The 961,736-nt window shown below is 44.1% G+C and overlaps 4 protein-coding genes, 7 long non-coding RNA genes, 1 other non-coding gene and 2 pseudogenes across 43 annotated transcripts; 6 read left to right on the top strand and 8 right to left on the bottom strand.

Annotated features, from left to right (window-relative positions):
- The first annotated feature begins 14,851 nt into the window (after positions 1-14,851).
- Positions 14,852-483,067, top strand: GALNT18 (polypeptide N-acetylgalactosaminyltransferase 18). 12 transcript variants are annotated; one of them, XM_081545252.1, is made up of 18 exons: positions 14,852-14,920; positions 15,826-16,121; positions 21,305-21,383; positions 22,547-22,608; positions 25,423-25,622; positions 88,719-88,885; positions 133,234-133,331; positions 290,468-290,655; positions 305,403-305,595; positions 318,454-318,620; positions 375,249-375,432; positions 376,973-377,170; positions 382,220-382,334; positions 415,695-415,880; positions 426,206-426,343; positions 431,733-431,828; positions 466,268-466,432; positions 482,644-483,067. In XM_081545252.1, exons 8-18 carry the CDS (start codon positions 290,529-290,531, stop codon positions 482,788-482,790), a joined length of 1,716 nt encoding a protein of 571 aa, XP_081401378.1. In that variant the 5' UTR covers positions 14,852-14,920; positions 15,826-16,121; positions 21,305-21,383; positions 22,547-22,608; positions 25,423-25,622; positions 88,719-88,885; positions 133,234-133,331; positions 290,468-290,528; the 3' UTR covers positions 482,791-483,067. The 12 variants fall into 12 exon arrangements, with proteins under 12 accessions (XP_081401378.1, XP_081401376.1, XP_081401377.1 ...); XM_081545250.1 differs by lacking the exons at positions 21,305-21,383; positions 25,423-25,622; positions 290,468-290,655 and adding an exon at positions 137,864-139,089; XM_081545251.1 differs by lacking the exons at positions 14,852-14,920; positions 15,826-16,121; positions 21,305-21,383; ... (1 more) ...; positions 25,423-25,622; positions 88,719-88,885 and adding exons at positions 124,568-124,650; positions 126,127-126,584.
- Positions 68,371-68,471, bottom strand: LOC145528043 (U6 spliceosomal RNA; annotated as a pseudogene).
- LOC145527372 (uncharacterized) lies at positions 154,239-156,854 on the bottom strand. Its single transcript, XR_014069720.1, has 3 exons — positions 156,333-156,854; positions 155,096-155,242; positions 154,239-154,736 (listed from the first exon to the last, which is right to left on the bottom strand). It is a non-coding gene; the product is annotated as an uncharacterized LOC145527372 (long non-coding RNA).
- On the bottom strand, positions 289,947-291,423 carry LOC145527370 (uncharacterized). Its single transcript, XR_014069718.1, has 3 exons — positions 291,332-291,423; positions 290,466-290,604; positions 289,947-290,341 (listed from the first exon to the last, which is right to left on the bottom strand). It is a non-coding gene; the product is annotated as an uncharacterized LOC145527370 (long non-coding RNA).
- LOC145527369 (uncharacterized) lies at positions 398,841-399,593 on the bottom strand. Its single transcript, XR_014069717.1, has 2 exons — positions 399,467-399,593; positions 398,841-399,295 (listed from the first exon to the last, which is right to left on the bottom strand). It is a non-coding gene; the product is annotated as an uncharacterized LOC145527369 (long non-coding RNA).
- On the bottom strand, positions 442,033-481,386 carry LOC145527371 (uncharacterized). The gene is made up of 5 exons (XR_014069719.1): positions 481,304-481,386; positions 477,668-479,520; positions 462,926-463,128; positions 450,854-451,655; positions 442,033-442,308 (listed from the first exon to the last, which is right to left on the bottom strand). It is a non-coding gene; the product is annotated as an uncharacterized LOC145527371 (long non-coding RNA).
- A 30,156-nt stretch (positions 483,068-513,223) lies between the features above and the next one.
- LOC145525410 (uncharacterized) lies at positions 513,224-520,020 on the top strand. Its single transcript, XR_014068198.1, has 4 exons — positions 513,224-514,213; positions 514,326-515,466; positions 519,325-519,442; positions 519,631-520,020. It is a non-coding gene; the product is annotated as an uncharacterized LOC145525410 (long non-coding RNA).
- Positions 520,021-523,425: 3,405 nt separating this feature from the next.
- On the bottom strand, positions 523,426-576,693 carry LOC145525408 (uncharacterized). Of its 2 annotated transcripts, none has more exons than XR_014068194.1 (9): positions 576,588-576,693; positions 575,379-575,540; positions 574,187-574,237; positions 573,594-573,778; positions 573,050-573,273; positions 572,465-572,625; positions 557,667-557,727; positions 554,031-554,125; positions 523,426-524,470 (listed from the first exon to the last, which is right to left on the bottom strand). It is a non-coding gene; the product is annotated as an uncharacterized LOC145525408 (long non-coding RNA). The 2 variants fall into 2 exon arrangements; XR_014068195.1 differs by lacking the exons at positions 523,426-524,470; positions 554,031-554,125 and adding exons at positions 537,359-538,262; positions 538,592-538,639 and having other exon boundaries at positions 572,465-572,581.
- A 61-nt stretch (positions 576,694-576,754) lies between these two features.
- LOC145525409 (uncharacterized) lies at positions 576,755-578,884 on the top strand. 2 transcript variants are annotated; one of them, XR_014068197.1, is made up of 2 exons: positions 576,755-576,977; positions 578,653-578,884. It is a non-coding gene; the product is annotated as an uncharacterized LOC145525409 (long non-coding RNA). The 2 variants fall into 2 exon arrangements; XR_014068196.1 differs by having other exon boundaries at positions 576,760-577,055.
- A 247,080-nt stretch (positions 578,885-825,964) lies between these two features.
- On the top strand, positions 825,965-831,251 carry ZBED5 (zinc finger BED-type containing 5). 4 transcript variants are annotated; one of them, XM_081545281.1, is made up of 3 exons: positions 825,965-826,161; positions 827,767-827,879; positions 828,926-831,251. In XM_081545281.1, exon 3 carries the CDS (start codon positions 829,100-829,102, stop codon positions 831,182-831,184), a length of 2,085 nt encoding a protein of 694 aa, XP_081401407.1. In that variant the 5' UTR covers positions 825,965-826,161; positions 827,767-827,879; positions 828,926-829,099; the 3' UTR covers positions 831,185-831,251. The 4 variants fall into 4 exon arrangements, with proteins under 4 accessions (XP_081401407.1, XP_081401405.1, XP_081401406.1 ...); XM_081545279.1 differs by having other exon boundaries at positions 828,959-831,251; XM_081545280.1 differs by having other exon boundaries at positions 828,964-831,251.
- Positions 831,252-870,465: 39,214 nt separating this feature from the next.
- EIF4G2 (eukaryotic translation initiation factor 4 gamma 2) lies at positions 870,466-881,698 on the top strand. Of its 14 annotated transcripts, none has more exons than XM_081545272.1 (23): positions 870,466-870,549; positions 871,605-871,718; positions 871,827-871,953; positions 872,273-872,338; positions 872,958-873,098; positions 873,639-873,741; positions 874,394-874,525; positions 874,613-874,679; positions 874,977-875,128; positions 875,494-875,604; positions 875,763-875,846; positions 875,935-876,033; positions 876,309-876,450; positions 876,542-876,702; positions 877,084-877,197; positions 877,794-877,919; positions 878,081-878,185; positions 878,273-878,488; positions 878,568-878,826; positions 879,157-879,361; positions 879,518-879,729; positions 879,815-879,936; positions 880,869-881,698. In XM_081545272.1, exons 2-23 carry the CDS (start codon positions 871,712-871,714, stop codon positions 880,932-880,934), a joined length of 2,817 nt encoding a protein of 938 aa, XP_081401398.1. In that variant the 5' UTR covers positions 870,466-870,549; positions 871,605-871,711; the 3' UTR covers positions 880,935-881,698. The 14 variants fall into 14 exon arrangements, with proteins under 14 accessions (XP_081401398.1, XP_081401402.1, XP_081401393.1 ...); XM_081545267.1 differs by having other exon boundaries at positions 870,539-870,764; positions 871,520-871,718; XM_081545270.1 differs by having other exon boundaries at positions 870,545-870,764.
- Positions 877,250-877,399, top strand: LOC145528096 (small nucleolar RNA SNORD97). The gene has a single exon (XR_014070165.1). It is a non-coding gene; the product is annotated as a small nucleolar RNA SNORD97 (small nucleolar RNA).
- A 16,422-nt stretch (positions 881,699-898,120) lies between the features above and the next one.
- Positions 898,121-923,777, bottom strand: CTR9 (CTR9 component of Paf1/RNA polymerase II complex). Of its 3 annotated transcripts, none has more exons than XM_081545284.1 (25): positions 923,560-923,777; positions 922,157-922,255; positions 920,091-920,330; positions 919,193-919,310; positions 918,209-918,298; positions 917,128-917,276; positions 915,941-916,048; positions 912,792-912,899; positions 912,450-912,686; positions 912,142-912,231; positions 911,908-912,036; positions 911,614-911,797; positions 910,045-910,133; positions 909,035-909,220; positions 908,866-908,953; positions 908,579-908,727; positions 905,772-905,888; positions 905,490-905,635; positions 904,520-904,591; positions 903,853-903,988; positions 903,549-903,695; positions 903,033-903,190; positions 901,759-901,855; positions 901,436-901,548; positions 898,121-899,191 (listed from the first exon to the last, which is right to left on the bottom strand). In XM_081545284.1, the coding sequence occupies exons 1-25, from the start codon at positions 923,602-923,604 to the stop codon at positions 898,765-898,767; spliced, it is 3,522 nt and encodes a 1,173-aa protein (XP_081401410.1). In that variant the 5' UTR covers positions 923,605-923,777; the 3' UTR covers positions 898,121-898,764. The 3 variants fall into 3 exon arrangements, with proteins under 3 accessions (XP_081401410.1, XP_081401409.1, XP_081401411.1); XM_081545283.1 differs by having other exon boundaries at positions 905,742-905,888; XM_081545285.1 differs by lacking the exon at positions 904,520-904,591.
- Positions 923,778-932,822: 9,045 nt separating this feature from the next.
- On the bottom strand, positions 932,823-933,137 carry LOC145527378 (large ribosomal subunit protein eL42-like; annotated as a pseudogene).
- Between the last annotated feature and the right edge of the window lie 28,599 nt (positions 933,138-961,736).

The raw sequence follows: 961,736 nt of genomic DNA on the forward strand, positions 1-961,736 counted from the left end.
AGTGTCATTCCCTCTGGCCTGCAGAGCTTTCACTGGAAAGTCAACTGACAGCTTTATGATAGTTCTTTTTATGTAACTAGTTGGTTTTCTCTTGTTGTTTTAAGATTCTCTCATATCTTTAATTTTTGCCATTTTAATTATAATATATCTGGTTGTTAACCTCTTTGGATTCATCTTATTTGGGATTTTGTGTTCTTACTGGACCTGGATGTGTAATTTTATTTCTCATGTTAGAGAAGTTTTCAGCTATTATTTCTTCAAATAAGTTCTCGACCCCTTTCTCCCTTCTCCTTTAGGTATCCTTGTAATGAGAATGTTAGTGCACTTGATGTTTTCCTCAGTTCAGTTCAGTTGCTCAGTCGTGTCTGACTCTTTGAGACCCCATGAATCACAGCATGCCAGGCCTCCCTGTCCATCACCAACTCCCGGAGTTCACCCAAGCTCATGTCCATTGAGTCGGTGATGCCATCCAGCCATCTCATACTCTGTCGTCCCCTTCTCCTCCTGCCCCCAATCCTTCCCAGCATCAGGGTCTTTTCCAGTGAGTCAACTCTTCGCATGAGGTGGCCAAAGTATTGGAGTTTTAGCTTCAACATCAGCCCTTCCAATGAACACCCAGGACTGAGCTCTTTTAGGATGGACTGGTTGGATCTCCTTGCAGTACAAGGGACTCTCAAGAGTCTTCTCCAACACCACAGTTCAAAAGCATCAATTCTTCGGTGCTCAGCTTTCTTTCTTCGACTCTCACCTTTTCCTAGAGGTCTCTTAAACTACCCTCAATTAAAAATTTCCTTTTTTCTGTTCACTTTGGGTGGTTTCTACTACTCTTTCAGTTTGCTGATCCATTCCTCTGAATCATCTAATCTATGGTTGATTTCTGCTAGTGTATTTTTTTTTAATTTCAGTTATTGTATTCTTTAGCTCTGTTGGTTCTTCTTAATATTTTCTAAGTCTTTGTTAATTTTCTTACTGTGTTCATCCATTCTTCTCCTGAGTTTGCTGAGCATCCTTAGATCACTACCTTGAACTCTTTATTGAGTAGCTTGCTTATCTCCATCCACTTTGTTTAGCTCTTCTTCTGGAATTTTGTCTTGTTCCTTCATTTGGAACATATTCCTCTGTCTTCTCATTTTGTCTAATTCTCTGTGCATATTTCTATGAATTAGGTAAGTTTGTTACATTTCCTGATCTTACAAATGTGGCCTTATGTAGGAGATGTCCTGTGGGGACAGGAGCACACTCACCTCTGGTTGCCCGAGCTGTACGCTGTAGGAGTGAGTTCCCCCTCCGTGGGCTGAGTGGGCCTTTTGTTGTGGTAGGTAGGGCCTGTGGGTGCACTAGTAGGTGGGGCTGGTTCTCAGCCCCATTGGCTTCCAGGGCCCACCTCATGCAGTGGCTGTCAACCTGTTGATGGGGGTGGGGATTGGTCCCATCATGGCTGGCTGAATGGCCTGTAGGGTCCCAGGGCTGGTGCCAGCCCACCAGTAAATGAAGCTTGGTTTCAGGGAAGCTTCTGTGGGGCCTGGGTAGGGGGCCCAAGACTGGTACCAATTGCTAATGAATGACTAAGTGTTAATAGGCTAGAGAGAGGACTCCAAAATGGTGCTTGCCAGCATCAGTGTCCTCCTGGTAGAATGAGCTGCCGTAATTGGCTGCTGCCTGGGTCTGTGTCCCCAGGGGGAGTCCCTGCCTCTCTGGGAGGTTCTGCAAGGTGAGCAAGTGGGTCTGACCCAGGCTCCTGTCAAATTATTGCCTCTGCACTGGGACTCAGAGCATGTGAGATTTTGTGTTTGCATTTAAGAGAGAAATTCCTGTTTCCTACAGTTCTCTGGCTTTCCCATATGCAAACCCCACTCACTTTCAAAGCCAGACATTCTGAGGGCTCATCTTCCCAGTACAGGACTCTTGGTTTGGGAAGCCTGATATAGGGCCTGTGCCCCTTGATTCTTGGAGGGGACCCCTGCAACTGTGATTATCCTCCTGCTTGTGGATCACCTTCCCAGGGATGTGAGTCTTGACTATACTACATCTCTGTCCCCCTACGTGTCTTGTTGTGGTTCCTTCTTTATATCTTTAGTTGTGGAAAATCTTTCCTGCTAGTCTTCAGTTAATTCTCATTGATAGTTGCTCTGTAAATAGTTGTGATGTTGGTGTACCCATGAGAGGAGGTGAGGTCTGGGCCTTCCTACTCTGCCATCTTAGCCACATCTCTCCACAAATTACTTCTTTTAATTCTCATTCAGTTCAGTTCAGTCGCTCAGTCATGTCCGACTCTTTGCGACCCCATGAATTGCAGCACGCCAGGCCTCTCTGTCCATCACCAACTCCCGGAGTCTACCCAAACTCATGTCCATCGAGTCAGTGATGCCATCCAACCATCTCATCCTCTATCATCCCCTTCTCCTCCTGCTCCCAATCCTTCCCAGCATTAGGGTCTTTTCTAATGAGTCAACTCTTCGCATGAGGTGGCCAAAGTATTGGAGTTTCAGCTTCAACATCAGTCCTTCCAATGAACACCAGGGATTGATCTCCTTTAGGATGGATTGACTGGATCTCCTTGCAGTCCCAGGGACTCTCAAGAGTCTTCTCCAACACCACAGTTCGAAAGCATCAATTCTGCGGTGCTCAGCTTTCTTCACTGTCCAACTCTCACATCCATACATGACCACTGGAAAAGCCATAGCCTTGACTAGATGTACTTTTGTTGGCAAAGTAATGTCTCTGCTTTTAAATATGCTATCTAGGTTGGCCATAAACTTCCTTCCAAGGAGTAAGCAAGAATACACAGAAGAACTGTACAAAAAACATCTTCACGACCCAGATAATCACGATGGTGTGATCACTCACCTAGAGCCAGACATCCTGGAATGTGAAGTCAAGTAGGCCTTAGAAAGCATCACTATGAACAAAGCTAGTGGAGATGATGGAATTCCAGTTGAGCTATTTCAAATCCTGAAAGATTCCCATATTATGGACGAGGAGAAAAACAACTCAAATCACATTGCAAGGAAGTGTAGCACCTGAGGTTAAAAATACTTTTGATTTCAAAATTTTAACCCCTGCCTCTCCAAGGGCTGAAAGTTTTCTGTACCTGGCTTAGTTCCTGAGACAGGGGAGGAGTTAAGGCAGATGCTCGTGTTTGGTTCCATCTCTTTCTATGTCTGAATATTCTAGTAGGTGCCGGGCCCATTTGTTAACGAAATCTGAGTACCATGTCATTTATAGAGAAAATAGAGCACTCTGTTCCCTTTCTTCTGAGTTGCCCAACCTCTTCCTGCATTCTCTCCACCAGTATGTGCCCTCAACATCCTCCTTGGGCATGAGTTTTGCTATGTAATACTTGCATAATGTCTGAACCATGATTTTAGCATATTGGTGTATTTTAATATATTTAGTATATTTTATAACAGTTAACATAGTCTCTACTTCATGCTCTTGACGGTATATGCCTAATTTATCTGAAAAGGTATATCTCAACTCAGTCTCAAGTCTTGTCAGTCTTTCGAAGGAGGACTTCTCTCACCATCCAAAATGAAGATGCACCTCTCTACTGCCCAGCTACTCTATCACATCTCTCTGGTTTACTTAAATCACATATATATCTCAAATTAAAATAATTGATATGATTCCATTTATATGAAATGTTCAGGAAAGGCAAATTTATATAGACAGAAAATAGATTCTTGGTGGCCCGGGGCTGGAGGTAGGAATGGGCATGAGGGATCTTATTATGGGAATGAAAATGTTCTAAAAGTGATTTATGGTGATTGTTGTACCACTCAGTAGATCTACTAAAAGTCATTGAATTATGCACTGAAAATGGGTGAATCTTATGATATGTAACATACCTCAATAGAGCTGTGAGAAGAAAGGAATGACCTTGATCAGTGTATTTTAGTAGAGTTCAGTGTACTTTATTATGATCATGTAATCTTTAATTAGAGTGTAAGCCTCCAAGGGCAGGGCCCTTGCCTGTCTTGTTCACCAGTTCATCTCGACCAGCACCTGGCTCAGCGTGAAAATCCAGCAAATAGTCAGGGAACAAGTGAATAAACAAGCTAACCGTCTCTAACATTTTTGAAGCACTCTGTATAGGAGGAGACAGAGTCAAAATGGAATCAATAATAAATTTCAAATATATAATTTACACACCAACGATATAGAAGCTGGCAAAACCCCCATCCTCAGTGGGTGTGCCAGATTGTTTGCTGTTAACCCTGCATCTTCTCTGGTTCTACATCATCTTCATTATTACATTATCATTACAGAGAAGTCTTCAAGTACATTTCCCAGAATTCCTTTCTGGAATGGTTGGTTCTGGGTTAGATTCTGTAAATTTATGTGGCAGTTGAAGGGTGGCAAAGCAGGAGAAGCCATTATTCTCTGGCACAGTCATGGCAGACGGGAGGAGGGCAAAGATGAGGTGTATAGAAGCTTCCAAATGAGTTCTTGTGACGCACTTGTGGCAGGTAGCTAAGACTGAGGTTTCTCTGCAACTCCTTAGGTTAGCAGCACCCCTGGGCAATCTCTATGTCATTTGCTTTGAGTTGTGGACAGCAGAAATTGCCTGAAGTTACTTCCCTGCTGTGATCACTTTTTGATTTCATGAACTCTGGCAGCTGCTACCCTGATCTTTGCTCTTGTTTATGTATGTGTCTATTTTTTTTTCGGGGCTTCCCAGGCGGCTAATGCAGGAGACATAAGAGACATGGGTTTGATCCCTGGGTTGGGAAGTTCCCCTGGAAGAGTGAATGGCAACCCACTCCAGTATTTTTGCCTGGAGAATCCCATGGACAGAGGAGCCTGACAGGCTACAGTCCATAGGGTCACAAAGAGTTGGACACGACTGAAGCAACTTTGCATACATGCACACTATTTCCTTATGTTAAAAGCTTCCCTATCTGGAAAACTGGGAGAACTCTCTTTTTCTGATTGAACCCTAACCGATACAGTGGGTGTAGATTATCATTGTTAAAAACTCAGAGTTGGTTGATGGTGGGAGGAGAGAAGGGTAAAGATTCTGTGTCCTTTTTTAGACTTCAGTTGGCTGCTGGACGGTTACACATCATTAATCTCTGGACATTTGGGATCTTGAATGAGAAAGCCTCCTTTCATCTCTCCATCAGGACCTCTGTCCTCCCTCCTACTCTCTGTGCCGTGGATATTTTGAGTGTGTTCTTTCCCCCTTCCTCTCCTCACCTATTCCCAGAAGCCACCAACATACCTTTCCCTGAGCACTGGTATGTGGAACTTGACCAGCTTCCCTGCCTTTGCCATCTTGAAAAAATCATCTGGTTGCCTGGTTACACTGAGGGAGCATAGCTGACACTGGGCAAGATTCCCCAAAGCAAGACACATCCAGCCTACTCAACAACCTTGTGTCAGACACTTAAGGAGTCAAGATCTTAGATCTGCTGCCTAGAAGAAGATACTGTACAGCCTGCTCTTCTCCTTCAAATAACAAACAAAAGAAATCAGGCCAAGACCATCTTGTAATATCATTCTGCCAGAATGTACTGTTTTTGTCAATTTGAGCCTAAATTACCATGTTTCTGAACACTTGGTAGAAACTGGTCAGAGAAGGACTGCGAGTTGTTCATTGCTTGTGTCTTGGCCTCATTCAGCTCCTCTTACCTGCAGGTCCAGGGCCTCATAAATCCCTAGCCATTCCTGACCAAGACACAGTCTGCATTAGCAACCTGACATCCATTCCTTGGGGTACTGGAGTTGTCACACTCCCAGACTTGATGTTTGAGGGCCAAGGGTGAGCTCTGATTGTTTGAGGGGCCACCAGTCCTGACACCTCCTGATTTAGTACTGGATGTAGTCACCTGGCTGTTATGCCCTTTGTTATAATCTCTCTCCATGACTGGTGGATGACTTAAACTACCCTGTGGTGGGGACTTATCCCCACTTCATTTCCCCCCTCTCAGCCAGGGATGATGGCGGAGAGATGCTGAAATCTCCTTCCTCCCATGTTAGTGGCTGAATCCTGCTGGGAATGGGAGGATCACTAGAATTGCCATAACCTGTCTGTATGTATCTCTGTCAATATCAAGCTGTTCCATTCCCGTACTCATCGTGCCCTGTCCTCTCTCCCACACATCATACCCCATCATGGCCTGGCCTTGCCTCAGTCAGTTCAGAACAAACTATACCTGTCAGACCCTGAGTCTAGGAACATCTAATTGCTGTTGCCAGAATCAGCCTCTTTGAGCTCACCGAGGTTTTACAAACATTCAAGGATCCTCCACTAGGTGCTGGAGGCTGGAGAATCAGTGAGTCTGGGTTCCTGCCTCTAGGACCTCATAGTATTTCTCACAACAAGACTTGTGCCTCTGCTGGCAGGTCCACATTGACTAGGCCCCACTGTACATCATGTCTAAGTCTCCATTCCCGTACGTTAGAATTTCCCATAGCTGGGGGAAGACTGAAGGCAATGCAGAGAGAAATCTTATTAGTTCAGGCAAAACCAACTCGGGATCTGAATTCTCCAGGTAATGCTATTATCATTTGTCTGGGGGAGATCTCTGGAGTCTTGGAATGCTTTTCTGCTCACAGAGGTGGAGATAGTTTTTCAGGTCTCTGGAGAGTCCCAGTCTGATAGAAATAAACATGCAACAATGTTAATATAAGATCCATTGTATGTATACTGATAATTTAGGGAGAACTTGGAGTGCTATGTGCTTTTGATGTTTTGTTGCTTTGGGCAAAGCTAGTGCCTAATCTAGCAGTGATGGCAATAATAATGATAATACTGGAAAGAAATGTAGAAGAAAAGCAATCACTTTGCTTCTGAAACTTGCCAGTCAGTATGGAAATGGAATTGTCAGTTAATAGGAAGATTTGCTACTATAGACCTCAAAGACCCTGGGCACGGATAAGATAGTTCATTTCTTGTAGGGGATATAGGAAACAAATATTTAAACCAACTCCTGGCTTCAGTGTTTCTTTTCTCTCTGAAAAGCTGTGAGCTTTTTATGCTATAAGCCACCATTCTTTATAGAACTATGAAAATCTTCAGATACAGTCAAATTTTATTGCCAAAAAACAGAGGATACATTGGGGGTAAACCCACAGCTGTATTCATTAAAACTGCACTCCATAAAGTGGATTCCTTTCTTCATAAATATTTATTCCATCAGCACTGGAAATGGGTGAAAGAGTGGAAGGTATGTATCCAGAGACGCTGCACCTGAAAACAAGACGAGGAGGTGACATGTGCAGTCCTCGCTCTTCGGTCTTTGCTCCTTCAGGTTCCCCATGGGGACAGATCAGCTTAATGATGGGTTGGCACATCACTGATTGGATACCTCTGAAGGAAGGCAAGCTCATTTGGAGGATCCTCTCACCATTAAGCTTAAAAAATGGCAAAGAACACTGGGCTCAGTGGACTAAGGGTTATTTTAAATCAACAGCATGTTATCAACATATCTTGCGAACAGTAACTTTCAGTTCCGCAGGTCCCCACAGGCATTGCTCAGGTGTTTTATTGGTATAAACACTCTGATTTTTATCTTCACTGTGATATTAGTTTTATACTTAAGGTCTGTAAGCAGCAAGGAGGATCTGCCTCCATGGAGGACCTTCTGTGCTTCTGATAATCCAAGACTGTCTGTAAACGAACAAGATAGTCTTCAGACCAGAGAGGTGATGGTCTAGAATCTGCTCAGATAGGATTTTCAGGACCTGAATAATGGGAATTTATTCATTTATTTTAATAAAATCTGTCACTTTGGGAAAAAAAATGACTGATATTTTCCCAGTTACATATCCTCAATGCCAAGAAACTCAGAGAAATGTTTGGAAACAAAATAGTCATGTTCTTCAGAGAAAAGAAATTGCTGTTTGGAATTCTATTGTTATCCTGTCCAATCTCTCATCATTTATTGGTGAATTCTTTTGACTTCAAGAACAGTCCTTATAATGTAAAAATTTTGGTTGCAATAAAAAAAAACCACATAACCATCTGGAAAACAACCTGGGGGTCTTCCTCCTTGGGAAAATTTGCATACAGCTAAACCTCCCAGAAAGTCTAGTTTGGTCTTGAGAAGGTCTAAAGTCAGGAAACTCACAGTGAAGCAGAATGGTGACTCTGCTAACTGACCGAATGTCCTTTGCACAGGAACCTTTTCTCATTGCAGACCAGCTGGTAGCTGTTTAGAAATTGAAATGCTCAAAGCTCATTCTAGCACTGCTTCTTCACTTGATATCCTTGGGGTCTAGTCCACTCAGAGGGGGAACCCAGGATACTCTTGACCCTTTGTGTGCTCTTGACCACACTGGGCTTGGCATAGTAGCAACACTGACAACCGTAATAGTTGATACACATTTATGAAGCGTCTATTATGTGCCAGGTGTTGGGGAAGGTGCTTTTTATATTTCATCCCACTTAATTTTTTCATGATGACAAGGTGAGGCAGGCATTCTTTTTATCCAAGCTGTACAAAAGAGAAAACAGAGGCACAGAGGGATAAACAAGGAACAATTAACCCAGGGAGTCAGACAAGTCTATCTGAGCCCAAGTCTTAATCACTATATTCTGTTTTCTCTAAAATTTTGGCACCATTTGAATAGACCGTTTTGAAAAATAAAGTTTACTCTTTTCTGTTATGAAACTCACGTTCATTATAACAAGTTGAAAACTGGAGAAACAGAAAGTAGAGAAAAATATGACTGGGCTGCTATAACAGAGACAGTGTAAACTGAGGGGCTCAAATGACATTTATTTCTCACAGTTCTGGAGTCAGAAAAGTCTGAGATCAGGGCATCCACTGATTTGGTGGATAAGCCCGGAAAGAGCCTGCTTTCTTGTTCATCTTCTTGCTGTGTCCTAGCTTAAAGGAAGGGATGAGAAAACTCTGGAGTCTGTTTTGTAAGGGCACCAGTCCCCTTCCTGAAGCCTCCACTCTCATGACCCAATCACTTCCCAAAGGCTCCATCTCTTACTAGCATCACATGAGGATCTCAACATATAAATTTGAAGAGGGCAGGGCAAGGGGTGATACAAGCATTCAGTCATGACGGAAGTCATGATTTATAAGTCATGACAATTTCTTATAGTCTTACTACTCAGACAATCCATGGTTAATATTTAGTTACACTTCTTTTTTAAAAATAATTTTATGTATTCATTTTTGGCTGTGCTGGGTCTTTGTTGCTGCATGGGCTTTTCTCTAGTGGCAAGTGGGGGGCCACTCTCTAGCTGTGGTGTGTGGGCTTCCCATTGTGATGAGAAGCTTCTCCTGGCTTTTCTTGTTGCAAAACACGGACTCTAGGGCTCACAGGCTCCATAGTTATGGCTCATGGGCTCTAACGCACAGACTGAATAGTTGTGGCACACAGGCTTAGTAGCCCCATGACATGTGGAATCCTTCTGGATCAGGGATCCAAACTAGGTCTCCTGCACTGGCAGGCAGATTCTTTACCACTGAGCCACTAGTGAAGCCCCCTAGTTACACTTCCAATCAAGGCTTTTCCCTGCTCAAAGTTCTCAGGTTCTAGCTCTCAAGTGGTTGCTGCATTCTCTACTGAAGACATTGCAGACTATATTTTCCCATGTATGAACTTTATAAATGTGACAAATGCCACTTATAATAGCTACATGTTATCCTAGCTAATAATGCAACATGATTTTCTTGACTCTTGGTCATTTAGAACCCTTTCTTTCTTTTTGCTTTTTTCAGGGTTACAGATTATTTCCTTATGGAAAGATAGTCCTAAGTGTCTAGGGTCAAACAGCGACACCCAGAGAGAGAATGAGGAGACAGAAAGGAACTACCTCTTGGTGCTGCTTGTCTCCCACAAGAAGCGGGGGAAGGGCTAGGTAACCACAATGCACGGAAAGTCCCTCGCTCACCTTGACCTTTGCTCTCCACCACTATCTGTCACCCTTCCACAGACGCTATGCACACGAAGTTTAGAGAGAGACATCTTCTGGAGTTTTGGCAGTGATTTCAAGGGGTATCGTGACCCTGACAACATCCTCAAAAAGTAAAGTTGAATTAACTAAAAAAGCATCATCACCTATAACAAGTAACTTAGGCATGCGGGAAGGCCGTGGGGGTAGTTTAGGGGGAGGATTGATGGAGTGGAGGAACACTGGAATGAGAATCTGAAGGCCAGCGTTAAGTAAGGAGTTTCCCTGTTCCCACCTGTGCCATTTTTAGCAAGTTGGCCTCTCTCAATCTCAGTTTCCTCATCTGAACATGGTAGGGCAAGAGATAATATCCAAATGTCTACTTCTGTTGGAGACTGCCCCTGCCAGGGTCACATGTAGCTTACAGGAGACCTTGAGATTGTCCCATTCCTCTGTGTGAGATGGGCAATCTCCCAGAGTGTCCTGAGATGGAAATCACCCACTTGAGCTCACTTAGCACCCGCTTGAGTGGTACTTCTGTTGACTTGCTGTATGACGCAGAGCAAATTGTCAGTGTGAAGTAGAAACCCATTCAGTGGAAGTGAAGGATGCTCTGTGTGTCCACTGTGCGGATTCAGTGCTTCCTGTTCATCTCCCTACTTGTGACTGATCCTGCATGTATCTCCTTTATCCTCCCCCAGGAATGAATATCTGGCTATATTGATCTCATCCTGCTTCCTCCTGCTTTTTCCTTTTTTAAAAAAATTAGTTTAATTTACTTATTTGGCTGTGTCAGGTCCTAGTTGCAGCACACAGGATTTTCCTTGTGGCTCACTGACTCTCTACCTGTGGTTGTGGTGTGCGTGCAGAGTAGTTGTGGCACATGGGTTCCAGAGTGCAGGCTCAGCAGTTGCAGTGCATGGGCTTTGTTGCCCTATGGCAAGTGGGATCTTAGTTCCCCAGCCAGGAATCAAACCTGTGTCTCCTGCATTGGAAGGCAGATTCTTAACCACTGGACCACCGGGGAAGTTCCTGATTCCCTACCCTTTACAGCACAGGATCATCCAGAATTTTGAGTATTCCAAGTCCCTTCTTTTAAGTCAGATTCCTAGACCCACAGTGGGTTAGGAAGAAGACTGAGCTGGAAGTCAGAAGATCTGTGTTCTGGTGTTGGCTCTGCTGCTTTTTGGTCAATTTCTTAATCTCCCTGGGCCTTGGTCTCCCAACATGAGACTTTAAAGCAGTAAGGTAATTGAGTGGATACAGTTTTCCCAGAATTCTGGTATTTGGTGAGCAGAGGTGAATTCTGAGCTTACTAGAGAAGGAGAATCTTATAAGAAATCAAAACACATGGGGAGGTGAGTGTGGGCCAGGGTGGGACTGGAACTTCACCACACTGTAACCCTGAATAAGTTTGCAGCAAGACGGGAGACTGGACAATCTTAGTCTCAGTTCTTCTAAGTGAACAGTCTCCTTCCTGACATTCCTCCTAGGGCTGTAACTCACTCAAAATTGTATTGAGGCTATAAACTGCAAGGAGCTCCTCTTGAAGAATTTATGAGGGGTCTGAAAGCTGTATATTTGCTCTAGAGACATCTATTGTTTGTTTATAATGTGTGCATGTTTAATTTGCAATAAAACTGGGAGGCACTACTGTACAAACAGGCAGCTCATCCACTCTCAAGTGCTGTCTTGGAAGAAGGAGGATGAGAGAGAGGGAATTCAGGGGAAACTGATCATTTTGGCCTGGCAGTGGAAGGCTTTTGAGTTGTGGCTTCATTGCTAAAGAGTTGTCCTGTTGTGCTCATGGGGTGGGCATCTCCCTTCCTGAAAGATTCTGAAGGTCTCCTTAGCCCCAATTTTCTTTTATCAGAGTTCCACACTACCTGCATCCTCCTCTGGGAGATTCCTCTTTATGTGTGGGGTCTACTGGTAAGTAATGGGGACTCACAGATCTGTGGCCCCAAGGATACCGTGAATCCTGATAGTTATCTGTAGACAGAAACTGGGGAAGTTTTAGTTCAGGTGAAGCGACTACTATCCTGGCAGGGGACTGAAGCCCGAGTAGGGTGCTCTCAAGGACCATATGGGGTACAAGACGGGGTGAGAGGAGGGAGAGTTGGCCCCGAGGAGGGGGGCAACCTGGAATTTGCTGCGAGTCTTGTACGGTGGGCTTGATGCAAGGGCTTTAAATACATGCCCTCTTTCAGTGTACTTAGAAATTCTGGTAGGTTACTATTATTGTCTTCATTTTACATATGGGGAAACTGAGTCACAGGGGGGATCAACTTCACAGAGCCACTAAGTGGGGGACTCAAGCTGTCTGACTCTAAAAGTCATTGCTTTGAGTTAATGTGACATTAACATTGCTTTGAGTTATTGTGATCGTTATTCTAAGAAGACCAGCTTCTTTGTGGACAAGGATGGGAGACTCAACTTTTCTCCCTGGGGTAGGCTCCTAGGATGCTATATTGAGAAGACAGGCCCTTGGGAAGGGATGTGGAGTCTTTGTTACCAGGAACCCTCAATGTGTGGAAATGACACTGGTCTAACCCTCTTAATAATAGGGCACCGTGCTCAGGTTCAGTTTTATTAATCAGAAACCTGAAGGGGACTGTCAACACTCTGTGTGATGATGTTGGGCATCTCTGTCCCCTATTCAGTTACCTTTCCCTGGGAAAATACACCCCACCTAGCAGTATAAGCTCTGTGACGTAAGGACCTTCTCTCCTTTTCGCCCTTGGTTTCCTAGCATCAAGCACAGTATCTGCCACACACTCACTCAGTTTATATTGTGGAGAGTATTACATAATGGAGACAGAAAGGCTGGGGACATAGTTCTTTTGGAAGCTGGGGGGTTCCTGTGCCATGCTTGGCTCAATGGTTGGTTTCCTTAGCTTCAATGCTGGGGTGAAGATGCCACATTGTATAGATTACTTCACCTGTGTGTGCTCAGTCCTGTCCAACTCTGTGAGCCCATGGACTATAGCCCACCAGGCTCCTCTGTCCACGGGATTTTCCAGGCAAGAATACCGGAGTGGGTTGCCATTTCCTACTCCAGGGGATCTTCCCAATCCAGGGATTAAACCTGCATCTCTTGCAATAAGTCTCCTGCATTAGCAAGCAGATTCTTTACCACTGCATCACTTGCCACACTAGAGATGCTTATTTCAAAATTGCATTGTGGGCCCTCAGGCTTTCACTGTGATCAGCTGGAGTAATTCCCTTTGTGGGAGCTGAGGCTCCCACACCCTCAACATGTGTCCCTCACTGTGAGGACCTGTGTTCCTTGGTGTTTCATTTATGCAGCAAACATGTGTAGAACTTGTGTCTGTGTATGGGAGGCCCTCCTGGGGAACAAGCCAGATGCTATTGAATTTGGAAGTGCTGGGGTCCCCAGGAAGGAGTGACTCACTTTATGGGGGTGTTCCAGGAAGAATGAGCAGAGGAGGAATTCCTGGAGGGATCCTCCTGCCCAACTTGCAGTGGGGCTGTGGGTGATTGTGTATTCCACTGGCTTTCAGCCATCACTGGTTCTGGGTGGTAGTCCCTATTAAGGAGGTATTTTCTTCCTTGCTATCCACTTTCCTGTGGGTTACTCTTTTAAGCCACCAAAGGTTGCTTTCACAACCAAAATTTATCTCTTTTTTAGACAACCAAAATTTATCTCCTCAATGTACAGAAATGGTAGCATCTCCCTCGATACCCTGGGATCTCAGTGGTGTCCACACTTTTATTGTCAAAGTTCTCTTGTCTGTCTGTCTCCGTGACCCCCCCCAACTCCTAGGATCCTCTGTTGATAGAGATAGCCTACGCCTACAAGACTAACAGAGGATTACATACCCTCTGGGGTTGCCTTTGAGTCATGGCTTCCCAAGATAGCCTCAGTTGCTACAATAGATCAACAAGCATGGACTCAGAAACATGCTGCACAATTGCCTTGGAGATTTTACAGGAAAAACATTGTCCGAGAGAAACTACCCAGGCAGAGAAGTCCCTCTCCTGGAACTCTGAACTGGCAATTGTTTGCCGTATGCTTTGAGCCTTTCACAAAGAGCTATCTGTTCAGTGAGCAGATGTCAGTTCTCTACTTTCTCCAGCATTGGCGTGTTGGTGACACCCTTGGCCACTGTGGTTGTTCTTTTGGAAGCTGTGATAAAATTACGTAAAATTTACCACTTAACCATTTTAAGTGTACAGTTTGGTGGTGTTAAGTATATTCCCATTATTGTACAACCAATCTCCAGAACTCTTTTCATCTTGCAAAACAGAAACTACAGCCTTTATAAACAGTTCTCCCCGCCATCACACCCCTCTAGATTATTTGAGTTCCCTGAGTCAAATTCCCATTGGCTATTGATTTTACACAGGTAATGTATGTTTCCATGTTATTCTCTCCATACATCTCACCCTCTCCTTCTCCCCCAACCCTCACCAGCTGTGTCCATAAGTCTGTTCTCAATGTCTGTGTCTCCATTGCTGCTCTGTCATATTTGTTTATTAGTTCATCTGCCAATAGGCATTTTAGGTTGTTTCCACATTTTGGACATTGTGAATAATGCTGCTATGAATATGGGTGTACACATATCTTTTTGAGACTCTGCTTTTAGTTCTTTTGCGTATATACCATGTAGTGAAATTGCTGGATCATACTGAATTCTATTTTTAAGTTTTGAGGAACTGCCATGCTGTTTTCCATAGTGGCTGAACCATTTTACATTCCCACTAACAATGAACAAGAGTTTCAATTTCCCCACATCATCAACACTTGTTATTTTCTATTTTTTTGATGGTAGTTATCCAAATGGATGTGAAGCGGGATCTCTCTGTGGTTTTGAATTTTATTTCCCTAATGAATAGTAATGTTAAGTACCTTTTTCTATGTTAGCCATTGTGGTTTTGACTTCACTTATTTGATGACACAGTCAGTAGCTTCTGTTACTTAATAATGTGGAGCCTTGCTGGTTACAGCTGGAATCAGTCACACCACTCAGATTCATCTGCCGGTCTTTCAGCAGGACAGGGATCTTCTGTGTCTCTCCGGCCTAACTTCATGCAGGGGTGTGTTTGCTTGCCTTCAGTGTCACATAGGACCTCAGTTTTCTTCCCTCACTGACTGCCCTTAGCCTTTTAGAACTGCATACTATCTTGGTGTGCCCATAAGAGAACTTTCCTTGATCCCAGTCTGCAGCAGACCCACATCCCGAAGAAATCTCAGCTCATCCTAAGAGACTCTCAGGGATCTGGGAACAAAATTGCATTGTGCTCTGGATGACTGAAAAAATGGGAGTTCCCTTGAAATGCTTCAGGAGCAGCAGCTTGCCTGAATGAATGATTAGATTCTTTGTAGGCCAGTTCTTTGTTATCCCAGGGTGGGCCCAGCTTGGGAAGACTCAAAGATGGTTCAAATTAGAATCCCAGAGGACTGAGTTCTTGTCCACACCCTATCAAGTTTTATTATCCCACATCTCGCTCTACCATGGAACTCCTCTCCCAGTTTCTACATCTGCCTCTGCTTCCAGGCAGGGCCAGGCACCATCTAGGGAGATGAGCCATTTCTCCATCCCAGTGGACTCAGGTAGCTAGTGGTGCTGCTGCTACTGAGAAAGCCTCTGCTGCTCTTACTACTTCTTATTTTTGGCTGCTGGCCCATTAGTTAATTCATCAATTAATTAAACAAAATTTGTTGACTACCTACCCAGTACCAAATTCCATGTATTAGTAAGGTTTCTTTGATTGCAAGTTTCAAAATCCAAGTCAAGTTATTTTTATTTTACTTACAAAAAAGCAGTTAGTCATAAAGATGGAGGGATGTTTCATAGAACCCAAGGACAGGAAGGCAGCCAGGCTTTGGGAAGGGACTGTAAAAAACATCAGGCACTGTCAGCAAAACCATCATGGACCCAGAAGTGCTTCATCTATTCCCTAGTCTCTGCTTGAATGTGTTTAATTCTAATTTCTTGTAGGATTGGCTTTCTCTGTGTCTCAGTTCATGTAATAATGCAAGAGGCTGCTCCCAGCTCCCAACTCATCTATGTAAAAAATGAGCCCTGATGCTGACATAGAGTCCATCAGTCTCAGTTCCAACAAGAGAGAGAATCTGACTGGCTGAGTTTGAATTAGGAGTCGTCTTTTCTCAATGAACTACCGCCAAGGGACCAGGACTGTGAAGTACAAACCCTGGGAACAATAGTTCAGTTTCAGTGGCTGCTGTGAATTGAAAGGTCTCTACTGTGTGCTGCCAGGTTGGGGGATGAGAGAGGTGAGTACAGCCCCTGCCTTCAAGTAGCCCACAGTTGAAGGGAGACAGATATGTGTACATTTAACACGATGAAATAAGGCAGTAGTTGTCAACAGGGAAGGATGATTTTTTTCCCTTGGAGACATTTAGGAATATCTGGAGACATTTTTGGCTGTCACAACTGGGAAGTGGGGGATGCTTCTGGCATTAATGGGTTGAAGCTAGGGATGCCGCCAAACTTTCTAAAACACACAAGACAGCAGGCACAATAAAGACTTGCTATTGCTGTTTGGTTGCTGAGTCATCTTTGACTCTTTTGCAACCCCATGGACTGTAGCCCACCAAGCTCCTCTGCCCATGAGATTTCCCAGGCAAGAATACTAGAGTGGGTTGCCATTTCCATCTCCAGGGGATCTTCCTGACCCAGGGACTGAACCCGAATCTCCTGCATCTCAGGCAGTTTCTTTACCACTAGGTCACCTGGGTGGAGAAGGCAATGGCACCCTACTCCAGTACTCTTGTCTGGAAAATCCCATGGATGGAGGAGCCTGGTAGGCTACAGTCCATGGGGTCGCTAAGAGTCGGACACGACTGAGTGACTTCACTTTCACTTTTCCCTTTCACGCACTGGAGAAGGAAATGGCAGCCCACTCCAGTATTCTTACCTGGAGAATCCCAGTGACGGGGGAGCCTGGTGGGCTGCCATCTATGGGGTCGCACAGAGTCGAACACGACTGAAGCGACTTAGCAGCAGCAGCTGGTCACCTGGGAAGCCACAATAGACTTATCTGGCCTCAAATGTCAATGGTGCAGAGGTTGAGAAACTCTGAGATAAGATCAATGTACAAAATGCAAAGACAGTCTTAAATTTGTGGCTAGTCTGACCACCTTTCTCCAAACCTCTTCAGTGTTTCTCTTGGTAAGGATAAGATACTTAAGGAAGAGGGACCCCATTATCTCTGACTGCTCAGAGTTCCTATGGTATGCATGCAGATTAGACCCCCTCCTCTTATCCTTTCCCCCAACACAGCCTCCCACTCACATACACAAAGCACTAGCCTCTTCCTATATCAAAAGTCATTACTTCCATCGTAAATCCTGAGCCCAGGACCAAGTCTAGACAAGGGATGGATGGGAGAATGCAGCTGCCCTCAGCCCTGTCTGCATGTTAGAATCCCTCAGGAAACTGTGGGCATGCCCAACACACCTGGGTCCAGGCCCCACTCCCATAACTTCTGATTAGTAATGGTTTTACTTTGGCAGTGGAAGAAGTCCAGGCTATTGACTCACGAGAGCTGGGTTAGTCCATCTGTAGTGTTGTTGATTTTGGCAAGACCCCTATCCTCCCCAAGCCTTCATTTTCTGATCTGGAAAGTGGGAAAACATCACCTCCTGAGATCGTTAAATGGTTCAAAAGGGGTAGTAGATGTGAAAGCAGTCTGGAAATGGAAAACTCTAGGTAGGTATTACCACTAACATTTGAGCTGGTTCTTGACAACACACTTTAAAGGTTTTCATGAAGCATGAGAGATGATAGCCTGGAAACTGGATGACTCACCCAAAGGAAGATGCACTGGTAATGCTGAGCACATTTCAGAAATAGGAGAGCAGCCACGTCCCAGGATCCTAATTAGGTAGAAACTCAGCCATCACAGAGCTACCCCGCTTCCCCTCTTTAAATGCCAAACACTTATTTCCGGAAAAACTCGGGAGAACATTCGGGAAAGGAATTTCTTAAATAGTGTGTGAATGAGGGCAGCAGCGGGGACCTTGGGAATGAAGGAAATCCACAGGGTTCTATTTTTAAAGCACGTGGGGCCAGGACTGCATTTCATCAGCAAATGGTGCTGCTCTGAGGCCAGGACCTGCATAAGCAGGGTGAAGGCTCGTGCTTCTCCTCGGGAAATGTCTGTTAGAATCCTTCGTTTTATTTCACAGATGTGTTCTTGGAAGTAAAAGAGAATTTCACACAAAATGAAAACAAAGTGTATTTCTGACAGACAGGTAAATGCTCCTTTGTGAAGGCAGTAATAACACATTTGTCAGGGAGGTGAAGAATCTCAAACTTATTTTTGATACAGATTCAATTGCTCCTTTAATCCCAAATAACCACTCCATAACTGTACAAAACAGAGCAGCCTAAGGATAATTGATGAAATGGGGAAGAGGCAAACCCACAGTTTTCTGTCTTGAAAGGATTTAGCCTGTCTTTCAGAAGCGGTGGATGTAAGAGCAGCTCAGGGAGAGCATAATGCCCCCTTGGCGTCTCCCCACTGCGGGGGAACATGCTTGGAAGCCAGCCATCTATCACTCGCCCAAGAGAATGAAAGTACTCTTTTGTAATCACCGTCATTCTCCCCAAAGCACACAGATTGAAACATCAAAAATTCATAGAATAATATACGTCAAAGATGGAAAAATGCATTGGGGTCATGGATCCTGTCTCCAGTGATCCAGACAGCAGAAATAATGGTTATCCTTGAACCAGACAGCACCTTGCACTTGCCTCACAGCTGAGGCAGCACAGAGTGCTTGCACATCATTTTTTAGATGGAGGATGTTTACTCTTCCACAGTTTGTCTCTGACCGGTATTCAGGCTGTTCTTACACAAATACTTCCCCTTTCCTCTTCTCTAGATGTTTTTTCTCAGGTTTTGAGACTAACGACTGAGTCGAGCTTTGTTTTTGTTGTTCAGTCACTCAGTCATGTCCTATTCTTTGCCACCCCATGGACTGCAACATGCCAGGCTTCCCTGTCCATCACCAACTCCTGGAGCCTACTCAAACTCATGTCCATTGAGTCGATGATGCCATCCCACCATCTCATCCTCAGTTGCCCTCTTCTCCTCCTGCCCTCAGTCTTTCCCAGCATCAGGGTCTTTTTCAATGAGTCAGCTCTTCACATCAGGTGGCCACAATACTGGAGTTTCAGCTTCAGCATCAGTCCTTCCAATGAATATTCAGGGTTGATTTCCTCTAGGATTGACTGGTTTGATCTCCTTGCTGTCCAAGAGACTCTCAAGAGTCTTCTCCAACACCACAGTTCAAAAGCATCAATCCCCTGATGCTCAGCCTTATTTATGGTCCAACTCTTACATCCATACATGACTATTGGAAAAACCATAGCTTTGACTAGATGGACCTTTGTCAGAAAAGTGATGCCTCTGCTTTTTAATATGCTATCTAGGCTTGTCACAGCTTTTCTTCCAAGGAGCAAGTGTCTTTTAATTTCATGGCTGCAGTCACCATCTGCAGTGATTTTGGAACCAAAGAAAATAAAGTCTATCACTGTTTCCATCTATTTGCCATGAAGTGATGAGACTGGATGCCATGATCTTAGTTTTTTGAATGTTGAGCTTTAAGCCAGCCTTTTCACTCTCCTCTTTCACTTTCATCAAGAGGCTCTTTAGTTCCTCTTTGCTTTCTGCCATAAGGGTGGTGTCATCTGCATATCTGAGGTTACTGGTATTTATCCCAGCAGTAGAGCTAGTCCAAGTCAACGCTAGAGCCATGTGAGTACATAGGAGGTTTAGTTCATGGTCAGGGCAATGGGGAAAGGCCAACAGCAGGAAATCACTGGGAGATTCTTACAGTGGTACCAAGGATGTTCCCAACAAAAGTCATGGTCCAGATTTTTGGACAATGATCAGAGACACTGCAGTTACTTCTGACCCATCACTTTGACCATCACTGTATATTCCTAAAATCTAATTTATACCAGGCCCTGTGCTAGGCTGGTCCTGGAGTTTCAGAGATGAATGAATAGAGAAGGGACAAAAAGTCGTAATCCCTTCTTGTAGCAGTTCACATTCCAGTGAGGATTATAAACAGGGAGTTTAAAAATAATTGAAAGTGGTGTGACAGAAAGATGCATGATGCATCATGGAGTGTAATTAAGGAAGGGTTATTGGACCAGCTTGGGAGTAGTCACGAGATCCAAGTTAGGAAAAGTGGGCAAGAATTTAAGGACTAATTTGGGGAGAGATGAAATAGAAGGAAGAACCTCAACTACTTTTAAAAGGCTGGCTTGGAAGGGCAAAGGGATCATATTTTATCCTTTTATGTGTTGGACCTTGTGAATTTGGAGGTGGCTTGGCTTCCATCTTTTATTATATTGAGGTAGAACTGATAATATAATAATATCAGAAATGTTCGGTTCTAATCATTGAAGCCCTCAAAATGTCAGGGTGGTTCTGTTAAAGAAAGAGGATTCATAACAGCTGAGAGTGATGGTGTAGCAATATTTGTACCTATAATTATATAACCAAAGCATCCTTAAGACACATGAATGTGGCAAACCTCAAAAAAATCATGAGTGCTGATTTACATTCAGTTGAGAGAACGAAAGCAGATCCTTTCCAGACTCCTCAAGGTTGTTAGGCAGTGGTTTATGAACATGCCTGCATTAGGAGGGAGAGAGTATGATAGCACAGTTGAGGCATGAGTGTGTTGAAATAGCAAGCTATGGCCATGATGGTATCTCTCTGGCCTGGTCTTGCATATACACAGTGAATCTCAGTCTCAATTTGCCTCCCTCTGAATCCTATACCCCTGCCACACCATGAATCTTTCCATTTTATCTTTTCTTATGTTTTTAAAAAAAATTTTAAAAATCATTTATTTTTATTTATTTTATGTGGGTGTGCCAGATCTTAGTTGTGGCATGTCAGATCTTTGATCTGCATTGCAGCATGTAGTATCTTTAGTTGTGGCATGCAGACTCTTTTGCAAACTCTTAGTTGAGGCATGTGGGATCTTTTTATGGCAGCATGTAGGATCTAGTTCCCTGATCAGGGATTAAACCCGGACCCCTTGCACTGGGAGCGTGGAGTCAGCCCCTGGATCTCCAAGGAAGTCCCCTGTCTTCTCTTACTTGGCTGTTTCTTTTGACCTTTTGACATCTATATGGGTATCAGGCAGAGACTGTAGACAACCCTACCTACTGAGTTCCTGCTGCCCCAAGTGGGATGAGCACTTGAATTTTTTTATACTCTTGAGTTGGAGGTGGGAGTCAGCTGAGGGCACATCAGAGATTCAGAAGATCCAGAAGGTGCCTCTTAACCAAAAGCAGAAAAAGCACTTTTCAAGCATTTGTTCCACTCAGGCCCACTCACGTCCATTTTGACAAAGCAAGTCACATGACAGAACCCAAGTTGAGGGCAGAGTGGGGGTAGCTGCAAAAATACTATTTGCCTCTTTCATAGGAGAGATTGAAACATCACAAAAGGAACAGATTCAGGGAGGATGAAAAACTGGAGCTATCAGTATAATCTACCACAGCAGGTAAGTGAGAATAGGGTCAGGATTAATCACTGGGTGAACAATTTAAAAGTGACTGCTGGATCAAGCTTATGCTGGACCACTTCAAAGCCAGGCTTAGAGCTCAGTATGGGGCAGAGATGTTTCAGGTAAAGGACTGAGTAGAATATGAAGGTGATGATGGTGGTACACATGGTCAAACATCTGGTTTTCTCTTGGATTGGAATAAGTGTAGGCATGATGCCCTCAATTTAAAATGTTATATAAAGTTGCTTTAAAAGTGGATTCATGTAGGTAATTTAAAAGGTACTAGCTATAAATAACTTACCCAAATCTGCCCTTGCTAGAGAGAAGATGCTAGTAGAAGGATGGCCAAGCTGAGACCATAAAGGATAACATTGTTCTTTTCCAGATTTGTACTCATTATTCTATCAATGTCACCAGTACAAAGCCTACGCAGATCCCTCAGGAAGAGAATCAGAGCTGCAGATGTAGAGGAAATCTGAAAATAAAAGACTGCAAATATTTTCTTAAAAACCCCAATCTACAGAGATGATCACTCTGTAACATTTACTGAAATGTCAGTGTTCTCTAAAGCTCTCAAATACCCTTCCTGGTGATTAAGAAATCAATAATTAACATGCAAATCTGAAAGCTCTAGGCAAATTGAATATTAATTACTGACTTCATAAGTGGAGGCTGCTCAGCAGTATGAAAATAGTTCACGATAATTAGGATTTAACAACCTTCAGACATAAAGAAAATAAATACAGGGTTCTTGATGAATGACTTTATTTTTATTTCATTATTGTATTATAAACATTCTTGGTTTTTCAAAGACCAAGGAGAGATGGAGAAGGGATGGTTTTGAATATTTAGTATATAACATAGTGAGAACTCCCTTCCCCCTCCTCCACTGAAATCCTTTTAGAATTGTCAAATAGAAGTTCTATAATCTGAGATTTCAAGGTGATCTGTGTTACTTGAGAACCAAGACTGTAAGACTGAAAAAATGATTGGGATAAAAAGTTAAACAAGTCACTGTTTCAGATGATCTCATTTTTCCTTAACGCTTATCTTTAATGCTCATCTGGGCACCACTTCCTCCATCCTTAAATACATTTCAGCTTCTGATCTCATATTTCAGCCACTGTAATTCAAGGGTCTTCTATTTTCACCTTTTTCAGGTCTGGTATCTTGGCTTTCTTTCCTGGCTTCACCTGCTCTTGGTTCCTAACCCTCATTTCTGGTAAGTTCCTTATTTCCAGGCATCTGATTCCCTGCATGGTTTGTATTTTCTGATATTCTTCCTGGGGCAATCTATATCTGAAAGTTTCTGCCCCTTTTGTGTTAGTATTTGTTGATTATCACCATCTTAAATTTAGCTTTTTAGTAATATTTTTGTTGACAGGTAACATTTAAAAAGAAAATGAGTTCTATGAATTTTCATGCAGGCAACACACTCATGTAACCATTAATCAGATCAAGCAATAGAGCATTAGCAATATCCCTGAAGACACCCAATGCCACCTTCTAGTCATTATTTCCAGTCTCCTTAAAAATAAATACAACTTTGAATTTAACATCATAGATTGTAAACTTATTTTGAACTCCATTACTGTATAAGTAGTATCACCCAATATTCTTTATGCCTTGCTTCTTTCATTCAATTTTCTGTTGTGAGATTCAACAGTGATGCGGCATATAGCAAGAGTTCACTCATTTTCATTGCTATGTTCCATTATATGAAAGACTGCAACTTATTTATCCATTCTATTACCATTATTATTAATATTATTATTGGCATTTAAATTGTTTCTTTTTCTTTTTTTTTAAATCTTGTTTCTATCTTTTGATGAAGTTGTTAAATCATGGGTTATAAATGCAGTTAACTTTTGTAGATACTGCCAAACAATTTTCTATAGTGGTTGTACTAATTTGCACTTCCTACTATAGGATCTGAAAGTTCTAGTTGTTCCATTTCCTTGACAACATTTGATGTTGCTTTCTTTATAATTTTAGCCATTCTGTTGGGTGGAACTTGATTTTTAACTGTGGCTTTAATTGGCATTGCTTTTAAGAACAGTTTTTTCATGTGTTTATGGGTGATTTGTAAACCTCTTTTTCTATTTGACTATCTGCCTTCTTCTCAGTTTTTTAGACATCCTCTATGTATTATTGATGCAGTTCTTTGTAGGTTATATATCATATTGCAAATATATTTCGCTAGCCTGAAGCTTGCTTTCATACTCTTAAATCTCCCAGTCTATCTCTTGTCTTTCCATAAGTGTAGAATTGATGCTTTTGAACTGTGGTGTTGGACAATACTCTTGAGAGTCCCTTGGACTACAAGGAGATCCAGTCAATCCATCCTAAAAGAGATCAATCCTGGGTGTTCATTGGAAGGTCTGATGTTGAAGCTGAAACTCCAATACTTTGGCCACCTCATGCGAAGGGTTGACTCATTGGAAAAGACCCTAATGCTGGGTAGGATTGGGGGCGGGAGGAGAAGGGGACGACAGAGGATGAGATGGTTGGATGGCATCACCGACTCGATGGACATGAGTTTGGGTAGACTCCGGGAGTTGGTGATGGACAGAGAGGCCTGGCGTGCTGCAATTCATGGGGTCGCAAAGAGTCGGACATGACTGAGCAACTGAACTGAACTGAATTTCCAAATTTTAATATAATTAAATTGTCAATCATTTTCCTTCTGATTAGTAATTTTTGTGCCCTGCTTAAGAAATATTTGGCAAACTCAAGGTCATGAAGATAATTATTTGTGTTCTCTTCTGAAAGATTTATTGCTTTGCCCTCTATAGATATGCAATGCATTCAGAATTGATTTTTGTGGTATTGTGTGTGATATGGTAAGGTATTGTATGGTGTCACCATAAGTTTTTCCATATATATATGTTATCTGTGGTGGGTTTTGATGTTTTAATTTGGCTAGCTTGGAATACAATTTCCAGAATTCCTTTTCTGTTATGTTTCCAGTTAGAGTGGACTACAAAGGACTTTGTCTCACAGAAATTGGAGCACAGATGAGAAGCAAATTCCATTTTGTAGTATTCTTCCAGTTATATTCTTGCAGTTATTCAATAAAATGTAAAACTAATAAACCTTTAGGAAAAGCATAGGTCCTGAGGATTTTTTCCTGTGTTTTATTCTAAAAGTTTTATGGTTTTACTCTTTACTTTTAACTTTGTGACCCATTTTGAGTTATTTTCTGTAAAAGGTATAAAGTCTAGGTGGGGATTCTTTTTTGTTTTTTTTTTTGCCTTTGTATATCTAGTTGCTCCATCATGATTTGTTGAAAAGACAAATCCTTCACTGAATTGCTTTCTACCTTTGTTGAAAATCAATTGGGTATATTTCTTTAGGTTTATACCTGGGTTCCTTATTCTGTTCCATTGATTTTTATGTCTTTTTCTCTGCCAATACCACATAGTCTTGATTACTGTTGCTACCTAGCAGGTGTTAAAATTGGGTAGAGTGATTCCTTCCTCTTTATTCATCTTTTCCAAAATCTTTTTAGTCATTTTAGTTCCTTTTCCCTTCCATATCAGTTTTAGAATGAGCTCATCTATGTTCTCAAAAACTTTGCTTGGATTTTGACAAGAACTGCATAAACCTGTGTACATTATTTTGTGAAGAACTAATGTCTTTTGTTGAGTTTTTAAATCTGTGAGCACAATGTATCTCTATATTTATTTATATCTCCTTTTTTTAGTCTTTAGTATATAAGTCCTATACATATTTTATAATGAAGTATTTGATTTTACTTTTTAATAATTGCAAATGGTATTTTATTTAAAAATTTTTGTTCAGTATTTTCATTTCTAATATATAGAAATAGGATTGATTTTTGTATGTTCATCTGGTATCTTGTGACCTTGCTGAGCTCATTTATTAAAGGATTTTCTTTGTAGATTCTTTGAGATTTTCTATACAAGCAATCATTACATCTGAGAATAGGGACACTTATTTCGTCCTTTCCATTCTGTATACTTTTATTTACTTTTCCTTTTATCTACTTTTCTTACCTTTTGTTCTGGATAAGACTGAGTAATGTGTTAAAGAATGGGAGTGATGTCAGCAAGATGGTGTAACAGAAGATTTTAGCCCTTGTCTGCCCACAGAAACACAAAGTGAACAACCATCCACAGTCAAAAATACCTTCACAAGAACTTCAGAACCAAGTGAGAGGTTATAGCACTCTAATGGAGCACAGAAATGAGAAAAAAAAATATGGTGAAAAGGGTAAGAAGAACAATTTTACTTTGCCTATGTTGCTCTCCTCCAAGCTAGCGCAGTGTAGCATTAAGAGAAATCCCTTCAGCCCATAAGCTATCCCAATGGGGAAAGAGAAAGCAAAGTGAATGTACAACTTTTTCAGGTTTTAGGGGGTACTACTCAAGAGTCCCACCTCTATTATGCCTCATTCAGAACATGGAAGGAGTTAGAACAAAGAAAAAAGATGGGGATTTTCAGCAACCAGTAGGTATGGGTCTCAATAGTCAGCCTGTAGCCCCTGGTCGTGGACCTCCTTGAGGTAGCTATTGGTAGGCTGAATAATGGAGGGTGTTCACTCCCAAAGGCAATCTGAAAAGACTGGAGAATGTGATTGCTTCTTCAAATGTGCAGACACCAGTGCAAGGCTACAAATATCATGAAGAATCAGGAAAACATGATACCATTAGCCAGAGATAAACCCACACACATATGGACACCTTATCTTCGACAAAGGAGGCAAGAATATACAATGGAGAAAAGACAATCTCTTTAACAAGTGGTGCTGGGAAAACTGGTCAACCACTTGTAAAAGAATGAAACTAGAACACTTCCTAACACCATACACAAAAATAAACTCAAAATGGATTAAAGATCTAAACGTAAGACCAGAAACTATAAAACTCCTAGAGGAAAACATAGGCAAAACACTCTCCAACATAAATCACAGCAGGATCCTCCATGACCCACCTCCCAGAATATTGGAAATAAAAGCAAAAATAAACAAATGGGACCTAATTAAAATTAAAAGCTTTTGCACAACAAAGGAAACTATAAGCAAGGTGAAAAGACAGCCTTCAGAATGGGAGAAAATAATAGCAAATGAAGCAACAGACAAACAATTAATCTCAAAAATATACAAGCAACTTCTGCAGCTGAATTCCAGAAAAATAAACGACCCAATCAAAAAATGGGCCAAAGAACTAAACAGACATTTCTCCAAAGAAGAAATACAGATGGCTAACAAACACATGAAAAGATGCTCAACATCACTCATTATTAGAGAAATGCAAATCAAAACCACAATGAGGTATCATTTCACACCAGTCAGAATGGCTGCTATCCAAAAGTCTACAAGCAATAAATGCTGGAGAGGGTGTGGAGAAAAGGGAACCCTCTTACACTGTTGGTGGGAATGCAAACTAGTACAGCCACTATGGAGTACAGTGTGGAGATTCCTTAAAAAACTGGGAATAGAACTGCCATATGACCCAGCAATCCCACTGCTGGGCATATACACCGAGGAAACCAGAATTGAAAGAGACGCGTGTACCCCAATGTTCATCGCAGCACTGTTTACAATAGCCAGGACATGGAAGCAACCTAGATGTCCATCAGCAGACGAATGGATAAGGAAGCTGTGGTACATATACACAATGGAATATTACTCAGCCATTAAAAAAAAATACATTTGAATCGGTTCTACTGAGATGGATGAAACTGGAGCCCATTATACAGAGTGAAGTAAGCCAGAAAGAAAAACAACAATACAGTATACTAATGCATATATATGGAATTTGAAAGATGGTAATGATAACCCTATATGCGAGACAGAATAAGAGACACAGATGCATGGAACAATTTTATGGACTCTGAGGGAGAAGGTGAGGGTGGGACGTTCTGGGAGAATAGCATTGGAACATGTATATTATCATATGTGAAACAGAACACCATTCCATGTTCGATGCATGAGACAAGGGCTCAGGGCCGGGGCAACGGGATGACCCAGAGGGATGGGATGGGGAGGGAGGTGGGTGGGGGGTCCAGGAAGGGGAACACATGTAAACCCATGGCTGATTTGTGTCAATGTATGGCAAAAACTATTACAATATTGTAAAGTAATTAGCCCCCAACTAAAATAAATAAATTTATAAAATAAAAAAAAAAAAAAAAGAAACAAAACAAAACTATGTCAAAGAAATGGAGGTCTATGAGCTGCATGACAAAGAGTTCAAAACAATCACCTTAAAGGAACTTTCTCAGTGAGCTCACAGATAGAAAACTAAATGAAATGAGGAAAATGCATGAATATGAATGAAATAAAATGAATGTGAATTCATGAATAAAATGAAAATTTAACAAAGAGCTAGAAACCACAGAGAGGAACCAAACAGAAATCCTGGAACTGAAAAAGACAATGACTAAACTCAAAAATTCACTAGAGAATGTCAATAACAAACTCAGTCAAACTGAAAAAGGAATAGTTGAACTAGAAGACACAATTATTCAGTCAAAAGAACAAAAAAATAGAGAAATGAAAAAGAGTGAAGAATGCCTGCAGGAATTATGGGATGCCACTAAAGGCAATGGCACCCCACTCTAGTACTCTTGCCTGGAAAATCCCATGGACGGAGGAGCCTGGTAGGCTACAGTCCATGGGGTCGCTAAGAGTCGGACACGACTGAGCGATTTCACTTTCACTTTTCCCTTTTATGCACTGGAGAAGGAAATGGCAACCCACTCCAGTATTCTTGCCTGGAGAATCCCGAGGACGGCGGAGCCTGGTGGGCTGCCGTCTCTGGCGTCGTACAGAGTCGGACACGACTGAAGCGACTTAGCAGCAACTAACTAAAGAGATACATGCATTATAGGAGTCCCAGCAGGAAAAGAGAAAGGAGAAGACAACTTATTTAAAGAAATATGGCTGGAAAAGTCCCAGACATGGACATTTAGATTCACGAAGCCCAAAGAACCTCAAATAGATTCAACTAAAGAGTCCTACATCAAGACAGGTTATAAGGAAATTGTAAAAAATAAAGACAAATAAAGAATTTTGACAAATGCAAGAGAATAGTGACTCATCACCTACAAATGAACCCATATAAGGCTACTGGTAGATTTCTCAGCAGAAATCTTAGAGACCAGGGAAAGAGTTGAAAGATATACTCAAAGTGCTGAGAGAGAAAACAAAAACAAAAACTCTGCCAACTACATGTATACCCATAGAACTTTTCTGTAAAAATGAAGAAGAAATAAAATTTTTTTCCAGACAAGCAGAAAACAGAGAATTTATACCATCAGACCTGCTTTCCAAGGAGTGCTTAACAAAATTCAAGCTGAAATGAAGCTATGATAAACAGCAACAGGAGTACAGATCAAAGTATAAATCTCAGTGGTAAAGGTAAATGTATAGATAAATACAGAATAATGTAATACTGTAATGGTGGTGCATAAATCACTTTGAACCTCAGGATAAAAATTTTAAGGCAAAAATATTACAAATAACTATAACTGGACATCCCTGGTGGCACAGTGGATAAGAATCCACCTGCCAATGGAGGGGACACAGGTTCAATCCCTGGTCTGGGAAGATTCTACATGCTGCGGAGCAACTAAGCCTGTGTGCTGCAACTACTGAGCCCATGTGCTACAACTACTGAAACCCATGTGCCTAGAGCCTGTGCTCTGCAATAAAAGAAGCCATCACAGTGAGAAACCTGAGCACCACAATGAAGAGTAGCCCCCACTCACCGCAACTAAAGTCCATGCAAAACAACGAAGACCCAGTGCAGCAAAAATAAATTAAATACATAAATAAAATTTAAAAGTAACTATAACCATAAACATTTGTTAATGGAAACACAATATAAAAGAAGTAAATTATGAGATTAATAACATAAAGTGTGTGTCTGTGTGGGAAGTGAAAGTGTAGAGCTTTTATATATGATTGGAATTAGTTGTGATCATTTTAAAATAGATTGTTATAACTCTAGGAAGTTTTATGCAAACCACATGGTAACCACCAGGGCTTCCCAGATGGCGCTAGTGGTAGAGAATCCACCTGCCAATGCAGGAGACTTAAGAGACAACGGTTTGATCCCTGGGTTGGGAAGATCCCCTGGAGGAGGGCATGGCAACCCACTCCAGTATTCTTGCCTGGAGAATCCCATGGACAGAGGAGCCTGGCAGGCTTCAGTTCATAGGTTCGCACAGAGTCAGACATGACTGAAGCGACTTAGCATGCATGCATGGTAACCACAAAGAAAAAAACCTATAGTAGACACAAAAATAAAGAGAAAAGAATCAAACTATATTACTATATATACACGAAACATCAGGTAACATCAAATATATGTAATATATTTAATATCTATTTATCTATATCTATATATTTATATTATTTATCTATATTATAGATAATATAATCTATACTATAGATAATATAATAGGTATAGATTATTAATCTATATTAATAATATAGATAATATTATTTATCTATATCTATATAATCACAGAAGAAGGCAGAAAAAGAGGAAAAAAAGAACTACAAACACCCAACTCCCAGAAAAAAGAAATTAGATTTGTGGTTACCAGAGGCAGGGGGAAGGGGAATTGGAGTAAGGTGATCAAAAGGTACAAACTTCCATTTATAAGATAAATAAGTACTAGGAATGTAATGTACAATATAGTGACTATAGTTAACACTGCTATATAACATATAGGAAAGTTGTTAAGAGAGTAGATCCTAAGCATTCTCATCACAAGGAGAAACTTCCATTTCTTTTTATTGTATCTGTATAAGATGATGGCTGTTAACTAAACCTATTGTGGTAATCATTTCATACTATACATATAAATCATGCTCCATACCTTAAACTTACACAGTGATGTATGTTAATTATTTCCCAATAAAACCGGAAAAAAATAGAACTGCAAAACATAAAAAAATAAAGTGGCAATAGTAAGTCTTTACCTAAGAAAAACTACTTTAAATATAAACAGATTAAACTCACCAATCCAAAGATATAGAGTAGCTGAATGGATAAAGGACTGATATACTACTATATGCTGGGTACATGAGATTTGCTTTAGATTTAGGGATACACAGAGGCTGAAAGTTGAGGAATGGAAAAAGGTGTTCTATGCACATAGTAACCAGAGAGAGTGGGGATGGCTATACAGTTGACCCTTGAACAATGTAATGGTTAGGGGTGCCCCCCCCCACATGCTGCATATAACTTTACAGTCAGTACTCTGTAACCATGGTGTCACATCTCTGGGGCATCAGGAAGGTTGGGGAAGAAGCCATCCGAGAGATGCCAAGTGAAAGGTGGGAGCTGATTCCTGTGGTCAGGACAGAGCCTTGCAGCTGGGACCTCAGTTTCTGCTGAGTGGAGGCGCATTTCTGTTGATGTCCCTGTTCAAGTTGATCCAGCTGATAAGGGAGCAGCTCTTCACCTGCCCTTATGGTTCTGACATGGGAGAATTCTACAAGGTGAAACTAACCCCACGTCTTCTTCCATGATATGTAAACCACTTCTATCCTGTGAGATTTTGTCCTTCTAAGTGACCATTCACATACATCCTCTGGGACCTTCCTCTGCCCATCATCTTTGCCCTCTTTTTTTACCTTAGCTGTCCCCTCTCTTCAGGCACTTTCTTCTCAACTCAAAAATTCCCTTTTCCTTAAGTTTGCTTGATTTCTTTAAGCCTCAGTTTGCTCAAGTATCAAAATGGAATTCATGCCATCTACCTGGCTGGCCTTGGTGAGACGAAATAGGTAGAATTGGAGAGTACGATTTCAATTAGTGAATGTGTCTTTCTTCTCGCTTTTTTTCCTCTTCCTTCTAAGGTGGTGCTGTCCTATCAATATGATAGCCATTGGCCACAGGTGGTTACCGACACAAAATTCGGCCAGTTCAATTTGAGATGGGCTGCTCATGTGAGAAGCATTAGGGTTGTGTATTAACACCTGAGAGTCCTATTTATTGTTCTTGAAACTTTTGCTCTGGGCTCATATTCAAATCTACCATTAGTTTTTTCCATCTACATCTTCTTGATCCATATTGCATGTATCTCCTCCTGAGAGAGCTCCAAAGTGAATTTTATATACGCTACATGGTGTGCACACACACCTACACACTCACATATTTTTTTTAAATAATAGCTTTTTTTTGAGTTATAATTCACATACCATAAACTTCACCTCTTTAAAGTAGGTATGCAATTCTAATAACCTATACATGAAAAGAATCTGAAAAAGAATAGGTAGATATATAACTGAATCACTTTGCTATACACCCGAAACTAGCACAACATTGTAAATGAACTATACTCCAATATAAAATAAAAATTAGGGCTTCCCGCATGGTGCTAGTGGTAAAGAATCTACCTGCCAATGCAGGAGATGCAAGCGATGTGGGTTTGATCTCTGGGTTGGGAAGATTCCCTGGAATAGGAAATGGCAACCCACTCCAGTGTTCTTGCCTGGAGAATTCCATGGGCAGAGGAGCCTCGTGGGCTACCATGGGGCTGCAAAGAGTTGGACAAGACTGAGCACCAAAAATAAAGTATGTATGTGAGTCTATGATTTTTAGTACATTCGGAGAGTTGTAGACCCATCACCATGATCTAACTCCAAAACATTTTTATCAACCCCAAGGAAGCCCTGTATCCATTCCAGTTACTTTCCATTCACCCTTCCTGCCAGCCCCTGGCAACCACTAATATGCTTTCTGTCTCTATGGATTTGCCTAGTCTGGGTATTTCATATAAACAGAATCATGTAATATGTGGCCTTCTCACATGGCTTATATTTAATGTAAAGTGAAAATGAAGTTGCTCAGTCGTGTCCAACTCTCTGCGACCCCGAGGACTGTAGCCCACCAGGCTCCTCCATCCATGGGATTCTCCAGGCAAGAATACTGGAGTGGGTTGCCATTTCCTTCTCCAGGGGATCTTCCTGACCCAGGGATCAAACCCAGGTCTTCCGCATTGCAGGCAGACGCTTTAACCTCTGAGCCACCAGGGAAGCCCCATTTAATGTAAGACCATCCCAATTAAAATCCTCACATCTGGTGATGATGCACACTGTCTATTTTATGTGATGCAATGACAAGCAAGTGCATGGAAGCAATTCTATTTATACACATGTAACCTTGTGATCACTCAGGAAATAGACATAGTCTCTGCTTCACAGGTGAGGAACCTAAAGCAGAAAGGTTATATAGCTGGCCTAAGGTCATATGTCAATCAAATGGAAGAACTGGGACTTACACTCAATTTGCTTTTTGTTTTTTTCTTTTACTCTCTATTGTTAAGATACATAGGGATCTTTCTCATCTTTCTCCTCTGAACAAAGCAAAGTATCTGACACTCCTGTCTATGTTTGAGAAATGGATGAGTGATCCAGGCAGTTAATCAGCTGAGATATCAGGTGGTGGGGAGAGGGGAGTGCTAAGCTCCAGGTATCAGCCTGCCAGACCTCAGGCTGGTAGATGCCACTGCTGACACAGTGGCACAGGCTCAACAGGCTTTGTCACCGAGCTGTGTAGTGTGTGCTGCCTGCCCGCCCTGGGCATGCTCTGTTGTCAGTCTTGGCATTCCTCCTCACTGGGCCAGTAGCGTGACACTGGGGTGCAGCAGAAAACCTCCCAGAGCACTTTCAGGGGCTGCACGCTCCAGGAAGTCAACTTTCTACAAATCAGAATAGATGAAAATAAGAACCTAGGGGTGAGTCGAGTCACCCAGAGTAATTTAAAGTATGAATTGATTTCTCAGCTGGAGAGGGTATCCATGTCCTGCTTCTCGTTGGTGCTTCACTGTGCATCTTACCTCATGTGGAAAATTAACAGGCAAATTAACCCCTCTGCACAGCCCAGGCTGGAGGAACAGGCAGGGCTCCTGTTCAGAATGCTAAATCTTGGTTTAAGAAGGAGACTGTCTGCAGGGCCAGGGCACATGGGAGATCCCACCCTAGGTATTAAGAATATTTCCAGCCCTGCCCTTGGGCCACATCAGCTCTAAGGGCACTGGAAAGGGAACACCACGTCATTCACTGAGATTGTGGCTTCCTAGTGACTGTGGTGTGACAGCTGCACAGGAAAGTGAATTAGACACAAACACGCTAGATTAATCAGCGCTCATCCACTGGCCAGAGAGCCCCTGTTCTCCCAGAATTCTAGAAACTGCTTGTTTATCCTCTGTTTCTGAGAGTCTCTTCACATTTGCTTGTTGTGTTACCTTCTGGCTTTTGATCCTATCACTCGCTTAAACCTCCAGTTCAAAAGATTCTTCTGGTCTACCACTGCTTACACCCTCCTCCACCCTTGCCTCCCCCAAGTTCAGCTTGTACCCTCTTCTCTTTAATCTCTGTATTCCAGGCACACTGATGTTTAGTCCTTCTCTATCTCATTCTGCCCCAGGGGCTTTGTACACCCAGTTTCCTCTGCCTTGAGTACACCTCCCTTACCTTTTCCCTGGGCTAAATTCTCCTCAGTTTAAATGTTACTTCCTTGGGGAGCACATTTTCTGATTTTATGCCTCCTGCCTCAAGCCATTATATGATATCAGTCTCCTATATTTCTCTATTAATATCAATTTGCCAAAACTGCAATTAAATAATCAGTCTGTAATTAGTTGTTTAGTGATGACTTCCTTTCCTGCTCTACTGTTCTGCCCAAGAGAGCAGACTGTGTCTGTCTTATTCACCTTTGTGTCTCCAGTGTTGAATACTATGCCTCGAGTAGAATAAATCCTCAAAAAATATATTGGATTAATGAATATCCTTCTTGGTTTTTTTTTTTAATTCTTATTATTTTGCCTTAGCAGGTGGTTCTTTCTGAACTTAAGCTTGACATTTCTAGGAGAAACTTGTACTAGTACTAAGTACATTCAGTCCTGAGACTCATATTATAACCCACATATAAGTCAAGGTATTAACACAGTCTCTTCTCAATGCAGTTTCACATGCAGAGTAGCAGGACTCAACACCAAAATAAAGTTTTCTTTCACTGCTAGCTCATTTTCTGTCTCTACCCTGATCCTTCATTTCCTATGTTTTATTAGGCAGATTTTTTGAGCTGGATGTACCATGACAGTTCCTACCCACGAGAATGGGTTGATTATTTAGGAGGCTCTTGATATAGTCCAGATAAGAGATGATGGTAACTTGGGAACCCATGGGCCTGACACATTTAAGATATTTTTAGCAGGTAAGTTGATAAGGGGTGTCAAGGACATTGGGGTTGACATCCCACATCAGTCCCAATCCAGATGATTAGTGTCAGTTGTTCATGGTAATTTCATCGTCGTGTTTTCTGGGGATTCATTTTTTAATTAATTAATTAACCCGTTTATTTTTGGCTGTGCTGGGTCTTCATTGCTGCATGAGCTTTTCTTTAGTTGAGGCAAGCGGGGACTGCTCTTTGTTGTGGTGTATGGGCTTCTCGCAATGGCTTCTGTTGCAGAGCACGGGCTCTAGAGCACACGGCCTCCAGCAGTTGTGGCTCCCGGGCTCTAGAGCATAGGCTCCACAGTTGTGGCACACAGTTGTGGCACACAGGCTTAGTTGTTTCATAGTAAGTGGGATCTTCCTAGATCAGGGATTGAACCCGCATCTCCTGCATTGGCAGGCAGAGTCTTTACCACTGAATCGTGAGGGAAGACCTGGGAATTAGTTTTTAAACAGTCATGTGACTCAACCCTGTTTGATTCTGAGACATGAAAAGAAGTCCAACGAGGGGTTTAAGGGAAAAAATAAATTCCCTCTTAAATAGAGAACTACAGAGGGAAACATCACTCCTTTGCAGGATGTGAACAAAGAACTTGTCCTTGAACTGTTGTCTTTTGCACTACTTGAATCTATGACTACTACAGCTATGAGTTTGGAGGGAACAGCCAAGAAAAGGCAGAGATATGGAAAGAACTTGAGAGCTTGCTGACATCATTAAGTTGTTGGTTGTGGTTCTCAGGGTTGCATCCTACCTGGAGTTCTGAGTACATGAAATAATGAACTTTTCCCAATATTTAGGCCATTTGGTTACATTTTATATTACTTACAGCAGAATTCATTAATGATATGGGGGAACAGTGGATGCTCAATGGACACAGAGGTGCCTCTGGCTTGCTGGAGGCTTTCCAGGAAAAGGGACTGAGGGCAGGTAGCACCATGCCTCTTAGTTACCTTGAAGAGCTGGGGCTCCCATTTTTCCTTCTGACCTGCTCAGTGATGGAGCTGAGGCAGTAGGTGGGGACCTTAACACATCTAGTTGGGAAGGGATGGAAAACAATCCACATCAAACAGTAAACAGTGAATTTCTCTTTTGGGTTTTCAATTTATATTGAAATGGGAGGGTTCACTTACTGATTATTTTTAATCAGCTTATATTCTACACTTACTCTTCTTAGGTAATATATTTTGAGGAAGAAATAGTGTATCACAGTAAGAGAGATAGAAATAATATGTAGGAAATAGCGAAAAGAGTCTAGCATTATCCCACAACCAACACAATCAAATTGTTTTGTTTGCCCATGCTTCCTTGAAATTCCTGTTCATATTCATGCAAAAATGTACAGAATGGTAATCATATCCCAGGCATCATTAATTTCTTTTATTGAAGTATGACATTCATGCTGTGAAGTGCCCATAACTATAGCTTAATGATTTTTCACGTGTTCACTTTTGTAACCACCCACTAGTTCGAGATATAAAACACTTGACTGGGTATCATTTTGTGGTTTGCTTTTTAAATTTAATGTCATATCAGAATCATGCTACCCTGCTGTTTATCCTAAGAATATTTTTAATGTGCTATATGGTCTTCATACTGCTGACTATTAAGGGCTTTAAAAATTCAATCAGAGGCTGTATCTCAGATATCTGAGGCAGCTCACATCACTGGACATTAAGATCGCTTAAAATTCTTCCAGATCATACATAATGCTTCAACAATCTGTATGGTAGAGGTCAGAAATTGGCAGCCTGTAGATTGGATTCTGCCTGTATACCCATTTTATTAGACTTATTTGGTGTTGGCATACACAGTATTTTCAAGAATATTTGAGTTGTGTCACAAACTTTTACAATTTGAGAGAGCCCACATGGAAATCTGGATTTCTTACTTCCTTGATAAAGCAGAAGATCTGGCTGTGCGGGCCACATTTCCAGAAGAGGCAGCCATATGGGGATGGGAAGGAGCTGCCTTCCTTGAGCTCCTCAGTTTGCCACAGTCCCTGTGACTCCCAGTGTTTCCTTCTGTCTGGCCTGTTCACTAACAGCATCTGCCTAGGTCCAGTAGGCACTTGAGTTTGTTATGCCTGGCATATGGCTTTCTTTTTCTTGATGCTTATCAAGGTGTAATTTATGCATGAGGTTGCTGATAACCCCAAGGAAATCATCAATAGAAGCACATTCAGAAGAACATAGTGAAAAAAGAGCATGGCTGGTATGTCTAAGGCATCCCAGAGCAATCACCACTCATGACTTTGGCCCAGTCATGTCCTCTCTGGCCCTCAGTTTTCTCAAGCTTCAAGTGAGAACAATGATGCTCACTTCAGCGAGCAATTGTGAAGGTCTAATAGTTCTTGGAACCCTAAGTAGGCAATCAATAAATTGTGGATAAGTAAAAAAGAAACTATTGAAAATTATTCTGTATGGTTAATTTATCCAATTCTAGTTCTTAAATAACAAAATTTATTTTCATAAAGTAAAATTTACTTTCCTCTGAATTTGATGTTCATTCAAAAGGTCTCCAGAGACATCTATAAAGTTCTAATAGCAACAACAATAATAATGATAAGTGGATAGGATTTAATAACGTTGTGTCTGAGTGTCTAAAGAGTGACCTTAATATTATGATTTAATTGAGATGGTAAATTAAAAATGTTCTGCATTTCTTCATCATACTAAGGAGGTTAAAATGGTAGTGAATTTGTTCTTAACAGTGTTGTTTGAACTGATGTTTCTTCAGGAAGATCATGATTGCTGGTTACTAGCTGTAGGCTCTTTCAGTTTGATTTTAACAGATTCAGAGATTCTTGAGCTTCCCAGATGGCGCTAGTGTTAAAGATCCTGCCTGCCAGTGCAGGAGACATAAGAGACGTGGGTTCAATTCCTGGGTTGGGAAGATCCCCTGGAGGAGGAAATGGCAAACCACTCCATTATTCTTGCCTGGAGAATCCCCTCAGACAGAGGAGCCTGGTGGGCAAAGACTTCAGTCAGACGTGACTGAAGCAAATTTGCATACACGCAGAAATTCTTTGGGGGAGAATCTCTAGTAATAGACAAAGACTTGGCTCTAGAATTTTGAGAGCAGAAAATATTGACCATAGTAGAAGAAACATTTCCTAGAAAATAATTTGTCTTTCTCTTAGGTCCCACCAATACAACACAACACAACCTATCAGAAACCTAAGAGTCATTTTTATCTGTTTTCCCTCCTCTACATCCAATCCATCAGTAAGTCTGTCAATTCTCCTTCCCAAATGTCTCTCAATTCAATTTACTTCCCTCTATCTAGACTGACACCACCCTCATCTAAGGAAAAATGCATTCTCCACAAAGCAGCCAGGGTGACGTTTTAAATACTCAACTCATGTCGCATCACCCTATTTCTTAAAATTCTTCCATGACTCCCATTTCACTTCAGATAAAATCCAGACTCTTTATCAGGGCACACAAGCCTCTGAATGATCCATCCCAAACTTTCTCTCCAGCTTCACCTCATGCAACTCACAACATTGTTCAGTTCAGTTCAGTCACTCAGTTGTGTCCGACTGTTTGTGATCCCATGGACTGCAGCACGCCGGGCTTCCCTGTTCATCACCAACTCCCAGAGCTTGCTCAAACTCATGTTCATCGAATTGGTGATGCCATCCAACCATCTCATCCTCTGTCGTCCCCTTCTCTTCCTGCCTTCAGTATTTTCCCAGCATCAGGGTCTTTTCCACTGAGTCAGTTCTTTGCATCAGGTGGCCAAAGTATTGGAGTTTCAGTATCAGCATCAATATCGGAGCTTCAGCATCAGTCCTTCCAATGAGTACGACATCGTGGACAATGTTATGTCAACATAGTTGGCAGCCCCCACTGGTGAAATGTGGTATTACAACCTAGTTGTGTTAGGTGTTATACAAGTCCAGGTGAAAAAATAGAAAGAAAGCAAAATTCTGGGAGCTTTGAAGTGGGACTGGAGGACTGCTCAGATGTAGAAGAATACTGAATTCTGGAGGAGAGAAACAAGATAGAATTAATAAGATGAGAAGAGCTACAAAAGAAAAGTAAATTTCTAAACGTGGGGAGTATCCCTCTTAGGGTCAGGGTCAAGTAGTTTTCCTCCTTACTCTGGTGAATATGGAGGAAATTACTCTTCCTCATCTCCATTTTCAGCTCCCTGGCCTGGGTTGATAGTTCTTATTAATGATTAATTTTATTATTTCAGGACCACAGGGATCTTCTACTGTTGAATTTTGCTGTGCTTTGCTGGCTTGTAGCTCATGAGGATGAGCGTGCTCAGGATCTCAGACCATACCAGCCGGTCTGGTTCTGATCATGTCAGGATACTTCCTGATCCAGGCCTGCACCAAAGTGTATCTTGGGAAAGTTGTGAAGTTGAACTTGTTTGTTAGTCTACTTTGTCTGCATACCTCTCAGAGCCTCCACCACTTCCTCTTCCCTGAGGCCCCTAACTCTCAAATTTGTAAAAGGAAAGCATGTTAGTTGCTCAGTCATGTCCAACTTTTTGTGACTCCATGGACAGTAGCCTGCCAGGCTCCTCTCTCCTTGGGATTTTCCAGGCAAGAATACTGGAGTGGGTTGCCATGCCCTCCTCCAGGGTACTCCCCAACCCAGGGATCAAACCTGCATCTCTTATGTCTTCTGCATTGGCAGGTTGGTTCTTTACCACTAGTCCCACTTGGGAAGCAAAAATTAGAAATAGTGGTAGTAATAATAATGATGGTATTGGTTAGTATTCAGCTAAGAAAAGAAGCTACAAAGACCTAGGTTCACATCCCAGCTCCATTAGATACCAGTGTGTCTTTCTGAGCTTCAGTCTCCCCTTCACAATATTAAAATCACAAGATCCTTGTGAAGAATCACTAAAACTATGCAGAGCGCCTTACAAATTATTGGCAGTCAATAAGCTTTCCTTTCCCCCTTTCTCAAGTATATTAACGTGTTAAAGTCATCTGGAGAGGCAAGGATTAAAACCAAGGAATGCTTCTTTAATGGTGTAATTTCAGGCAGTGATTGTGGACTGTGGTCCCCCACATGCTCCTGACATTGTAATATGGAGATGACTTCCTGCTCTGCCTACATATAATGGCAGTTGGGCTTTGTCACTATGATTTCAATATGATGGGTATTACTATTACTAGTCTCTGTCTCTAGACTACATAATTGATCCTGTTCAAAGACACAATGGGAAAGATATTCTTTGATTAAGTTTGGTTCAGTTCTGTTAAATATATCTTGAATCCATTCCTTCATCTCTAGCTCCATCACCACTGTCATGGTTCAGGAATTCATCATTTTCTTTAAGCATCACAGTATCACTCTCCTGACAGGGTTTCCTGCTGCTGGGCTCTTCCTCTCCATCCTTTACACGGCAGGCAGAGTGATCTTTCAAAAACGTGCATATGATCCTGTCATCCCTTTACCTGAAAGCTTTCAGTGGCCGTATACTTTCTGACCACAGTGGTTCTCATCCTCTGGTTTATAATACACTGGTTTGTCACATCAGTTGTAAGGCAGACACATCCATCTCTTCACCCAACAAATATTTATTGAGCATCTACTATGTGTCAGTTATTGTTGTAGGTGTTTGGGAAGTATATCAGTAAACAAAAATCTCTGCATGCTGTCAGAAACTTGTTAGCAATAAGAGTTAAAGTCCTGCAGATTGTGAATGATTTGTCTGTTTGAATATTATAGTGGATACATGTTTATTTCTACAATAACATTACCCTAAATCACTTGTGCAACGAAGTGCTCCTTGATGGGGAGTGGAAGGGGGGAATTTATAGCTAGTAGTTGGGAAATTGAGTGTAAATCTGGGGATGCCTTTGGCATTGTATATCTGAACAAAGTCATCATTTGTTTCCAGAAAAAAAGTTAAGCATTCTGCTACTTGTCTACAAGATAGGGTACATATTTTTTAGCCTTTTTGGCCTCCACTTATCCTATCAACCTCATTCTCTGCCACTCCTTGCCTTTCACAGTACACGATCTGGTCCTTGCCCTTTAAAACTGATTTACCTTTCCACCATTAGGATGGTTTGAGTCATAGATAAGTAAAGTATATGAATAATTTTCTTACAACATCAGAGGTAATATCCTGGTGGGAGAAGGGACTAAGTCAATATCATATACTGGAAATGAGGAGCCAAAGGCAATTTGGTGGGACCATCAAATTTCTGCTAATAAAAAACATTTATAGTATTTTAGAAAAGTATATTTTTGGCATTTGATGAAAATAAACACAGTTATGATAGTAAATCTGAAAACGTTTACGGGTACATTGGTAGTCAACAAAAAGTATAGTGAACACATAGGAAAATGGGACAGTTTCAGAGGCCAAGAAAGTTGTGTAGGGATTAGTCTCATGTTGTCCATCTGTGAGGGGTAATGGATAAAAATGAACTGGAAAATATTTTTTTATCACATGAAAACTCTTAGTGATGCAAATAGGAACCAAGGTCTGATAGATTCTGCAGCTAGCAGGTTTGCTCCCCATCACAAAGTGGATTCCCCATGGATTCACATTGTTTACGGCCTTAACTCTGAGCCACATGCCCAATTCATCTCATGTACAGAATAAAGATTTTAATTCTTTCTTTCTTTTTCTTTATTTTTCAATTAATTAATTTTTTGTCTGCACCGTGCAGCTTGGGAAATCTTAGCTCCCTGACCAGGAATTGAACCTGAGGCTCGGCAGTGGAAGCTTGGAATTTTAACCACTGGACCATCAGGGAATTCCCCTAATTCTTTCAACTTCTGATATTGAGATGTATCTTTCATGTTTGATGTCGAAAGTGATGCTTGTCACAACCTGTGGCAACTTGAAGAGAGAGAAAGTAAGGAATCAAAGAAACTGCTCTTTCTAGGTTCTTATGGAAAGGTTTGAAAGGGAAAACTTTCAGGTAGCACAGACATAACTGGTTGGAAAAGATCTGGCTAGTATGACTGGTTAGCAATTCATTAGGTCAGGTGCACTAAGAGGTATGGGAGAATCCAACAAAAACAAAGACCCCTCCTAGGATGTATTTCAATGTCTTGAAGTAGGAAAAAAAAGTAAGGACTCAAAACCGTGAGTCATTCAGGGAAATATAGGGAAGAAGAGTATAGCAAGCAGGCCAAGGGGTCCAAAGCCTGTGATTCTCTTGCAGTTGGGGTAACCTTGGGGGATTAGGCCGCAAGGTTCTCAGGGACAGGGCATGTTAGAGAGCTGTGGCCCTCCCCACCCCTTTCTACCCCCATAAACAGGGCCGGGCAAGTCTCTTCTCAAAAGGGCCACTGTTACTTTCATCCTTGTGCCCAAAGCTTCGGTGTCTGGCCTCTCTCCAATAGTGGATGAAGGGCAGTGAACGGCCCTTCTGGAGTGACCCACACGTTGTAATTGACCCTCCTCATTAGCAGCTGCCTTGCTTCCGATCGGGCAGGGCCCACATGTTTGTGGTTATGTAACTGCCAACCAGGGCTGGGCCTGGCATCCTAATTGTCTCCAATCACAGGGAAATGAATTGCAGTGAGAAAAGTAATGAGAAGTGGAGCACCCTGGCTGCCAGCCAAGGCTCCAAACTGTCAGCTGCAAAGCCCGGGAATCTGCCATCAAAGCAGGACACTGGAGGTCGGGCTGGGGCCAGGGGAGCCAGAGCCAGGTGTCAACCTGCTGAAGGAGGGCTGGCAGGGGCAGGGAGCATGGGGTTGGGGTAGGGATTGGGACCCGGGAAAGACCACACTTGAGTGCAGGGGAGAGGAGGAGAGATCCGAGCACTTTCTCTTGTGATCTCTCCTTCCTCTTTTCTGATCCCCAACAGCCTCCAATGCCACCTTAGTGGTGATCCTGAAAACACTGGGAGTGAAGAGAGGGAAGGTCAGGGAACAAAGTGGAGGAGGGTAAATAAAAGAGGTCTGCATGGATTTAAAAGATGAAGAAGACAAAAAAATCTCAACAGACTGTTATTTTCCACCAACCCCCCTTTTAAAAATTATTTACGTGTTTAGCTGCACCGAGTCTTAGTTGCAATACTCAGGATCTTTAGTTGCAACATGAGAACTCTTAGTTGCGGTGTGTGGGATCTAGTTTCCTGACCTGGAGTCAAACCTGGGCCCCATGCACTGGCAACATGGAGTCTTAGCCACTGGACCACCAGGGAAGTCCCTTCCATCCTGTCTTGAGTTTGCTGTTGCTGCGGATGCTACTGTGGTAGGGCTATTGATGGTCCTGGCCTCATCACTGTGGCTGCTGCTGGTGGTGTTGGTATAGTTATTTCATTGATGGAGATTCCAGGGGTGAATGACAACAGGCATGAAAAATTAAAGCTCTAAGTCAAGATTACCTTCTATGAGTGAAATTAAGAAGAATGAAAATATCATGGAATGAGAGCTGTGCTCTCTAGAAATGTCCCAAGAGTTCATAAAATGGGCAGTTAGTAAAAGTCAGGCAGTAAAAAGGAGTTTCAGAGTACCAAGTCTATCAGGCCTCAGCCAGGCTGGAGAATCTCATATCTTTATGTGCATTACCTTGGCTGCAGCTGGAATCTAATGGCAACTCAATGCTTGAAGGAGCCTTGCTAATAGAGAAAGCTGGTCTGCAATGAACTTGTAGGGGGAGCCCCTTATGGCCAGATTTGTTACTCAGTGCCCACCGTCATTCAGGGAAGAGGGCCCGAAAATCAGGCAGAGAGAGCATTCTTGACCTAGAGAAGCCTTCCTGTTGTAGGCCAGAATGGTTCATAGGTGCTCACAATGGTTGGGTGGAAAGTTCTTTGAAACTGTTCTGTTTCCATTGATGTGTTGACTCATGAATTCATTCCATAAATATTTATTGGGCACCAACTGTATAGCAGACACTTTGCTAGTCCCCTGGAATAAAGACACGAACAAAGCAGATACAGCATCTGTCATCATTGAACTTTCAGTTGAGCAAAAAATCAGAGTTGTGCAGGAAAGTCCTGAGAAACTGTATTGCACAGGGAACTCTACTCAATACTCTGTAGTGGCCAATATGGGAAAAGAATCTAAAACAGAGTGGATATATGTATGTGTATAATTGAATCTCTTTGCTGTACAGCAGAAACTAACACAATATTGTAAATCAACTATACTCCAATAAAAATTAATTAAGAAAGAAAAAAAACATCCTGAGGAGAGAGTGAGCATGGTATGTAAATGCACGAACTCAGCAGCTTCCCTGGGAACTATGTGAGTTGAGTAGGGTGAGGTAGAGGTACTAGATAGCCCATGGATGTCCACTGCAGCAGTCAGTGACCCCCCACCCCCACCCCGTCCAGGCAACCTCTGGACTCCTAAAGCAGGTTTCCAAGTTGCCCTAATTTTGGAACAAAAATACATTCATGTTAGGTCACTGGGAAATGCTATCATATTTGTCAAATAATTGATGAATGAATCATATGTATATGGCTTATGGCTTAGAGCAGTGGCTGGTGTACAGTAATGCTACCTAAGTGTTAGTGATTATCATTATGATGATGGTGATAATGATTACCCACCCCCCTGGGATATAGGGACATAATTCAGTTCAGGATCCATACAGCTAAAAACTAGGGTTATGGTGACCCTATCAAGGCAGGGGTGCTTCCCTGGTGACTCAGCTGCTAAAGAATCTGCCTGCAATGTGGGAGACCTGGGTTTGATCCCTGAGTTGGGAAGATCCTCTGAACGGCTACCCACACCAGTATTCTGGCCTGGAGAATTCCATGGACTATGTAGTCCATAGGGTCACAAAGAGTCAGAACAGCCTGAGCTTCTGGCCAGTACTCTCCACATCTCCATCTCATCTCCCTGTAGCTTTCCTCCCAGTGACAGCAATTTTGATGGATGCCAGGGAGTCCATTACAAGGAAGTAATGACAAGTCTCCAGCAGTAACCACATTTTCCTTCTGCCCTTAACAGCCATATACAGTACATGTTCAATAAATAGTTGATAAAGGTAAGTAATCAATGAAATCTGACTGGAGAATCCCATTATGCATGCCTACATTCAAGCAAGCAAGAGTTTTCCACCAAATTTTTGTTTCCAGCAGAATCTCCATAGATCCTCTAATAATAAACCTTGACAGGCAAAACTCCAAGCAAACATTAATTAGATCTCTTAACACCCTTGTAAATCAGTGAGCCATATGGCAATTATAAAAAAAATAATTCTAAGGAGCAAGAAATTTTAACGTGATTGTTTACTTTATCATAACAAATAATTTACATACACACAAAAAAGAATATTTAAAACCATGGGTAAGACTGAAATGCTTGGCTAATTTCTGATTAGCCACAATCAACTAGGGTAGCTTTTGATCTCCCCGTGGGCAAAGGTGTATATATTCTCTGCGTTTTATCCCCAATTCATATGCCTTGTCTTTGACCCACACTATCTAACAGAACTTTCTGTGATGCTATAAATGTTGTAAGGATTCTCCCAGGTCTGCACCATTCAACATGATACTTAATTTTAATATAATTTAAATCCCACATGTGGCTAGCAATCACTATATTGGACAGCATAATCTGAGACTACAGTTGGAAACTTACTGTGACTAGGAAGGGGATATACATGTGTGTTCAGTTGCTAAGTCATGTCTGATCCTCTGCGACCCCCATGGACTGCAGCATGCCAGGGTTCCCTGCCCTGCACCAGGGGATATACAAGAGATGTTTATATAGTGTTAACCAAACTGTCGGAGAAGGCAATGGCAACCCACTCCAGTACTCTTGCCAGGAAAATCCCATGGATGGAGGAGCTTGGTAGGCTGCAGTCCATGGGGTCGCTAAGAGTGGGACACGACAGAGCAACTTCACTTTCACTTTTCCCTTTCATGCATTGGAGAAGGAAATGGCCACCCACTCCAGTGTTCTTGCCTGGAGAATCCCAGGGACAACGGAGCCAGGTGGGCTGCCGTCTATGGGGTCGCACAGAGTTGGACACGACTGAAGTGACTTAGCAGCAGCAGCAGCAGCAGCAACCAGACTGTGGTCTACATGCAGGGTGCCGGAACTGTCATAATGGTGAGATTTTCATTATGGCAATCATCACCCATTCATTTATTCAAAATCTATATATTGAGCATCTACTATACTCATGCTCTGCACTAAGCTTGAAGGCAAAAATAAAGACTAATTATTGTCCTGGCTTAGAGGTGAAGTGGAGATAGGAGCAGATTAAAAGACAGATACACATGTGTTATTATATTAGGGCAAGCATATGAGCTGTGGGAATATTGACGAAGGGCAGCTGATTCAGTCTGAGGGGGTAGGAAGTGGGGTGGGCAGGTCACAGAATGCTTGCCAGAGAAGTGGAAGTAATTCTTAAAGGACCAGTAAGGATTCTCCCAGGTGTGCATAAGGATGCGAGTGAGGGCGTCATCCCAGACAGAGGGACTGGCACAGGCAAGTGTACAAAAGTATTAGGGAACATGGACCTTTGGGAACTTCCAGAGCTACCCTTGTGGGTCAGACTGAAAAGAGTCCGACTGCAATGTGGGAAACCCAGGTTTGATCCCCGGGTTGGGAAGACCCTCCTGGAGAAGGAAATGGAACCCACTCCAGTATTCTTACCTGGAGAATCTCATGGACGGAGGAGCCTGGGAAGCTGTAGTCCATGGGGTCACAAAGAGTCAGACACGACTGAGTGACTAACATGAGATGCATATGCTATGTGGTCCGCTGTGACCCTAGGAAGAGGGCCGGGGGAAGTACAAGGGGGTCTGCTAATGGAGTTTGGATTTTACCCTCAAGGTAGAGAGCAGTCATTCAAGGGGCTTTAAGCAGGGCAGTAACAAGATCAGATATGTATTCTAGAAAGATCCCTCTGGTATCAGTGTGGAAAATAATTTAGAAGGAGTGAGAATGGAGACGCAACCCCTGGGAAAGTGAAGGCTTTTTTCCACAAAACCTGGAAGCTGCGTCTGAGGCAATAAGGGTGCTGCCAGCCAGATGCGCATCTAACTGCTCCATTCTGAGATATGGTGGGGGTCTCTGGGATGCAGCATCTAGCACCTTCCAGGGATAGCAAAGAGGCTGGTGTGGTACCAGGGGAGCTGTCATTTGGAGAGAGAAATGTGTTTACTTGAGCAGCCTGGGTGTATGAAGGTGGGCTGATGGTGACCTGGGTGAGATGAGCCTTGAGGGGAGAAAGCTGACTCAATGACTTCGCTGCTTTATATGCATGAACTTCTTTCTGTGTTCCCTGCTGCATTAGTCTGCTCAGGCTGCCAGAGCAAAATGTCTGAGTGACTTGAACAACAAAAATTTATTTCTAACCCTCCTGGATGCTGGGAAGTCCATGGGCAGCGTTCCAGCCAACCTGGCTCTTGGTGAGAGTTCTCTTCCCAGCTGGCCACCTTCTCATGATGCCGTCATGTGGCCTCTCCTCAGTGTGTGTGGAGATCTCTCTCCTCTTCCTCATCCTATAAGGCCCCTCTTCCCATCATGAGGCCTCCACCTTCATGACCTATTATAACCCCAGTTACCTCCGAAATGTCCCATTTACAAAAAAAACCCCATCATATGGTGGGTTAGGGATCCAACATATGTATTTGGAGGTGCTCCCACGCTCAGTTCCTCAGTCAGGTCCGACTCTTTGCAACCCCATGGACTGTAGCCTGCTAGGCTCCTCAATCCATGGGATTTCCCAGGCAAGAATACTGGAGTGAATTGCCATTTCCTTCTGCAGGGGATCTCCCCAATCCAGGGATTGAACCCGAGTCTCCTGTGTCTCCAGCATTGGCAGGTGGATTCTTTACCACTGAGCCGTCTGGAAAGACCTGTATTTGGGGGCGGGTGGGGATAAAAACATTCACCTGTGTTGAGCAAATGACCAAGTTTGAGGCTTGGTATACACCACTGAATTTCCCAAAGGTATATGCAGAGTTGGAGAATGAAATGGCAACCCACTCCAGTATTCTTGCCTGGAGAATCCCGTGGACAGAGGAGGTGGCTGGCTACAGTCCATGGGGTCGCAAAGAGTCGGACACGACTGAAGCAACTGAGCACACACAGCACACTCCGCCGTATCATCTAAGTAAACAGATCATTGCAACACAATGCTCAGTGAGGGGGAGTTCAGGGTGCCCGGGAGCACGTCGGCAGGGATACGTCATTGAAACTTAAGCGAGGCTGGGAAGAGCACTCAGAGGAAGTGATATTTAAGCAGAAACATAAAGGATGAGTCTCCAGTACTCTTGCCTGGAAAATCCCATGGACGGAGGAGCCTGGTGGGCTACAGTCCATGGAGTCGCTGAGGGTCGGACACGACTGAGCAACTTCACTTTCACTTTTCCCTTTCATGCCTTGGAGAAGGAAATGGCAACCCACTCCAGTATTCTTGCCTGGAGAATCCCAGGGATGGGGGAGCCTGGTGGGCTGCCGTCTATGGGGTCGCACAGAGTCAGACACGACTAAAGCGACTTAGCAGCAGCAGCAGCAGGAGTTAGCCAGGGAAAGGGGCTTGAGACTGAGGGATACAGACCACTCCACTTGGTAATTCTCACAAAGAATTAGTGGCTCAAAACCTCACTGATCAAAAGATTAAGACACTTCGATCCAGAGTCAGTTCAGGATTCCTGTCTTGTGAGAGGTAGCATCCATTTTGATACCATAAGCTATTAATATTTGAATGAATTTTTTCACTTCCTCATTTAAAATATGTTCTATATTGACCAAAGATTACGATTTTTTTGACAGGATCTAAGATACAGTAGGGGTTTCCTTAGTGGCCCAGTGGTTAAAAAAATTCTGCCTGCCAACGTAGGAACTTCAGGAGATGTGGGTTTGATCCCTGGGTCAGGAAGATCCCTGGAGGAGTAAATGGCAACCCACTCCAGTATTCTTGCCAGGGTAATCCTTTTGACAGAGGAGCCTGGTGGGTTACACTCCATGGGGGTCACAAAGAGTCAGACATGACTGAATGACTGAGCACACACGCACACAAGACACAGTGGTGTAGAAAAAAGAGTAGGGCCATTCTTTGCAACATTGAGTTCTACATAAGTCCTAGGAAGGCAGTGGTGAAGGGTGTGTCATCCAAGTGTGGATGATGCTATGAAATGGAGCTGGGACCCGTAACCCATACAAACTCTGCTTTTTCCACCTCTTGGCATCTTCTCAGGGATGATGCTACTCAGTCACAAATCATTGCCAATCTCCTTCTCACTCCAGCCTTTCAACTGTCAAGACTCCGAAAGGTACAGGCTAAGGCTGTGCTGTCTATGGAGAAAGAGAAGCAGACTTATGGGAGGCATTAAAGACCTCTGGGTATTTGGGGGGAAAAAAATGGAATCTTGACTTGGTTTCCACAGCCAAATTCCAAGAATAAGCTTATAACTTTGGACTCTCTCTCCTGAGAAATAGACTTATAAATGTTCAATTAAATGTTAAGAGAATGGAAGTTCAGTTTTATGATTAACTAACTCTATTTGTCACAATCTTTTATATTGCTCACTTGCAGATTTTATGGTCACGTCCAACATCTCTTCTCTGTGGTTGTTTGAAAACTTAACCTGCTCTAACAAGCTGGAGAGACAGCATGACGTAAAAAGAAGAGCATGGAATTTAGAGATAGATTATGAATCCCACATCTGCATAATTAGCTGTGTGACCCTGGTCACTTATATAATATCTCTGAATATGTTTTCTCATTAGGGATTTAGGGGTAACATCCGTGTCATAGAAGGTGTCTGTTGTAGCAACTGATGTACAATAGGTATTCAATAGACATTTCCCTTTTCTTAACGCTTGGCCCTTCCTTCTCTTTTCTGTACTGCTATGTCTTGGGACCTGTGAAAAGTTGTTACATTTGATATATATAAATAATATTTAAAATGAGGAAGAAAAACTCCTCAGTCACATGGCTTATAGTATCGAGAGGTGTGTTATGTCTTTCAAGACAGGAATTCCAAGTTGACTTCAGATAGAACATATTGTTTGTTGGTTTTCAATACCATTTCCTTTCAGAGATTTGTGCAAGAATGAAGGAATGGAAGACATATTGAAACAATCACATTCTTGATCAACCCTGAAAATTGTCAGTGGTGAAACCCTTTCAGTTTGAATAATTTTGATTAAAAAATAATTATGGTCTTGGTTCTTTTTCTTCCATGCATAATTCAGAGCTACCTCAATAAAATGTAGATTCTTTGAGCTGGAAGAAATCTTAATGATGATCTGTAATAAATGTAAGTGACAGTGCCATAGGCTGTTACCAGGGATGTTAATTGCCCCATGAACTGATCTAATAAGGAAATTCAGACTCAGTAAATAGAAGTGGCTTGTTCAAGGTGTGGTGACAGGGTTAGTGACAGGAATGTTGTTTCAGTCTGCTCAAGGATCACATCCCATATGGCACTTAGGGGTCACTTGTCTCTCTCTTGACCAATTGGCAGCCGCAGGGCATGCAGGGAGATTGGCTTCTCTGGCTTCTGACCTTCCCCTTGCCCTCCTGTTGTGGCCTTGGTTTATCTGCCCAGTGTGGCCCCAGTGACAGATTGTGAGCTGACCACGTTTACCGATCTACCATATGTTATTTCTTCAGCTACTGAAAAAGGGTCTGGCAGAGACTGAGAGTAAAAGCAAAGAAATATTCTGGTGGGGCTCACGCGTGGTGGGAGCTGGGTCAATCCAGGTAACGCAGTGTGGGGTGGGGGTGGAGGGTGCGCATATAACTTGGAACTATAGATGGTCTTTTGAAACAGACTCAGCTGGGAGGTAATTGAGGGTCTATCAGCAGCCGAGACTTGTCATTCAGCAGCACCACGGTTACCTTGACAAAGCGTTTCTGATTGGAAATTAAAATGCATGGAATTGCGTGGGGAGCGCTTTCAAGAAGAAACAGAATCGACTTAGTGGCACCATTGAGGCTCTTAAAGCCAAACACCAGATGCAAAGATTTTTCAGGAAACTGCGTCTATCTTCTTTCCGGGAGCAGAGGGTTTAGTGCTCAGGTTGGTTAGAGTAAAGCTATTTTAGGAAACCTTGCCAAAGCCTGAGCAAGGAGGTGTCAGAGAGCTGTGTCAGAAGTGATGTAGACTCAGCCCTGGGTCCAGTCCGTTGATTTCGTCTGCATCTGTTTCCCTTACCCACTGGGGGAGATGGACTCCTATTGCCCCGAAGCCAACATCTGCTGTGCTGTGGGGCCCAGGGGATTTGTGCGTCCAGTGAGTCACCACTTTTTTCTGACCTGCTATTTGGGCTAGATCAGTGATTCCCAACCATATGGGCAGACATGAGACCTGAGCTCCTTGGCCCCCTCATCTCCTGAGCAGGAGATTCAGCCAGATTGTCTTTTTTTGAGCTCAGATTTCTTCCATTAAATAAAATGTACATATGGAAATATAGTTTATGTCTAATGTGCTATGACAGTAAATCTGCTGTTGATCAATATATATTATATAACGTGGTTTATATGTCAAATGTCTTCCATTAAATTATATATATATATATATATTAAATTTTATATATAAAATCTGGACTCTGAATTTATAACCTTACATGACAAAAGAGAGTTTGCAGATTTTTAAAAAAATTGGAGTATAATTGCTTTACATTATTGTGTTAGTTTCTGCTGTACAACAATGTGAATCAATTATATGTATACATATATCCCCTCTGCCTTTAGCCTTCTTCCCACTTCCCCCATTCCACCCCTCTAGGTCATCACAGAGCACGGAGCTAAGCTACCTGTGCTAGAGGAGCTTCCCATTAGCTATCTATGTTACACGTGATGTTGTATACATGTCACTGCTACTCTCACTTTCTCAATTTGTCCCATATGCTGCTTCCCCCTTTGTGTCCAAAAGCCTATTCTTTATTCCTGCCCTGAAAATAGGTTCATCGGTACCATTTTTCTAAATGCCATATATGTGTGTTAATAGATGATATTTGTTTTTCTCTTTCTGACTTACTTCACTCTGTACGACAGACTCTAGTTTCACCCATATCACTACAAGTGACCCAATTTTGTTCCTTTTTGTGGCTGAGTAATATTGCATTGTATATATACCACATTTTCCTTATCCATTCATCTGTCGATGGACACTTATGTTTCTTCCATGTCCTGGCTACTGTAAATATTGCTGCAATGAACATTGGGGTACATGTGTCTTTTTGAATTGTGGTTTTCTCAGGGTATATGCACAAAAGTGGAATTGGTGGGTCATATGGTAGTTTTATTTTTAGTTTTTTAAAGTAATTGTATCAATTTACATTCCCACCAACAATACAAGAGGGTTCCCTTATCTTCACACCCCCTCCAGCTTTTATTGTTTGTAGATTTTTTGATGATGGCCATTCTGACTGGTGTGAGATGATACCTCATTGTAGTTCTGATTTGCCTTCTCTAATGATGAGTGATGTTGAGCATCTTTTCATGTGTTTGTTGGCCATCTGTATGCCTTCTTCAGAGAAATGTCTGTTTAGGTCTTCTGCCTATTTTTTGATTGGGTTGTCTGCTTTTCTGATATTGAGCTGCATGAGTTTCTTGTGTATTTTGGAGATTAATCCTTTGTCAGTTTCTTCATTTGCAAGTGTTTCCTCCCCTTCTAAGGTCTTTGGTCTTGTTTGTGGTTTCCTTTGCTGTGCAAAAGCTTTTAAGTTTAATTAGGTTCCATTTGTTTATTTTTGTTTTTATTTTCATTACTCTAGGAGATGAGTCAAAAAGGATCTTGTTGTGATTTATGTCAAAGAGTATTCTACCTATGTTTTCCTCTAAGAGTTTTATTAAATCTGGTCTTACATTTAGGTCTTTAATCCATTTTGGGTTTATTTTTGTGTATTGTATTAGAAAGTGTTCTAATTTCATTCTCCTACATGTAGCTGTCCAGTTTTCCCAACAGCACTTATTGAAGAAGCTGCAGAAAATTAGAGGCTGCAGGAAATTAGAGGCTGCAGATGTTTAATTTAAGGACTGTTTTGAAACTTGGTATTGTATTTCTGAGATCTAACTACATTTATGAATATAGATTTGTTTTATCCCTTTTAACTGGTGAATTGCATTCTGTCACAAGAGTGTATTGCATATTTATCCTTCCTCTATTGATGGACTTTTAGGTCACTTTCAACTTCTTGCTATTATAATTTTTCAGTTAGTTTTCTTGTGTACTTGCATACATGTGAAAGTGGTTCCCTGGGGTTAGGGACCCAGGAAAAGGAAATGCTAGATCATGGGATATACCCATTTACAGTTTTAATAGATTGCCAAGGAACCTTCTGAAGTGATTGTCCTCTTTATATTTCTTCTAGTGGTGTATGAGAGTACTCTTTTCTCTACAGTTTCATCAACACTTGATTTTGTCAGTATTTTAATGCTTGCATATCTGGTGAGTGAAAAATAGAATTTTCTTGTTTTAGTTTGCATTTGGAAAAGTTAATCAATTAGATGGCTATTTGAATTTTCTCTTTTATGAATTTCCTTTTCATATTCTCTCCCCAATTCTTATCGCATTGTCTACCTTTTTCCTATGATGATAGTTTGTAGGAGCCCTTGTGAATATCTTTCTGTCCAAATACATGCAGGTCAACTTTATTTATTATTTTAATGGTTGCATAGTATTCAATCATGTACATCAGAAGTCAGAAAACACTGAGGTCAAATCTGGGCTTCCATATGTTTTTGTAAATAAAGTGGGGTTTGTTTTTTTTTTAGACATAGCCATGTCCATTCTTTTACATATTGTCTATGGCTGATTAGTGCTACAATAGCAGAACTCAGTGGTTATGACCTAAGTTATTTAACATACAATGTCACAAACCTCTGTTCATAGTTCATCAGGCACTCTATCAGATCTAGTCCCTTAAATCCATTTCTCACTTCCACTGTATAATCATAAGGGATTTGATTTAGGTCATACCCGAATGGTCTAGTGGTTTTCCCTACTTTCTTCAATTTAAGACTGAATTTGGCAATAAGGAGTTCATGATCTGAGCCACAGTCAGCTCCTGGTCTTGATTTTGCTGACTGTATAGAGCTTTTCCATCTTTGGCTGCAAAGAACATAATCAATCTGATTTCAGTGTCGACCATCTGGTGATGTCCATGTGTAGAGTCTTCTCTTGTGTTGTTGGAAGAGGGTGCTATGACCAGTGCATTCTCTTGGCAAAACTCTATTAGCCTTTGACCTGCTTCATTTGTACTCCAAGGCCAAATTTGCCTGTTACTCTAGGTGTTTCCTGACTCCCTACTTTTGCATTCCAGTACCCTATAATGAAAAGGACATCTTTTTTGGCCATCAGCAGTGGCCACAGGACTGGAAAAGGTCAGTTTTCATTCCAATCCCAAAGAAAGGCAATGCCAAAGAATTCTCAAACTACTGCACAATTGTACTCATCTCACATGCTAGTAAAGTAATGCTCAAATTTCTCCAAGCCAGGCTTCAGCAATACGTGAACCATGAACTTCCAGATGTTCAAGCTGGTTTTAGAAAAGGCAGAGGAACCAGAGATCAAATTGCCAACATCCGCTGGATCATCGAAAAAACAAGAGAGTTCCAGAAAAACATCTATTTCTGCTTTATTGACTATGCCAAAGCCTTTGACTGTGTGGATCACAATAAACTGTGGAAAATTCTTCAAGAGATGGGGATACCAGACCACCTGACCTGCCTCTTGAGAAACCTGTATGCAGGTCAGGAAGCAACAGTTAGAACTGGACATGGAACAACAGACTGGTTCCAAATAGGAAAAGGAGTACATACATCAAAGCTGTATATTGTCACCCTGCTTATTTAACTTATATGCAGAGTACATCATGAGAAACACTGGGCTGGAAGAAGCACAAGCTGGAATCAAGATTGCCAGGAGAAATATCAATAACCTCAGATATGCAGATGATACCACCCTTATGGCAGAAAGTGAGGAGGAACTAAAAAACCTCTTGATGAAAGTGAGAGAGGAGAGTGAAAAAGTTGGCTTAAAGCTCAACATTCAGAAAACTAAGATCATGGCATCCGGTCCCATCACTTCATGGCAAATAGATGGGGAAACAGTGGAAACTGTGTCAGAGTTTATTTTTTGGGGCTCCAAAATCACTGCGGATGCTGAATGCAGCCATGAAATTAAAAGATGCTTACTCCTTGGAAGGAAAGTTATGACCAACCTAGATAGCATATTAAAAAGCAGAGTTATTACTTTGCCAACAAAGGTCCATCTAGTCAGGGCTATGGTTTTTCCAGTGGTCTTGTATGGATGTGAGAGTTGGACTGTGAAGAATGCTGAGCACTGAAGAATTGATGCTTTTGAACTGTGGTGTTGGAGAAGACTCTTGAGAGTCCCTTGGACTGCAAGGAGATCCAACCAGTCCATCCTAAAAGAGATCAGTCCTGGGTGTTCATTGGAAGGACTGATGTTAAAGCTGAAACTCCAATACTTTGACCACCTCATGCGAAGAGTTGACACATTGGAAAAGACCTTGATGCTGGGAAGGATTGGGGGCGGGAGGAGAAGGGGACGACAGAGGGTGAGATGGCTGGATAGCATCACTTACTCGATGGACATAAGTTTGGGTAGACTCCGGGAGTTGGTGATGGACAGGGAGGCCTGGCGTGCTGTGGTTCATGGGGTCGCAAAGAGTTGGACACGATTGAGCGACTGAACTGAACTGAACTAATAAAACATACAATGGCTAAAATTATTTACTATATAGCTCTTTACAGAGAAAATGTTTATAGATCTAAACAAAATTTGTTTAACCATTCCTCTTTTGATACATATATAGGTTGTTTCCCATTTTCCCGCTATTATAAATAATGTGTAATTAATATAATCACACACACATACCTTTCTCTGCAGATGTGAGCACTTCCTTTGGCTAGATTCCTGAAAGTAGAATTTCTGGCTTACTGAAAGCCTGCATTTAGTGAAACTTGCTTATCTGAACTAGAATTGTGTCTAAATTGGAGGATATTTTACAGAAGTATCATTATTTCTTAGGAATAATGATAGCTTCCCATTATTTAGAATTGGCTAGGTACCAGGCATTGTATTAAGTGCCTTATCTAATTAGGTACATTATGGCATTTAATTTTCCAAGGAACCCTGAAGTTGGTATTAATAACCCACCTTTTACATATGAGGAAATTGGGGTTCCCTGATGTTAAGAACTGGTACATGGTAGAGCTAGGATTTGAACTCGTTTCTCTGACTTTGAAGCTCCCATATTTTCTATTACACAGTGATGTCTCTCAGTGGGAAAAAACTAGATGATGTGAACATATCGTATTACAAGTAGCAATTTTCCATATTTGTTCTTTTTTAACTAAACAGGTAACAGCATTTGTAATTAATGCAGTAAGTTTCTGTAGACAGATGGGTTAAATTAATTTTATAGACTCTTAAAAACTGGTGGCTTTCTTAAGCAAGCCAAACATTTCCTTTGCAATCTTATTTACACTTCTATAAATAAAGGCACAGCTGTGATGTAGTAGAAAGAATACTAGATTTAGAAATCCATATTTTGGAAAACCATGGTTTCTGCCTCCTTCCAAGGCTGCTGCGTGACTGTGGGCAAATTTCTTACCCTCTCTGTGCCTCAGTTCACAGAGTTGTGAGAAATCAGTGTAAATAGTTGTAAAGTGTTTCATTTAGTGTGATGGTCCTCATCCCCTGAGGCTATTTCTAGAAGAAGGATTCAATTTGATAAAGCCAGGGTACATTTCAGTCAGCTTGTTTCCACCTGAAGTTGTGCCTGCTCTGAAGCCCTCATGCCACACCCTTGTCACAATAGTAACTGAGAGATGCCAGACAGTGTCCATTGCCAAGTATGTACCTAATTCCAGCGATACCAAAAGGAGAAGCCGGGTTGTGACCTTTCCCAGCATTGAAATACTGCTATGCCTGGTCCACGCTCTTTGGCATCATGCAAACTTAATATGAGTAGCTCACATTATCCAACACTTAATCTACAGTGGCAACAATGCCAATTATTAATTTTATTCTCACAACAATGCTGGTAGACCAGTACTCCTCTTTGAGAAGTCAACTCAATGAGGAAACTAAGGCCTAGACAGAGTCAGTGAGACATGTTCTCAGTAGGTAGACGAGCTAGGATTTGAATCCACATCTCTCTGACAGTTAGACCTGAGCATTTGGCCACCATGCTACACTTTCCCCTCAGTTGGGAAGGCTTCAATAGGAGAATCCCTGGCTGGAGTTATATATGTGCTTATTTCAGCTGCAGGCTTTGGGTTGGGAGGCTCTGCCTTCTGGGGCATGGAGTGAGTCAGACTTAAACATGCTAAATGGGCATCTCTTAATATCTGAAGGGTAGGATCGCCTTCTGTAACCGTCTGGCGCCACAAATCAACATGTCTGCCTTGGCTATATTGATTTTTCCCGCCATCTCAGCAAAGCTTCCCCAAGCATCAGGAAGTGAGACCCGACAGCTGACCATTTTGCTTTTATCATTGCCTGTCCCCTGTCAAAGAAGGAGTCTCTTTCACCCCATATTGTTGCCTTGCATCCATCTGAACGAGACCAATTTGTGCCACTCTGTTGGGATAGCTATCCCTTTTTTTAAGCTGCCTCCCAGACTATCTTGTTTGCAATATAAGTTCCAAATGGCCTGGAACTCATCTTTTATGGCCTCTGCCAGATTAAACATTTAGAACATAATATACTCAGTTTCAAAAACAATTGCACAGCCTTCCAGCCAAGCAGTGTGTTAATTTTAATTTAGGCAACTGCACATGTTTTTAGGTCTTAGGAGGGACTCTGGGGTTTCAGGTTACCAGTGGCTCATGGCCTTCCTCCTCCTCCCGCCTCATCTTCTCCACCTAGGGCTGGAAGAGCCTAGTGGTCACAGGGCGGGAAGCATAGGCCTCCTTCTATGCCTCACGTTTCCCCTTTTGGAACTGAGAACATGAAGTAGAAAGGCAGCGAGGTAACAAGGAATAGTGTAGGCAGAGCTGGGTTCAGATCCCTACCTTACCTGGAATGGCACATAACCTTGGGAGAGTCATTTCAACTTCTAGATCTCAGGCTTCTCATCAGTAAAATGGAGACAATGAGGACATTTAACTCACAAAGCAGATGTTAAGCTTAATTATCAAGCTCAAAGATCCTCCATAAAATTTTAGTTAAAAAAGTAGCTCATGCTCAGTTGTGTCCAACTCTTTGTGATCCCGTGGACTGTAGTCCACAAGGCTCCTCTGTCTGTGGAATCTTCTGGGCAAGAATGCTGAAGTGGGTTGCCATTTCCTACTCCAGGGGATCTTCCTGACCCAGGGATTGAACCCGAGTGTCTCCTACAATGCAGGTGGATTCTGTACTGCTAAGCACCTGGGAAGTCCTGAAAAAAGTAGTCTGCAAAGATATATAATGCTTTTTTGTGGAGTTGACTAACCATGGCAGAATATTTGAATGCCTAAGAAGGGTTTCTTCTCATCCCAAAGATGTACTGATTCAACAACTGCCACATGGAGATAATGGGCCTGGTGCTTTTTGCATTTTGGTAGCAATGGCAATATCCTGCCTACAAGGCTGGCGGTGCATAGCTTCATCAATTGGCCAGTTCCTGGGACTTAGTCATTAACACCGGACACCCCAGTGCAATTTCCACTTGTTCATTCAACATCCATCAAGATGCTGCTACATAGTTGTGGGTAAGTCAGCATGTTTGCTTTCAAGGACTCACTATTTAGGGTGGAATATCAATGCACATAATGGTAATGACAATGCAGAATTCTAGTGGCTGTTCCCAAAGAAACACTTGCCAAAGTTGGGAAGGCCTTTCTGGGTGTCCTTATTTTCCACATTTTCAGAGGGACTCATACTAGAAATGGAAACTCAAGTACAGTGGCTTAACACATTATCGGGTTGTTTTCTGACCCATGAAAGAAGTCTGGAGGTCCATGGCTAGGGCTGAGGTGCTCCAGCTGTCATGTCAGCATGCCAGCAGGAAGAAGAGAAAGGGTGAGGAGACGAAAGGTGTTTACTCTCAGCTGAGAGTAGAAACTCTGGGCTCTTGTTGAGACCCCTCCAGTCTGCTAGCAGGGTGTTTTGCTGCCCCCTACAGAATAGAAAGTGAAAAGTGTTATGTGTCCAACTCTTAGCGACCCCATAAACTGAAGCCCTCCAGGCTCCTCTGTCCACAGGATTTCCCAGGCAAGAATACTGGAGTGGGTTGCCATGCCTTACTCCAGGGGATCTTCCCAACCCACGGACTGAACCTACGTCTCCTGCATTGCAGGCATATTCTTTACTGTCTGAGCCACAAGGAAGCCCTACAGAATAGAAAGGGAGAGTGTTTTTTGTATAGAAAACTAGCAGTCATCATATCCACCTGTTAGAATATTACCTTTTCCACCACCTTGAGATTTCTTACAACTGTTTAAAAATAAAAATGGATGAAGGAGTGGTAGGGCTGAACCAGTGATGAAGTTTTGTAGTACTAGAGGAGATACCATGGTTTTCAATGGCAGGATTCATGTTGACTGGTATTCCTGATATGGTGAGTGGGGGCCAATGGGGTGAAGGATGGAGATGAGATGAAGTGGCTGAGCTGATTGGAGGCAGACTCAGAAGCAAGTGGCTTCCTGGGATTGGTTTTCTGAATGGAGCACAGAGACAGCCCTGACTCCTGCAATCAGAGAAGCCACTTTTCCTGTCTTCCACTGAAATGAGGAAAGCTGAAGAGAACATCAGGAGGTAATCAGTATTTGGGGGCCATTTCTTTGGCTAAGATGCCCTGACCTGAATCTATAATAACAAAAGAATTCTGCTACTTCAGCAAGCTGCCTGAGAAGCCCCACACCATTGAAATGAGTTTTAACTCTCAGAAATGAGGCTATCAGCCTCTTGCAATCTTAAATTTACCTCTCATGATGGTGTAAAGCAATTGTGTCTTTCAGATCAGGATAACGCTCTGCTTAAAACTAAAACTGCTTATAACTCTGGTTGCAGAGAAGTTAAATTAGAATAATGAAGAGAGTTTGATAAGTGAAAATCTAACTTTACCTGCTTGTAGAGAAATAGCTGAATGTCAGCCAAAAATGAATGTGTCAGGACCTTGGAGAGATTGATGAGTGATAGATACTGACAACCTGTTTAGTGGAGAAGTACTCAGAGGCGTGGGGTACATAGGTCATGGGACTTTCTGCAGCATTTATCCTCACCTCTCCTCCATTCCACTCACACAAAGGTGTTGACCACACTGCCACCATGGATATGTCCACACATCCAACTGCCTGCCCTCCATCCCCACGGGGACCCACAGATGGCTGAAACTCAACCTGTCCAAAACTACATCCCTCCCTCTAAAGTCTGTTTTCCATCCAAATTAGAACTCTGGGTGGCATTCTTGATTCCACTTCATGTGCCCAATTCTGATCAACCATAAAATCTCATTAATTCAAATGCCAGAATTCGTGTCAAGTTCATTTTCTCCTTTCCACCCTTCATACAATAGCCCTGGTTTAGACTTTTCTTTCTCCTCTTTTACTACCAATCTTCCAAAGACTATTCATACTCTGAAATCTGCCCCCTCAACTCTATGTGTGATGGTCCCACTCTCTGTATAAAATTCTTCAGTGGCTGCCTTTGCCCTCCATGATAATGCCCAATCTCCTTAAGCATGGTTGATGCCAATTATCTATCATAAAGCTTGGGAAGCATGGCAGTTCAGAGTGTATGCTCCAGCGTTAGCTTTTCTTGGCTTTGTCACTTGCTATGTGATTTGGGGCTGTTACTTTTACTGCTTGTGTCTTGTTTTCTTATCTGTAAAATGGGAATGATCATCTTATCTCATTAGGTTGTTATGAGAATCTAGCGAGTAAATAAAGTAAAATAAATGTACACACATACAGAATAGTGCCAGCCACACAGTAAGCACTGTATAAGCATTTGCTATTGTGACTCCTCTCACATACACTGAGTCCCACAACATCTTATGGTTTGCCCTCCCTTCTTTTTCTATTTATTTTAATTTGTTTATTTGGCTGCGCTGGGTCTCAGTTGTGGCATGCAGGATCTTTAGTCTTTGTTGTCGCATTTGGGATCTAGTTCCCTAAACAGAGATTGAACCGGGCCCCCTGCATTCACTGGGAGTGTGGAGTCTTATCCACTGGAGCACCAGGGAAGTCCCCGGCTTGCACTTCTTAACGCGGTTTCCTTTATTAGTCATCTTTGTTTCCTCATTTTGGTTCCAGGAGTCTTTATTCACATTGACTTCTCTGCCTAGAGGAAGTCCTGCCCTCCTGCACCTGGCCGCCTCTCAGCCATCCTCAATGACTGAGTTCAGGAATCACCTCCCTACCTCACGTGATACCTTGGGCTCATCCTTGGCTTCACATTTTCACCTTCGTCTACCGTGATCCCTTTACCAGCCTATTTCCCCCACTAGCTCATGGAGAGAAGGGGTTGCATCTTATTTACTTAAACATTTTCCTGCTTATCTAGCTCAGTGATGGGTATTTAGAAGAAATGCAGTAAAAGTTTGTGGATTGGAAGACGTTATACTGCTAATAAAAATCCTACTATCAGAGCTATCTTTGCAAACACATATCTGATGACAATGTTTCTGTGCTTGAAGATGTTGATTCTGAAACAGTGAGGACTGTTTGCAGGATAAACCACAAGACTTGCAGCCAGCTTCTCCCTTATAGGACCAGGGAGAGCCTGGCTGGAGAGCTGTTTAACCCAGGTGACCTAAGGCGGTATAACTGAGGGAACACAGAAATCAAGAGGAAGGAGAAGCAAAGGCCCAGTTGGGTGACCATCCTGCTTTGGTAGTCATGTCCGAAAGGAATGACTGCCTTAGGTCCTCTCTGGGACAAGCCAGCTCTGACTCCTCAATCCTTCCTGATCATTGGGAACCTCGTGGTGGAGCTTCAGAACCTATTATTTCTCATGTGTTACCTGCTCTAAGGAGCTCAGGTGATGGTGCTCAGGGGGACAGAGGTGCTGTGGGCTTCTTCTCCCTGTCAGATGACAGCAATGATCTCTGGTGACAAAGCTGTCAGTCATGACACCAAGAGGCCATGAAAAACCCAAGAAAGCCAGCCCCACTGTAGGGCGGTGACCCCAAGCCCTGGCTATACATTAGAAGCCCCTGGGCAGCATCTGAACCTCAGCATGTTCAGGCAACACCCCTAATAATTGAATCAGAATGCCTGGTAGCGGGACCCAGGAGTCAGTAATGTTTACAGTTGCCCAGGTAATTCCAATATGTGACGAGATGGAGAAGCACTGCTGTAGGAGTGGTGCAGGGCTGGGTCAGAAGAAACTCATTAACCTGGCTTTTTTCTGAGCTAGATGTGCTTCCTTCACAAAAAATGGCTACAGATGAAGCTCCTTTCCTCCTTCCCCACCCCCAACGTGATGAATAAAATAGACACAGTTCTATGCATTATGGAGCCTATAGTCAAGTAGGAAAGACAGATCATGAACATTATACATTCTGGAAACTCCATGGAGAAAAAAGCAGGAAGTTATGTGGAAAATAATTTATATTGATTTATGGGGAGGAGAAACTTAAGCTGAGATCTAGAGAAAAGGAAGGAACCAGTCATTTGGCATGATGGGATCAGCATATGCTAAGCTTTCTCAGCAGGAGAAGGCTTGGTGTGTCTACTCCAGTTCAGTATCTACCACAAAGATTCTCTGATTACCTACTCTGGCAGACAGAATATAGAGATGGCAGGCATGGTCCCTACATTTGAGGAGCTCATAATTCAGTGGGGAGACTGTGTGAGGAGAAATAGATTGCAAGAGGCAAAATTTAGCAGGACTCTCAGGGGGAGAAATTTAACCAATGTATGAAATAATGTGTGTGTGTGTGTGTGTGTGTGTGTGTGTGTGTGTGTGTGTGTGTGTGTATCCTGAAGAAGGAAATGACAACCCACTCCAGTATTCTTGCCTGGAAAATTCCATGGACAGAGGAACCTGGAAGGCTACAGTCCATGGGGTTGCAAAGAGTAGGCCATGACTGAGTTACTGAGTGTGTGTGTGTATGTGTGTGTGTGTGTGTATCAGGGGTCTCAGTGGAGAGAATTAAGGCTTTGAATGATGACATAAACCACCTCTTTTGTCAGATGCTCTCTTTGACATCCGTGGGAAGAATTTTCCAGACTGACAGAGGACAAAGTGCCATAGGCACCAGAAAGCACATGTGTGAAGGCATAGAGGCATCAGAGTTTTTGGCATGCTTGGGGAATGAAGACTTTGGTGTATAGGGGGCTTCAGATGGGGCCATATGCTGTGTTGGGAGTGTGGCTGGAGATAGGTGGAACTGACAAATGAATGATATTAGGGACTCTCTCTGGGTTCCCAGGCATTAGGGGTAGCTAGGATGGATGATTCTCGAATCCCAGAAGAGGATACAAATTCCCCGGGACCTGAATAAACTCACCTCTTTCTTTGATCAGAGTTAGCTGTGCCTGAATTCAGTTTTTATAGAATGAGGGCTCTCAGGGTCTGTAGGTGCTAGGCAGCTGGCATCTCCTAGCAGTCCTCCACACACCAGGCACTTCAGCCTTCATCTCTCAGTGTGTGCTATGCTGTGCTTAGTCGCTCAGTTGTGTCTGACTCTTTGCAACCCCATGGACTGTAGTCCACCAGGGTCCTCTGTCCATGGGGATTCTCCAGGCAAGAATACTGGAGTGGGTTGCCATGCCCTCCTCCAGGGGATCTTCCCAACCCAGGGATCGAACCCAGGTCTCTCACATTGCAGGTGGATTCTTTACTGTCTGAGCTACCAGGGAAGCCCAAGAATACTGGAAGTGGGTAGCCTATCCATTTTCCAGGGGAACTTTCTGACCCAGGGATCTAACCAGGGTCTCCTGCATTGCAGGCAGACTCTTGACCAGTGGAGCTACCAGGGAAGCCCAGGTTTCTCTGTACCAGAGCCCCAAATGCTTATAGTTTCTCCTCTTCCTGAGGTGAAGCCACTTTCATATTTACTCCTTACAAATGGAGAAAACAAGGGGCAGGGCCCTCTGATGACCCACATATACACAGCCTTGCTACAGCCTAAAGATACTTCTCTTCAGGATGCTGGAGGATGGCGGCTGAGCATACCTGCTGACTCTCTACCCTCAAGTTTCAAGTACACTAACAGTGATTGCTATTGTTTGTTGCAAGCTGTGTTCACCATAGAAAAGGTGCTGGGGCAGAGAAAAGGTAAAGATGAGGCTGCATGGTTTGGTGGGGCCAAGTTTAGAAGGGTCTTGCGGGCCATGAAGCTTGAACTTCAAGCTTAAGCATCAGGAACAAGGGAAGGGATGCCAGCCTGGGAGGGCCATGATGAGATCTGTGATTCAGAAAGATTTCTCTGTTGGCTAATGGAGGATGGACTATAAAATGGTGATACTAGTTGATGGGGTTCATAAGAAGGCTCCCTGAGAGCCAGCTGTTTTGTTCCTTTAGTTCATTACTTTTCCCTAGGGTCTAGAACAGTGCCTAGCACATGACTAGTACTCAATGGATATTTGATGAATGAATGAGAGCAGTTAGGAAGCTATTGTCCTGGTCCAGGAAAGAGAAGATGTTTAAACTTGGTCAGTGGCTTGGGGATTGAGAGGAGTTAAGATATTGAGACAGTGTGGGGGGAGGGAGTAGGAAGGAACAAAATAGCTGGAATAGCAACTAAAATGGCTTTACTTCTATAGCCCAGCACCAAGGACAGAGCATTCAGTAACCTGACTGTAGTGATAAGGACTACTGGTTGACATAAAATTCTCTATTTTCCACCCTGGGATCAGGCTTCTACCCCAAGGAGTCATGATGAGCATCTTCTTCCAGTAAGTCAGACCTGGGCGCCATCCTATGCTTGGTGAACTCGGTGATACCATGGTTTCCTGGTGCAGCAGATGGGATTGTTGAATTTGCTGTAGTGCACAGTGGAAGACCTACAGAGTTTCTATCTCTGACATATTTTTCTATTGAAAGTGGAAAGGGATACTGTTAAAATGAGTTTTCCTTTTGGATGATTTCAAAACTTAACCTCCCATCCCACACAATGCCCTTTGGTAGTCCATGCAAAAGAATTCTCAAATCAAGTCTGTACACAAGCAAATTGTTGTTTATTCCCTAGATTCTGTTCATATGTTTGGTTTGTATGTCTTCTATGGCAATTTGGACTGGTCACTAACCAGCAAGGCCATAAGAGTCCTGGTAGTACTGTTTTAAGGTATTTTCTGAGATCTGTCTTAGGTACTTGCAACAGTGGCTCAAAGGACTGCATTGTGATAATGATTATCATGATGATCTCTCACACAGTACAAATTATTTAACAGCATCACTTAATTTACTCTTTCCAAAAACCTTTGTATCTGGTATCTGACCAAAGACTTGCCTCCATTTTACAGATGTAGGAGCTAGAACTCAGACATTGATTGGTCTGTATCCACATTTCTGACTTCTGGTCCAGCAGTCTATTTATTTCTTCCGCTATGAGCTGGGCAGCATGGGAACTCCAGATTTTATTGATTTGGTGGCCTTTTAGAACTAACACCCCAAAAAAGATGTCCTTTGCATTATAGGGGACTGGAATGCAAAAGTAGGAAGTCAAGAAACACCTGGAGTAACAGGCAAATTTGGCCTTGCAGTACAGAATGAAGCAGGGCAAAGGTTAATAGAGTTGTGCCAAGAGAACGTACTGGTCATAGCAAACACCCTCTTCCAACAACACAAGAGAAGACTCTACACATGGACATCACCAGATGGTCGACACCGAAATCAGGTTGATTATGTTCTTTGCAGCCAAAGATGGAGAAGCTCTATACAGTCAGCAAAAACAAGACCGGGAGCTGACTGTGGCTCAGATCATGAACTTCTTATTGCCAAATTCAGACTTAAATTGAAGAAAGTAGGGAAAACCACTAGACCATTCAGGTATGACCTAAGTCAAATCCCTTATGATTATACAGTGGAAGTGAGAAATAGATTTAAGGGACTAGATCTGATAGAGTGCCTGATGAACTATGGACAGAGGTTCGTGACATTGTAGAGGAGACAGGGATCAAGAAAATCCCCATGGAAAAGAAATGCAAAAAAGCAAAATGGCTGTCTGAGGAGGCCTTACAAATAGCTGTGAAAAGAAGAGTATCAAAAAGCAAAGAAGAAAAGGAAAGATATTCCCATCTGAATGCAGAGTTCCAAAGAATAGCAAGGAGAGATAAGAAAGCCTTCCTCAGCGATCAGTGCAAAGAAATAGAGGAAAACAATAGAATGGAAAAGACTAGTGATCTCTTCAAGAAAATTAGAGATACCAAGGGAACATTTCATTCAAAGATGGACTCAATAAAGAACAGAAGTGGTAGGGACCTAACAGAAGCAGAAGATATTAAGAAGAGGTGGCAAGAATACACAGAAGAACTGTACAAAAAAGATCTTCACGATCCAGATAATCACGATGGTGTGATCACTCACCTAGAGCCAGACATCCTGGAATGTAAAGTCACGTGGGCCTTAGCATCACTACGAACAAAGCTAGTGGAGGTGATGGAATTCCAGTTGAGCTATCTCAAATCCTGAAAGATGATGCTGTGAAAGTGCTGCACTCAATATGCCAGCAAATTTGGAAAACCCTGCAGAGGCCACAGGACTGGAAAAGGTCAGTTTTCATTCCAATCCCAAAGAAAGCAAAGCCAAAGAATGCTCAAACTACCACACAATTGCAGTCATCTCACATGCTAGTAAAGTAATGCTCAAAATTCCCCAAGCTAGGCTTCAGCAATATGTGAATGGTGAACTTCCAGATGTTCAAGCTGGTTTTAGAAAAGACAGAGGAACCAGAGATCAAATTGCCAACATCCGCTGGATCATCGAAAAAGCAAGAGAGTTCCAGAAAAACATCTATTTCTGCTTTATTGACTATGCCAAAGCCTTTGACTGTGTGGATCACAATAAACTGTGGAAAATTCTGAAAAAGATGGGAATACCAGACCACCTGATCTGCCTCTTGAGAAACCTGTATGCAGGTCAGGAAGTAACAGTTAGAACTGGACATGGAACAACAGACTGGTTCCAAATAGGAAAGGAGTATGTCAAGGCTGTATATTGTCACCCTGCTTATTTAACTTATATGCAGAGTACAACATGAGAAACGCCGGCTGGAAGAAGCACAAGCTGGAATCAAGATTGCCTGGAGAAATATCAATAACCTCAGATATGCAGATGACACCAACCTTATGGCAGAAAGTGAAGGGGAACTAAAAAGCCTCTTGATGAAGGTGAAAGAGGAGAGTGAAAAAGTTGGCTTAAAGCTCAACATTCAGAAAACTAAGATCATTGCATCTGGTCCCATCACTTCAGGGGAAATGGATGGAGAAACAGCGGAAACAGTGGCTGACTTCATTTTTGGGGGGCTCCAGAATCATTGCAGATGGTGATTGCAGCCATGAAATTAGAAGACGCTTACTCCTTGGAAGGAAAGTTATGACCAACCTAGATAGCATATTAAAAAGCAGAGTTATTACTCTGTCAGCAAAGGTCCATCTGTTCAAGGCTATGGTTTTTCCAGTGGTCATGTATGGATGTGAGAGTTAGACTATAAAGAAAGCTGAGCGTCAAAGAATTGATGCTTTTGAACTGTGGTGTTGGAGAAGACTCTTGAGAGTCCCTTGGAACTGCAAGGAGATCCAACCAGTCCATCCTAAAGGAGATCAGTCCTGGGTGTTCATTGGAAGGATTGATGTTGAAGCTGAAACTCCAATACTTTGGCTACCTGATGCAAAGAGCTGACTCATTGGAAAAGACTGTGATGCTGGGAAGGATTGGGGGTGGGAGGAGAAGGGGACGATGGAGGATGAGATGGCTGGATGGCATCACCGACTCGATAGACATGCGTTTGGCTAAACTCCAGGAGTTGGTGATGGACAGGGAGGCCTGGCGTGCTGTGATTCATGGGGTTGCAAAGAGTCGGACACGACTGAGCGACTGAACTGATATGGGTTCAAGTGAGGTTGCCTGGCCCCCTCTTACTGGGAAGGAGGAAATCTATGACCGACCTCTCTCTCTCTTTCTCACCAAGTTTCCAAAGAGGAAGCAGCCCTAGCCAGACCAGGAGCCGGAGCATAGTTTATAGGCAGTAGTGTGTACAGGTGGCTCATTGTTGTGTGCCCCAGGGCAGCAGTAAGTTGATATTTGCTGATCTCTAGGGCCTCTGGCAGAGATGGAGAGGGAGGGCTGGGAAAATGACATTTCTGTAAATAACCACGCCTGGTTCTAAGAGCAGAAGGACTGGCATGTCCCTGTAGCCTCATCAGTTACCATCAACTTTCACAAAGGGAGCCCCAGGGGAAAGAATCTCTCACACTCTTATGATTATTTATAGACACCCCCTCCTGTCCACACTCAGGGAGGAGTTTGGTTTGCTCGGCAATGGCCTCCTTCCAGATGTGTTTATATTCCTCCAGGTGCAGTGGAATGCATCCTTCCACCCCTCTATCATTAGATGGAACAGAGAGGATGGCCTGCCATTGGGATATAATGAAGACACAAAAGGGGAGACATGGGGACAGCATGCTTGAGTCTCTCAGCTGGATCCATGTATCTCCTGGCAATCACTGATTGAATAGCCACCTTGCTGCTAAAGGAGGCAATTCACCACAGCGGTTAAATAAACATTCTTTGTAAGCAGATAGACCTGGATTTAAATCCCAGCTCTGCCATTTATAAACTCTGTGGCTTTGGTTAAGTTACTTAAAGTTTCTCTCTCCATTTCCACATCTTAAAATGGGATAATTTTCTCAGGGTCCTGGTGAGGTTTGAGTGCAAAGGGCTGGGTAATGCCTGACACAGGAGGTGATAGGTAGATGGTGCCTATTCTTTAAAATTTTTTTGAAATAGAGAATGTTTCATGATTTGCATGTCATCATTGCATAGGGGTCATGCTAATCCTCTCTCTATTGTTCCAATTTTAGTCTCCGTGCTGCTAAGTGCCTATTCTTATAAGACACTACTGTGTGTGTGTGTGTGTGTGTGTGTGTGTGTGTGTGTGTGTGTGATGTGATAGACCTGAAGAAACAGTGGCAATGTAGATAGTACAGAAAGAGAATTTTTGGTGAAAAAGTACCTATTAAAACCTAGAGAAGAAGAGAGAGTCTCCCACAAGATAGGTCAGAGAAGACTTCTTTGCAGAAGAGGTGACTGAGCTACCTGAGTGTCTGAGATATGTTAATGGACATGCCAGCAGAGTGCCTACCAGCTGATTGTGGATTGGCAGACTGCCTTAGACCAGCTACTAGGAAAAGCTGTTTTAGCCTGGGAAGGAGACCAGGGCCGCCAGTTTCCAGTGTCAAGGCTTGGCAGCCTCTCCAGATGGAGAGTTTTGTTGGCATGCTACACTCTGCATGGAGCATTTGTTTCACAGGTGATCCAGCCTCAGTAAAGGGGAGCGAGAGAGATACATTTTGGGTGAATTACATGCACTTACTGGATTTTCCTGCTCTGTTCTCTCCTTTCAAATGGCCGGCCTTCACTGAAACCCAATGATTACCCGTTCTATGAGCTTCTGACATTTAAAAGTCTTTGGTATAAATTCAAAAGTTTACAAAATTGGACATGATACTATAGGCAATCTTTGTGTTTCTGTCACCCAGTCAACAAAATAAACTCATGGCCACTTTAGTTTCATATATATTCTCCCTGCCAGAGTATTTAAAACACTTCCCCCGAATCATTTCATTTCACCTGTAAATATTTGCATATGTCTTTCTAAAAGATAAGAACTTTAAAAAAAGGAACAATCTTAACATCACTATTACAAGGAAAAAATTAGAAAGTCCTTAGTGTGATCCAATATCCAGTTAGTGCTCACATTTCCACAAACTGTGTCCTATTTTTTCCAGTTAGATCAGCATCTAAATAAGATTCACACATTGCAAGTGGTTGATATTTCTTTTCATCTCTTCAGTTTGTAGATTTCCCTGCCCTCTTTTTATTCCCTTGCAATTAGTTTGTGGAAGAGATCATGTCCTGCTTTCCAGATAGGACTGCACCACAGTGGTGTCACCTTCCTTGCTCCTTTGTCCTTTGTTGTTGTTGTTTAGTCGCTAAGTTGTGTCTGACTCTTGGCAACACCACGGACTGCAGCACACCAGGCTTCCCTGTCCTTCACTATCTCCTGGGCTTTGCTCAAACTCATCAGTGATTCCATCCAACCATCTCAACCTCTGTCATCCCCTTCTCCTCCTGCCTTCAATCTTTCCCAGCATCAAGAACTTTCCAATGAATGGAAAAGTACCCCCACTCCACCACACACTTTCAATTAGAGATTCTAATATGTTTTAAAATCTGACAAGGCTATCCTTTCTTACTTCTCTTTCTCTCTGTTTATTTTCCTCACTTTTTTTTTTTTAAAGATTTTTTTCAGGATTTTTCCCTCTTGACTGTTTTTGCTTATCTGTTCTTTCAAATGAATTTTATAATAAACTCACCTAGCTCCAGAAAGAAACTTAGTCATATTTTATTGGATTATATTAAATTTCAGAATTATATTAAATTAAATTTTGTGAATCAGTTTTGGGGAGACCTGAAATCTTTGATATTAAGTCTTCCTATCCAAGAATATGGTATATCTTTCTATTTATGTGAGGTTATTTTTGTGCATTTTTGCATGGTTTTATAGTTTTTCTTCATAGAGGATTTGGACATTTCTTGTTAAATTTATGGTATGGTATTTAATGTTTTTTGACTTTCACAAAGGGGGTTTTCTTTTGCAATATAAAATGATTTTATTTGAATATATGAAAACTTCAGTTTTGTAGATTGATTTTATAACCTATTTTACTAAATTTTTTTGTTTGTAGTAATTTTCTATGGGTTCTTTAGGGTTATTTCTCTCACGTGCTCAGTCAAGCAAGTTGTGTCCAACTCTTTGCTACTCCATGAACTGTAGCCCACCAGGCTCCTCTGTCCATGGAGTTTTCCAGGCAAGAATACTGGAGTGGGTTGCCATTTCCTCCTCCAGGGGATCTTCCTGACCCAAGGATGGAACCCTTGTTTCCTGCCTGCGACTCCTGCATTGGCAGGCAGATTCTTTACCACTGGCACCACCTAGGAAGCCCTGTGTTATCTAGATGTGTACTTACATAATTCTTAGATCTAGTAATATGATGAGTAATACTGATGGATTTTAGAATATTGAATCCACTCTGCTTGGTCATGATGAATATTTTAATGTGCTGTTGGATTCTATTTACTAATTATTTAATATTTTTATTGATATTTAGAAATGACTTCTGTCTGTAGTTTCCTTTTGTTAATGCAATCTTTTCAGACTGAAGTTATATTCACTTCATAAAATAACTTTTAGAAAAAGAATTTTCCTGAGAAACAATCTGGACCTGGTACATTTTCATGAGAAAGCTCTTTTTTATACTTTTTCTATTTCCTCTGTGGTATTTTATACATTTAGACTTTCTGTCTCCACTGAGGTTGATTTTGACAAGTTGTATTTGTCTAGAAAATTATCTGCTTTATTATTCCAAATTTATTTGCAAAGAACTGTACAAAGTAGAATCTTATCATAAAAAAAAGCATGCAGTTTTGATGGTTATTTCCTCCTTTTTATTTTATGTATGTGGTACACCCCCTTACCCCTGCTTTTTTTCCCACAATTATGTTAGCTAATGGGCTCTTTTATTATGTCCTTTTTTCAAATAATTAATTTTGGGATGTATTTATTAGTTCTATGTTTTCTGTTTCTAACTCATATCTTTTTTTTTTCCATTATGGTTTATTACAGAATATTGAATACAGTTCCCTGTGCTATACAGTAGGACCTTGTTCATCCATTCTATATACAGTAGTTTGCACCTACTAACCTCAAACTGTCACTCCATCTCTCCTCGACCCTTGCCCCTTCCCAACCACAATCTGTTCTTTATGTCTGTGAGTCTGTTTCTGTTTTGTAAATAAGTTCATCTGTATACCACATATAAGTGATATCGTCTGGTATTTGTCTTTCTCTTTCTGGCTTACTTGAATTACTATGATAGTCTGTAGGTTCATCTGTGCTGCTGCCTATGACATTATTTCATTCTTTTCAGTGACTTATTAATATTCTATTGTATACACATGCCACATCTTTATCCATTCCCCCTTTCCAGACAACTTCCTACCCTATCCCAGAGGTAAGTGTCCTAATATTTATCTCTATTGCTTAGTTTTGCAAGTTCTCAAACATCACACAAATGGGATTATACAGTTTGTCCTGTTTTGTGCCTGACTTTTTGTTCTTAATATATTTTTGAGACTCATACACGTTCTTGAGTATACTAGTAATACATTGTTTAAAAGTTTCTGAGTAGCATTCCGTGTTAGTTTTACCATAGTTTATGTATCAGTTTGTTGGTGATTTTGGTTTGACCAACTTGGGGCTATAAACAAAAGCTACTATGAATATTTTTGCACAAGTCTTTTTGTGGACACATGGTTTTACTTTTCTTGGATGAATACATAGAAGTAGAATAGTTGGCTCATAGGGTAAGTGTACGCTAAACTGTATAAAAAACAGACAATTTTGCTTCTGAGTATTTAGCCTAGGGAAATGAAAACATTATTCAAAAAGATATTTGCATGGTGCCCATAGTTAATAGCACTGTATTGTTTATTTGAAAGTTGCTAAGACAGCACACCTTAAAAATTCTCATCATAAGAAAAAAAAATTATAGCCAAGGTGACAGGTGTTAGCTAAATTTATTGTGGTGATCACTTAGCAATATACACAAATACCAAGTCTTTATGTTGTACACTAGACACTAATATAATGTTATGTCTATTATACCTCAAGGGAAAAAATGAAAAAGCGAAAACTTTTTTAATAAAGGAAACAGGCAATTATTTTTCCAAAGGGTTGCACCATTAACCATCCACCAACATATGACTATTCTAGGTGCTCTGAATCCCCTTAGATAGTATTATCAATCCTTTAAAATTTAGCCGTTCTAGTGGGTGTGGAGTGATATCTCATTATGGTTTTAATTTTAATTTCTTTGATGATGAATGTGAGGGTCTTTCCATGTGCTTACTGGCCATTTATATATCTTCTTTTGTGAAGTAATTTTTAAAGCATTTGCCCTTTTTATTGAGTTCTTAGTCTTTTCATGTTCAATTTGTAGGTAACCTTTATATACTTTTGATACAGTTTGTCAGATATATGCTTTGCAAATATTTTCTCTCAGTCTGTGACTTACTTTTTCTTTTCCTTAATTCTATCTTTTGATGAGTAGATGTTATTAATTTTGGTGAAGACTTATTTATTTTTTCTTTTATATGTAATGCATTTTATGTCCTCTCTACAAAAATTTTCCTTACCCCAAGGTCATAAGAATATTCTCCTATGTTGTCTTCCAGTTTTGTTGCTTTAGTATTTATATTTAAGTCTATTTTCCATTTTGAATGAATTATTGTATGTGGTGGAGGTGTTTGTTTTTTAACAAACATACCCAGTTGTTTTATTCCTTGCAAGGGCTTTTCTTTCCCCAATGAACTGGCTTATTGTCTTTGTTGAAGATCAATTGTCTATCTACGTGTGAGTCTATTTCTATTTTCTCTAGTCTGTTTCATTGATCTGTATCCTGACACCAGTACTACACCACCTTGATTCCTTTAAATGTTTTCAAGCCAGGCAATGAAAGTCCTGTGACTTAAAAAAATAAACTTAAAATTTTTTTTAATATGACTGTTGTGGTTATTCCATACCATTTGCATTTCCATTTTAGAATAAGTCTGTCAATTTCTACAGGAAAGCTTTCTGAGATTTTTGTGGTGGGGGTTTTGTGTTAATTCAACAGGGCTGCCATAACAGAATACCACAGACTGGGTGGCTTAAACTATAGAAATTTGTATTCTCACTGTTCTGCAGGCTGAAAATCCAAGATCAAAGCTTCAACAGGTTTACTGTCTCCTTGGATTGCAGATGGCTATCTTCATACTGTGTCTTCATATGGTCTTTCCTCTGTGGAAGTGCAATCCTGGTGTCGCTTTATAAGTCCAAATTTCCTCTTTGTATTAGCACATCAGTCAGATTGGATTAGGACTCACTCTGAGGACTTTATTTTAATCTAATCACCTCTCTAAAGGCCCTGTCTTTAGATATTGTCACCTTCTGAGGTGATTAGGGCTTCAACATAAGGATTTTGAATGGGACACAATTCAGCTCATAACAGGATTGTATCATATCTATGTATCAATTTTGAGATTGTTGATATCTTAACAATACTGAGCCTTCCAATCCAAGAGCATGGTGTATCTCTCCATATATCTTAGTCTTCTTTAATTTCCTAGAGATATTTTGCAGTTCTCAGTGTAGAGGACTTGCATATATTTTGTTAAATTTATCTCTAAATATTGTCTGGTTTTGGGGTGCTATTATAAGTGGTATTTAAAAATTTTTTTTAACAGTTTGTGATTAGTGTATAGAAATGCAGTTAGTTCATATATTGACTACACATTCTGAAATGTTGAATTTCCTTATTACAGTAGACATCTCTGACTTATTCCTGATCTTATAGAAAAAGTGTTCCATGTTTGCCAATAAGTATAGATCAGTTTTAAATTTCTCATAGTTATCCTATAACATCCCCAGTGGCTACGAAAGTGTACCTTTCAGATTCCCAGGTTAAAGACCGACAGGCGCAGCAGCTGCATTCTGAAACCCATCACCTTGTGCAGATGCCACATTTCCCAAAGCCTTCTCCCCGCCAGTGCCTAGGAGATGTGGGTTTCTTCTGGTGGGAGGTGTTAACTGGAAGATTCCAAGATGGCTTTGCCTAAGTCTCTAAAAGCTGCACTGGAGTTTCAGATGCTTCTGCACCATCTGCCTTCTTCCCTTCTTCTTCACCTGAGCTCAGACTCATATCATGATCTGACAAGTCTCATCCTCTTCCAGGCCTTTTCATTTCCTCTCATGAGCATTTCCTCTAATAAATCTCTTGCATGTCTAATCTTGTCTTGATGTCTGCTCCTCAGAGGACCGATACTTACACAAAGACTGAGGAATTCCTGTTCTTTTCCTAGTTTGCTGAGGGAAGTCTTTTGTCCTTTAGTCACAAATACGTATTGAATTCTGTGAAAGGATTTTTCTGCATTTACTAAAATGATCATATAAATTTTTTCCTCCTTTATTTTCTGTTACATTGATTGCTTTTTTTTAAAAAAATAAATTTATTTATTTTAGTTGGGGGCTAGTTACTTTACAATATTGTAGCGGTTTTTGCCATACATTGACGTGATGATTGCTTTTTAAAAGTTAAGCCAACCTTGCATTCCTGAGATAAACACTAGTTGGTCATGAAGTTTTATCTTTCTTACATACTGTTGTATCTTCGTTACAGTATTTTCAAGTGTTTTGTATTCATAGGAGATATTGATCTGTAATGTCTAGTGTCTTCCTAAGGTTTTCATACAAAAATTATTCTGATCTCATAAAACTAGTTTGGAAGAGTTCTGCCCTCCTCTGTTTTTCTAAAAGCATTTTGTAAGATTGGCATTATTTCTTTTAAATGTTTTGATAGAATTCACCAGGGCAGCCATCTTTGCCTGGGGTTTTCTTTGTTTTCTTCTCTACATTCTTAGTCTTTATTTCTGGCATACTTCATTGTCTGTGGGGACATTATTTTGCTCACTATTCTCTTTTTACCTTAAAATAAATTTGTGTGGGATTCAAGCACAATCCTTTTTTGTTACTCATGCTCAAAGAGCATGAGTTCTCCTATTCACTTTGGAGGGGAGGGTGGTCCAGGATCCTTTCCCTAGCTTCACAGCTCTTAAGTTAACTATGCTGTTGTTATTTCCGAGTGTGCAAATATGTGACCTTATATATTCCAGCACCTGTTGGCTCAGTTACAGTCCTCCAGTTTTATCAGGAACTTTTCTTTCCTTTTTCCTTAATGCATTGTCCTAGACAAATTGGATTCTACTCCCAGTAATTTCTACTCGGTGTTGGCCATTGTCTTGGAAAGGAGCCCTTGTTAATTCTAAGAGTTCATAGAACCCAGACTGCTCTAGTGTTCTCTGATCTCATGCTCATAACCTCAAGCCTGTAAGGCACCTGCTGTTAGGGCTGTTTCCCCTAGATCGTGTTCCCCTTCCCTTGGGAGTATCTATTGACAGTTTTGGCTTCTCCGAATCTCAGGTTCCCCTTTGGCTCTCCTTTGCTTCCCTCTGCACACTCACTGATGCCATATGGTCTTGGTGGTATGTGTGGTTTTCCCGCAACAGTTCATATTTTGGGGCTGGTGTGAATCTTTGATTTTGCTTAGTCTCTGTGTCCGTTGTGTAGGGTGATTCAAAAAGATTAAAAAATTATAACACTATTGTTACTACCTTCCTAGAAATCCCTTACTGTCTCTGGAAATTTTTTAGTGGAGGTGGGGGTAGAGATATCCAATTGTATGCCCACCTGGGAGCTTAGGCAATATGTACAAATCACCAAGGGTTCTATTTGATTTTTGAAATGTTACAACTCTTGTGAAAAACTGCAGAACTCCTTTAGACTTGATGGTAGCAAGTCCAGAACACTAAAATTAATACATGTGGGAAAAAAAGTGAGAAGAAATATAAGAAGCTTCTTGTTGAGTTCTTCTTGGTACCAGGTGTTGTATGAAGGCTTTTAACATGAATTTTCTCAATTATCTTATCTCAGCCACCTGATAAGGCAGGTACTATTAGCACCCCTACTTTATCACTTTTGTCACTAGGCAGATAGTATCACCCCTACTTGACAGTGTTGAAATGAGACATAGAGAGGTTTGTAACTTTTCCACAGTCACATGAATCTCCCAAACTTCAAAAGCACTGGTAGACACTCTACCATACTACCTCCCACCTATTTGTGTACATACACCAGTGGGGAATGGAACTCAGAAGGTCAGGGGATTACTCTCATTTAGGAAATAACTCTCAATGTGTACCTAAACTCCTGTTGAGTTATGGGGAGGACATCGTATGCCTAGATTTAATGACTTGAGGATATAATGGAGCACTGTCTGTTCCCCCCACCCCCCGCCCCCAAAAAGGAAAACTTTGAAGAAAGTGTCAACTCAATATTCCAGAGGCAGGAAGAGAGGCTCCTCTTCAATCAGGCAGGACAACCAGGGTGAATGTGTCAACAACAGCAAAGCCAGCTTTGGTGGAAATCACCAAATGACAGACAGGAGGCCAGTCAAGTGGAAGCATCTGGAAGGCTTCAGCTGATCTGGATGAGAAAGTTGGAGCCAGATTTGCTCTGCTAGAAAAGTAGGGGGTTCCAGTCTTTGGCTTCCAAGTGGTTCTCTGGAGAAACTAAGGCCACTGATGGAGACTGCTACCCAGAGGCAATATGGATTAAGCTTGGGGGTTCTAGAGGAAGATACCTGGGTTCACATCCTGTCTTTGTTAACTCTTGGCTGTGACATTTACCAAATTACTTTACGTCTTTTTTCTTTGCCTTTATTGGCTGAGCTGTAGAAATGGAGACAATAGTAATACCTGCTTCATTTTGTCGCTGGTGGGGTTAAATGAGTCAGTATATGTAAAGCACTTTAGGATGATTCCTTGTGCCCTATAAATCTCTAGATATGTTCCTTCTAATGACAGTCCATCCTCACTATTTGCAGGTTCTGGTTTTGCAAATTTGACTTTACTGGCTAAAATTCACTTGTGATCCCAACATCATTACCAAGGTGCTTTCATGGTCATTTGTGAACATGTGCAGAATGGTAAAAAGTCTACATCTCCAATGGGCATATTCCTGGCTGAGGCCGAATAGGTGATGCCCTGCCTTCTTGTTTCACCTTTCAGGCTGTAGATAAGTGTTCTTTTTGTGGCCTTTTGAGTACTACATTTTCTTTTGCATTTTTGTTGGCAACTTCACTGTCTAAAATGCACCCTCAAGCCTAGTGCTGAAGTGCTGTTGACTGTTCTAAGCACAAGAAAGCTGTGATGATCCTTTCAGAGAAAACATGTACATTAGATAAGCTTCATTCAGGCATGAGTTATATCCCTTTGGCTGTGATTCAGTGTTAATGAGTCAACGATAAACATTAAATAAGGTGTCTTTACACAGATACATACAGAAAACTACGTTATGTATTGATCAGTTGGTGAAAATGTTATGACCAGAGGCTCACAGGAGCCCACCCCTGATTTCCCCTATCAGCACTGGCTCTGTGTCCACAACAGCTTTACAGAACGTGACTACTGTGAGTGATGGGCATCAGCTGTCTTGTCTCCCCTGAACTCTCCCAGCATCTGTGGCCTGGAGAAGTGAGGCTGAGGGAAGTGAGCCAATGTCTTCTTTTCTTGAGCTAGAACAGAAATGTTTTAAGCTCTGAATTACACTTTCATATGGTTTCATGGGGGCTTTCTTGGTGACTCAGATGGTAAAGCATCTGCCTGCGATGCAGGAGATCCGGGTTCGATCCCTGGGTTGGGAAGATCCCCTGGAGGAGGAAATGGCAACCTGCTCCAGTGTTCTTGCCTGGAAAATTCCACGGACAGAGGAGCCTGGTGGGCTACCATCCATGGAGTCGCAGAAGAGCTGAAAGTGACTTAGCAACTGAACGACAACAACATGGTATGCTTTTATTGACAAAATGTGGGGAAGACATGGGTATTTTGGGAACTGTCCACCTAGGGAGTGGGTGTCTCTTTGCAGTAGTGGGGCGTGGGCCACAGGCCCTGTGCACAAGGGCAGAAACTGAACTCCTGACTGCCGCCATTGGTGAGTTTGGAGCCACTTCTTGCTCTTGCCAGGCAAACGTTAATTCTCTGTGCCTCTGCTCCCAGCCCGCATCCTCCACCATAGACTGACAGCTGCCTTTCATGTGGCAAGCTTCAGGAAGCACCTGGTGGACACCTGAGATGAAGCCCAGATCATAGTTCTTCGGCCTCCAGGGTAACCGTCACTATGTGCTCTTACACTTCAGGAGAAACATGTGTGGCATGTTTGGAGCCTCCTCTGGGATTCTGGGAGGAAGTGGACCAGAGCAAGGTAGCAAACAGTGTCTTGGACACTGAAATGAAAAGATTTCTTGTACCTCAAACCAGTTGGGAATCCCTCTAAGGAGAAAGGCAGTTTCAGACACATCTCATCCCCACTTCTTGTTGTAAGATCACAAAGCCAAAACACAGCAGAAGTCACCATAGCCTGTGACATCCTGGCAAGCTGCCATTGCAACACTGTGACACACTGCACATCACACAACACTGTGACACACTGCACATCCAACTACAGAATGAAACTTGGCACCAACACAACCCCACCCCACAATATGAGGTTATGATGGGAAGCTGCACAGTACAGCACCATGCTGTAAGGCTAAGATTGTAATATGGCAACCTGGTTGCCCCACTGTACCTCTCATGATAGCATCACACATGTATAGTAATATTGTAACACTCTGACAATAACCAGCATATTATAAAGCCCTGACCTCACAGCATTCATTTTGGCCAACTTCCTTGACAGGGTCCTATCAGCTGAGAGTTCAGATGTTTCCCAGAATCAGGGCCTTTTCCAATGAGTCAGTCCTTCACATCAGGTGGCCAAAGTATTGGAGTTTCAGCTTCAACGTCAGTCCTTCCAAAGAATATTCAGGAGACTGGAGAGATCTCCAAGAGACTCTCAAGAGTCTTCTTCAACACCACAATTCAAAAGCATCATTTCTTCTACACTCAGCTTTCTTTATGGTCCAAGTCTCACATCCATGCATGACTACTGGAAAAATGAGAGCTTTGACTAGACAGACATTTTTAGGCCAAGTGATGTCTCTGCTTTTTAATATACTGTCTAGGCTGGTCATAACTTTTCTTCCAAGGAGCAAGCGGCTTTTAATTTTATGGCTGCAGTCACCATCTGCAGTGATTTTGGAGCCCAAGAAAATAAAGTCTGTCACTGTGTCCATCGTTTCCCCATCTACATGCCATGAAGTGATGGGACCGGATGCCATGATCTTAGTTTTTTGAATGTTGAGTTTTAAGCCAGCTTTTTCATTCTCCTCTTTCACTTTCATCAAGAGACTCTTTAGTTCCTCTTCAATTTCTGCCATGAGAGTGGTGGCATCTTCATATCTGAGGTTATTGATATTTCTCCCATCAATCTTGATTCCAGCTTGTGCTTCATCCAGCCTGGCATTTCACATGATGTACTCTGCATATAAGTTAAATAAGCAGGGTGACAATATACAGCCTTGACGTACTCCTTTTCCTCTTTGGAACCAGTCTGTTGTTCCATGTCCAGTTCTAACTGTTGCTTCCTGACCTGCATACAGGTTTCTCAAGAGGCAGATCAGGTGGTCTGGTATTCCCATCTCTTTCAGAATTTTCCACAGTTTATTGTGATCCACATAGTCAAAAGCTTTGACATAGTCAATAAAGCAGAAATAGATGTTTTTTCTGGAACTCTCTTGCTTTTTCAATGATCCAGCAGATGTTGGCAATTTGATCTCTGGTTCCTCTGTCTTTTCTAAAACCAGCTTGAACATCTGGAATTTCACGGTTCACATATTGTTGAAGCCTGGCTTGGAGAATTTTGAGCATTTCTTTACTAGCATGTGAGATGACTGCAATTGTGTGGTAGTTTGAGCATTCTTTGGGACTGGAATAAAAACTGACCTTTACCAGTCCTGTGGTCACTGCAGGGTCTTCCAAATTTGCTGGCATATTGAGTGCAGCACTTTCACAGCATAATTTTTTAGAATTTGAAATAGCTCAGCTGGAATTGCATCACCTCCACTAGCTTTGTTCTTAGTCCCTTTGAGCTATTTTCCATAATTTGTACTGACTGCCCACACTGGCCAGTGGGGATGGATCACTGAATTTGGGATGATGTCCTGTTCACACTTTCACTTGGACACATTCATTTTCTGGGATTGGAGAAGCTAGTTGGTGAGTCCTAGACATCTGGGAGCCAGTGGTCAGTTGAGCAGTGTAGTACTCAGTCGCTGAATATGTCTGCAGGCCTGGTCAGAGCTCCACCATGAGATGTGTGTGTGTGTGTGTGTTAGCCACTCAATCAAGTCTGACTCTTTGCAACCTTATGGACTGTAGCCCACCAGGCTCCTCTGTCCATGGGCTTCTCCAGGCAAGGATACTGAAGTGGGTTGCCATTTCCTTCTCCAGGGAATCTTCCCAACCCAGGGATCAAACCCAAGTCTCCTGCATTGCAGGCAGATTCTTTATCATCTGAGCCATCACAGAAGCCCCAGTGAGATGCTAGAGAGACACAAATAGATCCAACTCTCAGGCATAAATAATGCATATCATGAGAAGGTAGGATGTGCCTTATTCTATTGCCATCATTTTGCTTAATTAAGTGATACTCCCAGGGATGTGCAGTAGTAACTACTGCTTTTCTGTCATGTCCCCCTTTTCTCCCACTAATTTGCTTCTGGAATTCCCCTACAATCTGAAGCCTGTCCTGGCTGACTCTGAACTCTTTCATCTTCCTAACTTGCTAGGACTTCGTTGTGATTTGGAGCACAGAGAGATTTGCTCCTGAATGTGGGGAGCCCCATATGGAAGCCTTGAGATGGTGAATGTAAATATTTATCCTAAAATATAATTTCATTAATATTATTTAGAAGTCCAATACTTTTTCACATACGTTCATGGAAGGCCTATTCACAATAGCCAAAAGAATGAAGTATTGATACATGCTGCAATGTGGAAGAACCTTGAAAAAATTCTTATAACAAGTATAAGAAGTCAGACCCCAAAGGTCACATATTGTATGACTCCAATTTTATGAAATAGCTAGAAGCAGTACATCCATAGAGACATGTGCAGATTGGTGATTGCCTCGGGCTGGGAGGAGCAGGGATGGGGAGCAACTGCTTTATGGGCCTGGGGCTTCCTGTTGGGGTGATGAAAATGTTTTGGAATTAGATGGAGGTGACGGTTACACAACATCGTGCATGTACTAAACGCCACTAATTTTTTCACATTCAAATGGTTAACTCTATGTTATGTAAATCTCACCTTAAAATGGGGCCAAGTTTTTAAAACATTACATAGGAAAGATTTGATTAAAACACCATATACTTATTGGAAAGAGCTTGAAGTCATGACAGAAGCTACCTAGTCCTTCAGTGGAAGCAGCATATGAATTTTCTCGTCTTTACACATCCCCAGGGATCAACATAGTCCCACAACGCAGGGAGGCAATGTGTGTTAACTGGGTGTATCCTGGGAGAGCATCTGGGGTAGAAGAGAGTGGTAGGGAAGGGAGAAGTACCCAGACAGGGTGGGCTAGACTCCAGTTCAAGACACACTGGGCCATCTCTTCTGCCTGGGATGTGGGAGGGAGGAGACTTAAAAATCCAGTTTCTCTATGACCTATAAAAAAATCGATCAAAGAATGTATAATTGAATAGTAGTATATTTTTAGAGAAATGTTCTCCTTATGAATTTTTCTCTTAAAGTTAACTATAACTTTTTACTTAACTATAAAAGCAACCTGCATAGTATATATAGATTGAGCAGTACAGGTAAGCATAAAGAAAAAAGGGGGAAATCACCAATTAGCCCACCCTACAGAAGTAACTATACAGGGGCCACTGCTGTTAAAACAGTTTAGTATATCTTTTTTCAGTGTTTTACCTTTGCCCTTTGTTCACATGGCTAAAATCACATGATGCATACACATACTTCCTTTCCCCATAATATCATAGACTCAGCATTCCTCTGGTTTATTGAAACTGCTTTTTAAACATCACTGTGTCGGCTGCACAATATTCCATTGTTAAGAGGTATGGTTTATCTAGCCACATCCTTATCAGTAGACACTTAGCTTGCCCTCTGAGAACTAAACACTAAACTCAGCACATACAGCAAAAGCACAGGTGGAGGGACCCAGGAGACTCTGAGAGACTGACTGTGTGACCAGGGCTACACAAACCTTCAGGTGAGGTAGTTGCATGTAATCTTGGAAAGATGAGACTGGTATGTGATTATAATTTTGCTAGTAGGACCCAAACTCACAGCAGTTTATATCTGGTTTGGAGAACAAACAGAAGGGTGACCCCAGCAGGCAGCCTGGAAAGGAAAGACCTGGAGGCCGGCAGATTCATGCAGGCCCTGCTCAGTGGGGAAGGAGTCCTGGCCCAAAGAATTGTAATTTTTACTCCCTGGGTAAGTCTTTCCTGACCCCCTGTGTATGGCAGGCGAAGGGGACACCATAGGAGTAAGGCACCCTCTATGCCTCACAAGAGCATGTATGTAGCAGGGAAGGCAGGCTGTTGAGTGTGAAGATGGGGGGCAGAGCATCCTGTGCCATGGTGGGACTGTGTTCTGGGAGCAGGGACAAGGAGTCCGGGTGTCTCATGGAAGGTGACTCTTGAGCTGAGATTCAGTAGACAAACTGGAATTAGAGTCCTCTGAGAACCACCATGGGTTCCCCCCAGTGGTCACCTTCTTCTGATTCCACACTCTCTAGGCAGCTGTTTGTAACTAATTTGACTTCCAATATCCATAGAGAGACAATGCACTGTCCAGGTCCTTGTGATGGGGGCATTTCTCAATGCCAAGGCCATGGTAGTATCTGCTTTTGAACTTGGTTCCTGTGAGCCTGTCCCTGAGAAATGGACCTACTCTTTGTTCTGACCTGGTGAGTTTTCTGGGCCTGCAAAACCAAGGATGCCTGGGCATGAAGCATGCTGAAACTGCCAGGGTGATCTATGTCCCCTAAGAAGGCCTCTCTTGGAACATCAGAGCTCCACCTTCTCCCTTCTAACTACAATAGCTCCCTCTCAAGGGTGTTGTGAGGTTTAATCAGGATGATTAATGGACAATGGGCCCGGCTCTGAGTGAGTGCTCAGGGGTCTCAGTCTTCTCCTCCTTCCTCACAGACTCTCCTGCTCCATGTCAGGGGTAGCAGGTGAGTGGAGGGGATGAGTCACAAAACTTCCCTCCAGCTAGTTCTCCCAGCTCATTAACCAAGCCATCAGTCAACCTGACTAATTGTTACTTTTTGAGATAAATGTTTAAAATATCATCTCTTATGACAAGGTTCTTTAAAAGCTTTGCTGGGAGTGGTAGGCGAAGATAATACGCATGCACAGAACAACCAGAAAATCATACTGGAAGCAATTTGACTGTGAAGGTTGCCTCCTGGGCCTAGAATGTTTGTGGTCAGTGTCCAGTCTGACCAGGTAGTGCCCAGCTAGTTACTGGCAGAGGTGGAATTCAAGCTTAGGTCTGTGTTTCTAAGTCCCAGGGCTTTTGGATGCTATGTGTTTTGCCTCCATGTGTGAAGAGTGGACAGAAAGTCATGGACTTTGGTGTCAGAGGGGCCTGACTTTGCCTTACAAGCTGTGTGAACTTGGACAGACCATTAAGTCTCCTTAACAACCAGAAGGCAACAGTGGCAGCAGCAGTAATGATAATGACTCATACTTACAGGGCACTTGCTAGGAGTCAGGCATGCTTTACTATATTAAGTTGTTTTACTTGCAATAGTCCTATGAGGTTGATACTATTACGTTGTCAGGGAGTTAATAACAGTGACCGCAGTGGGAATCACATGAAGGTTAAATGAGATACTATATGTGTGTGAGTGCTTGGCCTGGCAGTGAGTAAGTGCTAAATAATAGGGAATGTGGGTGACTACAGCCCTGAGAAAGACACAGGAGCCAGCTCTTCACTGCCAACACCCTCCATTTGTGAGAAGATACAATACTGATCTGGATTAGAATCCGGGTTCTCTTTCATTTCCTCCACCCAGTGTAACTGTTCTTGTTCATGAAGCTGCCACGTGGTGCTCCATAATGTCAGCTAGAGAATGAGCCACGGGGTCATAGGTCCCCGGAGCTGATTGATTTTGTCATCGTATATTCCAGAACAGACCAGTCATTTCCTCAGACACAGAAAGTTCTTACCTGAGAGAAGGGGTAGGGGGTGCTCTTGAGCCTCTGGGGCTGCTGCGTGATGTTGAGGGCTCTGCTTTTTTTTTTTTTTAATTAATTAACTTATTTTAATTGGAGGCTAATTACTTTACAATATTGTAGTGGTTTTTGCCATACATTGGGCTCTGCTTTTCATTAATAGAAAAGAGAGACACCTGCTCGGGTCATCACCATCCCACCCCCAATGGGATGACCACTTTTTCTCCATACAGTTCCTGGGAATTTTATTCTGGGAATAGGAGGTGGGATGGGTGTTGGGAAAGAGGATGAGGGGGCAGTCGCCACCCCCACTGGGAAAGACCCCTGTCATCCCAGAAGGGGTGAGCCTGCCTGCCCCACCCACTGGAACCCCATCAGAACAGAGGCATAGGTGTGAGTTCAGGAGGCTGGTCCACTGGGCGCCATGAGGCTCTGCCCGACTGGACCCCTCAGTTCCTGTTATGGTCCATTTCTACCCGGACTGGGAGACTGTCTTCTTTTTACCTAACCTGAACATCTGCTTCTGTGGGATGTTAACTCATTTCCTTTGGGCCTGTGCTCTGAGCAGAGAGGGGCAGCTGGTCACTGATTTCTGTATAATAACCCTTCAGATCCTCAAAGACAGTTATTAAATCTCCCCTTGGCTGCCTCCTACCCAACTAAATCATCCCTGCCCCTTTCACCTTTTCTCCATGAGTCGTTTCTCCACTCTGTGCAGCACTGTTCAGAGCCCCTCCTTCTTCCCCACACCATCAGAAGCCTAGGAAGCCAAGGGGTTGGCCCAGGCTCAGAAGCCACTGCTGGCTGAGGAGTAAGGGCAAAGGGCAGCCAAGTTGGGTGGGGGGATCCCACGACACTTTCTGTTGTCCCTGGGTCTCAAGTGCACAGACTCAACTTCTCTCCTTGCTGCTCCTGCTGTCAGAGAAAGAGGACAAAGATTTTTTTCTTTTTTCTACCAGGGTACAGCCTTGGCTTCCAGCTTTTCTCCCCTTCTTCTGTTTTCTGGCTCTGCCACCTCCACGCTGACCACCATCACCCAGAACCTTCCACTGGGTTCAGATGCACAAGAGAAGACATGCTGGAGAGCAGACCAGCAGGCAGCAGCCACAGACAACAGCTAACATTGGTCACGAGATGTTAGCTGACCGTGTGCTGTATCTCAGTTCTTCAAACAACCTTGTTGTTGTTCAGTCTGTCCAACTCTTTGTGACCCCGTGGACTGCATCATGCCAGGCTTCCCTGTCCTTCACTATCTCCTGGAGTTTGCTGAAACTCATGTCCATTGAGTCGGTGATGCCGTCCAACCACACCATCCTCTGTCACTTCCTTCCCCTCCTGCCCTCAATCTTTCCTAGCATCAGGGTCTTTTCCAATGAGTGGGCTCTTTGCATCAGGTGGCCAAAGTATTAGAGCTTCAGCTTCAGCTTCCAGTGAATATTCAGGATTGAGTTCCTTTATGATTGACTGGTTTGATCCCCTTGCTGTCCAAGGGACTCCCAAGAGTCTTCTCCAGCAGCACAATTCAAAGCATCAATTCTTCGGTGCTCAGCCTTATTTATGGTCCAACTCTCACATCTGTACATGACTACTGGAAAAACCACAGCTTTGACTATAAGGACCTGGTGGTCCCCATTTTATCCAGGAAGATTCTAAGCCCAGCTATAGAGCCGTAAGGCACTTGTCTGAGACCATAGCTGAGAGTTGGTATGGCCTGAACTGAAAGCCAGGCAGTAGGACTTCAGACACAGTGCTTTTAACACCTCCCATTATACTCTACTTACTTGGCACAAAGTGAATCGGGGATGAGAAGAGCCCATAACGGGTAATTCAGGAGCGGGTGACTCTGTGGACAACTGGGGCTAAGGCAAAGGACTCTGAGAGAGGCAGGAGGAGAACAAGACAGGAGAGCTTCAAGAAGGAGATGATCAGTACCAAATGCACAGAAAGGTCAATACAATGATTCCACGTTGGTCTTCCTTTCAAGATAAGTTGTCCCCACTGGACCCATTTTCTGTCCTCTAGAAGGATCCTAGGCCCATCCACTGACTACACAGATATCACCGACCTTCATCTCCATAACGGTTCTCCCCCAGCTTCTCTGGTCCCAAGAATCCAAACTCTCTCCAATCTACCTCCTGGTTCCCACATGGGCTCTCAGAGGGCAGGCCCAGGTGAGAACACCTGGGAAGGTAAGGATGCTCCATCTCCTCCCTATGCATGGACCTGGACTCAGATCTCCTGCTCCAGTCCATGGGTCTGCCTCTGACTGTATTGCCAGCACACTCTTGCTTCCCCATTTCTCTTCCTCCCTTCCTTCCCTTCTTGCCATAACCTGGGTAGAATAGGGGTCTTTATTCCTTTTTTAGTTTTCCACCACAACTAGTTGGGGTATGGTTGGGTTAAGAATGACCCCTAAGAGATATATCCATCTAATTGCTGGAGCCTGTGAATGTTATCTTATACGACAAAAAGAGGTCTTTGAAAATGTGATGAAGTTAAAGATTTTGAGATGGGAAGATTAGCCTGGGTTATCCTGATGGGCACTAAATGAAATTATATGTACCCTTATGAGAGAAAGGCAGAGCAATATTGGATACCATCTGGTGTCAAAGGCTGAGAAGAGGAGAAGGCAATGTGAAAATGAAACAGAGTAATTAAAAGACTGACCTTGAAGATTGCAGTGACATGGCCTCAAGTCAAGGAATATCAGCAGCCACCAGAAGGAAGAATCACAGAAAGCATTCTCTCTTAGACTCTGTGAAGCCAGCATGGCCCTGCCAACCCTTTGATTTTGGCCTAGTGACACCGATTTGGAACTTTCAGGAACCTAAGAGAATAAATTTCTGTTCTTTTACGGGTATATATCCAACCCCCCAAAAACACTAATTTGAAAAGATACATGCACCCCAGTGTTCATAGCAGCATTATTTACGATTGCCAAGATGTGGAAGCAACCTAAATGTCATTAACCCGGTGAATGGACAAAGATGTGATATAAATATACAATGGAATACTACTCAGCTATAAAAGAATGATTTTTGCCATTTGCAGCAACATGAATGGACTCGGAGAACGCTACGCTAAGTTAAATAAGTCAGACAGAGAAAGACAAATTTGAGTATGATACCACTTATATGTGGAATCTGAAAAGTACAACAGACTAGGGAATATAACAAAAAAGAAACTGACTCACAGATACAGAGGACAAATTAGTGGTTACCAATGGGTAGAGGAAAGTGGGGAGAGGCAAGATAGGGGTAAAGGATTAAGAGGTACAAACTACTATATATAAAATAAGCTACAAGGATATATTGTACAACACAGAGAATATAGCCAATATTTTATAATAACTATAAAAGGAATATAAGCTTGTGAAAATTGTGAATCATTTTATTGTACACCTGTAACCTATATAATATTGTATAGTAACTATACTTTAACAAAATAAAAGAAAAAAAAATGAAGTTGTAAATATACGTTGTCTACCAAGAAAATTTTCTGTGCTTTTAAGGCACTACATTTGTTATAATTTATTATAGCAGTCACAAGTAAATGAATACATGGGCATTGCCAATATACATGAGGAGGTTAAAGTCTACAACCATTAAAAATGCTTGGATCCCATATTTGCAATTCAATGCCTAGGAGTGGGAGAGGAGTCAGGGTATAGCTCAAAAATTCAAATTCATTGTTTTGGGGAGGTAGGATTTTGCCACTGTTTCTTCATACTCCTCCTTCCTTCCATCCTTAAGGCTCTTAAGGGCAGAAGCTTCTCCTGTAGGGTCTGAGAGGTTCTTGTTGAACTTGTTAATTTGTGCATTCTCAGCAGGACTTGCATTTTAAAAAGAGTACCACCTCCCTGTCTGCTCTCCAAGTGTAATCTTTAATCTCGTGCCTTCCCTAGACTCTGCAGGTCTCTGAGGATGGCTACTCCATTTGCCCCTAAAACACTACAAAGGAAATAAAGATAGAGACCAATGAAAATCACGGTGGGTGGGGTGATGAGGGTGCTTAGATAGGGCGGTTAAGAAAGATTTTCTGAGGACTTGACTTTCATGCTTAAAAGCTTGGTTATTCTAGGCATAGAACAATGCAAGCAAAGGTTTCAAGGTAGGAAAAAATCAGATATGCTCTAGAACTGAAAGGAGACCAGTGTGTCTGGAGAGTAGAGCTAAATTAGTCATACACAGCTTTGTTGGCAACCATGGGGAGTTTGGGCTTTTCTTTAAGTAAAATGCAAACCAGGCTCACTTGTTAGTGCAAACTCTCAGATCCTTCACAATTTTGAACTTACCAATACATTTTGTTTTCCATCACCCAGAAACTGAGACACAGAGAAATTAAGTTGAATAACTTGCTCAGAGTCACACAACTGATAAATGGAGTTTGACTGAAGACCTAGTTCTAGCTGAGTCCAGACTCTGTGCTCTTAACCCCGTGAAGGAGGATCTCCAGTGGATTCACTGTGACATACAGCTCAGCGTGGGGGTAAGTAGAGACAGATCTCTTGGAGTGTAGGCTGAGCACCGCAAACTTTAATTATGTCATTTAGAGACCTGATCACCCAAAATGTGGTGAGGAAGTACAGTTAATTTATTCTGTGCTGGACCCATCAGGTCCATGGGTTTCACTTCTAATTGTCTGAAATGGTTTTCTCATCCAATGTGCTCCAGAATGTAATGATCCAGAAACTGCTGGCTGATGATAGAGGATTGAGAAGGAGAGAGACAGAGCCCTTGCCTGCTTTTCTCAGTGGGCTGGGATCTATTTTCAAAATGTTTTTTTCATCCTTTTTCTACCACTTCCACTATTCAATAAATATTGCTATTATTATTATTAGTTATTTCCTCAAAATAGTGGAATTATGGGGAAATTCCCAGAAGAGAAATAAAGCCAATAAGATGGAGAAAGAGAAGACCTTGCCAGAAAGGCTTACCCAGTGGTATGGGTGGGGCCAGTCCTGCTGGGTCTGGGCTGAGTTTGGAGACAGTGGAAGGACAAAGTATAGAGGGGAGGGATTCAGAGGCCCTGCAACTGGACCTCCTTGAAAATGCTTCACTTTAATGGAATTCCAGACTGTATGGCTCCACCTGTCCTACCAGGTACATGCATAGAAGAGGAGACCCTTTAAGCATGGCAGAGAGATACCTAGTTTTGGAGGTGAGGGTGGGAGGAAAGAGGTAGGAAAAGGGTGAACGTCCTTTTTTCATCTCTGTTTGGCTGGAAGCTGGATACACGATGGACCCTCAGGAAGTGTGGCGCTATAAGAGTGGGTAGAATGAAATAACTGTGCTCCTGCTCTGTCACCTGCTCTCTGGGTGACCCTGGTGAAGCTGTATCACCTCTTTGAACTCGTTTTCCCTTACCTGTCAAGTGGGCATGAGATTAGCAGCCACCTGGCAGAGTTCATCTTGAGGAGCAAGTGCAGTGAATGCATCTTGTAAACTCTGGGGCCCTGAACAATTCTAAGGCATGAACATCTCCAAGATAGTATCTATCGTTCCTTTTCAAATATGCCCAGGTATCACGTTTTCCTAATTGTTAACAGCACAGTTCTCCCATTAACATATTACTTCATAATAATGAGAATATGTATATTCTTCTTTTTGTGATTCATAAAGCTAGTTTTGTTCTGAATGCAAAAAATGCTGTTCGTAAATATACAGCCCCCCTCCCCCTTTAGTCTGTGCGAGAAAATAGCTCTTCACTGGTTTATGGCAAAAATGTTAGCACCATTATCTGTGCATCATGACAACTTTCTCTTTGTCCCTAGTTCCAACAGTGGAACTTTTTGGAATCAAAGTTGAAGTGTTAATGGAGGGGGTGCTTTCCTGTGTGTATGGTCACTCAGAGGGTGTCAGGTTGGAAATAAAGATCAGAAAGAGGCTAAACCACCTATAGGTCAATGTTTGTAGGCAGACAGGCCCTGGTTCCGATCCAGGTTCTGCCACTTACAAGGTCTGTGACCTTGGGCATGAAGCTTGGAACCTCTGAATGCCTATTTTCTCATCTACAAAATGAGACCAGAGACACCATCCGCTTTGGGCCATGGTGGGGTTTAATGAGAGAATGTAGGAAAAGGCAATGGCACCCTACTCCAGTACTCTTGCCTGGAAAATCCCATGGACGGAGGAGCCTGGTAGGCTGCAGTCCATGGGGTCGCTGGGAGTCGGACACGACTGAGCGACTTCCCTTTCACTTTTCACTTCCATGCACTGGAGAAGGAAATGGCAACCCACTCCAGTGTTCTTGCCTGGAGAATCCCAGGGACGGGGGAGCCTGGTGGGCTGCCATCTATGGGGTCGCACAGAGTCGGACACGACTGAAGCGACTTAGTGGCAGTGGCTCAGATGGTGGGGAGTCTGCCTCCAAAGCAGGAGACCTGGGTTCAATCCCTGGGTCGGGAAGATCCCCTGGAGAGGGGAGTGGCAACCCACTCTGGTATTCTTGCCTGGAGAATCCCACAGACAGAGGAGCCTGGCAGACTACAGTCCATGGGATTGCGGGGAGTTGGACACGACTGAGTGACTGACACACACACACACACATTTAATAAGTACAGAGTTTCAGTTTTGCAAGATGAAAAATTTCAGAAGATGAATGGTGAGCAAAAATGTGGATGTACTTCATGTCCCTGAACTGTATACTTAAAAATGGTTAAAAAGGTAAAAAAAAAAAAAAAAAGAGAGAATGTGCGTGAAGGACATGGCATAGGGCTTGTTATATACAAGCTCAGTCATTGGGGGTGTTTTTAGGACTTCTGCTCAGCTTTCTGTTGGCTGACACAGAGAGGAGGGAGACTACAGTGAAATGATCAGACCTACAGCCTCTGGTTTTATATGACCACAAATTCTTCTGCACCTGAAAGTGGTCCTGAAGTGTGTGAGGTGGTGACTATCCCTCTCCCTTTCCAGAAATGGAGACAGAGAGATGGTTGTGCTATAACCCTCTGCCCAGACATTGTAATGGGATCACATTCTTAGCCACTCATTGCCCCCAGATGGCAGTCTCTTGCATCTGGAAAGCACTGTAGAGCCTCAGAGAGCTGTACTCTTGGAGAATATGGTTCTAGGTCATTCTACGACCTCTTTGGGGCCAGCCTTAGTGGCAGAGTGAGATCCCTAGTTCCCTCTTGGTTCCCCTCTTCCTAATCTGCTCCATTGCTTGCTCCCCTCCCAGCTGGCCTGGGCTGCATGAGCCCATCAGCTCCCCTGGGCCTTTGACCTGCTGTCATGGGGTAGAGATTACAGATGCAAACATGGACTGGGCCTTATGGGTGACTGGTAATAGAAAGAGTGAAGTCTGGCCTGGGGTTTGGTATGTGATAATGATCCTCTAAAAAAAGAAGCTTAATTACACCCTGAAATGGAATGATTCCTTTATTCTCTTGAACTGAATGTGCTGGACTTGGGAGGCCCCTTGCTTTCTTGCTGCCTGGTCTATTTCTACCTCTCTCTTCTTGCTAGTGTTGTTTGCGTCACATTCCAGAAATGTTTTCTAAGATTGAGATCCTAATGAAAATGGACTGGCTTATAACTCAGAACCCCTCGTAGGTCAGGTCCTTAGGCACAATTCTGAGGATCCACCATACACTGAGTCACCTTGAATGATTTTAATTCACTACCACCAGCTTGATTTTTATCATAGGAATAGCAATATCTAGCATATTGGTACCCAGAATGGATATTCAATAAATGATTTTGGAAAAAAAAATAAGTAAAGGACATAACCTGATACCAAATGGGCAATCAAGATATATTAGTGGAATCTGAATTTTATCAGTTGTCTTATCTGTGAAAATGGCAGTAATAATCATAGTACCTGCTGGCAGGGAGTGTGACAGAATGAAGTGAGATAATCTGTACAAAGAGCTCAGTGCCTGTCATACACGGAGTTGTCAATATCTGTTCCCTGTTATTATTATCAACTTTGCAGGCTCTGGGATTTTCATAATGTGGGTAATTTGAAGGAAGAGAGAAATGACTCCCCCTGAGGAGACTCAGCTCTCCACACCACACAGGCTGGAGCGTGAGGTGTGGGAGGATTAGGACAGAGAAGTAAGCAGAGGGACAGAGATAATCCAAAGAACATTTGGGGCTGCTAGTTCCTTTGCAAGGCACAAGGAGTCTAGATCAGTTCCACGTGATGCTTTTTGTTACAAGAAAGAAGACAGCAGGAGGGCACAGGAAGCCCGGTGAGACCAACTCCGGGCACCCTGTCCTTGGAATCCCAGGAGTAATTCGGAGGACTAGTCTGATTTCCACCTGCAAATACACGGTTTAGGGCATTCACGACCAATGGCTTCATTTCTAGCACGGCTGTACAAAGGAAGCGGCTGCTTCAAACTTCATCCCCATAACAAACTGAGCAGATTCGCAAGACCAAGGCTCTGTGAGATGATCACTGCCCCAACCTGATACATAATTGATGATGACTGAGATCTCCCTGGCCTGTGAGCCCTGGAGATGGATGTGACTCCCCATTCCAGGACTGTGGAAAGTTAGTTCCTCTCCACGATTTCTACGAATGGAGAAGGAAATAGCAACCCACCCCAGTATTCTTGCCTGGAAAATCCCCTGGACAGAGGAGCCTGGCAGGCTACAGTTCATGGGGTCGCAAAGAGTCGGACACAACTGAGCAACTGAGGACACACAATTTCTGTAACACCCTGTGACCTCATGTATCTACCATGTTTACTCAGATGTGGACCTCTTCCCTGTCCTAAATTTACACACACATGACCTCACATAGGGGAATTGTGTGTCTACAAGACTGTAGTGAACATTTGAATAAAAAAGTTCATAAATTAAAATTAGATGTTCTCATTCCTAGAATGTTCTTTAGCCATTTCCTCAGCGGGGAGCATTGCCTCCCACTCTTACTCTCTCTCTTCTTGGCTTTCTCTAGTGACTAGTTCCTACTGTCCAATTCAGCTCCCCGTGTGTGTGCACGCTAAGTCGCTTCAGTTGTGTCCAATTCTTTGCAACACTGTGGACAGTAGCCTACGAGGCTCCTCTGTCCATGGGATTCTCCAGGCAAGAATACTGGAGTGGGTTGCCATGCCCTCCTCCAGATTCAGGTCCCTGACACCTTGCATATCCAAAGGGACTGTCACCATCCTCAGAAGGCAGATATGCTTATAAATTGCCCCCCACTTCCCACTGCATATTCAAAACCAGGAGGATTTCTCCACCTGTTTGTTGAAGAAGGTCATGAAAATGTGCTCCATGTGCAGGAAGATGCTTCCTCCTGAGCTGAACAAGACAAAGGTCAGAGCTATCTGTCTGGAACTGCCGGTCTCCCTTTCCAGACTGGAGAATGGACTGGCCAGTTTGGCTCTATCCTCTGGCTGGGCATGGTTTTTGGATGCAGCCTCAGGCCCTGGCAGTCTGCACACAGGGCTGCGTCTGTCACTAGGCAGATCCTCTTGCTGCCTTGGACTAACAAGCCTGGGCGACAGGTGGTGAGCATGATATTACAGGCCAAAGGTTTCAGCCAGAGGCCAGCACTCACGCTGACCAGACCCAGCTCTTGGCAGACCTAGCACCACCTTGAAAATAATATTGCTCATATGCACTTCTCCTTTGTCCTGAGATGTTACAGGAGCAAATTAAAAACAGCCCAGTTGTTTCTGCTTCCTCCTAAGGAGCAGGAGGGCACAGGGCTTCCTTTTTCTAGCATTGACTGAAGGCATCCTCCGTGAAGTGATCTATGTGGGTAGTCTCATCCAGTCTTCACAGTCATCCTGTGGGGAGAGAGAATCTCGTTTGACAGAGGAAGAGGCAGATCTGCGGTTCACAAAGCACTTGAGAGCCCACTCACATCACCCTTCACGGCGATGCTGTCCCTTCCTCCCCGGGCAAAGAGGGAGGACACTGACATTAACTGGACACTGGCTCTGTACCGGCTGCTCCCTCTCCAATGTTACCCTTTTAGATTAGAATTGACAGCTCTGAGATTTTATTAGCCCCAATTTCCAGATGAGGAAGACAAGTCTCAGAGATTGAATCATCAGAAGTGACATCAGGATTCCATGGTTCTTCTCTTTGTTGTCCCCCACAGAGCAGCGACTCTGGGTTAAGCTGACTTAGGCTAGCCCGTCAGGTGTGGATGCCACTGGGACCCACCCAGCTCTCCATCCAGGCTTGCTGGCTCATTGTCTCCAGGCCTCCCCAGCTGCCGACTTTCATAACCAGCCACTGTCAGGCTCAGTTCTGCCTAGGCCTGCAGCCAATGGGAGCCTGGCCCAGCACAGTGGAAATTCCCTGTCCATTGGAGAGTGACTTCTGGAGTAGGACTGCTGCCCCATGCCCTGTGATAGCTGTCTAGAATGAGTGAGCTGAGCAGGTGGTGGCTGCAGGAGCATCAAGCTGTAGCCTCCCTCCTTGACCCCATGCCTCCTTGGCCTTGTGCCAGGACACCAGTTTCAATCCAATTCTTACATCATAGGGCCTAGTGGGCCTGGAGAATGGTCTTGACCCTCCACCTTTGATCTGGGCCTTTGATCTGACTTGAGTGTGTCTTGATCAAGCAAGGTGCTCTACTGTATAGACTGGGGGACAAACAGTACCCCCAACACGTTCCCAGAATGCAATGCTTGAGTTCTATATTAGTTTGGGCTCTACAGAGAAACCGAACCAATTTGATACACACTCACATGTGTGAGTATATATACACATATGTATATGAACATATGTCTGTATCTATATATATCTATATCTATATCTATATACACATATGTATGGGCTTCCCTGGTGGCTCAGATGGCAAAGAATCTACCTGCAGTGCAGGAGACCCATATTTGATCCCTGGGTCAGGAAGACCCCCTGGAGAAGGAAATGGCAACTCACTCCAGTATTCTTGCCTGGAGAACTCCATGGACAGAGGAGCCAGTTGGGCTACAGTCCATGGGGTCACAAAGAGACAGGACTGAGTGACTAACACACACTCACACACACATACACACACACACATAGAGGGAGAGGGGAGTATTTGTTTTAAGGAATTGACTCACCAACTATGGGGGTGGACAAGTCTGAAATCTGTAGGGCAGTGTTTCTGTTGCAGTTGGGAAGAGAGTGCCTTCCTCTTTGGGAAAACTTGGTCTTTGCTCAAGGCCTTTAACTGATTGAATGAGGCCCATCCACTTGTGGAGGGTAATCTGCTTTACTCAAAGTCTATAGATTTAAACATTAATCATATCTAAAAATTATCTTCACAGCAACATCTAGACTGGTGTTTGAAGAGCTGAATATCATAGCCTAGCCAAGTTGACACATAAAATGAACCATCACAAGCGCCCATGTGTGAAAAATAGTGGCAAGTCCAGAAGTTCAGTCCGTGCCCCTGTAGCTCCTCGAAGCTCCCTGAAGTTCCTACAATGGCCACACACAGGTGTTACCATAAATAGCAGTAACAAATCTCCCCAGCATCATGTTCAGAGGATGGTACTCGGCTTTTCAAATCCCCAGGCACGAGAAGATGGGATTTGCTATGGCAGACTGTGAAACTAGAAGCAAAATGCCCGAGTGAGCTAGGCATCAGGATGTTTATGGATTATGCAACTGAGTCTCAGTGGCAGAAAGCAGAAGCAGCTCAGCTACCCTGAAGGTGATGCTTGGAGCACGAGAGTGGAGGTGCATCCTCTGCGCTGGCTGCCCCTTGGGCAAGGTTCACAGCATGGTGTGTGGCTCTGGAGCCTCCTGCCCTCACAGCTTAACCCCAGAGGGAAAGAGAGAGCACTGTCAGGTTTACATGGTTCAGTTCCTGGTTCTAACTGTAGCCAGGTGCCCTACCAGAAATCCTTTTCTCCCTTCTTCCATGAAAGATGCTGGCTACTACTCTCTGTACAGGCAGTCCTAAAAGGTTCCATTTCTTTTAGAGGGGACTGAAGGAGTGGATCATTGAGAACTGGGAAGCCATGCCTCCCCCACCCCTCAAACTAGTGAGAAAGTAAGAGCACTAATGGAGGACCACATACCATATGTTTACATGTTTAAAAATTAAACACTGTTAAATACAATACATTCTGTCCTCCTACCTGGACAACAATAGATAAACACCTGGAAGGCCAGTCTGAATTTAGAATCCTCAGCCTCCCCTGAGTTCTGAGAATATGGTGTTGCAGAGAGGGCTGTTATATGGCCCCCAGGGTCCAGACCACCTCTCTTTCTCTTCCTATTTCTGGCTCTGACCCCCCACTGCAAGGGCCATTGCAGGTACCTGGCAGATGTCCCAGCGTACATGTCTAAGCTCTGTCTGTAAGGCCTGCCAACAGCTCCTCTTGGCCACCACTCAAACCTAGGGGCATACACATGAGTGGAGGGGTCTAACTTGTGGAGTTAGAGTTAATGAGGACTTGTCCTGGGAGGAGTCCTGCTCAGATCTGGGAAGCAGACTTCTGACTGTCTGGGCAAAGAATTTAATTCAGGGCACCCAAAGGAGCTGGCACTCAAATGGTAAAGAACCTGCTTGCAAAACAGGAGACCTAGGTTCAATCCCTTGGTCAGGAAGATCTCCTGGAGAAGGGACTGACTCCCCACTCCAGTACTCTTGCCCGGGAAATCTCATGGACAGAGGAGCTTGGCAGGCTACAGTCCATGTGGTTGCAGAGTTGGACATGACTAATGACCAACAATTTCACCTTTTTACCCAGAGCACAGTCTGGGTGCAGAGCAGGGGACCAGCTCTGGGTGGGTGCAACCACTTGGCCCTGTGGACTCTTTGCTTCATGGGGAAGGGTGTGGCCAGAGGAAGGCCAAAACAGGGCTCTCTAAAATGTGGGGGCCAGGACAGGGCAGTACCACTCTTAGGAGTGGTACTGTATGTTGGATTGTTTTCAGAGATGCTAGCTCAGGTTAGCTTCTTGCTATGGATACCAACTATTCTGTGATTTGCTGTTCAATCTGTTTCCATGGCTATCACCTCCCTCTCATCATTCTCATCTCCTTTTCCCTTTCCCTCTAATCTTGGAGATTTTCCTGAGTTTGCCCTCCAAATCAAAGATTAGAGGTTTGTGGGTTTTTTTTTTTTGGTGGGTCAGTTTTGCCATTTATGGGGAAGGAGATCAAATCAATCAATCCTAAAGGAAGTCAACTCTGAATATTCATTGGAAGGACTGATAATCTCCCATACTTTGTCCACCTGAGGTGAACAGCCAACTCCTGGAAAAGACCCTGATGCAGGGAAAGACTGAGAGCAGGAGAAGAAGGGGGAGACAGAGGATGAGATGGTTAGATAGCATCACCAACTCAATGGACATAAATTTGAGCAAACCCCAGGAGATAGTAGAGACAGAGGGAGCCTGGTGTGCTGCAGTCCATGGGGTTGCAAAGAGTCAGACACAACTTAGCAAATGAACAGCAGCAAACTTTTTTGCCTTCTGCTTTGGGGTTCTGTTACATCTTTTAAAATTTTATCCAGTTCCCTTTGCAGCCCAGGTTTCATCTTAGTTTGGTTTCCCCTTTGTGATTCTTTTGGTCTGCCTTCCAGTGTCCAGGTCTTCTTTCGTGGTATTGAAACATCAAGCAGGCTTCTAACAATTTACTTTATCTCCTGTGGTAAATAATTTTTCAAAGATGTAATTTTGTCTGTTTCTTCATTGTGTTTCATGTTGGATTTTCCAGTTGTTTGTACATTTGTGAGAAGAAGTTAAACTAGACTTTCTTTTATTTTGCCAACAGATTGCCCTCATTCCTCAAGTGTCCTGGCATCTCCCTCACTCCCCAACTCCCTTGCATATCTTGACCTGCTCTGTGGTCTGAGGAGCACAGCTTCTGCTCCAGCATCAGTTTCCCATAGTCCTTCAGGCATCTGTCTTTGGGCAGCGGAGCCGTCTCCTGTTCTGAAGTCCTGGCTCCCTGTCTAAATGTGAGCCTGAGTCCAGTTCTTTTTTGTCTGCATGCAGCACACAGAAAGTCCTAAGCTCTAGAATACTGAGCTTCTAGGGTCACTTACAGTTTTCCAGGTTGTAGCACTCTCTACCCAGAGTTTTAGTTTCTGAACAGTTCTAGAAAATATGGTGAGGGTCAGAGGGAAGGGAGCAAATAAATCAGCATGAATTTTCCTGCCTCAGAAAGCAAATATTGAACAGTATAGTTGGTAATTCTCTTATTGTTGGTAGATTCTTACCGGCCAGAGGAAGATAGTGGGGGATGGAGAGCATCATACAAAGCTTTTTATTGCTTTTTTCCCTGTTCCCTGCCTTGGGTTCACAGGGCAGGGTATTTAGTCATTAAGCATGTAACTCAATCTGACCTTAACAGGAACATACCAAATGTTTGCTTTTTAAATTACCTCTATAAATTAGAGAAATTTCCACCCCGATTCTGGCAATGATCTTCTCTTAACCTTAGTTTCTGCCTTATTCAAGGATTTTTAGGTGCTAGTGACAGGACTGTGCAAGCTAATTTAAGGAAAAAGTAGAATTAATCAGAAGGACATAACAGTTTCTCAAAAATTCAAGGCTGGGAAATGAAGTTCCCAGCCCCATGAGGGTCTGGGTAGTCAGAGGGCTCTGACTTATATTGTAGGATGTGATTAGCATGCCTTGGCTAAGCATCAGGGGAGAATGCTGTACCACCCATGCTGGGAGCAGTAGAAAAATCAGAAACCCAGTTTACCCTTGCAAGGCTCAAATGCCTCCCCCTTTAGGCATGCAGTACTTGTACTTTCAGCTTGGGGACCCTGCTTATCCCAGTGTGGTGCAGACTGTGATGGAAGGATGCTGGCTGCTGAGTTAAAGCTGGCCTCGGTGGGCTGTGGCCCCAGCCATCATAAGTCTCAAGAGGTCACTGCCCCATGAAAGGGCTCCCCCAGCAAATTGGCCATATCACCTAGGGTCTACCACAATGTGTGGAGCCTGCATCTTGGGTGGCCCAGTCAACACAATGACCTTCTCTTTTTAGATTGTTGGAAAAATGCAACAAAGCTGTGCTTTCTACTGTAGGAAATCATTTATGGAGCACAGCCATCTCTCAGGTTATTTCCACATGAATCTCTACTATGGATGCTGGTGTGAAACCCTCTTCATTTGCTATGCTTCCTCAGGGTTTTACTTGGGAGGTCTCCATGTTTTAAGCCTATAGGTTAGAGCATTCAGTATCTGCCTTTTTCAGTACAGTTCATGGCCACAGATAGGGCTCAAGTCAGTGTCTGAAAGACTGGATGCAGGCTGGCTTTAGTGCCTACTCATTCACAATCTCTGTTACTGGAGTGTGTAGCCTATCTGTTCTCCAGCAGATCTTTCCAACCCAGGAATTGAACTGGGGTCGCCTGCCTTGCAGGTGGATTCTTTACCCACTGAGCTATCAGGGAAGCCCAATAGGGTGGCAGGACAACCCATAAGTTCTACCTGTCTCTATTCCCATGGCAATTTATTTGTGGCATTCCTTTGCCTACCACTGTCACTGGGCACCCCACTGTTTAAGATCACCCCACAAATATTCCTCCATTTAAGTCTTGGAGGGAATGGTTAAAAGCATGGGTTTCTTCCCTCCTAGAAACTTTTCATGTTACAAATTTCCCCACTTTTTCGTCAAAAGTAAAATGGTCCCATTGTATCTTGATTCTTCATGGCTGGGGCTGCCTGCTTTACATCATAAAAATAAGAGAAGTCCTCAAGAGCAGACCAACTGACTCTTTCCTTCACCAAAGGAAAAAAGATTATGAACTCAGGGCACTCTAAGATAACCTGAAAGGAAGTGGATGTCATCAGCCTCAAAGGCAGACTCCAGCTCTTCCGGAGCCCTCCCCTTCCCCTGGCGGCTCCTCTCTGCTTCTCTCAGTGAACCTCTCTGTTCTGCCATTTTTTCAGAGTGCCATTGTCTGTCCCACTTAAACCTAACCAAACACGACTGCCAGTTTTACATACCTCCCCAGATGAACTGCTCTCAAACAGAGCTCCTATGTTGCAATTTTAAAGTCTGGGAAGTAAGACTCAGGTGGGTCAGTTTGGGTTGGGTGTTTGTCAGTGAACCAATCAGCGCTAGCCAAGGTGTGGTGCTACAAGCCCACTGTCCAATCAATGGAGGCCGTGGGAGAAGTCTCTCTGGGAGTAGAGATGGCAAGGCAGGGAAAGTGCTGGCTATGGTTTCCATGGCTTTATTGTGTTACCTCTTGGTATTTTCATGAAACATAGAAGAGGGTTCACCGAGTGTTCCATGTAAACCTGAGAAGTGTCACCATTTGACAACCTGGGGTCTGTCATCTGACTCCGTGGGATAGAGGCTATTGAGACAGAGCAGGAGCCTGTGTGGCCTTCCTGGGGAATGTTCCTGGCCTTAATGTTGTAATGATACAGTGATGAATAATTCCAATATGTGATTGTTCTTAGTTTGAATTTAGTAATTCAAAAGGAATAGCAAACAGCAAGAATGAAATAAAGTCTGGACTATGGGGTTGAGGATGTAGGGTTATGAAGCTGTAAAAAAATTTGTTTTCCTTTTATTCAATAATTTATCTAGGTCTATAAAACAAGTGCAATGTATTTTCTGCCTCCCTGAGTCCTCTGGGCAGAGAGTGTCCCTCCCCTCTGCATTCCCACAGCACTTTGTTCATATCTCAAAATACCATTTATCACATTTTGTGGTAACTATTTGCTGATGAGTCTGTTTTCCTCGCTAGACCAGGCTCCTCTGGGGAAGAATATTTATTGTTTTCCTTTTGTATTCCTAGCATGAATTGGATATGAACACAGTAAAGTTTCAATAAACATTTGTTGAGTGAACCAGACCCAGGACTCGATGAGCCCAGGCAAACCTTGGATATCTGTGCAGCAGCCAAGTGGAAGAATTCCCTGCCTTTCTGCTTCTCATTATGTGGACTCCATCCATAGTTGGGGGTTCTCCCATGGCTCCCTGATTCCTTTCACACACTTTCTTTCAGAATATGGGTCTTACCCAAACCCTAGCCCACTTGGCTGGAGCCTCGATCCTATGGCTAACCTTTGTAACCCTCTTCTTAGCAGATCAGACCCTGGATCGTGTTCCTCCTCATATCACTGCCTGGATCCAACCTGAACAGACAGATCTCAGGCACCATGATGTGGCTTGTACATGATACAGCACAGCTGCCTGCTCTACAGGGGCTCTTCTGTTTTCGTCTTCATGTTAGATTAGGCAGTGATCCCTACACTCCCATTTCTGTCCCTTGCTCGTGTGGACCGTATTTAAACTCCAGAAACACTTTGGCTAGTATAGCGCCTCCCTGCACCTCCACCCGATATGGTATCACTCACTCTTTCTCATGCTATTGGCTGATCCCTGCTTTCCTCATTCCATCATCTCATGCAAACACCCCAGCACAAAAGGATCCTATCTTCCCTTGGTTGCTGTGCAGAAGGCTCAGCCTGAATCTCTTCTGGTCTCTTTCAGAAGGGATTTTTCTTGCATTGCTAGTAAGGAAGTAGTTTCCTCAGCTGGATGGTTGCCATGTCCACCATGTCAAACGGACCCCCCTTGGGCCAAGGCTGGGATATGTTAAACCTCTATAAAACCGAGGCAAATTTGTGTTTGGCTGACTTAGCACAGAGCTCAGTGCTACCTGGTTTTCTAAGGCTGGGCAGGAGACACCTGGGACTTTGAATAAAGCTCATCCACTAGAAAGGGACCAGAAACTCCAGGCAGACTTAGCTTTTTTCACTTAGAGAAGTTTCAGTCTGGCAGAAAGGCAGGTGTCTGTGGGGACCACAGAGATGGTAGAAGCTGTATGTGTTTCTAAGGCTGCCATAACAAAATACCACAGCCCAGGTGACTTAAAACAACAAATCTACTGGCTCATAGTCCGGAAGGCTAAAAGTCCAAAATCAGCGTGTTGGCAGGGTCATGCTGTCTCTGAAACCCATAGAGGAGAATTCTTCCTGGCCTCTTCCTAACTTCTGATGGTTTGCCAGCAATTCTTGATATTCCTTGACTTGCAGCTGCTGCACTTCAATTCCTCTGTCTGTCATCGTGTGCCATTCTTCCTTCATGTATCCCTGTCTCTTCTCTACTTACGAGGACACCAGCCACATTGGATTAAAGGCCTACCCTACCCCAGTATGACCTTATCTTAACTAATTACATCTGTTATGACCCTGTTTGTAAATAAGGTCACATTCTAGGGTACTGAGGTTAGGATTCCAACATATCTTTTTGGGGAGGCACAATTCAATCCATAACAGTCATGCTGCAGAGGATGTCAGAATAAAAGTTTAAGGATTTCATTAAGTGGGTGGAACAAAGAGAAAGTGTGTTGCTTCTATCACAGCTCAGCATCTCCTAGAGCTAAGTCCTTATTAGGCTCTTGTTGCCATCTTCTCTCACTTTCTCAAGATTTCCTTCTCCAGTTATTTCCTATCCCTTCTAAATTATCAATCAATCCTCCCCCTTTTTAATGGGACTATTTTCTTCAGCTCACAAGTATGATTGACTATCCTTTATGCTTAAAGTTCTTCTTTGGTTCCCTCATCCCTCTTCAATTACTGCCCATTTCTCTGCATCCCTTCACAGCTTAATGTCTCAAAATATTTGTTTACATGCTTATCTCTATTTCACATTTTATCACCTCAAAACTCTCAAATTGTGTCTCTTCCATTTCACCATTTCACCAAAACTTCCTGTGTCAAGGTTACCATAATTTCTATGTTGTCAAGTTCAACGGACAATTTATTTTCTCATCTTACTCACTCTCTCAGTTGCATTAGATCCAGATGACCACTCTTACACCACTGATTTTCTTCTTATCTCTGATGTCTATGACAATTTCTTCTCAGTCTCTGTTATAGACTCTCTTCCAATGTCTAAATATTGGTGTTCTGCAGGGCTGCTTCCCTCTCTCTTCCTAAATGATCGATTTTCACAGCCTGAGATATCATCCACATGCTGATAATGATCATATTTGTATCTCCATCTCACTCTCTCATTTGAACTCCAGTCCTACATATCTAACTACTTGATTCAACTACTTACTTGAGTTTTCTACTTGGATACATCATAAGCATCTTAGTCTAAATATGCCCAAGCAGAGCTCCACTTAGTTCCTCAAATACATGAGAGCTCTTTCCTACCTCTAGGCTTCATCTATGCTACTCCATCTATTTGATTTCAGTTCTCTTCACTTCTTATCCTTCAGATTTCAGGGAGACTCTTCTGCCCTCTCCCATCTAATATTCTCTTCTAATGCTATTGATATTTCTCAGGTGTCTCAGTGGGTAAAGAATCTACCTGCAATGCAGGAGATGCAAGAGATGTGGATTCAGTCCCTGCATTGGGAAGATACTCTGGAGGAGGGCATGGCAACCCACCCCAGTATTCTTGCCTGGAGAATCCCATGGACAGAGAAGTCTGTCAGGCAACAGTCCATAGCATCGCAAAGAGTTGGACGTGACTGAAGCAACTGAGTAACACACACACATATACACATGCAATTATTCATGTATGATTTTTTCCTCTCTCCTCCACTGGACCGTGTTCTCTTGAAGGCAGGGTTATGTTTGTTTTCTTCTCTATCATATACCCAACTCTAAGTACAATGCCTGGCATGCAGTAGATGCTCAACAATGATTTGCAAAATGAATAACTAATGACTGGGTTTTATATTGCCTTGGAAATGCAAGTCCCTGAGCAGGGCAAGGATGCCCCTAGGACTGTTATCCAGTTTCAGAAATTAGTGTCAGGGAAAGACCATAAAATTTCTTTCTAGGAAATCTGAAAATTTTTCAAATAAATGTGCCTATTCATTTATGTAATTGCACAGAGCACTTCTCCAAAGCTCTCATTCTAAGTACTTCAGTAAAATAGGATAATGAGTCAGAGTGTTGAGAGGAGACAAACTGCCTTGGAACTTGAGGTCTTGGAAGAATTAGAGCCAACACCCTAAGTGTTGCTTCTCTTTAAGGAGCGATGTTTATTCAAAGGGCCAGAGTGCGTTCATCATCGGAAACTGGGACACCAGATTCAAGCCTGGGAGATGCCTTCTTGGTTGATTGCAGATCCTTCAGACCCAAAGAATGAAGTCTACTTTATATTGCTGTAGAAAAAGTGTTAACTTAGCTAAGTGAAGTTAGCCTCTGTTGCCTGGTTTCCCAAATACATGTGACACCTCTAAAGTGTCACATTCATGACTCATTCACTCATAGACAGCTTTAGAAGATGAGGATGAGGTTGACTATAAACAACTGAGGCAAAACTAATGATGCCTCTTGCAGAAAAGGCAACCCAGAGGTTGGGTTGGAGATATATAAAAGAAGACAGCAGTGGGGCAACTAATCAATAAAGAAATATTTTATTTGTTTCAAAGATAGCATACTTCAAAATTAGCTGCTCTTTCCAAAAAGAAGAATTTCTTCCAGTTATTCTATATAGCCAGGGAAGAAACTGACCTCTTTGGGAACCAGCCTGTATCAGAGAGGAATCAGGCTGAAAGCAGTAGAAATGGACTCTGACTACTTAAACGAGAAAAAGGGGGTTTTGGAAGGATAGTGAACAGCTCTAGGACTGAAGAAAAAGCTGAACAATCAGACGCCCAAAAGGCCAGTTATCAAGGGAGCTCCAGGGTTCTCAAGTGATCAACATTTCTTTAGGAAACTACTATCCAATGACTGAGATTCCAAATGAGAGCCTGACTGACCCACACTGAGGGCCATATGCCTGCTTCAGTGGGAGGGGGTTGGAAGCCTGAGATTCTTAGTCCCACCAGAGCCAAAGGGAGTAGAGAAAAAAAAAAAAAGATTCACTAAGGACTCGATAGAGCAGACAAAACAAGCAATTCATGATTCTGATGGTGGTAGAGGTGTCAGTAACCAGATTAATGAATTAATTCATTGTGAACCTTATCAGCATTTATTTAATTCAGTCATGTGACTATGAGCTGTGTTATACAGATGAAATAAAAGACATTGATTAACATTAAAGAAGTTACCATGCAATGTTGGGAGGCAATTAAAAAGACACATGAAATTGCTCAAGTTATCGTTCCTTGTGTTGCAAGAAAACAAAACTCATTCAGAGTTACTCAAGTAAAGAATAGTGTTTATTGCAAGGAAACAGAACTCTCATAGAATCAAAGGACATGAAATCAAGTGCAATCGAGCATCAGGGGAGATAGAGAGGAACAGAAGCAGCTGGCTACTGGCTCTATTTCTCTCTCTTGGGCCATGGGCTCTTCTCTGCTCTTTCCTTCTTGTCAGCTCCATTTTCCTTTCTCTGCAGAACAGCTTCTCCCTTTTACTCATCAGCTTGCAAATGGTTGCCATTACTTTCAATTTAAAAGACTTTCTCACTACCAACTGTCAGCAATCTTATGTCTCATATCAAGTTCTTAAGATAGAATCTGTTCAGCCTCACTCTTCTCTTGGTGCAAGGTCACACAAAGTCATATTTCTAGGCAACTAGTGGCTCAGACTGTAAAGAATCCGGCTGCAATGCAAGAGACCTGGGTTTGATCCCTGGGTTGGGAAGGTCCCCTGGAGAAGGGAATGGCTACCCACCCCAGTATTCTTGCCTGGAAAATTCCATGGGCAGAGGAGCCTGGCAGGCTACAGTCCATGAGGTCACAAAGAGTAGAACCTGACTGAACGACTAACACTTTCACTTTTTTGCTTTCAACATACTGGCTAATTTGGAGTCAGGTGGTCATCCCTTGTTCAGTTCAGTTCAGTTCAGCCGTAGCTGTGTGTGTGCATGTTTTTGGGTGAGTGTTGGTCAGAAGGAGGTGTGTGTGTAAAACTATAGGCAGGGCAGAAAAATGTTTTTTAAAAATTTTTTTATTGGAGTATAGTTGCTTTACAATGTTGTGTTCTTTTCTGCTGTACAGCAAGGTGAATCAGCCATACATACACATTTATCTCCTCCTTTTTGTATTTCCTTCTTTTACAATCATATAATTACGATGAGTTAAAGAAGATGAATGACTGATGTTGATAAAGATGGCTCTATTGTATCCATGCTTTGGAAACATCTAGTTGAGAGGATAAAAGAGATGTAACAGAAGCTTGATGAGGTAGGACGGAGGGAAGGTGTGGTGAGCATTTATTGCATCTGCCAGATGAACATTCCCTCCCTCTGCTTTTACCTATGGTGCTTATCACACCTTCCCGCTGTTTCTTTAATCTGTGAAATCTCCTCTAAGCACTTCTAATCTTTACATCTATCCCAGAAATTTTGACATTTTGTGATTTTATGTTTATTTAGTTGAAAATACTATCTTTTTCCTTTTGATTTCTCCTTTGTCAAATGAATCATTTGTAAGCATGTTGTTAATTTCCAAACATTTGGCTTTTTGCAGATATCTTTATGTTAATGATTCAGTTAATTTCATTGTGACCAAAAGACATACATTATATAGTCTTGATCTTTTTTAATTATAGGCTTTTTATGGTCCAGAATATAGTCATTCTTGGTAAATGTTATATGTGTACTTGGAAAGAATGTGTATTCCGTTGTTGTTGACTGGTATGCTCTATACGGGTCTGTTTGGTTTAGTTTATTCATGTTTTGTTTCTGTTTCAGCTTGTGGGATCTTAGTTCCCTGACTGGGGATTGAACCCAGGTCCCCTGCAGTGGAAGTTTAGAGTCCTAACCACCGAACCACCAGGGAATTCCCCATTCATGTTTTCTATATCTTTAGTGATCTCCACCAAGTTGTTCAAGTACTGAGAAGTGTTAAAACATGCAACTGCAATTGTGGATTTAGCTAATTCTTCCTTCAGTTCTATCAGTTTTTCACCTCCTTTTTTGAGGTTCTGTTATTAACTGTATATACAGTTAGGTCTGTTCTCTCCTCTTAATAGATTCATCAATTTATTATTATAAATGTATCTCTTCATCTTTTAATATTTCTTGTCCAAAAGCCTTTTCTCTGTATTAATGTAGCCACTCAAATTTGCCTTCAATTCGTGCTTTCACGGTGTATCTTTTTGCATTCTTTTTACTTTTCACTTTTACTATCTTTTTACTTTTCACTTGCTTGTGTCTACAGTTTTAAAGTGGGTTCTTATAGATAGCATGAAATTGGTTCTTGCTTTTTTTAATCCAATCTAACAATCTCTGCTTTTAATTGCAGTGTTTAGATTGCCTATATTTAATGTGATTATTGATATGTCTGGGTTTAAATCTACCAAATTGCTCTTTGTTTTCTATTTTCCTATTTATTTTTCATTCTTTCTTTTTCCTTTTTTTTTTTGCATTATTTTTATGATTCCAATTGATCTCTTTGTTGGCTTATTAGCTATACCTCTGCCTTGTCTTGTTCTTGGGTCTTCTACCATTTACAATGTATTGATACATCTTTAACTCATCACAGTCTACTTTCAGATAGTGTTAAACTATTTCATGTGAAGTAAAAGAAACTTTTTTCTTCTTTTGTATTATTGTTGTCATGTTTTACTCCTATGTTTGTTATAAACACCATGGGATGCTGGTATTATTTTTATTTTCAAAAGACAGTTTTACTTAAAGAGATTAAACAGTGGAAAATGTCTTTTATATTAGTCCACATATTCCTCTTGATTCCTTTGGGTAGATCCAAATTTCCAAATAGTATTATTCCTTATGCTTGAAGAATTTCCTTTAGTATATTTTATAGTGCAGCTATGCTGGTAATGAACTTTCTCAGATATTGTTTGTTTTAAAAAATGTTTAGCTCACTTTCATTTTTGAAAGATACTTTTGTTGGGCACAAAACTCTAGTTGATAGCTTTATTTTCTTCTGGTTTGCACAGTTTCTGACATAAAATCTTCTGTCATTCTTATCTTCATTTCTCTGTACATGTATTTATTTTCCTCTGACTGCTTGTAAGAATTTCTTTTTAACCATTTTTTTCAGTAATTTGATTATTAAGTGGTCTGTTGCATTTTGATTTTATTTTTAATTAATATTTGTATTGAAGTATAGTTGATTTACAATATTGTGCTAATTTCTGCTGTGCAGCAAAATAATGCACCCATACTACATATACATTCTTTTAAAAATATTCTTTTCTATTGTGGTTTATCATAGGATATCGAATGTAATTCTCTGTCCTATACAGTAGGACTTTGTTGTTTATCCATTCTATACATAAAAGTTTATATCTGTTAATCCCGACCTCCCACTCCATCCACAGGGGACCCTACTCAATGATCTGTGGTGACCTAAATGGGAAGGAAATCTAAAAAAGGCTGGATATTTTTGTATACTGATTCAGTTTGCTGTACAGCAGAAACTAACACAACATTGTAAAGCAACTATGAAAGTGAAAGTGAAGTTGCTCAGTCGTGTCCAACTCTTTGCAACTCATGGACTGCAGCATGCCAGGCTTCCCTGTCCATCACCAACTCCCAGAGCTTGCTCAAACTCAGGTCCATCGAGTTGGTGGTGCCATCCAACCATCTCATCCTCTGTTGTCCCCTTCTCCTGCCTTCAGTCTTGCCAAGAATCAGTGTATTTTCCAGTGAGTCAGTTCTTCACATCAGGTGGCCAAAGTATTGGAACTTCAGCTTCAGCATCAGTCCTTCCAATGAATTTTCAGGACTGATTTCCTTTAGGATAGACTGGTTGGATCTCCCTGCTATCCAGGGGACTCTCAAGAGTCTTCTCCAACCCCACAGTTCAAAAGCATCAATTCTTTGGTGCTTAGCCTTCTTTATGGCCCAACTCTCACATCCATACATGACTACTGGAAAAACCATAGCTTTGACTAGACGGACTTTGTCAGCAAAGTAATGTCTCTCCTTTTTAATATGCTGTCTAGGTTGGTCATAGCGTTTCTTCCCAGGAACAAGCGCCTTTTGATTTCATGGCTGCAGTCACCATCTGCAGGGATTTTGGAGCCCAAGACAAGAAAGTCTGTCGCTGTGTCCATCGTTTCCCCATCTGGTTGCCATGACGTGATGGGACCAGATGCCATGATTTTCGTTATTTGAATGTTGAGTTTTAGGCCAGCTTTTTCACTCTTCTTTTTCACTTTCATCAAGAAGCTCCTCAGTTCCTCCTCACTTTCTGCCATAAGGGTGGTATCATCTGCATATCTGAGGTTATTGATATTTCTCCCGGCAGTCTTGATTCCAGCTTGTGCTTTATCCAGCCCGGCATTTCACATGATGTACTCTGCATATAAGTTAAATAAGCAGGGTGACAATATACATGGACTCCTTTCCCAATTTGGAACCAGTCCATTGTTCCATGTCTGGTTCTAACTGTTGCTTCTTGACCTGCATACAGATTTCTCAGGAGGCAAGTCAGGTGGTCTGGTATTCCCATCTCTTTCAGAATTTTCCTCAGTTTGTTGTGATCCACACACAGTGAAAGGCCTTGGGGTAATCAATAAAGCAGAAGTAGATACTTTTCTGGAACTCTCTTGTTTTTCCGATAATCCAATGGATGTTGGCGATTTGATCTCTGGTTCCTCTGCCTTTTCTAAATCTAGCTTAAACATCTGGAAGTTCATGGTTCACGTATTGTTGAAGCCTGGCTTGGAGAATTTTGAGCATTACTTTGCTAGTGTGTGAGATGAGTACAATTGTGCAGTAGTTTGAGCATTCTTTGGCATTGCCTTTCTTTGGGATTGGAATGAAAACTGACCTTTTCCAGTCCTGTGGCCACTGCCGAGTTTTCCAAATTTGCTGGCATATTGAGTGAAGCACTTTCACAGCATCATCTTTTAGGATTTGAAGTAGCTCAGCTGGAATTCCATCACCTTCACTAGCTTTGTTCGTAGTGATGCTTCCTAAAGTCCACTTGACTTCGCATTCCAGGATGTCTGGCTCTAGGTGAGTGACCACACCATCGTGGTTATCTGGGTCATTAAGATCTTTTTTGTATAGTCCTTCTGTGTATTCTTGCCACCTTTTATTAATAAATCTGCTTCTGTTAGGTCCATACCATTTCCGTACCCATCTTTCCATGAAATGTTCCCTTGATATCTCTAATTTTCTTGAAGAGATCTCTAGTCTTTCCCATTCTATTGTTTTCCTCTATTTCTTTGCATTGATCACTGAGGAAGTCTTTCTTATCTCTCCTTGCTCTTCTTTGGAACCCTGCATTCAGATAGGTATATCTTTCCTTTTCTTCTTTGCCTTTAGCTTCTCTTCTTAATGAACCTATCTATGGAACGAAAACAGAATAATGGACAGGCTGCATTTTTTAAATGTTTGATCTCCTTGGAGTCATTGAGCTTTTTTTAGATCTGTGAGTTTGTAGTGTTTATTTTCAATTTATTACTAGTAATGTTTTATCATTAACAAGATCTATTTCTTTAAAAAATCTTTTCTAGCTTTATTGAGGTATGATTGAAAAACAAAAATTGTACAGTCACACCCCAAAGATATTGCAAGTTTGGTTCCAGACCATTACAACAAAGCAAATATCCCAATACTGTGAGTCACATGATTTTTTGGTTTCCCGGTGCACATAAAAGTTAAGTTTATACTCTCCTGTAGTTAAATGTGCAATAGCATTATGTCTAAAAATATGGATACTTTAATTTAAAAAATATTCTATTGATAAAAAAATGCTAACCATCATTTGACAATGCAGGATTGCCACAAACCTTCAATTTGCTTAAAACGCAGTATCTGTGAAGTTCGATAAAGCAAAGCACAATAAAAAAAGCTACACCTGTATATATTTAGGTTGTAATAACATGGTTTCTTTAAGGTGTACAATGTGATGACTTAATATATGTATACATTGTGAAGTAATGACCATAATCAAGTTAACTGACATTTCCATCATCTCCCATGATTTCCATTTTTGTGTATGTAGTGAGGATATATGATCTATTCTCTTAGCAAATTTCAAGTATACGTTACAGTATTATTAGTTATAATCACCATGCTGTACATTAGATCTCTGTACATTAGAACTTGATTGTCTTATAACTAGAAGTTTCTATCATTTGCATGTTTGGTAATTTTTTGTTGGATGCTGACTTTATTGATTTTATGTAGTTAGTTACTAGACGTTGTATTTTTTGAAAAAATAATCTTGGGTTGACTTTATCTGACATGCAGTTATATTCCTTGGGATTAGTTAGATCTTTTTCAGGCTCAAAATTAGGCTTTGTTGGAGCAGATCTGGAGCAGCCTTTGGTTTTGGGTTAATTTAGACAATACCCTTTGGAAGACTCTAGTTGATGTCATTTGTACTATAAGGTCTTTCTACTTTGGTGGTGGTTGTGATGGTTTAGTTGCTCAATCATGTCTGACTCTTTTGCAACCCCATGGACTGTAGCCCACCAGGCTCCTCTGTCCATGGGATTTCCCAGGCAAGAATACTGCAGTGGGTTGCCATTTCCTTCGTCACTACTTTGGTGGCAATCTGAAATATTCTCAGTCCTGGGTGAGCTCTGAAAGTTGTTCAGCCTGCTACTTTCTGGTGATTTTTTCATCAGCCTCAGGCAGTTTTATCTTATGCATGTGCAGGTCAGTACTCAACCTAAATTCAAAGGACCCTCTCTTCAGATCTTTCAAGCTCTCTCTCTCTCTTTCTGAGCAACTCTCTTCTTTATGGTACTCTCTCCTACAAATTCTAGTCACTGGCCTTTCTGAACTCTGGTTTCTATCTTCTCAACTCACCAAGATCACCAGGCTGTTTGGAATCCTTGTCCTTGCATTGTAGCCTGCAAATAGCCTTCAGGCAGTATTCTAGGGCAGTTACAGAACTTATCACATTTGCTTCTCTTCTCACTCAGCTCATGGTCCTGTGTTGTTCAATGTCTGAAAAATTGTTGATTCATATATTTTGTCTGGTTTTCTAATTGTGTAATTTGAGATGGTAAATCCAATACCTGGCACTCCATCATGCCCAAAATGAATGCCCCGTGTAATTGTTTTTAGTTAGAAACATCTTCTAGTAAGCAGTATATGTGTAATTTTACAGTATATGTGTATTTTATACTTTAAGACATTAAATATATCTTAACGATGTATAATAAAAGACAACATTTCAATATCCTGTGCCATTCTATCTTAACCCCGCTATGTAGAAATAACCACTTCTTTAATTACTTAGGTTTTCTTATTATAGCTAATCCATATTTCTAAATAATATATATCTACAGCTATTTCTCATTTATTTCTGATGTTATCTATTCACTTCCTTTTATGGTAGGAAAGATTAAGCTTTTTTATACCACATCTTGATTTCTCATCTTTCACTTTCCCAATAAAATTGTATTACAATTCTTTATATAACAAATAATTAGTTTTATATCATTATGACCATGAAAATATTGCTTACTTCAAACCCTAGCATATTACTATGATTCTGTTTTATTTCTCTTTCAGTTTTTATCATTCAAACTCATAATTACTTAATTTAAAAATATTTATTTCACCATTCACGTGTTCTTAATCTCTTCCGAATATTCCACATTTAGGATATCATATGGAGTTCTCCCTCTCTTTTTATTTCAAGTGACTCTCCTCAGATTATCTGTGATGCCAGGAAGTTACAGATCTGTTACCCTGGAGTCCCCCAGCCACAGTTTTCCTAAGTTGTATCCATTGCTTCCTGTTTTCTATGTCATTATCTTTCTTGGTTTACTCCCTCTTTTTGGCTGAAGTATGGTTACGTAGTTTCCTAGTAAATGGATATCATTTTGCGTTCATTAAATACCTGAAATATCTTTGTTCCACTATTATATTTTGGTGGCTAGTTTGGCTATGTGTAAAGTTTTAACTTAAAAAAGTTTCCAATCAAATTGGATGGCCTTGATCCATATTTTTTGGTATTGCTAAGGAAAAGTCTGAAATCATCATAATTCCTATTTCTTCTTTTCAAATTATTTTCACTTTGGAATGTATTATAATTTTCTCTCTGAGCCCTGGTCCTTGAAATTGCATTTCATGAACTTTTAATGTAGCTTTTCTTCAATTATCGTGCTAGATGACCTGTGGGTTCTTTCAACCTGGAGACATATTTGAGATGTCTTCTACTCCTTTCCCCTAACTTTCTCTGTTCTTTCTTTCTATGGCTCCTGTAAGCTGTATGATATAGTTCTTGGTTTTAACTTCTATTTAATTTTTTCCCTCTCCATTGGTTATCTCTTTGTCTTTTTGTTTTATTTTCCTTCAGATTTTTTGGACTTTATTTTCTAGGCATTCTATTCAAGCTTTCTGTTTTGACAATCATATATGCTGATTTCCAAGAGCTCTTTCTTGATTTTTGAGTGTTTTCTGTCTTAGTTTCCTGCTGTTTAATGTGTTGTATCTTTTTTTTTTTCCTGTATCTGACAGGGTAATAATTTGGAGCAGATCTTTTCTTCTGCTTTGTATTATCTGTTAAAGTGTTTTTTCCCCGTGACTGTTTTGATCTTTCACATCTATGCTAGAGGTTGTTCTCAATTATTTGATGAGCCTTGGCTCTTCATATTTAAGAGTAAGACACAAAAGTGTGTGTGTGTGTGTGTGCGCGCACACGCACGCATAATAGTGTGTGGGAGTGGGTGGTGGGGTTCACTTAAAAGATAGTTGGGCAAGTTGTTGGTCATTTTACTGGTGCTGCCCAAATGCCAGAGGAGAGACCTCCAAAAGCCAACCAGGGAAGTGCCTGATTACCAGCATTCTGCCTGGAGTCCAGATGGGGACAAAAGAAGACTTGGACCCATCACTTCATTTTACAGACGTTCAATTAATCTTTTTGTCATTAATCCTGCCCTCCACTTCCTAGGTGCCTCTGAACCCTGAACTTCTGTTAATTTTGCCAGAGAAGAAAACTCATATCTTCTACCTAGGGAAGAACTAAGTGGGTTGGGTACCAAATGCCTTGATCTAGGTGTTCTGGTTCTCCTGAATTCTTAGCCTTTCCAGGGTTTTATGAAACAAATTGCTCTTTTTTCATCCCCTCCTCTGGTTTTCCTTTATCTTACTAAGCTAGTAACTATTCCTCCAACAATTTGCAGTCTTCTAAAAATTTATTACTATCTCTCATATACTGATGTCGCCTTTCCCATTCCCTGTGTGGCTTTAAAGAGTTTTTCTTTCCATCACATTAGTGGGGGCACAGAAGAAATAAACACATACTATCAAACAGCCATTTTTTTTTTTAATAAATTTATTTATTTTAGTTGGGGTCTAATTACTTTACAATATTGTAATAGTTTTTGCCATACATTGACATGAATCAGCCATGGGTTTACATGTGTTCCCCTTCCTGGACCCCCCACCCACCTCCCTCCCCATCCCATCCTTCTGGATCATCCCATTGCCCCGGCCCTGAGCCCTTGTCACATGCAACGAACATGGAATGGTGTTCTGTTTCACATATGATAATATACATGTTTCAATGCTATTCTCCCAGAACGTCCCACCCTCACCTTCTCCCTCAGAGTCCATAAAATTGTTCCATGCATCTGTGTCTCTTATTCTGTCTCACATATAGGGTTATCGTTACCATCTTTCAAATTCCATATATATGCATTAGTATACTGTATTGTTGTTTTTCTTTCTGGCTTACTTCACTCTGTATAATGGGCTCCAGTTTCATCCATCTCAGTAGAACCGATTCAAATGTATTTTTTTTAATGGCTGAGTAATATTCCATTGTGTATATGTACCACAGCTTCCTTATCCATTCGTCTGCTGGTGGACATCTAGGTTGCTTCCATGTCCTGGCTATTGTAAACAGTGCTGCGATGAACACTGGGGTACACGCGTCTCTTTCAATTCTGGTTTCCTCGGTGTATATGCCCAGCAGTGGGATTGCTGGGTCATATGGCAGTTCTATTCCCAGTTTTTTAAGGAATCGCCACACTGTTCTCCATAGTGGCTGTACTAGTTTGCATTCCCACCAACAGTGTAAGAGGGTTCCCTTTTCTCCACACCCTCTCCAGCATTTATTGCTTGTAGACTTTTGGATAGCAGCCATTCTGACTGGTGTGAAATGATACCTCATTGTGGTTTTGATTTGCATTTCTCTAATAATGAGTGATGTTGAGCATCTTTTCATGTGTTTGTTAGCCATCTGTATGTCTTCTTTGGAGAAATGTCTGTTTAGTTCTTTGGCCCATTTTTTGATTGGGTCGTCAAACAGCCATTTTTGACCAAAATTTTAGCTTACGTAATTTTTATTGATATTGCAATAATGAAAACTTTCTTGTGCCTATAGCATTTTTTTCTCCTTTTGCATTTATGGATTAGTATAGAATCAAAAGCATAATTAAGAAATTAGGTTTAAATAGCTAGAAGGATATTTATCCCACTTTTCTGAAGCTGAGAAGAGTTGTAGAGAGAATTTGAGCCTAATGGGAAGAAAGATAAAGAGCTCTGTATCACATGTTTTCAGCTTCTTCTTTTTCTCTCTTTTTTTTTTTGTTAATGAGTTCACCTGTAAGTAACAGAACTGTGAGTGCTTTGGACTCTTTAAGTAAGTAGAGTCCAGAGCACTTTTCTTTGAGAAGTAAGGAGCTTTATAAGGGTAGTTTTGTCAAACTCAGTTCTTGGCCTGGGGCAGGCCAGTTGGCAGTCCAGAAGACTTAACTCCTCAAGGAAATAAAAACTCTACTAAGAAGTCCAATGCATTAGTCCTGAGGACCAGATATCTTTCAGAGATTATGCTTGTGTACGCCCAAAGTCTATCCTCCCAGACCCTATCCCCAATGGGCCATGAGTCTGTGGAGATCCCATAGGATGGAGACAGAGCTTGCAAGGCTCATTCAGCAGGTAGGAACTGCTCCACAAGTGCTCTGTGTTTGGGGTGGGACCAGCTACCTACACGAGTCTTCTTTCAATGGAGAATAGGACTTTATTGTTCAATGGGTACAGAGTTTCTGTTTGGATGATGAAAAACTTCGGGAAATGGACGGTGTTGATTGTTGTACAACGCTGTGAATGTGGTTAATGCCATTCAACTGTACATTTAAAATTGTTAAGATGGTAAATTTTGTATCATGTGTGTTTTAAAACAATAAAAAAATTTTTTGCAAGGCTTCCCCCAAATGAGAGACCCCTCCTGTTAGTTGGTTCACTCCAGGCTCTGGGCCTCAGCTCACTGAACTGTGGTCTGTAGCAGGAAGCCTCTAGCCCATTATCAGCAGCACCTGGTCCCTCAGTGCCTGGGGCCAAATGAGAAAGAGGTGGTCCTGGGCTCCTAGACCAGAGTAGAAACTGACTGACTTGTCTCATTTCACCCTGGTCCCTAGTTTGAATTATGAACCCTTCCAAAACTTTTATTTCTTATATTTTCCCACAAGGACTCATGTAGTAATGTGAGCACAGTAGAGGCACCAAGAAAATGCTTTTTAGTTAAAAATTAGTCCAAAGAAAAGGATGGTAAATGAACAGCCACTCCCATTTGCATAGCATTTTACAGTTTTCACAGCCCTTTTCTGTGCATTGGCTCATCAGATTCCCAGAACTGCTCCAGGAAGTTCTCAAGATAGTAAATAGTATCTTTCTTTTGTGGATGAGGTAATTGAGGTGTAGGTAAGTTACACAATTTATCCAAGGTCTGACAGCTAATGTGTGCCAACAATAAAACTCTGTCCCAGGCCTTTTGACTTCACGTCCAGGGTAATTTCCAGTGTATGATGTGGCCTTGGAAAAATAATGACAACACAAGCAATGTCCATGAAATCATATTATATTATACCCAGATACCTGAGTCTGCTTTCAAGGGTTTTTATAACTTAGAGCTATTTATCATTTGATTGATTAATTTCCAAATTGTTTCTATATCAGTTAGTTCATTCATTCACTAACTTAAAAAATAACCACTAGTTGTTTACTTTTACTTTGTGTTTAGTACTATAAACACTGACTACACAACATCCAGTAGTTCTGCATAAATTGTAGTGTGTATAGGTAGGTTGCTCAGTGGGTAAAGAACCCGCCTGCAATGCAGGAGATGCAGGAGATGAAGGTTTCATCCCTGGGTCAGTAAAATCCCCTAGAGGAGGGCATGGAAATCCACTCCAGTATTTTTGCCTGGAGAACTCCATGGATAGAGGAGCCTAGTGGACTACAGCCTATAGGCTCACAAAGAGTTGGACATGCCTGAAGTGGCTGAGCACACACACACACACACACACACAGTATAACAAATAACCACAAACATAATGACTTAAAACAATATCAAAATTTTATCTTACTTTTCTGGAGATAAGAATTTTAAAATCAGTTTCACTGGGTCAAGATCAAGTTGTTGGCAAACAGCAGTGTTCCCTCTGGAGGCTCTAGACAATAATCCATTTCCTTCTCTCTCCCAGCTTCCAGAGGCCTCCTGCATTCCTTGGCTGGTGGTCTCATCCATCTTCCAACCTAGTTATGGCTGGTGGAGTCATTCTCACAATGCTATCTCTTGTTCTGGGTCTCCTGTTTCCCCCTTCCTTATTTGAGGACACCTGTGATTACATTGGGCTCATCTGGATAACCCAGGATACTTTCCTTAAGGTCAACAGATTAGTAACTTTAATTCCATCTGCAAGCTTAATTCTCCCTTGCCACATAGTATAATATATTCACAGGTTCTGGGGATTCAAATGTAGACATATCCAGGGACCTATTATTCTGCCTAGCTAGAAAGAGATCTTTTCCTGAAATAACAGCAACTTGTGATTGTAAGCATCAGGTATGGTGCCAAATAAGTGTTATAGATCACCAGTGAAGAAAGCAGGAGGAAAGCCCTCCTTTGGGCCTTGAGTGATTACAGAACTCTTCACATTAGGCAAGAGAACTAAAGAAGCAATGTTTCAGGGATAAGAATGAACTCAGGGAGCCATGAGATATTCTTAAGCATTGATGACTTGAAGTGAAGACAGTCTTGAATGGATGAAAATGGTGCTTGGATATGCATGAGACTTACTTGATTATCACAGGCTTTGCTCTTCTCTATTTTATAGAAGACAAATCAAGGTCCAGAGAGTTTGAATGCTTTAGAAGGGAGTTAGTTGGCAAAGCTCCTGGCCAGATGGGAAGGGGGTTTTTCATGGTTCTGGGGAAAGGAGGAGGTTCTAACTTTTGCCACTGCCCATGAGTGTTCTCAGTAAGCTCAACTCTCTTTGGAATTATTCCCAGAAAATCCCTAAAATTAGCTGTTTCTGTCTTTGCTCCTAATTATCTTCTCTTATGGGATGTGCATTTTTCAGAGTCCACAGTTTCATGCTGCTTTTCAGGGCAGCTGTTAGGGGGAGGGTGGTTCCAGAGCACAGGTTGGGATACGGGGTATAGAGCCTATCTGGAATCTTTGGGGAAGTCCTTTGCTTTGATAATAGTTTGCCATTCAAGTAACACTGGGTCATCAGCTCTGGGCTTTTGCCTAAAGCTTCAGCTCCAGTTTTAGCTGCACTTCTGGGAAATGTGATACAGCACAGTGCAGAGAAAAAGCACAGGAGAGAGAGGCAGAAGAGCTGGTTCAGACTTTCTGTTGCTAGCAAGCTCTGGGACTGCAGGCAAGTCACTTTGCCTAGCCTTAGTTTCCCTACCTGTCAAATGGGTTGACTTGACATGGTAAGCCTTTGAATTCTGAGAGTCTATATTCACGAATTCTAGGATTTAACATCAGTGAAGGTCAAAGGTGGATCTGGATCTACTACTCATATAACCACGTCCCCATTTCTTTAACTTTATGATTTACTTTCATCACCTGCTTAGGTCTCCTCCTCACATTGGGATGGCAACCCTTTCATTGGAGATGTCCAGAAATATGTGTCATTGGATGCAACTCATTTGTTAATCCCTCCATCTATTCGTCTAACAATTAAATGCCCATTTCTGCAAGGTGAGCCAATTCCATTTTCCTAAGCCTTCTTGTTAGGTGGGAAGGAAGTGCAATCAGACACCAGAGAATGTCTGAGTTGGAAGGACTTTTAGAAACCATCAAGTTTGATAACCTTCTTGTTACAAACAAGGGAACAAAAGCCTAGATACATGAAGCAATTTGCTGAAGGTCACATGGCTAGTAAATGTCAGAACTGGGAAGAGAATCAATTTTCCAGTCTTCCAGCCCAATTCTGCCTTCTCCCTCCATTATCTACCACATTCTATTAACTGATTAAAAAACAAAACTCTAATGAGCCCTAAATTATTTTTTACTTGAATGCAAAGAACTTTTAATTGGGAAAGGATATGCCCAAATTTGTGATGAGAAACAACACAGCCTCAGTGGAATTACTGGGCCATGTTCCACTGTTTCAGCAAAGGCCTTCTGTAATGGGAGGAACAAGAAGATGAGGAAGAAGAGAATGCTGCCCTTTCTTGTGCTGAAAAAATTTCCTCTCCCCATTAAGCTGTGCTTGTTTGTCAAACATGAGCCTAGGAAATCACATAACCCAAGCAATCCCACCGTCTACCCTGATTCCTCAGTGCTGTGTTTGGTATCTGATGGCTCAGCTCTGTTTTGTTGCCAAGGTGGATGAATAGACCTTGGCTGACTTCTGGGTCCAAGGGCCCATTCTCTCTATGATCCACTGAGGACAGGTCAGCGCCTGCCTCATTTGTCTTCAAATCAGGCCACCCACCCCATACCACATGGAGCCAGCAAAAGTCAGATACCAGTCTCATAACTGTAAGGAGAGAGATTGCCTTCGACCTTTCTCTTCACTCCTGCTCTCATGCTCTACTGTCTGCTCCATTTTGATTTCTACCAGCTCCCCAAATTTTTAACTTTGTCTTCTATTTCTAACCCCATTGAGTCAACCCTTTAACTTAACAACCAGATTTATTGGGTTCAACTCTCGGCTCTCCCTGGGTCATGAATTATACTCATCCTCTGACTTTTCCCACTCCTGGACACTTTGATTAAAGCCCAATCCAATTTTTACTGAATCTGTCTTCTAGAGACATTATTCCTTACTTTAGGAACCACTCTGCCAGGCTCATCCTTAGTCCCCTACAAGGGGGTAATTGACATCCAGGCCACTGTGTGTATCCCTAGGACTCACTTAGATCTCTCCTCCAAATAAGTGCCTAGATCTGTCACTTGTATGTCCACCTTCTCATTTCCCTGCTAGCCCTGGGCTTCACATCCAGAACCTGCTTTGGGTCCCTTCCTTGTCTTAGTTTGGCAACCTTGTTGAGTTCTTGGTCTACCCACCACAATTCTTTGTAAACTCTGGGCCCTGCTCTGGCATCCCTGGTACCATTAGGCTTAGATGATGAGACCCTTAGAAGAGACCCTCCCTCCAGTTTCCTACAGCCTTTTCTGATGCTGTGAAATCCCAGCTCCTTCATTCCCAGGCCTTGGCCTAACCACCAAAGGGGCAATGTCTAAAAATGACTAGTGCTTCTCCTGTGGCACCTTTTACTGAACATTTTGGATCTCTTGCATATCTGGAATTTGAAATTAGCCAGATTGCTAAGATTTCAAAAAGTTTAAAGATCAAGTGTAGAACCTCTAAAATTGTGGTTCTGTAGCTACCTGCATCAGAGTTACCTTATTAACAATATGGATTCTAAGCCATCATCCCAGACCTACTGAATTGAAGGAGATTATTAGATTAGACACAACAAAATCTTTAAATTACTGATTGAATTTAATCTCTCAGATTCCAGTTGGTATCCCATTTAAGCTATTTTTAGCAGTCAAAGAACCCATCTGGTCTAGCTGACTTTGAAAGAGGGAGGTTCCATAAGGCATCAGACTATGAAAGAAACAGTGATGCTACATGTATCCACTATTTTCACAAAAACCATCAGTATATTTACTGGGAAACTTCTTTGCATAGAACTCTTTCCAGGCACAGTAGGAGTACTAGCTGACTTAAACACTCAGACAAGCAGTGACTCTAAAGTGAGGACACATATTTTCACTTGTGTCTCAGGGAAGTAGAGACAGTTGGGTACAGCTTGGAATAAGTCTCACCTTGTCAGAGTGCAGCTGTCAACTTTGGCAGATAAGTCTGTTCTGATGGCTGTGGTAAGTGAACGTACGTGTGGTGAAGAACAAGTGGGTCACCGTTTTGAGATTCCAAAATTGGCATACAATTTTATGTAAAAGGAAATCTCTGTGGGGCGGGGGGTACCCATCAAATTAAGAGAAGTTTATGGAAATTAAGTAAAGTTGAAATAGGTAAAGAGGGGAGGGAAGACAGCTAGAGTGTTGGAAGAATCTGTGTAGAATCATAGATTTCTGATTGCAAGGGTCCTCAGAAATGAAATTTTCAATTTTGTTTTTAGTCTTTGGACCCATTTGTCAAACAAAATCTTATGTAGAATTTATGTGTGTGTGTGTGTGTGTGTGTGTGTGTGTATTAGTCAGCATAGGCTAGGTTATGTGCAGTGAAAATCAGCCTCCTAAATTTATCAGTTGTTACGAAAAGGCTTTTCTTGTTCATGCTGTATGTCTGACGTAGGTGGGCTTGGGCTCAGGTCATAATTCCACTCCAGGACACCAGTGGATGAAGCAGCCACCATCCCAGTGTTGCTGGTTGCCATGGCAGAAGAAAAGAAACAACTTTGAAGAGTATTGCATTGGTAATTAAATGCTCTGATATGACATTGACTCACAAAACTTTTTAGGTCACATGGATCAAAACCAGCCGTGTGATCCTACTCAGCCACAAAGAGGCCCAGAAGTGAGATACTACCATATGCCCAGAAGGCATTTCCTAGTAAAATTTTTTGGTGGAAACCACCACTGATTATCAAAGTGAGTAAGTGAGTGTGAGTATGTATGTGTGTGTGTGTGTGTGTGTGTGTGTGTGTGTGAGCTCTCCCTCATCTCCAGTGTTATCTCTAGTTACCTCCAAAGAACGCCTAGATTCCATGAAAAGTCATTTGAAAACTATTTGAGTCAGATCCCTTATTTTATAAATGAGGAAATTGAGGTTAAGTTGCTTAATTAAGGTCAAGTAACATCAAAACCTGATCCAGAGTGGAGATCTCTTGGCTCTCAGTTGAAGACTATGCCTATTTAAGATCTGAAGATAGGGGGTGTGTGTGTGTGTGTGTGTGTATGTGTGTGTGTGTGTGTGTATGTGTCTGAGAGAGAGAGTGGTGACTCAAGAGTTAAATGTAGATAAAGACTCATTCTGAAAGGAAATGTGAACTTAAGGAAATTTTCTGTGAAGGCTTGCCATGCATTCCAAATAACAAATACATGCAGTAAAGACATTATATTTGCTCTGATTACCCAGGAGATGCTGGGCAATATAAAGAGTTTCTGAAGAGAACAGCAACTGATGATGAAACGTGGTGTTTCTTACGTTGTGAGGAAACCAAGCAGAAATCATCAACTTTGCTGAGACCTTGGAGAAATACTCATGTCAAGATCACAAGTGAAGAGGGCATTAATTGATTTCACTCAAGTCAAGGGTATTGTATAGGGACCATTTATCCCACAGGATTAAGCAGCTCCTTTGGGTTCAACAAACATCAGCCATCACCCACTCTGTTCCCAGCAGAGTGTTAAGTGTCAGGAATCCAAAGACGAAGAGCACACATGCAGAATAAGAAATGGTGAGACCTGCACTTAGATGCAGAGAAGCAGCGGAAGACACAGGACTTTCAGGCTGTTAATACACATGTGTATTGGCTGTGGGGTGAGGGAGGGTAAAGGAAAGGAGCAACTAGAATGACTTCAAGTTTCTCTTGACCTAGGGCTTCTCATTGGGCATTTGGGGCAGGACAATTCATTGGGCAGATCTGTCTCATCTGCAGATGGCTATGTAACATTTCAGGACTCCAGTGCTTCATTCCTAGTCATTTATTGTGACTAGTCCCCAAACACACACACACCCCATTTCCATATGTCCGTAGAAGGGCAGTGTCCCCTCCTTCCTGCTCCCCTCCTTTTTCAGAACCACCAACTTTCCTCTCATGTTCCACACTGCAGCCTGAACAATCTTTCTTATCTCTCTGAAAATACAAAGATTATCCTATCCTCTCCCCACCTGACTCCCTCACTGCCTCCTAATTTCCTCTGGGAAAGTGAGGTGTAACATGAGGTTGCCCACATCTGGGCCCTTCCTGTCTTTCTGCCCTCATTTCTCTCCACTTTTTCCTTTGCCCTCCATTTCCCACACACGGTGCTCCAAATGCATGAGCCGCCTGGCAGCTCTCTTGGTGTCTGATGCCATTTCCCATCGCTGTGCTTTTGCTTATGCTATTCTCTTTGTCTGGATGGTTTCCTGTGTCCTCCTGGTGAAATTCTACTACCACTGGTCTGATCACTCTTTCCTTGCGATCATAAGCCAGTACCTGACTTTGTCCTGATAATCCTGCTTGCAATGACTTGCTTACATGGAGGAAACTGTAGAGTGCAATGCTAATAGCTCAGATTCTAGACTGATTATATGAATTTGTCCTGCTTCACTGTTTAGCAGTAGCAAATTACTTGGACTCTTTGAATCTCAATTTCTGCTTCTGTAAAATGAGAATAATAATAATAGTGTTTCCTGCATAGATTTATTATGAGGATTAAGATAATGCAAGTCAAATACTAGCTAACCAAAGATGTTAGCTACCACCATCATGGGTATTGAATATTATTTATGTATTTCCCCTCCAGGCTTTGAACTCCTTGGGGGAAAGTCTTTTGTTTTATGCAACTTTGTTTTCTTCGTTCTTAGTGCCAGGCAAACAGGATATCCTCCATATATTTTTGAAGGGATGAACGGATCAGGAAAATGTTACATTGTGCTCAATGATTAGTTTAAACAGGCAGGAGAATGTCACATATGTTTTAGGACTTCCAACTAACGTGTTTTTTAAAAAAAATTTCCCTTGAAGGGTTTGCTTCACTTTGTTGGAAACCTCATTGAAGTGAACCTGCTGGTTTCTCAATGTTGCCAGAGCGGAGGTCCTCACATCTTTTATCCATTAGAGTGGGAACTGAAGAACCATGGGTTTGCCATCATCCCCAGCATGTTCCCATCCAGGCTTTGCCACGTTCTAGTTACAGGACCTTCTACTGTTTACCTAAGCTGTGTGAGCATCAGTCCCCCTTAGCTAGAGAGTAGTGGTAAATCACTCATCAATTGATCAATGTCACTGGATTGTTTCTACTAGAACTGATGTGTTCTAATCTATAGCAAACCATATCTGTAGCAGTTAGTAGGTGCTCATTAAGTGTTAGTTATTTCTACTTGCATTGCTGGGCTTCCCTTGTAGCTCAGTTGGTAAAGAATCTGCCTGCAATGCAGGAGACCCAGGTTCAATTTCTGGGTTGGGACGATCCCCTGGAGAAGGAAATGGCAATGCACTCCAGTATTCTTGTCTGGAGAATCCCATGGACAGAGAAATCTGGAAGGCTACAGTCCACGGGGTTCTAAAAGTTGGACACAACTTAGCGACTAAACCACCACCACCACTTGCATTGCTGGGGAATTATTTCTTTATTAGTTCGCGAGTAACCTGGAGGTAGGGATACGTTCAGGGGACTCATAATATGTAATTGTAAAAGTCCCCCCTCTCCCCTGCCCCATCCCCATCTCTCTCTCTCTCCCCATCTTTTGTTCTCTCTGTTCAGCTAGCTTCTCTTTCTTTATCTGCTTTCACATGGCCCATCCTGGTTCTCCGAAAATGGTGGCCTTACTTCCCGACTGCACTCCACTACCCTTCTTTATTCCTCACTGCTAACTGATTCAATCTTTTTTGTCTCAGTCACAGATTCTTGGGAGAGAGAATCTGATTGGGCTGACCTCTGGCAAAGAGGTGCCCATCCCTTGTTCAATCAGCTTTGCCAGAAGCAGGAATAAGGGTCTTGGGAGAAGCAGGGTGCCAGGACACACCTGGCAGGGCTGAGGGTTTCTCTAAGAAGAGAGTGTGGGTGCTTCTGGTACACTATCTTGTCCTCTCAGGTTTTGTATCTTTTCAGTGTTCAGTGGGTGGCTCAGTGGTAAAGAATCCACCTGCAGGAGACACAAGAGACGTGGGTTTGATCCTTGGGTTGGGAAGATCCCCTGCAGTAGGAAATGGCACCCCACTCCAATATTCTTGCCTGGAGAATTCCATGGGCAGAGGAGCCTGGTGGGCCTCAGGCCATGGAGCTGCAAAAGAGTTGGACATGACTAAATACAGCACAGTGTTTAGTGGAAGAGAGAGGAACAAGGTGGGAAAGATGGAATTTTGTGGCAGAGCAAAAGTGGCCAGAATGCCAACTATTTTTATTTTCTTCCTCTGGCTATGGCACATGCTGCCTTCCTTATTTGTGTTGTTATTATTTTTGTTTTCAATTCTTTCTGTGGGGCCACCAGAAACTCCAGTTTTGATGGAATCCAGAAAGTCCTGTTGCCTGCCTCTCAATTCTAGTATTCTTTGGGAGGGAATCATTAGCCTAAACCCTAGGCTGGAGATTAATCAAATAATTTAGAGAATGATGTCAGCAACACCTAAGATAACAGAGAATCTCCTTCCCTTCATATGACTCTCAGTGAGAGTTCTCTCACCTGTCTTCCCGCATTATTGACCATATAAATTATACTTTCATATGTCCAATGGCCCTGAATATATAGTCATGACCTGTGATCCTAAGACACAATCAGGTTAGGAAGCTGTGGGGGGCGGGGGGTGAGGTCTCCAACTAGGAGCCTGGGAGGCCAAGAGCCAAGGAGCTGGAGTGCCAGGGCTGGTAACATCCAGCAGGAAGGGAGCTTGTGGTGGGCTACAAGACCTTTCGACAGGAAGGGCTCAGACAGGGGCTGGTAGTGGTCCTCTGAACAGGATGCGAAGCCTCAATGTAAAAACTCAGTCCTAAGGGTAAGCATTGTGTGCTGCTTCTTGCTTGTTTTGTCAGATGCCCCTGATTATAGAAGATTCATAGTTTCTTTTATTTCTTTTCCCTTTTCTTTTCCCCTCCACCACTCCCCATCCCCGAAATTCAACCCACCGGCACAGAGAGTGAAAATCCTCAAGTCTAGAGTTGATTGGATTAGGACTGGCTGTCCCTATTAGCTGCCAGTCTGCTCTTCAGGGAGGCTTGGAAAGTTCCAGCAAAAGCCCTGCCTTTGAACCAGAACCCCTCTGCCACCGTCTGCACACACAAGCTTTGTAGTGAAGACAGAAATCTTTGCTCTCTGTAAACAACAGAGCAGCACTCTTATTGGGCCCTTCCCTCTGCTGAGAATCCCAAGTAGCGCTTCATCATCCCTGAGTGCACTGCGATGCTTTAATGTCTGGCAGAGCATGAATTGTAAACACGTCATTAGAACTTAAAGGCTGCCCCGAAATGGTGGCTGGAGGAGAAGGCCCTGAAGATAAGAGGAGTCTGGCTGAAAATGAGCTGCTGAATAATTTATCACGAATTGAAAAGTCAATATCTTAAGTGAGGCGTGGCAAAGCTCGGAAACTGAGAGGTAAACACTGCAAAGATGTGATTTTCGAGAGAATGTTATGAAAAGGAAAGGTCCTCTGGCAGGAGTGGGAGGCAGAGTGACCCTGACTAAGGGCGGACTGACTCTGATCAGGGCTGGGGTGGGGATGGGGCACAAAGGGAGAGGTAGAGCAGAGGTTGCCTTCAAGGCCACTGCATATCACTGCATATCAACTGACAGAGAGATGCGGGCGAAAAGGAGCTTGGGAATGACAGCAAAACAAATGATTCGAAGTGGGAGATTCAAGAAGACTTGAGCAGTGGGCACAGGAAAGCTTCTTGGGGGAGGGTTGACCCAGCTCTGAAAGGGAGGACTTGATGAAGTGAAAGGATGTGAAGGGAATTTCATCAGACAAGCTGTTACGGTGCAGCAGAGAAAAGCTGAACAGGCTGGTTGGAGAATGCATGTGAAAGAATGGAAATTTGCTCAGGTTTGAAATGGGAGCCTTTGCAGATTCTTAGATGGCATTCTGACATTCATGTATTCATTCAGTAAATATTTAGCAATAATTGAGTAGCTCTGTTCCAGATTCCCTGCTTAGTACCGTGCACCCCATGGCAAGCGCAAGATAAGCATGGTTCCTTACCTCAGGGGACTTATATTTTGGTGAGGAAAACAGATAATTGAAAAAAACAGTGATCACATTTATTAAGCTAAGTGCTCTATCTATTACCATCTCAATCCTCACTGTGAAATGAGGTAGGTGATGTAATTATTTCCATTTAATAGATAAAGAAGGACTTCCAGGTGGCACTAGTGGTAAAGAACCTGCCTGGCAACGCAGGAGACATAAGAGATGTGGATTTGATCCCTGGGTTGGGAAGATCCCCTGGAGAAGGCAATAGCTACCCACTCCAGTATCCTTGCCTGGAGAATCCCATGGACAGTGGAGCCTGGCAGGCTACGGTCCATGGGGTCACAAAGAGTCAGACACTACTGAAGTAATATAACACACACACATATAGATAAAGAAACAAGCTGAGAGAGGTTACGTAAATTGCCTAAGTCAACTCAGCTAATAAGTGGTAGAGTTTTAAATCTGGAATACTATTATGCAATTGTGATTTGGGGCTAAATGTTTCGATGGAGAAGTAAATGAGACCATGGGCCAGTGTTGGATGCATGGATTTGTTCACGGGGTCAAGGAGGCTGTAGAGGAAGGAAAGAAAGTGACAGTGTTAGTTGCTCAGTTATGTTCGACTCTGTGATCCCATAGATTGTCACCTGCCTGACTCTGTCCACGGGATTCTCCAGGCAAGAATACTGGAGTGGATAGCCATTCCCTTCTCCAGGGGATCTTCCCAATTCAGCGGTCGAATCCAAGTCTCCTACATTGTGGGCAGATTCTTTAACTTCTGAGGAACTGGGGAAGCCTTTAGAGGGAGGGGTTAAGATGAAATCTGTAAGATGAGCTGGGGGGCCTGGGCTGAGTTTAAGAGTGACCTACACAGGGCCTGGAAGTGATGAAGGAGGAAGGTAGGAGAGGCCAGATCTGACCAGGCTCTCAATGCTTATCAAAAGCCACAGGAAGGCCAGACTTCATTCCCAGAGCAACGAGAAGCAGCTAAAGGATTCTAAGATTGGAGGGACGGAGGGTGTGTGTGTGTTCACTCTGGCTGGTTTGTAGGGAATTGATTGGTGGGGCTGGAGTACCAGCTGCTGAAACAGTGAGGAAGTTGAAAAGCAGGAAATATGTGAACCAATAAATGTGTTAAACCCTTGAATACTTTATTCATGGGAGAGTTTCTTAGTTCCTTGCTTAAAGCCAAAAACAACAAAAAAGCCTTTCCGCCCTCATTTACATACAATTCTAATAATTCAGCTGTTTTCCCAATTTATAGCAGGTTAAGAGTAAACACTTAAAGAATCTGAGAGTGCTGTGGGAGGTAGGGACACAGGCAGTTGTGGAAAGTGGCAGCTTGATTGTAAGGAAGGACACACTTTAAAAATATTGATAAGCATTTAAATTACTCAGCAGGTTGGGATTATTCTATGAAAAGGCAGATAGCCCTACCTTAATGCCATTGTTAAGTCAGTACTTGGTAAACTGAGTGATTAATTTGAGTCAACAGCAGTGTGATGTTGAAAAGTAACCTTTCTTTAGAGTCAGGAAAAAAAATGGACTCCACATTCCCAGCAGCCCTTGCGACTTGTCGGTGGCTCATTCCCAAGATGGCGGCCAAGCCCTGGACTGTGTTCCCACTTTAGTCTCCATGGCCAGCTCCGAGTCTCCCCAAATGAAGGTGGCCATCCAAGTATTGGATGGAGTAGAGGGTCTGGAGCTTTGTCAAAGACGCTGGATTCTCATCAGTGAACCTGGAACATGAGCTGAGGCAAACTGACAGTGGCCATGGTAACCATGGGCCTCTGCCTTCAGAAGTTCAACATTTTCTAGACTGCTGCAGCCTTTTAGAGATTTAGAAAAAGTCGCAGCTGCTAGGGAACTTACTCGGAGAAGCACGGGGTATAAAAGATCTCTCAGCCTCTGGACTCTGGGATTTTACTGAGCGAGGGCATGGCTCCGCCCCTCAGTGGGTCCTCTTGCTAGGCCCCTGCCCACCCCATGGATGGGAGCTTTCTGTTCTGTAAGGCAGTAGACTTGGTCTTCTCCAGTCTTGGACTGATGCCCTACAGCACCCGTGTACTCAGACATGATCCTAGAGGTGATGATACATAGCCTTTCACAGTTGGCCATGTCAGATGCCAGCCGCTGGGTGCCTTGATTTGCCTGTTATCTTGCTTTGAGTGGATAGAAGTATGGTCAGGGAGCTGCGAAGATGAAAGACTTCTGAACAAGTTCTTCTAGTTCAGGCGGCTTCTTTTGTTGTCGTTACCATGATTAGATTAAAAAGGAAAAAATAGCCATTATTTGTTTAAGATCTGGGAGGGTGGAGCATGAAAAAATACTGTCTGAAGAGTGGGGAAGCCCCTCCAGCCTCAGTTCTATAAGGACTTAGATCCCCTACTGTCTCTTCCAACTATTCTAGATGCTTGGCCTCCATTGAGTTATTGGAGACCCACGGACTCCATCTGGGGGACCCTTAGGAAAAAGATCTTCAGCAAAAAATAGTGGGGTAGGTCTCAGAGGTCAGATTTGGACCTCAACTTTTACTTAATCATGACATTCTTAGAAGGAACTGTGACCTGGTATCTATGAGTCTTTTCTGTTATTTTTGTTTATTCATTTTGTTCTTTTAAATTCTACATATAAATGAAATTTTAGTATTTATCTTATGATGCTATTCATCATAGGTATTTATCTTTATCTGACATATTTCACTTAGCAAATACACTCTAGGTCCATCCATGTTGTGGCAAGTGGCAAGATTTCATTCTTCTTTATGGCTGAGTAACATTCCAGTTTTTATATATCATGTTTTCTTTATCCATTCATCTATTAGTTGACACTTAGGTTGCTTCCATATCTTGGTTATTGCAAGTAATGCTACAGTGACTAGATACCTTTTTGAATAACCGTTTATTTATGTTGTCTTTGGAAAAATACCTGAAAGTGGGGTTGCTGAATTGAATGGTAGTTCTGTCAAACTACTTGGGGATACAAGGTCCTAAGCACTCTATTCTGGAGTCTGTCAGCTCCCTCATCAAGTGCTCGGATAAGAGATTCCATGTGCGGTGGAGAATTACTAGCAAATACCTAGATGGTCTTTGGATTTGGACTCTGTCAGAAGACTGATTATATTGGTATCTGCAAATACATCCTGCTATATCAGCCTATCTGTTGGTACCTGGTAAGGCTGTTTTATCTGGAATCATCCATCTGAGTACTTTGTACTTTTGTGTACTTTTGCGCATCTGCATTTGTCTCGGAACCAAGTTTATAGAAGGCCTTTGATGACAGATTCCACGATTCTCTAAGGAGGGGCTCTGGGCCTGCTGCAAATGCAAGCTGTCCCCAGCTCTGGTCTCTGGCTCTGTCACAAGAAGCAGATTGTTGACTCTTTCCCAGCTGCTTCTTGCCACTTGCAATTTGTGCCTTCCACCGCAATCACTCTGTTCTGAACAAGCCAGTCACCTCGCTGTGGTGAGGAGGTTGTATGTCTGCTGAATATTTTATTTACCATCTGGTTGGCAGCAAAGCACAGAACATACTTATGGGGCCAGCAATGCCCCAGACCATCATATACCAAACCTGAAAAGGTCACTGGCTTCTCCTCATGCCTGGTTGGCACCAGCCATCCCTCACACAGGTCCTGTGCTACTCCTTGGTGGCTTTGGGGAGGAGGGCTCTGTGCTGTCCTTTTACCCAGGCATGACAGGAGCCTCCAGGCATTTTCTAAGAAGAGAGGCGTCTTGCCATCCCAGTTCTTCTTTCTGCCTTCTTGAAGCCACATAAATTAGCAGGGAAGAACCTTTCATGGGTTTGAGGAAATCTGTGACCATACTTCTGCTCTAAGTAAGGGCTCAATATGTATGACTTCCTTTCCCCCACTTCACCAGCCAGATTCTCTCCTTTGGAAAAGGGATTTAGTAGCTCTTTTCCTTGTTCAGAGGACAGCATCCATTTAGGGTTTGAGAGTGCTTCTGTTTTTAACAATCCTCTTTGAAGATGCAAATACTTCCAAGAGATCTCTCACTTGTGGTCTTTTTTCTTTTGTTTTTTTTATTGGGGTCTTATCAGCTAGTTATTTCTTCAGTGACTGTAGATATTCCTTAACAGATACCCAGGAGAGATGTGGTATATAGAAAGGAGTACTGGACTTGGAGTCAGAAGCCCTCTACCACTTTTACTCATTAATATTTGCCTTAAATACAGCTTCCTCATCTGGAAAATGGGCATGATAATAACTTGCCTTATGGGGTGGTTGTGAAGATTAAGACAAGGTATGTGTGAATAGTGCTCTGTGGATTGAACAGTACTGGTGTACCCTACCTGTCTTAGAAGTCTAGGCAGTCAAATAAGACACATCACTGTTCTCCAGTTTTTACTTGGTTACTTATATAAATTGTGTAAAAACTAATACTCATTCCTCTAAGTAATAGAACATTAAAAATGTATATATAGTCCTTGGGCTACAGAAGGGTTGGACTCCTCAATATATGCTATAAAATATGTATAATTATGGATTGGAAATGAAATACCATAATTTGTTGTCTAAATAAAAGTGTTAAGTAACACTAAAACTAACATTTGTTGAATACTTGCCAGAGGTTCAGTACCAAGTTTTACAAATATTATTTCATTTAATCTTCACAACAACAACTTGCCCCAATTCACAAAACTAGACAGATCTAGAATTCAATCCCAAGTCTGCCTGGTTACATATGTGTAACCATCATGCTCTATCGCTTCACTAATCAATGTATCTTCTACTGAGCATCCTGTTAAAGGACAGGAAGCCAAAATCCTTTACTGTATCTCCAGCAGCAGGCAACATAATGTTATTTATGCAAAGCACACAAAACTAAGAAATGGTTCTGAGTGAGCAAAAGAAAGAGATGGTGGTTGATAACATTCCTGTTTTTCCTACATGATGAAAGTGATCATGTACTTTAATGATTCCTTTCATTTTTGTTCAATAAGAAATACCCACAATAAGTCATTCAAGAATTGTGTGTGTGTGTGTGTGTGTGTGTATGCATGGGCTTGTTTTTGTGTTTGTTCCATTCAACAGAAATCTTCTTCCTGTGGTACTGCTCTCTTCTCAATGGCCATAAACCATAGGTATGTCCATTTTCCTGATGATGAAGAATCATCATCATGAATGTCAAAGGCTGAATTATGTTTGATATGCTGTGCTCAGAGCCTACCAATGTGTGGGGCTGGGCTGAGGTTTAGTTACTATTCCTCTTTGACAGATTGGGCAACAGGCTTAGAGTACCTCCAACACTAGCTCAGTTCACAAAGGATGGCAACAAGTGTGAAGCACATTGTTTTAAGCACAAAAACAAGAGTCAAATTTTAAATTAAGAAAATAATAATTTGAATTTCAGAAGTGTAACATTAAGAAGTAGTCATTATAAAAATTCAGATATTACAGAAGTACCTGGTAAGAAGTTCAGCACTTGACCGCTACCCTGATTCTTTTTCCGAAGAAAGCCTGCAGTTAAAAGTTTCATGTGTATTGTTTCTCAGGCCTTATTGTATACATGACTCATCTGAGGATTTTGATAAAAATGCAGATTCTGATTCAATAGATGTGGGGTGGGCCTGATACTCTTCATTTTAAATAAGCACCGGAATGTTCCATGGACTACACTTCAAGTACAAGGTCATAGGGCATGTGCATTTTAAATTTCATCATTACTGCCAAACGGCATTCCAAAGTGACTGTACCAGTCACACTTTCACCAGCAGGATATTGAGTACCTATTTCTTTTATACTCTCTCCAATACTTGAAAATCATCTCCTTAAATTTCTCAATCTGATACATGAGATATGGTATTTATATTTTAAAATGTAACTTCCTGATTTTTAACAAGTTTAAGCATCATTTCTTATTTATATTAGATATCTACACTTTTTTAGTTAATTCCTTGTTCATCTTTTTGGCCCATGTTTCCATTTGGATATTCTTGCCTCTCTCTTTTGTTGGTTTATATGAATTCTTTATATATACTCTTGATATCAATCCTTGGTCTACTAACTATCTTGCAAATACTTTCCTCTAGGTCTAAGGAACAAATTCCCACCCACCAGAGCTGTCCAGTGATTGAATGAAAGCAGAGCTGTTCCGAAGTTGCATAATCACTTATTTGGGAGGAATCTGGTGAGTCTACCTGTGCCTTTTTCTTTCATATTAATATAGTATATCAGTTTGGAGCTCATCAGGCTGTATGATAGCTGTTTATTTATTGGCCTCCTCCACTGAACAATGATCTTCTTGAGGGCAAGGGTGTACGTCTGTAAGTCATCTCTGTGTTAGCAGCAGCCAGCACTGGGTCTAGCATGGAACAGAAACTCAAAAATACTCTAGGTGAATAAGTAGACACAGAGAGTTATATGGCTCTACTTGCAGGATTTCAGTTGGGATCTGCTACTCTGTGATTCCTCTAGGAGTTTCTTTGGGACCTTCAATAAGGTGAAAGAGGAGAAGCCAAGAGTCGGTTTCTAGGACTTTTTGCTCCTAGATAGAGGAAAGTCCCCTCTGGGTGGCTTGTCCCTGTTTTGGTTGAACTTTCAAATACTTTGGTGCCCAGAGATGATAAAAATAACAATAGCCAATACTTATATAGTGACTTTGGGCTTCCCTGGTGGCTCAGACGGTAATGAATCCGCCTGCAATGTGGGAGATCTAGGTTTGATTTCGGGGTTGGGACGATCTCCTGGAGAAGGGCATGGCAACCCATTCCAGTATTCTTGCCTGGAGAATCCCCATGGACAGAGGTGCCTGGCAGGCAACAGTCTACGGGTTGCAAAGAGTTGGACACGACTGAGTGACTAAGCACATATAGTGCCTTCAGTGTGCTTTATATGAGTTCATCTAATGCTCACAACATCCCTATTGCTGCTGCTGCTGCTAAGTCGCTTCAGTCGTGTCCGACTCTGTGCGACCCCATAGATGGCAGCCCACCAGGCTCTGCCGTCCCTGGGATTCTCCAGACAAGAATACTGGAGTGGGTTGCCATTTCCTTCTCCAGTGCATGAAAGAGAAAAGTGAAAGTGAAGTCGCTCAGTCGTGTCCGACTCTTAGCGACCCCATGGACTGTAGCCTACCAGGCTCCCCGTCCATGGGATTTCCCAGGCAAGAGTACTGGAGTGGGGTGCCATTGCCTTCTCCGCAACATCCCTATTAGGAGGTACTTATTATTATTATTGTCGCCATTTTACCGATAAAAAACCAAGGCACAGAGAGTTTAGGTAATTTGCCCAAGATCATGCTAGTAAGTGCCAGGCCTGGAATATGAATCCAGCTCTCTGGATTCCTTAGTCTATGCTCAAGAGACAACATGTGAAAAATACTAGACTGGACACAATGTAAGCACTGAACAAACATTTCTCTCTTTGTTCACCATCCCTCCTCCAGAAGCGTGCCTTTTCTGTCAATAACATCTCAGTCCTGTGGTTTGGGAGAATCCAGTCTTGGACCTGTTGTTTCTCCACAGTCTTTGTGTCTGAACCTTGCATCCTTCCCTGCTGGAAGCCCTAGTAATCCCTATTCTCCTAGGGACCTGGAAAACCCACTTCCCACGTATCCTGCCTGGGAATTGACTTTCCACTGTCAAGGCTCATTTTCCCCCTGGAGCCCCCAAATCCCATTTGGCACCTTTGGCACCAACGTGTTGCATGGTGCTGCCATCTGGTGGGTATAGATGACCACTGACACCACTCTGATGAATGACACTTGCCATTGATGGAGATTGGTTTCCTGCTCCTCTTTAGTCCTCAGGTCAGGATACCCTTCCCAGAAGGTAATCAACTGGTAATTAAGATCCATTAATGACTGGTTTTTCCAACCCTGGTATCAAAAGCATTCTGAATGTAGGCTTAGTATTAGGGGGATGGCAGAGTGGCTCCAATACTTTGGCCACCTGATTCGAAGAGCTGACTCACTGGAAAAGACCCTGATGCTGGGAAAGACTGAAGGCAGGAGGAGAAGGGGATGACAGAGGATGAGACGGTTGGATGGCATCACATCACCGACTCAATGGACATGAGTTTGAGTAAGCTCCGGGAGTTGGTGACTGACAGGGAAGCATGGAGTCCTCAGTCCATGGGGTTGCAAAGAGTTGGACACAACGGAGTGACTGAACAACAACAAGATTGGCTGTACTTGTGGGTAAGAAGTCCTACTTGCTGTGCTGTGCTGTGCTCAGTTGCTCCATTGTGTTCAACTCTGTGACCCCATGGACTGTAGTTCACCAGACTCCTCTGTCCATGGAATTTCTAGGCAAGAATACTGGAATGGGTTGTAGTTGCCCCCTACTCAATCACATAAAGAGGGAAGGTGCCTACCCAATATAAAAGATGGGTAAAAAATCCAAAGGTTGTGCCACAAAGACCCTATCAAGGATCTCTAGCCCCTTGCATAGACTCTTCAAGATACTCTTCCCTTGTAACAGTAGGAGACCCTAGGTTCAAATAATAGGTATAAATTTACAGAAATATATTGTACTTGAGTCTCTGCTAAGCCTGCTCACACCTGTTGTCTGATTAACTTCCCAGTGATCCCTTTTTAGCAGCTTTCAAGTTTCAGAAAAGAGGCCCATTATTGAGACTATGAGACAGGTTATATACACATGTTTGTAGTAAACTGGGTGGGGTCTGGGGCAACTGGTCATTCAGACAAAACCACAGGGGCTCAATAATTACTTGTTGGATTGAATTAGGGTCAAAGAAATGAATCTCTACCCAGGCATTGTTTATAGGAGGGCTTCCATAGAGGCTAACTCTTTTCTGTCCTTGTGACTCTGAAATCTTTCTGGGTTAAATCTTTGTATTTCCTTCCAATTTGCCTGTTTAAAACCAAAGACTTAAGGATCTTTAATGGGAATTAGAGGGTCCCAGAAACCAGCCATTTATTTGAACTTCCTGTTGACCTATGTGCCCCACTGATGGTGAAGACAGACATTATGAATAGAAAGTCAGTGTGCTGGAGCTCAGCTCAGAAAGTTAAGCAACTTGCTGCCTGTAGTTCTGGTTCCTGTTAACTTCCATTAGGGGAGAGAGAACTGATACTGGTCGGTGAAGAAACTATTGCTGAATAGCAAATGGAGTTCATGGAATTCTAGTAGAGTTCACCATATGCTGGAAAGAAAGCTCACATGATCCTGAGCACCCACTATATACCCTGCACTAATGAAATTCTGCCTGGTACATTCTCTCATTTAATCATCACAACCAGTTCTCCAGCAAGTATTGTTTATATTTGATGTAAGGGGAAACTGAGCCCCTTTGGTGTTTTGAAGCTCGTCCAAACTCTTGTGACTAATAAGTGGTGGATCTGGGATGAGAGTCGTGGAGTCTGGCTGCACCTACAGTGAATATTCTTTGAACTGGTCAACCAGAGCTTGTGACCTTTCAGAGAGAAGAGCCTGATCCTCATTCTTCTTTTACTGCATTCAGTCCCTCCACATTACAAATAGATGATAGGGCCAGCTGGACCAAAATATAAAGTCACACAATCCATTCTGTTTTCTATTTGAACCTTATTTTTAAATTTGGGTTTTTTTCCCCCACTAAGAATGTGAAAAATGCGTACTGCTTCTCTCTGTCTAGCCCTGTGGTGGTTTAGGAAGATCCTGGGAAGAACTGAATTTCCTCCTGGGAGAAAGTATGGAACAGAAGGAGTAATTAAACCTTTACCATTAGCTGTATTCAAAGCCACTGTTTGTAAATTCATCCAACTAGAAGAAAGTCCTGAACCTCTGTTTGTGATCTGATTATACTTCCAGAGGAAAAGAAAGAGAGACAGGTTTTATTCCCTCATGGATGCAGATTTCTGTACCTTGATCTTTTTCCAGAAATAGTCTGTACTCTTCTTTTCTCAGATGTATGGGTTCATACATAGTGCCCTCCTCTACTCTCTATCCAACCTACTCGTATTGTTCTCTTTCCCAGTTATGGGTAGAGAGAAATCTTCCAAGATCTCTAGTTTGTGTCTGTTTTCATAGTATCTTTTGGGAGTTCTGTATGCAAAGCTTTGGTTGAAGGGCTTCCAAAGCATTGGTTAAATGGCCATCAAATGCCCCTTCATTGGTTTTGTGTCCACCCTCTTTTGCTGGGCCAGGTCCAGAAAACATCACTTGAGGGAACCTCCTTGGGTACCAGGATCACAGCTGGCTGGGGTGCTGGCACGTCAAGGGACACTCTTCAGGACAGGAAAATGCATCCCAGAAACAGAGAAGAGGATAGAAATCTGTGTTTTGAAGAGTCTTTGTTTGAAGGGATTTTATTCAGGTTCTGAGAAGAAGTGAGTGTTCAGCAGAAAGGGATAATATGAATAAACATTTGCTCTAATAACAAAATAGTGTCAGTCACTGGAGTCCAGCCATGCCCCTCTGCTGTGAGGCACAGTTCTGTCCTCCCTAACATCAATCACAAACAGTATGTACAGGGGCTTACAGCTCACAGAGAGCTTAGTCCCCCGAGGGATATTTCTGTGCAGGATCTCCACACGCATTGGGATGAGCCCGGGCCCACATGAATGACATCTGTGGTTACAAGACACAGTTTGTCCTGGAACTGCACAGACTTAAAAAATACATATAGCTAGGGGCGTTAAAACCTTTGAGGTGGTTGGCAGTGGAGATCGTACAGAACCTTCTAAGAGATTCCTAAAAGGGTTGACTCCTTTGACAGTTGTGGGGACTGGAGACCTTCAGGAAGCCTGCTGACAGGGTGAAGTCAAGGAAGAAGTGGATGCCCACGGGGCCTGACCGAGGGCGAGACAGGACAGGCGATCCGGCCCACGCTTCCCTGGCCTCCCTGAGTCCTGGCAACCAGAAAAAGGGTTGACAGCCGGCAGGTGGGATCCACGCGAGAAGCCCAGCGGTCGAGTAGTGGGGAGCTGAGCCGAGCTCCCTCAGGAAGCCTGGAGGTTTCTGCGCGAAAGCAAGTGGAATACCCCTAGAGGTGGAATCTGCCGGCCTAGGACTGGGACTGGTGGCGCTCCCTCTCCGGGAGCCTCGGCCAGCGCGGGCGCGGGTGGAGGCTCTGGAGCGTCCCTGGAGGGCGGGGGACAGAGGCGGCCAGCAGGTGGGGCCCCGGGCCGGACTCCGCCCCCCGCACCCTCCCTGTTGGTCCGCGACCGCCCAGCCCCGGCCCCTCTTCCGAGCCCGAGCGCGATTGGTGGCGGCGCTTGTCGCTCGGAGGGGGCCGGGCCGCTGGGCTCGGCGGTTCTCCCTGCCGCCGCTGCTGCTGCTGCCGCCGCCGCCGTCCTTCCAGCAGCGCGGGAGGGTCGGACCGCCAAGGCAATCGGCGCCCGGCGATGGAAAGCGGCGCGGCCGCGGATCCAGGCTGTGGCAAAGTTTCCCAGACGCTCGTACCAAGGCGCGCGGCTGCCGACCACCCGTGACTGCTCTGAGAAGGGCTCGGAGGTTTTTAATTTGGAAAAATAATCCACCTCATTTCCTTTGTCAAGCTCTCTCTCAAGGCGGCCAGCGGCGGGAGCTCCAAACTTGGGCACGGCGGCTCCACTGCCAGCGGTCCGGGCTTTGGAGACCGTTGTCGGGACTCAGGTGCTCAGGCGCCCGGCGGCCCCAGGCGTCTGAGGGGGTGTGATCGCGGGGGAGTCCCGGGTGCGCAGAGAGAAGGGGCCCTCGGGAGCTCTATATGGAGGAGGGAGCCCAGAATGGTGTGCACCAGGAAGACCAAAACTTTGGTGTCCACTTGCGTGATCCTGAGCGGCATGACCAACATCATATGTCTGCTCTACGTGGGCTGGGTCACCAACTACATCGCCAGCGTGTATGTGCGGGGGCAGGAGCCGGCGCCCGACAAGAAGCTGGAGGAAGACAAAGGGGACACCCTGAAGATTATTGAACGGCTGGACCACCTGGAGAATGTCATAAAGCAGCATATCCAAGGTACGGGCGCCCAGGGAAACTTGGGCAGCCCACGGGGCCGGGGAGTGTCCAGAGCCGTGCGCGGTGCGCCGAGGCTGGTGGGCATCTCTTGAGCGACTGCGGGGCTCTGAGGCCGCAGGCGCTTGGTGGGGCTGCGTGTATGTTCTTGCCTGAGTACCGGACCCTCAGTGTCGGCGGCCGTGCGCGCTTCTCCAGGGCACACGTGTGTGCGCGGGGCTCCACGCGCGGGTGTGTGCAGCTCGCTGGCGGTGTGTGGGCGCGCTGCGCACGTGTCCCAGTGTGCGTGTGACTACCGGTTAGTTGCTCGAGGGCTCTCGGGGTCGCACACAGGTCTGGTTCAGAGTGTGGGTACATGTGAATGTTGGTGTGTGTACAAGGGAGCGCTCAAAGGCAATCGAGCTCATTTGGCTACTGTAGGGCCTACGGGGAGAAGTGTGAGAGGCCCAAGTCGTTGCCATTTAGGACCTACAGGCTGCGGGACGAGCCAGAGCTGGGAAGACTGCGCGGCCCTAGTCCCAGCCCGGCTGTGAGCGGCCCATAGGCGATTGGGTGTGCAGAGGGATCTGTGGCTAAGCGGTCTCCACCTGCACCACAGCCCGCGGGTCCAAGACCCTCTCCAAGAGGAGGTGTGGGCGCGGTGAAGAAGCATGGGCTCCTGGAGCTCTGTCCACTGCGGTGGCGCCACCGCCCAGGACTGGGAGAACCCGACCTGGGCTGCCAGTGAAGGCCATTCCCTCCAGTAGCTCCACTCCTAGGCCCAGGGAGTGGCTGGGGCAGAGCAAACAGATCCCCGCGGGCTAGGTCTGGAGTCTTAGGCCGAGCCGGGTGATTGCGCTTCAGGCCAGGGCTGGGGTCAAGAGGAGGATGGGGGTACGGAGCGCTCTCCCCAGGCGACCCTGTCCAATGAGCTGTCAGAGGCAGCAGATAGCTCCTGCTGGGCACTACAGGTCAGAGTGTGCACACACATGCCGGTCTCTCACGTTCACATTTCTTTTTTCTTTTCTTCTACTCCCCCTGTTTTCTACCAGGCTTGTCAGCTTTTTAAGGGCAGGACAGCGCCAGCAGAGCCTAGTTCACCTGTCAACGAGGCAGACTTTGGCACGTATCTGGTTGACTGTTTCTCTCCCAGGAGCACTCTCATTTGTTTACACATGGTTGTCAGGATCCAACCTTGCATCTGCTGCCCCTGCCATGGTGGGGACAGGTGCTCTCTCTACATTTGGTTTGTTTCTCCGTGTGTGCAAAAGTTCCTTCCCAGGGGGAGGTTCAGGTGAGTGCAGGAGAGGTATACATATCCACGGTGCTTCCTGACTGACTGATGACTTTAAAACAAGTTCATGGCTCTGACGCTTCTGCTTTGCAGCTCTTTTTGGTACCTGCCACTGGGCTTGCAATTTATCTCTCTGATGTGCCTGTTGCTGTGTTTCTTACTTGTCCTTTTCCATCCCGTGGGTCCAGATTGACAATTAGTCAGCAGTAGAAGTACAGTGTTTGCCCCAGGGTGATTCATAATGTTCCCAGAGGGATGCAGGCCATACCTTACTTTGACATTCCTAGTTTGCCCACAGATTTTAAGAGATTTTCATTCACAGATTCTGTGTGTGTGTGTGGGTGTGTGTTCATGTTCCTGGAAAATGATCCTCTTGTGCTTTCCAGTCTGGTCAGGGAGGAAGTGAGCAAGATACTACATTGGGAAGCAGTGAGGAGATCTTGGGGTCACGGGCTTATTCCAGAGTGCACTCCTGTCATGTTGAATGTGGACCGTGTCATGTGATTTATAAGACTCTACATGAAAATGAGTGCAGTGTGGAAGCTGAAAGAAGGCTTTGTGCTTTTGCTCCCAGGAAACCTTATAGCTATGCCTTGTTTGAAACTTTCAAATGTATACCTGAAAAAATTGAGAGGGGAAGAAAAAAAGAGGACGCATTATCCTTAAAACACATGATGGTCCAGCTTTCTCGTGTATGTGCAATGACTGTATTATGAGTCCTGTGGATATTCAGAAAAGGCCAGATTCTCAGGTGGAAAGGTAGAAGCCACAGCTCATAGTCGGGTGGAGAAGGGCCAGTGACTTAGGAAAGACTCGCCATGAAACAGGGGGAGGCATAGGATGCTTGGCTGTTGTGCCATGATGGTGTCGCCACAACTAGTGACAGCACCCCCAGTGATGCCAAAGCCATCCTTAAGCAAGTATTTGGGGGAATTTAAAGTACATTTTGGCTCCCCTGGTGGCCCAGCTGGTAAAGAATCTGCCTGCAATGCAGGAGACCCAGGTTCAATCCCTGGGTTTGGACGATCCCCTGGAGAAGGGAATGACTACCCACTCCAATATTCTTGCCTGGAGAAGTCCATGGACAGAGGAGCTGGGTGGGCTACAGTAAATTTAGGGATTTATCTTACTTATGTAAGGGGCCTATGGTGTTTGGCACCAGCCAAGTGCCAGTTTCTGAAGGCAGAAGGTGGGAAAGGGAAAGATCAGAGGCTTGTCCTTGAGGATACGGGCCATTTACGTGTATTCCACTGTCGAGTCTCCCCTAGTTAGTAGGGAGGGCCTTTTGAGGAAACCAGTTTACTCTGCTGAGCCGAGGGGGAATAGGGAGAATAATGATAGTTAGTAGCTAAAAACTTACATAGCACCAGCTGTGTGCCAGGCATTATTTACGTATTTTACGTATGTTGACTTATTTAATTCTCCTCCCGCTACGAGGTAAGTTTGTAAGCTCCGTTTTACACATGGAGAGATTATATAATTTGTCTAAGGTGCAGAGGTTTAAAACAAGCTCATGTTGCTTCAGGACCCGTGTTCTTAACCGCATGCTAGGCTGTCTCTTAAGAGGGCCAGTGGGTCACAGGGGCAGCAGGGCTCTCCTAGAGTCACCGAATGGTGGGAGTGGGTGTCGGAGTGGGAGGGTGGCCGAGGGATGATGGAGTCACAGCCTTTCCACTTGGAGGCTCTTCCATAGTTAAACTCAGGAAGCTCTGGGTTTTGTTTCATACCAAAAGGCAGAGGTTACACGTAAGATGTGTTTGTGGAACACCCAGGACAGTTCCCAGCACATTCTTCTGAGAGTGGGTGCTGGATGGCCGAGTAGATGAATGAATGAGGACACAGTGCGGGTGCCCAGGGCACTGGTTAGTCGTTGATAAAAGCATTTCCATTCTCAAATGACTATGTGTTGCTTTGGAGCCTTGCACAGGCTCCTCCTTGCTTTGGAGGGAAAGTTGTCCTGGAAGCTGCAAATGTCACGAAATGTTCTACTGGATGTTCCATAGGACTAGCAATTAGAAGAGGCTTTGGAGCGTCACCCTGGAGCTACGTTCTAGTCATGACTGAAAAGTTTATTTTCCTCTTGGGGGTTGCAGTGATATTTCATTTTAATTTGTTTTCTGATTGAATGATTTAATTAGATGGTGTTTGGGAATCTCTTGGGAATGTAAATTGCAGTTTTGATAATTATTTTTTAACCAGATAGACGGTAAATGAGAGGGTGGATAACTCCAGATTTTAAAAATAGCATCCTGATGGATTAGAAACACAAAACAAGTGTTAGTACAGGTTTGGTCTTGGAGGAGGTGGATGGAATTGCTGGAGGTGGTGCAGTGGGTTAAGTAGAGAGTGTGAAGGAGGCTGGAGTGTTGGAGAGCTTAGGAAATGGAAATGTGGGTTCACTTCTTACTGTGGAAGTCAAGTAGAAACCCAGACAGCTTCTCTTTTATCTTGGTTAGTATCTTTTTTGAATCTAAAAAAGAACAAGCCAACATTAAATAAAATATTTTAAAATGTATAAAATTCCTCTAATTCATTCTAATCTAATGCAGCTATTTTGTATTTTGACATTGCCTTCTAGCTCTGTCCATCTGGCTCCATATTTAAAAATGCAGGTGCAGTAGTGGTTTATATGTAATTTTATATTCTGCTTTCCTCAGTTTGCTTTTTGTTAGAAGCATTTTTTCAATATTTGCCACATAGTTTATTGATTTTATTGTTGTTGTTCAGTCACCCAGTCTTGTCCGACTCTTTGAAACCCCATGGACTGCAGCAAGCCAGGCCTCTCTGTCCCTCACCATCTCCTGAAGTTTGCCCAAGTTCATGTCCATCACATCGGTGATGCCGTCCAGCTATCCCATCCTCTGACGCCCTCTTCTCCTGACCTCAATTTTTCCCAGCATCAGGGACTTTTCCAATGAGTCAGCTGTTCGCATCAGATGACCAAAATACTGGAGTTTCAACTTCAGCATCAGTCCTTCCAACGAGTATTCAGGGTTGATTTCTCTTATTGATTTAGTCCTTTTTTATTGGAGACCTAGTATGTGCCAGGCACTACACTGAGTGGTGACTTTGGATACAGTGGTGAATCCAGACCCTCCTGGTCTCTATTGTAGTGAATGCGTTTTTGAAGGATGATAGTATACTTCTTCCTCAACACAGTTGGAGTTTGAGTTAGCCAGTTTACTGAAAAACTGATTAAAGAAGAGACTAAAACAAAATATCACATACGTGCATTAAATATTTTGTTTTACTGTGCATTTATTTCTCAGCTTTTTGATAGAAGGCCAAGGCTTTGTCTTTGGTTTGGATCTATTAAAGAAAACATAACTAGAAATCTGACTTTGTAAACAGCTTCTTCACTGAATAAGCCACTCCCATAAAGTGCTGTTTACGAAGTCTGATTTCTAGTTCTGTTTTCTCTAACATTCATTAAGAACTTGAAGGTACTTATGAAGCAGTGTAGTGGCCCACATTTTTATTACTTTGGTCTTTTGCAGTGACTTTCTTCATGAGTAATTTGACTGCTAGTTATGTGATTAGTTCTATAAAGTCTTTCCAAAGCTTTAAATTAATTTTCTTAGAAATAACTAATTTTTTTAGCAGTGATCTTCCATTGGTTATATAATATGTAATTAAGTTACACTGTTACAATGACAAGTACCAAGATTCTAAACACATTTGGAAACAAACCCAGTGTACTCTTGGTTGGCTTCTGACTCCATTGTTAGCTGGAGATGTGAATGGGGTGAGGGAGAGAAACTGACCCAGAGGGACAATACCATCCTGGTTTTGTTTTGTTTTTCATGGAGAGAATGAAAACATGCTTAATCTGGAGAGGCAATTAAGTGGAGATTTCTTAAAGAAAGGGCTTCCCAGGTGGCTCAGCCGGTAAAGAATCCGCCTGCAATGTGGGAGACTTGGGTTCAATCCCTGGGTTGGGAAGATCCCCTGGAGAAGGGAACGGCTACCCACTCCAGTATTCTGGCCTGGAGAGTTCCATGGACTGTATAGTCCATGGGGTTGCAAAGAGTTGGGCAGGACTGAGTGACTTTCACTTTCACTTTCTTTCTTAAAGAGACCTTTTACTGTATTTTTAGTGACTGCATAATATTCCACCACCAGTATACCGTTATTGATTTAACCTCTTGCCTATTACTGAACATTTTCTTTTCTATTGTAACTAATCAGAAATAAACATCTTTACCTCACTGTGTTCTTCTTTTGAATGACTTTAATGATGCATTTCCACAAATGGGATTACTACTGACTCAAAAAATATGAGCAATTTTTATGAAAGATTGTTTTTCAAAAGGAAAATCTTTCTATACAGCCAATGGCAATATAATATTGTACCCGGTTCTCGGAGCCTGGCCAGCCTTGGGTGTTACCCTTCAACTTTTTCTGGGCAAATGTAACAACTATCAAATGTTCTATTCTTTTGCTTTGTACTCTTTTGATTACTGTAGAGCTTAGCATCTTCTCCCTAGCCCTATGTTTGTTTTAACTTGGTACTGGTGTCTTTTGCTGGTTTTTCTCTTGGGATGTCAGTGTTTGAGATTCACGTATTTTATGTATGTGTTTTATTTCCATATATCATTAATTGATGAAATGTATATCATGCCTGTATTCTATTTTATATACATAATTTTTGCTTTGCACATATGCTTTATGGCAGTGATTCTCAAACTTCATCCCCAGGATCCCCAAGCTTCTAGAAGGTTTGATCTGGGACTTAAGAAATAGAAGGGTCAAGTGAGGTCTCTTTGATCCCTCCTTTACACATTCTCTCCCCTCTATGCAACCGATGTTGTTTCTCTTTCATCTGGCTTATATTTGATTTTCTGTAAAATATTTTATTTTTAAAAGGACTCTGCTTTCTTTTTAAAAAGGGGTTGAAAATCACTATTTTGGAAGAAAAGGAAACTTCAGACTGTTAGAGTTCTTCGAGGGATGATGGTAGCATAAAGAATTTAAGAGAGTAAACAAATCTAAAATGAAATTGAATTCCTGGGTGGTATTCTTGTAACATCTATTTACCCTTCTGAATACCATGATTAATAATGTATTACATTATATGACTAATTTCTAAATCCATTATCTTACTTCACTGAGTCAAGATCATCTGAACAATGGGAAAAATGGATTATTAACTGCTTTTGTTTCCTAAAATTTTATTAGGTATATTATGTGCATATTAATGTACCAGTAACAGTAATTAATTCAGTAACAGTAGGTTGCTCACCAAGATTACAAACACATATATGGTTCCTAAAAATCAGAAAATATCCAAGGCCCAGTTGTTGGGAGGGTTTCTTTTTTTGTCCCCTTATAGCTTTTGGATGTTACTGAGAATTGGCTGATGTCCTTCTCATCTGATCCCTGACTTGGCAGGGTTGTAAAGAAGAGGATATGATGTTTGCAAAATGCTTGAAGATTATTTGAGGAAAGGGTGTCATTTAAAGAGTAAACTTATTTGTCCTTCGGAATGAACTGTGGCATGTGAAATTATAATAGTAACAGAGGTTGATATTTTGAGAGAGTCCAATAGCAGAATTTAGAGATTGAGCCCAATTATCTTTATTAATAGCCTAGGACCATATCTTCATGGAGTAGAAAAGCCTTGCCAAAGAATATGACTTTTTTTTACCATGGCCAAAGAATTTTCATTTTTATCCAGAAGTGTGTAGGCTGTAAAATAAATGAATTCCACATTCTTTCCCACTCACTTGACATAAATTGTTATTTGCCCTTGATAAGTAGGTTGATGTAGAGCCTCAAGGAGAATTCAGAGTGAAATATTGGAGAGCCATAGTTTGTTATTCTGGTTTGTGAGGGCCTTGAAGGTCACCTTCAGTTATTCAGATTTGGGTGGTCTGTATTTTTTTAAAGGTGTTTATGGGCTCCAGAGCCAGTGCAAGGTTACTGGAACATCTTCACTTGCATCCTACAGGATTTCTGATATCACTTAACTTGGAAAGTTGAATGGGCTACTGCCTTGATGTAGAGCTTGGGAGTCTCTTTAGGATTGTTGCCACTTTTCATTGCTTGTGTTCTATTCTGGAGACTAGGACAGATAGGGTGCCTGGTGAGAGGCATATTGGAGGGCAGTCCAGACTGAGCTGATATTACACAGAAGGTCCTTTGGGGAAACACCAAATTGAGTATGAGTGATGAATGTAGCCAGAAGGCGCCAAGGTGGGATTTGGGGAGAGAGAGAGATGCTGGAAGGGCAGTCCATCAATGTGGCTTGGGCACTGTGGTAGAGAGCAAGGGGCAGAGAGGTTTAGGTCCATTGGTTGACAGTCTAGATTCTGTTAATGGTGGATTGTACTTTTATGCTGACCTTGAAAGTCTCCCTAGGGCTGGAGTGTCTTGAATTCTGCAGGGACTTGATAATTCCATTGTGCCTGCAGTTGTCAACTTATCAAATCTCACTTTGCCTTTGGGGTCAGAGTCAGTGCCATTCCACAAGGCAATGCTTGAGCACAGGCATTCTTGGTGCTCCCCGCTCCTCATACACATGCCTTCACATGCAGAGCACACGTCCAAGGGCAGGGCCAGGACGATGCATGTCCCAACATGTTGCATTCATTCTCACTCCATCCCTTTCTCTCCCACCCGAGAAAGCATATTAATATGCAAGAGAATGTGATAACCTTGAAATGCCTTCAATTCATAGTTAAACTTAATCATTCATATGCTTTGGTACTTAAATTATTGTAAATAACACATTACTGCACAACTGTTCCAACTTACAATATGTTGTGACAATGACTGGAAACAGCTGCTGTTCTGGAATCTTCGGTGTGAGTCTATGTACTTTATGGACCCCACTGAATGCAGCCCACTGGAACTTTAAGCAAGAGGATTCCTGATAGTGTGAACACTAATGCTTTGGTAGTTTTTTCTGGCTACACAATTATAGATTAAAATATGTTGCTAGGACAGATCATCCCTATCAGTGGGTATGTATTTCTGAGATGTAGTTCTCTTTCACTGCCCAACATTCAATTTCAGTTTTGTGAAGGTTTGCTTTTGGGAGATGAAGCTGCCTTTAATGATGCCAGTGGAAAGCCTTCAGTGTCCAACTCTAATGAGATAGTGACAGACTTCCTTTATGATGGTATTGCTGAAATGGTACTGGGGCTGACAGACGCACTTTGTTGGGCTACGTTTGTTACCACTATCCTCTCTGAGCTCACATAAACACAGTGTTTTGAGAGATCCAGAGAAATGACATTAGCACTCATCTCCTCAGGACAGATAAGAGTAATGGAAAATGATGCCTGAAGAGGAGGCTAAGGCCAGCTCTTTGGCATGATTGGATTTATTCCACCCATGTCCATAGTTTAAGATTCAGAGTAGAGCACCTATTTATGATGGTTAGGTGCTGCATCTGTATTTTATTTTTTATTATTATTTTGTAAAATTTTTATTTACTTATTTATTTTTGGGTGTTCTTGGTCTTTGTTGCTGTACATGGACTTTCTCTAGTTGCAGCAAGCAGGGGCTTCTTCTTGTTGCGGAGCATGAGCTCTAGATACATGGGCTCTAGATAGGTGGGCTCAGTAGGCTCAGGAGGTACACCACCTCCTCTTGTGGTACATAGTCTTAGTTGCTCCGAGGCATGTGGGATCTTTCTGGATCAGGGATCAAACCTGTGTCCCCTGAATTGGCAGGTGGATTCTTAACCACTGGACAAACAGGGACGTTGCATCTTAAGTTCTGGTGCCTGGTTTGGTCTCAGTAGTCTGACTTGCTTATCCATCTCTGTCCTGTGGGGGCTTAGAGTTAAAAAGGCCACTGAGATCCTGCAGGAGAGGGAAGGCAGTTCAGCGACCTGGGCAGGACAGGATTTGAAACTTGGGCTAATAAGTGTAATGCTAGTGGTATATTAGGACTTAGGAGTACAAGATTGTTTGGGACAATGAATATAAGAGTTAGAAACCTAGGGAGAAATTTGAAACTACAGAAATGTCAAATGAGAATGAAAGTTAAGGAGAGATTTGAAGCTACAGAAATGCCAAATGATAATCTTAACCAAACCCTTGATTTATTTTAAGAGCAACAGGCATATAAAGAATTGAAGCTGGATGATATCAAAAGGAACAGAGGAAGAGAACTACTCCTATGTGTCAGAGACTGAGCTAGGTGCTGTCCATGCATGATTGCCTTTTATCGTCACTGCATGGCAAGGGAGAGTTTTAGAGGTGAGAACACTGAGACATAGTGACTTAGAGAGTTTGCCCAAGGTCATGGAGCTGCTAGGTGGTGGAGCCAAGAAGGGAAACTGTCTCCAGCATTTGTGCTCTCTCCAGAAGAGAAAAGAAGATGACAGTCTCACAGAGGAGGGACTGGAAAATCATTTTATCAAAGATGGTTTTCAAATCTAAGCTTAGAGGCCTTAGGTCTAGCAGCAGACTGATGAAAAAGGGATCCAGGCAGGCGGCTTGCTCTGTCCTTGTATAATTAAGGAACCTCAGAGTTGGGGTGCCAGCATGGGAAGCTCTGGAAACCCTTTCTCTGGAATCACTGTGAGCCACCCATGAACTTGGCCTCATAGGAAAAGCAGGGTATGCTGGCTGCGGGCTAGACCTCATTCAGATTTCACATGTGACTTTCAAACTCCTACAATGTGCCAGGTCCGGTGCTTTCCTGCGCACTTGCACGGTCATGCGGCTCCTGGGGTGACCAGCTAGTCCTGCTTGACCTCCCCTCTTTTTAGAACGTTTATTTATTTATCAGCCACACTGTGTGGCATGTGGGATCTTAGTTCCCTGACCAGGGATCGAGCCTGCACCGCCTGCAGTGGAAGTGTGAAGTCTTAACCACTGGATTGCCAGGGAAGCCCAAGGACTTTCCCTTTTTTAAAACTGAAATTCCTGTGTCTGTGGAGGACCCTCAACCTTGGGAAAACCTGGAGAGTTGGTCATCCTCAGCTTCTCAAGCTGGTAAATTCTTTTCAATGGTAACTCCTAGCATCATGGTAAAAATAGCTCTTCTGATTGCACCACATCTGTGTCTTCTGCTCTCTGATCTTGAACGTTGACTTTGTCCAAGAGTGGTAGAGGGGATGGTGAGGGTCTGGCAGCCCCTGCCCCATTTGCTCTGCCCACACAAGCTGCCTCCTCTCTTCTTTGTTATTCATTCTGCCTTAGTACTCCTTGGGTTTTTGTTTTTGTTTTTTTTTTCAGCTGTCTGAGCCTCTCAGGATTTGGAAAGGAAAAAACAATCGCTGTAAAGGAAAGCTCTAATAAAGTGGTTTGGGCACAAAACATCAGCAGCTGTTTATTTGCCCAAAACAGTAGGAGTCCGTATTAATAACCTTGTGAGTTATATGCTAGGGAGTTAAAAGTAAGCAAAAATCTTACTTGAGACCCACAGAAGTGACTTTATTCCTTTATTGAACTAATCTCTCTTCTTGTTTATGCTGGTGACATTTTCTGTTATCCATGTGGAGGATCCTTTTTGATCTTCTGTTTCAGATTTATTTAGCTTTGCCTGGGTAGGGTCCCAGAGCAGAGAGGTTTTCTGGTTTCTCTTTATTGCAGTTATGATCCTTGGTGTTTATGTGGTTCCTGCCTCAAAGGATCTTGATGAGTGGGACAGGCTTTTTGTAATTAATCATCATCATATTTCTCTGAAGGGGGAGAAGGAGCCACCAAGTAATGGGAGGAGTGTTGGTGAGGCTTTAGACCTGCCTCACAGTTCATGGGGCTTGGAGAAGGAGTCTTTTAACATTTCTAAATCTCACTTTAATAATAAACTGATCCTCTGATTTACTTTGCTTTCTAAAAAGAGTATATGGGAGGAAAGTATAACAGGCAAGAATTATGACGTATACTCTCCAATACTATAATTGGGCCAGACTTTAAAAAATTTTATTAGAACCTGAGGGGCCTCCCCAGTGGCTCAGTGGCAAAAAAAGAAAAACAAAACAACCCACCTGCAATGCAGGAGCCACAGGAGACGTGGGTGTGATCCCTGGGTTGGGAAGATCCCTGGAGGAGGCATGGCAACCCACTCCAGTATTCTTGCCTGGAGAATCCCCATGGACAGAGGAGACTGGTAGGCTACAGTCCATAGTGTCGCAAAAAGTAGGACACGACTGAAGCAACTTAGCACATGCATGAGGATTTATATTAGAAGGAGAAGCCAAAGGAAAATAATGGAAGAAAATTTTACCAATGATTCAAAAATTAAAAGAACAAAGGAGAGGAGAGGTTGCAGAAATAGCTCTGAACTTGTCTAGAGAGGAGACTAGAAGAGGAATAGAATCAATATCTGTTGAGCACCTGTTATATGCTAAATGCTTTACATGTGAAAACTCATTTTAACTTTGTAAGCAACCCTGTGGGATGATGTTGTTACCCCCATTTTACAGATGAGGAAATCAAGTCTCAGTGACTGTAGTTAACTTGTTCAAGGCGATGCAGTTAGTAAGTTACTTTTCTCAAGCTCCTTAGTATGGAGCTAGGCATCCTCTTGTTTTTCTGCTCCAGTGATGCTAATGAAGAGAAAATAGGATCATCGCTTTCTCTCAGTAGGAAGGTTGCAGGTGAGACCGGAAGGATTTGTGAGAGGAGCAGGACCCTGAAGTGAGTTACCAAGGGACTTTTGTTAGTGCCCTTCCCTGGAGGTGCAGGAGGTGGCCTGTGCCAGCGGTTGTCAGGGTAGAGTGCTGTGGAAGGCTGAGAGAGACTGCAGGCCTGGCTCGTCACGCCCAGCAGTATCTCTGTTTCTAGGAGAAGACTGAAGTGTGAACAAAACCATCTCCTCTGCTCTTTCAGAGCAAAGCTTCACCGAAGTGTCTTCCAGGATGGGGGATGGGGTCAAGTTGGGGGCCGTAGAGGGGAGTGTTGGATACAGAGGAGACATGTCCAGGTTTGCCCATAATTCCCATTTAATCAAGAAAGCAACATATCTGGGCTCAGGTGTATAGAATGTGGGCCCTGGTTCTGTAGGCAGGTGTTGGAGATGGACCCCAGGTCTGGCATTGAGGCTTGGGGTGGAGGCTTGGGATGGTTGGAATAAACAGCAGACCTACTTCCAAGTTCCTGTTCCCCTCTCCTATGACTCAGAGTTTGGCAGTGACCTGGGAGGTACTCCTACCTTCTGTTGGTCACGTGCTCAGATTTTTTCCTTCCTTCATCCAACTAGCTTTTATTAAGCACCTAGTAAGTGGTGGAGATATGTCAGTGGAATGAAGACAGACATATGAAGGGTTTGCAATGAAGTGAGGTAGTCAGGTGCCTTCTGATAAGGAGAGGCTTGAAGAAAATTCGGTGTGAGCTCTGTCTGAGGTGACAGTTACAGGTGGAGGAAACAACCAGTGCACAAGGTCCGAGGTAGGAGTGGACCTGGGGTATGTGGTTTTGAGAACAGTGTGGCCAGGGCAGAGTGACTGTGGGAGAAAGGAGTAGGGGGTGAGGTCAGAGAGGGCCAGTCGGGGAGCAGGTTGTACAGGCCTTGGAGGACACTGTGAGAGAAATGCTCTGAGAGAAAGGGGGAGCCCTGGAAGGGGTAGCAGAGGAGCCCAGCTTTTAAAGGCACCAATCCAGGCTTTTCTGTGGCCGCTTCTGAACACCCCTTATGGGCTTGACTCTGTGCCAGGTGTGTCAGGAAATGACAAAATATGTAAGACACAGTCCTTTGCTTTGAAAATCTCATCGTCAGGCTAGGAAAACAACCCAAGAAACAGTTGATGATCTTTTGCAAACTAACAAAAGTAGTGAGGGTTAATATTGAATTCTCAGAGAATGTGCTGGTAGAGCAGACTCTACGGAGGAGCTGGGATTTAATGACACCTCTTTGGAGAACGAGGAGGATTTAAAGGAGTGGAATAGAGAAGATTAGGAGAGGGCAAGTTCAGGCATTAAATAAAACCAATAGTTACCTGGAAGAGGGAAACTGGAGTCTTGTGAATCGTGGCAAAGCATGTGCAGGCAGACAGTGGTTGGAATCAGCGTGGCCCTTTACAGACTGGGTGACCTTGGGCAAGTCTTCACTTCCCTGTGCCTCAGTTTCTCCAGCTATGGAAATGAGGATGACTGCTCCTTAAACCCTGTAGGATTGTTGTGCTGATTAAGAGTTGAAATTAATTGAGGTGCTGATTAAATGCGGAACTGGACAGCACCCTACCCTGCCTATCACGTGGTGGGCGTGTGGGGGGGAGCACGTTCTTTCCTTCAGTCTTCCACTTACCCTCTTCCCTTCATTCCCACCACCTTTTCCTCTTGGAGCTGCCATAGAAAATATGGTCAGGGATACATTTTCTGGTTGTAACACCTAGACTATCAGCCTTGATCCCTGTTTCAGTGCAGCTGACAGAATGAGTGTGTTAGGACTTCCCCAGTTAAGGCCAGCCTGAGATGGTTCAGCTTTTGAACTGTGGTGCTAGAGAAGACTCTTGAGAGTCCCTTGGACTGCAAGGAGATCCAACCAGTCCATCCTAAAGGAGATCAGTCCTGGGTGTTCATTGGAAGGACTGATGTTGAAGCTGAAACTCCAATACTTGGGCCACCTGAGGCAAAGAGCTGACTCGTTGGAAAAGACCCTGATGCTGGGAAAGATTGAGGGCGGGAGGAGAAGGGGACGACAGAGGATGAGATGGTTGGATGGCATCACCAACTCAATGGACATGGGTGTGGGTGGACTCCGGGAGTTGGTGATGGATAGGGAGGCCCGGTGTGCTGTGGTTCATGGGGTCGCAAAGAGTTGGACACGACTGAGTGAGTGAACTGAACTGAACTGAGATGGTTCAGAAGTGAGGTTAGAGGGGAGCCCAGCCTCACACTGTGACATTTGGACACCGGGAGTGTCTCAGTTTGATTTGACTGTTGCTTGGAAATCTTTAAGCCCACTGGCCTGGGGACCTGCCCTCAATTGTAGAGAAATATTTGTTTTGCAAAATAAAACTCACTTGGCATCACAGAGGTCCAGGGACAATGTTGGGAATGCACTGTTTGTAGAAACCTGGTGGGAGAGTTATGCAAGGTGTCCTGTTACCTGGTCAGAGAATCTCTTTCCCTCAAATCCCTGGTGGTGGAAGAGCCTCCTGGAGGAGAGAAGTGTGTTCTTCCATCTCAACCCACCTCCCAACAGAACTGGAGCTGCAGCAGCCTGTCTTCCTGCTGGGGAGAATTTGATTTAACACAAAGCAACGTGACTTATAATTTCAATTGCAGGCAGGAAGGTGTGATTTAAGACAATTGTCAGGAAGATTCAATTTAATCTTTTCTTTCTTTCTCCTCTACAAAATGTGTGTTTTGTTGCATGATCTAATTTTAATATACATTCTTTACAACTCAAAGATAGATGTAGTTTCATATTGAGAAGGTACATTCTACATTTTTTTTAAAAAGTACTTATCTATTTAAAGTCCTTTTTGAAAAAGATCCCTAACTAGTGACAGAGGGATGGTTTTGCTTTTTTACTAGAGAGAATTGAAGTAAATCATTATGAAACTTCCTGGACAATAAACCACTTCTTGATTAGTGGGAATTTTTTTGATCACTTAAGAGTAGGGAGATGAGAATTGCCTTAACAAAACAATTAAAACAATTCTTTTATGTACCTAAAACTATACAATTGTGAATTTTGAATGTTTTTCAACAACAGCAGGTTGTTTGTTTTCTTTTTTTTAGCAAAATGGCACACGTATTTTTTGGTTTGTAATTACTTTAGAAGTACAGAAATTATGCATTGATTTTTATAAATCAAAAATTAAATCTTATTTCACTCTGGCCACTATTAGAAACAAAGTATTGTGTTGTGCAGCTCAATGCAGCCCCTTCCCTCTTTCTTCACCTATTAACCAAAAAAGTTGAGCTGTCCAACTTTGGCAGTTCTCAAGTCATATGTCAACTGTGAAGGCTGTTGTCTGAAGGCTTTTTATTGAGAATCAGAGTATACTAGAACCAGAAGGTACAAGAGCACCCTCACCCTCAAACTTTGTGCTGAGGGATGCACGACCCAGAGCAACTTGGTGACTGCCCTGAGGATCCTCCCCTGGGTGCCAGAGATTCTGGGATGGGGTTGGAGAGGTCCTGAGTCAGGTCTAGAAAATTCCCCTCTATATCCTGTTACTCCCTTCAACATGAGAAGAAACTTCTGCAGTGAGAAGTAATCCTTTGTTGTGTATTCTCAGATGAAGTCGGTGCTCCAGGATGGGCAGATTTCTTTCTATGGGATGAGGCTGGAGGACCCCTGTCTGGGTCCTTGGGGCCTGTACCCTAGCACCTGGGATCCTCTTCAGGACTGGGGACACAGCACTTGAAGCAGAACCTGTCTCCACTTCCCACAGCACATGGCAGCTCCTGGTGGTGCAGTCTTTATATCGGGAGCAGGCCTCTTCCTGGCCTTTCAAACTCATGCACTGGTGCAGATGGAGGAGGGGCAAAGATTTTGTGCCAAGGACAGGAAAAGAGAAAAAAAATCAACATTTATCAGGCACTGACTAGTTGTTCGGTTGGTACTGTTAATCTTCTTTGTATTATTAGTATTTAATCCTTAAAAATCAGATCCTTAGCCCCATTTTACAGGTGGGAAAGTTGTACTATACACTAACTGTTCATTTGCTTTCCCATTAGACTGTAAGTTCATGGAGAGTGGAGACAGAGTCCTATTTTTTTTCCATTTTCCAGTGTTTTACTGGAAACTACATGCCAGTAGGGCATATAGTTGGGTTAATTAGGAATTTATTGGGTGACTAAATGAATAAATAAGCAGACCTACCTAAAACCACTTAGTAAGAGGATTCACACACAGATCTCTGGCTTCAAATTTGTCTGGAAGGGAAACCAGGGGCCCAAAGAGCTGATTCTCGTCCCTCCAGACTTGGGGGTGGCTTCTGTGAGGCTGTTTCACACTGTGCCCTCCTTCCTAATCAGCAAAAGGAAAACATGCAATCCTGGGGTCTTTCTCATGGCCTCTCATGGCTTACACTGCTGTTTCAAGGTTTAATTAAAGGGAAGCCATGGCTCTGTGTGTGTGTGTGTGTGTGTGTGTGTAAAATGTGCTTTCCTGCACTGAGATCTCCCAGGAACCAGCTTGTGAGAAAAACCTGGAGCCTTCAGGGGACCCTTGATGTCTTTATTGTAATAAAGCTGTCACTTGTGGTCACTTTCAAATGAAAGCAATCTTGTGGGTACAGAAGGGGAAGAATAAACCGCACCAAAAGCAGAAAATGACTCCAGAAAAGATGCAGCTGAACAGGATGTCTATGTTTCTGGAGGAGACATGAAGTTGAGATCATTTAAATGGATACCTGGTGAGTCAATTGGAAGGAGAAAGTATAGCTTAATTTCCAAGAAAGAGTAAAGAACTCCTCCGGGCCCTGGAGCTAAGAGAAAGTTAGCTTTTGGCTTCTGGTTGGACTCAGTCTCCTCTCTGCCCTGAGGCCTCTGTGAGAGCCTCACCCTCTCAGGGTGTCTCTGGGGTGATGGTAGTGAATTGGGACCTGCCCTTTCACACTCAGAAGGCACAGGCACTGTGAGAGGAGGAAGGACTCTCAGAGGATGACTCCAGAGTCAGGAGAGGGTTTTTCCTTCTTGCTCTGTTGAAATTCCTTGGGCATCATAGGCAGGAGCTGGTGCAGGAGCAGGGCTGGGCAGCCTAGACCTCCTGGTCCCCCTGGTGCTGCCAGGGAACTCACCCACCCAGGGGTGCTGGCCTTCACAGTGACCCAGCACAGCTTCTCTCATCCTCTCCAGTTGGTACAGCCAAGGCATGGTCACTGGAAGAAGTTTCTCCTCGGACTCTGCCCACCAGGACAGAGTAGCCCACTGGCAGGAGCTAAGGATTACTACCATTTTTCCTTTCCTATTATTCCCTGATATTTTCAATTTGAAAAGAGTCATTTAAGCAGTAGGGTGGAAGAGGGCATAGTAGACATAGGGGAAAAATTGAAAATGTCATTTAAAAATGACTATTCCATTCTTCCTATACCTCAGTAGACAGATGGCTGTCTCACCTTTTGCCCATGGCCACGAGCAAATAGCCCAATGGGTGAGCTGAGGAGAGCAGTGAATTTGTTTTTCTTTTCATTTCAAACAGATTGTATAGCCCTTGGGGTGTGGGGGACCAGTGGAATGAAGCTCTGAGCTGGGAAACTAATTATGCCTCCCTGCATGGCTGAGCTAGTTAATACCAAACTGTCATTGAGGCTGATTCTTCCCCGGGGCAGAAAAGCTTCCCAAATTCCTTATCAATTTCTCTTTGCCTTGAGAGTGGATGTCTTTTGGTCTTTGCCAGTTTGTAAAAACAGGAGCAAAATCCAGGAAGCTTCTCAAAGCTCTGAAATGGCAGTTTGGGTTCTGGTCCTAAACGTGTCTTTCTGATACGCAGCAGCCCTGCCTCTTTCAGCTCAGGCGAGGTGCTAAGATTTGAAGTCAGACAGATGTGGCTCAAATCCTGGTATAGCCAGTCATCGGTGTGACGTTGCCCAGAGGACTGGAAACAGATTGCTTGTCTGCTCTGTCCCTCCGCTCTCCCTAGCAACATGAGCTCAACAATGGGTCACCTGAATTGTAGGCCTGCCTCACTTTCTTGGTCCTAAACCTGAGACCCAACCAGGTGCATGACATGTCACCACCTGTCAGTGGAGCTCACACAAGACTAAGGGTAATCAGAAATTCATAGTGCTTTTAAATGGATTTTTAACTTACTTATCAAGCCCATACATATCATTGAAAAATGGTTAAATATATTGTTGTTCTGTTCAGTTGCCCAGTTGTGTTCAACTCTTCTCGACCCCATGGGCTGCAGCATGCTGGGCCTCCCTGTCCCTCACCATCACCTGTAGTTTGCTCAAGTTCATGTCCTTATTCACGCTATGGGTAATAAACTGGCTATGTATTGTAATCACTCTGACTCCAGTACTTTCTGTCCCCCTTTCCCCTGATCTGGAAATCTGCAGTCCACAGTCCTAGCAGTCCCTGGCTAGCCAGACGTCTCAAATAGTAGTCAATCCAATAAAATCTGTGGGTCTTTTTCAGGATAGAAAAAATGGTTTTAAATATCGGGTAGAAACATTTAAAAGTACAGCCTTTGTGATAAGATGAAGATCATAAATATTCAGTTTGTGCACAATCTCAAACAATTAGGCAGATGCATATTTCCAGGGAGGGTATGTTACCCTGATGGCTGAGGGGGTTGGGACCGTCTATCATTTTAAAACCAGATTTCCCTGGTGACTTCAGTCTGATTGGAGAATGAAGTCTCAGAGACAATCCTATTTCTTTCCCTCCTTTTGCCAGGCCGCATTCGTTTACCTACATCCATATACCCATACTTCAGGTGAGAAATTTCGAAGTTCTGGGAGACAGAAAACTCTCCAGATTCTGTATGCTAAGGTGGTGACTAATTCAGAGTTGAAGCGAAACAGCTTGTTTCCAGCCTTGGAGGACCTGTGTTATGTAGCAAGACTTGGTCTTGGCTATTGAGTGTTAATTTATTTGTAACCCAATTCTCTAATGTTGAATTCCCATTAGAATTAATTGGTTGTCTTTTGGAGAACTACCAAACATAGATTGAGATCATTGATGGGAAGATACAATTTAGAAGTGTCCCCTTTCAAAGGAGACTTTGTATCAGCCAGGATTTCCTTGTAACTTCTAAAGAGAACCAAAGTTTTAGCAACTATATATCCCTAGGTTACCTGGAACAACTGAATTTCAAATATTCTGACCTATTAGCCCCAGAAACCATCTAAATGAATTGTAAATTCTACTATTTCCAAAGTTTACCTGCCTACATCAACTTCCCTACCTGGAAGCAGTACAAAGCCCTTGCCAGACCATATGTCCCTTATATTTAATTTAGAAAATATGGTCACAATGAAGTAAACAACACCGGTAAATGGAGCCAGCTGTTCCTAAAAGGATCTTTTTTAGTGCAAATCACATGGGGTTAGGAGAAGCACTTTAGGAATGGCAGTGTGAGGATCTCTGTGGAGCCTCTCCCCAGTGAAACAAACATAACTGGGGAAAGTATTTTTAAAATTCCAACCATTTAAAGTCTCTGGAAGTTATTCTAAGGGCTCACGTCAAATGGAGAAACACTTATTCAAGAAAATGTACTAAATCTCAGTAGGAATAGCAACAATAGTGGTATTTGAGCCAACCTACTCTCCCCTTGAACACGAGCTCAGTGAGACAGACTTCTTCTCTGGGCGGAAATGGCTAAGAAGACAGGGCTCCCTTTCCCCTCCAGCTTCTACTCTAAGGCTAGTTTCTCCCCAGGAGAGTCAGGCCACTGTATTTTTTTATCATTCCCAATTTTGTGTTGCAGAAGCTTTATTGCATGCAAGCCTGGCCAAGCAGTCTGTGACTTTCTGCCCTCCAGTCCCCATTTGTAGAGAGAAAGTTCTACCCTTGGCCGAGAATACTGGGCCCTAATCACCCACACCCCAGTCCACACATAGGGTGAAGTTTCCATGCTAGGAGAGGCAATCCAAGATGAGCAGTGGTGCCATCCACACTCGGTACCCCACTGATGGAGCAGGGATGTCACTGAGAGGAGTGGACTGCCATTCCCACTCTTAGCTCCAGAGTCGTGGTACAGAGATCCTATCTAGGGGGAGAGGTGGGCTGTAAGAGCACAGAGTTCTGTAGCTCTCCACTTTATTTGGAACAAAGTGTGAGGAATTTCAAGGCAAAAAGCATTTGGTGAGTATTTAAGAGGAGGTTAGTAGCTCCATAATAGCAATGAGAGAGACAGCAGTCCAGCTAGACATTTTACAGAGAGAACCAGAGAATGAATTATCTGAGAAGAACCCTCTTGGGAGGGTTCTTCAAAGCCAACTTTGAAGACTTGCCTCCAAGACAGCCCCTGCATAGGAGTCTGAACTTAAGTAGGTCAGACTGTGGAGCAACTTATGCCTCAAAGTTCTGTTGAAAATAATAAGGCAATCAGGTAGTGATTAGTGGAAGCTAACAGCTTGGTGTAATACCAATAGGGTAGTCCATCCAGAAGTTTAATAGAGAGATAAGTAAAAGAGATAGTTAAAAAGAAAAAACCAACCTGAGAAAACAACTGTCATCCCAAGGGATTAAATAGCGGGACTCACAGGGCTAAGGCTATGCACTCCAAGGAATCACATCATAGACTACACACTGTGCAGATAAAAGATGTCACTAAACTAGTCCATTATGTCACTGAACAAATAAGCAAAAACAAGTCCTGGAGGGGAGGGCAGAGGTAGTGATCAGTATACAAAGAGGCTAACATATATTATCTAAAGTGTCTGGTTTTCAACAAAAATTTATAAGACGGCAAGGACAGAAGAACATGTAGCCCATAAAGAGGAAAAAATCAGAAAACAGAAATTATCTTTGAGGGTACCTGGATGTTGGACTTACCAGACGCAGACTTCAAAGCAGTTATTATAAATTTGTCCAAAGAACTGAAGAAAACTTTGCTGAAAGAATTAAAGTATAATGACAGCAGGGCTTCCCTGGTAGCTCAGCTGGTAAAGAATCCACCTGCAATGCAGGAGACCTGGGTTTGATCCCTGGGATGGGACAATCCTCTGGAGAAGAGCATGGCAACCCACTCCAGTATTCTTGCCTGGAGAATCCCCATGGATATAGAAGCCTGGGGGCTACAGTTCATGGGGTCACAAAGAGTCAGACACAACTGAATGACTAAGCACATGATGACAGCATCTTATCAATGGGGGAATATTAATAAAGAGAAAAATTATGAAAAAGAACAAACTGGAAATTTTGGACTTGAAAATATGAAAAGTGGAATGAAAAGTTCACTAGGGACATTTAAAATTAGATTTGAGTTGACAAAAGAAAGTATCAATATTAGTAAACTTGAAAATAGATCAATAGAGATTATGAAATCTGAAAAGAGAAAAATAATGAAGAAAAATAAGCAGAGCCTTAGAGAAATGTGGAACACCATTAATTAAAAAAAACCCCACCAATGGCATATTTAATGATAGACAATGAAAAAATCTTGAAAGCAGTAACAGAACAGAACTACTCATCACCTATAAGAGAACCCCAATAAGATTAACAGGTGATTTCTCATTAGAAACAATGGTTAGAAAAATGGTACAGATGAGCCTATATCCAGGACAGGAGTGTAGACACAGAAGTAGAGAATGGACATGTGAATACCAGGAGGGAAGGAGAGGGTGGGATGAACTGGGGGATTAAAATTGACTATATACACAACCGTGTGTAATGTCGATAGCTAGTGGGAACCTGCTATAAAGGACAGGAAGCTCAACTCAGTGTGCTGTGATGACCTAGATGGATGAGATGGGGTGGGGTTGGAGAGAGGTCTAAGAGGGAGGGGATATATGCATATATATATATATGTATCGGATATGTGTGTGTATATATAAATATGATTCACTTCATGTACAGCACAAAAACTAACACAGCACTGTAAGACAATTATACGCCAATTTTTTAAAAAGAAACGATGGTGGCTAAGAATCTTATATATAGCAAAACTATTCTTCAAAAATGAAGATAAAATAAAGACATTGCCAGGTAAACAAAACTGAGAGATTTTGTTACCATCAGATCCACTGTACAAGAAATACTAAAAGATTTTCTTCAGGCTGAGTGCAAGTGACAACAGACAAAGCGTAATCTGAATTCACTCAAAAAACTAAAAAGTGCCACTAAATGTAATTATATGGACAATTGTAAAATACAGTATAATTCCATATTTATTCTTCCTTTTTCTAACTGATTTAAAAAGGAATTGCATAAACAATATACATTATATAATTGCATTGACTATAACATATGGAAATGTAATATGTTTGATGATAAGCACAGAAGAGGAACAAAAATAGCAAGGATGGACTAGAACTGTAAGTAGTAAAATGTCTGTATTTCACTAGAATTAAGTTAATGAACTTGGATGGATTAAAATGTGTAATGTAAGCCCCAGATCAACCACCAAGAAAATAGCTTAAGAAATAGAGTTAAAAATCATTCTGGAAATTAAAATATTCTGCAAGAAAATATTCACTTAATGAACAAAAAAGCATTAGTGGAAGAATAGAGGAACATGGGTCCTCCAGGGAACCAGGAACTTTGGGGGAAGGAGCCCTTTGTTTGGCTAGAGGGACATTTTAGCCTCAGAGCAGACACAGTGGTGGGAAGGTGTATGGCTCAGGATTATCCAGATAATTCATCTTGTTTCCCTGCAGGAGCAGCACGTCAATATGTTTTTGTCTGCTGAAAAATGTATGGGAAACATCTTTGATTTTTTTTTTCTTTTGTAACTGTGCATATAATTTCTTAGCATTTTACTTCTGCGAATTGATTAAAGCTTTTCTGTCTCTTTAGAGCCATTAAATAGAAAAATGTCTGCGGGAGAGCGATTGACAGTGTTTCTAGGTACTTGCTTAGAGAGATAGGAGTCTCTGTAACTGCTTGAAAAGTTTGTTCTGGTGTGTGTTAAACATATGAATAGCTAATGTTTATTGAGTATTTATTATGCATCAGGTACCATATCAAGTGCTAAATATGAATTATCTCACTTTATTTTCACAGCAACAGTCTGAGATAGGTACTTTTATTATCCCCCTTTTCTGATAAAATTGAGGTGCACAAACATTAAATCATGTATCCACGATAACACTGTTAGCACTCTATGAGAAAGGGATTGGTTGTGGATGTGGTTTGACAACAGTCTGAACCTTTAATGGCTGTGTTGCATCAAAACCAGAATGTTTAAATCCTTGTAGAATTTAATCACAGTTGGTATTGGCTTTCAGGATTATAGATGTGTTCTCAGGGCCTCAAACCTTGTAACTGGTGTATTTTGGTCCCTTAAAAGAATCTGGGGCCCATCTATATGACTGGGTTCATTGTATCGCCATCTGGCACCAAAGAAGATGCACTTCCATCATCGTCTTGGCCTCCTCTGGAGCTCACATTTACCCGGAACGGACCAATTTCCATAAAGCTGTTTAAAAAGGACAGAAGTGCTTGCTGTGGTGGGGGTGGTGGTGGGGGAACTACTTTGCTTATAGATTGGATGACCGTGGTTGAAAATATAAGAGAGGAAGAGAAAATTCAGGCTATTTGGAATAATTTTCACTGTACAAATAAGGAACCTGAGAACTACAAATGAGAAGGAACTCAATGAAGTCCATCCAATTCAGTCAGCTATGGGCAAAGTACTGTACTTAGATGCTATACATACATGATCTCAGTCAATCCTTATAATAACCTTATTAAGTAGACAGTGACATTCCTATCTCACCAATGAGGAAATGAAGAAGTTTTGGAAGTAAGTTGGGTGGTAATATCCCTCTAGAATATACTAAGTGTGTTGGTACAGCATAATAGTAAGAGTCCTTCTGATTGGTTGATGCCTATTTTACTTAGAGTAAGGAAAGCTAACTGCAGTACCAACTTCCAAACCTCAGTGGCGTTAACCAATAAACGTGCATTCCTCACTTATCCAGTGACCAACGTGGAAGTTCCTAGTGAGCTGGCAGTCTTCCTTTCATCCAAGGACGCGGGCTCGGGACTTGCAGCCTTCTGCTGGACCCTCTGCTTGCAGCTGGCAGAAATGTGAAGAGAAAGAACATGGAGGACCTCACGGGGAGTTTTCATGGGCCTGGATTAGAAGTGGAGCACATAATTTCTGCCATGTTTTATTGGCAGGAACTTAGTCGTGCGGTGTTCCCTACCAAAAAGGGAGGCTGAGAAATGTGGTGTAGCTTGTTGCCCAGGAGGAAAAGGAAGCGCGTTCAGTGAACACACAGCAGTCTCTGCCACATGGCCTTGCTGCTTTGGTTGTTATATATTTGAGTGTTAATCCTCAGTAAAGTCACAAAGGCAGCAAGTGGCAGAGCCAGGAGCAGGACCCAGATCTGTGGAACTCTAGCTCTAGATTCTTTGCTCTCTTTCTCTCTCTCACTCTCCTCCACAGGCTGGATCAAATTCTGCAGCCCTGGATGCAGTGGATGCTCCACTTGACCATGTGGTCTCTGCATTCCTGGGCCACATTAGTTCTGTGAAACATGTGGATGCCCTCCCTGGGTCCTGCCACGGGTTCTCTGGGCTGTGGATCTGAGAGTAGGTTGTAGGGAATCTTTGTGGGCCGCTGACTTGGGATCAAGCCTTTGAAGGCCCTGGCTTATGTGGCACTCAGCGGCTGTGCCAGGAGTGATGGACGATGGACAAACTGTGTCACCCTCCCCATCCCAGCTCTGGCTGTCATTAGCATTCAGCAAGGCTGGAAGTCTTGTACAAATCAGCTATTTAGGGCTTTTTAAAAAAAACTACTAAAACCTTCTCTTGGTTGAAGCTCTTATGGAACTAACAGTTTCCCACGCTTGTTGAACAGCAAAAGGGGAGCCTTGGTATAGTGTTTTCCCTTTGGGGCATATTTGGGTGTCATTTTTAGCAATGTGGCTAAATGTGAAGATGCTCTTGGAATGTAGGTATTTGCTATCTTTGGCAAAGGGCACTGCTTGCTCCTTTTTAGAGCTTCAGATCTTGTTTATTCAGAGGAGCAAAAAGGAGCTATTGGTTTTATAAATGTGCTTCTCTTCTGGAAAAAACATGTCTTGCCCCACTTCCTCACTGGTTCAAGGCAGAAGACTCAAGTTGCAAAGTGACTGCAGGCCCTTTCTCCCTCCAAGCCTCTCTCCCCACTCCTATGGGGACCCTCTGGTGAGGGACACATGACTAAACAGCAAGGTCCAAACAATCCATTCCCTTAATTCAGGGTTTCAGAGTCCCTTCACTTTCTGCTATCAATTGGGAAGGTGATTCCATACCTTGGGATTCCATCCATGCTGTCTTTCCCAAGATAAAGGGGACCATGCCAGGTTTATGGCAGTCACTGTGCTCACTGGTATAACTGATCCTGCTTCCTCAGGTTTGGGCAGAAACATGCCTTGTAGGTAAAGAGTTCTAATGGGCACTGCTTGTTCAGTGGTAATTAAGTGGGCACTGGGAATTTCCCTAGTTCCAGGTGTCTGGGAGTTAGAGACAAATAGCATCTGTTCTCATCAAAAGGGAGAGCGGTGAAATACAAATCACAAGTCACTCTTAATAAATCCTGGAGCTGGGATTTGAAATCTAGAGCCTGCTTACGTGCAGGCATAAGGTGTTTGCAGTATTCCTCTTTGGATAGAGAAAACAGAACTAAAAATTTCCTCCAGAGCCCAGAAGTGACCCAGATGAATCACCTCATGTTTAAAGGCACCCCTGAGTCTTCATCCACCAGATTTGAGGAAAGTAGATGGAGTTAGTCAGGATGTAAATGATAAGGAAAAAGGGATATTGCTGAGCCTAGCATCTGCCTGATCCAGGGAGAGACTTCATAACCAGTAGGGAGACATAAGAATTGACTCACCAGGCAGGAGCTTAACATTACACCATTGTTCCTTCCTTCCATCTAGTCATTCATGCATTTGTTGATTAAATCAAGCGACAATGCCAGATTCTATGCACGGTGCCCAGAGACATGCAAAGGAGGGCATGTAGTCCTTGCCTACAAGTTCATAGTCCAGTATGGGGATGAACACATGGACAAAGGTAACCCATCCCTAGGGCAGAATGTGATAAGTGCCATAAGAAAGTACTGAAAAGCATGTGTGGTGGAAAGTCAACAGAGGGTGGACTTGCAGCTGAGCAGGTATGTGCCTATGCTTGGGGAAATTTTCATGGAGAAAGAGGTATTTGAACTGATCACTGAGAGATCAGGGATGGATTTCAACTTCGAATTTTGGAGTAAGGGTTAGGAGCCTCAAGGCAGAAAGACCTGCATGTATAAAGGTGTGGAAGTTAGAAAAGAAGATGGAGATTTGTGAAACATCTGTATTGCGATTAAATAGTGGGAAGATACATCACCCCATGAATTAAAGGCTTTCTTTCTCCTTGTCTCTGTCTTTTCCCTTGGATTTCTGCATTTTGATTTAATATGAACCTTTGGGGTCATGAAGAGGTGTTCTTGCTTAAGTCTGACTGGGAGTGTTGGAGGTCTGAGTGGAGGTGAGGCTCCACCTTGCCTTCCCAGCCATGACCATTTTCATTTTGAGTACCTACCAGGGAAAGTCAAAGGGAAAACATTTTCCTCTTAATTTTCCTTGTTGCAGGTTGACTTTGATGTTGATTACTGGTGTTACTCCCCAGGGATATAACTTCTGAAACAGAATTTGTGAGGACATTAGATTTTAAGCATCAATCTCAGCTTTCCCCACTTTAGGATGTTTCCCCTGCTTGGCTCTCTGGGTGGTCCTGCAAAGCTGAGTCTGGAGCTCCTCTTCAAAGCCTGGGATGAGCTACCAGAAGCTCCCTCCTGGGTCTGGGCTTAGATATGATCACTGCTCATCCCCACCTTGTAGGCAAGCTGGTGTTCCCACGGCCACCTCTGGCAGCTCTCGCTGATTTGTTGTGTGACTCGTTCTTCAGCAGCTGGCATGCTTTGCTGACAGGGTCCGTCTCCAGGACCTAGTGACTTGGGCATCACAATGTTTCCAGTCAGTGTTCAGACCTCTGGAATGTTGTCCCCTTGAAATCAGGTTGCCTCACGTTTTTTCTCATCCTTGAGAGAGGAGCTGAGGAAGGTTGATATTTAAAGTGTGAATAACTGATATAGCATTGTCCAGATAGTGGGGAGTGGGAAATTTCTGTTAGGTGGTGGGAAACAGTAGCTTTTTAACCAAATGGTAAAAAGTTATTTCAGTTTTTTAATTACTATTATGGTGGAGCCAATGTGTAGCAGCTAAATATCAACCCTGAAACAAAATATTTTATCAGCCTTGCCCTGATTGTTTACAGCCCAAACGAAAATGTCCCTTGTGGCATCTGCTTGTCAATAAGGATGATCTCATCGTTGGGATTTGGAAGAGGCTGGGCCTGGGTCTTATGGATGCTGGGCTCTGGACAAGTAGAATTTCCTATCATCTCACAATAATTTAAATCTGTGTTTTCAAGTGCTTGAATCATAGGATTCCTTTATGCTCTTAAAAATCATTAAGGACCTCAAAGAGCTTTCGTTCATGTAGGTTTCACCTATCAGTATTTGCCACGTTAAGAAATTTAAACAGAAAATTTCAAAGTAGTTATTTATCAACTTAGTTACCAATAGCAATAGTAAAGTCAATTAAATGTCCACATAGATAACATTTTTTAAAATAAAAAATAACTGGAGTTTCCAAAACAAAAGATACTTCCTTGGGAAGCATGGGCTTGTTTTATATTTTCACAAGTCTCTTTATTTTTTTTGTAATAAATTTATTTATTTTAGTTGGGGTAATTACTTTACAATATTGTAGTGGTTTTTGCCATACATTGACATGAATCAGCCATGGGTTTACATGTATTCCCAAGTCTCTTTAATATCTGGTTTGATAAAAGAAAACTGGATTATCATATCGGCTTCTGCATTTTCTGTTGCAATATATTGTTTTGGTTAAGAATATGAGAAACATTCTTGTCTATTGATAGCATTTTCAGATAATTATAGATATTCTTTTTTGATACTATCCCCAAACTGGACAAGTGGCAAGTTTTTAGAGGCTAGTTGCAATGTGGAATCTGAAATTACATCAAAAAAATTTTTGTACTCCGTTACATTAAAATCCAGTGATCTATCTTGAACTCTTATGCTTGTTTCTTTTACCCAAGCATGATCTGGTAACGCTTTGCATTATTCATTTGGAAAAAAAATAGGTTCACTGAGTTATGCAGATCTTTTAAACATTGAACTAGTTTTACTATACAGTAACAAAAATTACTTTTACTACTATTGCCATTGATATTAGAAGCTTTTAAGTACAGAATTAGAAAACTGTCAAGCTCATGGTAGTGGACTGAGGTTTTCAAAAATTCTAATTTTGTTATTATTTTTGGCTTAAGAGCTTAAATTTTATCATTGGGAAAATTACTATCAGTTATTTTCTGTGACTTGACTAGCTTACTTTCATTTTATTAGCCTCGCCACCATCAGGGCTCCACAATAACAGATTCCCAACTTTTGAATAGTTATTATCTGTTAGTTGTTCTTTCAAGTAAAAATAGTGTTCCATGAAAAAGAAAAAGTGGCTACTTCAGCTCACAACTCAATCATACAGAAACCTTTTCTGGAGCCAACCTTCGTTCTTCAGTCTGCAGCAGAAGGGCTTTATGTGTGCATCTGTGCTCATAAATATTTCTGGACAATAGGAATAATTTACACTGCGGCTCATTGGTTTTGCTTGTCTGTACTTCATGCTCCCCAAGAATGTCAAGGAGCGCATGGCTCTCTTGGTGTTTTACTGAAGGCTTTCTTTTCTTTCCTTACATGTTCAAAAGGGCTTTTCTGGGCTCTATCCCCTCATTCACGGGTGAGAATGTGACCAGTTGAAATGCCCTAGAGAACAGGAATTGATCTCTCTTGCAGTATTTCCCATCAGCTTTCCATCCGTCTATAATCTGATGTCTCTCAGGTTCCTGTTTACTTTGGTTTCCATTTTTAAGACTGAAATGCAAGCTCTTGTGTGTGTGTGCATATTTTTTTTTCTTTCCTGGACGTAACTTCCTAGCTTTTCCTGTTACAGTACACTATCTATCCTTGAGCTTCCTGTCCACAAGTGTTGGCAGGGCAGTTTGCTTTAATTTTATTGCCTCTGGCCACTTGTCCTGCCTTTTGGAACCAAGTCCCTGGAATCCAGGGGCCACTTCTTCTCCTGCTGCCCTTTCTTGCTTCTTTGTGTGTCCTCTTTTCTCTTCCTCTCGGCCTGGCTTCGCTCTTCAAAGCTTACAGTGTCTCTATCCTGCCAGCTCATGATGCCATTTTTTCCTAAAGTCTTACGTCCTTGTAAGAACTTCTCTTACATCTGTTTCATTGAGTGTGACCTTGTGTTTTCATTTTGTAGAAAGCTGTTGACTTGCTCAAGACCAGAATTTACTTCCTGGGGTCTTGTATGAGTTTTGAGATCATGTGCTTCTTGCAGACAGGGCTGTGCCTCAGACAACTTCATTTCTCCCTCCTGGTCCAGCTAATGCCTGGCACATTGTGAAGATTCAATCACTGACTGACAGAGTATACACTTCCCATTCAGTTTTTGTCTTTACTAAAAGTAGAACAGAAGATTTCAGCATTTTCTCTGGCCACATATGTGGTCAGGGCATTAGAACTGGCCTGATATGTGTCGTTCTGAAGATCTGCATTTGAATGAATGACATCTCATAAGACCTCTGGTCTTTGATGTTCTACCTTTAGGGAATGGGATGTAAATGTGTCCTTTGCTGGTGTCAGGTAGAAAGAAATTTAGTAACTACAACCTTTTTCATTTATTGATTAAATCCAGCTTTCATGTACTTTCCAGCCAGAAACAGAGCTAGCAGCCTTTCTGCCTTCTGGATTTTATTTTCATCTATGGATTTTGATAATATGCTTTTATTCATTCATTTAAAATATGCTAATTGAGCACTGTATGAGATGCTCTGGAGGATACAGAGTCATCTAGTAGATCATCATGTATTAGGAGATATGTAGGAGATATGAGATCAACATGCAGAATACTCATGCAGAGGGACCAAGTGCCAGGAGAGAGAACCTAAGAGATGGTCCTGCAAAGAATGGAGGAACAGGGACAGAATTGGCTTTATCTTCCCTGATGAGTAACTGAATGGAGACCGATCCCCTAGTATAGTGACAAATGGAATGCAACTTCTCGGTTAGAGTGGAAGACACCATCTCTTTGCTGGCCCTCATGGCTTCCTCAGTACATCACATGAACATTTTTTTCCAAAGTGTGCGTTGGCAGAATTTAAAGAGAGGCCAGTGCCTTTCAGTTCAGGGTATAGAATAACATGAGGGATAAGATGGCTCAGGGGTATCTTGGACCCTTAACCCCCAGAGGCCCCTGATGGCCACATCTTCATGGAACGTGTGTCAATAGATGTGCTAGGTGATTGGGTTGAGGGGAATAGCTGACAGGGGAATGGCTGAGAGGGGGTTCTGTTCTCCATTCAGCAGCCAGGGTGGTCTTTCAAAAGTGCAATCATTCAGTTCATGGTTCTTTTCTCAAAGTCCTATAATGGCTATTCATTAGATGAAGAATAAATTCTACCTCCTTTAATGGTGCCCGTGAGGCTGTTAGTGAGATTTTGCTAGGTTTTGTGGCAGTAACATCAAATGCTTTCAACCCCTACAGTATATTTCTCATTCACATTGAATGTCATCCCTGCTTCAAGGAGGACCCAGGCTGAGGAGCAGCAGTGGCTGAACAAAATAATAGCTCTTAAGGCTTCTCCTCCAAGTGGCATTCATTACTTCCACTCATGTTCCACTGGCCCAAGCAAGTGAGATAGCCACTCACTGTGGGCCTGGGTGTACAGTTCCCCCACTGGATAGCATGGCCAGTCACAGGGAAGGCAGTAAATAATTGGGAAAGGTCATCTGGCCCTGCCCGCCTTCCTGAGCTCCCCTCCCACCACTCTCCCAAGCCTCTTATTCTACCCTGATCCTGTTAGCCTTGTGCTGCTTCTCAAACATCCATCTTTGTTCCTGCCTTGGGGCCTTTACCCAGAATGCCCAGCTCCTTGCATGGACCCTCATCACTTCATTGGGCCCTTTGCCCAGGTCTCACCTCCTCATAGAGACTTGCTCCTCTTTCCCGTTGCTTCTCCTTTGCTTTCCTTTATGTACCCACTTGAAATGACTTGATATATCTGTTCACTTGTTGTCTTTCTTCTCCTGGAGACTGTGACTGTCCTCAGGCACTTGGTCCTGTTCTCAGCATCTCACATACCTGGGGGCCTGACACTTGGTCGACTTTCTGTGAATGCTTTCTGAATGAGTGGCTGCTCACCCATAGAACAATCAGTCCCCAAGCAGAGAGGCTCCCAGCATATGGAGGGTGGCAGCCCATTTGGGAACAAGCACAAGTCTCTGACCAGCCTGGATGCTTCTGTCCTGCTGAGCGTGAAACAGACAGATGCATTCTTTATACGCCCCTGTATGGAGACCTCTGCCTACACCTGCAAGTCTAGCTGGGGTGGGCAGCCAGAGCCCACTGGCATTACCAAGCACCCATGAGCAGCCCCTGTTGAGATAACAAGGAGCTGCACCCTTCTGCAGCCCTGCTCTGGGTGCTGCAGTAGATGACTTGGGCTTGTGGTAGGGTTAGGACTGTGTACAGGGAGGGGCCAGCTGGGTAGGCAGGAGGCCCACCAGGGTCTCAGCTGCTCATGGCTCTGCTTGGATTTGTGTTCAGATCAAAAGGAGCAGGGAGGTCAGCAGTTATTACAGATGGTTGAGAAAAGCAGAAAATCCTGGCAGGCATCCCCGGAAGGCAGAACTTACACACGACCAGCACCTGGCTCTGTTTAGAGCCCATTTGTAGCTGGATGAGAAGTGAATTTGTCACATCAGTTGGAGCCAGTGGATTCAGCGATTTTCGGAATCCAGTGAACAGCCAGGAAACCAGGACCACCTGGATCCTGCCTCTTGCCCCGGCCTCCCTCTGCCCTGTGCCAAGTCCACTCAGCACCAGTGTGGCCTGAGCCACCTGTTCCCCACCCCCATCTCTCCCACCTCTCAAGGCACTTCTCTCCTGTGTCTTTGAACAACTTAGGAAAGATGAGACTTTTCTGGCTGTCACAGCTGGGGCCCAGCAAGCTTGCGTCTCTTGGGATACTAGCAGATAGACAAAACTCACAACACATAAAATTTTCTTGTCAACAAACACACTGTCTCCCTCTCTCCAAGGGCTATAGGGAGCTACAAAACAGGCTTCAGGGTGGCACTGTGGATGACATAATCTTTTTTGTTCTTTTACTAGGATGTCTTTGTGTTGGAGAAGGGTAAAGGTCACTGGGCTTCCCTAATAGCTCAGTTGGTAAAGAGTCCGACTGCAATGCAGGAGATCCCGGTTCGATTCCTGAGTGAGGAAGACCTGCCAGAGAAGTGATAGGCTACCCACTCCAGTATTTTGGGGCTTCCCTTGTGGCTCAGCTGGTAAAGGATCCACCTGCAATGCAGGAGACCTGGATTTGATCCCTGGGTTGGGAAGATCCCCTGGAGAAGGGAAAGGCTACCCACTTCAGTATTCTGGCCTGGAGAATTCCATGGACTGTATAGTCTGTGGCGTCGCCAAGAGTTGGGCACGACTGAGTGACTTTCACTTCACTTCAAAGGTCACTGAAGCTGTACTGCAGTTGACCTGGCCCGGATAGGGTGGAAATAAGATCCTGCAGCTTAGAGATGCTTATCAGCAGGTATAGAGTTTCCTGCCCTCTGCCTTCAGCCCTACTGAGCCAGGAGTGAGTTAGGTCCTCATTAGACCTGGGGAGAGACAGCCCTGATGTGGGGTGATGGTAGGTGGAGGCAGGCTGGATGGTCACTGGATGTGCTTGGGTGGCCATCTTGCTTGTCTTGATAAGTATCTGTTTCGATTAGTTGGGTGTTCTGCTTGGGCAGTGCCCATCCTATTCTAGTTAATAAATATTTAGAATATTACTCCTGCGTGGAAGCCTTGTTAATCTGTAACCTCCAGAGGCTGGACTGTCTGGGCATAGAACTGGAGTCATTTGAACCTGAACACTGTAAGAGTTCAGTAGCAAGATGGTGAAGGGAGGGATTGAGGGCGCAGTCTGGGAAAACGCCCAGAGGCAGGAGACAGCCAGGAGTATTTAGGGGTTAACATCTGGGGATTGTTTTGTAAAACCTTTGGGAAGGAGAACCCAGAGTTAGGTCTCAAGGTGGAAAAGGAACAGTTCTTCCTTTTCCTTATCATCAGCCTTTAAGATCAATAACAGGTAAGGTTTGCCTGGACCTACCAAGGTGCTTTCACAAAGGGGTCTGGGTACAGACCAGAAAACCTGTGTCCAAATACAGAATGAGATGTGCCAAAGGTGATAAGATGAGTTAGTGGTGAAGCCAGAGTTTATCTGATTGTTGAATACAGGCCTCTGCTTCACAGAGATATCTATCTATCCATCTATCTATCTATCTGTCTGTCTCTATCATCCATCCTCTGTCTGTCTATCCATCTCTCTCTCTATCTCTCTATCTATCCATCCATCCATCCATCCTCTGTCTCCCCATCTCACTAATCCACTTTGTCTCCCTTTTGCTTTCTTGTCCTAAGTTGATTGATGCAGATCTTTCCATCTGCCAAACTCCCTCCATTCTGGCCCTCCTCTCATTGCCATAGGAGGTCCACCACTCTGAGTTTTGGGGAGCATCTCTTGTTGAGTTCTTAGGTCCTATGAAACCATGTACAAGTACAGTGACTGAGTCACAGCTCAGCCGTGGGCTGGGTGTAGACCCAGCATGTTAAATCTGCGTCCTAACAGCCTCCAGACCCTAGGACTCTTTCCTAACTGAGACCAGGCTCTAAAATGTGGAAATTAGCTCTTGAGCATTTCAGGGCTTAGTGCACTGATTTATAAAATTATCTGTTAGCATGACTTCAGAGCATACAGGAATGGATTTAATAGTTTATTTAGAAAGGGACGATTATCAATTAATCTTAGTCACACCTCTTTCACTGCTCCTTCCCACGTTAGAGTTCTGGGTGTCAGTTCTAAGGCTCTCAGCTAATCTTCCTGGTTTCTGATTAAGCCCATGGGTACCATGGCAGTGATCCAGGGGCTTGTGACAGATGGGTAAATGTAGGTGTAGAGACCCCATCTCTCCCTCTACTTCCAGAGCGGCTCTGCTCTATCTGTATTATATATTAGGGTTCACATAAGAGTTTATTTGGACACATATTAGAGGATTAAAACAAGTTTGGAAATCACTGTTTGGAGCAAGCCATAGAGCATGGCCAGGTAGACTGCTGTCTGTCACCTCCAAGCCCTGGTCAAGCCTAAAGAGTTGGTGGCAGCTGGGCCTCGCCTTGGCACTCACTGGAGCCAGCTGGGGGCTGGCCAGGGTGGGCTCATGCTATGGCAGAGGGATAGGATGCTTCTCTGTCATCACCACCGCTTGGCCCAACAAATTCCCAGACTCACATTTCCCCCAGTGGGATGCTATCTGCCCATAGCCAGTTCCTGGCCAGCCCTGCGTGTCTGCTGGGGTGCTGCTGGCCAGGAAACTCAAGCTGGCTACATCTCTGGAAGTGACCTGTCCTTTCCCCAGCTGTCCAGTGGTGCTGCCCTTACCTCCTTCCTTCCTGAGGCCAAGAGAGGCCACTCCGTCCCTTCCGGATCTCCAGGGAGCCAGCTGGTTCAGGCGTCAAGTTCTTTGCTATTGTTGTATCCCTTTCCATTTTTAAGAAGCCACATAGCAACCAAGGCTGATTTGGGGAGAGTAGCTGGTGGGGAAAGATGGGCTGTGAGTATGCTTCCCTTTCTTCCTTCATCACTGCCTCTGCTGGCACAGTGGGCATCTCCAAGGGAGCCAGTGGAAGCAAGGAGACTGTAGCACCCTTTTGTCCTGCACATGGAGGCCCAGGCCTGCCTGCTACATGTGACCCCAGTTCCCTTCTGAGTCTGGGAGTTGGGGTCCCTTCCTGAGATGCCTTGTTGTCTTTTCTTGTTTCTTCAAAAGCCAAACAATCAATCCATCCCAGCAAAGGAAAGGATAAAAGGGAAACCTCTTCATAATTGGCTCAAGGCCATCACACACATTACCAGGTACACTCAAGCTGCTATTTACTTCTTAATTAACGTTCTTTCTACCTACAGGAAAAGCTGAACATTGAGCCATGTGTTCTGTCCCCGGAATAGGGAGTTTGGGGAGCAATTACAAAGAGAAGGTAAAGAGAGCATTTGGCTGAGGTTGGGGAGCAATTACAAAGAGAAGGTAAAGAGAGCATTTGGCTTCTGAGTTTGGTGTTGCTCATTGTTACTGTTTTCAGTTTCTCCTTATGAGTATCAGTCTTATCAAAGCCAGTGACCTGCAGAAAGTCTTTCCTGGATCCTTGTACAAACCTACTAGTTTTCTTGGCTCACCTCCTCCTGGTCCTTGATTCCATGGCCCAGGGGTGTTGCCAGCCTTCCCAGGACTTCGGCACATTCCAGGGCACATCTCAGAGTCCTCTCCATGTCAGGCTGTGATCTGTGTCCCTGTGGTCTCTGCTTTGCCTCAAGTCAGCACTGGCCAGAAAACCTTTCCCGCAATCAGCATTTTGTGAGGCATTCAGAGAATCTTCACTTCCGGGAAGATTGGTCATGGTGAAGGTCATGTCTTGAGGTCAAGCCCTTTTTCTCCTTCTCCTACATTGCTGCAGTCGTTCCCTTCATTATGCAGCGTAGTCTCTCCCTTCTTGGAAGACTTGGCTATACCCACACCACCGGGCCCCATTTTTTGCTTTTATTTAAGCACCTTCCAAAGCAAGACTGTTCCTTAACAGGAGGTCAGTCAAAAGCTTGCCTGCCACCTCCCCTTTCTACTAAGAGAAAAGGGTCCATCTTTCCTAGGGCCTGTCCCTGAATCATGTAGCATCACTGGCTTCTGTGTTTGGACCCCAGGATTCCATGGGCTTCACTGAGACTCCTTGGTTTAGAGAGGAGACAATAGGCCCCTAACCAATGACACTGTCTCTAATGAAACAGAAGCCAGAAGGCGTGGAATCGGGAAAGCACAGAGGGTGGAAGTCTTCTTCTTCTGTCATTCAGTGGTCACTCTGCTCCCGATAAGCTAGGTATTTTTCAGATGGAAATCTTCAAAGGACACTTGCCCAGAGCAGGGCTAGATAGGTAGGGCTGCCCCAGCCGGGGCCTGGCTCCTTTCTGTGGCCTGTAGCGATGCATGTTTCAGTGACTCCACAGTGGTCCTCTCCAACTATCTTCTGAGTCTAGTAAGGCCTGGTGGGTATGAACTTGAAAGGCTATGATAATAATCAGGGCAATGGCTAACATTACTGAGCCCTGGTATGGTCAGGCACTTGCTGAGTATAGCATATACATTATTTCATTTCATCCCCACCACTAACCTGTTAATGAAGTATGATCATCTGTGATCCTCCCCATTTTACAGATGAGGAAACTGAGTTCAGACCACACAGCCAGTCAATGCTAGGTAGTCTTGCATCAAGGTGACAGTCTGACAGTCCAAAAGGCAGAAAAGATGATTTGACCATTGCTGAAGCTTGAGTTTTGGTCTCTGTCTACAGAAGGCAGGCCTCCTAACACCCAGCAGTGGTGGGCCAGGACTAAGGGCTTTCTGTGGAAGGGTGGTGAAGGCCTGCTCTCAGTCAGCTCCCTCACCTTGTTCCATCTCTGAACTAAGGGAGTTCATTCACAGCGTGATAACTGGGGCTCAGGCCACAGCCAAAGGAAAGAGATTTGCTCTGTGCAAAACCAAGAACAATTAAAAAAAAAAAATCATCTAGGTCAAAGCACATTTTCATTCTCAGATAATGTGAGCCCCACACCCAGAGCCCTGACCTCATTAGTTCCACGTGCTAACCCAGCTAAGGGAACAGGCTTAGACCCTCGCTTGAACTTCATAGTTGAGTGGGCCTGGGATTGAATTCTATCTCTACCTCCTTCCAGCTTTGTGACCCTACATGAAATATTTAACCACTCAGAGTCTCAATTTCTTGGTCTATAAAATGGGAAAACAATCTCCCCTGATATGGTCATTGTGAAACTTAAATGAATTTCACAATGTGGATGCTTGGTATGTCAGAGCAGGTGCCTGCATAGAGTAGCTGAACATGTCACTGAATGTTAATACCTCTTCCTATCCACACTGGCCTGTCCTCTAATTGGATCTGTTTAAAGCAGCAACATCTTGTAGTTCATGTCTTTGGGGAAAATCACTGGAATCACAAGATGCGCCATCATTTAGATTTCTCTCAGTTATTCCAAACCCAGGCCATGAAACCAGAGTGAGGCTCTGCCTGGAACCCACAGCCTGGTGAGCAGCGACCTGGCTAAAGACTCCAGAATCACTGCCCTGGCCCCAGGTCACATGCAGTCACTGCAGGAGGAGTGTGCTGGTTAGAGAAGGGCAGCGTGTACTCTTACCTACCCAGGCTCTCATATATGCCAGGTATCCTGGCCTTCCAAAAACAAATAGAAAATAGATAGCCAGATGGTTCAAGGGAAGAGCCTAAAGTCCTGACTGTCTCTTCTTTCCGGGTGATACTGGGTTAGTTGCTGCACATGCTCTGAACCACAGTGTCCTCTTCTATGAAATGGAGGTCAGGTCAATCTTCCCAGTGTTATTCTCAATAAATTGATGTTGTTTTCAATATTTGAGACTGATATTATATTTCCATCATGCTGATAACTTATTTTCTCTAGGATATTTGATGACTTACACAAGGACCCTTAATTCACTGAGAGGTTCATCTTCCCTTCCTCCCTTCTTCTTTTCTTTCTTATTCCATTCCCTTCCATCATCTCATAGCATCTGTTGTTTGCAGGACACATTGTGCCGGATGCTGGGAAGGACGTGAGGAACTCTTGATCTCATATAGAAGATAACACAGGGCATGAGTTCCAAGGGGTGAGAACTACATTCAATTTTTACCTGAGGGAAAATTTGAGGTTATCTTATCAAATGAGGCTTGGATCCTGGAAAGAGAAGAGACTGGGCCCAGGGTCTGCCATTTCTCATTTATCCTCTTCATCTACCCCTGCTTAGACTGGAGAGGTGAGAGGGATGGTCTTGCCTGAGATGATCAGGAAAAGCTTTAGTGGAGTAAGTCCTGGAAGTGGGCCTTGAAGGCTGTTTAGAATTTTGGAAGGCAAAGGTGTGGGGTAGAGAGGGCATGCCAAGGGGAAGACACAGCTTGAGCTAGAGGTGTGGCAGCCTAAAAGCAGAGGTTGATTCAGGGCTAGCAAGTGGCTCTGGAGTAGAGGAACAGTACTTTGATGGTCCTCTCCCCACCCCCGCAGAGACTCTGCATGACTGTTCAGTGGCTCACAGATGCAGTGAATTGGCTTCCACCCTCTAATGCCCTGCCAGGAATTAATTGTATTCATGATAATGAGCTTAGACCCTGGACACCAGGCTGGCTTAAATAAACCTCTCTTAAATGGTGGATTTATGATGCGTTTTGTAGAATTGTAGCAGTAACTCGACTGGGAACATGCTAGATAGATGAACTGAAATACTTAAAGAAACCTGGTCCAAGAACACCGGTGAAAAACACACCATGATAAATCATGACTATTAATTTGCATGCTTTGGGTCTGCCAGGCTGGAGAAAACAATTCGTAAGCCTCCTGGGAGTGTTGAGCGGCGAGCCTTTATGAACACTCAGAGTAATTTATGCCAACGCTTCTGCTTGTCCTTGCTTCCCTAACATGACTCCTTTGCTGGGAGAGATCATGAATTGGCTCCATCTGTTTCGTGTGGCTCTCCTGGTCGGCCTGCAGAAGGGATTCCCTTTTGACACAGGCTCCTGCCTGCTCTCAGAGTGCGTTTGGCTTTCTTTTTGCCATTTTAGAAAGTGGTCTGTGCTGGTGGGTGGACTTTTCATGTCGTGAAACAGATTTTGACCCTAAATAGACCTCATGTGGCATCCCAGTGGCCATGATGCTGTGGGTTCCTTTAAGAGGGTGAAAGGCCAAGCCAGAAGCCAGGTCTGATGCCTTCTTCTGCAGGATGTGATATGCGGAATAGTCAGAATTTGGTGTGGTTAGGAATTGAGGGAAGATCCTGTGTTTTGATAGTTTTAAGGTAATGCATGACTGGAACGACTTAGCACACACGCATGCATGCATAATTATACAAAAGTTCAGGACTATCTATCCCAATCAGGCCTTTAAGTCCAAACTAAAGGGAAGGCTCACCCACTATAGACCTAACTAACCTGCCAGCTCTCTTTACTCTCGTAGCCTGAGGAAGCAGATTTAACCACTCGCTAGTCCAAGAGGCCAGGGGTTCACTTGTAGCCTTCAGAAGCGATTTGTCTTCTCTGGTCCTTTCTGTGGTATAGGGACCCAGGGTTTTTTTGTTTCTGTGTTTTGCTTTTGTCTGATCCACCTGGCAGTTGTCCCACGGGGAGGCCATTTCCTCAGCGGATGCCACAGACAACCACTTGTGGGGGTAGAACTTGTCTTGTGATCAGTGAACTCCCTCTCCCATGGGGGTGGGGAGCCACACCCACAATGACTGATTTGCTTGGAGCCTCATCTGCTGTTGAAAGACCCCCTGGTGTCACACGGAGAGCTCTCAGGCTTGTGGGCCAACCCTACCAGAGACTTGCTGGGAGACTCAGGGAGCTGGTCTAATTTTCCTGAGCAATTTCTTCTAAAATGACTGTCCTGATGGGATGCACCAACTCTTCCCATTGCCATGAGCACCAGATGAAACATGTCCAGAAAGCCCCAGAACAGTGCCTCAAACATGGTGGAGTCAGAACACCAGGCCCCTGGAGAGTGAAGGATTGAGGTCAGCCTCAGAGAGTCGCTGTCCATGCCTGTGCCTGGGCGTCCTCTGAATGGGTTTATTGGGACAATGACGAGGATACAAGATAGGAAATAGGACAGCCTTTTCAGTCACACAGAGCCCTTGTTGGAGAGAAGATCTGTCTGTCCTCACAACATCCAGTGCTTTGCCTTTGGGGTTTGAGGATTTGTTCGCAGCAGCTCCTCCTTCCTGGAAGCCATTTGTTGACCAGCCAAGCACATCTTCCCATGCTGGCCCAGACTGCTGGGTGAGGACAGGGTTGAATAGTGCTCCCAAGCCCCTCTTTTCCTTCCCCTTCACTGACCTTCAGATTCTGCGTCTGTAAAATGGGTACTAAAACCCAGCTTGGCATGGTGGTGGTGAAACTTGAATCTTATCATCTATGAGCAAGTTCCTGGTACTAGGTGGTGTTCAGTTAATTGTGACTTTTCATCTTGGCCTGACTGATAATTGAGGTAGGCACACCCTTAGCATGAGGCTGAAACCCCTTTGAACTCAGTCTTCTCAGCCTTCTCACCAGCTTCAGGATGCTCTGCTCCCCACTCCCACCCCCACCCTCCCACCCTCGCCCCCAGGACAGGGAGCTTCATATTTAGGATCTAAAGTTGTATGTAGGGAGCTTCCAGGAGGGAGTTTGTAGGGTTGTGAGGTATTAACCTCTTCAAAGTCAGCCACCATGATGGTGAAGTGCCCATGGGGGTGTTGTGGCACAGGAAGGGCAGGACTCTGGAGCTGGGCTCCTCTGAATCAGATCCACTGTCCATTGCTTACTGGCCCCAGGGCACCTTAATTAGCATTTCTGAGGCGAGGTTTCTCACCTGTAGAACCGGCTCAGAAAAAGCCCAGCTTGTGAAGGTTAAAAAAAACGACACCTTAGAAGGGTTTTGCATAGAGTTGGTGCTCAATAAATGGTAGCATCATCTTGTCCTTGTCAAATGTACAAACATAAAAGGCTGTTGTTTTAAGAATTCTCAATATTTGTGGCTTCTGGCCTTGGCATTTCAAGATGGCCACCCATGCCCCAGTTGGAATTGTTATTGTCATTGTCTTTTCCTTCTTTCCTGTCAGCAGAAACTGGTTCATGCTTCCACACCCCTGACAGCTGGCAGGGAGGAGTGGGTCACATGAGGGCCATTGTTGCTTGTCCTCCTGCAGAAGGGCACTGCCGACTGTGTTTAAGTTCAAGGCTTCTCCTGTCAAGTCCCTCTGGCTTAGATCTTCTATCCTGATGCCATTAGTGGGGATGGGGCAGGAAAGCTGGATCTAGAACCACTGTCTCAGACGTGCCCAGCACCTTCCAGGTTTCACTGGTGGAACTGGAGAGGAGCCCGAGAGCATGTCCTAGCTCTGTGATTTGGGGTCAGTTGCCTAAGCTCTTTGTGCCTCAGTTTATTCATCTTTAAAACAGAGGTAACTGAATTGAAGGTAACTCCTTCATATGATTTTTTTCAATGAAGACTAGGTTATGCACTCAAAGTGCTTCATCTGGCGCCTGGGGTGTGGTCAATAGGTAGTGAATGTTAGCTATTTTCTTATTTTACTCGTATCATCTCCCTTGATCCCCATGAGCCACCCAAGGGGCAAGAAGGCCATGTATTGTGTATTCCTTCTCTAGATTAGGAAATTGAGGCTGAATGTTTCATAATCAAGGAGCTCACAGGAAGGAGTGACTGAGCCTGGATCCCTGCAAGACGCTACTTGGCAACAGCATCTGCACCACTGCTTGATTGTGTCTGAACACTGCTCCACAGGCCTGCCTGCATGGGAAGATACAGATTCCTTTCCTGGGCTTGGCTTAGGTCTGCTGAACCATAATCCCCAGGAGTGGAGCCTGGGCATCTGCATTTGTAAAGTGCCTCCTTAAGGGAGTGACGCCCAGTGTTGGAGTCGCAGTCTCCATTGCTGGGCATATAGCTCACTGTGTCATTCCCAGGCAGGGGGACAGGAGAGAAACTCCAGAAATAACTAGCAACTTCAAGCCAGATGAACAAGGCTGTCCACGTGTTAAGTAGGAGCTTACTGAGATGTGGGTGAAGGAAATGGTCTCTTTAATGCACACCGAAGTTTTTCCAGGTCATTGGATTTCTTTCTAGATTAAATAACCTCATTGTGTATTATGGGCTCTGTGGAGAAAGCCTGTTTGCCCTGAATTGAAACTTTCTTTGTCAAAATATTGTGTTTGTCCTGGACACAGCTAATTGACAGGAGGTTGTCAGAGCAATGTGGTCCCTTGAAAAGGGCTCCTGAGGACACAGATGATTGGGAAATTGCATAGCTCCCTCCACAGCCCTGGCAACCCACTCCAGTGCTCTTGCCTGGAAAATCCCATGGATGGAGGAGCCTGGTGGGCTACAGTCCATGGGGTCGCGAAGAGTCAGACATGACTGAGCGACTTCACTTTCACTTTTCCCTTTCATGCATTGGAGAAGGAAATGGCAACCCACTCCAGTGTTCTTGCCTGGAGGATCCCAAGGACGGCGGAGCCTGGTGGGCTGCCGTCTCTGGGGTCGCACAGAGTCGGACACGACTGAAGTGACTTAGCAGCTCCACAGCCCATTCTCCCTGCAAAGGGAGAGGTACCTCTTCCCAGAGGGACATAACATTCACATTGCACTTCCTTTGACTTTGATCTGACCTAGTCCTTGAGAGGACCGTAACCTTGGGGGGCTTCTGGAACCGCAGGGGCCCAGACTCAGAAGGTGGCACTAGTTTTGGAGAGCTCCACTTACCAGCAAGTAATCTCGTTTCCCAGAATGCTAAGAAAACATATTACGGCTCATTGACGTCCTCCTTCTAACAGTCAGGAGTTGATTCTCCAAAGACACACCCTTGGGAAGACCTTCCCTTTGGCTCCTGGAGTTGCCATGCTGCTGGTGGCTAAGCACATGGGCCAAAGACCAGTCTGCCTGGGTTTGAAACCAAACCCTAATACACACTAGCCATGCGCTCTTGGTCAAGCAATTGTATTTGTTTTAAGCCTTGATTTTCTCATCTGTGAAATGCTAAGAAGAGGTCTTACCTCCTTAAGTTGTGGTGAGGATTCAGGGAGGTAACCCAGGAAAGACTGAGTCACACGAAAAGCCCTGAGTGAATGTTAACTTCACTGTTACTGCATGTCTTCAGCATGGTGTGGGTTTAATATGATTTGAGGAAAGATGTGGGGAGCAATTTTGAGACTGACCCTCTACAGACAAGTAAGTGATGTATTATTCAGTTTATTTAGTGATAGTTTAAAGATGCCTGGATGCACAGGGCTGGCACTGAGGCTGTGTTGGAGAGCTAGATGGTCCCTTTCCCACGGTGCTCACCTGGGTCTGGAGTCTGATGTTAAATGTGGGCCAGCACATGTTGTAAGAAGTGCCTACAAGGTAGGAAGATGATGAGAGGAGCACGGTCCTCTCCCCTTGGGGTGGGGAGGTCCTTTTCAAGCTTGGGTGGCCAGGGGAGGTTTTGAGACTGTTAAACTGAGATCTGAAGGAAAAGAAGTTTCTGGTTAGTCAATTCATGAGGGGAAAAAAGCTTTCAAGGCAGGGGGCAGAGTCATCAAGGAAGAGCTTGGTGTGTGGGAGAAACCTAAGGAGTGAGGGGAAGGAGCCCAGATGGGGCTGGAGTTGTGGACAGAGGCAGAGTGTGCGAGGCCTGCTGGGCTGAGCTGCCAAGAGAGGCAGGCAGATGGGGCAATGGTGGGCCAGCTGGGGCATGTGAGAAGGGAGGAGACCTGATGGCGGGCAGTGGGGAAGGCTGCTCTGACTGTGGTGGAGAGTAGGGGGTGGTGGGCTCAACAGCGAGTCTCCTGGGGTGGTTCCTGGTAGACTCAGTCCAACACACTAGATCTCACACTGGGTGCTGAGCCTGGTGCTAAGCTTCTTGGGGCTAATACGGATCCATGCGATGGGGTTCTCTTCCCATCACAGTCCTGGGTTCACTCTGACTCTGACTCTAGCCTGCTTGAGCATGCTCACATCTCTGTTCACAGAGGAATCTAGGCCCATTCTGTGTGTTTTCCCAGCCAGGAAAAGTCCAAGCTGCATTTTCCATCAAGCAGCCCCTTACTTCCTGAGTGGCCTGCTCTGCTTGCTACTGCTACTGCTACTGCTAAGTCGCGTCAGTCGTGTCCGACTCTGTGCGACCCCATAGACGGCAGCCCACCAGGCTCCGCCGTCCCTGGGATTCTCCAGGCAAGAATACTGGAGTGGGTTGCCATTTCCTTCTCCAGTGCATGAGAGTGAAAAGTGAAAGTGAAGTCGCTCAGTCGTGTCCGACTCTTAGCGACCCCATGGACTGTAGCCCACCAGGCTCCTCCGTCCATGGGATTCTCCAGGCAAGAGTACTGGAGTGGGGTGCCATTGCCTGCTCTGCTTACCTCCCTCTTATGGAAATCTCCTTGAACTGGAGTTTTTCTCTTTCCTGAGCATTTCCTGTCTCCACTGGCCAGCTCATCTCCGCTTCAGTTTCTCTCCTCTGACTGCTCCAGCAATCTCATACCCTGTTTTCTGGCCCCCATTTCTCCTCTCTGCCCCACTTGACTACTTATCAGCAACTTGGATGTAGGTCACAGTCACCCCTGGTTCCGCCCCGGCATCCAGCCCACTCTGTCCAATGGTTGGTGCTGGGTGGAAAAATGGATTCTTGTCACATGGGGTATTGTTCAGTCATTTCAGGAGGTACAGTTTGCCTGGGTGTATGGGAAGTGGCCCTTGGTGTAGTGAAGTCTTGACTATTATTGCCCCATTGCCCTGGGCTCACAGTGTGTGTTCTCCCATGGGGGCTTTGGGAAACCAGAAGACTCTCCACCCCTCAGCTGGAGGCCCCATGGCCAACGAGTTCCCTAAGACCAGAGTTTCTTAAAAGAATTCAGAGAGAATATGAGAGAGACAGAAAAAAAGGTGTGGGGTAGGGTACAGAATGAGAATCAGAGAATTCTGATCAACAAATCCCCCTACAAAGTTCCACACCTAGAGATAGTTTCCAGGACATGTTGGCCATATAATGTGATCTGAAAGTATGAACCTCACTCCCAAGGACCCATTTCAAGTTGGGATGTTGGGGTTGGGGCAGGCGGTGGTCTTCCCAGAATCCTCAAGCAGAAGATAAACTTTGAGCTGAAATCGAAAACTCTGAGCTCACTTCCATGGTGACATCTTGAACTGAAATTTTTCTTTTATCTTCAGCCTTCCAAAGGCCAATTGCCTTGCAGAACTCAGTGGCAGCTGTTTTATAACTCTTGGTTGAGTTGTTTTGAATCTACCTCATTCTATCCTTGCTTGTCAGTCAGTCATCACTGGCTGCCCTCTGGGTGTTAATAAATCCCTGCCTACAGTGACAAGAAGGCAGGCGGATGCAGAATGCACAAGAAGTTGGGCATCAGAGAGGCTCCCAGTGCGTCAGAGCTGGAAAGTTGCTGGAGATCACCTGTTCAGTAGTTTTGAATGCAGTTAATCATAGAATTCCTGGTTGAACAGAATCTTATGTAGAAATCCAACACGTTCAAAAATTTAAAGCAGAGCTGGTTTGACTGAATGAAGTAGGGGATGAGGGCCCACTGGCCACAGGCTGCTTCTTACCTTGACTGTTTGCTGAGACCTCTGAGTAACCCAGAGCTGGCTTCAGAAACCACTGATCAGTTCAGACAGGAGAGTGACTTTCTGAAGTCACTGAGACCCTTGGAGACCCATGGCTTAAGGGGGTGGTATGGTCCAGCAACTTCCCCTGGACGGGAGTCCAGCACTTCAGACTCCCTGTCCTGTAATGGAGCTCCCTCTGTCAAACAGTGAGTGTCCATCAGCCCTTGGTGTGGAGTCTGCAGGAGAGGTCAAGGAGGAATATTCACTCTGAGATTCCCATTAGTGTTGCTGAAACATTAGGCCTGCTTTTCCTTACCTCAACTGCAATCACTGGCAGGAATGAGTCATGAACTAAGGATGCTGATGAAAAGACTCATTTCCTAAGGAACCTCAGGTGTAAAAATATGGAAAATGAGTCTCAGTGAAGAGGGAACCTGGCCTAGGCTTTGTTAGGTGGTGGATAGGAGTCACAGGATAAGGGTGTAAAGAGGCAGCAGACTCCCTGCAGCCTACTTACTGCTCCTGTATTTGAGGGTGATGAGTCAGTTGTTGCTAAGTCTGGCTGCATAACAAACAGGCCCCCAATCTCAGTGGCTTACAGAGTCTTCCTTGTGTTGCATTTGGACTGTGCATTGACTGTGGTTCTGCTCCATATACTTTCTCGTGCTGTGACATGTCTATTTTATTATGGCTGAAAAGAGCAAGAGGATCTCTAGTCACATCTGCATAGTCACTTTTAAAACTTCTGCTCAGACCAGGCATGCTTCATGTCTTCTCACATTCCTTTGGCCAGAACAGGTCACATGACAGAGCCTGATAGTGGAGTGGGACCTTTGTAAGTCACAAGGCAAGAGGAAGGAGGTTGTATAATTCTCTTACAGACAGGGTGAGGGTAGTGAGTGATTGCAAATGAGGGTGGCCTACCACCAGGGGTGTTGGGAGAGGTGGTGGCAGAAGATATACAGGGTGCTTATCTTCATAGGATATAGCCTTTGGCGATAGGAAGTCTCTAGAACCCAGCTCCTGAGGACACTAAGAAGGGTATGCCCAGTCTCTCAGAGTCCTGGTTCCCAAGTGATGTCATCTGTCACTGCTGGAGGACTTCTGGTTTCCTTTTCCTTTCCTAGAAGAGGATATGGGCCTGAACTGGCTGGCAGAGGCGGTGATGGGCATCCCCTGTTGGTGATGGCCAGGTTTGGTGCCCGGGGGGGCCCAAGGAGCTCCACTGATGGGCATTGCTCCAAGGCCATGCTTGGCAGGAGAGTGGGAGGGTGGGCAGGCTGAGTGGTCATTTCCACTATGCTCCCTTCAACCCTTGCCAGGAATTATGTATTTTGTACTTTTTTGGTATTGCTTTGACATATGAAAAATCAAACCTGAAGCGCTTTGAGATTCTGGGCCTCCAAACAACATCTTCCCAATGGAAATCAATGGATGCCTACTTTAATGGAAGGGTTAGTGTTTTTCATGGTATTGATTGCTAGTAAGTCAAGAATTAGGAAATCACTCTGCAATGGAATCATTGGAGATTCGGATCTGGGTTACTTGGGAAAGTGCTGCTCCCAACCTTTTCAACAGTGTCAGCAGCTCCTGGCTCAGCAGAAAGCGTTACACCAAGCACCTGTGGGGTCCAGGTGGCCTTTGATCAGACACAGAGCGCTAAAGGCTTCCTTCCCACAGTAGCAGCTCCCGAGTCTGTCTTCTACAGAAAATCCCATGACTGGGAGTTCTTTCGGCTCTCAGAGCTGCTGCTTCTTCCACAGCCTCTGAGGCTCAGTGTCAAATGCAAACTGGTCTCCAGGCTGTTGGGTGAGGAAAACAAGAATTCAGACAAAAGGGTGGCTGAGAAGGAGCCAAGAACCTGTACCCATTTTTGCATTCCAATGACTTTCCCTGGTATTGCAGAACGAATCAAGAAAAACAAGATGCATGATCTGAAGTGGGTTACATCCACTCTGCAGAAAGACAGGCCTGTCCTAGGTCAGGTCAGAAAGCTCTGAATGATGGGGGAAGTACAGAGCGGTCTGTTCATGAGGACCTTTGGTCCTCTGAAGCTGCTTGAGTTTCTAGTTTTCCTCCAAACATTTTTATTTTGAAAGATTTCAAATTCATAAAGAAGTTTCAAGATTAATTCAGAGAACATCCATATTCCCTTCACCTGGCTTCACTATTAATGTTTTGCACATTTGCATTATCTTGCTTTCTTCATATACTTATTATCTCCCTGATCCACTTGAGAATTAGTGGTAGGCTTTATGCCCTCTAAATACTTCAGCGTGTATCTCCTAAGAACAAAGACATCTTCCTGCAGAACCACAGTATACTTATCACACTCAGGAAAATTAACATCAGTACAATACCATTATCTACATTCTTTATTTATATTTCCATTCTGAGCATGAGGATATTCTTTATAGCAAGGGTCAGCTATGGGGGCCAAATCCTGCCGGCTGCCTGTTTTCATAAATGAAGGTTTTCTTGGAACACAGATACATTCAGTCATTTACGTATTGTTTATGGCTGCTTTTGTGTTACAGCTGCAGAATTGAGTAGTTGTGACAGAGACTGTATGTTCCACAAAGCCTGAAATATTTTACCATCTGACCCTTTAAGAAAAAAGGTGCTAACTTGTGCATCATTAGCATTTGTGTCATCCAGGATCTGATCAAGGCTCATACTTTGCCTACATTTTAAAATTTTTAAAAAAGGTATAAATGATCTCTAACTTATGAGCATTCCTTATGTGTAATGCCAACAGGCTCCCTCATGCAATGTGAGCAGATATGGAGTATGCCCACTCAGAACAGTGTTTGAAATGTGACTGCAATTTGGCTCAGCCTCTTGTTCTTCTCAGTCACAGTGAAATGGGCATGTCTTGGAACAAGAGAGTACCTGGGGCAGAACCACGGCCTGATGCCCTAAGACTACATGACCTGCTCCCTCCATCCTCTGTCCCCATCACACCCCTGCATAAGCCCGACTCTGTGGAACTGCTTGATGTAGTGACGTGAAGTATTCATGCCTCATATATCCTTGTTCCTGCAGCTTCCTCTGCCTGGGACGCCTCTCCACACTTCCTTTGAAGATTTAGTGCAAGCGCCACTGCTTGGAAGCCTCCCAAATCTTTCTCCTTTCCCATTCCCAAGATCTCTTCACCCACCATCTGGTTGTCTGAGCTTCCGAGACCCACTGGATTTTCCATGACCACAGCACTTACTGCACTCATGCGTTCATTCATTTTCCGTTGTTTTACTCACTTGTTTGTGGAGGCCTTGAGGTCAGGGACTATGTCTTATTCATCTGTGTCTCCTTGCTGCCTGGTATACAGACCTGACATGCTGAATAATTGCTTATTGAATGAATGAAAAGATCTTTCCATGGCTTGAGGGCTTCTCTTTCTTTTTCTTCCCTAGGCCCGCCTTGGGGGATTTCCAGGCTTCTCTTTCTCCTGCCCTTCCCCTCCCAACACCTGTGATGGGGTACTTACCCTCCTGGTTGCTGATTTATAAGTGACCTTAGATCATTCCAATGCAGGGACTGTAATGACCCAAGATGGAGAGAGGAGAGAAGGGCAGACCCTTGAGGCTACCAGCCTCTGCAACCATGGGTCCCATTTTGGCCCTTTACCACCGCTGGCCCAGACTGCAGTCACTGGTGATGGCTTCAGGTCAGGGTTCCCAGTCACCACTGTGTGGCTGATAGAATTAGCAGTGAACAGAGGGAGCTCTGGGTGCGCTGAGCACCATCTCACTTGATCTTCATGGATACCTGCTGAGAGGATCTTGTCCCCATGCTGGAATGAGGAAACTGAGGCACAGAGAAGCTAATGACATGGTTAGAAGTGTCAGAGCTGGGACAGACTGGGAGCTGTGTGACTCCAAAGCCTCCTTCCTTGTTCCTTGCTATTTACCATAATTTACCTTAGGAAGGGTGGTGTGCTACTGGCACCCCCAGTTTAACCTCTGAAGGAATTTATTGTCTTACACAGAGTTGGAACCAGGGGTTAGAGTCTAGATCAGGTTGCCCAGTAGAACTTTCTGGGATGATGGAAATGTTCTATATCTGCTCTGCTCAACATGGCATTCAGTAGTCACCTGCCACTTTCAAATACTTGAAGTGTGGCTTGTGTGATTTATTTAATTTTAATTAACATTGTTAAAATTTAAATAGCCACATGTGGCTATTACCTACTGCACTGGACAGTGGAGACTAGAGTAAATGTTGGCTGAGTACATTCTGGGTAAATATGCTGTGTGGGTTGGCTGGCTGGAGACTTCTCCTTGGGTTAGCACGGTTTTCATAGAAAGAATTGGCATTAAATTCCAAACAACTCGTTTAGCAACCGATTTGTTCTGGAGGGGGGACTGCCTACCCTGCCATCACTATGATGAGCAGGGACAGTTTTCAGGTTTGCGTTTGAAGCAAATGTATCTTCCAGCCCCGAAAGGAGGCAGAGGAAATGCACAGGGCTGTGGGGAAGATAAGAAGGGAGACATGGGAGAGAGGACCCAAAGGACCAGAATGGTGGAGGTGTTGTATATTTATTTATTCCGGTTGTGCTCTTCCAAGTGCTCGACTGTCGTCCTTCTGGGGATTTGGGAATGCAGGGCTGGCTCTGGGTTCCTAGCTGAAGTTCACAGTGAAGTTTAGACTTAAGAATATGCCTGTCCTTTTAGGACCTAGAATGGAGTGCCAGCAGAGAGTCAGGTGTCTTAAGCTGGGCTATTCTGTTGGAGGGCTATCTACACAGTGGTTATAAACCTGGACTTCGGGGCCGCACACCTTGGAGTTAAAGCTTACAAACTCTATGACCTTGAGCAAGTTACTTCACTTCTCTGTGCCCAAGTTTCTGCAGCTGTAGAATCGAGTTAATGTTGGTACCTAGCTGGTAGGGCTGCTGTAAGGGTTAAACAAGGCAACCCACATTTAGCCCATGCCTCGCTTGCAGTCAGCATCCAGCAGATCTTTGATGGTTTTAGGGTGTTCGCACAGGCGTGACAGCCCAGTGTCAGATCAGCACAGCCTTTTATGTTCTGCCCTCTGCTTTTTCTTTCTTTTTCTCTTTCCTTCTTTTTGTCTGCATTGGCAGTTTTTTTTTTTGCTCTCAGAACTCAAAATGCTTTTGGGAGCTTTGCAAAAATTTGCTCCCAAATACTGGGAAAGGATGTCTGTTTTCTCATCTCATCTCCCTGTCTCTGGATATTTATAGTTCTGGATAGAAAAGGGTTGCTTTGATTTCTCAGAATAGTTTCCACAAAAGTGTGGTGTTGTGGGAGGCAGGGCCGTGGAGAGAGAATGTTGGACTTGGCCTCAGAGCCTGGGTTTGAATCCCAGTTGCTCTCCATGTGACCCTCACCCTCAATCACAAGCTCAGTAAATAATTCTGAGCCTTGGTTTCCTCACGTGTGAAATGAGGTTGGAGTGATAATCGGATGAGATAATGCATAAGAGTGGGCCCAGACCACTGCCTGCACAAGACACAGTGTCAGTTGAATGTGAGCACTTAAATCCGTTATCAGCTTAAATGTTCAGACTCACAAGTAGGAAGCTATGGGGGGCCCTTCATGGTGGGGCTCTCAGCTGGAAGCTGTCCAGTTCTGCAGTGAAAGGCAGTAGATCGGTCTTCTCGGCTCTTTGCTATTCCTCTACCAAGGGGCCCTATTTAGACGGTTGAAACCAAGCTTCTAGAAAGAACAGACCACAGGCTGAGGTGATTTGCACCATGGAAGCAAAGTCAGAAAGACCCAAGTCCCCAGACCGCAGAGGCACGAGGCCCACAGCCGCATGCTAACTTCAGGAGGATGGATTTGGACACACCCCTGTGAACCAAGGGGCTCCTGAGAGCACCCCTACCTGATGGAATGGGGGTCTAGGCGGCAGCTACTGGGCTGTAGGGTTCTTATTTTCAGCGGGGAAGCTGATCAGGAAATATCAAGAAAGATGGCAAATTGTAGAAGACAGGGAGAGCACAGCATGCAGAAGAAACAGGACGGTTCTTGCTGTCTCCACCTGTGAACATGAGGACTGCAGCGGTCGGAACGAAGCCTCGGGCAGGGTGGTCTGGAGGGAGGGCCTGGGCCCCAAGTTAAGCAGATCCGAGGTCAAGTGCACTTTGCTGCTTTCCTTCACATGAGCCAGGTTCAATTGCCTCCCTCAGCCTCGAGGTACCCATCAATAAAATGGGGGTTAAAGGAGGACCGCTTAGTATTTAGATGAACTTAATGTGTGATTGATTCCTTTTCCTCATGAAATTTCATAACATATCATCTACTTGTCTACTGACTTATTTTGCTATTTTCAGAAATCCATGTGGAGTCTTACATGGAGCTTTGAAATCATGTTGTGTGCCCTGGGGTTGGAGGCCAGCTTGACAGGGATAGTGGTGATGGATGTTTCCAAAATAACTTCTGAAGCCTCTTAGGAGACTTTTGTTAAAGAGAAGAGCTTAAGTGTGGTGGATGTTTCCAGAATAACTTATTTCTGCCCCTTAGGAGACCTTTGTTAAAGAGAAGAGCTTAAGAGTGGGGGTGCTCAGATGACCTGGCCAGAGCGCCAGGTGGCTGTGACAGGTCCCATCACCCCTGTGAACCATGGCATCAGGACACGGAGTTAATGACATCTGCCTCCCTGAAGATCTGTGGAGAGGTGAAATTTGGCGGTGGGTAGTGGCCATTGTTATTTCCATCCTTGGCCTCTATCCTGACCTCCTCTTTCCACATAGATGTCTCCCCTTTCCTGCCTCTGCTCATCAGCCACTCTCCCCCGCAGTGCTGAGGAGCCCAAGATTTCTGGAGGTAGTGCCTTATTTCTTTGGAGAAACCACACCTAGGACCCCTGGAAGACTTTGGAGAAGATCCTTGGTCTCAGTTCTGCACTAAAGTTTATCACCTCCTCCATCCCCACTCCCAAGCTGGACCAGAAAGCATTTCCTCAGCAAACTACACTTTCAGGATGAATTAACGAAGGGACCATCTTTTACTGAACATCTAGTTTTTGCCTGACTCTGCTAGGCGTTTTCACATTTGCTTTCTCATTTAATCCTTAACAACCATCTTGTATTGCTATACCCATTTTGCAGACTAGGGAACTGAATGTCAGGAAGCTTGTGTAACTTGCTCCAGATCAGCTCACATAAAGGCAGGGCAGGGATCTGAATCCAGAGCTGTACACTTCCTCTTCTTGTGACATAGAGCTTCATTTGCAGAAGTGTTGGGTTTTGGCCCCAGATATGGAGTTTCTGGGCCAGGACTGCTGGTGGAGGGTGAGAAAGGTCCCCTCCAGGACTGCCATCAAGAGAATATGGCTATGCTTACAGGGAGTCCAGATCCCCTTCCCTTTTCTTTCCCTTCCCTCCTCATCTCACGGAAGAAGGCACCCAGCAGTTTCAAGTCTGCTGTTTCTTCATGGATTTTTAATAAAGATGATGAATGAACCAAGAATTGATAAGGAAAGGCAAATGGTATTTGGGTTCTGTGTTGTTCTAGTAAAAGGTATTTTCCACTGCGGGTCTTATGTGACTTTTTCGTTAAAATGCCATAACGGAAGGAAAGGTTAAATAAAATGAGTTTTCCATGGCAGAATGTCAATCAAGGGGCCTCTGCAGGACAGTACCCTCAGGTAGCTGAGCTGTAAACTTTGCCAGCTCCCTGGTGGCAGAGTTGTGGGATGTTATGCCAATGAGGGGTTCTCCAAGAATGGCCTGGCAGGAATTTCAGTAGCTATGCTCCCTGAGACTTAATTGCGTCTGAGGGCCCAAGACAATGGTCCCCATCAGCACTGGCCATGTGGGGAGCTGGGCTCTATTTCCTAGCCCACCTGACATGGAGCCTGAAGCCTTGAGAGGGTCAGGAACTGGGTGGTGGCACAGAACTCTTTCCAGCTGAGCTCCTGCTGGCACAGAAGGAAGTTTCTTCCATGGGTGGGACTCAAAGGGTTTGCCTGATTCTATGTCCTCAGGGATACCTGTTTGTTCCAGGCCTTAAAGATGTTGGTGCCAATTGGTGAATTGCCTTGCAGATAGATTAAAGTGATTTATCTTCCTGAATCTACCTTGAGCAAATGTCCTTTTGTGATTTGAAAAGATCTCGTCACAATTGTTCTATTACATTTCATGGTTCCATTGTTCCATTCTCTCCCATCCCATCCCATCCCATCCCATCCCATCCCATCACTCTCTATGCTCTAAACAGTCATGAGTCATACTCAGTTCCAGGTCATGTTCTAAGCATGCCGGCGCAGAGATGATCAAGACACGACACCTGCCTTTATGAGGACCCCCTCTAACAAGGGAAGTAAGCAGACAATTGTAGTGCGATGCAGATGATACAGAGGAGAGACTGGCTGTCCCCCCTTCCCCCAGACAAAGTGACTTCACCCATAAATATCCCAGTAACAGAGGTAGCAGAAAGGACAGTGAGGGAGGGTGTAGTCAGGGAAGGCTCCTCTAAGGTGATTATGGGATTGAGTTTTCAAAGAGTGAATGGGGGTTTACTAGGCCAACAGCTAATCTCTGAACTAGCACTTCAATAGAACTTGCTAGGTGCTGGGCCACATTCCTGACATTTTATATGTTTTAACTCATTTACTCCTCAAAATAGCCTGTAAGGGAAGTGTTTTTATTGCTTCCATTTTCTAAACGAGGAAGCAGAGGCACAAAACAGTAGTTTAGTAGGTGATAGAGCCGGGGTCCAACACAGGCAGGCCGTGGCTTTAATCACCATGCCTCATGGCCACTCTGGAAAGACAGGGAGGACATTCCAGATACAGAGGTGAGAACCGGCACTGTTCTTGATCATGGGGACCATAACAAGGAGCTCCAGGAACCCCTCCTCCTATGGTGCAGATACTGTATTATTTTCTCCATGAAGTTAAGTCTCCTTAAGCCAAACTATCCAACTTCTTGGCCACAGAGGAACAACAGGAACCATCGCCACCTTTCCGTCACCTCCCCTTGCTTTCCTGCCAGAGAAGCTGGGTGAATTCAGCAGCTTCTCAGCTGCTGGGACTCCGGGCCAGGAAACTCTGAGCCTTTCATCTCTGATGTTCGCAGAGAAGGTGGAAAATGCTGCAGGGCCCAGGCATCAATCATGGCCATTCTTGCTGCTACTTGCCTCACAGCTTGGGTACGCCCAGTGCCCGGCCTCAGTGAAGCTCACCAGCTGGAGCATTTGCAAGCACTCAGCAGAAGGACTTAGGCATTCTTTCCTGTCTTCTCCTAGACAAAATTCAGGGTCCCACTGCATCTGTTATGAGGTATGCTCTTTTCTATATTTTAGCATGCCACCAATTGTAAGACAGAGTCCTGATTTAATAATAGTTTTTCAGAGGAAAACAAAGAAACATTATGGCATTAAGGTACACATTAATTTTAAGATTCATCACCATTTCAGAAACGTTGAAATGTAAAAAAGAAATGAACATCTAAAAACATAAGGAATATGATGTTTTCTAAACATATTGTGGTCAAGTGAGGGCGTCCGTGTGGTGAGGTTGTCCAACAAGGGGTGGGGGTGGCAGACTGGTGGAGACCCACATCTATCCAGCCTTGCCTCTGCTGCCTTCATCTTTAGCCACCCTGCCCACTTTGGAGTAAGGCTCAGAGGCTGTCTTGTTTGCAGGGACCTGGTGGGGGAGGCACTTCTGTGGCATCCTCAGCTCCTTGAAACAGTATGAAAATAGCTAGACTAGACAGTTTCCAAGGGCCATCCAGTGGTAGTGTCCTCAGCTTATCAGGGGAAGACCCAAGATAGGGCACCAGGGCCTCTCTGAGATTTGATGGCTTCCTGCGCAGGCTAATGGCATGACAAATCTTCTATCTAATATTCTGGAAATATTTCTTCAACATTTATTTTTTGGGACCATGGAGAAATGGACTTCCTAGTAACAAAATCTGCATACCTTTTTCTTTGTGTTCTTTAGGCGGTAACATGAGCTGAACATAACATTTAAGCTTACTTGGGACTACAGTTTACTACATATTTTTCTGTCACTCATCACTGGATAGTGTTAGTCACTGATATTCGTTAAAGATAACAGTAGCTTACATTGTCACATCATAAAGTATTTACTCCCTGCAAACTATGCTTTACTTCTTTCAGAATGTCAGTTGACTGTTCTGCCAAGTTCAAGTTGCTGGCTACTGGCCATGAGAGTTGGTGGTATCGTCTGCATTTGCATGGTGCAACTTCCACATGCAGATTGCAAAAATACTCAGCAGCGGTAGGGAGCTGGAGCCAGCAAGAAGTCTTATTTTTATATTGATTTTTTTTTTTTTCCTCAAGGACACTGTCTTGTATAGAAGTGAGACTGACTCAGCTTTTGCCAGCTCCATTTATTCCATAAATGCCCATGGAAAACTGAGTTGACTCGTGCCATATTGCTGATGAATTTAGCAATATATTTTTGTAATTCCTGTCAGGGCTTCCCTGTGTGGGGTACAGAGGGTGCCTACACAATTCTGGGTACAAATGACAGTATGAATGGTGCTCCCTTAAAGTTTTACCACCTACATATATGCTGCTTGGCCCTGACAGTTGATTTCTTAACCACACAATGGAGTTTCACCTTTGCTCCTCCCATTTACCCCAACTGCATGAAGGCAGGTACTAGAATCCATGGAGAAGAAGTTGTCTCTTTGAGAAAGAGTCCATCTGGTCTAAGAGAGGCGCTCCCTAACCAGGCTGTTCCAACTGACCATGGGGTCTATCCCTTGGTCTGTGGAAGATCTAGCCAAGGAAGATTTGCCAGAAGCCTTTACCAGTGCCTTCTGCTCTAGTAGTTCTGAGAAGGAATTGAGGTAAATCTGACAGGATGTGTCCTCTGTAGGTACGATAGTTTCCCAAGGTGGTTGTAACAAAGTACCACAGAGTGGGTGACTTAACTCATTAGACATGTATTCTTTTATAATTCTGGAGTCTAGAAGTCCAAAGTCAAGGTGTTCTATAAGACCGTGCTCGCTCTGAAGGATCTAGGGGCCAGTCCCAGCTTGCTTCTTCCTAACTTCTGGTGGTTGTCAGCAGTCTCAGTATTCTTTGGCTTGTAGATACATCACTGCAATCTCTACCTCTATCTTCACATGAACTTCTTCCCTGTGTGTCTTGGCATCTGTTTTTTTCTTCTTAAAAAGACACTAGTTATTGGATTAAGGCCCACCCTAATCTAGTATGACCTCATCTTATCTAATTATACCTACAAAGATGCTATTTTCAAATAAGTTCACATCCTGAAGTTCTGGATGGACATGAATTTGGGGGGTGGGTGGGAATTATTCGACCCAGTACAGCAGGCCATCTGGGCTCCTAGTGCTCAAATCCTCCTGGATGTCGTTCTCCTAGAATCTCTCATGGGTGCTTCTACATGTCTGTAGCCTAGGATTTACTCCTCTCTCTTTTTAGAAACTGGAGCTGTAGGATGCTTGGTGTTAATCTCTTGACTTTCCTTCTATTCTCCAAAACTCATTAAAGACCATTAAAATGGGCCTGGTTATTCACTGGCCCTGCATTCATCCAAGGCAGAAAACATGCCTCATTTAGGTAGCCAAGTGCCATCTTGCATCTTCTTGGACCACCTTGGATTTCTGTTTATTTATTCATTCAACAATTAGTTATTGAGAACTTTCTGTGTTCCAGGCATATGCTAGTCCTGTAGATACTGTGTAAACTGGAGTGACAATTAAATTGTTGCTTCCATGGTGGACACAAACTAAAGAAGAAGACATATAGTTACTAAGGAAGCAGTGATAAGCCTTGTGAAAAGGAAAGAGTCATGGGACGGAGAAGATTGTGTTTTAGATAGGGGAGGCAGGGAAATCTTTCCCTGTGATTGTTCAGTGCTTGTTGTTGTTGCTGTTTAGTCACTAAGTCTTGTCTGACTCTTTTTATGCTTTTAAAGCCTAGGAAGGCAGCATGGTAAGGAGGAAAGAGGTTGACTCCCAGTGACAGATCAGCAGAGCTGTATGACCTTTTACAAGTAATTTAACTTCCCTGAGCATAACTCTCCCGTCTAGAAAATGGGGATACTCTTCCTGTCTTGTAGCACTATAGTCAAGATTCAGTGAAGTAAACCTGAGTCATGTAGCTGATGCTCATAAATATTAGCTCAAATCCCATCCACTTGTAAATAAAGACCCCATAAGACAGGCATATTTTATTGCCTTTTATTGACCAGGGAAGCTTCTGTGATCTTTCAATGGCACAGAGTGGGTACTGAAAAAATTTGCGGATGAATGGGGCAAGTGAGGGGCTTCCCAGGTGGTGGTGGTGGTTAAGAACCCACGTGCCAATGCAGGACACGTAAGAGACTCAGGTTTGATCCCTGGGTCGGGAAGATCCCCTGGAGGAGGGCATGGCAACCCACTCCAGTATTCTTGCCTGGAGAATCCCATGGACAGAGGAGCCTAGCAGGCTTCTGTTCATGGGGTTACAAAAAGCTGGACACAAGACTGAAGCAACTTAGCATGCACGTGTGCACCGGGCAAATGAGACGAAATGCTGCTTGTCTTTGGAGTCTCCAGAGGGTCTGTGAGACCCTCTGCTCCCTCTGGCACCAAAAATGTCTCTCCCCTGCTCCTCTTTTTCTTTGTAGAAATGTGGGTTTCTGGGAGGTTGAGAAGGATCTGCTTGAATGTGTTCAGAGGTGCAGAAGCCTCCCTTGAGTATCTGTGCCATGCATGGGACTAAGTCTTTTGGAAATTATGGGGTACAGGGAATTACTTCGCAGAGAATAATGGGATTTCCTCCAAACAAACAGGACGGTTTAAGTGAGAAAGCAGACCCCAGGTGAGTTTTGTCACAAGAGGTGCTCACCAGACCTGTGTTTCCACGTGCCACACATGTCCACTCCCGGTGCGATGCTATTGAGGTCTGACTCTTTTGAGCACTAGAGCATAGGTTAAGCTGGGGCTGGGGAAGATAAGAACCCAGTTCCTGGCAAATGTTTACACCATGTCAGGAAAATACTCACAAGTTAGATCTGATAAAAGAGACCCCTGCAGCCTGCTGGCTGTCAGAGAGAGTGGGTGCTTGGCATCCTCACTGGTGTGGGTGGTGGTAGGCAGGGGAGTGGACAGGAAGTCTTCGGTCAGTGGGCTCTGCCCTTTCCCTTTGCCCTTCTTTGGGTGGCCAGGTCTCCCCTCAGGGTCCTTAGCAGGACTCATCATTGGGAATCTTAATTTAAATCCTGCTGGTTTCTTAGCGTCTTTGAGTTTCATCTGTAAAGTGACAATAATGATATATACCTTACTGGGTTATTGGTAGGATGTAATGGGACCATGATGTCAAAGTGCCTAGGAGGGTGCCTGCAAAAGCAGGCTCAAGGATTACAGATTCTTGACCAACAGGCTGCTTAGGACCCACTCCTGTTGCTCACCTCCACCCCACACTTGCTCCTTCCAGGGTCCTTAGCCCCTGCTGGGGGACAGTGGGCTCAGACACATGCTGTCAGCAACAGGGCCCTACTGGCCTCCAATCTGGTACTTTTGACTCTCTGTGAACATCTTTCACATGTAGGGCATCTTGAGAGAGATGGATCTGTATAAGTCACGGGAGAGAATCAGACACACTCTCACAACCCAACTGCTGAGAGCACCCCCGTTCCCGAAGTGTGTCCCACAGAACACTAGTTCCATGCCAGGTCTATGCAGTAGAACGCTGTGGCTAAATACATTTGAAAATCTTTCTTTATGAATGACCTCAATATATTTCCACACTCAAGGCACTCGGACACCTTCTTGTAAGAAAGCCTGGTTCATTTCTAGGGTGTTCCAAATTCATTTCATCACAGAAGTAGCCTCTGCCCCTCGTTTTTCACATAACACCTGCTAACAGCTGCAGATTATGTCTTCCACAGAAGGCATGTTGGAAAACACTGGAGACACAGATTTTATTTTTTATTTTAGTTTATATTGGCGTATAGTTGCTTTACAATGTTGGGTTAGTTTCTATTGTACAGCAAAGTGAATCAGCTATACATACACATACATCCCTTCCTTTTTGGGTTTCCTTCCCGTTTAGGTCACCATGGAGCACCGAGTAGAGTTCCCTGCGCTATACAGTAGGTTCTCATTAGAGACACAGATTTTAGATATTCTCTGAGATATTTCAGACCAAGACACCCCAAGTCTCACTGTGCCCCTCCCTTACCAGACTCCCATATCTCTGTGGCCCCTGCTCTTATGGTGCTTCCTCTAGAACCCAGCTGCTCTTGGGAAAGAGACAGGGCCGAGGGGGCCATTGGGATGACTTTTGGGGCTGGATTGGAGCAGAGGGGAGCAGGCCGAATGGGGAGATGTCCAGGGCTGGACAGAGGGCAGGAAGGGGAGCTACTCTAGAGCTATTGTTGTCACAGTGAGTTTGTAGGGCTTCCAGCTGGAGTACTGCCCTGGGGCAGAGAGATGAACCTGAGCTGAGGAGGGCAGGGTGGGTATCAGCGAGGTGATGACCTGGGGGATTCATCCCCAGGCCCTTAACGAGCAGACCCATTCATGGTTAGGAAGTGCTGAGCAGGGGCCAGCAGTGCGGATGGAGCGAGGGAATCAATGTATAATTACAAAAGAATCAGCAAGGCAGAGCAAAAAGTGTTGGTGTCTTGTACTGCAAATTCTTTACTGCTCCCTTAGGGCTGTGCCCTTGCATTTTCTAGGAGTTAAGTGGATTTCTGGGCCACTTGAGGACTTGCAGTCAGGGGTGTGGCAGGCATCCCTGGCACCCAGCAGCCAGCGATTGCAGCTAAGCAGAAAGTGAAACTTCAAAGGAGGACTGCTTAGCAGGGCTCAGGAGGGGCCACCTGGGTAGCAGTGCCTGGGGAAGCCTGGTAACCATGGGGGGAGCTTGGTGCCCCTCTGTCCTCTCTACATTTCTCCCTTCTGCTTAGGGTCTTCCCAGGGTCTCTCAGTTCTCCTTACAATGAATTTCAAAGGCTTTTCTCATCCCTGAGCTTTCCTTCCCGTCTCCTCTGTGGATTCGCTCTGGCTTGTGAGGTTCTGGGAGGGCATGGTGGCTGCTCTCGCTCCATCCATGCCCTGAGTCTGTGGAGATGGGCTTTAGAGAGGCAGCCCTGCCGGTTGAGCAATGTCTTCCTTCCATTAGAGGCTGGCTCTGGGTGCTGGGTCAGGAAGGAGAATGAACACAGTTGGGGCCACCCTGAGATTCAGGTAGCAGGCAGGAAAGTCTGCTCAGGGCCTTAGTACCAGCCCTGGCTGGGACACAGGAGGAAAACCCCAGTCTGGGGATGGGAAGAGGTGCAGTAAAGAAGGGGAACTAGGCAGAATTTCAGAGTGCTTCTCAAATTTAAGAATCTATCAGAATCCTTTGGAGGGCTTGTTAAAAGGTAGATGTCTGAGCCCCACCCCCCAGAGTTGGTGTGGAATGGGGTGGGGCCCTAGCATTTGCATATCTAGCAGATTCCCAGGTGATGCTGATACTGTTGGTCCTGGGTCGATAGCTTAAGCACTACTGATCTAGACTAAACCGGAAGAGTTGTGGCTGGGAGGTCCACCCAGGTGCCTAGAGCTGTCCAGGGCTTTGGGATTGCTAATGATGTCTGCCTGAGGTCCATTGGGTAGGAAACTGTGGCTCTGGGAATACTGCTGATCTCTGGAGTGGCTCAGGAGTCGGGGTGAGGTGTCAGAGACTGGGTGTGGGGACAGAGGCTTGGATATGAGGTGAGGCTGCTACTTGGTTATTTAATCAAGGAAGCGCTTGTCTTCCCTGAGAAAAGCCAGCAGCACCATGTGGAAGCTAGAGAATTGGGGATAGCCTCAGGCCAAAGGCAAGATCTTTAAGTCAGGGTAAGGGGTCTCTGGGAATTACTTTGTACTTAGTGGGGATCTCATCACCCTCCTGCTCTGTCCACAATGAACCCCTGCCTACTGGGCTTACTGGGAGCCAGGGTCCAGGCTGGGCCTAAAATGCTACCTTGCATTTAATCCAGACTTTGAGACTCTTTGAGGTTATGTAACTGGCCTCACAGCCATCAGGAGGCTGGCTGGGATTTGAACACTGTGCTGCCCATATGCTCTTTGTCTCGGCTCAACAGTCATTTTCTCACACCTCCTCTCCACTAGGCCCTGAGCAGGGCACGAGGGTGCTAGGATGTATGAATTAGCACCCGCCACCTAAGAGCTTCTGGTCTCTCTGCAGTGATGGAAGCTTGTACATACATGAATACAACATGACAACCCCTGCTGTGAATGTCTGAACCAAGAGTTATGAGGGCCAATGGGAGAGTGGCTAACTCTCTCAGAGGCCTAGGCTCCTTGCCACAGTGTGGCCCTGGCTGGTGAGTGAGGGCCAGTGCCTGCAACTCTCACATGACACGGCTCACTGCCCAGACCCCCTGACCAGAGGACAGAGGCCTGACTTCCTGGCTCCTGGGAGAAGACAAGAGCCTCCCAACACCCCTGGCTGTTTCGCCTCTCCCTTCCCTTTGTTGAATGCATTTGTAATATGTCACTTCCCTTTTTACATGTTCTTATTCCAGTCCAGAAAATGAGCAGTCACCCGGGCAGTTCTCCAGGCAACTCTATCCACCAACTTTTCCAAAGCTTCAGCCTGTTCTGTCCTCACCAGGGGGATGAGGTCTAATTGCCTCCCAGGCAGAGCCACTGTGCCTTTATCCTAAGGAAGCTAAAGAGGTCCAAAGTGCTAGAAATGTCTAGGCCCGATGAAAGTGTGTATGGCCAGGCCTCACTGATGATCTCAGGCCCTAAAGTCTCTGATGATGGAAGGCAAGGCAGTGATCCTGAGGCCATCTTGTCCCCTTTCCCCAGGATGGGCAGGAAAACACTTTGTCCTCTGACAGACTCTGTTGCATAAGAAAAAAATTTAGGTTTGGCCCACATATAAATAGACAGCAACTTTATTTAGTTTACTTTTCCTCAGAGAGAAATATATAGTGTTGAGTTGACCCACTTTGAAAAAAAAAAAGTTTATTCTTTATATAAATAAGATGAATTTGTTACAAAGCATTTGCAAAATATTTTTGGTATCTTTCCTTTTGGACTTTTTTTTCCTCATGGAGTTTTGTTTTTATGTCTGTAGTTGGGTCACTCACTAAAACGTGACTGCTTCAGAGGAACAGTCCCTCGCCCTCCAGGAAAGGGTAAATTCCCCCATCATACATACTTACTACATACTGTTCATTCCTTCCATGATGCTTATCGCAATTAATAACATTCATCTCCATGTTTGAACAACTATTTGCTTATTTGACTCCTCCAGATTGTCCATGTTCAAGATAGCAGCCACTAGCCACATGTGGCTATTTAAATTTAAATTAAGTAAAATTAAAAGTTCAGCTTCTCAGTTGCATTGGCTGCATTTGAAGTGCTCAAAAGCCACATGTGGCTGGTGGCTGCTGTCTCTCATGGTATAAGAATGGAGCATTTCTGTCACAGGAAGTTCTGTTGGACAGCATCACTCTAGACCATCAACTCCCCAGGTGTACGCGGGACTCCCACAGTCCTCTCTGATGTCAGGAAGTATCCCATGGACCTGCAATCTGAGGAGCTAGTGAAACCTGAGAAATGCTTTACTTCTAAATTATGGATGAATAGAGGGCTAGGGGCAGGTGGTGGGGAGACAAAAGCAGGGAGAGGAGAGAGCAGGAGAAGGCTTTCAGAAGAGCTGTGTAAGGGTGAGACAGGGGAGGGCTTGGGGGTCACTCAGCTCTGGGTCCCACATGGCACAAGGGTTGGTCAAGGTCCCCCAGTGGCAGGGTACCAAAAATTAACATATCCTATTGGAAAGTCATGAGAACAGGGCTGCCTGGAGGTCCCCTGTGTCTTTCTCTGAGAGCTTCCAAGCATGTAGGCCCTCAGGGAATGGGTACCATCAACCTGCTCATCCTGGAGACTGGAGCCCAAGGAGGTCTAGACTCTGTATCCTGTATCCCGCCTGAAGGCTGAGAGCTGAGCTTCCCTTGCCTCTGGGTCTTTCCTATGGGCCACTTTGGTTTGTAACTCTGTAATGCTGGTTGAGTCCTTCGTCTCTGGGGCGTCCACCAGAGTCCTGTCTTGGAGGCCAAGTCTCCTTTTTAGTGGCCTCTGCCCTGTATCAAGTGAGCCTTCCTCTTCCCTAGCTGACTCTTGTGGCCAAATTAGGCCTGACTGGCAGCTGGGCTCTCTGAGAAGGTAAAATCAGCCAGCACAGGCCCTTAACTCTGTTACCTCATGATGCTTCAGGGTAGACTGAAGAAGGTAAGTCCACAAGGACATACTTGTGTGGGCTAGCCTCTCCTATAGGGTGAGGGCAGGGAAGGGGCAATGCTCAGAGTCCCAGCCCACCCATCAGATTTGTACTCAGAACAGTCACAAGAAGCTAGACATTTGGAAACCACTATGTGAAATAAACACTGCCTATATGCAACATGGAGAAGGAACTGGGAATGGCAGGATAGAGTTGTAGGCCAGAAAACCTGGCCAGTGGATATCAAACTGGAAGGCAGGGCAGATAGAAGTGAGGAGATGAAACCACAAGAGTCAAGGGAGCCTTTGCCAGTGACAAGTTCTGGCTAAGGTCTGGGAGTACATATTCCATTTAGAATGAAGCAGTCCCTTGCAGAAACCCAAGCATGTGGAACAGAGTAGTTCTACCTGCAGTGTTTGGTACTGATACAGAGGAAAATGCCTAGAAAAGCAAATAAGCCTTTTTAGGTAACCTGCAGTATCAATTAGAATTAGGTTTAGCAGTGACTTGACAGAAAACTCAGTATAACAGTGATTTAGGCAGGACAGAAGTGTGTTTCTCTTATATTCAAAGAGTCTGGAGTTAAGCAGTCTGGGGCTGGTCTGGCTATTCCAGTATCAGAGGCCTGGGCTCTTTTTAGCTTGTCTCTATCATTCTCAATATGAGCCTTCCAATACATAGTCCAAAGTGGCTGCTCCAGCTCCAGCCATGGTATGTACATTCCACCTAATAGGAAAAGGAAGGAGGAGAAGTACACATACTTTTTCTTTAAGGAAAATTCCTGGAAGTTACGCATATCACTTCCTCCTACATCCTGTTATCCAGAATATAGTTACATGGCCACACCTAGCTTTAGAGGAAGCTGGGAAGTATGGTCTTTCTTCTGGATAGTCATGTTCCCAGACATAATTTGGAAGTTCTAACTAATGGTTTCTGCCACAGCAGCTAATATGAAGTGCATTAGTATAAGTGAGGGTATAGATGAGACATCCAGGAAAACATCCTATTGTGGTTAGTCAAAAAGATTTTGTATTTGTGTTGAATCTTCTGCTCTCAGCAGAGAGATTTATTGAATTTACAGATACTGCCTTAAGTAGGAGGAAGCTTAGCATGCAAAAGTAGAGTTTGTTGAAGTGGGAAAGGTGATAAGTCATATGTGTTTACTCTTGTATGCCTGACACTTAGTGCGATTCAAGACATGTTTGGATGTGAGGAGCCATTATTGAGGGAGGGGAGCAATAGTTTTGAGCACATGGCTGGAGGTCTTCAGAGGCCCTTCTCCTGACAAATCAGGAAGTCCCCGGTCCAGAGGCCCCGGAAGGTCCAGATGTCAGAGGGAGCGGAGGCTGCAGAGAGGTGCCCGAGAGCAAAGCAGCAGGGACCGGAGGACTAGCTGGGACAAGAGTCTTTGTGATGGACACAGTGGTTTTGCTTAGCTCTCGGTGCTTTCTCAGATGGGTGTTGGAGAGGTGCTTCTTTGCTACCCCGGATGCCAGGATCTGCCTTCACTCCCTGGAATCCTGCCTATGCAGTCCCATGAGGGTGTACCGTGCAGTGCACAGTGACTGAGAGTAAGAACCAGGTTAATTGGAAATGTCAGCTTGTGGTCCCTTTTGCAGCTGAGCCATTGAGAGCCTTGGAGATGCAGATTGCAGCCTGTACTGGCTCTATTTGGATAACCCTTTATTAGGTGCTCACGGTGTCACACAGTGATGTATAACGAGGGCAAATTCAGGGAATCTGGGATGTGAGAAATGGGAAAGATCAGTCCTGGCATCTCAGCACATGCGACTGGGCTGCTTTGGAAGCCCAAAGCCCTTCCCGCCCAAGGAGTGTGGAACTCAGTGCCGTGAGTGTGCGTGTGTGCTAAGTCGCTTCAGTCCGCCTCTTTGTTACCCTTTGGACTATAGCACACCAGGCTCCTTTGTGCATGGGATTCTCCAGGCAAGAATACTGGAGTGGGTTGCCATGCCCTCCTCCAGGGGATCTTCCTGACCCAGGGATTGAGTCTGATCAAGTCTCTTAAGTCTCCTGCATTGGCAGGCAGGTTCTTTACCACTAGCACCAAGGCCTGGAGTCCCGGCTCTGTCACCTCCTTGCTGAGTGACTCTGGTGTGTCCCAGTCAAAGGGAAGAGCATATGCAGAGGCCTATGTCAGTGTATCCTAGCATGTGGGGCAGGGTGAGAGGCTGGAAGGGTCTTGTAGGCAATACCAAGGAATTTGGAGTCTGGAAGTCTCTGGAAGACAATCAGCTTCCTTGAGTGGATTATAGGCTGGGGAGGATAGAATCTATGTGTATACTGCCCTCCCTGGGTACCGTGTGGAAGATGAGCTAGAGGGGAGTGTATGGATGTGGGGAGACCTATGAGGCCCCTAAGAATCATGGTAACAGGGGCTAGAGGACTTGCTTGGACACACAGGCCTCTGTGTTGTATGGAAAAACTTTATCTTAACTCCTCCTGCCTTTCCAGTTGGGTATTGCAGAGGAGTTTCCCTGTAGCCTGGGATGTCAGAGGTTGCCTTCCTTTTATTTTTTTCCTTTTCTTTTTGTGGAATGGGAGCATGCCTGACAACTTTGCAAAGGCCTGAGCCCTGGGCACAGCTCGAAGCTGGGTGAGAGCCCTGGGCCTTCAGGTGGAGCAGGCCCTACTGGAGAGAGCCACCCTGAGTGCCCTGTCCCCCAGGGCCTCATTATCTGCAGTTGGCTTTGATTGCTCTTTGCATCACTTACTGTCTGGAGCCTTGACTGAGCCTAAAATTACACAAAGTAGGCCAGGCGCTGCTCTGTGGCTGCCCTCCACCTTCACTCAAGCCTTCAGGAAAGATTCATCTCAACCAGAACTAGGGGAGGCTGGGGCACCTGGCTCTTGCCCATTGGGAGGCAAAGTAGCTTACACATAGGCACTGGTTCCAGCAGCAGCAGCTACTGTATATTGTATACTGACTACTTTGTTTTCTCATTTAATCTTCACAACAGCTCTACAGTGTAGGTATTATTATTCTCATCTTTCCTATTCATCAGTTTAAAAGTAGAGGCCAAGCAACCTTTCTGTTTGAAAATGTCTGATCAGGCTACTTGCCTCCCAGGGACATATCGGATAAAGATGGCAAGAGCAGATAAAAGATTCCTCATCCATCCATCTATCCATCCATCCCTAGTCAGCCACCTATGTGATCTAAAATTTCACTCAGTGCCCACTCTGCCAGGCCTTCCAGGAGTTTATAAGACAGAGGGATAAAGACTTGGGAAGAAACCCATAACATTCAGGATATCTACTGCAGTAGATACCATGGACTGTTTAGGGAACAGAGTGTTTACATGGCTAGAGGTTAGAGTATTTGGAGAGGTTGGGCAGTAGATAATGTCATGCAGGTTGGCTGGTTCTAGGTTGCCAAGGGCTTAGAAGGCCAAGTTAAGATTTTGGGTTTATCCAATGGGAGTCATGTAGCATCTTAAAGCATCACAATGGCAGGATTTAAGTTGTGTTGGACAACTGTAGACAAAATAGGTTCTGAGATGATGAATGCTGGGGGGAGATCCTCATGGGGAGAATGTGCAGGAGATGATGCTTTAGGGCCTAGGGAACAGGTGTGGGTGTGATTTTATAAGAAAATAAAAGCAAAAGCAAAATAAAACAGAGCTGGACAGTAGCTAAAGTGGAAAAGGAAGATTTTATTCGAGACTGTTGCAGTAGAGGAAAAGAGACCTACCTATAGAACCAGGCTCAATTTCAAATACAACAAGACAAGTGGGAATGTATAGCCAAGGAGCAGGGTGGGCTCAATGGATGGAAAATTACTGGGAGGAGCATCAAGGGTAAGAAGAGACTTGGGCTAAACTGATTGAGATTCTTGCAGGCAGGCTGAGGTGATCAGATACCATTTGGAGGGTTGTGGAGGATGCATAAACCAATCAGATACTGAGCCTGATCAGATTCTGAGGGTGGGAGTGGTGGTGGAGGATCTGGATAAACTGATTTAGTGGGATTCTTGCTGAATTTGCGTGATGCAGAGATGAACACAAGAGCCCAAAAGTCAAAGTACAGTCAGAACGTGGATTCTGAGGAACCTAACTAAAGTCCTGCCAAGGATCCTTTGTCATTTGGGACAGAGAAAAGAGGACAGACCTGGGAGAGAATAAAAAGGGCAGAAACAGCAGGACTGGGTACTTGAGGTTGTGGATGAGGGGAAGTCCGGGTGATCCGAGGGTCCTGGCTGGGTTGACAGTCATATAGAACTGGTGTTCACCAAGTAGATGGGTGTGGCTGAGACGCCTCCCTGTGCATCCATCTTGCAAGCATGCTTTGGTCCAGGGGTAGCTAGGCAACAAGGTCTCTGTGGGCTTGTAAGCCTCCTCAGGGATGTCAGGGCTCAGTGTGAGTCAAAAAAGAAGCAAGGAAATCGGCACTGGCAGCCTGGCTAAGAGGCCAGGAGGGGCCCCAACCATTGGCACCTTTCCCAAGGTGTCCAGCTCTGGGGGGAGTTAGGTCTGCACTTGCCGGGGGCTGTGAGATGCATCTCCCCTCCCCTTGCAGGTTAGTTGGTGTTTGCTATGTGCACAGGGGCTTGTCATGTAAAGGTAAGACCAAGTCCCCTGGGATCCAGGCCTTCCTGTGAGTGCCGCAGCTCTGCAGGCAGCTTAGAGAGACACATAATTCCAAATGTCATCCCCAGGCAGCCCCTCCCCAGCCGTCTGTCTGTTCCCCTGGCATGGCTGTCCCCTCAGTGGGGACTGACCTTTACACATGCACTCTGGCTGCTAAAACCCCTTTTGACTGGAAAACACTTTTCAGCAGAGGCAGTTTAATCCTGTGGTGATGTCCATTTGGGGGTGGTGGACCACCTGGCACAAGGTGACTTTTTCATGGGGTGTTCCCGAGGGGCTAGGATTTCAAGGAGTGTGGCCTGGATATGGTGTGTGCGTGTGAATGTCCAAATGTGGCCATATATGCCACATGTGCGGTGGCAATCATGTATCCTCAAGGTGATACATGTACATGCAGAATTTCCCAGTCTGTGGGTTGAGCTCCATGGGGCAAGGCAATTCAGGGGTTCTTTGCCTGTGAACACCTCTAGAACCATGGGAAAAAGAGTTCCTCTCCTCCAAGTCTAACCTGCTAACAGAATACCTGCAATTTTTTCCTTCCTTTTTGAGTAAGACTGGTTTTCCTGGTTGCCTTTCCATCTGATTGCTCCTTATTTTTATAAAAGAATTTTCAGAAGTAGAGTCTTAGAAAAAGCATAAGCCTTACAGTGGGACAGCCCTGACTTTGAAGCTTGGCTCTGAGGCCTGCTTATCATGTGACCTTGAACAAGTTGCTTTACTCTCTAAGCCCTATTCTTATATCAATATTTGAAAAATGGGAATGATAGTAACACTTTCCGCCTCATGTGGTTAGGTAGTCACAAGGATCACACAGCATTGAAATGATTTGGTAAACCATGAATACAGTTAAAATTCTTTGGGTTAGGGTTGGGAAGGCAGGCTAGAGTAGTAATTAAAAACATTGGCTCTGAAATCTGGTGGGGAAATATCCCTATTCAAGTTTGCCCCTTATGAGCTGTGTGATGAGTGCAAGTTACTGAGCCTCTCTGAACCTCAGTTTTTCATCTGTAACATGAGCCTGGTAATAGATTTCTTCCATAGCACCAGACCAGTGTTTCACAAAGTGTGAGTTAGGAACCAGGTGCTTGAGAAAAATGAAGAATCCTGTTTGGGGGGTGTGGCCCAGAGTTACACACCAGGTGATTCCTACTGGATGCACACATATAAGCTGAGAGCCATGACCCTCGACCATTTGCTCCCTGAGTGTGGGAACCATGACTCTACACGGTGCCTCAGTGCCCAGCACGGCTTCAGGCACATGCTGAGTGCCCACTAAGTTTTCAGTTGAATAAACAAATCATTTTATAACTTGATACAGCCAGAGCACTTAGCTGTAGTGCTTGACATAGAGCAAGACCTCCGTAGATATCCAAGTGTTTCATTATTAATAACAGGGAAGGCATGTCTCTGGAAATAAATCAGCAGGACCCAGCACTCTGGCCCACAGAGCACAGTTGCCGCCTCCTCACATGCGCTGAAGGCTGGGTCGCCTCCATTTCCATCACAACACGCCTGGTTTCTCTGAGGCTGACAGTTGAGAGCCAGAGGAGACTGGGCCACCCAACCCAAACCGTAGGGTCTCAATGTCCCGGTTGGGCCCACTGGTCATCTGCTTCTCACCTTTGGAAGAGATACTGAAACCCAAGGATCTTCCGGGCTGGCGAGGAAGAATTGTGCTCACCATTCATTCCAGAGCCCAAGGCATCGATTTTTATTAGGTTTGCAGACAATCATGATGGAAGACTGGCCTGGCTTTTTATTGTTCCAGGTTTCTTGGCTTCGACTTGGATTTAGATGATTTAGAAAAGGCTCTTCCTGTCTGAGGAAGGATGGGTATTTCCAGAAGCCACTAGACTAGAGCTCAAAGCACCAGCATGGGGGATGGAGGGAAGGAAATAGGAAACAATGCTGCACTCCCTCCCACCCCCTACCCTGCAACACATTCAAAGCCTGGATCACATCCCTGAGCCACAGGATGCAGGAAATAGTGATCTAACCCAAAGCCCTTCACTTTACAGAGGAGCAAGCCTCGGTCTTTGGGGGAGATGGAGTTCTTGCAGGTCAGTGGGCGGCTGGGGCAGAGCTGAGCCTTGAGGCCCCGAGTGCTGAATATTAAAGCCAGCCCCTTCCCCATGCCACTCTTCCCTGTCTCCTTCCCCACACCCTGGCCCGCCTCACCCTGTACCCCCAGGATGGGAAAGCCTCCAGCAACACTTGTGAGTGACCTCCCTGTGAGGAGTGGTATGAAGGATGAGGCAGGGTAGCTGCTATGGTCCCAATGTTTGAGTCCCTCCCAGATTCAAATGTTGAAATGCTAACCCTCCCCCCACCCAGATGATGGTATTAGAAGGTGGGGCCTTTGGGAGGAGATTAGATTATGGGGTGGAGCTCCTGGGAATGGGATTAGTGCCCTTATGAGAGAGGCTCCAGAGAGTTCCCCAGCCCCTTCCATTGTGTGTGGACACAGGAAGAAGCTGCCGGCTATGAACCAGGAAGAGGGACCTCACCAAAACATGGCATCTTGGTCTCAGACTTCCTGCCTCTATATCTGTCAGAAACAACTTTCTGTTGTTTCTAAGCCACGGAGTCTGTGGTATTTCGATATAGCAGCTTGAACAGACTAAGATGGTAGCAGAGAGGGACACTCCCACCCTGAAACTGAGGGCGTGAAAAACTGCTTACTCAGGGTCCCCAAGGTCCCCACTGAGCCCCCTTTACCCTGCACCAGGCCCCTGTCATTGCAGCCAGCCAGGGGAGCGAGCAGAGGACTGCGGCTGAGGTGGCCCAGTTAGGAGGTGGGGATAGAGCTACGATGGTGGACACCTATGCCAGAGATGCTGTTTCCCCTGAGACCTCCCTTGGATTCTGCCCCTGAGGACCCACGCTTGTCACAGATCAGCAAGGCTGGGATTCACAGCTTCCTGAAATGGAGGCTCTAGAAATATCTACAACATGGAGGCCATTTGGGCAGAGCTCATTGTTCTCTAAATGGTAGAAACATCTGGGAAGCTGGTGCCTACCTCACAGTGGTCACTAACATTGACTGAGCACTTCCCTTGCACCAGACCCTTCCCAAGTACTTTATGTAACATTCAATGTTCACAGCAACTTATGAAGAAGGTCGGATTATTTACTCTCCCTCCGTATTACAAGTAGGAAAGTGGATGCTCAGAGAGGTGAGGAAAATTGACTGATGTCGCACAGCTAGAAAAGGGTCAGGAAAGGATTTGAACCCAAGGAGCATAACTGTTCACCTTTTCACTCCACATTCGTTTCTTGATACCCAGGTTCTTTCTCTTTGAGCTAGGCTTGATCGCTTTCTGTAATTAGGGTGTGGAGAGAGTTATTCTTCATGTGAAAAGCAAGCAGCATGTGGCAAGTTCTTCATTCATGTGTTCATTCATTGATTCATTGAAAAATCGTTAAGTGTGTTCCAGTACCATGCTCTTCATGAGACTGTCTAGGTTGAGGTCCCTGCCCACAAAGAGCTCATAGTCTGGAGAGGAGACAGATATCATCGAAAGAAACATGTAGATATCATGGAAGGAGAGCTAAGAGGAGGGAACTGGGTTGCAATGGTAGCACAGAGGTGGCTATGACTTGTTCTATCCAGTATGGTAGAGAGGGTGAAGGAAGGTTTTAAGAGGAGGGGGTTTGAGCTAGATGAAGAACTGTTCCCCCAGTGGCTGTATGTGGGTGGGGACCAGTGCAGAAAGAGCCTTGTATGTCGGGCTAATGGGTGATGGGGCTTCTCTGGTAGCTCAGTGGTTATAGAATCTGCCTGCCAATGCGGGAGACATGGGTTCAATCCATGGACCAAAAAGATCCCTTGGAGAAGGAAATAGCAACCCACTCCAGTATTCTTGCCTGGGAAATCCCATAGCCAGAGGAGCCTGTCGGGCTATAGTCCATGGGGTTGCAAAGAGTCAGATACGACTTAGCGACTAAACAACCACCCACAACAATAAATGTGTGAAGGCTTGATGGTGCATGGCTTAGAGAGCCATGGAAGAATTGTAAGTAGGGTGGCATGATGAGGTCTGTGGTTAGGGGGACCCCTCTGATGGAGGATGGCTTGGAGAGGGTAAGGCTGAAAGCAAGGAGGCCAACTAGGAGACGACTGGATGAGTGCATGTGAACAAGGCTAGCACAGCAGTGGAGGCAGTCGAGGTGGAATTCAAGGAAGACTTGATGACCAGTCAGGTTTGGGAGGGTGAGAAAGATGAAGGAGTTGGGATTGATTCTGGGTCTCACGCATGCATGGAAATGCCGGCAATTATTCAGGCAGTGGCAGGCTGCCTTGTTTGGGGAGGGAGGGCGAAAGAGCTTGTAGGTGCAGAGCGTGATGTGAGAAATGTTGGCAGCCACGTGTCACCCCATTAATTTCAGCCAGTGGAGACCACGGCGGTCTCAGGATTGGATGTGGGGCAAGCGAAGACCTGTTGCATGCCGTTTCATCAGGAGCAAGGCAGCGTGCCTTGATCACATTGCTGGCTCCTGAAATCACTACCACTGTAGAAGGAGAACTGTAACAATGCACCAACCTTTGAGCATATCTGATGCTTTATATAGGGTTCTAGAAAGGGGATGATTTTCTAACCCTCTTTCCCTCTCCAACAATTCGGAGTTCGAATATACCATCATCGGCGGCCTTTCTGCCTATTACATGTTTCTGTTTGGGCCCTTGAAGCCCTGCTTTCTGACACGCATGTCTGCTGAGTTGATGTGTTTTCATGATCAGAGGGAATCACACAGAGGTGCTGTCGGACCCTTCAGTGCTTGTTGAGGGCATGTTTTTGAAGTGTGTGTCTCATTAGAAGTGGCAGGAAAGCCATAAAGCGTCACCCCAAAGTTGCAGAGCAGGCCAAGGGAAGCCCGAAGAAGGCAAAACTGGAGTCAGTTTTCAGGGCCGAGGGGTGTGCTAATAGTGGGAGCCCTTCAGTGCAGTATTAGTATTGCTAATGTGATTGTCATGACCCCAAGCTTTCTAGTGAAACTTGGTAATTAAAGGCGGAGTGGCAGTGACTCATATCAGCAAGCCATCACCTTCAGCTCTGGGAAAACTTAAGTGCATCTTTTGTACAATGCATGCGGACAAAACAAACCCAAACCACCCAGGAATTCCAGGCACTCTATTGTCCTAGCACCAGGGATGCAGGAGTTGCAAGTTTCCATAGCAACGAGGCAGAGAAACAATTATCACGTGCCTTCCAGGGCCCTTTGCCAAGGTTACAAGAACACTGTCTAAGCACTGGAGAAGATGACAGAACTATCTCAGTCTAAAATGTTGACATGGAAATGAAAAAATATTTATGACACCACAAAATATGTGCAGGACAATCTCTTGCAGTTTTCAGAGAAGGAAACAGACCCAGGGAGGTTAAGCCCCTCATTCCAGGTGGCCCAGCTTGAGAAGAGCTGGTCTGCAGTGCCACCATGGTTCTCTGGTCCTGGCCCTGTGCCCTTTCTGCTCTCCCTGGAGTAGGTACTGGGAATAGAGGTGCTCCTCATCTCTGCCAGGTGCTATGTCTCAAAGCCATATATCACATTTGTGTAGAGAAAATTCTAGTCTGCCATCAACTTCCTTGATATTCCAAGACGATGTCTTCTTTATTTATGATCCATCTTTTGGCAGACCCTTCCATCACTTTAGTGCTATGGTTTTGTTTTGTTTTGCTTCCTAAGATCCGGACATAGCATTTCTTGCAGCTTTTGAGCAGTCTTTAATGCTCACTAAATATTCTTAAGTAGTTGAGAGGGATCCATTAGTCCATCAGTGGGGGGCCAGGAGGCCCCTTTCGCAGGCTCCCCTGTGGACAGCTTCCCTCTATGTTCCCAGCAACCCAACCTTGTGACTGCTTGGTGCTTCCACTATTTGGAGCTGGGTCCTCCAGGGGCCTTCTGAGAGGTGGGTGTGAAGCTCTTCTGGCTCAGGCCTGTATCTCTTCCTGTCTTGCAAGTGGATTTTCCTGCAAGAGGCTGTGAGCAGTAAGAATGTGTCAGGACAGCTCTCTGGAGGGGTGGCCAGACCAAGAGACAGCTACTGTTTGCGCCTCTGGGCTTGGCTCCAGCTCTGGGCCTACATGGAAATTTCCAGAAGGAGGCCATGGTCTGAGCATCTCTCTTTGGGAGTCTTGATCCCAGGACAGAAGTGAAGGGAGTAGAAGAGTGTGGCTCCACTGCTGCGTTAGACTCACTTTGGGACAAGAGGAGCGGGGTGGGTAGGAAGGGGACTTCCATCAGTCTGGAGCCCCTGAGAGGGAGCCGGGGTGTCAGGGGTAAGGGCAGAACCGCACGCTCCAGGTGTGTTTGTTCTTAGTACTGGGCCCTGTGCAGAGTAAGGGGTGCAGTTCCTGTTTGTCAGATGACTGAATTCATTCATTGAGCGTGAATTGAGTGCCTGCTCCCTCCCAGGCACACTTCTAGCCCAGGGAAAGAGCACAGAACAAGAGGGTTAAGGCCTTGCCCCTGGGAAGCTGACATCCTAGGCTGTGTGCTCAGGGAGATTGAGGGAACCCAGAGGACTGATGGCAAGAGAGTGGGGGGGATGTGGGGTACCTCTTCCAGCAAAGGAGCCCCCAGAGTTTCTTGGGATTTCTAACCTGTGGCCTGGGGTAGGGGATCTGGTAGTGCTGTCCAGATGGGGATGATACCAAGAAATTAAAGATGGCAACAGCAGGAGTAAGGTGGGAGGTCTGAGCACCTACAGTGTGGGGGCTGGGGGTGGGTCAGGTGCTTTCTACATGGTGTCAGCTTTAATCCTCCCAGAGCCCCAGTGAGGCCCCAGTCATCGTCATAGATTCCCCAAGAGGGTGAGCAGCCTCCCCGAGGCACACATCTTGGAAGTGAGGATTCTCCATGGGGTCAGCGGGCATCATTCCGTCAGCAGAAGGGGAGCTGTGTGAGGACCCCAGAGAAGCTCCACAGGCTCCGGGGCCTCAGGCTTGTATTTTCTAGCCACAAAGGGTTCACCTCAGGTGGTGATACCCTGGCCTCTCCCATCCTGCAGACTCAGGCCTAACAGGCATCAGAACAGGGGGACAGGTGTCCCTGGGGGATGAGCTCAAATGGGTGTGCAGCCAGAAGGGCAGCTTCCTCACCCGGTGGCCTGCCCAGCCCCTGCATGGCCCTGGGGATGATGGCGGAGGGGGGCCTGCTTGCAGCACTTACCTTGTGCTCAAAGCCAGAACAGCCAACGTGACAGAACGAGTTTGAATTCCATCTCCACTGCTCACTTTGCTTGTAGCCCTGAGCTAGTCACCCAGACTCTCTGAGCCTTAATTTTATCATCAGCAAAACAAGACTGACCACAACTACAGCAGAAGGCTGTGATGAGAATGAGCGTAAATAAGATTGGGAACGCACCCAGCAGTGTCTGGCGTGCAGTAAATGCTAATAATCAGTAGCTCTCGTGATTGATGTTAATTTATTATATTAGTATCAGATTATACTCCTCCATGTAGCTGGGGCTGGGCTGTAAGTCATGGTTTATTCTGGTGGCCGAGCCATATTTCCCGGGGATGCATGGGGCACAGAGACTTATGGCAAATAGAACCACCAGAGGATGGTTTTACAGAAGAGGATTCCAAACTTCCCTGTCATCAGAACACCTGGGGTGCTTGTTACAGTTTCAGGCTTGGGGACTATACCCCCTCCCATTGCCCTCTTCCATCCCCAGAGATTCCCATTCATGGGTCTGGGGGGAAGTTTGAATCTGTGTTTTTACTAAAATCCTGAGGTGACTCTGTTGCAGGAAGTCCAAAAATTAGGTTTTGGACAGCATTGCTTTAAAAGCTGTTTCCTCCAGCCCCGGCCAGCCTCGTGGCTGGCTCTCCTCCACGGCTGGGCTATTTCTGTCTAATCACTAGGAGCTGTCGCCTCAAGTCAGGCTCTTCTTCCCTGGGCAGCCCTGGAGACACACATGGACAGATCCTTTCTCTTCAGCTTTCTGTCTAGACACCATGCAGACCTACAAAATCTTTTCTCCTTGAAAACGTGATCACCTGTCTCTGGGCAGCTGCAATTTTTGAACTCTCTTCTAACAAACACGCTTAGATAGAGGATTTTTTTTTTCTGACTTGAGAATCCATTTTTAAAGTGTTATAAAAGTATAATTGTATATCTCCCTTTATTTGTATACAGAATGATCCCTAGCAAATGAAGACTGGCTTAGCACAGTGGCTAAACATACAGACTGTGGCACTGGACTGCCTGGGTTTGAATCACAGCTCTGACCCTTCTTAGCTGTGTGACCCTGGGCAAGTTCTGCAACCTTTCTATGCCTCGGTTTCCTTGTTTTTAGAATAGGACTAATAGTAGCAGCTATCACCCAGAGTTGTTAGAAGGATTGATAAAGCACTTACAACAATGCCTGACCCATAGTGAGCCTTCATTATAGACCGTGAAATGTAACTGCATGAGACAGCATGGGAGATCCGGGGAGCATGGGCATTACATGCTTTCCAGGAAAGTAAATAAGAAACTTACGTGATGATGCTGACTGGCTTTAGCTAAGTCCTGTTCTTTCCTGACACACAATTCTGCCTTGAAGGAAGGACCAAGCCATGAAAGCAGTAAAGGAGGCCCTATCTGTGACATCACCAACCATGTACGAAGCACAACACTGTTTTGCTGAGCCCCATTAGCAAACTCCATAAAGCTTTGTCTTCAGAGAATCATTCTAGCTGCGACCTATCTAAGTGGCAGGCAGGGACCAGGGGACTTTTCCCTTTGTCTCAATTTTCATTTTCAAGATATGGAATTGCTGAAGGTCTTGGCTGGTTTCCTTGACTGAAGAGCTACAGGGGAAGAACCTGATGTAGGAAAGGGAGGAATTAAGAAACCAGAACAGCAGTGTCCAATCAGGCCTTCAGTGATGGTGAAAGACAAGGGAAAGGAAACCGGGCTCACTTCCCCCTCACCTCCCCCTGCCGGGTTACCCTGCCTTGCATCCCCTGGGATAGCAGTATGGCTTAGCACCGGGCCTTGGAGCAGGCAGAGCTGGCTGGACAGTCTGCCCTGTTACCTACTAGTGGTGTGATCTTGAGAACCTGACTGACCGGTCTAGTCCTCCTCTGTAAAATAAAGGGGAGAGCAGTACCCATGTCACTGAATTGTTGGGTCAAATTCAGCAAAGTAAAATATATAAAGAGCTGGAAACTCGGTAAATGAAAGCTTTTATTATTATTATTGCTACACGGACTTTTCCATGGGCCCAATCTAGTCCAAGATAGGATAATTCAGGTCTCACCCAATTCAGATTCCTTCAAAGAATAGTCCAGAATAGCTGGAGAAGGAATGAAGACTGAACGACCAGCTTGCTGGGACAGACCCATAAGTTACTGTGTATGTGTTTGGACAGGAAGTGTGTGAGGGACTTGGAGCTCCTTGGTTAGGGACCACCCTCCCCGTGGTAAAGGCCCTCCTGGTGACTTCATGTGACTCCTCTGGATGCTTCAAAAGTAGTCGCAGAAGTGAGGGAACAGGCAGAAACTCATTTCTGAGAGAGGCCCAGGGAGCAGGGCAGAGCCTAGCACTGCAGACGGTTCCCAGGGTAGAGACAGAGTGAAGATGTTAGCCTGGTAGGGAACTCACTCACGTGGGAGGCCAGGTGAGCCTGGGTCACTGACGTGGCAGAGAAGGTCTGGAAAATATCTGTCAGCAGGTGGCACCTATACTTTCAAGGAGGAAGTTCCTGCGTACCAGTAGGGCAGGTGGATCTCACAGAACCTTCTGCAGGAGCTCAGAAGGTCCAGCCAACAGCAGCTGGGCCTAGCTATCCAGTGGGAGCAGGGCAGGCTCTGCTCCCTGGGGAGTGGCACCAGCTCAGGGCCCAGGCCTGGACACTGGAGCTCATGGGAACAAGGGGTCACCTTAGGACATTGGAACTTGGCCCCGGAGGACCACAGAGGTCACACAGAAAAAGATAACTCATGAGACCGTACCCGGAGCTTTGTCATGTACCCCAAATCACATTATTTCAGACAAGTTTTCATACCGACCCAATGGAAAAAAGTATTGATGTCACCATATTATTGATAAATAAACTGAGGCTCCTTTAAATACATGGACGTGCCCCATGTTCCAGAGCTGCTCTGTGGCAGAAGCAGGAATGCCCAGGTCTGCTTGCTCAGAATCTCCTACTCTCATCCAGGTACCAGTGTGTGCAGGTCTCCAGCTGGTGGGGCCAGGGTCTGTCTCACCAACAGAATTCCTCACACATTCTTTTGTGTTATATGAAAAGCACCAGCTGTGGGCTGAGAACCACCAAGTTGCTCCCTGGGACTTTGGAAGTGACCCAGTGGGGTGCCTTATCCAATCTCCTCTGTCTAATGATAGGGGAGTGGAGGTTCAGAGAAGTTAGAAGCCTTGCCTGGGGACATTCAGAAGAAAGTGGCAGAGCCAAGGACCCAAACCACGTCTGCTGGCTCCGTACCTGGTGTTGTCTCCACCGCATCGAGCTGTTTTCCTCCCACCCTGAAGAAGGTATGGGCAGACTCATTATGTGGCCCTGCTGCATAAGGAACATCTACAGAATCAAACATTTAAAGGCCACTAGCACATCTCTCAGGACAGGTGGCAGGAGCAATTTGTCTGCAGTTGCATTTGTAAACACAGCATGGAGAACACATCAGGAAGCCAGCAAGGATCGTACAGGTTCTATTTGTCTGCTAATTAAACAAGGGAGATACCAGGGGAAAAGAAGATGGATTGGAGAAAAGGTGGAAGTTTTCAAGTCAACGCGGAATGGCAGGAGGACGGCACTCTCATGTCTTGGGCACGGGGAGTCCTGAGCCTCAGTCAGATGTGTGACTCAGTTGGCTCGGCCACCACATTCTCATCTGTCTTCCTAACTGGCTAAGCATCTTGAGGACAATACTGTGTCATATTTACCTTTGCATCAATAGCATGCAGCACAGGGTCTGGCATGGAGTAGGTATTCAGCAAATGTTTATTGAATGATTTACGGAATGAATGTTTGAGAACCATTACTCAGGTTAAGGGAGAGACCGAATGGCTGGTCAGAGCTCTCCCCTCCTTTCATATTACACCTGCCATGGGCTCACTGTCTCCACTTTTGGCTTGCAGAGAGCCCCAGGAGATCCCACGGTCCTTCTCTGCCTTTTTGAATATTGGCCTCCCTTGGGAGCCATCACCTTGGTGTCCGGGACCACCACTGGAGTTCATTAGGGCTGACTAGCTGTGGTCAGGGGCCTGAGCCAACTGGCTGTGATCAAACGCCTGGATGCCAGGGTCAGGTTGTCCCAGTTTGAGTGTTGGCTTCATCACTTTCCAGCTGTGTGACCTTGGGAAAGATGCTTGACCTCTCTGAGTCTGTCTCCTTATCTGCAGAATAGGGGTCATAGCACGGAGAACGATGAGGATTGAATGAGACCACATCCAGTGCTGGCACATAGTAAGGGCTCAATCCACGTTGGGTCTTTGTTCTATCATTCCCTGCGGGTCCTGGGAGCATGGCTGGTCCCTTTCTGCTCCCTCTGCCAGGGGGGTGGTAAGCAACTTTGGCTGTGTGTCCACCTTGCCTTTGTTTAGGAGCACAAAGGAGAGCAGGGGATTATGAGGAAGAGAGGAGAAGAGTCTATTAGAAATGGCAGCAGGAGAAGCTATCGGATGTATAAACGTGCACCAGGGCCAGCCAGGGACTGGATAACATTTCCATTCTGTTTCCTTCATCCATAACTTAGTTATTTAAAGCGCAGGAAAAAAGCCAGAATACGCCGTCCTGTTTGTACAAATGAGGTTTATAAATAGCTGTTGTGGAGAGCTGGCACCGTGGAGAGATCAGGGTACCCACAGTGAGCCCTGACTCAGTTCCGTGGGGGCCGGCTCTGCCGATCTGGAGATGTTCCACGTGTCTGCCTCTGAGCCACTGTCACCTCACTCTCTGTGGCTCCTTGGGGAAACCTACATGCTTCGACTGTGGGGATAAGGAGCACTGTGGCATTCCAATGGGATTGGAAGGCATTGACATCATTGGGTGTGGCAAAGAGTGAACAGGATTTGAACACAGCAGACTGGAATTTGCATCCCTCTGCATTGCTTGCCAACTGTGTGACTGTTGGCAAATTGGCCAGGCATCAGTTTCTCCTCCATTCACTGACTAGCTGTGAATACAGGTTTGCTATACCTGTATTCACCAGATATACCACTAATACAGATTGCTGTGAAGATGGAGCTTATTCCTGCACCAGCTCAACAGCGTCTCTTGCTAATTTTGGCAAGGCAAGCAGATATTTCTGAGGCCAGACAGCAGCAAGAGTTTTAGGGGCCTGGAGATTAACTAATGGCTGAGGAGTAACAGGGATAGACAAGGATGACATACTGGTCACTGTGATGGAGCTAGTATGCCCAGGTGCCACTTTGACCCCCGAATAGACCCTAAACTTAGAGCCATCTGACCTTCAAAGGACAAGTCTAGTTATCATTATTATAATTATTAAACATCCTCATTGCTGTCTACTTAGTCAGCTGGCATTTCAGTTTCTGTGAGTGACAGTCTGTCTGCAAATTATCTGCCACTGAGTTCCTGCCCCAGCCTTGCTGAATAGGTAGCCTGAGTGTGTTAGCAGCTCAGTTCTCCTGATGCTGATTCTCAGCCATGCATCTGCCCATCAGAAAGTCTTTGTCTGGCCACTTACCAGCACCCTGGCTTTGACTAAGGACCAGCCTTGAAGCAGATCCAAGGGAAGCCCTGATGTTTACTGTAGGACTGCCGCCACAAATCCATGTGTCACTCAAGATGACCTGAGCTCAGCCCTTGAGCAGCTTGGCCCTCTTCATGACTGTCATGGAGAAGGAAATGGCAACCCACTCCAGTGTTCTTGCCTGGAGAATCCCGGGGACTGGGGAGCCTGGTGGGCTGCCGTCTATGGGGTCTCACAGAGTCGGACACGACTGAAGCAACTTAGCAGCAGCAGCAGCATGACTGTCAGTTTTCTCCTTGGATTTAAGCATGTCTCTGGACTTCCTTCTCAGATTCAGATCAGTTTTACGTTAGTTGAGCACCTACTATTTGGCTTTAACTGTGATCCAGGTGGGGAGATGACAAAGCAACATGGTGGCCTGGGAAGGGGCACGACCCCCCCTCACCTACAGATGAATGCTTCTCCACTGCGCATTAGCTATGTGGTTTTTGAATTGTTACCCCAAACCTTTGATCCCCAGCTTCTCACTTGTAAACTGAGACTGGTTATCTACATGGTCTTTAGAATAGAGAAATGGCTCCATAGCAGGTACTCAATGGATGAGAGTCATCTTTTTCCTGTGTTCCTCTCTCCATTCATCTCCCTTCCTCCTTTCTACTTTCTCCCACTACTCCTTTCCTTGCTGTCAAGGAGTTTACCATTGAGTGAGGTCAGGCAGAGACTTAGACTAGACATTCATATATAGACATTCATACCTATCAGAAGGGACCTGGCACAAAGCAGGACTTAACCCTATTGGTTCACACAGAAGCCTTAACCAGGAAGCAAGAATGGAGTTAAAGGTCAAGAACAGTGAGGTGCCCAGAGACTCACAATGGGAGGAAGCTCTGCCACACCTAGGGCTGGTGGAATAAGGCAAGACATGGTGTTACCAAGATAAGAAAGAGCCTAAGTCTTGGAAATGTCACAGTCTGGCAGGAGCGATAATCATGGCTGGACAAGACCACTCCCAGAGTTGTGCGCCCCCCCACCCCTCCTCTTACCCTCTGATTTTCTGCTGATGTCTCCCATTGGCTGAGCCCTACCCAAGGAGGTTGGGTGATAGCATAGGCAGGAGCCTCCTTCCTGGGCACGGAGCCTGGCAGGGAAGGGTGGAGAGTGGCACCTTGGGAGGGTGCAAAAGGAGAGTAAGCGGCAGGGGATATGCATGCAGGGAATGAGCTCATGTCAGCTGCCCAGAGCTTCTTCCTGCAGGGCAGGTGGGGTGGGGGGCCGGATGATGCAGCTGGATGATTCCCAAGTCCCTCCCACATATCTGTAATGCTGGGAAGGGCTCTCAGATGCCTCTTGAAGTTTTCTGCAGGATTTTCTGAAAGCTCATACACTGTCATGCCTCAGTTGTTTATGGGAAACCACAAATTGGCTTCTAGCCTCGCTATTCTTTGTTAGTCTTTGTGGAAGGCGACTGTGAGTTTGCACGTATTTGAGATAAATCTGTGTGTCGTGCTTTCTCTTTCTGCCCCAGTGCCTATGTTCAGGAGGCATGAGAGATATAACAACGGTCCTGGGCAAGGGCTGCAGCTGGCTGGAATCATGTCCTCAGAGCATGCCCAGCTCGGTGTGGACATGGGCATCACCTGCAGTCCTTAGTGAGCAGCTTGGCCCCACCCTCACCTCCTGGAGGCCCCAGAGGCACTCTCAGGTTCCTCCCCCTTGGCTTCACTTCCCTGGCTCTTCCCTCTCCAACACCATTAATCCCATCAGGGCTTTCCTAGGAACTGAGAGTTGGCGGTGCCAGGCTGAGCTTCCCGTCAGCACCCAGCAGACAGTAAGTTTGCACTGTTAGTTGACAAGAGGATACGTGTTCTCCACAGGCCAGCACAACTGACCAGTGTGGCCTCATGTTATGAACTCTGAAAGTTCCCACAGGTGACTCCTTAGTCCAGGTGGTGGGCAGCAGAGTGGGGTGGTGGGGAGCTCTGTCTCAAATCCCAGCTCCGTGTGGCCTGTGAGAGATCTCCAACTAAATGGTCACTAGTCTGCCTCTCTTTTTCCTCAACAGGATGCCTACAGCACACGTATTCTGAGCAGGTTAGCTTCCAGAAGTGTTAATTGCAAAAGGCACCCTGCATAGCAAAGCTTATGGGCCTGTATCGTCCATTTGCTGGGTTCAGTTAACATCACCCTGATGTCGCTGAGAGAGCCCATACCTTGAAGTCCTGGTACTGGAGACAGGGCCCCCTCAGCAGCCCAAAGAAAAGGTCTATCTTCCTATCTCCTACGGAGGGAGGGCAGTTGTCCACTGGATTTAGAAATTGCCCTAAGTTACTCAGTGGATGTTAAGTTGTCAGGGAGCTAGTTCCCCACCCTGCCCATTTTAGGGCTGGAATTTGCCCTGTGTTTCTCCTCTCTGGCTGGCCTGGCCTGGCCTTTCTGTGCAGGACTTTGCATGTGAATGAATCTGTACCCAGGAGGAGTGGGGAGGGCCTTGGCTCCAGGAAAAGCTGCTCATGTGGGATTTAGGTAAATCTGTGGTACCTGAGCCGTCTCCCAGCTGCAGTCCAGGGTCCTGCAGTGCCAGGGACTAGACTTGGAGGAACTTCAGGAAGATGCAGGCATCTTTCTGTAGAAAAATCCACACCGAGTGTGAAAAGCAAGGAGAGCTACACAAGCATACATACTCATACACAGACATACACCTATACACAGTCTCTCTCTCTCTCGCACACACACTCACACTTACAGACAAATGCGGTTCATGTTTGGTCAGAACAGGTAAACCTGTTAGAGAGGATTGCTGATCCAGCTTAATCCCCTTCTGGATGGGTTAGATTGATTTGCTCAGCACAGAGTGGGTACAGAGCTGGTGACTCTGTGCCATGGGTACCCAGCCAATTCCGGGGCTGGAGACACCACATCCCGGTGCCAGGGCCCCCAGGACCACACAGGTCAAGGGCAGGGTTAGACTCCTTCCTGAGCTGAAAGTTCCCTGAGGAATGCCAGGCTGGCATGACACACCAGCACCTGGTCGGGATACATGTCCCACATGTTAGATTGTACCCCTCCATGAGCCCACACCTGGCCAATCCCATCCCCTGAAGGGCCAGCACCTGTGGATTTTGGGACTGGAGTATGAATGCTTGAGTTTGCATGTTATGGTCAAATTCATCCTCTCTGCACTCATAACTGTTCTTCCATCCCTAGAGGAGGTGCTTAGTTAGGGAGGCAGGGTGCTGAGAGCAGAACTCTTCAATAAGATGGAATCATATTTGTATCTGGGCCAGCTATGTGACTGACTAAAGCCCTGAATCTTGTTTTTCTGTCTATCAAGTGAGGATATTTGAGCCCACTTCTTAGTCCTGATATGAGGCTTAAACAATTAGCTATTAAAGCCACCAGCAGTGTGACTAGCATAAAATAGGGGCTCAATAAATGGGGAGCTCCTATCTCCTGTCTTGGTTTTATATTCTCTAGGACAATATACACAGGAGAACTAGACCCATTCAGACACAAGTAGCTCTCCACGTAGCCTGTGCAGCCCCAGCCAGCTCTGATGACAAGGGGACGGGGTCTGGCCTGTTCCTTTTTGACCTGATGTATCTGTTACGTCTTCAGAGGACCAGAACCGCAGGGTGTGTGCTGTGTGTAATAAAGAGATTTATTATAAGGAATTAGCTCACATGATTATGGGGGCTGAGGAATCCCTAAATCTACAGTCAGCAAGGTGGATATATAGTGCAGTGGCTGATGGTATAGTTTCAGTTCCAAGGCTAGCAAGCGCACATCCTAAGAAAAGCCAATGTTTCAGTTCCAATCTGAAGGCAATAAAAGACAAATATCCCAACTCAAACAGTCAGGCAGGAGGAATTTCCTATAACTTGTGGAAAGTCAGCTTTTTCATTCTATTCAGACCTTCAACTGATTGGATGAGGCCCACCCACATAGAGGAGGACAATCTGTTTTACTCAATCTGCCAAATTCAACATTGAACTCACTCAGAAACACTCTTGTGGACACACCCAGAATGTTTAACCAAGTGCTGGAAACTCCATGGTCCAGTCACAGCCCCCCAAAATGTATCTGTATCACACCTAGTATCTGGTGACCTCATGCATCAGTGGGTGTCCTAGCACAGTGGGTGTCCTAGGGATAGGCACCAGTCTTAGGACCTCTTGGAGCTTTTGATCACCTCTGCAACACAGCAGAGATTGTCCTCTGTGGTGGCAGTATTTCATATCTCAGGTGAGTCCATCAGCTCTTCAGCCATGAAGATAGCAAGGTGTCATGACCAAGACCTAGTCCAGCCCTGTGGGCCTCTCTTGGTAGCAGAAATATCAGAGCTTTGCCCATCAGCTTGTCTAAGATGACGCTTATTACCTTCTTCCCATACCTTCTGGGTTTAATAATAATCTTTGCACCATGGTCTGTACCAGAAACCTGGGCATTATATTTGAAATCTGTTTTTCCCCTACATCTTAATTGCTTTCAAGTCCTGCCAGTTTCTTTCTCCTTAACGTTTCCTTCTCCAATCCATTGCTGTTTCCTTACCCACTGCCATTGCTGGGGATCTACCTGGCTTCATCTCCTGCTGCTTCCCTGCACCTTCCTCCCCGTGGTTTTCTTGCCCCCAGTCTTGTCTCACAGAGCCTGTCATCCACACTCTTGCCAAAGGGAGCTCTCTAAAACAAGAGACCCAACTTGTTCCGTGATTAACCGTCTCATCAGCTTCTTCTCACCATCTAGTAGAGTTGTAAGCTGATTCTCTAAGGGCCAAATTCAGCTTACACTTACCCAAAAAAAGGAAAAGAAAGAATTCAAATACTTTTACCTATTGAAGAGTATGTACCTTCCAGTTTGCCACAGTCCTCACCACTCCTTATGGTCTTACACCTGCCCACTTTCCTCCATTGTTACTTGTCCAGTTCTTGGAATCAGAGGCCCAAACTCTTAAAAAAAATTTTTTTGACATACACATGCTGCTGTATTTATTTATTATTTATTTTTGGCTGCACTGGGTCTTTGTTACTGCACGTGGGCTTTCTCTAGTTGTGGTGAGCAGACTTCTCATTTCAGGAGCTTCTCTTGTTGTGGAGCACAGGCCCTAGACACCTGGACTTCAGTAATTGTAGCACACAGGCTCAGTAGTTGTGACTTTCTGGCTCTAGGGTATGCAGGCTTCAGTAGTTGTGGCACAGGGGCTCATTAATTGTGGCTCAAGGGCCCTAGAGCATGCAGGCTTCATTATTTGCGGCTTGCAGGATCGAGAGTGCGAGCTAAGTAGTTGCAGCATATGGGCTTAGTTGTCCTGAGGCATGTGGAATCTTCCAGGAGCAGGGATCACATCTGTGTTCCCTGCATTGGTAGGAGGATTCTTATCCAGTGTGCCACCAGGGAAGTCCAGAGGCTCAAACTCTTGTGTGAAATTTGAGTCCCTTCATGATTTGGCCTTCACACATTTATTTTTAGGCCATTCTACCTAAATACCATGTGCTCTAGCCATCCTGTTCTGTACCTTTCCCCAAACACACAGTGTAGCTGACCCTTGAATAACATCAGGGATTAATTCGCCTATACTTTGTAGATAGCCTTTCTATCTGTGGTTCTGCCATATCCACAGATTCAACCAACCCTGGGTTATGTAGTGTTTACTATGAAAAAATAACCAGTGTAAGTGGACCTGCACGCTTCAAACTCTTGTTGTTCAAGGGACAATTGTAGTCTTCCTCATTTCCATGCCTTTACCCATGTTGTTTAGTTTGATTGAGGAGGTCTTCCTCCCTTTGAAATCCTGGCTAGTCCAAACTATCCTGTAAGACTTATTCATATGGTGCCCACTTTTTATAGTCTTTCCATAAGATTCTGTAAGTCTCAGTTTCCTCTATGAAATGGGGTAATCACAGGATCTACCTGATCGGGTTGTCATGAGGATTAAATGAGACAACCCAGGTAAAGTGCTTAGCACAGTGTCCAGCAGGTAGAAAGAGTCCAAGAAGTACTCAGCCACCAGCTTGCCTTGCATTAGAAATGTCAGTATTTTGGGCAGTGGTGACTATAGGGAGCCTTCAGTCTGTCTTTGACCAGGGGGGCCTGAGTTTGCCAGGCTTTTTATCTTTCACAGTTAAAACAAATAGATAATAATTAGTGTCTATCAGGCAGTAAGTAGGAATTAGCCTATTGCACATGCCTGCTTGATGGGGGGGTCATGCAAGACTGAGGGTGGAGGGAAGAGTTTGTTAGGCCCAGAAAGATTTGTTTGAGAAAGCAACACAAAGAAAATTAAAATATGGCTTTATAAATACATTTAGACTTGAGATGAAAAAAAATTTGTATATCTATCTATCTATCTATATATCTATCTATCTATCTAATTTTGAAGGGGTTTAAATATTTCATTGCTCATGGCCTGGTGCCTCTCCTTTGTGAACCCCGGTAGTGGAGGCAGTGTTTATTGGTTTCTGTTTGCAGTTCCATTGAATGAAACTCATGCGGACATTAACTTAGTAAAAATCTGCTAATTGCAAAACCACCTGGGAATAATAATTATTGTCCCTGTATGGTACTGGAATGATTTGACCACATCAGACTGGAGACTTTCAAGGTCAACAAATTATCTCCAGGCATAGAGAGAAACCCCACCCACCCAGCCGCACACCAGTAAGTGACTTTTGAGCTGAAAATGCCTCTGAGAGTGAAATACAGGTTCTGTGCTAGGTTTTCTTTTTCTTTATGTAGAGAAAAGCCATAGTGGAGTCAGAAGTAGGCGATTCTTGGCTCCATCCCTAGTTTAGGGTTGGGGGGCACCTCAAGGTAATTAAGGCTTTTGGAAGAATCACAATGCAGGGAGTACAGGTGTCAACTTGAAATGCTCTTGGCTGGAAATATTAAGATCATTGGCAATCTGATGCCAATGACTGAAGAGATGCATTTCTAAATGAGAAAATGTAGCCCCAGGGTTAAACCCCTTTTGGAGGAGGTGTCCACGTCACATGAGAATTGCCGTACTCTAGGTGGAACAGCATCACAGATACTGAAGAACCTAGCCAGCTTACTGAATGTGTGTTATAGACTCCACTGCTCCTCAGTGAGATCTCGTATGCTCCCTTGGGAGGGCTATACTTCCCCCAGTGCCCCTGCATGCCAGTCTTGGCCATGTAACTTTATTGTTTTGGCCAAGGAAATATGAGCAGAAGTGACATGTTTCATTTTCAGGTGGAAGCTTTAGGAGCCAGTGTGTGCTTCCCTCTTGCCATGAACACAAGGGTCTGTGGTGCAGCTCCTCCATCAGCCTGGATGCCAGTATGAAGATGGCAGTGATAACACAGGAGCAGGGCTCCTGATTGACCCTTGATGGATGCATAGCACGAGTGAGAAGTAAAGCATTGCTGTACTGATGTTTTGAGAGTTTTTGTTACTGCAGTCTAACCCAGTCTGTCTTGACGAATACTCTCTATTTTTAAAGGAGGAATGATGTGACATTTATTCCTTCTGTAAATAGCTAGACATATTCTGATTTTTATAGCAGAAGGACAAAAAGAGAAAGAATTCATAAATGCCAGAAATGGACCCACAGTTGAGTTTATAAAGTAACATCAAGGACCCAAGGCATCCACTTTTCAAAGTCTGCAGATTTATTCACAAAGTCTTACTACATCACTGTCACACAGCCACTCCCTCACCCATAGAAAGGATCATTCCGTGACCAGTCCCATGGACTGTGAGATGTCACATAGGGAAGTCACCACATATCTGCTCCCCTTCCTTTAACCATGTTTAAAACCTTGCTCTTCCCTGATTATATCCTTTGGCTTTCTAACTGTATAATCTCTGCCTGGAGTGCTGTTCTCTTCCCCTCTTCCAACAATCTGTTTAGTGAATACCTACTGGCCTTAATGCAAATGTCAACACTATCTGAAACTTTTTCCACACCCTTCCCCAACTCCAGGCAGGTGGGAATTTCTTCCATCTCTTCCAGCGACCAACTGGACACCATCATAGGTTTGTCCCAGAAACAGCTCACATGTGCTGTGTTCAATGCCAAGTCATCAGCTTCTCCCATGCCTGCTCCCCTGTCTGCTTCCCCCATATCCACGAATGCCTCTACCCTCTATTCAGTGATTAAATCTGTGCCATCATATCTTGTGCCATCTCTCAATCTTTCCTGCCTCATCCCTCATCCAACCAAGTCTCACTAATGAACTCTGAAATGCTTTGTGAACTTTTTGTCCTCATCATCACTGTTCCAGTTCAGGAACTGGTTTTGATCTAACAGTCTTCTTATTCGCTGCATTCTTTGCTTCTACCTCGTCCTCCACTCTACCACCTCTAGGTTGATATTTCTGAAATATAGATTTGCTGCAAACTTTTGGTCATTCCTGTAGTCTTGAGTATGAGCTTGAATCCTATTGGCATGGCATTCTGGGGCATTTGAAATCTGCTTCTCCATTTGGCTGTTTTTCCCACTGCTCCTCCTCCTCAACTGCCTATACTCCAGCAAAGACAGAATTTATTCTTGCATACATGTGTATTTTTTTCTTGTACCTCTGAATTTGCCTATTCACATGGAATCCTCCCCTCTTTCCTCTTCAACCTTCTCTGCTAACACTGACCTTAACCTTCATGATCCAGTTCAAATTTCACATCCCCTAGGAAACCTTCTTGGAAGCCCCAGGCAGAATCTCTGTCTCCTCTCCTAGTGTTCCCTAGGGATTGTGTTTATGCTTCCTTTGAAACATCTCCACTCTCTGTGCCAGCTATGACTTGAGCATGTCACAGAGAAGTGCCACAAAAGTGGGGACTAGGTCCCATTTATTTATGTGTTCTCTTTGTTTAATAGGCAGTGATGTGGGATGAGTCTCAGTGTTGAATCAGACAGTTTTGTTATAACAAACAGCACCCCCCCCCAAATCAATGACTTATTAAAAACAACATTTATTTCTTTCTCTTTTTAATGTTGGAGACTGAGTGGGTCAATTGTGGTTATTATAGGGCTCTGCTAGGTTCTTCCCATTCTGAGGCATAGTCTGGAGGTTGTTCCATTTGGGACATACCATCTTCCTGGAAGAGAAAAAAAACCAGGAGTCTTCCATGTGATGGTTTCCAAAGTTTCTTTTAAGGCATAGTTTATGTCACATCCTATTGGTCAAAGCCAGTTACTGCTCAAGCCTGATATCACTGTAGAAGTATTCTCCCATGGGAGGGAAGGGGCCCCACAGGCAAAGGCAATGAATAATGATGTCTAATATTTTTTATATGTACGATGGAGCTAGTGAGTGGGAATTATAATAACACTCCACTGCAATGTACTTGTCAAATTGAATGGACTCGAGCTACTGGAAAGAACCTTACAGAATTCAGTGTCCAATTTCCTCATATGTTGGACATTTGTCATTTTGAACTAGCCAGAATCTGAACTCACTTCTTATGTTTGAGGAATTTCCTGCTTTTGAGTCTTGGTGGGAACAGAGACCTATCAGAACAGCCTCCTGCAAGAGAAGTGATTTCCTGGCCTCCCTTGATCCAGGCCCAGGCTCATGGCTTGGGTTGCATCAATCATATGTGCCTTCCCAGGCTTTGAGTCAAGGTTGGCTGGCAATGGCTGGGGTGCCAGGAGCTTCAAATTCTCGGGACCCTGGAGGCTGCAGTGTGGATAGCAACATCCAGTATCAGCACCGTGGGCAGTGCTGGGTGGGCCTCTACTGAAATAATGGAGTAATGTATTTGCTGACATTACCAAGAATCTCGTCCTCTAGCTCTCCTGGCAATTCCATGAGTCACCCAATGCCCTTTTATTAATTCCTTTTCTGCTTGCATCGGCCAGTGCTGTTGCTGTTACTTATAGTCATGTACCCTGGCTCACCCACCAACTTTCCCAGGGGGGGTGGGGGGGCAGTGTTTAAGGTAGTTAACACTGTTAGCTTTGAAACCAGACTTTTTGGCTTTGAAGACCTCCAGCTTCCCCTGTACTTGGAGCAAGCTACTTAACCTCCATCAGCCTCAGTTTCCTTATTTGTGAAATGGGAGTAATGATGCCTTATAGGGTTGTCGTATTAAAGGAGGTAATATGCGTGGAGGGAGTTTAGTGCCTATTATGATGACTGTTATTCACAAGAAAGTGAAATGACTTTCTCAGCTTCATAAAGTATGCTGGTGGTAAGATTGAGTCCAGAAGGCAGGCCTCCTGGCTCCAGAAACAGTGCTCAGCAGCGCTCAACTTTCACTCGGATGGAATTTGCCTTACGGACATAATGACAGGGCTCAGGTAATAAAGTGCACATAAATTGCTACTCTCTGGGCAAGCAATTCATAAAGGAGGACTTCTGTCTGAACTCTTGGTGGATGGCACTGAGCTCTGTCTCTTACTTTAATCCCACCTGCCTAATCTGAGGACAAGGAAAGAAGTTTAAGACTTGACATCTTTGTCGGTATTTCAACAGTAGGGAGGCTGTAGAACCTAGATTTGGAAGTGGGTCTAACCTGTACTGTCCACATGGCAAATGCATGCTCCAGAACCCCAAATGCGAGATGCAGATGGTATAACTACTAGCTGTGTGCCAATGGCCAAGTGTTCTTGTCAGTAGAGGAGGAGCCATCACCCCAAGACTGTTAAGAGACCTGGATTTCATGGTGCATGGGGTGTCTATTCTGTTTTTGTTTTTCAGCATCCAGAGAAGAATGCAGTCCTGGTGGCTTGTATCAGGATCCCAGCATGCTCTGAGCTTTCCTGCAGTTGTCCTGAGGGGCTTAACACGTGGCACGGACCAATCTGGAGGTCTTCATTTGCTTTTTGAGCCTGACAGTGAGCTGCGTGTTTCTGTGGGCATGCCTCTTATCTGTGCCATGAGCCAAGACCATGGTTCAAAAACAACTACAAAAAAATTAGCGAAGACCTCATTCCCCACTCCCCTCTGAAAGGGAGGACCCTTCAGCCTGGCTTCATCCCTGTTCTCATCCACTTGCCCCGATTGACTACTGGAAGTTGTGCTGAAAGAGTGGCAGGTTGGCTGTGAGGTGTAGGGGATGGGCAGCTCTCTCTTGGGGGCCCAACAGTGGGCATAGAGTTTGCAGAGCAGGGATGATGTGTGTCTGATCTACTACTTATTCTCTGGACTGGGGCGAGGAGCACCTCAGGAGGAGGACTCTTGTAAGACAAGAGGCCTGGAACCTCCCTTCTCAGATCAGGGGGTGCTGCCATCTCTCCCAAGGATGGCTGATGTGGCTCTAGGGTTTTCCCCACTTTTGAACCACCCATGTCCCTGTTCTTTGGTTCTTGCTTTTTCTTGGACCTTAAGAAAGTATTCTTGGTAGTGGACTCTTGGGTCAGCTGGTCTTGGACCTCCTATAAAAGGGATGATGGTGGAAGAGTCCCCATCAGGGCATCAGGACCGCAGGAGCAGGGGCAGATGCCTGGGACCCCATGGAGAAGCGCCTGGGCTTCCTGACCAATGGGGTGCTGGTTGATCCTCCCAAAGGGCATGTCTGAGCCACTCAGCAGTTCCCTTCATTTAAGCTGCTATCAGAAGCCACTGTGATTGTGGTGTAAATTATGTTAGATGAAGGTAGCTTTGAATAATTCTTTAGATTCTCTCCATGGGGATTTTCTCTGACACTTTCTGATTGTGGAAGAGGACAGTTCAGCGGTAAGGTAGGAGCTCAGGGAAGTGGCTGTCCTGCCTGGCATTTCTTCTGAGATGCAAATGGAACTCCCCTTGGCCACTCAGAACATCCCTGTGGCCTTTCTGGTAAGGCCTACAGAGTCCACAAGAGCTGGAGAATGAGTCAGCCTGGGGGGATCTGGGGAACCCAGGACACAGACCAAAGAACCAGAGAATGAGGAACAAGTCCAGCCGGTGCCCAAGGGCTGAGCTGGGCCTGCAGGTCTTCAGAGCTCCAGACAGACTCCTTCTGTTTTCACATTTCTGGTCATTTCTGATGTTTGCTAGTTGTTACCCCTGTGAGTATTGAGAAAATTATGATCTTTCAAGACCCTTAGAAAACTTATAGCTTGAGAGTGTGGGTGTCAGCCCATGTGGGACCCATTATGGGGCACAGGAGAGAGCTAGGAATGTAGGCCTTGTGTTTAGGGCAAGGGAACCCAGGATTCCTAACACCTCTGGAGTTGCATCCTGGTTGATACAGCCAAGTAGCCCAGACACAAGGACGTTTGGAGAGACTTCCTGGGTGGCCAAGGCTAGGCAGCAGGTTTCTGATTTACAGCTTATGATGGGCATGGTGATGTGTGTCCCAGATCCCCTCCAGGAACAAAGAAATGGTTTCCACCCGCTGGGAGCACTGCTGGCAGAAAGCCCTGCTGTTGAGGGAGTGCTTCGGTGGAGAGGGCTGCCTTGCCCAGGCCATGGTGTCTCCTTGGGCTGTTCTGCATGAAATGACTGCTGATATAGGGTACCTTCACCCCAGTTCTGTGAGATCTGGCTTTTTTTGAGACTGTCACAGCTTGGCTTCTCACTCTGCCCAGTCCCACTTCTTCTCTCCTTTCTGGAAAGGTGGGTCCTAAGAGCTCTCTTTCCTGAACCCCCACATGCTCATCTCCATTTCAGAGGCCACCTCTCAGAAACTTAGCCCACGACTTTTCCTTGCAGGCCAGAGAGGCCCCGGCTCATCTCTGAGACTGTTCACTCTTGCTTGATGTGTGGCAGAAGTCTTTCCAGAGGTGCCTTAGATATCTGGGCTGGGAGGAGTGGGAAGCAGACCATGTGTCTGGGTGGCAGTTCATATCTGTGGCTGGCAGGGATGGCAGTTGGTGTGCTCCCACTAGCTCAGAAGCTAAGAGAACACATCTGGGTGCCAGGTTGCCTGAGTCTGAGTCTTGCTCTACCATTTGCTCCCCATGTGATCTAAGGCAGATTAATTAACCCCTCTGTGCCTCACTTTTCTCATCTGTAAAATGGAGAAGATAACCATCCTCCCTCATAGTTTCTTATGAGGAGTAAATGGGAAGATCTTCATAAAGCTTTTAACACAAACAGTACCTGCTGGGCATGTATTGCAATTGTAAGCTCTTTAGGAGTGTTTGTTAAAACATCACTCAAGAACACTGCCCAGGGCTCTCTCCAGGAGGCCCACCTTCTTGGGAGGAGGAAGGATGCTTGGTGGCTACTCGCAGTCCTTGCTGCCCCCCTCGGCCTTGGATGATGTGTTTGGCATCTCCTGTTGGGTGGTTGGCTGGCAGCCCTGCTCCAGTTTTCTCCTAGGATATAGAAGCTAGTCCCTGGCAGGCACTGGGGACTGTTGCTGGCCCTTGCACAGCAGGCAGGGCCCATCCTTACCCACAAGCTCTACATGCTCCCAAGAAGGAGAGTAGTAGGTTCCCAGGCTGCCAGTGATCCCAAGGAGACCTGGCATCCAGATTTTCCTGATTGCAGCTTGCTGGATAGGCCATCACCCATTCTTCCTAAGGTTTCTCCTGACACGGGGATGGGGCTGAGATACATAGAAATGGAAAAACGCATAGAGTGTGCTGGTGGTGGTGGGGCCAACCAGGAGAGATCCCCCAAGGGGAAGATGAAACGCAGTCATAGGGAGTGAAAACAAGATGCAAATCAGGTTCAACCATGTGGCCCTTTGTGGGAATCAGAGAATGGGTTCCTGGCCTGGGAGGGTCCACTTTGCCCCTCTACTTTGTCTGCATTCACTCCCCACTTTTCTCGATGATGCTCTGGGTCACAGTAGGCTGACCTCTGTTGATTGCATCCAACAGGCTTCCATGCCCCTAGCTGGGCTCCCAGGTGGGCATAGCCAGTGGGTGGCACCATCAGGAGAGCTAGGCTAAGACTGGCCATTTCCTGTCCAAGCCTCTTCCTGCTGGGGGTGCAGTGGCCGTGTTCTTCCTCTCTCCCCGCACCCACAGATCTTGCTCCTTTCTGTGCAGACTCCCCTCCATAACCCTCTCCGACCTAAGTCTGTGATAGCCCCCGTCTTGCTAGCCCAGGCTGCCTCCAGCCCTTGTTGACTTTCCTCAACCCTTCCCACCTTTGTGCAGGGTTCCTTGTTAAGCCCTCTTGGCTAGTTTCCTGTGGGGCCCTGACTGACACATACCCCTCTGGCAGGTGAGCGGGCACGGGCTGAATGGCAGGGGTGAACGTGCAGGGCACCATCTGTAAGACTGCATGCAGTAGTGGCCGGTGGGTCCCAGGAAACCTCTTTATTCCATTGCCAGCAGCAGAAGATCTGGGTTTGGTTTCATCCAGGGGGCTGATAGGATCCTTTAACTGTGACAGCGGTGTCCCTAGGGAGGGAATGGGACAGAAGCAGCCTTGAAGTGCTGGTGCAGCCAGAGCTGGGAGAGCAGACACTGGATGTTCTGAGGGACAGGGGCCTGGGGCCTCTACCAGGTCTTCCTGGTCTGTGTTTAGGGGAGTTGATGGGTCCAGGGTTCCCTCCCTAATCTCAGATGACTAGCGCTTGGCTCCTGGACAATTGAGCCACTGGTTCTGACTTATTTCTCAACTGGACTGCTTTCCTAATGAAAAGCCACAGATCAGTGCCCCTGAATCGGTCTTATTCTATATCCCTATAATTTTAAGAATTTGCTTCTCCATGTCCTCAACTTGGTAGAAAGACCAAAATCTATTCTACCTATTTCAGCTTGCATGTCTGAATCTGGTTTATTCTGATCTTTAGCCTCAGGATTTTCAAGTGGAAAACCAACCTTTGTAGTCAAGACACCCAAAGACATGTCATCTCCGCTAGGAAGGAGTTAGAGCAGTGGAAAAGCCCTGGAAATCCCAGGTCCAATTAGTAATTCCATAAGACAGTTCATTAGAATGCACAAGTGCTTAACTAAACAAAACCATAATCGAAGCTGTCAGAAGTGATCCACGGTTGTGTTAGAATTTTCTCATTCACACATCATTTCCTCTACAATTTGGTTAGATAACAAACACCACTTATCCCGTCACTGGCTTTTTCAACTATGAAATGCAGTTGCTGTCTGTATTGGGCTAATGGCACAGAAAGGGCTTTGGGTTGGTTGGTGCAAGGGGTCCCAGCTTGGAGATAGGCAGGGTCTTGGGCAATCATGTTCAAAGAACCTGGCATCCCACGGCTCTTAAGACATTCTCTGGAGGCCGGCATTGTATCTGAGGAGGTCATCCTTCTACTGGCATCTCTAGGGCTCTACCACCTTGGGGATTGCTGGTGGGAGACAGCTTTCAGGGCAGAGCTGTAAACCAGGCCAGAGAAGCCCCTAGCCATGGGGAAGCCTGTCTAAAGTCCCCCCATTACAGCATCACCTCTTCAGCTAAAGCTGGTAAGATTGAGAACGCGCAGATCCTTTTCCTAGGAGGCTCATTTTGCAAGATTATCAGTGTTCTCTCTTTGGTTAGAATAATTTGTCAAGCCTTCTGAGCAGGATTTGAAACTCAGGGACTGTAACAGGAATCACAGGGGATGAGAAGAGGGGACCCGGGTGGCTCAGTGGGATGGGCCACTGGGACTGAGGGTTGGGGCAGGAGCTCTGTAGCTGCCAGCTTCATCCAGGCAGCTAGTGTCTCTCAAGGGATAGAGAAGGGAGTGACTGCTTTTATTTAAATGTTGTTTTAGGACCAGCCAGACCAGGGATGCCAGGGCTGTATGTGAGCGTCCCTTGGTCTTTAGTTGTCTGAGGATAACTAAAACACCACAAATGTTCCCTTTAATTGACTACAATAAATCCATATGTGTGCACATATGGGTTTATATATTTGTATAGACCTTTTACCCCCCTATTTATTTCTTCCAGGGTGGGAACGAACATTCTCGGCACAGCAGTGAAAGATGGGAGTGCTGAATCCCAGCAGGTTTGAGTGGGTAGAGCCTCGTCTCCCATCTCTCTTGGGCTGTCTAGCTGCCCCTGGGCTGCAGTGATCACTGCGTGATCTGATTCACAGAGCTGACCTTTTCTGACGCGTTCATTGTAACTGGGTCAGCTGACATCAGCCAAGGCCTTGGCATCTCTCTTAGTCCATCCATATGCTGCAGTGGTAGCAGGGACAACCACCATTTACTGAGGGTCTGCTGTGTGCCAGCGCGTGCTGGGGGCTCAATCATGTGTATCCCCTGTGACACCCCCATGGGGCGGGGCTTGTTTCCTATAGGAAATGGAGACTTCAGGAGTGGTCAGTTGACTTTTCTAAGGCTGCTTATGCAAAACTGAGAATTTAAGTCCAGGCTTCCTTTTCTTAAGGTTTCCTTCATGGCTCAAATGGTAAAGAATTTGCCCACAATGCAGGAGACCCGGGTTTGATCCCTGGGTCAGGAAGATCCCCTGGAGAAGGGACTGGCTACCCACTCCAGTATTCTTGCCTGGAGAATTCCATGGACAGAGGAGCCTGGCAGGCTACAATACATAGAGTCACAAAGAGTTAGACACAATTGAGCAACTAACACACACACACACACATACACACACAGCCTGTCTCCTTTTCTTCAACAGTCCAAGGACAGGGCTACTTGGAGGAGATTACAATTGACTTTTCAGGGTATAAGACCTTGGCTTTTGGGTGTCTTATTTCGTACAGGATGCTTGGCTCCCTGTCCCTATACGATCTTCCTTTGCAGCTGGCTCTATGTCACAGCTCTGTGACCACTCCCAAGCAGAGTGGGGGCTAGAAGGAGGCTGTGGTGAATGTCCGTCTTACAGCCATTCTTGCTTGGACCTGGTCCCAGCCCTTCTACATAGACTCCTTCCCCAGTCTTCCCAGCTCTTAGGGGCCTCACCCTGTTCTCCTCCTCCTGGAAGCCCACAAAGCACCTGTTCACTGTTGCTGAACCTCCCGGAAACCTCAGCCCCTCTGCGTCTCTGTCCTGGCACCAGTGCACCTGGCCAGGGCCCTGAGCTTGGAGAGAAACTCTGGCCCTCCGCTCTGTCAGGGCACCTTGCAAACAGGCTCCTCTCCCACCGGTGGGAACCAGCTCTGGCACCACTCTCGCCCTCACTCCTGAGCCCCAGCCGTGGGGCCTTTTGCTCTTCCTTCCCCTCACCAAGCACTTTCCCCCCATCCCCTGGGGTCCCTGCACCTGCTGCTCGGGCTGGATTGCTCTTCCTTCCTGAAAGCCAGGTGGCCACCTTCCTCCCTTCCTTCCCCCAGGTCTCTGCTCAGGTTTTGTTTGTCTTGTTGAAGAGGCCTTCCCCAACCACCTTCATCAAATAGTTGCTGGCCTATCTGTCTCCATCTCCCTTACTTTGCTTCATTGTTCCCAGCAGCACTTATCTCCTTCTGAGACCAGCTTCTGTTTATATGCTTGGTGTGTCTGCCTGCTATGTTATCTGAGTGAGGGTAGGGCTGTGGGCTTAGTTGCTGCATCTGAAAAGGAGGTCACCTGGAAAGAGCAGGAGTCTCAGATGCAGACAGAGACCTGCTTCTGCCACTTACAGGTGTATGACCTCGGGTATATCCCCATGTCCCCGGACATAAGACCAGTGACTTGTGGCCACAGTCAGATCAGTGACAAGTAATAGGAAATGTGAAATTTCACACTTGGAAAAAAATTCTCTGTGTGATTGCTTTTCTCCTTATCTATACTCAGATGTGCCAGGATTGGTGACTCTTGGCCACCAGGGATGCCTGCCACCCACCGTCACTGCAAAACCAGTGCCCAGGGGAGCTGCTTCCTGTCAGGGTTTCAGGACTCTGTGGAATAAAGGGCTGGAGTCTTGGTCATTCCACGTGGGGAGCCTCGGTCTACAATTCAGAGGCGATTCCCCTGACACGTCCACCTGGCGCAGCAGCTGCAGGTGTGAGGGCTGGAACCCAGGCCCCAGCACTTACTCTCTGCATAACCTTGGACCAGTGACCTCACATCTCTGAGCCTCAGTTTCACCATCTGTAATATGGGACTCATCAAGTGGGTTGAATCTAGGATTCTCTTTAAGTGAGGGTGTTCTAGGAAGTTCCCCTTCCTGTTCTGACCCCCTCCTCTGTGATCACAGGGGATATCCCAGGGAGAAGATCCCCTTCACTCTCAGTGACCACCCCCCACCTTTAGACCATAGCAGGTCCAGCGCTCAGGGTCTGAGCTGCTCACTCACCGTTTGGCCCACTTTCCATCTGGGACCCATTCAAGCTTAATACTTTCTTTTTAGAAGTCCCATCAGACTCAGTCAAATGGGACCCTGTAGGTACCTAGAAACACATTTTCAGTCCCATTTACAACAAAAGAACAACAGTCTTTAAAGTGCTGCAAAAAACTAAGTTATGTTCCTTGTGAACAATCCCAGAAGAAATGCCACTGGAGACATAAACTGCTTTACTGTGACTATGTGAATGTCCCAGGAAAACTGCCTTCCTATTCCTTAAAGCCCTCTTGTCTCTTGCTTTGAACGAAATGGATTAGATTGTTTAAGAAGCAGTAGCTTGGGGTCTGGCAGGGAAGACAGGTCTGGCTCTGCTGGTGATGCATAGCAAGAGGCAGCTTTCCATTTGGGGAAACTCAGTGTCCTCAGTTCTATTGCCCAAGTCCTCTCTGAGCGGCGCCAGTCACTGGCCTCTTGTAGGGTGAGGAAGCACAAAACAGGTAGACTCTGGGGTCAATAAGGGTTTAAAAAGCCAGAGCCAGAGTTTTCACTCAGATTATTCCATCAGGAGTTGCATAGACTAGATCAAGGGACAGAAAACAACAGATGGGTCTTGACCATCTGTGATATACCAAGCATGGTGCTGACACCTCGCCTTCAATCCTCACATTTATTTCTACCAAACCTCAGAGTGAGGTTCTGATTCCCCTGCCACAGAGGAGAAAACAGGCTCAGGGACATGAAGTGCCTTCCCTGAGGTCACACAGGGAGTAGGCACAGGAGTCTGGACCTGAATTCGGGTCCAAGTGTCTGTGATTTTAAAGTAGCTGCTCTTCTTTCTCCTCAAGTCATCTTTTTCTTCTCCAATGTGTTTCTGTAGTCCAGAGGGTGTATGCGTGTGTTCTCAGTTGTGTCCGACTCTGTGACCCCATGGACTGGGGGCCTGTTGATGCGTAAACTCATACACACACACACACCACACAGGAAAGCGCCTCCCCTCAACATACTCAGGGGCCACCTGATTGATGAGAGGAGTTACCTTCATGCTGGGACTTTGTTGAGAGGTGTCCTTTTTCTGGCCATGTCACCTGTGTCCTGGTTGCTTGGCTAGACAGGCTAAGAGAGTAGTCAGGCGTGGAGAGTACCACTGGGTTAGGACACATGATGAGCCCGGACCTCAGGGGCTGCCTAGCCCCCCATAGCACCTTCTAGACACACAGTCCCTACACAAAATGCCAATTGGGATGAAGACCCTGTCACTTAAATTATGTCACAGTAAGGTCTGAGCTGGGCTGAGCCATCCTGAGGAAATGGCTCATTTGCTGTCACTGCCCTGGGCTCAGAAAGAACTGTGTGTGCCTGTGTGTGTTTGCATGCACGTCTCCTCGATGAGACTCCCCCCTCCACACCTCTTATCCCAAATTCCTTTGCCCACTCAGAATGAGGGATTTCTACAGCACTCGGATGTGTCCCTCCACCTCTGAGTGAAACCCAGAGAGACTGCCTGAAAGTGACAGAGCGCCATGAACTCCTCCCACAAAGACAGCAGTCTGTCCTGCTGGCAGGTCTGGGTCAGGCATAGCCTGACAGCTGTGACAGGGGTCGAGCACACCCAGACACGGGACAGATGGTCCTCCATGCTGTGTGTGAGGTCACATGCCACTTGGCCCTTGGGTTGTGTTAATTGTTTGTTCCTGCCCAGGAGACAGAGCTCAGCCCTGACCCCATGGGGGCAGGAGGTTTCAGATGGAGAAATGGGCTTCTACTTTGGGGACCTTGGGGAGGAAGTTTGCTAAGAACCCAGGGTTGCTAGGCTACTGGGAAGATTTAAAAGCAAGAGTTTTTAACCTGGACTTCATGGATGGGTAATAGAGAATATGTAAACATGCAAAAATTGTGGGAATAATTCTGTGTATGTATATATATGCACCCTCACACACATATATGTGTGTATATATATATGTAGGGGTGTGTGTGTGTATGTATGCATTTTGAGGAGAGATCATGCAACCCTTTTCTCAGGTTTTCCAAGGTGTGTGTGACCCAGAAGAGCAGAAGAACCACTGCATCAGTATAACTGGAAGCCCAGCAGGACTCCTTAGGATCGGGGTGGGGAATGGGAGGAGGCTGCTCTGGGGTCACATGTGCGGGGCACTGCTCTGTCTGCCCCAGGGGACTGGCTCAGCTGTGCTTCACCAGTGACTGGAGGACAGAGCAACCTCAGGATGGAGCTGTGTGGGGGCCAGTCTGTAAGATTTGAGACCAGGGCCTGGGGGCTGGGGTAGTAAGTAAATGTGAGGAGTCCTCCTGTGCGAAGCTGGACAGCTGATCCATCCAGTCTTCATCACATCCCTTGGCTGAGATGTCAGGGTGTGGGTCCCTGAACCTGATTCTTGGATGCTTTAGCACCACATCTCCAGTGGGAAACCTCATTCAGCCCAAGGTAAGGGCAGCCTGATTTCAGACTCTCCAGGACAGAAGGTCCTCAGCTGCAGCCTGTCCTTCATCTGCGAGTCCCGGGGGACCCCATCACCTGACCCCATGTCTTTGGCAGATGTAGATAGTGGTATCAGCTGCACACCCTCCTGGGAGGAAAGGGGACTGCTGTGTCTGTAGGAACTGCACTGGGCTGCCTGGGCACTGTCCACACAGGCAGAGCGATGGCAGGGTGTGCAGAGACTGTTGCCTGGGGCAGTCACCTGCAGCCTGCTGGATATTCTTCTCCTAAGGGTGGAGCTCAGTGGGCACACAAGCTTGACGGGCTCCCAGGACTGTCCCCCAACACGCAAGCCTTTCTTAGAAACAGTGTTGCAGTGTGTTCAACCCTGAGGCTTGCCATGGGGCCACAGAGATGCCTCTTTTCTGAAAAAGATCACAGCCTAGAAGAAGAGACAGATGGGTCAACAGGTTCCCAGTAGATGGTGTGAAAAGTGGACAATAACTGGAGAAGTCCTCACGGGCAGGCACTTTAATTTCTGGGTTCCTTGCACTGAGCCCAGAGTCAGACTCAGAAAATGTGTCACTAAATGGTCAGATTCTTTGCATATAGTTAGTGCTCAAAGGATCTTTCTATGTCCCCAGGGCCTGGTATAAGGTTGGTGATTAGTGATACTCGCAGAGTGGCCTGAATAGAAATCGGAACATGGAGAGACTTCATTGAAGAGGAGACACAGAGAAAGGAGCTTTCATTATTACCCTGTTTCATATTTAATGCTTCTTACCAGCCCATCCCAGAGGGCTTTTGGGAAAGCATACTGAGACAAGAGATGTTAAAGTGCTTTGTGTACTTTAGTGCTGAGCAAAACTCTGGCTACCCTTAAAGGTAATTTTTCTAGTGTGGGAATTTCCAAAGCCCCTCATCTAACATTGCCTTGTTTATTCTGGGGTCCTCCAGGTATTTCAGTATTTTCTCTGTGATGTGGTGGTAATACCCCATGCTAAATTCCCCATGCCATGGCTGGCAGAGCATAGGTGCTTTATTAGTATTCACAGGGCCACAGTGAGGGGTCTGGAGGGGTCAGATGCTATAACCAAGATGTGCTAATAGGCCCTGCCCCTGAGAAGCTTTCCAGAGGAAGACCACCTGGGCTGTGTCTTATGTGAATATACCTTCTTTTTATTTATTTATTTATTTATTTATTTATTTTTGAATATACCTTCTGAGTGGTGCTAAGGTGGCCCCAAGCATAGCCAAAGAAGTGAACTCCAGTTGTCATAATGAACAGGACCTTCCATTTTTCACAGAGGAGGGAGTTACCCTGTGCCGAACACAGCCCAATGAAAGTCTTGAATTCAAATATGCAAGCCTGAAGCTGAAGGCCCATGGCCATCCTTTGTTCTCTGATGTGGTAGCCACAGAGGGCCTCTTGGGATGAGCTGTGCCTCGGATGAGGGGCATAGGAGAGCTGGAGAGAGTCATTCCATCTTCAAGGGAGCAAAACAATTGTAATTCCTAGTTTTCTCTCAGTCATTCAGTAGCTACTTATTGAGCAGTTACCATGCATAGCACATTGTGCTGGGCCTGGGGCTAGGGAAGAAATATTGTGAATTCTGTTACTGGAGATTTCAGCCCAGGCTAGATTAAGATATATGGGGTCCTAAGAAAGATAGTTCTCCCTTCTCTTCTCCCCATATGTAATTCAAAATAAAAATATATTAAATTATAAATATTTATGAGGAATACCAGCCAGTTCTAATTTTTCTCATGATAACTATTTAAATGCTTACATTTGTTTTTTTTTTTGAGATATCAAATTTTCTCAAAAATGTTTTGGTACTTGAACATCACTGATGTTCTGAACACATTCTCAGGGTACTGTTCAGAAACCACAGCCCTGATTTCAGCCTTATGGGAAGAGAAGACACAGACAGAACAAAGCTGTACCAAGGGCAGGTACTGAGGGCTCTCATTTCCCAGATAAAGAGAACTCAGACAAGGGAGAGGTTACTTTTAGAACAAATGCTTATGGAAGAGCACACATTTGACCTTGGCCTTCAAATCTGAGTAAAAACGTCTGTAAATTCTCTGATGGAGATCAGAATGTTCAAGACAAAGGAATCCAGATGAGCAAGGGAAGAGCATGAAGGGGTATCTAAGAAGAAGAGGACAGTTCAACGTGGTGGGGATGTGAAAGGGAGTCATGCAAGAGAGGATGAATTGTGTGGCCAGATCCTCTAGGGCCTTGAATGCCAAGATAAGGGTTTTGGGTTGTATTGGGTAGTTCTTAGGAGCCACTGAGGGTTTCTGAGCCTCTGCGGTTGTAGACCAATTTTCACCTTCAGGATATTCAAAATCACCCTTGCATTGCATTTAAGAGTATCTCCAGTGATGAAGTGATGCCAGAGTAATTGAGTATTGGTAATTGCTTTCACTGTGCTTTGGTGTAATGCATTTTTTAAATGGAATTCTATCCTGTAAGTGCATCTATAGGAAAAAAAAAGTGCCAAAGGCTTCATTATCATTAACCAGTGCTAAATGGGATTTACAGAGATAGTGAGTAAATGAAGACCATGCCTTTGTCCTACCATTACTGCTCAAATCTGTTAGGGAGAGATCACAATAATTGCAGTGATTAAAAAACAACAACAATTTGGGGACACAGATATCCACATGGCCTCAAAGTAACAGCCCCAGACATTACTTATTAATTACAAAGGAACAAAGTGATTTTACTGTGGAGAAACATAGCAGACACCATCTTCATCAAGTGATCACACTTAGCATTACCAATAATGGGACGATGTGATTTTTGATGGAGTTCAATGGGAAGGACACATCACTTACATAGTATTCAGGTCAAAAAATTGACCTAAATGTAATAAAGAGAAATTAATCAGACACATTCACGTCATAAGATAGCCTTAAAATCAAATAGCATAAACTCTAAAGCTATAAATATTTTGAAAGAAAAAAAAGATGTGTGTATATGTGTGTGTGTGTTCAGAGGGACTATGAGGAGACCAAAAAGATATGACAATGAAATATAATGCTTTATCTCTGATTTGATCATGAACTGGGAAAACTAACAAGAGCTATAAAGAACGTTATTGGGATAACAGGGAAAATTTGAATACAGAATGTATATTAGATAATTCATTCTATCAGTATTAAACTTATAGGATGACAATGGTATTATATTAATGTACAAGAATGCCTGGTACTTAGGTGATAATTGATGCTGTATTTAGAGGTAGAATAACAAGGAGAGAGAGCATGAGTAATGTGGTAAGATGTTAACAACTGATAAATCTAAGTGATGGCTATACAGATATTCATTGTGCTACTCTCAACTTTTCTATAGGTTTGAAGTTTTTCAAACTAAAACCTTGAAACAAAGCAATAATTCCTTGTGTAGTAATGTGAGACAATATATATTCTTAGAACTGTGATCTCAAATTGGCATGAAGTTAATTTTACATGTTGCAAAGCTACTCCAGACCAAATGTATGTATTGCGTGCTCAGTTGCTTCTGTTGTGTCCAACTCTGTGGGACCCCATGGGCTGCAGCCTGCCAGTCTCCTCTATTCATGGGATTTTCCATGCAAGAACACTGGAGTGGGTTGTTCTGCCCTCCTCCAAGGGATCTTCCTGACCCAGGGATCAAACCCAAGTCTCTTATGTCAGCTGCATTGACAGATGGTTCTTGACCACCACCACCACCTGGGAAGCCCAATGTAGCACTATTCCTTGCTTAATAAGAGATGTGTGCTATAGGATGACTGCAAAGTGAATTTTTGTGGTTCATCCTATTTTAAACTGAACCATAGTTAATTTACAATGTTGCATTAGTTTCAAGCATACAGCAAAATGTTTCAGTTATACTTAGGGGTGTGTGTGTGTATATATATATATATATATATATATATATATATATATACACACACATATATATACACACTATTTTTTATTGATTTCCATTGTAAAATGGAAAATAATTGAGGGAAAATGTTTGTTAAGAGAGATGTTTGCATGAAGTGCTCTTCTGTGGCATCCCAGGGTGTTTATGTGAGTATTTCAAGACTGTAAAAATTTTCTTGATTACATGCTTTACTTCCCTTAGTGTTTTAGTCACTTTACTTTTGCTAAGATAATGTGTTCTGCCATGCTTGGAGATCTCTAATCTACCACCCCCTATTTACTTATACCCTTTGGGAGATTCTTCCTGGCAATTGTCCCCTCTCACAGTGTCTAATGGAGCTAGGCTTCCATGCTGCACTTTGCCAGGTAAGTGTCACCAATCAACAACGTTAAAATTTTGTCTGCAGAATCAGAATCTAGAAAGTGTATATCAGTAATTCCCCTTATCAATTCTGTGAACTAAAATTCAATTAAGATGCTTATTTAAAACCAAAGAATATTTTTTGAGAAACTGCAGTTAATTTACATTGCACCCATAGTTAACGCCAGGGAATGAGTGTGACTGATGTGTAGGACATGCCGTTCTTCTACCCACAGTGTCTTACTAATAGATAAAGTCCAGCACACAAAGAAACTAGTAGACTAGGGAAGGTGCTTTTTATGTTTCTGGTTCTTTTGTGTGTCAGCAACAGCAGCATCATTACTTTCTGCTACTGCTAGTTGTTGTCAAGTCGCTCAGTTGTGTCCGACTCTTTTGCGACCCCATGGACTGTAGCCTGCTAGGCTCCACTGTCCATGGGATTTTTCCAGGCAAGATTACTGGAGTGGGTTGCCATTTTCTTCTCTAGCTACTGCTACTTTCACTGCTACTGACTATCCATTGCATGCCAAATAATTCTATGAGGTACTTTAACACTGTATGTGTAATCCTCAGGAAAATCCTATGAGATGAATATGATTCTTTACATTTTAAAACTATAGAAACTTAGACTTAGGAATATATCTACCTAAAGAAACAAAAGACCTATATATAGAAAACTATAAAACACTGATGAAAGAAATCAAAGAGGACACAAATAGATGGAGAAATATACCATGTTCATGGATTGGAAGAATCAATATAGTGAAAATGAGTATACTACTCAAAGCGATCTATAGATTCAGTGCAATCCCTATCAAGCTACCAGTGGTATTTTTCACAGAACTAGAACAAATAATTTCACAATTTGTATGGAAATACAAGAAAACCTTGAGTAGCCAAAGCAATCTTGAGAAAGAAGAATGGAACAGGAGGAATTAACCTGCCTGAATTCAGGCTCTACTACAAAGCTACAGTCATCAAGACAGTATGGTACTGGCACAAAGACAGAAATATAGATCAATGGAACAAAATAGAAAGCCCAGAGATAAATCCACGCACCTATGGACACCTTATCTTCGACAAAGGAGGCAAGAATATACAATGGAGAAAAGACAATCTCTTTAACAAGTGGTGCTGGGAAAACTGGTCAACCACTTGTAAAAGAATGAAACTAGAACACTTTCGAACACCATACACAAAAACAAACTCAAAATGGATTAAAGATCTAAACATAAGACCAGAAACAATAAAACTCCTAGAGGAAAACATAGGCAAAACACTCTCCGACATAAATCACAGCAGGATCCTCTATGACCCACCTCCCAGAGTAATGGAAATAAAAGCAAAAATAAACAAATGGGACCTAATTAAACTTAAAAGCTTTTGCCCAATGAAGGAAACTATAAGCAAAGTTAAAAGACAGCCTTCAGAATGGGAGAAAATAATACCAAACGAAGCAATGGACAAAGAATTAACCTCAAAAGTATACAAGCAACTACTGCAGCTCAATTCCAGAAAAATAAATGGCCCAATCAAAAAATAGGCCAAAGAACTAAACAAACATTTCTCCAAAGAAGACATACAGATGGCTAACAAATACATGAAAAGATGCTCAACATCACTCATTATCAGAGAAATGCAAATCAAACCCACAATGAGGTACCATCTTACGCTGGTCAGAATGGCTGCTATCCAAAAATCTACAAGCAATAAATGCTGGAGAGGGTATGGAGAAAAGGGAACCCTATTATACTGTTGGTGGGAATGCAAACTAGTACAGCCAGTATGGAGAACAGTGTGGAGATTCCTTAAAAAACTGGAAATAGAACTGCCATATGACCCAGCAATCCCACTGCTGGGCGTACACACTGAGGATACCAGAATTGAAAGAGACACATGTACCCCAATGTTCATCGCAGCACTGTTTATAATAGCCAGGACATGGAAGCAACCTAGATGTCCATCAGCAGACGAATGGATAAGGAAGCTGTGGTACATATACACATTGGAATATTACTCAGCCATTAAAAAGAATACATTTGAATTAGTTCTAATGAGGTGGATGAAACTGGAGCCTATTATACAGAGTGAAGTAAGCCAGAAAGAAAAACAACAATACAGTATACTAACACATATATATGGAATTTAGAAAGATGGTAACGATAACCCTATAGGCGAGACAGAAAAAGAGACAGATGTATAGAACAGTCTTTTGGACTCTGGGAGAAGGCGAGGGTGGGATGATCTGAGAGAATAGCATTGAAATATGTATATTATCATATTCACGTGAAACAGATCGCCAGTCCAGGTTTGATGCATGAGACAGGGTGCTTGAGGCTGGTGCACTGGAATGACCCAGAGGGATGGGATGGGGAGGGGGGTTGGAGGGAGGTTCAGGATGGGGAATGCATGTAAACCCATGGCTGATTCATATCAATGTATGGCAAAAACCACTACAATATTGTAAAGTAGTTAGCCTCCAACTAAAATAAATAAATTACAAAAAATAAAATATTCCTTCTTATTAAAAAAAAAAAAAAGAAACTTAGACTCAAAGAGGCTAAGTAACTTGCCATAGCCAGTTTGAGGCAAATGTAGAACCAAGATTCAAAACCTGACTGTAAAACCTGGGCTCTTTTCAGACTTCAGTGAACCCAATTTATCTACCCTCCCAGAGAAACTTTGTTGTTGTTGTTTAGTTGCTCAGTTGTGTTCAGCTCCTTTGTGGCCCCGTGGACTGTAGCCTGCCAGGCTCCTCTGTCCATGGGATTTCCCAGGCAAGATTACTAGAGTGGGTTGCCATTTCCTTCTCCAGGGGATGTTCCCAATCCAGGGATTGAACCTGCATCTTCTGCTTTGGCAGTGAGTTCTTTACCACTGAGCCTCCAGGGAAACTGGCATATTATTCAGCTCTGAGTGGGATTAGAAGGGCTTTTTCTCCTATTGAAGGGAGTTTAGGCAGTCCTAGAAGATAGAGGACACATTCTGGGACAGCCCTTGCAGTGGTCATTTCCTTGATACTTGCAGGTAATAAATGGGGATGAAGGTCAGGGTGTGAAAGCTGGAAGTGCTAAGGAAAGGGAGCCTGGAGACTTGAGGCCTGTTGGCAAAAGATCAGACTCGGGGCCTTGAGCACCAGTTGCATTTTCACTTGGTGTATTCAATGCCTTTCCCCCTTTTTAAAAGCTCTGGCCATTCTTATCTATCCTTAGGGGATTTTGTCCACATGTGACCTGAGAGCTTAGGAGAAGAGATGTGTCTCTTGGGGACCAGGGGGTGGTACCTGGAAAGGTTCTTCTTTGGTTCCTCCTATTGGAGTCTCCTCATCATTTGGTTCTGATCCATGTTCAATATCTCAAGCTCTAAATCTGTCCTCTTGGTTCACAAATATCCTTGCCCTCCAAAGCTCTCATTAGGTTACAAACACCAAACCTCTTATTTGAACCTGAGGTCCCTTAAACACACCTTTGCTGTCCTTTGTTCCATCATGATCTCATTCCCATTCCCTTCCTAACATACAGTACTCTAGAAGTATCTTTGGAATCTCTACTTCTTCCATATTTACATTGCTAGCAGCTACTACTGAAAGTGTAGATACGATGAGGACTGAAAGCAAGAGGACTGGTTGAAAGTCCATTTGAGAAGCAGTTAGACCCTCCAGTTTCGTCTTTTACACCATGGAGTCAGGTAAATAAATGCTACTGCCCACCACCAACTTTGACAGAAGACTGAAGATTTACTCTTTCAGGAGACTGAAATAGGATTTGGGTCTGAGGAACATCTAGCCGAGTGGGATGCCACAGTGAAAACAGCAGGATGAAGTGAAAGCCTTTGTTACACTGGATATAGAGACATCCCTAGCCATTATCCTCCACTTGTTCCTAGAACAGGGGGCAGGCAAATTTTTACACTCTAGTCATGTGATAAGAGGGGCTTCCCCGATAGCTCAGTTGGTAGAGAATCTTCCTGCAATGCAGGAGACCCCGGTTCAATTCCTGGGTTGGGAAGATCAGCTGGAGAAGAGATAGGCTACTCACTCCAGTATTCTTGGGCTTCCCTAGTGGCTCAGCTGGTAAAGAATCCACCTGCAATGTAGGAGACCTGGGCTTGATCCCTGGATTGGGAAGATCCCCTGGAGAAGGGAGTGGTACCCACTCTAGTAGTTTGGCCTGGATAATTCCATGGACTGTATAATCCATGGGGTCAAAAAGAGTTGGACACGACTGAGCGACTTTCACTTTCATGTGATAAGAAGAGTCTTCTCTGGGAAACCTGACCAGTCTTTCAAAAAGAGTGGGGTGGAGTGGGTTGCCATTTTCTCCTCCAGGGGATCTTTCCCACCCAGGAATTGAATCCACATCTCTTGCAGCTCCTGCATTAGCAGGTGGATTCTTTACCACTGCATCATTAATGCTTGAAAAGCTGGTAGAATTAATCCTTCTTACTGTAGATAGCACTATGAAACTTGGATTTTCTTGGGTCCTCCTGTGTGTGGCTTTCCACTGAATATCTCTTCTTTGGTCAAAGTGAACTTTTAATGAAATGTATTACTTTCCTCTTTGTACAAAGTGAAGAGCCTACTTTTTTTTGTATTCTGGTGGCTGACGTCATGAAATTTTGAAATGATAAAATGTAAAACAAAAACTCTTGTCAATATAGAAAGAATTAACTGTGCTGAAAAACTGAAACACTAAGAAAACATTAATAATGTATGTTTCCCCTCAAAATGACCCATCCACATTGCTCCACTGTAAGGCTCATAGTCACAACGTTCCCCCTCTGCAGAATTTCTAGCAAATCTTTTAGTGCCCTACCCTTAAATAAGAGGAGATGATTGAGGATCACCAGACACCCCAGAAGAATGTCAGGAAACAATATGCAAGAGATGTGAAACAAACAAATGAGAAAAACCTAAAGGAAACAGACAATCCAGGAAAATGAAATTTTAAAAATTATTAAATACCTTCAGAGAGATAAGAGTGGAATCTGTGTTCAGGAAGAAGATGCTTTTACAAAAGTAAGAGCACAGTCAGAGCTCTTTGGAATTAACCAAATTAACATGCTAACAAAAATGAAACACTGCAGATATGCTGGAAGCTAAAATTGGAGTAATCTTTTAGACTGTGGAAATAAAATAAAAGACAAAGAGATGGAAAGTAGGAGAGAAAAGCCAGGTAGTACATCAGTCCCAGAAGTTCAAGAGCCAAATAATAGGTGTTCCAGATAGAAAGGATGGATAAGAAAGGAGAAATAATCAAAGAAATAACACAAGAAAATGTTTTGTAATTGAGGCACATATCAGGGTTGAGAGGGCCCACTGACTGCTTCTCATGATGAATGAAAATAGACTAATATCAAGACATATAAAGGTGAATTTTCAGAACACCGTGGACAAAGTGAAGCTCTTGCAAACTCCTGTACTCCTGTACAGGAAAGACAAAGGAAGAAGAATCGCAATGGCTTAAGATCACTCAAAAACAATGTTGGAAACTAGAAGAAAAGAGAACAATGCCTTTAAAATTCTGAGGGGGAATGATTTTTAACTTGGAATTCTATAGTGACCTAAATTATTAATTGTGGGTGTAGAGCAAAGTCATTTTCAGAAATGCATAGCTGGAAATGAATGGGAAGGGGAGGCAAAGTAAGTTTGTGAGAGTTAAATCTTCATCTTCGACTAGGGAAAGTCAATAGATAATGCTTTCACCTAAACAATTAGGAAGAAGTAATATAAAGATTCTGAAAGAGATGGGAATACCAGACCATCTGATCTGTCTCTTGAGAAACCTGTATGCAGGTCAGGAAGCAACAGTTAGAACCGGACATGGAACAACAGGCTGGTTCCAAATAGGAAAAGGAGTACGTCAAGGCTGTATATTGTCACCCTGCTTATTTAACTTATATGCAGAGTACATCATGAGAAATGCTGGGCTGGAAGAAGCACAAGCTGGAATCAAGATTGCTGGGAGAAATATCAATAACCTCAGATATGCAGATGACACCACACTTATGGCAGAAAGTGAAGAAGAACTAAAGAGCCTCTTGATGAAAGTGAAAGAGGAGAGTGAAAAGGTTGGCTTAAAGCTCAACATTCAGAAAACTAAGATCATGGCATCTGGTCCCATCACTTCATGGGAAATAGATGGGGAAACAGTGGAAACAGTGTCAGACTTTATTTTTGGGGGCTCCAAAATCACTGCTGATGGTGATTGCAGCCATGAAATTAAAAGATGCTTACTCCTTGGAGGGAAGGTTATGACCAACCTAGATAGCTTAAGTAATGCTCAAAATAAGCTATCTAGGTTGGTTATGGCCAACCTAGATAGCATATTTAAAAGCAGAGACATTACTTTGCCAACAAAGGTACGTCTAGTCAAGGCTATGGTTTTTCCAGTGGTCATGTATGGATGTGAGAGTTGGACGGTGAACAAAGCTGAGCGCCGAAGAATTCATGCTTTTGAACTGTGGTGTTGGAGAAGACTCTTGAGAGTCCCTTGGACGGCAAGGAGATCCAATCAATCCATCCTAAAAGAGATCAATCCTGGGTGTTCATTGGAAGGTCTGATGTTGAAGCTGAAGCTCCAATACTTTGGCCACCTCATGCGAAGGGTTGACTCATTGGAAAAGACCCTGATGCTGGGTAGGATTTGGGGCGGGAGGAGAAGAGGACGACAGAGGATGAGATGGTTGGATGGCATAACTGACTCGATGGACATGGGTTTGGGTAGACTCTGGGAGTTGGTGATGGACAGAGAGGCCTGGCGTGCTGCAATTCATGGGGTCACAAAGAGTCGGACATGACTGAGCGACTGAACTGAACTGAGATAGCTTATTTAAAAGCAGAGACATTACTTTGCCAACAAAGGTCCATCTAGTCAAGGCTATGGTTTTTCCAGTGGTCATGTATGGATGTGAGAGTTGGACGATGAAGAAAGCTGAGCGCCGAAGAATTGATACTTTTGAACTGTGGTGTTGGAGAAGACTCTTAAGAGTCCCTTGGACTGCAAGGAGATCCAGCCAGTCCATCCTAAAGGAGATCAGTCCTGGGTGTTCATTGGAAGGACTGATGTTGAAGCTGAAACTCCAATACTTTGGCCACCTCATGAGAAGAGTTGTCTCATTGGAAAAGACCCTGATGCTGGGAAGGATTGGGGGCAGGAGGAGAAGGGGACGACAGAGTATGAGATGGTTGGATGGCATCACTAACTCGATGGACATGGGTTTGGGTAAACTCTGAGAGTTGGTGATGGACAGGGAGGGCTGGCATGCTGCGATTCATGGGGTTGCAAACAGTTGGACACAACTGAGCGACTGAACTGAACTGAACTGAATATAAAGATATGTGGTGGCTCAGACAGTTAAGAGTCTGCCTGTAATGTGGGAGATCTGAGTTTGATTCCTGGGTTGGGAAGATCCCCTGGAGAAGGAAGTGGCAACTCACTCCAGTATTCTTGCCTGGAAATCCCATGGACAGAGGAGCCTGGCAGGCTACGGTCCATGGGGTCGCAAAGAGTCCATGGACACAACTGAGCAACATCACTTCACTTCTTCATGTTATATGTTATATAAAGAAAGGGAGTATATACTAAGAGAAAAAGCCAAAAGAATTGAAAGCAGTCACCTTGGGAAATGTTGGGAGGCAGGGTTGGAGGTGGAGCAGGATATTTTTATAAGGTTTGTAGAAGTAGTTCAGCTTCCCAGGTGGTGCAGTGATAAAAAATCCACCTGCCAATGCAGGAGATGTAAGAGACACAGGTTTGATCCCTGGGTTGGGAAGATCCCTGGGAGTAGGAAATGGCAACCCACTCCGTTATGCTTGCTTGGAAAATTCCATGGACAGAGTAGCCTGGTAGGCTACAGTCCATGGGGTCACAAAGAGTCATGCACGACTGAGTGACTAAGCACAGCACAGCGCATAGAAATAGCTGATCTTTTAATCTTTGTGCCTATAAAGCTTGTATAAATATAAGACACTGAAGAGTAGAAGTGGAGAGAAAGAAGTTGAAGCAGAGGAAGAAAAGGAGAAGGAAGAAGTGAAAAAGAAAGGAGAAAGAATAAAAAGGAAAGTGCATTGGGGCTGGTGGTTGGGAGACTGACTCAGTTCAAGGTTTTTCTCTGAGACTCAGTGTTCTTATAAGATGGGGAAAATGTGTCTTTCATGGGTTTTTATGGAACTTGAATGTTCCTGATATAAAGTAAGTCTTTAATAAATGTTTATTTCAATAGTTTCTTTTGTTTTTAATGAATGAGCAACTTTTAAAAAGTTGACATTTTCATTCATGGAAGAATTCTTTTATCTTCTCATTATCTACTCATTATCAAACATTAGTGTCCGTATAACGGTTGTGGCTAACAAAACCAAGACAGCCAGCCCTAAGTCACTGGGCACTTTTGCTTCTGTTTGTCCACATTTTCATATATACAGAACAGCCTCTGCAGGGAGAGGCTCCCTCACAGAGAGATGCCCTTTCCATGGGAAACATCCCTGGAAGGTTTTGCCCTGCACTTTTCCTTGTTTGGGGTACCTAGTGTGGAAGATACAGAAGCAAAAGTGTGGTCTGGGGAGAAGCGAAGGATTCTTTGACTGCCTGAGAGAGGGTCAGCAGGCTATTTTACATGATCAGTTCTCCACCCTTCTCTGTTGCTATAAGTCTCCAGGGCATACCTGCTGCCAGCATACCAGTCTGGCCAGCTGCAGGTCTCCTGAGCATTTTCTTGCCCATCAACTAGAAGTTTTATTTGCTTGGCACAGTCTTGTGGATTTCTTCACATGCCTTCACTTTTCTAACAACACAGTTCTTTCTCCTACTTCATTTTTAATTTATCTAAGACAAATGCCCCACTTTCTACCAGGAAAACAAAACAAAACCAGGAATCAATAGTGTCAGCTGATGCATTGTTAGCCTTCCTCCAGGAAACCTGAGGCTGGGACAGGAATACCCTTCAATGTAAGCACTCTGGAGAGTCACCTCCTACTCCCAATGCCTGAATCACTGGCTGGCTGATAATCTTCATTGTTTTTCTGGGGTCTCCTTGTAGCTATTTGGGGAAATAGTTAGTCATCTGGATAGGATTTAGACATCATCCCTGATCATTCTGAATCTGAAATTATCTCCCTGCAGAAAAAAACCCACATGTGTATTAAACCCATATTAGATATTTTGTGGTGGCTTTTCTTTTGCAAAATGGATGAATTACTTAGACTCAGGCGTCTATAGCAAATCCATGTGGGATTTTATGCGGGGTGTGTGTTGCTTGTGCATTTTTTATATTCACTTGTTAGAAGTGCAGTGTGCTGGACCTCTGGGGACATAGATCATTTGAAATCAATAGATAAGCCCTAAACTTTATTTCAGCTGGTAGCTTCTACCCTCTTGTTCAGCTGGGTCTTCCATCACAGAAGCTCCTAAGAACTAAATCAATCAGATGGTTCTGGGCATTACAAGTTGCTGTAGGGTGGCTGGAGGAGGCCTCAGTAATCCATAGTTTCATCCTCCAAAGCTGAGCCAGGCTTTAAACACTGCCAACCTGCACTGATGAGGAAACTATATGGGAGGGCGACTCCCTTTCAAGGTGTGTGAGGATGATGGCTAACTTCTCCGACTTCGAGGTTCCATCAGTAAGACCTGGACTAGGATGCTGACAGTGAAGAAAGACCAGATCTGAAACAGTGGGAAGGAAGTGTAGACATAACTTGAAGATACTGGATAAAGGAGAGAGCAGTACACTGGATTCATAGAGTAGGAAACAAGGGTTTTCAGTAGGGAGAGAGCGTGGTATCAAATCAGAAGGACTGCTGAATTTGGTGAGAAGGAAGTTGATAGAGATTCTTGATAGAACAGTTGCAGTGGAATGTTGAGGACTGAAGCCAGACTCTATGCCGTTTACGAGGGAAGAGGTGGTGAGGCAATGGAAGCCATAAAGTACAACTCAGGATGATGCCAACTCCTATTATTTGTATTTGCTGCCTAGAGCTCTTTGCAGAGCAGGATCCTGGGGTTGTTTCTGGGTGAATCAAGTAGGAGTGCTGTGATTGATTACTAATGTCTAATGTGGGCTTAGGAGTGGTCAGTGTTGGCATGTATCACACCTCCGTGCCATCCTTAGCAGAGGTTAGATGTTCAAGGAGCTGGTAACTCAACACAATTCCCCCAGCATGGCCTGCCCTTTCTAGTCTTCCTGTTTGTACTTAGGTTGAATATTCATGATCTCTCACAACCAGCCCGTGACTAACCCCAGCAGACATAAGCTATAAACAACCAGTGTGCCCATAGGAGTGCTTACTAGCAAATAACCCTGCTGATACTCCTGTTGTTTGCTCAACCTATAGTGCCCTGCCCCTGTGTTGATCTAGTAAACACCACTCATTCTTCAGATCCTCTTCAAATGGCATCTCTTCAGTGTAGCATTTCTTATAAACTTTGCTTCTGTGTTCCATGACACTTCATGCATATCTGGATTATAACACTTCCTACACTTTAATATTGCAGTTGCTTGTTTATGTGCCTTTATCTTCCTTTAGCCTCTAAGCTACTTCTGGGCAGCATGAGTGCCTGATTCATCTCTGAATCTGCAGAGGGAAGCAGAGTGCCTGGTACATAATTGGCGCTCAGTAGACTGTCCCTCTTACCTAGTGCAGGTGTTCATTTAATATATGATGATCTGGTTTGTTTGTGGTCAGTTGTTTTTTTTTTTTTAACAAGGAAATCCGTTTAAAGGCAGCACAAAAATGCCTGATACTCAACAGAATATTGGTGAATCAGAATTGGGCCCAGGATTGTCCAGTCCACCTGAACAGGATGACCTAGAAAAGAGGCATCTGCTCTACAGTTCCTTCTAGGACCCATCACCATACTCCCTGCCCTGCACCTGTTTTTCATGATCCTCCTTTTGCTCAAGTGTGTGGACTGTTGAAGGATCTGATATTATTATTCGTTTACTCAATTTACCGAGCACCTATTTTGGTCAAGCACACTTGCCCCAGCCCTCAGGGGCTCATCATAAATGAAAACCGTGTAATGGTGGAATTTCATGATGTAAAAGGAAACTTCTTCTTTGTCTAGGGCTTCCCTGATAGCTCAGTTGGTAGAGAATCCACCTGCAATGCAGGAGACCCCGGTTCAGTTCCTGGGTCAGGAAGATCCTCTGGAGAAGGGATAGGCTACTCACTCCAGCATTCTTGGACTTCCCTTGTGGCTCAGCTGGTAAAGAATCTGCCTGCAATGTGGGAGACCTGAGTTCGATCCCCGGATTGGGAAGATCCCCTGGAGAAGGGAAAGGCTACCCACTCTAGTATTCTGGCCTGGAGAATTCCATGGACTGTAGAGTCCATGGGGTCGCAGAGAGCAGGACATGACTGAGTGACTTTCACTTTCACTAGATGAAAATAGTCCAGGAAAGACAAGAACCCCGATAGAAAACCTTTTAAAGATAATGGCAAAATAGTAAGACAGGCAAAATGAATGTGTACATCTAGAATTCAGCATTAGGCTTATGTGGGATGTCTAGGGTGCTGGTGATGATTCTGTGCTGGTGATGATTCTGTCTAGGGTGCTGGTGATGATGGGACTTGTATGGAGGTGCTCAGCTTGTGGCAGTTCATCAGACTGTAAGCTTGTGTTAGATGTACTTTTTCTGTATGTACATTACACATCTACAAAAAAGAAGAAAAAAGATGAAGCCTAGAAATAAAGCTGAAACTGTCAGAGAAGGTAGTAAAATTTTCTCATAATCCTTTCAACCTGCAGGGAATACTGTTGCATTGCAATAGTTTTGACTCATAATTAAGGAATCTTGAAATTAAGGCCCTCATTTTGCTGTGCACCTGAAACTAACACAGTCTTATAAATCAACTATACTTCAGTACAAAAAAAAATCCAAAAAATAATTAGGAAATCTTTTCTTTCAAAAATCACCCACAGATGATCTCAACTTTGGGCTGGAAAGGGGCCGATTTTATTGATATTTGAACCCAGCATAGGTCCTAGTCTAAAGAGGCCGACATCACATCTTTGTAAAATGAAAGATAGATAGTGCCTGCAGCCAATAGCATCACTGCAAACCTTCAGGTAGAAGTTTGATTGGAAATTGCAGTGGAGGTGGGCACTTGATTGGATTCATGTCAGTAATGGTGATAGTAATAGCTACTCTCTATCAGGAAATCATGGTGTGCCAGGTCCTCCATGTATGTCCTTCCAGGCTCTTCCTAGTAACTCTACATGACCTAAAAGAAACTGAGGCTCAGAGAGGTGAGTTAACTTATCCAAGCCCACTTAGCTCATGAGGGAGACAAAGCTGACATTCCAAATAAGGCTTCTCTTACTCAAAGCCTTGCTCTTCCTCCTACAGCATATTACCTCCAATACCTTCAGTGTCTGGTCCCACTCCTGGCCCTCTTCCGTGCTAGGATCTATCTACTCTCTTAGAGATGGCTGTTGGGAAAGCCAAGGTACAGCTTTCACTGTGTCGGGTCAGAAAGCCCTCTACTCCCATAAGGTGTTGGCTTGGCCTGTGTACTGCAAACCTTTAGCGGGGAAGTCTGGGCAAGTGGGGGCTCATCGACTAGCCTGAAACCCCAAGGGTGAGCGGCTAGTCTTCTGTCTCAAAAGTTTTCCTTCTTGGGCTAGAAAGAATACTTCCTCTCTCTTTCAGAGAGACTTAAGGACTGATGCTGGTGAGCAATTCAGCCGTGAATTTCTCTAAGGATATGCGGCGCCCCTCCTGACTGGCAACTTATTACAAATGTCACAACTTATCTGCAGCTGGAAGGATAATTTAGCAAACTCGGTGTCTGCCAAATGAGGATGTTTGCATTTCATACCAGGCATACTGTTCATGTGCTAACAGAAGTGATCAGTGGAGGAGGCCTCGATCAAACCAACAAATGATTAACCTTAAAAACAGACACATAAACAGAACCACGATGGGTGAATTATGCAGCAGGCCACTGATGATGCTGACGGGAGCCCACATTTGGTTTCTTTGCTCAGGCCGTTCCTGTAAATGATTTTCCTTCCTCGTTCCCTTCCTGGCTCTCTCTACCTGTTTTCCTTTATGCAGAAGCCAGCAGAGCATGTCAGAGGCCTCCTGTCTCTGCTCCTGAGCCGTCCTTCCCCCAAAGGGCTCGGAGACCCAGGTCTCTCAAAGGCCACACATGCCTCTGCCCGTCCAGTGGCAAACCCCAGGCAAACACAGCAGCCTTTTACCCCAACCTTTGGAGCCAAGTCACACAGATCACAGAAGGGAGGAACTCAGGTCCTGTTGGTTTAAGATTGTTTGCAAGGGGAACTCAGAGCACATAAATCCTGCAAGACTCACCTCGCTTTAGAGAGACATCTTATTTATGCAGTCTAGGCCTGGCTTTATGAGGTGCTGGGCCCGGCTCAGGGGAGGGCACTTCATCCTCAGACAGGCCCCACACTTAGCACTGTGGGTGTGTTCCTGCAGACTTCCTGCTTTGGGCCAGACGGGCATTTGGCAACAGGCAAGGCTCTTCTTGGCTCCTTCCAGCTGGGCACCTTCTGGTTCAAGGCTCCTCCAGAGGGTCCCGCAAGGACTTTCAGTGTACAGGGAAGCAAGGCCACAGGCACAGGAGCAAAATCCCAGGAGAGCAACCTCAGGCCTTCCTGGGCTGCATTTGCTTCTACCCTCCCCAGACTGGAGAGTCAGCAAGACGAAAAAAAAGGACAGGCATCTTAGCAACTTGTGAGCCAAGTATCCAAAAAAGCAAAACCTCCCTTGCCCTGCCCCTAGGAATCTGGAAATTATGATGGCTAATACAGATCACAGGGCCAACATTTGTACAGGCCTTCTGTTCTCAAGGCACTTTCCCCTGTGTTCTCTCTCTCACACAGGCAATATATAAACAGGCCTTATTGAATTTAGGAATGAGGAATAAGTGGCTTCACTTATTGGGCCATCTCTATGGAAGACACATTATTATCTAACACAGGCAGACTGTGTCTTAGAGTAGTTTGTTTGTAAAAGAGTTACATTAAAAAAATACTGTGCTTCAGAAGCTCAATGAATCAAGAGAGAGTGAGTAATAGAACAATATTCATTTTTTTTTTTTCCGCCATTTTATCAAGTAGGTATTTTCACCATTTAAAAATGAGGCTGGTCAGATCCAAAGTTCTATGAGATTTAAACATCTTCTTCCCTCTTTTATTTATTCATTTTCATTGATGTCTTGGTTAAACTGTTGCATAGATGGAAAAAAATAACACTAAATTTTTTTCTAAAAATAACACTGAAGTTTTTTTTTTTTTAAACATAGATTGTTAGTGCTGTGCAGACCAGAGTATACAACCAATGTTTGTTGAATAATTGGGTGAAGGGATGAATTCTGCCTTCTACCACCTGAATACAGGATTGTTGTCAAGTCTGGGAGAAATCAGATGGTCATTTTTGGTCTGTGAGTGGATATGGAATAGGGGTCCTTCTCAGAGATGCCCCTTGGCCCAGCCTGTCTCTGTGAGCTCAGCCTCCTTGGAGCTGCTTTTCTGCCCAGTCTGCAGGCTGACAGTGGCATTGCTCCAGGGCCTCCCTGCCAGTCAGCTAGCAAATCTGTCTTGTGCATCCCTGCTCTGTGCCCGGCTGCCAGGTAGGCACAGCTCTGTGGGGAGAGCAGAGAGGACAGGAACTTCCAGATATAAGGGAATCCAGCTGAAGTGCTCGGTACTCTACTTTCTCCTTTTATAGGAGAAATATAAGAAAAAGAAGTCCCTGGTCCTTACCTGATGAAATGCACTGTCCAGAAAAAGAAGGGCAGGGTGGCTCGAGCTTGAGGTTGAGGACTAATAATTGCTTATCTGTGCCATGCTATGCTTTGAAAAGCTTCTCCACCTTGGCACTATTGACGCTTTGGACTGGATTGTTCTGCGTTGTGGGAGCTGTCCTCTTTATTGTGGGATGACTACCAGTGTTAACCAGCATCCCTGGCTTCTGGCTTCTACCTACTGACACCAGTCCTGTGCCTCCCTCCATGCCCACCATGTGCGAAAACCAAAAATGCCTCCAGCCATTGCCACTAGTCTAGGTGCTGGGCCGGTACTAACTCATTTAAGCCTCAACAGTCATGAAGCAGGTGTTACTGTCATTGTTTCACATGGAACGAAGTGAAAACTTAGAGAAGTTAAGACACAATCATAAAGCCACATACGTGGGGAGTGATGACGCTGGGATTTGAAACCCGTGTCTGTCCACCAGAGTCAGAGACTCCTGAAGGGCCAGCGTCTTGCAGTTTCTCTGTCATGAATGCCATCTGTCCAGATTCACACTTCTCTAGAGTTCTGCACTGTGACTTTTCTTCCTGTAGACCTGCAGTTTCTTTATCATTTGCTTTGAGATCCTATTTGTGGTTTCCAATGAAATCTTTTTGTAGAAGAGAATGAGAGGAGAACAAATGTGGTGAAAATGCCAAGATTCAATATCGCTTGGCCTTTCTTTCAGATTCTGATCCCTTTCTTTGGATCTTTTTTCTGCCTCTGTCTCTCTAAATCTGAGTCTTAATCTCTTTGAATCCTTTGGGTTTGGGGCTGTTGGGAGCTAACCACTGCCGTCACTGAGAAAGCTCCCTCTGTCTGAAGCTGCCACTGGGATTCTCAGGAACCGGTCCGAGAAGCCTCTTCCCATACATTGTCCACTTCCTGTGATCCCTCTACCCCAGCACTGTGAGAATGTGCTGTGTCAGTACTAAATCAGGGCAGCAGAGGCCTGAGTCTTTCTGGGGGTCACAGTCAGGGCTCCAGGTCAGAACAGAGCTTGGGTCACCAAGATGTAAGGCATGGATGTGGGAACCATGCAGAGCATGGGTGAACATAGGACAGGCCATGGGGTGGGTTGTGCTTCTTGGAGGGCAAAACTGGAGTTCCTGGAGGTCAGGGCTGGATTGGTACAGAAACCCAGATGGGCTAAGAGTGAGGCTAAGATGGAATGGCTAAGATGGGATAAGATGGAATGCAGGCAGCAAAGGGCTGAACAAGAAATCCACAATCCAGGAAGGGAGCTTCCAGAAGGGAGGTGAGATAGAGCAATCCTTGTGTAGCCTTAGGAGGGCCTTGCTGATGGGGCTGCGTCTGTCCCAGGATGGGCGTCTCAAGCCCACAGTGAGGAGCAGGGACAGGCTGCAGCCACGGGGAGAGGACGAGGGGTGGCTGATGAGGAAAGGCTTTATTTCCAACCAGCTTGCAAAGCAGAGGGCGGGACAGTGGCATAAGTGAAGATTTGTTCCTGCTGATAGCTGTGGACTTGACACCCTGGCAGCTCAGGGAGAAGCTGACTGCATTCACCACTTTATGAGCCAGAGAATGGACCGAGTGTTGGGACAGAGACCTGGGCCTGGATTTGGGGCCACCTAAGTGATCACAGTCATGCAGTCATAAAGTGGGGCATCATTGGGTCTGCAGAGTGACTATGAGGACAAGAAGTCATGTGAAAATTGCTGGCATAGAACAGGAGCTCCTGAAATGGTAACTGTCAGCAGTATTCTTTGACTCAGCCACAAGCACAATTTACTCTTTATTTTTGTGAAATATTATTTATGACATGTCAAAAATTTAAAAGATAAGGGAAATTGTTAGGAGGAATGTAACAATCTACCAGAGAAAACATTTTGGCAAATTTCCATTTAATCTTCTGTGACTACAGCTACAATTACTGCTAATAACAAGTGCTACTACTGCAATAGAATCTCTCTCAACTCATCTCTACTTAACCAACTCAGAAATTCATCCGTGCTCTCCGTGCTTGTCCTTCTGTAGAAGCTGCTGACTGAGGGATGTGGCCTGCTGGGTACTCAGAGCCCACAGGGGGCCCCTGGGTTTCCTATGGGCCTCTGTGCCCACCTCTGGGGTGAATGCTTACCAAGGGTTAGAGAGTTGTGTTCCTGTCCAGTCCTCCATATGCTGCCTGCACTTGTGATAACATAATTTAATTAAATTTTAAGTGACCCAGTGAAATATGAGTGAAAAGAGTTGTTTCTTAGGAAAATCAAGTGGTGTGCATTGAACAACTTGCTAAACATCAGTTAATAGCAACGAAGGCTGTCAAATTAGTTGTGAGCAGGGCCACTGGCAAATTAGAAGAAATTGTACATAATCCTAGAAGAATGTTGTACTCAGATTGTTTCCTATGCGAATTTAAGTTCTTTCTCCAGTTTAAAGCCAAATCTGGAAATCACAGATGATACCTAAAGGGTATGAGTTATTAAAAAGAGGTAAAATGTTAGGAAGGGTGGGATGGGTGGGAGCAATGAGGCCCCCATCAACCAAGGTGAAGACTTTGAGCACATACTAAGTGAGCATGTGTGTATGCATAGTCAGTCACTTCAGTCATATCCGACTCTTTGCAACCCCATGGACTGTAGCCCACCAGGCTCCTCTGTCCATGGGATTCTCCAGGCAAGAATACTGGAGTGGGTCACCATTTCCTCCTCCAGGGGATCTTCCTGACCCAGGGATTGAACCCACGTCTCCTGTGTCTCCGTCATTGTAGGCAGATTCTTTACCCACTGAACCACCTGGGAAGCCCTATACTGAGAAGAGAAGCTTTTGTTCAGTTTTAAGTAAGAGAGTGATGTGATCTGATTTACATTTTTAAAAGTTTGCTCTGACTGCCACAGTGATGGATTACAGGGAGTAAGGGATAGACGTAGAGGTGCTTAGACTAGCTCAGAGCACTGCAGAGATCCAGGCCAGCAGTCCGGGTGAGAGTGTAGACCACTATGGTGGAAACAGCAGAGGCACAGAGGTAGAAACAGTGAGAAGAGTGGTGCGATCCGCACAAGGAAACTCAGCATCTCCCCCAGGCCATTCTTCAGGGTCTGTCCTTCCCTCCTGGTGTGGTCTTTCCTTCTTCCACCCCTTATAATAGCCCCCAACTGCTATTCTGCAGTGTCTATCAGAACCCGCCAAGAGAGAGGGATCTGCCTTGTGTTTTAGAAAAGGTGGTCAGCGACCAGAACAGACTAAGAGAAACAGACTCTCTGGTCACAGAAGATGCTAGACTGGAGGTGCTGGGGAAGGGACCCCAGTTCCTAGGTTCAGGTGTCTGCATTGCTTATCAGTGCAGTTCAGTTGCTCAGTTGTGTCTGACTCTTTGCAACCCCATGGACTGCAGCACGCCAGGCTTCCCTGTCCATCACCAGCTCCCGGAGTTTACTCAAACTCATGTCCATCAAGTCGGTGATGCCATCCAACCGTCTCATCCTCTATCGTCCCCTTTTCCTCCCACCTTCAATCTTTCCCAGCATCAGGGTTTTTTCAAATGAGTCAGTTCTTCACCTTGCTTATACTGCTCCTTAAAACAGTATGTGTTCTGCTGGGAATTTCAATATCATCTTCCTGTGTTCAGTTTCTACTCTGGAGATTTAGTCCTTTTCTCCACCTCTTATTCGTGATGATAATGATGATAATGGTAATGATAATACTTAACATTGTGATATTGTGATTTATAATAAGAAATATATATTTGGTCTTTGCCCCTATTCCTGGCATAGAGCTCCTAAAACCCTCAGAATTTCCTAAGTGACGGGAACTGTAAAGGTGTCTTTTGTTATGTTCATGAGGCAACTTTTGGGAAGCCTCTAGGTCACCTGAAGTTGGGGGGTGGTCTATGGAGCCAGCCATGTGATCAAAGGGTTGGACATTTTAGTCTCACCCCAACCTCCAAGGAAGGGAGAGGGGCTAGAAGTTGAGTTAAATACCAGTGGCCAATGATTTAAGCAAGCATCCCTGTGGAATGAAGCCTCCATACAGACCCCCAAGGCCAGGGTTTAGAGCGCTTCCATGTTGGTGAACCTGCAGAGATGCCGGAGAGTGGTATACTCACAGAGCCTGGAAGCTCCGTACTGTTTCCACACACCTTGCCCTAAGTATCTCTTCCCTCTGACTGTTCCTGAGATATGTCCTTTTATAATAAACCAGTAATCTGGTAAGTTGGCTGTTTCTCTGAATTCTGAGTCACTCTAGCAAATCAATCAGACCCAAAGAGGGGTCATTAGAAGCTTCATTCTACAGCTGGTCAGTCTAAAGCCCATGTGACAATGTGGACTTGAGATTCACATCTGAAATAGGGTGGGGGTAGGGTTGTCCTGTAGGATTGAGTCCTTAATCTGTGGTATCTGATACTATCTTTAGGTAGATAGTGATAATATCAGGACTGAGCTCAATTGTAAGATACCCAGCTGGTGCTGGAGAATTGCTTGGTGGTATGGGAAAAAGCACACTCATTGTAAACATTTATTAAGCATTTACTATGTGCCAGGTACTGTGCGTCTAGTTGTTACATGCATGGCCTCATTAAATCCTTAGAACAGCCCTCTGAGCTATTTTTAACCCCATTTTGCAGATAAGTAAACAGAGGCACAAAGAGGGTAAGTAACTTGTCTGGCATCTGAACGTAGGCAGTCTGAATGATTATGATCTGGCCTCTGGTTACCTGCCACATTCTGGGGAGTGAGAAGGTAGAAGAAAAGAGTGGACATTACTATTTACCCTAAGCTTACCAACTGGGAGGCCCAGTAGCAGGTGTTCCTCACGTACTTTCTTTCAAAAAAACTCTGGAGATGTAGATAGGTAACAACATTTCCTCTTTGTAACCAACAACCATTATCTGAACACCCCTGTGCTAGGAACAGCACTAGAAACTTCCAGTCTTTCCCCTCATTCCCCTAACAATTCTTCAAAGTAGCTAATATCATCTTCTTACAGATGAGAAAGCTAAGGCTGCTTGCTAAGTTTATGCAGCAAGTTTGAGCTGTTTCGAAAACTGAGGGGTTTTAATGAATGAGGGGTTGTTGTTTCTTGAGTGGTCTCAGCCTTAGGCTACAAAGAGAAGCCAGATAAAAAGAACCATCCAGTTGAGGGAAAGCCGCCTTGTTGAGGCCCCAGAGATTGAAAGTCATGGGCCTGGGCTTCGCCTCAGGAGCTTGAGAACACAGATTCATTATCAGCCATGTGCTTCTGTCTGTTGCTGGCCTGGCCACTTCTTCCTTCTGTTTGCAGCATTCTTGGCTTCTAGGGTGCAGGTGTCCCTGGTTTCAAAACAGCAGCTTCCAGGCATGAGGGATGCCCCTTGTGAGGCTGTGCACAGGAAAGTAAGCCGGTGCCCACTCATTTCTGAGTGCCCACTACTGCACACGACACTGATAGGACATCAATGTGGACACATTGGATAAAATGCTAGGTCCTTGTCTGGCACCAGGATACCTAGTGTTACTTAAACACCAGGATATAATTTGGAGTGATTTTCATGTGCCCTGAAGGAGCTTTTTTTCCCCATTAACCCATTACTTCTGGTTGAGACAATAAAACTCATCACTCATTTTAGAATTTAAGAATCAAATTTTGAGTCAATGCTAAATGGATCACAGGTACTCTTTCCTTCTATGAGAGATGAGCTTTTCATTGCCGAGTCCGTCAGTTTGAGTTGCCTGTAACAGGCAGGCTTTGTTCCTCAGGCTCAGCCTGGCTGCGGGGGCCACATGAGATTGTCGTGCTTGTAGAGGGGAGAAAATGCCTCTGTGGTCCCCTTTCTCACTTGCCCCTGCAACTGTGTGTAGGCTGCATCAGCCAGAACTGCTCAGTGTGTGCAACCTGCCTCCGTAGCACTCTGCCGTCAGCTGTCCCAGGGCTCAAATTCCGGGGTTAAAGGGTAAAGTGAAATTGTGTTGAATGATTAAATGAATATGCATCAGAAAATGCCTGGCAAGTGCTTTGAAGCATGGAGATTATCAGCAGACTCTGCGCATGGCCATCTGAAAACAAAGTCCACGGGGAGGTTTTAGATCTGCTTTGGGAAACAGAGAAGCAGCTCAGCAGGAAGAGCCCCTGCAGCCCGTACTTTGCCTCTTTGAGTGAATCAGTCAGCTTTTTTAAAACCCAGGCTTTAATTGGTTATACTCTGGGAGAGCATTTTTGATGCATTCCCCCATCTGGCAGGAAGAATTGTTCTTTGCATTCAGTGAATAGATTGATGCTATGAGCCCAGGAAGGAGGCCTGGAAGGTGTTCGTGCCTACACATGTCACTGCCATGGCTGTGTGATGATAGTGAGTTTCTTCTGCCATCTGACTCTTCCAAATGCTTCCTAGGTTACACCTTATGTCTGAGCAGCTCCTGCAGAACTCCTGGGATATCAGAGAAGCGAGGTACCCTTGTATGGCCAGGACCTCTGATAGAGAGTCACCTAGCATCACAGGCCTGGCTTCTGACCTCCCTGTTGGTGATGGCCTCATGTGGGCCAAGGAGACAAGTGAGATGCACCAAAGATGATCACCTCTCTCTGGATGCTTGTTGGGGTCCCAGATCTGGCCTCTACAGGTGGTCCTCCCTGTGTCAATGAACACAACACTTCTGCTCCCTTGCCACCAATACTGCCCCCCACCCCCGCCCCCACCAATACCTTCCAGAGCCCATGTGTAGGAACTGAGCTTTCAGGTCTGATGAGTGAAGCTGTGTCAGAGTGACAGGGCTGCTAGGATCCAGCAGACAGACCCTCTAACAGTCTATGCTGAGCTGTCTCAGTTTCCTCCAGGAGAACCAGCCCCAACATAGCATGATTTGGAGATATCATCCGTCAAAGGCATCAGCAAGTTTCTTGGCTGTGTTTGCTGGAGAAGACCTTCTGGTCAGGCATACAAGTCAGAGATGGTCTTGTAAGAGGGCTTACATTCTCTTGTGACTCTGGTCACATTGTCACCCATTTTGTAAGAAGTGGAATCTGCAGGTCCCGGACTGTACTGGAATGTTCCATCACTGAGCCTCCCTCCATTTGTCAATTCCTTCATGTCAACCAATGTTTAATATTTATTATATCAGGAATTTATGTACTTTTATTATATGATGATTGTAAATACGTGTTATGTAGATATCTTATTTAATTCCTAACAGTCCTATGAAGTGAGCCATGCTGTGAGAAAGTATAGAACAGTGGGTAGGACTGCTGAGGCTTGAGCCAGACTAGGTGTATTCAGTTCTTGGCTCTTCCCACCATTGGCTCTGTGACCTTGGGTACGTTGTTTAATATAAACTTTCTGTGCTTTAGTATCCTATCTGGAAAATTTTTTTGTTTAGTCACTAAGTCGTGTCTGACTCTTTGTAACTACAAGGACTGTAACCCACCAGACTCCTCTGTCCTTGGGATTTTCCAGGCAAGAATACTGGAGTGGGTTGCCACTTCCTTCTCCAGGGGGTCTTCCGGACCTGGGATCGAACCTGTGTCTCCTGCTTTGGCAGGTGGATACTTTATCACTGAGCCACCAGGGATAGGATAACAATAATACCTACCTCAATGGGTTGTTATAAGGAGTAGGTTAACACATATAATGCTTGTTGAACAGAGCCTGTCACTTGGTAAACACCCATATGTGTTTGCTGTTCTTCCTATCATTATACAAATGAGAAATCTGAAGCACAGAGAAATTAAGAATGTTCCCTAAATCTTCAATGTTTTCATGGCTAAGGGACTGCATCTGATTCCCAAGCTCTACCATGCAGGCCAGACTGGACGTGATCACACCTCCCCTCCAGGGAGAGACCTGTGTGGGGATTCCATATTCACACAGCTGGCAGGGACAGCGGAGGAGACAAATAGACATCATCTTCCTCATGGAGGCTCTGGAGAGAATCTATTTTCTGGTCTTTTTCAACTTCTATAAGTTGCCTGTGTTCCTTAACTCATGGTTGTCTTCCTGCATCCTCAAAGTTGGCAAGAGTAGTTGAGTCCTTCTAACACTGAATCTCTTTGACACTCCTGCCTGTCTTTCACTTGTAAGGATCCTTGTGTTTACATTGGGCCCTCCCACTCCAGTACTCTTGCCTGGAGAATCCCATGGACGGAGGAGCCTGGTGGGCTGCAGTCCATGGGGTTGCGAAGAGTCAGACACGACTGAGTGACTTCACTTTCACTTTTCACTTTCATGCATTAGAGAAGGAAATGGCAACCCAATCCAGTGTTCTTGCCTGGAGAATCCCGGGGACGGGGGAGCCTGGTGGGCTGCTGTCTATGGGGTCGCACAGAGTCGGACACGACTAAAGCAACTTAGCAGCAGCAGCAGCAGCTCCCAGGTAATCCATGATAATCTCCCTATCTCAAGGTCAGTTGATTAGCAAACTTTAGTCCCCTGTTTCAATAATAGACTATTAACAGATTCTGAGAGTTAGGAGGTGGACATCTCTGGGGGCCTTATTCTTTCTACCACAGAGGGTTACCTGGAGGCTCCAGTGAGCAATACCTGGCACGTCATAAGTGCTCTGTGACTGTTGGAAATGTTTGGGGCTTCCCTGGAGTTCCCACTGGGGACATTGGGAGTTCCTGTCCTCCCAGAGCAGGGAACAGTTTCTACGTTCCCAGGCAGCATAGCTTATGCAAGCACTTTACATGCATGACCTCATTGATCCTTCCAACCACCTAATGGGGTGTATATTATTATCCCCATTTTATAGATAAGAAAGTTACAGCTCAAGGGGTTAAGGAGATCCCTTACTTGGTAAGCTTCAAGGCAGGGTCATAAAGATGTATTTGTCTAACTTGGGAGCTCAAAATGTTAGCTACCACAATCTACCATTTCAGGGACTTAGCAAACCCAAGGAAAGAAGAGCCTGTGAAATTGCCAGATAGAGGTAAAGGAAGTAAGGAGAGAAAGGGAAGAAGGGGGAGAAGGCAGGGAAGAAGGTGACATACCCATTCATTCATTCACTCTACATTTCCCCGAAATAGAGCATTCCTATTTAACCTTTCATAAACTGAAATAGTGGAAAGCGAAGAAGCAGTTACCTGAAGACACATCTCGCTAACAGATGCACAAAATAAACTGAGATAAAGCACAGTTGCTCATGGACATAGTCAAAGGTATGGTGGCTTGAGGCTGAGAGGCCGAGTATAATGCCCAAGTAAGGAGCTTGGTAGTACCACTCTCTCTGCTTAGGGTGTGTACTGCCTCTAACTGAGGCAACACAGTATTTGGTTTGTTGCAAAACAAATGCTGAATACTATTTTTGCTTTTCATCTTTTTTTTGTAAAGGCAAAAATCCTCTTTGGATTTCTTTCCACTAGTGAAAACAGGTACTAACTAGGTCTTTCATGAAAATAAAGTGGCATGAAGTGAACTTTCCAAAAGCCGGGGGCTACCTGTATATGGCTTAATTCTGGGCCTTTGATAAGTCAGACACTGAAATGAGAAAGATCACCCGCTTCCTGGAGAATCTCAGGAAGTAACAGACAGCTGTGCTGAGTGGAACTGTGTGCAATCTGTACCAGGTTATACAGGGGCACAGGCTAGAGAGCAGTGAGTGTTTCTGTGGGAAGCAGGGTGGGTATACACAGAGCAGGAGGCGTTAGACTTGGACTTGACGGGAAATCGGGCATTTGGGGCAGAGGGAAACGCATTAGCAAAGGCCGAGAGGTTGGGGGGCATATCGGCTTATTGGGAGATGATGGCTGGTCCTTCCCAGGGCGGGGGAGAGTGGAGAGTTGGGTGGTAGAAGGAGGCTGGACTGGGAGGGGCCTCAGCTGTCATAGCAGCTCGTGCAGTGGCATTTGGCCGTGACATTCCTTCCTTCCCTCAATCACTTACTCAGCTTTTACCCAACTCCTGTTGGGTGTATCAGCCACTGTTAGCAGACCAGGGATTTGGCTGGGTCAAGGAAGGGGCCTAACTTGGACAAAGGAAATCCCAGGAGTGCCCTTTCCCACTCAGATTTACCCTGGACTTGAGGCACCTGAGAGCTGAGCACAGTCTCCGAAACCAAAACCCTGCTGGAAAGCAGGAAAAAGACAGGGACTCCTGTTGGCTGTCAGGCACAGCTCCATGGAGGGAGTGAAGATTTATTGAGTGTTAAATGTCAGTATCGATGTAATAAAGATGGTACACTGTGAGTAATAAGCACTTTCCAGGTGAGGAACCATTTTCAATAAGTTGTCAACCTGTCTGGTACTATGAATTATTTTTTTAAAAAAGTGGTGAAGAAACCCCACTTGGAGTTATTTAACTTTCAGATCTACTCCTCAGCTCTGTCCCTTCTTGACAGGAGCACCTGTGTCCTGTGGTACCCAGGGACCTTGGAATTCACACATACTTTCCTCTCATTAAAAAAAACATTATTTTTTCTGTCTTTCCTGTGATGAGGACAGGCTTGATGCAAAATGAATTTCTGATTTCTGACCTTCAGAGGATCTTGTGATAGGCAGAGAATGTTCAGGAAAGGAATGCAGAAGAAAAAGAAGGCAAGAAAGACAAGAGTTGTGAGGCTCTTGGGACAATTGTGGATCTGACAAATGTGAGCAGTTGTCAGCTGGACCTACTCCCCACTCAAAGATCTACACGTCATTCTGGGTAATTTCGCAGCCCTGGGAATATAGGGCTTCTCAGGTGGCACAGTGGTAAAGAATCTTCCTGCCAATGCAGGAGATGCAGGAGACACAGGTTTGACCCCTGGGTTGGGAAGATCCCCCAGAGGAGGAAATGGCAACCCACTCCAGTATTCTTGCCTGGAGAATCCCATGGACAGAGGAGCCTGGTGGGCTACAGTCCATGGGGTCTCAAAGTGTAGGACATGACTGAGTGTGCACACATAGGAATATAGCCCTTACAGATTCCTGCTCACTCCCGGGGCCTTAAGGCTGACCCCCTGCCTGGGTTCCTGTCTTCCCATGGATCACCTCCATGATGTGCTCAGTGTGCTGACTTGGTGAGTTCACAAGGGACTTCACAAAGGGTTCAGGCTCACAGTAGGCCTTCCTTAAGAAGATTATGAGGGCAGCAGCTTTCAATGGCTCCAGAATCGTGGAAGTTCTTAAAAGGAGTTTCACTGCTCACATTTCATCCCAGGCCCACCCTAGCTGGCCAGCCTGGCACTCCCTGCCCTCTCTTCTCTTTCTCAGAAGCAAACTCCCGGCTCTTCACCCTCCCCGTGAAGGCCACCTCCTCTAACTCCTGGGCCATAGCTGGTGCTCTGGTCACCTTCTACCCAGTTCTCGTAACACTGGTTTCCAAAGATCTCTCCCTAGGAGGATTCACTGGTTATCCCCATGTTATCTCATGATAATCTCACCTGGAGATTGGCGTAATGGTCACATTTTATTGATGAGGAAGCTGAGACTTGGAAATGTTAGTAACTTGCCTACAGTCCCCTGTAGAGAGGCACTCCTGAGGGCCCTGCACAGCTACTTGGCTTCTCCTCACCCCTCCTGGACCTGATCACAGCGCCTTCCTCCCCCCTTTGCCAGGGCTGCCGAGGACCAGTCCTTCTAGTCTCTGCCAATCTCATTCTTGTAAGCCAGCTGACTTAATACACACTCCATCTTGTGCCTGTTCCATCATTAGAAGGCAGCAGAGAGACCCTGGGGTGCTTTGTTAACAGTTCACTTTGCTATTTTTGAAGGGAAGGAAATTGCTCAGGATAAGCTGGGTTCCCAGTGATCATCAGAAGGCTCTTGATGTTTCAGGATTCCGCAAGATGTCCTTGGAGATGGCCAGCCTCTGACGGTCATCCTCACTGCTCCTACCTCCATCCTGATCCCAACACTCACCTGCTTTGGGATTTCAGATAATCCTTTAAACCACTCTGAGCTTCTAACTTCTAATTTGTAAAATGCAGATGATAATGGTTATCTCACTGAGCTCCTGGGAAGATTCAATGAGTGGAGAGGACCTGGTATGGAGGAGATTCTGTTTCCTCTCAGGGACGGAGGGCTATGCATTGCACCCAACCTGTCCAGTGATTGTTGCTTTGCTCTCGGCCTTCATTTCAACCTGCATCTGTCCACATGCAGTTCATGGCTGCTCTTTTAAAGCCACATTAATGGTCCCTCCAAAAAGTCATGGAAAGGAGCCTAAATATCAACTTGCCCCCAGATATTGAGCTCATTATTTATTGAAGAAACTTGGGTGTACCTTGAAGGCGCAGCCCCCATCAACCGGCCCTCCTGCAGCTCACTAGTGTCACACCTTCTGCCTTTCAGAGTTGTGACTTGATTGAGAGGAAAAGTATGTGTGTTTCAGAGCTACCTTGTCGGGGTGGCAGGCTGACATTTCCCAAGACTTCCACACACTTTGGCTTCTAGGATCTCTGTGACAGGCCAGAATCAGGCTAGGGGCACAGTCTTAGATCCACCCTTCCATGGGCTTCTCCAGAATAGATGGGCAATTAAACCCTCAGAAAAGCATCCAGTGGATATTCAGTTCTCCTTCACCCAAGATGTTTTAAGTGTCTTTGCTAGCAGCTGGTTCTATAAAGGTGACCACAGAGTTTCCAGCATGATGGAGGAGAAAGAAAAGTCTGAAGAACTGCCCAGTGGGACAGCTATGCCAGGACTGAGGGCTGAGTGTCACAGGAGCCCAGAGGAGTGCCTCTCACAGCCCAGAGAGTCAAGGGTGGCTTCCCAGGAGCTGTTTTAGGAGATAATTTAGCCAGGCTAAGAAGGGAGCTGGGGGAAGGAGAGAACTCTGGGTAAAGGTAATAGCTAGAGTGGAGGCCAAGGGCCATGGGTTTCTCTCTCAGCACAACAGCAGGCAGCAGAATGGATCAATGGGGCAGGAGTCAAGATTTTGGACTAGCAAACCCATGAGCTTCTCAGGGTTTAAAGAAGAAAATCCTGAGCCACTGGAGTGAGTCTAAGCAAAGGTGTCTCAGACTAAAATCTGAGCAAAGATTTTAATGTGGATGTAAGTCACCCAACAGCTTGTTAAATCAGATTATGCTTAGGTAGGTCTGGCCTGGGATCTAAGAGTATGCTTTTCTAACAAGTTCCTGGGTGAACTCATGCTACTGGTCCATGGACCACACTTTGAGTAGCAATTGGTAAACCTGTGGCAGGAAGGGCAAGCCTTGTGTATTTGACCTTGGAGGGTTTTATTCCTCGTTTTCTGTGACTTTCTGACTAGTGAATGGGAATTTGCTCTAGCTAATTTCATGAAGTATCTGAGACTGATATTTTAGCCAATGCACAGGCCCTTAGTATGACTGGGATATTAGTTTGCTTTTGTTTTCTTTTTAATGATGTTTGCCTTAGTAGTCCTGTTTCTGAATTCCCATTCAGACAAGGCAAGGATTTCCCAGAAGAAGACAGACTGTCCTGTCTATGGGAATACAGGCTGATGTAATGGTCCCCATGGATTCTGTGTGAGCATAAAGGGCTAGTGCCTCACCCTCAGGAGAAGATGGCCCCTCATCAGTGAGTCCAGAGATACCTTCTCTCCCTCCAGCCTCCATGCGTTTTCCCTCATTGCAGAGCAGTCCAAGACAGACCTCCTGCCAGAGTCCTCTCATTCCCTTGCCCACTGGGTCTGTGGGTCTCTGGGCTGTGATGGAGAACAGCGTGGAGGCACGAATCTAAGGTGGGGCTGAGGGCCCAGTCCAGGCGTGCCAATCGTGTGGGTACCAGCATAGCGGGGGGAGGGTGACAAGAGCTCCATCTGGCCCTCAGGATCAGTGTGGCTCACAAGGGCTTCTCAGCAGCTAGGCCAATGCTGAGTGCATCCACCCTTGACAGCACACTGTCTTTTTTCACCCCATGTTCTCCATACCAAGGGTGCTAGTGGAAAGTTGGTTCCATTCAGTCTGGTTCAGAAACGGCACATTGAACACCCACCATGGGCCTGGGCCCTGGGGAAACAAGGGTCCTTTTCTCAAGAAGTCACAGTTCAATAGGAAAGCAGACAAGGACAAGGCACTGGGACAAAACAAACAAGGCCTGTGCCTTGAAGGGCCTACTGGTGTGCGTGTGTGGTGGGGGATAGTGGGTGGGCAGTGAGCGTGTCCTGGCAGGTACAGGAAGTGCTGTCTGGGCCTCACCTACATCCCCTCACCTAGCTCCTTTAGTGCACATCGGCCCAGCTTCCAACCACCAGCACCTACACTTCTTTCTTGGGGTGTTTTCTCTTCCCACTAGTGTTCCGTCTGCTATGAAGGGCAGGCGAGAAGGCTGGGCAATTGATGCTGCTGCCCCCAACAGCCATCAACCAATGACTGGCAGGAGATGGAGTATAAATACCCCAGGTCCCTCGCCTGTGGGGAAGACAACTCAGAGGTGTGGTTCTACACTCCTGAGTTCCCCCAGCAACACTCTGCCCCAGTCACCCACAGCACTGGTGGGGAAAAGTACCCTCTGTTGCCTGCCTTCCCTTTTCTGTGTCACTGTTCTCACTTCAGGATTTTCTTCACCTCCTGCTTGAACCCAAATGTTTGTCCCAGAGTTGGCTTTCAAGTGAACTTATGTTAAGACAGTAGAGAAGGAGGGACCCATGTTTTGGAAGGGGCACCGGCATGAGGGAAAGCACAGAAGTGGGGATGCACATGGCCTGCAGGGGGCTGTGGGTGCTGTGCAGGACCTGGGTGAGTGGTGGCACAGGCTGTCTTCGCTCATGGGAACTTGAGGAAGACTCCCCTTGCTAGGCTAAGGATGCTTTGGGTAGCTCAATCACCCTCTCAGCCATGAGTTCACTTACCCAGCTCTTGTGTGTAGCTGCCCAGACCCGTGGAGAGCCTGCCACCATAATCCCATTGGAAGAACCCTCTAGAAACAATTAGAGCAAATACCATTATGTTGAAGGATCAGCGCTAAGGAACTTGGAGAAGATTATTGATGGAAACATCTCCCAAAGCAGGTTCCATGGAACATTGGTCCTGGGTTGCCCCTCTCAGAAGAGGGCTTCCCAGACATTGAGTTTACCCAGTGCTGTAATGACACTTCACTCTTAGAGGTTCCCAGTGTACATCAGAGGCCTGAGAAGTCCTGAGTCACAATTCTTTTCCTCTTAATCAACTAGCCAACGTTTTGCATAGTCATTTGACCTGGAACCTTCTGTGTCACAGCAGTAAAGCTCTGCACGGAAGGAAGGTTCTGCAGAGCACGCTGCAGCAAATGCTGATGGGGTATGGGAGGACTCATCTGGAGAGTCAGGAAGCCTCCAGAGGGCAGGAACCAGCCTGCCATGGTCACTCCTCTGCTCACAGTGAGCCCCGGCAGGAATGGCACCGCTGCATTCCACAATCAGATCACAGAACCAGCCCTAGGACTGTGTAGTGGCCAGAGATATCCAGGGGGTCTTTCTCCCAGGGACTAGAAGCAGAGCATCCAACCAATTCATAATATGCTTCATAGGCAAGGGCAGCTCAGAAAGCAGCCTGAGAGATGGGAGAAGCCACTAACCAGAATTAATTCAAAGCATTAGGCCAGAGACAGACACACACCTAAAAATGAAAAGAGAATATCCTGGACCACTATTAGAGCGGTAAACTAAAACCTGAAATGAGATGAGCAAAGAGAGCAGTAGCAGTGCCTGAGGCACATGATTGAGAGAGAGCACTCTGCTCTTGACTAACTTTGTGGCCACCACCCTTGACTTGTTCTGGGAGTTTACATTTCAGATGAGCTCATCAAATAAAAGGAAGCTGCCCCCCAAGTAGTGAAGGCAACAAGGAGCAGTGTTTCCCCGCCTGGATCTGAAAACTCAAGAGGTCACTTTTGCTGTCTCCTGGTGGGGGTGGGGTGGGCTTGTACCTTTGCTCCCCTCTCTTTACCCTCTCCCTGCCTCTCCCTCACTCCAGGATTGGGGAGGTGAGCAGGTAACTTACCTATCCACAGTGCAGCTGGAGTTTAGAAACAATGATATGAAATACAGTATTTTTAAATGAGTTCACCTTTCTGACCTGCTTCACCAGATGAAGCTTCACAGAAGGTAAATTTACAGAAGAAACCATTGATTCAGCATCCAGGGGCTTCAGGGTGTTGTGCGGAGTGGGACTGGGGACAGAGGTCAAAATAAATAAATGCCCTGATTTTGTCACATGGGGGCAAAAGGTCAGCTTTGCGAACTATAGGTTAATGAGTTTAATGTCATCCCTTAGCAAACCATCAAAATGAGTCATTTTAAAAAAATTACTTTTGACTTTTATCAAAGTAATTCTTTCAGTTCAGTTCATTCAGTTCAGTTCAGTTCAGTCGCTCAGTCGTGTCCGACTCTTTGCAATCCCATGGACTGCAGCACGCCCTGTCCATCATCCACCCCTGGAGTTTACTCAAACTCATGTCCATTGAGTCGGTGATGCCATCCAACCATCTCATCCTCTGTCATCCCCTTCTCCTCCTGCCCTCAATCTTTCCCAGCATCAGGGGTCGGCTCTTCGCATCAGGTGGCCAAAGTAATGGAGTTTCAGCTTCAACATCAGTCTTTCCAATGAACACCCAGGACTGATTTCCTTTAGGATGGACTGGTTGGATCTCCTTGCAGTCCAAGGGACTCTCAAGAGTCTTCTCTGACACCATAGTTCAAAACCATCAATTCTTCAGCACTCAGCTTCTTTAGAGTCCAACTCTCACATCCATACATGACCACTGGAAAAACCATAGCCTTGACTAGCGAGACCTTTGTTGACAAAGTAATGTCTCTGCTTTTTAATATGCTGTCTAGGTTAGTCATAACTTTCCTTCTAAGGAGTAAGTGTCTTTTAATTTCATGGCTGCAGTCACCATCTGCAGTGATTTTGGAGCTCAAAAAAATAAAGCCTGCCACTGTTTCCACTGTTTAAGTAAGTAAAGTAATTCTTTACTTACTTAAAATCATCAAATGTTACCTGTAATAAAATACAGTAGTTCTCTGCTTCACCAGAGTCATCTGTCCAGTTTTGACCCTCAAAGGAGATCTATTTAAACCTTTTAGCTGTTTCTTCTCATATTTGCCACAATGTTTCTAAATAATATGCTTATACCACTGTTTCCTGACTCACCAGTATTAGGCAGTATATATTGATTTCCTGATATAGTAGATGAGACTTTGTTGTTGTTGACTGAACAACAAATATATTGGTTGTTCAGTCACTAAGTTGTATCCAACTCTGCAACTCCATGGACTGCAGCATGCCAGACTTCCGTGTCCTTTACCATCTCCCGGAGCTTGCTCAAACTCATGTCCATTGAGTCGGTGATGCCATCCAACCATCTCATCCTCTGTCATCCCCTTCTCCTGCCTTCAGTCTTTCCCAGCATCAGGGTCTTTTCGAATGAATGGGCTCTTTGTGTCAGGTGACCAAAGTATTGGAGCTTCAGCATCAGTCCTTTCAGTGAATGTTCAGGGTTGATTTCCTTTAAGATTGACTGGTTTGAACAAGTAATGGAAAAGCTGGAAAGTCAAACAGGAGAAGTTGAGGCAAACAGAAATTAGCAGCAGCAGGAAACTGCTATCATGCTTAAGGCTGGAGAGCCAAGGCTGGGGGTGGAAGGTGGAACCAAAATAGACTTATCTAAGAGGAGTTGAAGCCATGGAGGAGGTGCCACCTCTGTGGGAGATGCCACCCCTGTGAGAGATGCCGCATGAAGCAAAGAATGAAGGGGAGAAATACCCTGGCTTCTCCCTCTCGCCCGCCTTCCATCTCCCTTCAGTGCCTCCTCTTGCCCAAATACAGATAGAAGCCAATTGAGAAGTGCAGCCAGCAGGAGTCAACCCCACCTAGCTCCCATGGTACAGAACAGGGCAGAGAAGAGCAGGGAATGGCTATGAGGGCAGACAAGCAAATGCCAGGCACACTAATATTAATATTTGCCCTTTTTATAAAAATAATTACATTTGAATTTAGCATTGATTTTTTTCCTATGTGCTCTATCATATCTGTCTTATGCCTTTGATATTTCCAAATATTTGAATCTCTCATATAATCCATCAGTTTCATTTTGTTTCCTGGAGTGCTTAATCCTTCTGCTCCAGTCGGGATGGTTTGCTCCAGGCCTGCCTCAGTGCTGCTGTCTGAGGCTTCAGGGCAACTTCATCTTGAGGAATGGTCCCTCATCCTCACTCCTGGGCTGAATTCCTGGGTTAATCCCGTGGATTCCCCCTTCTTGGTTTATTCTCTTTTTATAGCAGCTTGTCTTCCAGTAGCTTCCCAAGAAAGAAGCCACGGGAAATAAATATTTTGTCCTTGCATGTCTGAAAATATCTTTATCCTACTCTCACATTTGATTGAGAGGTGAGGCTGGCTTTGGACCTAAGTGAGAACAAATTTTCTTTAGACTCTTGAAGGTGCTGATTCATTGACTTCTAAATACCAGTATTGCTTTGGAGATCTGCTGCCATCCAATTTTCTGCTCCTTTATATATGACCTCTTTGGAATCTTTTAGGATTTTCTATATATCCCCAAATTATCTTTGCAAATCGAGACAAACAACCCCCAAGATAGATTTGTTTTGTTGCGAGCATAAAGCCAGCTCGGTGAGGCTTTTCTCCACAGTGAGGAAAATATCAAGACCCAGTGGGACTGAAGCTTTCATCTTAGATCGAGCATGATATCCCAAAGGGATCAGCTGCTAATTGTAGGGCTTTCTGGCAGAATTAGACATCAACCATGGATGATGAAATGAAGCCTTCCCTTTCTGCTCTAACTTGGTGAATCTGGTACTTTGAATCAACAGGAGCCCTGGGGTGTAATTTAAAAAGCATGTGTATTTCTGATATCTCTGTCCTTTCAAACATCCTCAATAGGAGTAAGTCTTCCACCTCAGTGGGGTGAAAATTCAGACAGGACCAGGACTTTCTTTAATTAATGGGCAAGAATAAGTCATGTAATTACTTTAAACTAAAATACAGTCTAGATTCCATCATTAAAAGAATATGGGGCTATATAATCAATGAAACTTCAAACATGGTTTGATGCTGATTCTTCTCCAAAGGTTCCGCAGTCCAAGGAGGGGCAGGGCAGTCCTGCTTCTCTCTTTCTTCACACCTCCTTCCTTATTTGCTAGCTGTGTTCTCCCACCATTCTGGAATGGAGGAGGGAGGAAAGTGGGGCGGGTGGAGGGAGCAGGTGGCAGCATCTCTCTAACTTAGCTGATACTGTCTGAAGATGGCTTTGTGCCTTCTTCATCTGTCAGACATGGAAGATGACTCTGTTATTATCATTTTCATGAGTTCTCTGGAGATTACCCTGCTGGACTGGGTAACTGACACTTTCTTGACAGAGGCCGTGCCTAAGTTTTAACTGTCTGCTCCCAACCCTTCCATAGTTTTTGATCTCCATAGTGGCTTAGGGAAGGATCCCTTATGTTAGCTAGCTGCCTTCTTGGAAAGGACACCTATTAAAATGACAGCAGACTGACATTCCCTCCCAGGGTTCCATGTCTGTGCAGCATTGTCCTGCTTTTGAAGGGGATGGTGTTTAGTGGTTGCTTTAGCTTTCTCAGGCATGAGACATCAGTTGTGAGCCTCCTGCATCCCCCAGCTTTAGAGAACACACACATCAGTTCTGTAGATGGTACCACTGAAGCCTCTCTCATTAAGCTTCGTATGGGAGGTAGGTCATCCAACCTTTCCCCTTGACAGAGACCCCCAACTCAGAAATCTTCTTCAAAAATCCTCTCTTTAATCTCTAATAACCCAGTCCTTTCCAATCACCTACTTTGAAGTTTCCCCACTGGTTAGTTAGGAACTCAACTTGGGCATCTGGTCTCCATCACATCTTGGTGCCTTAGTGAAGACTCCCATCTTAGCATTTTCCTGTTACACAGGCATCTTCAAGAATCTGCCTCCCCTGTGCAGTCCTGTCATAGTGAAAGTTGCTATGAAATAGCCATCTCCAATATCTAAGCACCTTGGGCAGTGGCTCCTGAAAGAGTCACTGGGGGACTGGAAATTTGATTCCTTCAGAAAGTGTTTCCTGAAAAAAGGACATTCCAATTAGTGAGCTGAAAGCTCAGCCTTGTCGCTGGTGCTGTCAATCAATAGCAGAGCAAGAGTGCTGGGTGATGCTTTATGAGCCAATAAGGGAGGATGCCACAACACCTCCAGAGTGGTGGCAAGCACATTTTATTTGCTTATTTATTGCTGTTAATTTTATAGGCTATGGGAAAAATTTCTGCCTTCTGAATGTGTCCAGTTAGCTCTGTTCACCCAAGAGGAATCACATTCCCTGGCTCTGAATATTCCTGAATATGCACAGGAGAAAATAGAAGGAGAACAGAAGTATATATCCCAGGTGTGAACAATTCCAGCTCCAATAAGTCAGTTATTGCAAGGTTAAGAGTCTGGGACCCCAGGAAGCCTGACTCTGAAAGGTACCATCTCCATGCTGTTATTGGTGTCAAGATGGCCCCCAATTCCATTGCTTTTCATGAGAACCTTTTTGCTGAGCTAGAGTTATCAGCTGGTTTGGGGGCAGCCTAAACTAATTGATTTCTGATTTCCATGGGCCTGGCTGACAGATATAAAGGGGAAATATGACTCTTGAACTCATATGTTGAGAGATAGCCTCCAGGGGACAAGAAGGGGAAGCTGACTAGAGAAGACATTTACGTCTTCTCCATGTCCATATTTCCATCATCATGAGCCATGTCCCCATTCAGGAAAGGAAATTTCGAGTTTAGAGGTAGGTCATGAAAACCGTGGCTCCCCAACTCTGCTCCTAGATTTGGTACCTGTTGCTTCCTCTGGTGTAGGCAGTGGAGTCGGGGTCTGCATGGTTTGGATTTCTATGGAGTCAAGGTGTGTGTGTGGCAGCTGAGTGTGGATCATGACAGTGACCACCCAGAGGCCATGGGGGATGAGTTTCACTTGAGACTCCCTGTGGGAGGCCTGTTGGCACTGGGGGAGTCAGACTGGCTCTTTTCTAGTTTTCTAATGTCACTTATTCTGCCTGAGGCTGTGCATCTGCTGAAAACACAAGAAATAAATGTTGGACAGGTACAACAACTGTCCACATGGCTCCTTTCAGAGCTGGCTAGCGTATTGTTAAGTCCAATACCAAGCAAAAGCAACAGAATCCAGCAGCTTCTGGTCAAGTTTTGAAGGCTTTGTTTTAAAGTATGCCTTGGATTTTAACATTCATTATCACTAAAAGGAGCAAAACTCAATTTGGGGTCTTGAGAACTCTAACTCTAAACTGTTAGGATGTCAGGAGTCTGGCTCTTAGATTTTCACCCTGCTGTCTTAATGAGGTTAATGATTGTTTTTTCCTTGAGCACCTACCTGTGATTTTCATTAAAAAAAAAATGAAATAAATGACTCACATGGGTATTTAGAAGGATATCACTGTAGAAAGTAAATGTTAACAGGCTCTAGAAATATGGTAATTATCAGCTATTTGAGATGCAGTGACTGTGATATGATAACAAGTTATATTATGCAGGTAGAAAGCACCCAGAGAAACGACACAAAGTAGAACTATAAGCAGAAGAAGAAGGAGATCTTGTTTGGCTATTCTTTTGTTGTGATAAAATTAAAGTGGGAGGAAGTTGGAATTTATGTGTTGAAATTTTCATAGTATTTAGTAGTCCATCTCTGTTTGTTGATTAAATGCAATGTCTTTCCATGAAAGGTACATCACTAGAGATAGATAGATAGATAGACAGGCAGGCAGATGATAGATAGATAAATAAATATCTGTGTCTATATATTTGACCTATGGGAAATCTAAGGCCTCCTAAGCCTTGCCTCTGTTCCAGCAACTCTTCCATAATTGGGAGCCTCCTGTTTCTTGATCTTCAATGTTTGTTAAGTGAATGAATGAATGAATGAATGAATGAATCTACCTCCACTTAATTTTAAAGCCTGATGTTTCTACTTCTAAAAGGTAACTTGAATCTGGTTACTTCTCTGTATCTCAAACTACCAGCCTCATCCAAGGCCTTTCTTGCCTGGCTTGCTCTATAGCTTGTAACTGGCTTCCTCCCATTCATTGTCTGATCAGAATGAGCTTTTTCATATATTCATCAGTTCATGTTGTTCCTTTGCTTGTGAAAGTGTTAATCACTCAGTTGTGTCCGACTCTTTGTGACCCCCTGGACTGTAGCCCACCAGACTCCTCTGTCCATGGAATTCTCCAGGCAAGAATACTGGAGTGGATAGCCATTCCCTTCTCTAGGGGATCTTCCTGACTCAGGGATGGAACCTGGGTCTCCTGCATTGCAGGTAGAATCTTTATCATCTGAGACACCAGGGAAGCCCCTTTGCTTAAACCCTTCAAAGTTTCCCCTTGCTGTTAGAACAAGACCCACACTCCTTACCACAACTTATAGACTCCCATGTGATCTTTTCCCAGCTTCCAGTCATGCTGGTCCATTTTAGCTCTTTGGGCCCCCTTGGGCCCCATTAAGGTGTAAGACTCTCATGCCTACTGTCTCCCTTGCCCTGTAGCCCATTCTTCTCACCCTTCATATACTAGCTCAAATGTATCTTCAGCCTGACCTGTTCTGACCAGTCTGTCTAAAGCAGCACCTCCCCTCCAGGTTTCTCTTTATTATGCCACTAGATCTATTTCCTTCATAACAAGTGTCACAATCTGCAATGACCTGCTTTTATTTTACTTAGTGTCTGTCTCCATCTGTAGAATGTAGGCTCCATGAGGCAGACATGCCTGGCAAGTTCACTGTCACAGTCATAGCACCTGGCACTTGACAGGTAATAGGTGTTCATTGCTGACCGAATGGCCTGGGAGTGAACTTGCTCCTGTCTGCCCCAACATACATGTCCACTTCAGCCTTGCAAAAGGATGACCCTGATGCTGCTGTCCCTGGAGACTTCCTTTAGAGATGGTACACAGGATGCTGCAAGTGACACTCATATATTTCACTAGGCACTGTCTGTGCGTGCTGTTGCCTTCAGGCCTGAAATGAGCCTTCTGGAATCCCCGGGCTTTCTAAATGCTTGAATATACAGCATTAACCAGGTCTTGCATCTCTCCTGAATAGCTAAGACATCTTTATGTTGAAATGCAGATTCTCTACTGAAAGGCAAATCTTTCATTTCAAACCTTGGAATAAGACTGGGTTTGTATTTATAACATAAGTTCTATCCGAGAGTATATTCTGGGCCCAGAGCACTTTCATTTGATTGCTCAATAAATACATTTTCACTCCTGCAAGCTCTTGCCTCTGAGTGTTTTGCACTGAGATAGTCAAATAAGTGACAGTAGCCCTATTGAGTTCTATTTAATTCTATTCAATAGTGTTCTGTATGGTTCCAGGGATTTTCTGGGCCTTTGTGTCTCAGAGTGGTTTGAGAGTATCTTGTCTGGGGGGTCCAAAGAGCTAAAAAGGGACCAGTGTGACTGGAAGCTGCCTACCTCATTTTCTTGCTGGATATCCCAGGCATGTTACCAAATTTCTCCGAGCCTCAGTTTTCTTGCTTAGTACGGCTCTATGAGGATTCTATTTTTATGTGCCAACTCCTGTGATGTGGACATTATGAATATCATCTCAGGTAAGCTCAAAATCTCACAACGGTGGGTTTGTGCTCAACAGAGTGGGTGGTGCTCAACAGAGTGAAAGGAAATGGGATGTATTGAAAGAAAGCCAGGGAATCAGAGCAAGAAAAAGCTTGCCTGGGATTAATGTTGCTACCCCAGTCACTGGCACCCTTATAAGCAGCCAGTCACCACTTGCCTATCATGATAGCATGGAGAGGGAGGTCTTAGACCAATGCCATGTCACACTGGACAAGCACTACCTGCTTCACTGATTCTCAGATGAGAAAATGAAGTCACAGAATGGTACAACTGATATGAGTTGTGTTCATTTGTCCATTCATTCATTCGTCAAACATCTGTTGGGCCTCTGTCATGTCCTAAACCCTGGGCCATGTCTGGGGATGAAGACATATTTGGGGGACACAGTCCTGGCCTCAGGGAATCCCTGACACCATGAGCAAAATTGAGACCCAGCCAACCAACCAAGGATGAGAAGAGGAGGCAATCTGTGTAGACTTCTCTTGCAAGAAGACTGGAATTGAATAAGAGGGGAGAAATGACAGGATAGGGTGAGGGGATCCAAGAAAGGTTTTATTAGGTGAGGGGAACTGGGGCACATGGATGATGTCAGGAGACTGATCCAGAGGAAAGTTAAGGAATGAAGACACAGATGAGAGGGTGATGACATATGTGCAGGGGCTTCTGAGTGTGAATGGGGAGGAATCAAGAAGTCATTGGAGGATTCCCCAGCAGTCCAGTGGTTAAGACTATGTGCTTTCACTGCAGGAAGCTTGGGTTCAATCCCTGGTCAGGGAACTAAGATCCTGCATGCTGTACAGTGCTGCCAAAGTTGTTTTTTTTTTTTTTTAAGTCGTTGGGAAGGACATTTGATTCCCAGGCAGAGGTTTTTAGGATGGGGACATGGAGAGGAGAAGTGTCCCTGGACACAGGGGATGAATCCTGGGGCCACAGGTGGCTGGGGACTGAGGAGGTACTATAGACACACCATGGCAGCCACAGGTCCTGGCTGTCCTTCCTGGTCTCTGGGTGTGGGGACAGGCCCTGGGGAGATGCTGCTACAGGCCAACCGTAGCTAGGGTCACTGTGGTAGGAGAAGCTCTCTGGAGGAAGGGAGGCATCTGAGACTCTGCCAAGGGACCCAGCTAAGGAGGTCCTAACCAGATTTTTAGTTGACGTTCTGTTCTCTGCCAGTATCTCAACTAGCCTTTGAGAAGAAAGGAGTCATAGAGAGATTGAAAGGTGGGAATGCAAACTAGTACAGCCACTATGGAGAACAGTGTGGAGATTCCTTAAAAAACTGGGAATAGAACTGCCATATGACCCAGCAATCCCACTGCTGGGCATACACACCAAGGAAACCAGAATTGAAAGAGACACATGTACCCCAATGTTCATCGCAGCACTGTTTACAATAGCCAGGACATGGAAGCAACCTGGATGTCCATCAGCAGACGAATGGATAAGGAAGCTGTGGTACATATACACAATGGAATATTACTCAGCCATTAAAAAAAATACATTTGAATTGGTTCTATTGAGATGGATGAAACTGGAGCCCATTATACAGAGTGAAGTAAGCCAGAAAGAAAAACACCAATACAGTATACTAATGCATATATATGGAATTTGAAAGATGGTAATGATAACCCTATATGCGAGACAGAATAAGAGACACAGATGCATAGAACAGTCTTATGGACTCTGAGGGAGAAGGTGAGGGTGGGACGTTCTGGGAGAATAGCATTGAAACATGTATATTATCATATGTGAAACAGAACACCATTCCAGGTTCGATGCATGAGACAAATGCTCAGGGCTGGGGCAATGGGATGACCCAGAGGGATGGGATGGGGAGGGAGGTGGGAGGGGGGTCCAGGAAGGGGAATACATGTAAACCCATGGCTGATTCATGTCAATGTATGGCAAAAACTACTACAATATGTAAAGTAATTAGCCCCCAACTAAAATAAATAAATTTATTAAAAAAAAAAAAGAAAGATCAAAATTTTGCCAGTGTATGGTCGTCCTATCACTGTCCTCAAGGCTATACCTGAGGAATAATGGGGTCTACAGAGTGGTCACTTACCCAGACAACGGCCTGGAAGGTAGAGTCTTTCTCACACCCTAATGATTGGGAGGAAGTGAGGTGTACAGAGGAGGGTAGGGGGCTTTTTCCCATCTTCTGAAAAGGTGAAACTTCCCATCTACAGGCCAGGCCACAAACATGGGGCATGCCACAGTAGAATTTCCTCTGCACCAACAATAGGAACGTGCACAGACAGATGGACTGTAGATGTAACTGAGTGCCTGAGGTCTCAATTCTGGGAACCTGGAGCCGAAGACTTGGCCCTAAGCCTGAGAACCCAGGGTCTGTAGCCTCAGGGACACAGCGAGAATGGCAACGGGGGCGAGGTGTGAAACAGGGCTGGCCCTGAGCTCTCCTAAGGCAGGGAGACACGTTAGGCACAACTTCAAAACCATCTCCATCTAGGTGGCCAAGGGAACCTGAGGCACAAAAGCAGATTGGAAAGACAGTATTTCTGGTTGTTGGGGGTACTAGTTGTTTTTTGATCTAAGCGGAGACTTAAAAGGTTCAGAGCACAAGGTCTCATGTGCCTGGTGCTGGGCAGAGACCTGTGCTTGGGGATTTGCTTCTCAGTCCTTGTGGGGGTTTTTTTTTTTTGTATCCTGTGCTACAACAATGACCTTGGTAATATTCGATGACATTGATTGTCCCAGGCATGGTAAGTCCTTTCCGTCAAATGTTTCATGTAAATGCTTTCCATGAAATGTTTCATGTACTCCTCAGCTCTTTGGAGGTAGGTTTTCCTTTTATCCTTTTCCCACAGCTGAGTAATCTGAGGTGCTGAGAAGGATTCCAGCATTTGTCCAAGGTCACACAGGTAATGAGTGTCAGGCTGGGAGTCAAACCCTGGCCTGTTAGATCCGGTGCCCATGGTCTTGACCACTTTGATGTGCTCACACACGAAGTGGATGCTGAGGGTGGCTGCATGGCATGTGGAATCAGGGCTCAGAGGATGCTGGCAGGGAAGGGGTGCCTGTTCTCAGGTGTGTCTGCTGACTCCCCTGCCTCGAGGGCCCCCCTGGGAAAAGCCAGGGTTGCTGGTGAAGGGGAGGCTGCAGACAGGAACAGTGAGGCCCTTGTGGTGCCATGAGGTGTTGGAACCATGCTTATAATGAGGGGGAGGTTTGCAGAGCTGCCAAGATGCCTTTCATCGGCTCCCTCTATGAAGTCCTTGGGAACAGTCTGGGGCCCTGGTTTGAAGCCATCATTAGCACTGTGCTGTCTGAGACAGTCATTTATACAACTCAGACAGCCTTTCCTGGCTCCCAAGAGCCAAAAAACAATCTCCTCAGAGCTGGCTTACAGGCAGTGACATAGAGCACTGTATTCTGTCAGTATGTCTCCAGAGGCAGCAATCATGCCTGCTATCCCCCTACCAACATACCCCCCGCCACCAACATACCCCCCTACCAAGCCCTGGCTGCAGCAGTAAGCCCCAATGACCCTCTATCAGTCTGTCCATCTGTCCAGCCAGCCAGCCCATTGTGACATGGTGGTACCCAGTTCAGTTCAGTTCAGTTCAGTTGCTCAGTCGTGTCCAATTCTTTGCGACCCCATGAACTGCAGCGTGCCAGGCCTCTCTGTCCATCACCAACTCCCAGAGTCCACCCAAACCCATGTCCATTGAGTCGGTGATGTCATCCAACCGTCTCATCCTCTGTCATCCCCTTCTCCTCTTGCCCCCAATCCTTCCTAGCATCAGGGTCTTTTCCAATGAGTCAGCTCTTCACATCAGGTGGCCAAAGTATTGGAGTTTCAGCTTCAAAATCAGTCCTTCCAATGAACACCCAGGACTGATCTCCTTTAGGATGGACTGGTTGGATCTCCTTGCGGTCCAAGGGACTCTCAAGAGTCTTCTCCAACACCACAGTTCAAAAGCATCAATTCTTCAGCACTCAGCTTTCTTTATAGTCCAACTCTCACATCCATACATGACCACCGGAAAAACCATAGCCTTGACTAGATGGACCTTTGTGACAAAGTAATGTCTCTGCTTTTTAATATGCTGTCTAGGTTGGTCATAACTTTCCTTCCAAAGAGTAAGTGTCTTTTAATTTCATGGCTGCAATCACCATCTGCAGTGATTTTGGAGCCCAGAAAAATAAAGTCTGACACTGTTTCCCCATCTATTTGCCATGAAGTGATGGGACCAGATGCCATGATGTTAGTTTTCTGAATGTTGAGCTTTAAGCCAACTTTTTCACTCCCCTCTTTCACTTTCATCAAGAGGCCCTTTAGTTCTTCACTTTCTGCCATAAGGGTGGTGTCATCTGCATATCTGAAGTTATTGATGTTTCTCCTGGCAATCTTGATTCCAGCTTGTGCTTCCTCCAGCTCAGCGTTTCTCATGATGTACTCTGCATATAAGTTAAATAAGCAGGGTGACAATATACAGCCTTGATGTACTCCTTTTCCTATTTGGAACCAGTCTGTTGTTCCATGTCTAGTTCTAATTGTTGCTTCCTGACCTGCATACAGGTTTCACAAGAGACAGGTCAGGTGGTCTGGTATTCCCATCTCTTTCAGAATTTTCCACAGTTTATTGTGATCCACACAGTCAAAGGCTTTGGCATAGTCAGTAGTACACCTGGTTACCTGTCCTTCTTGTACCTGAGTATGAGGTTGCAGGGAGGCTGCCTTATCTCTGTATCCCTTCCGTGGTTCCCAGACTTTCTCCAGCACTAGCACCTGCGGAATCTGCTGCAGTGGTTGCAGGCTAAACAGGTATTCTTGAAGTGGAGGGGGCCACTTTGATTTACAGGAATGCTGTTTGAAAAAGCTCCTAGTTCCTAGAATCCTGCTAGCAGGAAACACAGGGAAGTGGGAGTTCAGTGAAGAGCCTGTGAGATCCTCCCACCCCCAACTTGGCCTCTTTTACTCTCCAGCAACCTCCGTGCAGCCCGGGCTCAGCAGCTCTGTTTCTCAATGTGTGTTCTAGGGAACACTGAGTCAGAAACACAAGAGGAGATTGTGGTGCAGAGAAAAGACTCAGCATATCAGAACAGGCTCAGCCGTTTATGAGAAATACATGGCAGGAGGGAGGACTATACTCACCAGTGTGGAGCTGGGGCACTACAGCTCCAGGCCTTGAGTGGCTTTCTTTTCTGTATCTGTATATCCAAGTGCCTTCCACGATTTGCCCTTGGGAAGAGGCGCCTTTTGATGCCCAAGTTGGGAAAATGAGGCATCGTGATGCTCAGATGAGGAAAATAGACCTGGTGCCATCAGTTATTAAACTTCCAGAAGACTGTTTGAAAGAGCATAATGATACCACATTGCTCCATCTGAGAGATGGCATAGTATTTGTCCAATAAACACTTAAGGAATATAAAAAGATTACAGTATTTGTTAAGGGGATAAAACACTACGGATTGCTTTGTCATTTGAAATGTGCAATGAATGGTTTGAACTGACATGAAGTTTTGTTGATAGGGAAGAGCTCATTTCTTAGGACTTGATAATAATTACCCTGTCTCAAACCTTCTGTTTGGCTTCCCTGGTGGCTCACCAGTAAAGCATTCATCTGCATTGCAGGAGACTCAGGTTCAATCCTTGGGTTAGGAAGATCCCCTGGAGAAGGAAATGGCGACTCATTCTAGTATTCTTGTTTGGAAAATCCCATGGACAGAGGAGCCAGTCAGGCTGTAGTCCATGGGGAATCAAAAGTCAGACACAACTGAGCCACTAGACCAAATCTTCTACTCTAGAATCTTGAGGGGTGGACCATCTTGGAGTGAATTTGTCTTTTCCCTAGACTTTCCATGTAACCTTTTGTGTCAACACTGAAGTTTGGGAACTGTTCCCCAACCCAGTGGTTCTAAATTGGCTGTGTATTGAAATCACCTGGAGAGATTAAAAAATGAAGCAAAACTAAAAGGATACCTGGATCCCTACCTGCAGAGAATTTGAATGGGACAGTCTGGAGTGGGCCTGAGCATTTATAGTTTTGTTGTTGTCTGCTCCCCAGTTGGCACTGGTGTGCAGCCAAGGTTGGGAACTCGGGCAAGCCACAGGCTCTGGGACAGCGCCCGTCTGTGCTCTGTGTTTGAGTGTGAGTGTGTCTTTGGGGCCGGCTCTAACCCTCAGAGACATTTATGGCCTGGACCTGGGCTCACTCCAGGACACTGAGTGGTTCCCTTTGACGCCTCTGGTTGGCCATCAGACAGGCACGGCAGCCTCTGCTGTGTTCAGAGGATCTTGCAGGAGTCCAGGAAAGAGCCTCTATGGCATTGCCGCTCCTGGTTCTGGGTCAGAAAAGTCCCTCTGAAGGAGCAGAGGGCAACAGCTGCAGCTGGAAGCAGCCCATCCTGAGGGTGTTCTGATTATCAAATGGTGGAGGACAGCCTGGGGGAGCAGCACCTGATAGTGGGTGCCACAGAGCCACGAGCCTGACATTTGGCATCAACTTCTGTATATTAGTGGAAGAGCCAGCAGAGCCCTCTCCCCCTGCCCACCACCCCCGTAGACACACACTCACACAGGGATGCCTGTCTTCTCACCATCAAGAGCTCCCTTCCTCCTGGATCCCAGGTTAGGAAGATGTTCTTCTCCAGATACACTGCCCCCATTCAGAGATGGTCAGTTTATTTTCCATCTTTTGTTAATCACAGCCACATGTAGCTGTTAAGCAGGGCTTATGACTTCCAGTTAATATTTTTCCACCCTGAGTCTTCTAGAAATCGAACTCAAAGCCAGGGAATTGGGTCCCTTCGTTGTGCATATCCTTATTGCTGGGCCTTTTTGTAACAGTTTGAAGGCCTCAGAACATCCTGCCCAGGCCCCACTTCTGAGATCATTTGAGATGGGGTGCATTCAAGGTGGTGCAGCCGTAGATCAGGTCTCAGGTCGTGTCCTGTCTCCCTCTCTCTTCTGGCCTCTGTGTTCCCTTCAGCAAATCCCTGAATCTTTCTAATGGAAAGAATGGTTTTGCCTCTTTTTCTCCCCAGGGAAATGAGACAGATGAACACATGAGCCTGTGAGGTTCCAGCCATTTTTTTAGCCAGTGACCCTTTCTTCCAAGAGTTTCCTATGCAAAATTCTAGGAATTTAGGACTCAAAGCGTTATGGTAAAGGGACCTCAGGCCTCCCCTCCCCCCAACACTTTCCCCAAGGGGGGTCCACAGAAGCTCTTGAAAACCACTCTTAGCTAGGTTAATTGGGGGAAGGGCATCTTCTCTCCTATGGGGGATTCTATATCAAAGTCTTGGGAAAGTAGTTAGGTGGCATGCATACTTTGAAAAAGTATTCCAAAATGGCCATTATTTTTGTTTTCAATTGTGATCATTTATTTTCAAATTTCAAAAAATATGAAAGGAGAGTAGGAATTTTTAATATTTATGAAGAGGAGACATTGATTTATAAAAGGTTGCAATCCATTGATCTAGATCATTGTTTTACAAAATGCTGGTCACAACCCATTAGTAGGTTGTAGAATCAATTTCCTAGTTCATAACCAACATTTGTGGCTTCTCTGGTTGCAGAGCACAGGCTCCAGGGTGTGCAGGCTCAGTAGTTGTGGCACATGGGCTTAGTTGCCCCGAGGTATGTGGAAGTCTTCCCGAACCAGGGGTCAGACCTGCGTTCCCCTGCATTGGCAGGTGGATTCTTAACCACCGGACCATCAGGGAAGTCCCCAGCATTTGTTCTTAACAAAATACTGTAGCATAAAATAGAACAAACCAGAGTTAGTCACATATAGTAAGGCTGAAGACTGTTTTGTAAATTGTGGTTTCCCTTGTGTGTGTTTGCATGTGTGTACTAGACATAAATGTAATTTTTACAGTGAGTTATAATCAAAAGAGGCCGAGAACAGTGGTCTGGATGGATGGTTCCTGTGGTCCTGGATGGATGGTCCTTCAGGCTCTGACTGCCCCGTGTCTGCATCTGGGAACTTTCTGACCTGCTGTGCTGAGCTGTACACTGTCAAGGAATGGAGGGAGACAAGCGCTCAGAGGCAGGACCTCTGGGCAGGTGAGCCCCCCACCCCAAGAGAGCCCAGCACCCCCATACATCCATCAGTTCCATTCCTCCTACTGGGGCCTGGCAGAAGGAAAGGTTAATGCGGCGCTGACCTTGCCCAAGACCATGGTCCAGGATGCTAACTGTGGTATATCTTATACAAGACAAGTTGCGTACACATGTGAGGGGTCCGGGGGCCTCGTCTTCATGACCCCCAACAATGGAGGGTGTTGTCACCTCCAGGTCTCTCTGGTTCGTGGAGTCTGCCTTCAGGACCCTGCCTGAGCTATACCTCTCAGCCTCACACCCTGGGTTGTCTTGGGTTGTATTGCTAAGATGCCCGCCCACTGGGTCATGAGCAGAAGGCAGCCTGGAGGATCAGCTCCCATGCTATGAGGAATCCATGTGGTCTCCCGCAGAGTGACAGCCCCCTAAGAAGGGAATCCCTGTGTCCTTGCCCCTGGACTGCACATGTGACAGACCAACCTGGCAGGAAAAGTCACTGCCTCCCACCCAGCTCCCCAGTCAGATGGATCCATCCTGATGTAGAGGCCTCACATTTTGGCACTGGGCTCCCCTACTCCTGTGTGGCTTCCCTGACTTCCCTTCCTCTCCTCACCCTAGCAGGAATGGGGTAAGGAGCAAGGAGCAGAACCTGACCTTCCTCGGACACCCCAATGTACCTTACCTCAGGATACCAGCGGGCTCTGGGTCCTCTTGTCCCATTAGGAAAGGTATAGGAGCCTTCCCTGTACTTACCTGTTCTCAGTTACTCTGTATACCTGACTCTGGTGGGAAAGGTGAGAAAGCAATGAGCAGCCACCTCATAAACTCCCCACTGTTTGCTCATAGTTCTATCCTAGCACCCAATGTGGTACCTGCCCATAACTATAGCAGCCTTTGCCAGTGATTATATAGCACATAGAATGTGAGAGGCTGTCTCATTAATTTATCCAGTCCCCATGAGGAAGCAGGTAGTATGATTATCCCCAATGTACCACATTAGGAAACCAAGGCACAGAGAGGTTAAGTGACTTATACCAGATCACACAGCTAATGAAGACTGAAGCCAAACTCCAGCTGTGTGGCTCTGAGGTCCTGTACTTCCCTGCTAGACCAGGCTGTCTCTGCACAGTTGCATCTCGATGCAGTTTGTTGATTAAGTGAATTAACTTCCATTTGTACCTCCAAATGCATGGAGTTCAATTTCCACCTCTCTGTGGGTACCCAGAAAAGGCAGGGCAAGCCCCTGTGTCTTTTTCAGTGTGCCGGGGCTCACCAGGGGGCTTCTTTTTAAGCCACCCATCCAGAGGAAAGGGCATTAGAGTTGGGTGTGTCTCCTTCTTAAAGAGAAGGATATGCTCATGGATCCATTAGAGGCTGTGCATCCCAGTGCCCTCTCTGGTAACCCACCAACCGTGAGGTGTGGCATGGAGGTAGAACCTGGGCACCCTAGGTTCTCTGAGCAGAGCTTTCATCCTCAGATCTGAGACTGAGAAACTTGGGCCTCCCAGAAAGGCTGGCTTGCCCCCTGCCCCTACCCCTCCCCACCACTGTGATCCTTTCTGGGTGAAAGAACAGGCTTTGTCATGCACTTTGAAAATCCATTAGAACAGCAAACGCTCAGGATTGTGGAAGTTCCTGAAGGAAGTTCAGACCCTGTTGGTAATCCTGAGGGGCACTGTAGTGGCCTTGTCTGACCCTGTGCACTAGGCAGGAGCTTGGATGCTCTCCAAGGCCCCTGGCTGACAGAGATAGATAAGTGTGGGACCCCTATTCACTGTGTCCGGACATGTAGACTTTCTTTGTCTGGAGCCCTTGCTCCTTTTATCTGACTCAGAGCTGAGCCCACCTCCTTCCTCTGCCTCAGGTGCCCATGTAGCACGATGGGGTTGGTAAATTAAGAATTTACCAGATGGAAAGGTCTAATTTTTTTCCCCCTTTCAAAATCACAGGCATGACGGGGTTTTTTGTGTTTTTTTTTTTTTTGCACACATTCTGCTGGACGCATGCTGCATCCATAATATAGAACATTGAGACATCATAAAGGTTTTCACACCTTTCATGTGATAAATATTTTTACCGTCATGCTTGAGAAATGGATTTTGTTTGAAACAGCCTGTTTCCTTTGATGGCTTCTTTGACATGGATTCAAAGCCTTTCCTGGTCCTGCAGGAGCCTAGGGTTGGGAGGGCCTGTTTGTTAACTTTTTTCGAAGGACAAATCCACTTCTTTTCACTGAAATACAGCCTTGGCTGCCAGGGCTGGGAGATTTACGACTCAGAGCAACCATGAAAAGATGTCCAGGGAGCCAACAGCTGCTGGGAGTGGTGGCACTTGGCCCTGGGGCCCCCACAACCAGGGCACCCAGGAGCCTGTGAGCACACCCACCCCAGCCCTGGGTCCTATGGATCCTTCTCCACTGGCCACTGCACTTAAAGATGCAAATGTGGCTGTTGAACCAGAGTACAACCCCATAATATTCTTCATGCAAGTTTGTTTTTACAAGTGTTCTTCTCTCATCTTTGAAATGACACATTTTTAATGGTCTTCCAACATGCGGTGAACAGCCTCTTGGGACTAGAGAAATCTGTTTTCAGAACGAGCCTTTGTAGGCTGCTGTGGGCTGCTGAGATCTGTGTGTGTGTGTGTGTGTGTGTGTGTGTGTGTGTGTGTGTGTGTGTGTGTGTGTGTGTGTGTGTGTGTGTGTGTGTGCATACATGCACCCTTGGATGACGATACAGCCGGTGACAACTGAGCAAAACAGGAAGCCTGCTCTCCTCTGGGAGCCTAGTTAGTAGTCCCAGGCTCTGATGATTAATATCCTCTCCCTCCACACCTGCAGTGCCCCTCTCACCTCCCTGCCAGTCTGACGTATAGGCTGCAGGTGCATCTGCAGATCTAGACCTGGGCACCAGCCTTGGTGAGGAGTATCTGAGGGAGGAGCTGCTGATCTGTCCAAGGCTCGGGCTCTGGGGTTTGGTGGCCTCAGAGGTACTGGGTAGACTTGGGGGTCCAGCAGGTTGTCTTTCCCCAGCACCACTTTGCAGAAATCCTCGAGGGTAGTAGAAGATGCACTGAGAAGGGAATGAGGGCATTCAGGGGCTTGATCTGCTTATATGGTCCAAGAATCAGCTGCTAGTGAGCTGTGTGACCTTGGGCAAGTCATTTAACCTCTCTGAACCTTAGTTTATTTATAAAATAAAAAATCTGAACTAGAGACCTAAGGATACCATTGAACATTCTGCTTCACCAATTCCCATGTGAGCTGAACTATCTTAGAATTGCGTGAAATGGTCTTAGAGATCATTGCACCCCACCCCAGTAAGTTTACCCAAGAGAAAACTAAGGCCTGAAGAGAGGGAGGGACTTGCCCGTTCATAGGATGAATAAGCTGCAGAGTCGGGGCTGGAAGGAAGTCTATGACTCCCATCACCTCTACAGACTGGTTCTCAGAGAGAGGCCCCTCCAGCAGCTTCAGCATCCCCTGGGAATTTGTTAGAAATGCACATTCTCAGGTCCCACCCCAGACCTGCTGCTACATCAGAAACCCTGGGGGCGGGGCCCAGCACGAGCCATGATGCCACAAGCCCTCTGGGTAAGTCTGATCACTCATGAAGGGGAACCACTGCCAGACAGCACACGGCTGCCCCTTTAAGACCAGAAGAAAGACACTGGAAACCTGCAGGCTTCCAGAGAGGCTGAGACCAGAGAGAAGAGGGTAAAGTAGTGTTACAGAGGGCAGGGACACACTCTTCCCAGCTTACCTCAGGCTGCAGGTTTCCCAAAGCAAGGACTCTCCTGTAGCCTGTCCCACACCTAGGAGCTGCAGCTGTTGCAGGCGGTCTGAAGTTGGTCCAGGTTGTAGACCATCTTGCTGCAAAGGAGCACATTTCTTTCTTCCCGTCGCACCTAGCTGTTCCCATCTGCGTATTTGTGCCAGGAGAAGCGTGCCACTTTAACATCAACAGGGTCACCAACTAGTTCATCCCAAGAATTGATGTGTGGAAACACTGTGTTTTATGTGTGAATGGTGAGGTGTATATTTAGTAGAAGTCTGGGTGCTCAGCTCCAGGCTGTCAGCTCTCAGGAAAAAAAAAAAAATGATATGTGCTTCAGAGTTCATTATATCTCCTAGGCAGAATTCTAGGTTTAAAGGGTTGTTTTAAAGTAGCACATAATGGCACCTATAAATCCTCGTTCCTAAGGTACGTACATTTGTCACTCCCTAAAATGAGTTTTTCACATGTTCTTTATGTGGTTGGCTCAGAGCATAAAAACTTGGACCTTTAATGGCTGCTTTCATTCTGCATAATTTCTAATCAAGTCCGTTTCTATTTCCATGAGCGTGGGTGCACAGGCTGAGCTCTGGCTATCCCTACCTGCCAGGCTGTCTTAGCTGTGAGCTCAGCCACACCCAGGCCCAGAGCCTACCCCGTAGAGGGTACAGGGCATGGTGGTCCCAGGCTGGCAAGGAAGCTGGTGTGAGATTTGTCTGCCTGCCAGAGGCCATCACACAGTATCTGGAGTCAGACAATTTCCTGTTCCTTGTCTGCCATGTCAGCCCAGAATGAAATGACTAGTGCTTCTCCCTAGACCCCTGACTCATTCTCTAGTTTCTTGTTAGGACTCGTCACACTTCTTGAATCCCAGCCTTCTTATATCCTTCCCAGCCCCTACCAGGGGGGCAGGCCTGATTCCTCTGTCCTCTATTCTGGCCTTGCCCAGGGTCCTGTTCTCAGTGACTTGAACACCCAGGATCATAACTACCTTGGTCCTTCCCAGATGGGGCTGAATTAGGTGGGCTCGAGTAGTGTCCCATGAGGCCAGTACTAGGAGAGTAAGAGTGGGCCCTCATACAATGAGGCTGAGAGGTGTGTCATAGCCAGTGTCCTGGAGGTGGATGCTCCTGTCCGGCGGGCAGATCCTAGCTAACACTCACCCAGCTTACAAGCTGCCAGGCAGTGCTCTGAGTGCTGGACACAGGTTCCCTCCTCCATTTCTCACTACTACCCTACGAGGTTGGTATTGTTATCCTATTTACTAGTGAGGAAACTGAGGCACAGAGCAGTTATGACCTGGCCTAGTAAATGCAGCAGCCATGAGCCAGTCTCTGCTGCCACTGCACCAGGGGTCAGCAAACTGCAGCCCAGGAGCCAGAGCTGACCTGCTGCCTGCTATAGAAATACTCTTTCTGGAACAAGGCCACACCCACTCATTTACATATGATCTATGACTGCTTTCCAGAGACCAGGGCAGAGTGGAGCAGTTATAACCAAGACCTTGTGACCTGAAAACCTAAAATATTCACTACTGGTCCTTTACAGAAAGAGTCTGCCAACCCTCACATTACATCATACTGATGACTCCCATGAAATCTAACACAGATGGTTTTAGGTATCCGCCAGTATGCAATTTCTCAGATTCCCAGATGAGAAAACTCCCCAAACAATAGAACTGCAGCTTCAGGGAGTTTTGAAAGCCAGAGTTTGGAGTAACCAAATTCACCAATTCAAAGCACAGCAGCGGAGGCAGGGCCGGCAGTGAGGAGCCAGTTGGAGACGAGGGTGGTTTAGTCAGAGCTGGTGGGGAAGAAGCAGGAGGCAGGAGGGCAGTGGCCTCGGCACATGCCTTGCACCTCCCGGGCTCTTGTTCATTGTTCATTAGCTGGTGCATGAGGGAGGTGGGGTCAGGGTGGCTTCAAGGTCAGGGACGAGGCTCCCAGCCACCTGCTGCCCTCATGTGCACCTGCCTCCTTTGGAGAATCTGACTGGCAGCACTGCCCTGGTTTCCTGGGTGGGTGTCCACTCGTGTAGTCCCAGAGCCATGTCAGGGAGGAGACAGCCACTATGCTGAGAGCTGGCACGTGGTCAGCTCTCAACAAATGTGAGCTGTCATTCCTTTGCCTCTCAGGGTTCCAACGCTGAGAGCAGAGTATTAGAATCACACCTTTATAAATAGCAAAACCCACAATGATGGAACTCTTACTAGGTAAGGCAGAAAATGTGTCCCCCCGCCCAAAGATAAGTACATCCCAATCTCTGGAATTTGTGAACGTTACCTGATATGGCAATGGGGAGTTAAGTTTGCAGATGGAATTAAGGGTGCTAACCAATTGACCTTAAAATAGGGAGTGTCCGGGATTATCCAGGTAGGCCCAATGTAATCATGGGGTCCTTCAAAGTGTCAAAGTGGATCAGAAGTCAGAGGGATGCCACGTGAGAGGAATTCAACCCACTGTTGTTTGCACTGGCCATGAAATAAGAGGGTCATGGGCCAAGGACAGCAGGTGGCCTCTAGACGCTGGAATGGAGGATTCAAGGATTCAAGAATTGTCCTCTAGGACATGCAGAAAGGAACACAGCCCTGCCAATACCTTGATTTTATCCTAGAGAGATCCTGTCAGACCCTCGACCTCCAGAACTGCAAGATAATACATTAGCATAAAGTCACTAAATTTGTGGATATTTGTTATGGCAGCAACAGGAAACAAATCCACTGACCAGGACACTGACAGTTTGCTAAGCACTTTACTGATGCGACCAGCTTGCCTTATCTTCACAGTTAACGAGACGTTTTATTATCCCCGTCAAACAGACAAGTTGGCTGAGGTTCAGAGAGATTGACGAAGGTTGCACAGCCTGTCTAGGGCAGAGCTGACTCCGGAGCCCCTGTAGGAGGCTGTCCTTCGCCATGCAGGCCTGGCCCTGCCTGGTCAGGAGGCCTTCTGTGGAAGCCGCTCCCCTTCCCTGCAGTGCTCTCCAGGTGCCAGAGGAGGCTCTCCCTGTGTGTCTTTTCCACAGTGGATAAAGTCGTTCTGCAGAGGCTTCTAATGGCATGGGACCTGAGGCTGTCAGAGCTCCTTGCTTCCGATGATCTCCAAGCTCTTTCCTGCCAGACCCCACTTCTTTCTCTTAGCCATTCTTGGGATTCCTGGAAGAGAAAGCTGAATTGTGGGGGCAAAAGACCTTCAGCTTGTGTCTTACTGCGTCTCTAGAAGTGGAGAGGAGGGGAGATCCTCAACTCAACACAGTACTTTGCTTCCTTATTGTTAGGACTCTTACCACATCAAAGGATGTTTTTAAAAACCTGAAGATCTCCCCTTGGGAGCCCAAGTACAAGTGGAGGCCTGATGTCTTCCTTTTTGAGGAGTAAGGAAATCATCATGGTGATGTGCGCAAGTCCTCCTTTTTCTGTCTGGTAGAACCCAAACACTGGGTCCATCTCATAGACTGGGAAACAGGGATTTGCCCAATGTTGGAGCGGAGGATGGACTGAGGCTTCCTGCCTCTCAGGACCACCTGTTTCCCACAGGATCTCCTTCCCACAGGCGCCTCCCTCTGGCTAGGACAGGCCCGGGGCACCACTTTGGATCCAGGGCTGGGTGTTGGAAGAGAAGAGGGGGAGGGGCACACATCCTGGGCTGTGGAGGTGGCACTGCAGAGCGCAAGCAGAAACAGTCGGGACTAGCCGCTGCTGTTCTGGGGTGAACCACCCCACATATGGAGGGGTGAATCCTACCTCATCATTAGTGCTCCCATGGACTGGCTTTGAGGCTCTGAAGATGCTTCCTGGGCTTCTGGCTTCTTGGGCGAGGCCCAGTCATCAGGCTGTTTAAATGAGAACAACGGTCCTTTATTATCAGCAGGAAGCCAGCCCGCAGGTGATACTGAACACTGACAACGTACATTTCTGGATATTCAATTAGCCCTTTTCTTTTTAACCCCAAATAAAGCATACAACAAGAAATCTCAAGAATGGAAGAGAAGTTTTCTAGAAATCACTTAACTGTACTTTTGAAACAGGTGAATTTTATGGTATGTAAATTACACCCTAATAAAGCCGTTAAAAAAAAAAATAAAAGGAGTGGAAGGAAAGGAAACTGCTTTAAGAATTCTTATCTGGATATTCAGCACTGCCGGCTCCATTATTTCATGCTTAGCCTTCATCCCTCCAAAAGCCGACGTCACAGCGGCTCCCCCCACCAGCCTGGCAGTCTCTTCCTGTTCCACAACCAAGGAAATGCAGACTTGAAGGGCTGGACTGTGGATCTAATCCAGAGAAAATGAAGAACAGATCTAGGAGAGTGGGAGAAGGGGCCCCCAGGACACTCCGGGAGGAGGATGAGGCGACAGGACCATCTGTGCCTGTCCCCCAGATGTCCTTTAGACATAGGGCCCCAGTGCACACGGCAGGCAATTACCTGGGACGTTGGCCTGCCTGTCCTGCTTCCTCCCTGCCTCCTTGTCCCTGGACTCTGGATCTCACCACCAAACACCAAAGCTTCAGCTCTGAGCATCGCCTGAGGGCAGAAACCGAAATAGCAGGCTATAGGACTGGCTGCAGGGCAGAAGACAGGCCCTCTCACCACCCACCCTCAAAGTCTTAACTCTGCCTTGAAGAGGGACATATAGGAAACTGAGGAAAACCATAAAAAATAAAATAAAATAAAATAAAACAAGAGGGCTCCACTGCTTTCTTGGGGAAATATTCCCAAAGGTGCCCATATGGAGGGATCAGAAGCAGAGCTGCCACTTCTAGTGAGTACCCAGTCCAGCTTGGGCAACTGGCTAACTGGTCCTTAGCCACGTGGGCCTTGTCTCAGGTGGCTCGGTCTGTCCCCCAGCAGAGCTTGGCCAGTCCTGCTGTCCAGCCCCAAATCACTTGGACCTCCAGGAACAATCATGCAATGTGACCCCTTCTGTTGCTATTTTAAGATTCATCTTAAAGTCCAAGGAGCAGAGTTGGGCTCAGGGAGAGGTCTGGGCTACAGCCTCTTCTGCAGCTCCTCCAGCCTCAGAGTTTCCACTCAAGGGAGTGGCGGGAGCTAACAGAATGGCTCAGCTTCAAAAGACAGGGTTCCCCAGGAATGTGGTCCTAGAGAGGACAGGCCGTCAGAAATGGGAGGGGCTGGGCAGCATGGCAATGTCTGCTTCACTCCAAGATCCATTTTCTTTCTACTCCATTGTGCAGTCTTGGCGCCGCCCAGATGGGCAGAAGCAGCTGGGTGAGCCTTCACTTGGGCTGCTCCCTGAAGCAGTCCTCCTCACACAGGTATTCCTCCCGCTTTCAGCATCAGGCAGCCTTAGAGGCCTCATGGGCCTTGACTGGGTCTCCAGATGGCCTCCTCATGCCTGGCTGATGAGCCGGGGCTCAGGCTCAGAGCTGCAGCCTCGGGTACATTCATTGCTCGGAGCTTCACAAGCTGCTTTCCTGCCCCAGTTCCCTCCTGTCTCTGTGAATTAGCATGAAGGCTGTCAGGACCTGGATCTGCAATTCTCCGCTCTCATTAGTGGGCTATGTGTCAGGCTCTGTGGGCCTATCTCTGGGACCATATCATGGCATTTCGTGGATGCCCTCTGTGATCACTGGCAGAACTTTCTGGAAAACAGGTCATGTGTGATGAGGCCGGGGCACTAACATGGAGAGCGGATGAGCTGAGTGAAAGGTCTCCAGAAACCCATAATTCTTTTTCACAGAGGCCTCCTAGGAAGGGCTCAAGCAAGTAATAGTCAAATTGTACTAAACTAGCAAGGTATAGACACTAACCAGTTGGCGTAAATGCTGGTCACAGTGTGGAGCAGGATCCTGGGGTGGGGTGGGGAAACGGGGCAGGCATACACCCTTCAGTTGCTGGCTGGTAGAAAGATCTGGATCATTCCAAGAAAAGGACCAGAGCAGCTGGGGTAAGAGGGCCACGTGGAGGGCCTCAGGGAAGCAGATGTTTACCAGCGCGCTGTGAAGGTACTGCAGTGGGTTAACAGCTGCTGTGAACCAGTGCAGACCAACTTCAGCAGCTTCCCATGGCCTGAAGTGCCTCCAGTCCTCAGACCAGACTGTGTATCTCTCCCATGATACGGAGGCCAGGCTGTGGTCAGGAGTATGGTTTCAGCATCAAGCTCTTTCCTGTCTCTAAGCTGCAGTCTCCTCTCATCTGTGATGGGAATGATAGAACCTACATCACGGGGCCACTGCAATGGCCTGGCCTTACCACTGGGCAGGGCCAGTGCAGTGGAATTGGGGTACAGTGTATGAGGGGATCAGCTTCAGGGGCAAGGTTTTGCAGTAAATACCCAAGATTAGCCTGTAGTCCCCTCCTCATTGGACCTCAAATAATTTTTTAGTGGTACTTGGCCACTTTGGACAGAACCTTTGGTGATGGTTGGCAAGTGGCACTTTGGCATATGTGCTTGAAGGTTCAGAAACTATTTCCAAATCACATTATGGCGAATCCAGCCTTTCAGACTTGCTGTTTTTGTTGTGGTTCTTCCTTCCCCATTCACTGGCCGTCCCAGGCCTGCTGAGGTCCTGGCAGCTCCAGTGCTTGTTCTCTAGTTTTTGCTCTGTTAGAGCCATCTGTCCAGAGGCCAAGAAGGACCATTGGCTATGGGAGGCCATGAGCAGAGAGGGGCAGATCATGGCACTGCCCCACTCAACCAATGAGTCTCCAATGAGTGTCCCCAGTGAGTCGGGCTGCACTGGGGCCCCCCTCCTGCCCACAGCACATGGTTGTTCATAGTGAGTCAGGGGAGGTAGAGGGCTAGCTCCCCTGCCCAGGCGTTACACAGGTGCCACTTTTGCCCCGTGTGTGACTGTCCAGTAAACGGCCCTTCAGTAATCCCTCTCAGCCTGCTTCTTCCTAGGACACGGATGAGCACAGGGCTGGGGGAGGAGCGGGCTGGGACCACAGCCTCCGTGCTGTACCCAGAACCCTGCAAACACTGGCTCAGCCGCCCGGCTCAGTTCCTTGTGTCCTCATTTGTGCCATGAATGAGCTCTCCCGTGGGGGCCCTCAGCCTGCTGAATATACACCCCTCTCAGGTCACCCCCTCTGTGAGTCAAGAGTGAACCCCAGCGAGGGCCACAGCCCATGTCTGCCCCTCGGGGACACCTGATCGTTGGATGAGAGATGTCTGTGGGTCTTGCTCCTCACCAGATGTGTCTGGACACCTCTGGACCCCTGCAGAGGACCCAGCCCAGGCACTTCCCTGGGGCCTCTTTGTCACCCTAACTGTGTCAGACATGGCCCTTGTTATAGGTCTACTTTCTTACTAGAGAGTGCGGGGGGGGGGGCGGGGGTGAGTCTAGGACTGGTTAAGGGGAGGCCACTCTGTCAACATGGATGCCCTTATCTGGGGCTACACAGCAGCAGTGTCTTCCAGAGCTGGGACCTCAGGGCAGGGCTATTCATCTTCCTCATCTGAACTCAAGACGTGTCGGTGGAGGAGCACCCTGGTGGGCTGTGGGGCAATGTGTGTCCTTAGCCACTGATGCTCCATGTGCTAACGTTTATTACGTGCTGGGCACTGTGCTAAGCTCTCATATGGACCTTCTCATTGAATATGCACCAATAGTCTAAGACGAAGGTACTATTAGTACCCATTCCACTTTCCAGATGAGGAACTGAGGTGCAGCTGAGCTAATCCAGTAAACGGCAGAGATGGAGTATACATTCTGTCTCTACAGCCAGTGCTCCTAAGGAAACAAAATGAATGGATTAGCAGAGGCAAGTCCTCCTTACCTAAGAGATGTCAAATGTGAGGTATAGAGCAGGGATCGGCATACTTTTTCTTAAAGGACCAAAAAGTACATATTTTCCACTTTTCAAGCCATATGGTCTCTGTCATACTCTGCCTTTGTTATCCTAAAGCTCTATAGCTAAATATAAAGCAAGTGAATGTCATTTGTTACAATAAAGCTTTGTTTATGTAAAAGATGGTGGGCCAGATTCGGCCCTCAGACCATAGTTTGCCACTTGCGGTGTAGAGAAAAGCTTCAATGCCCCTGACAAACTGGGTGACCTCCGATTAGTCATTCATTCTTCATCTATGGTCTCCTCATGTCTAGTAACTAACAACTATGGGGTATTTATTAACTGATTTGTTTTGAAATGATGGACTAATCCCCTTGTAAGAGCCACATACTCTGCTGGGAGCCAAAGATATAGCAAGGAACAAGACAGATGTCCTCCTGCCCTCATGGGGTCCAGCCTGTGAGCATGACAGAGATAACCTTGGGTAAAGACATCAGCCAGCACTGTGCTTGGCTCAGGCAGAAATTCACGAGATATACCTCCTCTTCCCCCTGTCTTGCCCCTGACTCACCATTTGCCACTGCTATCAAATTTGTTGTCACTTGTACCCATACTGAGTAAAAAGGCAAAAGCAGGTGTTGGGACCCAGGTCTTTAAGATGTTTATAATCCATTTTTATGCAATACTGGTCTAATTGTGAATCATAATTTTTTCATTAACTGATCTCATTTTACTTGATAATATCCGTTTATGTATGTGAGAGCAGTAAAACTCCATTTGTGTTAAATATTGTATGTATGATTCAGTTGGTTCACTCATTTAGATTTTTACTACTCCCGATTCCAAACGAATGAACCATCCATCTTTTTAGAAATAACAAGGACCTTCAAGATCAGGTGAGCCCTGTATTTCCTTTCAAATACACCAAGTCGAGGGGCCAAGGGGAGCCTGAGCTCTGGGATGGAGCTTTGAGTAGCACCACAGTCCCAAAAGTTCTTGCTTTGTCATAGAAATGTGCACGTAGTTCACATTTTACTCCTTTAAATGTCCTAGTATGTTTAATATGTCCGAGTTTCCTTCTGTATCTTTAAGGAATATTGGTAACTGAGGTGACAGGCAATGTTCGTCTTTGGAATTCACCTGTATCCAGCCCTTTGCTCTGTAGAGGCCATGCAGCCTAATGGTTAGGACTGCTGCCTTGGGGGACAGACTTCCTCAGATTACATCTCAGCTACTTCCTTCTAAGTGAACCAGGTCAAGGTTCTTATCCTCTGTGTGCCTCATGTTCACTATCTGTAGAATGGAGACAGTGGCAGTCCCCACCTTGTAGGGGGAAATGAGTTGGTATGTGGAAAATGCTTATGGCAGAGCCTGACTCATGGTAAGCAGTCAGCAAGTGCTAGCTCTGATGGTTATCCCAGGAGTTACATGGATGTATGTGCCCAGGACATGGCCCCTGAAAAGGAGAGGTGCTGACACATGTTCACCCAGCACCTGTGAGTACCAGCTCCATGTGCACGGGTTTTGGTGTCTCCCTGACTAAAGTCTCTGGCATTGGTGTGCTCACTCTGCTTTCAGAATCATTGGCTGTCTGATTTGCAAGGAGCTATGACAGCCCCCTCTGCCCATGACATCCTTTGTGCACCTCCAGTGATGGGGCTTCCTCCCCCAGGAGCACCCCTTCTGTGATAGGAGTGTCCTGGGTGCAGGAAGGGTCCCCCTCTTATTCTCAAGCCTCCTCCTCTTCCCAAATGGACTCTTCCAAGAATCCGTCAGGAGGAGGTGGTGGTAAGAGCTGTGGTATGCTGCTCTGAGCTCTCTAGCCTTGAAGACCAAGGGGCCCTAGCCCTTTGCCTGTCTCCAGACTGTACCTTTAAGTTACCTGACATAGGTGTGTTTGCACCTACTGGCTCCATGTTGATAGCTGAAGGGACTTTGGCAAGTGTCCTAAGCCTGCCTCTCCTGTTCTGAACCCTATTCTGCTTCCTCCTGGTCCCTGTCTCACTCCAGGCTCCATTTCTTACTTACATCATGTTTATGAACATAAAAGCCCAGTCCAGTGGCCTTGGCATCCCTGTCCAATTTCTCTGATTGCTGACCTTAAATGGTGGGCCTGACTACATCCCTTGGAATGAGTTCCATAGTCCTGACCAGTCAGTCTGTGTCCTGGCAAAACCTACTCATTATCCCTGGAAAAGAGGGACTTGACCCGCCAGGCTGCCCTTGCTATAGCAACCCTGAGTCGCATTTACTGTGCACTTACTCTGAGACGAGTGATTTATGTACATTAGTGCATGTAATCCTCACAGATCTCAGGAATGAGGGGTAGGTATTATTATTAATATCCCCACATTACAGGTGGGGAAATCAAGGCGTCAAGAGGTTGAGTGTTTGCTTGTGGTCATGTCGCCAGTCAGTAGTGGGGCAGGGATTTGTTTGAATCCGTGTCTATATGAATCCAAGCCTCTGCTCTTGTAGGTAATAATACCTCCTCCATTTTCTTGGAAATTTCCAGGAGAACCATGAACTCTCTTGACCTGGTGTGAGCATTGCCCCTGCAAAGTCTACCAGAGGTCCAATGAGAAGTGCCCAGAGTGTGTGGGGGTTTGGGGATGGTCTGTCTGTCCCCTGTGCCAATGAGCCCCTATCCTGGTGGGCAGAGCCTGAAGTAGCAGGAGGCAATCTGGCCGAGGGTACTAGCAGCCTGATGAATGTCATAGGGTGCAGCCAGGAAACTCTTAGCAGGACCAGACAGTGGAGAGAGAGTGGACTGGCAAGAACTGGGCAAGGGAGCAGGCGCCCAGCTTGGGGACCTGGGTGGGGAACTGTTCAGGACTAGCAGGGAATATGGGTGTGATCTGGGGAAAGAGAAGCAGAAACCCCACTCGAAGGCTGGGACTGGCATCTCTGATGAGAAGGCAGACTGGGAAAGAAGAAGATTCTGACATAAAGCCATGGGGCATCAGGATCACATCCATTGGCTTCCCCTCAGACTCTGCTGGGTGTATTTCTATATCCATTGTGTTAGTGGTTGTTGGGTGGATGAATGGATGTATGGATGGATAAATGAGCTTGGGGGAGCATGAAGATTCTATCCCCTCCCCACACCCAAAGTTGGGGCTAAGATCGTTTTATCCAAAGTAATGGTGAGGAAGGGTAAGGGGTTGTCATGGCATATGCAGGAGTGCACTCTGACCCACTGTCTCCTTATCCCTTCTTTCTCCAGAGGCCCCCGCCAAACCTGAGGAGGCAGAGACTGAGCCCTTCACAGACTCCTCTCTGTTTGCACACTGGGGCCAGGAGCTCAGCCCCGAAGGCCGGCGTGTGGCCCTGAAGCAGTTCCAGTACTACGGCTACAACGCCTACCTCAGCGACCGCCTACCCCTCGACCGGCCCCTGCCTGACCTCAGACCCAGTGGGTGAGCAGAGTCGGTGGCCAGGCCCTTGTCGACCTGCCCGTGGGGAGGTGGGGTCCCCATGGTGCTGGGGAAAGAGCCAGGACTGGGTGTCTGGACTCCTGGTCTCTTCCCAGCTTTAGCTTAGGGTCCTCCCTGCTCGGCCTGCAAGGAGCAAGTCACTCACCCCCTCCTCCTCCAGCCTCAGTTTCTCCATCTGCTAAGCAGTGAGAAGGCTTTCTTCCATTAGAAATAAGAAATTTTGAGGATTAATAACCAAATTTAATCCTTAAGGGCACAAGAATCATCTGGCACTCCTGTTAATAAGTCATTTTAACCCAATTAGTTGCATTTTTATGAACAATTGTTTTTTTCTGTAAATTAGTTTCTTAAAGTACATCCATCTTCCAAGGCTAACAAGTCATTACACCCGACAGAGAAGTCTGTCTTGACTTCTCTCTTTGTTACAAAAGATGTTCCTTTAAGGTTCAGTTAGAATTTTTATTACTCCTAATTATTAAAAATGTGGGCACGTACCACAGCTGAGAAAATCTCATTAACTTTTGTGAGCTCCCCCCTCTGCACTTTCTCTTCCTCTCTTTCTATTTATTTTTAACATTTTCTTAAAGGTGCAAACCACAGTTAGCTTGTGTCTGGAGTTTTCAAGAAAGATCTTGCTTCTGGGTTTGGAGTCTGTGTTCTTTGGGAAGGAGAGTTCAGTTCAGTTTCTTAGACATTTATTGAGCATCTGCTGTATACCCTGTAGTTAGGGATGGTTTTTCTTGGCCCAGGTGAACCTGGCTGGGCTCTAGGGATGAAAGACCATCTAAGGATCTACACAGGGAAAAAGAAGAGTATATGTTCATTTAAAGAATACTTGGGGGCTTCCCAGATGGCTTGGTGGGTAAAGAATCCACCTGCAATGCAGGAGACACGGGTTCAACCCCTGGGTCAGGAAGATCCCCTGGAGGAGGGCATGGCAACCCGCTCCAGTGCTCATGCCTGGAGAATCCTGTGGACAGAGGAGCCTGGTGGGCTACAGTCTATAGGGTCGCAAAGAGTCAGACTTGACTGAAGCGACTTAGCACACACACACAGGACTCCGCAGAGCCCTCAGCCATGATCTTGGCCAGCACAGAAGCTATGGACTCAGGCGCAACTCAATACACATTTTTCCCAAAATAAGAGGAAATGGTAGATTTTGCCAACTGCAGCATGGCTTTAATGATGACTGGTGTTTACATGGTTTGACTGGTTGAGATGTTCTTCTCATGTGGACCACACCAACCTGCATGAAAGTGGGCAGGCAGCTGGCACAGTCCCTTTCCGAGTCAAAGTAGCTGAGGAGCAGAAAGAGTAAGAGTTCTGGCTGACATCACATAGTTGAATAAGTGACTGAGCTGAGACTTGAACCAATGTATCCAGAAGCCAAATCCAGGCCTTTGACCCGAGCCCACAGCTGGGCTGGCCTTGACTGTGCAGGAGACATGCTGAGAGCTGACTGACACTGTAGCCCTTCCACCCTTCTCTGAGAGAGGTGCTCTGCACACCAGTCCTTCCTGTTTCCATGGGAGAGAAGCAGGAGTTGCTGGGTGGAGAGATGAGGCCTCGTGGCCTTTCTCTGAAGTGCAGGGCTCCCTGGAAAGCCCCTTCTGAAGGAAGTGTATTCAGAAAAGGCAGCCCAGCCTGGATTTCCCAAGTTTGCTAAGAAGGTGGTGGCAGATGCGGGGCTGGGGGCCGGGGGGGGGGGGATGTCTCTGAAGGACTCCAGGTGAGCTGAATTCTGTGGTTTCCTCCTGAGCCACTGGAGAGAAGCAGTAATCATAATGGAAAGACCTTTCCTCTGCACAGAACTTTACAGTTTATGGAGCTTCCACACCTCCCCTGTGGGCAAGGCGACTTCTGTTAACCCCTTTTTATAGCCAGTAAAACAGAATCTCTGATAAAAGGCAGAGCTGAGCCTTCCTGCTCTCAGCAGGGGCTCCTGCAGAGGCTCTAAGGACCATGCTTTCTCTTTGCACATGGACTTGGAAGGCTCTGTCTAGCTCTACTTCAGCTGCTGTGCCAGACACACACCCAGGATTCGAGAGCTGTTGGTGGACCACTCGAAACAAGCACATGCTTGGGTAAAACAGTGCCTCTCTTTGTCTGTTAATTTCCATGAAAACATCCCTGCCTTGTAACAAGGTCATTGCTTGCTTATCCCGTTTAACTCATTTTGGAAACATCTTTTCAATATCTTTACTGTCATCCTATTTCAAATTACACTGGCAAACATTTATATAGCATGAGCCATGTTTTCAGGGAAGCGTTTCACACTTTATTTATATTAACTCTTTGATGTCTCACAGTAACCTTCTGGAGTAAGTAGGAGATGCACACTTTACTCTCCTACTCATGACACTTTGACACCAGATGTGAGGGTTTTTTCCCCCATATTGACCAATTCTGTGACACCAGCTGGCTGTCCCTACAATTCAATTAGCTTTAGATGCTACCTACCGGAGTTAGTGTCAGATCCCATAAGTTAAGGGCTCAGTCCCACAAGACTGGCCCCACTTTAGGCACCAGTCACAAGTCCCAGCTGTAATCTGGGATTCAACCCCTCCTTGGTGGTGGTGGTGGTTTAGTCGCTAAATCGTGTCTGACTCTTTTGCTACTCCGTGGACTGTAGCTCGACAGGCTCCTCTGTCCATGGACTTCTCCAGGCAGGAATACTGGAGTGGGTAGCCATTCCCTTTCCAACTCAGGGAATGAACCCGGGTCTCCTGCACTGCAGGCAGATTCTTTTACCGTCTGAGCCACCAGAGAACAAGGGGCTGGTAAAGGGGATTGGATTATTTTCTGCAGCCCCTGGTGGGAGCAACTAGGGCAGAAGCATGCACACCGCCCCCAAAGGAGTTGTGGGTCCTGAGCTGGGGAAACTCTGTGGACAGAAGAACATCGAAGTGGAAAGAGTCAGGACGGGATTACAGCAGGGAAAGAATGCAGCCTGTAACTGGGGCTCTGGATCCTCCTGGGAGGAGGCTAGGGTCCATCCAAGGTAGCTGTGGGTGTTAGCAGTGTTACTACTATGAGTATGGCCACCAGATCTGTGTGTACGGATTAGAGGGTCAGAGGGTCTTCATGCTGCAGCTGCTAAACAGACCTCTGAGATCCCTGAACTTTGGGGTTCAGTAGGACTGGCTTCATGAGCATGTATGGTAGGTAGGCAGGTAATGGCCTCCCAAGGGTGTCCAGGTCCTGATCTCTGGAAACTGTGAACATGGTATATTACATGGCAAAGGAGAATTAAGGTTGCAGATGGAATTGAGGTGGCTAATCAGTTGGCTTTAGAATAAGGAGATCATCTTGAATTATCTGGACGGGCCCAGAGTAATCCCAGAGCACTTAAATGTGGAAGAGAAAGCCAGCACAGTGGCAATGTGAGAAGGACTCAGCCAGACACTGCTGGCTTTGAAGATGAGAAAGAGCTGTGAATGGGGGCAACATGTAGATACTGAAAAAGGCAAGGCCAGAATCTAACAGATTATCACCTGGAACCTCCAGAAAGGAATGCATTTCTGCTGACACTTTGACTTCAGCCCAGTGAGACCTCTGTCAGACTTCTGGCCTCCAGAATTGAAGATAACTAATGTGTTGTTTGAAGGCACCAAGGTGCAGGACTTTCTTGCAGTGGCAGTGTTAGGATCAGGACACTATACAGTGGGCCCCTTTTACACAAGATCCTCAGAAGGCTAATAGGCCCTATTCTTGGTTTACTGTTCCGCTGTTGTTGTGTTAAAATTCTTAGTAAGTTTTCAACAAAGGCCACCATGTTTTCCTTTGCATGAGCCCCATAGGTCATGTATCTGGTCCTGGTGGGGAAGGGGGGCAGTTTCAGGGGAGAAGCTAGGACATGATCGCTAGATTATCTAGGGGTTGCTTCCCCAGGGCCAAGGATTTACACCAAGAGGCACTGTCTGCTCACCAATCCTTCCTGTGTGCCAGGCACTACGCAGACAGATTAATGTCTATTTTCTCCTTTAACTTTTATCCTTATGTCCCTATGGGGTAGTTATTATTATTCACATTTTATATAGGAGAATGCTGAATATTTGCAAGTTTAAGAAACTTGATCAAGTTCCCAGTGTTTTTACATAGGTCTGTGTCTCTAAGATGCTATTCAACCCCCTTGCCCCACCCTTCCTAGGGGAGCTTTTCTGATTTGGGATCTTGGCTCTGTGGAGATGACCCAGAGGTCTTTGGAAGATGAGACCTCCATGACGGTTGCCTCAGGACAAAGGGGCAAAATCAACACCCTGAGTAATGATTCTGCTGCTGCATCAAAAATGCTAACTACACAGACACAGGAGGAAATACTTCTTAACTGGGGCAATCTGGGAAAATACTCGTGGTTCCTGGTTAATTAAACATATTATGGACCAATAGTATTCTTAAATATAATGTAATCTTGAGCAATATTAATGTCTTAAAATAGGGAGGTGGATAGTTTTGTTCCACTCTGCTACTCAGATCAAAGCTACAGAATTGGATTTTATGGGATATAGAGAAAGTGAGGTAAGTTTAGAGGAGAACAACTCAAGAGGAAAAACTGGGTAACATGACAGACAGATGAAGTTTCTGCTAGATTATAGAGTAATATGTAAAACCCAGTTGCTTGAATTCCAAGGCCAGGTCTCTCACTTCTAAGCTGGTTGACCTCCAGCAAGTTAACTAGCCTCTCTGTGCCTTGGTTTTCCTGTCTGTAAATTGGAGATGGTAATACAAAGATTGAACATGTAATATATGTAGATGCCTTAGAACATTGCCTGACATCACAGTAACTGATATTTAACTTTTGTTACTCTTTATCTGGATCTCTGGGCTTCCCTGCTGGCTCAATGGTAAAGAATCTGCCTGCCAATGCAAGAGATACAAGAGACCTGGGTTTGATCCCTGGGTTGGGAAGATCCCTTGAAGGAGGAAATGGCAGCCCACTCCAGTATTCTTGTCTGGAAAACTCCCTGGACTGAGGAGCCTGGCAGGCTACAGTCAAAGGGGTCATAAAGAGTCAGACACGACTGAGCGACTGAGCACATCTGAGTCTCTTGTTTGTAAAAGAGATGGCCTGGGAGGCACAGTCATGACTTTAACTACTAGAAGGACCACTAAGCAGACAAGGAGTCACATGGGTCAGGCCTTCCGCCCTGACACTAGGTGAGAGGAGGGCCAGGCAGGCATTGCAAGATAGATCAGAGTGGTTTCTCCCCAGCCCCAGAGTTCTGAGTGTCAGAGGCTGGAGCCAGGCTCTGCTGGAAAGCAGAGATGCCCGATCCTCCTTCTTCCCACCTGCAGTGCCTGCCTTCCCCACCTCCCCCGTGTTCCCCCGCTCTCCTTGTCACAGGCCTGGCCTGCTCACCCACAAACCTACCACATGGAGACGCTTGGTCCCTTCTGTGACTTCTCCACCAGAGCCAGCTGACTTTTGTTTTCTGGGTGCTGTCTGTTGTAGTCCCAGCAATCCCATTTTCCTGGATTTCTAATAAGTTTTAGGAATAAATGATTGCCCTGCTTCCTGTTGGCTGTTTACATTTTAATTGATTCATTTCCCTCCTTCTTCTACTTACAGTCTATGTTTGATACAGCAGATCCTTTCTCCAAATCAGTAGAGTCCCACGGAAGGATGTTTGTAGAGCTTCTGATTCTAAGTGAAAGCTGGACATTTTGATGATCACTTCTACTTAGAATTTTACCTGTTGTTGTTCTGGTGTCAGATGCTCTTCTGAGATGAGGCTGGCCTGTCTCTCTTGCCTTGTAGATGATTAAAACTCCTGTCCATTATCTCTTCCACATCTGAGCCAGACATGGCTTCCTACCAGGACCCTGAAGCCCCTGACTACACTAAATATCCCCACTGCCTCCACGACCCCTCTGGCTTATTGGATGATCTAGGCTTATTGTTGTGGTCAGGCAGGGAGTAAATGTTCAATTCCATGATTCCATTCTGTTAGGCTGTGGTGGAAATCCCACCCACGGGGTTTTCCTGGGCCTGCATTCATTCTACTGTTCACTGCTTGAGCATTTGTTCAATTGTTCATTCAGCCAGATACTGGGTGCTTCCTGAGTTTGTACTCTGTGCTGGATGCTGCATGAGGCACGGGGTGGGGGTGGGGGGCTTGGTGAGCAAAGCAGATGTGGTCTTGATCTCATGCAGCTTATAGTCTAGTAGAGATACTGACATCTGTTAAATAATCACATAAAAGCTAAGTGGCAATAGGATATATGTAGCATGAAACTAAAACAAAGGAGCCTGTAAGAGTCTAACAGGGATCCCATCCCAGTCCAGGAAGTGCACTGTGTCTTTCTTTGCTGGGTTATCTGTGTGCTCTCAGGGAGGAAGGTGCTGAGCTTACTCAGGTGACAGCAGGTGGCTGGGATTCTTTGTAGGCTAGTGTCTACACACAGTCGCATAATCACACCATTGGAAACCACACACCCAGGCTCTGGAGGAGGGCAGAGAACACAGCTTCAAACAAAGAGTGTGTTTGGGGATTGCTATCTCAATGGGCACAATGAAACAGGAAGGCAGTTTAGGTTTCACATGGCCAGTAGAGCTTTATTCTAATAGTCCACATCATCCTCCTAGATGCACTGTGTCCACCCTGTCTTTCATCAGAGTTGACCTGGAGTGACTTCCAGTTTGTCCCTCCCTCCACTGGGTCTCTGGGTTGTCACAGCACCAGTGTCTGGACAGATAAATCTCTAGATGGTCGTAGAAGGAAGGTGCAGACCCTAGTTTAACAGGACCTTTGAGCACTGACTTTGGAAGCAAATGAGCCCAGGTAGAAGCCCTGGAAAATAACTTGCTGTCTCAGCCCAATTGCCCTCATCTATAAAATGGGGATAAAATGTTTATCCTATAGGACTTTAGGAAAGAATAAAAATCAGAGGGGGGGAAAAAAAGTAAAAATATACATACATCTCTTAGTATGATTTATGACGCATCATAAGCACTCAGTAAGTGGCAATTATTAATGTTGTTACTTCCAGATATTCTGTGCAGAGTCCCTGAGCAGTAGGGGTAGCAAGCACTGTGCAGTCTCTGAGCTCCAGAGGTTGCAGAGATAGAGATGCCAGCCACCAGGAGTGGAAGTCTTGACTGCACGCATGCCCAGTGAGAACCCCCACACTGCTCTCATCCTTGGGTCTCATTAAGTCCAGCAGACTGGATGCTGGCAGGCTGGGAGCCTATCTAATCTGGAAAGTTCTGTCAAGCCAGAAATGTAACCAAGAGAGGTCAGAGGAGAATCAAGCAAGTCCTGTGGGTGCAGGTGGGAGGGTGGAGGCCCGGGTGAGGACACAGATGGCCATGAAGGGATAAGAAGACACTGCTGATCCCAGGGTGCCATCCTTAGGTGGTCAACAGTGCAGCTGAACCCTTGTGTGCTGACTGCGGGTACAGGGGAGACCCTCAACCCTACCTAGGAGAAACCTAGGAAGAAAGAGAGGCTGGGGGCACTCAGAGGAGTGAGTATTCAGGAGAGTGTTATGTTCTCTCTGCTTGGTCCAGGTGGGTCCCTCCTCTGCTCCCAGAACACAGGCATAGACCCAGTTCCCCAAACACATTGGCCAGCAGCCCCCAGCTTACGTTCTACTCTGATCTTCACACTGGAAGGGGTCAACCGGCCTCCACGAGTCATGCTTTGATGCACTGGGAGCTCATAGATTTGCCAGAGACACAGGAAGAATCCATCCCTCCACTATGGAGGTATCTGGCTGCTGCCCTGGCTGGTACCCAGTTCCTGGGTGCCTGATTTGGCCTCTCTTAGTCTGGCACTGCCTCTCTGCCTCTCGCAGGAAATGGCATCACTAAAGGCCTCGACATAAACTTGCCTCATGAGCGGCTCAAAACCGTCCTGGGGAGCTCTGCTGGGAGGCTCCCGTCCCCGCACCACCTCTGTGTGCAGGGATCGATGCAGTCGATTTTATCAGGACCATCAATCCCGGCTTATTAGACAGCCACAGTTCTCCTCACTCAGAAATGCCTTGTTTTTATCTTTAGTGGAAAATGGGTTAACTTTGAACAAGAATAAAATTACAAAGGGAACTTTTATGGCTTAATTTTACAGGCGAATGTGCCTCTTCTCAAAATGAGTAAGGGACCAGTCTGGTACAGTCAGGCTTTCTCAAGGCGTATAAGTAAGGAAGGGTCGGTTACATCTGGTGGCTCCTCCGATTCTCATGTACCCTGGCCCTTCTCTGGAGAGGTGAGCAGAGACGGGGGTAGACAGAGGCAGACACCAGAGCAGGTGGGGATGGCAGGCTCTGGGAACAGGCTGTGCTGGCCAGACTCCAGCAGACACAGGGGCAGAGGGAGATCATTGGTGTGTGAATATAAGAGGCATAGCCCTCAGGTAGAGGCTGGGGCTGGTTGTTGGGTAAAGTGGCCAGATTTTGAAGCAGAAGCGCTGGGCTTGGTCTGGAACAACCCTCCTCCATAGCAGCTCTTAAACATGTGTTCCTTTGGCAGGACTCAGGATGCCCTGCTGCAGGCAGGCTCCAGTCCTCAGTTCAGTATCCAGCAGTAATGATGGTGGGTGGGACTGGCAGGTATGAGGACATCTCGTCTGAATGCTGGTCTTCCTCCCTCTTTTTGCCTCTCCCCTCAGCCCTGTAAGTTCTGCTTCAATGTTGAAATGAAGATAGGAACCGGGACTATGTGTATCCATTGTATGTGTGTTGGGTGCTTTGAAACAGAAGCCTCAGTTTATTCAGCAGATGCTGGCTGAATGACTGCTTGCTGATGGCCAGAACAGTGCCAGGAAGAGCATGGGCAGTCGTGAGCAAGATCCGTGCCATCAAGAAGCTGTGGTCTAGTCATAGGATGGCCAACCATCCTGGTGTGCTTGGGATTCTCAGTGTTGAAACTGGGAGAGTCCTGGGCGGACTTGGATGAGTTTGTCACACTGCCTAGTCACTACTACAGTGGTAATCGGATATATGTGTATTGTGGCATTTGGTGATGGCCAGGTGCTGGCTAGGAGGAAGAGGAAGTTTGCAAACTACTTCTTTAGTGAGATGTTTTCCGTTCATCACATATGAAAGAGAAGATCCTGAACTCTATGGAGAAGACACCTAAGTGATCATTTCTCCTGCCTCCCTCTGTCCCTGTCTCCATGTGAAAAGACATGGAGAGCAGGGGCATGGCTTGCCCAGGATCACATAGCAATTCGGGGCACAGCTGGGTCAGTGCCTGGGTGGCTTTATCCATCCCTTCTTCCCCACAATGCTCTCTCCCTATAAACTAGCCCACCTCATCTTTCTTATCCTGCCCACCCTTCTTCACCTCTCTACTCATGGAGACCCAGGTTTAGGTTAGATGCTGTGCAGTCTGGAGAAAAAGCACCGAGGCTGATCCTGGGAGGGCCTTGAGTGACTCTCTGGAGAGAAGGGAGGGAGGAAGGATTTAAGAAGCTTGGTACATTTAGCCAGAGGGGATCGCTTAATTATAATTCAGAGGAACTTAGAGCTGCTGGAGATGGAACGTGAGCGACTGGGGCCAAAATCCCAGTGAGGGAGAGCAGGAGAAGGAAGGACCTGCTAGTGAGAGAAGAGCTGACTCTCCTTCTAGGGAGGAGGCTTATACAAAAGGGAGAGAGCTGAGATCAGTGACATGCATGTGAAATTCAGGCCTTATGCAGACATACCTTGTCTTATTGCATTTCACATTATTGTGCTTCACAGATACTAAATTTTCTACAAGTTGAAGTGTTGTGTTATCATGTGATGGTTAGCATTTTGTAGCCATAAAGCATTTTTAAATTAAGGCATGTACATTGTTTTTTTCAGACAATGCTATCACACACAATATGCTATTGTGTAATGGAAACATAACTTTAAATGCACTGAGAAAACAGAATATTCATATAACTCACTACATTGTAGTATTTGCCTTATTGCAGTGGTCTGGACTCAAATCTGCCATATCTCCGAGGTATACATGGATAAAATAAATAAACGTGTTGGTTTAATTCTGAAAACCTACTATATGCCAGACTCTGGTTTAAGGTTGGGAGCTAGCACAGTAGCAAAATAAAGTCCCTGCTCTCAGGGTAGGTCATTATAGTGGGAGGAGACAGAAATGAACACACACAAATGTGATTGATGTACTCTCCTAGGCGTTCTGTTATGTTCAGAAGGGGTTGTCATATAGCAGCTGAGTTTGAAAGAGTCTTGCATGTAAAAATAGTGATCAGTAGAGTTTAGCTTGAAAAACAAATATAACATTCCTGCTCTGCTTGGAGAAAGATCACCAGGAGATGGATACCAGACTTGGCCGCTCAACCCATCAGGATGGCCATGGCCATTACTGGGAGAATTCAACTTGGAGTGGTTATGTGGAGCTTTAAAAAAGAAAAGAGAGGAGTGGAAGGCAGAAACCCCTAACTCTGAAAAACACTTGGGAAACACCTGAGGCTTTAGATACTGAGGCTCTGAGAACTCAGAGGAAACCCCTGGAGGTGTAGGAACAGACTAGGGTCAGTCTCATGGCTGGTGGAGTTAGTGGGGCAGACAGTTAGCGTGTACTGATATAGTGACCTTATTAGGAGCTGTTCATTACACTTTCAAAAAGAAAAATAAAGGTCATGTGCTAGTAGTCTGACCATGTAAAGTGTTTTTTTAAACCTCAATTAGCAAGTAGGTTGTGTGTTAATACTTCTATCATTTTCCATTCCTAAGGAAAGGCCAACTGTGGGTCTTGATAACCATAAGTAAGCACTAGCCAGAAGAATTATTTGACTGTTAACCACCACCTTTTAATTGCTGTTTTAACAGTACTATTCACAACAACAACACGTTTTTTGAAAGGGTCTGATGAGCTTGAGGAGACATCCCAGCCTTTCTCCTTCATTCAGGTCCCTCCCTTATCCTCCTCATCTCTTCCTCCCTTCACTGCAGTTATCTGAGCTGTCTCCCTCCATCATCTCCTCTCTAACCGTAACACTGTCTCCTCAACCCCATGGGCCTTTGCACCTGTAGTGTGCCAGGTGAGTTTCTGACCCAACCTCTCCCCCTCATAGAGCCCTTCCCTGACCACTCCTTCTAGAACAGCTGCCAGGGCACCACATTGTCCTCTAACACCATGTTACTTTTCATTTCAGCACTTGTATGAAATTGTATCATTTGTTTGCTGCCATGTTTGCCTGTTTCCCACTTCAGAGCGTAAGTTCCATGAGGACAGGCACTTTGTCCATGTTCTGTTTTAATCCTTAATGCAATACCCACCTCATGGAAAAAAACTCAATAGATTCCATTAAATGCAAGAATGAATGAATTCTACACCTATCTGTTAACCCTGATGGCTTTACTCACATCCTAAGTATGAAGCAGATTTGGATAAAACCTCGGTTCTTTCCCTTCCCCCATTCATTTTTTCATGAGAGAAAAAGAGAGCTGAAAATAGAATGAGAGAAGTTTCTGTAAATTTCTTGTAACCATAGAGATGGTGATTTTAGTTTATTAATCTTCTGCTCTTAAGCAAGCTGGCGCCCCACTGTGATTTCTCCAAAATTGCTCAGCGTTGGTTATCCTGCAGCCTTGCTCATTAAGGAAGAGCAGGCCCATCCCTATCCTGCAGCACTTTAATTACAACGAGCAGAAGCCCTGTGCTATTATGCTCACTATTGCATTATTATGCTCACCTGACTGTACCTCCCACTTTGGAGCAATGCAACACGGTCACCAGCCCTGAACCCCTGGAACCTTCAGTGGCCAGTAGTGGGAGCAGGCAGCCTCCTCTCTGAGCCGAGGACTGAGGTCAGGGCTACAATTGCTGCTCTCTCCTTTCCTTCAGCTGTCCTGAAGATAGGAGCTCAGTGCCCTCTGGAACAGTATTTAGTGTCAGCCAGAGAAGGGCACCAGCAGTGGTTTCCCATCTACAAAGTCAATGCTTGCAGGAGGAGGAATTGACATGCCCTTGGGAGCCATGACATTCCTTATTGTCTGGCCTCCTGATGGGGGCTAATTTTAGGGTCTCACATTCCTCTTTCCATGGAGAGCGGCATGCAGAGTTTTGTGATTTTTCCTCACATCCTTTGGGTAGGAGACCTCCAAGTGGACCTCCAAATGGGTTTCAATAGAGCTAGGGAGGAAATGGGACAGTTAGGGGCAGTCTCTCACTGCCCACTTCTCCTTGAAGGGAGAACCGTGGTGCAGAAGTAAGAAGACCAGAGTTGAGGTTTTATCTTGGCAGCTGACACATGGTGGGGACCTAGCCTCTCTGAGCCTTAGCATCTTCATCTGTGAAATGAGGTCCAAATTGTCCTTCCATTCCTCTATCATGTTGAGACTCTGCCTCTGGTTTCCACCTGTTTCTGGAGGCTGGATCCATAAGATGAAAGAGGTATAAGAGAGGCTCTAGGCGGTGTTTCTTCTGGAGTGAAGCAGAGTGGATTCTGGCAGGAGGAATCTCTGGAAGGAGACATGTTTTTCTCCTGAAGCAGGTCATCTAAGGTCTGGCCTCACTTAAGCATTGGCTGTCATTTTGGAAAAACTAAGATTTTCTTTTGGTTGCATTTCCCATCCTTTTGGATTTAGAAATACAGTGTCATTCTTCCAGTAAACATTTGGTGACAGCCTGCTGGGTTCTAGTGATACAACTGGGAGAGTCGTTGACAAATTCAGACTCTGTAGTGGGGCAAACGGGTTTCAGTGGTTGAAGGCCTGTCTGCTGTACACTTTACGTTTATCTTAAGTATATCAAAGAGAAGACCCCCCGGGAGAATCTGGACTCCTGAGCCTTCCAGCAAAGCTGGAGCCAGGACATGGGCGGGCCAGCACCTGGGGCGACCCCCGCCAAGCCAGTGGCAGATCTAAGAGCCTGGCTGCTCTGCTTTCCAGGTGCCGCAACCTCTCATTCCCCGACAGCCTCCCAGAGGTGAGCATCGTGTTCATCTTTGTCAATGAAGCTCTCTCCGTGCTGCTGCGCTCCATCCACTCGGCCATCGAGCGCACGCCTCCGCATCTGCTCAAGGAGATCATCCTGGTGGATGACAACAGCAGTAACGGTGAGTGCCCGGCTGCCTGCCCTGTGCAGCCGTCTCAGCCTCCGTGTGGGGTTCTCATTTTCTACAGGCTCTCCATGGCTTTTCCTTCTCTGGGATGTTGCCTGCAAGAGGAAAGGTTCATGCCGGTTACCACTCTGGAAGTTTCAGTCCACAGTTGCGCCCTCTTCACATTCCGGAGGAGTCTGGTCCCCAAGCTTTTCCTCACTGGCTGTCAACTCTCTCCCTCAACATCCTAGCACAATATGATGAGATAAATAGCCGTGACCTCCACCCCCTCCACATACACAGTGAGCCTTTCCAGTGACTCTTTTCTGTGAAGCATCATTCCATTTTGCTGTGTGCCTTGGCCTTTGCCTAGAAGATTTTTCATTGACGTTGTCCTAGCAGTGGTGGTGGTGATGGTGGAAATGTTGATGGTGCTGATGCTGCTGGTGGTGGTCATAGTGGTGTTGATCATGAGGATGGTAGAAGATATATACTGCAACGACAGCAACACAGCTGTTGAAAGGCTAGCTTCTTTTCTGCATCCCCTGCTCCACATTCCATCTGACCTGAGCAAAGCCCCAGGAGACCTGCAATCCCTTGTCGAAGCCCTCACAGCACATCTCCCTTTCTCCAGCTACTACCAGGTACCTCTTTCCCTTGGTACATATTCCATGACTTCTGAGTCTTCCCATATATACCATCTCCATAATATTTTCCAAACTTAGAGACCATACACTGAGACAGTTTGAGAACCAGTTCTCCCAATAGGAGCTTTAATATGAATGTGCTACAGATAATACAACCTGGTCACAGGAGCACCGTCGTTGGGCTTATGTTATCTGTAGCATTTTCTTTAATGTCAGGTAATAAATTTCCCAGTGAATCCATTGCTCTAATGAGAAGTTCAGAAGAGCAATTTGTATTTTGTTATCAATTAAAGCTGAAACGTATCAGATAATTGAAATATTTTTAATCTCTATAAGCAAATTTTCTGTTTCATTTTATTATCATGTAGTAAGAAGTGTAGTGTAGTAAGAAGGGAATTTTAGAGCTTTCTGAAGGGCACTGCTTATGAATCACGTGACTCTCATTGTTCCATGGATGTGAAGGAAGGAAAAGGCACCTAGGATGCCAGCAAATGGGCAGAGGAGTTTTAAAGGTGATGGCTTATTGTGAGGGAGACCTCAAGTAGGGAGACCTACCTATACAGCCACCTGCCTGGGTCCAAGGAGTGGATGCTGAGAAAGTTCCCATTCCCCAGTGGCTAACACTACAATTTTGTGACTAGCTTGCCCATGAACCCTATCTTGCTCCAGCAAGGCCAGCTGTCCTCCTGGTCTCTTATATTGTCAGGAGACAAGGGATGGAAGAGCCGTCCTTCCAAAGGTGATGGTATCCCCCAAGCAAGAGGCATCCCCAGGCTCTATCCCACCCCACCTCCTCTCATCACAAAAGAGAGAACAAAACATCAAGAAGAAGGAAATCGTGGAGTCTTTCATTTCATCCCCATGGTAAAACTTGATTGTGGCCTGAAGGATGCTATTTTGTCATTAATTCATGTGGGAAGGAGGGGGAAAACTGAGATTGAGAAATTTAGATAAGGAAAGTGAGCCACATATAGAGGGTTTCATATTTGAATTTAAATGATTTGGACTTAATTTTCTAAATGGTGATAACCATATTTTGGTAAGAGGAGTAATACAGTCAGGACTGGGCAGTGAAGGACTTTGGATGTGGTTTATGTCATTGGTTGAGGGAAAGAGACATCTTAAAGAAGGGAACCGGATGCATGGTAATTTCAGCCATATAGCAAGAAATCAAGGGGCCTAGAGTAGTGTTGGGTGTGGAGATTGAGGGCGAGATATGAGCCTGAGAGGTTTAATAAAGGAAGCATCTGTTGGATCTCTTGACTGAGAGAAGGCCAAAGGAGGGCTGGTGAATGATGACTCAGTCTCAAACCAGGGCGACTTAGAGGATGGTGGTCATTCCCAGGATGGGGGGCAGGAGGAAGAGTGGGTGGGTTCTTCATCAGATCAGAGATGGGGGGGTGCTTTTAAGCCCAAAGCTCTGGGAAGTATTGAGTTGATGGCATAGTTAAGTACCTTGACTTGGTGATGATTACACAAGGCTACACTTGACAAAATTGCCCAGAACTACAAACACATACCCAGATGAATGTGCATATTACTGAAAAGACCTGGAGAATCTTTGCAATTTTGGTAATGTCAGTGTCCTCATTTTGATATCATGCTATAGTTGTGAAAGATGTTAACCTTGGGGAAGGCTGGGTGAAAGATGCATGGGACCTCCTTGTGTACTTCTTTCTACTTTCCTGTGAGTGTGTCATTACTTCAAAATACAAATCAAGCAAAAGCCTTCCCAGAAGATTCTAACCCAGTAAGTTTGAGGTGGAATCTGACCATCTCTGCTTTTAAGAGCATCCTTGATGATTCTGTAACACAGCTCTGGTTGAGAATCTCTGGTTTAATGAATAGGATGCATGTGTTGAGTTCCAGTGCGTGGTGTGAAGGGAAAGAACTCTGAACTCCAAAGTCATGTGTTCTAGGACCCTCTGCATTATGGGTGAGTGACCACAGAAACTTTCCGCAACCTCTCAGAGTCTCGGTTTCTTTCTCTGTAAAGGGGGATGGTTATCTTCCCTTGCTTACCTCACCTGTCTGACATGGTCAAGGATGTCATTGTGAGTTGAGCAACCATCATCATTACCCCTCCCCAGCCCCCACCTCCGTTCCCAGGAGACTGCATCACAGCTGGCCAACTGCACATTGGAGCTCGATAAGAAAGTATGGGGACACAAATGGGGAGTCTTGTACACACATTAATTAAAGCCTTTGGTTGGGAGGAGAGGATGGAAAAGTGAAGAGAGGAGAACAAAAGGAATAGAAGATTGAGAGGATGCGGAGGATAAGGTATTTAGGAGTCAGGAGGACGAGGGTTAGATGATGAGAGACAGAGAGGGAATGGCCAAGTGAATCTGGAGGGCAGGCCAGACTCTGAGGACAAAGAGAATTTCAGGAACAAGCCCCCTCTTTGCCTAAGCCCAAGGCATTCAAAGGGCTCCCCTTGTAGCTCAGCTGGTAAAGAATCTGCCTGCAATACGGGAGATCAGGGTTCGATCCCTGGGTTGGGAAGATCCCTTGGAGAAGGGAGAGGCTTACCAACTCCAATATTCTGGCCTGGAGAATTCCATAAACTGTATAGTCCGTGGGGTTGCAAAGAGTCGGACACGACTGAGCAACTTTCACTTTCACAGGCAAGTGGAAGGACATGGAGTCTGGGAAGAAGCCATTAGATCTGAGGGGTGCAGATCATAGACATCTCAGTGGGAAAGGTTGCGGGTGGGGCTGCAAAAGCCAGATGAAGATAAAGAGCCGCTGGGAGGTAGATGCATCCATCAGGGATGTTGACTGTGAAGGAGAATCAGGAGCCAAGGAGGAACTGGAGTGATGTTTTCCACTAATTAACCATGGTCTGCAATCATGACCCAGGATGACACACCTACTCCTACCCACACACACGCACACACAATTGAAACAAAACTTTTAAGAAACAATAGTTAATTCCTGTAATGTGCAAAGTGCTCTGATATGCTCTATTGTAATTTGGCCTATGTTATTCATTTCTATTGTGTTCTATTGTACTGTGCTGTGTTATGTTGTGTTTCTCTCTCTTTTAGAAAGGCAGATTGTTCTCATGACTCTGACTGCACATTGGAATTGCTTGGAGAGCTTTTAAGAATCTAGGGGTGGCATGTCTTAGCTAATTTAATTGGTATGGAGAGGGGATATATGAGGCCTTTGGTCTGGGGAGGGTGCACTTGAGTTCTCTGAGGCCAAGGTGAGGACAGCCTCTGAGAAGGGAGGAGAGGATGGGACCCAGGGCACAGAAACCAGGCTTGCTTCTGGGAAGAAAGGGCCCATCTTTCCCCCACTCGGAAAGAGAAGATGGGCTAATAGGAAGGGAGCTGGAGGCAATGAAGTGTTGGCCCCTGTAGGGAATGGGCTGGAAATCTGACCAGTAATGGGTCTCCCTGAGACCAGCCTGTGCTGAGTTCTCAAGGAGGGGTGGCAGAGACATTGAGACTGTGGCTCTTGGAGGAAGGGGGTCATCTCTAGCCTTAGCCAAGGGATGCCTGAGGGCCCAGCCTGATGGGGAAGGCGGCTCTGGCGGTATGCTTGGAGGACTCCCTCTGGGGCATCAGCCCACTCAGCACCAGGCTTGCATTGATTTGATGTCAGGCCAACTCAGCTCAGCTAACATTCATAGGGTGCCCAGCCTGGGCCAAGGGTGTGGAGGGAGTGACGGGTCGGATCCAGTCCCTGCCATCAGGAAATCCTGTGATTAAAAGCAAAGTGGGATGAGACATAACAGGACTTAGTTTCCGGTCTCAGTTCTGCCACTTGCCGGCCATGGGCCTTTCACTGTGGTTTTCTTTTGTGCCCTGTGTGGACATCAGGCTTTGCCCTTCCCTGTCTGTCCCATGGTCACTGAGGATACACAAGGTAATGAGGGTGAACATGCCGCAAGCTGCAAAGGGAGCACTAAGGATGAGTTAAAACGAGAGCAGTAAAAACAACAACAATAATAGCTGCCATGCAGCCCCAGTTAAAAAGCAACCCTGGCTTTTCTTTCTTCACTGCATCAGTGTGCCCTGGTGGGAAGAGCCGGAATTCGCATAGGCCAGCTATTTAGTTCCAGTTCTTTCTAGCTTCTTCCCAGCTGTGTGTTCTTAACCTCTGTGAACCCTATTTTCCTTATCTATAAAACTGAGACGTAAAATTCTTACCTGTGGGATTGTTTGGAGGCTTGAATGAGATAATGCATGATGGAAGCGATGCTGGTGTTTAAAACCCTAAGTTAAGCCTGAAGCCAGAGAACAGAGCTTTCAGACTGTCTTCCACGTGGTTGTCACAGGTTCTGTATATGCTGGTGCCCAAGGGCACCTTTGCTTTGGGGTCGGGCTTGTGTTTTCACAAACACAAAAACAGGGCAGTCAATCACTGCTTTCTTCATCCACGCCACTCAAGACCTTTATCTTCATCCCAGAAGTCAAGGACTGAAGTTTCTTCAGGTGGCCCTTGTGTAGGACTCGGAGTCCCTGTCCTTCACCACCTTAGCAATTTCCTAAACAAGCTCCACTCTTTCAGGGGCTGGCACTTGTGTAGGATGCTGTCAGTCCTCTCAAGTGGCCTCAAATGCTCACGTTTGAGCTTGATTAAAAATATGGAGAATTATATCCGGCACATTCCTGCTTCAGGACATTTGCACTTGCTTCTGCTGGTGACGCTAGTGGTAAAAAAACCATCTACCAATACAGGAGACAGAGATGAGTTTGATCCCTGGGTCAGGAAGATCCCCTGGAGGAGGGCACGGCAACCCACTCCAGTATTCTTGCCTGGAGAATTCCGTGGACAGAGGAGCCTGGTGGGCTACAGTCCGTTGGGTCGCAAGGAGTCGGACACAACTGAAGCAACTTAGCACGCATGCACTCCCCTGCCTTTTGGATGCTCTTACCCTCTGATACTGCACCACTTGTTCAAATGTTGCAGATGGCACCTTATTAAAACGGCAGCCTTAACCTCTGTCACTCTTCATCCCTTCAGTGCTTCTTTTCTTCAACAGTATCTGTCGCCTTCTGATACACTGTACTCACTTAGTTACTCTCTCTTATTTATTTGCACATTTTCCCTCCACTAGTATGCATGTTCCATGAAGACAGGGACATTTGTTTTGTTCATTGCTATATCTCCAGCACCTGCAATGGTGCCTGATACTTGTAGGTGTTCAGTAAATATTGATTCAGTGAAAGAATGCATGTGGATTCTGTAGCCTGAGGCAAGGCTTGGAATCTGCACATCAATAAGCACCCCAGAGCATTCTGATGCAATGGGACCTTCTCTGGGGATCGCAGTTCTAATTGCAGTCTCCCATCATCCTATGTGCTGCAGCCGAGGAGCTTGGGACAGCAGGCACTTCAGAGCCTCCAGGGCTCGCCTGGCAGCGGGCACTGCTGGGTGGAGTGTTTCTTCCTGGGGTGGGGCCCTTGGGACCCTCTCTGCTGCATCCTAGGGAGATGGCAGGAATGGGGAAGGGGTACAGAGCAGAAGGGGAGCTTCTTTTGCAGTTACCCTGTCATGGCCTGACCTCAGGTCCTACGCATGGAGTTAGATGGCCAACCTGAGCCTCCTCTCTACCATGTTACCCAGCCTCTGCAGTCGTTCCTGACAGTGGCTGCCAGGCTGCCTGCCCTGCCACTCTGAGGCAGTATCTCAAGGCAATGGTTGGAACACAGCTCAGAGTCTCCTGGTTTTTATTACCGTGCTTTTCAGTGAATCCCAATGGGCCAATGTCTTTAGCTGGGACTGAGTGATTCAACCTTTATAGACCTTCAGAGGGAGGGAAGCACCAGGACTTGCAGCTGATAAAATCATCTCTGCCTTTGATTCTTGGCTTTCGTTCACTTGATCATTCACTTCATTCATTCATTCCCTCAACAGGTTTTTAATGGCCACATACTTTGTGCCAAGTACTTTCACTCACAGCTGAACATTTACCTCCACATCACCCACCCCACACACACTGTGAACACTCATGAGACTCAGGTATCCAGTACTTGGCCCAGAGCAGGCACTCGATGAACATGAGCCCTTTCCGGCTCTCTCACCAGCTGTCCTAGAGTCACCCCACCCCACAGTCCAGCCACCCCCACTTCTTTTGCTGTGCTCAGTTTCTCTGTTTCCTTTCTTAACACATGTCTTCTTTTAATAAACTTGAAAAATCAAGCAGTTTTCTTTCATGCTACTTGAAATTGCAAAATGAATCTGAATTTGGTGACTAAAGGCACATCAAAGCAATGGTAAGATCAAATATTCTTTAAAGCATCTCATTCCCTGGAGATATTGATCAGCACTTGGTTGGCAGTGACTTGCCCAGCCTACACCAGCCTGATGCTTGTGCTCTTCTCTTGCCTTCCAACAAGAGAATGGCCAATTCCCAGCACCTCGCATGCTTCAGCAGGGATTGAACTGTCTCCTGGGCAGTGGATATCCTTCGCCCAGAGATCCAGCCTTCTCACTGGCCATGTTTGCTCAAAGCCTTCCACGTCTTCTGGCAGGAGGAGGCTTAGAAATATGCAGGCCTTGAGATACAGGCCAAATGGACTCTCCCTCCTGGTAGCTCAGATGGTAAAGAGTCTGCCTGCAATGCAGGAGACCCGGGTTCAATTCCTGGGAAGATCTCCTGGAGAAGGAAATGGCAGCCCACTCCAGCATTCTTGCCTGGAAAATCCCATGAATGGAGAAGCCTGGCAGGCTACAGTCCATGGGGTCACAAAGAGTTGGACATGACGACTGAGTGACTAACACTTTCCCTCACCACAGTGTCAGGAGGCAGACAGGCTGACAGGCAAGCCCCAGCCTGCTCTCTGGAGGGAACCAGTATCTACATCGGGCAGAGACTGGCCAGGGCCCCACGGTATGTGAGTGACAGAGGCCGGATGGGACCTCGGATCTCCTGACTCCTGCCAAGGCTCCCTACTCAACTCCATACTGTGTCCCTGCTTGGTCCAGTGGCCAGATTTTCTGTTGTCTGCACTGTCTGTGGACATGGTAGCCCGCGGTCAGGCCCCTCAGGTTTGCTCATGATGACTGTGGGACCTGCTTAGTCGTCTTCTGGGAATGACACACATCCCTCACCTCCAGCCCCTTTGCCAGCTCCAGGCTTCAGGGTCCACTCCCAGGCCACTGCTTCCAGGAAGTCTGGCATCACTCTGAACTACTCCCCCTGCTGGCTGGATCAGGTTTGTGCCAGAGGCTATTCTAAGTAAGTTTTCATAAATTAATCAACACTCTGTGACAATGGTAAGGACCATGATTAATATCATTTTATATAACAAGGAAATAGGCAGAAAAGAGCTGAGGAACGTGTCCAGGGTCACACAGAGGTAGAGTTTGAGCCTAGGCTGTCTGGCCTCAGAGCCTGCCTGCACCCTTGACTATTAAACAAGGCTACCTCTGGTGCACCGTGGGTTTCTGACTTGAATTTTACCCTCATTCTCTTACCTCCATACACTCCACAAAGAGAGATGTTGGGCAGCAGCATGAATGAAGGAGGAGGCGAAGAAGGCCCTGAAGAGAAGGTGTGGCCGTCTCCTCAGCTGGAGTTCTGCCCGGGGCTCGGTAAGAAGGAGGGACATTGCACAGAGGCTTCTAGGCTCAGAGTTGAGAGGTAACAGGTGGAGTTGGCAGCCATGCTTTAGGTCACCTTGTGAGAGGAAGTCAGCTTCCTGTTTCCTTTGAAATAGAGGGAAGTTGATATGCTTGTGTGTGCACACATATGTGTGCACGTGAACACATGTGGATGAGTGGGTACAAACCTGTGAGTGTGCATTTGTGCATGTGATCATGTGTAAGTGCTGTGAGCAGGCACATAGGTACCCGGAGTCTTAGTCCATCTGGGCTGCTGTAACAAAACACTGACCTGAGTGGCCTAAACAGTAGGGGTTTGCTTCTCATGTTCTGGAGTCTGGGAAGTCTAAGATTAAGGTGCTAGCAGATTCAGTGTCTGCTGAGAGCCTCCTTCCTGGCTTATAGACAGCTGCCTTCTCTCTGTGTCCTCACATGGCCCTTCCTCGGTGCCTGGGTGGGGAGAGAGCTAAGCTCTGGTGTCTTCTCCTCTTCCTATAAGGGTACTAATCCCATTATGTGGGCTCCACCCCTGTGACCTCCTCTAAACCCAATTACCTTCCAAAAGGCCCACCTTCAGATACCTTCACCTTGTGGGTTAGGACTTGAATATATGGTTCTGGGGGCACACGCATTCAGTCCACAATGCTGGGCTTGTGTGTGCACATGTGAGCGGAGGTGTGCACGTCCTCACCACTGTGGTTTAGTCCCTTCCACCACTACCCGGGACATCTTCAGAATCCTGCTGAATGACAGGTAATGTGTACAACTGTGAATCATTGTTATTTTTAATTGTTGGTAAGAAAATCAAAGTGTAGTGACAAAATAGAATCAGAGCTGCCAGCTTGCTTGCCACCAGCTGCTGGGTCCCCCTGCACTCCCAGGAAAGCCCCCATCATCCCTTGGCCCAGAGCCTGCCTAATCATTGTTTAATGTTTCAAAGATGCTGTCCTACACGAGAGATACTCATTCCAGGCTGTAAAAATACCAACAGCTTTATGTGCAGCTGGAATAATTGCAAAAATTAAAAAAGCAGAGAGAAAGAATGGTCCGACAGTATTGTGCTTTATGGAGCTTAAAGAATCCCATATAGCTAATCTAATTACAGCCAAGGCTCAGGCAGCTTAAAGGTGTTTATACAACCAGGCACGTGGGCTATCAGCCAGCTCAGCAGAAAGCTGATTGTCACCACCCACCCCTGTGCCTTTGACCAGTATGACTTCAGGGGCACACCCACATACCCAGGAGCTGATACCCAGCAACCTTGAGATGGAGGTGTGAGTGTGTGCTAAGCCACTTCAGTCATGTCTCTTTGTGACGCTATAGACTGTAGCCCACCAGGCTCCTTTGTACATGGGATTCTCCAGGCAAGAATACTGGAGTGGGTTGTTGTGCCCTCCTCCAGGGGGTCTTCCTGACCCAGGGATCGAACCGCATCTTCTATGTCTCCTGCATTGGCAGGCAGATTCTTTACCACTAGCGCTACCTAGGAAACAGCTGGTCCTGAATCCTACAAGAGTCCTGGAGGCTCTCACTGTTGCTCCTTATGACTGGGCTGCCTCTCTCTGACAAAATTCATCCTTCATCACCAGCCTGAGAGTTACTCTTGGCCATGGCCACAGATGTGTGTCTTTGCATGTCATCTGGCAGCACTCTCCTGAGGACACGGCTTACACAACTGGAGCTCCTGGCCACTCTGGGCAGACACTGCCCGCCCCTCCCTGCCCACTCAGGCCCTGATCATCAGACTGAGTCTGCTTTGGCCAGTGACTGTGGGGGTAGAAAGGAGTCAGATAACTATCTCTGGCAGATTCCATCATGTTAGCATCTGATCACACCCCACATGGTCCTGGGGTTGTGCCCTTTACCAGGGCACCCAGCTGAGAGTCATCAGTCCCCCTGCAGGGAAGCAGCCTTGTTCAAACACTCCCCTAGGGCCTGGCTCCACATCTCTTCCTAGCTAGCCCTCTTCCTTGAGAGGTTGGACCCTGTTCCCTGTACCACCAGGGGCTGGGGTCCCACTCCGCTGGTTTGGTCCACCTTCCTTCCTGCATCCTGGGGGCTGGGACCTCCCACTGATATGCCGCTCCACCTTAAAACGTGTGCTCAGTTGCTTGGTCATATCCTACTCTTCTGCAACTCCATGGACTGTAGCTCAGCAGGCTTCCCTGTCCAGAGGATTTCTTCAGGCAAGAATACTGGAGCGGGTTGCCATTTCCTCCTCCAGGGTATCTTCCCTACCTGGGGATTGAACCCACTTCTCCTGACTCTCCTACACTGGTAGGCAGATTCTTTACTGCTGAGCCACCCAAAAGAGCATCCTTAGTCCGTGATACCTAGGTGTACCTGGCCCTGGGGACACTGCCTCTTTGTGGGCCTGCCCCAGAGCTCTGTTAGTTTCTCTAGCTCTAACCTGTGTGCTGCCAGCCTCCTCTCTGTCCTCACCAGCCACTGTTTTGAGGCCCTGGCATGTCACACAACTGAGTCTGCTTGAGTCCAGCTATGGTGTAGATGGGTGGTTCATCACCGTTTTGTGTTCCTTCGCCAATAAAGGAAACTGACTTCAGTAACCAGGAATTCCTTAACATATTTCCCTGCTGACCAAGAACAACCCCAGGAGGGCAAAGTGCCTGCCTTCTCCGTAGCTTATGAACCATCTGGAAGCAGTCTGCACAAGGGAGCTTTGGACCATTTTGCTTTACAGACTTGCCAAGGTGACCAGTATCTGGCTAACAAAGCTAGCAGGAACCAGATACCAATGGCGCTCTTCCTCTGGTCAGCCGGGTGGCCATCTGTCGATGGGGAAATTCCTGGAGCTGGAGCACTGAGCCAAGTGTGGGAGGACCCAGGAGAGGTGTCTCTTGCTCTCAGGTCAGGGGTCCTGCTGCCAGCAGCTGGGAGGCAAGCTGCCCTTGGCAAAGGCCAGGGACACACTGGCCCAGCCTGTGGTGCAGCCAGCAGGAAAGGTCTCCTTGTCCACTCCTGGCCCGCAGCCTATCTTGCTCAGCAGCTTGAAAAGACAAACTGGTGCTGAAGACAAGCCAAGCTGAACACCAAGCCATGCAGTGAGCTCACAACCCGCCCCCCACCCCCCACTTCCCCAGTAGTGGAAAGAGCTCAAAGCCCAATCAATCAAATACTTCCTACTGATAGCAAATCTGTGGAGGATGGAAGTCTTCTGGTGGGACTGATTTCCTGAAAGGCTACCCGAAACCACTCAGTGACCCAGGTGTCCTCCAGCAGCTCCAGGGTCTGTGTGCTCAGCAAGAAGAAGTGCGAATGCACGAGAGTTGGCACCTGCAGCTGGAGTGCCAGCTGCTGCCCAGATCTGTCCTGCCTGTTAGCCTTCAGAGCCTGTGAGAGACCAGCACCCCCTGGTTGGATGTTGGGTGGGAGGTTGTGCTGAAAATAATGCTTGGGGTGGGGGAAACCAGTACAAATGACTGGGTCCAGAGGGTCCAATAGCAGGTATGGACTCACCGTGGCAGGGGCAGGCATAGGGCTGTTTGGGTTTTGTTTTTATTTACCAGGACCCTGATCTGGTCTTGGGCTTATGCTCGGTCACTCAGTCATGTCCGACTCTTTGGGACCCCATGGACTGTAGTCCATCAGGTTCCTCTGTCCAAGGGGTTTTTCCAAGCAGGAATACTAGAGTGGGTTGCCATTTCTTTCTCCAGGGGATTTTCCTGACCAAGGGATCAAACCCGAGTCTCCAGTATTGGCAGGTGGATTCTTTACCACTGAGCCATCTGGGAAGCCCAATCTAGATTCAGGGGCCCTAAATTGCAGAACAACTCCTTTTTAAAAGAAAAATTTTTTTAGAGACTGCCTTGCTTGTCTACTCAAGCCCAGATAGACTTATTCCTCTTCTGCTCCGAAAGTCATTCACATGCATTCATTCAACAAACCAAGCACCCGGTTCTAAGCGTGGCACAGGGGAGGCAGTGGTGAACCAGCTGTGGTTCCCTACTTCAGGTGAGCTTTAGTCTGAGGATGGAAACAAGTAGTACATACAATCTATGGCTCTCCTTTGACACTTATGCAAAAATGAGATGCTCATTTCTAGCTGGTTTTAAAAGCCCATATCTCAGGAGCTCTGGATGTAAGTAGAATTTTAGGGAGAAAGGCTCTGAACAGAAAGAAACCAAGGGGATGTGAGATCAGTGGGCAAGAAGGCTGAGTTGAGTAGCACTGATGGAAGGCTGGTTTATGAGACAGCTCACAGTTGCCCTTTGACCCAGCCTGTGCTGCTGGAGTGGGGGCTTGATTTTTCATCTAACCAAGTAGGGCATAGCCTGGGTACCAGTACACATAGCTCCATTGATTTGTTCCTCCCTGGCCCCTGTACTATGACTTCCAATGGCCTCCCCTGGCTTAGATGCTTTTCCACTGAGCACCTGACCTATGATAGAGATGTGTGACCTAGTTCACTTTGTGGGTTCCTCCCCTACCTGGATGAGCTTCCCTTATGGGGCACTGGGCAGCTTGAAGCAAGCTAAAATGTAAATGTAGCCCCAAAATGTAGTCCAAGGTCCTCATTTTGCTGGGGGAAAAACTGAGATCCAGAGCAGTGTCACACATCTGATCACTGGCATAGCCAGAGAGTGACCCTGCTCAGCGCTTTGCTAATGGTACTCACCCATTCATTCAACAAATGCTCAGGGAGCATGAGGCATCACACTCAGCACCAGTGATCCGAGGACAGAGGAGGAACAGTTTCCACTCACAGAAAGCTCCCAGCCTAGGGCAGCTGATAAACCACAGACAAACAGCCATTACACACAATGTAAAAATGTAAGTGCCACCAGTCACAGGTGAAGGCGAGAATTCTGGGGAAGACCAGGGAGAGGTTTCGGTCATTCTGGAAAGTCTTCCTGGAAGAACCGGCATTTGAGCTGGGCCTTGGGAATTGAATGGGGAAAAGACAGAAGCTGCGTTTTTTTTTGTATGTCTCTCTCATTAGACTTTATGGAGGAGGAAATGGCAACCCACGCTGGTATTCTTGCCTGGGAAATCCCATGGACAGAGGAATCTGGTGGGCTACAGTCCGTGGGTTTACACAGAGTCAGACACAACTTAGTGATTAAACAACAACAACTAGACTTTATGGAAGGCATCAGCATGATCATGTATTGGGCACCTGATTTGATCCAAGCAATGTGCTAGGTACTTGTCGCACTGTGTTCTTTAATTTTTCCAGTATTTTTACCCATTTTATAGATGAGGAAACTGAAACTCGTTAGTTACTTAGTTCTGAATAAAGGCTTCTTCTTTGATTCCTTCTCCCTTTCCCACAAGGCCTCATACAGTGCCTCATGCCCCACCAGGACTCTGGTGATTCGTTAGTGAATCTGATGATTGTATGAATGGAGACAGAGATGGGGGTAGAGTATTTGCAAAGCCATAGGGAAGGCAGCATCCTTCTTCCTTAGACAACATGGGGCCAAGAGCTATTTAGGATTTCGGTTAAATGTCTTCCCCTTTCATATATACACCCTGCCTCCAGGCTGGTAGCTTCTTAGCCTAGGCAAATGCTATGTAATCAGAGCTACCATTTGTTTCTAAGCATCTTTGATGTGTTACTTTGTTTAATTGAAAGAACAACCAAATGAGGTAGGTATTGTGTTTTTTTTAATTTATTTTTAATTGAAGGATAATTGCTTTACAATATTGTGTTGTTTCTGCCATACAACAACTGTGAATCAGCCACAAGTATACATATGTCCCTTCCCTCTTGAACCTCCCTCCCACCTCCCACCCCATCACACCCCTCTACATTGTCCCAGAGCACCAGGTTGAGCTCTCTGTGTTATACAACATCTTCCCACCAGCTGTCTATTTTACATAAGGAAATGTATATGTTTCAATGCTACTCTCTCAGTTCGTCCCACCCTCTTCTTCCCTCACTGTGTGCACGTCTGTTCACTATGTCTGTGTCTCTATTCTTGCCCTGCAACTAGGTTCATCAGTACCATTTTTCTAGATTCCATTTATACTTGTTGTGCCTTGTGCTCAGTCGTGTCTGACTCTTTGTGACCCCAGGGACTGTATAGCCTTTCAGGCTCCTCTGTTCATGGGATTTTCCAGGCAAGAGTACTGGAATGGGTTGCCATTTCCTACTCCAGAGGATCTTCCTGACCCAGGAATCAAACCTGTGTCTCCACATTGCAGGTACAGTCTTTACCCACTGAGCCACTGGAGCTTTATGACATTTTTCTTTCTGACTTGCTTCACTCTGTATGACAGGCACTAGATTCATCCACCTCACTAGAACTGACTTAAATTTGTTCCTTTTTATGGCTGAGTAATATCCCATTGTATATATGTACCACAACTTCTTTATCCTTTCATCTATTGATGGACATCTAGGTTGCTTCCATGTCTTGGCTATTGTAAATAGTGCTGCAATGAACAGTGGGGTGGATTGTCTTTTTCAATTATGATTTTCTCAGGGTATATGCCCAGTAGAAGGATTGCTGGGTCACATGGTAGTTTTATTCCTAGTTTTTTAAGGATTCTCCATACTGTTCTCTGTAGTGGCTATATCAATTTACATTCCCACCAACAGTGCAAGAGGTTCCCTTTTCTCCACACCCTCTCCAGCATTTATTGTTTGTAGACTGTTTGATGACAACCATTCTGACTGATGTGAAGTGATACCTCTTTGTAGTTTTGATTTGCATTTCTCTAATAAAGAGAGATGTTAAGCATCTTTTCATGTGTTTATTGGCCATCTGTATGTCTTCTTTGGAGAAATGTCTGTTTAGGTCTTCTACTCATTTCCCAGATGAGAGCACCAAAGCTTGGAAAAGCTACAGATTACACAGCTAAGAAACGCAGAGCCAACATCTGAACCCAAGTTGGATCTGGCTGTAGAACCTGAGCACTTAACCTTGTCACTGTATTCAGGGGTCCTAAACTCAGTTACCCATCAAGGCTGGATAGATAACATGAATGGCGGAGGTGAGGCAATGAGGACTGGTGGGGACTGTGGTGAACAAGAGAATGAGCCCAAGTTCAGTTCAGAGAGGCAGCCAATGCTGGATGCAGCCTATTCCTAGCCTGCAAGACCTGCTGACTTTTTTTCCAAGTTAGAAATAATACTTTCATGTTTGGTGGGCTGAACAAGCCACGTGGGCGGGTCAGATATGGTTGTATCTGGCTGTCTACAGCCTGATCTTGTTGACTGCCAGTTTGAGAAATAGAAGCTTCTCTAGAGGTGCTCTTTAACTCAGACATCCTTAGTGAGAACCTCATCTCACACTCACTCCCTCTCGCATTTGCTGGTTCCCATGTCTCAGAAAGCAGCCAGTTCAGATAGGCTGACCTAGACACATCTTTGTGCAGTTTCCCTTCATTGCAGGCACAGTTTAAGAAATTTGCAATGCACAGGCCACACGGGTGAGTTTCACTGATTCAGGGAGGCCCCTTCTGGGCTGATGGACCCTTTCAGAAAAGCATATGACCACGCAATCAAATTGTAGATTTTGTTCCTAGGTTGTGGACTTGAATGCCATTCTTGGTGACATCCTTGCATCTTGAGACCTTGGACGCAACTTGCATTAGGTACCCTGGGACAGGCCCTAGTGGGAGACAGGAGTGACCAGCACCCGGAAAGCTGACTAGGCCTCAGAGGAGCCAGAGAGTGTGACAGTCGTTTGGAGAGTGTGTCAGTCTGATCAGGCTCATCTTAGCAGGGCTCTCTCAGGGGTGGGGAAGGGGAGAGGAAGCCAGGGAAGGAGACAGGAGCGTAGCCCCCCCCCCCATGGGCCATCCCAGGGCCTGGGGGACTGTGGTTTGGATTTGCCACAGCTTACCAGCACTCACCAGCTTGCCTGATTCTCTCCCACCACATTACTTCCATTTCTTGCATAGCCTGCAACCTGCAACCCTGAGGGAGTGTCTTGGAGTGTGTTTGTGGTCCGGGGTTGATGCTGTTCTGATTGCCATCTAGGAGTGAATAACCACAGCATTTCGAAGCGGAATAAGACCCAGGGGGAAAAGAGCCTAGGCTTCCTGTTTGTCTCATTGGGAGAAAGAAGTGTGGAGCTTTACAAAACCAAATCTTTAAACCCTTCCTCACCCAGTGAATTGATGGGTGACAAAAATGAATTAGAGATTAGATCAAGGCTCAGCACTACCATGGGTTCTGAGCCAAATGGAAATTAACAAAAGCATCTTCAGCAGGGTTAATGGTGAAGGTAGGCTTCCTGCTTTGGCAGAATGTCCTGACTTGGGTTTCAGAAGGGGTTGATCGAAGGATCCTGTGGATAAGATCAGGAGGTTCAGAGAGAGTTCTCTTCCCAGACAGTGGGGAGGAATTGACTTGGCATCAGTTGATGCTCACAGATGGGACAGAAAATTCCAGTGATGCAGGGTGTATTTAATGCCAGACTGGCTGCCAGCGGTGCCATTGCCTTCTACATCTGCCTCACAGTGCTTAGAAGCTGAAGAAAGGAACATTTTTCCCACTTTGAAAGAGGTTCCTGATGAAGTCCCATAGACTGAGTGTGTCTGCAAGCTTGTCTGTGTTGTCAAATTTCATTTGGCTTAAAACGTGAGAACTAATGCAGAAAATCAAAGAAAACAAGATTGTTTGCTGAGTGCTCCTGACCAGAGCTGCTCAGGCATGAGGCTGCGGCATTGCCTGAGGTGATGGTATTTTCTCTGAAAAGAACATTCAAGGTTGTTGTTTAATCTCTGTGGAGTGAGTTCCCATAATCTTAGATGCCCAGTTGCTGTCCTCTGTACCTACGTGCTCCACATTCCTACATATATCAGTCCAGCAGTGGGTGAAGTTACTCCTCCCTGAATTCCTGAATTCTTCATGGCAGAAAAAACCAATCCCATCCTCCCATTTCTCGGTTATTGGGTTTCTACATTATGCCAGGTGCATCCATGAGGGAGGGAGGGAAAGAGAAGAGAGAGAAAGAAGTGAGGGAGGTGGAGTGGCTGGGTAGATGAATTGATGGATGATTGAGTAGGTGGGTGGATACACAGGTAGGTGAGTAGAAAGTGGATAGGAAGATGGATGGATGGAATTGATGTTTTCCATTTTATGACACAGATATTTTATGCCCATTTTAGAGATGGAAGGAATTGAGGGTCAGAGGAGACGGTGAGTCACCACAGCTCTCACTGTAAGATGGTGGCAGGACGAGGCCGTAAGCCCACATTTTTCAGCTCCAAGTTTGATGTGTCCCCCTTCTCTTTTCCTGTGTTGCCCACCAGGCTTGTTTGTTTGTTTGTTTTTGTAAAGACAGCTTGCCGTATACCTAAAGGCAGACCCACATGGACTTGGACCAATTGCTTGTACAAACAGGTGGCCAGAAGGAGATTCTTTTCTTTTTTTTAATTCAGCAAATATTATTGATCACTGTGTAGGCAGAGTTCCAAGAGGGAGCCCCAAGACTCCTGGCCTCTGGTGTGGACTCTAGTTGTTCAATCAAACACTCATCTGGATATTGCTGTGAAGGAATTTTTGCTGATGTAATTAAGGTCCACAGTCAGTTGGGTGGGTCTGACCTGAGTATTAATACAAGAGCCCTTTAAAAAGCAGAGTTTCCTCTGCCTGATTGCAGAAAGGGGGCATAGAGATGCCCCCTGGAGACCTGAAACACTGGTGAGTTTTAAATGGGGGAGAAGTATGATCTGACTGATATTTTTGGAAGATCTCTCGGACTAGTCTGTAGTCTGTGGTGAAGAGTTTAAGGTACAAATGTAAGGAAGCAGAGGAATCATTTAGGAGGCTATAGCAATACTTCAGACCAGAGATAATGGTGAGTTGCACTATGGTGACTGGAGACAAAGAGGAGATGATGGATTTGAGATATATTTGGATTTGCTGGTGATTGGATGAAGGGAGTGAAGGAGAGATGAAATTCAGGTTTCTGGTTTGAAAAATGGTGCTACTTACTGAGATGGGAAAGCAGAGAAGGGGAGAAGAACAGGTTTGGAGAGAAAGACCAAGTGCTGAAGTTTGGATATGCTGAATGTGAGATGCCTTTGAGACTTTCGAAGGAAGATCTTAAGTAGTCATTTGGACACAGAGGCATCACTGAGCGGGGCCAATATCCAGGCTGGAGGAGGTCAGGACCAGGTGAGCTGTCTCGGTGGCAGAGCTGGCTCCATTCTCACTCCCTTGAAGAGAGGCAGAATCCCCAGGCTACACAGGAAGGCTTCAAAGACCAGGGCCCAGACCTTGAGAGTAGCCTTCCCACCTGGAGCCCCTGCTCCCATGCCAAGCCCAGGGTGCAGCCACACACCCAGAGTGGGGCATTCTGGGAAGGGGTGGCTCTGGCATGAAGCTGACATTCCAGCAAGTTACTTCCGTTGTTCTGGGCTAATAATAAGGGGCATTAAGCACCAAATTATATAAACCTAAAACTGCAATCTAATGTTGTTAAGGGGCCTCAGGGAGCCTGGGAAGAATGAGCGTGAACAAGGAATCATCTGTAGGATGATCAAATCCCTGATTAAAATCACCTCCCAGGGTCAGTGGCCTCTAGAGAAAGTGGGAAACACCTCCAAATACTAATAGGGCATCTGGGACTCTAGAAGAATGTGTGACGGGGCCACTTCTTCCTTCTCTGGGGCTGCTCAGTGCAGGAGGGGCTGGCTTGAAGAGAGGTCCCACAGGGAGCTCACCACTGGGCTCAGGCATGTAGCAGCAGCCTACACGGGGCCTAAGTCTTGTGTGGCAGGCCCGGCCCCAGCTTCTTCAGCTTTGCCTTGGAAGGAATGTTCCCCAGGTATCAGACCTTGAGACACAGATTCAACAGAAAGTAGTTTATTTAGGAAGTTCAAGATATACCAGCAGAGTGGGGAGTTAAGACAAGGAAGGAAAGCAGCTGAAAAAAGAGCGTGTTATCAAGTCAAGCACCACGGTGGGCAGGTGGAGCTGAAATCTCCAGGGAAACTCTGGGAAATGGTGTAAAACACATGCGCACAAATGATCGACCCTGAGAGGTGAGGGAGCTGGGGTATTTATATGCCAGCTCCCTTTAGTCATTGGTTCGGGCAGCTCTTGGGGCTGTTAGTCTCTAGCACTTTAGCCCTCCATGTGCTGAGGCAGAGCAGGCTTCTTTGTTTGTGAGTAAAGCCCTAGGGTAAATATTCTAGCACTTAGATGTGCGGGTGAGAGGAGCACTGGAAAAGGATGAATCTCCAAGGATACGGCTGGGGCATCCACAGCATCCACCACAAGGGCCATGATGCATATATTCTGATACTTTTAAAAGCTGCATTTCTAAAAGCCTGTGATATTGACTCTGAATCCTCACTGACCAAGCTGCAAGGCATGCTGGGACCTCTGCAGCAGGTGAAGCTACCATCCAGGTCAAGCGAAACTAGGGTGAGAGTATTTCTTGCCCTGTGAGGTTGACCTGCTACCCATTGGCAGAGCCCCCTGTGGATCAAGACTCATTTCATTTTGTGTCTCTGTCCAGCAGGTCCGTCTGATGGACGGAACACCTGCAGGAAGCTGTAACTTGGGGGTGATATTGACTAACTTACAGGGCTTTCTAGATGGTGCTAGTGGTTAAAAAAAAAAACCTGCCTGCCAATGCAGGAGACACAGGAGATGTGGGTTCGATCCCTGGGTGGGGAAGGTACCCTAGAGGAGGACATGGCAACCCACTCCAGTGTGCTTGCCTGAAAATCCCATGGAAAGAGGAGCCTGGCGTGCTATAGCCCATAGCATCACAAAGAGTTGGACATGACTGAAGCGACATAGCACGCATGCAGACTAACTTAGACCAGGGTAGGGATCAGAGATTCCCAGCTCCAGGAGTTTTGAAGCACAATCCAAGCCGTGTCTGGGAGAAAAAGGGTCCAGGTGCAATCTCTGGGAAAAACTGGCAAATTCTAGTAGGGGTCAGGCCCTAGCCAAGAAGGGTCTCAGGTGAGTTCCTAGAGTACAAACCAGAAAACTGAGGTAGAAGCACACTTGTGAGGTCTGGGTATGCTTGGGGTGAAGCAGGAAGGAAGCTGCAGCTTGACTGGCACCAGGTCCTGAGGGCGCTCCCTCAGTGCCCGAGAAACCAGGCTGAAGCTGTGTTCAGTGTCATGGATGCTATTGGTGTCCCACCCAGAGCCCCTTTACCAGCCAGTCCACCTGTCCCCCAGAGGCTGTGAGGGTTAGCAGCCAGGCCCTTCCCCTGGAGATTGCCCTCTCTGTTGAGAGCTGCCTCACCCAAAAATGCCTGGGAGGTTATGCTCATCCTCTGGGGATGGCCCAGAACTAGTGCCTGATTGATACGGGGGTCTAAGGCCCCACTCCTCACTGCAAGACGGGACAACTCTGAGCCTGGCCTGCTGCTGAAGGCAGATGTTTGCCCAGCTTCTTCCCTTGCCCTAAGCTGCTCTCGTCACTCTCTCAGGGGAATTACTTGGGAGCCAGCACTCAGGTAAACAGCCTACTCAAGGATCCCCATCTCAGGCTCTACTTTTAGAAAACTTCATCTAAGACTTCCAGATATGTGAGACGGGGCAGCAGTAACCAGTCGGGTGCGCACATGGTCGGCTCGAGAAGGGTGGCCAACCCTCCCAAAGTGTCGGGGATTTTCCATGCTAACCTGGCTCCTTCTGACTAACTAGGATGGTTGTTTGCCCTATGGATCAATGTCTTAATTGATCCATGGAGTGAATTGAGTTCCCCATGTGAGCCCGGAGCTATGTTAGACTCAATGGGGACCAAAAAGGAACACAAAAGAGTGTCTTCAGTGAAATTCAACTAAACGAGGGTTTTATTTCCACAAGCCCTTCTCCCTGTTGTGGGGATTTCACTTCTTGTATATTCAAGTCACTCCCTGTGGGTAGATATCAGGGTGGACAAAAGGAAACTGGAAGTTGGGACAAGGAAAAAGGCGATAAGGCAAAAGACAAAGAGGGTGAAGAGGTTTTGGCAACATGACCTTGGGGAGAGATGAAGAAAATTGAGGCAAAAAAGAAAAAAAGCCCAGGCCCTTCATCACATGCAGGCTCTCCTGGGAGGAGCAGCCAGACAGTCAGAGGGTCCTGCCACTTCCAACACATCCCACCCCAGTGGGAAGCTATTGTGGAGGGTGCTGCCTGCATAACTCCAGTGTATATGGAGGAGAGCTTGAGAAATATACAGTGTTTCAGAGTGGCCAGCAGCCTAGGTTAAATAAGCATCATTCAGACCTTTTTATCTACAACATCAAGTGCTGCTGCATTTCTGGAGCGATGGTAACATAGGAGGCCAGAGCCACCAGCTCTGATTCATAAAATTAAACAGATCGTGATCATTTAACTGGAACTCCAGGCACACTCTCTGTGCATATTCTCTGCCACAAAGCAAAACAAACTTTCATGCATGTCATTGAAAACTGCAGGGGAGAGAAATCTGGGAAAAGTTTTAGCAAACAGAGGTTGGTAAATAGACATTGATTATATTATACAGGGCCAGTGATTGCTCATTTAAGACATGTAAAAATTCCACTGATAGTCTCTTTATTTCATTTGCCATCTTTATTTTTTGAGTATGATGAAGGTAAAAATGTGAGTTAGGGCTTTCAAAGGTTCAGTTCTGAGCTCACTTCTCCATCTTCCTATTTTCCATATGGATCTTTTGTCCCCTGACTACAAGACCAGATCTGTACTCACCTAGCTGCAGGGTACTGGCAGGAAGCAGGTGGCACTCTCAAACTGGGGAATCTGAGGAGAGTTTCATAATAGAGATTATTCACAAAAATGAGAGCAGGGTGTAGGGAAGCCACAGAGGGAAGTTCAAGACCTTGGGGCTGGACATAGCAGTGGTCCCTCCCACTGCAGGTCCAAGAGGGGATCCCCACAGGGAAATACTGGGAGAATGCCCCTCTTCTCTCTGATCTCCCCACAGGTCAGCCCCTGGGGCACAGAAAGGACTCAGGGAGGTAGCGGAGTGGATGCATATTGTCCCAGCTCACAATGCCTCAGGACCTAAACCTCCTAATGCAAGTGGCTTCAAGTTTAACTTCTGACTGCTTGGATGGAGTTTGTTGGTTGTGTGCATGTCTGCGTATGTTATTCTGTTTGCAGGAGGAATTGAGAGGACCTCAGGCAAAGACTAGAGACTCATGGGCTGTCAGCCCCCAGAGATTAATGGTAGGAGGACCTGCTTAGTCCAATGCCTTTATTTTTCAGATAAGGAACTGAGGCCCAGAGAGGGGAAGTGCCTTGTTCAAGGTCACACAGTGATTTAGGGACAAAGCTAGAATCCAGGTCAGTGCTGGATAAAATGCAGGATGTGGTGGGGTAACTGTCTTAGGGAAGAGCTGAGATCTACAATTTCTGGGTGCAGCTGCCTCTGGTGACAGAGAGAGTGCAGAGCTGGGGTGGGCATGGGCAAAGAGGGACCTGGGGTGCCCCAGGGACCTTGTCAGCTCATTAAGGCCAAGTCAATGTGGAGACAAAGGGCTGCTGAGGCCCACGACTGTGGCCAGTTGGGCCCCTGAGCTTTTTCTATGCCTTGCCCTTTAGCCAGACCAGACTATGAGGAAAGGCTCTGTAGCCCACTGAGTCTGCCCTTGGGAACCCTGAGCTCCAGGAACCCGGGTGGGGTGTGGGGAGTGCTGACTAGACTTCTTTCCCAGGAGATGGGTCTACTGGCCCTGAGCTGGGAGTCTATGAGAAGGGCATTCTCACTCCTTCCAAGAGCCAACAGCTGGGGCTGGGTGGACAGGAGCCAGAGACCTGTGGCCTTGCTTGTGCTTCAGTGAGTGGGTGAGGACTGTCAGTAGCATTTGGAAAAAAAGTACTGGTTTCACCTTCAACCTGTGGTATCAGGGCTGTTTTAACTAAAGACAGCCTCCCTCTAAAAATGCATCCTGACACCTGAGTGCCTCACCACCAGGTCCAAAATGGCAGACTTGGTGATTAGGATGCAGCTTTGGTTGGGGGTCCTTGCTGTTTTGCCCATTTGAAGCCACATTGTCTGGGTTTGTGTGTCTGCCTTGAGAAGAGTCTAGGAATCCAGCCTGTGACTGACCAAAGTCAGATGGTTCCTTCATAGAGCACAGCTCTGAGCCAGGCAGGCATCGCTTTCTTGGTTACATATACCCAGCCTTTGTCCTCTAGTAGCTTGTGGTTGGTGGATGAGGATGGGGGCTTGAGAAGCCCTGGAACCCAGTTTTGGCCCACTAAGGACTGTTAGCACATTGGGTTGTACTATCAAAATTAGACTTCCCTTCTTTGTGCTTAGCACGTTGGCATGGGTACCTAGGAGGTGGGCATGAGCACTAGCTGCCTACACAGAATGTGAGGAAGTGGGCTATTTTCATTTATTCAAGAAGCATTTTATTAACTGGGGGAGTGGGAATCACAATGGTGACCACAAAGAAATGATGACTCATAGGAGAGTCTGACTTAGTGTACATATGCCTCTTCCTGTCTGGAGCGCCTCCTTCTACAGTCTTCTCCACGGAGGACATAGGTCTTGGGTGCTCTGTGATCTGTCTGTTGAGGGGAATATTCTTCTATGTCACACAGCAGGTACACACACACACAACTTTTTTTTCAAGATCGTTTCATTACTTTTCAGAAAAACAAAAATTTCCAACCACCAAGTGATAGTACCCCCAAATCTTCCAACAAGGTCCCCTTCAACTGTCTGGGTATTTTCACGTTCTTCCTCCAAAAGAAGTGCTCAATTTTCATTGCCAATATTCTTAGTAGATTCACTCTTTACTTGGTAAAGAACTTCCGTGTCATTACTGTATTCATTTAATACCACATGTAATGCTGGGTACTCAGTGATCACTTTGTTCCTCAAATTGTCAAGGAAACTTCTGTCAGGATCCAGTTCATAACATCTTCTAGTGTTGGAGGGTCTCCTGTGAAGGCATGGGTCAGCAGGGGCTCACCACAGGGACAGGGGCACTGGCAGCAGCAGTCCTGGAAGGTCCCCTTTCAACACATATACTTTTTAGTTATTTGTCCAGTTCTCCATGTGCTTTTTCATTTATTTCCTCTGACCCGCTATTTTGTAAATTCCTCAAGAAGAGGGTCATATCTTAGACCCAGTGCCTCCTAGGGAATGTCCGGGACACACTTGTTCAAGTTGTAAGTGGTGGAGGTGGGGCTTCCACTCAATATATCAATGAAGAGTTCTCACCAGGTCTCCTGTCTCTCTTCTCTAGAGTCAATTATGGCTTCTGACTTTTCACTCATGCTCCTCACATGCATTCCTGGAGGACTTGAGCCCTATTCCGTTAGTCTAGTAAAGCTTTGCTTTGACATGTTCCTTCTTCCATTTTACCCTCCTCTTAGGTTTATTAAGTTCAGTGGCCAAATAAAACCCTGTGCTCCCCTCATCCCGCAGTGTTCTCTGACTGTGTCTGGATAATAGCGGTCAAGGGGAATATCTCTTCTCCTCGCCCATAAATCATCATGCAGTGTTGGCTGGCTACATCACGAAGCTGACTTTTGAGAAAGCTCCACAGTGCTGTTTCTGAATAATAAGAAACAGAACTGAAGCCCAATAGCCTTTGCTCTTTTCCTGTGGTTCCACAGAGCAGAGATGTATATGCTGAAGAGGTGGCCATTCTCTCAGGTGGAGGCAGCTTCCCTAACTGCTACTCCTTTGTAGGCATTGTCTGATCTGTTTTCACATGGGACAATTTGCTGATCTAACTGAAGGATGTTTTCAGCAGTTTGGTTCCACAGTTTGCCTGGTCTGTCAGAAAGGCACATGATTATGAAGTGGGATGACCGCTGGCTGAAATGCCAGCCCTTAGAGTCACCCCCGTTAGTCCCCAGCCAGCCCCACACACCGTGGTCCTCCAGCACTCCTCCCCTATTGCAGCCTGCTTGAGCAGCCTGCCTCAGCCCCCTGCATATATAGAATTCCAAACTGGGGACTTCCCTGGGGGTCTAGTGGTTAAGAATCTGCCTGACAATGCAGGGTATGTGGGTTTGATCCCTGGTCAGGGAACTAAGGTCCACAGAGCAACTAAGCCTTCATGCTGCCAACTACTGAGTTCACAAGCCACAAGTAGAGAGTCCTTGTACAACAACAAGAGATTCTGCATGATGCAACGAAGATCCAAAGCAGCCAAATAAATAAATACATATTTTTAAAAATCCCAATCTGTTTCCAGCCTCCCAGATTTGGGAATCAGTTGGCTCACATCCATGTAGGCTCAGCACCTTGACACTGAGCTTGCCTCCTTCCTTGACGCTGCCTTTCTCAAGTGATGCTGTTGGAGGCTGTCCTAGTTTAGCCCACCTGCTGGTCCAACCTGGCCCCAGGCCCCTCACCTCTGCCTAAATCCCCCAAGGATAATGCTCCTCTGGGGTTCACTCTCTTGCAAAGGATCTGAAGATTCATGCCCATGGGGACAAGGCTCTCATCTTTCCAAAAGGAAATGATGGGAACACCCACTGGTCAAAGAGATGACCCTGTACAGTGTGTAAGAACTTTCATGTCCTTTCTCTTCTGTTGTCTTTTATCGTGGGCATCCTCCATGAATTCTGGTTGTCATATTAGTTTTGATGGCTATCACTCTAGAATATGACCTTGACCATGTTCTGGACCCCAGTTTTTATGATATTTTAATCCCATGGCCCCTCATATTCAATTTTGCCTTTGTTGCACCACCACGGTACCTGGAACCATCCCCTCTTTGCCATAGGGCTGAAACAGCTTACAGATATTTGTCCATTTACGTAAGTGACTTTGGGGATAGAAATGGGACTGGAAATATCAGCTCTTAGATGTTTGTTAGGTTTACCAGCTCTTATTGTACTTAGTATAAAATGTTAGTCCTATGGAGAGGGAATATTTCAACTTTTACCTGCAATTTGGTAGTTGTCTTCAGGTACCAGCATGGAAAATCAGAAAAGGTACAATAAATCACAGAGCCCAGTCATTATAATCGGCTCATGCTGTGGGAGCTGCAGACATCGTGAGGACCCTCCTCTTACTTAATGAGGAAAGTCTTTTTGTTTGTTTGTTTTGTTTTTTTACCATAAACCAGAAAACTGCTATTCCAGCGTAGATGTTTGGCTCATAGTAGGTATTCAGTAAATAGTGGCTATTATTTTGAGATTCAGTGACCTACTTATTTCTCTAATAGATGTGATTTTCTTTTTCAAATGACAATGTAAGTTACACAGTGATTCACAGTAAGAAAGTCACAATAGGGAGACATACTATGAAAAGTGAAAGTTGCTCAGCCGTGCCTGACTATTTGCGACCTCGTGGACTATACAGTCCATACTATGGGAAATGTTTACCTACTTGTGATTCATTGGAACATTCAGATCTCTCTAACAGAAATCTCTATGGATACTAGGCTTCTGGTCTGGCAGAACTGTTGATGCTCTGCCCACTGTAAAGTACCACATTGAAGGAGCTAAAAATTGGGTTACGACTAGTGTATCATAAAGCTGCCTGCACAGAGAAAGACAGAAATGCAGGGTTCCAAGCCACAGGGTAAAAGAGACACACCCCCACTTAGGTGAAAGTCATATTTCTTCCTTCCCAAATAGAACTCTTATCCATCACTACTTCATCCATCTTGACATTTTTTTTACTCTTGAGAAATGTTAACTTTCTCTTCCTACTCTTATAGTTCTTGGGCACTGAAAAGACATTTTCCAGCGTATAGCTCGGGTAAAATGGGGCCCTTGGGAGACTTCCACTTGTGATCTGCATTCATTACTTCTCTCTAGTCTTTTTTTTTTAAGAAGAAAATATCATCCTTTGTTTTACTGCAGACCTTGTAGAATGAACCCCCAAGAAAGAGCCCTCTTGCTTCCATGGGGTTCTCTCTGCTCATGCTGTATGGTTGGAGGAGGAAGAAGCCCCAAGCCCAGGCATCATTTGCACAAGCCCTCCCCACCCTGTTTACCCCCACTCAACCCTCAAACTCAGACAGTGAGACTTACCCTCTTCACTTTCACCTAATTCCTTCTAAAGTCTAGCCATTTCAAATTCACTTTGGAAAGGATTTATCTAACTGGCCTCTGCTGAGGACATAACCACAGTCTTAGTCTTGTCTTAAGAATGATTTAAATACAACTGGAACAAAATCAAATGATTTTCAGACAGGTTATGCAGTGATTTCCTCCCATGTCTCCTTCATAACCTAGAAAGCTAAAACAAAGGAAGGGAAGGGAAAAAGAGACATCCTATCTTCATCTTGTCTGAGCACCCAAACCCCACTCCCCTCTTCCCGTTACCCAGCACAGAGCAGATGGGAAATATGAGTGACAGCCAGTGCCTTGCAGCCATGTCCCCTGACTCCAGACACAGAAGTGACACATGACCAAGTCAGGCTTTTCCTTGTTCAGACTTCTCTGAAGAAGAAGGTGTCTGGACCACATGAAACGTACTGGGGCTGAGGGCAGAAAGGAGACCCACAGCCCATCAAAACAGTCCTGTAACTGAGAGTCTGTTGCCCAGTTGCAGGAGGGACCCCTGCCATCCTCTGCCGTCTGAAACAGCCTAGGACTGGAGTAGAGTCAGGGTCCACTGAAGGCTAGATTAGAACATGTCTAGGGTGTATTCAGGGTGAGTCCAGGGTGATGGTGAAGCCATGGCTGGTGGAGTCACCAGGGTGGGTCGGGGTCTGGAGAGGGATGATGGTTGGGATCAACAGGAGATCAAAGTCAAGATGAAGTCAGAGTTAGGTTGTGATCAGAGTTGAGATAAGGCAGAGTCACACTGAATGAGAATGTGGTCATGAGCATAGAGTTTGAAAACTGGGTGAAGTTTGGTTGGAGCCGTGGTTCTATAAAGTCAGAATCTCCTAAAGTCTCCCGTACTGAATTTTTGACCCACTCCCCTGGATGCTGTCTGCCCCTTAACTCCTTCAGGGCCCAGGCTCATGTCAACTGTGAGTGTTTTAGCTCTCACTTCCATTCCTCTGCCTTCCCATATTTCATGGGCATTGCTTAGGGGAGGGGACAAGAATAAAAGCAGCTGAGTTGAATCCAGCTGATCTCACCGCTTGTCTGGCCCATCTGCAGACAGATAGAAGCCCAGGCTTCCCCAGGGAATCCAGTGGTCGATGCCATCCGCATTTCCTGGAGCAGAGATAATTGGCTCTGTGCTGTGCGTGCATGTGCTTCACTTGACACTCACTACCACTTTCCAAAAGGGAAGCCCCCCCTTCCAGGGACCCCATGAGGAGTGGGAGCACCCTCCTCTCGCTGCCACGCAAGTGGCCCGGCATTAGCTCATCATCTGCCTGGCCTGTCTGGGCTCAGATTCCTTGCAGTAGACAGGCTGCCTGGAAGGGACTCACTGTTGTTTCCTGGATCGTGCCCACGGCACACTATTCCCTGGGGACAGGTGTGGGGAGTCAGGAATGGAAGCATTGTCTCTCAGCCAGAGCCACTGAACAGAAGAATGAACTGCTTTGTAAGGTACTGAGTTCTCCAGGACAGGAGATAAGCAAACAAAGCAGGAGCTCCTTGTCAGAAATACGATATGGGGGATTCACGCAACAGTGAAGGATTAGATAAGCGGACTGTTGAAGACCTTTCTTGGCAGGGGGTCTGAGAAGGATGTCACAAGTTCAAGGTCAAGTGCTTGACTGCAGGTACGCCTTGGCTTTCTGCATCCCTCTCCACTCTCCAGGTCCTTGCTTCTCACCCTGTGTGTTATCATCTCCTCCATACCGTGTTTGAGCTTTATCATCCCTTCTGCCCTAAGGAGAGCGTGTGATTCTTTCCCAATGACCACCATTCTTTCCTGGTTCCAAGGCTCACTTTCTTCAGGGGAATGCCTGGGGCAGGGAAAAGAAAAGCCCCCACCTTTCAGGGGTGTGCTAACTCCAAAGAATAAAAAGCATCACACCATTCCCCAGGGCCCACAAGGACACCTGAGGCTTCCTGTCAAACGCCAGCGGCACTATAAGAGGCCTTCATGTCTTCCTGTTCCCACCCTTGGTCTCTGTTCCTGCCTGCAGTTGCAAGACAGGTGCATCGCCATGTCGCACTTCAGACTTGGAAAAGGAGAAAAACTCAGAGGTCCCCCAAGGTTTTAGGGGGCACTACTCATGAAGAGGAGGACTTAGGGATGATGCCGTGTGAAGTCCTTCCCGTCAGATGCTGTGGCAGGTGTCCTGGATCTCACGTGACTCCATGCACTGGACAGACAGCTACCCGTGGGCACTTGACAAAAGGAACTCGTTATCTTGCTTTCCGTCGCTTTGAAGTTCTGCTCGACACGACAGCTGATCCGAGGAACCCGCCCGCAATCAAAGCCTGTTTCCACAAGATACAAGCAGTTTATGATTCAAGACAAACTGTCATCGCAGATTAAAACATGTCTACGCCCCCGATGACAATAGTCATTTTTTCTGAGACTATTGAATGCATTGCTTACATTTCATAGACAAGGGGGAAAGAAATCTAATTCCACCAGGCTGGATCATTTAAAGGCAATCTACGTTCTGTAAACATGCTGAAGAGTAGCGTTCCCAAGGTGATATAAAATAAATCATGCTTGCATGATTCTTCTAGTGCCTTACTATTTGCTTTCTAGCTTTCCAGCCTAATTCTTCTTTATGTGAAGAATTCCATGCCAGCCATATGTGATGACTTTTGATTTACTCAGTAAGTCCATGACATACCTTCTGGCTTCATTCCATGCTATTACTCTAACTAGAAGAATAGTCTCACCCGTATCCACCTGGAAAACTTCTCTTCAATCCTCAAAGCCCAGCTGAGATGCCACCTCTTCTGTAAAGCCCTCCTTTACTCTCACCAAAACTTAGTTGCTGGGAGTCCCCTGAGCTGTGTGTCTTCACCTCTGTTGTACTGCACTCACTGTTTAGAATGGAGTCTATTTGTCTCTTGTTGTGTCTGTCTCCTGTTGGGCTAGGAATTCCTCAAGACCAGGGACTGTGTTTCTTCAGCACTTAGTGCCTGGCATGTAATATGTTCTCAATAAGAGTTTGCTTAATGTACTTTTCCTACTATATACAAAGCAACTTGCCCCTCTCTTGTTTACTACTGTAAATGATGATATTAAGCAAGTGAAGGTGAAATGTTTGATCAAAATAGCAAAAAGGACTATTTCCTAGTAGAGGGACCCTAGTATTATTGTTCCTAAAAGGTGTGTTTTATGACCAGAATGTTAAAGGGGAACTTTGAGGCTCCTCACTCAGCCTCTTCAAGCATCACAAGAGGCAGCACAGTTCGGACTGGGACCTGAGCCTTAGAGCAGAGGGCTGGGAGCAGACAGCCTGACCGCACTGCCTAGCATCGTACCCTGCAGGGAGCTCACCCGGTAGCCTGAGTTCCTATTTTGCCTTCCCACCAAAGCATGTATTTGCCACATTCAGGAGGCTTATCTGGGTTTGTGTGTTTATTTGTTCCTTTCCCATTTAGGAAAAGAGTTACTTTCTCTGCACTCCCAGGCCTGGAATCTCTGAGTTCAAACACATCATGATTCCCTGGTTCTCTTCTGGAATGCAAAAGATCTAGAAACACCATTCCCCTCTGACTGTAAGGAGTTTGGAGTAGGTCAGATAGAGATCCTTACAGAGAACTGGACTGGTCTGCCCTACTGTTTACATCCCATGAACTTAATTTCAGCAATTTAAGGGTGTGTGTGGGGGTGGATGGGTGAGTGTGTTTTAAACTGGCTCCATGGAGGAATGTGGACAGCTCTTCAGTCCTGCAAATGGTCCCTTGAGTGTTTTGCTAGAAGCAATAGAAAGAATCTATGTGATGTGGGTGAACTTCACACAGCCCCTTCCCAGAGTCAGGAGAGAAGCATTCATTCTTCTTTTCAAAAAGTTTTCCCAGATCAGGTTCTCTGGGTGAAGTTCAGTACTAGGCACCAAAGCTATAACCAAGCAAGCCACAGGCAGGGCCCTCAGTGAGCGTATGGTCTAGTGGGGGAAATGGACTAGGAAACACTGGGGTGAAGGGAAAGCATCCAGCCTAATCTTTGGGGGCTCAGCGAGGCTTCACAGAGGAAGGAAGAACTCTCTGAGACTTGAAATTAGGAGTCAAACAAGCAAATGTGAAGAAGGAGCTTAAATGTGCTGTGAAAACTCTAAGGGACCTGAAAGCTTCAGTGTGTGGAATTCTGAGGCCCTACTGGTCATCTCGAAGATGAATGTAGCCACCTTCTTACTTACTTCGCCGCCCCCCACCCCCCGCCGCCCCCACACACTTCCAGTCTATGTTCTTCCATCATCGAGAATATGCACCAACTGCTGGGAGGATCTTGCCAAAGGAAAGCTCTGAGGACATTACGCTGCTGTTCAAGACCATTCCACAGCTCCTTATTACGTGACAACTTAAAGCCAGGCAGCTCAGTCTCACATTTAGAATCCTCCATAATTGGACTCTAGCTGCTCCCTTTGCTTACTGCTGCTTTCCTGTGTCCTGTATCTAAAACCCATCCGTGTTCCTGCCCCAGCCTACCCTCAGCCATTAAAGAGTGGGGCATTTGTCCCTGCTTCTGACACTGGAGCCAATTCTGTTCTGAGTTCAGACATGTTTATAGCTCTTTAGATCAGTAACTTAACGATTGGAATCACAAGATTCCAATAGAGGGGGACTGGTAAAAATAGAAGGAGAGCTTAACAAGACCTATTCCAAGCCTATTTCATGTCCATCTAGACAATTTGAGTCAAGGCACGATTAGCCTGGTGACAGCACAGATTTTCCTAGTGATATCAAAGCCAGGAGTGAGAAGCACATTTAAGAATGATAATAGGATCCAAGGCTGAAGTCTGGGGACTCTACCGAGGTACCAAATGCAGGGAATTCCCAAGTACTCCTCATCATGGGTCTCATCTGGACTCTTTCTCTTTACCCTCTCCCATTGCATCTGAATGAAGCAAGGCTCTGGGATGCATTGGATGATGATAACAGCAAGTGGTTCCAAGTTATTTGTGGGATGCTGACCTTTGTAACTGAGTTCTTGCTTTTACCACGAGACCGAGCCCCTGACTCTTGCTCCAGGTAGATGAGCTGTGTTCTCTGCTGAAGAATCTTCTATTTGACTTTTCAACTGCTGCTGGCAGTCAGCCTCCTGGGATGGGGTTCATGCCATACCTCCCTTAGGTACCACCTGCAGACCTCAGCTGTGCCTCCCAGACACTGACCACAAGCTGGGACCTCAGCCTTTCAGCTGCCGAGGCTCCCCTGAGGTTCCATATGCCTGGCTCACCTCCTTCCTCCTCTCTGCTTCGGCCACCCATCCAAGGCTGATGGGCATTTCTCACTTCACATCTGACCCTCCCCACAGGAGCTGCCACAGGGCCAACAGGACATTTTGGCTCCACTTCCTGCCTTGTGCACTTGAATTGAGGGCACAGGTTTATAGTTTCCAATTTTGTGTCTGTAAAATGTCCCCTTGTTAGATTTTACCCACCCCCTCTTACTAAAGTTTTTCTTTTTTGGAGTTATCACAATTCCTCCCACCCTCTTATTGGTCACAAATCTTGATGTGTACAACCTCTCCATCATTGTCTAGTTATCAGGAAAAATATATATCAGGGATGGAATTAAGGACAGAGCTTTTTGCTTGCTGCTAGAAACCCCTCTCGTTGATATCAAGCCATAAATCAATCTCTTTGGACATAGTTCTTCACTTAATTACTATTTCACTTGGTCATGTAAGCACCCAAGCCAAAATTTTCAAGCATCCAGTCCAGATATTTCAAAATGGTAGCTTTCTGGCAAATGTTTTATTTGGTCTGCACAGCATTTAAAAAATGTGAACTCATATTGAAAATCAGGAGATTTCTCACCAAGATATCCAGATTTCTGGCTTCTCTTGAAAAATACTTAGTAGTCATCAGCTGGAATTGGGTAGCAAGGGCCTTTGTTACACAAGATATGCAGTCTCTGGTTTGCTACCTTCCCTGATTACTTTACTCATTTATGTTTTGAGTTTGCAGTCTTCCTAAAGGATAGGAAGAGAGACTTTGTATTAGTTATCTGTCAAATTTATCATTGTATTAGTTGAAAGTGTTAGTTGCTCAATTGTGTCCAATTGTTTGTGACCCCACGGGCTGTAACCTACCAGGTTCCTCTATCCATGGAATTCTCCAGGCAAGAATACTGGACTGGGTAGCCATTGCTTTCTTCAGGGGATCCTCCTGACCCAGTGATTGATCCCAGGTCTCCCGCATTGCAGGTGGATTCGTTACTGGCTGAGCCACCAGGGAAGCCATTTCTATGTTACAAATTACCCAATCTTAACAGGTTAAAACAACATTTATTATCACACACAACTTTTGAGGGTCAGGAAACCAGGAGTGTCTTAGTTGGGTGGTTCTGGATCATCAGGCTATAGTTGAGGTGTTGGCTAGGGCTACAGTCACCTGCAGGCCTGATTGTGGCCAGAGCCCCTGCATGGATCTTTCTTCCTGACATGCCAGCTGGCTTCCCCCAGAGTGAGTGATCCAAGAGACAAAGACCAAGCTGTGATGCTTCTCATCACGGTCTCAGAAGTGACACACTTCCCCTTCTGCCACATTTGATTCTTTAGGAGCAGGTCCCTGAGTCCTGCCCACACTCGAGGGGGAAAGGAATCAATTTCCATTTCTCGAAAAGAGAAATATCAAAGACCTTGTGGATATATTTTAATACCACCACAATCTTTAAATTGGATAATGCATGTAAAATCTTTAGCGCTGTGTAGTTATTGCATAGTAAGTGTTCAATAAATGTTACTATTAATAGCAATAGTAATAGGTAACACTTAGCGCTGAATACCTGCCAGTCACTCTTCTAAAAGCTTTACATGCATTAACTCTTTAACCTCACAACAGATCTGTAAGGTAGTTTTTTATTATTATTCTCATTTTACAACTTCGACCACATGTCCAGTGAGGTAGAGCAAATATAGCTCATGTTCCCACACTAGTAAATGGGGAAACAGTATGGATCACAAATCTGTCCATGTAACCATTATATTACACTGATTTGCAGAATTTTGTATTGCTGTTTTTAGTTGTTATTGTTGTTATTATTATTGTTACTATTTACATGTTTCCCTGAATTTCCCTGACCTGAGGCACTGACAAGCCTTAATGGAAAGAAATGTGTTTCACTTACTGCCTTGCTCTGATAACCTTGCTGGGTCCTAGGAATCACCATTTTATGAGGTAGGTACTCATATCTCACCCTTTTCCAACCTTGCTCCTTGCTCTTGGGTAAAGATGAATCTCTTAACCATAATGTTCAGGGTCCCTTCTTCAGGGTCTGCCCCTCCCTCCTCTCACCCCCACCTCATCCCCTCCAACCTGGTGTCCTCTGCCCTGGCTGAAGGGGCTTCAGCCAAGCTTAAGCCCCATACTCTTATTTTCAGGATATGTGCACATGCTGGTTTTATGTGCCTGGAACACCTTTCTTCTTCTCCTAAAAAGTAAATCTTGGAACTTCCCTGGCAGTCCAGCAGTTAAGACTCCACCTTCCAATGCAGGGGGTGTGGATTTGATCCTTGGTTGGGAATCTGAGATCCTGCATGCCTCATGGCCCCAAAACCAAAACAAAACAGAAGCAATATTGTAACAAATTCAGCAAAGACTTCAAAATGGTCCACATTAAAAAAGATTTTTTTAAAGTAAATCTTACCGGTGCTTGGTATTAAATCCAATTGCCAGGGACGGGGGAGCCTGATGGGCTGCCGTCTATGGGGTCGCACAGAGTCGGACACGACTGAAGCGACTTAGCAGCAGCAGCAGCAGCCTGCAATGTGACTAATCCTTTCCCTTTTCTGGGGTTGAAATCCATCTGGTTTTACAGCCCTTTTCTTCTGTGTGTTAGTTCAGTGTTATTATCTCCAATGGATCTTGGTGCCCTGAGTTGTGGTCTTCTCGGCTGGGAGGCTGGAGTCCCCTGGGAATAGTCAGGCACTGTCTTCGTGTTCGTTTTTAGTGAACACCCAGAAGAGACTAAATTCCTGATTTAAAAACCTGATCTTGCCATTTATAAGCCAGTGACTTACCCTGATGATGCCTCTGCACTTCAGTTTTCTCATCTTTAAAAGAGAGAAAATAATTTAGAATAATCTTCCTGTAAGCATGTTGTGAGGAATGAATGAGATAATTGTGGAAAATGCTTAGAAAGTACCAACCAGCCCACAGTCAGTGTCTCCTATGGTGACTATTTATTCCTCCCTCCACTTCAACCCACTGCCCCATGGGCTCAGGCATAACTGACACAATGTGGTCGTGCCCAGCGAGGGCTCCACGTCCTGACCCCCAGGATTTACAGAGAGGGGGCAGCGGGCATGGCAGGAGCTCACTTGGGAGAAAGATATATATACAGATTGGAATCCAGCCTCTGCTGCTTATTAGGTATGCAATCTTGGGCATGTGCTTAACACCTCAGTTTTCTCATCTACAAAATGCAAATACCAATGGCTCCTTCAGGATCGTTGTGAAGATTAAATAATGCCTATAATGTGTGGAGCAGTTTAGTGCGGGAGCATAGCAGTTATTTAATAAATGTTAATTTCCTTCCTCTTCCCTTCAAGTCAAGCATTATTCTGGAGGGCACAGCGGTGAGCTGCAGGATGGAAGCTGAGGAGCTGTGCTTTCTCTCGGATGTCTCACACATGCCATTGGCCCAAATAACAGGCCCTTTCTTAACTTGGTTCTTACAGATCCCCATCAACGGCGATTTTGAATCTCCTATTTTCTCTATACAATCTTTAAAAAATAAGAGCCCTCTTAAAAGAGTTCTCTAGGGTCTGATTTTTCTGGGTTTCTTGTGTTCTTCCTGTTTTGGATCATCACTGGTTGTACAAGCAGATTTTTGGTTCCGAGGGCTTCCTTTCAAAGCTGTTGTTGTTGTTCAGTCGCTGAGTCGTGTCTGACTGAGAGCCCATGGACTGCTTATGCCAGGCCTCCCTGTCCTTCACTACCTCTGGAAACTTGCCCAAACTCATGTCCACTGAGTTGGTGATGCTATCCAACCATCTCATCTCTGTCGCTCCCCTCTCCTCCTGCCCTCAATCTTTCCCAGCCTCAGGCTGGGAGATGAGTCGGCTCTTCACATCAGGTGGCGAAAGTATTGGAGCTTCTGCTTCAGCATTAGTCCTTCCAGTGAATATTCAGGGTTAATTTCCTTTAGGATTGACCGGTTTGATTTCCTTGCAGTCCAAGGGACTTTCAAGAGTCTTCTGCAGTACTCCATGAAATCACAGATCTTTTTCTGTCCACTCTTGGAAGTCTGTCTGCTAGAACCCAGGCCCTCTCTGCCAGGCCCTGGAAGAATATATGGATATTTTCCCCAAGGTTCCCAACACTCCACCAATTCCTCATGGTTCATAGGAATGATAAGTCCAGAATAGCAAAGGTATTTTTTTTCAATTTATTGCTCCCCTATCATATATCAAGTACTGTCTTACCACTAGAAATTAGTAAAGAAAAAGCCCATGCCTATATAAATCTGACATTTTAGCTACAAACACAGACAACAACATCAAAACAATAAAATAAGGATTGATGTAATTCTTAGATAATTAAAAATACTTTCAGAAAAACAAGACAGGGAGAGTGGAAGGATGGATTGGAGGAGTGGGTTGATGAAGTGGTCAGGGAATGGCTTTCTGAGGTTATAAAGTTCAAGCAGAGACTGAATCCTGGGAATTAGCTGTGTTAAGATCAGGAGATGTTTGAGGCAGGAAGTACCCTTGACTCCTAGAAGAACAGTCATGGTCACTGGGGACTTCCTGACCCCTTGAAATAGGCAGTGTCTGTGTGTTTGCATGTGTGCATGCATGTATCCAATGCAGGGGAAAAGACCTGTAGGTTTTGTTAGACTCTGAGGTCGCTAAGATGCACAAACGGTAAATAACCATGACACTGTTCTCTCTAGCCATGGTAGCAGAGAATTGTTAGCTAGTTGTCCAGCATCCTGCTTTGAATGGGATGGAAGCCTTCCCTTTGGCATCTGGGCAGCCAAGACCCTCCCTGCCAATCCTGATATCGGGACCAGAAACAGCCTTCCTCTGGCTCCATCTGATTACAGCACCAGTAGCAGGTTAGAGAGCCAGAACGCTCACCTCTCTTCTCCCTTTTCAGCTTCACCAGACACTTACGCCCTCGGGTTAGCTGGTGCCGGGCAGGTGGAAGTTGATATTTCCCACCCCAGCAGCCCTGATCCCCCAGCCTCAAGTCACGCGCACTTCTCTGCACTCCCGCATGGGACCGTCCTCTCGCCTGGCTTCCACCCTCAAGTTCCCTTTGCTTTTGACCAATCTGTCCATATTGTTGAGCAGGCTTCTGAGAGAGAAGGTTTGTTTTCAGCTCCACCTCAGTAGTCTCCTCCTCTGACTCACGGCCACCTCCCACACGTGCGTCCTCTCTCCAGCATCCCTGCTTCTCTCCATAGTAACCGGTTCACGCATTTCTCCTCTGGCATCACTTCATCTCTAAACACACCCCCTCACCCTCTCCTCACGCAATGTCCTGCTTGATCCAGCTTTTGTGGATTCCAGGCCAGAATCAAGAAAGCCAAACGATGCTTACAAATACCATCAGCAGACCCAGCTGATGTCCTGCCAAGGCTTTGCTCTTTCAGAGTCAGTGGGGGAAAAAGCAATTAAAGTACCACTCAACTATCCCAGTTCCTCACTGTCCTGCCCAGACTTTAGAGACACGCTTCTGGGTGAGGTTGTCCAGTCGCCGGTGGATTAACAACAGAGGCAGGTCGCCGTGGTTGGAGAAGGCTCAGCCATCCCACCTGGCCTTACTCGCAGCAATAAGCAGCAATGCTGCCCTTGTACTCACCAGGGTTGGAGAGTCTCCTTACTTGAGGTTCACATCAGGTTTAGGTGGACATGATTTGCCTACAGAAGGTTGAGTTTCCCTTAACATTTTCTCAGTATTCTAGCTTTCACCTCTGGCAAGAGGACCCCAAACTCTGTGGTTCCTAAAGGTGTGCCATCACCTTTCTCCTAGTCTCTGGGTCCAGTTTTCCCATCTCATGGGATCAGTGTAAAGATGAAATGAGATAATATAGATGAAGTACCTGGGCTTCGCTGGTGACTCAGATGGTAAAGAATTTGCCTGCAATGTGAGAGACCAGTGTTCAATCCCTGGGTCAAGAAGATCACCTGGAGAAGGGAATGGCCACGCACTCCAGTATCCTTGCCTGGAGAGTTCCATGGACAGAAGAACCTGGCAAGCTACAGTCCACGGGGTTTGCAAAGAGTCGGACATGACTAAGTGACTAAAACACACACACACACAGAGGAAGTACCTAGCACATGGTAGGTAATCAGACAGGCTAAGTTCCCTCTCCTACTTCCCTTCTCTCTGTTACCTCTGGGGCCATCTCCTCCTCATCTGGTCGAAGTCACTTCACCATGACCAGGCTTCTGTCTGGGGGTCTCTGGGCTATGGGCATCATAACAGTCATAGGGATTCAGACACCCATCCATAAAGGAGTTCTGATGTGTCACCTTTCAGGGCCTGGGTAGACAGGGGCTGAATCTTGTCTGAGGATGGGTGTCTGATACTATGTCCTCCATATTTTCACTGAACGAATGAATGAATGATTCGAAAAAGATGACAGAAAGCCCAGATTCTGAGGCTGGAGACCAACACAGGCAGATGCTGCAGAGCTGATTCTGTGTGTGGAGTTCTCTGCAGAAGTCTAGGTGCAAGGCCAGACTTGCTGAGGGACCAGGAAGGCCTCACATCTGGGTGACCCATGAGTTGTTTCCATGGTAGGAGCATCAGCCCTGGATGCTTTAACTCCAGATGTTCTGGGGGAGCAAGGAACTCATCACAGCCAGGCACAGTCAGCATGTGATCAGAAAGGGTTTCAGTGACCCTGGAAGTGGCCAGACCTATCTTTGACATGCTCATGACAGGCCAGACATGCTCATTCCATGTCCTACTGGCTCAGACAATGGTCCCTGGCCCTTGTTAGAGACCCAGGATAGGCCTGAGTGAGGCTTGGGGCTGTGAGGAACTCATAATAATATGTAATACAATGACATGTATTAATTGGGGAGTGGGAACCAAAAACCTCACTCACTTGACTTTCTGGAAGGGGACAGTTTCTTTTGCTGCTATGGTACATTTTAAAATTAATAAATGGATAAAAGGTCTTTCCTGACATTTTAGCTGATTTCTCAGAGACCTTAAGTTGAGAGGATACCAAACAACTTCCTTACAACTTCCTAATATTTTTTTAGCCCAGCCTTCCAGTCCCCTTACAATCTGCCCACAACTCACATATCTAGTGACCTCTCCACTCATTTGAATCTGTTCCCCCAAGCTCAGCTGTAACCTACATTTGGTGTGCCTGCCACTCACCACTTGTCAAATGTGCACGTTCATGCCTCTCGGGCTTTATGCATGTTATTTTTCTTCCTAGAACACTTCTTTCTGTCCCCTTTTATCTTCCTATAGCCAAGTCCCATCATCCATCCATTTGAGACAAACTCAAATGTCATCCTATGACGCTGGTGCCATCCCATGCTGTATTATCACAGCGCCTTGTGACAGCCACTTTTAGAATACATTTCAATGCATGAAAATGATCTGTTCAGCTATTTCCTCCCCTGCACTGTGAGCTTCTTGAGGGTGGAGCTCAGACTTACTCCACATGCCCAGCCCCGAGCACCAGGCCGGCCGCGTGCTGAGTGCTCCAGAAGCATCTGCCAGTTGAACACCTGAATGAAAGGAACATGATGGGACATGAAGTGAGGAAGAGCAATGCGGTCAATATTTGGTGCCTGTCTGTCAGGGAAGTAATAGTTCTTGGATTTTCTGAAGTAAGTCTCGCTAGAGGAATATGAGGATACATGTTGCTGAAATAACGGGGTCTGAAAAACACCAATAATTCCAAAGGCCTGCAAAAGTGACACCGGTTGCTGCTAGCCATGGACGTTTGCAGACTTTATAGAGGGTAGTTCCTCAGCAGGGATGCTTACCCACCTGGTCCAACAGTCTCCTGCCAGCAGGTGGGGTACCTGTAATTACCTTGTTGCTGTTTAGTGGCTAAGTCATGTCCAACTCTTTTGTGATGGACTGTGGCCTGCCAGGCTCCTCTGTCCATGGGATTTCTCAGGCAAGAATACTGGAGTGGGTTGCCAGTTTTCTCCTACAGGGCATCTTCCCAACCCAGGGATCAAACCCACATCTCCTGCATTGGCAGGTAGATTCTTTACCACTGAGTCACTGGAATCCTGCCTACTTACCTACGTCCTGCATCCTGATGGCATCTCTAGGCCCCTTGGCTCTGCCTTTGGTAGCTTTAAAGGAAGAGGAAGGCCAGTGCAGGATGGAGGGGAGCCCAAGAGCCAGCCAGCATTAGCCGTCCACATCAACATGCCAGCATAGGCATCAGTCCGAGGCACTAAACTAAAAACAAACACAAAGCAATGATTTCAGCAGTTGATTTTTGTTGTTGTTGTTGTTATTTCCACTTGCAATGCAGCGCGGCCTCAGCAGCCTGGAGCACTCAGTGAGTTTTATTAGACAGCTCTCGCCCTCCCAGAACCCAAGCCTAGATTTGCGTCTCTCTCAACGCCAGCCTCCCCCAGTCCCACCAGAACTGAAAGGTGGACAGAAAAGGCTTTGCCTGGGGCAGGGGAGGAGGGGACAGTGCTGGGCTGGCCCTCTCCCTTCTCAGGCCTCATCTCTGTTCAGTTTCATGGATGAGGCTGGGCAGCCCAAGGCTGAGAGGTCATGGGAGGGATGTGTGGGGGCCAGTCTTACTTTCTAGGGGGCTGCCTGCTTTGTCTGGTTGTGCCATGCCAGGCTGAACAAACAGTTCATTTCACTTCTCAGCCTGGGGCCTTCCCTGGAAACCCAGCTCCTTGCTGAGACCAGCCCACAGCCCTAAGCCTTTGCTGGAGTTTCCCCTGAGATCCCCAGCTTGTCTCTGGCTTTCCAAATGCTTTCAGCTTCCTCCTCTGTGTTAGATAAATGACATCGCTGCTCCTCTGTGGTCAATATCACCCCTGCCTGGAGATCATGGCTGCCAGGTCCTTCTCCATCACTGTCTGCCCCTCACTGTGCTTGCTTTTTTTTTTTCACATACACAGATTCACTGCCTGACATCAGAGAATAAATCCATGTATGTATGTATGCATTGCTGGTCTCCATTAATAGTCTGTGAGTCCTCAAGGGAAGGGAGCTAGGTTTCCTCTTTGAGGTCATTCAATCTAGGCAGCAGCTGGCCCAGAGGGATGCTCTGTGAATGACTGATTACTGAGGCAGTAGGATGTCTTCCTTTGAGCCAGAGTTCACATGTCCATTTTTAACAATTTTGGTTTCTAGAAGGCTGGATGCTGGCACTGGACTTGAGTGGCACAGATGTAGTTTGGATCCAGGCTTCACCATTAGTAATGTGCTGCTGGGCAAGTTGAATCTGCTTTCTCATCTAGACAGTAGGGCTTGTGCTAGATCCTTCCTCCCAGGTCCAGATAAGGACTTAGTGTGACAGGTCAGACGAAGGGCTGAAGACAGTGCCTGGTGCAACAGGCACTGTGTACAACAGCTGAGCAATGTTGGCTGTAAACATTTCCCAACACTGTGGTCAGAACAGGTGGCGGAGGGAGTAGGATCTGTTCAGCTTCTGTGGACCCCCAGGAAGCAGCAGGGGTGTGGAAAGGGATGACATGTTTCTCAAGGTTATTCCATTTATTGAGGGGATTGAGCAGGCAGAAGTTCAACAGTGACCTTGAAGACGGGAGGTGGCAAAGCCTGGCTTCCAACCGGCCTCCTGCCCCTGGGATTGAGTCTGAACATTGCCACTATAAGCTGTATGATTTTAGGGAAGAATCTTCATGTTACTAAGCCTCAGTTTCCTTCTGTGAACAACAACCACAGTACTGTTTAGCCTTCATAGGACTGACCGGGACAATGTGTATGAATCAAACCAGTGAGCCCAGGCACCACTGTTGGTTAGCAGCTGTGTGGAAACTTCAGAAAGTGGGTTCCAGACAAAGTGTGATTTTTTAACTCCTGTATAGGCTTACCAGAAACACCACTGGGTTTTGGGGGTATTTTCCAGAAAAATCTCCAAACCTTAGTTTGAAGACTTCTGTTCCAGGTGCTGCCCAGCCAGTACTATCCCTCCATAAACACCAGGCTTTGCTGGACTCTCTGGGGACAGGAAAGAGGAAGACCCCATATCCCTCTTACAGGTACTCACAGTCCAGTGGGACATTGAATAAGTCAGTGCAGCGAGGGAGGTGGAGCCCCAGGGCAGAGGAAACAAAAGAAAATAAGCCCCGAGGTCTTTCTGGAGGAGTTTAAATCCTGGTCACTAGGACACATTGAGCTGAGACACCATTCACTCGTTCCTGTAAATGTGTTTATAAAAAATCAGAATGAACACGGACGGTATCCCTGCTGTATGCCAGTCTTGGTGGGTGCCCCAAGCTAGGACAGTTTGGCAGAGCTGGTGATGCTAGGCTACACTTATGGCCTCACCTTTTAGGTACACACAGCTGCCTTCCCATTGCCCCTATTTGCATCTCTTTATCTAGGGGTTTTCTCCAAAGCCAAGGCAGGTTTCTCTGCCATGCACAGAGCAGCCTGGATATGCTGAGAATTAGCAGGCCCCAGGAGCATCCCTCAACAGTGACTATAGGAACTGACATATGGATACCCTGGCCCCCTCTTCCGAGCCTCATTTTTCTCATTTGGGAAATAGGCCCAAGAGTTTAAAAGGTCCCTGCCTCATGGATGTGCTGTGAATGAGAACCTATGAGATAGCATAGGCTTCTTTTGTTTTTTATCTGCTTTAAATCATAAAGTGAGGCTGATGAGACATGCTGAAGTGCCCAGCACAGATCCTGGGCTGATGATATCTGCTTTAAATCATAAAGTGAGGCTGATGAGACACGCTGAGGTGCCCAGCACAGAGCCTGGGCTGATGCTCATTAAGTGCACCCTCCCACTGCTAATCCCAAAGGTAGGAAATGTGTTAAAATGTGAACTCTGAGGCCAAACTGCCAACTTTGGATGTCAGCTCCACCACTTGTTAGTTACAGGCATAGTTCACTTTATTATACTTTGAAGATACAGTGTTTTTTTGCTTTTTTACAAATTGAAGGTTGTAATTGACTCAATCCTGAGTCAAGGAAGTCTATCAACACCATTTCCCCTACAGCATTTGTTCACTTTGTGTATCTAAGTCACATTTTGGTAATTCTCACAATATTCAAACCCTCCACCAGCAAAAAGATCACAACTTGCTGAAGGCTCAGGTGACAGTCTTTTTTCAGCAATAAAGTATTTTTTAGTTAAAGCATATACATTTTTTAGACATAATGTTATTGCACATTTAATAGACTATAGTCTAGTGTAAATGTAACTTGTATGTGCACAAGAAAACAAAAAATTCCTGTGACTCGTTTTAGTGCGATATTTGTTTTGTTGCCATAGTCTGGAACCAAACCCATGATAGCTCCAAGATTTGCATGTGTTTGAACTTGCACAAGTTACTTAACATCTTTGTGCCTCAGGTTCCTCATCTATAAAATGAATTACTATTAATCCTTACCAAATTGAGCTCTCATTAGTATTCAATGATTTAATAAAAAGAAAGCCTTGCACATAGAAATTGCCCCCATAAGGGGTGGTCAAAGGATGACAGGTCAGGATGTGAAGGGTTTGGGGACTGAATATGAAGTGGCCAGACGGTGAGTGGCCCACAGGAGGGTCAGTGGGATCATGTGCCTGGGGAAGTCCTGTGGCTGGGCAATTTGCTATAGGCCCAACTTTCCCAAAGAATGCAAGGGTCCCTGCTTCCAGCCTTAGGCCCCTTCCTTCAAAAAGGAGGAAGGGAACAAAGGGGTTCAGGCTAATGAGAAAATAATAGCCCCACCTATTAAGTAATTATAACATGCTAGGTAATACCTTACAGAACCCTATAGCAACTAAAGAGGTAGATAGAATTATTCCCATCTCAAAGATGAGAAAACTGAGGCTCAGGGCAGTTAAATTACATACCCAAAGTTACACAGCTGATGAATAGCCTGCCTAGGATTTAAATGAGGGCCCTCCTGGTGGCTTAGATGGTAAAGAATCTACCTTGCAATGAGAGAGACCTGGGCTCAATCCCTGGGTCAGGAAGATGCCCTGGAGAAGGGAATGGCTACCCACTCCAGTATTCTTGCCTGGAGAATTCTATGGATAGAGGAGCTTGCGGACTACAGTCCATGGGGTTGCAGAGTCGGACACAACTGAATGACTAACACTAAATTGAATAAAGGTCTGTTTTCATTCCAATCCCAAAGAAGGGCAATGATGAAGAATGCTCAAACTATTGTATAATTGCCCTCATTTTACATGCTAGCAGTGTAATGCTCAAAATCCTTCAAGACAGGCTTCAGCAGTACATGAACCAAGAAATTTCAGATGTACAAGCTGGGTTTAGAAAAGGCAGAGGAACGAGAGATCAAATTACCAACATTTGTTGGATCGTAGAGAAAGCAAGGAATTCCAGAAAAACATCTGCTTCGTTAGCTATGCCTTTGACTGTGTGTATCACAACAAACTGTGGAAAATTCTTAAAGAGATGGGAATAGCAGACCACCTTTCCTGTCTTCTGAGAAACCTGTATGCTGGTCAAGAAGCAACAGTTAGAACCAGACATGAAACAATGGACTGGTTCAAAATTGAGAAATGAGTACATCAAGGCTGTATATTGTCACCCTGCTTATTCAACTTATATTCAGAGTACATCATGTGAAATACCAGGCTGGCTGAATCACAGGCTGGAATCAAGATTGCTGAAAGAAATATCAACAACATCAAATATGCAGATGATACCACTCTGATGGCAGAAAGTGAGGAGGAACTAAAGAGCCTCTATGCGAGACAGAATAAGAGACACAGATGCATAAAACAGTCTTATGGACTCTGAGGGAGAAGGTGAGGGTGGGACGTTCTGGGAGAATAGCACTGAAACATGTATATTATCATATGTGAAACAGAACACCATTCCAGGTTCGATGCATGAGACAAATGCTCAGGGCTGGGGCAATGGGATGACCCAGAGGGATGGGATGGGGAGGGAGGTGGGAGGGGGGTTCAGGATGGGGAACACATGTAAACCCGTGGCTGATTAATGTCAATGTATGGCAAAAACCACTACAATATTGTAAAGTAATTAGCCCCCAACTAAAATAAATAAATTTATTAAAAAAAATAAATAAAGAGCCTCTTGATGAGGGTAAAAGAGGAAAGTGAAAAAGCTGGCTTAAAAATGAACATTCAAAAAGTTAAGATCGTGGCATCTGGTCCCATCACTTCATGGCAAATAGAAGGGGAAAAAATGGAAACAGTGACAGATTTTATTTTCCTGGACTCCAGAATTATTGCAGATGGTGACTGCAGCCATGAAATTAAAAGATGCTTGCTCCTTGGAAGGAAAGCTATGAAAAACCTAGACATAATATTAAAAAACAGAGACATCACTTTGCTGACAAAGGTCCGTCCAGTCAAAGCTATGGTTTTTCCAGTAGTTATGTATGGATGTGAGAGTTGGACCATGAAGAAGGCTGAGTATCAAAGAATTGATGCTTTCAAACTGTTGTGTTGGAGAAGACTCTTGAGAGTCCCTTGGATGGCAAGGAGATCAAGCCAGTCCATCCAAAATGAAATCAATCCTGACTATTCATTGGAAGGACTGATGCTGAAGCTGAAGCTCCAATACTTTGGCCACCTGATGCCAACAGCTGACTTATTGGAAAAGACCCTGGTGCTGGGAAAGATTGAGGGCAGGAGGAGAAGGAGGTGACAGAGGATGAGGTGGTTGGATAGCATCAACTCCATGGACGTAAGTTTGAGCAAACTCTGGGAGACAGTGAAGGACAGGGAATCCTGGCATACTACAGTCCATGGTGGGGTCACAAAGAGTTGAAATGACTTAGCGACTGAATAACAAGGGTTTAAACCTCTCTCCTAAGCCCCTGATCTTTCAATAAAGAAATAAAATCTTAAAGGCTAAGAGCAGAGCACTTCACTTCTTCCTTGTCACCCAACCCCTCATGGGATCCTTCCTGTTGAGAATAGATTGCCTGAAGATGTTCTGGAGCTGAGGAGAAGCCCATCAAACTTCCTGAGCTGACAGGCACAACAGCAGACTGAGGTGTAAATATGTGTGCAAAGCCCGCACCTCTGGGTTTCCTGAGTCGTGAATCAGCCAAGCTGAGGCTGCCGGTCACACAGCCTGAGCAGCAGTGATTTGCATGAGTTCTGAGCTGACTTACAGCCTGGGGGAGCCTTCACTCTTCCCCTGGAAGATGCTCAGGGCTGTGTCAGCAGGACTTGGACCCTAAAGCCTGATGTCAGTCCTCACTGGTCACCCAGAGGAGCACCAGTGTTTCTAGCATCCCATGTCTGTTTTCCAAGGAGGAAAAAAGAAAAAAACCTCTCTTCCCCTCGCCTTTCCTTCCAGTTGAAGAGCAACAATCAGGGGAAGGAAGTGTTTCTAAAGAGCCTGAGCCAAGTCATATGAGGCAGAAAGACTATTTTCAAGCAGAGGGAGTAGTTCATGCAAAGGCACTGTGGCATCACTGAGCTTGATGTATTTGGGATCATGACGTGTGCAGAGTCTGGCAGAAGAGTCTGAGAAGCCAAAATGGGCCAGGACCTGGTATGCCAATAGCAATGGCAGGGGGTGGGGAGTGGGAGTGGGCTTAGGGAAGCTGGTACTGTAGGCATTTACAGAGAGGTTCTTTTGATGGCTGTTCATATTTGGGCAAATCTGGGTGTGGCAGGAGCCAAGCAGATGTGAGCACTCAGAAGCCCCTGCCTGGAACTGAAGGGTGCTGGAATACACGCCTAAACCCCAGACCACGCCTAGGCCCACGGGGAGCACCCTGATGGATTCAGGCAGCCTTATGTCCTTGGAGCCACAGTGGATTTGCCAGGCATGACTGCACCTTGAATCCAAAGGTAACAAGCACTCAGTCTGAGGCCCTGTTCCCTCATTTCTTGATCTTGCTTGCTCGAGGATTTGTATCTCAGAGAAACTGGATTTTGTGTATAAATGATCTATCAGCCCTCACATCAAAAGAAAGCTGAGTCTGTCAGTCTGATTCCTTCCTTTGGGTTCTAAGGATACATAGCTGTAAAAAAAGAGGCTGTTTTCCTCCCAGAACAGATCTGTGATCATAGAATGCTGCTGAAACCTGGGACACACAGCTCCTTTGGTGGACAGTTGGGCAGGGTAACAGAGTAGGGTCTGTACAATCAGGCAGATGTGAGTTTGAACCCCTGCTCGTTTTTTACTGTCTGTGTCATTTTGGGCATGTCATTTCAAGTCTGATCTTTGAACTCTCTCTTTTATCATTTGGAGATAATCATCTGTGGGATTAAGGGCACAGATTTGAGGCAGGCTGCTTGTATTTGCATCCCAGCCTAACTCCTCTAGCTCCACCTCTCTCTGCTGGGGTTTCCTAATGTATGGAATGGGAATGGCAGTACTGCCTAAATGTAGTACAGTCGTTGAGAGGATTGAATCAGTCATATATAAACCCGGTTTGGAACAGTACGTGGCACATGATAAGCACCAAATAAATTCCCATTAGCTATAAATGTCATTGTTGGTAGGATGGTAGTGAGATTTCAATATGATGAAAATCTATAATAACGTACAGCACTTCAAGAGTGCTTAATATGTAATTGCTGAATGAATGAATAAAGAACGGGATGGATTGACGTAAAGCCCTGAGCACAGTGCCCATTATATAGTGAGTGAAGGGAAGCACCCACAGAACCACAGCCTTTCTGCCTTGGCCACTGGAATCAGTGTACTCGGCTGACCTGGACCGCTGCCAGCTGATCATACTTTCCAGACTCTGCACATCTCTTCTGAACTTAAAGTCAGTAGCATCATGTGAGTAGCCCCAAACCAGCTATGATGGGAGAGTATTTAAACTACAGACATTGGAAGATGTTATAAATCAGGTTTTCGTTTGTTAAGGGGGAGAGAAGAGAAAGAGGGAGAGAAGAGGGAGAGAAAAAGAAAAAGAAAAAGAGAGAGATGGAGAGTTAAACATTGATTGGCACCCAACACACATCCTTGACTGTCCAAGGGACCATTTATACATCATCCACCTCAATCATCTTTAGAAACCAGTTCTGACCATTTTGTTGCAAGATATAGGATCTTTGGGAAAATAAGTCATTTAGAAGCAGATAAGAGGGTGTTAATGGATGCTAAGAGCTTGGGTTGGAGACCTCACCAAGTGAGGAGTACATATTTCATGTGGGTTTTGGTGGTCACTCATGCCTGGCTATGATACAAAAGAGTAGACTCAGAAACAAATGGCTGGGTCTATTAATAGGTGGTAATTCTGGGATTTGAAATAGCTGAATTAAAGCCTGGAAACTCCCAGGAAGATTGTGATAATCTGCCTGGACCCTATGACCATATTTTATATGCTGTCTGTGTGGCTCCTAGGTGGAGGCTTTCTCCAAGTCCTGAGTAAGGAGAACCATTAAAGGTCATTCCAGAGCTACTTCAGTATCAATTGACTTTGAAGAAGTGAAGCTATTAAAGGAGTATATGGGAGAGAAGAGGGAATGGCGTGGAAGGCATTTGTAAACTGCCCAGGGTTTGAAAGCCTGTCCTGAGTGATCTTAAAGAAAAAGCAATTCACAAAACAAGGCTGCCCTTGGGCTGGAGTCTCAGGCTGGTCTATTCTTCTGGGGTTGAAACTGCTCAAGCCCAGCTCACCATCACTCATCAGCAGGACCATCTGAGTCCACAGTCTCCCTCCAGATTCTTTAGGGGTCAGGGGGAGGGGTGGGCTGGCATCTTCTTTTATTTTTTAGATCCCCGGGTGAGTGGATGAGCAGCTAGGTACGACAACCATTGCATCCAAATGAATAATTTCTCTTTTAAAGTGTTTTGACACATCATTGGTGTTTCAATGGCCCTAAATGGCTTCAGAGGAAAGCCAGTTAATCTTCTGATCTGAGGAAGATCAGCTACTGTTCACTTTTGGAGGAATAAACAGAAATGTACTGTGTTTTTAATCTTCAGATTAGCATCATTGGCAACTACCACCTACCCCACCCACCCCTCCCAGGCAACTGGAGGGAGCGGGTGGCAACTCTAATCTAGGCTGGGCTTTGGAGGACAGCACTGAGCTAGTGGCGGGACTGAGTGGCAGATGGGGAGAGGGGGCAAACAAGAGTGTGCCTTGTGCAGAGGGCAGCGGGGGACCTACAGGGGACTATGCGAAGCATTTGATCCAAAGATGACTACGTAGAGAAAAAACTGCTAAGTGAAAGGCCTGCAGTTGAAAGCAGCCAGGTGGAGCCCATGGGCTTGGGAGAATGAAAAGGACAACTATCCAGCCAGGTCGTAGGGGAGACTCTTTCAGACTCTGAACCCTCTACTGTGGGCTGAAACCGCACATAATTCTAGAGGAGGCTCCTTTCCCACCTGTTTTAAAGCCAGTCTTCATTTATTTCAGTTGTTACCAATCTTGGCTGCCTGTCAGAATCTCATAGGGTGTTTATACCTATTACTGAGCCCCTTTTATAGGAGGAGCTCCTACTTGGTTCCAGCCAGTTGCTGCCAAGCAGGATTGCCTTGCAGACCAAAGAAATACAGATGTAGGACCAGAGCTGCCCGTTTGAAAACTCATGCATGCTCAGGTTTCCAGAATGGGACCTCTGTTCATTAAGAGCCCTGCAGGGTTTCTCAAACTCAGCACTGCTGACACTTTAAACTGGAAAACTTTTGATTGTGGAGGGCTGTCCTGTGCATTGTAGGATGTTTAGTGGCATGCATGCCTGTAGCACCCTCTCCAGATGTGACCATCAAAACTGTCTCCAGACACTGCTAAATACCCCCTCAAGGGGTGAGAATGTGGCAAAATCACCCCCAGGTGAAAATCACTGGGCTAGGAAAGTAACAGAATATGAGTCTTCTAACTTCAGCCCATGCTCCCCTGTCTGCCCACCCACTGCACCAAGCACTGCTTCTCAGGCTCAGGAGGCCCAGTCATTTAGGAAGTCTCAGTGTCAGGGAGCACTGAATCAGTGCCCGGAGTTCTTTTTCAAAAATCTCTCCCTTTCCTGCTCCTCATTCTCTCTCACCCCTCCCTTCTCTCTTCCTCCCTCCCTCCCTTCTCTCTCCCTCTCACTCCCCAGTCCCCTCTCTGTGTAGCCTACAGCACATGCCTTTTAAACATCCAGCAGAATGAAAGCTCTTTACGGACTATCCTGTTCACAGCTAGAGCCATAGCAGCTAGATCAATAGCTGGTACATAGCAAGTGCTCATTGTTTGTTGAATGAATGAATGAGTGGCCCCTCCCTTCATTCTTCCTTCCCCCAAACCTCCAGCAGACAGGAGAAATGATCGTCTGAGCACTGAGAAGGATGAGGAGCCGGACCTGGTTCTCCGCGACCAAGCTGGGCAGGCTGGTTTACAAGGATGCTTGTGCAGCCATCTTTCATAGTGAAGCCCCATTGGACGTCAGTGTCCCGATCCTTTATTTTCCTCTATGCAAGGGATAAAGAGTATCTCATTAGGTGTTTAAATCAGATTAACAGCCGTTGGTACCAGACTTCTGTTCAGCTTGCATTATGTTTCTTTTAGGGTGATTCTGAGGAGCTAATTGCTTTTTATTTAGCAGTACAAGGGGCATATAGAGGCAGGGAAGAAAGGGCTCTATCTGACCAGCCTGGTGAATGTTGCATTTTTTTTTTTTAATAAATTTATTTATTTTAGTTGGGGGCTAATTACTTTACAATATTGTAATAGTTTTTGCCATACATTGACATGAATCAGCCATGGGTTTACATGTGTTCCCCTTCCTGGACCCCCCACCCACCTCCCTCCCCATCCCATCCCTCTGGGTCATCCCATTGCCCCGGCCCTGAGCATTTGTCTCATGCATCGAACATGGAATGGTGCATTTTTACTTGGCATCTAAGTCTGAAGGGGGAGAATAGCAGCTTGCACTCAGCTGGCTCCAAGGGGAGGCGCGGGCTGGGGAGGGTGGGGAGTGGCCTGTGACCTCCTAAGAGCAGAATGCTGTTTCATCAGCACAGATTCCGGGAGTGCTGATGTACAGAGGTCGTTCAGATGTCAGCAGAGCAGGGATTTGTGGACAGCAGGAGAGGGCCGAGGAGCAACACAAGCAGGAGGACAGCTGGCCCCATGCTGGGTGCAAATTGTACTCCTCTGTCAACACTGGCGGGTGAACTAACAGCTCTGCCATTGAGTCTACATCTGACAGAGTCCCAGAGAGCAGACCCACTGCCTCCACTTTCCCAACATGTTAAAACAAACGTGAAGTAGGGCCTTCCCCTTCTTTCCACTTTTATACTCCTGTTCTGCTCTTATGAAAACACTTTATTAAAAATTATTTATAGATATTTCAAAAAACAAAGTAGCTACCAAAGGTAAAAGACAGTGCAGCTTTTAGACTGCAACTTGAAAATTAAAGCTTTAACAATAGCAGAGAAGCAAAAATGCTGGTAGAACCCTGTGATTAGTCATCATATTGTCTCGGAGCTTCCTAGCAGCCTTGGCAAAAAAAGTAAATATAACAGGTTATGTGTTTGTGTTTAAGTATAAAGAAAACCTCAAGTTCTTTATATGTTTTTTTGAGCTAAGTTCTGAGAGGTATTCCATGTAGATATAAAATTGGCAATATCTTACACAACAGTTTTCTAGCACAAGTCGAAATGTTTTTAATATTGTTCTTTATTGCTTTGGCAGTTAGCAATGTTTAAAGGAAAACATGAAAGTCTAATTAAGTAAAGGGACTTTGCCAAGACTGAACCAGTGTTGTCCAGGGTATTTCAGGCCTTTAAAAATTTATTTAATAGCAGTTGTTTGGTGGAGGCTAAGGGAATCCTCTCTTCTAATCAATAGTTAATATTTGAAATACAACAGACTGAGAACAGAATCTTTTTTCCTGCCTGGTCCACCAGAAACCTTTATTCTGGTTAACAGCAGAATTCAGAGGTACAAAGGAGCAGGCAACTCTTACAAGAAGCAAAGCCTTCTCATCTCTTGCTGCCACCTTCTAAGCTGGCTCTTCTGCGTCTGGTTTCATTTCCTGTGCATCAGGAATTCACAATCTTATTTTAAACCTAGCACTGTTCCAAGACAATAGATCCCATTTTATTAGCTTTTGTGTATAGCAAACCACCCCAGAAGTTCAAGGCTTAAAACAGCAACCATTCACTGCCTCACGATTCTGTAATAAGCCCAGCTTGTCTCTGCTCTATGATGTCAGCTAGGATCACTGATGTGACTGCGATCTACTGGTGGTTGAAGGATCCAATATGGCCGTATACGTGACTTTCCGGGAAGTCCAGTGGTAAGACTTCACCTTCCAATGCAGGAGTGTAGGTGTAGGTTTGATCCTAGTTAGAAAGATGAGATCCCACATGCTTTAGGGCCAAAAAAACCCAAAACATAAAACAGAAGCAATATTGTAGCAAATTCAATAAAGACTTTTAAAAATATGGTCCACATTAAAAAAAAAATCTTAAAAAAAAAAATAAATAAAATATCCCTGGATGGGCTTCCCTAGCAGTCCTGTGGTTAAGACTTGGTGCTTCCACTTCAGGGGGCGCAGGTTTGATCTCTGGTCAGGAAACTAAGATCCCACATGCTGCACAACATGGCCAAAAAAAAAAAAAGATGGCCTCACTCACACCTGTAAGGCCTCAGTGAGATGACCTAAACGACTGGGACTCCCTGGGCTGCTCATCCTCTAGGAGGCCAGCTTCCTTACCGAGGGCAGCAAGAGAGCAAAGGCAGAGAAAGCTGCAAGGCCTCCAAAGGCCTAGGCCTGGAATTTTCACAGGGACCCTCCGGCTGCATCCTGTTGTCCCAGGGTCAGCTGAGAACCAGTGTGCAAAGTGGCCACCCAGGATGAGGATTCAGAGAGGCGGGATTCATGGCACATCACTTGGTGGCAATGACCCACAGCCCTGTCCCAGCAATACGTCAGTAACAGTGGTCCCCGCAAGTAGTGCCCTCACGTGAGAGTGGGGAAGAATACCAGGGATCTATCCTCCCTCGGGGCAGGGAGAGGGGTCCTTTGGTGCTAGCCTAGTCTCATTCCAAGTTGTGTGCACTTACCACTTAATGATCACCATCAAAAGTCCAAACATCAGGCTTTATGAGCTCTATGTAAGATCTATGAAGATCCTTTTTAGATCCATGAAGACTGGACCTTTGAAATGATGAAACAGTATGTATTTTAAGAGGCTTCCTGGCAACCATGCTTGAAGACCTTGTAAGTGTGTAAGGGGTACACTGACCTATGCCACTGTACCAATGACTTCCTGGCATTACTGAGACAGCTGCATCCCCCAGTCAGTGGGAGAGCACAGTCATTTTCTTATTGGCTAGAGTGAGCGGCACAGCATGTTGGTGTGACCCAAAATTCAGCTGAATTTTCTCTGGGCTGAATGAGAATGCCTGAGAGCCTCCAGTAAGCCTAGCCCCAGACAAGGGCCACACTGTTTGAAAGGATGAGTTGAACAACAACAAAAGCCACATGTTCATCACTTTTGCAGAAGCTGGAAAGCTGGTAGAGCTAGATAACAAAGCACTGGATAACAGAATCAAGGGGAAAAAGCATTCTGACTTCAGAGAAGTGCTGTAAATATTTGAAAAGACTGAATTAAAGGGATGTAAATGAAAGATCCTTGTTTTGACTTGGAGCACTGGAGTACACATACACACACACACAAGCATACACGTGTGCATCCACTCACACCTGCATCCATCCACTCACACCTGCATCCATCCACTCACACCTGCATCCATCCATTCACACTTGCATCCATGAAGAGATGGGATGGAGGAGGCCTGACTCAGCAGCATCACATGAAGAGAATCTAAGAATATGTTTCTAGTAAGGTCAATTTGTGTCAAAAGTAGGCAGAGTTAATGTGACCTTAACCTATTACGATATTAATGGGTACATCAGTTCTAGATTCAGGGAGGTGATTAGTTCCCTCTAGTCTATACAGCTCAGTTTGCTCCAGGAAAAAATAGGCCAATTTCTAGCTTTGTAATTTAAAAGCATTAGAGAAAAACTTACATTTTTAGGAGAAGTTCACTATGATAAAAGAACTTGAGCTTACAAGAGATGAGGAAATACAAGGAGGGATTAAAGACATTTGACCTAGAGAAATTCACAGCAAGTACTTAAGGATGGTCTTCAGCTCTAAAAGATTGCCACGTGGAAGAGGGACTTGATCTGCCCTCAGTGGTCCCCAAATGAGTGGAAGGTTGAGGAACTGTGACATTTAAAGAGTAAAAGAAAAAAAAATCTAATATCTGGAATAGATTGTATAGGGTTCTCTGTCATTGCAGGGGCTGGATGATCACTCATCTGGATCCAAGGAGGGGATTCAAACCTTAGAGGGTAACTGGTTCAAAATGAACTTTCAAGTCCTAACTCTGAGGTCTTGGGATTCCCAGAAATTTGACCAAGGTCACAGAGCAAGGGAGTAGTTGTCTAACACAAAAGTCTGCCTCCTTCTCAGCTTGTTTGCCTCAGATTCAGTTTTCTCATCTCCTTAATGGTAACTCAAGCAGTGGTGCAAAAAGCAGTCTAGGCGACACATCTTACCCAGCCTTTTGTTTGGTCAGCATCATGTGGTAAAAGACTTGAAACCAATACCTACTACCAATTCCAGCAGTAGCCATCGTGCTCTGTTGCCTTTCCTGGGCATGAGGCCACAGCACACATCTGTATATTCTGTTTGGCTCCCGTGGCCTTGCTGCTTGCAGACTTCGGAGCTGGGGGCAGGCCAGAACAGGAAGAAGTGGTCCTGGACCAGAGCATGTGAAGAGGGCTTTGTCAGCCAGAGATGGATCCCGTGATTTCCAGGGACAGTCAGCTCCCCCAGCTTTTATAACTCCCACTATGATGGAAACTGTGAACAGGAGAGAAAGTGCTATGCACTTTTCACAGGTGTCACTCCCATTTAATCCTCATAACAACCATATCTTTTCCCTGGGGCTGCAGAGTACAAAGCACCCCAGACTGGGTGACAGCATAAATGTATTGTCTCATGGTTCTGAAGGCTAGAAGTCCAAAATCAAGGTTCTCCCTCTGAAGGTGGGAGGGATCTGTTCCAGGCCTCCTCCCCAGCTTCTGGTACCTTCAGATGTCCCTTGGCTGCTAGATGGTCATCTCTGTGTCTCTCCACTCTGTCTTCCTTCTGTGTAGTCTGTCTCTGTGTCTAAATTTCCCCCCTTTATTAATATAAGAACACTAATCATTGGATTAGGCCCTAATGACCTATCTTAACTTGGTTAAATCTGTAAAGATTCTATTTCCAAATAAGGTTGTGTTCTGAGATCTGGGGTCAGACCAAGGCCTTTGGGGAGAAACAATTCAATCCATTATAGTCTGCCCTCTGATCCTCACCCCCTCATTCATGTCCTTCCCATGTGCAAAGTACATTCACTCCATCTGAACATCCTCGTGGACATCAAGCACTGGTTTATAACAGGTCACAAGGCTAATTCCATGGAAAGTAGAATTGAAATGCTATGTTGCTGACTCCAAGTGCTGTCCTCTTTCTACCTCCCTGTGTTCCTGCCCGGAGGTGCACCTGCCATGTGCCAGGTGCTGTGCCAGCTGCCTCCTGCCCTTTCCTCACTCCTAGTGGGCTGCCTGTCCAGCAGGACCCAAGATTGGGCACCAAGGGACACGCGGGTCTCAGCCCACCTGGGTCTGTCCCAGAGCCTGGGCATGGGCAAGCTGGGGAGATGGGAGGAGAGGCAGTTGGAAATCAATTCCTAGGGAAGTGCTATGGTTGGAAGTGGGTGAATGCGGCCCACTTAGGCCACTGTCTGGGAGGAGGGAGGTGTCACAGAGTGTTGCCTGAGCTGCTATGGAAAACACAGTGAATGTGCTGCCCTGTTCTGCTGCTGCAGGGTCATATGCAGTTATGAAGATGCAGGGAAATTGGATGTTTAGCCAGGCCCAGGGACACCCAGCAACAAATCGATGCCAGCCACTTACACAGCTCTTGGTCATCCTCTTCCTGGAAAGATGGAGTTCCAGGCATGGAGTGGGTCCTGAGCTATGATCTTTGCATATGGAGCTTTCTCTGGGGATTGGGGAGGACTGATGGAGAGCACTGGGGAAGGCGGAAGACCCTGAACAGATGAGAAAGAATGCGGCTTTGGAGGTCATTAGACCTGGCTTGAACAGAACTCCCACTCATAACTTCAGGGTGTTGGACAAATTGATCAAACTTCAGAGCTGGATTTTCCCAAGGGCCTGTTGTGAAGATTAAATGCACCATGTGTGTGAAGCATTGACCCTCTTCGTGTTGCTGGGCATAATAAATACTGTTTTCACCTCTGTTTTTCTCCTCAAAGCTGAGCTGTGTTGGCCATCCCGGGGAATGCCAAGGAAGACCTGGGGAGGGGACTGGCCCCTCCTGCCTCTCTCTGGGGGTCAGCTCACCCTGGAAGGGTGAACGTCTTCATCATGCTAACAGTGCATTTTCTCCCTCACAGAGGAGCTGAAGGAGAAGCTGACAGAGTATGTGGACAAGGTGAACGGCCAGAAGCCAGGCTTCATCAAGGTCGTGCGGCACAGCAAGCAGGAAGGCCTCATCCGCTCCAGGGTCAGTGGCTGGAGGGCCGCCACTGCCCCCGTAGTGGCACTCTTTGATGCCCACGTGGAGTTCAACGTGGGCTGGTAAGTGCCCATCGGGAGCTGAGGAGGATGAGTCCCAGTGTGGTCCAGGGTGCAAAGCCCATTGGGATCTCAGTCATGATGGGGGAAAGGAGTCAGCCTCTGTGTGTGCAGACGACCAGGCACTGGGCTGGCCCTTCAGGGTGGGAGAGGGTCAGGGATCAACGGGTCAACACACAGTGTCTCAAGAGTTGGTGGCATAAGGGCTGACGTGGTCCTCTAGGAGACATGATGGGGGAGAAGAGTAAATGCCCGGGGCAAAGTGAGAGTTCCAGCCCAACTAAGGACCAGGCTGCAAACCCCGGGAAGGGGGAGCTGGACCAGACATGAATTGAAGCTCAGCCCCACAGACGGGACCAAGACCAAGAGAGCAAAGGGAGCTAAGTACCCTGGGCTCCCTCCAGATTCCAGATCAGAGGTAGCACAAAATCTCAGATTCCTTCCACTGGTAAAACTAGGTCTTAGAACACCTTTCTTTCTCTGGCCAGGGCTGCTGAGGTGCTGGGTAGGGCAAGGCCTCAGTGGCTTCAGCCAGGCAGAGACAAGGCACCTGACACTGACATCCCTACAGGCCGAAGGGCATACTGTGTGGTCCAATGGCAGTGGCCTTGCAAAGAGCCTGGGGGTGGGGGGCCCCGGTGCTGGGGATGGCTGAGTGTACCGCCCTCTTAGCCACTATGACTGGTGGCATTGGGATCTGCTGTCCCTCTTGAACTCTGAGCACCACCCTCTGCCTCCCCAGAGTAGAGTGAGGAGGGCCCTTTGGCAGGAGGGAACAGCAGGCATGCACACAGCATACTTTGACATAACGGGTCCGAATTAAGGCTGCAATGCAGTCATTTTTTATAGCTGAAGTCCCTGCTTGCCATTTGTGACTGTTTAAAAAGCACTTTCATTGGATTTATGGCCAGGAGAAGAGAGGGACACTTACTATTTCAAGCAGATTTGAATAAACAATTATGCAACAAATGCATTATTAATGAGAAGCTTATCATTCCTGTCTGCAAACATTTTACTCGCCTGGTAACCACAGGGGCTCTGGGCTCTGTGGAAGCATGAGCCCCCTCACCTCTCCTTGGGCAATGGGGATGGGTGGGGTGGGGGTGGCATGCCTGGAAGGACTGAAGAAGCACCGCACGGTGGGTGGAGACAGGTTTGTTCTCACCTCCGTGTGTCTGCCGTCCTCATCTGCTCTTTCCTCCTGGGTGACACACTGAATTTTAGCAAAATCAGAGCCCAAGTTGAAAGCTTCCCATGGAACCTCAGAACTGTTTCTTTCTTCTTTCTTGAGTCTTGATTTCTTTTTTTTTTTTCTAATGGAATAAAGGAAACCAAGCAGACATCAGGATCTAAGGTACTAAGAATCTGTCCACTCAGCCTGGTTCACGCTGAATGAGGAGTCCAGCCTCGTGTAACCCAGCAGTATGGGAGTGGGAGGCAGAGCAGCTCTCCCCTGGAGGAGAGAGCCAGGAGTTCTTTCCTCCTTCTGCGGGGGAAGGAGGTATTGAAGGTGCTCATCTCCCTCCCCCTCCTCCCTGCCTAGGGCTGAACCCGTGCTCACCCGCATTAAGGAGAACCGGAAACGGATCATCTCCCCATCCTTTGACAACATCAAATATGACAACTTTGAGATAGAAGAGTACCCGCTGGCAGCCCAGGGCTTTGACTGGGAGCTGTGGTGCCGCTACCTCAACCCGCCCAAGGCCTGGTGGAAGCTGGAGAACTCCACGGCCCCGATCAGGTAATGTATTCTTACCTGGGGAATCTCCCTGTGTTGACTTCCATACAAGGGCTCCCCGCCCGGCCTGACCCTCGTTCCCCAAACTCCAGCCCCATTATGGGGCAAGATGGGGTGGTGAAGAGAAATTACAAATGACCTTCAGTCACAGCTTACAGCCTCTGTGATCCCTTTTTTAAAAATTTAAATTCATTTATTTTTAATTGGAGTATAATTGCTTTACAATATTGTATTGGTTTCTGCCGTATATCAACATGAATCACCGATAGGTATACATACTGATGATCCCTTTTAAAAAAGCTGTGACATCCAGAACCCATTCAAAGGTTCAGAGTTACTCATTTCAACACATTGCTGTGGGACACCTGCTGGGTGCCAACTACTGTGTTGTGTGCTGAGGATCTAAAGTGATCACCACTCGATTCCTGCCCTCAAAAGCCTAGAATATAGGGAAGACAGACAAAATAATTGGAATAACAAATTATTCCCCATGCTGATGGGAAGTGTGGGGGTGGGGATCCTTTATAGAGAGTGTAATATTCACACTTGTTTTTACGGGAAAGTAGGAGATTGCAAGGTTGGAGCAAGGACACTCATATTCACAGGAGCAGAGTGAGTTCATGGACACAGAGCATGTTCAGAGGGTCTGGAAGGAATTAGAACAGGGAGGGGGCAGCCCCAGGCAATGAGGCTGGAGCACCCCATGGCACTTGTATGCCTGGCTGATGTTTGGGCTTACCCTGTAGGACTCAGTCAAAAGTGGCTTCAAACTGCCATTCTAAGATCCCAAACTCAGTCTTTGCTGCTGCCTTCAGAAACACTCAAATGACTCCTCTATGTGGCCTTTATCTTATGGGTCAGGACTCCTGAAAAAGCCAGCCACACCAGCCTTTATTTCTACCTGGTTAATCACTGACCAGGTGCCTTTATGCTCCCTGCAAAGCCCTGCCCATTAAATACACAGATGGCATCAGAAGGTGGCCTAGGGGACAGTTCCTGGAATTAAAGAGGAGATTAGAAACTGGCGTTGCTTTGTATTACGTGAGGAAGAAAGATTATGAAAAATATAATTGAAAATGAGTGATTATTGTCTTGGATTGCATTTTTCCTTGCCAGAAGAAAAAAGCCATATTCATATTTAAAACAAGATGGAAGAGAACTTCACCTATCTTTCCTGTATTGTCTCTGTCACCTATCTGTTAGGCCTGTGCCACACTTCTGTGTTATTATTAACAAATGTTTGCTGAGAGGTCACTGTGTACAAGGGCCTCTTACACATGTGGTCTCATCTGCTCTTTGTCATAACCTGGGGACAGCTCACTGTGTCATTCCCCTTTTACAAGATAAGGAAAAAGAGACTGCCAAAGGGGAATGGCCCTGCCAAAGGCTCCAGCCAGTGAAGACAGGATCCAAACCCAGATCAGCTAGATTCCACGCCTAACTGTCATCCTCCCAGGCAGGCACTGTTGAGCTCAGAACTGGTGTGACTGGATTTTACCCCCAGGTCTGTTGACTGCTATTGGTGGGAAATAGACCATCACACATCGAGCGTTCTTGCTGAAGTCTGCACTGGTACTAGCTGCTTCTGCTTCCCTCATCTCTAAATGTATCAGCCTGGACTTAATCATTAAACCTACATTCTAGGTTCTTGACAAAGAGTATCATCTGAACCTCAACTATTCCATCACCTAATCTATACTAAAAACTTAAGCAAGAAGGACGAGGGAGGGATAAATTGAGAGATTGGGACTGACATATACACACTACTATATATCAAGTAGATAATTAATAAGAACCTGTGTATAGCACAGGGAGGGCTTCCCGGGTGGCGCTAGTGGTAAAGAACCCACTTGACAATCCAGGACACATAAGAGACGCTAGTTCAATCCCTGGGTGGGGAAGATCCCTTGGAGGAGGGCCTGGCAATCAACTCCAGTATTCTTGCCTGGAGAGTACCGTGGACAAAGGAGCCTGGCAACCTACAGTCCGTGGAGTCACAAAGAATCGGACACGACTCAAGTGACTGAGCATGCGTGCACACGTAGCACAGGGAACTCCATTCAGTACTTTGTAATGACCTGTATGGTAGCAGAATCTAAAAAAGAGTGGATATATAAGTGTGTGTGTGTATATATATATAACTGACTGAGTATATATATATACATCAGTATATATATATATATATATAACTGACTGACTTTGTTGTATAACAGGAACTAATGCAACATTGTGTATCAACTATACTCCAATACAAAAATTAATTTAAAAACTTAACTTTAGATTATATTAATGGAAGACTTTGAAAGAACATTCTAGGTTTTATACTCCATAGGAAGATGAAGATGCCTCACAGCAAGCTGTGGGTTATATACATGTATCTTGCCCACCTTGGCTCCTATTTCCTCAGATCTATACTTTAATGCTTTGCCCACACATGGTGTAAGCTGTAAACAGAGCCCAGAGAGATCTTCTATTGAGTTCTAAAGGGTTGGCTCCGAGACTGGTGTTCACTACATCCCAAAGTGCCCTCTTTAAGAGGACTGACATGAGAAATTTCTTTCAAACTGAAAGCTTTCTATTCCTGAGAAATTAGTATAACATTTCCACATGGGAACTCTGAATCTTATTTCTAAGGCCATGTGTGTTTCTCTTTGTCCACCAGAAAGTTCAGGGTCAACTTTGTGGGTCTACTTTAAGAACCATGAACTCATGCATTCTAACTGACCCCTAATTTGGGGTGAAATTTTAGCTTTTCAGACATTTATCTCTTTTTTTTCAATGTATTTTACTTTTTATTACAAACTATTTCTAATCCTTTTGGGAATGAATCAAGATATAAACCAATAACACTTTCAGGCTGAGTGGGTCCGGTTAATACCCTAGCCAGTTAAGTAAAACACTGAGGATGCCTGTGCTCTTCCCAGAGAAACTATTTTAGAATCTGTTCTTGCTTCGATTGGGCCAGGCCATGAAGGGAAGGCTCCCTCCTTTGTATCCTGGAATGCCCTGCCCTGCTCAACACTTCAGTAACATCAAGGAAAATGCTGAGAGTTAACCCTGCAGGGTTGATGTTTTAAAATCACTGTACACTTCAAGAGGAGATTCTCTTGGCTTCTTCAGTGTACAAGTGCATCTTTTAAAAATGATCTTTTGAGTTCCAGTTATGTCCCAAAGGTTTTCAAGTGCTTTACATCATTTAATTTAATCCTTGTGAGGTTATAGTTGATTCTATTTGGTAGATATGGGATCAGAGGCTCAGGGAGGCTAGGGAACTTCTTTCAGATGCACAGCCAGAATGGGGAACCTTTCCCCTAGCACTCACCTCTAAGGGCAGGTCAAGCACCCCCCACCAGAACTCAGCCTAAAGGAGGAATGGATTGGGGTGTATTGACAGCCCTGGATGCCTGCATGCAGAAGCTGAGGCCTTTCAGAATAAAAGGCTGTAATTTGAGAAGGGGACAACAGAGGATGAGATGGTTGGATGGCATCACCGACTCAATGGACATGAGTTTGAGTAAACTCCAGGAATTGGTGATGGACAGGGAGACCAGGCATGCTGCAGTCCATGGGATCGCAAAGAGCTGGATACAACTGAGAGAATGAACTGACTGAGTGAATTTGAAAGCAGGAGGGGCAGGGACCCCAAGACACCAGTCTCTACCCAAGCAGCCTCCTGCATCAGCATGCTCCAAAGAAATGGCCTGCAAAATAGCTGTTTCTCCACCTTGATGAGTTTCCACTTTCAAAGATGAGTCCACTTGCATTTGAGTGACAGTTTTCTCATCACTGAGGATTATTCATTTCTCCTTTTCTTTCTCTTCCCCTCCAGTTCCTCAGCCACCAGCTGATAAAATGCTGCACAGGGGCTAGAAGTGGTAGCAGTGTGCAGTGGAACAATTTAATGTTATTTGTGTAAGATGATGCTGTCAACAGAGAAGCAACCCACTCGCTCTCTTGCTGATTCACCTAATGTAAATCTCCTCGTGACAGTCTGTGCTGGGTGTCTGCACACAGCCAGGAGCCCCACAATCATGCTTACTAGGAAAGGCCTTTCAGCTCCTGGCCCCACCAGCTGTTGGTGCGTTGCTCCAGCCTAAGACCCCTGCTGAATTCCAACCCAGACCAGCCACCTAGGCCCTGCCTGTTGGATATCTCCCCCTGGTGGTCCACAGGCACCTTAAGATCAGTTTTCCCACCATGGAATCACTCTTCCTTCTGAAACCAGCTTCTTCTCTACCCCGCTGTCGATGGCCCTCACCCCATCATCACCCAAGCAGAAGGCCAGCTGGCATCCAGATTCCTCCTTCTCACCTTCAGAGTTCATCTGTCTCAAAGTTCTGCTGATTTTACCTCAATATATGTCTTTAAACAATCCCTATGTCCATTCCTGGTACTCCAGCCCAGGTCTTCATCATTGCTCACCTGGAAATAGCAATAAGCTTCCCAACTGGATTCCTCGATTTCTACCCATTCTCCTCCAATCGATCACCCCACGGCTGCCAGAGTATTCTTTTTACAAACACATATCTGCTTATTACCACTGTCTGCTTAAAATTCTTCGTTGACATTCCTTTATCCACAGATAAAATCCAAATGATTTACTGTGCTATCCAAAGCCCCAGCTCATCTCTCTAAAGGGACCAAGGTGAAGGGTGGGAAAGTTGTTGTGGGTACACAGGTGGAAAGAGAGACCGACTTTGTAGTTCAAAATGCAGGGGTCAGGGCAGCCAGAGATACAGACATGTGGTCAAGACTGGCAGACTAAGCATTACTGCTCTGGTTGACACACAGGCAAGCACCACCAGAAATGATGGCTGGTCACAGGACAGGAGCTGTCTGCCTCTGTCCTGATGGAATAGGCTCCCTGGAGTAGCTGGTGAGGATGGACCTGGGAGGGCCACTCAGAGAACGAGGCTCACACCAGTTTTGGCAGCAAAGGAAGGGAGAAGGCCAGACCCTCCTGGCAGGAAGGCAGCACTGCTCTTCCTGCTCTGTTGGCCCCCGTGAGACGGCCCCTCTGCTAACTGCCCACCATCTCTCCATGCCCTACAGGAGCCCTGCCCTCATCGGCTGCTTCATTGTGGACCGGCAGTACTTCGAGGAGATCGGCTTGCTGGACGAAGGCATGGAGGTCTACGGAGGCGAAAATGTCGAGCTTGGGATCAGGGTGAGCAGAGTTTCTCACCAGGAAGATTTGGCTCAGCTCCCCAGTGGGTGAATGAGTCTGACGGGTGCAGAAATTTGGCTCAGGGGTGATGGTGGGGGACTGATACTGAACGTCCAGTCCCTAACCTTGGTCCATGCATATGTGATCAGGGCTGGTAGAGATGGGATAGAGACACAGGTTGGGACCTATAGAATTTTCAGGAAGAAAAGAACATCAGAAACTGTTTTGGCTGGGGTAAGAACATGAGAGAGTTGAGCTCCCAAATCAAGGAAATAAACCTCTGTGTTGAAATCAAATGCAGGTTTCACAGGGAGTGAGCAAAAGGGAGCTCCAGGAAAAGGGAGGTGAACAGGAGGGACCCTCAGAGTCACTTCTCTTCCCTGTTACCTCCCCTCAGGGTTTCTCTGTTATTCTCCATCTCCTCCACAGTGGCCCACAGAACCTTCCTAAAGATTTTGTCAAGAGAATGCCACAGAGAAATAAACTCATGGAGTATAAACAGCAAAGCACAGCCAGGCCCACTCCATGCAGGTTCCTACACTTGATCTTAGCCAAAAGGCCGAGAAGCTCCATGCAGGTTCCTGACCCACCACTTGGTGGTCAGACCCTCAGACCCGTACATGACTCACATCACTCTCCAGAGATATCCACCATCCTGCCCCAAAGTACAGGGCTCTTTGCAGCTATCAATGTGTGGTGTGAATCCATTTATTTTCTCATCATATAGGAACATTTTCAAGGCACTGACCCCTTTCTCTGGGTCTATGAAAAGGTAACTCCAAAAGGAACTCTTCCCCATGACTGAGAGACACATTCGGTCCCTTGGCAGTTGACAGAAATGTGATCAGGGATACAAGGAAGGACCTCGCCCTATGAAGGGAAGACCACCGCTCTGACCAGGTTGTGGTTCTCTCCTCATGAAAAAAGCAACATGTAAGCTGGACTTGTCCCCACTGTGGTCCCCACTGTCCTCTCCATGGGGATCTTTAAGCAGCCTGGCACACGTGCACTACAGGCTTGCCAGTCCCTGGCCAGCCCTCGTACCTGCCGTGTTCATGGCAGTCATCCGAGCTGTTCCCCATCACTGCCAAGCCTCCATGCAGGCCACCTAGCATCTGCCTGGTTCCCACCAGCAACCCCACTCTTGCCCCTTTGACCTCAGTGTCTGTATCTGGCCATCTCCTGTTCCTGATCTCATTTCCACTCAAGGACTCCAGCTTGGCTAACCCTCCTTAGCCATCCCCACTACCCACTGGCCAGTCAACTGGCACTGGACAGCCCCTGCCCTTTCCTGACAGGAGACTGGGCATCTCCAATGAGCATCTCACAACAACTACAATGGCCTGGCAGGCTGCATGGGCCTGACTTGTCGCCCAGACTTAATGCTAGGGCTTTAAGTTCTGGAGGCTGGAGCGGCTTGTCTGAAGCCGAGCTTAGAGAATGCTCCCAGACACCTGTATTCACTGAAACCCAAAGAAATTGCTTTGGAGGCAGTCAAGATAGATGGGTTGGTTGGGGAGCTAATGTATTCATAGAGGACAGAGCCTGCATAATCGCCCTCATTGCTCTGCTCTCCCTATACCGGTCATTTATTCACAATTTGCGTCCTCACCGTCTCGTTTCCACACACTCCTGGATAAATGCTCGCCCCCAAACATAATATTTTTCACTAGAAGCTGCTGCCGGGAATTGGCTGAGCAGGCAGAACCGCCTCTAGTCACTTACGCTCTCTGGGTAAAAATGTCCAGGAATGGAGAAAGGAATTAGATTTGTGAACTCTGCCTCCAACATATATGTGAGTCAGTCACAAAGTGGTGGGAGATTTCTGGCTTTTCCTTGCCTAGACTATTAATATAAAGCTGTCCTGCAGTGTGGGCCTAGGTGAGGCTTTCAAATACTTATTTAAAATTTGGGGGTTTGTGCTGGGGGTATAAAATACAATATAAAATGATGCCTGGCTTTTTTTTTTTTCTATCTGTTCCCTCCTGTTTGACAGAGGTGAAATCTCATGGAGTTGAAGGAAAGGTGGCTTTTAAAGCAGGTACCAAGCAACTTGTTAGCTGGCAGAGCTGAGGACAGAAGCTAGTTAATTTGAATTAACTTGGGTTCAACCCTTGGTCATATAACTAGGATCTCACATGCCATGTGGTGTAAAAAAAAAAAAAAAAAGTTAGAGACATTGCTTTCCTCCCTTCATTTATTCAGAGGCAAATTATTCAAAGTCCTTACCCATCTGGCACATAGAAACAGAGTCGTTTGCACAATTATTCAATACCTGCTCTGGCACTTTACTTATATCATCCATCTACAAAGCACCCTAAACAGTAGCTGTTATCATAACACCCCCTTTTCCAGATGAGGAAGTTGTGAAATCAAGAGCTTACATAATATGTTCTCAGACTCATATGACTTATAAGAGGTAGAGAAAAGATTCAGTCTCAGGTCTTTATGATTCAAAAGCCTAGCTAGATATACCACAGTGATCTAGGAATAAATGTTCTTTGTGCCTTCCCCAAAGAGTATTACAGTGTCCATGCAGTAATTTTCTTCTACTTTACACAGTCGTGTCTACAGAGTCCTCATTTACAATCTTATTCTTATTTTGCACTCAATTCTAATAAGCCTTGTTTTCCCCAATTTCTAAGTCCACAATTCAATGGGAAAAATAAGAAGGGAATTGTTATGGGCAAGCAGAATGAAAAGAGTGAGAAATAAGAGCTGACACTGAATAGAAGACAGAAAGATTATACCGATGATGGCTATAAAATACTAGAATATATAAGAAAGAATTCAGGAGCTAGCAAGGAATTAAGAAGTGGCTAGGAACTGTTATGGGTTGAATTGAATCTCCTTTAAAACATGTTGAAATGCTAAACCTCTGTACCTGTGAATATGATCATATTTGGAAATAGGACCTTCACAGATGTAATCAGGTTAACATGAGGTCATACTGGGTCAGGGTGGACCTTAATCCAATATGACCGGTGTCCTTATAAAAGAAGGAGACTTTGGACCCAGACATATAGGGAAGATGACCATGTGAAGATGGAGACAGAGATTGGAGTTATGATGCCACAAGCCACTGAATGCTGCGGCCACCAGAAGCTAGACAAGGAAAGGAAGGATCCTCCCCTAGAGGCTTTAGGGAGAGCATTGCCTACCAGTACTTGATTTCAGACTTCTAGCCTTCAGAACTGTGAGAGAGTACATTTCAGTAGTTTTAGATAATTCAGTTGGCCATGCTTTGTTATAACAACCCAAGGAAATCAATACAAACACCAAAACCAAAGTGAAAGTAGGAACCAGAGAAAGCCAGAGTTCATTATATCTGAAGAACCTGGTAACTTGAAGCTTATGATATCCCAGTTTCATGGAGTATACAGAGGACAGGACACAAAGACTAAGGCTTAAGCTGGAGGAGGGCATGACAACCCACTCCAGTATTCTTTCCTGAAAAACCCCCATGGACAGAGGTGCCTGGCAGGCTACAGTCCATGGGGTCGCAAAGAGTCGGACATGACTGAACAACCAAGTACAAAACACAAAGCTTAACCAACATTAAGAGACTAATAAAATAACCCCTACCCCTTACCTCCCATAAAGCAGGGACTGCATAAGGCCAATTATCTGAATATAAAGATGGGGTGGAACTACCCCCACCCACATTTTCACCATTGGAGTGAAGATCGCCTGTCTCAATCTTGGGCCAGGAAGAAAACAAAAATTCTCCTCTGTGAGCCCCTCCCTTGGGCCTATCATCTAAAATCAAAATACTTCAGATACAGAGAATCTCAAGAGGAAAATTTAGTTTAAAGTTGTTGGTAGTTTTTAGGCATCTGCAAAAGTGTATACAAATCCTTTCTGAGAAAGACCCAGGCCACAAAATTTCTCCTAGCTAGAGTTCCAAGGAATGTGATTTCAAGTAGTTCTCTCTTTTTTTTTAATCATGAAGCAGAAAACAGATAAAGGACCAAGAGCAAACACCAGCAAAAGCATTGAACAGCCAAATTTGATCTACAAAGTCTTCAAGCATTGAATCTATCAGATATAGGATATAAGTTGTATATTTAATAACTTTTAAAAGAGATTGAAATATGAGTAAGAAGCAGGAGACTATAAAAAGACCAGTCATAATTAGGATAAAAATAGAATTTCAAACATGACTAACATAAAAATGGAAATTAAAAGCCTAGTGGATGGATTAAACAGCTAGATGGATATTAAAGGAAAAACTAAGTAGACTGGAAAATAGTGCTGAAGAAATTATTCAAAATCACCGGGGAAGACAAAGAAAAAAACATGAAAGAAAGAGGTTGAGAGACATGTAGAAATGAGAAGGAGGGTCTAATATCTTAGAATTCCAAATGGTGATGATAGAAAGAGGATTAAGCAGAAGCAATATTTGAATAGAAATGACTGAAAATGTTCCCATACTGCTGAAAGACACCAATTCTCAGATTCAGGAAGTCAGCCTGTCCAAAGTAAAATAAATACAAAAATATTCACATTTAGACATATCATAGTGGAACCATAGAAAAGCAAAGACGACGAGAAGCCCTTACCGCAGTCAGAAAAGATAGACTACCTAAAATTTTATGACAATTAAAATAACAGCAGACTTTCCAGTGGCCATTGTGGAATCCAGAAGACTATGAAGTAACATCTTCTGTACTGCTGAGAGAAAAACCAACTTTCACGTGTACATTCAGTTAAAAAAATTCCTTCAAAAACTAGGGTAAAAGGAAGCTATTTTCTGACACAAAACTGAGTTTGCTACTGACAGATCCTAACTAAAAAGTTTTTAAAGGCTATGCTTCAGATACAAGGAAAATGAGCTCAGAAGGAATTCTGAAATAGAAGAATAATAATTAGCTCATATATGAGTAAGTGTAAATATATGAGTAAATGTAAAGAAATATTCATGGTAAATAATACTTTAGTAATGTATTGTAGAGTTATTAACACTGCAGTAATGTATTATAGGGTTATTAAAACAAAATTACAGTGCATGATGAAAATTGCAAATAAGTTGGGAGGGGGTAATTGTAAATAAATTGCTTAAAATGTCTATATTGTTTGTGAAGATGAAGAAGATCCTAGTTAACTTTAAATGCTGATAAAGTAATCATGTTAAAATTCCTAGAGGAGCCCTGAAAATCATAGATATAGAAAGTCTAACTTCTAAAGAAGTAAAGGGAAAAAAACAAGATATGAAAATGGTAAGAAAGAGAAACAAGACAGGTGAAGAAAATATATGAAGAAAATATATGAAATGGTAGAAATAATCCAAATATATCAGTAAATGTAGTAAATATACATGGGCCAAATTAAGACTAACATTTGTAGACTAGATTTTAGAAATTATCTGTAGTCTATTTATAAGCCTGAAATATGATAATACAGATAAGTTAAAATGTAAATAGATGGAGAAAGTCATGGCAGGTAAATACTAATCAATCAAAAGAAACTTGTTGTAGTTAAATTAATGTTTAAAAAAATACTATTACACCATGCTTTAGGATAAATAAGGTAAATTTCTACAAGATGATAGTATGTTAAGTTTATCAGGAATATATGAAAATTATAAGTTTCTATGTACCTTAATGGCACAGCTTTAATTTATATAAAGTAAAAATGGATAGAATTTAAAGGAGACATTAACAGCACCACTAATGTAGTTGAGGATTTTAATAAATTTTCCCAGTAATTGATAGACCAACATAATTGGTAGTTTAAATCAAATGGGCATATGTGCAACACTGCATCTAACAACCACAAAATTCAACAATTTCAAGGGAGTAACATCATATAAACACATTCTCTGATCTCAATGGAATTAAATTAAAAATCTATACCTAAAAAGTATAGGAAGAAGCCATATTTTTGGAAATTGTGCAACATTTCTGAATGGCATATGTCAAAGGAGAAATTATACCAGTAATTTTAAAATATTTTGAACTGCTGCAGCTGCTGCTGCATCACTTCAGTTGTGTCCAACTCTGTGTGACCCCATAGACGGCAGCCCACCAGGCTCCTCTGTCCCTGGGATTCTCCAGGCTAGAATACTGGAGTGGGTTGTCATTTTCTTCTCCTATTTTGAACTGAATATAGCAATATAACAACTATATTGAATACTGCATATTACATTATGTGAAATGTAACCAAAATAGCACTTTAAAAAACTGTAAATCAAAACAGTATGGTATTGGCATAAAATCAGACACATAAATCAAAGGAACAGAATAGAGATCCTGGAAATAAGCCCATTCATATATGCTCAATTAATTTACAACAAATGAGCCAAGAATATACAGCAGACAAAAGATGGTGTCTTCAATAAATGGCACTGGGAAAACTGGACAGCCACATGGAAAATCATGAAACTGGACCATTATCTAACATAATACAAAAATGTAACCATACACAAAAATTAACTCAAAATGGATTAAAAACCTCAGCATAAGACCTGAAACCATAAAACTCCTAGAAGAAAATATAGGCAGTAAATTCCTTGACATCTGTATTTTCAAAGCTGTTTCCCTACAATTATCCTATTTAATGTACCTAGCAATCAAGTGCTATAGGCAATCCAGATATTACTATCCTAATAGTGTTATACGATTAAAAATGTTTATATTGGCCAAAAGATGTTAATTCATTCTTATGGTTTATTATCTCATTATTATAATCATTATTTTAACAATAAAGATAACAAGAAATCAATTTAAGTACTTTGTAAACTATAAAGTGCTCTATACAAAACATGATCATATCTATTATTATTATACATGCAGATATATATATGTTCCATAAATATACAACCATACATTTCATATAGGGCTTTATTTTTTTAAGCACACTTTAATTTGTAAGGAGTATTATAGTCCTGCTATAAGCCAGTCTCATTGCTTGGGTCTTGGTGACAGTCACCAAAATTCAAAGTACTGCGTGAGCTCATACAGTTGGCTAAACCTATGTTATAGGCACATGCTTCCAGGGGTCAGGGACGGGTCACATATGCCTCCTTTCAGGTTCCATGGGTCCAAGTATTACACATGATGTTGTCTCTTATATAGGAAGGGAATTTGGAACCTAGGTTCAAATGTCCTCTAAAACATGTAATATAGTGTCTAGGATACTGTATTCTATATTCCAAATACCTTATTATAAATGGGATTTTTAAAAAAAACTTCCTTATTATGGACAATTTCAAACATATTCCCAAATAGAGAGAATGGTATAATAAATCCCCTTCCATCCATCACCCAATATCAACATTGTCAACTCATGGGCTATTTGGTTTTAATCTCTATTCATACCCAATCCTCCCTAACTCTGGCTTTTTGAAGCAAATCCCAGATATTAAATCATCAAAAAATATTTCAATATGCATCTAAAATGATAAGAACTTTTTGAGAGAAACATGATCACAATACTATTTCAGTCCTAAAAGTGTTGAAAAGAATTCCCTAATACCAACAATTATCCAGTCAGTGTTCACATTTCTGCCAATTCTCTCAGCAGTTTCTACTTTGTTTTACAATTTGCTTGAATCAAGATCCAGTTGATTAATGTCTTATAAATCTCAATTAATCCACTGGATTTCTTTCTCCATTTCTTTTTTTATCCCTGTAATTTATTTTTAAAGAGATCAGGTTATTTGTCCTGTGGAGACTCCCACAGTCTAGGTTTTTCTGATTGAATTTCCCTGAAGTCATCTAACACTCCTGTTCCGTATATTTCTTCTAAATTGCTGGTTAGATCTGGAGGTGTAGGTTCAGTTTTGTGGCAAGAATATTTCAAAGGCAGTATGTGCGTGCTTTCATCACTGGGTACCTAATGTCTTGCTGTCTCGCCATTTGTGATGCTAACAGTTACTGCTGATTAGTGCCTAGATTAAGTAATTCATTAAGAGTTGGAAAATGGTGATATTTTAATTTTATTTTTCCTTCTTTGTTTATTAGCTGGAATAACTTTCATAAAGAGACATTTATAGTCATCCATTCTTTGGCTGCCTGGAAATACAACACAGTTCATTAGAAAAAGTCAGAATAAATAATTCTATTATAGTTTGCAAAATAATGAGTTGATTCTCTACCATCTTTTAGAGGGAGCCAAGTAAGTTTTTGAATACTGTTATGAACTTACGGTTTTAAATATATTTGATGTGTTTCAATTCATTTTATATAATACCCTAAATTGATTTGCAGTTTTTTCACCTTTGGCCATTGGGAGCCTATTGACATTCATTCCTCAGGAAAGAGTCCTTTTGCCTCTTTAATGACTTCCCTGGATCAGAAATGCTTCATCTATACATTTCTTGCTCCAGACCTGTAATCAGCCATTTTTTCTAAGGAGCTCAGCTTTCTTTTAGTGAGAAGTGGTATTTAAAAATCACAGTCAGGGTCTGGGCACTACAAGCATTCTTTGCTACTGAGTTGGTCCATGTTTCTGGGTCTTTTCAGTGGTTAGAGCTAGATATATTCTTTTTGTTTAAAGAAAACACTTTCAATGTTCATGATGATCTCTCTGAATCAAATTTAGTACTACAGGCTGTGTGTGCGTGTGTGTGTGTGTGTGTGTGTGTGTGTGCGTGTATGTGTGTGTGTGTGTGTGTGTGTGTGTGTGTGTGTGTGTGTGTGTGTGTGTGTGTGTGTGTGTGTGTGGCTGCACTGGGTTTTCATTTCTGCATGAGGGCTTTCTCTTGTTGCAGAGAGCAGGGGCCTACTCTCTAGTTGCGGTAAGTGAGCTTCTCATGGTGGTGGCCTCTTTTGTTGCAGAGCACAGGCTCTAGGGTGCTGGCTTCAGTAGCTCTGGCACACAGACTATGTTGCCTCACAGCGTGTGGAGTCTTCCAGGACCTGGGATTGAACCTGTGTCCCCTGCACTGGCAGGCAGATTCTTAACCACTGGACCACCAGGGAAACCCACTATAGGATTTTTACTTAATTTCATCAATCTTATATCCTGTTTCCTTTCTCCCATGCCAAAAATTCTGGTTCTTAATGACATCAACATAATTACTTATTTGTTTTATTCCTCAGCATGCATACAACTGTCTCCAAACACTATCACCAATGATATGATTACTAGAAACAGTTTAAATTTTCTTTTTTGCATTTCTTTCTGCTTTTAGGTTATATTCCACTGGAGATGTACAGTCAAATCACTGTGATTTAAAGTCACATAGAATAGTTCCTCTCTGTGCATTATTCTACCAACCAAATAAACAGGTTCATTTCTTTTATTTTGCTTTTGACTTTTAGGAATTGCTTTTTTCATATTTAATTCTTACAGCTATGTAAATATTTGCATAATTCCAAGATCAAATCTAGAAAAGAAAGTGTATTCAGAAAAATCTCTTTGCTATTACTGTCCTCTTTATCCTGTTTCTTTAGTACCTCTAACATAACCACCTTGTTTGTTTTATTTTACCCTTTTAAAAAATGGAAATATGCATGTATTCACATCTCTTTTTCTTAGGTAAATAGAAGTATGCTAGTATACTTTTCACTGCTGTGATTTTTTTCACTATATAGATTTTTTTTCTGAAGATTACAATAGTGTATAGAGGTATTCCTCATTGCTTTTTTCATAGCTGCATGGTGCTCCAATGCATGCATATTTCATAGTTTATTCTGGTGCTTGGTGCTATAAATGAATCGTTTCATGCATACAATTTTTCATATTTTTTTTGGATTATTGTTTTAATAGGTTCCTAAAAGGGAAATTGTGAGATTAAAAAATACATGTGTAATTTTGCTAGACATTAAGTATCCTTCTAGAGTAGTATTTTTCCCACCAGGAATGGTGAAGCTGCCTGTTTCCTCACCGTCAATCAACAAAGTATGTTGTGAAATATTTGGAGTTTTGCCAATCTGACAGATGAGAAATGGTTTTCATAGTAGTTTTAATTTGCATTTCTCTTATTAAGAAGTAGGTTGAGAAGCTTTTCACATGATTAAGGCCATTAGCATTTCTTTTTTCCATGAGCTTTTCTTATCTTTGGCCCATTTTCCTGTAAGATTGTTAATCTTTATTTTTAGAACCTCTTTACACGTTAGGGATGGTAATACTTTCCCCATCATATATACTGCAAATATTTTCTCCCAATGTGTTACTTGTCTTTTGATTTTGCTTTTGGTGTTTTGCTAGGGGGTTTTTTGCCATGCAAAATGTGCCTTTTTTTTTTTTTAACATAAGCAAATGCATTGGCTTTTCTTTCTTGCTTCCAGAGTTTAATCAGAATAAAATTTACCTACTTTAAGGTTAAAGAGAAAAATCACCTATGTTTTCTTCTAATAGTTGTAGGATTGTATTTTTTTTGCACTGTAATCTCCAGTTCATCAGAATTGATCTTAATGTATGGTGTGAGGAATGGACTCAATGCCTTATTTTTCTGTATGGCCCTCTGTATCCTAACACCTTCTTTTTAAAATTGCATCTTTTCCTCACTGGTTTACAATACTACCGTTATCATAGGCTAAATTGTCATACTTAGGGCTTGCTTCTGGATTTTTTATTTCAGTTCTATTAATCTATTTGTGTATTCATGTACTAATATCACACAGTTTCTATTATGTAGCCATTATATTATGTTTGTATGTTCAAACTCACAAATGTTTGTGAAGTAAGTTTGTAAGTTGGATTTTGGCTTGCCAACAGGGTATCAAGAAAACCTTGGATTGAAAGGAAGAAAAGATCTATGAAAGACACAAATAGTATCTTTCCCACTTCTTTTCTGTCTATACTTTAAAATGCTTAATGTCAGGATTTATGGATAGTTAACTTTCATACTGATGCTTGGAACCTGGTATGTGCTCAATAAACAGGTATCAAGTTTAAAGGCCAGTCAAATGTAAGAATTTATTCTATATGTCTCAGAAAGTTAGAGCCACGGACAGTGGGGTGGAAGCTGTAATGGATGTAGTTATCAATTCAATATAAGAAACAAATATTAGAATCATTAAAAAGGAAAGGATGCCGAATGGAATCATGAGCTCCCTATAACAGGGAACATAAACACCTTGGTATTATTAGAAAGATAGATGAGACTTATGACTGAAATACTAATAGTTAATAGAAGTGTGGCAATAATTATATGTGAGCTACTGCCCTAAGTGCTTTATATATATTAGCTCCCTTAATCCTTGCAGCCACCTTGTGATGCAGAATCTTTTATTACCCCCACTTCCAGGAGGATATACTGAAGCACAGAGAAATGATATAACTTGCCCCAGGAAAATGGTAAAGCTAAGATTTGAACTCAGGTAAAGGGGCTTCAGAAACAATTATGACTTATATAGGTAGGCATAGTGTAGTGGCCTTCAGTAAGAAATCAGATCAGATTTCTCATGTTCCCCTTATGGGTTCATTTATGTATGTATTCATTCATTCATTCTTGCCAGGTGCTGGAAAACTAGAGGTGAATGACACAGACTCTGTCTTTGAGTGGCTGTCAGACTAGCTGGAGAGACAACCACCTTCCCATCTTCTAAGTACTATCTAATAGATTATAGAAAACATCTTGAGACTAAACAGGATGTCATGACCCAAAGCTCCACTGTGACTTTAAGGATTTCTGTGTTCTTTGATCTATCTTTGGCAGCCATAGTAAGTACACTGCTACACTATTTCTTGTGATAATTCTTAAAAATTTTTTGAATACCAAAAAATGCAAACCATCATTCTTTTTCCAAATTGTGAGTAGTAGTAAAGATCATTAACATGAACTGAAGCAACAAACAAAAAATGAACACAGTGAAAGTTAAAAGACTGATTGAAGAAGTAAATAGTAATATAATTTACATCTGCAAAATTTGATTCAGACAAACTAAACTTGGTGAAATCATGACCACTTTGTGAGGGAGGCCATAATTGTAAAATAGATGTAGATTTAAAACATACTGATAGATAAATCATATCTCAGTTGTAAAATCAATGCAAAAAAGTATTAACCCCTGAGAAAATAAGTCTAGTAAAATAAAATTGGAAAATTAGCATGAAAAGAAATATATTTTAATTACCTTATATAGAAAATTGACCAAGAGAATTAAAGTCCCTTAATGACATTTATTCTAGAAAATATTTCCTGAATGAAAATTCATCATTGTGAATATAATTTGGATTAAAGCACTAAGTAAGGCATAACCCAGTGCTCAGGATCAGAATGGCAAGGATGGATGATCCCGTGTGTATTGCAGTAGCAGAGGGAGTGAGCACTCAACCCTTCAGAGCTGGGTGAGGCTTCACGGAGGGGGCAGCATTTAGGTTGGGCCTAAGGAATGAAAGTATTTTGTTCAGGTGGGAAGAGGAGGACAGGCATTCCAGAGAGTTGAGGTGACAGGTGTAGAGTGACAATTGAGAAAGAACATGACTATGGCTGAACTCTAAGGCTGAGAACTAGGGATCTGTAACTTTGGACTAAAACAGAGGTTGAGTGACAGGCAAGATAGGTTATCAGATGGGGAAGAAGAGTGGTCATTGGCAAGCCAGAAGGTGGCCTTTGGTGGGCTTTTTGCTCATCCTGGCTTGTTCAACATTTTCACCAGTGACTTAAGTAAAAGGAAAAGGTAAACTTATGATGGATGACCTATTGCTGAGAGCCCAGGCAAACATTTCCTTGATTACCGTCATTGGCCTTTCTAGGTCTGGAATGTCTAAGATTTGGCTAAGTGACATTGACTCTTGAACAACAAAAGAAGATTATTATTTCATAAAGCAGATACATGCTCCACAGCTGATAAAGTATCAGGCCACAAGTCTGGAAGATAATAATAATGAGAGGAACTTCCATTATTGAATACCATCACTTTGTATATATTATCTGGTTAATTTTAATGAGTCCCATGAGGTCTGTGTTGTTATCCCCATATTGTAATTTAGGAAACTGGAAGTAACAGGATAAAATGCCTCCCCAAGTCACTCAAGATCAGAACTAGCCTGAGTGGTTCAGGGCTCATGCCTTATCACTGTGTCACAGTGCTCATCCACCTCTGCCTTCAGGATTTAAAATCACCCATGGCATTAAGTTGAATTTCAGAAGCTAAACCTGGGCCAGCATCGCTTTGGAAAATGACCACAGTACCATTTCAGAGCTTGAGGTTTCTGCTCAAATCCTTTATGGGAGATAGGCTTGAATCAGACAGGATTACACGGTGTCTTCACCTGAGGTTGCAGGAGACTTCAAAACTAGAGGAGGTGACAGAGACAAGAACTGAGCTGAAAGCCAGAGTCCAGAGCCTCAGAAAAGAGGTAGATTGAGGAGCTGCCAAGGGAGAAATGCCCATAACAGACAGGAAGTCAGAAACCTGGGTTCAGGGAGCCAGAGACACAGAGGAGGAAGAGAAAGCAAAGTAGGGGGTATAGCAACTGCTCAGAACAGGCATTGCCATTATTTGAGATTCTTACAAAATGTTCAGTTCAGTTCAGTCGCTCAGTCATGTCCAACTCTTTGTGACCCCATGAATTGCAGCATGCCAGGCCTCTCTGTCCATCACCAACTCCTGGAGTCTACCCAAACCCATGTCCATCGAGTCAGTGATGCCATCCAACCATCTCATCCTCTGTCATCCCCTTCTCCTCCTGCCCCCAATCCTACCCAGCATTAGGGTCTTTTCCAATGAATCAACTCTTCGCATGAGGTGGCCAAAGTATTGGAGTTTCAGCTTCAACATCAGTCCTTCCAATGAACACCCAGGATTGATCTCCTTTAGGATGGATTAAAGGGCTAGAGACTTTGCTAAAATTATCAGTGAAAAAGTCTCAGGCAAGTGAATGTCTGCTTGTCAAGCCTCCTGGTTTTTGAAGCACTTGAGGGACCACGTGGTTCTCTCCAGAGGCCTTGGACTTAGTGGACTGAGTCAGCTCATGGCTAATACCATAACTGATCTCACCCAGCCATGAGGACAATGCCACTGGACACCACAATTTTAGGTAAATCAGCTAGTCTCTGCCAGCACAGTGAGAGAGAAACTTGAAAAGGAGGAGAAGGGGTGTGGGCACCAGCCTTCTCGCTCAGCTGAGGTCTCAGGAAACCACCAGAAGCAACGTCTCATAGAAAGGCTGCAAGCAGATTCCCTGACCTCCAATCCCTGCAGACAGAGAAAAGTAAACACCTTAAATTGGATTTTAGTCTCTGATTGCTTCTAAATGTTATGGTTGGGCCAGGCCAGCTGGAGCTGGAGTTCAGAATAATCTGAGAGTTTAGAGTAACACATCGTTCTGTGTGTGTGTGTGTGTGTGTGTGTGTGTGTGTGTGTGTGTGTGTGTGTTGTGGGTGGGTTGGGCCATGAGCCCTGCCGCTGTTTTATACCATTTTGTCATGAATTGAAATCTGCTGTGGCATTGTCCTTCAGCTGCTGCCACGGGATAAATAAAACCTACAGCTCACAGCCATAAAATGGAATAAATATTCATTTCTGCCATCTTCTGAGGCCAAAAGTTTCAAGACATCAAACACAGGTTTCAAGTTTCCGGGCTTTTGTTCTTCCTGAAGGAATTTGCCCAGTGACTCCAAGCTTTAGCTGAAGCATTGTCCACGTGTTCCCTTAGCATTGTGTTAGATGCTGATAGTGGTTTGAGTGATCATTGGAGGTCAAGAGGTAGCCTTTCCTGATCCCTATATAAATGAGTTATTATAGTCTGACAAAGGTGGCGCTGAGATTTCAAGCCCAGACGATGAGAGGTTTGAGGGTGCCATTGACTAGGAAAGGGGTTGTTTGGTGTAGAGATTTAGTTTGGGGATGGGGAAATGGGTCAAGTTTGACATTAGAAATAACAATGGAAATAACCAGAAAGCTTGCATTATTTGTCCATTTATTTACGTACACAATGAATGTTTATTATGCTGCTTGTGTTATGCCCTCGGCATTAGTGGAGAAATGTAAAACCTGGGTCTTGACTTCTGCAAGAAGCCAGAACTATCTAACTAAAGGTAAAGAGAAGATTTGCAGGTGAGACAGGGGCTGGGTACCCCCTGTGTGCCCAGTCAAGGAGAAAGGATGGAGGAGCCCAGAGAGGATGAAATTCTGAGCTAAAAATAGATTTTAGAGTTGAGCATGGGCATAGGAAATAGGGTGGGTGGCAGGGTGATGTCCATAGTTACAGAGAAGAATTGACTAGAAAGAGAGCTGGGTTGGTGGAAAACCCCAGATGTTGAGGGGAGTGTTTCAGGAGTGCACTAGTCATGCTAAAATGACCACTGATGATAATAGCTACCCTTTATTGTTTCCTTTGTGCTTTTATTTATTTATTACTAGACACTGTGCTAAGCACTGGGCATACAGTGATGAACAGGATCATCTAGGTTGTGCCCTCATAGAGCTTATTACATCTTGGTGAGTTTTATGCTGTACATCATTTCATCCTGGGAACAATGAGGAGCTACAATTATTATCCTCGTTTTACAGATGAGAAGACTGAGGCTCAGAGAGGTTGAGTCACTTGCCCAGGTCCCGCAGCAAAAGAGCTTGGTGAAACTGGGATTTGAACATGGTTCTGCATGGTGCCAAAACCTCTAAATCCCCACCTGGTACTGTGAGGATATGAGTGGAAAAGGGGCATCCAAAAATGAGAGGAATAAGGCTTTGAGGGGAATTTTGGGGGCAGGAGGTGATGATGGAATATAGATGTCAGAGGAGAGACTGCAGAAGTAGGGAGTTTAGAGATTTATTTGACCATGAATGGAGGGAGAAGGATTCCTTGAAAACTGCTTGAAGGGACAGGCCATGTACAAGGGCCCTGGGAAAGTATGGATTTGACCTTGAAGAGGAGTTGGCATTTTCCTTCTAGGAGGTCTGCCATAACCAGTCCTGTTCTGTTGGCATGTGGCCACTGGGCCTGGCCTCGTAGGGCCATGGGGCCTGAAATCCCCAGGGTGCATGAAGTCTGAGCAGCCTGGGTCTATGAACCCTAGACCTCCAGAATCAGAGGGCTTTTCTGATTGCGATCTCCACATGGGAGGGAAGCTTGGTGCCCCCAAGCAGCCCAGAGCCAATTATTCTGCCATGCTGGGTGGCCAGAAGGCATCTGAAAACACTGAGAAGAAGGCTCTTTGCCTCAGCACATTATCTTTAGCTCACCAGCCACAGAGTGACTCTGCAATTACAAACCAGCCGCTGAACAGACGCAGCCTAACTGTACGTTGTAAAAGTTTACGATTAGTAAAGATATGTGCAAAATTAATCCCTAAAGAACAAAGTAATTAAAAAAGTACGTAATGAAGTAATTAGCTAGGAATGGTGGGGAGCAGAAGGAGGAGAGGGCCCATGGACAATTTTACTCTGGAAGGGTCTTCACATTTAGGTTTTTTTAATTGTGTTCAATGAGGGAGCCTTAGAGAAGTACAATTAGTAAGATGCACAGAAGAGGTAACAATTGATAAAAGATTCTGAGAGCCAAGCTGAAAAAAATTTTTTACCTTCTTAAAAAGATGTGACCAAAAGTGAAAATAGCTATAAAGGGCATTATTGTGATCATTAACAAAATTTGATTATAGGCTGCGGATTAGACAATAGTCATGTATCAGTGTTTAATTTCCTGATTTTGGAGGGAAAAAAACCTGGGAGCCAGCAATGAGTTTTAAAGCTCCAGAGAGTCAGCTTCTCTCCCCTTTTCTTTTTTTTTAATTTTGTCTTTCTTTAATTGAGTCTGCCTGCTGCTTTGTATTGTGCCGTTGGAAGGTAACTTCTTTGCCACCAGTACATCATGTTTCCAATTTTCCAGGAAGGGACCACCAGGCAAGGCCAAAATCAGTTCCTCAGAATGGCTGGTAGAAACTGAGCAGGGACTGCCTGCCTCTTCGCCGTCTTCCTCCCCTTCATCCTCTCGTTTCTCCTTCCCCCTCCTCACCTACTCCTTCTCCTCCCATTCTACCTCTTCAGCATCAGCATCAGTATCAGAATCATCACCATCCAGACACTCTTGTGGTTTTCTTTTGAAAAATCCTTATGTTCACAAATCTGAAATCACAGAAGGGGAATTCAGAGACATCTACTCTCATTGCAAATGCTTTTCACTTTGTAAAGCAATGCAAGGTACAAGATCCCAGTGAGTAAAACCTCCCAGTGCTCACCAGGGATGGTTTACAGAAATTATCCCCACATACAAGTTTTTCCATCAAGCAGGCTTACCTGCACAGGAAGTCAGTCCTGAAGATAGAATTACCCGCTAGTAACATCCCCAGGGCACATTTCCTCCCTGAAGTCCTGTTTCTTTCTGTGTCTGGACTGTTTTGGAAAATCTAATGAATGTGACCTCTTTCCTTGCTTGGTGTGGGCCACACTCAGTGCAGTGTGCCTGGCTTTACTCATTATGACTGCTTCAAATGCTGCTCATCAGTAACAGAGGGTCTTGATGACTTGTGCCATTTTTTACTACCTTAGAATTGTTAGCCCTATAACAAAATCATGGAGTAAGGAAGAGAAAATATTAGTACTACCATGATTTCAAGACAGATGCTTATCTTGGATTTCAGTGTTTCTAAAATCAGATTGTTCCTGATAAATTTGGCATACAGATAAATAATAAATATATACTTATATACTTATATACTTATTTATACTTATATATAAATATATAAATAATAAATATATTTCTGTATAAATATATACAGAAATGACAATTTATTATCCAAACCAGAACACTTTTGAGAGTTAAAGAGGGTACCACTAATTGTTACACTGGAACAGCAGGTATGAACCAGTGTTGTCAGAAACAAACCAGGACATACAGTCACTCAATTATAATTTTATATGTACATTTAATGCAGTTCATTCATTTGACGTTATTTGTTAGGTATACACACATCACATCGGGTATACAAAGTTTAACACTGGGCATATAATGCTTAATTACATGCTTAACATTTGGCATACAGTGTTTAAAAAGTAAACACACCTTTAAAAAGTAAGCAGACCTTTCCCACTTGGAACTGATGGTATAAAGGGACAGATAGCTGATAAAAGGGAACAAAGAATATATGTATATTTAAAAATCATAGTAAGTGCCACATTAACAAAATACCATAGACTGGATGATTTAAACAACAGAAGTTTATTTGTCACAGTTCTGAAGGCTGAACATCTGAGATCAGGGAACCAGCAGGGTCAGATCCTGGTAAGAGCTCTCTTCCTGGCTTCCAAACAACCACCTTCCTGCTATGCCCTCCATGGTAGAGAGAGAGCTCTATATTCCCTCCCTCTTCTTATAAGGACACCAGTTCTGTCTGGTCAGGATTCCACCCTTACAGTGTCCTTTGACCTTCATCACATCCATAAAGGCTCTCTCCCCAAAAGAGTCACATGGGGGCTTAGGGCTTCAAAATATGAATTTTGGGGGTTTGAAATTGTTTATATTCTTTGCAGCCGAAGATGGAGAAGCTCTATACAGTCAGCAAAAACAAGACTGGGAGCTGACTGTGGCTCAGATCATGAACTCCTTATTGCAAAATTCAGACTTAAATTGAAGAAAGTAGGGAACCACTAGACCCCTAAGTTATGACCTAAATCAAATCAATTACCATTATACAGTAGAAGTGATAAATAGATTCAAGGGATTAGATCTGATAGAGTGCCTGAAGAACTATGGAAAGAGGTTTGTGACGTTGTACAGTAGGTGGTGACCAGTACCATCCCCAAGAAAAAGAAATACAAAAAGGCAAAATGGTTGCCTGAGGAGGCCTTACAAATACCTGAGAAAAGAAGAGAAGCGAAAGGCAAAGGAGAAAAGGAAAGATATTCCCATCTGAATGCAGACTTCCAAAGAATAGCAAGGAGAGATAAGAAAGCCTTCCCAAGTGATCAATGCAAAGAAATAGAGGAAGACAATAGAATGGGAAAGACTAGACATCTCTTCAAGAAGATTAGAGATACCAAGGGAACATTTCATGCAAAGATGGGCTTGATAAAGGACAGAAATGGACCTAACAGAAGCAGAAGATATTAAGAAGTGGCAAGAACACACAGAAGAACTATACAAAAAAGATCTTCATGACCCAGATAACCACGATGGTGTGATCACTCACCTAGAGCCAGACATCCTCGAATGCAAAGTCAAGTGGGCCTTAGGAAGCATCACTACAAACAAAGTTAGTGGAGATGATGGCATTCCAGTTGAGCTATTTCAAATCCTAAAAGATGATGCTGTGAAAGTGCTGCACTCAATATGCCAGCAAATTTGGAAAACTCAGCAGTGGCCACAGGACTGGAAAAAAGTCCGTTTTCATTCCAATCCCAAAGAAAGGCAATGCCAAAGGATGTTCAAACTACCTCACAATTGCACTCATCTCACACGCTAGCAAAGTAATGCTCAAAATTCTCCAAGCAAGGCTTCAACAGTACATGAACCAAGAACTTCCAGATGTTCAATCTGGATTTAGAAAAGGCAGAGGAACCAGAGATCAAATTGCCAACATCCATTGGATCATTGAAAAAGCAAGAGAGTTCCAGAAAAACATCTACTTCTGCTTTATTTACTACACCAAGCCTTTGACTGTGGAACAAACTGTGGAACATTCTTAAAGAGATGGGAATATCAGATCACCTTACCTGCCTCCTGAGAAATCTGTATGCAGGTCAAGAAACAACAGAACTGGACATGAAACAAAGGACTGGTTCCAAATTGGGAAAGAAGTACATCAAGGCTGTATATTGTCACCGTGCTTATTTAACTTATATGCAGAGTACATCATATGAAATGCTGGGCTGGATGAAGCTAAACTGGAATCAAGATTGTGGGTAGAAATATCAGTAACCTCAAATATGCAACCTTATGGCAGAAAGTGAAGAGGAACTAAAAACCCTCTTGATGAAAGTGAAAGAGGAGAGTGAAAAAGCTGGCTTAAAACTCAACATTCAAAAAACTAAGATCCTGGCACCTGGTCCCATCACTTCATGGCAAATAGATGGGGAAACAATGGACACAATGACAGACTTTGTTTTCTTGGGCTCCAAAATCACTGCAGATGGTGACTGCAGCCTTGAAATTAAAAGCCGCTTGCTCCTTGGAAGAAAAGCTATGACCAACCTAAAAAGAGTATTAAAAAGAAGAGACATTACTTTGCTGACAAAGGTCCATCTAGTCGAAGCTATGGTTTTTCCAGTAGTCATGTATGGGTGTGAGAGTTGGACTATAAAGAAAGCTGAGTGCCAAAGAATTGATGCTTTTGAACTGTGGTGTTAGAGAAGACTCTTGAGAGTTCCTTGGGCTATGGGGAGATCAAACCAGTCAATCCTAAAGGAAATCAGTCCTGAATATTCATTGGAAGGGCTGATGCTGAAGCTGAAGCTCCAATACTTTGGCCATCTAATGCGAAGAACTGACTCATTTGAAAAGACCCTGATGCTGGGAAAGGTTGAGGGCAGGAGGAGAAGGGGACGACAGAGGATGAGATGGATGGCTTCACCAACGTGATGGACATGAGTATGAGCAAGCTCTGAGAGTTGGAGATAGACAGGGAAACCTGGTGTGCTGCAGTCCATGGGGTTGCAAAGAGTCAGACGCCACTGAGTGACTAAACTGAACTGAGGCACGCAACAAAAAATGTAACGTAAGAATATAAGTTCCCAAAAGTCACAGACTTTGCATGTTTTTTTTTTCAGAAAAAATTCCCATCTCACACTAAAGCCCCCAGCCCAAAGGAAGGAAGTACTCCACAAATAATGGTTAAGTTGAATTAAAGGGTAGAAGGGACATGATTGATTTACAATTTTGGAAGATGGAGTGGAGGGCAACAAGAGTTGCAGCCAAAATAAAAAAAAAAACCAACTTGTTAGAAGGCTGTTGATAGAGTTGTCCACACAAAGATAATGGCAGCTTGGACCAGAATGTTGTCTGTGCAGATTGAGAGACGTGATTAAATTTAAGCTATATTTAGGAGATAGAACTGACTGCATTTACTGATGTATTATTGGATGTTAAGGAAAGCAAGAGGACATAATTATAGATGAGTTACATAATTATTTATGTAGGTTTCAGGCATGGGCTATTAGGTCGATGAGGGGAAAATGAAGGGACACCCAGGGAGGCAGGGAAGGAAATCAAGAACTTGGTTTTGGACAAGGTAAACGTGTGATGCCTGAGAGATGCACAAGTGGAGGTGATGAGTGGCAGATGGACATATAAATCTTGAGCTCAGTGGAATGTAGTGTTTCCTCCTGCCCTAAAAATCTCTTACTACAGTGGTAGTGAATCTTAACATCAACAAAATTTTACAGAGATAATAGTTATACCACATACTTAGCGGGCTCTAAACTTGGGCTAGGTATTGAAATAACCTTCTATGTGTATTCACTTATTTGACACTCACAACAACTATTTTTGCAGTGTGTCATTTTTGTCTCCATTTCACAAACAAGAAAACTGTATGTTAGAAAGTGAAATGAATTGTCTGAAGTCACCAATCCAGCAAATAGAAATGTAGGATTTGACATCATGTGTGCGTGGAGTGGGTTGCCAATTCCTTCTCCAGGAGATCTTCCTGACCCAGGGATCGAACCAGCATCTCTTATGTGTCCTGCATTGGCAGGCAGGTTCTTTGCCATTAGCACCACCTGAGAAGCCCAGGATTTGACATCAAGACTGTTTAACCCCTGTGCTCTGACCATGGTGACCTCCTATCTCCCAAGAGGCAGAGGTCTTGGAAACATTTCCTACTTGACTTCTAAAGTATCATGTGACCTTGAACCTCAAATGGGAAAGGGAAGGTAATTGGTTAGGTCCCCTGCAGCTCTGTTGAACTGCAATGCTGATCTATTTTGTAAATCCTTTTTTAAAAAATTTTTATTTATTTATTTATTGTCCGCGCTATGTCTTCATTGCTGTGCAGGTGTCCTCCAGTTGAAGTGAGCAGGGGCTGCTCTCTAGGTGTGGTGTGTGGGCCTCTCACTGCGATGGCTCCTCTTCTTGTGGATCATGGGCTCTAGGCACGCAGGCTCAGTAGTTGCACACGAAGCTTGGTTGCTCCAAGACATGTGGGATCTGCTCCATGACATGTGGGACCAGGGATCGAACTGGGGCCCCCCACATTGCAAGGTGGATTCCAACCAATGGGCCACCAGAGAAGCCCACAAATCCCATTTTTAAGTGAGTTTGTGGTAGGTACGTATCTGAGATGAAACTCAAGCTGACAATTCATTTTGATGTGTAGGTGAAGGGCAAATCTCTTTAAGTGAAGACCCAGCACACTGCTTTCTTAATGTGAATTCCAGTGGAGTAAAACTCTTTAGAACAAATATTTCTGAGTGAGAAAATGTTCAGCATCTCATATTCACTTTTATCATCTAAATGTTAACCTCAAGGATCCCTCTGAGCCAAAGGTGGGTGTGATGCTTGAGCCAGACACACAGCTTCCTCTAATGTCTGCACCCAGGGTCTGCCAAACATCCCCACCTATGCTGCCCCAGTGACACATGGGTCCCCTGTTGCCTGGTCCCCACTGTGCTGGGAGGTGACAGAGTGTATTATGCTTTCCTCCAGTGATTCTGATTGCTCTGCATTTCAGAAAGGACCTCCTGACTTCTCTTCCTGGTTTATTCTTTGGGCCAGTGTTTTGGGGTTCATCTAGTATGGACTTTCGATTTGAATTTGGCTGGAACATGCTAAAGAGCCATTCATATGTGTTGGTGGGAGGTTGTTTCTGATTAGATTAAACTTCTGAGAGAGGAAAGAGTCGCTGATTAAAGACATAAAAAAGGCAACGCTTTAAATGAGTAAGTGGCTCATCTTCATATAGCAAAGTACAAATTAAACATAGTCCAGGGATCAGCTTTGAATAGCAGCTGGATAGAGCGAGATTTTCTGAATACATCCACAAGGAGAAGGCGCTCATAGCAATTCAGGGGGGCTTAACCTGCCAGAGAGGGCTCTGAGCACTCCTGAGCAAATGGAGGGGCTGAGTTACCTGATAAAAATGACTCGCACACTAGGGACGGGAAGGGTTTTATTTGGATTTCAGAAAATTGTTCCCTAAGTCCCTGTGACATTCAAGCTCATTATTATTTTCTGACAGCATTGGTGATGATAATGGGGCCAGAGATCTTAGTTCAAAACAAAAAGACGCGATTAGAGTAGACAGCACACGTGTCAGTGGGACCCTGATTTGGAACGTGGCTGACACTTCAGTCTCAGCACTGGAAGCTTCTGTAGTGTTGGGTCTATAGAAACACCTAGGTTGGAACTAGCCAGCCTCCCCAACCTTCTCAGCTTCACACAGAGGGTCAGCCCTGCCTAGACTCTGTCATCTGCCCAGGGCTGGAGGTGTGGCTGCAGCCCCACTTCCCCTGGCTCATGCTAGGATCCATGGAGCCGTCATGGGGCTGCTGCCTGTGGCTGTCAGAGGAATACTGAGCCATGCATGGTCTCCAAGCCCCTGGCTTTCCCTTTTCCAGCCTGCTGGGATCTCCTTTGGTTTTCTCACAGCTTCTCTGGTTCTGAACTTGAACCAGACTCTCCCTATAGCCTGTTTTGTAGGAGTCCTAATGCCTACCTTCCCCCGACAGTTCCCTCTCTCCCCACTGAGAACTAAATCCCCTCTTTGTATCTTCAGTCCCTAGTGGGGACCTGCTCTGAATGGACTCATTATCTGGACTTGGAAATCTCTCCCAACGCCTGGACCTTCTGCGGCAAAGTCTCCCTCAATAGATTGAACCCCTGGTTATCCATGCTACAGGGCCCAAGCCTCTCTGGTCACCTTGCCCCTCACATGCTTGCAGCTTGTATGAACCAAGGAAATGATCACAGTCTACGACAGCAGCCGCCAGGCCCCAAAGGCTGAACCCAGGACAAGTTTATTTCTCATTCACTTCACAGCCCCCTAAAGGGTGTGAGGCACTCCTGGGCAGTTCCTCTTCAAGTGGTAACTGAGGGCTGAGAGTGCTTTTTTGTGGCTTCTCTATCTTTGAACTTCAAGGTCATTTTGACAAAAACATCCAGTGGATTGAGGGGGAAAGAGGTATAAGTGTTCATGGGTTCCCTTACTGGATACTTAAATATCTGGGCCCAAAATGACAACTGTAATTTCCTCCTGTTTCATTGGCCTGAGCTGCTCACACAATCCCTCCTGACTCAAGGGAGGCTGGGAGATGTAAAGGAGCACACGGGTTTTCGTGAGCAGCAGGATTCAACCACATCCATGGAGACCCCCTTCTCCTGGCTTCACCTCCCCAACCCCGGATAGAACCAGGCCTGTCTTCTTCCTTTTCTTCCGTTTGTCTTGAGTCCAATCAAGCCAATTGTGTTTGGACAATAAGTAATCAGGGCTGTTGGCTGATAAGACATTTGAGGTAACCATACGTAAATTCTCCTTGGTTGGAACCATTGAAAGATATCTTATAATCTCAATGACTGCATGTTTATATGGTGATCCTCCTGGAATTTCCTATAAGGAAATGAACTCTCATGGTCCCAGTCTTTATAGTCAGAGCACTAGGATCCAAGGAAAAGTTGGACCCCCATCTATGATGGGCTGGTTTTCTGAACTTGGCGCCACGGCTGCCCCTGGGTTTCCAACAGGTAAACAGCCATTTCAGCAAATCTCAATACCCTGCAAAACAGCCTTTTACTTTCTCTTCATAAAAAGCTTCCAGACATTCCAGCCCAGCTGGTCTCTTCCTGGCTTCCTGCCAGATGAATCCTCCTGCTGCCTTCTGATAGTTATGAAAAATCCCTTTCGAACAAGGGAACTGCTTCAAGTGCTTCTTAGGGCTGACCCCAAATCAGACCCCTTCTGGGACACCTTCCAAGAAAAAGCATCATTTTTTTTTTTAATTCCGAGTAGCCATTCTGTCCAAAAGACTCTTTGGCAGTGTTTTATTGTAAAAACAGGGCTTGGGAAACTGGATCCCCAGGGAGTGTTTTTCTGATGGAAGAATAAGCATTGCCGGACTTTAAAAATGTTTCCTTACACTTGAAAATAATGAAATATCTGCCCTTGGAAACCTGGGAAGGCACCAAGGTAAGTGCACAGGGGATGACTCAGAACTGAGGCCCAACTCTCAGTCCTTTGTCCATGCAGTTTATCAAGCACCTGTCATGTGCCAGGCCCTGTTTCGGCTCTAAGGGCCTTCTCTCACAGGCTGGTGCTTCAGGCCCATAAATAGGAAAAAAGCTCCATCTCACTGGAGCTCAGGGAATTGCAAATTAAAACTACAGTGACAGTGAATTTCACACCCATCTATGGACGATGCCAAATGTTGGCAAGATCGTGAAGCAACATGAGTGCTCCGTGCTGGTGGGGGTGGAACACAGGATTCTCACTTTGGGAGAGTTTCACTGTCCCTGGGAGAGCTCAATGTATGTCATAACCCGTGCCTCAGAAATCACACTGTGGTGCAGATACACGGAGAGGCGCCCTCTCTTGGGTGCCAAGAGACATGTGTGTGTTCCAAGGAGCGCTATTCATAATCTGGAAAACAACCAGACTGGGGACCACCAGGAGCATGCATAAATAAATGTCTGCATATTTATACAATGGAACATGATAGTGATGAAAATAAATGAGGTGAGAAGCAAGTGGCTGAATGCAGACAATATGCTTCCATTTATGTAGCCTTTAAAACTAGGTAAAACTAAGGAGGTAGTCGAGCTTCATGGCAAGGACATTATTAACAGGATTCAGGATAGCGGCTTACCTTTAGGGGCGGGGAGGAGTGCACAGCGATGTTGCTGCCTGGGCACTCTTTCTTCTGCTGGTGGTACATAGACAGTTGTCCCTTGTGTTATATGTCTTTAGACTGTACATAGGCATTGTGTACACACACACACACAGAGCTAGAGAAAGTACAGGGAACATGGGAATGCAGAGCAGGGGCATTTAATAAATGTAGGGCAGCTGGGAAAGTAGGTAGGAATTAGCCAGGCGAATAAATATAAATGTGACAGGGGGAAGAGGCTGACCACCACTGGCTTTTATCTTAGCTTTGCCCGGGTTTGACCTCTCTTTCCTTCTCAATCCTACACAGGGCTGCAAATCGAGTAAAACGCCTGCCATGTCTAAGGTGAAAATTGAAGGATGTCTTAAGAATACCCAGCCCTTGTCAGTGTCTTTGTTTGCCTGCCTTTCTGACCCTACAACCACTCTGCAAACACGTGTCTGGTCTTCTGCCAGCCATTCTCATTGCCTCTGCCTCCATCCTCCTCGTCTTCTTCCCCCTAGCCTGCCTGGTTTGGCTTTCAGCTCTTGTCTCAGCATTTCACAGCCAAGTTAGGCGAGACAGCTACACATAAAAAGGTAATTAACAACATGAGCCAAGAAATAAGGACCACATGAGTGGTGCAAATCATGTGTTTCAGGAGTTAGAAGGAACAGGGCCAGGCTGGTTTTGGATGGATGGAGAGTAGGAAGGAGGGTTTCTGGGCTAAGGGAACAGTGGGAATATTTTGCCAAGAGAGAATAGCTCATTAAAAGTCATAAGGAGATAAAAGCTGGACAGGATTTGGGATCTTATCCGGCAAAACGTGATTATGAAGTACAAGACTAAAGTGCCACAACCCTCGATCCCTTACTTATGGTAGATATTACTAATAAATGGTAGCATGCTTTTCCGTTGAGCCCAGACAGAGGCTCAGAATCCTTTTAAATATATATATATTTGGCTGTGTCGGGTCATAGTGGCCGCATTCAGGATCTTTATTGCATCACACAGTCTCTAGTTGTGACACTTGGGCTCTGGAGCGTGTGGGCCCAGTAGTTGCAGTGTGTGGACTTAGTTGTTCTGTGGCATGTGGAACAACCGATTCCCCGAATTCCCTGATCAGGGATCAAATTCCTCCATTGCAAGGCAGATTCTTAACCACTGGACCACCAGGGAAGTCCCTTAGAATCCTTCTTAACCCAATGCTTCAGAAGGACATTAATAAGTGAATGGATTCAACATGGGGGTGTTATCTGCTTTTCCTACCAAAGTTTACAGAGTGATCACCAGTCTGTAAATAGGAAGAATGGTCACATTGTATCCTGGCATTTTGCTTCCAGTGTCCCCCTACTTTAAAGCTCCCAATTCACAACTCTACTAGTTGTGTCTCACGTACTGGGCATCATTTGAAGTATTGGCAAGAAAACTTAGAAGCACAGAATGCAAAAGGAAGAAGTGATCTAAGATGTCCCTGAGTCCACCTCCTCCATTTGGCAGCTGGGAAAAACAGGGGCTTGGGATGGAAACAGGTCTGTTTATGTAACTGGCAAACATAGGTCATAAATTTGGTCTTCTGACCCTGACCTTGCACTGGAAGCTCCCAATCCCAGGAAGGCAAAGGAACCTGATCCTTCCTACGAACCTACTAGATGGCTGTCTTTGCTAGTGGGAGCTTTTCATACATCATCTCTTTTAAACCTGCCAGTTCCCCCAATAAGAAGGCACCTGACATCCAAGGACAAGTCCTAGTCGAAGGCTAATGTGTGACAGAGGCATGATCCACACTCTCTCCACCAGCCCCCAAAGACCTGTGTGCTTTCTTGCAGTTCCCAGGTGGATGCACCAAGTTTTTCTGAAATAGTCGCAGAATTAGGACTCCCTGGGAAGAGCTGGTGGCGAGCAGGACTCACTCTTCTATTGACAACAGTTCAGGTTCTCGGTCACGGTCACATCTCGGGGCAGCCTGGCAGCTCCTCCATGGGCATCTGTGAGCATTGGCGGGGTCAGGGGCTTTCCCTACACTAAGTTCATGGGTCCGTAAGACAAAACCGCCTGTGATCTCCCAGGCTCGTTTGATAACTTCCCAGGTTTTACGATGGTAATTTAAGCTCTGCAGCCAAAGTAACTCTCCTCAGTTGCAGCAGCCTGCACTTAAATGTCAGAGCTTTGCTGAAAAACCACTTGGGTTTGAAGGAAGTCATTGTGTTCAGTAAAATCTGGCACATTTTATGTTTATGGCCTTTATTAGAAGAGCCAGCTGAGCGAGTTAAACCGCCACTCTGTATGGTTAGTGCAAGCCCAGGGCTCTGGGATTGCTGGAACCACTCATTCAAATCACAGTTATTGAACATGTAGTAAGTGCCCGGTGCTGGCATATACAACATGCTCCTTGTCTTCCTGGAGCTTATCCTTTATGGAGGATAGAGGGCAGACATTGAAAGAATAAATGCATAAATAGAAATATTGTGAATAAGCATCATTAAGAAAAAAAGTGGAGTGCTAAAAATACTCACAGGGGATCTAATGTAGGCTGGGTAGGTGAAAGAAGGTGATATTTGAACTGGGTAACAAGTGAGGGAGTTTTTCCAGAAAGATGCAATAGTGGGTACAAAGGCACAGAGAAAGGAAAGAACTTGGTGTGGTCAAGAAACATGTTGCCCAAGCCCATCCAGAGGCCACGAGGTCCAGCCTTGGACTGACGTGCCACCAGGCATCCCTGGCGCCCATAAGACTAGCATACACCTCACTTGTTATAATGAACTGGGGTCACAAGCACAAGCTAAACATTCAGTTCTACCTTGGTAGTGGCTTCCTATGCCCAGCGACCTCATCTGCCTTCTTGATTCCGACCCTTGGTCTTCATTCCTCAGTCACTGCTCTGATACCCAACCCTTGCCCTTCCTCCTCCTGGCATCTCTACTCCCTAGAACTTGCAATACTGAGCCATCATTCTGTCCCTTTGTCCTCCCTCCAGTGGCCCTACTTCTCTAGCACAATGCCTCCTGTCTATCACCTCCATCTGGTTTGGGTCTTGCCACAACATGCCAGCTATGACCTGTGTCCCAGGCCTGGCACCCTTTTACTTCCTCATCCCCTGTTCCTCCCAAGCCTCCATGGATGCTTCAGGGCATCATCTTTCATGAAACCCAAATGCCAGTGGTTGTCTTCCCTATCCTTTGCCTACAATCCATGAGAGGATCTCTGAGATCAGCTGTGGGGCAGACTTCTGAGATTCTCTCTCAGAGTCAAGCCATGGGTCAGTGGAGTCACTCCTCATGTGATGATCATGGAACACAGGCTTTCTTTTGTTTATTTCAGGGTCATTGGGCAGAGTCCAGAAGTGGAGGGGCAAATATGCCAAATCCACTCTTCTGCTCCAACCAGAAGCTGCCAGGAACCCAAAGGCAATATACAAGGCAGATGGTCTTCATAGATGAGTTTCTTTTCACAGAAGAGAGGAGGGCAGAGGTGTTCTAGGTGAACAGGTGCTCCCAGTCCCTGTAGAGGAGCCTCTCCCTGCTGGGTCAGGCACTCTGGAGGGAAGCACGTCTGTTGTCTGTTGGGCTTCACCAGACATGTAACTCTTCTGCAATCACTTGTCTCCTGAATGTGGCTGTACAGGAGAAGTCAATAGCAACCATAATGGTTATTGTAAAATACTTAACAATACCAAGTGCAAACTAAGGGCTTAGCAATATTCCCAGCATCACGATGGGGGCTTCCAGGGCCCACAGCCCAGTGCAGTAGTCACTGCTATGCATGTTTCATAGACATGAGGCTAAGCACCCAGAGCTGCTACTCAGCCAGGACATGATGGGACCAGAATAGACCCGGATATCCTACCCCCGCCTCAAGTACTACGCATCCAGAGCTCACGTGGAGGCAGGCTCGGGGTTAAATACATATCTGCACTCCGTCCCCTTCTTCTCCTGGGTGAAATTGAGGCTTGGGAGGAGAGATATCCTGCCAAAGGTGACAGCAGCAGGTGGCAGAGAAAAACACTTGAATCCAATTCTTTCTGGCTCCAAAGCTGTGCTTTTAAAAACTACGTGCTACTCCCACCGCGCCCAGCCACCCCACCTCTGCTGGAAACCCATGATCTGTTCTAGGCACTATTTGCTGCTGCTGCTGCTAAGTCGCATCAGTCGTGTCCGACTCTGTGCGACCCCATAGACGGCAGCCCACCAGGCTCCTCCGTCCCTGGGATTCTCCAGGCAAGAATATTGGAGTGGTTTGCCATTTCCTCCTCCAGTGCATGAAAGTGAAAAGTGAAGGTGAAGTCGCTCAGTCGTGTCCAACTCTTCGAGACCTCATGGGGCTGTCCATGGGGTTTCCCAGGCAAGAGTACTGGAGTGGGGTGCCATTGCCTTCTCCGAGGCACCATTTAGTACCTGTCTAAAGGAGAATCAGGTGAAGAGCTTGGAGAACGTTTTGAAAGAGGGAAGGAGATAATCAAACAAGCAACTACAAGACTGTCACGATCAGGAAAGATAGGGCTGGAGCCACAGAACGTGACAGGTTAAACTAGTTGAAGGGGATCCAGAACTCTGACGCTAAAGTGACACCCTTAGAATGTTACATGAAGTGGGGTAGGGTGGGTATGTAATGACATGTGCAGAAGTCCAGAGGTGAGAGGAAACCCAGCGTGCTGGAGGAAATAGAAGAATATCAGCATGGCTCCAGCATGGACTGTGTCAGGAAGCAAGTATGAGGCTGGAGGGATGGGCAGGGGTCAGGCCCCAGGAGCTTCAGAGTCTGTACTGGGAAGGGTGCGGTGCAGGCAGGACATGATCCAGGGGACACCTTCAAAACAAACATTGTATATTAATGCATATATATGGAATCCAGAAAAATGGTATTGATGAACCTATTTGCAGGGTAGGAATAGACACACAGATGTAGAGAACAGGCTTGTGGACAGTGGGGGAAGGAGAGGGTGGGACGAATTGAGAGCATAGCTTTGAAACATATACATTACCATATGTAAAATAAATAGTTTGTGGGAAGTTGCGTATAACACAGGGAGTTCAACCCAGTTCTCTAGGACAACCTAGAGGGGTAAGGTGGGGTGGGGGTTGGGAGGAAGGCTCAAGAGGGAGGGGACATATGTATACTTATGGCTGATCCACACTGTTGCAAGACAGAAACCAATACAACACTGTAAAACAATTATCCTCCAATTTAGAATAAAATAAAATCATTCTGGCTGCTGAGTGGAGAAGAGACTGGAGGAGGAAGACAGGAGGGAGGGCAGTTGTTCGAAGGCTGTTGCATTGTCCAGATGGGACATGGTAGTGGTCCGGATGAGGGTGTGGCTGCAGGATGGGGAAAGGGGTGTGGCTTCAAGAGCTCGGCAGAGTCCACGCTGCTCCTTTCACTGTGCAGCCAAAGGCACAATGGGAGATGCTGCCGCCACCCTTCTGATTAGAACCATGGCACATGTGCCCACTCTAAGGTGAAATGGTGACTGTTGGTTTCCTTTCCATTGGCCCGAAAGTGAAAGTGAAAGTCGCCCAATCATGTCCGATTCTTTGCGACACCATGGACTGTATAGTCCATGGAATTCTCCAGGCCAGAATACTGGAGTGGGCAGCCTTTCCCTTCTCCAGGGGATCTTCCCAACCCAGGGATCGAGTCCAGGTCTCCCACATTGCAGGCAGATTCTTTACCAGCTGAGCCACAAGGGAAGCCCATTTGCCCTAAATGGTATACTAAATGCAAGAGAAGCTCAGAAAGTGGTAAGTCAGTCCCTTGCTTTCTAACTCTAGCAATCTACAGGGACCAATTGGTGTGAAAAAGCCTGGTGGAAGAGAAGGCAATCTCTTCCTAACCAACACAAGGGGAAATTAAGCTAAACCTGAAACTGACTTTGCCTTGGAGGAAGACCTATGGTTGTTGATGGGTACATGTTATAGGCTCAAATATCATCTGCCAAATTGTTCAATTGACAATACCTGACAAATAACCACTGCTGTCCACCAAGAGATCTTGATTGCTTTTCTCCGAAGTCTTACTCATCAGTTCTGATCAGGTATTTCAGGTCCATCCCACTTTATTAAGCACTAATCATTTATTGATTGATTGTCACCAATCATTTAAATATTTATTCAAAAAGTACTTACCAAACACCTATATGTACCATGCTGTGTGTTCACTGCTAGAGAAGAGAAATGAATGAGATACTCTGCCTTCTAGGAACAGAGTAGCAGGTAAGTTGTGGTGTCAAGAGCTTTGAGGGCCAGTTCAGTTCAGTTCAGTCACTCAGTCATGTCTGACTCTTTGTGAACCTATGAACCGCAGCACGCCAGGCCTCCCTGTCCATCACCAACTCCCGGAGTTTACCCAAACTCATGTCCGTTGAGTCGGTGATGCCATCCAACAATCTCATCCTCTGTTGTCCCCTTCTCCTCCCGCCCTCAATCTTTCCCAGCATCAGGGTCCTTTCAAATGAATCAGCTCTTCACATTAGGTGGCCAAAGTATTGGAGTTTCAGCTTCAACATCAGTCCTTCCAATGAACATCCAGGACTGATCTCCTTTAGGATGGACTGGTCGGATCTCCTTGCAGTCCAAGGGACTCTCAAGAGTCTTCTCCAACACCACAGTTCAAAAGCATCAATTCTTTGGTGCTCAGCTTTCTTTATAGTCCAACTCTCACATCCATACATGACTACTGGAAAAACCATAGCCTTGACTAGACCGACCTTTGTTGACAAAGTAATGTCTCTGCTTTTTAATATGCTGTCTAGGTTAGTAATAACTTTCCTTCCAAGGAATAAATGTCTTTAAATTTCATGGCTGCACTCACCATCTGCAGTGATTTTGGAGCCCATTGAGGGCCAGAGGAGGGAGCTAGAGGAGGGAGCTATTGACTGTGTCCCAAGAACTGAGCAAAGACCCCACAACAGTGTGACCAAGATCTTGAGAGATGATAATTTTTTTCAGCTGGAGAAGAGTAAAGCGGGCATCCAAAAATTGCAAATAGGATGAGTAAAGACCTAAAGGCACAAAAGGACATGCATGTTCTAGAATGTTGGATGTCCAGAGTGGCTGGGATGATTGTGGCAAGGGCTCCAAGACACTGTCCCTCGACACTCAGGTTGCAAGGTCATTTTTATTTATTTTTCAAAACTGAATAGCATCCAGTTGAAGCTCCTACTCACCGAAGTCAGGGAGAAGTTTCATATCATTCCTTTCTTTGAACCTCCCCCTCCTTTGGGTTCCATCAGAACTCAGGACCCAGGAAGGATGGAGCAGGAGCAGGGTGCTGGCTCTCCCTATGGAGATCACTCATCCTTGTCCAGGCCCACATGGCCCGTTGTACTGTGACGTCTCTCTTTGAGGTTCTACTGGTCCCTCGATGTCAAGCACTGCTGCGGAGACCATTACCAAGGATTTTGTTAGCTTGGGGCAAGGAGAACTCAGATCATTGGTCACAAAATGTCTAGTGTCTTCTTTGAGGGAAGGAAGGTGGAAAGACTGGAGAGGAAGGGTGCATTAACTCTTTGCTGGTGAATCCACAGCAAATGGAAACAAGACACAAATGAATGACTCAATAACCTTCCTGTTCTAGGAGTAGAATTAACATACGGCTCGCTCCCTTTGCAGACAGGAGAGTAAGGTGAGGAGAGCTGGATGTGCCCGATCTCCTGTTCATTGTCACCTGTGGTCTGGGTTCAGGGCTCAGAGTCAAGTCTGGGCACTGATGAGTGGCTCCCTGTCTTCCGCAGGTGTGGCAGTGTGGCGGGAGTGTGGAGGTCCTGCCCTGCTCGCGGATTGCCCACATCGAGCGAGCCCACAAGCCCTACACTGAGGACCTCACCGCCCATGTCCGCAGGAATGCCCTCAGGGTGGCTGAAGTCTGGATGGACGAATTTAAAAGCCATGTGTACATGGCATGGAACATACCCCAAGAGGTAGGAAGCCCCTGTGGGGATGCCTTTCTTGAGGGTTGATGGGGAACAAACAAACAAAGTAAATGTGCAACTAAACTCTTCCTCCCAGGAGACAGCCAGGGTCTTGTTTTCCATGCTGAGTGAACTCTCAACCCTAAGATACTGGATATCGTAGAAAAGGGTCTGACTGTGGGGTACTATCATGTGTCTTACCCACCCCATCTCTGGTCACCCCCTCCTTGAAAGTGGGCTCCTTTCCCTCCAGACCACAAAGTCCTCATTCTATCTGAGAAAGTTGGACCAAGTGGCTCCAAGGTTCCAACATGCTCCCAGGTCCTCAGCTTCTCTGACAATAGGTATTTCGTGGTCCCAGATTACAAATATCCCAGTAATTACCAAAATTCACCAAATGCACCTTAATATCCCTGTAGACTGAATGCAAGCTTCTCCATTGAGCCTTTGACCAAACCAATAAGCAATGTCCCTATACCTTTGGGATTTCTTGAACCACATGAGTGGGGCTGGGCTACACTCCCACATGGACCCTCAGGGGAAGGGACCTGTTCTGGGCATTTTTTAGGCTGCTTGTTACCTTCACAGAACCTCATCATTGTCTACTACTGTGCTCTAGCCCTCTTGTTGTTTAGTCACTAAGCTGTATCCAACTTTCTGTGACTCCTTGGACTGTAGACCGCCAGGCTCCTCTGTCCATGGGATTTCCTAGGCAAGAATACCGGAGTGGGTTACCATTTCCTTCTCCAGGGTATCCTCCTGACCCAGTGATCAAACCCATGCCTCCGCATTGGCGGGCAGATGCTTTACCACTGAGCCACCTGGGAAACCCCCTAGCCCTCTAGTCACCCATATTTAAGAAGTCCAAGAGGCTATTTACAGTAGCTAGAACATGTGGGACTTACCAGGTGGTGCTAGTGGTAAAGAACACACCTGCCAATGCGGGAGATATAAAGAGACATGGGTTTAATCCCTGGGCCAGGAAGATCCCCTGGAGGAGGAAATGGCAACCCACTCCAGGATTCTTGCCTGGAAAATCCCATGGACAGAGAAGCCTGGAGGGCTACAGCCCATGGGGTCACAAAGAGTCAGACACTACTAAAGTGACTTAGCACAGAACATGGAAGCAACCTAGATGTCCATAGACAGATGAGTGGATAAATAAATTGTGAAACATATAAACAATGGAATATTACTCAGCTATAAAAAAAGGAATGTATTTGAGTCCATTCTAATGAGGTGGATGAACCTAGAGCCTATTATACAGAGTGAAGTTAAGTCAGAGAAAGATAAATATTGTATACTAACACATATATATGGAATCTAGAAAGATGGTACTGAAGAATTTATTTGCAGGGCAGTTCTTGCCCGGAGAATCCCAGGGACGGGGGAGCCTGGTGGGCTTCCGTCTATGGGGTCGCACAGAGTCGGACACGACTGAAGTGACTTAGCAGCAGCAGCAATGGAGAAACAAACATAGAGAACAGACTTATGGACATGGGGAGAGAGAAGAGGAGAGGGTGGAATGTATCGAAGAGTAACATGGAAACTTACATTACTGTACGTAAAATAGTTAGCCAGTGGGAATTTGCTGTATGTGTCAGGGAACTCAAACAGGGGCTCTGTATCAACCTAGAGGGGTATGATGGGGAGGGAGATGGGAAGGAGGTTCAAGGGGGAGGGGGCATACAGATACCTATGGCTGATTTGTGTTCAGGTTTGACAGAAAACAACAAAATTCTGTAAAGCAATTATCCTTCAATTAAAAATAAATAATTTTTTTTTTAAAAAGGGCAAGAGAGAAAGCAATGTATCTCTGGTAGCTTTGTTCAGCCTTGCTGTGTGTCATATGGAAATGACCTTGGACAGCTGGGTTAGGTGAACCCAACAGATGCCAGCCACGGGATCGCCACCTGCCTGCCAGCCAGTCTGCCTGGCATTGAAGGTCATTGCTTATGTTGCATTTTATGTGACATGGAGCTGTTGACTGCATGACCTCCTGCTTTCCTCCCAAGGCCTTGGCTTCCCCTCGAGAGTCCTTTGGAAAGCCTCTGCTCTCTTCCTGACAGGAAAATGGTTGATCTTTGCTTAAAGTTTTCATGTGAAGACCTTGTTTCCTGATGTCTCCACCAAGTTAATATTTTACTCAGGCTGAGGGATTGAGAAAGTAGGCTGGGTGGGATCTCTCAAGCAGCCCCCTAAGGACCACCACCAGGGGGAAGGGTCTTGGGTTGGCTGCACCCTTGTACCATCAGTGAGACTTCAGCTGTCAGGAGAAAGAATGAGGAACCCCAGCAGTACCAGCGGGAGTGCAGCCAACCTTGGTGAACCAGCCCCGAACGCAGCTCTGACAGTGGGAGTGTTTCTAGGGAAACAGTGATGTGTTCTGGACCCATCTGTGGCTGTGGGCGTTGGATCACAGCACTCTGGGCAGGATGCTGAGCCCTGCTGTGGGAGTCCTCTGATAGCAAAATGTTGAGCACACTTGGAAATTCCCCAGGAGCTCACCAGTGAAGCAGTGTGGTTCCCCGGGTTCTGTAAAGGACTGGGGTCCTGTCCATACCCTTGTCCCCCTTCTCTCTGCACCGTAAAGATGCAAACTTTGTAGCCCTCTCCACCACAGCCCCCGCCATTGCAGCTGACAGATGTTGAAATAGACAGCAAATCCGAAGAGTGGTAGAGAATTGAGTGTACTTTGAGTAAAAGTAATTGGAAAATGATGAAACTCAGTGTCTGCCGGTGACTCCTAAAGGAGCTTAAACCAAGTCAAGTGGGTGGGGGCTGGAGGAGTAAGACAAGAAGGACAGATGAGAGGTGGACATGTCCAGGATAAAGCCTTTAGGAGGAGAAGGAAGAGATCAGTGTTTCCTCTTGACCCCCTGTTCGCTACTATGTCCAATTCCCCCTTCTGCCTCTCTCAGCCTTGTGGAAAGAGCCACTTTACACCTCCCAGTCACTTCTTAAGTCACATCTCAATACTATCTTGAAGCTGCTTTTGACAGAGTCATCATGGGCCTCCTACCTGCTTAATTTAATGGATATTTTAAAGTCTTCAACTTACAGGATCCTACCTTTTCCTTGAAACTCTTCACTCTCTTGGCTCCATGATTCCACACCCTAGACCGTCCTCATCTCTCTGACTGTTCCTAACTCTTCGTGGGCAACTCTTATTTCCAGTGGATGTTTAAGTGCTCCCCATGGATCCGTCCTTGGCCACCTGCTCTTGTGATATACCTCAGCAGAGTAATCCCATCAACTCCTGGGTTCTGCACTGCCTACATAGAGAGGACCTCCTAGTTACCGTCTTTAGCCTGACTCCTGCCTTTAGCTTCAGACTTTACCTGCACATCTTCCCCTGGGTGTTCCCACAGGCACTTCAGTCTGAATCTGACCAAAACTTAATATATCTTTCTTCCCCAAGTCTGCTTCTGTTCTTATCCTTTATCTAAATGCATGATATCCCCATCTGCCTAGACTTGTGAGCTTATTCCTGAGCGGCATTCTTTAATCATCTTCCATCCCCAGTCCATCATTGAGCCCACCTTTCCATTCCTCTCACTTCTGAGTTCAGGTCATGCCTCTTCCTCTGCAAGAGCCTCTGGCTGGTTTCCCTGACTCAAGTCTTACCCCTTAAATCTATCCTTCCCACTACCCAAAGTCATCTTTTTAAATTCACAATGACCATGTCATTGTCCTACTTGAATCTTTAAATGACTATCCATGTGCACAGGATCAGGCATAGAGCCCAGCATTGGACATGGATCTAAGCTTTCTCCTCCCCAGTCCCACCACCCACCACCCTGGTTTTGGAAGCTCTGCAAATGGCATGGACTAGGGGAACTTCCCCGAGTGCCCTGTCCATGTCAGGCTGTTTCTTATCTCTCTGTGGTGGCCCATTTTGTCCTCTCTGCTTGCAATTCCTCTCAAAACTTCTTCCCCAGCCTCCATCCTTACCACTTCTCCTCCATCTTTTTAGACTCAGCTCTGCTGACATCTTCTCTAGAAGCCAGTCCCATCTGGGAAGAATGCCCCCTTTCCCCTGCGTGTCTCTGTTATTGCATCATTACCCTGCAAGAGAATGTTCCATTGTCTGAAAAATCTCTCTCTCGTTAGATCAGTGGCTCTTAAATCTGGCTGAACTTTAAAATCATTTGGGCTCCACCCCAGAGATTATGATTTAATTGGTTTGGAAGGGAACTAGGGATTTTTTTTTTGTTTTGAAAGCTCTTTGGGGATTTTAATGTTCATCCAGGGCTGAGAATCACTGCTCTAGACCATGGGCTCCCTGAGGACAGATTGTGTTATTCCTATTTGTGTCACCGGGTCTAGCCCAAGGTGAGGTGCATGGTCAGGGCTCAGTAAAATCTCACTAACATTTATTAACAAATGAATCTGCTGGCCATGTGTGTGATCCCATTCTCCTTTGATCAATGACTTCCAAAAACAGATCTCCTGACCAATTGCATCAGAATCACTTGGAAACCTTTTAAAAATATTGATTCTGGGTCTCATCCTCAGAGATTTTGATGAGGAGGTGTGTAGTGGTGCCAGAATCTATGAAAAGCTCTCTAGGTGCTGGTTTGGGGAAGCCAGATTTGGGTAACACTCGTTTACCTGCTCATCTTTCCCAGCTCACCAATAGCATCACCTACTCCAGGAAGCCTTCTTTGACTGCTATCTTCCCCTTCCCCATCATCCCAGCTGCCCCACACCATGGAATGGACTAAGGGCCCCTTTTCTGTTGCCCCTCAACACTCTCTGCTTCCCTCCATGCTTCACAATCTGTGCAGAGTCTGTTTACTTGTTTGGATCTTTCAAACTCTCCTTTCAGACAGAATGTGACTTCTTCCTGTTTATGTTTATGATGCTTAGGACAGTGCTTGACACAGTCTAGGCACTCAGTAGAGATGAGTTGAGAAAGAAACAAAAGGAAGGAAATGTGGGTTCTGCATCCCTCTGTATTTTCCCCAGGACTTTCCCCAACTGTCCTTGATGTGGCAGCATCGCAATATCTTCTGCTCAGTCCCAGGCACATCTGCTCCCCATTTACTTAAGCTTCTGTCTACAAATGCAGAGCTGGAACCCTTCACCCTTGCCTAGTTGGCTGCTTGGAGAATTAAATAAGTTAATATGTGGAAAGACTTTGATCAGTGCTTGGCCAATAGAAAGCATTAGAGAAGTGCAAATTCTTGTTGTGGATGTCATCACCTGCACCTTCTGCATTCTCACCCAAGCTTCAGAATGCCCTTGAGCAGTCATCCTCCCTTACTGCCCTCTATGTGGAGTTCTTCCCTGGCCGTGCCCTGAAGAAAACCAGCTCTCTCACCCACTCCCTTACCACGTACAGTTCCAAGCTTTCAGAAGATCAGAGGAGCCTTCCACTTATGCTTCCTCTACTTTAATTGAAAGTCAGTTTGCTTCCATGTCCTGGCTATTGTAAACAGTGCTGCGATGAACATTGGGGTATACGCGTCTCTTTCAATTCTGGTTTCCTCAGTGTGTATGCCCAGCAGAGGGATTGCTGGGTCATATGGCAGTTCTATTCCCAGTTTTTTAAGGAATCTCCACACTGTTCTCCATAGTGGCTGTACTAGTTTGCATTCCCACCAACAGTGTAAGAGGGTTCCCTTTTCTCCACACCCTCTCCAGCATTTGTTGCTTGTAGACTTTTGGATAGCAGCCATTCTGACTGGTGTGAAATGGTACCTCATTGTGGTTTTGATTTTCATTTTTCTAATAATGAGTGATGTTGAGCATCTTTTCATGTGTTTGTTAGCCATCTGTATGTCTTCTTTGGAGAAATATCTGTTTAGTTCTTTGGCCCATTTTTTGATTGGGTCGTTTATTTTTCTGGAATTCAGCTGCAGGAGTTGCTTGTATATTTTTGAGATTAATTGTTTTTCTATTGCTTTGTTTGCTATTATTTTTTCCAATTCTGAAGGTTGTCTTTTCACCTTGCTTATAGTTTCCTTTGTTGTGCAAAAGCTTTTAATTTTAATTAGGTCCCATTTGTTTGTTTTTGCTTTTATTTCCAATATTCTGGGAGGTGGGTCATGGAGGATCCTGCTGTGATTTATGGAAGCAACCTAGATGTCCATCAGCAGACGAATGGATAAGGAAGCTGTGGTACATATACACAATGGAATATTACTCAGCCATTAAAAAGAATACATTTGAATCAGTTCTATTGAGATGGATGAAACTGGAGCCCATTATACAGAGTGAAGTAAGCCAGAAAGAAAAACACCAATACAGTATACTAATGCATATATATGGAATTTGAAAGATGGTAACGATAACCCTATATGCGAGACAGAATAAGAGACACAGATGCATAGAACAGTCTTATGGACTCTGAGGGAGAAGGTGAGGGTTGGACGTTCTAGAAGAACAGCATTGAAACGTGTATATTATCATATGTGAAACAGAACACCATTCCAGGTTCAATGCATGAGACAAATGCTCAGGGCTGGGGCAATGGGATGACCCAGAGGGATGGGATGGGGAGGGAGGTGGGAGAGGGGTTCAGGATGGGGAACACATGTAAACCCATGGCTGATTCATGTCAATATATGGCAAAAACCACTACAATACTGTAAAGTAATTAGCCCCCAACTAAAATAAATAAATTTATTTTAAAAAAAAGAAAGAAAGAAAGTCAGTTTGCTTATCAGCAAACAGAAAGTCAGTCTGCAGCAAAACATCAATATTTCCTTATGCAGGATTCGGAAATTCTGCTTCCTCTTACCTGAAGACAGGCTGAGTGCCAAGGATGACTCACCATGGTTCTTAGGCGACAACCATTCTTGAGGTTTGGCTACAAGGAATTTTGTGTGTGGCTGCACACACAGGCAGGAATACTGGACAGCTTTTTTTTGTGGCTAAGTATATTAATGTCCCAGGACTGCCAAAACAAATTACCACAAACTGGGTGGCTTAAAACAACAGAAATGTGTTCTCTGGTAGTTTTGGAGGTCAGAAGCCCACAGTCAAGAGACTGCCAGGGCCATGCTCCCTCCAAAGGCCCAGGGGGAGGATCCTTCCTGGCCTTTTCCAGCTTGTGGGGGGCTCTCGGGGTTCCTTGGCTTGTAGATGTGTCTTTTCATTCTCTGCTTCTGTCTCTGTGTTTCCTCTCCTTTCTCTCATAAAGATTTAGGATCATCCTAAATCCAGAATCATCTCAACATCTCTAATTAATTATATCCACAAAGACCCTTTTCCCAAATAAGGTCACATTCAGAGGTTCTGGGTGGACACTGTTCAACCCTCTACACTAACTATTTGGCAAAAAGGGAAAATACATGTATTGTTTTCTAATAATAAGGGTCAAGGTGACCTTCTCTGAGGAAGTTTGCTCATTTCCCAATTCTGCCTCCTGCTCCGAAATAGAGTTTGATGCAATTTAGAGCTAACAACACAGTACAGATGATGTGCTGAACCATTAAAATGGGAAGGCAAAAGTTGATTAATAAATAGGAAGGGGAAAGGGACGTGATATCCAGACCTAGAAGCTGAGCAAAACTCTGTTTCTTGAGTCTCCTAGAAGTTAAAGTAGAGTGTACTCCTGATGTATTGTCTCTCTCCCACTTTTGATTAGGTTATAAGTAAAGAGACAAAGTCTCCCTTGATCCTGAATGTAGAAAGGAAGTTTTCCCGTGGTAACCTAGATTTTTTTAGAAAAACACAGAGGTCTTCCTGAGACAGATTCTTCTAGTGGATTTCTGTAAACGCTGAGACAGTGTTCGTTTGTCATCACATGAAGGCATTATAGCATAAAGTGGGATGGCCTGGGTCCAGGCGAATAGCTTTGTGATGTAAGGGTAAAGTACAGAGAAATTTAAAGAGTTAGTACTTAACAGATGTCTTTAAGTTAATACTTAACAGAGGATTAAGCAGGATATATTTATCGTCAGTTGCTATGTTCACTGTTTCATACATATTTTTTCAACTCGGCCTCATCAGTAGAGTTCAGGTGCAGTGCTGGACTAGGGGCACAGAGATCAGCAGGACACATTTCCTGATCATCAGGGAGCGGGGACCAGCAGAGAAAGGCCAAACAGAAGTTGCTGGGAAGGCTCTGGGCGGGAGCTGGGGAGCAGAACCAATTATAGAAGAGGTTATCAAGAAATACTCAAAGGGCATAACCTCACTGAAATTGCACCCAGGATTCCAGAACTTAAACCTTCAGGCTGTAGCAAGTTCAAATTTTTACATGACCTGAACCCCGGTAGACAAAAATAAATGTATTTCTTCTTTATCTATTTTTGTTTTGACTCAAGCCCCCATTGTCTGATATCAAAAATGTGTTCTGATCATGTCCAGATACATGCAGCAACTATCTTTGTGGTTTTTCCCAGACATTTCAGAATTAAACTGTCAATTTCATTATTTTCCCAACCCCACTAACTTGATCCCAGAATTGTGGTAGAACCAGATAGGGTCACACTGGCAGCCCACGGACCGCAGTGTCACAGGGAGAGACCTGTGCTTCCCCGTCCTCCTGTCTGCACTCTGGGCTGGTATCTCATGAGAGGACACTTTCCCCGTCTGGTCCCTGGCTCCATGGTGTCATCCTCTGAGATGTCACCTGTCTCCATCTGATCCCCAGATGGAGGGACCCCTCTCTATCTTCTGCTGTGGCATCAGCTCTTTCTCAGTTGATTCTGTGCCCTGTTCAACAGCTGCAGTGCAGGTCCCAGGGCTTCCTGGGACCACAAGAAATGTGGGGGCTTCTCTCTCGCTCGTACTCAAGGACACGCCCTTGTCTCTGTGACTGCTCCTTGCCTGCTGCACCTCAGTGGCTCAGGGCCATGTCTTTGGTACACTTGGGAAATGAGAGACACAGTACTGCCTATGCTAAGCACCCCCACCCCCAGGCTTAGAGATAGGGGATCTGCTTCTTTCACAAGGACTTGGTATAACCAGGCAGAAGGGCAGGCTCCTGCAAATGCCTTGCAAATTTTAAAGCACAAACTCCAGACCCAGGCTGATTGGGTTCAACTTTCAACTCCATCCCTTACTAGCTGTGGGATTTAGGCAAGTCACCCAGGAGGTCACTGAACCTCCTGCATCTGTAAAATGAGGGTTATATTGTGCTCCCTCATGAGTTTAAATAGGACCATATATGTAAATTTAATATAAAGTGAAAATGAAAGTCGATCAGTCATGTCTGACTCTTCGTGACCCCGTGAACTATATAGTCCATGCAATTCTCCTGACCAGAATACTGGAATGGGTAGCCATTCCCTTCTCCAGGGGATCTTCCCAACCCAGGGATCAAACTGAGGTCTCCTGCATTGCAGGTGGATTCTTTACCAGCTGAGCTGCCATGGAATCCTAAAAATTTAATATAAGTAAAATATAAAAATATATGTGTCTGTCTCATATGGAGCAGAGCCTGGCACATTGTGTTATATAAGCCTTAGCTGCCCTGATCACTAGGAATAGTTTTAGAATTAGCAGTATTCCATCTTCAACTCTTTTCCTTTCCTCTCCCTCTCCCCACACAGTTCAGAATCTCTCATCTTATCTCTTGAGATAGAGGTAACCGTGTCATTGATTCAGTCGCTCAGTAATACCCAACTCTTTGCAACCCCATGGACTGCAGCACACCAGGCTTCTCTGTCCTTCACTATCTCCCAGAGTTTGCTCAAACTCATGTCCATTGAGTCAGTGATGCTATCCAACTGTCTTTTCATCTATCGCCCCCTTCTCTCCTGCCCTCAATCTTCCCCAGCATCAGGATCTTTTCCAATGAGTCAGCTCTTCACATAAGGTGGCCAAAGTATTGAGCTTCAGCATCAGTCCTTCCACTGAATATTCAGGACTTATTTCCTTTAGGATTGACTGGCTTGATCTCCTTGCTGTCCAAGGGACTCTCAAGAGTCTCCTCCAACATCACAATTTGAAAGCATCAATTCTTTGATGCTCAGCCTTCTTTATGGTCCAGCTCTCACATCCGTACATGACTACTGGAAAAACCACAGCTTTGACTATATAGACATTTGTCAGCAAAGTGATAACCTTACTCAGACTATATTCTTCCATTTCTTTTACTTACACAAAGACTACAGCTTTTTTTTCTTTAGTAATTTTTAAGGATTTAGTCCCTTTATTTTTCAATGGCCTTTGATAACAGTCCCCATCAGTGCTGATCTCATGTTTTGCAGACCAAACAGGGATGGTTATGGGGCCAAGGCACACATGGGGAAATGCCTGAGTTAAGTTCCCAGGTAATGCCCTCACCAGGCAGTCTCCAGAACTGTGATTAGGGAGGTTCAGGGAAAAGCTGTACCATGGTGGTGGCTGCATCTCTGTGTTTGCATCTCACACAGGACTCAGGAATTGACATCGGCGACATCACTGCAAGGAAGGCTCTGAGAAAGCAGCTGCAGTGCAAGACCTTCCGGTGGTACCTGGTCAGCGTGTACCCGGAAATGAGGATGTACTCGGACATCATTGCCTACGGGGTGGTAAGGAGCCCACCCTTGGGGTCTCATCCAGACACATCCACCTGAGTGGGACCTGTGGTAGACCTGTGGACAAGAAGTTGGTTTCTGGAGCTGCATATGAAGCAGCCTATATGTTCATAGCCCAGACCTCTCCATTCTCTTCAGAGAGGTGTTTAGTCTCTCCTTACAATCCTAAGCAATTCAGCTCTGGCTCCAAACATGAATATGCCACTTAATAAAGCAAAAACATGTAGTTAGGTTAAGATTGCAAGACAACATGACAAACCCCAGCTGCTTCCCAAGCATGGGTGCTTGACTATCGACCAGCCTGCATGCCTCCCTTACCCGAGGTGCTATGTCTTCCACTCACACAGAGCCTCCTAGAAAGCAGATTTGGGAAATACATCCTTCCAGAGTTCATTGGATTTTGAGCAATGTTGTAGTACCACTTATTGATTGGCAGTTCCCCCAGCAGAGGCAGCAAGACAGAGAGGCAGAGCAGAGGATTTGGATCCACAGGGACCTGGTTCCAATCTTGACCCAGCCACTTCCTGGGCAAGTGTCTTAATGTCTATGGGTCTTAGTTTCTTCATATGTTAAGTGGGGTAAAATAATGCTGTCCTCATGGGTAGAAGAAAGTCTCCAATATAGAAATGTATTTTGTGTCTGAGGTTAAAATATTTTGAAGATGATAAACTCTCCTCATGCTTCCAATATCCCCAGGACATTACAACTCTTAAGGTATTTTAAATACCTGGTTGATTTTTGGATGTCTTTCCTGGTTTTTGCTGAGCAAACACATGAGGATTCTCTATGACAGTTAAGCCCTCAAAATTACCCTCATAACTATCCCCTGGGGTTACTAGGCCCACTCCCTGCCCCTGGTGTGTTACAGATGGGGAGACAAAGCACAGTGACCTGCCCATGTTCACACAGGTTGTCAACCTGAGTGAGACTGAGTCTAGAACACCAGCTTCTGATGTCACTCCCATTCCTCCCTTTGAAGTGTCCCCTCAGACCTTTTAGATAGTCCAGGATGAAAACTTGAAGGAAGAATTCTTCCTCTGATGGCCTGTGGCCAGAACTGAGTTCAAGGCCTGCCTCAGGAGGAACTTAATGGGCACAACCTCAGCCTGGAGAGGAAGAATTCTGCTGAAGGGCCAGCCTCAGTGTTCCCATGGGCCTGCCAATGCTCACATCCTAGGATTCTAAAGGAGACAGAGCCAGGCTCCCAGGAACTGCCCCTTTCTACCCCCCTGCAGGGCCTCTGCTGTCCCCGGAGGCCTGACTATTGGAGGGGTAGTGTCTTCCCACGAGAATCTCCGTGTTGTGACTGACATGTCCTGAGAGAACCGCCCAGTAGCCTCTTGCCTCTCCCCTTCTCAGGCTGGTATACTTCAGGTGTCAGGAAACCCCTCAGCTGGTGCTGCTCAGCTGTTACCTGAGGCCCCAGGCCCTGTCTCTGCCATGGAAGCACACTGGACTGTGAGGTGCCCACTGCCCCTCCCACCTCCCCAGAACCCTCCTGAGGACACAGCTGATACACTGTCCACAGCATGTCATGTGTGCTGCTTGGTCACTCTTGGACCAAAATAGGACAGATGTGCTACCATGGTTCCGGAGAAGCTGTTGGTCCAGGCCTCCGAGAGCCAAGGCAAGCTTCTGGATTCATGGTCTCACCAAACTATCAGCTGTAGCTAAAAGTATTCACCAAATTCAGCCAGAGAGGCATAACAGTAGAGGTGTTTGCATGCAGCCATTGCAATCCTGGGTCTGGGCCCAAGGAGTTCTGGTCATCTAAGTGAAAGAGTCGCATCTTAGGAGCACATATAGCACGTTTACCAGGTAGACCCCTCACCCAGATCACACCCAGAAACCTGTGGTTTGTCAAATAGTAAGTGGCATATCCATGTTGTGATCTAGATCTGGCTGAGTCCACAGTGGGGGCTGCCTTCACTCTGTCGTGCTGAAAACCCATCCTCCTGCCACTACAGAGGGCTAAGCTATGTCAGCCATTCCTGGGACTGGTGGACATCTGTGACCCTGTGCATGTTCATTTGCCGGCTACTGTTCAGGGATCAGCTGGACCCCCTCTCTCCTGCCTCCGCCATGGGCTGGGCTCTTACATGAGCAGAGACACTTGCTTGTCCAGGAGCATAGTGAACTCAATGAGGGCAGTAAGGTGACGATGGTTGAGGCAGGATGCAGTGCAAGAGCAAGAGGATTTGTGGAGCTGAATCTTTCTTCCTGGTGATTACTTTTATTCCGAAGTGGAGAGACCAGATGTCTTCTTGGTGAAGGCTTTTTTTCTTTTTCCCTTCCAACTCATGCCTAAACTTCATTGCTCAGGTCAAATAACCCCCCGGAACTCTCAAGCCACTGTCAAGTCTGTATAACCCATACCATCAATCTAGTAAATGTTTCATTAATGCCTCTGGCAGGCAGAAGGATCATGGGCCTTGCAGTGTGGGCATAGGCCTCCTCCAGGATTACTGAGCTCCAGACCTGGGAGACAGCATGACTTTGAATAATCCCAGCTCTGGTGCTGACAGGAGAGATGGAGTAGCATCCAGAAACAGACATGCCTGCTTCTGAAAGATAGCTTTGCTACTAAATCACTGTGTAAAACCTTAAAGGTTAGAGTCATATCACTTCATGGGACATCTTTCACAGTCTCAGGATTGTCACCATTTGATGATGGAAAGAGCTTGGACTTTGGAGACAGACTCTAGCTCTGCCATTTTTTCAACTATGAGGCCATTCATTCATTACTCATTTTCTTCGTTCATTCATCTCATATGTACTTACTGTCTAATATGTGCCAGGGCTGTCCTGTGTTACAGGCAGTGAGAAAGCCTGAGACCTAGTCTGGTGACTGATAGAGGAGCCAGGCAAGTAGAGAAGTGACAAGAATACAGAGTGTAAGTGCTGCACTCAGAGAAATGGAGGTATGGTGGCCTCACACCCAGATGCAGGTCAGGAAAGGCTTCCAGAGTGACAGAGAGGCTGAGAACCACAGGAGGAGGAGGGTTTAGTCAGGGAAAAGAGAAGCCCAAAGCAGAAGGTCGATGCAGTGGGAACAGCATTACAGACCGAGAGGTGAGGCAGAGCTTCTTGCTACAACACACTTCCTGCACCCTTAAGAGAGTTAATATTACCAATCTGGCTGAGTAATTTTGAAGATTAGGTGGGATAACGCATGGAAAGCCCTTCACCTGGTACCTGGCACATAGATGCAGTCATAAAAGCTAACTTCCCTGAATGGCTTTCAGGATAGTTATAGCAGTAATAATAGCACCTAACAGTTATCGCACTTTTGCTATTTGTCAGGTCCTGTGCTAAGGACTTGCAGAGATTATTTCAGTTAATCCACAAACGTATGAGGTTGGCACTATAATTATCCGTATTTGAGAGAGAGAAGGAAACAGACAAGGAGTTATGTTGCTTTGCCCAAGACCAAACAGCTGGAGCCGGGATTTCATCTCAGCCTGTCTCTCCCAACTTCCTCAACAGACAACCTGCTTAATGGGGGATGGATGACACAGAGTCAAAGAGGACTTTATCAAAAGCCACCACCCACCCTCATTCAGAGGCCAGCTTTGGGGGCCCACAGGAGAGTCACGTCTGACACCAGGGCTTTCTGGAACTTTATGCAGGTCTCACTAATGGATCGCACCTTCAGATGTGACAGACAACCCTCTGTGGGCCGTGGGAGGAGTCCAGGGTGTATTTGCATATGCTCCTCCCACACGGGTCGGTCCGGTAGTTGGTTTACCATAGAGGATTTTATGCTGCATGGATGCTTCTGGGACCCTGCCTAGGGAGCTGACATGTGTTCATATTTCTTCAGAACCTCTAAACTCCAAGTTTGAGATTGAGCTGCTATCACCCAGTAAGGGAAAGGGAGCTCAAAAGAAAAGAATTTGACTCTGTTCTTTGTCCCCTGTCAAGAACAGGATGTTCATAGATCAAGTGTGGTCCTCCAGTTATCTGCTGCGCTTCACACTCCTTAATTGGGTTCATTGCACTCCTACCACATCCATGAAAACTACAAAAACTTAGCTGCTGTCTGCCTCTGGCCCTCCCCAGATAGATGACCCACCTGTGGCCAATTGCCCTGGTCTCCCCTGGACCCCAATCTCCAGCCTCCAGTTGTAAATATAGTGCTTTGATCACTAAGAAGAGCTATGTAAGCTAGCTTCAGTTTAGGTGGGTAAAGATACCATAAGCTCTCTTACAGGCCCAGGAACTGAAGTACAGCTGGACCCAGGCACTCATGCTGGGAAGCCACGAAAACCACAGCGGGGGCAGGATCATCTCTCTTGTCTCTAAATCCGTCTGCCTCCTGCTTCATCTCCCCCCTTCATCACAGCTGGATTTCTCTGCTTGCATAAGCCCAACAGATCCCCATACCCGATCTAAATCACCCCACAATCTGAGTGGCCAGCACCCACTGAGCACAGTGTCTGGTCTCTCATCAGGATTCCTAGGGCAGAATAAGAGGATAATGAGATAGTCACATTGCAGAAAAAGAAGGATAGGGAGAGAGAAGGAAAGAAAGAGAATTGTTAATTCATTCTAAGCTATGAGTTGGTGCCCGCCCTGGTCTCCTCAGCTGTGGCATGTAAGCAGGGCCACGTGAACCACAAGCTGCCCTTTCCAAGGGCTGAGAGTGGGCTTAAGCCAGAAGGGGACATTGAATATCAGCTTTCCCACCTAGATGTGCTAAGATATTGGTTCATAATACTTTTGTACTGTTGATTGGCATGTGTTTGTAGGTGAGGATAAGAGACACCTCTCCCCTCTCCTGTTTCCTCTCTGGTCCCCTTTCTCTTTATTCACCCACCAGACCTTTCACTCTAGGGAAACTTTATCAACTGGGTCCCCACTGGAGTCTGGCCAACCACTGTTGGATCTGAAGGAGACAGAGAGGGCCTGATCCCAGGGGCCATCCCAGGCTCCCAAACAGCTAACATGTTCCTCACCTTCCCCAACCCTCAAGAACGAATTCTTCTATCCAGGGACTTTTGTTGGCCATTATGCCACCCTTGTGCAAAAGGAGAGGATGAGAAATGTAGTACCATCTGTACCATCTTGTGTGTGTGCTTGTCATATTTTTTCCTAGAACCTCTCATGGGTCTAGGAAATCCATCTTGCTGTTTAACAGCATCCAAGTTCTTCAACCTCCTTCAGAGGAGGCTGCTCTGCCTTCAGCACCTTTATGTAAGGCCAACACTGTTGGTTTCTTGGTATTTGTTGGTACTTGTTGATTTCTGTAGTATTCAGGGTTGACTGAAAGCAGAGTTGACTATGGAAGCAGAGCCTGTCTCGGTGGAATGCTTGTTTCTCCTGATTTAATGCTTTTATTTCTCTGTTTCTTTTGTGTGACTGCCTCTTCTCTGGTGTTCAGTTGCAGAACTCCCTGAAGACCGATTTGTGTCTTGATCAGGGTCCAGAGACAGAGAACGTTCCTATTGTGTACATCTGCCACGGGATGACGCCCCAGGTGAGTGTTCTGAGATCCCCGTGCTGGGTGTGTGCATGTGTGTGTCTGGTGGGAAAAGAGAAGCTAAACTCTGTCATGGCTACTCTGGGCCCATGGACCTTGGGGGCTTTTCATTAGAAAGTATTCTCATGAAGGAAAAAGAGAGCCATACTTACATGCCTGGAAGGAGTCTAAAGGAGCAAATACTGGGATGCCGGGATCCCCTGGGGTGGGCACAAGGAAGGTGATACATCTCTAAAGAGAGACACCTACCTCCACTGGGGAGACTGTCATAGATTACAGTCTGGCTCTGGCAGCCATGACTTTCCCCGGCTGGAGGGAGCCCTAAGTTTCCCCTAGACTCCCTGACATCTCAGAATCTCTTCAGAGTGCCTCGGGTTCTGCCCTTTGGTCCATCACAGCTGGGACCAAAATTTATAGCCGTGAGATCCTTTCTAGATCTTCTGACCTTCTAGCAGAGAATGAAGGGAAGCTATCAGAAAAGTAAGTTATCCCCCTAAAATTCTCCATTCATAGCCTAGGCTTCAGATATCCAAAGAGGACATTGAGACACTGGCAAGAAAAATGGTTTATTCAACAAAGTACAATGGACAATCAATGACCAATAACATCATAGACTGACCCATTATGACTTGGCATTTTCAGAGTTTACTTATATTACCTCCAGAAGTATAAAATGATTTTTAAAAGATACTTTAGTATGGAAGATACATGTGTTTGTGCAGTTGAAGTTAAGTGTTTTAAAGAGCTGTTACCTGCCTAAACTGAAGGTTATACAACTGAAGGATACTAATGTACTATCCCAAGACTCCCCCAAAATCGCCCACTGTGATCTCTACCACCTTGTCCTTTTTGTGGGCCAAGCTGCTGTGACGTCACTGATTGGTCAGTCACAGTCAACAGACCACATTATCCTCATACCACACAGTATATCAACTCATCCTCCATTATTAAAATGGTATAACATTTTTAATGAGAGACTATTTTTATGCAAATATTTTGTTGGCATATAATATATATGCAGAAAACAGACAAATTATAAGTGTATAGAGGGATGAACTTTGAGGGCAAACACATCTGTGGAACAGGACCTAGGTCAAAAAAAAAAAACAGTATTGCTTTGAGCCTTATGTAAATAGTATCATAGGGTATATGCTTTCTCATTTTGGAATCTTTCCTTCATCATTATTTCTGTAAAGTGTGTCCATGCAGTTATACATAGTTGTAATTTGTTTATTTTTTTCTACCATGTCATAGTCCATTTTATGAACATGCTGTATTTACCATATATTCTACTGTTGATAGACAGTTGGGCTACTGCCAGGTTGGGAATATTGCAAATACTACTGCTATGGACATTCTTGTCCATGTCTTTTGGTGTGAATATGTACTCATTTCTTCTGGATTTAAACCTAGAAGTCGAATCATTGAGTCATAGGGTTGACGTATGTTCACTTTTAGTAGACACTACCTATATTAGTCTGCTAGAGCTGTCGTAACAAAATGCCAGAAACTGGATAGCTTAAACAGTAGAAATGTATTTGCTCACAGTTCTGAGGCTGAAAGTCCAAGATCAAAGTGCCAGCTGAGTTGGTCTCTCTTTTTCTAGCTTGCAGATAGTCACCTTCTCACAGTGTCCTTGTGTGGCAAGGGGGAAAGAATGAGCAAGCTGTCTGGTGTCTCTTCTTAAAAGGACACTAATCCTATTGCATCAGAGCTCTGCCCTTATGACTTCGTTTAACCGTAATGTGAAGGCCTGGGAAATTCTCAGCCTATCCACATTACAAAAAATGAGAAAGGTTGATTTGGAGAGAATACCAAAATTGCTACTGAACAATCATTTGATTAAGAGATAAAGGATGGGGTTCTTGGACTTATCAACCATCTCACAGCAGAAGGCATCAATAGAGAGGGGCTTATACTAGCAGGGACACTGCCAGTTTGAAGTAAAGATAAATCAAGGAAAGAAAAAGGAACGCTATTGGACTGGTTGTATTCTATAAGATGGGACCATAAAGCTATTCAATTGTTAACATGTACTATTCCACAAGAAAAGGGACAAAGGATACTGAAGGTGATTTAGAGATCATCAGGGCACAAGTCCTTATTCCTACCACTGGCCCCAGGGTAAGGCTGTTCACTCAAAGGATGGGCCCGCCACTCTGGTTTCAGTGGGCCAGGATGATTCTGCCCCAAGCCAGTGGGGTGGGACCAAAGCAGTGAGCAGCTTAGGAAGGGCCACTCCAGAAAGCCAAAGGAGCAGGCTGCCCCACAGAGCAGTGAGGGGTGATGCTGCCACCCCAGTGGGCCTGGAGGGCAGAAGATCCAGACAAAGGTGATTATTCTTGAGCTTTTTTAAGATCCAGTGGAATTTCGCCTTTCTGGGTTTGGGGCTTGCTTGTGACCCACCACCCTTTCTTCCTTCCAGTTTCTCCCTTTTGGAATGTGATCACCTATCCTATGCCTATCCCACCATCATATTTTGAAAGTGCGTAACTTGTCTGATTTCACAGGTTCTTAGCTGGGGAGAAATTCTGCCTCAGAATGAATCATACCTTGAGTCTCACACATGTCTGATTTAGATGATATCTGGACTTCAGACTTTAGAGTTGATGCTGGAATGAGTTAAGACTTTCAAGGCTGTTGGGATGAAGTGAATGTTCATTGCATGAAAGAAGGAAATGAATTTGGGGGCCAAGAACAGAATGCTATAGACTGAAACTGTGTCATCCCAAAATTCACATGTTGAAGTGCTAAGCCTCTCGATATGTGGAGTAGGAAGTAATCAGATTAAATAAGGTCATAAAGTGGAACACTGATTTTATGGGGATGGTGTCCTTCTAAGAAGAGCCACCAGAGCTCTCCTTCATTCTCTCTGCCACCTGAGGACACAGCAAGAAGGTGGCCATTTGCATCATAAACTCTCACCAGAAGCTGAACAGGCCAACACCCTGATCTTAGACTTCCCAACTCCAAAACTGTGCGAAAAAATAAACAAGGTCATGGGTAGTTCCATCTTCCTTTAAACCCCCCTGTCTGTGGCGTTTTGTTATGGCAGCCAGAGCCATCTAATACACTGTCACACAGTTTTCCTAAGTAGTTGTATTAGTTTTTACCCCATAAGCCATATATGAGAGTTGTAGTTCTTCCCCATCCTTGACAGTATTCAGTATTACCTGTCTTTCTAAACTTCTAGATATTGTGGTGGTTGTATAGTGCTATCACGTTGTAGTTTTAATTTGCATTTCTCTGATTGCTAATGCAGTCAGGCACCTGAGTTTTAGTTGTTCCTGAGTGTGGGCCAAGATGGCCAAGGTCATAGTAGTTCCATTTTTGTGTAAATTCCCTCTCTGTGTTGTCATATGTATGATCCAAGACACAGTAGGTGAACTGGCTTTTAACAAATCTACGTGGAAACATGCGGTGTCAATGCTCATCTACATCTCTGGCCACATGTCAGATGTTTACTCTGTGGGATAGTGGGTGCCTGTTCAAGCCAAGTCTGCCAGCTGCAGGTGATTCAGTATGGGGCAGTCTATGATGTAAGGAGCATGGATTCTGGAGCCAGATTGCCTGAGTCCAAATGGCAGCTCTGAAACTTTCCAGCTGTGAACCTTTGGACAGATTTTTAAATGTGGGCCTATTTCTTTCACCTGTAAAATATGGATTAATAATGGTGTATACCATAAAGAACAGTGTTGTAAGGATTTAATACATTTAAAATAATGCCTAGCATATAGTAAGGGCTCAATAAATGTTTAGCTATTACTATTGCTATGATGATATTATTATTAATTATTATTACTGATCATTGAGGCTTGCTCAGTATAAATACCCTCCAATTTCTAACTCCAGCTCACACTGGACTGACTTTCCTTGACCTCAGGTGTCATGTGCTGTGGATTCCAACCTTGGTCAAAGCTGACCCATAGGCTATGAGAGCATTTTGCTATAGTAGCAAAAATGCAGTGGGTTAGGAGTGAGGACAGTGAATGGGGCATCAGGAAGCCTGAGGCTTGGTCTTGGCACTCATTTGCAATCACCTTAACCCTCTCTGGGCCTTATTTTGTTTTATTCTTTTACTGAGATATGCTTTTATGCTAAAGTATACACATCTTAGGTATACAGTTCAGTGAGTTTCCACATGCGTAGACACTGTACAGGCATCACTTAGATCAAACCCATCATCCCAGTGGGCTTCCTCATTCTGCCTCTTGGTCAATACTTCCATCCAATGCTATGTGTTAGTCGCTTAGTCATGTCCAACTCTTTGTGACCCCATGGACTGTACCCCTCAAGACATCTCTGTCCATGGAATTCTCCAGGCAAGAGTACTGGAGTGGGCTGCTATTTCCTTCTCCAGGGGATCTTCCCGACCCAGGGATTGAACACAGGTCTCCCACATTGTGGGCAGATTCTCTATCATCTGAACCACCAGGTAATGACAATTTTCATCTCTAGCACCATTGATTAGTTTTGTCTGGGTCTGTATTCTTATCTGCCAGTGAGGATGTTGGACTGGCCATCTCCAGGCCCAGCTCTGCCAGTTCTGCCAATCTGCTCACCTTGAATTCTTTTGTTCTGAAATCCAGTTGCCTGGGAAGCTGTGAGTTTGTGCTATGCTTGCCAGGAATACTTGGAGCTGCCTTGCCTTGATGCTTTGTAAATCAGCTTTTTGTTGTGGAGCTGCAGCAGGCCTTAAAGACTTGGGTTCCCCTCCGCATCCCCCACAGAACCTTCCTATAACTGGTCTGTACATGAACACTGGGGCCCAGCTGCCCTCTCCTACAAGGCTTGAGGTACACAGCTGTCAATACCCAGAGATAAGGAGGCTTGAGATTAGCCTCAAATCACATACATTTCCAAGAACAGAGAGGTATGGGGACTCTGCTGTGGCAGGAATTTGTTGAGTTTGGCCTTTCCAATGAGTTGGGAGAGCGGGGGAGAACAGGGTCATCCTGGAGATGGACTGTGTATCCTTGGTAAGAGTTCATCCATCCATTAGGGTGGACTGCATCCATTAGGTGCAGGCACTGGTCATAGCAAACACCCTCTTCCAACAACACAAGAGAAGACTCTACACATGGACATCACCAGATGGTCAATACTGAAATCATATTGATTATATTCTTTGCAGCCAAAGATGGAGAATTTCTATACAGTCAGCAAAAACAAGATCAGAAGATCACTGTGGCTCAGAACATAAACTCCTTATTGCCAAATTCAGATTTAAATTGAAGAAAGTAGGGAAAACTACTAGACCATTCAGGTATGACCTAAATCAAATCCCTTACCATTATACAGTGGAAATGACAAATAGATTCAAGGGATTAGATCTGATAGACAGAGTGCCCAAAGAACTATGGATGGAGGTTCGTGACATTGTATGGGAGGCAGTGATCAAGACCATCCCCAAGAAAAAGAAATGCAAAATGACAAAATGTTTGTCTGAGGAGGCCTTACAAATAGCTGAGAAAAGGAGAGAAGCAAAAGGCAAAGGATAAAAGGAAAGATATACCCATCTGAATGCAGAGTTCCAAAGAATAGCAAGGAGAGATAAGAAAGCCTTTCTCAGTGATCAATGCAAAGAAATAGAGGAAAACAATAGAATGGGAAAGACTAGAGATCTCCTCAAGAAAATTAGAGATACCAAGGGAACATTTCATGCAAAGATGGGCACAATAAAGGACAGAAACTTGTATGGAAATAACAGAAGCAGAAGATATTAAGAATAAGTGGCAAGAATACACAGAAGAACTATACAAAAAAGATCTTCATGACCCAAATAACCACAATGGTGTGATCACTCACCTAGAGCCAGACATTCTTGAATGTGAAGTCAAGGCGGCCTTAGGAAGCATCACTACAAACAAAGCTAGTGGAGGTGATGAAATTCCAGTTGAGCTCTTTCAAATCCTGAAAGATGATGCTGTGAAAGTGCTGCACTCAATATGCCAGCAAATTTGGAAAACTCAGCAGTGGCCACAGAACTGGAAAAGGTCAGTTTTCATTCCAATCCCAAAGAAAGCAAAGCCAAAGAATGCTCAAACTACTGCACAATTGCACTCATCTCACACGCTAGCAAAATAATGCTCAAAATTCTTCAAGCCAAGCTTCAACAGTACATGAACTGTGAACTTCCAGATGTTCAAGCTGGATTTAGAAAAGGCAGAGGAAAGAAAGTGAAGTCACTCAGTCGTGTCCGACTCTTTGTGACCCCGTGGACTGTAGCCTACCAGGCTCCTCCATCCATGGGATTCTCCAGGAAAGAATACTGGAGTGGGTTGCCATTTCCTTCTCCAGGGGATCTTCCTAACCCAGGAATTGAACCTGGGTCTCCCACATTGCAGGAAGATGCTTTACCCTCTGAGCCACCAAGGAAGCCCAACCAGAGATCAAATTGCCAACATCCATTGGATCATTGAAAAAGCAAGATAGTTCCAGAAAAACATCTACTTCTGCTTTATTGACTATGCCAAAGCCTTTGACTGTGTGGATCACAATAAACTATGGAAAATTCTTCAAGAGATGGGAATACCATGCCACCTTACCTACCTCCGGAGAAACCTGTATGCAGGTCAAGAAGCAACAGTTAGAACTGGACATGGAACAACAGACTGGTTCCGGATTGGAAAAGGAGTACGTCAAGGCTGTATATTGTCACCCTGCTTATTTAACTTATATGCAGAGTACATCATGAGAAACGCTGGGTTGGATGAAGCACAAGCTGGAATCAAAATTGCCAGAAGAAATGTCAATAACCTCAGATATGCAGATGACACCACACTTATGGCAGAAAGCAAAGAAGAACTGAAGAGCCTCTTGATGAAAGTGAAAGATATGAGTGAAAAAGTTGGCTTAAAACTCAACATTCAAAAAACTAAGATCATGGCATCTGGTCCCATCACTTCATGGAAAATAGATGGGAAAACAATGGAAACAGTGACAGATTTTATTTTGTGGGGCTCCAAAATCACTGCAGATGGTAACTGCAGCCATGAAATTAAAAGACATTACTCCTTGGAAGAAAAGTTATGACCAAACTAGACAGCATACTAAAAAGCAGAGGCATTACTTTGCCAACAAAGGTCTGTCTAGTCAAGGCTATGGTTTTTTCAGTAGTCATGTATGGATATGAGAGTTGGACTATAAAGAAAACTGAGCACCTAAAAACTGATGCTTTTGAACTGTGGTGTTGGAGAAGACACTTAAGAGTCCTTTGGACAGCAAGGAGATCAAACCCGTCCATCCTAAAGGAAATCAATCCTGAATATTCATTGGAAGGACTGATGCTGAAGCTGAAACTCCAATTCTTTGGCCTCCTGATGCAAAGAACTGACTCATTTGAGAAGACCCTGATGCTAGGAAAGATTGAAGGTAGGAGGAGAAGGGGACAACAGAGGATGAGATGGTTGGATGGCATCACCGCCTCAATGGACATGAGTTTTAGTAGGCTCCAGGAGTTGGTGATGGACGGAAACCTGGCGTGCTGCAGTCCATGGGGTCACAAAGTGTTGGACATGACTGAGCGACTGAACTGAACTGACTGAGGTGCAGGGGATAAGCGGATGGTGAGGAGGCAGGACCTCTGGTTCTCAAGACTTCCTAATGGCATCTACTAACCCTTAAGAAATTGATTGGCTCATGAAAGAGACAAGATAAGGAGGAGGATGACCTTAGTACAAGGTCAGGGTACATCTCAGAAGGGGACTGTGAACAGATACAAGCCTCAGGGATACTCTGAATCTCCTAGGCTTGGTCCAAATAAAATGCTCAACATGCATTTCTAGGAGCATTTCCCTTCCAACTAACAGTACTCAGCAAATCTCTTGGTACCATGGCCACAGAGGTCAAGGAGAACCCAAGGAAGTTCACAGATGGGACTGCCATATGCCATCATGCAGGTTGTACACTGCACAACTCCAGCAGGGGGGCGTGACATCTCATACTGTTATCTGGGAAACAGAGACCCACCCAAGGTGACAGTCTTGCTGGCCTCTGTTGTGAAACCTCATATATTCCTTCCTGAGCCTCACACTTGATAGGAAGCATAAAAATGTTAAAAGGCAAATGACGAGGTATGTAGTGGTCAAGAACCGGACTACCTGGGTTCAGATCCCAGCCTTATCACCTACTAACCCAGTTCCTGGGTAAGTGTCATAACTTCTCTGTGTCAATTTCACAACCTAAAAAGTAGAGATTATAGTAGTATCTACCCATTAGGGTTGTTTTAAGAATTAAATAAACATTAATTTTAAGAATTAAACAAACAGTAAATTGATGCACATGAAACACTTAGACAACAAACCTAGTACACAGTCGTTGCTTACTAAATATTGGATAATTATTACCAGATTGGTAAAGAGACTCAAGACCATGTCCTTAAGAATGGGAATTGTGTAGCCTGGAGAGGAACAGATTCGAGAGGGATATGAAACTTCCAAAATTATAAGGACACAGAGTTTTTGAGTATAATGATGAGGGAGGAAGAGGGAAAGAAGGCAGGACCTCGGGCTGGCTAAGTTCATCCTACTGACTTTGAAGGTGAACTTCCCTTCCTTCTTTTCTTCGTCCAAATTTCTAAGTTTTTCCATTTGGGGTTTTAAAAATACAGCTTCTCAGAAAAAACCTGTATCAACCATGTAATAATCAATCCCAAATCACACTAGCATTAACTAATCAATCCAAAAAAAGGAAAACATGACTCTTAAAATGAACATGTGATAAAAGCATATTTAGCTCATTAATCAGGGAAGCATCAAGCAGGTACTGAAAGAGTTTGAGGAACTCAGTGTCTGCGGACATTTTCTAAAGAAGAGTGTTAGAATAAGATGAGTGTTAGGATGAGAGTGGAGTGGGTGGGCCCCTAATCCAATATGATTGGTATCCTCATAAAACGAGGGAATGTGGATGCAGACAAGCCCTCGGGGAGAACACCATGTGATGGGGAATTTCGCTGCCACAAGCCAAGAAACTCCCAGAAACCTAGGAGAAAGGCCTGGAGTAGATCCTCCCCAGGTGCCTTCAGAGAGAGCTTGTACACTGCTCTCTATCCAAAAGTAGTTAACGCCTTACAGAGAAATAAAATCATAGCCTATGGTGTGATCTTTTCAACCCAGACAGAAATCTAGAAGTTAGTGTGTCTGAGTAGTAATCAGAAGGTTAATAGCAAAGTCAAACATGGGTGTATTCTCTTGGAAAATTACATACTCTTGGGTGGGCTTGTTAGACAATGCTCCACTATGATATTGAATGGATAGATCACCTCCCTTCCCTTTTGCCTTATTCCCAGGTTTTAGGTATTTCTCTTAGTCTTTTCACAAAGTTGGCTAAAGGTGGGGTGACTCTCCAGGCCATTAGTGACTCAGAAACCCTTGTGGATTCACAGCCTCAGCGCATGGTCTTTCCCCCAGTTATTTCCTAGGGCAGCTGTAACAAAGAAGCCCAAACTGGGTGGCTTAGAGAATGGAAATTTATCATCTCACAGTTCTGAAGTCTAGAGGTTTAAGACTGAAGTGTCGGCAGGGCCGTGCCCTCTCTGAAGGCACCTGGGAAGGATCTACTCCAGGCCTTTCTCCTTGGTTTCTGGGAGTTACTTGGCTTATGGCAGCAAAATTCCCCATCACATGGCGTTCTCCCCGAGGGCTCGTCTGCATCCACATTCCCTCATTTTATGAGGATGCCAATCATGTTGGATTAGGGGCCCACCCACTCCACTCTCATCCTAATTTATAATTATATCTGCAGTTAACTGTATTTCCAAATAAGGTCACATTCTCAGGTACTAGATGTTAAGACTTCAACATATGAATTTTTGAGGAACACAGTTCGACCCCCAGCATCCCTAAAAAGAAAGAATATGACGGGTAACCTGACTTCCGTGCCTCAGATGAAAAGGGCCTCACATCACCTCTTGTCACAGTCAATTAACCAGAGCTATCACATGGCCCTGCCTCAAACAGAGCACGTAGGAAGTCAGAGTTTTCTGGGTGCCCAGGAAGCCTTGTCTCTGCCACACAAACTTAGGTACTTTCTAAATCAGTTCCTCCTCTGACAAATAAGAAAACAAGAAAATGCCATCTGGGAATGTGAGCTTCCTGCCTGGGGTCACACTATGAGTTACTGGCCAAGACAGGGCTAGCAAGGATGCCTGTATTTTGACTTCCATTTTCTCCTCCAGTTTCGTTCATTCATTCGTCAGACACAGGCTGGGTTGTCCTTTAGGAAGTCCTCACATTTGGGGAAGTTTCATCTCCCTTGAAGAGCAAACCTGGTCTAGCAGTAGGAGTGGTACTGTAGAACAGCAACTCCCTGTGGAGCCCAGTGGGTCTCAGAGACATCAGGGACCCGCAGGCAGCTCGGGTGAGGCAGAGGGGCCAAGTTCACATCTGGGTTCAACCCTTTGAGAGCTTCTGTTTAAATGTTGTTTGAAAAGTTCACTCTGTTAGCGTTGTGATGTTCCTGGGTCTCAGAGAAGGCCCTGGGTAGGAGAAAGCCTAGTGTAACTAATCAAATTAGTGAAGTGAAGCTGCTGGGAAGCATGCTAATTGGTTAATGAGTAAACGTAACCATTTTTTTTTTTAATTAGCAGCAAATTTCAAGCAATCCTCAAAATAACTGAGAATATTAGCCCTAATTAGTGTAACAGCCTGGAAAATTTCTTCTGCTGGGAGAAATACAACAGTGGGGTCTCCCCACAGGCTCTATTTATTCAGTCACTCACTCATTCACTCACTCATTCATTCATTTGCTCATTCAACAAACTTGCATTGAGTATTATGTCAGGCCAAGAACTGTGAGAGGCAGAGACAGCGTTACCCAGGTCTCTGACCTGGAAGAGCCCTGGTCTGCAGAGAGAGGTGGGCACTTAGATAATTACCATTCATATGATGCAACCTATGGCCCCAAACCACTTTCTCATTAGGCCATCAGAGGAGAAATGGGACAAGACAGGTTCTGAGGGCCTTTCCCACTCCTTCTGCCTGAATCTTCTAGACTGTGAAAGACACCAGGGCGGTGGGGGAGGGTGGTGGTGGCAGGGAAGGGTAGGTGCTTTCTCTATAGGAAAGCAAATTCTGCAGAAAAAGGAAGATGAAAGGGACTTTAATTCCTTCTAAAGTTTTTGAAATACTGAAGCTGTGACATTTATGCTTCAGGAAGTGCTTTTTGACTCAAGGTATAAAGATTAGAACTTACCCTGGAGATGAATTTCATGTTAGATCAGGAAATGTGTTTAAGAGAAGTGTGGAATTGTAAATGGAATTTGTTCCCTTCGCTTTTTGGAATTTTTATAATTTTTTCATTTTTTCTCACTTGGCTCTCCGTACATGTACACACACAGGCAGAGAGAGAGAGAGAAATGAGAGAAAGGACTAGCTTATTTGTCTGCTAATCACTCTCTAGAAACTGCCATTCCCACATGGGGTCATAATAAAGCCATCACCCCTGGCCTGGTTGGCAATGCTCCCAAGGCCAACGCATGGGGTATTAGAGGCCCTTCATGGACTGTGTTTGCATCCCCAGAACTTTCAAGTAACATCTCAGAGACAGTTGAAAAGTTTTACTTCGTGGGCTGAGAATTTAAATCGCCAGCCACTTCTCTGCGAACTTTGGCAGACTTCTTCACTTCTCTACAATGCTTATCTATAAATAAATAAGAATGCCAGGCACCAAGTGGTTGTAAGGTTTTGAAAAACTTCCCTGAGTTTGTTTCTTGGCTCGTGTTTTCTACCAACATCCATTAGGTTAGCTTGTTAGTAGGTTGAATTCTCAGATCCTTTATAATTCTTTTTTTGTTTGTTTTAATTGAAGTATAATTACTATACAATATTATATGTTACAGGTGTACAAATAGTGATTCACAGTTTTAAAGATTATACTCCATTTATGCAGCTTCCCTGGTGGCTCAGTGGTAAAGAATCCACCTGCCAGTACAGGAGACATGGGTTTAATCCCTAGGTCAGGAAGATACCCTGGAGAAGGAAATGGCAACCCATACCAGTATTCCTGCCTGGAAATCCCATGGACAGAGGAACCTGGCCAGCTATAGTCCATGAGGTCACAAAGAGTTGGGCACAGCTTAGTAACCAAACAACAAGTCCATTTACAATTGTTACAAAATTGGTTATATTCCCAATGTTGTAAAATATATCCTTGTAGCTTATTATGTGCCTAATAGTGCTGCTGCTGCTGCTGCTGCTAAGTCGCTTCAGTCACGTCCAACTCTGTGCGACCCCATAGACGGCAGCCCACCAGGCTCTGCCGTCCCTGGGATTCTCCAGGCAAGAACACTGGAGTGGGTTGCCATTGCCTTCTCCGGTGCCTAATAGTAGGTACCTATTAATTCCCACCCTTATCTTGCCCCTTTCTCCACTGGTAACCACTACTTTGTTCTTTATATCTGTATGTTCCTATTTTGTTATACTCACTAGCTTGCATTATTTTTTAAATTCCACATATAAGTGATATCATACAGTATTTGTCTTTCTCTGTCTGACTTATCTCACTTATCATAATACCCTCCAAGTCCACCCATAATCACCGCAAATGGCAAAATTTTGTTCTTTTTCCTGGCTGAGTAGTATTCCATTGTATCTATGTACCCCATCTTCTTTATCCATTCATCTGTTGATGGACACTTAGGTTACTCCCACATCTTGGCAATTGTAGATAGTGCTGCTACAAACATTGGGGTGCATGTACCTTTTATAATTAGTGGTTTTGGATTTTTTGGATAAATACTCAGGAATGGAATCACTGGGTTATAAAGTGGCTCTCTATCAATCTCTAAGCTATAGCCACACATGATTCCAGGGGCCACCATTTCTATGGGATACAGGGTGAGTGAGGCCTCGGGGGTGATGCAATGCCTGGCCCTGGGACGACCCACTATCTGCACACTCTGTGGGCAGCCATCCCTCAGCTCCTTTCCTCAGCACTCCCCCATTCATGGTGCAGGCCACTTGTTTGAGGGGATAGCTTTTGCACCAGAGGACCCAAGACAGTGATTGATGCCCTCACGAGCTGGGGGTCAGGCGAGGCTGGGATCTAGGCCCAATACTTCCCACAGCACATGTGTGATTGTGGCTGGTGACTCCATCTTTCTAATGCCAGTTATAACCCCTGAACAGGGGCTTCACTAAATGGTCCTGAGGGCTCTGATGGCCCATATGTAACAGCACCTAGTCCAGTGCCTAGGACATGATGGTTGGTATGATTATGTCACACTCAAGGGCAGCCTCTCCACGTGAGCAGAAGGGGAACTCTCGAGGGCGGGAGGAGCAGGCAGACCCCCCTCCCCCCCGCTGTTTATCTCCCAGCACTGCCTCCCAGATCTGGCTCTTCCACAGGGCGTGGCCTCGGTGACCATCACAGGGCTCCGTCTCCATCAGTGACACCCACTGGGCCCGCCTGTATCTGCCTGGAGCTGGCCCCACCCTGCTTTAGGAAAGCACCCCACTGCCATTTCCCGTTCAGTAGTGACACACGGAGCAGAGCCGTGGCCCGGACACCTCAGCTTGGTGTGCGGCGCAGGCGCACAGGGAGACAGCATCAGACGGGTCCGCTGCCCAGATGTCGGTGCCGCAGTGGTGACCTCCTCCTCCCCGGAGCAATGCTGAACCTTGGGCTGCTCCCTGGCTTCCCAGGCAGTGCTAGTGGTAAAGAACCCATCTGCCCGAATGGATAAGGAAGCTGTGGTACATATACACAATGGAATATTACTCAGCCATTAAAAAAATACATTTGAATCGGTTCTATTGAGATGGATGAAACTGGAGCCCATTATACAGAGTGAAGTAAGCCAGAAAGAAAAACACCAATACAGTATACTAATGCATATATATGGAATTTGAAAGATGGTAACGATAACCCTATATGCGAGACAGAATAAGAGACACAGATGCATAGAACAGTCTTATGGACTCTGAGGGAGAAGGTGAGGGTGGGACGTTCTGGGACAATAGCATTGAAACATGTATATTATCATATGTGAAACAGAACACCATTCCATGTTCGATGCATGAGACAAATGCTCAGGGCTGGGGCAATGGGATGACCCAGAGGGATGGGATGGGGAGGGAGGTGGGAGGGGGGTTCAGGATGGGGAACACATGTAAACCCATGGCTGATTCATGTCAATGTATGGCAAAAACTACTACAATATTGTAAAGTAATTAGCCCCCAACTGATATAAATAAATTTATTTTTTTTAAAAAAAGAAAGAAAACCAAAAAAAAAAAAAAAAGAGTTAGAAAAAAAAGAACCCGCCTGCCAATGCAGGAGGTGTAAGAGGCGTGGGTTTGATCCCTGGGTCAGGAAGATCCCCTGGAGGAGGGCATAGCAACCCACTCCAGTATTCTTGCCTGGAAAATTCCTTGGACAGAGGAGCCTGGCAGAGTACAGTCCACGGGGTCACAAAGAGTCAGACACGACTGAAGTGACTTAGCCCGGGCTGCTCCCCCAGGTTCAGAGGGAGCCACTTGATTTGTTATTCATTTCATTTGATATGCTCTTCACTTCATGTCCAAACTCCACAATTAGAGTTGTAAACAGCAAGTTCTGTGTGACTTTTATTAATCTCCCACAGACTGGGAAACAGCGGTCATCAGAGGCCCCACAGTGGGCCAGCAATGAGGAAGCCCATTCCAGTTTGCTAGGCAGAGTCCGAGCCTCCCGCCCACACCAGCCCGCCACTCTTGAAGAGCTTTGCCTCGCAGGCCTTGGGCCTTGCAAATGGGTCACTGAACCAGCCTCCCAGGACTTGGTTCTGTGTTCTCTGACAAGTCATTTTACTTCCCTGAGCCTCAGCTTCCTGATCAGGAAAATGGAGGGTGGGTACTTAGAGTTAAGTAACAAAATCTTGTGTGTCTGGCACCAAGCCTGGCACAGAACTGGGCTGAGTAATGTGGCTTCTTGTTCTGGTTAAGGCAATCTCTCAACACTTTGGGGAACTTGCTAGTCTACCTAAAGATAATGCTAATGACAGCCTACATTTATTGTTTACTGTTTCTAGGCATTTTTCTAAATGCTTTGTGTGTATAATCTCTGTTGAAATCCCCAAGAGCCCTGGGAAGAAGGTGTTGCTATTAACTCCATGTGTACAGGAGAGAAACCAGGGTCAAGGCAATCAGGTGACATGTTCAAGTCACCCAGTTATCAGTTGCCTTTCCATTTGACCCAAGCCCCAGCAAGAAAGACTGTCAGACTCTAAGGGTTGTCCTATTGGCAGGGCTGTACTTACACACATATCACGCCCCCAGAGCTTTCTATAATTCACTCCCCCACTCAGGCTGGTTTTGCACAACAGCCCTGAGGAGAGCCCAGGATCAGAACATTAAGCCAATGACAGAATGTAAGTTGCAGGCATTCCGTCTCAGGAGAGAGACTGCTCCTGTACAGCACAGGTACAGTCCACACCTGTTCAAAGGCACTCCCTCTTTCTTTCATCCATTTGGAGCAGGAAGTAGGGAGGTTTCCGCATAGCCTGTGTGAGTTCTCCACTGCCCTTTGCACACAGCACCAGCCATCAAGAAGTGGGCTGCCCCCTCCTGCTGCTTCTTATTAGGATGGTAGTGGCATTTTGGCTGGGGCAGTTCTTCACTGCATGGGACTATCCTCCTCAATGCAGGATGTTTAGCATCCCTGGACCCTGACTATCATGAGTGTCAGCGTGGGACCAAATCATCCCCCAAGCATTCCCAAGGGTCCCCTGGAGGAGGTCGTACCACCCCCTCACTAAGAATGTGACAAAGGAGTGTAAGAAATAGGCATGGGGACTTGAAAATGGCTGGTGGCATTGAGTGTGGATGTCTGAATTGTGTTTACATCAGGAAAGCTTAAGAATATGCTTGTCTGTTTCAAGAAAGTTCCTAAGTAGACGTGTTCAGAATATATCATGGACCGAAATGGAGTCTTCTATTTGATTTTCCCAGCTAACTCCATTGTCCTCACACTGCCTTTGTCCCAGCTGCTTTTCTTGAAATCTCTTCACTGCTGTACATTAGTCCTGCCAGTGTCGAGTTTTAGTGGAGTCCCTGAGGTTAGCACTGTGTTAATACAGTGGGAATTTCAGCAGAGCTGGGCTCTCTAAATCAGTCACCAAAACAGCTTTTTTTTTTCTTGCTCAAAAATACACTCTGAAATGTGGGAACATGTGTGGGAGTGGGGTTGACTTGGGTGAAGGACATACTTAAAAGGAAAATTTCATAACTTTTTTTCTGCAGGATAAAGGACCTGCTGGTCTTAATTCTTGTAGAACTGAGCTACAGAACACATTTATGTCTCTGCAGTATCTTTAGCTCCTCGGAACATCCTGGGCTACTCAGAAACCACTCAGTCATGTTTGTCAGGGGTATTATAGGTGCTTAACAAATTTGTGTTGGATACAGAAATGACTAAATTCATGGAAAATTTAAGCCTTTTAAGTGATGACCACAATATGGACTGATCAATATTCACTTTCTCAATCCCCCTGGGGGTTTCTGGGGTGGCAAGTTTCACCTTGGCGGGCTTCCCCGGTGGCTGAGCAGTAAAGAATCCACCTGCAATGCAGGAGTCACAAGAGATGTCGGTTCCATCCCTGGGTCAGAAAGTTCCCCTGGAGGGGGGCATGGCAACCCACTCCAATATTCTTGCCTGGAGAATCCCCATGGACAGAGGATCCTGGCAGACTATGGTCCATGGGGTCGCAAAGAGTCAGACACGACTGAAGCGACCTAACATGTGTGTATGCAGACAAATTTTGCCCTGGAAAATGAGGACTGCTGATGTGATGGGGACATTCTATCCCCTGTGATGTAGGTGGTAGTAGTGGACAGACTAGAAGGACCTGGTAGCCAGAGAGTCTCCATCCAGGGAAGTGAGCGAGGAGGAGCCAGTGAGTGTAGATTCCTCTTCCTCAGAGCTTGCTATGAAAGGATGGAGAAAGGGGCTGCCTTTTAGAAGCGAGTGGGGTTGAGATAAGACCATGTGTATTAAGATTTGCTTTTTAAGGAAAGCAATAAAGGACCATGTTTTGAGACGGATGGAGAGAAGTCTATAGAGAAAGATGTCTACTGGAAAGAGAATGAAGCCACATTCTCAGGATAGGCACAGAGCAGGGATGGGAGAGGATGGGGTCCAAGGCCAGGGGTGAGCACTGGGATTGGAGAAAAACAGTTGCCTCTGAGGCTCAAGGACAGGATGGAGGGAGATTCAAAAGGAATAAGTGGGCAGCTGCCTTGCAAGTAAAGCGGGGGGATCTGGCTGCATTAGAGAGTAAAGAAAATTTAGGAACCGTGCTCAGGGGAAGTGGTGCAGAGGCTCAGCAGACACCTGAAGAAGGAATACCAGATAGTGCTGCAGGGCCCCCTTGATGCTGAAAACCAGGAGCTGGTGATGGGTCTAACTTGCCCAGTGCTATGATTTTTCTTGGAGTTACAGAAAGGATGGCTTCCCAGGTGTCACTAGTGGTAAAGAACCCACCTGGCAGTGTAAGAGACATAAGAGACACAGGTCCTTTCCCTGGTTGGGAAGAGCCCCTGGAGGAGGAAATGGCAAACCACTCCAGTATTCTTGCCTGGAGAATTCCATGAACAGAGGAGCCTGGTGGGCTACAGTCTATAGGGTCGCTAAGAGTCAGACATGACTGAAGCAACAAAACATGCACGCTACATCCAGGGTACAGGTGCGGAGAAAGTGAATAAGGCTGCAGAGGTAGGGTTTACAGGGTGTGAAAGACAGAAAAAAACGAGGAATTAAAGACTTGAAGATGATGGCAAGGGGGTGATTGCAAGAATGTGAGTACAGCCTTTCTAGGGACTTGAGAGGCCAGGAGGGAGAGGAAGGTAGAAAAGGATTATTATGCTGAAGGTTTCAGGTTGATGAGACGGCATTTGGGAAGTAAAAGAGGGAGTAATCAAGATTAAGATTTCAGGGGCACAGCAGTTCAGGCACTGAGAGCTGGGGCCTGGGTGTGGGTGGCCCTCCCTGGAATTGAGGCTATGGTGCCTTCATTGATTGAGACTCTGAAGTCTTGCTGGTGGGATATAGAGGGATGAGCCTGATGCCAAAGACCTTGATGGATGTGACAGCTACCTGGGAAGCACCTGATGAGAACAAAGTGTGCAGAGTGCAGTGGTGTCTAATGTCTTATGCTTAAGGCGGAGATGTTTCTATGCCAGGATGGAGGAGCTGAGGTGTGGAAGGAGAGCTACAGGGAGAGGAGAGGGTCAGCTCCATCCCATGTCCCTGATGAGAGAATCAGCACATTTCAGAGGCACACAGGAGTGGAGGTACTCTCCAGGAAAGCTATTTTGGTAGGGACGGTGTGGGGCTGCATCCCATAGGCCTGCCAGCCTCGTAGTTGCTTAGCCTCGAGATCAAAGACAAACCCCAGGGACAGCGACAGCGACATCAATGGCTCATTGGACCCAGGCGACACCCCACCGTGTGCAGCAGATGGTGGACAGGACGTGGCAGCAGTCTTTGCTACTAGGAGGAGAAGGAGGCCACTATCTATAGGGCAAATTGATGTCAGGTAGACTCATCAGTTTCCAGGGGCTTATTAAACCCTATAAGTAAGAGGATTCGATAGTCATGTGAGTGAAGCAGGGGACCTGTAGAGAGCAAGAGAATAGCCATCTTGAAGGGCCTAACTATCTAGACAGGCAAAGGCCCTTTTGGTTGGAAAGGACTGTCTTTGAAAGACACCGGGATTTTAACAGGTGTTTTCAGAAGACTCAAAGTGAAGCTTAGGAGGAAAGCAAATAAGGAAAGATCAATCAGAAGAAGAAGTACACACAGAACATATCAGGGGGTGAGAGAGGGTGAGAAAGTCCCATAAAGACAACACAAATTAAATCTTAGATGCACACTTAGGCCCCATGGGAAGTGGGAGGGTGAGAGGAAAAGAATGTAGGGGGACCACATCCCCTTTCCTGCTGCCACTGCAGTCACCCTCAGCCCCCAGATTCTGTGGTCAGGATGAAGCACCCACTTCCAAAGCTCGCTGCACAGGGTACAGGTTTGGAGACCGTATACCATACCTGCAACAGAACTCTGTCCCGGTCATGTCATGCTGCTTTCAGTCCAGGGTCAGCAAGACTCCGTGAAGCTTCCTTTCAGCTGGGAAAAGCAATCAGAGTGCCAGCTGCCAAGGGGAAAGAGGACTGGGTCTTGGCGACCTGAAGAGTCAGGGAAGCCTTCCTGGAGGAGGAGCTGCACCTGGACCCTAAAGGAAGAGTAGGATGCATGGGGCAAAAGCAGGGCAGGAAGACGTGTCAGGAGTGCAGCTCACATGGAAAGGGGTGGAATCGAACCTTCCTTTCTTTAGCGAAAAGCAGGATATCGGAGTGATTGAGAGCTGGGCTATGGAGCCAGATGACCCGAGTTCAGCTCCCAGCTCTGCCACTTGCTGTCTGTTCATTTACGTCTATCTAATTCTATTTTCTCACCTAACAGTGGATAATACCCCCACTTATGCAGGGTTATTTTGAGGATTAAGGAATTGTGTTTGTAAAACACTTAGCATCCTTGATACACCTGTGAAGTGAGCTACCTGGATCAGTACAATTCTGCTACATAGCAAACTACCCCAAGGTTTAGTGGCTGAAGACACATCCGTTTACTTAGCTCCAGATTCTGAGAGTCGACAGTGTGGGCTGGGCTGGGCTGGCCCTGTCTTCTGCTGGGCTCAGTCAGGCAGCTGTGGTCAGTTGCTGGTTAGCTAGTTGAGTCAGCTTTGGATGTGGGTTGACTGCTGGAATGATGGTGCTTCTGGGCCGTGTGTGGTTTCTCGTCCAATAGGCTATTGCAGGCTGCTTCACATGATGCTGGTTGACAGGGATTCTAAGGGCAGCAAGAAACGTCAAGCGTGACCTCATGAATGTTTTTCCTGTCTCTGCTTGGATCACGTTTGCCTATGGAAATTTTTTCAGGAGTCAGAGAAGTCACACAGCCAAGCACAAACTCAACGAGCAGAGAAATAAACTCCATCTTTGAAAGGAGGAGTAACAAAGTCACATTGCAATGTGGTTCAGTGCAAGGATGAGGAAAATCTGTAACTATTTTTATAACATATCACAATGTCCTATTGTGTTCACTCTGTATTATCTCATTAAGTCACTCATTCATTTGTTCATTCATTCATACCAAAAATAATTATTGAGTGCCTATCTTGTGGGATGGCAAGAAGAGGAGTCCCCAAAGGAACGGCCTCAGTTTCCCAGTCCTAGTGCAGCCCATCAGGCATTGCTATCTGAGGCCTGTGACGTCCAGTAAAGATGTGAGCTGGACCTTTTTTCCCCAGTAAATCAGGTTATACTCTTCCCAGGGAAGAGAGATGGCATGGGGGGTGGTGTTGGAACATATGAAATAGAAAGAGTTGTATTTGCAAATTGAAATTAAGCACCAATATTTCATCCTCAGGAAGTCCATTTTTCTGGACCAACTTCTCCCTGCTGGATCTTAACCCATAGATTTTATTACCATATTCTTTCCTCCATCTTCCAAATCACTGAGATTTCTGGTGAGTCCAGGTCACCATTGACCACATGTTAAAAACTCTATGAAACACACATACACACTCTCCCTGGGAACATTCTGTTAATAAGATCTTCTCAATTCAGTGCTGGTTAACAGCTGTGGTGTGCCAGCAAGGGACTAAACCCCTCATTGCTCATGAGGGCCAGGTAAGAGTTAGGCCTGGCACAGACTGTGTGCTGGGGCAAATATTGAGAATCTTATCTTGGAGAGAGAATCCTTTTCCAGCCAAACTACTAATCCACAAGGCTACAGAAAGCTACAAGGTACCAGTCCCAAACTAAACAGAGAGAAGCTTAGGGGACTCTTAGAGTAAGGAATGTGAAACAGGCACCAGGGAGGGAGTCTGGATGGATGTCTGAGCTGGAGTTTAGTGTCCCTGGAATAGTTTAGTAACTGATTCATCTAATCAACTAATATGTTTTGAGTACATGTTACACATCAAACTCTGGGTCGGATAAGAGAGATACAATAGTGAGCAAGACAAGCACGGTCCAGCCCTCAGGGATCTTGGAAACTGATTGGAAGAGACTGATGTTACTGGAGTATTACTACTGGCTAACATTAACTAGTACAAGGTAGTCCCCCATCAACATGCCATGGGTACTATTATTATCTCCTGCTTTCCCAGATCAGTAAATCAAAAGAATGAATGACCAAGTCAATTGTCTACAGTCACACACCTACTGAACGATGAGACTGGGAACATGCATCCAGACGCAGTCTTTCTTGAATCCTTCTCCTTCCCCTTCCCTGCTGGAGCAAGTCCTCTCAGTATATACTTTGCAAACCCCGTTTACTTGTCTTTAAGCTCACGCATCGCATTTTGTGATTCTATCTGTGTGTGATTGTTTTGCTGAGGGAGCATAGCAAAATAGGTGTGTCAGCCGGTTCAGGCTTCGTTATGCTCCAGTAACAGATGACCTCAAAATCCCAGTGCCTTATAATAACAAACATTTCTTTATCATGCTCCATGTCCAAGTCTTTCTTGACCTTATCTTCCTTTGGCAGTGCTTGTCACGAGCAGCCGACAGTAGCAAAGGCATGCTCTTCATCGAAAGCACAAGCTCACTTGCCATGTTTTGTCTACCAACTAATTGCAGGCAACAGTTTACTCAAATATTTCACCACTGCATGAAAGAGGTAGAGGTGGTTCTGGGTTCCTCACCACCCACCTTGTGGCTTCAAAGTCAGTGTCTCGCATTTTAGGGTTTGGCAGTACTCCTTGTCTAGAATCAGTTTCTTAATCATTCAACTTAGGCTGATGACTCCCAAATCTCAAGGTCTTACAACAAAAAGTACTTAGTTCTTGCTCATGCTACATGGTCATCAGGGTTCAGCTACAGCTCTGTGTCACCTCATCTCTGTCTGGGACCAGCGGAGCAGCCCTTCTCTGGGACACTACCGGTCTAGTGGCAGAGAGCAAAAGGAGACATGGCAGATGACACGATTGCTCTTAAAGCTTCTGACTGGAAATGACATATGTCTCTCCCACTCACGTTCCATTGGTTAAAGACACGTGGCCAAGTCTGACATTAATGATGAAGGGACGTGTCAGAGCTCAGTCTGGAGGGAGGCACAGGGTGGCAGGACAGGGCAGTGAGTCAATCTGTTAGAGGCGCTAAGGAGCCGGCATTGACTGTCACAGGCGGACGCAGAGTTGGCAGACATTGTGTTTTGAAAAGAGGAACGCCAGGGCGTGTTTTCCTCGGGGCGTGTGATGTGCTCCATCTCAGCTGTTTGTCAGAGAGTAGATGGAGTGGCTGGTAGACGACCAGACACAGCTTTAAAGGGTTTTGAACAGCACCTTCCAGAATAAGGACCTACAAGGGACCAGCAGGCAGATAGCAGGTGTGTGAGTTTTCTTGAAGTTGGAGAAAACACAGATGAACAACAGACAACTGTTTTTACTTGGACAACTGGACTTGACAGAAAGGAGTAACAATCATCAACAACGACTGAAACAAACACGGGTCGCTAAGCTAAACACAAAGGGTGGGTGCTGTTAGAGAAACCCAGCGGTGATTCATTTATAGACACAAAAGGAGGGCTGCCTGGGAAAAGGCAGAAATGGGGCAGCCCTCAGCAGTACAAGTTCACAGATCTTCTCTAGGGAGTTCCCCTAAATGTGTCTTATTAATAGCTCTCGTACTGCCTCATCTCTGTCTCTCCATTTCATGATTTAAATTCCTGGGAGGAGGGAGGCTTCTCAAGCCCTTAACAGCTCTATTTTCCCCAATGGGCAGGTGGTAGTGTCACAGAATACAGACTGTTGGGGGCCTGTCCCCGGCCAGAGCCATTCTCGGAGGAGACGGTTCACTGTTAGACATCACAGGCTCAGTCCTACCTCTTCGCGGCTGCCGGCACCAATCCCTGGGTCTGCCCTCCTTGCCTGGTTCTGACAGCAGCACCCATCCTTGCCATCCTTCCTCTCTGTGACAGGTGCAGTCTGCAGCCACCAGACCCTGACCCACCTCACTGGCCATCGCCATGGATGGGGCTATTGATCTGTCCCTCAGCAGTGTGGTTCTGCCTGAAGTAGCCTTCATCTGCAGCCTCCATCTGTGGGATTCTGCTGGACAGAGCTATTCAGGCAGGCACCTGTGTCAGGTGTGGGGTGCAGATAGAGACTCTGCAGGAGGGGTGAGGGAGGGGTGGCAGGAGCAGAACTGGGTGTGGGGCTAAGGTCCAGGCTGGGGCACTTGGCAGGCACTGCTCCCTCGAGACAAACACTGGAGGCTGCAGAAAATGATGGGCTTAGCCATCAAACCCAGTCCCAGGGCACCTGTTCCTTGTCTTATCCTGGACCAGTGCTGATCTTATTTCCCTAAACTTGGGCTCCCTCTGCAGCTCTCAAATTCTCCACTTACACCCACGTGATGAATAATGTTCAGACACTCAGCACACTCCCGGGGGGTTTACTAGGGTCGTGTGAAACTCTAGCCTCACTAGCTTCTCATTCCCTGAAGAAAGCATACTGGCATGCAGATGAGTGAGAAATTTCCTTGTAAAAAAAAAAAAGCAGACATTCACAACTTCAGTACTTTATTTGAAAACATTCTTATAATAAATATAAGAATGAATAAATGTTATACATGCATGATATCTGCATTCACCTTGTGCCAAGGACTACTGGGCTATATGACTCCATGAATCTTTTGCCTCCTTCCCTTTGATATTCTGGAAAGGTCTCCTGTATCTTCTGTATTAGTTGAGATTCTTGGTTCCAAGTGACAGAAACTCAAGTCAACTTAAATGCAAAACAGATTTTATCACCTAATGTAATTGACAAATTCATATCTGTCCTGGCTTCAAGCGGGCTGGATCCACGAGCTTGAATGGCATTTACCTAACTTTCTCCCTCCCTCCCTCTCTCTCTCCTTCTCTCACCACTATTTCACTCTGGTTTCCTTTATGTGTAAACTTACTCTCTCCTATAGTCAAAGAGGAAAGGGTTTCTGTGACTTACCTGAAGAGAAGAGGCAGCAGGTAACTCTGGACTTAGAGCCTTCCAGCTTGACCCCACAAACAGGAAAACCAGGGGGGCTTTTATTGACCCAGACTGGGTCACATGCCCGTTCTGGAACCAACCCTGGACCACGGCAACGGGGTGCTCTGCTTGGGCAGCCTGTGGGTCAGGCCTCCCTGCATGGCCGGGGTGAGCAAGTTGCTATTACAAGAAAGGGAATAAGACTCTCGGCCTCGGGAATCCGGCAGCCTTCTTTTCTGGTTTGTCTCTGGTTTCTCACGGGTTTCCATGCAGGAACCTCAGGGTGACCCCTGTCACCTGGCTCTCTCCTGAGCTGAGGGGCTCACTGGGACACACTCCTAGCCAGGAGACCCCAGCAGACCCAGGGAAGGCAGGAGATTAGGGTTTCTGATGGGACTGGCTGGGCTGCACACAGCCTCACAGATGGTGGTACAGAGTTGACACCTGTGCTTCGGGCACAAAGCCTGGGATGAAACATGAAAACACACAGACAGCTGGGAACCAAAGGCAGACTTCTGAGCCCGGCAGTAGTGCCCAGGACTGCTTCCCCAGCTGCTCGGGTCAGCTGCACGTGCTGCCCGTGTGCTAAGTCACTCAGTCGTGTCCGACTCTTTGTGACCCTATGGACTGTAGGAGCCCACCAGGCTCCCCTGTCCATGGGATTCTCCAGACAGGGATACTGGAGTGGGTTGCCATGTCCTCCTCCAGGGGGTCAGGCGCACAGTGGGAGGCAAAAGTTGGGCCTGACTTAGCCTTTTCTATTCAGTCTTATGTTCAGAGACCACCCCTCAGTCCAAAACTCTTCTCTTCTCCCGGCTGCCCTGCCAGCCCACCACCGGGCTCTCCCAGATACTCCTGCCCAGCAGCCTGAGTCACCTCTAACCTCAGCTCGCTGCCAGACCCCTTAAATGTCTTTGACTCCTCTGAGGATCCCTCAGATGTGCTGACAAGCAGAGGGCTGGTTAATCCGAAGTCACAGCTCCCCGTGGCCAGCAGGACACTGTCCAAGTGCTGCAGACCCCAAGCTGCTTCCCCAGCCTCACCTCTCCGCCCCCAGAGGCATTCTCTTTCCCCAGATGGCAGTGCAACACAGGGCCTCGGTGATTATGTGTATCCCATTCGCTCTGCCAGAGGTCCCTTGTCCTTGTCAGTTATCCAGGCAAACTGCTCTCTTCCTGGGCTCCCCTGGTAGCTCAGCAGTAAAGAATTCTCCTGCAATGCAGGAGATACAGGAGACTCAATCCCTGGGTTGGACGATCCCCTAGAGGAGGGCATGGCAACCCTATCCAGGATTCTTGCCTGGAGAAACCCATGGACAGAGGAGCCTGGCAGGCTACAGTCCATATGATTGCAAAAAGTCAGACATGACTGAAGCAACTGTGCATGCACTCACGCTCTCTTCCTAGGTGTTCTCAGAACTCATCACTCACTGACCAGCCCCCGGTAGAGTTCGTCACTCCAGCTCTGGCCCCCAGTTCTAGAGCACTTTGGTCTGCTCCTAGTCTGTGCTAAGCTTGGCCAGGGGGCTATTCTGTCTGCCCTGTTCAGCATGGCTGTCTCCCCTCCAGTCTGAGAGCTCCTGAGGGAGGCCCTACTTGCCCCCTCTCTGCCTAGCACAGGCCCACACTGTAGAGGGCACGAAGGAGTATTTGCTGACTTAAACTAGGTGGATTGCTGTCTAGGGGCTGAGTGCCAGTTACAAAGCTGGGGAGTTCATGTGCTTAGCCTCATCGCCTGTTGCCTCCTGGGCTCACGAGGGCAGGGGCAGAAAGGGGGTTCCTGAGTAAGGAACCTTGCTTTCCACATGTACATTCCTTCACAGTTAACCAAGCTGAATGTTTATAAATGTTTCCATTCCTTAAATGTAACTGGTCCTGTGGTTAGTGAACATAAGATCATTTTGGAAATGAGTCCCCTCTGTTGCTGATTTAGCATCAGTGCCCTGAGGCCCTCAGCATGGTAACCTCTGTGTTGAGGGGTTAATGACCAGTAACCAAGCCCTTAAATCAGCCCGCCCTGCCTGCAGCAGGGCCAGTAGCTCATTCTTGGTAAAGAGGACAAAGACCATTTCTAACACAAACTGCAAACATCACAGTCACCACTTGAAACTGAAATTTAAGAAAGCAAGGCTCTGTTCCTTCTTCCTCTGCCCCAACCAGCCAATGTGCCCACACACTACCTGCTATTTCTGTGAATCCTTATGACAGATCTCCTGGCCGGGCAGACTCGGGGAGGGGACCCCAGGCATGAGGGGCATTGAGGCAGGGCAACAGGACCCCCGGGTCTCTTCTCAGCCTTTCTCCCTGGCTGCCTGTTCCTGCCCCACAGTCCCTGTGGCCAGACAAGGGGACTGATCAGGATTGTCATCCTCACAGCTGTATTCTACAGTCAGGAAACTAAGGCTCAGAGTGGTTCCCAGCTAGTCAGTGAGGGTGGGGGTGCTGAGTAAAGACCCTCTGGACTTGTAAGCCCACCAGACCACCCATTTTCTAGACCAGCAGTTTTCAAATGTTCACTTATATCAGACTTCACTGGAGGACTTGTGAAAACACAGAGTCCTGAATCCTACTCTCAGAGTTTCTGATTCAACATGCCTGAGATTGGGCTTAAAAATATACATTTCTAACAAGTTCCTGTCTGGTGCTGGGACCACACTTTGAAAACTGTTGTCCTAAACATGGTGCATCCTAACCGCTCAGAGTCCTCCAAACAATGCCCTCAGAGAGATCCCACTGGCCCCACACTATGAGAGGGAGGCTGAGAAGCCAGCTGGTTGTAGGTGCTGGCCCTACATTTCCTCCCTAGGCTGCCATCATCCCCTCGATACACCCAGTTTTCCACCTTGGCTGCTCACTGGAATCACCTGGGCTGAATCCCCATGCCTGGGTCCTACCCCTAAGACTGTGATTTATAGTTTTTAAAGCTCTGCAGGGATTCTGATGTGCAGAACACCTCCGAGCTTGATCGCATTTAGGACTGTGTTCTCTTCATTTCTCTATCCTCCCCTATTTCATTTGCTCACAGATCTTTCTCCTCTCCCTGCGCTTACCCCTTTCTCCAGGAAACCCAGCCTCCAGCCCCCAGGTTGGTTCACCCTTGGGTGGTCTTTGTCAACACCCCCATTCTGATACTCTGTGGTCACCCAGTTAGTGTAATTTCCAACCCTTACACTGTCACTCCCCTGGGGGGACCTCCACCCCTACACAGAGCTGGGCCACCACAGTACTCCAGGGTACAGATCCCCTCCAAGTATCCTAAGAAATGTCCACTAAGACCCCACTTCACCCGGGGTCACTTTTCCCATGAAAGCTCTCTGAAAAAGTTGTTTTCTCCCTGTTCTAGAGCTTCTTGTCAGAGTGTCCTCATCTGCCTCTCTCCCTGCCTCCCCCTCACCCCTCTCCAGGCCGAGGAATGTTTTAGCCAAATAATACCACTGCCGCCCCATCTCCTGGTGGGAGAGTGTCTCTGTCTCTAAGATACCTCATTTTTCAAGGGCACTTACTCAATAGGCCGGCAGTGTTGCCAAGGAAACATCACTTAATGGAAGAAACAGAGTCACTCAAAATCCACATGCCATTGTTTGCAAGAGAGCCGGTACTTCTGCTGTACCTTGAAAATGTATTATTAAGTTATCTATCCAACTCCATTTTGCTCCATGTTCCTGATTTGGTAGGAGGCCCTCTCCCACCACCAGCAGCACCCCTTCCCCTGCCCATCCCACGATTTCCTGTGAGGGCTGCAGCCTTTCCATAGAGGCTAAAGTATGCCGATGCAGGTATGGGAGTCTGGACAGAACAGGGGACTGAATGATTGGAACGTGTGTAAATTGACCCTATTAAAGAATGCAAGGGACTAGTGGCCTGGAGGAAGTTGGAGACAGGAAGTTAAAGCTGTTCATCCAGTGTTCACAAATTCCAGTTGGTGGGGTTTAAGCTGATGAAGGTTTACTGGGCATTAATGTCCTTCTCCTAAATGAAGGTCTCATGGTTGACACCAGTGGTTTTCAAACTTTTTTAGTAAATTCTTCATAACCTTTTGTTCAAGTAAAATGTTATGTGAAAGTTGAATAAAGAAAGCAAGCCCAGGTTGGGCTGGAAGAGGGGTCCTAGAACCCCACCCAGTGGGCCATCCTCCCAGACCTGGATGCCTCAGGGGCCCCTGAGACCCTTTCTTGGAGTCCCAGGACTCAGTGTGAATGATCTGGTGGAAATAACCCGGCGGTTCCCTTGCTGGTTCCGAGGGGTGATTTCAGGAGGGCCCTCAGGGATCCTCACTCCCCTGCCTGAACTGAGGGTTCGGGACTGTGGGGGAGCTGGCACCCCAGTTCCAGCCAGACTGATGGGAGGCCCCTTTGGGCGGCTGGGCCCGGGGAGGGGAGGAAAGCCCTGAACTCGAGGATCTCAGCCTTCCCAGGGAATCTCCCCCTCATCACGGAGGGAGGAGAACCATCTGCCTGTGCACCTGGCAGGATCTTCAGAACTCTCTTAGCCTGTTTCCTCACCCCTACAGCCGAAGGTGACCTCAGGTGTGGACGGTTCCTGGCATGGTGCAGGTATACAAATGTTTGTTTTCTTCTCACTCTTCCCTTCCTGAGGTGTTTCTACCCCCGGAGAGGTGACCTTTTCTACAGTGAGGGCTGGAGCCTGTGGAAGGCTGCACCTCAGTCTGACAGAGGCAGGTCCCACCTCCAAGCCTGCCAGGAAGAGAAAGGAGGCTGAGCACAGCTGGCAGGGGGCCCACCCACATCCTGCAGGGCAGGGGCCCTTGCTTGACTGGGAGATGAGGTGACAGAGTGAGGAGAACCTCTCGCCCTGGGGGTCTTTGCCTAGCCTTGCCTCCGTGGCCCTGAAGGCAGGAGTGTGCACCGAGGGGCGCTACAGGCTCCCTGGCTGGCCGTCCAGCTCAGCTGTTGGTCCTTACTCCTGACCCCAGCCTGAGGGACAGGAAGATGCCCCTGGTGTGAGACCCGACATACCACATGTCTGTCCTTCTCCCTCACTGGTGATTTTTCTCTTTCAGCATCAGATTGGGTTTGTAGCCCTGCTGAGCTGTATGGGCTGAGAGGACAGTGAGCTGAAGCAGTCGTTTGTGGCTGACGAGGAGCTGGGGGGTCAGGGATGCGTATCTGTGCCCTGAGAGGCAGGGGGAGTCATAAATCATCCACAGACAGGATAACAGCTCGGCCTCCGCCTCTGATGTGAGCCATAGGAGGGCTGTTGCAGTCTTAGCATTTGGTTAGCACCTTGTTTTCTAGGTCTTTTGGTCAAGGATCCTCCAGCCTGTGGCTGCTCCCTGACCCAGGACCCCACCCACCCCAACTTGCTCACAGGATCAAAGTGGAAGCTTCCAAGCTGGCCTCTCCCCCTCCAGCCTGGTCACTGGAGCTGGAGTGACTGAAGGAGGGGAGGGAGGTGAGTAAGATGAGAGGTTACAGGCACAGCTTTGGCATCAAACTGCCTCGGTTTAGATTTCAGCTACTGTTCTCCAACTGTGTGACTTTGGACAAGTTCTTAATTTCTCTGTCCTTCAGTTTCCTCATCCACAAGATGGGGGTGATGGTAACACCTGCCTCATAGAGTTGTTGCTAGGATTCACTGGGATAAAGCATAGCAGCACTCAACACTTGAGACTGGATAGTTCTTTGCTGTGGGGGGCTGTCCTGTGCATTGTAGGGTGCTGAACAGCATCGTGACCTCTTCCCACTAGATGCCAGTAGCAGCCTTTCCCACCCCCATCATGGCAACCAAAGATGTCCCCAGATACTGCCAAATATCCTCTGGTTTGCAAAAGTGCCCCCCACTGGGAATCACAATTCTAAGTCATCTCCTATTAAATCTCCAGTTTCTCCATTGCTCAGAAGCATAGCTGGGCCTGCTGGACCTACAGGCACTAAATGTGTGGTGTCCTGTAAAAAACTATTTCCCTCTTTTGTGTTCAGGCCATTTATTGATTCAGTCCACCACTGGTTGGGCTTTTGAGGTGTCCAAGTGACAGCTTAACAGAATCTTCTTTGCTAAATTACCCTGTGATCTGACCGGCTCGGTGGTTACCCCACTCGAGATGCACTTTGTTGTTTGCTTTTTAAATAACAAACAACTGTCTGTCCTTATTATGATTTTCCCAGACTCTGGAGTAATAAACAGCTCTGATGACAGCTGTGCTAGATAGTAAGTGCACACATGACTCTCTGAGCATCTCCCCCAAGCACTTCAGAGCAGCTAAGTGGATAAAACTGGTTTCAGCTATTAACCTGGGCGGCTGCTTGTGTCTGTGGAGCCCACCCTAGAAATGAGAGCCAAGTCCTGGTGACAGGGACAAAGGAGTGGCAGTAACTGCCTTCCTGACTGTCCTTGTCTGGCGGCCCACACTCCGGAGCTTCAGGAAATTCGGGTCCTGACCTGCTATGTGACTAAGCTACACTGTCCTGAGGAGAGAGTATGGTGCGTTCAACCCAAGGGCATATATATATAGCTGTGCATCTTTGCAGAGAGGCTCTGGTAGCAGGCTCATGCTTTTGCACATTGAGGGAAGGCTTTCTGGAGGTGGTGAGCTTTTATATTGATTTTCAATATAGCAACAGTTGGGGTAAGAGATGGAGGAAATGGGGACAGTTCCCATATCAGTGTGTTTAGGACTACTATTTCCTGATGTGTTCATTTCCCCAACTTGACTGTTGGATCATCCAGGGAACCATGGGTTTCTCAACTCTGGACCCTCAGGACCCAACTTAGAGATTACTTGTTGTTAGATGATTGGATGGATGGATGAGATTCCTAACCGCATCTGATTTAATTTCCTAAATCATACCAGTCATCAAATTCTCCCTCAATGCCAATAAACTGGAAGCTACAGCAGGTCATCAACTCTCCTTGATGGTGAACTGGGAACCCAGGCCACCCAACAGACCATCTCAGGATTCTGATGAGAGGCCCATCTCTTACCCAGTCTAGGTGTTGACTAGGGCCTCCTTGCCTCTGTGTTCTAGTCACATTTCCACATTGAAGGCAGGCATTCTGCTTAGAACTACATTTGTCCTCTGCTTAGAACTGTGTCACCCGTTACCTCTTTTAAAGGAAGAATCAGTCACCTTGGTAGTTTTGATGTCCATTTCCATGGATTCATAAAACTTCCTTGGAGAGCAAATCCAGCTGTAATGAATGTCTGCAATCTATCTCTCCATCCTTTTTGTTCTGCCCTGCGAGGCCGACTTTACAGAAGTTTCCATGGGCTCCCATGTTGTCTGACTTCCAGCTGGGTTCTCCCAATGGGCCAACGCAGCAGAGGAATGCACTGGGGAAGGGAGAGTGATGTTGAGGTGGTTATTAACCACCTCTCACCATCACCCCAAACCTCTCCCTCCCCGGACCCTTCTCACAAGCCTCTCCATGTAACTTTTACACATTCTGGTACCTGCTCTCTCCTCTCATCTGTTTGAGCCTGGTGATGGTAACAGCTCCATGTTACTGTCCCAAGGAACTAAACTACCCCTGTGCTCCCTTCCCCTAGACCCACACCACTGAGAACCTTGCCTGTATTTACCCTCCTTGGATTCCCCTACCTGAGCCTGCCACCTGTTTCCTGCTGGGACCTTAGCTGATCCACTGGCCTGAGGCTCTGAAGGATGACTGCCTCTCCACCCCTTCCCTGGATTCCAAAGTTCAGGAAGACTACGGCCCTGAAGGGCCACCCCTTATTTGCTCTCCTCATCTGCACTGCCCTTCTCCCCGCACAGTCCCTTTCATGCTCTGCACCCTGTTTTAAAAGTCCTTGAGAATCACCTTCTTCAATACTTCCTTTTACCATTTGAAATTAATCAAAAACATGCACCAGTGAGAAATTTTTTTAATAGATCAAGATAACAACAGGGCCTACACTGAATTCTAACCTAAAGCAGAGAAGTACGGTGTCTTGATTTGGCCATGCGACCTAATCATAGGTTGGGGTGCTAAATTTTTTTGGTGATACAGGACGAGAGCTCACAAACCCTATGACTGTCCTTGTTGGAACCACTGGCTAAGGTTAGGGGGAGTGACTGAAAACTTTGAAGGCCAAGGTCCTATGGCTTTCCACTAGACCAGAGTCAGCCCTGATCTCTGTAAATAAAGTCATTCATTTGTATTGCCCATGGCAGTGTTTGCACTACAATCACAGAGCTGATTTTCCAGACCATTTGGCCCTTTGTGCAAAAAATGGTGAAAACAGCAGCCTGACTGCTCTCCTTTGAAAGGCCCACTTACACGGTTGGCCCTTGACTGGCATCTGGGAGCTTGGATTGCAGGAAGGTTCCCACCACTCCCACAGATGGTAAGAGTGGCTCACTGTGCCCAAACTGATTATACAACTAATATGGTTTATGCTGAACACCTGCCTTCCTGCTGGAAGTCTTGGATGGGTATATACCAGGCAGAGGATGCCTGTGTGACCAGCCTCCAGTAAAAAGCCTGGGTGCTGAGTCTCTAAGAGTTTCTCTGGTAGATAACCCTTCATAAACGTTGTCTCAGCTACTTGCTGGGGACTCTTGGGCATCTTCTGTGAGTGCTGTGGAAGGATCCTTGGGAGCTGACACCTGGTTTCCTCCAGGCTTTGCCCACATGACTTTCCCTTTGCGGATTTGATTTATATCTTTTCCCCCAGAATAAATCATAACTGTGAGGGCAACTATATGCTGAGTCTTCTGAGTCCTAGAGAACCACCAAACCTGGTGGTGGTTGGGAGACCTCCCAGCACTCTGCAAAGCCCCAGATATTTATTTGCCACCTGGCCGTTTAAGAAGAAGTTTGCCAACTGCTCTATACAGTCTTAGGATGGATGGAAATTGCCTATTACATATCACCCCCCCCACAGAACTCTGAGCTCCCTAAGACATGGCCCAGGTCTTTTGCCCTTTAACTCCTGGTCAACTGCAGCATCTTACACAAAATATTTATGGAGGGAAGAAGTCAGCAAGCCTGCAAATAATGGATTCAAGCAGTGTTTTTTAAACTGTGGGTGGTGAAATCCATTTAAAAGGTTATGACCATATGTCAATAAGCAAGGTGAAAAGACAGCCTTCAGAATGGGAGAAAATAATAGCAAATGAAGCAACAGACAAACAATTAATCTCAAAAATATACAAGCAACTCCTGCAGCTGAATTCCAGAAAAATAAACGACCCAATCAAAAAATGGGCCAAAGAACTAAACAGACATTTCTCCAAAGAAGACATACAGATGGCTAACAAACACATGAAAAGATGCTCAACATCACTCATTATTAGAGAAATGCAAATCAAAACCTCAATGAGGTATCATTTCACACCAGTCAGAATGGCTGCTATCCAAAAGTCTACAAGCAATAAATGCTGGAGAGGGTGTGGAGAAAAGGGAACCCTCTTACACTGTTGGTGGGAATGCAAACTAGTACAGCCACTATGGAGAACAGTGTGGAGATTCCTTAAAAAACTGGGAATAGAACTGCCATATGACCCAGCAATCCCACTGCTGGGCATATACACCGAGGAAACCAGAATTGAAAGAGACACGTGTACCCCAATGTTCATCGCAGCACTGTTTACAATAGCCAGGACATGGAAGCAACCAAGATGTCCATCAGCAGACGAGTGGATAAGGAAGCTGTGGTACATATACACAATGGAATATTACTCAGCCATTAAAAAAAATACATTTGAATCGGTTCTACTGAGATGGATGAAACTGGAGCCCATTATACAGAGTGAAGTAAGCCAGAAAGAAAAACAACAATACAGTATACTAATGCATATATATGGAATTTGAAAGACGGTAACGATAACCCTATATGCGAGTCAGAATAAGAGACACAGATGCATGGAACAATTTTATGGACTCTGAGGGAGAAGGTGAGGGTGGGACGTTCTGGGAGAATAGCATTGAAACATGTATATTATCGTATGTGAAACAGAACACCATTCCATGTTCGATGCATGAGACAAGGGCTCAGGGCCGGGGCAATGGGATGACCCAGAGGGATGGGATGGGGAGGGAGGTGGGTGGGGGGTCCAGGAAGGGGAACACATGTAAACCCATGGCTGATTCATGTCAATGTATGGCAAAAACTATTACAATATTGTAAAGTAATTAGCCCCCAACTAAAATAAATAAATTTATAAAATAAAAAAAAAAGGTTATGACCACTGTTTTTCAATGAAAAAAGTATAGAAAATTGAGTATGCTGCATATAGTGAGGCTAAGTTTGATTTCTTGAGAATTTTGTATCAGTTATACCTTTGGACCAGGCACTGTACTGAATCATAACATAAAACGGTCTCTTCTTGTCCGTTGCAATGGAAGATTATTTGAAGGTCACTGGATTGTGCTCTCTTGGCTGGCTTCCCGAGGAGCTGACCCGCAGACCCTCCCCATCTCTCTGGCTGTTAACCTTTGACCTCATTCTCCCCACCCCCGGTCCGCAGAATGTGTACTACACGAGCAGCCAGCAGATCCACGTGGGCATCCTGAGCCCCACGGTGGATGACGACGACAACCGGTGCCTGGTGGACGTCAACGGCCGGCCGCGGCTCATCGAGTGCAGCTACGCCAAAGCCAAGAGGATGAAGCTCCACTGGCAGTTCTCTCAGGTAGCAGCCCCGCCTGAAGGAACAACATCAAGAGAAACAAGGGAGGGGCCAGGCCTGGGAGGGACTGGAGGAATGGAGGAGAGGAGAGGAGCCAAGTCTCAGGATTTAATGAGCACCTACTATGTGCCGGGCAGGGAGGGGTGGGCGGGGGGGGGGGGGTGGAATTGGTTAGCTCATTGACTCCTGGTGCTGGCTCTGAGGGAGTTTATTATTGTTGTTGTCATTGTTGTTGCTTTAGTGGTATTTTATTTAACTTTTAGACATAAGGAAACAGGCTCAGAGGTGGGAGCCCCCTGCCTGAAGTCACATAGTGAGGGGGCAGGGCTGGGATTTAAACTCTGAGTTTCTGACTCTAAAATTCACATTTCTTCTGCATAAGCCCCTTCTGACAAGCACAGCCGCAGCATCCCAGGTACAGACAGTGCTGGGTCATCTGTGATCTGTGAGCCACTCTGCCATCTTCCTTGTTCTGTGGGGAATGAGGTTTCCTCAAAGGGCAGTGTCTGGGGACCATTTTGTGAAGGCAGTCTGCACACTGGTGACCATGAAACATTCCTTTATTAAGTCTCCATCAATTCTGAGGACTGTATTTATCTTCCTGCTCTGCAATGGCCCAGTTATAAAATGATGCCCCAGGAACAGGCCGCCAGCTGGAGAGAGCCCGTGATGACCCAGCTTTGAAGAAAACCCGTACCTTGACCCAGAGGCCTCCAGCCCCTAGGGAATCCACTAAGTTAGGATCCATTTCCGCTCACAGACAGGAGCATCCACCTCCCAGGGAGTACAGGGAAAGTGCTCATCACAGGAGGTAAGGGAACCTGTGGAGTTCTTTTAGAACATCAGGGCTGCTAGGGGCTGCACATGGTGGATGCTCCTGGGGAATTCAGGAACAGAAAGTCTATGCTCATGGGACATAGAGGCAGAGGCCCCAACTCAAGACTCCCAGCAAACTGCTTCCACCCCGGGAGGAGGCTGATGGGCACAGGAAGGAGGTGTTCGGTCGGCCCGACCTTGATTGCAGCCCTCACGTCCAGTTACTCTCCCCTGTAGTGGTGGACGAGGGGCGGGGAGGTCCTGCTACATCAAGTTCTCTGGCACAGGACACCTCTGACCTGTGGTCTGGTGTGCAGAACCAGATAGAACTGAGAGAGACCCTCAGTTGGGTCCTAAATGGATGGTGAAGGTCAACTCTCAGCAACAAGTTCAACATAAGTCACAGATCCATGGGCTACTTGGAGAGCAGGAGTGAGAGCCCAGACCAGGACTTTGTGACCCTAGAAAAACAGATGCTGGGCAGTAGCACAGGGAGACAAATGACAGCACACAAAGGGGAGGGGGGTAGAGGATCCAGTTCAGAGTCCAGGCTGGGCCTGCACAGGGTGTGGGGTTCAGTGAAAGGGAATGGTGCCCAGGGACTGGGGCCTCTCGTCCTGCCTCTTCCTATCCATGTGACCTTTGACACATGCTGCAAATGATAAAGTTCTGTCCCATAGGAAGAATTAGCTAAGGTTCATACAGTGTTTACCTGTGCCAGACTTCTTGGGCATACACCAGCTCATTCAGTCATCACAGCGACTGTGTGTGATTTGCTGTGGACCATTAGCCCAAGATCATAGATGAGGCACAAAGATGTCAAATAACAGACCCAAGGTGCTCACTGGTTATTATTATTACTCCTGAACTACTTCAGATTCTCTTTTCTACTTGTAAGTGTGTGAGGATGTTGAAAGTGGGCCCTAGAAGAAGGTCAGGGTCAGGGCTGAGGCTTAGAATAGAGGACACGTCTTCCTCCCACCTCCCTCTCTCCTGGTGGAGCCCACGTGCCCCAGCTACAGCCTGTTGTGACTCCAAACTGTGCCCAGTGGAAGGCTTTATCATTTCCCTCTGCCCGGCTTCTGGCCCAGAGTGACACAGCACAGGGCTGCATCTCCCCTCTTGTTGTTGTTCACTTGCTCAGTCATGTCCAACTCTTTGCAACCCCATGGACTGCAGCACGCCAGGCTTCCCTGTCCTGCACCATCTCCCAGAGCTTGCTCAAACTCATGTCCATTGAATCGGTGATGCCATCCAACCATCTCATCCTCTGTCACCCCCTTCTCCTCCTGCCTTCAATCTTTCCCAGAATCAGGACCTTTTCCAATGAGTCGGCTCTTCCCATTAGGTGGCCAAAGTATTGGAGATTCGGCTTCAGCATCAGTCCTTTCAATGAATATTCAGGGTTGATTTCCTTTACAGCTGACTGGTTGGATCTCCTTGCTGTCTAAGGGACTCTCGAGAGTCTTCTCCAGCACCATTCGAAAGCATCAATTCTTTAATGCTCAGCCTTATTTATAGTCCAACTCTCACATTTGTACATGACTACTAGAAAAACCATAGCTTTGACTATATGGACTTCCTGTCCACCTTTAAATTACAAGGCACAGGGAGCCCTGGAGATGTGTGGTCAGGGAGGAAGGCTAGCTGTGGGCTTGGTGGCGAGGTGGCTGTTGTCTCCCAGCTCAGGTTAGACGCAAAATAGACTAGCAGGCTGGAGGCAACAGAAAGAAATGGGTACATCGGCTGTGGAGGTGAATGGGGCTGATTTGGCTCGGTGAGATGGGGACTGTACCATCTGGAGGGTCTTGTCGGGGCTAACATCAGGCTGCTCTGTGCTACCTTCAGTCACTCTGCTTCCCCTCAGCTTTCAATTTCCTCCTGGGAGTTGTATGACACCATGCAGGAAGATGGGGGTGGTGGGTTGGGGTAGGGCTGGTGGCTTTTCAGAAGAGATAGTACATAACTTGGCTCTTGTAAATGACATAAGCTGCTGCTGCTGCTAAGTCTCTTCAGTTGTGTCCGACTCTGTGACCCCATAGATGGCAGCCCACCAGCCTCCTCTGTCCCTGGGATTCTCCAGGCAGGAATACTGGAGTGAATCGCCATTTCCTGCTCCAGTAGATGGCATAAGAGTTTGATCCATATAGGAGTTGAGAGGGGGCATTCCAGGGAGAAGGAAGGGCATAAGTGCAAGCTGAAGGCACCGAACCCAAACCACATGCAGGGAGCTGCAGATGGTGCATGTGGCTGGATCCTGGCGGGCATTGTGGGGCACACCTAGGGATGCATCTGAGGGGCAGATGGGCCTGGACCTGGTCCCATGGAAGGTGAGGCTTCATGTGGGGGACTGGTGTGTTAGGTCTGGGTTTTGAAAGCTCCCAGTGGCTGGAATCGTGGAGCTGAATGGCGAGGAGAAATTCTAGAAGGGGGAAAGAGGCAGGTAGGGGCAGGTAGGGGAGTTACCAGAGGCTGAGATGCAGTTTGAAAGTTTAGCCATTCCTTCCTCCTCCTCCTTCTCCTCCATGACCCTGGGGTCTTCAGGACCCTGCATGGCCCCCACAATCTCCTCTCAGGACAAATCTGAGGCTGCCCCCAGAAGCCCAGCGTTTGGTGGGGTGGACCAAACAAGCAGGCAGGTGTGGCTGGGGGTCCTGGGATGGGCAGGCACGCTGCTTCAACGCACTGGGAGAGGGAGGAGGAGAGGACCCAGGTTGTCCTGGAATACCATCGAGAAATCAGGGCCCAGCCAGTCAATTGCTGCTCTGGGAACTGTGTGTCACCGGTTATGAGTGCTCCTGAACTGAACTGAACTGAATTGAGCTCCCTGGCCCCTTCCGAGTCCTTGCTCCTCCCAGAAGCTCCAGAATCACCAGGGGAACAGAGCTCAGACTGTCTATGGGGCCTCGGCCTCTCTGTGCCTACCCTCGTGCAGTTTGAATCTGAACTCCGGCTGCTTTGACATCCCAGCCCTGCACACAGGCACGTCCGGCTCCTTTCCAACCCTCGCAAACAGATGGCTTTTCCACTCATGCCCAGATCCAGAGGCCTTGATGCCCCAGCTGGCCCTCATCTCATCTGCCCTTTTCTGACTTGGGCAGAGAAAGGAATATTCCTCCAAAATCCAGCTCCGTCCTTCACTCATCTCAGCACTCACACAGCCTTGAACAGGCAGCCCCACACACTCATGCTTGAAGGGACACCATAACAAAAGCAGGCCATGTTAGCATGTGCAGCTCTGAGGACTGGGCAGTTTTTCGCTCCTTATACATAAATCTAATTAGAACTCCCAGGGCACTCTGGCATCACCTCTTTGATTCTTCTACCAAGGGAACTATTTGGAAATAATATTTTTAAATCCCTAATTTGCAAACCCACAGCAGCTCCTCTCACCTGATATTTAAAAATTAATGCTTGTGAAATTTTTGTTTCATGCAAAATGATCAATATTTATCAAGCATCCTGGAATCTGTCCTCAAGCCCTTACTGTTTAGGAACCACTGTTGATGAGGCCAGAGGAAGCTGGGAGCTTCTTAAATGATTAAAGTTATGGCTTGGGCTAATTTTCTTGCAACAGGTTTTAATCTTTGAAAATTACAAGGGGATTCTATCAACTAAAATGTTCTGGTGCAGAAGTTGGGCTGAAAGATTTTACTAGTGCATTTCAAATCTCCTTCTCACTTTCACATTCTGCATTATTTACCCTCCTGAGGGCTGCATTTAAACTCCACAGACATTTAGGCTGAATTAATTCCAAAATAATCTAGTGTGATTCTCCCAGTTTCTCCTACAAAGAAGATAGTATTTGCATATCTTAGTGTTCCGTCTCATAGCCTGATTTTCTGTTTAACAAATAAAATGCCTTTCCTGTAACCCCTGCAAGCTCTTCTGAATTTCCAGTGCTTCAGGATGAATCAGAACAGCATCAGATACTGACACTGAGAAACCACATTTGATGAAAACATCTCTCAGCAACGCTGATATACCGGACTCTGATGAGCAATTTTCCAATGATGAACATTCTTTCCTTCAGTCATTCATCAAACATTTATTGAGCCCAGTGGTTGGGCAGGAGGGATACAGATATGAATCAGACACGGCCTCTGCCCTGGAGGAGCTCTTGGGTATACAAACACATAACAAAACTGGATGGCAAGAGCAGAAATGAGGGGGATATAGTGTTCTGGAAGCCCAGGGTGATGGGCTCTGTCTTCCTGGCTCAGGGATGGCTTCACATTCAAGACTTGTTTGATCTGGATCTTGAAATTTGCAGGATACTTCCCAGGTGTAGAAAGGAAGAACAGCCCAGGTAGAGGCTCAGCATGGGCACAGGCAGAAAAAGGCAGGGTATGTTTGAGGAATAGAAATTCAGTGTTAGTGTGGGTAGAATTTAGAATTGGGGTATGAGAGAGATGAGACACAGTCAGTTTGGGGGCAGGTAATGGTCATTGAAAATTAAGCCCAAGAGGTTTGACTTTACCATAACAGCCAAGGGAGGAACTAAGGGGTGTTCATGGGCTTCCCTGGTAGCTCAGATGGTAAGGAATATGCCTGCAATGCAGGAGACCCGAGTTTGATCCCTGGGTCAGGAGATCTCCTGAAGAAGGAAATGGCTACCCACTCCAGTATTCTTGCCTGGAGAATTCTATGGACAGAGGAGCCTGGCAGGCTATAGCCCATGGGGTCACAAAGAGTCAAACAAGACTGAGCGACTAACACTTTCACTTCACTTTTCACAGGAGGGATTCAACAAGCTTTAGATTGACATGTGTGGTACGAATACCTCTGGCAGCAGAGTGCGAGGTGGAATGGAAGACAGAGAAGAAAGTAGGAGGCTGTTCCATCATCCCTGTGAGAAAAGGGATGGATGAGGTTGCCATGGGGGCCTGGGGCCAGGCAGCTGTTGGGGAGAACGTTGAGAGACAGTTCATCAGTCTATCGGAAGTAGCGATGAATTAAATGGAGGTAGTTGTGAGGGGAGATTATGAATCGAGGGCCAACCCAGACTCTGAGTTTGAAGAAGTCAGTGAGCAGCCATCTCTAAACAGCCAACATTTCCCATGTCAACAAGTGACGAGACTTCATTAACATCAGAAGTGGTAGTTGTTCCTTCATGATTTTTCTAACTTGTGACTCATCCAGAATTAAAGAATTTCCTAAACTGACTATGTCCTGGGATTATAGACTCATATACATTAAGTATAAGACTTTAGGGCTTCCCAGGTGTCACTAGTAGTAAAGAACCTGCCTGCCAATGCAGGAGACATAAGAGACACAGGTTCAATCCCTGGGTCGGGAAGACCCCCTGGAGAAGGGCATAGCAAACCACCCCAGTATTCTTGCCAGGAGAATCCCATGGACAGAGGAGCCAGGCAGGCTATAGTCCATAGGGTCTCAGACAGTCCGACATGACTGAAGCAACTTGGCACACACACGTGCATAAGACGTTAACCTTCTCAGAGTACCCCACATACTGATATCTGGGGGATTCTGGAAAGCAGTGTCAGTGAAAGAGGCATCTAATAAATACCCCTGGACCAATAGAAGGGGAGGGAGGAAGCAGGTATCAGGTGACTACACAGGAGAACTTTGTGGCACCAAAGCAATGGACTGCCTCTCAGGGGCAATGAGGTACACATCCTCCCCACCACCCCCTATCACTGTTACTTTGAATGGTTAAGCAAATGCCAAGTCCTCTCTTCAAGATGTTATTGAGGGAATTCATGCCCTAGGAAAGCTCTTATGATATGTGTCCTTTAAATTTCAGCTTCCTTAAACTCTATTTGAATACATGGTTAAAGCAAGAATGACCTCAGGAATGGATGATCTCTGCCCTCAAATATCAGAAGGGTTTCTTTAGGCTTGTCCTAGGTAGCTCTGAGGGAGGACCAGCTGGAGGGAGATACAAGGACAGTGTACAGAGCAGCTTTCTCATAGAGATGTCTGGACGTGAAATTGGCCATTCAAGGAAGAGGTGGACTCAGAGAACCACTCATTAGGCCATCAGTGGTGCCACAGCTCCAAGTAGAGTTGGATTGGATGGTTCTCAGGGCTTGCCAACTTTGAAATTCTATAATTCTAAACTCCTAATGCCCAGAAAAGGGCTTTTTCTACCTAGAAGCCCCAGCTGGGCTTACCTTACTAAGAAGCACCACGAACTTGAAAATGAGCTGCACGTCTGCTATGAGGGTCATCATTATCACACTTTCTGGAATTGTTTATCTGTTATTCTTCTCCATAACTTTTTCTCCCATCAACTAATAGACTGGAGGGATGGGCTATCTTACACTTTCAATGTCTCTAGCACCTAACTGAAAGCCTGAAACAGAAGAGATACTCCAGGATGCTGTCAATTAAATGAAAGAATACTTTCTAAAAATTCACAAATACTAATACAAATATTCTATGTCCCAGATCTCGAGACAGATTTGTGGGAGGCCCAAAGATGAACTCTATCCTCAATAACTCCTCCTTGCATGCATGCATGCATGCATGCATGCTGAAAAAAAACTAATTGTACTACAGTATTTCAAGGACATTTGAACATCGTAGTCAAAGGGCTCAGTTTAGTTGGAAAATCCCTACAAGAACATTTTTAGTTGGTAGTGCATCCAGCCGCAATACACAGCCATGCATGAAGCAGGCTGCTCCAACTTATTCTTCCTATAGCTTCAGATTCGGGGGAAGAAGGTGGAAATGATCTTTACTAAAACAAGTATGCATCCTGTATGAAAGGGAGTGGCAATTTGTATGAATACTTGTTAAAACAAGAGGCTCTGATGAAATGTCAGTGTGTTCTGACCGTACTTCATGCTGCCCCAGAATCTGAGATGTGCTGTCACCCCCGTGGGCTGTTGGGTTCTTTGGCAGAAACATAGGCAAGGCCCATTCAGTTCATAGGGCAGTGTTCCCACTGGTGGGCCGTCCTCCCATCTCAGCCCCTAATCTTGCCTCATTCTCAGCTCAGAGGCAAGGGCTTTAAAAGGCTTTTTAATGCCTTTTCCAAATAGAGAGCATCAAGGATAACAGCAGAGATGACCGTTAAGGCCAGAAGAGAAAGCATTTCGAGAGCCTGCAGAGACTGCCTGGAAGAGAGCTGAGCGCAGAGCCTGGCCATGGACCGCTAGTTCTGATTTATGGGGTCTAATTTGATAATTTGATGCAAGATGAGTAACCCACTACAAAAAGAACTTATTTGCAGAGCACATTTCCCAGGGAGCACCACTGATTCTGCCAAAGAATTTCCCAGCACGCAAGGAGGAGGAGTCCTTGACTTTCTCCCGCTCCAATCCCCAGGCGCTGTCAGGAAGTCCAACTTGGAGAACCTTTTGTACTGAGAAGAAAAGACGATAATCGGGTGTTTCTTTGTGGCTCTGGAATAAAGCAGCTTTTCATTTCCATGTCACATGAAGGGGCAAATGTAGAACCATCCAGTTTTGAAGGACTGACAAAGCTTTATTTGGGCCCTGAATATTTTCTTAGTTATTTTTAGTTCATGGCCATCAGCACTTTAGATCAGGAGCCAGGACCAGGTGTGAAAGCTCAGTACCTCACTGTTCAGACCTGGAAGAATTTTATTTATTTATTTTAAATTTTCATTTAGTTAGTTGCTTATTTTTGGCTGTGCTGGGTCTTCACTGCTACACCAGCTTTTCTCTAGTTGTGTCAAGTGGGGGTTACTCTCTAGTTATGATGTGCACGCTTCTTATTGCAGTGGTTTCTCTTGTGGAGCACAGGCTCTAGGTTGTGCAGCCTCAGTAGCTGTGGCTTCTAGGCTCTAGAGCTCACGCTCAGTAATTGTGGCTCAGGGGCTTAGCTGCTCCGAGGCATGTGGGATCTTCCCTGACCAGGGATCAAACCTGTGTCTCCTGCATTGGCAGGTGGATTCTTTACCACTGAGCTACCAGGGAACCTGTGGGTGGGATTTTAAATTTTATGTATCAAACATTCACATGGTTCTTACTATGCACCAGGTACTACTGTAACTGCTGTATAAATATCACTTAATCCTCATGACATTGCCATCAGGTGCTTCATATCCCCATTCTACAGATGAGGAAACTGAGGCACAGAGAGATTATAGTATTTGTCCGAGGTCAAATCAGGATTCTGCCTCCAGGGCCCACACTTTACACCTGAATCCCAAGGAGGCTTTGTCTTGTCTCTAGAAAACCCGTGGATTACTGCAGTAAGAGTTTGGGGCTAGGGTCTCCCTGCCAGGCCAGTTGTAGATGTGTATGAGCTGGCTGTATTCCTGCTTCCTCAGCAAACTCCCTCCAGCCATCTTGCTGGATACCCTCCTTCACCTTTCCTTTTGCATTTGACATTGCCATTACCCGATTTTCAGTCCAACAGACCTCAGAGCAAATCCCAAGCAGAATCTCACTCAGGGACAGATGCGTCTCCTTTAAGAACAACAAACACCAAAGCACTTTTTAAATAAACTGAGTGTTGAATATTCAGAGTACAGAAAGACCACTTTCCTCTACAAAAAAGACCTAATCTCAGGATTTCTGTAACTAGCACTAACATCCCACCCATGCATTGAATTATTTGCTTATTAATCATTAACTTAACCTGGAAACTCCCATGTCCACTGTGCTTAAAGCCGAAGACCCACTGGGCCACTTGCCCATGGAAAACTAATTAGAACAAAAAGTGGAACCAGAGCTCTGAAAGAAGCAGTCTTCAGAATACAAGATTCAGTCTTCATGCAACCTCCTTGTAAACACCTTGATTGCAAGCATGCGAGCAGCCTGAGCTCAGCCCAGCTGCTCCAGGTGCTTCAGCTCAGGGCGCTAAGCCAAGCCTCATCCTTTCCCCAGAGAGGATCACTGTTTGCTTGTGGTCCCCAAAGTATGGCCCCTGGACCAGCAGCACTGGCAGCTGTGAAAAGCACAGGCAGCTTAAAAAGGTACTTCCTCCTTCCCCATCCCCAACCACCCCACCCCCCACCCCATCCCCCCACCCTCATCCCCCACCCCCACTCGTGCTCTACACTCCACACAGCAGTCAGAGGGACCTGGTTAGCACGTCAGTTCCACCCCGCAGTGGCCAGTCCTGTAATGGGATGAACAGCACAAGTCCATTCACATTAGCTCTTGGGCCTCTCTTAGCTCTTGAGCCTCATTTCCTCCCCCAGCCCAATGCTGTTCCCTGCACACACCAGGCCTGTGCGGGTCAGAAGGTGGGGCCCAGTGATCGAGGGTGTCACAAAGCCCTCCAGGAGCTGTCTAATCCATTTGCCCTGCCCACATCCCCAGGAAGAACTGGGCAGGTTAGTCACCTGCCACAGACACACATCTGGGCAATCAGGCAGAGAGGAGGTGCATGGCTGTGAAATCCAGAGTCAGCTCCTCAGCACCTCACCCCAAGGAGCTCATGGACCACAGTACCACGTGCCCCCCGGGTACACAGTCAGCGCTCCATGTCTCCGTACCCCCACGGTCCTCTGGTACCTTTTATAAACAAGAAGACAGAAGTCCAGGATGGCTCAGCCACTCACCGGGGTTACAGCTGGGGCGAGCTGGAAGCAGGGCTGGGAGCAGAGTCCCATGTTCTTGCTTCCACTCATCCCACCTCTGATGCCCATTCTAGTCTCTACTCCAGAGAGGCTTGGAAGGAGAAGGAGACAGGCTGGGGGCTGGGAACCCAGCTCTAGGAATTATTATTAGCCTTCTTAATTCCATACATTCAGCTTTCCTGTTTTTTTTTTTTAACGCTGCTTCCATACTTAACTCGGTTTCTGTTCCAATTAAGCTCTCTGTGTGCTGCGGCCTCTCTCCTGCCAGGTTTAATTGCCCTTATTTAAATTCTTTAATTAAAAGTATTGTGTGTTTCCAGATCCTGTAGTTGTAAGTATTACCAAATAATTTAGATGACTGGACTGGTAAACCAAGCGGCTTTGCCCTCCACCCAGGGTGGGGCTGGCAGGGGCTCTCTGGTGAGGATGAGAACCTGCTAACAGTGGTCCTGGTTCCTTCCTCCCTGCTCCCCCACCCCCGTGCTCTGCATGCCACACAGCAGCCCGAAGGACCCGTTTAGCATGTCAGTCCCACCCCGCAGTGGCCAGTCCTGTCACCGAATGAACAGCCAAAGTCCGTTCACACAACCTGCCCCTCTCTCAGCTCTTGGGTCTCCTCTCCTCCCCCAACCCCATGCTGTTCCCTGAACACACCAGGCCTCTGTGGGTGCGGGAGCTTCATTCCAATGCACCTAGACGCCTCCTTTCCTCCCTCATGTCTTTGCCCAGCTTGCACCTTCTCAGGATCACTCCCAAGCATCTCCTGCTGCTGCAGCCTGCCTCCTGCTCATGGCAGTTCCCAAATCCTCCCAACCTGCTGGACTTAGTCTATCTGGACTGCTAGTGTAAAAAGAAGACCAGTGACTGGGAAACTTGAACGACAAACATTTATTACTCACCATTCTGGAGGCTGGAAAGTTCAGGATCAAGGTGCCAGCAGATTTGGTGTCTGGTGAGAGCCCTCTTCCTGGTTTTCACATGGCCACCTTTTCACTGTGTCCTCACATGACCCAGAGAAAGAGACCATCTCTCCTGCTTTTCTTCTTATAAGGGCACTAATTCCATCAGGAGGGCTCCATCCCTAGGACCTAATTCCCACCCAAAGGCCCCACCTCTCATCACACTGTGGACCAGGGCTTCAAAACATGAATTTATAGGGGATACATTCAATCCACAGCACAGTTCTCCATTTTTGTGGATAATCTTAGCACCTTTAACACACTAAAGAATCCACTGTTCTCTCTTCCTCCTAGAATACACTCTCCACAAAGACAAAGATCTCCTCCTGTTTAGTCACTGATTTGTGTCAGTGGCCAGTAACTGTTCCCAGAATGTGATAGGCACTCATTAAATACTGGATGGATGGATAGAGCAATGAATCATGTCTTTGCAGAGAAGTCTCAAAAGAATTAGATCAACCTGACTCTCCAGAGCCCCTGGGGCTTATCAGATGGCCTTCTTCCACCCCAAGCTGTGGCACACCAGCGGCTCTCAGTCTAGTTCACCAACAGGCCTGGGTGGGGATACATGGAGGGGAGGGTCTGGCCACTCCTCCTAGCGGGGACCAGTGAAGGCGGCAGACTCCCAGCCTGACTCTACCACTGACTGACCATGTGGCCCAACTCTCTGAGCCTCAGTCTCCAATTCTACAAAATGGGAATAATGCTCACCTCCACTGCTCAGCGTTATTGTGAGGAACACTTGAAACAGTGTGTGAAGCACTTAACATGATGCTGGAGATGTGGGAAATGAGCCCTAACCGTCACTACTTTTATCTCAGGGCAGAGCCTGCAGGGAGAGGTAAGGATAGTAACCCCACCAGGCTGCCCCCAAAGGTGCTGAGCTCACTGTGAAGGGACTGAATAGAGAAAAGGAAGTCACCTTTGCAATTGTGGCATATCAAATTTGCCCAGGAATGGGGTGAGATTCCAGGGTTTGCTCAAGGACAGAGCTCGAGGTCTAGGAAGGAAGACAGGAGGGAGACTGGCCAGTGACCAGTGCAGCTCCACATCAGAGAGTGGGCTGGCTCCTCTCTCCATATTCCACATGTGTCCCAAGACATACACCAGGCCTCCAAGGTGGCCTTAGTACTCTGTTCTGGAAGATTCTCCTTCAAAGCCTCTGGGGAGAGAGCTCTCTTGGCCTCATTCTCCACCCTCAGGTCCAGATGCCCTCACTGAGGTTGTGTCTCCTTCACAGCCCTGCTCTTGGCCTCACTCCATTTCTTCCACAGCCTTCCCGGAGGCCATACAGGCCATTTCTGCCTCAGGGTCACCATGCTTCCTCTGTCCAGGATGATGAGAGTGCGTCTGGGTCAGGGTAGAGCCTGGGAAATGCCATATTTGAGTCTCTGAAGGAACACTCTGCTTCTCAGAGACCTCTGCCCCACCTCCCTCTCTTGGCCTTGGCACGGCGCCCCTGAGGAAGGCTTAGAATGTGCCCGAGTGGCTGGCAGGAAAGGAGAGGGCTATGGATGCCTCTGTTTTGGACAAGTTTCTCCAGACTTCAGCGGTCTGGGCTTGGTGAAGCAGCCTCATGGTTGGCAAGGCCTGGTCTGGCCTTGAGGACATCCTGAGCTGTCAGAATCCTCATCTGTCCCCCTTTTCTGCCTGTTGTGCCCTTTCTCTGGAGCCCAGATCCTGACACCGTGAAGAGCTTCATATCCATCTGTTGTGTTATAGCTGTTATAGGGGTTGCCCATCGATCCTTCTGCTCATTCTTCAGTCATCAGGACCAAAATAACCATCTGGCCCTAGAGAGAAAGGAAACAGAAGGACAGAGCAGCTTGCCCCAGGCAGAAGCATCTTTGTCCAGCCCTCTCCTCTGTCTCACCACCCGAATCGCCAGCAGACCTTGTGACTAGAGAGCTGGGCTGGTTCCATTCCCATCCTGCCTGAGCTCTCCTCCAGCCTCACAGGATAAGACATCCCACCAGGCTTCCAGGGACACAGGAGGATTGGGGGGGCTGGCCCCAGGCCCACAAAGCGCTAGACCCGGCCTGGGTGTGGGCAGCAGAGCGCTCAGGCCTTGGAAACCTGAGCCTGGGGGAGTGACTGGCTGGCCTCGCTCAGAGCAGGTGTCACAAGGGATTCCTCTGGGTTCAAAAGCCAAGATTTCGAGGGATAGGGAGAGGACCCAAGGTGGACCACAGCTTCTAGAGGTATGGCCTGAAGCTGGCCAACAAAGTCATCCAGTCGGGGCTCGGGAGCGTGGTGCAGCCACCAAAGTACAAAGTCCTTGGCTATGTCCAAGGAGCCTCTTGTCCAGTGGAGACAAGGTGGTGACCCTCTGCTGCATGGTCAGTTCTGAGTGACACACAACTACTGGAGTTTGTCCACAGGAAGGCAACCAGGGTGGGAAAATGAAACCAGATTGTCTCACAAGGAACTGGAAATGTTTCACCTGGTAGAGAATGGAACTAGGGGGGGGCTGTGGGCCCTATCTTCCCTTATGGGAAAGGAGAAGGTGCAGAAGCAGGAGCCCACCCACCTGTGGAAACCTTAGGGCACAGCCTGGCCCCTTGCTGGTTGCCCCCGAGACAACAATTTTCATTCAGTGGAGGAGAATTCTCCCAAGATGGAGTGGTCCAGGGAAGAGTGCCCATCCAGGAGGGCTCAGTCAGCTTGCAGCTGAGAATGAGAGGGCCAGCCTTCCATATCTCTTCCAACAGAGGGACCCCAGGGGCCTTTCCGAGCCCTGGCCTGGTGGCCCATCGTCCCTCGGCCCCTCAGAGCCTGAGCCTGAGGGCTTCTCTCTGGCTGCACCTCTGGGCCCCAGGTGAGCTGCTTTCGTTGTGGTGTCTCTCCACTCTTGGGATCAGCGAGTCCTTGCTCTCCTCAGGGGAGGTGCTGGGGTTGGGGCACACGAGGAGACACTGCTTTACTCCCTCGAATGCTTCTAAGGAGGTTTGCAGTCCCCGGGCCATCTCCCACACACAGGAAATGGGGAGTCCCACACCCCCCCCACCTCTGCCACCCTGGCTCCTTCACCTGCTGTTCAAAGTCCCTCTGAGAGAGCTGGATTTTTGTTTTAATTTATAACATATACGCAGATAGAACCATCCAAACATACATACCAAAATAAGTGTTCAACTCAATAATTTAAAACAAAGCCAACATTTAGGTAACCACCACCCAGGTCGGAAATAGCACACTCCCAGCTCTCAAGAAGCACCCTCAGACAGCCTACTGTCAATCATTTTCCCATTCCCTCCTCCCCAAGATACCCACCCCAGACTCTAAGTCTGTGGTCTTATTTTGCCTGTTTGGAAAGTATATAAGTTCTAATTGTGTATGTATTCTTTGTCTGGCTTCTTTTGCTAACATTGTATTTGTAGGATTTGTCCTTAATGAGTGGAGCTCTGGTTTGCTCATTTTTAATGCTGTAATGTACAGCATTTTTAATGTACAAGTTATGTGAATAACCACAAGTTATTTATCCATTGTGCTATTGATGGACATTTGGGTTGTGTCCAGGTTGGAGCTTTTATAAACCATGCTTCAGAACCGGTGCAGACAGTTCTTCTGGGTACCCACCTGGGCATGGGGTTGGTGGGTCTCAGGGCTGTGTGCACTCAGCTGCAGGAGATGCTGCCCATTTCCCAGGTGATTGGAAGAACTCAGTATTCTCTTGAGGTGTCAGTGGTTGCCATGGAGACAGTGGTGACCAAGGGGATGGCTTCCTTACAGAAGAGGTGCGTGTCCCCCTCTGTCACAGGGTGCTGTTCACTGGGATGGGCATAGGGACAGCTGGGGGGTGCACTACAGAGTCCTGCTTGTGGAGAGGGAGGGGGGCCAGTTAGGAGACTGGTGCAGTTGTCCAGGTGACAGAAGACCATGGCCCGAGCCAGGGCAGATGTGATGGCATGGGGATAGTGGGACAGTCACAGGGTATGAAGAGGAATTGGTAGGACTTGGTGGCTAATCAGTACTGGGGAGAAGCAGAGGTGTCAGTGGAAATGCTTGGTTATTTCTGAGATGGGAAGCACAGGAGGAGTAGATTCTGGGGAAAAGTGAGTTTGTCCATATACTCCAGTACCATGAAGCTCCAGGGGGCCAACTTATAAGAGCCTGCCTGCTTGGGAAGCCAAAGTCAGGCTGAGCACATCTTTGGTGAAACTCAGAATACTCCAAGAGTCTGAACTGACACCCAGGTGCCAACCAGCAGCCTCAGAGTGTCTAAGGCCTGCAAGGATCTCACTAAAAGCAAAAATTGGAGGTTTCTTCTTTGCGGCTGTAGGGCTGCTTTAAGAAGCAGAACCACCCTTCTTTCAAGGGCTTTGAGCATAAACTGAGTATGCATGGCTACAGAACCTTCTGGGACATCAGCAGCATAGAGGGAAACCAAGCATATCCAGGGCTGATGGAGCCCAGGGCTGTAAGACAGTATCTAGGAGCCCGGGTTTGGTTGAGTCCAGCACTGATGACTCCAGAGGTCCAATTGGGAGCAAGGACCCTAAAAGCAGGAGGTCTTGGGCCTCTGGTGATGCTCACATTCAGGCCAATCATGGGCGGCCCCAAGGAGCTAGGATTTGCAGAACAAATGGGGAGCAGGGCCCAGCCCCCACAGCAGGTGCTATAGAAGCCAACCAGCATGCCACACCCAGCTAGGTAGATGGAAGCTGGGCTGGGGCATTCCTGTCCTCTTTCCTAACAAAGGACTAGGGCCTTGTGAAGAAAACGGAGGCACAGGGTCCCATCTGGGGGAGGAAACCAGCTCCTGGAGATGGGGAGCCTTAGGCTCTGTGGGCCTGCTGACCCCAGACCTCCCGCAGCCTCCCAGGATCCCACGTGTCTACACCCACAAGTAATCCCACCAGCCACTGGGCCTGAGGCTCCCCACGCCCTCTGACCCCACTCTCCACCCTGGCTCCTAGGGAGGCCCCATCCAGAACCGCAAGTCCAAGCGCTGTCTGGAGCTGCAGGAGAACAACGAAGCGGAGTTCGGCTTCCAACTGGTGCTGCAGAGGTGCTCGGGCCAGCACTGGAGCATCACCAACGTCCTGAGGAGCCTGGCATCCTGACCCCGCCGGGAGCTGCCCCCACGCCCCGCCCCTTTGCTACTGTGTAGCACCTGCTGCAACGCTGCCTGCTGTCCGTGTGGGGGTGTTTGGAGTCTGGGGAACCAGGTTGGTGGGCCCCCAAAAGAGCTTTGTATTTCCTATTCAATTTTCATGGAGTTTATAGAAAGATGCCGAATGGTGGGTGAGGGTATAATATCATAAACTATTTTGCAACTGTAAATAGGGGACACGTGGAAAATATTTATAACTGACAATAAAATACCATTGATTAAGAAAAGGGGTGTTACAGTCATTTGGTGGAGATTCAGGCCTGGCTCCTCTGAACTTGGAGCTCTCGTAGCCCAAGACGTGGCTGTGTTTGCCCTCCCTGCTCCCACCCCTGAGAAAGGAGACTTTGAGGCCACGCAGAAAGTGGGAGCTTGTTGTGCAAGCTGCCAGCTTTCTCTGTGGGGCCCAGGGAGATGAGATGGGCACCTCGACCTCAGGGTCACCTCCAGAGAGAGGGTTCCCTCCGCCTCCACAAGACACCTCAGCCCTTCATCCTGAGAAACCAGGAAGGCTCATCAGCCACTGGGCTTCAGACCACACTGCTCTCCGGAAGCCACTGCCTTCACCTCCCAAAGCTGTCCACAGCTCAGGCCCTCAGCAGTGAGACGTGCGTCAGCAGCTGCCACATCCGGCTGCTGAAACCGTCAGCTCCTTCCATGAATCATGGTGCATTAGTTTCCAGGGGCAACAACGTGCCACACACTGGGTGGCTTAAACAGCTGTTGTCACATGGCTCTGAAGGCTAGGAGTCCGAAGTCGGAGTGTCAGCTGGGCTGGCTCCTTCTGAGAGCTGTGAGGAGAATCGGGTCCAGGCCTCTCCCCAAGTGTCTAAAAGCCTCAGGTGTTCCTTGGCTTGTAGGTGGCTGGCTCCCCACTGCGTGTTTCCTTCCTCCCCGTGTCATCACCCCCATTCCTTCTGTGCTCGCCCCGATCACCTCTTGAATGCCAATCTCTAGCCCTGTTCCTGGGAGAAGCAGCTCACAGCCAGTCCCTCTGTGCAAGGCCCCCCAAAACCCATGACACAGTGATACTCAAATCCCCATATGTGCCCGGACCTCTCCTCTGCGCCCTAGGTCCAATCTCCCACTGCTGACGGACCCCGGGCAGCTAGGTGGCTGTCCTTTGGACAGTGCTCATCTGACGTGCAGAAAACACATCACTCATCCTCCCAGGCCCCCCCAGGTGACCAGCACCGCCCTCCTCCAGGCGCTCACAGCAGAGTCCTCTGTCTCTAACCTGCCCACTTCTCACTCCCATATCTTGTCGGTCCATCATGGCAGTGATGCCCCTTCAACAGCCCCAGAATCCCCTCCCTGGGCCCCCTCATCACTCACGAGGACCTGCCTCCCCATCTCCAGCCTTCCTCCATTCCTATCTCACCTCCCCTCCGCACTAGTTTTCAAGGAATCTTTCTGAAATCCAAATATGATGAGATTTTTTTTCCTGGCCTTCAGTGGGTCTCACCAAAGATGGCAAACACCTAGCTAAGATACCAGACTCAGAGCTTTCTTCTGTGGTGAGTCCAGGGCCCAAGTGTTGGAAGCACCCAGGTTAGGGGCCTTACACACAGGAGTGGGTGTGAGTGCAAGAAGGCCTGGCCTCCTGGCTGTCACCCTAACTGGACGCCTGTAGCCCTAGTCCACCCTCTAGGGACGGTAGTGTCCAATGGCTTCTTCCCTTCTTTTCAGGAAGTTTTTCTTTGTGTATGTACTAGTTTGCTAGAGCTTCTATAACAAAATACCACAGACCAGGTGGCTTCAACAACAGAAATGTGGTGTTTCATGTTCCTGGAGCCCAGAAGTCCAAAATGAAGGTATTGGCAGTGTTGATTCTCCGAAGGGCTGTGAAGAAAGGGAGTGTGCCAGGTCTCGCTCCCTAGCTGGTAAATAACCATCTTCTCTCTTATTTCCAAATTTCTCCTTCTTATAAGGACGCCATTTGTACTGGATTAATGTCCATCCTAATGACCTCATTTCAGCATCAGTATCTTGGTTAAGACCCCATCTCCAAACAAGGTAACATGCTGAAGTCAAGACTTCAACATATGAATAGGGGACACAAATTAATTCCTAACAGGGGAGCAGAGGAGGGTGAAGAGCAGACCCCAGGCCCCAGAAGGCTGCCTCCACTTGAGCCCACTTTGCCCAGCAAGTCCTGCCTGTGGGGCAGCCCAGGTGTCCCCGCCTCCACAGGGTGGGTCCTGAGCAGATGACAGGGGCTTTGCGGAAGGACCTGGGATGTTCATCATAGCCCTCTGTGTCCACGCACTTCTAAGGAAAACTGTCCAACCACAGCCCCAGCAGTGACCCCACTTGTACCATGACTAGGTTCCCCCCCATAGCTGATCTGACCTGACCGGTGGGCAGTATCCAGAGACTGGTCAGCGATTGATGACAATACAAGAAGGTGAGCTGGGCTGATCACATTCTGCCTGCAAACTGGCTCCATGACACAGTTGGTGAAGAAGACCAGGAGCCACGACCATAAAACAGAGATGAGCCCCAGAGGGCTGAGCGAGCCAGAGCTTGTGTGTGCTGAGAATGAGAGGGGGAAACCAAAGCAAGCAGAGACAGAAGGCTGCTGGTGAACAGAGGCAGCAGACCCACCACATGGATCTCTGATGTGGCCGTGACACAGACAGGGACAACAGACAGCCTCCCTCACCCCAGACCCAAACCGCTCACATGGTGCTAACTCTTGCCCCTGCTCTTTACAACAAACGAGACTGACTGCCAGAAGCAGGGTGTAAAGATTTCAGACATCAGCATCTACTCATGCACAGACCTTCAATTGTGTGTGAACGCACACACAATCCCTACAATTGCTGTGCACACAAGTAACAGGTAGGCATGCGTTTGCACCTTCAGAGTTTGCATGCACATGCACAGGCTTCACACATCCACGTGTGTGCACACGCATGCAGTATGTCATACACACACACACACACATACACACACTGACCCCAAATGGGAAAGTTACTTCTGTCCACTCTCCAAAAGTCTTTTTATAGGAATGAGGCTGCCACGATTTAACATTATTTAACATGGTCCCTGTGAAGCAGAGGCTACTGGAAATCAGAGCCCTTTTATTCTCATCCTCTCTTTCTAAATACAGACAAAAGATCCGAGGGAATTCTGAGGAAAGACAAAGACTCTCTGGCCTTAAGAGTCTATGTTTGCTTGCTTTCTTCATGATCGGGAAATAGGTGCAGGACAGAGTCACCCAAAACTGTGTGCTCAGCCTTGCTCATTCTCCAGCCCTTGATACCCAAGAGGAGAGAGGGGAACACAGTGGGCACACTTCCAGCTCCCGACCCCACAAGACCCTCACTGCCTGTCTCTGGCCTCAGTCCATCTCTCTGCCCACAGACAGGAACTATGTCTTTCCTCGGTGCTTTACCAACTGATTGGCCAGAAAGGGCCTGGGGGGACATTAGCCCTAATGTGGATATTTTTTCAGATTACACAGTGTGGTCACACCTGGGAGCCAGCCTTTAAAGATCGTCATCACATAATGCCTATTCTCTCTGTTCAACCTTCCCATCACTGTAGCCAGGGGAGGGGGCCCAGACCCATCCCTGGTCCCCACAGAGAGAACCTGTGGCCAGAGGTGGCTTCATGGTTGTGTGGCACGGGACCCTGAGTTCAGAGTCCCCTCCAACCACCTCCAGCCCCAACTTAGTTTGATGCTCTGCTGTCACCGTCTTGATAATTTCTGAACAAGGGACTCTGTACTTTTATTTTGTACTGGGCCCAGCAAAGTATACAGCAGATCCCACTTGTGACACAGCATTTTTTGTAGAAAACACCCAGAATCCAGCCCATGGCATAGAACCTTCTCCCAGGAGGAGCCGCTCCTGATGAGGGAAGCAGCTGAGCCCACTGGCCTAAGTTCAGAACCAGTCTTGGTGCACCCCCACCCCCACTCCCTCCTCCCATTCCTCCCTGTCCTCTTCCAGCTGACATTCCAATTCCTGCTGCTGCCACCCTCACAATAGCCCCTAGGGGGCGCTGTGCTCTGTCTGAAGGGTGCACTCAAATTCTGCCCCTGGGTTCCTTGGTGAGGAGCACCAAGATTTCCAAAAAGGATTGAACTACTAAAGGGACTATCCAAGGAAGTGATCCCTTGAGCAAAGAGGAGCATGGAGGTTGTTTTCCCCAATACTTTCTGCTCGCCTAAGATGTTCTACTCACACTTCATCCATCTTCAGTTCCTGGCCATGGACATGGCCCTGGTATAACTGGATCCCTTCCCCAGTGTGTGCCTGTATTCAGTCGCTCAGTCGTGTCCGACTCTTTGTGACCCTATGGACCAGAGCCCGCCAGGGTCCTCTGTCCATGGGATTCTCCAGGCAAGAATACAGGACTGGGTTGCCATGCCCTCCTCCAGGGAAACTTTCCTCCCCAGGGATTGAACCCACATCTCTTGCATCTCCTGCTTTGCAGGCTGATTCTTTACTGCTGAGCCCCCAGGGAACCCCCAGCCACTATGCCACACCACCTCCCAACTGCCTGGCTGCCTTCGCATGATATAGAGTCTCCCTGGGATGTGCCACGGTCCCCAGGAACCAGTCTCATGGGGCTCCACATGCTGCCAGAGCTGTAAACACCACCCCCCGTTTCATTTGCCTGGTGAGCCTGACCTTCCAAACGTGACCACGGTGAGAGTGTGATTAATGAGCCAATTACTTCTGTGGAAGACATCGTGCAAAATAAATGGCCCATTTCCCTTCAATTTACAGTTTTAATAAATAAATAGTGCTCCGTGCTCTGGTTTTGTTTATGGCTGCTCATACCTGAAAGTTTGTGATGAATCTTTGCATTGTTCATTTCCAAAATTAATCAGATCTGCCAGATGACTCTGAAATATAGGACTGCATTTGTCCTTCGATGTTAACAGCAAGACAGGCAGGTGGGGCCCCAGGAAAAGGCGGGCCGAGCGGAAGGGTGCACAGAGGGCAGAATGATTAGAGTTCTGGTGCCCTGGCCCTGGAGGCCCAGTGCCCACAGGTGGAAACCATTGTCAGGGGGGCTCAGAATGTAGCTTCACGGTTAATGGTTCAAGGAAAATCACCAGGAGGACAAGGACAGAGGAGAGGCAGAAACTTCTTTCCTCTGCTTCAAACTTGGGTAGTTTGGCCAAACTGGACAGTGTGTCCAAACTCCATCAAATGGGCCAAACATTAAAAGGCCTTTACCTCCTCTCCAGGGGTCATAGGTGTTTGCAGAGTCATGTACTCAACCAGATGTCTTTTTTAGGTCCCTCTGTGCAGGCACAGGGCAAAAGGACAGAAGGTCAGGCATCTCTTGTGGGGTGCTCACCATCTGAAAGTTGTCTTGGGTGGGATGGTAGATCACCAAGATTCAGTATGATCAGAAGTAGAAGAGATTCAACAATCAAATATCCATGATGTGCATTTACAGTCTACACACTTTGATGTACATACATCTAGTGAAGTCTCAATGTAGGTCATGAGGTTAATATTAAGCATCCATTTTACAGATGAGGAATAGAAGAGGTTCCAAAGGGATCAAGTTCTCAGAGCTAGTAAGTGAAAGAGTTCGTATTCATATCTAGGTCTTCGGTCTCCAAGAGCAGTGTTGCTGTTTTTCATATAGATATGCTCTGTCTGTGAGAATGCAAGTTAGTTTTTCTTTGACATTGGTGTGACTGGGCCTCTTTACATTCCCTTCTACATGTGTTTTATCCCCGTCAAACAATTCTTTGGAGGATCTCCACAGACCCCTTGAAATGATCAGTCTACCTGTGCTGTCCCTCCTGCTAGACTGTGAGAATCTTGAGGGCAGCAGCATCACTTAATCTGTCTTGTATCCCTCTCTCCTAGCACAGTGCCTGGCATGCATGTGTGTAGTCATTCAGCGTGTATGTACCAATCATCTACTGGGTGCCGTGTGCTGGGGACACAACAGTGAATGAAAAGAGACACAGCCACTACCTTCATAGAGCTTACATACTAGTGGAAAAGACAAATGTCAACCACATAATTGAATAAACAATGTGAAATTGAACTGTAGTTAAGTATCAAGAAGGAGATAAGAGTTGGGTGCTGAGGAAGTGACATCTGAGCTGAGCTATGTTGAGGAGCATTAACTAGAGGACAGAGACATGTCCTTCCATCCTGGGGACCAGCACATGGAGACGCAGGTGAGGGGGCTTATGGACAGCTCACATAGGCAGGTCTGAAAGAGTGAAGGGGCAAAATAGGAGAGTGGAGTAGGTGATACCCTACCACGAAGGCCTTTGTAAGCTTTGCTAAGGATGGAGTCTTTATCCTCAGGATGAGGGAAGACACTGAAAAGTTTTAAGCAGGCAGGTGACATGATCAGAGTTGCATTTGATTGGAGGAGGGCAAACACTTTCCCAGGTAGATCAAGGAGGAGGTAGGGATGATGATAGCTTTGACCAGGGTCACAGCAGTGACGATGGAGAGAAGAAGAAATTCCAAGGTCACAGAGCAGGTAAAGTAGATGGATCACAGCAGTGGTTTGAATATGGAGCATGAGAAAGAGAGGGTATGAAGGGCACCACTCCCTGGGATAAGAGTATGTCATGAGGATCCATTTGGAAAGCAAGATCCTGAACTTAGTCTTAAGTCTATCAAGAGTTTGAGGACCCTTCAAGCTCTCCAGAATGAGATGTCAGGAGAATTTGACAATCTGACAGTGGGATATGTGGGTGCAGGGTGTGCTCATGGCAGGGGATTAATAATGTGTCCTAAATTAATGTTCTCAGCTTCTCTCTCTCTTCCACCATGTCTTCTCATGAAGAGATAATGATGGTTCTTAGGATATTTAGAAATAGACATGATTCACCTTGGATAGAGGCTTCGGAAGGAGAAGGCTCCATAAACCCAAGTCATTACCAACTGCCAGGTGCACAGAGTTTTACAGCCCACATGGGGCCCTAACTCATTTGAGCTTAACAATAACCTGGGATTATTACCTCCATTTGAGGTTACAAGGTTTGTCCTGAGAAATCATGTATTGGATCAAGTGTAAACTACTTTCTTATTATCATCTCCTTCTGGAAGAATTGAAACTGCAAAAAGCTTCCCTTATGAGACACATGAATCCAATCCAGTCTACACATATCCTTGAGCACAAATTTAAAAGGCAAAGGAAAGGCTACAAAGACATGTACGAAAAAAGACCCTGCCCTCGAGGAGATCATAGACTAGAAAACAAGAGCCTCAGCTGATTGTAATACATGGAACAATGTGGGAGAATACCATAGAAGATTCATTTAAAGAAAATGTCTCTTATTATAAAAAATAATGTCTAATGTAAACAAATACATAATATAGAACTGTAAAAGAAAATGAAAGAGTATCCAAGTCCCACTCTGAGGTACCCATGTCATTGTTCTGTCTGTTTAACTTTGGTGGGTGCTTGAGATTGGACTTTTCATTTCCATTAGTCGATGCATGGCCTGTTATGTTTGAGCTGGTTTTAGCTGGAGTTTCTGTAACGTGCAATCAAAAGAATCTTGACTAATAAGGTTATTTTGAGAATTCAATCAATTAAAGAATACAAAGTGCTTAACACTGTACCTCAAATAGAGTTAAGTACTCAATAAACATTAACTGCTATTATTCCTATGGTTCAATCTATTGGATTGGTGGGGCCAGGTACACAAAAGGCTGTTTACGTGAAATACTGAGGAGCTTCCTGGGAGAAAATTAATCCTAAGAGAAGAGGAATCCAAGCACCTAACATTCAGCGAGAAAGCGTTAGTCAACAGGACCCAGGAGCGATTCTGAGGACAGCCTAGTGTCTGCCAGTCAGCACTTTCTCCCGGGTCAGCTCTCCCAGAAGCCCAGGTACACACCGTGTGGAGGAGGGTGGCTGAGATGGGACAGAGGAGCCTGGAAGTGACCCCTTACACAACGTGTGCGCATGCTCAGTCATGTCTGACTCTTTGTGACTCCGTGGACTGTAGCCCACCAGGCTCCTCTCTCTCTGGAATTCTCCAGGCAAGAATATTGGAGTGGTTCCCCTGCCAGGGGACCTTCCTAACCCCTGGGAAGTGAGATTGAGATGGGAAGTGTCTGCTCCCCCACATGCTCTCCTGAGGTTGGCTGCTGGCATGGCCCAGCACAAGCAGAAGAGGAAAGCTCTCCCCTGCTTTGCTATAGAGGACAGGGACCTTGTCACTTTGAGTCCTCCCATGCTGAAAGGTCAGTTAGGGCTAGTTTGCTCTGAGGGAGCCAAATCCCCAAATAAATGTTTAGTCTCTTTGAGACATTGTTTCTAAGCATTGGACACAAGAAGTCTAAGAGGGGGAAACAAAATACAGGTTCTACCTCAGGGGCTAATTATCTAAAGAAAAATAGTATGTATGCAGGTATATGTGTATATATGTATGTATGAGATTCCCAGGTGGCACAGTGGTAAAGAATCTGCCTGTCAATGCAGGAGATGCAGGAGACCTGGTTTCGATCTCTGGGTTGGGAAGATCCCCTGGCAGGAGAACCAGTCCTATATTCTTGCCTGGAGAATCCCAGGGACAGAGGAGCCTGGCGGGATACAGTCCACAGAGTCACAAAGAGTCAGACACGACTGAGCATGCACACACGGTGGGTGAGTGGTGCCCCACAGAGATGTATCGGGTGGTTCCCTCTAGAAACATGGGAACACAACAGCCCCTATTCATTTCAACTTTGGGGTTTTACTTCCAAGAAAACAGATGAAGTCCCATTTGGCATCCTATCACCCAAAAATAGATCCTTGACCTAGATACTGAACTGTGGGTTCTCTAGGAATCTGGCATCTTGGTACAGTCCCAGAAACTCCGGACACAGAGGGAATGTATATATCAGTTGAGGAGATGTTTGAGCTGCTCTACACCCCACCGTATACCTGTAATAACCCCCATCACTGAAGCTTGTCTGTATGTGTCTCCCCTTGAGACTCAACCAGGCTCCCTATCCCTGCAGCTGCCTTGCCTCACACAGATACCTGAGGCCCCTGGGAGCCAGCCTGGGCTTCACAGCAACCCTCTGTCTCTGTCTGTTGCTGATCCTTGTGAACTGTGCCTGGGGAGCCTCGTACGCAGCTGTCCTTGGTACTAGACATAACCCTTGAATTTTAGACTCTATCGGGGCTCTCAGCACACCAGCTCCTTGGGCACCCACCTGCCTCCAAAGCAGAAGGCCACACATGAGATGATAACATCATTAGGAATGGACAGGACCTGCCAGTAGCAGAGTCAGCTCTGTTTGGGGGAAACTCTGCCAGACAGGGGATTTCTTGTCTGTCACTGTGGCCATGCTGTGGCCATGCATCTTCAGCTCCCCTAAATGAAGAGATGGCTGTTTAGGTGCAATCCACAGACCCAATTTGAGAACACAAATGACATGGCTCCAGCCTCACTGGCAGGAATTATGGCTCTCGAATTAGGCACAATCTGCAAAATAAGTGAAACTGTCGACACAGAGAAATGTGTTTTAAAACACGATGTGATCTATGGTTAAAGCCTGTGAATTCTGCATCCACCTCAGAAATATTCCACTTTCAGAGCAATTTTCTCACTAACTAGCTCTCTCTTGAATGGACCACATGTCTTTTTCATCACTATGTCAGTCCTGCCTCCATTGGCAGCCGTTCCCAACTGCTGGGTCCACCGATTCCCCATCCACAGGCCCAAACATGCTTAGATCCTGGGCCCTGATTCACAGAGACCCATTTGGCCCTCTCTTTGTGCTCATCTTGGTCTCTGATGCAAATTCCCATCCCAGTCATTGTGAGCACTGAAGTCTTACCTTATTTACAGCACAGATATACAGGGGACTGTGGTACCTGTCAGCTTCCTGCCATGTAGACTTGAGGTAGCGTCTATTTCCCATCATTGTGCTGTGTTGAGAGTCATTCATTGGTTCATGCATTCATCCATTTACTCAACAAATAATTATAAAACACCTGCTAAGGCCACATACTTTTCTGTGCCCTAGAGACACGGTGGTAAACAAGAGAACCTAATCCCTCCTGTCAGGGGTGCTGGGCCAGGACAACCCCACAAGGCCCAGCTCAAGACAAGCATGGTCTCCTGGCTTCCCTCGTGTGCAGAATGGGGTGGTCACGAAGCAAAAACTTGTGGCCAAACAGCCTTCAGCCACAGTTGAGGGAAGTGGCTGCCATGTGAAGCTGGGTTTCCTGTGACTTGTGCCCACACTACATGGCTGCCCTTTTAAATATTTAGTCTGCCCCCACCCCCAGCCAACAGTTTCAGGAGTCTGAGCTGGTGTCTGCATCACCTAGTCTGTCTAGTCCACAGACATGGGTCGCTCCGCCAATCTCTCCAGATGGGAACAACCATCTATTGCGCTGTCTCGTGTTGCTATTCTCTCCCCAAAGTAGGTGCCCTTGTTTCACCCATGCAGGCCATGGATAGATGTGGATGCTTGTCCCCGGTCTGGGTCCAGCATCCCAGGTCCCCACAACTAATTTCCTGAGTCCAGTTCTAGGAGATCTTTGTATGTGTGATTGGACCAAATAGTTTGGCTACACCAGCCCACCAGTCCACCAGCCCTGGGCTCTCCGCTCACAGGTCCTGCCAGTGCTGGCCCCCTCCACTTAGTTTCCTACTGCCTTCCCCATGGTCACTTTCACAGGCTGGGTGGCTTCTGTCCACAGCCACTTCCAGGACTGCATCAACGAGAGAAGAAAACTGAGGTTTGGACCAGCAGAGACATGATCCAGAGTCTTCCTGGGGGTACAAAGCTGGGCCACAGAGCTGGCAGGAGTAATTACAGGCATCCTTGGAATAGATACCTCTATGGTGCGAACATGCTAAGTCACCTCAGTCGTGTCTGACTCCGTAGCCTGCCAGATTCCTCTGTCCATGGGATTCTCCAGGCAAGAATACTGGAGTGGGTTGCCATGCCCTCCTCCAGGGGATCTTCCCCACCCAGGGATCAAACCCAAGTCTCCTGCACTGCAGGCAGTTTCTTTACCTCTGAGCCACCGGAGAAGCCCACCACTATGGTTCCAGGCTCAGAAAGCTGGTCCCAAAGCAGGTGAGATTGGCTGGTGCCCAAGCAGGAAATTCTCAGCAAAGAATCCAAAATGTGTGATAATCCAGCTTTAAAGAGACATGGGATGAGACTTTGCTGGTGATAACCTTTGGAGTGTGCCAGAGACACAGCAAAGACCCTTGAAGAGGCATGCAAAATCTAGGGGAAAGTTTATGGTGGAGCTCATACCAACTACTATAACAACAGACTCTGAAACAGGCATTTTATAAGCAAGATGCTTAATAGCAACAATGATAGCTGGTCCATACATGCCTGCGTGCTAGGCGCTTAACTATGTATTAACTTATTTTAGTCTCAAATCTATAAGGTCAGTGCTATTAGTTTGATGTCCATTTTACTGATAGACAATAGAAAGAACCAAAGCTGCCATCATCTGTAGTAAGAAAGGCATCAAGAAAACAAACATCAGCATCCTGCAATGAAACTAAAGAGGCCAAGGTCTCCAGGTACTAGCAGGATGTCAGAGGAAGTAAGAAGAATTGGAGGATGAGATGTGACTTTTCAGAAATACTTCTGCTTTCAATCGAATTGTATTTTCTACCTCTCCTCTTGCAACGAGGCTCTAGAATCAACCTAAGCTGCATTTCCTGCCCTGGTTGCCCATGTAGAACCACCTGGGAGGTTTTAAAAAATCACAATGTCTGGACCAATTGAATCAGAATCTCTGGGAGGTGCACTCAGGTATCAGCCTACTTGAAGACCCACTGATTTAAGGCAAGACTTGATCCCTTCCGTGGAAAATTTTATGGCTCAAAGTGAGGTGATTGTGGCAGTTCCAACCCCATCAGCAAAACATGAGCAGCTAATCACAAGTCACCCCGTCCAAGGCGAACCACCTGGGAGAGAAGGGCGCAGACAGCAGGTTGATGAGAAGTGTGTGGCTGCCAGCGGGGTCACAGAACACCCAACCCGAGTCCCATCAAGCATGACGGGACTTCAGCATGGCCTGAAAAACCTCAAAGGCAATATTTGCAGGTAGGGAGCTCAAGGCGTTTGAACCACAGAAAGGTGAAGTGATTTCAAGAGTCCACAGATGTTGCTGATGAGATAAATGCCTCTGTGGATACAATAGAAGCACTGTAGACCATGCGCCCCCCTCCCCCCGAGCAGTCCACTCATTGGTGCCTGATATGGGACAACAAATACTCTTCTCATGGCCATCATCCCATATAACTACCCCAGGGCCACATCGAACATGTCTGAAGTCTGATGTCAGAGAAAAAAATACACATGCTTTGAAGCAGAAATTCGTGGGTTTGAAATCTTTCCTGACACTCACTAGCTCTGAATCTAACCACCGCCTCTAAGACTTTGCTCCTTTATCTGTAAAACGGGGTCATTAATTCATTCAACAAGTATCCACTGAGCGTCTGCCATAGTCCAGGCAGGGTTTAAGATGCAAGGGATAAAGATAAAGGCACTGTTTAAGATGAAGCGAAACAACACAGATGAAAACCCTGTTTTCTTGGAGCTTATATATTGTTTAAGGGAAACCAGAGGCAATAAATAACAAATAAGTAAAATAGATAGCATGTTGGAAGGTGATAATTGCTGTGATGTTATGGAAAACAGGGAAAGAAATTAAGCTGCTGGGAGGTGGGGAATATAATTTTATAGGATGGTCAAGAAATACCTCCCTGAGAAGATGAGAGCTGGGCAACAGCTTGAAGGAAAGAAAGGAGCAAGCCGGGCAGAGATCTGGAGAAGCAGACCTGGAGAGGCAGAGGAGGCAGCCAGAGCACAAGCTCCGAGGTGGGAATGCATCTGGTGTGCTGCACTGGTGAAAAAGTGAAAGTGTTAGTCGCTCAGTCACGTCCGACTCTTTGCAACCCCCTGGACGGCAGCCCACCAGGCTCCTCTGTCCATGGGATTCTCTAGGTAAGAGTACTGGAGCGGGGTGCCATGTCCTCCTCCAGGGGATCTTCCTGACTCAGGGATCAAACCCAGATCTCCTGTGGCTCTTGCATTGCAGGCAGATTCTTTACCATCTGAGTGCTGGGCTAGGGAACAGAGTTATCCACCTTCTAGGGGATGTGTGCATATATATATAATGATGATTTGGGAAGGAGTATGAAAATAGCTTGGGAATCCCTCAATAGAGTAGAACAACTTGGGAATCATCCTTCCCAAAAGGACGGGCTGTCACTTCTTCTGAGTGGCAGTAAGTGAGCTATTTGTAGCTCAGTTGGTGGCCTTTATGAGCTAATCCAACCCCAGACAAGAGCCAAATGCCCTACATATTAATTACAGAGGTCACTGTTTGGTAAAGCAATAAGGTCAAAACTTCCTACCAAGAAAGCTGTCCTTTTTTCAAACAAATCAGAGCTAGGTTGTCTCTGAGAAAAAAGTAACGTTCCCCCTGAGAGCTGCACCTAAGAGGACTCACTCTCACGTGAATCCCTTGCAGGAGATGAAAGGAGGGGTGGCACCCTGATCCCTCCCTCCCCTGGACAGCAGAATCCATACCACACCTGCGTAAGGAAAGTCTACAGCACTCCAGGTTACAAAACCAACAGGATTGAAAGGGTGGGACCTCATCTCCTTGTGAGTAACCAGGCATGAGGACAAAACTCAATGGACTCGAAAGGACACTGGATGGAACCAAAGAGAGAGGTCTGGAATTTTGCAGGCTGATTCTTGGCAGTCCCTCGCCTGTGTGCACAGGGAAATAAATTATCACAGTGAATTACAAATTCTGCTCTTCCCACAGAAGGCTGCTCTTCTGGAACCCACCTGGCCCATTAGTAAAACCTTCCTATACCTCCATCATGATCTAGTGTGGCAAACCCTGTGAACCTTAGGATACTAGTGGAAGAGATGGCTGGAGATGCACTCCAACCATCTCACAGAGATCTGGAGGGAGACACAAGGGCTGGCAGGGCATTGTCTCCTTGCTTTGTTAGCATTAGTGAACTAAGCTCCAAGAATGAGCAATCCCCTTTCTCAGTGGCTTAACACAGCCTGGCCTGGGACAGGTGCCTCCCCCTGGGTGCGTCTCTTGGGTGCTTCCACCTCCATGCAGTGTCAAGGATCAAGCCCCTTGCATCATGGGCTCCACTCAACTGGACTTCTTGGCTTCCAGCTAGGAGAAGAGGAAAAGAGAGAAAGGGTGGGTAGTATATGTAGAGTTTTATGGGCAAGACTGAAAGTGGCATATATCTACCTGTGCTTAGTCACTCGGTCATGTTCGACTCTTTGCAACCCCATGGACTATAGCCCACCAGGCTCCTCTGTCCATGAGGATTCTCCAAGCAAGAATACTAGAGTGGGTAGCCTATCCCTTCTTCAGGGGATCTTCCCAACCTAGGGATCAAACCCAGGTCTCCTGCATTGCAGGCAGATTCTTTACCACCTGAGCCACCAGGCAGTAAAGAATATCTACCTACTTTCCCATTATTAATAGCTAGAACCTAGTCTGAGGCCACACAAAACTGCAAGGGAAATTGTGAAATATAACATTCCCATATTCTCACAAGAACATTGTCTCTGCTACACCATGTTTGTGACTTCTGGGTAAAATCATTAGTAGTTAACACCAGTAGAAGAGGGACCAGCAGTCAGTATGGACAGGAAAAAAAAAACCCAAAAAACCCTAGATTAGATTATCTCTGATTGTCCTCTATATGTAAGCATGTAGATCTCCTCTAAACATGAATGGGGAATTAAAGCATTCCAGGCTCAGCATCAGTCACAGTGGAGATGGATGTTATCACAGTGGAGTCTGTCCTGATTTTATTTTGCCTGGGCTTTCAAAAGTTGTGTGGGAGTTTTGGCTCAAGTGCTGGTATAAAATCATCCAAACCCCCCCTCTCTGTCCTGATAGTCCATTAGCCCTTGGCCCAGAAAGTTCTCGAGTAGCTACATAGCCCAACCCCAGGACTAGCTAAAGGGGGTGCACTCCAGAGCAAAAAAGTAGCATTTAATCTACTCTACATTCATGGCAGTAAATAGCCAACATCCTCAGAAAGTCAAGAATGTAGGCCTGAGACTTCTTGTTATTGAAGCAAATTTACCTCTATCTGATTCCAGCTTAACCCCATCCAGCCCATCTTCTCTATTGAAATTGATGCCTTCTATACTTGGTGGGAACCCCTTGTCCTAAAGAGACCCCTGTGGACTAGCTCCCCACCACCCATGCCCAGAAATCCAGTCTGAGCACACTGTAGCCGCCAGACTCTGGTTGTCACTGATAGAAGCAATCCCATGATGCTTAATCACAGTGGCATCTCTGAGAGCTCTTGAGCCATGCTAGCAGTGTCTGAGGACCATCTATCAGGGGAGGGACAGAAAAAAGAATGTCCTTAGTGGCTTCTATCTCCCATTGGCCAACATTCCATCTCATGGGACATTAACTTCCTTGAACTTGTGTGAGTGCAGAGTGAGGTTTTATTTACAGTGGCATCAATAAGGAAGTCCCAGGATAGGAGGCAAGTGACACACGCATATGTCTAAGGTGAGAAACTGTCTGGTGGTACCTGTGGGAAACTGACCACATCCCACGCAGTAGTGGCCATTGTAACAGCAGCTGCAACAAGAGAAAGGTGATGCTGAGAAGTGCTGCATAAGAGGTTTTTGATTCACAGGAGTGAAATCGGTGGTATCTATTGTCATTATTATCATTATGAGCTAGCCACAGATACCAATCCTTGAACACAAGCGTCTTCCCTGGAGTCTGGTGCTCTGAATTTCGACCTTGGGCCAAGTAAAAGCTGCCTTTAACAGGTTTACCCTAGGCTGGCTCCCACCCCAACTTCAAGGGCCAACTCTCACTGGAATCCTGGAGAACACTAAGGGTGAGCGGGGGCTCCTGACTCTTGCTATACTGAGCCCCTTCCAAAGGTCAAGGGAGATTTCCAGTAGGATGAGCTCTGCCCTGCTACTCTGTAAAACTATGTCAGACTTCCAGGAATTGTATTCAATACTTTGTGTAACTTGGTCTGAAGCAGCACAGTTAAGAAATGCAATTAGCTGTTAAAAGCATGATCGCAAGTCAGACCATCCGATCCCTGGGAAGCCATCACTCAGAAGTAGACAAAGGCATCCTTAGCCCAGAGGGCTTATGGCTCTGTTTCTTGACAGAGTTGGCCCGTTTGCCCTCATTGTGAGCACAGCATGAAAATTTAACTCTAAAGAGATGGCTCCAAACTGGTGAGTAAGGATATCATCACCCACCCTTACAGGACTCCATATTTTTTATCTTTGTTTTTTGGGGGTAGCTGGTGATAAGGGATAAGGGAAGAAAGAATGGGGGAGGAGCGAAGCTTGATACAACGAGAAGTACACTTCACTGCAAAGGGCAGAGGGCTGGAAGACACCACCCCAGACTTGTGCCTTTGAATTCCTGAGGCAGACACAGCTGGAATGACCCCTTGGGGTCATGCTCACAGGGTATGGTCATTACTCATTGGTTGTCACACCCAGACACTTGGCTTCAGGCTCTGCTGCCAGAGGAGAGCAATGAAGCCCATTGCCAGCTGTCCATAGCAACAAGCCTACTGACCAGCAACTGTCCCTCCTGGCTTGACTGGGGCCATAAACATAAAATCAGTGGTAACTGTAGGTGTAATGGTTAGAATCCTGGCTTTGGACTCTCTTTGAATCCTGGCTCTGTCCTTACTAGGTAAGTTATTTAACCTCTTTATTTCTTTTCTCATATGTAAAATGGAAGGAATGAGCATAGATCTTCCAGAGTATAGTTCTCAGGTTTAAATGAGATAATATGCGTAAAGCGCATGAAAGTGTGGCTAGCACATCTAAAAAACCCTCAAAAACATTAGTTATTATTATTGCTAACATTTATCAAGTTGACTTATAGACATCACTGTGACCCAAACAGCATGTTGCATGCATTGGTCCTCACATTTATCCTGTGATCTATTATAATATCAAAATCCCATTGAAGAAACTAAGATATAGAGAGTGACTTTCCCAAAGGCACCCAGCTGATTTCTTCAGGAAGTTTCTTAAACAAGAAATACTTTTTCCCCTTATTGGCCCACTACCACATCATGTAATATCTGCACGACGATACATTGTCACGATCTATTTACCACTTTGTCTTCCTCTAAGGGGTGAGCAAACTATAGCCCTTGGGCCAAACTGGGTTTTTTAGGGAAAGTTTTATTGGAACAGAGTCATGCCTATCTGTTTCCATATTGTCTATAGCTGTTTTCATGCTACAATAGTTGAGCTGAGTAATTGCAACAGAGACCATATGGTCCACAAAGCTAAAAATATTTGTAGTCAGTCTTCTGTATCTGTGGGTTCCACATCCATGGATTCAAGTAACCATGGATCAAAAATATTTGAGGAAAAAGTTCCCAAAAGTTCCAAAAAGCAAAACTTGAATTTGCTATGCACTGGCAACTACTTACATAGCATTTACATTGTATTTACAACTACTTACATTGTACTAGGTATTGTAAGTAATCTAGAGATGATTTAAAGTATATGGGAGATGTGCTCAGATTTTATGCAAATAGTACACCATTTTACATAAGGGACTTGAGCATTTGAGGAGTTTCGTATCCACAGGGTGGGGACACAGGTATTCTGGAACCAATTCCCTGCAGATACCGAGGGATGAATGTACTAGCTGGCCATTTATTTTAAAAGATTGCCGACCCCTGCATTAGACTGTGAGCTCTGGCTCAGTGGTAAAGAAACCACCTGCCAATGCAGGCAACTCAGAAGATGCCGATTGGACCACTGTGTTGGGAAGGTCATCTGGAGGAGGAAGTGGCAACCTACTCCAGTGTTCTTGTCTGGAAAACCCTGCGGACAGAGGAGCCTGGCAGGCTGCAGTCCACAGAGTCCCAGAGTTGGACATGACTGATCATACACGCATGAACCACGCCTCCTTAAAACAGGACTCATGTCTTTCTGTCTATACCCCTTCATCCTGGCATGTGATGGGGGCTCCATCACACGGAGAATGAGGGGAATGAGGGAAAGGGTGATGATGTGGCAGACTTGAATAGATGTCACTTCTGAAGGAACAACCTCATCAGGAATCCAGATGTCAGGATCTAAGCCCCACTCAGATCCTGGGAAGCCCCTCAACTCTGTGATGGTGCCAGCTGCCTGTTGGTTCCCACAGGTAACCCTGAGCCAGGACCAGTAACAGGTCACCACATTATCACCCTATCGCCACTTACAGCCTCCCAAATGACACGATAAGCGTCTACTTGGAAGGAAACCTCACTAGTGAAATGGAAAAGCAACTGGAGACAGTTTGGAAAGCTGTGCCCCACTCCTTTTTGCCTGCTCTCTCCTGTCCCCAGGTTTGTGGCTGTGCCTTTCCTTAGATCTCTCATGAACTAATTCAGAAGTTTCCTGAGGCAGACTGTCCTACAGCGATCACTTTAACCTCTTGCTGGAAAACAGCAATTACAACAAACAAACAACAACAATAAAACCAACTACCATTCACTGAACCCTTCCCTGTGTTAGGCGTCATGTCCTGGACTTTACAGAGTCAACACAAGTTCTTAGGACAGCCCTCAGAGGTAAACTGGACTTTATAATCCCCATTTAAAGATGGTGAGGCCATCTGCCCAAGGTCATATAACCAGTAAGTCCTGGAGGTGAGATGGAAATCCACTATCTCCTCTTGTCTGTGTCTCTGACCTGCTTTCCCAGTGACCCATAACCCAGCAACTGGAACAGTGTTGAAATTCCATGATATGATCTTTGAATCAAGTAATTTAGCTGCGTTCACCTGACCCAGCCTGGTTCACAACAGATAAAGGTGTCATTTATTAGACATGCACTGGTGTTCACTTGCCCTGCATCAGACTCCATGCTGGACACTCAGGACACAGAGGTAGACTGAGCACAGCTTTATCTCTCAAGGACCTCACAGTGAAATGATGGAGACACAAGTGAGAAACCAGCAACAAGCACAACAGATAAGACACTGGGTGGAAGGAGGGAGGAGAGAGGAAGGGCTCTGAGAGGGAGCGTCTCTGGATGGGCGTGGCTCTGGTGGGTGGGGCTATGAAATCCACCCTGCCCTCTCCAGGTGAGCTCTCCTTGATCTCTTCCATAGATTGAGGTTTCATGCAAGAGTCCCCTTGAACATCTCCTTCGTTGAGTTTGAAAACTTCTGCTTGAAGGGGTGAACAGTGCAGCAAGAACAAAGTGCTGATGCCATCACCATCTGAGAAACAGGATTTTTCAAAAAATCACGTTCTCTCGGAAGTAGAGACCAACTCCTAAGTACATTCCTGGAGCGTTTTTTCATCTCAGAGGACAATTAACCTTTGCAATTAGCTTCATCAACAGGAACTTAATATCAAATATTTGGTTGCCCAGCAACAAGGAAGCAGCCACGAGCGGGACTGCAGTATCTTTGTTACTCAAGTCTCCTGGGGCTGTAGACTGAGGAAACGCTGAGCTGGATTTCCGAACTCTGCCAGGTTTTTGCCCCCAAAGTACTGACCATCCCAGGCCCTGCTTTCAGTGACCTCTAGAGTCAGGGAGCCCTATGAGTGAGAACCCAGTTTTTCAGCAGTGACTGAGGAAGGGGGAGGTTCCAGCCTCCCGTGCCCTCCATATGCCTCAGAAGGGTCTCCAGGAATGATGCCGAGGCAGGAGGTATTGGTCTTCACCTTTTAGAGTTGTGTAGCCTGGGAAAGCTGGGGCCTGCCATATGCCTACTGCTGGCTAACTTTTCTTATCTTCTAATTTTTACCAGGCCCCACTTATCCTCATTTTAAGTAGGAAGACTAAGGCTCAATTATATCACTTGCCCAGGTGTGCCCAGTAGGAAGTGGTGGAGCAGGATTTGGTCCCCAGTCTCATGTTCTTTCTGCATGCCTTTCTTTTCTACAAGGCCTATCAGATCGTGCTCCTTCTCTGTGCCTGAGCTTCAGTATTGGACCAGATGTGTCCTTCCGGTCCATCCCAAATGGCGTGTCTACATCTTCCTTCCCAAATCACGCCAACTCAGAAGCTAATGTAGGCTTCTGAGGCATTTGCTTGAACCTCTCTGTTTTCTCACTTCAGTCACCATGAATCCCAGAAAGAAAATTCCTAATTCTTTCTACGTCTCAATTTCCAACTCCCAAATCGATAAGATTTTGTGGTGAAAACAGCGAGGACTTTCCAATCAGCAAACCTGGGTTCAGACACTGGCTCTAAAATGTACCAGGTTATGTCACTTTGGGGATAAAACCTCTCATCAACCCTTCCCCTCATCTTTGAAGTGGAGGTAATAATAACTACCTCAAAAGGATGCTATGAGGACCAAGTGAGAAGCCTGGCTTGTAGAAGATGCTCTAGAGATAAAAATACAAAACAACAGAGTGAAAATCACCACTAGACAATTTGATACCTCTGTCCCCTCCACCTCCAGTTCTCGTGGGGGGTTATAAGACTTCTCTCTCTTCCTCATCTCCCTCAGAAGGCTTTTTCCACTATAAAGTGACCAGAGAAGTTTTAGATCAAGTGAACACTGGAGGTTTTTCCTTGTGTTACTTAGAAACCCAAACACTTACCTTGAAGAAAATGTCCTCCTTTATCATTGAAATAAAAGTAATTCAAGGCAAACAGATATGGTTTGAATTCTGACGCCCTTGCATACCAGCCTTGGGAAACGGGCTGACATTTCCCCTCTCAGTTTCTATGTCATCCTCAACTGTAACACAGGGAGGAAAGTAATACTTCCTCAGTTGGATTCTAGTGAGAACTGAATCCAAAAACTAACAGGAAAGAGCCCGTCCCAACACAAACCCCAGTGTCCATGCCACTGCTGCTGCGCTCAGTCGTGGCCGACTCTGCAGCCCCGTGGACTGCAGCCCGCCAGGCTCCTCTGTCCACGGAATTTTCCAGGCAAGAATCCTGGAGTGGGTTGTCATTCCCTACTCCAGGGGATCTTCCCAACCCAGGGTTCAAACCTGCATCTCTTGCATCTCCTGCATTAGCAGGCAGATTCTTTACCACTAGCATCACCTGGGAAGCCCCCAGTGTTCACAGTAGCAGTATTTACAACTGCCAAGTTATGAAAGCAATGTAAGTGTCCATCAACAGACAAATGGATAAAGAAGATGTGGTGTATATATACAATGGAATACTACTCAGCCATAAAAAAGAATGGTATTTGAATAGACTTGGAGGGTAATATGCTAAAAGTGAAATAAGTCAGACAGAGAAAGACAAATACTATATAATATCACTTATATGTACAATCTAAAACACACAACAAACTAGTGAATATAACAAAAAAGAAGCAGACTTGGAAATACAGAAAACAACCTAGTGGTTACCAGTAGGGAAAGGGAAGGGGTAGGGACAAGATAGGGATAAGGGAAAAAAGGTTATTATGGGACTGTAAGAAGTCACGCATGAAAATTTTATAAATTGTAAAGCACTGTAAAAAAAACTAAGACCATGGCATCCAGTCCCATCACTTCATGGCAAATAGATTGGGAAAAAAACAGGAACAGTGATAGACCTAATTTTCTTGGGCTCCAAAATCACTACAGACAGTGACAGCAGCCATGACATTAAAAGACCACTTGCCAGGCTTTAGGTCTACTATGGCCTAAAAACTTTAGGTCTACTAATGAATAATTATTCTTCAAATAGAAGCAATCACAGCACCCAAATGTAAGTGTTCCTAATGCTATTTCCATACACAGCTTCTCTGTTGGGTTAGCCTTGAACTCATAGCAACTACTCTTATCTGAGCACTTACTAAATGACCAGTACTTTACAACACAGTTTAGTCATCCCATAACCCCTAATCAGATAAGTTTTATTAGCCCTATTTTTCAAATGCAGACACTGAGGCTCAGAGAGGCTGAAGCTGAGAGCCTAAGGTCACACAGCTAGTGGGGGGCAGAGCTGTGATAGGAAGCCCAGATGTCTGATTCCAAAACTTGGAACCTGTTCATGGTAGTGTTTGTATTATGCCTTACATCATAAATAAAAACAGTGAGGGGGCCAGGATATGGAAGCAACTTAAAAGTCCATCAACCGAGAAATGGATAAAGAAGATATAGTACATATAGATCATGGAAGATTACAGTCATAAAAATTAATGAAATAATGTCATTTGCAGCAAAATGGATGGACCTAGAGATTGTCATACTAAGTAAAGTCAGACAAAGACAAACGTCATATAATATCACTTATATGTGGAATCTTAAAAAAGGTGCAAATGAACTTATTTACAAAATAGAAATAGAGTCACAGGTGTAGAAAACAATCTTATGGTTACTTGGGGGAAAGGACAAATTTGAGATTAGGATTAACATATACACATGACTAAATATAAAATAGATTACTAACAAGGACCTACTGTATAGCACAGGGTGTGTGCATGCTAAGTCACTTCAGATGTGTCTGACTCTGTGTGACTCTAAAGACTGCAGCCTGCCAGGCTCCTCTGTCCATGGGATTCTCCAGGCAGGAATACTGGAGTGGGTTGTGTGCCCTCCTCCAAAGGATCGTCCTGATCCAGGTGTTGAACCTGCATCTCTTATGTCTCCTGCATTGGCAGGCAGATTCTTTGCCACTATTGCCATCTGAGAAGCCCATAGTACAGGGAACTCTACTCAATACTCTGCAATGACCTATATGGGAAGAAATCTAAAAAAGAGTAGATACATGTATGTATATAACTGATTCACTTTGTTGTACAGCAAAAAGTAACACAACATTGTAAACCAATTATATTCCAATAATAATAACTTTTTTTTTAAGTGAGGGGACTTCAAATACCAGACTCAGAAATTCCAGAGTTCTCAGGAAAGAAAATGTAAATACATTGTCATTCGCTGAGACCAGTTAACAAAGATTGGAAGGTGAGGGGGACAGATTTTACATAAGCAAAAGTGCCTTTGGGAATAGGAGCCCAATGCATTAATGTAATAATTATTCTTCCTGCCTAGGCTCTAACTATATTTTTATTAGGATGTTTTGAATATTCTTTAGCTTCTTTAAAATGTTAAACTGACTCTGAGTCCCCAAATGTGCCAAAAATCTAGGCAGTACATTTATAGGAAGAGAAAGCCCCCCATGAAATAACTCCCAGAGGCCTGAATTAGTGGTTTGTATCCTAAGGAGGTGAAAATCCACATCTCTTCCGGGAAAGCAACTGACAGAATATTCAAACCAAGCTAAATTTACTAGGGACTTTCAGGCTTGAAGGCTTATCCTGTGGCCTGAATAGTTACAATCACATGCTGTTCTAAACTCCCTACCAGCTCGCCTCCAGGGCTGGAGTTAGACCTACCTGGGGTCCAGGCTCTGCAGAGCATGGTGGCTCCATCTGTGGCCAGGGTCGATGGTCAGCTAGTGATGGGGGTCCGGGTCCATATCTGGGATATGGACTCAGTCAGGGACTGAATCTCTAGCCAGGAATCAGGCCTCTACATGAGATACAGTTTAGTAAATTACTTTTTCTCTCCCAACTCAGTGATTGGCAGGGTCACAAGGTCTCCTGTTTGTGATTCCTTGTTATGATGTGAGTAATTTACTTTCCAATACTTCAGCATAGAGTAGAATTCAATTTTCAGAGCTGTTGTTCTAATCAGGAACCCCTAGACCTGGGGACAGCTGCTAACAACACACCCAAGAGAAAGCCCATGTGTCACAAGCAACTGTTGTCAACACTTCTATTATTTGTATTTCCATCGACAGCTGAGACTCTGAAAATTAGCATATTTGCATAGCAGAAATGGGACTTATTGGTGAAAACTATAGCCTGTTTACCAGCAAGATGAGTATCAGAAGTGGGCTTCCATTGAAGGAATGAAAGGTGTTCAGATACGTGGACTGGCTGAAAATGCTTTGGAGACAATGCTCCCCTGAGCATGGTCAGGACAGGAGAATCCCAGAGGCCTGTGCCCTTTACCCCGAGACCTGGTGCTGGGTCTGGCGCTGGCTTAGGAGGCCTTCCAGCTGTCTGATATTGACTATGAGCGTGGAACCCCACAGCTGGAATTCTGTTCCATCTGCTTCCTCCTTTCATGCAAGGTAAGTTTAGATGTGAAAGGATGGAGGGCTGAGATGGAGCTCAGAGAGCAGGCTCTGGGGACAGTTTTATTTGCTGCCTTGTGAGTAAGTAAGTGCATGCACGGAGGAACCAGGCCTGAACTCCAGTTTCATGCAACATGGGAGTGAGACTGTGAGAGGGCAGCTAGCTCTCACAGCCTTAGACTCCTTTGGCAGCTTCTTAAGCTTGCTGGTGAACCCCCTCCCCACTTCCTGAGTCTCTCTGCAGGAGGAAGAGCCTCAGGGAATCTTTGCCCTTCATCAAATTCATCATCCTAGCATCTAATTTGTTTTTAATTTTTTTTTTCTTCCAAGTCAGAGCTGGATGGGACGTGGAAAGGATTTCAGAACAGCTCCTGGTGAGGGGTATTCTGATGAGAAGTGATTATGTTCTCATTGGCAAAACAATTTATTGCCAACCAAATTCTTGTTGCCAGCTAAATAAAGCAGGTGTTAATTCTACCCACTCCAGGTCCTAAGCCACCTCTCAGAGCCTCCTGTGAGATTCAACCGACACTAAGACACGTAGAGCCTTGTCCACAGAGAGCACAGGGGAGGTGGGCGCAGTCTCTCAGACCCACAGGCTGACCTCTGCTTGCCCAGTGATTCCCCACCTGGTGGTGTCCCGTCCCTAGAACAGCAGGGAGGTCAGTGCTGCAAGGAACTCAGAATCGTCCAGCCCAACCCTCTCCTCATCAGGCAGGGAGACTGGCCCAGAGATGAGGTTTCATGACTAACCTGCAGTCACACGCAGAGCTGGAGGGAGGGCTCTGGCTACTCCCCAAATTCTCCTCAATTCAGTTTAACAAAGACTTGTTCCCTGAGCTCAGGGAGCTCACGGGAGGAAGATACAAATAAGTCCAACAAATGGAAGAAAGCAGAAAACACTGCACTGTGAATCATGCAGGGAGCCGGGTTCTCTTTAGCCTTAAAAATGGCATGGAAGCTTCAGGAAGGCGGCAGCCTTAGACCTGGGCCTGGAGAGATGAGGAGGGTTTCAAGAGGAGGGAGAGGGATGAAGGGAGGACCCTTCATATGACAATATCTGGGGACCTCTGGGTGGGAGGGGGGGCGTGGTGTGGCAAGCATCTGGGGACTTCCAGGATATGCCGAGCATCTGAGGACCTATGGGGTGTGGCGAGCAGGTCAGCAGGAGGAGTGCCTCAGCTGGGCTCCAACCAAGTGTTCAGAGTCCCCAAGGGGGCTCCAAATGGGGTCTTGTATGGAGGCGAGCACTCTGAATCCATCTCTGCGTCTGGATGTATCCCTGACGGGTGCTGACCACCAGGCTCACTTCCTTTCCCAGGTGTCCTCTCCTGCCTCTCATCTCCTCTCTGGCCTCGGTGCCTCTCTGAGGTCCCCGTCGCTGCAGTACCAGCTGGATTCTCCTTGGGAAAGGAGTCTTCCCAGGCTCTTCTTCTCCCCTCACCCCAGGAGCAAACTAAACCACCTCCCTGAATGTGTGTACAGAACCCTTCAACCCACAAAGCTCTTTTTCTTCACTCTGTCTCATTTACTTTCACCAGACCCATCATTATCCACCCTTCTCCCATTGCAGAGGTGGCAAAATGAGGACCCGAAGAACTCAGCCTGGCTCTCCTGCTGGTGCTCTTGGGGACCCACTCCCCAGGCCTTGTCCTGGCACAGCGGTTCTCAGCACAGCCCTGGAGCCGACTCCCCAGCTCTGTATCCCACTTCACCAGTCACCAGCTCTGTGGCTTGAGCAAATTACTCAACCTCTATCTGCCTCAATTTCCTCATTTGGAATATGCTAATAATAGCAATACTGATGTTTATCTCAAGTATTGATGGGAGGATTAAATGCATTAATAAGTACAAAGAACAGAGTAGTCCCTGACACATAATAAGTGCGAGGGAAGTATTAGCAATTACTGGCATTAACCCTGATCCAGGATTCCAGCAGATTCCTCCCATTAGGTTACTTGGCATCCCTGATGCCCTCAGGGGAGTTACTCAACCTCTCTGTACCCACCACAGGGCTGGCCCTCAAGACAATCTGGATTCTTCCTGGGTTTGTCTTGGCTTTCTCCAATCCTTGAACCCCCTTCTACCTCGCCCATACCTTCAAAAATTCTTCACCATGAGCCCCCTTCCCCACACCCACACCTAGTCAGACAGGCTCTCCCTTGAGTCTCTGCGAGGAAATGATACTCTGTTGGTTCAAAAGCTGCCCTTAACAATAGTAGTTTTTGAATGTTCAGTACAAAAAGGGTTAGTTGTCTCCTTTAATGGCCCGGTTTTGAATCAAAAAGAAAGCTCTCCAGCGAGAGGCAGCTTTGACTCTGCTTCCTAGTGACAGCAGGGGGATTATCAGCAGAGAACCACCTCCCACACTTAATTGCAAAACCATCCCCAAGGCCAAAGTCTAGTTTGGACTGAGTGGCAGATTTGGGTCCTTAGAGCTGCTCCTTTCAAATTCTGCAGAAGACATCGTGGTACAATAAAGAGGATGTTTGTGACAGCACTGTTCTCCAGTGCTCGGGAATAGCAGAGATGACCTGCCACGCTGGTGCTTGCTTTGACCTGCAGCCTCTTAGACCCATAGTCTTTGGATGCCTAAGAATTACCTTAGGGAAACAGAGGAACCAAGGAGGGAGCAGTTGCTGGAGATCCTAGCTGACCCTGACGCTACCAAAAGCCCAGCAGTGTGGGCCTTGCCTAGTGGGAAAATAAAATACAGCTTTGGATTTGCCTAGACCACTTCCATTATGGATTGGTCAAGTGTTCTGTGATGCACTGGTGTGAAAACAACAGCAGTGTTGCAGAAGTGGCCCTTCCAGGGCCAAAGAGTGGGCTCTTGTCTAACACTTGGAAATGAACTGTCTGGGGAGATACACAAGCTGACAAAGCAAGAGACTTTATTGGGAAAGGGCACCCAGGTGGGGAGCAGGAGGGTAAGTCAACCCAGGAGAACTGCTCTGCCACATGGCTCGCAGTCTTGGGTTTTATGGTAATGGGATTAGTTTCCTGGTTTTCTCTGGGTAATCCTTTGGACTCATGGTCCTTCCTGGTGGTGCACACATTGTTCAGCCACGTTGGATTCCAGCAAGGTGATTCTGGGAGGTTGGTAGGACATGTGGTGTCTCCTTTTGACCTTTCCCAAATTCTTCCAGTTGATGGTACCTTGTTATCTCCTGTCGTAAAATAACTCATGTAAATGGTTACTGTGGCCCCTGGGCAGGGTGGGCAATTTCAGTCACTGTTCTACCTGGTGCAGAGTAGGCACTCAGCAAATGTTTGATGAGTGAATTTCCCAGAGTTCATGACCCACTCATTTCCAGTCATGAATATTCAGAGACTCTCAGGGTTGCTGGTGGAGTATGGTTGGTTAAGGGCCTGAGACACTTAAGTGCCCTCCCCTCCAGCAGAGAAGGCAGGAGCATTCTTCAGAAACTTTATCTTGAGCCTTTCAGGTAGAGATAGTCAAAGCTTAAGGAGCTCAGTGTCCTCACTGATGTCTATCCATGGATTAAAGCTTTTCAGAATCTCAGTGGAGCATCCAAGTTAAGGAATGGAAGGTGATATCTCGCAAGGGCAGGTTTCTTGGGAGCATTCAGGAACTTTCTACATACAATAGGAAATGAATTGCATCAAACAGCCAACTCTTACCCTGTACCATCAGAAAAAATGTTATACTCAGCTAACCCACCCACATCACCACACAGCCACCTCCTTCTAAGCCACTCAGTTCAGTAACCTCTAAAGGGGAGAAGATTGTTCTAACATGGACCCACACCATTTTTTGCCTAGACAACTGTCACCAGCCTCCAATTAATGTTACCTGTCTCTGGTCTTTTATCCAGTGATCTTCCAAGCCATCCCTAGACATGTGCTTCCACATCATAAATCTGCTCACGTTAGTCTCTTTCTTAATGCCCCCAATGGCTCTGCATTGTCTTCAAAGTAGGATGCAGATTTCTCAACTTGCTGGGCCAAGCCCTTCAAAGTTTGGTGTCCATTAAACCTGAAATGCAGCCAATAATCACCCAAAACACCATGCCAGCTGTTAAAATGTTGAAATACTTCTGCTCCTCCAATTACTATTCACCATCCACTAACCAACATCCTAGCCCATATGTCTCCTGGCCAGAGCCCTGGTGGGAGAGACGCCACTTCTGTCAAAGGTGGCATTTGGCACTGGCTCCCCAGTGGACATACACTGCACTGAGGCCCCTGACATGGCCCAGCCCTCCCGATAGATGCCCTGGCCTGAACCCCTTTGGGAACCACAGCTTCTACAGTATATACCACACTGGTTGTTAAATGCAGTATTGTGAATGTTACTCCTACCTCAGTCAACTGTACTAGACTTATCATTCACCATTCCCTTTTTCATTTATTTGTTGAATGAATTAAATAACATCTGAATAAATAAAGGAATGAATGGTATATAATCTAACTCTGCCGGAGACCTGTTCCAGCTGGTCAGGGTTCCCTCAGGATGGACGGCATCGGCGATAAGAATGAGAAGACACAGCGAGTTGTGGTTTTTCCAAGTGTCTTCTGACTTTATTGCTTTCAAGACAGCTTTTATATTTTCAGTAGCACATAGAAACAAATGTCAAGTGTAGAGTCATGCCAAACCAGACCAACGGGTCAGCAGTTTTTGACCCTTATAGGAACCAGGACACTGTTTGTGTTTCTTAGTTACAAAAGGTTTAAAGTCATTTACATCATCTTCTGGCCTGAAGGCCTGCTAATATCCAGTGACTCCTTTATTGATAAGAGTTGATCAGCCAGAGCACTTTTGTGTCAGGCATAAAAAGTACCAGAGTTACATTTTTTTAGAAAATACAGGCACAGCAGATTATGACAAAGAAAGAATTTATAAACTCAGAGTTTCAAGGTAAAACCTGTTTTCTGTACTCTATCTTATGTCTTGAGCCTAACAGAGAAGAATGTGATCCCATAAAGTCATGGCACAGCAAGCTGAAACAATGTAGCACCAAGGTCAGTGCTTAGCAAAATCACCAGCTGAATTAACAATCGTCTTATTATATGTATTAAAGCTAAACTTTTATTTATATAAATCTCTAACTATTATGTTTTCTTTATATAGGCTAAATACGTTAAGAGCAAAAACATAGTGAGTAAATATAGACTAAGCAACAGTTTCATAAAGCAATACCTCTTATATTTCCTAATAAGCCTTTCTTCCCTACAAAGGGCTCTGTGCCCATCGGGGCTTTTTGTGTGGAAGCTCTCAATGCTGTTTTGTTGTTAAGGAGCAGCCATGCACATTAGCTCCAAAGGCACAGGTACATTTATTAAGCAAACCAATATGCTAGCAAGAGGAATTTAGATTGCATACTCTATATCCCAGATAATTTTATTAGGGTATTACCATTCAGGGGCCTTGTCAATTGAGGTTTCAGAAAGATCTGTTTTAGAAGAGAATCAGAATAGGCCTTTTGCCTAAGTCATAGAAAATAAGAAGAGGTTTATTATAGCCAACATCAGAAAGACAGACATCATCTTTAAGGTGAGCACTGAGGCAGCCTCCCGAGAATCCCTGAGGCCTGAGAAGCTGTGCTCGATCAGCCCTCTTTCTCATGACTCTGCCATGGGTGGGATCTCGTGAGCTGGCTCCCGGCATAACTCCTGTTATCTTCTTAGCCTCTTCATGAAGGAAGGAGGTCCAGAGCAGCATGTCGATTGACAAATAAGGTACCATCTATGGTGACCACCACTCAGGGCCAGAGATGGCCACTTGGGATGGGTCTTTTATTGGTGGATTATACCCTGGCTAAGTTCTCCACCATTCAAGTTCAGAATGTAGACCTTTTCAGTGCATCCAAAATCATCCATCTTTCAGGGCAAACTCACATGATCCAGGCTGAAAAGACACTGATGCAATGTGAGAATGTCAACGGAACTGTTTGTAAAGATGCTGTCTCTTCTCCAGGTGTTACAGCTGCAAGAGACAGGAATCCTAATTCAAAATGGCTTAAGCACAAAAGAGATTTATTGGCTGCCAAAGCTGAAAGTCCCAGGGGGTGAATTCAGCTTCAGGCACAGCTGGATTCAGAGCTCAAATGGTACCACTGGAAAGCAATTTTTTCCTTTTCTGAGTTCTGTCTTCTACCAGGTCGACTTCCATCTTAGACTCCACATGGTGAAAAGAAGGCTTCCTGCCCTCCAGGATCCCATCCTCAGCTTCAAGGCCAGCTGGCAAGAGTGAAAGGTTCTCTTCTGGAAGCCCCAGAAAGCACTTCATTGCATCACTTAAGTTCTAATTAGATCATAGAACTCAGCTCAGTGTCCAGGAGAGGAATGTTATGTTCTGACTGCCTGAAGCCTAGATCACCTGGAGACCCAAGGATGTTTCACCCTTCCACCAACAGTTGATGCCTCATCTAAAGTAGAAGGGTTGAGAGTAGACAAGAGGGAGGGCAATAGGATAGGGTATCACGATGCTAGGCAGCAAATCCAACCGATGCCCATATGCCAGGACTTTCCTTTACAGCATTGAGGACATGAAAACATTCTTTTTTTATTGGAGTATAATTGCTTTACAATGTTGTGTTAGTTTCTACTATACAACAAAGTGAATCAGCTGTATGTGCACATATATCTCCTCCCTCTTGAGCCTCCTTCCCATCTCTCACGCCATCCTACCCCTCTAGGTCGTCACAGAGCACTGAGTTGAGCTCCCTGTGCTACAGAGCAGCTTCCCACTAGCTATTGATTTTACACATGGTAGTGTGTACATTCAGAGAAGGCAATGGCACCCCACTCCAGTACTCTTGCCTAGAAAATCCCATGGACGGAGGAGCCTGGTAGGCTACAGTCCATGGGGTCGCGAAGAGTCGGACACGACCAAGCGACTTCACTTTCACTTTTCACTTTCATACATTGGAAGGAAATGGCAACCCACTCCAGTGTTCTTGCCTGGAGAACCCCAGGGATGGCGGAGCCTGGTGGGCTGCCGTCTATGGGGTCGCACAGAGTCGGACACAATTGAAGCGACTTAGCAGCAGCAGCAGCAGTGTGTATATTTCAATGCTACTCTTTCAGTTGAAATTGGTGTCCCCTTGTGGACACCAAAATATTCTTCAGAGGCTTACTTAGTGTGTCTAAATGAGGCAAGAGAAATATTAGGGAGCAAGAAGGCTTCCACTAAGATCTAGGAATTGTCCTCACCCCAAAGCAGAAGACTTGTGTCTAGGGCAGAGCTGTTTAGACTAGCAACCCTCCTTCTTGGAGCCTGGTTTCTGCGCTGGACCCCACTCCTTCTGCCAGAACATTCTGCCTTTGTTCAGAGGGATTAACATCACTGAATCTGTGGCAGAGCTATAGGTGAGTCACTCTGCCTAGCCTTGCCCAGCCTATGCAGGTTGTCTTGACTTTGACTCATCCACATCAATTTATAAATAAAGTGCATCTCCATGGTTCCTTCTACTTTTCTTAGGGCCATTCTGCCTCAACTCTGTTGAGCAGCCTAATGAAACAGAGCAGGGAAGAGACTTCCTAGCTTATGTTTACAGATGGTGTCCTGAAAGAAAAGAGAGGGAAAACTATCTGCCCAGGTTCACATCTTGCTAGATGGAAGCAAGCTCCAAGCACCTGTGATGAACCCCCTGGCTCAGTGCTTTTCACATACATGAAGCTGCCTATTGAAGTCCATGTGTGAGTAACAGACCTCTCTCCAACTCACCACTGAAAGGTACCTTATTTCCACCATAAGGAGGAAATAAGGATCCCCTATTCTTAGCCACTCCCAGGCAATTTCCTACTACTTTCTCCTATCCTTGGCCCCTGAGCCATCCTCACAGGCACTGCCACTGTGAGACAATTCCTCTTGGCTCTGGAGTGAGGGAGGACCTGCAAGCAATTTGTCCCTGAAAACTGGCATGTATGCTATCTGATGCAGTTGGTGCTCAGATAAGACGAGATGAATGGCAAACAACATTTCGAATGACAGGTGTCATTTGTTAACGTGCTCTAGATCAATGGCTTCCAAAATTAAAACGTTCTTTATCTGTCACAGGTCCCTACCAGGCCCTCTGGAGGGTGGAGGTACCAGCTACAGATTGGTGTGAAGGTGGGGGCCATGGAGAAGGGGAGACTGTCAGCCTTAGAGGGGTGGCATTTCCCACCAGAGCTACAAGAAGTCTCCATCCAACCTTGGAGGCTCCAGAGAGTCTCCAAATAAGTCAGGCTGTGGGGAGTGGGAAGTTTAGACACTGGCATTCTGTAGCTGGAGAGGGATGGGGCACAGTCTCCAAGTTTCTCGGAAAATCCTGGGCATGCACAGAGGCCAGGACCCTCCATGTTTGCCTCTCTCACCTGGAGGAAACCAGCCCATGAAAGGGAGAGCCTTCTGCTCTTTTCTGGCATCCTTGGGGATCCATGGGCATCATAGACGCCTGGGCCTCCTGGCCCGTGTCCCAGCGCACATGAGTTCACCTGTGGTTGTGAAGATCGTTCTTAGCATCCCGTTCTCCGAGTACTCACTCTCTCTTATCTGCCTGCTGGTTTCCCTGAGGGGCCAAGAGCAACCGCAAAGTGCTGGGAAGTTAATGCCCAGGGCTGGAGGAGGCAGTGTGTGGGTAAGTGCTCCAGCCTCCTTGTCCTCCACTGGCACAATTCTGAGGCAAAAGCCCTGTGGGTTTCAGAAGTCCCTGGGGACTAATCCTGGCCACCCATGAGGGTGACTTGTTTGTTAACATCCACTTCAATGGCTCTCTGTCTTCCAGAGCTAACTGGCTTCACTTCCTCCTGTGCTTCCTGATGAACCTCCTTCTAAAATAAATACCCATGTCCTTGTCTTCCAGAAATGTTCCTCTCTGCGTATACTCTGTACCATCCTTCCTTCCCCTGAGCCTTCCATAGGATCACAGGGTTTTGTGAGCAGAGGACGAAAGAAGGCCTACACTTGGCTCTAGGCTTCATCCTGATTGACCACAAATCACAGAGTATTGCTATCGCCCATTCCTGCCTTCAGGACTTCCCAGGGGCTCAGTGGGTAAAGAATATGCCTGCATTGCAGGAGATGCAGAAGACATGGGTTTGATCCCTGGGTTGGGAAGATCCCCTGGAGGAAGCCATCTTGCCTGGGAAATCCCATGGACAGAGGAGCCTGGTGGATCTCAAAGAGTCTGACATGACTGACTGACTGAGCACACACACACATCTCTGCTCTCACTGTCACCTTGGCCCTGGACTTATCAGTTAGCGACCCAGCCACAAACTGGGAGGTATTCTCTTGATCTCTCTGGACCTGGTAGAGTCCCAGCATCTGCACAGGCACAAACAAGTGAGGTGGTAGAAAGAATAAGGAGGGTGCTTGGCTTCCAGCTGTGACATTAACTCTGTGTCCTTGGGGAAGACACATAACATTTCTGGGCATCAGTGTCCCATATCTATAACGAGAAAGTATCTCAACCCAGCTCATGGGATTGTGGCTACAATCAAATGGGAAAATGTATGTGAGGCATGTGTGTTCAGGCACATTCAGTCATGTTCAACTCTTTGCGACCCCACAGACTATAGCCCACCAGGCTCCTCTGTCCATGAAATTTCCCAGGCAAGAATACTGGAGTGGGTAGCCATTTCCTTCTCCAGGGAATCTTCTCGACCCAGGGATCGAACCCATACCTCCCTAGTCTCCTGCACTGGCAGGCGGATTCTTTACCGCTGAGCCACCTGGGAAGCCCTCAAATGTACATGAAACTCTTTATAATCTATAACTTTTTTCATGGCTGATATTCAGGTAGTATCTACCAGATTAGCTCTGTTATTTATGGCTGTTGTTTGCTCTGATTGGTTGGACCTGTGCTCTCCCTGTTATTGAATACGTCAAATGCCATATCTGATGCTATCCACCTGCAATGTGGGAGACTTTGGTTATATCCCTGGGTTGGGAAGATCCCCTGGAGAAGGAAACAGCTACCTACTCCAGTATTATGGCCTGGAAAATTTCATGGTCTGTATAGTCCATGGGGTTGCAAAGCGTCGGACACAACTGAGCGACTTTCACTTTCACTCTCTTTCTTTAAAGCTATGATTACACATACATAGCATGTCCCCTGTTCAGCAGCAGCTGGCCAAGCTCCCTGAATGGTAAAGTCACAGCTCACCTCTAAAGAGAGTGCAGAGGAGAGCCATGCTTCTCTGAGCTCTTCCCAATCTGACTGTTGCCAAGAAAGAACACAGGGAATGCAAGATGTACAAGGCATTCTGCAGACGGATGGATCCCATTTCAAAGGTACAAACACAGAGCGCATTGTGCAAATCTTCCACAAGTCCAGCTTTGAGGCCCAGCTCGTTGCCAAGGAGCCCAGTGTTCCTCCAGCTTAATTAAGCGTGTTTAAAGGGCCACACGCCCTCCTCCATCCATCCTCAAAAAGGCCCTCAGCAGAACTCAGTTGATTAATAAGAGGCCATGTGAGTAGGTGCAGTCTCGCTGGTGGAGAAGGACTGACCTGGGCTCAGAGCTACGTGATGCTAGCCTTAAATAATCTTGAGAGGTTGGGGAGGGTGACCTGGAACAGGGCCGTGGGTACCCAGGGTTGGGCACCAGAAGGATAGACTAACCCTACCCAGTGTGACTGAATACTCTGAACACTCAAAATGAGGCAGGAAGAGCAAAGGCCTAAATTAACACCTGTTTGCATATTCATTGTCAACTGTGAATTGTTTAAACTAAATTCATTTATTGTGGAAAACCCATAGTGACTGTCAGAAAATGGTAAGAACCCTTGGGCCTGAATTTTTTTTTGGAATAGAGAAGACTGAAAACCTGTCCTTCCAGACACTCAGAAAGGAAGACTCCACTCTAGTTCAAGCGAGCAGTGATTATACTTAACCACCCCCCTTCCCCACTCCCGGGTAACTATCAGCTCAGCTCTGAAAGGTGGTGACTCCTTAACCATCCTTTCTGCCACAGTCATTACTGTGGCTTTGAGGTTGGCACTCAGGACTCTGGATTAACCCACTCACAAGGAGAACACAGGGAAAGGTGGGAGGGTTAGATTTGTGGGGCCAAGGGGCAAGTTTTGACTTAGTGGTGTTTTCCTGTGCCAAGGAGGAAGGTAGGACCAAGAGCAGTGGCTTCAGAAGAAGATAGGAGGAGAGGAAATTGACTTTTATTGAGCACCTCCTACCTGCAACCCCTTAGTGATGCCTAAGGGCTTTTTTTTTAATTTATATTTTATATTCTGGAAAGTTCTACAGGCACAGAATGTAGGGTATAGTTCGAGCTGAGGCAGAAAAGGAAAGACAACCTCAACGGAAGTAGGTTACCTTTATTCAGGCAAGGAAGGGTGACAGTCGGCCTAACGACCAAGCTGAGCACCGAGAGGGATCAGGGAGGCTCCATATTTACAGGGGGTTTGTGGAAGCAATAAGGGAAACGTTAATCAGGCGGGATGTTTTGGGTATTTTTTTAGTTGAGATGGCATTTGTAGTTGGGAAGGGGGTGATAAGTCTTCTGGGCAGGTGTGGGGGTGGAAGGTTTCTGGACAGGGGGTGATAAGTCTCAGATAGATGCAACCAGCCTGGAGCATCAGGGAGGGACCTAAAGTTCTGTTTTGTTTTCTCCGAAGTTAGATGATTCAGCAAGGGCCTTTGAGACTGTTGTTTTCTTTTCTAGGCCCAAAAGACTCCTTCACACACTACTGCAAGAGTGGACACTCCATTCAGAATCTCTGGTGAATGCTGAGTGTCATCTCTCTTCCTCTTCTCTCCCCGTAGTCACCTCAGTCTTTTCACCCTGTTGCTAGACCCCAGGGTCTCGGCTTAGTTTCATCTTATTTCCTATTGGGAGGAGGGAGGGGAAGAGGCAACTATTCCTCTTAAGTGTAATTGCTGTGTTACTACATGACAGTATTTCCACATTGCAGAATTACTACCCTTCATCTCCATAATAATGAAGGCCTTACTGTAGAAGATGAGGTGAGCAGGAGAGAGCAGGACAATCCTGTAGCATCACAATCCTGTAGCATCACTGGTTCCCTCGTCCCCTCACCCACATGCCCTCAGCTCTCTCACAACCACCCATTGTGGTCCAACACCATCCACACTGAGGAAACAGGGACTCAGAATGTTGCTGCTGCTGCTGCTAAGTCGCTTCAGTTGTGTCCGACTCTGTGCGACCCCATAGACGGCAGCCCACCAGGCTCCGCCGTCCCTGGGATTCTCCAGGCAAGAATACTGGAGTGGGTTGCCATTTCCTTCTCCAGGGCATGAAAGGGAAAAGTGAAAGTGAAGTCGCTCAGTCATATCTGACTCTTAGCGACCCCATGGACTGTAGCCCACCAGGCTCCTCCATCCATGGGATTTTCCAGGCAAGAGTACTGGAGTGGGGTGCCATTGCCTTCTCCGAGTGAACCACTAACACAGGGAGTGAGTGTCGATGCCAAGAACCAAGACGGATCTCTCACAAGGTCCCTGCCCTTTCCCCCCAGCTTCTGCCCTCGTCCTGGCTTGACCACAGTCTGGAATCCATTATTCTGTGCCTTGTGGGGCACAGTGAACTCTGGTTGACTTCTGACATTCCGAGTAGAGGAAGAATTCTGTCAACAAGTAAGGAGAGAGCGTTGCTGGGGGAGCTTGGACATGAGCGGCACTCGGAGCTAAAGAAGGTTACCTGGGGTCAGAGACGGAAGCAGGGAGTCAGCAGGAAGCTGGAGAGGGATGGGAAATGGCTGGAGTTCAGGGAGGGCTCTGAGGTTAGCTGAATTGCCTCAATGGGCCCTAAATCCAATGGCCAGTGTTTTTAGGAGAGAAGAGAAGGTAAGAGAGACACACTGAGGAGAAGGTGGTGTGGCGACAGAGCCAGAGGTTGGAACGACATTATCTGTGAGCCACAGGACACCAAGGATTGTTTACAGTGTCCAGAAGCCAGGAGAGGCCCCCTCAGAACTTCCAGGAGGAGCCAACCCTGCCCACATCTGAGTTGGAAAGATCCCCCAGAGAATGAAATGGCAACCCACTCCGTATTCTTGCCGGGAGAATCCAATGGACAGAGGAGCCTGGCGGGCTACAGTCCATGGGGTTGCAAAGAGTTGGACACAACTGAGTGACTAACACTGCCCACATCTTGATTGTAGACTTTTGGCCTCCAGAACTGTGAGAGAATAAATTTCTGTTGTTTTAAGCCAGCCAGGTGGTGGTAATTTGTTACAACAGCCTTAGCAAAATAACACAGGATCAATTCCCGGTGAGACTTATGGACAGACCAGGAAATGCCAGCAATGTGCCAGCTATGGGCCAAGGCTGGCCTTGGGTCAGAGATGAGGGGCCAGAGTCTCTCCTCAGGGACCAAATACTGAAGCTATAAGCTCAGAAAGCTTCTTCCTTGACTTAAGGTTGTGGCTGAAGCTTCAAATGCCCTCCTGGTCCCAGTCAGAGCAGATTCAGGGCCTTGACAGTGAAGAGGTCAAAGACTGCTGCTGAGTAGGGCTAAAGGCTTCCCTGGTGGCTCAGCTGGTAAAGAACCCACCTGCCAATGTAGGAGACTCAAGAGACATGGGTTCAAACTCTGGGTCAGGAAGATCCTCTGGAGAAGGAAGTGGCTGAATGCTCCCTTCCCTCCCAAATCTCCAAGCAAGCCCTCAGTGTCCAACCAGGAACCGCATCTTGTTTTCAAGGTCAGGCCAGGCAAGGGGAGGAAGAAAGCAGAGGGTGACAGGATGGGGAGCAGTGAACACTCCAGAATCTTTCTCTAGAGTGCAGACCCCATGGGCTCAGAGTTGGAAACCCTGCTCGGGGAAGTGATGCTCAAAGATATCCATTTCAGCCCAGAACAATACAGCAAAGGTATTTTCCTGGAGAACTGGACTTGGTTTGGCTGTCTGGCTCTCCCTGCTGTGAGTCACCTGTGAAGAAACTTCTTAGTTCTGGACCCTGGACCAGGCCATCCCCTCAATGACAAAACTCCTGGGGAGCAAGAGACCCATCCCTCTAAAGCCGGTTCATTGTCTTTGAATGAGGGAAAACAAACAAACTGGAGCAGGCTTTACCCAGAGCAAGAGGATGAAGGAGTCAAGAATTGGGCCCGGGACTTCCCTGGTGGTCCAGTGGCTAAGACTCCATGCTCCCAATTCAGGGCAGCTGGATTCAATCCCTGGTCAGGGAACTAGATCCCATATGTTGCCATTGAAAGATCCTGTGTGCCACAAGTAAGACCCAACTCAACCAAATAAAGAAATGTGCTGTGCTAAGTCACTTCAGTTGTGTCCAACTCTTTGTGACTCTATGGACACTGCAGCCTGCCAGGCTCCTCTGTCCATGAGATTTTTCAGGCAAGAATACTGGAGTGGGTTGCCATTTCCTACTCCAGGGGATCTTCCCAACCCAGGGATGGAACCCACTAATATTTAAAAAAGAGAGAGAGAGTTGAGCTGGGGCCAAGCTGAGCACCGAAATTGATGGAGATCCTGGAGAGTGGATTTTCTGAGTCAATTCTGACTTTTCTCTGACTCTGGGAGGACATCCTCACGGACCACGAAGGGAAACAACTGAATCATTTTTCCCCAGGGAGTTGGCTCACTCTGTAGCTTCATTAGAGTTTCAAATGCAAATTTAGGTAGAGCAGCAAAAATATATACATTAGTTACAGAATCACATTAATATGTAGAAAAGGTCTGATGCAAATTGGAAAGCGACATTTAGAAACTCTTTGATAAATGGTTGTGCAGAGCTTAAGATTTCATTTGGGAGTAGGATGTCAAAGAGGTGACATGTGGGGTTTCCACCAACAGCTCCTGTCTTCCAGTCTTGGCCCACACATGGCTCAGAAACTGCTGTTGGAATGACATCAACATGCAGGTGTAACTTTGACTGATCAAAATAGCTCATCAGTTCCCCCTGTAAATTATGTTATCCAAAGTCACTCAGGGTAGAGAGAAACAGAGCCTCACATGGCAGTGCTAGAGCGAGTGTGGGATGGTACCTCTTTTCTTCGTGGAAACTCAGCCAAATGTATCAGAAACCTCAAAATTTTTTGTATTTCCTGAGCTAGACTCACACATTTAAGAATTGAGTCTAAAGATACAGATAAGGGTTTACACAGGTCCCCTTACCTCCCCACCCCCTTAATCTAGGTAAAAGAATATTTCAGGGGAAGGATCAAATAAAATAAAATTACTTCTATCTTTTAGAGGAATGGAAAATTCATCCCAAAAGTAGTTGGCTACCTGATTTAGAAAATTTCTGGCTTTTTTGGCTATGAAAGTAAACTCCTTGGGTTAGCCTATTTGTAAGAGATAGAAAAAAAACAAACTAACTAAATTGTCCAGCATAACACAAGTAATAGAAATACTACAGTGGTCCCTTGGCAACTCAGAAGAAAGGAGTTTGGGGGATGATGAGGTAACCGAAAAGAGAGGAAATGGGAGAGGAATTTGGGGAGAGAGAACAAAGCCAAGATATCCAGTGGAAGGAGCTTGGATGAAACAGAGAGAGGCAGTAAAAAGTCCTCGAGGAAAGAATAATGGTGACTATTATTCCTTTTCCCATGCTGAAATCTTATTTTACCTAAATCCTTTAATACCAGTCATTATACAATAGACTGTGTTAAGGGAAATGAAAACGGGGGGAGCCAGCTCCTGGCTGATGAAATGAACCAAAAACCCTGGAGCAGCTGGCAGGAGAGAAGGAAGATGCTGAGCAGAAACGAAGAATGGAAATGGGACAGGAGTTCAGAACCAGAAGCAGAAGGAGAACGTGAGCACTCTACTCTGCCCTCTCACCCCACCCTCATTGCCCAGGACCCTCAGAAACATTAGCCAGGAAGATACCAGGAGACAGGTGCACCCAAGGAAATGTAGAAGAAACCATGCAAAGTGTCATCAGCGATTATCTCTGGGTGAGAGGGTTATGCTTTCTGTTGTGAATTTCTTCTTTGCTCATATATACTTTCAATTTTTAAACACGAGTATTCCTTGTGACATTTTTTTACAAGTAAAACTAAAAAATAATAATAAAAATTTGCCTACAGGACTGCCACAGACCTTATGCACTCAGTGGGAGCCAACAAGTATGGCCCCAGATAGTCTTCCTCTTTGGACAAAAGAAAACGCACAGCCGTGGGAGCCCAACTCCTCTCTGAAACCAGCACAGGATATTTAATGGAGGTATTTGCTAGACCAGCTCTACGGCAAACCTTTTTCACTTCAGGCTCTGCCAACAGGGCTTCCAGAACCCCCAGGAATTCTCATTCGAGAAGATAGCCAAAGCAGAGTCATCATTCAAACGGTTCCTCATTACTCTCACATCTTCTAGATCGAGTGTTCAAATGTCTTCAAGAAGATTCATGCATAGAAAATGGCCCCTTGTAGGAAAGGAAGTTGTCATGCCTCTCAGCTAATACCAGGATTCTGTTTTTATTCTTTCAGAAAATTCAGAGGTTTCCAAGTTCCTGCTGTGGCCGCGCTCATCCATACCAGAAGCCTTATTTTGTTCTCCGAGCTCTCTCTGGCCTCGTGAATCTTGGCAGAGGCTGCTCTCCTATGGTGATGACTCCCATATTAATTTAAGTCTTTCCAAGACATACTTGCTAATTAAAATGTAAAACAGTTTTTATCCCTTTAATTAAGATACAAGATGGGAAGCATAATTTAATTCGGTCCATTGAAAATATCAGTATTATTAGCTCCATAACTTTCTTCCATTAAGATGACTGTGTTCAACATTTTTTTTTTGGCCTCTCACACTCGCTGGAGCTTTGGCATGTGCACTAACTGGATCCTGAAACTATTATGGGAGTTTGGTGTGACTGTGACCCCACTGGAAGGCAGCCACATGGACCCCAGAGCCACGGAGGACTTCTTGGGATGGGTTCCCCCAGAAGCCGACCCTAAGAAGGATTTGAGTACAAGCAATTTGTACAGGAAATACTTTTAGGGAAGTGAGGGGTGAGATAGGTACAGGAAGGGATGCAACTCAGATGAGCAAATGAGGGGGTCATTGCTGCAGGAAGCCGAGGAAAGCCTCATCGGGGACACCTGGTCATGTAGAATACACCTCTGGGCTCTCCTACCTGAGGGACGAGGAAGCTGGCTGGCTGTACCCCATTCCCATCCATCGCTGGCTGAGGGCTGCTCCCAGGGGCATCAGAACCCTGTCCTTCCTGTCTCGCCCTTGGCCAGAAAGTTGCAGTATTACAGACAGAAGCATCAGTGTTGAGTAGTGAGAGATGAGAGACGATGGGCAGGGCACGTAACACACCCACAGTTTTCTCCTCATAATTGCGCCAGGCTGGGCAGAAAGAGGCAAGAAGACTTACAGGGAGAGTATCAATCACTGACATAAAGTTCTTTCCACGGCCCAAGAGACAAAATCATGGACTGACAGCCCGAGTCCTCACTCAGAAATCTCTAGAAAAGACTGAAAACAGAAGTGCCAAACTCTCTGATGCAAAGTCAGAGACATGAAAATACACACAGAAACAGATGTGGGGAAATAGGAAAACTCAGCTGAGGGCCTGGAGTTGGAAACGAGAGGATAGTTCTAAGGTCATTTTAGCTAGTCCAGCCCAAAACGAACTTTCTCAGTCAGCACTGGAGCTCCGACCAGTAGCCATTCCATGGACAGCCAGATTTCCTCCAGCTGAAAATAGAGAAGACAGTTATCAGTTTGATCCTATATTGACTGGGAGAACAGGCAGATGGAAAATGGAAAGGGAACACATGATCCAAGACAGAGTCTGGGAAGCACTCGGCAGAGGTGATACTGGAGAGTGAGTATGCTAAAGGGGAGATTCCCAAGGTGAGACTCTGGGTCTTGAACTGCCTTGAAAAGTACAGGGAATGGGAACGCAGGAAGTGGGCTTCAGGAAGGAGGATGGGGCATTAGAGACCTCTGTGAGGCAGCTGTAAGTAAGGGTGTGGGACAAGATGCATGATGTTGGGCTCCCTCCGTCAGAGGGGTAGGGTAGTAAGACAGAAAGAGCCTTGCATCAGGAGCCAGACCTCCCAGGGCTCAAGTCCTGGCTCTACCACTCACTAGCTGAGTGACCTTGGGCAAGTGGCTTAGCTTCTCTGAATCCCGGCATAGAATTCTGTGAGGACAACATAGAGAAAATGCACATCATAGCATCTGCCCCATGATTGTTGTTGTCGTTCAGTCACTCATTTGTGTCTGACTCTTTGCAACCCCATGGACTGTAGCACGCCAGATGGTGAAGTTTGCCCAAGAATCATGTCCGTTGCATTGGTGATGCCATCCAGCAATCTCATCCTCTGACACCTTCTCCTTCTGCCCTCAATCCTTCTCAGCATCGGGGACTTTTCCAAAAAGTCACCTGTTCACATCAGATGACCAAAATACTGGAGCTTTAGCTTCAGAATGAGTCCTTACAATTAGTATTCAGGGTTGATTTCCCTTAAGGTTGACTGGCTTGAGCTCCTTGCTATACAAGGGACTCTCAGGAGTCTTCTCCAGCACCACAGTTCAAAGGTATCAATTCTTTAGCATTCTGCCTTTTTTATGGTCCAGCTCTCACAACTGTACATGATCACTGGGAAGACCATAGTCTTGACTATACAGACTTTGTTGGTAGAGTAATGTGTCTGCTTTTCAACACATTGTCTAGGTTTGTCATGGCTTTCCTGCCAAGAAGCATACGTCTTCTCATTTCTTGGCTGCAGTGCATTTCATTGATGATGCGTTTCACCATCTGCAGTGATTTTGGATCCCAAGAGGAAGAAATGTGTCACTACTTCCACTTTCCCCCTCTATTTGTCATGAAATAGTGGGGTCAGATGCCATGATCTTAGTTTTTTTAAATATTTCGTTTTAAGCCAGCTCTTTCGCACCCTCATCAAGAGGCTCTTTAGTTCCTCTTTGCTTTCTGCCACTAGAGTGGTATCATCTGCATATCTGAAGCTGTTGATGTTCCTCCTGCCTATCTTGATTCCAGCTTGTAACTCATCCAGCCCTGCATTTCTCATGATGTCCTCAGCATATAGATTATAAAGGGTGACAGCAGACAGCCCTGTCATACTCCTTTCTTGATCTTGAACCAATCAGATGTTCTACACAGGGTTCTAACTGCTGCTTCTTGACCCACGTACAGGTTTATCAGGAGACAGGTAAGATGGTCTGGTATTCCCATCTCTTTACAAGCTTTCACAGTTTATTGTGACCCACACAGTCAAAGGCTTTGGTGTAGTCGATGAAACAGAGGTAGATGAAACTTGGGGCTCCCCGTGATAGGAGCCCGTAAAAGTTGCTTTCTGTCCCTCCTTTTTCTTAGACTGTAACCTGTGTGGCACTCTAGGGACCCACACCTTCAGGGAGTCCAATAGGGGTAGCTTCTGACTCTCTGTGTGAGGAGGCAGGGGGCAGAAGGGTGTGTCTGGGCCAGAATTAGAGCCTCCGGCTCTACCCCTGTTTCTCTGAATGTACATGACCTTAGCAACAACCACAAACTAACCCTGTAGAGCAACTCTCTTGCCTCTGGCATTGCCCAGACAGAAGGAGGTATAAAAGCCACGCCTCCCGTCACACAGCCGGTTGTCAGGCCGGGCCATGAGGTGCTCTCAACCACCCTCTCTCCTCCCCACCACCTGGTCCCGCCCCTGGAGACCCAGCCTGGACGTTGCCTCCTGTGCAGGATATGGGGTTGCGTGGGTCTTTTAGGGTTATGCTGGGGGCCAGAGAAGGCAAATATTTGAATCTCAATCGTACCTGCTCCTAACTGAAGCTGCTTTCCCTCCCACCCAACAATCCCTCTCAAGGAGTGACAGGTGACACCTGTGAAATGGAGGGAAGCGCACTGACTCAGTCTGAGCAGCGTAAGCCAGAAGCTCCATCAAGGACACTTTACTCTCCTGATGGAGAGGCAGGGGGCTGGCTCAGGAGGGCTGGCCATAGTGCTGCCCAATGGGTGAGCCTGCGGAAAGGGAAGGGATGAGGGCAGGCTTCCCCCACAAGGCACTTAGGCCCCCGTCCTGCCCGCCTCTGGATGCCCAGCAGATAAGAACATCTGAAATCTTAAAGAAGAAGGGCGCTAATGCCATCTTGGGATCCAGCACTGATACCATCTACCCAGCAGGTCCCCTCTTTTCTGGGCCCACAGCTTTTCACACAAAATCCCCCAAACCTTGGAGCCCATAGCTCTGCCTCTGGAGAGCACAGTGAAAAACACTGAAGAGGGGCTTCCCTCCAGACACATTGTGGACTTTAAACAATAGGTGGGGAAAGCTTCTCCCATTCTGAAATCACACCGTCTCACCAAGTTGCACCCCTCTCTGATCACAGAGACAGCAGGGCTCCCCACTCATGGGTCTTGACTTCAAAGTGCATCACCAGGGTCCCATGTATTTCCCCCATGGCTCTCAAATCTGTATCTCCGTTCTGTCCTTTATCCTCTGCTCCAGATTCATTTGTCCAGATATTTCCTCCTGAGTGTCCCCAAGACAACTGAAATCTGTCTTCTCCACGTTGCTCTCAAGTCTGATCTTTCCTGTTTGTTTCCATCTCTGTGGATCATGTCATTCAAGCTAGAAACACATATGTCATCCTTGTTTCCACCTTCTCTATCCCTCATGTCCAATCATTCATCCAGCCCAGCCAGTTCCACATATATATATATATATATATATATATATATATATATATATGAAAAAAGTGAATGTATTCGTCACTCAGTTGTGCTTGGCTCTTTGTGACCCCATGGACTGTAGCCCACCAGGTTCCTCTGTCCATTGAATTCTCCAGGCAAGAATACTGGAGTGGGTAGCTGTTCTCTTCTCCAGAGGATCTTCCCAGCCCAGGGATTGAACCCGTGTCTCCTGCATTGCAGCAGATTCTTTACTGTATCAGTTATATATACATATATATATATCAAATCCATATACTTTTTCCCATCCCTGCTGCAATCATTCAAGTTCAAGCTTCTCTCAGCATCTGACATTTGGATTCTTTTCACTGGGTTTTTTTTGCACTGGTCTTGCACCAATAGGGCTTCCCAGCTGGCGCTCATGGTAAAGAACCCACCTGCCAATGCAGGAGACGTAAAGAGACATGGGTTCGATCCCTGGGTCAGGAAGATCTCCTGGAGGAGGGCATGACAACCCACTCCAGTACTCTTGCCTGGAGAACCACATGGACAGAGGAGCCTGGCGGGCTATGTCCATGAGGTCACAAAGAGTTGGACGTGGCTGAAGAGACTTAGCATGCACGCTTGCCTCAATATTTAGTCCATCTGCCTGGAACATCCTCTTTTTTGTCTGTCTGGCAAACTCTCCCTCCTCATAATGCTTCCTCCTCTGGGAATCCTTTTATGATTTCCTCACATAACGTGAAACCCAACCCCTTCCCCACTGAGCCCCCAGGCGCTGGCACCCATGTCTCCTTTTGAGCCCTGGCCATGGGGTACTGCCATTGAGTTTGGCATGTCTTTCTCCCCTGGGGCCCCTTGAAAGCAGGGGCCATGTTTTCTTCATCTCTGGGTCTCAGTGTCTAACTCAGCTCTTGGCAAGCAGTCAGTGTCTCATAGGTATTTTATTGATCTAAAGAATCCTGTAATAAGGAAGACAGGGGCCTTTCAAAATCCTCTTTCTCTTTTACCTGAGGGATATAGAAATTGGATTTTGTGTTGACATCTTTCTACTTGCAGACCCAAAATACCTAAGCCAAACTGAATCCTTTAGCAACTGAATCCATGCAGTGCAAGCCCATCCCTTTCTCAATAGCCAGGAAGTCTTTTGTAAGGAAATTTCCTTGTCTCACATCCCATTGTGTTGTTTTAATTATTTAGAATTAGGGCTGAACCTCTGTTTCAGAGACTCAATACTTTATATTCCACGTGGAGAGCTGAAACTCAGCTGTTGAGCTATGTTTCATTCTGCTCATCCCACCGTCAAGAAAAATAGATTCCTTCTCTTGGCTCATGTCTCCACACTCAGGAGGGGAAGGTCTTCTACTCCACGGCCCAGAGCTACCCACGTGCAAACACTCAGCATATGAGAAAAATAGTAACATACAAAAAAAGAATAAGAGAAAAATTAGCTCATGTTACCTGAGCCCCTTGGCATTAACTTGGCAACCATGGAAATCATGGAATTCTCTCTCAGTGATGCTCAGAGACTAAGTCTCTGGATCACTTATTGCTCCCAGAGGAGAATATACCTACTTTGGGTATCATATATGCTTTGTGCACATGCTTCCTCACTCATTCAGTAAGTATTTGCCACACACCTACTGTGTGCCAGCCATTATGCTGCTGTTGTTCAGTCGCTCAGTCGTATTCAACTCTTTGTGACCCCATGGACTGCAGCACACCAAGCTTCCCTATCCTTTGCTATCTCCTAGAGTTTGCTCAAACTCATGCCAATGATGCCACTGTGCTGGGCTCTGGACAATTCACAGATGAGTAGCAAAATCCCTCTATATGGTTCAGATTTTGACTCACTCTTTCTGCTACTACAGTTTTCTCTCAGCCTTCTTTACGTTCTGTTGCCTGAGTCTTGGCCAAGAGAGCCTGACTTTTTTTCCCCATTATTCCTCTGTGATTCCTACAATTTCCCTGAAGCCCAAACTTTGTCAGGGAGAAAAACAAGTTTTCTTTTCTATTTTATATTAGAAGTTCCTTTTGTTTTATCACAAAATCAATCACAACCTCCCCACAGGCAAAACAGCTGTCCTTAACTAGATTTCAACCTTTTAAATCTACTTGGGGTACAATCTGGGTACCACATCTACGTGGTCACTCACTAATTTTTCCTTCTTTCCTCCCTCCCTCCCTCCTCTTCTTACTTCTTTTCTTTTTTATTCCTTCCTCTTTTCCCGCCTTCCATCTACTCATCCAGCCAGCCATCTTCCATCTAATCCTTCCTTCCATCCATCCATCCATTTATCCATCAATCCAATCCTTCTATCCATCCATTAAGTTACTCATGTATTGAGTAGATTCTGTGTACCAGAAACTGAACTGGGTACTGGGCTTGCTGGGTTGAGTCAACACAGGCCCAGTACTAAAAGAGCTAATAATTTGGTGAGGAAAATGGAAATTTTTGCAAATGTTTATGAAGAATATGAAGAGAGCAGTATGAGATTCCAAGGCAGAAGATGATTAATTCTAGGGAGTATAGTAGATGACATCAAAAAGTTGACCTTTGAGCTGAATTATGAAGGTGATGAAGAGGGGGGAAAAAGGCCATCCAGTGGAAATAGCCACTGCAATGACTTACAGACTTAAAATAACAGGGTGAGAATGGAAAAAATAAGCATCAAGAAACTCAATATTATTGCAGCAAAGGAGGCACATGTGAGAGGAATGTAAAATAAGGTGAAAGGTAAACTAGCCAGATTTGGAGGATCCCAAATATCAGATTAAGATTTTTAGAAACCAAAGGAAGTCATTGGAGTTTCTAAACTCAGCAGTTTTGGAAAATGGTTCTGGCTACAGATGGTCTATAAGAAGGTGGCTAGAACAGATGCTGGAAGGTCAGTTAGAAGGACAATGTGTGTGCTAAGTCACTTCGGTCCTGTCTAACTCTTTGCAACCCTATGGACCGTAGGCCCCCAGGCTCCTTTGTCCCTGGGATTCTCCAGGCAAGAATCCTGGAGTGGGTTGCCATGCCCTCCTCCAGGGGATCTTCTCAACGCAGGGATCGAACCCACGTCTCTTACATCTCCTGCATTGGCAGGCCGGTTCTTTACCACTAGCACCACCTGGGAAGCCCCTGAAAGGCCGATACAATGGACCAAGTATGAGGTACAGCCTGGAGTAAAGCATGAGAGGGTAGACTTAGAGGTAATGGAAAAAGGGAGGATGTTTCTCTAGATGTTGACAGCAAGACTTCTGTCTCCAAGGAGTCAAAATAAATAAATTCTTTTTCTGCCACCAAAGAGCTTGGTAAGGCTGCCTGGGGCCCAGCTGTCTGCAGAATGCTCCAAGTACTACCTGACTACCAGGGGAAGCAAGCCCTCTGCCAGCCTGAAATGAATGACTCTCCCAGGGAAACACACTAGTGTCTGCACCCACAGCCTTATGCTGACCCATGACAGCATCAGGGTCAAGTCAGCGAGGCTGTCCCTCTGGGCTGAAGCTAATGACAAGGCAGAAGTCAGAACGTGGCCCTCAGTGCCTCCATCTGAGGGGACCTGATTTCCGAATCTTCAGGCCCTGTTAGAAGACAGAGCCAAGGTGTGATAAATCACCTGCTTTGTTTTGCTCAATTTCACACCCTTAGAATTGAGCATCATTTTTTTTTATCAACAGACAATTTATATATTTAGCCCATTTGTCTTCTATTGATATTGAAAGTTCTTGTTACTCAAATATAAAGGACTGCTCCAGGGTGACAAATAGCCAGAGAGAAGGGAAAACTTGAATGCATATCCTGGGGAGAAAAAATAATCAAAAGCACTGCAAACTGGTAATAAAAAGATGGGGATAAAATTTATCTCATACCATTGACAGAGCTTGTAACAGTGGATTTTTTAAAAAAATCTTTTTCTGATGTCATGCTATTTTCTCATCAGCTTTGTGTGGTGAGTTTGTGATTGCCATTTATTTATTTATTTATTTTGGCCACACCATGCGGCTTGTGGGATCTGAGTTTCTTGACCAGGTATTGAACCTGGGTCCACATCAGTGAAAGTCTTAGCCACTGGACCACCAGGGAATTCCTGTGATCACCATTTAGCAGAAGGGGAAACTGAGACACACAGCATTCAGGCCACTTGCCTAGTAGCACGCAGATCTGTAAAGCCAGGACTTAAGCCTTAAGCTGCCTCATCTAGAAGATCCTTTCTGTGCCATCTCATTTGGAGGGACTGAGAGCAGGGAGGGTCAGAGCCTGAGAAGCCCCCTTGATGGTCCTGTGGTCTTGGACAAACCATGTGGCTTCACAAGCATCAGTTTTGCCTCTAAAATAATGAGGCGCCTTGGATTATTCAAGCCCACAGTTGTGTTTCCAACCCAGGCAAGAGAATGACTCACTGTCAAGTGAATAAAGTTTTACAGACAGCATTTCTACTTTATTTGATTCTGGAACATCTCTCTACATGTGTCATAAAAATAAAACAGAGCTTTGATTGTGAGTTTCAATTGAACCCATCACTTCACTGGCCTGGGCTTCAGACTTTTCTCTGACTCAAAACTTTTTGAAACATTTTTGAGGGTCTATTCCATGCTAGGTATATTCTGTCAATAACCCAGTGAGCTGTGGGTGACATAACTTGCCCAGCTAGTCCTCAACTCAACTGTTCTGCATCTTTACACTAAGATAAGACATTGCCTTTTTTCCAAACACTAATTTCAGGAATGCTAATTTCAAATGTTAAGAGATGTTACAGGATCAAGAGCATTTCTGTGCACAAAGAAGCTTAGAAAACTTGTTAAGCATATTGCTACTGCTAAGTCGCTTCAGTCGTGTCCGACTCTGTGCGACCCCATGGACGGCAGCTCACCAGGCTCCGCCGTCCCTAGGATTCTCCAGGCAAGAATACTGGAGTGGGTTGCCATTTCCTTCTCCAGTGCATGAAAGGGAAAAGTGAAAGTGAAGTCGCTCAGTCGTGTCCGACTCTGTGCGACCCCATGGACTGTAGCCTACCAGGCTCCTCCATCCACGGGATTTTCCAGGCAAGAGTACTGGAGTGGGGTGCCATTGCCTTCTCCGTTAAGCATATTAAACAAGGATAAATAAGATTCTTTACAAGGGGATTCCTCAAAGACTTGGATAAACTGATGCCATTAGGACTCTCCAAGAAGGGAAAGAACAATCAGTGTTCCCCAACTTTCTGGACTACAAAATCTTTTTCAAGTAACACCTCGCCAAATGAATGTTCCAGTGACCATATTTGAGGAGCACCAGACCCTGGCTTAAAAAATCTTTAATAGGCAGAGGTTGAAGAATAATTACAAACGTGCTACACTATGAAAGGTGAGGGCTACTGCCTGACACAGAGTTGGTGTTCCTGAAATGTTAACAGAAAGGGGATCTCATCTGTGCTCATAACGAGCGCTGTCTTTGGTGAGCACATGACCCCACAGGTCACACCATCTCCTCTTAGCTGGAGAGGGGACAGAGGTCAAAGAACTTCTGACATTATGGAGTGCATTTTCTGAGAAGATATTCACAGTTTTTAGCCAAATGCCCTTTTTCTTCGCTTGTGACATTCTGAAGATGTATCATTTGGCAAGGATGGGTCCTCATCCCTCTTCGAAGTACACATACTTGTCAGCAGGAGGTTTATTCAAGGAGTCTTCTGAGAGCTCATCCTTGTCCTCAATGGCTGGTTGGTGTGTCTCATCCTGAATTTGCAGGAACCCACAGTGTGGGCATTGAGTCAACAGCCTCCTGCAGTATTTCCATGAGCTGACTTTCTTAAGTTGAAGGGTGCTGCGTTTCTTCCTCAATTAAAGAACCAGAATATCCCAATGATGAGGATCACATTTGTGAACATGATGAGTTTGTTTTGTCATTTTCTCATCCAAAAATAAAAGTAATCTTAGAATGCCAATGAAGTAGCCCACACAATTATTACAGAAGGTCTGCTTAAACTTTAAAAGTAATTGACTTGAAAAAGAACGTATCTCTGTCTTTTTAATCTTTTCTACTTCTACGCTTTCAAGAACCCTTACTCTTTTTTGCTGTAAAAAGAATCAATTTTCTTTTTTTGGCTGCACCAGGTCTTAGTTGCAGTGTGCGGGCTCTTAGCTGTATCATGTGGCATCTAGTTTCCTGACCAGGGATTGAACCTGGGCCCCCTGCAGTGGGAGTGTGGTGTTTTAACCATTGGACCACCAGGGGAGTCCTTGAAATTTTTGAAAAATACAAAACATCATAAATAAAAAAGATAAAAGAAGTCAGTAATCCTATTACCCAGGAAAAATAACCAAAACCTTTTTCTATGTACTCCATATTTATTTCTTTCATTTTTATGTATTTCTTTCACCAGAAAGAAATGTATTTATTTATATTGGTTTATGTATATTCATAGATACATGTATCACATAAATATACAATGTATTTATATCATATGAGGGGGAAATACATATACAAAGAATGTTTTTACCAAGTTGGGAATGCGCCATGTACATTTTTAAACCTGCCTTTTTTACTTAGCACTGTATCATAAGCAGTTTCCAAGGGCTGAAGTTTTCTATTCCAAATCGCCTGAGGAGTTGGCTCATAGACAAATCGATAAATTTACAAGCTGCTGTCAAACATGACTAGTGATGGCCATGGCATTAATATCAGTGGTTCTTCTTAAAAGCAATTAAATTTGGCATTGCTATTGCTACTTAATGTGTTTATATCAGCTCCTGTAATTGTTTTCTAAAGCCATAAATTTCTCAAGTTAATTATAAACAAATTGCTCTACTTAATTAATGGGCATCACTAACAGCATTATCTAATATGCATGTGAATGAGCTTTGTGACAGCTTCACAGGAGTTGGAATAATACTGTCAGATTGTGGTCCTGGGAGGAAAGCCAATGGCCCTGCACCCACAGGGAATTAATGCCCTTCTGGAGCCATGTCTTGGGTGGTCAATGCCCAGAGCCACAAGTCCAGGAGCAGCTTTCCTCCTTCAGCTGCTATTTTTAAATTTTGTATCAAGCATAAGGAAACTGGTCTTTCTTATGTTTATCTTCTTCATAGATACTGTTATCCCCACTCAATAAATGAATAAACTGAGGCTCACAGAGGATACACTCAAACAAGGGGCAGAGCGAGGATTTGGAGCAAGATCAGCTGTACACTGTCCCCTGTGCACGGCCCTGGATCATGATATTCTGAGTGTATATTTGGGCCTCATTTCAGCTGAAGTGTCTGTGGACCTCAGGTCTAGACCTCCTGCCGCATTCTCCTGGGGGAGAGGGTAAGTATCAGGGACTGAGTGCAGGTACTAATGATCATGGTCATGCTCTAGACAAAGTTCTTGGGATTTAGTGGTCATCCTAGGAGGATGCAAGCCAATGAGTCAAGATGTTAGGGTCAAAAATAGGAAGCAGGTCCTTGAATGGGGAGAGTCCCAGAAATAAAATCATCATGGCCAATCCCCAAGAAGCAGCTTCCCCCAACAGCCTCCAACAAAGGACTAGGCTGCTCTGATTCCTGACTCTCCCTAATAGAATGATCTCAGACCCTAATGGTGTCTTCCCTGAGGGTGCAGAATGAATTTTAACAGGAGAGGAAATGACTTCAACATGAATAACATGTATAGTGAAGTTTATGCAAGTGTATATGCATAATATATATGTAAATATACATATAGAGAATAGATATTTGATTTATTCATTGTTCCATTCATTCATATTTAAATTTTCCCATGCCTGAATTTTATTCACTTATATTTTTACCTATTCAATCACTCATTCATTCATTCATTCATTCACTTGCTTATCAATCCATCTAACTATTTATTTAACAGACTTTTCCTGAACATCTACTATGTGTTAAGTACCATATTATGTTAGGAATATAGAATTCTATAAGACAAAATCCTTCTTCTTAAAGAACTGTTTAAAGGATTAGACAGCCATTTATGTACATAATTGCATTGCAATGTTTTAGGTTCATTGTATATGTATGATATGATATATTTGGGGAGTTCAAAATTGATTATCCTTGCCTAAAAGTGAGCTAAATCATAGCTTTGACTATACCGACCTTTGTCAGCAGAGTGATGTCTCTGCTTTTTAATACACTGTCTTGTTTTGTCATAGCTTTTGTTCCAAGGAGCAAGTGTCTATGAATTTCATGGTTACACTCATCATCTGCAGTGATTTTGGAGCCCAAGAAAATAAAGTCTGTAACTGTTTCCATTGTTTCCCCATCTATTTGCCATGAAGTGATGGAACTGGATGCCATGATCTTAGTTTTTTGAATGGTGAATTTTAAACCAGCTTTTTCACCCTCCTCTTTCACCTTCATCAAGAGGCTCTTTAGTTCCTCTTTACTTTTTTGCCATAAAGGTGGTGTCGTCTGCATATCTGAGGTTATTTATATTTCTCCTGGCAATCTTAATTTGCCAGTTGGGTTTTTTTGTCTTTGTGTTATCTTTTGGTCCAGAATTTGCCCCAACTTTGCATGTATGCAGTTTTTAGTCCCATATGGTTTCTTTGTATTTTGTAGCTTGAGGAGAGGTGTGTCCAGATGCAGGCACTGCAGCACGGGATTCCAGGTCCCAGGCCTGTCTCACTGTGAGGTGAGAAGTATTGGACCCTTGAGTACCTCCAGAGTGTGGCCTCCTGAATTAGATTCCAGTCTGGAAGCTCAGTCACCCTCTCGTGTGTCTGGTCATCCTCAGCTGCCACAGGCATAAACCACCAGAATGTGACAAGAGATTCACTCCAAACACTAAAAAAGCGCATTTGTTTGTAGGGAGTGAACACTGTTTACCACTTCATTGTGGAAATTTCCCAGCTTCTTTCTAAGAGACCCATAAGACTTATTCTCAGTTTATGTAGTATCTTTCCTCCAAATAGCCTGATAAATTTTTAATCAAAATTGCATTTTTGGAACTGAAAACTACTTGATTTCCACCAGCCTGTCATATTTGAAAGGAATTTTATGAAACCCAAATGGGATTTTTTTAATGCCTATATTTCTTTCTTCTTCAAGTGGGTTTCTGGCCAAGGTTTTCAGATTTCTCTCCTTTTTTAAAAAAGGACCTTTTACATACTATGTCAAATCCAGAAATGTGACATTCACTAAGTGACATTCTATTTTAATTCACTTTGACAAAATAATGAACTCTATTTGTAGGAGCAATAGGAGCCTCATCTGACAAGGAGTTGTCTCTGGAGTTCAGCTATAAACGAAAAAAAAAAAAACCTATTTCCTTTTTTTCCCCCAATAAAATGGCAAGTTTGAAAGTTTTAGAGAAACCTTTTTGGAAACAATGGAAAATGTCTATGAATCGCTAGGAAGCCCCCCTCCGTAGTCACACATCCTGCCATCATTTGGGTTCTGATTTGGGCCAGCGCACACCATTGTCCTGCAGATCTGGACTGCTCAGCCCTATGGGCCACACCCAGTGGCTGAGGATAGCAAAGCCTCTTGACCACAGGATAACCTCAGCAGCCGGGTCTCTTTCCTCCTGTGACACACAGGGAACTGGTGCAGACTGGAATCCACAGGGGGCTGAGATTAGCAACCCAAGGCAGGACCCCTAGACACATACTCAGCTCATAACCCAAATCAGGGCTCCCGGGGAGAAGAAACACAGACACCTTCACAGCCTCTCTGTTTTGAACTGGATGTTTAAAGACATCTCTTCTGTCATTTTAAACAATAAGAACCTGAAGTGAGGGGAGAGGGAGGCTAGCTTTGAAGCTGAGCCTGGGAGACCTGTGTTACCAGGGAAGGCCACTCGAATGTCCTCGAGAAATGAGGTTGGGGACTTTAGTCCTAACGGTCTAGCCCTTGGACTCCCGCAAAAGAGGGGCACAAAGGCCGTCCAGCCCCTCAGGGAGGGAGCAGGGACTCACTTCCAGGCTAGAACTGATGGCAAGTGCTCTGGAGGCTGGCGATAACAAGAAGAGATGCATTTTATTTTTTATTTGAAAAAATGTTTAAAACAATAAAATAAAATAAAATCATGCACAAAAAGTTTAAAAGTATAAACTTTTCAAATTATTAAATTTGGAAATGAAGCTCCTTTTCTCTATCCTAACACCAATCAATCCCCACTGTGCCATGATAACATTGTCTACCCTTCTGTCTACAGAAAAAAGATATAGATATCTTTAAATTTTATTTATAAACTAGAACATGTCATATATATCAGTCCACATGACTATTTTTTCCTTAGCAACATAAATTTTCATGTCAATATACGGAAAATTAAAGTTGTTTTTCTATCATTATTATTATTATTATAGTCATGTGCTTTCTGATCCTATTCTTAGGGAGTATGTTTTAAGTTCTCTGAGAAATGGTTGTAAAACAGAAGGGGGTGTGGAGTCTGTGGTGTCAAGGACCATGTCATTATTAACCAGACCTCTAATTACCACTTCAGGCTCTTCTGGTTTTGGCCAAACAAGATTAAAGCAGCATGGGAGTATTATGTGTGTGGGTACTGTATGTCATTATTCCATTTGTTTTAGAATATTTTATTATTCCATTTGTTTTAGTATTATGTGTGTGGGTACTGTATGTCATGTATTCCATTTGTTTTAGAATCTAGTTAAAGACACCATAGCAGGTATTCTTTTAAAATAAAGACACCAATATGGAAGCAACCTAAGTGTCCATCAGCAGATGACTAGATAAAGAAGTGGTGTGCATATACATGATGGAATACTGCTCAGCCATAACAAAGAACAAAATTTTGCCATTTGCAACAACATGGTTGGAGTTGGAGGATATTATACTTACTGAAATGTCAAACAGAGAAAGACAAATACTGTATTCCACATCACTTACATGTGGAATCTAAAAAAAAACAAAAACAAAAACTAATGAATATAATAAAAAAGAAACAGACTCACAGATACAGAGAACAAACTAGTGGTTACCAGTGGGAAGAGGGAAAGGAGGAGGGAAAAGATAGGAGTGGGGATTGAGACACAAACTGTTCTTTATAATAGAAGCTACAAAGATATATTGTACAGCACAGGAAATATAGCCAATATTTTACAACAATAGAAAGTGAAGTATAACCTTAAAAAAATTGTGAATCATTATGTTATATATCTGAAACTAAAATAATATTATAAATCAACTATACCTCAAATTAAAAAAAAGAAATAAAAAAACAATACCAGTATCCTAGGTACCCTGGTGGGCTTTCTGAAGGTCCTTTCACATGTCTGGGGATGAGAGAAATAGTAAGATTGGCTTGTTAGCTTCCTGAATAGAGCTGTTTTTTTGTTGTCCTTAAACACAATCTATTACAGTCATTTTTCAGCAAGTCAAATTAGTATAAATCATATTTCAAATCACTAAAATACAATTCTCTCCTTGAGTGTTTAAAGGATTTTTAAATTTTTTATTATGAAATATTTTAATCATACATAATAATACATGGCAAACAATAATGTAAATACTCCTGAACCTAGTATTCAATTTAAGAAATAAAATATTGGGTTCCCTGGTGCTTCAGTGATAAAGAATCCACCTGCCAATGCAAACATGGGTTTAATCCCTGGTCCAGGAAGATCCCACCTGCCAAGGGGCAAGTAGGCTCATGTGCCACAACTACTGAGCCTGTGCTCTAGAGCCTGGGAGCAGCAACTACTGAGCCCACGCATACAACTACTGAAGCCCACTGGTTCTGAGCAAGTGCTCTGCAAAAAGAGAAGCCACCACAATGAGAAGCCTGTGCACTGCAACTGGAGAGTAGCCCCTGCTTGATGCGACTAAATCATGTGCAAAACAACGAAGTCCCAGCACAGACGTAAATAAATAAATAAATAAAATTATTTTTAAAAAAGAAATAAAATATTACCTGCACCATTAAAGCTTTCTTTCCCCAGTTGCATTTTCCTGCATCCCAAACACTTCCTATATCCAGGGATAACCATTATGTTAAGTGCTGTGATTATCATTTCCTGGTTTTTTTAGAACTATCATTTCTCCTCTGGACATCAAAATTACTGTGGAGATTTTTTAAAACTACTGTGTTGTTGGATTCTGTTTTGGACTTTTCCTTTCCACTTTTGGAAACCATATACAGAGACAAGGAGAACTGAGGAGAGGGGTTGAGAAAAGAAAAACACAAGCACTGTTTTAAATAAAACAAGAAAACCCACAAAACCCCCAGTTACATTTAAAACATCCCCAAAACAAGTGTGACCAGCTGAGTCCTGTGGGAATCCTCATAAGAAACAGTGATGGGAGAAGCCAGAAGGAACAAGAACTGAGTGTGCAGACCTCAGATCATCAACAAAAATTCCATCCCCAGAAGGAGAGGATAACTACCCTAGGGGAGACTTCTGTGAGTGAGGCTAAGAAGGACCAGAGATTGTGTCCAAGAGGACCCAGGAATGGCACAGCTCAGAAGGCATGAAAAATACACTTTTGATGGCAGGGGTCAATAAGGAAACAGAAAAAAACAAAGATGGCTCTAGAAGCCCATCTGAGCAGTTTAGGGGCAGAGTGGGTATGGCTACATGAGGATGCCATATTTAAAGGAAATGGCCCAGCACCTTAGTAATACAACAGGAAGCCCTTGAGTTGCAAAGTCTGGAGATTTTCCACATCTTCTCTCATCTCATCTCACAACCACCTCCAATAGATGAACAAAGGAACTGTCTGTGGCTAGTTGGTCCAGAAATTCATCCAATACAATAAGCTAACAAATATTGAATAGGCACAGGACCCACCCAAACATTCACAAAGATAATATACTTTCAAAGCCTAGAAAAACTTTCCTGCAGATGAAGAAAACTCACTATCTAAATATCATAACCAAATGTTCCACCATACTGTTTTTAAACTTGTTGCCGGCAGTGATTTTTAAAAAATCATAAATACAAGAATTCAGGAAAGAAGTGAGATGAGAAGTAGAAGAATTAGAAAATTAAATAGGAAGACCCTCCAAAAAATAAACTTTTCAGAAAAGAAGAAATTAGAAGGAAGACAAGAAAGAAAAGACTGCAGATAACACAGAAGAAGTCTGCAAATGACAAAGAAGATACACCAAAAATCCAATGTGTGCATGTCTCCAAAGAGGAAAACCAAACTATGAGACAATAAAAACCAACAACAAACAATTAAAATGAGATTTAAGAACATTTTCCTAAAGTAAAAGAAGACTTGAATTTATGTATTGAAAAGACAAATCACGTGCTAGGAAAAACTGACTCCAAGTGATCATAACTGAGATGTATCCTAATGCAATCGTTAGATTTTAAAGATAAAGGATTCTTTCAGCAGCCAAGCACAATGATTAAATCACTTGTAAAGGAAATAAACCAAACTGCCTCAAACTTCCTCACAACATTGTTGAACACCAATATAGTGAAACCATTCTTTTTTTATTTTTTTTTAATTGGAGGATAATAGCTTTAGAATGCTGTGAAATGAAGTTTCTACTGTACAGTGAAGTGAATCAGCTGTAAGTATACATATATCCTCTCCCTCTGGAACCTTCTACCTATCAAATCTCATCCTACTCCTCTAGGTCATCACAGAGCTCCAAGCTGCAAGCTGAGCTCCCTACGTCATACAGCAGCTTCCCAACTAGCCATCTGTTTCATACATGGTAGTGTACATATATCAATGCTACTCTCTCAAAGCAATTATAAGATAATGAAGGAAAAGAATTTAAAAACAAAAGTCTTATATCTAGACAAACTTTCAAGCCTAACGGTTTAAACATGAAAGAACTCTGGGAATATTGTTCTCAGGAGTCTTTCTTGAGGAAAATAATAGCATGCGATATTAAATTTTATGTGTCAAATTGACTGGGCCACAGGCTGCCCATATATATAATCAAACATTACTCTAGGTGTGTCTGTGAAAGGTTTTGGGATGAGATTAACATCTGAATCAGTAAACTGAGTAAAGCAGGTAGCCCTCCTCAAAGTGGGTGGATCACACCCAGTCAGTTGAAGACCTGAAAAGAACAGGAAGGCTGCCCTTCCCTCAAGTAAGAGGGAATTCCTCCTGCCTGACTACAGAGCTGTAACACTGGTCTTTTCCTGCCTTTGGACTTGGACTTGAACTGAAACATCGACTCTTCTTGGGTCTCAAGCCTGCCGGCTTTTGAACTGGAACTATTCCATCAGCTCTACTGGGTCTCCACCTTGAAAACAACACATCTAGGGATTTTTCAGCCACCATAATTGTGTGAGTCAATTCCTTACAATAAATCTCTTTCTGTATACATACACACACACACACACACACACCCTGTTCGTTCTGTTTTTCTGGAGAACACTGACTCTAGAGTAGAGAATGAACTCTAGTCAAACAAGAGATGATTGGAGGAAACCAGGCAAAAAGAATATCACTAAGCATTAAATATATTTAACCTGGCTTCCCAGGTGGCACTAGTGGTAAAGAACCCAACTGTCAATGATGGAGATGAGAGTTCAGTCTCCGGGTTGGAAGATCCCCTGGAGGAGGGCATGGCAACCCACTTCAGTATTCTTGCCCGGAGAATTCCCATGGACAGAGGACCCTGACTGGCTACAGTTCATGGGGTCACAGAATCAGACACAACTGAAGCAACTTAGCACACACACTCATGCAGACTCAAATACAAACAAGGGTGGAAATAAAAGCAACATCATAGAACATAAATAGTATGCTGCTGCTGCTGCTAAGTCGCTTCAGTCGTGTCCGACTCTGTGCGACCCCATAGACGGCAGCCCACCAGGCTCCGCCGTCCCTGGGATTCTCCAGGCAAGAATACTGGAGTGGGTTGCCATTTCCTTCTCCAGTGCATGAAAGGGAAAAGTGAAAGTGAAGTCGCTCAGTCATGTCTGACTCCTAGTGACCCCATGGACTGTAGCCTACTAGGCCCCTCCGTTCATGGGACTTTCCAGGCAAGAGTACTGGTATACAGGCCAACAATTGAAAACTGAGAGGAGAAAAGTGGAATGTGGTAGAATGGAAAATAAGTGAATTTATTCCTTCTTTCCTAATAGCCAGGAGTGAGTAGTTCACATTCAGAACAAACAGAAGGGCAGTTTCCAAGTTTGGCAACTGAAGATTAGACTTTGGAAGCTTTAGGATGAACAAAGCTGTGGAATAAAAAACTAGACTTGAGTTTTATTGTCAATTCTGTTATCTAATTTTAAGTAATTACATTAATTGAAACATGGAGATGTTGATAACTACCTGAAATGATTATTCTTGCTGGATAGTTGCAAAAGGCAGGTCTGGGCCAACTCTGACACCCTAGTTGTTTGTGTTAAGGCGTCCTCTCGTTACAAAAAAAAAAGCCAAGACTTGGCTGCTTTCCAACTGTGCTAAATTTTGGGTAGATGGGACTTCCCTGGTGGTCCAGTGGTTAAAACTCCACACTTCCAATGTAGGAGCATGGATTTGATCCCTGGTTGGGAAACTAAGATCCTATATGCTGCACAGAGTGGAAAATAAATAAATAAAAAGATTTTGTGTAGAAGGTGATTGTCAGAATGTAAGGCTCCACCTTTCTCTTTTAGTTCCCTAGTTGGGAGGGTTTGATCCATCAACTAGAACATGCTAAGACTTGTTCTTATTTCTTCCAGCCAGTTCCTGCCTCATGGCGATATATATATATATCTTTCACACTATACACATTTAAAATTATTTTTATTTAAAGATGCTTCTTTAACGTTATTATCCTTGTGATTTCTGTTTTTACCTTTTATAGTTTTTAGTTCTTATTCCTTAAATTCCATCTACTTGTACTTTTTTTTTTACTTTTTAACTAATGCTTTTGCTCTTTTATCTTAATCTTTCATCTCATTTACTTTTATATTTTAACCTTCTATTTTGTTGGTTTATAGCCTTTTACATTTTCTTTTAAATCTCAACCACTTTATTGATTGCTATTTTTAAGTTTCTAACTGACTTTATTGTGATTTATGTTCTTTTAAAAATGCATATTGCTTTTTTATTGCTGTTTTAATCTCCTTCTAACCTTCTATACTCTCATGATTGATATCATCTTATTCATTTTTCCCTTTTCTTATATGTATGTTATAATCATCATTTCTTTTTACAATGGCTAGTCAGAACTCATTGCTATAGCTGTGGTAGCAAAAGCAAAGCACACCTGTAAGAGGAGATTGGGACCCTTCTTCCTTGCATTTGACCTAAAAGTTACCCCCTGTCCCTAGAGGCTCCCTTTCTTATTCAATAGTCTCCAATCCACCCTGTCCACTGAAAACCCAGAAGACTCATGTTAGCTCTCCCCAGAACAATAATTCTCTTCATACAACCCGACACATTTGATGGAGGGAGTTGTGTGGCAGCCTGCCCTCCCGTACCCTCCAAAACTGTGGGACAGACTTCCTGTTTTTAAATCCTTCATCCTCAAGCCAGTGAGACCCTGCTAGGACCAGTTTCTATCTTGTTGTTGTTGTTGCTTAGTCGCTAAGTCTTATCTGATTCTTTTGTGACCCCATGGACTGTAGCCCACCATGCTCCTCTGTCCAGCCAATTTCCCAGGCAAGAGTACTGGAGTGGGTTACCATTTCCTTCTCCAGGGGATCTTTCCAACCCAGAGACCAAACACGTGTCTCCTGCTTTGCAGGCGTATTCTTCATCACTGAGCCACCAGTTTCTATCTAGTCAACTATTAAACTTTGCTTCCTCTGCCTCAAGGGAGATGTTTTCTCTCGGACTCCCTCCCAGGTAGAACGCTGATTACTTAGATACACTTCTCTCCGTGTTGTATCCTAGGAAATAAGGTGCTTACTCACCTAGTGTGTGGTCAAACAATAACCCCAAGGAAGAGAGAAAACTCACTGGCAACTCCTGATCTTATGCTAAGCTCCCACAGGTGTAACTGATCCGTGCCATGACAGTCAGCAATGGAACAGTCTAGAAAATAATTACAGGACGTATGCATTTGATGATTGAGAGGCCAGAAGCTTAATTTCCACAGCCATACAAAGCAAGTTCAATTATTCAAGTCTTGAGATCCCAGGCCACTTGCTGACTCAGGCCTGGTAATGATCTCTCATTTTATACAGTTGATTAAAACAAAGGCCTCAAGCTCAATAAAACACCTGAACAAAATCTCCTGTGCCCAGAACTACTCAGCGATGTTCTCAGCAGTCTGCTTTTAGATTTAAGTCTGTTATAAATACTTTGGACATGATATTTTACACATGGTAATTTATCAATAAATATTTGCCTGAATCATTAAATGGCTCCAAAAGTGGTATCTTCCATTTTTGAGAGCATTTCCTATACACCCACAATTATTTGATATTTCATCTAAATGCATGACAGTTGACTTTTTGTCTTCTGATCCAAAGTTAAACTTGAATTTCTCAGTCCAGTGTTCTATTCTAGAATAGAATATGTTTTAGGCGTGGTTATTCTACTACTATTGTACTCTTTCTTATGGGGAGAAATTCTCCTAAGAATGATATAAGATGGTTTGTAGTATTTGACTGCTGGAGTCCTGCTCCAGCTGGTCCAGGGGTTCCCTCAGGATGGACGGCGTTGGCGGAGAAAATGATGCAGTCTCTTGCTCAAAGCACTGGGGCTGCATGTTTATTTTAAGCATCAGGTTTTCTTTTATACTTTTACAAAAGCATTAGGTCAGAGGTATGACATCTTCAGTTTCCCCTCACTCATATTTACTGTCTCCATAAATCATTGTCATCCTTCAGAGTTCCCTCTTAAGTGTCCTTGTGATAACATTGTAACTCAAGTTTGTCTCTGGGCTGTATATTACATTCCTCAGTTTATTTCTAATCTCTTTAAATCCTGCTATCCCCTAGTAACTTAAGCTCATCATCTCCTAAAAAGGGTTTTAGCTATTAGTATCTCTAAAATACTTAGTTTCCATAAGCTATAGTAAAATATGCCAACACTACAACTACCTTAAACTTTTAGCTTCTAACTATTCTTAATTATTCCTAACCCCTAAACTCAGCAAACTTCTTTTGCCATAAACATTCCCCTTACAGGCAGGTTTCAGATAACAATGTTTCCCATGGTCTCAGGCTGCAGCCTATGTGCTCATCCTGGAACATTCTTTGTAAAGATCCTTGAACAAATGTCAATAGTTAACTTTATGGATTATAACATTCTTTCCAGCCAACTCAACCGGAGGAAGGAAAGGACAAGTCAGAATCACAAGACCTAACTCCTTCATCCCGGGACCGTGCCTGCGGGATGAGGAGAGGGGGTTGGGGCTGTGCCTCCATTTTGTCAGTAATGCCTATCACGGCTCCTAACATTTGACAGTTCTTTGACGTTTGTGGATAAGTGTTACATGGCCTCAATGTGGGCTTCCCAAGTGGCTCCAGTGGTAAAGAACACACCTGCCCATCCAGAAGACATAAGAGACGCTGGTTCAATCCCTGGGTCAGGAAGGTCTCCTGGAGGAGGGCATGGCAACCCACTCCAGTATCCTTGCCTGGAGAATCCCATGGACAGAGGAGCCTGACAGGCTAAAGTCCATAGAGTCACAGAGAGTCAAACAGGACTGAAGCAACAGCACCCACTTATGGCCTCAGTGTGGATGCTGCTGGAATTCATCTAGCACAGGGTCTACAAGCGTTTCTTGTAGAAGGCCAGAAAGTGAATAACTTAGGCTGTGAGGCCATACAACCTGTGTTGCAACTACTCAATTCTGCCACTGTAGAATGAAAGCAGTCATAGACAATATATAACAAGCAGGATGGTGTTCCAGTAAACTCTTATTTATGAACACTGAAATTTGATTTTATGTAACTTTTGTGGGTCAAAAAATACTATTCCTCTGATTTTTTTCAACCAGTTTAAAACGCAAAAGAACATTCTTAGCTTGTCAGTTAGTCAGTTCAGTCTCTCAGTCGTGTCCGACTCTTTGCGACCCGGTGGACTGCAGCACGCCAGGCTTCCCTGTCCATCACCAACTCCTGGAGCCTACTCAAACTCATGTCCATCACGTCAGTGATGCCATCCAACCGTCTCATCTCTGTCATCCCCTTCTCCTTCCACCTTCAATCTTTCCCAGCATCAGGGTCTTTTCAAATGAGTCAGTTCTTTGCCTCAGGTGGCCAAAGTATTGGAGCTTCACATCAGCATCAGTCCTTCCAAGAATATTCAGGATTAATTTCCTTTAGGATGGACTGGTTGGATCTCCAAGAGACTCTCAAGAATCTTTTCCAATACCACAGTTCAAAAGCATCAATTCTTCAACACTCAACTTTCTTTGTACTCCAACTCTCACTTCCATACATGACTACTGGAAAAACCATCGCTTTGACTAGACAGACCTTTGTTGGTAAAGTAATGTCTCTGCTTTTTAATATGCTGTCTAGGTTGGTTATAGCTTTTCTTCCAAGGAGCAAGTGTCTTTTAATTTCTTGGTGGCAGTCACCATCTGCAGTGATTTTGGAGCCCCTCAAAATTAAGTCTCTCACTGTTTCCATCGTTTCCCCATCCATTTACCATGGAGTGATGGGACTGGATGCCATGATCTTAGTTTTCTGAATGTTGAGTTTTGAGTCAACTTTTTCACTCTCCTCCTTCACCTTCATCAAGAGGCTCTTCAGTTCTTCTTCACTTTCTGCCATAAGGGTGGTGTCATCTGCATATCTGAGATTATTGATATTTCTCCCAGCAATCTTGATTCCAGCTTGTGCTTCATCCAGCCCGGCATTTCACATGATGTACTCTGCATATAAGTTAAATAAGCAGGGTTACAATATACAGCCTTGACGTACTCCTTTCCTGATTTAGAACCAGTCTGTTGTTCCATGTCCAGTTCTAACTGTTGCTTCTTGACCTGCATTCAGATTTCTTGGGAGGCAGATCGGGTGGTCTGGTATTCCCATCTCTTGAAGAATTTTCCACAGTTTGTGTGACCCACACAGTCAAAGGCTTTGGTGTAGTCAAAAATAAAGCAGACGTAGATGTTTTTCTGGAACTCTCTTGCTTTTTCTATGATTCAGAGGATGTTGGCAATTTGATCTCTGGTTCCTCTGCCTTTTCTAAATAGTGAACATCGATATTTTAGGGATCGGTGAACTAAAATGGACTGGAATGGGGGAATTTAACTCAGATGACCATTATGTCTACTACTGTGGGCAAGAATCCCTTAGAAGAAATGGAGTAGCCATCATAGTCAGCAAAAGAGTCCAAAATGCAGTCCTTGGATGCAATCTCAAAAATGACAGAATGATCTCTATTTGTTTCCAAGGCAAACCATTCAATATCACAGTAATTCAAGTCTATGCCCCGACCAGTGCTGAAGAAGCTGAAGTTGAACAGTTCTATGAAGACCTACAAGACCTTCTAGAAGTAACACCCAAAAAAGATATCCTCTTCATTATAGGGGACTGGCATGCAAAAGTAGGAAGTCAAGAGATACCTGGAGTAACAGGCAAATTTGGCCTTGGATTACAAAACAAAGTAGGTCAAAGGCTAACAGAGTTTTGCAAAGAGAATGCACTGGTCATAGCAAACACCCTCTTCCAGCAACACAAGAGAGGACTCTCCTCATGGACATCACCAGATGGTCAATACGGAAATCAGATTGATTATATTCTTTGCAGCCAAAGATGGAGAAGCTCTATACAGTCAGCAAAAACAAGACCGGGAGCTGATCGTGGCTCAGATCATGAACTCCTTATTGCCTAATTCAGACTTAAATTGAAGAAAGTAGGGAAAACCACTAGACCATTCAGGTATGACCTAAATCAAATCCCTTACAATTATACAGTGGAAGTGACAAATAGATTCAAGGGATTAGATCTGATAGACAGAGTGCCTGAAGATCTATGGATGGAGGTTCATGACATGGTACAGAAGTCAGTGATCAAGACCATCCCCAAGAAAAAGAAATGCAAAAAGGCAAAATGGCTTTCTGACAACACCTTACAAATAGCTGAGAAAAGAAGAGAAGCGAAAGGCAAAGGAGAAAAGGAAAGATATACCTATTTGAATACAGAGTTCCAAAGAATAGCAAGGAGAGTTAAGAAAGGCTTTCTCAGCAATCAAGGCAAAGAAATAGAGGAAAACAATAGAATGGGAAAGACTAGAGATCTCTTCAAGAAAATTAGAGGTACCAAGGGAACATTTCATGCAAAGATGGGCATAATAAAGGACAGAAATGGTATGGACCTAACAGAAGCAGAAGATATTAAGAAGAAGTGGCAAGAATACACAGAGTTCAGTTCAGTTGCTTAGTTGTGTCTGACTCTTTGCGACCCCATGGACTGCAGCACGCCAGGCCTCCCTGTTTGGAGTTTACCCAAATCATCTCCATTGAGTCAGTGATGCCATCCAACCATCTCATCCTCTGTCGTCCCACAGAAAAACTATACAAAAAAGATCTTCATGACCCAGATAACCACAATGGTGTGATCACTCACCTAGAGTCAGACATCCTGTAATGCAAAGTCAAGTGGGCCTTAGGAAGCATCACTATGACCAAAGCTAGTGGAGGTGATGGAATTCCAGTTGAGTTATTTCAAATCCTAAAAGATCATGCTGTGAAAGTGCTGCACTCAATATCCCAGCAAATCTGGAAAACTCAGCAGTGGTTAAAGGACTGGAAAAGGTCAATTTTCATTTCAGTCCCAAAGAAAGGCAATGACAAAGAATGTTCAAACTACTGCACAAATTGCACTCATCACACATGCTAGCAAAGTAATGCTCAAAATTCTCCAAGCCAGGCTTCAACAGTACGTGAACCGTGAACTTCTTAGCTTGTAGGCTGCATAAAAACAGGCTACAGACTAGATTTGGCCTGCGGCTGTGGATAGCCAAAGCCTGATTTTGTTGTTGTTGTTTTAGTTGATAAGTTGTGTCCAACTCTTTGTGACCCCATGGACTCTAGCCCGCCAGGCTCCTCTGTCCATGGGATTTCCCAGGCAAGAATACTGGAGTGTGTTGCCATTTCATTCTCCAGGAGATCTTCCTGATTCAGGGATCGAACCCACATCACCTGCATTAGCAGGTAGATTCTTTACCACTGAGCCACCAGAGAAGCTCCAAAGCCTGATTTAGGAACTGCCTAATAAAAATCCTTTTGATGAATCAGATGGCATTTCTCGAAGAGGTATTTATTCTGGCCTGCCTTCTGTTCAATCAACACCTCAAAGTCTTGCTATTCCTCTTCATTGAATATGATATCAGGATATAACCCCTAGTTATAAAAAATTGAAAGGGTGTATATTTCTTTATTCCTAGATATCATAGTCCAATGTCATGAGCCAAGACTGACCTTGATAGATGACTTATCTACTATCTAATTAATGTTGTAAAGAAGGACTAGAGATCAAATGCTTCTAAAAACAAAATCATCATTTTTGGTAGACAGCCTCCAGCATTAAACTGACTTATGGTCAATAACCCAAAAGAAGAAGTTAACTAATTCAGTCACATAGCCATATATTTTGCAAACAATTTAGCTTAGAGACAGCATCAGGAAACTATATTTCTCAAGGTTACATGTTCCATGGGTGTTTACAGAAATGTTTTATGAACAATATGGGTATTTGGTCCACTTGCTTTAAATTTTTTTTGAGCAGAAATTATTGCTGATTGTACTCAGATAGAGAACTTTGGGGGTTTTGTTGCCCTTTTGCCTGTGCACTAGAGTGTATCTCAGATGCTTTCTAAGGAGCACCTTGGCCCCTCTTCAGCCTTCCTCTTTGCTTTCTATTCACACACGTGTCCTTGCCAGGTTCCTCACTATTTCCTTAGCGGACACCAATCCTCATCCTGCTAACCAACTATTAAGGCAGATTTGCTCCATGCTTAAGGCAGCAACACAGCAGGCTCTACACCTGTTGGGTGCCCATAAATGTGTCTATCTGGAAGCCTGCTTGGGCAGCTGGGAGACCCCTGTATGATAGAGAATCATTGAAAAGATAGCCCATGAAAGCTTCTCCTTCAACTGAAACTTTCTATCTGATGAAAATTATAGTCCCTCTCCTTGGGGGGAAAAGTTGCTTTAAATTTCAGGAGTCTTAGTGTAAACATTCGTTCTAAGTACTCTAAACTCACTCCAAGATGAAGCCACACAACTGAGACACGTTGCTCCACCAGGGTAAAAGTGCTTTACCAGATGTGCTCTGGGATGATCCATCAGCTCACATTCAGAGCCACATCTGTACTTGCTGTGGGGACATTGTTGAGCACACATACCCTGCAAATGAGGCTCTGTGGGAGGGATTTCTCTCTGTGGCCTCAATACTATTTCTATACTTCTCTTAAGGAACTGTTTTTGTTTGGTTTATTATGTATTTTTACATCTACATCTTGTGAATAATGTTACTCAGTGGCTCTTGACCCTGGCCACACTTTAGAATCACAAGGGAGTTTTTCCAACACCAAGATCCCAGACCAGAGTAACTGAATCATGGTCTCCGGAGTGGGGCCTGGGAGTATATTTTAGAAGCTCCCATGTCCGTTTTATGCAAGTCAGGGTGGAGAATACCTGATCTTGATGACTCATCCTCCTTGGTATCTGTGGCTGCTGGCAGAAAATGGACAGGGTCCTATGACTGCCGTTGGTATCCTCTCCTCTCTCCTGACATCATACTAGCCTTCATTATGAGGACAGGTTTTGAATGTCATTTGTTGACACATTTTCCATTTGTTGACACATTTTAAATATGACTTTCTTGTTGCAATATTTCTTATTTTAGCCTGAAACCAGGCAATTTACTTGAGCTATCTTAAGTCACAAAGAAGAGGAGAAGAGCATTGTAATAGTACAAGGTCATCTCACGGCCCCGGGGGAGAGAGTGCAGTTGGCCCACAGGAGAGACAAGAACCAGAATTGAGAGAAATATAAGAAACCAAGGCATCCCCGTCTCTCTCCTTTCTCTTCTCCAAATACCCCCTTTCTACTTTCTTCTATGATTCTATTTCCTTCTGTCTGTCACTGTAGACTTCCTTTCTTCTCTTCTTGTGAAAATGGGTCAGTACAACTGTCCATTCAGCCAATCAGTGGACAGTGACTACTCTCTCTAAGTATCAGTTTCAAATCTCAGGACAAAGACTGCAAGTGGCCCAAGTTGGGTCAGTCACCTCCACCTGATCTAGTCACCTGGGGTCATGGGGGAGGCCTAATGAAATGCAAACATGCCTTCCAGACCCACCACTGAAACAGAGGGGCAGCTTATAAGAGAAGGGTCATGGGTGAGGCGAACACCCTAAAGGTAACTCCAACTGCATGTAAGCTACTTAGAGCCTTTCTGGAAAAAGGAAATGTGTAAACAAAAAAAATGGATGGGGACGGGCAACCTGAATTACATCTGGATCTGAGCCTTTAGCCTTAGGATCCTTATACCAAAGGGACACAACACAAAGCTTCACACAGAGGGCAAATGGGACCAGCATGTCCTGAGGAGGCAGAAATAAAGAACATTTCAGCAGCTCCTGGAATACCCTGGAGTAAGAAATGGCAACCTACTCCAATATTATTGCCTGGGAAATTCCATGGACAGAGGAGTCTGGCAGGCTACAGTCGTTGGGATGGCGAAGAGTCAGACACTACTGAGTGTGTGTGCACGCACAGACACGCACACACACACACACACAGAATACATTGCCCCTGCAAAAGTCCCCAGTGAAGCCATTTCTAAATCTCACCTAGATAAGGTGCCTGTATGTGAAATCCAAGTCAGACACGATTCTGGAAAACCTTAGTCATTGCCCTTTCATGGGTCTTGGCCTCATTTGCCAGAACTGCTTTAGAAAAACGTTGAAAGTGGAGAACAATAATTCCTTGTTAACAGACATTACTGTTCACCAGGTTTCAGTTCACACGTCTGATGATGCTCTGCACTGCTGCACAAATTTTGACAAATTTCAGAGTCACTGTAGCAGAGTCAGGACTGGACAGGGCCTCATTTGTCAGGCTAACGTCAAGCAAGGCAAAATGAAGGAGGCAGTAGCAGCTGTAGCAGATGTCCCTCAGGAAATCATTTCTATTATGTAGCAATAATAAAAATAACTGTCTTTTTACAGAAACAGACTCACAGACTTAGAGATTGAACTTTTGGTTGCCAGGAGGGAAGGATGAGGGGAAGGGTTAGTTAGAAAGTTTGGGATCAACATGTATAACTGCTATACTTAAAATGGATAACCAACAAGGATCTATTGTACAGCATGTGGAACTCTGCTCAATGTTGTATGGCAGCCTGGATGGGAGGAGAGTTTGGGGAGAATGGGTACATGTATATGTATGGCTGAGTTCCTTTGCTGTCCACCTGAAACTATCACATTGTTAATCAGCTATACTCCAGTATAAAGTAAGTTAAAAATATAAAATAAATTGGAAGAAGAAAAAAATACAAGTCTTTTTAAAATAGTCACTATGTGCCAGGACCTGTGCTAGATTACTTTCATTAATCCCAGTCATAATGTTTTTATATAAAATGATATTTTATATACTTTCTGTTGAAACAAAATATGCTTTGAGCTCAATGAATTTTCACAAACCAAACATACACATGTAACCAGCACTGAAGGCAAGAAACAAAACATGACCAGTATCCCCAAGTCCCTCTTTGTGGTCCCTTCCAGTTGCTGCTACCTAAGGGGAAACATTGTTCCCGTGTCCAACAGTAAAGATTTGTTTTGTTGGTTTCTGTGCTCTATACAAATGGAATAATAAATGGATATTTACTGGGATCTATTTTTTCTTCACTCAATATTATGTTTTCTGAGTTTCATACATATTGTTGCATGAATTAGACCATGTATTTTTACATCTGTATAGACATCCATTATACAAATATCTCAGTTTATTTATTCTGATGGACATTTGGGTAATATCCATAATGCTGCCATGATCATTGTAGCACATATTGTTTGGTGAATGCATGAAAGCCTTTCTATTTGGTATATAACTGGGTCATGAGGTATGCATATGTTCAGCTTTATTAGACACTGACAAACAGTTGATCAAAATAATTGCACCGATTTACACTCCTGCCAGCAGTGTAGGAGAATTCTTTTTCCTCCATACCCTCACCCACCTTGATTTGAAACCTTTCATCTTTATCACTTTAGCCATTTTGGTAGGTGTGTGGTAGTACAATTGAGGCACTTCCTTGATAATTAATGACATTTAGTACCTCTTCACGGAGAAAGCTCTGGCAACCCACTCCAGTACTCTTGCCTGGAAAATCCTATGGATGGAGGAGCCTGGTGGGCTGCAGTTCATGGGATCGCTAAGAGTCGGACACGACTGAGCGACTTCGCTTTCACTTTTCCCTTTCATGCATTGGAGAAGGAAATGGCAGCCCACTCCAGTGTTCTTGCCTGGAGAATCCCAGGGACAGGGGAGCCTGGTGGGCTGCCGTCTGTGGGGTTGCACAGAGTTGGACACAACTGAAGTGACTTAGCAGCAGCAGCAGTACCTCTTCATGTGGTTGGTTCAGGGCTGTTTTTTGTTTTTCTGTTTGCCGCCCTTCAGATGTTCTCTTGGTGAAGTGTCTATTAAAGCCTTTTGCCATTTTTTTCTATTGGGTTGTCTTTTTCTAATTGATTTGCAGGAGTTCTTTATATGTTCTGGATACAAGTTCTTAATTAGATATACACATTCCAAATATCTTTTCTACTCTGTGCATTCATTACCTTTTTACTCTCTTAATGATGTCTTTTAGAAAACCGAAGTTCTTCAGTCTAAATTATTTATATATTTTTCTTTGGCTGGTTAGCAGCTTTGTGTCCTTTTAAAAAAAAAAAAAGCTTTGCTTATTCAAGGGTCATGAAGACATTATTCTATGCTTTATTCTACAACTTTATTTTTATCATTAACACGTAGAGCTGCTATCCATATGTATTTGATTTTATGCTTGATATGAAGTAGGAATAGAAGTACTATCTTTTACATAAAATCAGTTGAGAAATATTTACTAACAACTCTTCTTTTCCTATGCACTGCCTTATTAATTAATCAGGTCATTATATATGTGAGTCTGTTTCTGAGCTTTATTTTATACCATTGATAAGTGTTTCTATCCTTCTGACAGTTTCATATTGTCTAAATTACAATAAATTAATAATGGATCTTGTCTGGTAGTGTAAGCTGTCTGATGCTACTCTTCTTCAAGATTGCCTAGGCTATTCTTTGCCCTTTGCATTTCCATATAAATTTTGAAATCAGTTTATCAATTTAAAAAACTACCAGAATTTTATTGGCATTATACAATCTGTAGATTAATATGGGGATAATTTACATCTTGCAGTATTACAATCTTGCAAAACTGCATCTTGCAGTTTTCCAATCCATGACCACAGTATATATCTTCATTTAATTAGGTCTTCTTTAATTTATCTCAATAATATTTCAGGGCTCTACTTCTTTCGTTGGATTTAACAATAGGAATTTGATGTTTATTGATGTTATTATAAATGGAATATTTTATTCTAGTTTTTAATTTATTAGTTGCTGATAGAAATATAGTTGATTTTTTTGTATTGACCTTGTGTCTAGCAACTTTCCTGATTATACTTACTAATTCTAGTAGTTTGTGTTTTAGTTTTCTAAAATTGCTGTAACAAATTACCACAAACGTGGTGGCTTGAAACAACAGAACTGTTCTCTCATAGTTCTGTGGGTCAAAAGTCCAAAATCAATTTCACTGGCTAAAACCAAGCTGCCAGCAGGGCTATGCTCCCTCCAGAAGCTCGAGGGGAGAATCTGTTCCTTGCCTCTTGCAGGTTCTGGTGGCTCCACGTACCTTGCGCTCATCACCGCCATCTCTGCCTCCATCTTTACACTGACTTCTCTTCTGTCTGCATGTGGAATCTCCCTCTGCCTCTCTCTCGTAAGGACACTTATGATGGCATTTGGGCCCACCCAGACCACCCAGGATAATCTTTCCCTTGCAAGTTCTCAGCTTACTCACATCTGCAAAGACTTTTTGCCCAAATAAGACAAAACAGTTTCCAAGGATTAGACACTAATGTCCATCCCAGCATGGACATTTAAAAATCTGTGCAGGAACCCATCTACTGTGCCTGTTGGTGATCAGTTCATGGGAAGAGGAGATGCCTGGCTTGATGTCTCCAGCCCCCATCCCCAAGATATACAAAATCTCAGTACTGAGGATGGGGTGGGGGTGGCAGGAAAGCAAAGCTGGAAGCCCTCAGGCCAGAATGAACACACATGCACCTTGCATCCTGGGAACGAGTCCCAGGACACCAGTGAGAATTCACACTGTCTGCCTGGAGCAGCCCCTCCGCCAGCTCCCTGCCTGAAGATCCTTTCTTCCTTCTGTATTCCTGATCCTGGCTTGAGTTTGTCTTTTCTAGAGCTCTCAAGGCACCCACTGGGGACAAGCTGCGAAATACAACTGTATAATTTCAGTGGTTCCACCTAGGAATTATATGCTCTTATATTTGCGTTTAAGTTTGCATTGCACAATAAATAGGTAAATAGTAAAAGCATGCTAATAATGGAAAACTTTAACTTTTCTTAGGGTAACATTAAATAAAGCAAATGAAAAACACCGTGACAAGTGAGAGAAAGACCACAGAAGAAAGGGAAAAGCTTTATCTGTAACAGCACCTTTTTTTCCTACTTTTTAACCTTGAGGCCCCACATTTTCATTTTGCACTGAGCCTCCCAAATGATGTGGTTGGCTCTGGTTACAGCATGCCTCTTGCTTAAGCCAGTGCCTGTGTAAGCCTGGCAGCTGACCCTGAAACCAACGGCTAGAACCCAGTCCCACAATAATGTTACTTTCTGTGAATGCCCCGTGGTGACTCACAGCTCAAGACTGTATATTTCTCACTTGTCTGAATGCAAAGTCAAAGTGGCTATTTTTACAGAACAAAAACTGAGAGAAAATATGGAATTCAGCCCATCTCTATGCACTGCTGCACCTGAGACACTCCACACACATAATAAATCTGTCTTTGGAAACTTGCTCCTTTGCAATTTTGACACAGATAAATGGCAAGTATTAAATCTTAAGGGAAAAGAACCAGCTGCCGTGATTGTTGAATTACTGAGACATAAGCCTCCAGGCCCACTGATGTAAAGTACCAGCCAGAGGCCTCTTGGAAAAGGGCACAGGTAAGCTGGGAGAATGTCAGAGGGGACCTCACGATGTCTCTGTCTCCACTAACCCAGAGAAACTAAAGGTCACCTGTAATATCACTGGATCTAAACTTTGAAAGCCACTGGACTTTGACCAGCAAGAGGACCTTGTTGGGACAGATACCAAACCAGTGGTTCAGCACTTAGATTGTTGAACCAAGCCAGTGGTTCAGAACTCAGATTGTCAGAACCAAGCCAGCGGTTCAGAATTTAGATGGTTGTTATTGGAATGTTTCTTTGACCAGAATGGATGGGTACCTGATGGAAGAACAAAGATTAACAACAGACATATTTATTTGTTCACTGTTGAACACAATACCGTTGGTTGGAGTCAAGACTGAGAATGGACATAATTCTAGAATGTCAGAGCCAAACACAGATATTAAACGATGTATTCCTCCAGTGGTGTTCCTCTGGAGTAGAATTCCTTGAGGAGAGGAGCTTGGCTTCTTTAGTTTTATGTCCCTAGGGCCCCACGCATTGCCCAGCTTGGAGTAGGGGCTCAGGAAGATCCCCTGGAGAAGGGCATGGCAACCCACTCTAGTATTCTTGCCTGGAGAATCCCATGCACAGAGGAGCCTGGTAGATTACAGTCCATAGGGTCACAAAGAGTCGGATACAACTGAAGGTACTTAGCACGCATGCAGTTTTTACCAGAGGAGGAAGATCAGACATTCTTCTCAGACCTCTCCATGGATGAACTCATTTAATCCTCCTAACAAGCCAGTTTGGGGGTGGGGGGAGGGCACAATTCTTAATTCCGCTGCATGAACTCTGAGAACGATTCGCCAGCAATAGGTGGAATCAGTCTTCCAACCCGAGTCTGAGGCTTCCCTTCCAGCCCTTTGCTCCAGGATCAGAGGAGAGTCCTTAGGAAGGGGTAAGTTCTAACCCTCTCCCATGGCAGCAGAAGCTCAGCACCAGCCCCTAGGAAGGCGCCTCGTGGGAACACATGTCTCCCCAGTGCTGTCCCTGGACTTGTCCTTTCTCTGCAGACACTGCCTGGACACTTCAAACTTGGAGCTGGGTCCCCACCTCCTTAAATACTCCCCCTCCTGTCAGCCCTCCCATGGAGAAGTGACAGCGTGGGGTGCCCACAAAGCCCTAGTTCCCTGGGCTTTCCATCTCCCACAGACTGGCTCTGAACTTCGCAAGTCACTTACCAGCTCCAGGCCTCAATCGCTTTATCCATACACTGTATCCCAGTGCTGTGTCTCAGGATGGCTGTAAAGAGCAAACGAACGATCCCCTGTGAGTTCACATTGCAAACTGTTTAGTGTAAACCTGTTCCCATTTATTCACAACTAAGACCAACTACTTGAGAGTATTTAAGAGCAGGACTTGGGAGCCAGGCAGAAAGGGCAAGTTACTGAACGGTTCTTATTTCAGTTTCCACATCTGTAAAATGGGCATCAAGGTGGTACCTACTCCAAGGATGTTAGAGAGCATATGCAAGATTATGCATAAAAATTAATAGTAAGGACTTCCCTGGTGGCCCAGTGGTTAAGACTCCACGTTTCCAATACAGAGGATGTGGATTTGATCCCTGGCTGGAGACCTAAGGTACCACATGCTGCATGGTGCAATCAAAAAAATAAAAATAAATAAAAAACATTTTAACAAATAAAATTAATAGTAAAAAGTTTTTGTGTCTTTAAATACTTTTATATATATATAATATAATTACCAGTTATAGGGCCTGGAAAATGTGTATTAGCTAATGTTAATAGTACTTTTCAACTAAATACAGTTACAAGCTATGGGAAACAAGACAATGCCTGTGAAGTGATTAGTTCTGTTTCTAGCATATGGTTTGTGCTCAATAAATACAACCTGCTAAGGTGTCTTTGTGTTGTCATTGTTTCTGTTACCAGGAACAGATTGATACAGACTACCTACTTTTAGGAGATCCTATCTTTGACTAAATCCAACCTGACTCATGACATAACAGGTGAGTCTAACTCTCGGGTATCTTCTTACAGTTCAGAACAGAAATACCAAGTCCCTAAAGATAGGATCTGTAGCTAGAGAGGCCAAGTGAAAAGAAACACTGATGCCCAGGTCCGCATCATTGACCTGAGCTGTCTCTTGGGACCTTGTTACTTAAAGTGTGACCTGAAGACAGTCAGCCTTGGGTGTCCCCAGGGAGCTAGTAAGAAATGCAAGTCCTGCACCAACACTGCTGGATGGCAAATTCCTGGGTGGTTCCTAGCCACGGGGGAGTGAGCATCACAGCCCTGAGACCCAGGAGGACTCTGTGCTTTTCAGCCTAGCCTGATCCAGGTTATAGGACTGGACTTTATCCCACTGCCCCAAAGCTGGCAGAGCTGATTTTGTGAGTGTGCTCAGACTCTAGACAACAGGGCCCTGTGCTCAGACAGACCCAGTGCTTGGTTTTAGTTCTGTGCCATCCATTGCTATCTTGAAGTGCTTAATAATTTAAACAAGGGAGCCCCACATCTTCATTTAGCACTGAATCCCACAGGAATGCCCGGTACACTGGGACCCTCCGGGACTGGAGCTCTGCAGCTGGGGTGGCCTTTAGGGTTGTCTCGATTAGGCAAGGCTGCCTCAAGGAAAAGCACCCAACCTTGAGCATGGCAGCAAGGAGGTGGAGGGCACTTTCCAGAGTGGACTTGGCTGTGAGCTGCCAAAAGCTTCCATTCCTGGCAGATGGAGGATGGAGTGCCCTAGTCCCAAAGGGGGCATATGGATGGGCACCACCATGTCCAGTAAACCTGCTTCACTAAATGCCTCAACTGTGAGAAATGGAACAAACACCTGCCAGAGGAGGGATTTTTAGGTGGGACAACAAAACTTTGTGTTACTGATAGGAGTTGGCTGATTCTCATTCTTAGCCATTGCTTATTGTTATTTGTTTAGTGGCTACTTTCTCATCTCTACTTCAATTGCTGGGCTGGAAGTGGAACTTTGCACAGTTTCCCTGGGATTTTCTGTTGAACTGCTTCATACTTACCACCTCATGTGCTTAAGTGTATGTCCCCCATCCCCACCTTACTTTCAGCCCTCCATGAGAAAACCTGGATTTTGGGGAATGTGGAATTCTAGAAAGAGTATGAATTTCTTGTAGAGTGAGCTTGGAAAGAAGGGGCTGAGATTTTGCCTCCAAAAAAGCTGCCTAGAAGCTCATTCCCTTCACCTGCTGGAGTGGGCCCTGGTGCCATCCTCTAAGTCACTTTTCTGGTGAAAGGGCAGGGCCCATAAGAGGCAGAAAAGACAAGGCTGCCATTTTGTCATTTCCCAGAAGTGTCGCACCAACCCCCTTACACACAGCTATTATTAAACATTCGCAAAGTAAAATCGCCCCTAGAATTGGAGAGTCTCATAAACATGTGGATAAATGCAGAAAATAAGTGCGTTCTCCCCAAGTCTTCCCTCTCAGTGAATGGCCCCACTCTTCATCTAGTTGTGCAAGTCAGAACCTGAAGCATCTCCCTGAGGCCTCCCTCTCCTGCAGCCCCAGTCACCGAACACCGTCAATTTTCCCTCCTAGAGAACTCTGCACTCCTACTTCCCACCCACCCTGTGTCTTCACGGCCCCCTCCTTCAAGCTGCATCATCCCTCCCTGGGCCCCGAAGTGGCCTCTAAATTCGTCTCCGCACATCCACTCCTGCCCCCTTCCAATCTGTTCTCCATTCTGTAAACAGAATGATCTTTTAAAATTACAATTTTGATCCTGTGTTTCCTGTCCTTAAATTTCTTTTGCGTCTTCTAGCCTGTTGTGCTCCTGATAAACAGTAAAATTCATAATGTGGCCTGCAAGTTCCCTCAAGCCCCTACAAGGCCCTGCCAGGCTTCGGGTCTCCTCTGGCACCTGGCTGTCCTCACTCACGGCACTGTGCCCTGCCTTGTTGGCCTCGCTTGATGCCTTCCCCAGGCCGGCTATTATCTTGCCACCTCTGCTTACTTAACATCTGCTGTGGTTAGTGGTTACACATGCAGGATCTGAAGCCAGACAGCCAGGCTTCAAATCCCCAGCTCTAGCACTTAAAAAAAAAAAAAAACAAAACAAAACTATGTGGCTTTGGGCCATTTACAAAAGCTCTGCAAACCCCAATGTCCTCATCTGTAAAATGGAGGTAACAATAGTACCTATAGCTGCAGGAGTGAAGGAGATGATGCACATATAGAAGTTAGAGCCAAGCACGCCCTGACTGCTCAAAACTGTTAGTTATCATCATAACCCATCCTGCAAGCCCCAATCTCAGCTCCTTTCTCAGGGAGATCGTTCCTGGTGGGACCTCCCCACCCCTACCAGGTCAGGGGCTGTTCTGCCCCGTCCTAGTTCCCCCCTCCTAGTTCCCGGTTCCTTCCTTCTACAGAACAGAGTGGATTTGTCTGCCTTCTGCTCCAGGCCATGAGCTCCCTTCAGGGCAGAAACACTTCTGTTTGCTCACCACTATAATCTCAAAAACGACAGAATGATCTCTGTTCGTATCCAAGGCAAACCATTGAATATCACGGTAATCCAAGTCTATGCCCCGACCAGTAACGCCGAAGAAGCTGAAGTTGAACGATTCTATGAAGACCTACAAGACCTTCTAGAACTAACACCCAAAAAAGATGTCCTTTTCATTATAGGGGACTGGAATGCAAAAGTAGGAAGTCAAGAAACACCTGGCGTAACAGGCAAGTTTGGCCTTGGAGTACAGAATGAAGCACGGCAAAGGCTAATAGAGTTTTGCAACGAGAACGCACTGGTCATAGCAAACACCCTATTCCAACAACACAAGAGAAGACTCTACACGTGGACATCACCAGATGGTCAACACCGAAATCAGACTGATTATATTCTTTGCAGCCAAAGATGGAGAAGCTCTATACAGTCAGCAAAAACAAGACCAGGAGCAGACTGTGGCTCAGATCATGAACTGCTTATTGCCAAATTCAGACTTATATTGAAGAAAGTAGGGAAAACCACTAGACCATTCAGGTATGACCTAGATCAAATCCCTTATGAGTATACAGTGGAAGTGACAAATAGATTTAAGGGACTAGACCTGATAGACAGAGTGCCTGATGAACTATGGACAGAGGTTCATGATATTGTACAGGAGACAGGGATCAAGAAAATCCCCATGGAAAAGAAATGCAAAAAAGCAAAATGGCTGTCTGAGGAGGCCTTACAGATAGCTGGGAAGAGAAGAGAAGTGAAAAGCAAAGGAGAAAAGGAAAGATATTCTCATCTGAATGCAGAGTTCCAAAGAATAGCAAGGAGAGATAAGAAAGCCTTCCTCAGCGATCAGTGCAAACAAATAGAGGAAAACAACAGATTGGGAAAGACTAGAGATCTCTTCAAGAAAATTAGAGATACCAAAGGAACATTTCATGCAAAGATAGGCTCGATAAAGGACAGAAATGGTATGGACCTAACAGAAGCAGAAGATATTAAGAAGAGGTGGCAAGGATACACAGAAAAACTATACAAAAAAGATCTTCACGATGCAGATAATCACGATGGTGTGATCACTCACCTAGAGCCAGACATCCTGGAATGGGAAGTCAAGTGGGCCTTAGAAAGCATCACTACGAACAAAGCTAGTGGAGGTGATGGAATTCCAGTTGAGCTATTTCAAATCCTCAAAGGTGATGCTGTGAAAGTGCTGCACTCGATAGGCCAGCAAATTTGGAAAACTCAGCAGTGGCCACAGGACTGGAAGAGGTCAGTCTTCGTTCCAATCCCAAAGAAAGGCAATGCCAAAGAATGCTCAAACTACCGCACAATTGCACTCATCTCACATGCTAGTAAAGTAATGCTCAAAATTCTCCAAGCCAGGCTTCAGCAATACGTGAACTGTGAACTTCCAGATGTTCAAGCTGGTTTTAGAAAAGGCAGAGGAACCAGAGATCAAATTGCCAATATCCGCTGGATCATCGAAAAAGCAAGAGAGTTCCAGAAAAACATCTATTTCTGCTTTATTGACTATGCCAAAGCCTTTGACTGTGTGGATCACAATAAACTGTGGAAAATTCTGAAAGAGATGGGAATACCAGACCATCTGACCTGTCTCTTGAGAAAGCTGTATGCAGGTCAGGAAGCAACAGTTAGAACTGGACATGGAACAACAGACTGATTCCAAATAGGAAAAGGAGTACGTCAAGGCTGTATATTGTCACCCTGCTTATTTAACTTATATGCAGAGTACATCGTGAGAAACGCTGGGCTGGAAGAAACACAAGCTGGAATCAAGATTGCCGGGAGAAATATCAATAACCTCAGATATGCGGATGACACCACCCTTATGGCAGAAAGTGAAGAAGAACTAAAGAGCCTCTTGATGAAGGTGAAGGAGGAGAGTGAAAAAATTGGCTTAAAGCTCAACATTCAGAAAACTAAGATCATGGCATCTGGTCCCATCACTTCATGGGAAATAGATGGGGAAACAGTGGAAACAGTGTCAGACTTTACTTTTTTAAGGCTCCAGAATCACTGCTGATGGTGATTGCAGCCATGAAATTAAAAGACGCTTACTCCTTGGAAGGAAGGTTATGGCCAACCTAGATAGCATGTTTAAAAGCAGAGACATTACTTTGCCAACAAAAGTCCGTCTAGTCAAGGCTATGGTTTTTCCAGTGGTCATGTATGGATGTGAGAGTTGGACGGTGAAGAAATCTGAGCGCCGCAGAATTGATGCTTTTGAACTGTGGTGTTGGAGAAGACTCTTGAGACTCCCTTGGACTGCAAGGAGATCCAATCAATCCATCCTAAAAGAGATCAATCCTGGGTGTTCATTGGAAGGTCTGATGTTGAAGCTGAAGCTCCAATACTTTGGCCACCTCACACGAAGGGTTGACTCATTGGAAAAGACCCTAATGCTGGGTAGGATTGGGGGCGGGAGGAGAAGGGGACGACAGAGGATGAGATGGTTGGATGGCATCACCGACTCGATGAACATGGGTTTGGGTAGACTCTGGGAGTTGGTGATGGACAGAGAGGCCTGGAGTGCTGCAATTCATGGGGTTGCAGAGAGTCAGACACGACTGAGTGACTGAACTGAACTGATATCCCCAGAGCCTAGCAAAGTTTCTCAAAATGAACGCAAGGCTTCCTTTTCTGGCGCAATCAAAAGGATGTGGATGTGAGATGAGGTTCAGGCTTTCGATGACCATACATGGAACTGGAGGGTTGGGAGGCAAGAGGCATGTCCTGGGGAGGCCTTTTGTGGCTGACATTGAGTGAATGGTCTGCCGAGTCCTGCACGCAAGCCCTGAGGAGAGGCACTAAATCAGCCCGAGGGTTTCCTAGAACTTCTGTGGCTCCAACTGGTAACTACCCAAGTGGCCAGGGGACTGCAGAGTGCAGCCACAGCCTGACTTCCAAGGCTTCACCCTGCAAGGCAGCCCTCCCAACCTACATCAGCTCCTCAGCCGGAAAGACACACCCATGGGTCCCATGGGTCCCACCCAGCCACACAAGGCCTGTCATTTTGATTTCCATTTCTCTATTACAGCTGAAGATCCACCCAGTACAGACAGTTCTCTGCATGGGAACCAGAGAAGGGCAGGAGGGATAAAAAAAAAAAAATCCTATTTCATGGGTTGAGAGGCCTGCATTCAAGAGCCAGCACTTCTATTACTTCTCTGTGTGACTTTACACCTGCCAGTTTCCTGATTTGTTCTACTCCATTATGAAAGGAAGCACCAACATGGCTGACTTAGCTCCAGCAAGAATGCTCTAGGCTCTCTTCCTCTCCGAGAACCTGCCACCAGACTGAAGTCAGTTCTGGGTAACATGGGGTCACACTCAGCAGCCAAAGCTGATGACACTAAGGGTGGATGCCCCACCCAGGCTGAGCCTTAGGCCACAAGGACAGAGTCAACTATATGCTGTTGGGCGCCGTAACTGCTGCACCAATGCCAGGCAGAGTGACAGAGGAGTTGAATCTGGGGAACATCACTGCAAGCTTTGGAAAAGAAGCTAGTTTAACAGAGAGGAGAATGGAGCAGAGAGAAACATGACCCCAGACAGAGGCAGAGAGAGGAGGAGGCTGATGACTTTTAGCTCCTGTGAAGCCCAGCTATAATTCCTCCATGGGGTGCCTGGAAATTCTCCTATGTTCTGGTAACCAAACAATTTCTGACCAAGATGTCTTCTCATATTGCCCATTAAATAAAACCTCAACCAGTAAGAGTGTCTTGCAGCTTTACACTTTTGAAAGACTTCTGCCTTCACTGGCCCCATTTAAAAGTCCACTAGACCAGAGAGATCAGTGCTGTAGGAAGGGTTTTCATTGCACAAAGGAGGAAATGGATACCCAGAGAGGGAAATAGACACACCCAAGGTCACTCAGTGACTCAATGTAGACATATCTCCGGACATGCCATCAGGGGCCTTATCCTTCGCATGACACCTCATCTATACAGGCCAAGGCTGTTACAGAGTCAGACTGTCTGCAAAACTCTGCTATGGATCAATTTTTGCCCTGGTCTGCTATGTATTCTAGAAAGTAACATGGGATAGATTCTTGGGTTGCCAGACCTGGGGACATGGATACAAGGTAAAGTACTCAAGGGAAAGCTTTGCAGACAGTCCTGCTGTGAAACAAGACAATGGCCACAGGCCCAGAGGGCACAACTAAGCTCCCAAGTGGGAACTGGATGAACAATAGAGGTGAGGAATGGGGGAGATTGTTGGAAGAAATTTGTGGGATGCTGGCATGGGACTCTGGCCCTGGACACAGCTCCCAGAGAACCCCTGGGCTGTGAGCAATGAAGAAGGGGTGAGCACAGGTGAGAGATCATGAACGTATCTCCAGAAAAATCAAAGAGCTTGAGAGGATGAGGAGGAAATGTCCTGATAATTCTTCAAAGCCCTTCTCGTTCTGTTAAACATTGCTTCCGGAGAAAAGTGAAAGATGAGGCTTTTTAAAGATGCCATTCCTATGAGCAAAAAGTGCGTCTTGAACATACATTTGCTCTACACCATTTTCAGTCTTAGTTATCTCTGTAGCCCTCCCGTCAGCCACAGGTGTGGCACTGAGCACATTCTTTACAGAAATAACTGAGTGCTTGTTCTGAGCCCAGGGTGGGCTTTACTTTAGGCTATTTCAGTATCCCATTGTACAGATGAGAAACTGAGGCTTCTGAATCCCAGGCCTCACAACTACTATGTGCTAGACTTGGGGTTTAAAACCAGGGTACCAGACTCCAAACCCTTGGCTTAGGCTCTGGGCCATATATGATGTTCCTCATACTTCTCTTTGGATAAGACTCATGAGAGGTGGGCCAGCTGGAAGGGGCTCAGAGGTCTACAGGGAGCCTGAGGCCTAACAGTGCAGGACATCAATACCAGCTGTGTTAAGAGTTTCAGCTCATCCACACTTACTGAGGGGCCCAAAAGATATTTTCAGCAGGGTCTGAATCTGTATCTTGGCTGCCCTGTCTATGAAGTGGAGTCTTTGAAAGAGCGAGGTTCAAAAAAAATCAGGCAAAGCTGGGTATGTACCTGGGGCAGGTCTCTTTCCTTCTGTGAGCCTACATTTTTCCGACCATAACACACGGGTAGATGAGATGGCCTTCGGGTGTGCTCTCACATTCTCTATTTCCAGATGATTCTCATGGGTCATCTGAATTCTACCCACAGAGGAGAAGCTTATTTAAGCTTCAGGTTAAATAACTGAGCAGCTGGCACATGGTCGGCCCTCGGTAATTGTCCCAGAGTAATTTAAGGGGTGCCTCAGGCATCTGGACTCTCTCATCATATTTGTGTCCATCCCCATAATTTCCTATTGCTTGATGAGCCACATGGGCTGTAGTGAAGACTGCAGTTTATGAAAAAGATTTCAGAGCTGAAATCCCAACCAGGGGGCAGAAAACTCCTGAGAGGAAGAGTCCAGCATGTCATTGAAACTGACAAACAGCATAAAATAAAGGGAAACGAGACCAAGCTCCCTCATGAATACAGACGTGGAGATTCGAGACAAAACTCAGCAGATGGAATTCAACAGTCTATTAAAAGAATAATTTACCAAGCAGGATTTACCCAAAGAATGCAATGCAAAGCCATTTTAATATGAGTAAATCTGTCTATAGAACACATCAATGGGTCAAATAAGAGAAATCATATGAGTATCTCAGCAGGAGCAGGAAAATCATGTATGAAGATTCAACATTTAAAGAGGACATTCTCCAAAATACTAGAAACAGATGGTACCAGTGGACGCCTGGTGGGGCTTTTTTAGTGAGATAGCATTCCACAGATGTGGGAGAGCAATCCATCCTCCTCCCTATATTTGAGAAACTCCTTACTTTCTGAATTTGGGTGGAGGCGGAGCTCCTCCCCTATAGAAATGGAGAAAACGAATGCTCGCTGCCCTGGGTGCCAGCCTCACCCTTGCAGCAACAGTGAGGCATTTGACCTAAACTCAAAAGGTGGAGCAAAGATGACAAGGAGCAGAGATTTTTTTTTTTAATTTCAACTTTATTGAATGTAGAAAAAAGAATTTACAGTGGTTCCATTAGTAGCAGCAGCATCAGTTTGCAGGAACAGCCATGACAGAAGTACAGATAGCTGCATCCTGGCCCTAGGCCCAGCAGTACAAGTATTTCAAGCTGTGGAGCCCACTTTCCAAGATGGCAGCACTTTCCTCTTTGTTCTGTGTCATGATCTGGGCTGTGGGGCAAGTTGCCCAGGCTCCCTTTGGCCCTGACTTTCCAGTGATTCTCTTCACTATCCAGGATCCGGTTAGTAAATTCCTTTTCTGCTTAAATTATCCAGATTAGTTTCTGTCTGATGATTTTCCTGACAGCTCAGAATAATCAGCTGCTCAGTCATGTCCAACTTTTTGCAACCCCATGGACTATAGCCCACAATTCTCCTCTGCCCATGGAATTCTCCAGGCAAGGGTACTGGAGCAGGGTGCCATTTCCTACTCCAGAGGATCTTCCCAACCCAGGGATTAAACCCACTTCTCTTACATCTCCTGCACTGGCAGGTAGATTCTTTACCACTAGTGCCAGCTGGGAAGCCCAATCTTACTGATACTAAAGGCTATTTTCTTACCGTAATAAAGAATTCATCTTTTTTTTCCCCTCAAAGCTGTGCCAAAATAATACATAAATAATGGCATTCTTATTAAAACAAGGAGAAAAACAAGGATTACAGCTAATACATGTATTCTTGTTCTTTTCATTATTTATTTATTGTTGCTTGTACTCGGGTCTTCATTACTGAGTGCGGGCTTTCTCTAGCTGCAGCAGCAGGGGCTCCTCTCTAGTTGTGATGCAAGGGCTTCTCATTGAAGTAGCTTCTCTTGTTGTGGAACACAAGCTCTAGGCACTCAGGCTTCAGTAGTTTCAACACGCAGGCTCAGCAGTTTTGGATTGTGGGCTCTAGGGCATGGGCTCAGTAGTTGTGGCACACAGCTTTAGTTGCTCTACAGCATGTGGGATCTTCCTGCACCAGGAATCAAACCCGTGTTCCCTGCATTGGCAGGTGAATTCTTATCCACTGTACCCCCAGGGAAGTCTTATCCTTGTCTTTTTAAAAAAAGGTTTGTTGAGGTACAATTTGCATACACTAAATTTACCCCTTTATAGTGTACAATCTGATAGGTTCTGGCAAATATATACCATCATTTAAGCACCACATGTTCAGTATATAAAATATTTTCATCATCCCCAAACGTTCCCTTAAGTTCCCTTAGGGTCAATTCCTTCCTCTACCCCAGCCCTGCCAATCATTGATCTGATTTCTGTCCCCATACTTTGGCCTCCTCCAGAATGTCAGATAATGAAATCATGCAGTAGCCTTTGGTGTCCTGCTTCTTTCACCTAGAATACTGCTTTTGAGATTCATCCAAGTTGCTGAATGCATATATTCTGTATATAAATGTACCAAATGTGTTTACCCATTTTGTGATTGATGGACATCGGTTTTGTTTTAAGCTTCATAGTATTATGAATAAAGTTTCTATAAACATTTGTGTAAAGGGGTTCATGTAAACATATACGTTTACTTTTACTAGGGAAACATCTAAAAGTAGTGCGTGCATGCATGCACGCTCAGTTGCTCAGTCTGGTCTGACTCTTTGTGACCCCATGGAATGTAGCCCGCCAGGCTTCTCTGTTCATGGAATTTTTCCAGCAAGAAGCTAAAAGTAGAAATTTAAGTAAATATTTAATTTTAAAAGAATCTGCCAAGCTGTTTTCCAAAGTGCAGTACAATTTTGCACTTCCACCAACTCTGTACTGCCCTACTTCCACATCAGCACTTGGTATTATCAGTTCTTTGATTTTTAGCTCTTTCATAAATACACAGTAATATCTTGGTTAGGCTTGCATTTTTATTCCTCCAATAACTGGTTATATTGAGAGCATCTTTCCATGTGTCTATTTGCCAACAATATATCTTTTTTGGTGAAGTGTCTGTTCAAATTTTCATCTATTTTTTCTATAGTTGTTTTCCCTCTTATTGTTGAACTGCAAGGGTTCTTTATATGGTCTAAATACAAGTTCTTGGTCAGATTTGTGTTTTGAAAGTATTTTCTTCTATTTGGGATTGTTTTTTAATCTTCTTAAGAGTGTCCTTCAAAAAGCAAAAGGTTTATTTTGATCAAGTCCAATTTATCATTTTTTTTCATGATTCATGCTTTTTGTGTCTTCTCTAAGAAATGATTGCCTAACCCAAGGACCCAAAGATTTTTCCTCCATGCTTGCTTCTAAAACTTTCACAGTTTTAGCTCTTATGTTTGAGTGTATGATTCATTTTGAGTTAATTTTTATAAAGAGAGTGAAAAAGGGTCAATTTTCATTTTATGCATCTAAATGTAAAAATGTACCAGATTACTATTATTATATAACATTGTTCTAAAAGTTCTAACTGACATAATGGGATACAAGACATAAGCAAGAAGTATAATTATTGGAAAGGAAAAGAAAATCATCATTATTTACAGTCAAGATGAATTTCATACCCATAAAACTCAAGAGAATTCATTGAAAACACATAGAACTGATAAGGAGAATTCAATAAAATGATTCATTACAAAGTAAACATGTAAAAATCAATAACTTGTCTATATAACAATAGTACTCACTTAAAGGATATAATAGAAAAAAAAGAATCTGGTGCAGAATAGCAACAAAAGACAAACGCCTGCAAATAATCTTAACAAAGAAAATGTAGGGCCTGTATAATGAAAATCAGAAAGCTTTATTGAAGATATAAAAGATAACTAAATATAGATGTGTCAATCTCTTAGATGGAAAAACTCAATAGCATAAAGATGTTAATGTTTCCAAGTGAATTTCTAATATTGAGGTTTCTTTGGAACATGACAAAATGATTCTAAAATTCATCTGGAAGAGTTTATAGGAAAGAAGGTTGAAAAAAATGCATTGAGGAGGTGGACTCAGGGTGGGAGCAGGAGGGTAAGACAAACTGCGAGAGTAGGATTGGCATATATATGCTACTGTGTGTAAAATAGCTACCTAGTGGGAAGCTACTGTATAGACGGGGAGCTCAGCCCAGTGCTCTGTGATGACCTAGAGGGGAAGGATAGGGTGACGTAGGAGGCAGGTCTACAAGGGAAGGGACATATGTATACATACAGTTGCTTCACTTTGTTGTACAGCAGAAACTAACACAACATTGTAAAGCAATTATACTCCAATTGGGGTGGGGGGAAGTGTTGTAAAAACAACAACAAAAAGAAACCTAAAAAAATGCACTGAAGAGGAAGACCTCTCCTACCAGATATAAGGATACTTTATAAAGATCTCATAATTCAAATCTTGTGATAAGGGCCCCAAATCAAATAAATAAATGGGCCAAAATGCTAGGATAGGATAAATTAGTTTGAAACAGAACCTGATATAATTTAAATTTACATATAACCAACTAAAGCATCATTAATCAGTTGGGACCCAGAAATGGTCCAAAGTAACAAGAATGTAAGAAAGGAGAACAGTTGAGAGGCTACTAAAATAGTCCAAGAGGAATATGATGATGAAGAGGTTCTCTGGGTCCCTCAGGTAGAGAGTTCCACAATCATCAGGAAAGCAGGAACCAGGAAACCCTCTGAGGAGCAGGGCATCGCAGACTCATCAGCAGTCATATCCAGTGCCCTCTGCTGACAAAGTTAACATCATGCCAGCTGGCAAAGGGAAAGGATGTAAAGGGTCTTGATCTATTTCCATAATTTAGGCAGCAAACAGTGAACTTGGAGCTGACAGGTAGTACACTGATAACAACACAGGATGTAAGTGCCAAACCACACTTTACTAATACAGTTAGGGTCTCAGCTCTGGACACATTTGCTGACATCCCAGTGGCCAAAGCAAGTCACTTGACCAAATCTACTATCAATTTGGGGGCATGGGGGTGAGGCAGGGGAAGCCTACTCTATAGAGACAGGAGGAAAAGAAAGGATATTTGCCAAATAATAATCTAAACAATCACAGAGAGGATACTAGTAGGATGTCCTGATGGATTGAAAGGGAAATTTTTTAAAATGTTATAAGTTTTAGAGTTTGGATATAAGCAGCCATCAGTAGCTGAAAATGTTACTTACTAATACAGAAAGACTGGAAAATGAACAGATTTGTTGTTGTTTAGTCACTAAGTTGTGTCCTACTCTTTTGAGACCCTGTGGACTGTAGTCCACCAGGCTTCTCTGTCCATGGAATTTCCTAAGCAAGTATACTGGAGTGGGTTGCCATTTCCTTCTCCAGGAGATCTTCCCAACCTAAAGATCAAACCCACATCTCCTGCATTGCAGGCAGATTCTTTACCACTGAGCCACCAGGAAAGCCCTATGAACAGGTTTACTGGGTAAAATCAGAAGGTTTGCTTTGGACACGTTAAATATTAAATTTAAGAGATGTCAAATAGGTAGCCATATATGTGTCCAGGGCTCAAGAAAAAGGCCACATTTAGAGATATAAGCATGATTATCATCAGCTTACAGAAAGTGATTTATGCCGTGGACTGCCCGAGGTCACCCAGGGAAAGGGTGGAGCTGGTGGCAGAGGAACTGTCCAAGGATGGAGCCCTGGGCACTTCAGTGTTTAGCTATGAACCCCAGTGGTTCAGTGGCTAAGACTCCTTGCTCCCAAAGGAGGGAACCCAGGTTCGATCCCTGGTCAGGGAACTAGATTCCACTTGCTGCAACTAAAGATCTTGGGTGTCACAACTAAGACCCAGCACAGTCAAATAAATAAATATTTTTCAAAAAGAAAAAAAAAAAGTGATTGATGAAGGAAGGAGCACCAAACTGAGTAAAATGTTATTGGGAATTTTAACAAGATGGGAACCAAGATGGAGGTAACTGGTGACCTTGCTGCTGCTGCTGCGAAGTCACTTCAGTCGTGTCCGACTCTGTGCAACCCCATAGACAGCAGCCCACCAGGCTCCGCCGTCCCTAGGATTCTCCAGGCAAGAACACTGGAGTGGGTTGCCATTTCCTTCTCCAGTACATGAAAGGGAAAAGTGAAAGTGAAGTCGCTCAGTCGTGTCCGACTCTTAGCAACCCCATGGACTGTAGCCTACCAGGCTCCTCTGTCCATGGGATTTTCCAGGCAAGAGTACTGGAGTGGGGTGCCATTTTCTTCTCCAGGTGACCTTGGCAAGAGCTATTTAAGGGACCAATTCTGCAAAGAAGCACTGTGCCAGGTGCTGGAGATAAAAACATAAATAAGATATATTTCTCGCCCTTTAGAAATTCACAGCCTGGTGGAGAAGGCAGACATGCAAATAAATCACTTCAATCCAGTGTGATAAATCCTGTAATTGAATAACATTTTCCTAAATGTGTGTCACTGAACACTCTTTGAGGGAGATGTTCATCAGTGCTCTGAAACCAAAGTGTTCTGGGACCGAATATAGCTGGGAAACGCTGCAGACTCAACCCATGCTGCAGCACCCACGACAGGGCTCCCAGCGCTATGCTCAAGGCTTAGGAAACCAACGTGTTGCACCTTGGGGGCCTGTCTACTTACCCAGGTCTTGTCTGGCACCCCATGGATTAAGGCAAAACAAGATCAGCTCCACAGCAGAAACAGCGCCAGGGGAGGGAAATAGATGATACTGAGCTGCAGGATGCTCTCCGCAGGATGCTGAAGCAGGACGGCCCACATGTGCCCAGGATCCCCCGGCTGAGCTGCAGGGGATGGGAAGGACTGTCCTAGGATCCCCAGGTGGCCTTGAGCCACCGGACCCAGTGTCTGAGGCCTCCCAGCTGACCCCATGGACCTGCGTTCCTGGGGCAATCACTTATGTTGCAGCAGAGTTGAGAAGTCTGGCTTCCAATTAATTTGCCTATTTCCCGAGAGGCAGAAAAATTAGGAGGAAATTAAATCACCAGCCAGCTCCTCAGCCATTTCAGATCTTCTTCAATTTTTCCCTGACAGCGAAGGTACTGGAGGCAGCAGAGACCTCATTCATTCTTGGATTCACAAAATGCATGCTGATGAACAAAAAATCTGCTCATTAGTTCATAGCTCTGGGATTCCTGAAATGTCCTACACTGGGAAAGTAGGAAGCAGCAAGGAGGGTAAGGCAGAAAGGTTCTCACTGATACTTACTTGTGGGGATCAAGGGGAGACCCTGATCTGAAAGAACAGGGGCATGTTGGGAGGCTGGAAGATGCAGGTTCCGATGCCCAGAGGGTGTGGCAAGTTCACAAATGGCAGGAGTAGGTGCCAGTGTCTGATGGGTGGGCGGTGGCAACAGGGGTCTACGCAGTAGGGGGCACTTCTGGTCTATGATTCTGAGTGATGCTCAGTCACAGCACAGCCCCAACCAAGGTCTAGGAGTAAAGCACATGGCAGTCAATTCTGGGAGAGGGCTGGACAGGGAGGGCTGAGGGTGAGAAGCCAGAGTTCAGCACAGGGAAACTAAGGCAGAAGTCCAGGTGTATGGACTGAGATGATATGGTGAAGATAGGAATATGAGAGTAGTTTTGTTTTTTTTTTCTCAGCAACTCAACCCTGAGAAAATTGTCACATAAAACCCCATACTGATCAAATTTCTCAGCTGGAGAAATTCTAGCTGCTGGATGGAAGGACAACCAGGGCAAGGAAAGGAAGCCCCATGGATGGAAGTAGGCCATAGGGGACAACACCTTACCTCCTCATTGCCCTTCTTGAATTTTCAAAGTCCCCTGCCTGAAGACAGGATCTTTGGTTTAAAGGGTTGTGTAAATCATCTTTTTAAAAAGTCAAGCAAAAAAGATTCTTCTATTTGGAGCTGTTTTTGTTGCAAAAAATTGAATGGCAATCTGGCTCCAGAGCAGAGATGTGGTTCACTGCAAGCTGCACAGAGAGAATTTACACTAAAGTTCAGGGTAAGAAACACAGCTAGGCCCCACGGGGTCTAAACATAGGAATATCTTGTCTAAGACCACATGGTCTCTCTATTTATGCTTCCATTTGATTCTTCTCTTGATTAACTGGCTTCCTCTGCTTACACATTACTATTCATGACCCCCCATAGCAGCTACCAATCTGGATGCTAGATCATTTTTTAAACCTAAAGAGCCACCGTCAACTGGCCACAGTCCCTATGCCATTCATCCAAAGTCTTTGAAACTGACTGACCATTGGCAAGTCAATGAGTCATTGGCTGCTAATGGCAAGTCAATGCATCATTACTCAATAGGTCATTAATCAGAAAATAGGTCAGCTATTCACTAATTATTGCCATGGAGGACAGAATCATACCGTAGTTGCACTATTCCTTCCAGAGGATGTGGGCAGGCCAGATGTTGAAGCCTAAAAGTATAGAATTATATAATTACCAGAAATACAGACTTGTTGAAAGAATATATAGCAGAGCAGGTGTGGCAGCCCAAATAATGTCCCCCAAAACATCCACATCCTAATCCCGGGAACTCACAAATATGCAACCTCATATGGCAAAAGGAACTAAGTAATGGCAAAAGGGATCTTGTGATGGGAGGATTATGCTGGATTACTCAGGTGGGCCAATGTAATCACAAAAGTCTCTTAAGAGGGAAGGTCGTAGACACAGCGCAGTAGGTGTGATAACAGACACCAGAGATTGGAGTGATTCGAGGAAGAGGCCACAAGTTAAGAAATGCTGGCAATGAATATGTGCATGTGTCTTTTTGAACTATGGTTTTCTCAGGGTATATGCCTAGTAGTGGGATTGCTGGGTCTTATGGTAGTTCTATTTTTAGTGTTTTAAGGAACATCCATACTGTTCTCCATAGTGGCTGTCCTTGTGTGAAATAGCTAGTGGGAATGTGCCGCATAGCGCAGGGAGCTCAGCTGTGCAGTGTTCTGTGGTAACCCAGAAGGATGCCATGAGGGGCAAAGAGGAAGGCCCAAGAGGAAGAGGATATATGTATACTTGGAGCTGATTCACTTCATTGTACTGCAGGAACCAACAGGCAAAGCAACTATACCCCAATAAAACATATGTTCTTTGGTTTCAAAAAAAAAAAAAAGAAAAGAAATACAGGCAGCCTCTAGAAGCTAAAAGAGACAGGGAAATGGATTCTCCACTGAAGCCTCCAAGGAACACAGCCCCATCAACATTTTGATTTTAGACTTCTGGCCTCCATAACTGTAAGAGAACAAGTGTGTCTTCTTTCAAGCCACTAAATTTGTGCTAATTCGTACAGCAGCGATAAGAGACCAATACAGTGGCGAAACATAGGACATCATCATCCTAACTCAACATGCACTCTGGGATCCAGGGCTTCTCTAAAGAACCAAAACTATAGCTCTTTACCATTCAGGATGCAACTTGAGTCCAAGTAACTATTGTGTGTCTGTGCTCTTTCCCAAAAGGTTTGAACGAGTTGGTTCATCACTATCTAATATGCAGTCATCCTACCAAACAGAGAGTCATGCTAATAGAGCTCCCTGAGGGGTTTCATGCCTGTACCTCTTAGCAGAAGGTGGCTTCTCTCTTGTCCAATCAACTGTCGCCAGGGCAACAAGATCACTGTCAAACAGCACAAACTCACAAAATGTTATTGAGGAAAGATAGGTTTGGGCTATTTGTGGAAGTCGCCTCAGGACATCTCCTGCAGCTGGTGGTTTTAACCTGTAGAAGTTAAGAAACAATCTTGAGGTTTTGAGAGAAGAAAGGCCCATTGTGACCTCTTTATACCTACTTTAATGCTGCAGCTTGAGTTTTCAGAAGTTTTAGAGCTATAGACTTGGGTTTCTTTCTTTGGGGTCTTTTGATCCAAGCCCCGCTGTCTCCTAATGTCAGTGCTGAAGGCAGTCCTCCACAGGTCCCGCCTCTCTGACTTTGCCCTTGGCCCTACAGTTTGGTTTGAAGGAGGGCACAGGCTCCCTGCCTGCCCAAGAGCAGTATTTTTAGGAGTTTAAAGAGAAGAAAAAGGAATCTGTTGAGGCCAATTTCAAGTTCTAGGCATGAAAAGAGATGCAGTGCTTGAGCTTTTGGAAATCAGGATGGCTTAAGAAGTCAGAGACATTTGAATTACTGCCTTTGGGACTGGAAGAAATCCAAACAATTAGAGGTGTAAAGGCACAGGATTCGCGGCTTGATAGGTGTTGATATATCCCTAAAATCAGGTTTCCAGGCCCACTGGAGCCTGACCTCATTTAAGGTTGCTGGAAAAATGCATGTAATAAACTCAGTCTGAAGGTTCCTTGATGATTCCATTTGGATCAGCCTTTTCCTATAGGGTTTTGTTTTATTTATTACTATTATTTATTAGGTACTTATGTTTTCCTCTTATGTTACCTTTAAAAAAAAATAAAATTGGGCATCCCAAACCAGACTGTCCAGAAATAAACTGGTGTTTTTCCATGGCATTTGTTAAATGACAAGGATTTCTTTAAACACATTATTCATCATTTTGTGCACTTTTAATGACTTGTCTCATAAACATTCCATCAGCTTTCTTAACTTGAATCCTCATTTAGGTTTCCCAGTCCCTATTATTAAATTAAAACCTTTAAAGTGTTTTAATTTAAATTTCATTGAAAGGATCATATGTATTTCTTTCAATTCCTTTAATAAAGATTAAATAATTAAAATGCATATATATTTTTAAAATATACATTTATATAGTATATATATATCTATCCAAGAAGACAAAGTTTATCTGTCATATCCTACCTCTTTTGTTATACACAGAAAATCGATAATCTGGTTTCTAGCATAGGCACGTGCATACCCCACTGAGGGTTTCTTGGGGCAGGGTCACAATGATCAGAACATCTCCTTATCTCCTAGGGAAGGAGAGATCAGTTCCATGGGCCAAGCCCCTCCCCCACCATAAGGTCTGACCGCCTCATGATGCCCGCGCTCCACTGGGAAGATGCCAGGAGCTGTGGGTGGCCCTGGGGAGAGCAGTGGAAGATCTAGAGAGGGTTTGGCAGGAAAAGGGCCTCAGCACACAGGCCTGTTGTGGAGACAGAGCTGGGCTCTCTGGGCACCTCTATCTTTCCTGTCTTCATGGAGTTCACTGTTCTGCCTGGCCACACTCCTGCCAACAGCACCTTGAAGGCAAGCTGGACAAACCCCTACGCTACCATGAGACCTGAAAGCTGTGGGCCTGGTGGCCAGCATGTGAGGAATAACGAGGTACTGTGTGGAAAGCCCAGTGTCTCGTCCTCACATGCAGGCTGAGCCTCCTACTGAGGCAGCTCCATGACGACTGCATGTCTGGGCTGGGGATGGGATGCTGGGCAGAGGTGCGCACAGCTTTGTTAGCCTGGACACAGCATGTGCACAGACAGGGTATGGGGAACGGGGAACCATTCTCAGCCCACCTCAGGCCCTCCACATCTCCCAGAGGGTCTGCTGAGACCACCAAGTTGAAAGAGCCATAGGAAACTCAACAAAGGGCTTGGCTGATAACGTGGAGGAAACTGCTAATCATAGTTTAAATCATGCCTACTGACCTGCCTCAAGTGTATCTGCTTCAAGAATCAGGAGCATGCACGCATGCTCAGTCGCTTCAGTCATGTCTGACTCTCTGCAACCCTATGGACCATAGCCCACCAGGCTCCTCTGTCCATGGGATTCAAGAATCAGGAGAATGGAGTGCTAATGGTAAAAAGGTGAGGGGAGGCAGGAGGGCCACAGGGCAGAGAGCTCTGCCCACTTTCTCGTTAAATAAGAAGGCATCTGGTCCTGCCCCGAGGCTCCCTCGGGCCCCTAGAGCCCAAGGGTAGTGGGTTCTGTGCCTGACGGGAGGAACTGTTGCTTAGATCTGTTCTAGCATGGGGCTCAGGGAGCTCTGTGCATGAGGTGGGGCTTTGGGGTCTTGTTTTACCTCCACAGTTGGAGCAGTCAGAGATAGTTATGTGCTTTTTTCAAATTTTTAAAGTTCCTTATGGAAACTGTACATGCTTTCCTCAGTAAACCCCGCCCCCAAACTAAATGAAGCTACAAGCTTCAATTTAGACAGCTCAATATTTATACCAACTGTGATGATCTCTTATGGATTAGAAGCTCTGATTGGCAGTTACTATGGTTTTGATGAATAAAACCCATGGTAACAAATTTATTATTGTCTGCAAGGGGAGAGTACATGGTAGATAGAATTTTCCAAAGCACGGACTCTGATGGGACAAACAATACAAAGGGTATCCATGGTGATGGGAAGGCTGGGAGCACTTAAATAAGAACACCAGGAGCAGGAGCAAGAGCGAAGAAAGGGTGTTGGATTGGTTTGAGTCTGTTAAAATGAAAAGCCAGGCATCACAGTAGGAAGAGTTTAGGATACAAATGGGGGGAAATCTGCTCTGTAAGTTTGTTGGACTTACCTGCTCCCCCCTTCCACGGTCAGGGCCCTTGATGTAACCTTGGGAAGAGAGGGTTGGGGAATATGGTGTCACTTAAATGCTGTGTGACCTTGAGCAAACTGTTCTGCCTCTCTGAGCCTCAAGTTCCCATTAATACTAGTGCCTAACTCTGCCGTGCTTTTTGAAGTCTCTAGGATTATCCCAATTATCTGATTTTACTGCTGCCTCTGACCTCTTGTGAACTCTGACAGAGGCTTGGACTTAGGGCTGTGGCACAAAGACCACTGGGATTTTTTGCTGAGACCAAGACTAGCTGTTCATAGGCTTCCTATGTCTGCCTCCATCCCACGATTCTCTTTCTCCTCACAGGGCTGGTCCCAGTTTGCTCTCAGCTTTTCCATCTCAGCATTTCTTTGCTGTTTCCTTTTCAGCCTGATTGCTACTGAAGTCAACATGAGTCCTGTTGGAAGGAATCAGCAAACCTTAGGCCAGTGTGTCTCAGCTTTGGAGTGGATGGCAGGGCTGATCCATCCCCACAGAAGCAACATACCCTACCACCTAAGTCTTGTGAAAGGCAATTTTTAAACAGTATGGGGTTAGAAGATTTCTGAATACAAGATAAAGGTAGATTTTGAATATCCCAGTAAACACATGCCTAAGACAGAATTTGGCTACTACAGTTCCTTGGGGATTTGTTATTGTTGTTTAGTCGCTAAGTCGTGTCCGACTCTTTTGCGAACCCATGGACTGTGGTCCACCAGGCTTCTCTGTCCATGGGCTTTCCCAGGCGAGAATACTGGAATGGGTTGCCATTTCCTTCTCCAGGGGATCTTCCTGACCCAGGGATTGAACCCAGGCCTCCTGCACTGGAGGCGAATTCTTTACCACTAGTCACCAGGGAAGCCCATAGGGAAAAGCTGTTTCTTCTCTGTTTAAAGAAATGGAAACCTTAGAGAGCTACAGGGGAGAAAAAGAAACATCTTCAGGTTACAATACTAAGAGCTTCTATTAAGGTAAAGCTCTTGCTTAAAGATTGAAAGCTTTGGTGCATGTGGAGTCTAGCTCTGCTTGAGGGTGGAGAGGAAATAAAGTGAGAAATGACTTAGAGATTGTAACCAAAATGGTGCCTTTTGGGGGGGGGGCATGTGTGGGGAGAGGCAGTTTCAGAGTTGGTAGGCAGCGTCCAAAGTGGCCCCAAGTTTCCCCACTTCCTGGTATTAATGCCCTCGTGTTAATCCCCCCATCCTGAGTGGGAGTTGGTCATGAATAGTGTGGGATATCACTTCCAACAGTAGGTCTCAAGAGACTCTGGCTTCCATCTTGCTCATCTTCGCATTCACTTGCTCTGAGGAAAGTCAGCTGCCATGTTGTGAGCTGCCCTATGGAGAGACCTATGTGGAAGGAACTGAGGGGGCCTCCAGCCAACAGCCTACTGCTAGCCTTCAGTCCACCAGCCAGAAAGAACTGAATCCTGTCGGCAGCTGCAGGAGACTTGGAAGGGACCCCTGTCCAGTAGAGCCATCAGATGAGACTGCAGCCCCAGTTTACACGGGGCTCTTTGAGAGGAAAAGAGTGTTTGAGTCACATGCTCTGCACACTGGACTTTGACCCTTGGATTCATTCTGTGAGATCCATGTTGTTACCTCTAATGTGTGGATGGGGAAATTAAGACTCAGAAGGGTTATAATTTGTAAAATGTCATGTTATGATTAGTGAATAGAAAATAGAGAGTTGAACGCAAGACTGACTAACGTCAAAGCCTACACTCTGGTTATTGTGGAAATATACAGTGTTTACTTTCTGTGTTCCCAGTGGAATTTAGAAATAAAAACAAATCGTTCAATTATCCCACCACTAATAGAGGCAGTGAGACACTGTGCTCCCCAAGACTAAACCTCCCCTGGGTGGGAGGTAAAGCCTCACACAGCAGCATCAGTAGTTGCTCAGAGCCTATAGCATACCTGGGAATGGGGCTGTGGGGTAGGAGGAGAATTCTCCATATGCAAAGTGATCTTGTTTCTTTAATTTTTTTTTAATGTAAAGATAATAACTGAATTCAATGCTACTATGAGTCAAGTACCACTTCTACGATTTTTACGTGTTTTAACTCAGTATAAGGAAGGCAGTATTTGAGTCATTCAATTTATACATGGGGAAACTGAGACACAGAGAAGGAAGTAAGTTGCTCCAAGTCACTCAGTTGTTAACAGGATAGCCGGAGTTTAAACCCAGACAGTCTGGCTCTAGATTTTCATGTAAGGTCCCCAGCACAAGTCTCTCTGGGTCCTGAGCTATCACATTGCCTGGGTTCTCAATGTAGTTTTGGGCTTGGCTGGATTGGATTCCAAGCCAGCTTTTGGATTCCACCCAGTTACTATGACCCTCACCTCTGACTTTTCCCATTCTGTCTCCTAACCCTTCCCAACTTGACTCCATCCACCCTGGCTCCTGAGTTTTCCTGGCCTGCACTCTTGTCCACCCCTGCACCCTTACCCATGCTGCTTCCTGGCCCAACTCCCAACTCACCATTTTACCAACTGGAGGCTCTGCCCACTGCCATGCTGCCTCAAGGACAAGACCAGATGCTGGACAAGCCCCAAGCCCAAGAGGCATGTTACTCAACCAGATGGGGACAAGCTTGTTAGGGTTGGAGGTGATCCCAATTCTGAGGATATTATCTGAAGATGGATTGTTTCCAGGAAAAGAAAATAGCAGTATGGAGGCAGGAAGAACATTACTGTGTGGATAAAAAGATGACATATGCAAATGAACCCATAGAGCCAAGAACTTAGATTAAGGTTACAGACAGATATGGTAGGGAAGATAATAGAAGCTGTTATAGACCTCTCGGGCACAATGAAAACACAAATCTGCCCATGTTTATGCAGATAGCAGAGGCTGTTAAAGAGGCCCTAACATTGATCATGTGGGATCTCAATAGCTCTGCAATGGAATAGGAGGAGAATTGTGGGGTGGCAGGGAGGAGAGGCTGTAGACCAGCAGCGATCCAAGGCTCTTCTCTGGGAGACTTTGCTGAGCAATCAGCAAGATCATGGGCTATTTGGGGCAGCCATCCAAAAAGCTGAAAGCAATGAGGGATGAAGAGATGGGGCTAAAATGCTAAAAGCAGCATTTTTAAACAAGTCTCATTTCAGCTTAGTCTTCCCATCTGTGGTGATTTTAAAAATATAGTTCCCAAATTGCCTGTAGCATCTGGGGAGCAGGGTCTGTGGGCAGACACCTGCTCACCAGTGAGACTTAGGAATGGCATTTCTGAATGAGGTTACTATGGTTTAGAGATTGATCAGTAAAGGACACTGATTTACAGCATCCCAGAATAACAGAGCTAGGAGGAACTTTGAAAATGACTTAATCTGCCCACCAAGGGTAAGTGACATAATAAGGTCACATAGCTAGTAACTGATACAGGCAGGGCTAGAACTCCATGGTCCTGAGTCCCAGCTCAGGGCTGCAGCAGCCTTTAGGGGGAGTGAAAGGAAGGTCCTTGAAAGTGTCTCCTTGAAGGAAATGTAGAGTAAGAGGCATGTGGTTGCCACAGAGAAAAACAAGGGAAAATGAACCAAGATTGAGTAATAAATTCAGACCTGACTTCTCTTTAGAAAAAAAAAATCTCAAAATTATTACCCCTCATTAGCTTAAAGAAAGCAAGAAGAAAAAAGATTATCCTAACATGAGTATGTACAGGCAAGAGTAGGAAAGAAGAAGCAGTTGATTCCCATAGAAGTCAACCATCCAGGACTTCCCTGGTGGTCCAGTGGTTCAGAATCCGCCTTCCAATGCAGGGGACACAGGTTCAATCCCTGGTCAGGGAACTAAGATCTCACATGACGTGGGGCAACTAAGCCCACAAGCAGCAACTGCTGAGCCTGCGTACTCTAGAGCCCATGCACCACACCTACAGAGTGTCCCTGAGCCACAACTAGGGAAGCTCCCGTGTGCCACAACAAAGAGTCCGCATGCCTCAGTGCAGACCCGGCACAGCCAAAAAGCAAGGAAGACATCAACCATCCAGCTGGGCTGTCCGTCCACTCACTGATCACACTCTTTGAGGATCTATGAAAGTCAGCAGCGAACTCTGTCCCTGTTCCGGGTGGTCGTCCTGGAGCCACTTCACTTCCTGCGTCCACTGTGCCTGCTCTTGTCTCTGTCTCCCAGATTTCTGCAACTGCTCCCAGTTCTGAAATTTCTTCTGGCCTTTTCAGATTGGTCACTTAACCCCTTTTCTTGGACCTTGTCTTTCTGCATGGCTTTTAGCTGCTTTTAGCTGCTTAATATCTCCTTCTGTCATACTGAGAAACTCCCAACTCTAGCTGCAGCCTCATCCAGGCCCGTATGCCAGACTAGCCCCCAGGCCTCACAAATAAAACATTTGGTCTTGACCCCTGCGTTTCCACCTGGGAGTAAAGGATGAGGTTACGACAACTCTCCATAACCCATCTCTTGGGAATTTGAAGCAGTGGGACAAAAAAAGAAAATCCATAATGCTGGCTGAAGAAAGGCAGTGCAGTTGATGCTAACTGTACCAAGTGCTACTGGCTGAAGTCCAGCCTCATGGCCCCTGCTCCTCCTGCCAGAGCACCGGTGCATGTGGCAGAAGGCAGGAGGTGGGCAGAAAGGGGTCAGGGTAGAGGATTCCACTAATTCTCCCAATTTTCTCCTATAGCATTCCCTGGCCTGGGCTCTCAAGCCCTGAGGTTTGCAGAGAGGAGGGAACTGACCTATGTTTATCAGGACATTTTGGTTATAAGTAACAGAAATCTAACTCAAATTAGCCACAGCAAAAGGGGTTTATTGGATATGACCTAACAAACCCAGGGGGACATGGATGCAGACTTGGCCAGAACCAGGGATCCAGTGGAGTTAGCCAGGCTGCCTCTTCCTTATTCTTTCAGCCTGGCTTCCATGGAAGTAGTGACTTTATTCTGCAAGCTGACATTCTCCAGGTGCAGGGAAGTGGCTGCCGGTAGACTCCCGTCCTTATTCTCAGAGCTGACTCTCAAAAAAAACAGAGCAGACTCTCAGAAAAGGCTGGTCAGCCCTGCAGGACTGATTGCCCAGCCCTAGACTAACCACACAGCCAGAGACGAGCTACTTCAAAGTATGGTATTGGGGTGGGGAGGGCGAGGTGCCATGACTGCAGCTCCACATTGAGCCACGTTGGTCAGGGAGGGGTGGGTCACCAAAAGAAAGGATGTTGTGCAAACAAAGAAAAATGTGTTCCCTGCGGGGTCTTCATTACCCATTTGTCTGGGGAGCAGAGGACAGACTACTCACCACCTATAGCTGGACAGGCCCCTCCCTGGATGACATAGCCCGGGCCCGCCCTGTGGTAAAGAATCGGTCACCCCACTGCTGGCGTCTGTACAAAGACACACCAAAGAGCTCTCTTCTCAGCAGTGAGAAGAAAATAAGCTTGAGTATGAGTTCCAGTTCCCACAAGGCCTGAGGAGGTTGGCTGGAGAGCATTTTCTACGACAATGACCTAAACCTGCGGCCACTCTGAACAGGGATGCAGGTGGCTCCGTGTGAATCTCACTTTATAACCCAAAGCAACCCCATCAACACAGCAATAAACCCCTCTTCTGGCCTGCAGGCAGGAATGCAGTCCTTACTTCAATAAGGTAGCACTGATTCACTGCCTCATTTCCCTCTGCTCACCCCAGACTGCAACCCTGGGGCCCCAGGTGATGTCTTTGCTGTGTTCACACACTAGCCAGTCCTGTACACTGCTGGTGACCTTCTCCACCCTCAACATCCTATCAGCTCGCATGGGCTCTAGACCCCTTGCTCCTCTTCAGAGTGGCACCACTGAGGCCCTGGAGCTCTCTGCAGGTCAGAGCATGGATAGGCCCCTGGCAGAAGGCCCCACTGCCTGACATCATCCCTCATGCTCATCTGGAAATCTAAACATGTGGCCTCCCTGTCCTCTGTGAGAACAGCTCTTTCAGATTCTGCTTGCAATGTCTCCCTCAAAGGGCTGGGATTCCTGTCCAGGGGTTGGGGATGGACCAGACAGCAAATCAGCTCCCACAAACAGTGCTTCACCATCAATTTATTCATTCCATACTATAAACAGAGGCATGGATATCCCTATTGCATGTCAAGCACCATTTAGGTTCCAGGGTCATAGTGGCGAAAACAACAGATAAACATCCTTACCCTTATATAGCCTACAATTTAGTTTGAAACATAGATAATAAATAAACAGAAGCATTGTATAATATCAGGGCTTCCCCGGTGGCTCAGTGGTAAAGAATCCACCTGCCAACGCAGGAGACATGGGTTCGATCCCTGAGTTGGGAAGACCCCCATGAAGAAGGAAATGGCAACCCACTCCAGTATTCTTGCCTGGGAAATCCTATGAACAGAGGAGTCTGGCAGGCTACAGTTCATGGAGTCACAAAAGAGTTGGACACAACTTAGTGACTGAGCGTGCAGCATGCATTGTATAATATCAGATGGTATTAAGGGCTGTGAAGAAAAATTAGGAAGGCTGAGGAGATGAAAGAGGGGCTCTTTTAAAGCCACTGGTTAGGGAAGGACTCCAGGGACAGATGACATGTAGGCAGAGATCTGCGAGGAGGAAGGGTGTGAGGCACACAGGCTGGTGGGGAGGTGTTCCAGGCAGAGGAAACAGCAAGTGAAGGAGCCCATGCCTGAGGTTTGGAAGAACAGTCAGGTAGCCAGTACACCTGGAGCCCAGAGAGCTCCACAGTGTACAGGGCATGAGCTCGGAGGCAGTGGAAGGCAGATGACCTAGGGCCTTAGAGGTCACCATGGAACTTCATCGTATGGTGATGAGAAGCCAGACGCCTGCAGGCATGTCCACCCGATCACCGCACACACACAAAAAGAGACCTTTGAGGCTCATCTGGATTCCTAGTTACAGAGGAAAATGCAGGGTGTGGTGGGGCACAGAGCTTCCGTAAGAGTTCCCATCTGAACTAGGCTTTGAGAGCTGATGAGGAGTTTGCTGGGTGGAGGAAAGAGGAAGAAAGCATTCCAGACAGAAAGAAGAGTATTCACAGGTGAAAAATGGCAGAAGAGCAGAACGTGTTTCTGGGGTGGCTGGGCATCCATCCAGCTGCAGTTTAGCATGGGAGGATGTCGGCACAGAAGACAAGGCTTAGGAGTAGCCAGGGCCAGATGGGAAGGACTTGGCATGTGGCAGCATCTCCAACTTTGTTAGAAGCACACCATCATCCTAGAGAACCACGTCAGTCCCTACAAGCCAAAGTCACTTTGTTCCTTAGAACAGAAGAAATAAGCACATTCTAGGAAGCATACAGTCCGTCTCCTTGCTCTTCCTCCCCAGCCTCCTCCACTCCTGGAATCCAGGCAGCTGCCTTGGGCAGCAGCAAAAGTGTAGAGGATTCTTGAGGTTTTCAGAGAGCATCACCTTCATCCGACAAGTTCTTTATTTCATCTGGGGAAATGAGGTGCTATTAAATTAATTTCTGAGCTGTCATTGTCAGAAAGCTAAGGACACTGGAGTAACAGGCAGAGAGGACAGAGTCAGGGAGACAGACAAGGCAGTAGGGGTGGCCAGTTTTGTGAGTTCCTGACCCAGGTCTGCCCAACAGACTCATTCCAACACGTGGGCTTCGTTCTGCTGTACAGGCACCACGTCAAAGAGACTCAGTAATTAAAGTAAGAAATGAGAGTTCCCCTGATGAGTTACTGTACCCAGGGCCTCAAAAATGATGGAGAGGTAGCCAGCCTCTGCTGTGAAGTGAACCTGAAAGTAATTACCAGGATACTTTGCAGATTATTGAATAAGTCCCTGTAACTGGCACATTGATTTATATAAGACCCAGAGATTTTGAGAGATTTGAGGGAATATTAAGAATCAATCAATATTTTAATTTATTTCAGGATCCAAGAGACCTCGGCTCTGAAGCAAACTGCTGGGAGGAAACTGTGACCTTTGGAATATAACTGGCTGGCAAGCAGTGGGGGAGAGGGGAGGAGTGCCTGGGACACAAGCCTGTTTAGCAGCAGCTGCGGGGAAGGACTTCTCTGCTCTGCAATGTTCTCCTTCTTCACTGCATCTGTCATGGATGTCAGACAGCCAAGGGTGGAGGGTATCATGGTGAATGTGCTCTGGGGCCCACAGTGAGGAAGGCTTGTTCCTCCAGGACAGAGTCCCCAGGGCCTGGAGACTGTGCCCCTTCCAAGGACACATTGCCATGATCTGCGGACATCTTCCTAGAGCAGAGCCACCCGATGGTACCACATCTTTGGGGGAGAGGCAGCATTTTCTCCACTGGACCATACTCTCTCCTAGCGCCCCCCACCATGGGAGGAGTGAGGCTTTGTTACATCGCTCTCTAAGCAGCTGAACACCTGTCATAACCACCCACCCTTCTGATTCCCTATAAGACATAAGCTTCCTTTGGGCAGGGACCACATCTGTTCCTATGTCCCCAGCACCTGGCGTCATATGAACCTGGCCCAGAATGCTGCTGCTGCTGCTGCTGCTAAGTTGCTTCAGTCGTGTCCAACTCTGTGCGACCCCATAGACAACAGCCCACCAGGCTCCGCCATCCCTGGGATTCTCCAGGCAAGAATACTGGAGTGGGTTGCCGTTTCCTTCTCCAATGCATGAAAGGGAAAAGTGAAAGTGAAGTCGCTCAGTCGTGTCCAACTCTTAGTGACCCCATTGACTGTAGCCTACCAGAATAAGTGGATGTAAGAAAAAAACAAAACATTGAATCAATGAACAGTCAAATGTCATAACGCAAGAAGAAGTAAATATTCATTCATGAAAATGTGGGGTTTTTTTTAGCTTTTTATTTTGTATTGGGGTAGAGTTGATTAACAATATTGTGATAGTTTCAGGCAAACAGCAGAAGGAACTCATACATATACGTGTATCCATTCTCCCCCAAACTCCCCTCCCATCCAACTTCCACATAACACTGAGCAGAGTGCCTTCCATGTGCTATACAGTAGGTCCTTGTTGGTTATCCCTTTTAAATATAGCTGTGTGAACATGTCCATCCCAAACTCCCTAACTATCCCTCCACCCCTGGCAACCATAATTTCATTCTCTAAGTCTGTGAGTCTCTTTCTGTTTTGTGAGTAAGTTATTTTGTATCATTTCTTTATAGATTCCACATATAAGGGATGTCGTATGATATTTCTCCTCTGTCTGACTTACTCTGTATGACACACCCTTTAGGTCCACTCATGTTGCTGAAAATGGCATTATTTCATTCTTTTTAATGGCTGAGTAATATTCCATTGCATATATGTACTTCATCATCTTTATCCATTCCTCTGTTGATGGATACGTAGGTTGCTTCCCTGTCTTAACTACTGTAAACAGTGCTGCAATGAACACTGAGGTGAATTTATCCTTTTGGATCATGTTTTTCTCTGGATATATGCCCAGAAGTGGGATTGCAAGATCATATAGTAACTCTGTTTTCAGTTTTTTAAGGAAGGTCCATACTGTTCTCCATAGTGGCTATACCAATTTACGTTCCCATCAACAGTGTGGAAGGGTTCCCTTCGCTCCACACTCTCTGGGATTTATTGTTTGCAGATTTTTTGATGATAGCCATTCTGACTGGCATGAGGTGACATCTCATTGTAGTTTGAATTGCATTTCTCTAAAAATTAGCAATGTTGAACATCTTTTGTGAAAATGTTTTGTAAAGGTCACATGATGTATTCAAGTTTCAGCAACAAACAGAGGGCACATTCAAACTGGGTCATGAGAGGAGTTAAGAAGGTGAAAACAGAATGCAGGGAACTGGCCGAGACAGGCAGCACCTGGGGGTCATCATAGTGAGTGTAGACGAAACTGCCGTCACCCCAAGGCTGATGGAGAGAAGTGATCAGACTTGGAGAGGATCACCAGATGGGAGCTGTGCTTTCACAAGGAAGGCAGCCAATCCCTCACGATCTGCAGAGAGAAAATGCAGGGCAGAAACCCTGACCTCATGTCCTCCCTTCCTCACATCTCCTCCCTCATCCCCTTTCCACCAAAGCCAAGTGGAAGCCAGAGGGCAGGGGCACCCCTCGCTCCAGGTGGAGAAGGGCGGGGAAAAAAGCAAAGCACAGAACTGTAGAATTCTGTTGCCAAACTCAACCTCTGTTTACCAGTGCCGAATACAAACATCGAGACCAAGATTCAGGTGAAGTAGAAAAGAGTAGCTTTTATTGCTTTGTCATGCAAGGGGGACCACAATGGTCTAATGCCCCCAGGATTGTAGAGGGTAGTGAATAATTTTATAGTGACCCACCCTGGAGGGAGTGGTGAGGAATTTTATAGTGTTCAAGGAGCAGGGCATGATCAGTTCATGGACAATTCTTGGATTGGTTGTCATCAAGGTGAAGTTTTGAGCATCATCAAGTTTCTGGTTTCAACCAGTCTAGAGTTTATGTTCCTGTGGTCAGCAGTTTCCATCTAGAGGGGGTCTGCTTCCTGTAAAAACAACTTAGGAATGTGTGTCAAGGAAGATATCTGTATCTAGCTATCTATATCTTTCAGGGAACTATGAGTTTGATGATTCTGCTATGTGGTAGAATTATTGTCTAAATAGTTAACAGTTTCCTCGAACAACAACCTATTGCTTCTACATCTTATTTTGCAATTACTAACTCATGAATCAGCATTTTACTTCAAAAGACAAGGACACAGAGGCTCATACACGGTTTCAGCAACCCCCATCTGTGTTGCCCAGAGTTGCCCACCAGAGAGAAGGGCCAACCTGGATCACCCAGCTGATAGGCCCAATCCAGTGGTTCTCAGAAGAAGGAAATTTTGCCCCAGGAGGCATTTGGCACTGTCTGCAGACAGTTTGGATTTTTACAATTTGGAGAGGGAAGGAGGAATGGTGCTGCTGGCATCAGTGGGTTGGGGCCAGGGGGACAGAGAAACGTACAAAAATGCACAAGACAGACCCCACAACAAAGAATTCTCTAGGCCAGGATGTCGATAGTCTGATCGAATGTTCCAGACGAACCCCAGCTCAGCACAGGTGCTGCACGGCCCTCCCTCCGCTGGGACAGGCAGCATCATTTGGTCTGACTCAGCCAGCATGTGCCTTGGGGAAGATGCCATGTCCAGGCAGAAGCCCCCCCCTCACTGACCACAGAGTCCCCAGGGCGGCCAGCGTGAAGGAGAAGACTCTGCGGGACACTGTCCAAGCCCTGGGCCTCCCCAGCATGGCTCTATCTTCTCCAGGAGACCGACCCTCCACTCATTCCTCCAGTTTTCAGTTTTATATTCGCACCTTAAAAACGTTGTAGAAGTGAATCAAGTCCTGCCATCTGTCTCTTTCACTTTCGTTACGTTAGTAACAAAAAGAAGAATCACGAAGAGACTGAATCCAAACTGCAAATCACTTGTTGCTCCTCGGCAACCGAGATCCACCCCCCAAGCAAGGCTGCTCCTCAAGAAAAGGAGTGGCCTCAGCTGGAGCCCAGGACAGGGGCCACCCCAACATATACCACAATGGCATGTTGATTATTTTAACTTTAAGTTACTTAAGAAACAACTGATACAAGAGGGACACTCCGACCCTCTCCTCTGTCTCCCCGAAAGTAGGAAATAGATCTCTCATATGAAAGGTGCCCTCCCTGCATCTGAAGGTAGAAGGAGACCCACATCACCAGAGATGGGAAATTTAGGCCTGAGAAGTCTGTATACACAGATCTTGTTCCTTCTTTAATTTACTACTCCAAGCCCAAACTCTGTTTAGAGTCTTCACCAACCTCATACCCCAAATCTAAATTTCTTAGTCCTGTCGATTTCTCAGTAATCCACTGTTTCTTTGTCTACAAAGTATAAAAATTGCCTGCTTCGGCCACTTGTTAGGTTCCATCAGTGTGACGAATTAGCAATGTGTTTCTGTTTCTCCTGTTAATCTGCCTTGCGTCAATGTTATTATTGGTCCAGTCACAAGAACTCAGGAAGGGTGGAGGGGAGGGTGCTGGAGGGGAGAGTACACAGAATGTGTTCCCATCATGATCTCACGGCAACCCTGGGAAATAGGGACTGTTGTTCCTGCTGAGAGATAAGGAAACTGAAGTTTGTCGAGAGGAAGTTCCTGGTCCGAGGTGTACTCCCAACCAGTAGCGAAACAAGATCTTAAGCCATGCACTGGAACTGTCAGCTCTACAGTGGGGACAATATTGCTTCTTTTTTCATTCTGACAGTAACTTGTTAACTCATTCCCACTGGACTTTGGATACTGTATGGAAAACTGTTGGAGTTTAAGTCACTGTGGTCCTCAAGAGAGTCCAGTTTTCTCCCTGTCACCTCTTAGAGAGTTGGTCCGTCATCTGACCCCTGGGGCCACAACTGGGGAGAGTAAAAGTCTGATTCATATGCTCATGCTAGAGATGTTCATTGAGAGCCAACCACCTGCCAGGTGCTCCAGGTGTGATGGCCAGAGAACACCACTATAAGGTGGATACAATGACAGCTCCCACTTTACAGATAGGAAACTCAAGTAGGCAAGGAAATTACACAAGGAGTCTGTCAACAAAAAAAAGAATGTTGCCTGCCATTTTGAAACAGGAGGAAAGGGGGCAGGGCACAGCCTCTGAAAGAATGATGCAGCCATGTGTGCTGTGTGCTTAATCGCTCAGTCCTGTCTGACTCTTTGCAACCCCATGGACCGTACCTGGCCAGGCTCCTCTGTCTATGGGGATTCTCCAGGAAAGGAACCATAGGACATAACAAAAACTAGTGAGAACCAACTATGCCCAAGATTGCAGAAGATCCAGCTTCCAGTGCATCATGCTCATTGCAATGCTTTAGCATGCATGCTAAATGACACACCCAACAGCTCCATGATGGTTCTGAGACTAACCAGCAAAGGCCAAAAAACAGGCAGTAGCCCAATTCCTGGAAATCCCCACCCCTCCCCCAAAACAGTTGGAAAAATCCTCCCACTCATTAGCCTACGAAATCACCCATCTCATAAAGTTCGGTTCAGTCGCTCAGTCGTGTCCGACTCTCTGCGACCCCATGAATTGCAGCACGCCAGGCCTCTCTGTCCATCACCAACTCCCAGAGTCTACCCAAATCCATGTCCAACGAGTCGGTGATGCCATCCAACCATCTCATCCTCTGTCGTCCCCTTCTCCTCCCGCCCCCAATCCTACCCAGCAACAGGGTCTTTTCCAATGAGTCAACCCTTCCCATGAGGTGGCCAAAGTATTGGAGTTTCAGCTTCAACATCAGACCTTCCAATGAACACCCAGGATTGATTTCTTTTAGGATGGATTGATTGGGTCTCCTTGCAGTCCAAGGGACTCTCAAGAGTCTTCTCCAACACCACAGTTCAAAAGCATCAATTCTGCGGCGCTCAGCTTTCTTCACCGTCCAACTCTCACATCCATACATGACCACTGGAAAAACCATAGCCTTGACTAGACGGACTTTTGTTGGCAAAGTAATGTTTCTACTTTTAAATATGCTATCTAGGTTGGCCATAACCTTCCTTCCAAGGAGTAAGCGTCTTTTAATTTCATGGCTGCAATCACCATCAGCAGTAATTTTGGAGCCCAAAAAAATAAAGTCTGACACTGTTTCCACTGTTTCCCCATCTATTTCCCATGAAGTGATGGGACCAGATGCCATGATCTTAGTTTTCTGAACGTTGAGCTTTAAGCCAACTTTTTCACTCTCCTCCTTCACCTTCATCAAGAGGCTCTTTAGTTCTTCTTCACTTTCTGCCATAAGGGTGGTGTCATCCACATATCTGAGGTTATTGATATTTCTCCTGGCAATCTTGATTCCAGCTTGTGTTTCTTCCAGCCTAGCGTTTCTCATGAAGTACTCTGCATATAAGTTAAATAATCAGGGTGACAATATACAGCCTTGACGTACTCCTTTTCCTATTTGGAATCAGTCTGTTGTTCCATGTCCAGTTCTAACTGTTGCTTCCTGACCTGCATACAGGTTTCTCAAGAGACAGGTCAGATGGTCTGGTATTCCCATCTCTTTCAGAATTTTCCACAGTTTATTGTGATCCACACAGTCAAAGGCTTTGGCATAGTCAATAAAGCAGAAATAGATGTTTTTCTGGAACTCTCTTGCTTTTTCAATGATCCAGCGGATATTGGCAATTTGATCTCTGGTTCCTCTGCCTTTTCTAAAACCAGCTTGAACATCTGGAAGTTCACGGTTCACGTATTGCTGAAGCCTGGCTTGGAGAATTTTGAGCATTACTTTACTAGCATGTGAGATGAGTGCAATTGTGCGGTAGTTTGAGCATTCTTTGGCATTGCCTTTCTTTGGGATTGGAACGAAGACTGACCTCTTCCAGTCCTGTGGCCACTGCTGAGTTTTCCAAATTTGCTGGCCTATCGAGTGCAGCACTTTCACAGCATCACCTTTGAGGATTTGAAATAGCTCAACTGGAATTCCATCACCTCCACTAGCTTTGTTCGTAGTGATGCTTTCTAAGGCCCACTTGTCTTCACATTCCAAGATGTCTGGCTCTAGGTGAGTGATCACACCAGCGTGATTATCTGGATCGTGAAGATCTTTTTTGTACAGTTTTTCTGTGTATTCTTGCCACCTCTTCTTAATATCTTCTGCTTCTGTTAGGTCCATACCACTTCTGTCCTTTATCGAGCCTATCTTTGCATGAAATGTTCCTTTGGTATCTCTAATTTTCTTGAAGAGATCTCTAGTCTTTCCCAATCTGTTGTTTTCCTCTATTTCTTTGCACTGATCGCTGAGGAAGGCTTTCTTATCTCGCCTTGTTATTCTTTGGAACTCTGCATTGAGATGGGAATATCTTTCCTTTTCTCCTTTGCTTTTCACTTCTCTTCTCTTCCCAGCTATCTGTAAGGCCTCCTTAGACAGCCATTTTGCTTTTTTGTATTTCTTTTCCATGGGGATTTTCTTGATCTCTGTCTCCTGTACAATGTCACGAACCTCTGTCCATAGTTCATCAGGCACTCTGTCTATCAGGTCTAGTCCCTTAAATCTATTTGTCACTTCCACTGTATACTCATAAGGGATTTGATCTAGGTCATATCTGAATGGTCTAGTGGTTTTCCCTACTTTCTTCAATTTAAGTCTGAATTTGGCAATAAGCAGTTCATGATCCGAGCCACAGTCTGCTCCCGGTCTTGTTTTTGCTGACTGTATAGAGCTTCTCCATCTTTGGCTGCAAAGAATATAATCAATCTGATTTCGGTGTTGACCATCTGGTGATGTCCACGTGTAGTCTTCTCTTGTGTTGTTGGAATAGGGTGTTTGCTATGACCGGTGCGTTCTCGTGGCAAAACTCTATTAGCCTTTGCCCTGCTTCATTCTGTACTCCAAGGCCAAACTTGCTTGTTACGCCAGGTGTTTCTTGACTTCCTACTTTTGCATTCCAGTCCCCTATAATGAAAAGGACATCTTTTTTGCGTGTTCGTTCTAGAAGGTCTTGTAGGTCTTCATAGAATCGTTCAACTTCAGCTTCTTCAGCGTTACTGGTCGGGGCATAGACTTGGATTACCGTGATATTGAATGGTTTGCCTTGGAAACGAACAGAGATCATTCTATCGTTTTTGAGATTGCATCCAAGTACTGCATTTTGGACTCTTTTGTTGACCATGATGGCTACTCCAGTTCTTCTAAGGGATTCTTGCCCACAGTAGTAGACATAACGGTCATCTGAGTTAAATTCACCCATTCCAGTCCATCTTAGTTCGCTGATTCCTAGAATGTCGACGTTCACTCTTGCCATCTCCTGTTTGACCACTTCCAATTTGCCTTGATTCATGGACCTAACACTCCAGGTTCCTATGCAATATTGCTCTTTACAGCATCGGACTTTGCGTCTATCACCAGTCACATCCACAGTTGGGCATCGTTTTTGCTTTGGCTCCATCCCATCATTCTTTCTGGAGTTATTTCTCCACTGATCTCCATTAGTATATTGGGCACCTACAGACCTGGGGAGTTTGTCTTTCAGTGTCCTATCTTTTTGCCTTTTCATACTGTTCATGGGGTTCTCAAGGCAAGAATACTGAAGCGGTTTGCCATGCCCTTCTCCAGTGGACCACAATCTGTCAGACCTCTCCACCATGACCCATCCGTCTTGGGTGGCCCCACACAGCATGGCTTAGTTTCACTGAGACAGACAAGGCTGTGGTCCATGTGATCAGATTAGCTGGTTTTCTGAAATTCTAGTTTCAGTGTGTCTGCCCTCTGATGCCCTCTCGCAACACTTACCGTCTTACTTGGGTTTCTCTTACCTTGGGCCTTGGGTAATTCCTCTTGCCGCCGCCGGCCCCCAGCCCCCGGCTCGGCCTAGCCCCTCTCGATCGCCGCCCCCGGCCCCCGCCCGGCCTAGCTTCTCTCGGCCACGCTTCTGCGCCGAGCCGTCGCAGCCGCCTCGCTTCTGCGCCCCATAAAAGCTCACCCCATATTTTGAGCCCCTCGTTTTCTGAGATAGCCCACACTCTGTCTGTGGAGTGCATTTCTCCAAAAGCCACTTTGGCCCCTTGAGACAGACCACGTTCTATCTATGGAATGTGTATCTCTCTAAATAAATCCACTTCTTACCCATCCCTTTGTCTCTTGCTGAATTCTTTCTGCAATGAGATATCAGGTAACTGAGCTTTATTAGGTCCAGAGACCAGGTGTGTGGTTTCAATTAAAAGACTGTGAATTCAAGTCCCATCGGATTTGCATGGTTTCAGCTTCACAATAATGTGAATGTACTTAGTGCTACTGAATTCTACATTTAAAAATGGTTAAAATGTTGAGGGAGAATGCATATAAGTGTATGTATGACTCAGTCCCTTGCTGTCTACCTGAAACTATCACAGCGTTGTTAATCAGCTATACTCCAATACAAAATAAGAAGTTTTAAAAAAAAATGGTTAGAATGTACATGGTATATTATGTATATTTTGCTGCAATAAAAAGTAAAAAGCATAGTTTTTAATATGACTTAAAATTCATAAATTAATTTTTTTAAGTCAGGCACTGAAACCCACTCTCTTAAGCATTCCCTATATTAGCCAGTTCATCCTACAGTGTCACATCTAAACAGAGAACAGATTTGCTGTAAGTCAAGAAATAAAATGGTGGAATGGAGTTCAGAGATGCAAGTAAACTAGGGTCCAAAAGTAGAGACAGATCTGAAGCAAACAGGCTAAGATATTGAAGCTGGGGGAGGGACTTAGAGCAGCCAAGGGCAAGAGGTATCAGGGACAGGGCTTGCTGAGGATGACTTCCAAATGTGATACTAGCTACTAAACCTCTGAACTCTAGCCAGGTTAGGAGCAGCCTACGCCAGAGCTGAGGAATGATGAGGCATTAACCCAACAGTGTAGGGCATTATCTTCCTTCTAGAAATTTTGCTCAAGGTACCTGGATGTTTTAGAGTTCTGCAGATGAAACATGAATGGCACCAGGTAGGCAAAGTCTAGAGCTTAACAGCCCCTGGGATGATATTACTGAGCATTAGGAGCCAGCACAGGCTCCCGGAGCTGGCCTCAGAGTCCAGGAGGCATATTCAGGATGAAGACAGCTGGAGAGGGTAGTACAAAGGTATGGAGGTGGCTGGGGCCACATCAAACAGGGTTGTGGGTGTCAGTAGCCAGGAAATGAAACCAGAGGTTGGAAAGTGGAAGGAGCTGATGGAAACAGTCAAGGAAGAGACTGGACAGGGGAGGGAATGAAGAAGAGGTGGGGGCTGATGCTAAGCAGGTCAGAATATGGAAGAAGACAGCAGCTAGAGAGATGTGGGTTCACGAGCTAAGTCAGCATGTGCAAAAGGGTGATCTGGACTCTCTTTTTACGTAGGACCTAGGGTCTGCTCCAGATCAGTGTGTGCTGTGCTAAGTTGCTTCAGTCGTGTCTGACTGTTTGCAACCCTATGGACTATAGCCCTCCAGGCTTCTTTGTCCATAGGATTCTCCAGGCAAGAATACTGGAATCAACTGCTATGTCCCACTCCAGGGGATCTTCCTGACCTAGGGATCAAACCCAAGTCAGACCAGAGACAGGTCTCAAAAGGGACTGGCTTTCATGAGTTCCCATCCCTCTGTATCCACAACTAGTCTAGGAAGGGTACGATGATCATCTCTAGAGAAACTCAATGTGCTGGCACAGACCCAGGAGATCCAACATCTCACCCCAGATATACCCGGGTCTCAGGGTTCCTACGGGCTTCCTTGCTGACTCAGGGATAAAGAATCTGTCTGCCAATGCAGGAGACACCAGTTCGATTCCTGGATTAAGAAGATCCTCTGGAGAAAGAAATAGCAATTCACTCCAGTATTCTTGCCTGGGAAATCCATGGCCAGAGGAGCCTCGAGGGCTATAGTCCATGGGGTTGCAAAGAGTCAGGCATAACTTAGCCACTAAATAACAACAAACGAGTCCCGGTTTCCTTACCAGTAAAGTGGGGTGATACTAGCTCCCAACAACCTCATAAGCATGTTCTAAGGATCAAGTGAGAAAACATGGGTGCCCATTTTATGACATCTACTGTAGGTGATTCATTTGTACATGGGCTTTAAAATGCAACATAGCAAAACTACAGCAGGGAAGAGGCATCTCAACCACTAGGAGAAAAGAAACCATGTGACTTCAGAAATAGGCAAGGACTGGAGAGGTGAGGAAATGGTGCCTTGCTTTAGTCTAATTAGATTACCATATTCTAATTAAAAATCAGAACCAAATGTTTGTAAAACTTCTGCTGCTAGAAGCCAGAGCCAGGAAGAGCACAATATTGTAAACAGAGATTATGATTAATCAAGGACCATGCCAGGCCCTGGGCTGTTGGACTATGTGAGGTCTGGAAGGTCAAGAAGCAGAGACCCCAGGCCAGGGAATGTGGATGGTTGGTGGGAACTAGTGATGGGGGCAGAATTTTTTCCCTAAACCATTTGCTAACTAACTCAGACCATCCAGATACCATCCACTTCCAATCGGCTCCACAAACCCTCCCCTCTGCTCTTGGTCCCTCCCAGTCTGTCCAGTCTATAAATAAATTCCACTAAACAGCAGTAATAATGGATACTAAGAGTTAAACAAGAGAGTAAAATATATAAATAAAAAATAATAATAAACAATAGCAATTGCTTCCTATAGGCCTGATACCAAGTTTAACACTTTGTTTCTATTATCTTATTGAATCTTAACAATTGTGTGTTTTATAGGCAAAGAATTTGAAGTTTTGAGGGGTTAAATAACTTGTCTAACATTATCCCCACTACCAGTAAGAGGAAGACCTGGGATTTGAATCCAAGTCTGTCTGGTGCCAAAATTAAGCACAGTAGTCCACAGTGCCTTTGATATCTTGAGGGCCAGCAAGGGTACTGGGCATAATCCTGCCTATTACGTAAATAATCAAGTATGATGGAAAAAGAAAGGTCACTAGGATGACCTGGAGAATTTAAGGTGACTTAAAGAACAGGATTGAGTAATCTAGATCCACTGAGGGTTTCGTTGGGGAAAACATGTAAACAAACTTAGGAACATCGTCTGGGTCCTTGGCCGGCAGCTGTAAATAGCATTCCCCTAGGACTAATTTCCATGTAATGGCTCTTGGGATAAAGACTTGAGTGAACCGTTATAATAATAGGTAGGTTAATCTGCCCCATTATTTACACTTTGTGAACTGTAGAGCAGAGGCAATAAAGGTTTTGCCAAAGCAGAGTAGATTCTGAGACGGCATCTCTGCTTTAATTATTACTTGAGAAAAGCACTTGTTTCATCTGTGACTCTGGGTATATTGCAGTGGAAACAGAATATAAAGCTCCCACAGGGACTGAGGGGCTGGACCAGTCTTGTCACTTCTTTTTCAAGGCTTGCAGAAAGGTTTACAAGCATGGTGGCAATGAAAATCATCAATCACCTGCTGGCCTCCACAAGCTTCAGAGTCAAACTGGGGTTTGAAGATGGCTTCCCCTGCATCACCAAAGGTAAATTACTAGAACTAGAAGTTTCTGGAGCTCCATCTTTTACCCCCTCATCTGCAAGCCTTTTGGTAAAGCATTTATTCAAGAGACTAAAAACATGGTCCAGTTAAGCCTTCTCTTTTTGTTTCCTGGAGAAAAGCATACTGGCTAAATTTAGAGGCTGGCTATGGGCCCTCTAGGGCTTCCCTGGTGGCTCAGTGATAAAGAATCTGCCTGCCATGGAAGGAGACACAGGAGACGTGGGTTTGATCCCTAGGTTGGGAAGATCCCCTGGAGGAGGAAATGGCAACCCACTCCAGTATTCCTGCCTGGACTTTGCCATGGACAGAGGAGTCTGGCTGGCTACCATCCATGGGGTCACAGAGTCGGACATGACTGAGCAACTAAACAACAACAATGGACCCTTAAAATGCTTGACAATCAGGCTGTTTTGCTTTCTTTTCCTATTTGTTTCCTTTCTAACAATATCCAGGAGACAGCTTCAATGATACGATGGAAGCATCAGAGACTTACAGGAGAGACTGGATTCAAATCTGATCTCCCCATACAAGCTCTGAGATCCTGGCAAGATCACTTGCTCTCTCAGAGCATCCCTGAAAATCCATAAAGTGTACTTTTGCTGAGATGTCAGAACAAACTGTATGTAAGGTGATTCTCTGATAGTCTTTGCTTGAAGTTAATATAGAGTCTAAATATCATTTTAATGTGAGATATGATATATACAGAAAATATATATATTCAAAAGTGAACAGCAAAGAAAAAGGAAAAACGTAGAGGGCAGTGATGTGTCACAAAAGAATACCTGTGAAATCAATTTCCAGGTGAAGATTTAGGTCAGAGGTCAGCAAACTTTCTATTTTTAAGAGCCAGAGAGTAAATACTTAACTGATTCGGTCCGTTTAACAACTATTTAACTCTGTCATAGTGTTGTGAAAGCAACCATGGACTATAGCACACAAGGGGGCTGACTTTGTCCCAATAAAACTTCATTTACAAAAATAAGCACCAGACGGGACTTCTCTTTGCTATCATGCAGAGGTCCAATGGTTACGATTTCACCTGCCAATTCAAGGGGTGTAGGTTCGATCCCTGGTCAGAGAGCTAAGATCCCACATGCCTCATAGCTGAAAAACCAAAATGTAAAACAGAAACAATATTGCAACAAATTCAATAAAAACTTTTTAAAAATGGTCCACATCAAAAATTAAAAAAAAAAAATAAGCACCAGACTTGGGTTCTGACCTCTGATTTAGATGATTATCAGCATTCCAGAAGCCACGTCATGCTTTCACCAGGCACAACATTGCCTTGATTTTAGAGCAATCAGTTCCCTACTTTATAGTTTTATTACCTAAGCATATATCCCTAAACACTAGCATTTTGCCTGGTTTTTGAACTTAATATAAATGGAGAAGGAAATGACAACCCACTCCAGTATTCTTGCCTGGGGAATTTCATGGGTAGAGGAGCCTGGTGGGCTCTAGTCCATGGAGTCACAAAGAGTCGGACATGACTGAGTGACCAACACAATATAAATGGAATTATAGATTAATTGGTCTTCCCAGGTGGTGTGGTGGTAAAGAATCTGCCTGCCAATACAGGAGACACCAGAGATGCAAGTATAATCCTTGGGTCTGGAAGATCTCCTGGAGGAGGAAATGGCAGCCCACTCAATTATTCTTGCCTGGACAATGCCGTGGACCCAGAAGCCTGGCGGGTTACAGTCCATAGGGTTGCAAAGAGTCCAACACGACTGAGCTCGCACACACACATTAATTATTCCTTTGAGTCAAGCTGTTCCATCAAATATTGTTGACATATCACTCTAGATAATTTAACTTTGCTGTCCATACACATCTAGATTGTTCCTTCTTGGAGACCATAGTGAATAATGCAGCTATGAATATCCTTATACAAACCTCTTGGTCTTCCTGTGCACAAATTTCTGTTGGGTATAAATCTAGGAGTGAAATTTTGGAGTCATATGGTATGTGTATACTCAGTTTTGAAATATAAAAGGTCCAATTGTTACACATATACTCCAGCATTTAGTATTACCAGACTTTGAAAATGTATCCATTCTGGTTGAGTGTGGAGTATCTCATGGTTTTAATTTACATTCTCTGGTTAGTAATGGGGTCTATGTGTTTGTTTGCCATTTGATATCTTCATTTGTGAAGTGCCTATCAAGTCTTCTGCCTATTTTTCTACTTTGCTGATAGTCTTTTCCTTACTGGTTTGTAGAAGTTCTTTTGACATTCCTAGTATCAGCTCTTTGTCTATTTTATATATAGCAAATATTTTCTCCCACTCTTGGCTGAATTTTCACTTTTTTAATGATGTTATGTGATAAACAGACAAGTTCTTAATTTTGACATAGTAAACCTCAGTAAAGTTTTCCTTTACAGTTAGCACTTTTTTAATATCCTGTCTGAGAAATCTCTCTGTACACCAAAGTTATGAAAAACTTCCTTTCGCTAAGTTGCATTTTTTTTTTCAGAATACCGCCCATCCTATCTAAACCCAGGCTATCTAATTAATACCATGTCATTAATATCATCTTTTGAACTGTGGTACTGGAGAAGACTCTTGAGAGTCCTTTGGACTGCAAGGAGATCAAACCTGTCAATCATAAAAAAAGTCAGTCCTGAATATTCATTGGAAGGACTGATGCTGAAGCTGAAGCTCCAATATTTTGGCCACCTGATGTGAAGAACTGACTCGTTGGAAAAAGACCCTGGTGCTGAGAAAGACTGAAGGCAAGAGGAGAAGAGGACCACAGAGGATGAGATGATTGGATGGCATCACCAACTCAATGGTCATGAGTTTGAGCAAGCTCCAGGAATTGGTGATGGACAGGGAAGACTGACTTGCTGCAGTCTATGGGGTCTCAAAGAGTCAGACATGACTGAGGGACTGAACTGAATATCATCTTGTTTTTAGCATCAGCAGAATCTCTAGCTGTGCTGCCTTTTTCATCCCTAACATTGGATAGATATCTTCTCTCTTTTCCTTTTTATATACTCAGTAGAGGTATATCAAGGACATTACTCTTTTCAAAGGACCAACTTGAGTTTTTGTTGATCCTCTTCACTGTTTTGTTTCATTAATTTCTGCTTATATTTATTACGAATTTACTCTGACTTTCTTTGCTATTAATGTGTTGCTTTTTCTAACTTCTTGACAAAGATATTTGCTTCATTACTTTTTGAAAGTCTTTCAGTCGTGTCCGATGCTTTGCAACCTCATGGACTATACAGTCCATGGAATTCTCCAGGCCAGAATACTGGAGTGGGTAGCCTTATCCCTTCTCCAGGGGATCTTCCTGATCCAGGAATCAAACCAGGGCCTCCTGCACTGCAGGCAGATTCTTTAACAAATGAGCTATCAGGGAAGCCCTCATTACTTTGTACTATCATAATATAAAGATAGTTTCTTCTTACTTACCTAACTACCCACAAATATTTTGATACGTTTATTTATCATTCAGTTCAAAAATTTTTCTAATGTTCTTTGTGACTTCTTCTTTGACTCAGGGCTATTTTCAAATGTATTTCTAAATTCTAAAATTATACAAAATTTATCATTATGCCTTTAGTATTGATTTCAAGTCTAATTGTATTATGGAAAAAGAACACACACTGTGTGGTTTCAATTCCTTGAAATTTGTTGAGAGTTGTTTTATGACCAAGCATAAGGTCAATTAGAATAAAGTGTTCCATGTATAACTTGAAATATGTGTAGTCTTAATTTGTTGAGTGAAATAGTTTTTAAATGTTTATGAGGCTTTTCTGCTAATCATGCTGTTCAAATGTCTATATCCTTATCTTATTTTATTTTTATTTTTGCCTACCAAATATTGAGATTCATGTATTAAAATCTTGAAGTACAAGTGTAGATTTGCCTGTTTCTCATCACAGTTCTGTCAAGTTTTATACATTTTATGAGTATGTTATTAAGTGCAGTTAACATTTTTAAATGTAATATCTTGAAGTTGAATCAAGTATTTTATCACTCTGAAATGTCCATCTTTATCTCTGGTAATGCTTTTTGTCTTAAGGTCTATTTTGTCTAATATTAATATAACTATGCAACGGTTTGTGGGGTTGGAGGATTTTGCTTTCAGGTTTTTTGTTTTGTTTTATTTTTTTGGTTAGTGTTTAGAAGAAAAAAATCTTTTTTTATTCTTTTACTTCCAAACTTTCTGTGTTTTAGCATTTTTCTCTGTGCCAAGATTTGAATATTGTTTAATGACCTGACTTTTGTTGTGTCCAATCTACTATTAAGCCCATTCGTTGAGATCTAAATTTCAGATATTGCAATTCTTAGTCCAAAATGTCCTGTCTAGACTTTCTTATAAATCTATGGGGAGACATTTGTGGACATCTAAATGTTCTGTCCTAAAAATACCCGTTTGAATGCAGAGTTCCTAAGAATAGCAAGGAGAGATAAGAAAGCCTTCCTCAGTGATCAATGCAAAGAAATAGAGGAAAACAACAGAATGGGAAAGACTAGAGATCTCTTCAAGAAAATTAGAGATACCAGGGGAACATTTCATGCAAAGACGGGCACAATAAAGGACAAAAATGGTATGGACCTAACAGAAGCAGAAGATATTAAGAACAGGAGGCAAGAATACACAGAAGAACTATACAAAAAAGATCTTTATGACCCAGATAACCATGATGGTATGGTCACTCACCTAGAGCCAGACATCCTGGAATGCGAAGTCAAGGGGGCCTTAGGAAGCATCACTACGAACAAAGCTAATGGAGGTGATGAAATTCCAACTGAGCTCTTTCAAATCCTGAAAGATGATGCTGTGAAAGTGCTGCACTCAATATGCCAGCAAATTTGGAAAACTCAGCAGTGGCCACAGGACTGGAAAAGGTCAGCTTTCATTCCAATCCCAAAGAAAGGCAATGTCAAAGAATGCTCAAGCTACCACACAATTGCACTCACTTCACATGCTAGCAAAGTAATGCTCAAAATTCTCCAAGCAATGCTTCAAAAGTACGTGAACCGTGAACTTCCAGATGATCAAACTGGATTTACAAAAGACAGAGGAACCAGAGATCAAATTGCCAACCTCTGTTGGGTCATCGAAAAAGGAAAAAATTCCAGAAAAGCATCTACTTCTGCTTTATTGACTACACCAAAGCCTTTGACTGTGTAGATCACTAAAACTATGGAAAATTCTTCAAGAGATGGGAATACCAGACCACGTGATCTATCTCTTAAGAAATCTGTATGCAGGTCAAGAAGCAACAGTTAGAACCAGACATGGAACAACAGACTCGTTCCAAATAGGAAAAAGAGTATGTCAAAGCTGTATGTTGTCACCCTGCTTATTTAACTTATATGCAGAATACATCATGTGAAATGCCAAGCTAGATGAAGCACAAGCTGGAATCAAGATTGCTGGGAGAAATATCAATAACCTCAGATATGCAGATGACACCACACTTATGGTAGAAATCAAAGAAGAACTAAAGAGCCTCTTGATGAAAGTGAAAGAGGAGAGTGAAAAAGTTGGCTTAAAATTCAGCATTCAGAAAACTAAGATCATGGTATCCAGTCCCATCACTTCATGGCAAATAGATGGGGAAACAATGGAAACAGTGAGAGACTTAATTTTGAGGGGCTCCAAAATCACTGCAGATGGTGACTGCAGCCATGAAATTAAAAGACTCTTGCCCCTTAGAAGAAAAGCTATGACCAACCTAGACAACATATTAAAAAACAGAGACATTACTTTGCCGACAAAGGTCCATCTAGTCAAAGCTATGGTTTTTCCAGTAGTCATGTATGAATATGAGAGCTGGACTCTAAAGAAAGCTGAACGCCAAAGAACTGATGCTTTTGAACTGTGGTGTTGGAGAAGTCCTTTGGGCTGCAAGGAGATCCAATCAGTCCATCCTAAAGGAAATCAGTCCTGAATATTCATTGGAAGGACTGATGCTGAAGCTGAAACTCCAATACTCTGGTCACCTGATGCAAAGAACTGACTCATTCTGAAAAGACCCTGATGGTGGGAAAGATTGAAGGTGGGAGGAGAAGGGGATGACAGAGGATGAGATGGTTGGATGGCATCACCAACTCGATGGACTTGAGTTTGATCAGGCTCCAGGAGTTGGTGTTGGACAGGGAAGCCTGGCGTGTTGCAGACCTTGGGATCGCAAAGAGTTGAACACGACTGAGTGACTGAACTGAACTCAAATGTCCTGCTCCTCATCAAACTTTTCCCTTTGATTTAACGTTTATGGGTGATTTGTCTGAGCCAGCCTTTACTCTGATGGTTATAAAACAGTGGATTTCCACTTCCACAACTCCCTTGCATTTACCAGTTCATGTTCTATTGTAAGAAAATATTTGCAACATATTGATGAAACCTCTCTTCTCACCTATCTAACTATCCATTTATCTATTAATGAACTTATAACTCCTATTTAATACACCGGTTTATAGTCCATTAAAATCTTACTCTGTTTTGCTCAAATTATCCTACCTTGGATGCCCCCCACCTTTCAAAGTGGTTTCTATATCTTTTGTGACATGCTCGAATTTTTTTTTTTTTTCAACACTCTCTTATTTTCTGGCACAAACAGATGTTCAGGTTTATCTCGTATCCTCCCTGATGCTCCCAGGGATTAGCTATTTCTCCAAAGATACTTGGTTTCTCTTAGTGAGGAATGGTATTTAGAAACCAAGAGTTTGGCACTGAGTGTACTCATTGCTATTGAAGTGTTATTGCTTCTTTTCAATATGTGTATCTAGGGAATATTCGTATATAAGAAGTCATGAGTTCATATTGGTACTTAAAATTCCAGTCTAGCCCTATAGAGTTCTTCTTCACATTTTCTTACTTAATATTTAGTTCTCTTCCACATTGAAAATCTTAGCCTCCATTTACTCAACCATTCAGTCCTACAATGTACTTTTAAAAGCTGTTTTTTGTTGTTGTTGTTGACTGCACTGCACGGCAAGAAGGGATCTTAGTTCCTCGACCAAGGATCCAACCCATGCCTCCTACAGGGGAAGCATGAATTCTTAACCACTGGACTTCCCAGTGGGTGCTAGTGGTAAAGAACCCACCTGCCAATGCAGGAGATGTAAGAGACGTGGGTTCAATCCCTGAATGGGGAAGATCCCCTGGAGAAGGGCACAGCAACCAACTCTAATATTCTTGCTTGGAGAAGCCTATGGACAGAGGAGCCTGGCAGGCTACAGTTCTTGGAGTCGCAAAGAGTTGGACACAACTGAAGCGACTTAGCACAGCACAGACCCACTGAACTTTCAGGGAAGTCCCCCAAAAAACTGATTTCAAAATAGCTTTACCCACACAATCAAAAGCATTTGTAGTTCTTTAATCCCCTAAATCAAGGGTATATATTATAGTCAAAGAGTTGTGCTCAAATTATTTTGAATTAGTTATCTTTTCCCTCTGACAGAGTTATGTTATTAATTCAAGATCCAGTTGAGTTTACTTTTTTCTGTTTGCATTCAGTTTTAACTTCTCCATTCACAATTACTTAATTTTGTTTTTTCAAGTTTATAAAACATAAATATGCTTCCAAAAGTCAAATCCATGCAAAAAGACATATACAAAGAAGTGACAGTCTTTCCCTTGTCCTCTTCATCCCATTCCCCCTCAGCTTTGGAACTAATCAATTTTATTTCTTTGTTTCTTTTGACAAAAGTAAGCAAATATACACATATTTCATTATTCCTCCTTCCTTCTTACACAAAACATGGTATATTGTACATACTTTTTTGCAATTTGTTTTTTGTCACTTAACAGTATATCCTGGAAATTACTCTGATTCCATTCACAGGGATAAACTTAATTTCTTTTTTACAGTTGCATGAACTCCATTGTGTACATGTGCTATGGTTTATTTCAGCAAATCTCCTATATTTGAGCATTTAAGTACTTTCCAATATTTTGCAATTATACAAAAATGCAGCAATGAAAACCTTGTGCCTATTGTTGGCAGTGTATTTTCCATGCAAAGTCCTAAAGATGGGATTGCTGGACCCAAGACTTAGTAAATATGTAGTTGTGTTAGGTATTTCCAAATTTCCCTCCTTGGAAATTGTACCATTTTTCATTCTCAGCAACATGTGAGGCTTCCTATTTTCCTGAAACTTCACCAAGTAGATATATTATCAAACTTTGGAATGTTTACCAATCTGATGCATGAAATGTAATATCTTGATTTAGTTTAAATGTGCATTCTTTTATTATGAGTGAAACTGAGTATTTTTCATACATTTTAGGGCCATTTTAGATACTTTTATAAATTGGTTGCTTATAAATTTTTTCATTTTACTAACAGATTTTTGGTTTCTCCCTCCATTCAATTTAAAAAAATTCTTTATATGTTAGAGATATCAACCCATATCTGTGATATATGTAGCAAATATTTTCTCCCAATTTCTCAATTATCTTTTGAGTTACTTGTGGTATTTTTTGTCATTAAAAAGTGGGAAGTATTTTTTTTTGCAATCAAACATTGATTTTTTTGCTTTTTGCATTTTGTACTTTTTGTATTTTGAGTTATAGCTTCCCCACACTCAGATCACAGAGGAATTCACCCAAATTTTCTTATAGTACTTATATAGCTTAATTTTGTATGTTTAGAAATGTGATCCATTTCAAGTTTATTCTTATATATGTGTAAAAGAAGAATATAAATTCATCTTTTTTAAATGGCTATATTGTTTTCACACATTTATTAAAAAGTAATTCCTTGCTCCAGTAATTTGAGATATCATCTATATCATGTATTCAATTTCTATATGTACTTGGATCTGTTTCTGTAAATACTTTCAAGTCAAACAAAATACATCTGTGAACTAAATTTGCTTTCCCAGTGCCACAGACCTGTGGTCCCTAAACTAAAGATCGATATATTTCTGCCCTTAAGAAATTTTATGGTAGTTGCAACCATTTACTCCTAGTTCAGGATAGAACTTTAAGGATTATTATCAAGTTTTGATAGTAACAGTAGCTAATATTTATATAGTCTATATTATATGTTGAAAATTCCTTTAAAGATATTACATACATTAATTTAATCCTTAAAACAATATTATGAAGAAATCCCTTATCCTCCTTATTTTATAGATGAGAAAACTAAAACACAGAGAGATTAAGAGACTCGACCAAGGTAACAAAAAGCAGGGCTGGATTCAGACCCTAGCAGTCTGGTGCTAGAGTCCTCGGTCTTTACCACTGTACAACTCTGTCTCTCTAGATCCAGAGGAAGAAAGGGACACCAGTTTTGGAAGCTGAAATTCTTGACTGGGTTTCACTTGGTTCAGTGACTGTGCAATCTACAAAGAAACAGAAAGAAATGTTCTCTTTTTGTGAGTACTCTGAGGTGCTCTGTTCCTTAAACTCACTGTGTTGTCATTCTGTCTATTGCAAACTGGGATGCGTCTGAATGTCAATTCAATTAGTAAATGTATAATTGTTGTCTTAATAAACCATACTTTGACATTTAATATGCCAAACTCGATCATTTTATGAGCAAGCCAAGTATTCCATAATGCATTTTTATGTTCTGCAGCTATCAAGATGGCTTCAGATTTAGAGTGCTTAAAAAAATAAAAAAAAAAGAACCATATCATAAATTTCAATTTTCCCTAAAATTGCCTTTTTTAATGGAACAGGAAAAAATGATACTCCTGTCAATTTCTCTCCTCTAGTAGGTTCAGAATTCCTGAAAAGTTGTAATTGCTCAAAGATTGAGGGTCCTTGTGCAGCTCTGAAGAGTCACACATATCAAAGCATGTCTACAGCTCTGTACTCTTTTGGGGGGCTTGTGGGGTTGTTCATGTATTCATAAGACTGGAGAAGACAGACCCACTCCCAAATTTTAAATAGTTTAAATGCTCAATAGTACATAGTCTCAGAGTCCTACAAAGTGCTTACTAGACAAAGGACCTTGCTAGTGAGGAGATGAGATAGTCCTGAGGTGGGTGGAGTCTCTGAGTAGCTCTACTGAAGGTCAGAGGAAGGAGTGGGTGGGTCTGTGGGCTCAAGATGACTGGAAATTTGCACCCTGCAAAGCTCACCCACTCCTTCCTTAGGACTCTGATGGTAACAGACTTCTCATATCCCGGAAGCCATCCCTGTCCACTCGTAAATACAAACTGGGTGAGAGGTTGGCAGGACACTTCATCAGGAACCTCTGAAGACACAGAAGAATCTCTGAGGAAGGGACAGTGGTGGGGCCAGACAGAGAAGGAGAACATGCACCCTGCTTTTGAGGGGCAGGAAAAATAAAGGAAACACCTCATTCAAGAGTGTTTATTGGCTCAGGCTGTCACACCCCAAACACAGTGAATGGGTTTTGGGGGATGGGGGGATGGAGAGATAGGGCGAGGAAGAAAATCAGTAAGATCAGTGAAACAGAATAGAGAGTCAACAATAGACCAAATAGCTATGAGAATCAAGTTCACAGTAGAGGTAGGAAACTATGATTATTCGATAAACTATTTGATACAAAGCATTAACCATGGTGAAACCACAGTTAATGCATTTGGGAGGCTCTGAGCAGCTCTAGTTCTTTATGTCTCGATACAGAAATTTAGTGGGAGGCAAAGTGAGAGATGGACTTCCCAGGTGGCACTAACGGTAAAGAACCCACCTGCCAATGCTGGAGATGTGAGGTCAATCCCTGGGTCAGGTAGATCTCCTGGAGAAGGGAATGGCAACCCACTCCAGTATACTTGCCTGGAGAATCTCCATGGACAGAGGAGCCTGACAGGCTATGGTTCACAGGGTTGCAAAGAGTCAGACACGACTGAAGTAACTTAGCATGCACACATGCTCAGAGTGTGTGATAAGAAGCAATTTATTAGACTAGGATGCTTGTGAGGCTTCCTAGTGATGCCCTGAGAAATTAGTGGGCTACAGTTTTATAATCAAAGGAAAAGTGGGAGAAGACCACTTTCTTCTTCAATCTTGAGTAGATGTCAAGCTTCTATCATCAGCTTCTACTCCACAGTCAAGCAGGGGATTTTTCCTGTCCCTACATGGTCAAGCCAGGACTGTCACAGCACAATGGATATGAGCAAAAAGACAGTAATCTATACTAAAAATGATAAATCATGTCAGGTTCCAGTAGAATATCACGTTTTTCTTATATCTTTGTTTTTAGTGTGTGCTGAGGAGCTTGTCCTAGGGATCATTAACTTACTGAGTCCACTGGGCAGGATACGGATCTCATTCCACCATTGTTTTATTGTTTGGGGTCATGCCTTATGCTTCTGCTGCATGGGTTTGCTGCTAAGCAAGCCTGCTTGGTTTTGTGGTTAAGCAAACCTGCTTTCTTGAGTGATTGTTAACTTACAGAGGTCTCCCTTTTTTTTTTTTCTGTACTTACAGTCCCCTAGTGGGATTAATTATTTAGCTACCTATTTTGTCCCTTTACTCTGTCCCTATCAATTGGGTCAAAATAGAGTCAGGTCTCCATAAAGAAGATACTTTCTAGAATGTAACTATCAAATAAATTACCACATTGAGAAAACTATACAGAAAAACAAGCATTAGATATATTAAAGATTTGAATTTGAATATTTTTTATAAAAAAGCAAAACATTCAGGAAGAAGTGACAGTATATGAGCAGATTTATAAAACTTTGTCTCCCCAAACCTATATAAGTGCACAAAAAGAAGAAATACTAAGTATACTATTGACATTTCAAGAAATATTCTAGAACTAAAATAAAAAATATTTGACTCTAGGAATTGACAGAGACAGTGCAAAGCAGAACCAAGGACACTAAAAAGAAAATCTTACCAATATCCCCCTTCAATATACAATTTGGAGTAATGGAGAGGCTGGGGCTAGAAGTATCCAAAGGGAATGTGTGATATTCCACCTAGGGATCCCTTTCCCCAACTTGCAAAATTTCTGAGCAGAGTGTGGGGGAGGAGCAGCAAGAGTAGATACCCCAAGGATAACTGTCAAAAGGCCCCATGGGGAAGAAGAGAAATAATAACACCATTTCAAACCAAAAGCCAGGAACATCTAGGAGTTTATGCAAGCACAGCCAGCTCACCTCAAAGCAGAGAGAGTGAACTAAAGACTAATGAATACTGTCATGAGGGAATCTGGCCCCAGATGAGCACAGTTCTCCAGAGCAATGAATCCACCTAAGACTTTCATCTCAGTAACTAATACAATCAGTTATACAGAAAGTGAGTGTTGTAATTCTTTGAATTAAAATGACATGAGGAAAAAACACATAAATTATAACCAAAATCACAGCCCATACCAACAAAACCTTGAAAGTTGGGAGATGTGAGGAAAGTGTATGCATTAATTTTTTTAGCTTTCATGGCAGGTGGAGCTGTCTGTTGATATTGCTTCATCTATAAAATTGAGACTCTGAGACCAAAACTATGTTTAACTGTGTTCTTAAAGTATACAGCCTGGATTACTAAGCAGTGGAGCTGAAAACCTGTTGCATATCTTCCAAATTAGCAAAGCAGAAAATAAAAATCAGACAATAGCAAATGATAGAAAGTTCAGAAATAGTAAGATGGAATATCAAAAGCAGAAAATAGAAAACAGATGACAGAAATAAGGCTAAAAACATGTGATATGACAAAGAATGTCGAAGCAAGACATTAACCTCATACATAAAAAGAATTCTCAGATTGAGTCAAATAAACTAAATCTAGCTCTATATAAAACAACACATCTTGTACTAGACATTTTTTATTTGCTCTCCAGATCCACTGTCTCCATTCTCCACTATTTTGTGAGCCTGGAAGCCAACCGACACCAATGTATCACCACGCTGCCTTGCCCTCAGGCTTCCAATTGAGTTTGTTCATAAGAGGCACCAACAGGAGCTCTGAGGAAGGGAAGAAAATGAAGTCAGGGCATTTCCTGGGTTTCTTCTTGCAGAGTCACCATGCTGGTTGCCTCTTGACACAAAAGTCCACCACTTCCATCAGGCAGGCCCTTCTCTTCAGGTTCCAGTAACTGACATGGTGGTGATAACGGCGCCCCATTGCTAAGTTCAAGGATACTGCACTGTTACTGCTTCTTCACATACACATACCTTTGAAAATGGTTCTTCCGTTAAATTCTCATTAAATTATCCAGTTTTTGAGCGTGGAGCCAGTTTTCTACCAGGACCCCCAACTGATACACACTCAAACAAAGCTATTCATAAAGCTGAAAGTAAACAAACAGGGGAAAGAAATCTAGGTAAATTTAAAGAAAAAGAAGTCAGCGTTTGTCATCCACAGAAAATGTTGAATTCAAAGAAAGAACATTAAATGAGATTTAAAAGACCATAGTATAATAGTAGGGAGTAAGAGCCACATTAAAGTCAAATTGTCTTGAATCTATATGTGGTAAATTATATAGAACTGAAATATATGAAGCCAAAAGTTGCTGGAAATGCAAACCGAAAGAGGCCAAATGGACATTTTAATACCTAATGGTCTTTAAAGCTCCAGTTAAACATTAGTGGGAAAACTGGTGAAATATGAAAAAAATCTGTAAGTTAGGCAATTGAATTGTACTAATATTAATTTCTTGGCTTTTACGATGTACAGCAGTTATGTTGACTAATATTAGAGATGCTTTGTGAAAAGTGTGTGCAACCTATCTGTTCTATATCTGCAAACTTTTCTGTAAATCTAAAATATTTCAAAATAGAAAGCTTAGAAGAACATCAACTTAATAAAGGGTAAGGATATAGAAAGTCTGAATGACATAATTAAGAGTTTCAACTCAAGAACAGAAACTACTCTCTATTTTCACATGGCCATGATATGCAAAAGTTCTCTATATATTAGACCAAAGAACCCTCAAAAATTCTAAAAAGTAAAACACTGAACCATATTATTATCCAAAATTCAAAATTAAAGTAGAAACAAAACAAAATCTCTGACTATTTTAAAACTTTTTCCAATACTATAAACAACTGCTAAGATTAAGAAGAAATCATGGAAATTTCCTGTCCGTCCAGTGGTTAGGACATGGCATTTTAATTACCAGCGCCTGGGCTCCATACCTGTTTGGGGAACTAAGATTTGGACAGCATGGTCAAAAAGAAAAATAAATCAAAACCACGATTGCAGAAAGTAGTAGTTATTGTTGGTTACATTTCCTGTAATTATTTTTCTTCCTTCCTTATTTTGAACCTTCCCTTGCTTCTTTTCATGTATCCCCTCTTCTCTCTAGGACATCATCTGCTTCAGATGAGGTAGGCTCTTGATTGGCTTCAATCAAATCAGTGGTCTCACTCCCACTGCCAGTGATTTTAAGAATAGACACATAAAATAATTCTAGCAAATGAACTTCAACGAAGAGTCTGATGAATGACTTCTGGGAAAGGCTGTGTTGTTGTCGTTGTATAATCACCAAGTCGTGTCTGACTCTTTGCAACCCCATGGACTGAGCCACCTGGGAAGCCCCCTGGGAAAGGGTTACTTCTTTGCTAAAAAGAAAGTCTCTTTTCTGCATCTGGAAGTTGTCAAGGGCATGTGACACCCAAAGCTGCACCATGAAAATAACTAGCCTAAAGGTATAACTGAACTTCTGAATAAACTAGCTCTGAAATATTCCCGCTTCCAACTCCTTGTTATGGGAAATAATAACTCCTTGAGGCATTTGAATCAAGATTTTCTGTTATTTGCTGCTGAAAGAACCCTAACTAATATATATAATCTCTAGGAAATAATGAAAATGAAAACATTATATGCTAAAGTCTATGGGGTACAGTCAAAACATTATTCAGAGGAAAAATCCTCCCTTTGATCTTTTTCATTTCCAATCTACACACTCTGCCTCTAACAGATTAAGTATTTAGATCAAGAAGTCAGAAAAAAGAAAGGAAATGCAATGTCAAGGAAGGTGGAAGAAAATAATTTAAAAAGATATTCAGTGTTTTCTCTATTGCCAAGTAAATGCTTCATCCAAACCGACAACTTCCTTTAGGCTAGAGCATTTCCTCCTTCTCAGCTTCTCTGTTACCCCTTAACCTCAGCGGCAGATTTTGACTCTCTTCCACTCCCAAGGCAGGGAGGGTAAATGGTAAGTCAAGCCCTTGTCCCAGCTGTTCTGGTAAGGCAAGCATGTACCAGACCTTGCTACACCTTGTTCACCAAACCATTTTGCTTATCCCCAGATAATCAGAAGCTGATTATACTTTTAAAGTTACTAATACATGATAAAGAAAGATTCCAACTCAAATATTGTAGGAAAAAGAGCATTAAAAAGCAAAGAATCTTTAGAACACAGTAAAAATTCACACCAAGACAGAATAAACATATTCCCCTAGCCTCTCCAGTAAGAGTGCCTATTAGTTCCTTATGAGGGACCAGTGGATGTTTTCATCAGAACACTTCCTAGGTCATGTGTAACTGGCTACACATATTTATGTTGAGGTCAAGTAGATTATATTCCTGAATATGAGCTCAGAAATTCTCCAGTTCTTTTTGTCAATCTCGTCAGAACTTACATTGAAATGCCATATAGTTAAAGACATATGTTTGGACTTGGAAGACCTAATCTGACTAAATCAATGTCCTAATCTCAGAATGGGCAAAAGCAAATAAGAAGTTCCCCTACCTTGTCATAATTATTATCATCATTGTCATCATCATCACAAAAAGGACAACAACAATAATAATAGCAGATAACTTCTACTGAGCATTTGCCATATGACAGAATCTATACTAAGCACTTTGTATACATCATGTCCTTTAATCCAAACAAACGAGGAAATAAAAAGTGATATTCAAACCCAAGCCTGTTTGACTCCATATATAGCCACAGTACCAAACTAACCACATCTGGCTCTTTTTTTAACTATCTGGTCATGCTAAATGTTCTACTTTCACAATGGTTTCCACATTTCATCTTTGCAACAAACCAGTGAAGCAAGAGTGATCATTACCATCTTACAGATGAGGCTCAAAAAAGTGAATAATATTCTCAGATCATGCACTGAGTAAGTGGTAGAGCCAGAGTCTGAGCTTCCTTCCTTCTCCTTCTCAAAGCCCAGACTTTTCCATACAGAGTCTCCTCATATTAACATTGCTCTCCTGATGACCAGGGGCACAAAGAAGACCAGAAATTGTCCCTGGATTCAACATGGAACTTTTCTCTCCATTTCTCTTTTACTCAGCCCTGGAAAACAAAACAGTTCTGTGCCCTTCATGATTCATTACCACCTTCATTATCTTCAGGTGTGTGTGTTTGTTTGGTCTTATTTTCAGTCTTAAAGATTTTTTTCTTCTCCATTTCTTTTTTTTTTTTTAATAAATTTATTTATTTTAGTTGGGGGCTAATTACTTTACAATATTGTAATAGTTTTTGCCATACGTTGACATGAATCAGCCATGGGTTTACATGTATTCCCCCTCCTGGACACCCCACCCACCTCCCTCCCCCTCCCATCCCTCTGGGTCATCCCATTGCCCCGGCCCTGAGCATTTGTCTCATGCATCGAACATGGAATGGTGTTCTGTTTCACATATGATAATATACATGTTTCAATGCTATTCTCTCAGAATGTCCCACCCTCACCTTCTCCCTCAGAGTCCATAAGACTGTTCTGTGCATCTGTGTCTCTTATTCTGTCTCGCATATAGGGTTATCATTTCTTATCAAGCATCATAGACAACCTATAATTATGCCACTCAAGGTGATAGCCACTTTAGAAGTTCTCCACACATTAGCACACAACTTAGGGAATTATCAGTGAGTCCCAAGGAAAGCATAAATTTCAGCCAAAGTGATTGTTTGGATTGGGGAACTTTCCAGAAATGAGATCAGCTATTTTCCAGAAGTTCTCCAGTCCTTTTTGAAAGGTGACCAGAGCAAAGTGGTAAATTTCCTCCTTCCAATCAAATATTGGAAAGCATACTCTTATCCCAGTCTCTTTCCTCAACTGAAACAGTACTAACCAGAACCAAGTGATAAAGAAGTCAGTCCTATGCCCTATAACAGAGAGAGATGTTGAACATGTAAAGTGTTACTCAAAGAAAGTTAAACCCTCAGGACAAAAATACGCATTTCTAAAATGCATGCTATCAGCAACTCTTACAAATACTTTTTGAAACTCCCTAAGGTAGGAGTAGGGCTTCCTGCTTTCCTGCACTTCTCCCGAGTATCATGAGATCTTTCCCACTGAAGTATCAAAACACCAACTCCTCCTTTTCTGTGTGTGCACAGATGCATGCGTGCCAAGTCGCTTCAGTCAAGTCCGACTCTTTACAACACTATAGACTGTAGCCCACCAGGCTCTCCGTCCATGGGATTGTCCAGGCAAGAATACTGGAGTGGTAGCCATTCCCTTCTCCAGGTGATCCTCCTGACCCAGGGATCAAACCCACAGTGTATCTCTTATGTCTCCTGGTGGGCAGGTTCTTTACCACTAGTGCCACTTTGCTGACCATAGGGTAATTCTCACAGACAATCTTAGATTATACCTGGGTGTGTGTGTGTATATATATATATATATATAAGCCTGTGAGTTTCAGGGACTAAAGAATTGGGACATGGTGGTCATTCAGCTTCTCATTGGTAAGCACTTCCCTCCTTTCTTCTGCAGAAAACAGAAAAGTCTCAGTTTAAATTCCAAAACTATGGTCTAACTTTGCACAATCAATTAAGCCCACATGAAAATGTTGGGAAAACTCTGGTGGTTCTGCTTCTGGCAAACGCAGCCTAACTTATTTTGGCCCAAGTCTCTCTCTAAAAACAAAAAAATATCTCAAAAATCTGTTTGAACATGTAGAAAACTATTAAGATTATTTTTTAAATTTTAGAATATGGTAATAATAAAATAGAAAAACAAAAGAACTTAGCCTAGCATTTGGGCTTTTCCCAGATGGCTCTAGTGGTAAAGAATCTGCCTGCCAATGCAGGAGATGCAAGAAACTCAGGTTCGATCCCTGGGTCAGGAAGATCCCCTAGAGTAGGAAATGGCACTCCACTGCAGTATTCTCTCCTGGAAAATTCCCTGGGTAGAGGAGCCTGGCGGGCTACAGTCCGTAGGGCTGCAAAGAGTCAGACATGACTGAGCAACTGAACACAACAAAACAGCAGAAACAAAGGGCAAATCCAAAAGCAAAAGCAGTGATTGAGAGGCTGAGAAACAGAAAAGTTTTCAGAAAACACATGAGGTGGAGTGACAAAAAATGGAGTTTGTGATCTTCCAAGAAGGAAGGTGGTTTTAGTTCTGCAATTTCCATTTAATCCTATATGATAGTATCTAGTTCTCTGTCAATTTTTTCCTATCTCGATATTTACTCTTAAAGATTTTAATATAATTATTTTAAAACCTGTGTGGGATAAATCTAATGTCAGGATTTTTAGTGAATATGTCTTTTTGTCTTTTTTTTGTCTTCTATTTTTTCACAAATCTTGTCTTCTTGCATGCCTGATTATTTTTTTACTGTGTGCTGTACAACATGTATAATAAACTGCAGAGATCATTTGTGGCTCTGGTATTTTACTCCAGAGAGGATTTACTTTTGCTTCTGGAAGGTCTCCTTAATTACAGCTAGATATTAGATTATTCAAAGTTGAGCTTCACCTTATGAGGCCTCATCTATTTCTGGTTGACACTTTCTTCCAAACAGGGAAGGATCCTAGCATATCCCAAAGGGTTTTGATTGGTACCCTAAATAGAAAACTATAGAATGGATGAAAGTAAAAGGATGAAAGAAGATATACCATGAAAACACTAATCAAACTCTGAGATAGCTATACTTAAATAGACATTAAGACAAAAAAGCATTCCAAACATTTTGCAAAAAAAGCCTTTAGATAACTAAAAGCTCCACTTGTCATTTTATTGTCTTCCTTCTCTTACTTATTAGACCTCAGGGGGCTTTTTCTCACATTCCATTGGAATTTTGATTGTTTATTTCAAAAACCAGTTTGCTGTCATCAGTTTCTGGTACTCTTAATGGGTCTCTATCTCATTAAGCATTTTTAATAGATCTTGGATTTTAAAAAAATCAAATCTCTGTTTACTAGAGATAAACAGAGATTTCATAACAATAAAAGAGTCTATCGAATAGGAAGCTACTAGAATTCTGTATGTGTATGCATCAAATAGCCTGCCCAGGTAGTGCAGTGGTCAAGAACCCTCCTGCCAATGCAAGAGACGTGGGTTCAGTCTATGGGTCAGGAGGATCTTCTGGTGTAGGAAACAGCAACCCACTCCAGTATTCTTGCCTGAAAAAGTCCATGGACAGAGGAGCCTGGCAGGCTACAGTCCATGGGGTCACAAACTATTGGCCGTGACTGAGTGACTGAACTCGCAAGTGTGCATCAATTAACAGAGCCACTAAATGTATTAAGCAAAGCAGGCCCAGCTTATCAATGATCAGAGAAGGGTTAATGGACTAACTATATCTGTATAACTTGCCTTGTACCACCAGCACCTAAGAAAATGCCTGGCACATGTTAGGTGCACGGCAAATGACTTAAAAGCCAATATTACAACCAGAATGCCTAATATTTCTACTTGTACCCATTCCTGTAGAAATCCTAATAAACACATTACTAGTGCTTAAAACATATACAAACACACACACACACAATTTGATGAAAAGACCAGTCTTTCCCCCATCTATTGACCATAGATGCCACAGTTTATTTCTGGACTCTCAGTTCTACTCCATTGAGCCCCATAATTATCTTTATCCCAATACCACACTGTCTGTGGCTTTATTAAATCGAGAAGTGTAAGTCCTCTGTGTGCGTGTGTGCTGAGTCGCTTCAGCCATGTCTGACTCTTTGTGACTCCATGTACTATAGCCCACAGGACTCCTCTGTGCATGGGATCCTCCAGGCAAGAATACTGGAGTGGATGGTCATGCCCTCCTCCAAGAGATCTTCCCCACCCAGGGATTGAACCTGAGTCTCCTGTGTCTCCTGCATTGCAGATGGATTCTTTACCCACCAAGCCCACCTGGGAAGCCCATAAGTCCTCTAACTTTGTTATGTTTCAAGATTGTTCTGTCTATCATGACCCCTTGAGTTTTCAAATAATTTTAGGATCACCTTGTCTGTTTCTTCAAGGAAAACAGCTGGGGTTATAAGAATTGTGTTGAATCTACAAACCCGTTTTGGAATATTGCCATCTTAACGATAATATGTCTTTTGATCCACAAATATGGGATGTCTTTCCATTTATTTAGATCTTCTTTAGTTTTAACAATATTTTATAGTTCTCAGAGTATAAATTTTTTACTTATTTTAAAAATTTATTTCTAAACTTTTTATGTTATTGTAACTGGAATTGATTTTCCTAATATCCTTTTCTGGACTGGCCATTGTAAGTGTATAGATATACAATGAATTTTTGTTTATCAATCTCATATCCTGAAATCTTGCTGAACTTGTTTATTAGTTTTAGCCATTTTTAGTTGATGCCTTAGGACCAGCTATATACATGATCATGTCACTTGTGAATACATATAGTCTCACTTCTTCTTTTCCAATCTGAATTACTTCTTTCTCTTACCTAATTACCCTGCTAGACCCTCCAAAACAACATTGAATAGAAGTTGTAAACGGGAATAGCTTTGTCTCATTTCTGATTTTACAGGGGAAAGCATTCAGGTTTTCACCCTTAAGTAAGATATTAGCTGTAGTGTTTCATAGCTGCACTTAATGAAGCTAAAGAAGTGCCTTTCACTTCTATTTTGTTGAGTGTTTTTATTATGGACTGTTGGATTTCATCAAATGCTTTCCTGCGTCTATTGAGTTGATCGTGTGGCTTTGTCCTTTATTCTATTGATATAGTACATTTATTGATGTTCAAATGTTAAAACATGTTTAAAATCACTAATTTTGTGACAATTGTTATGCAGCATAGAAGCTAACAGCTGTAGAATAATAATAACTATAATAATTAATATTTATTTAATGCTTATTATATGTCAAGAACTGTTTAAGTACTCCCCATTATTAACTCACTTCCTAGGTGGCGCAATGGTAAAGAATGAGCCTGCCAATGCAGGAGATGCATGAGATCCCTGGGTGGGGAAGATCCCCTAGAGTAGGAAATGGCAGCCCACTCCAATACCCTTGCCTGGAAAATTCCATGGACGGAGGAGCCTGGTGAGCTACAGGCCATGGGGTCACAAAGAGTTGGACACAGCTGAGTGACTGAGCGTGCACGCGTGCACACACACACACATTATTAACTCACTTAATTCTCAGAAGAATATTAGAAGAGCCCTCTATCATTATCCCCAAATTACAGATGGGGGACCAGAGGCTCAGAAAAGTTGCAGACCCTACCCATAGCCAGGTAGCTATTCATACATAGCAGAAGTAAAATTTGAACCTAGACAGTTTGGCTCAGAATTTAGGTTTCTAAGTAACAAGGACTTCTCTTCAAATCATTCTACCAATGGCATAAGTAAGCACCAAAGAACCAGCTCTCCCCACTAACTGTATCTCTGGTTGAGTGGTAAGGAGACTGACCTATCTCAGGACCATCTCCTAGAGCGAAAGACCCCGCCATCTGAGCGGTTGTCCATAAAATCATTGAAAAAGTGAGGCTAAAATTCTCTAGAAAGATAACAAGCTGTTTAAAAAAAATTCTATTTGTTGAAAGAACTCTTAGAAAGAGCACCTCAGAGAGCATCCTGGGATCAAAGGCAGAACCTCCCGGGTCATCTCCAGAAACACATAGAGGTGGAAGCAAACCTGGTTTCTAAGGAGGGTGCGCCTGTGGCTGGAGGGCCTTGTTTGGCTAAGCATGTTAAGGAAGTTGGGGCCAGAGCTAAATTGCTTGAGGCAATAGAGAAAAAACTGTACCTGGCCCAGCACTTTCCTGCTTTGCTCTTCCTCAAGGCTGCACTCAACTTCCTCTCTAATTAAATGTTGAACAAATATTTAAAGAATATTTTGTTGGAGAGGCATCAAATTATCAGTCTGCCTGGGGTGCCCCCATGTCTTAATCCAGCCTGCCTCTCCCCCATTAGGACATGGCAGAGCCAAGGGCTCTGTATCCAATCTCAGTCATTAGCAAAGGTCCATACGGTTAAAGCTATGGTCTTTCTAGTAGTCATGTACAGATATAAGAGTTGGACTATGAAGAAAGCTGAGCATTGAAGAATTGATGCTTTTGAAGTGTGGTGTTGGAGAAGACTCTTGAGAACCCCTTGGACAGCATGGAGATCAAACCTGTCAATCCTAAATGAAATTAACCCTGAATATTCAATGGAAGTGCTGATGCTGAAGCTGAAGCTCCAATACTCTGGCCATCTGATGTGAAGAGCCAACTCATTGGAAAAGATCTTGATGCTGGGGAAGATTGAGGGCAGGAGGAGAAGGGGATGACAGAGGATGAGATGATCAGACAGTATAACCAGCTCAATGGACATGAGTTTGAGCAAACACTGGGAGACAGTGATGGACAGGAAAGCCTGACGAGCTGCAGTCCATGGGGTTGCAAAGAGCCAGACTCAACTTAGCCACTGAACAACAAAGCTTTGCTCTGTGTCCACAAACAATATGGATTGTGGTGTTTCTGCTTAGCTGATCGGAAAATTGTCACACTTTGGCTTTAGTGTTTTCAGCAGCTTATAGCTGAGCACTCATTAATTATGCAAAACAGGCTTCAGGGGACCGATTCTATTGAGTTAATTAATACCAAGTGTCGCTAGCCAATTAGCAGCCTTCTCTCTTATTGTGGGGAAATTGCTGTGGGACACGCTAGGCAGAGCAGGCTCCCCTCACACTTCTCATCTGTCCTACTCCATCTCCCTCCCGTGACTGTAGTCAGGAGCACCCTTGATCAGAAAGGCCACAGACATGGACTTTCTCTCCTCCCCCAGGCCTGCCTTCATCCTGGACCATTTCAATGTCCATTTAGACCTTGCATCTTCAAGTGTGATCTGTGGACCAGGAGAGCCAGCATCACTGAAGATGTTTATTGAAATGTAGAATCCCACCCTAGACTTTCTGAAACAGAATCTGTATTTTAACAAAATCTTTTACTACCCACATGCATATTATAATTTGAGAATCACAGACGTAGAAGACCCAAGACCCTGGTTCTTTTTGATACAAAAGTTTCCTGTTCATTTACTTTAGCCATCATAAATATTAACACATCTAGAAGCTTGGTTTTCTTTTCCCTCTGTAATCTTACCATTCTGTCCTGCTCTCTGACCGTTTTTAAAGACCAAGATGTATATCTGTGATTCTCATACTCTCAGTGTATATTTAAGGGAGACCTCCAGTCAGTCGACTAGTCATGTTACAGCCTCCCAGTCTCTCTGTGCCCTGGTAGTTCCTTTTCTTTTTCCACGATGAACAGCTCTTTCATTCTTCTCTCTTCATGATGCTCAATTCTCCTGCCCCATTTAGATCCTATGAAGAATGCTAAGGCTTCTGTGTTGCTTAGAGATCTTCTGCGTCTCCCTAGCAGCTTCCCTCCTCCATGCCAAACACTAATCCAAACTGTTACCCCCTTTTCAAGCTCCTCATCTCATCAGGTGACCTCTTCTCTTATCCCACAAAGAAATCCAACCATCCAGACAACTCCCTTTCCCGTTAGGGTTAAACTTGCTTTCATCTGCACGTGTCTCTTTCTCCTTCTCCCTTTTCCTCAATGAGAAGGGTGTCCCCTCCTTCTGTCTGAAGTTAGATTTGCACCCTGTGCTCTGCAGACCCTTTCCAGGTACGGAAATTCTCTTCAGGAACTTGGTCCCATCAACCACTATTCTCTATAACTTCAACCTTTTCCTCTCCACTGGTTCCTTCCTCACAGATTACAAATGTGCACAAGTCTCTCCTTTCTTTGAAAGGGGGGCCTCCTATAGCCCATAGCCTTCCTCTGGTAACCTCCTTTCTTTAGCCCTCACTTTACAGTCGAGCTTTCTCAACACAACTCACTCCTCAGCTTTAAACAATTCTCCTGAGACCAGTGGCTGACAGTCAGATGCAACATGCCTCACCTTGCCTGGCCTCTCTGTGGCACTAAAATCCCTGCCATGTCCTTCTTCCTAAAGCTTTCTCTTCCATCTGACTGAGTGCCACCGCTCCCTCCTCCTGATCTTTTGACAATTCACACATCACTTCATGGCTCCAATTGCTCCTCTTTCCCTGAAATATCTATGTTCACCACACTCTTTCCTTAGCTTTCTCTTTACATATTTCTCCCTTAAGTTGCTGCTGCTGCTGCTAAGTCGCTTCAGTCGTGTCCGACTCCTTGTGACCCCATAGACGGCAGCCCACCAGGCTCTGCCATCCCTGGGATTCTCCAGGCAAGAACACTGGAGTGGGTTGCCATTGCCTTCTCCAATGCATGAAAGTGAAAAGTGAAAGTGAAGTCACTCAGTCGTGTCCGACTCGTCACGACCCCATGGACTGCAGCCTGCCAGGCTCCTCCGTCCATGGGATTTTCCAGGCAAGAATACTGGAGTGGGGTTCCATTGCCTTCTTCCATAAGTGATTTCATTCAAATCTTAGCTTCAACTTCCAGTATAAAGATAAACCCAAATAAATGTCTCCAGCCCAGAGCTCTCTGAAGAGCTTTAGAATTCTACATTCAGCTCATTCCGAAGGATACCTCTCTATGGGTGACTCACAGACACCAAAAACTCATGTCCTACATGCAACTCTCCTACTCCACTTGCAAGCCCATCCCATCTCAGTGACTGAGACCACCATCCATCTTGAAGCCATGACGGAAACTCAGGAGTGAGTTCTGTCCATTTTCTCTTTCTCCTTCTCCTTAATTATTGCTCCTTCCTCATCCTTCTCCCCATCTAATCTCCCAATCTCTTAGATCTGTCAACTACAGTCCCCATTGTTTGTGAAACTCACTCAGTCATGTCTGACTCTTTGTGACCCCATGGACTATACAGTCCATGGAAATCTCCAGGCCAGAATACTGGAATGAGCAGCCTGCCCCTTCTCCAGGCGATCTTCCCAACCCAGGGATCAAAACCCAGGTCTCCTGCGTTGCAGGCAGATTCTTTTCCAGCTGAGCCACAAGGAAAGCCCTCAGTCCCGATTGCTATTATCTTAATTCAGACCCTTGTCTTTTCTCCTTTAATCATTAAAATATCCATATAAGTCTCCCTGTCTCTTACCAACCCTTTCTCAGTCAATCCATCTTCCACATTACTGTCAGAGGGCTTTTCAAAAACGTAAATCTGATGATGGCTCCAAGACCTACTGTTTAACATCCTTAATGAGTCCCCAACATCTTCAGAATAAAGTCCCAACTCCACTTCATAGCTCCTGACTACCTTTCTTGTTCCTTACACCCTGCTACTCCCTGTGCCCTCCCACCACAGCCCCTTCACTCACTGAGACTTTATCAGGTCATACTGGTCTATTGGAAGTTCCTTAAATGTGGCACACAATTTCTGGCCTCCAATAATTACAGATTCTATTCATTCTACCTCAAATATTCTCACACCTATCTTCTTCTGGTTATTGGCTACTCATCCTATAAAAACTCAGCTCTAATTTTGTCTCCTCTGGAAGATTTTTGACCATCCTTCCAGCAATATGATGCCCTTTCCACGTGCTACTAACAGTAGTATTGTAAATAACTGTGACTATTTCCTCATGTGTCTAATAAGTACTTTACTGCTTAACTTCATTTAATTCTCATAATAATAATTATTATTATTATAAATTATTATTATTATCCTTAATTTACAGTTAGAAAACTGAGGTTCAGAGAGGATAGGGAACTTGAAGGAGATCACATTGCAAATGCAGGCTTCAAACTAAGGTCTGTGCGACTCCAAAGCCTAACTATCATGTTATAAAACACCATCCTCCATGGCATACTGTGCCTACTTTTACCAAAACTTTTACCACGGGGTCTGTAGCCTCTGATCATGTGTTTGTCTCTATCTTCCCCTCTTAGTAAAGGCAATAAGATATTTGAAGTCACAAACTAGGTTTTTCTTATTTGTGTAAACCCCCTATGCAGACCACAGCGTGTTAGTCCCATGCAGTGAACATGAGGATACTAGTCAGCTCGGACTGCCAGACCAAACTACTATAGACTTAAATAACAGTTAAACCTATAGGCTTAAATAACAATTTATTTTCATAGGTTGCAAAGTCCAAGATCAAGGTTCTAGCAGGGTTTCATTTCCGGAGAGAGTTTTCTTCTTGCGGATGGCTGCCTTTTTACTGCGTCCTTATATGATAGAGATCTCTGTTATCTCTTTTTGTTTTTTACATGTTTATTCTTTTATCAAAGGAGCTAAATCTCAAGTATTTCCTTGTTTTGTTCCTTGTTTTTGTTTTGTTTTGTTTTGTTTTTCACTTCTAACTCTTGTCTTTCTTGGTGATTTGAAGGTTTTATTTAGCTTTTTAAAACTAATGTTTATTGATGTTTAGTTGCTTTACAATGCTGTGTTAGTTTCTGCTGTACAGCAAAGTGAATCAGTTATATGTATACATACATCCTCTCTTTTTTAGATTTTCTTCCCATTTAAGTTACCACAGAACATGGAGTAGAGTTCCCTGTGCTATATAGTAGGTTCTCATTAGTTACCTATTTTATACCTAGTAGTGTATGTATGTCAATCCCAATCTCCCAATTTATCCCACCCCGCTTCCCTCCTTGGTATCCATAAGTTTGTTCTCTACATTTGTGTTTCTATTTCTGCTTTGCAAATAAGTTCATCTGTACCATTTTTCTAGATTTCACATATAAGCGATATTATATGATGTTTCTCTCTTTCTGACATTTTACTCTGTATGACATTCTCTAGGTCTATCCATGTCTCTGCAAATGGCACTATTTCATTCTTTTTTATGACTCAGTAATATTGCACTGTGTATGTTTACCACATCTTCCATATCCATTCCTTGTTGATGGACATTTAGGTTGCTTCCGTGTCCTAACTATTGTAAATAGTGCTGCAGTGAACATTAGGGGAAGATCTAAATAGACATTTCTCCAAATAAGACAGACAGATGGCCAACAAACACATGAAAAGATGCTCAATGTTACTAATTATTACTGAAATGCAAATCAAAACTAGGATGAGGTACCACCTCATAGCAGTCAGAATGGCTATTATCAAAAAATCTACAAACAATAAATGCTGGAGAGGATGTGAAGAAAAGGGAACCTTCTTCCATTGTTTGTGGGACTATAAACTGGTGCAGTCACTATGGAAAACAGTATGGAGGTTCCTCAAAAAACTTAAAATAGAGCCACCATATGACCCAGGAATTCCATTCCTGGGCGTGTATCTGGAGAAAACCATAACTCAAAAAGATACATGTACCCCAATGTTCTGGAATCTCTTTCATAAGGACACTAATTGTATCAGATCAGAGGCTCCACATTTATGACCTCCTTTAGCATTAATTACTTCCTTAACAGCCCTATCTCCAGTACAGTCCATATGGAGGGTTAAGGCTTTGACGTACAAATTTGGAAGGACACAGTTTAGCCTATAACAATGAGTTACACCCCTCTACTGTTTCAGTGACTGTATGACATCAATCTTGCCAACAGTAGAGACTGCACAGCTAGATGTTCAGAGATGTTAGAAGTACCTGGGGTGACCCCAGGAACATATCACAGAGGATAGTGAAGGATGCATAGACTATATATAGGCTGAAAGGATGCAAAGAGCATTTCTGATTGGAGGAAGAAGAAGCAGGGATAAGGTGAAACAGGGGAATCAAAGTCACAGATGGATGTTGACCTGAGCCCCTGATCACCCATCAGAACGCCTAAATACGGAGGAATTAAATTAGAAAATACATGGAATACCCTGCAAATCCCTCCCCCGACTCTAACACCACCATGACAGGGGGCTCATATTAATAGGGCAAATTTAATGGAACTTTACTATGCAAATTCACTGTGCTAAGTACTGTGCATATACTATCCGATTTAATCCTCGCCTTAAGTCCAAGGAGGAAGATAAATGTTGTGTGCTTTGGATTGGGATGATGATGCTTATAGTCTTAACATTTATTTCCCTGTTGTCCTTCCTCCGTAGACTCTTTAAAACCAAAGACAGACTTTATATCTACTTCTGAGACAAACATTAAAAGGGAAATAGCATCCCCCAACCCCACCTCTGAATCCAAAACTAAAAGGAAGGTATTGGTAAGAATTAGAGTAAGGAACCCTCCTGATAACTGTGATAATAGCTAGAATTTATTGCATCCTTTTCTGTGATTTAAGAGTTTTACATACATTTAATCTTCACTACAACCCACGAGATAGATGCTATCAAGATTAGGAAACAAGGGCTGAGAGTGGTTAAATAACTCATGCAAGGTCAAACAGCCGGTTAATGGTGGAGCCAAAATTCAAGTGCAGGCAGTCAAATTCCAGTCCATACAGACTCATACAGGCCACTCACACAGCCCATACAGGCCACCAGGCAATGCTGCCTCTTCCAAGGAGGTGAGGCTGAAAGTGAAACAGAGCAGGACCCTGCAGGGCCTTCCCAAGGACAGACCCCCTCCCCCACCACCTCCTGCCCCTTGTTTATAGAAAAGCTTTAGCCTCTTAGGCCTTCCGCAAATTTAATCAGAGAAGTGAGAAACAAAGGAAGATAGTCAAACAAGACAACATAGTAAAAGTTTAGCCGTAAAATAAAATCAAGGACATTTAGTTCCTCCTTGAGGGTTGTAGATAATATTCTGAGTTGCTGTGTCGATACTAAAACCCCCACCAAGTGAAGAAGTCTGCATGCTGACCACAAGCATATGGACTTCAGACAGTTGGAACCAGAAGATTGATGATTGATATTCCAAAAACATCAATCTACTACCTAACCACCAACAAATTAGAGAATTTAGCCCAAGTTGATCATGTGCCCTACAACCCTCTCCATCACACAGTTTTTAAAACGTCTTTCCTGAAAACCATCAGGGAGTCCAGGTCTTTTGAGCATGAGCTGCCCATTCTCCTTGCTGGGCCCCATGTTGGATGCCTTGCAATAAACACTATACTTTACTTTACCATGATCCATGGTCAGTAGATTGCTCTCCTGCACTCAGGCGAGTAGACCCCCAACTTTGGTTTGGTAACAAAGGAAATCAGGTCACTTGTGGTTGCTCAGGCAACCTCCACAAGTTAAAACACTCTTCCTTGAGAGCAGAGTCCAACTTTGGGGTTTTGTTCTAACAAGTAGAGACCTCCTGAGCACAGCTCACCCTCTACGCACAGATGAGGGCTGTCACCATGCCAAGCTGAGGGCTCACCAGGCTGCCTCTGACACATCCTAGAACACTTGATGGTAATAAATACCATGAAAAACAACAAATTGAAATATAACTGCCCTAACACTGGGAGGGAATGAGAGAAGTTGTGACATTATCATGGGAAATCTGACCTGTTGAATTTTTCATATTTCCCCTTTGAAAGTGAGCCAATCAGAGCCTCCCTGGCATTGAAATAAAAGGACCTGAAGCAAAGACTCAGTGTTCTGGTCAGAGCCCATTATGGTGACCCATTCAGGCAGCAGGTGGTGGTATTAATGCACGATTTCCATTGTTCATTTGAAGATTAATCACTCTCTTTCTGGCATGTATGTGTGCATGCACCCACACACATGCGCACACAGTGACACAGACCTCATAGCTCGAGGGGTTTGTTTGCCTTAAGGTCCATTTCCTGGAGCAGTATTTCCCACAGGGTGTTCTGGCAGCCCTCAGGTCAAGGAAGGTTAATAGGCTCGGGGGTGAGGCAGAGTCTTAGGCACTGATCATTTGGGGAATGCTGGATTAAGCAATTAGCTCTTTCCCACAGGATTTCTCAGGGCCTTGAATTCAGTCATGTATTCTGTGAGATTCCAGGAGCCTGACGGACTATACAGAGTTGACCCAATTCCTTTGCGCATCGATGTTGCAGGGAATGCGCCATGAGAACTGCTTTCTACAACAGAAGCCCTGATCTTCTGATCTCCTCAAAGCTCCAGATGCTGAGGCTGCTTCCTGAAGATTCTGCCCAGCCCAGGTCTGCAGCCAACCTGAACATGGTAGGAAGACATTCGTGATCTCAGCCTCTTGGCCAGGGCCTGCTGAGCATAGCCTGCTCTTGCTTCTGACCCTCTCCCTCACCACAGGTGGGTTCAGGTCTTTCATCTGGGTCCTTGTCCAGTTTCTTTGTCTAGCATTTGATTTCTATGCTAGACTTGAACCCTGTCCTCAACCCCACCACATCTTGTATGACCCTGACCTCTCTCTTGCCACTCCCTCCCCAGGAGCTGTGTTCTCCAAACAGCTGACTTGCTTCTTCCTGGGAGCCTCTGACAGTTGCAATGTTCACTGACTGAGAGTACCACTGTCCCTCCATCTGTAGGACCTCAGGTATTATCTACCACTTGAGTGTGACTCCTACTTCGCCCACCAGCTGGCCTCTGGTTTGGATATCTATTGTATGTGTCCAGGAATGGCAAACCTCTTGGCCTTTGGACAATAAAATACCCACTACTCCCCACTACTGGTGCCAGATTCACAGCCAGGCCAGGTGCCAGTCCCCAAGCCCACCCACTGGCTAGTCAGTCCCTACTGTCTATGGCTGATATCCTGGCATGCTCAGCAGCCATGCAGTTCCCAAGTTGTGAATTAAAGCTTGGCATTATTTAGATAATGTCTCCATCACAAGTCAACAGAACACACAGTGAGGTTCAAGGCTTAAGAAGAAGGCACAAATGATGAGAACTGTTGGGGCTTCCCTTGGGCATGGTGCTGGCTGATTGGTGTGGCGTTCTTTCTGCTGGTTTAGATTTCCTGGGGAGAACAGAGCAGTTGTAGTAGATCAATGATTCTAGGCACTTGGATTTTATGGTCCATTATAATTTCAAAAATGCTCTTTGGGAGACTATAATATTAGAAATCAAATAAGGAAAAATAAAAAAATAATAATATGTTACCACCATCATGTTGCATAATAAGCTGCATTTAAAAATTTTTTTGTATTGGGGTATAGCCAATTAAAAATGTTGTGATAGTTTCAGATGAACAGCAAAAGTACTCAGGCGCACATATACATGTATCCATTCTCCCCAAACCCCCCTCCCATCCAGACTGTCACACAGCGTTGAGCAGAGTTCTGCAAGCTATACATGGGTCCTTGTTGGTTATCCATTTTAAATATAGCAGTGTGTACATGTCCATCCCAAACTCCCTAATTTTCCCTTCCCCCTGGCAACCATAAGCTTGTTCTCTAAGTCTGTCTCTTTCTATTTAGTCAGTTCATTTGTATCATTTCTTTTTCGATTCCACATATAAGGGATGTCATATGGTATTTCTCCTTCTCTGTCTGACTTACTTCACTCAATATGACAATCTCTAAGTCCATCCATGATGCTGCAAATTACATCACTTCATTCTTTTTAACGGCTGAGTAATATTCCATTGTATATATGTACCACAACATCTTTATCCATTCCTCTGTTGATGAACATTTAAGTTGCTTCCATGTCCTTGCTATTGTAAACAGTGCTGCAATGAACGCTAGGGTGCATGCATCCTTTCAGACCATGTTTTTCTCTGGATATATAATAAGCTATATCTTAATACTGAAAAAAAAATTGTTGTTCAATCTACGATCATATGGTATTTGAAGCAAATTGGAAAGGTGAAAAAGTCTGATAAGTAGGTGCCTCATGAGTTGACTGAAAATCAAAAAAATTATCTTTTTGAAGTGTCATCTCTTACTCTACACAACAACGGACCATTTCTCTATTGGATTGTGACATACAACAAGCAGTGGATTTCACATGACAACCAGTGATGACAGGCTCAGTGGCTGGACTGAAAAGAAGCGCCAAAGCACTTCCCAAAGCCAAACTTGACCCAAAAAAAGGTTATAGTCACTGGTGGTCTGTTGCCCATCTGATCCACTACAGCTTTCTGAATCCCAGCAAAACCATTACATCTGAGAAGTATACATCTGAGAAGTATACTCAGCAAATCAACAAAATGCACCAAAAACTGCAATGCCTGTGCCAGCATTGGTCAACAGAAAAGGCCCAGTTCTTCTCCATGACAACGCATGACAGCAGGTCACACAACGAACGCTTCAAAAGTTGAATGAATTGGGCTACAAAGTTTTGCATCATCTGTCACATTCACCTGACTTCTTGCCAACTGACTACCACTTCTTCAAGCATCTCAACAACTTTTTACAGGAAAAATGCTTCTACAACCAGCAGGAGATAGAAAATGCTTTCCAAGAATTCATTGAATCCTGAAGCACAGATTTTTATGCTATAGGAGTAAACAAATGTTTCTTATTGGTAAAAAAATGTTGATTGTAATGTTTCCTATTTTGATTTATAAAGATATGTTTGAGCCTAGTTATAATTTAGAATTCACAGTCCAAAACTGCAATTACATTGCACCAACCTATCAAAAGTATTTCCTTGCTGTGATCTAGTGATCTATATAACAACTTGTACTTTGTATAGATAAATACATGTACTCTCATGGATGTATCCACTAAACACACATGCCATTAAACTGGACCACCTGTTTTTGTAGTATATGCAGGACAGAAACTGAGCTGAATGTATTTCCATAAGTGGTCCTGCACAGAGACCCGTAACCCAAAAAAAGAAAACCATCTGTGTCACCTTGCAAAATCAGTTTCATTACCACTGTCTCCATGAGCTAAACAAGGGCGTATGAACATTTGTTCCTAGTTAACAACAGCAAAAATCCACTTCACTTATTTGAAGTAACCAAACCTAACCCCAGTTCCTGAGGTGGTACTTACCGTGTTTCATTTGAGAAAGACATCATCACTTCACCATGGTGCCAAAGACAGACTCTGGGTTTCCACACTGCACACATTTGGAATGTGTGGCAGCTCCCACTCATCATGAATCAACAAGGCAGCCAGGCAGGGGGACTGGCTGCTCAAAGACTTGGTAACAACCCAGCACCTGTCAAAGCATGGAGCTGAAAAACCATAGCATTTCCACTGAGTATGGAAGGGGCAGAAGAGTCCAAGACCTACCAGTCAGTAACTCACAAATAGACATCTCCTTGGTCCCCACCTGCAAGATCTCAAGCTGTAGCCCATGTGCAGTCCCTCCCTTCCACCTTCCACCTGCCCCACAGCACTAATTCAGAAGTGCTTTCTGTGGCCCTTACACAAGGGTCTATGAATACAAAATTGGGAATGCAGAAGCCAGGAGTACATACAAAGCCTCCAGAGTTCAAACAAGCAAGCAAAGGATGCCCAGAAACCCAGGCTCCACCTCCTTCTCCCGTGGCCAAAATCTCTGAACGAACATCCTGGCTCATGGTCCAGAGGACTTTCTCTCCCTGTCTTTCCTCCTTTTCACCCATTATCCCACTTTAGTCATGAAAAAAGGTCTTAAAATATTCAGCCTGGCACAAAGTAAGGTGAGGGGATTCACAAACTCTTTCTGTAAATGATAAGTATTTCAGACTTGGTGGGAAATGCCGATTCTGTTGGAACTACTCAACTCTGCTACTATAGTGCAAAAGCAGCCATAGACAATCCATACAAGACAGGTGTGGCTGTATACCAATAAAATTTTATTTACAAAAAACAATCCCTGTTTTACAATGACCAAAGTGAAAACAAATTCAAATGTCTAGTAGAACTTTTCTTTTTAAAAATGACCTAGATTGGGATGGGATGGGATGGGATAGATCGGAATAGAGCATGTAGAGTTTATTGCATGAGAAATGTATAGTTTTGTGTTACAAATATGTTTTATCCAAACACATCATATATGTATGACTGTTAGAGACAGTGATTATAAATGTATTTTTCAGTCTGAGTCAGGATTAGAAATATTTGAAATACACTGGTTGAGTGGATAGAATCTTCACCTGGAAGTTGGATGTCCTGAGTTAAAATCTCCATTTTGCTACCAGTGTACACTTTGCTCTTCCAGAAGTCACTTCCCCTCCCTGAGCCTCATTGTCTCCATCTGTAGATTGTGGGATTTAGAAATGAGTTGACTTCTGGTTCTGAGATTCTGTGGAGGCATTGTCATCATCTAGTGCAGGGAATCAGGGACGCCCACGAACCAGATGATCCAGCTCAGAGACTTCGAGGTCTCTTCCCCTCTCCAGCCCTATGGTAGTTTGAGGCCACAGTTAACCAGTCAGCCCATTTGTGGATGAGACTGAAGCCTAGAGAGACGAAGGATCTGCCCAGAGAAATTCATCTCAGAATTGCTAAACCAAACTCAAACATTGGTTTTATTTTTAAATCTAAAGCCCTTGCCTTTTTCTCCATGGCATGGTCCTCTTTGAGGAGGATAGTTTGCTGCAGCACCAAAACTCCAAGCTGTAGCTCATCCTCTGGTCCTACTTCGAAATAATATCTGCTCAATTCCTATAACACATAAAAATGAAGCAATGACTGCCAGGAGCCAGCGTGGGTTTATCAAGAACAGGTAATATCAACTCACATCCTCTCCTTTTTTCATGAGTTATTAGTTTTGTAGACCAGGGAAATCAAGTAGAGAGCATGTATCTGAGCTTCCAGAAGGATCTGACAAGATGTCTCTCAGGGCCCTGCAGAGCAGCTGGTGAGATATAGGTGGAGAATGAGTGAGTGAGACAGGTTCATGGTTGGTAGACCAACCAAACAAAACACATCATTCTATGGAGCAACGAGAGTTGTGGGAGGGGGACTCTGATGCCTACGAATGAGTGGAGGGAGTGGTGAGGATTTGGGCAAACAGAAAATGATGTAATTAGCCTAAGAGAGCAGCCCCCCATATTATCACCCAGCAGCAGCCCACTGAAGCCATGAGAAAACTTGGGCAAATGGACCCCATAGCCCCTGGCTTTGCAAAGAAAGTAGAAATCTGGACTTGCCACGTATGCAGCAAGCACATTCTAATTAAAAAGCAAACACTGTGTGCATGATCAACCAAGCATGTCTGCAGCCCAATATGACCCATGGACACCCATTTGTAATGTCTGGATTAAAAGTTTGCTGTCAGTTTACTAGAGGAATTTCTCCAAGCAATAACACAAGGCTCTATCCTCTATCCTGTCCTATTCACCATTTTCATCACAAACTTAAATGAGGACACAGAAGGCATAATTATCACACAGACAGATGTCAGGAAACGGGGAAGGGGGCTGGCAGGATCAAAATTCAGAGTGAGTTTTGCAGGCTGAACCACAAAACCCAACATGTCAGGATGAGACTTATTAGAGCAAATTGTTAGGGTGCATGCACGCGTGCTCCATCACTCAGTTGTGTCCGACTCTTTGCAACCCCATGGACTATAGCCCTCCAGGCTCCTCTATCCATGGAACTTTCCAGGCAAGAATACTGGAGTGGGTTGCCATTTCCTCCTCCAGGGGACCTTCCTAACCCAGGGATCAAACCTGTGTCTCCTTTGTCTCCTGCAATGGCAGGTGAATTCTTTTCCACTAAGCCACCTGGGAAGCTCATAAGGGTGCACCAGAGGTCAAAAAGAGTTAGACCATAGTTGGTCCTATTTATGCCAAACTTGGTCCATGGTGAGCCCTCAGGTTCTGCTTTTCTGGTAGGTCCTCCTCCTTGTTTCGCCTTCCTGAAGGGAGAAAGGGCTGTCCCAGGACCCCTTAAGCCCTTGCCCTTCCTCAAGGGATGCTGCTGTCCTCAGCCTGAGGCCTTTGCCACCACCTGCTCCACGTCCTGCAGGCCAGAGCCCCAGTCTATAACATCCAAGCTGAACCAACAAACTAGTTCTGATTATTTTAGTAAAACTTGGGGTACTCAACACCATGGGAGTCACTAAGGCCTAAGAATGTTCCCAGAACAAGGCCCAGCTCCAAAATGGTCTCATCCCTCAGGCTGCAGGGAAGACCAGCCTTCCCACCCTCTAGGCCACGAGAAGGTGATAAGTCCCATGAAGACAGGGGTCCTGTCCATAACATTCCTCACTGTGTGACCAACCCCAGCACAAAGCCTGGTCCAGATTAGATGTGTAGTAAATACTAGTGGTCAGGGCTATAAGAACATACTTTTCAGATAATAAGAAATTTCAGTATTGAGTATGAATTAGATGACACTAAGAAATTATTGCTAATTTGTTAAGTGTAATAATGGCATTGTTGCATAAGAAAATAATTCTCTTTTTGCTTTCTTTTTAGTAGGGGAAGTAGAAACTACAGAAATTTAGGAGTGAGATGAGATGACATGTTGTGTCTGAGATTTTCTTTAATATGTGCTAGAGATGGACAATAAAAAAGGCTGAGCGCTTAAGAATTGATGCCTTCAAACCATGGTGCTGGAGAAGACTTTTGAGGGTCCCTTGGTCAGCAAAGAGATCAAACCAGTCAATCCTAAAGGAAATCAACCCTGACTATTCATTGGAAGGACTGGTGCTGAAGCTGAAGCTTCAATACTTTGGCTACCTGATGCAAAGAGCCGACTCTTTGGAAAAGACCCTGATGCTGGGAAAGATTGAAGGCAGGAGGGGAAGGGGACAACAGAGGACAAGATGGTTGAATGGCATCACCAACTCAATGGACATGAGTTTGAGCAAACTCCAAGAGATGGTGAAGGACAGGGAAGCCTGGAGTTCTGCAGTCCATGGGGTTGCAATGAGTTAGACATGACTGAGCAACTGAACAACAACAATTGCCTAAGAAAGGGGTTTTCCAGATAGCTCAATGCTGAAAAATTTGCCTGCCAATGCAGGAGCTGCAGGAGACTCGGGTTTGAGCCCTGGGTTGGGAAGATCCCCTGAAAGAGGGCATGGCAGCGCATTCCAATATTCTTGCCTAGAGAATCCCCGCGGACAGAGGAGCCTGGCAGGCTACATACAGTACCTAGTGTCTCAAAGAGTTAGACGACTGAGCACACACGCAGCCTAAGAAAAAAGGGAGGACCAGATCAAATCCTGTGTGTGTGTGTCTCTCTTGGAACATTTTCATAATAAAAACTTCTTAAAAATATTGATGAGGTTGTAAGGTAGGCTTGCCACCAGCTGAGAATTGGTTGCTTGCCACTAACTAGAACTGGTTGCTGGAACTTCAGCCTACAGCACATAAAGCCTTTCTCTCCTTCCCTTTGGCTCCCCATGGGGATGGGAGAAGAGATTCCCACCTCGTGATGAGAAAAGACCCAAATTCCCTGCACACAGTGGCCCTGCCCCGCACCATCCCCCAGCCAGGCCCTGAAGCAGCCTGTCCTGGGTGACACCCTAGGGCTGAAGTGAGCAGTACAGCTGTCAGAAAAATTATCCAAAACTTAGAAACAAGGCAAAAGGGTGGTGGCACACCCTTCCAGTGCCATAGAGGGGTGAAGGGTACCCAAGGACTGTCTAGGGAATTGCATTTGGGTCAACTATCTACAGCTGATTTAGAGTCCCAGGTTTAATAAAGTTAATATTAATTTATTGTTTTTGACCACTAGAGATGCAAATAATTTCTATCTAGTGAAAAAGAAACTTCTAAGATTACATTTATGGTTCAATGGACATTAATCAATTTTGAAGCTAACCCAGCAATCTTAACATTTCCTATGAATACAAAGCTTCTTAAACGCTCTGTGAGCCAATTTTAACATCTTACTGGTCCCCTCATTCATTAACAAGTAGAATAAAATCTTTGTGAATGAAAGTCACTCAGTCGTGTTCGACTCTTTACAACCCCGTGGACTACACAGTCTGTGGAATTCTCCAGGGCAGAATACTGGAGTGAGTAGCCTTTCCCGTCTCCAGGGGATCTTCCCAACCCAGGGATCGAACTCAGGTCTCCCACACTGCAGGTGGATCCTTTACCAGTTGAGCCACAAGTGAGGCCCAAGAATGCTGGAGTGGGTAGCCTATCTCTTCTCCAGCAGATCTTCCCGACCCAGGAATTAAACCGGGGTCTCCTGCATTGCAGGCGAATTCTTTACCAACTGAACTATGAGGGAAGCTCATGTTCATTTTATATTGATATGAGAGTAATGTTTTTTAACCCTTGGAAAATCATACTTTATCAGCATCTTGGGTTCTATCTCCTGTGAGTCAACTGTTTCCATTCTGTTGACATGGAAACTCTTTCCAATGAGCATAGCTCCAATCTTTAAAACAAAAACAACAACCAAAAAAAAAAAAACTTTCCTTTTGTTTAGCTAGAATCTGTCTCTATAGAACTTTCTTCCTCTGCTAGTGCAGTGAAAACAGCGACGGCTTTGGAGTCAGACAAACCTGGGTGCAAGTCCCCATTTCCACCACTTATTAGCTGCTTCACCTTGGGAAAGGCACTCCATCTCCTGAGCCCTTCCTTTCCTTATCTCCCTTCTGTGAGAATTAAATGAGATAGTGCATGTAAAGCACTTGGCACAGCAGCATAGAGTAGGTCAGTTTATCTTCTCAATCATGTTCACTTATTCAGCAAACATTCATTGAGGTACTGGTGGTGAATCCTGGCGCTACAAATATGCATAACAAATAGCTCCCTTCTGAGGATGCGTGCAAATTAGTAGGAGTGAAAGAAATGTTTAAAAGGAAATTCTAATACAGCATGATAAGTACAACAAAAGAATCATGTACAATGCACAGAGGAGACTGTGGCAGAGGCAGAGGTGGTTTCCAGAGTAAACTTCCCAGAGATGGTGATGTCTACAAAGTGTTTTGAACATTAACAAGAGTTTTCCTGGCACTCAAGGAGGGAGAAAACTTTACAAAGACTTGGAAAAATAAAATAGCCTGGTGGGCCTTCATGGAGTATGAAGAGCAAATGAAGGGCAGGGGGATGAATTTGGAGAGGTTGTAAGGGGAGATGGAATTGGTAAGCCAAGGAAGTCTGACTTTTTCCTTAAGAGATGATGGTGAGCTAGAAGAGAGATATCACATATGTGGTTTTAGAAACATCATGGTGATGGCAATATGAGGAATAAAACAAGATGAAGACTGCAAGACATCTCTGGCAGTCCAGTTCAAATAAAGGTGAAACAGAGGTGAACCCAGGAAACAGAGAGTGGAGGGGGAAAAGGTTTAGAAAACAGAATCCGCCAGACATGGCAAACCACCTGACAATCATGGTGACTGCGACGCCCATCCTTCCAGTAGAAGGGAAACTGCTCCACCCTCAGGTCCAGGCTCTGTGCTGGCCCTTGAACAAGGACTGGCAAATAACTGGATCCCTGGGCCAAAAGCAGCTCACCACAGGCTGGCCAGTCACCAAAGAAGTATGCAAAATTCTGTCCAGTAGCATTGGTGGTCCACTCCAGAATTTGAAAAGGAAAATGAAAAGATAATTAATCCGTTGGGGACAGGAAGAGAAAAGAGAATGACATGAGAAGAAAAGCCCATATGCCATGGAAAAGACAGCAACGTCAGAGGCAACAACAACACGGTACCACTGGAGAGCCAGGTACTCTACAGCAGGGTTGTTAAAGCCTTAGAATCTCTGGCGTCTGCAGCATAAACTCATCTAAGTACATCTAGATTCCTTACAGCCAACAAAATTCTATTAGCTGGCTTTGTAACTGGTCAGATGTTAGGGGAAGAAATACATCTGCATAAACATTTGAATGCAAGTCTCATCTCCTTCAAACCTCCTCTTTTTCAAGCTAAATACCCCACCCCATTCCTTTACTCTTCTTCACTGACCGTAATTCTGTCCTCTCTCTCCACTCATTTTCTCCATTGTACAAACTCCCGACTGATCTTTCTTCCTGCTCCCAGGATCCAGAGTCAGGGTACTTTATTTCCCACCCCTGACTCCACTTGACTGTTTGCAGTTCAGCTTCTTTCATACTCTTCCCTCCCAAACCCTAAAGTGCTCTCAGTGTAAGCAGGTCAAAAGGAAAGAAAACTGGCAAAATGAGACAGAAAGCCCTAGGGAGCTATACCTGGTCACAGAGAAGGCGAGAACAAAGAGAAATTTCTTGCTTGCTATAAAGAACAATCCTACACTCAATTCTCCATTCAGGAATAGTATTTTCCATGCCCCTGTCTCCAAAGGTTTAGAATTGGCATTTGTGAAAAGACAAAGGATCTGCCAGAACCCTGATATCCACATGTTTCACTAATAGTCAGATAGGTCCCTTAGGTTGACTAACGTGATCATTTAAGTTCCATAAGGACTAAGATTTCTTTTGTGTGTGTGTGCATGCCTGCTAAGTCGCTTCAGCCATGTCTGACCCTTTGCGACCCTATGGATTGTAGCCCACCAGACTCCTCTGTCCATGGGGATTCTCCAGGCAACAATACTGGAGTGGGTTGCCATGCCCTCCTCCAGAGGATCTTCTCGAAGCAGGGATTGAACCTGTGTCTCTTATATCTCCTGCATTGGCAAGCAGGTTCTTTACCACTAGCACCAGAGATTTCTCTTATTCACCACCAAATCTTCAAGTGTCTAAAATAACATCTGTCATGTACCAGGGGCTCAATAAATATTTATTGGCTGAACAAATGTATAAATTCACAGCAAGACTGCAATGAAGTCTCTGATAATATGTCACAGTTCTCTCCTCAGCCCACGATGATTAATAATTCAATGAAAACATAAAGGGATTTCTGGGTGGTGGGGGGGAGCGATAAATAAAATAAGAATGTAGTTGAGAAGAACTTTGAATACATTGCTGAATCAACTCGAGATTCAAAATATCTGAAGAAGACAGAGCAATAATTAATTTTATGATAAGAGATTATAACAGAACTAGCATAACAGTTGAAAGACATGATTTAGCAGTGGCACTCTTGGGAAAGAACCATGGATCTTAGTTGACAATAAACTCAATCAGAATTTGAGGTGTGAAAAAGCTGCCAGGAAAGCAACTGTGCTGAGTTACAGAGTCCAGAAACGCGGGAGGTGATGGTCCCCAGTATAAGATGTGCTGCTCAGACCACCTCTAGAGCAATTAGCTTGATACATGAAATACACTCAAGGAAGGAAATCAAGGAAAGGACAGAGATCATACCATAGGAGAAACAATGGAAGGAACTGGGCATGGTCAGCCCAGGGAAGTTTCAGAGGGTATAGTAGTTTCCTGGGCCTGCCATAACAAAATGCCACACACTGGGTGGCTTCAAACAATAGACATTTATTGGACTCTGGGAGAAGGAAATGGCAACCCACTCCGGTGTTCTTGCCTGGAGAATCCCAGGGACGGCGGAGCCTGGTGGGCTGCCATCTATGGGGTCGCACAGAGTCAGACATGACTAAAGTGACTCAGCAGCAGCAGCAGCAGGGAGGCCAGAGTCCAAAAATCAAGGTGTTCTCAGGGCCATGCTCCCTCTGAAATCTCTAAGGAAGTATTCTTCCTTGCCTCTTCCAGCATCTGGTAGCCCCCAAGCAACCCTTGGCTTGTGGCAGCATCATTCCAGTCTCTGCCTCCATCTTCACTTGCTCTTCTCCCTTTGTATGTGTGTCTTATAACAAAACCAGTGGTATGTGATTCACCCTACTCCAGTATGACCTCATTTTAACTAATTCTATCTACAACAACCCTGCTTCCAAATAAGGACCGCATTCTGAGGTACCACATTCTGAGGTACTGGGCTTTCCTTGTGGCTCAGCTGGTAAAGAATCTGCCTGCAATGTGGGAGGCCTGGGTTCAATCCCTGGGTTGGGAAGAGCCCCCGGAGAAGGGAAAGGCTACCCACTCAAGTATTCTGGCCTGGAGAATTCCATGGGGTCCCTAAGAGTTGGACACAACTAAGCGACTTTCACTGTCACTTTTCTGAGGTACTGGGGGTTAGCACTTCAGCATGTATCTTTTGATGACATAACTCACCCCATAATAGAAGGCAGGAGAACTGTCTTTATAATTTGAAGAACTCTCTTGTAGAGGATTTGATCCATACAGCCCAAAGGGTAGAACTAAGAAAATTGTAGCCGCTCACAGAGAACTTCCTAAGAGTTGAAGATTTATCCCTTGTGACTCCCATCCTTGAAGCTTTGAAGCTGCTGAGGAAGAGGAGGTAAGACTCCTGGGGTTGGAATTGGGGGGAATTCCTTCCTTATCAGGGGATCAGGCTGCAGACCTCTGGTCACCCTCAGTGGACTTGATTCCATGTGTCGCTGCCCTCTGGTACCCTGGCACGAGGGAACCATTTTTAACCAGGCAGAGATTTAAGCGGCTGTTTCCAAGAGGCAATATAAGCAGACGAGCCCCACAGTAATACAGGCTGCTCATGAGAAATGGAGCGTGAATTGCAGACTCAGGAAATGAATGTAAATTCAGCAACTATTTTAATTTTTAATTGGAAAAAAAAGCCTATCCCAGACAGAAAGAATAGGAGAGGCATGTACTTTGCATAGCACTATAGAAAGCATTTGTTAGCACTGCTGAGACACACAGCGTAGTCTTGTTGCCTCTGCCATCCTTGCGATTGAGATGGGAAGGATTTCTACAGGGACTGCTACTGCTGGCCGCCTCCAAAGATAATGAAGGTCATGGTTTATGGACACAAATGACTCTGCTCCTGAAGCAGCTTCATTGGTATGCAGGCACGGAAACCCAGCAGCCAGCCCAACCCCCTCCTATTTTTCTGGATAGTTTTATATTCAAATAGAGTAGCTGGAAGATAGAAAAGTGTCAGAGGAGGAGATGTGACACTTATTAGGTACCTATTATGTGCCAGTCATTGGTCTCATTGAATTATGGAAGCTTTGGACTACATGATTGATGGGGTTAGTACTTGTGTGTGTATGTGTGTATGTGTGTATACTTGCACACAAGTTAGCACATTTGTGAACTAGATGGAGAAGTGGAGGGTGAGGGAAAAAGTTCAAAGTACTTAGAAAATGGGAAGTGGACCAAAATGTGCATAATAAGAGTGGAGATCCAGGACTAGCCTTATGAGATGATGAATTAGGTAGCTTCTTTGGGGGCTAGTAGGGACGTTCCTGCCTCCAACAGGAGTATCCAACCTAGACGGAACAGTGGATGCTACAACTGTTTATTGTTGAAACAATAAAGTGGGAATCAAGGCTTCTCATGTGGCGCTAGTAGTAAAGAATCCATCCATCAATGAGGAGCCATGGGTTCAATCCCTGGGCTGGGAAGATACCCTGGAGGAGGACATGGCAACACACTCCAATATTCTTGCCTGGAGAATCCCACGGACAGAGGAGCCTAGTGGGCTACGGTCCATAGGCTTGCAAAGAATAGGCATGACTGAAGCAACTTGGCGCGTGTGCGCGCACATGCATGCACACACACACACACACAGTGATTCCATGAGTCAGCTCTAGGAACAGGCTGAAAACCTTACTCTCTCCTGGGAGCATCCATCTGGCAGCACCCATGGCTGCAGTTCATCTCTGCTGAATGCCCTGCCATTCCCTTACCCTTCACCTGGTTCAAACTGAGTCCACTTGCCAGGCTCCAAAACCAGTTTCTACTCTGACTTCACTAATGCATGCATACCTCCAAGATATTGTGGGTTCAGTTCCTGGCCATTACAATAAAGCAAGTATCTCAATAAAGAGAGTCACGCAAATTTTTTGATTTCCCAGTACATACAAAAGTTACACTTACACTATACTGTGGTCTATTATAAAGAGTGCATTACATCTAAAAAACAATGTACATACCTTAATTTGAAAAATGCTTCTTTGCTAAGAAATGCTAACCACCAGCTAAGCTCTTCATGAGTCATAATCTTTTTGCAATCAAAGATCACAGATCACCAAAACAAATACAATAATAATAATGAAATTTTTGAAATATTGCAAGAATCACCAAGTCATAATATAGAAACACAAAGTAAGCAGATGATGTTGGAAAAATGATGCCAATAGTCTTGCCATACTCAGGGTTGCCACAAACCTTCAATTAAAAAAAAAGTAATAAAGTGAAGTGCAATAAAATAAGGCATGACTGAATTGTCAGAAGCACCAACATTCTTGGAGGCTCAATAGCAGGACAACCATTTTGTATTTCCTCATCTCCACATCAGTCACTTCCCAAATCCTACAAATAGTTTCTGTATAACATCTCTCCACATTTTCACTGTTACTGCCCTGTCTCTACGCAAGGGTTCAATCTACATATTCCTCAGTTAGAGCAACTCAACAGTTGGCTGTTCAAAGCCTTCTATGATCTAGCCTTATCCTACCTCCTAAACCAATGGCCCACCCTCCCATCACTCACTTAAATGAGCCTCTTTCTTCTATCCACTGACCTGCTTTAAGCCAGCCTCCATTCCTTCACCCACACCATTTCATCCATCTGGTTTTCCATTTTCTCTATGTATGCATTCATCCCTCCCTCTCGCTGCCCATCCATTCATTCAACAAACATAATGAGTGTCAACTATGTGCTGACAACCTTCTAGGTGCTGGGGATCCAGTGATGATCAGAACAAAGTTTCTCTGTTCTGGGAGATTATGTTCTAGTGAGGAAGTTGTCAATTAAAGCCTGGGTGAAGGGATGAAGAATGGCAGAGTGTGTGTGTGTTTGTGTGTGTGTGTGTGTGTGTGTGTTAGATGAGGTGGTTAGGAAAGCCTCAGTAGGGAGTAGATGTTGGATCTGAGACATGAGTGACATGAGAGTTAATCCTGTGAAAATTGAGGTAAGAGCTTCAAAGTCTTCCTCAGAGATCACATAGCTGTTCAGAAACCACCCCCACCGCTAAACTCCAGGACTCACTGCCTGAGATATTCATGTGCCCTCGCCTTGCTTTTTACCTATTTGTGCCTAAACAGATGGCAAGTTCTTTAAAGGCAGGATCTGGATACCACAACCTAAAAGTCGGAGGTTAATAGAGCATTATTGCATACAAAGATCACCTGACTAAGGCAAAATAAAGGAGACGTCATCTCACTTTGATTTTCAAATGTGGGTATCCAAGGAAAAATTTCTTCCTTGTGATTTGAGGAAGGCTGTTTTGCACATGTCATTCATTCCATAGTGGAGTTTTTCCTAGCTGGAGGTGAGGAAGCCAGCTAAGGCCACTCTGTCTGGTTTATAAGCAGGCATATAATCCATAAGCAGGCAATAAAATCCTTATGACTGAGGCAGAAAATGTCACCAACAGCTCCAAGATGGAAGGACATCTGTTGTCAAACTATCTTGAAATCCATGAGCTGAAATTGCAGTGAAAAGGTTGTCCTGAGGATGCTTCTGACTTCAGGATAATGATTCCAGGATAAATCATTTTCATGATGAGCTGCTGTTGAGAATCAACAAAAAAGACACTGAAATGTTTCTAGAGTTGACTGAATTGAATCTTATTTTGTAAGTAATTTTAAAGTATATAGTATTAATATTTTTAATGTAAAATGTTTTTACTTTAATGCATTTAGTTGCTTTAATGAAGAGTTCGATTTTTGCCAATCAGCTAACAAATATTAGTTGAGTGCATCCAATCGCTGAGACTACACAATGAGGTGGGTACAGTAGCGAATGAACAGATACAGTCCTTGTCCCCAAGGAACTTACAGTACAGCAGAGAAGATAGATACTATATAAATTAGTATCAATAATTAGAAAATTACAAGGAAACAAAACATTGCAATACAGAAGCACAGGGTCCTACTGAAGGGTGTGGGGGAAGGGGTGAGGGGGGTCAGAGCAAATTTTCTAAGGAAGGGACATTTCATCTGAGACAGAAATTGGCAATACTTGGTGAACAAAGGGAGCACAGAAGTACGTTCCAGGCAGAGGCCACCTCCTGCACCAAGATCACCAGTGGAGAAGAGCAGAGCACTTGGAAGATCAGTGAGCTCAGTGGGGCTGGGGTGAAAGGGGCCCAGGATGTGGCTGGGGCAGCAGCAAGAGGCAAAACCAAAGCAGGCTTTGCTATTGGATTCTGACTTTGCTCTAGGAGCTACAGAAGGCCATTTCACTTTTGGATATTGGGGAAGCATGCTAATCTCAGTAAAAACAAAATCCTATAAGTCCCTCTTCAAGAAAGAAAAATTTGAGATGAGATATGAACCACCTTTTATGAAGAGAATCAGTTTTAATTAAAGGAAAACTGAAGAAAATCACTGGGACCTAAAAATACTTTTGTTTATCCAGGCATCATGCTGTAAATGGCTTTTGCTGGCTGATAAAAGAAGCTGGAGGATAAAGATTATTTACAACCCAGGTAGTTAAAGAATCTATTTGCTTACAAATCACACTGAGATAGGTCCCCAACAGAAACTACACTAGATTATGCTCCACTCAAGTGGCAAATTTCTTAGCTGCCATTCTACAGAAAGAGATAAGGACTGGCTTTCTGTCAAATTGCTTTGATACCCCTATTTTGGCCCATCTGAAATGCAAACCTTTAATGTTTGTAGGTGAACATCAAGAACTGTGAAGCATGTTTTTGATAATCATAGGGAGATAAACATAACTGGAAATTGTAATCGTTTGAAATTTGTAATTATTAGTGGTAAATTCAAATATAATTGAACATAAAATAGTTAAATTCTTTTCTTCTTCTTTTCTTTGCCTAAACCCCATTGTTGCCAAAAATATAAACCCAGTTTACAACTTTGGGAGTTTGAAACAGTAGCTGTCAGTCTTTCTTTTGAAGCTGTTATTAATAAAATAAAAATGGGAGTTTCGCTTACACTTCACTCCCACCGGTTAACCCCAAAGGTTAATCCTGTCACAGTCAATCTTCCCCAAACCAGACTATGCCAACTGCTACACCTCTGCTGTGTCATTGTCCCTACCTGAAATTCCCTTCTTATTTCCAGGTCCAGATCCATTTCATACCAAATGATTAGGAAGACACTGCCATTTATTGCTAAGGAATCCATATTGTGAATTCATGTCTTTGGAGTAATGAGTAAACTTCTTGAAAGATGCTAACTTTTTTGTGTTTTTTTGGTGGGGGGGGTGGTTGGTGTTTTTGGCTATGCAGCATATGGGATCTTAATTCCCCGACCAGTTTGGGGACCCACTGCCCCTGCAGTGCAATAGCAGAGTCTTAACCACTGGACCTCCGGGGAAGTCTCCAAAAGATGCTGCTCAATCCAATTTGCTACCACATGCTGATTTCCTTCTTTATGTAGGGATCAATATCCAAGGAAGGAACAGGTTGAGAATGAACATACGGTTAAACGATATGCCACATAAAGAGGAGCTCACTGACCCACTTGTAATAAAGCGTGTGTTTTGTGCTGCCCCCTAGCGGCTGAAGTGAGAGGGCCCATGAACTATTTTCATGATCTCCAGTCAGGCAAAGATCAAAAGCACATGCTGCAAATGACCCAAAGTATAGACACATTTGTGGGCAGATGGAGACAGCCTGGCTCGCACATGAAATTGAACCTGTCCACTTTGCCCTATGGGCTTCCCAGGTGGCGCTAGTGGTAAAGAGTCTGCCTGCCAATGCAGGAGACAAAGTGACACGGGTTTGATCCCTGGGTAGGAAAGTGTAAACCCACTCCAATATTCTTGCCTGGAAGATTCCATGGACAGAGGAGCCTGTGGTCAACAGTCCACGGGGCCGCAAAGAGTTGGACGCGACTAAGTGACTGAGCACCTTGGCCTCACCAAATGCCAAGCCAACTGGCAACAAATTGGAGCTTGGGTCATCCATTGGTCAATCTGGTAGTATTATTAAGACAAATGCCAAGATCATTTAAGATAATAATACCCTGGCACCTCTTTAAAATTTCTCTTGGAGAAATGGAAAGTTGGCAGGACCAGAGACAGAGGTCAAGTGGCAAACAGGACCCCAGATGCTGCAGAGAAGGGGACAAAGGCAAGGTAAGTGACCTCTGGGTTACTTCTGAGTACACAGGTCTTTCTGGCTTGGTACCCAAAGATGTAGCCATAAACTGCCAATCAAAATGACACCTTGAAAATCTGGTGTTGCATCTGGGTGAATAGTCACATCAAATCATTCAAGACAAGAACTTCCAAGTTGAATGCCCCCCCGCCCCGAGTCTCCATGGGTCCTAGTAGTTCAGAATGTGCCCCACAGAGACAGCCCCGCAGGACTCCACCAGGTAGATGTCACAGCCTTTTCCATTCCGAACCACCACAGCTGCTCCTCTCCAGGCCGTCGTCATTAGCAGCATGGCACTCATTAACAGCGGCTGCTGGTTTAAACATTCTCCCCCACATGGAGCAGGGCCTATAAAACCTCCCGAAAATATATCCTCCTGTGGAAGCGGTGCATGCTTGGAAACAGATGTTTGCTGAAGATAGTCCTGACAATTTGCCCTGCTAGGATCTAAGATTCTGACCCCCACCTGATCTCTGCCTTCCTCATGCCCAGTCCCCAGCCAATCAGGTGGGTGAGCATCCCAGAAGCACCATCACACTGACTCACAGTGCTTAGCTGGGCATGCAATAGGCACAAAATTAATGTTAGCTACCAGCAGGGCTGAAACAAAGCAAACACGCCCCAAGACAGCATAAAAGTTGTCAAAATGTGGGGAAATGCCCATACTGGATGTTAAATAGCTGCTTCCCCAGTGCCCCTGCGCACCCAATGTCCACCATCACACAGTGGTGTGATGCCTTCCCTCAGTATCCCAGGAACCTCCAGGGTCCACCATCCAGCAGCCATTCTGATTGGCCAGTGCCGTAGATACCAGCCATTAAATTTGTTACCATGCCTCGTTATTATCATCCTCATTGTCATCGTCATTATTTATGGACTCACACATTCTCATGAACATTCATACCCAGGAACTGTGCCTGCCCCGATTTGTCTCCAACCTCTGGGATTTCTCCTTCTCCTTCTCCACAGTAGGTTCCTACCCTCAGCCCATCCCTTCAATAATGTTATTTTCTGGCTCCTCACAATCCCTGAGTCATTTCGTCCACAGCCTTGACTTCTCTTAGGTTCACTGGGGATTTGTCAATCCTTGTTGTAATGGAATGTGTTGATTTTGCTGGACTGGACCATCTCTTTCCCACTATCTTCTTCCCTGCACAGGTCTGGGTTAGCGTGGCCATAAGAGACATTTTACAGAAGATTTAGAAGGTGGAAGTGAAGGAGAGACAGTTTTGTTTTACTCTCAGAAAGCCACTGCCGGGCAGTGTGAGGCAGCAGCCAAGCAGGCGGTTCCTCCAGCTTCTGCCAGATCTCTCCCATCAGCATCTCTCTCTGCTGAAAACAGGAGTTGCTAAGCAAATTCATGATGCATATTAGCTCTGCGACCAAGGAAACCAGCTTCTCCTCTATTGAAAACTTAAAGGTGATGGGAGATCACTTCAGTCTCTAGGCCAGTTTCATAGGTTCTGCCTCATCTTTGTAGATCCCCTCTAGTCTTGCATTCCCACATTGTATCTTTTCTGGTCTATTCTTTCCTGATTTCTGCCATCCAGACACAAACGTGACAGCCCTAAATAAACTGTTGACCAGCTCTCACACTGCATACTGTCAATCCTCTATAATAAATCTGTATCTGTATCTATGTCTACATCTGTATGCATATCTACAGATAGATCACATAAATATATAGAGACAGAGCTCCTGATGGTTCTGCTTCTCTAACTGAACTCTAGCTGATAACAACACACCCACCAGTCACCTAAGCCATAAATCAAGTGTTATCCCAGTTCCTGTCTCTTATCACTCTCTGAGCAGCCACCCACCAAGTCATCCACTTCCCAACCTGTTTTGTTCTCCAATACCGGGATCTTTGTTTTGTTGTTTTGTGTTGGGGTTCAACAATGGGACTGTATCTGTTTTATAAACAGCAACTAGAAAAGCACGGTAGAAGAAGCAGAAGGGAATTCATGAGTGACAGCTAATAATACTTAAAGGCTCAGCAAAGAACTGTGAATAATCCAAGTGCAGGTCAGCTTGCCTTTTCATCCCCTCACAACTGTGCAAACATTAAACAACCAGACATGACCCCTTGGAAGGCAGAGCCGTGGAAAGCCTGTAGGTCAGAGCATTTGTTGTGATCAGTGACAAGCCGGGTACTCACTGGGGGCTTGGCAGCAGCTTAATTATTAAGAATGCCTGTTACAGAAATGTGTCTGTGTTTATTTATCATAAAGGCGACAGGAGTTGCTAAGCAAATTCATAATACAAACAGCAGAAATGTTAGCCTACTTAAGAGCAAGGAGCTTAAGTACTGGCCTTTACGTTCACATAATAAATATGCTCATTACACATCTTCCTCCTTGTGTAATAATGTCCTGGCATGGATCTCTAACACGTCCTCCCTCTTCCCTTTCGGCATTTGTCCTGCAGCTGCTTGATTATAATGGAATTACATTTCCTTACAAATGTTCTGTTTCTCCAGCATGTCATTCATCATCCACTAATTCACAAAACACGTATTAAGGGCCTATTGTTTGCCAGGTGCTGGAAATATGACAGCTTATTAGAATAGGATTTGAATTTTTGGAATTTTCATTCGAATGGGAGATGATCATCTATCAAGAAATGATGCAATAAATAATGTCATTTCATTTAGTGATAGATGCCACAGAATATACAAGGTTTGGTAAGAGATAGTGAGGTGAACAGCTGGTCAGAGAAGGCTCCCTGGAGGAGGTAACAACTAAGCCGAGAAATGAACACTGGGAAGGACATACTAGGCATGTGTCCACTTGAACAAGAGCTTCTGGACAGAGAGAACCTTCCCTGAGGTCAGCATTCATGCTGTGACCAAACAATGAATAATAAGCAATACTGGATGTGTTTCCTTTCAGTTTCTGGAGCACTCCAAGCTCCTTTTTGCTTCTGCCCACTCTAGTCCCTTCACTCTTGCTATTCACTCTTGCTCCTACACTCACTTGAATGACTCCTCATTTTTCAGGTCCCAATCCAAACACTCATTCTTCAGAGAAGTCTTCCCTGACTATCCAATCCAAGGCACCACCTCCTTGCAACTTTCTCTGATAACACCTACTTCTACCTTTACAAAGTGCAACTGTTTGCATGTTGTGTTAGTCAGACTTCTCCAGAGAAACAGAACTAAGAGCTGAAAGAAAGAGAGAGAGAGAGAGAGAGCTGTATCTATAGCTATTACTATCCATCTATGTCCATATCTGGGTATTTATATTTGCATAGATTTATCACAGGAATTGGCTCAAATGATCATGGGGGCTGAGAAGCCCCATGCTCTGCTGTCTGCAAGCTGCAGAACCAGAAAAGCAAATGGTACAATTAGACCTGAGTCCAAAGCCTGAAATCGGGGGTGAGGGGCCAGTGGTGTAAGCCCCAACCCTAGACTGAAGGCCAGAAAACCAGAGTTGATATCCTAGAGGAAGAGAGGATAGGTTCCAGCTCAAGCAGAGGGAAAAAATTTGCCCCTACCCTGCCTTTATGTTGTATTCAGGCCCTTAGAGAATTGGGTGATGCCCATCCCCATCGGTGAGGGTGATCTTTACTCAGTCTGCTGATTGAGATGCTAATCTCTTCCAGAGATACTCTCACAGTCACACCCAGAAATAATGCTTTACCAGCTATTTGGGCAACATTTAGCCCAGTCAAGTTGACCCATAAAATTACTTATCACATATGCATACTTACATAACACATAGAAAGCATTGCAATAACTGTTGAGTGAATGAACCAATGGATGGATCATAAACCAGTCATCCACAGAGCATCCAAACCAGGCAGACTGAGAAAAGGGTAGGAGTGGAATACAAAGGAAAATTGTTATTGTAAAGCAACAAAGATTTAAAGAAGAAGGAAAGAAGGTAGAAGGGAAGTCTGCTGAGAGAAGCCAAGCTGAGGGACTGGGTTATGGGGGGAAGGGGCTAAGAGTAAACCAGGCAGAAGAGTGGGCAGCAGCAGCAGTCTAATAGCAAAACAACAGCTGTACTGCAGATCATTGCCAGCAACGGCTTCAGCACTATTCAGAGGGACAGCGTCATGCATGCCTGAGATGCAAAGCCTAAGGGGCCCACCTGGGTCACCTGCTGCCTACCACACAGTCCTCCTCTGCCTAGACACTTTCAGCACTGGATGGGGTGCTCACTCTCAGCATCAGTTATGCATCGACCCCTACGTGGTGTGTCTTTTCTTCTCTATTGAAAGCCTTCGTAATCTCTGAACCATTCTTCATGGAACAATGGCCAAACCATCCACCCTCTCCACCCTCTAGTCACCCAGATCCACAACAGTTTCCAATTTGTCAAGATCCACTTTGCAGGGTGTTGTCTGAAACAGCACCCATTGCACCAGAGGTGTCTGAAGCTCAGTGCACTGGGACAACTGTGACACTGGGAATTGCGATGGTGTGACCTCAAAGCTTTTGAAACCAACCAAGCTGCCAGCTGGCTGGAAGCTAGGGATGACTTTGAGCCCCACCTGCTTTGACAGGAGAGGTTCCAGCAGATGCTCCTGTATTTCGTTGTGTGGCAAATGAATGCAGTGTGGGAGTAGAGGGAAATAGAACCAGTGAAAGGGCACGAACCTTTCTGGGCGGCCCTAACAGTTGGGCGTACATAATGAGATAACACAGGTTCCAATCTCGGGGCCAGCTGCTGAGGCATGACTGCTTCCTTAATGGAAAAAGAAGAAATGCTCCTTGAAATGAAAAATACAAGGCAGACAAATGTGCCCAAAGAGAGCTGCAGGATTGAATGCCCCCTCAGAGCTCTTCGGAGAACCAGAAAGTTCTAGTGAAAATACCACTGCAGGTGGAGCTGATTCCTTGTTACCTGCTCAGACTGGGTGAAAAACAGACCTTGAGATTTCTGTGCACACCTTCCATAGGCACAGGGCACCTGCATCTCTGATTGATGTCATTTTGGATGGTTTTCTCCTCGGAGCTATTCTTTCCCCAAATTTCTGCTGCCAGAAAAATAACTAGAGAGCTCTCTGGTCTCCACCCCCCTTCCTGGGACATCTTTAAAAATGTATCCATAAAAGTATATCTTAAAGAGGACTTGCTCCCTTTTCATCATGTGGATAATTGATTTGTTACAACTCACAAAAGAGCATTTGTCATTTCTAAACAACCAAGAGCAAGACGTGTTTCTTCCTCTGGAGCTGAGTGTGGAGACACTTGACTTATCGCTGCCATTAAATTGAAGTGTTTGGCTGATTATTTGGTATTTCAGAATTCCTTATAAATCACCACCTTATTTTGGTGATTACAATTTTAAGAAGAGGCACTTGATTTATAGGCGACATCAGGGAGGATGGGGAAGGAGGAGGGGGAGGGAGGGGGAGGGAAAGGCCAGGAGGTACAGCAGAGGCAAGAGGCTCAGTGAAGATACAGTTGGAAACATCTGTTTTATACATCACCCCCCACCTTCTCTACAAACTGCAGCCCTGGAATATGCCTACATCTGGGAGATTTTTATTATCCAAACTTTGGCAGATAGATAAAACAAGAAGGAGGTGGTGGGGCGAGAGCAAGAGGGACAAGTGTCCATGGCTGTTTCCAACTTTGGACACGCCAAACTCAGGGTTCCTTCCCCCTCCCCAGGTGGGGGTAGCAGAGAGTGGAGTTCTAAAGTGAAATTCATCCTACCGTGCTACATAAACAAGCCATGAGATCTAGGTCCACGGTCACGGTAAAAACGAGAGGGCTGGCTCCAGCTGGACACAGCTGGATTCTGAGATGCAACAGAGCAGCAAATAACTTCTTCAGCTCCAGTGAGTCTGTCAATCAAACACATTTACTGGCAGCCAAACGGAGGCAGACCACTGCAGCAGGTATTTAAGAGGGCCCCAGAAATGATTAGACGTGATGCCCACCCTGGATAAACTTACAGCCTAACTGGGAAGACCCGAGTGACATGCCAGTTGTCCACATCAGGTTAAACAAAAAGTCAAATTAAATATGTCATAGGGTAGCTATGTATAAGTGTCACCTGGTTCATAATGACCCTCATAGCTGGAAGTAAGTGTCTGAAGTTTCTTCCCATGGAATTAAGACCTCTGCTCTAATGATTAAGAGGTCCACTTTGCATTTTAAACACCCCAGAAGAAGGACCTTGACTGGTGAGATATGTTCAGTGCTAGATTTTTTAAATTGGGGCATGCACACATGCCCCAGTGTCCAGGCTAGTGAGAGACTAAGACTAGTGTTACAGAGGATATATCAAGAAAATGGAGCATTCTGCCAGGAAAAGAGAAGAGATATGAGAGCTCATGCGTGTCTGAAAAGTTGTCATGGGAAGGAGGAAGCAGATTTATTTTGTAATCACTCCAGAGAGAAGAGTGAGTATCGCTGGTAAAAAGCTGCAAAGAAGCGGATTTTAGTTCAACATCATCTAGCAATTAGAGCTCTGTGGGTATAAAGAGGTGGTAGACCATGAGCTCTCTGCCATAGGAGGTGTGAAGGGACAGCCTGGGTAGCCATGTTAGAGCCACTGTTCAGAGAATTCTGCATTTGGCAGGAAGCGAAGTTAGATGCAATTTAAGTCCCTTGTCATTGTAAGAGTATATGATTCTATGACTTGAATTCACCTTAGAGTGGGAATGGTTAATAGATTCTTTCCAGAAAGTATACTCTATTAAAACCAGAGGAGAGCTTATAAAAAGTGATGAATATGTTGATGGAATTGTATGTGCCCCTAATAGGAGAAATGGGCTTAGAAATAGATAATGACTATGAGTGCTCTAGTCCGTGCTGAGCTTGGTACCCTAAATAGGAGAGGGAATAACACATAGGGAGTGAGAAGAAACACACTGGCATGAGAAAGTGGTCATCAGCTTTGGCTCTAGCACTTAGTAGCTATGTGGTTTTGAAAATTTACTTAACCTTTCTGAGCTTCTTATTTCCTTACTGGCCAAGTGAAGGTCTGACAGCGTCACTCTCATAGAGACTTTGTTAAGATTCAGTGAGATAATTTCTACAAAGAAGTATGACAGCGCCCAGCTCAAAGCAAGGACTCAATCACTATAAGCTATTAAGAATAGTACTGCACTTTCTTAAGATGTACAGTTTTATATATTTTAATTTTGCTGAAATCAAAACATGTCTTATTCACACTAAATGTATCATTTTTCTCCCAGTATACTCAGGCATGGGTGCACATGCACACACACACACACACACACGTGTGCAGGCACACACGCACACGGCTATTTCTAAGTGTACAGTGCACCTTGCAGATGGCAGCATCTGAGAATCAAAGGGTCTGTGTCCTCCTCCATGCAGCCTTTCATGGTTACCAGCCTGAACTCTTGGTGGGAAAATAAACAATAAAATCTGCAAAACCTAGCCCCCAGCCACACTTGTTTCTTCCACGCCCTGTGCAGGGACCCCATTCAGAATTTGGCAAACAATATAGGCTATCATTTACCCTGCTCTTCCTGTGTGCCTGGTTGTGGTTCTGTACCAGATGGCTGCATGTACATCAGCCCATTTAATCCTCCCATCAGCCGTGTGAGGGTGCCACACACCCTCACCTGGACACTGAGGCTCCCATGTCTCAGAGGCCAGCCCAAAGCACATGGTTAATTCGTGTAGCCCCAAGTTTATGAGCCAGGTCTGCTTGACTTCACTGACTAGGCTATCTCCCAGGATGTTGTAAGAAAGGTGGGAATTACAGCTCTTCTTCACTTCTGGGTTTTTAACTCTCAGCCAAAGACCTAGCATATGGATTTTAACAAACAGTGATTTGCTGGGGACTGGGAAGAGGCATGTGGGAAAAGGGAATGGTATAGTCTCCACGTCTCAGCCTCCATGGACCTTCCATGAAGCTCTTGAAGGTGCACATGTGTGCGTGCACACACACACACACACACACACACACACACACACAATGCAACCATCTGAGAGAATGGCCTGCAGTGACAGTGGGTCTCACTGGAATAAGGATGCTACTTGTTTCCCAATGGTCTCTCAGGACAGCATCTACTTCTTCAGCAAACCTCCCAGTCCAAGGACTGGTCCTCAGCCTCACACGCCCGGAAACAGGATCTTGTCAGTCCCCAGAGGATCAGGACTCAGGAATACCGACCCGGAGCAACACTCCCCAGGGACTGGTATCTAGACCAGTTGTTGGTGTGTTCATTTGCAGAGAGAGCTCCGAGTGCCGTGTGGCCCAGCATGAGTGGGCCTGACTAGGCTTCGTGTCCCTGGAGACAGCCACGTTCCAGCATGTGTTTCCATGAGGGGGAGGTCAGGGCCCAGGTTGGGGGGAAGGAGGAGGGGGAAGGGAAGGGAGGATGGGAGAGGGGAGTGTTGGGAGAAAGGCCTGATGGAGGAGCAGACTCAGCACAGGCCTGGTCCTTCTCCCTCCCCCTGCATAAGGCCCTGCCACTTTGCCCGTTCAGCCCCTATAGGGGGGTTCCAGAGGCTGACCAGCTCTCCTCCGGAAATCTACCTCTTTACAGGGTTACAGGCTCCATCTGGCTGCCTCTGTGAGATGTGCTTGCCATGCTCCACCTGCTCACTGCCCCTCCCCCAGCACATACCTGGAGGCCACCCTCATCTGCAAGGGCAAGGGGGCATCACTCAACAATCAGACTCTGCAGGACAGAGAATGGGGTGCTTGGCTTGAGGTCCTTGGCTTGAGGGTTTCCCACTGCTGCCCCAGTGCTGGGTGAGCCCAAACTGCAAGGTCCCCCGACCCCTCCCACCAGAGGATTGTTTTACATGCAGAAAGCTCCTTCCTTCCCATAGTTCACTGGCAAAGCATCTAAAAACAGGAGGATTACAATGAGAAAAAAATAAAACTATGGCTTTAAGATTTCCTGGCATAATTCAAAGGAAGATTATGCTAAGTATGGAGGAAAAAACCTTTTCATCAAAGAAGCATCTTTAGAATTTTCCACATTTAAACCTCTGTGGTGATTTAAAAGTGTATTTATTCAAAAAAAAATAAATATGATAATAATAAGACTACCATTCTAAAAACACACAAAACATGTCTAAGCAAATGCCTGGGAAGCACTCAAGATGTCTTTTAATGGGTCCTTTTCATGGGAAATGGGTAGATGCCATAATAAAATGATTAGAGGATAGCAGGTCTGTTCAACAAATACACTTTGAGCACCTACTAGATGCCAGGCCCTGTGCCAAGCACTTATTAATACAATACAGAGATAACGAAGACCTGGCCCCTGGCCTCAGGCAGTTCCTAGTCTACTGGAGTCACAGTCTGACATGCCAGCAACTACAGCGTGGTGAAGGCACTGGCACCCTTGACACACACGGGCAGCAACTCCAGAGCTCAGTTTCCAGCTCTGTAAGTCAGCTGTAATGTCACCGAACCCCTCTGGGCCTCACTTTTCTGATACAGAAAATGAGGAGAGTAATAATGATCTGAAGTATGTAAAGGGCCCAGAAGAGTGTCTGCTGCACACAGGATGTGCTGGCTGCCACTGTTGTTATAACAGGGGGGACACCCAGTCTAGTTCCCATCCTCTAACCCGCCTCCACCAAGGGCAAGGTTTGGGGAAGTCTTGGTGAGCTGTGTTGTCAAGGATTGGGCAGTTGACCAAGTGGAGAAGGTGGAAGGAAGAGGGACTAGCATGGGAGAAGCAGAGGCATTAAAGGATCAGGGGACTTCTTGGTAGTTCAGTGTTTTGAATCTGCCTTCCAATGCAGGAGACCCATGATTTCTATCCTTGGCCAGGGAAATAAGATTCCACATGCTGGGGGGCAACTAAGCCCATCCACCCCAACTACAGAAGGCCCACAGACCACAAGGAAGAGCCCACACGCCAGAGCGAAGACCCAGCACACAAAAAATAAAGAAACTAAAACTTAAAAAATAAAAGATCTCTATCACAGAGATGGTGGGTAATGAGATTTGGAGTGGGGAGTAGTAGTAGATAAGGCAGAGGGGGGCAAAGGGGTCAGCTCCTGGGAATCTACATGGAGCTTGAATGTTTATGTTTGTGTATTGAAAGCTGTTGAAAGGTTTTAAACAGAACAACGTAATCAGATTTGTAACCTAGAATAGAGTTTTGTGTGGGAAAAGGCTGGAAGTAGGATCAGCTAAGAGAAATATGGTGGGATCTTCCTCCTAAAATAGGATGACACAAAATATGGTAGGATGGATCAAGAGAGGGAATCAAAAGGTTTTGGGATTTCCGGTTTAAGATGGTGGACTGGATACATGCATCTTTGTCTCTGTTCCTACCTGAAATCCCACTGAAACACCAGTATATAATTTTTTCAACATATAAACCCCAAAGGTAAAGAGGATAGATAAAGAGTCAATAGCAATAAACTTCTGGAAACCTGAAAGCAGACAACTAGTTGGTAATCAACAAGCAAACCCAAGGAAACTGGATTTTAGCCTGACAGTGAGCAAAACCAAGAACCAGTCGATCTTCATCAGAGAAGACCCAGAGGCCCAGGCATTGGCAGCACTGGGTTTTCTGCAAATGAGTAAGACCAAGGCTCAGATGGAAAGCCTGAGTGCATGTCTGTTTATGGAGCAGTTAGACACCCAACCCCAAACCAGATGACTGTCTCTCCCCACTGGAATATCACCTCCAGCCTCTAGGACAGCATTATCCATAGAAATAGTGTAAGCCACATGTATAATTTAAAATTTTCTAGCGTTCTCATTAAAAAAAAAAGTCACATTAACTTTAATAATGTTGTTTATTTAACCTAATGCATTTCTAAAATATTATCATTATCAGAAAATCATTGATGAGATCTTTGATATTCTTTTCAGCATACAATGTGTATTTTACACTCAAACGCATATTAATTCAAATGTTAAGCTTTCATTGGAATACTTGATCTGTGTTTAGATTTCATAAATTTACAATTTAAAAAGTACAGCCACATACCCAAATTGTTCCAAAGTGTGTAAAAGTTTCCCAGTACCAAATAAAGTATGCATGTTATCAATAAATTAATTTAAATTAGAAAATGTAATCCCTCAGTTACATGAGCCACATTTCAAGTGCTAATAGCACCGTGTGGCTGGAGGCTACTGTAGTGGACAGCACATATCTAGGATCTCTGGACTAAGGATACCAAGTCCAGTTAATACTAGGACCACCATACTAAAAACAAAGGAATTAAAAGACTGTCAGTATACTAGATGTTGAGACTTACAATCTTCTTCTCCAAATGGACTCCAATGATTGCTGTTAAGCCAGGCAGGAGACTGGAAGATTCTCTTCCAGGAAATCTGACCAGTCCAGCAGCAAGATCCAAAACCTATTATATCAAGGAATCCAACTAAACAGTCAAGCAAAATTGCCCTACATTGTGACCCAGGGTTGGTAAGTCCCAATCATGAACAGATAAATAAATGCAGACAAACAAGGACCCCCAAATACGTGAGGAATGCCTCTACCCTGAGACAGACTGAAACACATGGGAGAAAGCAGCTGTGGGAAAGAGTGCAGGAAAAAGAAAACATCCAGATACCTAATGATAACAACCCTAGAGAAGCATGTGAAGATTCTGAAACCACTAAATTAGAGCAGTGAGTAAAGTAAGTGCTCAGGTGCTCAGTCATGTCCGACTTTACAACACTTTGGACTGTAGCCCGCCAAGCTCCTCTATCCCTGGGATTTCTCAGGCAAGAATACTGGAGTGGGTTGCCATTTCCTCCTCCAGGGGATCTTCCCAACCCAGGGATCCAACCCAAGCCTCCTGTGCCTTCTGCATTGCAGGCAGATTCTTTACCTGCTGAGCCATCTGATGCTATTAAAAAGTAATTTTGAGAAAACAAACAACAGCAAAAAAGAGCTCTTGGAAATTAGTGGAAACCTGTGAAGAGAAGTAATAGCTTCAATACAAGAGCTAGAAGAGAAGACTGAGTAAATCTCCCAGAGATTACAGCACAAAGGTAAGGAGATGAAAAATGAGAAAGAGTTGATTAGAAACTTAGAGGGTTAATTCAGAAGCTCCAGTAGCTGAAAAGTAGAATTCTAGACATAAGGAGGAGAAAGTGATAGGAGGAAACATTTTTAAAAGCTTTTTTCAAGAAAATATCCTGAAGCTGAAGGACGTAAGTTTCACAATAAACAGGCCCATTGAGTACCCAGCACAATTGATAAAAATAGTCACTCCAATTCCTTAAAAACTGGAAATAGAACTGCCATATGACCCAGCAATCCCACTGCTGGGCATACATACCGAGGAAACCAGAATTGAAAGAGACACGTGTACCCCAATGTTCATCGCAGCACTGTTTATAATAGCCAGGACATGGAAGAAACCTAGATGTCCATCAGCAGACGAATGGATAAGAAAGCTGTGGTACATATACGTGATGGAATATTACTCAGCCATTAAAAAGAATACATTTGAATCAGTTCTAATGAGGTGGATGAAACTGGAGCCTATTATACAGAGTAAAGTAAGTCAGAAAGAAAAACACCAATACAGTATACTAACACATATATATGGAATTTAGAAAGATGGTAACGATAACCCTGTATGCAAGACAGCAAAAGAGACACAGATGTATAGAACAGTCTTTTGGACTCTGTGGGAGAAGGCGAGTGTGGGATGATTTGAGAGAATAGCATTGAAACATGTATATTATCATATGTGAAACAGATCGCCAGTCCAGGTTCAATGCATGAGACAGGGTGCTCAGGGCTGGTGCACTGAGATGACCCTGAGGGATGGGATGGGGAGGGAGGTAGGAGGGGGGTTCAGGATGCGGAACACATGTACACCCATGGCTGATTCATGTCAATGTATGACAAAACCCACTACAATACTGTAAAGTAATTAGCCTCCAATTAAAATAAATAAATTTTTAAAAATAGTCACTCTGAGGCATAGAAGGGAAATTTCAGAACCCTGGGGCCAAACTAAATACTCCAAAAGTTTACAGAGAAGGGTTTTAAAAAAAAAGATTACAATAATGCATCAAAATATGATTGACATGAAATTTCCCACTGGTAAGTTGGAAATCTAGAAGAAAATTAAGCAATGTCATGAAAATACTGAGGGAAAATAATTTTCAATTCAGAATTCAACATTTATTCAAAATATCAAATAGGTGTACAAGCAGAATAAACACACTTAAAGGCTTACCAAGTTTAAAATACAATTGCCTCTCATGAACTCTTTCTCAGAAAGTTACTAGAGGATACACTCTACCAAAATGAGAAAGTAAATGAAGAAAGAAGATGACATGAGATCCAACAGGGGACCTGGTTCAAGAGAGAGGCCCAGCGACTCTTAGGACACAGTGAAGAGTGATTGAGTGTGATCTCTGTGCAGCAGGCAGAGAGGTCAGCATGCCAGCTTGGAGTTGGTCAAAAACTTCATAAGCAACTTCTTCCAGAAGACACTGAGGAAACAGAGACAAGAAGACAAGAGTACAGTCATTTTGGAAAAGGACCAGGGAACAGCCTTGGGCAAAACAGGCCTTGAGAGCTAAAGAACAAAGGCCCTGGGGCCTGAGTCCCAGAGATGAAAAGCCAGGCTCACAGGAATAAAAGATTCACCTTACCTCTGTTACACTACTATACCTAGTTCAGCTCAACTATAAATTTTAACCTTATCTGTTTCTGTGCTTTCTTGCAGAAAATTCTCATGCATTTCTTGCCCCTCATAGAAGCACTCCCAATTCCTGATAGCCACCATGGAGCCTCCTGCTGCTGATCAAAGAAGTTTCATGACTTCTGGAAATTATCAGTGATCATGAGACAAATCCTCCCTTTTGTTCTGCAACTCACGTCTTGTACTCAGGGACCTGGCACTTCTGTTTTTTCACCTTCTCCCTCGCTGCTGCTGCTTAGTTGCTTCAGTCTTGTCTGACTCTGTGTGACCCTATGGACTACAGCCTGCCAGGCTCTTCTCTCCATGGGATTCTCTAGGCAAGATTACTAGAGTGGGTTGCCATGCCCTCCTCCAGGGGATCTTCCCAAGCCAGGGATTGAACCCAGGTCTTCTGCATTGCAAGCAGATTCTTTACCGCTGAGCCACCAGGGAAGCCCTACCTTCTCCTTTATGCACAAGCAATCTCTTTTAATAAGAAGCTCTACTTGCCTAAGTGACTTGTGGAAGTGATACTCATTTCTATGGTATTGCTGTTCAAGAATCTGGAAAGGGCCCAGTAACAGAACCACCACCTTATATACTTGAACATACTGAGAGGAGATGTAGACCTCTGGGAGAGTGCTTAGGGGTTGAGTTAGTGATGAGCACAAAGAAAAGTATGGGAAAAAATTTAATGGAAGATAATTATAAATTCCACAGAGATCAAAAAAGTTGTACAAGAAAGGACAATAACTAAGCTGCAAATAAAAATTACCTAGTCATAATCTTGATTAAACTGAAATAATCATGTGAATATAAAGGGTGGATGGGGGAGTTGTAGAAGTGTGCAATGTGTACATGAGGAGATAAAGGTGGGGAAAAAACTAATTTCTTCTCATAGAGGAAGCAACAGATGAGACTAAACTGAACTACCAAGGAGCAGCAGTATGAATAGAAATTCAGGTGGTTTAGTCACTAAGTCGTGTCCAACTCTTGTGACCCCATTAACTATAGCCCACCAGGCTCCTCTGTCCATGGGTTTCTCCAGGCAAGAATACTGGAGTGGGTTGCCATTTCCTTCTCCAGGGGATCTTCACAACCCAGGAATCGAACCTGGGTCTCCTGGATTATAGGCAGGAGCTACCTCAGAGTAGCTTTACCAACTGAGCTACTTCAGAGCTGGAGGTAAATACCAAAATAACCACAAAAGGGGAGGTGACTGGACACAGTGGAGTGACCTGAGGTGGGAACAACAGTACTTTTTAAAGGACTTGTAGATTTACCTGAATCTTTAAACTATGGTCATTTTGAACATTAATAAAAATTAAAACTTTAAACAAGAAAACTAGTTAAACACTAGGATTGACAGAATTTTCTAATTACAAGGAGGAAAAAGGAAGAGGAGAGTATTAGTCAGCTTGCACTGCCATAAAAAATACTATAGACTGGGTGTTACTTAATCTTGGCAGCTCTGGAGACTGAAAGCCTCAGATCACCCTGGGGGAGGCTCTCTTCCTGACTTGCAGATGGCCAGCTTCTCACTGCGTCTTCACATGTCCTCTTCTTATAAGGCCACAGTCCTACCTGATTAGGGCCCCACTCTTATGCCTTCATTTAACCTTGATTACATCCTAAAGATCCCGCTTCCAGACCCAGACCTACTGGGGGTTAGCTTTCAACATCTGAATTTGTAGGGGAACACAATTCAGTCCATAGCAAGGAGTCAGGATTGACTGTGTTCTGTTTGAATAACGAATGGATGGGAATGTCACAACAAAGCTATAAAGCACAGGTGGAGGAAGGGGACAGATGGTCAGTCAGTTGTTAATGACAAGTTCCAGCGCGGGCAAAGTCCAAAGAGCTGGTGCTACACTTGACAGGGACCATCCCGTTGGTGATTGTGCATAAGAGTCCAGAGCTCAAGGTTCAGGTCAGAGCTGGAGACAGTAGTTCTTTACCGATAGTAGTTAAAACCACAGATTTTCTGGAAATGGGGTGGGGTTAAGAGGAAAGAAAAGGCAAACTCAGACCCCTAAAGACCACCAACACTTAGGTGTCAGTGGATCTCTTGAAGAGGAGACCCTAAGGAAACTGAGGATGTGATCGACAGTCAAATAAGCCAGAGAGATCCAAGCAGGTCAGGTTTGAAGACTGCGCACTTGGTTTGATGGCAAGGACATTGGAAGGTCACCCAGAGCAGAATGAATGGGGTAGTGGGAACTGAAGCCACGCTACCCTAAGTTGAGGAGCAAACAGGAAATGAGGGGTTGGGGCATGAGCAAACAGTAGGGCACTTTTTCCCAGCTTTTGGCTGGGGAGGAAAAGAAAGAGTTAGGGTGAAGGTATGACTTCAAACACAGTGGTCATGTGCTTAAGGAGGGAAAGCAAAGAGGGAGAGAGGATATGGAAGAAACAAGTGGTAACTGAAAGAGAAGGGCTCTGGTGTATATGAGAGGAGAAGGGGCACAAAGCCATGGTGATGGGTAAGCCTTCGGAGGAGCACGCCTCTATAGGAACGGGAGAGAGTAGGAGAGAAGGAGAAAGAGGATGCAGGATAAAATATGGAGGCTGGATCATCCCCACAATTAAATTTCTTTTGAGTTCTTCTCCCAGCAGTTGCTGAGTAGACACTTGGTCACCCTCTATGTTGTTTTGTTCTCCTACCACATCCATCCTTTCCGTGTCTCACTTCTTTGTGCTCCAACCCTCTTGTCCATTTCCTTCCCTGACCCACTTGCCTGGCATTAATATGGTATTTGCTGAAGGACTTCGTGATGGCCCATTGGCTAAGACTCTGAACTTCCAAAGGAGGGGGCACAGGTTCAGTCCTTGGTCAGGGAACTAAGATCCCAGATGCCACAAGGAGTGGACATAAAACAAAGATAAATATATATATTTAGTGTTTGCTGGTCTTCCACTTCCACCAAAACCAGCCTCACAGCATAGGACCAGCACAAAGACAACTGAGGGAGGCTGGAACTAAGGTGCCCAGGTCCAAGCACCCAATGCCCAGCTAATGAGCCCTTCGGGGGTACCAAGAAATCCAGCTGGAAGCACAGGTGGGTCATAAGTGTCCTTCAGAGAGATGCCTCCCTGGCAGGTGAGGATGATACTGTCGCTTTCCTCAACACTGGCCTTGCAGATTGAGGAGATGGAAGAGAGCGGCGCAGGTCGGCCCACCAAGACATGAGGCTTTCACCAGATCTCTGGTAATTTCCAACCCTTTCAAATGAAATACAAAATATTCTCAGACTCACAAGGCTGTGCTTTTGGTATTCATTGACCATGAAAACACAATTCAAAAAGCTTCTCTGCATCTACTATCATCTTTAAGTATTTTTTTTCCCAAGAGTATCTACAGATTTGCAATATATGTGAATATATAAGTTCAAGACATAGCTGTCTATAAGCAACGCTTGTGGAGTGTATAGATCTGTGGAACTCTCTGCAATAAATCTACTTTTTCCCAGCCACCAGGGTCCAAGTTCCACTTGTTGAAAAAGATTGATCCAGATTATGTTGGGGCTTGAATGGGAGGTGGAATGTTGGGGTGGGAGGCTGGGGGTGGGTTGGGAAATACTCAGCCATGGCAGAGGAGTTCCTGAGTAAGATCAAACCAGATATCAGCAAGATCAGGAAATGGAGATCTTCCCAGATCCTCCCAGAGTCAAGATTCTCTGGGAAGACAAGAGTTCTAAGTCATCATCTCCTGTGTGGAGTCCGCCACCCATGCCTGCAGGCACCAAAGAGTAATATCTAAACGAGTGCGTGACTCTCCACGTCTAAATGAATGTGTAGAGATCACTAGAGTGAAAAACTGCTTAAATTAGTAACTGTGTCAGTTATTATTTGCATCAAAGCTCTCTCCTCAGTCTTATGATAATTATCATTGTCATTCCATCTACACCCACTCAATTTTGCAATCCATTATGTGCCAGGCTAGATGCTACATACATCATATATGCCATCTTATTTCATCTTGAAAACACCTTCATGGAGTAGGTATTATTATCCTCATTTTATAGATATGGAGACATCTATAAAGGATCAGAGGTTGGTTTGTTCTGCGCAAGATCACACAGCCAATAATTGATGGAGTTAGAATCCAAACCCAGACTCTGTATGGTACAAATTCTCTTTTCACTACAGTATGTTGCCTTCTTCCCCTCTGACTACAGAAACTGTGTTGAGAGATGGAGTAGAAGTAGAGGTGGTAGTCATTTTTTAAGCTTTCAGGCAGAAGGAACTCCTCCTAATGGCATTTCCATAATTAGAATGCATTTTTTTCTGATAGTTATAATTCAGGCAATTGCAGTGACATTCAGCTGAAACCTGGCATGCAAGATGTTCATTTCTCTTAAAAGTTCACTTTTAATTGGCCTCAGTTCTTTCCAACTCTGGAAGAAATACAGAATGTATACTTCTGACGTTTCCAACGTTGAAGGCTGTTTGACATAAGGACTTAATCCCTGGAGTTTATACTGGATTCCCTGGTAAGAGAGGGAGAACTTGATGAAAGGCAGACAAAGAGGAAAGGAGGAAGGGAGAAGAGGAGGGGCTTGGTCAGAGCACACTATTCCCAAAGCGATTCTAGAATCCGGAGTACATTCTTTAAACTATGTGGAGTAGGAAAATACCCTACAAAGGAGACCACACTGCCTCACTCCCCACAGACCTCTAGGGATGTGTGGGCTGCAGCCGGGATGCCCCTAGTTTAACAGTTTGAACAGTCCTTACTGGGTCTTCTTCCACCATGATAAAGTAGGTAACCTCAAGAGAGGTTGAGCTGTGTTCAGTCAAGTAAGAGAAGAATTAAATAAGACTCTTCTAGAATTCTCAGTGCTCCTCTGGGATCAAGGAATAGCCCACATTCCAAAGAGTTCTAGAATCTGCATTAAATGAAGAGAGAACACTAAGGACCCAGAGTGCTGTGGTGGGGAGAACTTAGAATGAAGTCGAGCCAGAAGATGTAGATTTAAGTCCCAGCCCTGCTCTGCTACTTGCTCTCTACGTATACTCCTTGAATCTCAACTTTTTGGGTCAAAAACATCCCAAGATCATTGTGAGAACTAAATATAGCACTGCATCTAGCTTAGTTCAAACTACTATTTCTTACTATAGCAAACCAGATATTCTGACAAACCTTCAACTAGGCTAAATCAATTCTGGAAATAAATGAATTTGGAGGAAGGCAACAAATTCTTAGGGGTGAAAAATAAGGTAAAGGAGGACACCTGTGAGAACACTTGAAACCAATGTTCCCTGGAAGGCATTTTGCAAACCCAGATGACCCTGAACTTCAGTGTTCGTGACGCAGGAGTGTACAGGAAACAAGAGACGGAGATTACGGCCCATCTAAAGTGGGTAGTCTAATAAAAGAAGCACTGTCCCCTGCAAAAAGCTAGAAATTCAAAGGGCTGTGTCCTCAAAGAGCAAAGTAGAAGTAACACCCCACCTCCTCATCAGAGGGGACAGTAAAAGAAATTGACTACCTCAGCCATTGAATTCTAGGTGGAGAAGACAAAAATTCTGAGCACTGACTGCAACTACAAATCCACGTTAGAATTGGGATTTGAAACTCAGAGATAAGAAAGACTTCCTCAGTGATCAATGCAAAGAAATAGAGGAAAACAATAGAATGGGAAAGACTAGAGATCTCTTCAAGAAAATTAGAGATACCAAGGGAACATTTCATGCAAAGATGGGCACAATAAAGAACAGAAATGGTATGCTTCTTTTAGCAGAAGATATTAAGAAGAGGTGGCAAGAATACACAAAAGAACTATACAAAAAAGATCTTCACAACCCAGATATTCACAATGGTGTGATCACTCACCTAGAGCCAGATATCCTGGAATGTGAAGTCAAGTGGGCCTTAGAAAGCATCACTACATACAAAGCTAGTGGAGGTGATGGAATTCCAGTTGAGCTATTTCAAATCCTAAAAGATGATGCTGTGAAAGTGCTGCACTCAATATGCCAACAAATTTGGAAAACTCAGCAGTGGCCACAGGACTGGAAAAGGTCAGTTTTCATTCCAGTCCCAAAGAAAGGCAATGCCAAAGGATGCTCAAACTACCGCACAATTGCACTCATCTCACAGGCTAGTAAAGTAATTCTCAAAATTCTCCAAGCGAAGCTTCAACAATACATGAACCATGAACTTCCAGATGTTCAAGCTGGTTTTAGAAAAGGCAGAGGAACCAGAAACCAAATTGCCAACATCTGCTGGATTATCGAAAAAGCAAGAGAGTTCCAGAAAAACATCTACTTCTGCTTTATTGACTATGCCAAAGCCTTTGACTGTGTAGATCATAACAAACTGTGGAAAATTCTGAAAAAGATGGGAATACCAGACCACCTCACCTGCCTCTTGAGAAATCTGTATACAGATCAGGAAGCAACAGTTAGAACTGGACATGGAACAACAGACTGGTTCCAAATAGGAAAAGGAGTACATCATATATATTGTATATGTATATTGTCACCATGCTTATTTAACTCATATGCAGAGTACATCATGAGAAACGCTGGGCTGGATGAAGCACAAGCTGGAATCAAGATTGCCAGGAGAAATATCAATAACCTCAGATATGCAGATGACACCACCTTTATGGCAGAAAGTGAAGAAGAACTAAAGAGCCTCTTGAGGAAAGTGAAAGAGGAGAGTGAAAAGGTTGGCTTAAAGCTCAACATTCAGAAAACAAAGATCATGGCCTCTGGTCCCATCACTTCACGGCAAATAGATGAGGAAGCAGTGGAAACAGTGGCAGACTTTATTTTTTGGGGCTCCAAAATCACTGCAGATGGTGACTGCAGCCATGAAATTAAAAAACGCTTGCTCCTTGAAAGAAAAGTTATGACCAATCTAGACAGCATAGTAACAAGCAGAGACATTACTTTGCCAACAAAGGTCCATGTTGTTAAGGCTATGGATGTGAGAGTTGGACTATAAAGAAAGCTGAGCACCGAAGAATTGATGCTTTTGAACTATGGTGTTGGAGAAGATTCTTGAGAGTCCCTTGGACTGCAAGGAGATCCAACCAGTCCATCCTAAAGGAGATCAGTGGTGAATATTCATTGGAAGGACTGATGTTAAAGCTGTAACTCCAATACTTTGGCCACCTGATGAGAGGAGCTGACTCATTGGAAAAGACCCTGATGCTGGGAAAGATTGAAGGCAGGGGGAGAAGGGGATGACAGAGGATGAAATGGTTGGATGGCATCACCAACTCAGTGGACATGAGTTTGGGTAAACTCCGGGGGTTGGTGATGGACAGGAAGACCTGGCACGTTGCAGTCCATGGGGTCGCAAAGAGTTGGACACAACTGAGCGACTGAACTGAACTGAACTCGACATAGTGAATCTGCAGAACATCAAAAGCAAAGAAAGAGTCTTTAAAATAACCAGTAAAAAAAGACAAAGAAAAAATTGACAGATGACTTCTTTTTTTTTTCTCCAGATGACTTCTTAATTAAAACCAAAAGACAGTGCGATGCTTTCTTCAGGTATTGAGAAAAATATCAGTCGTACACCCAGCAGAATTTTTATCAAGAATGGAGATGAAGCTTTGAGATGAAAATTGAGACAGGTGTAATCAGAAGACTTTAACTGTGCCAGTTATCAATTTCATGTTTCTCAGCTCCAAACTCACCCTCCTGTTCTGCAAAAGTGGAGCTGGGCTCCTAAATATTTTTGTTTTGCTGGCTGCTTTCATGTCAAGCTTTGTCAATAGAGGGCACTGGAGAGACACTGCAGGGGAGTTTGTCTTCCTGGTTCCAGTTCTTAAACCTCTCACATATGTGTAATAATATATATGAGAGTAGTAAGTTAAAAATATAGGACCAACAGACACAGGAAAACAGGCTATATTACTATATTCTCCTTGGTACTTATTATCCAATTCCTTCTTACTCCAGTCCCCATTATAGTTCATTGCTTATATTAAATTTTCCTTGCTCAAATTACTGTGTGGTTTCTCTCTCCTGATTGGACATCAGATTAATATCCTCACTAAAGGGCATGCTCAATTCAAAAGAAGAGTGATCACAGGTAGAAGGTGTGAGATGCAATAATCATAACCCAAGAAAGTGGTAACTATGGGTCAATCTGTGACACATATTCATTTCCTTCTTCTTCTTCAGCCTGGTACTTCAACAGCAAATATCTTAAGAACATTTCCTTTTGTTCTTCCCCATGTAGAAAAGCCAGAATGACGGCTTGATGAAAGCATGAGCTTTGGAGTCAGATCAGGGTACAAATCACTGCTCTGCCACTTGACAGCTTTGTGACCTCAGAGAAACTTCTAAACCTCTTCAAGCCTGTTTCTTCATCTGAAAGCTGAGATATTGATGGCTAACTTGCCCATGTGCCACACGACTTAACTGAGATACCCCATAGGAAAATGCCCGGAACATAGCAGCTTCTTCATTTTTAAAAGACACTTTCTCCTGGAAATCCCTGAAGTGTTCTCCCAGCCATAGAGCTGTCTTTCCTCCAGAGAGCCTCAATAATTCTCCTGAAAAGAATTCGCCATCATTCTTTTCCATTAGTTGATGTCGGTTCATGACTCAGAAGAAGAAAAGTGCCAAGCCAGCACTTTCTACACCCTGGTTCTCTTCCCTACCTAATGGACTGCTAAATTGTTGAATCTGAGCTTTGGGTATCTAGCCCTTGTGCTGTAATCAGATCTGGGAGAGACCAAACTGTCCTGAGCCAAGGATGGAGTGGCAAGGCAGGGTAAATGCTTATACATTCTCTAAGGATATTTGCTGCCCTGTGAGTTTTAAGTCAGCCTGTCTTTGCTGGCTCGGACTGAACCATAGAATTATGTAATATACAGGGCTGGTGGGGAAGGGAGAAGTTTGACATCAAGGTTCTCCTCCAGTTTGGGTATCAGCCAGCTCTGCTCACCCACCATGTATCTGAGGGTGGCTGGTCTGAGTGGACGCCAGCTGTCGCCTGTACTATTCAGTCATTCAGCCACTTAGCCACCACCCTGTCAGTGACACAAACAACATTCTGTGTGCAAAGTCCAGAGTGAGGACCAGCATCGAATCAATTGAAATTTACATGAGGCCCTGTTCCCTGGCACTCATCCAAGAAAGAGGAGGGAGAACTCACAGTTTCACAATCTTAGCATTAGGAAGGCCTCAGAAGCTGTCTACTGACTCCTCCTTCCCAGCCTAGAACTGTCAGCATTTGAAGGAATGTTTCCAAGGATGAGGAGTCCACATTCTCCACAGCAGGGTCTCCTGTGAGAGAAGAGTTGAGCATTGGAAAGCTTCTCTGTGCTTGCAGCTGGATATTTCTTTCTATGAATAAAAGAACATGTGATGCCAAACCCCAAAACAGCAGGGCCAGTGTCTGAACTACAGATATGTGGGGTGATTGGAATGTCCCAGGACCAGGAGTCAGGGGACAGTCTTCAGTGATCGCTTCATAGCAGAAGTCACCACCTACCTATTCACTTGAGCTGGGACCTCCCACTGATGTCTTCTGAATCAAAGAGTCTCTCCCCAGACAGGGGAACTTCCACTTATAGGAAGATGGACTAAACATACTTTGCCCTATCCCTCTTGTTAAATACAACTAAAAGCCCTTGATACGACCCTCAAAAACAAACCTAATAAAGATCTGGAAGATGGAGAAATGGAGGCAGATCAGCTAGAGATCATGGAACCAAGGAATGAGTTGGTAAGGACACGCCTGGGTTTTATTTTTGCCTCCTATATCCTATTATAGAAGTGGAGCTAAAGAAACCAGCAGTCTGAAAATGCCATGAGCTGCAGGCCAAAAATCCCCAACAGAAGCCTGCTCTCTCAAGAAAAGAACCAGAAAAGGAGAAGCCTAGTAAGACAGAAAGGTTTTACCCAGTAACTACTCTACTTCCGCAAATACTACATAAAACATCTATGGCCTCATCCCCATCTATGCCAGCAAAGGTTGAGAGAGGAGCCCAGACTTCCACTCTTGTGAGGCTGTGATGAGCCACCCTAACAACCCTCTCAGGTGGTGTCATGAAGGACAAGAAGGAAGCTGCGACTTGCATCCCTGCAGCAGTAATGAAGGCAACCATAGCCCTCCTGCAGTATTAGAGGGACCACATGGGGATGCTGGACCTTCATCCCCACCTGGCAGTAATGAGGCATCTTTCCACTCATCACTGCAGTGGTGTCGCAGAGGCCTAGTGGAGATTTCCCAGCAGTAATGGGGCCACCCCTGACAGTGTCAACAGAGGCTGAGTGAGGAATCTGCCCTGCTGCTTCTATCTGGCAGTAATGAAGCAGCCACCCTCCTCCTCTTGTCAGAGCTGTGTCAGAGAAAACCAATCAAAACAGGAGGCTTGAATATGACCTAGGGGCTCATAACATAACATGAAAATGTCCAGGTTTCAAACAAATATTTCTTATCATTCCAAAAACCAGGAAAAAAAAAATCTCAAACTGGATGAAAAATTCAATCAAAAGTTGCCAATCCTAAGATGAAAGAAATGTTAGAATTATTTGACAAAGATCTTAAAGTAGCTTTTAAAAAAATACTTTCATGAACAATGACAAACATGCTTGAAACCAGTGAAAAAATTGGAAAGCCTCAGCAAAGAAATAGAAAGCTTCAGCAAAGACATAGAAAATATAAGAGAGAACCAAAGTGAAAATACAAAAACCAAAATAAAAGGCTCTGTGGGTGGGCTCAACAGCAGAATGAAGGGAAAGGAGTAAAAAAAAAAAATCAGTGAACTGGAAGGCAGAACAATAGAAATTATTCAGTCTGAACAATAGGGAGAAAATAGACTGAAAAAAAAAAAGGAACAAAGCCTCAGGGGCCTGTGAGACTATGACAAAACATCTAATATTCACGTCATTGGAGTCCTAGAGGGAGAAGAAAAAGGGCAGGCACGGAAAAGAATTCAGAGAAATAAAAGCTGAAAAGTTCTTAAATTTGGCAAAATAGATAAACCTACAGGTTCAAGAAACTAAGTGAGGGGACTTCCCTGGGGGTCCAGTGTTAAAACTCTTTGCACCCAGTGCAAGGAACTTGGGTTTGATCCCCTCATGCCAGGGAACTAGATGGAGAAGGAAATGGATAAACCCACCCCAGTATTCTTGCCTGGAGAATTCCACAGACAGAGGAGTCTGGTGAGCTACAGTCCATGCGGTCACAAAGAATCGGACACTATTGAGCACACAACACACACGCACGTATGCAGCCAACTTTTATAGCCTTAAGACAGAGAAAATTCCTACAGGAAGGGTGGCATTAGGTAACTGGTTAGGATGCTATAGGGTGGGTAATAGTGTAGGTATTTTACCTAATATGGGGTTAGGAAACTGGCCAGTTGAGATCCAGAGGCTCATGGCAACAGTTGTTATGGGGCTCAATCAGTTCCAGAAATTTTGTCCTGTGACCTTGGTACAGGGCTCCACACCTGTGACCTTGTTATAGAGCTCCACAATGATCATATCCATCAATGCAGGCAAACATTAGACAAAATTCAGCACCCATAATTTACAGGGAAAAAAAACTCAGGAAAATAGAAACAGAGGGGAACTTTCTCAACTCTATAAAGAGCATCTACAAAAAACCTACTGCTAATACTATGTTTAATGGTTCAAAATACCTTCTCCTAAGATCAAGAACAAGTCAGGAATGTTCATTTCCCTCTACGTTTATTCAACATTAGAACGTGAAAGGCACTGCTGGAAGTTCTGACCAATATAATAAGCCAAGGAAAGAAAAGATAAGGAATACAGATCAGAAAGAAAGAAAACTGCCTCTATTTGCAAATGACATGATTGTCTACGTAGAAAATCCCAAGGCATCTACAAAATAATTACTAGAACTAATAAATGAATTTAGCAAGGTCACAGGACATAAGATGAACACAAAAATCATTGTATTTCTATGGACTAGCAATGAACACAGAAATTTTAAATACTATTTTAAGTCACTACAGAAATGAAATATTTAGATGTAAATCTAACAAAACTGGTACAAGCTTTATATGCTGAAAACTATACAATTCTGAGCAAAGAAACCAAAGAGGAATTAAATAAAGGGAGAAATATTTCACATTTATGAAATGGAAGATTCAATATGGCAAAATGTCAATTCTCTTCAAATTGATAATACAGATCTAATGCGATTTTTCTATTTACAGCTATTTGTAAGTCCTCCTCAGACAACCATATTGCCTTTTTGCATTTCTTTTCCTTGGGGATGGTATTGATACCTGCCTCCTGTACAATGTCATGAACCTCTGTCCATAGTTCTTCGGCACTCTATCAGATCTAATCCCTTGAATCTATTTGTCACTTCCACTGTATAATCATAAGGGATTTGATTTAGGTCATACCCGAATGGTCTAGTGGTTTCCCCTACTTTCTTCAATTTAAGTCTGAATTTGGCAATAAGGAGTTCATGGTCTGTGCCACAGTCACCTACCAGTCTTGTTTTTGCTGACTGTAGAGAACTGCTCCATCGTTGGCTGCAAAGAATATAATCAATCTGATTTCGGTATTGACCATCTGGTGATGTCCATGTGTAGAGTTTTCTCTTGTGTTGTTGGAAGAGGGCGTTTGCTATGACCAGTGTGTTCTCTGGCAAAACTTTATTAGCTTTTGCCCTGTTTCATTCTGTACTCCAAGGCCAAATTTGCCTGTTACTCCAGGTATTTCTTGACTTCCTGTTTTTGCATTCCAGTCCCCTATAATGAAAAGGACATCTTTCTTGGGTGTTAGTTCTAGAAGGTCTTGTAGGTCTTCATAGAACCATTCAACTTCAGCTTCTTCAGCATTACTGGTGAGGGCATAGACTTGAATTACTGTGATATTGAATGGTTTGCTTTGGAAACGAACAGAGATCATTCTGTCATTTTTGAGACTGCATCCAAGTACTGCATTACAGTACCTTTTGTTGACTATGATGGCTACTCCATTTCTTCTAAGGGATTCTTGCCCACAGTAGTAGATATAATGGTCATCTGAGTTAAATTCACCCATTCCAATCCATTTTAGTTCACTGATTCCTAAAATGTCAATGTTCACTCTTGCCATCTCCTGTTTGACCACTTCTAATTTGCCTTGATTCCTGGACCTAACGTTCCGGGTTCCTATGCAATATTGCTCTTTATAGCGTCGGGCTTTACTTCCATCACCAGTCACATCCACAACTGGGTGTTGTTTTTGCTTTGGTTCCATCTCTTCATTCTTTCTGGAGTTATTTCTCCACTGATCTCCAGTAGCATAATTGGGCACCTTCCAACCTGGGGAGTTTATCTTTCAGGGTCCTATCTTTTTGCCTTTTCATGCTGTTCATGGGGTTCTCAAGGCAAGAATACTGAAGTGGTTTTCCATTCCCTTCTCCAGTTGACCACGTTTGTCAGGAATCACCATGACCCATCCGTCTTGGGTGGCCCTACACGGTATGGTTCAGAGTTCCACTGAGTTAGACAAGGCTGTGGTCCATGAGATCAGATTGGTTAGTTTTCTGTGGTTGTGAGTTTCAATCCAGCAGTGGCCACAGGACTGGAAAAGGTCAATTTTCATTCCAGTCCCAAAGAAAGGCAATGCCAAAGAATGTTCAAACTACCACGCAATTGCACTCATCTCACACACTAGTAAAGTAATGCTCAAAATTCTCCAAGCCAGGCTTCAACAGTATGTGAACTGTGAACTTCCAGATGTTCAAGCTGGATTTAGAAAAGGCAGAGGAACCAGTGATCAAATTGCCAACATCCATTGGATCATAGAAAAAGCAAGAGAGTTCCAGAAAAACATTTATTTCTGCTTTATTGACTATGTCAAAGCCTTTGACTGTGTGGAGCACCACAAGCTCTGGAAAATTCTTAAAGAGATGGGAGTACCAGGCCACCTGACATGCCTCTTGAGAAACCTGTATGCAGGTCAGGAAGCAACAGTTAGAACTGGACACGGAACAACAAACTGGTTCCAAATCGAGAAAGGAGTACATCAAGGCTGTATATTGTCACCATGCTTATTTAACTTATATGCAGAGTACATCATGAGAAACGCTGGGCTGGAGGAAGCACAAGTTGGAATCAAGATTGCTGGGAGAAATATCAACCACCTCAGATATGCAGATGACACCACCCTTATGGCAGAAAGCAAAGAAGAACTAAAGAGCCTCTTGATGAAAGTGAAAGAGGAGAGTGAAAAAGTTCGCTTGAGGCTCAACATTCAGAAAACTAAGATCATGGCATCTGGTCTCATCACTTCATGGCAAATAATGGGGAGACAGTGGAAACAGTGACAGACTTTATTTGGCAGAGGGGGCTCCAAAATCACTGCAGATGGTGACTGCAGCCATGAAATAAAAAGACACTTACTCCTTGGAAGAAAAGTTATGACCAACCTAGACAACATATTAAAAAGCAGAGACATTACTTTGCCAACAAAGGTCCAGCTAGTCAAGTTTTTCCAGTAGTCATGTATGGATGTGAGAGTTGGACTATAAAGAAAGCTGAGCGCCAAAGAATTGATGCTTTTGAACTGTGGTGTTGAAGACTCTTGAGAGTCCCTTGGACTGCAAGGAGATTCAACCAGTCCATCCTAAAGGAAATCAGTCGTGAATGTTCATTGGAAGGACTGACATTGAAGCTGAAACTCCAATACTTTGGCCACCTGATGCAAAGAGCTGATTCATTTTGAAAAGGACCCGATGCTGGAAAAGATTGAAGGCAGGAGGAGAAGGGGACGACAGAGGATGAGATGGTTGGATGGCATTACTGACTCAATGGACATGAGTTTGAGTAATCTCTAGGAGTTGGTGATGGACAGGGAGGCCTGGTGTGCTGCAGTCCATGGGGTCACAAAGAGTAGGACACAACTGAGGGACTAAACTGAACTGAACTGAAAATAACAAAATTACAGAAATGGAAAACAGATGAGTGTTTGCCATGGTTAAAGAGGGGAGGGGGAAGGAGGGAAGTAAGTCTGACTGTAAAAAGGCAACAAGAGGGATGGCTGTGGTGATGGGTGAAATGTTCTGTATCTCTGTGATATCAATATTATATCCTGTTTTTCATATTGTGCTACAATTTTGCAAGATATCCCTGGTGGGGGAAATGCAGAAAGGGAACAGAGGACCTCTGTATTACTTCTCTGCAGATGAATCTATAATTATCTCCCAATGAAATTTTAAATTAAAAAAGTACCCTCCCCATTTCCAGTAGCCTTTATTTAGTCATCACTTGGTCTTTTACACCAAGCTTAAAGTCAGACTCCTGGGAGCCAGAGCCAGGCCTACCCTCTCAGCATTTCCTCTCTGCTGACAGCGAGGTCAAGGGCAGCCTTCTGGCTCCAGGCCTATCAGAAAAGACTGACTCTTAAAAGGACAGGATTCAGGGAAGGAAGCAAGCAAGCCTAGCATGGTAGCTTGGAGCAGCAGATTCCCCATCCTGATCATTGTCCAGTGCCGACCAGAAGGTCACTAGGTTCTTGATGGTATAAGACAATACACCTCCTGGTCACTTGGCGTTGTCCCAACGGTCAAATGTAAAGTGAGGCCTTTGTTCTTTGGGTCAGTCTTTGTAGGATGTGCAGAGTGGCAGAACACCTCTGGTTTATCTGTTTTGTTACCATCTAGCAAAAGCTACAAGCATAGAAAAACCACTACCCCAAGACATAAATTTGTGGAGGCAGTCTGATTATGCACAGATATAGTCTTGGTCTCTTTCAGCCCCTGTAGTTCTCCAACACTCTCCCATCACCAGAGCCCTTGAAGCACCTAACACTTTTCCCAGCCAAGCATCTTACTGGTGTATTTCAGCAAAACTGAGCCTAATGTGGATCTTAACCTGGAAGCTGAATAATCTGTCTCTGCGGGTGATGGATGCTGGAAGCTGATCCTCAGAGAAAGTCTATTGACCTATTCATGACACCTGGACTTGAATCAGAACACCCTTGATTTGCTGTGGGAAGTTTGGGATGCAATAGATTGAGTGGAAGATTGGCAGGCAACTGTGTGTCCAGAAAGGGTGGAAAGGGTGTCCAGAGAAAGCTGAAAGAAATGTAATCTACACTGTTAAATAATTTAAAGATTTTCAGTAGAGGGGTTGGACCAGAATAGATAACTCTCTGGATCCTTGAAACACTAATTCTGATTGCCACAAAGCTGGGCTGGGTAGAGATCAGGCCTGGTAGGAAGTTAGGATCCAAGCTGTAGGTGGGGGTCTTCGCCCAGGGACCATGACAACACCAAGTGTTCAACCCCTGAGAACTCCTGGGGTCAGATCCCTGCTTTCTCGAGGTATCATGCTGAAAACCCCTGAAAGAGGAGGAAATCTCACCTGTGGAGAGCCCAGGGCACTCTCCCACAAGGACACAGCTACCTGGAGGGAGCACAGTGTCCCCAGTACGAGGCCTCTATCACCAAGCGCTAGTAGGGCAAAGCTCTTGGAAGCCCCACTCAGCATCAACAGCTCAGCTAAGCCCCAGCCCATTCTGAACCACATCGGCCTGAGCAGAGACCACCCTGCAAACACACCTGCAGGACATCTGTGCTGACCTGCTTGTCCAGCCTCCTATTCTTGCCGTCCAGCTGGTCTTTGCTTTAAATCTGAAGTCAGCAATTTTTTTCTATAATGGGCCTGATGGGAAATATTTTCTATTTCATGAGCCATACGATCTCTGTGTTTGCAAATACTCTGAGGTTGTAGCATAAAAGCAGCCAGAGACAGCTTGCAAATGAACATGACTGTGTTCCAATAAAATTTTGTGCAGGAAAACTGGTGACGGGCCAGTGGCCATAGTCTGTCCACCCACGATGTCAGCTCATGACCACCTTAGACTGGCAGGCTGGATTCTCGCTTGATCCTGAGTTATATCCATCAAAGAGCCCTTCCCTTCTGTGCCTGGCCCATTCTCCCAGCTTCCTCCAGGACTTCTGGCTCTTTGGGAGCCCTCCAAGGCCAAAGAGCCTACCCCTGGGTCCTCCAGTCTCCTGATCTCACCATGCTACTCCCTGACTCCTGCTGAATTCCCCAAGTGTCTTGTGGTTGTCCCAGTTCCCCTCCAAGCCCCTACTCATGCCATCCCCTCTACATGGACTGCTCTATCTCATCATCTTCTCCAGCTGCCTTTTCAACCCCTGCAGAATCAGCTCAGCCATCTGATCTTCCACAAGGCTTTCTCTTCATCAACCTCCATCACTCTACAGCCCAGGCTATGCCAAAGGACCCTTCCTTTCCAGTTCTGTAACATGATTTCCCAACTGCTTGAAAATTATCCATTTGTTGATCTGATTTTCTAATTAGGTCGGGGGTTCCCAGAGGGCAAGAATACTGTCTCACTCATTTCTGTGCTGCTAGCACCCAGGCCTGGCTCAGAGTAGGTACCGGGTAATGGCCAGGAGAACCATCAGCTCGAAGATTGAATCACCTGCCTGGCCTTTTGCAGGGTGTCACTGTGCTCTGCATGCACATTTTCTCATCTCCTCCCATATTGCCCTGGAGCTTTGCACAATCATGTCCCCAAGTCTGACTCTCATTTCCATCCCTACCCAATCTGCATGTCTAAAGTTTTCACACTCAGTTCTCTCCTTGGAGGATGGAGCTCACACACTTTGTTCTCCTTCTTCTAGGGACTTCATGAGCACCCTGTGCCCCTTACCTCAGCCCTTCTTCATTTATTATTAATTCTCTTACCTTCCAAGCTTGAGAGCGTCATCACCATTAGAAGATGCTCTGTGTTTGGTTGTTAGCCAGAAGTGCCCATGGTTGCCACATTCCAGCCAGAGAGACACAGGGAGGGGGAGAAGGGGAGAGGACAGAGGCAAGGAGCCAGAGGCAGTGGAAAAGAGAACACCCAGCCTTCTGCAGCTCATCTCAGCTGTACACTCAAGTCAAACATCTGTACGTTCAGTCTGGCCAGTCATTAAGGTTTCCCTGAACCAGGATTGGGGGGAGAAGTTTTGGAGTCTCAGATCCATTAGCAGGGTTGGGGTGGGGAAGCATCAAGAGAGACATGGACGTCCATGTTCACATAGACTTATTGACTATCCCAATCTCCAATCATGAGCTGACCCACGCCATAAGTTTGGGCTTCTTCCCCCACTTCCCTCCCAGTGTGTCAGTCTCAGAGCCCCTGCATCCATGGTTACAGTATGGCTCCTGACCTCACTCTCACCACCATTTCCTCTGAGGTCCAGCATCCTCCCTATGTACACTCCGTCCTTACCACCCACCCGACACTAGATGCTATATGATCCTCTCCGGGTCTCACCACTTCCATGAGATGCCTATTGCCCCTCCTAGGTCTCCAGATGGTGATGTCAGCCATGCCAGGCTTAATGCTCTACACCCCATGGACTTTTCATGAGAACACCTGGCAGCCACCGCAGGGACTGACCCAACAGCCCTGCCAAGCTCCAGGCCTGATCAGCCCTGGCACCTCTTTTGTCTACAGGCCTGGTCCTGGTGCCTTCCTAGTCTTCCCACCAAGCTGTCACTCAGGTCAGCCAGGTATTATGCAGGAGAAGGGCAGGCAGGGAGGGAGCCTGCCCTTTAAGGCATTTTAGCAACTCACACTGGCCCCTCTGAAGTGTAGACTTTGGGCTCTGGGACTGCACCCCCACAGCCCATCCCACCAGATTCCAGGGCCTGAGCTTCTCCCGGTCAAGCAGGTAGAAAGGCTTGACCATCCTCAGCTCTACTAAAGGCTGAGGGGATGAATAAGTCTAGGTCTGCAGGGCAGGGACACAGACAGGGGCCCAGGAGCACCAGCCTGGAAGGCCCAGGGGCTCTGGCACTGGAACAGAGTCCTGCCAGGAAGACCATCCATCCCATCATCTCCCACAAGCTCCATCCATCTCCCATGAGCTGGGAGCAGTGTGGGAAGGTATTAGCAGAAAGGAGAGTGGGCAGGAGGTTAGCGAGACCAGGGAGGGCTTGTGCAGGAAGCTGCCCTCCCTCCTCCCTGACCCAGCTCCTCTCCCCAGCACAGGCAGATAGGTCAGAAGGAATGAGAGTGCTGATCAGAATTGACCTGCTCTGAGAGTCAAGGTTTGACTGGCCCCCTCTTCCTGAGCAGTTTCCCAGGGCCTGGCACTGGGAAGGGAGGTTTCCAGACCTGACTCTCATCCTCGGCACAACTCTTCCCAGAGTGTCTATCATCCTTATCTTACAATTGAGGGGAAGGATGTTCAGAGAGGGTAAGGGACCTCGGTGACAACACAAGTGATGGAGTCCGGATGCCACGCTGCTTGGCTCCATTTCCACAGCATGACCCAACCTCCCTCAGAAATACATCCAAGAGGAAGGGAGGGAAAACTGGAGCAGGGCCAGCCTAGGTGGCAGCACTGGCAAGACTGAGATGAGCAAGAACCCGAGAGGCATGGTACAGGCAGGCTTCCTGCAGAAAGCGGCTGCCTGACTGGGAGGCAGGAGGCAGAGAGACATCAGGTCTCTGAGATAACTTCGGCCCAAAAGGCAGCAGGTGGCCAGAGTCTGAACACGGGTACCCAGCAAGCACTGCCACCCAACAGTAGTGCTCGAGGCCAGATGACAGGGGCCCCTGGATGCCCAGAGCAATAGCCTCCATTTCTCTCCCACAAGCTTTCTCCTCTGGAAAAGTGCTCACCCTTCTCTGGTACTCTGAGCTTCCTGGCACAAAATCCAGACTCTGCAGCAGCCTCTTTTTGGCAGGATTTCTTCAATTAATCTTTCATCCGCATTGATTTCCTGAAAAATGACTTCCTCATTATCCATCTTGCAGAGTTTCCACTTGGCAGTCTGAATGGCATAGGCTGCATCAAACTCCAGTGCTCTCTGGGCAGGGGGAGGGCCAGGGCTTTGGAGTCAAATGGATCTGAGGGAGAGGCCAGGTTCTGCCACTCTCCAGCTGCACAATCTTGGGTGAGTCACTCAGTCTTTCTGAACCTCAGTTTCCACATTTGTAAAACAGGTTAAAAGAACCCCCTTCATTGAAAAGACAGAACAACACAATTCATCTGAGATTTTTACAAATAAGGGTCAAGTCTGTTTTTATTATTGTTTTTTCACTGGTCCCCAGGCAGATGGAGGCTCTCTAGCCTCTAGGCCTCAGAGAGGCGAAGTTGAGGGCACAGACTCGATAGGTGTCCTTAAATGCTCCCTGTCAATCCACTGGCCAAAGAAGTCACAACTTACCCTGCAGAGCAAAAGCCGAGGTGTAATGGAGACTCGATGTGAAAGCCAAGAAATGGGAGCTCGTTTCAGCTGCAGAAATAAAGACAAAGGTGGTATGCTCTGAAACTCCTCAATTACCGACCAGCCAAAGCCTGGGGAGGGTTGGGTGATCCCATTTCAGAAGTTTCAGGCTGTGACTTTCCCCCGTGGAACATTGGCTTCCTTTGCCCTCTGTCCGTGCAAAAAGGGAAAGGAGTTGAAAGTCCGTGTCACTGTGGACCCTCTTTTCTGCTCCCTGTCCCCCTCATGGTGTGTGACCAAGATGACGCAGCCTTTGATGTCAGATGCCTGGGGTCAAGTCCTGGCTCCACCTACTGCCCCCTCTCTAGCTTCAGATTCTTCTTGTAAAATGGGGATGAGACCCATTTTTTAGGTTTCCGTGAAGATTAAATGAAATAAAGTGCTTTGTTAGCCATGAAGTGCTACCTACACATTGTTTCCTGCAGCCCTTCCCTTTTGTACTGCCCCCGCTTCTTCCCCAATCAAGCCCAGGTCCTCCTGCTCTATAACCATCCTCACACACACTTCGAGGCAGTGGATCGGGGAGAGCAGCCAGGACAGAGGAGTAGACAGACCCTGGGCTCACTTCCTCTCAAGAGCACACCAAAATCACACTTATCGGCAGAACAACTATCGATGGAAAGAACTGTAACCTACTAGAAAAGATTGTCTATAGCTAAAGACATAAAGAAGAAATCACAATGATATGGGTAGCCAGCTGCTAATCAGGCAAGTCGAGGGAATGCAGAACCAAAGGAGAAGCAGTCAAGAGACTATAGTGCAGCCATTAAAACAGGGTTCTGGTTCCTCCTGATATCATGAGAAATGCTGGGCTGGAAGAAACACAAGCTGGAATCAAGATTGCCAGGAGAAATATCAATAACCTCAGATATGCAGATGACACCACCCTTATGGCAGAAAGTGAAGAGGAACTAAAAAGCCTCTTGATGAAAGTGAAAGAGGAGAGTGAAAAAGTTGGCTTAAAGCTCAACATTCAGAAAACTAAGATCATGACATCTGGTCTCATCACTTCATGGGAAATAGAAGGGGAAACAGTGGAAACAGTGTCAGACTTTATTTTGGGGGGCTCCAAAATCACTGTGGATGGTGATTGCAGCCATGAAATTACTCCTTGGAAGGAAAGTTATGACCAACCTAGATAGCATATTAAAAAGCAGAGACATTACTTTGTCAACAAAGATCTGTCTAGTCAAGGCTATGGTTTTTCCAGTGGTCATGTATGGATGTGAGAGTTGGACTGTGAAGAAAGCTGAGCACCGAAGAATTGATGCTTTTGAACTGTGGTGTTGGAGAAGACTCTTGAGAGTCCCTTGGACTGCAAGGAGATCCAACCAGTCCATCCTAAAGGAAATCAGTCCTGGGTGTTCATTGGAAGGAATGATGTTGAAGCTAAAACTCCAATACTTAGGCCACCTCATGCAAAGAGTTGACTCATTGGAAAAGACCCTGATGCTGGGAAGGATTGGGGGCAGGAGGAGAAGGGCACGACAGAGGATGAGATGGCTGGATGGCATCACGGACTCGATGCACATGAGTTTGGGTAAACTTTGGGAGCTGGTGATGGATAGGGAGGTCTGTCATGCTGCTATTCATGGGGTCGCAAAGTGTCCGACACGACTGAGCAACTGAACTGAACTGGTTTCCTCCTGAAGGAATATACATAACAATATCTTTGACTTCTTCTGCAGGAACTAAGGCCCCCACCCAGGTGGAGGATGGCAACTTCTAGCTGAGCCCAAGAGTCCTGGAGCACCGCCCTGTTACCTCACCATTAGCCAATCGGAAGACAGTCACTTACTCTGCAGCCCTCACTCCAAAATTTTGCCTATAAAAACTTCTCCCTGAAAACCATCAGGGACTTTGGGAGTTCTGAGCAGGAGCCACTCATCCTCCTTCCTTGACCCTGCAATAAACCTTTCTCTGCTCCAAACTGATGTTTCAGTTTGTTTGGCTTCACTGTGCATCAGACACACAAACTTGTATTCGATAACACTAGGAAGGGAGGACTCTCAATATAATCAAACTTCATTTCCTCCACCTTCCCCCATAGGTGACCCACAAACTGGAGAATAATTAGAGTACAGAGGTTATCCCACAGGAGCGAGAGTTCTGAGCCCCACATCAGGCTCCCTGGCCTGGGGGTCTGGCACCAGAAGATGAGCCCTGAGAGCATTTGAAGGTCAGCAGGGCTTAATTGCAGGAGCCCCTCAGGACCAGGAGACATAGAGATGCTGCTCTTAAAGGATGCACATAAAACATCGTGGGCTGGGACCCAGGGTGGAAGAAGTAATTTGATAGGATCCTGGGCCAGACCTACCTGCAGGTCTTGGAGAGTCCCCCGCAGCTCATCCTGGGGACATAGACACTGGCAGTGGCCACCCCTGGTAGCTGATTCTACGGTGGGGAAGGCAGTGCTGGCCCGCACCACTGTGTGGGCTCTTCCCTCTCACTTTTAGTGCCAAGACCAGGCCCTGCCCAATAGTTTGCAGGCACCAGTGTTGGGATGCCTCAGGCCAAACAACTAAATGGGCAGGGACACAGACCATCTAAAGACTGCCTAAAGACTAAAGAGCCCATGCATGTATGCATGCATGCTAAGTCACTTCAGTCATGTCCGACTCTGCAAAATCCTATGGACTATAGCCCGCCAGGCTCCTCCGTCCATGGGTTTCTCCAGACAAGAATACTGAAGTGGGTTGCCATGCCCCTCTCCAGGGAATCTTCCCCACTCAGGGATCAAACCTGTGCCTCTTACATCTCCTGCATTGGCAAGTGGGTTCTTTACTACTAGTGCTACCTGGGAAGCCCAAAGAGCCCATAGCTGCTTCTAGACATGTCCCCAGCCACCAGAAGGCCAATACCCAGGTCCACCCACCAGTGGGCAGACATCAGAAGCAGTCTAGGGACCAACCCTTCCAACTGCAAGCCACACTCTACCCAGGGACTAGCTGGGTCCTGGCCCTGCCCACTAGCAGGCCCATACACACTTCAGGGCCCCAGGCCCCACACCCAACTGTGTCAGGAACCACCCCTCACCTCTCACCAACCATCTGAAATGGCATCTGGGAGCCCTGGCCCTGCAGCCAGACTCCAGGAACCAGCTCTGCCTACCAGTAGTCCTGCACTAATCCCCAGGCTCTGGCTTCACCTGCCAGTGGGTGGGCAGCAGCCCCAGAATCGTGGGACCCTGACTCTGCCCACCAGTGAGCCAGAACTAGCCCTGGACCCTCTATGGGTTCCACAACCAGGCCCTGCTAAACAGCAGCCAGTAGCATCTGCACAAGGCCAGGCCTGGCAACCAACCAGACTCAGGGCCTACCAAGCCAGCCAGCATAGTCAGCCCACCACAATAAAAAGACCCATGCAGCTCTCTTAGGGGGAACCCTAGAACATATAGCTTGGGGGATGAGAGGGGAGTGCACTGCTGCAATGCATAGGCCATCTCCTACAGAGGACCAGTTCTCCAAGGTCAAGAAATCTAACCAAGTTACCACATACACAGAAATACACAGCAGCTTAGACAGACTGAGGTAGCAGAGGAATATGTTTCAGATGAAGGAACAAGATAAAATCCCAGAAGAAGAACTAAATGAAATGCAATCTACCTAAGGAAGGCAGGAGTGGATCAGGTCAGATGCAGAGACCAAAACTCAACCACAACAATGTGTTTCCCTCCCAGACGACCATGCATTTGTTGACCTGAAACACAAATGGGCTGCCAGTAACTTCTCCAGCAAAAAGGGGTTTATACGGGATCAGCAGAGAACTGCATTCCGGAGTCTGCAACTGTGGCAAGACTCAGGCAAGTCTCCACGTGGCAAGGGAAGGAGAATACTCTTATAGAGGAGAAAAGGAAGTTGGGAGAGCTGCAATAAACCAAGGGTCCAATGCTTTTCATTGGCTGAGTCCTTGCTGGGAAAGAAGAGGACTCTTGCTTCTTCCTGTTGGGCTTTGCTAGCATCACAGAGCTCCCCCTTCTGGTTTCTTGACTTTCTTTGAATAAGGTTTCTATTTATCAATTTTTTATGCATTAGAAGTGTAAATGTGTGGAAGGAAAGGAGAGAGCCCTTTCATTATAAGATTTTGGGAGAAATAAGCAGGTAGAACAATTTAGGGGAGAGGGCATGGTTGGGTTCCTTGCCTCTGAGTTGTATCAGTACCAACGCTGATTCTTGGGGGAAATTTGTGCAGGGTACCTAGTTGTTCCTTTGTACCTTTGTTGTTCCTAGGTAAATTTGGCCCCCTGATGCGAAGAACTGACTCATTTGAAAGGATCCTGATGCTGGGAAAGATTGAAGATGGGAGGAGAAGGGAACAACAGAGCATGAGATGATTGGATGGCATCACTGACTCAATGGACGTGAGTTTGAGTAAACTCCGGGAATTGGTGACGGACAGGGAAGCCTGGTGTGCTGCAGTCCATGGGGTCACAAAGAGTCAGACACAACTGAGCAACTGAACTGAACTGAACTAAACTGAACCAAACCTAGTTGTTTAATCAGAAAATATTGCAGGATCCTCCATTCTTTCACCACTCTTCCCCTGGCCCAGACTCCCCAAGCTGGGAGACCAGAACTTATTCTCCTTGTTAAACTCCATGTTAGAAATTCTACCTATTGCTTCCTGACTGACCAACCACAGCTCTACTACTCATGTAGAGACTGAGGACAGCTCATTCATAGAACCTGGAAACACCCAGTCATAGAGAGTTAAGATTTTTAAAATTTATTTTATTGAAGTATAGGGCTTTCCAGGTGGCTCAGTGGAAAAGAATCTGCCTGCCAAGCAGGAGGTGAAGGTTTGATCTCTGGGTCAGGAAGATCCACTGGAGAAGGGAATGGCAACCCACTCCAATATTCTTGCCTGGGAAATCCCATAGATGGAGGACACTGGCAGGCTACAGGCCATGCGGTTGCAAAGAGTCAGACACAACTTAGCAACTAAACAATCAAACCATAGTTGATTCACATGTTGTGTAAATTTCCTCTGTATAGCAAACTTATTCAGATATATATATACTTTTTCCTATTCTTTTCCATTAGAGTTTATTACAGGATATTAAATATAGTTACCTGTATTTTACAGTAGGACTTTGTTGTTTATCCATTCTATATATAATAGTTTACATCTGTTTATACCCAAAGCCCAATCCGTCCCTTCTTAACCCCACTAAAGATTTTTTTAAATGTCCATCCGAATGACTCTTTTCTATGAATTTGCCATTTGGTCAAAACCCAGTGATGGTTAAAACCCTAGACTACCCAAGTTCAAATTCTTAGCTCACTTATTAGCTTGAGCTAGTTACTTTTCCTGTGTGCCCAATTATCTCAAAAACAGAAGTAAGAATAATAGATTCTTAAAAGGATAAAATTAGTTAGCATAACTGAAGCATTTGAATGGTGCCTGGTATGAGGTAAGCTCCACACATGTTTGTAGCATCTGTTGTTGTTATTGTTGCTGTTGCCGTGCTGTTGTGTCATTGTCGCTGTATGATTGCTGATAAGGTGGTGGACTGAAACACACACTGATCTTGACGTTCCCAGCACCCCCAGCATCTGTTTTAAGAAGCTCTCCAGGTGATTCTGATGCACACTAAAGCTTCAAATTTCTGGGCTAGAAAGGTGAACAGTAGTTTCCTTTTTTTTTTTAAGTACTGATACCCTTAACGTGAAAAAAAGAGTGCAGACTCATTTATTATAAGAGAAAAGAACATTAAAATTATACTAAAATATCATTTCTCATCATCCAATTGTCAAAAACAAAAAAATTGGCAATAAATTCTGTTGGTGAGTCTATGGGGAAATATTCTTATACATTGCTGGTGGGAATGCATAAGATTACATTTGGCAATATTCAGCAAAATTACATATTTAGTCACCTTTTGAGCCATAACCCCACATCTAGGAGTCTGTTCTAAAGAAATGCTGGCAAAATATAAAGGGAAAGTAAATGAATGAGACTATTCATTGCAGCAGTATCTATAAAAGCAAAAGATTAGAAACCACTCCAACCCTGAGGGGACTGATTGAATAAACTATGGTATATCTGTACAAAGGATTACTAGGCACCTCGGAAAAGGAATGACGATCTCTACCTTCTGTTGTGGAGTGATCCCTAAGATACCAGGTTAAGTGAAGAAAGCAAGTGGGATAAAGTACTTGAAGTGTTATTTTACCGTTTATCTAAAAGAGAAACAAAGTGCCTATGTTTTTTTAAAATATATATATATATATATATACATGCAAGGATATGTTGGATTCTTCATGCCCCATTTTACATTTTCACCATCTATGTATTAGTTCCATGCAGCCATTGCTGCAGCAGCCATCTGTGCACAACTGTAGCCTACCACAGCTCTAGCCCAAGCTGCATCTTTCTTTGAGATGTGCTGGCCGCTGCTGCCGACCACTCTGGCCCATAAGCATTCTTGGAAGTTCCAGGGGCGTTAACACCCCTGGGGCAAGCCTGACCGACCGACGGGACAAGAGCGCAGGCTCTGTGGGTCAACACACCCAGCCTCCACGTCTCGAGCAGACAGTGCTGAGGCACATTACACAGTCCCTCAGAAGGTCCTTGGTGGCTTAAACCTCAATTCTCCTTTGTAGTTATCAGCTCAACAATTAGGTTGATCTTCTTACTTCTGTTTCTCTCTTCCTTTATCTCTCATTTTTGTCTCCTGGGGTCACCTCCAAAAATTAATCACCTGTATACAGTCTTTGTCTCAATGGCTGCTATGTAGAAAAACCCAAACTAAGGCAAATAATATACTATAATAACTATTAAAAATGTTGATGATTACTTACAGGAACAGGAGAAGAAAGTAGAGAGAATAGGAATAGAAACTAGATTTTACAAATATATCTTACATTTTGGTTTTTTGATTTTTGATACATTTCAGTTTTTACATAATTATAGAACAAGTTCAACTTCAAAAAGTCATCCCTAACATTGAAAATAAAATGAAATAAAAACCTAAATGTGTTATAATAGAGGCATAATCGCACAGAAAACTACTCCAAGTGACTTTAAAATACATAATTTAACTCCATGTCCCCAGTGCAACCCAATCCTAAAAACAGAAAAAATGTGAAAATAATTTTAATCTGTTTTCAGCAGTTATATTGATGGTGGTTGGGTTACTATTGCTATTATTCTAAGACTGCTGTATGTGTCAGTTCAGTTCAGCCACTCAGTCATGTACAACTCTTTGAGACCCCATGGACTGTAGCACACCAGGCTTCCCTGTCAATCACTAAATCTTGGAACTTGCTCAGACTCACATCCATCAAGTCAGTGATGCCATTCAACCATCTCTTCCTCTTTTGCCCCTTTCTCCTCTTGCCTTCAATCTTTTCCAGCATCAGGGTCTTTTCTAATGAGTCAGTTCTTCCCATCAGGTGGCCAAAGTATTGGAGTTTCAGCTTCAGCATCAGTCCTTCCAATGAATATTCAGGACTGATTTCCTTTAGGATGGATTGGTTGGCTCTCCTTGCAGCCCAAGGGACTCTCAAGAGTCTTTTCCAACACCACAGTTCAAAAGCATCAATTCTTCTGCACTCAGCTTTATTTATAGTCCAACTCTCACATCCATACATGACTACTGGAAAAACCATAGCTCTGACTAGATGGACCTTTGTCAGCAAAGTAATGTCTCTGATTTTAATATGTTGTCTAGGTTGGTCATAGCTTTTCTTCCAAGGAGAAAGCGTTTTTGATTTCATGGCTGCAGTTACCATCTGCAGTGATTTTAGAGCCCCCAAAAATAAAGTCTCTCACTGTTTCTACTGTTTCCCCATCTATTTGCCATGAAGTGATGGGACCAGATGCCATGATCTTGTTTTCTGAATGTTGAGTTTTAGGTCAGCTTTTTCACACTCCTCTTTCACTTTCAACAAGAGGCTCTTCAGTTGCTCTTCACTTCCTGCCATAAGGTTGGTATCATCTGCGTATCTGAGGTTATTGATATTTCTCCCAGTAATCTTGATTCCAGCTTGTGCTTCATCCAGCCCAGCGTTTCTCATGATGTACTCTGTATAGAAGTTAAATAAGCATAGTGACAATATACAGCCTTGATATACTCCTTTCCCCATTTAGAACCAGCCTGTTGTTCCATGTCCAATTCTAACTGTTGCTTCTTGACCTGTATACAGATTTCTCAGGAGGCAGGTAAGGTGGTCTGATATTCCCATCTCTTTCAGAATTTTCCACAGTTTGTTATGATCTACACAGTCAAAGGCTTTGGCATAATCAGTAAAGCAGAAGTAGATGTTTTTCTGGTCTGGCTTTTTCTAGGATCCAGTGGATGATGACAATTTGATATCTGGTTGCTCTGCCTTTTCTAGATCCAGCTCGAACATCAGGAAGTTCTTGGTTCACATACTGTTGAAGCCTGGCTTTGGGAATTTTGAGCATTACTTTGCTAGCATGTGAGATAAGTACAATTGTGCGGTAGTTGGAACATTCTTTGGCATTACCCTTCTTTGGGATTGGAATGAAAAACGGATCTTTTCCAGTCCTGTGGCCACTGCTGAGTTTTCCAAATTTGCTGGCATATTGAGTGCAGCACTTTCACAGCATCATCTTTTAGGATTTGAAAGAGCTCAACTGGAATTCCATCACCTCCACTAGCTTTGTTTGTAGTGATGCTTCCTAAGGTCCACTTGACTTCCCACTCCAGGATGTCTGGCTCTAGGTGAGTGATCACACCATTGTGGTTATTTGGGTCATGAAGTTCTTTTTTTGTATAGTTCTTCAGTGTATTCTTGCCACTTCTTCTTAATATCTTCTGCTTCAGTTAGGTCCATACCATATCTGTCCTTTATTGAGCCCATCTTTGCATGAAATGTTCCCTTGGTATCTCTAATTTTCTTGAAGAGATCTCTAGTCTTTCCCATTCTATTGTTTTCCTCTATCTCTTTACATTGATCATTGAGGACGGCTTTCTTATCTCTCCTTGCTATTCTTTGGAACTATGCATTCAAATGGGTATATCTTTCCTTTTCTCCTTTGCCTTTAGCTTCTCTTCTTTTCTCAGCTATTTGTAAGGCCTCCTCAGATAACCATCTTGTCTTTTTGCATTTCTTTTTCTTGAGGATGGTCTTGATCCCTGCCTCCTGTACAACATCATGAACCTCCGTCCATAGCTCTTCTGGCACTCTGTCTATCAGATCTATTCCCTTGAATCTATTTGTCACTTCAACTGTATAATGGTAAAGGATTTGATTTAGGTCATAGCTGAATGGTCTAGTGGTTTTCCCTCAATTGAAGTCTGAATTTTGCAATAAGGAGTTCATGATCTGAGCCACAGTCAGCTCCTGGTCTTGTTTTTGCTGACTGTATAGAGCTTCTCCATCTTTGGCTGCAAAGAATATAATCAATTTGATTTTGGTATTGACCATCTGATGATGTCCATGTGTAGAGTCTTCTCTTGTGTTGTTGGAAGAGGGTGTTTGCTGTTGGAAGAGGGTGTTTGCTATGACCAATGCGTTCTCTTGGCAAAACTCTGTTAGCCTTTGCCGTGCTTCATTTTGTACTCCAAGGCCAAATTTGTTGTATGTGTATATAGGAAAAACCAATGAGAATTATACTGATGTCATTGAGAGCCTATATTTGCAACACCAATAAGATAGAGATATAAGATTGATGAGATTGTTTTAAATCCATAATTCATTTGAGTTAGAAGTATCAGTTAAAAAAATAAAACAATAAAGAAAACAAGAAAAAAAACCTCATAGTATATTAAGTGTTTAAAATAAATGCATATTTTCTTGCTCTGTTATTTTTAAGAACTAGAAACAATGATTAAAATTATTAGAAATAATATTAGTGAAAAATCATAGCACCCATATTATGGCCAATTAAAACCATTTCCCATTTTTTAAAAAAATTCTCCATGGAGAAATGGCTGATTCCAGATTAGGCAAGAAAGAAATAAGATGAACATGGAGCATTTTGCCATACCAGAAAGGAAGTGAGAGTGAAAGTCACTCAGTCTGTCCGACTCTTTTAGACTCCATGGACTATACAGCCCATGGAATTCTCCAGGCCAGAATACTGGAGTGTGTACCTTTCCCTTCTCCAGGGGGATCTTCCCAACCCAGGGATTGAACCCAGGTCTCCCACATTGCAGGCAGATTCTTTACCACCTGAGCCACAGGGGAAGCCCAAGAATACTGGAGTGGGTAGCCTATCTTTCTCCAGGGGATCTTCCCAACACAGGAATGGAACCAGGGTCTCCTGTATTGCAGGCAGATTCCTTACCAACTTAGCTCTCAGGGAAAGAAGTCATCAAAGCCCATTGTGGTGGTGGTGGTTTAGTCACTAAGTTGTGCCTAACACGTGATCCCATGTATGGCATTAGGCTGTGTCAAAGGGTCTTGAGAGGCCACCTGAGTGAGTTTCTGCTAGTCAGCCAATGAAGGGATGACAATGAACACCAATAAGGAGATGCTTAGCACTGCAATGGATTGAAATGCAGCAAATGTGTTTACAAATTGCGAATTGATAAAGGGAAAGAATCTAGTGTTTTGCTGCCTTTTTAATATGATTGTACATGATAACAATGAGACAGTTCCTGAGAGGAAGTTTCTCTCTATAGAAATATATTCTAATTTAATAAATATTTTAAGAAATGATCAAAGTAGAATATCACCATTTTGCAAACCCTGATTAATTAATGGGTCTAATTAATGATTATCTAGAGTTGTAGCATCACAAAGGAGGAGAACTAGATATTACTACAGGGAGACAAGCAGCAAAATTCAGATTGAGGGAAACTCTACAAGACAAAAGGCTCAACTTCTTCAACAAGCAAACTTTTGAAAAGAAAGTTTAAAGAAAGAGTAAAGGACTCTATAGATGAAAAGTTTCTTAAGAGACATAACTGTAATGTATGGACCTTATTTGGATCCCAGTTAGGTTTGGCTTACATGTCAAAGGCAGGTCTCTTTTGACCATGGTCCCTACTCTGACTGAGATCAAACTTCCCCATCCTAGGGGACTAACGAAGCCTATTGGAAGAATATCCTGAAAAGCGGGCCATAGCAAGTATTCACGTACCCCAACCCTTTAACCCACCATCCCTTTCCCCACCACAGCCACCAACCCCTCCCACTGTTCATGACATCATTGCTGAATTCTGTGTCTGTTCTTTGGCTTTTATCCCATCCTGTTCTTTGCTGACCAGCTTATAGACCTCACTGTCCACTGTCTTGTTTTTTATTTCATCCATCCCTCCAGAGGTGACGCTGTATACCAGGGGTTCCCAACATTTTTGGCACCAGGGACCAGTTTCATGGAATACAATTTTTCCTTGGACCTGAGGGGGTGGGGGATGGTTTCAGGATGATTTAAGGGCATTACATTTGTTGTACACTTTATTTCTATTATTATTACATTGGCTCCAGGCTGGGTGCTGAAGAATTGACGCTTTCAAACTGTGGTGATGGAGAAGACTCTTGAGAGTCCCTTGGACTGCAAGGTGATCAAACCAGTCAATCCTAAAGGAAGTCAGTCCTGAATATTCACTGGAAGGACTGATGCTGAAGCTGAAGCTCCAATACTTGGGCCACCCGATGCAAAGAGCCAACTCACTGGAAAAGTGAGTTGATGCTAGGAAAGATTGAGGGCAGGAGGAGAAGGGGATGACAGAGGATGAGATGGTTGGATGGCATCATTGAGTCAATGGACATGAGTTTGAGCAAACTCTGGGAGGTACTGAAGGACAAGGAAGCCCGGCATACTACAGTCCAGGGGGTCACAGACTCAGACATGATTGAGGGACTGAACGGCAATAAGCTCCACCTCAGATCTTCAGGCATTAGATCCTAGAGGTTGGGGACCCCTGTTCTACACTACATGCCCACTGGGCTCCCCACCTGAGCCCTCATCCAGGTTCTCCCTCCATCTGTGCTGTCTTAAATAGCACTCCACTGTCCCCTACACTCACTCTCCAAACTCCACATTTCATTCCTCAGCTCCCTGGGCCTGTCAGTGCCACCAGCCAGTACACATGCTTCCCTGACTGCACCCACTCTTTCCTGCCCAACCATTTTCAGGGGCTCTCAGATTGTCCGAGTGAGAGCTGTCTGCTTTTGCTGATGGGTATTAGTCATGGGTCTCCAAGACAGCCTCCTTCCAAGAAGTATAACAGATAAAATCTCACTCTGCCCATTGGGATGGATAATAAGTTCAGGCTCATCAGAAGTCAGGAATGGGCTGACTTTTATAGAGGGCTAGACAGAGTTCTGACAGCTCCTATGAGTTTTCCCCAATCTGGTTAGCTCTCTTGGTGGGGGTCAGGGCAGCGACATTGGCCTCTTACTGTTGGCAGGACTCGGGACACTGTCTCCAGGGCTGGGGTAGTGTCTCAACTCAGGGGCATTAAGATTAGGCAGGTCATCCAGCCCCAGAAGGTGAAGTCCACTTTAAGACTTGAAGGGCCTCTTCAGGGCTAACCAAACAGAGAGCCAGGGCCCTGGCTAACAATAAGCAATTGTGAGAGCCAGATGACTTGTAGGCATGCTTTCTGTTTTTCACTTTTGAAGAGTAAAACATGAAAAGTAGATGAATAATTTATATTAGGAAATATGATAAAGCAGGTCAAAATGAAAGGAAATAAAAGTAAAGGCATTATTCCGGGAGGAAAACATGAACATAAACAAAGCAATAGAAAAAGCAAGTCAGTTTTCATAGCCAGCTGTGGTTGTTATAAAGTTTGTTCTAGCCCTGGGTTCACACCCCTCCTCCTGCAATTCTACTCCTCTGCACAGCATCTGTCTTTTGAATGGTACATAATCCTGACAATGCTGCAAAAAAGGCATTTCTGTCCCTATTTTACTGGTTAAGTCCTGAAGATTTAGGGGGTCATGTGATTTGCCTGTTGCCAAATGGGCATTCCAACCAAATGGGAAGGAATCAGGGTATGAACCCAAGTCTGTCTGATGCTAAAGCTGCTTATCCAACTCTCTGCTGCCTTGGGTCCAATACCTACTTCTCTCTTCTCACAAGTGCCCTTCATGGTTTCTAAAACAACCTTGGACTCCCCACCTCTTCCCTGCTCCCAGACTCATGCTCTGTCGCCCACCAGCCCCAGTCCCTTCATCACTCAGCAAGACATGGTTTCAAATCTCTGCATCTTTCTTCCCTGAATACGTTCCAATTTGCCCAAATCCCCTTTAACATATGAGGCCCAGAGGTGGACACCAGTTTTCAGATCCAGACTGATGAGCTGACCAAAGCAAAACCTGCAGGGATTTATCTCTCGCTTTGATGAGGAATCAGAGCTGACCGGAGCATGGTTTAGGATGGATTCATGAGCTTTGCTGACAGCCGCAGCACAGAGCTGGCCCATGATGGGTGCACACTCAGCTAAAGCTCCCCAGAGCTTTGGACCCTGGCCTCTGCTAAGCCAGCTCTCCTTTTCCTACACTTGAGCGGCTTGTTGTTTTGAACCTCAATTCAGAATTTTCTCACGACTGATTTCAATTCCATTCGACACACACCCACTGAACTAGGCACAATGGTTGGTTGCCGAGGAGCCCAGTTAACAAGGCTTTATTCATATCCACACTGCTTTGATTAAGAAGGCATTAATGATCTTCACAAAGAGACATTGCTTTGCCAACAAAGGTCCATCTAGTCAAAGCTATGGTTTTTCCAGTAGTCATGTATGGATGTGAGAGTTGAACTATAAAGAAAGCTGAGCACCTAAGAATTGATGCTTTTGAACTGTGGTGTTGGAGAAGACTCTTGAGAGTCCCTTGGACTGCAAGGAGATCAAACAGTCAATCCTAAAGGAAATCAATCCTGAATGTTCATTGGTAGGACTGATGCTGAAGCTGAAACTCCAAGACTTTGGCCACCTGATGTGAGGAACTGACTCCTTGGAAAAGACTCTGATGCTGGGAAAGATTGAAGGCAGGAGGAGAAGGGGACAACAGAGGATGAGATGATTGGATGGCATCACCGACTCAATGGACATGAGTTTGAGTAAGCTCCGGGAGTTGGTGATGGACAGGGAAGCCCGGCGTGCTGTGTCACAAAGAGTCGGACACAACTAAACGACTAGCTGAACTAAATGCTGTTTTTGTTTTACAGGCTCAGGTAGGCTCAGAGCCCCTCAAGGAGCACCCTGCCCCCACCCCACATCGTCCCTCAGGGGGCCTGGGACACCCTGCACTCTGTCCACTGCCCGGCCTTCCTCAAGAGCAGAGCCACACCTTGCAAACCACCAAGCCTCTGGAGTGGTTTCTGAGTTGACCATCACTACACCAGGCAGGGTGTTTTTGTTAGTGAGTGAACAGCTGCCAAAAACATTTCAAGAGATGATTTACTCCTTCTCTGAGGGTTGTTTACATCACAGCTCTCTGTTCCCTTCAGAGCCTGTGCCTCCCGTGGAAAACCTGTCACCATTTGTGATCTTAGAGGAGCCTGCTTGCCTGAAGGAAGAAACTGCATATATATATATATATATATATATATATATATATTTTTTTTTTTTTTTTTCCCCACACAGTGAATAATGCTGTTTTCTCACTTGCCCAAAGGGTCTTCTCCTGGCCTGGAAATGGATGTGGAAGTACCGGGGACATAAGCTGACCCAGGCCAGGACCCTGCCCCAGTGAAAAGTTCTCCATAGTTTGAGGTGCTATTTCATGGTACCTATACCCTCTGGCAAGCTGATAGTGCCCAGGTTGAGTTCTAAAAAAGTTAATCCTTTAAGGACAGGAGATCAAAATATAATTCATGCGTGTGTGTGTGCTTAGTAGTGTCTGACTCTTTGCAACCCTGTGGAACTGCCAGGCTCTTCTGTCCAAGGGATTTTCCAGGCAAGAATACTGGAGCAGGTTGCCATTTCCTACTCCAGATAATCTTCCCAACCAGGGATCGAACTCTCATCTCTTGCATCTCCCACATTGGCAGGCGAATTCTTTACCACTATGCCACCTGGGAAACCCAGAATAGTTCTAGTCCTTTCCAATTAGTCAACACAAAGCTTGAGTTTTGGCTAAAGTGACTTGAAACTTGGTTTGGTATAAAGCATGGCTGCATGGGACTTCCCTGGTGATCCAGTGGTTAAGACTCTGTGCTCCCAATGCCAGGGGCTCAATCAGGGTTCCATCCCTGATCAGTGAACTAAGATCCCACATGTGGCTTGGCGGTGCAGCAAAAAATGAAATGAGGTAAGATAAGACAAAATAAAATAAAGCATGGCTACATGGTGGTGTAATAAGATCTCTAAGCTGGGAGCCAGAAGACCTAGGTCTGGGTTCAAACTCTAGTACTAACCAACTATGTGACCTTGGAAACGTTGTTTACACTCTCTGGGCCCCAGTTTCCTCATCTACTATAGTAAGAGTATTAACATACAGGTTCTCCAAAGGCATTTCAGACTGTGACATAATATAGTATTATGGGTTATAAGCATGGCTGCAGAGCCAGAGTGCCTAGGTTTCTACCCCAGCTCTGCCATTTATCAGTTGCATAACCTGAGGCAAGTGTACTTAAGTTCTCTAAGCCTCAGTTTCCTCTTTGTAAAATGGTTATAATGCTAGTACTTAGCTCATAGGATTCTCAGGGAGAGTCAATGAGCCTGGCACACAATAAATGCCCAATAGTTGGTGGTAGTCTCAGATAGTAAAGAGTCTGCCTGCAACATAGGAGACCTGAGTTCGATCCCTGGGTTGGGAAGATCCCCTGGAGAAGGAAATGAAACCCACTCCAATATTCTTGCCTGGAAAATCCCATGGACGGAGGAGCCTGGGGGACTACAGTCCATGGGGTCGCAAAATGTCGGACACGACTGAGCGACTTCACTTTCACTTTCAGTTGGTGATGGTGCTCTTGTTGCTTTTATTTTTAATTACCACCTGAGCCTAGCCTTCACTATTAATAGTAAAATAAGCTGCTTTTAAGACAGTCAAGGACGTGGAGGCTTTGTGTCTCCAAACATTCCTCTGGCAGAGGTTATCTGTACCTTGAAGTCCTACACAGCACAAATGGGGGGGCACCCATGTCCCTCAGCCCAAAAGAGCCAGGGACTTGGATTCAGAATACTACTGTTAGGTCCCAAGTTTGCATGAACACCTGAAGCTGTTTTACAGGCAAGACCCAAGAGAGCTCTCCTTCCTTAGGCATAGCCCAAGGAAGTGAGTGACCTGCTGAGTGACCCAGCAGGGGTGAGGGAGCCTCCTCCACCGCTTTCCAGTCTGCACCAGCCCAGTGGGGAAGCTCCTGGGTGTGCAGCCACTCCTCGCTTCCTGCCCCGCCAGTTTTTCAGCCGAAGGTGAGCTGTGTCTGGAAAGGCCTTTCTTCCCCTGGAAAAGGCCCGTCAAGATGGCAGTGACAAAAAGTGAAGAACTGTCATGCTTCTGGCATTGCTAACCACCTGGACTTTGAACAGGAAGGGAAGAAATGAAAATTCCTGATGGCTTTTTCCCCGAGCCTTAAGCCCTGCCCATTGAGGTCGTTTCAGGACAGGCCTAGATGGATTTCTGGGCATTGCTTCTTGCTCTAGCTAATTTACTTTGTGCCTCAAATAGATCAAGGGAGGCCCATAAATGACAATGCTCTTTTCCCGGACTGAGATCTCAATTTATTGAGTAGTCAGCCAAAAGTTGGAATTTTTTTTTTTTACTGCACTGGGTCTTTGTTTTGGCACACAGGCTTTCCTCTAGTTGCAGCGCACAGGCTCCCTAGTTGTGGTGCACGGGCTCCAGAGCACATAGCCTCAGTAGCTGCAGCACACAGGTTCTCTAGTTGCAATGCGCTGGCTTAGTTGCCCTGTGGCATGTGGGATCTTCTCTCCCTGATCAGAGATCAAACCCACATTTCCTGCATTGGAAGGCAGATTCTTAACCACTGGACCACCAGAGAAGTCCCTGAAGTTGGAACTTTATTACTGAAAAGGCTGATACAGGAAGATAAGGCTGAGGTATACCACAAAGGACTTCCTTATAATGAACCCAGAAGTGAATGGACACCCCAGTCACAGAAGCCATGGACAACCATGGCTCCTCACCCTGATGCCTGCCCTGGTCACTCTGCCTGGTCACTCAGCCCTAGGAGAAAAGGGGCCAAGCTGTACATGTCTACTTCCTTGTCCCAAACACACCCATCAAGGAAGAAGCCAGGAGGGTTGTATAAACTTGTCCTCCACGTGGAAGGGAACATCAAAAGTGCAGGATAAGTGTTCCCTCCAACAGCTTTCTGTCTGCTTTGCCAAATCCTAACCAACCTTCCACATTCAGCTCCTGGGGCTTCCTTGGTCACCCTGGTCCATGTCAGTGGCTTGTGTTCCACTGAAGTGTAAGGTCTTCAAGGGCCAAGAGAGTCATCTTCATCCACGCAGTGGTTCAATGTGTTGGCTACGGGACTCTGCCATCCACTAGCCCTGTGGCTTTGTACCAGTTATTAGCCTTTCTCTGTGGGGGTTAATTTCCTTTCTGTAAATGGTACAATAAGAGGACCTACCTCATAAGGTGGTATAAAGATTATTTGAGATCATTGTTGGAACAGTACCAGAGCTATAGTTTCAAAGAGGATGATGATGGTGCTGGTGATGATGATCTGTATAGCCAATGATTGGCAAAGGTTCATTAATGGAAGGGGATAAAATGGAACAAAAGGGACTGCCCTGCTCTATCTCTTTCACTTGAACAGCCTGGCTTCCACAGATTCTTTGGCAGCTGCCCACCCTCATCTGCCCCCTTCCCTGATGGCAGGCCAGACCAGAGCCCCAGGCCTCACCAGGACCCGTGTATCCCAGGGACCAGCAGCCACAGCAAGTAAAGATGAGAGGATCTCAAAGGATATTGCCCTTGACCTGCAGATCAAGCTCCCCTGGATCAGAAGCTGTAACTCAAAAGAAATGAGGGATGAGCCTTGAGACCCCTGTTGTCTATGAATAATGACATTGGCCAAGACATAGACCTGGGACACCTGACCCCAAGTCCCAAAGTCTGCTCCCGGCTGAGCAGCCGCAGGGCCCCAGAACGGGATAGCTGAAAACCAATCTCCTTACTGAGCTCGAAGGTTGGGGGCCCTGGGGAGCCTCCTGTAGAGACAGCTGTAGTGGCAGCACAGTTTCCTGACTAAGCCCATGAAGCTGATTTCCAACAACAGGAAAGTCAGTAACCTGGGGACCAGAGTTGAAACCCAGGATGACCTGGACCAGCTCTAGGCCCAGTCCTAAACCAGCCCAGCCTGGACCTAGCCCAAGCCCGAGCGAGGCTTCTCAATCAAGCCCAGCACCAAACTCCCTCCTTCCCGAGCTCATGTGGACTCCTGGGCCAGAGGGGTGGGTTTGTACATCTGGGTCCCACAAGTGCAGAATCACCAAGCGATTAAACTTGCCTTTTATTGTGGCCCTGAGGGTTATAAACAACCAGGCCCGACATATGGGTCATTCCTGAGACTCCTGCTTCATTGCTTTTAAGAGTCCCTTTGTGGTCAAGAATTTCAAAGCTGCTAACTCCATGGTATATTAAAGTGGAATAAATTCCTCTGAATGGTGCTCACGTGAGAGCCAGTGCTGAGCAAATGCCTCTTGGTTTCCTCTTGAAGGACCCAAGACTGACCTCTGGTGGTCTCTTAGACCAGCTAAAACACCTCCATTCCCCATGTCCATCCTTGGACATATTTCTCTCTGTGTCTCTCTCCCTTCTCCCCATGAGGCTCCCAACCCCTTAGAAATGGAGGTGCAATAAGATTTTAGAATGAGACTTTTGCCTTAGTTTCAACCTAGGCACCAATATGTGAGAAAACAAATAGGGAGATACCACATACCAAAATGACTGTAAAATTGAACTCTTCAAATATGCAAACTGACTAAGGAAATAGTCCTTAAGGAATTTGTTCATTAACCTTTCAGAGCCCCTGAGTCAGTTTCAAAAGGAAGTTGTCACTAACTTTTCCAGCTTCATTTGCATCACACACCCATCCCCACTGTGTTGTATTGCTGAGAACTGCTCACTTCTGCACCCCAGCAAGCTGGAGGCTGTCAGAACTCTATGCCTGGCTTTATCCTGACATCTCTCCTTAGAATCCCTTTCCCTGTCTTGCTTCTCAAAATCCTGTTTATCCTTCAAAACTAGCCTCAAATGCCTGACCTTCCTAAAGCCATCCTTGACCCCCCAGAAGCGAACTGTACCCTCCTCTAGTCTCCCACCTGCACTTTTACCATAGCTCTCAGTTCTTTGCCCCTTGGATCAGAGAGTATATGAGCACAGCTGTCTTCCCTACCAGCCTCTGAGATCTTCAGGGCATGAGCTGCATATGGGCGGTGCCTGTCAGAGCACATGCACATTGGTAAATGCTTGGTGAATGACCTAATGAATCGATCCTTTTGGCAGGGGCTCTACCATTCTTAAAGTAGGATTGATGGCTTTTAAAGATTCTCTCAAGGTTTCTGCTAAAAGCCTGCAGGCTTTGACTTTAATTTTTAGTTTAATTTTATAGATAACTGGAGAATCACATGCATTTGTAGAAATAATACAGAGAGATATTTTGTATACTTTTCCAGTTTCCCCCTGGGGTAACAAAACATTTTATTTTGTTTTGCAAAACTATAGCATAATATCAAAGCTAGCACATTGCTATTTATATAATTTACCCATCTTATTCTAACTTTCTCAGTTTTACTTGTTCTCCTTTGTGTGTGTGTGTATGTGTGTGTGTGTAAGTTCCATACAATTTTGTCACCTGTGTAGGATCATGCAGGCTTCCCAGGCGGCACAGTGGTTAAAAAACAAACAAAAAAAAACAACCCGCCTGCCAATGCAGGAAACACAACAGACATGGGTTCAATTCCTGGGTCAGGGAGATCCCCTGCAGCAGGAATTGGCCGCCCACTCCAGTATTCTTGCTTGGAAAATTCCATGGACAGAGGAGTCTGGTGGGGTTACAATCCATGGGGTCACAAAGAGTTGGGCATGACTGAGCTACTGAGCATGCACACATGCGTATAGGATCATGAATCCACCACCTGAGTCAAAACAATGAACAGTTCCAACAAGGCAAGAATACTTCATTCACCCTTTTATAATCACACCACCTCCCTCCCGCATCTCTCTTCCCCCAGCCCTATCCTCTGAAAACCACAAATCTGTCCTCTCATTTCTAAAATGTTTTCATTTCAGGCATGTTTTATAAATCGAATCATACAGTATGTAACTTCTTGGTATTGGCTGGATTTTTGCTCATCAGAATTCCTTTTCAGATTTATCCAAGTTGTTGCATGTCAGTGGTCTATTTCTTTCACCACTGAGCAGTATTCTGTCATATGTATGAACTACAGTTTGCTTAACCATTCACCTGTTGAAGGACATCTGGGTTGATTTAGTTTTTGGTTTTTACAAATGAAGTTCCTATAAACGTGTGCACACTTTTGTGTGAACATTGTCTTCATTTCTCTGGGATAAATGTCCGCGAGTATAATTGTTGGGCTGTACACTAGTTTTAACTTTTAAGAAACTGTCAAACTGCTTTCTGGAGTGGTTGTACCATTATTTTGGCATTATATATTCAACCCATTTTCTAATTGGACTGTTTAAATTTCTACTGTTGCATTTTAAGTGTTCTTTGTATACTCTAGATGCTAGTCCTTTGTCAGACATGTGGTATGCATATATTTTTCCCCAATCTATAGTTTTCTTTTATCCTCTTCACATAGGCTTTCACAGAGAAAAAGTTTATAATTGTGATAGTGTCTAATTTATCCATTTTCTTTTTTCCTTCTTTTTAAATTTATTTTATTATTATTTTATTTGATTAAAGTTTACTTGACATACAATATTACATGTTACAGGTGTAAAATATAGTGATTCACAATATTTAAAGGTTATACTCCTTTCATAGCTAATTTATCCATTTTGTGCTATTGACATCAAGGTTGGGAACTCTTTGCCTACCCCTAGATCCTCAAGATTGTCTCATATATTTCTTTCTAAAAGCTTTATCTCCTACATTTTCCCACTTTAATTTTCCTATAAAGTGTGAGACTTTGATTGAGGTTCTTTTTTTTTCTTCTTTTTCTTTTCTTTTGCCTATCACTAGCAAATTTCTCCACTACTATTTGTTGAAAAGGTTATTTAGCTTTCATTTTAATCTAGGCTAAATCAAGGGTATTTTAGGTTTATAATTATTCCCCCCACTCCACATACACACACACACACACACACACACACACACACATACACACACACACAGAGGAGTAAACAGCATAGAGTTTGTCAACAGTCAACACAAGTATACATATTTATAGCCAGTTACTAACCATCTTTAATAGTGATATTAAACTTTTTTCCAAAAAAATATGCAATGCATGTCATAGTTAAAGGTCTAATATCCATAATATACAAAGAACTCTTAAAAATTGAGGACACAGGGCCCAAACACCTGATAGACAAATGGGCAACATTCATGAACAGATAATTTACCCCCAAAAAATATTAAATGGATCTGAAGTTTATAAGAAGTCATTCGACTCATAAAAATGGAAATGCAATTTAAAACTACACTGAAATACCATTTCTCTTCTATCAAAATAGCAAAAGTTTAAAACTTGGCCCCACATTGTGTTGGCAACCCTCTCATCCACTGCTGATAGGAGTGCAAAATTGTGCAGCCTTATGGAGGGGAATTTGGCAGTATTTAACAAAACTATATATGCATTTACCTTTTGTTCCATAAATCCACTTCTAGGAATTTACTTTTTTTTTTTTTTTATAAATTTATTTATTTTAGTTGGGGGCTAATTACTTTACAATATTGTAATAGTTTTTGCCATACATTGACATGAATCAGCCATGGGTTTACATGTGTTCCCCTTCCTGGACCCCCCCACCCACCTCCCTCCCCATCCCATCCCTCTGGGTCATCCCATTGCCCCGGCCCTGAGCCCTTGTCTCATGCATCGAACATGGAATGGTGTTCTGTTTCACATATGATAATATACATGTTTCAATGCTATTCTCCCAGAACGTCCCACCCTCACCTTCTCCCTCAGAGTCCATAAAATTGTTCTATGCATCTGTGTCTCTTATTCTGTCTCGCATATAGGGTTATCGTTACCATCTTTCAAATTAGGAATTTACTTTAAAAATACACCTGCAACAATACAAACTGATATATGCACAAGTTTATTCACTGCAGCATTATTTGTAATTGCAAAATGTTGGAGACAACTTAAGTGTTCATACATAGAAGATGTGTTGAATAAAGTAAATTATATCCATACAATGGAGTACTGTGTGTGCAGCAATAAAAGACAATAGACCTGCTCTCTATGGAGTGATACGGAGTGAGTTCCAGAACATATTTTGTAAGTAAAAAAGCACACAGCAAAAGGCTATATATAGTATTCTTAATTTTGTGTGAGAAGAGGAAATAAGAAATTTTCTTGTGATTGCTTACTTAAGTGAGAAAGGAAATTGAGAAAAGACAAACCAGAAACTAATGAAAGTTGTTACCTACAGGGGTGGATGGGAACCAAATGGATAAGGGAGTAATACTTCAGTGAGAGTAATTTTTTACATAGTTTCGAGTTTGGAATCATGTTAATGTTTTAAACATTAAAAAAAAATAAGTCAAATCAATATGGATGTCAGTTTGAAAATTCTAAAGTGGAATACAAACAGAAAAAAAAAAAACGAACCTAATCATAATTTAAAAGTCACATAAACATAGTGAAGGAGAAAAGAACAAGATAATAACAAATTCAAGTAAGTTTGTTCTTATTTTAAATTGGAGGATAATTGCTTAACAATGTTATGTTGGTTTCTGCTGTACAACAACATAAATCAGTCATAAGTATATGTATATCCCCTCCCTCTTGAGCCTCCCTCCTACCACCCCATCCCACCCCTCCAAGTAAGTTTTAAGCACAGTGCTTTGACTGTGTACTTTCAATATGAAGGGGGAAAAAAAACTGTAAATAAATAATTCTACTATAGGCTTGGTTCTTGCAGTGGTATGGGTTAGCAATTCTGAAACCATTTTCTGTGAAAAATCAGATTGAGCAAATGAAAAAATAGATTGAAATGATGGGTACCAGTATCTCACTTACAGTATCTCACTGTAAAAGACAGCTATTACAAACGTGGAATGGGAGAAGTTTAGGATGAACCCTGTTGTGTAATATTGGAATTAGTGGTATGGAATAGAGAGATAGCTATGTGTGTGTATGTTTTCTAGATCTTTAAGCTGAAAGGTGCTAGAAGCAATAATGTGCCAGTAACAATGAATACATCTACTGCTCAAATCTTATAAATATTATTTCTTATAATAATATAAGGAACCAGGGTTCCTTGGAGAAATGGTTGATTCCAAGGTTGAGACAAGAACTTAGAGCATCTTGTCACAGAAAGTAAAGAAGTGCTCAGAAAATTATAGAAATGTATCAAAAAATATAGGAACCAACTTGCAGGGGCTCCCTCTAGCTAGCTGAATCTGGGTTAATGTGAGTTAGAAAAATCACCGTTTTACAATCATTATAGTAATAATAGATTCAAGTAGGAATTAGCAATTGATGCTAGAATTATCAGTGGTGATATATGATAAAGAGAGGATATTTACACAGTTTTAAAGTATCTTTCCACAAATTGTTGTTGTTGTTTAGTCACTAAGTCGTATCCAACTCTTTTTGACCCCATAGACTGCAGCATGCCAGGCTTCCCTGTCCTTCACTAACTTCTGGAGTGTGGTCAGACTCATGTCCATTTGGTGCACTTATGTCCATTGAGTCGGTGATACCATCCAGCCATCTCATACTCTGTTGTCCCTTCTTGTCCTGCCTTCAATTTTCCCAGCATCAGGGTCTTTTCCAAAGAGTCAGCTCTTTGCATCAGGTGGCCAAAGTATTGGAGTTTCAGCTTCAGCATCACAAATACTTAATTACAAAGGAAAATGAGAACTTACAGTGGAGAAGCCTGAAAGATACCACCTTAATCAAGAGATAAAGGCTACCATCACCAGTAATGGGAAGAAGCAACACCATGTCCCTTCCAATGCAATGTTCAGAAAAGGACACAGTATCACTTCTGTGATATTCAAGCTAAAAATGCATGATCTGAGTATCATTATGAGGAAACACTAACCAAACCCAAATTGAGGGGTAATTTACAAAATAACTGACCTGTACTCTTCAAAAATGTCAGGGCCAAAAAAGACAAAAGCTGAGGAAATATTCCAAATTAAGGAAGACTGGAGAGACATGACAACTAAATGCAATGTGTGAATCTGGATCAGATCCCAGACCAGGAAAAAAAATATCTATAAAGACAATTGGCAAAATTTGAATTTGGACTGTGATTTGGGTGACAGCATTTTGCCCATGTTAAATTTCCCAATTTTGATAATTGTACTGTAGTATAAATGACAAATTACAAAATGCCTTCTTTCTTAAAAAAATATACACCAACATATTTAGGGGTAAAGGGATATAATTAATGCCTGCTGCTGCTGCTTAGTCGCTTCAGTCATGTGACCCTATGGACTGGAGCCCACCAGGTTCCTCTGTCCATGGGGATTCTCCAGGCAAGAGTACTGGAGTGGGTTGCCTTGCCCTCCTCCAGGAAATCCTCCCAACCTAGGGACTGAATCCGAGTCTCATGCATTGCCAGCAGATTCTTTACCACTGAGCCACCAGGGAAACCCATAATTAATGCTGACTTACTCTCAAATGGTTCAGATATGTTTGTATTTAGAAAAAGAAAACAGTGATCATGCAAATGGGTCCTTGGTATTGTTGCAATTTTCTGAACATTTAAAATTATATCAAAATTAACAGTGTCAAAAAATATTTTTCAACCAGTGGAATACTTTCTTAAAGGAAATTCAATCAAAGTTATTCTGAATGAAATGTTGGATGTTAGATCCAGACATCTGGATGTTTCTCCGAATACATGGATTCAAGTTCAAAATTCCTGTTTGCAAGTCTACCTTGCTTTTATTGCTCTATTACGCCCCCTACCTGTAGGTGAAGTTACAGAGCTTTTGTCTGCTCAGCTCTTCTTAACCCAACCCTTTATCAACTGAATAAACTGCCTTTATCTTGTATAGCACTAGCCTGGGATGGAAGCCCCTGAAAGCAACAGAAAAGGGGTTGAGCAAGAAGATCCTCTGCTACTTGTCCAAGGCTATGGCTGGGATAGACTGAGGTCTCCCCAGGAGCTCTCATCAATAACAATCACATATGTAATCAAAAAGGAACTGAGCCACTATGCTCCTTGAGAATGAAAGGGGGAAAAGAACATTGGTTCATGTTTGGACTGATTCTAAAATATATGGGAATGAAAGTCTTGGGGGTGATGAATTTCCCTTTAATGCTGTCACATCTGTGGTCCTGAGGTTTAACCTCTGATTTTTGGCTGTAAAACCAACATTATTTCTGCAAACTTGACACCAGATGCTGCCAGGGAGATATAGCCGAAGTGATAAAAATCTATTTAACAGATTTAGTGAAGCAAATACAAACTAATTAACAATTTTGGAATTGGGATTAAACACTAATTCTTTTAAACCATAAAAACTGAGATGAACAAAAGGAAAAATGCCCTGTCTCTGTATAACTCAAAGAAGCCATCTGTTTGTCATTGAGAAAATGGTCCAGTTGATAGATTTTGAGCAAATTCCAACATATTTTTTTATCTGGATTGGAATGCATATGGACAGCCATCCCAGAAAGAAGGCACATTACTTTCTGGCTACCATGTCAATCTGGGCTTCCCTGAAGCTCCAGAAAACAAGTTATTTGTTTACTGACTCAGAAATGAGGAGACAACGAATAAAGCAATCTCTTTATAAATTCTGCTTCAGACATATGGTTCCAACCATTAGGAAGGAAAGATGGCCCGAGGTTCCTTCTAACTTTATTGTGCGGCAGCCACTGAAGGGACACGGCTCTTTGGCTGTGCCTTCAGTGTCATCTTTCAATGGGGCGGGGTGGGGGGGCGCTGCTCATCTGCTACTGTTCTTAGGCTTTCCAAATTAAGTGAAGCCGGAGCTCTGAGACTGTAGAAACGGAACTTGCTGTCCTCCCATCCCCCCATCTAGGCCTCAACAAGCAGTCTAATTCTAGAACATAGGCTCTATGTTAATTCCACCCTAATCAGGGTTGGGTGATAGGGGAGAATTATGTTTGCTCTGGCCCCCAAATCAGTGGATTGCTCACCAAATTAGTCTGACCATTAACCCTATTCTGAGTGGCTCCTGAGAAGACCTCAGATCTGTTATGAGTTACTTGAGGGTGGAGAATCTGAAATCCCTGATGCCCAGCCCAAAGGCCTGCATATATTAATGCTCAATTAACAACAAGAGTAACAAGGACTTCCCTGGTGGTCCATTGGTTAAAACTCCATGCTTCCAATTCAGAGAGTACAGGTTCAATCCCTGATTGAGGAACTAAGATTCCACAAGCCATGTGAGGCAGCCAAAAACAGAATTACTATAATAATAAATTACAGCTTAGTGCCTACTATGTGCTGATACTGTGTTACCTCATTTAGTTCTCTCAACAACAGTATGAAATAGATACTCTTATGATTCCTATTTTGGGGCTTCCCTTGTAGCTCAGTTGGTGAAGAATCCGCCTGCCATGAAGGAGACACAGGTTCAATTCCTGGGTCGGGAGGATTTCCTGAAGAAGGAAATGACAACCCTTTCCAGTATTCTTGCCTGGAGAATCCCATGGACAGAGGAGCCTGCGGGTTACAGTCCACGGGGTCTCAAGAGTCGGACACGACTTAGCGGCTACACCACCACCACCATGATCCCTATTTTACAGATAAGAAAACTAAGACCTAGGAAAATCGAGCAATTTGTAGAAGGCCACACAGCTCCTGAGTATTAAGACAAAGTTAAAATTCAGGCTGTGTGAATCCAGAACTAACTCCCAGGCATACTCTCTTGTGTGTGTATACAAGATCATTCAATCATTCACACCTCAATTCATTTTAAAATACAGGTAAGATTATTTTTCAGAAATATAGCCAGTACCACTAAACTGAGACTACTGGGTTTTAGGGAAAATAAGGGTAGAAAGGTCAAGTTAATAAGAGCATCGGGAGTTCAAATGAAGTTGGCAGCAGCACTTGGGGAGGAGTTTGAAGTACTGTTTGAGGTTTGGTACTTGGATTCTTGGAGCAGGCAGAGCTGTGGGCAATCAGCTCTGGGAAGTAAGAGAAAACCCATCTTGGCCGTGGTTATACTGACCACTAATGGGCCACAGAAGGTGAGCTGCAGGTGAATGAAACCTGTTAATTGGACCCTGGGGAAGGCTCCATCGATCAGGTGTTATACTGTCTCAGCCCAGGCAAGTCAGTGTTTGGAGGCTGAAAAACCACTTTTCAATAACAACTCAGAATGCTTTGCTGGGTTTGGGGGTTACTACCGCCAGTCACAGAGCAGTTCAAATTCTTTTCATCTGCCCAGCTTGTAAAAGGCAACCAAGCTCAAGGGTCCCTGGTAGCTGCTTGAACATTTCCTTGCTCAGAGTTCCTTCCTTACTCTGAAACATCCTTTATAACAGAAGCTATTCCAGAAGGCAGTTCTCTTGGGCCCTCCCAATGGCCATTAGCTAAAATTATCCTGATGATAAACATATACAATCAAACAGAAATGGCTGAAAATTTATTCAGACTAGGGTTTCCAATCTGTGTTTCTGGACAATGAGTGGCCAGATTCCACTACATAAACCACCCAATCCTATGCCCAGCAGTAGGCAGGATGACAAGCCCTCACCGGGGGAGGTCTGGCAACACACAGTCAGGCGCAGAATGAGAACTGAGGATCAGAACACATGTGAATAGATGAGCTGCTTCCGTTCCCCCAGTTAATCTGAGAGCAGACCAGCTTTGAGGAGATAGAGATTAAAGTAAATAGAAACTAATCTGGGCATCCTCTGACAGTTTAAGTCCCTGGTATTCCCCTCCATTTCCCATAACAGTGAGACAGTCATCCCATCAGGCTTTTCACATTTGAGTTTCTCAAACTACAGCCTAGGGATGTTTTCTCTGGGTTCCTGAGGTTTTAACTTTTTAAAAAAATGTTGTGTTTTCATTTTGATGAAAATCTAAAAATGATAATCTAAGAATCCTGTGGATCAACTGGCTGACAAGCTCAACCACAGAATTTCCATATCCACCTATAGGTTGGTGTTTATGGCAGCATAGAGGACAAATAGTACTGCTTTACTACATGTCTCAGGCTAATGGAAAGTGAGCAAGACAAACCTCCACACAAACAATGCAATCACTGTTAGCTGAAGAAAAAACACCCTCACTACATACTGTAGAAACAAAGGTATCACGATACTTATTGGGTTGGCCGAAAAGTTCGAACCTGAATAAACTTTTCGGTCAACTCAGTATAAGGGGGGTTATTTAGAATAGAGGAATGTTGTTAGCTTTGTTCATTTGTTGACACTTTATAAATCTGGAAAAGGTTTATCTGAACAGTAGTGTTTGCAGTGTCGTTTATACTTAAATGTACATATTTGTTTGGGTCTTTAAGGAGATTACCCGTAGGATAATGTCTGCACATATTTAAGTTAATTATGGTAAGAAAATAACTAGTCAGCCTTTTTTTCATTAAAAAGGGGTCTATGCATCATGTAAGCTTGCATGCGTGCTAAGTCACTTCAGTCGTGTCTGACTTTGTGACTCCATCGGCCGTAGCCCACCAGGCTCTTCTGTCCATGGGATTCTCCAGGCAAGAATACTGGAGTGGGTGCTTCTTTTACCGGTAGCACCACCTAGGAAGCCCCATTTAAGCTTGGAGCACTATTATTTTCTGAACATTACATCATCATTTCACTAATACAGTACAGTTTTCCCTCTATTGGCCAGTGGGTGTGACAAATATTTTTGATTGGTCAGACTAACTTTACTTTTTTATGGCTCCCCACCCTTGTTCACAATCCTTTCCCCTGAAGAATGCTGAATGTGCCAGCAGCTTGCATGAAGAAACAGCTCATCTGATCACTTTGTTCTAAATAGGAACAGAAAGTTCTGGAAGGTCCTCAAGGCAGGTCCTCGAGGGTTAGCATTTGGTGAGAAGGACAAAGCAGAAGCCTCACAGCAGATGGGGTAAGAAGTGGATCCAGAGAGATGGCAGGACAGCCTTCATGCTCAACCCCACAATATCGTCCCTCCCACCAGTATCTTTCCTCTACAGTATCTTTCCTTCCCACTGAAGACAGGACTAGCCCCAGAGCCTGAAGGAAGGAGGCTGGGAGGACAGAGCCCGAAGCTGAGACTTCATGTCCCCCTGCTGTGGAGGGGTGATGGCTAGGAGGCAGGAGCCGGACTAGTGAACTGATAAATTGATGGCTGACTTCAAAAAAGCAAATTATTTTAGGCATAATTGACTGTGGACAGTGAAACACCAAGGCCATCCCAATGAGACATCACATTGCTTCTGACCTGGGTTGAACTAAAGAAGGGAAGTGGGGATCCACAACAAGAAATTGATGAAATGTAGTCCCTTGCATGGCCCTTTCAACGTGGGCAGCCTGCTCTTGGACAGTGCAGGGACCCGGGAAGGAGGTGCCACTGGGGAGAGGTGACAGTCAAGGCCAACGTGGTCTGCGCTGAGACCCAGCTCAGGGTTGCTCCTGCTTATCTTGAAACAAATACTTACAAAATCCAAGAAAATACTGTGAATGAAGAGATGGCCAAGCAGTAAGACACAAATCTACTTGGTTTATATATAAAACACATATGAATGTTTTTTAATCCCATGAAGAAATATGCTTTCCCACCGTGTTGCATAAGATAGGCAAAATCTTTGGGGCCTATATTTCATTAATGTTACTGAAGACATGGGTATAGGGAAATACTTCTCTATCATAAGGAGAACAATAGTGTCAAGGTGATTCCAAAGGTAATGGATACACAGTTTAGAGTCAAGAGACGCTTGAGAATGGTGGGAACTGTGCTGAGCTGAAGAGCACTCACTCTGACTACAGCAGGCCCTGATCATGTCTGCTGAATCTACTGTTCGCTTTGCTTAGGCAAATAGATCTGCTCAGCATTAATTCTAGTAGTCTGCAAAGGAGTGGAGGGTGATGGTTAACGGGCCATCTATCCTTCAAATGTGGGCCAAGCACTGGCCAATTTATCCAGTTTCGCCCTGAGCCTTTTTTTTCTGTAATACAATTTATCAATTGTAGAGTTGAGGATCAGATGTGTTCTGTTTATCAATTAACAACCTGTAACAGGTAATAGAGGTAGATTTCTGATGCAGAACACTATGATGTGTCCAGCCACATGTAATGAGGCCATTCTCACATCTTGGCCAATGGCCCACACTAACACAGCTCTGCTGATGTGAGGATAATGAATTCTATTAAATGAAGAATTCAACATAATGGCAGCTATTAATACCTTCTAATATTAATAGGTGGCATTCATCTTATGTAATAGAATCTGTCCACTTAGCAGGCACTTCATTTCACAGCTCTTCCCCTGCTTCCTTCCTTAAGTGTCTTCTTACCACACTGACCACTGTCTGCTGGACATGCTCCAATTCGTCATCACTACTAGGGTGGAGACTGGAGAACACATGATAGCACAGAAAAAGTCGCCCCATTTAGGGCTGCTAGAGCTCTCCTCACCTAGAACCTCATCCTCCAGATGTCAGCATCAGTGCTGCTTCCATCAGGAAGCCTGCCTTGCTTGTTGCCTGAACCTCAGTAACAACAAGAACTGAATTAAGTGCCTCCCATCAAGGTTCCCCAGAACTTTTGGTTTGTCCATATCTACCATCACCCTCTGTAAGCTCCTTCCAAGTAGGGTTTTGGCATCCCCAGACCAAAGCATAGAAAGAATGAAAACAAATGAAACACTTATTGAACGGATTATTAGTTGGATGAATGGATAGATATATGGAAAAGCGGATGGATGGATGCTATCTGCCTTTTTAGAGATTCTATGCAGAGGAAGTGTTTTCCAATATGATGTTTTAATAGAGATGTCTCCACAAGATGGCGCTCACAATTTTCTTAATTTACGGCTTTTTATAGAAAATTTTCAAATCTCAAATTTTAAGGTGTCTTAGAATCATGATGTAGGTTTCACAGTCAATTTAACTTGTTTACCATACTGTCCATGTTTCTTGTTCCGTCACATTTCGCACAATTACAAACATGTTCTTTCCCCCGGGACGTCAAGACACAACCTTGCATTTTGTTTTAACATTGGTTGGGCTGCTTTGTGGCTTGCCTGATGGCTGCCAGGTGTGAGGAACAATCTCAGTCAGTCCCCTGATAGCACAGGAAATGAAGGCAAAGTCCTTCCATGACTCCATTCCCAACCACAGAGTCAGCAGAAAAACCACACCTTGGCTTGAAATAGCTATTAACCTTTGGATCCATGAATTTTGCCTTAATAAAATAATAACCTCTTACATTCTACAGTGCTTTATGCTGTACAAAGCAATTTCACATCACCATAATAGTTTCTGAGCTCCTAAAAACTATGCCAAGCACTGTAGATATATTATACCCTTTTAACCCTCATACTAACCCTGTGAGTTAGGTCTTAATACTTCCCATTTTACAGATAATAAAATGGAGGTTTAGAGAAGGGATGTAATTTGCCAGAATGATAAGTGGCAGAGCTAGAGCTGGGACCCTGGTATGTCTTTACTCCACATTAATTTGCCTCCCATTACCCCCTGTGACTTCAGTGTCAAGAGGAGAGTGTTAGATAATAAGAGGGAAAGGGAAAGCCACATATACCTCCCTGTGAGGCACCCATTATCCTGCAGCATTCATATGTGTCCACACACGCCTCAGAGCAGTTCTATAGGGAGTAGTAATTACTAGTTTCACGTACCCACAATGCATACCTACATCGGCCAGGTACAATGCCAAATGCTTTTTCATATATCATTTCATTTCATCTCTATCTACCTCTGTGAGGAAGATATTATTATCCCATTTTACAGAGGAGAAAATTACAGCTCAGAGAAATTAAATAGCTTTATCTCGTGTCACAGAGGACCCCAGTGTAAGGGCTGACTCAAACTCAGTTCCATCTGACTTCAAAACTCCATGGCACCCTATGAGTTTGCCATGGCCACCTGGGTGGGGGTAACATGGGAATTCTGGGCAGGACTCCTGGAGCTGCCTCTTTATCTGCTCTAATTCAAACATTCCTCTGGGCTTTTGCACATTCTATTCCTCTGTTGAAAATGCCCTTCCATACAAAGTCTGTCTGGAAAGCTTCTATTTACTGTTTAGAGACCCAGCTCAAATGTCATATCTCCTATGGTGTCTCCTCTGCTGGCCTCATTGCTAAACATACGTGTGCATCCTCATGCCATGTCCACTGTCTTTCTTCTGAGTCCCACTGCTCACCATACACACACACACACACACACTCACACACACGTACACATGTACACGTTCCACCTGTGGCTCCTTATAGAACAGCATGCATCCCACTGAATGGTGTCAAACTGTGAACTGTGAACTGCCTGCAAGCTAACAAGCCAGCCCCCACTTGCTCAGATGCTAACAGAAGACCAAGGTTTTGTCTTCTTCTCCTTCTCCTTTTCCTCCTTATCCTTCTGTTTCTTTTTCTTCTTCACTCTCTGTCTTCAGCTCCTCTAACAGTGACCTGCTCATAGTAGGCACTTCAGCATGCCTCCATCCCAAGTTGCTTTAGTCATGTCTGACTCTTTGCGACCCTGTGGACTGTAGCCCACCAGGCTCCTCTGTCCATGGAATTCCCCAGGCAAGAATACTGGGGTGCATAACCATTTCCTCCTCCAGGGGATCTTCCCGACCCAGGGACCGAACCAGTGTTTCTTACATCTCCTGCATTAGCAGATGGATTCTATACCACTAGAGCCACCTGGGAAGCCCAGGCACTTCAGCAGTGATCACCAAATGACTGAAAGAAAGAGTCTGAAGGAAGGCTGAAGGTCCAAATCTTTCATAATATGTAGCTATGAGACACAGATTATTGACATATCTGTATGCAAGTGAAGAAGGAAAGGGCAGTGAAGAGAAAGACATGCACATAAAGAGCAGATGGACTCTATGAAGACAGGAAGGTTCCCATCAGTGGACCAGTTAGAGGATCATGTATCTATTTGTAAGCACTAAAATCCCCAGCTAGAAAATTCAGGAATCTCTTGTATACTTTTTTGAAAACCCACCTAAGATATATCCTACACCAGGCCCCCGACTTGAAGAGCTTTATGTACATTAACTATGTTCATTTTCATAGCCTTTGTGATTGCCACAGGGAACTGAGCTGAATGTGGCAGGAGTGACCCTCCAGGACTTCAGAGACCATGTGAGAAAAGATCATGCAGCTTTGTCAGTGTCTCTGGACGCTTTGGAGCTTTCCACCAGTAAGAAGTTCAACTACCCTGAGCCCACCATGTGCAAAGAGCACAGGGAAAGAGAGATGCCTGAAAAGCCCCTCTTGTTTCAGATCCAACTGCATGAGTGCTCCCAGCCCCTGCCTCAGACTGAAAGGAACCTTCTGTGTGACCTGAGCCCCTACAGCCACCAGGAGAGACCTAGAAAGGACTGTAGAACCCTTTCTACTCTCAGATTGCAAAGCAAAATACATGTTACCGGTTTTTCTTTTAAATTATTATTATTAACGTACAAAAACTGTAAATATTTAGTGGATACAACTTGATGAGTTTGGAAATAAATATATATCTGTGAAACCATCACCACAATCTATGAATATCTGTCATTTCCAAAAGTTTCTTCCCACCTCCCTTATTATTATCATTAATTAGTGTGTGGTAAGAATATAACATGGGCTTCGCAGGTGGCACTAGTGGTAAAGAACCTGCCTGCCAATGCAGGAGATATAAGAGATGCGGGTCCAATCCCTGGGTTGGGAAGATCCGCTGGAGGAGGGCATGGCTACCTACTCCACTATTCTTGCCTGGGAAATCCCATGGATGGAGGGGTCTGGCGGGCTACAGTCCATAGGGTCACACAGAGTTGGACACAACTGAGTGACTTATCACACATGCAGGCACAGTGTCGTTGACTACAGGCTCAAGCTATTCAATGGTTCTCTAGTTCTCCATCCATCTTGCCAGACTAAAACTTTGGGTCCTTTGACTAATACCTCCCTGTTGCCCTCAGCCTTCAGACCCTGGAAACCATCATTTTTCTCTCCAGTTCCATGAGTCTGACTATTTTAGATGTCCCACATAGGTGGTATCAGGCAGCCACTTTGTCCTTCTATGTCTTGTCTTACTTCATTTAGCATACTGTCCTTCAGGTTTATCCATATTGCCCCAAATCTCACTCAGTATTCTTTTTGAGATTTATAGAACTAATACACGTAACTCTAGTTCATCCACTTTAATGTCAGTGTGCCATTTCATCTCATGAATAAACCACAGTTTATTCAACACAGCTATATAACAGCTTAATAGGGAACGATATGGTCGTTTCCACTTTATTCTTAACAGTGCTGTCATAGACAACTTTGCATACACCTCCTTGTGCACAAGTGTATGAACTTGTCTCGGGTGTGTTCCTTGGAGCAGAATAGCTGGTCCAAGGGCAGAAGTGTGATTGATGATCTTCGATTCACCTTTCCAGATACCACCTTCCACCCTTTCCATTCCTTCTCCAGAGTCCAAGAAGCTGAATTATGTGGGCTAAATCAACAGGCTCCCCTGGCTTTCTGCCTCTTGTGTTTGACCAATGAAAAGGACCAACGGGAAACTGGAGCAAGGAGGAAAAGGAGGTCGGGATATTTATTTTCCCAGCATCTTCCCTTTGGGATTACAGCCAACTGGCTGGGTCCCTCTGTTAGAGGTCACAGACTTTCTCCTCCTCACAGCCATCTCTGTCTCTAGATTTCAGTAACAGCTCCTTCAGCTTTCCCTTTCCAGCCTGAGGGTGGTTCAGTTCCCACCAACACTACTTTCTGGGAACTCCACTATTTCTTGTCCTTTTCCTGCACCTTGTCCCTAACTTTCTAAATAGCCCCATTTTTATTGAACTCTCCTCAAATTATCACATTGAAATGTGCTACCTGTTTCCAGCCAGAACACTGGCTGATACAACATGCATCTTCAGTTTCACTGTAAATAGCTCCTGAAAGTAGCTGCATACAACTGCACCCTCCCTCACAGATCTGTGTATGAGTTCCTACTTGCCCACATTCTTTCTAGAACTTGATGTGATTTGCTTTGTAACTCTTGCCACTGAGGATGAGCAGGAGCATCTTTCTACATGTTTATTGGTCTGTAAGCTTCTTCATCTATAAGTTGCCTGCTTGCATTCTTTTCCCGATTTTCTGGCTTTTTCTTTTTCTTACCAATTCAAGCAAGACTTTCTGATGTCCTGAATGTTAATTCAACTTGGACTGAAGAAAATCTTCTCCAAATCTAGGTCTTATCATTTCGTTTGATTCAGGGTATGGCTTTCAGTTTTAAATTGGTCAACACCATTAGTCTTTTTCTGGTTTTGCTTTCTATCGTTTATTTAAGGTAGTCCTTCTTAACCAGAAAGCCTTAAAGATATTTTTTTATATTTTCTTCCAAAAGCTTTTCAGTTTTGCTTTTCCATTTTTATCTTTATCCTATCTGGAATGTATTTTGTTGCATCTGGTAAAAGGTGAGAATATAGATTTATTTTTCCATATAAATAACTAATGTGTTTATTGATAGTCTCTCCTACCTTCACCGGTTTATAATGTCACATCTGCCATGCTTCAAGACTCCATGTATGGGGCTGTTCTTGGGCTTTCCTATTGGTCTATTTTTCTATCCCTCTCCCAATAACAAAATTTTTAATCAAAAAGTCTGAATTATCTGGTAGAGAAGTATCCTATCACCTCCAGCCCAAACCTGCTTCTTCTCCAAAATGATCTTAGACCTACTTTTCCATGTGCATTTTGGGTATTTGATACTCTATATCAGATCATGGCAATTTTCTTCTGTCTAATAATGTTAATAATAAATGACAACAATATATTAGCAGTATATATTATAAATGATATGTACTCTTATATATAAGAATAAATTTGTATAAATTTATAGAACTATTTTTCTGCATTAAGAAAATCATATGAATTTTAATTTGTTAATGAGATGTATTACACCAACATATTCTCTCATATTGAACATTTCAATTGCAGAGATAAACCCTACCTGACTGTGTTATTTTTCTTAATACAACTGGTTTACCTAGAATTTTTGCATCTATGTTAATAAGAGAGATTACTCCAAATCTGTTTCTTTTTTATTCTTGTCCATTTTTTAGTTAAATAACTCACAAATGGTAGTTTTCTCTCTTTTTGCATTATCTGAATTAGTTTAAATGGGATTGTCCAATTTTTGAAGATTGGAACCCTTCTGTAAAAACCTCTATACCTGGTAGCTTTTGAATTAGATTATTATTTTTCTAGTTCATTTCATAGTTATAGGTCTAGTCAAGTCTTCTGGTTCCTGCTGTCACTTTTAGTGTGATACATTTTTCTTAGTATTTATTTCAAAAGTTTTCAAAAGCATTTTGTAAAGGAGCAGCTCTGCCATGGCAGCACAATGACCTTGAGCATCTCCACTTGGGCCACACAGGCAAGGCTTCTCCATGGTCTGACCTATATCTTTGCACAGCACCCTGGCATCCTCCCAAGAACATGGCCAAGACAGGCAGGCTTGTGGAAGCCACCCTCCTCTCTATCTTGCAGATCACTCCCTATTTTGTAAGGTTGTTATGAGACAACAAAGTTTTGCTAAATGAATGAAGCTCAGACCTCCTGTCTCCAAATCCAGTAGGCTTCCTTTTGTCCCTTGCTACTTCCCAGTCATCACAGGAAGAACAAAGCTCACCTGGGGTACATTCACATTCAAGTGCTTCTGAATCTCTGTCCTCCTCCAAAGTCAGGGTCTAGCTGGGGTTTTTTTTTTAGTCCCTGCTTTCTAGCTGGGGTTTTTTCAGTCCCTGCTTCCACAGGGACTAAAGCCATATGCATGGCTGTGTCCCTCTCTAGGCTGGGCAGGGTGTCTGGCACAGGGCCAGTTGACATCACAGGAACTCAGAAAGCCTGGGTGATTGAGATGGATTGGCTTTTTGAATTGAGGTGCCTCAGACACAGAACAGTGCTGACTCGGAACCACACTCCCGCAGTGACTCATACATCAGGACCCTTTAATGGGGAATTATGGAAATGTGTTGCCTGGAGCTGTCTTAATTAAGAACAACCTGATCTTGATTGCAGCCTCTGAAAGGACTCTCCTCTCTATCCTCTCCTCTCCTTTTCCCCTTGACATCTAGAGGCAGAATCCGGCAGCCTTCGAAGAGGCTTTCCTTCTCCCAGTAACACTGCTGACAGGCTTGGTTTAAAAACAGTTGAGCTAGTTGGGGCTGGCAGCTCTTCAGCCATCATGAGGCTCCCTGGTGGGCAACCTAAATCAGTGGTTAATAGAGATCTTGCTGTACCTGTGTTGCCCTAGCTCTCAGGAAAGGCTGGGGCTGAGCTTGGAAACAGGCTGAAGATAATCAGGTTGGATGTTCTTCCTAGCATCCTCTCCCCACCCCTATCCAAAGCGAGTTGATCCTGGAGATGATATTCCAACCAGAGAGTAAAGATGGATTCCTTGTATCCCCACCACCTCTCAGCTCCAGTCCCCAACGTGAGGGCAGGCTCAATCTGAGTCCCCAGAGGGAGGAAGGGTGCCATCATTCTCTCTCCATGTACAAGGACATCCTATTAGGATGCTTGGGAAAGGTCTGGCTTCCCAAACCAAGTTCCAGACCCTAGCCCAGAACCAGATACCACCTGGCAGCTTCCTGGCAGCTCAGATTCCCTCACTCAGCCTCTCCCAGGAGTCTCCATCATCAGGCTCCATCCACTTGTCACATCTCCATTCAGTGAACATTTATTTACTAATGTGTGTGAGGTCCTGACACTCTGTGATTCCACATCCTTCCTTCCCCACACCTTTTTCAAACACACACACATACACATGCACACTATAATTTTAAAGTCGAGTATTTATTGAACTAATAAGAGTTTTCAAGGAAGCTTTATCACCAAGTATGACATCTTTTGGTTGGTGGCTTTAGGTACCCAGCTTCTCGGGCACTGGCGGAGAAGACTTCTCTGGCCTCTGGCACCCAGCTTCTCTAGGGAGTAATTAATAAAGTGTAAACAAATATTTAAATCATGTGGGAGCTCACTATGTAAAAGCTCTAAGGGTAAGTGTCTTGTGAGGATATGGCCATTCCTTAAATCAACTGTGGGTAAAAACTTCTTAAACAGAGATCTCCTTGAATAGAAGTCCTACTTGAATGAACAGAACCATTAAACTTCACCTGGTAGGACCAAATGGGGAATACTGTACATCCACTGTCCTTGATGTATTTATTCAGTTGCCCTGACTGCTTCTCTGTTGCTCTTTACTCGCTAAGTCATGTCTGACTATTTGCGACCCCTTAGACTGTAGCCTGCTGGGCTCCTCTGTCCATGGAATTTCCCAGGCAAAAATACTGGAGTGGGTTGCCATTACCTTCTCCAGGGGATCTTCTCGACCTAGGGATTGAACCCATGTAACCTGTGTCTCCTGGTTGGCTGGCGGAGTCTTTACCTCAGAGCCACCTGGGAAGCCCAACTGGTTCTCAAGGGATATCAGACCCTTAACTTCAGAAAACAGGTCCTTCTTACCTGGAGCCCTGGCTCTGCTTCTCCTATCTAACCCTTTTCCAATGGCTTCTTATGACACAAATCAGGAACTCCTGGAAAGTTGTTCCTGGACCAGCAGCATTGGCATCACTTGAAACATATAAGAAATGCAAATTCACAGGCTTTACCCCCAGACATACTAAACCTGAGGGTGATTTAGTAGGCCCCTAAGGGTAGGACCTTGCAATGTGTTTTAGCAAGTCCTCCAGGTGACTCTGATGCAGAGTTTGAAAACCACTGCACCAGAGAAAGGTGCATCTTTAGCAAGATCGGCAAGGCCCTCCAAAGAGACACTGCTGGTCCATAGGAGCCTTTTTGTAAATTAGAAGTAGGGCTGCATCTGGAAGGATGTAGCTATAAGCACCTGCTTGCCAAGTGGAGCCAGAGCTATATTTCATCCCCTTCCCACCTTGGCAGGTGACCTCATAAAGCGGACAGCCTGCAGTCACACATGGAGACCCTGCCCCTAGGACCAGACCCTCCAGCCTTATATTCCATCACTTGCCTCCTCACCCACTAAGTTCCAGCCACTCCAAACGTTTTGCAATTCCCTGAACATATCCTAGTTCTTCATGCTTCCTTCACAACTTTGCCCAAGCTGTCCTCTCTACCTGGAATGCCTTTCCCCCATTTTTCCACCTAGAAAATTACTACAACCTTTAAGACACATCTCCTTGTCCAGGAAATATTTGCTGACTGCAGGAGAGTCCAATTCCACTCCTCTAGGCTCCCTTATCTCATTGTGTTCACCTCTCACATTGCCCTGACCTTGCTGTATTTTAATTGTTGGTTGCCATGTCTCCATCCTCCTATAATACAGGATCTACATCTGAGACCAGAAAGGGGAGCTCTCATACCCTGCCATGATGGCAGAGCCCAACAAGAAGAAGAAAGAGTCTTCTTTCCTAGCAACAGCTCAGCCGATGAAAAGCCATGAACTCTTTGTTTACTGTAGCCCTCCCAACTTCCTTTTCTCTATAAAAGCCTTCTCCTGGACTTCCCTGGTGGTCCAGTGGTTAAGAATCCACCTACCAATGCAGGAGACATGGGTTCAATCCCTGGTCTGGGAAGATTCCACCTGCTGCAGAGCAACTTAAACTCGTGCTCCATAAGTACTGAGCCTGTGCTCTAGAGCCCGGGAGCCACAACTACTCACCCCACACTCCACAACTACTGAAGCCCATGCTCCTCAACAAGAGAAGCCACTGCAATGAGAAGCCCGTGTACTGCAACCAAGAGTAGCCCCCACTTGCCACAACTACAGAAAAGCCTGAGCAGCAACAAAGACCCAGCACAATCAAAATAAGTAAAACAAACAAAAATCTAAAAATAAAAGGCGTCTCCTTCCCTTCCTGTATGGCGACTTGCAAGTGGGTCTCCATGGTTGCAGACCCCAAAGTACAATTCTCTGCTCATCTCAAACAAATCCATCTTTGCTGGAGAAATATCCGGCAGTCTATTTATTTGAGGTAAATGGTAGTATCTGTGAGTACCTGGCACGTTGATACAAGGACAAAATACTCAATATTAATCCTGCACAGAGGCTCTCAGTGAAATCATACAGTGAAAATCACATCAGACAACTCAACCTCCTGAGGCTAATTCATAACTAAGGGCCAGGTACAAAGGGAGGGATGGAGGGAAGGGAGAGGCAAGGCCCTTGCAAAATGATGGGAGGCAACTGCTTTTCTGAATGATTTAGAATGATTCAGAAGTTGCTTCAAAAGCAGGTTGAAACTTTCTACAGCTCTGGGAGGATGAAATTCTGTCTTTTCCAGACTTACATGGGAAAAAGCCAAGACCAGTCCCAAGAAGAAAAACATCTCTCACGGAGAGAACTGTCCTCCCATGGGGATGGTTCAGCCCCAGCCACTGAAGAGCCATCTTCTAGTCCAGAATGCTCTGTGACTTCCCCATGGCAGTGCAGCAGAAGTGTGAACAGGGGTGAGACCGGACGAGGGATTTCGATGCCTATTCTCCTTGTAATTATGACCCTAATCACTGTGTCAAGGCTTAAATCAAGTTGGCACACCCCTTCTCAACTAGCAGCTTATCTAATTAAAGGACATGAATTGCAAGTTTCAGCTCACTGCAGTAATGCAATAATGGACTCATTTCTATACCCAATGAGGAACAGAGGAATAAAATGGGAGTTCAGTTTATACACAGAAAACAAGAATTTTCTCAAGTAAAAGAAGGTTTGAAAATAAGAAGGGAGGAGATGCTGAAGAGGCTGTTGCCATGGTTAAGGACAGAAGTGCACAAGGGCAAGGCAGTGGGGATGGGGAGATTGTTGTAAATAGAGAGTCATTGGAGATACAGAACTGAATGCAGGAGAGAGGGTGAGAGGAATCAGTGGGGGAAGAAGGGGTCTAGTCTAAAATCTGAAGGTGCTGCAGGAATAGTTCAGACAGATGTTCTGATAAATTATTAGCACGGTCTCCAGCCTGAGCCCAGGTCTGCGCATTCACGCATGCGCTCGCGCGCACACACACACACACACACACTCATGTGCGCATGTACACGGCTCCACTTTCTTTATTGACATGACTGTGCTATAAAAGCCTCCCCTTTGGAAAACTCACAAAGCTCAACTGAAGACGACCTTCTCTGTAGTCCCAACTTCTTCAATTTTTCTCTAATGACAAATCATGACCGTTTGCTCCCTGGTGCCAAAGAGCCGCTCCCAGGGCAAGAAAGCAGATAGCATGGCCAACAGAAAGGAGAGAAGAGAGGCTCAATTATAGTGCTTATCCATTTGCTGAGAAAGGCCAGTTCTCACATCCTCACTAAAATTTGGAGTGAGTTCAGACATAAACAGAGATTCCCAAATACATGCATATACACTGTATATGTACACACACATAGAGAAATTCCAACATATGTAACACACACAGATTCACAGATATATGCATTTACACTGTATATGTACACACACATATACAGAGACACTCCAACATGCAACATGCACACAGAAGCTTCCTCACTCGTGGATTCATACACAGAGAAAATAAAATTATACGCGTAAACCCATCACACAGCAAATAGGAACTCTCTGATAAATGCACATAAATACACTCAGTCACATAAAACAAGAGTTTGGAAATACTTATTCAGAATTTTAAAGCAAAAATCAATTTAGTCTCAATTACTTGAATTTTTTTAAGTAAAAACTAAATTGTTTCCTTGACATGTCCTGCCCACAATTCTGAAACCTCTCCAGCTATAAAACACTTTATTTCTGCATGGTACATTTTACTGGAAATTGACAGATGTGTTCTCCTTCACAGAGCTCTTTGATTTGTATGGTTTTTTTGTTTTTTGTTTTTTAATTTTCAAACGCATTTCATGCTGGTTGTTGACTCACAGCCCTCAGCACCATCCCAACCCCTCTGAACGCTTCCTGCATCACCAGCTGCTGGAAATCAAAGAGTACATTTCCCAGATTTCCCTGCAGGCAAGGTTCTAGTTTTAATTCCACCAGTGGGAGACACTGCCGCGAGATTTGGAAGGTGGTGGAGAAACAGAAGCATGGTCTCTCCCCATGATCTTGCAGGCGGGAGGTTCTGCCAAGGCTTCCATACGTTCCCCTATGAATCACCCACACCGGGGCTCCAGGCTCCTGAGATCACTGGTGGTGGGGCTTTGTTAATTTTTATAACTCATTTAAAGCTCTGATTTTATAGAGTTTTAAGCAAAAAATAAGGACACACTGCTAGTGTAGCTCACAGAATTAAAGAAGTAAGCAGCTGCAGGAGCCGTAAGAGCCATGGTGGGCTGGGTTCCCCAGGAAGCTGACTCGCAGATGGATGTTAGCATGGAGGAAGTTTTTTCAGGAGAGCTATGGAAGGGAAGGAAGCAGGACTGGGTGGAGGGAGAACCTCAGGTGTGAACCTGCCATACCTGCCCCAGGCCACGTGGGGAGAGTCCTGAAGCTCCCAAGATCATTCAGTGCTAAGGAGAGATGCCAAGCCTTTATCCCTGCATGATTTTTCGGTGGTCCTGACTTGAGTGAAGGAAGCAAGGCATTGACAAACCACAAGGCAGCTCTCTTCAGCTGAGGCAGTCCCTGTAGAAAACAGGGCTTGGGGCTTTCTGCCAAGAGCTCCCAGGCTACCAGAGGTAAGCAGTCTTTAATTCCTGTTAGAGACTGGAAATGTGTGCACCCCCAAGATTCATATGTTGAAGCCCCAATGCCCAATGAGACTGTATTTTGAGATAGGGCCTGTGAGGAGGTAATTAAGGTTAAAAAGTAGGGCCCTAATCTAATAGGGCTGGTACACTAACGGGAAGAAGAGACACCAGAGCTCTGTCTCTTGCCTGGTGAAGACACAGTGAGAAGGTAGCTTCTGCAAGTTGAGGAGAGAGCCTGCGCCAGAACCTGATCACATCGCCACCTGGATCGTGGACTTTCCAATCTCCAGAACTGTGAGAAAATCAATTTCTGTTGTTCAGGCCACCCAGTCTATGGTGCTGTGTCATGAAAGACCAAGCAGATTAATACAATTCCTGAAGGAGAATATGGGCCACACATGACAGGATCCAGTACAGGGACTGAACCAGGGACTCAGTTACCATCCACTTTCTCCCTCCTTCTCTCTCTCTCCCCCACTACCCACTCTCCCCACCTCTGCTCTTTTCCCCCAAGTTGTGAGAGACAACATGACCACCTCCAACCCCTCCCACTTCTGAAACCGTGATCCAAGAAAGACGAGAGCTCTCTTTCAGGCTCCAGCTTGGAAAATCCCAAAATCTTCTTGGGAAGGGCTGTGGTGCACCCAGCCCACACCGTATGCACCCTCCTGGACCAGTCCTGGGCCAGTAGCTTTGCCTTTGGCCAAATAGGCAAGATTTGCTATCATAAGGTAAAGGACTAAGTAAAGATGCCGAGCAGGGGGAAAAAACTACAAATGACAGCCTTTATTTTACCAATTGGGCTTCCCTGGTGGCTCAGACGGTAAAGAAACTGCCTGCAATGTGGGAGACCAGGTTCAATCCCTGTGTTGGGAAGATCCCCTGGAGGAGGGCATAACAACCCACTCCAGTATTCTTGCCTGAAGAATCTAGTGGACAGAGGAGCCTGGCAGGCTACAGTCCATGGAGTCCCAAAGAGTCAGACACAACTGAGTGACTAACAGACACACAGATTTTACCAATTATTTGCTCAGGCACATTTCTGTAACACACCAACCATGTGACATCCAGCAAGTGACTTTGCCTCTCTAAGCTTTGCTGTCCTCACCTATCTGGGGGAGATGGCAGTGTTGTAGTAAAAATGAAGGCAGGAATGCGTGTGACAGGCCTGACTAGCATAAGGCTGGCACACAGTAAACGTCCAATAAAAGGCCTCTTCCGTGATGGTCTAAACATTGCTCTAAGAAAATATCACTTTGCATCTCAATCTTATGAGCCAGTTTTCAAAACATGGGGGAAAAGCAAAATTCTGTCAAGTAGAAATACATTTGCCCCAGGTCCCAAAACTCTTAAAGTTACCTGGAATATGCATTCTTCAGGTAAGAAAACTGAAGCTCCAATAAGTTAACAACTAGCCCCAGAGCTCACAAAGAGGAGTCAGAGGGTGGGGATCAAGAACTCTGAACTCTAGAAACGTTTCCGGTACCCCTCAACCAGCTGCCCCTCCACCCTGTCATTGTGCCCATGTGTCCCCTCAACCAGGCCCCTGGTGCATGCCAACCCAGGCCTGCAGCCTCTCTTTTCTTTCTCCTAGACACCCGCCTGTATGATCAAGCCTGGGGCGGCTCAGCAAGTGTTACTAAGATGGAATTGAAACCCACTGAAGTATCTGGAAAGCAAGTGGGATATCTGGAAGTAATAAACTTCTGACTGCTTGTTCATTTGGCACTCAGTGGGGGTGGCACAGATTCCTCTCATTGCTCTTTCTTAAGAATCAATAAAAAGTTAGTGATGCATTTAGCAGAGATCAAATAAATGAAATTGGGTTTATTTTTTAACCCTTTGTGGGACTGATACTCCGGTCTCATTCCTAAAACTCACTTTAGGTTAATCTGACCCATCTTTTGGTAATCGCATTACAAATTTTAAAGACTGAGTCTCAGTGTGCTGAGAAGAAAGAGAAGTATTTGACTGGCTAGGGAAGGTGCAAGAAACAAGGGGAAAATAGCATCTCTGGCTGAGGTTCAAGGATGGATGACTAAGAAGAGAGTGGGCGTTGCAGGCAGGAAGAACCAGCGTGAGCAAAGATGTGGGGAAAAAAAAGACATATAGAATGTGTTTTAGACTGGCAGGACCGAGTGGGAGTTTGGGGAGCCTTTTGATGAGTTTCATATCTGGGGTCAGAATGGGACTGGTCACAATGGCCAGCACTGCTCACAGGCTAAGGCAGAAGTAGTGCTGTAGACAAGGGCCTTTAGAGTCATAAGTGATAGACTTGCAGGCCAAACTTGTCTTGTCTGATCCTTACAGGAGAGTGCTGGAGGAAGACAGACCTAAGTTCAAATGCCACTGCTGCCGTTAACTTGATATGAGATTTTAAACATTTGTTTTTTAATGCCTTGGTGAACCTCTGTTTTCTTAGCACCTAGAGGCAATAATAGTGCTTCCCCTTAGAGTTTGCAAACTCAATGTCTACAGGTGCCAAGACGGGGAAGATAAATGACTTCTCCTGGGTATAAAGCAGCAAGGGATTGCATTCAACTTCTAATGCTAGAAGTAGGCAAACACAAAATATTTTTTAAAAACATTGTGCAAGCTAAACAAAACACACTTGGCCAGCATATAACCAGCATGTAAATTCTTGATTGTCTCACAGGATTGTTGTGAGATAATGCATATAAAGTGTTTTGCAGAGTTTAGAAGCTAAACAAAAATAGACCTTCATGTATATGAAGTTTAAGAACAGGGAAACTAATCTATGGTGATAGGACTCAGAAGAGTGTTTACCTAGGAGAAGGAAAGGCACTGACCATGAAGGGTATGCAGAAGACTTTATGGTGTCTTGGAAAATTTCTAGTTCTAGTTCTAGGTTGGGTACAGGTTTGTAAACATACATAAAAACTCACTGAGCGGTACACTTACGCTTTGTGAACTTTGTTGTCTAAAGGTTACACTTCAATCAAAAAGGAAATTTTAAAAGAGGTCCTTCATAGAGTGTGTGTTCTCAATCACTAAGTCATGTCCAAATCTTTGCAACCCCATGGACTATAGCCTGCCAGGATTCTCTGTTCATGGGATTTCCCAGGCAAGAATACTGGAGTGGGTAGCCTTTTCCTCCACCAGGAGATCTTCCTGACCCAGGGATCAAACCCGTGTCTCCTGCATTGGCAGGTGGATTCTTTACCATTAAGCCACCTAATAAATGGTTATTATAATTGTTATTATCGTTACTACTTTTACCATTATTATGATGATTATATCACGAGGTCAGTAAACCAACTAAAGAGCAACATTCACTGAAGACCCACTATGTGCTGGGTGCTTATGTCAGATTACTTTTTCCCTAAATGACCACCCCCATATATATGCATGTAAGTCCTGGGTCCTCCCCTGGCATGAAAAGAGAGCACTGGTGTCTCTTCCTCCTCTCATAAGGGCACCAGCCCTACAGATGAGGGCCCCACCCCATGACCTCATTTTACCTTTATCACCTCCACACAAGACTCATCTCCAAACACGGTCACATTGTGGGATAGGCCTTCAACATATGAATTTGGAGGGACATAAGCATTCAGCCCATAACACGTAGTCAGGGAAACTTTAACAACACTGTCTTCTATAGTAAAAAAGTAAAACAGAAAATGTACCAAATGAATTGGATAATCTAGCAAAGGCAGTTTTCAGGCAGAATATCAAAGGTGTCACCTGGTTTCTTCTGGCTGCTTATAATCAAATGTGAAAAGAGAGAAAACATGCTAAAAAAAGAACCATTGAGCACAAAGGAGTCAGGACTTGATGGGTTTGAAAATTCAATTCAGTTCAGTTGCTCAGTCGTGTCCGACTCTTTGTGACCCCATGAATCGCAGCACGCCAGGCCTCCCTGTCCATCACCAACTCCTGGAGTTTACCCAAACTCATGTCCATCAAGTTGGTGATACCATCCAGCCATATCATCCTCTGTCGTCCCCTTCTCCTCCTGCCCCCAATCCTTCCCATCATCAGGGTCTTTTCCAATGAGTCAACTCTTCGCATGAGGTGGCCAAAGTATTGGAGTTTCAGCTTCAGTATCAGTCCCTCCAGTGAACACCCAGGACTGATCTTTAGGATGGACTGGTTGGATCTCCTTGCAGTCCAAGGGACTCTCAAGAGTCTTCTCCAACACCACAGTTCAAAAGCATCAATTCTTCAGCGCTTATTTGTAGATTTTCCAGACAGGAAATGATGCTAAAATTTTTACATGACCTCTAGGCAAAGATCAAATCTAGGGTACTGTCAGGATGATATGCTCTGAAGATGCCCCTAAAGGAGTGAACATAAAACTCTTTATTAAGACCTTGGAAATACATAAGGTGGTGATTCAAACAGAAAAAGAAGTTCCTCATAGAGCCTCACCAATACACAGCAGGGCTTCTGATATAATTTTTTAAATTTTCTTGAGATATAGTTGACTTATAATGTGTTAATTCCTGCTGTACAGCAAAATGATTCAGTTATACATGTATATATGTATATTTATGTGTATACATATATATTCTTTTTCATGTTCTTTCCCAATATGGTTTATCAGAGGATGTTGTATATAGTTCCCTGTGCTATACAGAAGGACCTTGTTGTTTATCCATCCTATATATAGGAGTTTGCATCTGCTAATCCCAAACTTTCAATCCTTCCCTTTCCCACACCCCAAGAGCTACTGATAATCTTAAGTGTGGTGTTCCCTAGCACCCTTACAGGGAACTCAAGATAGAAAAAGGCTTATCTCATTGATATTTGTGGTAGTGAGCTTTGTCTAATGGAGGGAACAGCAATATAATTCATAGAGCGCTGACAATGATATTAAGGTGATTTCTCTGCCAGTTTGGACAAAGAGGTACAGAGACAGTGTGATACAAAAATTGTTCTTTGACCCTCCAAACTATGAAAGAGGGCTGAGAAAATGATTTAGCGGCAAACAATAATCATTTCTTATGGAAAAGAAAGGATGACTCCAAGAGCTGATGCCTCTGAGCACAGATGGTGGAGCCAAGAGCTATGGAAAACCATTCCCAAGCAGCAGGGCTGAGTTCAATCTGACAACTACCCATGTGCCCAGGCTTCCCTGATAGCTCAGTTGGTAAAGAATCTGCCTGCAATGCAAGAGACCCCAGTTTGTTTCCTGGGTCAGGAAGATCCCCTGGAGAAGGGATAGGCTACCCACTCCAGTATTCTTGGGCTTCCCTTGTGGCTCAGCTGGTAAAGAATCTGCCTGCAATGTGGGGGACCTGTTGGGAAGATCCCCTGGAAAAGGGAAAGGCTACCCACTCCAGTATTCTGGCCTGGAGAATTTCATGGACTGTATAGTCCATGGGGGTCGCAAAGAGGCAGACATGACTGAGTGACTTTCACTTTTACTTTCACTTTCACTCATGCGCCCAATAGAATTTCAGAATTGCTAAGGATCATGTAGCTCCCATTTTCCTTTTTCTGTTTTGTGTTTTATGAGACACAGTTTCAATCCCTGGGTTGGGAAGATCCCCTGGAGGAGGAAGTGGCAACCACTGCAGTATTCTTGCCTGGAAGATCCCATGGACAGAGGAGCCTGATGGCCTACAGTCCATGGGGCCACAAAGAGTCCGACATGACTGAGCAACTGAGCACATGCCTGTCCCACCATTGTATATTAGGTGGTATGAAGGCATAGTGTTTCTTTAATTCACGGGCCTAGAGATCAAGAAGAACTGTACAGGAGGAGCGATATTTGAGAAAGCCACCCAATGAGCCTCATCTGAACCTGGGCCAGATTAGATGACAAGGCCCAGGACTTCAAGTGGATGCTTCAGTGGAATGAGACTTTGGGAGACCTTGGAAAGAAGTGAGTGTATTTTCATGTGAGACATGTCTGGGTTGCAGGAGCCAGAAGGTAGACTGAGTAGCCAACCTCCAAAGAGCCTCTTGGTATTCTTGCCCTCCTGGAATACCCTCTCACACTGCATCAGGGCTGGCCCTGTGTATACATTACAGAGAAGATGAGGCTAGGTCATAAAGGGCCTGGCAGCTTCTTCCTTGGGGTCAGATCTGCTCTGAACAAAGCTTGCTGCTGTGATGTGAGGACATTCACACTGCCCTAGGAAGAGGAACTGAGGCCCTGCCAATACCAGCAGCAATGCACCAGCTGTGCGAGTGAACCCGCTTGAAAGCAGATCTTCCAGGGCCAGTCAGGCCATGAGATGGGGGTAGTACCAGCTGACATCTTCCCACAGCCTCATGAGAGTCCCTGAGCCAGAACCTTCCATATGCTACTCCAGAAGTTCTGCCCCAAAGAAAGCAGGAGAGAGAAGAGAATGGTTACTGTTGTTCTAAGCCACTAAATTTTGGAGTGATTTGTTACCCATAGATGACAAACCCAACTCTACAGGGTATAAAAAAGAGAATCCAGTGCAATCGCTGCGAGAGTAAAAAGAAAGTGTGTAGACACAGGACAACACATAGCATTGGGCAGCCTGATAAAGGGCAACTTCTCTCTCCTGGTGGGCATTGGCAATGGGGATCAGGAGGTGAGGTGCCGGGGATAGTGAGACTTGGGGAGACGGTTTCAAGAGGGGAGCTGGCCATCTTAGACAGGAGCCTTTCCTGTCCACACTAAGCCCTCTTAGGTCCAGGCTTGTTGCTGCCAGGGAGGCCTTTCTGCTTTCAGGGCTCCTTTGCATCCATCTGTCATCGTTGACAGAAACAGGTCAGGGATTACCAGTCCTGTGTTGCAGAGGACAGAATTGAGGGTCCCACTGGGCTATTGACTTGTTCAGGTCCTGGGCACTTTATGCTTCTAGGACAGTTCAAAGCTGCCTTCAGCTTCCAAAGGAATCAAAGACCCCAAAGAACCTCAAGGCTGAGCTGGAAACACACACTCAGACACAACATACAGAGAGAATGCAGGCCATCTGCTCTGACGGGGACGCTCCATAAGTAATAACTGACTGCGGCTATCTTAAAACAGTCTTGCACACATGCTGGAATCTGGGCGTCAGGATGCTGAAGCTGAACTAGTATCACCGCCCTGACTGTGTCTTCTTCACCAGGCAGGCTCAGGCCTTTCCGAGTCTCTGAGGCTCTTCCCTATGATGTGGGGTTCAACTGGTGGTCTCAAGGCTCTGTGTGGCTCTGACACTGTAGGATTCATGAGCAGTTGGTGGGACCTTCAGCAGTGATGTTGGCCTACTAATACCAGACTCCCACTTCGAGTCTCCAATATACAAAATCAATGCCAAACAGGAAATTGCAAGCACTAATTTATTCTGCATTTTCGCACCATGGGACTTGCTTTATATACATTGCAACATGCATTCTATTAAGATATTAGGCAGACAAAGAAGGTTTCTGCCAGCTTCCCAACCCCCTGACATATGCTCCCATTTCTGCCTGTCCCCTAGAGAGGGGACCACCCTGGGACTGCAACTGTGATCAAGAATGACTGCAGAGAGCCAGGCAGAAGGTTGGTTGTGAAAACAACCAAGCTCATAAAATCAAATGGAATGACCTAAAACAAAATGATGAAATGAAATAATAAGATGACCAAGCTAGATTAACATCAGAGGGCCCTCTGCCCAACACCCACTCTTGGTGGGTCTGTGAGTTTTGGTGGTCTTTAAGAGGAGGGAGATAAGCTGGAGTATCTTTCTGTCCAGCCCTACCCAGTTGACTTGGGCTGCCAAGGCCCTGGGGCAATAGAATCACCCTGACCAAACAAGAAGATGAAGTGGGGTCTGCGTTGAGCATAGTGCATGCTGGCACCTGCTCTGCTAGGCTTGGCCCTGGGGACCCAAGCGAGCACTGAGCTGACACTTGGCAGCAGCCGATATGTCTTCACACGGGAGAAGGGCAAGCCTCCAGGCTCTCCCTGCTACAGCCATCTCTGCAGCAGCACATGGGACCGGGACTGTCTAGAAACCCAGAAACACAGTCATGAAAACTCAGCCATTTGAAGGCTAAATTGTGATCCCTCAAAGCAGGAATGCCTGACAGCTCTGAGTGAGTGAGGCGTCTGCTCTGAAAAGAGAAAATGACCCATGTAGAGCTGTGCAGGTTGTGAACTGGAGTGCGAAGCAGAAGTGGACTGGCAGGACACTCAGAATCGGGACAAGGCAGGCAGCAGGGGACCTGGGTGGTGCTTAAATCACCGGTGTCTAATGAGGTCAATGTGGCCCTAGCCGGGCATGCAGTTAGTACACGGCCCTCTGAAATGGAGCCGCATATAGTGGTGGCTGATGTCAGTGCACTCGTGAACAGGTTGACTGAGTCATCCAAATGCAGGGGGCTCACTTCTTAGCTGAGCTGTTGGTGGTCTTTACAAACTTCTAAATAAAGGGGGCTTGCTGATACCTTTGAGGGCTCAGGTGAGGTGAGCAGTAGCCCCCCACTGTGATTCTTAACAGGGTTAGACTCAGGAAGGGGGTCCCCTGGATCTCCCCCACAGGGGACAGAGAGCCAGCCTCTTCCTGCTCAGGCACACGAGACTCTCCTTACCCTTTAATTTCCCTCCTTACTCCATGAGAGGTAGACCCAAGACAAGATCTCCTGTCTTGACTCGTAGTCCAGTGTTCTTTCCGCTGGGCCTTGAAGAGGCAGAACTCAGAGCCTGGGATCAGAAACTAACACCACATCTCTATCAGGTGAAAGTGGAAAAAAGAGAAGAAAAATCCTATTTCCTGTCTCATATCCACATGCCTCCCAATTCCTTCCACTCCTGTGAGTGATGGGAGCATCACCCACACTTGCATGCACACACAAGCCTGCCCACTGCTAGGCATCAGCACCTGATGTGGATTGTGAGGTGAAAATGTGAGAATAGATCTATGGATTGGCTCAGTTTCCCAGGAAACACAGAGGCAGAGTGCAGAGGCTGTACAGTCCAGGGCCTGGCCTGCTGCTGGATGGCAGAGTAAGCAAGACTCTTTGCCTTCTCCCAGTGATGCGGATGCACACCCATGCGCACACCATTCCCCACCGGCCCATAATTGCTGTGTGGACACCACTGCCTTTACTCACCATCAACCTGCCTCCACTCGGACCTCAACCCCTTCACCACCCCCACCCCCATTCCAGCCCTGGAGATACTGCTTTTTGTACAAGGACTGTAACATCAGAGCCTTACTTCTCCCATGTGAACCATCACTTAGCTCATCCTGAAGACCTTACTTTACCAACAAAAGTCCGTCTAGTCAAGGCTATGGTTTTTCCAGTGGTCATGTATGGATGTGAGAGTTGGACAGTAAAGAAAGCTGAGTGTCGCAGAATTGATGCTTTTGAACTGTGGTGTTGGAGAAGACTCTTGAGAGTCCCTTGGACTCCAAGGAGATCCAATCAATCCATCCTAAAAGAGATCAGTCCTGAGTGTTCACTGGAAGGACTAATGTTGAAGCTGAAACTCCAATACTTTGGCCACCTCATGCGAAGGGTTGACTCATTGGAAAAGACCCTAATGCTGGGTAGGATTGGGGGCGGGAGGAGAAGGGGACGACAGAGGATGAGATGGTTGGATGGCATCACCGACTCGATGGACATGGGTTTGGGTAGACTCCGGGAGTTGGTGATGGACAGAGAGGCCTGGCGTGCTGCAATTCATGGGGTCACAAAGAGTCGGACATGACTGAGCGACTGAATTGAACTGAACTGAAGACCTCAAGGCACCTAGTAGTCCCCTTCAGCTGCAGCCCTGAAGACATCAACTCAAATTGCAGCCCCTTGGCCAGTGCCTCTGCATGCCCAGCTGCCCTGGGCAGAGTGAAGACAGACAATAGGACACTCGCTCTATTCCCTGCACCCCAAGGACTAGGATGCTGCAGTCTAAACAGACGTTTCTCCAAAAGAGACATACCTGTGACCAATAAGCACAATAAGATGTTCAACATCATTGGTCATTAGGAATCACAAAGAGATTCCTAATTTTCAAACCATTTTATGACCATTTTTATGACCATCAGGATGACTACTATCATTACAACAGAACATAGCAAGTGTTGGGGAGGATGTGGAGAGGTTAAAATTGTCATGCGCTGCTGGTGGTATTGTGAAACAGTGCAGTCACTGTGGAAAACAGTTTGACAATTCCTTAAAAAATTAAACATAACGTTATTATATGATCTAGCAATTCCACCCCTAGGTATATATCCCCCAAAAAACAAAGATTAGTGTAGGCTGCATTGAGGATGTGTATTTGAGTGCTGAAGACTTGAAGGAGGTAAGCTATTTCAAGCCATAGAAATATCTGAATGAAGAGCAATCAGGACAAAGGAAACAGAGCAAAGGCTCTGAGCAGAGAGGGTGCCCACTGTGTTAGGGAAATAGCAAGGAGCTGGCATGTGTGCCTTGCAGTGAGAAAGTCACAACAGAGAGAGGGGAGGGGTGGCCAGGCAGGTCACAGAGGGCCTGAGAAACCACTGTAAGTTCTCTCTGTTCTGTAAATTTGGTTTGAGGCCCCAAGGCTTCCAGCCCCAGCAGCCTCTCTTGACTTAGTTGGGCCCCTGATGGGAAGGAACATCAGGGCTGGGATGCCAGCCCAGCCTATTTTGCCAGATGCAAGCCATGATGCTGTCTCAGGAATGGCTGCCACATGTCTTGGCACTGAACTTGGCAGCCTAGACCCGGGCTTGTGGTGTGGCTTTCCCACAGACAGGCCGTGTACCCAGGCCTTCTCCCGCCTGGTTCCATCCCTTAGTGGGGCTCACCTTCCCTCGCGCTCAGCCTATCTCCCCATCGCTGGGCACAGAGGAAGTAGGAAGGAAGGCACTGTTCTGGCCACATTCTGGGTTGTTGATGCTTTTTTGCCAGCCGATATCATTACTGCTAATTGACCTTTATTACACCCTCCATCACTTGGAAACCCATTTCAGCCCCCATTGCTCTGAGTGCCTCTTGAAAGTAAAAAATCATAGACTTCTAACTGAACAATCGTTATCTTGACATTGCAATGCCAACCAGGTCCCTCACCCTAGCCCATTACTTCTCTCCTCTTTCCAACTTGGAAAAAAAATATATGATCAATGTAAGAAAGTCATTCATTCTCCGCTTTCTAGCTGCACACCAAATAGTTTGTCAAGGCATTTTAAAAGCCACTCACCTCACTCACATTCTGCTCAGAAGGTTGCTTTGTCTTTTTCTCAGCCATTAATTTTTACATCTTGTTAGGATTATTCTGTGCTCTTAAGGAATTAATAACAAATTAGCCAAAGTCTATGAGCTGCAACTCAGCCAGCAAGGCTCACCTAGACAGGCAGTCTGAGCTCTCTTCCTTTCTTCCTGGCACCAGGAGAATGGGGTGGGGGACAGGGGGAGATGGTACCTGGTCAGGAGTGCAGCCTCAGGAAGGGCAATCTGCAGCGCCCAGGAGGAGGAGGGGGACTGCTCTAGGCTTGACAGAGTCCTGAGGATGAAGTGTAGACTTCTGGAGATAACAGGGGAATCCACAGAGAGTGGTAAAAGGGTATGGTTTCTGAACCAGACAGACTTGAGTTTGAATCCAAATTTAACTAATTACTGGCTGTGTGGCCTGGGCAGTTGTCCTGGTGTTTTGGGCTACAGGGGTCCCAAGGGTGTCACAACCGATAAGGATCTAGCTGCAGCTCTCGCTGAGTCTCAGCAACAGAAAGACAATGAAGGTGACAAAGGATGCTAAGGAAGAGCAAGTCTGGAGTCAGGGGCAAAGTTTGGGTTCTACAGAGCAGAGCCCTGCACAGGAGACCTAGGAAACCAGATCTCAGTGTCCAGACTGGGGTCACTGAACAGTCAGATCTAGTCCAAGCTGGCCTCAGCATCCAAGAAGTCCTACATGGGCCCTTGGTTTCAGAGAAGCACTCTAACTAGAACGCTGTACTACATACAAGACAAGAAACAGCACAGTAGCTAAGAGCATGAACTGGGAGCCAGAATTCCTCGGTCCAAATTCTATGCGTAAGAAAGTCTCAACCTTTGGTGCCTGTTTCCTCATCTGTAAAATGTGTCTAATCATCGTACCTCCCATGGAGTTCTTATTAAGATTAATGAGTTAATATGTGTAAAGGGCTTAGAAAATTGCCTCGCCCCTAGTAAGTGCTATAGAGTTAACTTTAAAAGAAAAACAGCGAGGGGGAGCTTGCATATCACAGAAAATGTAATCCCAATTTCCCCTTAGTATGAGTAAGTATGAGTAAAAATTATGGATGGCTTTACAAACCCAGGCTTCGTCTCTAGGGCTTCCTTCTCCCCCACCATCAGCCCAACCAATTACCAAGTCTTCCCACCCCTTTCACCACTCCATCAGGCACACCGCCACCATCCCCTTCTGGACTGTTGCAGCAACTCCCCTCCTAACTGCTCTATGGTCTCCTTATCTCTGGTCTCATGTTCCCCAACTCAATCATCACACTTGCGGCAAAGTGATCTTTATAAATCACAAATCTGGTCCTATTGCTCCTGTTGTCTCTAGGAGTCATTAACTCTTTGGAACACAAGGCCCTACATGGTCCTCAACAAAATCCTGCAACCTCATTTACTACCCTCATCCTCATTTATACCCCAGCAACATTCAGTGGCTTGTTGTCATCCACACCACACACACACCCCATGCTCCTTTTGTTCTACTCTGCCTGAAGTATCCTCGAGGCTTCCCCCACCTCCCTCCACCAACCCTTCATCTCAACACTGCCACCGTCGCCACAACTGAACCCAGCTAGCACCGAGGACCTAGGTGTCACTTCTTCCCGGAATCCTCCCCTGAAGCCAGCAGTTGGATTTGACATCTGCATACATTAGAATAATCCTAGATAACATAAATTTCTAACTGTAAGTGACTTAAGCCAATCGAAGTTTATTTCTCAGTCCCAGGTTAGTTTAGTGTAGGTGTCCCTGGTTAAAAAGCAACTTCCCCTCACATAGAAATTTAGGAGTGAATCTTCTGGCTCCATAACCCCTAGGCTCTCAGAGTCTTCTGCATTCAACAGATTGGAGGGGTGAAAGGAGCTGTAAAATCCCTGGTCACAAGTAGTGCATCTCATTCCACTCATTTCATCATGAGGACTAGTCACCAGGTCACTCCAGAGTGGAACATGTCTCACTGCCACCCAGGGGACAGCTGGCCCTTGCCACCTCAGGGTCACTGCTAGGCTCTCCCCTGGCACCCTGTCCCTCCATCCACCTCAGAGTTATCTGCATCCAGACCTAGCCCCCCAGCAGATTGCGAGCTTCTGAGGGTAAGGGCCCCATTCCTTTTCCCTCTCTCTAGCCAGCACCTGGCACTAGTGCCTCGTACTGTGTAGGATGAATGGCCAAGCTGAGTCAGAACCAGCTCCATGACCAGATAGGTGTGATCCTGGTAGACAAAGTCCTCCCTGGAAGCAGCTGAGCCTGACTGGGGAAGGGAGAGGCCAGGATACAGACTGAAGGGAGATCTTCCCAGGGAAGATAAAATACAGAGAGAAAGATTTGGTCCTTTGGAGAGGTTTGCATCTTTATCTCCACGGCATCTCTTGGGCTGGAAAGGGCTCAAACTCTGAGAGGTCCGAAACACATACTCTTCACAGCTAACACAGATAGCCCATGTCATGTGCCAAGCACTGTTCTAGGTGCTATGTGTGCATTAATTCATGCATGTGTGCTAAGTCTCTTCAGTTGTGTCCGACTCTTTGCGACCCTATGAACCACAGTCTGCCAGGCTTCTCTGTCCATCGAATTCTCCAGGCAAGAATACTGGAGTGGGTTGCTATTGCCTCCTCCCAGAGATCTTCCCAACCCATGGATCGAACCCGCATCTCTTATGTCTCCTGCATTGGTAGATGGGTTCTTTACCACTAGCACCACCTGGGAAGCCCGCATTAATTCATAAATCCTCACAGTTACTTAATTTTGCAAATAAGGAAATGGACGCTCAGCTCAGAAAGGTTCAATGACACATGATACTCTCTCTACCTGTGGCTTTATTTTCCTCCTTTGCAGCCCCTAGAAGCCCTAGGTCAAGGAAGTGATGATGATGATCTAGTTGCTAAATCGTATCTGACTCTTGCCACCCCATGGACTGTAGCCTGCCAGGCTCCTCTGTCCATGGGATTCTCCAGGCAAGAACATTGGAGTGGGTTGCCATTTCCTTCTCCAGGAGGACATGGAAGATTTCAGCCTATTTCCAGCATTTGTCTCAGTGGGAATTAGATTTGGGGGAACACCAGAGATTTGACATCCTGGAGGCCAAAGCAGACCTTTTGGAGTTTTCTTATCCCAATCTGAACCTCAGGTCTCAGGTAAGAGGCCAGAAAATGAATTTCCAAAATTATTCTTCACTTTGAATGCTAAGCATTTTGCAAACTAAGAAAGACTGGACTTTCCACTGATGTTTATGTCTTATAATGTCCCTTGGTCAAATTAAAGAATAGTAGAGGTTGGAGCCAAATAATAAATTGCAAGCCTGCAAGGCCATCTCAACTTCTGCAGAAATAACAATGATCATGTTATGACAGGATGACAGTCTCTCTGCATACAACACCAGGGCTGACTACCCAGAGGCCAGCAGGGCAGAAACCCCACCCCCCAGCCAGGCTTCCCATCCCCAACACCGGGCATTTCTATAGTCTTAGCTGGATAACAACCACAACCCCTCCTAGAAAGTCACTGCTTCAGAAATGTTTGACACTGAAGACAAGAGAGGCAGCTATAATTTGTCATTATAGAAATACCCAGTGACTGCAGCCACCTGTCCACGCTGCCATCAGTCTGGACTCTGAGCTCCACACTTGTCACAGCCAGGGCCTGACAGGTGACAGCCACGGGAGAGCCGCTTCTTGCCCTATCACCTCGGGAAGGTCCAGCAGCCCCCACTTCTGGTAAAACGGGTGCTTCCAAGGTCTCCCCCGACATACGTGCAAGAAGAGTAGATGACACGCAACACATCTGCTGACCTGCCACCCCCTCCATCACGGCCTGGGAAGTCACTCTTCCTCCTCACTTTCCCACAAGTGGATGGAGTGGCCTGTGGCAAGCTAAGGCACTTGGACTTTGAAGCCAGGCAGGCCCAGATTCAATCTATGTCTCCAGGACATCCCAGCTATATGTGAGGCACACCGGGGACAGAACCCTCCATGTGTGGAATGTCCCGAGGAAGAAGCAAATGGATGGAAAACAGCTGAATGAGCACAATAGTAGTAAGCCAACACTTACAGGTATTAACTGTTTTACATGTATTAACTCATTTCTACAACAACATTACATAGCGAGTGCTATTATTCTGTCTACTTTGTAGTTGAGGAATCCATGGTAAAGGAAGGTTAAGGGACTTAACCAAGGGCACCGAGCTGTGAATGGCAGACTTGGGATTCACCCCTAGCTGTCTGGTTCAGGAGCTGTGCTTCTAATGTTCTATATTCCTCTTAAGAACTATGACTGGTATCTGTATCCCAGATGCTGTGTGAAGTTCTTTATACATATATGTCTTTTAGTCCCCACAAGACATTACCACCAGTGGACAGAGGAGTAAACTGGAGCACAGAAAACTTAAGTAAATTACCCACATCCACACAGGTTCTAGTAGCAGAGCCAGGACTCAAATCCAGGGTTTCCGGCACCATTTGTGGGTCAAGCCATTGTCTATACAGACTATGCTGTGATGCCTTGATTACTTTATATATGCACACTTGTATTTAATTAATCTTCCCAACAGCTCCGGAAGAAGGTACTACTATTAAATCCATTATATAAATTGGAAAGGTGAGAATTATAAAATCCATGCAAATTACAGTCAGTACCTGAGGATCCAGGACTCAAATCCAGATGTTGTCTGGAACACTCTACTTAAACCCCTAGACTGGAGTAACTTCCTACCCTAACCCAACACTTGCTCATGTGAATTCACAGAACATGTGAATTTGAATTCACTTGGCCTAAAGTGTGAATGATCTACTCAACATCCAGTTCAAATGCCACCTCCTCTGAGATGGCCTCTCTCAATCCCCTAACAGAAGTCATCTTTCTTCCTCTGTTGTCTCTGGGTTGTTTGTTGTTGTTGTTTTTCCTGACTTTTGCACTCAAACTCACTCTTGATCACTCCCGATGTGATTGAGAGCAATTTTCTGTGCAGAGGGTTCAGTGTGCACTGGCCTGACCCAGACCTCACTGTTGCGACCCTGGAGAACAGAGTCAGTGAAAACAGGGATGGCAGCCATGGGTAATCATGGTCTGCAGCCCAGGAGCAGAAACCTTGTGAAAAACAAGAATCATGGAAATGAGAAAAATAGAGAAAAGACCATAACAGCAAGCTGTGGAGAAATAGTAAGTGGTCACTGACTTGGCAGATCTGAGGGAGCTAAATCCTAAATTGACAGTGGAGAAAACTGAGAATCAGCACAATAATAAGAGGCATAGACACGGATGTATCTGGGATATGGGGAGAGGAAGTAAAACAAGTTGGATTGGTTGAGATCAGTTTGGAAGCAGTTAGAGGACTTCCCTGGTGGTCCAGTGGTTAAGAATCTGCCTGCCAATGTGGGGACATTCAATCCCTGGTCTGGGGGGATCCCACATGCCACAGGGAAACTAAGCCTCTACACCACAACTACTGAGCCTGTGTCTAGAGCCCTTGAGCTGCAACTGCTGAAGCCCATGCACCCTAGAGCCTGTGCTCTGCAACAAGAGAAGCCACCACAATGAGAAGCCATGCAGCACAACTAGAGAGTTGCAACTAGAGAGTAGCCCCCACTTGCCACAGCTAGAGAAAGCCTGCACGCAGCAATGAAGACCCAGCACAGCCAAAAATAAGTTAATTAGTTTTTTTTTAATCAGTTAAAAAAAAAAAGAAACAGAAACCTTGATCCCTTCCCCAACTCTACGCCCCCAGGTGGCTGCCCTGCCCCAGTCTGGAGAAAACTGGAGCCTTATTCTCTGCAGAGGACGAAGCAAAGGGTATCTGGGTAAGGGACAACAGAATCATCTGAAGGCCAAGACACTGTATTGACTGAAATGAACACAAAGAATGTTCAGGCTCCCATCTCGCTTCCTGCCCTGGGCTCCCAGAATTCAGCAAGCAGGTCTTTGCCCTCCAGGCTGGAGAGTGGAAGAGTCTATAAGAGGAATCTGGGTGGTTTAAGAGGAAGGACTTTTAAAATAGACATTGAGGTTTTCCCCCAACAAATGGCACAGCTGGGTTACCCTACAGAAAGTTCCCAGTTAACAAGCACCACCTACAGGGACTTTAGTTCCCCTCCTCCTAAGCATGAGTGGATATCAGGGGCTTACCAGGAAACTCAGGAAGGTTCCCAGCATGAAGGACAGAGACAAAGAGACCCAAACCTGTGGGCTGGATCTCCAGATCAAAACGGACACCGAGTACCCAGAAAAAAATGGATACAAATGCCCAAAACAAAGGCTCATCAATGTGAAATTTCAAAATGCAAAAAACAAAGAGAAGAGGCTACAACTTTCAGGGGGGTTGGAGAGGAGGCACGGAATAAAGAACCAGTTTGCATATGTAGAATTAGGAGTTCGAGATTTCAGACTTCTCAAAATAATCCCAGCAGCTAGAAGGCAGTAGAATAATGCCTTCAAACTGCTGAGGGAAAATAATAAAGCTGGGTAAGGTCTCAAAAAATTTATATCCCATACCCCATTTCTCAGGACTCTGCTGACAATGTCTCCACCCAAATTTGAGTATAAACCCAAAAAGTGAAAGAATATAATATCAGAAAGAGGAGACCCAACCCAGGAGAGAGGCCAAAGGAATTCCTATGGATGCTGCTGAGAGGTCTCCGGATGACAGCTGTGCCCCACCAGGCAGGGCAACCTGCACCAGCAGTTCTGAGGCCATGGAAAAGCCTTCAAGAAGATGAATTGATGGAATATCTGATGTGAATGAAGAGGAATGTGGACAACCTTTGAAGAGTTTAGGAGCAGGGGAAGATGGAAAGGTGCATGTGTTTGGAGGGACAAGAGAAAGAAAGGGAGCTAAATCTGCATTTTTTTTTTAAAGTAAGAAATCAATAGATGCTTTCGAACTGTGATGCTGGAGAGTCCCTTGGACAGCAAGGAGATCAGACCAGTCAATCCTAAAGAAAATCAACCCCAAATATACATTGGAAGGACTGATGCTGTAACTGAAGCTCCAATATTTTGTCCACCTGATGAGAAGAGTCATCTCATTGGAAAAGACCCTGATGCTGGGAAATACTGAGGGCAGAAGGAGAGGGGGTGACAGAGGATAAGATGGTTGGATGGCATCATCAACTCAAGGGACATGACTTTGAGCAAACTATGGGTGATAGTGAAAGACAAGGAAGCCTGGGGGCACTGCACTGTATGGGGTTGCAAAGAGTTGAACACAACCTAACAACTGAAGAAAACCAACCCTCTCCCAAATCAAGAAACAGCAATACACATAGATTGTTGGATATAAGGTGATAATGACCAACAGACATCTAGAAAAGATGAACATGGTTGCCTCTGTGGAGGGGAAAATGGAGGAGGTGACTGGGGGCTGCTCTTTGCCTTAACAAACCCTATAGCAGCCGTTGAATCTTAAAACTGTGTGCAGGTACAATCCTAACAAAAATTAAAACTTAAAAATAAAGTTTTCCCTGGATTTGGAGTGGCAACTGAAGAGAACAGGAGGGTGATCTCTGAAAGAACCTGAGCCCTTTCATGCTTTGACAATGAAATAGCTATAATCTGACTGCTGCACTTTTGCACCACCTTAAAGTTTATTCGTTCATTTATTCAACAAATATTGACCAAGGTCCCACTGTGCAAAAGCTGTTTCACATCCATTACCTCTGATGATTTGGCTTTAGAAATAGATGGAAGTAGTGTGGGCTCATGACTCCCTCTCTCACCAAGTTTACACAGAGGCCACCAACTCCCCTGGGAGGGAGAGGGTGGGTTTTGGTCCAGTGATGCCAGTGGGTAGAAGAAGCAGAGGCACGTCAGTCCCTCTGAGCTGCAGTGAAAGCTCCTCTGGTATGTCTAAAATAGGACATCTCACCACCCAAGGCTCAGTGTCCTTCCAAACTAATGCTTGCTCACAACATAGACTCACATCTGCTATATTAATGGGATGCATGAGAGAACAGTGTGAGATGGGGAAATAGGTGACTGTTCTCCTGTTTGTGGACTATTTGTGAACTAGAAAAGGGATGTTGACATGTCCTCCTTGAGCATGTTTTGCCCACTCTAAATCACCAGAAATTCTCAACAGCCTGTCCACTCACAGGGAGCCCACATCACCTCCTCTACTTGGGAAGCCATTTTGACTTTCTTGGCAATGTCCTCACCCACAGGAGAAGCGTCTGAGCTTTTTGTGACTGAGACTGCCTTAGGATCAAGGTGCTCAAAGGCAAAACCAAGGACTCCTCATGCAAGGAAGAGTCACCAGGTACTTGCCTACTCATCAGGGTAGCTACTCTACAATGGAGGAAGAGAAGAAAGGAGGAAGGGAGGGAGGTAGGTTCAAAGTGAAGATGCTTATCCTCTGCAGTCTGTTTAATATCACACTTCACTATCACTGACTCCTTTCATTATAGACTCCCCGAATCACAGCCAAGACAGAGGGAGAACTAGTCAACACTGAGATTATTTGTTGCATTTGCCTGTTGTAAAAGCTACATTTCGGAGCCAAAAGATGAGCTCATATTCTTCTTCAATGTCAATAGCCGAAAGCAAATAACTTAGAGCATGAGAACCAAGAATAAGAAGGGAGCTTAATGCTTCCATAGAGAAGCAAATATTTGCACTTATTAATATCCTGAAACCCATGTTGCCATGAATAGTTCCTTCTCCTTTTATCCCCCGCCTTTTGTCTAACACAGTGATATATTGCCACTCTTTCAAAACCCTGACACAGATGACATTGAAGCAAATTATGTAGCTTGGCCAGATTTCTCAGTTGAAATGGAGATAGCTGATGTGTACTTTTTTCCATCTAATTAACATTCCACAGTTTGAATAGCTGTTATCATGCCCTGGGTCCCATATGAATGGGTGAATAGATAGAAAGACCCATAACAGCTTGGCTTGCATAGAATGAGATTTCTCTTCAGACAAAGAGAAAATGGAATGAATCCTTGTCATCTGGATGGTAGCAGTCGTCAGAGACTGCCACACAAGCCCTCTCTTCCATGTGTGCAGAATGCAAGTATGTTGCCTAGCACCAGCAGCCATCTCGACAGAATCTTTGCCCACTGCCTGTTTCTGCAGTTGGCCAAGTAATTTTTTTCACCCAGGTCTTTGTTTACACTGTGTGGTAGTTTTCAAAATTATGTTTCCTAGATTTTTTGCGACTTCTCCACTCAGATTAATTCTCCTCCTCTTGAAATTAATGATTAGCTTCCAACGAATAGAATGTGGCAGAAGTGATGGTATGGAACTTCCAAGACTAGATCAAAAAGCACATTGTCCTCTTCTTCTCTCCAAACACTCGCTGTGGGGAAAACCAGTTGCCATTATGAGTGGCAATCCTATATAAGATTCATGCCGTCCTATAGAGAGAAACCAAGGCCTCCTGCCAATATTCCTGGGAGCAAAACATCTGGAAGTGGATCCCCAGCCACAGAAACGCCTTCAGATAAGACCACAGCCCTAGCTGACATCATGACTATAACCTCATGAGAGACCCTGAGCCAGAACCACACAGCTAAGCTGCTCCTGAATTCCTGACTCATAAAAACTATGTGATATATTAAACGTTTGTTGCTTTAAGATGTTAAATTTGGGAGCAATCTTCCACATAGCAATAGCAAACTAATACACACTGTGACTTCTCTTGACTGTCATCACCATATTTATGGTAAAAAATTTCTCCCAAATATTCAAAGACCAGAATGACTACAGCCTTCACAGCAAGACTCTAAAGACATTGCAAAGTGAATATGAGGGGATCAGAAGCTTGATCAGATCTTCTATAAGCTAGTCAAGCCCAATCACTGGGAACTACAGAGATTGCTGGAGAATGAAAAAAGAACAAAGGGAAATGTCAAGGGCATGCCATGGGCCCCTAATCACTCACTCCCTCTTTCCTCTGTGAATCCTCCAAGCATTGTCTCACCTCTCACAGAACTCATTGTGTTCTTCAGCCTTTTTCATCAGTGGTGTGTGTACTTTGGCCCCTAACTAACTCCTTGTACACTGGTCTTCCCCCAGAAACCTGTAGCTGGCCACACTGGTGCTCACACCCGCAGACCCCAGTCCATGTTAAGTCCTGAGCCAAGTCCAGCCAGGACAGGCAGTGTCAGAGATCCTTCAGTGCTGTCAAAGCAAGCTGGATACAGAAATCCCCATGAGTAAAGTAACTACAAACTAGCAGAGAGGTTAATAGTCTTTGTTTCAGAGCTAGACAGAAATGGGTTTGATTCCAGAATCCACTCTTGACTACTTGATTGATTTTGGACAAGATAAGTAATCCTTGGGTTCCTCTGTAAAATGAGAGCATAATACTACCTATCTTTAATAAGATTATACTAAATCTATATAACCTTTTAGCAAAAGGCCTGACACTTTGCTTAGTAAATACTGCTGTTAAGATCAGGAGTGGAAGGGTTGATATCACAGCTTAGAATCCACTCCTAGCCTTCTGTTGTAACTTCATTCCACCTCGTAAATGCTGGTGATTCCTCATACCCAATGTGGGTGGTTAGTTTGGGGGAATTTCTCCTGCTATTTTACTCATTCTTCTGCAGTTTCTATCAGCTCTAGTCATGGCTCCTCCACTAACTCCCAGCCCATTCCTAGGCTCCTGTCATCTTCTGCTGTTGTTGGTATCTGCCCACATGCACCTTTGAACACCCCTGTCTCACCCTGGCCAGCCCAGCTAGTCTGCGGGGGAGGAAGAGGAGCTTATTACCTGGACAACAGTGTGTTTCTACACATCTTTAAAAGACTTCTGTTTTGTCTTCAGGAGGAAAGATGGAACCTAGGCACCTCCCTTCATGCAGGCAACTGCCTATTTCATGTAAAATCAGCTGAGGTAATTTAAATACCCTGCTTAATTACTTCACTACCAGACTCCCAGCTAAGCTTCCCTAGCAACACCTAGCAACAGGCTGCTGCCCCCAGCAGCTTCTGTAAGAGGGTTCTTCTAACTGCTTTATAAGCAGTTATTATTGGTAGCCTTGCTACAGAAATGAGTAAGTTAAATTAAGACTGGAAATGATATGTAAGCCACTTCCATGCTCTCCCCTTTACTTGGTTTTGCCTCCACTTTCCTGTGTAGGCCCAACGTCACTCTTCCCAGGGCTGAGCTTGCCTTTTCAGAGATGGGTAGAGGCAGTCATGGATGTGTTTCAAGCACATCTTTAGAGTCAGATGGACACTCTAGCTGTGTGACATTAGGAATATTATTTAACCTTGATGCACCTCAGTTTCTTCATCTGTGACATGGGAGTGATAATGCACAGGCCCTGTCATATAGTACATATTCATGTTGGCCACTATGATTATGAATAATCTAAGATGAAGAAATAACAGCCAGTTTTCCAAATGATACTGCAGCAGAGCCAGCCAGCCTGGATACCCATGTGATTGTGAAATGCAGACAGTCTACCTCTTGGTAGGGTTGGCCCCTCACCCTCCTGCCTGGTCCCCTGACTGTCCCCTACCCCTTGTGTTCTATCCCCACTCCCTCCATGACATAAGGTCCATAAGAGCAAGAATTTTTGTCAATATTTTGTTCACTACTATATGTCAACACAGTGCTTGACATGTAATAGGTGATCAATAAATATTTGTTGGATAAATGGATGTTTGCAGACTACTGCCTTATGCATACAGATTCCCTTAGGAATTTCAAGGGCTAGGATATGGGAATTCCTGGATCCCTAACTTTATACATCTTTATAATATACCAACACCTAACAGCTGCTATATCTTGTCTTTGTATACAGCCAGATCTAACCAAAACCCCAAATGTAATATCTAAGACCATCCTAAGTGTTCATTTCATTGCCAAGACTGTCCTATGTGGATATAGATCACAAATGAGAGTGAAAGTGTTGGTCGCTCAGTCGTGTCCGACTCTTGGTGATTCAATGGGTTGTAGCCCACCAGGCTCCTCTGTCCATAGGATTCTCCAGGCAAGAATACTGGAGTGGGTTGCCATTCCCTTCTCCAGGGAATCTTCCCAACCCAGGGATTGAACCTGAGTGCCCTGCATTGCAGGCAGATTCTTTACTATCTAAGCCGCCAGGAAAGCATAAATCACAAACTCTTTGCTAAAATTAAAGGTATGAACACAAGGGGAAAACTAATAAAATGAAATCCAGATTCTCAAGACCCAGAGTGGAAGGAGGGTGTTACCAGTGCACCATTCTCAGCTTGTTTCTGTCTCTAACCCAATGGATACGTCCTAAAGCAGAGAGTCTAGTGGGAGAGAGAAAAGGAAAGTCCAAACCAAGCAGAGAGAGCTTGTCAGGGTATGAAGAGGATGCAGGACTGGAGCCAGAGCCAGCCAGCACCTGGGGCCAAGAAACCAGAAATTTAAAGGAGGCCAGAGAATCTAAGCTTTGTATTTGTAGGAACCAGAGGGAAAAGCCACAAGTGAGGGTAACAACAGGTTCATTGCCAAAGTGATCTGGAAAGTGCGAGAGGCTACCTCCTACAGATTTTAGGATTTTCCCAAACAGGCACCTTTGGAAGGCACAGGCTTCATCTCCCCATTCTGAATCTTCTGTTACATCAATAAATCAGAAGAGTTTTAAGAATCCAGAGGAAGCATATGTTCCCACCAGGGCCACTCTCTTGTGATCCAACTCATGAACTTCCAAATTTTCACATTTTGGAAGCAAAGTTGAGAGGCTCCCAAAATGAAACATCAGTTAGCAGGACTGCCAGGGTCCCTGCACAAACTGATGGTGGCCCTCCCCAATCTCTGCTAAGGGTCACTAATAGGAGCTTTCTTTGTCATTCCCAGTGTTTAGTTCCCTTGTATGTGGGTGGTCCAGGAAGCAGCCTCTCCCTGCTGAAGGCAGAATGAAGACCCTGCCACCGGGGTTCCAAAGCAGACATGGATCAAGCTACACCGAATATCAAAGACCCAGCAGCCAACTGCTCCCTGGCATCTATGCCCATCTCTCTGGTCAACCTCTTTAGAGCCCAGGCTTTGACCCTTAGCGGCACAACCTGTGAGACCATCCAGTGAAACTGAGATTTAGAAAGGAGCCTTAGGACTTCCCTGGTGGCCCAGTGGTAAAAACTCCACCTTCCTTCCAATGCATGGGATGCAAGTTCAGTCCCTGGTTGGAGAATTAAGATTCTGCCATGCCACACAGTGTGGCCAAAAAATACAAAATAAATTAATTTTTTTCAAAAGAAGAAGAGGAAAGCCTTCCTCTGTCTCCTGCTAAAGAGGGCCAGAAGTTAATTTTTAAAAAAGAAAGAAAGAAAGGAGCCGTGATTTCCTTGCCACACATCAAATCCATGGGCAAGATGAGACTGGGACCCAAGGCTCCTGATTCCTGTGTGTGTGCTTAGTCACTCAGTCGTGTCCATTTCTTTGCAACCTCATGGACTGTAGCCCGCCAGGCTCCTCTGTCCACAGAATTTTCCAGGCACGAAATACTGGAATGGGGTGCTACTCCAGGGGAACTTCCTGACTCAGGGATCAAACTCAGGTCCTTTTCATCTCCTGCATTGGCAGACAGATTCTTTACCACTGTGCTATCTGGGAAGCCTGGTTCCAGTTTTTCTTTCCAGCACTTATGGGCTCTGGATTAAGTCTCCTGGGACTGGCAATGCTCTGAGTGACCAGGAATATATCAGGTGCACTTCCCCTGGGGAAAGCATGAGATTAACTGTCAAAAGACCTGATTTAGTGCCCAGCAACACCTCTCACCAGCTGTGTGATGTAGACAACTCATGTAACCTCTTTGATCTGCATCAAGAATAACCGCAAAGTGGGGCAACACTAAAGGATATACTTCATGAAGTTGTCTGGAGGACTCAATCAAAAATGTATTAAAAAGCTCTATTTTCAAAAGTAATATACATGTAATTATTCTTATTTTCTTCCCCACGTTTTTCAGTGTTTTCCAAATTATCTACAATATTGATTTTAAAAGAAAGATTATGCAGAACTTTTAAAGAAATGGTACCTTTTACCTATCGAATTGGCAAAGCTTTCATTTCTTACTCCAACACTAAAGGGTACACAGAGATTAGCACTGTCAGGCACTGGCAGTAGAAGTATGAATTAGAACTAACTTTCTGAAAAATTATTTGGCAACAGGCATCAAGAGGCTTAAAAATAGTCTATATCTCTTGTCCCAGTAAATCCACTTCATCTGGTGAGGGCATACTTCTTTGTTCATATAACCTCACATGGTGCACGGCAGGAGGGAACTTTCTGGAGTCTCCTTGAAATTGTTATTTGCTAAGTTGTGTCCAACTCTTTGCGACCCCACGGACTATAACCCACCAAGCTCCTCTGTCCATGGGATTTTCCAGGCAAGAATACTGGAGTGGGTTGCCATTTCCTTCTCCAGAGGATCTTCCCAACCCAGGGATCAAACCCAGGTCTCCTGCATTGCAGGAAGATTCTTTATCATCTGAGCCACCAGGGATTTAAGGGCACTAATCTCATTCCTGAGAGCTTCATTCTCATGACCTAAGCATCATCCAAAGGCCCCACCTCCAAATAATACCACCACATTGGGCATTAGGTCTCAGTATATGAATTGGGGGTGGGGGATGCACAAACATTCAATTTATAGCATTAGGTAAGAGTTCTCTATTTTTGTAGGCATTTGTACAATTGACTTCTCAGATTTATTATTTCAGAGAAGAAATCTAACATTAGTTAGGTTCTTCTAAAATTATCCTTAGTTTTTCAGCTTATCTGCTTCTGGGACTCCTACATCCTTTAAATTGAATTATACTATGACTCTAGTGACCCTGGAAACCAAGTGCCAGAAATCAGAGCAACAGCCAAAGCCCAGATCAGATGACTAAGCTTTCACTGAAGGTTTCTTCACTGTACAATCATCTGCATTCCATTCAGAGTTCAGACTCACCTCTTTACCACCTCTTCACTTTTGTGCAATAAGTACAATTGCAGACAAAACCTTATCTCTTGGCCTCTTAATTTCCGCAGGATGAATCCCCAGAGATGAAACTGTTGCATCATGAACATGTTTCCCGCCACTTCAGTAAGTGCCTTTAACAGTTATTTCTACGAGTAATACAAGAATGTCCTTTCCCCAGCAAAAACCTCTATGAATTATTACCCCTGTTTAATTTTTCCCAGCAAAGTGTGTGAGAGGTCTTATCTCATTGTCCTGCTGATTTGCATTTCCCTAACATCTTTCACATTGTATCTGGATTTCCTCATGGATGAATTGTCTGTTCATATCCTTTGTTTACTTTCCAACTGGGATGTTTTTCTTTATCAGTTTGTAGAGGTGTTTAAATATTTTGAGCATTAATCCTTTATCTGTTTTATAGGTTGCAACTTTTCTCCAGTCTATCATTTGTCAAGTAGATATGACTATCTTTCCATTATACTATCTACATTTATTGTCTTGGTTTAAAGATTTCCCAAGCCACCAAGTCATAAATGCATTCTCTTAAATTTTGCTCTTGTATTATTTTGCCCATATTTTACATTTAAATGCTTGATCCATCTGAAATTTATTTTAATATGTAGAGTTCTCTTCCATTTTCTTTTGGATGGATAGGGTCAGTTGGAGAACATGATATAATACATAAGCCAATCTTTTTCTTCCCACCAGGGCTGTTGTCATAAATGTGTTTTTTACTTGTGCAGTCATATGGGGCCTCACATTCATGGTCTTATGTGTCTGGTTTAATGCTCTGACCTTGAAATTCTTAATAATTTGATCTTTCAGCTTATGTTTGGTAAGTGAATTCCAATGGTGCACTGAGTAGGGGACTTGGATCCTCAGCACAGTTCCATCCCTCACTGCCTCTCTGCCTCCTTGGGATGGTTCTGGGCCTCCAACTTGCCCGGTGCCTGGTGCCTGGCCCTGCTCAGCTTCCCTCTTGCCACCCTTGCTCTTCTTCAGACCTTTTCAGACACACGAGGTCTCAAAGAATTTAGCTATCTGCACCCTTTCTGAAAAAGAAACTGGGAGATATACTCCAGCAAAACAAGAGTAAAACAAGATAGAGGAAAATAGTGAGTTCTAGAAATAAAGACCCAGAATGGTAATGAGAAAGAGGAATTCAATAAAGATTCAGTTGGTCCTGAAGCTACACAACAACTAGTCCAAACCACATCAAGAGGACAGAAAATGTACCAAGGGAAAGAAAGGAAAGTGCTAGATTCCCTAGTGTGCTTGCTTGACCTCACTCTGAAGAGTTTTACAGCTCTGTGGAAGAGATGGGGCAAATGGGGACTATGTTCCCCCCCAAAATCCCTGGAAGCTGAAAAAATAAGACAAATTATTAACTCCAAGGAAAACTAAATGCCTTGAAAGTTAATGTATTCATAGTTACCTATTGGCTATCTGTGGTATAATTATGTGGTCATAAGCAGGCAAATACTGAATGTTGATCCAACTAAAAATTATGGTGTGGTAACTCTTTGGGGAGAATGTTGGAGAGAAGTTTGAGTGGGAGGGAGAAAAGGAGTACGAGAACTGGAAGATGACTTCATCTCCCATCGTGGGCAGTTAATGAGGAATGTCTAAAATTGAAAGCGTGACAAAGACATGACAGAATAAGCCTGTTACTTAAAAATAAGGATATAAGTGCCTGTAGAAACTAGAGTTGAATGTGTCTCTGGGAAGCAGAAATCAGGCCTGGGTTTCTGGGAGCAGGCATAAAGTGGTTGCTTTTCTTTAAAATCTGTATAGTATTCTTTGCCTTTTTAAACTATATAGTCATATTGCTTTCTTAAAATAAAAATTAAAATTTTTTTAAAGTAATAGGCATGTAAACCCAGGATGTGGCTCCCTTCACATAACTGAGAGCAGCTCTAGTCATTCATGGAAGGCTTTTAATGTCCAGACCAATCTCTGTCTAGTTTGAATGCCAGCACTTAGGTGTTGATCAGTTTTACTGATTAGCTTTATTTACCTCAAGTCTGTGAAACTATCCAAGAATTGGGCTTCCCTTGTGGCTCAGCTGGGGTTGGGAAGATCCCCTGGAAAAGGGAAAGGCTACCCACTCCACTATTCTGGCCTAAAGAATTTCATGGACTGTATAGTCCACGAGGTCACAAAGAGCCGGACATGACTGAGCAAGTTTCACTTCACTTCACTTCATCCAAGAACTGCATGATCCAAAGATGGTTCATCTTTAATTTCAGCATTTTTAAAAATTAGTCAATCATTTCTCATGTAATTTTCATAACAGTCTCTGATCTGCTTCTTTTTTTTTTTTTTTTTTTTTTTTTTTTTTTTTAAATATTAGTGAAATTTATTAATCATGGGGCATTATACAAGTCACATAATCTCTTAGATTTTTACCCCGTGTAAAAAGTGGACTGATAGTACTTAACAACAGGATTGATTTACAGATTAAATGAGATAAAATATGTGAGATAGCCTAGCATTGTAATTAACACAGTAAAGGAACTAGGTTTATTTTTTGTTCCATTATCATTGCTGATAACCAAGCTCTTTAGCTTCTGGTTCTGCTTCTGAAATAACTAGGATTTTCTTTCCTGCTTCACATGGTTTTTTTTTTTTTTTTTTTTTTTTATTTATTTTACTTGGGGGCTCTGATCTGCTTCTTAAAGTTTCCACACCTGTTATCAGCTTTTCCATTTCTTTCAACTCCTATTTTCTTTAAATCCTGGGAGTGCTTTTCAAATTTGACCTCTGCTACAAAGGCAGAACTTGCCTCTCAGCTTTCAGCACTGGACCCATTTTTCATAAATGGTCTAGGACATTTTAACACCAAGAAGGAGAGAAAGATCAAGGCTCTTCCTTAAAGAAGAATAAAGAAAACCAGAATTACAGACAGCAATCATTGACAGCAATTGAAACCTAGCATGAGAGTCTCTATGTTGTACTTAACATAGTTATATTTATTCCTGAATTATCATTGCATGTATGTTTAGTAACAATTCAATTATTTCAATATAGGATTTTGATGGGAGAAGAGTAAGTGAGTAGACCAGTGCCTCTCAATCACCTGGGAAGCTTTTAAAAGTACTAATTCCAGAGAGGGTTTCACCCTGAGAGACGCCGATTTAACTGGTCTGGGTACAGCATGGTCATAAGAATTTTTTTAACTCCCATTGTTATTCTAACATGCAAAAAAACTGGGATACCACTATACAGGATTATGTCCCAAGTGTTCTCTCTCAGTTAAAACATCTAAGAAGAATCTAATTCAGTAACTATAATTCAGACACTGGATTCACCTGGTAGCACGTGTCCTTATGGCATATGAATTCCTGGAGGAAACAACCAGAGGGTCTTGCAAAATTAAATATTAAAGTTGCAGGAACTGTGCAACAGCCACTCCTGGGCCTCCTCCTCATTTGCAGTAGGTTCCCAAAATGGCGGGCCAAGGAGAGCATAGGCTGGCTGGTAATGCCCCCTCATTATGGCTTCCCTCTGCACAAACAGTGTTCATTTCCTGTCAAGCAGTTTATTCGAATTACAACGTTGCCCATTTTAGAGCCACCCTGATTGCCCAGACAACCAGCTCTTAGCTCCCCAGCCAGGAATCAAAACAAAGCCCCCTACATTGGAAGCAGAGTCTTAACCACGGGACTGCCAGAAAGTCCCTTCCTTGCATTTTTTAATCAAAGAATTGGATTGTCCAATAAGAATTGGATTGTCCAATTCTAACCAATTCTGGTTAATTCTAAGTCCGTTGGTTGTGGTCCCTAGCACATTTAATGAACAAAGGTTTTATGGAGCCCATTTTCTATGTGGAATTAGAGGACGTTTTATGAGCGTATGCGACACGGCTCTTCAACAACTACAATAATGTCTGCCCCCTTGAAAAGCATGTGTTTGGAGAGGATGAATCAAGTCCCACAGCTGAGACCCAAGATTGGTGACTGCTGTCAGCAGTTGGAGCCTATTAGTGAAGCAGACAAGGGGGCTGTTGAAAGGGGGCTTATTGAACAGACTAAGCCAGGGAGAGCATTTCTGAACTGCAGCAGGCAAGGGGTAGGTGCCACTGGGCTGATCTGGAGCCCAGGTAGAAGGAGCCAGGCTGACATGGGGCCATACTAGCCTGACTTCCAGAATAGAATCACTACTAGACCTCTTAGGAATGCAGTAATAGACTCAGGGAACAGAAAAGGGGGCAAGAGAAGAAAGAACGTTGTGATTATCTTCCTGCAGATCATCAGCAGTCCCGTCAACTTGCTGAAGCAGTAGGGTGGGGAGGGAGGACCCAGGGAGCATCTCTGGGGCCACAGTGTCTCAGAGCAAGAGGCCTCTAAGAGCAGGAAGAGAGCCCTCATGAAATAATCTCAGCCCTAAGGAAAGCCATCTACCACAGCCACAGTCTGCAGCCCCTGCTCATACCTGGATGGTATTTCCCCAGTTTCTCCATAACCAGTGTGAGTGCAGTCAGGCCATTGTGCAGGAGCTCAGCTCAGACCTGAGTGAGGGGAGCACACTCAGAGTGCCCCCCGAGCCTGGGCCAGGCAGGGGCAGGAAACCATCACTAAGTAATGACTGCGACAGAACTTAAGTGGAAACAGAAGGACACGGCTGTTCAGCCCTTGGAAGGCTAGACCAATTTCTAATTTTTATTGTTATACTAAAGAACCAACATCTTTAAGCTAACGCATAAGATGAAACATCATCCAAAATCCACCCCAGTTATTATGCAAACTGAGAATTGCTATCTTCCTCCATACATGTTTAAAATAATCTTGATCTCTAAATATTGGAAAGTCAGACCCAATCCTCCTAAACCAGCCCCTTTAGTTCCTAAACCCTTTGAGGGCTGAGAGTTCCAGAAAAATGCGGGCCTTTCTTCCTAGGTTCTAAGTATTGAGAAATCTCTACAAATTTGTCAAAGATAATAAACATAATCACAGAGTTATGGTCTGTAATATCTCAGTTATCAAATATTTACTGAGCACCTATTTTAAATGAAGGACTAAGGATACAGAAATAAATCAGTCCGAATAGCTGCCTCCAGGGGCCCTCAGTGAAGGGGAGATGCAGAAACAGATTATCTTAGTACAATACCACGCAGGTAAACCACAGACACACGAGTAAGTGACAGTAAGTTAGACCCTGCATGAGGAAAGTCTTCCTCCTCAAGGAAGGAGTCCTTGAGCCTAACAATGAAAAAGAGTAAAGTAAAAGTTGAAATGCTAACTGTGATATTTCATAAACCACAAAGTTCACACAAGGAGTGAGTGAGGTTGTGGAGGTTGGGAAATTATGCAATGTTCTGACAGAAGGTCTAAGCAAAGGGTGGCCAGAAGCCCAAGAGCTGGTTCTAGAAGAGCTCATGTTAATAGCCAGGGCTCAACCCCCTGAAGCTGCAGAGAAACTGGAAGCCCCCACTGTCACTCCCACCCACCCCTACTCAAGACCCAAACAGCCCACTACATGGGGATGCAACTGGGCCAACAAACTTTTCCCCTGGGAGGCAAATAGTGTGAATCTATCAGCCACCTTGAGTTTCATCATTTCCAACCTAAGAGCTTAGGCTCCAAGGGTTAGAACTTAGATCGGGAGGGAGATGGAGAAAGGAAAGGAAAGAGGAGAGGAGGGAAGGAGGACATTCACACAGGCCATTCTCACCACCTCTTCTCCCAGCCCCACACATAGGCTCCCTCTCTAACGGCATCAAAGCCACAACGGGCTGCCCTCACTGACGAGGGCCCTAAGCCTCAGTGTCAGGTACATGCAGAGCGGGGACTCACTATGTTGGACACTGCATTGGTTCCCTAGAGAGGCTGTAACAAAAGATCACAAACAGGGCGGCTTAAAACAACAGAAAATTTTTCTGTCAGAGCTCTGGAGGCTCGAAGTCCAAAATGAAGATGTCTGTAGGGCTATACTTCCTCTGAGACTCTGGACAGAATCCTTCCTCGCCTCTTCCAGCTTCTGGTGGTGCTCAGCAATCGTTGGCATGACTTGGCTTGCAAGCACATCACTGCAGTCTCCGCCTCTGGCATCATGTGGTGTTCTCCCTATGACTCTGGCTACACGCGGGATTCTCCTTTTCTCATAAGGACACCAGTCATGTTGGATGAGAGCCCACCCTAATGATCTCATCTGAACTTGATTACATCTGCGAAGACTCTATCTCCAAATAAGGTCACATTGCCAAGTACCAGAGCACTGTGGACTTCAACATACCATTTAGGATGACACAGTTCTACCTGTAGCTGCCCCTTTATTCCTTCCTCCTCCAGTACTTGTGGCAATAACTAAGGAGCAACTAACTGCACATCTTTCCCAGAAAAGATAAGCATGTCATTCCCATGCTAGTCACCCTCAGTGAATCTGGAAGGCAAAGCAAGGGGATACCCTGTCTTCTGGTCCTTCTAGAATATATAATAAGATGCTGACTCACCGGTGGCTGTGAGGTTGGGAATTTCTCTGTTAAATCGTCCTGTGTACTGACTGCTCACCCTGATTGACAGCTTCGCAACCCAGGGAGTCCTATGGAAGCTGCAGTCAGGCCCTGGTTACATAAGCTGCCTCCCCTAAGGGCCCAGATTTCCTCATCTGTAAAGTCTAAAGAGACTTCTAGTGTCTGATGGTGACTATAAAGGAGGCACATCTGGCCCCCATCAACTCCACATCCGAATCCCCAATTAATACACAGCCATTCAGTGAGTGTCACTTGAGACCTTCAGGAAGGCTCCTTAGAGTGCCTGAAGCACCTCCCTGGGGACAGCGTGTATCTCAGTATGCAGATTCTGAATTGAGATCATAAGGAAGCTCCTACTCTGCTCGTACCAGGAGCCCGTGCTTTGTATTCACATAGAATATCTGGACACCCACGCAGACACCACTTACATACATACACATGAGAAATTGTGGTGAGTGAGAGCCAAATGCAGCATAGAGTGTCTGAATTACAGAAGAGGTGGAATCACTCAGCAACCAGTGTCCTCTTGGCTTCAGTCTGACTACTGCATAGAAGCTAAACAGCTTCCCCTACAGAAGGAAGGGAAAGAATCTACAGCCCAGCAGGACAGAGACGGGAACAACACACAGCTAGGGGCCCATGAGGGTCAGCAGGGCTATCTAAGAACCACAGCCACAGGCCATAGCAAATCCAGCAGTCAGCCGTGAGCCAGTTCAGCAGGGCCCTTCTGGGGGCTGAGGAGTGAGAGGATGAGTCCAAACTCTCCAACGAATTATGCGCCCCCATCCCCGAGAGGACTAGGCAGAGAATCAGGACCCAACCACACGGCTCATTCATGCCAGGGCAGGACTCCCAGCCCAGCCTGGAAGCCCACACCCTGCAAAGGATCTGATGGGGTAGACATTGACTGAATGAGAGGGTCAGGAAGACAGGCAGGAAGTGAGAGAAGTGGGAATTCAGTGACCAAGGACAAGCCATGTGATGGGTGAGACGGTCTTTGACTTGAGGGGCTCTGGAGACTCAGGGTTCCCCTTGGCAGATGAACCATCAGGCCCCTGAGTAGCAATTGCAGATCTCACCCCCACTGCCATTCCTTGCCCTGGGTCAAGCAGGCTGGACCCGGCAGGGCTGGAGGGCAGAGATAGACTATACTGTGTGCATATGACACGGTGTGCACAGGTCCCCTGCTCCCCTCTGCCCCACCCATCTTCCCCATACCCCATCTGTTGGCAAAAAAGGCAGTGTCATCAGAGAACATGATCTGGGCTCACCCTTTACTGGGCAAATAATACTGAGCAAATTATTTAACCAGACTAAGTCGCTGCATCTTCATCTGTAAAATGGGAAAGTAATAGTACCTGCTCCCCAGAACCACTGGGAAGACTAAGTGAGATAATGCATGTAAGTAACATAAGGGTGAACATAGTACCTGACGTACAATAAACCCTAATAGATACATATTCCATATGGCAATCCACTCCAGTATTCTTGCCTGGAGAATCCCATGGACGGAGGAGCCTGGTGGGCTACAGTCCACGGGGTCGCAAAGAGTCGGACACGACTGAGTGACTTCACTTTCACTTTCCATAGAAAAATTAGAATGAAGGGAGCATTGTCTGCAGGACAGAACCCAGAGTCAGTCTTGAAATCCCTCAACCTGGCAGATTTCATGCACCAATGGCACTGGGAGCCCCCAAAGGCACTGCTTTATGTCTAGAAATGAAACAGTAAACAGAAGGCCTCTTTTCCAGATCAAAGGAGCCTGCTCATCCTCATACTAGTAGCTCTGGAAAAGGTGCTTTCTTACTGCCTCATGCAACTTGTCCCCGACTAATTAACAGTCTGGCTGCTGAATAATACAAATGAATTTACTTACAAAATAGAGACCCACACAAAACAAACTTATTATGGTTGCCAGGGGAAGAATGAGGGGAAGTGATGGTTAGGGAGTTTGCGATGGACACGGAAACACTGCTATATTTAAAATGAATAACCAACAAGGATCTACCTTATAGCACATGAAATTCTGCTCAATGTTATGTGGCAGACTAGACTGGACAGGAGTTTAGGGGAAAATGGATACATGTATATGTATGGCCAAGTTCCTTTGCGGTTCGCCTGAAACTATCGCATTGTTTGTTAATTGGCTATACCCCAATACAAAACAAAAGGTTTTTTTAAAATGTGATGTATACGTATATTACCATATGTGAAATAGATCACCAGTTCAGGTTTGATGCCTGAGACAGGGTGCTCAGGGCTGGTGCACTGGGATGACCCTGAGGGATGGGATGGGGAGGGAGGTGGGAGGGGGGCTCAGGATGGGGAACACATGTACACCCATGGCAGATTCATGTCAATGTGTGGCAAAAACCACTACAATATTGTAAACTAATTAGCCTTCAATTATAATTAATTAATTAATTTTTTTAAATGTGATGTATATAAACATGGAATATATATGTATATAAAAATATACATGTATGTAGATATGTATACATAAATATGTGTGTATAAAAATGGAATATTATTTAGCCTTTAAAATAATAATAATATATTTAAAAAAAAACAATCTGGCTGCTGCCCCAGGTGACTGATGGCTGCCCCTCCTCTCCCTGGGAGGCTGGGGGCAGGGCATGTCTCAGGGAAGATTGCTCACACCCCCTCCAACACCCACTTCACTCACTGAAAACAGAAGATGCTGAAGGGTGTGCATCCCCCTTACAGAGCTCAGACAGCTCAGAGGCATGGCCTGGCCTCACTGTGGTCTGAGGAAAGAACATCTGTTGGTACAAGGCAAACCCTCATGACTGTCCTGATAAACTCAGAACCACTCAACTGGCTTCCCCCTAGACAACTTTTCTAGGTTTCTACTGGGACCAGAGAGCAGAGAACAAGGAGAGATTAACAGCCTTTTCTTCTTAAACGAAGACGCCTAACTAAAACCTCTGTCTTTGCCATCAGCCTGTCCCAGCTTTCCACAGGGGCTGGAATCTTCTCCCAGATTCCCCATGCGTTCGTCTGGATCAGTGCTGCTGTTGAGCTGTATCCCTTCCTCCACAGCCCTCTTCCTGGGGATTGCAGGGTGCTATTCAGGGAAGTGACTTGAACATAAGAGCATTTTCCAAGGTGGCCTCTGCTCCCCAGCCTCTAATGTCTTTATGTGTATGTGTGCGTGCTAAGTTGCTTCTGCTGCTGCTGCTGCTGCTAAGTTGCTTCAGTCGTGTCCAACTCTGTGCGACCCCATAGACGGCAGCCCACCAGGCTCCACCGTCCCTGGGATTCTCCAGGCAAGAATACTGGAGTGGGTTGCCATTTCCTTCTCCAGTGCATGAAAGGGAAAAGTGAAAGTGAAGTCGCTCAGTAGTATCCGACTCTTAGCGACCCCATAGACTGTAGCCTACCAGGCTCCTCCGTCCCTGGGATTTTCCAGGCAAGAGTACTGCAGTGCTAAGTTGCTTCAGTCGTGTCTAACTCTTTGCGACCCCATGGACTGTAGCCCACCAGGCTCCTCTGTCTATGGGATTCTCCAGGCAAGAATACTGGAGTGGCTTGCCACGCCTTCCTCCAGGGGATCTTCCCTACCCAGGGATCAAACCTGCGACTCCTGCGGCTCCTGAACTGCAGGCAGATTCTTTATCGCTGAGCCACCAGGGAAGTCCCAATGTCTTTATAGTAAATGACTATCCATAGCAACATATTCTGAAATCTCAAAACAGTTGAAAAACTGACACACCTAAAAGCTGAGTGTGAGTGCTACCACTTTATAAGCTGCCTGCAATTACTAAAAGGGGTGGATCTTTTTTATTTAAGAGAAACATTAGTCATGGAATTGTAGCATTTTAAGGCTGCAAACTTTGAGTGCCTAGTGCCCAGTTTTAATGGGTGAAAAGCCAGAGTTTGGAACCAACTGGCAAGTAAACAAAAATAAAATATTGGGGTAAAGGGTCTCTTTAGACAACATTTTTTTCCTAATGATGTGTGACAGTGTGCTTGCTGTGCAAACACAGCTTCGAAACAAATTCGACCCTTCCTTCCAACCACACTGCCGCCTCTTCACCTTCCTACAAAAGCCCTGGACCCTCTTGTTGCTCAGGCCCCACTCCAACCCCCTCCTGCCCTCCCTCCAATTACACGACCCAGGAAACAGCTCTTCTATCATGCAAATCTAAAACCTTCCTGTTCCTTTCTTCAGACAATGCTAATGAACTTTCAATATCAGAACTGTACGTTGAGATACTCAGAAGCAAACAAACTGCCATCCTCTGGCCTTCTGTCACCTCTGCCCTCGAGGCCATAGTGCCTTTCCTGCTCCAGCAGCTAGAAGCTGGCTTAATGGGTTAGAATCCTCTCAGCTCCGAGTAGCCCTTGCCTCTCAGCCAGGTGGAAACGTAAGTCTGAAGTCTGAAAGGTTTAGACTGAGCTGGAGGGACACCATGTGGCTGTACTTGGTATGACACACCAGCCAGGGGCTTCTGTTTTTCCTTTTTTGGCCACAGGGCCTTTGGGATCTTAACGAACCTGGGTCCTCTGCAGTAAGAGCATGAAGGCCTATCCATTGGACTACCAGGGAGTTCCCAGGGCTTCTGTTCTTTATGTGATCTTTTTGTAAAGACTACGAAACAACGACCTGAGGATGTGTTGTGAAAGTTAAAAAAAAAAAACTGAAGTTCACCCACAATCATGCTAATGGGATTATTTTTATTTGTTCCTACTCTTAAATATTTTCTGACAGTTACAACTACAATACCCTCTCCATGAAGCATCCCTTTCTTTTCCACGGGTCTCTGATCATCAGTATTTTCCAAGCTCATTCGAGGTTTTTGCAATTGTTCTCTTCAGTGACAGTAACATGTTAGTGCAATGAAATGGAATGAAAAGGCATTAAACCGTTTGGCAGGCATGTGGTTAAGCACCCCATTTCGGGAATGACATGGGCAGGGTTTCAAAACCCAACTCTGCTACTTACTTGGCTGTGTGATCTTGGGCATGTTTCTTAACTTTTCTGTATCTCAGCTTCCTCATCTGTGAAATGGGGAGAGGGAAGACTATGACCTACTGTACAGGGCTGTTATGAGAATGAAATAACAATATGTGAGGAGACGCTTAACACAGGACCAGGCCATACCCCTGCTATCAGCATCATTATTTTTAAATGCATCCCCATGGGAACCATCACAACTAATGCCTGCTGAGGACCTCTCTTGGATGGGAGCCCTGAAACTGCAAGTCTAAGCATGTTTCATAGCTGGAAAAACATAAAATGAGGCAGCTGAGGTTTCAAAGTCTAGGACCTTGGGACAGGCAAATGGGATTCAGGGTCAGGTCCCCTGTCCCCACTTCTCAGCATCACTATCAAGCAGTGTGTCCCCGGTCCCCGCTCCTGCCAGGTGCAGCAGGCCCCAGATTCCTCACCTGCAAGCCAAAAAAGGAGTTTACCTACAACTGCCTTCCTCTAAAACACAACATACTCAGAAATGTGGGAACAAACTTGGGATTCTCTCCAGGACACATTACCTCACGAGGTCCTTGAGATTCAGTCAAGGTCAACTTGACTTGTAACTGCCTAAAATCTGCCGTGTACTCTGCCAGAAGTTTCTCTACAGGAAATCATCTTGCTGCCAAGTGAGCCCAATGAACAAAAGAAAACAGGGAAGAAAAACTCAGAGACCCCCTAGAAGAGGATGTAAGGGAATTCTCTCTCACTGATGTCCTCCAGAGAGGCAGACACCCACCTGGAGGACAAGTCTTCATCAGATCCTCTACTGTGTGTCAGGCCAGGGGACAGAAGATAAACTTGGCCCTCCCTCTGTCCTTAAGACCTCATCTTTTTGTAAGAGGCAGGCATAGGGAGAGACATAGACACATATAGCAACAGCTCTGATAGTTTCATAAGCTATAACACAGGGCTGTTCAAGGTGCAGTGGAAACAGAAGTGAGCCATTAATTCTGCCCTGAGCAGTCAGGGAAGGCTTCACGGAGAAGACCTTTTTTTTTTTTTTAATTTTAATTGGAGGCCAATTACTTTACAATATTGTAGTGGTTTTTGCCACACATTGACATGAATCAGCCATGGGTGTACATGTGTTCCCTATCCTGAACCCCTCTCCCACCTCCCTCCCCATCCCATCCCTCAGGGTCATCCCAGTGCACCAGCCCTGAGCAACCTGTCTCATGCATCAAACCTGGACTGGTGATCTGTTTCACATATGATAATATACATGTTTCAATGCTATTTTCTCAAATCATCCCACCCTCACCTTCTCCCAGAGAAGACTTCTTTTAAAGGAGGATCAGATTACAAGTGAGACTCCAGCAGGGCTGGATCCACTAGAAAGCTGTTTATTGCAAGTCATACAATTACCCCTGAACTAGGACAGGGCCTTGGGCTAGTGTGGAGGGAAGGGATGCAGCAGAACTGCCCGGGGGTGAGGGGAGGTGGGGAGCAAGCTAAAACATAGATTTCGAAGCCCTGCCTGAAGACCCAGACCCGATAGGCTTAAAGAGGGGCCCAAGACTGAATATTTATCGAGCCCCTCCCACAGGATAATGCTACTGCAGGTGATTCACATTCCCACCACTCTCGTTAGCCCCACAGCCATCCGAGTCACATCCTAGTCACCCTTCCTTCTTATGAATTCTGTGGCTTCTGTCTTGGGAGATTCCTCTCCTTCTGCTCCCACTTGACTATCTTCTCTTCTGAGATCTAACAGCTCAAAAACACTGATAAGGGGACTTCCCTATGGTTCAGTGATTAAGAATCTGCCTACCAATGCAGGGGACACAAGTTTGATCCCTAGTCCAGGAAGATTTCACATGCCGTGGGCAACTAAGCCAGTGTGCCACAACTACTGAAGCCTGCGTGCCTAGAACCCAAGCTCTGCAACAAAAGAAACCACTGCAATGTGAAGCCTTCACACTGCAACTAGAGAATAGCCCCCCCTACTCACCACAAGCAGAGAAAGCCCAAGGGCAGCAATGAAGACTCAGCACAGCCAAAAATGAAATAAATAACTAAAAATTTTAAAAATATATATACTGATAGGTAAACCCTTTCAGATTTCAGAGTATCGTCTTGTGCCAGGCACTGAGTTAGTTCTTTACATAGATGATTTCATTTAATCCTCAAAACAACCCTATCGAATAGGTCTCCTAATAAACCCCATTTTCCAGATGAGGAAACTGAGGCACAGAGCAGTTAAGTAACTGGACTCTGGTTGTACTGCTGGGACCTGTGCTTCATCTCCCCCACTAGACTGCTCACAAGATGTGGCTGAGGCTGTGTCTCTGAAGCCCTAGAGCCTGGGGCAGCGCCCGGCACAGTTGCTCAGTAAATGTTTGTCAAGCAAATAAAAGAATAAAAGGACACCGCCTCCTTCCATCCGTGACCCTCAGCCAGCACCCAGGCAATGAATCTGCCAGCTCCCACTGCCACCTCCGGGAAATACTCAGCAGTCAGGGCATAACCCGCCCTGTTGTTGACCAAGTGACCCACAGACCAAGCAACATGATTTCCTGGACTGTTGAGCCTTTTTATTTGGTGATACCAGAGAGGGAGTGCTCTCTGTCTCAACTGCAGACAGGCCTCCTCAAAGTCTCCTCCTCCTCCTCAGGGCTGCCTGCCAAGCCTCTGCCTCACAGCTGCCTCCCCTCCTGCCCTCCCTCTGGCTCAGTCTCTTCACCCCACCTGCCTTTTTGCTCCCCTCCCAGCATTCTTCCCCCCTCCCTTCCCCCTTTATCCTCCTCCCACTTCTCTCTAGGTTTTCCTCCCTCTTTCTTTCTCTCCCTTCCCTACCTCACTCCCTCTCTGCAGCTGGCTCTCTTGCTCTTTCTGTTGATTCGTGTGTGGCGTGCGTGAGTGCGTGTGTGTGTGCATGCGTGCATGTGTGTGTGTGTGTGTGTGTGTGTGTGTGATGGTCTCTCTGTCTCTCTGTTTCCCTTTCTGTTTCTCTCTCCTCTGTCTCTCTCTGCCTTTCTCTCTCTCCTCTCTTCTCCCCACTTCCCTTCCTCTTCTTCTCCCCTGCCTTCACTGCCACTCTCCCTCCCGGAACCCAGCATCACTTCCTCCCTGGCCTCTCCCCAGCTCCCGGAAGGAGGTCAGTTGGCTGCCCTGGTTCCTTCCTCTCTGCGTCAGAGCCTCGAGGCCTGGGGGCCTCTGGGCCCTTCCCGCCAGCCTCCCTGCTTGTATCCCTCAGGCTTCTTTCTCCTCTGAGTCCTCATTAAAGGCTTCTCCCCTCAAATCCTGCCCCACGTCCCTCCCAAGGGCTGCCTCCCCAGGCTACTGGGGACTGTTCTCCCTGAGCTGCCCCGCAGCTCTGTCTCCCCAGCTCCCTGCAGTGGTGGGGGGATGTTATTCCTCGGGCTGGGCCTCAGGTCCTGCCAATGTAGGCCCGGAGGCCTCCACCAGCCCCCTCTGCTGCCTTCAGACAAACTGCAGAAATCCTGGAGCAGAGCCAAAGGGGCCGGTCTCTGCTTGGAGGCCACCCAAGTGAGAAGCCGAAGGGCCTCCATATGGAGTGCAGCCACCCTGCCAGCCCTGCGAAAAGCCGTCAACTCCAGCACTTTGAGCCGCAACCTTAGGCCCTCACAGGGCCTGTAGGGCCTAACTGGCTCCACAGGGGCTGGGCCATCTGAGAAGGCTGGGAGTTGCAGGGAGTTCAGGACTGTTCTGCCCTCACCAGATGCCTGCAGAAGCCTTTGTTTCCAGGGCAGAAGCTGTCAGAAGACTCCAAACAGGCTTATAGGTGGTAGTGGGACCCAGTGGGGGCTTAGCCAGTAAGCATAAAGCTAGGGCTGCAGGGGAAGAGGAGAGCTTAAGGAGCCCCTAACCCAGATCTCCAGGCAGCTCACTCCACTCCCTTCTTCAATAAAACATTTAACTGAGAGCCCAGTGTGTGCCAGGTACTGGGTGCCAGAGATAAGCCGAACAGTTGTCCCCACCCTATATGGGTTGGTGAGAGAGAAAAACAAGTAAGCGGCAAATACAATGTGATAAATGAACTCATAATAATTCAAAATTATGAAAGGAAACATTGAGCATGTTATGAGCAATGAGCAAACTCTGTAAACTGGCAAAAGCATTTCATGTTATTTTATTTCAATCCTCATCTGCACAACAGGTTTCATCTCCATTTTGCAGATGAGGAAACTGAGGCTCAGTTATATAACTTAACTGCACAGCTAACAAATAGCAGAGCTAGGATTCCTAAACTGCCTAACTGACCCCAAATTACTGCTCTCTACTGATATAAAAGGCTATGGACAAACAGAGGGGTGAGAGGGGTTGGGTGTAAGTGGACAGAGTGGGTGTGAAGGCTTCACAGAGAAGGTGAAGCCTGCTGGGTTTTTGAAAGGTGAATAGGAGCTCCCCTGGCAGCCAAAGAGCACAAAGGCAATCCAGACCAGCAAATGGTGTGTCCAATCTCCTTTGATTCCTTGCAGATTTTTTCTCTAATGAATTTTTTCCCAAGCTAGTCAAACTTCAACAACATTTGTTTACTAAGTACCTATAATGTAGCAAGCACTTTTTAAAATTTAAGTATAGTTGATTTATAATATTATATTAGTTTCAGATGTACAACACAATGGTTTAATATTTTTGTAAATTATACTCTATTTAAAGTTATTATAAAATAGTGGTTGTTTTCCCTGTGTAGTACAATATATCCTGGTAGCTTATTTATTATATATTCAGTAGTTTGCACCTTTTAATCCCCTACCTTTACCTTACCCTTCTCCTCTTCCCCTCCCCATTGATAGCCACTACTAGTTTATTTTCTGTGAGTCTGTTTCTGTTCTGTTATATTCATTCTCTGTTTTTTAGATTCCACATGTAAGTGATAACATACAGTATGTCTTTCAGCATAATACCCTATAGGCAGAATTTCTTTTTATGGCTGAGTAATATTCCATTGTATATGTACAGCACATCGTTATTCGTTCATCTGTTGATGGACGCTTAGGTTGCTTCCATATCTTTGCTGCTGTATATCGTGCTGCTATGAACATTAGGGTGGGTGTATCTTTTCAAATTAGTATTTTTGTTTTCTTCAGATAAATACCCAGCAGCGAATTGCTGGATCATGCGACAGTTCTATTTTTAGGTTTTTGAAGAACTTCCATACTGTTTTCCGTAGTGGCTGCAGCAATTTACATTTCCACCAACAGTATACAAAGGTTCCTTTTCCTCTACAACCTTGCTAACACTTGGTATTTGTATACTTTTTCATGATCGCTCCTTCTGACCAACGTGAAGTGATATCTAATTATGGGTTTGAGTTATATTTCTCTGGGGATTAGTGATGTTGAGCATCTTTTCATGTGGCTATTGGCCATCTGTATATCTTCTTTCAAAAAATGTCTATCAGGTCTTCTGCTCATTTTTAAATTGGGTTGTTTGGTTTTTTGATATTGAGTTGTACAAACTGTTTCTATATTTTGGAAATTAGCTCCTTATCAGTTACTTTATTTGCAAATGTTTTCTCCCATTCAGTAGGTTGTCTTTATTTTGTTGATGATTTGCGCTGCTGTGCAAAAAGCTTTTAAGTTTAATCAAGCCACACTTGTTCATTTTTATTTTTGCTTCCTTTGCCTTAGGAAACAGATCCAAAAAAGTTATTGCTACAATTTATGTCAGAGAGTGCTCTGCCCATATTGTCTTAAGGGAATTTTATGATTTCCATTCTTATGTTTATATCTTTAATTCATTTTGAATTTATTTTTGTATCTGGTGTGAGAAAGTGGTCTCATTTCACTCTGTTACATGAAGCTGTCTAGATCTCCCAGCACCACTTATTTAAGAGACAGTCTTTTCTCCTTTATATAATCTTTCCTCTTTTGTCGAAGATTAATTGACCATAAGCATGTGGATTTCTCTCTGGGCTCTGTTCTGTCCCATTGATCTCTGTGTCTTTTTTGTGCCAGTACCATAATGTTTTGATGACTGTAGCTTTGTTAGCATAATCCGAAGTCAGGGAGTGTGTGGTATGTCCAGCTTTGTTCTTTTTTCTCAAGATTGTTTTGGCTATTCAGGGTATTCTGTGGGTCCATATAAATTTTAGGATTATTTCTTTGTTTGAGTTCTGTGAAAATTGTCATGGATATTTTGATAGGGATTGCATTAAATCTGTATATTGCTTTGGGTGGTATGGCCATTTTAACAATATTAATCCTTCCAGACCATCTAATGAACTTTTAAAATCTAAATTTCTGACTACTAAAAATTGCAAAAAACTTAATTTTCAATTTAGAAATTTCCTTAGGATCCTAACATGACTGAGCTCATTTTTAAAAAAACAAAGGCAATTAGTATTTAATAGTAATCTTAAAGTCAAGTTTAAAGAGGAAAAGAAAATCACCCATAAAGCCACCATCCTAATACAGCTTTTTCAGTCATTCTGTTTGCTTCCAATTCTTGTCAATAAATGTGTAAGCATTTAACTTGAGCAGTATGGAAGACAGCTTATTAATTTTCTTCATTAGTATGGCCAAGCACATGTGAGTCTTTGATGAGATTTACACATATCCTCTAAGTGGCTGCTTGTTTATTAGCAAAATTTCTTAAACTATCTGAGTCAGCATTTTTATGTAGAAGAAATAATTTATTGTCTCTGTAGAAGTTATTCATTTCTTGTTTTACAAAGACAGCATACCCAGTACATGAGCATCTGCTTAAGAGAACTCTCTCCACAGAGGAGACTGAGTCCTTACCTGGTGACCCAGCTTCCTTCTTGCTCCCCAAAGCTTATTCTAGTGTTAGGTAACCATGCCTACCCAATGGTCTTAGAACATACCAAGCACACTCCCATCTCTAGGGCTTTGCTCTTACCCTTCCCCCTGCCTCCAGTATTTTTCTTCTCTCCGCCTTCTCCAGATTTTTTCATTCTTTAGGATCCAAATGAAGTCCCCGTTTGTCAATAAAGCTTTTTCACAATCCTCAGGGATTTTTCCTACCTCTGAGCCCTTCCACTTTTAACAATCAACACCACTTATTGCTTTATATTGTTGTATCATTTACAGACATGCTCCATCTTCTAAATTTGAAGACTATAAAGGCAAGGACTAAATCTGATTTCTCCTCCCCTGCCTTCTGCCCACAGCTGACAGTTTGCAAATGTGTGTCGATTATAATGATGCTGTTCATGTGTGTTACAAAACTCTAGATTTCTAGCCATAAAAAAACAGTGTGAATTTGAAGTCAGAATGAGCCAGATTCAAATCCTTAGTGTATCTATTTACTAATGATAGGACCTTGAAAAATCTTCTAAACCTCTCTGAGCTGTCGTTTTTTCATCTGTAAAATGGGGGCAATGATAGAGATATTGGGAAGGTCTAATGAGGTAATGGTTAGCACGGTGTACCAAGTGCTTAGTATATCACTAGCATTCAGTAAGCACTGAATGCATGGTTAGTTGATGCTATTATTTTCTCCTACTAATAGTAATGAAAAATAACAGGAAGACTAGAGTTTGCAAACAGATTTCAAAGAGCATTAATCAAAGTCATTATCCACCAATATCATGAAATTGTCCATCAAAGAATTTCACATTAAAAACTCAGGACAATTGAATGGTTTTAGGGACTTTGCACTTGAGTTGAGTTCTGTAGCTCTGAGATTTTACTATCCAGTGCCAAATGTCTGTGACCACCACGCCCAGAGTACTCTAATTTGAACAGTTGTTATATTGTTTCCATATTTTTTAAAGACTCTACAAGCTAACTCCATTTCCTAGAATGTTAGAACTGAGAGTCCCCCAAGGGACTACCCCATGTTCTACAGACAAGGAAACAGTACTCCTCACAGAGTCACTTGGCAGGTAAGTGACAGAGCCAGAATTTTGAACCCCAATATCCCAATCTCCAGTTCAGAACTCAGCATTCACCATGTCATTCTGACTCCTTGGAGAAAGAGCAACTCCAAGAGACTTGTACCCCATACACAGGGACACTGGGATTTGATCTCAACATGTATTTATTCGCATGAGCTCCACTAAGTGGGTGGAGCTCCACTAAGCTACAGTGGGTGGTATTTAATTATTCCATTTTCTGATAGTGAGAATAGTTCATGCACAAAGATGCTAAACACTTGCTATAATACACATCTCTCAAGTGTTCCTGCTCAGCATTTAAATCCAGACTGTATGCTGGAATTTTGAGTAACCTCACTGCTTTAAAAGGTAGGTCTGGGAATATTAAAGAGTCACCAACCCTCCTGGGATTCATATGTAGAGTCACTTCTGTGTATGGATGCAAGCAGGAGGAAAAAGTCTGCATAGAAGCGTGCCATGCTCCTGGCACATTGTGGGTCCAAACAGGTGGTCTTTCATTGCTACAGTTTCACCGAGGAGGAAAGCAAGGAAGGAAAATGGTGTTTGTTGAGTGAATGACTGATTACCAATGGCGTAATTCAGCAATCACTCACAGCACCATCAGTCATGCCTGAGCAATTAAAATTTCACAAATACAACCATCACCCTGACAGGGCAGTGCTTGGCTCCTATATCAGTGTTCTGGAGTTCTCTTAAGTGACAGATTGTAGAAGTTCCTGGCATAGAGATCTCACAATAAAATTTACCCAGTGGTGCATCTTGCCGGAATCAAGTTTAACAGTCATCACGGCCCTATAAAAATGCTGGACAGGGAGGGGCCATCCCTGCTGATCAGACACATGTCTCAATTCATGAGGAAGCCCCATCAAAGCTCAAAGTGAACGTCGTTCAGCCGTGACCAACTCTTTGTGACCCCATGGACTATACAGTCCGTGGAATTCTCCACTGGAGTGGGTAGCCTTTCCCTTCTCCAGGGGATCTTCCCAATTCAGGGATCAAACCCAAGTTGCCTGCATTGCGGGCAGCTTCTTTACCAGCTGAGCCACCAGGGAAGCCCAAGAATCCTGGAGTGGGTAGCCTATCCCTTCTACAGGGGATCTTCCCGACCTAGGAATAAAACAAGGGTCTCCTGCACTGCAGGTGGATTTTTTACCAACTGAGCTATCAGGGAAGCCCAAAGCTAAGGCCCGAGCTAAATCCAGCTATAGCTTCCTTTTGCTCTTCATCTCCTATGAAATCAGTTAAAATTCTTATCCAGGGAATCAAGCAGATCTGCTTCTGGCTCAATGTGACTCCCTCAAGTCTAACTCTGGCCTCACCCCCACACATATGGCCTCAGAGCCTTTCACTCATGATTTGTGGTCTACACACATGATGATAATCCTGAGTGCCCTGCTCTACACTGGCTGACACCACAGGGTCCAGAACCCACCATGTCATCTCCTCTAGAAACAGTGATGTGTGCCATCTCCCCCACCCCCCAGGCTAACTCTCCAGGTCTATAAGCATTGCATCTGCAAATGCAGAGAATCCGAGATGGGCCCAATGAGAACTTCCTGTGTACCAGGGACTTAGCTGACTGATGGGCATTATCTTATTTTACTCTCCTGAGCCAAATGAGGAATATTTTATTATATCCATTTTCTATGTGAGGAAATGGAAGTCAATGATCAAGTAACTAGTCTGAGGTCACATAGGGAACCAGGGACAGAGTTAGGATTAGGACCCAAATCCCAAGCTCATAGCCTCTGTACTCTACAGCAGCCTCTGTCACATCATCCTTTATTGCTGAAGGAAAGCACTGCACACACATGTGTGAAGACCAGACAGGCAGAATGGCTAGGACTGCCCCTAGCCTAGCCTCACTCACCCATCCGTTCATCCTTCCAGCAGATGTTGATAACTACTGTGGGCCAGGTGCTGTGGCAGGAATAAAGAGCACAGTGGTCCTCTCCTTAGCTAGAGGACCTCAAAGACAAACAAGGACTTATTTTGGAGGCTACTCAGTCTGCACTTTTGAGTGTCCACTTTTCCCTCCAGGGGCCATCTTTACCAGGAACTTTAGGACTGGACCTTGTTGACTCTTGAGACCCACATCCCACAAAGTCCTGAGGGCAAGGCCGAGTGCCATTGCTGTTGATCCCAGGCTAGGCATTTATCCCAAGGGAACCTCAAACCACGGAGTGACCGAAAGCCTCTCCTTCCCACCTGTCTGGAATTGCTCTTTGACTACACCCTTGCATGACTCACTAGGAGCAATATTTTTGGAGCGCTTCCAATTCAAGTGAAAGTAGTTGTTGTTTCTTCAGTTACCGGCTTAACCTGACATAAGAAGGCTGGAAGGTCCTGAACAAGTTCTGCCTGATGGACCCAACACCTGCTAACACTCCTCATGTAGTTAATGATAATGTCTTCCTTCTCATGGGAAACCATCACACCAAGTCAGTGGGCACCTTTTCAGAAGACTATGCTTCTTGTAACCAATGGAACTTGAAATGGGTACAAGATTTCTGCAATAATTTCTCTGTGTCCAAAAATTATATTCACTTCTCCTTTAAATATTCTCATTAAAGGTAGAGAAAGCCTCCCTTCTGGGACTGCCTACATCAAACAGAGGAACACTCCAATTTGTTCCCCAGGGGTGGTAACCAAAGGTGCCTGATAGTGTTCAGAGGACTCGGGCAAGAGCTGCTGGCAAAAGACTTCTGTCTTCACTCCCTAAGACCAGGTGGGCTATTCCAGCCAGGGAGGTCCTAGAATACACAAACTGCCAGAACAACCCCATTCTGGGTAAAAAGATGCAAAACAACATAGGTCATATCTGAACATTGCTCGGCAATGTTTTTCATAGAGAACAAAAGAAAGAATATTCCTTTCTCTAGTCTCCAGTTCTTGATGTCCTAAAATAGTCATCTCATTCCTTAATAAAAAGAATGTAGGTCAGCCTGGCCCATAGAAGGTACATTGCTGATACTGGCCACACTCTAAAAAGAGGCCTCTTAGGAGGGTAAACTGTTGGTCAAAAAAGCATTATGTTCACTAATGGGAAAATGGCTTAAGTTTTGAGTTTTATTCCTTTTGTGTACCAGTGGTTTTATATTATGCTGATTTATGGCAAAGTGCTCCAAATCGCCTTTGTCCCCACAAAGGGATACAATCTACTCTTCTTCTGCTTACTTGATTCTACCAAAATTCAGTTCTCCACTCAAGACTTGCCACCTCCAGGAAGTCTGCTCTGACTTGTATCCTGAGAATTTTCCCAGTCTTTGTAGGTTGCTCCCTCTAAATGTTGGTCATAAAGCATTAATGGCCTCATATGATTCCAAAATAGGAAAGGAATAGTCATCTAAGGAAAACATGCCCTTTGCCCACTGAATGAGAAAGCAGATGGAAAATCAGAACTGCCAAATGACTTTTCAAGGACAACTCAACTGTCAATCAGGAGACTTTTCCCAGGAAATTACTAAATGTATTCAACTGCACAGCATAGGATTCTTGTACAAAGTAGCAATAAAATACTGATATTTCTTTTACTTTTCTGCCGGCTATGAAAAAAAAATTGTCCATGAAAATTGTATGTGATGGTACAGCTTTTCTGGGGAACACATTCACTTCTAAAATTTATTCTAAGGAATTAACTGCAGCTGTACACAACTGCAGATGTCCTTTGCTATGCTTATGATGAAGCTGAAGCTCCCATACTTTGGCCACCTGATGCGAAGAACTGACTCACTGGGAAAGACCCTGATACTTGGAAAGATTGAAGGCAGGAGAAGGGGACGACAGAGGATGAGATGGTTGGATGACATCACCAACTCGATGGACATGAGTTTGAGCAAGCTCCGGGAGTCAGTGATAGACAGGGAAGCCTGGCGTGCTGCAGTCCATGGTTGGAAAGAGTCAGACACAACCAAGCCACTGAACTGAACTGATATTTATGTAATAGGAAAAAAATGTTGGGACACATTTGTAAGTAAATTGTGATACATCTATTGGGGGAATACTAAGCAATCATTAAAAATCACGTATGTATGCTAACTTGTGCCCAACTCTTTGTGACCCCATGGACTGTAGTCAACCAAGCTCCTCTGTCCATGGAATTTTCCAGGCAAGAATACCGAAGTGGATCACCATTTCCTTCTCCAAAAATCATGTATAATAACATCTAAAAATATGACAAAATACAATATATTGCTAAATTAAAAATTTTACATAGTATGCATGGTATTATCCCAATTTTGCACATGAAAGAAACTTATGGCATAAACACAAGGAAAAAAACAAAAATTGTTATCCCAGGTTTTTTCCCTATATTCTTCAATTTTTCTGCAAAAATGTATTTTTAAAGTAAAGAGAGAAGTTATTTTTTAAAAAGATAGGGGGCACTCTCTGTCCCCCTTCTGATGTCTATGTCAGAAGCTTTTCCTGTTCCTTTTTATACTTTAATAAAACTCTGCTACACCGAAGTTCTGAAGTGATCAAGCCTGGTCCCTGGCCCCGAAGCTAAATCTTTGGAGATCACAGATCTGATATCGTTCACCATAAGGTATCATCTTGAGGGCTCGTCCGGGATCTTCAGGACAAGCCCAGGCCTGAGCCTTTTGGACTACAATGCCCCTAATAGAAATGCACCAAAGGAAGATGGGTCCTACTCAAGTGTGAAGAATCAAACAAAGAGTTAAATGGACTTAGAGTGGATACCAAACTACTTTTTCTTTTTTGTTTTATAGAAGCAAACAAAATGTTGAAAGAATTAGAAGATATTTTCTGTGTTGAAAACTTAATTTTTATGTGCTTTCAGCACTGAATCATCCTAGCATAGTGTGATAGAAAGATGGTGAATTAAAAAAAATAGATAAGATAAATAATTGTAGTAAGAATTTGGAAAAAGAAAGTCTCTGTAATTGAATACTAATAAAGCTTTAAGCTTTCTGACAGCTGACAGAAAATATAGTTTTCATGTTTCATAGTGATTATTGGATAAATATTTATCTTCTAAAGGACACTTGTCTTTATTCTTGAAGTAAATTTGTGAGTTAAGCTCAATATAACACAAAAACCTATTTATACTGTAGACTATTCTAAGGGGTCAAAAAGGGAGTGGATGATTTTAAAGTACTGTTTGTACTATGCAGCGTGCATATAATTTTCTTTTCTGTGCCCCAATTTTCCTCTCTGGAACTCACCCTCACTCTCATGAAGTCCCTGTACAAAGGGCAAGGTAACTAATTTCTAATTCCAGGGATGCGCATGAACTCAGGCCTGATCAATTATAGCATCACAGTCCCTGGCCCATAGTAATTGCTTACGGGATAAACTTTGACCTAAACACAGTCAGTGAAATGCAATAAACCTTTTGTGGGACTTCTGAGAGAGAAACATATATCCTTTTCTACTGAACTTAAATGTGGGACACAAGGCTGTCCCAAACCTTCTTTTCCACTACTTAGAGTCTGAAGATGAAGTCAATATAGGGAGAACTAGTACCAAGAAATAGAGTGAGATTTGGATCTAGTATTAAGCCTCTGAATCAAACTATACCTGAAGCTCTGTCTATCCTTGTACTTTTTAGTTGCATAAGCCAATAAATTCCCTTTTTATTGCTTAAGCAAGGATAAGTTGAGTTTTTTTATTTGCAATGAAGAGAGTCCTAAATGATACACTCTCAATCAAGTTCCAAATATTCATTTCCAATCCTACAGGGATGGTCAAATACACCCTTGAGAAATTATAAATATACTGCAAAGGGTGAAAAACTCCCCATGAGAGTAATTAAGGGAATCTAAGATAAAGAAAGTGTTATTATTCCTATTCAGATATCTGAGACCAAATGTCTTTTTTTTTTTTTACTTTAATCATCCTCTTTGATTAGAGTTTTGATTCATGAGTTATACTCCTGAATAATAACCCCTTTCTCAGAGTGTTGTTATGAAGAATAAATGAGAATAAAAGTTTATGAAAATGCTTAGAACAGTTCCTGACACCCAATGAGTTCCCAAGAAATTTTAGTTTCCTTCCCCTAGAACATTATTGTCAAGAAATGAAATAGACAGACAAGATATTTGTAAATTATCAAGACCTCCACAGTACTCCAAAACAATGTTCTTCAAACTTCTTTTGAACTGAAATATGACCAGAGGATATTTGCAAGAAAACATCCATAAAACAGTGATACTGCTATATATACAACTGATGGGCCAAAGTGTATGCCTTAGGAAGAGGACACCACAGTGGGCACTTTGGCAGAACTATGGATGCACAGAACTGACTCTGAGCAGAGTTTGTCAGATGTGAAGCAGAAAAGCCTATGAAGGACTAGGAGCAGTGACATGTTTGATGTGCCAACTCAGATAGCAAGGAGCATGAAAACAGCTCCAGGCATGACTCCAAGGAGATATATGCCCCGAAACCTGGGCTTCTTTTTGGAAATGTTGCAGGCGATCCTAGGAGACTAACATGGTACAAAGGGCATGTGTTTTAAGTCATAAGAACCTAAACCACAACCTCAGCACTGCCACTTACTTGCTAGTGACCATGAGCTATTTCTTTAACTCTCAGGGGTTTTTTTTTTTATCTGTGACATTAGAATAATAGTATGGACTGGTCGTGGCTCCTTTCTCCTAGATGTGGCAGGCATTAGGGAAGCTCACAGATAACCTGGTTCTCCTGCTCAGTATATGATGAATTTGTACTTCTCTATCCCCTTGGAACTTGCGTGTGTTCTTGTGGTTTGCTTTGGGGAATTAAACGTGACCCAAAGTGCCTTGTATCTGGTGAGGTGGAAGCTTCAAGAGCCAGAGCATGATTTGCTAGGTCTGCTTCTACCAGATGAGGTGATTCTAGACACAGGATTGGATCTCTATCAGCCTGAATTGCCTGATATCATATGGTATTTGTCTTTCTCTTTCTGACTTACTTCACTTAGTATGATAATCTCTAGGTCCATCCATGTTGCTACAAATGGCATTATTTCATACTTTTTATGGCTAAGTAGTATTCTGTTGTGTGTGTGTATATATATATATATATATACACACATATATATTGTTGTTGTTCAGTCACTCAGTCGTGTCTGACACTTTGCAACCCCATGGACTGTAGCACACCAGGCTTCCCTTTCCTTCACTATCTCCTGGAGCTTGCTCAAACTCATGTCCATTGAGTAGGTGATGCTATCCAACCATCTCATCCTCTTTTGCCCCCTTCTCCTCCTGCCTTCAATCTTTCCTAGCATCAGGGTCTTTTCTAATGAGTCAGCTCTCCGCTTCAGGTGGCCAAAGTATTGGAGCTTCAGCTTCAGCATCAGTCTTTCCAATGAATATTCAGGACTTATTTCCTTTAGGATTGACTGGTTTGATCTCCTTGCTGTCCAGAGGACTCTCAAGAGTCTCTCCAACACCACAGTTCAAAAGCATCACTTCTTAGGTGCTCAGTCTTCTTTATGGTCCAAATCTCACAACCATACATGACTACAGGAAAAACCATAGCATTGACTCTATAGACCTTTGTCGGCAAAGTAATGTCTCTGCTTTTTAATATGCTATCTAGGTTTGTCACAGCTTTTCTTCCAAGGAGCAAGCATCTTTTAATTTCATGGCCACAGTCACCATCTGCAGTGAGATATATATATATATATACACATATATATGTATATGTGTATATATATATATATATATATCAGTTCTTCTTTAACATTCATTTGTTAATCTGGACATTTAGGTTGTTTCCAAGTCTTGGCTATTGTAAATAGTGCTGCCAAGAACATAGGAGTGTACATATCTTTTTGGATTATGGTTTTTTCCAGATATATGTCCAGGAGTGGAATTGCTCGATCATACGGCAACTCTATTTTTAAATTTTTGAGGCACCTCTGTACTGTTTTCCATACTTGCTACATCAGTTTACATTTCCATCAACAGTATAGGAGGATTCTCTTTTCTCCACACATTCTCCAGCATTTGTTATTTGTAGACCTTATCATGATGGCTGTTCTGACTGTCAGGTGGTTACCTCATCGTAGTTTTGATTTGCATTTCTCTAATAGTTAACAATGATGAATATCTTTTCATGTTCCTATTGGTCATCTGTATGTGAGAAGAGTTATGTTTAAAGTGGGTGTAATCAAAGGATTGTTATTTAGTCACTAAGTCGTATCCGGCTCTTTTCCAACCCCATGGACTGTAGCTCACCAGGCTCCTCTGTCCATAGGATTTTCCAGGCAAGAACACTGGAGTGGGTTGCCATTTCCTTCTCTAAGGGATCTTCCCAACTCAGGGATCGAACCCGTGTCTCCTGCTTTGGCAGGCAGATGCTTTACCACCTAGCCACCAGAGCAGCTGATAATCAAATGATACCAAAAGCTAATCAGCCATATTCAGCCCTGAGAAAAGACATTTTTTAAAGATTGTTCAGCATGGAGTGTAGGGAAAAAGTCCAGCAGCCAAAATGTGTCACTGTGTCCAGAGCTGCTCTATCCAATAAGACATCCACTAGTCCCACAGCTATTGAGTATCTGGAATGAGGTTAATCCACATTCATGAGATGTGCTGTAAGTGAAACACGGTCACTGGACTTCAAAGACCTAGTATGGGGGAAAACAGTAATATAAGCTATCTCAAGAATTTTAACATAGACTATGTGTTGAAATGATGACATTTCAGATATATTGGGTTAAATAAAGTACATTATTTAGATTAATTTTACCTGCTACATTTTGCATTTCTAATGTTGCTTCTGGAAAACTTTAAACTCCACACGTGGCTCACATTTTATTTCCACTGGATGGTGCTGGTCTAATTATTGTCCAGAGGAAAGAGTGTCAGTTCTGGCTTAACTTACCTAAACTAACTCATCTAGAATTCACAATATTTCAAGTCTGATAGAATGGTTTCCAGTGCTTTTTTAAAAGATTGACTTTTTTTTTCTATTTTCCCCCTTGGAGTACTTTCAATATATTTCAGATAGTTTATCTAAAGCTTCTTGTCTCAATTTTAGGCTTAAATACTAATCAAAAGGTGAGAATATTTGAAGAAAATTCAATACATTCAGAAAACAGGGAGGTTATTCCCTATCACTAGGAAAACCAATATAGAATTTCACACCATTCCATCACCACTCTCCTTTCTTTTCAGTGAACAGAGAAAAGGCAGATGGCTCAGTGCAAAGAACTCAGAAAGTGCAAATCAGGCCCCTCCAAAGGGTAACATTTAGCAGGTAGTGAGACCCTCTCCATAGATTTCATACCAACATAAATTCCAGATGGATTAAGGAGACACTTTTAAAAACCATAAGAAAAACAAGAATATTAAATGTACTACACAGTTAACCATTGGGACAGGAGGATTTTAAAAATAATAAAAGTATATTTTAATTCACTGAAATAAAAATAACATTATTTACTAAAAAAGAAGGGATTTGTGAAGATAGAAACTGATTCACTTTGCTGTACAGCAGAAACTAACACAACGTCATAAAGAAACAATACTCCAATAGAAATTTTTTTTTAAATTACAAAAAAATAACCCAATATTTAATCTTAAAGTAAGGCTTGACTCTGTTTTCAGATGCTCAACCCAGGACACATTTTACTTTCCTTCCTTCATGTATAGAGTCAGGCCACCCATTTATAGATTGGCATTTAGGCTCAAATTAGAGGTTGATGGGGCTTCCTTGGTGGCTCAGTGGTAAAGAATCTGTCTGTCCACGCATGAGACACGAGTTTGATCCCTGGTCCACATGCTGCAGAGCAACTAAGCCCATGTACTACAACTACTGAGCCTGTGCTCTAGAGCCCGGGAGCTGCAACTACCGAACCCATGTGCCACAATCACTTTCCTTTGTAAACAAATGAATGCAAATTAAAACAAAAAGAAGTTATCTATTCTACCTACCTGATTGGCAAAGTTGTTATTGTGATTGCTGTTTTATTTGGTGCTGGTGAAAAATGTAGTAAAATGGGTACTAACATATATCTTGATGGTTCTGAAAATTTATATAAACTGTTGGGAAAACATTTGCTGTAAAAAGATTTTGATAAAGTAACTCCATGTCTGGAATCTATCCCTAAGGGAAAACATAAGCAAAAAATCTTTAAAGCAAAAATACTTGTCACAGATATATTTATAATATTAACAAATTAAAAACAACTTAAAATTAATAAGAAAAGGCTTAAGTGAAATATGGTATATTCATTCAATAGAATACCATGGAGTCAATAAAGCTATTTTGTCAGGTTGTACACTAACATGGAAAATGTACTATGATATAATATTTTGTGAAAAGGCAGCTTCAAATTGTGTACATACATATATATTGTATAATCATAATTACATAAAACTGTTCATTTTAAAAAGATGGAACGAATGTTTATTATGTCTACCTTTCAGTAATCGAACCAGGAATTATATTTTTCTTTCTACTTTTATGAACTGTATTTTATTAATACCTATGAGTGATTATTATGGTAGGCCAAATAGGATAAATGAGTATTATTGTAGACTCCCCAAAGATATCCATATCCTTATCCACAGAGCCGGTGAACATGTTACTTGACCCAGTAAAAAGGACAATGTAGATGTGATTAAATTAAGGATCTCAAGATAGAGAGATTATCTTGGATTATCTGGTCCAATAAAATCACATAGGTCTTAATAAGAAGAAGTCAGGAGTGTTAGGGAAAGAAAGATATGATAACAGTAGCAGAGGCTGAGGCCAGAGAGATTTGAAGACTTTTCACTGCTGACACTGAAGACAGAGGGAGAGACTATGAGCCAAAGAATGCAGGCCACCTCTAGAACCTGGGAAAGGCAAGGAAATAGATTTTGCCTGAGAGCCTTCAGGAGAAACACAGTCCCACTAACACCTTGATTTTATTTTATTTTTATGTTTTGCACATTGTTAAACTTATTTCTAAGTATTATTCTTTTTTTGGCCATGCTGCGTGGCATGCAGGATCTTAGTTCCCCAACCAGGGATTGTACCCATGCTCCATGCAGTGGAAGCGTGGAGTCCTAACCACTGGACCCCCAGGGAAGTCTCTTACACCTTGATTTTAGGACTTCTGACCTCTAGAACTATAAGATAATAAATATGCATTATCTTAAGCCACTAAGTGATGATAATTACTTACAGCAGCAACAGGAAACAGATACAAATATACACCGTGTTTATGGTGAAAACAAACTGTCTTGGTTAAAACTCATTTTTTTTCTTAAAGCTTTTAAAATAATGTGTGGAGTAATATTTGTAGTCTAGTGACATTACTTCATCATTTAGATGTCAGAAACTGCAGTGGAGCATAATACGTTTCTGATGAATTTGTCTCATCTTTCCACTCTCTCTATCAAAACAGAAATGTCTCACTACAGAGCAATAAACATTGAATTTGGGATAATTTTCTTAATAATGAAATCTAGTACACAAATGTCTGAGAAACAGACAACAAACAGCAGGAAGGAGAAGTTTTTAAAAAGGGACCAAGACGATGAATCATAAGTAAAACACTCCCTTAGTTGAGCAACTCCAGATTTACGCAAATTCAACATTGCACAAAATTTTCCAAAAGATACATAATATGATTTTAAAGAACTAGAAGACTCTGAGATAGTTCATGGGCAATGGAAATACAGAACAACTGTTATTATCTCCTCACTTGCTTTCAGCCTGTTCTCCCTTTAGTCCAGTGTCTTGTCCCATCCTCAACTCCTGGTTTGACTTCTTATTATCGGGTCCTGCACCTGCTGCTTTGATCTTGGCGTTTCAAGTCACCTGGAGGGTGTGATTCTTGACCTTCAGCTCCTCCTCCAAAATCTCCACCCATCATTCTCATCATCCACCCATTTTCTCCACTGGACATTATTCCTGGTCTTAACTAGCTCACCCCTGAAGACCCGATCTCCAGTCTCGGGCTCTAGGGGATGATGGGGACAGGGTTGATGTGGTAGGGAGTGGATAGAAGTGATCTTAAATAGGGTAGAAAAGAAAGGAAGGAAGGGGGAGGTGGGGAGAAAAGTAGAAAGGAAGGAAGGGAGGGAAGGAAGGGAAGGAGGAAGGGGAAGAGAAAGGGAAAAGGAAAGGAAAAAAGATGGAACAGAACTGTACAACATAAAAGAGTTACTAGTCATCTTAGGGGGAAAATACTCAGAAAGCTGTGGAAACCATTCCATCACACATGAAATGTTTTTTAATAAATACCCATTCTAGGTTAATGGCTCATATGCTGACTTGACTTATGGGTGAACTGGTTTCTGTGAGTTGGTCTGTTTTCCAAGCATGCCCTAGCACACACACTCATGTACACTACATGGCAGGTTCAGCACATCCTGGACCTAGGGGGGAAAGTGCCTCTGACCATCCTCACGTGCAGACAGCCTGCCCAGATCCCCTGATTATCTGGCTCTGTCTGCACTCATCAAGCTGCCTTCTCATTATAATGTGGCTTTCCGTGTAGATTTTCCCACCAGGAGAGAACAGGCTGACCTGTAAGTGGGAGGATTCTGGTCCCATTGGCAGTCAGTCTGCAAGGAAATTAATAAATCAGCCTTCTCTTGGGAATTTGATTTGCAGGTCTGTTCTCAGAGTTTAAAATAATTTTTTGCTGCACTAAAAAATAATTCTGTCAGTGTCTTAGTTAAGTGTTAAGTTAGTTAGTGTCTTAGTTAAGGAAATTCAATGAAACCCACTTTAGGTAGCATTAACACAAGTAGGAATTTACTAAAAGATGTTAATGGGGTGTCAGAGAACTCAAGGGCAGAAAAGGCAATTAGAACTAGAACCAGAAACCAGAAAGCACCGAGGACCGAATCTGCCACCCTTCTCATCGTTTGCATCTCACATTCCCAAGGCTACCCCACTTTTTCTCACGCCTCAAGGCAGCACAGACCTCGTTCCTGTCCCACACCTACTTCACTTTTTCCTCTCTACAGGTTAGCTTTTTCTGCTTCTCAGACATGCAGCTGAAAAAGGCTACCTCTTACCTGCCTCACTGCCAGCAACCAAAGGAGACAAGCACTGGTGACTGCCAATTCTAAATTCCCACAGACAGAATCCAATTGGCCCAATCTGGGTCAGGTATCCACCCTGATCAAATTCTCTGTGACTGGTAGGGGGAGCTGGGAGCAGGAGGACAGGTCAGGCCCAGCTCCATGAAATGGAGAACCATTGCCAGGAGAAGGAAGATTATGGAATGGGTGGGGAAAGCATCCCTCAGATTGCCACAAACTCCAAGTCAGAGATGTTTCAGAATTTGGAATATTTTTTTCTTTTTGGAACTTTCTGGAGTTTGTTTTTATTGAAGTATAATTTATTTATAATGTTAGCCTCCAGTGTGCAGCAAAGTAAATCAGTTATACGTACACACATATATTCTTTTTCATATTCTTTTCCATTATGGTTTATTACAGGATGTTGAATATAGTTCCCTGTGCTATTCAGTAGGATGTTGTTGTTTATTTTATATATAGTATTTTGCATTTGTTAATCCCAAACTCCCAATTTATCCCTGCCCCCCTTTCCCCTTTAGTGACCATAAGTCTGTTTTCTATGTCTATGAGTCTGTTTCTATTTCATAAACAAGTTCATTTATGTCATTTTAGATTCTACATATAGGTGATATCATAATGTTTGTCTTTCTCTGTCTGACATTTCACTTAGAATGATACTCTCTAGGTCCATTCATGTTACTGCAAATGGCATTATTTCATCTTTTTATGGCTAAGTAGTATTCCATGTCTTCTTTATCCACTCATCTGTCAATGGACATTTAACTTGCTTCCATGTCTTGGCTATTGTCAATAGCGCTGCTATGAACACTGGGGTGCATGTATCTTTTCAAATTAGAGTTTTCTCCAGATATATACCCAGGAATGGGATTGTTGGATCATTTGGCAATTCTATTTTTAGTTTTTTAAAGAACCTCCATCCTGTTTTCCATAGTGGCTGTGCCAATTTACATTCCCCCAAATTTGGAATTTTTATATTCTAGTATGGTCACATACCTCATATAACATCACACCCCCAACAGAGTCTAAAGCAGCTTCCCATAATCAAACACATCAATATTTTTAGAATGAAAACATGAATATTCATACAAAATAGGAAATAGAATTATACGTAGTCTCACATGAGTTCAAGTTTGCCTTCAAAGAAGTTACAAAAGTGCTTTTGGTTTTCAGATCATCTGAATTTCAAAACTGCAGATGAGAGGTTTAGACTACACTCCTCTGGGCTTGCAGAGCCAAGGACAGACCATAATAGTATCACGCCACTTCCTCTTACAGGTTCTCTAGGACCTTACTCCTCCAAGTGTGGTCTCCGAACCAGCAGCAGCAATGTCACCTGGGAACTTGTTAGAAGTGCTGAATCTCAAGTCCCATCCTAGCTCTACTGAATCAGAATTTGCATTTAAAGAATGTACATAGTGGGACTTCCCTGGCAGTCCAATGGTTAAAGACTTTACCTTCCAATGCAGGAATACAGGTTTGATCCCTGATCAGGGAGCTTCTCCAAGGGATCTTCCTGACCCAGGGATCAAACCCACATAACCCTTGTCTCCTGCATTGCAGGCGGATTCTTTACCACTGAGCCACCTGGGAAGCCCCACCCTACCTTTCATGTTGAAAGAGTGAGTGAGTGATAGTCACTCAGTCGTGTGTGACTCTTTGCGACCCCATGGACTAGAGCCTGCCAGATTCCTCTGTCCATAGAATTCTCCAACCCCTCATGATGCATCCAAAGTATATTCTCAACTATGTCATTTCCTAGTTTACAACAAAACAAAATAAAACAAATGCATGTTGTTAAAAACCTCAATGCTTCCAATTCCCTACCACAGAGATTATTTTTTTGTTTCTTTTCTTTTTTCTACAACAGAGATTCTTAATATCTGTATCTTCTAAAATTATCCATAAATTTTTGAGTGTATATTTATTTTACGAGGGAGTAGATCCATGGTTTGCATTAGTTTTTCAAAGGGGTTTGTGACCCCACAAAGGGTAAGGATTAATCTTCTGGTAATTCTGATTTATTTATAGTTTCCCATGCTGTATGTGTGTGTGTGTGTGCATGTGTGTGCTTATAACACTTCCTCTGCTGAGATTTCTTTTATAAATGCACTGGATTGAATGTCTACCATGTGCTAGGTGCTAGAAATACCACAGCAAATAAGTGAAGAGGGCTCCTCTCACCACTTGGCACCTGGCTTTTGCATCCTTCAAGGCTTAGCTCAGCCTCATCTCCTCCAGGAAGGCTGAGATATGCCCTTCATTTTTGACCCCTTGACACTTTGTACTTATCTCTGACATTTAAAGGAAAGATACCTGTTTGTGTCATCTTCTCCACTATTAGCAACACGTAGGCTCAAGCTAACTTTGTATAATACAACTGCCATTTACAGTAAGTGTTCAATAAACGTTTATTGTGATGAAAAAAAAAAAGTTCAAGATTGATTCTTTTTTCTCTGTAATGGAAACAAATGGTCTATTCCCTATTGATTTTACAAAACTATTGGAAAAGTCACATCAGGATAGAAACTATTTATAAGACTCTATTCAGAATCAAGATGAATTTCACAGTTAATTGATCCTTCTATGAATCTCTGAGATCAAAGTCAACAGAAAAACAATGCTAAGGATGGGGCTTCCCTGGAAGCTCAGCGGCAAAGAATCTACCTGCCAAACCAGAGAGAAGAGTTTGATCCTTGGTCTGGGAAGATTCCGAAAACTAAACCCCTGCACAGTTATTGAGCCTGTGCTCTAAAAGCTGGGAGGCACTATTGAAGCCCACGTGCCTTAGAGCCTGTGCTCCACAACAAGAGAGGCCACCACAATGAGAAGCCTGTGCACCGCAGCTAGAGAGAAGCCCACGCAGCAACAAAGACCCAGCACAGCCTAAATAAATAAATAAATAAATAAATAATTTTTTAATGCTAAGGATGATGGTGCTGTGATAAAAGTGTGAGTCACTACTAAAGGAGCCTTATCTTTGGGACCTGGTGTTGAAAAAGGTCCCATATTTCAACATGACACAGGTCCAAGAGTGAAGACTGGGATCCTACACAGTGTGCCCCTCCAGCTCTGTGGAGCAAAACCTCTGGGGGCAAGACTTCTGCTTCCTTCTTGCTTCTCACCTGCTCCAGAAGCTTCATCCTCCACAGCTTCCTTAAGGGTATGGCACAGTCATCCTTAAACTGTAATCAAGATGCTTTTCTCATTTGCATTTTCTTGTTTTCCCTCTCTCCCCAAGAGACTTGTTCATTGCCGCAGGGAGGATTAACATTGTTGTACTGGAATACAAAAAGAAAGATTCCAAAATGGGTTGATGAAATCATTCAGTAGTCATAGCTGTAGGAACAACAATAACAAAAAAAACATTTTGCCAAAGCTAAGCTATTTGATAGAAAAAGAGAAGAGAAATTGTTGAAATTCAAAGGGCAAACCGTTAAGGGAATAAGGCATGGTGTTTGTCTGTTAATGAAAAAAATATGAGCCTTCTACTAAAATTGTTAACCAAATGTAATTAAGCCTTTAAAATTAATTTCCAGCTTATAGGGAAAAAAACTGTATTAAAAAAAAGTTTAATGACACCACAAGGAAATGATTAGGCAAATCAGAAGATGAGACATTATACATGACAAATCAAATACCAATGTAATTTAAATGAAAAAAGTAAGGGGATTGTTTTAGAAAAAGATTAAAAACCATAACAAAAAATAATGCAATGCGTTTACTCTGATTGGATCCTGGTTCTAAAGTATCCATTTTAAAAATTCATATTGGGAGAATTTGAATATGTAATTTAAATTAGGTGATATTAGCCATTATTATTCATTTTCTTAGTTATGATAATGGTATCATTATATAGAAGAACAACTTTCTTCTTAGGAGATGCATACTGAATACTGAGGTATTTAGGAGTGAAGAGTTTACAACTTAAAGTGTTTCATATATAAAACCTTCTATTTAAAGTAAATATGGCAAAATGTTAACAAAAGTTGAATCAAGATATTGTGCATGCAAATGTCATGGTTCTGTTCTTCTTCCTTATGCTTGAAAATTTCTGGAACAGGCAGTTGAAAAAATAGCTTGAAAAGAGAACAGATGAAGACCTAGACCATCCAGCCCCAAGAGATGGAACTGGAGTTGCTGTTGGGGTAGACGGGGAGCACCAGAATGGAAGCCAGTGGAGCCTCCAAGACTGGAGGGGCCACTTGAAGGTAAGAGTCACATCACCTGGGCCCAAGTGAGCACTGTCAGTGGCGAGGGCAACGTGCCACATGCTCAGCCAATGACCAGAATTCAGCCAACATTTGTTGCCTATGCCAATGAGCCACTTTTGCTGCACTCATTGTCCCCAAGGGAGGGCATCCCCCAGGAGTTGCCTCCGTGTGGCTCTTCATGGTCCAACAGGGACAATGCCCATCCATGCCTTGGTATTTTCTTACCCCAAGAGACCTATTTGATGAGAAAGATCCTATTTTCAGTGGCTCAGGACACTTATAAACCCCACTGAGGGGAGGATGGGGATTTAAAACACCCTGGCCTCCACTGCCTGTGCTTGGGTAGAACTGAACAGAACCATTTCTCGATTTCTTCTGGGATCAGGAGTTGTTAAAAACCCACCCACATGACATGTAGAAATCCCCAAACACATTCCTGAAGGAAACTAACCTATATTAGCTCAAAAAAACAAAAAAAAACCACCTTGTCACTTCTGAGCAAACACCCTCCAGATCCCAGCAGTCCAAGGAAATGACAAATGGGACCTTGGATGAAGCAGAAACTAATGATGGTACAGCCACTCAGAAGTAGAGAATGATTTGACAAACTTCCACACAGAAAAACTATATTCCATAGGTTTCAAGACTCTTTTGCCTCCTACTTTCTCAATGTCTTTTTGTTTTCTGAAAATGTGACTAATTCCAAAAATCAGTCTGTAATAATGATGATTTCATCTGTTCTCAAAGTCCCTGTTTCATAAATGAGCTAAAAGTTAAGAGGCATTGTCCGTCCATAATTTAAAACAAACATTTTAAATTAGATGAGATTGTTAAATTGGTAATCTGTTGGAATAAACCATATCATCATTGTTCTATTAACAAATCAAAACATATGTAGCCCAAAGTCTCACCAGCCAGGAGGTACAGCTAGGGTTGCATTTGTGTTAATATCTCAATCCCAATGGTCTGAACCCCTAGCCAGTCAGTCAAGAATTGCAATGTCTTACTCAGACGGTAAAGAATCTGCCTGCAATGCAGGAGACCAGGGTTCGATCCCTGGGTTGGGAAGATCCCCTGGAAAAGGGCATGGCAACCCACTCCAGTATTCTTGCCTGGAGAATCCCATGGAGAGGAGCCTGGCAGGCTACAATCCACAGTGTTGCAAAAAGTCAGACACGACTGAGCAACTAAGCACAGCACAGCACAAAGTTCTCTCCAGAACTTTCCAGAGTCTCTAAGGGGGCTGGCATATGAACATGAATCAGCTTGGCCTCCCCAGGCTGCAGCCTCTGTTCATGCAAAACACAGCTGCTAATGCCACCTCCATCAGACCTGACATCTAGGATTCCTGCCCCCATCCCATCATCACAGATTTAGCCCACTACTGTCACTGCGCTGACTCTGCCAACCTGGATGGGGACCCTATCTCTGAGCCCAGATTACTGAACCACTGATGTCCATGAAGTGCTTCTGTATTTTCCATAAGGAAGAAAATGGCCCCCTTCATCCTGCTATAACTCCCCCCAGAAGGTTTGCTTTAGTCCCAAAGCATTACAGAGTTTAATTAAATGGGTCTTCTAATTTTCACATCTCTCTGCACCTCCCAGGGTACTCAGGAGTCTCCAAGCTGTTCCCCTCAGATGCTCAGTCCCCACTGTTGGATCTGGCTCACCATGCCAGCCTGTGTTCTTCCCTTTCAGCGAATTCTCCCTGGAGGGGAGAAACCTTTCTGAAACATGGCTTCAGTCTGAACCCCACAAACTATCAGCTGTGACACCGTATGCCTGAAGCCCTTAAGTGGGCATGGGTTAAGTGTTCTTTCTCAGGAGTTCTTCCCTTCCCAGATGAATCATCCGATAGAAATTAATACTCGGGAGGAAGGGCGTTGCCCAGAAACACATGCCAGGTGTTGCCCTCTCATTTAGCCCCACCCTAGTTGAGACTCAGGTACAGATGCGCGTTCAGTTGCTCAGTAGTATCGAACTCTCTTGCCATCCCATGGACTGTAGCCCGCCATGCTCCTCTGTCCATGGGATTTCCCAGGCAAGAACACTAGAGCGGGTTTCCATTTCCTACTCCAGGGAATCTTCCCACCCCAGGGACTGAACCTGAGTTTCCTGCATTGGCAGGTGGATTCTTTACCACTGAACCACCTGGGAAGCCCCCATACACAATGTATTGTATTCCCTGTTTAAGAAAGTAACTTTACAGCTACAAAACAAACAAATAAGTACATATGTCCAGTCAGCCTTTCCCCCCTAATTTACAATGGTTTCTGGGAGAAAAAAAATTTTTCTCTTGCTTAAAATTTTATCTCTCTATACATAAAGAAACAGACATGGATCAACCTGGAAGACATTATGCTAAATGAAAGAAGTCAGACACAAAAGGACAAATACTGTGTGAGTCGCTAGAGCAGTCAGACTCATAGAGACAGAAAGCTGAATGGTGGTTGCCAGGGGCTAGGGAAGGGAAATAGGAGGTGTTGCTTAACAAGAACAGAGTTTCAGTTTGGGAAGATGAAAGACGTTCTGGAGGCAGAGGATGACACAACAGTATGAAAATACTTAAATGCTGAACTCTCTACAGCTAAAAATGGTTAGAATGGTAAAGCTGATGTTATATCTATTTCATCACAATACAAATAGAAGAACTCATAGATCACTCTTAAAACAAAAATGATCCAAAAGTATCATAAAGGAGAGTAAGAGGCTGGTCCAGCCTCGGGAGACCGAAGTAAAGTGATTTGCCTGAGATACTGAGGACTAAAGAGAAGAGAAACTCTTTTTTTTTTTTTAACATGGTGTAAAGTAATAATTATCACTCTCAGGAATGTAGCGTTTTAGTTTTCCAAGCACTTCCAGGAGTGATCTAACTTGCCGTCATAACAAGCTGGGAGGTAAAGGGTGAAGAGTGGGCTCCAGGGCTTCAGGCTCCAGGACTACAGAGATGGGGAACTGGTCCTGCCTGAGGGATGCACACAGCTTCCTGGGGGAACTGACACCTCACATTGCCAACAAGGGAACTGAAACTCGGGGAAGCAGACTGACTTGCCCCAAATCCCAGTGATGGGTACTCAGAGCAGACATTTTACTGAAGCCTCTTCACTCACTCCACAGTGCTCTTTCTGCAACCAAGTATGAATTAAAACAGAATGCCAGTGAGAAAGTCAAAAATAATTCCTGACTGCATCAAAGAATGAAAGAATCCTGATTCTGCTTTAAAACCCAAAAGACAAAAGGAGATAATTGGGGGATATATTTTAAGCTTTATCCAATCCTCCCACCCTGCCTCTGAGTAGGAAAGTGGGTAAAAACAGAATCTGGGGTGAGAAGTCATCTGACTCACCCATGATGTGGTGGGGAAGAATCTGTAAGCAAACACCCTGCGTTTATTTCCAGCTCTGCCTCTCCTTCTGCCAGCCTTGGCAGCTGGCCCACCGCATTTGCTCCGGGGGCCCTCCTTCAGAGGCATGGTCAGAGTCCTATTTTAAGACAACAGAAGTAGCCTAAAACCTGTGGCCTTTCAGCTAGAATTTAAAAGGACATGAATTATTGCCATTTGCAACAGCACGGATGGACCTAGAGGGTATAATATTGAGTGAAGTGTCAGACAGAGAAAGACAAATATTATATGATATCACCTACATGTGAAATCTAAAAAGTAATACAAATGTTTTTATTTACAAAACAGAAACAGACTCACAGACAAAGAATACAAACTTATGGTTACCAAAGGGAAAACGGGGGTAGGGGAAGAGGGATAAAATAGGAGTATGAGACTAACAGATACCTACTACTATACACGATATAGATGGACAACAAAGATTTACTCTATAGCACAGGAAACTATATGCATTATTTTGTAATAACATAATGTAAAAGAATCTGCATATATATCTGTATATATGTAAACTAAGTCATTTTGTTGTGTACCTGAAACTAACACAATACTGTAATTTGACTTCGCTGTTGCTGTTTAGTCACTAAGTCATGTCCGACTCTTTTGTGACCCCATGGACTGTAGCCCACCAGACTCCTCTGTCCATAGGATTTCCCAAACAAAAATACTGGAGTGGGTTGCCATTTCCTTCTCCAGGGGATCTTCCTGACCCAGGGATTGAACCCGTGTAACCCTTGTCTCCTGCATTGCGGGCAGATTCTTTATCACTGAACCACCTGGGAAATCAACTATACTTCAGTTTTTAAAAAGAACTAAAAAACAATAATAATATTTTATAACAAAGGGACAGACCCAAGCAGAGGATGGGTTAAGACATCTGGCTGCCATGGTATGCTAAGGGTTAAGCATCCAGATGTGAGTCTGGGCCTGGCCTGACACAGCATAGCCTTATCCACAGCACATCATCCCTGTATCTTGGCCTGTTCCAGAAAGCGGCCTGGGAAGTTGCCTGCGAGAGAGAGCACATGGTCTCAGAGGTGAACCAGGGACACCCTGTGAGGTGCCAAGGATTTATCTGAGCAGCCAAATGTACACTGACAGACAGGTCTGTGTGCGCTGGAGAAGCCCGTTCCGCAGCTCAGATGAACAACTCATTGCGGAATTCACCCACAAAGGGAAGTGAGTTAATGACTGGGGTGTTCCACCTTCTGCCTGGATGGGTCATAAAATCAACTTGTAAAGCCTAGCTCTGAGAATACACTTGCTCACCTAAACGTGGTTCTGTGCGGCTTCAGAACATTTTCAAGAGGGAACGCTCACAGGGGAGAAAGTTCTGAGGCTCTCTGTGCTAGGAACAGGACCAGTGGCCTGAGCCCAGCAGCTGGTCCAGGCGTGGTCAGTTTCACTGACAAGCAGCCCCAAGCTGCCCGCCACAGCATCTGCTCCACGTCTGGGACTTGTGACTCATCATACTCTCTTGCAGCCCTACATTCTCATGCAGGCCTAAGCATGCAGGCCCCGGGGTGCTGAGGGCCCAACCTATCAAGATCAGTCCTTATCTCCAGGTTGCCTTCCTCTGCCCCGGACCCTCATCCTGGTCCACCAACTGCTGGGCCAGGGCAAACTGCCTAGACCATCTCAGACCCAGGCTGAGATCAATATTACAAGAGGCTCCTAGGCTGAGATGGGTTCAAGATCTCCTGGACACTGGTATCTGTTCTGGCCCTTTAAATTCAGCAGCCCACGCTCCCACCATGCCCAGCTGGCCCACCGTAGTGAGCTACCAGCAGCACCTGTTCTAGGCCAATCCTGTTTACTCTGGACATACTATTTTTGTTCTCACCTCTCTGGTTCTCAGATTCCTGGCTCCCTACCCCAGCTACCATAGCTGCCTCTGGCCCCTTCACTTTGGTGACCCTTTGGATTTCCCTTTTTAGACCACAGCCTCTCACATGTTTCTGACTCAACTTGCTTCTGCAGTACTGGCTTCGCTCTTGGTCTCAGGTGAGCACCCATGATTCAGCCCCAGCCTCCGGGTACCCCCTCAGCTAGGATGGCTCCCAGGAAAAGCAGAGGGTCAGGATTTGTTCCTAAGGTCCCTGCCTGCTTCCCTGCCCTCGGCCTTGCTTTGCCCTCCAATTCCAGCACTTGGGGGGCTCCCCAATCATGCCTCTGGCTGCTGGCTCTTACTTAGGGCCCTCACCAGAGATAGCTCTACCCTGAGCTCAGCATCTGATTTCATCCTGGCCTTGCTGGGGCTACCCCAGGCACCCCCAACCCCCACCCACAATCTCATTGAGATCAGACTAGGGGAGGTTCTTGGTGGGAGTGAGGGTCTGAGAGGAGAGGGAAGCACTGCCTCAAGTGGACCCCGGATGGGGTGCAGAGCCTGGGGAGAGTTTTGCCTCTGTTTCCTCTATCTGGGAACACTTCCATTTACAGACTGAGGGTTACCCATGGGAGAAGCCTAATGGGGCAGTAGAACGCAAGGCCCTTGCCATCTCAGGCCCTTGCTTCCTACCCTCTAAACTGTGCACGGTGGGGGGAGGAGTGTGTTGTTCCAGATGATATCTCAGCCTTCTGGTTGTAAGATTCTGGAAGGTAACAGTGGCGCCATGTGGTTCACTCCTTTTCCTTGTCTGCCAGATCCCATGCCTGACTTTAGGGACATATCTGCCCCTCCAGCCTCTCCACCAAAGAACAAAGGAGTCCACCCAGTTTCCTCTACTCCCAACCTCTCCATTCCCTCCACTCCAGAAGGTGCAGAAACCAGGGCCAGAACCAGCCCTTGCTCCCCTCCTTCTCCTCTGCAGCCTTCATCATCCCCTTCCCTGGAAGCCCAGGAACCCAAAAACCATCTTCCACTAAAAGGTCTGCCAGCCACTCAGTTTTCCTTTCCACGAGCCCTACAAGTAGCAGCTTTGCTTCATGAGCACGCACATGGGTAAATGTTGAGGAGCAAGACTGGTCACCCAGGGTGACCTCAGCTCTGCCACTCTGCCACAGTGACATGAGCCCAGACAAGTGATACAACTTCTCAACGCCTGTTTCCCCATCTCCGAAACTGAGATGCTAATAGCCCCTCCCTCACTGCATTGTTAGGAGGATTCTATGAGTTTATTCATGCAGGAATGTGCCATTTGTGTCATAAATGTTGATGCTACAAGCTCACATTTATTGATTACTCTATGTCAGGCCTTATTCTAAATACGTGACATTCCAATAATTCATTTTTCCTAAGCAAAGTAAAACAAGAATGGAGGATCATTCCATAATTCTAATTTAAATTATCCCTAATGTTTCTTGTGCCCATCAACAGGAGTTGAAATGTAAATTCCTGTTTCTCCAAAGAATCAAGTTGTTTTTATTTTGTAGTGCCCTCTCTACTGGTCTTGGTAAGGTTTATGTGTAATAAATGTTCACATCTGGTCAAAAAATAAACTAAGTTGTAAATGGTTAGCGAATTCTCCCCATCTGAACAAAAACCCAGTGCTTCCTAGGCCCATCTGGAATACCACGACAATATTCCGACTACCCAGATGATACACTACGTGAAACACTATTTCACCCTGTGTGTAAAGACAACAAAAACAAAGCACCTCCAGGTCAGAGACTCCCAACAGTGCCTCTCGTACGGATACAAGCCATAGTGTGTCATAGTCTAGGCACTGTAATTCTGTATGCATCTTTTGATTTAACATTAAATCATAAATAGTTTTTTGTTGTTTCACAGGATGGAGGTGGGAGGGGAGCAGGAAGAAAGAGAAAGGAATTAGCATATGCTGTTGAGTGTTAGGCCTGATGCTAACTTCAAACTGAATCCTTGACAGGCTGCGATCCAGCCTGCCCAATTTTGTTGTCATTGATGTTGTTTTAGCCATTTATGAAAACATTCACCAAGCAGTATGCCAGAAGCTTTGTTCACTTGATCTCATTTAATCCTCACAGCCATGCTCTGAGGAAGATATTATTATCCCCATTTTACAAAGGAAGAAGTAGGAACTCAGAGAGATTCATCCGAGGTCACACAGCTAACAAATGGGAGAAACTGGGTCCAACCTTACACTCTGCTCCACCACACTGTGTTCCAGCCCTTCCCCCAGCCCTGAAATTACAGATGGGATTTTCATCCTCTGCAGGGTGAAAGCTAGAAATGGGGGTTGGGGGGGAAGGGTGAGCTACAGGGCTTCTCTGCAGAGGACTGAAACCTTTTGGCCTTCTGCCCACAAACTCTTTCCCTTTTCTTTCTTGCTGGTGAAAAGCATGATATTATAGGTGACTTTGTTTTATACAAACACATACACATACACACACTCCAAGGAGAGGGTTCACTGTATACAGAGGATCAACCACTTATCAAAGATGCTGACAAAAGACTTATCAAATGTCCTTTGAGGCTAAGTATCTCTCGGAACAAGAATTACTGAACCTGAGCACATGAACTAGGGATTGGGCCTATCCTTATGTTACAATAGCTCTCCAATGGAATTACTTGATCTACCCCAAAATTTACCAACTCTGCCTACATTTTAATATCTGAATTAAGTCATCTAACCTCAGAATATATTCATTCTAGCCTTTTTCTCCCCTACCTGGAGGTGGGGAGGGGCTATGTTATTTTTCCTTCATATTTTAGAACACTGTCTCTCCCAAACACATTGAATTCATGAAATTCCAGATGTTGGTCAATGAGTAATGCCTCTGGGTCACTGATATTCTGGCTGTCATAGTTAGGACTACCTAGGAACAAGCTGCAGCTGGCTAGAATTTATGGAAAGAGAGGGGCTGGGACCTGCACAGATCAAGAAGCTCATATTTAGTGAAACAAATGGGTTAAGGAGCCACTCCTTGGGGTGGCAGGGATCATCCAGATGGCTCCATGAGCTGAGTGCTGCGGTATGCTGACCTGTGCACACCATGCAGGCCTCAGGCCTCTTTCAGGTACAAATGATGGAAACCTCACTAGTGGAAGCAGAGGGAATTTATTAACACTTTGCTGAAAATTCTGAGGGTAGTCTTCAAGTGTAACTGGATCCAAGTGCTTAAAATGTCACCAGGAATTCATTCCCATCTCTTTGCTCTGCTTTCCTCTATTCAAAGGGATGACAAGATGACCATCAGTAGATCTAGGCTTGTTTTTCACACAGATCCCCGTGGATGAATATGTATTACCCAACTATTCCATTAAAAGTCCCAGGACTGACTCCCCATTGGCTGAATTTGGCTCACGTGGTGAACATCTTCAGCTTGATCTTCAAATCCACTCTTCATCCTTCTTCCTGCTCAGTAACTGGGAGACTACCTTGTACGGATGTTCCAATGGCTCCTTCCTTTGGGTATTGTCAGTAGGAAGACCAGCAGGAAACCAGAGGAAGAGAGAAGAGTAAGGTCAGAATGTTCATTTTCCCCCAGATCCCTTTGCAAGGACCAGCATGGGGTAGCTGTGTCTCTTGGCCAGTAGTCAGAGGTCCTACCCCTGCTCTCTTCATCCATCTTTCCCTCTTTGAGATCCAGTAGTGCCTCCTCAGTCTTGCCTCTACAAGCTGCTGGTGGTACCAATGACCCACTATGAGTAACCCCAGGAACTACATTGCCTCTTAAGGGCTTCCTATACTCTGCCTTACTTCTATGGGAAGGTTATTTGAGAGTTTCATCTGTTCCCATGATCCTGACTGATACAGCTAACATACCCATCTCTAAACCAAACCCATGTTTCTCACTGGACAGGCCTGGGTCACATGCCTACCCCTGAAGCAAAGGTGTGAAATCAGCTCCATCTAAACCACAGGTATTGAGAGTGGAAGAGGTGGTCAACTGCCAAAGACAAAACAGACAAAAACAACCTCTGATCAATGTTTTTAGCAAAGTAGATAAGAAGGAATTTTAATCAGTTCTAATCATCAGTTAAGTGTTAGACTGCCAAGCATTCTTCAGAAGCAGCATTTACCACATAAAGAAGGATACGTTTCTTTATCCTTTGCTAAAATAGCAATAAGACTGACTTTCACCCATGGACACTCAATGCCTCCAGAAGAACTGGCTGCTCATTTTCCAAGCCCTGGGCCTGTTGACAACTCTCTGCTGAAACAAATTGAAATTTCTATCATCAATTCACTTTGAAATGTCATAAAGCCGCTTAGGCCTCGGCTGGCTGAGCAATAAAGCAGGCCCTCTTGGCAGCTGAAATGAGCTGCGCCTGACAGTAGGACAAGGGACAAGGCATTAAACATCGTCAAGAATGGACAATTTGGAAGCCACCTAGTGGCAGAAATGACAAGGCTAAAATCATAACCACTTTGAAAAAAATGACATCAGTTGAAGGATAAACATAAAATGGGACGATACCAACCTCATCGCAGAACTGTAAGTGCTTTAGAAGAACAATTGAAGCTGATGTCCTTATATCTTAGCAGAGAACTTTTTTTTTATATTTGGCTAACCCCCATGATAATGACTGGCTTTGCCATGGATGAGTCACCTTGCACGCAAAACCATGGACCTCCACCCCAGTGAACCTCAGCCCAAAACCATTACTGAGAAAACAAATAGTTTTCTATTAGTACAGATTTTAGTTACCTCATCACCCAACCCCATGTGGATTTTTGTTTAGTTTTTTAAATTATATTGACATATAGTTGATTTATATTGTTAATTTCTGCTGTACAGCCAAGTGCTTCAGTTTTATATATATATATATATTCTTTTTCACATTCTTTTCCTTTATAGTTTATCACAGAATATTAAATATAGTTCCCTCTGCTATACAGCAGGACTTTGTTGTTTATCCATTATATATATAATAGATTGCATCAGCTACTCTCAATCCTTCCTCCCCCACCCTTGGCCAATCGCAAGTCTGTTTTCTATATCTGTGAATCTGTTTCTGTTTCATAAGTATATTCATTTGTGTTATATTTTAGATTCCACATGTAAGTGATAGCATATGGTATTTCTCTTTCTCTTTCTGACTTACTTTGCTTAGTATGATGATCTCTAGGCTCATCCATGTTGCTGCAAATGGCGTTTTTCATTCTTTTTATGACTGAGTAATATTCTGTTGTATATATCTTCTTTATCCAGTCATCTATCAGTGGACATTTAGGTTGCTTCCATGTCTTGGCTATTGTAAATGGTGTTGCTATGAACACAGGACCAACCCCATGTTTCCGCGGAGTCTCCACTATGCTTTTTAATTAACAGATTGTCTTTCAATGACTTGTTAAGGATATCTGGCTTTCCTGTTGGCTTCCTCCATAATGCCTCAGCTACTGCTTTGGGTGAAGTTCAGGACTAAGGATTTGGCACCAGAAGAAGACAGGCCTCTTGAGACAGCTGTGTGCCTCTCCTAATCCTACTAATAACTCTTTGGTATACCATTCCACCATAGTTCTCTTTATTCTCAAAGAAGACACTTGGATATCAACTTGTTGGGAGAAAGAGAGATCTAAAGTAGCCATTTGCTTCAGTGCCTCTAAAGTCTCAAAAATGAAAAATCTGAGGCCCAGCAAGAGAAGAAATCCAAAGGCTCTAGCCAGTGGAATACTTCAGCCACACCTGGACCCTCTGGGTAAAATGGAAAGATTATGAGCATCAGAGACAAACAGTCCAAGTTTAAGTCTTAGTGTATGACCTTGAGCAAGTCACACCTTTATGAGTTTGCATTTCCTTCTCATCTGGTATTATTGTTTCCAAGATGCTGATGATACGATAAGCATTAAAAAGAAAAAACGATTCTGAGAGGCAGGCATCTCTGATCAGTATTTCCAAGGGCATTCCTGCTTTGAAAGACTCATCTAAGCAAAAGCTATCAATAAACTTAGAGGACAGACTAGAGTAGTTGAAGCATGCCAAAAAGGTTTCATCTCACCAGCTGTCTCTGTATGATTCATAGTAGCTCTCTGGAACACTGTATTCAAAAGCACTCTGAGGTCATATCTGAGCTCATATCTGGGTTCAGTGGGAAAGAACTCCCTGATCACTGAGGATCAATGATCCAATGATCTTGTATCAATGATACAAGAGGAGGGTCTGTTACCATGTGTGACATCTCTATTGTAGTGACTGAGAAGACTGAGCTTGAAAGTCAAATCTTAGTGGAAGAAATGTGTATTAGTTATTGCTTCAGTAACAAACAACAAAAAACATGCTTTCAGTAGCTTATAAACATAAACGGTTATTTCTCGCTACGCAGAGGGTCAGACGATGGGTTGGATTGGGCCTACACCACGTTTCTTCTCATTTTAGTCCTCAGGCAGAAGGAACACCCCTTATTTTGGACATGCTATGCTCAGAGCAAAGAGCAGAAACTCAAATGGCCAAGCCAAATTAGACATCCATGTTAAAACTTCTGCTCAGACATAGAGTGTCATTTCATTCACATTTCATTGGCTAAAATCAGCCATATGGCAAAGTCCCAAGTTAATAAGGAAGGGATATATAATTTTCTTACGGGAAAGGAGGAAGTGAAAAACTGCAATCAGTGCAATCTACCAGATGGTGTTTGAGAAAGATACTTTCAGTAGTAAGATATTATGGCTGTTTTCTTAATTTTTTCTATGATATATATGTAATTTAAAAAATGAAAAGTTGGGAAATGCTAGTGTATCTTGTAGATATTGGAATCCTTGAGGAGGGAGCAATCTGATACTTGGAAAGAGGAGAGCAGGTATGCTGATGGAAGCTGGGGGAGAGGAGAATGCAAAAATCAAGGAGCTCATCAAAGAATGTGTGAGTTTGAAGGAGGAGATGGCAAACAAAGTATTTAGATGACAAGTACATCCACGATGGAAGTCCTAGAAAAGTGCCAACGACAAGTTGATGAGCAAGTGAAGTCATGCCCAGATGTGCCACTTAGAAAAGCCGATCTGCTCAAGCCCAGCAGAAGGCACAGAGCTCTCAAAATTGGGGGATGGAGGGATGGAATGAATGAATGGATGGATGAATGAATGTTAAAGATATCTGAATAGCAAGGATTATGGAATACTGGTAAAGAATACAGTTGTCATATAAGGTAGCCATTTCAACAGAGTCAATTAAATCATTGAATATTTACTGAGTATTTACTAGGCACTGGGTCCTACACCATGTGCTACAGGTACATTGGTGCACAACAAAAGAGACACAGTTTCTGTACTCACAGACCTCAGAGTCGAATGGTAGAAACAGACCACTGGAATTTCAACAGCAATGGAATTTCAAATGGATACTTAATATTCTTTCAATCTGATAACACTTTCCTAGCATGTTCACTTTCTACCATCCAAAACAACTATTTCCCTCTTCTCCCTCTTTAAATCCATTACCCCAACACTCCTGACCCTATACACAACATGCAACCTCCCCTCATACCACCTACCTATTCAGGACACATTCTCTCACTGTTTCCTCACTGGTATATGGGCAACCTCTCGATTCCATCCCCTCTTGTATTCAGTCTTCACTTCTACAATTATCCTCTTTCTCTTCTGCATTTTCCCTCCCTACTAAATCATTTGCATTGTTACACAAGTTGTAGTTGGGTGAGGAGAAAGGCAGAATTTTCCCTTCCAGGAAGATTTAGGAAATGAATGAGAATACATTTTGACTGTTACAGTCACTGGGGAGCCCTAGTGGCATTTAGTAGGGGCTACGGAGAAGGCAATGGCACCCCACTCCAGTACTCTTGCCTGGAAAATCCCATGGACGGAGGAGCCTGGTAGGCTACAGTCCATGGGGTCGCTAAGGGTCGGACACGACTGAGCGACTTCACTTTCCCTTTTCCCTTTCATGTACTGGGGAAGGAAATGGCAACCCACTCCAGTGTTCTTGCCTGGAGAATCCTAGGGACGGTGGAGCCTGGTGAGCTGCCGTCTATGGGGTCGCACAGAGTCGGACACGACTGAAGCGACTTAGCAACAGCAGCAGCAGGGAAGCTAATTATGTTCTATCTTATTTAAACAGGAAAACGTCCTTAAAACTCCCAATTTCGTCAATCGTTACCAACCAAATCTCAAACCCTCCACAGAGAAACTTCTTGGTAGAGTTATCTGTATACACTGTCTCCACTTCTTCATCTCACAATCTCTCATCCACCCACTTCAATCACATTTCTGCCCCCTCCCCCTCCCAGAGACTGCTCTTTTCAGAATTATCAAGGACTCCTACAATGCCAATCCAGTGGTCATGTCTTGATCCTTATCTTATTTGGTGTCACACATTTAACCCAACTGCCCACTCCTTCCTTCTTGAAAGGTTGCCTAAAACAGGCATTTCAAAATAACAAAGCTAAACAAAAAACTCTTGATTTATTCTTCAGTCCAAGCAACCAACCAAACAAAAAAGACCTTCTACTCCTCTCCTCCTTGTCTCTGGAAAGGCTATCCAGGTATGCAAGCAAAAAATAAAAAAAATTATTCTTGAGTCCTCTCTCCCATTCCCTACATAAACCTGTCAGTAAGTACACTCTAAGATGTATCTCAAAAGTCTACATTTCTTTCCATCTCCACTATTATCCCTCTGGTCAAGCCATTAACATATCTTGCAATTAACAATCAACATATCAATAAGCATTTATTCTGATGCTCACAGATCTTCAGATTGAGTGGGACATCCTGCTTTAGGCTGCAGGTCTGCAGGGAAGCTGGGATATTCAGGCAGAAGGAACAAGGAGAGCATTTTCTTCTCATGCCAGAGGACAAAAGCTGTTAACAGCAATGAAGGGATGCACACAGTTCCTCTTAAGGCCTAGGCTCACACATTGTATGTTATCACTTCTGCCCATATACCATTGGCCAAAGCAAATCACACAGCCAAGTCCAACATCAATGGGAAAGGGAAGAATATTCACCCAAACTGTAAGGATTGGAGGGGAGGGAATGAATATTTGCCCAACAATCTACTATCCCCAGCCCCCTTGGAGAAGAACTTTGAATAATGGTGCTGTTATTACTACTATGGATGCTGAACAATAATGTCTTCTTATTAACCATGTTGATTGTATGACAAATGAATGAGACTAATCTTCTCACTGTATTTATAATTATTAAAAGCCATACAGAAATGTAAATTCTTTAAAACTGTTTACCTAGTCAACAAGTATTGATTTATTAATTTATTCTTAGCTGAGCAACATCATCACCTCAAGAAGAACTTTTGCTTAGACACCATCTCTATTCAAGTGCTGAGTAGGAACATTTTATTTTTTTTTAATTGGAGGCTAATTACTTTACAATATTGTAGTGGTTTTTGCCATACATTGACACGAATCAGCCATGGGTGTACATGTGTTCCCCATCCTGAACCTCCCTCCCACCCCCTTCCCCATCCCATCCCTCAGGGTCATCCCAGTGCACCAGCCCTGAGCACCCTGTCTCATGCATCAAACCTGGACTGGTGCTCTATTTCATATATGATAATACACATGTTTCAATGCTGTTCTCTCAAATCATCCCACCCTCGCCTTCTCCCACAGAGTCCAAAAGTCTGTCCTTTATATCTGTGTCTCTTTCGCTGTCTTGCATATAGGGTCATCGTTACCATCTTTCTAAATTCCATATATATGTGTTCATATACTGTATTGGAGTAGGAACTTTTTAAAATGTCTGCATGATGTACCAAAGCACAAAAAGCGAATCTGACACCACTAATAGACTCTGAATTAACAGACCTTTCCTGAAAATCTTCCTAGAAGAAAAATCCCTCTGACATCTGAATTTTTGACTTATGGTAGAAAACTTCAACCCTCAGACAGAATCTTAGAGAACTTTATTTCTGCTAAAGTAGAAAGTATCCAATATAGAGCCTAATCTTCCCTGGCCTACAAGACTTTGGTGTGTTGCTAGTATCTTCACACAAAAGAAAAAAACTGATTATGAATGATGACATTATCCTGGACTCTGCATTACTCAGTCAACTGATGATACATAGCCTCCTCTCCTTTTATAATCCCCTTTCCAATAAATATCTCTCCCACAAAGATTTCCCTTCTTTTGTTTGATTTAGAACTTAGTGAAAAGAAAGATATTTTTATCTTAATTTCATGCCAGAAAATATGAAGTCATGAAAACTTACTGAAGAGGATAGACATTTTTTTTAATGAGACCTTAAGAGCCAGGCCCAGTGCCTGTTGCCAAACTCAATGAAGAATTGTTTGGAGTAAGAACAGAACATTGCTCCGGGACTGAGCCAACTAGAAAGGCTGATACACCATGACATCTCTGACTCATATAACCTCCCTGACCTTGAAATAAACTCTAGAAGGGAACAGCATGGCCAAAGTTGACAATGAAGTGAAAAATCCATCTCTAAGTCACAAGGCTCCCCAAACCTCACTATTTAAACCCACCTAGTTGGGAGCTGACTGTGGCTCAGATCGTGAACTCCTTATTGCCAAATTCAGACTTAAATTGAAGAAAGTAGGGAAACCCACTAGACCATTCAGGTATGTCCTGAATCAAATCCCTTACAATTATAGAGTGGAAGTGAGAAATAGATTCAAGGGATTAGATCTGATAGACAGAATGTCTAAAGAACTATGGATGGAGGTTCATGACATTGTACAGGAGGCAGGGATCAAGACCATCCCCAAGAAAAAGAAATGCAAAAAGGCAAAATGGTTGTCTGAGGAGGCCTTACAAATAGCTGTGAATAGAAGAGAAACGAAAGGCAAAGAAGAAAAGGAAAGATATACCCATTTGAATGCAGAGTTCCAAAGAATAGCAAGGAGAGATAAGAAAGCCTTCCTCAGTGATCAATGCAAAGAAACAGAGGAAAACAATAGAATGGGAAAGTCTAAAGATCTCTTCAGGAAAATCAGAGATACCAAAGGGACATTTCATGCAAAGATGGGCACAATAAAGTACAGAAATGGTATGGACCTAACAGAAGCAGAAGATATTAAGAAGAGGTGGCAAGAATGCATAGAAGAACTAAACAAAAAAGATCTTCACGACCCAGATAATCACGATGGTGTGATCACCAACCTAGAGCCAGATATTCTGGAATGTGAAGTCAAGTGGGCCTTAGGAAGCATCACTACGAACAAAGCTACTGGAGGTGAAAGAATTCCAGGGGAACCATTTCAAATCCTAAAAGATGATGCTGTGAAAGTGCTGCACTCAATATGCCAGCAAATTTGGAAAACTCAGCAGTGGCCTCAGGACTGGAGAAGGTCAGTTTTCACACCAATCCCAAAGAAAGGCAATGCCAAAGAATGCTCAAACTACTGCACAATTGCACTCATCTCACACGTTAGTGAAGTAATGCTCAAAATTGTCCAAGCCAGGTTTCAACAGTATGTGAACTGTGAACTTCCAGATGTTCAAGCTGGATTTAGAAAAGGCAGAGGAATCAGCGATCAAATTGCCAACATCCGTTGGATCATAGAAAAAGCAAGAGAGTTCCAGAAAAATATCTACTTCTGCTTTATTGACTATGCCAAAGCCTTTGATTGTGTGGACCACAACAAACTCTGGAAAACTCTTAAAGAGACAGGAATACCTGACCACCTGACCTGCTTCTTGAGAAATCTGTATGCAGGTCAGGAAGCAACAGTTAGAACTGGACATGGAACAACAGACTGGTTCCAAATAGGAAAAGGAGTACGTCAAGGCTGTATATTGTCACCCTGCTTATTTAACTTATATGCAGAGTACATCATGAGAAACGCTGGGCTGGATGAAGCACAAGTTGGAATCAAGATTTCTGGGAGAAATATCAACCACCTCAGATATGCAGATGATACCACCCTTATGGCAGAAAGCAAAGAACTAAAGAGCCTCTTGATGAAAGTGAAAGAGAGTGAAAAAGTTGGCTTAAAACATAACATTCAGAAAACTAAGATCATGGTTCCATCACATCATGGCAAATAGATGTGGAAACAGTGGCAGACTTTATTTTCTTGGGCTCCAAAATCACTGCAGATGGTGACTGCAGCCATGAAATTGAGACACTTGCTCCTCAGAAGAAAAGTTATGACCAACCTAGACAGCATATTAAAAAGCAGACATTACTTTGCCAACAAAGGTCTGTCTTGTCAAAGCTATGGTTTTCCCAGTAGTCATGTATGGATGTGAGAGTTGGACTATAAAGAAAGCTGAGCGCCAAAGAATTGATGCTTTTGAACTGTGGTGTTGGAGAAGACTCTTGAGAGTCCCTTGAACTGCAAGGAGATCCAACCAGTCCATCCTAAAGGAAATCAGTCCTGAATATTCTTTGGAAGGACTGATGCTGCAGCTGAAATTCCAATACTTTGGCCACCCGATGTGAAGAACTGACTCATTGGAAAAGACCCTGATGCTGGGAAAGATAGAAGGTGGGAGGAGAAGGGGACAACAGAAGATGAGATGGTTGGAGGGCATCACTGACTCAATGGACATGAGTTTGAGTAAATTCTGGGAGTTGGTGATGGACAGGGAGGCCTCGCGTGCTGCAGTCCATAGGGTCACAAAGACTCGGACACGACCGGGCGACTGAACTGAACTGACTGAACTGAGTTGGGAGAAAGATCCATCTAAATTAGTGGAAAATCCAAATTCCCAGTATTTCCAAATACAAGGAATACCTCTAGATTTAAAACATTGATAAACGGAATCAAAGTTTTTCCACTTCTTCCAAAAATGCCATTGAAATAACAAAGATATAAAAAGAAAAAACAAACAAGCAAACAAACAGCAGTACTAGAAAAAGGTGGTGGTGGTGGGTTTAGTCACTAAATTGTGTCCGACTCTTGCCGTCACATGGACTGTAGCCTGCTAAGCTCCTCTGTCCACAGAATTTCCAAAGCAGGAATACTGGAGTGGGTTGCACTTCCTTCTCCAGGGGACCTTTGCATAGAACCTGGGTCTCCTGCATTGCAGGCAGATTCTTTAGCGACTGAGTCACACACACACACATACACACACACAAACCCAGGAGTACTAGAAAAATCAAGAGGAATGCTGTTACCACCAAAGAAATGTTGATTCCTGAAAGATATGAAACAGATAGGATAAGTATAACTCGAAGTACATTTAAAAATTTATATCTAATTATAAACATTTGCCTTACTGATCAAACTGATAAGGCAGTTAATGACAAAGTTGAGCACCCAACACAGGCAGAAGAGGATGGGGATATAAGTGTGGGGAAAAAAAAAATGGTAGAAAAAAAAAATCAAGTTCGGCACAACAAGGACATAAAGAAGAGTAGGCTGGGGGAATTCAAGATAATCATATTAAAAGACTTAAGGGAATTCCCTGGCAGTCCAATGGTTAGGACCCTGCATTCCCACTGCAGAGGGCCAGGGTTCGATCCCTGGTTGGGAAACTAGGATCCCGGATGCCACAAAGACTTAAACTCTAGAATTACGTCACTGTCTCATATTTTGGACCAGCTGTTTTCATTTTGAGGTCTCTGAGATAAAAACTATTTTCAAAATAATACTGACAGTCTATTTGCCTTTTTCACTATGTTGACATTTGCACTAGTAGGACAAAAATAATTGTGGATGACACTCCTGATGCCTTAGGCACCTAACTGGTACTTGCATCCATTATATTCTTCATCACCAGACACAGATGGGAGGTGGGGGGCGGGGGTGGAGTGAGTTTCACATAATACCCTTAATGAAGCAGTAAAAATTATTAATGTTATTCAAATATCAACCTTTATATCCTTTTAGTATTGTCTGACAAAATGGGAAGTATATATAAAGCACTTCTATTGAATACCGAAATATGATGGTGATTGTCTCGAGAAAAAGCACTTGTATTACAATTGTTTGAGTTGCAAGCTGACTTAGCTGCTTTTTTCATGGAACATCATTATTTCTTAAAAGAATAATAGGCAAACTATTACATATCTGGCAGATACTGTCTCAAAAATGAATGAAGTGAGCCTGTTACTGCAAAGTAAACAGCTGACAGTATTTGTTGCCAACAATAACATTCTAACTTTCAATAGAAAATATCAGAATTTTTAAAAACTTAAGTTTTCATCAGCATAAGCATGACATCATTCCAATGTAACTTTAGACTCTTTTATGATACCAGTGGTTTTAAAAAATAATTTTTTGATGTTGTATTACTAAATGTATCAACGCTTGAAAGATCTTCATAATTCAGGGAACCAGTATTGTCCAAATAACCAAAGAATGATGTTACAAAATCATGCATGGGCAATTAAAAATTTCAAAGTGCAAAATAGATCCTTTGATTTCAATGTAATAGAATAAAAAGGATTCACTGCTAAATTTTCAGATTCCACCTTTGAACTATCTTTAAGAAATTTGCACTGGTCAAGTTTCAGTGCAGTATCAAAGGATATAATCTACATTTCTCTGAAAAAAGTAATTAAAATTCTCCTCCCTTTTCCAATTACACATCTGTGTGATGCTGGGTTTTCTTCATCTGTTTCAATCAAAACAATATATTTTAGGAATTCCTGGTTGTCCAATGGTTAGGACTCTGCACTTTCACTGCCATGGGCTGGAATTCAATCCTTGTTTGGGGAACTAGGATCCTGTAATACCCACAGCCAAAAAAAAGAAAAAGAAAACCATCACAAAAAATGTAAAGCACTCTTGACACCAAAATTTTGCAGAGTCAGTGCTGTATTCATTCTCATGTTTGCCATAGTTGGTTTCTGCTTTCTGAGCTAAGAGAAAAAGAGTGGGGGAAGAGTGAACACAGATAGTGTCCCAGTTGCAACCAGAGTGGAAGGGAGGATGACAGCAGTGAAGCTCTTTAATTTTATCTGCTATTTGGATAAATTTCCTCATACCTTTTATGAGGCTTAAAATCCTATGGGAGCACAGATACCCTGAGATACACTAATAGATGCTGGAAAAGTGACAGTTTGAGAGAAGGTTTGGGAAAGTAAATGAAAGGGTTTCCATACAATCCACTCATACATAGAGCTGCTGGCCTGGTCCCATACAGATTTGAGAAAAGTGAGGGAACCAAATGAATAAACTATAAGAAAAAAAAAATCATCTGATTTCAGTTGATGGCTCCCCACCTTCAGGTGAACATACTACAAGTTTGTATACTATGGTAAGCACTTTCTTCCTCTAGGAATTACAAGGACAGGCCAAGAGCTAATAACATTAATCAAGGCTTGGTGCATTTACAACCAAGAAAAACTTGGTATTGGATTTTTTTAAAAGGTAGATATATACAGATCTGTTACCAGATATACTCTCCTTCAGACTATTGCAAATTTTCTTTTTTTTTAGAAATGATTTGTTATTCTCAGTCTAGAAAACAAATTATTACTAAATCATTGATAAGGTAAAGCATTTCAGCAAATCTATGTTTCAATAATTCTGAAAACACAAATATCATTCTACTAAAATTATCAGTGAAATGACTTCACTGTCCAAAAATATTCAATATAGTTTCTTTGGAGAGTGATAAAATTAATTGCTTTTCATATGTCAATTGTGGTTTAATTTGAAATTTTCAAAAGCATGTCACTGATGGAATTATGAGTCCTGGGAGAACTGGAAAATGGCTAACAACCCTAACAGGTAACACATAATCTTAGTTTCCTACATAATTACCCCCATTTCTCATTTTTATTTTTGGTGAAGCTTTGAGAAACCCTGGGTCCTTGTCTGCTATTATCCTCAACAGTCTTTGAAATTCCATCCTTACCTAAAGGGACTCACCAGAATTATACAGCAGTCAGCAATAAATTTATCAGATCTAGAAGGCAAACATGTCTTACTTCCTTGAGCATTTCCAGGAAATTAAGACTACATGTGTATTCCAGGAAATGAAGACTATGTGAGTGTTTATGAGAGGAAAAAAAAAAAAGTCAGAAAGAGATAAATAAAAGGTGATGAAAAGATGGTATTGTGTCCATCTCAGTGCCATATCTTCCACTATCATTCCTGGGCTACAGAGGAGACACCATAGAGCTTTTCACAGAACCTTGTGTCTTCCTCTCTAATGTATCTGATCCTTTAGGGAAGGAACTGTCTTCTGGAATCTCTTGGAAGAGGTAAGAAGGAAGTAATACCAACTGAGCAAGAAAACTACATTCTGTGTTTCTCCTTCACTCTCACTATTTCCACACTCTCAAGGCTTCTAACCCCAGATGTGTGGGGTTTCCCATGCCAAGCAATTCTGCAACACTACCTGGATATCCTACCACTGAACTCAATTCTGACAGCATCAGATCCCACGGGTTAGTCCCATAAGACTGACCCCACTCCACTTCGAATGCCAATTGCAAGGAGATCCCCAGGTTTTCCACAATTTCTGTCAGCCTTGGCTCTAAGTTACAGTTTTCCATGACCTCCCCCACTTGGATTTGATTATTTGCTAGAACAGTTCACAGAACTCCAGGAAACACTTATGTTTACTAGTTTCTTATGCAACAAAGGTTACAATAGAGGATACAGATGAACAGATACATATGGTAAAGTCTGAGAGGGTCCTGGCACAAGAGCTCCTGTCTTAGTGGGACTTTGAGTGTGTCACCCTCCCAGTATGTGAATGTGTTCACCAACCAGGAGGCTTCCAGCCACCCATCCTTTGGGTTTCTATGGAGGTTTCATTATACAGGCATGCTTGATTAAATCACTGGCCATTAGTAATTGAGCTCAATTTCCAGTCTTTCTTCTCTCCCTGCAGATCAGAGGGTGTGCGACTGAAAGTTTCAACCCTCTAATCACTTGGGTGGATACCCTGGCAACCAGTCCCCATTCCTAGGGGCTTTCCAAAAGTCCCCTCATTAACATAAACTCAGTCGTGGAAAGGGGTTTGCTATAAATACCGAGACAACTTTCTTTCTTTTATCACTTAGGAAATTCCATGGATTTTAGGAGCTTTGTGCTGGAAACGGGAACAAAGATCAAACACAAATCTTCATCAGCTTAAGATGGGGTTGTTGTTTTGTGTTAGTCTCTGAGTCATGTCTTTTTCAACCCTATGGACTGTAGCACGCCAGGCTCCCGGATCCATGGGATTTCCCAGGCGAGAATACTGTAGTGGGTTGCCATTTCCTCCTCCAGGGGATTTTCCTGACCGAGGGATCAAATCTGAGTCTCCTGCATTAGCAGGTGGATTCTTGACCACTGAGCCACCAGGGAAGAGCCAATAAATCTATTGTAAGTTGAAGATGTATTTAATACACTTAACCTACCAATCATCATAGGTTAGCCTGGCCTACCTTAACCATGCTGAGACCACTTACATTAGCCTACAGTTGGTTGAAATGATCTGGCACAAATCCTACTTTGTAGTAAAGTATCAAATATCTTATGTAAGTTACTGAATACTACACTAAAAGTGAAATTCAGAGCAGTTGTATGGGTACAGAATGGGTTAAGCATACCAGATGTTTATCCTCATGATCACATGGTAGACTGGGAGCTGAGGCTTCTACCTCTGCCCAGCATCACAAGACACTTATCAGATCACATATCACTAGCCCAGGAAAAGATCAAAATTCAAAACGTGAAATAAATACAGATTTTCACTGAATACCTATTGCTTTCCCATCATCTTAAAGTAAAAAAAAAAAAAATCATAAGCCTAATCATCTTAAGTCAGGAACTGTCTGTGAATATTTCTTATTATAAGTCACAATATCAGGACTTCCCTGGTGGTCTAGTGCCTAAGACTCTGTGGTCCCAAAATAGGGGGACTGGGTGTGATCCCTGATCAGGGAAGAAGATCCCACATGTCGAAACTAAAGATCCCTCATGCCTCAACGAAGATTGAAGATCCCGTGTGCCACAATTAAGACTCAGCACAGCCAAATAAATCTTTTTAAAGTCACACTATCACAGTAGGTCACGCATGAAAATCTATTCTGACATTCCTACCTATTTATCCTTTGGAATCCTTCTATATATTATGCTAGAGAAGTTCTGGCATCAAACTTCATTGAACATAGGTCATCACTGAGTCCACAATTTAGTTAGCCAAGCAAGCTATATGAGCCACTTCTAGCTTTAGCTAAAACATTAAATTCAGAATATCTGTTAAATGTATACATATTAATATGCTAAACCCGATACAAAACTATATTCTGTTCTTTTTGGTGTAATACCCTTCAAATCTATTCTCAAACATATTTCCTGTGCCTCTACTAATCAAACTTCTACATTTATTTTGAAGTGTAAGCAATTTCTTCCCAGGTCAGAATCTTCATTTGTTCTGCTTGAGCATACTAAGGTCTGATTCTAGTTTACATATAGAGTAGAAAATAATGGACAATGAAGATGGGTCTTAATGAGAATAGCATCCCCTTGCAAAGTTGCTGCCTCAAGTAGGATGATCACTGAGTCTTCGAGAAGGAAAGGTCAGGGGTGGGATGAACTGGGAGATTGAGACGGCCATATAAACACTATGGATACTATGTATAAAATGGATAACTAATGAGAACTTACTGTGTAGCACAGGGAACTCTACTCAGTGCTCTGTGGTGACCTAAATGGGAAGGAAATCCAAAAAAGAGCGGATATATATGTACGTATAACTGATTCACTTTGCTGTACAGCAGAGACTAACATAACATTGTAAAGCAACTATACTCCAATAAAAATTAATTTTAAAAAAAAGAAGAAGGAAAGGCCCATCTTCTTAGTTATAAGAAGAGGCGCTAAAAAAAGAAGAGGTGTTGCTTCTGCTTGTTCAGACAGACTTGGGCTTTTAGGTTTATCCAAGTCTTCCCTGCTGACTCAGTGGTAAAGAATCCACCTACAATACAAGAGACAATGCAAGAGACGATGGTTCCATTCCTGGGTTGAGAAAATTCCCTGGAGAAGGAAATGGCAACCCACTCCAGTATTCTTGCCTGGAGAATCCCATGGACAGAGAAGCCTGATGGGCTACAGTCTGTACGACTGAGTCTGTGAGCAGCTGAGCTCACAGGCAAGTCTAATCTAAGTCTCAGAATCCCACTTGTTCCCAATGCCCTGACTTCACATAAACAATATGATGAGTCTGTGAATTCAATCTTGTTATGATTCTGCAACTCACCCAGTCACATTTTTAATAAAGATAGTCTTAAAGCTACCAGAAATGAGACTTTTTTAAGGTTGCCATAAAAGTTCTCTGATGTCTGAATGTGACTTGAGCTTATTTAAAGCCCTGAGTTTTGTCATTTTCTGTCAGTTTTCTAGTGCAATCATAAGATAACACCCCACCCCACAAAGCTATGACAAACCTAGACAATATATTAAAAAGCAGAGACATCACTTTGCCAACAAAGGTCCATATAGTCAAAGCTATGGTTTTTCCAGTAGTCATGTATGGATGTGAGGGCTGGACCATAAAAAAGGCTGAGCACCAAAGAACTGATGCCTTCAAATGGTGGTGCTGGAAAAGACTCTTGAGAATCCCTTGGACATCAAAGAGATCAAACCATTCAATCCTAAAGGAAATTGACCCTGAATATTCATTGGAAGGACTGATGCTGAAGCTGAAGTTCTAATACTTTGGCCACTGATGCGAAGAGCCCACTCATTGGGAAAGACCCTGATGCTGGGAAAGATTTAAAGCAGGAGAAGGGGACAACAGAGGATGAGATAGTTGGATAGCATCACCGACTCAATGGGCGTGAGTTTGAGCAAGCTCCAGGAGACGGTAAGGGACAGGGAGCCTGGTGTGCTGCAGTCCATGGGATTGTAAAGAGTCAGACGTGACTGAGCAACCAAACAATAAGAGGCAAGCTGACACAGGGGTCTGGTAAACGGTTTGTAGAGAACTAATAACCTTAGCATGGGCTCCCTTGGTGGCTCAGTGGTAAAGAATCCACCTCCCAATGCAGGGAGATGAGACATGGGTTAGATCCCTGGGTCAGGAAGATCTCCTAGAGAAGGAAATGACAACCCACTCAAGTATTCTTGCCTGGAAAATCCCAGGAGCCTGGTGGGCTACAATCCATGGGGTCCCAAAGAGTCGAACACAACTTGGTGACTGAGCACATGCTCACAGCCCTAGCATCCCAGGGTACAGAAGGTGAATTTGGAGCTGAGAGATAACAGGAAAAGAAAAAGGAAAAAAAACCTTTGGGATCTAAGGCTAGGCAAAGAGTTCTTATGCCATACAAAGACATGATCCATAAAAGGAAAATTTGTTATATTGGACTTCAAATTTTAAAAATTTTGCTCTGTGAAAGCCCATGTGTAATGGATGAAAAGATGAACTATAGACTGGGAGAAAATATTTGCAAACCACTTATTCAACAAAGGACTAGTATATAGAATATACAAAGAATGCTCAATACTCAAAACTCAACAGTAGTTTAAAAAAAAAAAGCGAAGACACATTACACCAATGAGAATATACAGAGAGCAAATAAGTACATGCAAAGATGTTCAACATCACTAGCCACTGGGGAAATGCAAATTAAAGCCACAATGAGGTACCACTATGCACCAATCAGAATGACTAAAATATAAAATGGAGATCATCCCAAATGTTAGCAGGGATGCAGAGAAACTGGATCACTCATATACTGCTAATGGAAAAGTAAAATGGTACAGGTGAACTGGAAAACAATTTAGCAGTTTCTTAAAAAACTAGACATGCAAATACTATACATTGAATACTATACATATGATTGCATTCTTAGACATTTCTCCTAGAGAAATGAAGACTCATGTTCACACAAAAGTCTGTACATTAATGTTTATACCAGTTTTTTTCATAATAGTCCCAAACTGGAAATTATCCAGATGTCCTTCAAAATGATTACATAAATGGTAGTGCAATTTTGCCCATGGAATACTGTTCAGCAACAAAAAGAACAAAAGATAGATACATATTCTGGGCAATCTCTGAAGAATTATGTTAAATGAAAAAATCTAATTGTAAAAGGTTACATACTGTATGGTTTCATTTATTTAACATTCTTGAAATGACAAAATTACAGAAATGAAGAAGAGATAAGTAGCTGCCAGGGGCTCACTAGCGGCAGGATGTAGAGAGAAAAGACCATGGCTATACAAGGGCAACATGAGGATCCTCGTGGGGGTGGAAATACTTTAACTTGACCAACTCATTGTTAATTTCCTGGTGATGGTATTTTACTATAGTTTTGCCAGATGTTACCAACAGGGAAAAATGGATAAGGGGTACATGGGATCTCTCTGTATTATTTCTTATAACTTCATGTGAATCTATAACTATTACCCAATAAACTTTAAAATTTTTTAATCTAAAAAAAAAAGAACTGTGAAAAGTAACAGCAATTAATTTGGGTAGCGGAAAGTGGGTAAGTGGATGGGTTTACAAAAGAAACAAGAAACGAAGAAGTGGCAAAATGTTGGTAATTGCTGAAGCTTGGAGATGGGTACATGGAGGATCATAATTACTCTATAAACTTTTTATATGTTTGAAATCTTCCATACTGAAAGGAAAATAAAAGAGAGCCTGAGAGAGGAGAGATTTAATAAACTTGTCAACCAAACAAGTACATTAATAACTCTTCTCTTACCAATAGTAATGGAGAAGGAAATGGCTACCCACTCCAGTACTCTTGCCTGGAAAATCCCATGGACGGAGATCCTGGTAGGCTATAGTCCATGGTGTAGCAAAGAGTCAGAGGCAACTGAGCAACTTCACATTCACTTTCACTTTTTACTTTAACAATAGTAAACAATTAGAATGAAAAAACCCTATTCATAATAGCAAATATAACTATAAATAGCAAACATTGTAAGAAATGGTAAGATTTAGATAAATAAGAATGTAAACATACTGTAAATCCTAAAGAAGGCCTAAATAATGAGCCTAAATACTAAATGAAAAACACACAATATTCCAGAATGAAAAGACTCAGCACTATAAAAATGCCAACCCTCCAACATTCAATCTATAAATTAAGTCCAATTCAAATCAAAACCCCAAGATTATAATTTGTAGAATCTGTAAAGCTTATTCCAATATCATTATGAAAGAAAAACTGAACAAGATACAGTGCTGCAATTTGGGGGGGATGATAAGAAGGGGGAACTTTCCATACTAGATATCAAGATAGACTATAAAGCTGTATAAATAGTAAAAATAAAATAATGTGATGTTAATGCAGAAATAGGCAAATAGCTCTATCCAGAAAGAGAATCAGGAATTATGCATTTTTGTATTTTTGAAAGATAGTATCTCACATCATTGGGATTAAAATGAAAAATTTTTGGTTGATTTGAAACAAATGGCTAAACATTTGGAAAAATATGAATGTAGGTACCTTTGTCACAGCTATTCAGAATAATACACACCACAAGAATAAAAGAGCACTTGGTGCTTTTGAAAACAATAGGAAAATAAAAGAATGCTCTTTAATAATCTTGGGATAGAAGCGATGGAAGAATTTCCTTATTAAGCAAGACACAAATCCCATAAACCATAAATGAAAAGATTGATTTCATAAATACTAAAAACTTTTCCTCAGGGGAAAAAACAATGTATTAAATGATACACAGTAAAAAAAGAAAAAAAAAAAAGATACACAGTAAGTTAGAAGAAATATGCTTAAGACAGCATTCATAATCATAACATTTTCAGAGATTTTACCAAGCAATAAGAAACAGGGAAAATGAGAAAGCCAATGAATGGGCAATTCACAGAAGAGTAAATATGAATAGCTGATAAAGTTATAAAAAGATATTTAACCTCATTCATAGTTAAGAAAATGCAAAATAAAATGAGACTTTTTAATCAATTAAATTTCAAATTTTAGAAAGATTGATAATATACAAAACAATGTTCTCACAGGTATGGGAGATAGGTACTCTCATGTGCTATTCGTGGAAATAGGTACCAGCTTTAGGGAGGCACAATCTAACACATACCCTGAAAGGCTTAAAGTTTAAGCCAATAATTCCTTGTTAGGAATCTAAGCCACAGAGGTAAACACATAGATGCACAAAGATAAACAAAGACATTTATTGTAGCACTTGTTTCTAATGCTAAAGGATTAGAAACAATCTAAAAATCTTTCCATTAGAGAATGATTAAATAAATTAAGTAGAATACTTTGCAACTGTTAAAAAGAGTTTTATATGCTAACATGAAAGTATCTCCAAGAAATATTTATTAGGCTAAAACAGGTTGCAGAATAATTGGTAATATGTGTGCTTAACAGCTCAGTCATATCTGACTCTTTGCAATCCCATGCACTGTAGCCCCGGAGAAGGCAATGGCACCCCACTCCAGTACTCTTGCCTGGAAAATCCCATGGATGGAGGTGCCTGGTAGGCTACAGTCCATGGGGTCGCTAAGAGTCGGACACGACTGAGCGACTTCACTTTCACTTTTCCCTTTCATGCACTGGAGAAGGAAATGGCAACCCACTCCAGTATTCTTGCCTGGAGAATCCCAGGGACGGCGGAGCCTGGTGGGCTGCCGTCTATGGGGTCGCACAGAGTCGGACACGACTGAGGCGACTTAGCAGCAGCAGCAGCAGCACTGTAGCCCGGCAGGCTCCTCTGTCCATGGGGATTCTCCAGGCAAGAATACTAGAGTGGGTTGCCATCCCCTTCTCCAGGGAATCTTCCTGACCCAGAGATTGAACCCAGGTTTCCTGCATTAAACAATTATATACATTTGTATGTGAACATACGTATCTGTAGACACAAAAAAATTTTGAACTTTGGTGAGTAAGGGGAATGGGAAGGATAGGAGGAGATAAAATGAGAGAATACTTAAATCTTTTTTGCTCAATTCTATAAAAAATTATAACAAAAATGTTTGTAATTACAGGTTTTTAAAGAATACATAACACCTGGGAAGCGTTCAAAGCTTCTCAGAGCAATGCTATTTCATAAATTCAAGACACTGATATTTTCATTATTACAGTGTTCTTACCCTTCACAACTATCAACACTGATGTGCCTTTCATCAGAGAAATTGAAGCAAGATTTACAAATAAAGTTTCATTTATTCACAGAGCACACCTTTGAAGCAAGGCTATAATTTCAAAATACAGACATAATAAATGACTTGCCCAGATTCTCAAACAAGTCAAGAAATGATCCAGAGCCAGGATTCCACTCTTATACAAATAAATAATATATACTGGCTCTCGGCACAGCACCATAAATAACCCCAGCCCCTGACATTTTAGTCTCTCCCCAAGTAATTGAGTGTTTAAATTACTTGCAAACCTTCACTTTGGCTTTTAAAAAATGCCCACTCTAGCATTCTTTTTAAAGGGATATCTTTTTAAAGTTTAACACTGACCTTCCAAAGAAAGTAAGAGAGTAAGATTAGTTTTCACCTTCAATAAGAGGACAACCCTAGAACATAATGCTTCTTCAAATGACAGTTCAGACCATATTATTTAGCCAAAAATCAATAACTTAGCAGGAGTACTCTACAAGTGCATTATCCTAATTCAGAAAACTTTCTAAAGGAGAAGAAGCATGAAAGACATTGATTTGAATCAGGAAAATTGATCCAAGCACTGCCTCTGCCAAAAAACGTATGTGTGACCATGCATGACTCCATCAACTTCTGGAAACCTCAGACTCCTCATTTGTAAAGTATGAATCAGAACACCTCCGTGCTTAACTATGTGGATTGTCTCAAAGTTGGAATAAGAGAGATTGTGAAGGTGCTCCGTAAGGTATGAAGTTACAGATAAATAACTCTTAATGTATAAAACCTTAGTTTTTTTTTTTAAATTGAGTTCTTGATACAAGAATACCACCTGCCCCTCCACCCTCAAATACAAAACAACATCTGATATGCCACACTTTGGGGCCCAATCATTTATTTTTTCTAGACCAACAGGTCTCAACTGCAGTGTCTAGAAAAGGAATGTGCAGCATTTATTTGTGAAGTGTGTCATGATTTAAAGTGACAAAAAGTGACCTATTCTCACAGCAATACCTACTGTGTTTCTTTTCTGATTGAACTGCCTCCTTCCTCCTCTTTCTGATTGAACTGCCTCCTCCTTAAGGAATGTGATCCTTCCTTAACCACAGCCAGAGCTGGATTAAACGGTGAAGAGTTGGGCAGTTACCCAAATTATTAATCTGTAAGGGACACTGAAATGTCACTGGAATAATTAGTAACAATAGAAACAGTTAAGGCTTCTACAGGGAAATTCATAAACAGGCAGAGGAATATAAATTTGCTCTTGCTTGAAATACAATACACGGAAGTCAAAACTAAAAACAACAGTGTTACTGTGACATTTATTGGATGTTTATTACATAACTAGGCCCTATATCAAGTATTTTACATGTATGATTGCATTTAAACCCAGAAATTATTGTATGTTGCTGTTTTTAAACCTATTTTCAGGTAGAGAAATTAAGATATACCCAAGACAGCAGAAGTAACAGACAGTGGAGGTGCAGTTCGAAACTAGTCTTCCTCCGAGACCTGTATTCACTCTGCCTCCCAGCGCTCCCCAACTCTAGCTAAATCTATCATATGTTTCTGTATCTTGTATTTAGGCAGGAACAATTAGATGAAACTCACCAGGCAGATCAAATCTGAAACCAGAATTCATGGATAGTGAGTGCTGTTGGCCAGAAACCAGTGATCAATTTTAAAATACAAATTTCAAACCTTTTGATACGCCTTCAAAGAACATACCTGGTTCAGAAAAATTACAAAAGAAAAATGAAAAGATAATAGAATTATTTTTATGGTAAAATATATTGCCAAATGGTTTCAAACTACTGACACTGCTTAGGGACCTCTCTATAACTTTAACTGATTGAAAATCGCTTCCTGTTGTCCCCATCAAATAATTGTTGAACAAATATTTAAAGAACACTTTTGAAAGGTGCATTCAAATTCAATTGTAAATGATAGATTTCACTCTAGCTAATTTAAACAGAAAGGGATTTACTATTAACAGGAGGAATTGGGGATTCATTAAATCACTAAAAGGGCTAGTAGAACAGAGTTGAGGCTGCACTTTCAGGCATGACATCCAGAACAGTATTACAGAACTGGGTCATTATGGGCACCATGCTTCTTCCACACTTGTGAACCTGGGGAGTAAGGAAGCCATCACCATAGCTGCTGACTCGAACATAATCTGAATCAGCAGAATGGATGCCCTGCTCTCTGTCTCTTATCACCCATGAAATTCAGGGGCTGAATGCTGGTACCTCCACAGGAACTGTCCCAGAAAAAGCAACAATGTGCCAGTAGAAATAACAGAAGTGGCAGAAGTACAGCCTCCACCTCAGAATGTTCACTTTTAACCGGCTAAGTTACATCTATTTTATAGAAACGAGGTTTCATTAATCCAAGCTGTAAGAACGTCTGGGAAACGTAGTCTCTAGATTTGCAGCCTAAAGCAATAAGATTTGCTAGCAAAGAGTTGTAATTAAGCTGAGTGTATTGATCTGTGACTTCAGTTACAGTCAGACCCTGAGTTATTACACCCAGCCCAGAGCACCCACACACCACACTCCACTCCTGACATAGTTCCAAGTAGGGACTCAAGAACAGCCCACCCCAAGGTTGGTCAGTGGTGGGTGAAAACATAATTTGGGACTAGGTTCCTTTCTCAGGATTTTGGAACTAGGACATTGAAGGACTGGGCTAATGAACTGAAGGGCTTTATAGATGTGAGGTTAAGTAGATTTGGAGTCAGAACGATAATGGGTCATGTGTGAGCAAATGGCATTATACACATATTCATTGAGAAATATAGAGGTAAATACCAAAAGGAATGGAACAAAATGTTACAAGTGGTTGCAACAGAAGGAGGGGCAAAGGAATTTCTTTTGTTGTTAATGTTTATAATTCTTTTAGTGCTACTTGAATTTTTGAACCTTTTGCTTGTCTTAAAATTAATAAAAATTAATATCAAAAACACCAGGGACTTCCCTGGTGGTCCAGTGGCTAAGACTCCGCACTCTCAATGAGGGGACCTGGGTTCAATCCCTGGTCAAGGAACTAGATCCCATACGCCTCAACTAAGGATCCTGCATGCTCAACTAAGACCTGACACAGCCAAATAAATAAATAATTATTAAAAATACTATAAACAAGGAGAAGGAAATGGCAACTCCAATATTCTTGCCTGGAGAATCCCATGGACAGAGCAGCCTGGCAGGCTATGGTCCATAGTGTTGCAAAGAGTCAGACACGACCGAAGTGACTTAGCACGCACGCGCCATAAATAACTCCATCCCCTGGCATTTCAGTCAACAGCAAAATGAATACCCAAACTTGGACATTTAAGCCAGAACAACTAACCTACACATCACATGACCAGCAGTGAAGAGAGAGAGCTCCAGACCATCAGTTCTTCCTTGCTTCACTTCCCACCTAGCACCTCCACTGACATCAAGTTGAAAAAAATTTAAAAACCAAAACTAATTTAGTGAGAACCTTGAATGACAAGCCAAGGAGTTAATCACTCTGGCAATGGGGATAGCTTTGAATAAGGGAATAACTTTAGTGTGTAGAGTGCTTCTTTGTGCACAGGATCAATTTGATACAGAGATTGACAGTAGCCAGGAGATTGATTGGGAGATTACTAATAGGATCCTGGATTAAACCAATGGCAGTGGAATTGGAGAGAAAAAGTTGGACAAAGAGATATATAGTAGAGGATTTCATGGTAGCTGATCAGATATGGGGAGCTAGGAGAGTAAACTTGGTGGATATATTCCACTTTTCCAGAATCCCTTCCTTTTAGGAATGGTCCCTCACCCTTTCCATGAGATTCTGGTGGTGAATCAGAGTAAACTTGTATTCCCCAAACAAATGTGTCCCAAGTTGACCATATTGAGTATTCCTTCCTTGGACAGTGTATTTGGTTCACAGGCATAACCCAAAGTGAATAAAAGGCCTTTCTGGGAACCCTTCCCCAGTGTTACTGGGGAAGATGCTCTCTTCCACCATGAGTTTGGGAATGCTAGAAGCCATTATTCCCTGGTGGCTCAGAAGGTAAAGAATCTGCCTGCAATGCAAGATCCCTGGGTTGGGAAGATCCCATCCCCTGAAGGAGGGCATAGCAAACCACTCCACTATTCTTGCCTAGAGAATCCCCATGGACAGAAGAGCCTGGTGGGCTACAGTCCATGGGGTCGCAAAGAGTCAGACACGACTGAGCAACTAAGCACAGTACAGAAGCCATTATCCTGCCATGTAGAGAGGGCCTATCGTGACAGAGAGTCAAACAGAGCCCTGACATCATTTGTTATTGAACCCATCCATACCTATACTGACAGACTTCTCAGTGAGTCAAGATATTAACTTTCTGCTTATGGACTGGCTTTCTATCTTTTGCATCAGAAAAAGGATTTATTAACAAAGAGTCAAAGATGGTTTAATTTATATATCAAAAAAATATTTACAGCATATTTGCCAAATGAACAGTTAAATGTTCCAGTACAATGGGAGATTTAAAAAAAAAACAAAAACCCTGGACTTCCCTAGTGATACAGTGTATAAGAATCCGCCTGCCAATGCAAGGGACACGGGTTCAATCCTTGGTCTGAGAAGATCCCACATTCCTCAGAGCAACTACGCCCGAGCACCACAACTACCGAGCCTACACTCTAGAGCCTATGCTGCAACTCCTGAAACCCACGAGCCCTAAAGCGTGTGCACCACAACGAAGAGTAGCCCCCCTGCTTACCATAACCAGAGAAAGCCTGCAAGCAGCAACAAAGACCCAGAAGACCCAGCACAGCAAGACATATTAATTAATTAATTTTTCAAAAAATCGAAAAAAATGCCCCATACACCTTGAGATCTATTTCAGCCTTGTAACCAGTACTGATATCAAAGTCACTCGGTAACTCTAGGATTCAGTCTTCCCTGCCATAAGGCTGAGGAAAAGGGGGATTACATTGTACATTTGGCTTTATGTATCTCCAGGTTCCACATCTGAGGATTCAACCAACTTTGGATCAAAAATATTCAGGAAAAAAATTCCAGGAAGTTCCAAAGTGCCAAACTTGAATTTGCCAAGTATCAGCGATTATTTACGTAACATTTACATTGTATTTATAATATTTACATGCATTTACATTGTATTAGGTGTTGCAAGTAATCTAGAGATGATTTAAGTGCACAGGGGGATGTGTGTAAGTTATATACAAATACTATGACATTTTAGAAAAAATACTTGAGCATCCACAAGTTTTTGGTATCCAGGCTTAGGAGTCCTGGAACCAATCTCCTTCAGGCACTGAGTGAAGACTGTATTGTTTTCTAAAGATTTTCTTTAGCTCTAAAGTTTTATGATTCTAAGCCATGACATAAAAGAACTAGTGAGTTACACCAAGATTCTAAAATATGAAAGCTCAGTATGCAAAATCAATCAACTGGGAAAAAATTGGAAGCTAGAAAGACCATGGTGATAATTGAGAAGGAACATTTCTTGAGCCTTGTCTGGAGAACATGCAATACTTATGAAGGGATATGGATGATTCTAAGAAATATTAGAAGAAAAAAATATTCTAATGCCTCTGCATGTGGAATATGAAGATGAGTCAACAGTGGCTACTGACTCCAAAAGCTTGCTAGTTTGGGATATTACAATAAAATCTTTAACAAAAGTGAAGTCTTTAAGAAAGAACAAGCATTAGGAGAGATTTAGTACAGTTCTGGACATCCTGCATCTGAGCTGTTGTTATGTATTCAAAGAGAAAGTCTATGCATAGAAGTCTTATGGACTCTGAGGGGGAAGGTGAGGGAGGGACGTTCTGAGAGAATAGCATTGAAACATGTATATTATCATATGTGAAACAGAACACCATTCCAGGTTCGATGCATGAGACAAATGCCCAGGGCTGGGGCAATGGGATGACCCAGAGGGATGGGATGGGGAGAGAGGTGGGAGGCGGGGTCAGGATGGGGAACACATGTAAACCCATGGCTGATTCATGTCAATGTATGGCAAAAACCACTACAATATTGTAAAGTAATTAGCCCCCAACTAAAATAAATAAATTTATTAAAAAAAAAACAAAACAAACAAAGAGAAAGTCTACAGAATTGAAAATCTAGAACTGAAGTTCAAGTGGGAAGTCAGGACTCATGTTACAGTTTTGAGAACATTTAACATAGAGGGAATGGGCAAAGTCCTGGGAGTGAATAAAAGCTACAGTAAAAATTGATAATTGACATAAGTAATAGTTTATTAATAAGCAAAAAATTAAAATTATAAACATATTTTTTAAGCCTTTAAAAAGTTCAATTTATAAATCTTGCTAGCCTATTTATAAATCTCATAATCTTCGCACAGAAATATGGACAATAACTTTTACTTACACTCTATGATTTAATTAATTCACAAGCTTAACGTACTGAATACTTCTTGAATATTAAATTAAAATTTAAATGATTAAATTTTCCTAGATATTTTAAACTACAATTACAAATGTAACATATCTAGCATCTAGCCAGTGAAATTTTATAAGCATTTACATAACTAACTCTTGTAAATCTAATAGCAATAAATCAATCTTGGACTTCCCTGGTAATACAGCGGATAAGAAACCACCTACCAATACAGGGGACACACATTTGATCCCTGGTCCAGGATGATTCCACATGCCACAAAGCAACTGAGCCCATGTGTCACAGCTACTGAAGCTCATGCACCTAGAGCCTGTGTGTGCTCTGCAACAAGAGAAGCCTCCACATAAAAAGCCCACACACTGTAACTAGAGAGTAGCTCCCATTCTTTGCAACTAGAAAAAAACCCATGGGTAGCAATGAAGACCCAATACAATAAAAATAAATAAATTTAATTTTAAATAAATAAATCTCCTACTTGTGGTCACAAAATTCTCTTAAAAGTTCCATATATCTTTTTTCTTCCAGTTTTATTGAAATATAATTGACATACCACACAATACAGGTTTAAAATGTACATTAGGATTTGATTTACGTACATCACAAAGTGGTTTTCACTAGTGAGCATCCGTTATCTCATACATATACGAAGTTAAAGAAAAAGTGTATCTTTGTGATGAGAACTCAGGATTTACTCTAACTTTCATGTACAACATACAGCAGTGTTAATTACACTTATCTTATTGTACATTGCATCCTTCATACTATCTATAACTGGAAATTTGTACCTTTTGACTGCCTTCATCCAATTTCCCCTCCCCCAACCCCCAAACCCCGACCCTCCGCCCAAAAGATCTCAAAAGTTCACAAAGCACACAACACCACAGTAATTATTAACTTTTACAGAAATAATGAAAATTGTATTAATTTACCACTTGTATATCAAAGGTGACTCATTGTGGCGGGCATAGAATGTGCCACTCAGATCCTTCAAGAAAGGACTTGCTTCCCTGTTCAGGGGCCAGAGGTATGATAAGCAGATAGCCTTCAGCTGTCAGCATATTCAGGGTCTCAGCTTTGGGTCCTGCCCTGCCCATGGCTGCCATATACTATCTGAGGGAGGAAGAAGTATAAAGGGCAGAGTGGGACACTCCATCCTACAATACTGACTCCAGACCTCCCTGTCTCATCATCTGCTTTCAGCAAACCTAACTGCAGTGCAAATTAACTCACACAACCAACATGAATAGAATTGCTATCTCAGACCTCTTCCAGCACCTATGACTTCAAATCTGGTGTATCAGTCAAAATTCCTGTTACTACTCCCCAAGATGATTTTCCTTGAGCTCCAAGTAACTAACCGAGTTCCTTTTTAATGGTGAAGCTCTACGTGTTTACCCAATATATTCAGTTCAGTTCAGTCGCTCAGTCGTGTCTGACTTTGCGAACCCGTGGACTGCAGCACGCCAGGCCTCCCTGTCCATCACCAACTCCCAGAGTTTACTCAAACTCATGTCCATTGAGTCAGTGATGCCATCCAACCATCTCATCCTCTGTCGTCCCCTTCTCCTCCCACCTTCAATCTTTCCCAGCATCAGGGTCTTTTCCAATGAGTCAGCTCTTGGCATCAGGTGGCCAAAGTATTGGAGTTTCAGCTTCAACATCAGTCCTTCCAATGAATATTCAGGACTGATTTTAATCTTATTTGAAATCATTTTCTGCTTTATATTAATATGCATGAGCACACCCCACTTAGACACACATAGCTTATAGTGTCCACAACCTCATTGCACCTAATCTTGGTGACACATTGTGGCAGATATGGAAATATGCCACTCAGATGCCAATTGGCTGTGGGAACTTGGGGAATTTATTTACCAATCCATGCTCAATTTCCTTATCTGTAAAATAGGGTTTGTCATCTGACAGGCAAGATAAAGGACAAAAACAGCAAGGACTTAAAGAAGCAGAAGGGATTTAAGAAGAGGAGGCAAGAACACACAGAAGAACTGTATAAAAAAGGTCTTAATGACTTGGATAACCACAATGGCATGATCACTCACCTAGAGCCAGACATCCTGGAGTGTGAAGTCAAGAGGGCATTAGGAAGCATTACAACAAACAAAGCTAGTGGAGGTGATGGAATTCCAGATGAGCTATTTAAAATCCTAAAAGATGATGTTGTTAAAGTGCTGAACTCAATAGGTCAGCAAATTTGGAAAACTCAGCAATGGCCACAATACTGGAAAAGGTCAGTTTTCATTCCAGTCCCAAAGAAGGGCAATGCCGAGTAATGCTCAAACTACCATACAATTGCACTTCACATACTCGCAAGGTAATGTTCAAAATGCTTCAAGCCAGGCTTCAGCAGTACGTGAACTGAGAACTTCCAGATGTACAAATCAGATTTAGATCCGTGGGATCATAGAGAAAGCAAGGGAATTCCAGAAAAACATCCACTTCTGCTTCATTGACTATGCTAAAGCCTTTGACTCTGTGGATCACAACAAACTGTAGAAAATTCTAAAAGAGATGGGAATACCAGACCACATTTTCTGTCTCCTGAGAAACCAGTACATAGCAAGAAGCAACAGTTAGAACCGGACATGGAACAACAGACTGGTTCAAAATTGGGAAAGGAGTATGTCAAGTACATATATTGTCACCCTGCTTATTTAACTTATATGCAGAGTACACCATATGAAATGCAGGGCTGGATGAATCAAAAGCTGGAATCAAGACTGCCAGGAGAAATATCAACAATCTCAGATATGCAGATGATACCACTCTAATGGCAGAAAGGGAAGAGGAACTAAAGAGCCTCTTGATGAAGGTGAAAGAAGAGAGTGAAAAAGCTGGCTTTTAAAACTCAACATTCAAAACACTAAGATCACGGCATCTGGGCCCACCATTTCATAGCAAATAGAAGGGGAAAAAGTGGAAACAGTGACATATTTTCTTTTCTTGGGCTCCAAAATCACTGTGGACAGTGACTGCAGCCATGAAATTAAAACACGCTTGCCCCTTGGAAGAAAAAGCTATGACAAACCTAAACAGCATATTAAAAAGCAGAGACATCACTTTCTCAACAAAAGTCCGTATAGTCAAAGCTATAGTTTTTCCCGTAGTCATGTACAGTTGTGAGCGCTGTACCATAAAGAAGATTGAGCGCCAAAGAATTGATGCTCTCGAATTGTGGTGCTGGAGAAGACTCTTTTGAGAGTCCCTTAGACTGCAAGGAGATCAAACCTTTCGATCCTAAAGGAAATCAACCCTGATTATTCATTCGAAGGACTGGTGCTGAAGCTGAAGCTCCAATCCTTTGACCAACTGATGTTAAGAACTGACTGACTGGAAAAGATTCTGATGCTGGGAAAGACTGAGAGCAGGAGGAGAAGGGGGGCGACAGAGGATGAGATGACTGGATGGCATCATTGACTCAATGGACGTGAGTTTGAGCAAGCTCCAGGAGACAGTGAAGGACAGGGAAGCCTGATATGCTGCAGTTCCTGGAGTCCCAAAGAGTCAGGCACGATTTAGTGACTAAACAACATCTGATAGGGTTGTAAATAGTAAATGAGCTAATACTGTAGAAAGTGTGTAGATAGAACAGCCCCTGCCCATACTGTGTATTCAGTAAATGCTACCCATTATCACTATTGGTCAGAGTTTCACATTGCCTGTATATTTTATCTGTGTCAGCAAGCAACATTCTGTAATAATCTATTGACTAAGCAATTACAGAAAAAGTTCTTATGTTTCATGCCCCTTACTGATCAGACTGTAGATGTTAGGACCAAGGTTAAATCCTAGACTTTACTTCAGTTGAATTTGTTATCAGCTGAATGTTTTGAATTATTCCATTCTATGAAAATGTAAACCAGATGTGTGAAGATTAAATTGGGAGCATATTTGTTAAAGGGCCTTCTGAAATAGAAAACTTATGAAAATGTGGGATATTTTTCCAACATTGTTAAGAGCTAGACAATTCCTTCAGTTACAATATGATCTTCACTCTTCAAGTAAAATTTTGCCCCTTCAGCAAAGTGATTTCCCCCTTGGTGGTTCAAAAGCTCAAATGAAACCAATTTAACAGGAATAATTTTAAAATAATAATGAAGACACAGATAGTCTACCATGGGGCAAAGTTCTGAAGATGTTGAAATGACTGTATAACATTAAGGACCAAATGTTGACATCTATTATCAGTCTTAGGAAATCATCTAGTTCAGTCCTCCCAAAGATTCTGTTAAATAAGAGGTTAGACGTCTTTTAATGCCGAAGAAATTTATTAATATGTCCAAGAAGAGCAAATTTAGGAAAAACAAAAGCTGCCCTTGCTTTCGACCACAAGTTGGAAATTTTCTATCATCGGCGCAACGCCTGAAAACAAGATTCAACTTTCTTGACTTGGCTATTTCTACGGGGCCTTGAAAATCTAAAATATCGCAAACAATTGGACTCACTGTTTAGTGCTATCCGTACTTCAACAAATTCCTTCCAAGAAGTGTGCATATTTCAAGAAATATGCACAAGAAGTGTGCATATTTCAAGATGCCAATTTGGAAAAACAGACTGCACGTCTCCACGACGGAGCTCACATAAAATGTAACTGAATACACGGCTCGAAGCCTTTTGCTGTGTTGTTTTTAAAAACAGGGGAGAGGGATAGGAAAACTAAGCTTAAAACACCCGAAGTAGCAGCTACCAAAGTGTTTTGGAGCGCTGGGCGTTCCTCAGGGAGGGAGCCACTAGCAGAGGGTGCAAAGACACAGCAAGCGGACTCTTTCCCATTGACACTGCTGAGACGCCGCCATCCCTACATATTCCTAACGTGGCTCCCGACCCCATCCGGGGTCACCGGAGAACTCTGGAGAGAGCGGCACCCCTGGGACATAACGCTCATCTCCCAGCTGGGCCCACTAGGGGCCCCCGACACTCCAGCTTCTGGGAGGGGCGGGGAAGAGAGAGTTTTCTGCCGGGATTCCAGTGGGAAAACAAGGAAAAGAGGAGGCGGTTGCGCAACCCGGGCTTGGGGGGCGGCTCCGGGAACAAAGAGCGCGTAAAAGGACCAGCAGCCGAGGCTCTGCAAATGCACTCAAATCAACAACGGGGCTGAGCCCTACTGCATAAGGGCACGCAGGTTTCTCGAAGACAATCCAGCGCTAGAGGATCACAAGTGCTATCTCGCAACACCCAGGACCCTGCATTGTAAACAAACGCCCGGGCTGCTCGAACCCAGGGAAATTTGAAAACTATCGCTTCTCGTCGGGTATTAGCTCAGCCTCAAGTGAACGCCCTAACCCAGAGCGATAGAGGCGGCTGCGGCTGGCCCGCTCCTCAACCGAGCTTGGTCCTTTCCTTTGGTCCCGCCCCACTGCTCAGCGCGGATAGGTGGCGGGGAGCAATTCTGGCGCTGATTGGGCGGCGGCAAAGTCGCTCACGGAGACTGTAAGTGGGGGTGCCCTAGCGTGCTAAATTTATCTTCAGACAAGCGACCGCGCCAGCCGCGAATCGGATGTCTATGGAGGTGGCATAGGCGATATCCCTGAGCTGAGAGCATCGCCCGGCCCCCCGAATCCTTCTTCCCTCTGTTTTGTTTTTCATTTTCCCCCTTCCTTTCTCCCCTCTCCCCCTTCCAGTCCGCGACGACTGGCTCTTGACCCCGTTCAGGCCTCGGTGAAGGTGAGGACCAGAGCCGCCGCGGTGGCTGAGTGGTGCGCTCTGAAATGGCCGCTGCCGTGAGCTTTTTAAAATGGCGGGCGCCGGCTCTGCTGGGGACCGCGGCGCTGCTCTGCAGCCCAGCCGCAGCAGAGACCATTCTCTTCATCGCTGATGGAGATGAAAGAGAAGGATAGTGTCGGGTTCTGAGACGGTTTCCTGTGGTTGTTAGCTAAGGCGACCGCCCGGGGACGCGAGAGGAGTTCCGTAGGCGAGGGTGGACTCCCACAGGAAGCCAGCCCCAGCTGTGGCTGGCAGCGCGCACCTGTGACAAGGAGGAGCCGAGGGATAGCTGGCTGGGCAGCCCATCGAAGTGACCGTTTTAAAAAGCACTTAGGTACTCGATGGAGTGTCCGTGCCCACTTCCTGCCTCAGCTTTTTGAACAGTCTGCACTCCTCCCCAGCCCTCCTGCCCCAAGAGTATTGTGTAGAGCAGGAACCGCCCGAGGGAGGGGGTGAATGGATGGTGTTACCTGTCAGTTTAGCCAGAGGAGACAAAAGATGAGGGTTCCCCCCGCTCCTTTTCAGGGAGTCGAATAGAAACTTTACTCTTTAGGGAGTCCAGTCTCTTTGTCCTCGAGAGATTCAGGAGAGCACCTCTGAAAAAGGTGGAGATTAGGCCCTCCTTCCTGAAAACAAAGCGCACCACTCCGTTGTGTCCTTTCCTAGTAGCAAGGGAGAGGGGTTGTAAACTTTTAGGACACCCTTTGACTCCACGAAGTTCTCTGCAACTAAGGCCCATTCAGGACTGTGGTAGAACAGTCTGCTCTTTTGCTGCCAATAATGAAGGTGGACGGCCAGTTTGAGAGCCTCGATTTTCTGGCAGTAGTAACCCATTATGTAAATCATTCATTTCTCTGTGTACCATCCAACTCCTGGTCCCAGATTTTTAGTGCTTGTGAAATTAAGAGTATTTGGGGACACACAAGCAATGACTAGGCACGTGGGCTCTGCAGTTGAACTTCCTGGATATTGTTCTTAGTTCTTCACAGATAGCTTAGCAGGGGACTTAAGCTCCCATTTGTTCATCCTTAAAGGATTATTAATAATAGTCCCTAACTCTCAAGTTCGTTTTGAGGGTTAAATGAGTTCATCTATGAAGCATTTAGCAGTTACTGGCACGTAGTAGACAAGGATCACTCTGAATGTTAGTAACCTTAAGGATCTTGGTTATTGAAACAAGAGTGATTATAACAAAAAGGCATAGTTCTTGTAACCTTTCCATGTATAATTCCATTTTAGATTACTTAAAGTGCTCAGTTTTAGAGACATTAAGTTGTGGCTATACTTGAAAAAGTTAGGTTTAGTTTCTGAGAGTTCTATGTCTTTCTATGAAGTCAGTGGATGGGGAAGCATTTCAAAACAATGAAATTACCAGAGTATTAAATAGGATAAAATATTAGCACTTTTATTATGTTAGACATCTTCTATTTCAGTCTAAGATCTGCATTTCAGTGAAGAATCATTTGCACTGCCTGGCTCTAAAATTAATTGTAAAGAATGGTCATCTTAGAGGTTTGTAGCTAGTTCTGTTTTTACAGTGTCTAATTTTAATTTTTCTCATTCTAGGCTTTTGGTTACTCCCCTTCCACCCTATCCCTTAATTTTATTTTTTTGAAGAGTCTGCATTTCAAGCTTCCAAGGTGAAGAGTGATTGCAGAAGAGAGTGTTCCTCATTTCAGGTATCTTATCCTGTAGCTGTTACTAGGAAAACCCTTTTGATTCAGTATCTAATATAAGAATCCAAAGGTTACTCTGTAGCCAAATCATAAAGTTTAAATCAAAAGCAACTACATTTAGATAGACACTAAATTTGAATGCCTTACCTTATAAAGCTAGTATTCTTTAGAAGTCCTAAAATTTGCATTACCATTCCATTTTATGATGCTTTTTAAAAAGTATTGTATGAGGAATAAACCTATTAAAATGAGAGTGTATGTTTTCTTTAGGTCCTTGTTAAGCCTTCACCTAAAGAATAATGGGATGCTGAGTACTTAGTAAAATATATGTGTTACTTTGAGTCTAATTTGAGATAATATAAATATTTATGTAATTTTAAGTCCAAAGAAATAGTAGCTAATTTTTGGATTACAGTTTACTTTTCAGTGTTAACACACAATATGTAGATATAACAGAATTTAGTATCTTGCAAAACTTTGAACTGTTTGTGTGTTTTTGAAGTAGCTCATCAGAATAGTTGTGAGCCCTAAAAGAAGCCGTAAGATGTATAACAGTGTCAACAATGAGTGTATCTAATGGCAGTAGGCATCAGCAAGCTAAGAGATTCCAAGATACTGTATACAGTGAAAGCGTATACAGTGGGTGAATTATGGCCCCATGCTGCCTGTTTTTGGAAATAGAGATTTATTGGAACATAGCTCTGCCCTTCTAACGTATTGTCTATAGCTGCTGCCATACTCCAACTACAGAGTTGAGTAGTTGCAATAGAGACTATATGGCCTATCAAATAAAAAACATTTATCATATGGTACTTTATGGGAAAAATTGGCCAACCCTGCCATGGGACTTCAAGATCCCCTCCTTAAAAATATACTTATCAGCTCTTTATTATTTCTTGGTCCATTGGTTCCCAAACTATGTTTTATCGAGTATTAATGTTATCTAAGTTAATGAGCGTTGTGAGAAAAAGATAAATGCTAACAATAGTTTTTTCTTTATAATTTTATTTTAAAATGTAAGTTTAAGACTACTAAACTCATTTCTATAGCTTTTATTTTTATGTGATAATCTACCTTTTAAGAAAAGGTGTGCCATACCCGAGAGCACCAGGAAGTCGAATGAGAGATCACCTGATACACGAACGTGTGATGTTCCATCTGCGCATTGATGCATAGGCAGCATTTACAAATTAACTGATGTGTTGCTATGTATCATCTCTTTGATGATTGCTCATCTTCTATGTATCTTGTCTTATAATGTCAATACATTTGTGATACTCAATGTTTATGCTAAATTAACCATGTTTTGTACCACAAATTCGTTGCCTATGGATCTGTTGCTGAAACAAGGAAGTCTTAAACAAGAAGTAGAATCTTTTTGTTATCAAATTGTGTCTGAATCACATGATCAAAAGGTTGGAATATTACAAAGTGAAGATGAGCAGTTGCAGCCTTCAATTTCTAAAAATTCAGAAGGTGAGCTTTCCAGGGTCAAATTTATGTCCAATTCCAACAAAATAACTACTTTTAGTAAGAAACCAAAAAGAAGAAAATATGATGAAAGTTATTTGTCTTTTGGATTTACTTACTTTGGAAATAGAGATGCACCTCATGCTCAGTGTGTATTATGTAAGAAAATTTTATCAAATAGCTCTTTGGCCCCTAGTAAGCTTCGAAGACATTTGGAAACTAAACATGCTGCATATAAAGACAAAGACATAAGTTTTTTCAAGCAACATCTTGATTCACCTGAAAATAATAAACCCCCAACACCTAGAATTGTCAATACAGATAATGAAAGTGCTACAGAAGCATCATACAATGTAAGTTACCATATAGCCCTGAGTGGAGAGGCTCATACTATTGGAGAATTGCTTATCAAGCCTTGTGCAAAAGATGTCGTGATGCGGATGTTTGATGAACAGTATAGTAAAAAAATAGATGCAGTACAACTATCAAACAGTACCGTTGCTCGTCGAATTAAGGATCTAGCTGCTGACATTGAAGAGGAACTTGTTTGTAGACTGAAAATTTGTGATGGGTTTTCACTGCAACTAGATGAATCAGCTGATGTTTCAGGACTTGCTGTGCTGCTTGTGTTTGTTCGTTACAGGTTTAATAAGTCTATTGAGGAAGACCTACTCTTATGTGAATCTCTGCAAAGTAATGCCACTGGTGAAGAAATTTTCAACTGCATCAACAGTTTTATGCAGAAACATGAAATTGAATGGGAAAAATGTGTTGATGTTTGTAGTGATGCTTCTAGGGCAATGGATGGGAAAATTGCTGAGGCTGTCACCTTGATAAAATATGTGGCTCCCGAAAGTACCAGTAGTCACTGCCTATTATACAGACATGCACTAGCAGTTAAAACAATGCCTACGTCTCTGAAAAATGTGCTAGATCAAGCAGTACAAATCATCAATTATATTAAAGCTCGACCACATCAATCCAGACTACTAAAAATTTTATGTGAAGAAATGGGTGCCCAGCATACAGCACTTCTTCTAAATACAGAGGTAAGGTGGCTTTCCCGAGGTAAAGTTCTTGTGAGACTTTTTGAGCTTCGTCGTGAACTGTTGGTTTTCATGGATTCTGCTTTTCGACTGTCTGATTGTTTAACGAATTCATCTTGGCTGCTAAGACTTGCATATCTTGCAGATATTTTTACTAAATTAAATGAGGTTAATCTGTCAATGCAAGGGAAAAATGTGACAGTTTTTACAGTATTTGATAAAATGTCATCATTGTTAAGAAAATTGGAATTTTGGGCCTCATCTGTTGAAGAAGAAAACTTTGATTGTTTCCCTACACTCAGTGACTTTTTGACTGAAATTAATTCCACAGTTGATAAAGATATTTGCAGTGCCATTGTGCAGCACCTAAGGGGTTTGCGTTCTACTCTGTTAAAATATTTTCCTGTAACAAATGACAGTCATGCTTGGGTTAGAAATCCATTTACAGTAACTGTTAAACCAGCCTCATTAGTGGCACGGGACTATGAGAGCCTGATTGATTTAACATCTGATTCTCAAGTGAAACAAAATTTCAGTGAACTTTCACTAAATGATTTTTGGAGTAGCCTAATTCAGGAGTACCCAAGTGTTGCACGGCGTGCAGTTCGCGTACTTCTTCCTTTTGCTACAATGCACCTGTGTGAGACAGGCTTTTCATATTATGCTGCCACAAAAACAAAATACAGGAAAAGACTTGATGCTGCACCTCATATGCGAATCCGACTTAGCAACATTACACCTAATATTAAGCGAATATGTGATAAAAAGACACAAAAACACTGTTCTCATTAAAGTTGGAGGGTTATGCATGCCTCTGGATAGCCAAATATAAGATGAAAATAAAAGATGATGTATTTCACTGATGGTATCTTGGGGTTTTAAATAAAATTATTCAAATTTTTTATACTTTTTAGATTTTTAAGAAAGGTAAAGAATCACAAATTTAAACATGTACTACTGTTGGTGATTCTTCTTCACATTGTAATTTCAAAGGGTTCCATGGTGATGTCTGTGGAAAATATTGACTCACAGGATAAAGTTACAATTCCTTAGCATGACATTTCTTTTCAGGATCTCATAACTGCCAGTCTTTCTAACCATGCCACCCTGTAGCTCTCCAGTCACAGGGACCTTCTTGCCTTAACATATCACTGTTTCATGCTTTCAAGTGTCAAAAAACCATTCCTTCTCCTTGATTCCTAAAAAACTCCTATTTGCTTTTCAACCCATTGATTTAATTTATTTTCGGTATTTGTATTCTCTTTATTTTTTGTGTATGTCTCAACCGTGAACCTCTTAGTGTTCTCGTAATTCCCAGTGTTACTGGACTGAGCTGTTATGTGGTCTTATCCAGCTCTGTGTCTCCATTATCTGGTAGAAGACCTTGCTAAAGTAGAGGCTAAATAAAGGAAAAAACGTTGGTGAAAGTGAACCAATGAAAAATGGAATAGGGTGTGGTAGTTATATTTGTTTGTTGTTGTGTATTGATACTACTCTCTGTGGTCTTGGCTCAGTTATTCAGTTACCTAGAATTTAGTGTGGCCATTAGGCAGAAGTTACTGGAGAATGTCAGGGCTTTGATTCAAGCTGAACACTGCAGGAGGTAGAAGGAGTGTGAAAAACATTTTCAGCTCAGCAACTCAGGGTTAAATATTTTTGTGTTATTCCTGTAGTAGGCTACTAGATAGCTCCAGATAGTCATTATTTATTTAATCTTAATTATTCAAACTTATCTCCTATTTTGAGGAAGAGGAGTACCTCCCCTTTCAAGGTAGAACATGATACGGGATTTTAGTTCTCTGAACAGGGATTGAACCCAGGCCCGCAGCAGTGAGAGCTCAGAGTCCTAACCACTGGACTACCAGGAAATTCCCTAACTAGCTTTTCAACTTTGCTCAGTCTGAGCCTTCCTGAACCTATTATCTCATTTGTAAAATTTTAATTATGCCTTCTCTGAAGAGTTAGTAAGATAAAATGAGTATGTATATAAATCTCCTAACAGTAGATAGTCAGATAAGTGACTTAGATTAGTTCTTGCCATATTCAACCATGTCCCAGTCAAACTTCACTCCACACTGACTCCTCCAGTCTAAGTTTTTATTCTCTATGAAGACACAACAGCACTCCAGGCTATAGAACCTGACCTAATCTGAAGCAGCAAGATTGAGTATTTTTAGCCCAGGTTCTTTTCTCCTTTGTCACATTAAGCACTTATTTACCTTTCAGTCACCCAGTTAGGTGCTTTTATGTTATCGGTAATCTTTATGACAATCCTGTGGGATTAGGTAATTTTTTAATTTGCCTAGGGTCACACAGTAAGTAGCAAAACTTAGTTTAAAATGGTCTTTTCTGGCAGTACTTTAGCCATCATTGCATTTCATACTTTTCTAAGAGCATCAGACAATGACTTGGGATTATGGCTAAAAGCTCCCTATTAAAATGTGGACCTTTTTTTAAAATCCGTTGTGTTTTCTTCTCTAAATTCATCCAAAATAGCCATCTACATCAAAATATGACTGCTTAATTTAATATAAAAATATGTAGCATAGGGATTAAATTGCTATTAAGTAAAATTAATTCTCCAAAAAGATTCATTCTAACTACACACACACGCAGTACTAATCTCAGAATTAAATGTACCCTATTTTAAGAAATATGTACGATGCTTTCATGTGTCCATGTGGCTGGTTCCTCAAGTGGAAGAACCTGACTCCCATGTGATTTCTGAACCCAAGCCTCTGCTTAAGTTACCTGGCCAGGATGTCAGCCTCTTGAGATACAAGGCTTCTCACTTTCTAATCCTTTATCCCTAACCACATCCTCTGTGAGTCTCCTTTTCTGCGTTTAAGCCCAAGTCTATTGACTTGAGACCCTGCTAACTGCTACTAGATCTGTTTAATGCCAACACTACCCAACTTGGTTCTTGATGTCAACTCCTTACCTGCTCTATAACCTATCAGGACTAATCTATGGGTACTGTGTACAGCTAGTGAGAATAAACTTTTCTACATAAAGGTGGGTCTTGTACCTGTTGAATGATGAGCAAGTCTTGTTCCAGACAGCAACTTCTGTATTATTCTAACCTACTGAAGTTCCATGACTGAATACCAAGAGAAGATTCTTTTCCTTTATGTTTGAACTCTGCCTCCTTCAGAATCAGCCTTCCTTAAATACAACCAAAGTAGACAAAGTTAAGTCTTGGGCACTGAGATTCCCTTTCTTTTGTACCTCCAATGCCCTTTGTTTGCCCTTCTGCCAGTATTCTGTTAGGTTCTGGATGCTAGAAACTCTGTTTGGAACTAGAGAGAAGCCTGACAAACCCCTTCACACAAAAGAGAAAACCATAGGAAGAAATGGGTGGCATTCTCCTTAATATTGCAAGAGATATTTAGGGCCTAAATAACATGGCAACCTCAAATGACAGCTATCCTTCCTGCCTATGCACAAAACAGTGAAGTTCCCATAATGTGTCCAACCCAAAAGGGCTTTCCCACTTTTTTTTTTTTTGCCAGTTCCTGAAATTAATTTAACTGGGTCCACACTTTCCTTAAAATATCAACAATTGTTTTTTGTATTAGACAAGGCTCTCAATTGTGATTTATAGGAAACCAGATCAAACTTATCAGGGACTTCCTTGGCGGTCCAGTGATTAAGACTCCATGCTTCCACTGCAGGGGGCACAGGATTGATCCCTGGCTGGGGAACTAGATCCCACATGGGGCTTTTCCATCTCCCCCCACACCCTCCACCACTACCTACCCCAAGAAAAGCCAAATCAACTTAAGAAAGTTTACTTACTGGTCAGTGTTTGTAGTAGTCTCAGGGATGACTGGATCGGTTTAGATGATACTATCAGGGATCTCTTTTCATCTCAATGGCTTTTTTGTTTGTTGTTTTGAGGTATAGTTAAAATACAATATTAAATGTACATTATCCCACTTTTAATGCACATGTTTCAAGTACAGCTTACCCTTGAACAACACAGGTTTAAATTGCTTGGGTCTGCTTATATCTAGATTTTTTTCAGTAGTAAATTATAGAGTATTTACACTATCCATGGTTAGTTAAATCTGTGGCTAGAGAGGGCTGACTAAATTATATACAGATTTTCAACTTTGTAAAGGGTTGGCACCCATGACCCCATATTGTTCAAAGGTCAACTGTAATTGAAATTGCCTTGATTTCTTTCTTTTTTTTGTCTTTTTTAAAAATGTTATTTAAAGTTTAGTTGATTTACAGTGTTGATTTCTGCTATACAGGAAAGTGATTCCAGTATGATTTATCACAGGATATTGAACATAGTTTCCTGTGCTATACAATAGGACCTTGTTTGTTTATTCATCCTATACATAACAGTTTGTATCTGCTAATCCCAAACTCCCAGTCCTTCCCTCCCTACCGCCTTCCACCAGCCTGGATTTCTTAATGAGGATCATTTCCTATGTCAGCCTTGCCCTAGTACCACGTGTTGTTGTTCAGTTGTTAAGTCGTGTTGGTCTCTTTTGCAGCAAACTCCATGGACTGTAGCCCACCAGGCTCTTCTGTCCATGGGATTTCCCAGGCAAGAATACTGGAGTAAGTTGCCATTTCCTTCAGTAGGGAATCTTCCTGACCCAAGGATCTAACCCTTGTCTCCTGAATTGGCAGGTGGATTCTTTGCCACTGAGCCACCTGAGTACCACACATATACTATATAAATACACAAATTATAATCTCTTGTAGGTTAGAATTCTTTTGGATCATTCGTAGTTTAGAAAATTTCTAATCATACTGTAAGTGCTCAGTGAATTGAATTCCCTAACTTGAAAGGTACAAGTATTAAGGTGAAATATAATTCATACTATAACATTATGAAAATTAGCTTTAAAATCTTTGTCTCACTTAAATCAGGCAGTAACTTTTTGGGTTTGTTTTTTTACTGTATACAAGGTTTCTTTTTTTGTAGGAAAATATACATTACACAAAATTTAACTATTTTAAGCACTTTATAGTTCAGTGACATTAAGGACATTGACAGTGTTGTGCAACCATCACCATCATCCATCTCCAGAACTTTTTCATCTTCCCATACTGAAGCTGTCCCCATTAAATACTAATTCCCCACAATTCCCCTTCCCTAGTCCCTAGCACTCATCATTCTTACTTTCTGTCTCTGTGAATTTGGCTAATCTTGGGACCTCATAGTGGAATCATACAGTATTTGTCCTTTTAAGTCTGTCTGATTTCATTCTGCTTGTAATGCCTTCTAGGTTTGACTATGTTGTAGCATGTGTCAAAATTTCCTCTTTTTAAGGCTGAGTAGTATCCTGTGTGTGTGTGTACATTTTGTTTATCCATTCATCAATGGACATTTGGGTTATATCTGTCTTTGGCTACTATGGATAATACTACTGTGAACATGGGAGTACAAATATCTTTTGACTCCCCGGAGCAGCATTTCTTTAATAAGCTCCCCTATTTCCTTAAAAGTGCAATTTTTTATTCTCCAAAATAAACTCATATACAACTCCTGGAAGAATCCATAGCTGTGTAAATCTAGATGCCTCTGGAACTTACGTATGTTATTTACTTTAATTTTTTGAAGTTGGTATAACTGCACCGTTAATTAGTGCAATGGAAAGAATTCTGAAGCAGCTGTCAAGAGACTTGTGTTCTGCAACTAATTAACTGCCTTAAGATCATCCTCTCTTGGCTTTGATTGCTTCACTTACAAAATGAAAGGGGTTGAACTAGAATGAGTTCTAAGGTTCTTGTCAAATAAGATAAAAATTTTAACCTAAAGATTAGAGTGATGAAAAGATGTGCTCAGTTATTTGCAATACAGGTTTCTTTTCCCTTGGAAGCCAAGCTTTTTTTTTTTAATTGAAGTGTAGATTTACAGTGTTGTATCAATTTCTGCTGTACAGCAAAGTGACTCAGTTACATACACACACACACACACACACACATTCTTTTCCATTATGGTTTATCATGGGATATTGAATATAGTTCCCTGTGCTTGACAGTAGGACCTTGTTGTTTAAGACAAGGTTTTTTCTTTTTAGCCAACCCACTCGGCTTGCAGGATCTTAGTTCCTTGACAGGGATCAAGCCTGTGCCCCCAGCAATGGAAGCATCAAGTCCTAACCACTGGACCAGCAGGGAATTCCCATAAACCAAGCTTATTAAATGAATGTTAAACTATAATGCTTTCCAACAACCAAATAATGAAATTTATAAATTGCTCCATTGTGGGATACTTACTAAATGAAAGGAATGAAATGTTATTTTTGGAAGGGGAAGTTTAGAAAACATTGGAAAAACTAAAATATGTTTGGTTATGACTATGTTGGGATCTAATATAGTTTAAAGAATAACTTATGCATCAGGCAGGTTGCAGTGGAATTTATTGACTAATCCCCAGCATCTTTTTTTTCTCTCCCAGATTGTACTCTTGATTTTCTTTCAGGTGTCTACTTTTCCCCTACATAATCCATATATTTAAGTAAAAGCTGACCCCACTTCAGCTTTAGGTATGGATTTGTTTTAAGATAGTTTTTTTCACCCCAATTCACAATAGGAAACAGATTTTACATTATAATCTAGGTGTAAGTATGTGTAAGCACCAAAGTGTCGTAAAACAGTACTAATCCTTCATATGTGCAATGTAGTTGCAAATATATTTAATTTTTTTCAATGATGACTCAAAAGATTAATTTCTTGATCCATTCTTAGGTCGTAATCCATCATTTGAAAAATATCAGTGAATGTAATCCCATTACTCTTACAAAAATTGTTTAGGGAACCTGCTTCTAAGCCTGTTGAGGCATACTATTACTCTGGCCACAGAAATTGGCCCAGGAATAGCTTGGGACCCAGTACAAGCAAGTGAAAGGCAAGAGCAGTACCACAGGGGCTTTGACAAAAGATGCTTCCTTACTTTTAAGGAAGAGAGAAATATCTTGTGTGCTTGGGAGGCCTGGAATTGCTGCAGTGCTCTAGCTACCAGCGTGAGGATAAAGCCAATACGTAGAGGAGGGCACAGCCAAAAAAATGAGAAATCAGAACCCTAATGGAACCAAACTTGATCACTTTCCTGCCTTTAATTTTACCTAAGTCAATAAAACTCTTTATTGTTTAAGACCCTTTACATTGGGTTTCCCATTACTATAGACAAAATCCTCTTAACTCATATAGTGGTCTAAAGGGAAAACAATTTAAAGCTAGAATTTATTGATAAACTTAGCTGCAATGATTAGTTCCATCCCAAATTCAAGTAATCTGATCTCTGGTTATTATGCCATCTACCATAGTGCTATCACTCAAAACTCTGCCACTGGTAATATTTTATAGGTCAGAAACTAAATCAGCATGTATATTGACATTATGAGATTTTATCAAATGCCATTTCTCTCATTAAGAGAGACAACTTGGTAATAAATGGATTTTATGTATTAGTTTAGGCTGGCCTAGTAATGAATCTGGGATATAATTCAAATTAGAAATTAAACTTGAAAACAGATCTTCAGTTTGCCTTTAATTTGCTGAAGATAGATGTGATGGGATTTTTTTTTAACTTTTTAAGGTTTAATAAGTCATATGTTTTGTAGGGAAATGATCATCCAGAAATAATTTTCTTTCAAAGTTGTCAACAAGTTCCCTATAAGGTTGTTTTAACTTCTCAGAAAAGTTATGTGTTGACAAAGCAAAATCTGTTATATGACAGTTCACAAGGCTTTCTTGACAAATACTTTTGAGCACAATAAACCTTTCCCCAAACAAGCTGGGACTTCAGGTTTAAGGTGGTTATCTAAATGCCTCCATTTGTCTGTTGTACAAAATGAAGTAAGTCAGAAAGAGAAAAACAAATGTCATATATTAATGCAAATATGTGGAATCTAGAAAAATGGTACAGATCAATCTAGTCCCAGAGGAGGAACAGAGATGCGAACATAGAGACTGGATGTGTGGACCCAGGGGGAAGGGATTAGGTGGGATGAATTGGGAGATAGGTTTGATGTGAATATACTACCATTTGTAAAACATCGTTAATGGGAACCTGTGGTATAGTCCAGTGAGCTCAGCTCAGTGCTCTGTGATGACCTAGATGGGTGAGTCGAGGGTGGAAGAGGGAGGTTCAAGAGGGAAGGGATATAAGTATGTGTGTGTGTGTGTATGTATATATATTTATAGCTGACTACATTGTACAGCAGAAACTAACAACAACATTGTAAAGCAGTTATGCCCCTATTAAAAATAAATAAATGCTTACATTTGACTCTTACCTTCCATAGACATGCTGAAAGAAATATAAAATTTAGTCAGAATCCACAGAAACACTAGAAACAAAAAGGAGTAAAGGTGTGATTACTCTCCAAGTATTTACATTCTAGTGGAAAAGACTAACTGTTAAGTTCTACTAGGTAAATAAAACAGGTTAATGAAGGAGAATGTTAACTGAGTTACTCTGAGATGGTCTCTTTGAGAATGTGACATTTGAGCCAAAACCTTAGTGCTAAGGAACCAGTCAGACTAAGATTGGGGAAAGAATAATCCAGATCGAGAGAAGGCAAGTGCAAGCACCCTGATACTGAAAGAGCTCAGTGTGTTTGAGGAATAGAAAGATTAACCATCTGGAATAAAGGGCACTGTTGTTGTGGTAAAAATTGTCACAGAGGTAGGAAGAAACCAAATTATTTAGGGTGAAATGAAGGTAAAGTGTTGGTCGCTCAATCATGTAGTCTGTTTGCAACCCCATGGACTGTAGCCCTCCAGTCTCCTCTATACATGAGATTTCCCAGGCAAGAATACTGGAGTGGGTTGCCATTCCCTTTTCCCAGGGATCTTCCTGACCCTGGGATTGAACCCAGGTCTCCTACATTGCTGGTGGAGTCTTTACTGTCTGAGCCACCAGGGAAGCCCCATTTAGGGTTTCAAAGGCCAATGTAAGGAGTTTGGATTTTGTTTCAAATACAATGGGAAGGCATTGTGGTTCTCAAAGGGGAGAAGGGCATAGGGGTTAATTACCATCTCCAAGGGGTATTTGTAAATGTGTGAGGGCATCGAGGGCTATAACTATGGTATTTTAAACCCATTTGAACATTATCGCCATTTCTTTGGAAGAGCTCAAAGTTTGGAAGATACTGAGACCTTCATATACTTCTGAGGAGACCCAGAACCTTATAGAGACCCCACTTTGGAAAATGTACATGTTAATTGAAAGAGTTTCCATCTCTACTCTTTTAAAACGAAGGAACGTATATTGGGCTCTTTTCATCTCATAGAGTGTCATTCTGGACTCCTTATGGCATTCTTTTCTGGCACAAACTGGACAGTCATCTAAATTTAGGAGTATGCAAAATTTAATGGTGATTATCTCAATTATTTTTTCTCATAAGGAAATATAGTGCATTAATCAAAGGCTTATGATGTATAAAAGTTGCCCAGATTCAGCTTTCATTATGTTTTTGTAGAGTGAAGGGATGAATGTTGAGTCTCCAAACCGTATCTACTAACTCTTAAGTTGGCTGCTAAATATTGTCCTTTTTGTTGTGTAACACTTCCCCACCCTTCCCCTGTCCCTCAGCAAGAAGATTTCAGAATTCTTAGAAGTTAGAGAAGCAAAAGGGACTCATCCTTAGGAATTTCTCTGTTAAAACTATTTTTTAACTTAATTTTTAATGATTTCAAGACTTCATGTAAAGAAGAAGCCCCTACCTCTCTGCCCAAAATAAAGGAAACTCTGACCTGAATGGTACAGCAGTGGAGTTGGCTTGGGAAAACAAAGTAAGATTTTAGTCCAAGACTTTTCTCCATGCTACTAAGACAATATTTTAAAAATCACTCTGGATGTTCATTTCTAGAGCATTTCATAGGTCTGAGGCAGTTAATTCTGAAGTAGGTTATATTACCATTTACAGCTATGGAAGAATTAAATGCCCAACACGACGTACTTTGGGTTTAGAGAAGGGCCTTCAAAATACAAAATGTTATTTTTACTCTTCTACATGTATAAATGAAAAGATTAAACATCATCTCTTATGACTTCTTACATTAACAAGTATATTGCCAAGCATCAAATGCTTCTGGAGTCTTTAAAAGGCTCCCAGATTCACTCAGCAATATTCATACACCATTTTTTTCCTCAACCAAGCACTTATTTCAAGAGGCAGTAGTGAGAATCTAGAATACATTCACCTTAACAGCAATTCACTTTTCACATCCCCCTCCCAGCTTTTAAATGTACATATGGTCTATCAAAGCACCATGAATCAACCAGACAGCTGTCACCAGAACTAAGCTAACATAACATCCCATTCAGGAAAGCTTTGGAAAAAACTTTCTTTCTGATGGTCAAACTGTACTTGTTCTAGAAAACAGACTACTCTCAAGGTTTCAATGAACAGTCAGATACAATATAGAGCTCTAGTCTGTTATGGGCTTGACATTCTGAGTCTTAATGATTTCACAATACATTGATTACCAGTGAGGATAGTCTCAGTATTCCTGAAACATCAGAGAAGTCTAACATTTCTTAAACAGTGCAGCAGAAATAAACTACCTATTCTATTTTTGCTTTATTTAGTATTCAAGGAAAAAAGCAGACTTCTTCAATTAAGCTTTATGCTAAAACATGAGAAATGAATAGGATTTTGAAACAAAGCCCTGAAGTTCAAGAAACAAACTCTCTTATGAAAATTATTGAAGAATTGTTTGGTGTGTGTTGGAGCGTTTATCTGCTGCTGCTGCTGCTGCTAAGTCGCTTCAGTCGTGTCCGACTCTGTGCGACCCCATAGACGGCAGCCCACGAGGCTCCCCCGTCCCTGGGATTCTCCAGGCAAGAACATTGGAGTGGGTTGCCATTTCCTTCTCCAATGCATGAAAGTGAAAAGTGAAAAGTGAAAGGGAAGTCGCTCACTCGTGTCCAACTCTTAGCGACCCCATGGACTGCAGCCTACCAGGCTCCTCTGTCCATGGGATTTTCCAGGCAAGAGTACTGGAGTGGGGTGCCATTGCCTTCTCCAAAGGAGCGTTTATCTAGTACTTAGTCAAATACTGAAACACAGCTATGCCTCGGCTTTGTATTACATCACTGCCAGTGAAATTCACTCAAATCAGAACGAAGTTGATGATAAACATATTTCCAATTCATAAAATACTAAAAACACACTACTCAAAGATTAAAATGAAACCTTTATATTTTCATTTCCAATTGTATAAAAACAAATGTAACCTCCATGGGGACAGAGACCTTGTTTTCCTTATTCGCCTCTATTTTCAGAGCCTCAAATATGTCTGACACCTAGTAGTTATATAAGTGTTAAACGTCAACATGGTAGAGATGGGGAAAGTCTAGGTTTGAATCTCCACTTTGACACTTTAAAGTTGTAGAACCTTGGACAAGTCACTTAAATTCTCTTGACCCTCAGTTTCTTCTGTAAAAAGGAATAATATTTTGTTCTCCATTTTTCCAGTATGTTTTCTACAAACACCACCAAGCAGTTTTCCAGTTCTCAGCAGACACTGTCTGAGGTGTCTTACAATTTAATTCAATTCTGACACTGTTTACCTGGAGATGGTGTCAGATCCCACAGGTTAAAGTCTCAGTCCAACAAGACTCCCCACCAACCCTCTTCAGGCACCAGTAGCAAGTACAGGTTAAATCGGATGTCCCCATGACCCCCCCTCTTCAGTTTGCTAGAGTGGCTGACAGAACTCACAGAAACATTTACTTATATTTACTGGTTTGTTATAAAAGGCTCTAACTCAGAAATAGGGTAAAGTATGTAGGAAGGGAGGGGAAGAGTGTGGAGTTTCCAAGTTCTCTGTGCTCACCAACACAGAAACCCAACTCTTGTTCAAGAGTTTCTACAGAGCTTAATCTGTAGCCTCCCCCTAGTTTCCCCTTCCTGCAGGTTAGTGCCTCATCTTGAGGTTATCTAGGGACCCCACCCTGGGTCACTTCATTAGCATAAACTTTAGTGCTCAAAAGAGACTTCTACTGACAGACAAAAGGCTCTCCTATCAGAAAACTCCAAGAGTTTTCTTTAGATGGCTCTGTGCCAGAAACCCAGGACTAAGACCACATGTATTATTATATCACACTGTTACTTACAGCTCTGCTCTGAGAGTCAAATAAGATATGTATGTAAAGTCACTGTAAAATTCTATAGCATTACTTAAAAACCATTATTGTAATACCGACAGTGCTATAATAAAACATTGTCTGGTAGAGATCCCTAGTTACATACACACATATATGTAAAATAGATGCTTTTTACTCGTTTTTAATTACGATATTTCTGTGAGGTATGCCATCAGTATTAGTTATCCATTGAATAATACAGTAATTTATTGACCTTAAAAAACCTTTATTTCCTCACAGTTTCCGTAGATCAGGAATCCAGGTGCAGTTTTAGGTTCAGACTGCTTCAGGGTCTCCCACAGCTGCAAAGAAGATAGTTGGCCAGGGCTATAGTCATTTCAAGGCTCCACTGGGGAAGGATCCACTCCAAGGCTCATTCCTGTTGGTTGGATTCAGTTTTCAACAGGCTGCTGGACTGAGTGGGAGGCTGCCCTCAACACCGTGGCACATGGACCTCTCTGGCTGCTTACAACATGCCAGCTGGCATCATCAAAGTGAGCAAGTGAGAGATTGCCAGTAGCACAGCAGTCACAGACTTTTATAACCTAATTTTGGAAGTGTTATTCCACCACTTTTCTTGTATTCATTAAAACAAGTCACTAGTGAACCAAGATACAGGTTTTCATGAGCTACCAAATCTGCTAGTACCTTGATCTTGTACTTTCCAGCCTCCAGAAGGATTGTGAGATATAAATTTTTGTTGATTATTTAAAAAAAGAAAGTAAGTTACTAGATTCAGCCAACATTCAAAAAGAGAGCATTACACAAAGGCATGAATACCAGGAGGCAGAGATCACCTCTAGCCATTTTAGAAGGCTGCCTTCTGCAGTTGCATTCCAAATCACATCTGCCTGACTACAAACCCCATAGTGTTTCCATCTACTACTCCCAGTGATACACAGGAATAATACAGGGTTAGCATAAACTTGTCTAGAAATGAATCTTTCTAAAGTGTTAAAAATCTGTTCTCTAAGATAGAAAAAGTCATCTCCATCCTAATTGTTCTTCCTAGTATTGTTCATCCTACTCATTTTTGTCATAATAGGATAAGTTAAACCTTTTTTCTTTCTTGCCCCACGGTAGCATAAACTCAAAATTTTAGTGATAAGAATTTTCATTATTTTTTTAAAAACCTACAAAGTGTAAATTACCTCTCAGCAAGACCATCCAAGAAAAATAATCTGGTGGACACACTAGTATTACTAGTGGACCTCTGGAGAGAGTATCTTTCAGTTGTTATTCAGAGAGTTGTGGGAGAGGACATAGACATTTGTAAATGACATTAAAGGTGTATGCAAGGAGCTCTGTAAGTTCAGAAAAGAAATACAGTTAAGTATGATTCAAAGAGGAAAAAAAACAGTTTTGAGTCTTGAAGCATGAGCCTGAGTTTGCAAGGTAACCAAGGCAGAGTTGTTTTAAAAAAAAAAAAGCATGACGTAAGATTATAAGCAAAGTTGGAATTTGGGGGATTCCCCAAAAGTCAGAGGTCAGAATGACAGAAGTAGAGTCAGACTTCAGTCTCAGAGCCAAAAGATATAAGGAGTTGAGAGGTGGTGTGGAGGAATCCTAGAGCAACCATAAAGGGTAACTGGGGAACAGAATTGAAACCTTTGGTTGGGTTGGCTTCTCAGTTCACTTTCAAAGCTAAGGTTATCTTGAAGTGGTATTTTCCCCTAGACTGTCACAGTGACTCCAGAAACTTGGGGCACATAAATCAGGCAGTACCTCAGGTGGCTACGTCCAGGGAAGGAAACCTCATTTCACACCCACAATATCAGTCACTGATATGCACAGTCCAAGATTGCATTTTATCCCTTCCTCACAATCATCAGAGCAAACTGTGATAAACAGAAACAACCTCAGGCACAAAGAACAAGGAATACCAAGATAAGAACAAAATCAAGAACCATCAAATACCCAAGGAATACCAACAACCATGAAGGGTGATAGCAACAAACGAAAGAACTAACACTCAAGAGGTAGTTATTAGAATAAACAAAGGAGGATCTTGGAAACAATAATTATTACTGTTTACTTAGTGCATACTGGGTGTGCATACAGGCTTTGTTCTCTTTTTTTTTTAATTTAGTACTTATATTGAATATCCCCAGACGACTAGGAGAGAAATGGCATCTAACTTAGATGAAAAAGAAGTAGTTAAAGATGATTTAAAAAAATTAAAAGACAGTAAATCGGCACTGATGAAAGCAAAACTGAAATAAGCTGAAGAGTCATTCCAAAAGAACAAAGTTACGGGGGAACAGTGATTTAAGAAACCTGCAAGATGAGTACTGAGATTTCAGTATTTCTCTTATAGTTCCAAAGAAGAGATAACAGAATTGTAAGGCAGCAGTAACTGAAAAAATGAGAAAAAATCCTGTATGACTAGTGTAGTTTAGGAGAAATGTTTAATGCCATTCCTATTATTAAAAATCAAACATTATGTAAGTGCATCTTATTTTTATTTTCCCGGCTGCATCTGAAATTTTATCACTTTTTATTATATGTCCTTCCCCACCCCAGCCCCACCCTGAATCTCACAGCTTGTGGGATCTTAATTCCCAATGTTAGTCTCTCAGTCCTGTCTGACTCTTTGCCACCCCATGGACTATATAGCCCACCAGACTCCTCTGTCCATGGAATTCTCCAGGCAAGAATACTGGAATAGGTTGCCATTTCCTTCTCCAGGGGATCTTCCCAACCCAGGGATCGAATCCAGGTTTCCCGCATTGCAGGTAGATTCTTTGCCAGCTGAGACACCAGGGAAACCCCCATTACATGTATTTCAAAATCAAAGACTATATGTTTTCATGATAATTATGCTTTATTTAGCCTTCTGTTTTGAAACAGATTTAGGTTTACTGAAATGTTGCAAAAATGGTACAAATGCCCTTCACCTAGATTTGCATAATATTAACATCTTATATAATCATTGTACAATTATAAAAATTAATAAATTAACAGTACAATGCCATTAAACAACAAATATACTTTATATAAACTAGGAGGAAAAATAGGTCACTGATGATTAATATATATCAGTCAGTTCAGTTCACTCACTCAGTTGTGTCCGACTCTTTGCAACCCCATGAATCCCAGCATGCTAGGCCTCCCTGTCCATCACCAACTCCCAGAGTTTACCCAAACTCATGTCCATTGAGTCGGTGATGCCATCCAGCCATCTCATCCTCCGTCGTCCCCTTCTCCTGCCCCCAATCCTTCCCAGCATCACGGTCTTTTCCAATGAGTCAGCTCTTCACGTGAGGTGGCCAAAGTATTGGAGTTTCAGCTTCAACATCAGTCCTTCCAATGAACACCCAGGACTGATCTCCTTTAGGATGGACTGGTTGGATCTTCTTGCAGTCCAAGGGACTCTCAAGAGTCTTCTCCAACACCACAGTTCAAAAGCGTCAATTCTTCAGCACTCAGCTTTCTTCACAGTCCAACTCTCACATCCATACATGACCACTGGAAAAACCATACCCTTGACTAGATGGACCTTTGTTGGCAAAGTAATGTCTCTGCTTTTTAATATATATAGATATATACAAAACAAAGGAAAGGAATATATATAAAACAAAGGAAAAGGTTGCTACTACATTCTCATTTCTATAACATCTCCAGGTTCTGTTTACAGTATTCCATTGTCATCTATTCCATACTCATTTTGCCAGCATCCCTAGCTGGTTGACTAGGTGGTGCTAGTGGTAAAGAATCTGCCCACCAGTGCAGGTGATGCAAAAGACAAGGCTTTAATTCTTTGGTTGGAAAGATCCTCTGGAGAAGAAAATGGCAACCCACTCCAGTATTCTTGCCTGGAAAGTCCCATGGACAGAGGAACCTGGCAGGCCACAGCCCATGGGGGGGGGGGTGTCACAAAGAGTTGGACATAACTGAGTGACTGGGTGCACACACACACACATAGCTGGTTGAAATTTTCTTACAATGTGGTGATCTTCATCCCTGAGGAATGAGTCCTTGGTGGTTCTACTAATATTTGAATTGGATTGCTGTAGTCTCATATTGACTTTTACCACTGTATATGGGCTTCCCCAGTGGCTCAGCAGTAAAGAATCTACCTCAAATGCAGGAGACGGAGGTTCAGTCCCTGGGTCGGGAAGATCCCCTGGAGAAGAAAATGGCAACTCACTCCTGTGTTCTTGCCTGGGAAATCCTATGGACAGAGAAGCCTAGCAGGCTACAGTCCATGGGGGTCGCAAAGAGTCGGACATGACTTAGTGACCAACAACATGCCAGTACTGGGAAGTGACCTGGCTTTCAGACTTTCTTATCCTTGCTTCCATTATGTTGCAGCAATCAGATTTCCCCTTGATAAAAAGAATAAATCATCCCAACCAAAGCTGTAAGCTCTCCCCTGCCTCCTTTTATTCCAATGTCAAGAAGAGTCCAAAATAATTAACTAGACATATAAACTTTCAAATTGGAACCATTATTGGATTTTCAGACTTTCTTATCCTTGCTTCCATTATGTTGCAGCAATCAGATTTCCCCTTGATAAAAAGAATAAATCATCCCAACCAAAGCTGTAAGCTGTCCCCTGCCTCCTTTTATTCCAATGTCAAGAAGAGTCCAAAATAATTAACTAGACATATAAACTTTCAAATTGGAACCATTATTGGATTTTTTTTTATTTTATATATAACATTTTTGCAATATTCTTTCCTTGAACCTTTAAATAGGCCGAGCTCAAAGTCAGGAATAGAAATTCACAAGACATTTTGTGAGTGGATCAGTAAGTACTAATAGTAAGAGTTGTCTGTCTCACTCCCCAGCTTGCAAATCATTGATAAAGTAGAAATTGCACTGTGTTTTGGTTGCTAGTTCACAACACATAATGCTGTGGGACAAGTGTTGGCAAATTTTTTCCTGTAAAAGGCCAGATAGAAAATAACCCAGTCTAGCCTTAAGCACCACATATGGGATCTGTCATATTCTTTGGTTTTGCTTACAATCCCTAAAAAGTAAAAAAAAAAAAAAAAAAAAAAAGCCATTCTTAAAGGCTGTACAAAAACAGGATGTGGGCCAGGTTTGACCCTTAGACTATTCATATAATTTGCTAATCCCTGCTATAGGACAACAACCTAACTTTGCAAAGTATCCCGCTCCCTGCTGGTGCTAGAACTGAATCTTCTAAAGACCTTTGAAGAGTTCTAAAGGCCTGCTTCACTTTCACTTTTCACTTTCATGCATTGGAGAAGGAAATGGCAACCCACTCCAGTGTTCTTGCCTGGAGAATCCCAGGGATGGTGGAGCCTGGTGGGCTGCCGTCTATGGGGTCGCACAGAGTCAGACACGACTGAAGCGACTTAGCAGAAGCAGCAGCTGCTTCTGGATGATGGGGATATACAGTAAAATCACTGAGTCTTGTGTGCATAGTATTCTGGGTCAACATTAACAGATTAACACCGTTGTTCGATAATCCCTTAAAGGTCAAGGTGGTTCTCTCCTCCCCTCAACCCTTGTGCAGTTTTATGCTAGCAAATAGCTGTATACCCCTTTGGGGGAAAGACTGAGAGAAAGATTTATACATCATACTTTTGATGTTATACTGATAACAAGGTCATTTCTCAGAGGTGTCTATCACACTCTGTATTCAAAGCCTCCAGTTCTGTGAATTTCCCAGGACTAGGAAATGGGTGAGGGCTATTACTCTTATGGTGTCTCTAGTCAGGCCTGTGTCTTCCCAGCCTAGAATTCTTTGATTGCACAAACATTTAAGTCTTTAGGGATCTACTCATCTATTTCGGTACTGGAAATTCTGTGATAAGTTAACCACCACCAAAGATTTCTGTAGACCAGTGCTTTCAGTTATCCCTCTGTTACTACTTTGTATTGGTGAGTGTTACTGATTTGTATTGGTGAGTGTGACTGCCGTGTTTATGGTGGTTATGTTCTGCTCTCTGACCTCTGCCACCTCAGGATCTCTCACCTTCACTGAAATTAGAAAACCCATTTCAGTGACAACACATGCAGCCCTTATTCCCAGAGGACAGCCATTACAGTTATATTCAGGGATCCTAGTGCTGTTGTCACCAAAGTATTTCTTCATTCTTGGGTGAACAAAGTGTGTGCTCTAAGCTCTTTTGATCTAAGACAAATAACAGCTCTCTTCAATGTTGCTTTCTTCACAAAACTTTGAAGCTTGTCTTCAACATTGAATCAAGAAACTTATGGCAACCCAACTTTAGTTTCAGTCACCAGTCTAGTTTTTAATTAACCAACTGAGCGTAACCAGAACCCCTCCTAGATACCCAAACTAGTACTTTGACTCCAAAATCTCGGTAACTGTTCTCAGATCAATACATTCTTCTTTCCTTGGTCTTGAATCTCATAATCTGTTCCTACACATACTTCCCACCTTTTTGCTAATGCAGTTTAGCAAAATCTTGCCATTCTTCTTGCATGTAATTCTTCTCTTCCTAGATGCACTTTGTAATTGATCCCCTAGAGCACACTAGGGTCTGACTCTGTTTATAAGTTTGGAGTTAGTGAGAGGTTACAGGGTAGAAAAGAGGGGAATTGAGAATTGACATCACTGTGCAAGATGAGGTCTACATTCTCTATTACTGTATAGCAATTTCCTAAAATTTAGCAACTAGAAATTATAAGCATTTCACACAGTTTCTATAGGTCAGGAATCTGGAAATGGCATAGCTGGGCGGTTCTATGTCAAGTTGTTTCATGAGGTTAGTGTCAGGATGTCAGATGAGGCTCCAGTATTCTGAAAGATCTGCTTCCAAAATGACTTACTTGCATACCTGGCAAGTTAATGCTGGTTGTTGGCAGGAGAACTTAGTTCCTCACCATGTGGACTTTTCTGTAATTCTGCTTGAGTGTCCTCACAAGATAGCGTCTAGGTTTCCTCAGATCTAAGAGGGAACAAAGTGGAAAATGTAAAATCTCTTATGACCTAGCCTCAGAAGTCACACACCATCAATTCTACAATATCCTATTAATTGTAGGGGACTGGTTACCATAACGTCTCTGTAGTGTTTTCAAGAAAGCTAAGACCAGCCTCATCAGGGCAAGAAGGGAGCTGCCTCTGCAGGCAGGGAAACACTCCGGAGTTTGGCAACATATGGTACCATTTTTGGAATACTACACTTTTCTAGTCAGTACCCTAATAGAGATCAAATGAAGCTGTTAATTCTACCTCTGTTGTAATTCAGCATTTTATTGAAAAAGATTCTGCTTGTAATATTTGGTGTGTTAGACCTGTGGCTATAAGAGATAAGGAATGTTTTTAGGACAGTCATAGAAAAACTCTGGTTTTTGAAACATATCTTGAGCTAAAAACTTGAAATCTAGAGCCTATAATTTTCTTTAACTTTTCTAGCACAGATAGGAGCAGCTGACACTATCCCTGCCCTTGTATTCCTTGAACCTTCCATAATGGTCTAGTACGACAGCCAGCTGGTCCACCAAAGACTTGCCTTTAATAGGCACTTCATTCCAGATGACCCATGATGATAACTTTCTTAAAGCAAAAATGTTATATGTTTTCTCACGTAACTGAAAATCTTTGGATAGACCTGAATCCAGGTACTCAAGTCTCGTCAATAAGACTCCATCCGTCTTATTGCCGTCTCCTGGCTCCACCTTTCTCTGTTGTCTTTATTCCCAGAGAGACTCTCCATGCTATGGCAGAAATGGTCTATGACTTAACATTTTAGTAACTTAGCAATCCATAGATGATAATTTTTTATTGTGGCCACTCTGTGCAGTGTGTGGTATCTTAATTCCTCAATCCGAGATTGAATCCATGCCCTCTGTAGTGGAAGTGTGAAGTTTTAACCACTGGACCTCCAGGGAAATCCCCATAGATGATGATTTAAATAACTATTTCTCCATTAAATGTAATGGATTAACAATGTCCACTAATAGTAACCAGATCCTCACTGCCTTCAGATACATCCAGGTCAGATAATAATTCTCACATTCCCATTTCCTGGAAATTCAGTTGTTTACAACTTTTCTTAGTACTCATCAAACAGTGTGCAGTTGCATAATATAGAATCCAGTCTAGTACAGGCAAAATGAGATTTAAACAAGAAATCAAGTACTTACAAAATCACTGAAATGACTGGAGGGGCAAGCTCTAGAGCCAATTCCTTAGAACAACCTCCAGCCCTCACAACCACTTTATTTCTACCATGACTAGTAACATTGCTGGAGAAGGAAATGGCAACCCACTCCAGTATTCTTGCCTGGAGAATCCCAGGGACGGTGGAGCCTGGTGGGCTGCCATCTATGGGGTCGCACAGAGTCGGACACGACTGAAGTGACTTAGCAGCAGTAGCAGCAACATTGCTGTAGGAAACTGTTGCCACTGATGCTCAACGCAGAACTGCATTACCTTAGCTGCTGCCTATGCTGCTGCTACTCTTAGGAAATTGCTAGCTCCAGAATCACACATACATCTCTGTCAAATCTGCACAAGCAAATTAGATCCCATGTGTCTTTCCTGTGTCCTCACATGGTTCAGTTCTGAATTCATTTCTCACATGATACATCAAACAGAATCATATCAGGAATCTTAACTGAAAGACTCTAGGAAATGCCCCTTATCAGCTATGCAGCTTTTTCAGATTAGGAAGTGATTCTTGGGAAGTGATTAGGATCTAATTTTTCAGATTAGGAGCATCAAACTACAGCTTCCATAGCATTTTGTGTACATCAAATAGTATTAATTTGTAGAACTGTTCATTATGTCTGCTATATTTGATTGAGAGTTCTTTAAGAATAGACATTAAATTTTATTTATATTTAGGTACCCAGCATTAATCATTGCCACTCTTAAACATAATCTCACAATTAAATACACTACTATCTTACAAATTTTTTTGAAATATTTGCTAAGAACCTCTGTGTGTCCAAGTAAAGACTTGCCCTTACACAATCCCCTTTTCAGGCAGACTCTACTTATTTCCTCCACCATTGTTGTCCTTAGGTTGATAAGTCTTGTTCAACTCTGTGACCTAAAGGACTGGAGCACACCAGGCTTCCCTGTCCTTCACTATTTTCCAGAGTTTGCTCAAATTCATGTCCGTTGAGTCAGTGATGCCATCCAACCATCTCATCCCCTGTCACCCCCTTCTTGCCCTCAATCTTTCCCAGCACCAGGGTCTATTCCAGTCAGTCGTCTCTTCAGAACAGGTGACCAGAGTATTAGAGCTTCAGCATCAGTCCTTCCAATGAATATTTATGGTTGATTTCCTTTAGGATTGACTGGTTTGATCTCCTTGCAGTCCAAGGGACTCTCAAGAGTCTTCTCCAGCACCACAATTCAAAAGCATCAATTCTTCGGTGCTCAGCCTTTCTTATGGTCCAACTCTCACATGCATACATGACTACTGGAAAAACTATAGCTTTGACTAGACAGACTTTTGTTGTTAAAGTGACATCTCTGCTTTTTAATAAGCTGTCTAGATTTTTCATATCTTTCCTTCTGGGTCAGGTTTGATCCTGCATCTCTTGCATCTCCTGAATTGGAAGGTGGGTTCTTTACCACGGTGCCACCTGGGAAGCCCCCTTCTCCACCCTTACCCCTATTGAAACTGAAATTTCCTTCACATCATTTCCTGCCTTATCACAGCTTGGAGTATAGCATAGTAATTAGAAAGGTCAAGGTGTTGGAGGTCAGACAAATTTGGGTTTGAATTTTGGTTTCTTCACTTAATAACTCCACTTAGACTTAACTCTACAATGACAATAGTAATACTTACTTCACAGTATTGTTGCCAGGATTAAGTGAGATAATGTTGTAAAGTACCAAGCATATAGTACACACTTCATAAGTAGTATGCAATGCTGTTAAAATGTTTTCTCTTACCTTTCACATGTAACTTCGGAGTTGGAAGGAACATCTCCCTAATACCCATAGATAAGCCCAAAGCTAAAAGAAGTGAAGTTTTACATCTGTTTTTACCTATCCCACTGTTTATGACTTGACTCGCTCATCTCCAATGTGTTGACATAACTGTATCTTAGATCCCTCATGGATACTTCTTTGAGTAGATCTTTATCTTCACTTTGACTGAGACTTAGTACAGAGTTGTCTTCCCCATTCAAATGATCCATAAATAGCTGTCTATTCCTGATCATTGGACATTAAGTCTCAAGCACAACTCACCCCATATGTCTCATTCTGAAAGGGAATTTTTTTGTCTGGCATTCTGGAGTCCACCAGTGCCCTCCTGCCCCCGCTTTCTAGATACCAGAGTATAACATCTTGATGCCAACTATTTATCTCATCATAACTGTAGATTGACCCATTTTTGAATACTGAATTTTCCTTATATTGCCAAACCTCCCCTTACCATTAGCCAGGCTTAACATGGTGGCAGGTCTAATGCAATGGTTTTCAACTGAATGGTGATTTTTGCCTCCCAGGGGACATTTGGTAATGCCACGAGACATTCTTGGTTGTAACAACCTGGGAGAATTTTACTGCTGGGTCTTAGCGGGTAGAAGCCAGGGATGCTGCTAAACATCCTACACTGCACAGGACAGCCTCCTACAATGAAGAATTATCTGATCCAAAATGTCAGTGATGTTGAGGTTGATAAATCCTGGTCTGATTTTAGTCCCCAGTCTTATACACCAAACTTTGTCTTGGAGTGTCGTAACTCACCCAGAAGTTCTAAGCTAGGACATCTTTATCATGTCATCACTTATCATTCCTGCCCATAGCAACTTCCTCCTCTGCCTTCTGTAAGGCTTTATGCATTTATAGTCTCTTAATATGCTTCTTTTATTTCTTCTGTGTTTATACATTGTCTCTCCAACAAGGCTGTAAGCTCTTAAGGACAATAGCCCCATCTCGTAGTTTTTATTAATCTGTTAAAAATCCAGTTTTAATAAATCATTAAAAAAAGTTTTAATTAATCAATTTAAAAAAATTAAAAGACCCTGGATTCAGAACAAATCTTTCCGAATAATCTCATTCTCTGGACAAAGGTCCAGAAAGAAGAGGATCCTTACTTAATTGAAATATTTAACCCACTTGAAGTTAAGCAAATAAAATCTCCTTGGCTTTATGGAGCTCCATCTATTCCCACCCATTCCTGAGAGTTCTTGGTTTTTGTCTTGGCTTTTGATTTCTTTCCTCTGAGAATTTCTCTTCTGCTTATGTGTAATTGCTCCTTTCACTAATACCCATAGCAATTTGTATTTCCTCTTTTATAACATATCACAGTTGAATTTTTAGTGTCTTTCTTCCCCACTACTTGAAGACAGAGACAGTTTCTGCCTTCTTCATTACTAAATCCTAGCACCTTAGCACAATGTCTGACACATAGTAGATAATTTCCCTTGTTAGTGCATATGAGAATTTTGTTTCCAAAGTGAGTTTTATTAAAAATAAAACACATTGGATTCCAAAAGGAAGTTCAACAAAGAAACTACAAAAAGAAAAATTCAAATTTAGAAAGTATAGTCTGTTCTAACACAGACTGATTGATGCCCAGGCTCATGAGGTTTGTACCACAGCCTGCCTGAAGGTGCCACTCATCTAGAGTGACTCCTAGGTGCCATGCACTTCTTTTGTATTCTTCCTTCCTTGAGGTCTCAGACATGTAAGCCAAGGGGAATATTGCACATGAATGGGATAACAGGCTTTTTTATTTTTTGGATGAAGTACTGCCCTTTTCACCTGGTACCTATCAGCAGTTAATTATCTGTTCATCTGCATGAAGCAGTTGAACCAAGGGTGGTGGCAGTCCTCTTCAGTCAATGAGAAACAAAAATCATGTATTATGCTTGTTTCCCCAGGGTCACTTCCTAATTGTCTCCCTTGGAAATTTTGTTATGCTGCATAAAATTAAAAACTCCCAAGTCAAGCTAAATTTCATATATCACCTCCCCTTCTATTTTCTCCTATGATAAAAGATTGGTTTGGGAGAGATTTTTTTTTTTTAACATGTTCATTATTACTTGCTAGTATTTATGTTGTTCCTCTGATCGGAAGGAACAAGACTTTTGGGGAGCAGAATTTGAAGGGTAGAGTTAAGGGGAAGCTTTAAAAATCCCTGAATTCCACATGCTGCCACTACACTGGACTCATCAACTTCTGATTCTTGGCTTCCTGGATCCATCTGCCCCTCCCCATGCCAGTTTTTGTCCTTGACTTTTGATCTCTCTCTCTCGCATTTTGCAATTTCTGCACAATATTAAGGTGCTCAGACAAGGGGTCAAGATCTTTTGAAATCCACTGCTCCACTATGCACTAACCTAGCTATTGGTATGAGTGACTATGTTTGTCCCATTCTAAGCTTGCAGAGGCCCTTCCTCATTCCCAAGGCTCACTATCAGCCGACTCCTGTTATCTACAGTAATTCCCCAACCTAGTGGCACACTTCAACTTCTTGGTTCTTAGGTCAGGCAGGTATCCAGCTATGGTTTAATTTAGCATGGAGTTACCCTGGGGCTCTTTCTTCATTGACCTGAGGCAGTATTAAATGATGGTAGAGCTTTTAGACTCTAGAAACCACAGAGCCTAGTCTCAAATCCTGAATCTTCCACATACTCATCTCTCTGTGCTTCAACTTCCTTGTCTGGGAAAGACAGAACAGTATCAACCACCTCCTAAAGGTGGGTACATACAATTAAAACATTTAGAACACACTGCAACGTAGTAAGCACTTAGTGTTTGTTAACTATTATTACTGTGAGTTGGCCCATGACCTTACCAGAGCGAAGTCCCCATTACTGCTACCAGACTAACAATTCAGCAAATGTTTCTTCAGTGATCGCAGTGTACCAGCCACTGTGCTAGGACGAATGTAGAGACAGGCTAGAAACTAATGCTGCCTTTGTTTCTCATGAGCTGCTTTTGATCTATAGATGGTAATGATGGCAAAGGAATAGATGGTCCTTCACTGTTGTCACCATTGACTCTTGAATCCAAGAAAGAATGTTTACGCTTTGACTTACAATATTATCCTATACTAATCTGTTTTTTTCTGAGAAAATACAGATTTGTGGTCATCGATCACGATCTTCCTTTTCTCCCCCTCAAATTTGCCAGGGATTGTCAAGATTATATCTTTTCCTATTTTCCTATAATTAAAAACAAAACAAAAACTTTGTGTCTTTTCCAAATTCTTGGTTCTCCAAATTTCCAGAAATTGTAACTTTGGAACTTGAAATGACTTTGGTCCTATTTCCCCCTCTGGCACTGATGTGGTAGTTTGTCAGTATATGTATATTTGCCCTTTGGCTCTAATGAGATGTGGAAAGGTGAGCTGTAATCAGAAAAGTGTGAGTGAATTTACCATTGCATACACAGTATATACTTATCTAAGTGTCTTTCTTAGCAGTTGTTTCCCAAATCCAGCTGAATTTTATCTCTGACTTGCAATCATAGTGAAATAATGCAGAAAGGAGACAATAATTTTTAAATGTTCTGTCCAGAAGATAACAAGAACTTTTTAAAAACAAAATAATGAAGTTCTAGTATAAATAATGCTTGAGAGAAAAAAGGAGGGGATTAAAAAAAGATATGTGGGAGACCTGGGTTCAATCCCTGGGTCAGGGAGATCCCCTGGAGGAGGGCATGGCAACCCACTCCAGTATTCTTGCCTGGAGAATCCCCATGGACAAAGGAGCCTGACAGAGGGCTACAGTTCATGGATCGCAAACAGTTGGACACGACTGAATAAGTCGTGAATTAATTAAAAATAAAGAACAATCCTTTGTTCTGCTTTATCACTCTTCACCCAAAACCAAGACATTTTGTTGATTGGTATGCTCTGATAGATAGTCTGTCTTCTAAGGGAAGGAGGAGTCACAGACAGCTTCTGTGCTCAGCAGTAGGAATATGAAAATGGAGATGTGCAGTGCTCTGGGACAAAGATTAAAGCCTCTGAGATAGCACTGGCTAACTGTGGATCAGCCCTGGTTCACCATGATATCTTTGCCTTCTGTTTTGAGTTCCTTGGTGATTCAGAAGTGTTCTCTCTCTCCTACCCTTTATCTAATCAGCCACAATAAACTGTAACTGTCAACCAGAGAACAGTATATTTATAGCCAAGGAAAGGTAAGTACTTGGTGCAATAGCAACCAAAATTCATTTTGCTATGTGTAGGTCTGTCACACCATCTTCAAATTTCTTTCCCTTTTAGAATTGGCTCACTCTTTTCTCTATAAAGTAAATCATTATTCAGCCAATGAGAATATATTGTTTTTAGTAAGTCATGAATGTTTTCCTCTATTTCTTTGCACTGATCGCTGAGGAAGGCTTTCTTATCTCTCCTTGCGATTCTTTGGAACTCTGCATTCAGATGGGAATATCTTTCCTTTTCTCCTTTGCTTTTCGCTTCTCTTCTCTTCCCAGCTATCTGTAAGGCCTCCTCAGACAGCCATTTTGCCTTTATGCATTTCTTTTCCATGGGGATTGTCTTGATCCCTGTCTCCTGTACAATGTCACGAACCTCTGTCCATAGTTCATCAGGCACTCTGTCTATCAGATCTAGTCCCTTAAATCTATTTGTCACTTCTACTGTATACTCATAAGGGATTTGATCCAGGTCATACCTGAACGGACGAGTGGTTTACCCTACTTTCTTCAATTTAAGTCTGAATTTGGCAATAAGGAGTTCATGATCTGAGCCACAGTCTGCTCCCGGACTTGTTTTTGCTGCCTATATAGAGCTTCTCCATCTTTGGCTGCAAAGAATATAATCAATCTGATTTTGGTGTTGACCATCTGGTGATGTCCATGTGTAGAGTCTTCTCTTGTGTTGTTGGAAGAGGGTGTTTGCTATTACCAGTGCATTCTCTTGGCAAAACTCTATTAGCCTTTGCTCTGCTTCATTCTGTACTCCAAGGCCAAATTTGCCTGTTACGCCAGGTGTTTCTTGACTTCCTACTTTTACATTCCAGTCCCCTATAATGAAAAGGACATCTTTTTTGGGTGTTAGTTCTAGAAGGTCTTGTAGGTCTTCATAGAACCGTTCAACTTCAGCTTCTTCGGCGTTACTGGTCGGGGCATAGATTTGGATTACTGTGATATTGAATGGTTTGCCTTGGAAACGAACAGAGATCATTCTGTCGTTTTTGAGATTGCATCCAAGTACTGCCTGTCGGAGTCTTGTTGACCATGATGGCTATGGACAGAGGTTCATGACATTGTACAGGAGACAGGGATCAAGACAATCCCCATGGAAAAGAAATGCAAAAAGGCAAAATGGCTGTCTGAGGAGGCCTTACAGATAGCTGGGAAGAGAAGAGAAGCGAAAAGCAAAGGAGAAAAGGAAAGATATTCCCATCTGAATGCAGAGTTCCAAAGAATCGCAAGGAGAGATAAGAAAGCCTTCCTCAGCGATCAGTGCAAAGAAATAGAGGAAAACAACAGATTGGGAAAGACTAGAGATCTCTTCAAAAAAATTAGAGATACCAAGGGAATATTTCACGCAAACATAGGCTCAATAAAGGACAGAAATGGTATAGACCTAACAGAAGCAGAAGATATTAAGAAGAGGTGGCAAGAATACACAGAAGAACTGTACAAAAAAGATCTTCATGACCCAGATAATCACAATGGTGTGATCACTCACCTAGAGCCAGACATCCTGGAATGTGAAGTCAAGTGGGCCTTAGAAAGCATCACTACGAACAAAGCTAGTGGAAGTGATGGAATTCCAGTTGAGCTATTTCAAATCCTGAAAGATGATGCTGTGAAAGTGCTGCACTCGATATGCCAGCAAATTTGGAAAACTCAGCAGTGGCCACGGGACTGGAAAAGGTCAGTTTTCGTTCCAATCCCAAAGAAAGGCAATGCCAAAGAATGCTCAAACTACCACACAATTGCACTCATCTCACATGCTAGTAAAGTAATGCTCAAAATTCTCCAAGCCAGGCTTCAGCAATACGTGAACCATGAACTTCCAGATGTTCAAGCTGGTTTTAGAAAAGGCAGAGGAACCAGAGATCAAATTGCCAATATCCGCTGGATCATCGAAAAAGCACGAGAGTTCCAGAAAAACATCTATTTCTGCTTTATTGACTATGCCAAAGCCTTTGACTGTGTGGATCACAATAAACTGTGGAAAATTCTGAAAGAGATGGGAATACCAGACATCTGACCTGCCTCTTGAGAAACCTGTATGCAGGTCAGGAAGCAACAGTTAGAACTGGACATGGAACAACAGACTGGTTCCAAATAGGAAAAGGAGTACGTCAAGGCTGTATATTGTCACCCTACTTATTTAACTTCTATGCAGAGTACATCATGAGAAATGCTGGGCTGGAAGAAACACAAGCTGGAATCAAGATTGCCGGGAGAAATATCAATAACCTCAGATATGCGGATGACACCACCCTTATGGCAGAAAGTGAAGAAGAACTAAAGAGCCTCTTGATGAAGGTGAAAGAGGAGAGTGAAAAAGTTGGCTTAAAGCTCAACGTTCAGAAAACTAACATCATGGCATCTGGTCCCATCACTTCATGGCAAATAGATGGGGAAACAGTGGAAACAGTGTCAGACTTTATTTTTGGGGGCTCCAAAATCACTGCAGATGGTGATTGCAGCCATGAAATTAAAAGACACTTACTCCTTGGAAGAAAGGTTATGGCCAACCTAGATAGCATATTTAAAAGCAGAGACATTACTTTGCCAACAAAAGTCCGTCTAGTCAAGGCTATGGTTTTTCCAGTGGTCATGTATGGATGTGAGAGTTGGACAGTGAAGAAAGCTGAGTGCCGCAGAATTGATGCTTTTGAACTGTGGTGTTGGAGAAGACTTTTGAGAGTCCCTTGGACTGCAAAGAGATCCAATCAATCCATCCTAAAAGAGATCAATCCTGGATGTTCATTGGAAGGACTGATGTTGAAGCTGAAACTCCAATACTTTGGCCACCTCATGCGAAGAGTTGACTCATTGGAAAAGACCCTAATGCTGGGTAGGATTGGGGGCGGGAGGAGAAGGGGACGACAGAGGATGAGATGGTTGGATGGCATCACCGACTTGATGGACATGGGTTTGGGTAGACTCCGGGAGTTGGTGATGGACAGAGAGGCCTGGCGTGTTGCAATTCATGGGGTCGCAAAGAGTTGGACACGACTGAGCGACTGAACTGAACTGAACTGAATATTTCAATAGTCTTTAGAAACACAAAAATCATCCTACCAAAATTATTGCTAGAATGGCTACTACACTTTACGCAATATAAGCCAGAGCAATCAGATATAACGAACTTATAATTTGGAGGGTAAAAGTGAACGCTCTTCTGGATTTCAGTTCCCAGTCCAGCGAACATAGGAGGCAAGCAAATTTAAAAGAAGGGAGAGTACATGGTCAGGAAACTGATTTCTAAATCCTGTCTTGTGCAACTTCAGGGGCAAGACCCTGAGTATAGATCTCAGAGTACCTGTTACATAATCTGGGGAATTGTTATACTTCTACCAACTACTTACCATGCCCACTCAAAGATATCATGATCTGACATGGGAAAGTGCTTTGGACTTTTCAGAAAAACTGTGCTGCGAAACTTTGAAACATTATTATCATTATGATTATTATTGTCATCATTCTTATATTTGGTACTTACCATTATTGATGCTTCTTTCATCAGAGACACTCAAATAAGATTTATGAAGAGACATGTATGTATTCATATAGCATATCTCTAGGAAAATTCAATAATTCCAATATACAAAATAAGTAACTAGCTTAAGTTTTCGAACAAGCTAGTAGATGACCCAGAACCAGAATTTCATTCCAGTTCTTATAAGTATATATCCCATTTCTCAGAGCAACAGCATAAGTAACTCATCCCCTGCCTTTTTAAACTCACATCCTAGTATGTCTTGCATACCTGTACTTCCACTTTAAAAATTTGACCAGCTTTTTAAATTAATCATTCATCAATTTTTCCAAACGTAGTAAGTGAATGAAATTACTTTCAACTTCTCTTAAGGGGACAACTCAGACTGACCACAACAGTTTCCTAATTATAGAGAGGGAGAGGGAGAGAGAGAGAGAGATTTATTTTAAGGAACTGGTTCATGCAATTTGTGAGACTTGATGAGTCCAAAATCTAACGGGGTAGGCTGGCAGGCTGAGACTCCTCCGGTAAGAGTTGCAGTCTGCTGGCAGAATTTCTTGTTTCAAGGAGATCAGTCTTTGTTCTAGGAAGACTTTCAACTGATTGGGGAGGCCTACCCACATTGGAGAGTAATCTGCTTTACAAAGTCCACCAATTGAAATGTTAATCTGATCCAAAACACACCTTCACAGAAACATTCAGAAACATCCAGGCAGTGTGGCCTTGGCAGGTTAAAGCAAAAAAAAAAAAAATTAATCATCACAGCTGCTTTGATGATATTATTCAGACTCAGGTAGATGGTTTAGTGGCATTAAACAAATACTATTTGTTTTAATTATCTAATTCTGAACACTTTATATTCTATTCAGAGATAAACTATAAAAAACAACCACTGGAATGAAATTTTTTCAAAAATAGATATGCACAAGTTAGTTAGCTTCTCCAAATCTCAGCTTCCTCATTTTTTCCTGCAATGAAAACATTGTTTAAAGTGAAAACTTTAAGCACTTTACAAATCATTATCATATATATAATCTATGCTCTGGACATGTACTTACTGCCCTCCAAAATATGATTAAATACTTGGCTTATTGCCCTGAAGTGTCTATTTCGGATTGATAATTTGCATTTTCAAGAACAGTGATTCTTTAACTGCATTGTTTTAGCATACTTGTTGGCATTAGTAGTAAGATGTACTGTAAATAAGTATCGTCACTAATAAAAAGTATATAAAGTACCAAAGTTTGCAAATTATTTTCTTATTTAAAAAATTAGAGTGGATGCAATATTATCCCTATAATAACATTCTTAGTAACTTGCATTCATATATGCTTTTTTACTTTGGAAAGAAAGGAATACTAGGAATCGCACATTAAGACTGTATCATCTAAGTTGCTATTAAGAATTTCTTTTGGCCGTGCCACACAGTTTTCATGATTTTGAACCTGGGCCACTGCAGTGAAAGCACTGAGTCCAGGGAATTCCCAACTACTAGTAATCTTGATCACTTTTAAGTAGTTTTTCTTGCAGGTTAACATTACCCATTCTCTAAATTTATTTTTTCTAAAGTAAATTATGGGGAATTCCCTGGTGGTGTGGTGGTTAGGACCCCACAGTTCCACTGCAGGGGGCCCAGGTTCCATCCCTGGTCAGGGAACTAAGATCCCTTAAGCCACTGGCACACCATCCCCTCCAAAAAAAATTATGAAATACAGTGAACTGAAAGTATTAGTCATCCTCCTCTACTTAGGGATCAGGTGTGTCTCTGGCCCATCTAATACAGAAAATTTTATCCTGAAATGGGCTTCGCACTTCCAACTTACAAGTCCAGTATTCAAAGGTATAAGAGGTATCCATTTTGACGAAGTTCAGCGAGAGCACCTGACATGCTACTATCTATCCCTTTAAGAACTTTATAAACTAAACACTAGTTTAGACTTTTGACATAGAAAAGAAGTGGCAAAGGGAAAAATATTAACAGACAGGGTCTTGGTTTATTTCATTCTGTTGGCCTAACAATATGCATCATAAATAAGACAATCACACATCTTTACCTGGTATAGTCCTAATTTATGCCCCGTCTCCCAACGTAATCATTAATGACACCCTTTCTTACCTAAAGCATAAAGTGCTTGCAAGTGTTTATTGATATATAATCACCAACTCAATGGACATGAACTTGAGCAAACTCTGGGAGATAGTGGAGGACAGGGAAGCTTGGTATGCTGCAGTTCATGGCATTGCAAAGAGTCAGACACACCTTAGCAACTGAATGACAATGACAACCCAGTTTCTAGTACCATACACAGCTTGCATTATATGCTCACTAAGTATTTATGAAATGAATAAATTGATGATCCAAGTAGAGAATGACCTGTGAAACAGAATTCCAAGAATTTAGCTCTGCACTAAAGTGCTTTGAGCACTGAGGCTGAATGGCAGTCCCTAAAAGATATGCCCATGTATAACCCATGAAACTTGTGAATATTACCTTATATGGCAAAAGATATAATTAAGTTTAGGATCTCAAGAGAAGGAGTGTATCCTGAATTATCTGAGTGCAATCGTTTGTATCCTCGTAAGAGAGAATCAGAGGAAGTTTTGTGACAGGCACACAGAGGAGCAGGCAGTGTGAAGACAGAGCAGAGAGAAATGTAGCCACAAACCAAGGAAGGCCAACAACCACCAGAACCTGGAAGAGACAAGAGATGGACTCTCCTCTAGAGCCTCCATAGGACTAATACAGCCCTTGGTTTTGGACTTCAGAACTACAGAACTGTGAGGAAATTAATTCCTGCTGTTTTAAGCCACCTACCTTGGGTCAGTTTGTTATGGTATACACAAGTAACTAATGCAAGCTCCTTAAACATTGCATGCAAAAGTCATTTTTAAAGTGGAATATCCCTATTTCTATTATAATTACTCATGTTGCTATAGGAGGGATCTTGATCTATTTGGAAAAGTATGAGATTCTGCCACACACTAACAATTATTTTGGAAAAGTTACCCCTTTCAATTTCCCTATCTGTAAAATTGGGAAAATGACACTTCCCTACTTAACCCCACATGACTTGTACTGAGACTTAAATGAGAGAATGTATATTGTTGTATTCAGTAAATATTTATTGATGGCTATTATATGCCAGGAACTATTCCAAGTACTGTATATAAGGGATGTAACAGTGAACATGACAGACAAGTTACTTGCTGTCATTGAGCTTACATCGTAATGCAGTAAGCAGATAATATATAAGAAAGAATGCAAAAAATTATTTCAGATAGTGAAAAGAACTATGTAAAAAAATAAGCAGAGTAATGTGATAAGAGTGCCTAGAAGAGGAGACATTACATTGGGTGATCAGGGAAGTCTTTTCTAAAAAGCTTATATAGCTGAGACCTAAATTTTGAAAAAGACCAGCCATGTGAAAAACTGGAATAAGAAACTTTGGGACAGTGGTATTTGAAAAATAAGTAGCCATATCCTTTGTATGTTTGAGGACTAGAAAGCTTTGCATGAACTGAATGTGTTTGAAGAATAGGGGAAAAAAGCCAGTGTGACAAGCAGAGAGGTCAGATGAGGTCAGAGTGATGGTCAAGGACTGGATCATGTAAGGCTTTGCAGACCACAATGAGGAGTTTGCATTTTACTGTGGATGTAATGTACATCCATGATCAAGCAATGACGAGTGTGGTATTATCTGACTGACATTTTTAAAAGAGGGTATACTTGTGGGTAGAGAATGTAACGGAGAGCAAGAGATGAAGTTGAGAGACCTGTTAGGAGGCTATTGCAGGAATTCAGACTAGAGATAATGGTTAGATTTAAGGGAAAGCCATGTGATCAAGAGAAGTGGACCAACTTAAGATATATTTTGGACATAGAACCAACAGAACTTTTGATGAATTGGATATGGGAGATGAGAGACAGAGGAATTAAGAATGATTCTTAGGTTTCGGGCCTTAGCAACTGGCAGATGTTGATCAATGGAGGAAAACCTGTTCTGAACATGTTAAATTCGAAATGCCTATTATATATATCCATGGTGAAATTTCAGTAGCCAATTTGATATATGTCTGTAGCTTGCATGGGGAGGGGTGAATCAGAGATGGAGATATGAATTTGGAAGCCATCATCATGTAAATGGTATTTACAGTCACAGGACAGATAAATTACTTAGAGGGAAAGTACTTAGAGGGAAGAGGCATCCCAGATGGCACTATTCTGCCAATGTAGGAGATGGAAGAGACCCCAGTTCGATCCCTGGGTTGGGAAGATCCTCTGGAGGAGGGCATAGCAATCCCACTCCAGTATTCTTGCCTGGAGAATCCCATGGACAGAGAAGCCTGGCAGGCTACAGTCCATAAGATCGCAAAGTGTCGGACACAGCTGAAGTGACTTAGCTACACACGCACGCAATCAGAGGGAAGAGAAGACCCAGAATAAATCCTCTGATACTTTAATATTTAGAAGTCAAGCAGAGGAGGAGAAGCCTACAGAGACAGCTGAATTTGTGAGGCGTCAGTGAGATAGGAGAAAATCCTGGAAAGTGTAAAGCCATGAAAGCCAAGAGGAAAAGGAACAAATAAATGTGAAAAAGATAATATGCACAAATATTTTCTCAGCTCCTTCTGTGTGCAAAGAACTCTATTGGAAATACAAGAGAAGTGTTCCCCATTTTAAGGACCTTACAGTTTTGGAAGGGAGATGAAAATATGCCCCATTAAAATAATACACAGTACATAGCCTTCTAACTGATCTATTTCCAGGTTTGCCTTTCAATCGATTTCCATAAGCCACAACGTTAATTTCCCTAAAACAGCACCCTGGTCAGTTAAAATTGATCAGTTTTAAACTAAAACTAATGTGATCACAAGAACTTTCTTTGCCTGTGTAGTCAGTCCCAAAACATCATTCTAGCATTCAAGAAAGGATGGCCCCAGCTTCATTCCCCATTATTCCCTTTACAAAATCTCACAGCATTTTATCCTGGTTGTTCAGTTTAGCATTGATTTGATCCTTTGCTGCTCTTATATGTATTTGGGGTATGTATCTTTTCTTTGTCTAGATTGTGAGCTCTTTGAAAACAGAGATTAAGCCCAAGCTCCTTGCCTAGCCATTAGTAGATTAATTTATTAACATTATTTTTTTCTGCCAAGTAGAAAAAGACCACCCAAATTTGGTCATAAAATACAGAACATGGGTGTTATAACAGCAAAATTTGAGTACCATAGAACTAGATTATGAATAATGAAAAATGGAGGAGGGATATGTCCAGGAACACGGAAGTAGTCTGAAACCAGATTACAAAAGGAATTTAGGCCAAACAAAGGGGTTCTGATGCTAACTTAGGGGAAACCTACTGAGGTTTTTGAGTAGGGTTCTTAAATCAAAATTACAACCAATGGCACATTAGTGGGAATGAATTTTTGGAGGCAGCAATACCAGCCGAACTGGCTGTATGAGAGACAACTGAGTGTCTGGGAGTGGTGAAAAGGCCATCAGAAGAGGTAGGATAGGGCCCACATATGAAGGGTTTGAAAGCCAGGCAAAGGCATATGAACTGATATCCCTAGGTTTTAATGCCTATTTCCCTACTTGGGCAAAGTCCTTTATTATTTCTAGAACCCAGTTTCCTTTTCCTAGGGTTTTCTTTAATTTCATGCAGCCATGAAATTAAAAGACGCTTGCTCCTTGGAAGAAAAAATATGACAAACCTAGACAGCGTATTAAAAAGCAGAGACATTACTTTGCCAACATAGGTCCATATAGTCAAAGCTATGGTCTTTCCAGTAGTCATGTATAGATGTGACAGTAGGACCATAAAGAAGGCTGAGTGCCAAAGAATTGATGCTTTTGAACTATGGTGCTGGAGAAGACTCTTGAGAGTCCCTTGGACAGCAAGGAGATCAAACCTAGTCAATCCTAAAGAAAATCAATCCTGAATATTCATTGGAGGGACTGATGCTGAAGCTGGAGCTCTAGTACTTTGGCCACTTGATGCAAAGAGTTGACTCATTGGAAGAGATCCTGATGCTGGGAAAGACTGAAGGCAGGAAGAGAAGGGAATGACAGAGAACAAGATAGTTTGATGGCATCACCGACTGAATGGACATAAATTTGAGCAAACCCTGGGAGATGGTGAAGGACAGGGAAGCCTGACGTGGGGTCACAAAGAGTTAAGACACAACTGAGCGACTGAACAACAACAAGAGTTTTCTTCAGCTATACATGTTTTCATTTTCTATAATACTATGTGACCTGTTACAGTGTTTCTCAAACCTTGACTGCACCCTAGTCACTTGAGCTTTAAAAGCTGTTGATGTCTGGATCCAACTCTGAGAGATTTGGTATGTCTAGTCTTGGATGCAGTCTGGACTTGAAGAGTTTTAAAATATTCCCCCAGGAGACTGTACTGTGCAGCCAAGGTTGAGATCAAACTGATGTAGAAAATAGTGAAGCACTAAAATTCTTTCAAGAATGATAACAATACATTGTGTTGTGGGGGGGAGTGTTTTAAGGGAGACCAATATGAGTACACAGCTAAGAGGGAAAAGATTCTAGGAGAACAACTAGAATTTTTCAATCATTGAGGAGGAACAATTGCTAAGGCGAACTTTAGCATGCATGCAGCAGCAGCAGCAGTAACAGTGACACTGTAGGAAAGAAGATGAATGTAGGAAGAAGATTACTTAGAGGGAAGTAACACAAGGACTTAGTAATTGAATGTCGTACCTGATCAAAGGGAAAGAGAAAATGTAGAGTCAAGTTTCTAGTATAGAAGAATAGTGGCATCCTTAGCAAAACTAAAGTAGTTATGAAATAGTTGGATAATCAGTATTATCGATAATTCAGTAACTGACATTATGTAATTACTACATCAGGAACTACGCTATGTGCTTTACACACATTATCTTATTTAATCTTTACAACTCTGTAAATACAGTTATTCCTACTTTATAGATTCAGAAACTAAGAAGAGAGAGCAGTTAAATTTGCCCAAAGTTACACAGTAAGTGGCAGAGAAGATATTTGAACTAAGTGGTCTATTCCTTTTCCTTATAATAGGAAGATGATCAGTTAATACCAAGTCTGTTGAATTTGAACAAATAACAAAAAAAGAAAACTGGCACTACAATACTGTAAAGTAATTAGCCCCCAACTAAAATAAATAAATTTATTAAAAAAAAAAAAAAGAAAACTGGCTATAGAGGCCATCAATGCATGCTCAGTTGTACTGTACCCTGTCAGGCTCCTCTGTCCATGAGATTTCCCAGACAAGAATACTGGAGTGGGTTACCATTTTCTACTCCAGAGGGTCTTCTGCTTCAAGGGATCTTCCCAACCCAAGGATCAAAGCAGAGTCTCTTGTGTCTCCTGCATTGGCAGGCAGATTCTTTACCACTGCACAACCTAGCCAATGAGTGAATCAAGTCAGTTTCACTGTGGTGGAATTTCAGGCCAGTATTGCCATATTTTAAGATTTTTTTCATAAAAAGATGGAAATCTAGATTTGTATGGAAAATCTCATAAAATTTCAAGGTCAACTAATGCAAATGTTTAAAATTACTGTGTGGCCTAAACTAAATATGGCTACAAGTTTGTGTCTCTGATAAACAGGCGTTAGAAACTCAGAATTCAAGTTAGTAAGAGATCTGAGCTAGAGATGTATGACAGGGGTATCCTTAAGCACAGAGAGGATAGCAAACACTTTAGAAGTTAGAATGTGTTATAATAATAAACATTTGATATTATTAAAATAATGCAATTATCTGTAAGTTAAGTCAGGACTCTAAGATCTTCTCAATCTTTAGAAAACTGACATATAAGTGTTAAAACTAGCAGATTGAAGTGGGTGTATTTAAAATTCAATTTTCTATAAACTGAAAGCTAAATTCCAGACGACTTGAATTTTCATACATCCATGATGTGATGGAAACATTTCAAAATATGAATATCTATGTCTCCCACCTATTGAAAGGTAATTGAAAGATTACATTTTATCCATATTTCTACTTTACTCCTCTTAGCCCAGTTTCTACATATACTCATCCTTCAAAGCCCATAGCAGAGGGGTTCACAATCAGCAAAGATTAAATACAAGATGAAGTAAAACCTCTTCTATGTTTAATTACTGAGTTTCAAGTTCCTCAATTAAAAGACTATCCAGTGACTTCCCTAGTGGTCCAGTGGCTAAGACTCTGCACTCCCATGGCAGGCGGCCCGGGGTTCCATCCCTGGTCAGGGAACTGGATTCCATATGCTGCAATTAAAAGATTCCACATGCTGTAACTAAGCCCAAGTGCAGCCAAATGAATAAATAAATATTAAAAAAAAAAGACATCTAGGTTTTAGGGTTCAGTAAATATTCTCTTTGAAGTCTAACCTAGTATAGTGTTTTTAAACACTATTCTATCAGATTAATGTCATGAATAATGTAACTCAGTTATGTAAAAAAAAAAATATATGAAAGCATTTTTGCAAACTGTAAAGCCCTATAGAAAGTATTTTGAAATATTATTGTGTTATTTAGAAGCTAAAGGGTCCTGCAGTTACAAAGTGGAAGCACTCGTATTTGAAATACAATTTTTGCCTTTCCTAAAAATATAGTTTACTTTTTTCTTTTAACATGTAACTAACTCCAAGGGTGGGAATATCCAGTTGTCAAAGTTCAAGTGAAATTGGCTTAATAGCAAAATAACTTTAGAAAAATATGAGGGGGAATGATCAGCCTAATAATATATGGCAAAGATCTAAAGATGTTACAAACGTTCAGTGCCCCACCGCACCCTTCCGTATTCTGGTATAAATGTCCTAAGAAAAACAGGCACCTCTCTTGAAAATCATATGAAGGACTAGGCACTTTCAACCCCAAAATTTGTTTTCATACGTCAAACATGTTGGAATCCTTGAAAATCCTGGACTTTATTGGACTTTCTTTAAAGGGTATCCCTGTTTAAAAAATATATATATATGTATATATATATATATATATATATATATATATATGGTTTCTCTCTTTAGATTACACATTGTATGAAGAACAAAATCCAAAATGAAAATGGGGGCATTTCTGTTAAGTATATGGAAACATGACTCCATTTTTGTATAGCTAAAATGTCGCATACGATGGAACACTTCATTTTACCCTTCCTCTCCCTTAAAACATTAGCTGAGAAGTATAAATAGTTCAGCCTGACGCCTTTGAAAAGCCTAATCCTATTTGTTAGAGTGGACCTTATATAAAATGGAAAATACAGTCTTCAACGTGCTTTAAAAAACAAATCAGGAGCTGGCAATTAAAATCCTCCAGACGCCCGCGCTCCGCAAACACTACTTCTAAAGAATTCTGGTATATTCTGGGTCTTCTTCCGTGACTGTTGGACGGACATTCCTTTGGGAAAAGCTTTCCCCAGTGAGGTACGAAGACGATAAACCCCTTCCTTTCATCCTTTTCTCATTCACTCAGTAGGGGATGGAATAAATAGGGAGCTGAAGAAAGCTTTCTTAACGCACTGAGGTGCACCGTCCAGTCTCCTGAACCCTACACTCAGGGCTTCCCGACCCGAAGGCGAAGCCGAGCACCTGAAGACCAAAGATTCCCAGCGCTGCGCCCCGGGGGCGCCAGGCATTAGCACTGCAGGCCAGTCCCAGGGAGGCTCAGCCTGCGAGGGGCAATCTCGGCTTCCCGGGGGCGCCAGGAAAATCAGTGCTCGCACACGCCAAGGACGGGAATCGGGCCGGGTGGAAAGGCGAGTTTCCTTCCCACATTCCTGGTGAGAAAACAAGGTGGAGGAGCTGAGGGCTGCATATCTCGAACACGGGATACGGACCCCGGGAACAAAGAGACAGGAGGAAGACGAGGCAGCCACACCAACGCAGACTCAGAGGATTCTACGACTTTACGCAAGCGAGCCGCATCTCCACCGTCCCCAGTTCCCCTTACGCCACTGGCTTGGTATCAGAGCCTTCGCGAATATGGCTTTGCGCACTGCGGCGGGGCTGCGCCGCAACCGAGCTTGGCCCTGTGGCTCCTCCCCGTCGCCCTGTGCCGATTGGCGGAAGACAGCAGCCAGGCCGCTGATTGGGTGGCGAAGGAGCCATTCGGGGCGGCTCTGGTGGGTTCGGCTGCCCTAGAGTGATAAGTTCGGCTTCAGACACGCCTCAGCGCCAGCAGCGAGTCGGAGCTCTATGGAGGTGACGGCGAGTATCGGGTGGTGGCTGCAGCAGCGACTCTTCTGAGCTGTTTCAAGCCGGTTCCAACTCCTTCCTCCCCCTTCCCTCCCCCTTTTTTGTTTTCCGTTCCCCTTCCCCCTCCCTTCCCCGTCCCCGACGACCGGATCCTGAGGAGGCAGCTGCGGTGGCAGCTGCTGAGTTCTCGGTGAAGGTGAGTGGAGCTACCGCCGCCGCTGCCGCCAAGTGGAGCGCTCTAAAATGGCCGCCGTTCCTGGCCGCTTCTTCCCGAGCGGTACAAAATGGCGGCCGCAGGCGGAGCCGGGCGGGGCGACGCTTTTCTAGTGTTTCCTTCGGGCTTCTGGCACCTGGAAATTCCTTGTCTTTGTTCTCCCTTTTCGTCGCTTACGGAGTAGGAGGAAGTCGGCAGCCCTAGCGGTCTACGGCTGTCTTCGTGGCTGTCGGCGGCCGTCCTCTCTGGGGCCCGGGCCGGGACGGGCCAAGGCGCGGGTGTGCTCGGACGTGGAGAGAGCGTGGCCGGGCGGCGCGCGCGGCGGGGAGGGACGCGGGCCGGCTGGGGAGGGGGGGCCCAGCCGTTGGCGCGGGACCAGCCGAGGCGGAGGAGTCCCGGAGCCCGGCCTCCGGCGGGGAGGAAGTGTGTGGGGTCGGGGCCGGCGGGGAGCGGTGGGGCTGCCTTTGGTGGGGGAGCGAAGGGCCTGCCCGGCGAGCCCCGCCTGCGACGGGAGAATGGAGGGAAATGAGGGTTTCTGAGCTTTTGTCGATTGGGCAGGGAACGGCGAGGTGGCTGTCGGTCCTTCGGGGATTTATGGGTGGGAGGGGGCCGCTGGAGGCGACGGTGGGTGGGAAGGAGGCCGCCTTTCTGCCCGAGAACAAAGAGCCGGGCGCCCGGCCGCGGGGGCGGCCTCCGCTCCTCCCCGAGGCTTGCCCCCGGCTGCTTCGCTAGGAGGCTGTAGGAAGCACTTCCCTAACTCGGACCTGGGTGGGAGGAATCCACTGCTCTTTTGTTCCCAGGGAGGGGAAAACGGGGCGGAGGTTCCTGCTGCTGCCATGTTGTGGCCCTGGTCTTCCGCCTGCCTGGTGTCAGCCGCTGTGCGCCTCATGTCTCCCCTCAGGCCCTCTGCGCCCAGTTAAGGGGTGGACAGTGGGAAAAGCCGTCTTCAGTTACCCCTTACTCAGTGTTGCTCGTCGTTGAGGCAGTAAAATCTATTATAACGTTTTCACATAGTGTGCCCGTTTGTTAACAGATTTTTCCACTATTGATTTCCGTGGTCAGCTGTAAAGAAGGCAGAATATGGCTTTTTCACGAGATTTGATTTTATCTGTATGTAGGCACTTCTCTGCGTCCTTGAACACAAGTGAATTTCCAAGTGGACAACAAAATTGTACTGTTCATTTGTGTTTTGAGTACGTTCTGTTTTAGTCTTACAAGACCTGCAATGCAGTGTAAGTTCAATCAACTGCAGTGTCAGGCTGAAATACATTGTGACTGAAGGAGGGTTTACAGATTTGTATGTTAGCGGTGACTAATTTTGGTACTCTTTCTCATTCTAGGTTTTTCATTTCTCCCATCCTCTTCCCTCCCCACCCCATCCATTAATATTATTCTTTTGAAGATTCTTCGTTGTCAAGCCGCCAAAGTGGAGAGTGCGATCGCAGAAGGGGGTGCTTCTCGTTTCAGGTATGTGTAGATTTTGTTTTGGCAATTATTGGGACCGAAAGAATAACCACACCAAATAGTTCTGACTTAATTGTGCTGCAGGATTAATTTATAATGTGCATGTACATTTCTTTAAAGCCCTAAAATTTCCACTGTTTTCTGTTTGCTATCTGAAAAATAATTACTTGACTTTCCATTGGGCTTAAGTTCAGTCTTCATCTGTGATGTACTTACTGTAATGCAGAATAATTAAAGAGATCCTGTCTCTGTTTTAAGTGAAACATACCTGGGGATGTACTTTTTTAAAAAAAAAATAAAAGTTTTTTTTTTTTTTAAATAGTGCTTCTTCGGGCGGAGGAGGAAGTAGGGGTGCACCTCAGCACTATCCCAAGACTGCTGGCAACAGGTATAGTAAACAGTAGAGTGACTTATATAACAGATTGAGATTAATGGTCTAACGTTACAACATATAGTTAATAAGACATCAGGAATCCTAATCTTAATGGGCTTGATTTCTGCTACATATTCTAAATATAGACTATCAGTTTTTGATTATTCTTTAGCCAAATCATCTAATAAGAGTTGAGGCTCTCAAACGGCTCGTTTTTTCTCTTATTCTTTGGATTATTTTCACTGATGTTATTTCTTCAAATGTTCATACGAAATTATAATAATAAATCTGTAAGTGTATAACATGGTCATGAGACATTAGAAAATGTTGGTTTTCACGATGTGGATCCTGGACCAGCATCACTGGCATCACTTGTGAGCTTACTAGAGATGTGACTTAGTCAGGCCTTACCCCTGAGCCACTACGGCAGAAACTAGGGTGGGCCTGGGAGTCTTTTTAACAAGTTCTTCAGGTTATTCTGATGCACTGATTGAGAGTTGCTTAGTTGTAAGGGAGTTGAGAAAACCTAAACTGTTTTTTCTATTTAGAAGGATTTTTGATCTGTATGATATTTGATACGTGACTGGATGCTGTGCTCAAGTTCTTATTTTAATTCTCTTAATAATTTTTATAGCGAGTTCCTGGGGAAAACCCCAGGGCAAAACGCTCAGAAATGGATTCCTGCACGAAGCACTAGACGAGATGACAACTCCGCAGCAAACAACTCCGCAAATGAAAAAGAACGACATGATGCAATCTTCAGGAAAGTAAGAGGGTAAGTTTATTAGGTCTGTTTTGTCTTTTACAAGGAGGGGGAGAATGGATTAACTGCTTCTCTTGTGTGTATGCTATATTACTTGAAGGCAATGTTCATACTCGTAAGTGAATGCCAGTGTTGACCGTTTTAAGCTGAAAATCGGCACATCAGTGTTTGGGGCTCAGTTAGTTGCTTTCGGTCATTAGGTTAAAATGCAGAAGCCTACTGTGCTGACATATCCTGTACCTGGTGTGTAAGCCAGTGATGCCAAAATATAACAGTTGAGCTCCTGTATCTAGCCTCGATATTAAGGAGCGAGGCTCTTGATCTGGGTTTTGAGAATGAGATTTTCTTGTCCAGTAGCTGGGAACCCCCACCAGTTAGATAGGTATGTCTTAAATAGGTTTATTTCAACATTGCTTTGGTTAGATGGGTAAGAAAAATGTTTTGATGTTAAAGGGGAAAGTGATGAAAGAGAAAAAAGCAAAATTGAAAGGCTATTTTTTAACTCGATAATTTCGTATGTTGTTCATACCTAGTCTGATTCCTTTTTCGTAGCATATTAAATAAGCTTACTCCTGAGAAGTTTGACAAGCTATGCCTTGAGCTCCTCAATGTGGGTGTAGAGTCTAAACTCATCCTTAAAGGGGTCATACTGCTGGTAAGTTAAATGTTGGCTTAACTGAAAGGACGAGGGAAATATTTTAACCCAGGTTGGGTTTTGAGTGGTTTTTTTGTTGTTTGCTTTTGTATTTATACACTTCATTGTTGCTTCTAAAACTGAGATGTGAATTAAGTGTATGTATATAATTATGATGGTATCAGACTTAGGAGGTCAATTTGAAATGGTATGTACTATGCTTGGGTTAATTGGGTTATCAGGCTCTTGGGGGCTGGGGGTTGCTTTGTTTTTCCTTTTGTGAAAAATACCATGTTTTGGAAATAAGTTAGTTTTATGGTGATTCCATTTTTCCAAGGTAATTTCAACTCCTCAAAGGGGAGCGGGTTTTACTAGTATGAGATATATGTAATTAGACTTTTTTGGTACACTGTAATAGCTAACATTTAAGTGCTTACATTTTTCCAGCCTGTGTGCTGGGCACTTTACATGCCTCATCTTAAGTTCATGTAAGAAGCCTTACAAAAGGGATGTGCTTATATCCAAGTTACCAATGAGGCATTTGTACAGGGAATTTGTCAGAAATTTGTTGTGTGATTCAAGATCCTTAAGACTAAAGGAAGTATTAAGTTATAAAGAAAGTTTTTTTCAAAAGTTGTCATTTAATTTTTTTTTAATGGCATATTTTCTGTAGATTGTGGACAAAGCCCTAGAAGAGCCAAAGTATAGCTCACTGTATGCTCAGCTATGTCTGCGATTGGCAGAAGATGCACCAAACTTTGATGGCCCAGCAGCAGAGGGTCAACCAGGACAGAAGCAAAGCACAGTAAGTGGTCGTGTGTGCTTGCTTATTTTAAGTTGATTTGAAAGGTTTTATTAGCAAACCCTGACAAATGTCTTTTATTTCTTATAGACATTCAGACGCCTCCTAATTTCCAAATTACAAGATGAATTTGAAAACCGAACCAGAAATGTTGATGGTGAGAATTTGTTAAATAGTAGTACTGTGTAGGGCTTCCCTGGTGGCTCAGATGGTAAAGAATCTGTCTGCAATGCAGAAGACCTGGATTCGATTCCTGGGTCGGGAAGATTCCCCTGGAGAAGGGAATGGCAACCCACTCTAGTATTCTTGCCTGGAGAATTCCATGGACAGAGAAGCCTGGCGGGCTATAGTCTGTGCAGTCACAAAGAGTAGGACATGACAGAGTGACTAATAAACAGTACTGTATATGTTCAACTTAATTTTGAATGTTGATTTTATTCTTTCTTCTCTTTAGTCTATGATAAGCGTGAAAATCCCCTCCTCCCTGAGGAGGAGGAACAGAGAGCTATTGCCAAGATCAAGATGTTGGGGAATATCAAATTCATTGGAGAACTTGGAAAGCTTGATCTTATTCATGAATCTATCCTTCATAAGTGCATCAAAACAGTAAGTAATGATTCTGAATTTAAGGTTTCATTAATCACCATGTACATCAATTTCGGGAGAAATGAGTCAATTACAACTTTGCCATCTGAGACTTGGTATGCTAGTTAAGTATTTTAGATTGTTGGCAAAACTGCTATTTAAATGTTGTAAATATGGAAGTATGCAGTGTATTTTGCAAGATAGAGATAGAACTGATTCCCTACTTAGGTTTAAATTGCTCAATTTGGAGAAATTTCTTGAACAGAAACCAGATAAGAATAGTACGCTAGACACTAGGAACTATAAGAATTAGTGGAAACTTATGGAAAAGTGCTACATCTAAACCAAGAATTCATAAACAACATGACATTTATTTCTTTTGGTAGCTTTTGGAAAAAAAGAAGAGAGTCCAACTCAAAGATATGGGAGAGGATTTGGAGTGCCTCTGTCAGATAATGAGGACAGTGGGACCTAGGTTAGACCATGAACGAGCCAAGGTATGTGTGTTGCTGACAGAAACAGTGTAAATAGTTTGTCAATGATTGTATTAAAATGAAACAGCTTACTTTGATAATATAGAGGATTGCCTCTAGTCATTAACTTTGATAATATCTAGAAGTCTTAAATAGTATACATTTTTATTTTTCTCTTTCAGTCCTTAATGGATCAGTACTTTGCCCGAATGTGCTCCTTGATGTTAAGTAAGGAATTGCCGGCGAGGATTCGTTTCCTGCTGCAGGTAAAACTGTTTTCTCTAGATGTGTTGGTAAGTTGACTCTGTTTAGGAGTATTGAAATAATAGTTATTAAAAACTTTTTATATTAAAGGATACCGTCGAGTTGCGAGAACACCATTGGGTTCCTCGCAAAGCTTTTCTTGACAATGGACCAAAGACGATCAATCAAATCCGTCAAGATGCAGTAAAAGTAAGTTTTGCTTTGCTTTTTTATCATTAAGTGGGTTTTATGTTTATAATGGCACAAAAACCCTATTAACATATCTTTTTGAGACTGCCTTATCTTACCAATAGAGCTTAATGTTTTTGGTGTCTTGTATTCTCTTTTGAGAACAAATTGTTGATAGAGAATACATCAATGGCACTCTTATCCAGAGAAGTATTTTCGATTTTCCTGCTGTAAGAATTTTTACTTTATATAAAATAGTGTCTAGAAGTAAGCGTTTATTCACTTTATTTCTGAAGGATCTAGGAGTGTTTATTCCTGCTCCTATGGCTCAAGGGATGAGAAGTGACTTCTTTCTGGAGGGACCGTTTATGCCACCCAGGATGAAAATGGATAGGGACCCACTTGGAGGACTTGCTGATATGTTTGGACAAATGCCAGGTGATTTTGAATAAAAGATGGTTTCGCTGCATTAAATAATGAGCTTAACAGTTTTAATAGTAAAAGGAGTTCTTCATGTCTGTATTTTAAGGAAGCGGAATTGGTACTGGTCCGGGAGTTATCCAGGATAGATTTTCACCCACCATGGGGCGCCATCGTTCAAATCAGCTCTTCAATGGCCATGGGGGACACATCATGCCTCCCACACAGTCGCAGTTTGGAGAAATGGGAGGCAAGTTTATGAAAAGCCAGGTAAGAATACATTCAAGGATGTTTAGGCAACAAGTAATTAAATTTTAGAATACATAAGGTTAGTTTTGTTTTTTTTAAAGTGTAAATATTTTAGGTTTAGAAAACCTAAAAACAATGTTTTTCTAAACCAAATTTATATCTGTGACAAAGTTATTTCAAACTGGGTGAAATATATTGTTAAGATTAGTAAAGTATTAGTAAAATCACATCACTTTATTTGACAGTTAGGTTAGAATTTTACTCTTCTGTTTTCATCTTTTACTTTCTCTGGGCAGATGCATTTAAGCTTTCTTGTGGCTTGGCCTCATCACTTTGGTACTTGATTACCATAATTTGTGGACCCCTTTTTATCTAGACTTTCTTTCTCTCTTTCTGAAATAGGGGCTAAGCCAGCTCTACCATAACCAGAGTCAGGGACTCTTATCCCAGCTGCAAGGACAGTCGAAGGATATGCCACCTCGGTTTTCTAAGAAAGGACAGCTTAATGCAGATGAGGTACATTTGCCTATATTATTTATATACCATAGTTTGTCAATTCAGAAATCTCTTGCCCGATGATTATAAAAAAGACGCGTTATTAAGAGGACTTAATGCTGGAATTCTCTATCTTTACCTTCTTTCTCTCTCTTCTGTACTACTATTTCTTTCTTTGAATGTCCAGCGTCCTATGAGCGAAGATTATGAGATATGAGGGCAAGTCTTCAGTTAGAGTAAGGAAAATGGTTGTCAAGATTTTGATTGTGACTTCCCTGCAAATGGAATGACTCAAGATAAAACGTTTTCTAAGCTCTAATAATCAAATTTCCTGGTTTTTATTTTCATGTTTTAGTGATGCTAATCCTTGGAGAGTTGTGGTATAAATACAAGATTTATAGCCATGTTGTATTTTTGTTTGGATCAGATCTTTAGCTTCTTCCTATAAATTAAATATCATAATAGTAACATTTTTAGTTATTTAACTTAGATTTCTGCCATAGGTACTATCATGTTTGTATATGCTGAATTAACTTCAGGACGTTGCAGCATTGCAATTAATGTTAGTTTGCCGCTTGTTAACTTGAATATCTGTTTTGCTTTGTTTTCGATTCTAGATTAGCTTGAGGCCTGCTCAGTCTTTCCTAATGAATAAAAATCAAGTGCCAAAGCTTCAGCCTCAGATAACGATGATTCCTCCTAGTGCACAACCACCACGCACTCAAACGCCACCTCTGGGACAGGTATGGGGTGTATGTAGTATGACATTTTCAATCGTTCCAGTACCTTTTGAAGATATCTGAAGACTGCTTTTTAATGTTTTCTCTCAACTTCATAAGCACTTTTTTTTAACTATTAAAAAGTTACTAAACATTTCTACTTAATCATTTTACTGTTCTTTTAGACACCTCAGCTTGGTCTCAAAACTAATCCGCCACTTATCCAGGAAAAGCCTGCCAAGACCAGTAAAAAGCCACCACCATCAAAGGAAGAACTGCTTAAACTAACGGTAAGTCTCAAATAATCTGATTGTTTAACTCATGAGAGTGTATTTGAGGTAGGAAAACTAAAGATATTTGGACTTGATTCTTTTCAGGAAACTGTTGTAACTGAATACCTGAATAGTGGGAATGCAAATGAAGCTGTCAATGGTGTAAGAGAGATGAGAGCTCCTAAACACTTCCTTCCTGAGATGTTAAGCAAAGTAATCATACTGTCACTGGATAGAAGTGATGAAGATAAAGAAAAAGCAAGTTCTTTGATCAGTTTACTCAAACAGGAAGGGATAGCCACAAGTGACAACTTCATGCAGGTAGAACACTTTCTGATTGTATAAGAACTCTTCAAATTTGAACTGGCTATGAACTGACTGTGTACTATATCCTTTTCAGGCTTTCCTGAATGTATTGGACCAGTGCCCAAAACTGGAGGTTGATATCCCCTTGGTGAAATCATATTTAGCACAGTTTGCAGCTCGTGCTATCATTTCGGAGCTGGTGAGCATTTCAGAACTAGCTCAACCACTGGAAAGTGGCACCCATTTTCCTCTCTTCTTACTTTGTCTTCAGCAGTTAGCTAAATTACAAGATCGAGAATGGTTAACAGAGCTTTTCCAACAAAGCAAGGTCAATATGCAGAAAATGCTCCCAGGTAAGAGAATGCTGGGGATTTTTGTCTTTAATATTAGATCTAAAAGTCCTTAGTACTTTGAATTTATATAGTTAATACTTTGAATTTATATAGGTCAGTGTGATTATCCTGTCCAGATAACAAGAAGCATTACCACAGATAGACTTCACCTTTATAAAAACGTTATGATGATGTAACTATTTTCATTTGGTCCAATTACAAAGTTTCCTTTGTTCAGTTCTTTTATTATTTTACATAAATCTTGTGCCTTTGGGAAATTGTAAGACAGTTTTAATAGACCGAATGAGTAAAATGAATTACCTGATGATGAGAACGGCTTTGTCTTTTCAGAAATTGATCAAAATAAGGACCGCATGTTGGAGATCTTGGAAGGAAAGGGACTGAGTTTCTTATTCCCACTTCTCAAATTGGAGAAGGAACTGTTAAAGCAAATAAAGTTGGATCCATCCCCTCAAACCATATATAAATGGATTAAAGATAACATCTCTCCCAAACTTCACGTAGATAAAGGATTTGTGAACATCTTAATGACTAGGTAAGATAACAAAAGTTGGGCTTTTCTACATCGAAAACAGTTAGCCTGTGTTTAGTTTACTAGGAAGAAAGTCTACAAGGCAAGGGATTGAGAATTATGTTTCTTGAATTAGAAATTTCTCATTTGGAGGTTGTAACAAGATCTTTTTCTGTGCAGCTTCTTACAGTACATTTCTAGTGAAGTAAACCCACCCAGTGATGAAACAGATTCTTCCTCTGCTCCTTCCAAAGAACAGTTAGAGCAGGAAAAACAACTGCTTCTTTCCTTCAAGCCAGTAATGCAGAAATTCCTTCATGATCATGTTGATCTACAAGTTAGTGCCCTCTATGCTCTTCAGGTGCACTGCTACAACAGCAACTTCCCAAAAGGTGAGAGGACTAGAATCATAATTACAGCAATTGGATGAGCAGTTCTTAAACACACTAAATAATGGTGTTACATTTTGTCTTCCAGGCATGTTACTCCGCTTTTTTGTTCACTTCTATGACATGGAAATTATTGAAGAAGAAGCTTTCTTGGCTTGGAAAGAAGATATAACCCAAGAGTTTCCAGGGAAAGGCAAGGCTTTGTTCCAGGTAAATCTTAGAGAAATTTGTTGTGCTTTTTCCATTTTACTTGGTATTACTTTAATGAAGCTTTTAAAGTGAAATATAAGCAAAAATAGCTCTGTTAATATTGCATACTGATTTTCTAACTTACAAAGTGAAGTCTAGCCCTGAGGGAAATTTTTAATGTCGGGGGGATTCCACAGCATACATCAATCACCTGGAAAGTAATTTTCAAAGGAAGTTTCAGGTCTGATTGTAGACATTGTGCCTTAGGTCTGTGTGTGGTATACAACTCAGGATATTCTCATACTACTTTTCCCAGGGGCCAGGCTTTGAGAAATGCTAATCTGTAATATTCTTCACTCCTGAGGTTCTTAAGCTAACTTCAGAAAGATCACCGTGACAGTGTTTGTCCTTAGTCTTGTCCTTGGGGAACCTGGTCCTAAAGTTCTGGGTGGGACTAGAAAGTACTCTTCTGGGATCTTCTTTGTCCCCCTTCTCTCTCCCCAACATCGCTAACACTTAAGTTTGGGATGAGCCACTGTCCCATATTAAAACAATTCGAAAGTGTGATGGGAGTGGTGTTAAAAGAATTGACACCCGAGTTAACTGGCCGTAAACAGCTTGTGTTAATTGTTTACCGTTTAGTTGTGTCTGACTCTTTGTGACCCCATGGACTGTAGCCTACCAGACTCCTCTGGCCATGGAATTCTCCAGGCAGGATTACTGAAGCGGGTTGCCATTTTCTCCCCCAGGAGATCTTCTCTACCCAGGGATCAAAACTGCTTCTACATTGACAGGCAGTTCTTTACCCCTGAGCCATCAGGGAAACACTGCTTGTAATTATAAGATGTGTGGTACTGTCTGAAACTTTTGTTCTTGGGTCGGTTGGTTGATTGGGGATACTGCTATACTGTATTTTCTAAGTACTACTTATTTTGTTAAATTACAAATTACAGGTGAATCAGTGGCTAACCTGGCTAGAAACTGCTGAAGAAGAAGAATCAGAGGAAGAAGCCGACTAAAAGAACCAGCCAAAGCCTTAAATTGTGCAAAACATACTGTTGCTATGATGTAACTGCATTTGACCTAACCACTGCGAAAATTCATTCCTCTGTAATGTTTTCACAATATTTAAAAGCAGAAGCACGTCAGTTAGGATTTCCTTCTGCATAAGGTTTTTTTGTAGTGTAATGTCTTAATCATAGTCTACCATCAAATATTTTAGGAGTATCTTTAATGTTTAGATAGTATATTAGCAGCATGCAATAATTACATCATAAGTTCTCAAGCAGAGGCAGTCTATTGCAAGGACCTTCTTTGCTGCCAGTTATCATAGGCTGTTTTAAGTTAGAAAACTGAATAGCAACACTGAATACTGTAGAAATGCACTTTGCTCAGTAATACTTGAGTTGTTGCAATATTTGATTATCCATTTGGTTGTTACAGAAAAATTCTTAACTGTAATTGATGGTTGTTGCCGTAATAGTATATTGCCTGTATTTCTACCTCTAGTAATGGGCTTTATGTGCTAGATTTTAATATCCTTGAGCCTGGGCAAGTGCACAAGTCTTTTTAAAAGAAACATGGTTTACTTGCACAAAACTGATCAGTTTTGAGAGATCGTAAATGCCCTTGAAGTGGTCTTTGTGGGTGTGAAACAAATGGTGAGAATTTGAATTGGTCCCTCTTATTATAGTATTGAAATTAAGTCTACTTAATTTATCAAGTCATGTTCATGCCCTGATTTTATATACTTGTATCTATCAATAAACATTGTGATACTTGATATAGTTGTGTGACTTTCAGTTCAGTTGTTCAGTCATGTCCAACTCTGCGACCCTGTGGACTCGAGCACGCCAGGCTTCCCTGTCAATCACCAAGTCCCAGAGCTTGCTCAGACTTATGTCCATCGAGTCAGTGATGCCATCCAGCCATCTCATCCTGTCATTCCCTTCTGCCTTCAATCTTTCCCAGCATCAGGGTCTTTTCCAAGGAGTCAGTTCCTTGCATCAGGTGGCCAAAGTATTGGAGTTTCAGCTTCAGCATCAGTCCTTCCAATGAATATTCAGGACTGATTTACTTTTTCTCCAACACCACCGTTCAAAAGCATCGATGCTTCGGCACTCAGCCTTCTTTATAGTCCAACTCTCACATCCATACATGACTACTGGAAAAACCATAGCTTTGACTAGACTTTGAAGTAGTGCATACAAATATATGAAGAAGTGACAGCTTTTGAGATAGGTCTTTATTTAGGAACTTTAAATACATAGACATACATAATTTTGATCAGGAAATTCAAGGTGGTTGTTCCTCTTTATTTCAGGTTACTGGAAGTAACCAATATGTACTTCCTGTAATCAAGGACAGTGCTGAGAAGTCTGAATTGGGAAGGACATTACTAATGCATAGCATTACATGCATAGCAACAAAACTTGAACTTGCCGACATCATCATACTGAAATGCATGGTGAATGCATTCACACTGATTTTACCTCCCAGGAAGTTCTTAAAACCCTACAGTAACCATTAAAACTGGCTCCTTACTCTTAACTTCAGCTAGCTCTTCACTGTATTCTAGCAAACTTGATTGAAGTTTTATAACATTGATGGTTTCTGGTAGATAGTTTTAATTTCTTAAGTTGGGTATCAAGAAGCTGACTTTACTAGGCTGTAGATAAAAATGGCATTCCTGGTGCCTCTACTCAACCCTCCCCAAGGGGGAAACTTGGCAAAGTATTCAGTGAGTCTTGGCTTCATTGACAACCAGAATTTCCCAATTCAGCTAGAGAATTGGGCCAAAAAGTCCCAGAGTTCAACCTGGTGTGCCATCGTTTGCCAGAGGGTACTTTCATACCTCCCCACCCTGATGCTTCAAGAACAAATATCTAAAGAGTAATATTCCCGTCTTGCGAGTTAAAAAAAAAACGGCATTTTACAATCTGCCACACTACGGAATGACAGTATTTGTATGTTCCTTGTATGAAGGACAACGCTTTGGTATCAGTGTACAAATAGTTACACGTAATAGTTACGTGTCGAAGATTCCACATCATACCCAACTTTGGTATTCGTTTATATACAGCAAGACAGGTTGTCTTCATTTTGCCGACTCCTTTTCTTCCTGTTCTCTATTCCCGTTCTTCATTCCTACACCAGAACTGTCGAGATCACCAGTAACTCCAGAGCTATTAACTAGTAGGTATTCATTATCCCATAAGCAGCATTTAACAATTTCTTGAGACTCCAGAGCATCTCTTCCTTCTTGCTCTGTTCTTTCTTAATCTCCAATGGCAAGTGCCTGATGTCAAACCCAATGTCCAATTATCAAATCTTGTTGATTTTCCCTTCAAAACATTAGAAAATTGAGTAACTCACCTCTTCCACTGTGGCGCTCATTTCTCACCTGGATACCATGCCAGCCTTAACTGGATTCTCTGCCTTCACTCTCCTTTTAGTCTCGTCAGCAGTAGCCCGAGGATGAGGAATCTTTTCAAGAAAAAGCAAACCGCTTAGCACAAAATCTACCAAAGTGACTTCCCACCTAGATTTTTAAATCAGTACTTAAAATTGTGCTAAAAAGCCCTAGGTCTGATTTAGTGTCCCCTCCTGCCTCTACCCACACCGTATTTCTCTGATCTACTTTTCTGCCACTGACTCTTGCTCATTCTGTTCCCACTACCCTGGCCTCCTTGAGGTTCCTGGGATGTGCCAAGCACTGGAGGTTTTCTGTTCCTGCTACCCTGTGGATAACTGGGTGATGGCTCTCTTCACCTGTCAGATCTTGGCTCAAATATCACTATATAGGGTCCACACTGTCTATAATCTCGGGCATACCCTTCCTCTCTTCCCTGCTGTAGGTGTCTCCTATGTCTGCCACTGTTTTGTGATATGCTGCTTATTTGCAATTGACTATCTCCAGAATGTGAGGAGCATGACATTTTTGACTGGCTCACTGCTGTATCCCCAGAACTTATTAGTGCCTAGCATACATAGGGCTTCCTTTGTAGCTCAGTCGGTAAAGAATCTGCTTGCAGTTCAGGAGACCTGGGTTGGATCCCTGGGTCGTGAAGATCACCTGGAGAAGGAAATGGCAACTCACTCTAGCATTCTTGCCTGGAAAATCACATGGACAGAGGAGCCTGGTGGGCTGCAGTCCATGGGGTCGCAAAAAGTCGGGCACGACTGAGCAACTAACCCTTAGCATATATAGGCATCTCAGTATTTGTTGAATAGAATCACCAGTTATCCTACAATGGCAGGATTTGGACATAGTCGGAAAGAGGAATGGAAAGAACAGATTGGATGGTGTTCTAGATCTAGGGTTGGTTCCTATCACTAGCAATGTGACTAGGCAAAATACTTGAGAGTCTTGATTCCTGTTGAAAATGAGACTAATGCTTAAGTGTTGCCATAAGATCTAAGTAAGGTGGTTACGTGGAAGTCACTAGCAGAGGACCTCACACAGCAGTCCTTCAGTGTACATGTGAATGACCTCAGCAGCTTTTCTATGACAGGAGAACTGCTTCCCGCCTGAGCTTGCAATCACCTGATCAGTCCAATAAGCATTTCCCAGTCTTCCTATTTGACATCAAAAACATTCAACAGTTGACTGCTCTCTTTCCTATCGTTTGCCTCTCAGGCTTTTCCTTGGTCTCCTTTAAAGGTGCTCTTCTGTAGCCTGGTTCACGAGTGTTACTGTTCTGCTTTCCTCTCTGAACACTGCCAACACACCCCAGTAGCTCCGATTACCACCTATGTGCTGACGACACCTGTATCTTGAGTCCAAACCTCTCCAGAACATCAAACCAGCTTCTGGACATTTTATCTGAGTGTACCACAAACACTCCAGACTCAATATGTCCATCACTAAACTTTCCCTCAAAGCAACACTTCCTTCTCTCCTGGCTCTCGATACCCCATCCAAGCCAAAAACCTGAGTCATTTTTTATCCCCTTATTAGTTTCGACCAATCACCCACCATGTGCCCATCTTTCATTACAGCTCTTGAAGTCATTTACTTCCCATTTCTTCACTGCACCACCCTAGTCCAAGCACCATCATCTCATGGGTGAAGTGCTACAATAGGCTTCTACATGGTCTCCCTGCCCTTCATCTTGCTCTCTTTCTTGTCCATTCTCCACATTATTCTCAGAGCAGCCTTTTTGTAAAAGTCTGATCCTTCCTCTGCCCTTCAGTAGGTCCTAGTTTTCCTCAGAATAAAATTCAGATTTTCTAATAATCAAGGCTCCAAGTCATCCTTTTGCCCCCTTTTGCATTCTCTTCATTTTCTTTCTCGGCCTTTGCACAGGCTGTTTCCTCTGCCTGGAATGTTGCTGTCACTGCTATACCCACCTCTTTGTGCCCCTTCATCTATCTTATTCATCCTTCAGGTATTAGCATAAAATTCCCACATTTGGGAAACCTGACATTTTCTGCCTAGGCTGTTAGGAGCTTGTGCCCATCAGCGTTCTTGGTTGCAAAGAGAAACTTACTATGGACAAACTAAGAAGAAAAGGAATTTATTAGAACTCAAGGGATCCACAGGAAGCACAGAGAACCAGGTTTAAAAATGAATGGGGGACTTACCTGGTAGTAGAGTGGATAAGAATCCACCTGTCAATGCAGGGAACACAGGTTCGATCCCTGATTCTGGAAAATCCCACATTCTGCGGGGCAACTAAGCCCGTGGGCCACAACTACTGAGTCTGCGCTCGAGAGCCTGCGAGTTGCCAACTACTGAAGCCCCTGGGTCTAGAGCCTGTGCTCCACAACAAGAGAAGCCACCACATTGAGAAGTCCTCGCACTGCAGCTAGAGAGTAGCCCCCACTTGCTGCAACTAGAGAAAGCCCTCATGCAGCATAGAAGACCCAGGGTAGCCAAAAATAAAATTCTAAAAATGAATAGACTAAGGGAAGGTAGGCAGTCCTATATCAGAGAAATAGCCTGACTAGGGCAGTGCTGTAAAGTCAGCCCTACAGACTTCAGAGCATCCCCTGCCTGTATCTGAAGTGACACCAGGTCCAGGTCAGAGGCCTGGGCAGAAGCCTGCAGTTGACTTAGGTCATGTGTCCACCCCTTGCCGCCTTGGTTTGCTTTAGTGGATCAAGGATCTGGCTTTTGCGTCAAGCAGGCCCCAACTCCCAGCAAAGCTGTGTGTGTGAGGGGGAAGGGAACTCTGGAAGAGATGTGGATGGACAGCTGGGGGAAAAAAAGGTCATTGTCCATTGGGAGTCCTCTCTACCCCACTTCCCCACCTAGAACTTACTACACTGTATGTGACCACCAGCTTGCTGCCTTTCTTTCCACTCTCTACTCCAAGAGGAGGTGGGGAATGTCTCATTCGTTGCTCTATTCCCAGTGCCTAGCACAGTGCCGGGCAACATTAGGGATCAATAAATAGGTATGCAGCGCAACATGAATCTAGGTTTTGTGGAACCCAAATTTTATGCAGTTATGGGTCAAGGAAAAGTTGTGGCTCTTAAAGAATACAAAATTGGGTTCAGGGTCCATAGGAGTCCTATGTAAGGGATGATCTTGAACTGTGAGCTTTGTTCTGGGCCAAACTTGGTAACTCTGAGTGAGAGACTAGAGTTTATACACCACATTATAATAATTTTCATACCTATTTGTACCCACTAGGCAGAAACTAAAAACAGTATTTATCCAAAATCCTTGTTGAAGGGACTTGACATTTTCTCGTTTGTGGCTGCCCTGGCCCTACTGGGCTTCCCAGGTGGTGCTAGTGGTAAAGAACCCACCTGCCAATGCAGGAGACATATGAGACGCGGGTTCAATCCCTGGGTTGGGAAGATCTCCTGAAGGAGGGCACGGCTACCCACTCCAATATTTGCCTGCAGAAGCCCAAGGACAGAGGAGCCTGGTGGGCTACAGTCCATGGGGTTGCAAAGATTGAAGCAACTTGGCACACATGCACGACCCTATCATTTCCCAGAGCTCCCAGTCCAATCACAAAGCACCCAATTCCCCACATCCCAGTAACTTATTCATTTGTACATGCAAAAATAAGTGCCTCAATTTGTGCCAGCCAGGCACTCGGGGGTGGGACACAGCATGAGTAAGATGCCATCTCTCCCCCCAGGGAGCTCATTGTCCAGCAGGGCAGTTGACGGGAGCAGACCCTGTGGCCATGGGGCAGGTGGTGGACACACTGAGATGGGAGAAAGAGACCTCCTGAGGGGAGAGGAGAAAACATCCCAGAGAAGCTGAGACTTCAAGGAAGAATGACTTTCCCAGCAAACGTTTGAGGGAGGGCTTTCAAGGCAAAAGTGGGGAACCCAACTCCACTTGTCTCCTGGCTCCACAGAGCTTCAATCTCCCTTCCACTTGACACCAGGACAGAGTCCACTTCCAAATGAGGGGACGTCTTTCATCTTCTGCTGGAGAACAGCAGCTGTTCAGCAGGACCAGGAGGACAAGGAATCACAAAGCTCTTTTATATTTATCCCAATCGATTTTGAGGCTTCCAAGAAGCATCCTCCAAGGAAAGCCAGGGCTCTCACCAAGGGGACTTCTCAGCACGCAGCAGAGAGGAGCAGAAACAGGATGCTGAAGTCACACAGGATGCCCAGACCCGCAGTCTATCCTCCCAGCCGACATCACCTGGAGTAAGTCCGGGAGGATGGGATAGAGCAAGGACACCCATCAGGGTGCTGTCTCTATTGCACCCTCTGCTGGGCTCCCAGAAGAAGACACTCCTCCTTGGCAGAAAGATACTGTATCTTTGTCCCCAAGGTAAGGCTAAGACCTTTTGGACATGCTCATCAGTGGGAGAAGAGACAGTGAGAATTTTGGCCTCAACTCTAGACGATGTAACATGACTGATAAGCAGTGAATCCTTGAGGGCTGTTCAGGTCTCCATGGGACATGCAGAGTCATAGACCAGAGCCTGCATCCCACCTTCCCCATTAATTAGTTCTATGAGCTTAGGTCAATTGTTTACCTCTCTGGGCTTCATTTGCCTTAAATGTGAAATAATCCTTGGTGTGTCCACCTCCTAGGGTGGTTGTGAGGAGACAGATAGGTAATGAAAAATGGTGTTGTTCAGGTATGGGATTGCTCTCCAAGTCCATTCATCTCATAAATATTTATTGAGTCTCAGCTATGTGCCACGCACTATTCCAGTGTAGATATACCAGCAAATGAGGGAAAGTCTTCTTATGAAGCAAACACTCTAGGTGATAGGAAGGAGAGAGAACAAACACATATATACTGTCAGTAGTAAAGAGTGCTTTACATGAAGAAATAAAGAGAAGAAGAGATAAGGAGTCATGCACATGCTACTTGAAATAGGGAGGAAGTGACCTTTGAGCAAAGATCTAAATAAAGTGAGGGAGTGAACTATGCAGATATCTGCAGGAAGTGGGGGAGGAAAATCAGCGGCCCTGAGATGGGAATACTGGTGGAGTGCCTGAGGGTCAGGGCAGGGGTCACTGTGACTGAAGAGACCAGGGGCCTGAGGCTGGAGAGGGGCAGGAGCGACATGTAGAACTAGTAGGACATAATTATGACTTTGGGTTTTTTCCTAAGTGGAATAGACTGTCTTTGGAGGATTCCTATTATTATTTATCAATGATGTTAATAACATTAATACTATCCAGTGCTATGCTATGGCATATTATTATAATTATTCTAACTAATGGGGCTTCCCGGGTGATGCTAATGGTAAAGAACCTGCCCGACAATTCAGGAGAGAGAAGAGACATGGGTTCAATCTCTGGGTGGGGAAGATCCCCTGGAGAAGGAAATGGCAAGCCACTCCAGTGTTCTTGCCTGGAAAATCCCACGGACAAAGGAGCCTGGCAGGCTACAGTCCAAGGTGTTGCAAAGAGTCAGACGTGACTGAGCAACTAACACACATTCTAGCTAACATTTCTTGGGCATTTAGCCTATGCCAGGCTGGACTAGGTACCATTTCATCTTCCCGACCTCCTTGGGGCAGGTACTGTGCCATTTCTATTTCACTGATGAGGAAACCGAGGCTCTGAGAAGTTAAAACACCTTACCCAAGGACTTTCCTTTACTCAGCCCGTGGTTAGGAGCACCTTCCTCATGCTCTTTTGAAAGTTTAAAGTCACAGAGTCGTGATTTGGACCCTGCATTGCATCTCAAAGAGCCAGCCCTCACCACCCATGCACGACGGCATGTCGAGGGGACAGAGGAGGGGTAAGAAAGTAGAAGACCCATCCTGGCGGCAGTGAGCCCCTCCTCCCTGGGGGTGCGCAGAGCTGGTGCAGCACCTCTGAGGGTTGGGCCACAGGACCTGAGGCGAGGAGCAGTCAGCCTCTAAATCCCCCGGTTATGGGTTCAGTTGTGACCCCTCAAAAGATGTGTTGATGTCCTCACTCTTGGTACCTGCCCAAGTGACCTCATTTGGAAATCAGGTCTTTGCAGATGTCATCAAGTTGTCAAAAAGCACAAAGAAATTTAACACAGATTTAATCCCTATTCCTGGGGACATGATCACACAATCTAAAGAGTTGGGGAAAAAGGTAAACAAGCCACTTTAAGGATCATTTTAAAACTCCGTACTCTAAACAGAGCTGGAAAATACCCCACCTACTGGACAAAGGGGAAGGTGGAATATCCTCATGTGATGCTGACGGGCACTTGTAACTCAGGTGCCGGGAGTAATGCTGCTCCTGTAAGTCTTATGTTTCCTCCAGAAATGATGTGTATTACCAGAGCTGCAGGAGACAGTATCATCCACGGCCCTACTCCATGCAGCCTGAACTGGTTGCCCATCTTCCCATCGGGCCTCACTCCCTCCTCAGTTCGGCAGAAACCTGAAGCCCCCTGACATCCACCCTGGACCTTGCCTCTGAACTTCTCCATTCATCTGCTAATCGATCCCAATTCCCTGCTCCAGCTCTGGCAAGCCCTCACTTCATACCCTCTGGGTCCTCCTATCACCTGCAGGTGTCCCTGTTATCGGCAGATTCTCTCTGAACTTTCCTGCCACTTGTTTTGAGGGAAACTCAGCTGCCTCCGATGCCATCACTTCCCCTGCTGTCCTTCCTCTCAAGTCAATGGCTTCAGGTGGGCCAGTATCCACCTTGCTTCCCACGAGCTCTTTCCAACCACTTCTGCCCTCCTTTCTTCCAAACACCAAGATCCTTTGAAGTTTGTACCATCAGACGTCACTAGCTCCCTGGCATGTTGACTTCACTGTTCTTCAAATAGCAATAAAATAATCTCACATCTTCTCCTCCTTCCCTAAGCTGTATCTGACTCTCCCCTCCCCTTCTCCACACCCCAGCCCTAGCTGGTGAAACTGCCTTGCCAGGTTTTTCAGCCCCAGCGGGAAAAAAACCACCGTGGGTGTTCCCCTGGTGAAGGCATATTTGTAATGATACACAACCTCGCTACTCCAAGTATAGTCTTTGGACTCGTATCACCTGGAGACTTACTCAGTCTCACTCCAGACTTACTGGATCAGAATCCCCATTGAGTTTTGACGAGCCTTGATACATAACCTAATAGAGCCCCCTCTTGCTGACCACCGGCCTCTGGTGGCCTGGGACTCAGTTTCCAGTTCGTTGAGAAGCAATTCTAGTGCCTCCATCTCTTCGTACCACTGAAACTATCAACTTGCCAACAACTGTCCCCATGTGACTCCCTTCCTTTTACTATGGATCAAAGGTCCCAGCTCTTTCCAAAAGCCAAACCATCTCCCCATTTTTGGAATCCATTCCCTGGGGCCAAATAACTATGTGGTGCAGTCCCCACCACAGGGAACAGGGGTCACTGGTCACAGCACGACTGTCCCTTGGAGAGCACTGTCAGCTCATATGACAAGTGAGAGTTTCAAAGTTGATTTGAGTAGGGGTTTTGGACAAGATCAGCCGTTTGCAGTGTGTGACTCCAGCAGGAAGTGTCCCCGCATCAGTCTACTCGAAATCAGAAGAGTGCAATACTGACTTCTGCAATTTCTGTGAACCATGTAAAAGAAGAATGCTTGCGACTCCAATGACAGACAACTCAGACTAGTCCGATAAGAGGGTTGCAGTTGCTGAAGCAAGGTTTGAACATCCATTAAGCCAGCCCCAGTGTTGGTCCTTCCCTTAATTGCTCATGGCCAAGGAATATGGTGGTGCTGCCTTCTCCCACCTCCTTGGCTCTTTCCCATTGCTTTGCTGCCACTGCAGGCTGGAAGCAGCAGGAAGAGAGATAAGCAAGGAGCATGTCTGCACCCAGCAGTGGGCTGTAGCAGGAAATGAAGTCTCCACTTCTTTCCAGCCACAGAAATTGGAGCACTAGCTCCCACTGGAGAAATCAAAGCAGCATTGTTTCAAAGAACAAAACCACCCAAGAGAGAACAAAGGTTTTGGCACTGAGCTCTTTTGGGAGAAGATGTTATCATAGACACTTCACCTCACTTAGAGGAACCCAGTCTGGGACTAAAAACCAACCCACAGTTTCGTTTATTAGGCTCATGGTCAGAGGAGTCATCTTTTGGTGTTTTCATTAGTGTTCGTGCCTTCACAATTGTCAAAATGAGAACAAAATCTGGTGAGCCAGATAAAGGTTTCTAAGAGGACTTCCCTGGTGGTACAGTGGATAAGAATCCATCTGCCAATGCAGGGGGTACGAGTTCAATCCCTGTCTGGGAAGATTCCACATGCCTTGGAACAACTAAGCCTGTGCGACACAACTACAGAGGCCATGCTCTAGAGCCCAGGAGCTGCAACTACCGAAGCTTGGGCAATCTAGGGCCTGCGCACTGCAACCACTGAACCTGCGTGCAACAGGGAACACACTGGATTAGTGTTCTATTAATACTTAGGAGATAGAATTGACAGGAAGGTGAATTCACAAATTTAGTCACCTTCGCATAAGAGGCTTGAAAATCCAGCATGATGTCTTTTACCTAATAAGTGTCCACTTCACTGCTTAGCTGTGGACTGCATTAACAAAAATACAGATTTGCCCCCAGCAGTGTTGCCATAGTGGCAATCTAGAATTGATCAACTATGTCAAAAAAAAAGGATTAAAAAGATATTTTTCAAAACTCAATATTTTTAAAATGAAAAATGTTATGAAACATCTTTTGCTATAGTAAACAGAATAAATAAAAGCAAAAGAGTAAACACACATATTTCATAAAGCAAGACATAAAAATCTGTATTGATGGAAAAGTTAGGTTTGAAATAGCAGACATGATTTCTAGTTACTCGACACAGAAAAACCTTAAGTTACTAATGCAGTTGACATAGACTAGACAATCTGTTTAAAATTTTCTGCAATGACCCCGGAATGTATAACTTAAAAGGGACTCAAGAAAACAACAAAATTCTGTAAGGCAATTATCCTTCAACTAAAAAATAACTAAAATTTTTTAAAAAGGGTGGGTCTCAGACAACTTTATATTATAGGTAGGGATACTGAAGCTGAAAAGTCAGGCATTTTGTCACATCAGTGGGGATGACAGTCAGGCTAGAGGCCAGGGCAGCCTTCCTATTGCCGGAGCTTGATGCAAAGTAAGTCTCTGATGACAGGCTGATTTGCTCCACCCAAATCAGTGGACACCCTGAGATCTAGATGAACTGGATCAGCCTGTAGCATATACACTTTCCTGTGCTCCTGACATTATATGGCGAGCATCACAACTGACCCGCACTGCTCTAACACACCCAAACAACCAGAGCATCAGAAACTACCTTTAGGAAAAGGTTGTTCTGCCCATGCTCCAAATTCTCATTTTAGGAGCTGACTCTAATCTCCTTTAAATAGTCTTTCCAGACTCCATTGGCTACCTACTCTCCCAGGGAAGAAATTATTCATCTGTGGGATCAAAACAAGGGATACTTAAAAAGCTCCAGGAAAGTCATATTTCCTGGAGATTAAAAATATTTTTCTCAACAGGAACTAGGAAGAAGCAAGTAATTTTAAAAGGATGACCTGTGAAGGAGTAACTGACCCAGTCCCCTCTTGGACTGAACAAGGATCTGTGAGTTTGATGAATACTGTCAGACATTCAGAATTGATTCAGTGATAGGGAGGGCATTACTGAGAATTCACCACAGGTTCATCACTGAATCTGCCTTCATAATCCTCGCGACAATCCTATGAGTTAGGTATACTCCTCTGCTATATTGGAGTAGTTGCCCAATTAGGAAACTTCATGTTATAAACATAGTAACTCCAATGGAGGAAGTGAGTTAGTTTCAGAGTCAGACGAACAGTGGTTTTTCTTACCTTAATTTAAGCAAAATTTATTTTAAAGTTTAAAAGCTCAAATAATGGTTGTGGTACTTGGTCTGGTTCTAACCACTTTCTGTTTCTTTTTTTGGGGGGTGGGGGCCATATCGCACAGCAGAACTTCCTTGACCAGGGATTGAACCTGTACCTCCTGCATTGGAAGGGTAGTCTTAACCACTGGGCCACAAGGCAAGTCTGGTTCAGTTCCGAAGTAACATCAAAGTCAGTGTAAATTCTCAAATTGTGAGATCCAATTGAGGCTTTCAAAACATACAGGGTAGAAGAAATGGCTTGTGTTAGAGAGAAGGTAGCTAACAGGGTTTACCCCAGGCCCAACGGCTTGTCAGTGGCACAAAACAAGATTCCAGGGCTCCTGGACTGCAGGATCTCTGCTCTTCATAACTATTCCCTGCTGCCTTCTGCTGACACCAAGTTCACTAAGAAAAAAAGTGTGACAGTCACTCAGTCATGTCTGACTCTTTGCAACCTCATGGACTGTAGCCTGCCAGGCTCCTCTGTCCATGGAATACTGGAGTGGATGGCCATTTCCTTCTCCAGGGGATCTTCCTGACACAGGTATGGAACCCTGGTCTCCTGCATTGCAGGTGAATCCTTTACTGTCTGAGCCACCAGAGAAGCCCAAGCCATTTCACCATTTCACCAAGAAATGGAAGGCAAAGATTCCAGTTCAAGCAGAGGACTTGAAGAGTCTTGAACTCTTTCCATGGGCGTGCTGAATCTACAGCCACCTGTGGAACAATTTTCTCTGAAAAAAAGCCTAAAAACTAGCAGAACAACTCCTTTGTATTGAGTATATGAGAAAAAGACCACATTACACTGGGTGGAAAAGGCTGAGACACAATTTCATTGTAAACCCCCAAACCACAATGGGAAGGGAACTCCAAACCAGAGCTTCTCCCTGAGCAGAGGGTTTGGACCCCACATCGTGCAACCCAACTTTTAAGACCTGCTCCTAAGGCAAGCCCCCAATACATCTAGATTTGAAAACCAACAGCTCATGCCCCAAAGACCTGTGGGGCTATGGCAAACCGAGAAGCATCTCCTGAATAGTCCATGTGCAGACTGGTTCACCCCAGGGTCCCGCAGAGAGCAGACTCTGAAAAGTGCCCAGACTTTACCTGAGTGAGGTTCATTTGCTGATTTTAAAGCATTGGACTGAGGGGCCCTGGCCTGCTGGGGTACTCTCAAGAGAGGGAGGCTGGTGGACCCTTCAGCACTCCTTCTGCCTTGCTAAAGCCAGCAGGAACCTTCTTTTTCTTTTTATCTTAAAAAAAAAAAAAAAAATCTTTCTTTTAAAATCTTTTTTTTTTTTTCTGTGAACGCCAGCCCTGAACCTTCCCCGCCGGCCTCGCTCCAGCTGGACGCCATCTTTGCTCCCTCGCTGCCCTCCAGAGCCAGCATCTCCTGGAGGGGAGCTGCTACCCTCGTCTGGTGCCCGGGTTTTTACATTCGGTGACCCAGTTTTTACAGCTGAAGCCCAGGGGACGCCTCCTCCATTGCCTGGTTCTCGAGGGTGGGGTTAGTTCCTGGGGCCCAGGGGACTGTAACAATCAGGTAAGTAGTTATCTGTGGCACACATCCACCCCACCCCACCCCCACCCCCAGCGGCACAGACAGCAGATTGAAACTTACCCCCTCTTTCTGTTGAAAGACGCCTATTTTCTTGTCCAGGAGCTGTGGCCTGAGGGGCAGGCACACTTCAAGGGCCCTTCTGGGGAAGCAGAGGCGGGGGAAGCCATGTTTGCGTTCTCTCTCCACCTTGCTCCAGCTCACCTGTATCTTAAATACCTTCCACCCTCAGCCCACAACAGGAGGGGGCAGAGCCAGTCATTTAGCTCTTTTGTGAAAGAGGCCTATTAGTTTATTGTCAGAGCTGCTGCCTGAGAGTCTGGCTTCCAGTTAGCCTTAATCTAGATGTTGGTCCTTTCTTTTGAGACACTGACAGGTGTCAGCAGACTAGGATCTATTAAAAATGAAGCAGGCTGTATGGACAAGCACCAAGGTTTGAGAGACATCCAAGAGCCAGGGCAAGATTAACGATAAAGTTCATCTGTTACCGTGTATCATTGCAAAACATTTTTTTTTCTTGTGATAAGAACTTTTAAGATCTCCTCTTTCAAATATGCATTACAGTATTATCAATTACAGTCTCCATGCTGTACATTAAATCCCATGACTTGTTTATTTTATGACTGGAAGTTTGTACATTTTGACTTCCTTTACCCTTTCACTCATTCCCCCACACCTGCCTCTGACAACCACCAATCTGTTCTCTGTGTCTATGAGCTTAGGTTTTTTTGACTTTGCTTTTTAGATTCTACATATAAATGATCATAGGATATTTTTCTGACTTATTTCATTTAGCATAATGCCCTCAAGGTCCACCTGAGTCGTTGCAAATGGCAGGACTTTTTTTTTCGTAGCTGAGTATCATTCCATTGCGTGTGTGTGTATCACATCTTCTTTATTCATTCATCTGCTGATGGACACTTAGATTGTTTTAATATCTTGGCTATTGTAAATAATACTTCATATTTACAATATATAACATGTGTGCACGCTAAGCTGGTTCGGTTGTATCCGACTCTTTGCGACCCTATGGGTTGAACCCTGCCAGGCTCCTCTGTTTATGGTATTCTCCAGGCACGAATACTGGATTGGGTTGCCATGCCCTTCTCCAGGGGATCTTCCGACCCAGGGATCAAAAGTGTGCTCCTGAATTGCAGGCAGATTCTTTACCGCTGAGCCATGGGGCGGGGAGGCGGGCAAGGCACAGGAACCCTTATATAACATAGTGAGGACATACATCTTTTCGAATTACTGTTTCATTTTCTTCTCATAAACACGCAGAAGTGGAATTTCTGAATCTAGTATGGCAGTTCTATTTTTAATTGTTTGAGGAATGTCCATATTGTTTCCATTTTTGTAACAATGTCAGATGACAGATGTTAATTAGATTAAATGTGGTGATCATTTTGCAATACAAATATCAAATCACCTAAAACTAAAATCATGTTATATGTCAATTACACACCAAAAAAAAAAAGAGGAAGAAGCCTGATCCAGACACACAGGCTCCAGGCAGTGGGGCTGCTCTGAGTCCCAGAGAGCAGCGGCAGAAGAGCAAAGGCAGCAGGTCAGTCAAGTTTCCTTTGTCAGAAGGGTCTTCCCCGTCCTCGGGGGCATTCCCTGCTCCTTGGTCATTTCTGTCATCTCTAGGCTCCTAACTAAGACCAGAGGGAACTGCACCTGAAGAAACCACACAGTGGCTTCTCACATGAACAAAGCGACTGGCAGAGAATATTCCTGTTCTGCCGATCTGAGAGCTTGCCTGGAAGAAAGAGCCATATTAAGTGGAACTGACTTAGAAGTGCAAAAGTGCTTTGGAACTGTACTCCAAAGCACCATCCTAGCCAAAACCTGAAGTGGGCAGTGGAATATTAGGGAAATCACTCTCCTCATTAGGTTAAATCTCTCCATAAATGGCTCTCTAAAGGGAACGTCTATCAATAGACTTGAGTTTAGTTATTGCTTGAAGTGAGTCATCAGTTAGGAAATGATTATTACCCAGTAGTTGGATTTGTCATTTGGGGATTAACTATGTCACTCCAAGTTACATGTGACATATTGGAAAAAGCAGGGAGAGAGTAGACAGAGGACCTGGAGTATAGTCTGAACCTTACCTTTGCTATTATAGATTCTGAATCTCAGGCTTGTCATGTTTCACAGGGGGTGGGGTTGGGTGGGGTTAATATCCACCTTTCCTCCTTTAGTTATTCTAGTTCCTAGAGTTGCACATGCAGAGAACACCTTCCTTAACTCTCCACTGGGTGAGTTGCTTCAAGTCTGTCCTTCAGGAAACCTTGCCTTGACTTTGTTCTCCCTTCGCTCCCATAACCTGTGCAAACATCACTCCATTTGAGGACAGGAAAGACATCTGATCTCTGTTCTCGATGTCTTCTATAATGCATTTCATACTTGCTGACTAAACTAATTGCAGTTCTTTTTACAAACTGTTCAGTGCTACATAAAATGATGATCCCTAAGTTGTTAATCACAAAAGGTACTGAAAATAAAAATACATACTAGCACCTTGGTCTTACATATTAAAACATCTTTTTCTTTTGAAGTATAGTTCACTTACAATACTGTGTTAGTTTCAGGAGTACAGCAAAATGATTCATATATATATACGAATATATATGATGGATATGTATATATTATGAATATAACTTTTTAGATTCTTTTCCACTATAGGTTATTACAAGATATTGAATATAGTTCCCCATGCTATACAGCAAATCCTGGTTGTATAGTAATGTGTATCTCTTAAATCTCATACTCCTAATTTATCCCTCCTCTCCTCTCCCCTTTGATAACTGTTAAGTTTTTTATGTCTATCAGTCTGTTTTGTAAACAAATTCCTATTTATTACTTTTTTAGATCCCACATATAAGTGATATTGTATATTTGTCTTTCTCTGATTTATTCACTTAGTATGATAATCTCTAGGTCTGTCAACATTGCAGCAAGTGGCAATTTCATTCTTTTTTATGGCTGAGTAGTATCCCTTGTATATGCATTATACATACTCAGTCTTCTTTATTCATTCATCTGTTGATGGACACTCAGGTTGCTTCCATGTCTTGGCTACCGCAGTTTTTGTTTTTTTTGGCTGAGCCACACTACATGTGGGACCTTAGTTCCCCAACCAGACAATGAACCCACCCCTACTACATGAGAAGCCCAGAGACTTAACCACAGGCCTGCCAAGAAAGTCCCTGTAAACAGCTTCTTGCATCTTTAAAAACACTCCAGAAATCTACAAAGAATTACAAAACTTGAGTAAACAGCCTTCAGTTTAATTCAGGTTCTTCCAAATATTTGCAGTTTATTGATACTAAATTTTCATATACAAATGTACTGCCTCCCCCCAAAAAATGACACAAAATTTACACATAAAAATTGGTAAAAGAATTTTATTATGTGGCTTAGGTAGGTCTTTGCATTCTATTAACAGAAAAGCATTTTTCCACATCTTAGTCAACCTAACAAATGATATATTTGTGGTTTTATCTACATGGCTGCAGTATTACCCTATTGAAGAAAACCTTCCTTTCATTTGTACTTTGGTGCAATTATACAGTAGATACCTCTTTCTCCAGAAAATAAAAATATTCTTGATCTAAGCTTGAAATGGAAAAAAAAAATAACACCAAATTTCTCACACCACTTGGTAAAGATTGTAATAGAAATCCAAACAGTATACTGCTTAACATACAAAGATGACACGTGTGCCACTGCTGTAGGCAGTCAAAACTCTGTAGGAATGCTTCAGCACGTGGGTTTGTTTTTTTGGGGTTTTCACATATGATAGGTGGAATTGTACCATAATGAAGAATAGTCACCTTTTGCTCAAGAGACTCAAATATTAGACTCAAGCACGGGAAACATCTCTTGCGGTCATAGTAATGTACGAATGGATAAGGAAAAAAATTGCCTTAGGAAAAATTTCACCACTGACCAAACACCTGAAATGTTTTTATCACAGCTTTCATATGTTAAAAAAAAGTTTCCTGCAGAGATGAAGCGTATTCTTGAAATAAAGCCTAGTCGCTATCATCTGAACCATGTTCCGAGCCCCTATCCGAGGCCTCGTTGTTGGATCCCTCAGGTTCAGATTCATTTACGGAACCGGGGCCAGAGCCCTCATTGTCAGATGCTCTTTCGGAGTCATGGTCCGACTCAGCGCTTGGGGAAGCGGGCCGGGAGTCCATCTCAGAGCCTGCGGAGCGGCTCCGCCCTGATTGCAGGGACTCGTTGTCCGACTGTTCGGAGCCTGAGGGCCTGCGCTTCCTGGCCGGCTGGTCGCTGTCCGAATCCTCATCGGAGCGGGGTCTCCGGGACCGCCGGGGGCTGCCGGCCTCGCTGCCAGACTTGTTCTGGTTCTCGTCCCAGTCGCTCTCTGAAGAGGCGCCCTTCTTCCGCCGCTCGCCCTCATCCGAGTCGCTGTTGCTATGGCTGTTGCGGGGATGCCTGGCAAAGAGAAAGGCTCGTTACACGCCAGGCTCCAGTCGACAACACCTGACAAGCAGGGGATGCCCTTTTAAAAGAGAAGGGCAGAATATTCTGGACCTGATCGGTGTTTGTACTGTGATATTTCTTTGGTGTACTTTTTTTGGTAAATGGGATGTTGTTCATAATAAAAGGGATTAAGTAGGAGAAAACAATAAGGCACGTTAGCTCTAAGACAGAATAAAGACAGTGAAGGATGACTCTCACTGGTCATACCAGGCACTTTTCGTAAGAATGAAGCATTTCTCAATTTCACAGGTAAAATTATGTAAGGAAGAAATACATTTATCTTTATAAGCAAATCCATAGCAGCAGAGGTAAAACCTAGGACCTCACTTGGTTGCAGAGACTCTGGACATGAATCCTCTCCCAAGGGTTGGCTGAGTGGGGCTCCCCTGTCCTGTCTGTGTAGGAGTCGGCCAAGGAGCCAAGTCACCATTCCTATTCTGGGATTTGCTTCTGCTCTGATGCCCTCCGACAGGCCTAGACTTACTCTGCATAGGAAGCTGGGCTAAGGGGGTGCTGCTGCTTGCTTGTTTACTTTTGCCCGAGTTTCTCCTCTACATATCAGATGTTAAAGGAAAGGGACTTGTGCTAATGCTCAGGATGGTGATGGCAAGGGAATCTTGGCTTCCTGTAGGAACAAACGTTCCCTTCACCACTGTGACAGCTGCTACCTCCCCCCCACTGCACCGCGCTCACCAGGAGGGACATGCTTCTCCTCTGGCATATTCCTTGGTTTTGGTTTCCATGACAAATATTCCAAGAAAGGAATATTAAATCCTACAGGGTCAGTCTAAGAAGGGTGATGGAGGTGAAACAGATTACTCTCCCCAGCAATGAAAACATCCCTGAAGACTGAAGAGAGACTCTTTGTGTTTACATCTGAAAGAAACCTAGATACACATCATGTAACTCAGGTCACTCTGAAAGGACGTGAAGCGTGATGGAGAAGAGGATGCTGGATATTCATTCTGTATATACACCAAGTACCAGTGGGCTCCTTGAATCTAATTCACTCCGTTCCATCTGGCTAAAGAAGGAAACACTTCCTGAGGGTTTAACCATCACGCCTCTAATCAATGGACCAGGATAACACTGTGGGCAAGGGCCAGTGGTTTATAGAAAAGCAGTCCAAATCTGTCTCAACCAGTGCCTTCAGAGAAAACGGGAACTGAACATCTTCACAGATGCTTTACCTTACCAGGCTAGCCCCTCTGCAGACCCCTGGCCCCTTCAGCATGCTAACCTCTCACTGCTGCCTCACCTCTAACCAACCAGGACTCCCTCTCTTCCTTTTATTTAAAAAACTTTTTATTATTATTTATTTTTAATTGGAGTACAGGTGATTAGGGCTCTTTATTCTTCAAAAAGACTTAAAACAGCCTTTCTTTTACAAAATATATCTCTGTGATTACCCTCACTACTTCAACTCAGATTACATACGGTCCCTGTCGAGCAATAAATGGAAAATGTAAGTGATAATACTCTCCCCAGTATAATGTAGTTTTGGTTTATCTGTCATTCTCTACTGTTTCTAAAGCACAAATTCCTTTGGGCAGGGTTGGTATCTTTTTCCTCTGCATCTCTAGCACTTAGCACTCATCTCATAACATGGATGTTCAAATATCTGTTGGGTGAATGAATGAAATGATGGCCATCAGTGAAATGATGGCCGTCAGAAGAACAGGGCACAGTATGGTATTAGGAGTCCTAGCCTAGGAATCCAAATGTGGTGCTTCAGGGGCAAGTTCAGGACAAGTAAAACAGAATATTGTTTGACCAAGTGGGCTGTAAGCTAAAGGAGTGTAGGATAAGCCCTCCACAGGCAGGCAGTGCTGAGTCATCTCTGCCTGACAAGGGAGGAAATGGTCAAGAAAGTGCCTTTCTTCCTGTGACCAAGATCCAGCTACTCCTAATACTTTAAGCCAGTCAATGGCAGTGTAGCAAAATGATACATTTTGTGCAGGAGGATGTCATACAGAAAATTTCAACTAATATCCATGAAGAAATGAGGTTTCAAAATAGGTTTCCTTCTTTAAGGGACAAATATTTGGTAGACAAAATGACAAGATAAGAATGAGGTGTGTGATAAGATGTCTTTCAGTTCTAAGATTCTAAGAAACTACAGAGATGACATTCTGGCACAGTGACCACTCTCAGTTATCTTTCATTAGGAGAACACACCAAGCAAAAAATTCCTACCCTTCATCAGCAATTTTCAGTTTATCTTCATCAGACGAATCATCACTTGATGATATTATGGCTTTGGATTTTATTTTTCCCTTCATTGAAGGAGGCAGACGTTCTGGCTTGGGCTAAAGAAAAAACACACATAATAGATTAGCGAAGACTCTTCCGTTAGGATGTCATGTTAAATTGGGCTTGCACTGCAATGATACAATCAAACAGCAACCAATAAACTTCAAAAACTAGCGTCTGTGCTTGAAGACACTGCAGGAGAAGGAGGTATTCTAGTAGACAACTTTTATGCCTACCAGAGACAGAAAAACGTGTTGGACACTTACAGCCTTCTTCTTCTCTGCTCTTGGTGGATGGCGCTTTTTCGGTTTGGGGCCATTTTCTGTTTCATCATCATCAGATCCTTCATCTCCCTTCGGAGGTCTATAGTGAATGCCAAAAGAAAGTGTGTCAAGATTCACTCATATGCCTATAAAGCCCAAGACTTCGCCATCCAAACAGTATGAGTCATTCTCAACACCCTTCTCTACGGGGGCTGACTGCAACCAGACTGTGCGCCCCTCAAGGGGAGAGGCCACAACTTACAGTTGCTGCACAAGGCTCAGTAGTCTGCCATACAAATAAATCATGGATTTATGCAAAGTCTACTCACTACGTGAGTCACTGTTGAGCCCCCTTAATGAATGTAAGATAAGCTCAGAACTTGCCCTTGGTGAGTGATAGAGGATGTGAGAAAAGGTCCAGGCTCCAGACTCAGCATCCTTCCCCTCCTCCTTCCTTCCCAACTACTCATCCTAGGTCTGCTAATATTCAGCCACAGCTTCAATTCCACAGGTCAGTGTGTCTGATTGAATTCCACAAGCAAAGTCAGCCTCAGGTTGGGAAGACAGGCCTAGGTAATCCTGGAGGTTACTGGACAGGGAAGCACCATGAGAGGAGTGGGAGAGTTCAAGGGCCCCTCCAGGTAAGAGAGAACAAGGCACCACTTATCCTAACAGTAGATGGCATGGGAGGATTAAAGACCCTTCTTTCAGCTAAATTCACATTTTATACATCCTGTAAAACTTAAAGTGGGCCATGACTCTCACCATTTTACAGAGAGAAACTGAGGTTTGGGGCTTTTGTAAGGTTACTAAGATGGACAGTTGGCACGGAGCCACTAACTTTTCTCATTCTAAATTACATAGGTTTTCCAATTAAGTATTGCAATTTTATAGACATAAGAAAGGCAATTATGACTGGCTCAGAGCTCTCAGAAGGAAATGTGTAGTGTTTGGTAATTGGGGTCCATTTTAGGATTAAAGTAGGAAGCAGGAGAATGAAAGGTTTCTGTCTGGGTGGATCAAGAGATTACCAGGGGAGGGAGGTGGAAGGGGTGTTCAGGACGGGGAACACACATACATCCATGGCTGATTCATGTCAATGTATGGCAAAACCACCTCAATATTGTAAAGTAATTAGCCTCATATTAAAATAAGTAAATTAAAAAAAAGAGAGAGAGATTACCAGGTGTTCCCAAATTCTAAACCTACGAGTCAGAAAGTGAAAGGTATTTTCCCACTTTCATGAGGTGATTTAAAAGGTTATTCCATGACACTACCTTCTCCTCTTCTTCTTCTTTCTCTCACCGCCCTCCTCTTCCTCGCCTTCTTGCTCACTACCACTCCCCTTCCTTCTCTTCTTCTTTTTGGAGACAGGCAAGTCCTCATCGGTGTCATCATTGACAAATTCATCGAACTCTCCTCCCTTCTTGGAACGCTGAAATCCAAACAAGACCACCGTCAGTGCTTTCCTGGCTGGTAGAATATGAATGTACAAACAGGCCTCACGCCATCAGTCCTCTGAGTCACACGGAAGAGGTGCATGGTGAGGCCCATACTTTAAAGACTGCTAATCGGGATGAATGTTTCTCATAGCAAAGATCATCAACTGCAAGGCTGCTACAAGATAAACTACACTAAAACTAACACTGAAGTGCATTTCTAAATACTAAATACCATTTAAAGCATTCTCTGTGTTGAAAATTACCCTTTAGCAAAGGAGGAAGCCAAAGCGCGACTAAATATTGAGTGAATTTAATCAATTAACTTCATTTCTAGCTGGAGTCATATCTTACCCGTCCACCACCACCACCTCTTTTCTTTTCTTTTGTTGCTTCAGTCTCTCCAGTAAACATGAGAATATTTTTGGTCTTCTCTACATACTGGGCCCGCTGTTCCAGAAGTTTCTTTTGCTCCTCTTTTTCTCTGAGACGTTTCTCTTCCTATGAGGAAAATGGGGTAAAGAAAAATCTCATCAAAATGTTCTTATGACCATAAAATCATGGCTATCATCAAAAGAATTTTTTTTAACATACATAACATACAAAGTGTATGTATGCACACCTTTAATTCTAGTATCACCGCAAACACAAGAAATACCTGTTCTTTGAGAAGTTTTTGCCTTAGTAGTTCTTTCTCTTGTTCTTGTTTGGCCCGCAACTCCCTTTCTTCTTCGTCTTGTTTGCGTGCCCGGGCCACATGGTATTGTGCCTGGCTCAGTAAGTCAGAGCATTGCCTAGAATGTTCCCAATTTAGAGAAATATGAATGCAGCTGGTCTACTTTTTATTAAAAAACTCACAGCATTTACATTATTTACACATATTTAAAAGTTTGAAGTAGGATCATTAGGTGATACCTATAGGAAGTCTTAATTAGCAAAATTAACTTAATTTCTCATAAGCCAATATTGTCAACTATTTTAAGTTTCCAAATTATAACCGTCTTCCCAAAGCACAGCTAAAAAGATTCCCAACAATATCTTCACATGTAACTCAGAGTTGGGAATCATGTCTTGATTCTGACTACATAGCTGATGTTAGTGAAACAGAAAAGTCTTTTCCTATATAACTTCAGGACTTGAACTAAATTAACTTTGGCATACGCCCTGAAAGAACCCTCAAGAAAAAGCCTTGGCCCAGGGTGGAACGTCCCAGAGCAGAGTGTGATGTCTAGAAGGTCAGAATCCCTCACTACTGTGTCACTCTCCCAGCTTATATGGATATCACTACCTCACCCAAAGTCACCTTCCATAAATAGTAACATTACCTGGCTTCTGTAGCAGCGAGGGCCAAATCAAATCTCATTTTATCTCCCACTTTACTCAAGTAACTGAAATATCTAAACGGAATGAGAAAATATGTAAAAAAAAAAAAAATTAATGAAACAGACCCTTTAGATTTTTAATCTGTCCTCAAAAAAAAGTTTGAGAGAAGGCTTACATACTGACTGAAATTAATGAACACTTAATACTTAAATGTATTCACAAAGGGCTGTCATTTCAAGAGGAACAACTCACTTAAAAAAGAACTCTCAACAACATACCACGCAATACTAGCAAGTTCATGAAGATAAAGTTATATTTAACATTGTCAGTAAATTCACAAACAACCAAAAATCAATTCCAGCAACTAATATTTACTTAACACCAAATTTACTAGATATGTCAGCATGGAGGTTAGGCGGCTTAAGCCATGAAAGCACATATAATTTACTAGGCAAGGCAAGAAATACTTAAAACAAGAACTCAAATAAGGTTGGATAAAACCTGAAGAGATGTCAGGTTTTAAGTTTAACATATACTAAGTTACCAACTAAATACTGTAAAGTTACATAAATTGAGTTGAGCCAAATAAACTTATTCAGTATTTAAGAGGAAAGGCCTTAATCTTAGCTCAAGGAAAACATAGTAATATCTCAAAGAAGACACTGGTGTAACAGGTAAAACCAACACAGGTGGAGTCTAAAAGTTTCTAGTGTGTAAAATGCTGGGTCATATTATTCACAGATTAATAAAAAATCTATGGCAAGCCGGTAAAGCTAGCTAGTTATAGGGGTCGGGCTACAGGCTCCAATTCTAGCAGGATCCTGGCTGTGGTTTGACGTCACCTAGTGGCAGCTGTCTGCTTTGGTTTAAAAGTTGCCAGAATGATTCTACTAGAGAATGATTCTCCTTTGAGACATATGGGTTTAAAGAAACAATTTCAAAGGTTGTTTGGAAAGAGGTATAAAATCTTACCTGTGTGCAAGCTCCAGTTCCTTCACAGCATTAAGTACTTCCTTCAGATTACTCTTTTCATCTTTCAGGACAGAGGTAGCTAATCTTTGTAGGACCAAGGCCACATTAAACATAAGAACTGTATCACTGGGTGCCACGTGTCTAGCCTATAAGTAAAAACAAAGCAAATTTTTCATATGTTATAAAGACATGAAAAGAATTTTAGAGTATTAGGCATGTAAACATGTAAAAAACAGAGTAAAAAATACAAACCAGCACAGAATTGAGTTCTCTTTTTTTTACCTTCAGCAGGGTTTGTTTGCATTCCTGTAACTTGCCACACTTGAAGAGGGCCCGGGCCAAATACAGCACAACTTCTGTGTTCTGGTGCTTATAAAACTTTCTGAGGCAGTTTTCATACTACAACAAGGGAAAAAGTTAATTAGAGCACAAGGATTACGTGATACTATTATTTTATAACAAAATTTCAAGCGATTTTAAAACTATGTGAAAAGGTATTTTATCTTCTGGATGGTTAATTTTAAAGACTAAATTGAGACTGGTTCTTGACATTCACCAGCATACATTTTCACAACATAAAAACCTGATAAGAAAAATTACATACTTGAAATAGTCTTTCCATTTGAAATCTGGACCAACACTGAAAGGTGAAACAGATGGAAGGTCTTTTTTGTATCTTTAGCAATAAAATCTAGAAAAGACTTAACTGCTGATTTATCAGAAGTCATACACCTGGCTCCTATGGTGCTCCACCACCTTTCTTTAGGACTGGTGGAACCTACTGGCAATCAATATGAGAAGCCTCATAGTTCTGGTTGTTAATCTCTTAGTAAAAGTAATATACTGTTCATGGGGTTCTCACGGCAAGAATATTGAAGTGGTTTGCCATGCCCTTCTCCAGTGGACCACATTCTGTCAGACCTCTCCACCATGACAATAAACTGTGGAAAATTCTTAAAGAGATGGGAATACCAGACCATCTGACTGTCTCTTGAGAAACCTATATGTAGGTTAGGAAGCAACACTTAGAACTGGACATGGAATGATAGACTGGTTCCAAATAGGAAAAGGAGTATGTCAAGGCTGTATATTGTCACCCTGCTTATTTAACTTCTATGCAGAGTACATCATGAGAAACGCTGGGCTGGAAGAAACACAAGCTGGAATCAAGATTGCCGGGAGAAATATCAACCACCTCAGATATGCAGATGACATCACCCTTATGGCAGAAAGTGAAGAAGGACTAAAGAGCCTCTTGATGAAAGTCAAAGAGGAGAGTGAAAAAGTTGGCTTAAAGCTCAACATTCAGAAAACTAAGATCACGGCATCTGGTCCCATCACCTCATGGGAAATAGATGGGGAAACAGTGGAAACAGTGTCAGACTTTATTTTTTGGGCTCCAAAATCACTGCTGATGGTGATTGCAGCCATGAAATTAAAAGATGCTTACTCCTTGGAAGGAAGGTTATAACCAACCTAGATAGCATATTTAAAAGCAGAGACATTACTCTGCCAACAAAGGTCCATCTAGTCAAGGCTATGGTTTTTCCAGTAGTCATGTATGGATGTGAGAGTTGGATGGTGAAGAAAGCTGAGCGCTGCAGAATTGATGCTTTTGAACTGTGGTGTTGGAGAAGACTCTTGAGAGTCCCTTGGACTGCAAGAAAATCCAACCAGTCCATCCTAAAGGAGATCAGTCCTGGGTGTTCATTGGAAAGACTGATGTTGAAGCTGAAACTCCAATACTTTGGCCACCTCGTGCGAAGAGTTGACTCATTGGAAAAGACCCTAATGCTGGGAAGGATTGGGGGCAGGAGGAGAAGGGGATGACAGAGGATGAGATGGCTGGATGGCATCACCGACTCGATGGACATGGGTTTGGGTAGACTCCAGGAGTTGGTGATGGACAGGGAGGCCTGGTGTGCTGCGATTCATGGGGTCGCAGAGTCGGACACAACTGAGCGACTGAACTGAACTGAAAAGTAATATAGCAATACTGGTATTAATTTTGCAACAAACATGTCAGTTTCTGACCATGCAATATATCCTGTCATAGGCAAGTTCTTCTTGGTGAACATGGTTAGATGGTTTTTCCCTGACTATTCCTAGCAAACTGATTTGCAGACCAAGAAGGCTGACCTCCAAAAATACAACCTCTGAGACTACCATATGCAATCAGGGTTCTGTAAGTCCTTGTGACTAATTACCTTTCCAATAATAATAATACTCATCCTTGTTAGAAAAAATGGTTATGTCTTCTATCTTTGGTCAGAAACTTGTTTTTTTCTGGCCATAATAATTTCAATAACAGCATTTTTCCTTTTTCACTACATATGCTAAAGATGCTCACTATGCCAAAGATGCTGGGCATGACTCTTTTACTTCAAGTAATCAACAAATATGAAAAGCGTTAACAAAAAATCTCTAGCTATGAAAACTTATCCCCATGGAGGGAGTTTTTTCTTTTTAAACGTCTTTTAACCTTTCTGAAATGCAGTTCTCTCATCTGAGAAGGAAGAGGATAAAATGAGCAAATGAATAATTGCTCAATCGTGTCCGACTCTTTGCGACTATACGGTTCATGGAATTTACACTGTACAGTTCATGGAATTCTCCAGGCCAGAATACTGGAGTGGGTAGCTGTTCCTTTTTCCAGGGGATCTTCCCAACCCAGAGATTGAACCCAGGTCTCCTGCATTGCAGGCAGATTCTTTACCAGCTGAGCCACTAGGGAAGCCCAAATGAATAATAAATCCCACTATCTTCTGACACTTACTGCTATGCTAGGCAAATTAGTGCCAAGTATTTTTCATTCTGGATCCTCATAAAATTCTATGAGAGAGATTAAGGTACAGTATTTCTGTCTTATAGAGACATGCGCAAGACATGCAATTAATGGGGGAACCAGGACTCACATCTTTGTCTGGACATTAAAGACTGGTCTTAACCTTATAAAATTATAAGCCTCTAAATAGACACAGGTATCAAAAGAGATAGCATCCAGCAACAAGGAGGGGCCAGAATGGTTAAGAAAACAACTGCTCAACAATGACCACAAAATAAAAATATTTTGAAAAATAAAACATTACCATCTGAACAGCGCTGATATATTGCTTTTGTTCCACGTAGATGTGTGCTAGGTTCAACCACACATCACTGATATCTGCTGTTGCTTCTCTTACTTGGGCAAATACATCACGAGCTTCACGGAAATATCCTTTGTGGGCCAAAACAGCTCCTAAAGTTATAAAAAGGTTCACGGAATTAGAACTTCCTAATTGTAGCCAGAAAAACAACTAGAGAGAAATTCTGATCTACAAACATCCCTCCAAAAGCATTCATTTCACAATTACGGATATCCAAATCTTATAATTACCTATGCCATTAGCAGCATACAGATTCTTTGCATCATTTCTGAGTACTTGTTTGTAGATAGCCAGAGCACGATCTTGATGACGCTTTTCCTATAAAAAGATTATTAAAAAAAATTCAAATAAGAATCAAGTAAGAATCAACTCTGTTTTAAAGAAATGAAAAGAGATTACCTTTTCTCTATCTCGGGTGGGCTGATGCAAAGTTTGAAGCCAGACGTTGCCAAGGGCCAGCATAGAATAAGTGTCACTCTGAGTAGCTGGTTGTTTTAATATCCTCTCGAATTTCTTCTGGCCTGGACCCCATTCTTGTTTTGCTAAATGAAGATTACCAATCAAAGACCAAGCATCTGGATGGTCCTAAAAACATACACATAAAAAGAAGCAAAATCTGTAATTTGGATTCAGAGATCAACCATCTTTCCACAACAGCTGATTCCTGGAGAGGTTTATAGGCTACATTTACAACAGTGTTTTTCAAACTGAGAGTTGAGATGGATTAATGACTTGTAAAATCAATTTACTGTTTAGTTATCAGAATAAGAAATGCAATAAAATGGAATACAGTAAAAATATCAATGTACTGCCTACAGCAAGAACTCATATTGATTTGTAAAACTTTGATCTCAGCTGTTTGTATACACACATATGTGTGTGTACTAGGCTGTGACGTGAAATCTAATTCTCATTGTGGGCCACAATCCGAACATCTAGATGACTTTACACCCTTTAAAGTAAAGCGAAAGTTGCTCAGTTGTGTCTGACTCTGCAACGCCATGGACTATACAGTCCGTGGAATTCTCCAGGCTAGAATACTGGAGTGGGTAGCCTTTCCCTTCTTCAGGGGATCTTCCCATCCCAGGGATCGAACCCACGTCTCCCTCATTGCAGGCGGATTCTTTACCAGCTGAGCCACAAGGGAAACCCAAGAATACTGGAGTGGGTAGCCTATCCCTTCTCCAGCGGATCTTCCCGACCCAGGAATCTAACCAGGATCTCCTGCATTGCAAGAAGATTCTTTACCAACTAAGCTCTCAGGGAAGCCCTTTAGTATCTTTAAAAAGTAAATGAAAAAAAAGAGGGGGGGATGCCAACCTAGACAGTCATTAAAAGAAAAAACTGATTTACTGAAGGAAAATGGTGAAGTAATTATTTTGTCATACACAAGAGTTATTATTACCAACCTGATTAATCTGAAGAGCTTCTTTAAACCAATCTGAAGCCTCATAAAAGTTTCCTTTATCTCTAGCCATTGCTCCTAGGCGCAGATAGCCTGAAAATACACAAGTTTTTATGTTTAAAATATTAGCTATGAAGTAGGATCATAATTTTAAAGTTGTACTTTTAAAATAATTGCTTTTCATTAACACATTCATACAATGAACAGAAAAGCCTCACAGGTGAAAAAATATCAAGCATCGACATAGCTAATTAAATATCTAATAAGTTAAAGTGCAACTTTGACACTATCAAACCTTCCTGTTTGAAACCTCAGATTCTCTCTTCCACTCCATTCCCCAGATAATGACTCTGGATCAAGTCATTATCTCAAGCTAAGTTATCTTAAAACCTTGGCATCATTTTGTTTCCAGTTCTCTCTGATATACAGCACTGTGCTTGGCATATCACACAATAGTGAAAACACAGACTACTAAGGGATTACTAGTTAGAAAACCTGGGCTCTAACTGTGGCTCTTTCCCTTAAATAATTTTAAAAGTGAAAGTGTTAGTTGCTCAATCGTATCTGACTCTTTGCGACCCCACGGACTATAGCTAGCCAGGCTCCTCTGTCCATGGGATTCTCCAGGCAAGAATACTGGGGTGGTGGATTGCCTTTCCTTCTCCAGGGTATCTTCCCGACCCAGGGACTGAACCCAGGACTCTTGCGTTGCAGGCAGATTCTTTACTATCTGAGCCACCAGGGAGCGCCACACAAATGTTACATTGTTATTTTTTCCAGAAAATGTCACTCTCTCAAGAAACCAACAATGGTTTACAACTGCCTATCAACTCAGTTCAAATTAAGCCTGGAATTCTTATTAATTTTAAATTACTTTTCTATTCATAACGGTATGACAGGGGTCAAGTTACTAGCCCTTGATTTGACCCGAGTCAAAACATCATAGCTTTAGGTTCTTTTAAGAGATGTGTAGCATATAAATTATTTTTAGTTAGAAACTTTCCAAATTTCACACTGTTCAGGTTGCAAAAACTCAAGGTAGGACATTTTTGGGAATAATTATTTCCAGGAAAGGCACTGTCCTTTATGACTGTTATAAACACTGTAAATCGAAACAGAACCCATCATAAAGATAAACCCATAACCAAATATGTCAAGGAGTTGTTAAAAGCCTAGTAAAGGTAGCTGACCCACTGAAGATAGACTAGTCTATAAAACATGGTCCCACTGGTTTTCAGTTGTTTCCTTCTGTTTCCAGGATAAATTTAAGCGAAGCTGCATTTTTTTTTTTAAGGCCACAAATTTGCTTTGAAGAAAAGGTATAACCTTTAGGACAGTTGGTTTTGTGTTTTCAATAGGTTTTTTTTTTTTGCTGCACTGTGTGGCTTACAGGATCTTAGTTCCCCAACCAGGGAATTAATCTCCAGTGGAAGCAAGAAATCCTAACCACTGGACCACCAGGAAATTCCCTAAAACTGTTTATTATTAGTTCCAAGAAAGATTTTTTGCAGCCTTAATTTTTGCTGCTGTTGTGAGCATTTAATATGTAAAAAATAAAGTTTAAAATTCTTACAGTCAACATAATTAGGATGTTCCCGTAAAATGTTTTTATATAGTTTTTCAGCTTCATGGAATTCACACATTGCCTCATACAGCCTGGCTAAATTGTATGACGTTGTAACAGAAATGGCGTTATAATAATGTTCATCATGCTCGGCTTCTGCCTTTGCACGATCCAAAGATGCCAAAAAGTATTTCTAGGAGAAAGAAAAGAAAATTACATTGTGAAAAGACTTGGTTGATACGTCAAAAAAAGTGTACACTGAACTTGATAGTTCAAAAGAAGGGACCAGTCCTTCGTTCCTACCTTTGCCTCACCCAGATTTCCAAGTCTGAAATGAAGGGCACCCACGTTATTCAGAATCTCTGGGGGGACATCGGCCTGCACTTTCTCCTGAAGGATGCGTGTTGCTGTTCCGTAGGCTGAGAGGGCACCCTGTATTTTCATGGTGGACGGAATAAGGTGTAAGTGAAAAAGAGAGAAGCACTGTATCAGGCTTACCAAAAACGCATTAGGTAGATGAAAAATCTGATCAAATACCTGTATATCAGTCTGTTCTAAGATCTGTGCCAACTCAATCCAAGCTTCAACATCATCAGGATACTGTTCTGTGACCTTCTTCAAATGGCCCTGGGATAAAAAGAGATCATTAAGCTAAGGCATTCCAACTCTAGGCTATGAAAATAAAACGTGGTGGGTACTCTAGCCTGTTTAATGTCAGTTGTTATTTCAACTGGAACAAACTCAAAACTATCAAAACCGAGTCCAACATATTTCTATAAGCAATAACAAGAAATGAGCATCTAGGGATAGCTACCAGAAAATAACTAAGACTTTTAAAAACATACCTTGGCAATATCTCTTTTTTCTTGGTCTTCTGAGGCAGCATATAGAGAGCCAAGAATTTTCATAGTTTCATAATTATTAGGATAAGCTTTCAAAACTTTCTCAAAGCACTGAGATGCATTCTCTTTGTCACCTCGATAAATGTACATTTGTCCCAAACCAAAAAAAGGCAGCACAAAGGAGGATGAGGCAAACTGTGTGGCTTGATAGTAGTATTGGAAAGCTTGGTCATAATCTTCCTAAAAAATGAAAATAAAACAGGACCAACAATATACACAAAAGTTTTTAAAAGATTTGGAAAACCATTAAAGAATTAGATACTCTGGGGTATAAAATTAACTTACCTGGACATGGAATGATCTAGCCAACTGGTAGCAACTTTCTGCTTGCATGGCCTCCACTTCTGTATTATGGAATGCGTGGAGAGCCAAGTGCTGGACTTTACTGTAATCCTGAACAAGGAAGACTCAAAAATCAATGGGTGAGCTCCAACAATTCTACTGGTCTCAGTCATAAGGTTCCTCAAATTTCACTTTAAAAATTTGTTAACTGAATTAACAATAACAGCACTGTACCCATATTTACAAATCATTCTCCTCATTCCCCTTGCTGATAAACTCAGGGAAGTTGGGAACTAACATTTGTATAGTACTTAACATTTGCTCAGTATGTCTATTACTTCATTTAATCCCCACAATAATCCTTTGAAGCATCAGGCCTATTTTTGTGAGGAGAAAACCCAAGAGAAGTCAAGTCCTTTATTAACAGTAATGGGAGCGGTTACGATTTAATAAGAACTATTATATCCAAGGGCTTCTCTTGTGGCTTAAATGGTAAAGAACCTGCCTGCAATGTGGGAGACCCAGGTTTGATCACTGGGTTGGGAAGATCCCTTGGAGGAGGAAATGGCAATCCACTTCAGTATCCTTGCCTAGAGAATTCCATGGACAGAGAAGCCTGGTGAGATACAGTCCATAGGATTGCAAAAAGTCAGACACGACTAAGCGACTACACTTTCACTATATCCAAAGTTCTCTGCTAGGTATACTTATATTAGTCTAAGCTTAATCAACCTTCCCTGCAAAGTATGTCATTATTACCATTTTACTGATGGGAGAACAGAAACTTAAGTAAAGTTTGTTATCCAAAATGAAAAGCTAGAATCTCAGTTTACTTTCTTCCCCACTCCAAGGATATGTTCTATCACATAAAGGTAACAAGTACCAGTGCCTGGACCTGCATTCAACTCTATTTGAATGCATGGGTCATGACCTTTCTACTAGATTTGACTTCCCTTTTGATTAATCCGCCAAGTGTCTCAAAGTCAGAGTTCATACATCAGGGGTAGAAACAACGTTCCAGTTTTAATAGGAATGTGTTTTATTCATCTGACCAGAAATCTGGTCTGATGTAGAGTTTTTGACTTTTTTTAATATTAGAAATAATAATGGGATTGCAGCTTTTAACAGGGACTGTTTCCCATTAGGTAAGTATATAATATGCATATTACATTTAACAATCCTAACTACCACCCCCCAAATCCTATAAAGTAGGTATTATTACTATTTTACAAGTGAGGCAATTAAGGTTTAGGGAAATCAGTATATTGGCCCAAAGCCAAGGAACTATATATAATGGTGATGCCAGAATCTGAACTAAGTGATTCAAACGCCACACTTTTAATTACATGACACAGCCTTTAGCTAAATTTATATCTTGTTCACTGGAATGAGAGTATGGAAATAGCCTGTGTACCTTCTAGAGCTTTTTAAATGACAAACTGAGAAAGCATATGTAAACATGCTCTGTAAACCTTATAGACATATATTCAGTGCAAGAGGACCTCATGTCACCTGGCACACTACTGATCATAGATCAGGTGTTCAGTAACACTCAAAAAGACTCCCTCGATTTACATATTTCACCTAGGTAATCTTTAAGGTCCTGAATATACTAATTGTGCTCAGTAGAAGCAAGTCTCTATCTTCAGCAGTGGAAGGGTGACTAGCATTGAAAATTAAAAATGCGTTATTCTCATTTGATTCAAGGAAGCTGTCCTAACCTCTGTAAGCACTGACTACTAGATATGCACTCAAATATTTAGAATCATTAGTCCTCTGTTTTTTGTTGTTTTTTTCCCAATAAAAACCAATCTAACTTGTGTAAATGTTGTATCTTAAAACAGTAACACTCCATTTACTTTTAAAATACATTTTCATCTTCTCCCTAAGTAGTTGCCTTTTAGTACTGTAACAATTATAGCATAAAGCTTAATTAATAATTCACTATGAAAGGGGAGTATGCTTCTATAGCCAGGGAGAGTAAAGCATCATGGTTAATGGCTGTGTGGCCTCAGGGTATTAACTCCACTTCCATGATTCATCCACAAAATTAAAAAAATATTACCTATCTCACAGGATTGTTTTGAATATTACATAAATTAATGGCATGCACTTTTAACAGTACTTGGCATTTAGTAAGGATAGAATGTACATCAGCAGCAACAATAACAGCAATATAGCATCTATTACTAATAAGGATCGATGTAGTTTTGTGAACTTTTACTTAAATTGCTATTTAATTAAAGTTCTTGGTATAATTTAGTTGCAAAATGATTTATTAAACTCATGCTTACCAACTATATAAAAACTTTTCTAGTATTTGAGAAATCTAGAATGCCACTGCTTCTACAGAATTAGTGGCAACTTTAAAAATGACATCATGATCAACATATAAAAACTACTAAGACTATTTCAAAGAGCTGTGCCTCTCTTCTTTCAGCTACCTAGTGATCGTCTTCTAAAAACGTAGCTCAAGAGCATTTTCCTTCTTGGTGGTGAACACTTTTCTTAACCACTTAATCACTTCCTCTTTCATTTCTCTACCACAGCAGGGTAGAGACCTTTATTTTTACATTTACATTTGTTCACATGTCTGTGTTTTCTATGAAACTGAACTCCTTGAGTGCAAAAACTGTCTTACTGAACTTCACACCTCCATCACAACATTGGGTACAGTGCTGCTGCTGCTGCTAAGTCGCTTCAGTCATGTCCGACTCTGTGCGACCCCATAGACAGCAGCCCACCAGGCTCCGCCATCCCTGGGATTCTCCAGGCAAGAACACTGGAGTGGGCTGCCATTTCCTTCTCCAGTGCATGAAAGGGAAAAGTGAAAGTGAAGTCGCTCAGTCGTCCGACTCTTAGCGACCCCATGGACTGTAGCCTACCAGGCTCCTCCGTCCATGGGATTTTCCAGGCAAGAGGACTGGAGTAGGGTGCCATTGCCTTCTCCGTGGGTACAGTATACAGGGTCAATAATTATTAAATGATTGAATGAACAAATATATCGAGATACTAATACAAACTCTAACTTGAAAAAACTCTCTTGATTCAAATTTCTTTTGAAATTAAAAAGATGAAAGTGTCAACTGCAGTGCAGAAAAGCAAAGATAAGGATTTAAAATTAAACAACTTTAATAAATGATTTCTCCTACCTTTTTGAAGAAAAAGTGATTTGCTAAGTGGTTTAATACCATAGGGTTGCTAGGATCAATAGTATAGGCTCTGGAAAGAAGCTGGACACCATTTTTGATGGAATCAGCCTAAAAGAAACAGTGATGGCAGGGATGAGTGAAACATTACTTAAATAGCACTTTTTCAAAGTTTCCTTTCTCATCTGAAGAAATAAGATTATACAAATCTAAGTTCAGATACCAAAATACAGTTCGTTTTAACTTTCTCACCAGCAATAAAAATTTCAAACAATGATGGTGGGATTATAAATTGGCACAGCCACTACAGAAAACAGTATGAAGGTTTCTCAAAAAACTAAAAATAGAACTACCATATGACCCAACAATTCCACTCCTGGGTATACAGCTGAAAAAAAAACAAAAATATTAATTGGAAACACTACCTCAAAAGTCATAGCACCATTATTTATAATTGCCAAGATATATAACCTAAGTGTCCATCAACAGATGAATGGATACAGATGTGATACACACACATATACATACAATGGAATACAACACAGCCATAAAAAAGAATGAAATTTTGCCATTTGTAACAACATGGATGGACTTGGAAGGCATTATGTTAAGTATTATCACAGAAAGATAAACGCTGTATGAATCTAAAAAATACAACAAACTAGTGAATATAACAAAAAAGACGCATACTCACAGATATAGAGAACTACTGGTTACCAGTTGGGGAGGGGAGGGACAACATCGGGGTTGCGAAGTGGGTGGCATAAACTATCAAGGTGTAAAAAAGGTTCAAGGATGTAGCGTACAACATGAAGAATATAGCCAAGATTTTGTAATAACGCAAATGGAAAGTAATCTTTAAAAACTATAAAAATTTAAGAAAAATAATAGAAATAAATTCAAATAGTGAGTTAAACTTTTATAATTTAGCTTTCTTAACAGACTTAACTGCAGAAACACTGCCACTGGAAAGCATTTCCTGCTCTTTGAAATTGGGTGAATGTAATAAATATACTTGACATCACTGTCCTGAACAATTTACTGCTAATCCCCAAGGCAAACAATAGAAAAGACTCCAAAAGATTGCATTTTGTAACAGCTCTGTTGAGATATAATTCAATATATAATTTAATAAATACTATTCACCTGACAAAATGGTCAGAAACTAAACAGTTTTTTAAATCACACACCTCTTTATTGTTGAGTTCTAGAACAGCCAGTCCCACCAATGCTCCCACACACTTGGAATTAAGCTCCAGGGCTCTGCTGAATGCCAGACGAGCTTTCTCCAGTTTGTTAAGCTTCACAAAGCAATGGCCCATTCCTAAACGAACTTCCGCTACAAAAATAAAATCAGGTTATTTAGTCTGTCAAACCAGAGCATTCTTAGGATTCAAATTTTTTAAAATGCTTAAACACTATTTATAAGCTGCAAAATCCCAGAATTAACCTCAATATAATCACACTATAAAATCTTTGGGTGTATCACAATCTTGGCTTCACTGGAGGTCAAAAAATAATGTTATTTTTCTTGTCTTCCAATATATCTGGCTACACTGTATCTTCAAGATCTAATTTTTAAAGAGCAATTTTTTAAACAGAGAGCTTCATTATAGCCTTAAATAAAGTGACCGGCTACATGCACATCTGCAGAACTAAGCTTATAAATGCTTCCCAATTTCAAAGTCATGCCAAAAGTCAACCATGTTCTTATCAAAAGCCAACCTCTCCAGTGCTCTCTAGATGCTACCCCTTCCCATCTAAGGTTACTGCACCAGCAAACCTCCCCTCTTTTTCCTGCATCATCAAAATTTCCCTCTCAACTAGATCATTCTAATTCATACATACTCTCCTATCCTAAAAAATCCTCTCTTGATTCCATTTCTCTTTCCAGTGTCACTTCATTCCTACTTTCCCAGAAAGTCAAGCTCCTTAGATTTTATACTTGCTGCCTCCAATTCCTTTCCTTCCCTTTTCTCTCTGGACTCCACTCCAACAAGTATCTCACCTCTACCATTCCAGCAGAACTGCTTTTATCAAGGTCACTAATGATTTGTATGTTGCCAGATCCAATGAGCAAACTTTCATTCTCTATTTTACTTGGCCTAACAACAGAATTTGACACAGTCTGACACCCTCTCCTTCTGGAAACACTTGACATTTAATTTCAAAATTTGATAAATGAATGTGATTTTGGAAAGAAAAAAAATATAGGGCAAAAAGATATATTGTAGGATCATATACAGCTTAGACTTGAAGTTTTTCTCTTACCTGGACAACCTGGGTTAGTCCGCAAGGCTTTCTTATAGTAAGCTAGAGCACCTCTGTAATCCTTCTTGTTGAACGAAATACAAGCTTTACCTGTAATGATTTTTAAAAATAAACATGCACTTATTAAAGAACTCAAGTGTTATATACTTTCCACTAACTCACCTAAATCAAATATCTCCCAGTAAAAAATAGTCAAAAATAGTAAAAATGATTTCATATTTAAACTTGCTTTTCATAAGTTTGTATTAATCTATGTCTATAAATAGAACAGTCCTATATTTATGTGAAATGTTATAAAACAAAAATTAGCTTAGAGGTGTCCAAATAGATTGTTTACTGATTCGCTAGAAATAGATTACAAATTATGTTTAACTGGTATATATTTTATTTCTGTAATTTCAACAGAAATGATGGTCTACTGCAATAAGTTTTTTCTGTTTTTGTTTTTTGGCCATGCTGGGTGGCCCTGAACCCAGGTCCTTGGCCATGAAAGCATGAAGTCCCAATCAATGGACCACCAGGGAACTCCCTACAAGAGTTTTTTGGTTTTTTAAAATTTTATTTATTTTTAGCTGCACTGGGTCTTTGTCACTGCGTGCAGGTTTTCTCTAGTTGCAGTGAATGGCACCTCCTCTTTATGGTGCATGGGCTTCTCGTTGTGGTGGATTTTCTTGTTGTGGAGCACAGGCTCTAAAGCACTCGGGCTCAGTAGTTGAGGTACATGGGCTTAGTTGCTCCATGGCATGTGGAATCTTCCCAGACCAGGGACTAAACCCATGCTCCCTGCATTGGCAGGTGGATTCTTAACCACTGGACCACCAGGGAAGTCACCTCCCCACCCTACAAGGGTTTTATTTTTAATAAGGTAGAGCTCTTCTACTTTGCTGCCCAGCCCAGTTACTAAGGAGCTATCAACAAAGAGATGTATTTTAGGCACATGCTGAAAAATAAAGATTCCTAACACGGTTGCTGAAAATGACTTACCAAGCAGCGCTGGAATATTATTTGGAGACTGGTTGAGTACAAAATGAAACTGTGCATCAGCTTGATCCATTTTGTCACCTTCAAGAAGGCAGAAGCAGGCTCTTCCCAACAAATGGTTCTGAAAAAGTAACGTACCATTTTAGACTTGACTTTACCCAGGACTAACCATGATTTGGAGAAGGCAATGGCACCCCACTCCAGTACTCTTGCCTGGAAAATCCCATGGACAGAGGAGCCTGGTAGGCTACAGTCCATGGGGTCGCTAAGAGTCGGACACGACTGAGCAACTTCACTTTCACTTTTCCCTTTCATGCACTGGAGAAGGAAATGGCAACCCACTCCAGTATTCTTGCCTGGAGAATCCCAGGGACGGCGGAGCCTGGTGGCCTGCCGTCTATGGGGTCGCACAGAGTCGGACACGACTGAAGCCACTTAGCAGCAACCATGATTTAAGACAAATGTGTAAATGAAAATGAAAACTATACAGGAGAGAAGTTGAGCATCACACAAATTCCTCTACCACTATAGTGTGTTTAAACTATCAGTAAGCAATTCTTAATTACAAATTGAGAAATTATCCCAAAATGCAAGTCATCTGTGCCAGGAACAATGACAAAAAGAAAAGTTCAAACTCCTTAAAATACATTTGAAATTCACCTGAGGATGTTATAATTACCAACTCAACATGTTTATAAATTTCTATGCTAAATGCCCATATTACTTCAACAGTATAAGAAATTTCTATTTTAATAAGGAACCTTCTCCTTTTTGACTATTCTTATCAACCATATTAAAAAAAAATTTTTTTTAGAAACTCTGTTGCCTATTACACACATTTTGCTTTCATGTGGCAATTTTTTCCTCTTTCATAAATTCAAAGAAATTCGACTTAATTTACCTGATCATACATAATAATTTTATCTGCCATTGTATACAGTAGGGTTGCCTGTGTAATAAGATCCTTCTTGTTGTCCTTATTCTTTTCCTTACGAGCCTGTTGAACATAATAGGCCGCCAACGTATCCAAGCAAGTCATCTGGTCTTTTTCATGGTCTCTATAATCCAAATTGCCATCTATACGCGCTGCTTCCAACAACTTGACAAACTCTTCTGTTTTCCCTTGCTTGTAGTATTCCAGCTATAGGCAAATAATCAAGTTAGAATTATTATATGTCCATATAAAAAGTTGTACACAAATGTTTACAGAAGTTTTATGTGTAATAGGCCCCAACTGGAAACAACCAAACAGTTGATGAAAAGGTGAATGGACACTCTGTGGTCTATCTGTACAATGGCTACTGCTCAGCAGTAAAAAGGAGCTACTGGATATATGCAACTATGTGGATAAGTCTCAAATTAATCTTCAGTGACAAAAAGCTGATCAGGGGTTGCATGGGTACTATTTTGCTTTCATGTGGCATTGTTTTTCCTCTTTCATAAATTCAAACAAATCTGACTTAATTTACCTGATCATACATAATAATTTTAATAAGTGCCTGGGCACTATGGGAGGGTGGGGAAGGGAGAGTTGGGAGAAGAGTTTCAGGGGTGATGGATATATGTGTTATCTTAAACATGGTGATCATTTCACAGGTGTATATATGTGCTAAAACTTCTCAAATGTCTGTGCTGTATTCAGTAGCTCAGTCATGTCTGCAGTTTACTAGTGAATTATACCTAATCAAGTTGCTTAAAAAATTAAAATCACTACAAATGTTTCCATCTCCTTACTCAGCAATAGTTGATTTCAAACTAAATCAGAGCCAAAGAGAGAAAGAAATAGTGAGAGGTATAAAGAATTCCAAATAGAAAACTTGGGTTCTAGTTCTAGATCCACCAAAAATTATCTATGACTTTGGGCCTGTTGAATAACTTCTGTGGATATTTGTTTCATTTGTTAATAACATAAGCAATATCCATCATTAGCCCCTTACTTTGGGCCACAAACAATGCCAGGAGTTTCACAGACATTATCTCTAATCTGTACAACTATCTTTTAATTCAGTGTTAACAATCCTCTATTTTAGATGAGGAAATAGGCTCAGAAGATAGATCATTTGTTGAAGGTCACGGAATTAGTTAGCAGCTGAGTTGGAGTCTGAACAAAGGCCTTTCTAATCCCAAAGCCTACATTCTTTCTTGTGTTAACAACCTGTAGCCCACAATGGTTCATGAATTTGTCTTACTACAAGTGTCCTGCTAACCCTGTAAGACTCCAATTTTCATATAAGTGCTGTGAAAGGAGGCATTCGTACTAAAAAAAAAACTTAAGTTCCCTTCTGGTTTTAAAAAATGAGTGATAAGCATTAATGGCCTGTTCTCCAAAGACTGACAAAACTTAGCACTTCAAGTCAGGAAGGCACTGCTTGTCACTGAAAGTACCTCTCTGTAAATCCATGCCTAAGAAACTCAAGAGTTGGCTTGAGCACTGGACACAAACCTAATTCCAGACCTAATTCTCTAACTATTCAAGATAACATTAGATGCCTTGTTTATATCCTTACACGAAAAGTGACCTGTGGCAAACTTGCTTAGGAATAATGATTACAGTACTCACTATATTTCATTACTATAATCATTTCCTATAATGTTCCCACAAAAAAGAAACATAATTATGCAGCTAGTACTGAGGAGGGTAGAGGGTGTTAAGACTGTTTACATTGTGGCACTTTGTTTTTTCTCAGTTTATCTACAAATCATAAACCAGTCCTCACTGAATAACCACTAAATAATCAAATGTTCAATACTGAGTACTATTTAGCTTAAGTGAATTTTGCTTTTACCAACATATTCTAATTTACCAGAGGCCAGCAGACCACTTAGGAAACTGGACTGTAATACAATTAACTTCCACATACACGGTACTATCATTCACCCAAGCTGGCTATTACTGTATCTGAAAACAGAAACCATATATTTTTTTCCAGTGGACATATAAAAAGTATTTGTTACATGAATACTCACCGCCAAAGCAATCCATATGTGCAGTTGTGTGTGTTCCTGTTTCAGAATACTGATAACTTCATCTCCCTCCGGTAACTGATCAAAATCAAGTTCAATGACCTAAAATACAAAAATGTAGGTTTTAACTTATTTTTCCCTTTTTTTGGCCACGCCACCACAGCATGTGGGATCTTATAGCCCAACCAGGGACTAAACTTGTGCCCTCTGCAGTAGAAATGCAGAGTCTTAACCACGGGGTGTCAGGGAAGTCCCTGTTTTTCTTTTTGAAATTCATGTTTCTCCTCTGACTGCTCTTTTCCAGAGATTCATCAGTCTAGTTATACATAGAATTTTTTTTTTTTTAATACATAGGATTTATGTTCACTTTCTGTAAGACTAAACAAGTATATGTTAAGGAATGTTTAAGGAGCACATGCCAAATATGTTATATGGAATAGTAAAGTAAACGCATAGTAAACAAATCCTGCTAGCTGTCCTCAAATCACTAGAACTATAAACAGCTTTGAAAAAAATGAAACGAAATTCTGCTTAATGCATAATGCAGGTACAGTGTAGATAAGCCCCAGAGACTCTGATGCCATTGGTCTGACAAGCAGCACAATCCTAGATGCAAGGCAATCTTGAGTTGCCACTGCACACATTCATCATGGAGGCAGCATTTCCTGACTGTGGCACAAAAATAACAGTAGAAAAATTTCCTAGAATTAGATCGTGGTGGTGGTTACACTGCTTTGTGAATATTACTAAAAACCACTGGATTTTATGGTAAGTGAAACATCTCAAAATTGTATCTCAATCAATCAAACAAATAGGAATATGAGATAGCCAATAAGACAACATCAATCCTGAGAGCTTTACTCAGACATGCTACTGGCCATCCATAAAAGAGGAGACAGGAAAGGAGAGGGGGCAATTCTATCAGCACACAGCAGCGGCTTGGGGTCTCTATTCCGCTGAGAGAGCCTTGTGCAGCGACACTCGAGTTTCTAAGGGAAAGGAAGAAATGCTACATATTCCCGGGGAGAGATACTTAGTTTGAGCAGCAGAGAGGACACAGTGACATCAGTGTCCACCTCTGTGGTCTGTGAGGTGCCTCACATTTGATCAAGCACACTCACACTCCCGCGCCTCTGAATTAGGAAGAGCAGAGTACTGTCAAATACGGACAGGTTGGAGGGGAACTTTCAAGAACTCCTTCTCCAGGTGGCCTCAAGGTTTCGGGGACCTGATGTTCCCAGCCTGGGAGGGTGCCGGGACTGGGGAAGGAAGTGGTCGGAGCTTCGGTAGGGGAGTTCGATCTGGGAGAGAGAGTGCTCTTACTTCGGAAGCGAAGTCGCGAGAAAGGGGGAGGGGGAGATCGTCCAAGTTCACGGCCCCGACCCTCCCCCATGCTCGACACTTACCTCGTCAGTGTCCCGAAGGGGAATCTCGATAGAGCCCCGCGACATGGTGAAATTAGAAGGGGAGCGGGCGTCGGGCCCCGCCTCTCCACAGCCGGTACTCCTGGCTTATAGCTCGTCCCGAGACTAGCGGCGGCTCGGGCTCCGGTCGTGACTGCTGCCCCGCAGCGCCGCGGAGCTCCGGCTTCTCCTTCCCGTCAGCCGCTCAAACAACGAACAGCAGACGGCGACCGGCGACTTCCGGCAGCCCCGCCCCCTGCCCCGGAAACTTTCCCCGCGGGAGGGCCTGTCCGCTGGGAACGCTCCTCCTGTTGCTTAGGTTCCCCGATTTTAAAGGAGGGTTCGAACATTCGTAGCCCTACCTCTCCGAGGACGTGAGGCTATTGAATCTGAAGCTGCCCAGGAGCGGGGATAAATAGGTGGAGGGCGTATCCGCCCCGCCCACCTTAGGGGCGAATGCGGCTCGGATTCAGGGCCTGGCCACTGACTGACATGGGTGAAGTGAAGTGAAAAGTCGCTCAGTAGTGCCGACTCTGCCAGGCTCCTCTGTTCATGGGATTCTCCAGGCAAGAATACTGGAGTAGGTTGCCATTTCCTTCTCCAGGGGATCTTCCTGACCCAGGGATCGAACCCGAAGTCTCCTGCATTGAAGGCAGACTCGTTACTGACTGAGCTACAAGGGAAGCCCTTGTAGGCCATGACTGGCATGGGAATTCTGGCCAATTATAGCCATCCTTTCCTGAGCCTGATTCCGCCCCCGAGCCCCGGACTAGTCCTCTGCCAGGTGGGCCTGGCCAGTCTCCTTTTCTAATCTAGATTACCATGAATGAGACAATCGGTTCATTCCTTAACCCAAATTGGTTGCTCAGTTAGCAGTTACTTTTCGTTCGTCATATCTGTACTACCTTTGTGACCAGCTTAAATAGAAACGTTGCAGTGAATTCTGTAATCATTGTGCTAGTTCATGTATTTTGTGTGGGTTTTGTTTTGGGGTTTTTTTTTGGTCTTTGAAGCATATGAGAATCTGCTAGATTTGTGATTTTAATAAAATTGTTGAAGAATTGGATTAAATTTGTAATCAACGTTTTGATTATAGAATTTGATTAAGTACATTTTAATTAATGTTTTCATTAAATTATAGAATGTGATTAGGTTAGCTTGTAATCAGTGTTTTGAGTGAACCAGAGAAGAAACTGATGAAATAGATTTGTAAACACTGTCAATTTTACCTAGTGCCTCTTATATGTATGGGCTTCATCTCCACAACCTCCATTCTAGACCAAACCAATAGCCTCACTTTCCTGGAATAAATTCCTGGTTTATCCAATATGTCATCCACTCTTGATCCCAAACTCCAATCCAGCTTCAGCATGTTACACATCTATCTTTAAAAAAATACCAGTTTGATATTTGTGTTTCCTCTCACCTCCCTCAAAACCTTTAAGTGGAAACTTCATTAAATTTATGTTTTGATTAGTTGTCCAATATAGACATAATACTAGGTATGTAGGTAATTTAAATTTTTCTAGTAAGCACATTAAATAAATAAAAAGAAGTAGATGAAATTGGTTTAATAAAATTGTTTAACCCAATATATAAAAAATATAGCTTCAATGTATAATCAATATAAAATTGAGATAGTTCACATTTTTTTCATAGTAATTCTTGCAAATGGAGTATGTATTTTACACTTATATACTTAATTCAGTTGCTTAATTTTAATTAGAACTATTGGACCTGTACTTAAATTTCATAAAATTTGGCATTGAAAAGAAAATAGATCCAGGGAATTCCGTGGCAGTCCAGTGGTTAAGACTCGATATTTTCTTTCTGGGGCTGTGATTCAATCTCTGGTCAGAGAACTAAGATCCTGCAAGACCCACAGCACAACCAAAAAAAAAAAAAAATGATCCACATACTTATAAGTTTTCCAGTAACTGAATCAATTATCAGTTTAAAGTTAAAATTTTAAGTTAATTAAAAATAAACTAAATTTAAAGTTCAGTTCCTTAGTTGCATTAGCCATGTTTCAAGTGTTCAGTGGAGAAGGCAATGGCAACCCACTCCAGTACTCTTGCCTGGAAAATCCCATGAACGGAGGAGCCCTGGTAGGCTGCAGTCCATGGGGTCGCGAAGAGTCAGACATGAGTGAGCGACTTCATGCATTGGAGAAGGAAATGGCAGTCCACTCCAGTGTTCTTGCCTGGAGAATCTCAGGGACGGGGGAGCCTGGTGGGCTGCCGTCTATGGGGTCGCATAGAGTTGGACACGACTGAAGCGACTTAGCAGCAGCAACAGCAAGTATTCAGTAGGCATGTATGGTTAGTGGATACTGTATTGTATTTTCAGGAAATACTGTTTAATACATTTTAAGGTTTATAAAGTGAGCATTAGACAAAAGTAAACTTAGTAATGAGTGTTATTATTCTTGCCCAAACCCTCCTGGCCTTAAAGACCCTAGCAACACATTTGAATTGGTGTTTCAGTAACTGGCAATCAACAGCATCCTAACTGACAGCGCAGAACACTATCATTGAATAAAATGAGAGCTGGATTTAGAGTGGAATTTGAAGGAAGTGATATTTAGGTTGCCACTGGGAAGATGAGTAAAATTTGGCTAGGTAAAGGCTAAAGTGGAGTGTATACGAGACAGAAGGGGCAGTATGCTGGGGAAGAGCTCTGTGAACCTGGAAGTCATTGCTGGAAAGTAAAAACTGTTGGGAAGAGTAGCACAAGTTGAGGCTGAAGACATAAGAAGGCATGGTCTGGTTTATCCTGCCCAGGTTTATCCTGCCCTGGTTTATCCATGTAAAACAAAACTGGTGCCTTGCCCTGTTTCCAATGTAAGTGTAGACATCACAGTTAGAAAGAAACAAAACAATTGCATTCTGAGGTAACCAAACAAACAAAATCTGTGTCACACTATCTGTAGGTCTCTAAAGTGAATGAAACCTTCAATGTTTCCCATGTTATTGATTCCCTAACAAAAACAACTCAATCAATGACGTTTGCAGGGCTGACTTTTGCAAGTCTAAAAATATGCACGAATTTGGGGGAATATGGAAGTCATATGAGAAAACTGCTCTTCTTCAGTCATGGATCAGCTGACTATAAACCTTATAACCTTGGGTGGAGGGAAGAGTGTTTGATGAACCAGTCCTAATAAAGCCTTAACTCACTTGTAAACTTTTGCAAGTATTTTTCTAAGGAAATACTTTTTATAATGCTTGTGTCCATGAGACTTCTTTTGACATAAAGTAGATTAAGGAGTTTGGATTTTATCTTAGGTGCAATGTAACTGAAAAGTTCGAAGTGATGTATATATATCAATGAATAGGTGTCTATGAAAGAGAGAATTGTTTTGTGGTTTTAAAGATTGTCTTGGCTACATTGTGGAGAATGGATTAGAGAGTGTTTGAGAGGATGTGGGCAGAAGACTTAGAAAACTACTGTCCGAGTAACATATGATAAATTGCTAGGAACAGGTTTAAGGTGATGGAGGTGGCGCTAGTGGTAAAGAACCCATTTGCCAATGCAGGAGACATAAGAGATGCCGGTAGGGAAGATCCCCTGGAGAAGGGCGTGGCAACCCACTCCAGTGTTCTTGCCTGGAGAATCCTGTGGATACAGGAGCCTGGTGGGCTATTGTCCATAGGGTCGCAAAGAGTGGTCGCAAAGAGTAGGACATGACTAAAGCGACTTAGCAGGCAGGCAGGCAGGTGGTGGTAGATATATATAAATATAATCTCTTCACTTTTCTCCATTTCCATGTGTGTGTATGTGTGTGTGTGTATAATCTTGTGGCTCAGCTGGTAAAGAATCCGCCAGCAATGCAGGAGACCTGGGTTTGATCCCTGGGTTGGGGAGATCCCTTGGAGAAGGGAAAGGCTACCCACTCCAATATTCTGGCCTGGAGAATTCCATGGACTATATATATAGTCCATGGGGTCACAAAGAGTTGGATACGACTGAGTGACTTTCACTTTCACTTCTTTTGCTAATGAACTGGATACAAGGGTCATTGAAAAAGCAGTGTCAGGAAGCACTTCCAGGTTTCTGGCATGGACAACTGGGTGACAGTGTCATTTTCCAAGACACACATGATTAGTGGAGGAGCACATTTGGGCAAGTGCAGATCCCTAGTAGGGTTTCAGATGTATTGCCTGCCCTGTCTCTCACATCTCTGAGACAAATATCAGACAGGCTGTTGAATATACAGGTCTGGAGCTTACAAGATAGTTTCTAAGAGCTGGAGAAATAAGTCTGAAAGCTGCTAGCATATAGGTGAAATATAAAATTATGGGATAGGTTGAGATAAACTAGAGTGAGAATGTAGAGTGACAAGGGAGGGCCCAGGACCAAGCTATGAGGAACTGGAGCATATGCAGTAGGCAGGTAGGGGAAGGGGTTCTGTAAGGAATTAGAAGACTAGAAGGAGAGAAAATCATGAGGCAGCAATTGGGACTTAAACTATAACTTGATACAGAGAGTGGCAAGCAGCCTTTTGTTTTTCCCTAACTGTAGCAGACGCAGGTGAAATTAGACTTTTTTTTTTTTTAAAAAAAGATGTGTTTATTTATATATTGGCTGTGGTGAATCTTCATTGCTGTGCATAGGGCTTCTCACTGCGGTTGCTTCTCTTGTTGTGGAGCACCGGCTCTGGGCCCGTGGGCTTCAGTAGTTGTAGCTCACAGGCTTTGGAGCACTGCCTTAGTAATTGTGGAGTGTGAGCTTAGTTGCTCTGCACCTTGGGCGGGGTTGTCCCAGATCAGGGATTGAACTCGAGTCCCCTGTACTGGCAGGTGGATTCTTAACCACTGGACCACCAGGGAAGCCTGAAATTAGATGTTTTTAAGCTGCAGATCTAGTTTGGTAGTGAGTACAGAGATTTTCCTTCAGCTGACAATGAGTGTGCAAAGTCCATTCACAAATGCCAGGCTCCACGCTGGGCTTGAGTGGACCAGATCAAGGTAAAGCAGTTAGTGTATTTGGTCAGTGTAGGTTTTGTTTTATCTATTCTAAATAGATTGCTAAGATTCTTCAGCTTTCTGATGTTGATTCTGTGGTTGGTTGTAGTGTTGGTAAATATGTATATTTAACCATTCTGAAGAGTGAGCTGTTTTACATGTTGATCAAATATAGTACTTATTGAAATATTTGATCTTTTGGTAAAGAATATTTGAGATCTCAAATTAGATATCTTTTATTTATTTATATTTTTATTATGGGAGTATGATTGTTTTACAACATTGTGTTAGTTTCTGCTGTACAACAAAGTGAATCAGATGTATGTATACATATATCCCTTCCCTCTTGAGTCTCCCTTCCACCCTGCCCCCTAAATAGCAGGACACAAAGGGATATATTTTAAGTAGTTTGTATGTATTATTAAGAAAGAATAGAAATTGTATTCCTTTGCTAGGGCTGCCACAAGAATGTACCACAGACCTGGTGACTTAAACAACAGGAATTTATTTTCTCATAATTCTCAAGGCTGAAAGTCCAAGATCAAGGTGTCTTCAGGGCTGGTTTCTTCTGAGGATTCTTCTCTCTTTGACTTGATATGGTATCTTCTCCCTCTGTCTCCACCTGGTCTTCCCTTGAGTGTGTCTGTGTCCTAATTTATTCTTTTAAGTATGCCAGTCATAATTGGATTAGGACTAACCCTAATGACCTCATTTTAACTTAATTACCTCTTTCAAGATCTAACTCCAAATAAAGTCAAATTCTGTGGCACTGGGGGTTAGGATTACAACATCTGAATTATGGGAAGACACAATTCAGGCCTTAACAGAGCCTATCATAGGATATGTCTTTGCAGGTGAATTTTTATTTTTTAAAGATTTTTTTTTTGATGAGGACCATTTTTAAAGTCTTCATTGAATTTGTTACAATATTGTTTCCGTTTTATGTTTTGATATTTTGGGCCACGAGGCATGTGGGATCTTAGTTCTCTGACCAGGGATTGAACCCATGCCCCTTGCATTGAAAGGTGAAGTCTTCACCACTGGACCATGAGGGAAGTTCCCAGGTGAATTTTTAAGTTGTGCTTTTCCTTGTCATTTAAAAAAAATAAGGCTTGTTTCTGAAGTAGTGGGACACCTGATCATTAGTAAAACTTTTTAGGCTTATAGTTTGTCATTACATTTTTCTGGGCAGTTGTTTTATGATCTATGTCACAGTTTCCTTTAGGTTTTTTTTTTTCCCCCTTATTCTTCCCCCACCTCTAGATTTTTAATAAACTTTCATCTCTAAAACATGAGCCTATTTTCAGGAATTTAAAACTATATAAAATACTCCCTTAGATAAGAACTGGGAATGTAAAGATCAACAGAACTATTAATAATTTTATTGTCAGTAAAAAAGAAAAACTATGATAGAAATCTTAGTTCTGGCAAACTGAAATAACCAGAAAATCCTTATGCTAGACATGTTGAATATGCTGCTAGATAACCTAGATATGCTGAATTAAAAAAAACAAACAAACAATAAGAACATTATAGTATGGCATGTCCTTGTAAATGCACCGCTGAGAGATCTACTAATCTGAATAACAGAAATCAAAGCCTGTGCTAAGACTACCCAGATAGTGGTGGGTAAAAGTAGGATTGTTTTCCATTACTTCAGGGCATTGAGTTTTAATACTCACAGAGACATAGAGGTTTTGGGCTTATGCTAGAAGACTTAAAAGGCTATTCCCTAAGTAAAAGAGGGTAAGGGAAAAAATCCCACCAATACAGATAATAGTCTGGTCTCAGGGTATAAAATTTGCAGCTGGTAGTGGGAGAGGCAGAGAAGACAATGGCACCCCACTCCAGTACTCTTGCCTGGAAAATCCCATGGACGGAGGAGCCTGGTAGGCTACAGTCCATGGGGTCGCTAAGAGTCGGACGACTGAGCGACTTCACTTTCCCTTTTCACTTTCATGCACTGGAGAAGGAAATGGCAACCCACTCCAGTGTGCTCGCTTGGAGAATCCCAGGGACGGCGGAGCCTGGTGGCCTGCCGTCTATGGGGTCGCACAGAGTCGGACACGACTGAAGCGACTTAGCAGCAGCAGCAGCAACAGCAACAGCAACAGCAGCAGTGGGAGAGGGGTGGGAGAACCTCCCTCAAGAAGTTGCAACCACAGGGTCTGTATATCAGGTAGATTGAATATCTGACATTTTCTTCTTGGTCTGGGAGTTCCCAAGGCAACACATTAGCATAGGAATTATCCTTAAGTGTGTGGTATCCCTGGCATGACTGAGCAAGTTACTTAATATTTTTGATTGATTGGCCCTTACTTCCCCTACTGGAAATTAAATAGTAATAACTAAGAGGTATTGAATGTTTGCTTGTTCTGGTACTTGAAATGCCGAAACTCTTTTAATCTTCAGAACAGCTTTATGACGTGGGTACAGTAATCTGTCAAAGCTATGGAGGCCAAGGCAGGTGGTCATATCTTTCTCCTGGGATCAGTGTAGAAATAAGATGAGGTATAAAGTGATGGGCAACATGCATGTGACTCTACTTTGGAAACTGCAACCATATGCTCTATCCCTTGGGGTTTTCTCACTTCAGATAGGATGACAGACTCTCAAAGTCTTCACTTCTTCTCTTTCTTATTGTCCCCAAAGGTAAGAAGCACAAGGTCCCTTCTTATTTTAAGGACGTTATAGATTCTTCTTGAAGGAAGGAAAGAAGATGGACTTTGAAGTGGCTTCGAAATGGGTAGGATTTGAATAGGCAGAATGTGGGAACCATTTCAAGCAAAATCTTAATGGCAAGAATAACACTCTTTAAAGGCCAGTGACAAGTGAGTACATCCCAGTATTGTTGTTATTTAGTTGCTAAGTCATGTCTGACCCCATGGACTGTAGCCTGTCAGGCTCCTCGGTTCCTTGGATTTCCCAGGCAAGAATACTGGAGTGGGTTGCTGTTTCCTTCTGCAGGGGATCTTCATGACCCAGGAGTTGAATTTGAGTCTCCTGCATTGGCAGGCAGATTCATTACTGCTGAGCTACAAGGGAAGCCCACATCCCAGCATTAAAACTTACCAGTTCTTTGACATTCATCATGTGTCTGTTGACAAATATTCAATTAAAAATCACATTAAGAAGAAAAAAGAGAATTTTATTTGGGCCAAACTGAGGATTAGAACCTGGGAGACAGACTCTCAGAAGCTCTGAGACCTGTTAGAAGTTGAAGGCAAGGTCATATACATTCTTGAGACAAAGGATTGTACATCAAAATGATATACTGATATGTTATATAACATTCACCAAAAATGCATAGTCCAGGTAAACATGTACAAATTGAGCAGTAAGTTGTTACAACTGCCTACAGACTTGGGAAGGAATGTGAATCTTTTGGGGAGTTATGTTGCTAGCATCAGAAGAAAGAAGAAAAAAATTTTAAAAAGTTCGAGTAGGAATTTCCATCTTTGAGGAGCTCCGGTTAACTTGTAATGCAGATGCACACTACACATTAGGGAGGAAGGGAGGAGGCCCAAATGGAACAGAAAGGCAGAATTTTGTTTAAATGTTCTTGCCTGACTTAAAATATACATTTTATTTCATGTCCCATCTCCTCCAAGAAGCCTTCCTTGTTAACATCGTTCAAGAAACTCTCTCCTTTCAATTTGTCTTATTGTCTCCAAAATTAGCTTGGTATTGAACTATATTCAGTTTTGTTGTTGTTCAGTCACTAAGTCCTGTCCAACTCTTTGTGACCCCATGGACTGCAGCATGCCAGGCCTCCCTGTCCTTTACTGTCTCCCGGAGTTTGCTTAAACTCATGTCCGTTGAGTCGGTGATGCCAGCCATCCATTTCATCCTCTGTTGCCCCATTCTCCTCCTTTCTTTTTGGAAGAAAGTATGTATCACAGTATTCTAGTTTATTTTTTTACATTAGAAAAATTGAAGTATACTTGATTTACAATGTTGTGTTAATTTCTGCTGTACAGCAAAGTGATTCAGTTACATACACATAAATATATATATATTCTTTTTAAAATATTCTTTTCCATTAAGGTTTATCACAGGATATTGAATATAGTTCCCTGTGCTATGCAATAGGACCTTGTTGTTTATCCATCCTATATATAATAACTTGCATCTGCTAATCCCAACTTCCCACTCCATCCTTCCCCCAATCCTCTCTCCCTTGGCAGCCACAATTCTGTTCTCCATGTCAGTATATCACAGTATATTTAAAATACCTTTTTTTTTGAGGTAAACAATCTTAAATTTCTACTGTCTTCATAATAAAACAAACTATGAAGCTCAGAACAGGATCATTTGCTTCTTTCTCTTCTTATCTCCTCCCAGCTCAAAATGCTTGGACCTCTTGTTAGCCAAGATTCTCTTGTAGTTGTGCATAATGCATTTGAGCTGCAGCACAATCTTCTTTGTAGTTTTAGCCTTTTTCTGGAAAATCAGCTTAGTCTGGCCACCATAGTCACTCTGCTTCCTGGCATAATGCCACTTTCCCTAGGCAGGCAGAGAATCCTTGCCTTTCCTGTCCTGTGTCACTTTGCGAGGTTGGTGCTTGCCACATTTCTTATAGAAAGTCTGGTGGGTTTTAGGAACATTCACCATGTTTGTGAGAGTAGTGTCAGCAAGGAAAGAGGCTAAAATACCAATTTTGTTTGAGTGGCAGGTGAGATCTTAATTACCCAACCAGGGAGCAAACCTGTCGCCCCTGCATTGGAAGCACAGTCTTAACCCCTAGATCCCCAGGGAAGTCTCTAAAATACCTATTTTGAATGCAGTCTTTTCTCCCCTCCGACTCTTCCTTTCCTCAAGGTCAGAATAGTTTTTGAATACTCCCCTCTCCCAGCTTAAGGGGCCTAGAAGTTCTCGATACATAAAATGATTTTAAATTGCTTGGTAAAAGCCACAGTTGGAAGCACAGTAAAGGATATTCCTTTCAAAAGCAAATGTGCCCAAGGAATTTAGGTACTATTGCTTTGTTTAGATGAAGCTTTCTGCCTGACTGTTTAAACAAAATTTTCAAGATAGTCTCAGAACTTTGAAAAGTGAATATTGTTCTTTGCATTCATCCCTAAAAATCATGAGAAACATTTCAAATTCAAGAAAAAGTGGATTCTTTTGATGGAATTATCCTAGGTTTTATATATTAAAAGATCCCTTCTGTTTATAAAATGAGTTTAGAACTGTTTAAAAATTACTTTAACCTGATTCTTTGTCCAGGTTTATGTATATGATAAACATATCACTGAATTCTAGGACTTGTTCGGGCAGAGAAAAAATTAATGTGCACTCCAGTGAGAATTCTTTTTACTTACCCTCGAGGTGACTTCCCGTCTAGAGAAGCATAACAATTTAAGAAATTCTTTTCCAACTATTCTGCTGACTTACCCCCTCTATGAGTGTGGAAAATCAGCTCAACTGTGTAGTTCATGATTGGTCAAATTAGTGGTTTACACAGTGTAACCAAAGTAAGTCAATTTTTCAGTGCTTTTTAGCTGAGGGCATGCTTGCCAAGCACAGGTCATACTGACATGTTTACTCCAGAGTGCAAATGACTCCTGCCTGTGAAACCTGTTTACAAAGGCAATTGCCTTTTAAAAGGCAGTTGGATCAACATTTCAGCACTATTTTTATTTTAAAATAATTTTTTATTTTATGGTGGAAAATGAGAACTTTTCAAGTTTTGGAGAGTTTTCCCATTCTTATGTTTCGGAGACAAGACTGTTGCTTAGAGAACTGCTTTTCAAAGTCGTTCAAAGTCTTTAGTGTAATAAGCATCACTTGGAGAGCTAGTTAAAACTCAGATTTCTGGGGCCCAATCCGTTTCTGACTCAGTAGATGTGGGGTGGGATGGAGAGCTTGCATTTCTAATGAGTTCCTGATGCTTGTGTTCTTGGGCCAGGGACCACACTCTGAGGACTGCTGCTGAGAGACCCTGGGATTAGAGAATCCTAGAGTTGGGCCTCCGAATATTGATATTAGGTCAGATACTGTGCAAGTCACTTTACATCTGTTAACGTCTAATCCAGATGACAACCTTACAAATCGGGAACAATTATTGCTATTTTATAAATCAAGGAACTGAGGCTCAAAAGGTTAATTTGGTTATCCAAGATCACATAGCTTGTAAGTGACGGAGCCAGAATTTGAACCCAGATTTTTCTGTCTCTAGATGAATGTTACTTCTGTTCAAATATGCTTTTTTGGAGGGGTGGAGCACACCAGAGCTGTTCTGGCATCACTGGACAAGCAATAGCCCACCTCCTGGGGCGCAGGAGGAGGCATGGGTCACCAGGGTGGGCAGTCTGGGCCCCGGCTTAGGGAGGAGCCCTTTAGAATATGGGGGCTGCCTGGGGGCTCAAGTTTTTGAGTTTGAAGGGAAGGTTATCCTACATAGGCTGAGGCTGCAGGGCTACAGAGGGACAGTGCTCTGGGCCATGTCTGGACACCCACCCCTCCAACCCTGGAAATGACATGAAAGCCTACTCTCTCCTGCAGCATCCCTCCAGTGCGTTCAATTAAGAAAGCTTTCATATCCTGCTCACTTTAAAGGAGAACTGCTTAAAGGGATCCTGTTGTTTAGCACAGAAGATGAAATGAAAGGGGCATTTAGAACTGAGGCCATAATTTCATTACAAACAGTTGAGTGCCAAATTTTTAAAAAGTGTTAAAAAATAATGTAAATCCAAGGTGAAACTTTTCAACTCCTTCAGCTTTACTCCAGAAAACGCAAAATGAAATGGAGACTCTTGTTCCTTTCCTTCCCATCCCTTTTTCTCTCTTTAAAGGTAAAAAGCATAGTTTCCTATGATTCCTTCCAGAAAAAGATGTACTTACTCACTTATGTGTCAACATTATAAATTATACAAAAGGGGTCATTTTCCTCTAGAGAATGCTTTCAAGAACAAAAGAGAATTAATAATTAAATAAAATTAATTAAAAATTAAAATATTAAAAATTAATATATTAAAAGTCTTTCCCCATTGGCATGTCCAGAACACCCTAATTCTCGTTAATCTCTGCACAATATTGCTTTATGTGGGGAGGGAGGTGGATGAGATGTCGAAGAGGGAGGAGACATGGGTAAACCCATGGCTATTTCATGTTGGTAGAAACCAGTGCAATACTGGAAAGCAATTATCTTTCAATTAAAAATAAAAGAATACTGCATCATGTGAATGATGGATAATTTATTTTCTTCCAGTTGTATTGAGATACAAGTGACATACAGCACTACATAAGCTTAATATACACAGCATAATGATTTGATTTATATACATCACGAAGTGATCATCACAATAAGTTGAAGAAACATCCAACATCTCATGTAGATACGAAATAAAAGAAATAGAAAAAAATCATTTTTTCTGGAGATGAGAACTCAGGATTCACTCTCTTAACAACTTCCATGTATAACATGCAGCAATGTTCATTATATTTTTCATGTTATACATTACATCCTAGTACTTACTTATCTTATAACTAGCGGTTTGTACTTTTTGACTGCTTTCATCCAATTCTCCCTCCCCCCAACTCTTGCCTCTGGTAACCACAGATCTGATACCTTTCTCTGTGAGTTTTAAAATTTGTTTTTGAAGTATAGTTGACCTACAACACTATGTTAGTGCCTATTACACAACTTAGAGATTCAATATTTCTATACATTCCACATTGATCACCACGATAAGTCTTGTTACCACTACTTATAATATATCACCATACAAAGATGTTACATAGTTATTGACTATATTCCCCACACTACATCTCATTCTTAAGACTCGCTTATTTTGCAACTGGAAGTCTGTACCTCTTAATGTCTCTCACTTATTTCTCTTTCTTCCCCTTACTCCTCCTCTCTGGCAACTACCTGTTGGTTCTCTGTAACTCTGTGCTTCGTTATATTTATTTGTTTCATTGTGTTAGACTCCACGTATAAGTGGAATCATACAGCATATACTTTTGTCTGCCATTGGCAGAGGAACCTGGTGGGCTACAGTCCACGGGGTCACAAAGAGTTGGACATGACTGAGCACAACAGCAACACGAGTTATTTATATACTTTGGGTAGTAACCCTTTATTGGTCATATTATTTGCAAATATTTTCTCATTCGGTAGATTTCTTTTGGTTTTGTTGATGGTTTCCTTTGTTGTGCAAAAGGTTTAAAGTTTAATTAGGTCCTATTTATTTTTGCTTTTGCTTCCTTTGCCTCAGGAGACAGATAAAAAAAAATTGCTTAAAATTATTTATGTTAAAAGTGTGTTATGCCTATATTTTCTTTTAAGAGTTTATGGTATCTGGTCTTACACTTATCTGGTCTTTAATCAATTTCGAATATAGTTTTGTATATGATGTGAGAAAATATTCTATTTAATTATTTAACATGTAGCTGTCCTATTTTCCCAGCACCACTTATTAAAGAGACTGTTTTTTCCTCATTGAATGGAAATGGCTCCTTTGCTGTAGATTAATTGACCATAAGTGTGTGGTTTTATTTCTGGGCTCTCTATTCTATTCCACTGATCTCTGTGTCTGTTTTTGTGCTAATAGTATTCTGTTTTTATGACCGTAGCTGCATAGTATAGTCTGAAGTCAGGGTGACTGCCATCTATATGGGGTCTTCTGTGTTTCCACACAAAGTTTAAAATTACTTGTTTTAGTTTGTGAAAAATACCATCGATATTTTGATATGGATTGCATTGAATCTGTGGATTGCATTGAATATTTCTTTGGGTAGTGTGGTTATTTTAACAATTAATTCTTCCAATCCATAAACATGATGTATCTTTTCATCTGTTGGTGTCATCTTCAATTTCTTTCATGAATGTCTTAAGGTTTTCTGAATACAGGTCTTTTACCTCCTTGGTTAAATTTAATCCTAGCTATTTTTTTTAATGGGATTATAAATGGGACTGTTTTAATTTTTCTTTCTGATAGCTTGTTGTTAGTGTATAGAAACGCAATAGATTTCTATATGTTAATTTTTTTACCTTGCAACTTCACAGAATTTATTGATGAGCTCTAGTAGTTTTTCCATGGAATCTTTGGGACTCTATATGTATGGAATCATAGATGATGGATAATTTACTCACTTTTAATTCATACTTTGGTTTTTGCTTTTATAAAAATTCTGCCAGGAAGATTCCTGTACACATGTGGCCAAATTATTGTAGGTATAACCATATCTAAATTTTTTGCTATGTGAAAGGATATGTGCCTTTTAAATTTTGGTATTTATCAAACTTATCTGCAGTAAGAAACTGTATCAATTTCTACCCTCCTTTCTTTAAAAGTGAATAAGAGTATTATGTGCATGTATTCAGTTGTGTCCAACTCTGTGACCCCCAAGGACTGTAGCCCACCAGGGTCCTCTCTCCATGAGATTTTCCAGGGAAGAATACTGGAGTAGGTTGCCATTTCCTACTCCAGGGGATCTTCCTGACTCAGGGATCAAACCCACATCTCTTGCATCTCCTGCACTGGCAGGCAGATTCTAGATACTAGAGCCACCTGGGAAGCCAGAGTATTAGTTTCTTCATATCCCTCCCAGCATCCGAAAAGTCTTGCACCGGTTCGATAAGACAAAAAATGTTTTCTTGCCATTTTGATTTGCGTTTCTTTAAGTGTGCATGAATTAGAGCTTTCTATCCTTTGCACACTTTTCTATTGAGCTGTTTTTTTTTAAATATTCATTTATATCAGTTCTATTTAAGTTAAGGAAAAGGGTTCTTTGAATTTGTTTTCCCTGTTTTGAAACTTAGCCTTTCATTTAAGTTTCAGTTTCTGTTATTTTCCTTTTTTTTCATACCAAAGTTACATTGCTACCTAGAGAACTTGACTAATTCTTCTCCTTATAGTTTCTAGATTTCATAGGATTCTCAGAAAAGCCTCTGTCTTAAATTAGCATTTAGTTAACACACTTTTAAGGATATTTTATGATTTATTTTTTATAGTTCATATTTGATCTATCAGAATTGACTTGGGTATAAGGAATGAGATAAGATCCCAGCTTTGTTTTTATCTCAATAGGTACAGACTAGTTGTGCCATCACTACTTATTTTTATTTACTAACCTCTTTCCCCAGCATTTTGAAATCTCACCTTCCCATCTTTACAGTAAATTCCCTGGTGCATTAGAGTCTATTTCTTATTTTTCTTTGGTTTCATTAATTTATTCTCATATCAAATTGCTTTATTAATTGAAGGTTTGAAATATATTTTGATATCATACAGAACTAGAAGTGGACATGTTTTGGACGGGGTAAATAGAGAAGGTCTTGCTGGTGGGTGACATTTAGGCTGACATTTGAAGAATAAGAAGTAACCAGCTTCATGGAGATGAAGGCAGAAACATTCCAGGTAGAGAGAGCTACATATCCAAAGGTTGGGAGATAGAAAACAGCTTGGCTTATTTGAATAAGCTATAATAATAATAATAAAAAGACCAGTGTGGTGAGCACAGCAAACACAGAAGAGAAGGACATGAGATGGGGTCGGAATGATAGGCCACATTTTGTTGGAGAGCTTGGTTTGTCCTCAATATAAAGGGAAGCACTTAATGGATGTGAAGTAGGAAAGTGACATGCTCCAGTTTCCCCATGTATGACATTGTCACTCTGGCTGTTATGTGGAGATTGGCAGGAGAACAAAAGTTGCAGCAAAGAAGTGTAGTTTCCTCCTCATGCAAGTAGCTTCTCCTTAGTATATTCTATCCCAGCATCTTATTTATTCCTTTTTAGGGTAGTTTCTCTCTTAGTCCTTTTTGTGTCCTTAGGGCTAATAAGGAGTTTAGGAAGTAGCATGTGATCAATTTTTGAATCATGAATGAATGAATAAGTAAGCCCTTTCGATTTGCATCCTGGCCCTGTGGAGTGAGAGTTTTAAATCCCATACACCTTTTAAAAAATTAATTAAGCATTTGAGTAGCGATGGATGGGTTAAATATTGGTTAGTTATATTCCAGCGGCCAGACTAAAGGAGATTCATCTCTTGAAAGAGCTGGTCCCCGGTTGCTAGCGAACTCCAGGGCTGTGTAAGCAAAGCCCCAGCAGAGGGCAGTAGAGGGCCGCACAGGGTTGTGGTTCTGTTGGATTAGCCTGGGCCGGGGGGTGAGGGGTGTGGCTGGGCAGCTAGACCCCGCCCCAGACTAGGGCTTGGGGAAAAGGTGACGAAAGTCACCGGTCCTATTTGGGAGCCTAAAGTGCGCTGATGAAGAGCGTGAGGCCATATTTCTGTTTGTGTTTAGACGGTGCTGCTTATCACAGAGTATAATAAAGCTGATTCACTGTGGCCTGGTCGCTGTTGGGAAGGACAGTCTCCCGGCGCAGGGATGGGGGGAAGGGAGAGGAGGAAGCAGGAGGAGGCAGGGACCTGAGGTGAAGTGGTGAGCACAGATGGAAATTTTGGCCTGGGCTGTAAGGGAACAGGTTTCCTGTAGACTGTTCTGCAAAGCAGGGAATGAGACGTGTCTCAGTCGCAGCCACGAGCTGGGAAGGAGCAAAGGCAGACAGCGCCTTGGGGTTAACAGGAGGTAATTATTGGCTCCTCAGTGTACATTGTCAGAAATAACTTTGAGTATTTCTTATGCTCTCTGAATTGACCACTTTTGCTTTTTGTTAGTATAGTTTTCAAAATTTCCAACCTCTCATCTGTACTTAGGGGTAAAGGATTTTGTACACAATTGGCCAGAGGGTCAAGGAGGAGGGGCGTGCATAGTGCTTCTTAGTGGTCATCAAGGTGGTAGCAGCAGAGATCAGAGTGACAGGCTCCAAATAGAAGCAACACTTAATCTGGACTTGCCTGGTGGCTCAGATGGTAGAGTCCGTTTGCAATGCAGGAGACCTGGGTTCAGTCCCTGGGTGGGGAAGATCCCCCAGAGGAGGAAATGGCAACCCACTTCAGTATTCTTGCCTGGAGGATTCCAAGGACTCCAGTGGGCTATAGTCCATGGGGTCAGGGTCGCAAAGAGTTGGACTGACAGTAACTGAAGGACTGAGTGAGTTTCACTTAATCTGGACACTTGGATTTCTCAACACACACATTTCGCATACACACATATATACACAATCGCATAGCATACATACACTTTAAATTTTTCCAGTTTTATTGAAATATGGTTGACATATTTGTTATTCAGTTGCTCAGCCGTGTCCGACTCTTTGTGACCCCATAGACTGCAGCACGCCAGGCTTCCCTGTCCTTCACTATCTCCCAGAATTTTCTCAAACTCATGTCCATTGAGTCGATGATGCCATCCAACCATCTCATCCTTTGTCATCCACTTCTCCCACCTTCAATCTTTCCCAGCATCAGATCTTTTCCAGTGAATCAGCTCTTCCCATCAGGTGGCCAAAGTATTGGGGGTTCGGCTTCAGCAGTCAGTCCTTCCAATGAATATTCAGGGTTGATTTCCTTTAGGATTGACTGGTTTAATCTTCTTGCTGTCCAAGGGACTCTCAAGAGTCTTCTCCAGCACCACAGTTCGAAAGCAACAGTTCTTCAACGCTCAGCCTTCTTTATGGTCCAGCTCTCACATCCAGTACATGACTACTGGAAAAACCATAGCTTTGACTGTATGGATCTTTGTTGGCAAAGTGATATCTCTGTTTTTTAATACGCTGTCTAGTTTTGTCCTAGCTTTTCTTCCTAGGAGAAAGCATCTTATGATTGACATATAGAACTGTATAAGTTTGGGTCTTCCCAGGTAGCTCTAGTGATAAAGAACCTGCCTGGATCGTTCCCTGGGTCAGGAGGATCTCTTGGAGAAGGGCATGGCAACCCATTCCAGTATTCTTGCCGGGAGAATCCCATGGACAGAATCCCTGGTTGGCTATAGTCTATAGGGTCACAAAGAGTTGGACGTGACTAAAGTGACTTAGCACGTATGCACACAGTGTATAAGTTTAAGGTGCACAACATAATGATTTGACTTGTATATATTGCAAAATGATTACTAAGCATACTTACACTTATATACACACATCTCACGTACATGCTCACACAGACACATCACATACACATAGCACACTCATACTTTACATGCAGTGGCATAACAAACATGTCACACACAACACAGCATACCTGTACCCACACTGATAAAGCGGTTTTGTAACAGATACTATGGTTGCCTTGCCATCTCAGCATGTATAACAACAATGTGGTTTAAGTCAAGGGTCAAGCCAACTTTTGGTTTCAGGGATAGGTTTCAAATGGCCTAAGTCATCAACACAGTCCCAACCCCGTCGGCACAGGAATGGGCATGCAACCACATCCATCCATTAGCTGTGAATAAGGAAGCATGTCACCCTGGAAACTGCCAGCAGCCATCTTGCTACCCCAAGAAAAGGCTACTTTGGAAAGAGCTGATGGGGGAGGGGGAGGGGGAGGGGAGAGACTCATGGACAAACTGAGGTATAGACCCCCACACATTGGGAGCCTCTGAACAGCCCGTGGTAGAGCTCACCCTGTCTTTGGACTTTGTGAACCAATAAGTTGTCCTGGTGTTTAAGGCCTATATCATAAAACCTCAGAACAGATCAGCTCCTTCCTGAAGTCATCTATAGGAGGCCTTGGAGGGGTTCAGCTTCTGCTTTAAGAAGGAAGCTGTTCCTTTCTATCTTCCCTTGGCCTCTTGGTCCTCTAAGTGATTATAGTGGACCTGGAACAGTTCTCAGAGATTTTCATGGATAACAGAGAAGAAAATAGTATTTAAACCCAAGACCAACTGTAGCCTTTTTGGCTTCGAAGGAAAGTGACACAATTCTGATTTGTGCAGAAATAAATCTCTAAATGGATCTGGTCCCTGGCAGAGGGTGAGATGAGACTCAAGCCAGCGTTTTTGAATTTCAAAGGGTAGGCAACCTGGCTGACAATGTAGATTTTGTATACACAGTTGGCCCTCTGAATCTGCTGAATTTTGCAGCTTCTGATGCAACCAATTGCTCAACCCTTGGTTGGATGAATCCATGGATAAAAACCCCATGGATACACAGGACTGACTGTATTGATTATCCTACACCATTTTATTTAAGAAACGAGGATACGTGGATTTTGGCATCTGAGGAAGCTCCTGGAACCAATTCCCTACGGATGCAGAGGCGAGACTGTATACATACGTGTTTAATCCCTTTAACCACCCTGCGAGGTGGGTATCACTTATCCCATTTTACAGATAATGAATGGGGCTCAGAGAGAGTGTCACCTGCTCAGTGCTACGTAGAGGTGGTGCTGGGCTTCCAACCCAGGGCCCTTTGGCTGGAAACCTCTTGGTCTCCCTTGCAGGGCAGCCTACCACCCACCACACTCCTGGCTGCCTCCTGTGTATGATTTGGTCTGGGTGGGTCTCCTGGGGAGGGTGCTGCAAAAAAGTGGGAGGAAAGTTATCCTTGTACATTTAACATTTCCTGGGGGCGGTGGTGGGAATGGGGAGGATAGAGGACCTTTTACACCAGGGTTCCGTTCGTGCTGGGAAGTATCCTGAAATGGACCTTGAAAAGTTAGCCTCTGCCAGGGAGGCAATGTGGCATGGTGCTGGCCACCCAGCCTCGGAGTCCAGCTGGGCCTGGGGTCAGGTCTCAGGGTCAAAATTATATAAGTTTTAGGTGTACAACATAGTGATTCACAGTTTTCAAAGATTATATTCCATTTACATTGTTGTAAAATATTAGCTATATTCCCTGTGTATATTCATTGTGTGTGTGTGTGCTCAGTCGTGTCTGATTCTTTGCGACTCCATGGACTGTAGCCCGTCAGATTCTTCTTTCCATGGAATTTTCCAGGCAAGAATATTGAGGTGAGTTGCCATTTCCTACTCCAGGAGATCTGCCTGACCAAGCCGTGTCTCTTGCATCTCCTGCATTGGCAGGCAGATGCTTTACCGCTGTGCCACCTGGGAAGCCCCAACAGTATATATATATATATATATATATATATATATATATATATATATATATATATATTTTTTTTTTGATTGTATCCATAGGGCGGACAAGTTGGGGTAAGGAATTAAAAGGTACGAAGTACATCTGTTTATTGATGACTCTCAAATTAAGGAAGGTGGCATAGAAGGGTTGACTTTCAGAGAGACTGGTGCCCCTTCTGATATCTGGCCTAGGAATCAAGCTGGAGGTGGCACCACATGATTTCACATGGAAATCTCATCATGGTCCAGGACCATGTTTGTCCAAATCTCATCATGGTGTCCAAGCCAGGACCTGTTTCCAGACTGTCAAGGCTGGGAGAGGAGTACAGGTTAGTCTCTCCTGGGAGCTGGCTGGAACTATGATGAGGCAAACAAGGCACCGAGTGCACAAATATTTAAGGAGACACTCACTCCGGGGGCTGACCTTGCACTTGCATGAGCCATAGAGGTGACTCTTTCAGCTTTGGGCCCCTGGTGCCCATTGTCTCATTCCAGTCCTGGCTCTGCCTGGGCCAAGGAGTAGGGCACCCACGTGTGTGTGGCCCACATTACAAGGATGAGTGCTCAGGAAAGAGTCCCTACCTGCTGGGCCGGCCCAGTGGATCCTGACTGTGATGGACTCTCAGATGTCTTCCCTTGGATGGATGATTAAACCTCAAGGTGTGAGGCAAAAGAGATCTGGAGGGGAGCCAGGCTGAGGCCAGCCCTTTGCTGCTCCTGTTCTTTCTGCTGGCATGGCAGCTGAGGGGCTGACTGAGCTTTCTCTGCTGGCATGAGCAGACATCCCAGGGTCCTGCCACAGTCTCATAGATGCTGGGAGGCCCAGATCTGTATTTTGCTGCTGGCCTTGTGGAAGGAGCAGTGCTGGTTCTGGAGCGAGTGGCTTCCTTGGTGGCCGGGATCTTCTTTGGAAGACTTTACTGCAAGCTCAACCTAAAATCTTTTCTAAATTCTTCCTAGTAGTCCTGTAAGACACTTAATATCCTGTCATAAATCCCTTCTTGCTTAATCTAGCTGGAGTGGATTTTGTTCTCTTCAACTCACCAATACAAACGGAATTGAGAGACTTTTACTGCCGGCTTCCTCTTAGCGAAAGATTGTGTGTGTGCTTTGGAAGGATGCCTTGAGAAATCCTTGGAGAGAGGGTAGTTCTCTTCTCCCACCAACCCTCGTCCCACCTTCACCCCAGGCCTAGGTGTCAGCTGGCACTAAGACTCAGAAACTTTTTGAGTTGCTTCTGAGAAAGAGGAGGAAAGAGACAAAAGTGTGGTGAGAGGGCAGAGGGATGGCAGAAAGTGCTATTTAACACAACTCCATCCCAGGAGCCATTCTCCCATATTTTGTGAAACCTGTGTGTATAAATTCTTGGTGTGATTGAGTTTTTCTGGTGCAAACCAGACAAGTGGCTGAATTTTGTGTTGGGGGAGGGGTTGGCATAAGGGGACAGAAATGGTGTGTAAGGAAGCTAGCATTTTGAGAGGTAGAAGGGCCGAGAGATTGAGGTCCCCACAGGGAACCAGCAGAAATGCTGAAGAGGGCATGGAACTCCTTGGTCCTTGGGATTCAGAAGTCCAGGCCACCGCACTTGGACATCAAGGCTCACAGGCCCTCAGCAGATGTCTGGAGGACATCAGAATGCAATTAAGACTGGTTCCTTCATGTTGTGCTTGACTCTTTACCTTACAGCTTGATCTCTCTCCTCCAGGAGCTCTCAAAATACTTAAACGCCACAATCCTCCAGAGCACTCATAACTGTCTTATCCATATTTATGTGCATTTCTGTCCTCTCATTTACGTTCTCTGTGGGACTGTTAGCTTCTTGAAGGCCTGTCTCTGACATTACTATGTGCACAGAATGTCGTGTATATGTGCTTGTGTGCATTTTTCTGGGGAGAATACCTACAACTTTAATCACATTCCAAAAGGGGCCCAGGACCTAGAAAATGTTTGGAAGCTGCATAAGGAGGTCTTCCGGAGACACCTGGTCACAGACTCTTTACTGCAGTTGAAAAAAGAGTCATCTTTCAAAAGCCAAATCCATTTTGTCCTCTTGCTTGTCTCCCATCGAGGCCGAGCACCCATGGAGATCTAAAGCATACAGGCTACGCAGGAAATGTAGACTCGTTTCTGGTTTCAAGATTCTGTCAGTCGGGGCTCAACCAAGTAGTGTGTGTTTATTGCCTCTTGCCCAGGATGCCTTGCCCTGCACTCAGAGAGGTTTACAAGCCAAGCTGACATAGGGCCAGTTCCACTGTGGGTGGGATCCATGGGTGTTGTTGTGGGCTTTCCAGCCAGAGCTATAAATATTTATCAAATGAATGTGTGATGTCAGTCTCTGAAGAGTATCTGGAGTGGTGTGTGTATGTGTGTGAATGTGTGTAGTGGAAGAGCCTGCTAGAGAATAAGAACCCCGCGGAAGCTGGCATGGAATGTCGGTACATTAATGATTGAAAACAAGAGCCGTAAAAATCCAGTGCAAGTCAGCATCTCTGCAGCCCAGGACTGGGAGGAGGTGAACTCTGTTCTAAATGGCACATCCCAGATACACAGCCCAGAAACCACGGGTAAACTTCAGTTGCTGGCTTCCTGACAACTGCTGAGTTTATAGACTTTCTAAAGATCCCACATTTATCTCTTAAATGGATCGAGCAACACTTACATTTGGCTGACAACTTTGCCTGTGTGGATGGGTTCAATGAGGGAGACAGTAGAAGACTGGAGAGGGCCAGCTTAAGCTTTTGTTGACATTTCATGGTTTTTAACTTGGAGCAACTAGTTGTTAAAATGAAATGGCTTCACTTCTAGCTGTAGTTAAGGCTCCAAGATCCTGGCACTTTGCAAAGTCAGATCACTTCTAAGGGCCGGCAAAGGGTGGCCCCTCCCTCATTTAAGAATATGAAAGGGTTGAAGTCGAGATGATCAGTAAACACAGGAGGGAGAGTTTGAGGCAAACTGTCCCTGTGCTCTGAGTGCTTCTACTCCAACTCTAGATGAGGTTCTGGAAGGCCTGAACATTTTCTACTCTCAGGAATCACACAGCTGTCACTCCAGAACCATGCCACACTGGCCACAGTCTCACTAACAAAAAGATGCCCCTCTCTCTGCCTTCTCTGGACACCCATGAGCTAGTGTCTGAATGCTGAGGCTGATACCACCTGTGCTGCAGAAAAAGCAAATACCTCCACACAGACTTGACAACAGAAATAGTCAAAGGGATGGGAGCTTGGCTCATGCCTGATTCCTGCTCTCCAAGTCATGCTTTTGTGCACCTTATGGGTAGAACCTAAACCCTATCCAGAGCGCTGCTTGCAAGGAAGTCTGGGAAAAATAGTTTTATGTTAGCAGCTCCTGCAGTATCGGGAACACTGGAAGGAGGCTGAAATGGGTGTTGAGCATCAGCTCACCTGATCTAATACATTCCTACTCACACTCCGAGGCCCACATCGGATGCTACCTCCTTTCGGAGACTCCCCTCCCATGGCCTTCCCTCCCCAAGAGAAAACATTCTCCTCTGTGTTCCCATGGCTTAAGTAATCCAGGGTGACTTGTCAGTCTCCTTTGTTGAGCTGAAAGCTTCTCAATGACAGCAATTTCTTTTTTAATTGTGCATAGTTGATTTACAACCTTATATTAGTTTCAGACATACAACATAGTGATCCAAAATTTTTATAGATTGTACTCCACTTAAAGTTATTATAAGGACTTCCCTGGTGATCCAGTGGCTAATACTGTCTGCTCCCGATGCAGGGGGCCTGGGTTCAATCCCTAGTCAGGGAACTAGATCCCACACATGCCGCAAATAAGAGTTCACATGCTACAACTAAAGATTCTGAGTGCCAAAGATTGAAGATCCTGCATGCCACAAGTAAGACCCAGCACAGCCAAATAAATAAATAAATATTTTAAAAATTTATTATAAAATATTAGCTATATTCCCTCTGCTGTTCAATATATTATTGTAACATTTATTTTATACATATTGGTTTATATCTCTTAATCCACGATTCCAAGCTTGCCTCCTCTCCCTCCCCACTGGTCATCACTAGTTTGTTCTCTGTACCTCTGAGTCAGTTTCTATTTTGTTATATTTATTCATTTGTTTTTTTACTTTTTCAGATTCCACATATAAGTGGTAAAATGCAGTATTTGACCTAATAAGTTTCTGTGTAACTTATTCCCCTTAGCATAATGCCCTCCAAGTCCATCCATATTGTTGCAAATGGCAAAATTTCATTCTTTACTATGTCTGAGGAATATATTTTATATATGTGTGTGTGTGTGTGTGTGTGTGTGCGTGCGTGTGTATGTGTAACTTTTTGCCTTTTCATACCTACCAGGTCAGTAGGTGAACAATATGCTACTGAGGAAGGGTGGAAAAATAACTCCAGAAAGAATGAAGAGGCTGAAGAGGCTGAGCCAAAGTGGAAACGACACTCAGTTGTGGATGTGACTGTGGTGGTGAAAGGAAAGTCCGATGCTGTAAAGAACAGTATTATGCAAGAACCTGGAATGTTAGGTCCATGAACCAAATTGGAAGTGGTCAAACAGGAGATGGCAAGAGTGAACATTGACATTTTAGGAATCAGTGAACTAAAATGGACAAGAATGGGAGCATTTGATTCAGATGACCTCATATCTACTACTGTGGGCAAGAATCCCTTAGAAGGAATGGAGTAGCCTTCACAGTCAACAATAGAGTCTGAAATGCAGTACTTGGGTGCAATCTCAAAAATGACAGAATGCTCTTGGTTCATTTCCAAGGCAAACCATTCAATATTACAATAATCCAAGTCTATGCCCCAACCTCTAATGCTGAAGAAGCTGAAGTTGAACGATTCTACGAAGACCTACAAGACCTTCTAGAGCAAACACCAAAAAAAAAAAAAGACGTCCTTTTCATCATGGGGGACCAGAATGCAAAAGTTAAGAAGTCAGGAGATACCTGGAATAACAGGCAAATTTGGCCTTGGAGTACAAAACGAAGCAAAGCAAAGACGAACAGTTTTGCCAAAAGAACGCACTGGTCATAGCAAACATCTTCTTCCAACAACACGAGAGACAACCCTATACATGGACATCACCAGATGGACAATACCAAAATCAGACTGATTATATTCTTTGAGCTGAAGATGGAGAAGCTCTCCATAGTCAGCAAAAACAAGACCTGGAGCTGACTGTGTTCAGATCATCAGCTCCTTATTGCAGAATTCAGGCCCAAATTGAAGAGAGCAGGGAAAACCACTAGGCTATCCAGTTATGACATAAATCAAATCCCTTATGATTATACAGTGGAGGCGACAAATAGACTCAAGGGACTAGATCTGGTAGACAGAGTGCCTGAAGAACTATGGACAGAGATTCGTAACATTGTACAGGAGGTGATGACCAAAACCATCCCCAAGAAAAAGAAATGCAAGAAGGCAAAGTGGTTGTCTGAGGAGGCCTTACAAATAGCTGAGAAAAGAAGAGAAGTGAAAGGCAAAGGAGAAAGGGAAAGATATACCCAGCTGAATGCAGAGTTCTAGAGAATAGCAAGGAGAGATAAGAAAGCCTTCTTAAGTGACCAGTGCAAAGAAATGACCCAGAGAGATGCGATGAGGAGGGAGGTGGGAGGGGGCTTCAGGATGGGGAACACATGTAAACCCATGGCTGATTCATGTCAATGTATGGCAAAAACCACTACAATATTGTAAAGTAATTAGCCCCCAACTAAAATAAATAAATTTATTTTTTTAAAAAAAGAAGAAATAGAGGAAAACAATAGAATGGGAAAGACTAGAAATCTCCTTAAGAAAATCAGAGTTACCAAGGGAACATTTCATACAACGATGGACACAATAAAGGACAAAAATGGCAAGGACCTAACAGAAGCAAAAGAGATTAAGAAGAGGTGGCAAGAATACACAGAACTATACAAAAAAGGTCTTAATGACCCAGTTGACCGTGATGATATTGTCACTCACCTAGAGCCAGACATCCTGGAGTGTGAAGACAAGTGGGCCTAAAGAAGCATTACTACAAGTGCAGCTAGTGGAGGTGATGGAATTCCAGCTGAGCTATTTCAAATCTTAAAAGATGATGCTGTTAAAGTGCTGCACTCATTATGCCAGCAAAATGGAAAACTCAGCAGTGACCATAGGACTGGAAAATGTCAGTTTTCATTCCAATCCCAAAGAAAAGCAATGCCAAAGAATGCTCAAATTATGTACAGTTGCACTCATTTCACATGTGAGTAAGATTATGCTCAAAATCCTTCAAGCTAGGCTTCAACAGTACATGAACTGAGAACTTCCAGATGTACAAGCAGGATTTAAAGGAGGCAGAGAAACCAGAGATCAAATTACCAACATACTCTGAATCATGGAAAAAGCAAGGGAATTCTAAAGAATCATCTACTTCTGTTTCATTGACTATGCTAAATCCTTTGGCTGTGTGAATTGCAACAAACTGTGGAATATTCTTAGAGAGATGGGACTATCAGATCACCTTACGCTGCCTCCTTAGAAACCTGTATGTAGGACAAGAAGCAACAGTTAGAACCGGACATGGAACAATGGACTGGTTCAAGTACATCAAGGCTGTATATTGTCACTCTGCTTATTTAACTTCTGTGCAAAGTACATCATGTGAAATGCTGGGCTAGATGAATCACAAGCAGGAATCAAGATTGCCAGGAGAAATATCAACAGCCTCAGATATGCAGATGATACCACTCTAATGGCAGAAGGTGAAGAGGAACTAAACAGCCTCTTGATGAAAGTGAAAGAGCAGAGTGAAAAAGTTGGCTAAAAACTCAACATTTAGAAAACTAAGATCATGGCATCCGGTCCTATCACTCATGACAAATAGATGGGGAAAATGTGGAAACAGTGTCTGATTTCATTTTTTGGGGCTCCAAAATCGATGCAGACAGTTGACTGCTACTATGAAATTAAAAAGCACTTGCTCCTTGGAAGAATAGCTATGTCAAACCTGGACAGTGTTTTAAAAAGCAGAGACATCATTTTGTTGACAAAGATCTGTATAGTCAAAGGTATGGTCTTACCAGTAGTCATGTATGGATGTGAGAGCTGGACCATAAAGAAGGCTGAGTGTCAAAGGATTGATACTTTCACACTGTGGTGCTGGAGAAGACTCTTGAGAGTCCCTTAAACAGCAAGGAGATCAAACCAGTCAATCCTAAAGGAAATCAACCCTGAATATTCATTGGAAGGACTGACTGCTGAAGCCAAAGCTCCAATACTTTGGCCACTTGATGCGAAGAGCTGACTCATTGGAAAAGACTCGGATGTTGGGAAAGATTGAAGGCAGGAGGAGAAGCGGGGCGACAGAGAATGAGATGGTTGGATGGCAACATCGACTCAATGGACATGAGTTTCAGCAAATTCTGGGAAACAGTGATGGACAGAGAAGCTGGAATGCTGCAGTTCATGGGATCACAAAGAGTTAGACATGACTTAGCGATGAAACAACAACAGCTATATGTATGTGTATATATATATATTTATACACACACACACAACACACACTGCATCTTCTTATCCATTCATCTGTTCATGGACTCTTAGGTTGCTTCATATGCTTCCTGCTGTAAAGAATGCTGCTATGAGCATTGGGGTGCATGCATCTTTTCAAATTAATGTTTTTGTTTATTCTGGATATGTATCTGGGATAGAATTAGTTTTTTGAGCAACCTCCGTACTGTTTTACATAGTGGCTGTACCAATTTAAATCTCATCAACAGTGTATGTGGGTTCCCTTTTCTCCACATCCTGGCCAACATTTGCTATTTGTAGACTTTTTGGTAATAGCCATTCTGACAGTTGTGAGGTGATATCTCACTGTGGTTTTTGATTTTCATTTGTCAGATGATTAGTGATGTTGAACATCATTTCATGTGCATCTATATGTCTTCTTTGGAAAAATGTCTATTCAGGTCTTCTGTCCATTTTTTTAAAAATCCTTTTTAAATATTGAGTTGCATAAGCTAAATATATATATACACACACACACATAACACACACACACATGTATACATATTTTTTATGGTAACCCCTTATCAGTCATATTATTTGCAAATATTTTCTCCCATCCAGTAGGTTGTCTTTTCATGTTGTCAATGCTTTCCTTAGCTTTGTAAAAGCTTTTAAATTTAATTAGGTACCATTTGGTTTTTTTTAATTAATTGATTGATTAATTTGGCTGAGTCGAGTCTTAGTTGTGGCATGCAGGATCTTCTGTTGTGGCCTGCAGGCTCACTAGTTGCCATTGAGCAACTAAACCTGTGCACTGCAACTACTCTGGAGCGCGGGGGCTTCAGGAGTTGCAGTGCACAGGCTTAGTTGTTCCACAGCATGTGAAATCTTAGTCTCCCAGCCAGGGATCAAACCCATGTTGCCTGCATTGCAAGGCATGGTCTCAACCACTGGACCACAAGGGAAGTCCCTGTTTTTTGTTTTTTTTTTATTGAAATATAATTGTTTTCCAATGTTGTGTTAGTTTCTGTTCTGCAACATTATGAATCAGCTGTATGTATACATATATCTCCTCCCACTCACCCATCCCCATTCCACCCCTTTAGGTCATCACAGAGCACTGAGCTGAGCTCCTTGTGCTATACATCACCTTCCCACTAGCTATTTAATACATAATAGTGTATATATATATATATGTATATATATTATGTCAAAGCTATTCTTTCAATTTGTTCCCCTATCCTTCCCCCCACTGTGTCCACAAGGCCATACTCTATATCTGTGCCTCTATTCCTGCCCTGCAAATAGATTCATCCGTACCATTTTTCTAGATTCCATATATGTGTTAATACACGATATTTGTTTTTCTCTTTCTGACTTACTTCACTCTGTATGACAGGCTAGGCTTACTGACTTGCTTATAATGAATAGAATGTGGCAGAAGTAATGTGTGACTTCTGAGACTAGGTCATAAAACACGTGACCTGATCACTCCCTGATCAGTTTAGTTCAGTCGCTCAGTCGTGTCCGAATCTTCGCCACCCCATGTACCACAGCACGCCAGGCCTCTCTGTCCATCACCAGCTCCCGGAGTCTACCCAAACCCATGTCCATCGAGTCGGTGATGCCATCCAATCATCTCATCCTCTGTCGTCCCCTTCTCCTCCTGCCCCCAATCCTACTCAGCATTAGGGTCTTTTCCAATGAGTCAACTCTTCGCATGAGGTGGCCAAAGTATTGGAGTTTCAGCTTCAACATCAGTCCTTCCAATGAACACCCAGGACTGATCTCCTTTAGGATGGACTGGTTGGATCTCCTTGCAGTCCAGAGGACTCTCAAGAGTCTTCTCCAACACCACAGTTCAAAAGCATCAATTCTTTGGTGCTCAGCTTTCTCTATAATCCAACTCTCACATCCATACATGACCACTGGAAAAACCATAGCCTTGACAAGACAGACCTTTGTTGGCAAAGTAATGTCTCTGCTTTTTAATATGCTCTCTAGCTTGGTCATAACTTTCCTTCCAAGGAGTAAGCATCTTTTAATTTCATGGCTGCAATCACCATCTGCAGTGATTTTGGAGCCCCAAAAAATAAAGTCTGCCACTGTTTCCCCATCTATTTGCCATGAAGTGATGGGACCAGATGCCATGATCTTAGTTTTCTGAACGTTGAGCTTTAAGCCAACTTTTCCACTCTCCTCTTTCACTTTCATCAAGAAGCTCTTTATTTCTTCTTCACTTTCTGCCATAAAGGTGGTGTCATCTGCATTTCTGAGGTTATTGATATTTCTCCTGGCAATTCTGATTCCAGCTTGTGCTTTATCCAGCCCAGTGTTTCTCATGATGTACTCTGCATATAAGTTAAATAAGCAGGGTGACAATATACAGCCTTGACGTACTCCTTTTCCTATTTGGAACCAGTCTGTTGTTCCATGTCCAGTTCTAACTGTTGTTTCCTGACCTGCATACAGATTTCTCAGGAGGCAGGTCAGGTGGCAGGTATTCCTATCTCTTTCAGAATTTTCCACAGTTTATTGTGATCCACACAGTCAAAGGCTTTGGCATAGTCAATAAAGCAGAAATAGATGTTTTTCTGGAACTCTCTTGCTTTTTCGATGATCCAGCAGATGTTGGCAATTTGATCTCTGGTTCCTCTGCCTTTTCTAAAACCAGCTTGAACATCTGGAAGTTCACGGTTCACGTATTGCTGAAGCCTGGCTTGGAGAATTTTGAGCATTACTCCCTGATCAGTCTGGGGCAAGCCAGCTGCTGTGTTGTGAGGACACTCAAGCAGCCCCTATGGAGAAAGGTCCACACAGCAAGAAATTGAGGCCTCCTGCCAACAACCAGGGCCAACTTGCCAAGAATTTTCTTCCCCCACAAGGGAAACTCCCTTTGGGCCTGGCAGGATGTTCAAGGTTTCTTCTTCTTCCTGTGATACATTAACATGGTTAAAAATGAAAACCTGTTGACTTACCTTTGTTTCCTATGAGTTGAGGCATAGTGGATAGAACTAAGGCTCTCTGTTTTCTTCTTTTTTAACATTCACAGAATTCCTTGAAGATTTCAGGGTAGATATCATTATATCCATTTTACAGATGAGAAAACTAAAGCTCAGAGAGATTCAATAGTTTCCCCCAAATCCCGCAGCTCCTAATTGAGGCTCTCTGTTTTCATTCAGGGTTACTGGTTGGTATTAGCCAAGCCTGATCAATCCTGCCAAGAAAGGTGAGGAGATATATCAGGGGCTCGGAATCCCCTCACCGCTCCTTGTCGAAGGGGAGCTTACGGTCCTGGTGAACCCCAGGTTTTTGGGCATGGCTCTCACTGGAGAAAGGAGAACCTATTAAGGAGGTGTCTTCTGGGCCCCATCCTACCCTAGCACACTGCATGCGGGTGAGTGGTCTGGGAAGGCTGAAGGAGAAGGGTTGTTACTCAGCAGTAATGGAAGGGTGTCCAGCCTGGCTCCCCAAGCAATGCCTCTAACAGGAGAGACCACCCTCTCTCAGCTTCCTGGGGCAGTTGAGGATAAATAAGCAAACTAGCAGAAGGTAAAAATTAGCTTTTCCAAGGGACTTCCCTGGCAAAGTCCCAGTGGCTAAGACTCCATGCTTCCAATCCAGGGGGCCTGGGTTTAGTCCCGAGTCAGGGAACCAGATCCCACATGCTGCAACTAAGATCCACACAGCCAAATAAATAAATGAGTAAATACTTTTAAAAAAAGAACTATGTTTAAAAATTTTTTTTTGCTTCTCCAAGAGGGCAGGGCCTTGGCAATCCTTGGCCACTTTTCCCATGCTGAAATCCTACATATTTTCTTTCTGACTTACACAGTCAACACTTTTTCTTTCTTTCTTTTTGTGTATGTGTGTGTGTGTGTGACTGTTTTTCCTTTATTTATTTAACACATTTTCATTATAAAATAAAGTTCAAACAGTATGTAGTAAAAAAAAAAGAACGTTCTCCTTTATAACCTAATCCCATTTTCTCCCCATAGGAAACAACAGCTAACAGTCTGACTCACAGCCTGCCAGACCTCATGGATCTTTAGGCTTAACTGTATCTCAGATGTGTGATATACATGTATCACACTGTATTTATGACCCTGGAGCTTATTTGTTTGTTTTTTTTCATTTGATGATAAATCATTGACATCTTTTGTTCATGTCAGCACATACAGATCTAATCCTCCCTCTTTTCTAATAGCTGTTTAATTTCCATAGTATATGTGAGGTGAAGGAATAAAAAACTGTGCTAAGAATAACCACTTTTCACTGCCTTCTCTGGAGTGGGGAATGAGAGTGTATTGAATGGAGCATTTGGCAGGTTTGAGTGGAGGAATGTTGGGGAAGGAGTTATGGAGAGCAGAGTTATTCTTTATAATGGTGGTGGTGGGGGGTGGATTTGGAGCCTCTGAGGCCATGTGGGTGGAAAAATGAAAAGGGGAGTCCGAGGTTGCTGGCAAGATGGAATATGAGTGCCCTGCATAGTGATCCTGCCACACAGCCCTCATAGCTTTTTTTTTAAATTAAATTTATTTTTTAATTAAAATTGTAATTTATTTTTAATTGGAAGATAATTGCTCTACAATGTTATGTTGGCTTCTGCTGTACAATAATGTGAACCAGGTATAGTATACATATATCTCCTCCCTCCTGAGCCTCCCTCCCACCACCCTTCATCCCACCCCTCTAGATTATCACAGAACACTGAGCTGAGCTCCCTGTGTTACACAGCTGCTTCCTGCCAGCTATCTATTTTGCACATGGTAGTGTATATACGTCAGTGCTACTCTCCTCTCAGTTTGTCCCACTCTCTCCTTCCCCCGCTGTGTTCACGAGTCTGTTCTCTATGTCTGTGTCTCTATTCTTGCCCTGTAAATAGGAACATCAGTACCATTTTTCTAGATCCCATATATATGCATTAATATACAATGTTTGATGTACTCTTTCTAACTTATCTCACTCTAGGTTCATTCACCTCTCTATGGGTCCTCACATATTTGGCAAGCTTACTAAATTTATGAATGAATATATTCCTCATTTCTTGAGCACAGCCTTAGAATGACTTTGCAAGGGTGCTATTACTGGATCAAAAAGTAGAATTTCTCTATGGTTCTTGTGACATTGTTTGTTAAACTTATCCCAAGGAGCTGTAAAAATTACACTGCCACTCATAAAATTTTGCTCTTTCAAAGTGTATATTAGATTCGAATATACATCTAAGGACATTCAAAATGCTTACCTGTGTCCCACAAAAGGTTGGTGAGGAAGTCCTGCAATGGTGTGAACATGGGTGAGAAGAACCCAGAAGGGAAGCAAGTCCCCTGCCACCAGCTTCCTGAAGGCTGGCCTTGGTCCCAAATGATGAGCCCATAAGCTCATATCTGGGACCCAAGACACTCCAGGAAGCAGTGGTGGCCCAGTGATAGTGTCTGAGAAACGCTTGGGAAGTGGCTGGGCGTTTTGGTACCCTATCTTGTAGGAAGTCAGGGCTTACAATCAGAAGAGAAATGAGGAAAGCGTGTTCTGTCTGGAGTTGTTAAAGGCTTCATGACCTTGGACGTGAACTAGACCTAGTAGGGGCAGAGAAACCCCAAACGAAACCCAGGCCAGCTGTAAGCCTGCAGCTGGGGCAATGGCCTTGTGCAAGATTTCCCCCATTTGCTTCATTTGCACACGAGGAGTTATTTCTCCATTAGTTAGATAAAAACCCTCTTCTCTTCTCTTCGTTGTTCCCACCAAAGTCAAGCCCATGGACATCAGCCTCAGAGACCAGTTACTTCTGACTTTGGGCAGCATCTTCCCTGAGGGGCTCCTGTAACCTGTCCCCACCTTCCGGCCTTGAATTTCAGCCTCCCTGGTCTCTGTGGATCCCAGATCCTGCATTTCTGCCCCTGTCTTGTCCTTATTCCTCTCCAGGCTCAATTTCTAATAACTACCCATCTATTTCCTGCCTGCATGGAATTCGCATTGGCTTCTCTTGGTCCCCAGTACCACCCACCTTGTAGAACCATGACTGAGCCTGTCAAGTCCATGAATACTGGCCCCACTTTCTTGCCAAATCCTGTTATCTGTTATCTCAGCCCTTGCTGACCTGTTGTCCACCCTGGATCCTGTGTGGCCATCTGGAAACTGCCAAGTGTGGTCCATGCCAGTGGCATGTCAGGAAATCCATTGAGTTGACAACAGTGAACTGAGCATATCCACATGGGGAGCGCAACTACCAGGCAGAGCTCATGTGAGCCTGGTTCCCACGACAGCATTATTCATAACTCTTGAAGCAGTGGTGGGTAGTATAGAAAAGAACAGGGATTTCAAAGTCAGGCATCAGAGTTCAAATTTGGCTCCATGATGTAATACTCTGGGCAAGTTTCTTAACCTTTCATAACCTTAGAGGCCTTGTTTGGAAAAATGAGGATTAAAAAAAAGTACCTAGGGACTTCCCTGGTGGTTCAGTGGCTGAGACTCTATGCTCCCAATGCGAGGGGCCCAGGTTCATCCCTAGTCAGGCAGGTTCGATCCCTAGTCAGGCAACTAGATCCCACATGCTGCAACTAAGAGTTCTCATGCTGCAATTTAAGATCCCATGTGCCACAACTAAAGATCCTGCATGCTGCTAAGAATCCCGCATGCCACAGCTAAGACCCGGCACAGCCAAATAAAATAACTAAATAAAGATTTTTAAAAGTACCTGACTCATCAGGCTGTTGTAGGGCTAACTGAAATAAGTGATCATGATTTATAGTGAGACTTTCTCAATGGTGAGAGTATTCATTTGTTAGGGATAGCATTACATAGTACCAAGCACTGAGTAATTCAACAACAGGAGTATGTTGTTTCACAGTTCTGGAGGCCAGATGTCTGAATCAGGAGTCGGCAGGGTGGGTTCCTTCTAAGGGCTGATTAGGAAGGATCTATCTGAGGCCTCTCTCCTTGGCTTGTATATGTTCATCTTCTCCTGTGTCTTTTCACACGGTGCAGAGTATGTGTGTGTTTGTATCTGCCCAAATTTCTCTTTTCATGAGGACACCAGTCATTGGATTAGGCCCATCCTAGGGACCTCATCTTAAATGATTACATCTGTAGCGATCCTATTTTCAATATGGTCACATTCTGAGAGGGTTAGGACTTTAACATATGAATTTTGGGGTAATACAATTCAAACCATAAGAGTAAGTTATCATTGTTAGGAGCTCTTGTAAAGCCCTAATAACTGATGGGATTTTAGTGGAATTCAATGGTAACCATTCAACATTTGAAGTGAAGTGCCTTCTACTAAGATAGTGGTTGTATCAGTCACACATTGGTAGTGGCAGGCCTGTGGGGCCCCACAAGCCTCCAAATTTATGTGTAGGAGCTAAACTTGTAGATCTTCTTATTTTCCCCTTTTCCCTAAGCTGTGGTGACAGTGGTGGTGGGTAGTGATGGTGGTGATAAGCTCCCAAAGTGTCAGACAGGCTATCCCCAAGGCTGCTGTCCATGCTGGATCCACAGAGCCTAGAGCTGAGGTCAGATCCCGACTCTGTTCACCTCCTTTCTCTCCTATCTTCAGCCCAGGTCACTGTGAAGAAGCTTCATACCTCATGGCAAATTACAGCATCACTGGGAATTCAATCCCTGATAAGTGCAGGGGATGTCAGCTACCTACTCTCCTTGTTCTATAGGAAATCTAGGCTCCTATGAAGGCTGGAGGACAAGCAGTGCCCAGAACTGACAGCTGGGCCTTCTTTATGCCAGACCAAGGAAACTGGGAAAGCTGAAAGCCAAAAGGATGTCAGGGTGTGTACAGAGTGGAACAGATGACCTTTCATCACTGATACCACTTATGCACACCCCAATACATTTGATGCTATTCATGGGAGCCCAAGGTCATGGCTGACTCTCCCTGCCTGCTCCTCCAAGGGGAGTCATATTTATGACTCATATTTAGGAGTCATATTTAGAAGGAGGCAAGTACATAGGTGCTTGAGTCTGGGCTGCACACTTTCAGCATTAATGTGTCAGCATCTTAACACCGAGCAGACCTGAGTTTGGACAGTTGTTGCTCTGCTTCTCACCAGGTCAAGGTGCTATCTCTGAACACAGTGGCAGGATTTATGTCACTAGAGACAGTAGTGAGCCACTGGGATGTGGCCAAGCCTGAGGACAACGCAATTTCCTCTCCAGCTTCATCCTTGGGGGTGCACTGGCTTTGTTAAGACACAGAGCCAGGTTCTCAACTCTTTCTTTCTTCTATTAGTTCAGTTCAGTTCAGTTCAGTCGCTCAGTCGTGTCCGACTCTCTGCAACCCCATGAATTGCAGCACGCCAGGCCTCTCTGTCCATCACCAACTCCCGGAGTCCACCCAAACCCATGTCCATCGAGTCGGTTATGCCATCCAACCATCTCATCCTCTGTCGTCCCCTTCTTCTTCCACCCCCAATCCTACCCAGCATTAGGGTCTTTTCCAATGAGTCAACCCTTCGCATGAGGTGGCCAAAGTATTGGAGTTTCAGCTTCAACATCAGACCTTCCAATGAACACCCAGGATTGATCTCTTTAGGATGGATTGATTGGATATCCTTGCAGTCCAAGGGACTCTCAAGAGTCTTCTCCAACACCACAGTTCAAAAGCATCAATTCTTCGGCACTCAGCTTTCTTCACCGTCCAACTCTCACATCCATACATGACCACTGGAAAAACCATAGCCTCGACTAGACGGACTTTTGTTGGCAAAGTAATGTCTCTGCTTTTTAATATGCTCTCTAGGTTGGCCATAACCTTCCTTCCAAGGAGTAAGCGTCTTTTAATTTCATGGCTGCAATCACCATCAGCAGTGATTTTGGAGCCCCAAAAAATAAAGTCTGACACTGTTTCCACTGTTTCCCCATCTATTTGCCATGAAGTGATGGGACCAGATGCCATGATCTTAGTTTTCTGAACGTTGAGCTTTAAGCCAACTTTTTCACTCTCCTCTTTCACCTTCATCAAGAGGCTCTTTAGTTCTTCTTCACTTTCTGCCATAAGGGTGGTGTCATCCGCATATCTGAGGTTATTGATATTTCTCCCGGCAATTTTGATTCCAGCTTGTGTTTCTTCCAGCCCAGCATTTCTCATGATGTACTCTGGATATAAGTTAAATAAGCAGGGTGACAATATACAGCCTTGACATACTCCTTTTCCTATTTGGAACCAGTCTGTTTTTCCATGTCCAGTTCTAACTGTTGCTTCCTGACCTGCATACAGCTTTCTCAAGAGACAGGTCAGATGGTCTGGTATTCCCATCTCTTTCAGAATTTAACTATCCCAGAATTCCCTTTCTAATTTCATCTTCTGGATCAGCTCAGATTTAGAAAATATTTATTGAATATACATACCATGCTAGCAATTTAATATATGTCTTCTTTGGAAAAATATCTATTCGAGTCTTCTGCTAATTTTTTAATTGGGTTGTTTGTTTGTTGGATGTTGAGTTGTATGAATTCCCTTCTGTAAGTAGTTGTGATTTTGGTATGCCTGTGGAAAAAGGTGGGTTCAGGGCCTTCCCATTCCATCTTGGCCACAAACCAGCAATCTTTTGCAAGAAATGGCATGGACTGTTTTTTTTTTTTTTTTGAGAGAAGTTATAGGCATTTAGGGGATTCTAAAACTTCCATTTCACATGAGCTCATTAGTCTCTTTTTTTGGCCTGTCACTAGTTAGGGCAGTGGTTCTCAAATTTCAGTGGGAATTTCTTAGAAAGCTTGTTAGAAATGACAGAACCCCCTGCTCTATAACCCTCAATCTGGAATAGAATCCAGGAAATTCAATTTAAAGCATGTGTAGTAGGCAATCACATGTTAAGAAGCACTACTTTAGGAGAAGGCTTTCAGATGTAAGCCTGCCTTGACAGAGTAACTAGGGGAAGGCCCACAATCTCAATTTTATAGAATTACATTGTTGTTTCTACAAGGGTTTTTGTTGAATGCAAAAACCAAATATAATAGTATTTTTAGGCCATCAGGGGACTTTTCCTTTAAGTATACTCACAAATCAGAAGAGAAACTTCTCTCAGCAAAGTGTTTTCCTAGTTTTGGTTCAAAGCATACGGTCACCTTTCAAAGGGTAAACTTTAGCATGCCATTTGTTCAGACCCAGCGGTAATTGCTAACTCTCCAAATGCCAAGTGTGGGGCTGCTTAAGGCCTTGAACAGTCTGGGCCTGCCACAGAAAGACTCTGGCACTTGGAGTATTTTCAATATTTTAAAATTCCTGTGTTGTTCTTCGCTGAATAGGTTTGCTTCTTCTAGAAACGGGATCTCTGCTTGTGAATTAGGACAAATTAGCTAGCCTGTGCTCACTGTGTACTTGCTGGAGGGTCTACCTTGGGGCTCTGCCCCTTTCCTAGCAGAGCTGGGCACTCCCAGTGTGGAACTGGGGGCGGAGAGTTGCCTTCGGAGATGGACTAGAGGCAGGTAGGTGGCCAGTCTTGGCAAATGAGGGAAGGGCATGGAAGCCAGGACACTGCAGACAACCTTGACCTTTTGGGCTGGTCCCAGAGAGGTTTAAAAATTTCGACTTTCAGGATGTGGAGAGACAGAGAATGGGGATCTTTCTATGGAGAGGCTCCTGGCATTGCAGTAGCAGAAGGAGTGTCCAAGAGAAAACAGGCAAAGACATGAAAAAAGAAATGGTGTCAAAATAGTAGAGGAAAAGGGACTGAAGAGATGATGTTAGAGCAAGGGCATCAGAGGGAGGCAAGCAAATGTGGTTTTGAGAGAAAATTCTGGAGCTAAAGAGGTTTGGGTTTGAATCAGAGCTCTGCCACCTGCTAGCTGTGTATCCTTG

This window comes from Giraffa tippelskirchi, chromosome 11 (assembly GCF_054371585.1).
Source record: "Giraffa tippelskirchi isolate mGirTip1 chromosome 11, T2T-mGirTip1v1.2.pri, whole genome shotgun sequence".
In the NCBI taxonomy this organism is placed as follows: domain Eukaryota; kingdom Metazoa; phylum Chordata; class Mammalia; order Artiodactyla; family Giraffidae; genus Giraffa; species Giraffa tippelskirchi.

What these genes read in the sequence shown, in the direction of transcription:
- CTR9 (XM_081545283.1), bottom strand. Translation starts at nt 923,604, where the DNA reads ATGTCGCGGGGCTCTATCGAGATTCCCCTTCGGGACACTGACGAG. An exon ending in GACTAACCCAGGTTGTCCAG is followed by an intron (nt 917,277 to 918,208) that starts GTAAGAGAAAAA and finishes TTATTTTTGTAG; the next exon opens with CGGAAGTTCGTTTAGGAATG. An exon ending in GTATGCTGCTAATGGCATAG is followed by an intron (nt 908,728 to 908,865) that starts GTAATTATAAGA and finishes TTATAACTTTAG; the next exon opens with GAGCTGTTTTGGCCCACAAA.
- EIF4G2 (XM_081545272.1), top strand. An exon ending in GCAAGTTTATGAAAAGCCAG is followed by an intron (nt 876,703 to 877,083) that starts GTAAGAATACAT and finishes TTTCTGAAATAG; the next exon opens with GGGCTAAGCCAGCTCTACCA. An exon ending in AAGGCAAGGCTTTGTTCCAG is followed by an intron (nt 879,937 to 880,868) that starts GTAAATCTTAGA and finishes TACAAATTACAG; the next exon opens with GTGAATCAGTGGCTAACCTG.
- GALNT18 (XM_081545250.1), top strand. Translation starts at nt 138,855, where the DNA reads ATGGTGTGCACCAGGAAGACCAAAACTTTGGTGTCCACTTGCGTGATC. An exon ending in GGATGACAACAGCAGTAACG is followed by an intron (nt 318,621 to 375,248) that starts GTGAGTGCCCGG and finishes TCTCCCTCACAG; the next exon opens with AGGAGCTGAAGGAGAAGCTG. An exon ending in TCCACTGGCAGTTCTCTCAG is followed by an intron (nt 466,433 to 482,643) that starts GTAGCAGCCCCG and finishes CCTGGCTCCTAG; the next exon opens with GGAGGCCCCATCCAGAACCG.
- ZBED5 (XM_081545281.1), top strand. Translation starts at nt 829,100, where the DNA reads ATGATTGCTCATCTTCTATGTATCTTGTCTTATAATGTCAATACATTT.